Consider the following 907,211-nt stretch of genomic DNA (forward strand, 5'->3'; position numbering starts at 1 on the left):
TTTCCGTTTACGTTGATTACGGCGCCACCATATGGACAAAGTCTGTAACGTTATGCCTGAGGGAAGACTACGTTTCTCATGAGGACAAGCGCATTTTTGAGGTCACGATTTTCTAATTGACTTCCGTCTTTGTAACAAATGCGTAAAAGGGGGAAGTGACGTATGCCATAAAGTAAATTTGTAGGTTTTTTTGTGTGGCAGTGGTTGAAAAGTTCCTTTGTGCTACTTTAATCAAATGAAGCACCAAAATTGTCCATAACTTATAAATAGAAATTGTTCCAACATTGCATAAACGACACACAAACCGTTGAACTGTACACGTTTATGCAACATAAGGAGAAAAAAAAATCAATGTTCTTTCAAGCCAGATTGCAGCTTGTCTTCCACGAGGCCTCCTGGTCGTTACAACGTCAGCAGACGTGTTGCTGAGACAGCTCCGCCATTGTTTCCACCGTACACAATGAAATTCTATTTTGGATTTTTACTCGGTGCAGTAATTATCTGCATTGTTGCTTGAGAATAAAGAAAATAAAGTGCATGAATATGTGCCGGTCAATTGGATTCTGTCACTTGTAGCGGAATCGGCTACGCGAGCGAGCGCCTTGCCAGCTCGTAATAACCGTGGCGTTTGCGTGGAACAATTTGCCCTCTAAAACAGCTCATCAACACAAGAGAGTCTGTCACCGCGGGGACGGCCTGACAAGTCGTGCGCATCTGTCTGTTATTAGCATGTCTCTGGCGACAAGCTCAATTATCTGACACTGCCCGTAATTTCCATTTCCTTTTTCTGGCACAATGTAAACTTTTCCTCTCCTTGGTTTTCAAAAGGCGCTCGTTTGGGATGCTGGTATAAGAAGAAACGTGTGGGAGGAGGAAGCGGGAAACATCTGCATGTCAGGGGGAGGGGCTGCGATGAGGCCTTGACGCTTGCGCTCGGATGAGTCCGTCAAGAGGAAGAACGTGGCAGAAAGACTTCTCAATCCGATAACGAGTGCTGCGATAATTGTTTTAAGGGTTAAATTGCCATTCTGGTGTCTTCATGTTGCAGCTATTGACAAAAAGGTGGTTGAAAACCAGCAACATGCACAAGGAGCAGGATTACCTAAAATAATCATTTTTGGTGAGGGTGTACGGAAGCATATTGCATTCACTTGAAAAAAAAAAAAATCCTGTTTTTCTGACTAATTGTTGGGGGAAGCTTTGTTTTTTTTTGAGTATTTTTTTTTTAATTTTCTGAATATTTTTTTTCTGTTTTACTGAGTATTTTTTTCTGTTTAAAAAATATTTTTCTCTCTTTTTCTGAATTTTTTTTCTCTCCTGTTTTTCTGACGAATGTTTTCCCTGTTTTATTAACTAAAATCTTTTTCGTTTTTTTTCTGAATATTTTTTTCTATTTTTCTGAATACCTTACACTAAAACATTAATAATACTGTGTTGTGTTCCTAATTACGGTACATGCCTTACCTTAACTGAGCCAAAAGGTACGTTGGGGGTATGCGGGAAAGTGTCCGCTTCCGCTGTTAGCGAGTCTGCAATAACTCACTTGGAGTTCAGAAGTAAAAAAAAAAAATATATATATATATATATATTTATTTATTTTTTTCTTTCAGAAATACCAAACAAAACGGAAGCACCAGGTTTATTTTTCGTAATAACCCCCCCCCCCCCCAGTTTTTTTTTTAAATAGCTCAAGTCAAATTTTGACCAAAAGAAAAATAAATAAATAAATAAAACCAGCTACATCCTTAGTTAAACACGTGATTCAATTCTACCCCTGAAATGAAATTATTAATACATATACAGTAATCAGTATTTGGTTCCGTTTGTCATGTTTTCTGGAAAAACGGGAAAAAAATGACTAAGACTATTACTTTAGGAAGGTGACAATATTGGTTCATGAAACATGAAAAGCTGAAGTGATAAAGCCACAGATTTGTTTACATTTTTTTGTTGTACTATGATGTCGTAGTGAGTGTAGTGTTTAAATAAGACAAAAAATTAATTAAAGTGATTATGAATTTATGGTTAATTTTCTTTTGGTTTTACTGTAAGCCTAACCAATAAGACCAAAACAGTTATTTATAAGCAGTTTTGTACTATTTTTTTTAATAGAGATGAATTTATTGCTTGTGCTTAGAAAAAATACACCTTAAAGAAGCAATCACATTAAATCACAATTGCGTTATAAAAAATTATGGTTTAGACAAAAAATTCAAAAAAAAAAATTTTTGTTAATTTTTTTTTTTTTTTTAAAAAGGAGAGCAATGATGATGTCAAATCGAATGAACAAGCTCTCCTTAAAAAAAAATAAATAAAAAAATCACAATTGCAATGTTGAGGAAGAAAAAATCACAAATAGATTATTTTTCAAATCTCATCCCACTTCCTTCACTCGCAAGAAATAAACAACTACAATTCATTGCCATATAGATTATACCCCAAATAATCCACAGATTAGAGTTGTGACTGACTGCAGACACACCACAAGAAGTGAAAACATTCACCGGCATTGAGTGAGTGTGAGCGTCTGTCTTGCCTTGCTTATGGGGCCAACGTTAGAGGAAAGCGGTAATGATGACAGCTCTAACTCAGTACAGGTGCAATAAAGCATGGCAGCCTGTTCAATTGCCCGGAACCCATTACCGCTCCCCCGAGAGCAACCTTGTAATGCGCGAGGTACCTTCTGTAGAGCACTGACCTATTGTCAACACAGAATTCGCTCCCATTTTTACATGAAGACGCGTTGCAAAGGTTCATTCTGCTTGGTGAGATTTCCTTTCTGAGCGGGATGAAAGTGGATCGATGTGCGCGGACAACAACGCGGCTGGTTGCTCCTGGCATTTGATACTTTCTTTCTACACAAATGTTATTGTGTTCCGACGATAAAAAAAAAGAAGAAAAAAAAAGGGCGGGAACTGTAACATCCTCTGTGTGCAGTTTCTCGTTTATGAACGTCAGTAGTATCATTATCGGGTGATCTGGCATCGTAGTGGTTTTGAACATCCCTAGCATATGATCATTACAGCATTGTGAAGATTAATACGGTATAAGGATTTTGTTTGGAAATGTTATTTTCAAGAATCTATTTCATAGAAAATATGAGTAAATTTTTTTTTGCATGTAGATTTAATTTAACTGTCTTTCCCTAGCAGCAAGGATTAACTCATTCGAAACCAAAAACATATAAATACGTTTTTTAATACTTTGACCTTCATTCCCAAAAACGTATTTATACGTTTTTTCCCATGTTAGAGCATACAGAAGGCTTTGATGCAGATTTTGACCTGAAGAGGTCGCTTAAAGAAATGGTAGTTATTACAAAAACGACCAGCAGGTGGCAGCAGCGTATAAGCAATCAACCAGGGCCATGTTGCAATAAGCTCTTTTTGTCATTGTTATCAACAGGTTTGTGAATAATGATGAAACTTAGCTATATTCTAATGCCCAACTGCTACAAAACAGAAACAGATACAAATATACTTTTTTTGCCCTCTAATCTTTCTTTTGGTAGGTTCCGTGTTTTTCTAGCAATAGAACACAATATTCTGTGGGCCTTGCAAAATCAGTCAAAATCCGGGAGCAAAGGGGGTTGCTTCAGTGAAAATGGCGGCAAGTGAATGAGTTAAATAGGTGCTTCCTGCTCCATAGCGCCCTCTACAGTTGCAATTTTCTCTAAACTAAAAACAGTGGCAAAAAAAAAAAAAAAGTCATTGGGTTGACCTTGCGTGCTGTCGGCATCTCCGTTCCCGCGTCATCTTGGCGAAAGCCACTGTTTGACGACCGTCTGCCGGATGCGTTCCATCTGACGACGGCATAAATGGGACCAAAATTGAGCTCACCTTCAAGGCGGACTCGAGTCCCCTTGAAGGCTGAAAAGCCTGGGATGAGCCCAGCGCCGGCAGTCCTTGTTTTGCTCCCTGAGACGTGTGTAATCAGAGCCAAAGTCCAGCACAGATTACAGTCTTCAATCAGTCAGGGAGGAAAATGATATGTACATTATTGTCTCTGCGGCACATCAGCGCCACTGTCATCCTGCGTGCATATTACCTGTGTCAAAACTGCCACCGAGCCGTCACACGCCGGTGTGAATTCTTTGCCGGCTGGCGGGGGGGGGGGGGACTCCGCCGTGACCTCGGAGGATGTTGTTGACACCGTTTAATGTACATTTCCAGACACCAAAACGTCTCCTGTCATATCGGAAATTGTCTTCCAATAGGCTGAATAACACAAAACGGGCCGCTCTTGTCACACAAAGACAACAGCGAGAGCGCAACTGCTCGGTTCTGAATTGAGGGAGTTGAAGCGCGGCTGTCGGGTTTGACCTTGAGGTTGAGCAATGAAGGAGAGTTATTCTGCGTCGCCAAGGAAAACCGCACGGCATCATCTGATGCAATTGTCTCGTCAGTAAAAATAGACAGACACAATGGACATCATCATGCGGGATATTGTTGTCGATTCAATTTTCACAGCTGGATGCGGCTAACAGTAAATGCAAAACAGCGGGGCAGAAATTCCGCAATGAAGATTGATCCGATTTGAATTTCATCCCTGAAAAAGGGAGTCCGCGTCGTAATCCCCCGTCTGCAACGAGTGCTTAATTTGAAGCTGAATGGCACCTCGCCGCCTAACAGGATGATGCAAAATGATGTGTAACCACAGCAATTCAAACATGCGTGCATGCAGTGGAAATACACGAAAAATGTCATCTGCAAGCATGCTGGATATCAAGTTTGCATAAAATTCGCTCCTTGTCCCACACCAGGTATCACCTTGAGAAATCCAGACCCGAACGCACGGTCACATCACAAGCGCTTTTTTCCGGTGCTACAATTGTGTTTGTCTCCTTTGGACCCGTCGGTGCTCGGGGGGGAGGTCAGCAAATTGCCTGTGAGATTTAAAAAAAAAAAAAGCGAGAAAGGTGCTGACCTGGCGCTAAATTGTCCACATTGAGTAGACGGAGAATATCAGGTTATTGAGTTGATCCATGCTGGGTTTCCTCGCCGGGGGAAAATGATCAGTGCTATTGTCTGCCTCGTGCAGTTGATCAAGGGCAAGAGTGCCACGAGAATGCGGCGCCAAAAAAGGACACCCTTCAATCCTGCTGATAAAAAAAAAAAACTATTAAACTAAATGTTATGCTTTGGCGCATACATTCAGTCTACATGCAAAGATTCTGTATTTACACACAAAACCGATGCAGTACATGACCGCAGCTGTGCGACACCAACGATCCATTGCGCTGTACTTGTTCCTTGAGAAAGGAAAATAATAGTCATTTGGCAAAATTGCAGGCCTATCTTGCCACGAAAAAACCGGACCCAAATGGAGACCTTCATCGCTCGAGTGTTTTGTATATGAGGGATCGTAGAACGAAATATGTCATTTGTGCCAACGGTGCACACAGGCAAGGTTATACAGCGTAATGCTGAATTCTATATTGTTGGAATTGTCATTGCGTGAAGTGCAAGAAAAAAAAGCTTTCCTTTAATTTTTCATGATTAATGTGTCGGAAAAGTGAAAAAAAAATATGTCTTGCAAATTTGAAGCACTACAGAGAATTTGGCAAAACAACCCTGCCAAATTTAAACATTATAAAATATATATAAATATATATATATATATATATATATATATAAAATAAATAAATAAAATAATAATATAAATAAAATAAATAATAATAACAAAAAACTATAAATTTAAGTGTATTAAATACCACTACGAGAACCTGAAAATGAATGTTATGTACGTTATCTGGCACCTTTTTGTCCTTATGAATTGTGGGCCATGTCAAATGTTATTTTTTAGTATGTACCGCAGGCCGCTAAAAAACAATAGGCCGGCCACAAATGGCCCCCGGGCCGTATTTTGGACACCTGGCTTAAAACCTTCCACCATGTCATCACAGGACTTTTCATGCCGCTAGGCTTCAAATAGCTCCCAAGCTAACATGTTTTCGCCCAGCAATAACAACAGAGCAACTCGTAAGTTTTCTGCCTTCGCACATTTTCAGCAATTATCTTCAAATACGGACATTTGAAATCACTTTGAGGGGTCTTTAAGGAAAAAAAACAAAGCAGTGTTTACGTACCGTGTCAATAGTAGCTTTTCAGTGTGAAGTGGTCTCAAGTTCTTCAACCCAATTATGGCCGCAAGAAGGTCTTCTCAGTCCATTTGTCATTGGCTTGCTGGCACTGAAACGAGAGCATTCCAAAAAAAAAAAAAAAAAAAAAAAGAAGTCATGCAGCATACAAATGATGTCAAGCAGTTCTCCATCCCTGGCAAACCTAATACAAAGACGAATAATACTAGAAGTAATAATAATTGATCAAAGGAGCTCACATGTCAAATGTGTATCCAGTTCAAGTGGATAAGTCCCGATGTTTCGCGCAGATTGTCCCGGAGGTGTGCGCATTGTGGATTTCATTCCTTCAGGGGAGCAAAGAGTATTACAGTATTCAGATTACAGAGCAAGGGAAATTAATTGGACTAATTAACATACAAGTAAATGATGATACCGTTAACACATTTCATTAACTCAAACTGTCATTCTATGTTCTTGCTGCACTTGGTATTGCATTACAATGACTTGGATTCATTAAATTATGCAAATGAATGGTGGTGGTGGTGGTGGTGGTGGTGGGGGGGGTCTCTTTAACAGGCAACACCATTTGACTTGCTTTTTATTTTCTGACACAAAAAAAAAAGCATACTGATTTACCCCATAAAGCTTTTCATCGACTATTTTAATTATGTTCATACACATTAAAATCTAGAGGCCATTCATACATTTTTAAATCTCTTGTGCTCCTTTTAGTAGACAATATTTAAAAGAAATAAATAGCAATAAGGTCTAACTGCTTTATTAGGCAGATGCAAAATGTGCAAAATGTGTTCTCTTTGTTGAACCTGAATAAAAATGAATGAAAGTCCAAATACAGCTCTTTTGTCAGCAGAGTTTACGTGTTTTGAATTGCGGAGGTAACCGACGCAGGAACAGGGAGGCCCTGCAAATCTTGACTCAAAAACGGTTCAACACAGGTTCCAAGCTCCTTTTTTTTTATATTTTTTTATTTTGTAGCCTAAGAAACAAATACGTGTGCCTACTTCATGATCCCTGCTAAATGGAAAATCTCGCCAAAGCTGGCTTTATTTTGTCTTTCCAGAGATATAAGCATTTTACCCCCTTCTAAAAAAAATACATATTTTTTAGATTTTGGTTGTCACTATTTTACATGACATGAATATGCATAACAATGAAATTGAACTGTGTATATGCAAGCAAATGACGAGGCGATTCTTAAGTTTTGATTTTCAGTCACGTCTCTCTGAAGGAAACCATAACGTGATCGGCAGTGACGTTTTGTTTTGCGTCTACTGCCAGCAATCATAAACAAGACTCATCAAAGTCTGCCTTGACAAAGAAAATTATGCTCACTTCTGATTTGCCATTGTTTATTATTATGGCTTACAACTGCACCCTACTGACAAGTATTACCTTAGCTCAGTTGGACACAGTGCAGTTCTACACTAGCCACGCCCCCCAATAATAAGCACAACATAAATTAAATGAATAAACACAACTTACCTGACATTTCAAACAGTGACGATGGAGCAATCCACAGGTGTACTTCGCACTCACTTACTCAAGCCTGCAGGTTGTTCAAAGTCATGAGACTTTCTCAGACAGCTTATGCTTCTTATGTTTTCGACTGAGATCTCACCTCCTCCGCCAACTAATGTCACATGGGGAAAGGTCAACGGGTCAACCAGGACTCAGCGTTGCTCCCTTGGCTGTAGTGACATCTGCTGGACCACACAGTGGGAGAAGAGGCTGGGGAGTTGAGAATGAAAAAGCTCAGCAACAATGGGAAGTGCAGTGCAAGGAAACTTTTAAAATGGCGTCAAATTTGGACTCACACAAAAATATACATGGAAATTCAAGTGTAACAGAAATGTTTATAATGACATTATACAGTTTTTTTTTTTTTTACAGTTCTAAACAAGTGAAAACTGTCATTCTTAGTACACAAGGAACTGTGGGTCAGTTGAAGAGGACAATGTATATATGTATTTATATATATATATAAATTTTGCTTATTTTTTCAGATGTTGGGGCCAGAAATAACATAACATGAGAATGCAAGACATTTCTTATAAAAAAAAATCTATACAAATAGAGATTTGCCGACATGGATACAGACGATGATTCATTGTAAGGACAGTGATCAAAATCCAAAGTACCACCTTCAAAATAACATTTTCACTTAAATTGGACTGATTGTGAATTGCACATTTGAAATGATTTGGTAAAAGAAACCAGGGTCATTACCAAATAGAAAAAAAGAAAAGAAACAAAAAACTAATTATTCATCAGGAGCAGTCACAATAACGGTGCCGTCGTTCTTCTGAGTTTTTGGTCCGCCTGAAAAGATTTCCCCCCCAAAATGAGACATTATAGGGGATATTTTCTCCACTTGTGTCATGCAAATAAAACTCACCCTGAGTTTTTAGGCAAATTTGGCAACCATCACCAAAAATGGCTTGGGGGGGAAAAAATCCTCCATAATCTTTACAAAAACACATTTACTCACAATTCAGCCTTTTAAAACAGTTGCCTTTAGTTGTAAACGGGATATTATGTCAACAACATAAATATCTGTCCAAAAATATCGAATGACATGTTGGTCCTTTTGAAGTGAAATGAATAAAAACTGTTGATTTGATTCCACCCAAAAATTGCAGTGAGAATTGCTAAACTGGAAGCACTGTGGGAAAGCGCATCTTCGAGAAAACACGAAAAAACAAAAAGCAAAACATAAATACATTTGCGTCAAAGACAGTAATTACTTGGAGATGAAGCTTAGTCTTGACTTAAAGAAAAAGGAACGAGGACATAAGGTGAAGGTAAGAAAAGGTGGAAAAGCATTATTAAAGTTGATTGAGGACACTGTATACCTACAACTAGACAATATTGTACAAAATAAGGCATTTCCTTGTGTAATTACTGCAATGTTTTCTATTCTTACCTCCACTTCATAGCAGAGCGAACAAGAATGGTAAAATATATATATATATAATCACTTTATTTTTCTTTTCTTCAAAGCTGGAATAAAAATGCAGGTAGGAGGAGTATACGAGAATGCGGTCACGTGAGTTTGTGAGCGCCGCGTCCATCACTCGATGACTTGGCTGGCCGCTAAGGTGGTGACGAGCTGCAGGGGGATCTCGGCGTTGGCCAGGATGTCCTGGGCGTTGTTGGAGCCCTGCTGGATGTTGGTGAGGATGAGGGTGGTCCCGCCCGGCGAGGTGATGAGGCTGTCCGAGGACCCCGCGGATTCCACCGAGGTCACCATGGCGCTGCCAGAGTTCACGCTTTTTTTGTTCTGGTGGGTTTTGATGTGCTTGGCCAGGTGGTCGCTCCTCATGAAGCGCTTGGAACATTCGGGGCACACAAACTTCTTCTCGCCTGCGAAACAAACAAGGTTATTTTTAGTTAACGGAAACTTGACAAAATAAAAATTCAAAAAAACATTTTCGTCAACAAAATTAAATAAAAACTAAAATGCTTTTTAACAAACAAAAACTAACTGAAACTATATTTTACATTTGCAAAATTTAATACATGAGCCTTTGGGGTTGATTTTAAGTCAATTTATTTATTAGTTATTACTAACTGGAATAAGGAGGTTTGAAAGTGTGTCACACAGAAGCGACGTCATCGAGCAGCAGCCAATAGAAAAGCACCTTCAGATGATGTCGTTCCTAGGCAACAATTTTGCGTTTTCTTTTGGCTCCGATGGCTCAGCTCGCCCGCTTTTTCATTTCAGTCAGCCAAAATGCACCGCTAGGTAAGAAATGCGTGACTTTTTTCATTTTACCATGGTGTTTATTAAATGTTGCACACAAGTAATACACGTTTTTTTTTTAAACGAAAGCTAAAATCAAACGAAAACAAAACTAAGATCAAAACTAGCAGAAATGCCCTGACAACTAATTAAAATGTAACTACATTTAAAAAATTCAATATCAAAACGAAATTAAAAAAATAACTGAAAATGTAAATCCCAAAACTATATCAACCCCGAAAACAACAGATGTTGAAGTTTCACACAGTGGCGATTAAAAAGGTCGAAACATCACTGTTTGAATTAATTATTTGTTTCCACTATACACAAAAACCCCGCAATTAGAATATTTTTCACAATCATCAGAATTAACCACTCACATTTAAATCTTAAGTAAATGGGAATCAGCACACAGGGTGTGACCAATTGAAGTTCCTGATTAACCCCAGATACATTTCAGTTCTAGTAGGCTTTTCCTAACCCACCACTTATTATATATATATATATATAAATGTCATTTTAGCAGGCCAAATGTAGACTTAACATCCACTGCATTTACAGAATAGATGATTAATGACTCCAATAGTTTAAATAAGTGCTAACTGGGCTTGCAGCAGTGTAATGAAATGCTTCTGTATGGCGTGTCATGCTCACTAATATTACAGAGTCTTAAGTGTGTGTGTGTCTAGCAACAATACCGATTTAAAAACATCTCTAGCGGGGCCGTTACAATTTCCTGTTCATATTCAATCAACTGTAGCGTGAGTTTTGTGTTCCGCGCTCAAGAGACAAGGACCATTGTGAACGGGTAAACCATCTCACACTAGAACCTCACACTTTCGCTTTCCAAATCCATTCATGTATTTTCTTTAGCACTTGTCCTCGGGGCACAAATAGACAAACAACCACTCACTCGCACATTTCACAATTTAGAGCCTTCAGTTAACCTAACATGCATGCTTTTCAATGTGGAAGGAAGATGGAAGTGCCCAGCGAAAATGCACGCAATCACGGGAAGATGATGCAAATTGCATACAGGGAGGCCGACCATTGATGCTGAGATTTGGAGAAACATTTCACAATACTAATACAGAAACACTGACAGTTGTGGTACAAATTGAGACAACAAGTTAGTGGAAAAATTCCATCCCACAAATGAAACCATTACAGTGATTTAGCGTGGGCACCTGTGTGTGTTCTCCTATGTCTCTGCAGCTCGTCGCTGCGCGTGAACCTCTTCCCGCAGTACATCCAGGTGCATACGAACGGTCGCTCCCCGGAATGCCACCGCAGGTGCGCTCGCAGGTGCGACGTCTTGCCGTACACTTTGCCGCAGCCTGTTATGTGGCAGATGTGCACCTTCTTCTTCCCCACGCCGGATCCCCTGAGGAACACGCGCCGGCACAACGAGCATCCCGGAAGGTTTATTTACAAAACAGCCGTACGGTTTTGTGGAAGTGAAGTGCATCCCGCTAAGAGAACTCACCTCCCCCCAGACTCTTTACAGTTGGGGCAAGTGCACGCCACTCGACGTAGCCTCTTGCCTCCCAGGCCTATATAATTATCATCCTCCACCAGCCTGACCTGAAGGTGGGACAGATCGCTGGTGTTTAGGGTAGAATCAGAGCTTAGCTGCCACTCTGCCGAGTCCGGCTCCTCCTTTATCCGGATGTCTGTAGAGTGCAGAAAAGACACAGTTTGATGTGTGATATGGCTGTATCATATATGAAGGTAACATTTATGAGATCATCGAAATATAATTTTTTTTTAACTTCAAAAGTAAGTTAAATATACTCCTCCCAAGAAACATTTGAGAATAGTTTGCAAATGAAGAAATAAACAAAGAAGCTCCCAGTATGATGCAGCATACAGTGCAAAATACATGCACAATAATCACTGTCGGACAAAATCATTTTAAGTCCAAATATGGTAAATTGATACTAATTGTCAGTCCCCACATTGTCTGTTATTTTACAAAATTAACCAATCTAAAGAGTAGAAAATAATTTGAGAACCAATCAGAACTATTGTATAAGTCGCTGCATTGTGTCACCTCAAGTTTGAAAGTGTATACATTTATAGACAAAAACAAGTGAAAATAGTTAGATTAGAGTTCCTACAGCTTAAGGCAAGTTGAATTCACAATGTTTTAATTCCATTTGAGATCAAATTTGAGAACGTGTTTGGCATGAGTGCAACTTTGATGGGCACGGCTGGCGACGTGTCCAGAACTTTCTAATCAACGAACTGAACATTCAAGTTAAAATGATCTCCACAAAGGCAGACTTAAATTAGCATTAGCGATTGTTTGACTCGTATTGTATGCAGTAAACACGGTACCTCGAGGCATGTCTGCATTTCCTTCCTGTTGTGCCACTGAGTTGACTGTCACGGTTTGCAGGGTGGGGATCTGCCCGGTGTTGACGCCGACTGGACTGGAACCCAGTGAGAGGGTCTGAACTGGAGCCAGAGTAATCTGCTGAGGGACAGTGGTGGGAATCTGAAGGTTTTGCAGGTTCTGGACACCTTGCACCTGGAAGGTCTGCCACTGCAACTGGCCTGACGGGGTCACCGTCTGGGCTTGGATGATGAACGTCCCGGGGTTGATCAGCTGAAGGTTTTGCATACCCTGTCCGCCCGTAGCCACCGATTGCACCACCTGCCCGTTGGTGGTCTGCAGTGGCACTTGCTGCAGCTGGACGATGGGTTGAGCTGATGTCGCCTGGATGTCCGACTCTTGAGTCTGTTGGATGAAGCCCTGCTGGAGGCCAGTGCTGGAGTCGGACTGCTGCGTAGCCACGGACGACAACGAGGCGTCTTGGGTCAGGAGTCTGGCGTCACTGGTGGGATTGTGTAGCTGGGAGGAAGACGTCGGCACAAAAAGCTCAGCATTGGCGTCGTTTACTGGTAGTGTTTGTGAGAGGTCGTCGTCCGTCTTCTCCTGACTCTCGGAGCCACTCCCCAGTTGATTTGCCATGATGAGCTGGCCATCGGCGGTCACGCCCGTCGCTATAGTCTGGGCTCCGGATAAGCCTAGCGCGTCCAAGTCTATGCTGTTAATGGGAACAAAAGTGATGTTCCCCGGCAAACCCACAGGCACATTAGTAACAACCTGACCCTGGTTGTTGAATGCGGAGCTGCCAATAGAAATCCCCTGGATCTGCTGGATATTCCCAGTCTGTGATATGAGGCTCTGGTTGTTCGTAAGGATGCTGGCAGCGGACGTCACACACAGACCCTGACTAGCATCAGGCAAGATCTGAATCTGTCCCGACGCGTCCTGACTCAGAGTTGCTCCTTCCATGCCGGTGGCGGCGAAGCTCAGCTGTCCGTCTGCAGTCTGAATCTGAGGAATTACTTGGTACTGAATGTTAGGCACTGAATTGGCAGAGGCAGTGTCGCTTCCTGACGACACAAAAATCGGCTGACTCTGCAAACTGTGGAGAGGAAGAACGTACTGTCCATTTGACGTTAATATTCCTTGGCCTTGGATCTGTATCATCCCGTGGTCATCCTTTGCAGCCGTGCTGGGGGCTAACACCTCCCATTTATCGGACACTGTAAGATGTGCAGATGTCTGATCTGTAGCCTAAGAGAGAAAATGGTGGCTATTACACACATGCAAATCCATGCCAAAATATCACAGGAACCTTAAGGATTTGTGCCTCGCAGGCGATGCAAGATTTTTCAAACAAGCAAATGATTGTCTTGGGTGAGGAGGCCTTTCAACCAGTCGTTCTTGGTTGTTTTGTGTGCAACCTCCTTTCTTTAAATGTATGATTGGTAAAGGCAGGGATGTGATTTGACCAAAGTGAAATTATCTGAAAATTTAGCCAGGGGTCTGGGGGCCGCCGGCCCCCCGGAGCTCATGGGTTTTCCGTGTTTTTAAGTACTTTCAATGCACTCACATGACAAAGAAATAGACAAAACAACAGCATAAATTTTCAATGTATATTAAACTATCCCATATAAAATGGCAGTTTTAGTCAACTCAAAATCAGTCACATTCAAAAACATTGGACTGCCTTACACAATGAACTACAAAAAAAAAACAAAAACAAAAAAAAACGGAGATTTTAAATTTTTATTTTTGGAGATAAAAAAAGCGGAATTCCGCGAATTAGCGGAAAAATCACATCCCTGTAAAGGGTTCATCCAGGTACGTTCCCTTTAAGTTTGGGTGAAATACAAACACAACACTTGAACTAAAATGTCACATGCAGGGGTCAAAAATCTTAATGCTAAAACCATGATTTGTCCAGAGGCGGCAAATTTAATCGGGAAACAGGGTAATACTTTCAGAGTCTATCTGTCAAATTTAAGCAAGGTCAGATTAAATGTGTCATAATCATGTAGATTGTAGAATCATAGATCCTGTTTACTATGCTCCGAGGGAACGTTCAAGACTGGATGAATCATGTCTTCATGATTCTGATAAAAAAATTATCAGTCTGGTAAGTCCTTCAAATGTGGTAGATAGATGAATAAGTTATCACATGACGCTACGTGGTTATCAACACCCGTGGCTGTCATGAAGTCAAGACGGTCAACTTGGTAGGGTACAGTGCCGCATTAATGGCAAGGTGTGTTGCCCACTTCAACATAAATGCCTGGGTATCAAACGTGAGTATGGTCAGAAGCAGTAGTAGCAGTATAAATTGGGAATAATGCACTGCATTATTTGATAAGAAAAACAAAAAAGACGGAACTAAACTTCTCATGTGTGACAGTTACACATTCCATTCCTACTAACACGGAAGTAAAAACTCTCTGACATCCGTTCAACATGTCCATCTGTACCTCTGCAGGATTTTAGAAAAATTAAAACATCCTTTAAAAACATGCCTGATACTCTATATAGTTGAGAAAATACATTTCCCTGGGCATTAGTTAATCCACCACCGGTAAATTCTTAGATTAGGAAAATTCCTAAAAAAGAAAAGTATCTTGATGGGAATTTGCGATGATGGACCCAGAATGTGGGCAGGGTTTGCCGTTGGGCCAAGTTGAGCAACCGTTATCTGACCATCTCAGCAGCAAGCACGCCTATCGAGAGGACTTATTTTCTGACAGTAATAAATCTATTTAGGTGACATCAGCCAAGTCTTTACCAAGCAGTCAATGCTCTGTGCTGTAATGTGCACATTCGGCGTAAATTTGGTTGAGTTGTACATTGTTGATAAATATCAATTACTGCAACTCTTCCCCTCCATGAATAACAATAAACATTAGCCAGCGTTGACTTAAAAAAATGGAAGTCATATGATGTAATCACTACATCGCACGGACAAAAGCAGGCCAACTGCAGCTGTCAATCATGGTTTTGGCAAAATGCAACAGATGCTACCCTGCCATAAGAAATGGACGCGAGGCCAGTGACAGGCAGCCTTCCACTGCAGGACCTCTCAGACAGTTACAATGAAGTTGAGGCCAATGTTTACCTATCTTAAAAGTGTACTGAAAATTCCCCAAATTAGAAGGTGAAAGGATTTAAAGAGCTACATCACTTTTTACAATATAACTAGATCTAGGAATAGCTAATCTCATCTGAAAGTCAAAATAGTGTTTTTAACTTCGTACATGGCAATTGAGTATTGTATGGCAAAAAAAAAAAAAATCTTGTCTACAAATCTATATCGTCCTGTGGTTTTCCTCAGAAGAAGGAAGGCGGCAGTCGTCGCCGAAACTAGTCAAGATAAAGCACAACTTTTTTTTGGGTCTTGAAAAAGAAAAAACACAAGACGATGAGTATTGTAGGTATGTGCATATCCACCGCTGAATGGCTCCAAAAAGTGGTCACTCAACAAGCCACATTCATGATCATACATTTTAAAAGACGTCGGAATGTCCATTAATCTGGTGCCTGTGGTGGAGAACTGCCTTATGATGGAGGACGCATGAACTGAAGCTTCTGATTCTAACAGCTCTACCAAAGGTGACCACTTACCACACCAGCGGCGGCACCTCTGTCCACCTCTGATGCCGGTGAGCCAACCTTAGTGCAGGTGCTTGCAAGCAGGTCGAGGGACGACGACTCAATGTCCTACCCACAATGTGCAAAGTTTAAGGGGGAGAAATTGAGTGGCCATTAGTGTAGGCCAAGTTGACAACAGTGACGCGTTGCACAAGTGTATTTTTTTGGTAGCTGGGAAATGAAATGCTTCTGTTGAGCCCCTCAGACACCATTCACGTAATGTTTACATCTGGTGGAGCTTTTCAGGCGGTCTCTGTCCAGAGCAGAGAATGAAGGCGGGATTTTTGCACCGCCCAAGAGGAAGCGTTGTCTGAGGGATTCAAAACCCCTCCAACTTTACAACCGAGATCAGCTTGCTACACGCATGTAGAGCATACAAAAAAACCCGCAAGGACATCTCACCTGATTGTCTTCATGTTGCAAAAAGTTGCTCTGGCTGCTGTTTGCGTCCAAAGCAGCCATTTCGTCCGCTTTCAGTGGCTGTTCTGGCGCTGTGAAGGACAACATACTAGTTCGAATACAGCAAAACGGAGCTAAACAAAGCTCGTTCCTCAAACGAAGGGCGTAGCGATTTATAACATTCAGCTTGCATTCGTTTAAAAAAATAGTTCAAATGGTGCGGTGGGGAGCAGCGTATGTCTAAAACGTGTTAACCCATTAGCTACAAGCACAGCGTTAGCGGCTAACTTAGTCGCTGATTAGCCGTATCCAAGCTAGCTTGCTAGCCAGCTAATTTAGCCCGTGGATGCTTGTTAGCATTACGTGGGTGAGGAATAGGATGAAAAATTACATACCAGTCATGGCGTGACTTGCCGTTTAACGGAGAGTTCTGACAGCTACAACCAACCCGACATGACCGAGTTAGTATTGACGGCAAACGCGTAGAAAAAAAGTGATAACTGTCAAGATTTGTTTCTATTTTGATTGACTGGCGGTAAGCAACACAAAGGGTGGGGCCTGCACTGTTGACTGGAGCGTTGGCGTCATACACAGGAAGTTCCGCCTATCTTTCTGCATACTGTATTTGATTGGTTGACACGTTGAAGCATCGTATTCTGATTTGCTAGTGGTCATGTCAATCATTTTGGAGATTATTTTCCTGTTTTGCATTTTGCCACTTTTACAGTACGATTATGAGTGTTCATATATGCCTGAAAGAAGAAACGAGATTCAGAGTGTATATTTATATTCAAACCCACGGAAATTAATTCAGAAAAGGAACATCTAATGCTTGTCCACTGTTCTAAATTACCAGAAGTGTTGAGAAACGAACACATAACAATCACATGCCAACACAAATACGTACTGCATTGTTTTTAAAACTTTATTGAGCAAAGGTAAATATTTTACAATACAGAAAAAATCTCATTGCACACAACCAAGCTAAAATGACACAAAAAAAATGGATTTGCGCGGTCTGTTGATATAACGTCATCCATCTAGTGGAAGACCATTTATTTGTTCTGCTTGTCACGATATGTCACCAGCATAGAGAGTTGAATAAGAAACAATCGACTGAAAATGGATCATTTTCTGCAGCGCACCTGTTGATCTCACACTGGTTGGGATTGGGAATCATGGCTGTAAAGCAGCGGTTACGACTGTTTGCTCTAAAAATAGCTCACCTGATGGAACATTGTGATTTCCTAGGACTTTTGACATCTAAGCCTTTCTGTTTGACAGTAACCCCCCCCCCCCCCCCACAGTGTGGGTAAAGGATAAACATGCAGCTATAACAGCATTTATGCAATAATTGTGACCATTTTCTAGTATATGACATTTACCATTTAAATGCAGGATGCATGTGCAGACAAACAGCCATGAAAAGATGAACTTGATGTGGAATGAGTTCCACCCTCATAGCACTTGTGCACATATCATTGTGAGAATCCATCGGAATGAGCGCGTGCATGTTATTGTGCCTGCCTGCGATGCTATCAGGACCCCACTTCCGAGTTTTTTTTTCTTTTTTTTTTTTTGTGTGTGGTGTGTCAGTTCCTCCGAGTGCACTGCCGCAGTGAGGCTATTTCTTTCAACCTTCAATTCAAACTTGGCCCATTACAGCCAGCGTACAAAAGCACTTTCTGTGCACTCAGGAGCTCACAGCAGTGAATGGTGGATATTTCCAATCACTTCTCTGTCAATCCAAGTGTCAGGTAAACACAGACCATTGGCAACAGCTTTAGAAGAAAAAAAAAAACCCTTCCAGCTAGATGTGTCTGACTCCAGGAGACTTTGGAAAGGTATAAACAATTTGCAAGTACTTCAAAGTTAAAGAGAGCAGTCCGGTTTCCTAAAAGCTGCCCGAATGCAAAATCATGGTGCCAAACATTAGACTGACACATTTCGCTTTTCACTTAAAAAAAAAAAAAAAAAATTTTAATTGAAGACAGTGCCTGAGCTCACAGTGTTTCACATCAACATATTAACAATTGCTGTCACCATAGCCAGTCACAGGTTGTGAGTGAGCCCACAGAGAGAAAGTGTCCTGCTGGAGGCACCATGAGGGACACTGTAAATGGAACTTGAGCCAGACAGATGAAATTGGTGCAGCGTGGAGACATGTGGATGGAATATCCAATGAGTGAGAAAAACCAATGTGAACATACAGTCCCTGAAAAGGAAACAAGTTTTTGGACCAAAGATTAAAAAAAAAAAAAAAAAAAAAAAACACACAAGAGCATACAATAATGATCAACAGTGATATTGCATGTAGAATTAACACAGGCAGATGTGTGTCAAATACAATATTTGTATATTCTGAAAAACCGTGCACTTACATACACATGCAAGGGCAACGTGGGCTTTTATATTTGCACTATTTGACAACTCTTCCTGTTTTTCATGTATAATGCTATATTTTTATTTGATTAAAAAAAAAAAATAATGCGCTTGCTTCAAAATTGATGTATTACTAATCTTAGAGACCTTTAAAGTATTTTTGATGTCAGGTAAGCACCCTGCAATTGTAATCCTGGTCTGAATTAACCGAGTATTTTCTTAAATTTCTTCACGTGTTTTTTTTTTAAATAATATCTGATCAAATGGAAAGGCTCAGCATTTCATTTTAGTTAAAAATCAGGGATGCGCGACTACTTATCGGGCCGATACCTTGAAATAAGGCCGGGTATTGTGAAAGAGGCTGATACCAGTATCAGCCATCCTCAGCCAACAATATTCAACTGACGCCCGTTTCTTATCTAGTTCTACAAAATGTTCAAATGTTTGTTAGAGAACAATGGCAATAATAACAGCGTGGTAATGTAAAAAAAAAAAGTACATAACTATTGAATTTCACAAACATTAATATTCATTTGTTATAACGGCTCTTTGTTTAAAGATCTATGGTGTGTTATTTACCAAAGCACTCTGTGGTGGTTTCACCCCCCCCCCTCCCCCCTTTTATGTGTGTTTTAAAAGGGAGCGTTCCACTTTGTGGTCTTTTTGGTTTGATGGCACTGCGGTTTGTCGGGCCAGAGTGGCACCGCTTGATTGATGGTTGCTGACAGTTGATATCTACTGAGGGAGAACTTGTCACAGTTGTGCTTTTATGTTGTATAACTCTTTGCGCCCCTTAAGGCAGCATGTATATTCAGTGTTTTTTTTATGTTAACAATACCGTTATGTTGATACTCTGGAACTCTGGTTTCTTTGAATTATTCAGACCTAATGAAAATGGGGTCAAACTATTGTCTCATAACTTTATTAAGTTTCACTATTGTAAAAATCTATTTAAAAAACTTGATGATGATTATTATTAATATGCTTATTATAGTATTACTCCACCATTAACTCATTCACTCCCATTGACGGCTAAAGATGTCATAAATTCATTTGAACTTTATTAGTTAATTAGTTTAACAATTTTTCCACTTTTGTTAACAAGAGTATGAAAACCTAGAAAAAAAAATATTGTACATTTAGAACAGATTCAGAATTAGTGATTAATCATGAGTTAACTATTGAAGTCATGCGATTAATTACAATAATTAAAAAAAAAAATCGCCTGTCGCCCCTAATTTTTAATTAAAAAATAGATAGATAATAGAAATAGTTAAACATTTTTGGGGACGTTTATAGGCGTCAATGGCAGTGAATGAGTTAATTTTGATTCCAGAGTTGCGCAGAGTTCGTGCCCTTGTAATATATTTCAGTTTATGTAAACATTTGGAGTGTGAACAATTTCAGAGGTGTTCAAACTTAAGCCGTCTTCCATGACTTCCCGCAATGAAATATAGCCACTGTACAAATGTATTATTTTTGGCTGCTTGCTTCAAATTTAAAACATAAACTATATCTGAATGTCAAAACATTTGCAGAGGATGTTCATCCCGAGTAAGACATTAGTTTAGGTCTTAACATCTGCATCATCATACTAAATACCATCATTATGCCTCCTGAAAGAATTATGTGATCTTATGAATAACAAAACAAACCACATATGAACAACTTGCACATCCTTCAGACAACAACGCATGAATTCGATTCTATGTGGTCGATGCCATCATCAATCATCATCATCAGTTCTGTCTCAAGTCGCCATTGTGGTCTCTGGGGGGGGGGTTTGCATGGTTTCAATCAGGAAGGAGTCATGTAAAAACAACACGTTGATGTATGGAACCCAGCGTATGTTATTGGCGACAGTTTTCCTACGAGGACTTCCTGCATGAAATGCTGGAAAGAACAACGCGAGCGGCTAAATCTGCCAAACAAAGCAACCTATATTTTCGCACTGATCTCAAACCTCGATGACTATAATCCTGCTTATTTCCATGACAAACACAATGCTTGGTAGTGCTCAAAGATGCACTGCAACATCCAATACAGCCTCGCCTGAAATCTGGATATACAAAGCTATTTCTGAAAAATTACCATTTTATTCAATATTTTTTCCTGCCATCAAAAGGGCATTTTGTTCTCCACAGCTTTAATGGTTACAAGAGATTCGGCAAAGCGCTGCTGATCTAGTGCTCTTTGTGCGGACTCCCACCGAGAATGCAATCTTACTTTGGCTGCGGCCGTCCGATTCCATCAACATAAACGCTTCACAAACACTTACACACAAAGTATTGGGGAGGGAAAAAAATATGACTTCCAACACAAATCATTTTCTACTTGTACTTCAAGCTAGTCTGAATATTTTATATGGAATACCGGTAATATAAAATATAGAATTATTACACAGGATATTACTGTGCATTTGACAAGCTTTTTTCCCCCCCGGAATGTACATTTATTCAGTATTTAATTTTTTGTATCTGAACAGCAAATGTACTTTTAACACGTACGGCTGAACTTAAGTAGGCCTATGAATAATACACAATTGAAATTCCATACATGAACTGCTGTCTAAAAGCATTAGAACATCATTCGATTTGTTGTGGTCATGGAAAATGTATTCTCAGTCTCTTAATTAGAGTTCAATTAGAAAAGTCATGAAAACATACACTGTAAGAAAAAAAAAGTACAATAGGGGTCCATTTTTGTTCTCCGAGGTACAATTTTTGGTGATGTTTTTGTTCACATTTAAGGGTACGCACAAGTGCTAGGGTTACGTAAATGCCTTTTTGGAAGAGGCCACTGCTGTACAGAATGCAGTTTAAACTAAAAAAAAACAATAGTAGTAGTAATCTAAACCAGGGATGGGCACTTTTCCATCATTCTTCAGTACCCATGATGCATTGCAGCATGCAATACTGACCTTTTTCTCTCATAAGGTTGTTAAAAGGATACTTGACACATTTAGCCATTTTCAGCAGCAAAAAGTTAATATTTTGTCCAGAATGAATTTGGTAACATAATTATTTTTCATGTACAATACCTTAAAAAAAAAAAATCCACTTACTGTCGACTGAAGATGACATAACCTGTGCTGAGGAAGGAAGTAGGTAACGACCAATCGTGGCTCAGATTGCTGACCAAACCCAGAAAACAGGTGAGCCATGATTGGTCGTTACCTACTTCCTTCCTCAGCACAGGTGACGTCATCTTCAATCGACAGCAAGTGGAAAATGGCTCAATGAGTCAAGTACCCCTTTAACCGTTATTGCTTAGTATGTTTATGTTACTCCTGGTTTGTTGTAACTGTCACGTTAAATTTGAGTCGCAAATGATTTAACACGAAACGGTGACTGTAACTTTTGTACGAAACCAATGACATCGTGGTTCGTTCAATTGAAACTTCTTTTCTCCACGTTAAAGAGTCTCAATTAACGTGTTCTCTTTTAATGGAGATGAACATGTGGAAATGCTTCTAAGTGATGTCTGCCATCTAGTGGTGAGGAGTTTTATTACAATTTAAAACAAATGTTTGTTTTTTTTACCCTATAACAAAACAATGGTATAAATTGAAGGGATTTCAAACGTGTACCCTATTTAATAAGTTTCAGTTTGAGAACTGAGTGAATCTTGACAACTATAGATTTTTTTTTTAAAGCAGAAATTTTTTGTGTCTGCTATTATTTCTCAGGTGAGGTGATAACGATGCCATTTTTTCCCCCCATCAGGAGCACTCTTACTGTAATTCATCAATCATAGCTGAGTGAATAAACAGCAAATCCCGAAAGGTCACCTCCATCACTTTCCGACTGACAGTTTCAAATGACCACTTTCTTGGCCGGAACACACCGCATCCTGGTTGCCCCCCCCTCCCCTCCCCCACACTTACCCAAAACCAGCATCCCTTAACAAATTTAATTACAATAGTCCCCTCTGTGCTGCAGTCAGTGTCAGCTGTGTCTTTTTAATTCTCTAATCAGTGGTGGGCAGAGGCGCTATCACCGCGGCCATGCCGCTTCCCGCTCGATACAGACATCCCAAAACACACACAGGTTGGTTTTGTCAAATGTTTTATTGAGTGTAGACATCTGGCCTACTGTAAAACATGCATTATCTGCGCGAGTGGGGAGAGGAGCAGGTGGCATTGTCCCCACTGTCAGCTGTGACAGCGCTAGCAGCCGTGATGGAGATTAATGAAGTATCTGGAGAGTAATATGCTCCTTACAATTTGGAGTAGGGGGCTGATCCTGATCTTAAATAGCAAAGCTGTCAGAGTTTAGTGAACCCGCGCCTTGGCACGGAGACGGATTTGATCCTACAAGGATGCGGAGCAGAAAGCGAGTGCGGCGGCGATTGTCGGACCTGCGCTTGTCACGTTCCCGCCAACTGTTTGACTCACTTTTTTTTTCTTGGCAAACTGAATTTGCAGAGATGACGTCTCCATCTTCAACAGTTGTCTGTAAGATGACAAAAAGCAATTTGAATTTGTACATTGTACAATTGAAAAAAAAACAACTGATATGTACAGCTATTCATTAATCGTCACATTAAATAGTCCCATTGTAGCAATAATTGAAAGTAATAGTGCAAGACTAGCTTCTGCTCTCTTTTATTTCCACTAATAACTCTGTCACTTTTTATGTCTTTCTCTCGAGTCTCCTCAGATGCGCGCACACACACACACACACGTCCCTCCATGTTTTGTTGGAGGGGCGCCTAAATTCCCCACTGAGAGAATAATCCTCTCGTTTGCTCATTCAACTCTCGTGTTCACAAGCACAAAATGTTAATAAGCCTTTGATTGCAGCGCCATCAAACTTCTGAAGGAACCGGAACAAGTTCTAACATTTCTTTTTGTGTACAGTAAGTATTTGTTCCCCTTCCCGGCAAACTCAAAATAATTGACTTGAAGTGCTAATATGGACAGGTTTATGCATTCGGCTCCTGAGCAGCGTGCAATTAATTAGAAGAATCAATGTCCCTTTAAAGGCTCAGGGGACCATTTAATCCAAGCTCAATACCACCAGAAACACTGGTTGGAGAGGGGAGACGGGGAGAGAAGAAGAAGAAAAAAAAAAAAATCAATGGCTATTTGTGATTCCTGAGTATGTATTAAAGCAGACACGTCTAACTGGTTCATTTGCACTTGAAAGCAGCCATCTGGAGCAGCAAGCTTGGCTTAAGCAGATATGATTACTAATAATGTGATACCCCCGTACACTGGCCCCATTCAGGCAGGCCTATTCCCACAACTGGCATTAAATAGCCCTTAATGCCACAGTAAGAAATGTTCTTATGAGGCCCGGAGAGAGGGATGAGTGAGAGCACGCCGTGAGGACCCGACACTCAGATCGCCACCTTGGACGACAATAGTGGAACGCCCCCCCCCCCCGGGACAGACACGTTTCACTCTTTGTTTGCGGCTTACGAAGGGTGTGGACAATAAACTGCGGCTGCATTAAATATCAAATCGTTTTTTTCTTTTAAATCTGGAATGAAAAGGAGATTTAAATCATTTCATGGTATTTCCTCCTGTGTGTCGGCATAATTAAATTAGCTCTATGTAAGAGACGCATAAGGATTTATTTTGTTGTTGCTTGCGATTCACTTGCACCAGGATAAAAATGTGTTAAAGGTTGAATGTTAGGATTGATTGATTTCTTGACTTTTGGATTCAAGTTTGTGAAAACGCATTTAAAATGACAAAACACACAATTTTACAACTTATCCAAATTATTCACAGAACATACATTACTCAATATATGATGAAGAAAATGGGACTCTCAGACTCCGACATTCGTCTCCAATGTTTACAAAACACTACAGACACTTATGTTCATGCTTTATGGTTATGTACTCCGGTTATGTATTTCTGGACTAAAGTCTGAGAAAAACTCTCCGCTATTTTGGACTGTAGGATACCTTTATCTCCAAACTTGTATTTGCTAGGTGACCTAACAACAACTGACTTACCACGTAAACAATTTCAATCTACACTTGTAGCCCTTACTATCGCAAAAAAAACCCAATTCTTGTTAACTGGAAAAATAAACAAACTCTGAATATCGACCAATGGTCTAACCTACTCATAAATCACATTTTAATGGAAAAAATATCTGCCTCAAATAAAAACCAAATATCAAAATTTATAGAAACATGGTCTACGTATATAGAATTTTTTAACCTAATTCTGGTTACTTAATACTGTCTGTTAGCGAGAGCCACTATATCGTGATAACTTACATTGATGTTTCTGCATTTGGCAATTTATTATTATATTATATTATATTATTAGTATGGGATTTTTTTTAATGGGCTTTAGGTGAACTGATGAATACACACACGCACGCACGCACACACACACACACGCACATACAAAAAAAAAATATATATATATATATATATATATATGTGTGTATATATATTTAAAAAAATTAAAAAAAAATGAAATAAAATAAAAAAGAAAAATTTAAAAAGGAGAGCAATGATGATGTCAAATCGAATGAACAATACTGAGCTCTCCTTAAAAAAAATAAAAATAAAAATGATTGATTGATTTCTGGCCCAAAAAAAAAAAAAAGGGAATTTAGTTTGAAATGCCCCATTTCTAGTTAAAATGGTAGAAGTTAAGAGCGCTCCCAAATTGAAAGAGTTCGCATTAAAGCACTTCATGGGCCTCGATCAGGGGTCGCCATTGTTTTTGCAAGTGAAAGATACTTCTTGGGTACTGATTAATGCAAAGCACTACAACTTCTTTGGTAATAACACATTTGATCAAATTAACTTTTTGTTTAAATTTTCACATGATCACCGCAAAGTCCTGTTACGGGTGAGCTATTTTTAGAACAGACTCACAGGCTATTCATGTGCTCCTTGGATCCGAGATGGTTTTCGTGACAGATACAGACAGGCCTAATCCCTAATACTGTATATTTTATTATATATGTATACATACAGTACAGGCCAAAAGTTTGGACACACATTCTCATCCAATGCATTTTCTTTATTGTTATTACTATTTACATTGTAGATTCTCACAGAAGGCACCAAAACTATGAACACATGGAAGTATGTACTTAAAAAAAGAAGACGTTTTTATGCCTTCAGTGAAAATTACAACGTAAATAGTAATGAGAAAAAAACAATTGACACATTAAATGACAATCATTTTTCATTTTATATTATTATTAAACTGAACCATCAATAATAATTAATAATAGGTTCGCAAAAAAAAAAAATCACTTCAATAAACTCCCCAAAAATACCATTTTAAAAAATACAACGGCCTCCCGAACTCTAGACGTGCAACTAAGTCACATTATTTGCTACTTATCCGTGAAACGGCGCTTATTTGTGGAATTTCACACCTGATTTAACGTGCCGCTTTCCATCACTGTCGCATTACCGCCGCTGTGACTTTGGGATCTGCAGCCAAACGGCACGACGTTGTAGATCTGACAAAAAAAGCCCGTCAGCCGGCGAAGGCGCATATAGTGATAAAGATATGCACAGCTGGAGCACGATGGCGGTGTTTAGAGTCAGGAGCGCTCAGCTTGACAGGAGCCGCGCTGTAGTGCGCGCACTAATTTCTTCCCCCGAGTAAAGGTGAAGAGCGGTTTGCAGTCGCCGCCTGTCAGCTCGACTGATCACACGAGACTTCCCCTCATCTGTGGCTGCTCACCTTGACAGCGCTCTCGCTGCCTTCCTCTTTAAAATCCTGGAATTTCATTACTTCCGCCGTAATGAAGGCGTTCTCCGAGTTGGTGTGGATCTTTTCCCCGCGGCCTTGTGGAGCCTTAGTTCCTTTCTGTCAGGGAGCAAAGAAGGGAAAAGGACAAAACGTATTGTTTTAGGGAAGATGGATTACAGCGTGTGAACAAGATAGTGTTTGATGAGGTGATAGTGTTGAGTTTGTTTTTCAGGCCTCCGGTCCTGATTCCTGGATTCTCCTCGGCGGCTGCGCATTGCCAGGCCAGCGTGGACGCAGATAAGAAGTCCGCCTTGCTATCAGCCTTGCTATTGATTTCTGCCCCAGTAATCTTGTCTCGTCGCGGCTCTGTGCTTGACTCTCTGGTCACGAGGGCAAGAAGAGTCAGCGTTGCAATGAGAGGCCTGGAGGCCTCGATAGTGTTTGGTAATTCACATCAAATTCAATAACATCTCACTGTAAGCAGACGGTATTAAGTTCTAGAATGTCTCAAGTAGAGCACAAATGCAGCTTTGTACTTTTTACATTTACTGAGCATGACAATTGGTAGTTTCAGTGCCAGTTTTGCTTTGAGGGTGGAGAGTGGGAAAGTTCTTCACCCGCATCAGTTGATGGCATGGAACTTGTGGCAAAATGGACACCACATGCCACATGTGGTTGTCAAAACCATGGAATAAACAAAGGCTATGATAATATTGTAAAGGCTAAATATAATATAGTAAGCCCCCTTGCATTGCGGGTTCCAGGTTCACGGTCCCGCCATTTTGTATATATATATATATATATATATATTTTTTTTTTCTGTTCAGTTAATTTCTTTGGTCTAACGCTTGTTTATCGGGTGTAATTCTACTGTCAAACACAAGATGGCAGCACACTTATTTTGAACCAGTGTACATTAGAAAGAAGTACGAAAAAAAGAAAGTATTTCAGAATAGCCTAGTATACTATTTGTTGAAAATGATTGAATACCATGGCATCTGCTGCAATCCTGCTTTTTAAGCTTAAAGAAATCAACGGCTGTAGGTTAATTTTAGCTCTTTTACTGCCAAACGTTATCCAAAAAACAACCCCTACAGTGCCAGCCGATTTTGAGCATTTTCACACATCTTTCAAGGCAAATAATATTGTGTGCTATGACTACATAAACATGGTGGATATCATACGAAAGATTGAATTCCATTCTTTCTACCTCATTCTGTTCTTTAGTAATCACCATTTAAAAATAGGCAATTTGAATGAAATCAAGCGAAAATGGGAAAAAATAAGGAAAAAAACAAGCTTTTTGTGAAAAGACACATTTTCTGCACAACAGTGACTTTGACACTAATATTTTTTTGTTCAGTGACGCTCTGTGAATTAAATTTAATGTGACAAAGGCTTTGATCATTCAAGTCATCCTTGAAAACGTTCTATTTGCCATGATTTCATGTATTTGATACCCGGGAGCCCATTGAAAAGAGATACAATACCATTTGCTGGCCATAGTTAGCAGGTGTTTTGGGATTTTTCCAGCCCATTCACAAAGCAGCGCTGCACAAGACATTGCACTGTCCATTGAGAAAAAAATACGTAGTTGACGTCAATTGACGTTATTGGCTGTATACAGTGGCTGTGTTCTTAACGTCAATTGACGTTTTTGGCGGTAAAAGAGTTAAAATGAACATCTTTGGCCTTGATTATTGACATATATTGTCACATGGCGTTTGATAGTTTGGAAAACACAGAACTTCTTTACTGTAAACAGAGAGGGATCAGTCCAATATTTTTGTGTTACCCATTGCTCTCGCTCTCTCAAAGTACATTTTGTGTGTTTGAAGGTACTTGTATTATTTTCAAAGTGTGGTTACAGATTTTTTTTTTTTAAATGCTGTAGATACAAAAAAAAAAAAACATCTAAAGAGAGTATTAAAAGGTATTTCTAAGTTACTGGAACTGGTGATGGGAAAATACCAATACCAGGTATCAGGCCGATATTTCAATGTATCGAGTATTAGTGAAGGATACCGATACCAGTCACAAAATCAGACCTAGAGTAAGTCTTTTTTTCCATTGATACATTGATGTAAAATTGTGCTCATCAGAAAGACAGAAATGTCTTTGTTTAGAATTATTTGTCATTGTTTGTGTTATTTGAAATTTTATATATCATAAGTACTACTGGTATCGGTAGCTGTGAGTACTCACAAGTGAATACTCCCATAGTGGCAAAAAAAAAAAAAAATCAGACAACTCTAGCCGGAACATAACCCAATGGAGGCGGGGATTACTGTATAAGGAAAAACAATTAAAATGTCCCTCCATGAATTAATTTTCTATAGTGCGCTCATATGTCAAGGCACCACTGTAAATGAATTCATGGCATTTTAGTATATTTTTCATTTTTCTAAAAACAGATCCATACTTTGTTTTTAGTTTTCTGTGTTGAGTATTTGTAAGAAATCCAGCGTTAAAATCAGCAAGAGTGAGAACTTCAAAGCAATAATTCACATATAAAAACACCACTGCTAGTTTTTTTTTTAAATTGTTTGCGCCCGAGTCCTCTTTAAGACCTCACGGATGACTGATGTTCAATTTATATGCATGGAAATCAAGCTGGCCGGCGATGACAAACGAGCCAAACAAGTGACGTGGCTGCCGTGTATCAGTGGGACTCGTCAAGCCCTCCTGCTCTCCCGCGTGTGTTTTTGCGTCTGTGCTCAGGAACTGTTGAACGCTTTTAATTAAGCATCTAATCAGGCTGGGGTCAACATATTTCATGCCACAAGAATGATGCGTATTTAATGGCGCTAATACATTACCATCTCTTTGCAATCTCCTTGACGGAGTGCTTGTGAGCTTAACTACTATTAATCAGCATCAAGGTTTGTCTATGTGGAGGGAAATTGATTAAGCAGGTTTTTTTTTTTTTATATAGTACATTACAAGAGATGCACATTGTCCTCGTTAACAGCAATGCTGATAGATAATGGTCACCTCCAGCCTGCCTAATAAAGCATGTTAAAGGACTTGGGAACATAATGTTACTGAGTGTAGTTTTTACAGTGCAAGATGTATTGGCTTAATATTGCTACTCACTGATGCCTACCTGACTAAATTCCCCAAGAAGCGATTTTGGCTGGTGGTAATCTGTTATGTCGGCAACAACAACCTTTGAAGTGTTTCATGGCTTCTTTTTTTTTTTTTAAGACTAAATAACGGTGTCATCAGTCATGCTGTGGGAAGAGCTAACATGCTGATGTGATCGCAGAGAAATGCAAGGTGTCTTGTGTAAAAATGAGCTCACGTTTGCCTTTGGCCCCAGCACAGTCTGAGGAATAGTAGACAAACTTGTGTGGAATCTTGTCTTAACATCTGCACCAACACAGGAAAAAATTGTGGTCAATTTTTTTTTTTTTGCTTTGCTTTGTGTTGAAAGCCAGAAAAGACAATCAAATTAAATGAGAATAAATTGTCGCCGATGCACTTCCAGACATTTAGTGAACAGGACAAACAGTCAAACACTCCAATGCAAAATGAAATCACTCTCAAGGAGCATGGAGTAGACTCTAACATTGAACTAATGGCATGGTAAACTTCTAACACAAGCTAGAGTCAGAAATTTAACAACGATATTCGTTATGGAAAGCGTGTTAAAAAAACGTTTTTGTTGGGGTTTTTTTTTTTTGGGGGGGGGGGGGGGGGGTAAATTATTGAAATGAAAGTACATGATTTTTTGGGGTGAAAAAAATTAAGTGTTGGACATGTGATGGACAAGTTGCTATGACGATTATGTTTTTCTCTTTACCATTAAAATGGTTTTGAAGCTGTCACGTTAAGGCAGCCCTTCCCAAATAGAGCAGCAGGGCCGCGATGCAACTTTTTCTTTTGCCATACTAGAACACATTGTAATTGCACTTCCACTACAGTAGGTGGCGGTGGAGCTCTCATTGTCAGAGTGAGGGCATGGAGTAATTTTAATAAAGCAAAAATATTTTTCCTCTTCTGTAAAATAAATTATGAAGTTATCAAATTAATTATAGGCAGAATATTAACTTCTAACTGCTGAAAATGCTAAATGAGTCAATGTATCTTAAAGCTGATTTTTTTTTCTGTATTAGTAGAAGATAATGAATAAACATTTAAAAATATTTTTATAATTAAAAAACGTTTTCTTCCACTTGCATTTTAAAAGCACCGAAATGCATTGTTAATTTTTTAAAGCCCCAAATCAACATCTGTATTGATGCGAGCGCTGTGATCCCATAACACAAAGCTCTCAGCTGGCCGGGCTGTGTACACTGAGACACAGAGGGAGGAGGATCCCCCGGCCAGGCCCCCAAACAGAGGAATGAAAAGCGACATCAATTTTGGCACAGACATCCTCCGTCACACAGATTAGGCAGGCACAATGCGCGGGCTCCTTATCTCCAGCGGCAGGAGGAGGGCAGGCAGATCTGCGCGGGATGGAAACATTCTCATGGACGTAATGGGCAAAATCAATTGTTGCCCTCCTCAATCAATGTGGCCCCCACTTTCACTGTTCAGCAGCTCACCAGTAATTGAAGTTATCCTGGGCCTGTAATGACCGCCTAAAGCACAACCATGACAAAGTTGAGAGTGTGTGATATCAGTGGGGCTGCCAGCAGGGTGGAACGTGCTGCATTGGTTTGTGCGCTCCCTTACAATCTGTTCTGGGGTGGGGGTGGGGTGTGCGGAGGAAAGGGGGGGCACTTACGCATACAGTCCATGCACGGACCTCATCGGGTCCAGCAGTGAAGAAGTACTCGTGGTGCAGGGCGGCGAAGCCTGCCTTGATGATCTTGCCCACGGTTCTGGAGGAGACACACTTTAGTCACAATCAGCTGTTTGCGTATTCTTTATAGCCTCTGATGGCAACACACTGCGGCGGCAAGGCCCCATTCATTCTCATATGAACCCATTAAAGGAATATGATGGGTCACTTTGTTTCACATAAGACATTCAACTCTCCAGTGGTTTCTTTGATTAATTAGCAGCTTGTAGACTCATTTAGCGTTTTTAAGAATTCAAGCCCATGCCTCGTTCCATGCCGAGTTGAAAAAAAAAAAAAAGACTCTGCTGTCATAATTTTTCTCTCTATAGAGGTTTTCACACAAGAACAATAAACCGAAAATGCCCAAGTTATAATTATACCTACAGATGACAGATGACAGTTAAAAACTTAATTTAGAGGAAAACCCTTTGACTGAGTTGTTCAGTAAGAAGAGGGATCCTTTGCTTTATAATGGTAATTACGCTGCCATTTATTATTCTATCAGCACATGCAATTAAAGGAGTGCATGGAGGACGCAGTTAGTAAAATGTGCTGACACGGAATACTAATGAACCTCTTCTCTTGTGCGCCTCCTCTTGACTCGTCTCGCTCTTCAGGCCGCAGCAGAAAGGGATGACCAACACTCCCGGGTTGTGAACGTACACCCACTCCTTATTTTTCACCACTCTGGTAAAAAAAAAAAAAAACACAGAAAGAAGCAGTTAGACGCCATAATTAGCCTGAGTTTGTTATTGGCCTGATCAGATTTTTTTGCAATTATTATTTTGTTATGTATCTGCCAATACTAAGTTTCGATCTGTTACCTCAACGAAGAAAAAAAAGAGCACATCCAGTCATAATTCTCTCTTTTTTATTTTTTTTATTCAAATAAGTTAGCCAACATGATACATTTTTATATGGCTGTGTCAGCAGTGGTTCAAATCAAGTAAACAGCTAAATTATTATGTTTCGATCTGTTACCTCAACGAAGAAAAAAAAGAGCACATCCAGTCATAATTCTCTCTCTCTTTTTTATTTTTTTTATTCAAATAAGTTAGCCAACATGATACCTTTTTATATGGCTGTGTCAGCAGTGGTTCAAATCAAGTAAACAGCTAAATTATTTTAGCCCTGACTCAAGAAATTAAAAAAATATATATATTTTTTTTTAAATCAGAACTTTTTCAGCCAATGCCAATCATCTGAAAATCCCGAGATAGGCCCCAATTTCCGATCACGTGATTGGATTGGGACAACTCTAGCTGTGAGCATATTTATGAGAGTAACAGCTAGAGACTGCAGCTTGACTTCCTCTCAAACTAAAACAGTGCAATGAAATAATGAACATGCGATGTTTGCAGTGACAGATGTAGAACCTCAATAAGATTAAGAAAGTTAATAAGAAAGCTGATCTAGTAAATTATTTATCAAAAGAGCGCATGTGTAAATGAAACAGGTTCTTACACAAACATGTTTTCATTACACTCCTATTATCAATATACTGTATATATATAAAAATATACATAAATATATACCATATATATTTAGACATTAGTGTCATAATAGGCATATGATGGAGAAATACGTAAGTCACACAAAATAACATTCTGCCTGCCCATACCGACTGAACAGCATTCACTGTTTCATGTAGAAAAAAAAATATATCAACATTTAATGAGTAAAACTCATCAAACTGATTAATCTGTTACCCCTACATAAAATGAATAGAGATTCCATGTTGTGCATTTAAAACAACAACACAACTTAACCTTAGAAGTGTCTGCTATCTTAATGCTAACAAACAATTGTTACATGGTGAGTTTGACCTATTTTAAGGAACAACACTGAAGAAAAGACACTTTGTGCCAAAGTAATGTTCAGGATACAGTTTGGAAGGCAGTGACTATTGTCTCCTCAAGTAAACAACACACAGCCATTGATGTCTTAAGTGAAAATGTCCAAACGCAGATTAGCGCCTGATTAGCCATTTTCTCTTCCCAGTGTCATGTGACTTGTTATTAAAGGCTCAAATGTGAATGGGGAGCAGGTGTGTTAAATTTGATGTTATCGCTCTTACATACTTAGGCCCCTTCCAGACGGAAGCAAAGCTGGCTTCGTTCCTCAAACAAATCTCATACACACCAGAAGCATTTCAAGACTTGCGTGTGTCCAAAAGAAGACGCTGAGGACGTTTAACGGATGTAATGCATATGCTAAATCTGGAATGGCGCTGTAGCGCAGCCACAGGGAGTTAATGAAAAGCGTAGAAGAAGAATCATCGAAGACGAACACTTTATTGCAATCTACAGAACACACATGGCTTTGCATGTATCAAAACAACATGAAAAAGACGAACACAGGAGAAGTGACAATGGCGGGTGATTCAAGTACAACACCACTTGTTGAACGTGGGAATAAAGAAGCAAAATATTTTGCTGCAAAAGCATAAGCAAGCTAAGGAGGCTGCGCAAAAACGACTACGGCACGGCTATCTGCCATTGTTGTTGACAGACTGACGGTTCGAGCGCAGTCACGCAAGAATTGCCGCATACGTCATCAATCTACGACATTGGGTCACCATCGAGCTGCGGCCATTACGTCATCGCTGGAGGAGTATCCTGCATATGGTGTCCAGACGGACGCGTACGTCGCGACGTTTTGAAATCTTTCCACTCTGGAGCCCGGTTTCAAAAGTGATCAGTTTCAAGCTTCGAAACCGCGCCATTGTGTGGAAAAAACATTGAAACTGGCTTTTGTGTGGACGGGGCCTAAAACTGGTCACTGCATGGTCCAATTCGGACATTTTCACTAAGGGTTTACTCACTTTTGTTACCAGTTGTTTAGACATACACAAGCTCTACCCTGACAACTTAACTTTGACACATTTTCCTCCTCATTTGTTGCATTTGGTATCTGTTCAGCATGCTTTCTTAACAAGTTTGCCCCAAAGTGTCCCATTGGTGCTCCATTCTACTGCGTTAAGGCCACGTCAGCATATGGCTCCCCTCGAGATCATCTGCATTGTCCCTGCACTCATTCCCATCCATTCATTCGTCACCTGTCCTAAACACCTTTGTGCTTCCCTTCTTTGTCTTTTAATGCGGCGGTACACCTGACATAGCGCGGCAAAGATGGCGTTAATGGTAATTCTAAGTCGGAACAATATAAGGGTAAGGGGGGGTTTAGGGCAATTATGAGATTAGCCCTACTGCACTGGAGGGCGAGATTGGACGGGTCTGAAAGAATAGCAGCTCACAAATCCATTTTCACACGGCAGCCTGACACAAGTCTGAGGCAGGATTGATTGGAAAAGTGTCCCCGTCATTATGTGTAATCCGAGTTTCCTGTTTAAAGAGCCGAAGAATCAAAGACAGGGTCGGAGAACGAGCACCTCGATGGGGCACGACCAGTCCAATAACAGTGTGACGGCGGCCCCAACAACGATTAGCCATCTAAATTACATGACAGGAGAAGTTTGCTTTGACGTGAAGCTTTTCCAAACATGCTGAGAGCGTGAATGGAAATTTGATGTGCCACACAAGGCGGACATCCTCTTTTTGTTTACATGCAGAGTTGATGTTAGACCGCTATTCAGGTGCCACCAATGCCTCGCTATTAAATGCGGGTAAAAAATAAAACGGAAGACGACCCCTGGGCCAAGAAGGTAGAAAATCCAATCGGAAATAATAGCAGATGCAGTTTGTCGCTTTTTGGCTGGCACGTGATTTGCATTCTTCAGGTACGCCGTTCGCTACGGGCAGCTTGAATAATGATTCACAAATCACTCTCTCCACACTAGTCAAGGGCTGTGATCCTTTGAATAGACCATTGTAGCCGAAACTGTAATTGGTGAAGACCTGACAGAGCCGAGCCAAGTTAGCCATGTAACGAAGGGGCTCTTGGTAGCGGGGCTGAGGGACCATTTTAATAATGTGAAGCCCAGACGGATAACGTGAGCCGCAAATGAGCGCAGGGGTTCTTCTGGGTCCTTGCACTGAGTGACACAGGAGCAGACAAACACCTTGCAGGAACATGAAACACCCCCTTCCCTCAAGTGCGCAGACCAAGCACTGTCAATTAGACGCCGCCATGCTCCGTCAACACCGCTCCCAAAACTGCTTCTGTCGACTCCGCTGACGTCGGACTCACGCCACTCGGCCATTTGTATTGATGTCCTTTCCAATTATTTGTGTGGCTATACCTGTGGAGTGCATAAATTGGGGATGTGCTTATGTAAAACATGCATTTCTTTTGCTGTAATTGCTTGATTCGTGGGACAAATGATAGTGAAGTCGACCAATAGGGTATGTCTACAAAAAAAAAGTACTTTGACACAGTATTTTTTGAACCTCTAGCCATGTGGTCCAACTGGCTTTCTTTATTTAACATTCTTTTAGCTGTGTTAATTAATGTACTGAAACTTCTAAAGAGTTTTGAGTTTTGCCTGACTGTGCACTTTCCAAATTCAGCTCTTTAAATATATCAATAATAACGATGTTCAATACCACTATTCTTCAAATCAACACCAGTAAAATACTCAATTCTTGAATGGTCACCGATACTAATAACAAATACCGATACCACTGGTACTTTTGATACATAAAATTTCACAAAAAACAATGACATAGCATTTTCCTTAAAACTGTATGAAAATAATGGCAATTTTCTTTTATTCTAATTTAAGTTGCTACCTTGCAATAAGGCCATCTCTAATAATATACTATTAACATCAAAAAGTACATTTTGGCTTAATTGTGGACTATTTTTTTTTAATTAATTAAAACCATGAAAACTACATTTTTAAACTCCTTGTTAATTCACACAATTTGTGTTTCATTCTAGTCTCAACAATTAGGAATTTTAATACTTTTTGCTTTCTACAGATTACATCTTTTATTAGTTTTGGACAATTTTGACAAATGTTTTTTGTTTCCAACAGACATTAACTGCACTCCAATGCGACAAAAAAGTAACAATTTAGATTTTTAAGAAGTGGAGATACCATCTTTGGACAATGAAAAAGAAATATATTTCAGAAGTGGAAGTGCCTCTGCTGACTGTAAAAATACTGCGATGTATTTATTATTATTTTTAAAGCAGGCATAGTCCTGAAGAATGTATAAAAATAAAAATAAATTAGGTTAGGCAATTTTTGCAAACAAAATGCAACTTCAAGGCTTAAAAAGTAAAAAATAAATCCATATTTGACTAATGACAAAAACTGATATTAGCAGTTAACGATGCAGAAATGGCCATGACCCAGCTGAAACAAGGCCTGAACGTTAAGAGATATTTATTATTAAACAATGTATTTATGGTTTGAAGCAGTTTCTAGTATTTTGGCCACATGAGAGGAAAACATGAGAAACACTTCTCAGGATGACACATTGAAAACACTGCAAACCACAACCGCCATTAAAAATAAAAAAAGCTCATTGTTTTTATTCCACAAGTATTGGGCATGGTTTTCTTTGTGAAGGCCCAATTCTTGATGGAGCCAAATTTGTGTTTTATTTCAACTAAAATATTCTACACAGGTGTTGACTTGAGAAAAAAAAAAAAGATGTGTGTATGCGTGTGCGTGAAATCTTGTCAGTCCTGTCATTATATCTCAGTATTGAGTATCATCTCTGGGTTAATAGAAGGATTCAGCACTTTCTGGCCTTGCTATCCCCCCTCTGAACAAATGAAGCCTGAAATTTTTATTCTTTTTATAATGGAATTCCAATGGCCTTTGCCGCAAATCAAGTGGAAATTCTTGCATATCAAGTGGGAAAAAATTAAATGTTAACCACGTTTTAATGTGATTAAGGGTGACAGGGACATTATTTCTGCTAATCATTCACCAGCATGTGAGCTCAAACAATGCTTGGCTGACACAAGCTGTTTGTGCTCCTTCCAACAAAAAGTTTCCTTCATTTTTAAATGCCGTACAAATTCCGATCAGTACATGTGCATTTAATACATGCTATGATATGAAAGCAGCACATTGAAAATTGCTATCATAGAACTTTAAAATCACATCAAATTGGGAAATGACAATAAAAAAAATAAATGTCGCACACAGACTGGATGTGAATAGAAATGTCCCACAGGGAGACACCCCCCCCCCCCCCCCCAGGGTTGGGCTATTTGTCATGAACCCGGAGGGGGTCGCATAATTCCCGTGTTTCCACATGCCTCGGGCTTCCCCGTGGCTTTGTCAAAGCTTTGATCTGCTTAAATGGTTCGGGAGGAGAAAACAATAGGAGGTTCTAGAATACATGGGCAGCTAGCTGAGACAATGACCCAGGCCTGCCTGGTGAGATGCTCGTACGGGCTGGCTTTTAAGAGAGGCGCTTTTGCGACTAAAGAGAGTAAGGTTGATGTAAGTTTTCATGACATGCATCCACTGTAGGGTGTAAAAATGTACGTGCCGGTCTTTCAACTCTACTGGACTACACAAAGAAAGGCCCGGCACCTGAGCCTAAAACCTGCTTTAAACGATGTTTGCAGGCCGAGCATCTTTACAGGGGTAGAATGTTGCCTCAAAAAGCAATGCCCCCCCCTCCATTTCCTCCTTGCTTTCAATGCTAAGGGAGACCAAAAGAAGAGGTGTGAGCTTTTCAGGCCAGGAAGTCACGGAGGAAGGGGGCCCTGTTGGAAGCGTTTCATCCTCCCAGTGGTGAGCTCCTGAGCGACGAGCGTGCAGACACCCGGCGCTCCCTGCGGCCAAGACTTGATGGGAATGCATCATCCGCCGGTTTCTCCTAAGGAGATCTTACACGCTCAGGCACATTAAGCGCCAATATCGTCAAGCGCTTTCTGCCTACAAAGCAATGGAGGAAACACATCTCAATGCATTCACAATGGGAGCAGCTTTAATTAAGAGTGTCATCTCACATCACACAAAAAAAGAAAACACGAGTGTGGGCTAGGAAACAAGATTCTTTTTTCTTGAAAAAAATTCTTAGATCTTTGACTTTATCCAAAGTCATGACAATTTTTTTGTCACTTTTAATATTTGTAAAAAATGCAGTCTGAGACAAGGGCGTACAGTAAATTCCAATTCATTGCAGGCTCCAAGTCTGCGGTCCCACTATTGCTTTAACTCTCATGTAGATTGGCTGCACTGTAATTCCCCGTTCGACCACTAGATGGCGACACATTTTAATTTGAGATTGTGTAGATAAGAAAGAAGAAGAAAGAAATCTTAAAGTACTGTATTTCAGCCACAATGGACTGCCAAAGCCGCTTACTCGCCGTTGGGAGAAGTTAAGCCACTGGTGGCCATCTTACGTTGCCATTCACTAAGGCGGCCTAAATTGAATACATTGATTTCTCTGTGGCGTTTTCATTTTCTGCCTTTATGGTGAAAATTCCACCGTGTATGTATATAGTTGTACCAATAAGTCTGGTTGACGCACTTCATATACATTTCATTGCTAAGATAGATACTTAATTTTCTGTTCTAAGGCTTCAGGTGCTACACAAAGCTTTGTCTGCATCATCAACACTCAAGTCAAAGTAAAGCCCATCAAGAAGAAAAATTGCTGTGAAATTTAAATCTAACCTCTGTGAGTCACAATTCACAATATTGAGATCAAATACTCTGAATGGTCAATGCAATCAATGAAGTTTGCTCTTTGCAAGGCTCTCATGACTCCATACAGGGACGCTAGCGTAAAACATGCACTGATAAAAGAGGTTGTCAGTATAAGTGGCAACGCAAGATGGCTGCCCTCTGGCTTCAGCTGCGAGAGTCCTATTGACAGTCCATTCATATACAAGTCCATGATTTCAACACAGCCTAGTTTTTGTTGAAAATTATCCAACATCAACAGGCTCAGAGGCCTTCTGTAAATTTTCTTTGCTTACTTCAACTTCTTCCCATGTTCCAAAAAAATGCACATTAGGCCCACTACACACTGAGCAACGTAGTTACATGCAACTGAAGTGGCCCATGACAAATAAAAGAAAATACAGATGGCAACTGTATCTACCGATGAGCTGCAACGAAAAAATAGCGACCCCAAATTGGGTTTTGAAGCTCCACATACAAATATACGGTACAGTGTTATTTTATTACGGAACCACAAAAACATGGCAGGATTGTCAAAGAAGAAGCAGATTGCATACACGGTGTAGGCTCCTTCATAAAGCTCTTGTGGGAGCTGGTTAAAAAAATTAAAATGACTCTGAAATTCAAACTGCATCCCAGAGGACTGTTGTACCTCACCCAAAATCCTTCTTCTTATCCATGCTGTCATTCACAGCAGTCGCCTGGGCGAGAGAAAATAAAGGACCTGGGGTAGAGCGGGGGGAGTCGTCAGCATGTGACAATTGTGACAAGAGCAGGCAAAGTGTGTAGCGCCGAGGACCACCACACAGATTTCTCCATCTCGTCTTTTTTTCCCCCCACTCCCAAGATGACAGCTTAATGTCTACCACATGCAATATTTATTCCCATCGTGTGTCAGACTGTCTAGCTGTCCCAGGGAGTACAAAGGATGCCACTTATTAGAATAAAAGCTGAGGGAAAGTAATCAAGGACATACGTAACACATCAGCCAATCATGCTCTTTCGAGCATTAAAAAAAAAAAAAAAAAAATGTGGCTCCCTCCGTTCACAACAGCAAAACAATATTCCTGATAATGAGCGCTGAGGATCGTCATGTGGCAACTCTAAATTTATTTCTCAGGCGTTACGTGTGTTCACAAAGGCAAAAGGAATACAGTTACCCCACGTTTATCACAAGGAATATGCTCTGGACGCAATAGGTACAAATCAGTGACATACACAGACCTTATTAAAAAAACAAAAACACTTTTGCTTCTGATTTTACCCATCACACAAACTTTAACCTCGTTTAAATATTAAACCATATTTTTTAAAAGCATTTCTTGGTGCCTGTTGTTACACTATCGCTCCCACAGTTCTCCAAAGAGGCAAAGCGTTTTGTGACTCCCACATGAGAATAACTGTAAAACTGAAACAAACAGATAACCAACCAAACCATATCATTTTGACTAATAAAAGTCCACTAGCTTAAATGCTTACGTATAATGTGAAACACCATAGACGAGCTAACATAAACTAGCCTACAGGTTGATGTTATAGTTAAGGATGTTCGATACCACTTTTTGTTCTCAACTCTTGACTAATCACAGATAGCGATACAAAGTATTCAATTCCACTAGTACTTTTGATAAATAGAATTTTCAGGGGAATAAAAACGACATCATATATCCCACTATAGAATTTTGCCTTAAAACTGTATTATTTAATAGCAATTTACTAGTCCTCTAATTTAGTTGCTGATTGTAAAACAGCCACAATAGTATCGGCCGCTGTCGTGAGTACCAAAACTTTTTGATATAAGGCTTTATATCGCCCCAATGCTACACGCCCATCCCTACTTATTGTGATAATAAACAGTTTTTTAAAAAAAACACACACATTTTTATTCAGACACAAATTTATGCAGCCAGCATTTCTTATGCTAACATGTAACAAACTTCTCCTGCAATGCAAACTGCTGGACACTCCGAGTCCGATTTAGGCCTCATAAAGCAGCGAGACGTGCCCACTTTTAGTGGAGAGCAAACAGACTCCATCACAGGAAAAAACTGTTAGTCTGCCATCTCATTATAGCCGCAGAGCTGGCACCAAGTCTTGACCAGCACAAACACCAAAAAGAGACAACATGAGACAACTGGGTCAAAACTGTGTCCTTTCATTAGCGGGAACGAGGGACAGCCAACAAGTGGCCCGACTGGACTGCGAGGACTTTATGATAGCCATCTGTTTCTGTTTTGGCACATAGACTCTTGTGTTGTTATTGGAACAACTTGCTGAAGGGATCCATTAAGGCTGACTCAGGCCTGTAGCGTGTACATCTTAGCTTGGGAAAGTGTACAAAAGAGTGTCCATGACATGTACTGCATCCCAGATGGTCATATAACAGTAGGTACAATATAGTTAGTAAGGAAACAAATGTCAGAATTTCAACACAATGTTTATACAGCATAAATTGGGGGACTTTCACTTATGTAGTTGTATTATTTTTTTCATCATGCCATCATTCATTGATCCTTAAGTAATAGCTAAAGAAAGAAGAAACCTAGGTAATATCTTGAATCGCATATAAGTACCTTAAAGCATCTATCCCGTATGGAGATAACACGAGCTGACATGTGGCACGTCCTGCTAGGCTGGGGGCTCCTCCTTCACTTTAATTGTCAAAGCTCCTCCTACAGGCCAAATGGAGTACATGCGCTTTACATACTGTTCATTTTCCATTCACACAAATTACATTCGAACCTCGAATATCCTTATTATAATTGTCTATGTCAAATTATAAACAGTAGACCAAAGGTGAAATTTGACAATAAACATGAAGAGTCTGCAAAAAAAAAAGAAATTCCCTTTGTGCATTTTGGGTCATGTACACTGTTGCTTTGTCTTAATAACTGACTACTTGGTTATTGTGTTACTTGTATAATCTTAACTCTGCTCGCATGTGAATTTCTACACTCTGGAAGGAATAAAGAGCCATTAAATGTGGATAACAGAGTTTTCTCAGATGTGTTTACACATTTGGTTTTACCAGTGGCCACAAGGATGTTGTGTTCATTGTGTAAACCACTGTGATCTTGTGGTCCATTTACTCCCATTTGCACTCTTTTGTCTTGCTGCTTTCGATTGTACGTACTTTATGCACACACCAACAAAATACTTTTACAATGGGGTCGTATTTCTTTTTTTTTCTATCAAAATATAAAATTAGCCTTCAGAAGAGGGATGGTTGGCTGAACTTGAGACACAAAATACTGTTCATGTAAAGTGAATACATTTACTGAACATACTCTATTAAGATACACAAAAAATCTGCCAATTACAATGACAATACTGTTTTGACTACCGATTGCAGAGGTACCATTTAAAAATGCCATTATTACTGAGGTTGTCTAGTTAAGTGACTTCTCAACCAGAGAAGATTGAAGACCAATTCATCTCCAAGATGATAAGTAAATATAGTCAGTCATTTATTTCATAAGCCTGAAATGGTATGTGTGCATTACAACTTGTTAATTTGGGGAGGAAAAAACTTGTGGCACAGCCTTGTGGCAACGCAAGTGTCTCATTAAATCTCAGATGGCTGATTTAATAAAAAAAATCAAAATAAAGAGTCAAACGGCTATATAGGGTCTTGTATTATTGTTCCGTTTCTGATATATAAAGTTTTAGGTTTAAAGGGGAATTATTTAAAGGAGCTGTTTTTTTTGTAGTAAATGTTGCACTTGTGGTAAGGGTTACATATATATATATATATACACACACGTTTTTGTTTAAATTGATATTACCTGCTTATAATCAAGGCATCACTGTTTATTTTCATGTTTTATTTGAATTAAAAAGAAGACAATGCCTGAGAATATTTACATCAAAAAGACAAAATAAAACGACTTTCATTTAATAGTTGTGTTATGTTCTATTTTAGGAGATTTAAAGGTGCATTGTGCCATTTAAAAAGGTAACGTTAAAGCTTTTTCTACATCATGCATGCTCCACCAATGCCCAGATGAGTACGACGAGCCCTGACTGTTTTACTCTGACTGCACCGATCAGCTTTTATATTCCCTTTATAGTAGAGTGTGCGGACCCAGCAGGGGCGGCGTTTTTCTTGCCTCATTTGAAGTCATGTCTTTGTTTGTGAACTGTGGCTGTCGCTTTAAGACCATGCTCGCTTTAAGATCGTACTCGCACACGCACCATGAACGAGCCTGACACAGATGCTGAAGTGGGCCAGAGGTGGCAGTCGCGAGTAAAAAAGTGACAAACTGCACAAAGATCCTTTAACATGTATAAGTGGGGGTACTCATGATATGGCAAAAAAAGGTTTGGGGGTAGTTGAGACAAAATAGGTTGGGAACCACAGGCCTAATTTGTGTCGCAGAACTGAACTGCAACATACTGAGAAGTACTTCATAAGTGTATTTTCGCTATTGTCAAGTGGCTTAAGTGTCACCACAGTCTGTAGTTCTAAACAAATGAGTGCAAATGTGTGCAGTCACCATAATAAACACTGTTAAATGAATACCTCTCTGAGTTGTCAATCAAAGCACTACATCAGTGTTACCTTTAACAAGGCTGCCTTTTTTGACGAATTGCATCTTACTATACAGCGCAGGTGTATCTAACCCTGAGTCTTTATTGCCAGCCGAGGTCCTTTGGGTAGTTTGTTATTCGAAACCACGATGGGAGCAGATGGAGGCGAACAACAAAACAACTGTGATGAAGGGTAACATGATGAAAGTAGCCAACACAACACATAAGGAAGCCATTAATGTTCATCAACATGTTTTATGTGCAATGATAGGACTTCGTAGTAAGTCAATAAAGGCAGATTGGAGGCCATGGGAGGACATACAGTACACAAACATATATCCAAGCCCCCCCTTATTTACACTGTACCCTGCAGGAGAAGAAAGACTGCCGACACATTTACAGACAGGTCAGGCTCTCAGGATTTGTTAAAAGGTCAACTTGTCTACTTACAAGGCGGCAATTTACTTTAATGCACATGGTTTGAACGAAGAAGGGGCCGGGGGGATTACAAGAAGTATGACTGAAATACTGTATCATGACATCTTTCTCCTCTGTCCTTTTTTTGCCACCACAAAATATGACGAAATACGAAGATATAGGATAGTATCAAAAAAAATACATTCATGTTCATGTTTCTCGCCATATTCACAGAATTTTAAGCAATTGTTTTTTTTCGTTTGTTTTGTACAGGAAATCTGAGCACTGAGCTCTACTGGAGGAGCAAAAAGAAGAGGCAGAGAAGGTCCCCAACATTTTCTAACAGAGCAACGTCAACATGTCTGTTAGTATTGCTGTTTGCTCCTTTTGTACTGCATGTGTTTTATAAGAGATTGACCACATCTACCTTTAGCGCCACACCAGAAAAATGTACCGGGTTTTGAAACTCCACATACAATATGCTACCAGGGTTCACCAATTTTGGTCCATGAGGTCCGGAGTCCTGCAGGTTTTAGATGTTTCTGCCTACCAACATACCTGATATTAAAGATCAGGATCGTTATCAGGCATGCTGATGAGCTGATTATATGAATCAGGTGTGCTAGTGGGCAGAAACATCTAAAACCTGCAAGACTCCGGACCTCGAGGACTGGAATTGGTGAACCCTGTGCTATACTGTATAATTTTTTTGTTGGACCACAAAAACATGATGACACAAAGAGAGGAAAAGGGTGACAATATGGGACAGAGTGGTAGATATTTTGAGAGGCTGTTGGCAATAATCTATCACCAGCGATGCTAATTTCTATTAGCCCATCTATTAGCGTTAAGCTATCAGGCTTCCATTACACCAAACTTACACGGCTTGACTGAACAATGTGGTTGTATAAATCCACAACGTTTAATTGTTTCACAATAAACTGGGAGTCACAAATAAACAAGCTAGCACATTTTGCTTTTTTTTTTTAGAACTCTAGAAGTGATAGAGTGAGAATAAGTGCTCAGGTATTCTTTAAAAAGTGAAATTGTGTTTTAATAAATGTAGGAGGGGTAAAACAAAAAAATCTTACTGAATCACATATTCAACATCACAACCAGCGATCAACGGGGGCTTCACTGTGCTGATAAAGACGTCGACGTCTTGTAAAATAAACAATACCTTAAGTGATGAGTGAAAACATGCCAACGCCGGCAAGGCTGAAACAACCACATCATCACCGACACTTTAATGAGCCTCTCTCCCAAACAAACGCTACTATAGGAAATGTCTGTCGACAAACGAGAAGAAAGCCTCTCGATAGACTCTTGTAGATGCCATTCCGTATCACGCAATGCCTCTCAGTCATAAACACATGACAAATGCTGCCTTAATCATTTTTTACGAGCAGGGATGTGCAGGGGCAGCGCAGGGCCGGAGGGGAGAGGGGGGTCGGCGAGCAGCGGGCGGGCCCCTGTTGCACAGAGGAGAGGGCTGTGCGCTAAAGTCTCCTCTGGAACATCACTGGGCCAGCGCGCCTTTGATCTCCGCACCGCAATTACGCCTGCACCCAAATGAGCATGGAGTCGCCTCGGAGACAGACTTCAAACATGCACATGGATGCGTTCTCATACACATGCGCCGTATAGGATTGGAGCCATGTGCCCCTCTCTACGCTAAATGATGTACTGTCTCCAGCAGAGAACCTGGGGATGAAAGCCGGCCTTGCTCCTCGTCTGATCCTTCCATTAATGATGCTTTTCTAAAGCTAATACTGCGCATTCTTCTCTAAACAAGGGCAACATGCTATGTGGCTTCTGAACTCCAAGCAGGATGATCTTGTTTGAAAATGGGCCATTTTTTGGAGCTTCTGGAGCTCTTATCTCTGATGTGTGTGAACTGAGGAGAAATAGCCATTTAAAAAAAAATAGATAGATTTGGACATGGGCAAATGCACTTGGCCAAACAGCACTTAGATAACACAAAATAGCTGTAGGGAGCTGCAAGCATTTTGGAATTGGATGGTTGAAGGTTTGAACCCCAACCTTGATGAAAGGGACACTGTAAGTCTGATGTTCATAAATAACCAAACACTGACATTGCCAATCAAAAATATTGCCTGGTTGTTCAAAAGTGCCAAGCTGCAGATTATGATGCTCAACAAGCTAGAAGAAGCCAACCCCCCCAAAAAATATTATTTACAATATGTGCCTTCGTAATTATGATTAATATTATGTTTGTGGAATATGAATTAAGCAGCAAAACCCACCACGTTATCAATCTCAGGGGCAGTCATTTGCTCAGGGCTCAGAATACGACCAATCACAGCTCGCCTGTTTTCTGAGGCTGTGCCATGATTGGTTGTTACTTGAGCAATTGTGACGTCATCTTCAGTCGACAGCAAGTGGCAAAATGGTCGCCTGCCTGAGTTGGATAAAAACAGGTGGATTTTGCTGCTTAATTCATATTCTCCAAACGTAATATTCATCAGAATGCTGTAATTAGACTAGTGAAGTTGGATAGAGCATATTATTGTAAAGAATTTTTTGGGGGGTTGTCTTCCCCTTTAACAGCTAAAGCTTTAACATTTTTCAAGGAATCCGCTGATTGAGCCTTTGTTGATTCTACGGCTGCAACTAACTAGTTATTTTAATCATTGATTAATCCACTTATTTTGTCAATGAATCTATAAATTCACCCAAAAATAAATTTTCACCCCTTTATCGCAAAACAGAACATTATTTAAATCTTACAGTGCAATATATATATATATATATATATATATATATATATATAGATTGATTAAATGAATGAATTAAAACACCTTGAAATTCAAACATTTCCTGAAAAAGTGCATTGAATAAAATCGGTGAAAATGTCCTGAATGACAGTCGTTAGCGCCACACCTAAAATTGGCTTATTTGCCTCATTCTGTGAATCTCTTTTTTCCTTTCAAACATTACAGCTGAGATTGCAATTTGTCTAGCTGTTTGCTTTGAATAGTCCGTAACCATATCATCATCTCAACTGCGCTTAAGGGGAGAAGAAGGGAGAGAAAGAAAAAAGAAAAAAAATCACACACGGAAGCTTGGCGACAGGCAAATGGCAGTCTGGCGTCTCGGCTGCAGACCGGCTGCCATTAGGGCTGAGACCAAGCGTTTATTGTACAATTAGGGCCAGCCAGATCTACCTGTAATCATCTCCATACAGGTGTGAGCTCCTCTCTGGACAAGGGAAGTGACTCATCACTTGTCAAACATCAACACTTTGATGTCAACATTGTTCATCGTGGCGCCCTGGAGACCCTGCAGCAGTATACTGTTTGCCTGTTTAAAACGCTCTGATTTATTGCATCTCTCACAGTTAGGGGAAGAAAAAAGAAAAGAAAACATACACAGACACGCACGCACACAAAACTCTTCCGACTCAGGCTAGCTATCGCGCAGGCGGTGGGTGAATCATTTGATTTATGACTTCTGTACCTCCTCCATCTGTCTGACAGTCACACAGGATTTCGTGTCAGGAACATTTTAACAATCACAGGTGAATGAGTGTCCATGTTGTGATACAAGGAACTGACAATGATATTGGAAAAGTGAATTTTTCGTTTTGTATTGGTGTGGTAAAGGTACAATTACAGTGCAACTTCACCAGTCCAAGCATTTATGGTGCCCTAAGCAATATATGATTTGGGGCCCTTGATGACCATTGCTTGACTACTTTACTGATACTGTACAAGTGATGAACTTAAAATGTCATTGAAAATAAAGTTTAAACTGCGCAGGCTTCAACTTTTATGGGGGGGAAAAAACAAAAACTTAACACAGGATGTGAAACTCCCTGCAAAATAAAAAATAAAATTGTCCTGTCACTCAAATAGGTTCATGTGGCTAGCATATGTCCACAATATGGTTGTGGCTTGGATACAGTACAGCACATCCCACAGTGTCACCCTAGACTGGCAGCGAGGTCATCCAGTAAGTCACCAACTCACTTGGTTTTGTGTCATGTGTGGGTCCACATAACAGAGACATTTTAGGGAACGTTAACCATTAATTAAACATTTTCAAGATCGTTTTGGTCAAATTACAATTCACAAACTGTGTAACCTCAGAAGCGTTTGGATTCCACTGCCGCAGAAGAATCAAAGCTAATTTAGCATTAGCCAAGTAAAGTGCTCAGGGATTTGGCTTTAAAATAAATAAATAAAGGGAATATATGGGCAGTACGATATACAATTTGTTAATCAATATTTAAGTGGACCATTTGAAAAATAAAACGTTGCTTTTATTCATCCTATTTGGACAAAGTATTTGTCATCTGTGGGGATTTCCGGGCTACTAGTGCCACTTGTAAAGCATGCCATTAATGCTAGAATTGTGAGAAACATGTGGCAACATGTGGCAACAAAGCCAAATATGTGCAGTGAAACCATCTTCAATATAACCGTCCCGAGAAGAGTTCCCCCCCCCTTGTGATTTACTGAGCATCAGCAGATGGTATTAATGACTTTTTGCTTTGAACATACTTATATTTGCTGTTTTGATATTTAGGGCCTTCACTCTCTTTGATATTGTATGGAATTGAGAAAATGTTGTTGGAAAATGGGGACCATATGCTCGATGAAGTGCTTAATGAAGTTTTGCGGGCTGTTTAGGGTTTGCAGGGCAGGATGTTGTGTTCGGGCAGACTAAGTGACACTGTCAGACTCGGTACATCGGCACACACTCATCCAGGTGCCTACAAACTGATATGTTGCAGTGTGTTTGCATGCACTGTATAAAGTCTGTTCATGATACTGACCAAAGGGGAAAACTGTACTGACAGGGTGAAGGAGAGTGTTTCAGTAGTGGTAAAAAAATAAAATAATAATAATTTTAAAAAAATCAGTAGACAAAATGTCTCTGGAATGTGAACGAGAGTTTCAGTTAGGTGTATGTGAGCGTTTCAGTAGTGTGTATGACAGCATTTTAGTAATGTATGTGGCATTCAACGCTTCACAGTAGTCAATGCATGAGTGAGTACGGTATGTGAGGATTTCAGTAATGTGAATAAACATATCATATCATATCATATATCAATAGCTAGTGTGAGAACATTTCAGTATACTGTAAGAGCGTTTCAGTTATGTGTGTGAGAAAGTTTCAGCAGTGTGTGTTGGAGAATTTCGGTTGTGTGTGTGAGCAAAAAAATTCTGTTGTGTGTGAGAACATTTCAGTAGTGTGTATGATAGTTTTTACTAGTGTGGGAGAATATTTCAGTAGTGTGTGACATGAACGTCTACAAGAGTGTTTCAGTGGTGTGTATGACAATAATTTAGTATTATTGTGAGAGCACTTCAGTAGCTAACATAAAAGTGATTCTGTAAAGTGTGAGAGCATTGCATTATTGGTGTGAGTGAGTTAAAAAAGTCAGTAAAGTGTGTGAGCGTTTCAGTAGTTCACATGAGAGCACTTCATTAGTGTGTGAGAATATTTCAATATTTAGTGAGAGCGTTTCAGTTGTGTATGAGAAAGTCTCAGAAGTGTGTGTCAGAGATTTGCAGTTGTGTGTGCGTGCATGTGTGTGCACGCGTGAGAAAAAACATGTAATGTGTGAGAGCATTTCAGTTGTGTGTGACATTTGGGGAATGTGAACAAGAGCATTTCAGTGGAGCAATTTCGTAGTGAGTGTGAGAGCATTTCAGAATTCAATATGAAAGTGAATCTATAAAGTATGAGAGCATTGCTTTAGTGTGAGACTGAGTGATCAAAAATGTCAGTAATGAGTGTGTGGGTTTTTCTGTAGTGAACATGAGAGCATTGGATTAGTGTGTGAGAACATTTCAATAGTTAGTGCGAGCGTTTCAGTTGTATATGTGAGAAAGTTGCAGCAGTGTGTGTCAGAGAATTTTTGTTGCATGTGTGAGCAAATACAAACTGCAGCGTGTGAGAGCATTTCAGCAGTGTGTATGAAAGTGTGTCTGTAGTGTGTGATAATATTTAGTAGTAAGTGTTAGAGAGCGTTTCCGCATTTAATTAGTGTGTGACAACATATCAATAGTCAGTTACAAAAGTCAGTTACATTCAAATGAATGGAAGTGAGCCCCGCCTTTTTATATAAATCCCCCAAAAATTGTCTTTACACTCTTTCTGTCTTCCTTGACTGACAGCCTCCCAAACTAGGACAATTGAATCAAGACTTACAGGAATGACATCATCCATGCTTACACAACATGGCAGCAGCGACACGTTTGAGGAAATGTCACTTTTATGATCAAGAAGAAAGTGATCAATGCGTCATAAAAGTTCAGTAAAAGCAATAAAAAAAGAATAGGACGAGTGAAGAGACGCTACTTCAATTATGGTTGTATGTCATGTTTATATGTCTTATGACTGCAGAGATGAAACCGGATCGCTGCCTCCAGCTCATCCGCTTCACATTTGTTCGGAGCTTGGGTGGCGTGCGACTGGCAGAATGATAGCAACATGTGTCATTGCGCTTCCATGAAATTATGTCATTTTTGTCTTGTGCCGACTTGTCCAAGGACGGGAATGGCAAGTCTGAAGGCCACGAACGACTAAAAATCGTACCTCCAACGTGAATGCTGTCAAGTCTCAACTATCAGATAACTGACGTAGTTTGCAAACTCTTTGAAAAGTAACCTTTTATTGGTCCTCATAAGCAAAACAAAACAAAAAACATACATTCATTTGTGACTTTCAATTTGTATCACACTTTAAAAATAATGCAAACTATCATTTTTTATTTTATTTTGCTGTTCATGGGTATGTATAGATTTGAGTAAAATGAACATTTTTGTTTTATTTCATGAACTAATGACGACACAACTCCTCTCTGGGATTCTTATGCTGCATTCGGGGAAGGTGGGAAGTCGGACTATTCCGACTTCATACCAGGAAGTATGCACGGGAACGCCCCTTTGAACTCGGAAACCCGGGGAAAAAAGTACCCCGTCTTCACCGAGTTGTTTAAGTCTGACGTCACTCAACAATGACAAACCCCGTAGAGACAATGACTGTGAAAGGCAAAATACAATTTTGAAACATACTTATCTATTAATTTATGAGTTACAGTAATTTAGTTATTCAAGAAAAGTAGCTTTACCCAACGCGATTTTGAATCAGCCATCTTTGTTGTTTACAATTTCCTTGACCACTTTGAGGTCAGAACTGGGAGAATCCAAGTGGGAGATGTCAAGACTTCCCACCTTCCTCGAATGCAGCATTAGAACGGCAATAATGTAATATGAGTCACAGAGGATAAATAATATTTTCCTGTGAGCATTATTTCATCTAATTACATGTGTTGGTTCACTGCTCATGTTCAAATAAAATACTTGCTCAACACTTCAATCTATGAAAAGAAAGAAATGCCTAAGGTGGGCTGTAAAAAAAAAAAAAAAAAAAAAAGAGTAAAAAAGCCAATTTAAGACAACGCTTTTTATTAGATTTGCACATAAGATAAGAAAACAGCAAATTAGCAGTTGGATTTGAATCTGACATGAAATGCGCTCAGACGTGTTTCCTGTCATCCATTGCTGGAGTTTTGCACATTAGGTCCTGTTTGGGGTTAAAAGAAAAGCGTGTGAGCGAGAAGCCATTAAAGGAGATGAAAAAGAACATAAACCCAGCAGGCCGTGTGCTAATTGTTTCCCCAACGCGAGGCATCCTCATGCCAAACAATGACCGATGACTGCGTTCACATTGAAGCAGGAATGGCGAGTCTTTGACGTGCACCAGACCTCCTTCCCTTCTTGAAATCATGACAAATTCCCACTGGGGTGACTCACACTATAGTCGCAGTTTTGAACATTCATATTTTGACGGGATTGTTTAAGCAAAAGAAACGAGGGTGGGGGTGTTACGGAAATTCGAAAGTTGCTTCGTATTCCAGTAGTAGAATGTGAGAGCGTTTCAGTAGTGTGTATTGTCATAGTAGTGTGAGAGTATTTTAGTAGTGTGTGAGAGCATTCATGTAGTGCATGACAAAAAATATCTGCAGTTGAGTTGAGTGGATTAGATCAGACAGACAGACAGACAGATAGATAGATAGACTGACGGACAGAGATAAGTGAGAGAGGTACAGTGTTATGTGAGTTTCAGTAGTGCGTATCATTTTAGTAGTGAGAGTGTTTTAGTAGTGTGTGAGAGCATTCATGTAGTGCATGACAAAAAATATCTGCAGTTGAGTTGAGTGGATTAGATCAGATCATAGTGTGTGAGCATTCATGTTGTGCAGAAGAAGAAAAATCTGCAGTGTCAGTAGTGTCTAGGAGGAGCGAAAGAGAGCGAGAGATTAGTGGTAAAGTTTCAGTAGTGTGTGAGACCATTCAGCAGTTCCTGAGAGGGTGTTGTGACATTAAAAATTAAAAACTAAAAACATTTTAGTCATGATTCTTGGTAGTGTCGTGGGAGAGTGGTTTGTGTGAGTATGACAGGTTTTCAATGGTGTATGCCCGCAAGAAAAAAAAAATCTGAAGAGTGTTTCAGTAGTGTGTTTGGGCAATTTAGTAGTGCTTGTGAGCAAAAAATAAATAAAAAATGTCAAGAATTTTGAGTTTCAGTTTTAAATGTGTGAGAGCACTTCAGTAGTATGTGTGGATGACAAGGAATTCTGTATTCTCCGTGTGTTTCAGTTGTGAATGTGAGACCATTTCAGTAATACCTGTGTGAGTGTGAGCGTTTCAATAGCGTGTGAGAGCCATTTGGTCATGTGCAAAACGAAGCATCAAATGTCATTGAAGTGGTCGTCAGTTTGCCCTCTGGTGGACAAAACAGCAACGACTTTCATTATATAATAAAATAAAAAAATATCATGCGCTGTATCCCCTTGGTCTGGATTGGACGCCATGACGGGCTGGTTCCGGCACGCGGGCCGTGTGTTTGATAGCCTGTATGGCGAATACATGAGAGCAGAGTCAAGACGGGTTCTTGACAGGAAGAGGGTGGAGACTGGGAGGGCTCCAGATAGAAAAGTTGTAATAAAGAAACGGAGCCTATTATTGTTGATTTATCGCCGCAGAAATTAGCGTTCTCGTTGTTCCTATCAACTTGACCTGCCTCTTCATATGAAAACTCCCCCACCCCCTGAAACACTCCCCTTGCCTCCCTTTCCCTCCCAGTACCCTTAGCGCACTTCACAATCACACTGGCTTTTGAAAGAAGTGATGGGGGGGGGCGAAAAAACCTTGCCAGAGCCTCAATTACACAATGGCAGCAAAAAGCTCCACACGCTGACCCCCAGCCAGCTGCATTCACTCTGGCCGCATCTCTCTCCGCAGGAATTCTAAAGACCTTTTAGTCAGGCAGCCAGAGTGCAGCCAGCGGGAGAGGCGCACGGGAAGAGGTGCGCGCACACACTCCGCCCGTCCGCCCGTCCGGCCGGCCCAAGTCTTCACAGAAAGATTAATCATGTGTGAAATGGAAACAGCAAACGGCGACTGACACGGCCTGAACTCGCTCCAGGTTTCCCTCATCAGCGTGCGGCTGCCGCGCGGCGCTCCCCTAACAGGCAGGTGTTAATAAAAGACATGCGGGTCCGCGGGGGTCAAACGCAAATGGCCGCCACCGCCGAGCGCCGCCGGTGGGCTGCCTTCCCATTATTGTTGTTTGTGAGACCATTTATATGGACAAAAGCGCTGGAAAATTGTTCCTGCAAACATCGCTGCAGCATTGTTAGCAAATTGTGATAACAATGGAGAAATATAGCACAGTTGGTTATGATTTTCTTTTTGTATTTTTATTGTTATTATTATTATTATTAGCAGTGACTCAAGATCTCAACACAGCATTTTAGCAGAATGAAGCACTTAAAATATACTGACAAGCACTGCAAATGTATAGACAGTATACATAGTCAATAATAGTACTGTATATAAATTCATGCACATACACACATATTGTATATTTATATAGTAGGAGTGTCAAAATTATTGCGTTAATTTTGAGTTAATTTAAAGTTCGTTAAAGACGTCAAAATTTAGCAGTAATAAATTAAATGCATATATTTGTGGAGACTGTGTTCAAGTTGTATTTTACAATTTTAAATGTGCAGAAATTACTTCATGTTAAAGATTTGATAGCTCTTCATATGAAAAGAAAAATTACAAATGCAATTATGCCAACTAGTGGCAGAAAAATGACCAACACAAATCAATATCACACTTTCTATAATACAGGACATCTTTTTAACTTTAACTTAATTTTATGGATTACTATGAAATTACTGTATCAATGACTAAAAGATGCAGCCAACATTTTTTTCCACTTTTATGTTAATGTTATGTTAAGAGTATGAAAAATATATATTTTATTGTACATTTAGAACAGATATAAAAATTGTGATTTATTTCGAGTTAATTATTGAAGTCAGGCGATTAATTACGATTAAAAAATGTAATCGCCCGACACCCCTAGTATATACACACATATGTATTTTAGAGGTGTGGAACGATTAATCAACAACTAATCAATCTCTAAATATTTTGATAATCGTTTGTTTCGAGACCTTGCCAAATCCTCGGAAATTTGGCCTGTTAACTGGAAATATTTTACGATTTCTGGAGTCAATCAATAAAAGCAGACTATGTTCAATCAAAATAAAACATCACAGATGGAAATAAAAATTATAGAGATAATCGGCAGATTCAATTTGTCTGTCAATTTGAAAAAAATTGAAAAAAAAAAAGGAATGGATTTTTTTCCGAATAATCAATTAATTGACCAAATAATGAGATTAATTGATTAATTAAATCCCATACCTACACACACATATATGCACATTACGGTAAATGGTACTTGATTTCTGGTTCTGGATTATTATTATTTTTACTTAGAACTTGAATTACTTTAACTCAAATGTAGGCAAAACTATAAGAAGCTTCTTCTTTGTCATAGTACGTTTCAAGATAAGGCATCAAAATGCATTTAATGGCGACATAAACATGCAAATACGCGACTGGCGGCAGCTGAGCGAGGCCCACACAGCCGGCCGGGGAGACAATCACGGCGCGTCCCTCCCGTCTTAAAAGCCTGGCACAGCCTTTGATAGGCGCCATTCTTCCTTGCCATCTAAAGAGGTCTTCCATAGATTTGACTTGCCTCGCGCAACCTTTGACGAGTAATGTAGATCATTTTTATTCATTGCCAAAAATTGTCAGCAATTATGCGCGCAAAGCGGCCACCTGCCTTGGCTGAATGGCTGCTGTTAGTGGGGCTGCATGGCTGGCGGGGAGGCGCGGCGAGGAGGGAGGGAGGGAGGGGCAGCCGTGGTGGGGGTGGGCCGTGCAGCAGGTGAAATGGCCCCTCTCGTTAGTGTAATGAGTGGTCCGAGCCTCGGAGTGGCGGGGGCACGTCGCTCCGAGTGAAATGCCACATCCCCCTCCTTAAGTGCATCATGGGACATTTACAGTCAAATCGCAGCTCAAGTTGTCCGTTCAGACTTAATCATCTTAACAACGTGGCCGCATTTTCACACATCTTTATTCGGCCTTGCACCTTTTATCCCGTTCTTTTAAATTTTGGCATGGCAGCCGGCATGGTTAGTGCTGGCGTGGCTGCTTTGGAGTGCCTCGTTGTCACAGCGTGGAAAAACTTTGCGACATCCCGGTACGAGTATATATTTGCTCTAACATGTAGTTAGGTGCCAAAATTACTCGATTAATCGACAACTAATCGATTATCAAATTAACTGACAACTATTTTAATAAACGAGTAATCGTTCAGAGCCATCGTTTAATTTAGCCATTTCAGACTCTCAACAGTAATTATTCTCGGATTTAGCAGCAATTTGGGAAAAAAATATTTTTGTAACGCACTTTAATGCAAAATGAAATTCTATACAATTATTCGATTGAATAATCAACAGCATAATTGTGTTATTTCTGAAAGCCCGAGAATGAATAGACATGATAAAGATTCTAGATGAATTAGCATCCATTTCCCAGTGGTGTTTGATTGAATAGGGCGGGGTTTCAGCACATTCAATGGACACGCTACAACTAATCACCAGTCCCCAAAAATCACATTCATCATTGCCAAATTGTGTTATAGTGACTCCTTTGCACATTGCATGTAAAATAAAGCATGAACAACTATTTCCATTTTGAATGCCTCTCGACAGACTTTAAGGTTCTTGTGCGTTCTCACCAATTTTGGTGTGCTGTAGACAGACGCATCACCTGCTGTCTTTGATTAAGCGGCTGCATGTTGACTGATGTGAGTATTACTTTAGATGAAAAAGAGCTGGTGTGGAAACACTTTCATTAGGCCACAGCGCTGACCCCGGGTCGGCCACTGAATAAGTAACTCTCTATTAATGATTTCTGCAGCGGCACACTCCTGACCCCTGATCGCTTTCAATCTCAGAAAGGGATAAAATGGCGAGGGGGGGAGAGGGAGGGAGGCCTATTGCGTGGAGGGGATTAAGAAAAACACACTTCTTGGTTTGCCATGTGTGTGGGAGGGTGATTATTTGTGGTGCGCTGCTGTGAGGGAGGGAGGGGGGTGGGGGGTGCAAAAGATCCCGCTGAGACGGACTCACGTATTCTGGTTTGAGTTTCTTCTCTAATGGCCATCTTCTCCAGATCACGTCCTCGTCCTTCAGCCTCAGCTCCTCGCGAATGATCTTCATGTCCCTCACGGGGTCCGCGCTTTCCTCAACATAGATGACATCCTCATCGTCGAATGCACCTGCAGCGCAAGGACAAACAACAGCGCATCAGTATCGATTTTTTTTTTCTCTTCCTTCCCGCTAACAGCAGGAGGGAGTCAGATCGGTAAAAATGGAATCAATGAGTCTTGTCCTTCTCCAACAAAAATGTTTCAAATTATGACGGTTCATAAACAAAACAATAAAAAAAAAAAATAGATGGCATAAATTCCAAACAGCACGCCACTAGAGTGGTTAGCATTTCAGCCTCGCAATTCAGAGGTTTGGGGTTTGAATCTTGCCGTCCTGGTGTTGATTTTTGCAGACATTCCAAAAACTTTCATGTTAGGTTCAGTGAATACTTGCTAGAGCTAGTTGAGCTCATCTGCTGAGTCATTATAACTTTAGGCTAACGTTTTTGCTAGCTAGCAACAATGTAGCTTTTAATCAAAAAAGCACCCGTTTTTGTGGTATACTGAAGATATTTGGGTTTCAAAACTAAAGATGAAAAGTTCAGGATTCCGGCTTTTATGTCACGGTATTTACCTCTAGACAAAGATGTGTTAAACAACTCAGGACTTGTGAGCAAGGCCAGAACTGTGAGGCAGATGTGCTAACCGCTAGCTTGCCATGCTGCATTTTTCTCTACATTCTTATAAATCAATCATCAACAACCATGTCATAAAAGGTACCACCATCTCATTCAACAAGGAAGCCAGGTGAAAGGCTCAACGAAGCGTGCCTGGTATGCTCAGCGTGTGCTCGGTGGCGTCGGTTAAAGCTCCATAAAAAAAATGGTGTTGACAGACAGGTGAGGTCCCAACGGCAAGCTACGTCACCTCTATGATTGGCTCATTAAAAATCTGTCACACCGTAAGTGAACATGCCGGAACCTTGATGCACGCTCGGAGTATTGATGACTCACAGGTGTGTCACAAACAATGCCGTCAAAGACTGAAACGAGTATAATGCGTCATTACAAACAACAACTTGTTATAGTAGTGTCGTGCAAGCTCACTTTATGATTTGGTTACTTCCTGAATAGTGACTTTTGTACAGTGATGTAACCAGTGGTGGAAATTAAGAAAATATGTCCCTGTAAAGAGAAATATGTTGAAACAAACATCCCTGTCAAATCCTATTGATTAATTGCCATTCATAGATAAAATGAGGCTTGAAAATTGTGAATCATCAAACTGTTGTTTCCGCTCTTGCTTAACACGGGTAAACCACACCGCACTCGATTGTCAATCAATTACGTCTGCTACGACCTGAACAATGGTGCTACTAGATCTTTTTATAGCTAGTTCAAAAAACATGTTTGAACCACAAAAATACATTTGCCCCGGAATATATCCGGTTACTGTCATTAGCTAGTTTAGTATTTTTCGTTAGTTAGCTCAAATGAGCAAAAATACAGGGACAGCTTGTCCTGTAACGTTTTGTTACCCCCATAGCAGCACATTATAAGCAGTGAAATATTTTTTACTTTTGTCTTTAGTTTTGGGTGACTGTCCAATTTTTGAGCCTTGGGTCCTGCATCGTGATGAATTTCACATTGTCTTGTCCTGATATTACGCAGGTCCTGTCCCAGCGTCTCTTTCTTTTTTTTGTCATGTGTATGTCAATCACAAAGATGTCATAGCGATTCATACGATAAACCCATTACCTAATTTGCTCCCATCCATCCATCCATTTTCTTGGCCGCTTTTCCTCACAAGGGTCGCGGGGGTTGCTGGAGCCTATCCCAGCTGGCTTCGGGCAGTAGGCGGGGTACACCCTTAACTGGTCGCCAGCCAATCGCAGGGCACACAGAGACGAACAACCAACACTCACAATCACACCTAGGGACAATTTGGAATGTTCAATTAACCGTAAAAATACGGTCTAGTCTAAATATTACCATGCTCCCAAAGACGTACAAATATGTTCTTTTTTAAAAAAGAAAAATATTACCATTCTCCCAAAGACGCATTTATACATTTTTGTAATGTTTTTTTTTTTAAATGCTAAAGCATATAGAAGGCTTTGATGCAGTCTCTGAACTGAAGAAAATGCTTGAAAAAAATGGTAGTTATTACAAAGACGGCTAGCAGATGGCAGCAGAGTATAAGAGCTCAACCAGGGCCATGTTACAACAAGCTCTTTCTTTAATGATGAAACTTAGCTATATTCTAATGCTAATTGATGCAAAACAGAAACAGATAGAAATATACTTTTTTTTCCTGACGAAAGAGAAGACTATCTTTCTTTTGTTAGATTCCATGTTTTTATAGTAAATAGAACAGAATATTGTGTGGGCCTTGCAAAATCAGTCACACTCCAGTAAAACAGCCGGGAGTAAAGGGGGTTGCTTCAGTGAAAATGGCTGGGAGTGAATGAGTTAAAAAGGAATGATTTAACTGTTAAATTATTTCCTATTTACTGCCAAATTTACGTCATCCTGCCATTGATGAAGTTTGACTGAATGTATTTATTATTTATTTTTGAAGATCTGGTCACCCTACTGTAGCTACATTTTGGAGTCTGTACTTTTTTACATAAAGACTACCAGTCTTTTATTCTCCACCTATCTGTACTTCTCTGTACAGACTATGAATACTTTGCCACCTCTGCGTAATTATTAATAGTTAGCCACAAGCATGTTAGCATGCCAACAAGAGCAATTAGCATCACCACTGGCTAAAAGGGAGTTCTTGCACGTCACAGTTGGAAAAAAAAAAAAAAAACTTCCCTCGAATGCACGCGAGCTTGTTCTTCTGCTCGATTCATTTTCTTTCTTGCGCTTCTAAACCAGTGTCACTGAGTCACGAATGATTTCATACTCGGCCTGTCAACAGGAGCTGTGGACTTGCGCACAAGCTGTCATCCTGTGCTGTCCCTCGTGCTGAAATGAATTTACTCAATTACTTTGTCTAATCAGCCTGTTTTGGTTCGTCTCCTCTTGCAGAGGTACTCTACAGTATAAACAGTTCACTTAGGCTCCACAGAAAGGGGCTAATCAGCGGAATTATTGTTTTGCTGCTCCAATTTACCAGCTCCCTGTTTAGCAGTGATTGCAATGAAAATTTGCCATTGTGTTTGTATGAACTTAGGAAATATACTGCAATGTAATCACTCTGTTTGCTGCATGAATATACATAAATGAGCAGCAATCCCAATGTACAGTTCGGAAATCCTGCCGTGCAAATTCTTCCTAGCAATTTTTGCACATCAGGTTTCAACAGTGTTTGAATGAGCAATAAATCTTTCATGATTGATTTCAATCAATGTAAAAATGTGGCTAATCTACAATGTGATGTTATCTTACATCTGTGACATGGAAAGCAGATAATTCAATAATAGGAACGGCTTCAGACGTGCATGAGCAGCTGATCGCTCACTATTTAGTCTTCAACTGACATTCGCCTTTGGCCACCACATATTCCACCGTAATTCCCTTCAATTAAGTCTGCCTAATTAAACATTCACGTCAACTTTACAGCCGCCCAATTCGCGGCTGAGAGCTGGGGAACAAATGCATGAGAAGAAAGAGGAGAAAATGAGAAAGTCTGAGGGGGCACTTGTTACAATTAGTCCTCGACTCTTGTGAGGCTGCCACCATGCATACGAGACCACAAAAAAATAAAAGACCAGCTTCAGGGGGTGTCACAATCTAACCAACTTATTTTTAATGTTGTACAGTGTTCCCTCATCGATTAATTTCCACGAAGTTCATGAGGCAACACTTAAGGCCAAATGTTTCCAGGTAGAACGACTGATTGGAGGGAGTGACTTTGGATGGCCTGATTAGGGGCCTGACAAAAGCCTCCAATTTTGGGATTTACAGCGGCACTCCAAACTGGGGGTGCCCGCCAAGAACTACAGCATAATGTGACTCTTAGTCTTAAATGGTTTTAGGAAAGACCTGCCCCGCCAGTTTTGGGGTTTTTCAGTAAACGTCAGCCTCCTCCCCCAAAGAGAAGCTTTAGCTATCATCACTTTTGAATGGCGTAGACAGACAAGACTGCAATCTGTGTCAAAGTCAAAGATCAATACTGATACTGATTGAGCGAGCGCCCTGTGATGTCGCTACCTGGGAGGATACGTGGTCAACATAATTCCGTTAAATTACAGTATTCATTCGCCTGCAACTTCCTGCGCGTGTTTTTACATGCAAGGCGGCTAAGAGCATGTCTGAAGAACTTGCATTCCTCTCGCTGCCTTTAAAAAATGTTCACGCAAAGTCAGTGCCGCAATTCTGCTGGCATTCAGAGCAGTAAAAGCCATTTTATGGGCGCGTTGAGGGGGAAGCACATGATGGGTGTCTTACCGGTATTGAGATATGTTTTTATAGGATTCATTAAAGTCACAGCTATATGATGACATCTTCTGAAGTCTTTCCTTTGCGTACTGACATAGCAATTACCATCAATACATTGGCAACTTAAAGGCAGCTTTACAAAATGATGTGTTCAAAGCACTCTGATCCAATCTTTAAGGTAAAAAAAAAAAAATTGATTCACAAATAGTTAAAATTTTGTCTCATAAGCATTAAAGGAAATGTATGCGATCATTTAGCCTTCAAATAATATAACTTGAATGTGCATGTTTACTAGCCATGGTAAACCTTGGACACCAGAACACCTCAAAGTTCACCTATATTTTTCTTTTTCGTGTTTTCGCCTAGTATTGGGCAGGGAGAGAATTTGTAAATTTTTTGTCTAATATATTCATTATATATTTTTATCCAATATTTTTGCCTCATATTTTTGTATTTTATGCATTTTTTGTCTAATAGTTATAATTTTCCCAAGAATTCGTTTTTAGAATGTTGACTATTTTTCGAATATTTTTGGGTGATATTTTGAGTTTGTTTTGCTATGTTATGCATATGTTGCCGATCTTTCTGTATTTGTGTACTTTTTTGTATAATGTGTTTTGGCATAATTTTGTGCAATATTTTGCCTACTTTTTGGGGAACAATATGAGTGTATTTTTTTTAACAAATATTTTTGACAATTTTTGTTTGTATTTGTTGTCTAATATTTTAATTTTCTTCCCCTTAAGAATTTGCCATGATCATATTTTTCCTAGTATTATTTTTCCAATATTTGTCCTCGTATTTTAAATTCTGTTTTTTTTTTTGGGGGGGGGGATTTGAAGTTGTTGTTTTTACCTGTTTGTGTATGTTACTAAGATTTTGCCTATACTTTTTAGAACATTTGTATGTTTTTATGAATAATCATCATGATAATAAATACATAGCTTCCTTTTCTTATTGTACTCCAAGAAAATGAGAAAAACTCTTCAGAAAAATAATGGTAATGTGTAGCAAAGTCGAATGATGTGGAGAAGATCAGGTTGATGGTGACCCCAAAAAATACCCGAACCAAATCGATTCAACCTCTCATCGTTAGCTTGACCATTGACATTCCATTTGTTTTGCTAAAGCGGAGAGCACGAGAGTGCCTGGACTGGGAGCAAGCTTCGCATGCACACAAGTGTTGTCCCGCATCAGCGAACAAACCTTTTCAGGTCCTTCACTGCCATAGTGCCGCTGATTGCACACCCACCAGCAATTTCCTAACCAACCGCCACCTGAACAATGATGTGTTCGCCTTTCAGACCCTCCGGCCTTTCAAAGCAAAATCATTTCACAGTTTGGAACGAGATCTCCATAGCAACTCCTTTTTGAGAGGTTTAGAATCACCATCCAATAATTCTATGATCATCGGGCCTTGCCATTCCCAGTGGTTCTTTTCACAGTGGACAGGAGTGGAGGGCGGGGGGGCCACAAGGAAGGGGGGGGGGGGGGGCTGAGTAGGAGGAGGAAGCAGGAAGAGTCGCTAGTCTATTTCAGGCAATTCATCTTGCGGGGCCCATTAAAATTCAAAATATGGCGACCTTCAATCACCGAAGATTTTATTTGGAGCCGTGGCGATCTCCACTCAAGATGGGAAGGCATTTTGCTCTAATCATCCGCCACGAGTGGAAGCTGACAAAAACTCTTCATTCTCGCTCGAGCAAAACGCTCATTTAAATGCTGTGACAGCACCTCAAACACAAAAGCGCACAAGAGGAGGATGATCCCGCCGCCGCTAAATGATCCGCACACATATTTGCCAATATTGCTTAAAACAACGACTAATATGAACTAAAAACAAAGCGTGCACGCCAAAGGGGAACAGATTATAAAGCAAACAAAGGATTGAAAAAATAAAGCATGTTTGCCTTTAGTGATGAGTGGGTTAGAGTTGGAACACCCATGTAACGTGAAAACTATTTTAAAAAAAGAGGAGGGGACGTTTTTTAGAGCGTGCAGTAGTGAAATGTATGAGGCAGTTCCTCTCCTCTCGAGCTGTCTAACAAAAACGGAGTGTCTTCACTCCTTTTTGTGTAGTGTTTAATAAATGACTAACAGGTAAACCTGACAATGGCGAACAGATATAAGGAATTCAGCAACGTCCTTGTGATTCGCACGTTATGTGTCCCGCTTCTGAAATTGAATGCTGTAGCATCACCTCCACTTTGTTAAAATGTTAATTTTCCCATCAGTAATAGAAATGACACCAAATTAAGTTGAAAATATTTTGCGCCCTTCCACAACACTCCGGCGCAACTATAAATAGTGTCGTTTTAAAAATTGCTCTAAGTACACGTCTGCAGAGGAGCTAATACTCCTTGAACACTCTTTAACAATGAGAGCGCCACTGCCACCTACTGTAGTGGATGTGCAATTACACTTTGTCTCATTTGTCCAACACTATAGACGTCAAAGATCCTTTTTAATTTGGCTGTCAGTGAATGAGTCGTTCTAGTACTTTAAAAAAATATATGTTCGCCCCTGAGGAGGGCATGGACCCGATTAAGAATTTGTCACGCGTCAGGGACAAACGAGTACGTTTTGGTGTACGTCGCCATTGACGAATAGGTTTCAGCGCATTTTTCAGATGTTACTTGCTGTGCAAAGTTTGCAAACCTGAGTCTTCAATAAACTGAAAATGAATTTTTGGGGGAATGTGGGAAGAACTTCTGGAAGATATTCTTCAATTTTGTGTTCTTCGCTTCTTAACAGCCTTTGCTGAGGGCGCTTCAAAAGTCAAAGATAAAGCAAAGTTGTCTTGTGAAGTTGTGACATACGCAGAGATGTTGGTGAGATCCGAAGTTTTGAGCAACTTTCTAGACGCCTATATTTTCACCGAAGCATGGACACACCCACAGACACGCCACACAAATATCTCGGTGATAACTATGAGCACTATGAATGCTTGTGGTTACGGAAACTATGTGAGCAAGTGAAACCTCAGGTATAATTCCTGGAGAGATGCCATTTCTGCCGTCAGTTACAGAAAACTCTTGGCAGAGGATTGCAACCAACCTGCACAGTGGATCAAGTAGATGTTTATAGAATTCTATGGAAAGTTAAAGAAAACAGACTGGATTGTGTCCTTACAGATTTATCAATCTCATAGCGGACAAAAAGGATTCAAACTCAAGCAAACTGTTCCCTTTATTATACTGTATTGACTATTATTGAACTCAATGTCCCAGTGCGAGAAAAGCCTGCACCAGAAATAGATTGGTACCAGTAAGTCAGGTGTCTGGAATGAGGTTTAAATGCCCCAAGGCCTCACAATGCGTGACACAAAACCGCAGATTAGTCTTGAAAAACCAATTGCTCTATTGTCAAGGTGACGCTCCGTGTTAGCATTCAGACGACTAAATTGATGGAAAACAAACAAGTGGGAATATGGCCAGTTGAGCTGGCAGTGCCGCCACTGTTGGGAACACAAGAGTAGATGAGGTAGAACATGTGGGCCTTGTTTAAGGCATCGCTGATTTCGCAGCGGTCCAGTCAGCGCCGAGGCATTAGCAAGGACATTCGAAAACGCTTAAAATAAGAGTAATAATGCTCAGTGCCACTTAACGTCAGAAGAGTGCAATCAATCATCACCCAAATTTGTGTGCACGTCTGCACTTTTTGCCCACTTTATCCCGTGAAAAAAATATTACAACGATCGAAGAGGAAATCGAACCGTGACACGAACCGGGCCATGAATTTTGGGCAGCGTTGCACTTACACCACATTCCAAAATATTTTAACGTGCGACAATCTGCGTTCTGGTGCTTTCCAAAGCTTCTTGATGGGGTTGCGGTCATGGCTGTTAAGTTCTCACTCACAAAAACATTCTCCGCATGGTGCACTGTGGAACAGAAATGGGCCTTTCTCGCACTTTATTAACTGATTTAAACTTTGTTTTTTATTTCCTTAAGTGAATGCAGGTTAGGATAAAAGTCTTAAAAGGCACACATTAAAGATTTTAGTATAATTAAAAAAGTATTTTCCAAAATGAAGACAATGTTGATAAAATGAGCAGCTTAGTTACTTACTCGGAGCACAAACGCAGGTTTGGTCTATTAAATTTAAAAGACTGCAGAACAATTGCCAGCTCATTCTCACATGGAAAACAGCTATGTGGATGGATAAACGCCAGCTCCCTAAAAAATATTAGCATGTAAGTGACCATCACATCACTCACCCATAGTGGTCAAATACTGCATGCCATATAATCAGTACATGGCTGGTTACACAGAGACACTGTTCCCATTCGCCTCCTTTATTGCAGCACAGCTAAAGACATCACTTGTGAGTCAATGAGACCGTCATTACCAGAAAGGATGATTCAAAATATGAATTGGAATCTTCTTTCAGGGGATGGGAGAATACCCATACGTAGGCCATTTTAACTCTTTGACTGCCAGACGTTTTCAGAAAAGGGATGCCGTGGGTGCCAGCCGATTTAAGCATTTTTGACTGATCTTTCAAGGTCCACAGAAAATTGTGTTTGGACTATGGAAACACACATACTACCAAATGAAAGATTGGACTTTCATCTTTCATCAGAAAAAAAAGTTTGTTTCTACCTTATTCCGTTTTTCAGTAATCAACAATAGAAAATGGTTAGTTTCACCTCTGTTTTGAAAAAAAAACGTCTTTTAACGTCTTTGGCACTCCTCCATAGGATTTTACTAAACGTTATTTAACGTTTTTGGCAGTCAAAGAGTTAAGGTATCGGTACTCGTGGAGTCAAAAATCAGTCAGACTGAGTTCGACACGTCGGAGGATCATCATCTGCGTCGGAAAGAAAGCTCTAAGTTTATTGTAATGGTGTTTTTATTAATCTAAATTTTATATATTGAGAAATACTAAAGGTATCGGTGAGTACTGGAGTGAATGCTCATATTGGTATCGGTCTGAAAAAAGTGGTACTGAACATTCCTTGTGAAAAATACAGAAAGTGATTGAGCAACAAATTCCCCGTAGTGCGGTAATACTGATAGACAACAAATGTGCAAAAGATGCGTAGTGACAGCCTAACAATTATGAACAGAGTAATAATCCAATAAACGTCCAATCAAAGGGAGGAGCAATCAATGATTTACAGTAAATAGTGTCAAACCAGTCAGCCGCAAAGCTACCGCTGGCATGATCAGCATTAGCAACATGGAACGGCATTGTGTAACCTGGAGAAATATTTATCCATCCGTTTTCTATGCCGCTTATGTTCATATGGGTCGCGGCTGATCTGCAGCCAATCCCAGCTGACTTTGAGAGGCAGGGTACGAATGGTCGCCAACAATCAACAAAATGCCAAAGTATGTTGCCAGTTATGTTCCAGAACGCAGGGGTGTGTCAGCACTGCAGTGGTGTTCCATTCACTCCTCGGATCATTACCATAACCGACCAGTTGGAGTGAAACATTCCATTCGGCAAGTTGTCACGAGAGTTTAGTATCAATTTAAAAAGAAAGATCAGCATTGTTTCAAGTCACATATGTTGATGCGATGATTGAATAGTTTTAAAGTAGGTGGGGTTAGGTGATAGGGGGTTAAGGTTAGGAAATTATTTTAGTATAACGACTTTATCAATACGTTCAAACAATGTTAAACGAGAGTCGAAAGGCCTGTGACGGCGTGGAAAAACAAGGTCAACGACCTTTGTATGAGTCAACTCTTCAACACAAAGTGAATCCTAGTTGATCCTTCTCATTTCTGTTGAAAGCATTTAAGCCACTCCCACTGGTTTTAATAGCTTTTTCATGCCATTGACATAAAAAGCATTTATGCGGGCGTGTGAACGCTTGGTGTGTGCACGTTAATATTTTAGGGGAAGTCAACACAAAACTTTTCTTTACAATATGTTCTATGATGCCTGGCTAGTCTTCGCACAGTATTACACTCGTTTTCATCCATCTGAGGGGGCGGCCATTTTGTCACTTTCTGTCAACTGAAAATAGTTGGGATTTCCATCCACCCATTTTAGTCGAATGTTCAATAAATGCGAAAATAAAACTGAATGGAAACGCTACAAATCCCAAAAAGGGCCCAAAATTCACAAAAAAAAAAAGAAAAAGTTTTTACGCTTAGAGGGGGTGGATTTTGAAGCATATCAAAAAGAGGAAAATGCGAATTTTGGCTATGGAAACAGGTTTTGCGAATAACCGCTGGCAAGACCGGATACACGTCGCACGTTTTGACCAGATATTACATCACATGTACGCTTGTAGTCACAAAGCAATGTCGGATGATTAAGTAAGGTATGTTTTAGGGGGACGACAAAACAGAAATCGTTTTGGAATTAATTAAAGAAGCGAATATTAATGCTATTTTAGGTGGGAAACAGCAAAGAAACGCACGGCGCAGTCGCTTCCTGGTCTTCTTCTTTTAAATTACTGGTGGATCACATCTTTATGGTGTATACTGCCACCTACAGCAGCGGGGTCTCCTCTCAATATTCAAAAAAGAAGAACAGATGGAAACGGACATAAGTCGCATGTCCGTTTGGCGCATTTTCAGTAAATTTGCTTAAAAATTTCGACACAATCGGATGAAATCACAGCTCAGGTAATGATCAATCGTGGCTCAGCTTGCAAACGTCATGTGACCAAAGTCAGAATTGAGCCATGATTGGTCCTTACGTGAGCCCTGAGCAACCGTGACGTCATTTTTAGTCGACAACAAGAGGCAAAAGGGCCGCCCTGACATGGATAAAAACTGGTGGATTTGGCTGCTTAATTCATATTTCACAAAGCCGTATAATTGTAAAGAACATTTTTGCGTTGACTTCCCTTTTAAAGCAGGGGTGACAGATTCATTAAGTTCCCTCCTCAACTACGACCCAGCTGAGCGCTCATGAGAATTATTGCTGTAATATTCTCGCTGCTAAGTTGAACCACAATTTCTTGGTTAGATTTAAAATGTGAGCGTGTGTGGCCTTGGCAGAGGAACATAATCCTATAATGAACCTCCTCAGTTAAAAATGTTTTTGAAAGAACACTAAAAACAAAACATGGCAGCAAAAGCAGCACTTCTCTCATCCAAAAGGTCTCTTGATAACTTTTAAATCTTCCAAAAGCACACATGAATGTTGATGGTGCGTATACAATGCGAGATCAAACAAGCATGCGATGCTAGCATAATTCAAACCATGCCACATAGCTCCTGAAACTTAACACAGGCAAGAAACCTCTGTACTTCTGTCACTCGCTTTGAGCCAGCTTTTTCATAGGAAATGTGAGCTTTGCTGCCACTTAATGAATTGTGACTTTAACGTTGATCTCTGCACCTAACACAAATTGTGCATAACTGAGGCATGTGCTTTGAAAAGGCTGCAAGTGTTTGAGCTGTGTCACAATGTTCGCCATGCGCTGTTATACCGTGTGGAGTCGCTCACAAGGAATGTGGCAAAGTGTCACGTGGAAGATGCCGTCGCGGGCGTTGGGGACTGGAAGGCATTTCCCAGACTCGGCCAGCGTGAGCACCTTTTAGCAGACCTGCAATGTCAACATTGAGAATGTTTTATTTTGCTATGGTTTAACCACCTTGTACTAGGAGTGTCAAACTTGTTTTTGTAACACTAAATACTTAGCTCTCCAAGTACCACTATCACAACCAAATAGAATAGTAAGCCCATGTTCCCATCAAAAACAAGACAGAGGTTTTATTCCTATATATTCAATATCATTGTAAGCCTTTGTAACATTATGCACGCTGGGTTTAAACATGGGGAAATGAAAAAAACTGTACTTGAATAATGTTGTAAAGGTCTTGTTAGTCGAGAAGCTAGCCAAACAGCTAAACATTCATAAACAAACTCCATAGACTCCAGCTGTGCGGTGAACTTGACTATTTATAATGTGAAACTGAAAGAATGAATTATCATACAGACACCAACAAAATTAGCGTATGCTAACAGTAAGCTATCGCGATTAGCATTAGTAATTAGCCTTTTAGTCAACAAAACATCATCTACAATTCGGCTCACATTGCATGTTAATCATTACACGCAGTTGTCTTAGAAATGACTTACAGGTGATGCTTGAACAGGAAAGAACCACAAGAAAATGTTAGAGCAGAGATGTCGGCTAATTTTCAAGAGATTGCTACACTTCCGGTATCCGATTTCTTCTTCTACTAGTATTTTTACACATGCGCAAATACATCGACCACTAGGCGGTGCACCAACACAGTTGACAATCTCAAAGCTGTGAATGAACATAATCTGCGTGATCTGCATTACTGGATTGTTTTGAGCACGTTTCCTTTAGTTTCATAGTGTTCTTGTTTTGCTCTGTCTCTTGTTCATATTGTCTACTTGTTCGGTTTTTGTGTAGTGCGGAGCAGACGTAATAACCACTTGGCCAATTTACATCCCTGAACAACGTAATGACCGCCAATTCAAATGGATCAAATATTATTTTTTGACGGATAATAATGTAGGTTTGAATGACGCCTATCCATTTTATTGTGAACAGTGAGATTCAAGGTCACGTTCTAAAATACATGCATATCACAACATGAGTATGTACAGCCCTGCTGGAGGACCCTCCATAAATGGGATTGACTAACAGCTCAAATATTTCCTTTCTTAAAGTACAAAAAAAGTGACTTGAATGGAGCGCCAATCATGCATCATAGACAAAGAGCAGCAGTTTGATCTTTAGCGAGAGCAAAACGACCGTGAGCGTATATGTCAAAAGCGAACGGTGAGACATCCTACCTGGCTGGTTTGTGGAACTGACAGAGGGAATCATATAGCGCTGGTCCAGAATTGGCACTCTGCTTCCATGTGGGTCAATGGTGCAGAAGGGGAAATTTTCAACAGCAGCCTGACTCTTTGTCAGCACGCTGAAAAAAGCTTGACGTCCTGAAAACGTAAACAGTGGTGAAAGGGGGCTGTTGGGCTGACAGTAAAATCCACCCAGAAATACGACTGCCTGTGCAAGTTGATGAATAGTGTAAAAAGAGTCCATAATAGAATTAATGTAACAAATCCAGCATGTTATAATGACACGGCAAGACACAGTAAGAAACTTGAGCGTCCTTCCCAATCTACAGACAATAACAACTGTCCTTATTTTATAATGCCACCTTATTAACTGGAATCCAGGACAATCCCTTCACTCAGTGCTCTTCACAGTCTAATGACAGTTTACCAAGTCCTATAAAGGTGAAATTGCTCAAGATTGCTAAAGTGCACGTGGTCCCTCTTAAGATGAAGCAAGATTGCCGTTTGTCTTGGGTCACCTTGGAACGAGGAAAACAAGGAACAATCCACATCAACACAACAAGCACCATCGGGTGCACAAGTGGACGTTGGAATATAGAGTAAGTGTTTTACTTTCGCCGGTAAACCTTCAAGGGGATTTTGTAGAGGAATTTTCAAACAGTGAGTAAAACATTTACTGTAGCTAATGCTGTAGCTATCGAATATTTTTAGATTATTCTACTGATTATCCTGTCGATTAATATTCAGGTGGAAACTGATGACTTTTGTTGGTGAGTGATGTGGGTGTCGGCTAATGAGAGTGAAGAGTTGGTTACTGTTAGTTGAGGTTAACGGCTAGCTGTTAACTAGCTTTAGCGTTAGCCAGTCTGCCAGTCTCCTCACTTATCACACAGCTGCACAACTAGAACATCATCAACATAAACAATCTTCCATTTACCACATTGGGAAGGTCCACACGTCCCGTTTGGACTTTTAGCCACATCTTCTCCGTTCCCCTGTGGAGACATTGTCATCATGAGCCACTCATATAAATTTTTATTTTCTGCTGTTTTCTGATATCAAATACCTTCTTTGGAGCCATTTCTCACAAATTTAACAGTTACTCTATTGTTTACTGTATAACGGGTTTTTTTTTTTGTAACTGGGCTATACTTTTTTTGTTGTTTACACTATGCCAAAATATTAGGTACACTGCACCATGTTACGTAATCCAAATCGTAATCCACCATTACAAACAGAATAATGTGAACTTTTGATTGACACTGTCTGAGATGACTCAATATTGTGGCTCATGTGGAGAAGTGTATCTAATATTTTTCCTCTCTTTTTTTTTTGCTAAATAAGGTCAGCAAAACATTCTAAACAGCTCCCATTTAGATCCAGTACGTCTGCAAACCATAATAAAAACAAAAGTGTTATCTTTGAATATTGTGGCAGGTTCACAAATATTTCATGTTACGTATGCCACTTTTGTTGAATTTCCACACATGCGCATTCTTGTTGCAACCATAGCAGAGCAGACATTAATGCTAAGATTTGATTTAATTATTCTAAAAGTAAAAGTCATCTTGACAAATTGCTCATATAATTGCGGCAATAATTTCCTTCAAATGTAACCACCACATATACTGCACGTCACATTTGCCCTGTTTGTTCGAGTTCAGTGTCCTCACGTCAACTTGCCCTCTGCAGAGAGACAAATTAAACCGCACAGGAACACAATGGCACATTAAAAAAAAAAACTAAAAAAAATGGCCAATAATCCTGCAGCATGTCGCAGAAAGTGAGGCAGTTATAATGCGGATGTGAATGAGGCAAGTGCAGGCTCCAGGGGGAGGTCGCTTTTTTTGAGGGGGTGAAGGCACGCACCCCCACTTTTAGACTCACCACAATGGACGCCAAGCGTTTCGTTCGCCCGAATAAATCATGCCTTTGTTTAAGGTACATTGATCATTCTAATGGCGTGTAATGGGCTCCTAATTGGCACGCGGCAGTGCTCGCAAATGGACGTCCAACAGAAACACAACCTCAGGGGCCCCTTTTGTCCTGAAATAAATTTATTTTATTTTATTTATATATTTTACATTTACAAAATGAATTAATAAACTTAATACATTTGAAAAAATGTACGTCTTTGTTTTGTTGTTGTTGTTATTGTATTTATTTTTTTTTAAAAAAAAGGCCCTTGAGGGATTCATATTTAGACAAGCGGGCTCAATATTTGTTAAACGTGTTAAAATATGTTCAATAGAATTAGAAAAAAATGCACTGCCCTGTTTTAAATATTAGGAAACTATGTTAACGAAATTCTTCATCTTAAAAATTTGACAATTAATAACGTTAGCAGCATTTTTTTGAAGTGGCATTGCCGTGATTGCAAACATTTTTCCAGCAAAATGCTTTTTTTTTTTAAGTCGTGCATTGTAGGTGTGCATTTTTTTTTGTAGGATTGTTTGAACAATCATGTTTTGTTGACTGATACCATTCATGCTTTATGAGGCTCGTTTTAAATACTGCTGCGTATGCTTCGTTTGGGCTTTCTTTGTAAAATTGCTTCAGCATTTAACAAATTGGAGGGGATTTACACATATAACAATATTACCGTAATAATTTTTTATTTATGAAGCATCCTATTATTTAATGTAATTATGTCTGTCCTTGGCGTCACGTGAATGTTCTTTTTTTAATGCACGTGTCAGACATGAACATTTCTTAGCACGTGTCAGTGTAAGCGCGCACGAAAGCATGAAGATGTTATGCAGCAAGTTCGGCTGTCAGTAAATCAATCATCATCGCCACTCGTCACCTATTTGGATATTTTCACTCACAATTTAACTTTGTTTGCAGTCTTCGCATGGTTTTCCCTTTCTCTGTGCTTGTTTATGGTCAAATGATTCACACGTTAAAATAAAATCCCAGCTGTGATTTAATGTGATGAAGTCATCTGCTGTCAACATTTCCCTGATGCATGTGACGTAACGCTTAACAGATTATTTTTTTTAATGAATGAAAAATGCTTACCTTTTGAATGAGTCACCACAAACGAATCAAACAAGACGTTGGAATTCATAAAAATAAAAGGAGGGCATTTAAAAAACGCCAAATCCGGTGTGCTACAGTATTCTGTGAGCCTGAGCCGAGGATGAGAAGCAACTGGCTTGTGGGCGTGGCAGGCGACGTCTCAACGCGCGCTCACTTCTCCGATTGGCCGACGGCTTCCGCGTTCCCAGAAGTCGCTTCCCGATTGGCTGCGTGCGCTCGGCGAGCCGCACTTCAAAACAAGACGCTCGCTGCAACTAAAAAGTAGTGCCGGCAGACTGGAGCCAGAACAGAACCCGTGTTGAGCCGAGCCACAACACGGAGGCTCTGGATCACTCCGGTTCCGAGCAGGTTCGACATCGGCGCCCATTTTGCCACCTCCGGCACACATCTTGGATATGGCTACCTCTATCCTTGGGGTGAGTTGTTTTCAAAGTGAGGCAACTTTTGCGAGTCCAACTTAAAAGAAGCAATCTGACCAGTAGGAAAAGTGAATGTTATGCTACACGTCCACGCGGGGTGTGTAAGTGGAACTTTGTTGTTTTTCCCCAGGAAGAGCCTCGTTTTGGAACGACACCTTTAGCGATGCTGGCAGCGACCTGCAACAAAATCGGAAACACGAGCCCCCTCACCACTTTGCCCGACTCCAGCGCCTTCTCCAAGGGTGGATTTCATCCGTGGAAGAGATCCACGTCGAGCTGCAACTTGGGCTCGGCCCTGCCCGGCTTCGCGGTGGCGACCAGCCGCGCCCCGACGGGACTAACGCCGACGAGCGGCGCCGGCAGCAGCGCTTTCTGCCTGGCCTCCACCTCGCCCACGTCGGCCGCCTTCTCCAGCGACTACGGCGGCTTGTTCTCCAACGGCGGCGGCGTGTCGAGCCAGGAGTCCGGCCAGTCGGCCTTCATCTCCAAGGTGCACACGTCCGCGGAGAGCCTGTACCCGCGTGTGGGCATGGCGCACCCGTACGAGTCGTGGTACAAGTCCGGCTTCCACTCCACCATCTCCGGCGAGGTGGCCAACGGCGCGTCGTCCTGGTGGGACGTCCACACCAACCCGGGTTCGTGGCTCGACGTCCAGAACCCCGCGGGCCCCCTCCAGGGCACCCTGCACTCGGGAACCCCGCAGGCCATCCACTCGCAGCTGAGCGGCTACAACGCGGATTTCTCGTCTCTCACGCACTCGGCCTTCAGCTCGACGGGGATCAGCCCCAGCGCGTCGCACCTGCTGACCACCGGCCAGCACCTGTTGGCCCAGGACGGCTTCAAAACGGTGCTGCCCGCCTACACGGACACCTCCGCGGCGGCTAACGCCATGATCGCCGGGGGCGGCTCGGGCTCCTCGCGCTCGTCGCGGAGGTACTCCGGGCGGGCCACGTGCGACTGCCCGAACTGCCAGGAGGCCGAGCGGCTCGGACCGGCCGGGGCCAGCCTCCGGCGGAAGGGACTGCACAGCTGCCACATCCCGGGCTGCGGCAAGGTGTACGGCAAGACGTCGCACCTCAAGGCGCACCTGCGCTGGCACACGGGCGAGAGGCCGTTCGTGTGCAACTGGCTCTTCTGCGGCAAGCGCTTCACGCGCTCCGACGAGCTGCAGAGACACCTTCGGACCCACACCGGCGAGAAGCGCTTCGCCTGCCCGGTGTGCAACAAGCGCTTCATGCGCAGCGACCACCTGAGCAAGCACATCAAGACGCACACGGCCGGGGGCGGGGGCAAGAAGGGGAGCGACAGCGACACCGACACCAGCAACCTGGAGACCCCCAGGTCCGAGTCCCCGGACCTTATTTTGGAAGGGGTCAACCCTAGGATCACGGTTAAGGACCAGTCCCCCCACCACGAGCCCTGATGGGGATCAAAATGACCCACACGGGTCTTATTTTAATTTAATAAGGGAATATTTCAAAACAAAAATAAGATCTCACCTCCAGACGCTTCAACAGTATTTAATTGTGAGGAGAAACCTGTTGAACTCGGGACAATGTGAGTTGCATCTTGTATATGACTAACGACCACGTGTTCATTCCCATGTTCTTATTGTTCTTCTTAATTCGTGTTGCTTCTATCCTGAACGTCAGGGAGTTTACTTTTCGATGCACTTTGTGGATATTCTATGTACGTGCACAGCTTTCCTCAAACATTACGTTTTATTTTACTTTTTTTTTTTTTGTTGCTCCAAAAAAATCTATATATAAATGTTTACCTGTATAAATTCACACGTATAAGACTTTGATTTTAAAAGTCATTAAAACACATTGAAAAGGCGTCTTCTGTGTGATGGAACATTTTACATTGCTGGATTTATTTATTTAGGCCTATTGTCAAAATAAAAAGAAGAAGAAGAATATTTTCCCTTGTTTAATGTGGCGTAAAAAGGGCATTTCATGGGCAAATGCTGTTAATTATGACTTGGAACACACCATAGCTCCATCTGTCTTGTATTTGATATTAGGGATTCGTCCTTTATCACAAATGTAATTAATCCCCCGAAAAATATATTTTGGGTTTGATGACAAAAGTCTTTGAATGAAATTGTCCGAAAGTAAACATTTATTTTTAGACAATTTGAAAAAGGTTGAGGAGCCCCCCCCCCCCCCCCCACACCCCCAAGGGGCAAGAATGCAAATGTTGAATTTAAAAATGCTTCTTTGTGGGCTCGCTCAAATGTTAAATTGAAAAGGTTCAAGGACGCTTTCCTGACTTCTTTGTGTTTGGGCAGCACAGCGTCCAAAGCCTTTCAAAAGAGTCCGGGTCCGAATCTCATCCACACTCCTCTTTTCGGCAATGAAAAGCAATGTGTCTATTTTCTCAAATAAAAATCTGTGGTCAAATAAAAAGAGAAAATCCGATCTGAAAAAAATATTTGGAGCCAGGTCAAATATAAACAAACTAATTGGAATCACTATTTTAAAGATGTGCACAATTTTCGTCATATGCATCTCAACTGCTGGCGTCAATTAAATTGGACGTCAAACTTGCAAAACACTTTTACCACCTCTGCCCTGGTTCAAATGCAAGCAAAAAAAATAAACACCGCATTTTGATTGACTTCAAATGCATCAATTTAAAAGGTTATGAGACGGCCTTGCGCTGCAGGTGTTTCTTCTCTCGCGGTTTATGTTTTTCAAGTCTGGGGCAAAAATCACATTAAAAAATTAAGACAAGTCTGGGGCAAAAATCACATTAAAAAATTAAGACAATCAACGAAAAACAGGCTGCAATAAATTCAAGAGAGCAAATTCGAACATGAATTATTTAACTATTGCACTCGAGGAACGCCATTCACAGGGAATACAATCACCCAAAAAATAAAACTATCTTTTGTTGGACTTCTTTTATTACAGTTCTCAAACACCGACTATACATATAATGGATTATTGTTTAACAGGTTACAAAAAAAAAAAAAAAAGACCATACAAATTGTCTACAATATTGTGTGTGAATCCATTCAATTGTTCACCATGCAAAAGTGATATTATGTCCACTGCCTCCCTCTACTGGTGGAGAAGAGAACTGCATGCCTCTTCAGCCCTTTGAAGAAAGTGATCTTGTGAAGGCGTCAAGGCGCCCTCAGTGTTTACGACTGCTTCTGTCGCGACTTCTGCTTCTGTCTCTGCTTCTCCTCGTTTCACCCGCCGCACTTTCCTTCCTCTTCCTCTCAGCGTCTCCTCTGTGACGGCGCTCTCTGGCCCTCTCGCCGCTGCCGCTGCGCTCTCGTTTTCGTTCTCCACCTCCCTCCGGCGTCTCCTTTTTCTTCTTCCTCTCATCCTGCGGGCTCCTTCCTCTCCGCGTCTGTGTTTGTCGACGTTCGCCGGCGCGCGGGCTCGCCGAAGCCTTTCGGCGGCTCTGATCTGGCCTCTCGGGGCTGCGCTCGCGGCAGGACGTCGTCGTCTTCTTCTTCTTGCTCTTCTTGTGGCTCTTGAAGTCGCCGTCGGAGTCGCCGGAGCTGCCGGACGAGTCGTCGCTGCTGCTTGAGCTGTCGCTGCTCTCTTGCTTTTTCTTGTGCTTCCTTTTGCTCTTTTTCTTCTCTTTTTTGCTCTTCTTTTTCTTGGAGTTTTGCTTCTCCAGACGGTCGAGTTTCCTGTGGATGGGTCACACGTTTTGAAGTGGCAACACAACCGCGAAAATGGGGGCTCGCTTCACGTTCTGGGCCGGAAATTGAGGTTTTGATTGAGGCGGCGGGAAAGGCATTTATTTAATTAACAGGTTTTTAATTGCGGTTGCAGTTTGCCGTAGTGAAGAACTGCACCGCATCAGAGTAATCAAATTTGGGATCTGGCAATGCTTTATAAATCAATCTTTAATTATATGCATACATGACTCTCGTTAAAAACGTTTAGAGAAAAAAAAAAGATCCATATATATTGCATAAATTACATTTTTACCTGAGGAGTTTCTGCTTCTGCTTAGTTGTTAAAGATTTCAAAAATTCCACTTCTGGATCTTCTTCTTGGTCACTTCCAACATATTCCTTTCAAAAAAAAAAAAAGAGAAATTGGGTTCATTCACTATTGATCAAACACACGTGGAAAAAAAATGAACAGAGCACCACAAAACGTCAATACAGGATATCTTATTTTGCACTTTATAGCAATTTCATGAAATTGTGGACTACACTTATTTGGCACACCATATAAATAAATATATGCACAGTATGTATAAAAATAAAGTCTACCAGCCAACAGAAATGAAGCTGTTAATTTCCCACATTGCAGCCTTTGCGATTTGAAAATGACATTTTGCTATATTGCAATGTCAAATTGAAATCAATGAATTGTTCAGCCCTCATATATATTTGAACTAAAACTAACATATTTGTTTTATTCTAAAAACTCCTGAGAACATAAACGTGATTCTCAAACGTTACGTTCGCACTGCACGGTATGATGAAATTTCGATGTTTAGTTTAACTATAGTAGTTGTTCACATTTCAAAAACAAATGTGATTTTTTTTTTATATCAGGAATTGTAATGTTCACAAAAACATGAAAAACCTGATACATGATGTCACATTGGGCCCCAAAAAATTATGAACATAGCCAAATTGGGGCATTAGTATGGAGGAGTGGTCCGTGGGCTCCCTCTAGTGGCATGTGAGAGAATCACTTAATTAAATGGTAAATATAAATAAAATGTATAATATGCATACAGCCTGATTAACTTTTTTTAATCCAGTAAAAGTTCCCTTTTCAAGTACAATGCATTTTTTGTATTTAAAATATGTAGAGTGCAATAATTCACATTTAATCTTCAAAAACAAACATTTAAATACAATTATTTCAGTTCTATGTGCAATACATTTGAATGAAATCCTTCAAGGACAGATTTTTCTTTTCCTATATTTAAGCACAATGTTAACGCACAAACTATAGCTAATGTTTAAGTTTCCTACAAGAATAAATAATTCTAATTAAATAATAAATATAAATAAAATAATAATAATAAATAAATAAACTTATTTTGAGGTTTGAGCATTATTTGCAGGAAATTAAATATGAAAAAAAAAAAATCAAAACATAGTTTTTTGTCTCTCTGAACTCTAGCCTACTCTCCCAGTTAGTCCTGAATCATACAATTGTAAAAGATTACTAACTAACGTTAGACTGCCCTCTTTCAAGGGTGTAATAAGCAAATGTGTCCTCATATAATATCTGTGTGCGTGTGAGAAAATGAGCACGTGGAGACAATTACCTGCATCGTATCACAAACGGTAGCGCTGCGATCAAGGACACATTTCTTGAGGGCAAAGCCGCTGTTCCGCATCTCGGCCATTAGCTCCGAGGGGTGCATGGAGGGACCTGTTAGCGCAAATCACAGCGCCATTGATGGCGGAGTCTCGCCCGCCGCCGGGGGAGTTTCGGGGGCGGCTTTGTTAACGGGACCTCACATCAAATCAAGTCACTCCACTTCCGGCTGAGCAAATCACACAATATCAGGCGCGGGGAAAGCAGCGCTTGGGAGGAATCACAATACACAATAATTCATTTTTTCCCCCTTCGTCTTCTTCCGCGGGATGACGGCAATTTGAGTGCCGCAAAATCGAGCCTTGACCGGATTCTCCCGGGGTGAAACGTTATTACTCGCTGATTGCACAACTAGTAATCTGCTCAAGGCGGAAAACGTGACAGCTTTCTCTTCTGAATCCTTTTGTGTTTGACCTCAGCTCCACTCACCGACTACAAATATAATTTTGCGTCTGACACTATTATTCTCCAATGTGAAGAAAATTACAGCAGAAGAAATAAAATACATAAAATATATTTTCTAAGATAATATATATAAATATATATAAAATAATAATAATTGAATAAAAAAAGACATAAAATACATACAACAAATATAATATAAACAAATTAAATAAAATTATGTATCACAAGCAATACAACACCCAATCTAAAAATAAAAATGTGTTTATAATTGTGGTGGGAATTTGCAGTTGTGTACATACTTTGCGTAGTGTTCCTAATATTTTGGACTTCTTGTTGTTATATTAAAATATTATAAACAGCACTTTCTAAATTGGAAAAAAAAAGTATTTTGATTTACATTACAAAAGTATACAGTGGTTGCACGCATTAATATCATGTTTCATAATTGAGCCTTTTATATCGCCGGTCCCGCAATTTGTAAGGATCTCAAACTAAACATTAGGAAATAATTGTGCTTTATGAAAACTCATTAAAAAAACAAAACATTTTTATTCTTTGACTTTTGACTCAGCATGTTTTTTTTTATGTCATTAAGTTATTGTTTAAAAATTGTTTTTCTTATTGTATGACAATTTTTTACTCCATGTTCAACACTTTGTATGCAGCAATGGTTGTCTTAACGTGCTCTATAAATAAAGTTCAGTTGTAAAAAGCCTAAACAGCCGCACCTGTATCATCACAGAATATCATTATTTCTACATGCCTTGCAACAATCAAACGCAATGTGTCTAACGAGTGTGATCCAAGTGTACCTGCTGCCTCCTCTGAAGCCACAGAGCTGGCGTTGATGCCTGACAGTCCAAAAAGAGGACATTCTCTGTCCGTGTTCACGTGGCCCCACTTGTGGCATTTGATGCAGCGCACATTGCGCACCTTTCAAAGTGATGGGAAAAAATTCATGTAAGCCTTCAATCCAATTGACTTCCAAAACACAATTTAAAACTCATTCACTGCCATTGACGGCTAGAGACGTCAAAAATTCATTTGAACTATTTCTATTAGTTTAACATTTTTTCCCCACTTTTCTTAACAAGAGTATGAAAACCTAGAAAAAAAATTGTACATTTAGAACAGATATAAAATTTGTGATTAATCGTGAGTTAACTATTGAAGTAATGCAATTAATTAAAAATTTAAAAAAAAATCATCGCCTGATGCGATTTAAAAAAAGAAAAAAATGATTATTAAAAATTAGGGGCGTCAGGAGATTAAATTTTTTTTTTATCCTAATTGAATCGCATGACTTCACTAGTTAACTCACAATTATTCACAAATTGTATAAGTTCTAAATGTACACTAAAAAAATTCTAGGTTTTCATACTCTTGTTAACTAAAGTGGAAAAAAACTAATAGAAATGTTCAAATACATTTTTGACGTCTATAGCCGTCAATGGCACTGAATGAGTTAAGTAACTCTACAACTTGAGACCGTGTCACACAACTCAATGTCCTCTTCTTGTTCACGTTTCTTCAATGCCGATTGAAATCGTCAATATTGTTCAATAGAATATGAACATCAAATTTAACAAACATTTGTTGGTAAGCAAGCAAAATACAACAAATCACCTGAATTCCAAAAGGCTGATCCCTGATGTTCATGTCATCTTTAGCATATCTGCAAAAAATAATTAAAATTCTCGTTAAATAACACTTTGAGAGTATCGTGCAATATGTCCAAAAAAATAAAAGAAAAGAAAAGAAAAGAAAGAAAGAAAAAGCTACTTTTCTCTGGGGGCTCCCTTCTGCCATTCAAATTTGTACTCATCGTCTCCCTCCTTAAAGAACAAAAAGGGATACAAATGAGTGATATAGGCATGTAAAAAGTAAATAAAATAATTTTAAGCAAGGCCATGAAGAGACAGTAAAGGTCCATGAGTTTTACCTCTGCCTTCTCCTCTGCAGCAGGCACAGGAATCATGGGACAGAGAAAAACAAATATTAGGACTGAAAATACATTTACCACAAAAAAAATAAAAATAAATCTGTTTGTTTTTGCACCCATTTTAAGACCTGAACTAATAGATGTAACACTAATTACATGTCCACAAAAGGCCTATTTCTGTCAAATATTATTAACAAATCTGTCTGACACCGTGTTAGCAAACATTTCTCTTTTGTCAAAATAATCCATCCACTTCACACGTGTAGCATAAAACAAAACTGCAAAATTTGGAGTGGCATTTTACGTGGTCAGTGTAAGGCACACCTGTGCAATTTGAAACGACACACCTGTGAGGTGGGTGGAAGACAGATTTCTGAACAATCTTTGAGTTTAGCTCGTTAAAATGTGAGTAGGAAAAAAATGTAGTGTTTGTATTTTTGTTCAGTATACAAACGGAATTGAAAGATTTGGTCTGGAGAGATTACTTACCTTTCGATGCTCCCGGTGGAGCCTCGTACATGAAATTGAGGCCATTTTTAACACGATCATCACCCATCAACACCCTAAAGGTGAGAAAATCAAAATGATTGCACAAACAGTCACCAGATAGTTATTTTTAAATTGAACATTCAAACCGTGGTCATGTTTATAAGGGCAGTGATCCCAAAATTAGCATTTAAGATCTCAGTGTGCAACTTTCTCTAGTTCCTGCAAGCTTTATGTTCAACTAAACAAGCCCAGATGCCACACTGAGTACTAATAAGTACATTTGTGAGGACATCGTACCATTGATTGTATTATGGGTTACCTGTTGTTGTAGGTGTCCTGCTCCTTCAGATAAGCCTGCATCAGGTCTTCCTGCTTTCTCTTGTCGAAAGTTAGTTTCTGCTCTGCTATCCATACCTGCACAAGTAAAATGAGGATCACACTTTAGAGCTTTCCTTAAAAATGTATGAGACATTGCAAGAGAGTATGTCAACAAACTGCAAGTCAACCCAGGCGAAGGAAGCTATGTTTATAGCAAACCGAACGATTTACCATAAATCTTCATTTCGAAACGGTAACTTTTGCTTACCTTTTTGATATTAGACTTCGACGCAGGGTGAAAATCCTTTTTACACATAAAGTTAGCAAAAGACTTCCCCATGGCTGATAATCAAAAAACGTCCGAGTGTTACAACGAAATTTCAGCTAACGCTTGTTAGCTTCGCTCTATCAGGAAGTAAAATAAACTGAAGCGGAAGTCGTTGATGCGTTCAATGCTTGTCGGAGAAAATATAGATTTGGCTCAGTATATTTATTAGGGTGCAGTTTTTACTTTTTTATTTTTATTTGAACATTTGACGTGTCATCGAAAAGCCCACATTATGTGTGTGTTGTGACGTAGGTGATGCAACGCGTTTATTCTTTGGCGAGAAAAAAGTGCGACAACATTATGCACGTTTCTGATCTAAACCGACATTTGTTAGCACTGAAATAGGATGGCAAATATTTAGTGGCATAAACCTACATTGTATTTACGCCTTGTTAGGCGCCCCTTGATGTACTAAATAAAGCCCAAATATTATTATTACTACTAATGTAGTTTACTGAAAAATCCGAGGAACATGGAACGCACCACTATATCAAACTACAAAAACTGTCGTAAATCTCAGAACTAACCAACAAAGCAGTATCGTCAAATTACTGTCGTAAACAACTGAGCCGCAGAGCCATAGATAGATTAGAGAAAGTAAACACTTGACAGACTTTAGTCGATATTGTGTTCGACAGTTAACAGCGGTATTGTTATTGTATGGCGTCTTATTTGCTTTTCCTTTGCTCTTAAACGATGACTTGCGTTTTCTTATGCAATGTTGTTAAGTCATATGTGACGTCCTATCACAATCAATTGAATTTTGACAGCTTGTGATCCATCCAGCTTGATTCAGAATGTATCCATGTTCATGTGACACGTTTGTGGCTCTGCCCACCTCCACCAATGGACACCACATCATTTTTGGAAAGAATGCAGACAGGCCTTGCGATGAAGTCCAGGAAGTGCTTTATTTCCCTGCCACAGACTATGAGCAGGGGGCAAAGGTCGAGGTGGGTGCACTTGCTACAGCCTCAGTATTAATTCCTACTTTGTGACAACATTATTTTTCCTGTGTCATTTTTTCCTGGCGAACAGTGTACTTACATCGCGATAGAGCAAGTTGCCCACACATATGCAATCATTTTGAGCAGACCGGCATGGCTGTGGGGTGCAGAAATGGGTGCAAATGAGCACCAAGTTTGTATTGGGAATGAGGCTGTGTGGGGAAGAGAGAGTACTGATGGTGAGGAGGCTCTTCTTGGCATGGATCTCGTCAGGTAATACTAGTATTCATTATGGATCATTATCATGCCAGAAAGAAAAACAAAACACTTGTTTTCCAGGCTTGCACTTGAGAGGGCCGACACAGCTGAGAAAGCTGTGCATGTCATAGCCGAGCTTCTGGAGAAATATGGCCAAGGAGGAGCTTGCTTAGAAGAACAATGTGACTTCACTTACCACAACAGCTTCCTGATCTCGGACCGGAAGGAGGCCTGGGTGATGGAGACCTCAGGGAAGTACTGGGCTGCAGAGAGAGTGGAAGGTAATGGGAAACGACTTCAGACCAAGGAAGTCTATTGGAAAAAAATGGGAGATGCAAGCTAATAAGAACTTACATGCAGGGAGACAGTTCGAATAAAACCTGGTTAGTGGCCGATTTAGAATTTTTTTTTTTAAACAAAGTATATATATATATATATATATATATATATATATATAAAGCTTTTGTAGAAGATCAAGTGTATTTTCATCAATGAGCCAGTCTGTTATACTTTTTGTCCACTAGAGGGTGCTTCTAGCTAAGAAAAACAACAACCTCAAGAGTAGCGCCTGCTCATCTCTGATTTTTTTTTTCCTTCAAATTTTGATTATGTTCCTCTTTAGGTGGACATCGCAACATCTCAAACGAGTACAGCATCACAACCAAGATTGACAGAGAACATCCCGACCTGCGCAAATATGCACAAAGTAAAGGCTGGTGGGACGGAAAGGCTCCATTCAACTTTGCCGCCGTCTACTCCTACATGAACACGGCCAGAATTGAAGCATCCGGGAGTCGATACTGTGAAGGGAAGAAGCTGCTGCGGAAGAGCAATGGTTAGTTCATGTACAGCATTCTTGGTTCATGAAACTTTTGAGTTGTAATTATTATGAATCTATTAAAGGGCACATCACCGCTCAGACGATGATGGACATCCTGAGGGACAAAGACAGCGGCATCAATATGGAGGGCATGTTTATGACAACAGGCAGTATGGTGTCAGTGGTACCTGTGGATCCAGCTCTACCAGGGGTTCACTATTTCACTGCGACTCCGGACCCGGAAAGGTAAAGCGTCCATTTTATTGTTCTCATTAGGGTGAGCCCAGTTGAGTTTAGCATACTTTTGAACTGAATTCTGAAGAGTAAGGAGGCGATATTTGATTAGAATAGAAACAAAGTACAGACCACAAGAGATGGTCTAACTTCCTCTTTCATACAACAGGTCAATATTCAAACCTTTCGTCTTTGTGGAAAACATGAGAGTAGAGCTAAAGGAGACCACTTCTCCCAGTTACGGCCCACATGACCCGGTAAAGAAAAAGCCTCGCTTCCAGAGCAAGCCTGACAGAAAGCACAGCTTGTTCGCCAAACACGAGGTGGTGGCCGCCGTCATCGATGCATACAAGGTGAAGCAAATCCATGTGAAGTCACGTCGTCGGTATGTGGAATACTTTACCGATGCTGTTTATTCTCTGTAGGAGCGAGGAGAGCGGATGACGCGTAGAATGAGGACGTTAGAAAGTCAGAGAATGAAACAGATGGAGGAGATTCTTTATCGCGGCATCGAGCAGCCTGATACTTTGCTGGATCTGTTCTCCGACGCTGTGAGGGACGAGATGGAGCTGTACAGCAAAGGCTATGAAGTCCAGTAATCCATCATTCAGGACATCAACTATCACATGAAATGCACGCGTGTTGAATGATTTACTTTACACACAAACAGTAGGACATAACATCTGCTGATTTATTCTAAATAGTCCATAAAAGAGCAGCATTGTACAAAATGCGTCATAAGTGCGTAACAAGTGAACATTTCAACACTAAACAACACTTATCTTGCAATTGTATTTCACCTGAGCAAAAATAAAGTTAATAAGTGTTCATTCTCATGTTATCATGAGTAATAAATAGGCTTTAATGGTTCTTGCCCTTTTTAAATAAACGTCCAAACATATTTATGTCAATATTCACTATGGCAACAGAATCTGTGTACGATGCCACACACACACAAGACAAACACTCAGAAAAACAAAATAACGTCTTCCCTTCCTTGGCAGTGAGGTAAACAGAAAAATAACCTCACTTCTTTGTGCAAATTAACTCACATACTGGCACCAAACATAATCAAGCAAAAAAACAAAAACAACCCTTTTTGGTTTCTGTATTGAGTAAACTTGGCCCCTCCTACCGCCAAAAAGCCGTGAATAACTCAAGCAGTTTCATGCATTATATAAAGCGGACACATGCCAAGCAGCCATCTCCCTACAGTGCTGAAGTTAAAGTGCGTGTCGCGTGACGGCTCAGGTCACAAAAGAGTAAAAAATAGGAGCGTCTTGGAAGGCGCATTCCTGCTCGATGTGCTGAAGAACGCCGCCCTGCAGCAAGCACGTGCCGTAGAGGACGGCCGCACGTTGATCCGGAGCCAAGCTCACCTGCTGGAGCCACTCCACAAGTTCACAGCCCAGGAAACAGTCCGCCTTTGTCCGCATCCCACACCTGAAAAATCACAGGACAAACTTAATTTAAAACTAAGTTTTCCTCCCAAAAGTTGAACGATATTGAAGTCTTATTTCCATCACGCAGGATGGTTTGATTCAGTTTGGAGCAGTGCACAGTTTTTATAAGAGGTATTTAAAAAAAAAAAAAAAAAGAAAAGAAAAGAAAGAAAATTGGAATGTCAGTAAAATATTTACTAGTGGTGCCCAGAGTTCAAAGCAAACATGGTGAAGCAGCATTTAGCTGTGATGCTTCACGCAAATGAAATACTTATGAAATCATCTCTTTTACTTAACTTTTTTTTTTGCAAACGCTTTTAAATGTACTTTTAATGATGCTAAATAAATAATTTCCTCACCTTCTCTCCCTGACAATGTCATGAAAACATTGGTCTTTATGGTGCGTGATGAAGTCAGCGCAGGTCTTCCTGATCTCCTCGGTCACGTTACTTTGTGGTTGCTCTTCCTGCCTTTTTCCATTCCACAGTCTGTGCAACCTAATCCACATGGACAAAAAAAACATATTAACACATGGCCATCTTTATTCAATATAGTGTATTCAAATTTGGGTATTATAATTCATTATTTTAGCATTCAAACTAATGAATTTTTTTTTTTTTTTAGCTCTCTAATTTAAAACGTTATAGTTATAAAAAAAAAAAGAAAAAAAAAAGATAACAACGTTATAGTTCTTACACCGAGTACTGTTTGTTTCTCACCTCTTCCAGACCGGCAGTAAAATTGAATGTTTGTCCAGGCCAAACAGAGCAAAGGAGAGAAAGCCCTGCAATCACATCAATGTCATGTACCATGTGACGTAGTGTAATCTCAGTCTGATTAGAACACCAACCTGCCCGTAGTTGGCCACAGCACAAAAGAACTGCAGCTCCACGTAAAGTCTGCCCGGGTCTTGGTACAAGAGCAACCACACGCAGCTGGATAAGTTCTATCACAAGGGAAGGGTACTTGTAGAAAACAAACTGTTTTCAGTGATATAAAATACAATTGAAGGTTTGACGCACTGCCTATGATAATGCAATCACTACTTGTGAGAACATCAAGTAAGAGTCGGTGATGTTTTTTATTTATTCATTTTTTTGCTCACAGCTAGCGCGCCGACAGCCAGAAGCAAACACAGGAGCACATGACGGGCCACTTGTCTATCTTCATCCTGATGATGCTCTTCAACTCGGAACACAAGGCAAACGGTTGAGTCGTTGCTATTCTCACTTTGACCTGAGGGGGGCAGAATAAAGATTTGGGGATTAACGTTCCTCCTCCTGTGCAGCGAATTATTCAACTTCCCATTAAGCACAGAAACTGTATAAATACCTGCGAGCGCGTTTGCCGTGTGGTTCATATTGGTGCTTATGATCATGTCAGGCATGGGCTGGGGTGGTGCACAGTCGCACATGAGGCACACTGATAACGAGAAGGTAAGTGACAGCAATTCATTATCAGTAAACTAGTGAGGAGTATTCTAGTAGAGAAGACAGGGTGCCATGAGATAAGACTTAAATTTGCCAATTGTGAGGAAAAAAAGCTCTCCATAATACTGTATGAAAACAGAGTAATGAAATTAGAGCTGCAACTAATGATTATTTCTGTCAATATTTTCGATTCATCAGATAATTTTTTTTTTAAAAAATTCCATCCCTTATCAACAATGCACAAACATAAATTAATTATAAATCAGTTACAGTTAGGAAATAGAGGAAGCACATACAAAGAAAAAAGATCAGGACTAAAAATGCTTCCCTGCGGAACACCATATTGGTTATTGCTGCACTTCTTATTTAATTTTAATTTTATCTCTTTCTATTCTGTTGTTTTTTTCTTTACTGCAAACTGCAGCTGGACGGAATCCAGGAAAAAGTTCCCCACGGGGAAAATAAAAGTATATCGTATCGTATCGTATATTCAATATAAAATGTTTGTGACACATAGTTACCCAAACTGACACAAAAAAAAAAGTTCATTTTGACGCCATAGCCTCATTTCACTGTTCTGCTGCAGACATTGTGACATTAAAAGACACAAAAATCATCAGAAACCGGAACATTGGTTACATAAATTTCAATACTAGGTCGAAAGCGTTTCCATAGATATGGGTGAGTTCATGTTGAACAAAACCTAAATAGGCTAAGGTGTCTAGAAATTCAAAGTTAAAATCACCAAGCAAAGTAATTCCATCATAGTTGGTAGGAATGACTGAAATTAAGTCAAATTTTTTAAATAAAAAAAGCATCACTGTATCTCCTACTGCATACAAATATAAACATGTGCAAGTTCTACACGATTAAATAACAGTACCTGTGTTGGGATCTGCTGAATGGGCTTCTGGTACAAACAAAGAGTGGTTATCTTGTTCATTTTCAGTCACAAGGTCTTCCACGGACGCATTTCCCTCTTGAATTGGGTCTTTTTGGGCCCAACTTCCTCTGCTGAGAAGCACCAGGGAACCCCCTGATAGTAGAACACTGAGACTCAGCACAAACGTGCTGCAGATGATCTGTCAAAGCAAGCGCGTGTAAGAAAAGAAACAAAACACAAAAACATTTTTGTTTTGTTTTTTTAACCCACCTGCGTTTTACTGTAAAAGAGCGACGGGTCTGTTGTGTCAGGCAGTTTTTCCCCACGGATCAGCAACACAGCAGTTATGAATGCAGGGAACCTGTTCAGAATGAAAAACATGCACGTTCACAGTGTTTTTGACCACACAAATGAGAGCAGCTCATAATGGATGACTCACCCCCAGCCCGCAATAATAAACATGCCAGACGAAACCTTCAGATGGTCAAACCTTCTCAGAAGCACAAGAGAAAGTGCAATGAAGCCTAAGATAAGAAATATAAAGAGCATTAGCATGTATTTATGATGTCATTGTCATGTGCATTTACAACATACCTGGCCAAACGTAAGTGCAGTAGAGTGAGGTACACAGTAGCGTAAAAGACAAAATCTGGCCAATAAAGTTATCTCCCTTCACCACAAATTTCCACAGGATCATTCCCAAGCAAGTGAGGAACTAAAACAACAAATAATGCCAGTTAATGATCGTTACCCTAGTGGGCAAACTTCCAGGAATGATTCGAACCTTGAACTGTTTTTGCACAAGCGTTGCTCACCTGTGCCAGGAATAGGTTGCTTGTGAACATGTGAGGCAGCCTCTTGAACTTCTTACTAAAAAAGATGACTGCCATTGTCCACAGCTGTCAGGGAAATACAAATATCTTTAAAAAGTGAAGTGAGTTTAGCCTAAAGTAAAACCTCTTTGAACAACCATTGTTGCGCAACGCAAATGAACCCGCAACCTTGCCATGCCCAGACGCCTACTTATCAAGTTCCTCAGAACTGGGCTAAAAGTAACAAATGAGGAAATGAGCCTTTTAGTCTGTAAAAAATCTGCCTCCTAAAACATTATGCAAATGACTCGCTTTTATAGTTTCATCCCACCTAAACATGTCAGACATGTCCCCACATGGCCACATCAGAAACTGTGTAACATCAAGTGCAAATCTGGGGAAAGTTGTGAAAATGGAATTCTGCTGACATCGTGGTGTCTTGTTGCGACTCACCAGTGCCACTAAACAGACAATGCTTATATCAAAGCTGACATCTTGCAAGGTGCTCATCAGAAGCCGAGGATCCATCCGGCGGAGGGTAAGCAGCCAGGCGGAGGTAAACATGATTGGGGCCGAGAGCAAAGTGCTGATCACCATTCCGGGAATAACCTGACAGGAAGGAACATGTGATTAGTCATGACAACAAAAAACAGCCAAACATAATAAACCTGACAAGTTGGAAGAGGAAATTATCTTTTACACCATTATTCAACCTGGTATCGCATTGCTAGTGTTGAAATGGGCTCCCAGCAACTCTGTCAAGGAAGACTTTTGACATGGTTTTAATTTTGAAGTCATCACTTCCTGACAAAGAAAATAATATCATTATGGAATCTATTTAAAATTGATTATCCTATTGATTAACACCCCCCCCCCCACACACACACACACGATTCCCATTACCGCGCTAGATTAGCATTAGCGATATTTAGTTTTGTTATACATTATTAACATTTTTAATACTTTATTTCATATATTAACCATTGTTATACATTATTAACATTTTAATTCTTTATATTAACCATGTTGAAATGTTTTATAGATGTGAAGTAGGTAAAGTAGTTTTGAACTCAGTATAATTTGACCTTAAGGTGGGACACATTGTTTGGTCTAGAAGTTCCTTCTCTGTGCGAAAACACATTTCTGTTAGTGAGAGAGCGCACACTCATATAACTGTTACATTAGGAGCTGTTGAGTTCAACTTGTTTGTGAGATTTTGTTATGGGAGAAAGTACTGAGAAGTGCCTTGAAAGTATATTTTGACTAGAGACGAATACAGCTGTATCTGTGTGCTGAGAATTCTGTTTTTCAACCTGTATTTTTCCATTATATAACACATTTACTTATTCATGAGGGGCGGTGTTGGAGACACTGTTCTTGCGATTTGATTATAATAAAGTGTGGGTTCGTCGAAAGAGGAGTGGCATTATTGATCTGAAACTGTTGGAGTTTGATTCAATGATGTAACGGAGATCTCCGGAATAAATCATCCTGCGCAGGAACTCTGTTCATTTCTTATCCCATAATTTGATTTATTGGACACGCAAAAGTATGGATTTTTAATATACCTTCTTCAGTTTACACACACGCACATAATTATATCTAGATTACACATGCAATAGTGTCTTAAAAGTCAAGGGTATTAGCTTGTGCTAAACGGTTAGCAATCGCGATTAGCATTAGCGCGCTAGCGATTACCACTTAAACAAACACTAACTACCATTTAGCTCACACAATACATCGTTTTATCTACATTACACATGTAATAGTGTCTTAAAGGTCACTTGCAGACGATGCTTCAACATTATTCCACGAGTAAACAAGTGTAGAGCTAGCTGTTAGCTACATAACATTAGGTCAATAACTTCCTGTTCCTGGCTTCTTCTGGACATGTTTAGTGGACGACTGCCCTCTACTGGTTAAATTATAAACACCTAAAACCGAGTGACAAGTTACATTTTTGGAATAATAATTATAGCCTACGTGGTTTTTAGGACATACAAAACTTTCCTTTCTCTGCTTAATGTCATGTATTGTCTTTAATAAGAACCCACCAAGTACTAAGTCAGAGATTTTTTTTAAGCAGCCAAACATCCGCCATTTGGCCACTAGGCACAGCGTGAGTGCGTCTGCATAAAAAGTCTGTATAAAACATGGACGGCCTATCTGACTTCTTTTTCCCTTCAGCTACATTCATGGCCTTAATCTAAAGCTAAATTAATCACTTCATGCATGTTTTTGTACTTTTTTAAATTATCAGGGGTACCTCACAGGGCTCTGTTCATCACGCATCATCAGCTCTTGTAACAAGACTCACCACTTCCAGCTGTGCGTTGTAATATGCAGCATAGATAGCCACGCTAGGCGCCGTGGGGAATACTCCATAAAGGAAGGCATAGTTGGAGAGGCTCGAGTGGTTCGAAGGGCTGGGGTTGTCAAGAAGATCCACCATGTCTTTACAAATCAGCGGCATCAGCAACCTGAAGAATGCATGAGTGCGCCATAAATGAGGTCAGATGTGTGGTCAGAAAAACGTCTGACTCATTAGTACAAAAATACACCCTCATCATCTCATTGTCTACTTACAATTTGGCAGTCAAGAGTAATACCAGCGTGACAACAGTGGACCTGGTTAATTTTTTCAGCTGCCCGTCCATGGACAGGCCCAAGTAGAACAAAGCCGCTCCCCCGAAGGAGTCGGCCAAACCATCCACAAAGTCCTCCATGAAGGAAGGGATCTTCTGGCGCAGGAGGAAATGGGCCACGATGCCAATGACGACCATGAAAACAATCGGGTTCCGGAGGACGTGGAGCACCACTTGTGCCACGATCACGAGTTTGCCCCGCTGGTGCTCTCTCTGATCCTTCCATTTTTGGACCTCACAAAAGGCAAAGCCAATGGGATTGAGCAGCATTAGTGACACGGGTGCCACCAAGTAGATGTACTGGACGTATTCTGGGTATGTGCTCTCGTATAGAGCTTTGACTGTGGACGCACATGGAGTCAAATATTAGAACTTGAAATGTGTTTTGTTTTCAAATCACTCTGTATGGTGGAATACTTCTAAAACAAAAAGACAGCTGCAGTCCTAGCAGGAGAACACCGCTGTACTCAAAAGCATCATACATACCAATTGGATAACCCAGAGCGAAGTCGTTGCTTTGGGTGGCAAATATCGAGTAGAGCCCGGCTTTGCTGTAGCGACTCTCGGGACTGGAAACAACCAGCGTCAGGACACAAACGATGGCAAACACAGATGCTTTGGCTATGAGGACGCTCCAGATGAAGGGCCAGATGACGTCCCCAAAGTCCAGCAGAACCATGTTCTTAAAGAGGAGTGCGGGCAGAGCAAACTTGGATACAAAACTGCCTAAACCTTTGGCCTGGTTGGATGTGATGATGCGGGCCTTGCCGGCTATGTAGCCACACAGGATGATGCCGAAGCACTTTAACAGAGCCGGCACGAGCTTGTTGATGGATATTGTGGTTGATGGAGCGGAGGGATCCATTGGGTCTCCATCCCCATGTGGAAAGATGTTGGCAGCGGTGGGGCTGAGCGCCATAATGCTGATGTTATTTCCCCACCAATGTCAGCAGTCACGTATGGGTTCAGGTCGTATTGACGTCATGACTGTCAGATAACACATGGAGAACACAAGACATGTAAGATTAAAGAAACATTACTCAAGAACCCCAACAAAAATCACTCCAGGGGGAATATTTAATTGGAGCTCTAAGCTCCCCAAAAAAACAACATGGCATTTAATTTATATTACAAATATTATATTGGTTAAGCAAAATAAATGTATTTTAAAACTCATCACAAAATATGTCCTGTAAACTCTTTAATCTTAAAATTTAAGGGATGTGAACGTTTTTTTGTTGTGTTAACATTTTGGAGGCGTCCTGACAAAACTCAGGACCTTTTTTTTTTTTTACTGCCACAAAGCAGTTTTGGTAAATAGAAACATCTTGAGTTCTGACCCCTGTCATCCATCCATCCATCCATTTTCTTGACCGCTTTTCCTCACAAGGGTCGCGGGGGTGCTGGAGCCTATCCCAGCTGGCTTCGGGCAGTAGGCGGGGTACACCCTGAACTGGTTGCCAGCCAATCACAGGGCACACAGAGACAAACAACCATACTCACAATCACACCTATGGACAATTTGGAGTGTTCGATTAACCTGCCATGCATGTCTTTGGAATGTGGGAGGAAACCGGAGTACCCGGTGAAAACCCACGCAAGCACGGGGAGAACATGCAAACTCCACCCAGGAAGGCCGAAGCCCGGACTGACCCCTGTCATTTTAATTTTAATTAATATGTTATTCTTTTTTTCCTTCAAATATGTTAAATTTTACTATGAAAATAAGAACAGATGTGTCAAGTTGGAGTTAATTATTTTTTTACTTCAATTTAACCAACTCTTGAAAAATTTTTTTACCCATAAATATAATTTGCAGGTAGGTAGGATCTAACATTTGATGTTACTTATCTCACCATTATTTATTTCATCATATCTAGTCAGCTAATCTTTATTTAATATTTTTTTAAATGAATTAATCTTGTCTTAATACTTTATTATATCTTCTCTGTTAAAGATCCTGTATGTCGTATTATTTGACATAGCATGTAAATTGTTCAATTCAATTCAAAAATTGTATTTCTTTTTTTTTTTTTAAAGAAAGAAAGAAATGAAATTGGACAGAAATAAGTAAAACTTGTGTGTTTGAAAAAAATAAAGAAGAGGCTTTTATCTTGGCTGTGGTGCAACCGCGTGCAAAGGTAACCAGATGATTGATAACCTTAAGCAACACCCAAAACAACCAGTGTATATGGAATTATGTGCCACGGAAATATATATTTGCAGCAAATAATGTACCTCCTTGGCTTTAGTCAACTATTTTTGCCAGCAACGTGCAGTGACAAGAAGGACAAGTTTGGCGGTGCGCCGTTTTTTTCCTCTCGTGCAAAACCTGTGCCTTGGTTCAATAATATTAGGAAACACGTCCAAACAATTAGTCACGCTGTTTCAAAAAGGTCAGCAGTGAAAAATGAAACTCACCGTTGCTCTCATGTGTCAGTCAAAGTCCCGGTGGGAGTAACCATGTTTGTTAGCTCGTTAGCTAACGTTTGCTCGAGAAACAAGCGACACAGTTAATCGTCAACAAAACGCCAAATCACGATAAACGCCCAGCGGTCTCGACACTGCTTGCTCAACGACGCAAACGAGAGAAGATTTGTGGACAGAAGCTTTCTTGCTTGACTTTCATCCCTGTTGACTTTCGTAATACGAGAGACGCCGCTATAGAATCGACCAATCACAAGCAAAGGAGGAAGGAAGAGGCGGGGCTTAGCTTGGCCATCCATTAGCAGCGGAAAGTGAACAGTCGGCCACAAGTTACAACATTTTATGTACACTTTAAGTTACACACTCCGATAAAAGCCACGAAAGTATTATGTGTATTTGAAGGCATATTTGGCAAATGTTGCTGATCTGACACACACACAAAACACGTTAGTCATGTAATATTGTTGCATTAATTAAATTAAATAATTACTTAAAAAATATTATATTCACTTTATGGGGTAGATGCCACCGACTTCCGGGTTTCACACATCGGCGTCGTTATGAATATTGAGAGTTATGTTCATTGTAGTTGTAGTTTACAAGAGCACAGCAATTTCTCATTATCATTTGTCATTGTGCAGGTAATATAAAATATCTCATGGTATATATTTCATATGCAGCTACTTAATAAAACTGAACGTATTGTGTGTTGTTGTTTTGTAGATCATTTTTATGTAGAAAATTTGGTAAAATGAAGTAAAATTTTCTATAAGGTTTCATTTGCCTATTCATGGTTCTCGCTAACCATAATTCACAATAAGATGGCATTTGGAACACCTGCATTACTCATAATATCCAAAGCATACATAAAACATGCAGAAATAGAACGTCCTCATAAGATTTATTGTAATATGTTAACTTGTATTACATCACATCAGTTGCATAAAAGCACCAAAAACTACTCTATCGTGATATACAATTTTCCACAATGATAATGTAAAACATAAATACAGCAAACGGAGGAACACAAACAACATGTGAAGAATCGTTTCATATTGAGCAACAATGAGGCTTTTGGCTTCAGCAGTCATTCTCAAAAATCTGGTACGAGGTCTCCCTCTAGCGGTATATGGGGGGGTAAATCACTGCTTATATACACTTTAGTTGTTCAGTAGCCTGGAAATCCAGACTCACTCGCATTTCTGAGGCGCGACAAACCTGAGCTAACAGACGGTGGACTGAACCAATGAGCGAAGAGCGGACGTGACGTCAGAAAAGCGACTCGTTGAAGTCTTTTATTTATTTTTGTTTTTGCGGAGACGGAGTAAAACACAAACATGGTTACTAGCTAAGAGAGACAGTAGTGAATGACGTCGTTGTTGAAGGTCGTTGTTGAAGGTCGTTGTTGCGGGAAAAACATAACTGAAAAGTGACGTTGCTCACGAAGACGACGTCACGCAAATAGACGAATTTGAACGGGCCGTCCTGTTTTCCGACGGAGCCGAATCGCTGTTTATGGCCGCCTGTCCAGAACCCACTCTCTTTTTTTTAAGAAAGTGGGTGTGGCTTCCCAGGCTAGTTGTTCAGTACTCTATTAATTTTTAAACATAACAAATTTGCATTTAATCTTTAAAAACTTGTTTTTAAACACTTAATTTAATTTACACTTTTTTTAATTTACTTTGGCTTAAACATACTTTATTGTAATATATCATCTGTTTCATTTTTGATTAAACCTTACTTTACTGTATCTTAATGTTGGTCCTGATTGTCGTAGCACCGATCTAGAGCATGCTGAGCTCAATGAGACGTCCGGCAAACACTCCCAACGTGCCGATGAGACACACAGCCATGAAGACGCACAGCAGGATATGATCCAACACCATGGCCACAAACTTCCACTCCTCAGCAGCCTGGACAAAGTCAACAATGGGACACTTGTCTCACACACAATAAAATGATGCTACTAAAACAACCGTTGGCATTACATTGTTGGATTCTTCGTCGGATTTCATCGTCTCGGCGATGTACTTCACTCCTTCGATGGCGCTGCGGACGTCAGGGTTTTTGGTTATGGGTGACTGGTAGGGCACAGCTGAGGCCTGGTTGCCGGAGATGTCTGAGATGTCAAAGTCGCCCCCGTAGATGTTCTTCACCGGCTTTTCCTTTCCGGGACGCTTCATCGTTGAGAAGAACATGATGTTCGGGATGGTTTCGATGAAAAGCTGCTCCCCCAATGAAAATAGAATCATCATCATCTTCATCATCAACAAATATTCAACAATTACTTTACTAACCAAATTGTTAGCATCAGTACACGATCGCGTATAACATACGGTATTAATTACAGAGGTGGCAATTCCAAGTCCAAAAAGTAGAAACCCTGCCACAGTTTGGCTTTAGCCCCAGGTGCTAGCTAGCTAGCTTCCCAAGTGCTTGTTTACCTGCTAAGGAGCTAGCTAGCTAGCACCTGGGGCTAAAGCCAAACTGTGGCAGGGTTTTTACTTTCTGGACCTGGATTTGCCATTTCTGATTAATTATTATTTTACTCTATGGTAAATCCATATTCCACTAGATGGCAGTATAGCAAAAGGATAGACGTTATCCCCTGTACAAATTTGCACATTCATACAGTAGCTAGAAATACTAAAAGTAATCTCTGGTCATCCGCTGACCTTTCGAACCCATTCGGGCATGGTGTGCGTGCTCGGGGAGCGGTGGTGAGTGTTGATGACGATGACGGTGATGATGATGGAGGCGATGACGAAGACCATGGTGAAGAGCATGTACTTCCCAATTAGCGGCACCGCGCTGGAGGTGGACGGGATCAGCTCCACGATGACCAGCAGGAAGACGGTCAAGGAGAGCAGGACGGAGATGCTCAGGGTCATCTTCTCACCTGGATGACACCATTTTAAATTGAGCAAGCTAAAAAAAAAATGTGGCTAATGCTCATATCAAGAAATCACATTTATTACTGGTAAATCACAAAGCTTGCCACTTCCCATGGTTTGGCAGTTATGACAGAGTGTATTTTGGCAGCAGCTACGTTCGAACCAGGGCTCAAGTGATGTATTATACATGAAAGCGAAGGCTTGCTTTCAGACATGACACACAGAGGGACGCTGGGTAATGAGGCAGATGTACACAGTGGGAGCAGGGCCAGATGTGCACAGCAGCAAAGCTGTTTGAGTAGTAGTCGGCGAGACCTCAGGCTGGCACTTGCAAAAGTCAGGACGCTGATTTTGCCAACAAGGCATCAAATGATATCATGGAAATGTTGCACATATTGTAATTACTTTTTATTCAAGTCTTGTGGTCGGATATCAGGGCTGAACAGTGTAGTTTGATTTTTGATTTATAGCTGGTAGAATTTTGTTTAGTTGCTTGCAGTCAAAGTTTTAAGCAAGTTAGCAACTCTAACTGAAGTAGATAAATAATTTGTCATTCATATTAATTCATGGTTTATTCACCTTTATTTTAGCATAAAGCTAACCTATAAGACAAAACAATTTATGTATACTAATTATGGTATCGTTTATTGTAATGTAATTTAATTTATTGTTTGTGTTAGAAAAATACAATATAATAAAGAGACATACATTTTCAAATCTACAGAAAACAAACCAGCAATAGTTTCTATTCCTTGATTAATTGGTAATTTGACATCTCAAATTATGGGTGTTCTCTTGTATAACTGAACTGGAAAATAAGCTTTAGTTTTATTCACAAATCACCATTTGTCCTATCCACAGATTTTTTTTGGGTGGGGGGGATGGAATCCGCTATTATTCGATAAAAAAAACCTTTCCAATTTGCTATTTTTGTGCGCTTTCTGAAACACCCTAAAATGCCACAGGATGGCGCCACAGTCCAGTTTAATACAATTGTGGTGTTAAAGCGCCAACTTGTGGCATATTAAGGACAAGGAACTATGTTGAAGTGGGGGGAAGAGCTTCTCTTCCACACGCCAAAGCATGGTCGTCTGATGTAAAAGTAGTGCTTTGGCTTCACCTTGTGGTTTCTTTAGATATTTATAAATGTATTTGTTGGTTTTCACTATTTCATAGTGGGTAGATAGCTAGGATTGTATCCCTATTTAAAATAGTAAAATCAAACGATTGCTACCTATGACTTCATATTTTGTCCCTGATATATGGAACATGTTGTTTCATTTTGACACAATGTAATTATTAATAAAAGCATGTAGGACGCGAAGCGGCTTACCAGAGTCTGTCGGCAGATAGAAGACAAGCCCGGTCAGGAAAGAGAAGAGCATGCATGGGATGATGACGTTGACAATGAAGTAAAGCGGCAGCCGCAGCATGAGGAAGTGGTAGGTGATGTCCAGGTAGGGGGTGTCCGGACAGCAGGCGTAGTACACCCAGTGTTTCCAGCTGCGGAAGTCTTTCATCACCCACTCGCCACTCTCCATGAAGTTACTCAAGTCCGGGCGATCGCTATCCTGGAGAGACAAAGCAGCAGATGCAAGATTTGTATACAGCAAAAGTTCAGAGATATTTTTAAACATAAAAAAAAAAAACTGTTTTACTTTGATACAAATCTAGCCCTACACCTAGAAATGGACACACAAAGAAAACACCGAAGAGAGTATACTAGAATATTATAAATTGGAATATCAGCCAACAAACCTTTAAACATTTTGAAAGGCACACAAATAATTACTATTAATGGATTCTTTTAACACTTTTTTTAAGGTAGCTGTTGACATCTAATGTGTTCTTGCATCAAATTATCTCATTAATAGCTCAGGAGAATTAAATTACATAAGACCAAGGTGATTATTGATAACAGAGAAGTTAACATGTTTTAAAAGGTGTGTTTTAATATGATTAATTAATAAAGTGACCTCCTAGCTTTGCCTTAGGAAAGCTAACAAATGCTAATAAACAATCCAAAACGTCATATAGCCTACAGGCTACCATCATTGTTGTTGTAATTTTTTAACACAAGCGTTCATATTAATATCACTGCAGATAATTTTCAACGTTTGTCTTAAATTAAAGTTAACAAAGGCAAATAAACAATTAAAAACGTCATACATGGGTTAACGACTAGCAACAGTGTTGCAATTATTAAAAAAACAAACAACAAAAACATGCAAACAAATGCTAATACTCTAGTCAATTCTAAACATCATATACGGGCTAAGAACTAGCGTCAGAGTTGGAATAAAAAAAACTGTTAAAGAAAAACCATTCAATTTGAAAAGAAGGCGTTTATATTAATATTACTGCAGAGAGTTGTGACGTCCGTCTGTCTCTATGCAGATTAGCATGGATGTATTATACTGCCCCCAGGTGGCCATGGTGTGCACATCAGAAGCAGAGGCAAACATTGAATTCATTACATTCTGTCAAATTATGTATGCAAAGTGTGTAATTATTATTATGTATGTAATTATTGTATGCCGTTTAATTTTTTTTTTAAATTACTTATAATATAACAGCGATATTTTTCTTATCAAAATATACATTATTGGCTGGAACAGATTATGGCATTTGACTTGCTGTGGTGACCCCAGACAGGGAAAGCTGCTTTATCTTCTCGTAGAAAATGTTGGTAATAAAATATCTATTATTTTTAACCATACTATACCGATCATCTGAATGGGTAGTTTTTACCCCTTGTTGAATCAATGTACTGGGTCTGGATATAAATAACCCAGCATTGGCTTGGTCCCTTTTCAGGCCTAGTGCTGGGTTAGCTATTTCACCCAATTTGGGTTTCATTTAAGCCAGCAGTTATAAGTGCAGTGGAAACAAAATTTTGAATTTGTGACATTACAGGATTGACGACGACCAAGTTCCCGTCATAGGTCCAAGTGCCCAGTTTCATGCTGCAATTCTGCAGGTCGAAGGGGAAGTGCAGCACAATGATCTCGCAGTAGCTCTTGAAGATGGCAGGAGGGTTCCACGTGATCATTCCCGTGTGCTCCAGCAGCACTTTGGTCTCATGCACAATGGCAAAGTCACCATCGGCGCTGCGGGCACAACAAAAAAACCACGGCCAGCGTCAACATCATTATTTGAATGATAACACGAGGCGACACGAGGACGAGCCCGGGCTCCGCTCGTCGTCGCTTTGGCAGCCCAGCAGGTTGTCGGGGGGGGGGAGGGGGAGAAAAGCAATGCTACGTGTCAGACGTAGCATATGGAGTATGTGCATGTGTGTGCGAACCATCTCCGACACTATATTTAGCCAGATGAAACCTTACCCGAGCTTCCACAAGCGTATTGGAAAGAGCGCAAACGCGACTGACAGGTGTTTCGCTTGTTTTCCGGAGATCACTCAGCTCACGGTATAGATCACATGAACAGAATCAAAGGCATGACATACTTGTTGTAGAGCACCAGATCGGGCCGCCAAATGTCAGTGGAGGGGATTCTGATCTTTCTGATGCCACCGTAATCCTCTGGGTTCCACTGCAAGTTGACATCTTTCCATTGCTGGAAGAGAAAAGCAGGCAATGCAAAGTTGAGCAAGCACATACGGATCCACTGCTGATTGTTAGCATGTCTATGACGTTTTGCATTGTATGTTAGCATTAAGCTAGTGGGGGGGGTGTTGCTTTGTTGTTTTTAAATTTAATTAATACCTGTTTTGTGTTTAGTTTGATAGGAAACTTCAACTGAGAATGACATTTAACAGCTTGAATCCTTATTTTGATTAATTGTTCACTACTTGCCAAACTGCTGCTATGGTGGGTTGAATTGAGTTCATTAAGGGTGTGCCAAAAAATCGATTCTCATAAGAATCGCGATTCTCATTTAGTAAGATTCAGAATAGATTTTAAATGTCCCAAATTCGATTTTATTTAAATTATTTTATACTGTCTTGCCTTTGTCTGTGTGTGCCTTTATTTGGAGCGCTGTTCATGTTGTACCCGGTTTGGCCATTGAGGGGCAGTGTGGTTCCACAGTCACATTAGAGAGTAGAAGGAAAAAGTCACGATCAAGTTATTCCAATAAAAGTTTTTTTTTTCTCAGCGTGGAAGCGTTCTTTTGAGTGATAAAATGCCGCGAGTAGCGCGCTAATTAGCATTAGCGAGTCAGACTGGAGTAGAATAACAATACACGTACAATTCCAATTCCATGCACATCTATAGATTGAAGCAAAATCATTGTCAATCAAATCATTTCGAATCAAAAATCGCTCACAATCGAAAATCGATTCTGAATCGAATCGCAGACCCAAAAATCTAAATTGAATCGAATCGTGATAGTTCATACATCGCTCAAATCTTAAGTTTGTAGGTAAAAGTTAAACATTTTAGCAATGAATCATGACTACAAATACCTCTTGACATTTAATCATTGTGTGATTTAAAAAAAATGTTCCTCCATTTTAATGGTGCATATTATTAGCATGACTGTCTCACAAACTCGATTACAACACAAAAGGTAGTTTGTTGCTATATGTAGGCTACTATTTCATATTTTCTCATTTAAAACAATGTTGCCTCTTTAAAAAAAAAATCTGATTTTATGCCCCCTTTGATTAACACTCATTTTCAGTTTACCGTGTCTTACCTAGATCATTTATTTAAAAAAGAAGAAAGAAATGAAGTTCTCAAACCTGTTTGAGTCGCACATTGCTGCTGACAATCTGGTTGACTTCATCCTGTGGATACAATGAATATATTCAGACAGCTGATAAAAATCGAAGCAGACTATTTTTTTTGGGGGGGGGGTCCTGAAATCTTACAACGCTGATAAGCTGGATGAGCTGCAGGCCCACGGTGACGACCACAGGGTCCTTGAAGTGGCTGACGGGCCGGACCACCTTGTTGTAACCAGTGAAGAGGGTTTTGACAAGGCTGCTTTCATCATCGGAAGCCCAGGTGGCAGCTCCGGAAGAAAAAAGAAAGCACACGGGACGCTCTCATGGGCTTGTTTACGAAGGGATTACCAGCAGTCGTATTTAACAGCATGATGACTCTTGTTTGGGGGTTGCTTGTAATTGTGTTGGAAAGAGATTATGTTCCCTTATGAATGTGACAGAAATAGATGTGACAAGTGTCAGACTGACGCTTAGTAGCCTACTACGTGTGTGTAGCCTTTGTATGCGCCGTGTGTTGAAGTGCACTTAATGGTGATAATGTTATAAAGCACATTTTCCTTAGGAATGAATTTGAGCTGCATGTGGAATGCTAAAATGCTAATGTTGAACTGCTAGCTAAGGTTTTCTGGTATTTCAAAACAAAAAGTAACAAAAAAATGTTTCCCAAAAACGTTGTTTGGGTTTTATAGGATAGGCTTACACTACAATAAAGTCAATTTAACCATGAATTAAAAAAAAAAAAAACAGCTTATCTACTTCAATTTGAGTTGTTAACTTAATTACACGTTGACAATGCAGTCTCTTAGCATTAGCTATGACAACTTCACAAAATTCTTACACACAAACATTAGCTGAAAAGCTAGCTAAACTTTGCTTATATTAGAAACACAATTTCAATAAAGAAAGGATTTCTAGGTTAGGTTCAATTTGAGTTGTTAACTTAATTACACTTTGACAATGCAGTCTTTTAGCATTAGCTATGACAACTTCACAAAATTCTTACACACAAACATTAGCTGAAAAGCTAGCTAAACTTTGCTTATATTAGAAACACAATTTCAATAAAGAAAGGATTTCTAGGTTAGGTTCAATTTGAGTTGTTAACTTAATTACACTTTGACAATGCAGTCTTTTAGCATTAGCTATGACAACTTCACAAAATTCTTACAAACAAACATTAGCTGAAAAGCTAGCTAAACTTTGTTTATATTAGAAACACAATTTCAATAAAGAAAGGATTTCTAGGTTAGGCTTAATTTGAGTTGCTAACTTCCAATTTGTCTTTCGGCGTTAGCTATGACAACTTCACAAAATTCTTCCAAACAAGAGTGGCACGAACATAAGGCAGTAGACCTAAATCATTTTGACTTTAGCTTTTCATGCTTCATAAAACAATGATATGTAAACATGTGAACTACAATTAAAATTAAAAATCACACATAAAAATTGCAGCCTTTGCAGTTTAAAATTTTAATTCATTACATTGTGATGTCGATGTAAATTATATTAACTGTTCAACCCTAATAATGGATATTCATTCCCCTCCACAGCAATGTCACAATATTTCTATTTCTCAGTTCACCTTGATGGCAAGGTCATTTTGCAAAGACATATTTGAATGGTTGGATGCTTCAATTGGAAAAAACTATTATGAAACGTCGGGACCGAGACGTGCTGACAGATGGGGAAAAAGATGGAAAAGCCAAATGAGGAAGAGTGCACGTGCCCTTGTCACTCAAATAGCAACATCGCTCACTAGTTTTGATTTGGCTCAGGTTGCAGTCTCCTTGGCAGCCTCTTGAATATGTATTAATAACGCGATTTTTTATTTATTTATGAAAAGCTAAAAACAACAGCAAAAGATGCAATCGATTCAGTTTTTCAGTTCTTACCTGTCAGGATGGTTAGGTGAAAAATGAGCGCTAGCACACTCATTGTTGTCAATCAGTCCGCTCATCCAAAAGTCCTCTCCAACTTCAGCACGTTGCCTCTTGATCGCTAGAGAATTGCGAAGGTTCGACCCTGCCTAAAACATTCTTTCACACGTGCGAAAGACACGGAGCACATGCGGCGCCTTCAGCGAGCTCGATCTTGCCAGCGGCCGTGTTGTTATTGTCCCACAGCTGATGGCTGAGTGAATGGCCGACATGCAACTGCTTGTTACATGAGAGGGACGCATTCTGTGTCGCGCCTCACGAGATCAACATGCCACAGTAATCCATCACTAAAAACCCACCGCAGCGAACTTGACGACCAGTGCACAACTTCTAGGAGACGCGATAAATAACCACAGTCAAGGTAACACACACAAAAAAAAAATACGTTGTACTGCGGTAATTTTTTTTACTTGAGATTGTAATTTATCAATGGCGGGCCGTGCACCACCTCTTCTTACCACTAACATGTCACAATTACGATCAATATGTACACAAAAAGTTCAATATAACAGCTCACAGCTGCGCCACGAATGTAATATGGAGCAGTTCAAAATCAGTATTTATATAATATTATGAAAATAATATGTATAATGTAAATAAGATGTTTAACTACAAGCACCTCCCAGAGAGTTGTGAGGATAAATGCTAGCTGTCTAGCTAACTGGCTAGCTAGCTGCCTGGCTGTTTAGATTGTTTGGTTTGGTGTAATATTTTCTCCGAAATCATAAATGGACATTTCTTTTGATATTGATTTTATTTTCATTCTTATTTTGCTCGTTAGCTATCGTTTAGCTAGCTGCCTTGCTGTTTAGCTAGCCGTCTGGCTGTTTAGCATTTAGCAAGCTGTCTAGCTAGATTTGGGTTTGGTATACTGCATACAGAAGTCATAAATGTGCATTTCTTGTAGGATATTAACAACTGTTTTAATTATTTTGAAATATAAAACAAACAACTTTTATATATCCCCCCACCCCATTTTCTCTTGTTGGAGCCACGGTCTCCTGCGCTTGCTCGCCACCTTGGCGCCCCCGTGACGGGTCAGTCAACTCAATATCCTCGCACCGGCCGTGTGTTCAATCAACTGCTCGCTCAACCACAGGCCTCATTCATCTCACTTAGGGCCAAATCACCATTTTGGCAACGTTTGAATTAAGAGAGATTTGCCTCAACCCTCCCCCGCTCTCTCCAAATTTACACCATCATTTCGGAGTCTTTGCGACACTGACAAGTGGGCATTGAATGTGCGCACTTGTTTAGTAAACATGATTTTACAACCCATTTGCTTCTTCGCCTTTAGTATAAAGTACCCATATATTTTTATTTTCTAACCTTCAAATTCCAGTTTGTTTGCAATTTTTTATATATTCTCAGTACACTATTTTGTGTTACAAAAGCCTGCTAGCTTAATGATAGCACTCAATGCAAAGCATTGCACGAAACTAGCGCCACTGCAGCAAAAATTTGAAACAACTTATAATAAAGATAAGGAATAGCAACACATGTATACAGCACATACAACAATATAGTACACACAGGCATATATTCTTTATCCTCTGTAAGAAAGGACTAACATTATTGCATCCTCTTCTTTGCGTGTCATCACCAGTTACATGTTGTATTAAAAAAAATGACATGTAGTATCTTTGTATGTATATTATAGGAGCCCCTGGTGGCCAATGCGCGCACAGCAGATAAAATCAAAGCACCCCGGATTTTAATGTTTCAAGTGGCCATGATAGAAAAGCAGCTTCAAACACAACTTTGTCTAAAAAAAGACAAAGAAAAAAGGAAGCACATTTTACTTAACCCGAAATAAACATTTTTCTGCTTAAACATTTGTGATGAGTCATTGAATTTGAATAAAAATAACATGTAATGTCTGAAGAGGACAACAACTAAACGTGCTCGCCTCAATGAGCAATAAAAATAGGATGTGAATACGTTATCTAAACTAAAGCAACGTGCAGCCATAGAAACAGAATAAACCGCATTTGTAAATCTATTCAGCATGGCCAACAAAGGTCACTTATCTCATGGATCACAGCTCTTGAAATGAACTCTCATTCATTACAACGGGGCCCATCTAGCGTAGACAAAGCAGCGGCCAACCGCAAACTTATCACAGCATCTGACCCGGTGATGAGGAGCTTGATGGCGGCGCGTCGATGACGCTATGATAAATTTGGGGGATGCTAAACGCTTGGATGGAAATCCAATTTTTACGCTGCACAATCAGCAGGAGACAAGTGAGGGTTTTGGGCTCACATTAACCCGAGGTGACGCCGGGGCCCGACAGTCGACTGATTGGATGTCAAGCGCTGATTGCGTCTTGGTTGCTTTGTGGGATGGAACAAAAAAAACAAAACACAGGAGAAGCGACAGACATGAAGGCAGGACAGAAAAATGATTTCATGAGAAAATCAGTGCGTAACCATATATATATATATATATATATTAGGGGTGTGCCAAAAAATTGATTCTCATAAGAATCGCGATTCTCATTTAGTACGATACAGAATCAATTTTAAATGTCCCAAAATCTATTTTATTTAAATGATTTTATACTGTCTTCCCTTTGTTTGTGTGTGCCTTTATTGGGAGTGCTGTTTATGTTGTACCTGATTTGGCCACTCAGGGGCAGTGTGGTTCCACGCGGTCTGATACACTGTTAAGTTGTAGCCACATGAGAGAGTAAAAGGAAAAAGTCACGATCGAGTTATTCCAAAATTTTTTTATTTTTTTTTGTAGCGTGGAGCCGTTCTTTTGAGTGATAAAAGTGCCGCGAATAGAGCACTAATTAGCATTAGCGAGTCAGACTGGAGTAGATCATTACGATTCCTTGAACATCTATAAATTGAAGCAAAAATCATTGTCAATCAAATCATTTTTAATCAAAAATCGTTCTTAATCGAAAAGCGATTCTGAATCGAATCGTGAGACATTCAAAAGAATCCCACCCCTAATAATAATAATAATAATAAAACTGTGTACATCTGCCTGCGTGCGATGAATGATGTTGACTGGCTGGTTTGAGTTTTCACACTGAATTACTGTGAGTGATGGAGGAGTTTAGGCACAGTCACATGGTGAGACGCTTTTAGGGACAACCTGTCATTGCCATTAATTATGCATAACTAAGGACAAACAGCGCCTTTCCCAAGGTTACCCTGCAGCCAGCTGCAACACACATTAACCGCATATAAGACATTATTGAGTTAATTTGTGTTCTCAAAGCTAGTTTCAGTGAAAGTGCAATCAGTTTTGTATGAGAAATTGATGACATGATATATATAACCAAAGAGCAGCAATAAATGCTTTATCATTGTGCAATGAAGAGCATTGAACTACCAGCAGGTCATGCGCAACTAATGCCATCTAGGGGTGAATGGTGATATAACAACTTAAAGCTAACATATAGCAAAAAAAAAAAAAAATCTCAGTTTTTTATTTGACTTCTTTGAAAACAATTTTTGCCTGCTTCGTTCCACATTGAATAGTTTAAATCAAGCGAATTCACTCCACTCACAAATGCATGTTTTATCAGTTTAATAAATCAAACTGATCATGCACAGGTTGTGTACAAATGAAGACCGTACAAAATTAATTCACCAACAATGCTGTTAACAGTACAACAAAAAGTCAGGCAAAAGCACCAGTGTGTACACATTGACAGGAAAAGTCTGAAAGGCTCGTTCAACAAACAGGTCATAAAAAAATAAGACATTGTAAAAAGTACCTCCAAAATCCACCCCCCCCCCCCCCCGAAAAATCAGTAGCTTATTTTTAGTTGAATCAACAATGTTGACAACGTGGACTAAATCTATCACAGCACAGACAAAAAAAAAAAACGAAAAAAAATCACAATCTTTCCACATGCTGAGATACAACTACAAAGCACTGATGCATGCTGGTATGTCAGCTTCCCGCATAAATTCCCCCGACAGAAATGGGGAGGCATAGAGTACAGAGTGGAAGGTTCACCATCTATACCTCGTGCATACAAGGGACGTTTCAAAAAAATGAATCAATTCATTCAAATCTCCGATTTTTTATTATTTTTTTTTGTCTTCTGGCTTGAGGGCTCGCTTGCAACACTCGGTCAGAAGAGGACGTCGACGTTTTTAATGAGCACCTCCACCACCTGCCTCTGGTAACGGATGTCATTGAGGGCGGTCATGGCGTCAAGATCCGGGGTGCGCATTAGGGTGGGCCCGAAAACAATGGCCAGGTTCTCGGCGTTCATTAGGTTGCATTTCTCGTTTTGGGTCACCCTGAAACATCAAAGTTGCAAGTTTTACGAGCTTCTTTAACCTCGCTGGACATTCACAAATAAGTATTTTTACACACATCAGCAAAAAAAAAAAAAAAAAAAAGAGTAAAAAATCTGGTAGATATATAAAAGTCATTTAAATAAATTGTGGGCCACGTTTGAATTTTTTATTTTATTTTAAATATGGACAATTCATATTTTTCCAATCTACTACATACTTACATTGTATGTTAGAGCAGTATCAGACCCATGTCTGCCATCTAGTGGTGAATGGTGACATTACAACCTAAACCTACATTTGCGGTTCGGCACCCACAGATTCACATATTCTCAGATTAGTTTTAATTTTTTACTGTTCTTATCATAAAAAAAAGAGAGATTAAAAAAAATTATAAATATTTATCTAATTTTTTTTGTTCAAAATCCCCCCTAGCACCTTTTTTCGTTGAAAATATATATTGAGTATTCATCAGTGTTTTGTGAAGCATTTTTTTGTTTTGTAAAATAAATGAATAAATAAATATTGAAAAAAAATTTTTTTCTTCACTTAACCACCCCCCCCCTCCCTAAAACTTTATTTATTTATTTAAATTAATCAAGCGGCCACTCAGTGTGCTGCCCTGTTCAAGGGCAAGACTGATAAGGATTTTTTATTGTATTTTTTATAGCCGATTCAAATGTTTGGCAGAATAAAATTTTGATAAGCAATTGATTGATTGACTAATCTAAAAAAATATATATATATATATATATATATATATATATATATATATATATATATATATATATAATGACTTAAGTGACTTTGTTTGGGGTCCCTTAAAACCTACAATAAAATATATGATTTACAGTCAGAACATTTCACTGTTTTACAATACTTTACTTTTTTTAGTATTTGTTTATCTTTAAAAAATAAGAAAAATTGGCCAATTTTTTGTGCCATTTTGTTTTTTTTTGGGGGGGGGGGGTAATGTACTTTTCTTTATTTTATGAGTAAAAAAACAACAACAAAAAGGCTAATATCAGCCTTTTCCTTTCTCTGCCAGCGACATATAGTGACAGGCAGAAGTATTAAAAAATCAATATGAGCCATAATTGTATTTAGGTTTTGCTTTTATTGCTCACCTTTTTAAGTGCGCCATGAGATACTTAAGAGTTTCGTTGTGGGACGAGGGCAGCAGCGCCAGCGCCTCCCGGAAAGCTTCCAGCTTCTTGTCCGGGTCGGTGAGCTCTGACGGATGAACGACATAATGCTTAAAGTGGACGCAAATCAATGAAGCTCTTTCCTGCCGGCCGATGAAAGCCATTAGCCTCCCAAAATGCGCATTACAGTAAACACGGCTGTCAAATATCGACTGGATTTATTTCTGCGAGTATGAAACGTGGCGAGACTCACTTGCGGCCTGGATGAACCTGGGGTAGGCGTCGTACGAGATGACGGGGACGGGCAAATCCCGCAGGTAGAGCTTGAGAGCGCCGGTGATGATGTTGATGTCTTCGTAGGCTTTCACCGAGATGTCCGTCTTCTCGCCAGCTGTGGGGATGACGATGCGTGATGGGACAGCGGGCGGATGGAACGAGGAAAAGCGGGGAAATGAGAAGCGCTTTTTCACGTGGATGGTTGAATAACGCGGCATTCTCAACAGGGCGATGGCGTGGTGGCGAGGGTCTGCTGAGGTTTGACGGCAACTCTCGGGCCGTGGCCTACTTGTGCCGGCAGGCTGAACATCACAGCGCTGTGAGCTGGAATGACACTCCGTCACGGGTGAGCTCACGCATGCCGAGCCGGGGAGAGTCCGCTGCTCCAGTTAAAATTCACGCCGCACACATCTGATTTTGAAAATTCTTTTTTTTTTTTTTCCTCACGTGGCTTGTACACCTTAAGCATGTTTTTAATTCGACTTGTTGCCGGCAAAGCTAACACATGACGTTTAGTGTATATAACACAGCATTACTTTTTAAATGTGATATTTATAAACCTTACTTGAGTGCTTCTCAGTTATATTTTTTGTCATGCCCCCTGGAAGAAGAAAATATTTCACACCCCACAACAATAAATAGTCTAATTTGTCTATAAAAACCTCAGCAGATAAGCCAATACTTCTTTTGTGCTCAAATACAATGAGAGCGCCACTGCCACCTACAGTAGCGGATGTACAATTACACTTTATTCTAATACATGTTCTCTGCGGTCGTACGCACATTCCTGGCATTGCACCGCTTTTCCTCAAATGATTTTTTTCACAAGGGCGGACCCCCCCCCCCCCCTTGTGAAAAAAATCGTTGATTGGTTGTAATGTCATAATTTGATGTCATCGATCAAATCCGTGAAATAAAACTGGATTTTCTGTGCTGCTGTTGTTCATAATTCCTAATCCAATTATTTTCTAATATTTATAAATATGTTTTTCCAATGTTTTGAATCTTTATCAGCATTTATGGGATAATTTGTAGGGTTTATTATTATTATAATTAGTTATTTTTTTCCCAATGCAATTCAATGGGCGTCTCTGCAAGTCTCATTGTTAAGCAAAAAAATAATATTATTAATCATTCCAAATGAAATCTAAAATAATATTATATCACATGCATAATATGGATCAGTGTATTAATTTTCTAGTCTATAAAATATCATGAATTATAAAACTATTTAAATGAGCAATAATAAGTGTATTTTGTAGCTTCTCTCCCTTCCTGGGCTTCGTGTCAACAGCGCATGTGAGGGACGCTCGGCTGTCACTCCCAGAAGGCCTTTAATCCTTTCAAACGCGTCACTTTCTAATTAATCTCACGTGAAGGTCATCGTCGTTTTGAGGACGTGCATCCATGAAAAGTCAATCGGTCTCGTCGGTGTGAGTAGCCGAAAAAAAAAAAAAAAAGGCAAGCTAACCTTTGTCGAACGCCGTCTTGACCTCTTCCACCGAGTCGCTGAATCCGGATATTCTGTAGAGACCTTCCGACGTCAGTCCTGAAGGACAAAAAAAGACGGTTGAGAAAAATTTGATCCTGCCTTTTGGTTGTCTGCGAAACCCAATGAAAGACCCTCACCTCTCGACTCGATCTCTCGTATGCACATGTCGACCACCATGGGTCTCGCCGTGTTGTGAGCGCTCACCAAAGTGGTGAGGTCGCAGCTGTACACTTTCCGGATGTGCCTCAGACTGGGCTTGCAGTTGTCGGGAACCAGAAGCGAGCACTGCTTGTGGACGTTCACGCCGCAGTCTACAACAGAGAACGCGGGGACGAGAGGGTTTGAGAAGCGCTACGGGGCTCATTTACTCCTCCGCATTGTCCCTTTGTCCGGCCAAATAATAGATCTTGTTGATGGATTCTTACAGTTCATCAACCTAATTGAGCTTTTGTATTGATTCAAATTCCAGCGTGAAGTAATCGCCGGCTTTATTGTGTTTAGGGCGGCATAAAAAAACAACAACAAAGGGCTTAGTCTTCTCAATCAATGTGTGCAACCCGGAATGTCATGAAGCCCCTCCCCCCTGTCATGCACTTCCCTGCAATCATTACACTAAACAGCCTGGAGTTAGTGTACCTCGATGGCTGTATTGGATCGCTCGCTTCAAACAAGCAAACATGGTGCATCAGCATTCAGCTGTTATGCTGCAGAACTGACGTTAGCCCCAAAGTGTTAAAAGATTCCCCCCCCCTTATGATTAAGGTCTTTTAGAGCATTTGTATGATCATTTTTTGTTCTTTTAGTCAATTTATTTTTATTTCTCTGCTTTATTCTGTTTTTACAATTCCTTATTCTTTTGCTTTTAAATGAATGTTGTTTTGTAACTACTAACTCTACAAGTAGAGCAGGGGTGCTCAAGTTTGGTCCTCGAGAGCCCCTATCCAGCCTGTTTTCTATGTTTCTCTCCACTAACACACCTGATTCAAGATCAGCATTGTTCTCAGGCTTCTACAAAGCTTGCTGATTAGCTGATCATTAGATTCAGCTGTGCTGCGGGAGGGGAAACATGGAAAACAGGCTGGATAGGGGCTCTCGAGGACCGAACTTGAGCACCCCTGAAGTAGAGTATTCACAGCAGAGGGCATACGTGCTTATATACATTTCAGCATCATAATGGGTATCATCGAGGGCAAAGCTGTTTCCGGGCAAGGTCCACTTTGCTGGGTGAACGAGGGACCAGTGGAGAACAGGCAACGTGAGAAACGACACGCCTGTCTTCGTAACAGACGCACGCAGCGAATTATAGGAGCGTTAAAAAGGACGAGAAGCGGAGGCGGGCTCCCACTGTTGAGTTCAATTTTTTTTTTTTTCAAATCCGGGCTCACGCAGCAACAATGGCAGCGGAAGCAGCAATTCAGCCGCTGCAGGCTACACAAGACCTACTTTTGCAGACTAAAATGGAGCAGCTCCTCCAGCTCTTAGATCTTTTGACTCCTCTAATTTCAAAGAGGTTTTCATCTGCGTGCATTAAAAAAAAAAAAAAAAAAAAAAACATTCCACCCACTGCTAAAATGTCTCTTTTTCCTTCCTCCAGTCTGCACCTTAGAGCTTCTCCGTGCACAACCTGGAGACATTATTTAGATGAAGCGGGTCTCAAGAGAAAAGGATGCAGCGTTTATATGCATTGGAGCTGAAATGTAATTACCTTAAGAGATGATTCTCTTAAGGGTATCTGACAGGCAGTATAATAGAGGAGGCATGTGTCCATGTGTGCACATTGAAGGCCCGCGAGGGTCCCAGGTGGGGTGAGGGAGGGTGTGGAGGAGGTCCGAGGAAGACCATCAGACATGGGGATGAAATTTTACTACACTGTCAGCAGTTTGGGGCTGGTTGCTATGGCGAAGAAGCTGCAGGCTGCGTCTGCTTAGTGGTGACTTCTTCCACCAACTGACGTGCACTTGTTTTGGTGCTTGTGAGGTTTGATAAATAATTCATATTTAATAAAAATTAAAGGATGAGGCCGTGCCGGCGAGCTGATTGGCGGAAGCGGCCGCGTTAGAATTTGTGTGGAAACGGAGACGCTTTCCCTCGCTCTGAGCTCGGCAGCTCATTAAAGAGACATGCCAGCTTTGTTTTTCCTTCACGGGCATGATGAGATGAGGCTGGGGGGTTTCTCGGAGGGTGGGCGGGTGATGGTGTGGTGGGGGGGGGGGGGGGGGTGATGAGCAAATGTGGCACAACAAGCACCAAAGCAAAGGCTGGCTCCCTGGAGCTTGGCCAAAACAGTTGAGCTCATACAAAAGGGGGAAAAAGGGGGCGGCGGAGCACGTTTTTTTTTTTTGGTATGCAAATCTGAGCGCCATGAGAGACTTTGCTGTCCTAGATTCTGGCGCTGGTGCTGGTGCTGGTGCTGGAGAGTGAAGGAATGGCAGCAGCAGTCGAGACTCTCCAAAGCCAGACTGCAAACATGCGCGTCTTTAATTTGCTTGCTGTCAACTTTCAAAATGGACGCATTAACAATTAACGATCCCGCCGACACCGAGTGTACGTGTGACACATTTTGTTTCATCAATAAAAGATCAAAGAGGCATCGAGAAGAACGTGAATTTTAACAGCTAGAACTAAACAGAAGCAGCATCGGGAGATTACAAAGTGGCAACGGAACTTTTTTTCCACTTGAAAAAAATAGATGATGAATTTTGATTGAATTTGTGAGCATGAAATAGAAACAATCGAACACGCACACATCTAGGCTAAAAAAACAAAACAAGTGGATCAAAAATAACCCAATTTGGATCAAAAAGGGACCGACCGATCTGCTACTTGGGTCAATTTGCCCTGACTTTCTTTTTTCTTACTTAAAAAAAATAAAATAAAATTATATACAAAATTATATTTCCCCCCTTCAATTTTTCGATTGGGTCGAAATGACTTAATGATCTAAATTGGGTTATTTTTGACTCAACTACTTCTAGAGTGTAAAAACAGTTGATTGGGCCAAGTTGACCCAAAAAGTGGATTTGTTTATTTTTTTATCCAAATTGGGTTATTCTGACTCTAGACTGTTTTTAGACTGCAAAAACGGCGGATTATTGACTTAATTTTGACCCAAATGTTTTTACACTCTTCAAAGTAAAAAATAACCCAATAGCTGTTAAAGTTGTTAAAATTCACGTCCTTTTCGATGTCTCGTCTCATGTTTTATTGATGAAGTATAAAGTGTGTCACACATACATTTGGTGTCAGCAGGCGCTTTGGCATTAATTAAGACTAAAGTGAGTTAAAAATAGCCCAAGTTGGGTCAAAAAGGGACTAACCCGCTACTTGGGTCAATTTGACCCAGCTTTCTGGGTTGTTCTATACAAATTGACTCAATTGATTGGGGTTGGGTCAAAATGACCCAAATATTGGTTTGATCAAATTTTTGATTGATCCAATTTTTGATTTAAATTAATTTTGACTCAACTGTTTTTAGAATGTAAAAAGAATGAGTTATAGGGTTATTTTTGATTCAACTGTTTTTTAGAGTGTAAAATCAGTTAAAACAAAAACAACCCAATTTGAGTCAAAATATGGACCGACCTGCTATTTGGGTTAATTTGTCCCAACTTTCTTTGTTGTTTTATATAAAATTAATTTTTTTGGGGGGGTTTTGGAGTGGGCCAAACTGACCCAAATAGTGGATTGGTTTTTGACCCGAATTGGGTTATTATTATTATTATTTTTTACTCCAACTGCTTTTAGATTGTAAAAACAGTGGGTTATTTGTGACAAAACAGTTTTTAGAGTGTAAAAACAGTTGGGTCAAAAATTAAACATTTATGGATACCAATGGGACCAACCACAACCTGGGTCAATTTGACCCAATTCCTTGGTTTGAGTTTTGTGCAAAAAATAAAATAAAAACCCATAAAAAAATACAATAAAATAAATGTTGGGTTATTTTAGAGTGCATATTAGGTTATTAAATAGCTCCACTAAAATCATTGGTATATTCAACTATATCAACAAAAAAGAGGAAAGTAAAAGTTTGTTTTTCCTTTTCAAAGACAGCCCCCCATGTTTTCAAATGAACTGAAATGCTCGCAAGCAATTGATGTTACATCATAGTAACGAAGCCCTCATCCCACTCCATATTATACAACCCCCTAATCCAATGTTTTCACTGTTGGGATTGTAGATTAAAAGGGAAATAATCCAGCTCCAGATGTACTAAAAACCAAGTAACCCATATACAGAAATGCTCACTTTGTAATCAGTGAAGAGGCACGCGAGCAATTGGAAACGGTACCTGCACACTTGACCCCCTGAGCCATCAGCCCCCACATGAAGCTGGCGCAGTGATTGCACCAGTGAGGCCCACGGAAGGTGTGCACCTGCAAGAGATTACAATATAAAGACTTTGGTTTGGTTTTCATTCTCTTGTCTTGGTCAGAAGTACTTATTTGTTTTTGTTATGATCTGCAATTGTCAGTTCTATTGCTTCCCCTGTGAGGAACGGAGGATCCATTTTGAAGACCCGCCCAAGTTACCAAATATGATTCTTTGCCCAATACATACAACTACGAAAGAGGTTCAAACAGAAGCTTGTGGTGATGGCAGTAATGAGTGTCAAGTCTTTTGCCATGGTAGCACAGTAGGGTGGTGGTGGGCGGGGGGTGGGGGGGGGGGATGACACTACCCTAACGTGAAGGAAAATTTGCTATGGAAACAGGCAACTCCACCAGGTAGCAACAGCTAGCCAATCAGGAAGGCCCCCCGGGAGCCAGAAGCGGCAGTTTGAGGCTTCGTGTTAACAGACAGTCGCTTCGGCACGCAAATGAACAACTAGGATAAGTCGTCATAGTCGTGTCAACAACAGCCTCGACTTTGAAAATGCATAGACCTGCCTGAAGCTGGCATTGGAAAAACACATTTATGTGGCTCCCTCTGGCTTTTAGATGCGGTGCTTTTCCTGGTAATGGCCTTTTAAATACAGGAACTACGCTCATTACATTAAAAAGGAACATTTAGTAATAGATGGGAACAAAGGCGGCGGGCAAAAAGGGCGGCAGCAGTTCAAAGGCTTCCTGGTAACGTTTCGCTTCCTGCTCTCATTTCCAAGCATGAGCAAAACAGAACCGCAGCGCACACTCCGGCGCAGTTTTCCCGACTCCATCGGCCTAATCTCTCCATCTGGCACTCAAATTAACAGCACGCGGATTTTCTTTACATGGGACAGTTGTTTTTAATAACCACCACCCACCCCCCCACCCCCGCCCATCCTATTTTGAAGCGTGAGAAGCTGCCCTTTGGCCACACGTGATGAATGTTTTGAAAGGTGAACGCCACATTCCCTTCTCACCTTGAAGTTGTGGACTTTCTCCGTTACGGCCACCCGCTCGGTTTCCTTCAACGAGGCTCTCCGGACCAGAGAGGTGAGCTGCGAGTAGGCGAAGATTTTCAGCGGCTGCCAGAAGGTGGCGGTGGGTTTCTCGGGCCCCATCCTCATCCCCAGAGCGGCTGCCAAAATCTCCTCCTGATTGTCCTCCCGTTTGGCCTTTTGGACCACCGACTTGTCCTCCTTGTGAGCCTCATAGGGCTCTTTGGACGGCATCCTCGGCTCAAGTGAAGAGACGGCCCCGAGGTCCGAACATGAAGAACGCAAGTCGTTGCCAAACAATATCAAGATGAAAAAGACTTCAGCCAATCCAAACGAGAAGAGTCCTGGTAGAGCAGTCACAGAAAAAGGACTTGGATCACACAAAGGTTTTCCGACCAAAACCGCCTCAGCTTCTCATGTGGCTCCCTCGGAACGTATGCAGATGAGATGTGCGGCGGCGTTAATCCTCTCCTCGCTGCGCTGAGCTGATATTCTCCCTGCAAGCGAGGCAGCGCACTGTTTGGATGCTGTCAGGGCAGGCAGAGCGAGGGGGAGGAGCACGGGGGCGGATCCTGTAGTAGTCACGGCTGATTAAATGGATCCCACCAGCCAATGGCGGCGCGCATTCATCGGCCGGGGTGGCTGCCCCCCACCGCCCCCCCCCACGCGAGCTATCGCCGTCAGATAAGCGAGCGGGGAAGCTGGACTGGTAATGAGCAGTGAATGAGTCACGCATCGGCACTGAGTGTGCCACAGCAGTGGGGCCGTTGAGGGGAGAATTGATTTTGGAAATTGCCTTGTCACAACAACAGCTAATGAATGGACCTGAAATTGTGAAAAAAGTGTCAAATACAGTTTGACCACAAAAGAAGAATGTAGACAGTGCAGTGAAAGTAAAATGCAGTTTCTAAATGATGATTTTATTTATTATGGTTAATATTAAGCGCTGCATTTATTTTAGGACTGGCAAAATTAAAGCGTTGGAGATTAACTCATTCACTGCCATTGACGGCTATAGACGTCAAAAATTCATTTGACCTGTTTCTATTAGTTTAATTTTTTTTCCCACTTTTGCTAACAAGAGTATGAAAACCTAGTTTTTTTTATTGTACATTTAGAACAGATCGCCTGACACCCCTAATTTTTAATAATCTTTTGTCTTTTTTTTTAGCGCGTCAGGCGATTACATTTTTTAATCGTAATTAATTGCATGACTTCAATAGTTAACTCACGATTAATCACACATTTTATATCTGTTCTAAATGTACAATAATTGTATCTAGGTTTTCATACTCTTGTTAGCAAAATGTTAAACTAACTGAAATAGTTCAAATGAATTTTTGACGTCTATAGCCGTCAATGGCAGTGAATGAGTGAAAAAAAAACACCTCAGTTTTCTTTACTTCCTGTTACAGCCTATATAACCTGCAGCCAAAATGAGCAACTGGGGAAAAACACGGACTATAAGTAATTTATTTTCAGTTTTACTTTCTTGACACTTGTTGGAGAAATCTCAAGTAATTTGCACCCTTTTCACAGCCCCCCAAAATTAGCATATTAGACTAATATGCTGCAGTTGTACATCTTTGGCGTTATCATCTCAGAGCAACATACCCGGGCCAAGTTCCCTCCACAGGGCCTCGCAAATCAAATCCTTCTTGTGGTCACAACTAAACCTGGAAGCGAAAAAGAATGGCCCGTAAAGCTGAGTCCATTTTGATCGTTTTGCTCAACCCTTGAGGAATTTTATTCAAGGATCAAACAAAGCTATTGAAACAGTCTTTGATTCTAAATATACCTTTCTATTTCATCATTTTACATCAATTACATTTCCGTTACAAGCTTAATAAAATAATAATAAAAAAAAGAGTAGTTTAAAAATGTGATTAATCGCGATTAATTGATAGGTTAAAAACAAATAATTGCTTGTATCTCAATTGAACTTGTACATAGAGTGTGATATTGCATTCTTTTGCACGAATGGATAAATGTCTATCCTCCATCTTCCTAGAAGAGCAGAAGCTAGACTACCTTTTTGTCTGTATTCATATTTTATAGGTGTAATGGCAATTTTTAACAAGAATTGTGTTCATACACTACACTGTATATAGGACAAGCATACATAAATGATGATCTTACTTCAAAATCTGATAGCACTACACCGTTTTCTGTTAAAAAATGTATACCCGACATGTTGTGCTCTGCTCGGACATGATGCGATTTGTTACCTCTACTGTTTTGCAGTCCAAATGTTTTCTCCAGCTTTATTGTTCAATACCAACACAACATTGCAAATGAAAATGAGGTATCAAATATAGCATCACCATAGCAATATGGGGGAACGGATTTGCAGCCTCCTGCTGAAATTCACACTCCCAAGTCAAATTGTGAGTACGCCCCGGTGTCACGGAGTCCATTTCAGACAGTGAAGGTGTAATATTCACACTTAACTCATTCACTGCCATTGACGGCTATAGACGTCAAAAATTCATTTGACCTGTTTCTATTAGTTTAATTTTTTTTCCCACTTTCGTTAACAAGAGTATGAAAACCTAGATTTTTTTATTGTACATTTTAGAACAGATCGCCTGACGCCCCTAATTTTTTAATAATCTTTTGTCTTTTTTTTTTTGTTTAAATTTCGTCAGGCGATTACATTTTTTAATTGTAATTAATTGCATGACTTCAATAGTAACTCCCGATTAATAACACATTTTATATCTGTTCTAAATGTACAATAATTCTATCTAGGTTTTCATACTCTTGTTAGCAAAAGTGGAAAAAATGTTTAACTAACTGACTTAGTTTAACATTTTTTTGCCACTTATATTAACAAGAGTATGAAAACCTACTTTTTTTTTTTGAAATACAGATATAAAATGTGTGTTGAATTAAAAATTTTAATCGCCCGACGCAACTTAACTCTTTGACTGCCAAAAACGTTAAATAACGTTTAGTAAAATCCTATGGAGGAGTGCCAAAGACGTTAAAAGACGTTTTTTTTTCAAAACAGAGGTGAAACTAACCATTTTCTACTGTTGATTAGTGAAAAACGGAATAAGGTAGAAACAGTATGTGTGTTTCCATAGTCCAAACATATAATTTTCTGTGGAACCTTGAAAGATCAGTCAAAAATGCTTAAATCGGCTGGCACCCACGGCATCCCTTTTCTGAAAACATCTGGCAGTCAAAGAGTTAAAGATTATGAAAAATTTGGGGCGTCGCATGACTTCACTAGTTAACTCACAATTAATCACACATTTTATATCTGTTCTAAATGTACAATAACAAAATATAGGTTTTCATACTCTTGTTAACAAAAGTAGAAAAAATGTTAAACTAATAGAAAAAGTTCAAATTAATTTTTGACGTCTATAGCCGTCAATGGCAGCGAATGAGTTAAACATTTACTAGAGCGCGACGGAGAACGCTATTGCGCCACCTCCCTTTGCAGGAGTTCATTCTTTCTTGTCAAGGTGTGTAGAAAGGTATGAAAAAAATCAGAGAGGAGCTTTGAAGAGAAGCGTACTTTTGTAGAGTGACATCCCAACATGTGGCGTCTAACAGTAGCTGAATCCTAACATGAAAAGAAGCCGAAACGTAGCGGGCCTCCTCGCTCAGTTGGATATTTGAGCTCCAAATGGATAAAAGACAGCAAAAGCTTTTGTATGCGCCACTTCATCCTCTCAAGTCCACTTTCGAGGGCTTTCCGAGTGCGATTGTGTTGCCTGCTGTTAAGTGCAGAAGGCGTGTCCCACTCCCACTCCCAGGATGTGGTTCACTTTGAAGGCAGCTCTAATTGGCGCTGATTGATTTACTTGCCTCTCATAATTGGCTAGAAATGAGACTCGGGGGGGAATGTATGATGGACTGTATCTTTCACATCGCTAAAATGCCCGTCCATATCCAGCCGTGCGGCAATCCTTTACAGTACCCCCCAAATCCGCCATCGTGAGGGTTTAAGCCGATTTAAGCATTTTTGACTGATCTTTCAAGGTCCACAGAAAATTATGTGTTTGGACTATGGAAACACACATACTACCAAATGAAAGATTGGACTCTCATCTTTCATCAGAATTTTTTTTTTGATTCTACCTTATTCCGTTTTTCAGTAATCAACAATAGAAAATGGTTAGTTTCACCTCTGTTTTGAAAAAAACGTCTTTTAACGTCTTTGGCACTCCTCCATAGGATTTTACTAAACGTTATTTAACGTTTTTGGCAGTCAAAGAGTTAAATACAATTTTACAATTATACAAACACAATTTAATGCATTTATTGAGAGAGCGCAAGAGTAATGGATAATAAAAATGATTGTATAAATATTAAACACTGTAACCGTGTATCGATCCTTCTGTGTGAACCTACAGCCGTCGCTTTCTGTAGGCGTAAAAAGCAGGATTACTGCAGACGGCATTCAATCGTCAATGCGCCAAAATCAGCATTTCCTGTGTAATTCTTATTCTGTAAAATGTATACAATCTCAAACTAAAAAAGTGTGCAGACATCTAGTGGTAGAAAGTGGCATTGCACCCAATTTTTCCAGAGATTTAGACAAAAATACAGTTATTAACAGTACCAAAAAAAGAAAAGAAAAAAAAAAGGCAAGATAGCAGGACTGCAAAATTAGAACCCGCAACTGTACTAGAATGAAAATTAATAATACAATTTATAGCAACATGAGCAACAAAACAAATCCCTCATGTTGACCGCCAAAATAATTATAATATGGAAAATAAGGTCCAAAACACACTAAGCAAACACGCCAGACTTAAAATGTTACAGTGAAATCTCTGAGGTCAAATTATTTCCAACAATGGAAATGGAAAATTTGCGCATGTGAGGCTATTTACAAATCTTGCTAGCAGTTCTAATACCGAAACCCTACCCTATAAAGTATAAATTAAAAGGTGAAGAACATCCTTGCCACAAGCATAACGCTATTAATACAAATAAAACACTCGGACCTCGATAACAACTGACACTAATGTCCTATGACTTTGAGTGCGAGTTTGCTTACATCACTTTAGCTGTCTATTAATTTCACAAGGCTTTGAAAAATCCACAAAAAGACAAACAAAAAACCCACAAATAGCAAATTCACCCTGTGATGCTTTGCTGAAGGAACACATCACGCTCCGAAACTATTTTTTCAATCTCATGACTGATGCCACTTTGATGTTAAAACTTCCCCCCACTCTGCTTTTGTTTCTCTCGTTCGTCCCTGACGTGAAGCCATTGCGCATTTAGCCGTATGATACATTTTTTTTCCCCTGCTGTGTATAAAAGTTGTTACATAAGGAAACCCTCTAATGCAGCGCTGAACCGACGCTGACCCGTTAAAAGGGCAGTCGCACTTTTTTTTTTTTTCCTCCTCTGATGTGACTTTGACATGCGGCCGTCATACAGATAATCAAGTTCTTCGTTATTTACAGCTGTTAAAAATCCTAATCTGGAAAATCCCACCTCGCAGATATAAATAAATGTACTTTTTTAGTGATGCTAAACTGACCTCATCCTGGAGCAGATCTGCAGGGATCATCACAACGTTACGCAACGTTTTTTTTATGTAAGCACAAAACACGAGTGAGTGAGAGATGGCTCGCTGCGATAAAAGCTCGGCAACTTCAAAGCAACTTCTAACAAGATGATTCCAATAGAAAGTTCACCCCCAAAAAATTATAAAAAAAAATTTAAAAAATAAATAAAATAGAGCAATGATGATGACATGTCAAATCGGTAAAATTACCGAATGAACAATACTGAGCTCTCCAGAATGAAAAAAGAAAAAAAAAAGTTCAAATCCCACATCATTCATCATTTATCATGTGGAAGAGCAGGATGTAAATCCCAGACGGAGAAGCTACTTAATGAGACTCGGACAGACCACATCGGCTGTGGCGCATTTTTTTTTCTTCTTCTTTTTTTTTTTTTTTTTGCTGCGCTTGCAAAAAAAAGCTGCAACAAATTAAACTCAATTTCACCAGGAAAGATAAATTACCAGCGTGCGTCTGGAACAGCCTGCGCCGTGACATTGATGTATGGTGCCTCTGCTATCATGATTTGCTATTCATAAGCAAGGTCAGAACGCGCTAAGACACACGCGCAGGTGAGTGAAATATTGGCTGTTGATCGAACCGCGAGCCGCGGTTTAACTGCGGATTATTTCAAATACGATGACACAAAAGCTATTATCTGAACAAACATGCTGCGGCGGTTGAATTAGTGCCCGGTGTTTGTTTAAGGAAGATGGCAAGCGCGGATCGGAGGCTATAGGATGTATGAAAACTAATTATATAAATGGTGCTGTCATACAATTGATAAATTGATGGTTCGTCCTGTGGTCCACTTCACTCTTTAAATTAATTCATTTTCTTCACAAATTCAACAAAGCCCACTATTACCATTCCAAACGGTCTAGTCCAGTTCTGCTCACAGATATCGACTTGGGAATCACCCAGGAAAAAATATAAAAAATATATAAAATAATATAATATATTTGAAAAAATAAAAATAATAATAATAAAATAAAATAAAAAGAATATATATATATATATATATATATATATATATATATATATATATATATATATATTAGGCTGGCGAATGATAATTAAATTGCTTTATCTCCGTGCGACTGCACAAAGAGCCGTTTCCGCCGGTGTGAGTCCGAACAAAAGCAGTCAGACGGTGACGAATGGCTCTTTGTGCGTTGGCTATTTTGGCAACAGGTGAGCGAGGATCGCAATCGCAATTTCATTTCGGCATTGCCTGAATCATTTAATCGAGTGTTTGATTGAATGTAAGATTTCGCGAAGTAAGTCATTTAAACGTCTTTCAAAGGAGGTCGCTCCCGTCCCACAAGAAATTTTGGTCGTACAACTCTTAGCTGTTTTTGTCTTCTTCTATAGGGGTTAGAATTTGAATAATTAAAATTAAATAATCAAAACAGATTTAAAATAATAAAAAAACATTTTTTTTCCCTCCATCATGTTATTGTTCTCGACAAAGTTCTTTAAATTGAAGACCAATGAAACCCTTTTCAAAGCGACAAATTTACCATTCAAAGCTAAATTTGGAACACATTCTTTCCTACGACAAAAAAATCTTCAAAGACTTCATCAAGCATTAAAATCTCCTAAAATGGAACTTGAAAATCAGATGCCCAACACATGATAGTGGCAGCAAGTCATCTATTTTTTCCCCCATTATTACATCATTGGACACGCAAACATTCACTATCGCAACAATTTAGATGGCTGATTGAAATCAATTATTCTGCCGTCTTATGACACGGTTTATTGAATCAACTCGGAAAGAAAACGAGCGAGCCTTCTGAAGCACCCTTCGAACTGATAACAAATGAAGACTAAATTTTTAACGCGTGAAACTGCCAATGTGGAGTAAACCGTTTTGACCGAGCTATGTTGTCTGAACATACTGCAAAGCGGTGTGAAGGTATTGCTAAATTAGTTCGAACGTCTCTAATAAGGTCGTCCCAACATACTGAAGTGCCATTCAAATGTATTGATGAAGTCTTTTGAACGTCTCAATAAAGCTGTTCGAATGCCTTCATAGAATGTTTTTGATAAAGTCGTCCGAAAGTTCATAAAGTCAGACTGACAAAGTTATTCCAACGTACTGAAAAGTTGTTTGAACGTATTCATAAAGTTGTTCAAACGTCTTGATAAAGTCGCTCGAACGCGTTGGTAAAATGGTTGGAAAGCATGGACAAAGTCGTTCGAATGTTTTGACAAAGTCGTTTGAACGTCTTGGTAAAACCGTTCGAAGGTTTTGATCATGTCGGTCTAACGTATTGGTAAAACGTAGGCTAAATTTTAAAAATGTTACAAAAAGTTTGTTTTTAGAATTTAGCCTCATATGTTCAAATGACTTGATCAATACATTCAGACGACTTTGGAATACATTGAAACGACTTTAGGCTACGTGCAAACGACGCAGCCCAGTCAAAACTGTTTACTCCACATTGGCATTCCCACGCTTCCGTAGAACTGCTCTTGTTATTAACCGTATGAAATCAATTACTCACTGTCCTTTATTGTCTCAATGGTCATTGGGCAGAGCTTTCTTGAACGAATCTAGAAATCTACAAAAAATGCGCAGCGCTCATAAAAGGCAGCATCGTTCGATTGATAGCAAAACGTCAGCACTAGCATGTTCTATTTTGGATTCGTTAGCTTACTTAGAGAGATAGGGTGAAAAAGCCTTGAATTTTGGACAGAAAAGTCATGTGACTGTATGAGAAACATGAGGTTGAGTGATCCATATTGCGTGTTAGCTGTCCATAAAAGTGCAGTGAGCCAGCTGGTCGCGGCACATTTGGCAGCTGAGCTCCATTTTGCGATCTGTAATCTGCTCACTGTCTGACTTGGCTGCAAAGGACGCAAACCTGTGGAGCGCTGATTGTATTGTCCTCAAATGTTTGACTAGCTGCAGAGAAGACAACATCTGCTTTGAGTTCCGGGTTCTCGCGAGCATGTTTTGGAGCTTTTGGAATTCTTTTATACGCTGCTGGTTGTCTTATTAGATTTCTTCGAAAATATTTTTTTTTAAATTTAAAAATTTAAAAATTTTAAAATTTAATTTTTTTTAAATTTTTTAATTTTATAAATTAAAATAAATAAATAAAATAAAATAAAAAAATTAAAAAAATAAAAAATTTAAAAATTTAAAAATTTAAAAATTTAAAAATTTAAAAATTTAAAAATTTAAAAATTTAAAAAAAAAATTATTTTAAATTTTAAATTTATTTTTTCTGGAGAGCTCAGTATTGTTCATTCGGTAATTTTATCAATTTGACATGTCATCATCATTGCTCGAAAATCCATTTGAAATGGGCTGGCAGTGAATGAGCTAACCGACATTTCAGAGGTGAAGTCAAGGACAAAATGGCGTCACCAGAAGGTTGTTCTTGGAGGAATTAACGCCCGAGGTCATGTTTGGCTTTCAATGTCGTCTTTACATCTTCATTTCTGGAGTATGTAACTGTCCTGAGAGTCACAAACGCATCGCAGATGGCTAATCCATGAAGAAACTATCAGCACGAATAGTTTCCGGTGCTTTGACTATTCTATCATCCAGTGCCGTATTTGTTAACATCCAACCTATGACTGAACCTTTTGTCATCCGCCCGTTGCCTCGTTTCCAAGCGCTGAGGTTGAACTCTCGTGCCATCCGCTGTCCCGCTACGATCCAACCTCATTTTTTTTTCAGCTCCCTTCATTGTGTGACTTCCTCGCAGTCACACAATCGCAAGAGAATCCTTTGTCAGGGAAAATCCAACATGGCCCGAGCGCGCTCAATTGTGCCACTTTATTCCCGAGCATGACGTCGCGCTACGTAATGTCCGCCGCAAAGACAAGCTTTGCTTTATTGTCGAAGCGAGGCTTTGCTCGCCTCGGGCTCATTGTCCACTTTAACGCGCTTGTACTTCCTCTAATGGTTTGCCTGAAACAAATATACAACTCAAACTTATAATGGTCTGTTATCTAACATCCCCGGATAAAAATGGGAGCTATCTGGCAGATCGGACAGTTTCTGCCACCTTTAACAAAGAAGCGCAAAAAATGGTGGCTGCGTGGCATCATTCAACTCGCAAAGAGAAGATTATTTGCTGTGGGACCGAATGGAGTGGCTCGAGAGTGCACAATAAACAAGAAACAGGCAGCATCTGTCAGGGCAGGTTTATGACTAGCTTTAAATGAATATAGATAAAGTCTCCCTAATCCCATAATATTGCTTTCTTGTCCGGGGAATGCTGGAGTTGCCATCTTAACATGTGACCCACTACAGGAAGCTAATAAGATTTTTGTTTTCAGAGACAAGTAATAAAAAAGGGGAACAGACCACCAAATGTCAGCACAGATCAATACTTATCTACCAACAACTTCCAGAGAACCGACCAAAGACGGCAATCCAAAGTGTAGGATCTTTCTAACGGCAAATTCATTTCCAGAAAGTCAAAACTGAGTTTAGCTTTAGCCACAGGTACTTCTCAACCAGCAGCTAAACAAACTCATTTGCATCAGTGGCTAGTTAGTTGCCAATTCGTTATCATTACTAGGCCAAAAACAAAACAACGCAGTTAGCTAGCTAACTAGCTAGCTAGCTAGCTATGTGTACACCCCAAAAATACATCTCCCCAACAGTTTAGTAGCCTATTGTTATTTAAATTCCCAAGCTACAAAACGATACTGTTAGCTTGCGAGCTAGCTGTTACCTCGCGTCTCCTGTTGTGGCGCGGAAAGCCCCGTGATGACACGGTGCGATACAGGCCAGCCAGCGGAGGCTTTACTGATATATGTTGTTTTTATTTTTCACGTGTAGCCATTTGAACTACCCCTGCGTCCTTACAAAATTTAAAATTCATCAGCTGCCATGATGCGTTTTCTGTTCTTTCTCTTACATACTGTTTTAGATTAGCCGTCAAGCTAGGCGGGTTAAGCCTAATAGTTAGCGCATAGCGGTGGTCTGCAGTTTACAATGTGCTCTTGTATTAGCATGTTTAGCATCTTAAAGATTTACAATCACATCAAGGAAGTACAAGTTCACAGATTTATTTTTTTTTTTTTAAATGTAATCTTCAGGTATTCTGTTGAGCATCTTCACCAAATTCAACTTGTGATATCCTGTTACTGATACCGACTTGTTTATGTTATTTTCGGCTTCAGTGAACTATCTCATCCTTACTTTCTGCCGTGTGCCGGTGCAAGGAGTCCTTACGGCGGAATCATGACTATAAACAGCTCAAAGACACGCTTGAGCAGCCCCCGGATGGCCGCGCCGTTGCCGATAAAGGCGACGGCTAATAGAAGATCCACTCAACAAAGTAACTGCTATTCTTGTTCTGATCTGCCACCAGAACACAGCGGCAACGTGCTATACCTTCTCTACATTACACAGCAGAACCAAATAATTTTTTATGTATATGTGAGGTTTGTGAAACCGATCAAGACATTGATGCTGCATGGGAAGGAAGGAAATCTCCATGAAATGACATTATGTAAATGATCAAATCCCTCGAATGTAAATCTGATACCCAAGGCTGAAAAATGATTAAAAAACAATTATCGAAAGGCACCGACTGCTCAATGTAATTATTGTATGTTAATCAAAAATACTTTTTCTTATTCACTGTGGCGGGGATTTTTTGTTCCTGTTTTCTTCTTTTGCTGTTTTTTATACAGCAATGTTAAAAGACAGTCAGACAAGATCCAACGCCACTTTCAAGTCAAACATTCACGTGCCGTTAGTTGCAACATGGCTGTCAAATCCAAAAGGTAAGCAGAGCTGCATTGAGTCTTTCTTTGCCTTTCTCTGTTTTCCGACTTGGTGGTGATCTTAAGAAGCAACAAGTATTTTGGGTTCCATTTTTGACATTCACGGCCCTAAACAGCCGGCGTTATTGACAAAGCAAACACGGGGTGCCCGTCACGTTACGCGCGCTCTCCCCTCTTTGCAGCGTCTTTTCCAGGTTTATCACCATCTGGTGAACAAGTGGAGAGAGTCGACTCTCTGTGCTCTTGTCACCAGTCACAGATTTTATGGGCCCGGCTAGCGTAGCGCCACCTCTTAAAAGCGGTAACCTGGCATCCCACCCCCCCGACCCCTCCCCCCCCCCCCCGACTGTTTTGTCTCTGGGTCAACCTCATAATCGACGTCCCTCAGTCGCTTCACTGGGACATTTTATAGGAAAATCCCAGTTTAGCGGGGAGTGTAATCCCGTTAAATTAACTGGGCTTGCATGAGGAAACGAGCACGGGGCCGTGCTGGCGCTCAAGCTGACTGAACTAATTGCGGCAAACTGTGTGGATCCTCCAACATGTTGTTAAACACCAACATGAACATTTATTTGAACCCAGTCAGCTGATTTATGGTGAGTATAGTCCGGTGAAGGGTGTCGGACATGGAAATGAAACCGGCAATTTATTTGGTGAGTGTATGCGCTTACTGGCCACAACATTAGGGATACCGGCACAATTCAAAAACCACTTGTGCCGCTCGACAAATTTGAGTACCATGGAAAATGTATTTCAGTAACAGTGTTGGGAATATTACTTTATAAAGTAATTAGTTATAGTTACTTATAACTTGCTCAAAAAAGTAACTGAGTTAGTAATTGAATTACTTCATAATATAAATAACTCATTACCAGGCAGAGTAACTATTTTTTATTTCATTATTATTTTTTTTGACTATTTTACCTATTTTTAAAAAATATTATTATTATTATTATTATTTCTATCATAATATTTTTGTTTTTTTATACAAGGAATCCAAATTAAGACCAGGCTATAAAAGGTGTTTTTAGTCATTTTTGTGACTATTTATGTCACACAAATGTCTCACCCCATAATGACAGATATTATATATGTTCTACCACTGCCAATTACTACAGCAATCAGAATAATAATAATAAAAAAATAAAAATACTGGATAAGGTGATTTGTGGCACATATGTCACCTAGTATATGTAATTTGTGGGTAGTCCTTGCACAGACGGTTAAGAGAAATACAATTGTTGGCGGTATTTATTACACTACTAGACGTGTGTTTCACGAGTGTGTCGCTATAACTTATATTTTCATTCGAGCTGCCATCGTGCTTGTGGAGTTTGCAAGCCCCGCAATTGTTCTTGGTGAAACAGAATTGTCAACAAATCGCCCCTCTTTATAAAAAAAATATTTTCTACATCAAAAGTACTAGTGGTGTCGGTACTTGGTATCGGTATTGTGGCTACTCAGGAGTTGAGTACTCGTAATGGTATCGGTCTAAAAAAAGTGGTATTGAACATCCCGGATATATATATATTTTTAAAGAGCATTCTGAAAAATATTTGCATTTAATTAACATACCTACAATATTTGAGTTTCACTTTTAGAATTGAACTACTGAAATAAACTGTACCCCGCCTACTGCCCGAAGCCAGCTGGGATAGGCTCCAGCACCCCCGCGACCCTTGTGAGGAAAAGCGGCCAAGAAAATGGATGGATGGATGGATGGAAATAAACTGTTTTAAAATGTAAAAAAAAAATCGTACCTTCAACGACATGACACAAATCAGCTTTGCTTGAAACTGTCAGACGTCTTCAATTAACAATACAACAATGTTGCTAAACACAAACTACATCAACAACCATAAACATTTCAAGATGTGACAAATTGCTACCACCGAAGCCTGCCGAGGTAATAGAAGTCCAAACAAGCACGCGCAAAACTCAAAAAGCAGCTGCCTGAAAATGCTTTATGTGCGAACGTCACAGTTACGAGGACGAGTGGCTCAATAAAAGCCAGCCTGCGATATGATGAACGGCGTAATGAAGGAGCTAATGAGGGAGATCAAGATGGCCGCGGAGCCAATCAATCAACACAACTGTGCTTACAAGATACTGACGCAATCAATGGTCAATGCACGGGAGTGGGGGGGTAAGGGGGGGGAGGTGTGCCCACGTTTGACATTGTAATGCGGTCAATGTCAGTGAGCGCGCAGGGAATGTTTTACAACTTCTGAAAGAGCGTCGTAACGTTTTATATGCGGAATATGAAACCCGAGGAAGAAGCTGCAGGATGAAAGGAGTTTTAATTAAAATGCTTAATAGGAATATGGTCATCATTGCAAGTCGTAACTCAAGGGACAAAACCAGCCCGGGGTTCCTCGCGGCTCTTGTTTAACAATACGGTACTGTGAGCGAACGTGTCAAAAGTTTAGTGTGGCGTTCTCAATGAACCTACTTTTTTTGGGGGATTTGCATGGGAAGAACATTCAAATTCGGTCCCGAGGCAAACTGTGGGCTCTAGTGGTCCAAACTCACACAGGATATGTAGGCTAAGAATGGATACATGCACAGTATTGTCAAGCGTGGGGCGAAATTGCATTGCAGGAAGACAATGTGCAGACGCAGCACTAGCGCGACTAGACCAGACCAGCCTGGCATGAATACTAATGCGAGCCGCTAATGGAGGAGACCTCCTGGAGCCTCTTTGAAAGGCCAAAGCTCAGGGGAGGGATTGGCGGAGTGGAGCGCGTGCGTGTGCCCGCCGGGGCTGTGCCTCTCCAAAGAAGTACCCCCATGTCTGGGGTGGCACATGGGCTTGCAAAATTTGGTGAATTTTCAAGAAAAACAACAACAAAAAGACATTTACTGGATTATGCTTTAGGAAAACATTGCACCCCTTGACCACCAGGGGGCAGAATATATATACAATTATAGTAACAACACAAAGAAGACGGTCACATCAAGTCATTAAGCCGCAATAATTATAACCATTTTTTTTTAGAATATACGCCTGTGAGTACAGTGAAACCTGGATTTAACAAACCCAGAACTAATAGACTTTTGTGCATCAATGTGGCGGCCATGTTGGCTGGGGCAACTTTCCCATCAAAAGCAATTAATAGAGATATGTGGTAGTCATGTTAGCAGGTGTGCAACTGTCCTATCAAAGGTAATACAGTTGTACTGTATTCTGCATTTATATCAGGGTTGGGTTTTAAAAAAAAATCGAATAATCGATATCGAATCGATTTTCCTTTTCAATTCATAAAACCATGGATCGATTATTTTAATATCTGTTTTTTCCCATAAATTCATAAGAATATAGAATTTAACGCCTTGAAAAAACAAATCTTACTGTTTTCTTGAAATGTACTGTTCACATAAATTTTAATAACAATATTTGCTTATATTTGTGAAAGAACTGATTTATTGCACTTTAGCTCTTTGACTGCCAAAAACGTTAAATAACGTTTAGTAAAATCCTATGGGGGAGTGCCAAAGACGTTAAAAGACGTTTGTTTCAAAACAGAGGTGAAACTAACCATTTTCTATTGTTGATTACTGAAAAACGGAATAAGGTAGAAACAAACTTTTTTTTTCTGATGAAAGATGAGAGTCCAATCTTTCATTTGGTAGTATGTGTGTTTCCATAGTCCAAACACATAATTTTCTGTGGACCTTGAAAGATCAGTCAAAATGCTTAAATCGGCTGGCACCCACGGCATCCCTTTTCTGAAAACGTCTGGCAGTCAAAGAGTTAAGATCATTCAGAATAATTTTAATTTATATTTACAATTAATTAATTAGAGTTCTAAAATTATTTTTTATCTCATCCTTGCTGAAGTGATTATAACACGTTAATTTCATGAATAAACTAAATCATTTTCATCAACCAGTTATTGCCTCCACAAAGTTTAATTTGGAATTTAATGTTTCTGGAGTTTTTATCATGTCCTTGAAATTTAAGAAGAATTGGTGTTCCATAATTAATTAATCAATATTGGATTGATCTGAAGTAAATGGAATCGAAATTAACTCTCGTGAATCAAAATCGAATCGATTGAGGTAATTAGAATCGATACCCAGTCCTAATTTTTAAGACAACAAAAAGTACAAAATAAGAATTTTGTACTGCATTGCGTGTTTATAGGTCACAAAAAAAAAAGGTATGTTGATGTAACGGACAACCCTAGTCCCAAATAGAGCATAAAAAAAGTTGAACGTAGAAAGCCAGGCTCTCCTAGTAATATGTTTTTTATCATCTCTCATCTGTGCTTCACGATTGAATAAATGAACGGGGCACATAATGTGTGAACGAAATCTTCTCTTGCGCGACATTTGCATCACAATAGCGGCCATCTTGAGTGGCTTGCTGCAGGCAGCTTGTTCCTGTTTGGTTTGGGACACAAGCAGCGTATTTACATAATCTGAATTAAATGTAAATCAAGCTGTTTCATCTCCGTCTCCCCGGATTTGAGGGGTTAAAGCGCGTTCTTGAAAAAAAAAAAAAAAAAAATGGCACTCGGCAGCTCTTCATTGTTAGCCCGCGGCATCTTTTATTCAGCAGCTTGTGCGTTTTTTTAAAATTTACCCCTGATGCCCCCCCTGAAGTAAAACAACCGGGGTGTCGCTGCGTTTGTATTTATGACACATTTGCCTGTCAATGAGGCCGTTTGGCCTTAATCCTCGCTTAATTAAAAGTGCTGCTCCACACGGGCACACCGCTAAGGGTCAAACACTTGCCACGTTATGGAATCAATCTGCCTGTCAGTTCATCATCTGGTCATTTTTATGTACAAATGAAGCTCTTTATCATGAATAGAAAGTGCGTAGATGATGTCAACAACTTGTCTGCCAATTTAACACTATGTTATGTTACAGCCTCGTTCCAAAATTGAAGACATTTTTTTTTCTGTTGAAAATATGATGATATATATAAAAATAAAGAAATTGTCCTCAAGTCACACTGTGATGCTTTGTATTCATCGTCCCCTTGTAGACGCATGTTGCAGCACAGTGGCAGCGTTTGCTCGTGGCTTTGTGTATATATATATATATATATATATATATATAAAGCCCCCGGCACCCAAAGCAAACATGTTATTTGCGAATGCCTTGACCTACATAATAATGTTAACAACTCTCCCTTGTGTGATCAGCAGCTAATCAAGCATGGCCTACTTATGCACTGTCAAAGAACTGTCTTGTTGCTAGGCAGAATTCGGTCAAATGAGTAAATGAATAACCCAATTTTGCTGTGTTGAAGAACCGTACTCAAAACATACTGAGAGATGTTAAAATAGACAGAGTATTTTATTTAAAGTATATTTGGGGGGAGCAGGGGGACTTATTAAGTGCATGTCATTCAACAGCACTGAAGTTCCCACTCAGTGTATTTACATTTAATTGCACTCAAGCTATTTGTGTTGTTAAAGGTCATCGGCAGCTATTTAAAAAACGTTCAATCCACAGCCCCCATCATTCCAACCATGTTGCCAGGAACATTAAGACTTAAGTCATACCACTCCCATATGTTTGAATGCAGCGCCACCTGTTGGAAATTTGGAGCTAGTGCACCCCACCCTCTCCCACAAATACTACTGTAACATACAACCACATTGCAGCAGCTCAATTAATAACAACTTTTTTTTTCTGTTAATGATCTGTTGGGAATGTCACAAATGCAATCACTTTAAAAGAAAAAAAGAGAAAAAAAGACAATATACTTGTATTTCAACATATCCAAGTATTATCGAAAATGTATTTTTTCAGCAATTAATTTTTTTTTAAATAGTGCATATTACCAAGTCACAATGAAAATATTTTTTAATATAAAATTTTGATATAAATGTACCTTCTATAAAGTACTTTCCGGTGTAGTTAATGAAAATATACACAATAAACAAATCACATCTTAAAAAAATATTTATATATATATATATATAAACTATATTAATAAAATATTTTCTATGATATTCTGATTTTTTAAGACTCACTTCTATGTCAAAAACATGAAACAAAAACCTGCAAGAATGTTTAGCTTTTGTTAAATATTGCCCCAAAGAATGACACCAATTTTGAAAGGCAAATGAGAGTCCAAGGAGGAGTATAGTACTAGCAAGGTGACCCTTGACCTTACCTGGCTCTCGTATTTATATAAAATACATTTCCTTCATCATTTTTGGGGGGGTTTCTTACCCATCATGGCAAATGTTTAAATGATCGACTTTATGGTACCACTTGGTGGCAGTATACACCGCAAGAAAATATTTCATGACTTGAAAGTACCTTAGACATTTAAAACGAACTTGTGGTGTTTGGGGGGGAAAATACAAAGTAGCGTTATTGTTATAACAGTTCATATCTAGCGATGATCCAAAGAATTAATAATAAAAACAGCAGTTATATTACTATTGATGAACAATTAATAAGCATCGGGGACAATGCAAAGCGCTATTAAAAGTTTTATTACAACAAGTTATCAATTGTAATTTCATAGAGAACGTTCACAAGTCACAAGTACACATTGAACACACGATCACACCCTGGTTTAGCAGATCAACAATGCTTGTAGTTTATCTGACTCAAACATTGAATTCTCGCAGAGAATCATTATGTCATGCAGAGAGCACAAAACGTACAAATAAATAAATAAATAAATAAATAAAATAATCATCTTGGATGACTACACAGTAGTAAGCCCGTAGAGAAATAATAACGGTGGGACTTATTTTATTTCTGCTTATCTTATTAAAAATTCCTAAAAGCAATTTTAACTGTTCAAAACAGCTCAGCTATAGAAGAACTATGATGTACAACGCCTAAAATATGCAAATGTAGGCTATCAGTGATGTTGTCCACATGACTTCATTAAAAAGGAAGAGCAACATGTCACGTATGCCGCATGAAGCTATTTACACTCGTTGCGAGATCAAAAGCAAGCCCAAAGTGCATGTCAGCTAACCATTTCTACTAAAACATAAATGGCGTTGAACGTCGTTCAACGAACGAGGAGGCCATCACCATGACAACGCAGGCCTACAATCACAGAGAGCAATCAAACTACAGGCGGAATGTTGTTTCGAAACAGGCGTCGTCCGTTCATTTGAGGCGACGCGTGAACATTCAAACGGCACAAAGCGACTACAGCGGATCCCGCCAGCACAGAATTCAAAAGTAGTCCAATGGGAACATCGGATTCGACCATTTACAATTGTGTGTGTGACCGAAGCTGCCACTGCTTGAAAAAAAAAAATGTAAACCTGTTGTTTCTCTAAATGTGCAAAATACAGAAAGCAAATAATCATCATCATCAAAACAAAAAAAAAAATTCTATAAAATAAATATAATAAATAAATGTGCCAACACGCTTTGGTATTCAATCAAATTGATTGACATTGGACTACGTTTTCTATTCCGTTTTCCACGTTACTCAACAAAATGGTGGAACTTTATATCATTGCATTGCCACGGAGGCGGGACTTCCGACTTCCGGGTTTCACACATCAGCGCGGAAGTCCGTGGCATCCATCTGCAAACGGGCCCACCGAGCAGAGAATAATGCTGCCTTCATGTATTATCGAAATTATGGTAAATACCACGTCAAGTAGAAAATTGCACGTGAACGCCCCCTCATGTCGTATTTTCTACTGGACAACTGGGAATTTATTTTTGATACCCGAGTTGAGAGAACTATTCAAGTTCCAACATGGCGGACGCCAAAGGATTTGTGAATGGCAAGAAATATGAACACTTATAAGGGCGTTAACGTCCCCTAGCACAGCAGGTTGTTTTAGAATCTACACAATTACGTAGCATACACAATTTTGCTACAACAACAAAATCACATGAACAGAACTCGGTCGTAATTAGGAGTTTCCGAGTGGTAAGGTCCATCTTTCCCATAGCACATGAAGGCAGGGTAATTCTCTAATATTTGTTGCATTTATTTAGCCATTTCTTCCCTTAAAATTGGGTAATGGTATATGTTTATTTTGTACTTGTATATCTCATTAAATACTTATTTAGTTATATTACTTGTGTAACTAAACATTATATAACAAATTAGTCAAATAAACACTTCTTCAAAGGTACAATTGATTCATATTGAATTAAATAAATGACAAATGTAATTAAAGAAAAAATAAAGCAATTAATTTAAAAATAATAATTAACTAGTACAATATTTTATAATAATAACAATATTACATCAATATTTATCTCCCAGGGAGAACTCATGCCATCATGTGGCATCGATAGTCAATTATAAAACCGTTTAGTGGCCATCAGAATGCACAGAATTGGCCTGCACAAAAATGAATCAATGTTTATGCCCATCCCTCATCCTGCCATGAAATGTTAAAACGACGAACCCTCATTAAGTCCTAACAGCATTACAATACATCTAAAATGCCAGTTCCTTTTGTCTCCAGACAATGGTCCAAAATGAAGCAGGAGGACAATCCCTTTCCTGTGTTTTTGTGAGGCATTGGATGGGGATGATCAGCTCCCTGAAGGCAGACACTGGGTGGCGCCGCTCAGTGGCTGGTTGTCGTCTGTGCTCTGGTTGGACGTGGCGGGCGCCGCCGAGGAGGAGGAGGAGGAGGACGAGCTGACCCCGTTGGAGGTGCTGACGGAGCTGTGCTGGATGGCCTCGCTCTGAGGGCTGCCGGGGACCGACATTTCCTCGCAGCTCTCGTCTTTGTCGCCGACTGCAGTGAGGAGGACAAACGTCTTGGAGGAGCTGCGGAAAGCGCGGATCGGAACGTGCGGATTGCCTGCGACTCGTGCTAAAGCCTTTCCGTTAATCCCAATCACGCCGCGTCTCTGCAGCCCTCCCTTAAATTAATGCGTCCAATGTCAATTTAAATGTACATCATGAGGGTGCCCGCTAACCCCACAACTCCCCACCGCCATCCCATTTGTTTTTGGTTACCTTGCCAACGACTGCAGCGACAGATGATTACAGCACCTGATTTTAATGATGCTCACGCTAGAGAGTAAGCAAGACTTGGAGTCAAAATGCCACCAGCTGTTAGGCACTTGACTTGAATTAATTGGATCCTGATGGGGAGGAGGGAGAGCGAAGGCTCTGCTCTCCATTTTGTGCTGAAATTAAGCGGGCTTCACACATACCCGTTTTTTTTTTTAAAGACCCCATACGTGAGGAAAAACATGACCATGTGTGTTTAATGCTCTTAAGAGTGTGTGGTGCACTGGAGTGGATTAACAGCACACCACACATCACTTTTGATGTTGTAGTACCAAGACTGACCTGTGGGAGTGACATTGGGCATCCAAACGGCTGGAAAGCACAAAGAAGAAAAAAGTAGCAGCAGTTGTAGTAGTAGTAGTAGTAGAAAAAAATGGAAAATCGTCACTGCCCTGTGAAAAACACTTATATTCCTATTATTATTATTATTATTTTTGCTAACATTTTCGGGATGTCTGCATTCAGTTTTATCCCATAAATTCGAAAATGTGAAAAATGACAAAAATGGACATAGTGTTTTTTACAGGACAGCGACGAAATGCTAGTCTGACACTCTATTTATTATTATTCTCTTTTCTTAAATTGCTTACAAATTTACAAATATCTGTAATATGTGTTATATGCTCAATAAAGCAATCAATCACATAGTAAATCAGACTAACTGATTATTAGGCATTACTCTCAAAATTGCCCAAAGTTTTATATTCTGTTGTTGTTGTTTTTTTTTAATACTATTATATATTTTATAATTTCACATGGATCTGTCATGGCCATGTGATTTTTTTCTTTTTTCTTTGTGACTTCCCGGTCATATACCTTGGTAGGCTGCTGGCTTTACACAAGCATGCAACACAACCACAGTTGCTTCTCTATTTGCGTCCGGCAACAGCACAAACTGGGATTTGCAATTAAAAATATTCAAAATGTTTAACATTTGTTATTGCAGGGCTGAACATTTCCAACTCCTACAGGATAATCGCCTAGGGTAATCTTTTAGACTAGAGAAATCCCAACATCAGGCCCTGTGCTTACTTTGATCACACAGGAGGCTAAATGCAGAATATTTGTATCCCTCTTCATGGAAGCTAATGTTGCTCATGAAATATAGCAGCTCGCTTTTGAATCTTGAGAGCATGCGGATTGCAAATCAAGGTGCAAAAGTCCTGACTTTGACCCACTCATTTAGCGGTTTCATCATCTCCAGGCCTCAGCCTCTCAATATGTCCCATTTGACCCAAGTTCAGGAGAGCATAATCGGCTAAAAAAAAAAAACGTGTGATGTCACAGCTCTCAAATTAAGCGTCTACCTGCTCTCTGTCAATGCTTTGCAGCGAGCAGATGGCCGTCTTGAGTAATTTTTTCCCACTTGCCAAAACTATGCCTCGGAAGCACCGTGAAGGAGGAGGCATGTTCGGGTCTTGTGGGTAAAGACTGAGGCGGCCATGGATCAGCCAGAATAAAATGATGGACTTCAGTGAATCAGTCATGCCAGCATCTGACTGGACTCCAACTGAGTTTGAAGAGCTAGCCGGTTACCTTCGCTATGCTCGAGAATGAAAAGTGATTGGGCCTCACCTAATAAGAGTTTTTATGAACACATGCATCGACTCTCACTCTTCTCAACTCTTTTTATAACTCGGAATTCAGGTTATAAAGAAATTATATTCATATTGCTAATTAAACAATCAAAATAAGTCACATAAATCTATTCACTCATACACGAAGCAGTATTGGGGGGGACGGAACATCTTAATAAAGTTGTAATTTTAGAAATCATTATGTTTTATCTCTATCTCACAACTTTGATTTCTTCAAACATTTTTCTTTCTCGAATTACAACTATCGTTTAATAATTTATGATCTCAATTTTAGTTGTGTCATTTTAGGATATGAGGCACCAATTTTTGTTCATAGCAATAAACGCCTAAAAAGATTAGAAATTTGGAACTATACGAGTTGGATTTGTTCGGTTTGAGTGTCTGCAATTACTGGTTTATCCAGCACGTTACGAACTTACAAAAACAGAACATTAACTGCCTCTAAAGGTGCAAGAGGCGTGTCTGTGAGTTGTCAATCTTCAATCAGTCTGATTAAAAAAAATAAAAAAATAAAAATCCCCCCTTGATATGATTCTTAAATTCACGTGACATGTAATGGAGCCTCTACTAGCTGACAAATGGGAATACAAACAAAGCCACAGAATCCTCAAAAAGAAGAATGGCTTTTGTCTTAAATTGTACAAAATTCTGATCAGTGTGTTTGAGACAAATGTTTCTATGGAAAAAAATCTGAGTTTGGCTGACTAAATATTTATTTAGGTGTCATATAAGAAGCTTATAGTTACCATCTGTAGTCCCTTAGATGGATTCTATGACTGTAGCAAGGATTTGTCTCAAAGTACACACCTGTCTATTAGTATGTCAACTTTTGCCAAGTTTAGAGAAAATAGCGGGGGTGCACGCATGTATCAATATCTGCTCCTGTTGCCGGTTGCGGTTGGACGGCGCTCATTTTCGCCGAGTTGGCGGCGAGAGGCCCCGGAACTAAGAATAATAGCGCATTACTCACTGTGATAGCCGGACTTCTTCTGCATGGCCGTCACGGGACAATCTTTATGAGCCAGGAGGAGCTGCTTCAGCTGAGCCACTTCGCTTCTCAGCAGGGTGACTTCACTCTTATTCGGGAGACAGGAGACACGCGGCAGCGCTGTTAAATGGTGTCGGTGTTTGGACACTGATATAATATGCTCATGTCAAGATATGGGGGGGGGGGGGGGGGTACAGTACAGAGGTACTTTCACATATGAGTGGCCCATCTTAGATGAGTTTTTCAAGTTAAGAGCAATTGCTTGGTTGATTTTTTTTTAGAAAAAGATCAGGATAGTTATCAGACATGCTGATGAGCTGATTATATGAATCAGGTGTGCTAGTGGGCGGACACATCTAAAACCTGCAGGACTCCAGACCTCGAGGACCCTGCTATCCCCCCCCCCCCCCAAAAAAAAAGCTGATGATTAAACCCGCAAGTCAAGGTATTACCAATGTAATTCCATAATAATAATAATAATAATTTATTTATAACTTACATCAATTATTATTATTATTATATATTTATTTATAATTTAATTTAAAAAATAAAAATAAAATTACCCCCCACAAAGATGATTTGAGATACAAGTGATTTGGTCACAGAACGGATTAAACACACAAGTCAAGGTACTACCCAATGTAATTCCATTATTGCTAATGTTTTTTTTTTATGATATCGCAAGCAAATCTCCACACACTTGACACTTTAATCTGTTAAGTGTACAACAAGCTCATTTTAATAACCCAAGTCTACAATTTCTAGGTCCGAAGCACTTTTTCCACCAGTGCAGTAGAACCTGGTTTGTGTACTAAAAGGTGAGCTCTGTAATTGTTGGCGCAACTTCGTAGATGCATCCGAGATTTCCATTCGTGCGTCGTTAGAGCTCCCAGCGGAGCCGAGGATTTCTGCATGTCGTAAAAAAAAAAAAGAAAAAAAAAAGAGAGAGCCACACACATTAGGCTGAAGGTGACTTTTAACTGGATTTAGAGCAACTGGGGCGCGTGCAACAACCGGAGGCAGATTTAAGCTCCTTCTTTTCCCCTTTAAGAGGCGGCAAGTGGCTCAATCTATTAGTTTAAAAGGCACCGATGTATTTGATTCCATCTGCTTAACTAAGCTGGGGTTGGCTGGATCAAAGTATTGAAAGACCAATTTAAACACAGCTGGGGGGACCACGCGTACAGTATTGCATTTGCACTGCTTTTCTGGCCTAATTAATAGTATACGCCGGTCTCAACATTAGTTTCTTGAACAAAGCAATGAGATGCAACCCAAAGACTGCTACTGAAAGTATTATTTCAACAATGTGTACTGTTAACTATTGTTGGAATTTGGAACATCAGTCTTTAGTGAGCATCACTCTTTTTTTTTTATAAAAGTAGGATTAAAGATGCCATTAAATTGTGAAGTTGCATATAATTAACTCATTTGCTCCCAAACACGTATTAATATGTTCTATTTTAAATATTTTAAATGTCCCAAAGACGTATTTATAAGTTTTTTTAAATGAGTTTTTAAATGCTAGAGCATACACAAGGCTTTGATGCAGCCATGCAGAGAACAATTGAAGAAATGGTAGTTATTACAAAAACGGCAGCAGAGCAAAAGAGATCAACTAGGGCCATGTTGAAAAAAAGCTCATTTACCCACAGTTCTAAACAGATTTGTGATTAATGAAGAAACTTAGCTATATTCTAATGATAATTGCTGCAAAACAGAAACAGATAGAAACATACTTTTCTCCCCCCCCCTGAGACTCTAATTTTTCTTTTGGTAGGTTCCATGTTTTTATAGCAATAGAACAGAATATTTTGTGGGCCTTGCAAAATCAGTCAAAACAGCCGGGAGTGAAGGAGGTTGCTTCAGTGAAAATGGCTGGGAGTAAATGAGTTAACGATCCATTTAAGGGGGGGGCACTGTTTGTCACATGACAGTGTCACAGTGACAAATGTTCACAGTTGTTGTTTATAATGAGGGTTTTATTCTAGTCTAGTCTCATTTTAGGCTGGTGAAAAATGTGTTGTAACTTTAGTCCGTGTCAAGCAACTCCAAAAAGTTTTCCAACTATAAATGAAACGAGATAGAAGGCGACAATGTTAAGACTGGACTAGTATTAGAAGCATGCTCCTGTTTGGTTACTTACAGAAGGAAAAGAGGTCTTAAACAAGAACTATTATTAGCCTATACTTAAATGCAACACTGCACAGAGACTAAAACTGCACCTTAACTTGCTTTGGACTCCAAAAGCGTTTGGCCAAATGGCTTTTGCACGATGCAGGGAGTCCTGAGAGCCGCCGGGTCTGACACCTCGTTAAAAAAGCCAGTTAAGAATAATTGTGTCTCATTAGAGACAGTTTTGCTGATCAGCTGGGCTGTGTCTATATCGAAGTGCGCTGCTGATTATTGTCTTTGTGCAAAATGTTCTTTTGTTCTCTTTCCATGCGTCATTTCCTTTTTTGTACTGGGGGGGGGCAACTCAAGTCACGCATCTTAAACATGCCTGCGCTTAACGTCTTTATTTCAAATCTCATCTCCTCCGTTGACTTGCTTTTAACCTGAATATCAACGACCTCAACCTTCTTGATGTCCTTTCCCCTCTTCTAGCGTCTATAAAAAAAAAAAAATGGCGCGACATAAACACCACATCTTATTTAATTGTCTGGAACACGCCCCTGACTCAAACATATCAACAGAGACGATACATGAACTGCTTCGAACTTGTCAGCATTGCATTCTTAATTGCTTGCAGCGAAACGAAGGTTCAAACAAGACACCCTTCCCTCTGAGAGTTTCGAGGCCATTCGCTAAACTGCCGAGACAGAAGCGACGACACGCTTGTGTGCGGCTGACATCTGGAGGAAACATCTTTATTGACAGCAACGTTATCGATGTAAAGGCCCCGCGCATACGCGCGCCGCTGCTGTCACGCGGCGTCTCTTATTATGGGCTTTAATGACTTCATCACGACAGAAGGGAGAATCTGCCATGTTGACAGTAGAGTGCACACGCGCGATTGTCAGTGGCGGCGTACCTGAAGTTGTCCGTTTACTGAGTTGAGGTCGTCGGCCTTCCTCTCCAAGGATTGCACCCACACTTTCCGCTTCTGTCTGCAGCGCGTGGCTGCGGCCCTGTTACGCTCCAGGAACTTGCGCCGCTTCTCATCCGGGTCGTCACTCGTGGCTCTGCGCCGCCGACCCCCTGTGCTTGGGGGGTTTGGCGCAGGGGGCACTGGAGAAGCCTGCAACAAATTCATAACAATTGTGGAGGAAAAGTAAGAGTGAGATCAAAATGCCGAATATCATCATCGGCCTTTTTACGAATCTGATGGCCGATAAAGGTAGAAATTTAGGGTTTGCATCAAAATTTGTATGATGTTCACAGACCGTTTTGACCTGTCACACAGACATTTCGGACATAATCAGACCATTTTTTTCTGTGAAGATCTTTTAAAGCCTTTTACAAACCCTGACGAAAACCCCAAATTAGCTACATTTGCACGCATTTGTTGCTCAGTGAGACATAGAGAACTTTTCGTTTATGTATTTATTTAAATTTCCCACTGAATAAAAAAAAAATGATGCTTACACTGGGAACTCCCAACACTTTTTTATTTATTTTTGTATTAAATAAATAATGTTGAAATTTGGGGAAACTATTTACAGAAGAAGAAAAACTTTAGGGAATTATTTACTTGCTTACTTTTTGTTATAATTTCTAAACAAAGCTGTCAATTCTTCACCTTTTTTTTTTAATTTTAGTAAAAAACAAAATTACGCTAATATTTTCTCTTTTACTGCAGATGAATATCGGCTTGAAATATCGGTTATTGACTACTACTTATCTGTATCGGCCTTGAAAAAAAATCGGTCTGTCACTACTTACGGGTGTCTCTGTGGTGGAGGTAGCCGGCTGCTGAAGAGAATGTGCGGAGGATTCTTCACTGGCGAGTGTCAGGTTAGAGGGCAGACCAAGAGATGTCGATGTGGACGGAGTAGGGGTGGGGATGGGGATGGGGGCTGGAGACGCAGGAGCAGCAGTGTGCGTTATGGCGCTGCTCTGGACTTCAATGCCGTCACCGTTGGTTAGTGGTGGAAGCTGCTGGCTTAGTGGGCCCTTTGGTTTCTGAAAAGGAAGTAAACAAGTCATTTACGAGATTTTGAAGCTTGTGTTTAAAAAGTTTAAAGTGGACCCTTTGGAAGGTGCATAAAGGCACAAAAGCCATAACCTGAACCCGATAAAACATCTTTGGGATGGACTAGAATGAAGGGAATACAATAATAATAAAATCACACAACGCACCATCATTAGGAACCACTGATTTAAGATCATCAACTTGATCTAGAACAGTAACAATTAAAGTGATCATTTTTCCACATGTACTAATGTTACTGCACACAACTCTGCGTAGAAACAAGTCGGCGTAACGGTAACAAGCCAGAGCAAAGAATCCATAAAAGACAGAGAATGTCCAAAGTTTGGAATAATTTCACACTTGCAAGGTACAAAACAAAAAGGTACAAATAATAACAAATAGCATCATTGTTAATAAGTCACTCAACATGCAGACAACGCTACACCCATCCCTGACACCCATGTCACTCACCAGGCTGGTGCCCCGCCTTTTAAAGCTATACACATGCAAAGTCACAGATACGATAGCAGAACCTGAGGATGGTGACCACAAATTGAAAATAATAACCCCAGCACTTCAAATGCATAATATTGCGCTTAATAATTTAAAATAAATGTTCATCCAATTTCTTGATTGGTATTACACTCAATTATATATATAAAAAAAAAAAACAATTTGATGAATGCATCCCTAGCTTGATCCCTTCTTAAACTGACCTTCTGACGCTCGCTAAGGGTAGAATACAATCATCAGCACAAGCGCACAATTCCTAGCAACGATAACTCAACACGCCAGCGCCCACCAGCAACGGGCATCAAGCAGCAGCCAACAAGGTGAAAGAGAATGAGCCCTTCGAAACACTAACAAAGTGAGAGGCAATACATTTACATGAGAAAACAGAGGAGCGCATTATTCTAACAAGTACCTTTGCCAGCCCAATCTATCTAGCAAATGAGTTTATGGCGTAATACCCTTCCAGAAGCTCTTCTGGCAGAAACAAGATATTATTCTCTTGGAATGGCCCCGAGAAAGAGGGGGGAGCCAGTCAGATTCATATTTCATCTCTGCCATGGAAAGCTCATCAGTGTAATAACCCTCCCTCTCATGGGTGTTATTCAACCATCTGCTACTATATTACTTATCTTTATTTTGCAACTAATTAACAGTATAATCTTCTAAATTCAGCAAGTTAATTATCATTATTGTGGTCTTTGCAGCATCATCAGTCCTTGTAAAAGCGCCGTCGCTGCGCCCCCCACCCAAACTCCCGCCCGCCCCCTCCCTCAGGTTGAGCAGGGGTCTGTTTCCTTGACGTGGGCTCATTAGGTGTTTGCTGATGAGCTGAGTGCAGTGGGAGGTACCAGGAGAGAGAGAGAGGGGGGGGGGGATACAGGTCAGGTAGGATTCTGCTGAACAAAAAGGTTCCATGCAGGGTGAGGCCGACTTAATGCGTCTCGCTGAGCATGTGCCAGGATGCCCCCCAGCTGGCTTATGCTAGTAGTTGCCCCCCCCCCCCCCCCCCCGCGCCGCCGCCCTTATCCTGGTATGCCATCTCCGTGTTTGTCATCTCCACATCCTGTGATTTGGAACAACACCCCCCTTTCGCCATGCTCCTCCCAGTCAGGATCAATCTCTCCGTTGGCAACAAAAACGCCTCCTGTCCACAGTTTATCTGTTAATTTCGAGCGGTGTCGCATGCTGAGATCGCTTACGGGTCTCGTGATACGTGCTTTATCACATTGCCGCGCATCTCGCTCACAACACGTTATGTAGATTTCTTCCAATTCTTTCAAATGTTGGGTAAAAATACTGAAAGACATTTGTATTATTTGTTTATATTTGAGATTACTGTTATTTATATTGTCATTTATTGACCAGTATCTTGACAGTAAAACAGGATTTCCAATCTTATTTAAAAGCCTTAAAATGCAAACAGGATATTACAGTATTTTACATTTATTTTTATTTAACCACGTAAAATGTTTAAAAACTAATTCTCATTTACAAACATGACCTGGACTAAACTCAGTTGAGCTAAAAAAAAAAAATCAGATCTGGCCAAACTAAAAGTGAAATGTATTAGTTGAGTCTTCTATTGGGAAATTACATTGGATTTTTTTCTTCTTCCACTTAACAGTTTTTTTTTTTTTTTTTTTTCCTAATTCAAGAAATGCTATTTTCCCACATTTCAAGAAGACCCTGGTAACTGTTCAAGTTCCTTGCACGTTCATCTACCATTTTGTACTTTTAGGACATTTGAGTATGGAAGTATTGAGAAAGTACACAAATAATTTTGGACATTGAACTGATCCCCGCAAAAAAACAAAAATAGCAATTATTTGAATAAATATATCTTAACAAAATGCCTTATAGTCCTCGTGACAATTTCCCATTTCCAAAATTCGAAATTTGGTCAGCTTATGAACAGTGTGGGTACATTCACGCTTCTTAGTAAAAAAAAATAGACAGCAAAAGTAAGATTTTTTTTTTTTATCATTTGTGTAGCTTGTCAACATGTAAAATCCTCAAACATCATTGATAACATTACTACTTTATAAAGGTAATGAGATACCTTAATCTCACTTAGCTGGTACTGCTATGTATGGAATGTTATATTCAAGTACTATAAATATTTGATGTACAAAAATAACGATGATAAATACCAGATTTGCCTCTGACTGGGCGGGCTGCGCTTGTGGCGAGGGGGGTCCGGGGATGCCGGGGACGTTAGGCACTACGGTGACAGGTCTGACAAGCTGACAGCAGACACACAGAGAAGAGACACACCAGCACAGAATTAGTCTTCCCCAGTTGAAGGCGGACTCCTGCTCCCCCCACAACACACACACACACACACAAGGCAGAGTTCCCTCATATCTCAGCCTCATTATGTCGGATAGCCAGTTATTTTGTGGAGGCGGCGCCACATGGAGATGCTGTGTATGTGTGCGCTCGCTAATGAACCTCTGCCTGGCTGTGCGAGAGCATATGGGCAGGGAAGCTGAAGAGGCGATGAGAGAGCCAAGTTGGAGGTCCACGAGCAGGACTCCTCTCAGAGATGCTGATGAGATGTTGCTAGGTCGGAGGTAGAGCTTAACGTTAAAAAAAAAAAAAAAATCGAATTGCGATTTTTTTTCTTTCCTTAAAACTGCTATTTAATATGCAGTTATTTTTTTCAAGTCCTCTTCTAATGTATTTTTTTTAAACAAAAACAACAATTAGTTATTATCCATAATTTCAGTGATGTCTTTCTTCAACTCAACATTCAATTAATTTCAAACTGGTGTAATATACGAGTAAATCGAGCTTGCTCACAGAACAAACTAAAATTCATAAGTCAAGACAACATTTTATTTTATCTCTATCTTGTCGCGCACGATTCATAACCCTAGCACGAGCCGCACTTCTAATGGGATTGCAAAACACATTAGTGCTAATCCAAAACGCTCTGCCAGAAATCAAGAACGTTGATTTGACTTGAACAAGGACAAATGACAAATTGTGCTGGTCGGGTTCCTGTTGTGCTTCAGCCAATTCCCGCGTATTCGTCACGGCCATACAAAGTCCATTACTTTCCTCGCTCGCTCTCCCCAGATCCAAATTGACTGCCAAATCTGCGGTGCCAATGTCGTAAACAGTCCCCGCTGTCCAAGAGAACGGGAGACGAGCAAGGACAAAATGTGGCATTAATCAATCACTAAGTGTTGTCTGAGCATCACTTGAGGAGCGCTTGGCAAGCGGAATCGAAATGTGACCCTCGTCTCCCTCACTGACCAATCACAATTAAGAAGTAAGTTGAATGTTTTTGCAAGCATGTCGGGAGGTGGGAGTATTTTGTCACCGTTAGCTAGCTATGCAAATTCACAGTTAAATTTTTACTGGGATTGGCATAAATTAACTGTATCCATAAAGTTAAGTCAGGTAGTCACTTTATCTTTACAACCAAGTAATTCAGGCCCAACTCCGTTTAATTTAAAGTAGCACAAATGAGCATTTGGTTTTCGTTGATTATGGCGCCCCCTTTGGACAAAAGCTGTATTGTTTGATGTGTGATCATTTCCAGTCGTTGATTATGGCGCCCCCTTTGGACAAAAGCTGTATTGTTTGATGTGTGATCATTTCCAGTTGTTTTTTTTTTTTGCAACACTAGAGTCAGTACTTGGGAAATCTGAGCAGCACAGCACTCACTGGGATTGTGGGAATATGTACACTGGAACTGGTAATGGCCGCTGGAATGGCGACTGGCATGGTCTGGCCATTCGGCAGCTGTAAGAGCACGGGGAAGGTGCCAGACACTGGCCTGCAGCAGGAAACAAAAGACATCATGGTTAGGTAAAAGAGAGAGAGAAAAAAAATGTGACATTGATGGCAAGATAAAAACATTGTCACATTCAAGCAACAACTGATGAGAATGAAGAAACACCCATCAAGCTCAAGCAATGTGGCTTTGTGTTTTGCTGTGAAATCAAATGACAACAATGTTGATTCTGGTAAGCAAGTCAAATTTCACCTTTTCATTGCTATCTGACAAACAAATCACATGGACACGCAGCATAGATTTCCACTACATTAACTATATACAACCTGCATTTGAAGATTACTTAACACAAATATAACCACTTTCTTTACACGGTTGTTTAAAAATGAAATCATTGACAGCACACACTGAGAATTGGAATTTTTCATTCCGAAAAAAACAAACAACTACTACAGCCAAAATGAAGATTCTGCAAACTGCACTTTAAAATTAAAGACAGAACAAGCACATGCCCCACTAAGACAAAATTGCACCAAAAATAAAAAAAAGAAATCAAATCAAATGAAATGAAGATTTGAAGAAATGTTGTTCTTTCTCAAAACGGACATTCTGAGTTACTTACACTATCGGCCTACTAGTGGACGGGACTTGGGTAATAACAGAGCTAGATGTTGGCGAGTGGAGCGCTTGCTGTATAACAACATTAGCCTCTGAGGTTGCTAGGAGTACATTGGGAACTTGGAGGGATGCAGGATGGACTATAGTGGATGTTGGCAGTGAGGCTGGCTGCAAACATAAGTCCTGGAAACATCACACAACATCTCATCTGCATCAACAGCAGAAAATGTGTCTTTTGGGCTCATTTTTACAAGGAAAGAGATGAAGAAAAGAGAAGATATGATTAGTTTTTCTGAAAATTCTACTAAGAACAATTTCCTATTGATATCAGAAAAAAAAAGTTGAACATGATCTTTAATCAACCTCAAGTAGTGATGACGATACAGTGGAAGCTCCAAAGTTGAACACCATTCTGTGACATTTCACGGCCTTAAAATAAAACCCCTGACCGCCTCCCCCCCGTCCCCAAAATCTGATTTCCAATTTTAACTCTTTGACTGCCAAAAACGTTAAATAACGTTTAGTAAAATCCTATGGAGGAGTGCCAAAGACGTTAAAAGACGTTTGTTTCAAAACGGGGGTGAAAATAACCATTTTCTATTGTTGATTACTCAAAAACGGAATAAGGTAGAAACAAACTTTTTTTTCCGATGAAAGATGAGAGTCCAATCTTTCATTTGGTAGTATGTGTGTTTCCATAGTCCAAACACATAATTTTCTGTGGACCTTGAAAGATCAGTCAAAAGATCAGTCAAAATGCTTAAATCGGCTGGCACCAACGGCATCCCTTTTCTGAAAACGTCTGGCAGTCAAAGAGTTAATAATTTTTTTCTCCTAATGACATTATTAAGCTAAAATGGCTCTTTTAAACACAACAACCCTTCACACATTGGCATAAATCATTTTAAATGTTCTACAATTTAACATCAATAAACATAAAAAGGATATATTTCAACTAATATTTCAGAATTCCACACAAGTATAAAAGTAAATGAACCACTGTATAATAAAACATGTAAGTGCTCAATCCTTTGAAATGAGTCCCGAGAGAGAAGTAATGAAGACGGAACAGCAAAGTGTTTGCAAACTGATATTGTCACCGAGTAGCGTTTTATAGATGTTGTTAGAATTAACAAAATGTTCTCAATAGGCAGCTCAGGTGCGTTTCCGCCACAAAAAAAAAGTTCTGTATCACATAATAAATTGATATATTTCACATTTTATCATACTAAAGTATATGGATTGGTAATGCATTTAGCTGTTTATGTTTCAAAGTCTTACTGTTGTCTGTGCCGGTTTTTAAAGTGAACTTCAACTGGGAATGACAAACAGCTTGAAGCAAGCACGCTTGGCCTCTTATTTGGAGAACTATGCAGGTCCGAGGGACAACAGACACTGGGGAACACTTTTAAAAGAGTGTTTTAATACATTTGTGTGTTTTGATAGTTTAATAGTAAAACTATACCCCCGAAAATGTATATGGTCTCTTTATAAAGCTGATTTTCACTTTTTTTGGATGTTAGGTTCATTGACTAAATTATCCACAAGTGCGAATGACTGAATGGTTGTTAATATGTGCCTTGGAATTGGCTGGAACACACACACACAAAAAAAAATAATTCTTAGGCACAAAGCTAGCATTAGCTGCAGTTTGCAGTGGTGCGCAAAAGCGTCGTATCAAACGCACGGCAACGAAATATCAAACGAAAGCTGCTTGACTCAATATGACGCAGTGCAATTCTACACTAATGCAATCGACAACCACCATAATGAAAATATTTGGAGCAATAAACATTTGTTACGTTTGTCTTTGGACGTTCCACTGCAGCCTAATGAATGATTATATGAATATTAGTAGGAGTGGATTTAGATCAGAAACACATTTACCCTGTGAATTGCATTTGCAAAAAAAACAAAAGCAGTGTTTTACCTTGTCGTCGTTGGTCGTAGATTCCGGGTGAGGCAGAGGGCTGCCTCTGTGGACCTCCAGGGCGGCGGGTTCTTCGGTTTTGTTGCGTATGACAGGGGTGGCGAGCGGTGACAAATCCAGTGGTAACTACAAAAAAAAAAAAAAAGTCATGTAAATTGGCTTGTTAGAAAAGAAAGACAGTGACAGAAACCCCAAATGAGCTACTGGGTTAACAACCTTTTTAATGTCATCTTCAGCCCCTTTTTTGAAGTCGTGATCGAAAGGGCTTGTGAGTTCATTAAAGAGTCCCACCTCCTCGCAGTTCTTCAAAAAGCGTGTAGGTGTGGGTGTTTGGTCTGCAATGGAAGCAACGGTTTAAGAACACACACTGGGAACGCAAGCACATTTCTTCACTTTGTTAGGATTTACCAGCAATAATGACACTGTCGGTCCTGGCGGGACCAAATTTGAGGGTCATCTCATGTTTGTGCTTGTGGACAGCCAAGTGGTCTTCATTTGTGAATCTCTTGGGAGGACAAACAAGACAAGGACAACGGCATGAGGATACGATAACACTTTAGATGAGTAAAAAAAATAGACAAATATGTTTTATTACTTTAATTTAGTCTGTTTGAATCATGGAAGGGATTCGCATAAGCAATATTTGTGCAAATGAACTTTTCATATGTTGTGTTTGAAGAGAGATTTTTGTATGTGATATTTATTACAATGAAAACTCCTTTATCACAGGATATATAGGTGAAAATTAGTGCTTTTTTCTTTAGCATTTTGTGACACTTCCAAATCTTGACCAAGGTGAGTTAAGAAAAGACAGAAGAGTAAATGGATGCATGGGAGTAATAAACATTGTTAAATACACCTGACAGTGTAAATAAAAAATGAGCATTATCTTTGTCACAGTATTTAACAAAGAAACATAAGTCCAAATAAAAGCAGGCGTTACCTGTCCACAGCCAGGAGCAGTGCATTGAAAAGGTTTATCATCACTCATATTAAGGGTGTCCTGTTATGTCAGCCTGAAAAGAAGGGGAAATAAGTGGTTTAAATGGTTACGTTGTGGGTTTATCAACGCGACTAAATATTTTATGTGTCGCTAGAATTTAAATTGTAATAGACAAAGGCAAAGGACGACAGAGCTGTCAAAACGAGCAAAGATGTGGACAAAGCAAGTCAAAGATGGGCGTTTACTAGTTGTTGACACTCATCACACCTCCACATCCTCAGTCTTACGGACTGCCACCTCTCGCTTCCGTCTACGTTTTAAACATAAACACTCAAATAGTAATTGTACGAAAACGGCACGAACACGGCATCATATAACGACGTAGATTGAGCGAGCATCATTTCCAGTAGCTTCCATGAAATAGCCTTAGCCTTGCGTGAAAATACTACCGTCGCCATATTTAAATATCGTTTTAACAAAAGGGGGTTATTGAAATGTCAATAAAAACAACATTTACGTTAGCCAATAGCTAAGGCATAACGTCATACACGATAGCGGTGTAAACATTCCTCCGTAGATGTAGACACTACTCACCACTTTCAACCAGCCACTACCCTTGCTTTTTCCAAAATCCCACGTCTGGATCCAAGTATCGCGAGAGGTGTTAGCACACTTCCGCATTCGTCACAAAATGACATCATGCCAATCCAGGCCACACCGCTCGAAACTTTTTTTTTTGTAATACTGTGATTTTATAGTATACATACTACCATTGCTATATTTAAAAACAAAAGAAAATAACGTGGTTAACAGTTCAGCTCTAGGTTTCATAGTCAACACACACTTGTTTCCCTGTGTGGCAGTAACCTACAATTTCTAGTTTTGTACATTTCACTGAGAGCTTTATTTTATTCACATCTCCCTACAAGTCTTTATGAACACTTAAAAGTAAATTTCCTGGCCTTGCCTAGCACTTAATCAGTTCTCAACTTCTCAGTAACTTTCATATTTCAACTGCATAAGCAGAACGGTTACCAAAGGTACTCCAAGGTGGTTAAAGAGTGTCAATTAGGTTTTTGGTTTTAAACATCTGGTAATGTTTATGGAGGAGTACGTTTGTATATCCTTTGTGAAGTCCATAATAACTGAAATACAACTAATGTACTGCCCTTTAAATTCAAGTGAAACATTATATTCTGAGGTCATTTTAAATGTTCTAATTTATTTAATGCCATTTACAAAAGCCACTCACCTGCTGCCCAAAAGCAGAATTCTTAAACTTGCAACTCAACCAAAGACTTATGGAGGTGGCCCTAAAAAAAGCTTCCATTAAATCTCTCAGAAAGCAAGGCAAGTCTTTGGCAGCTAATCGCATAATAGATGACATTCAGAAAAGCCGCTTTTTGTTGTTTCCAAACTATCCCAAACATTACATTAATAGCCAAATACATGTATTTTAATCGTGTAATTTCTTACATTTGTACAATACATGCTTTCGCTCATTTTGACAGTGCCTGAACCACTAGAAAATGTACATTTCCTTGACACCAACACGGAACAAATTTAGGAAGCCACAAAGTGTAGTCACATCTGTAATGAAAGTTGGACAGCAGAGTTTTACATAGCAAACAGGATCAGGAAAGCAACCATCAAACAGAACAGTCCCATGGCTTCAGACAGGGCAAATCCCAGGATGGCATAGGAGAACAGCTGCTGCTTCAGGGATGGGTTCCTGCAAAAGGAGAAAAAAAACATTCAGGGATCTACAATACACAAAATGATCCACTCAATTACACTGAATACAGCATTGATCCATAAAACACATGCAAATAACTGACGCTCACCTAGCATAGCCAATAATCAGACTGCCAAACACGGTCCCAATTCCAGCACCGGATCCGGCTACACCGACTGTGGCGGCTCCGGCGCCGATAAACTTGGCTGCGGTGTCGATGTCCCGGCTCACCGCGCTTGTCTGGAAGGCCCTCAGTGCTACCTGAGTGAGGGGGCTCTGTGGCATCACAGCAACAGTGGTCTGGAATGAAAATGGCTCCAAAAAATTAGTGCGAGTGCTTCCCCAAACAGTGTGGCGCGAGAGTTATTCAGGAAATTCTCCAATTGAATCGAAATTCATGGTTGTGAATTCACACAGTCAATATATTTTTTTTTAACATATCCCGCATATTCACCCTTTCCGTGCTCAAGCCAACTTCATGTCTAGTAAAACGGGGCTTTGGTGGCAATTTGTGGCATTTTAGTGCCAAGGAACTATGTTGAAGCAAGGGGAGGAGCTTCTTTTTGTCAGGTCATGGCCTTGTCTATTTCAATAGGTACTTTATCACCATCTTGTGGCATCTAGAGACAAGTACATTTTTCCGGTCACATTGGATATACTCAGTAAAAAAAACAATGTCCTTTTGACATTTTTCTACTATAAAATGCGCATTGACTCAAAAAAGTCACAAAACGCAGCTTGCTACATGTGAAGTAGTGACAGGCAGGGATTAAGTCAATGGCCAAAATGTTTATAACGTTCATATTTGGGCAAAAAAAAAATAAAAAATCATCTTGTTTACAAATCTATATTGTCATGTGTTTTTTCTTTTTAAGACAAGAAAAAGGTTGTGCTTTACTAGTCAAGGTAAAGCAGCACCTTTTTTGTCTTAAAAAATAAAAACCACAAGACGATAAATCACATTTTGACAAAAAAAAAAAAAGTTTTTGCCTTAAACATCTCATCTTGCTGGCCATCTCTGCTAAAATCGGCTACATGCTTAGTTTAACAGATCATTCAATTATACCTGTAAAATTAAAGGCTTAATAAACATAGTATAATCAGTATATGGTTCAGTTTTCCTTTTCTGAAAAATTACTTAGGCTATAATTTTAGAAAGGTGACAACGTGCAACATTTACTACAGGTATCTTCAGTCAAAGCTACTGTAGGCTCAAAAAATGACTTGGTTGAGTTCTCGCTCTTTGTATATTAAAAAGCGGCTGAAATTGCAGCAGGTATGGTTTTATCTTGCTCAAGAGCCACTAGTACAAATACATTCTTACCTCTGTGACCTCAGGCCTGGACAGCACAGAGGCAGACAAGGGTCTATAAAGAGCCCGGGACCCAGCACGGACCTGCAACAGCACAGTACACAAAGCCATATATTTACTCCATTGGTATATCAACAGATACGCAAAAGATGAAGAACAATCACTCAGAATGATAATCAACACAGCATAATCACTCTGTATGACCAGCAACATTGCACAATTCTCAACAGTGGCAAACCTGTAGCAAGTGACGTCAATTCTGTATAACTTTCCTATGAGGAAAAGCTAACAGTAATCACTGATTTAACTTAACATCAACAATCTTCATTAAAGTGAGCTTGAACAAGCATAAAATGTTGTTTTCTAGCAGCTTTAAGCTCTATGGTAGCGTAGGCTAAATGACCTTAGCTAGTAGCTCTCATTGTTCATGATAGCTACAGGCTAGGATAAAAAGCTAATTGTAGTTTGTGATGAAAGTGAAATTGCTTTGTTGAAAAATAAACACTGTATGGAATGATTGTATGAAAACGACCGTCAAAGTCCGTGTTAGCATTAGCCACATAGCAAAGCTGCAGATACCCTTGCCATTCAAGCTGCTGTCAAGTTCATTCATAGGCCCACCGCGGTTTGACGGTGATAGTCAAGGCGTAGGGCTTCATTTGACATCGTTAAAATGCACAGACGGCGTTAAACTCACCAGAGCCGGCGTGGAAACGAATTTTGCACAGGCGTACATTTTCTACTTCAGGTAGTTTTTAACCGGTTCGGTCAAGTCTGGTTGAAGCCCGGGTCTCTCTGAGGAGGGAAGAGCGGACAGGACTAAGGTCAAACGGGTGTTAAAATGCTCCACAGAGAAAATGAAGTAATTCGTATGTACATCGATATCTATTCTCCAGCCTATCGCACTTTGCATGCATCGACTCTACGTTTGACAAGAGGATGAGGAGGGATATCGGATATGTTTCTCACACGGACATCCATTACACACTTACCGACTGCAGAGGACGAACCACAGTGGCCGAATGCGCATGCGTAGCGGGATATAAGCAGAGACCCGGATGATGACAGAGGAAGGTCATTTCAATACAACTTTATTTACACGAACAAATCGCAAAGTTATTCATCTAACAAACTTCAGCTTTTTTTTTTTTTTAAATTTATCGTAATATATGAATGTAATCAATAAAAATAAATATGTATACATTTAAGAATAATATATTTTTATTTATAAAAAGTATAATATATTTGAGGAATACAAACGATGACTGTAACAAATAGTTTTAATGAGAAGAAGGTCAGTTTATGATTTTTTGGGCGGTTCAATTTTGCTTTGGCTGAACCTGACCATTTTGTACAAATTCAAGGAATGTGTTCTTAAAAATACTTTTAATACTAAGGTTATAAACAAAAAAAAAGATTAAATGCTAAGAAAATAATAAATACATTAGCACAAAAAGTGAGTCCTTGCAATATAAAGCCTTCAGAACATTTATGAATGAAAAATAAATGTGGGTTACAACATCATACAGTACATGTCTTTTCCTGTACCTTTATATTTGTGTACTGGTTAGTAAGGACAGTGCAGTTGAGCTCAAAATATTAGACCCTGTTTAACTTTATTTTTCTCTCTTCAAAAAAAAAAAGCATCTTGTCCTAGTGTACCACCATCATCACCTGTTGTGACGTCAATTTAGCGCGCAAAAACTTAATACAATGATGTCACTGATTTGTTCTTGAATATCTATTTTAACAGAAAGCACACAAAAAAATACAGTATTTTTGTACCCATTCCTATGTACACTAAAACATCCTGAAAGCATGTCCTGCAAAAAATAAGGTAATTCTAGCAAATGCCCAGTAGAGGCCGCAATAGAGTCTAATTAAGGCTGCCTTTTAATGTTGGACAAAAGCCATCAACAGAAAACATTGCTTCAGGATATACAAAAACAGACATATATGAGCCTCATCATACACAAATCAACAATCATCTCAAATAAATTCCAATATCTTAATGAAAATGAAAAATAGATACCTAGATAAATAACTTTATACATCCACAAGGGACATTCACTGTTCTCTTCACAATGTCCACATAAATACATAAAAGCACACACTATTACTGATAAGAATAAAAATAAAAAAAAAAGAAGAAAATTAAATGCAATAAAAAATATTCATTTCCCTCACAGGATTACTAAAGTACTGTATCTATCAATCTAGCTCTCATTCAGTCTCGTTTTAAAAGTGTGCTGCTAATTTTCCATGCCTGTGATTAAAGTCTCCATGTAGGGCAGCGCCACTCAGAGGCAGCCGCTCCTTACAGGTCAAAGCTAACCATATGATAAAACATGAACTTTACAATGAATTAATTGCAGGCCGGCGCATATCAAAGCGGCCGTTAACTACGCCGGGTCAATGTCACACTGTCTAATTAACCGGGCCCTGGCTGTGTGGTCCTACACGGCTGTGGAAGGAAGGTGGGAGAGAGGCGGCCATCTCACGCGCACCCCCCACCCTTTCAACACCTTCCACTTCCTCCCATTCAGAAGCGAGCACGCACCCGCTGTCTGACTTCTTGCATAGAACACTCGGAGACATTCCATTTGCATGCCCGCCCCATCAAGCTGGATGCACTCAGACTGGTAATAAAAGGCATTGACCCCCTTAACCTTTATGAATTACAATTTGTGCCTGCAGCGCGTCCTGTCAAGAGGCCTCAAAAAAGCAGGCACCTCGCTCGGGCGGGGCGCGCGCGTGTTGTTTTGCAGTTGTTAAGGAGAGGGGGAAAAGGTTTTTACAGCTCCTCGTCGGGGCTCCTGACAAGCGGGGAGGCGGCGGCCTGACAGCGGGAGCGGCGTCGGGGAGGGACTGCTCCTCGCTGATGGCTCAATGCTAATCTCCATTCCTGGATGCTGCATGGAAATACATACACGGGGCTCTTTTCTTTTGTGTATCACTTGCCTGTAAGGCTACACTTGATCTGTGTTCCGCCTCACCTCTCTGTCTCACATACCAAAGCAGCTTTTTACTTTCCAAGAGTTCAAAGCAGGTAAGACTGTGATGAAAGCATATGGCTGCCTTTTACACGGCAGCTTGTCTGCGCGATAGCAAATAGCAAGCTACATCTGTTTTAAATATCCAAAAGAAATGTAAAAATGAAACACGACTTGAAAGACTCACACATGTTCCTCAATGACGTTTTGCTACAATGATGCACCACATGATGGCTGTTTTTGCCAAGAGTTCTATTACTGTGGGTTCTGTTCATCCAGTAAACCCTCTGATTAAGTGGGACTGGGATTTGGGTGTGAAAGGTTTTGTTTTTTTAAATGATTTTTGCTGTTGCTTAAGTGTTGAAAGTTTTATGAATATAGCAATGATCACCTTATCCGCACCTTATCCCAGACCTTCAAACCGCACAGGAATTAACTCATTCACTCCCAGCCATTTTCACTGAAGCAACCCCCTTTGCTTCCGGCTGTTTTACTGGATTTTGACTGATTTTGCAAGGCCCAGAGAATATTGTGTTCTATTGCTATAAAAACATGGAATCTACCAAAAGAAACATTATGTTTCTGTTTTGCTGCAATTAGCATTAGAAGATAGCTAAGTTTCTTCATTTTTTCACAAATCTGTTTAGAACTGTGGGTAAATTAGCTTGTTTTCAACATGGCCCTAGTTGATCTCTTTTGCCGTTTTTGTAATAACTATTATTTCTTCAAACGTTCTCTGCAGTTGAGAGGCTGCATCAAAGCCTTCTGTATGCTCTAGCATAAAAAATAAAATTAAAAAAATCATAAAAACTTATAAATACGTCTTTGGGACACTTAAAATATTAAAAATAGAATGTTGTGTTCTATTGCAATAAAAACATGGTACCTACCAAAAGAAAGATTAAAGTCTGTTCTTTCATTAGGAAAAAAAGTACATTTCTATCGGCTTCCGTTTTGCAGCAATTAGCCTTAGAATATAGCTAAGTTTCATCATTATTCACAAATCTATTTTAAACACTAGTGAAAAGAGCTTTTTTACAACATGGCCCTGGTTAACCTCATACTCTGCTGCCACCTTCTGGCCATTTTTTGTAATAACTACCATTGCTTTAAGCGACCTTTTCAGGTCAGAGGCTGCATCAAAGACTTCTGTATGCTCTAGCATAAAAAACAACATAAAAAACGAATAAATACGTTTTTGGGACCATGGCAATATTTAAAATAGAACCCAGGGTCAACAGATACGACGAAAACAGCGGAGGCCCCCGGAACCGAACCCTGCGGAACACCATGCGTTCCGTTATACATGTCAACTCCTATTGCACATTTTCGTCTGACCACTTTTTTTGGGTTAGTACGAAGGGACTGCAATAATAACGAAATGGCACGACGTACCATCACAGGTCGACAACTGAGCACCGCACAGGCCAAGCAATGTAGCGTGATCACCTGCAGCCAATGTATCAGTCCAGAAAAAAAAACCCACTCATTTGCATGTATTTAAATAAGTGCTAGTATGAATTTATGGATGGATTACTTGCAATCAAATGATGTTTCTTTACACGGCGGCGACTTTTAACACCTTTCAGCTCCGCCTCCCTGCCTCTGTTCAACATCAGGAAATGCAGACATGCAGCGACTGTGTGAACACAAGCGTGGCTGACAGGGGGCAGCTGTGCGATGATTGGTTTACGGAGCGGCGCTTTCTCCGGTGTCTTCAAGGTCACCGGGATTTACAATCAAACGCCTTATGACACTTCAGTAAAAAGCTGATGACGGAATAAGAAAACAACACGGGCCCTTCAGAGGAATCTTCTTGACCTCGTAGCGTGCGCCATTACCGGGATGTACTGTTGCCTGTTTTTACGGCGTACCGAGAGAAGATATACACGCCCCGTTTTAGCACACAGAAGGCTGTTAAGGCGACATATGGGGAATGTATTTGATTGACGTATATATGACGTGCTCTGGATGGTAGATTAGGAGAATGCTGTGCTTCATTCTCTAGTCAAAATGCATTTCGAAAAGAGCAATTAAATATTAAGACCATTGTGCAATACTGGCGTGCTGCCCCCTATTGAAATATTATTGCCATTGTTGATGGTGATTTACTGTATTCAGCGTGACACATAGACACTGTGCATGTCTCTTATCGCCATTTTGATTTTGATGAGGTCCATCTTTATAACAGTCCAAGCAATTCAAGGAGCTTGAAAAATGATGTGATTTAAAACTAGGGCTGAATGATTTTGAAAAATAATGTCATTGTGTTTTAACATATACATAATGTATGCATAAAAGAAAAAACAAAATAAATCATACTGACCGACGGAAATGAAGCCCATTTTTACCCCAAACTGCAGCCTTTGCTAATTGAAAATTGCATTCTACTACTTTCCGATGTCGATTTGAATTTGATGAACTCATTCACTGCCATTGACGGTTACAGACGTCAAATATTCATTTAAACCATTTCTATTAGTTTAACATTTTTTTTCCACTTTTGTCAACACGTATTGTACATTTAGAACAGATATAAAAATTTGTAATTAATCGTGAGTTAACTCGTGAAGTCATGCAATTAATTACGATAAAAAAATGGAATCGCCCGACGCTCCTAATTTTTAATAATCTTTTATTTTTTGAAAAAAGATTATTTAAAAAAAGAAAAGAAAAGATTATTAAAAATTAGGGCGTCAGGCGATTCAATTTTTTAACTGTAATTAATCACATGACTTCAATAGTTAACTTATGATTAATCACAATTTTTATGTCTGGTCTAAATGTACAATATTTTTTCTAATTTTTAATAATCTTTTCTTTTTTGAAAAAAAGATTATTTAGAAAAAAGAAAGAAAAGATTATTAAAAATTAGGGTGTCAGGCGATTACATTTTTTAACTGTAATTAATCACATGACTTCAATAGTTAACTTATGGTTTATCACAATTTTTATATCTGGTCTAAATGTACAATATTTTTGCAAATTTTTAATAATCTTTTCTTTTTTGAAAAAAAGATTATTTAAAAAAAAAGAAAGAAAAGAAAAGATTATTAAAAATTAGGGTGTCAGGCGATTACATTTTTTAACTGTAATTAATCACATGACTTCAATAGTTAACTTATGGTTTATCACAATTTTTATATCTGGTCTAAATGTACAATATTTTTTCAAATTTTTAATAATCTTTTCTTTTTTGAAAAAAAGATTTTAAAAAAAGAAAGAAAAGTAAAGACTATTAAAAATTAGGGCGTCAGGCGATTAAATTTTTTAACTGTAATTAATCACATGACTTCAATAGTTAACTTATGATTAATCACAATTTTTATATCTGGTCTAAATGTACAATATTTTTTCTAGTTTTTAATAATCTTTTTTTTTGAAAAAAAGATTATTTTAAAAAAAAGAAAGAAAAGAAAAGATTATTAAAAATTAGGGCGTCAGGCGATTCCATTTTTTAACTGTAATTAATCACATGACTTCAATAGTTAACTTATGATTTATCACAATTTTTATATCTGGTCTAAATGTACAATATTCTTTCTAATTTTTAATAATCTTTTCTTTTTTGAAAAAAAGATTATTTAAAAAAAAAGAAAGAAAAGAAAAGATTATTAAAAATTAGGTCATCAGGCAATTATTTTTTTTATTGTAATTAATCACATGACTTCAATAGTTAACTCATGAATAATCACACATTTTATATCTGTTCTAAATTTTTCTAGTTTTTCATACTGTTGTTAACAAAGTGGAAAAAATGTTACACTAATAGAAATAGTTCAAATGAATTTTTGACGTCAATAGCCGTCAATGGCAGTGAACGAGTTAATTGTTCAGCCCCAATATTAACACAAGCTGTGTTTCAAAACAAATGACCTTTTTTCAATCTCTTATATCGGCAGTGTTTACCTTGAGATGTTTACCGCAAAGGTCTCTGGAGCACATCGTACAGATTTGGGGAATATGAGGCCGTCCCAACCATTCTTGGTGGGAGAGCCCCTTCCTGCTTTTAATGGCCTGACCTCCATCCCAGTTCAGAGAGCTCATAAAGGTCGTCTGGTGGAGGTCCTGGAGCTGCACAATGTCACTCGCAGACGCCCGACTCGGCAAGATCTGGAATGCTCAATTAGTTGCTTTTATAGGCCCCATTAATATACATTAGCTCTCTTTCCAATGGCGGTCACAGAGGAAAGGCTTGCTGCTGGCGACTTATCGGCCAGGCAGCACTTAAACTCTTTTTGGCTCTCGTAAAAAATACTCTTTAAATACTCTTTAAAAGCACTTTAGTCATTCTTTTTCTAAATGTTTTATTACCATATTTAAAATAATAATACGGCACACATTTTATACCATTATATTTATGTACAAACAGAAATCATGTAATGTATTTTTAATTAGAAAAATACCACACTGTTAAAAGGTGTGCATCTCTCCAATAAAAGACGATTTCGATATGTATCTCGATAAATGGGGTGCGATACGATTCAAGGGCGGTTCATTTTAACGTGGAAAGATGCGATTTGGTGAGATTTCGATACAATTTGTTATTGTTGGGAGAGCCTCGTATTCCATATAGATATATATTAGGGGTGTGCGTCTCTCCCAATAAAAGACGATTCGATATGTATTTCGATAAATGGCGTGTGATACGATTCAAGGACGGTTCAAGTGGAACGATTTGATTCGGTTTAATTGGAGCATTTATATATATATATATATATATATATATATATATATATATATATATATATATATATATATATATATATATTAGGGGTGTGCATCTCTCCAATAAAAGACGATTAGGTACGTTTCTCGATGTATTTTAATGTGTAATGGATTCGATCCACACACATCTAAATCAAAACTGCTGCTCCGATTCAAACCGGTTGTGATTACACCTAAACACAATGTGGTCCTGTGCTTTATAAAACATACTTTAATCATTTAAGTATTTAAACCATTTTAGCCATATTTTTTGTTGTTGCTTCAATTCAACGACATTCTATTGCGAGAGCCTGCCACAAACTGTTCTTTGCAGAGGATAAAGAACATACACCTGTGATTATTGTACACAAGTGCTATATCAACATTTCTAAAAACGTACAGCATGCTAAATACAGCTTTAGCGAATATCTGACGAGAGTCAAAAAATATTAGGAGCTGCCTGCAGTACTGTTGTCCACCACTGCAAACTACAACCACAATAATAAAGTAATAGCCTCAATCAAAGCTGAGTATTCTCCTACTGCTGCAACACGACAACAGAAGCCCACACACAATCTGGTACCGCTCCTCCCGCACAATAAAGTGATCTGGCACCCGAGCCAGCCGAATCCATCATGGCACTTTATTATCCTGTCACCGGTGTGCTTCCTGCAAGTGTGTTTACCCCGTCCATGGCCCGAACCCGGCGTTGGCTGTTCAGTGTACATTAAGACGGACATAATTGAGATTGTGGGCGTCCCAAAGTGCAGGGCTCAACCTGTTGTCGTTAATCCGTCATATTGCGGCGAGCGGTCGGTCCACCTTGAAGGCGCGGACGGCGCTTTGTTGTTCAAGGCGGAGGGTCGCACCTTTTTGAAGTTTATTGCTTTGCCACCAACGGGGAAGCCAAAGAAAATGCCATCAATCACCCCAGCCCCCCCCCCCCCCCTTCCCGATTTCAATTCTTCTGCTGTGCTTCTAATCCGTGTTAGGTGCTTTATGATGGTGAGTGATTCTCTTGCATAACTCATCGCCTCGTTGCCGGTGCGAAGGATCGGAGGCTATCACGGGAAAATAAGTCGCGCGAGCATCGGTTCTTCATTCGTCTTTGTAATAAGCTAAATTATGCAAGCAATCAATGTGGAATAATTGCTAACGGCAACAGCGTCACATTCCTTTTGCAAATGAGTTTACCTTCCTCACCTTACAGAAAATTACATCTCTTGGAAAAGAAGTTAGAAAATAACCCGATTGTAAATGAAAGCTTGGATTCTGTTGGAAAGCATATTTCATGGAATCACAACTCGTTAGAAATAATAGCTCATTCCTGCCTGGGTCGGCCTGCTATTAATTACCTGGTAAATGAGACCTGTCCGTTTCTCAAAGTGGTTGCGAGGTTTCGCCAAAGAAAAGCAAGTAGCGATCAAAGTCCATTTCTGTCATCATAATTCTAATTGTCAGCATCACCTTTTTCCCGAGATTAGAATGCCGGGTTTTTATTAAGTGGCTCAATTTGCCGCCGTTTCGCATTCCCCTCGTATTATGACAGTGTCATTCATGCGTGCTTGTGAATCCTCCTGTGCGACGTGATTTATTCAACATGGAAGCAGGAGGAGGCTGCCATGAAATTGCATTTAATTGATGGCTATAGAAAGCATCTAAAAGGTAATCTGGTGTCTTTACACCCAACAAATAGCAGCAATAACCACAGTTGGCTTTTTTTTCCTTTCTTTTTTTATCTCATCATGCCAACCTTTTAGCTACCCGTGATTTCATTCACATTGCGAAAAACGAGGATGTAAGGACCTGGCTCTGTCTTCACAATCGGGTTTCTTTTATAGCACGCTGTTATATCAGCCCGGAGACTCATAAGTTATGAAATGTCAGGATCCTATGCATTCTAATTGAGTGTGGAACAGTTAATGGCTGTGGAAATTCAGCCGCTTGACGTCTTATTCCCCCGCGTGCTGTTACACAGCCTGGCCCATGAGCCTCAATTAAATGACAAAATGGGCCCATTCTTGAAAATAACAATAAAAACAGCAGCATGTACGCCGATAATTCCGGGTCTCGCCTTGAGTCAACAATGGCCGCAACCTGCACAATGGTAAAAAAAAAAAAAAAGAGGCTAAAAACAGAGATGGCGTGGATGTAAGTAGGGGTGGGAATCTTTGAATGTCTCACGATTCGATTCCGATTTTTGGGTCTGATTCTGAATCGATTGAGAACGATTTTTGACAATGATTTTTGCTTCAATCTATAGATGTTCAAGGAATTGTAATGATCTACTCCAGTCGGACTCGCTAATGCTAATTAGCGCGCTACTCGCGGCACCTTTATCACTCAAAAGAACGGCTCCACGCTGCAAACAAACAACTTTTATTGGAATAACTTGATCGTGACTTTTTCCTTCTACTCTCTAATGTGACTACAACTTAACAGTGTATTTAGACTGCGTGGGAACCACACTGCCCCTAAGTGGCCAAATCGGGTACAACATGAACAGCACTCCAAATAAAGGCACACACAGACAAAGGCAAGGCAGTATAAAATAATTTAAATAAAATCGATTTTGGGACATTTCAAATCGATTCTGGATCGATTGGCTGGAGAGAAGAAAAAAAAAATTCTCTCCAGCGAATCATGTAGCGTGACGTCATCTGTAGGCGACCCCGAAACGATCTGGCAGCCCGATCCCATCTGGTACCGACACACGGACCTGAGGAATGAGCTCACTTAGCGCTAGCTAGGACAAGGCTAGCACAACATGACGGGGAGGAGAAAAGAAAACTACTTCAAGATGTTTACTGCCACTCTCAGTTCAAGTTTACAAACAAACTAAACATAAAACGGAAAATTACTTGGGGTGTACAGTATTTAAAACAACCACATAGCTTTGCCATGGGAAAGTCCAATTAGCTTAACGCTAAAGATGCTAAGCGCCATAGACAAGCTAAGCATCAGTGTTTTGGTCTTTTTGGGGGGTGGGGTGGGGGTGTGTAACAGACGGATGTCAATTTCATCCATTTCAATGTGGAACTAAGTGTTCCAAGTTACAAGCGTGATCACGGAATGAATTAAACTCGTAACACAGGGCACCACCGCGTCCTCAAAGTGTGACACACATACAAGCGCACGTAGCACACAACGTGCCCACAGGACACACTGTTTTTCTTCCCTCAGATTGAAACCTACTTTTTCCTGCCAAACTAGAACATGTCCCTAAATAATAAACACGTGTCACCCGCCATCTTACCGCGTACTTTTGTCTAAACTTTTAAAAACCTGGAATCAATAAATACACATTAAACTGCATCAACTATATTAAAATTCTTTTTCCCCACAAACCCTTGCTTATTATTTTTTACAACTCTTTGACTTGACCCCCTTTTACTACATCACTGATGGCGTGCAAAAAACAAAAAAAACAAAAAAACAACTAAATTGCTTTTCAATACCTCAATTTATAGCACACCGTAAATGGAATTCAAAGTACAATGCAGTTGGAAATGAACATTGACAAAGCTTTTGGCTCCGGCGTCATTCCGGTGGCCAGAAGAAGAAAAAGAGAATATTCATTTTACGGTTGGCTCACAATCCCATTAAAAGGCAGAAGCTACATTTCCACGCATGCAGTATAAATGTAATATACAAGAGCGGGAAGGAGACAGATGGCGGCGTGAAAAGCTCTCGCGCCGGCGACTCTTGTGAAGTACGCGGCCAATGAAGGAGCCCGGCAAAACACCAGCCGGGTCCAGATTAGCTCTATTAATACGAGTTCATGTGCGAGCATCATGTGCACGTCCACGCGCGCTCCAAGTTCACGTCTGATTGTGCCGCTTTCGTCGTTTGCAAGGAATTACCATCCTATTTATTTATCCCGGCTTTTCTGTCACTCACAGCGATAATCAGTAGAACTGATTCAAATTCGGAGAAAATGAAGGATGCTTTCCTTCCCAATTTTCAATTTGGAAGTGGCAACTATGGCCATGATGAATGTCTGAATAGTCCATCTTCTTCCTCTCATTTCTGCTAACCTTTCCTGACAGCTTCGATATTGCCTACCTGGTCATTTGCCCGGCAATAATTGGCATTGTGAGATTTCGCCCCCCCCCCACCCGCTTTTTTTTAACAAGGATTCTTAACACCCTCTGTAGGTGAAAAAATGCAATTACAAACACAAGTGGCCTAGCGTGACTGGTCATCAGCAGCTGCCGCCGCCGTACCCGGGTCCAAACTGGCTCCGTTAATGAAAAACCAAAACCACGCACATATAGATTCAGCCAACATTTGCCGCAACTAAAACTTTAATTAAAATATATGAAGCCGTTTTATTGATTAACAGCGTTGGTGATTAAACGGAACGTCTGATACTTTTTTTTTTGGTGGGGGGGGGGTTCTCTCTCAGAGATCATTTATTGTCGCGCGGGCGCGTTTATTGATAAGCGCTTCGGATGAATACAGATGCGGCTCTCACTGATGGAGTGATCATATTGTGCCAAACATCGGGCCGAAGCGGGAACAGCTGCCGCGGCTCTTTTTTGCGCTCGGGAGCCCGCGTTTCGCCAACGCCATGTAAAGCTGCGAGCGACATCACGGCGGCGCCTGAACATCCATATGAATTTTATGACACATTACCAAAGCTCCCTCATCTCTGTCCGGCACTAAAACCTTAATCATTGGGCTAATTGCAAAGGCTATATTCTCCCTCTTTAGCTCTCCGTCCTTGGGTGATTACTTTTTGTGTTCGATAGCAGGCTTATCCTTTAATTAAAAGGATTATTAACCTTTAAAACAAAACCACGTGAGAGTGCTACATGTGATGAAGGTACTGTATTTCCCTTTCCAAAAAAAAAAAAAAAAAAAAGATACGATCCATATTTTAACCCTAGAAAAGAGACTCGGCTGGTCAGATGGCTTAAGAGCTGTTGTACTATATGTTCGCATATTCCCAAAAGAACACTCGAAAATACAATTTCCTTGTGTATGGCTATGAAGCAATGCTGTTGGCAAGCTCAAATGCCAAGCAAAGGATAGGACAGACTGCCACAAAATACGAATGGAAAATAAGAATGGTGGTCACAGTAGTCGTAGTGGTATTAGGTAGTTGCAGTATTTCGCTGCCGTCGGGCCAGAACCTCGGACCAAAACTTTTGTTTGTTCAACCATTAACTCATCCACTGCCATTGATGGCAAAAATAAATAAATAAATTGTTTAATATTTTTTCCACTTTTGTTAATAAAAGTATGAAAAACTACAAAAAAAAGATATTGTACATTCACAACAGATATAAAATTTGTGATTAATCGTGAGTTAACTAGTGAAGTTATGCGATTAATTACGAAAAACAATTAATCGCCTGACGCCCCTAATTTTTTTTTTATAATCTTTTCTTCTTCTTTTTTAATTTTAATTATTATAATTTTTTAATAATCTTTTTTTTTTTAAAGACAATTTTTTAAAATGAAAATTAGGGGCTTAAGGTGATTAAATTTTTTTTATCATAATTAATCGCATGACTAGTTAACTCATGATTAATTACAAATTTGATTCTAAATGTAAAATACTTTTTTCCCCCTAGGTTTTCATACTCTTGTTAACAAAAGTGGGAAAAATGTTAAACTAATAGAAATAGTTTAAATGAATTTTTGACGTCTATAGCCGTCGATGGCAGTGAATGAGTGAAAGTCAACCTTAAACATTTCTTGACATTAATATGTTATATGTGACCTTACTCGTCTAAACATCACATTCTGATTAGTATTACATTTGTGGAATAAGAGTTATGAAGCAAAATCCAGCCATTTTTATCCATCTCAGGGTGCGGCCATTTTGCCACTTGCTGTCGACTGACGATGACATCAATGTTGCTCAGGGCTCAGGCAACGACCAATCACAGCTCACCAACCAGCTCGCAAGTGGCAAAATGGCCGCCCCTGATATGGATAAAAACAGCTGGATTTTGCTGCTTAACTCATATTGCGCTAACACAATATTAACCAGGATACCGTATTTAGACCAGTGGGGCTGCAAAGAACATATTATTGTCCAAAAAAATTGGAGGGTTGACTTCTCCTTTTAACATTGTATGATCAAAGAGAGCAAGCCATTTTTTAATACTTTACATAGGTCAATAATACGTAAAAATGACACCCACTCGTGTGGACGGACTCAAAGTAAAGATTTTTTTTTTTTAAATATTAAAGTTGACTGCATCAATGTCTTCATCAAAATCAAACAAAAGGAGTGCCTAAAATCATTTTTTATTTAGATCATCAGATCCAGATCAATGTCATCCGTATCTTGTTGTAATTAAAGTCAACAGAATGCTGACTCATGACACTCAGCATAATAACAATCACTAAGCTCTGGCCAGCAAAGAGACAAGCAAGCACAAGGTGAATCGGCCAAAGTATCAATGATACACAAACTAATTAGAATACTGACAATGAAACATTTGCCATGACTTGCCTTCAAGGATTTTCACCTTCAGCTAAGGTGAGTTCAGAGGTCAAAGTCAAGCTAAGTGGGCACGTGCTAGAAAATCACTGGCAATCTGGGACTAATAACAATGAGTTTGTGGGATTGAGGAGAAAGATGTACAATGCATGAACACTTGATTTAGTTTTTCAGTTCATAAATCTTATTTAGGCTATAAGAGTCACAGCAATGAAGCATTTTGCTCAACAAGACTGATACTTGTGTAAAAAAAAAAAAAAAAAAAAAAAAAAAAGACCTCAAGTACTCATGTAAAAAAAACAAGTGTAATTAATTGCAAACAAAAATGTATGAATTTCTGACAATATATTGCAAACAATTTTCCCACAAAATAGTTTTACATTCTGCCCGTATGGAGAATAAACTCACATTACATTTCACTTGCTGTTTACCAGCTAGCGTTAGCTCAACTTTTATGCTAGCAAAAGCTGTTCCCATAACTTTGCCAACGTTGTGAACTATATTAACTCATTCAGTTTTTTTCCACTTTTGCTAGAGTATGAAAATCTAGATTTTTTTTTTAATTAATCGTTAGTTAACTAGTGAAGTCATGTGATTAATTACAATTAAAAATTTTAATCGCCTGACGCCCCTAATTAAAAAAAAATATATTATTAAAAATAAGGGGCACACATTTTATATCTGTTATAAATGAACAATACATTTTTTTCTAGGTTTTCATAAAAAATTAAGTGAATTGGAAAAAAATGTTAAACTAATAGAAATAGTTAACATGAATTTTTTTACGTCTATAGTCGTCACTGGCAGCGAATGAGTGAGTTAATAGCTAAATTCAATAATGAAAACAGAATAAAGCATCTTATTTTGCGTTCTCAAAGCACAGATACTTGGAAAATTTACTGAAGTACGGTAACCCAACATTCGTACTTAGTTTACTTCCCACTGCTAGCGTTTTGTGCCACCAACATAAACCGTGCGTGCTGCTGAGCGGAGTCATGAGCTGTTTGCCCATTCCTACGCCACACGCCGCAAGTGTTCATTTGAATGTCCTAATTAGTTAATTAGTTGGTGGTTAAGGATGATATGAGCATCTCATCAATCTCTCGATCTCTAAAAATAAACACACTGGGATGGCGGTGGCGAGTCATTAGAATACTGATGAGTGCGGGAAGAAGAGGCCTGCGAGCGACACTCCGCATTTCCGCACAGCAGCCGGCTTGTAAAAAAAAAAAAAAAAAAAGCGTCACGGCTGCGAGTTGTACGGATGACAGACCAAACATGGCGTGACGGGTTTACAGACAGGGCTGCAATTAATGTTTTTTTTTTTCCCCCTCTACACATAAACCTCACAATAAACAGGTATTCACTGTAAATACAATTAGAGCCTTAAAGCTGAGTACAAAACAAAGAGAAGCCAAGCCCTTTTTTCTTTTCACAATTTCTGACTTGGATATCGTGTAGACTTTTCGCAATTACCTCCTCGGGCAATGTCGCAGCAGTGGAACAGAAGACTACATGAAGAAAAAGAGCAGAAGAGAGAAAAGGGAGAACTAACTGGTTAAAAATAGTTAGCGTACGGCAGGCATTTGATTGAGCTCGCTGGGCTCCAAAAATCCCCTCTAATTATTCAACAGGATCCCCGTGTCATTGTACCCTATATGCGTTCCGTTGCGTGGAAGGAAGTGCAAGTGACTTCAACTAATATACATAATTCTGCTACTTAATTGGCACGGATCGGGGAGAGAAGTGGGCTAAGGAATCTCCTCAGAGACTAATGGGGGCACATATCATTGGCTCCATCAGAACAGCAGTCCCATAGGTGAAAGAAGTCAGCAAATATTTCACGAGATGTTCTATCAAAGTGCCTCACCTCTGGACTCCTGCGCACGCACGATCATGTAAAAAAAAAAAAAAAAAGTACAGCAAAGACTGCTGCCGCCAGGTATGGTATATTTATAGCAGGTGGAGCCGTGACTGATGGTAATTTTGTGGAAATTATGCGGGTGCACTGTTGCTGTCATAACAGTATGTTAGGCTTAATCAGGAAGGTTAACTAAACTAGTCATTTAAGTTATAAGTGGGCCACCGGTGTACATACGTGCTCACAGTCCGGCATTCGCTCTACACTTGTTTTCCCAAGGACTTGGAGCCACATTTAATCCCGTGTTGATTAACCCTGGAGAACCCACGGGGTCAAATTTGGCCCCTATAAATTCTGCTACCCAAATAACAAAGACCTCTTTTTATTTTTATTTTTTACAAATTTAACTTCAAAAGTCCAGAGTGCCACTTCTGACCCCTGCATGGGGCCATCTAGTGGATGAATATTGCACTTACATGAGCCAGAGTGGTGGTGACAAGATGGCTAAAATGCTACAAATAAAACAAAAAAATTATATTGTTCAATGTAGCTGTGTATGTGATTGATTATTTTAAATTCTAAATTCTAAATAGTTTACTGACAGTTTTTGTTATTCTGATTTTTCAAAATTATACCCCTAAATCCCAAAGGGTCAAATTTCGCCCTAATCCTAAATTAGGGAATAAATTGAAAAAAAAAAAACATTGAAAAAACATATATTTTGGTGTTCAGTGAACTTATAGCAGTCATTTAATGTAGAATTCATAATTTTCCAAAGAAGAAAAGCGTTCTTGGGTTCTCCAGGGTTAAAAGAAGTGGGAGAGATGTGGTTTAGGGCAAAAAAAATTAAACAGAAGCTCATAGCTTCTGCATGCTATAGCCTACATATTGTCACTGCTATGTGAAAAACACTTTTTTTATTTTTACGTTTTTGGTATATCTGCATTCAGCTTCATCCCCAAAACGTAAAAAAAAATGGACATAAGTGTTTTTCACATAGCATCTTAGTCGGGCATACTACAGTGTTTACATGATAGCAACCACTATGATACACAGAGGTTATCAACACGCATCTCATCTTGTGACAATTCCTTTCGACAAATCACCTTTGACCTTCCAAACATGAATGTGGACTACCACAAATATTTAAATAATGGCTCGCTTCCTCTTTTTTTAATTCAGTGCGGTTGGCTGGAAGCAAAACTTTTCAAATTGCTACACTGAAGAGCAAAACCATGGCACGTTAAAAGGCGCAACACTCTATCATCAAAACAAATTGTAGCCACTAAACTGGGGAAAGGCAGGGAATCGCACCAGCAACCTGGTGCTTGCTGGCAATTTTTTCAGTTACTGTTTCCAGAAAAAAGTACAGATTAGTACACTTGTAAATCCTGACCAGGCTAAATAATCTAATTTTGAAGGGAAAAAAAAGTAATAATAAAATTCACATGTTCAAGTAGGCTTTTCCCAACATTTTTTTGCTTTTCTAGCTAAAGCTAAACAAACATGGACAGAACATGCAAACTCCACACAGAACCCCTTGACTGTGGGCCACCGACCGGGCAGTGGAAATTGTTAGGGATGTAACGATATCTAAACATCACGATATGAACCTTACGATATAATTATCACGATATTGTGGGGAAGTTAGCGATATAAAAAAATGAGCTCATAAAAGCAATCCATATAAACAATCTACAATCTCTAGTAACACTTAATATTGAGACACTTACTTGCTAATTCACGCACACATTGAGTTCCTCCGCTTCATCTGACGATGAGCGCGGATTTTAAACATAGAAGGGCTGAAACATGCCTTATGAAAATTAAACTGCACTAAAAAAAACTAGCCGCCAGAGGGTGCTGGAGCTGCACAAATGGAAATGACGACGGGATGACGACGATATTGTGGCACTTTTAATATCGCGGTATCACGATATTGCCGTTATCGTTACAATGTGTTAATTTATAGTCCTGTATCCAGTGGAAACGGTAATAAGATACAAGGTATGTAAAAAAAAAAAAAAAAACTAAAGACATTATTTCAAATACAAGTTTTCGCCTTCGTAGTAACTTCAAGCACTTCTGGAAGGATTCTTTTAGGATACTATGTAGCTTTATTGTGGCGGCCATTTTGATGTCATCCATGTCGTCATAATGCGTCTCCTTGATGACATAATTGTGAAAGAGAAAAAAAATCAGATGGAGCCGGTTTGGCGAAATTCGCCTTCACGAAAAGTACGAACGGGTGAAGTTGGCGAGCCGAGTTCAGCTGCAACAACGGCTTCCACCATCTTACCGGTTTCGGCAGGCCCGCAGAGACGGATCATGAGCACAATATTGACTTTGAATTACAGCAATAGCTGGCGCTCATGCTGTCTCAGGACCATGCAGCGGATCAAACGCAAAGATCAGGCCAGGATTAGGAGAAAGCCACTGACGAGCAGCGAGCCGCCTCTCGGCTGCGCCGCGCCGCCCAAATCTCACGCTTAAGCCTTCCCCCCCCCCGCCTCGACACGTGTAACACAGATCCCTTACACTTGTCTAATTTAGATTTCAAAGACAAAATTGATCACAACCGCAAAGATCCAAGGATGAGGTCAAAGGCGGCGGATCGCCTGCGTCGACTTTTGTCAGGCTGGATCTATTGTGAGGGAAACGTTTCCTCCCTGAAGGTGAGGAATGTTACGTTTGCTCACAGGATGCAGCCATGTCCGTGCGACTCTGGCTTTTATTTTCCTTTTCCTGGCAGTTAAACACAAATAACAGCACGCATGATGCGCCGGGAGCCGACGCCACCTCTCAGGGAGGGACACGGGATACGACTGGAACGATGGGGCCTCGACTTCGGATCTGCATGTGCTCCGTCCTCTCACCATCATTAGATGTAATTGGGACTCAAGGCGAGGCATGTTCTTCTTTCCTCTGTGGAATGAAGCTGCTATTCCTGGTAGGACGGCCTACATGACATGGCCTACTATTACACACACACACACGTGAGCTCAACATATATGTGGAATCAAGTTAAAATCACAGTCCTGTGCCAGATAGACTATTACCATGTCAAAATAGCCTTTTTAGCCAACCCAAGTGCTGCTGAGTGTAGAATTCACAGTGGTGTGTTATAAGGTTACAAAAAAAGTATTTTTCCCTGTACTGTATTTTCCCTCATTGACAGAAAAAGACAAACGTGTCAAAAACAAAGTTGGTACTAAACAAGTAGTAAAACAAAAAAATTGCCATTTTTGACCCCTAAATATTGTGATTGCGATGTGATCATTTTTTTTATCTTTTTTTTTTTTTCATTCACTCCCAGCCAGTTTCACTGAAGCAACCCCCTTCGCTCACGGCTGTTTTACTTGATTTTGACCGATTTAGCGAGGTCCACAGAATATTGCGTTCTATTGCTATAAAAACATGGAACCTACCAAAAGAAAGATTAAAATCTCTTATTTTATCAGGGAAAAAGTATATTTGTATCCGTTTCCGTTTTGCAGCAATACGCATTAGATTATAGCTAACTTCAACACCACAAACCTGTTTAAAACACTGAGGAAAAGAGCTTGCTGCAACATGACCCTGGCTGATCTCTTATACTCTGCTGCCACCTGTTGGCCGTTTTTTGTAATAACCACCATTGCTTTAAGACAGAGGTCCCCAACCCTGGTCCTCAGGGACCGGTATCCAGCCTGTTTTCCATGCCTCCCACAGCCAACACAGGTGATTCATATCATCAGCTAACCAGCAATCTCTGGAGAAGGCTGATAACGATCTCCACCTGTGTTGGCTGTGGGAGGCATGGAAAACAGGCTGGATACCGGTCCCTGAGGACCAGGTGTTGGGGACCTCTGCTTTAAGCGACCTCTTCATGTCAGAAGCTGTATCAAATCCTTCTGTATGCTCAAGCATAAGTAAAAACATAAAAAATGTATAAATACGTTTTTGGGAGTGCAAGACTTTTGGGGTTTGAATGAGTTAACAAACACATGGAATGAATTCATCTGTATTATAAGGACCGGATATCGGTGTCGGGCTGATACCTGACCTATTTCAAAGTATCGATACTTGTGACAGTAGCCAATATTCACTTGTGACCGTTTTATGATCAGGAAACTAAGAAATTAGAAGAATAGAAAATTGCCATTAATTTAGAGCGATCTTACTAAAAAAATGCTATATTGGGATATATCTGTCTATTTTTTGGGGGGAAATGTCAGTATTGGTGATTACTAAAGAGTTGAGTTGAGTGGTGTCGCACATCCTTAACTCTTTGACTGCCAGACGTTTTCAGAAAAGGGATGCCGTGGGTGCCAGCCGATTTAAGCATTTTTGACTGATCTTTCAAGGTCCACAGAAAATTATGTGTTTGGACTATGGAAACACACATACTACCAAATGAAAGATTGGACTCTCATCTTTCATCAGAAAAAAAAAGTTTGTTTCTACCTTATTCCGTTTTTGAGTAATCAACAATGGAAAATGGTTAGTTCCACCTCTGTTTTGAAAAAAAAAAAAAAACGTCTTTTAACGTCTTTGGCACTCCTCCATAGGATTTTACTAAACGTTATTGGCAGTCAAAGAGCTATATATCCCCCCCCCCAAAAAAAACAGATTTATTATACATGTTTTGTTCTTATAGGTTAAGCTTAGAAGGGGAAAAAAAGCTACTACATTGAAATGCAGCAGTTTCACTCGTCTTTTGTTTCGTGACCTCCGCCTGTGTACCTTTTCCCCACCTTGGTATGAAAGCCCTCACGCCATCTTTAGCATTTAGAATTAATTGCACAGTTATCCTCAAATTAATTCCTAACTGTTTTACAACACACAGAGAGAAAAGGGCAAGCCAATTATTATTCTGTTTTCACCTTACAGAGGGGGATATTATGCAAATCATCCTCACTACATGTGAGGGAAAAGGGGATTTATTTTGCTCAGCAGATGTTGCCAAGACAGTCGTGCGTTTGGTGGGAGGAGAACGGTGGAGGTTGGTAGTAGGGGTGGGGGTCGGGGAGATGCTGTGAAGAACCCCTCACTCAACCTGGCCTCCTACGGCCTCCTTATCCGGGCAATCATTTCAAACAAACAGCTGATTATTTCCAAATTGCACTTCATTTTTTCTGCATTGGTACATTGAGATACAAGACATGTTCATAAATAAAAACACTTGTATCTTAAAACATGTTTTCCCATTGAAATGAATGGAAACGCCGTTAATCCGTTCCAATCTGCCATTCAAAAAATATACAGTACATTTTTGTGTTTTAAGAATTAAACATTTCTTGCATCATGGTTTAATGCTGCAATCCAATTAATTGTGCTGCTTCTTCTCTGGAGTGCCTGTGTTGGCCACAAGGAGGCAATATAATACAATAACTTTCATATTATGATATTAAAATTGCCACGTCATTGTTGGCGTCATGTTCCGATGTGAAAAGCAGCACATCTAAGAAATTAAAATGACAAAAAAAATGACAAAAATGACTTTTCTCCACACCACTGTGAACTTTTGAGCCAATAGGAAAACACGCTGCACGCTGGTGGCAAAGTAATTCAAGATGGCGGACAGTGGCAAACCTTCTGGCATGGACATAGCAGAAAACGCCAAGGTTGAGATATCGTATTATGATTTTTTTTTTTTTTGTATAATATCGCTAACCTTCCCACAATATCGTAACGTTGGTCTTCTACTACTATTTCTATTTCTGTTCGTGACTGCAAGTGTTGTGATAGTCATTTTTCATCTACAATAAAGAATACATGGCAGTGATTATTGTTATATTATCTGTAAGTTTGAAATATTGGTTGTTTCTAAAACTGTGACTACCGATGGCTAGCATGTCATTGGTGTTTTGCATCGTTTGTTAGCATCAAGCTAAACGGACTAACCAAAGGCAGAACTACTTACTGTATGTGGTTGTTTTTACCAAGAAAAGTAATTCTCTTAATGTTCAGTTTGATGAAACTGCTGCTTTTTGTGACGCAAGTTGACTGGTTCAGTGTCACCATAAAGTGCGCTTATCCTAAATGTAAAGCAAAAAAAATTAATTACCGATCGATGCCTCATATCTCGGTAATGTCGTGGCACCACTGTGACACTGCTTTTTTTTTTTTTTTTTTTTACACTCTGGACAACGAAGGTTAAAAGGAATGTTTGAAGCGCAGTCTGGAAGTATTTTACAACTTCTGCTTACGAGCTGGAGGTGTTTCATGATGGAAGACAAAGTCCCTTGGCTACGCAGACCTACAAAATATTTTATTTGCTACTTTCCCAGGGAAAGAAAATACATATTAGGGGCCAAGCAGCCCTCCTGTTAGCCAGCCCTCAAGACGTGCCTGACGGCATGCTAACATCCGCTAAGACAAGAGGGCTGAGTGCACTTGTGATTGATCTGAGACCTCGAGACCTGCGGAAGAAAAAGAAAAAAAAAAAAAAAACCCGCAACCTCCATCGCATAGTTTCTGACTTAGCGGTAAACAGCTTTGTTTGCAACCAGCCCATCTCCTTCCAAACAAAAGCGCTAATGAGCTGTAATGATGAGTTAAGGTCAAAGCACTTATCATCTTTACAAATCAGTAGAAGATGCGCTGGTGGAAATAAGCTCCCATGAGTATCCATCACGGGCTCAAAAAACTCAACGCGGTGGCGCGGCTCCAGGTGCTCCGGCAAATTGGGCTCTCCATGCAGAATGGATCAAACGGCGGCTCAATATTCATTAATCTCCGCTCCGACTGTGATCGGCTTGCCGCGTGGGCCGTGAGGGTAATTGTGTACTTCATTGTGTGCGTGTTTGGACCCGACTTAATCATGATGTCAGGCTGTTAATAAAAGGTTATTAAAGGAACAAAGATCCAGGTTTTACATATGTTAGGCAAGGGGAGGTGTCGCGAGCCGCCGTCTCCGAGGTAAACACGGGGCCCTCGATGACAAACGACGCCCGCGCTGAGATCAGATAGTTAACAAGAGATCCCCTTATTAACCGGGTCCGCCGAGATAATTGGCACTTGAGCCTCACGTTTTGAATCCGGCTTGAGCGGTGTCATTTATCAACAGCTCGAGCACGCTGTCAGGGCTCCGTAATAAGCCTCCGTAACTGATGAATCAAGATTAAGCAAATAGATGGAGAGTGAGGGAGGAGGAGGAGGAGGAGAGGGGCGCTGGCAACATTGCCTTGGAGGTGGGGGGGGGGGGGGGGCATGGCTTGGTATTCATAACATTAAAGCGGTGTTATTTCTTACCGGGACGAATGAAATGCAGCACTCAAAGCTGCGGTTGTAAAACAGCTTCGGGTCGACAGCGTTGTGATGAAGAGTCTGGTGGTTCAATTGCTGCACTTTGCTCTCATCTGCATATGAGGGCTCAAGCTGTTCAGTTTTGGAGATGGCCGATTCGGCATTTGTTGGCTTGCGCGAACGTTTTTGACACGCTTCGTTTATATGATGTGATGATTTGCATTCATAGGTTGATTACTGTAAAATCCTGGTAATAACACTTTTTTTTTTTGTCCTCATATTATCATATTATATAGGAGGCTTAATAAGAAATGAAAATACCTAGGGGATGTAAAAAAAAAAAAAAAAACTGATTTATAGCACATTCTACATAGCACAATGCAACTCAATATGCTTCAGGTAACAGTTAAAAGCAGTTACAGTTAAAGAGTTTTAAAAAATATTTTGAACGACATTACTCATAGGTATGGAAAAAATGCATAGTTTAAACATGCATTACAAATGTATGTTTTGAATGTCAATTTTGATTTTTAATTATTTATTACACAGAAGTATAAAGAAAAAAACTGCTTTTTAAAAGTGATTTATGTTTTTTTGGGGGTTGGGGGGGCATTTACAAGATTTGACGGTATTTTAAGAATTACATTCCTTTGATGAATGAGTCTTTAAACTAGACGATTATTCAGGAAATAAACTATCTTATCCATTATCTTATCAAGACGAGAGATGCATTTTTTTTTCTAGAAAGGTGGAATTAACAGTCATGTATGGTGGGGTTGTAGGGGGGGGGGGGTACAATTGCGGACAACTCAAGCAGTAGATGATGATGATTATGGCTTGATGGCTTGATGAATTCAATGTGGAATCAATTGAGACCCAAAAGGACTGATGTGGTGTACTTTTTACATGCTCAGTGGGTCGGGGGGGTAGTTTTCAATATTTGTGCTTTTGTAAAAAAAAAAATAAAAATAATGATAATAATAATAATTCCCAATTTTTTTCTTTCTTCAAGAGTTACAATAAAATAAAATACAGGAAAACTACCCGAGATTTTTTCACCCTCTGCAACTTTACTCAAGGCGAGAATGGCCTTTTACTGGATTTTGCAAGGTCCACAGAATATTCTGTTGTATTGCTATAAAAACATGGAGCCTACCAAAAGAAATATTAAGAGTCTGTTCTTTCATTAGGAAAAAAAAGTACATTTCTATCCGTTTCCGTTTTGCAGCAATTAGCATTAGAATATAGCTAAGTTTCATCATTAATCACAAATCTGTTTAAAACAGTGGGGGAAAAGAGCTTTTTGCAACATGGCCCTGGTTGATCTCTTATACTCTGCTGCCACCTACTGGCCGTTTTTGTAATAACTACCATTGCTTCAAGCATTCTTTTCACTTTCGTTAGCCCATCCATGGTGTTTCACATTACACGTTAGCATTAAGATAGCGGACTTTCATTAGACCAGATTATAGTGAACATTTTGGTGTGTAAAAATGCATCGTTCAATTCTGTTTTTAATGAGGCATTCTTACGGTTTTAGTGACAAACAGCTTGAAGCAAGGATGCTTGAGCTTTTATTTTTGGGAACTGTGTAAGCAGGAGAGTGAGGACAGGTTCTAAGGACAACTTTTAAAAATGTGTTTTAATGCATGTGGGAGGGGTCACATTATTATTATTTTTTTCTAAACATGGTCACTTTCAACCCTGAATTTTAATCTATTGTCGATGGATCTTGCATACTCCCGTCTCAATAAACGAGGGTTGACTCTATTCCACGGAGGAAACACAGAAAGCTGAAAAATAGTCTCTATAATGACGTCATTAGATATCCCATAAAAAAACATAAAATAGCAATATTGTCTCAAATTCCACAATTAAATAGGAATTACGTAAACAAAAGTTATTACATACTTTTCCACACAACATAAGAGTCAAAGGATATTAAAGTGCTTTTATAAACGTGCGTGTCCAGCCGTTTCCCCTCTACCTCGCTGCTAGTGATAATTACAGATGATGGGCCGGTGATCAGCTGCAGGTATGGGAGCCACCTCAGGCCTCGCCCAGCCTTGCACCTGCAGCACCCCCCCCCCTACTCTGTCAGCCCGCTTTGGCAGCGGCTCCTCTCCCTAAGTCTCCAGCTGTCCAGTGGGGTGCGCCAAGTCACAGCAGGAGTGCCCCCGTCTCACCATCCACAGCCCATCTTTCCCTACCAATGTGTGCGCGCGTGTGTGTGTGAGTTGGGTCGGTGGGGGTTGTCTGTAGTTGCATTACTCACAAGCAGACGGAGCACGTTGCCAGCGCCCAGCATGTCCGCACACACGCCCCTGCCCTGCCAGTTAGACCTCACGGCTGGAGGAGATGATGGAGAGAATCTGGCATCCTTGAAGAGGAGGAGGAGGAGGAAGGAAGGGTGGGGGGATCCAGAGGAATCTGCAAAACAAGATCCTGAAGTTTACAGGCGTCCTACAGGCCGAAATTTGGTAAGCTCATCCTTGTTGTTTTTATTAAGGGTAAAAAATAAATAAAAAGTGGAAACAGTCTCTCTTTATGTCTATAATTATAGAAACTAATCCAATGCTATATAAACCATAACAAATTTGGACAAAAAACTAAACAGCCTGTATTCTCATCTATTAGCGAAATATTGCACATGAAATGAAAATTAGCAGAGCATCATTTCGAAACGGCTAAGAAACAATAGGAAGAGCAGTCAGATAATGACAAGCATTTGGCCAAATCATCCAACCAGGGCTCGTTAAGCAGCAGCCGGCAGTACCGCCGTCTGCCCACAGGGGGCTCTAGTGTACCACAGATTTTTTTGCCACCGAGTCTGGCGGTTGCTGCTCTACGGAGTGAGGCACTGGTCGTGTTAAAGGGAGACCTTTTGAACTGCACTGCTGTGCCATTGATACGCACATTAAGCAGGCTTATACGCAAATCACAACATAAGCATGCTGTAGGAAAGCACGTGAAATGCAAAACAGGGTGAAAGTAGTTCAAACGGATGCGAAACATAGACAAGGTATGATGTAGGACTGAACTGAAAAAGAAACTCAATGGCACTGTTACATATAGAGTACGCCCGCCGCCCTACTACATAGTGAATTCCCATTTTATGGTGGGGGGGATAGGTTGCAAATCCACCCACAATAGGTGAAAATCTGTGCTAAAGAAACCACATGAAGATTTTTTTTGTATATAGTCTTTTACCTCCTACATGCTGTAAAGTATTAAAACACACTTAATCTAATTAAAAGACACTTTTAAAAGTATTCCGGAGCACCCACAGTGTTTGCTTCAAGCTGTTTGTTTCCCCCTCCCAATCATTGTTTACTGCAAAAACTGATACTTCACACTAAGGAGAATTAAATACTGTACATTTAAACACCAAAATGTTCAACCAAACCTAATCATTTTGTCTAATGAAAGTCTGCTAGCTTAATGCTAACATAGTTACCAGTCGCTAAATATATATAAAATATATAAAACATATAAACTTTCAAAAAACTGCGATGCTAACACAGATGGACACTCAAGGGAAAAATGAATTTCCTCCTCTTCTTGTTCTTAGTAACGCTGCATCTCTTCCAGTGGCGCACAGCGCCACCTGGCATGTTGTGGCATAAAGTAGTACTACAGTGACGTCCCACCCCATTTGAAAATTCAGATTTGCTTCTACAGTTTATTTCATTCTGTGACTTGTTTGTAGAGTAAATCAAAACATTCAAATTTCAAATAATATTTCCCAATTGAAATGAATGGAAATGCCATTTATTCGTTCTAGTCCTCCCAAAAAAATGCTATACATTTATAGCAACAACATAGTTGAATAGAAAGTAAAAAAACAGTTTATGCATAATTATTTGAAACATTCACACTCTATCTGTGGCTCAAACGTGTTCTCACTACCATAACATCGATGCTAATTTTGTTAGCTTGTCTATGGGGTTTTGCACTGTTACCATTAAGCGTGCAGGCTTTGGTAAATTCAACTGGGAATATCAAAAAAACAGCATGAATCAAGCACTTGGCCTCTTTTTTGAAGAATTGCTCACTGTCTGCTGCTTGACGTCAAGTTTGTCCACAACTCAAGACAAAAAAATAAATAAGCTGAGCTTAGCTAGTATCGCAAACAATTCATAAGTGAGGTCTCACAAGTTGAGGTACCACTCACTGTATACTTTAAGTCACCATAAACATGATCGCTTAAAAGCGGACAGTTCACGCTTACACACCTTTATCAGTTTTATTTTTTTCTGACTCTGCTGGTGTGTGTGCGTGAAATTCCAAGGTGGTGAACAGTACTTGATGAGCTAGCTCTGGAGACCTCTGAATTTTAATGATGTTGGAGATGATATTGTGTGTCCTTCAGCTTGTTATACTGACACAAGCGCTCCATAAATCATCATACCTAGCTATCGTAAAATCAATAGCAAAGTGCTACCTCAGCGCTAAGCCGTAATAAGTTTTTCAGCCATCTAACGGCTTCAACTTTGCTGGAACGCCGCTCGACCTATATGTTAAGATCACAGCACGCTTAATTTGTTTTGTAATAAGAGACTTTCTAATCCTTAATGAACCTCCTATTAGGGTGGCTTTTGTTGCCATGTCAGTGATCAGTTGGCGGAACAGCCGCTGCAATTATGTTTGAATCTTTGTCCAGGAGCAAAAAAGGAAAGCTTGAACAAAGCGTCAATAAATGTTAATCCAGTCAGGGGTCGTCTGTGCCTTTGAACAGGACTCATAGTGGGTTTTTTGTTTCTTCTCCCCCACCCACCAACCCACATGCACTTGTTTCATCCTTTCCATCCCTTAAGGATCGTGCTGGTGATCCCGACAGCAGACTTCCCCTCGTTAACAAGAGCCCAGGTGTTAAGTAATATTGTCCACATCAAACACATCAGTACAGGGCTTTGTGTAAAATCATCAGCCGAGGTAGCTCTTTAGGAAAATATATAGAAATCTTCATGGTGAAATTTTATTGAAAGGACCCCCGCATACGTCACTTTAAATGTGATTTCACAAAAAAAAAAATGCTAGTCATGACAAGTGTGAAGTACTTACGTGACCATATTTTTGTTGTTAAAGCAAATTCTATAGTGGCCGTATTTGCACATAATAAGCAAAACATTTGTAAACTTTAATTAGCACTGTTATAGGTTTCTTTTTAATGATGTAGTTACTACATTTTAATGTCATTAATCTGTCTTGCACATAAAGCACAGCGTTTGTGTATCACTAATATAATAGCATTTTTGTTTGTTTGATTTTATTTTAGGCCTGTATTTGATTTAACAATTGATTTCCATAATTGCTATAAATCTTTCTAACCAAACCAAACAATAGGCAAAAGGTCTTCATCCATTTGTAATCTTTCTTCATCTGTTTTTTATTTGATCAAACTATTTCCTAGTACATGGCCTATGAATCTGGAGACTAAAATGATCCATTGATGCAAATGGTTGAAAATGAATTCCTGCATCTGCAGCCTTATCCAGAGCCTCCCCCCCCAAATTGGTTGCCTTCTCCTTCGTCCAAGCATCATCGCTCCGCAAAGTTTGTTTCAAATGGTTCTGTATTAGAGCTGTCAAAATGTATCGATTAATCGGCACGGTTATCAAATTAATCAACTACTATTTTAATCGTCCAGTAATCGTTTGGAGCCATTTTTCTTCATTTAAAATTGTTCAAATCCTCTGATTTCATCATATCAACAGTAACTGATTTCGGTAGTCCTTCATGAAAGGAGACTGATTTTCTTCTGTGTTTAATCAAAATAAAACATTTGCAAACATTTTTTTTTTTTTTATCAATATACGAATACAAAGTACAAAATAACCACCAATCACTGGTTAATAAACAGTAATCAGGGGAAAATGCTTTGTAATAAACTTTAATGCAAAATCAAAATGAATCAGATTAGTCGATTAATCGATTGAATTATTGATACCTTAATTGATTCTAAAAATATTTAATTGTGACAGCACTATGGGCTCTATGCACTGCTCGACTACTTCCTGAATTTAATACCACTCCTTTGTTTCCTGTATTTCACGTGTGGACAAATTGATTAATCCAGGTGTGTCTGGCCATTGTCGTCGTGGTTACTGAGGTCAGGCACACCTGAATTAATCAGCTTGTCCACTCAGGAAAGACAGGAAATAAAGGAGTGCTATTGAGTCCAGGAAGTAGTGGATTTGTGCAAAGAGCCCATTCTGTATTGTATTATATTTTTATTTTACATAATCGTGCGAAGTGAATTTCTCCAACATCGGAACGTTTTAACTTTTAAACGACATGTCAAGAGTTGTTGTCAATTTTGTTCACAGTTCGTATTTTTTTGCTAAAAAGCATCCCCGTTATGCTGTACTGAAAGACCAAAGAAGATACAAATAGAACAAAACTTTAAATGACAAGCCCCATGTTCCACTTTTTTTTTAAAGAATGATAGCTATAACTGGGGCAGCAATTCTGAAACGCACAACATATGTAAAAGCCTTTGCACAAGAGAGAAGCCACTGCCACAATTTCTGAAGCGTAAACACCTTATGAAAGTCAAATGGATGGTGTGGCATAATCTGACACGGAGATTCGCCGCTTCAAAAACATCCCTAACAAACCCACCGTGCCACACAACAGAGACGACGATAGTTACATGATTTTTTTCTTCATTCTTTTTTTAAGTGATCGAGCTATCAAGCGCTCACAAGTCAGCAAATGAAAGAAACGGAATATTTGTTTTTGACGAGTATCTCAAAAGACTTATGAGCGAAACTGAATTTTATGAACGACCTTCAGTGTTACACGGCAGAGGTCAGACGCTGGCATTTTAGCTTTCAAAGCACTGGAGCGTCACCGTCAGATGTAACTTTTTTTTTTTGGGGGGGGGGGGGGGGACACCCACATCGTACTGATGTCGGCTGTGATTTACATGCATGAAGAGGTGGTGACCAATTGTCGGAGGTCGTGCTGGCTGACCCGGAAACATCTGTGTTTAGGCTCTGTGGTTTATTACACACAGAGGACCAGACTGACGGTATAATTCTGGAGCAGATTCAGTATGGACAAGTCGTGTTGCTATTATCTAATATCTAGCGCAGCGGTTGTCAAACTTTTTACACCAATATCATCTAAAAATATATTGTTAGCTTTCCAAGTTCCACATGACCAATACTATACTGCAGTACTGGCCTAACTGTTTATCATAAAGGTTAATTTTTCATACCTGAAAAGTAGATTTATTCGTATTGTTAGCAACTGTAACATTATGCATAGTTTTAACATTAAGACTGTGCTCAAATAGAAGATAAAGTTTAAAAAAAAAACACTGAAATAAATTAATCAAAACTGATGCCATGTAAAAAGTAGAATACAAAATAAATATGTGAAAACAAACTTTTCTAAATAATTAAATGAATTGCACTTAAAAGTTGAAACCACTGAGCTGTACTGTACACTTAACAAATGTACTGTACTGAATAAAAAAAAAAAGATGTAGATGCTGTAACATTACAGTATAGTTTAATTCAGTAATTCCTTTGATTACCACTAGAGGGAGCCTGACACAATTTGAGAATTACTGAATTGTCATACATTTATGTGTAGTTCTTGGGAAAAATATTTGTAAGTAGATGTATTTCATTTCTTAATTTTAACTGTGCATTTTTTTTGTTGAATTTTTGAGTTTGATATAAATAATTGTATTGAATTGAATAACAATGGACCCCCGCATACACGCTGTTCCGCACTCGTAAATTTGCAAATTGCGGATTTTTTGTTTTTGTCCCCCACATTTTTTCCATGGGAAATGCATATTGAATTGTTATTAGCATATTTTTTTGAATGATTTTTTGTGGGTTAATTTTTTTCACCAATACATTTCAATTCTATGCAGGCTTGATTTCTTATTCATTATTATTATTTTCCATGTACTAATCAGGGAAACATCTATGAAGTAAGTGCTTATTTTTTTTAGGCATTCCCAACCCTAATTGCTTTGCATTTTAAAAGTAGACTTTACACGATCAGGATTTTTGGGGCTTTCACTATCCCGATCACAAAATGGAGCAATATGTCATTGTCAATCGTGTGCTTGATTGGATCGGCGGAATAAAACATTATGGCTGGTCACAAAATTAACAAAATATGCAAACTATCGTCCGAACTGATCAGATCAGATTAGTGTAAAGTCTAATAAAAACAACCACAAAAAAATAAGGACATTTTGTTCCGCGTGTTGTTTATGTTGGTGTTCAGCAAAACAGGAACTAGACAAGTAGCGATAAATCCTAAACCCCGGGATGATGCATGTGTTTTGGTCCAGTTTACATTTTGCAGCATCAAGAGCGTGCGCCTGCCCTCCCTGCTGATGGAACCAGTCATGAACCTATAAAAAGATGTTGACATGGTGACTTTGCAGAGAAGTGCGTGTTTGAATACAAGTGTAAAAGTTGAGCTGCTATCTGGCGTGCCTGTCACAGGCCTCCCATGTGGCTCTGATCGGGCTGTTAGGGACTGAAGGGGCCAAACGGGCAGCGAGCGGGGGAGGGTGGGACGACGCGCGCGCGCGGGACTGACCAGAGCTGGAAAACGTCAGTAGTTGCGAGGGGGGGGGGGGGGGGTTGGCGTGACCTGCCACCTCTGACAGAGATCTGAAAAGCGCGATCTGACCCACAGCCTGAGCAGTCGTCCCTCACTGTCACCATCACGCTGTCTACGTCGTATATACGGAGGACCAAAATTGCCAAAATAAAAAATAAAATAAATGACTAAATAAATAAGTGAATAAAAACGGATATAAAAAACGAATTCAAAAATTACTTTTTTCGCTGCCATCAATGGCTACAGACGTCAAATATTCATTTTAACTATTTTTATTAGTTTAACATTTTTTTCCCATTTTTGTTAACCAGCGTATGAAAACCTAGAAAAAAATTATTGTACATTTAAAACAGATAGAAAATTTGCGATTAATTGTAAGTTAACTAGTGAAGTCATGCGATTAATTATGATTAAAAAATGTAATCGCCTGACGCCCCTAATTTTTTACAATCTTTTCTTTTTTTAAAAAAAGAAAGAAGAAAAAGATTTTTTAAAAATGTTTATAAAAATCATTAAAATTACTTTTAAAAAGCCAGAAGAAAAGATTGTTAAAAATTAGGGGCGTCAGGCGATTAAATTTTTTCGAAATTAATCGCATGACTTCACTAGTTAACTCACAATTAATCACAAATTTTATATCTGTTCTAAATGTAAAATAATTTTTCCCCCTAGGTTTTCATACTCTTGTTAACAAAAGTGGGAAAAATGTTAAACTAATATAAATAGTTAATATGAATTTTTGACGTCTATAGCCGTCGATGGCAGTGAATGAGTTAAAGTGAAAGTCAACCTTAAACATTTCTTGACATTAAGAATAATTTAATAATTTTTTTCTAGGTTTTCATACGCTGGTTAACAAAAATGGGAAAAAAATGTCAAACTAATAGAAATAGTTCAAATTATTTTTTGACGTCTATAGCCGTCAATGGCAGTGAATGAGTTAAATATTATAATGGCAGTTTTGGTCCTCCATAGTGTACTTTGTCGACCTATTTTGGTTTAGAGAAAGGCCTACCTTAAACCAATGTCAGCATCGCAAACACCAATTAAACAAGTGTGGCAGCTTTCATACGGCACAGATGCAGTTTTTCACAATTGTATGATCTGCCAAAAAGTCCAGTCTCGCCCTTTGTTGAGCATCTAGAAACACAGCTAATAAAGGTCTCTTTATGATGAGGCTTCTGCACACAAAGCCACACACAGGGAGGGGAAAAAAATAAAAAAAAAACTTAAGAAGAAAGATCTATCAAGAGGTGGGAATTACATTGGCCTGTGCTGGGGTGGGAAAAATGAAGCAGGCATTTCTGAGCTGGCTGGCAACATAACCTTCAGAAACATCCTATTTTTCATTAGAGTTGTGTCAGACAGCTACGCCTTTAATAACATTCATCCCCGCACCAAGGAGAGGATAACTCAAGCTTTAGGCACATAATGAATGGGAGAAAAAGCCCCGGCACTGCACTGCTGCACACCGAGCGGAGGCTTCGTGGCACGCCATCCTCTCGCATTAACACCATGCAAATGAAGAATCAAGACGCATTCCTAATGCGGACGGACCTGTTAATTACGGCCATTAGAAGACTAACAAGCCACCGTGCTCATGATCTCTGCATTTGAACATCATCTCTGGTGATAAAAAAAAATATGTCACAGCCCCTCCCCAATCCCTGTATGGAGATTGCAAATTGGCAAATATGCTGACAGTGTGAAAAAAAAAAAAAAAAAAGGATGATTCTGCTGACTCTGAGGGGCGGGGCCAATGATGGATGCATTCTTGACACAGTCTTGGTGTTTGAGACTTAAGAAATAATGAGTATCAATGTCCCAGGCATGCAGGATGAAAGAGCACTATGTGTTTAATTAAGGGAAGCAGAAGCAGGAGCTGCTCTCAGACAGTGACCCGACATGATCAGGTTCTTATTGCTGTCATTTTTTTGGGCTGGGCTGAAATATGGACGATAAGGTTGGGGCAGTGCTTTGATAAGAAACAACATCACGTCATAGCAAGCCAGCCCTGAGACTGAATGCACCGTTAATGTACTCAAGAGAAGTTCTTGTGCATGATGACATAGAATATTTTAAAAGGGTTTTTAAATAAAATGGAATAAAATGAGTTGCCCAACGACGCAATTTTCAGCTAATAGGTATTGAGTGCAACGTTTCCCCCAGTGTTTTATAAGCCTGGTGGCCCGTTAGGCTTTTCTTATCCCACTGCCAGGCTCAGCGTTCAGAATTGAATAATTTGAAAGCAATTTATTTTTAAGATAATGTCAATTCAGTTTGAAACGATAATGACACGTCCACGTCAAAATTGAGCAGTAATCAATTTGATAATAATGCATATATTTGTGGAAACTGGGGTCAAGTTGAATTTTACCATTTTAAAAATGTGCAGAATTTCGCAAGTTACTTCACGTTAAAGATTTGATTTCTTAATATGAAAAGAAAAATGCACTGAGGTGTCACCATCATCTTACAAATATAATTATGCCATCTAGTGGCAGAAAAATGACCAAAACACAAATCAATATCACGCTAGTTTTTTTTTTTTTTTTTTACAGTACATCTTTTTAATTTTAACGCAATTTAATGAATTATTATGACATTACTGTATCATTGACTAAAAGATACAGGCGTATTTCTATTAGTTTACCATTTTTTCCTCTTTTATGTTAACAAGAGTATGAAAAAAAATTTGGGGGTAAATTTTATCGTACATTTAGAACAGATTTGCCAATTAACTATTGAAGTCATGCGATTAATTACGATTAAAAATTGTAATCGCCCGACACCCCTAGTTTAAACCAGTGATTCTAAAAATGCGGCATAAGTACTGCTACTTGTGGAACATGAGCTCCCTCTAGTGGTATACAAATAAAATTCAACACTTAAAATTTGTGTTTATTTAAAATTCAACACTTAAAATTTGTGTTTCCTCGCTACTTCGCAGTTCGGTTACTACGGATTCACTTTATCATGGATTTTCATTTGCAACAGTAACAATTTGTAACATTTATAACAAGATAGTCGTTCCGGTGACTTTAAAAGTGAACGAGAAGCTTATCAGTTCGTATCTAAACCTAACTATAGCGTGCCTTGAAGTGGCTTTAAATGTGTCATTATAACAAGTGGGCAATTATTGTTTCCAGAATCCGTTTTGAGTATTTTGTACAAATGCTCTCCAGACGTTCACACCCTCCTAAAAGCTTACACTTCAGAGAGAAAACAAACATACACCCAATTATATCTGTGATGCATCAAATCCCTGGTGGGGCTTTGAATTCAGACCCCCCAAAAAAACAAACAAAAAAAACTGGTTAATACTTCATTCCTGTTCTTTTTTTTCTTAGTGTCCTTCAAAATATGACATTCTTAAGCACAAATCAAAGGCTCCATGTGACTCATGTTAACACTGCATAGAAGGATAGTAAAGCAGCTGCTGGGAATAACGAGGGACGGCGGGGATGTGACACGGACAGGCTGAAATGGATAATTAGGACAGGACATTTCTGCGAGGGCCGATGGCACTCCACATGTGTTAGCAATAGGATCATTAAGTTCTTCAATCAAATCTACTTTTGTGCAGGCACTTGCTCATCCTATTCATCCTTTACATTACATTTGATTTTTATTGCAACTTTATTTAACACAAGGTACAGCCTGAGAATAAGTAAAGCTTAGTCAGAAAGGTATTATTTAATTATGTTGAGCATTCTTATATTTTAATCATCTTCTGGATTTTGTTATGCAAGCCAGTACTTGGGAACGTTGTTGAATTTAGAGTTTAGGTTTATGACGGTGCAATTATAATACTACATTGTTACTGCGGTTAGCATTGACAATGATAGCAAAACACAAAGAAATATTCAAGCGTAAAAAAGGTTAACATAGCAGGAAAAAAATTACTTAAAATAATCGATTTACAAACACTTGGGAAGAAAATGCAAAATTAATCAAAAATTAATCCTATTAACTCATTCACTGCCATTGACGGCTATAGACGTCAAAAAATTCATTTTAGCTATTTTTATTAGTTTTTTTCCCACTTTTGTTAACACGAGCATTAAAACCTAGAAATGTTTTATTGTACATTTAGAACAAATATAAAATGTGTGATTCATTGTGAGTTAACTAGTGAAGTCATGCGATTAATTGTGATTACAAATTTTAATCCCCTGACGCCCCAAATCTGTAATAATGTTTTCTTTTTCTTTTTAATTCATTCATTGCCGTTGATGGCTATAAACGTCCAAAAATTCATTTAAACTATTTCTATTAGTTTAACATTTTTTCCACTTTTGTTGACATGAGTATGAAAACCTAGAATTTTTTTATTGTACATTTAGAGGAGATTAGTTACAATTAAACATTTTAATCGCCTGTCACCCCTAATTTTTTAATAATCTTCTTTTTTTTTTTTTTTTTTTAAAAATTTATGGCAGTGAATGAATTAAGCAGCGTTCCAATTTTGACCTGCTGAGGAAGTACTCCACTCCATAGGTGTCCAATAGAGGCGTGTCAAAGTCGTGTCGTTGGCCTTTGAGGACGCGGCTCACATTAAGGAGCGTTTCACACAGTTTTAGTCCGCTGAATAATGAGCTGCGTTTGAGGGAGATATCACTCCATGTTGCTCTATTATGATTAGATTTCTCCTTGACAATATGAAAAGATCAAATCAATATCTACTGAGATTTTAATGATCCGCGATCCATCCGGTGTGCCCCTCCCCTGGTGCAACTAAAAGAGCATGATCTGACACCAGCAAGCACCGCAACGCGAGGCCTTTTTCAGCTAGTCTATTGAAATACAAAACCGCTTCAAATGGCGAGCTCTCCAGCTAAATATTTTTGGATTTTTTTTTTCCCTCCTAAATGTTACTGGTTGCTGGATCTGTTGTGTTGGACTGTAAAGCAATTGAATTAGGAGTCATTAGTCCTCTTGAGTGATTACCCGTGGCCTATCGATAGCTAGGAAGGACACACTAATTAAAGGGCATTTAGATGCTTCTCTGCGAAGAGTAAAGTGGAGAAATGGCGCATTTAAAGCGCAGTTTGTAGGGAAAATATCCTTGCACAGCAAATGACCGACATAACGTGTTCACTTTGCTCTCTGCAAATTCCCTTTATAGACGCGTATATGGGAATGGACCCCGGAGGAATACTAAAATGCGTTCTCACGAGAAGCGCCAAGCTGCTAGCAGTTTGCTGAAAATTCAGGTAAATAAACCTGTTAAAATGGAAAGGCCATTATTTGAATCATTAATTGATGGTGTATGTATAAACGAGTCAGTGTCATTTAACTTGCTATCATGAGGAAATTTCCATAACCATTCTTAAGATTGCTGTTTTTTTTTTGAACGCAGTAACATAAAATATCAAACATTTAATTCTCTTTATCAATAACATGTTTACAGAAATATGAACGCATTTTGGAAATACCGATGACATCCTTCAAAAGTCAGAAATGTTCTATTTCTATGTGCGTTCACCACTAATACTGCTTCTCCACAGAAGAGCTGCACCCCAGCACTCAAAGTGTGCTTTGTGTTAACATGGAGGAGGAAAATATTGATTTAAGAATGATAAGACGAAGCTCCAGTCCCAGGGCAGAGCCGCCGTGATTAAATCTGTTGCACCAATGTTAAGATCTACAGTATTTCTCAGCAAGGAAAGAAGCCCTCTGTAAGTATGGCAACATATATTTATTATTATTATTATTATAAGCCTGACAGTGTTTGAAATGAATGCAAGCGATGTGTTTTGTAAATATCTCTAACATACCTTCAAAAGATGGCGACAAGTTGATTAATGAGAAAAGGTTTTGAATTGTTACAAATTGATGTTTTTAATTTGTAGAAATCAACTTTATGCCATGACTATACATTTGTCTATAAAATTATTGTAAGTACTGTATACTCTGACAATGCAGAGCCGTGTATAAAAGGAGTTTGGCCAACTCTGTTTCAGCAGGGTAACAAGATGGCGTCCATTTGTCAGGTGATCAACAGTGGACCAATCACAACGTGACTGCTGGTCACATGACATATAGACACCATCTTGTTACCCTGCTGAAACAGAGTTGGCCAGACTCTCTCTATATGCCCCCTAATGGAGTGGATGCGCAATTACACCTTTTTTTTTTTTTTTAAACGTAATTTTGTTTTAATTAATCAGCTATCGGAATTTTATTCTGTCAAAGTCTTTTAAGCATTCACTATGACTATGCAAACACATCTGTGGCTTTATCACGTCAGCATTTCATGTTTCATGAAATAGTGATGTGGAAATGTGGGCTGCACTTATAGGCACTGTACTTACACTGACGCTAAAATAAAGTGTAACAACCGACTGAATTAAAGCTGTATTTTGTTTTTGTTTAGACTGCAGCCTTTTCCATTCAGTACTTCCTGGAAGGAAAAAAATGTTGATTGGTCAATTAGTAATTCGATTGTACAAGCAAACAATTTTTTTTGCTATAAAATGTTTCAGAATTGGAAAAAGAAAATGCATTATGAAGCATTCATGAACGTCAACTCTCCGATGCATGAGAAAGCACTATAGTGACAGACATGAAAAAGCCGTTTTGACAGAATGGCAGAAAAACACTATTCTGGTATATTGCTCTGAGCCTCCCCACCACGCTGTTTCCTCCCCCCCCACATACCACAGTAAAGTGCTTGTCCTTCGACATAAATGCCATGTTACCGACATAAAAACCTGCTGGGATCATAACAGACTTATGCCTTTAACATGCCAATAAGTCAGTCTAAGAAAATAGGAAGACGTCGTCACATCTCGATTCCGAGGACGTTTTAGTCAAAAGCTCATTTGTCGCCAGACATTAAATTCCAGATGATCCAAAATTGCGCATGCCCACCGCATTGCTCAATTTGAGCTCGGCGGCCAAAACAACAGTGAGAAATGTCCCCTTGGTGTGACTTTTATTCCTCACCTCATTCCCAATGTCATTCATTTGCCACTGAAGGTAACAAGGCTTTTCCACTCGCTGCTCTGTAACGGCAGACCTTTAATAGCCATTTCCCGGTGTGGCGAGGGGAGACAAGCGGGGACCGTGTTTATTTGTGCGTCTGCACATGCCTCTCCGGCGATTCTCTCTGCTCCACTCACCCTGGCTGCTGGCTGCAGGAGTGATTCATGGGCCTGACAGATGCCGGGTGCAGCTGGATCTGTCCTTGATCATCCCAAAAGCCTGGACAGCACTGTCATTCACCATTGCCCAAATTATCTCTGTATTGACTGCAGAACCCTCTGTGACAGCACCGTAATGGCTAATTACCCAGGATGCTTTGGGTACTTTTAAACCCCAGAGTGTTCTCTTGCTGCCTTGGCCATAAGGCTTTTGCTGCTCGCTTTCTCTACTCGCACCTGAGTACCACGCTTTAAGGGTCTCGCGGCGCTAGACACATCATTCCTTGTGCAGACATTTTGGTAATAATTACAAAATAATTTAAGAGTTCTCATTTGCTGCGTAGTTGTGGATCTTGAGCAGATTGGGTTACTTTGACCCAAGGTTGGGTTCATTCACATTGGGTTGAAGATTGGATTTTGGGCGGGACGAAGAGCTGAAGATGGCCGCCATTTTTTTTTATTGTATCCTGAAGTAGCCATTTTCAGCAATAAAAAGTTAATATTTTGTAGAGAATAAATTTGATAACTTCCTTATTTTCCATATCCAACTAAGACCTTTAAAAACAAATTTGGCCACTTTCGGTCTACTGACAAATGACATCACTTGTACTCAGAGCTCAAGTAATGACTAAACACGGCTCAGCTGTTTTCTGGGTTGGGTCATGTGACGTTAGCAAACTGAACCGTGATTGGTTGTTACCTTTTTTCTGTGCACACGTGATGTCATCGGCAAAATGTGTCTTTAAAGGTATTAATTGGACATGAATAATAATTAAGTTAGCAAATTAATTATAAATAAAATATGATCTTATTGCTGAAAATGGCTAAATTAATCAAATATCCCATTAAGAGCGACTTTTGAAAATGTTTGCGATAAAACCAGCACTATTTTTAACTGTAGCTATACTCATACCCGTAATCTGGTAACCCATTTCTTGATAGCTGTAGCCCAACGTGGCCACCTGGAGGCGGTATAAGATACATAGGAATATATTGTTCATTGTGAGTCTTAACGCCTCCTAGTTCATCAGTACGGCACTAATATTAGCCATTCTTTGCAGAAGATAAAGAATTTATGACTGACTGAATGTATGGCCAGTTCAACTGGTGTGCTAAACTGCTGCTTTTTGTGAAGTGAGTTTATTTGAGTTCAGTTCACAAAGTTTTGCTCACAAGTTAAAGAAAAAATAAATAAAAATCGTCCAACAGCGGCTTATATCTCAAAAAAGTTGTAAAATGCACTATGGACACATCTCTGTCCTAATATCCTACTAGTTCTAGCAAAAAAAAAATATATATATATATATATATTTATATATATATAAAAAAAAAAAATATATATATATATATATGCAACAAATTGACATGTAAAAAAAACAACATTATTGCCAGAACTAATATTAAAAACGACTCCATTTCCAAGATGTGGTCAATTATGAGATGCCTTTAGGAGCGGTGTCAAAGAGAGGTGAAAGGATATGAGAGCCAAGACAGAGAGGAGCAAGGAGAAGGTGTAAGGAATAGAGGGTACAAAATCCCATCCTGACCGTTAGAGAAGATGATGAGCTCCCTTGAGAACGAACAGAGAAAGCGAGAGAAAGGCAGAAGCATTTCCTCACAAAGACTCCAGTAATTTGCCTCATCCTGTCTACGCACGCCGCATGGAAGCCACTCCATCCTTAATTACCAGGCTAACAAACACATCCCCTACCCTGCTCTTTCGGTCTCGGGTCTGACTTCCCTCGCAGCCAATGCAGCTGCCGCCAGGGCTTCCCGCGCTTCTCCTCCCCATCAATGTCGGCGGGGGGAAATGGATGGCCTCTACCGCCGTCTGCAGACAGTGGAACGATGGACACCAAATAAAGTGATAAAAGCCCAGAGAATGGCCCTGCCTCGGTTAACGGCTCTCATCTTGATGGACAGGGGCGCTTTAATGACACGGAGGCCTCACCTGACAGCCACATACACTAGAGACTGGCCCCCTACCACCGATGGGGCAGCTAATGATGCTATTACTGCGGAAATCTGCTGATTAGTCCTTCCAATTGCAACACACCTTCAATGAGAAATTGTACTATACAGGGTAGAAATAATAACAAATATATTAAAGTGGGATTTAACCCCCCCCCCCCCGCCAAAAAAATAAAAAATAAAAATAAAATAAAATGAAATCTTGACAATAATATTGTCGATGTAGCCCCACTACAGCAGTCTAAATGCGGCATTTTGGTTAATATTGCATTAAGATGCAAAATCCTGCAGCTTTTATCAATATCAGAAGGCGGCCATTTTGCCACTTGCTGTCGAGTAAAAATGACATCACAGTTGCTCAGGTCTCAGGTAACAACCAATCACAGCTCAGCTTCAGAAAACAGGTGAGCTGTGATTGGTCGTTGTCTGAGCAAGTGGCAAAATGGCCGCCCCCCCCCCTGAAATGGCTGGATTTTGCTGCGTAACTCATATAATATTAATATATATTAATCAGAATGTCATGTTTAAACTGGTGAGGTCACATATAACATATTATAGTCAAGAAATGTTTAAGGTTGACGTCCCTTTTAAGTATTAGAGCTGAACTATTAATCAAATTGAAATCGATATGGTTTTATTTATCATTTATGGCATTTATGATTAAAATTTGAAGATACACACAAGCATATATTCTTTATTATCATCTACAAAAAAAGACTAATATTGCATAATCTTACTGAGTAGAAAAAGTACAATATTATAAAACACTATTTTTACTTAGTGGGGAGACTGGAACCGATTAATGACTTTTCCATTCATTTCACAGGGGAAAGATTATTTGAGATACAAGCGGTGTCAGTCACATAACAAATCAAATCAAATCAATTACAATTTCAATTATTACACTGCACAAAACTGGCATAATCGTAAACAAACATAAAACATTATTAATACTAATTTTGAGTTGTTTAAATGTATATATTCGCACTTTTTTTTTTTTTTAGTAACTAATTTAACTCTTTGACTGCCAGACGTTTTCAGAAAAGGGATGCCGTGGGTGCCAGCCGATTTTAAGCATTTTGACTGATCTTTCAAGGTCCATAGAAAATTATGTGTTTGGACTATGGAAACACACATACTACCACAAAAAGATTGGACTCTCATCTTTCATCAGAAAAAAAAAAGCTTGTTTCTACCTTATTCCGTTTTTCAGTAATCCACAATAGAAAATGGTTAGTTTCACCTCTGTTTTGAAACAAACGTCTTTTAACGTCTTTGGCACTCCTCCATAGGATTTTACGAAACGTTATTTAACGTTTTTGGCAGTCAAAGAGCTAATAAATCTCGTTTGGTCCAAAAGAAACTTGCATAAATAGAGTGTTTCAAATAAATTGATTTGTCTAAATATTTTTTTTTGTTAAAACATTTTCTTGTTTTGCACCCAAAAACAAATGATCGTCCTAATCGTGATTTCAATTATTACCAAAATAGTAGCAGCCCTATCTCAAGGCACCGCTGTTTGTGCATTTGTGTGGAGTGACTCTGAAAACATACATGGCGAGACATTACGAAGCGTATGGCGAGTAACGATGTTTCTGTCAGCAGGCGAGCCGAGTGAAGGGGCCACGGCCTTTTCGTCTGGCCGTCGTCTGTCATGCCCAAGATGGCGCCGTATCTGTGTGGCCTTTATTTGCATACGCGAGCAATATGACGCCACCAAATCCAAACAATAGAGGAGAACCGGGAGTGAGGCTACAGTTATTTCCAACATGCTAGCTCAGAGGGGCTGCATTAGAGCAGCGTTTGTGTGGCTTTTTTACTCCAAGCAGGCAGTGGGAGGGCCGGATATTCCCCGGGGTGAAGGGGTTATAGGGGTGTGTGTGTATGTGTTAGCAGTCACCTGCTGCTAAATCCTATTAGCAAGGCCTGGGGGTTAAACCAACCATCACCATTAAAGGCCTGTCAAGGGAAAGGCTGCAAATAATAGCGCTGATTGCTACAACTCACAAATAATAAGGTGCTTTGATAGAGGATAATCAATTAGTTCAAATAAGAACCTTGACGTTGTGAGGGGGTGGCTGACAAAAGCTTAGAAAAGAACATGAATAGGAGGGTGTTAAATCCACTTCATAGGGAACATCGCCAAAAATGTGTTTAGGGAATGTAATAGAGGTCAATTAATACAGTAGTATATTATAAACAACTGCTATTGAAACATAAATGTGGCTATTGTGACAGTCACAGAAATAAGCATTGCTATTTTGTTATGTAGCGTAGCATATGAATATTCTTAAATATTGTTGATATATTGACAATGAAATAGAGAAGAGGTGGGAGGAACCAATCAAATTCAATTATTCCTACTCTTTTTGGAATTTATTTTTCGTCTTTAACGACTGATTCTTTTGTTTTCCAAGTATTTACACTCTTTGCTGTTGTTGTATGATAATTTAGAATTTAACATAATGACAGAAACTGATTTTAAACGAGAAACTTTTGTTGCCATGAGCTATGTCTGAAATTGTAGGGGTTAGGATTTGATTTTTTTTGGGGGGGGGGGGTCACATCTTGCTATCCCTTTTGAACATAATTCATATTGAGGTCATTGTTTTGTTGTTTCTTTTAATCACTACAGAATTCAAAGGTCATTTCTTTTAATTTTTTTTTTTAAATCAACATGTTCAATAAACTTACTACAGCTGTTTATTTTTTTTAAATTTTCATACATGTTCAAAATAAACGTGAAAAAAAATCTATATTTTAGGGATACAAAGTTAAGGAAACATTTTGAATTAACATGAATAGCAATTTGTTGTTGTTGTTTTTTGCTAAAAATCTTGTCTTTGCACTGTACGTTCTATTAGTAATTTTAGTAAGCTAATTATAATTTCTTTACTTTGCTTTTAAATGTCCTAAACTATTTTGTTTGTAAATGCTTTTAAATGTTGTATAGTTTAATTATGTTAAGCACAATGAGTTACCTCTCTGAAATGCACTATACAAATAAAGATGCCCGTAAATGCGAGACTATAAGAAGTTATTGCAAACAAAATCCATCATTTTCTCGGAGAAAAAAATAAAAATAAATAAAAAACATCCATTCATTTTGCTTTTTTTTTCTCCGTTCTTCATCAGAAATATTTTTGCACTAATGGGTGGAAGTTAGGTATTTTTAAATACGTATCTTTTTAAACTTTTTTCTTTAACTTTCTTGTGTCATTTCCTGCTAAAAGAAAAACAATCACCAAAAGAAAAATAAATAAATAAATAAATAAAAAATAAACTAAATAAATAAGTCTGCCTATTTTTTCCTCTTTTTCTGGTGCTTCCCCCTCTCAGTGTGAAGTGCAGCAGTTCGCAAAGCATGTACATGCTGTTAATGGTGGATTAGCCTGCGGGCCTAAACATTTCCATATGCTTCCCAAAGCCGGCACAACGATGTGAGAACAATTTGGCGACGCAAGTGTTAAATGAGATGAGAAGTGACAGTTTACATCTCCAGCCACAATTAACACATTGATGGTGTTTTTCGCCGGCCCCCTCGCAGTGATAATGCCTGTTGTCAAATCTGTTTAGCGCGCCAAATCTCCTGGAGCCTTCAACTAGGCACCAAGCTTTTGACAGATTGAAGGTTCAGAGATAGGCTATCATGGCAGATGGAAGCTGGCATCGATGTTCAGCTCTCGCCAATCGCAGGGGACCTGCCCCCCTTATTCTGCGGGGCGCAGCTCCGCAACCTCCCCCCCCCCCCTGATGGGAGCAGGGGATGGCATTGTTAAGCAGTGCATCTGTGAGACTCACTCTCCTCTGATGGAAGCATAAGGCAAAGAGCTCTCAAGCAAAAGACGGCCACTGCTGTAAGCACATTTCAGATATGATGGGAGGCCAGCACAGGGGAATAGAAGAGGAGAGGAAAAGTTTCAAACATTCTGAAAAGCCCGAGAAGACCCAGGAGAGGAACGAGACAGCCTCAGATATTCACGGGTGGCATCGATACATTTTATCAGCAGCTGAATGCTAATAAATACAGCCGCAGCACTGTGGGGTAGTTGCTTAACTGATCAATATTTGGTGACAATGTTCTCTTCGCCAGCAGCATCTCACCTGTTCACGCCGATACGGAGAGATATAATCGATTTAAAACTCATATGAAAAGATAATTAGCCCCCAAAATAGGGTCGAATGATTCATTGAATTTAAATCGACATCGCAATGTAGTAGAATGCAATGAAAAAAATATGTCTTTATTTGTATAGCGTCTAGGTAAGTACAGTCCACATATTTACTTTTGTTCAAACCGATACCAGTACAAGTACTCAACTCTTGAGTAGTCACTTATACCGATACCAAGTACAACCAGTACTTTTGATACATAAAATTTCCCCCTGAATAACAATGAAAGACATTATCGCAATATAGCATTTTTCCTTAAAATTGCATGAAATTAATGACAAATTTATCTTCTTCTTCTAATTTCTCATTTCTATAGTTCTTGATCATAAAACAGCCACAAGAGGGCAGCCCATGCTGGTATCGGCCGCCGTTACGAGTATCGATACCATGAAATAAGGCCTGGTATCGGCCCAATGCCAATACATGGTATGAGTACTCACCCACCCCTAATATCAATGTGCTTCATATATTTACAAAACAACATTTAAAGACAAATACAACATTTGAATAATTTCAATAATATATATTATGTTATTATAATAATTAAATAAAAATTTATTTTAAATAAAATAATTTAAGACGTTTAAAAATCAAAAGATTTTAAGGCATTTAAAAGCAAACTATAGAATAAAAAAGTAGTTCAAGATGCCAAAAAAAAGGTACAAGAACATGATTTTGAAAATAGCTTACTCCATTACAGCTAAATGCTGATGCACCATATTTCCTTTGAACTCTGTGCTCAATTAATTGACCCACGTTTGCTAACCTCAGATCCCTACCCAACATTTCTTTCTATTCAGGACCCAAGCCATTCAGTGAATTACAGACCAAAAGACTACAAGTCAAGGTTAAGTTTAGTAAGTTAACAACTCGTAAGTGGAACGGATAAACTGTCATTCATATTAATTTATGGTTCATTTGTCTTTATATTAGCATTAGCCTAACCTATAAGGCCAAAACATTTATCTTTAATTTATTGCTTTTAAACGAATACGCAGGAAGAAGAACTTGAAATACTGAGAGAGAGAGAGAGAGAGAGAGAGAGAGAGAGAAAGAGAGAGAGAGAGAAAATCACAATTACTTTTCAAAATTGTTCAGCCCTACCTCATAAAACCATCTGAAATGGTGGCAGAGAAAAACCTCATTAAAACACAGCTTGTTCTCATCAGACAGCTTAAAATGATTTGGGGGAATTATTCGAGAGCGAGAGAGAGAAAAAAATACACGAGACCCGTCTAAAACAGAGGAGAGAACGCGATAATTGCGTGCCATGCACTGATGATATCACGAGCGTTAATGATCGCTATAATGACAGTTCACACCGCACAGCTGATTTACAACACGCCTACTGCGAGCAACCACAGCGAGAAACCTGGCAGCAAACAAACCCAAGTGAGAACAGGAAGTCAAAAAGCTTCAACTGAACTTGTTTTTAAATACTTTCGTCCACCCCCAAAAAAAGACACCAACATTGAGATGCAGCATTGTTGGTTTACTTGCAGACGAGCCCGTTGTTGTTTGCTCTCTCCCTCCCTGTTTAGGCGAACACATTGTTGATTCAGACCCATCATGTTGAGGTTTGAGGTCACCCTGTCTCAGGCTTGGCTAGTTAGCAGCAGCCCACCTGATGGCCCAGAGGAAATCACAGCAGCCGCACTCACAGGAGAGGGCCTGACAGCCAGGCCCTGTACCAGAGAGAGGGGTCCAGTCAGGGGGGTGGAAAGTGGAGGGTCAGCATGGGGGGGAGGAGGAGGAGGTAAGGGGAGGGAGGAGTGCAGGGGGTGGTGTGGTGGGGTTAATGTCTAAAGAGGACATCGGGGATGTTTGCGGTGAGTTGTGTTATTGTCAAAGCTGTGTTAAGTGAAAGTGAGGCTTAATGAACAAAGTCAAAAAGTGAGTGATGATAACTTGACTAAAGTTCACCAATCTGTTCAATCGACAAACTGTCCCGGTCATAACATCATATGCATTTTGTAATTAAATTTCTAATGATGCAAAAATAAGTTCATTGTAGCAGGAAAACTTTCATAACAAGGTACACAGCATCAAGGATCTAAAGCAATACTTGTGTCAAAGATCAAGTACTTCAAGTAATTCATTGGCCGATTACAGGTTTGATGTTTTACCGTGGGTTTAGAAAGTCAAGGTTTACAGCTGCATTTCTAATATGATTGGCTGCTTGCAAAGTTCAGTAAACGAATACTGATGCATTTTGCTCTGATGAATGTCCTAAAAAGAAAAAAAGAACGAAAGACAAAAAAAAAAAAAAAATGTACATGTTAGCCCCAAGGACAACATGAGTAGCCCATGGGTGTGTTCTAAAAATAGCTTAACAGCGATGGGACACTGAAGAAGAATGTTGAAATATATTTATTTATTTATATATTGAAAACGTAACATGGTACATATTTCTTCCTTACCAAATATTCAAAAATAAAATAAAATAGATTGTATTAAATTGTGTGTACCAGACTGTGGCACAAAAAAAAGCTTGGGAAATGTTTCTCTAATCAGCTTTGGCTTTAAAGGATCTTTGTGCAGTTTGTCACTTTTTCACCCGTGACTGCCACCTCATATTTGGCATATTTGGTAGTGACATCACACATATTGGCAACGTATTTGAACCCAGCATAACAGCTAAAAGCTGCTTCACCATGTTTGCTTTGAAAATTTGGTTCTACAGACTAGTAGCAGAATTTAATAATTGATTCTACATCTAATTTAATTTAATTACATTTAATCTAATCTAATTTAATTTTATCTAATCTAAGCAGGCACTCAGCAGCAGTTTACAGCTACAACAGTATCATGATAACAATTAGCATAAATGATGGTACATGTCCCTTACTAGTAAACAGATCTTTTGACTTTTGATAGGTCTCTTTTGAGTGGCCGGTCCACTTTCCGCAACACTTCACAGCAGCTTCTTCTCAAGCCGAAGCAAAAACTGCAGTGCGGAAATGAAGAGGGGCATCAGCGCAAGTTATCCTGGGGCACTGATGCTACTCTCGCACAGAAAAGCTCGCCTGGAAAGCGGTGTGATGAACAGCAGACGTTTCCAGTTCACAAGTCTCCCAGTCTCTCTTGAGAGTCTGTTTCATCCCTATTATAGCCAATAATAGCCCATTGTAGTCAAATGCTCTTCCTCTTCACCGTGACTGAATGAGGACACATTACTTACCGAGACGAGACAATGCTAATACGCCACTGCAGAAAAGTGCTGACAGGAAGAGGGCAAAAATCATAGGTTTTTGCCTCCTGGAGGACGTGACGCTTGCCTGTATTTATAGTTACAGTGAATAACGTCACGCACTTTGCCAACACAACACTTTCTCATTTCACTTTCTGCAATAAGTGCGTATTGATACTGATGCTTTCTCTGTCAAAATGCAGGCAGCGTACTTAAGTATGAAATGAGATCACATTATTTGTGACGTTGAATGTTTTCAATGATACACATGAAAAAAGCTGGCTTGTTTTGATAACCTGGCTAGCTGGGGATTTTGAGCAGAGTGGGTTGAAATCTGTATTTGGGCAGGCTGAAGAGCTGAAGCTGGTCGCCATTTTGGAAAGTCAATTCATATTTTACTTATATTTAATTTTTATTCGTATTTGACCCAACTTTCTGGGTTGTTTTGTACAAAACAATATTTTGTATTAAAAAGAAAACCAAAAAAACTTGGGTTGTTTTGAAACATATTTAAATAGCAAGTAGCAGATTGGTCAAATTTTTGACCAATATTGAGTTATTTTTTTACCCAGCAGTTTTGAGGGTGTTTTATTCATATTAAAAAAAAAAATGAACCACAGAAACCATCAACTAGTAACACATTTTGTGGTAGCTTTAATTCATCATGCTAGGTAGTTTTTACCTCTTGCTGGATTAAAATCTTGACCCGACTGTTATGGAAAATTATTATTTAGCACATATTAAAATAACATGTTTATAGTTTATTGTGGATATTTGCATTTTTAACAATGAGCCTTTGAACTCATGTACAAGAAGACAAATCCACAACCCAATGCGCTGGGTATAATTATATATTTATTTATTTTTTAACGACATTGGTCCATCTCGAGTTGTCCCAACCAGATCATAAGATCGCAAATCTGAGCCGATCACGTGATTTTTCATCTGATCGTACCGGCTGAAATTTCTTAATTTCTCAAGTCAAGAATCAAATATTTTCATTATTTTTTACTTGATTTAAACTCCTGCTGACCAGCAGCCATATAAAAAGTTATCATGTTGAATACATTTTTTTTTTCAAGATAAGACAATTTGGATGTGCTCTTTTTTTCTTCATAATAAATTGCTAAGATATCAGATCGAGACTCAGTATCGGCAGATCCTTAAAAAAAAAATGACTACAAAAGACATCTCTTGGGGCGACCCTTTCTGGCTAATTTACCCAATTTGGGTTACTTTTAACCCAGCAGTTTTAAGAGTGTAATTATCGTAACTGATTATTACAAGATGAGCAAGTAAGAATGTGTAAAAGTGGCTAATCATATGTAAATGAGGCCTTTAATACGCATTTATCTTCTTAACGAGTACTCTTCTTGAGGCAATTCAAAAGGACAATAATCCGAAAATGTGCATCGAGTAAGAAAAAAACAACCGGGCTTCCATGTTGCCTTTAAACACGGATGCTTTAAAGCTCCATTTTGTGCTCATGTGCGAAGGCATCCCGAGACAAATGCCTTACAACAAAGTCATACACCATTAATGCAGTCAGTGTTCCTGCAGCCTCAGAATCCTATTATCTAAGATGGTTCAGCCTCATTAGCTCCTCTATGCATATTAATAAATGGGAGTGTATCACTAGACCCCATTTAAGAGCGAAACACGCTCAAAGTACTCGCTGCGTGGACGTTATAGGACATAACTCACTCTGCAAATTGCTATCATCGGGCTGCTGGCAGAAGCCTGCTGTTTTCTTTACCCAAAAGCCCCCTGGTTCCCTCGCAGACTTTCATTAACCTGCACTCCATTCAGACACCATTATGGCTCTAATTATGGCACATGCTCTTGTGAGGAAATGCGCAGCTTCCCAAAGACTTTTATGTCCAGCTGTCCTGTCGCCAAGTCCAGGGTCACCCGCATTGCTGAACAAGTTCCAGATAAAAGGAGATGCGCTAATCTCCCAAGCATTGAAGCTGGCTTTGGAGACTTATGCGGGCGTATTAATCATGGTAACAACTGCGTTGGGATGTAAGACCTTAAGTTTGTTGGCGCAAGAGTTGAAAGGAGAGCAAATTAAACACTTCTCATCGACCTCCTCAGCTGTGTCCAGGTTGCATCAGTATCAAAGAAGAAGAAAAAATGCTTTGTACTCAAGGCTGTTACTCCAACCGAAAGAAAGTCCATTTTAGTCTGCTGGTTCTTTTGTGAAACTTCAAAAAAATACAATCATGGCTGATGATGTTGAGAAACTGCTATTGTTTGGGAATAAATAATTTCTAGTGCTGTCTAGTGGTAATTAATCGCAATAAATTTCATAATTAATTGTGATTATTACCTTGATTTAATCGCATGTTTCTACTATTTACTTGGGTGAATGATTGGAATTGACATAAAAACATTTGCTGTTAGATGCCAAAGACAGCTGGGATTGGCTCCAGCATGGCCGTGACCCTCGTGAGGATAAGATCATGGATGAATGATCCGTCTAAGACATACTACTAATCTGCTATTTGATTTTTGGGTTTGCAAAGTGTGCAAATTATTTTATATTTCTCTTCAAGCATCTAGCAAGTAAAACTAAGTAAAACTACCCAGAGTCCGTGTTTATCCAGTATTTATTCCTGCCAGTGACTCATTCTGATTTTCAGTCCTGACAACTTGAACATATTTTTGTCAGAATTGCTCATTTAAATACATTTTATCTTCATTTCATTACAGACATTGTTTATTTATGGAGAGCAAATGTACTCTTATTTTAATCTTACCTATACAAATTAATTGAAAGGTAATTAACTCGTTTGCTCCCAAAAACATATAAATATGTTCTATTTTTAATATTACCAGTGTCCCAAAGACGTATTTATACGTTTTTACGGCGTAAACAATGGTAGTTATTACAAAAACGTCCAGCAGGTGTCAGCAGAGTATACGAGATCAACCAGGGCCATGTTGCAACAAGCTGTTTTCCGCACGGTTTTAAACAGATTTGTGAATAATGATGAAACTTAGCTATATTGTAATGCTAATTGCTGCAAAACAGAAAAAGATACAAATATACCCTTTTTCCTGATGAAATAAGAGACTCTAATATTCCTTTTAGCAGGTTTCATGTTTTTATAGCAATAGAACAGAATATTCTGTGGACCTTGCAAAATCAGTCAAAATCCAGTAAAACAGCCGGGAGCGAAGAGGCTTGCTTCAGTGAGAATGGCTGGGAGTGAATGAGTTCATCCTTTCCAGCTCCACCCAAAATGAAAATGAACAAAACACTTTACAAACTTGGAAATCGGGTCATTCAAGACACCACTGCATATTCATTCTAGTTTTCAAGAATGCAGCAAAAGTAATGAGATTGTGATTGACACCCCAAACTCACTTTATCGGCCCATACACCAATGAAGACCTTAGCTTGGGAATCAAATCAAAACTCTGTCCAGTGTCTCATTATCCATCAAACTATCTTCTGTGCTTCCTCCGGTTGATATAAGAGAATGAAAGTACAGGAACGATGTGGAAAAATTCCACCTTGAGGGAGAGTGAAATGGTTCCCTTAGCATTGCTCACTCGTAGCTGATAGCCAAGGTAAGAACATCGTTTGGCAGGTGCTGTGTGCTGTCAGAGCCAGAGATGAGTTCTGCCGCAGTATAACATCTCACCAAATCCTCCAGACTTGTCAGTTAGCAGCCTGACAGGAAAAAGGTGGACACCTACTAAGCTCTCTGAGAATGAACAAATACTTGCGGAAAGTTTTTGCTTTTCGTATAAAGTTTGCAAAGAGATCCGGATGAGGGGACCATAATATAATATTTTCTATGCCATGTTTAGAAAAAAAAAGTGGCCTTAATCAGCAGTCAAAACTGATGATTAATGGCTCAGGGCAAGCAGCTTAGCCACTAAAGAGGTAGACAGGTCAACACTGGAATTTTAAACAGAATTAGGAACGATACATCATTATAATCAGATGGGATGGAAATTTAAAGAGTAACAAACTATATTTTTTAGGAATCATGATTGGTGAATATCTTCATATCAAAATGATATAAAAGGTAAAAAAAGAGAAAGCCATAATAGTATATAAAGTACAATTTAGGCAAAAACATTTACAGTAACAATGTAAAAAATATTTGTATAATTATACAATGATATAATGTAATATAAAATGTATATACAATGTATTCATTCTACAGAAAAAAGATTGGAAAATCATTAACAGTTGCCAAATAGAGATCACTCAAAGCCATTATTTATCAAATAAAAATAAAGGTATTGAAATTCCATTATTTAGTTGATTTTACAATATTACAATATATAACGCGAATAAAATTATCTTACTAATCAATATTTTTTTGAAGTTATCAAAAAACGTGAAAGCAACAATAGTTTGAAAATAAAGTTGACACACTGAGCAACACGCATTCCAATAAAACTAAATCCTATCTAAATAATTCGACTTCAATTATAAGAGCCATAAAAATGAGCCACAGTGAGATAAATAAATAACTTGACTGTCCTCCCTGGAATTGTGCTGATGCGGAGGCCTGCCTAGGCATTATAAAGCTAATTAGCAGAAGATTACTATGCAGTGTGCAAGGCTGTGGTCCAGAAAGACATCATTAGGTCTTCTGATGGGGATATGCCTTCAGCACATTGATTCTTTTTTTTTCTTTCTTTTTTTTTACTCCAAGAACAATGCAAGACTTTATAATTGGACTTGCAGGTCACTTGTGACCTCACTACTGTTGTAGGTGTGGCGGGCAATTTCATCCTAACCAAAGACAATAACCAAAAAAAAATAACAAACAAAGACAACAATGCATTCCTGCTGAGCTCACAGAATGAAGTCTCAAATAACTACAGATCTTTAAACACTCACCGTGGCTCAATTAATGAACCCGTTGCACGGCTTTTGCTCCGCCTACATGCAAATGAATTTCCCAATCTTCTCTGCGGTTGAATAAACAAATGTCCCCAGTCACTATTTCATAAAATATGGCAGTTATTTTGAATACATGAAAAAAAAAAAATCTTTTTGAAACAATTTCTGTGTTATTCACGGGATTTTACAGTAGATTAAAAACTAGATACTGTGATTTGAAAATAATTACATAATTTATTTTTTTTACCAAAAATGGTTTTAATCCTACAATCCACTACTAGCTTCACAACTACAGCCCCAAAGGGCTCTTGCTGAAGGTATTTTCAACTCGGGCTTCAATTGTTTTTACACACAGATAAAAGGTGCAACTTTAAATAGATCTTGGGTTGCAAAATTTTTCAATCAAGGCAACTTATCAGAATCTCCCTGCGACCACAATTCTTCAGAAGAGGCAATGACCAGAAGATTTGGTTATCAAAACAGATGATGAAATCCCAAATCTGGATCAGTTTGATCTTGATTAAAAAAATTTAAAATACTGGGACTTGAGTCAAACATCATTGGTTTTAGCCCGGTATGTATTTTCTGGAAATTAAAGCATCTATCTCTGTGGTCTACAAACTACGGGCCGGGGGCCATTTGCAATACATATTTTGGCGTCCCGTGGCTTACATTAAAAATATTTTTTTACATGGCAACAATGCCATTTTAAAAAAAAATAGGGCGGATTCAATTTTTCTAGCTATGCAAAGACACACAAATTTACAGCTAAAATAGTAACTGAATTTCTGTTTGTAACACTGTGGAGATCAAGATCATTCAATTTCACAAACAAAAATTGTTTCATCCACTTGCTGCTTAGTGTCAAGGTCGGAATTGTGAAAACATCACATTAATGGTTCTTTGAGATAACCTACATTACACTGATGCCTAGTGCACGGAACGCTCAAGTTTACAATTGTGGCTCGTACGCTCAACTATATATATTTTTTTAATAGTGACAGCCTCTATCTGTCCTAATTATATTTTGTTCGCCCGGCCTCGCTTGCCTTGTGTTTGCTAACATTCCATTCCTCCATGTGCTTTCAAAAGAGAGCTTGTTTAATCAACTTTGCTGCAGCCTGCCTATCTGGATTCATCAGTCCTGTCTCCCGAACATCGTGCTTTCTGGCGGGGCGTCTGCGGGAACGGCGCTACAGCCCCATTTGAGGTATGATAATCAGCTGATTAGCCGGCGAGGTCCTTTTCCCAGAGGCTCCTTTGTGTGCAAAATCCTCGCACTCAATTGACATGTGGACATCATCAAGCTGATGAAATGCAATTGTAATGAACAAGTGAGGCAGAGCATCTGCAGTGGGACTCGCCGCGAAAAAGGACCCTTCCCTCCTGACATGCTAATGTTGAAAGCTGCACTCTGCCTGCGCTCCCCATGGGTCTTTCATGGAAATGTGAAAAGATGCATATTCAAACTTGAGCCTTCTGAGGGAGCTGCAAGCTGCATGTACGGTAAAGAGATGGAAAGGGAAGGGTGGGGGTGGGGGGGTACTGTGAGGACTTGGCCAAATGCTAATTCTGAGACAGATTATATTGCATCACGCACCGTAATGATCTGACAGTTCATTTGTGAGGAGGGTTCAGGATCTGAGGTTTAATGCTTGGGTGGACGCAGGTGCTGAGCCCGAGCTGTCAGAGAGAGGCAGAGGGCTGCTGTCAAATTATCCCAGTTAAAAAGGCGGAGGCGCCCGCAAATATGAAAGACATTTAAGAAATTAATGCATTCGTATTCAACACCTATTTGCAACAGCGTTTCATTAAAAGGCGCGCTAGTCATCTGAAAACTGACATCTGACCTTTCACATTTCTCCAAGGCGCTCGGGAAGATTCTGATTGCATACATGCAAAAAGTCAAAGAGAAGGTAATTGTGATAACTAGCAATAATTCAACAAACTGACATTTTAGCACCAACATTTACTTCTCTTATGGCATCACAGGCCAGAATGAACTCAAATTCCATTTTATGAAGAACAGAATAGGGAAAAAAAAAAAAGGTCACATCGGTCCTCACTCACGTGTAGAAATCTGCTTACTCCATTTTTTTCTCACTACCTCGTGTATGTTAGTGAATTCAAATTGGCCCTTGCAACTTTCCATTTTTTCTATAAGCAGCCCTCAATCCAAAAAGTTTGGACACCTATGTGGTGTGATCATTTTACTGTTTTCCCGGTGTTCAATAAACTGCTGAAAAGTGCATCGGCTCTCCTTTCCCACGTGCAAGGTCATTACGGTAAGTAAGTAAACTGTAAAAACAATTTGGGGGAGAAAAAAAAATACAACACTCACATATAACAGTTGGTGAGGTCAAATCCGCCGTTCACATTCTTCTACAGGGATATATGTAGGTCATCACACCTATGGCTTACAACTGAGCTGCATTTTGATGACAAGACCTCTGTGCTCGGACCTCAGAGACAGGGCAAACGGGCAGTCGACGCGACTTTACGAGCCTTTTGTGTCAGGAGCTTATACACACCTCAACAAAATCCCTAACCCGGCGTATGCGCGACTAGACCCAAGGCTCTGAGGTGGGCTCCCTCTCCCCAGGTGTTCGAACTGCCACGCATGTCTTTAGAGTATAGAGTGCCGAGGGCCCGCCCATGACTACGCCTGGAGCTGGGGGTCAAACATGGAGGCACGTTGGACCAGCTGTCGCTTTGCCGTTCGGCCCGAGGAGTGAGCCAGGCCTGTTTGAACGGGCCAGATGCGCATACTTAGTCATTCCTAATAGCTCCCTGCACTACTTACAGGAGGTGCCAATATCTGACCTGAGTGCTTTGGCACAATCTTGCAAAGATGATTGCCGCAATGTCAGCGGAAATGTCGTTTATGGGGAAACCTCAGAGGTTGAACGCAGTCGTGGATACTAGTTGACTTCTAGTTTGTTTAGATTTGACTAAATTAAGGTTTTTCAGAGAAATTGGAAATTGCATTCATTTGTTGCAGGGTCAAACTGTTACTATCACAGAGAGCTTATAAATTATAAGTTCAATTTCAACAACGTTAAAGAGGAAGTCAACCTTAAACATTTCTTGACAATAATATGTTATATGTGACCTCACTAGTCTAAACATGACATCCTGATTAACTCATGCACTCCCAGCCATTTTCACTGAAGCAACCCCCTTCGCTCCCAGCTGTTTTACTGGATTTTGACTGATTTTGCAAGGTCCACAGAATATTCTGTTCTATTGCTATAAAAACATGGAACCTGCTAAAAGGAATATTAGGAATATTTTCTTTCATCAGCAAAAGGGTATTTTTGTATCTGTTTCTGTTTTGCAGCAATTAGCATTAGAATATAGCTAAGTTTCAGTATTATTCACAAACCAGTTGAAAACACTGGGAAAAAGAGCTTGTTGCAACATGGCCCTGGCTGAGCTCTTATATTCTGCTGCCACCTGCTGGCAGTTTTTTGTAACTACCATTGCTTTAAGCAACCTCTTCATTTCAGAAGATGTATCAAAACTATGTTTATAAGTATGCTCTAGCATAAAATAAAATAAACATAAAAATGTATAAATACGGATTGTAGAACAAAGTATTAAAAACATATTTATACGTTTTTGGGTTTGAATTAGTTAATTTTACATTTGTGGAATATGAGTTATGCAGCGAAATCCAGCCGTTTTTATCCATCTCATGGGGACGGCCATTTTACCACTTGCTGTCGACTGAAGATTGCAGTTGCTCAGGCAACAAACCAATCACCGCTCACCTGTTTTCTGAAGCTAAGCTGTTATTGGTTGTTACCTGAGACCTGAGCAACTGTGATGTCATTTTCACTCGACAGCAAGTGGCAAAATGGCCGCCAACTGATATTGATAAATACTGCTGGATTTTGCTGCTTAAACTCATAATCCGCTAACCTAATATCAACCGAAACATCGTATTTAGACTAGTGGGGCTGCATAGAACATATTATTGTCAAGAATTCTTTAGGGGATTGACTTTCCCTTTAAGTGCTTTAGCTAAAAAAAATTGGGTCAAATCCAAATGTGTGCGAATTCTTTGACCTGAGAGGTTCCACCATAATTCCAATTTGGATAGCGAGTGCCTTTCAATCCGTTTGGCATCAAGGCTTTCCATTAATATAGCAAGGCTAGCAAGCATGCTCACATGTATGCACACAGATCACAGGCTTCCAACGAGTAACGCTTTTAAAGCGGTACTCCATCTTGTGTCTAACTGCGGCAAAAAAAAGCTTGAAAGCAGCAGCGAGATTTCATTTGGCTAAACTGACTGAAAGCACACAGGGAGCAAAGCTTACGAGAGAGATTTCAACACTGTGTCTGATGCCTCCCCCTTTTCCTCTTGATAATAGAACAAAACTTTGTTGTCTCTTCCAATTACACATGTCAAAACGCTTATTTTAAGGGTTGTGATCTTTTTTTTCCCCATTTAATCTGCCAAGATAAAAGGTCTAAGCTTCATTAGCATGTGTTTTCTCCCCTCGACTCAAGATTCCCTGCAAGCATCCAGCTCAGCCTTACAGCCTATTACCCACTCCTGGGGCCATTAAGGTCTAACATTAATGATGTGTAATTAGCATATGATGACAAATAATAACAATGCACTTCCACTCAATGTAATGGGGGACGGATAATAACACGGTGTCCCACTGTTTCCAGCCTACATAAAGCTGACGATATCTATGTTTTATTGCCTGCCCTGTTGTTCAAAGGTATAATAGAGTGCAGCGCTGGATGTGTGCATAAATTATTCAAATTAATTTGTTTATCAAGAAATTTCATCGCTACAATACATCAATGCGTCAAAGTGCTTAATGTGCACAAAGTGTAGTTTAATTATATTCAAGGGCAGCAGATATCTTAATATATCGTATGTGTATTCTACTCACATGCATTTGAGTTAGTCTATTCCAAAAACACTGCGGGAATCTTTTGGGCGGTTTAGATGATTCAGGCTTCATTTTTTTAGGCTGGAGGTTTAAAAGCCCAATTCTGGCTATATTTGATTTTTGGGATTGTCTATGTAATTGTGCATTTCAACTCATAATATCCAACATGGCGTCTAAAATGCAACTAGGCTTGACACGATCAGGGTTTTTTTTTTTTTGGGCTGATTACAGATCAGCAATTGACAAGTTTTAAAAAAATAAATAAAGAAAAGATAACCAATCACCGATTTGATCAGAAGATGGGAGCAATATAAAAATTTTATAAAACGTTTATATTCACTCTACAGTCGACCATTTGCTGTGGAATAGGGATTGGCCCAGCCCACGAATAGCAAAAACACACATATAATTGACGGCAATAAAAATGAATGGGGGACAAAAATTCAAATAACACTGATAAACATTAAATATAACATGCAATGTCTTATTTCGCGGAGTCGATCAATGACATCATTAATCGATTGGGCAAATAAAGACATTACAGCCGATCACTGATTTTTGCATAGAATGCAAAATATCGTCCAATCCTGATCCGGCCCATCAGATCTGTGTAAAGTCTAAATGCAATACACAACTGCACAAGTATCAGCATCAGATAGTGACACACTGAAACAAGCAATGATAAAAATATTAAATAATACAAAGCGTTTAAATTAGGTTAAAAGGAGAGTTTGCAGTGTTAAAACTGTTAGCAATATTTCAATGTATCCTTTACTTATCTGTCCAAAGCAATGCCTCTAACAAGCACATCCAGCTTCAACAAATTAGCAACAACACTAAGCTAGCATGCTAATGCTAATTTCCGGCTCCTACATTGGCAGCATGACTTATTTGTAATGGAATGTTACTATAACAATATGGGCTCTATTTTCATTAACAGCATGAATCTAAAAACTTTTTCACTAAAAACGGATTATAACTATATTGGTAATTTCGTAATGCGACTGGTGGATCTGGCAGTAAGCAGAGTGCGCCACTGTGGGAGTGTTTACAGACAACAATCAAAGCGACTCCTGTCTTTCCCTTTAAATGTGGCACTCACAGTCATAAGAAGACAATGTGTATTGTACAGCGATTTGTGTGGGAGTTAAGATTGTCCTTTTTCTTTTTTTTTAGAGTGGGTTATGTTGTTATGTTGTGATGTGTTAATGTGGTTGCTAATATCAGCCGTTAAAATCCGTCGGCTGTTTAATCAGTTGCAGAGGCGGCAAATCCAAGTTCAGAGAGTAAAACCCATGCCACAGTTTGGCTTTAGCCCCAGGTGCTAGCTAGCTAGCTCCCATGGTGCTCGTTTACCTGCTAGGGAGCTAGCTAGCACGGGGGGCTAAAGCCAAACTGCGGCAGGGTTTATACTTTCTGGACCTGGATTTGCCACCTCTGATCAGTTGTGTCCGAGTGTACACTTTACATTTATTTGTTTAGTATCCAGCCAACATGGAGTCTCTAGTATTGTTAGTTCGTTTTAGCTCTATCCCCCCCAAAAAAATAAAAAATAAATAAATGTATCGAGCCATCGATGCCAAGCCCTAGTTTAGTTTGTTAGTTTGGTTACCTCCTGCAAAGAGGCGTGCGGGGCATCTGGGAATTCAACTAATCAAAAAAAGCTGAAAAGTAAAAATTGGACTGATATTGACCTGCACGAGAGGGAGGTGCAGTTGAAAGGAACAAATGTGAGATGTGTTTTTGTTTCAGGTGAATGAATAGTGACGCAAACAAAGAAAAAACAGCTGGGAAACCATTACCAAGATCACAAGTATTTGTGTATGGATCAAATATCTCAGAAACTATTACAGCAGTGCAAAAGTCAGAAGTGCAAATAGAAAACCATAAATTTACCACGTTTGAAATTCAATTTTTCTCTGGATGCACGCACGCACATTCTCCATTTTTTTTTTTCAACAAGCAAAGCAACACTACTTGAAGCCCTGTTTACAGCAGCCCGATCCCAAATTGACTTGCTAATGTTCACTTTTATTCTGTTGCCACGGGTTACCATGTCGCATGATTTGACACCCGGCTACAGACGCTGCTGATTAGTAGCATCCAGTTCTGTCCATCTCTGTGCATCACTGAACCATCTGGTCATTTATTCACTAATAAGCCCCTAATGGCCCAAATATTCAGGGGCCTGTCATTGTGACATGGCAGAAAATGCCTACATCTTTCAACTCGCCTTGACATGTTGCTTGTTTCACATCAAAAGTCGTCATTTACAGCAGGGAAACTCTGAGGGGTAAAAACTTGACCTAATCTCCAGTGTTAACATTGCGTCAAGGAGCTTTGTTATGTGCGAGACTGACGGCGAGGATGTTAATGCATTCATCCTTCAAGATCTTCTTTTCAGCCACGGGGCAGAAAGTGGGATGAGGGCTGTCAATAGCAATTTGATTATGCGCGCATTGATTCAAAAGGGAGCGATTATGCACGGCGCCGCCGACTGCGCGCAACACGCGTCTCGCCGTGCTGCGATGTGTGTTCGCGCCTGTCATTTGTCGCCAAAACATTGACTTTTCGCCAGAAATGTTTCTAGATGAACAAAGCCAGCTGAGATGGTAATTGCTGACACGCGACTGTAAATGTAACCTTTCCCAGGGACACTGATGGCAACCAATTAACTATCCATTGAGTACAAAAAAATCGGCAATTATCTGTCTCATTATGGCTTTGCTGGCCTGCATGCGCAAAGTGCAGAGAGCAAGGAGGACAAGCTGTATCAGCCAGATCCCACTGATTTTTCCTCCTCATGTTAAATTACACTCATTGGCTACAACATCAGGTACACTGGCACAATATAATGAGATCAAATATGAGATGTTGTGTAATGTTTAAAAAAAAACTGCATTTACATTGTTTGACTCTCAGGGAAGTGTTCATTCAGCGATATGTTTATTGTTGTGGGTGTTGTTTACAATGCTGTTAAATAAGAATTATATTCCTACAGGGCGGAATTTTCCATTTTTGAATTGTGATTTATCGAAATGGAGTGCACTACTTGGCCAGCAGAGGCGCTGTTGACTAAATCTCAAGAACAACATGACGTCAGCTAGGGCCTACCTTTAACGCAGACCTCCACCATGGCACATTTCAGGCCACTTTATTCTGGACATGGAAAATAAGAGTTAAAAACATTCTGAGGGATAATCTATGCATTGCAAACCTTCACATTGAACAGAAAGCCAATATGGCGAGTATCTATGCGTTACTTCAAATGTGCTTACATTCGCTGGAGTGACCATCGCTAGGCTGTGTTCATGTTGATGTGCTCATAGTTACCACACATAGCAAAATAAAAAATAAAAAATAAAGGTAGGCTACTTGAATTCATTTTATGCGTTATATACATTATATTTATTGTGTAAAGACTTATTTTGGTTGTACTTTCCTTCTGCTATTTTTCAATTAGGGCTGCAAATAATTATTTCAGTCCTCGATTCAGCTGTCATTATTTTTTCACGTTCACATTTTCATCCTTTATTCTAAACATTATTTCAAATCAACGATGCGCAAACAAATGAATCATGATTTATTTACGGGCTTGGTCTTTAATGTGAGCAGAAGAGGCAAAACTTTTAAGTAGAAGAAATTGTCTTATTTTGTTCCAAAACAAAGATAATTAGTCCGCTTTTATATTTACTGTTGAGGAACTGAGATTCCGAGCATTTGGACAATTCTAAATTAAAAACAGATATCTCAACGATTCATCATTATCAAAAATAATTATTGATCAATTAATTTTCTCAAGTATGAATTAATTAACTATTATTAATTAAAAATAAATAACAATTACAAAAAGAACAGAGATCTTCCTTTCAGTTGTAATAAAAATGTACAATTGTGTTTTTTAAAAAAAGCGTCATTTTTTAAAATTACATTTGATTGTCTAATGAAGCGTCTGCTGACTATATTTCCATTTTTACATTTATACACACATTGCAGCCCAAGAAAATACATGAATCATGCATTGCCAATGACCTTTGATGTTATGTGTGATGCGTCCGCATGTGCTGGTAACAAATAAAGACCTTAATACAAGTGCTGTCTAAATCCAAATCTCGTAGCTGGCTCATTCTAAATCATGGGAGTGAATGAGCTTTGTGTTGACCGGCCCGCCGCAGAGGCTCTCTGTCAACTTAACTAGCAGCCCAGGATGGCGTGAATGTATACTTAACTCCCTGTCACTTAAGCAAGGCATGCACCCTGAGTCTCCATCAAGACGAGCTAAGTAAGATGGAAGACGAGCAAGCTTTGGCCGGAGAGGAGACGGGAAATGTCACCCTTGGTGAGCCCGCCCGGGACCCAAATGTCTCTGACTGGTTTAAATGTTGGGGATCCAGGAAGGGAGTGTGGCTTTCACACAGATGGTATTTTTTTATTGTACATGTTTTGTAAAATAAAACTGCAGGCAGAGAAATGAAAATCATCTATTGTACGTAAATCTGTGGAAAAATAGAGTTGAAACCCAAGAAAGGGACAAAAGCGAATATAACACAGAGCGCAGTTTTGGGTCCACTTTTTAGCTCTTCTAATTAGCCTACGTAGCCAGACACGAGCAGTCGAGCCTGTCCGATGCCAAGGCTGCTGTGCGGGTGAATTTATGTAAACTTGTTTCATTATATAGGCTGCTAAGAGCATCATTAAGGTTTGTTTAAATCCTGAAAGTCTTTCCAAGCAAAACCAGCATAAAGCACAGCCAGCTCGTCTCATTTGCTCCTTGTGTTGGATGTGTACTCTAATGAACGGCTTACAACAATGCGACCTGCCAGTGCAAATAATTAACCCCAAATGAAACCAATTACATGCTTTCCTGCCAAAAACAACCGTAGGCAGCCTTGTCCTGATAAAGAAACTGCAGTAAGTGGAGGATCCCGGGCAATTCCGTTGGCAACAAATGGACACTGAGGAGCCTCTTTATGCTCCGAGTGATATCTAAGGAGGACAAAGATAAACAACAATTATTCGGCGCTCCCTGTCAGCGCGCCGTGCCTCGGGTCAGTCCATCACTGTGTGCTGCTCGCTGGCGTTGGAATATGAAGTGCGGCCGTTTATGGCTTTTGACTGGCAGTTGGAACCGAGAGGCTGTGTGTTGTGAGCTGCCTGTGAATGCAGTTGAGAGAAGCGGGGAGTCGGAGGGGGGCGGGTTATCCAGACATAAACCTCTGCTGTCAGCATGGGCAATCATGGCACTTCATTGTCCAGCAGCATCATTACAATATGGTTATCATCTGAGCTTGAGTCTGACACCTTCGCCAGGACCTCTCCAATCACCCCCATAGTTGGCTTCAATACCAGGCAGTCAGGGCAAATCTGGGCTTTGTGCTTGTCTGCCTTAATAGAATGGATGTCACTTCTGCCTGTGGAATGTGCCCGGTCTTCAGCTGTCAGTCAGAGGCACGGGTGTCAGGCCGGAGCGTGGCTGGAGCCGTCTGGATTAGAGGGTAGTTACCATAGCTGTCAGATTACTGACAGCCTGACGCCCCCTCTCCCAACTTCCTCTTATTGTTTCTTTGTTTCTCTCAAACATCCTCCAGATGGGAGAATTACCAGAGAGAGAGAGAGAGAGGGAGCGATGGAAGGAGTGCGGGAGGTGGGAGAAGCCGGGGGGGTGCGTTTTAAAAGTTTGATGTCACGTTAGCTTTGCGATGAAGGAAAAGAAGAAGCTTCCCATTGTGAGGGAAGAACGGGAAGATGAGAGAAAGAACATTACACCTATTCCCACCTCTCCTTGTTATCTTCGGTATTCGTGTCAAGATAGGTGATTGTGTTGGTCATTAGTGTTCCTGTCCCCAACAGGCTGTCTTAGTTAGTACCTGCGTGGACGGCTTCGTCTTCATTGAATATTCACCTTTACGGCTGCACCTGTCTCATTCATCTGGAGAAATGTTGGGAGATGTTCCGTAAATTCCCTTTCTTTTTAAGACAAATGAATTGGCTTAATGCGGAGATGTAGACAGGCATGATAAAAAATCAGTTAGATCTTATAACCTATTATGAAGAATGGAATCAGCCGTGGATATCTGGAGGTATTTAATGATTGAGGAAGCTGAGGGAACGCTACGGGTCAGCACCCGTCTTTGCATTTCTCCCGTTCCTCTCATTTCGGTGACCATGTATGGGGCGGCACTGTCATTCTGCGCTTCCTAAATGAGCACCAGACCATCAGCGAGCTCTCGCATTAGAGGGACAGATGAACACGGGTGTGAGAGGTGACGCGCCGTGTTTTCACAGCTTCTCAAAATGACGAGATAAAATTGCTTGGAGATATGATTAAAAATCTTAACTGGATGGCTACTTGTGTGCGGCTCAACACACTTTTCTATTATATATCTAACGTAGGGCCTATTTTTTTCCAGTGTTGCAATTATGAATCTTTATAAATGCGCATCTCTGGTCAAAACACAAGGTAACAATGTAATCAATTTCCCTACAAGAGTGCACTACATCATACTGAGAGGTGTGTAAATATTTGGATTACTGTATTAGCCCGTATGAGCGCAGGTGCAATTAACTCTTTGACTGCCAAAAACGTTAAATAACGTTTAGTAAAATCCTATGGAGGAGTGCCAAAGATGTTAAAAGACGTTTTTTTTCAAAACAGAGGTGAAACTAACCATTTTCTATTGTTGATTACTGAAAAACGGAATAAGGTAGAAACAAACTTTTTTTTCTGATGAAAGATGAGAGTCCAATCTTTCATTTGGTAGTATGTGTGTTTCCATAGTCCAAACACATAATTTTCTGTGGACCTTGAAAGATCAGTCAAAAATGCTTAAATCGGCTGGCACCCACGGCATCCCTTTTCTGAAAACGTCTGGCAGTCAAAGAGTTAAGGGAGTTCTACACCACTGCAAATAATGCAACATTGGGTTGTCATCTCATAAATAAATGGCACTTTCTCAAGAGTAATGATAAAAATGCAAGGTAGAACTTTGGCGTTTCTTTAACACTTTTGTTAAAGAAACGTGCTAAATAGATGAATGAACTCTATATCTCGATGCTTAAATCTTAGATCTCCGCATGCCACGTGGCTGTAAAACCGTTCTGAAGAATGTAGTTGCGCATGTAAACGGAAGATCGGAATAGATCACGTCACATGTAAATAAACAGGTGACCAGTACGGAAGAGGATTAGGGCCAGTGAAGAGAGAAAAAAAAAAAGGGGGTTGGCAGGATTCTTACTTTATTCTCAGAAGTCTTTAAAGTGAGAATTCTGGTGTGATGACTGGTGTGTTAACCTCAGGGAACTATTTATTTAAATTTTCAATTAACTTTATTAAGAGATAATGGAGAAATGTATTAACTGTAAAAAAAAAAAACATAGGGAGAAATGGTCTAGTTTAGTTGTTTACGTTTTCATTTAACTTTTTAAGATGTACTGTCAGTACTGATGACCTTGGGAGCTTCTTGAACTTTTTGTTAGACATCTTTGCTTTAAAAGTCTATTGCCTAAGATTAATATTTTGCAAATCTGAAAAGTTGTTCAATAAACATGCTTCTCGACATTTCAACAAGGTTAAAAGTTTTTTTTGGGGGGGGGGTGGAATTTCACTGAAAATTAATATCGGCTCTAAATATTAGGTACCGGCCTCCGTGTCTGCTAATATTTGGTATCTACCTGGAAAAAAAGCATAACAGTCTATCTCTAATTGGTATTGGCTCCATTTAGTGAAAATATAGTACAGCATTATTATCCAAAATTGTAAAATCATCGTAAAGTCCACTTAGGAAGTAACCAACAAATCTACATTATGTTGCAGGAAATCCAATTAAAACAGTGTCTGTACCATGGCGGCATCTGTACTATTAGGTCTTCTTCGGCCTTCTAAGGACTAGAGGCTAACGTTTCATGAATATCCTTCAGCTGATGATAAATACACGAGGGTTGAACTTCAGAGAAATGAGGTGTTATGTTTGTAAAATATGGAAAGACACCTATTCGCCGTTTAACTGTACCAAAGAAAGAACTGAAGGCCGATTACAATTTGCCCTGACCTCCAATCTCCTCTAACAAGCCCGGCTACTAAAAATCAGCGGCACCGTCATGTTCGGGTAAAGATAATGAGAGCGTCTGCCTGAGGTGTGAGTGGATGCTAAACAATTATAGTTAGTTACAGGAGCACAGGTTAATATTCTCTCATGTACCTCTTCTCAGCCATTTCCCTTTTGTCCGACATCAATCTCGGAAGTTATGAGACCCGTCCGCAATGATAAGCAGCAACTCAGGCGTGCTCCGTGTCAAGGCTCCCGCATTATGGCTCCCTTCAAGCCTATGTTTTGCATAGCCTAAAGCATCTATTAAAATCCCCTTGTAAAATTCATAAAACAAAAAATGTAGCGGGTCAGGTCTAGAGGGAGCTAAAGTAAGCTGCTTATTAGCAAGGAGTCGAAAACACAGATCCAATTACAGATCCTGAACAAGGAGCACTAAGAATCAGCATTGGGGAATAAGTATTTCCTTCTTTTCTCTCCCCTTCAATTGGCCAAGGTGCAGAGGAGAGAATGGGAGGTATCAGAGAGCAGGATCCTGGAATGGTAATTACAGAGCGAGTGTTTAGTGCATGAAGCCAGAGTTGGAGCCATTCAAGTACAAACTCATGTAAATCTTCACTTTGCCTGGTATAGTAAATTGGTCGGGTTTAAGAGGAATCCCAGTAGGAGAGGGGCTCTGCCGAGAGGAGCCATGAGCTCCAGAGATATGTTAAGGAATCTCTGTCTGGAATCTAAAGGTCTACAAATTAGGCCTGATATTAGCCTTTTTTTTCTTTTACAGAGCCAGCAGAATGTGAATGAAACTGAATAAATAACTATAAGGCGGCTTTCTGCCCTTGCTTCTTATAAGATGACATTAATCCTTTCATGTGCAATGACAGCTTACAAGGTTTGACCCGATCCCCAGACAACCATATAAAAGCAGAAGATTTCTCAAGATCCGCTCCGTTCTTTTAATGAAAAGACTTCAAAAAGGTCTCTTTAATATCGCCCGTAAATGACACCACTTAACAATCTGATCAAATCGATAGTTAGTATTGGGCAACTGAAATCAATTTGTTCCCAATTGGAGCAGGTCCCTTGTCTGTGACAAACAAAGAGCACTCTTACGTTCTTTTTATCCTGGCTAGTGAAGGGTGAAGTGCCTCTCGAGCGTACAATGGTGGGAGCGTTTGAGCCCTTTGAAAGAAAAAGATCAAACGCGCGAGTCCTGCCGCCACCGCCGGGTTTAAGCTGTAACCGACACTCCACATCTGGGATGGCGCATAGTGGTGGGTGGCGAGCTGACTGATTGCCAGGAGTGTACTGTCAGCATCACTCTCTCTACCCGGGACCACGATGGGGGGGGGGGGGACAGCGTTAAGGCAATCTATGCGGGCCCCCTCGCACCGATACCATGGTCTCGACGGAAAACCGGTGCCAAGTCTCTCTCGTAATGACCTCAGTGGCTAATGGCTTACACTAATACTGAGACAGGGTAATTCATTTGCACAAATGGATAATCCATCATATTTTTTCCAGACAATAAATTGTGCACTGAGTTAAATGGATGCCGCGTTGTTTCCAATACACGGTTTGAGTCAACGGCATTGCGGTGTAATTTCTGTAAGTGATATTTAACAAGGACAAGGTATTTCTTGCATTAATTACTGTATTTGAGCTTTGGAAGCTTATTGGGGGAGTAAAAGCAAATAATTGTGGTATGTACATAAATAAATTAATATTCAATGTGAAATCCGTCTGTTCATCTTCTACACACAGAAAAGTCCGAGCGGAGTCAAAACTACACAAACCCAATCCTCAACACTTATTTTCTTGGACGCTAAAGAACGGAGAGCTGAGTCGACTTGGTCTATTATGAAAATTAGCCACATAATTATTCAATCGGTTAAAACACATCAGTACATTACGGTTAAGTCAACAATAACACTCCAATTTTACAAGAAGAAAAAAAGAACACAGACAATCGAGATGCTTTTTATCTTTGTTATTGATTTGCAGTATCCTTCCCTCTCTCGATCCCTCCTACACATTTCATTGTTGTTACATCTTAAGCAGTTAATTTATTTTCACAATGTAGGACACCTATAGTAAGAATCATTGCCATTACCTATGCAGTGGTGCCTTCGTTTAATTTGTTTCTGGACCACGCTCTATTCCAGACACCAACAAAATCTTAACTAAATGCTTTACAATATCATAGAGTAAAGATAAATTTAAAAAAATTTTTTTTAGCGTAATCGCATGAGTTCAATAGTTATCTCACGATTAATCACAAATTTTATGTCTGTTCTAAATGTACAATAAAATATTTTTTTCTAAATTTCATACTCTTAACATAAAAGTGGAAAAAAAATTAACTGATAGATATATGGCTGCATTTTTAGTCATTGATACAGTAATTTCATAATAAATCATAAAATGTATTTAAAATTAAAAAGTGCAATGTACTGTAAAAAACGAGTGTGATATTGATTTGTGCTGAGGTCATTTTTCTGCCACTAAATGGCATAATTGCATTTGTAAGACGTTGGTGACAGCGCAGTGCATTTTTCTTTTCATATTAAGAGCTATCTAATCTTGAAGTGATGAATTTATGAAATTCTGCACACTTTTAAAATTGTAAAATACAACTTGCCCTCAGTCCCACAAATATTCAGCATTATTATTAAATGTATTGCTGCAAAATTTTGATGTGGACATGTCTGCTGCGTTGCGACTGGAACTCCCCCAGTACGGGCTTTCCAAGTAAGGGGCGGTCCTTAATCGCACGTTTAAAAAAAAAATCTGTGAACTTTAAATTAACTCAAAATGAATGCACTAAATGTGACACCCTTGGTAATAATATAATCAAACAGAATGTAAATAATTAAAACATTTGTGGAACATGATTAAGAAAATGTGCAGCTCACTGATGCTATTAGTTACCCTGTCAATGGCAGTTTGCATTGTGTGTTAGCATTAAGCTAGGGGACCTTCCTAAGTAAGTAAGTAAATAATTCTCTCTATGTAAGAGTGAGTGGCAATAAACAGTTTGAAGCAAGCATCGGCGTCTTTAAAAAAAAATGTTGCTCCCACCATCTCATGCTCTCATCTTAAATTTTTGCTTGTAAGTCAAAGCAAAATATCCATTGAGTTACTGTATAGTTTAACGAGGGTGAGAGTTTGTGTCATGAATCCATTATTTGTATTGGCATCAAAATATAAACAAATTGGACGACAAACAGAATCCTGGAATGGCTTGTGGCCAGCCTTGGCGCTTCCCTGGTAGTTTGAATATGTGGAGGATGTAAAATACTGTTACATGGTAGAAAACATAAGAGGACAAGAAAACATAATTTTCATGGGTTAGTGGCTATAAAGGGACACTTGTGGTTTCTGTCCTGGCTTGTGGCCTATGCTATGTGTAAGCCCTTTTTTTTTAACGCTCCCTCTTTATCTGCATGAGCATTTATTTTCATATACTTTTGTAAAATGACACCCAAAGGGGGGCCCCACACGTGTTATGTCACACGGGGCTAAAATAAGCCAAAGGTCTTCGGACTCTTGCATAAATCTTAACACACTTGTAAGAGTTGAAAGACACTGCGGTACAATTACCAGTCAGTGGTGCACCGCTGACATTATCAGGAGAGAACCTACATTACAAAGGTTTCTCCGCTTGAAACAGCCTGTCCCTGTCACGGCCCCTTATTTCCCCCTTCTTTCCAATCAAATCCCGCTTCTACCAATGGAGTGATCCAAACAAGACGTGTATTTGTGCATTCTTCGCCGCCCACAACAGCATCTGCAAGCCGCTTTATGCAGATTAATTGGAAGTCTTTGTGCCGCCATTTCAGTTGAGTGCAGTTTGACTAACATCTTAACCTACTTAGTGCAATTAGTGCTTCATTAGAGGGGCTAACTAACTATTGCTTCTCTCCATAATGATGTGCAAGAGTGTAGACATAAAAGTACATAATCAATGGTTTCCAATTACTCCATGAGTGCAACCACTATTTCAAATAAACTGGATAATAATATAATAATATAGAGCCATTACAGCGTCCAAGGTAGCAGAACCATTTAATTGCAGTGCAGTTCTTCTCAGCTCCGAGATTTTTTCACACTAATGAAGTGTCATACAAAGAGGCTGTATTGATTTTTTTTCACCACACAGCCTCCACCACAAATATGTAATTATCCTTTTTATATCTGGCAGGGGATTAAAGTAATCTATAGCATCTAGCCTTTGCGCCTTCCTGACAGTGCGGAGCTTTTACCCTTTTCAAAAAAATATGCAGCTTCTGATGAATGAACTTTCAACAAAACACTGCTCTGTTCTTTATTGTTTTGTGTAAAAACCTGCATTCTGAAGACATCATGCTGCATGTACAGCTGCCCGAGCCTTCAGTACACAATCATGGCATTTCAAGCCCTGTCATCCTGTTAGCGCTGAACCGTCAGCTCGCTCGAGCACCGCACACACTCCAAGGCTGGACAATCAAACAAATAACACACGCGATTTCTTTGCCGAGCTCAATAGACTTCATCACAGCTGGTTAATAAGGTTAATTTAATCCAATAACGCGGCCATGAAAATCGCTACTTCCTCCTGAGCGCCGCAACAAAAGCGCCCCGCTGTTCCCTGTCAAACATCCTCGGGCTTCACATAATAACAAGGCAGTCCATTTAAACTTGAAGCCGGCTACGCCTCTCATCTCTCACTCGCTTGCCCTCCCTCTCTTGTCTCTGCCTGCCTCGCCGTCTCCAGACCTGAGATGGACGAGCAACCTTAAGACTACCCCACGCTGGGCTGCCCTTCACGATAATAAAAAGCCATTACCTTGACCACTGACACAAGGCCAAGTGTGAGGGTCAGAGTGATATTTATTGATGAAACTCTGAGCTTCCAATCTGCTGCACTCAGTGCGCATCATACAGCTGTCAGCACAGACAGGGATCAGGCAGCATGATGGCCCTCGACATGGCCCATCTATAATTTATGAACTACACAGAAAACAACCAGGAGACAACAGAGAAGCCCTGGCTGCCCAGGGATTACCCCGCAGCCCGGCTAAAGAGATCTGAGCGAGGAGCATCCGAGGGCCACTGCGGGCCGCGGTGAGATGGGGCGGGCAGGTAAGCACGGTGGCAGGCGTTCCATATTCACAAGGGTCTCGCTGGGATCCGTCTCTCTGGAGGACACTGGTGTGAATAATATAATAGACAGTGTTTACAGGAGGGATGTAAAGCGAGTGCGCTGGTGCATCACACAGCCCAGCGCACTTCAGCTGAGCCCAGTAAATGAGCAAACAGAGGGAGCAGGGCCAGCAGAAGTTGCACACTTATTTCACCCCCAAAAATGTTGGCGAAGGTTTGACAATTTTTTGGGTAGGATTTGCTTTTTCGTAACTGTCTGTTATTTGACAGGATTAACCAAAAACTACTTATTGTAAAATCTTGCAAAAAAAAAAACATTAAAAACAAAGATCCCAAATTAAGCGGGGCGTAATAAGAAACAATTTTTTTTCACATTGTTCAGACGTTCACCAATACCTAGAGCAATACCTAACGGTAATAAAAAAATAAAAAATAGAATAACTGATTTATAGCACATTTCATGCACAACACTCAATATGCTTCTTATACTGTACTGTAATTAACAGCACAGCATATAAAAGCTATTGCAGAGTTAAAGAGATTTAAAAGCAAAGTAAAAAAAAAAAAAAAAAAGCATATTATTATTATTATTTTTATTTTTTTAAACCTACAGTGCAAAAAACATGATTTCAATTTTTTTTTTTGAAAGACCTTTTAATCATAGGTATGAGAAAAGAGCATAGTTGTTAACCTGGATTTAAAAGCCTTTACTTTATTGCTATTTTTTTTAAAATCTTTATTCATTCATATTCCTCACTGATAAATAAAAGATACCAGCAAATCAAGGGACTGTATTGTACAAAAGGTGATTTTGGGTGGATTATACACCGATGTGTGTTATTCAGAGTATTTTATGGAAATATCTTTCAACAGTAATACGATTTAATTTGTAAATTTTTTTGATAAAATTGTGAAACTACATTTTTCAGCATAATAATGCATAAATCAAATGACAAAATGAATGTGTACATAGAAGGTGGTCAACTATGAAGGTGCACAATTTGATGATGAAAATTAGCATTGGCAGTTTTTAACAGTATTTAACAGAAGGTTAGTTTGAGTGAAAAGCGAAAACCAAGACACAAGACTTTTTTTTATGAAGAAAATAAACTTGTATATTTGGAATAAGGAGTAACATGAAAGTTTTAAAAAATGTAAATACATAACATTTCTAAAATATTAAATTTCATGGTAAAGTCAAAATTTTATAAATGCTATTTTTCCAGTGTTCAAAAGTGTGTTAGTAAATCATCTCAATTGTAACTTCTTAAATATGCACTCAAATTAATGTGCAATTAATACTTTCAAAATGTATTTTACAGTTAACTTTATTGTGCATTCATTTTATTTCCTTGGGAACCAAATGGCATTGATTCAGTGGAACGACCTAAATATACTTTCTGGGACAAAAAAAAAAATCTGTGTTTTTGATTCACATTAAGGCCTATTGGGTTACTGCACCTGTATTTGGTGGTACTTGGAGATCGAAGCATTTTGTGAGGTGGTGCTAGGTGTAAAAAGTTTAACAATCACTTCTATAGCTCACTCATTATTTGAGTCAAGAGAGGTTGACTGGACACTCGCGCGCATTAGCATGCATCAACCATCACATTTCTGTCGGACATTACATCCATCCATCAATACAAAACATTTGTTTCCAGTTCAACTTTAATAACTTCTCTAAAAAAAAGGAAGAAAAAAAAAAAAGAACGGTTTCCAGTGGTTTGACTTTGCATTGTTATGTGTTTTGTCTTTTTATTCTGAACCCCACTTGACAGTTGCTTGTGGAAACCTTTAATTGCAAATTCACCTCTGGTCCATTTTTTAACACAGGGGTATTCTGTCTCCATTCTTGAATTCCCACTCAGATCAAATGCAATCCTTCATCAGCCAATTTCCCTGACACTTTATTTTTACCCACCGAATTCATCTTTACACGCTGCAGGCAGACACACATTGTTCCTGATCAATAAATAACCATATAATTGAATACTGCTGCATCCCAAATGAAGCCCTCATTTACCAAGCTTCAGTAAACAGGCTCCATTCTTCGCCTATCTAACGCTGACATTTCAGAATTCAAACACATTCAGGGCAGTCGGTGCACTGCGCCTCTGTAGCCCACTTAGGCTCTCGTTTCAATATGGAACCATACTGCCACCCGATAAATTATTCTGGGCATCTCTAAAGTCATCACACATTTATTTTGATCTCGCATCATCATTCAAAGCGCGGCGCACGATGCATTTTCTCAAAATGCATGGTAATTCTTTGGTGCAGAGCAAAGTTAGGATTCATTTATACTGGAGTGACAGCATAATGCAGAGACGTCAAAATCCATTTAACTGTTCAATGTCTTGGGATTTAGTTTTAGATCCAATTGAGATTTAACTGATGGTGAAAAATATACAGTCAGGTGTGTTTACCTCACCTTTAAGGAATGTGTTATGGTTCCAATTAATCTGTTATTCCTGTCACTAAAGGCGTTGTTTATGTCAAAACTGTCACGGCGCTCTGGGCACTGTTTTCCCGAGAATGGCATTTAATTTCGCGGCGTACTTTCATAACTGTAGTCATTTAAAATGGTTGCGTTTTATTTAGAAACACTTAAGACAAATATGCGCCAAATGTCTGTCTGTTGCCTTGACCGCAGACCGAGCTAAGCGATCATCCACACTTTGAAAGACATTCAATTATATTATGTGTTCCTCTGGAGAGGTGTGCGCAGAAAAAAGAAGATGCAGCCTGAGTGGATGCGAAATTGCATTACTGTGGACATAATGCTATCATTTAGCATGGTTAGCTTTGTAAATGTATTCCAATGTAAAACAGTAGCGGCCTTATTGGTACTGTTGTGTTTTAGTGGCGTGATGCCCAATAGATACACTTAGTCAATCAACTCTCATCCAAATGTTACATAAGGATAAGGCATGTTTGCTCTATATTCAAGTGATTTAAAATGACACATTATCGGACAGTACCACCATGCGCATTAACTGTTTGCGCCACATTACCGTGGTTTATATGTAGGCAAACCCAAAGTGAGGCTCGCTGCTCACAGTCGGAAGGGCAGGCAGGGGATTTTTTTTTTTTCTTTTTCTTGTACAATGATTTTTTTTTTTTTTTTGGTGTGTGCAGTTATGGTCCATCATTATTAAACGTCTCTCGCTGGATGGGAGAAGCGCTTTATCAAAAACAGCCATTCATCAGGCGCCGAGCAAGACAGCTCACATCTGACCTCTGCGGCAATAATGCCGCATCAAGTAGGCCAACTACCTAGTTTAGTGGCAGAGCAGGGAGCAGGGGCCGGCTCCAAGATTAAGTGTGCTGTTTCAGGTTTTCATTCCCAGGGGCTCCGCTGGCTGATGTTGTATTGATTGCAAAAGTTTACCAGTAAGTATCACAAACAACAATAGCCAGGTCAACGATCGGTGATGCCTGAACCACTATTCCCCCCGGTGAGGGTGGGGGGTGTGGGGGCTACATGTTCAGGGCTAAAGCGCCGCCATCATCATAGCTGTGTGTATGGTGCACAGAGGGCTCTCGTGAGCCGGGGGTAGAGAAGTGCGCTACTGACATTTAGGAAAAGCGATATGTCAGTGTGAAATGAGCGGGCGTGAGATAATTACAAGCCTTTGCATTATAAAAGGCTGCATCGACAACCTGTCCGCAGAGCTGGATACTCCTTCATGTGCTACTCTCATCACATTTAATGGTTTGCTAATTCTTTCAACATAAAAGCCTTCGGTTTCACCAAGCAATCGAGCAAATCTACATGTGCCGCAAAGGAAAAACTGCAACCCTGCATCGGCTTTAGAGGCCCAACATATACTCAACAAAAATTTTAATGCAACACTTTTGTTTTTGCCGCCATTTTTATGAGATCTAAAACTTCTTCCACATACACAATATCACCATTTCTCTTAAATATTGTTCACAAAACAAGTCTAAATCTGTGATAGTGAGCACTTCTCCTTTGCCGAGATAACCCATCCCACATCAAGATGTTGATTGGACACGATGATTAGTGCACAGGTGTGCCTTAAACTGCCCACAATAAAAGGCCACGCTGAAAGGTGCAGTTTTGTTTTATTGGGGTCAGTACTGACAAAAACACGTGTTGCGTTTCTATTTTTGTTAAGTAATACAATGCACAGCAGTGTATCACTTTATATTAAACCATGGTGCGATTATCAAGGAAGCAGTAGATAGCTACAAAGAAGCAGAAACGGCCGAGAATACGGAGAACACAACTACTCACTTTGCTGCCTACCCATGTATGAATATGAAATTATAAATACAGTTGACTATCATTGTTTGTTAGCAGCCTGTTATAACAACATTTTAAAAATGCCGTTGTGGGTGTGGACACGGTGACAGTCCTTTACATCACAGAAGAAGAAACTGATTTGCTCGTGTCCCATAGCAGGTCGAGGATCACAAAGTATGTTTATAAGGATATGAACTGCGAGGAGTTACAAACGCAAGGATCTTCATCCCGACAAGAAACTAGCCGACATCCCCTCGGCGAGGATTGCATCTCGGAGGTGATATGGAAAGGGTGCTGGTGCAGTAAAGAAAGTAAAGCAACGAGAGAGAGAGGACTAAATGGGACAGGAGATTTGGGATTCCTTCTGTATGTGTTACTTTCCAGCTGACAAACTAACGGCTGTTAAAAAATTACAGTTGTTTGTTTACATTCAAACTTCGGCTTGTAGCCAACACGAGTGACGTCATGTGCAGTGTTACGACAATTATGATTACAATTTCAGCATAACGGTGCCATCGCTTTATTCACTGCTGCAGTATTTGTTAAAGTGCTCTACAAATAAAGTTGGGTTAAGTTGAGTGTTTATCTTTTCCTGTTGTGAAAACCCTTGTGCGATGGTGCAACGCCATTCAGTTAGTCTGCGACAGAGGTGGCAAATTTAGGTTCAGAAAGTAAATAAAAACCCTTCCGCAGTTTGGCTTTAGACCCAGGTGCTAAGCTAGGGAGCTAGCTAGCTAGGGAGCTAGCTAGCTAGCTCCCATGGTGCTTGTTTACCTTCTATGAGCCAGCCAGCTAGCTAGCTAGCTAGCATCAGGGGCTAAAGCCAAACTGTGGCAAGATTTTTACTTTCTGGACCTGGATTTGCCACCTCTGTGCGATGATAGGCCACTCATGAAAACTAATGGCAGAAGCCCACACACAAAGCAACATGTTTCCATTCAAGATCACAAACAGAACTGAGTATTTTCAAGGGGCCACAACACCACCGCCTGTATACATACATGAAAGGTCTGAGTGGAACATGATTCACCCTGAGGCCACCTGCGGCAAGCTGAATGATGGCGCATCCTTGGCCCCGCACGGAGGACAGCACACAACCCTCCATCACAGTGCTACCGGACCATTACCCGGGGCTGGCAACAGCTAACTGCGCCAAAACCCGCCTCCTCCGCTACCCCTGAAGCTAATCATGTGATTTGATGCAATGACAAGAGTAATGACACAGATTGGTGGTGTGTTCGACTTCTCCCTGCTGGAGGCGGTAAACACGGGAGACCGCGAGGCCCAGAGATCCAACATTAGCAAAGAGGTTAAGGTGGATACCCAAGTAGTCTCACAAGTGAAATCAGGATGAATGGTACTGCCGAGGGGTTCTTTTATGTCCTTGAGTAACTATATCTCACTTAATGAGGGACATTAGCCGCCATAAAACTACTCAGAAGTACAAGCCGTTAATTAATGCATCCGCATTACCACCGACTGAGAAAAACTGAGTTGTTGGACCCATTGGACCAAATATTAAAGGTGCAATCTGTGAGCCTATAATATTCTATGTCTACCAACAGCATACCGTGCTACTAAAATTCCTAAGACGGTATGGTCAACTTTGAACCTTAGTGTCATTGCTGAATAAAAGACACTATTTCTTCAGGGTGGTGCTAAAACACAGTGTTGCTACTAAACTACTGCAGGCTATTACTTAATTAGAGCTGCAGCAATCTAATATTTTGTTATTCACATACAGATCCTACTGAAAATTATATCACATATTCAAGTAAAAATTCAAAAATGCCTGGTTAAAGAACAGTTCTGAATAAAAAAGAAAAAACACATTCAGTTAATAACGAATGACGAGTTTTCATTTTTAGATCATCAACATTTTTTACTTAAATTTAAACAGCAGCTGTATTTTCTCTGGGAAAAGGTGAGTGAGTAGACAAAGTGATGTGAGAACCAGAGTAGCGATTTTGCCAGCTAAAACCGCACATTTGAGTAAGCCTGTTTTTTTTTGTTTTTTTTAACAAATTAATCAATACAAACTGCAGCTGTGGCAGGCTTCCAGCAAAAGTGTGCAGTAGTTTTCATCTGTTAAACTACCTTTCAAAAGTAGTCTGCCAGCTCTTGCCAGCCTATATGGGGCACTAGCTTAGCGACTAGCTGCTAGCCACAAGACCCCGGCATCAATCTCCGTATGTCACTGTCGGTGTGATTAAAGCTTTTTTTGGCATCCTTAATTAGCTATTGAATATGATTTTCAGGATGATGTGTTGATATTGCTGGCAACACTTTGTGACGGCAACATAAACTGGCCCCCAACCACAGCCGCAAAGACAAGTCAAGACAGCCACCACGCGTTGTCGGGAACAACGTCAAAATATAACCGTACCAAGGCATTCACGTTCATATATTATTTGGTGAGCTAAGTTTTCTTTTGAATTTGGCCTTTTCATCGCGTATTATTGCTATGGATAGCATGAATAAGTGCTACTGCAGCTAGCTTGACTGTCTTTTCCGTTGGTAAACACTCACATACGTTTGGTTAATTCAACTGAATAAGGTTAATTGAAGACTCTGAATTGTCCATAGTTGTGAGTGCGAGTGTGGCTGGTATGTTTACATGATGGTTGAATGCATGGATAGCAAATGGATGGGTGGATTGATATTCAAACACCAAAAGATAATTTCCAACATCCATCCATATATTTTTTTCTAACAAAAGTCCGCTAGCTTAATGCTAACATACAGTGCGAAACGCCATAGACAGGCATACAAATTTAGCATAGCTGTTTCTCTCACCACAAACCATCAGCAAGAAATACAAACATGAGTATATTCTCTCTGTTCTGTGGGAACGAAGACTCTTACTGGCGCTTACAATAGTTGGGGGCCTTCTTTGCCCTTCTTCTTCTCCCTCCTAATTACACTGCATCTACATCCAGTAGAACTGTGTTGCCCGCACAACGTGGTTCTACTCTGAAGGTGAACAACTGAAAATTTGGACTTGCTTGTACAACATAGTTTAAAAACCCATTTAAAAAAAGTTTGCTAACAAATATTCACGTAGTTATTGTGATGACATAATTCATACTTCACATATGGATGGCAGTAGATGCAACTAAACTACTAGTGGGTGATGGATGGCCTTTGATAGCGAGTAAGAGGTAAATAAAATAATAGCCAACTAAATATTATTATCCTTATTTTCTGGGAAAAAAATTATTTTGAGATCTCACCGCCACTGGAATGCCTCACACTAACCAGCCGTTAAGAGTGCCGTTATCTGGACTATAATCCTGGCTGTAATGTGTCCTCGTTAGCAAAGCACTGCTGGCCCACACCAGTCGCAACACCAGGAAGGCCTTAGGCACCATTGGAATTAATTACAGACAAAAGCGATGGTGTTTGCAATTGTCATGCCACATTTATCACCAGCCACTTAAAGTGCCTCATCTGAACTGATGCACACTCGCTGAATTGCCCCAGGGCATCTTATTCTTCCTCCTCCAAGGGTGGTGTGGAGACTTGGGAATGTGTGTGTGTGTGTGCGTACAGAGGGGTCTACATCTGCTGGGGGCCTGGCCAAATCCTGGGCTGGAGGCGGTGTGTGCTAACAATGCCCCCAGCAAATACAGAGCGGTGAAGTCTATGACAAATGCTAACACCCGTCTCCACCCCCCTCGTTCTCAACTCGGTTAGCGAGGTCTCCGGGGAGAAGCGGAAAGCCGATCTTGACAACTTTAATTCTGCCATTTTTGTGATGATAATCCCTGATATGTTCGGATGTAGTGTCAATGGTTATTTGCCTCACACCGAAGTACAGCTAGATCTACATATGCTACATAGCTACATATGCTAGATCAATGACAAAATCTTACTTAAATTTGTCAATATACCTTTGGGGGGGGCACAAGATGGAGAGCGCTACTAATAATTACAAATCGGAGACTTTACACAGGTCTGATCAGATGGATTATATCGGCAGCTGTTTAGTATTTTATACAAAATCGGTGTTGTCCAATATTTTTTATGTCATTTTGTTTAATTTTTTTCGCCCTATTTCCCATGTATTGAATGTTAATCAGCATTTTTGGGAGAATATTTAGTGTTTGCTTGTTATTATTGTTTCCCAATGCATGGTGAGTTAACTTCATCTTTTTTTTTTGTTTCCAAAATCTTTGTTGTGTAAAGCCAAATACAAACAAATAAAATGGCGGTATTTAATTATTTTTCTTAAGTATTAATTAAAATATTTTTTGACAAATTTCTCAGTGGACAATAACTGGATCACAATGATCAAAATGTAGATTTATGATTATTTTTTATTCAATTTTTTTTATTAATAATAATAATAATATAATGTTTTTATTATGTTTATTTTATTCTATTTGTTTAGTTATAAATCATCATTTATCATAAATGTGAAGTTTTTTTACTACATTTTACGTAAAAGAGAGTTTTGAGGAAATTTTACCAGTATATTATTATTATTATAAATAAAAATTTAAAAAGCTAATCAAGGCCTGAGGAACAAACCCACATCCTTCAGATTGGGAGACAGCCACTCTACCGCCTGAGCCATGCCATTGCTCCTTATACCTCTAAAATTCCAATTTTTGGTCTCATTGTGGACACACCGTTAATGCAGTATAGCGGCTAATAGCAAGAGTGGCATGACTCAGGTGGTAGAGTGGCTGTTTCCCAAGCTGAAGGTCATGAGTTTGTTCCTCAACGCTTGAGTAACTTCTTTTTTTTTTTTATAAACTGTTAAAATTTACTCAAAACTCTCGTTATAAAATTTACTTCGAATTTTTTTGTGAAAAGACTTTCAAGAAAAAATTACTGCTTTTTTATTTTTATTTTTTTTACAGTGTACAAAAGCCTCACAGAAAAGGTGACATACATTCAGACGCGTTCTTTTTAATCCAGCCATTCATCCAGGTGTTGATTTCCAAGAGTGTCCCACGTGTGCACTTCAGCATAAGCCACTATTATCTTTCTGCTTGTGTAGCTAGAAACCAAATAGCTTAGCTCAATAATAATGCAAGAGGGCAGCTCGATGGCAGCCCGGTGGCACAACAGAATAATAGCGCCAGAGGACTCCTGTCTCTCTTAAACAAATTTGCAGGTGCTTCGCTTCAACTTACAGTTCATATGCAGCAACAACCTTGTATCCACAAGTGCATAATGTCTCATCAGCACTGATCGGTTATCAATTAAAGCAAAAGCATCTCATTATATTAATGAATGGCTTCAGCTTATAATAGCCCCGTCTTATTGATGTCTGAACACGGTAAGCAAAAAAACCCTTACGCAGCACCGGCAGCTGAGAGAGAGAGAGAGCGAGAGCAGCTTTGCAGAGGGGAAGAAAACTAAACAGGCAAAGGGAAGCTGAAGGACACACCAGGCTACTCTCAGAGGGACTGCATTCATTCCAGCAATTGTCATGCAAGCCTTGTTGTAAGTAATAATGTGGCCTTTAATGACGGAATGATGGACCTGCCAAACACTGCTTCTGCTTTCTGCTGGCTGCATGTCCCCGCCGCCCGCTTCTCACGTACCCATCTGGGACAAATTAGCATATCCTCATCAATTCACAGGCCGCTTTAACATAATCCATATTTGTTGGATAAATTCTGCGGCAAGCCTCCCCCGTGCAGCGGTCATATGACACGATGACACACTTCAAGAGCCTGACTCGCATAAAGCATGCTTGGGCAGCTGAGCAATTCATAAATGTAAAATAGTGAGGCATAGCGCCCCCCCCCCCCCCCTCCTCGTACCTGAAGGGACAAATCCCTTTTGGCCAGACATCTCCACACTGTTACCTGGCTATTCCTCCACAACAGCACTTTGCTTTTTAGTCTTAGCGTTTGGGAAAAAGGAGAAAAAAACACAAAAAGGAGCCCAGTCTGCTGTCATAGCTGGCAGTGTAGAATAGTGGTGGAGAATACATTGAGGTGCTGGGGCACGTCCAAGTATGGATGCTTCACTTATCAGAAAAGAATGCCATATTTTGATATGTATTTGTTTATTTTTGATAAGTTTAGTCAAACTAGTCTTTGGCATTAGTGTTAGGTTAGGTATCAATAATATCTAATGCTGTTTATTTGTGTCAATATTTTCAATAGCTTACATCGCCGCTTCCAATTCAAAATTGCTTGTTTAAATGGCGAGCAGTAAATAGAGCAAGAGCCTGGCCTAATGAGACGCTCCTCAAGAGCTGCACAATCTTTATTTAAATTAGCTTTCCCCAGGACAAATATCTTGACATTTATTTGTCCGGTCATGTGTCTAAAACAGTTTATGATGGAATAAACCAAAACTTTAATCAATCAGTGAATCCAATGAGGCCAAAGCAAATATTAATCCTTGTTAAACATTTTATTGATAGAGTAGTTTTAAGTCTTGTGTGTCCTTATAGATCCCTCACCCGCTGAAAGCCTTTGTCTGTCATGAACCATCATCACAAACACCTTCTGAGATATAATCTCGGAGAATTTTTCAAGCCCTCCTGTCAAAGAGAAAGTAAAGCTCTCGGGATCATGACACGCAGCAGTCACACAGCTCTGGGCCTGATGCTTCTCAAGAGCTGCGCTGTCTGGCGGCCAACGGGGCCAGAGGCTGAATTCTACGAGACGCGGTAAAATACAAATCCGAGGATACATTGCAGGAATTCATCAGGGCGCAATGACTGGGGGAGTGTCTGTTATGTTGATCCAAAATCTGGTATCTTACATGATTTGTTACCAAAAAAAAAAAAAGTCAAAGCAGCAAAAGAGATGAAATGACGCGATGACGGTGAGCTAGGAGGAATATCCTTTATTTTTCTTCTTTTGGGGGGGCTCAGTATTGTTCATTTGGTAATTTTACCGATTCGCCTTTTTTTTTTCTTTTTTTTGTTTGTGCGTAAGTATGTGCATGTGTGGGTTTGTGTGTGCATGTGTGCGTGCGTGTGAGTGTGTACTCATTAATTCACCTAAAACCTATTAAAAATCCCGTACCGTTCACCTAAACCGAATACTTCAGAATCCAGCTACAGTCGTGAGGTTGTCAGGAGACCCGAGGAAGGATCAAAGAAAAGAAAGGAAAGTGAAATCCAGCACCGACCAGACATCAACTCAGCCAGGAGGAATATCCTAAGACTGGAATCATTTCACACTTAAAAAAGGATCATCACACCAGAACTAACTATTGCATCAACTCAAGGTACCGATGGTAACTAATTTAATAGCCTACCGCCGTTTGTTAGAATGTATTGTAATGCCCTCAAAAGTAGTCACTTGTGCACTTTTAATGGCTTTATTGAGCAAATAGAAACAAAATAAACACATTCATAAATAAATTTGTATGTCTACAACTACTGTAACATCCAGTCACTCAACACACAGACTGGCTAACGGTTAGCCACTTAGCAGCCTGCTAATAATCTGAGCTCACAACAGCCAACTCTACACACTAAAACAATGACAGTCAACGAAATGTATCGGATGGCCCAATTATTAACATTTTTTTTGAATAATTCTATACTGCTTTCGCACAGCATTTACGCACATAATCATCACATTATTAAACCTAACCAAAAGTAAGTATGACCATCTACAGACTGCAACACCGGTTCTTTTAATTTAGGTTAAACGAATTAGAGAAAAACACTTTGATATACAATATAGTAGATGTAACACCAGAAGATAGTTTTTTTGTTTCTTAGTGCTAAAAAAATCAACAACCTCAACATTAGTATTTCTTAATACATAAATAGCTACTATGATAAAAGAAAAAAATGTTTGTACAGGGTCAGAAGAATAATCAGTTAGTATAAAAAAAAATATGCTTGACTTCTTAGTGTAATTTGTTCTATGACCAAAGTCAATTTAGTTATATCAAATTAATATTCAGGAACATGGCAGATTAGTCTGCATGTGAGCGTATGGACGTGTGATGTGCTTTTTTGTTTGTTTTTAGCCGCTTGCTAATGTCCACATGTTGTTTTTGAGTGTTTGACTGTAATTTTATATATATATATATATATACTGTATATATATATATATATATATATATATATATATATATATATATATATATATATATATATATATATATATATATATATATATATACAGTATAATATATATATATATATATATATATATATATATATATATATATTTCATTTTATGAGGTTTCTGAAGCTCGCTTATATTGGCTGCAAATTCTGGCTCACAACACAGAACAAAAACATGTTTTAAAAATTGTTTAAAATCGACCAAGCGTCAGCTCTCGATTTGAAAAACTAAAACAAAAAAAAGTTTTTCAGTTCACTATAGCATGTCGGCAACGATTTTGGACTGTCACATGGCAGATATTTCTGTAAATTTTTTTCTTTCTTTTTTTTTTTTTTTTTTACAATTTTCTAGGAAGTCCTCACAAGGTTGCATGTCATCATCTTATTTCAACTGCATCAACTACAGCCAAGCAGCAGGTTCACATGAAGCTCAGCACGGACTCCAACATGGAACACGTGTCCGCCTACACCATGAGGGGTGGAGTAATGACTCCCGAACATCCCGATGATGGAGGGGCAGGTGTCACGCAAACACAGCGGATGTAACAGGACGTTAAGCTGTGCGCTAAAACCTCACAAAGGGCCATAAAGCTCTGCTTGATTGCCCAAGCAAAATCAATATGACGTTACTGTGTCAATCTATCTATATTTGGGCAAATGTTTGTCTTCAGCTCTCATTTAAGGAAGAATTAAATCAGCGAGCCTTTCAAGTAAAAAAAAAAAAAAAAACGTGTTTTGGGAGCAAGCCCTCGTAAACACAAAGCCCTCATGTGACTGGGAGCGGCCTCAAATGGGCAGACAGCAGAGGGACTTAACAAAGCTAATTAGAAGAGGCTGACATGTTCAAGTGAGCTGCTGCTCGCCAGTCAGCTCTATCACATATGTTTCCTTTGTGGCGGCTGAAGTGGCTCCTTTGTTTGTGAATTGATAGCGTTTCGCTCCGCCATCCCTTTGGGTAAGAGGCACTGACCTGCGGAGGCCCCGACAGTGAGAGGAGGCTCTCCGTGCCTCCCCAATGCCAGCTGCTCCAGCTGTCCCGCTCCACTCCCAAACCCTGCCAGAGCCACGGACGGGCGGCAAGATGGGCAACACCTGTAAAAAGAGTGAAGACCGCTCGGAGCAGCCTGCCCACCTGCTACCGAGCTCTCTGGGCCCTGCAGCTTAAACGCTCATTTTGTGCCTCTCAGCACGGGACTTATTGATATAAATAGCTGTGCACAAAGTGCACACTCTGTTTTCTCTTGGTCTGATGCAGAAGGTGTGTGTGTGCGTGTGTGTGTGTGTGTGTATGTGTGTGATTATACTCTATGGAGGCCTCTTTCAGGTGGGGATGAAATATGAGGAGTTTGGACACTGGTTAAATGTCAATCTCTGCTAGACTTACTGAAAATGATTATTGTACATTTCACACAGATTGAAACGGACAACAGCACTCCCGCCTCGGTCTTAAACAAGGATTCGATATCTAATATGTAGCCACAATATGCTGTGTATTAAGCATTACAGATGCTACAATAGATTTAATGATGACCTTACCATTTGTCTTGATTTAGCATGTCCTTCCTCTTGCGCTGAAGGGAAGGTTGTCCTTGAATAAGATCTCCAATAGTACCTATAAAAAAAAAAGGTAAGGAATACAAAGAGAAAGGAATGTATGCTAATTGCGGTTTGACAAATAACACTTCACTCAGATGAATTATTTGTGTTTACCCGAGATAAACACCAAAGTGGCACATTTAAGCATTAAATAGCTCTATGAGGCCAGAAAGAAAGTTTTGGAAAATAAAGTCTATCTCTTTCATTCACCTCGGCCTGCTTGGCAACAGATTAATTGTCACCCATTAAGATGACAAGACAATTTGTGGTGTAGCTGAGTGTAAATAAATACGCTGAGGAGGAGATAATACATCAGGCTGCTGACCGGGCTTTTCCATTACAGCAGCACATTTGTTTCCATACACGCTGCAAGCGACTGGGCGAATGGCGCCTTTCCTTCATGGGGTGCAAGCGTAACTATCTTGAGGAAAATAAGGACTCCGTGACATTAACTTTCATTACAAAAGTCATCTCGCCTGCCAGACGAAAAGCGCTGGGCTCATTTTGCAGGGGAAGACGTAATACAGAACCCTACGCAGGTAACAATTGTCTTGTCTCCATTATGGTGCGATAAAACTACAGCAATAATAAGAGCCTCACGATTCCAGACACTAGCACAGTAAAACTCGAGCCTACATTGATTTTCAAGCAAAACAGAACCATTAAAAATATAATATAGAATGAGTTTTATATGCAACTTTAGATTTAGTAGACCATTGATCCTCAAAGTGTGGTTTGTGTACTTGGGCCCGACTGATATGAATTTTATTAAGCCAATGCCGATACTTGGCAGAAAATACTGATTGCAGATTAATGCCACAATTTAAAAACAATATATAATGCATTTTTTCCCCAATGCATTTCAATGGGTGTGAATTATACACAGATTTTAACTATTTCCTCACGATTAGTGGTTATCAACCATAAATAAATTGTTTTAAAAAAAAACTTTCCTTTTAGGTCTCCAGGTTTTTCCAAGTGAAACGGGTTCTCTTGTATATAATTTACCATTCAAGGATGGCACATAACTGTAGAACAAGAAACCAAGAATGAGTCTTTTTTTGGAGAATGTTTTTGTAAAAAAAAAAAAAAAAAAAAAAGCTGGGATTTTATTTTATTTTTTGACCGATGTTATTTAGGTAAATTTTTTGTTCAACTTACATTTGTAAGACATTTAATTTAATCATTATTTAAGTAATTTTTTTCCTATATTATAGTGCAGTATTACATTTCAAACTGTACAGTGGTGTCAGTGAACTCAACTCAGCTCGTTTGAGAAAAAGCAGCAGTTTGGCACATATTGAACAATTCTTCAAAAAAGAGGCTTAAATCTGTTATTATCATTATTCAAATTTACTGTCAAACTAAACTTCATTAAGGATAAATATACTTTATGTATTTAAAACAAGCATAGTTTTGCTTAGGAAACTCAATTAAGTTTAATGCTAACAACAACAGCATCAATGTGAAAACAATTTTAGCAACATATACAGTATTGTATTTAAACACAAAAAGTGGAACAACAAATGTAGACATATAGTGTAACAATACTCACAGGCTTATGTTCTTTATCCTCTGTGAAGAACTGCTAATATGACTGCAGCTTACTGATGAGTGTCTGTCTCCATGTTTGTATCCACGTATGTCTGTATTATACTGCCCCCAGGTGGCCAAGGTGAACACAACACAAGGAGCAGCACAATGTCCATTGAACTGAAGCAAAAAATGCACACACAAAATTATTTTTAATTCTTTACACCCTATTTAATTATGTATAATGGCACAGTGGCTTAAAATATTATTAAGTCGACTTTTTTTTAGGAATAAAACATATTTTGATGAAAATTTGGGCCTAATATGCTACTATATTACATTGTTGGTTATTATGGTGGAACTTGGAGAACCAGGCATTTTTTTCTAAGAGGTCATTGGTCTAAAAAGTTTTGAGAACCACAGCACTGAATGATTTCCAGGAGGTGATGAAGGGAAGAAAGGAAAGTACACCCAGTGTGGCTGCATTGATTGTGCCGTAATTGATCTGATGGGTCCTTGTGATAATTGACAATTATCCCTGATTACCAGACAGGGGCTTAAAATCCGTTCAAGAAAATGACCAACATTACGGGATGTTGTACAACGGCTGAACAAAGATAAATCAATACACCTCAGAAAGAGCAGGAGACAAGACAAACACTGAACCACATGGTGCTCTGCCAATAAAGGGCACAGTTCATAGTAAACATAATACAACACACAACAAGGGGCTGTAATGAGCACGGTAATCATTTAAGATTAGAACACAAGCTAATGGAGTTAGTTGTAAATGGAAGGATGTTTTGACGCGGGGGGCATTTATCCGCTGCAAAAGTGCCACGTCTGCATGAGCGCGTTAGTGTGTCCCCGTGTGTCTATATTTCTCCATTACTACGCGTGTGACCCCGGCTGATTGCTCCTCTTGATTCCAGCAGACAGATGCAACTCATTGCGGCTTAATAAATATACGGGCCCTGGGGATCGCAGCTAAACAGTTCTATTAAGTTGGAAAACATGTCCACCAATATAAAAGCAGCCTGACCCCCGAGAAAGGTCAACTGTGACACGCATGTTTACCCCGGGAAAACAAAAGCGGGGCTGGAAGGTCTTGTTTTGTCGGATGTCTTCATACGTGAGAGAGTGGGCGGGTGGCAAATTGTTCGTTTTCAGCAAATGTGTCCTTGAAACCACAAGATAGATTTATAGAGAGGTAGGAAGGAAGCGAGACGGATAGATAGATGGATAAAGCCGCTAATCTGCCTCTACAATGTTTAATAAGCACATCAAAACATTGACGCGGAGAAATTTCCATGCTTGGTGAGCATATTAGTGAGTCACAGCATTAAATAGCATTGATGAACTGTTTGCTTATGCTGTAATAATTAACTTACATTACATTACTTTGTGTGATTACTTTCTTAATTGGCTGAATTATGCATCAATTTAATATCTAATAAGCAGTCTCAGACATTAGACAGTGTTCAGACACAAATTGCATGTAGTTTCCGAGCTTTAATTAAACACTCCAGAATAAATGAAACGATGTGGGATGGATGTCTCGCAGTGATTTCCTGGGTGCTTAAATATGCTATTTATTATGAAGGCGTATAAAAATTCACTTTCTCCTCAGGAAAGCAAACCACAAGATGCCAATTATGGCATGCAAGTTGCTTTGCCGGGGCTTTTTTTCCCAGAATGGGGACTAATAAATTTGCTGCGTGGGACTCGTTATTTTATAATACAAATACATTACTATGCCATTTTTCAAGTTTCAAATTTTGTGTGCAGAGCAAAACAAGGCCCCTAAAGATTTGTTTAATCACATAGCACAGTGTGATTTTTTTTTTTTTTTTTGTTATTGCGTTGAGGAATGAGTGAGCTGGCACAATAAGTGAGGATTCTTTGCGGGTATTCAAATTACTCAATTAAACGCAGCGATTAAATATGGCCAACTTGTGGAAGTGCTGAAAGAGAGACCTTGTCATGAATATCAAATTTAGAGGTGATGTGCACGAGTGCATCGCGCACGCTCTCATTTTTAACCACATATTTTTATATTTTTGCTAGGGGTGCTTATACTATACTATACTATACTGTCCTCCCTAAGTATGTGGTGTTCAAATAAAGACTACACATCATATATTGGCCCACGTTCACATTCATCTTAAAAACGTCTGTCAGCTTAAAGATGTATTCAAGGATCATTTTTGAAAAGTAGAAGCCAAACGTCCATTTGTCACTTTTTTTGAAAATGTGCATGCGGAAGACCATCCTACCAGCTCTCCTGTTCGTCTGGAGGAAATGCCTACCCAAATGTTGGGAACAAGCGACCTCATCTTCATCATCATCTTCATCAGTCTCTGCAGCCGGCCTTACTTATAGATGAATGTTCTCAGCGGCTACAGGCTAAAAAAAAAAAACACTCGAAATGCGCATGCGCAGCTAGGAAGGAGCACGCACGACGTCGTTATGGCGGATTGATGATCTACCCGGAAGATGCAGCGACAAAAGATCCTTAAATACACCTTTAAAAGGTAACACAAAATAGAATTGATATCACAGTACAGTATAACCCTTTCAGCGACACATACATAAAGATGATATCTATGACAAAACGATATTTGGCTGCATGTAAAGTAGAGATAGACTGCTGTCTTTTTTCAGGGCCGATACCAATTATTTGTCAAAGAGGCAGATAACTGATATTTGGAGCCAATATTTATTTCAGGGATGTGATTTGACCAAAGTGAAATTATCTGAAAACTTAGCCGGGGGTCTGGGGGACGCTGGCACCCAGCTAGGTCCAGGGCAGTGCCCTGGTGGGGGGGCAAGGGGGGAGCTCATGGGTTTTCCGTGTTTTTAAGTACTTTCAATGCACTCACATGACAAAGAAATAGACAAAACAACAGCATAAATTTTCAATGTATATTGAACTATCCCATATAAAATGGCAGTTTTAGTCAACTCAAAATCAGTCACATTCAAAAACATTGGACTGCCTTTGCTTTTAAAAACTATCACTGAGAATATCATCATATCTAACTAATGTGATTACTAAGTTAACACATAAATAATGTTGAAGAGTTCAAATTTCATGAACAAATAATTGTATCATGACCAAATGAAAAGTAACTCATATTAGAGCATACCACAAATGTCTTTGTTATAGCAGAAGATGCTATCTGTCGGAGTCATGTGCATACACAATGAACTACTAAAAAAAAAAAAAAAAAAAAAAAAAAAAAATCAGAATTTTTTTTTTTTGGGGGGGGGGGAGATAAAAAAAAAAGCGGAATTCCGCGAATTAGCGGAAAAATCACATCCCTGTTATTTTCAGTAAAAGGGAAAAAAAATATCGGCATCAAAATTTTAAATAAAAACTCCAACTAATAACATTTATTATTGATGAAATAAATGGATGGATGGAAATGTCTTTAAGCATATGTTTACTGAACAACTTTTCAGATATGCAAAATGTTATGAATTTTTTTAAATTATTATCTTAGACAATACACATCTTTGTTTTAAAATTCTAATAAAAAAGCAGGTCTTAAGTAAATAAAGGGAGTCCTCAAGTTACGTTTCCTAGCTTGTACAGTAATTTTTTTTTAAACATCTTTGCACGGAAAATGTCAGAACCAATATTTCGTGTTTCATTCATTGCTGACGGACGGCAAAGTGGAGCTAATGGAAACCGAAACACGGAAATGTGACGCGCGTAATGGGAGCGCCGACTTGCTCAATGGACGCCCGTTGCTGGAGATAACAACAACACAACTTTAAATAACTTTAAAATGATTTGATTACGGTGGGAAATGATGAAATAATGAAAAACAAGGTGCCATGACCGAGGCACGGGTAAAGTCGAAACGACGTAACTCGACGGCTCCCTGTACCTCCTTCTTGCTTTATACAGTAAATAAAGTTTTCCAAAATGTCAAAAAAAACAGAAATGTAACATTTTTACTTAATGTTGGTTTTAATTTCAAACAAAAGCTGCCGATGCAAATATTCATCAAAATGATGAATATCGGCGCCGATAACCGGCCTCGGTCTATTGTATGCATAAACAAAGGTCCTTTCTTCTACTACGTTGAGGAAAGGATTTGTGCGTGAAGCAATTGCTATTATTCTTCCAGGCTTGGCTAAATAGATTTTTACAGAGAAAAATTGTGTAAAAACGCCACTGAGTGGACCTATTTTTTCCACCACTTTTTAAAAATGACACGTCACAAGCATATTAAAACAAGTAATATCAAAAAGACGCAGGTTATTCAGTGAATAATGAGACTTAAATAGATAACCAGTTATTGACATTATCAGTGCATGTGACTAAAAAAAAGGTAAATACCATATTAATTGTTAAAAAATGATGTTGAATTTAAATGAGGGTGTTTGGAACATGGTTTCGCAGATAAACAGAATGTAAATCCAGCAGGTGAGTGGTGTTGGATCGTTAGCCTGCTTAAGAAATCATCTCCAAGGTTGGACAGAAAACGACGGCAGCACGCGAATGCTTCACAGACCTCATGATAGTTTCCGTCTGTCACTTACATTTTAGTCTTTTACGTCTGACTAGACGCGTCATGTCAGCAACCTATTGGAACGAACACCCCCCCCCCCCCCCCCCCGCTGCGTTCTCGTATTGCCTTTGGCATGTGGTTTGGTAAACCATTAATTCTTTGCTTCGCTACCTTTAGGTGAAGCTTGCCCTCCCATCAGTGAGACTCAAAGAGAGATCAGCTCACCTACCTGATATTATACATGCCCATGTACTTCCCGAGGAGCTTCATAGCGCAGTCAATTCTGCATCTCATTTGACTAACTGCAATAAAAACAAGCACTTGAGGATTTAAAAATCAACGGAATAATTGCATGATGAATATTTGAAATATTTTCTTGTTACCTTGAAGTATTCGACATCTGTCAGCATTAGTTAACGCGGCTCACTAAATAATGTTATGGCCTTTCAGGACTAATCAATGGACGAAACGCTGAGAGCAAAGCCAGAAGGCGCCTCTCGTGAGTTTTCGTAACATACAAATTCATTTTACAACAGTTAGTCTCAAAGCGGGAAGATGGCCATTTATCATAGCGCAAGCCATGAATCAAGTCACACCGTAAGAATCGAACATTGATTCACCTTATTCCCTTGTTTTTCTATCTGAGCCGCATAATGATCATTAAACTGACCGCAGCATGTCCAAAAAATGGATTTGTAATACACTGTGCTCAGCTTGAAAGAACGGTATCCCGACACAGATGTGGCTTTAACAAAAACAACATTCATTTTAGTGCAGGGGTCTGCAGCTTACGGCTGTCTGTGCGTCTCTAAAAAAAAATTGAAGTATATATTTTTTTTTACATAGATTTTTTTGGGGACAAAATATTCTTCAAATAAATGAATGATTTAGCTAAAAATAATAATAATTAAATACTCCATAAATGTCAGAGTCCAAATGTTTTAATTGTCAGAAAAAGAGAGAAGAAAAATGGATGAAAAGATTGTTTTAATTATCTAAAAATGTTTTAAAAGTGATCAGAAAATGTATAAAAAGGAAAAGGACTAACAGAAATGTACCATAAAATGTCCATAAAATTGCCAAATATGTCAGAGAATCTAAAAAAAAAAAAAAGGCAGCAAAGAAGGTGTTCAAATAGTAACTATGAAATGAAAAAATCCCGAAAATTACCATTAAATGTACAAAAAAATTGCCACAAAAAAATGTCTGAAAATTTATTTAAAAGGCAGGAAAGAAAATGTTGAAAAAGTAACCATAAAATTTCCCAAAACAAAAGAAATCTTGAAAATGATCATAAAATGTCCGCAAAATTGTAACAACAACAAAAAGTCAGAAACTTTATCTAAGAAAAGGCAGGAAAGAAAATAACCGTAACCATAAAATGTCCAAAAACAAAAAGAAAAAAATCCCGAAAATTGCCATAAAAACGTCCACAAAAGAACAAAAAAATTCAGAAAAGTGCAAAAAAAGGTAGAAAAATGTAAAATATATATATTTATTTATGTATTCATTTATTTTTAAAGGAAGAAGACAGCAGAACATTACCACAATATAACCATAAAATTGCCAAAAATGTCAGAAATTTGACAGAATGGCAATTAACTCCAATTAACTCTTGGGCCCTCAGTACATCAGACCAACACTAACACTCTGTTTTGTTTATCACAATGTTCAACTGTTTGCAGCTCCAGACAGATTTTAAAAAAAAATTTTATTGGGCCTAAAATGGCTCTTTTGACAGTAAAGGCTGCTGACCCCTGATTTAGTGTACGTTAGTACCACGGAAAAGCGAGAAAGGACTCAGGAGCTCTTGGCGCCAGTCCATCTCGATGCCATGTGCACGTGATCCTAGCCTAGATGAGCATGCTTTAATGGGACTGCTTAGCCCTATCATGACCCAATGAGTGCCGGCTGTGGAGTGGACGTGCTCGGTGTATGTGTTCCCAGCAGGGAGACCGTGTCTTATGAAGGTCACAACTGCAGCAGTCGGGGCTCTCTAAGTGAACTCTGGAGAGGATAACAAGCCACATCCAACACTCGCTTCTTTGTGCTACCGCCGCCGCCGCCGCCGCCACCGACCCGCCTAACAGGACAAGCTCAAACACAGAATCCTGAAACACACGTTCCTCATAAAAAAAAATACAAATACGCTGCTCCACTTCCAATTACAAGGGAGGGTCAACGTCATCAGTATGCATTCAAATTGTGAAACGTGCTATTTTGAAAGGCAATTCTGAGCGTCGAGCAAAATGGGAAATTAGCCACAATGGAATTTCAGTCCAAACAGAGTGTGTGACAGCATTGCCCAGTGTTATGGTCGCCTAATGGACAATGTAGCATTAATTCAGCTTCAGATGAACAGGCAGGGCAGCCGAATCACAAATGAGGAGGGGGCCCAAGGTGTATGAATTATGCATATTACATTACCATAACCCTACTATACACTGTGCAGCTAAACAATGCCGTATAAATTGGACTTCGACTGAGATATTGAACAATTTTCTACATGGGTCTTGCCTACCTTGGTAGTGAAATTGTATTTCGCTTCCCCAGCAGCGGCTGAGCCCATATGAGATTTGTATGTCCGGCTGTAACGCTATGTAAACAAGTCAGCGATAATTGAAAAGAAAGTCTCTTGACTGCTTTCCTTTAGACCTATCATTCAAATAGATGGGAATTTGCTTAAATGGAAGGCGAGGAATTACTTTTTCTATTGATTTTCCTTCAAACATTAAAGGCGCATAAATGAAATGGAGCAATTTACTTTGTCGGCCGGTGAAATTGTGCTCAAGCAAAACATGTCAGAAACTATTATATGCAATCATGCTGCTCTTATTCATCCTGAGGAAATCCGAAATTTCACTGGTGACATAAAATGCAGTTTGTATTGTGCCAGTGACACAGTCGCAAGGACAAAAACTGACAAACAAATTTCAAATAAAGTTTATACCAAAACCTAGGGCTGTGCAATTAATCGAAATTCTATTCCAATTCCAATTATTAAACTCCACAATTACAAAATCTGCATAATTGTAAAAAAAAAAAAAAGATTATTAATACAATTTTTTGTGTTGTTTAAATTGATACATTTGCAACTTTTTTTTTAAATAATTTATTTAATACATTTTGTTCCATCCAAAAGGAATTTGAATAATAATAGTGTTTCAAAGAATTGTATTTGTCTTAATATTTTTATTTGTTTTTTCCGCACTAAAAAATCATCTAACTGCACAGTGCACAAGTTGCACTCCAAGTTTTTGCCAACATAAATAAATATATGTTATTATAAATATATTATTATTATAAATTCTGTTTGGTCCAAAAGGAACTTACTTACTTAATTATAGTGTTTCTATTTATTTTTAATTGGTCTTAATATTTTTAAATGCTTAAACATTTTCTTGGTTTGTACCAAAAAATAATCATTTGAATAAACGGGATTTCAATTATCGCCAAAATAATTGTGATTATTTTTTCCCCATAATCGAGCAGCCCTAAGGAATACTCTTTTTCTTTTAAACAAAGTTATTAACATTTTGCTTTTCTGCATCCACAAGTACTTTGGAAGAGCGAGAACATTTCTTTGACACCATTTAAAAGGAAATACAGCCCTCTAAAATAAGACCATAAAACAATTCCTTTTGTTTTTCCCTGGCAATAATTTAGTGCTGAGAGTGCATCTCTTATTTGTAGATGATGTCTGTAGCTTGGCTTGCGTTGGGCCCACACTCGCGGCTCGCTTTGTAAAAACAGTACGTGGCATCGCTAACTGCCTCTGTTGGAGCCTTGTAATCATTACCTGGCATCCTTATTGCCTCTGTGGCTTTTAAAGCCCTTGTTTCACTCCCAGAAAACAGCAGATCTTTTATTAAAACTTTAGGAGAGCGTCACCCAGCCCTTCCTCCCCAGCACAGGGGGGTGGAGGAGGAGGAGTGGGACAAATTAGTGTTGACAGTAGACACTTAAAGCAGGAAAATCACAGGCCCGCTGGGAGGCGGGAGCCACATGGGGCTCGGCGCTTGTGTAAAGAACACTCCAGATTTCACTTGAGATGCAGTCACCTTTTAACAGAGCGGGGGGAATGTCAAAAGACCCTCTTGAATGAGCCAATAAAGCCACTAAAAGGGGAGGATTAACCAGCTGATATCAAGGACAGCGGTTTGTTTGGGGAAGCGGACGCCCCTTTTCTGCTGCAGCACACTGGGCGGAACATTTGCTTTTCTAAGCACGCCGCTACCCGGCCAAAATTGTATTGACGTCTTCATTCCTATTGTGGTCGCGGCAGTGTTATCCAAATGCTGCTCATGTTAACATGTAACCGACGGGATGAATTGCTTTTGTCCTGACCTTAGCTTGACGTAACAGGAGCCCCCCTTTGGCCTCCTTTGTATAGTCGTGTATGCTATCATTGCCTTTATGGCCCATTCATCAGAAAGCGCCGCTGGTACAAGTGAAGCCACACAATATGAAACACTTAATTACAAAGACATCAGGGGTTTTCAATCTCCTCTTAATTTCCCAGCAGCTGTGATGAAAAAGCCTTTATCCAATTAATGTGTCAAAACACGACCCAACAATGTCACGGCCTCCTCGCAACCTCTTAAACAGCAGATAAAAGGCAAGGCTTAAACAGTGTCGATGTATTTGCGATACAAGGACGCCACTGCATTTCCAGCCGCGCGCCTCAGCAAGGCAGTTTTGTGGTTTTTGTGTACAGTACTTAGTTTGGCAATATTGTTACTAAAAAAATCAAGTTTCCCTCATTTGCTAATGAATAAACGTTTTATATTGAACTCATACTCCCTGTGTGTTTTTTCTTTTCCTTCCTTGGGGTGTAGAAAAGATTGTTAAAATTGAGGGAAAATGCTTGGGAATACTTTTGTTCATACACACAATGCAGTAAATAAATAATCAAAATCGATATTGACACTATCTTGTCATCTTTCTTTTTTTTTTAACTCACTGATCTGCGAACAATGATCGGACCCAGAAATTCTGATATAGTCAGTTAAGTGCAGCATTACTCATAATAAAGTTGTCTTTACGTATTTATCAATTTTTTTTATTTTGAAAATTTGCAAAACAACATGCTATGGCCTATTCTAAAGGCAGACAACAAAGAAAAAAGCACTTCATCTGCCCTTGTGTAGGAAATACTGTATTTTAAATACTAGGTAGTTCTTCTTTTTTTTTTGTCTTTCCTGAAATATATATATATATATATATATATATATATATATATATATATATATATATATATATATATATATATATATTATATAAATAAATATATAAATATATATATATAAATATATATATATATATAAATATATATATATATAAATATATATATATATATAAATATATAAATATGTATATATATAAATATATATATATATATATATATATATATATATATAAATATATAAATATGTATATATATAAATATATATATATATATATATATATATATATAAATATGTATATATATATATATATATATATATATATATATATATATATATATATATATATATATATATATATATATATATAAATATATATATATATATATATATATATATATATATATATATAAAACAGAATTTTGTTCTGTCTTTTAGCCTTTTCCACCTCGGATATAAATTCCATCTCTTAACATCTTTTCACATCAATGACAATATGCCGTGTTAATTTAAAAAAAACAAGCACAAAGCATCAACTGTATCATTCAAGTCATTTGGCAAAGTCTACTGTTGATACAGTTGATAAAAATGCTAAAAGAAGTGATTAGCCTCAACGCGATGTGCTAATTAGTAATTTACCTGTTTTATATTCCTGCAGCTTGTCAGCATTGAGGGTTCTTGGATTATTTGTAGACATTAAACCTACTCAGTCGGTGTCTACATATACGTTTTGTTGTCATTTAATTTGACATGTTCATCTCGATTTAAATTGGAGTGACATTACGTTATCTTGTGAGTCAAAGACAATAGTTGAAACAATGCTATAAGTTTTTCTTTTGTAATGTAATTCATCACCTTGCCGAGGTGCCCCATTGGATCTACCATATTATTTGGTCCTAATGCATTCTCAATGTGTCCTAGTGTAGTTACAAGGCATTCAAGGTGAAACTTTGCTCCCTCAAATCGCTTACACTTGAGATTTATTTAGCGCTGTCACGACACCAGCTACTAAGAATTGTTAGTTTATCAGCAACGGGTGTCACTTGACGTCCGACGGCGCTTTCCACGTTAAGTTATCGTATCTTCAAGACAGCAGCAGGTAGTTTTGCCGGTGTTTTATTTTGTAGTCTGATATAGCGCTGCTCAGTTACGACAACGCTAAACCCCTGGTGATAAATCAAACAAGCAGCGGCTGCCTCTGATAACTCAATAAGCACCTGGACTCCTCCTAACATGTCACACCTGCACTTCTCCGTAGAGCGTCTTCCTTCTCGGGTTTCGCTTGGGGGGGCTTGATACACCTGCCTGGTGGATTTCAGAAGCCTAGCAGCTGGGAGAGTAGCATCATGCATGCTTAATTAGGATGAACAGGAACTATTATGCATGGGAAGGAAGTGCTAGTGTTGAATGCAGAGTATTTAATTGTTTTGTTTTTTTAAACGTGTGTTTGCGTAGCTCTTGTACATAAAAGGTGTTTTAATATGTAAAGGGTATTTAGCAGGTTATTGTTAAAATAACAGGTAAACAAGACACTTAGCTATTTTTGCATTACACTTTCTTCATACTGCAGTGTATCATCAACTTGATTTAATGAGCATATTTAACAAGAGGTTGGTGAGAGAGAGGACACATTTTTGGTCAATATTGTACACTTTCTATCCAATCGATGGCATATATTCCTATGAGCCACTGTCAAGTGTTTTAGTTTAAAAAATAATCATATACTGATTCTAAAAACCCAAAGGCATTTATTAAATGATAGAAAGAAAACGACTACCAATAGCTCAAAGTCAGCATATTTTCAAAGCGGTTTATTTCCAGCTTTTTCTTAACAGATCATTTCAGGGCAGGTTGTTTAAATCGATACTATAGTGCTTTTGCGACTCTTCACCACTGTAGTGGTTGGATAATTGAAAAAAAGGCAGCTAATAAAGTCCAAAGTTGCAAATACCATTTTACAAAATAAACAGCAGATTTCCATGAAACTTTGCGAATGGGTGACAAACAATAATCCATTAAAGAGGAAGTCAACCCCCAAAAAATATTTGACAATAATATGCTCTTTGCAACCTCACTGGTATAAATACAGTATTCTGGTTAATATTGCGCTAGAGGAATATAAGTTAAGCAGCAAAATCCAGTCGTCAGAAGGCGGCCATTTTGCAACTTGCTGTCGAGTAAAAATTACATCACAGTAGTGAGTCAGGTAACAACCAATCAAGCTCAGCTTCAAAAAACAGGTGAGCTGTAATAGGTCGTAGCCAAAGCCCTGAGCAACTGTGATATCATCTCCAGCTGACAGCAAGTGGCAAAATGGCCGCCCCGAGATGGATAAAAACGGCTGGATTTTGCTGCATAACTCATGTTCCACAAATGTAATATTAATCAAAATATCATGTTTAGACTAGCGCGGTCGCATATAACATATTATTGTCAAGAAATGTTTAAGTTTGATTTCCCCTTTAAATTCTGGTCTTGATCCAAACGTGGTTATGTCATTGAGTCATTCTTTATCAAACTGAAAGTAGCCTGCTTGCTAACACATTGTCCCAACAGACAAAATGACCCAATTGTGACTTAATCCAAAAATGGTCCTGTAATCTTACATCATGCTCCATATACGAGAAATGATCATTTGTGACAATTTGATATTGCGCCAGGAGTTAACTGATTGTTAGGAGGACAATGTATTTGTGGAGGCCTTCAAAATAAAGTCCTTTCAATGAAGGCCACCTTTATTGCTTCATTTTTGTCAAACCAGAGAGTGATTGCTCGCCCAAATGTGGTCGCCTGGTCGGACAACACAAACCACAAATACACTCCTCGCTTTTGTTAACAGTTCAACCTTGGTGAAGGAACGCACGCTTTACATCCAATTCGGAGTCGAGGTCTTAACATTGCCACGGAGGCTCGAAACCCCATAACGGTGTAAGAAAGTAAGAAGCGGGCATGATCACTCAGGAGTGTCCTTCTATAATTATGGTATTCATGAAAAGATGAAATTGAGTGCTGACTAAATCTGTAGCTCCGGGCAAAATCAACAGCTTCTGACCCCTGACTATCTGGAGGATACAGCGAACATAGCAAAACTTTGTTGCTTCTTTTTCTCTTTTTTTTTTTTTTTTACCCCACCAGTCTGAGGACTGAGGGAATGAAGTGCATCGATTGCTTGTGATTATTAACTAGACTGAGATAAGCCCTCTCCTTATTATGCAGATTACTGAGGCTCCCCGCTCCAGCATGTTGTACAGATGCACGGGAGCAGATGCTCTTACAGATGGTGGGTACACGGATCTATCATTATGCCTCCATTGTCTCCACTTCAATTGTTTGAGGGACAACAGAACTGCATCAAAGAGGAATCCGACTGCAATGAATTAAGAAAGGGAAAGACAAACAAATCAGGCAAATTTATACACCGGAGGCCCCCGAATGGAAAAGGAGCGTGAAGCCGAAAGCCACTTCATACATACGAGCATGGTTCGGCCCAGTCATGTATACTGCACCCAAATCTGTTGGATGCAGCACTGTGCACCAGACATATGTTGCTTTTTCATTACCACTGCAAATTAATTCAGTAGAACCATATTAATTCGAATGTGCGAGCTTCTTAAAAGGTGCATAGTGAAATGAACAATGTTTTCATTTTCATTTTATAATGTGTCTCTTTTTCACCTCAAAAGAAGTTTAGACTTTCCATCAAGATGGCACGCAAAATGGCAATGCTTTAAAATATGTGAGTTTGCTGACAGGGTGGACATTTTTGGCAACCATTGTCAAAATCAAGTGAATAGGACTCGGATTTGGGTATAAAAAAAAATTTGATCGGGGCATCCCTATTTTTGGCCATCGATAATTCGGTTTGCATGCTAACAACGTAATGTTCAAGAAATATATTTAACATTTTTAAAGGATTTTTATTTCAATTGATGTTTATGAGTTGACATGTTGAGCGTGACAACATCCAACTATTGTACATTCATAAAAAAATATATATTTATTACAATAACAAAGCGTAAATATTTATTCAGCAAATATCCACATAATTAATGACACTGAAACATCAGTTAGTTCGTTTTTTTTTGTTTTTTTTTAAGGGACAGTTACCTAATAATGACAGAATAGACAGTAATTACGGAGCCACATGCAAAATGTTCAATATGACAAAGAAAATAGAATACCAAAATGACAAGAAAAACCATGTAAAAGAAATTATTTTGTATCATTTAACCACTTATTAAACACACTGAAATGTGTGCAAATGTTTAGACACTAATCGTAAAACCCGAGTGTTGCATAATTCTGCTACATTTTCATGCTGACCGAGTGATATTGACGACACCAATGTCACTTTTTTTTTTTTTTTTTATGATTTTGACTCTCTAACCTCCACTTCGTACTAGCACTAACTGATGATGTGACAAAATGTACTGAACATTGTATGCAGATCTACAGTATATTATTGCTGTCCTATGAAAGCAATTTACTCTCAAAATACTTTTTTTTTTTTCATTGAAAAGAACTGAAATTAAATTTTAAGTTACTGCTAATTATTTTCACTTATCAGTGATCATATCAGAAAAACATTTGTGAGAGTAGAAATTTGCCATAATGAGACACATTTGGATTTACTTAAAAATTATTGCATAAAAAAAATATATATATTTCTATTATTATAAATATGGCATAAGCCAAAACCCTAAATGGCTTGTTGGCAAATGTATTCTGTTTTTTTTTTGTTTTTTTGTGGAAAAACAATGCTCCAGAGAGTTTCACGAGACCTTTGTTTTTGGAGTAGACGTTTATCCGTGAGTGCCAAGTTTTTGTACAATTTCTTAACAAATCTCTGGACAACCACAGTGAATAAAACGCATGCAGCTCGTGACAATCTTGCCCTTAAGGGTAACCCTCTTCTGCCCATCTGAGTTGCTTTCACTTATGCGATCAGGACACGAGTAGTTCCTCTGATCAAACATGACGTTACACTCCAGAGAATTACACGCTTACATTACAAAAAAAGAGAAGGTCACGCGCAGACTTGTAAATCACGATGAACCGTTTCAGACTCGCTGCGAGAGCTTCCATGACTTAAAAAGTGAACAATGCGCAAGCCTTGTTGGACAAGATAAGAAGCTCAAGAGGCAATATCTCTACAAAATAATAAATCATTTTTTGTATGCGGTGGTTTTTACTTTTCACGTCCCGAGCCTCTCAATCCTAATTTAAAACACATGCATAATGCAATTATAATATCCAGCATTGCCTCTCCTTAAAACAGGCTTGCATTAAATGCTAAATGTACGGTATGTAGGATTTATGTCCACAAGACAAAGGGGTTTTATTTGTTTCCAGGCAGGACGAACAATCAGTAACGCCGGGTCGCTTGGCTTTGGCTGCATTTATTTAGTCTGAAGTCAAACATTGATTACAAAAGAAGTCAACTCCCTTAGCAGCGAGATGCCGGCGCGTCCGAACAATAAATATTTTTTCTTGCTGTATTGAAATCAAAAAATTCTATTCCGCGGTCATGTGTCATGGGTGGATACATTGAGCTCTTGTCAAAGCACAAAGCTCCCCTTGGAAGTCCACATTGGCCTGTCTGTTGTTAGGGCATGCGGGTCCACATGGGGCCGCGTTTGATTGGAAAGCCCAAAGGGAGGCGTTCCACCAGTCACAAGGGCATTGTTAGTGCCTGCAAAATGGCCAGAGAAGAATGACTGATTATGCAACCACAGCCAGGGTTACTAATAGGAATTCTATTTGAATTTCTAACATAACAGATGTTTGCTGGGCACCTCGACGGAGCGCGCATACACAGTTATGTTAATTCGCCAGTGTTTCCCCTCAAGTTAGCTCGCAGTCATTAGAGCACACAACTAGCTGGGATCCCTCTGTCAAACTAATAATTGGCCATTATTGATATTAATTAACATTTTTGCTCTCTATGTCCTTTTTGACCCACTATCTGTTAGTAAATCCGGTTACTGAGGCCTATTAGGGCAATAAAAACCACAGGACGCTGTGGTAGTGGCAAGCCATTTATCAGAAAGAGAACATAAAGCCAATTAGGAAAGGGTGCAGACAGTTGTCTTCATTCTGCACTGACTACTTCTTGATCTCCATTATAAATTGCTAATAGGACAGATACCGGTTTGCAAGGGAGGACGAGTAAAGGGTTGTTACAATTGCTCACTCCCCCCGCCATGACAGGCCAAAGAGACCGGTAATAGTATCCCTTGTTTGATGAGGCTAAACCATCATCTGCTGCTGTTTTTTTCCCCTTTTGGTCTTTTGTGTTCAGGAGGATCTCGGCGCGTAAAGTCTCAAAGATCATGCAATTGGCGAAAATGACCAAAATCGATGCCTCAGAAATGGCAAGATTTACGGTTGTATTAAAGTCGCAGATCAAAAATAACGTTAGGCCAAGCCCCCTCGTTCCCTATCTTTAAAACTCGTCTTAGCATCGGACTCAGTATTGCTAATAAAACTGTGGCTAAAAAGTTAAGCGTGAAGACACTCTGTCGCGTCGGTAAATGTGCGGTTCGTGACTGTTCAATATCGTCATCTTCCGTCGCATTTTTCAGTGTGCGGGGGGGCTTTTAAGTGGATTTGCATTTAAAGCAGCAAATCTCCACTTAGTCCCAAATTACTGTCCAGCATTACAGAGTATCTCAGTACCATTGCAACAATGAATGAGGAGTTGAGCGCCAATAGTTAATGAAGACACATCATATCTAGAGAAATGAGCACGATGAACAAGTTAGAATTTCAGGCCATTGAAGCAAATGAGCCAAAATGGATTCAATGAATGGCTATAGGAAGTTGAGCTACATCCTCACAGATCCCCTCACTATGGCACAACTCTCCCATAAGGACAAACGCGATAGAAAATAGATTCAAACAATCTGAAAGTGGTTTTAGTTACTGGTTGGCACTACCCACTAGTTAGCTAACAAATCGCTACGTAAACGATATTTGTGGCGTGGGATAGAGACCAAGTGTCAATCATTTGCAGATTTTTGCAAATAATCCCTGCCCCCAGAAGGGTTTGCAAGATTCCACAAAATGGTCGCATGTATCTATAATATGTACACAACTTTGAACCCGTGTAAACCCCATAAACGACTGTATTGAGTAAATTCACCACAAACCACCTTCACATGAGACTTATGAACAGTATTAGCTAGCATACTTGCCTGAATAAAACTTGAGCATAAACGGATGTGACATCACAAATGGGTAAACAAATATGGAAACTAGCACTTTACACAAATGGCATGTCATTACACTTACCTTTTGACCTTTATATATAATAATGAATTATGAAATATCGACGGCCAAGTACACTGCACAAGCCATAAGTAGCTGCATAAGGAGGGAAACGTGCTTTTAGTTAGTTAGTCAAAGACTAGCAACAAAATTTGAATATCTCAAACAGGCCACAAAACACAATTACTTACACCTAATGAGAACACAAAGGATCCAGCAAAAGCCACTAAAGTAATACTTTAATTTGGCCAGAGCATAAAAACAGCAAATAGCCTAGATTTTTAGCGAATAATAGAGTATATATAGGTTCCGAAGAAAATTCCACTAGTATGCAAATTCACAAATGATGAACTGTAAAAATACAATGTTCACTGAACTAACTGTTATACACTTTAATGCTTTTATTTATTTATTTTTTTTTAAAGAGCGTTTGATAGTAAGTTTTGCTGGTTAAACTAATTTCTATTAGGGGATGTGCCAAAAAAATTGATTCTCATAAGAATCGCGATTCTCATTTAGTAGGATTCAGAATCGATTGTCCCAAAATCGATTTTATTAAAATTATTTTTATACTGTCTTCCCTTTGTTTATGTGTGCCTTTATTGGGAGCGCTGCTCATGTTCTACCCGATTTGGCCACTTAAGGGCAGTGTGGTTCCACGCGATCTGATACACTGTTAAGTTGTAACCACATCAGAGAGTAGAAGGAAAAAGTCACGATCAAGTTATTCCAATAAAAGTTTTTTTTTTTTTTTTTGCAGCGTGGAGTCGTTCTTTTGAGTGATAAAAGTGCGGCGAGAAGCGCGCTAATTAGCATTAGCGAGTCAGACTGGAGTAGATTATGATTCCTTCAACATCTATAAATTGAAGCAAAAATCATTGTCAATCAAATCATTTTGAATCAAAAATGATTCTTAATCAAAAATCGATTCTAAATCGAATCTCGCACCCCAAAAATCGGAATTGAATCGAATCGTGAGACATTCAAAGATTCCCACCCCTAATTTCTATGCTTCTTCATTCAGGGCATTAAATCAGTCAGTGGGTAAATTACAGTATTTTACATGTGAATAGCTGATGAGAAAATAAAAATTGGTGATAGTTATAATCTGGAACTAATTAACCCAACATTATTTCTCATGAGAATAATGACTCACAACCGTGGTCAACCACCTTACAGCAACGGACTATATTCGACCTTTAAGGTTCTACTGCGTTTCCAGCGTAATGCAGGTCAATTGCATCGATTGTCTTAAAACAACGCAATTTCAGCAAGCCGCTCAAATGTTGGTGGTTCATCTTCTAAAAGTAATAGCTGCTGCTCTCGTTGCTATTATGATGCAATGAGCATCGGAAACCCTGAACAGCGCAGCTTTATGGGCTCAGATCAAGAAATCCTAATAGGTGTATATTGACTGGTTTATTTTCCACAAAACTCCAAGGGGACTGGTGCTTGCTGGAAAATATATCAAAGAGGCTATCAACAACACACGGATCTTGGGTGTAAAATCAATAGTGAGCCATAGATGGCTTGAGTTTTCAACACCTCTCTCGTCATTTAAAAAAAAAAAAAAAAAAAGGACTATTATAGGCGCTATGATGCCTATGAGAGACCCGTGAGACTGTTGTACGATTTTGTGCTCTTAATTCATACTAACTTAATGGGAGTTGACATTGGTGAATACGCAGTAGGCTTTCAGCTTCATAACAGGTTATGTGTTGTTTGTAGTTTTGTGGAACAAAAGAGTGGGAGGACAAATAAAGAGTCATGACTTGAAGCCGGTTGCCAAATGTAACCTCAGCAAATTACAACTTTGGTTAGTGCTCCCTAAATCCAGATGCTCCCGCGATGGAGCGGGTTTATGGCGAGGAGGTATAGCAGCAGTCCCGTAAATGAGCAACTACTTAACAGCCTAGATTCAAGTGTAAAGGCTTTTCCCCAGTGAATTGCACCAAGAACCTAATTACCACTTTCAGCATCAATCATGAGCATTATTTATTCAGTGAAATGAATTTCTAATTAATAACTGATGAGCATTATGGCCTTGAAGACTGTAAAGCAATTAATTATGGTTGGCAACGGGGAATATTCCAGTAAAGAACTATCTGGCGCACGGTTGCAGTACCAACAGGCTAATAATGTCCGCAAAGATAAGGCTTTAGACTCTTTCTGTACCTTTACTGAGATAATTACTCTCATGAATGCTGTCTCTGGGATGTCATAATGTTGGCAACATTTTGTATTAGTTTCCTAAATGTCATGTTTGAGGTTTCCGTACTGCCACCCTCGTTTTTCACTGATGTGTCGGCTCTCGATTTTTGACTTTGCAGACTGCAGGAGTGCCCAGAGAGCAGTTATGGCCTAAATATAGCTATAAATCCTCGATACTATACACCCGGTTGGACTTTTGTGTGACGAGCATCACGCGTTAAAACATCAAGGACACTAGCAAGATTGCCATTTGTATGGTTTCTGAAGAAATTTCTCCTTGCAATCTTAAAAAGTGCACTGAGTAAATTGTCTGCTACATGCCCATCATAAAGCTAAACATTTATGATCATATTTTCATCATTCAATTAATATGTAAGGTATGAATCTATGGCCAGGATGTACAGAGAGATGCATGAAAAATAAAACTGCAGATAGCTTCAAGATTTAAAAAGAAATAACACATAATCTAACCAGAGCCTAATTATGCACAACAAAACAATAACACGACATATTAAAACACAAATCTGGCCCGAGTGAAGGGTCCTCTCACACCAGCCATTAATTATTGAGAAAAGTGTATTATTAAATAAACTAAGTACTCTGTGAACTTAGCATCTAGTGATACATTGCTAGCATACACCTGTGCTCTACTTACGTGGCCTGTCGTCCCCCAAAAGTGGTCCCCCATAATTCCTTAAATGACAAAAGTTCGACGTAAGCTGATGAACTTCTAACTACCTTAAAGAGGAAGACAAACGTCGTTGTTGTTGTGTCGTCCCCTTGTGTTCCTTTCAGGTCGTGTCATCATGCTAACGAAAGCAAACAAACATTAGCTGCGCACCCCCCCCCCCCCCCCGCTTTTTTTTTTTGTGTTTTTTTTTAATTAATAACACGGGAGAACTAAATTTAAGAGAGAGAGAGGAACGATGGTGATCTACTAAATAAATGTCACTTATTTAACCATTATTCATTAATAGATTCTTTATTTGTTGATTTATTTGTATTATTTAATGCATTTTATAGATTTAATTATTATTATTATTATTATTTATATTATTATTATTATTAATCCATGCTAGAGCTTGCAAAAATTTTGTATTGATCAATGTATTTCTATCATTTCGTTGTATCTGTCACAGCTGTCATGTATGTGATATATTCATATTCAGACATATGTACTGTATTGGGAATTGTTTAAATAAAGTTTTTAAAGGAACGTTAGCTGCTAGCTGCTAGCTGCTAACATTTTGTTTGAAGAACAGTAAACTTTTTAGAATTCTGTGGCTATTTTAAATCTATTCAAGGTCTCACAAATGAGTTTGTATTTATTAGTGTATTTTTCTATCCTTTTACATTACTGTATCTGTTTCCGTGTTCATGTATTTGATATTTTCTGATATATCAATGAAAATTATTTAAGCAGTTTTAAGAAGTTTTGTCGCGCTTAGCATGCTTAAAAGTAAAAGCATATTTACTTTGAAAAAGTGACCTTTGGGTAAGAGTAAATGTAATGATACTCTAACGTGAAAGGCCACAACATTAAGTACTCTAACACACTACCAATCCTATTTAAGAATTGGTTTATATTAAATAATTCTTTCACAAAGAGATTGCTAAAAATATATATATATATAATTTAAAAAAAAACATTCAATTTAATGTGTTGGATTATAATTATTACTGTTTTAGTTGTTGATGTAAAAATGATCATTCTAAATATGCAGTGAAAATATTTGTATTGTTTTTCTTAATACATAATTAATAGCATCAGTTAGCCCGTTTCTTGCAATAGTGACTCTACCATGTCTCATCAAATAACTGCATTTTATCTTCTTTTTTTTTTAAAGTGCTTGGACAAGCTTGGTTGAGTGGAATTTAATACAGGAAGAAAGAAGTCCTCCAAAGTCAGCAGGTGAGCTTAATATGCATTATTTCTCTCTTTTTGATGCTGGCATCTCACCACCAAAGCATACCGTGTGTCATCATTCAGCAAAGATGTGGCCCATCCTATCAGCGTCCTTGTGTGCACATCTCCAACGTTATCCATACACACACGCGCGCACACACACACACACACACACACACACACACACACACACACACACACACACTGAAAGCTCTCATCTCTCCATGTGCTAAAGTGTTGTGATTGATTTGTGTTGCAGGCCCCCCCTCTCTTTTCCCTCCCTTTTCCATTTAAGTGAAATAATGTATGGAAGCAATCTGCCAAGAGACATTTTGGAAAATCTATTTGAAATCATTTCAGCTGAAGCCCGGGCACTTTGTCTTCTTATGGCGAGAGGAGCAAAGTATAATTGTCTGCAGTCTAGTAAAAACACAGTATAACTGCCATCACACTTGACTGAGCTTATGGCCCGCTCGTCCCATGGCCTCTAGAAGATAGAGCAGTTAATGTTGCCTTTTATTTTAGAGGATATGTCACTTGTATGCCAGATTTATACCATGATACAGCAATTTTGTCCAAACAGATGGATAATGGTGTCACCGGCGGGGGGAAAAGACAGTATATATATATATATATATATATATATATATATATATATATATATATATATATATATAAATAAATAAATTATTATTATTATTATTATATATAAACATATATATATATATATATTTATATATATATATATATATATATATATATATATATATATATATATATATATATATATATAAAAATATATATATATATATATATATATATGTTTATATATATATATATATATATATATATATATATATATATATATATATATATACAGAGAGAGAGAGTTTAGGACATCTTGTCTAGAGATAAGGGACTGTTTGGAGCCGCTCCGCCTCCGCTTTTCTCTCTTTATCTCTCTAATCTTGCCTGTATTAGATTTGATCATTTTTGTTTGAGGGAGCAAAATGCGCTTGTAATGGCTTCCTAATAGCAAATGCCGGTGATACAAATCCGGGGGAGGCTGTTGTGCAGCGCTTCCATGAGCACCGCTGATTTATCGAGGTCTTTATGACAGAAAGGAAAATGATGTGCTGCAGGTATAAATCAGGTGAGGAGTAGGAAATTGAACTTAGATATCATCTTGTCAGATGCTTAATGCTCTTCCTCCTGTCACATTCGATAGGACCAATTTGGAGAATCCTGCCGAGGTAAAAAGAAGACAATTAACAATGACAGAGTGGTAATAGATGGAGCCATAAAATGAACCTGCTGCCTACAGGATGTTTTGTATGATTTCCACATGAGCTACTTATGCAGCACCGGCTCACCTCTCCTCTTCCTTATCCTGCTTGTGTTTCTCTAACCCGTCATAGGAACATGGAACCATAATGGGTAACTTCAACTTCAGTTGAGATGGCCGCCACCTGCCTGACTATGATGTGATTTCTCCCAAGTGAATCAAGGAGACAGGTAAGATAATAATGACAAAAATTAAGTCAAATGACAGAAACATAGTTGACTTAGTAGCCACCAAGACTCGAAACAAGTGGTTTTGGTTTTGCGAGACAAAAAAAATGCATTTTGTGCTTCATCAAAACGCATCGAATAGCAAAAACGGAGAATCCACCACTGAGACGGTCCCCAAAAACTTTACTGATCTGGATGCACGCACATCGTAGTCGGAGGCAAGTTTGATGCTACTACCAGCTAGCTAGCAATGAGCTTCGGCTGGCTACTTAGTGTGGCTAAAATTGTGGAGTCACTCCTAAGTCAGTAACAATCGCCTCCGTGGCGAATCAGATCACACTTCTGACAGTTATCATTCTCATGAAGAGGTTAGGGTTAGGGTTTAAAAAAAAAAAAATCATTCTCATGAAGACATGACATGGAAAGTTGGAGTAGCCGTGCTAATTGCTAAACTAATCGAAGATTGAGAGGTGGAAATTGGAAATTCAGTGTTTATTCATTTTTAAAACCCACTATTAATTTCAACAATATGCAAAAAAATATGTTTTATCACATCAACGTACATTTAAAAAAAATATATATATATATATATATATATAAAATTGTAGATCTAATAATCTCTAATTATTTAGAATTCATACTGTGCCTTACAGTAGGATGACTGTTGTATGTTTTGCCGCCATCTTTCTGCTATGGATACCTAAAGGAGGAAAACTTCACTAACGTAATAATTGGTGGCAGGCTTGCAAAGTGTGGCCTCTCAGAGGCAACGTAGAGCATGTGCTTCAAAATGCGCTAAATTGTACACACTGTCCCTTTAAAAGTGAATAACGCCAAATGGGCCCTTGCATCCTTCTATTTTTCGGAGGGAAATTTTTGGACAACCCTTTTTGTAAAACGAAATGAATCCCAAAACAACGCCACGTTCGAAAGTCTGTAAAATGCAAACATGCTTGAACAGATGATTTCACGCTGCAATGCAGCGGGATTAGTTTGTAATACAAGAGCATCCTCACAGTTCAGTACATAATGACAATGCAGTGACATATTGTTTACGGTAATAATTGTCAAACAGAGACGTCATCGCTCTTTCGCCGTTATGACCTCGAGATAGGGTAGACGATGACAATGCTCTCTGATCCCTGAATGTCATTCTGCTATATAAACAGTGTTTTATCACGCATTTGTCATTTGACAGATCAAATGTTTACCCCCCCCCCCCGCCCCACCCCCACCAAATCCAATCTGCATAAAGAGCATTTAAATGGCTTGACTTTCTGGAGCTAATTTGTCGGAAGAGGCTGATGACCTTTTTTGCGCCGAGCTTTTTGTCAAGAGCGAGAGAGTGCGAGTCAGCACAATAATGGGCCCGGCTGCTCGGAACCATCACCCCCTTCAGTGCTCATCAAGGCCAGCTTTGGTGTACTCTAATGCGATTTTAATGCCGCTCTCAAGGAGATGCTGCTCTTATTACGGTGTAATGATGCTGTTGTCGAGAGCCCGTCGTTACGTGTAATCTCGCAAGCATGTTAACGGCCTCTGTGACGCTCATCTCGGCATTTAGCACACCGCCTCCATCATGACTTTTGTTGTTTGCTACTTAATGATTGGAAGAATCAAGGCAAATCTTTAAAAGCCTCCTTTGCCTGATATGGTCTTTTTTCGTATTCAGTACAGTAGATAGAGCATAACGATAAAGGTCTCTGTTGAGATGAGGGGGGAATTTTTGAAGTGCTCTCACTCGGGGGCAGCAAATGGAAAAGTGACAGGCCTGGCGCACTTGTCTATTTTACTTATTCGGGGCCTCTGTTTCATATTCCGCTTCGCACGGCGGGCTTATTTTCCTCCGGGGGTTCACGAGGGCGCGCTCTTTCATTTCTTCAGAAAATTGTTTCGCAGGATTTCAATCTTTGGCCGCAAGATATGACAGAACACAATATCAAGAACGCTTATGTTTCTTATCTGCCATTTTTTCTGGGTATAAATAAAAGATCAGTATAAATTTGAGTCAAGTGGCCTCCAATGCGTGCGTGAGAGATGGGAGTGAAATAGAACTGTGAACCTTGGGACAGCTCCACTGTGCCTTTTCATTGCTTGTACAAAATTACCTCGGCATTGGGGCTTTGTATTTCATCAGTCATTTGTTTCAAGTGAGAAACTGTTCGTGCTGTATGACAGAAACCCTGATTTAAAAAAGTTGCAAGTGAAGGTTTTTCTATTATCTTCCATTATTTGCAGATTCTTTCAACAAGTCGATGTCTAAAGTCCTCATGCCGACAGCATTATGACCATCTAAGATCTGTATCAAATATTCTGCCTTTACACAGATTCAGATTCGGCATACATGGTACCATGAGATACAAGTTTAATTTGTTCCTTGGCCATGCTCAAAACAGTGGGGCAAAAAATATTTGGCCAGTTTCCCATAGACTTCCTATTGGATTTTGGCCAAATACTTTTTTACCCCACTGTAAATCAAAGCACTTATATCTAAAATCATCCTTCCCCATTTAAATGAATGGAAATGCCATTAATCCGTTCAGAAAAAAATTGCAATTGCTTTTTAATGGGGAAAGATTCTTCCCGCACATATTGCCCATGCCAGAAACTGCGACTGAATGCAATTAAGGACAGGAATATAATAAATAAAATAACATATTTTGATATGGTCAGATAATACTCATTTTAAATAGTATTTTAACAGATGGGAAAATGCCCGTACATTTACATGAGAAGAAGGTAAGCTCTGAAATTTTGGAATTATTCACAATTGGAATTTGAGGTGTGTGGTCTTGTTTAGCAACGTCAGTCAACCAATTGGAATGAACATTATTAGATTTTTGTAATTTTTTTTTTTTGCAGCTCTTATTTGAAAATCATCTTTTGACAAAAAACAACAACACTGAGCCCGAAACAATTTATAATTTCATCACTGTCACAAAGCACTAAAGATGACACACATGCACATGTGCGGCCCGTGTTAGGCAAAACGAACTCCCAGCGGTGCGAAAAACATCCAAACATTGTCCTATTGATGCCCCCCCCGTTCGACTCTTGTCAGAGGTCAGCCCCAAACAGCATGCGGTGGAATCAGGCGTTACTGTGGATGTCACATTGATGCATTACAAGGCCCCGGAGGTCACGTCTCTGTAAACATACATTATCAAAACCCATAGAAGATGCAACGCGTTGACCTCCCCCGTAGTTTACAGTGCATGTTGAGGGGAAGCGGGTCAGGCGGTGGCGGCGGTGCAACTTTGTAGCTTGCAATGACTTTCTGCTTGCAAATGAAGAGGGTCAAGCAATCAAGACTGGTCGGGCTCCGTGTCAACCCCATTATGTTACGCTGTCTGAAATGATCAATGAGCGAAAATAAAATGATCACAAGGTAAAATTGGCCAGCTAATGAAAATGGACTGTTTAAACATTGGCGGTGAGGAGCCGAAACAGGGCAGCGATTTGTAAAGCCTGACACACATACGGAATACGCAAGAGTTGATGTAATCACGGCTATTTATATGCTCTACCTTTTTCGATTCCCCATTTAATGCTTTTTTTTAGAACATGGAGTCAATTACCGTCTCGCTAGCGAGTAGCGTCACTCACACTGTGGCTGTTCGGAATGATTCATCAACAAACTGGTGGACTTTCCACAATGAATAATAACAAATGAATTATATGAAAAGTGTTTTAAGAAACAAAGCACTGCATTTCCATACTGTGATGAGATGCTCTACAAGTGATGTGTGTCGCAATATTCAGAATTATTTTCAAGAAAAATTTTCATACATATTCTCAAAACTTTATTTTAATATTATTTACACTTAGACACATTCACGGCAAACACATTCATTCACTTGAGTGAATACAGTTAAAGGGATTGTCAAAATGTAAATAGGCTGCATCAAAAATGCTCAAGAGGAAGCCATTTAAAATGTATAAGGCACATCCAGCAGGTGCACGGTACCAACGTGACTCTCCCTTCCCCGTTTGTAGAAATAAATACATATTGCAAGTGTTTTCTATTGTATGTACCGTCACATGTAAACATGTTGCATGCACCACTTTGCTACATAGTACCCTCAAGTCAACAATTGGTTAAGGCAGCAGTAAATGGACCTTATAAATAAAAACGTGTTTCATTAACAGTTTCCTATTAAGACATGAAGTCAACTACAGATGTAAACAAGTACAATGCAGCTTTGACCAAACTCGAGAGTATCAGACAGGGCTCTGTTTTTACCAAAGCAGGTTGGTGAGGAGCTTCTTACCTACCCCGCATTCTCGTGCCAAACAATTCATCACTACTATAAAAATGCTTGCCAAAGCAAAGGGCTGAGTACACTGAAAAGCACAGTACGACATGGTGGTTACTTGCGCTGCTCCAAAAGTACGGCCAATCTCATTTCATTAAAGTTCCAGATGATGTGAAATGTGCTTGCTTTACTCCACCTCCATGGCAGACAAATCTTGCTCGCCGTCAGATTTCTCAGAGGGCTCGTCTTGTGACTCGGGAGTGCTTTGGTGGTCAGGCTCAGGACTGGACCCTGGGGGAGTTGGTGGGGTTGCATGTTGCGTGTCCTCTAGTAGCAAAACATTAGGGTGCACGGGGGGGGGGGGAATTTATGTTTTAATATTTATACAGATCTATTGTATGAATTTTTCAGCACATCTATAACTTAGATTTTGGCTAGTTATTTTTGTTAGATTTGTTTGGCTTAATGGACTTGTTCTCCCACACCACAACTCTTCAGCTGTCGTGTTGATTAAGGCCATACAAAAACAACAAAAAAAAGAAACTTAAAAAAAAAAAACTATTGAATCTGATTAATCGATTCTAAAAAATATTCGACTAACTACATTGTGATGTCAATTTGAATTCGATTAATTGTTCAGCCCAACCAAACACTTTGGTCTACGTATTCTATATGTATTCTGTCCTCACCTTTAACAGGTGGTGGGGAGTCTCGGTCGGCGCTGGCCGATGATGAGGGTGCCTCAGAAGCCATCTTGAGCTCACCGGTGACCTCGGGGAGTCTGGGTGCTTGAGGTCTAGTCTTTCTGGCAGGGTTGAGGAAATAACAATATGCGCATCGGAAGGCTGAAACACAAATAAAACCAACGCGTGAATGTCATCTCACAACAAACAGACATACATGAATATGAGCCAATTTAGTTTTTTTTTTTTTTTGTTTTTTTTTTTAAAGGCCTGAGATGCATAAACACACAAGATTGATGCGCAGCATTCGTTTGCATATTCAATCTTGGTGTGAATTTGCTCACAGGGGTCGGCGGTGGTGGAGGCGTTTAAAAGCCACATGATATACTGTGCTGCCAAAATGCTAGAGGGCAAATGGAGGCGCAGCGTTTGAGGGAGACTGACGAAGAGCTGAGTGCTTCTCCAAGTCTTACCGACGTATTCAAATTCTTCTTTTAACGCCATGCCATTGTGGGACATACACTGCTGGCATATGAGAGCAAATCTGAGGGAGAGATGGAAAAAAAAAAAAAAAAAACTGTGAATGGCATGGCATATACATTAATCACTTGCTACTAGGAACATGATGCATTAACATCCATTTGTAAAGAGCAAACAACCATGAGGCAAAATTACACTACTCCACAGAATGCATGTGTCCCAACTGTTAAACGTTTACTTTTTGCACAACTTGCTCTTCTTTAAGAATGGAATGATTCATTTCCTCCTTTTAGAACTTCTCTCATCATGCTCGTCACATTTTAATATCATGGGATCATAATCTAACAACTGATCAACAGTCATTTGCCAAAGAGGTTGGGCTGGTCTTAGAATATCATAGTGTGAAGAGAGACACAGAAAGCTATAAAAGCAGACATCCTTGGAAATATAAAAAATAAAAAATACAAATAACTAGCGTGAATTTTACTGTATTTGAACAGTTGCAAATGTGCAGTTAAAAGTTTGGAGATAGTCAAATGATGTTTACCTTTTGTGAGCGGTGTATATAAAACATACTGCAGCAGAAAATCGGAAAATTCTCATTAAAAAAAAAAAAAATAGTAAGAAAAAAGTTACAATCTTCTGATAGTAGCTTCAAGCCAGATAAAGCATGGTTAGCAAACATAAGGCCCGTGGCCAGGAACTGGCCCACCAGGGGGTCCAATCTGGCCCGTGAGGACAAAACGCAAATTGCAGTTTTCACTAAAATTAACTGTTATTGCTAATTTTGTCCACTGGAGGGCAGGATTCGATGCAAAAATGTTGCGCTCATTTTTGTTGAGAAATTTTACATTACTTTGCAATAAGATGATAATAAATGGGAATAGTTTCAGAATGTACTTGTAGTTATGTGCACCAAAAAGAGGCAATAGTTTTAGCCCTTATTTATAGATTAACATACAGACATACTGGCCCTCTTGGGATCAAATTTGGGTGAAAGTAGCCCCTGAATTCAAATGAGTTTGACACCGCTGAGAAAAAAAACACTGCGTTGCTAAGCTCAAAACCTTGGATTTGTTTTTGTTCAAACTGCATGTAAATAAATGGCCTCCCTGATTAGATTTCCACTGAAGGAATTTGTTGGAATATAAGATTGACAACATGGACGTGCAGGTCATAAATTAGCTGGAACTGTGTGTTAGGTTAGTTGGAGAGGTTAGCTAGTTTTAGAATATACGGGTAGTGATTTTTTTTTTTTTTTTTTTTTTTTTAAATCACAACAATTTTACAATTTACACAAATAAAATAAATAAAAACGAATCAGCCACCTGGGAAAGGCTTACCTATTTATGTGGCTAGAAAGAGTGTCCAGTATATTATATTATGTTTATGGTATTTACCTGTTTTGCGGGCCATCTCCAACAAGGTACTCGATAACTCTGTCCATAGTCCCCCTGTTCCTCGGAAGTACTGGTCTGGCCAGGGGCGGGCCTGGGGGGTGCATCCCTTTCCAAACAAAACATTTATGCTGTTGTGAATATCAAACATCATGAGCAGGCCACTTAGGAAACAATAAGAAACTGAGCTACATTTAAAAAATAATAATAATAATAATCCTTGCCATTAATGACTCTTATCTCACTTGCAAAGCACGTCCAGATCCCCCGCGGTGTCGGAGAGTAGTAATTAATATAATCTAACATCAAGAGCAATCATAGGAAGATGACTGGTCATTTCAGTGAGACTTGGCACCGTCTCAGTACCCTGCTGGTTATTAATTCGTCGACATATGGAAACTCTGCGGCGACTCTGTGTATCAAATTGCTTTTCACTTTCAATTTTCTGCAGGAGCAGGTGATATCAAGTCGTGTAAACCATTTGTGAGGTGCTGCCAATGCCAAAGGCAATTTTGCCAAGAAGACATTTACTGAGATTCCACCGCCATTGCCCAGAGAACAAACGGCGCTCCGGCTAATTAATCATAGTTAATGTAATCCTGCTTCGTGCATTGCTCACAGTTGGCATTCCACATGGCAATTACGGCTCGCGGCTTCCTCTAGGAGCACATTTCCTTTACTGTTTGCACCCATTTGCTTCTTCTATTGAGTGTTCATAGTCCAGAAATAATTTATATTGAATAGTTTAGTGCCTCTATATGGATACACAGATGTCTCCCACACAGGACAACTGTTCTATGGAAAGTTTTTCTATTTAATCTTTAAAAGAGCCAGCACTTTCTACACACTTAAACACTTTTTTTTTAAATCTCAATTCATGCTCTTGTGTGAGAAAGCATTAACTCTTTGACTGCCAAAAACGTTAAATAACGTTTAGTAAAATCCTATGGAGGAGTGCCAAAGACGTTAAAAGACGTTTGTTTCAAAACAGAGGTGAAACTAACCATTTTCTATTGTGGATTACTGAAAAACGGAATAAGGTAGAAAGAAACTTTTTTTTTCTGATGAAAGATGAGAGTCCAATCTTTTTTTGGTAGTATGTGTGTTTCCATAGTCCAAACACATAATTTTCTATGGCCCTTGAAAGATCAGTCAAAATGCTTCAAATCGGCTGGCACCCACGGCATCCCTTTTCTGAAAACGTCTGGCAGTCAAAGAGTTAACCTTTCAGTAAATAATTTTAAAGTGGAAGTCAACCCCCCCCCCCCCCCCCCCAATTTTTTGGGGGACAACAATATGTTCTATGTAGCCCCACTGGTCTAAATGTAGTGGAACCTCAGAGTTAGAACGTCTCAGAACTCGTACAATTCGGACTTCAAGGACTACAACATGCCCAATGTAAAATACACAAACTCAGCATTAACATAGCATTTATCATTATCATCCACTGATGCCATCACACCACAACAGGTAAGGTATTTTTCATTGTTTAAATACTGTACAGGGTGTAAATGTAAAAAACAAATAGAAATTAAAATAGGAATTTTCTGTTTTTGGAACGGATTAATTGCATTTACATTATTTCCTATGGGAAAAAATGTTTTGGAGGTTGAACAAATTCGGACAAACTCCGAGGTACCACTGTAAAGTATTCTGGTTAATATTTTTGCGTTAGTGGAATATGAGTTAAGCACCAAAATCCAACCGTTTTTATCCATCTCAGAAGGCGGCCATTTTGCCACTTGCTGTCGACTGAAGATGACATCGATGTTGCTCAGGGCTCAGGTAACAACCAATCACAGCTCAGCTTCAGAAAACAGGTGATCCGTGATTGGTCGTGACAGCAAGTGGCAAAATGGCCACCCAGAGATGGATAAAAATGGTTGGATTTTGCTTCATAACTCTTATTCTGCAAATGTAATACTAATATATTAATATTAATAATTTGTGTAATATGTTTTGACTAGTGAGGTCACAAATAACATAGTATTGTAAATAAATGTTTACGGTTGACTTCCACTGACGTCTTTAAGTAACTAATACAGTTTCATCTACTTTGTACATTGTTTGGATTAACGAAACCATACTGTAGAGAGCCTGAGCAACTGGGGAGAGAGAACCAAGAAGAGTAAATCACGCCTTAATCGGCCACATTATGATGTGGTCCCCCTGTGTGCAAGTAACTCACCAAATCCTGGAGCAGGTGTTCCAGGGGTCACAGGCTTCCTCATCAAGCTCTCCTGAGCAGCCACAGCCGACAGGCCCCTCTCTGGGGGTCCTCCCGGAGCGGAGTGGGAAGCTCGTCCGGGGTAGGTGGGCCCGCCGGAGAGAGGAGGGCGGCCCACTACGTCACTCGCATGATTCGCCGCCGCCACTGGGGTTTTCGGGATGACATTGCGCTGGCGAAGCTCTAACGAAAAGGAGAAGCTCCAGGTGAGGTGTGGTAAAATTGGAAAGTACAGCACGGAGAAGTGAGCTGGACTACCTTGGCCTGGTTTTGGCGTCACCTGGGGTCCGAGTGGAGTTGATTCAAGTTCCTTTGTAACAGATTAAAGAAAAAAATGTTAGCAGGGCGCACTTTCTACTTTCCTAAAAACAAAAATATTGCTCACCATTCCCCGCTTGGAATCAGGATCAAATCTTTCCAGAATCATTTTTGCATTTTTATATGTCTCTGTTTCCATAACTTCTTCAAGCTGTAATGAGAGTTGCATAGTGAAAAATACTGTGTACCAATGTAATGATCTTCTAATATCTAATTATTTAGCTGTAGTAAACTACACCTACCGTGACATTAGAAGTGACAGAAAGTACATATCTTAATTTACAGTAAATAGCAAACATTTCTACATGTTTACATGTAATATGAAGAATAATTACATTCACTACTTCGATAATGGAGATGGTGAAAATCCATCAGCCCTAATTATTGAAAGTTATTAGACCCGACAGAGGATGACAAGTCATTTCTCAGATTTATTTCGTTGCGGCGCTACATGCTATTAATTAATGTGACATTAGCGGAGTAGTTTACTGGGTTAAGTCTTCACACCCATCCGATGCCATCTGCACAGAACCTTGATTAACAAATACAAAGTACTGATAGGATCGATAAGAGAAATAATGATGGGTTCCGACATGCAAAGTTGTTCACGTCATTCAAGAGCACTGAATTTTAAAACTTCATGTATTTGACAAGGCAAAAAGAACATTTTGCTGATTGTATAAATATGTTTGCAGTACTTCCACCACCTTTGTTTTTTATTTTAAGAAAGTTAGCACAATAATCAACCATGTACAATTTATAACTTACAATTTTCTTCTTGTCTACTTTAAGAGTCTCCAGCTTTTCATCTAAAAAAAAAAAGGGGGGGGGGGCATCAATGTCAGTCAAATTTCAATTAATATTGCATTTATCTATCAATGAAAGTCTCATACTATTCTTTTCAGTTCTTCGTGAAAATATTACTATCAGGAGTTTTCGAAGCAACCACACTCTAAAAAGAGAAAGAACGAATAGGAATGTGTTAATTGGTTAGGTCATGGAGATGCCTCATGTAGAACTTACTGTACTTACAATAAAGGAAATATGACAAAGGGTAGAGCGAGAATAAAGCGCCCCATGAGCCGTTCTGGCAGGTACCAGCAATACACCACTGCGCAGGTGATCAGGTAGAGAAGAACCGAGTACAAAAGTAGTCGGCCCACCCAAATCTTCAGCTGCCTTTGATATTTTTCACCATGTTCCTCATAAAGCTGAATGTCCTGAAAGAATACAATGCTGACAATAAATCAAAATTCACAGCAAGAGTTCTTTCATGACAGCGTGAATATTGTTTACCAAGGTGGAATTCTCATTTATCTTTATTTAGTGAACGGCAGAAATGAACGCGTCAATCGCATTAGTTTCACTGCCAAAGCCAAGCTAGCTTTTTGACATTGTGTTATTAGATAACTACTGGAGCCACTGCAGTCTTTTATAGACGTGCGCAGTATTGCTTGGTACACCTCTTCAAAGTATTGGTTACCCAATCCACAAATAGCTAATGAGGTCAATGTGGCCCACTCTCCACTCTAACATGCGCGTCTGCCACTCCACAACCAGTGCATTCCATCCTCACAATCCGGTGTAGTAACAGGATGACGTTGTGTAACAATGGACAAAAAAAACAAAAACTAAATAATCTTTAGCAGTAGGAGATGGGATGTTTTTTCTAAGGGGCTGTTTTGCTGCTACTTGACCTGAGCAGTGTCAAGTGCTCCAAGGAGAGCGGGCTGAAAATAGCCTGCAAGCTTAACTGTAGTGGCGCACTAAAGCCCTGCCAGGCCTCAAATGAGGAAGTGTTTTAGGTACACAAGGATTCACTTTGACTACGTCTATTACAAATTTGAGCTTTGTTTTGACAACACCTTAAGCTTTGCAATTGTCATGAAAACTGTCACACCTGATGGACTGCCTCATCGTGCATGGGTCCCACAGAGCCAATTAGACAATACACTAAATCTTAAAGTATTTTATCTATCAGCGTGTAGAAAATAAATAATGCAGACCATACAATTAAGAAGCAAAGCGTTCCTTTTTTAAGCATACCTTATCAATTCCCTCTAAAATCTCCACAGTGGAAGGTTTGGCCTGCAAGAAAGAAGGAAAAAAAAAAGAATAAACAGCGAGTAACATTAAACTTCCTGTTGCTACATGTGATTTACACATGCCTGTGTCAAAGCCAGAAAACTACCCTTGCACACTCATTAAAGTCATTTGAGAGCTTATATAAGTTTTAATTTGTTCAGTGCTATAATAGTGCAATGTATGCATCACAGGATGGCATGTTTCTAATATCTGGCCTAACTCATGTAACTACAGAATGAACTTTTATTTTTTTGTTAGGTCAAGTTGAGCTTTACTGCTTTTGCAAAAGCACAACTGTTGCTACTGCGCAGGTGCATCAAATGGTGTGACCAGTGACTGTATGTATATGTATAACTTAAAACAATCCGTTTAAAATACACACCCTCCACCGAGAGATGACAGCCCCCATAGCGGTGAAAGGAGATTGTAGCCTCCTCGTCAATGTTTTCACTTGACGTCTTCCACCTGTAGACAAAAAGCGTCAATGTTTTTCACTCAAGTTGTCAAACCGCAAGATATGGGTACACTTAAGGCAAGCCTGTCACTCCAACTGACTAGTTTCTAACTTCTTGACGCCTGTAAAATAGTCTAGTGCTATAGATACACCGTGTATTAGCGGAAAAAAAAGTACAGGGACTTTTAAACTTTTCAACGAGAGCCACCGGCTAGCCGATTGCTAGCTACGACACGACTAGCATAGCTTAGAAGTGGACACCGTGAGGCGTTTTGCTTCATTTAGACACGACATAAACTCACAATGTTACTACCATGGTTGTAAACCGCAAATGAGGCGTCAGCAATTCTTTAAAATAACTTTCATCCACTTTTTTCAACAAGTGTTAGCCGTACGAGCTAACTTTGGCTAGCAAGCGAGCCAACGCTAACATAACGTGTTGCATTCACGTTACGCCTTGAAAACTATTTAACCGGACGCATTGGAATGGAAGTTGAATATGTAGCGGCCAGATTGAGTAATAATGATACATACCTTGGGTGGATCCGACTGGTTTGAACTGCCTGCGGCTTGTACTTGTCTGCTGCTCTCCTGGTTTAGATGGTGTCAAAGCTGAGGGGGCGTGTCCCATTGCGACACCCAAGAAGAACATGGCCATGGCGATTATTTCAAAGTCACGAGCCAGCGAGGTCTTCTTTGATGGACTAAACGCAAGCACTGACTTAATACAGTCTCATTTGTATTCCATGAACTTGAGTTACTTTATTCCAAACAGTCTAATCTCTTCATTTTGTAGCATTTCTCTTGGTTGTTACTTGTTACATACATATGGATGTTGGATTTTTATTTTTTTGTCCACTTTGGTTTCTTTGTGAGTTGCCATGTCAATGTAATCCGTCAAGGACCTTCAGAATCAGCTGTGCTGGCCGATATAAATTAAAATGTATTAGCAAAGGGATTGTTTCTTTAACCAAGCCAATTTCAAATACGTCTTTAATGAGGCCAGAGCAAAACTGTAGAAAACAAGAAGTCTTTGGATTCTCATTTTTGCTTAGGAACATTCCTTTCCTATCTGAGCGAGATTACCCAGAAGTAATTGGAGGGAACGGTCGTTAAAATTGTAAAAATGTTTATGAAAGCTGCCTTGATACAACCTTTAGACTCTTATGGCTATGACAAAGGTTAGCCCTGGCCAACTCAATTTTATTTCAGCATTTTTCCGTCCTCTGATTGGCTGGTCAGAGCAAGCCAAGTTTACCGGTACCTGTCAAAACACATCTGCAGTGATCTGTTCTGCACACTTTAATACATTTCGAAATCTGCATCAAGATTTTTTTTATTGGATTGTTTTATATGTATGGCCTATATGTTTACATTAATATGTAAATTATTATATTGGGCCCGATTATTACTATAGGCACAGCACTTAAATTCAACTTTAAAAAATATATATTTTTAACAAATTCCATGCAATAGTTTAGTTTGTGCAAAGTAGTGTGTGACACTGTGATAAATACGGTGTTTGAAGTCTCGATTATTCTTTATTTGAGTGTGCCATGTATTTGATCTGTCAGTGTGCATTGAGAATATACCACATCTGTTACATGTGATGAGACACTCCGTAACTTTTTTTTTTCCCCAAAGAAGATGTTGTGGTAGTGCCACAAGAAATTGCCTGCTCGAAGAAGTTTTTGCAAATCCCCAAGCATACACCTACATAATATATATAAAGAAAAAAAATCCTGTAAACCTAAAGCAGAGACCTCATTTTAGGAATATTAATTTGTTGCACCTCCATTACCATATGCAGAGCAAAGAACCTCTGGAAGAATTAATCGTTAACCTAATAAAAGCAATTTCCAAAGATAATTGAGAACACGTTTCAATACATATGCATGGGGGGAAAAAAATCCTGTATACAACACGCTCGCAGCCTCCAGTAATTGATTGAGGGGATGACCCGTTATATTAAATGTTATTTAAGAACCATCAAAACGCAGAAAATTGCAATTTGCCCAGCTTGTATCAGAATTAAAAGCCCATTCATCATGATTATGACTTGATAAGCTAATTTAACCATTTCGCTCTGTCTTAATGAGCTATAGTTGAATTAATGCCATGTAATATATGAAGGTAACGTTTGAACAGAGGCAATGATTTGAGACAAACAGAGCAGAAACTACTTTGGGAGCGTAATGGCGGCATAAATCTCATTAAGCTCTCGTCTTCCTAAAACGTTTGGGGAACATTTTAAAGCATTAAATGGGATCTTATAGGTGTTGGAAGCTACCTGATGGTCTGAGGCTCAGTGTAACAGCTGCGGTGTGAGATGCAAATGCTCCAAATGGGAGAAAAATACGATAGGCTTTCATTGGCTTTGGCTGTAATAAGAAGAAACAATACAACAAAATCGGTCCTCATTCACTATCTGTATTTATTAACTCATTTGTTTTTAAGTCCCATTTACACCATTTTGAAAGAATAATCCAAACCAATGTATGTTTTCTTAACAGCAAAAGACCTGCTTATTGCCTTTTGTGCAACTTTCACACTTACTGACTTTATGGTCTGTCTTCGATAGTCTTGTGTCCTTCACGGGAGAATAGGACATTTTACCTTGCTGGATAAAACCAGTCGGAGGAAGCTTAAAATTTACAAGGAAGTGGATCTACTAATACAGGTACAAACAATTCTGCACTTTCATTTTTTTTGCAGGTTAAAATACCTGCTGAATCTTAAGACAAAATAGAGTGAATAAAAATACTACCTCCTGACGATTGCTATTCCTTAGCCCGTCTTTGATGTTTTGCATTTTGTGTTAGCATTAAGCTTATGGCTTAAGTTAATAGTTTTGTAAACTTCAATTGAGGCGGCATTAAACAGCTTGAAGTCTCTTTTTTGATAATTGACGACTATCTGCCAAACTGTTGCTTGTTTTGAAATGGTTTTAGCTGAATCTATTGCCACTGTTTATTTAGCATTCTTATATAAATAATTTTGCTCACAAGTCAAGGCAAAAAAAAAAAAGTCAGACGAACCACAGCTCATATCTTGAAATATTTATAATAGGTTATTATAGTTAACAGAAACTAACCAAATAATTACAACTAAAAATGAAAAAAAAATTGTTAATGTAATGAGACAAAAATGACAATTATTTGAAAGAAAGAAAGACATGATCTGAAGCGGCACTGCCCGTTCTGCCTTTAATACAGCTGCTCCACTTTGTGGCTGGACTTCCACAGGTGTAAAATGTTTTGGTGATCCGGGTCATGGCACCAGTTGAAAAAGTTCTGGTAAACTTCTACTGGTCCTTATATCTTTAACGCTCGCAATATTATACTAACAATAACTACTGGAAGACTATGTTCACGGTTGAACTATTTAAAGGATGCCAGAAAGATCGACACATGGCCGTGGAGCCCTTTTCTGACAGATGCGGAAGAAGGTCTAATCTGTCCAATTACTGTCTTGATCACCCCCGCACTATAGTCCATGTGACAATGAATGACCCGATGGTTTTAACTGGCTTCAAGATATGTGTGCAAGGATGCAGAATGGATGACCTTGCTCAAGTTACCTATGGACTTAGCAGGACTAACAGATGTCAACTTCCATTCCGGGAAAAAGGAACAAAAAACATATTTGTGAGTTCAGCCACAATAACAGCGAGCTGCCACTTGCTCATGTACTGTAATAGCTTCTGCTCGCCACCGTTTTTGGTTCCACCTTCAACGCGTTTTGGCCTTGCGTGCTCCCTGTAGTTTACCCTCCGCTCCATACACCCCCCCAACCCCCCTTTTTCTCTTTTTTGTCCTCCCGCAGCAGCTGTCACCCCGCATTACTCGCAGTCAGCTAAATGAAACATTATTCTAAACATATGCATCGTAATCAGTCCGGTCACACTTACAAGAACACGCGTTAATAAGGCAATCAATCACAGTGGAACAAGCGAGTTGTGCAGTAACAGCTCATAAACAGTGTGTAATGAAGAATTGGAGGTGAGCGTGACACGGCGCTGATCAGATAATCAATGTCAAAGACACGATGAATGTCAGTAAACGCACTTTTCATGCGCTTTCTATAAAACCCTTCAATTTACAACAAGCCGTTCAATTACCCTGCAAATACAGGCAATTAAGTGGCGCTCTGATTGGACAGTAGGGGCCGCGTCATCGATCCTTGCGTTTCTATCTCGGCTGCGGTGTGGACATTTAATTTGTTTTTTCTATTAGCGCCCAAATAAAGCAGAATATAGCAGAATATTAAACAAGCCAGAGATTTATCCCCGTGTCAAAAAAACATTCAGTGAAGGTGACAGGCACTCGACGACAACGACTCTTCTCGCTGGATGCAAAACTAATGGCGTTATTGTGGCCAGCGTTGCCCCCCACCCGCCTATACCCCCCACCCCCCAATTTTCCTTTCACGCCCACCATCTATCTCAATACGAGGCTTGCTTTTAAAGCGCCAGGAAACACGGCGATACATCACGCCCATGTTCGCGGCCCCCTAATCCCGCTTCTTTAATGGGCACGTTCAAAAAAGCAACTTATCTTCAAGTCCCCGGGGGCCATTCTGGCGCACGTGGCGCGTATATTTGAACCCAGCGCAATTAACGACAGGATCAGCCAGTATCATTTAGAGGTAATGTACAAATAATGGTAAATGATAGGGCTGGAGTGACCCTTCATCGAAGGAACCCCCCCGCCCCCCGTCCCAACATTTGCATGCATTTTTAATTAACAGCGCGATGGAACTGTGTCGCCATGCAAACAAATCGAGAGTAAATAAAAAAGATGGAATGTGTGAAGATTTTCTATTTATTTTTTTCCCCCCCAAGAACAAACACGATCAATAAATAACAAGATTTACATTTCATATTGCACATTTCCCCCCAAAGTTAAAATATTTAAATCCATCGATATTTTAAATACAGCGATAGTTATAGAGACCATAGAAGGTCAAAAGGTCAATATTATTTTCATTCATGTCAGTGCTCGTTTAAAAAAAAAAAAAATCCTTGAGTGGACAGGAAAAAAAAAAATCTGCAGATTTTAGGGGGCGATTGGTGCGGTTGGCTCATCATATCCAGTTTTCAACAACAACATTCAGAAAGTCACACAAAATTAAACAAACAAAAACGACATCCACATTTATGAAGCATTTCCCCCCCCCACCCCCAATAAAATAGTTCACAATTTACAATTCACATGTTGTAAAATTAACATATCGATGATGTCCCATATAGGAACGAATAAAATAGCACAGCAGACAATTTTGTCAGAATGTGTCTTTATATGTGATCTGAGGATTTCTCGGCCTCGACTATCAGTTGTTTTTATCGAGATAGCCAAAAAATAAAAAAAAAATAAAAATCGTGGGCTTCCTCTTCGTTGTATTTTTGGCCATGATATTTGCAAGCCTTCACCAGTGACTCATTAAGCATATATACAGACTTTCCTTTGTCTTCGCCTTGCCTCTTTTGTATGTCTAATGACTTCCCTGCGCGGGTTGTTAGGACTTGACAGCGGGTCTCAAAACGAGCAAGTTGCCTCGCAGCCGCCCATTCAAAGGCAGCTTCATCTCGGGTGCATGATTGGCAATTTTTGTCATCATGCTCGCATTATTAAGAGAGGAATTGACAAGGAAGAGGCGATGCAAAATGATGCGCGCCTGCAGGCTGATTAGGGGGGGGGGGGGGGTCCCCGCAGAGCAGAGGTGCTGCTGCAAACATGCTGCAGGCTGCCAAACTGCTCCGGTGCTGGCTTTTGTGCATGGCGAGAAAGAATGGGCTGCAGAAGCAGGCAACAAGCGCTGCATGTGGTTTAAAAAAATAATAATAATTGAACGGGAGCGAGTAACGGTTTTTGACAGTTGAGGAAATGCTGAATTATATTAAAGAAGAGCAAAACAGAAATTCGTCAGCGATTATTAGGCTCCAATTGGTGAGATGAAAAATTGAAATTGGCGACAATGATTGAATCTTAGAAATAAAAAAGGTCAACAATGATGATTTTTTTTGTGTGTGTTGCTTTAAAACCCGTGAGCAGTATTTTATTTTGAAATGGCTTGGTCAGAACCAACAAAAAGCCAAAAAATGGTCACAATAACGCCTTGGGGTTAACCCTAAATATATTTAATTTACAACTAAAGTTGACCTTAAGATGTGCTGGTAATTCACAGTTGGTACCATTTAAAGAATTATAGAAAAAAGGATGACAAAAAAATGATTGTGGCTTAAAGACACAATTTGCATGTTTTTTTTAAGCATTTTAATTTATAATATATTGGCCTTAAAATGCAAGGTGTCTTACAGTTGGTGACATTTTGAGAATTATTTTCAGACAAAAGAATGTCAACAGTGATAATAGCTTAAATACAATTGTGTCTTCTTCTTTTTTTTATCTGAAAAGGTACAAAACTGGACCTTACATTTTGGTGGGTATATATAATCAAATTTTACAAATTGGCAGGTTGAGGCTTAAAGATTGAATTTGTTTTTGTGCTTTTTTGTCGTTTAACATTTAAAACACCTCTCTATTATGCAAAGTGACAAGATTTTGATAATTGCAGGGACGTAAATAAATAAATCAAAAAAAATAATAATTATTGAGACTTAATAACAGTAAAATAAAACATTGTGTAGTGACTCTCACAACTGTTGACATTTTGTCACCTGCAAAAAAATAAATAAAAATAAAAAAGCACAGAAGGTCAACAATGGCTGAAACAATCTGATTTTTTAAGGTTTAACTAAAAAAATATGATATATATTTGTTGACCGAATTATTGAGATACAGACACAATCAGTGTGTGTGTATGTTAGTGTGTGCGTGTTCGTGGGAGGGAGAGAGAGAAGGGAGAGAGAGAAAGAGGGAAGGGAGAGAGGGAAAGGAGAGAGGGAGAGAGAGAGAGAATGTGTGTGTGTGTTTTTTTAGGTTTGAACCTAGTTTCTTTAAATGGTAGTTGGCTGCTATTGGTTCAACAGAAAGTGCCTTTTAACGACTTGCAGCTTCAATCAATCACTTTCAAAACGATGAAATGATTTATTTATTTTTAAAAAGAGCCTGCATTTTGTTTATGTGGAGAAGAAAGCTGGCAAAAAAATGCAAAAGTCATCATCACTGTCCATCTGTGTGAGGGTTAATTTTAAAATATCGGATATTTTGACAATTGTTCAGAATATGTGTTTTTTTTTTAAGGTTTGCATATTAAAATGAATGGTAATTGACATTGGTCATTAGATAAATGCTTTTTAACGACTTCCGGGATAAATCTATAAGATGCCTATTGGAGTGTGTTTTTGTTTGTTTTTTTAAAGAATTGTTGAGATGCTCTATTTATATATTAACAGTGTGACATGCTGTGTTTTTTGCTTCAAATGTTAAAATTATAGGCCTACAACATGGCACTTCATTTGCCTTTGCATGATGGAGAGGTTTTGGAAATGTGTATTTTACAAAAGTGACTACTGGAATTGGCTGACATTTGTCTTTTAGTGTTTTAACGAGCTCCACTTTCAATAAATAGCTTCAAATAAACATTTTTTAAATAACAAAAACAAATAAATTATTATTCTTTTTAAAAAGGGGAGCGAAAAAATGCGCACAATTGCCGGCTGTTTGTTTACAGTTATCTGTTGAGTGTCGCCTCCTCTCGTTGGTCCGGCGAGGGCACGGAGGTCTTGCTCAGCACAGCCGCGGAGTAGGGCAAAAATCCACTTTCGGACCTCTGTCCCGAGGCCGTGCAGGTGAAGTCGGCGCCGGCGGCCCTGGCGCCCAGCGCGCCGGCCGCCTGGCTGCTGTGGCAGCTGAGACACGAGCAGGGCGCGCCGGCCGTCGGAGCGCCGACCGCGGCCGCCGCAGCCGCCGCAGCCGCAGCAGCGGACGCCGCCGCGGAGCTGTTGAGCCCCGCCGGCGACTGGTATAGTCCCGGGTGGCGGAAGCTGCACAGGAGCTCCGGCCGGGAGTAGGGGTGAGAGAGGGCGCGGAAGGTGTCGAGAGGTCGGATGGAGGTGGCGAAGGGCGAGGAGGCGGCGCTCGAGGCGGCTGCGGCGGCCGCGGCCGCCGTCACGCCGACGTGCGGGTAGTAGTGCAGGGGCATGTGGGAGTGGAACGGGTACGGGAGGCTCCCCGTGGCCGCCGCGTGGGTCATCATGTAGGTGTAGAAGCTGGGGTCCGCCGGGTGGGGCCACGACATGGCCAAGCGCTGACGCTTGTCCTTCATGCGCCTGTTTTGGAACCACACCTGCGAACAAGGAACATCAAATTAGGTAATTAACTTGTCGTTTTTTTTTTTTTTTAAATAAAACTTATTCAAGTAAAATCATAGCTACATTATTCGTTGACAAAAATTTTTTTTTAATATGATTTGACTGTTTTTGCAAAAAAAAAAATAATAATAAAGAAATAACACACTTACAACCAAAACATTGTGGGTTTTTTTAAATTCGTGATGAATTGATTGTATGCAGAAATCCTGCAAAATATTTTAAAAAACAACAACAATTCGCCTATACCAGGAACCGCACGTGCAAGTAGAACCAACCAAAACATTTACCTTTCATTTTATTTTTACATTCCTAATGAAATTACTATTTATGAGGGGGATATCACAGGTACACAAAAAATATTTCTTTTTTTACTTTATATTTAAATTCATGATGAATTGACTCGTCGTGAAAAAACTGCAACCTTAAGGTAGAAGCAAAATTATTATTATTATTTTTACTATTTGTGAAATCATCTACAATTTACTATATGCACTAATACTCAAAATGGAAGAACAGAATAAGTCAGAATGGAGTTATTTAAGGATTTAAGAACATGCACAAAAATTCGTTAAATAAAGGACAAATTAATGTAAGAACATACTAATTGCAGCAATTTCTGCTCCACGTGATTTTCTTTTACCTTGATGGTAGTTTCAGGCAGATTGAGGGCAGCGGCCAGTTCGCATCTCCTCGGCCTGGAGACGTAATTTTCCCGGTAAAACTCTTTCTCCAGCCGGCCAATTTGCTCCCTGGTGAAGGCTGTGCGGTACCTCCTCACTTGATCGGCGTTGGAGTTGTTGTTGGACAAGCCCGTGGAGTTTCCGTTCATACCGGACAGGGAACTCGAACTTGTGTTGGACGAGCCAGAATCTGAATAACCTGGAAATATATATATTTCACATTAAAAAAAAAATTACATTGTTGATTTGGATTTTCGCAATAAGGCTGCACAATATCTAAAAAATATATATATTTTTCCATTAGATCATTAAAATGTCATCTTTAGGTGCACATTAATTCGCAATATTGATATCGAAATATTCAATATCGCATACCGCAAGTTTCCCCCCAAAATAATAATAATACCTTTGTTGTTCTCCTTGTGCTGACTTGGTGAGCGATGCGTGGGGCAGCCCACTTCCACGTCACTGTTGATGTCCGATTCCTGGGACACTTCGGAGTAAATGCTCATTTTCTTACGGCTCTCCGACGACGAAATGTCCGCCGGAGGGCTGTGCTCGCTGCCCTGGTGTGACCCGAAGAGGCTGTCGATCTCGAACTTGCCTTTACTCGGCATGTCGGCGAGGCTCCCGTGCAGGGAAGCGGACGTTATTCTCGGGCTGAGGCGACCCCCGTGCTGGGAGTTCTCCAGGGCCTCCAGCACGGAATTGCCGGCCGAATCCGCGAGCCTCTTGGCGGCCACCGGACTGTGCAGCCCTCTCTCCATCAGTATCATCTCCTTTCTTATCCTCTCCATCATCAAGGCGTGCGGGGATGAAGGGGAGGAGGAGGAGGAGGAGGAGGAGGAGGAAGAGGAGGAAGAAGAAAAGTGGTCCTGCTTGGGGCTGGATGCGGGAGCTGAATCCGCATGCAAGTGTCTCTGCGATGTCTCTAAAGCTTTTTATAAGCAACACGCAATAAATGGAAGAAATGGAGGAGAGCGCGCTCAAAATGTGCCTGGCATCCTCCCCTGCACGCCGGCAATATGTCATTCATCCAAAATGGGGAGGGGAAAAAAAAAAAAGCTCTCTGCTGGCTGACGCGGCTCCAATGATCATTTATTGTAACAGGTTTATAAGCAAATAAATAGACGAGGGCTGTCAGTTGATGATGGAGGCGGCCTTCGGTCAGACGAATAATATCCAAGAGGAGAGCAGGAGAGGAGTGAGTGAGGAGCGAGGAGCTCTTTGGTTTTTTGGCCTCCCGGCAGGCTCACATTGACAGTCTGATTAATAAAATGAGCGCTGCAACATTTCCCTCTTCATTTAGGAATATTATTATGCTTTGATTCTCTATTGTTTCCCTCCCCTCGCAGCTCGGTCGGCCCTCCCCTCCTCTTGCGAGCCTTTATTGCCCCCCACCCCCCCCCCCCCCCCGTCCTCTTAGTTTATTTAGCTTCATTTTGGGGCCGTGCCAGATTTTGCAGCTGAATTTCAATGCTAATTTCGTTTCTGTTCGCTGTTTTCCCCTTTCTTTCTTTTTTCTTCTTTTTTTTGAAGTTCTTATGTCGACAACGTGAGGTGGTTATTGCACATTTTTACAAAAAAAAAAATGCAAAAATATTCCAATCCTCAATGCACTTTACATCTTTAGATAAATTGTTATTAAATATTTAAAATGTCCCTATATTATCCTGCGTTCGCATTTCCCATTGCCTTATAAGAGAGTATCAAATGCATGCATTCTAACTGCCTTGTAAAGAACTCTTGTTTCTCCGAAAGACTGTAAAGGCATCATTACAGGATCCCGTCCGCGTCCTCTGGCGCCCCCTGCAGGTTACTACACACCTTGCAGGCATTTGATATTAGTATATAATTGAGGGCCCTGGCATAAGAGCTTAATTTTTCCGCGGAAGTCAAAATATTCTATAATCATCTTTCCATATTGAAATGAATGGAAATGCCATGGTTCGTTCCAGCCACCCAAAAAAAACTAAAACAAAAAAAAACAAAGTTGTAATGTGTTGTTCAATAAGAACAGTAGCACTCTGTAGTAATTTACTTATTGAAACATTGAATAATAACATCATTATTTTTTGTGTCATATTTTCATCCTTTAAATCAGAAATGGGCTTCTTAAACATCGAAGAGGTCAACTGTTTTTCATCCGCACTTTCCAACCAGATTTATGACAAAATGCCATTTTGAAGGACAAAATATGTGCAAATGTCTTTTATTGAACAAATGTGCAGAAGATTATCTTGATATATTTTAATGCTCAAATGCATATTGACTCTTCAATTGCAATGGCTTTGAAGAGAATAAAAAAAGTCCCCCCCATATGCAAATAGTTCTCTTCCATTCAAATTCCCATTCAAAAATGAAATAAAACTGCTGAACAGTATTCCAGTAACCGTACACATTTTTAACATGATTAATCATTGACTGTTACTATGTTTTTGGAGGGCAAAAATTTAGTAAGTGTTTATGCACGTCAAACGAACTGTCAACGGTTCAAGTGAGAAAACAAAACTGTTGCACTGAAAAAAACTCAGAAATTCTAAGTACATTTCACAAGGAATTTAACTAAAATGTCTGATGTGAACAAACTTTACCAGCTTTTTATCCCCATTTTTTTCAGTTTGTTTGCATACTTTTGAAATGAGTATTTTATGACTGATAGATTTGCGTTTAAATTCGGCAAATTCATAATTTGCTATTTATTTTAACTGAGACACTTTAAAAAAAATGTATTATTTTTTTTCCACCAGGATCCACGCTCCCATCTTGGGTCTTGGGGTTGGGGGTGCTTAGTAAGCAATGTCTGCCATCTAGTGGTGTTAACTGTTGCTATAACCAAGCACATCTGAGATAAACTGATACAAAGTGGAAAAGTGTGCTGTGGTCCGATGAGTCCACCATCTGGATCGTTATCAGTGCTAAATTCAGTTCAGTTCTTCCACCGTCTATGGATGCAATGGCTTGTCACTGGAGTGACAACATGAAAACAACAAGTATATTATTTTACTTGCTTGAGAACGTACAATATTAATGAAATTACATTTGTGTACAGTATATTTTACCATATGCATATTCGACTGTATATGTTTTTTTTTTTATATAGGTATGAAGAATAGAAAAATCGTTATTAATTTCATGCGATTTTCAGGACAAATGCTAGATTGGGATTTATAGGTCTTCCTTTAAAATGATCTTTCATTGTTTTTTGGGAAAATTTTATATAGCGAAAGTGGTATCGGTACTTGGTATTGGTATTGCTGACTGTGTAATATTTGAATTCCAAAACAGTTTCATGGTCCCAAATGCTGCTGGTGCCTTCCTAATTCCTGCCTAGATTTGAACCATCAACCTCAGAACTGTGAGGCAGACCTTCAAACTAATAGTCCACCGTGCAACACTTAATTATGTTTCAATGTAAATTAATTGCCTGCAAAAAAAACGTCACCATTATTCCATTGTGCATTTATATTGACTGCAGCGAGCAGAAGCGGCAGGCCAAGCAAACGAGAACATCTATGGACTCATCCCCATCTAGCGGCCATCACAAGAACTGCAAGCTCTCATAGTTTCATCATCCTCACTCACGTGGCCCTTGTTGGAATGTGGAGCAACTTAATCTGGTGTCTGCAATTCACATTGCCAAATGTTTTCACTTAAGACTTTCAGATGATTCAGTGTCATTTAAGTACTAAAAAACTGTGGTAGCCTATTGAATTGACATTTAAAAAGTTTTATTTCGTTTTTTACTTTTAATATTGTACTTAACAAGTACAATTCAAAGTGTGTACTTAAATTATTATTATTTTTTTATTACTTTTACTTAAGTAAGATTTTTACCAGTCTGAACAGCATGCGTAAGGCTGGCTATCCAGCTGAGGGAGGGGGGGGGGGGGGTTGTGTGGTTATCCATTGGATTCCAAGCCCATCTGAGATGAACTGACACAAAGTGGAAAGTGTGCTATGGTCTGACAAGCCACATTCCACATTCTTTTTGGAAATTATGGGTGCGTGTCCTTCGAGCCAAATATGGAAAAAAAACATCCCGATTGTAAGTTGCGCAAAGTTCAAAAGCTATGCAGGCATCTGTGATGGTAGGAGCTTGTGTTGCTGTGATGAAAAACAATTCTAAAATCACACTTAGTACGTTTTGTATTTTTAAGCCACCGAGGTGACGTTTTTAATATTACACTACGGTATTTATTACTGCTTTCTGCCAACCTGGCATGTGTTCCCGTTTGCTTGCGTTAGCTCGCCATCTAGCGTACATTTGTTGCAATTACAGCCACAATCCATATAACGTTCAACGAAGCAGCGTGGCTTCAACAAATGGTCCCAAACTACAATTAATAATCCCAAATTGAACACTGTTCTGATAGATAGATAGATAGATAGATAGATAGATAGATAGATAGATAGATAGATAGATAGATAGATAGATAGATAGATAGATAGATAGATAGATAGATAGATAGATAGATAGATAGATAGATAGATAGATAGATAGATAGATGTCACTATACGTCATAGCCATTATTCAACTTTCTTCTGGATCGATTATTAAAAGTGTGAATTAGTAGCACCGTTTATGGAATAGAGTACAGGGGATACTAAAGTGTTATTAATATGCACAGTACGTGTACTGTGCGGAATACAAATGAATGGCGGCGAGAGAATTGCCGGCTGCCTGTTGGTTGTTAATAAAGTGCTGACAGGTCAGTTTTTGGAGCCAGTTAGTGATTGTGTTAGCTGGAACACAAGGAAGTCTTCTTCTTCTTCGTTCTTTCCGTGCAGTTGCACAATACGTATAGTATCTATGCACTACTGCATTTCCTCGTCTCATATACATAAACTCTTGATACGCAACAGTGCAAAGGGAGCATGCGCAACAAAAACAAAACAAAAAACGGATGAACTGCTTTATGATAGCGTGCTGCTTTAAAAAAAAAAATTCTACAAAATGTATAAAATCTATTCATTTTAAAACTGTATTTTTCCCATCCGTTTTACTTCAATTTATCTGAATCCCTGATTTAAAAAAAAAAAAAACTAAAACTTCCTGTACTTGTTACTGCATATGCACGCATTAATTGGTCATACACCCTAAAACAAAATTACCGAGTTTTTAATTGGGTCACTTTGACCCAACTTTCTGGGTTGTTTTGTACTATAAGCTACCCATTTTTTTCTACAAAGAAACACGAAAAATTGAGTTGTCTTAAACACACCAAATACCCACATAAAAAAAAAACTTAAACTCACCAAAAACGAAAAAAAAAACAACAACAATGCATTTTTTTTTCGATTTCAAACCAAAATTGAGTTATTTTTGACCCAGCAGTTACAAGAGTGTATACATTCGATATAAGACACTGTCATAAGGTGTTGTGTTGTACTTCGAGATTTGATAGAAAAATGCTGTAAAAATGTGTTTCGTTTTTGGCGACGCATACGGGTACGACTTAGCACACGTTATTTAGCTTATAGTGGTTCAACCAAATGCCAACCAAATGGTTCAAGCATTAATCCTGATAAAGGCCTATAATGAACTCAGTGCTATATGGAACTTTTATAAGAACGATTAAAGAAAGAACACCAGTGGCGTTGAATTGTGCAATACAGAACCAATTTTCTTTATTTTCTCCCCCCCTATAGGCTACCTAGCTAACTGTGCTTTTTTTTTTTTTAAACAATTAATGAATTTTTTCGACCCGAAAAAATGGAAATAAAATAAATTACATTTTGATTTGTTTCTACTGTTTCTTTAACCGCATTTCTTATTAAGCGGAGCAGGCGGGGGGAAAAAAAGCAAATATTGCGCAATTGTATTTACTACTAGGTGCTTGTAAATATTATTTTAGGAAATGCATCTCAAAATTGCTACAATTAATCTCAGCCCTTCCTTCTGCAACAAAATAAATAAATATGCCCCATCAAATCATTAGCTTATAGCGTAATTGGCTAAATCATTTTTGACTGTCACAATATTATGCTCAGTAAAAAAAAAAAAAGCTTGCTTTTTTTTAAATACACAGTAGGTCAAGCATTGTTTGTTGAATTTGTTGCGGGTTCGGAAAACTTTAAAACAACAACCATGGCTAACGATATGTGAACGTTACTCTTCCGTTTACTGATTTCTGAGCTAATAAAGAGTGACAATGACGGGGAAAATAAACGTGTACGTATTTCAACATTTGCCTTTATAGCCTGTAACCAGCGTGAATCGCACCCTTTTTACCCTTGTAAGGCTAACCCTTTAAAAAAAAAAAAGTCTCAACTTGGCTTTTTATAAACCTTTGAAGCCCCCCCTCAACACACACACACACAAGTCTGTAAAAAGTCTCTGTAAACCCTTAAAAAGCAATCCTATTAAAACCTTACAACAAAACTTACTTTTGATGAAATTCATGTTTTTGTTACATCTTCAACCCTAGTATGAAATTTGAACTTATCGTGCCGAACAGGACATTTGAATTGAAAAGTCTCCCACTTTTTTTTTTTTGTTGTGTGCGTGTGTGTGTGTGTGTGTTCGTGCGTGTGTGTGTGTTGCAGACAGTCGTGCAGAGCAGCAGAGAACTTGAACGAGAGAAGCAGCATGCATGCAGCACAGGCAGCAAGTTTATTACCAAGGACAATAGTGCAGGGGAGAGTTTTCTTGGCAGGAAGCGACATTGCAAGTGAAGCTCCTCACACAAAGAGCCGTAAAACAACACAACATAACACTTCTTCACGCATTTTAAAGAACTCACGTTGATCAAAAAGGAACGTTTCTAGATTTCAAATCGTTTTCTGTGCGTTAGAACGGAAATGGTGAGAAAAGTGTGAAATACTCGATTAAAGTCCAAATAAATTCTAAAATTATTTTTATTTTGCGTTCCTCTTTTGTTAAAAAAAAAATGCAATTTTATTTTCAGGAAAAGTCGTTTTTCGTGTAAAGGTTGAGCCTGAGACGTTCCTTGATTCGCATTAAAAGGAAAACAACGCCTGCATCTGTTTTTCTTATTAACCTCTTTTTTTTTCCTCGTTTCTTGGCCCTAAAGACTTTTATTGCTTCAAGCAGGATGTTGAATGAAAAACGTTTTGCATACGTGCAATATATATATATATATATATTTTTTTTATTGAATGAACGAATTACGAATGAAAAATTGTGTTTTGTGTGTGTTTTATTCCCACCCCTCGTGTCGTGACCGTGGACGCAACATTTTATTTTTGGTTTCTTGCTGATTTGAAGACATGGGCGTGAAAATTACGCTCATTTTCTCCACTGAATTCGTTCCAGTGGCCAATAAACAACCAAGACCAGTGAGTCCGAATTTAATAAAAGCAGCAAATTGTGCGTTCCTCGGTTACTGTTGCAACACAACAACATTTTTTTATTTTCTAAATGATTCGTTCTTCATGGTCGTGCGTCATGATGGTTAACCTAAAAGCTGCGTGACAAACTCAAAGCCGGAAGCGTATTGCTGCAAAATAACTTCATTGTTGGCGACCCTCAAATAAAAACACGATATAAATTCTCAATAAAGGTTGTCCTAAGATGACACAAATATATATTTTTTAAACTAGGTAGACACTAGGATTAATAATAATAATAATAATAATAAGCATTCCTGGAAGTTCTGTAACGTTCCAATTGCTCTGGCGTTGGGTTGAAGCATTTTACGGTCTTACTTTCTGTTTTCCAAGATGTAAGTAGTGGACAAAATATGTACATATTAGTCTTTAATGCGGCTTTTGTATTTGGAAAAAAAGCAGTGTAGGCCTGTATGTGGTTTTAGGTGGCTGAAATGTAAATGACCTTGAATAATGAACGTGGTGTTATTTCCCTTTAGTTCCTTTAGCTTTAACATAGCAAGTTATAGTTTGCTTTTAACAGAGAGGTTGACGCGTGGTTTTATGGGGAAAAAAATGTATGGTGAGTTTGGAGTTATTTTTAACATTATTGAAGGCTAAAAAAAAAAATACTTTTAACTTGAAGTAGTACTTAAATCAATATACATACATATAGGCTGGGCTTCACGTATACGTATAGCCTACATGAATCAATTTTCCAAACCGCTTATTCTCACTATAATTTTCCATAAAACCTCACGTGAAGCACTTAGCGAATTTTCTTTGAGGTATTTCGGCCTACTTAAACTTCCAAAGTTCAAGTTAAAAAGACGAAATACTATTTTGTATGTTTTTTATTTATTTATTTTATTTTATAGCCTCCGATCATGTTAAAAAAAGAAGCTCGCAACTATAGTAACAAAGTGTTTCATACGTTTGGAATTATTTTTTAACATTATTTTGGGGTGTAGGATTATAGTATATCGCCTACTACAAAAAAAAACTACAAAAATGACAGCTATTTCCTTTAAAGTTTGAAAATAGAAGTACCTATAACGTTAGTATTCATACATTTTATATATCTTCACATTCGCGGTTTTAAAGGGAAAAAATGTGCAATAAAGCCATATAGTTGAACAAAAAAAGCAATCAAGTCGTATCCAAATCAAACAAATCCTGCTTAACCCCTGGGCGTTATTTTATTTTGAAATGGCTTGGTCAGAACCAACAAAAAGCCAAAAAATGGTCAAATAACGTTTAGGGGTTAAATACGAAATATGGTGACGTAAAATCGAGGTGCGAATTGTGTTTTGCCCGTATTAGCATCATTTTTTCGAGTATTATATATTGCAAGTCCTCGTGCATGTGCACCCCTCCCCAAAGTAAAAGCTCTTGCTCCTGTCACGGGAGCTTTACGGTTCTTTTATGTCCATAAATCAGACGAAAGGTGAAAATGGATGAAATCACACACACACACGCGCGCGCACACGCGCGCACACACACTCACAGAGCATGGCGGACTCATCTGTCTCGCTCTATTTGGAGCTCGCTTAGGGTGGGGCCGCCGTGCGCACTTTGCATATCACGTGAGCGCCCGTTGACAAATCACCAATTAGCTAGCCGTTAGTCTTGAGAAGTTGCTAGGGCGCTTCGGGAGCAGCGTGCGCGCGGCCAGCTCCATGGCAATGTGCGAACGGAACCCTCTGAGCCCGCCACCGGGCTACGTCGGACCTCTGCTCAATTTGGCCCCGACCCCCGAGACGCTCTACTTGTCCAACTTGCGAGCGGGCGCCAACGGCGGCGCGCACCACATGCCCCCGCTGCACCACCACCACCACCATCACCACCACCTCCCTTACAACAGGAGAGCGGAGCTGTGCACGCTCCCGTGGTCAAGTGCGTGCGCGTCCGGGCCGCCCGCGCAGAGCCGCGCCTTCGGAACGTACTGCCCGACGTTTCGCCCCAACTTGACCGCGCCCGGAACCAACAGCGCCGCCGCCGCCAACAATAACAACCACGGCGAACCGGGCAAGTCCCCCTTGCAGGACGAGTCGCGATGCCCGCCCGGCGCAGAGCACAAGACGGGGTCACCTCACGAGGTTTACGCCGACGAGCTGCGGGGATACTTGGACGGCCACGGTTCGGCTGCGGGGCACCTGGAGCAGGAGTGCGCGCGGCGGCTGCATGTAAACAACAAGCAGCAAGACCCAGCTCGGCCTCCGTCCGCTCTCACGTGTTTTGCTGAAGGTCAAGTAGCCCTTTTTTTTTTATTGTTAAAGAAACTATATGCAACTCGGTTGGAAATATCCTGTAATTATGTCGAGTTACAACTTTTTATGAGCGGTTTCCTCTCTGTCGACTATCGACGACTGTTTTGCTGAAAGAAATGTTGTGGGCCATGCAGTCATTCTCCGCAGGATCATTTTCAAGATCAAATTCAATCACTTTTCAGGCACTTTCAAGGTCATGGACACACATATATATATAACATAAATACATGATTGTCTCCTTTGTTTCTGCATACACAGCTCTAAGAAATTGCGCAATGTCAATAAGGTTGAAAAAAAATTGTCAAATTAAATAAGTGGAGTAATTATTTCCAACCGATTTAATTCAATTTATTTTATTTTAAGAAATATATACATAGGCCTACACGTTTTAGCTCATTTTACTCACTCATACTGTCTCTAAATTCTGTCATAAACTGGAAAGTAAAGTAAAGAATAGAAGTCCAACCTTGCATGTCTTTTTCATTACATAGATAGATAGAGAGATAAACAGTCCTTAATACTTGATAATAAAACATTTTATGCATGTAGCATATAAATAACATAAATCGTATAGTTTAGTTACTCAAACATAACTAGAAAAAAAAAATCTGAATTGTGCCAACAAATAACATGGAAATTATTTTCTTTAATATTTTAAGGTCTTTTTAGTCATCCATGTGCCACTGCACACTTAACTCCAATACTTTTAGCTAAACTATGCTAAATTAGAACAGACGTCACCATGTCAGTAAACAGACACCACATAGACTACCATATATACAATTTCTTAAATTCAGATTTTTTTGGAATACTTTCCCCCCAAAATTGCTTCTGAAAACATTTTCTTCAGTATATCATATTTTTTTTATAACTGCTATAATAGAATAAAAGTAGAATAGCAAAAGTTCCCATGTGTTGTCATTGCCATCCATACAACATAAATCCAAATCTGTATCAAGTTAAGTACTGTATGCTGTACACAAACATAAAATCATATTTATACAAACATTGCATTCAGTATAGTTCCAATGAATGGCATTTAATTACTATGTATTAAAATTATTTTTTTTGTGTAAAATATTAGCTCATTTCAACCATCCATGTCTATTTCCCTCTCAACTGTGTTATTGTAATTGTTATTGCTTTACGAAGACGTCACCGTGTTATGTTATCATATTTTAGCTCAAATTTTAGCACTCATGTGTCACTAGCAATAAGATTTGCATAGTTAGCTTTCATGCTACGTTAGCATTATCGTCTGCGACTACGGTGTTAACTGTGCGTGTGCGTGCGCGCGCAGGTGGCCCGTGGTGCTCGTCCCAGCAGGCGAGGAGCCGAAAGAAGAGGAAGCCTTACTCGAAGCCTCAGCTGGCCGAGCTGGAGGGCGAGTTCATGCTCAACGAATTCATCAACAGGCAGAAGCGCAAGGAGCTTTCTGACAGGCTGGAGCTGAGCGACCAGCAGGTGAAAATTTGGTTCCAGAACCGCAGGATGAAAAAGAAGAGACTCATGATGCGGGAGCAAGTCTTTGCTCCTTACTGATGGAATTAAAAAAAAAAAAAAAAGGAAAGAAAAAGGGAGAAGGAGCTGCTGTCTCGTGGACCACCACGGCTGTGCCACGTCACGTCACGTCAAGGCGACCGTCCTGGCAGGCGTGGGCTTTTATTTATAAACGTGTGTGAAATGCTTCCAATCCCCGTCACGGCAGACATTTCACACTTCGCGGTGGACGCTTTGGAGGCGGCCCAAACTCCACACTGACTATTTAAACTATGTTGTGCGCCCCCCCCCCCCCCCTCTTTCTGTCTTGTGTGTGGAGAAGCTCAAGTTCACGTTTACGCCCATTCGATTATTACATATTATTACACATATGCATGCTTGTTTACTATTTGATTTGATACATTGTGTTGTAAATGTATATTTTTCTCCCTCAAACACGCTTTGCGGATGTGACCAATTCTGATGGTCACTGCTTAAATGTGAATTATTTTGAAGTCTGAAGAACACATACCGTTAGCTACTCGAGTCATTTTTGAACATTTTCAGAAAACAAGGAAAACAACAACAACAAATTAAACAAAGAAGCAGAGTTCAGTTCCGTAATGACTTTAGAATATACATGGTTATTAAGAAAAAATGTTTTTTTTAGCAAGCTCGTACGTCATTGCTTTAGCAATATCGCTATAGTAACTTAATAGCATAGCCACTCACGTCATTTTTGAACGTTTTCAGAAAACAAGAAAAACAACAATAAATTAAACAAAGAAGCAGAGTTCAGTTCCTTAATGACTTTAGAATCTACATGGTTATTAAGAAAAAATGTTAGTTTTTTTTAGCAAGCACGTCATTGCTTTAGCAATATCGCTATAGTAGCTTAATAGCATAGCCGCTCACGTCATTTTTGAACGTTTTCAGAAAACAAGAAAAACAACAACAAATTAAACAAAGAAGCAGAGTTCAGTTCCTTAATGACTTTAGATTCTACATAGTTATTACGAAAAAACATTTTTTTTTTTTTTTTAGCAAGCACATCATTGCTTTAGCAATATCGCTATAGCTTAATACCATAGCCGCTCACGTCATTTTTTAACGTTTTCAGAAAACAAGAAAAACAATAACAAATTAAACAAAGAAGCAGAGTTCAGTTCCTTAATGACTTTAGAATCTACATGGTTATTAAGAAAAAATGTTAGATTTTTTTAGCAAGCACGTCATTGCTTTAGCAATATCGCTATAGTTTAATAGCATAGCGGCTAACGTCATGATTGAACGTTTTCAGAAAAAGACAAAAAAATAATAATTTTCAGCAAGCACACAGTTTTTTTTTATTGTGACACAAAGTTAAAAAATACTGTCAATTATGTAATCAAGTCTGTCATAAAAAACAAAAATAAAAACCCAACGAGCTAGCTGAATTTCCCTCCACCCCCGTTTTCCAAAAACATTCTATTTGGGCAAATGAGCAAACATTTAGTTAAAAATGAGTTTGGCAATTACATCAACAACAACAAAAATTACTTGCTAAAGCTTCTTCCCGTTTTCTGAAAATATTCAAATATGACTCGGGCTACTGTGCTATTAAGCTAATGATATTGTGGTAGCTATAGTTAAAGATGACGTATACAGGAAATTGTACTATTATGCTGATGATAAAGAGTTGGTCGCATTTTTAAGTGTGCATAATCAGTGATTTCTGACGGAAATGCATTCTTAGTACTTGTCCATGACATTTGTAGAATTAAAGTTGAATATTATATTTATGCAATACCAATTTTTAAGAAATGACTCATTTTTTTTGGCCAACCTGTTCACATAAGTGTTAAGATGATACGTGTTTAACAAATTGCAAATTGTATGGAGCAGGATGACGTCATGTTGTTTATAATAAATAATAGTAGCCATCAAGTTTTCACATTTGAGTGTCTTTAAATGTGTTTGGTCATTTGTTTTTTCCCTTCTTTCCTTCTTACTGGGGATAGGAAAATGAAAAGGCAGCGTGTTGTAAGTGTTACTAAACTATTTCTTTTACACAACCCTTACACTAAAACCTTGAGCAACTCGTGTCACTTTCAAGAAAAAAAAAAGGCTGCAAAATGAGAGCTTTTGTTGTGCTGTTGACACCCCCCCCCCCCAAACACACACGATCTAGTTGCAGCTGCACTGTTGCAAAGTCATTTGAAGGTGACTGCAGCTGCATTTAAATGAGTTTTATTTTTAAATGGAGCACTCACAAAATGCTCCACACAGTGCAAAAAAATATAAAACACATAAGCACACACATGACAAATCAACACAATCAATATTTTAAAAAAAACAAAAAAAAAACGAAGCAGACCTAGGTTTTTTTTAAAAAAAAAAAAATTTAAATGTACGTTGTATGTTTCACTGAATCTGATATGGAGCCCCAAATATAACATGAACAATCCTAATTTGTGGACACGAATTAGGGTTTATTTCCTTATCAAAATACAACTTCTCATTGCTTTATAGTTGATGTTGCAAATTGAACAGTTCCATTGGTCTCTTTAAAATTCAATAGCAGCATAATTGCATCCTCAAACAACAATTCAGTGTAGCTATAGAAACTCTCTTGAACATGCTCCTAAAAAAAAAAAAAAAAGTATTATGTCGTCTTCTCTGCAGTGTTGCTCTCGGGATGCTAAATAAGACCTTAGAGCAGGCTTTTTTTTTTTTTTTTTACTTTTTACTGCTGCGGCAAAGGTTCGCTTCCTCTGTGCGACGTTTCCGCCCCCCATTTTGTGACTTTATTGCTTTATTGCGGCAAAACGCGGCCAGACAGCGTCATTTAGCTCAGGACACTAAAGACAGTGGGGGTGCCAAAACAAAGTTAAGGTCAAGTTAGTGGACTGTGCATTGCCGCTTCCCACGCATTCGGATTTTTCTCTTGTCCTTACGTTCGGATTTATTTATTTATTTATTGTAAATGGTAACGGACTTCTTTTTATTTATTTATTTATTGATTTATCTATTTATTCATTTATTTGGGGGTGGGGTCAAATTGACAACGTTGTGGTGAAAAAAATTAAGATAATGATCATTTGTGAAGCACATCTTTGCTGTGGTTATTTTTGGACAATGCATCCTCTTTTTATTGTTCGTGCAAACCAGACACATAAATAATTGACTTATTTTCGTCACACTATGACTGACAACTATTGATCCATCGTGAAGATAGTGTTCAGGATGTATTTTTTTCTGACAGGGCTATTTCATAAATTGTTTCTTAAAAATATCCATGGCTGAAGTAGCTTTTTCAGAAACACTGCAGCATACACTATATATTCCTTACAACTTCATTGGCGAGTTTTATTACAAATAACAAATAACTAAAATTAGGAGTCGACAAATAAAGCAGATAATGACTAAACACAGTTAGCAGTAAATAAAATAAAATAAAAATAACACTGTTGGAAACAATTACTGGATTATAGACTGAGTTTATTTTAGACATTGTTTTACTAGAAAGCAATTTAGGATAAATAGGATAGTGTGAACACACACACACGAATATATGTAACACGCGCGCACACTCACACACGCGCGCGCTTTAAAAAAAAATCTCCTCCATTTCTAACAAAAACACGTGAACACGACACATTAAATTTTAGCGCAAATAGTGACAAGAGAATAGCAACAAAAAAAATCATCAAGGTATTAAATACTTCTAAATGGTGGAAATCTATTAAAAACGCACGTCTCTAAAAACAAGGCTTTTTTCCCCCCCATAAAAACTCTTTTAGTATTTGGATTATAGTTACTTTTACAGAACATTTCCAATATTGACAGGTTATCTTCTCTATTTGCCCATCAAACTGCTGGGAGCCAATCATATAAGGGGCTAAAATAAATAATTCTAATTGAATAAAAATATAACATTTACCGGCAGCTATTCTACTGCTCTATCCGGATTGAGATTTTTTTTCAAACTGTAATTTAACGCACTTAAAATTGCATCATGTATTTAATTAGGTGTAGGCCTGTGTGTGTGTGTGTGCGTGTGTGCGTGTGTGTGTGTGTGCAGTCGTCACACACAGTGCGGTGGCGCATTGAAGGGCAGAGCTGATGTCCCCTCAATAACAATAAAAGCCTTCAGACACAAGACTTCAACACAGATACTACTGCTCCCTATTTTATTATTATTATTATTATTATTATACATTCAAAATTAATTATTTCACCCCCTTTTACAATGCAATGCTGTGCAAAAATGATGCTCGCCTTGGCACACTCTCATTTTTACCTTCAATGTAATATGGTAATAGTCGCCATGGAAGCACGTGATAATACTGGCAAATGCAACCAAACTGTAGTAGACGTGTATATTTATTGCTCCTTTTATTTATTCACTTACTCATTTCTTGACATGGATACTGCAGAGAGTTGTGTGTGTGTGTGTGTGCGGCGTGTCACGGTTGAAATCAACCGATGCATTTATTTTAGCGTATAAAGACCAAAACATTTATGTACAATAAATCAGATGGTCATTTTAACACAGATTCATTTATTGTTTGTGTTGATTTAAAAAACACACGAGGACCTTGATAAAAAAAGCATTGCAAATTGACACGGATTTGTAATCATAACACTTTTTTTTTTTTTTTTTTACTCCAGCATATAAACTAAATGCGAATCTTCCACTGAGATTCGTACCTGAGCCTCTCCACTATCTCCATCCTTATTTGAACAATCATCAAGCGCCCTAATTGCATTTTAAGTGCATTTTCCTCTAGTTAATTTCTTGTATGATTGCTTATCTCCTCACTCCTGAGGGGCGGGAATGGCAAGTGGGAAGTGTGTGGGGGTGGGGGTGGGAGGGGGGGCAGTGCGTGTTGTATTTATGCAAGCGTCTGTTTTATTGCGCCGGGGACAATAAAGAATGTCGAATTAGAAGCCATCATGCGTTTGTTTAACTGCGCCAAGCATCATCTCGCGTCGGCGCAATGAGGCTTCAAGTGCATATAATCACATGTGCGTCTTTTGTGCTGCGCGCTCGTCTAACATGCACGTGCATGTGGCCTTGGCGTTTTTTCCTACGCCCTTCATTAATAAGGCTGGAGGTCAACGTCAATGCTGGTGGTGGTGGTGGTGGGGGTGGTGGTGGTGGGGGGGGGGGTTATGGGGGAGGATTGCGGCGGCGGACGGAGGCGACGCGATCAACTTGTTGTCAATGAGTGAGATTGAATGGAAAAATATCCTACTTTCTCTTCTTCTCCTTCTTTCTTGTTCATGATGATGGCGCAAGAGAGGAGTTCCCCCCCCCAGCATCCAGGGAGCCAATGGAGGCTCTCACACGGCCTCACATGAGTTTCTCCGGACGTCGTTTTTTTTTTTTTTTTTTTTTTTAATGACCGATATTGATGTATGGTAATTTCTTGGCCGAGGGATCACATGACACAATTACCTCAAGAATCGATCAAGATGTATAGCGAGCCCGCTGGCGGCTCTTTACGCGCGAGCCAGACGGGCCAAGTTTAACGGCGCCGGAGCCCGGCAGCAGAACCGCCCGAGAAGAAGAAGAAGAAGAAGCCGCCGCCTCCTCCTCCTCCTCCTCCTGCCGCCGCAGACATGACGGACTACGACGAACGAGCGTCCAACATGTATCTGCCGAGCTGCACTTACTACGTCTCCACGCCCGATTTCACGTCCGTCTCCCCCTTTTTGCCGCAAAGCGCCTCGTGCCAGGTGAATTTCCCCTACTCGGCCAACATCGGACAACCTGTGCGCGAGGTCTCCTTCAGGGATTACGGACTGGAGCACCCCAGCAAATGGCACTACCGGGGCAACTACGCGTCCTACTACTCCTCGGAGGAGATCATGCACCGGGATTTGATCCAATCGTCCTTCAAGAGCGAACCCCTGTACGGAGCCGGAGCCGGCGGCGGCCCCCACGCGGGCGCCGGCTCGCCCTGCAACCTCTTCCCCGGCGCGGGACGCAACGGGGTCCTGCCGCAGGGCTTCGACCAGTTCTTCGACGGCTCCAACCCGGAGAAGAGCGTCCCCGAACCACAACCGCCGCCGCCGAGGCACAAAAGCGGCGAGGACGGAACCGGGGACTCCAAAGCGGACGCGGCAGCCAGCGTGGACGAAGACTCGTCGTCCAACTGTGGCGACAAGAGCAGCCAGCAGAGTGGGTTGTATAGTCCCCCTTTATTAGGAGGAGAGTCCAGCGTGGACAATGGCGTGTCCTTCGCCGTGGCCGCGCTCGAGCTCGTGTGCGGCTTTATAAGCATGCAAAAGCGTTTTATATCCCAATAAGACGTTCTTTACGGCTGTAAAGGTATTTACAATGGGAAACTGTTAAAGCATACGCGCACGCTTGCCCTGCTGTACTCCAGTGGCAAGTATGCTGTACTTGTAATTACACATTGTAGCTTTATTTACATCTTTCGGCATGATTTCGGCATAGCAACAGTATCCTTAAAAGGGTATTTTTGCCCTCATAATTTTGTATTCATTATTCTGATTACAATCAACACAAGAGGAAATATTTTGTGTTGCACTATAAATGTGTCCAAAAGTAAATAATGTTTTGGAAGCGCAAACAATGCTGTGTAAATGTCACTCAAAAGGACATTTACATTAAAAGCGCGGTAAATAAATAATTTCATTATTGAGAGGGAAATGAATAGCTTGAAGAGAAAAAAAAAAGGTTTAAAAGGGACCAACAACATTTACATCAATTGTGCTCATTAAAGACATTTAAAAAACATTTTATTTCTCAAATACAACTTTATTTTATTGTATTTTACGATTGTGCCTTTGTAAAAAAAAATCCCCATTCTATAATAAACTAAACATGTTTTTCTTTTGACTACTAAACTTTTCGCGTCATTTCCTGTGGCGATCGAGCGAGATGGCAACATAAGGAGAAAAGCCAAATTTTAGTAACCCGTTCGCTCATATTAAGTGCACGTCCGCAAACAAGAATCGCCATATGCGTTTAACATGGCACAAGTAAGTGCATTGTAGTTGAATTTGAAGAGATAAACTCATTACTGGGATGGGGGGTGGAGTATAGTTTTATTAAGACATGCTCATGCTGCGCATGCTTGCAAACATGCGTCACGTGCATCAAAAATAAAGACTTTTTTTATCTTATAACTTTATTTAAATGTTATGTCTACAAAAATGCCGAGCGGGTTTAAAACTATGCTAAACATGTTTTTTTTATTTTTTATTTAAAGGTTCACCTTTTGGCTTATTTGTGTAGACAGGTGACAAAGAGTGGATTTTCAATATTCAAAATGTGAAGTGCAAAAAGGCGTGTTTTTCGTGGAATGTCCAGTACGATAAAAACGATATCGTGACCGTTAAGTATCACTGAAAACAGCGTCACGTGGCTATAGGCACAAAAATAAATAGATTATTGATAACCGACTGGTTGGAGAGGATAATCATATTGTTGAGATAGGGAACCAATGGGAAGCAGTCTCTCTAATTGCCTCTGGCGGCGGCTGTGCTTCGCTGCAAAAATAGAAGAAAAAAAAAATAAAAATCTTTGGAGAAGGAAAACTGAGAGCTTTAAGTGCATATTGATTGGTGAGTGCGTGTTTTTGTGCAAAACACGTCACGTGCGGAAAATAGGGCGCATAGCGGAAAAAAAAAATTCAGCCATGTTTGATGCGACAAGGAAAGTTAAATACAAAATTAATAAATTACTGGGCAATCTTTGTCGATCACAAAAAACATCTCTAAGCTTTAGGTGCGTAAATTAAATAAATAAATAAATAAAATCAAGAAGCGTCTTCCACTTTCCAAACTAACTTCCCCATCTTGTCGTTTGCGTCCAGCCTCGTCCAGCAAGTCCCGGAAGAAAAGATGCCCTTACACCAAGTACCAGATCCGAGAACTTGAACGAGAGTTCTTCTTCAACGTGTACATCAACAAGGAGAAACGCCTGCAGCTCTCCAGGATGCTCAACTTGTCCGACCGCCAGGTCAAGATCTGGTTCCAGAACAGACGCATGAAGGAGAAGAAGCTCAACCGCGACCGTCTACAATACTTCACTGGCAATCCCCTCTTCTGATACACACAATACAAACAATATGCATACACTAATATAACTACATATGTATATGTATATTAGTGTATATGTACACTATATATATATATATATATTAGTGTAGCCTATATATACACATGCCAAAGACTGCTTCCCTCTGCATATGTCAGCCGCCATGTATTCGAAACGGCAGTGTGACGTCACGTGTCTACTCACATTTATTTATTAAGTTCTCCACACCTGATGAACAAACTATTTTAGCCGACATTATTTATTGGTGTGTATGTGCATTGAAAGGATGCATGTCATGTGGTGTCAACGTGTCAAGCAAAAATGTAAGACTAAATAACAAGCAGCTGACAGGAAAAGTTTTTTTTTTTGGGGGAGAAATGTGTCTCCTCACGCCTTTAATTCCTCTACTTTCACACAATGGATTGTTTACTAAACCTTGAACCGTCTAGACACAATCATAAAAGCAGCTGTAAACAGCTAAATAAGGGGCTATTGGACATTGGACCCCCCCGCCCCCCTTTCACCCTTCTTCTCCCCATGCAGACCTTCTTTTCCTGCCTCAAAGTACAGTTGCAAATGTCCAAGGAGCTGGAGACATCTTCTTTTATTATTATTATTATTTTTGTTGTTTTTTTACTTATGTTGGACATTCAACGTGGATGTGGATTTGAGTTTTCTCAATGGACGTGAGTGTGACTGCCTCATTCAGATGTATTGATGCATTTTTAATTCGAATCGACATCCGTGTCCACGATCTCGAGGGTGGCGTGGGGGGGGGGGGGGGGGGGCATGGGTAGGGTTGGTATTAAATAAGAAGTTTGACGAAGCGTTTAATTGCGTCGCCATCAAAACCCAGCAGTGAAATGACATTAGTGACTGTGTACGTCGTTTCCGAAAACGCCCACAAGAGGGCAGCGTTGTAGTTTTGGAGAATGAGGTGAAGCGTTCAAAAGTAACAAACCCGCTTAATGATTTCAACATATGTTGGCCTTGGGGTTTATTTTCAGATCTGTACCGCGTATCTGTGAATATATGTATAAATAGAATTATAGTTTTATTTAATTTTCACTTATTCACGTTTTCCTTTGAACATCAGTGTACAGGGTTATTGTACAGGGACTAGCTTAAATAATACGTCACAACAACACGCAGAGAAGTCATTCGTAGTGTAATAATTATTCTAAATGTACGTACAATCTTTTGTGTTTTACTTGAACGCACAAATGTTCCTGATGCTGGGATTTAAAGAGGATTCCTTGATAACGATCCTCTCATTTAACGATGCAAAAAGGTAACATACACACTAAATGCTAAACTGTCGTCTTCCATCCCAAGTGTATTTTGCTTTAAAACATATTTAAAATGTGTGCAATTATACTCTCGCGTATTTTTTTGTCGTTGGGACATCTTGTGTACATAACGCGTGTGTGTGCGCGCGCGCGTGTGTGTGTGTAAGGTGACGCATGTAAAAATGAATTTAAAATTATACATTAGCCTACATTTCGCGTCATCGACGAAAAAGGTCTAAATAATAGATTTCAATGTTCAGAATGTGCAGAATTAAAGAGCTAAAATTATTATTATTATTATTATTATTATTTAGTTCATGTTGTTCAGAGCAGAGCAAAAAAAAAAATTATCTACTTTTAAAATGTAAAGATATTGGCAGGGACAACATTTAATTCGGTTGCATAAAATGTTTTTCCTTGACAACTTCAAATAAGCATTTTTTTTTCTTGTCCTGGAATTTGTTGTTGTTGGTTTTTTTTTGCCCCTTTTTTTTATTTTACAAAGTCACCACATGTGCAGACAAAAACAATTCCTGGAATAAAATAAACTCCATTGTACCAAATGGACAAGCAATTAACGTGACTTTTCTTTCTGTCATTTGCCCCATCAAGACAAAATCTTCCATTTTAAATTTATTAATTTAATGCCGGATTGGTAACATAGATAACACTGTTACATTTAAATTTAATTAAACCCACGTGGTTGACCACAAAACATGATGTAAACATTATTTGTGTGTGTGTGTGTGTGTGTGTGTGTTGACTATGGAGTTGTTGTTTTTTTAAGAAACTGAAGACTAAAATTTTCAAATCAGATATTGTGTATTGTAATACAGATTAATTGCTTGTGGTTGTTAAACAATACTGTCAAAAAAAGTTGGGTGAAATCAACATTTCATGGCAACAAACGTCGCCCAAAAATGTAAGTGTGCAATTATTCAACGAGACGGATTGAATTCAACACAATATTACCGATGTGAAAATTGTCTTTGTCGCATTTCAGATGAGAGTTTGCAGAAATGTTGTCCTTTGTAACCCCCCCCCCCCCCAACTTCAACATAGAAGTAAAAAAAACAATACAAAAGCATGTTTGGAGTCAAACAACTTGCTTGCTTATTTGTTGCCATAAATGTCAAAAATGTATATATTTTTTCGCTATTTTAGTTATTTCATGCTTTTTTTGTTTGGATTATTTTCTATTATCTACAAATTGCAAGTAGCTTGTTTGATTATTTTTCTAAATCGTTTAACCCAAATAGAGAATCTTCCGCTATTATTTGTACGTGCGTATGACTTTTTTTTTTTTTTTTTGCTCTTTGTTTTTTCCCTTTTTTTTTTCTCGTAACACCACAACATGCAATCTCCGTTGCTGGGCCCCAACCGCAACCCCCCACTCGTCACCACCCCCAACAGTGTTTCCTATGAACCAATTTCAAGTGCTGGTTCTAGGTGTCGCTGCAGACTGCGCCTTCGGGGCTTGTTGGCTGCAGTGCGTGTCAAGGCCACTTTCAAAGCTCATTGGTGGGCTCGTCATGTGGTCGGCGCGCACGCGGACTCAGCGCGCGGATATGTCAGCTTCCAGACGACTGCCAAAATGTCCTTCCCCACCAACTCGGCTGCGGCAAACCCCTTCCTAATGGACGCCTTCGCGTACGCGCCGCCCGCGTCTGACTACGCGATGCAAACGTGTGGACTGGTGCCATCTTTGGCCAAAAGAGGGGAACTCGGCCACCACGGCGCGGCCGCGAGCGTCCCCTCGTACTTCGCCCACCAGTGGGGCGAACCGGGCCGGGCGTGCAGACTCGCAGAGTCGCCCGTCAGTCCCAACTGTACGTACGCACAGAGCATCAAGGAGGAGGGCACGTGCTGCATGTTCACCGATAAACGATTGCGAACCGCCAGCCAGCAGGCGGACGGACACCTCCACGCGTATTCGCCCCTCGCGGCCGAACCGAACCGAGCCGACGCACCCGAGGTTCCAGTTCCGGGTTATTTCCGACTCAGCCAAACGTACGCCAGCGGGAGGCAACACTACCGTCAGCAGCCCAGCCCGACGTTGATGCAGCTGGACCGGTTCGGCCCGCAACCGCAGCCCGTCACAAAAGACGCCCCGCCGCGCAGCCCCGTGGCCGCGGGGAGCCCGGCCGAGCGCGGCACGTCCAGCGTGGAGGAGGAAGAAGAAGAAGCACAAGAAGAGGAAGATGAGGAGGAGGAGGAGAAGAAGACACAGTCCAGTCCCGAGCTGCCGGTGCCGCGGGATGGCAAAGGTGGGTTTGGCCTCCAGCGTCGTAAAAGCGAGAATAAAAAACACACAAACAAGCCTCCGCAGTCGTAATGTTTAATGAGAGGCTTTGGCGCGCGCGCGTTCTCATTACGCGTGCGCGCGGACGTCATACTTTGCAGTCATTTTACACCGACGATTGAACTTTTTATTTGCTAAATGTTAAACTTTTCTTCAAAACTAAAGAAAAAAAAAACATTGGGTCCGCACTTTTGTAAGCGAACATTAAATTTAACTGCTTTAGTTTGAACAACGAAGATGTCAGTTTTGTCGACATAAACACATTTTTTAAATCATAAAATGTATGTGGCTATATGTACAGTGTGAGATGAGAATTATTACCCCCTAAGGAACTATTCATCTTTTCCTTGAAAAGCGGCCAAATGTTTGCAACATTCACAAACAACAACGTTTGACGTCGTGCTGAAATCTTTGCAAACGCGCCAAAGTTATGGTGACGTCACTGGAGAAAATAAGAGTTGCATTTGATTTCATAAAGGGTGCTATGATTTGAATCGTAACAACTAGCATTTTTTCCAAAGTTTGGAAATAAATAAATAAAGCCGAAAAACACATTTAATTCCTTTTAGCTTTTCCTTACATTATTTGAAATTATATCAGAAGGGATATTTGACTGTGTGGATTATCATTAGACCCTCAAAGCAAATGGTTTTTTTTTTGTTGTTTTTTTGTTTTACACCGTTCACACTTGACTTTTACTGCTGTTTAGCCTTGGAAAGGGCGCAGCAACCCCCAAACTATAGCCCCAATTAGTTGAGATTGTAACTTGTAATGTTAACACCCTCCAAAGTACAACTTTTCCACCCTTGACGCTTGGCTTGTACCACTTGTTGACTTAAAATATACTAATAATCCCTAAATTATTTTATTTTAATAACTTGCTCAGTATTAACGGTATTAGCCAGCTATGTTTATTCATATTTTTTTTTACTTGGACATTGCTCATTTTTTTTGCCTTAGAAAAGTCATCAAATACTGCTTTTTTTTGAAACAGTTTAGATCATGACTTGCAGTGTAGCTTCAAAGGAACAAAACTTTTTTTTTTTTTTTACCCATAAAACTCCACTTTTACCAATTTATGACATTGAATCACAAAACTAGGCTATACTTTCTTTTTTTTTTTACCATTCGTTTAAATTTCTTTCAATGAACTGGAATAAAATGAAATTGGAATCATTGAAGTTTTTGAAAATGTAAAAAAAAAAAAAAGAAGAAAAATGACTACTATTACCAAACTACTCCTATTTTTAGTTGACATTTTAATTTGCAATGGCTCAGTACCCTTTAAGGTTATAACTTTTTTTCATCCATAAACTTTGACCACATTTTGGTCTGGGAAAAAATGCAAATAATCCAGCAAAAAAAGTCTTTTTTTTTTTTTTTTAGCATTTGTTTGGAATACTTGTAACGGCTTGGCACTCTCAAATGTTGAACTGTTTTTGGTTTTGTATTCCTTATAAGTGCTACAGAAAATGTTTTAGATGAGTTTAATTTTCACAACTTTTTGGCCTTGGCGTTTCAAACAATAGTTTACATTGTAACTTGAACTCATAAGTACTAGACTTTATTATTATTTTTAAACCCCTCAACATGTGATTTTGACCGCTTTTTGCCCTTGTTAGAAGATGTGGCCCAGTTTTAAGCACAGAAATGGACTTGTTTACTGTACATCTAATTTTGTAAGAGTATGTTCAGTGAGGGTATATTTAGAAGTGCATTGCTTGCCCCTGTGGCCTGTATAGCCTCAAAGGTATTGACTTTTATACTTTGGGAAATTTATATATATACTCAAATTGGGCTATTTTTGACCCATTTATTTTATATATATATATGGCATTAGGTGTGGCAGAAAAAAGAAATCACAAAAAAATTCAAATCCAATCAACAGACAACACATTTTCTGCTACGATGTAATTTGTCTTTAGTCTACTTTCACACTTTCCCTGCCTTTGTTCGAGGAATTTGTTGTTCTTCTTGGCTAGGAAGTGTCAGATGCTCAGGGTAACTCTTGCACTGAAGGAAGCTAATGTTTGACATACTAAATTGTTTGTGACAAAAGGTCCTGCAACATTTCCGACACGTCGTGTACACCCTTAAAACTAAAATTGGTCAAAAAATGGACTAACCCACTACTTGGGTGTTTTTTATATATATAAATTATATAAAATAATAATTTGGGTGTTTTATATATATAAAAAAAAAATTGGGGCAAAAAACAAAAGAAGAAAAAAAAGGGTTGTTTGGTACAAACCAAGCCAGATAAATGGGTCTGTCAAATGTTTTGACCAAAATTGGGTTATTTTTGACCCAGCAGATTGGGTTGAAGGCTGGATTTGGTTGGGATGAAGATCTAATGCTGGTTGCCATTTTGTACAGTTGCGTACACTCTAAAAACAGTTGGGTCAAAAGTAATCATGGATAAAAAACGGACCGACCCACTTTGTGGGTCAATTTAACCCAACTTTCTGGGTTGTTTTTATTTTTTTGTTTTACACCAAAAGACCAATTTCTTGACTCAAAAATGAGTCAAATAGACCCAAGTAGAGGATTGGTAAATTTTTGCCCCATATTGGGTTATTTTTTACCCAACTGTTAGTTGAAGTATTTTTTTTTTTTATATATTAAGGGTTTTTATGTAACAACTGTGCCAATCGTGAGTAAACAGGGAAAAGTTGAAAAAGTTGCTAATAAAATTTGTATTATTTTTAATCACAGCTATACTGATCACCTTGTAACCCATTTCTTAGTAGCTTGAACTTATCAGTTTTTATTCCTTGTTGGATCAAAACCTTGACCTAACTTGATGGGTCAAATCCTCAACCCAATGCACTACACTGCTGGGTCAAAAATAGCCCAATTTGAGTTATATAAGAAAAAAAACTGAAAAAAAAAACCCCGGATTGACCCGCTACTTCTTTCTGAGTTGTTTTGTACAAAACCCAACTAGTGGGCCAGTCCAATTTTGACCTCAAATTGGTTGTCTTTTGATCCTTTTGTAGGCCTAAACAACTAAGCATTTCTTGGATGGGTTAGTTAATCCACCCAATTTCTGTTCCTTTTAACCCAACAGTTTTAAGAGTGCATACTCGGGTATGTGTGACATCATGCCTAAATCCCACCATGTTGCTGTTTTCCCATGCAGAGCACAAGCCCAACCCCCAAAGCGTCAGCTGGTTGACGGCCAAGAGCGGCCGCAAGAAGCGCTGCCCCTACACCAAGCACCAGACCTTGGAGCTGGAGAAGGAGTTCCTGTTCAACATGTATCTGAGCCGAGAGCGCCGCCTGGAGATCAGCAGGGGCGTCAACCTGAGCGACAGACAGGTCAAGATCTGGTTCCAGAACCGCAGGATGAAGCTCAAGAAGATGAACCGGGAAAGTCGAGTGCGGGAACTGAACTGCAATCTCGCGTTCTCCTGAACTATCATGTGGATTCCCTGTAGTAGTATTGCTGAATAATGTTAGCATTATACAGTTGCCTTGAGATACGAGACGCGATGCATGAACTCAAATCGTCTTTTCCTATTGAAATAAATGGAAATGTCACTAATCTGTTCCAGGCACCCTAAAACACATTTTTTGTTTGTGTTTGTTTTTTATAAGGGAAAATAACATTCATTCAAAAAATACTTGGGTCTAAAAAAGAACGATTGGTCAAAAAATGGACCGGCCCCCTCCTTGGGTTAATATGACTCGAACTTTCTAATGTTGTAATGTCTAACGTTCTTTTTCATGAAACAACACAAAAAGTTGGTTATTTTGTATTGAACGAACAAAAAAAAAAGAGGGTGTTTTGTTAAATAAAATAAACAAAAATTGTTTCATATGCAAAACAACACAGAAAGTTGGGTGAAATAATTTTTTGATTTTGTTTTGGGTTATTTTTGACTGAAATATCCATTGCCTAAAGCGTTGTAAAATCGTGACTATTGATGCTAACTGTTATATTAGCATTAAGCTATAAGGCAACATTGTTTGTTTGTTTGTTTGTTTTAAATACAGAATATGTCATTCTCTTAGTTTGATGTTTAGTTTGACACTAGACGACAACTGGGTTGGGCAAAAAAAAATAGTTTTTGATGAAATGCTCACTATTTGTCAAACTGCTGCTTATTCTGGACTGAGCTGAGCTCACTGCCACAGCGCTTGTATTTGAAATGTGTGCTCTCAAGTCAAGGCAAAAAATAAAAACAAAAACCTCTTAAGTTGGGTCACTCGTATCTCAAGGCACCATGACTGTATTATCTTTTCTACATTTCTTGGTGTTATTGAATTATTGGACACTCAACGGTCACTTTATTAGGCACACTCACACAAATCTAATGCAGTTTCATGAGATTGAAAACAAAAATACCACACAAAATGGATGCGCACATTAATGACATACTTCGGGACCAACTAAGATTGTATAATTCTGGTTGGGAAGCACTAATTTAATGTCATCCGAATACAAGCTGCATCAATAATATCGACACTCCGCCGGTCTTAATGAAAAAATCTGATTAATAGGCTACCGTTATTATTGAAGTGGTGTCCACTTACGCTGCATCTTGAGTTGTTTATAATATTTTGCCTCTCTCAGCTAAATAAGGTCATGAAAATAAACCAAACAGGATGTTGCAATGAAGCTGTGTCCAATAACTACATGAAACCAACTTTATATATTCTGATTGTATAAAGTGGCCATTGTGATGTAGATTTCCTCAGAAATGAGCCCAAGTTCTGTTTTAGTTGTCGTGTACTTGTTGGTTTTGGTGTATTGTGTTTGCGTGTGAAGCATTAGCTCACCACAAATGTGTTCCCAGTGGCCTGTGAATGGGCTCAAAAACAAAAAGTTCACGCGTGCTTATGTGTTGCATGTGTGTGGCATGTACAGTCTCTTGCAATAAAATGGTCAACAGTGCTTGCTTATATAGTCTCTTTTCTATGAATAAAAAGGGTTGCTTTGGGCTTCACGTTCAGTTGACGTCAAAGAAACTCAAATGACTTTTTTATTTTACTGCTCACAACACAAAATTGGAAATTAGAAAGAATATTGTTATTTTTCTAGAATGACACAAGAATTGATCTTGAAATTCAGTTCAGTCAACAAAAAGTCCAAAGTGTATTTTTTTGCACTTATAATAGTTCCAAAACAAAAATCAATGCTACATAGGCTACATTGCAGCAATGTGCTTCCTTGTATAGTCACACCCACACGCCATAAAACATTTATTGATTCAAATAAATATAGGCTATATATTAAGCCGGTAGCGCCATTATTATTACTCTCTTTCCAATGAATATTTCACTTCGCTTTATTTCATCTCGGTGTCAAATTAACAAAAATGAAAATAAATTTCCAGGTCGACTAGAAAGAATGGCGTCTGTTATTATTTTTTTTTTTTTTTTTTTTTTTACAACGTGTTATTACATCTATTTTACGAGGATTCTCTAAGTCTATAAAGCTTTTTTACTGAGTGCATGAGTAACGGAACGCGCGTGCACGCGCGCGCGCCCCTCCCTGCCCGTGTGTCGCACTTAACTAATTGTTGACCCAACATAGAATCTTGTTTATTTTCCCGATTCAATTCACAGAGGGGGAGAAAAAAAAATCAAATAACGAAAAGCAAAGTTGGTGCAGAAGGGTAGGCTTGATTTACTGGCAATATTGGTAAATATGATCACGTGATCCGTGTAACCAATCCGTGCAGACGCAGGCCAGCAAAAATACTATGATTGTTCATAGAGGGGAGCTTCCCCTAACAGTGCGAGTCGTTTTATTTTCAGTGCGAGCATCAAAAGAAAAAAATGTCTTCCAGCGGCGGCCTCGCCGGCTGCTACGCGGACGCGGTTCTGGGTCCCGACGCGGAGGACGTATACGCTTCCCGCTTCATGCAGCCGATGGCCCCCACCAGGCCGCCAGGCGCCGGCGAGCACCACGCCGACTTCTCCTCTTGCAACTTCGCCGCCAAATCCGCCGCCGTCTTCCCCCCATCTTGGCCGCCGGTTCACCCGCAGGGGCTCTACCACCACCACCCTTACCAATCGGACCCTCGATGCGTCGCGGCTCGACCCTGGATGGACCCGGTTCCCGACCTGGTCCCCCGCTTCGCCGGATTCCCCCCCGGCCGACGCGCGCCGTGCGCCCCGAAGCTGGAGCTTTCCCCGCCGAAGATCCGCGACGCCAAACCGGGCCAGGAGCCTCGGAGTCGCGCTTTTGTCGAGGACCTCGCCGAGGGTCCGGAAAGGGCGCAGAGTGGGAGTGAGCTTTCCAGCCACAGCGAGCCCAAAGAGGAGAAACAAGTTGACCCAAGTAAGTATAAGCGCATGCATGCAAATAGCCCCCCAGTGCTGATTTATAACTGTGTGAGCTGCCTGCGTAAAACGGGATGTTTTACTGACCCATAAAAGTGTCCTAGAGCCCACTACTACACCGCGGCCCAGTACGGACAGAACCCGCCCTGTTTTTTTTGAGTTATTACACAGGATTCTGCCTTTTTTTTTTTGCGCGCGCATGCGGGGGTCAATCACAACATTCCCTAAATAGATAATCGTAAGGAAACATCTGGAGGATTCTCAATAGTATCCAAAAACAATATTTTTTGAGGGGGTTCTTAATTTCTGTGGTGTTGTGCGTGCAGGCAACCCGGCAGCGAACTGGATCCACGCGCGCTCCAGCAGGAAGAAACGCTGCCCTTACACCAAATATCAGACTCTGGAACTGGAGAAGGAGTTTCTGTACAACATGTACCTGAGCCGGGACCGGCGCTACGAGGTGGCCCGCATCCTCAGCCTGAGCGAGAGGCAAGTCAAGATCTGGTTCCAGAACCGCAGGATGAAAATGAAGAAGATGAACCGGGAGAGAGGCGGGAAGGAGCTGCTATAGGATTGCATTCAGGACCAGTTTGGATTTTTTTTTAAAATTTTTTTTTAAAGCACTATTTCTATTATTATTTTATTTCGAAGCACCCTGAGACACTGTGGATCAGTGAAGCCATCGTTTTTCTCACTCTCATTTTTTTGCAACTGGATTTAGTGATGACAAAAGGGACGTGATGTGCGTGTGTGCGTGTGTTTGTACGTTGTTTTTAGTTGTATATAAAGATTTTCCCACTATCAATTTTGTCTGATCTTTTTGTTGGAATATATATATTTATTTTAAGGTAGGCAGCGTGTATTGGACATGCAAAAAAAAAAAAAAAGTGTGTGTGTGTATGTGTGTGTTTTTAGATATAGTATATATTTTTCTGACTAATACATCTGACATTATATATATATAATGTCAGAAAAAAAAATATAATGTCAGAAAAAAAAAAAATAATGTCAGGGGAAAAAAAAAAATAATATATATATATATATATATATATATATATATATATATATATATATATAGAGAGAGAGATTTAATATTAATGTCACTTGTGCTGCAAACGAGTCAGATTAAAAGGAATATTCTAATGTAATCCCCCAAAAACTTTAATTGGAGACTTTTTTTAGTGGGCGTGTTTATGATCGGGCGATATCATTGTGGGCTTAATAATGACTTTAGAGCAGGAAGAATAAAGCCATAGAGATGGCTAGACGTCTGGCCTAAATGAGTTTATTGGCCCTGGTAGTCAGTAATTACACCGAGTCCCTTTGAAAGCTCCTTTTCCCTCTCCGGACCCTTCTCGTCTTTGTGCGTGTGTTGCTGACAATCAAAATGTGGACACAGGGGTGTCTGGCCGATGGATTGTTGCACAGGAAATCACCCCCACATCTTAATGGTCACGTTAATTCATCAACTCTGCACCCACTGATGGGAAACTAAAACTTTTTTTTTTTTTTTTTTGCCTTGTGCCGGATGTTGAATGAAGACAAAAAAATATTATTTTTATTTTTTATATTTGGGGTCGGGGTCACATTTGTGCTTAATGTAGTTTACACTAATCACCACGAAGCAGTTTTCGAAAGAGTCGCCATGTGGCGCTAGAGGGAGCTGTGGCGCTTTTGTTATCAACCAAACACAATGGCAACATATGGAGCATATATCAATAATGTTAATCGTAATATTATGTTATTTCAGTTATACATTTTCAAAACTGGAGTAAAAAGAAGAAGAAAAAAGAAGGTAGTGATTACAAGTAAAATGTGAAAAACATGCAAATAAAGAATCTAATAATAGTACATTAAAATACAATAAAATAAAAGGTATTTTGCAAAAAGGTGTATAGAAAATAGAAAATGTATGAAAGGATATGGAATCTTGTATAAATCTGAACTCGATACTTGAGTAAAAGTACAAATAACTCATGTGGAATATTACTAAGGTAAATGTAAAAACAATAATAATATAATAATATAAATATAAAATGTGATACTTGAGTTAAAATACAGGTGTTTTAAAAGCAAATATAATTTTAATTGAAGTTAATTAAACCCACCATGTAGAAAAATTTCAACTAAGGGGTATCTGGATTTGATACGTGAGAAAAAGTACAATAGTATTTCCTCGCAGAAAAAAAACGTTGGTAAAAGTTAAAGTTACCATTGAGTAAAAATCTTAAAACAGTCATTATTAGTTAAAAATGTACAAGCACCTGAACATAAAATAACTGGTAGTTTATTACTATTATTAAATCTTACTGACGTTTGTGCAGCTTATACTTACAAAGTTTTTTTTTTTTTATATATATAAATGTGCACGAAAAGCAAAAGTATTTTAAAAACTGAGTTGCTGGTTAAAGTGTGTTTTTTTTTTTTTTTGATTTTGATTTAATTGTTTGCTTCAGTGGCCTAGTTTTTGATTGTGCTGGCTTCTACTGCAGGTCTCGAACCGGACAGAAAGAAAGAAAGAACGAAAGAGGCATGTGTGACCATATAAAGACTTTCTGATTGCTTGCCTCCTATACCGTAATACCGGTATCACGATCACTGACTCGGTAAGCCTATTTTTTCTTTTATTTAGCACTGCAGATGTTCATTGCACAAATGCATGCAAGCATAAAAAAACAGCTGCATTTAATATATATGTGTGTGTGTGCGCGCGCGTGCGTGCTGAGGTCAACAGTCGTTTAGTCATAAAAGTGAGGACTGCCACGAGGATAAATGTTACAGGAAACATAAACTAATGGAATAGCATAAAGCTAATGAATGCTCATGTTATATTAAGGCTAAAGGAGAGATTAGTCGCCTTAATTACAATCAACTGGATCAATCACAAAGATGCATTCTTGCACTTTTCTTATAGCTTCCGCACCACTTTCGAGTTGTGCAAAATTACAAAATTGAAAATGTATAGCTCATCATCAATGCGATATTATGCTATATGATGACCAGAAGAGCCCTGGACCCGTGATAGCATTTGACGCAGTCAGCCATGCAACACTAAAAACAAAATAAAGCCCCAGAGGAACTGTTCAAAAAAGCACTACAACGTTATACCCACAAAAGCTCAAAATATGTAACAATAAATTGGATCCTATTTTTTTCTATCTTTATGATGGCCCTTGGAAGACTACAAATCAAGAAAAATATTCCCCACACTCAAATCATCACCCCCGCCCCCTCCAAAAAAATCCCTTAATAATTAATAATAAACACTTTGTGTTTATATTTGGCAAATACAAGCCTAATAATAATATGCGAGATTAAAAATGGTAACTATTACCTCATGTGCTTTTATTATTACTGTCATATATATTAGCTCGCTTAAAGTCTGTGTAAAATCTACACCAGAACGACTAATATGACGTTTAATTGGCGCGCCTGCGTGTGACGTCACACGTCAGCGCCTTTCATGTTTACAAAACAGGCGGACGCGCCAATCTTGCAATTGTTTCACTTCAATTTTTTGTTAAAACGTCAAATGCGTTTAAATAAGTGACACAGGGATAGCAAACACATTCAAAAGAAACAATTTCTATTTTGTCAACAGGAGCTTATTTACTAGCGCTTTTTCTTAAAACTGTCACGAGCTAATATTATTTGTTGACTCCTGGCATGGGTTTGATTTTGATATTAAGCCAAGCTGAATTGATTGAAGCTGGTTATAAAGCATCAATTAAGTTCAAATAGGACAATAAAAAGTACAGACTTTTTAAAAAGGGCTGTACTTTGAAATGTGATATTACAAATAAAGATGGTAAATACATGCCCCTTCAATACAAGGCCGTCGAACCATGTGATTTCTATTAGCCAATCAGCGCCTAAATCAATGTAATACTGAAGACGAATATAGGCCTATAAAAATTATAAACACTTTGAACAATTATGAAACGATAGGCTATACGTCATGTAATGTACTGTTCATTTATTTAACATTTTAAGGAGTGGGCTATAAGCTTAGCAAATATAGGCTATTAAAAAAAGAGAGGAGAAAAACTATAACACAGTAGTGAAAAGATAACCAAGTGAGACTATAAATTAAATGCAACTCGGCAGCCCACGTCTTTATTTTGCTTGTAAATAATCTTCTATTCCATCATCTCACCACCAGCATGTCTTACTTTTACCACACAATACACACACACACGCGCGCGCGCACGCAAGTTAGCCTATAATAGCATCACGAGTAAAACCAAACAAAAAATGAACAAGAGTCCAGCAGTGGCCTCGATTGAACATTTGCGGATTATCTGGATGACAAATAAATAAATAAATAAATATTGTGACAGTGGTTAAACCTGAGGCTAATGGATTACTGTAGGCCAATTTTTCTAGTATTTTAATCATTCTCATCGGCGTCTATCCAGTTATTGTTTTCGATCTGGTTTGAAATGGGGAAAAAACAGACACACGCGCACACACACACACACGCACACGTAACAGGCCCGCAGTGCGAATAAAAAGAGCAGCAGACAACAGAATCTCATATAAACATTTTTAAAAATATTTTACTATCATCTGTTTGGGATGAGGCTATATTCTCTGTTATAAAGCAAAAGGCGAAGGAAATATTTGAGGTCTTTCGCATTGGTGCGCAAATCATTCGTGTCATTCATAAAATAGGAGACACATTTGTTTATTTTTATTTTTTTGTAATGGGCCAACGGACCTTTAAAACGTTTAGAATGGACCAAGGCTACTCTGTCTCTTCAAGCAATTCTTGTTTAACCTCAAAATGCACGTCTTAAAATAATTTCTCGTGGTACGTCGTTTTGTAGTTTAGCATTTTGTCGTTTTCGCAGCTAGCAGAAGGCAACAAAAAAAAAAGGGAGCTTGCCGGGGCCCCTCGCCTTTATGCGCCAAAAAAATAGGAAGAGTTACTGCAGTGCAAATTCCTCTTTTTGTGAGAGGACAATTTACAACTTGACGCTCGACGCCTTTATGAGATTCTATGGCCTGTCATTGGACGCCACTGGTCATGTGTGCGAGGCAGCAAACGTCTTCATGGCTCTTTTGCTCATTTCCCATGCAGGCAGGCAGGCCGAACCCCCCCACCACCACCACCAACGCTTCACCCCGCCTCCCTCCCATCCCAGGTCCCCCCTCCTCCCTCCATCACCTCATTCTGCGTCTATTTGCTCTCCAAAGCGATATCGGTGGGTTCTTTCTGTCAAAATTGCCAGTCGTCTGCTCGCTTCATCGAAGTCAACTTCAGTCCAACGGCAACGAGGCGACGTCGACGATTAAACATGGATTATCCGACATCCATTTGTAAGTTTTTATGTACGTGTGTCTGTCTGAATGGGAAATCTGACAGCTTCCTGTTGCATGTAGTCATGCCAAGCAGAGTTTGGACGAACTGTCAAACGAGCTAATGATAATAATCACATTTTTTTTTTTTTGGGTGTATAATGAGAAAATGTTTTATTTTTGTGAAAGGAAGAAAAAAAAGTGCGTTTGATTGTGCAATACATTGTCTGCGTTTTGCAATCGATTGCTTCTGTCTGAGAGGTGCAAGTGCAAATGATTAGAAATGTTATGGAATTATTTTTTATACGTGTGTAGACTGTAAAAACGTGACAAAACGGGCCACTTTTGCGAACACGTTCTTGCCAATAATGCCCAACTGATATTAAAATCTTCCAAATAGCTTCGTATAATGCAAGTCTTTCCTTGGGGATGTTTTCTTCGCCGCTTTTCAGCTGCTGGAGATGGGCGCCGAGTGAACAAAGACAGTATTTCAGTGTGGCCTGACAGGCAGCTGCGAAAGTATTTACAGCCTGACTGCAATGCGGCAAAATGGAGGCTGCATGCTCAGCACAGACACAAGCAGCAGCAGAGTAGCCTGCAAACGCACATCGTTAGCATTTTTGCTTTGAGATTTGTTTTATTCAGTTCATATGTTATTTAAAAAAAAAAGGACTTTCAAACATCCTTACAGATTGCAATCTGCTCATATCAAATGCGGAAATTTGGATTTCGTTTGCCTGTCACATAATATTTGCAGTGTATTATTTTTTGATGTTATCTAAATCACACACCCATTAAGTTTAATGTTCAATTACACACATTTTGCCCACAAAGGCCTGTAAAGGCTTCAGTTCCGTCATGCACTGCAACAAATATACAACTCAAGTCAGCATCTGAAGCAGAGGCAAAGAAACATGTATTGTGAAATTTAACGAAATTAAATCCAAGTGAATGTAAATTTCGAACAGGTGCCTGCTTTAATATGCTTCTCGCATCACGACGGTGCACAAACATTTGGATGTTGGGAGGGAGAGAGTTGAAAAAGGGGGTGCAATACACCAGTATCCAGCAGGAGGCGGTGTTGCCCAACAGTCAGCCTCTGGTTGCCAATGGAGCTGAGCTCTGATTGGCTGGGAAGCACTGTCACATGACTATTTCTGCTTGTCCTTCTTAAAGGCGGTTTGGGGCCAGTTATTGACGTTTGTATACATGAATTCCTCTTTAAAACTGCTTATTAGTTTGAGATTTATTTAATCAATCATGTTGTGGTTGTACTGAAAGATGATATTTATGTTAAGTGAGGAGCAGAATACACACAACAGCTCCTGACATCATCATCATCCTCATGACCTTTCTCACATTGGAGGAAGATTGGTTGCATGCTGGAATTACGTCACTGTTTTGAGACAGCACTCACATAACTTAATTTAGTGAGTTCTAACCACGGTGCGAGAGACCATCAGATGTGCTGATCCACTTTCACTTGATTGAAAATGATTATAGCGTGACAAAAACAAGCTCCATGGTTTCATCAATCTATGCCAGCGACGTATAGTGACAGTCAGAACAGTTACATGTTCTTCCACTAGATGGCAGGGGATGCAATGAACGTGTTTCCACTTGTTACCATGCATGTGTTCAATTAAACAGGCCCGGATTTCAAACTAAATACTTTTGTGATTACATTGAAACAAGATCATTACTTGAGTGTGAAGTTGATTTGGATTACTAACAACCACCACCACCACTACTAATTGTTTTTTCTGCTACCACAACTACTTCTTAAACTATTACTCCTCCTATACTACGATTACTACTGCTAATGCTATACAACTACTACTAGCACTGCTTCTACTTCTAATACTGCTATTACCCCTCCTACTACTAGTATTACTATTACACTTCCTACCACTAGTACTGCTACTACTACTACAATTACGAATGCCCCTCCCATTACTATAGTACATCTACTACAATACAGTACTACTATGACTACTTGAATACTACTTCTACTAATAATATCATTCCTACTACTTGTACTGCCACTACAGTACTACAAATACTACTATTACCCCAATGACTACTAATAATAGAATTGATAATTGTTACACTGGCAGCTGCTACAACTACTACTAGACCAACAACAACAACAACAATAATAATAATAATAATAGGACATTATTACTATTATTTTTTAGCTGTGCTTAAAGAAATATCAATTAGCCTATTTGTATTCTATTACCACTCATCATCATCGTTACTAAATAAAAATATACGCTATTATTATTATTATTATAGTAAAATAAAAAAAATACGTTAAAAACTGAATATCCAACAAAATACAATAATTTAATTAAGAAATAGTAAAATAAAAAAAGTTTTTTTTTTATATATATTTTATTTTAAATTATATATTTTTAAATATATACCTTGATGCATATTTGAATCCTAATATTACGGACAGTAAAAATAATAATTATATTTTAAGCAATAGTAAATGTTTTTTTTTTTTTTTACCATTTTAAAAGTAACTTCTCCGGGTTCTTTAAGAAAAATGTCCATTTCTGTGCACACGTGTTCCCAGTGTCATGACAATTGTGACCTTCCTTCCTTTCTTTCTTTTTTTCCCTCCGTCCTTCCTTCCTCCTTCCTTCCTTCCTCACACGCATGCTCTGCAGCCATTCCTCATGAGGAAGTGCAACTTTGGCGGGTTATTTATGGGCCCGCGCGCTCTGGTGAGTGGCTGCGAGGAAACACGTGACGCCATTAAAGTTTGCTTTATGGCCGGTGGCTTGACAAGACAAAATATAATTCGCATTGTGTATTGGCGAGCGGCTCCAGATGGGCCGGAGAGGAGCGCGCGACGCCGGACGGCCGCGGAGCTCGACAAAAACGCCGCCGTTGGTGCCGGTGGTGTGTATAACGCGTGCGTGTGTGTGTTGCCGGCAGTGCGGTAAGACGGCGTTTTATCATTTGCTGCATGGGCGTATGATGTCACGCGCGCACCTAACGCTGTTTCCTGCGTGGAAAATGGGGGGCAGCTGTGGTGGGGGAGATATGGGGGGGGGTGGCGAGATCACGTTCTACATGACTTTCTTATGCTGCTTTTTTTGTGTGTGATTCAAATGTGATTTTAAATTCAACGCGTGGCTTTAAAAATACTGAAGCGTCTCTAGTGACCACTTAAATTGCGTTCCATCTTTGTTTACCGGCTTATCTTCAGTACATTGATGTACTGCTGCGTGAATGGTCTATTTTTCTAACAAGAATTGCCAATTATTATATAAAAATAAATACAATTAAAAAAAAAAGTGTCACGTGCGGCCTAAACCTCAAAGGGCCTGATGCATTTTTCAGTAGCATCAGTTCGACCAAAATAACTGCCGGAAATGACATCGAACAACTAAAACTTTGACTTATAGTTCAAACGACTTAATGTGGCACCACAATTCTGCTTTCCAATGCAGAAATCCCTGCTGAGTACGAAGAGGCCAAGACACTTTTTTTTTTTTTTTCCTTTCTGAGCGTTTGTTTGAAAAACGCTGACTGTATGATTCTTTTGTGCTGCATTTCGGCTTTGACCCGTCTCAAGTGCTGGCGGGCCCGGGCAAGGTGAAAGACAGGTCAGCCTGTCTCACGGACACACGTGTGCAATATTGCATCTTCTATGTTTATACTTCAACGAATTTGCAACGAATTTTGCCTTTGAAGTTAAAATGCTCTGTATAAAATGTCATCCTGTTCATACTAGTTTCAATTTGTCTTTTTTTTAATTTATTTTTTAGCAGCAATATTATTTTGTCAACATGTCCTACAGGGAATGACAGTTTATATTTTTGTGGATAAATTGAAACATCAGCTGGTCTTTTTTCGTCTTTAAATTAAAGTCACGACTTGCAATCTTATTCTCTTACATGCTCAGTTCAAACTGATATTTTGAGCAACATGACAAGAAAATCGAAGAAAAATGATCAAGGCTGTTTGATATGCACAATAATTAATCAGTAAGAGTGAAAGCTTGGCTGCAGAGCTGTGTAAGTAGCTGCCACTGAGTTTATAGTTAATGGCTAAAAAGAGAATTGGTCAACTTGTGCCCCCTTTGAGCTGTCAGAGGGCCTGAAAAATATATATTTTTTTGGGGTGGGGGTATAACTCTGAGCTGTGGAAATTTAGCTGGAAAATAACGGTGATTTTGAGGTTCTTCATAGCATCATTGGTGTTCCGCAGGGCTCATTTCTAGTTCCAAGGTGATTGTGGTATATCATTTTTTAGATACAATATTGCAAAATAGAACGATTGGTTAATAGTTGCTTCTAAACATCTAGAGTCATGATGATGAGGATTATTATTATTTTTTTTCATTATTTTTATTTTTTTTTTTAATGATGAAATTGGATTAAGACTGAAGGATTTCGGGCACCAAGCATGTGGAGGATCTCTGCACACACAAAAACCCCATGAAAGGTAACTTAAATTAGCTCAAGAAAATTAACTCTAATGCTAACTTTGAAGTTGAATGCATAGGTGGACTGATTTTTGCATTACAGATTAAATTTATCTACCAAATGGAAGATTCCTGCATAGAATCAAAACTGAACTTTGAAAAAGTGAGCAAACTTTTGCAATATTAATACAAAATGGGTGCAACTTTAGTTTTAGAAAATAATCTTAATTGCAGGGAGAACAGAGCAAGCTTCCTTATTTAATTTTTTTTTATTTTTTAATTTGACAGACCTAATTGAGTGGAATGCCAAGAAGAAGCCAGAATAACTGGGTCATTATCAACAGGCAAAATGGCGGAAATTGCAGGAAAACACACACACGGGAAGGAAGTATTTTGTGTGTGTGTGTGTGTGTGTGGGGGGGGGGGGGGTGCACGAATTTTCTCTTGTACACTCCACTTTTGATTGAGTTCATTTTGCTGATCTGAGGAAGGCCTCATGCCGTCGTCTATATATACCCTGTAGAACCGAATTTGTGTGATGCAAACCCAGTCACAGATTCGATTCTAGGGGAGTATATGGTCGATGAAAAGACTTCGATGTATTGACTTCCTCGTTGACGCCTTAACCTCTCTCATCTCGCACTTCGGTTTTGGATTGGATTGGATTCATGCTTGCTGCATGAACTCAACATCTCAACTTTGATCGAAGTTCAAGCGGTTAAACTTTGTTTTAAGTTTGGATTTTGTGATAGGCAATATGGCTGATTTGCATTTCATAACAAAGAATTGAACCCCTAACTTTAAAAAAAATATATAAAACTCAGCAAATTGTTTTGGAGCATTTCTGCCATAAATGTCAATAAATGATATTTACATGTTACCCCAACTTCAATTTAGTCCAAATTACACAAATTGTTGTTTTTTTGACAGTGATCATCGCACGGCCCCTCCCTCTCTTGTTTAATGAATGATTCCCAGAGGCTGACAATTGTTTGCGAGATGAAGGGATGAGATTGGTGTAACTTTTGGATGACCCCCCCCACACCCCTCCTTGACAAAGACAGTCGCCATCAATTGTCCTCACTCAGGGGGCTTCTTCTTTGTCGCTTTTCAACACAAGAGCTTGGTGGTTGGTGGTTGGTGGATGCCTTACTACTTTTTTTTTTTTGTTGTTGTATGTCTTCTTTTTTTTCGAAGTATAAAGTGGTTTTGTTCTCTCCCGGGTGGACTTCCAGACGTGCACGCAAGCAGATGTTTGAAGGTTTATTTTTCCTCCAGGAGTCTAATTAGGGGCATATTTGGAGAGGATGAAATTGCTCTTATGCTTTGTATGTTTACCCGTGCAAGCAGCTGCGTCACCTCCATTGGCCCGCGCAGTCACATGATCCGCTAACTTTATTCAGTTGACACCAAAGTAGGAGGGCTTTATGGAGGGAGGAAAAAAGACAACTGGAGAAAAATTAGTATTTTCTACCTTCACAAATTAATGGCCATGAGTTCGTTTATGGTCAACTCCAAGTATGTGGATCCTAAATTTCCTCCCTGCGAGGAATATTCGCAGAATAACTACATACCTGAGCAGGGTTCGGACTACTTCAACCCCTCGCAGGACGCTGACTTTCAGCACCCGGCCAGCTACCCACGCGCAAACTACACGGAGCAAGCGTTCGGCTGCAACGCAGTGCAGGAGTCCCCGCTCCAGCCGCGGGGTCACGTCCAAGACAGAATCCAAACGGAGCAAACGGAACCGGGCGAGACGGAACGCGTGGCTGGAGCCAGGATGTGTGGACAGCAGAACGCCAAGGGTCCGAACGGGGTCCAAGCGAAGCAGCCCGCGGTAGTTTACCCCTGGATGAAGAAAGTGCACGTCACCACGGGTGAGCTCGACTTGCTACTTCGGGAATCATGCGGTGTGATGTTTATGGGAGCGTTTGAAAGGCCTTGCCAATTACACGAGTCGTAAATTTGATAGCTGGGGGTGTGTGGGGGGGGGGGAAGCAGGCCGCGAAACAGGAGAACCTAAAAAGCTCCATTGCCTTTTTTTTGTGTGCGTAAAAAAAAAATGACCCCACTTTTCCCATTTCTTAAATAATAATCATTTGCAATTCCTTGCAGTGAATCCGGATTACACCGGTTCCGAGCCCAAACGCTCGAGGACGGCTTACACGCGCCAGCAAGTTCTGGAGCTGGAGAAGGAGTTCCACTTTAACCGCTACCTGACCAGAAGGCGCCGAATCGAGATCGCGCACACGCTTTGTCTGTCCGAGAGGCAGATTAAAATTTGGTTCCAGAATCGCAGGATGAAGTGGAAGAAGGACCACAAACTGCCCAACACCAAAGGCAGGTCGGTGCCGACCCCCAGCCACCTGCAAAGCCTCCACAAGGACAACCACGCTGACATTACGTCCTTATAAAACAACAATTTCACCTGCATGGACCGAAAGCCGTTTTTTTTCTTCACTTTTTTTTTTTTTTATTTAACGACAAAAATCAGTGTTGACCTGAGCCTGAGACGTGCAAAAAAACAACAACAAAGAAATCAATCAATCAGTGTTTTGCCTACCGGAGAGGTTCGACACACTTCCTGCTAAGAGGCGCCACAAATCCAAGCAAATTGTTATTTATTTTTTTGGGTGGGGGGGGGGGGGGGGGGTTCTTTGGATTTAAGATGTCGTCTCTCGTGGATTCACGCTGGCTTTAGGGGCTTTATTTAGCAGGCCATTCGTTCAGATTACACACATACAAAAAAAACCCGCACAATTTACTTGAAGAAAATCATCCATTTTCAATTTATATATTTCGCTCTTCTTCGTTGCTTGTTTGTTTTAACTTATTTTGTACAAAACACGTTTTTTTTTTTCCATTGCCTCCCAAACATTCCATGTATTGAATAGCCATTTGAATATTTTTTTTTGCTCTCTTCCATGTGAATTCCTTCCCCCAAAAAAATATTCATGCATGGCATCGAGTTGATTTGAAATATGGCGGATATTTAGGAGAATGTTGAATTTTATTTATTTGTTTAAAAAGGTGTACATTTACGATGAAATGAATGCTATCTTTTCTGTAATCTTTTACAAATTACACATTCGTGCATGGCTTTACGTCAAGATTCGTCTTAGTTTATTGTGAGAATGTTTTTACACAAAAAGGGTGGTGGGGGGGGGGGGGGGTTCATGTCAGGTAAAAAAAAGAAAGAAAAGAAAGCAAGAAAGAAAAAAGACGGATTTTTTCTCCCTTTTTTTTCTCTTCCTTTTTGGGGTTTTGTTTTTAAAGCCGTCATTGTGTGAAGACAAGAGAAGGCCCAGAAGCTGCCCAAGCTCGTGGAGGTTTTGCCGGGGAGGTATTTGAGGCGAAGGTCGGTGGCAGGTTCATCCAGGGGACACGCTCAAGCCGCGAGGGATGACCCCCGACACCCCCTGACCCGGCCGGACGAGCTGCATTTTCTCCCTTTTCGCCCTCACAAACAACTCCGTCAAGCATTTGGAAGCAAGTCGGTGCCTGATTTCTACAACGGAGTTCTTTCTATGTCCCTCCGCCAAAAAAGGCGCAGTATGATATTCCGATTGGCGTCCTTGTCAATACGCAATGTCTTTTATTGGTCTTATTTTTGTACATGCTTTCTACCTTGTATTTGTGCATCGGGATGTGAGAAGTATATTGGAAACAAATAAAGATTTTTACTGATTATGCATTTAAGTGATGGCAGAGGGAGTGTCTGATTTCAGTCGAGCAATTTAATCATTCAATTGAAGTATTTGTTTAAAAAAAATATGTGTCAGTGTTACTTGTGTTACTTAAAAAAACAAAAACAATATTTACCACGTAGTTTTTCTTATTTTTGTTTTATTTTGGCGCCTGAGGTGCTTTTGGAAAACATAGCACAAATGTGCGCCGTTTGGTTGCTCTCATTTCACGCATTTGCACGTAACGTGGACGAAAATGCATCGAATTGAACACAAATCCATTATGAATTGCTTATTTGGAGAATTTAGTAGGCTACAACCAGTTTCTGCAAAGAGAAATTTGACACAATATGGACTAATTTTCTCTCTTATAATCGAAGTCCTAACTTATTGTCATTTAAACCGAATTTCTCTTCTGTCCGTTTTTTGCTTGATTCCAAAATACAAACGCAGTCTTGTAAAGCATAGTGAGCACAAAATAATAATAATAATAATAATAATCTGAAAATGCTTTTTAAGTAAATCTGACTGGTTTGAGGGGAGAGAAATTTGCTTTCAGCTAAATTGAACCGGAAACCGCCATTTTCAATTAAATGTAGCCTATGAAAAAAAAAATTTAAAAAAAACTTAAGATGAACGAGAGTCATTTTTTTCAATGTAGGCCTATAGTATATATAGTATTTATTTATTTTTATTTATTTTTTTTTACATTTTTTTCCATGTACAATAGAGGCTACATAATGCCACATTCTTAAAAGTGCTGCAAGAAGAACACAATTTTGGTTAAAAAAAAAAAATGGACTGATCCACTTCTTAGGTGTCAATTTGACCTAACTTTTGTACATTTTTATGTACAAAACAATTCCAAAAATCGGGTTCTTTTGATACAAAAAGTGTGGCCAATTTGACCCAAATCGGTCATTTATTTATTTATTTATTTAATATACAACATTTGGTTACTTTTGACTCAAAGTTTTAAGGGTGCAGGTTAAATAAAAAAATATATAAAAAAATAAAAATACTAAAATGCCAATTCCCATCATCATAGGCGATTTTGTGTACACGTTGAATGTTTTTTTTTTTTTAATGATGACGTCATAAAATACGTTTAATTTCACGAGTGATGTGATTATTCGCTGTTCAGTGAAAAACATCCTGAACATGATTTCAAGTGGCGCCAATAACGAAAGACCTCACACCTTGTTGCAGCTCATATCAATATCACACAAAAGGCCTCGAACAAGACATGTGGATAACACCCCCCCCCCCACACACACACACACACACACGTCCACTCTCCATACTCCAAATCAAATCAAAGTGATGTCCTTGAACGCATCACACCGTCCACGATGGATGCAGGATAGATGCAAGGCGGCCCCCTACCCCCCCCCCCCCCCCCCCCCCACATTAGTATTCGCATATGATTGTATGGGAAAAGTATGTGATTGGACTACACATGTCGGGGTGAGCATCGGCGCTGACCTACATGTGCGAGCACCAATAAATGGCAGCCATAGGCAACGTGTGCCACTTGCAATGACAGCCGCATGCGCCGCCGCCGCCGCCGCTTCTCCCCATCCAGCCATATTTGACTCTCCTCTCTTTCCCTCCGCCTTCCTTCTTGACAACAACAGCGCTTCGTCTGTTTTTTAGTGGGGGGACATTCGCAGGAAAATCCACGCCGCGACAGCATCTCGCTGCAAGCTTGCTTACCCCCCCAGCCACCCTCCCACCCCCTTCCTTGTGTCAGATCACGTGACCGCTGCGATAATTAATGCAGCTCCCAGGCGCCCCCCTCGAAGCTCGGCGTCGTCATTAATCGCGAGGACTCTATCTAGACTTGAAAAACTGAAAAGATCTTCCTAAGGAAAAAGGGGGGCGAGGGGGGGGGGGCAATAATAGCTTCTAAGCAGCACAGCAGCGTCCGGAGCGACACATCCGAACCGATGGATGCTCGGGTAGGTCCGATTATTTTCCTGCATCTTGCGCGGGGGGATTATTTTGGATTTGTGGATGTGTATGCATGGCAAAAAAAATATTTCGTGTCAACGTGTAGAAAGAGTTTGACACTTGTGCATGGTGGTAAATCATTCCCAGTGATTCCTGAAAGGGTGTGAGGGTGGCAGAAAGGGGAGGAGGGAGTGGGGGGGCGAAAACTGTAAATCTTTCACTTTTATGACCCTGTGAACATATGCTGAATATTTTTCTTCACAGCAAGCACAAATGCTTTCCCATTGGCTGTGTTATGACAACAAGGTTACCTTTTCGAAATATGTGGCAAAAAATGTGAAATTCGAACCGTGCAAGATTTTTTTTTTGAATGGACTAAATATGACCGCATCTTTTTTTTTTTTTTGAGGTGGAGGAAGAACAAATCACGTGGACAAATATGCTCGCATCTCGCAGGGCACTGCCTTTATTTGTCATCATAAAGCTCCCCCCTCCTCCCCAAACCAAATATTCTACTGTTTAGCTCCCAAATCTACAACGGGGCCTTACACTTGAATTCCTGCTATTTCATTTGCTGATTGATTGCCAGCGAGTTTTTTTTTTTCCCCCTTTCCTTCTCTCCTCTCCTTGCTGTGCAGAAATAAGGATAACCCAATGTTGGCTTTTTATTGGTAGCTGAGTCCTCGCTGCACTCTTTCGGGAATACTGTCTTCACCGCTGTATGGAAATGTCTGCAAAAGAGCAAGATCAGGTTTAGGACAGCATTGTGTGCACACAAAAGGCGAGCTGAAGGATTTATTCGACCGCTTCGATCGTTTTCTTTTTTTTTTTTTTTTAACTGTAAATGATGAATTGACGCGCAAGGTAAGCAACTGCATGGCGCAAAGCAACCTTTAAGCAGGTTAATTTGATGCAAGCGTGATTTATTCCAAGCGGAGGCGGAGGAAGCCTCGTTAAATCCAACGCGGATGCAAGTGGATGCAGACCCTCAAAAAAGGAAGCTTCTTCATTTTTACAAAAAGGGGGAGAAAAAAAAAAAGCCAAATATGATGGAGACGGAAGCCGGTGCACTTTTCGGCTCATTTCCACGAGAGCCAGCCAGGGAAAAGTAGAAGGCACTTTTCTTCTTTTTGACTCCCGGATCGTAAATCACATTAATTTGTTGTCTTATCGTCACAATGGCGTTCGGCGTGATTTATGTGGTTTGAGCTGCGCGGCTTTGTTTAAAAAAAAAAAAAAAAAAAAAAGAAGAAAGAACCTCAAGGCTTGTGTTGAGATTCGCGGACAAAGGAAATGCGTTTATTTTCTACACTGTTTTCATTTTTTTTAAGCCTTTAATTTAAAAAGTCCTATTACAGTTTAATTCTTCTTATTTTCACATTGACGAATAAACAAAAACACGTTTTTTTTTTTTTAAATCACAATTCAGCTTTTTTTATGGCTTTTTAAATTAAAAGCGAATATTCGATTTTACCGTTACTAATTTCTATTTTTACCTTAACACTCGCTACTAATTTCAATTTTTTTTTTCCTGACGCCTCCCTACAAATAATTCTCGACTCCATCTTGGAGATAATAATCGCCTACATGGAGTCGGGCCTATTGTGTTGAGCAAACTTACCGTAGCAGCGCGTAGGCGAGGAACACTGCGCCTTGAATAGGCGAGCATGTCTGCTACTATAGTCGCCCAGTGGGCCGAAGCACTCGAGCGACCATACATCGACCCGCTTGGACAAATAATCCCACACCCGAGCCCTGTTTTCGGCATCACGTCGGAATTTCTGGACGCCGGCGATGTGCGCGTGTGAAGCAACATTGGGCGTTTGGGGGGGACATTTCGGGTTCTACTTAAAGCTTTCAAAAACGGCTCCTCGTTGTTCATTAAACGTCCACTTAAAAAGCTGCGTGACCCAAGAGGTCACAAAAAACAGCTTATGGCTGCTAAATATCTTCTTTGTGTTTAAAAGTGCACATGCGGGACTTTTTTTTTTTTTTTTCGAGGCTTGAAGCCATCACGTGACACGTTGGATTTATTAAGGGGGGATTTTTATTATTATTATTATTATTGCGCACATGTGTTTTTTTTAAATGAAACAATAAGCAGTGATAAATGCATTTGTGTTTTGCAGGTGGAGCTGGGAACGGTGATGAATTTTTAACAGACGTCACACACATTTACGCAGATTTTGGTGAGTAACACACACACACACACACACACACACACACAGCAAACAAACAAAGCCTTTTGTTGTTGTTTTTCCCTAACATAAAGTGAACCTTCAATGACCTAAACAGACACGAGGTATGGAAATGTCATTATTCACCTCCAAAACAAACCAAATACGATAATAATAATAATAATAAAAAATCACAAATGTAAAAATCCAACGATTCATTTCCGAGTAGTGCAATTTTTTGCTCAAATTCTCTCGATGGCGAGCAGGGTTCGCTTTATAAGAGCAGCTCGGCACCATATGAAATTCTTTCGCTTGCCTTCCACCTACGCGTGGTTGTTTTGCACTTGTAGTGTCGTGTGTGAGTGTGTGTGTGTGTGTGTGTGTGTGTGTGTGTACGACGCGCACATTTGCGCCCATAAATTTTGCCGCGGCGGTCCACAGTGACAGGTGCAATTGTTATGCAGCACGACGAGCACTACCACCAACATACACTATAAAGACTGCTTTGGATATTTACGATGTGACTTTAGGACGCCGATTACGACCTGGTCAGAAAAACGCAGCTTAATTATTTTCAATATTTGGACATTATAGTGTAGTTAATTAAATTGAATTGAATTTGTGTGTAAGAAAGAAAGGGACGTCAGTCAGTACAATGAATAAATAAATAAATAAATAAATAAATAAACAAACAAAATATATTATTGCCTCCTCTAAAAACAGTGGCCCGGTTAAAACCAAACCAAAATGGGCAAAAAAAAAAAAAGTATTGATACACTATTTAGGTCAATTTGACCATCCTAAAAATGTAATCGAATCATACGAAATAAACCGCCAAAAAGGGTCAAATTAACCCATTTTTGTACAAATAAAAAACAAAAGAAACAAATTTGGGTTAGATTGACCCAAGTAGTGGATTGGTCCAGTTTTGACCCGAATTGGGGTATTTGTGACCCTTTTTTTTTTTTTTAAGAGTGTCTTCTGAGTATGTAATAATTGGATTATTTGTTGCAAAATATGAGAAATAATATTTCACACTGCTGCAAATTCCAATCTAAAAACGAAATAACCGCGTCTGCACTCCGTCAACTGTTCTCTATTGAATTGTATTCGATTATGCAAGGTGTGACAAATGATCATACAAAATTGTGCCAGCCACGCCCACACAAAACGACACATAACTCCCCCCCCCCCCTCCTCACACACGCGTACACATTTCATTTATTGATATTAACAGTATTTTGGTCACCATGTGATCGGTTCTCATCTTGAACAATGCACGACGGCGCTTTGTTCAGTTTGTGATGAGTGAAAAGGCCATTGTGTGTTGCTGTGTCAAATGCTGATTCAGCTTCACACCAAAGCCCCACAGAGAGCCCTTTTGAGCCCAAGTTAAACTTTAACTGTTTTGTGTGCCCCCCCCCCCCCCCCAACAAAAAAAAAATGGACCTAACATGGCGCTGCAATGTGCACCACGAGTATTTTTGTTTTAATTTGAAAATACTGTATGTCGCTTCATATTTCTAGGTGACAGACTGGAGCCAAAGTGGGGGAGGCCAATCACGTGACAATTTGATGCCATTGGAGACACGCTCCCTGCTTGATTGTGTTTGAGTCATCCAACAAAAATGCAGAAAGCAACCTACTACGACAACTCTGGACTCTTCGGGGGCTACACGTACCCCAAGGCTGACTCGTACAACTACGCTCACCAGTCCTACCCCGCGGCCAACATCGACGCGGACTACCAGGGCTCCGTGTGCCCCATCCAGACCTCCGCCGTCAGGCCGCTGAGCCTGAAAGAGGCCGACTTAAATGGCGACTGCATGCGGCAAAGCAGCAGCAGCCAAAGTAACAATAACACGAATAGCAACAACAGTAGCAGCAGCAGCAGCAGCCAAGCGCCGAGCGTCGAGCAACAGCAGCAGGCCGGAGGAGCCCCGCTGCCACCCTCGCCCGGATCCACCGGCCCCGCGGCCCAGAAAAAGAAGCCGCCGCCGGGGAGCAGCAACGCGTCACCCGCCCTGACCAAGCAGATCTTCCCCTGGATGAAGGAGAGCCGGCAGAACGCCAAGGCGAAGACGAATAGCAACTGCCCCGCTACAGGTATGATGGATTGATGGAGCATGCGGTGCCAAACTCAAGGCCCGGGGGCTGGAGAAGTTCTGCTGCATCTTTTAAGTGGCCCTCAAAGAAAATCGTGTCACATTTATGTTTTTTTTTTGTTAAAAAAAATACTCATATTTCAATCACATGGAGATGCTTAAAACATTTTTTATGACCATTTTTTTTTTAAATGAACAATAGCTGATGTATTTTCCTTCGTTTGTGATTTTTCAATTCATCACACACACAAAAAAAAAAAGGTTCTAAATAGCATCCAAATTTGGTTCTTTAGCTTGTATACGCTTAGTTTCTATATACCATTAATAAAACTCCTGGAGCAAAAATAAAATAAAATAAAATAAAATTGGACCTAGTTCTTGGGCAAATTTGACCCAACTCTTGGTTGTTGGGGTGGGCTTGTACACACACTCAACACAAAATAAATAAATAAATAAATAAATAAAAAAGTTGAGTCAAATTGATCTTAGTGGATCGTTCCAATTATTATTTTTTAAAACTAATATTGGTAAATTTTTGACCCAGCAGTTTTATAACCATTGTCCATTGTGGAATAACACCAAATGGCAATTACAGTGATTTTAAACGGCATCATATTAAATTATATAAATCCGACAAATTCAGGGATATATGTAGGCTATACATATATATTAGGGCTGCACCAAACTATTGAAGTCATCAATTAATATTTCGATAGTTTTTGATGAATCAATACATTAATAGAATACCAGTAAGAACCAAGTGGTGCTATAGAGTACCTGTAGCGCAACGTTGAACCTCTAAAATATCTCAATTTTCATAAGAGTGGAAATGCAAGAACACGATGACGTCATTAGGCTATATGGTTTTACAATCAGCCCTCTGGCACAAACAGTATAACTCCAAAATGACATCCATGTTTTTTTTGTTTTGTTTCGTTTTTCTCGCAGGCGAGGTGAGCGACGAAAAGAGCCCGACCGGACCCGCATCCAAGCGGGTCCGAACCGCGTACACCAGCGCGCAGCTGGTGGAACTGGAAAAGGAGTTCCACTTCAACCGCTACCTCTGCCGCCCACGCAGAGTGGAGATGGCCAACCTGCTGAACCTGACCGAGCGCCAGATCAAGATCTGGTTCCAGAACAGGAGGATGAAGTACAAGAAGGACCAAAAGTCCAAAGGGATCGCGCACTCCCCCCTGGGGCACTCCCCAGACAGAAGCCCGCCGCTCAGCGGGGCCAATCACATGGGCTACTCGGGCCAGCTGGGCAACTCGCTGGCCTACGACGCGCCCTCGCCTCCGCCCTTCGCCAAGCCCCAGCAGAACATGTACGGCCTGGCCGCCTACACGGCCCCGCTGGGCGGCTGCATGCCCCAGCAGAAGCGCTACCAGAACGCCGAGTACGAGCACCACGCCATGCAGAGCGGCGGCGCCACCTTCGCCGGCGCCAACCTGCAGGGCAGCCCCGTGTACGTGGGCGGGAACTTTGTGGATTCCATGCCGGCGTCGGGGCCCGTGTTCAACCTGGGCCACCTTCCCCACCCGTCGTCCACCAGCGTGGACTACAGCTGCGCCGCCCAGATCCCGGGGAACCACCACCACGGACCCTGTGACCCCCACCCCACCTACACGGACCTCACCTCGCACCAAGCCACTCAGGGAAGGATTCAGGAAGCGCCCAAACTCACGCACTTGTAATAGAAGTGTGGATCAGTGTGAGTGTGTGTGTGTGCCAATATTACGTCGCGCTCTTTTTATTACCTCACTATTAATAACTCCGAGAGAGTCACCATCACAGTATTGATATGACTATTATTGTGTATTTTTTGAACACTTGGGGATGTCTGAGACTTCTTGTTTTTTCCTCCCCTTTTCTAAATATATAAATATATCAAGTGCAATGCGCATTTTGGACTCAATATTTGACTTGAAGTAAAAAGCTTGTAGATGATGAACGTAGAAACTCATCAGTAGTGAGAAGGACTTTTAGTCCCGTTTTTGTCTTTTTTTTTTTTTTGGTCAGGATCTCATCCTTCATCATCGTATTTATTTATTCTCATGATTATTGAATAATCGTTTCTATTTATTATTTAATGATTGCACATTATTTATCGTTTGTAAGCCAGTATTTATATGTGTGTGTTGTTTTTTTTGTAAGATTGGACAGATCAGTGCACTTGATGGCAAAACAGGGTTGTTGAAAAAAAAAAAAATCTAATTGTATATCGGGAACAAATGGGGCATTTTATAGTGTATAAGCACCACTATGTGTCCATGGTTAATCTTGTGTGGAACCTTAAGCAAATCGTAGACTATCCAAGTATCAAATATTGTACACACCAGCATGTCATTTTGGTTTTTCTACTCATTGTCTCCCGTCGTTACTCATCAAATTCCCACACCCCGATGATATTGAAATGTTCTATTTTATTGTGTTGGACATTTTGTAAATAAAGTGCTTAAACTTGACTGTTTTGTTTCCACGAGACAGCGCGTGTTTTCATTATGAATATCAATGTCCATTGCCTTGTTTAGCTTTGCTGGCTTACCGGGAGGCCAATTGAGCGCCACTGGACTTTGCAAACAAGGAGAAGCGGATCGATACATTAGACAGGAGCAAATCCAACGTAAAGTGCATTTCAGCGAAATATAAAAGACCCCGGAGATTATTGGCGTTTTATTATTTTTTACGACACCGAGCGTCTGATTATTACTAAAAAGAAAATGAGCTCTATCCTGATCGATCGGTGGATTTTAAAACATGCCCGATGTATCGACGAGCAAGAAAAGGGAAAGTGCATGCGTGTGCGTGTTTTAATGTGTATGCACGCGTGCACGCGGGAGAGAGAGAGAGAGAGAGAGAGAGAGAGAGAGAAAGAGAGAGCGAGCGCGCATGCAGTTCATTCTTTATTGCTCCTGGAGAGCCATTTCAAAGCTCATTAATCAAAAACTCGTCGCTTTCAGACTCCTCGCTGATTCCTCCTCCTCGCCAACAAAGCATCTGCATTCCAAATCCAAGGAACACACTTCAAACCGAGCGGGCTAATCTTGAATGGGGGGGAGGCCATAAACACGCTGCGTGCACGTTGTCCGCTCAAATGCTGCACCGAATTCATTTACAAATCTGTCCCCCCCCCCCCAAGACGCAACATTTGGCCACCGAAGGCAAAACTAGAGTCAATCTTGTGAAATGATTTAACAAGATATCGTGGAATCCATCAGTAAATCAGAATGCAATTTTCTAATCTAAATTTTCATATTTATGTTGCACAATTTAGACTTTTTCATAGTGAACAGTTAAAAAACTGCAAATCAAAATGTTTAGTACATATTTTAAATTGATAAACTGTCTTTCATATTAATTCATGATTTATTTGCCTTCATTTTTGCATAAGCCCTATAGCTATAAAACCAAAACATTTATATTTATATATATATCATTGCATATAGATGAAGAGGACCTTTAAAAATAATCACATATTAAATCACAATTGCAATTCGATGGGGGGGGGGGGGGGGAACATCACCATGGTCATTATTATTATTATTATTATTATCATCATCAAAATCGTACAGCCCAACCATTAGTGGAACCTTGGATCTACTCATATGTGCACCTCTGCTTTGTGCATATAGGTCAGCAAACAACAACAACAACAACAACAATTTGTTAGCATGAAGCTAAATCGACACTGTTGATTTCTATACATATAGCCTACATTTGCTAAGTTAAACTGGACGATTTTATATAAGTAAAATGTTTAAAATTAACCATTTAATATTAATCTATTTTGTGGAAAGGGAAGAGCAGCCCTCGCGCTCATGCTGTGACCCTGATTGGAGCTCCGGTCGCGCATGCGCAGTGGCTGGACGCCGACAAGGGGTCTTCAGTGCTGTGCCGGCGTCTACACGTCCACGAGCACCCACTACTAATGTTTGTGTTGCTCTTCCACGGACTCCGACGACGTCAAGGTGAAATTAAAAGCGACAAAGATGCCATTTGAAAGCGACAGGAGCTCTCAGTTGGTCCGCACGAAGATCTCGCGATACTTCCGGCTGCATCAATCTCCATCCCTTGAGGAGGAATGTTGTGTTTCTGTCGCTGAGTGGAATATGGATACGCCGTTGGAGCAGTAAACAATCAGATTTTTTTTTTTTTTAATCCTTAATTAATCTTTTTAGCCAGTCTTTACTTTCATTTTGCTGGAAACAACGGGAGTCCTGCGGGTGCGTGGATCTAGAACTAATTTAAGACTGAAAATGCAACACGCGGAAGGATATTTCCCGTCTCGCACTAATCAACAAAAACGAGATTGTTCGGTTTAAAGTGAAGTCCTCTGGAGGCATTTTTCTGCTGCGCACGAGATTTTCAAGATGGAAGATAAAGGGAGATGAACAAAATGCTCTTGTTTACTTGAAAATTGTTCATTTTCGTTGAGACATTACACCTCTACTTTTAAAAAATGACTTAAATCATGCTTGATATGGATAAACGGACCACAGTTGATTAATGTATTACTGAAGAGAAAAGGCTTGTCTTATTTACAATAAAAAGACTTGATATACTGTACTTGTGATTTTACTCGAGGACTAAAATGTGATATTATAGTACTTAGTTGTCTCTAAATACACCGATGTGATATTTTGATTTGAAAAGCACATGATGCTGTCAGACTAGGAAAAAAGGCATACAATAAAAAGAAAACAAGCTTTGTCAGTTCAATATTCTGTCTTGTGATAACAATAAAACATGTCATAAAACAAAAACTACTCTACTGGTTTAATAGCTCCCACGTGGGTAATACAGTATATGCAGGTTTAGAAAGACAAATAGGGTTGTAAGTAATGTATACATTGGTATTGTATTCCTCCAATAAAAAAACACTTAACAAAAACAGCTAAGTATGTGTTACTGTCATTTACAACATTCTGCTCATAAATATGTTGGCTTTTATTTCAGAAACTGTCACAATGAGAGATGTATGTCTTAAAAAGGTTGCTTTTGGGAACACCATGTGAGAAAGAACTACTGAGATCTTTATTTTGCAAAGGTGAAAATTGTCCTGATTAGAAATCCAAACATTGATACAGGAAAAAAACATTTAAAAAATGCACAAATAAATGACTTTCAAACATTTCAGTGAACTATTTTGAAAGATTTCTAAAAAAAAAAAAAAAAAAAAAAAAGAGATGATTAGATGGTTTTCCACAAAAAATGGAACTTGGTACGAAAATAAATAAATCACCCCTTAAAATAAATAAATAATCAAGATTACTATTGCATTTGCGGAATACAAATTAAGCAGGAAATTCCACCTGTTTTTAGCCATCTTTGGGGGCGGCCATTTTGCCCTGCACTGCTACTTGCTGTCAATGGAAAATGGCATCACAGTTCCAAATGGATCAGTTCATGAGTGACCAATCAAGTGATGTTGCTGAGTCCCGTAGGCACTGTGATGTCATTTTTAGTTGACAGCAAGTGGCAAAATGGCCGCCTCCTGAGATGGATGAAAACAGGAGGATTTTGCTGCTCAACTCATATTCCATAAATTCAATATTAATCACAGGTGGCAATGGCATCATCCAAAAGCATGGCGGACCTACATGGTGGCCAGGGGTGGCCATGCCCCCCCCCCCGCCCCCCCAAGCACAACTTACAAGCCCTTGATAGTCTGCCACAATTCAGTCATTCAAATGAACTCCATATTTAAACAGCAAATTTATAGTTGATTTGAATGCATTTTAAAAACTTTTTAAAAATGTTTTGGTCTTTGTGCATTTCAGATCTGATTTGAATCGAACGGTCCATTAATCAACTATGCAAAATGGTGTCGGCCGTCGATAACAATTGCTCACTCTGATTGGCTGTTAGCTAGCAAATGGAAATCAGTGCATGAGATAGAAGTCGGCGGCAAATAAATTGGCATTAGCTTGGACAGGGGTGTATAACCTATGGCCCGTGGGCCAGAACTGGCCCATCAGGTTGTCCAATCTGTGTTTTTTTTTTTTTTTTTTTGGTAAAATTAACTGTTACTTGCTAGTTTTGTCTATTAGGAGGCCGCACAGGTGACCACTTAAATGACATTCTGAAATTTTTGGACTCATTTTCAAATAATTATATTTTGGTAATACTTTTAGAATGTACTTGTAATTATTACATCATACTGGTCCGGCCCATTTTACCGCCTCACCCAAAAAAATTCTGGCTACACCCTTGTCCAAAAATTCAAAATCAAAACAAAACAACAATTGCGAGGATGACCCTTTTGTAGATGCGTTAAAGTAACCTCTTTTCAAACCTTGAAGATGAAAAGCTAACACACAGGACGCGCCCATTCACAAGACGCTTAAACCGTGAGCGGCTCAAGGAGAGTAACTAGCTGAGAAACCCGAAGTGAAATCCGCAAACCTGAAGTGTGGGGATTTACGGCAGCTCTTACGTGCGGCTGATAGATATAATTGTAAGTGAAATAAATGACTCGCTCCCGTGGCTATGATTTAGGACCGGGACGCTCCTCTCCTCCTCCCTGGTGAGAGATAACTCCATGATGGGAGGAAACCTGAGGTAAGCCACGCGTTAGCCACGCCTGCCCTGCAAAAGCCCCGCTAGACGCCACGGCTGAGGATTCCACTCTTTTGGTGATGCACACACAGATTTGCTTCCGTATGAAATTATGAGTGAATAAATTGCATCTTCATTTATCTTTGGGAAAAACCCCTCCTGTGCTCACTGCGATACTCGGCTCTCGGCGCTTTCCATAATGACATTAGTCTTCTGCTACACAGCAAAATTGATTGCCCGGGAAAATGAACTTGGCTTTGCTATAAATTACACCTATGGATCATAAGAAATGTGTTATTTTGTTTAAAATAGTACCTAATATAATTAGAGCTCTAATTCATGGCGAGCTACAAGTGTGCCTATTACAGTAACAGGCTTTGGAATTTAATCTGTCTTCTGGATAAAGAATGATCCCGGGCCGTTTTCATTTGTAATCCCAGACACATTATTTCAATAAAGTAGCCTGCAACTTTATGATACGAGGATGATTGCTGAGCGAATAACCATTTTCTTACGTTTCAATCAAAAAGTTGAACATTTTTTTTGATGGAAACTTCAGGATCAACACTGGATCTGGCTTTATGGCAGATAAAGAAGGGAAAAGACTAACATGAGGGATGAAGCAATAGATATTCTAGAAAAATATAGAAAATTTCAACTTGATTGCTCCCGTACAATCAGAATGACATCAAAATTCAGATCAGCAAATATGCAAAAATCAGTGATTAATTAAATTAGAGTATGAAAACCTAGAATTTTTTTGATTGTGCATTTAGAACAGATATAAAATGTGTGATTAATCGTGAGTTAACTATTGAAGTCATGCGATTAATAACGATTGAAATTTGAATTGCCTGACGGCCCAAACTTTTAATATATATATATTTTTTTAAATCGCATTCACTCTCATTAACAAAATTTAATTTGAACAATTTCTATTAGTTTAACATTTTTTCCACTTTTATTATTATTACTATTTTTAAGAGTATGAAAACTTAGGAAAAAAATATTGTACATTTAGAACAGACATAAAATTTGTGATTAATCGTGAGTTAACTAGTGAAGTTACGCGATTAATTACGATTAAAAAAAATTAATCGCCTGTTGCCCCTAATTGAATATAATTTAAAATATTTTTTAATTGCATTCACTCTCATTAACTGCTATAAACGTCAACATTTTATTTGAACAATTTCTATTAGGTTAAATTTTATAGTATGAAAACCTAGGAAAAAAATATTGTACATTTAGAACAGACATAAAATTTGTGATTAATCGTGAGTTAACTAGTGAAGTTACGCGATTAATTACAATTAAAAAAATAAATAATCACCTGTTGCCCCTAATTTTTTATAATCTTTTCTTTAAAAAAAAATTAATCATTCACTGCCATTGACGGCTATAAACGTCAAAAATGAATTGACTATTTCTATTAGTTTAACATCCCCCCCATGTTGTTAACAAGAGTATGAAAACCTAGAATTGTTTTTATTGTAAATTTAGAATAGATATAAATTTGTGATTAATCATGAGTTAACTCGTGAAGTCATGCGATTAATTACGATTAAAATTTTAATCGCCTGTCGCCCCTAATTTTTAATAATCTTTTTTTTTTCAAATGAATTTATGGCAGTGAATGAGTTATTGTGATGCAAACAACCACCTTTTGAATAAAATGCGACACTTTTTTTACCATCTGTATTTTTCCTCCACTAAACTTTTGCCTTTACGGTGTAAAGCGAGAGCACAGCAGCAGCTTGCAGGGTTAAGTAATTCTGCACCACTGAGGAAGACATTTGATTTCATTTGTCGAGTGTCGTGCAGCGGGCGGAGGTGAGTCCACCTTTGGCTGCGGGAGGAGTGAAGCGCCGCACATATCTAGTGTTTGGAGACACAAAATTGACAATGCATTCATCTTTGAATAATGTAAATGCCCCGAGAATATGGTGGCGGCGGTCCGAGAGCGTCCGCCGAGGGCGCGTGGCTGTCAGGCGCCGTAGCCGCTGCGGCCCACGCCGCCGCAGCATAATGTGGACTCCGGCTCCCCTGGAGCATCGGGGGCTGCCTCGGGCCCCGCATTCCTACCGCGGCAGGCTGCACTCGCTCTCCACTTCATTTACTTTCTGCGAGGAGAGGGTGTCATTGCGGGAAAGGCTGCCAAGTGGGGATCTTATCCACTCGCTCGCTTTGAAAATGGGGCCATTTAAAGTGCAATTTCGACTAGATACGTGGAGGGGCAGCATAACAGGAGAACAAAAACAAGAATGCTAAAACTTGTATTTGGCTATAAGGATGGCCAAGTATCGATAGCAGGTATCGTATCGTGTTGATATCGAGGTATACTCGTGATGGCAGCCAATATTCAGATCAAGAAATAGAAATGAGAAGAATGGTGTGCATCAGTTTTTGACGCATGTCGGCCACCATTTTCTTATCAAACACGTTCAAAACACTTTAACTTACAACAACACAATTTTTAAAATCACAAACAAATATTAACACAAAAAAACTCCCAAAACATAACTACACCCATAATATACAAAATTCGAGAATGTATTTCTTTTCCAACCCAGTAATTGTAACCCAATGTGGTAGATCAAGCTCAAGCCCAACAGCTTATACCAAGGGTGTCAAACATATGGGATGCGGGCCAGAACTGGCCCATCAAGTGGTCAAATCTGGCCCGTTAGGTCCACACAAACTGCATTTTTTAAATAAAAAAATAACTATTGTTGCTGGTTTTGGCCCTCCAAAGGAGTTTCATTTCACTCTGTATTAAGATAATAAATGGGATTTTTTTTCAGAAAATACTTGGGATTATTTGGAAAAAAAAACAACCTGTCATTTGTAATAGTTTATTATTATGCCACAGACATACTGGTCCGGCCCACTCGGATCAAATTTGGTAAAAAAAATTGGCCCCTGAATTAAAATGAGTTTGACACCCCTGGCCTATACCAATAGTTGGATAATGAATGCATTTCTTACCCAATAAATGGTTCAATAATTAAATCTAATTTCAATCAAATGTCAGGTAAAACTCACCTTAACGCTGACCAAGGGTGTCAAACATATGGCATGCGGGCCAGAACTGGCCCATCAAGTGGTCAAATCTGGCCCGTGAGGTCCACACAAACTGCAGTTTTTTTAAACAAAAAATTAACTATTATTGCTGGTTTTGTCCTTTTTTTTTCCTTTTAAATGCACCCCCCCCCAAGGAACCCTGTATTAAGATAATAAATGGGATTTTTTTTCAGAAAATATTTAGGATTATTTGGAAATAAAACAACCTGTCATTATTTATAGTTTATATATGGTCCGGCCCACTTGGATCAAATTTGGTAAAAAAATTAACCCCTGAATTAAAAAGAGTTTGACACCCCTGGCCTATACCAATAGTTGGATAATGAATGCATTTCTTACCCAATAAATGGTTCAATAATTAAATCTAATTTCAATCAAATGTCAGGTAAAACTCACCTTAACGCTGACCCAGTAGTGTAACCCAACAGTTGAATTACAAAATTGACCCAACAGTTTTGAAGTTATACATATGGGAACTACTGTACATATTGTAGCATTTGCGTGTCTTTAAGAGGCGGGGCCTGGCGGGTTGGTGCGTGACGTCGTCAGCGGGTCTGCGTGTGGGTGTGCTCAGCAACTAAAACGGCAAGTGTGGCTCTAAATAAATGAAGAAATAAATAAATGGATCTCCTTAAATAGCAGCATAGCGGGCAACACTATGCATTTGCTCATCTCAGTTGATGGATGTGTAAGACGCTACAAATGGACATGTGGTACCATTTATATTCTGGGATGGACTGTTGCGATCATTCGCCGTAGTCAAACTGCAAAAAAATGAAAATACATCCGCCAAACTACATCATTAGCTGCATCGGCACGGCAGCTGAATGAAGCTTTGGCATAATCTTGCTTGCTAGGTTGTCTGCAGTAATCAATACAGAACCTGACATTACAAATGACAATACACCGAATCTAAATTTCAGTGTGTGAAAAGTAATAATAATAAACACAATAAGTACATCATTTCCATGTATTTATTGAACGCGGTGAGTTATTGCAGCGCCTAGAGACGCAAAGATGTATGTTTTTAAAATGGATGCTTCCTGGCAGGCTGACGGTGCTGCTCAGTGAAGCAAAGTGCTAGTAAATTATTTGTCTTCTGCAGTTCTGCCCTAATTCCTCTGGGAAGCACTGCGATTGTGTTTGCCAAAGAGAATAATGATAAATGGGCTAACAATCAAACTTGAACATTTTTGGTATGCACTCAAGCCACCAGGCGCAATCTGAATACATTTTTGGTCCCCTGAAAGAACTGCACCGGTTGTTATCCTTACAATCCTCATGGGTCATTTACACATTTTTATGAAAAAAAAAAAATACTGAAAACTGTGTCACTTTGGCCCTTTCTCTAGATGAACGTTTTATAGCTTTAGCAAAAATGTACATTTATTAAATAGAGAAGTTGCATGACTGACAGTTTTGTAGTCTAATGTGACGAATGTCGAGCCAAAGTTGATTGTTGATAACGTCAATGATATTTTTTCAGTATAGTACAACACTTTTGGTCTCTTATGGTAGAGCAGGGGTCTGCAACCTGCAGCTCTGGAGCCAAATGTGGCTTTTTAAGTCACTCTCCTGTGGCTCCCCCCCAAAAAATGGAAATTAATATTTTTGTTTACATTTATTTTTATTTATTTTTTTATAAAAAATGTTCAAAAATTGACTTTAAAATATCCCAAAACAAAAGAGTAAATCCCCCAAATTACCAGAAAATGTCCACAACATTGCCCAAAAAATTAGAGCAAAAATCCTCAGAAAAAAAAAGTCAAAAAATAGCCACAAAATGTCCTCAAAGGAAGAAGATTTTTTCTACATATATATTACTGCTCAGATAAAATATTTAAAAATATTCAAAAATTGGCCATCAAATGTTCACAAACCACAGAAGACATCCCAAAAATCACCAAAAAATGTCCACAAAATTGCCCCAAAACAAAATTGATAACAAAAAAAACAGAAAAAAATGGAAGAAGAGAGGCAGAAAATGACCATAAATTGCAAAAAAAAAAAAGAAAAAAAAAAGAAAAGAAAACGGCAGAAATTGGTCTAAAAATTCTAAATATGCATAAAAAATTACAAAAAACATTTCTGTTGTGCAGCTCTTAGGCCTTTAGTACATTAGACTAACACTAACACACAGTTTCCTTCATCACAATCTTCAGACGATTTGCAGCTCCACACACATTTTTCCTTATTTATTTGGCTCTTTTAACAGCAAAGGTTGCTGACCCCTGCAGTAAAGGTCAACGCTGTCGGGCATATTGTGGCTCAACATGGTATATTCAATGAGCAAAGCTATGCAAGAGATTGACAACCACGTTGGCTTTAATAAATCTGTTATGTGAGTTTGACTTTTCAAGTCTTATATTCTAATACATAAATGTACAATCATCCTTTTCCCGACTGCCGCTGGCTCGTCCACAAGCACTCGTCCCCATCTGGTCCCTCTCGAGAGCGTGACACAATGCATTTCTCTGGCCAAATCTTCTCTTTGCTCGGAGCAGAGGTTTTCCTCTGCCATATTTAAAGGTTACGGGCGGAGTAAATGCCACCGCCGTTTGCTCACAGTTAATCAGGTCTGGTTTTGCAGATAAAGCAGAGGCAAAAACTTTGGTGTAATGCTCCAAACGCGCCGTCGTAGCTTCCAGGCATTTTGTTGCGGCGGCTGCATTTCCGCAGGATGCGAGGTAAAGAGCGCGGCTGTCAGCGGGGTGTGATTTGTGGCACGGCCGCCCTCGCCAACTGTGAGGCACCGAGGTGTGACCGCGGAGGTGGCGAACACCTCCAGCTGCCTCGGGGCCAGCCAGTCAATTATACAATACTATGCGCATGCCGAGCGATGACGTGCGCTCAGTAGAGCAAGGGCAAAGAGGGAATGCATTTCTGAGCGCTTTGTAGCCACAGCGGCTCGTTCATTACAGTCATTTTGTCCTCATACTATTGTGTCTGGCAAAATTAGTTAGCATCAGTGCTAATGCACTCGCACAGCTGGCAGATTATCTAAACCACCCAAACAATAACACCAGGAAGTGGCAGTTTAATCCTGGATAAAATATTTAAACAATATTTAAAAAGGAAGAAGATTTTTTTCTACATATATATTATTGCTTAGATAAAATATTTAAAAATATTCAAAAATTGGCCATAAAATGTTCATAAACCACAGAAGAAAAAAAAATCACCAGAAAATGTCCACGAAATTGCCCCAAAACAACATTGATAGCAAAAAAAAACAACAGAAAAAAATGTTTTTTTAAGTAAGAAAATATCAGTTTTGTCATTGTAAATGTTAGGGCTAAAACCCAGAAGAGTTGTAACTTACAGCTAGCTACTCGGAAAATGTGAGTTAAGCGACAACATATTCGACATTAAACAACTACTGGCTTAAAGAAACTGTTCAAAAAAACAAACAAACAAACAAACAAAAAAAAAATTATTATTTTTTTAATTTATTTGTTTTTTTTTAAAAAAAAAGGAGAGCAATGATGATGTCAAATCGAATGAACAATACTGAGCTCTCCTGAGAAAAAAAAAACAAAACAAAACAAAAAAAAAAAAACTGTTCAGAATAAAAGAAGTCAACCTCAAACCAGCTATATTTCGGTCACTTGAGGATCTCAACTGTTTATGAGGACCATGTGTGGAAATCTCCAAGAGGGTCCTTGTTCAAAGCAAGCCGCCACTCCTTTGTGAAACACGTTATCGTGTGCATGCAGATGTGCTTTTTGTTAGAGCCTTGCACCTCATCCATTACCCCGGGCCTGCCAGCGAGATAGCGCAGAATGAATCTATTCAAAAAGGACCATGACAGAGCAGGCCGCTCATCTGAACTTTCCATGAACTAGGCTCAGCAGCGGGATCCATGCATCACACACAAAAAAAAAAAAAGAAGAAGTAATTTCTTGTTGCTGCTCTGGCCCGCGTTCCATATAGATCGCTACTATCAACATGGTCTGGCATCCCCATGTATCAATCTGTCATTGTGATATTTGCTTTGAGCACTGACGATCCTTCCTGTGAGAAGCGGGAACTGGCGAGTTTGTGATCATCTTATCTCGCTGAATCAATGTGTCACTGTGTGGCCTGTGCTCAGTTATAAGTTATACATATAGACTCACGCGCCAAATAAATTGCATTTAAAACACCTCAGTACACCTAATGCACAGTTTAAATACATTATTCGTCAAAGTTACAGTATGTAAATCATAACTTTGCACTTTTGTTTTTGTGGTAAGGTAAGATTTCTAGCTAGCTAGCCATATAGCTAGATAGACAGCCAGCCAGATAGCTAGCTAGCTAGATAGATAGACAGCCAGCCAGATAGCTAGCTAGTGAAAGAGGAATAAAATTATTTGTCCTCTTTGCGTGTTCCAAAACTTGAAGACAGATTTAATGTAAGAAAAAACACCTTTGCAAAAATGATTTTAATCTATCAGAGATCTCTGGACATCGTAACAGACTCCAATTCATCACTTAACAGGTGGAATTCAGAGCGCCGAATGTGCCTCTTCCGCGTGTAAAATGGCTTCTTATAGTTAAAACCGACCGCCTCTCTTTCATTTGTAGACAAAACATACTCTCTGGGTACTTTTCCATGAGCGATGGCGAAAACAGAGTCAGGGGTGCGTGTTCGAAACAGATTGTGTTCTCAAGGACCAAATGTGTTTTCCCACAGAGAAGGAACTTCTAGACCAAATAATATGTCCCAGCTTAAGGTCAAATTATACTGAGTTCAACACTACTTGCTTTACACGTCTATAAAACCTTTCAACATGGTTAATATAAAGAATTAAGATGTTAATAATGTATAACAATGGTTAATATATGAAAATAAAGAATTGAAATGTTAATAATATCTAACACTAGATAGATAGATAGATAGATAGATAGATAGATAGATAGATAGACAGCCAGATAGCTAGCAAGCCAGCCAGCCAGATAGCTAGCAAGCCAGCCAGCCAAATAGCTACCCAGTTAGCCAGCCAGCCAGCCAAATAGCTACCCAGTTAGCCAGCCAGCCAGCCAGATAGCTAGCCAGTTAGCTAGCAAGCCAGCCAGCTAGCAAGCCAGCCAGCTATAGATAGATAGATACTGTAGATAGATAGATAGATAGATAGATAGATTCGTAATAAATAAGACACATAAGTCTTATATAGCCATACAAATACCAATCCATTCTGTTTACTACAGATGTCATGTAGCTTTTCTCAAACAATATGATGACACGTGCGATTAAATGACAAAATGCATTTATGGGTCAGCTGGTCCTGTTCAGATGACCTACACATGAACTGCGCATAAAACATAAGGAAAAGGGGGAAAAAAAGAAAAGGGGATTCTGAGGAAAGCAACGCTGACAATGCATGACAACCTCCGTTACTGCATGTGCGCCAGGCTACAACTGCGACTAAAGCAACACCACATCAAACGGGTTCTTCACTCATGAACACAACAAACATCTATTTGTTTACTCGGATGACAAAGGCTGCATTCAAGACAATTTTGGTGAAACGCTACAAAAGCCTGTTGAAGCTACAAATACAGATGTTACCAAAGTGAGATCCACGTCTTGGCAGGGCTTAAAATGATCAGCATTACAAGTGTGGCCAACACGGATCAAAGTGTGCATTTGGTAATGAAAGTAGTCCGCTATGAACACCGCCATATTCAAACCAGCACTCAAAACACTCCATACAAACATTTCAAAAAAGCAGTCACGGTTTTCTAGTAACTTTTCAACAATCTCAACGAAAAGCATGATAAAACTTAAATAAACACATTTTCCAACAACCAACCAGCAAACAAACAAACAAAAATGAGCAAACTCACCAAAGAAGACACTTTTATGGCGGGAGAGGAGATAGAAGTCCGAGGACACGTGTCTTGACCAAGGCCCAGAAGGTAAAATCCATACAACAACAACAACAACAAAAAAAAAAAAATATATATATATATATATATATATAAAAAAGAAGTCCAGAAAAGGTTGTTAAGAACACTCACATAATGCAAACAAAGTCACAGTACTGTATTCGAAAAAGGAAGCTGGCAGGTGATTTCGGCTTCCTTTACTTCCGGTTCACAGGTGTGACGTCATTGGTTGACCAATCAGAGCTCTGTGAGGTCAAAAGGTCATAGAGGCAGCTTGTGCGTGCAGCTTTTAAAGTTATTTAAATGACACATTCCGGACCTTGGCCCACGCAAGTGAGCGTTTCTCTTTGGATTTTGACAGACGTCTGAAATGTGTCTTCACGGGTGAGTTTGCTCTGTTTGTTGACTTGTTGTTTGGGGAAAAATGGCTGATTAAGCTCGTTATTGACGGACCATGTGTTAATATTGTAATAGTTAAAAAAATATATATATATTGTAATTGTGAAAGGTTCGGTATTTGAGTCGGAAATACAGTAACCCCCACCCACCCCCTGTTTATCATGAGGATGTTTCAGATCCAACTGCAGTACGGGAAAATCCAAAATATCAACAATAGATAATATACATAATAAAAAACACCCACATGCAACATTTTAATTTTATAGAACACACTTAAACTTATGAAAACACACATTTTAAACACATTGTGTTTCAACAAACACGCACACAAAAACGCATGCAAGCTCAAAATGTATAGAAAATACTACACTGAATATATTGTGCCTTTAAGAGGCGGGCCCTGGTGGCGTGGCATGTAACGTCAGTGAGTCTGTGTGTGAGTGTCTGGGCGTGAGCTGTGGCTGACAGCAGCGAATATCTTCACGTTTGACTGCCGTCCCCGTGTTCAAGCAGCAAAAAAAAGTGCATCGGCGACTCTGGCTCTCCTTTCCCACATGGGAGGGCATTACAGGAAATTTACTGTATTAAAAAAAAAAAAAAAGATGTGAGCGATATAGCAGGACAAACAATGAATTTTTCTTGCTTTGCTCCTGGCTAAACAGTATTGTTTGGAGTGGATTTAATTTTGGTTATTGCTGCCCAGGTCAAGACAGCCACTGTGTCTTTCTCTGCAAGACACATTTAAGAGGATCCGAGATGGCAAGGAAATATGATCACATAACGTAGAACTTTCTTCTTCTTGCTAGTTTTAAGACACCAGAGGGTCAACTTGTGCGCGCAGCTGAAGGGCAGAGATTTGCTGCAAGGAGTTGACATGATGAATTGGAAGGTGCTGTCGGTGGCGGTGTCCTTTTGAAGTGCATCACTTGTGTCCGAGTGCTTTGTTATGCACAATAGCCGCAGGCACAATCCCGATTCCTTCGTTTCATTTAGTCCCGGGGAAAAAAGGAGTGGAATGTTGAAACGCGGCTGTCCAGAAGCTCTACATGTTTTGAAAGCACGCATGCGTTCCCGTTTCTCTTTAATTTAGAGCACAGGAGGGGGGGGGGGGATTATAATTAATCTGTTAATGACAGTCGGGGCTGTCATAAGCTCGGGGAGTGTATAATAAATTGCCGTAATAAAAATTAAGATTGCATGCATCATTGAGGCCTTCGGAGGGTTTGTTTAATGTAGTTGGGAGAGAAAAAAAATGGTCGCAGCCGACGTGACGTCCAGCGCTTCGGCAGGAGAATGCTAATTTCTGAATGACACTTAACCTGCTGCAGCTCAAACACAGCTGAGGGAGGTTCAGGGGGGGTAACCTAATGAGTTTTTCAGCATCCCATTTTGAAACTCACTCAACTGGATGGACTGCTTTTGTAGCCGGAAGGTAAAAACGATAATAAGAAATAAAACTTAGCTTGTGGGATATTACTTGGGTCTTTAAAATAATCCAACCTGTTCACAGTATTTTCCATGAATTGGACTGGAGCTATTTTGCATCACACTGACATCATACTCACGTAAGAGCTGTTTTTAAAATCGTGCTCATTTTATGTACAATTCTACGAAAGCGTATTGCATTCACCTGAAAAAAAAAAAAAAGTCCTGTTTTTCTGACAAATTTTTTGGGGGGAGTGTTGTTTTTTTGAATATTTTTTTCCCCTGTTTTTAAAAAATTCCTCAGTTTTTCTGAATAATTTTTTTTCTGTTTTTTAAAATATTTTTTTTCCTCTGTTTTTCTGAATATTTTTTTTTCATTTTTTTAAAATATTTTTTTCCCTCTTTTTCTGAATATTTTTTTTATGTTTTTTTAAATATTTTTTTTCCCTCTGTTTTTTTAAATATTTTTTTTCCCTCTGTTTTTTTAAATATTTTTTCCCTCTGTTTTTCATAATAATTTTTTTCCTTGTTTTTTTAAATAATTTTTTTACAAATTTTTCCCCCGTTTTTCTGAATATTTTTTTCTCCTGTTTTTCTGAATATTTTTTTTTCCAATTTTTTTTTCAGTAAAACTGAAAAAAATATTCTGAAAAACAGAAAGAAAAAAATTACTCAAAAAAACAAAGCAACCCAAAAAAATTAGTCAGAAAAACAAGAAAAAAAATACTCAAAAAAACAAAGCAACCCAAAAAAATTAGTCAGAAAAACAAGAAAGAAAAAAAATTACTCAAAAAAACAAAGCAACCCAAAAAAATTAGTCAGAAAACAGGAGGTTTTTTCCCCCCCTCCCAAGTGAATGCAATACGCTTCCGTACAATTCAGAGCCATACTTAACATATTTTTATATATTTTTTTAAGACCGATCTTGAGACCAGATTTTGAAGGTCTTGGTCTGGGCTCAATTCCCAAAAGTCCTGTACCAGTTTTGGACTGGCTGGACTTGGGATTTTGAAGATTCTGTGGTTTTCAACTCACTAAAATGGCGTCGAACTTTAGCCGGCATCTGGAAGGAAAACATAATCACAGCTAAGCTAACATCAGGGCTGGACTGGCCATCTGCCAAACGGGGCAGATGCCCGGTGGGCCGGCTTCTTTTGGGGGCGATGCAGTGCTTTTTAATGATTATTTTCTCATTTTGCCCCAAGAGACTGGCCCAGAATTTAGAGGGACCGGTCCATTAATTAATTTTGAATATAGATAGCAAAATGAAACATCATTAATAAACATCAGTGGCAGAACTACATCTTAGTCAGGCTGGGCCGACGTGCCTAAGTCAAAATGCAAGGGCCGATTTTTTTTTTTGTATTCGTCCAGCCCTGGCTAACGTGAACTGTGAGTAACATCAACAAATGAATCTTACTTCCTAACTTATTGTCTTTATTGAACAGACGCAAATTGTAGGGTGTATCTTATGCTGAATCAGCTAAATTGAAAATTTTTTCAATCCCAAAAAATTTTTTTCAGTCAAAACTAGAACTCTACAGCTAACCAGGGCTGGGAATCTTTGACTGTCTGACGATTCGATTCCGATTTGATCCATGATCCACTCCAGTCTGACTCGCTAATGCTAATCAGCGCGCTACTCGCGGCACTTTTATCACTCAAAAGAACGGCTATCCATACAAAGCGCTTTAGGAATATATACAGCTAAACATGTTAACATGTTAACTTGCTTGTCCAACGCTGCAAAAAACAACAACTTTTATTGGAATAACTTGATCGTGACTTTTTCCTTCTGCTCTAATGTGGCTACAACTTAACAGCGTAACAGAGCACACACTGCCTCAAGTGGCCAAATCGTGTACAACATGAACAGCGCTCCCAATAAAGGCACACACAAACAAGGGCAAGACAGTATAAAATCGATTTTGGGACATTTAAAATCGATTCTGAGTCGTACTAAATGAGAATCGCGATTCTTATGAGTATCCATTTTTTGGCGCACCCCTACAGCTAACCCTTCACAATATTCTCTTGGAAAACCAGAATATTTATATTGCATCTCACTGGACAAAGCCCGCATACCTAATCTCGTGTCTGTCAAGTGTACATACTTTAACTCTGACCGACGTTCTGAGAAATAATCGAGGGGTCAAAGGCAGCATTGTTCGCTTGTTCTTCTTCCTCTTAACTGAAACATGAAAGCTGCTACGTGGTAAAGGTCTGAAGGGGGGGCATGGCGTCATGTCACTCGCCGAGCACTTCCTCTTCTTTGATGGGAAATAATGCTTCCACTGTGGTAGACTGGGCCTTCCTGGTGGAACAAAAGTCTTGTGGAACTATGTAAAGCCATATGAGCATTCGGTTGGGTGATTCATTAATTTAATTATTATTTATTTAATTTATTTATTAAATACAATTAAATAAAAAATAAAAAAATAAAAAATATATAAAAAAAAAAAAATAAAAAAAGATAATAATAAAAAAAAAAAAAAAATAAATAAAAAATAAATAAATAAAAATAAAAACAATAAAATAAAAATAAAAACAATAAAAATAAAAATAAAAATAAAAATAAAAATAAAAATAAAAATAAAAATAAAAATAAAAATAAAAATAAAAATAAAAATAAAAATAAAAATAAAAATAAAAATAATAAATAAATCCCCCCCAATTAAGGAGGAACTTCATAGCCTGCTAGCAATAGCGCTCTAACCTCAAGTGTAACATCACAGAGTTTTCAACTTTTCAGTATAGTAATCATAGCATAATGTTTATTAAAATTAGGTATGGGTAACTGGAAATTCTAAATGCAGGATTCTGTTCACATTCTCTTTTTGTATGTAAACAGCATCTTTATGTGTGCTATGTTCAGTGACGGTTTTGTTGTTGCATATTAAAAGCACGAAAGGAATTTTAAATTGTTTTAAAAATGTTTTGGGGAAAATGGACCACTTTCGCCAAGTTCTGATGTAGTCATGTGCCAAGATTACATTCTGGCGGTATGATAACCGCAAGAAAAAAATATCACGGTATTATGGTCTTAAAATTCCAGCTCTAAAATGACTTCTTCTAATAAAAGCAGCATTTTTTTCTATTTTGTTTTTAACAAAAAATCTAGAATATTCAGTACAGAATAAATGTTAACGCTCTTTTTCCGTTTTAGTTCTTAGTAAGTTACAGTGTCCCATCTCTGGTCTGCTATTTTTAGAACAGACCCGTGGGCTACTCATGTTGTCCTTGGGGTCAACTAGTACCTGCTGGCACTTTATTTATTTATTTTTTAAACAATAATGCACATTAAAGGATCTTTAGTTTGACACGCTCTAAAAACTATGGGTCAAAAATGGACCCATCCTCTACTTGGGTCGATTTGACCCAACTTTGAGTCAAGAAATTGGTCTTTCAGTGTAAAACAACTCTTTACTTGGGTCAACAAATTGGGTCATTTTATATAAACAACAGAAAGTTGGTTAAAAATGCCCCATAAAGCGGATTGGTCCATTTCTGACCCAGTAGTTTTTAGAGTGCACTTTTTTTTTACTCACGACTGCCACCTCTGGCCCAAAGCGTAACCGCAACATATGTGCCAGGCTCATTCATGGTGCGCGTGCGAGAACGTGCACGATCTTAAAGCGACAGCCACATTTGACAAAGGAAGACACGACTTGTCAAATGAGGTAAGAAAAACTCCGCCCACAGCGTGAGGGTCCGCACCTTTAAACAACACAGGTTGAAATGAAATGAAAACACTGCGTCGCCTCTGCTGGCCCTCGCAGGAACTTCATATTTGCTGATGTTGTTTGGAGTTGAGCCTGAAGGCAGGCTGCTAAATCGCACTTGTATCCTGACACCAGTTGACACAAAATAGTTGGCCGGGGTCACCCTACAAAAACATCTCTCTCTCTCTCTCTCTCTCTGGGTGAACAATGGCCGAGAGACAGACAGATATTTTGTTGACAGACATCCCACAGCGCTCTAAATGAGTCCAAGCTCAGCCAGGAAGATTTAGTCGTGAACTTTCAAGTGACAACATCCTTCCTGTCCCGCTGTTCAACTTGGTACGAATCTCTTCGTGTCAGACGGATTGCACTTAGAAATAAATCAAGAACACGCTTTGAACGAGGATTTGTTTTGAATTACACTCAACGTTTGGCTAACGTAAAAAAAAAAAAAAAAGATAAAATATGCGTATGGAAAACTACAGTGATCTTCTTTGCGTCTTCTATTGTGAATCGTCCAGCAATGAGAGACAGCAACGGGCCTCTTGATATTTCAAATGAAGTGAAACCTAATACGAATGTTGGACGTCCATCTTGGCAGTGATTAATGGGGGCGGGAAAACAAGGTGTCAGTGTTACTTACAGGTCAACCGCTTTTGTGTGATGGCCCAACAATGCTTTTCTACTTCTTCGCAATGTAAAACGGTGACAAGCTACAGTATCATAATTTTTTTGTAAAAAGTGCATATATATATATATATATATATAAAGTGCATATATATATATATATATATATATATATATATATATATATATATATATATATATATATATATATATATAACAAAGTTTGCAATTCTCCTATCCACTCCGACTGATATTCTCTAAGATCCGAGCCGCCGTTCTGTGTTTTATTTAATTTAAAGTTGTAAAAAATGTATTGATTAATCGACATGTAATTGATTATCAAATTAATTGACAACTATTTTTATAATCGAAATTTAAAATTGTCGATCTGGTTTCAGCATCTCAACAGTAATTAATCACTGTAGTCTTTCACGGAAGAAGACTGATTATCTTCTGTGTTCAATCAAAATAAGACGTAAGCAGTGACCGAACCGATAACATAATCAGTTTTGAAAAGGTTGACGAATACCTCAACCCCCCCACCCCCCTTTTTTTTTTTTCCAAATCACTATATGAATAAGAAATATGAAATAAACAACGGTCACTGGTTAATAAATAGCAATCAGGGGAAAAATGCTTTTATAAAACACTTAAATTGCAAAATGTATCAGATTATTCGATTAATCGACTGAACAATCGATTCTAAAAATAATTGATAGTAACAGCAATAATTTATTAATTTTTTTGCAAAAATTCAAGATATGAGTGCGATATGGTTGCAGTGAATTAATCTCAACAACAAACAACAGTTTGCCTCATAGTTGCCAATTTCCACTACTAAGTTAATGTCAAAGTAAACATAAAGAGAATTATTTTAATCAACTTTATCTAAAATAGCTTTGCTTTAGCGAAATCCATTTAGCTCAGCGCTAGCAAACAATGGAAAACGCCATAGATGTAGCCCATCTTTGAGAAACTGATATTTGAACTCAACGTAGCAACACAGTCAGATGACATAACAACAGTCACAGGCATATATTCTTAATCCTCTGCGTAAAACAACTCTTATTGCAGCTTGTCGGTTGAAACTTTTGTGTTTCTACGTCCATAAGTCTGATGCATAGAAAGTGATGACAACACCACTGTAGTCATAATAACAATTGCGCTGTGGGTTGGAGTTCAGTCGAGAAAGTTTCCACAAAAGACACATGAGCCAAATGAGCAATGCACATTCTACAGCTTTTTGCACCGCCCCAATGGACCGTTCCCTTTTTCATACATTTCGGGGAAAATATAATCATTCTTTTTAATTACTGCTCCTAGGCACTCTATTAAAATCGTAATCCACCTCATCCACCTCGATTGATCTGTTCACAGTGGGTGGCTGTGGCGAAACGCACTGTATAATATTCGCGCCGCTCCGCCCCGCTTGTGCTGCGTGTCACAAGGCATCTCGCGGCGAATCCCTCAGCCACCTTCGGAGCGCAGCCTGTGGAACTGATGAGGTGAAGAGCATCGCTCTTGCAGCTCCGCGCTAGTAATCACGGGACTGAAGAAACACATACATCATCTGCGGCGCGGGTCGGGCTGGCACGGCGAGAGAAAAGGGGCCTTCGCGTCACGTAAGATGTCGGACAAATGACGGCCACGCGCGTGTTTTGTCTCCTCGGCGACGGCCGTGCGTCTTTTCGTGGAGGAGGGGGGTTAAGAGAGAGAGGGGGAAAAAAAGCTGAGCCTGGCACTTCTCCCCCTCCCCCCCCCCCAGCCCACTCGCTCTTCTTCTCTCCATCCATCCGTCTTATTGTTGCACATCCCTGGCTTCGCCCTCCTTCTCCCCTGCAGGAGCTTCGATATTGGCAACACGGTTAGCGCCCCTCCGCGGAAATAACAGTGGAAAAGATGACATAAATTATTTGCCAATTGTTTGACACATGCAGGGCATTGTCCTTGCTAGCATCATCAACACTCTGTCACCTGAAGCTACGAGCGCTGCCACTGTAGCTTTGTGGCTTGATGTTGAGCTTACACACTAAAAAAGCAATAAATACGGGCTGGGCTGGCACCTCCACCAGAACATCTTGACGGATACATTTAAAGGTTTAATTGCCTCAACAATACGTATCTTGTACACAATCGCACCTGTGTTTATAGATTTTTAATACATCAGAAAGCATGAGAAATAATAGGTAAGCAAATGAGCTGTTTAAAATTAATCGATTAATCGGCAAGTAATCGATTATCAAATTAATCTACAACTATTTTAATAATCAAGTAATCGGTTGGTGCCATTAAACTTTTTTTTTTAAATGGTCCAAATATTCTGGTTTCAGCATACCAACAAAAAATGTTCACTGATTTCTGTAGTCCTTCATGAAATAATCTATGTTTAATCAAAACATCATAACATCAACCCCCCCCCCCTTTTTTTTAAATTACTATACGAATATGAAGTACAAAATAAACATCAATCACTGGTTAATAAACAGTAGGCCTATAATCAGGAAAAAATGCTTTTGTAATACACTTTATTGCAAAATTAAAATGAATCAGATTGGTCGATTAATCGACTGAATAATCGATTGATTCTAAAAATATTCGATAGTGACAGCACTAAAGTCAATACTTTCAAGTGCACTTTGGTTTGGTGAAAATAAATGGAATTTCGCAGCATATTTTGAATTTTTTGCCAAATTAAAATAGGCAATGTTTGAATGTCATTATATTTCTTATCTTGTAATGTATTAAAAAAAAATCTAAATAAAATCTGCTTTTTTTTCCCCCTTCTTTTTGTGTGTGCTGTTTTTAGTGTTTTGATTTTAAGAGGCTCTGCCTCTCCTGCCTACCCTGACCGCATATCCCTCGGGGGAGAACCCGCCACCTCCCTCAAAACGGCCCAAAATAATATTTAAAATTATTAGGGAACATTTGATTTTTTTTTTTGGACTGTATTGGATACAAAACCTCACATTAATAACAATGGCAGCACATAATGTCCCTGAAGTGACAGAGATTGTGTTTGCTGTAATGCTTTATTTTGTCATTGATTGATTGGCAAATTATGACATCACTACCAAATTGATTTAGCAAGAAATGCAAAAATCTCTGCCAATCAGACCCATCTTATCAACTCTGTGTGAAGTCTACTGAATCTATTGAGTCTATTGAATTCTATTGAATTCCATTACTTAGATTACTTCTTATTTCAGAATTCTTTGTCATTTTTTTGTTGGGCCGCTAGAACGGATTAATGACATTTCTATTCATTTCAATGAAGAAATGTGTTTTGAGTTACGACTGTGGTCAAAGAATGAATTAAACTCGGTCGTCAAGGCACCGCTGTATTATCTCTCTTAATATCAGAAAACATCTAACTAAAGCTGTCACACTTTGTCTACTTTTGTCAAGTAAAGAGCACAGCACAAGTTGAAAACATCAACTTCTTCTTTTTTTTATTTCCCCAGGTGACTAAATTATAGCCTGCACTCAGTGCTGGTCTACTCAGAGGGTTTGCCCTGCACGTGAGTTAGTAAGAGAGACGGAAGGGGAAAAAAAAAACAATGTTAGCTAAGCTTATGACTATTTGGCTTATTTCTCGAAGCGCTTCAAACCAATTTTTAGCCTCCTCGTTTGTTGTCCGTTATTAAAATTGCGGCCGCTGATGCGTTGCAGCTCATATGTTGCCGTCTTTAGGAAACAAAATGATCTGACACGTAGCACGCAGAGTACAATTATAGTGCATGGATATGAGACGTAGTGCTGGATCAATACTTGATTCGGTTGGATGAAGAACGATGCGCAGGCCGAGGAAGGAAGAAAATACAGCAACGGGGGGAAAAAAAAAAAAAAAAAAAAAGCACTCATGAAAGCTGTTCATTATCAGTGGGGGAGGTGTTTTGTCTCCGTGTAATGAGGTGTTGTCGTGCTGGGGTACAGTGTCGAGCAAGCAGAGGCGGCCCTATGCAGCCTGTACCATTCCATAATGTCCTTGCCCTTGATCACTTCCCCGCTGCCTTCAATTGCACTGAAACGCATTATGAATTAATCACCTCGCCTGGCAATTTGCATAAAACGCACACGCGGTGCGCAGCACACGCTCACCAGATTCACCTCTGCCTGGAAATGTTTGAGGAGAAGCTGCATTAAAAAGGCACAAGGAGAGGAAGCGGATTTGGGATATTTGCGATATGTGTTTCATCGCACGGCATCTTTTCATTGGGTAAATCTCTCACCAAGAGGCTTGTCGTATTTGGATGTTCGATACCACTTTTCTTGAGACCGATACCGATACGATACTTAAATCTTCAGTACTCACCGATACCATTAGTATTTATGATACATCAACCCCCCCCCAATAAATGACAGATAATAAAAAAAAAGACCTCTACTTCTCTATCCCAACTACAGCAAAATTTCCTTAAAATTAACCCCTAGGCGTTATTGTGACCATTTTTTGTCTTTTTGTTGGTTCTGACCAAGCCATTTTAAAATAAAATACTGCCCACGGGTTTTAAATGCAATTAACCCCTGGGCGTTATTTTATTTTGAAATGGCATTCACATTTTAATGGAAAAAATATCTGCCTCAAATAAAAACCAAATATCAAAATATAGAATTTTTTAACCAAATTCTGGTTACTTAATTCTGTCTGTTAGCGAGAGCCACTACATCGTGATAACTTACATTGATGTTTCTGCATTTGGCAATTTATTATTATATTATATTATTAGTATGGGATTTTTTTTTTAATGGGCTTTAGGTGAACTGATGAATACACACACGCTCGCACGCACGCACGCACACACACACGCACATACACATACTCACCCACATACAAAAAAAAAGTATATATATATATGTATATATATATATATATATATATATATATATATATATATATATATATATATATATATATATATATATATATATATATATATATATATATATGTATATATATATATGTATATATGTGTGTATATATATATATATATGTATATATATTAAAAATATTTTAAAAAAAAATTACATTTTTTTTGTTGATTTTATTTTATTTTTTTAAAAAGGAGAGCAATGATGATGTCAAATCGAATGAACAATACTGAGCTCTCCTTAGGAAAAAAAAAAATGGCTTGGTCGGAACCAAAAAATGGTCAAATAACACCCAGGGGTTAATGACAATAATATTTTTTTCAATTTACTCATTAAAAGTCATTTTGCATAGAGCACACAATAAAGTGAATTAAAAAAAAAAAAGATAAATAAGATGGGGAAAAAAAAGGCCCAATCAAAATATGTGGTTGTACAACTTCTTTTTTAGGAATACATTGAAGTGCAAAGAAATCAAATAATTTAGTCATATCTATCATGTTAAGAATCACTCAAGATGTTTAGTGTGTGATGTTTAATTATATCTTGTTTTGAAATCCATGGTTTTAATTTGGAAGGCTGCTCTGTATTTTCGTTTCCTGTTTCACGTTCATTACCAATATATTGTAGTATGTATAAGAGCTATAATAAGCATCTGAGGGGCCGTAAACGGCACCGTTCTATTTTTAGCACCACAGCTCGACAACGTTAACAAGCAATTAAGGGCACTGCAAACGTAAACGAGGCAATTAAACACCCAAAGTTACGTGACCTGCACACCTGAGCTGCCGGAAGTAATGAAATTAACAAGTGTTACCTCATAAGGAGACACACAGGAAACGAACAAGACGGAACAAAACTTTTGTTCCTGACTGCAAAATGGCCACAAAAGCGGGAGCCGATACGAGTATCGATATCCGTTTCGAGTATTGATACCTTGAAATGTGGCCTGGTATCCGCCCGATACCAATACCTGGTATCGGTACTCGCTCATCCCTCATATTTAGCTTCATATATGCTCAGGGAATTTTTGTAGCTGCAGGAGTTGAAGGTTGATTACGGAGTTTTATATTTAGACAAATGACAACTTTGACAGAAAGACAATTCATCTGATTTGGTGTAATTTCCCTTGAAATTGGCAAAGAAGCAAACAAAAAGAAGAAAAACATAAATCATCGAATTATGTTGTCAGAGAAACATCTGATGTTTCAACGACTACACACATTTATTTACCTGTGGGAAGTAATTTTTTTATTTACAATTTCGGGGGATTTTTTTTTTTAAATTGTGCATTGAACGAATGAACTTTTTGGCCATAAATAAATAAAAATGTTTGGAATTACAACATCAGAAATATATTTGGGGTAAAACTCTACCCCCATTTAAAGCAATTTGTAGCTATGTAGCAATTTGCCCAAAAATATAATAATTAAATTTTTTTTAATAAATAATAAAAAAAATAATAGCCTTTTTGTTTGACCATTTATGACTCTAACATCTTTTAATGAGCAAAGAACACCTTAGCTGTTTACAATGGGTTGCAAACGACTGGCCAATAGTTGTCGGACTGGTTTCGGGTTTGAATTTCCCGTGATTCGAAATGAAATTTTCTGCATTAGGCAGCTTTAACATGATTTTGAATGTGATTGGTGAATTTTGAACATAACCGCAACACAGTAATAAGAAGGTGTGCATACTTGTGCAACCACATTATCTCAGTTGTTTGTTTTTACTTGCCCGAGTGAAATGATCAATGGGGTTGTACAGGTTATAGGTCACATTAACTCATTTGCTCCCAAAAACGTATAAAAACGTTTTATTTTAGTAGATATTGCCATGGTCCCCAAAACATATTTATACGTTTTTTAATTTTTTCTATGCTAGAGCATACAGAAGGCTTTGGTGCAGCCTCTGACCCGAAGAGGTTCCTTAAAACAATGGTAATTGTTACAAAAAAAAATGGCCAGCATGTAGCAGCAGAGTATGATCAAGAGATCAACCAGGACCATGTAGCAAAAAAGCTCTTTTGCTCAGTGTTTTAAACAGATTTGTGAATAATGATTAAACTTAGCTCTGTTCTAATGCTAAGACTCTAATCTTTCTTTTTTGGTAGGTTCTATGTTTTTATTACAATAGAACACAATATTCTGTGGGCCTTGCAAAATCAGTCAAAATCCAGTAAAAGGCGCCGGATGGGGTTCGGGGGTTGATTCTGTGAAAATGCCTGCGAGTCAATGAGTTTATTTGTGAATTTAACGAACGATTTACCTTGGTCTTATCACAAAAACTTTTTTTTTTTAACAAGGGTGTGTAGACTTTTTATATCCACCGTATACCCACAAATATAGGAACACAGCAGTGGGTAAAGCGCCACAATGCAACAGTTATATTAAGAAATTGTGCCTCTTGAGAATGAAAATTTTGATGGATATCGGCATCAACCTTTTCAAAAAAATGCGACGGGGTTATTTTTGGCTCTGGTAGGGATCGTTATTATTATTTTTAAATTTCATTGCTCAGTGCTCCTGTTTTGCTTATATACCAAAATAAACATCTTGAATATTGAATACGACATCCCAAAGTTATTTGCTATGTTGAAAAAAAAGTGTTACAACAAAGCGTCACACTGATTTAGCAACGTGACCGGCATCATTCTGGCAAAGCTTCCAATTTGGTTTGGCACTGAGCGGACCGCATTAACAACACGACTGCAGTTCTTCTCCCACTGCTTTTCCTAAATGCCTCCGTTTGCATTTGTCACATTGCAATGCATCACTTGGAGGGGGGGGTGGGGGGTTGGGGGGGGGGGGGGGGGGGGCAAACCCTCCAAGAGTTGAATGGCAGCCAGTCGGCACGCGACCAGCGGTACAGTATTTAAACACGTGCCGACACCCGAGGGGGCGGAGACGTAGCACCTGACCCCCCCCCACCACCACCACCACCCTCGGAAAAGATACCCTCACAAGCAAGGGAGAGGGGAAATTGTTTAATGAAGATGGATCACAGTGATGGCTTTACATTTCATTTCTTAACAGCGGGCATACGGCTTTATTACAGCCAGTCTCACCTTTGTCCTCCCACACGAGCCGCTCAGGAGGCTCCACTGCACTCACTTTACGCAGCTTTTTGTGATTTTTTCCATGTGTGTGCACGTTTTGGATGTAAAAAAAAAAAAAAAAAAAAAAAAAAAAAAAATCTGCCCACATTGTAGAACTGGCTTTGCCGGATGGTCTTCAGGGAAATGTTGACAATTTAGCCGAGTTCCATCTGGCCACATTCTGCCTGCCGTATATGGCTGCTGCTGCTGCTGCAAGGTCTCCAGTGAAGCCGTGTCCTCTATCGCGAGTGAATGTCAAAAGCCCTTCGCCATTCGTGCACATTGGCTTCCCTGCAGGCCGCACCTGGAAGGGACTCAACCTCTCTCTCCTCTTCCATGCGCTGAAAGCAAAATAAGATTCCCGTAACGAAGCAGTTTGTGACGTGTGTCGGCTGCCATCTTGTTGCTCCCATGACGTTAGCTTCTTCGTTAGCATTTTAATGACTAAGAGATGGAATGTATCAAACGTTCGTCAGAGTATTGTCGTATGCGCTGTTTGTATCTGTCGCTGCTCCGTGTGTGCTAAGCTAGCAGTTATTCAAACGTTGATGCTAATTTACATTAGCCCGTCTTTTGGTTTTCATATTTTATGTTGGCATTAAAGGAGTACTTGACCCATTTAGCCATTTTCAGCAGTCAGAAGATGATATTTTGTCTATAATTAACGTCCGTCCGTCCGTCCGTCTTCTTCCGCTTATCCGGGGTCGGGTCGCGGGGGCAGCAGCTTTAGCAGGGAAGCCCAGACTTCCCTCTCCCCAGCCACTTCAGCCAGCTCATCCGACGGGACCCCAAGGCGTTCCCAGGACAGCCGAGAGACATAGTCTCTCTATAATTAACGTGATAAGGTCATTATTATTTTGAATGCATAATTAACTCATTCACTGCCATTGACGCCTATAAATGTCAAAAATTCATTTGAACTATTTCTATTAGTTTAACTTCCCCCCCCACACTTTTGTTAACAAGAGTATGAAAACCTAGACATTTTTTTGATCCTCCTTAAAAAATTAAAAAAAAAAAAAAGATTGTTAAAAATCATCGGCGTCAGGCGATTCAAATTTTTAATTGTAATTAATCACATGACTTCAATAGTTAACTCACGATTAATCACACATTTTATATCTGTTTTAAATGTTCATACTCTTGTTAACAAAAGTGGAAAAACATGTTAAACTAATAGAAATGAATTTTTGACGTCTATAGCCGTCAATGGCAGTGAATGAGTTAAAGTGGACGTCAACCTTAATGTTCCATGTTGTTTTTTAATTGTGTTTACAGAGCACGAGGAAGGCAAAACTATCAAAAGATGTCTTTTGTGATGGATTTTCACCTCTAATGGGTGTTCACTATAATCAGTTGTGCTGAACACTGTCAAGACGCTATTTATATAGCAATATGCTAATACAGTATAGGCGTAGTTTGTAGTGATGTCGAATTCCCGAGGGGTGTTTGCAACCGTAATCATATGATGCAATGCATTTCAGACTTGACAGATGAACCCAGTGAATTGTCCAATGAATGTACAGTGAGCTCATTCAAAGCCGCAAAGGAACTCTCATGGCAACACACAGGAATGTTGCATCGGTCGCCCAAGCTAACCTTACCCCTCCAGTAACGCACGCTGACAGCTCGTGTTCAAAAAATGAACAGGATGAGACAAAAAGAGCTCTGTTATGTCTCGCCGATCTTCATAATCGCCGTGACGGACATATTTTTTCACAGGTTCCATTTGTTTTCACTACATTCGCATCTGATAAGCTCAAGTGGGTCTCAAGCCATTTTCGATTCAGACTGCCGGTGAAGTTACCTGTGAGCGGCACATTTGCCCCATTTGCACGTCTGAACCTTAGACCAGAGGTCAGGGGTTCAAATGGACAATGACAGGCCCTCCGGCAGCGAATCTGAACCCTCCTCACCTAAGACCAGGGCACTAAAGAGCAACCCAGGGTCACCCTGAAACTGATTAGCATGCAAGCCATATTCATGTTTATTTGATTTTTAATTTTTAATTGATTTTTAATCATTTATGCAACATTAAACAATCCGAAGGACTGATCCCTTGATTGATTTATTGTCATTGCATAAATGTACAAAAAAAAAAAAATGAAAGGCTCAAGGTGAAGATGGTGCAGATAGCAATTAATAGAACAAAAGCGAAACACAATTAGCGATTCAATTTAGTGGCGCAAAGGATTCATTTGAATGCATCATTTCAAGACGTATGCAGATGAGCGCTCGAGGTGCGTTAGCGCCGCGTAGCCGCTGAACGTAAAATGAAAGATAATGAAAGTTGGAGTCATCATATAGCTCTCAACTTGTTCTGGCCATGAACTGGGAGGAGTCGGTGGGCATTTGTCTGCTATAACACAGATTTATGAGTCTTACAGTGCACAGCTCGCTAGTCCTAATTAGCTAGTTAGCATAAAATGGGATTTGTATCATCACATTGGTGAGCGTAGCCCGGAATGCTCGCCTCCCTTAACCTTATACATTTATGAATTTCCATATCATCAGGGGCACAGAATACTTAGAGGAATAATTAATGCGGGACTAAATTGAGTTTGAAAAGCTGGCGGTTTAGCCCGTCATTGGTTCACTGTCAGCCGTTTGCAGCGGCTGAGGGATGGCGAGGGTCAGCGTGGAACGTCTGTTGCATGAGCGGCGCTGCTTTACGACTTCCATTTGCCCGAGCGCCGCCTGGCCGCTCGCTTCTCCCTAATGACGCCTCCCTAACGCTGCGCGGACCAGCAGAGGAACGCGATATAAGTAGAGATAGGGGAGGCAATCGGGTCCAAATTAACACGACATAATTGATCATATTTCAGTGAGTCGCTTCATATGATGTTCAAGTGCTTTATTCGTGAATAATTAATGCATGGGGTGCTGATAGACCAAATTTGAAAAACGGCAAAATCAGTGCAAACATTAAAATAATCAAAACGTCACCATTTTTTTGCATTTAAAATGTTTTTGTTTTTTTTACTTGTTTTATGTATGACGTGTAATTACTTAGTGAATGATGTCAGGATTTGGAAATTTGGGAGTCAAGTTAGCGGGTTAGTCTTGGTGTGGTGAGCGTCTTTCGTTTTGTGTGGCTCGCCTTGCCCACATGTGATGGCCTGACAAAACCAATTATTCATATGCTTCGTTATAAGGGCTGGGTTAAAAAAAAATTAAGAATTGATATCTAATCGATTTTCCTTTTCGAGCCTGATATTGATTCATAAAATCATGAATCAATTATTGTAATATCACTTTTTCCCATAAATTTATTTAAAAAAAAAAAAAATCTTTTTTGGTATCTTACTGTTTTCCAATGAGACATTGTGCTGGCGATGAGGAAGTGAAGCTCCATCTTTGTTGCCAAATGTAATCTAAATAAAGTTGTTATTATCACAGCAATCTTGTGATAATGACAACTTTATCGACACTGTGTCGTAAACAGGGTTATTATAGTTGTGGAATTTTCATTTTAGTTAGTTTTTATTTCGTTTTGAGTTGTGTTTTTTTATTCAGTTAGTTTAAATTAGTTTTCAGGGTGTTTCTGTTAGTTTTTATTAGTTTAGTTATTTAAAAAATGCTTGGTTTTAGTTTCGTTTTAGTTAGTTTCAGTATTATTTTTCAGTTTAAAAAAAAATGTGTATTACTTGTGCGCAATATTTAATAAACACCGTGGTAAAATAAAAAAAAGTAAATAATTTCTTACCGAGCGTTGCATTTTGGCTGAGTTAAACGAACGAACAGGCGAGAAGTCAAGCACGCAAAATTGTCGCCGAGGTAGCGACGTCATCTGAAGATGCTTTTCTATTGGCTGCTGCCAGATGACGTCACTTCTCTTCAAACATCCTTTTTCCGGTTAAACAAATATACTTCAAATCATGCCCAAAGACTCATGCATTAAATTAATTAATTAATTAAAAAGAAGGAGATTTTCGCTACAATTATAGTTAGCTTTAGTTAGTATTGTAAACATAAAATGTAGCTTCAGTTAGTTTTCTTTTCTTTTTTAAAAAAAAAAGTATTTTCGTTTTTATTTCATTTTGTTTTAGTTTTTTCATTAGTTTCCATTAACTAAAATAACCTTAGTCATAACCCTTTACTGTTTACATAGTACAGAATATAACAGAGTACTAAGATACAAGCATGTGGAAATATTTGACCAAGAATGAAGTCAATTCTCAAAAGTACTAGTAATAGTAATAGTGAACCACCAACGAGCCATTTCTATACAATATCATCTCTTGACTGGCATCGTAAAGGCAACTTATGACTTTATGACTTTGACAGGAACTTTTTTCCACATATTGGAATGTTCCACAAAACTCCCTCATTTGACCGTGATTCTAATGAGAAACATGACCTTTGTCTGTGAAGGCGGCCCACATGTATCCCGTATGTTTCCCCAATTCCCGCCCAGTCTCCCTCATTTGTGTCCTCCAACATTTTTCATGTCGTCTGCCCTTTTTTCAGACCTTCAGTGCATGTTTTTGCAATGGTATGCTGTTTTTTTTTGTAGGTGCACCACAGGGAGGAGAACGGGTTAACGGACGTCCACGCGCGGATGAAACCGAACAAGTCATTAGAGCCGAGCCCACGTTGTCGCGGCGCTATAGGCTGTGGTCGGTGTTGTGCTTCGGAAGTCAAATAATTGCAGGAAGCGAAGGGCCGTGGCTAAATCGCGCCAGTCTGGGACGAGAGGGCAGCAGACAGAAGCCGGACTATTCAGGCCGGGGGATGCCTCTAAGTGCACTTCCCGTGCCGCGCCCCCCGTCGGTCCAGCTGGCCGCTTATATCAAAGATGCTCTGTTTATGTTTTGTAATCAATTGATATTGCGCATGATGGATGAGCTGTTGCGAGAGCTGCCCTCTCTATTGGAGCCGAGTCAGAGGTGGCCCAATGTAATGGATAGCTTGTCTGCTCCAAAACTAAATGTGCAACTATCCAGCAACATGAAATATAAAGCCGGCGGATGGTGTTGTTAGCCGGCGATGTCACGACGGCGAGCAAGAGTATGATGAGTGGTGCGACGTGGTCTCCTCTTCAATTCAACATACTCTCACGAGGGGATATTTTTCATTTCGCGTCTTGGCGAGTGTCTGAGTGGGGCCGCTACAGATGTTAGATTTAGATGTGAAGGGAGGCGTAAATCCATTTGAGAAGACTGTAGTTATTCTCCCGCAGGTTATAAATGCAGACACTATCAAGGCCGCATGCTACTGAAATCTTGTATTCAGTTCATTATTAGGCGATGGCTTGCTTTTTATTGGACTTGCTTGTACTTCTGCAGTCAGATAGTGTGGAAAATAGAAGACGGATAGGTTGCCTAGATTAGATAAAGATGTGTGCGTGCGTGCGCGTGTGCATCTTCCCAGTGCTGGGATGGCCGTCGTCTGAACGTGCACTTTCATCCTGGTGCTTTTTCTTGCCTCCGGCGATGGGAGTGGATGACCTTTTACTGTCAGCTCCCAACATGACAAATTACAGAGGCTGGATGACCGTGTTTTTTAGGAATGCAAGAGTTCACTGCCTGGTCAGGCCACTGGCAGGGCACGGGACCCCGACACCGGAGGCGAATCGATTAATTTATCAAAAAAAGCCGCATAAAGTGGAGATTTAAAATCTACACACCCTTTTTTTGCTTTTTACTAAGTTAAATCATTAAAAATATATATATTATTCATGTGAGTGATAATCTGTACCACTTAATTGAAAAAAAAAAAATTTTTTTCAAGTGGGCCGAACACACCTTTAAAGGGGAAGTCAACCCCCCAAATTAATTATTGACGATAATATGCTCTATGCAGCCCCACAAGTCTAAATATTGTATTTTGGTTAAGATTGCATTAGTGGAATATGAGTTAAGAAGAAAAATCCAGCAGTTTATTTAATCAATATCAGAAGGCGGCCATTTTGCCACTTGCTGTCGAGTGTAAATGACAACACAGTTGCTTAGGTCAAAGGTAACAACCAATCACAGCTCAGCTTTAGAAAACAGGTGAGCTGTGATTGGTCGTTGCCTGAGCCCTGCGTAACTCTGGCAAAATGGATATTAATCAGAATGTCATGTTTAGACTAGTGAGGTAACATATACAGTAATATATTATTGTCAAGAAATATTTGAGGTTGACTTCCCCTTTAAACCTTGGTCGCATTGGACCATAAAAATATGCCCCACATATATATGTGAAATGTCTTACGGTCTGCTGAAATCAAGGTTGGACTATTCGGCTATAAATCCGGAAAAAAAAGAATCATCAAAAAAACAAAATATTTATAGTGAAGCATGGTTGTGGTCCCGATCACATTTTATTTTTGCACCCGACTCTGAGTCCAAGTCTTTTTTTTGAGTATTTGCCAACACTGAGTCCCGATACAATACCTCTGCAATGCAATGGAATGAAGAAGAAAAAGTAGACCACATCCAGACCAAAAAAAAAAACCATCAGGAAAAGGGCAAAAGATTTGTCTTGGTCTACTTTATATCACAAAAACCTGTCATTTGAATAGGGGTGTGTAGACTTTTTCTATAGACTGTACAGGGAGTCCTCGAGCTAGGTTGCACGCGACCTACGTCGTTTCGACTTTACGGCGCCCGTGCCTCGTTCGTAGTTGAATTACGTCCGCTCTGCCGTCCGTCAGCAATGAATAAACTTCACTTTCCTTTCTTTTCTTTGGTCCTTCCTCGGGTCTCCTGACGGCCTCACGACTCTGGCTGGAAGTGTTCGGTTTAGGTGAACGGTATGGGATTTTTTAATAGGTTTTAAGTGAACTAATGAATACACGCACACACACACACGCACGCACGCACGCACGCACGCACGCACGCACGCACGCACACACGCACATACACATTAACACCCACATAAAAAATTTAAAAATTTAAAAATTTAAAAATTTAAAAATTTAAAAATTTAAAAATTTAAAAATTTAAAAATTTAAAAATTTTAAAATTTTAAAGTTTAAAAATTTAAAAATTTAAAAATTTAAAAATTTAAAAATTTAAAAATTTAAAAAATTAAAAAATTTAAAAATTAAAAATTTAAAAATTTAAAAATAAAAAAATAAAAAAATAAAAAATATATATATTAAAAAAATTTTTTAAAAAAAGAGAGCAATGATGATGACAAATCGGTAAAAGTACCAAATGAACAATACTGAGCTCTCCAGGAAAAAAAAAAGTAATGAATAAATATTGGTTCCGGCCTCTTCCAGGTTTTAGCAAATATTTTTTTAAAAATACTTTACAAAGTATAAATATCGACTTTAACGGGGAAATCCGACTTAAGTCAAAATTCGGGTTATATTGCCAGCGTAGGAACGGAGGTCCAAGGTCCAAGATCAGGGTCAGCCTTCATGTGTTTGATAAAAAAAAAAATGCAGTGCAATCATTCCTTCTCTAATGCTCATGAGATAGTTTCCCTGCTTTCTTGTTGTCTTTTTGTGTGTTGCATGAACCATCTCGGCTGCCCCCGCGCCATGTCAATGCCCTCCTTAATTAGAGATCAGCTGGGCCAAATGCAGCCAACGCATTGCTTTCTGACCTCACGGGCCCGATGCGCGCCATCCGCTCGGCCCTCTTGCATCCGCATCAGTCAGGCCTGTCAGTTTGCACGAGTGGCCGGTGAGTAATCATTGTGCTGATTATACGCCTTCCAGAGGCCTTGTTGCATAAGTTGCACACTTGAGAACGCTTACCTCGTTTCAGCCGCACTGACAACCCATAGATTTGCTTCTCGTCCCTCATGTCAGGGAGCGCACCCATGTGCAAATCATTACATATTTACTTGCAGGGCTCATTCTCACAAATAGCTTCATTTCATATTCTTAATTTTCTCAATGACAGAATTGTATTATGCAAATGCTTATTCTAATGGATTTAGTCCCACGCAGCAAATATTACCGGCGTAGTTATCCCATCCCGCCGTGTAGCCAACAGTTAGCGAGGTGGGGAAATTAAATGGAGAATCGCCCGTCGTCTTGTCCACTTTTATAGAGCGGGGCGTTCGGCATAGTGAGAAAAATGATGATTTCATCCCAGGGGTGGGTTCGCAACACTCGTAAACAGCTGTCCGTGTGCGCGGGAACTCATGTAGCCGACAGTATTAGTCTGTCTTCAGCACACTAATTCTATGACAATCAATTATACTCAGTACAATAAGTGTCTGCTGTGCCAGGCCGCACATTTTAATTGGCCATATCCTTCATCATAAGCTGCTTTGGAAGAAGAAGAAAAAATGCAGCCAAAGGTAGTGCATTTATACATTGTGAAACAGCAGTAACACTGATGTGCAGAGGAGGTCGGAATATAAACACTCATCGGCTTTCTGGAACAGAAAAAAAACCCCAAATGCTTTCAGCTGGGAAATGCTCTCATGCAGTTCTGTAGCTACAACATTGGATTCATGGCCGCTCCTCCGTAAAAATAAACAGTCAGTAAAATATCAGGCTCAGGCTCCCTTGACGGCACTTTAACATCATTACGCTTTCAACAGGCTTCCAATGAAAATGAATATATCGTTAGCCTAATAGCAAAGTACGTGCTTATGAATGGAGAAGATTTTATTGGTTACGATGTAATTATTGTTCTGGTTTTATGTCATGTTTGTTAGTGTGGGCTCTCGGGAATGGAAATTCCAGCCTTATGTTTCTTTTACACATATTCTGGATTGGCAATAAAACCATAACATACCATATACGTATCAAAGTCCTAAGTCTTTTGGGGGGGTTTGTATATTCTTGATATAATAGTTTCATTATTTCATATTAGCATCTTTTTACTATATTATTAAGCCTTAAGGTACTTCTGTGTACTAGTTAGCCACTCTCTTCTGCATTTTATCAAAAGGAGTGCGCTAATAATTCTGACAGCTAAGGGATACAAAGAAATGATCCTTTGGCCTGCAAGTTTACTTTCTACTAAGCCTAAAAATAAACTGTTGCAACCCTACTCGTTTTTTTCCCCCGTTAGCATCAGATCACTTTCTGTGAGGTTAATCCATTTGACCTTTGCTGTGACTACAGTATTTAACCTGGTGTGTATACAAGGGTTTTAAGGGGATTACAGAGGTCCTTAATAGGGGGATTAGCCAAATCCTAGTATTCTTTGTCCAAAATTGTATGGCACTAAAGAATTGGATGACCCACCGTGGCTGTGGCTAAAATGAATGGGGCAGCTGACTTTTGAATCCATGCAACTTGATTAGATTGGCATGGTAGCTTTACAGTATGGTGCGTGTGTGTGTGTTTGTGCTGTGAATGATGTCACATGTGTAAAATCTGAAAACGTTCCCCTCTCCTCGTTATTTTCCCCAAGTTGAAACTTGCTGTTTAACATCAGCAATTACAAGCTGCTGACAGCAGGTTTACATGAATGTGTGTTGCTGTGTACTGAAGGTAGCAGTGATGCCAGACTCCCCCTACAGGCTGTTACTGGTATGTCAAATACAATTTAATTGGCAAATAAATTCACATTTACAGTTTTATAAATTGATTATATTTAGTTTTATGTAATTAACGGATAACAACATAACCACCAAATTCCAAATACAAAAATTGCCCTTTTTTTTAAATAAACAAAATAAATAATGGTCAAAATAAAACAACAACAAAACAATTTTCCAGTTTTTTTTTTTTTTAATCTTCTAATTTTCTCCAGAGCTGTATGCATTTACTTGGGATTCTTTTTACCAAGAAAATGCTTTGTAGTTGAAAGTCCTTCTTATGCCATATTCTCCACATAGCCTGTGATAATTACCGTTCAGATATGCAGACATCACAACATGTTCTTGTATTGAAGGGGAAAAACAATTATGTGGATACACAAGATGCAGAACTTCAACAATTTCAAGCATATTTTATTTGTGATGCATATCATTAAAATAGTTGAAAACATATTTACCCATCTTTCTTTCTTTCCCAGCTACTTGGGAATTTATGGGGAAATGCTATGCTAATTTGTGCCACACCGGCTGTGAGCTGTGGCTAGTTAGCTAGCGGGGCTAACACAGTACAAAGCCTCTCCTTAGTTACTAATCCTCGGCTCCATGGTGGCAAATAAGATTTGACAAGTATTATCCCTAAAAAGGAGGATGAGGAGTAGCTAATCATGTTCACACAGAGCAAGAAAATAGGCGAAGATGGAAATGCCATGCTAACTGCTAAGCTAACGTGAAATGTAGCATACAACAAACAACAGAATAGGTGGTGGTTTATACTTTTAACAGAAGTCGGGCTGGAACCGTGTCACAGTGGAGCGTAAACTATCAAAATGATGTGAATATTTACTATTTTAAATATTTGTATAATCAGAAATGTTATTTGCATTCGTTTGCATTATTTTACACTCTAAAGTGCTACGTTTTAAATGACATATCTTTATTTTCATTGTTGTTTTTTAAAGTTTTTTTTTTGTGCCACAAATGGGTCAATTTGTTTGCGAGTCAGCGTTGCGGGTTTGTCAAGTGATATTCATGGCATTTGGTGAGTGAGGCTGAGCAGGAACGAGAGAAGGCCAGCAGTGCTAATGGCTATAAAGATAAGTGCAAGAATGTGACGCCCTAGAAAGCCACAGGCTGTGGAGGGAAGCAGGAGTGCAGCATTTGGACTCCTCCCTCGCCGTGCAGGAGGTGGGGGCTGAGGAGAAACACACTACTCGGATTTATCATTTATTGCACTGTAAATCATCGCCTTTAAATCCTGCTTGCGACATTACATAAACAAAGTTGACCTATAATTCCACAAAGCTGTTAGAAACCATTTCATCACGTTCTGTTATACTAATGCCTGCTGTTTGAATGGGCATTTGCAGCTACATCAATGCGATGGCTTACTTTTTTGGTGCCTCTCTCTCTCTCTCTCTCTCTCTCTCTCTCTCTTTCTATTATTAAACTGCATTTCTCAATCCACAGGATCTCTCAAAGGAAGTTGGGGCAGGGCCCTGGTACTGTGCTGGTGGCACCAACTGGGAATTCCAGTATTGCTCATATGTGCTCTCCCACTCCTGCTTTGACGTAAATATTTGCATGATATCATAAGTATAACATCACCACGGCCCTTTATAAGCACAGGAAGACATACAGTGGCTAAATTGAGAATAATGGACCACTCCTGGCCAGAGTGCAGCTACAGTTACACAGACATGGGATCATTCTGTCATCGCGCTGTTAAACGAAATGTCATCGTGGCTCTTAGATTGTCATTTTTAGCTGCTCTGTCACGAGCCCGCGAAGAAAAAAGAAATCTCCACCGACTGATTATTCTCGATGCCTGGCGGCGGTTGCCACGTACGTCAACCTTCGCAAGAAGTGTGCTTTGTATGCTCACGTGAGGAAGAGAATCTGTTATTTTGGGTGTATGATGTGTCTGCGAGCTGCAGTTCATTACGCTGTTGTCCGTCATCACCTACTGTAGTGAGAGGAAGCCCCTCTTTCGGGCCGGTCGGTGGGCATGCAAGCATTTCCTTCATTAAAAAAAAAACACCCCTTGTGACATTATTGCTTGTGGAGCAAGTTGTGGCTTTACACAAATCAAGTCTGCCAAGATACATTTTTCGGAGAAAAAAGTACTTTGTATTTATATTTGGGACACCAGGCTTTCCTTAACTACACCGTAAATTCTGTAGAGCAAATTTGACTCTATTTAGAGTGGGACCAAATAGACTCATTTTTAGAGTAGGCTAAGATTTACACTCGAAAGAGAGTTAAATGAAGAATTGAAAAAAATAAAAATAAAATAAAAGTCACTCAATGGTTGAGGAACAAACTCACAACCTTCAGCTTGGGAGACTGCCACACTACCACCTAAGCTATGCCCCTCCTACTGTTTGATCATCTCCAAGAGACAAAAAAACGATGTCTTTGTTCTCGGAATTAGAAAGTTTCCAGCTGACACGAGCGATATACTAACACAAAGCAGGAGCTGCGTGGCTCACGGAGTAGATCGGCTGTCTCCCAAGCTGAAGGTTGTGAGTTTGTTCCGCAACCCTTGAGTGACTTTTATATTATCGTTATTATTATTATTTTTCCAATTCTTTATTTTACTCTCTTCCAAGTGTAAATATTACTCTAAAACTGAGTCTATTTGGTTCCACTCTAAATATAGTCAAATTTACTCTACAGAATTTACTGTGCAGGTAAGGAAACAGAACATATTATCATTTACAATGTCAACTGCAGAGAGAATAAAATCAGGCTAAAATAAAATTACAAATTAACAATTAAAATGAATTATGAAACATACACAAAACATAAAATAATACATTACATACATTAAGTTTTATTTTCAGTATGTACTATATAAATTAATTTTATTTGTAAATATGACCTTTTTTGAAACTTTTACTTAAAATTACTAAATTTTATTAAATTACAACAAACTTCAGTTTTTAAGTTAAGTATAATGTATTTCAATTTAATCCAAAATTATTAATACAAATTACTCATAAAAGCCTACAAAGTTACACAAACTTCAAAAAGTTAAGTTGTAGTTTTTATAAAACTTTGAGTATTGCGTACTTAATCTACTTGATTATTTTGAATGTTTGTGTTTACAGTGTGATATATGATTTGGGCATGTCATTTGTTGTCCTCGGCTAGGAAGCGTCAGATGCTCAGTGTGTTGCGGGTCCAGGCACATACTCATGCCAGCACCGGGTAATGGTCCGGTAGCACCGTGATGGAGGGTTGTGTGTTGTCCTGCCACAACGCTTGCCTCTTATCACGCACTGAACAACGCAAACGTGTTGCTTGGTCTTCTGGTCCACATTGAATGGGAAATTAGCAGTTTGTGTTCGAAATATATTTTTGTGACCATCTTTTCCGTCACCAGGCTTCTTCTCTGCGATATTAAGATTGAGATTATTTGCGCGCGTTCATGCTGCGACTCAGTGGAGAATGATCACTGTCATCCCGAAACAATGGCGATGATTTATGAAATGTGACGAGGCTGAGACGTTCAGCATTATTGATTGGTATTGTTAGCAGCCTTAAAAGAGCCATATGTCTTCATCTACTGTAATGGCGTACGTGCTACAAATAAGTTTACCACACTGTGTGAGCTCGAGACCCAAAGCGAACATTTTAGTGTTCTGATGCACACCACATGGTTTGCTTTATTACATCTCGTGCCATTATGGGGAGATTCTTGCATGAATTAGCAAAATAAATGAATATAAAGCTCAGACTTGACAAGCACATCAATAAAAACCTATTAGGCAGGTGTGCACTTGTTTTACTGTTTATAATATCATAATACACTTTTATAGCGCCGCTTAGTGAGAGAAACAAAGTGTGTGGTTTTGAGCCACATGCATCTTAGTCAAGCATCATTCCTCTTGGAGATGTGTTTATGAAAATGATCTAGTCTCTATTTGTTTTGGGCTGTCAGCGGCAGGAGGGTGTTGCGTCAACATCCTCTCAAGGTTAGCGCCGCGTCGTAGATGAATGGCTGCTTGAGAGCGCTCTCGTGTGTCAACGTTTTTGCCCGTTCGTGACAGCTCCGAGGCAGTCGGCCACTTAATACCGCGCACGCCCGCCCGCCACCGACTGTCCCCAAAAGCGCGGGTCAAAAGTTCAGCCGCTTCCTCCAGGGTCTCATCACATTCTCACCACAGCTTGATTTTCAAAGCTTTGCAGAAAGACGGCGCCTGTCAGGAGAGATACCACAGGAAAGAAAAAAAAAAAAGGTATATGATGGAACGCAAGTTGAAAACCAGCAGTTCTGTCACCGACGTCGCCTCTTGGCTCTCGGCGCAATCCAACTCCGATTAAAAAAAAAAAAGTTGCATTGTGGTCCAGCTGGAGGGCGAACGGATCGTTGTGGATGCTAATGAAGCTAAAGCGCTATTAGATTGCGAGGTGAGAGGAGCCTGATTGATGGTAAAATAATCGCAGCTGTGTTTTAACCACAGAGTTCGCCAGCATGAAAAAGTGGATCAAAAAGTCTTGCTCCTTATTAGTTTCCAATATGACTTGTGATGTGGAAGGATTGTTTCCCATTGTGGCTGTGAGCGGTTACTTGGCATGCAGTATGAAAAGGATACATTAAAAAAATGTGCAGGTCAAGCAGGAGCCCCTTTGTATGTTTCCTCATATTTCCCGTATACCGTCAATAATCACGACGTCCAATCACCTGGGAGACTTCATCATATTTGTGGACTTCAAGATAAATATCCACTTTCATGCATCTGTCAGGGGAGCCAAATCAGTCAAATAAAATGTGAGAGGTGAACTGATCATCATAGACTTTATAGGAAGATTGAATGACTTTGAAAAAGAATGCATTTGAATTTGAATTTATTTGGATGTCGATGATATTTCTTAACCGTGGGCATGTGAAGCCCTTTGAGACTATTGTGTGATTAAGGGCTACATAAATAAACTAGAATTGACCTTTGACATGGATGGTACAACTTTTGAACCTGTGTCTATCAAACCTGGGCCATATGTATCTCATGAAGTATCTCATTCGTGTGTACGGCTTTGATACGTAGAATCAAAAGGGCCAAAAAGCCAAAACAGTGAATATTAGTTTTTCTTCTTCAACGCGCTTCCAAAACAATTCCCTCTCTTGCTCAAAGTGTATAATCCTACTGGTCATTTGTTAGCTGCTGCATCTCCCACGTGGAGGCGAGGCCGCTGGCGGAGCGTCGGGGAGCACAGGAGGTGAAAGCTTATAGTAGCGTATCAGAGCCGGGGGATTTGCGCTCATTTATCTCCATTTCACCGCACACGATGTCTAGTAATAAATGCTCAAGTGAAAATGGTGTTTATCACTGGAATGACAACATCTCCCAGATGCTGCGGGAGAAATCTAGAAAATAGATAAGGCATTATACTCTGCGGAGAATCCAATTAGGGGAGCCTTACATCATGATAATCAAGCAGAGGTGGACTGGTTCATTTATGCTGCTGGATAACAGCGCAGAGGGAGGTCTGGTCGGGTTACTTGCAGTTGGACCTGCTGCATACATCAGCAGCCATCTACTGTGCTGTGGGGAGCTTTACCCCCTAGTGGTTCAGGGGAGGACTACAACAAATACAATTTGTGTGATTATAGTGGGAAAAATATAAACAGTAAAAGTTTATGCCTCAGCTGTAATTTATCATTGTAAGTGTTAAGAGACCAAAACACAACTTATTTTATTTATCATATATATTTTTTAATTCATCGGCTGATTATTTGGATATCGAAATTTCGTTTTGCCAAACCTGACTCGGCATCAACCCCCCCCCCCCCCCCCAAAAAAAAAAAAATCCATATGAGGCCCTATTACAGATGTACAGTGGAGAAGGGCAGCCATTATGGTCGCTTGTGTTGTTGCATTGCGGTGACGCGGGAACACCCCTGGGCCTGCCTTCTCTGCTGAGCTGCTTTCCTGCTGCTCAGCATTTCCCGGGGCCTCTAGGGGGGGGGGCACAGAAGACAAGCTGTGTGAAGTATAAAGTCATACACATCCATTTGGAATTTGCCTTTATAGCCACAGCGTTTCTCATTAAAAGGTAGAGAAACCTGCTTGATGTTTTCCCTGATGTTGATCCCGTCAGTTCCCTCACCTTCAAAGCTGGCGAATGCGCAGCAGGTGCACATGTGGCCGCAAGGGCAAAATGGACATTTTTTGCACTCAGCAAAGCTCTCTGCTGACATCACATCTTCACAACACCCTCGAAAGGGCGAGCTATGTTTAGGGTACGCTTTAACATCAACATAAGCGCGAAGAGTACAGATGAAGCATATGATACTTGCCATTTCAATGAACAACGTGAAAACAAATGGCGAAATATCAGAAGTGTTGTTAATATCTTATATTGGAGACTACTGTACAGCATATTAGAAATGAGGAAACGGTAATGCTGTGTGAATATCAGTTTTCGCATTACACAATCTAATGACATTGAATATCCGGGACAGCGATAATAATGCTCAGAAAGGAAATGTTTTTCCAATGTGTTTGTAATTGCGAAGAACAACTCGCACATCTTTGCTGGCTTGGCCCATAAGCCCCGCAAATAGTGGGAAAAAAATGAGCTATGGTATCATATGAGCATCAAGCATTCTCATCTGTGTAGTACTGCATTGTTTGTGACGAGCATGCATTCTGACCTTCCACCTCTTAAGCACTCTCGTAACCCCAACAGAAAGTTCACTGGAGGGTCAGAGAGTCCCTGTGCCTGCTCAGACACAGTGTTGATGGAAGCCCCCCCAATCTGTAGGACTGACACACTAAAAACAAGCATAAAACAAGCACAACAACGCTATCATGTGAGCATGTGGATGGAAGAAAATCATTTCTAGCAGCTTTGTATCTGCATCTCAAGAGTTTTCAGCATTAACCGTTGTCAATACATAAGAAAATAATGCATGGATGATCTAATTTAGATTGAGCATACTTTCATGGAATACAGCGATGAAATATTTTTCTTAGTAATAGTAACAAAAGTCGTAAAGTGGTGCAACATTGAAATAAATGGAAATATTGTACCTCAAACAACTTACAGTAACAACACAATTAATAAATACAATGTACAGACTGAAACAGTTGCAATGCGTTATGATTTCATGCATTATTTGAATGGGCTCTGTGTTTCGAGTGGGCGTGCTTTGGTTGCCAAGGAGCGGTAGAATACACAAAGACAGATGATGAAAAACAGAAGAAGACTGTTGCAACTAAGCTATTTTTTGCAGATGGTCGTGAGTATTGTCTGTCTACCATTTGTGTTCAAATAGAAGCTTTTTTAAAGGTTTATAACTACCACAATATTGATGCTAGTTTTGTTAGCCTGTCTTCCCATTTATGTTAGCATCAGACTTCCGTAAGGCAAGTTGTGCGGTCTTGATAATAGACAATTTGTTATTCTTTGTTTCATGTTGTTTAAAAGTAAACTTCAACTTGGAGTGACAATAAATACTTGACTTTTTTTTTTTAAATACTTCTTTGCAATCTGCCAAATTGCTGGTTGTTGTAAAGCTTAATGCTAGTTAGTTAACCGCTAGCGAGGGTGACCAGATGTCTTGTTTTAAACGGGACGGTCTGAAAATGGAACCTTGTGTCCTGAGTCCCGGAGGATTCCACCCTTTTGTTGTTATTGTTGTTTATTTTTTTAATGAGTAGATGGAACGGACTTCCGACCAGCAAGTCAATTGTTTGGGCCGTGTGCATATCCAGTCACACAGTTGTCATAGCGATTCATATGACAAACCAATTAAAAAGCAATTTTACTGTTACATTCCTTCCTATTTACTTTCACTAGAACTGCTTCCTGCTTTCTGCTTCCGTGTCTAAGAATCATGGGAAATGTAGTCCTACTAGCCTAATGCTGCAGTCAATAGCTACCAGGACAGTGGTGAGTGCATTGATTGTTTAGCGCTGTTGAACTGTCAACCAAGATAGCATTTAGCATTAGCTAAACTAATAACACAACAACACCTGATTGACTAGCAATTAAATTTGTTATAAGTAGTTCTAATTTTTTTTAGATTTGATTTTCTGTGAAATTGTACTGTCTCAATTTTTACCCTACTTCTACCATTAACATTTTCAACTTATTTCCAATTGCTTCACGTTCAAAATATATCTCAATTTTAAAAATCTAGCTGCGCTTACATTCATTCACTGACAGTTTTATGCAGTTTAGGATACTCTGCAGCTTCAGGCAGCGCTGCTAGCAATGAGGTTTACATTCTTCACATGAGGGGTCACATGCTGCTTACAAGGCAGAACATCCGGCATGTCCTCTTTACATGCAAAGCTGGAACATGGCCATCTTTTTTTGAATGAATACTGAAAAGATCACCGTTTCACCGTGTGGATTATTTTTATGCTAAAGAGACCGCATTGACTCGACTGCGATTGTTTTTGTTTAGAGATCAGATTAGTCCCGGTGTCATTTTACGGCGGAGATGATAATAATGGCCGCCGGTGCTGAGATGCGTGTTGACACCATTACTCATGTGTTCTGCCACGCGCATCAATCTTCACATGCTGTACAGGCGCTCCTGAGGTGAATGAATTTTTCACTTTGGGGTTCAGAGCGAGGTCACGCAGACACGTGCGCGAGGGGAGCGCAGCAGGTAAAAACGCGGGACATGCGCCACTCGTTTTTCTCTCTTTTCAATCTTTCCTTCTTTTTTTTCCCACACTTCTTGCTTTGCTTAATCTCCTCGCTTATCAGACGGGTGTGTTTTCGTGACAACGATGTATGATTCTGGCAAGTTGCAGATGTTTGATGTGTGGTGCCATGCCAATAAGGAACTTTTATGCAACAGTGCTCATAATTGCGTGAATCTTTCATCGCAACACATTTTCAGATGAGAGAGTAGTTCTATTTAACATGCTGTAACCCTGAGGCATTAATATCTTGCTTTATCCTGCCAGTGTCGCAGGATAATCCAATCAGGCTTCTGCTTAGCAGTGGCGCTCTCGCAGTTGTAATTGATACAAAGATGAAAATTGCGGGTGGTGGTATGCATGGTGAGCAGTGGGCAAAGGCGATAGGGTGGACATAACGTTTTTTAAAGCCGAAGCAGCCGCGTTGTCAGCTACCTGCTATTTACTTCCCCTCATTACTGTTCCATGGCTGGCGCTGGTGGGAGTGTCAACATCATTAACACCACTGTCATTAGTACAAGTTGGTCCAGGGGAGAAAAATGAAGAGTTTTTCAGCGCCAACCTCTCGACTGTAGCAACCATTGCCCCGTAAACACCTTTCCGTTTGGCTTGATGGCCAATTTGTTGACATGGAAATAAAATGCAGAAGCTCAGGATTAAGTGCCGTTTACACAAGAGAGATAAGTATAGTGTTTTGGGGAGGAAATCATACAAAAAAAAAATTGTGAACTGGATTGTTTTTCAGCATTGTGAATGCACATTACAATAGTAGCAATACTCTAAGATTTTTTGACAATAATATGTTATATGTGACATCACTAGTCTAAACGTGATATTGTGAATGATATTACATTTGTGGAATATGAGTTATGAAGCAAAATCCAGTCGTTTTTATCCATCTCAGGGGGCCATTTTGCCACTTGCAGTCAACTGAAGATGACATCATAGTTGCTCAGGGTTCAGGCAACGACCACTCACAGCTCACCTGTCTTCTGAAGCTGCGCTGTGATAGGTTGTTACCTTTGACCTGAGCAGCTGTGATGTCATTTTGACTCACCAAGTGGCAAAATGGCCGCCCCTGAGATGGATAAAAATGGCAGGATTTTGCTGCTTAACTCATATTCCACTAACGCAATATTAACCAGAATGCCATATTTAGACTAGTGGGGCTGCATAGAACATATTATTGTCCCCCCAAAAATTGGGGTGGTTGACTTCCCCTTTAAGAACAAAAACAATTTCAGCATAAGAAATGTCCATTACAATGGTAACAATACACTAAGATTCAGTTGTGAAAAATTCCCAGAGGATAAAGAATATATGCTTCTGAATATTGTATGGATGTGTTGCATGTATTCAAATGTAGGGTTTTTAATATATATAGAAACATAAATGCAATTTTTGTTAGCTCATGTACAACATTTAGCATTTTCTGTTAGCATGTAGCTACACACTCTCTTAAGATGACGTTAATGTGCTTTGGTTAGATACACAATTGTCTTTGTTTCATGATTAAATTTAAAGTCAACTTCATCTGAGAGTGGTATTAAGCACTTGGACAATTTTTTTGAAGAATTGTTCACTACGTTCGCAACTCAAGACAGAAAAAAGGGCCTCGCGAGTCCAGGTTGCTCTTAAGACAAGGTGCCACTGATTTTCTTAGCTTGTTAAACTTTATCTCTGGAAACTTTATTCCTAAAGTTATGACTTTTTAACCAGACAAAATATGTCTTGTGAAGATTAGATATTTTTGGGGGGCAAATTTTTCAACTTTAGGACTTTTTTTTTTTTTCAAAAAAAATCAGCAGCATTTTGTTTACTAAGGCATTTAGGATGTTTAATTTACTTAGCAAATAATAGAAAAAGTATTTGTCTAAGGCCGCTTTTCCAATGTTGCATTTGGTTGAGACGTGTCACCTATAGCGAGGTTTAAACAAACAAGCCTCCTCACACCTTGTCATTTGTCTGACTTGGCTGGATGTTATTGAAGCCAACTTCAAGGCCTCTGCAGCAGCTGCAATCACTTATGTCAGTCGGCCTCAGTTCTCAGACCCTCCGTGCCCTCGGCCGGCATCCCATCAGCCTCGGGAGGAGGCGGGGGTCACAGCTCCTCACACTCCGTTTCAACCCTCCACGCTGGCTGCGATGCCTCGCTGAAACCCGCTCAACCTCGGCGGAGGTGACCGGCGAACGGCACAAGAGCGCCGGCAGTGTAGAATACGCGGGACCTCTTTTCGCCAAGTAATTCCAAGTGGATCCGTTTTCTTTGTTTCCACTCGTGGAGCTCAAGTTCATAGTGAGCTGGGCTTTGGGAAGCGCTGTGCTGCCCGATGGCAGGCCGGCATCCCTGTGTGGCTCCTCTGATTTACGGCGCATCATTAAGTCTGTGCATTCCTTCTCCCAGTTGGCCCAGGTGGTGGTGGGACCCACAGGAGCACGGCAGAGCCAAGAGAAGCAGCTTTGCCAGCTATTATATATTATATTTCATTTGCGAGCCTAACTATCCGGTTGTCAATCAATTTATAATTATGAAAGCAGAGTGATTTGACATAACTGCGATGTAAAAGTCTTAAGCGGAAAACACTTAGAGTATGATGTGTGTAATTTGTCCCTGGTGTGAAACATTCATTTTATGATTCATATTAACAGTGGTGGAAAGTAGTAAAGTACAAATACCTGCTTACTGTACCGGTAGATTTTTCAGCTTTCTGTATTTGACTTGAATATTTATTTTTGATGACTTTTACTTCCTACATTTTAAAACGGATAGCTGTACTTTCTACTTTCTACTCTTTTCTTTGACAAAATCCGTTTGCTTTACACAACGTAAAAAAAAAGAAAAGTTTGAGTGATTGAGAGGAACAACAGTGGTGTAGAGAAACATGAACGAGGGTGCACAACAGATTAGGATAGTCAAGATATTGCCCATATATGGTCATATTTAAGAAAACTAAATGAGGTAATGTCGACTAGAAGACTGATTAGTGTCAAATGCATTCTGTGTGTTTTTTTTTGGACAATTTAAAAAGTTTCTAATCTAAAAGACACAATATATATATATATTTGTTTTATTTTGCCACTAGCTAATTTCGGTTAGCAAAGCCAAGGGAACATTATTTTGAGAGCAAAAACAAGTTAAGCTAATGCTAGCTAGCTATAGCTAGCTCCTAAAGAACAACATGTGACATAAAAATGATTTTGATTATGTTTAATTGATAAATTGACTATTTTGTAGTGAGAGCGTTTTTTTTTTTCAATTGTGGCAAGGTATCAAACTGGGTATTGCATATAATTGTCATTAAAAATATAGACCCACATTCACTTTTGTTCTTCAGAACATTTCAGTTTATGCATTTTTTCCTTTCAACTTTCATTAAAGCAAATTAGTTAAGTCAATTCTAATTTTACAGCCTTTTTTTTTACACAAGTATTTGTATTTCTACTCAAGTACAGAGTGTGAATACTTTTGCCACCTCTTCATATTAATGTGTTGGAAGTATCTATCGACAGCCTTGTGACTGAGGTCATCTGCCATGCCTCAGTCCCAATGTGAGTCATGTGAGATTTTTGGAGCTGCTTTGCCCTCTAGTGGCAAGGCAACACACTGGAGTCCAACAGACCACCATCAGCGCACCCCCCCCCCCATACCCACCCCACCATTACTCCTCCTCCAACACTCCAGCCCAGCAGACAGCAATATGCCTACACTTTGAAAATATAAAATAATCTTTACATTTATTCCAGAGTGACTGTAAACAAAACGAGTTGTCTTTGAATTCCTCATTTTCCAAGATGACTTCAATATTTACAAGGCTGCAAAAAAAAATAAATAAATAAATAAAAAAATTAAATCCTGGCACGCCTTGCTGCTTTACGATGAGTGACACTTTGTGGTTGGTGTTGACAAAAGAGGCCGCCCACAGCAAGTGAGTGCTCATCTTGATTTATCGCTTTTATCTTTCATCATATTTACACGAACTTGAACATGCACGGTACATGAAGAATTAAAGACTGCGGGCTGTACAGTATCAACAGCCCCATTTTGCTGGTGAAATATCTTCTGTTGGGCTTGTATGACGTTTATATTACATATTTCTCTTTTCCTGCTCTTTCCATTATGAGTCTTCAGTAGAAGAGAAGGTTGGAGCAGCTCTTGGCCGCAGCACAGTGTTGTGATGAGGTACTTCCTGTGTGTCTGTGTGTGAGTAAGTCTAATTGTTGTTGGTGTTGCTGAGAAGCTCCTCTGACAGAGCTAACGTGAGACTTGAGTACGAGGGCCATTTGCTCGCGTTTGACCACAGATGTCTTGACCCGGTCAACTGGACGGGTCCCATTTTTGACTTCTGGCTTATCTCTGCCGCACAGCGTTGGTCAGTTCACACCCAGTCGCTTGAGCAGCAGGCACATTTGCATATAGAGTCACCCGGTATATTTCGCCCCAGACTGCAGCGCGTGGTCAGTTGCCAGTTGCACAACTCGCCAATATTATACACCAATAAAATACATAAATCAGGGTCGCTATTGCAACAGCATGAGACATTGCAACTTTCATGTTGAGGATTTAATAATGCAGCAGTGCATTTTTAAGTAGGTCTATTTACATACATATATATCCAACAGTAATACTTAATTACTGGTTACATTGAGCGTGACTTGAACACCACCAACTAAACGCTATTTAAATGGCATGACATAAAAATTCATCTCACATTTTGACCACATAAACAAATAAATTGCATTTTGAATAATTCATCATGCAACAATATGTTTGAACCCTTATGTACAATACTTGTAATACATTTTGATTGTGATGAAATGCAAGGCCGTTTTCTTTGGTTTGTTTTTTGAAAAAACGGACTAAACTTAATTTATGATCATGCTTAACTTTCCATGCATGAGTAAAGCCTAAAACAATTATTTACTTTATGCCATAATGGGCCCCATTATAATGATGAAGCCAGGCCACCAGAAAGTGTGTGACCAACTCATATAACTCCCGGAGAAAACAGCACACGTACGCACACACGCACCCCAGATGATTCCTGCTTGCTGACACAGTAAAGCAACAGCCGTCACCCAAAATAAATGTTCCGGCCAATAGGAAAGCAATATTGCAATGCATCATTTTAAGTGAGTGGACCTCTGTGCCACAACGCATGTCTCTTAACCTTTCCTTGATTTGTCTTGCTGTATTAGCTCTCTGCAACAGCAGTACTTAAAGTTCAGCCTGCCTTTATATCAGCGGCTATCCGTGGATTTTATCCCGGACCTTCAGTGGAGAACAATGTGACTCAGTCTACTTCCTAATTCCGTCAACATCACATCGTAATAATGAAACTTCAATTTTGGACTATGCAAAAACGCAACGGCACACAACTGTGTCACATCATCTTTTGCGGTTTTATTTTAATATAGTGTACACTATAGTATGTTAACATGTGCGGGTCACTGGTTCTAAAAGGTTTTTGCTCAGAGCAGCCAATCAGAGGATGCAAAATTGTTAGTTTGAGGAAAAAAATGAATGCCCATAAAAGCATACTTGAATGAGTTTGGAGCGAAAAAAAGAATGAATGATCGCAACTTTCAATACGAGCTTTCAGCGCACCAACATCAGATGGTTCATGTCAGCGGAAAGCTGATAAGACAGGGTCATCTCGGGGTGAAGGGGTCAGTAAGCTCCTCTAAATACCTGAAGCTAAGGTCAGCATTAATGTCTTCTGAAAGCCCAAAAACGTTCATCATACACTTCAAAAACAAAAAGTTAAACATATGACTTATTGGTGGGGCGGTGACCTCAAAAGTATGACTTTTGTACGCTTGATAACAGACCTGACTTGTGGTCTTGTGTTTTGTCCAAATCGCTACATTTGTGTAGTGTGAGCTACTAGCAGAATGCTAAGCGCTAAGCTAACGTGATCCTGCGGCTAGATAGCATTCGTGGCTAAATGCAATTTAACTCTGATGTTATCTACATTAAATTTACTTCACCTTCAGTACACCAAACTGTCCAAAATGGCGGCCTGCTTCAGCTCTTCAGACCGCCCAAAATTAAAAAATAATAAACCAACCTTTGGTAAAAGTAATCCAATGTGCTCAATATCCACAGCTACTCAGCAAGTGGCATAAAAAAAAAAAACGCAGCATTTTTAATGTGTCGAGTGCTGAGTTTTAATTTTTAATTTTTAACTTTGTACAATAAATCTTCTCCATATGTTTTCCAAGGGACAATCAAAACATACCGTTACCATGAAGGGACTTAATTTATGTTGTGATAATAATTTTAGGTCACATCGTCCAGCCCTCGTTCGGAGTTTGGCCTCAGAACAAAGTAAATTGTAAGTCAAGGTACCACTGTGTTTGTTTTTTATTTGTATCAATCAATAATCAAGAAAAACATCTTAGCCGCTCCCCAGTCGTCGTACACAACACCCGAACACTTATTTATTTTGATTGGATTGTCGCCACAAGAAGGAAGTTGTAAACTAGACAGACTCCCTGCGCAGGAAGTATCCCATCATTGTCACCTTAAGGTTCTCATTGCAGCTTTTACAACCATGATACTTGTTTTATACTTACAGGCCGTTAAACAACACGATCGTTTACGATTACACAAACTGATCACAGTGCCGAGAAAAGTCGAATTGCTTCGGATTGGCAAGTTTAATTTTTAGGACTCGTTTATGTTGTGTTTATTCCCCCTCTCATGCCCCGGACACTTTGCTAAGTCCAACCCTTCATTAAGCCTTATTACACCCACCACTCACTCAACATCTGGCTTGGGGCTCACAGAATGCCTCATTTGCCCTGTTTTTTATTGCAGCCATATAGTTGGAGCTGTAAATGCCGATGTGCATGTGTATTGTTGTCTGGTGCGGGGACCACGCGCAGGCATGCTAATGTTCATGCTAGTGTCTTCTAGGATTTAGCGACTTGTGTATCTTGTTACCACCAGATAGGACGTAATATGGTTCTGTGTGAGTTGCATAAAACTGAAAAAAAAAAAAAAAAAAGTGGGAACGGAACACAAAAATGGGAACGGAGCACATGTCAGTGTTCCGTTCCCATTTTTGTACATGGGAACACATCACTCACCTACTTTGAAAAAATTGACTGCGCATGACAGTACCATTTATTATTATTATTATTATTATTATTATTAACTACATATAATTCATGCCATTTCTCTTGATGGCACTGGTTCCAGTATGTGTATTTGGATGTTGGATTTTTTATTATTATTATTTTTTTGTCCAATCAGATTTTAGCCTAAATGTGTTGCCTTGTTAATCAAATCTGCCCTCGGTCTTCAGAACCAACAGTGCTGGCCTGTGTAACTTAAGACTGTCTTAGCTCTCCAACCAAACAGATTTCAGTTTCATCCTCCGCCATTTGTCGATGATGTCATCGTTTTCCCGCCGTCCAAGTGTTTGGTCAGAGCAAATCTTCTTACAACCAACCTCGACTAGCAAAATAGTGATGATCTATGTGGTTATATTGTGGTTCTGTATAGTGTTGGTGGTTTCCTTAATGACATGGTAGATGATGTCAAGAGGTCAATTAAGTCAGGTATGTCCACATTAAAGCCTCAGGTTCCAAATTCCACTGAGATTAAGATATAATCCAGTATGATTTTTCTTGGTAATTTTATTTTTAGATCGTTCAGCCTTGGTGGAAGTCTGCACTCTACTGATTACATACTTGTTGAAGTGGAATGACAGTCCCCAGTGACTGTATTGCGTGTGGGGTGCGAGCGGGCTGTTCAGTTCAGTCCCTGGCCTGTGATTGGGTGAAGGTCAGGTGACGAAGTAGCGTGCAGAGGGGGAGACTGGCAGCTCTATAACTCCTTCAGACAGCTTTGTCATCTGTGCCAATGACCCACCAGGGATCCGGCCCTAATATCAAGCCCAATGCTGACGGATGACCTCGACTCCAGCTGTTAAGACGCTGTCACGGACACACGCACCTCCCCGGCCTGTCTGCCAAGTGTGTGCATGGCCGATTGTGTGATTGTGAGTGTGTCGTGTTGCATGACGGGATGTTGATCAACCTTCATCCTACAGGTGAAGGAAGCTGCACCCTCTCAAAGGGCTGCAATTCCATTTTGCATAATGATGGAAAAAGTACTCACATTCTGTTCTTAAGTACAACTTGTGTAAAAAATAAATAAATAAAAAAAAACGATGAGTGAAGTAGAAGCACTGTTTCAAGTTAAGTAAAGGGAGGGGGGAGGGGGGGGGGGGGGTAAAAGTACCAACTGAAATGTAGACACTCTAGGACATCCATCTATTGTGTCAAAAATAACCTAAAATAGGACTGACAACTTTTTGGGGTCAAAAATAACCCAAAAAATGGACCGACTTTTGGGGGTTATCTTGGGTCAAGAACAGCCCAATATTTCAGGTTTTGTACAAAACAACCCAATATTTTGGGGTTTGTATTTTGGGTTATTCTTTTGACCCAACTTTTGGGGTTAAATATATAACCTAACCCCCAAAAAATGTCTGTCACTTTTTGACCAATACTAGGTTATTTTTGACCCAACAGTTTTTGGAATGTAATTACTCCTTGACATGATGCGATTTGTTAGTGTTTCAATGACATTTTCGATTGTTTGTTAGCATTAAGCTAAACAGACCAAAAAGACCATGTGGTTGTTTTAAATACACAACACAAACACACATTTGTCTTAGCACTCGCTATGTCAAAAATAACCAAATTTTGTAAATGAAAAAAAAAAAGAAAGACGAAATGGGACAACTAACTACTTGGGTTTGACCCAACTTTACAACACCCCCAAAAAATCTGATGTTTAGATACAAAATAACCCATAGTTGGGTCAAATTGTTTTACACACACAACACAAACACACATTTTTCTTTACACTCAAAAAAATAATCTAATGTTGGCAACAACAAAACAAAAAAAGGCTGACCCGCTACTTGGGTTTGACCCAACCTTACAACCCAAAACATTGGGTTGTTTTGATACAAAATTACCCATAATTGTCAGTCACTTTTTTTTTTTTAACCTTTGTTTTAAGACTGTAGGTGAGGCCCTTTTATTATATATATTTTTTACCATATATATATTTTGGGGATCCAGCTGTTTTAAGGCTGTAGATGAGGTCCATTCCTACAAGCTAAAATAAGAATTGTCAAAGTATACCTGATGTTGTGGACCATTGCGTGCATTTAATTGTCCACGTGGCTCAAGCACACCTCCCAGCAAAAGGACGTGAGGTGTGAAACACCCCTGGTGAGATTAATTCCGATTTCATGTGCTATACCCACCCTGCCGCCGCTCTCGTATTGTTTCATTGTTCTGCCTGGCTTCTTTCAACACGCGCGGTTCATAGCGGCCCAAGTGTACACTACACTACAGTACATGGCAGGAAGGAAGAGGGGCTTGGCGGTGGGGGGTTGGGAGCAGGATCCCAAACCATAAAACCTGGCAGCCGCCCCGCTGTATTGTTCACGCCACCATTCCCGCCCAGGTCTCAGTGTTCTCTCTCCCCGTGCTCGGTGTATCCTGTCCTTTCAGGGGCTGTAAATGTTGTTGCTGTTGTTGTTGTTGTTTGTCAGACACACATGATTGCAGTCCAAGCTAGCTCATTTGTCTTTGTTCCGTCCACTGCTGGTGGACTGGTGGCAGGAAGGTGGCTGAACCAAAAGGAGAAATAAATGAATGATGGGGTTGTAGAGGTTGAATGCAGCATGCCTTTCACTATTGGAGCAATAAAATAAATACATAAACGCAAATGAAGCCTCTCATTGGACTTTTAACACATTGAAGTGCCTCCCTAGAGCACCACCATGTGGCTGCATGTTTGGAAGCAAGAAGTGCTTCAGAGACAGGGTAACACTTATGGATCACATGTTTCAAATGAGTATTGACTCATAGAAAAGCTTGATTAATATTTTTTTTAAAGATATAATTTGGTTTTATAGGTGATTACCCTGGCGTCTTTCAGTCACTATCCAGTGTTGCCATTTGGTTTCATTTCACAAAAACCTCACTGACGCAGTACGTCAATGTTGTTGAGTCAGCGCCCTCTGCTGGCAGGGTACAGAGAAGGCGGGTTAAATTATGAGCTATGTTAATATGCTCAATGAAAACTGAACCCTGCTTTACTGCTTCACGGACAATGACACAGATAATGAAAAATTATCAATTATTCAAAGATATGAAGGGTTGGATGGTTGTAGTCATTTTAAACATTACTTTAATATCTTATTCTACATAGTTGTTTTTTTCTTGGCATAATTTCCCATACATTTTCATTTCTATTTCCTGTGGTGACTAGACCTCTTGTGCAGTTAATACGTTGTCTTGTCTTCTCCCTCCTGGGTCCAGCAGAACAGTAAAGATAGCCCAGAAAACATGCTCTCTCAATCCTGGCTGTAAATAGCAGCTGCACACTTGGGAGAACTTTTTTTCCTTGTTAACTTTGTGTTAAATGTAACCTTTTTTTTTTTTAGGTCAGAAAACCTGTCATGCCGTAATCGTGTTGATGATAAATTAACAGTTTGCCTCAGGAATGAGCTGCATTTACTGTCATTTTGAAAGTTTGGGAAATTGTGATGGTAAATCATGGATTCATTCCAGTCTCACATATGAGACTTTTTTTTCTTAAAATAATATCAAACCATTAAGTATCTCTCTATAGCATCTATCGCTAATGTAAATAACATGATATCATTGCTCTTGTTCTGGGCCTATATAGGTCAATCTTTGGGCCGTATTCTAGGAGCTCCTGTCAACGATGGGCCCAAATAGTCCGATTCCTTTCCTGGCTGTCTCTAAGTTGGCCGCGGCGCCACTCAAAGTCATGCGGGTCACACGCTTCCCTCCGCAGTCGCTCGCCAGCAGCCTTCCAACTGAAAAATAGACCGGAGGGCTACATGAAGCAAGATAGCTTGACACCGCCATTTGTTCGGCTCAGGTGAACTCAGGCAGACAGCAACAGGGCCACAAGCAACACTAGACACTCATTCTTCAAAGCGCGCTCAATACAGATACACTCAACTATCTGTACTGTACTGCAGACAAGGAGACACTTTCTCTTAGCGGGAGAAAGCAGGTTGTAGGCAGAGATGCTCACATTAATCAGGAATCAGATACTGGATGTCACCACAGGAGCGTTTAATTCACTGCAGTGTAGACTTCCAGAGTTGATCTTACAAATAAATATAAGTCATGCAGAAGCTAGTTTTGTCATTTCAACCCAAATTGAGAATTGCTATCCTGGAACTTAACATTTTGTACTTGTATTGCCTCTCATATGTGATGGTTTACCTAATCAAATGTTTAGTACATGTAGGTGCCCTCGTCCACATGAAGCAGAATTAAAGCACAAATTAATGTGCCAAGAAACAGATTCAAGTTTTCAAGAAAGTTTATGTATTCACTGCAATAGAGTGACGTGGTTTAAATATTCATTATGTGCAAATCGCCAGAGGCAAGAATGAGTTATGCCTTAACTGGTATGCTGATTGTCTCAAGGTCTCATACCGCTGCATGCCCGTATAAAAACAAAACCGCTCTGCGTCGCGTGCGGTGAATTTGAATGTGATCCATCGCTGGTGCCTGCAGGAAATGAAATGTCCTTTAGTTAACGGCACAAATTACAGGTGGCCCACGGTGAGAAGACCTTTGCGACAAATAGATTTAGAGCGGAAATGATTCTCACTTGAATTGCTGCTGTTGAATTGTACCTACGGAGATGAAACGAGCGAGGATATTTGGAGACAGTGTCTGGATCCAGCTGTGATGAAGCAGATGTTAAGGTGGCAATGAATGTGCCAGTTATCATCATTAGATGAGATTAAACTACATTACCGGAAAATTCGGTCTCTTGAGTGCAGCTGTGAAAGAATCGTACCCTACTGAATTAAAAAAAATAAAAAATAAACTAAGAAATTTGGTTTACATTTGGTAGTTGACCATTCTGGTGTACACGCCTTAGCCTGACGGTGGCAGTATTGTGACACAGGTAGAGTTGTTTAACATGCCAAGAAGAAGTCGATGGTTGTTAACTAAACTAAAGCTAATGCTAGCTATCTTCACAAGTTCTAATTGTTACCACATAGCAGAGAGAATACTGTATAAATGTGAGTATTGTTTGGATGTTCTATTTATATGATTACTTTGATGTTTATGTTCAAGTAACAGTTATTTGATGGTTTAAAATGGCTGCAGTAGTGATACTTATTTCCTTTAGCTAGCTAGCTAGCTAGCTGACTTATGTTTGTACACCAAAACTTTGCATTTCATTGATCATTTTGGAACTGTTACCTATGTGTCGAAATGAATGCTAAACGTTCACAGAGGGCAGAATGATGTTATATTTTGTTTTTGTAGAGTGTTGATGGTTTCTCAGCTTATATGTTACTGTGATTTGTCGGCTAGCAAATTTGTGATATTAGAAGAATATGAGGTCACAAAGTGCTTTCAACTTGTGGTGAGGATTCATTTGAGATTTTCAGCTGCTATTTGAGGTGTCAACACTGAAATGCTGCACAATGTGGTCATACAGCAGCACTTTAATTCTTTAAGCCGCACACACGTTGTGATCATATTAGCTCTGAGATAAATCCGTCAGTTCCAAGCAGGCAAATGTGAGCAAACCGGGCTTCGCCGCCAATTTAGGCTTTCTCTCCAGCGGGCGACCTAAGCCTGGTGAGTGATGAAGTGTTGGACTTCAGTAATGAGACTGTTTACAGGGCGTGCTTGTTTCACATGAATCAAGCCCAGTGTGTGGTTAGATAAATACCTGCTCGGCCCTGCGTGCGCCAAGCCAGTCAAAGCTCGTCCCCTCCATGCAGGAAATGGCGGCCAAATTCCTGTGGAATGAATGAAGAGGAAACCTGCGAGTGGCAGGCCAGCCACAAGCGCCCTCTCTGGAAGTCGAGCGGTGGAAAAGCCGTGGCCCTTCCCCTGGCGAGGACCCCGGGCCGGGGCCCGCTAGGTGAGACTGATGGAATAATAATACACATCCTGAGTGTTCTTTTCATTAGCAGCATGGCTTCGTGTTTTTCATCATGCGGCTGAGAGAAATGGAGAGACCCTTATTTCTGAGCTGGACAAATTACCTTTTCCCCTGTGGGAGATGCAGCAGCATTCAATATTGCCGTGTGTGTGTGTGTATTTGTGTCAGGGTGATGTAGCTAGAGGTTGTGGCTGGTTACTGAGATTTCCTGTGGAAACGATAATTATCTACAACACGCACCAGTACTGATAACAAACTACAGAAAACATCATTCGAAATAAAACGACAGGATTAATTTCTCCTTCCAGAAGATTTAGACGTGTTGCGTAAGGTTGATAAATAAATTAGCTAAACGGGAATCTAGACATGTCATCCTTTTACTTCTGAGGCTTGGTTAAAAACGGGAAAAAATGAGTTTAGTTGTTTCCTATTACTTATCAGCTTGCGAATATCACATGACCAAACTCAGAAAACAGGTGAGGCGTGATTGGCTGTAACAACTGTGATGTCAGTTTCAGTCGACAACACGGGGCAAAATGGCCGCCCCCTGAGATGGATTTTGCTGCTTAATTCATATTCCACAAACACAATATTAATCAGTATGTCGTTTTTAGATTTGTGAGAGCGCATATAACATATTATTGTAAATATTATTTTTGTGTTGACTTCCCTTTTATAAAACTCTAGAACAGCGTATTTCTGTTTCCGTTATTTCCAAGGGAGCATTTGTTTCAAAATCCAAATTTGACCAGTGTCACGGAAAATATTTTAACTCATTTGCTCCCAAAAACGTATAAATACGTTCTATTTTAAATATATACAATGCTCCCAAAGATGTATTTATACGTTTTTATGTTTGTTTTTTTATGCTAGAGCATACTAAAGGCATTGATGCAGCCTCTGAACTGAAGAGAATGCTTGAAGCTATGATACTTGTTACAACAATGGCCAGCAGGTGGCAGCAGAGTATAAGAGAACAACCAGGGCAATGTTGCAAAAAGCTCTTTCCCCCACCGTTTTAAACAAATTTGTGAATAATGATGAAACTTATCTATATTCTAATGCTAAATGCAAAATGGAAACAGATAGAAATATACTTTTTTTTCCTAATGAAAGAAGAGACTCTAATCTTTCTTTTGGTAGGGTCTGTGTTTTTATAGCAATTGAACACAATGTTCTGTGGGCTTTGCAAAATCAGTCAAAATCGAGTAAAACAGCCGGGAGCGAAGGGGGTTTCTTCAGGGAAAATGGCTGGGAGTAAATGAATTAAGTTCCGCTGTACTCTTTATCCAAATGACTTGAGCACTTATGCTAGCTGGGCTAGTCTTCTTTTTAATTGTATCGGTCCATAATGGACTATCCTGCATTTGTACCTTTTTCACAATTTCTATTAGTTCTTTCCTGGATTTCCTTGTGAACAAAGATGCCCTCAAATAACACTTTGTTGTGTCAGGTTAAGCTTCGAAATTGAAAACAACAACCTCCATTGATAACGTGTGAAAATGCCAGGCAGTTTGACCCGAAGTTAAGGACACATTATCGGTGATTCATACCAAGCCAAGTGTTCCCTCCATTAACTCCACAACGCAGCTCATATCCTAGCTGACCTATTTTCCCAATTACCTCCGCCGTTACTCACAACTTCCTGTCCACGCCGTCACTCAAGATCCGATCTCAAAGGAACTCTTCCGAAGGCCACATTGGCACACATCTTTTTGCATCCTTATTACCTGGCCCCACAGTCAAAGAGTTACTGCGCCTTTCAAATGTAAGCACCGGGAGCGATAAATCTCTTGTGCTAATGCAGACGCTTCAGAGTTTCTGATTGTAAATAAAGTCATGGTAGACGTGGGGTATTTACTGCGTAGGGAGAGCCTTGAGCAAAGGGCTGCCCTTCTGCTAAAAACATATGGGTGTGTGGGTTTGCAGCCAATCGGGATGCACTTTGAAAATATCGCTACCTGTGATTTTTATGGTATAGAAGTATATATGCGCCATCTGACTTTGTACTTGAATGTACAGTGGTACTTTTGAGTTTTTCCAGTTGTGAACCAGTCACCAATTTTTCTGCTTTGTGTTGCGAAAATTAAGTCTGCTAGCTTAATGCTAACACATAATGGAAAGGTCATAGACTAAAAAAGCTAGCTTTATTTTCAAAGCAGTTGTTTACCTTTAAATAACACATTTTAACACATGATAAATACACAGATACAGATAGAACTTATAACAATTAGTGCTAGCTAACTACCCTTCAAGTGTCAGTGTCACATGACCAATGAAGTGTCACTTGATTGGCTGAATGTTGGCTGAATATAGGTATTACTTTGCTCATAATGATGTTGACGTCTTATAGTATCTGAGTTTGAATTTGAATTTTGACATGGATTAAAAAAAATAATAATAATTTGCATGTTGAATTGTTTGCGCATAGTTTTTTGGGGGAGATGCTGAATTTTTACATATTTGAATGGCTTTTTAAAATTCAAAGTTTTTCAGATTCAGATAACTTTATCTTCACACTTTATTAATTAATAAATAATAATAATTACAATTATTATAATTAATAACAGTTTTATTTTGATGCAAAAAAAAGTTATAGGAACTAAAAATTCAGACTCATATGGCACAGTATTTGAAGAAATTGTGACTTCAGACCACATGACACACATTCATTCCATCCATCCCCATTGCCTCAACGTTCCCGATGTGTTCATATTTCAGCAATAAAAAATCTCCTTAGGCAATAGTTGTCAAATAGCAAAGAGGACCGTTTATTCTGGGTCAATATAGCTTTTCCTTCCTCCTCATCATCATCTGAGCGTCATCTGTCTCCGCGCCCTAACGCCACTGACACATTAACGGCCTCTGATAATACATCCATCCTGTCACAAGCAGCTGATAATCAAGTTGTTACCACGGCAGCCATCGACATTTGCGCTTAATCAATGTTCCATCTTCTGCCACCAGAGACGTTGCTACGTTCTTTTGTGTGACCAGAGCTTATGTAATGTGTATTGTACAGTATATACCTTACAAAGACATTTCATAATATACTATGGATCACTGCTATTTAGGCGAATCACACAACCGATTTGAACTGATTTAATATAGCCTATCATCGCTAATTAGAACGTATTGTAATGCAACCGCAAGTGGTCAAAAATAGACACAGCCACCAGTGCATTTTTAATCACTTTATTGAACAAACAGGAAGTAAACAAGAATGTGATCAGGGCATTTATTCACAAGCTGCTGATGGCCACAACCTAGCCAACTCTACAGTTTCATTTGCTGGCGCCCACGTCACTCACCAGACCAGACCATGGATACTTGTGTGAAAAATCCAAATTTAATCGATGCAATTTTTCAAGTCAAAATATCTGTTGCTTGGCAGTGTTTCGATTATTTTGGCCCAGAGTGGAAATCACCTTCACGCAGACCATCAAGTGCCGGTCGGATCGGAATGGACCACACACAGGTATCATGGAACACATTCCAGATGGCTGGCCAACGATGCAAACTCCCTTCCCGGTCGGTAAACGTGGCAGACGGCTTCAGCCTACGGCATCTCGCGTCATCTGCTGCGGACGTCTAATCCTAAAAAGTGCGCTTTGCTTCCGTAGGTGATGTTAATGAAGTGCCCTAACACACGTTATCTGCATGGTCGGCATGAAGGAAAGTATCCCAACGGGTATAGTACAGATGGAGCTATTAAAGGCGAGCCACAGCATTCCTGTGCCAAACATATTGGAAAATGAGGAACAACAATGGATCCTATTTAGAATATATAGCTAAAGTTGACAGAAAAATAGCCACGAGAGATGAAGGATATTTTCTATAACAATAGCCCGAGAGTCTCTATTGTGAATATTTATTCAGGTTTGTTTAGCATGTTACAGACTCCATATTAAAACGACACCCAAAAATACCTTCTCGACATTGCATCATCACACATTTAAACTCGCTTCTTTCTCCACAGCAGTTGACATAAACTTCCAGTCTGCATTATTTCTATTTGACACCATTTGGTCCTTTAATAGGAAGCTCCGCTAGCGGGAGGGGGTTCTATTTTTTCTGGCATATTCTATCTCTCATCACGGGGTCTTTTTCCTTGCAGTGCTCAGAAAGTGTCAGGAGACAAGGTTGATGATGATAGGTTAAAAGTAATGCAGAAATGACATTCTGGCTACTTGGTTTTATTATGTTTGTGCTGATTACCGTCACATGGAAGCATCTTCTCTGCATGAGACGTGTAGTTAAAAACAGGTATGGCAAGTAGGCTACCCGGTAATCTTTAATTTGCTTCTCAAATGTATGATTTCACTTTTTGCCCATTTGCACGAGGTTTAGGACTTGATGCCATAAGAACACAGACTGGCCGTATCGTTCCATTACACCAATTAAAAAAAGACCTGGTGTGCGAAAACTGAGTAACCTGTGCAGCCTCACTCTGCTTTTCTTAAGTGTGGACAATGAATAGTCAACAGTTTTGCTACCCCAAAAAAAAAAATGCAGTTAAACAGGTAAACATATTTTGTAGTTGCCTACTTGATGAAAGTCCACTCGAAATTTAATCGATTATGTGACGCAATCATCAGTGATGATCAGTGTCACAAATTCTAAGAAATTCAAAAGTTCCAGTGATCTCTAGATGACGTGCTATGAACATATTACTCATCAAGTTGTTTTCAAGTTCTTGTCGTCTCTGCTTAATCTGCCGTAGTCTAGTCTTCTTTAACTACGATGACTTGCATCAGCGGGTTATGCAAATGATAATGAGCATAGAGCGTTTTCTGTATGTGTGTGTGTGTGTTTTTTTGTAAAGATGCTGACAGAGCGGCAAAGATCTCAAAGTTTGAAAACACTACTCAGAGCGGATATACAATGTGAGCTGGAGTGAAGATATAGATCACAGTTTGACAAATGATTATGATGATTCTGATGTTTCTCACAGACATTTCCACGTTTTCATTTCCTGGTAAATTGTCTGCGCTTACCCCCTCCCCGCCTCCTTTCTTCGCTTTGTGGTTTTATTAAAGCTAACATTTGTCAGCGGAAAGATTGTTGATATGCAAAGTGCGTGCGTGCACACGCCCCTCTCACGCGTTACTAAAACTGGCTGTTTGAGAAATGACATATGAGAATTGCCCTGCTTTGACACAACAGATAAGACACATGAGTAATGTGCAGAAGATTTTAGAGTTATTACTCTTTATTACATTTATATATCTGTTATTTGTGCCTAGTATTTTAGGGCTTATGTCACCAAAGAGAAAGTGTTGCACTTTGGGGTGTTTCAAAGATGTATGGAAGCAATTCCCAATAATTGAGGATGAAAAATTTCATTACAAAGTCAAAATTAAGAAAATACATTTTCGATGGTAGCTCAGTAGCCTAATGGTTTGTACATCTATCTCAGAGTAATCCGGAATGTTTTGATTGATATTGAAATCAAGATTCCTAAACACAATTATCCCTTGATTTAGAAATAGTATTTATTCAGCTACCGAAAATCAACTTTAAAACCTGAAAGGACAACTAGAAAATAAATTAGTACCAATTAAAATAATATATTAAAATACTTCAGATTTTCCCTCATTTTAAAAACTAAACTTAATGAAACACTCTTTTTAAAGTATTCTTTAGCACCTGTTCTCACAAGCCCACTGTCAAAAAATGAGACTAAATAAAAGGCAAACCATAGTTTTTTCTAGTTGTTTATTTGTCTCTCCCAGTTTAAGGTTTCTGCAAAGCTGACAAACCAAACGAGATCATTAAATATTGCATAATTAAACACTAAAATGTTCAACCAAACGATCTAAATTTATCCAACCAAAGTCTGCTACCTTAATGCTAACATTATGAAAATAAGGGCTAATGGAGATTAGCATAGCTGTTACGGTAATTATAAACAACTGCTACTTTAACACACACGGAGCAGCAACACATAAACGCAGAGCTTACAAAAATATTCACAGGCATATGTTCATTCTGCTCAATGGGAACGACTATTAATGGATATGAGTCTTTCTTTTGCTTCTTAATTATGTGTTGAATCCCTTCCAATAGATCAGTACTCCCCAGCATGTTGTGGGACAGCGTGGTACTACATTGAAGGCAAGTGGTTCCTAAATTTCAACATGCCTGTAGACTGTGAAAACTCATTAAACATTTTTTTTTTAAGACAATCGCTTAATAATCTATTCTATGCTATAGCGGCATTAGCAGGGGTGCTAACGATGAATCATGGCATCGCTATCTATCTATCTATCTATTTTATCCAATCTAATCTATCTGCTAGCCAGCTAGCCAGCTAGCCAGCCAGCTAGCTAGCTAAATTACTGGTTGTCATGTGAATTGGACTGAGGGACAGATTGTGTAGCAGTGTTTATCTATTCCAAGTTTGATTTTTTATTTTATTTTATGCCCAAGTATGTCCCTTAAAGAATGAGTTATTAAAAAAAAAAAAGCAAATTCATTCTACTGAATGTAATTTCAGTTCCTGAGATAGAGCGAGAGGATCATGCTGCGTGAGGAAATTGTCCCACTAAGTGACTCTTCCCCCTCACATTGCTGAGCAGCATCTCGCCATACAAATGGCAGCGCAGCCTATTTGTCAGGAGGCGCACATGGCTCTCTACGTCGAGTCGCCGCGGAGCCAGCAAAGGCTGCTGTTACCACTCAGAGTGGTGTTGAGCTTGTCACCTCGGGCTCTCCCTGCTTTCCACTGCACCGCCGTTCTGGAGACTGGCTGCTTCCATTACAAAAATCATTAGAGGAATTACGCAGGCCCTTGCTATAGATTTCTGTGTGATGATTGCCCTTGGATTTAGTTCACTTCGTACGGCAATGTGTACGGCTTGAATAAAATGCCACCTGCATAATACACAGTGGGATCTGTTCAATTACACCAGATTGTGCAATTGTATCCAAATTTGGGGGGAAATTACCTTTAAAGTCACAAAATACAACAGTTCAACATGCACACAAACTTAATTCAGTAAGTTCACATGGAGTTTACTTTTTTTGTGGCATTGATCTATTCCAAAACAGGAGCAGCTTCAACATACGGTGTATGGAGAAGAATACAAATGTGTCTCAAATTCAATCAATTCGACATTTACACATTTCGCATTAAACAAAAAAAAAATTATGAACAATGGCTCATATCTTGAAAAACTTGTAAGTCAGGTCACTTATATCTCAAGGTGTTACTGTATTACATAAGAAGCAATCAAAATGTTTTTAAGTATTAAAATTATGCAGGAATTGGTCTTGTGAAAAGTATTTTCCCATTAATGAATCTGTATAACAGATGAGTTTCACTTTTTGAATTGAGCTACTATCAAAATACACTTTTTAACGATATTCTAATTTATTGAGATACACATGGTATGTAAATAAGTAGAATCCAGTTCAAAACCGTTTGCACTACTATACACATTCTCTTGGTACCAGTATTTATTTCAAGATTTACATACACGAACTTGCATACTTGTATGGCATGTAAAATAGTAGTTGACAAATTCATCCTCACTTAGAGTTAAGACTTAAGTAACTAACTCAAGATTTAACTTAAGACACTTAAATTAGAACTGCTATGTTTTCTTTTAACAGTTTTTAAATAATTTTACAGTCATTGTCTACGCAGGTTTTATGATAACAACAAATTTCTTATTAGTATTCACATTATTCCCGATGGGAAAAAATAGTTTGACAAACCGGAAAGAAATTGTAAACCAGCGAGTTTCAAGAGTAAAGTACAAAAAGTGCCACCTTGACAAGAGTCGCCTTTTTTTATGGAGAAAAACCACACCCTTTTTTCTCCCTGCATCGTGATTGGTCGGATCAAACGTGTCACCATCCAGTACCATATCAGCTCCTACACATTATTTGAGATTATGAATGTCTGCAGTACCGCCTATGAAGGTACTTTACAAGGCTGCCTCCTATCATGACAATATTCCCTTTTATTCAGCTATTATGAAAATAACCCGATTGCCCATTAGAACCTGGGCAGCTGCCTCTGGGACTATTTTCTGCATATTGATGCTCTTCACTGAGCTTGAGAAAATTGCTTTTGTTTTCATGGGGATCTTTAGGATTTGTATTTTTTTTTATGGTTGAATATGTTAAAAAAAAAAAATGAAGCAATGCACTGGTAGTGTTTTGGATGGCATCTTTCAGTGGAAACTCTTGACATCAAGAAACACAAACATACACTGTTGTTTCTCTGCTTCTGTCATCTGGTAATAATCAAACAATCATTCCAGATCTGTGTGTATTTGCAGCAAAGCCCTCCCCCCACTCACCTCTGCACAATCATTTTTCATGCTTACGTTGTCATGACCTGCTGGAGTGTGTATTCGGGGGATGTTTCTGATGCGCTGTCCCGAGCCGCAGAATAATGTAAGAGCACTGGTGTGTTTCCTCGGCGGCCGGGGGGAGCGGATTGCCATAAAATATTAATGACTCGGAAGCCCGGCCACATGACAAGATGAATGTAATTGGCCCTCGCGGCTCTATCTGCGCATGTTAATGAGATGGGATGGTATTTAAATCAGCGGCGCCCCGGACGCGAAAGCCACAAACAAAGACACGGGCAGAGAGCAGGGAGGCAGCGCACATATGAAAATATCATTTTAAAACTCTGCATTATTTATGCCTTTTGATTGAATGTATTTATTTGTGGAGAGAGAACAGAGGTTAAGGTGAGCGCCTGTATGGAATGCAATTATTCGATACCCTTGTACGCTCTGAGGCCAATTCAGCGCACTAGTAGAACCACTGTCTTACTAGTAATGTTTTTTTTTCTCCCCATACTACTATATGATGTTGCACACTAGTTGGACAACTATGTGTTACTAGTGTAATCTACTAGCGCTAGATATTAATGGCTAATACATGTCAACTGGTGCACAATTTTGTCTCACTAGTAAGATGTAGTTGTGCTACTACAGCAGTACGCCAAAGTTGTACGACTAGCGAGAACACAGTGCGCTAAAGGTTCAACAATTAATGAAATTAATCAAATACGTGTTTTTGAGAAATTGTTTCAACTTCAAATTGTCAAAATATTTTTCGATTCCTCTAATCATTTCGAAATTCGCCAGCATCTGCGTCAACAGTTTTGGGATATTTATTTATTTCTTTTTCCTGGATATTTATTTATTTAAATTTTCTTTTGTGGCATACTACGGACCAAACCAGTAACTGAACCATCAGCAATTTATGTTTTTACATTTTCTGCACTGTCAATTTGAAACCCTAGAGTGTACTAGTACATGGACCATAACATGAATATCCTGGATATCCACTAGTAGCAGTTGTAGTAATACTGAGGCCAAAGACCTATACAGACGCTCCCCACCTTACGAACGAGTTACGTTCCGGACGATCGTTCGTAAGGTGAATTTGTTCGTAAGTTGCTTCAGTGCTATATTTTGTATTATAATTTATGTTTAAAGCCTATATAAGTATATTGAAGGTTTATATAAGTATGTTTAAGGCTTGTACAAGTAACCTGCATTGGTTTGTACTGAAAAAAAATTTATAAAATGGAGAGAATACGTACAGTACTGTACTGTACTACGTATGTTAGAGAGCGAGAGCGAGACACACACACACACACAGTATGTACATGTACGTAATAAGATAAATAAAATGAAGTTTAACTTACTTTTGGAAGATGTCCTCGATGCTTAAGGAGATGATGGAGGAGGAGGAAGAGGAGGATTTTAATATCATGAGAGATTCTTCGTCGTCGCTGGAATCGGCTTCAAAAGTTATTTCCTGCTTCATGGGGACCGGCGTTTTCTTCCTCCTCCTCCTCGCCACGTTGCTCAGCCTCCAATGAGCTCTCACAGCGCCAATCGTCGGTATTACGCGCAATACAAAATCTAACTTACAGCATTTCTTTCCGAACATTTTTCGACATACTGTACGCGCAGAAATGTTCGTATGTACCGTTGTTCGTAACTCGAATGTTCGTAAGTAGGGGAGCGTCTGTACTAGTGCATGCTTAAGATAGCCATGAATGATATCCCAAAAATATTACTACGGAAAGCAGTTTTGATAGATATCCAGTTTAAGGTCTATATATTTACTAGTACTCTCCATGTTCTCACTAGTAAGACAATTCAGCGCGCTAGTAGAATGACTGTTTTACCAATAACGTTTTTTCCCCCATATGTACCTGACACTACTGTACAACATTATGCACACTAGTAGAACAGCTTTGTCAATGATGGCACTAGTAGTACATGATAATAGTGAGGCAAATTATTACTACAGACGTATCTTGACACCTGTTATTTCAAAACAGCAAAAATCAATCTCAGTGAATGAAAGCCAGCGTGTCTTCAGCAGAAACCTGCTGTAATTGAGTGTGAGTAAAGGCTCTCCGATTCTGGGAATGAATAAGGTGGGGGGGAAAAAGTCAGCAGATGGGAAACGGTGTCACTTTACTTTCGTTATTTGGACAACTTTTATCTTCCATGCGAGAGCACTGTGGTCATCCTCACTAGCACCTCGTAAAAGACCCGAGCAGTCATGTGACACTGGCGGGACTTGAGGTGTGATGCATTCAAGCTCTGGTGTCTCGGACAAAAATCCTGGAACACTGTGTGTGTGTGTGTTTTTTTTTGTTTTTTTTGTTTTAAATCTGTGTGTGCGCGTTTGTGTGTGTTCTCATGCAGACCCCGGCGGCCCGTGGAGGGGGGAGGTGGCAGCAGGAGGACAGATGGTCTCCCTCATGGTGGCTGAAATAAAAGAGGGAATTAGACGACTCCAAGGTGTACACTCTGACGGCAATTACGGCAAATAGATTGGAAGTGGACCTCCAGGCACCCGGGGAGGCGGCTCCTGGGGGGAAGAGCTCCACCTCACTGCATCTGGTTTGTGCGCCACCACAATAAGAGCAGCTTCAGAATCAGAATCATCTTTATTGGCTACACAAGGAATTAGCCTGGGGGGTGGGGGGGGGGGGGGGGACAAGAAAAGCCTGGTGGGCCACCGGGCTAATAAAACGCTGGGTGAAAGCCTGGTAATGTATTGGCATGTGGGAAGAAGCTATGGGAATTTTCTATAGCAAATTTCTAATAATCCATACACAAAATACAGTAACATACACTTATTGTGTAAATTATGGCTGTGGCAAATATTATTTCAATCACAACATACAATTGATAGGTCTACACACCCTGTTCAATAGGTGATGAGGATTTAAAAAAATATTTCAAGAGAGGAAATAAGAGTGAACAACTGAGATAATGTGGTTGCATAAGTGTGCACACCCTCTTATAACCGTGGCTGTGTATAGAATTTACCAGTCAGATTCAAGCTAATGTTAAAGAATTCCGCACACGCCTGCCACCATTTTAAATGCCTCTGACTAACCCGAAATGAATTTCAGATGTTCTAGTAGGCTTTTCTTGACATTTTCTTTCTTTCTAGGAGAGGCATGTGGAACTTGGAACTGTTTACTGTGCCCTCCGCCTTGTCTAAAGCCTCTGTTCCAGCTGAAGAGGAGCGGCCCTGACGCATGTAGATGACACCATCATGCTTCACTGGAGGTATGGAGTTGGTTTGTGTTTATGGCAAACTACCTTTTGAAATTTTGGCCAAAAAGTTCAACCTTGGTCTCATCAGACCGTGACATGTTTTCCCCACATATGTTTGGGAGAAAATATGAACTCAAGTTAGAACTTTATGGCCATAATTAAGAAAAGGTTTGTTTTGGAATAGGTTAAAAAAATTTTAGATCGCAATCACCCAGCGTTTGAACAGGGGTGTGTAGACTTTTTATGTCCACAGTAGATCTTGAGCACCCACTAAAATTGTTTTTTGTTTCTCCCCCACTTGTCCCTACCTCTTGATGAACAACTTAAACATGCTTCTAATAGTAGTAATTATGCGCTAAACTTCTCTCATCATACATCCAATCTAAACCGTTTAGCCTTTGAGAAAGAAGGGGGGAAAAGTGAGCTACATGACTCAGCAGAAATTACATCATGCTAATTGCTTTGGTCATGGCGAAACCTAATGTACAGTAAATCCCCTCTTCTAGTTTTCTTATTTCTTCAGTGTTTTCAGTTGTAAATGAGTATGTCAGTCAAACTAAAGCAACTTTTATCAACAAAAGACGCTATCATTTTCTTTTTTTGTCCTTGTTTTGATTTTATAGCAACTACAACATTAGCATCAACACATTTATGTTTGAGGTGAACTAATCCAATTGAACGTTTTAATGCGTGTAGAAATGTTTTTATATGTTTTTCTATATCGAAGAAGTTCACACCCGCAATGAATGGGACCTCACTAAATAATATTTCCAGACCCGTTTTTTTTTCTTTTTGAGTAGTTGGGTGACAGATTTGCAAACAAACAATTTCAGACATCCCTGCAAGCTGTTTTGGTTTAGTTATTCAGCCGCCTGCAGGAGTTTGAAAGCAGTCAATTATTTTTGTCTTGCCCGCTTCCGCCTATTGATTTTCTAACGATTTCCCTTGCCGCTCCAAGTTAGGATATGCACCGATTGAATTAAATAAACCACCACGATCAATAGAAAATATGTAACACATCCGCAGTTTGCTTTAATCGCCTGTGGAACTCTGTAGCGTGGAGAATTCCGTGTAAGTGCAAATACAAACAAGTGGAAACACACTTTTTATAGATCGCCTACAAGTATTTGGAATAAGACAGAATTCAGTGTTATTTTCCGAAGCCATGCAGAACAGTAGGGAACAGAAGAAGCCATTAATCCGAGCCCCGTGGCTGAATGAAAGCAAAGACATTAGAGAATAAGTGTCTCACCCAAAAACCTTGTGTTCCCATCAATGCATAAATGATAAAGATGCGTAATGAAAAAAAAAAAAAAGGCTCCTTGCCAAAGGCTGTAAAAATAACATTTGGGTTGAGAAAAACCTTACGTGATCCATTAACCCTCTCCCAAAAAAAAACAAAAAACGCTTGTAACGTTAATTCCCGTCCTGCCACATGTCCTGAAATACCCACAAGACAAGAGTGGTAAAAAAAAATAAACTTTTGTGAGTTACCCTAACTCTTTATGCTTCCATTTGCGCAAATTATCTAAAAGCTAAAAATTTAAGAGTGCAGTTTTATTTTTTATTAAAATTAACAACTGATCCTCAGACTAACAAATTGCATCCTATTGTCACAAACACATTTGACTGTGTTCTTTGTTTATTGTGACGCTGGCCTAAACTGTATATTATTGCATCTCGTACTCTCACGAGGATTTACACCGAATGTTTTCTGGCTACAAAATGAGAAATACGTTTGTACTGTGTCCAATGTAAATAAGACCAACTTTTGGCCCGTGAGTTATGGCCTGCGGAACCCGCTCTGCAACCTTGTTGCATAAATTCATGAACACTAAATCACTGGCTTCTGAAAAACTAAAACAAAAAGACAAAACAATTCACAAAGACTAATTAGGCACTGCATATACTGTACATGTGTGAATAACGTATGTTAGATATGTAAAATAGTTAATGCACCTTTGCACCCCCCCCCAACCCCCACTTTAAATTATAATACAGGGAACAATAGGACCATATTTGTGTACAGCAAATATATTGAGAAAAATAAAAGGTTATGAAGGGGATAATATTTGGATTTCTATGCAAATATGTTCAACAGGTATTGTGCATTGTACTTCTACAAGCAAATGGAACCCATTCCGTTCCAAAGCTAATATATGTCCATAATATAGCAATTGTTTTGTATATTACTTTCCTAAAAACACAAGCAGAAAAATGTTTGATTTGATTTCTATCATTTTGTTAAATTGGACTGGCAGAAAATGAACACATCTGACCTTCTGTGTGCAAGCCTCTGTTTGTGTTGGCGTAGAAAACGTTGCGGCTTGGAGAAAAGTCTCCTGATTTGGACTCGCAAGTCATAAATCACATGCATCATATTTCTCCACATAATTGTTCAACCTGACCTGTGGGTAAAAGAACAAAGTTGTATTCTAATTCTACATCTGTATTTATTATGTGGGGATTGCAATGCTCTATTTTGCTGATTAAATCCCAAATTAAAGTTTAGACAAAGACTAAGCAGCTAACAGCAACAATATTACACTTCAGCTTGATGTGATAATCTAATGTGCTTCAATGATGACTGATAGACTCAGTCCAATATTCTTCATCCATTCAACACAGGGCAATCATTTATGCACATTTTTCTCTCTTTAACCTTTTTGGTCTCTGGGCCTGGAACAGAAAAGTGACTACTGAACGTGACTATTTCTGGTGAGGGAAGCACAGCCCAATAAAATACGATCTCACACAATGATTAATCTAACAACTCAATGACAGTGAACAATGTATTTGCATTCAAGCAAAGTGAACATCGCAGCAATTAAGTCTCAACGATCGTCCATTGTTGTCATGCAAACTGTAATCGCAAAACATTTAGCCCAACGCGAAAAAGCACCTTATCGGATGTTTGAAGTCTTTAAAGAACTATTTAATATCCTCCATGAATGGTTTTAATAGAGTGAGCCATATTTCAGGTGGCCTGCGTCTCAGATTGTATCGCTGCTCAACATTTGTCACCTGTCAAATTATTTTCCCCCTCGCGTGTCGTGTTCATTTGTCAAAAGAACCTCGCACAAACTCGCCTGCTGCTTCACATCCTACTAAATCTGATTTTAGGAGAGGGAGGAGGGACTTTTTATTTTTATTTGGATGTCATCTTAATGATGATGCTGTAATAACAAAACTACAGATCTCTATAAATGGCATTTATCTGAATAATAATGACTACACTGTAAAGTGAAAATGAGTCAATGTTTTGGCAGTGTGGTGTGCATGCATTCAATATTAGCCACCAGATATAAATAAATATTGCTGTAATCCAGCCCCCCCCCACACCCCCAATTTTTTTTTACAAGTTCACAATGCAATTTGTGTCAAAATTGAAACGTGTAATCGATAGAATGGTTGAAATATATCTCTTAAAAGGAGGAGTAACTGCTAGCTAGATTTGAATGTAGCCTCACTACGCTAGCATTAGCACTGTAAAACCCCAACCACAGCCTAAATTGGTAGCATGAATTCATAATGGAGTGTTACCATAATACCAGGTGTCAGTTTGAATTTGAATTTTTTGTTATGTGCAATCAATTAAAAATCTAAAAGACGTGATAAAACATACCTGTAATGCAAACATGTTGCTTGGGAACCAGATAGGGATGATTTTAGCTTGTTTTAAACAAATCATTTAACAAATGTAGTACTGTTTTTGTTTGTTTGTTTGTTTTTTAAATAGGACTGTGCAGAAATTCAGGAATATGGAAAATGATCCAAACATTTTAATGATGGAATAGTTTGAATCAGTCAAGAAATGTAAAAGAGGACGATAAATATGTAAAACATTCCTTAATTTGGGAATTTTATTGTGGAAATTTGGGAATGTGATAGCTAGTTTCCAAGATGTCCTGAATAAGTCGAACAGTTTGAAGTTAGATAGTTTCAATTGGTATGAAAATTTTCAATTTTGATAATGTTTCTATTGATTTTTATTGGCAGTTATTATAATGGAAATGTGGAACTGCGGGAATTTCAAATCCACTTGAGAAGTTGTCAAGTCGACAAACAAGGGATGAAAAGTTTTATTTACAACATTAGGGTTGTGATGCATCTAACTTTAGAAAAAGTATTATGCACTGCATTTATTACACGTTTTATACTAGAATATTTTTGTTGTGTTTTTACCACACAATACTTACCATGATGTTTTTTTTTAAATCTTGCAGACAAAAAATACAAATAATAATAATAATAATTGTAAGACTAATAAAAACTAAACTAAAATGAACCATTAAAAACACAACTAGAAAAATTCCCGCTCTCTGAAAACTAATTAAAATGTACGATTAACAAAAAACAAACAAAAAAAATCTCAAAGCAAAATAAAAACAAAAATGACAATTCCAAACTGTGAGATAGGTAAACAACCCGGATTGCAAATTCCAAAGCCAGCATTTTGCCATTCCCAGTGGTTAACACCAAGTTTTTTAAACACCAAAATATTTCCACAGTGCCCAATCAACTACTTCATCGTATTCTTCCAGCTACTTAAAGGCACGTGTGAATTACGGCCGAGTATGCTATACGCATTTATTCTTCCCTCCTGACAGTTTTATGGAAGTCATTATCCGCTTTGTGGCTATGGCTGTGAATGGAGAACCTGTAGGGGGTTTTATGCGTAGCCAGTAGCTCCTCCATTCACCGCATTTAATATCCTCACACGCTCATGCACACACGCAAAAATGCAGGTTAGCATTTGAGGAGGTGATGGTGGTGCTGCTGCTAGCGTATGTGGGGGGGGTCCAGGGTATCCAAGCGGTTAGCTGTGCTGACACGCACAGCGCCGGTGGATGCGAGGGAGTTTTATTTAGCTCAGGTGCAAAGGCTCATTATGGCGGCGTTAATGAGCAGCAGATGTAGCTGAGTGCGGCGGCGGGGGGGGCGTCGAGGGGGGGGGGAGGTGTGGCCTGTCCGTGGCGAGCCTACACGGGGGTCCTGTCCAGGGATTCCCAAATCCCCCTCCTAACTGCAAGCATTCGTTTGTTACTATCGACTCAGCAGCGGCTATTAGCCAGCGCCGAAATCTGCCGACTGTTGTGATTTAGCGAGCATCTCCCAACCTTGGGCGATGGGCACAGCCTCTACTGGGATAGTCGTGGGCTCAGCAAGGATTTAGACCCGCTTTAAACTCGTTGAATGAGCATCTTTAATTGGACTATAAGATGGCAATCTGCATGCTTATAATTGGCTACAAATTGTATAAGAAACAACAATAGATAAATCAACAGTAAATTGTCTTTAAAATGTAATTAGGAGCCTTTTTTGTAGAAATAAAAACATCCAGGCCCGTTTTAAAAACAAAAATCATTGGGCCGAGTCCTGATGTGTTACGGTCTGTCTCGGGATCCTAATCAGGACAACAAGCACTATAGCGGGGGTCATCAATGCATGTATGTTGTAAAAAATAGATTGCCAGTAACGGGCCATTGAGATTTCCTAGGAATGTCGCAGAAGTAATTATTTGAAAATGTAAAAACTCACATAAAAAAAGATGTATAGAAAGCTAGTTTTTGGATTTTCAAGATGATGCAGATTTGTGTGTACATTTTCAACTGAGTTACACAGGTCATTTTATGTTTTGTTTTTTTTATGTTAATGTTAGTACGTCTGCTTCACACTTTGATCTTGGCTCTGACTTTCCTGTATATAGTTTGCATGTTCTCTCTCAATACACGATGGAAAGTACAAAACATATTTTCCAAACGCACTTAATCAAATAAAGTGAGATGTGCAAAAAATAATAATAAAAGCAACCACACTTTGCAAAATTAAAAACACTCCAAATTTAGCTGTCCTGACCTCGACAACAACATTCAGGATGTTTTTTTTTTTTTTTAGCCTTAAGCTTTCCAGGATGAATCTTTAATCAGAAAGCAGTGCGGCTTGAGTAACAGCTCTCCATGTGGGCTAGAATCACCAGTCAAAACTCCACTGGGAGATTCTCGTCCTCCCCGGGACAACAATACTGACAGCCAAGCCTACAGCTGGCCGGCCCTTTTTTTATGTTTTTATGGTCTTGGCCTTCCCCTTGCTCGTGAGGCAAATGTTGGCCATCAAACAAAACAATTTATGACCCAGTCTAAATTTGACCTTGGTCCTCCTTAACTGCCATTGTCCCCCTCCCCGAGAAAATGCAGGAAAGCCTAAGACGTTGTGATGAATGTGGCTGAAGAGAAGTGACGTCTGCTCTTGTCGTTGGCTTGCCCATGCAACACGACGGCGACCCGGAGGAGCACACACAGCTTGTTATTTACTGCCCGGCATTCTCCTCCTTCAACATCCACTTTGGATGTTCTTCTCTTGACACACTCGCTCGTTTATAGCAGCACAAAATCGCAGGGTACACCCCACATTCATAATTCTCTTACTGTAGCTTCCTCGCAATGGTTTGGTCTTAACCACGATCACAACAGCATTTGTGCCTACACTGGAAGGCTCCAAAACAATCTAGCTTGGCAAAACCTGAAATTGATAAAAGAAATACAGTAAAAAAAAAGAAGAAAAAAAGAGCAAGCTATAATAGCAGAGTCAAACTATTGCACCTGCATATTGGTTTGCTCTTTCACTGAATATGTGAGTCCAGTAGAACCCCCATGTATTCACGATTCGACACCCGCAGGTTCGCCTATTCGTCCTTTTCCCCTCCCAATTAAAAAAATATATATATATATTTTGGTGGAAACCGCTTATTAGCGCTTTATCTTTTTTTCATGAATATTTTGAGTTAACAAAAAAAAAACTGAACCTAACCCTTGATTCATAAATATTACTAAATAGTTTTCAGTATTTTGTATCCGTGGTGACTGCTCAAGTGTTGCGTTCTCGTAGCTACTGGGTAAATAGTCTGGAAAAAAAAAATTCATCTGGAAAAGTTTGCATCATTGATTTAAAAAAAATTACAATGTTTTATAAATAAATAAATTATTAGTAATTTAACATTCATTAATTTAATATTAGACTAAAAATTAAACCACATTAAATGGAATAAAAATACATAAGTACATTTTTTATTTTATTTATTAGTACCGTAAATTTGTAAAAATTTAACTTTGTTTTAGTACCCCTAAATACCAGAACTTCAAACAACTTTTTACAGTGTTCAAACTGCGCGAAAGAGGCAATAAAAAAAAAAGGTTAAAAAAAAATAGAAATGTGCAGAAAATTGGCCAACCGCGCATTTATTCTTTACAATGTGACTTTTTAAAATAATAATAAAAAAAAAAAAAATCATTCATAGGTTTTTTATTAAAACTTGAATTGAAATAAATCAGAAAAGAGTTATTTTGGACTAATCTGTGTCCTTAGTTAAAGTTCATGTTTGCAACGTCACTTCTATGTTGTACTATGTTGGTTTTTAGCCACACACTGATTAAAATGTTAAGTATAACATAGGGTTGGGGCTGGGATGAATTAATTGCATTTTACATTCATTTCAATGGGACACATTACCTCGGCTGACCGTAGTGATCATAACACATCTGTCACGGATTTCATCCAACTTTAGGTGTACTTGTGTGAAGTGACTGTTGACTGCCTGTTTAGTGATGGAGAAGCGTCGTGGACGATCCACATCGGCTCGCGCCTTTCGTATTCCTCTCACGCTTCCCAGCGAGACGAGGGCTTCAGTAATGTGTATCCTTTAGTGAGAGAACCCCATGGAGATGCATTAAAGAGATAAATTGGTATCATCCCCAATGTGACAGACTCCTCATCTGTCTCTGCTCTCCTCCATTGATCACAATTTATTTTATTTGTGTTGTTTCATTATTAGGCGGAAGACAAGCATTGCATTAATAAAGCCCTGATTATAAAGTTAAACAGATATGGTTACGCAGGAAGTGCGCGAGGCTCCAGCGTGCCTGCTCTTGTATCTTCTTACTCGCTGGAAATCGCCGACAAGTGCCACTGATCGGTCACTGTCCATCTAATTCACTTCGTAACGATTAACAGCCTCTCCTGAACTGCACACTCTTCTTTACATAAACATCTCAAATGTTTTCTCAAAATCTGTTTGACAAAATTCTGAGATGACCTCTTTCAGGATCTGTCTTTTTGAGCAATGGCCCAAATTATTATTATTGTTTGTTTTGTCTTTTATGTGGCCCTCAACTGCATCGTAAGCATGATGCTAACGTAACAGACACCAGGTGTGCTGCTCATTACGACACATGGAGAACGTTTCCCTCCATATTTTAGACACTCTAACATAACTCAATTTGACAACGCATCAGCCAATAATCCCTTCATGTTCCACAAATAACAGCAAAACACAGATAAAGTAATAAATTCACGTTAGCACAACAAAGCTAACTTTAGCCTGACGTTAGCTAGCAGCCCAGGACTTACTATGAAAATGTTGAGTATAATTCTATGAATGAAGAGGACTTGTTGTTACTTGGCTTTGAATGAAACATGGTGAGCATGAATTTGAACATCTGACGACCTACACATTAAATTTTTTTGTCTTAGCTAGCATACTTCTCATCATGTTTTAGCCGTCAACGTACCACGTTTAGCTTATCACCGTTAGGCTGTCATATGATAAAAAGAGGGCTTCGCTAGATCTTTCCTTGATGAAAACAAGGAGACAGCAAAAAAAAAAAAAAATACCAGTTAAGAATTCACTTCAAATTACTATTTAATAATAAATAAATAAATACATTAAAAAGTGTCATGCTTATTTTAATGGCTTAAATAAAGAGAACCCCCCCCCTCGTAGTTATATGATTCAGTTTTTATTTTGGTTGTCTTGGAGTGTTTTTTATTTATTTCTAAATCAATGGTGCAAAATTTTAAATTCAGGATGTTCTTAGCCTTAATTTTAGTTATTTTTAACTTTTCTATTTTGATTCATTTAGGTGTACCGGTAATTAGTTTTTGGAGCAGGTTTGTTAGTTTTCAATTTTTTCAGTTTTAACCTTCTTTCTTCTGTACAACCGCTTTAATTATACGTTTATAAACATAAAATGCAGTTTCGGTTAGTATCGGTTTTGGAAAGCACTCATTTTAAATTTAATTTCATTCATGAAAACACTTCAAGTGCACATCAAGTGTTTATTTATCGTCCCCTCCTGAGTGGCTTAAAAGTCAATCGAAGTCATTTATGGCGAATCGCGGACTTTATGATGTGTGAAACAATTCTAACATGCCCAGTGAGGATGTTGGGCGTGACTGCGTGTGTGGCAATCACCCGCACGTCATGCGCAAGACAGGCTCCTATTAAGCTTGTTTTTTACTTTGGCACCTGGAGGTGTTGCACACTGGTTCTTTATCCCTGAGCACGGCGGTATGCGTACGTGGGTTCACTGCAATTAAGATTGCGCCTTCATCTTCTCCCGCTGCACAATTAGTGCTCTGCTGCTGTTTGCTGTAATTGCTCTTTCTGCGGGGATTGGTGCGAAGCCAATGATTGGGATGGCGAGGGGTTTATCTCCTTTCCTTTACTCTGCCCCCTTAAAAAAATCATTTGTAAACTCCCCGGTGTAATTACAGACTGCCATGATTAATTGTCTATTGAAATTAGCACGGATCCCGGTTTCATTTTCACTGCAACAAATATTAATTAATGTTAACGCTCCCCTTCCCTGGACCCCCCCCCCCTTTTTTTTTGAATATTCATTCTAGCCTTGAGCAATAGGCGTCAAGCCAGTAAACCAGGAGAGATTGACACTCGCTTATCACAAAGTATCTGGATCTAAATGATGTGTTTAAGGCCATAAATAATATTTGCAAGAGAATGACAGGTAAAGAAAGCCAAGCATAGGATTTAAATGATGTCTCATCTGTTAGTCACAAGCTGTCGGACTCAGGATTATACAAAGCAGCGGCTCAGCTTTTGTTGGCTTGACAAGAGGCAAGAGTAGTCACATTTAATTCACTTTGTATTTATTTAATCTGTTCCGTGCGGAAAATGACAACTTGAATAAGTGCCATGTAATCATATTCAGCATATTGTCATACTGTAATGCAAAGGACGCAATGTCACCTTGAATAAAGTATGCATACCAGGAATACATTTGGGTAATAATATGGAAATGTACACTTTGTGGTCTTGAATTAGAATATCGCCATATTCTGTCACAGGGGTCACCAACCTTTTTCAAACTAAGAGATACTTCTTGGCTACTGATTAGTGTCCACTACCACTTTGATACACACTAATAAATGTTTCTATGAGACAACTTATAGTAGTCATTCTACACAGAGGATAAAGAATATTTGACTGTGAGTTCAGTCAGCCCTGCATAGTGACCGAGCCATAGTGCAAATAGCCAAACTCTGTGTATGAGTTACGTTCTAGAAATATTTCTAGAAAATTGCGAACCCCCCCAAAAATATTTAAAAAAGATAAACATTCATCGGAAAATTGATCGAAAATCCTCTCACAAAAAATAACAAAATAAAAAATGTTGAAAAAAAAAGGGGGGGAAATCGCAGGTGCCAATATGACATATGCAGTTCTCTGCAATGCAATTTAGCTTTAGCATTAAGCTAATGGACTGAAAGGCAAAGCGATTGTACAAAGGAAGCCGGTCGACCTTCATTCTGCCTTCCTCGATCCGTGATCAGATAAAGGGATCACACCTGGCACATCAAACGAATGCCTTCACCTCTCAGCATCTGTGGACGGCCGCTGAATAAAATCGCAGCGGCCGTGAAATAAGTGTGACATAACTTGATCCACGCGGTGATGGCGCACGGCACCGCTTGCACCCGGCAATACATCAGTGCCAGGAAACGCCGGACGCGGAGACGCTCTGATTGAATCAGGGGCCATGGCGGCTCAGGGGAGAGTTCATCTATAGCCAAGCGCTTGGCTCTTTCTTTCCCTCCGTCTGAATCCGTCTTAACAATGTTTAAGGACTTTCAGGTCATTCAGTCAACGTCTGCCTGACTGAAGACACAAAAGAAAAAGACACACAGATGCACCTTTGTTGATATTGCTTACTTCTTAAAGGAGCGTAGAGCTGCCACTAACAATTATTTTGAGAATCGATTAATCGGTTGATTATTCTGTCGATTAATCGGGTTAAAAAGAAAGGTTTAATTTTCATTCAGACGTTTGGAAAAAGGACATTTCAAATTGATAGTGCAGGAAATGCACATAAATTCATCAATAATTCAATTATCGGTTACATCTCTATGTCAGAAAATAGGCCCCAAAAAAATTGAAAATGTTTTATTTTGATTGAACTCAAAGATAATTAGACTGCTTTGGACGACCACAGAAGCCAGAAAATACGTTTTTAATACTTTGTCCTTCACTCCCAAAAACATATTTATACGTTTTTTGTTTTTTTGGGGGTTTTTTTTGTTTCTTGCAAGAGCATACAGAAGCCTTTGATGCAATTTCTGACATGAAGACGTGGCTTAAAGCAATGGTAGTTATTATAAAAAACGGCCAGCAGGTGGCAGCAGAGTATAAGAGATCAGCCAGGGCCATGTTGCTACACGCTCTTTTTGACAGTGTTTTTGGAAGGAATGTGAATATCGATTAAACTTATGTAATGTAACCATCCGCTGTCAGCTAAAGGATCATCTGCGGTCAAAATGAATAGTATGATTGATCTGTGATCATTTTTTGTGATGAATTAATTAGTTAATGCTTTAAACTTTGACAGCACTAATTAAAATCTAACAAGACAGGTTTACTTTCACAAATACAAAATGTTATTCTCGTACAAATACAACTTTTTTCTTTGACCCACAATGAGTCGCACTGCTCTCAGGTAAACTGCGTTGCCATGGTTACCTCCTCCTGCCTACCCCGTGAGGTCAGCAGCTGAGGTGAGCCCTTTTTTTCCTTTCACTTTGAAGCTCTGCCTGTAAAATCGTCTCAGCCTACTGTGCAAATACTCAATTACGTTTGCTTAAAGAAAAAGATTTGCCGCAACGACCCGCGCCCAACTTGTGTGACATCGCCGTTGCCCAGGCGACGTCGGCTGATTGCACATGCTGGAATTAGGTATTGATCAGAGGAGGGGCCCCGGCGCCGGCGAAGGGACTGGAAGCGGTCCGCCGGTAGGATTTACAGAGCCGAGGGGTGGGAGGGGGTTCTGAACGACCTGCGCGCTTTGCCCCTGCTCAGAGAGCTGAAAGGCCCTCAGGAACCAATTTACACAGCGCTACTGTGCAATATCTGCTGCAGTCAATAATGGAAATCTGATGGCCCCTGTGCCATCAATGTGACCGCTCCTCTGCCTCTCGTTAGAGCACCTTGAAAGTTCTAGGGCAATCCTTACACGCCATGGATTTCCAATGCGGCAGGCATATTTTGACTTTGCTATTCTCTGTGTAATTACGCCTCTAAATAAGGTTGCTGCCTTCTTTCGGTCGCTCCTCGCCCAATCGTTTACTGCTATTTATTTTTCACCAGTCACAGTTAGGAAGTGGAATTTCTCAGCTTTTCCAATCAAAAACTCTTAGCCAATGATTTTGGACCACCTTGTACAGTGCAATATTTTGCTGAATTCACCAACACTGTTTTAGGGTTTGGCTGTTATCCCACTAACCAAATTGGGGTGAGCCTAGCCAAACTAAGCTTGTTGGAAAATGTATCTTCAGTAAAGATAATTACAGCTACCTTATGAGACAAGCTGCTATTTAAAGCAACACTAAGGAACTTTCAGTTTACGTTGATTACGGCGGTAACATAATGCCTGAAGGAAGACCATGTTTCTCATGAGGACAAGCGCATTGCGTCATTTTTTAGCTCACGACATTCAAAATGACTTCCAATTTTGTAATGAATGGGAAAGGGGGAAGTGATGTATGACATAAAGCAGTCAACGCATTTGTAGTTTTTTGTGTGTGACAGTGTTCCTACCATCCTCCTCAAAATTGTTTAGTGCCAGTACAAATTATACAGACCCCTTCAGGCCATAGCAAAGGTACCATTCAACTAGTTTTAAGTCGATGTTTCATCAGAAGAGTTATGAAAATATTTTATTAAGGTTGAAAAGTTCCTTAGTGTTACTTTAAAGTTGTGAAGGGATGGTATTGATTTATTTGTTGAAGTGGATGAGGCATGGAGTCGATTGGAGCGGAGGTCACTGTTTGAGAAAATGGACTATTCTAAATCCCCTTGTAAAATGAAATAGATCTCATGCTGGGATGTGGTTATTGACTTAAGTCCCCAGTAGAGCTGTCAAAAATAATTGATTAATCGACAATTGATTATCCAATTAATTGACAACTCTTTTAATAATTAAGTAATCGTTTGGAGTCCCCAAAAAAATTTACATAATTTTTTTAAAAATTTTTACATAAAATTGTCCAAATTCAGCATCTCAACAGTATTTATTTAATGAAAGAAGACTGATTTTCTTCTGCGTTTGATCAAAATAACTGGTAACATAATTTTCAAAAATGGTTGGTATAACATCAATCCCCATTTTTTTCACTATACTACACACATTCACTATACGAATGTGAAATACGAAATAAACAACAATTACTTGCTAATAAACAGTAATCAGGGGGGGAAATGCTTTAGTAATAAAATTTAATGCAAAATAAAAATGTATCCGATTAATCGATTGAATAATCAATAGAATAATCGATTCCCAAAAAGTTTGATAGTGACATCACTCGTCTCCAGCTTTAGGACTTGCTTGGCAAAAAAAAGGTATGAAAGACTCAAATTGACTTTGACTTAATATTCATGACTTGACTTGACTTGACTTAGACTTGCATGTAAAGTTAAATAAAAATTGTACCTAAATTAATGTTTGAAAACAAACAATTCTTAAAGATTAAATGCAAATGAATGAACTTCAAAGTTAAGTACAACGGAATTGTACTTTACATACAGTACTATACTGGAAAAACAACGTTTAAGTCACTGCAACATTATGCACAATTGAACATTTAATTCAGCAATTCTTACATGCACCACCAGAGGCAGCATTCCGCTTGTGGCACTCGTACTACTTTCAGCACCACTGCTGTAGACAATATGGAGGTCGGCTTGGTTCGGGCTTTTCGTTGTACACTACCATTGCTATAACACAGAGATATATTAGATTTAGTCTATATGAAGTGGAAAAATTGAGAATAAAATAAAAAATAAGCACTATTCAGGCTCACATTTGGAGCTGTCCACAGTTTGCTGGTGAGATGAGTGATGAACAAAAAAGTCTTGCCCAATTCATGACTAATTTATTTATTGCTTAAGAGACGCGTCTCAAAACATTTCGCCTCGCCAGACAAATCATCCCGACGGCCAATGAAGCACTCCCTCTCTTGGCAGTGCTTTGCAGCGCAGCCCCCAATGAGTAGCAACACATCCTGACATCTGAGGACATTTAAGCGTCACTGTAGCCAGATTTCCTCCATTTTCATGTGGCCATGGAGGTGCCTCCTCTACATTACACAGACCCGAGGGATGTAGAGTACTCCACTTTTCTCATTATTGGCTGTTGTTATGGAATAACGTTAGCTAAAATGTGCTACATACATACAGTATTAAAGGAAGGCCTCAGAGGCAATAAAGGTTCTTTAATAGAATCCAGCTATCAACAGGAGTCAAATTCCAAGACTTTGATGTCATGGAAAAGTCTGCTTGTCTGGATCCCCCCCCCCCCCCCAATGTTCTTTAGGAGAATATGAAAAGAGGATTGAAGGCGATGTCAAGCTGATGTCATCACGCCTACATATTGCTTGCTACCAGCTGCAGAGTTATGAGTCATCATCTGTAATGCGTTTGAGCTTCAACCTTTGATTAGATCATTTCGGCTTAAAAAAAAAGCACCACTGGATTGTGAAGGGTGGAGCAGCAGCAGCGGCGGCAGCGAGCAAGCATGTGACGCATCCACGGGCGGTCGGGGTTGGGCGCTGATGCTAATTGTAAATAACATGACATGGCACGGCCTTGAAATTAAAACTCATATTTTTTTCCGCCTCATAAAATCCAGTATATATATATATATATATATATATATATATATATATATATATATATATATATATATGTGTGTGTGTGACTTCGATAGTTAACTCATGATTAATTGCAAATTGTATGTCTGTTCTAAATGTAAAATATATTTTTCTAAATTTTCATACTCTTAACATAAAAGTGGAAAAAATGTAAACTAATAAGCTGCATCATACTGTAATTTCATAATAATTCATAAAATTGAGTTAAAATGAAAAAGATGTACTGTACTGAGTGTGATATTGATTTGCGTTGAGGTCATATTTCTGCCACTAGATGGCATAATTGCATTTGTAAGACGGTGACAACTCAGTGCATTTTATATCTGTTCTGAATTTAAAATAAAATATATCTTTCTAAATTCTCATACTCAACTTAAAAGTGGAAAAATAGTTCAACTAATTGGCTGCATCTTATAGTCATTGATACTGTAATTTCATAATTCATCAAATTTTGTTAAAATTAAAAAGATGTAGTGTACTGTGAGAAAACGAGTGTGATATTGATTTGCGTTGAGGTCATTATTCTGCCACTAGATGGCATAATTGCATTTGTAAGACGTTGGTGACAACTCAGTGCATTTTTCTTTTCATATTAAGAGCTATCTAATCTTTAACTTTAAGTAAATTCTGCATATTTTTAAAATTGTAAAATACAACTTTACCCCACTCTCCACAAATATATGCATTATTATTAAATGTATTACTGCTCAATTTTGAGGTGGACGTGCCTGCTGTGTTGCAACTGGAATTCCCAAAGTAAGAGGCGGTCATTAATTGTGCATTAAAAAAAAATTTGCGCCGTCAAAGGAACTTTAAAAAAATAACAAAAAATATATTATATATATAATTTCAAAACATTTGTAGTATGTGTATAGTATATAATATATATATAATGAATATTTTTCCTTTCATAGTAGCATTACAAGACGGTAGATCTCCCACGCTGCTCATCAATTTTCCATTTTACATGTTTATAGTATGAAGCGCAATCAGATTGTCAAACGGCATCGCGGAAATTTACGCTCTCATCAAAAAGTGTGAAAACAAGCTGCTGTCGAACTCTGCGCGTACATCATTCTACAAACACATTGATGTTCTATATGGCTATTAAAGTGCTCACTATAAATATAACTACTTCCAACAAATCCCAATCAAGCTCATATATATCATAAAACAATACTTTTGCTGCTATAAACCTGACAGCATGCGTGAAAGATGAAATGCGCTGATTAGGGTCCATCCCTATGTGTGCCATTCAGCATCTAATCATAGCTTTGAACCGTCTACAATGAAAACCCGCCCGCGTCTGTGTGAGCGTGATTGCGTGTCTGCATCCCGCCCGTGAGGGTATCCATTAATTTTCTTCACTTTTTCACCCCCTTTCGAGTCTGATTACACGGTGGCTGGCCCTGCGAGTTTAATGTGTTGTACATCTTTTTGCTCTCATTCCCGCAGTGAGCTCAATGTCATCTCTTTGTTGTCTCCAAATGCAATCAATGAAGGTCCTGCCGGCCCATCCACTCAAAGTCGGCGGCAACCTATCGAGGGGCCACGCCGAGCTCTTCTGTCAAATCTCGCAATCGAGCCCATATTTCTTCGCCTTCGTGTTGTGCTCGTCTTGACTCGGGTTTGTGGATGCCCGCGCACCTAATATACAAAAGATCTATTGAAATATACATGAGGCCCGGCGATGGCGGCCACTAAAAATACACTCAAATAGGGAATACATTGACAGCTCTGTTATTGAGCTCTCCTTGAGCTGGCGCTGTCACAGTAGCCGTCGCTCCGGAGACTCATGTATTATCAAACGCGCGCGACCCGGCGGTGTCTCGCACACGCTGCCCTCGCACTCCGTTCCTCCGTTTTTCACAGAAAGGCTCCAAAGTCTGTTTACTTACTCACTTTGCAGCACAAAAATGGACATTTAGAATCAATCAAAGTCATTTATGGATTCAAACATTATTACACATGAAAGTGAAATCTTCAAAAGACCGCTATCATATTAAGTAGTGAAGAAAACAGACAAAATGAGTTCAGTGGAAGTGGAACCCAGATTTAAAGGAGCTCCTTCCATTAGAATCAATTGTCCGTTACAATCAAGTACTTTTTTCTAGCCTAAAATGTCCAGTGCGAGGTAAACAAAAATATTGTAAATGAATATGTTTTAAAAGCTTGAAACAGTTTGAAAAGTTTTTAAATTTATCCAAACGCATACCTTGTTGGTGCTTGGGGGAAGCGTGCATCTGGTTGTGTTCATACGCTAGGATGTTAGCGCTTCCCTTTTTTTTTTTTTTTACCTCTGTTACGATTGGATGCCATAGATAGCCTAAGAAATTAATTTAAAAAAAAAACATTTTAAAAAACAACTGTCCTGTACCAAAATGGTCATGAGACTTGTACCCCACTCACTCCAGGAAAAACAACAGCCATAGATATAAATAAGTTGATACAACATGCTACCTATGGTGGATGCTAAGCTAACATCTTTGCGCCATTGCATTTGACGGAACTCTCTAACACTAATACGGCTACCATCTCTATCCATACATTGTTACATCATTTATAACGTCGTTAACCATCAATACTAGAGAAACAAAACAGATCAACCTAGCTGCTAACATTAGCAACATGCTAATGTTAATACTTCTCTCATCAGTTTTAACATACAGACTCTGTTTGAATTCACTCACGTTTCCAAACAATTTTCCAAATGGAAATAATGAAAACACTATACAGTATGTTAGCTACCAATATGCATTAGCCTTTTAATTTGAAATAACTCTTAAAGATTAAATCTAACTCTCTTATTCCATCCACACTATTGTCCGGTCCACAAAAGTGTGATTTAAAACCACAGGGAGAAATTTGTCGCCGTCAGTAGCAACCTCACCTTTTGTAATTGGGCAGATTTTGGAAAGGTGCTGTGGAATACACCCCTACAACTTTAATAAGTTGCAGAGTCCAGGGTTCCAGGTTTTTGTTCCCAAGGTGCTGGTTGGAGTTAGCCAAGATTTATCACTTAAACATTGTAGAGCACTCGTGCTAAAGCAGACAAATGTCTTCCTGCTCTGCGATGCCTTCCACAGCCGTCAGAATCAGGGCAACAACTCCACCTTTAATAGTTATCTATGGAGTCTCTCGCATGCAATGAACACCCACATTTATTTCGCGGCTTTCTCCCAATGAGGCAAAGTGGATCAATTAGTGCAGACTACAAGTTCAGCATCTTTACACATAGTATCAATTGTTAAGTTAAGAAACAGCAGGTCCCCAGATTATCTCACTTGTGTACCTCCCATCCCTCCTTTCCAGAGCCGGCCCCATTACAAATGATCCTCTGATACGCGCAACCTTGGCGCACACCCTCTCACTAATGGCCCGCGGATTGATTTTTAATTAGCAACACTTTTGGACCGTCGCCAGCTCAAATGGACTTTTATGAAAAACAAATCCGTTTTGGGTTTTTAAAAGACACGGAATATAACAAATGTGGATCATAACGCTCCCGGCGATTTCTTCTTGAAAGTTTTTTGCACCGAGAGCTCCTCTGTGGACGTGCAGCCGCCGACTTGAAAAGTGGGTCGGGTCAGATCTTCTGAAAATTGGAGGCCAATGAAACGTCAGTTTGCATTACACCAACTGCCCAGATGAGAGTAACACTCACCCGTGCCCGGATTTCATGTGGCGCGAGTTCATTGTACCCAAAGTGTGCCCAACTTTGTTCAACTGGGTCACGAGTGACTGGTGGAGGGACAGCAAACTTTTTAAAGCAGAGGGGAACTCACGGGACACTTTATTAGGTACAGCGACAATGGATAGATGGATGTTTATTATTGGAGTTGACAGTGTAAACACATTCTAATTTGCTCATGTATGTGCTGGTTACTGCGACACTGTTAAAAAATCGTTCCGCAGGGTCTCTAAATTCAAAATTGGAAATCCGATATGTAAAAAAATGCTTTTAAAATGTCTCAACTCTCCAGGGTCAAAGTGTGAATATCAACAAACCTTTTTGAACTATTTATGTAACCCACTTGCAATATGTGAAAATCTGCAAAGAAAAAAAAAATATATAAAATTGAGTTTCACCCCTCCCACACACTTAAACTTAATACACACTTGATAAAAGCATTCTTTAGCGCCTGTTCTCCAAATAAGGTAAAGCATGCATGCTTCAAGTTGTTTTTTTACTCCCAGCTGACACATACTGTAACTAACAAGACAAAAAGTAAATCAAGTCAAAATGCAATGCAAAACGTACTAGCATAATGCTAACTAGAATTAATTACGATTGAAATTTTCAATCGTAATTAATCGCATGACTTCACTAGTTGACTCAAGATTAATCACAAATTTTATATCTGTTCTAAATGTACAATAAAGAAAATCTACGTTTTCATAGTCTTTTTACCAAAACTGGAAAAAAAAATCTTAAACTAATAGAAATAGCTCAAATGAATTTTTGACGTCCATAGCCGTCAATGGCAGTCAATGAGTTCATCTTTTGTACCTTTTCCAAAGGCTGCTCAGCTCTCACTCACAAAAACATGACCTAACAATCCACTCAACAGTAATTTATTGGTGCGATCCATCATTATCATCTTTTATTATGGCCAACGCTGGAGATATAATTCACAAATAGGCTGGCAGCGTGGAGATGACAATGAGGGAGAGGGATGTCCTTTAGCTGCGTCCTCTGCCTGCCGCCTTCGCCGGAGTCTCTGCGGTGGAAGAATGTTAAAAAAAGGGGGCAAACCTTGGAATGGGCTGGGAGCTGGGGAGCAAGGGGCCTGCCCCGATGGCCCCGGTGCATTGTGGGCCGGCAGAACTCCCAATAGGACACCTAAAGAGCGAGCGAGAGAGCAAGAGAGAGAGAGAGGCATGTCACATGACCACCTTTGTATTCAGCGCCTATAAGTCACCGTCTATGCATGGGGATTGATCCCACGCCGGACACTCCCCGCAGTTTGATCCCGCAGATTAATGCAACAGGGATTCCCGGTGCAGGCCTTTGTCTCTCCACGCCCCCCAAATTTGTATCCGAGCAAAGGTTGAGTCCCACGTTTATTTGGGTAATGAATTGCTGTAATTAATGCACCTATTGATTCCCCCTCAAAGGCCAGGCCGATTTCTAATTTAAAGGGAGTGGGAGTGTTAGTGAGAGGGGAAGGAGAGCCCGGTATAGGCAAAACAATTGCACTAGCGGAATGAGAGTGTAATTGTTCAATGAATCACATTTGAATACATTCAATTAAATCTTTCAGGTGGAGGGTGTGCGCGGTGTTATTTCACCGCGCTGCATGTTGTAATAAAAATGTAAATCCTTGGAGGACATCCGAGAGGCGATGAGGGCGTCGCATCTCTGAGCTCGGGTGTCACGCTAATAACCACAATGCAATTTCCTCCCACAAACAGGCGAGAACGCATTAGCATATAATCCGCCGGAATTATGACCATACTAATCTCCATCACGTCGACCTCTCGGAGGAGTTCGGCATCCTTGCTTTGATACAAAAAACAACAACAAATCTGTTAGTTTTAGCCAGGATTGTGTCTGCGTATGATAAATGTGGGCTGTGCAACTCTTGTCTTTAAATGCTCCATACGTCCTTCGTGTGTGGCCTGTGTAAACACCTGGTCACACCTGACCACAGAACAATGAACAAAACAAGCGCGCCATCTATTATTCCTCGTTGGCTTTCACCTCAAGAATGCCCCCCTTGTGAGTAATTACGACAAAACGGGCCTTTGACCTTTGCTGTATTTTGAAGTTGGGGGGGAAACATGGGTTTTAACTCTAATGTCGTCAATAAATGCAAATTGATCACATGTGTAATTACGGCTAAATATAGGGCTGCTAGTTTGGTTAGCATTAAAATGAGGGAACACAATATCAGTTTCAAAATCAGGACAAATACGGTGAACCGTACAACTGTCTTTTTTTTAGAAGTACAGTGGAACTTTAATAAAATTTTAATAAAATTCTTCAAAATTCACTAGAGAGAAATTGATCCACTCGCCCTTCTGAAGTAGCAATTTAAGTTGATTAGTTCCTGAATTGGCCACAGTGCTAGTAAGCGACGGCTAAAACACATGTAAGTATGGCAGCCATGTTGCCAATGGCGTTCTTTCCCTTGAAAGTATTAGAAAGGTTGGACATTAGCTTAGCGTTGCAGTTAGCATGCAGCTCAAAGGAGCGCGTCACATCTAAATGTTCCAATTTAAAAACCGGGGCACTGTAATTTCACTGAAAATCAAATATAGCCTACGATAAATTCGCAACAGGAACTATTTATAACAAATGTAATCACTTGTCAATCTGGTAACCACAGGTTGTGTTATTTATTTAGCTAATGCTACATTCTATCTTGGTTGATGCTACATTGCACACACACAAGTCAATGCCGCCAGAAATGCTCATGTTCCGTCTGACTACATTTCCCATGATTCTTAGATACGGAAGCAGGAAATATGTCGCATTCGAGGAAGGTGGGAAATTGGATTTATCCCGTTTGCATTGTCCCAGTTCTGACCTCAAAGCATTTGAGGCAAACGTAAACAAACAGCAAAGATGGCTGATTCCAATAAATTGTTTGTTGTTCTGGTTAATGCTGGTTGCGTTATGTCAAACTATTTCAATTAACTACATTAAAGTCACAATACATAAATATGAATAAATATCTGTTTAAAATCTTGTAAATTACGATTTGCCTTTCACAGTCTTTTTTTTCCCCCCGACTTCGCAACTCGGATGTACAAGTTCAAATGTGTGTTCCTGTGCTCACATCCTGGTATGAGGTTGGAAAACTCTGACGTCCCACTTTCACTGAATGCAGCAACGGTTCTAGTTCCAGTATGACACAAATATGAATGTGAAATTAAATTGGAAGAATTTAACAGTTAAATCCCTTTCAAACGGGACGTCTGGTCACCCTAACCAATCAGTCAGTTAAATCGAGGTTCCCCTGTATAGGTAATTAAATAAATATATGGTGACAACTTGACGGATATTAAAAATTAAAAAAAAGAAATCTAAGCTTTGTTTCTTCTTTCAACTGCTCAAATGTGAATGAACAAAAAAAATCACAGGTAAAAGCAAGGAACGATTACCTTTGGTCTGTCATAGACAGTCGTACGGTTTGTAAGAGGTTAGCTAATAAAGCGTTATGACATGGAGATGATTACCTAAGAAAACATAACGTTTGTACAATCAGTCAAAGTGCAGAAATCAGATAAGATGAAATCAATCATTGCTAGCTAGGTGTAACTCTGTAACAGAGCTGCTTACACATCTCATCAATAACTGAGCGGCACTCCAGTCTATTGCCGCTCGCTTTTTCTTTTCTTTTTTTACCGTTCTAAGAACAATTATGATGGCTAAAGATTTATTATTATTATCATGGCCCAGACATTGTAAGAAAGTGCAAACTAGGCGCAAGACTAATTAAGCAGCCCAAATAGCAATGACGCCATGCATGCCCCGACTGCCAGAGCCAAGTAAGCGCTTGAAAAATGGCTCCTCCGCAATTCAATTAATCAGTTGTATTTTGCTTAATTTTGTTTGACGTTGGCGGAGGAAAATGTCCTCTGGGAGTGTGTGTCCTTTGACCGTTAATTCTTTCATCGGTAAGAGCCATGATTGAAACAATCAGTGCGTGTGTGTGCTCATTGATTGCAGTTTTTACCCCTTTTTACTTGGTGGATACGTGCATCACGAATCTGCCTTTCATCTGTCTATGTATGGCAGTTTTTTTTTTTTTTAAAGACAGCTATTGAGTATACATTGTGATTGCAAAGCCCACACAGCCACCAATGCAACCAAATTAACCTTTCGGTCCCCGTAAACGTGACCACCGTGGCATTGTTCAGCACCGAGATGTTGATCTCTGCTGCGGTGATGAATGAACAATAGCGCAGTAATTACCAAACACTTTGGACACGCTGGCGACATTTTTCAGCTTTGCCACACGGCTTTTTGTTTGCGTCGCTGGCTTTCACCTGGAATCCGGAGGCTCCTTGCTCTTCCTTAACTTTGTTTTCTCTGACACAGATTAGATCTGCCACCCCATTACAGATTCATTTTCCTAATTTTTCATGTCTGTGCTGTGCCCCATCTGCACAGGGCTGATAATTGTGGGGACCAGCCCTGGTGATTAACATCAGCAGAATTAATTACGCCCGCCATTAAGGCTCCAGGTTGCACACAATGATCAAGAGAAATTAACTTTCTCCCAGCCTCCTAAATCATCTCACCTTCAAGTGGAGTGATGGCAAAGAGACAGGACGGGAGTTGCGGACCCCGCTTCTTTAACCAAAACATGAAGTGACCACGCCGCACCCCGACGGCACCACTCGCGGCTGATGGCTATCAATTACGCTGCCGTATGTGGTGGGATGACTGAGAGGTGTCCAGGGTCTAGTGACTAATGGACTTGGGCTGAAGCCACCCTGCAGCAGGGAGACGACTGTTTTTCTAGCCAGGGAGCACCAGCCAGATGCTAGGGGGGGGGGGGGGGGGGGTGGCTTCGCTTCACCTGCCTGAAACACACACACACATTCTTGCGCATCACAGTTGACTGAGCAGACTGTCGCCGAGTATTCATTTGACTGTATTCAGACAGATGAGCCAGAATCTGAAGAGCAAAAACACCACAAACTTTGGTTTTAAGATGCAGTTTCCATTTGTCCAACTGTCTTTGGACTTAAATCCCGCTACATCATGAAAAACTGCAGTTCATAGCGACTGTTTTGTTTGACTGGTTTTGTCAAGAGGCTTAGTGACTGTAATGCCCTCGCGTGTGGGAAAGGAGAGCCACAATACTGTTTTCAGGCATTTATTAAACAAAATAAGAGCAGTATGATATGGAGGACCAAAAAATGCCAAAATAAAAATGTTGTTGGAGCTCTCCATGCAAGCCGGCGAGACTTCTTAGTTCGCTGACCTGCTCACTCTACCATCTAAAGGCAGTCCAACTCAAGACGCTTAGGACCGCCCCCTCATTTGAATAACATTTTATGATGTATTTCATGCTGACAGCATCTGCAGCATGAAATAAGTAAATATGAGAGTAAAGCCTTTATTGGTTGATATTTAAATATTTCTCTATATTTATTTCCACATTTAGTTTTATATTTATTTATATTTTTTGAGTCAAATTTTTTTGTTTTTAGTATTTATTTTTACTTGTATTTATTTATGTATGTATGTTTAGTTTTCTTGTTTTTATTTCCATTTATATTTATTTTTTGTATTTAATTTTTGAATGATATTTTTATAGTCGTTTTTATTTTCACTTTTATCTATTTATTTCGTTTTTATTTTTGCCATTTTCGGTCCTTCATAATATAACACAGTGTTTTTCAAAGTGTGGTACTTGGGCTTCCTCTAGGGTGCCAAAGAACTATTGAATTTAGTTGTATTTCACTTTTCCTTTCAATTTGCATTTGCATTTGATCTTTAAATGTTAAATGGAGTGCAATGTTTTATTTTATCATTTAAAACATATACTGCATTAAACGTCAAACTAATAATTTTAGTTTTTTTGTTTACAGTATAGAATGTTTTTTATATAAATAAAATAAAATCTTATATTATTAATTAGAATAACCATAAATTTAGTTGACCAGATGTATTGTAACAAAATTAATCCCTTTTCAGAATGTAGCATTGTTGCTGTTCAAAAGGTGAACGTGGCTAATGCTAATGGAGCAACATGCCGCCGAGACAGCAAGAGCAGACATAATGTCAGGAGGAGATAAGCAAATTGCATTTGCATCATATTGACTCGTCAAGGTTAAGTAGTGTGTTCAGTAGTGTGCAAAGGAGGAAGGAGGCCAAAGCACTCCATCCTTCTCATTGGTCCGTTTCGTGATTTGAGAAGCATGCACGCGAGGAAAGACAAGAGAGGTGTCTTTTTGCTTTGTAGTTTGCAAAAGAAAGAAAAAAAACAGATCGTTTTGGCAGGCAGGCGAACATGCGGGGTCAGACAGGAGACGCCTGTTTGCGTGGGGAGGTTTTGGCTCTCTGCTCTCGTTTAGACTGATTTGATTAAGCTCTGCAGGATCTAATTAAGCTGAGACCCAAAACCTCTTTGGAGTTTCACCAGCCATATTGTGGATGTCAGCCTGTGAAAAATGGTCCTGAGCGATCAGCCTGGTGTACTGCACTGTATGTGTACTTTTTATGTACTGTATCAGGAGGCCCACAAGATGACTCTTTTTCTTTCGTTTGAATACAAATGTTGTATTTATTGATTGATTTGCAAAATATTGTTCAGTAGAGTGCTTAACAAATATATGACAGTAACAAGCAATGGAAGGTTTGTGCCACACGGTACGTTAAAAATAACAGCAATAGTAATTGACCATTTTTCTGTAAGATGTTTTTAACCCGTGGGCAGTATTTTATTTTAAAATGGCTTGGTCAGAACCAACAAAAAGCCAAAAAATGGTCACAATAACGCCTAGGGGTTGTTGAAATGTCATTGTGATTGAAAACATTCATTCTAAAATTTGGTTTCACAACAAAAGGAAATAAGTAAAGCCCATGACTGTTTCTTAATTAAGATGTGAAATTTTAGTTACCCAGCAAAAAAAAAAGTAAAATAATAATGTCTTTAGAGGTTTCATGTCGTGCAAAAATACCCACTAAAATGGAAAGAATCCACATTAAAGCTGAATGATCCATTCTCGTTTTTATAACAGATGGTCTAATAATTTTTTTAAGTACTGTATATTCATATCTCCATGAGACACAGATAAGAGTGCCCCCGTTTAACCTTCCAACTGGCCTCTATTGTGCCTCACGAATTCTGGCCCAATAACGTTGCTGGGAAATGATGTGAAATGACAAAAATAAATCATAGCAGCAATTGTGTTGTATAATGAATCACATGTGATGTTAGCTGTTTGGGATATTCATTGCATAACTGTGGGGAGTTAAGACTGTCGTATTCCTTCTTTGTAGCTGAAGTGTTAAGTGCCATTTTCCCATTTAAACCCCCCTCTATGGCAATGGATGGAATGCGTACGGGGTAGCCGGCAAATACGACTGCAAAATAAAGGGACAGAATGGGAACATATTTCTCATGTGACCTAACCCAAAAAAAAAAAAAAAAAGTTGTATCCCATGGTGATTGTCACATGGCTTCCCCTTTCCGCTTCTAGTCCCATGCTTGAATGCCTTGCGAAATCCCCAGGACATCGTGCAGTCTGCATGTTTTCTGTTCCTCATCAGCTCGTTTCATCACTGATGATTTTAGAAGGTTAAAAGCCCAGTCAGCAATTACAAGAAAGAAAAACAACCTCATCCCACAGCATTCACAAAGACAGTTGTTCTCAGTGTTTACAAGCGTTTTCACACCACAGCGTTCGTGTATAACAATTTTACACACCCCGACAGGCCACTGAACACGCATATTAAAGCATAATAAAGTGCATAATGAATACAACTCTTCATAACGCAGAATGAGTGGGACCCTTGGGTTTTGTTTCCATGTGGCAACGGAGTTTTGAAGGCATCACACCTCTTTGGATACCATACTGTAATGATGCGTTGTTTTTGTTTTGACTTATGACTGCCAAGTTATGAGCCATCCCTTGGTCAATTTTTGCCGGGTTGGGCAAGGTGAGCCATAATCACCAATGCACTTTCCATCTTTTATTTAACAGGACATTAGCCAGGTTTACTTGGAGCTACTCTGCGATGAGGGAACTTGTTTTGAAACTATTTGTAACATGTTTTTATCTAGCTGTTGTATTTATTTATTGGTGCCCCAGTTGGAAAACTGTAAAACAGAATACACAACACAAGGAATTACACATGTTTTATATTTAAATTCGAGAAGTAGTTTGTTTTAGGTTGATCCCCAGCTAAATGCTAGCACTCATTGGAAAACACTATTGACTGGCTAGGAAAAAAATTCGCATTTAGGCATCACGGGATTTACCTTCATATAACAAAAGTTCACACACAAATGCTGTAGGAACACATCAAGATAATATATATACTAATGGGCATATATTCTTTCTAATCTGTGAAAAATGAGCTATATTTATAAAATTGCTCATGTATCTCTTAGCGTGCACCACACTGCCCCTAAGAGGACAAAACACACATCAATCATTTTTACATTTGCTTTTTATTTTTTTTTATTTTTAAAATATAGTTACTTGCTACGGATGTATTTTATGGTTGTACTTTTAAGTTATATTTAAAGTTGAATTTTGGTAGTTGAATAAATGCAAAATTTTTAAATTAGTGAATAACCGTGTTTATTTGACGGCGTATTAGGGCCATGTATATATATATATACAGGGATGTGATTTTTCCGCTAATTCGCGGAATTCCGCTTTTTTTATCTCCCCCCCAAAAAAAAAAAAATCTGATTTTTTTTTTTTTTTTTTTTTTGTAGTTCATTGTGTATGCACATGACTCCGACAGATAACATCTTCTGCTATAACAAAGACATTTGTGGTATGCTCTAATATGAGTTACTTTTCATTTGGTCATGATACAATTATTTGTTCATGAAATTTGAACTCTTCAACATTATTTATGTGTTAACTTAGTAATCACATTAGTTAGATATGATGATATTCTCAGTGATAGTTTTTAAAAGCAAAGACAGTCCAATGTTTTTGAATGTGACTGATTTTGAGTTGACTAAAACTGCCATTTTATATGGGATAGTTCAATATACATTGAAAATTTATGCTTGTTGTTTTGTCTATTTCTTTGTCATGTGAGTGCATTGAAAGTACTTAAAAACACGGAAAACCCATGAGCTCCGGGGGGCTTTGCCCCCCTTTTCCCCCCCACCACCACCCTGGACCTAGCTGGGTGCCAGCGGCCCCCAGACCCCCGGCTAAATTTTCAGATAATTTCACGTTGGTCAAATCACATCCCTGTATATATATATACAGTATATTAGAGGGTGGGTAATATTCAGAGAAAAAAACTTTGCCACTTTGTAAAGTCGCAAATTTACACTACGTGTATTTCTCATAGGTTTCATGAGATTTTTTTCTTCTCGCAAATCTGCCACTTTATAAACTTGCAAATAAAGTGGCAAATTTGAGAGTTCATTTCTCAGAATATTAGCCCCCCCTCTAAATTTTTTTTTATTTTTTATGCGGCCCTAATACGGCGCCGTATGTTGACTAATCACGTTTGTTTTTCGCAAAAATCACACAGTCGTAAAATCACAGCATTTCTTGACGTTAATTTAGACATGTGTTTCTGCATCCACCCCAGGAACCTTGTAATGGTCCGAGTGAGACAGTCCAGAGAGTGTCATGGGGTGACATTTACTGCCCTTTCTGTGGGGAAACAGGTAAGCAGAGCACGGCATCTACAAAGTAGTCCCCTTTGACACCAGCACTCTACAAATCAAGGCTGAGAGGACAGGCCAGGAAAAAAAGCAAGAAGGGGCAGTGACACAAAGGTGCTTTACACTTTTAGCCCGAGACATCTGGAATATGTCTTTTTTTTTTTCCACATTACAAAGTCAGATCATCGCATGCCACCTTTAAAGTCAATACGTTTGCGCTCCACTTTCTACCAGGGTTGCCTTCCGCATCGCAGTGGGAGGTATCGGCCTCTATCGAAATTAGCCGCCCTTGTTTCACTTATTAGGTAATGCTTCCTGTATTCGAGTGATAGCAGGCAGATTTACAGCTGTGTGCAACCATCGGGCTTCGCTCATTAAATAGAGGATGCCATCACTCCACGCCACCGCCGCATGCTACATGTCACGCGTATCCTCTACCGCCCACCCTCTCAAATCCACAACATCCTTTAAATCTGTCATTGCCACCCCAAACAGGGGGGGGTTCCGCGTTCAAGCAGTGCTCGCACCCGCGTTCATGCATGCGGTGGGCACATATGGAGGGTGACGCACAGGTGTGTGAGCGGAACATTACGCACACAAGCATCACTAGCCGCTCATTGTGTGAGTTTGGACGGATGTGGGGGCCCGTCCACATGGCGAGAGGTGCAGGCGTGACACTCATTACAGAACCAAGCCAGTACACGGGCCTGATAAGCAGAACAGGACAAGATAAGGAAGGCACGTTGCATGGCTGCAACAAAAGTTCATTCAGATATTGAGATGCTTCTAGCAGATGAAAGTGCACCCAGCACATAAGTTAAAAAGTGTGGAACAAATTTAAATTTGTCTCAGAGTTTTGAGCATTAAGCTCAGCAGCTCATTTGACACTATATTGAGTTTTATCATTTAATATTCATCGTGCATGTTTTATCAAATATACATTTATTCTGAATGCATGTCATGTTATTTACATGAACTGCGCATACAGCGAAACACAATTTACAGTATACTCGAAAATTAACGGCAAATAAATTGATAGTAATAATATTTCTACTACAGTCGCTGTGTGAAAAGCCCATTGAGATTTTGTCGGGTTCCACTTGTAAAATGACCCCTGCCGGCACTGGCTATTATACAACATTAGTCACTGACTCAGGGGACCATGCACACTCGACACACACTTCTTCTTTAACTGAACTCATTCAAAATAATACGGATGTAGCAATAAGATCTGTATTACATACAAATAAAGGAGGTCAAAACATTAGAAGCAGCTGTCAGTTTGATGCAATCCCGTTTTACTTTACTGTAAACAACAACCACAATAATAAACATGGTTTCAAATGAACATTGTTATCTTTATGAAGAGGATGCTCCTCATAAAGTGGATGTTCGATTATTTTTGTCCAATCAGACGTCAGCCTCTTCCTGTTGCCATGTCAATCTAATCTGCCCATAGACCTCAGATTCTGCAGTGCTGGTCAATGTAATTTAAACTACACTAGCAATGGATCTGTTTTCTTTAACCAATCAGATTTCAAATTATTCCTCGCAAGGCTGGAATGGCGGCTCTTGATGACATCATTTTTCTATCCTGTGATTGGTTGGTCAGAGGTCGGTCTTTGTCATTGTGACATGAAAGCAGTGGATTAAAGAGATACTTGACTCATTGAGCTATTTTCAGCAGTAAAAAAAATATTTTATATTTTCACGTACAATTATTATACTTAAAGACCAATTTTGCCACTTGCTGTTGACTGAAAATGACATCACCTGTGCTGAGGAAGTAGGTAACAACCAATCATGGCTCACCTGTTTTCTGGGTTTGGTCATCAAACTGAGCCATGATTGGTCGTCACCTACTTCCTCAGCTCAGGTGATGTCATCTTCAGTCGACAGCAAGTGACAAAATTAGTTTTTAAATATATTAATTGAACATGAAAAATAATGAAGTTATCAAATTAATTCTGGACAAAATATTAACTTTTTACTGCTGAAAATGGCTCAAAGAGTCAAGTATCCCTTTAAGGCATGGCAAGGCAACTTTATTTATACAGCACATTTCATACAAATGACTCAACGTACTCCACACAACCAAAAGAACATTTAAAATCATTCGCAAACAAAACCGTTAAATGCATTCAAAAGCAAAGAAGCAAAAAGTAGCTTGCCAAACTTACTATGGCAACATTTAACAAACGAAATAATCAAAGACAAAGCAAAGAAATACAAAGTAGCTTTCTAACGTTACGAAAAGAACATATTGTGAAATTGATCAATTTAAAATGCTTTAAAATATCGTAATCATGGGTTTAAAGGGAAAACACATTGCAGCATAACATCTAAAGGCTGCTTCACCGTGTTTGCTTGAATTTCTGCGCTCTACTAATTGACCCGAGTCTACAGATCTCAGAGCCTGGCTGGGTTTACATTCGATTAGCATTTCATTATTGCATTCAGAAGCTAAATCAAGTCTGCAAGAATTTTGACTGCTGTTCCGTCCTCCGTACATCAGCAGCATGATCATCACGCCGGATAGGAAAGATGAATGTGTGTTATTGTTTTCAGGATGACAGTGTGCTTCAATCAGGTCCTCTCTGCTCTAATCCCAAGTAGCTCTTTTAAGTGCTGAGTCAGTTGGTGCCTTTTCGATCCATCACGCCGGCTTTGTAGTGGGCAGGTGTATTCCCAGACCCCCCCTCCCCCCCAGAGACGAATGAAACACCTGCCCAGCGCCGCTCGGAACTTCATCATCCCGCCGTCCCTTTGTCTCATTCGGCCGGGGATCTCAACGTCGGGGCGGCGGGAAAACTGTGAAAGCAGCACTTTTGTGCTCATTTGTTGTCTGTACACAAAAATTAGTGGCAGGATGAGATCCCCTTGCTCCACCTCCGTCTCCCACATCTGTCCTACTCCCCCTTTTTTTTCTCACCCAGGAGGGAGGGGCATGACGCTCACAACAGCCTTGGAGGTGCACGCATGACAATAGGCGGCATTCGCACTGGGAGAGACGTGACGGCGGATACGACAGGAAATACTTCCGTCACGTCTTCCTTTTTTTTTTTGCAAACACACTGAGGTAATGCTGTCATTGGCCGGGTTTGCTTTTGTTTTTTTGAACGTACACTTTTGTTTAAAATTTGGCTTTGGACATAGTCTGCCATGTCATTTTCACATAATTGGGCTCATAAGCAAAATTTTTAAAAAAAGAAATACACTAATAAGATTTTTTAAACCGTATTTTCTTTTATGTTTAAAATCCATTTTAACTATTTCTATTAGTTTAACTTTTTTCCCCCCACTTTTGTTAACAAGAGTATGAAAACCTAGATTTTTTTGGATTGTACATTTAGAACAGATTTTGAAATGCCTGACGCCCCTAATTTTTAATAATCTTTTCTTTTCTTAACTCTTTGACTGCCAGACGTTTTCAGAAAAGGGATGCCGTGGGTGCCAACCGATTTAAGCATTTTTGACTGATCTTTCAAGGTCCACAGAAAATTATGTGTTTGGACTATGGAAACACACATACTACCAAATGAAAGATGACTCTCATCTTTCATCAGAAAAAAAAAAGTTGTTTCTATCTTATTCCGTTTTTCAGTAATCAACAATAGAAAATGGTTAGTTTCACCTCTGTTTTGAAAAAAACGTATTTTAACGTCTTTGGCACTCCATAGGATTTTACTAAACGTTATTTAACGTTTTTGGCAGTCAAAGAGTTAATAAAGGACTACAGAAATCAGTCACAGTTGATATGCTGAAATCAGAGGATTTGGATAGTTTTAAATTAAAAAAAAATGTCTCCAAAAGATTACTTGATTATTATATATATAAAGATTATAAAAAAATTAGGGGTGTCAATCGATTAAAACGATTTCACTAGTTAACTCACAATTAATCGCAAATGTTATATCTGTTCTAAATGTATAGTAAAAAAAAAAATTCTAGGGTTTCATACTCTTGTTAAAAGTGGAAAAAAAATGTTAAACTAATAGAAATAGTTCAAATGAATTTTTGACGTCTATAGCCGTCAATGGCAGTGAATGACTTCATAGAAGCATTTCACTTTTCATGTGCCAGTTTCATGTGTGACAAGGCAGGCTAGTTGTGTGACGGTCACATGACTGACTGATGTCCACTGACAACGTACCGGTTATTATCGCTGAACGTGTGAGAGCGGCGAGTTTCCACATTTGTTTTCCTCCAGGCAGTCAATTAGCGGCCCTGTGTCGGAGCTGTAAATAAAGGTTTTTATTACCGCACACTATCTGCGCCTCATCAATAGGCTGATGCATTGGACTGCTTCCAAGCACCTTCTCTCGTTTTACACTTAAACAAAGCAAGACAGGCGAGGTCATTGGCTGGATTAAGTTTATAATTCACAACCAAAGATCACATCACAAATACAGCGAATTCCTTCACCGCATGGGAATCGAATTGACAAAACAGGCCATTTTGTCTATCCGCATGAGAAATAGATGCATTCCTGACCTCTGGCTCATTCAAAAGAGATTTGTCCAGCCTTGCCTGACAGTGTCAATATGCTATGTCAAGCACTCCTTCATGTATCCGCTTTAAAAGAATCAGTCAATATTAACATACAATGTAGGTGCATCAATGTATGTGGATTTATGAGTGATAATACGAGAATACTGGAGTCTCTTAGGGGAAGCTACAAAACAAATGACTAGTCCAAGTGAAGAGATTCAATCACCATCTATCCAGAAAGAAGTTATATAAATCATAAATATGTTGCGAAATGTGTTGTTGAAATGGCACGAGCAATGTTTCACCCCCCCCCCCCCCACACACACACACACCGCTGCCCCTCCACCACCACCCCCAAGGGTGAAAAATGACATTTAATAGCAATGAAAAGGCAATTTTGTGGAAAATCAATTAAAAACCGGACATGGCAAGTGCACATATTGAACATCCGTTTGGAAATGTTGAAATTTTGATCAATCATATTTCCAACATGAAGCTAGTGAAAACTCGCATGTCAAGTACATTTCAAATTACGTCCATTCTTTTTGGAACACTAAATATGAGGACAAACGTAGACATTGAATACACAGGAGATGTCGTTAGTGTGTGGATAATCTGAATATCTCCAATTTAAATGAAATATTTTGCTGTCTATGCTATGTTTGTGTCTGCACACACGTGCAAGGGTTTTAACAAACAATGCTAAGGTTGTGCTAGGTGAACACCTGAGGCATCTCATTTATTTTATGCATCCTCTGTTGAATGCAAATATGCACATATCAGTTTCACAGAAGCAAAAAAAAACACGCAAGGCTACACCAATCTCCTGTAAATTGAATGCTGATTCTATTTATATTTTCTGTGATTTATACCCAGTTTCCTCCATGCGAGTGAACAGGAAACAGATGCAAGGAATTGTTCTTTCCCTGAATTCCTCGGGGAGCGATTGTAGTCAACACCGATGTGTGAGACCGGCTTTGTACTTGCATGTGAAAAGGTGTAGACAGTATCTAAATGGACTGCTTGGTTTCCCTCTCTTCTGGATGTCCATTTCCTCACAGTTTCCATGTGCGTATGTCCGTCTGGCCAAAACACAGCTTATCTACTGCAGGTTCTCTCCCTGATGTGCATGTGGAGCCAAGTCTGTGCCTCATCAGGACAAGGTCAACAACATACAGTAGAATACAATAACAATATCAACAGAAATTAATAGATCTTTTAATGAAAATTGCTATTCAAGAACTGCTTTCTCATTAGAAGAAAGTGTTCCCTATCATGGCACGATGATGGGAAGAAACAAATATGATGAAATTTTGAGATGACTACCAGACATGTCATCACAGGGGGAAAGTAACCATTTTTTGTCTGGCAACAGTGTCTAGCATCTGCATGCTGTGCTGAGAGACGACACAGCTTTGCCTTTTCATGGACCATGCTGCCATCTAGTGGAGTGTAACGAAAACACTGTTGGTGTTTTTTAGGTTGAAATCCACCACATTTTTTACGTGCGTGTTTGTTTCAGTTCGTTTCACGTATGAGTATACTGTAGATATATAGATAGATATAAAAATAGATAGATAGATATTATTACAATTTGTATTGAAATTATTGCTTTTGGGTGTAGTTTCGATGACACTTTGCATAATTGCTGTCTAGCATTGCAGTGGAAGGGAAGCAGTTGACAAAATACCACTACAGCGCATGTTAAATCAGTGATTCGCAATGTGTTATGGTACGCGGGCTCCCTCTGGTGGTCTGTGAAATGATGACTGCCCTAAATGCAGTTCAGTTGCTTCTATCTTTTATTTTTAAATTTCGGCACAGTACTTTTTTATATAACTCATGTGCAATACATATTAATTGGAATTGAATCATTAAGTACAGTTTCTTCCCAGTGTATTGCATTTCAGAGCCTATCAGCATTTGAGATGGCTTCCATTTTCAATCTTGAGTTTACTTTCTCACACACTTTTTGACACACACGCACGCTATTTTTTTTTTATCTTCATTTAAATAAAAAAACTTTGTGTGAGAGAGTTTTGTGTGTATGTGTGTGATGGAGAGCGTTTGCTGCTGAGTGTGAAAGATTTTTTTTTGTGTGAGTCGATGTGTGACAAGTTTTAGTGAGTGTGAGATTTCTTAGAGAGAGCACGAGAGAGCACTTGGGTGCGTGTGAGTTTTTTTTTTTCTTTGCCCCTGAGAGGGTGTTTGTGTGTGTGAAAGTTTGGTTCTAGTGATTGAGATTTGTGGTGTTTTTGAAAGAAGAATTTTCGTGTGTGACAGTGTGTGAGAGTGTTTGTGACGTGTGACAATTTATTGTGTGTGTGTGTGTGCGCGCGTGTGTGTGTGTGTTTATGTGACTGTAAGAGGGTTTTTTGTTGAGCATGAGAGGAAAGGTATTTTGGGCTGATAGAGTGCCTCGTAGTTTTTATCTAATTGCATGTGACCCAAGAGTAGTAGGCTTACTTGCATCATGTCAACTCTTACACACACACACACACACTTGTCTGAAGATTTAGCGTCCATGTTATTTTTGCTGACGTGTCACTCTATAGCCCCTGCTTACTCTCAGATATACAGCTCGCCATAATTTGCAGGTGTAAAATGGCCATAAAGCAATGTGAATTATTTAACACAGCTTTTAAGTGCAGCATTTTAGTCCACACAAGGATGCCATTGCCTCCGCCTGCATGTGATTCAATGGATTGCCTTATTACACAAAGCTTTATAAGCAAGAATGGATTGTTCAGACCTTTTAATGATAGCCATGAAATATTCATTTGTGTTCAGTTTTTTTTTTTTTTTACTACTTATTTTAAGCTAATGAATTGTTCAATACCATTAGATCTTGGACTAATGTTGCTGTGATGAATAGTTGTAAAATGACACACAACAGAACAGGCGCCTTGGTATAAATATCTCGTTTTAAGAAGGCCGCATCTTTCAAACGGTGCGGCACAAAATTACAAATGGCTTTCTATTCAGACATTATTCATTCATCAGGCTCACTGCACTCCGCGCTGATGATCGGAAGCTTAGAAGTTCTATTGTTGGTGTGGAAAAACGAACATACCTGCCCTGTTAGTTTATGATAGCTACAGACTAACACTAATACATCAGGTTTATTTATATGGTATGACACAAACACTAAAGCAAGTGCATCCATCAAACGCACATTGGGTTTGGGTGTACTGTACTGAAATGCTTGGCAAGAAAACAAAATCCAACAATTAGCTGCGGTGAGGATAGCGAAGATGTATTTATGTGGCACTTTTTTCCCCCCACAGATAATGGTCACAAATGGCTTGACAGCTGTAAGTAACAAGTGCAAAAACAACAATGTGTATACCTGACAGTAAGATTAGAGACTTGTGATAGGAGGGCCATGTTAAGTTATATGCGATCAATATGTCAACAACACAAAACCAAAGTAAGTCATTCAATTTAAGAATAATGAGCAGTGGCGTGAGCAAGCTCTGATCTCAATTATCATTAGACGTTACGTTATTGACGTGTCTTTTTAAAGTTATGTGAAATCGTGTTAAGTAGTTGAGGAGAATCATTAACCTGCGGTCACAACAATATTAAGCCTCATAACAAGCTGAAATAAATAAATGAGTTTGCAAAAGTTCTATTTTCCACAAGGGCTTAAGACTTCTTTATTTTGTCTTGATCACTCCAAAGTTGAATCAACAATCATTTCCGCAGAATAGACTAAATAAAATGAATCCATCATTATTCCCATAGTCCAGTTAAAACTTACAAGGTGATGATTTGCCACTTTTCTCCCCACTATCTTTTATCTCCTATAGCTACAGTATAACTGCTGTAACGGAGACGGGTCAAAACAAAAGGCATGTCTGCATTTGGACCGATTATAAATACTTAGCGTTAACAGTGTCAGAACAGCATTAGCCTTTTTTATTGGGGTTGTATTTTCCTCACCGAGGACAATAAAGTTAATGACAAGTATTGTCTGAGCCATAAAGCAGTCATATATTCGGACGTGCTGGTTAGGCTCAAGCGGGCTTCGTAGCATCTGGCTAATAGATCATACACGTCCAGTCGTGCTTATCAGAATATCTAGGAAGCCAATACTGTCATGTTTACCCCATTACAAATAGCAGCATTAAAAATATATATTTATTGCACCAAATCATCACATTGCATCGTTTTCTTAGTTTTACCATAAAAGAAGCAGGAGACATGGACAAAAATCTCTTTGCAGCACGTTTTTCTTTCCATGATTTTTATTTATTTATTTGTTTGTTTGTTTGTTTTTAATACTGTATATTTAATGGTAAAATGACTTTGTGGAGATTGTGGGTTTGAATCCAGGCTAAAGCCTTCCTCCCAGATTCCAAAAACGTGCATGTTAGAGTGTGGGAGGAAAGATTAAGGCAATAAGGATGTATTACAGGAAGAGAGATATAGAAGGACAGCGGGAAGAAGAAAAATCTACGGCGAGAGGATTCAAGGGGAAAAAAACAGGATGGTATGACAGGAAGGCAGGAAGTAAGGATACAAATATGCCTTAAAGGGAAGATGTAACAAGGATGAAGGGAGGACAGGAGGAAAGTATGAAATTAATTGGGAATGAAGAAACAAGGAAGGAATGATGAAAGAAGGAATTTAAGGAAGGGTCACCACCATCTTAAGGACTTCCCACAAGTCCAATAAACCTTCACAAGGACTTCAAACCCTACTTTGATATGAAGGATTAACACGGCCAAGAATAAATAAATAAATAGTGGAAATAAAAACGCTTATAAAAATATATAATTCAAAAATTAATCCTAACCCTGATTTGAAATCTTAACTAAATCTCTGAACCCTGACTAGAACCACATTTTGAATCCCCACTTCAAATTTACGAGAGTAAACTGCCTCATAAATGTAATAAATTTAAAAAATTTAAGTATATACCTAATCTTGGCCCATTGAGTGCACATTAAAAAATATATATCTGGCAAGTCTCCCCCCGACCTCCCCAGGCATGCGGTATCTCTTCAACCACTAGATGGCACACGATATTTGATACAGTACAATATTTCCTTTTGTTGTCTGCGAAGCAAACATGAAACGCACCATTACAAAAACCTTTGGCTTTAAAACGAAGCTATTATTGAATTTAATATTATTGTAATCACACCAGTCGTACTGTTCTCGGTTTCGTGTCGAATAAGGAACCGTCTAGAACGCTCAAATGACGCAAGCGGGTAGACGTTGTCACGTGACAGGCTCTGTCTCGACTAAAGGGACGTCAAAATGGAGGTTGGGATTCTATGCTTCTTTTTTTTTACCCTTTCCCCTAATTATTCATATGGTTGCATGTTGAGGTGATTGCGTCATCATAGCGCTTTTACGCGATGACCGATCTTTCATCTTTCCTCTTTGGTGCTCGCGTTATCAAAGCTCGCCGTGTGGTTTTGAATTAGCATGTGAGCTAGCGGTAGCACATAGACAGCAAGTCGCTGTCAGGGCTCCACAATTTTAGAAATTCAACGTTTTAAACTTGCATCGGTTGAGACGGTAGCTCGAAGATAGATTGGTTGAATTGATAATTTGATGCGTGAAGGGTTTGCTGAAGTCAGGTCGTGTGCAAGCGCGTTTTAAAAGCGACAGGCCTCGTTATAATATATGCTCCGTAATATCAGTGCATTGTAGTAAACATGGCGTGTCGAAAGTAGGTACTCGTATATACTTCTAAAATTTAACTTTTTTTTTTGTGAAGGTACTGCGAATAACTGCAAATTATTTTGAATCAAGAACAAAGTCAGTGATTCATATAGCAGAAAAGTATTTGGAAGCAAAGTCAGGAAGGAAGGATGCAAATTATAAAAGGGAAAGGAAGGACAGAAGAAAAGAGCAGGTCTCAGGTGGAAGGAAGGGAGGTAAGGAAGGCAGAAAAGCAGGTTAAAGTGCAGGAAGAAAGGATGTATGCATGAATTCAAAGCAGGTCTGAAGGAAAGGGAGGAAGGTAGGTTTCAGCAAAGGAAAGATTGAAATATGAATGCGAGAATTAAAATATGAATGCGAGAATATAAAGGAAAACTCTGAAGGAAGGAAGGAAGGTCAACAGGAAATGGTGGCCAGAAAAAAGTAAATGATTTTTAATTAAACATCATTTAATTCATTCTATACAGTAATCCCCCACTATATCCTGTTTTGCAATTCACGGTTTGCTGTATTGCAGTTCTGTTTTTTTTTTAAACAAATTTATGAGTTTTTTCCCCCCCTCCTTAATTGAATTGTGTGTGCTTCATGTTGTGAACTCTGAGCTATTTGTGTAGAAAGTGTTTTTCATTGCCACCATACTTGTGTTACGTGTGCAGGACCACGACTGTAAAGAACCAGAGCAGCTCAGGAAGCTCTTTATTGGTGGCCTGAGCTTCGAAACCACAGAGGACAGTTTACGGGCCCATTTTGAGCAATGGGGAACACTGACAGACAGTGTGGTATGTTTGTAAATTTTGCCATGTGGAACTTAATTACCGTTATAAAGGCAAAAAATAGTTATTTTTTTTAATGAATTTCTACTGACAATTAGTCATTGTATTTTATGACACATGGTTTTGTTCCATCAGGTTATGAAAGATCCCGGCAGCAAGCGGTCAAGAGGCTTTGGTTTCGTGACCTACTCCTCCATGCTGGAGGTCGACGACGCCATGAAAGCAAGACCTCATAAAGTGGACGGCCGAGTTGTTGAGCCCAAGAGGGCCGTGTCCAGAGAGGTATGGCAGGCGCACACGTGACACGTGTGTAGTCGTAGCATGCCGTGATTGTGCACATCCCTTTTGCTTCAGGACTCGAATAAACCGGGCGCTCATCTGACGGTGAAGAAGATTTTTGTGGGTGGTATCAAGGAGGACACGGAAGAATACCACATCCGAGATTATTTCAAGAAATACGGCAAGATTGACTCCATCGAGATCATGGAGGAACGCTCCACGGGCAAGAAAAGAGGCTTCTGCTTCGTCACCTTTGATGATCACGACACTGTCGACAAAATTGTCGGTATGTGATTATTTGCTAGCCGTCAGACATTTTAACTCTTTGACTGCCAGACGTTTTCAGAAAAGGGATGCCATGAGTGCCAGCCGATTTAAGCATTTTTGACTGATCTTTCAAGGTCCACAGAATATTATGTGTTTGGACTATGGAAACACACATATTACCAAATGAAAGATTGGACTCTCATCTTTCATCAGAAAAAAAAGTTTGTTTCTACCTTATTCCGTTTTTCAGTAATCAACAATAAAAAATGGTTAATTTCACCTCTGTTTTGAAAAAACGTATTTTAACGTCTTTGGCAGTCCTCCATAGGATTTTACTAAACGTTATTTAACGTTTTTGGCAGTCAAAGAGTTAAAGAATGTTGTCAAAGTGCCGAGTGTGTCAATCCTTCCATTTTGCCCTGAAGCTCAGAAATACCACACCATAAACGCCCACAACTGTGAAGTCAGGAAAGCGCTCTCAAAGCAAGAAATGAACGTGATGTCCAATAACAGGGGTAAGCATGCATTTGATTCCACGAGATAATGTAATTCCGAGTTACATATACTGTTTGCTGACTTGAATTTGACCGTCGTCTCCACTTCAGGAAGGAGTGGCGGCGGTAACTTCATGGGCAGAAGTAGTTATGGAGGTGGGGGCAACTATGGTAGAGGTGCGTAGTCTTTGTAGGACACATGTATGTAATTTTATTATATTGACACTCATGGAAATGCATAATGAATTTTTTATTTTTTTTTCCCTGCATAATGAATTTAATGGAATCAAATTTCTTGTCGTGAGCACAGAGCAACGAAATTTACTTAATTCTTACAACCTGTCCAAGAGGCATTAAAAACAATGACCAGCAGAGGGAGACAGAACGAGAAGCCTGACGGGTCGCCATAAGGCGTCCCGAATTTCCTTTTTGATTAAACAGAGAAACCTAAGGAATTGGAGGGGGGTAAAGGCCCAAACGGGGCACAGTATGGGTTTCGAGAGGAAAAGACAACTCAGAAAAACAGCCGCATGAAAGAAGACACAACAAAGTACAACTTGAGTATTTGCACATGTGGAACGCATTAATGTTCGTTCACAGTGTAATTTAAGCACAATCGGTTGATGAATACAATGTTTACGCCACTTTTTGTGAATCGTGAAAATCCACATGTAATTGACACGCCCTAAAAAGCGGTTTGTAATTGCCTATAGATGCCACAAGATGGTGTCAAAGCGCTAATTTTGTGTATTTGAAGCTCCAACTCAATTCAACACCTTGGCATTCATTTGACACCACACTACTTTTTTTTTTGGCTTTAGTCTGAATACAAAGCGAATGTGTCATTGTGTCTTGGATAAAAATGCACCCTTTTGTTTCCCCAGATAGCTACAGTGGCGGACGAGGTGGTTATGATGATTTTGATGGTGAGTAGTCGTTTCATATGAGGTTCTTGGTCTGAACAGACATTAACTATCCTGTTGTGTTTGTCACTTCTTTTTTTCTTCTTCTTTTTTTAAGGTCCTGGTGGTAATTATGGTGGCGGAGGAGGAGGTTATGGAGGACGAGGGAACTACGGAGGGGGAGGCTATGGTAATCAGGGTGGTGGATTTGGTGGCGGCTGTGATGGAGGTTACCGAGGTAACGGTGGAGGTAAAGTTTTTCTTTATCTGCAAAAAGACCTCAGACAGTGGAACCTCTTAATGTCGTCTTTTAACTCTTTGACTGCCAAAAATGTTAAATAACGTTTAGTAAAATCCTATGGAGTGCCAAAGACGTTTGTTTCAAAACAGAGGTGAAACTAACCATATTCTATTGTTGATTACTCAAAAACGGAATAAGGTAGAAACAAACTTTTTTTTTCTGATGAAAGATGAGAGTCCAATCTTTCATTTGGTAGTATGTGTGTTCCCATAGTCCAAACACATAATTTTCTGTGGACCTTGAAAGATCATTCAAAATACTTAAATCGGCTGGCACCCACGGCATCCCTTTTTTGAAAACGTCTGGCAGTCAGAGTTAAAAAAAATAATAATTTAACACTAACTATTTGACCACCAATCAATTGGCAGCTAGTAGGAGGAGCTAACAGCATTCTACATTTGCATTCATTACCGCTTCTTGTCAAGCATTGCAAAGAGACGGGAGTCAAATACACGACTGAAGACAAAAATAGCAACGGCGCTAAATAGCAATTAGCGACAGACAGGGGTTCCACTGTAGCTGTTTGAGAGAGAAAAGGCGACGTTAGCGTCAACGAAATTAAACTCAGTGTTTATTGTCAGGCTACGGCGGTGGTGGAAATTACAACGATTGCGGTAACTATGGCGGTCATCAGTCCAACTACGGTCCCATGAAGGGAAACAATTTTGGCGGCAGAAACTCTGGCGGACCATACGGAGGTGAGTCATCCTCCCCGGGTAAAACTTCAGTGAGTAATCCGAATTTATATTCTCGTATTTCATTCTCAGGTGGCTACGGCTCCGGTGGCGGAGGAGGAGGAGGAGGCAGTGGCGGCTACGGCTCGCGGCGCTTTTAAACATTGCATTGGTAAGTTTGGATTGGCTTTCACGTGGACACTTTGTAGCAAGAGTACAGAGTGAGCCCATGCAAGTGCAGAATAACTGTTTGTTCTATCCTGTATCCATTCAACAGGCTTCAGTTCTTAAGGAATTGTCAGGAAAGCTGCAGGTTACTTTGAGGCATTAGAGGAGCACACGAGTCAGACTGTTTATGGAAGAAGGACTGTACATTCAAATCAAGACACATCACATAACATACCTTACGATAGATGTTTTGCCTGCAAAGTCACTGTTCCGCTCTGTGCGTTTCAAGTTTGGGTGTTGTGACGGCGGTTGGGAGATTTTTCTTTTTATAACCTAAAGCCCGTTGTTTATATCTTTTTATTTTTCATTTTTTACATGGCCTAGATTAACCTGGTTATTGTCCTTTTACCATAGTTCATTAGATGAGTTTTGATTATTGTATGTGATCACACAAAAGTGTCTGGATTAGATTTCAGGGAAATCCAGTTTGTGCAAAGCCCGAATAAAAACAAAAAAAATGGTGTAGTTCAAGTGATGTGAGATTGTGTTGCCTGCCTGATGTACGCAATTACGGTCGAGGTGACGAGGGGGTTAGCCCTCCATAGTAGTCATTAGAGGAGCCCCGAGTGCCTGCAGCATCGCTAGTGCGGAGGATTTGCAGATGGCGGTCAGACAGCACAGCACGTCTTCAGCCAGCGCCAGCCAGCACAGTGGACCAGTCAGCATTGTGAGAGAGAGAGAGGGGAGGACGAGCACAACGCCGGCACGGAGGAGGCTTGCAGAGTCAAGGCTAGCTAAACCTTCCCAAAGCCAGCTAGCGAATGGACATGTGGGGGGTGTGGGGGGAGTTTTCCTGTTAAGTCAGTTTACCCACTAAATATAATAGATGTCAGACTTGAGAAGGGAGTGAGTATTTCACAAGAGCTGATTTGAACAAGAGCGAGCAGGTAAGAGTAACCACTTTGCTTGATTTGCAGATGTGGAAAGAGGCGGGAAATCTGTAGAGACGAGGTAACATGGAAAGGTCTGGATGGGTAAGATTTTTTTTTTTTTTTCAAAATGGATGCTCTTGTTTTTTTTTTTGTGTTTTTTTTACCAAGGTAAATACTGACATGTCTAATATTGTTCCACTGTGACCTTCATGAATTGTCTGCACTATCACCAGTATTTGCCATAATAACGGCAAAATGAAAAAAAAAAGGGCTACCCAAGCATTTAAAAAATAATACATTTTATGGCTGCAATTGCAATATGGTGTGACCATTGCGTTTTTTTTGCTCACAGTTAGCGTAGTCAGAATCCCGACCCATGCCTGCACACAAAAGACAAGCAGAACTTTGTCACATTTTATTTCACATTTTGAACATGACTAGCTAGCATAGTAACTTAGCTTCATAGCAAGAAGCTGTGGTTGTAGGGTGAGGTAGTTTTTGGAAAGGCGAAGTTTCCAAGAAACTTCCAAGTGACACACAAGCAGTCATTTTATAGCACCGCCAAATTCAGCCTTGTCTGCCTAGGGTATAATTTAATACACAATGCAGATCAGGCTTGAGGTAATTGACAGGGCCCAGCGTTGATGTATCAAAACTTGCTTCAGTTAGCTGCTGGGCCTTGCTTTATTATTTATTTATTTTTTAACTCATTCACTGCCATTGACGGCTATAGACGTCAAAAATTCATTTGAACTATTTCTATTAGTTTAACATTTATTTCCACTTTTGTTAACAAGAGTATGATCTCCTAAAAAAAAAAAATTGTACATTTAGAACAGATATAAAATGTGTGATTAATCGTGAGTTAAATATTGAAGTCATGCGATTAATTACAATGAAATTTTTGATCACCTGACACGACTTAAAAATTGGGGGCGTCGGGCGATTAAAATTTTCATCGTAATTAATCGCATGGCTTCACTTGTTAACTCACAATTAATCACAAATTGTATATCTGTTCTAAATGTACAATAAAAAATACTCTTAACGAAAAGCAGAAAAAAAAATAAAACTAATAGAAATAGTTCAAATATATAGCCGTCAATGGCAGTGAATGAGTTAATATATGATTAGCTCTTTAAAATAATGTAGTCCATTGACAGTGTGAATGCTGTATAAAATGTTCTAGTGTGAAAAGGTACATGATAGATGAGACAAAAGAGGGTGTGTCGCTAGTAACATTCAATGCGCTTTATATGTATATGACTTGGGCTGAAATAAATACATTTTTCATGGATTACGTGTTTCTATTTGTTTGTTTTGTTAAATTGAGATTTACACAAAAGTAAATTTGTGACACGTTTTTTTTTTTACCCGTCACTTTCATTCGTCTCACACACAAACATGTGGGCTTGGCGGTTCAAAGTAGCGTTTGTGTGTGAAAGTGCATTGCAGGCAAATAGCGCTTGCCTGTTGAGAATGCAGCCCGGTCAGATCATTGTAAAAGTGTCATGCATTAACAATTGTGCCCTTTGTTGTGCAACACAAATGCAACGGGTGCGATTAAACGACGCAAGACCTTTCGTATTAAAAGATTTCGGTTACTGTACAAACAGTGCTGTAAATCAAGGGGGGGCTGATTGGGAAATTGGTTAATATCCGATAAACATTTGTGGTATCTACCAAGAAGTACCCTAAACGTGGTGAGTTATATAATGGCGGCTCAGAGTTTATATCCATCTGGCATCAATCTGGTTCAGGCTGTGATGCAACTTTACAATGCTCTGCTTTCATAAAAAAAAAAAAAAAAAAGAGGCTGTGTAGCTTTAGGATAGTTTATTGAAAAGCATAAGAACCTGCGCAGCAAATCAAATGTTATAATAGTTAAAAATCTTTCATTTAGTTTAGCATACAGAAACAATATTTATACAGTATGAATATTTACACGTACAAGTAACAGTTGTAATATCAGATGTCATCTATTTACAAATAATCTCATAGAGTATGAAGAAAAAGTACAAAAGCGATAAAATATCAAAATATTTCAACATCCAAGAATAAGAACCAAAAACTATACAATAGTTCTGCGGGAGCTACTGATGCTTAAAGCTTGAAAGTCGTTGCATAGTGCGACTTGACGACACGACCGCAGTACCTTACGAGAAAAGACCAGCGGCGCTTTTAGCTCTTGATCAAAGTCTTTTTAGTGCGAGGAACGAGGAAGACGCTGCCTTCGGTCGACTGCTGCAGCGAGAAGTCGGCCGGGGAGATGGCGTTGCCGTCCTCGTCCCGCAGCATGCTGAACACCTCCAGGTAGAGGCTGTTCAACTTCCTCTTCATCTCTCTCAGGCTGCTGGCGTTGCGAGACTTCTCGCTCTGCTGACGTTCTTTCTCCTCCCTCAGCGAGTCCAGGTCGTTCTCCAGCCCCGCGATGTTCTCCATTTTGCGCTTGCGGCAATTCTGGGCCGCCACCTTGTTCTTGCCGCGGCGGCGGATGTCCCGGATGAGGACCATCTGGGCCTCGTTGAGCTGGTTCTTGGAGATGAGCTCGTTGTAGTCGTCCACGGGCAGGTTGATGATCATTTCGATGCTGAAGGGGATCTTGAGGGCTTTGGCCCTCTGCTCGTCTCTGGAGAGACGCAAATCCGACCTTCTTTTGCGTTTGTCTTTGGTGAAAGGCGAGGCGCGGTGGCCGTTGTCCTCGGCCGCATCCGTCGTTTCTTGTTCGATCTCATCACACTGGGTTTGACGCTGGCCTGCTAACGTGGACAGAGGAAACGCTTGCTGGACGCCATCGGGTTGAAAGTTTAACGAGAACATCTCGGAGTAGTCGGAGTTGGCGCTGCCGGGGTTCTGGTCCATCTCCTCCATGTCGGAATCGCTGCCGTCAAAACCCTCGTCCCCGTACATCGATTTTCCAGGCGAGCAAGCATGAGGGCTTGAGGAAAGTCCAGAGTCTAAATCGGGCACTTCGGCAGACACGCTGTGTCGGCCCCGCTCAAATGTGTCGCCGGGTGAGAGGCTGTACAAGTTTTGGACATCGGACAAGATGTTACGTTCGCTTCCCTCGAGATCCTGTTGACTGCTGCTCTCCTCCAACATCGTCTCAGGGTAAAACGTGTTGCAAAAGCTATTAAGGTTGAAATGAGTGTTTAACTGGGGAACTTCTGGCTTGATTTGGTTCTCGTGTGCTGGGCTCACGTTGGGAACTGAGCCTTCGAATGTATTCATAAAACCTGTCGGACACATATTTAAATTGTCTTTCTCTTGGACTGGACTGGACATTGAGTAAAAGGAGTAGTTTGGATCCTGTGCTTCGGTGCTGTTTGGAAGAGGATAGGCCGCCGTCTCCAATGTGTCGTCCAATTGCTGGCTCAGACACTGCAAAAAAAAAAAAGCAACTCAATTGGCGATGTTTTTGCTGTAGAATCGTTGACAATCTTGACCCTGAAAGGCCACCATACTGATATGTAGTGTGAGTAAGCTAGCTTCAATTTCAATTATAAGTAGTCAATAATTAACGTTTTTAATTTTCAAGGGGGGCTTCAGTTGAGTGGATATGATTTTTAAAGTTTAATAATTAATCACAGTTTATTTCCAAAAGTATAGTAGAACTTACGTGCGAGATTGTCTGGCCATCAAAAAATATTATAGTTTTTTTTTTTTTTTTTTTAAGACATTCAAGTAGACAGCTACATTCATCATTTGTCAGTATAACAGTGTTTTGTTTATAATTTTTTTCGGGGTCTCGTGGGCCAAAAAGAGAGAGAGAATAAAAATAAGTGGTCCTGATATGGACCCCTGTGTGACCCCTATGTTTAATCATTCCATTTAATAATGTCTGATATTTGACCTATACATACTGTTTGTTCCATTACAGCTTGAGTGAATGGAATATTTTTGGCCGACATTCTAAAACTTTGCTATTATTATTCAACTTGCGTCATCTCTGCATAAACTGTGGCACGCCCGCAACTAATTGAATAATTAAAAACAACTTGGCTCAGCAGAGTGAAAGTCTACAGAGGAAAATATTTACAAAACAATGCTAACTTATTAATTACAAGTACAGGTAGAACTCAATTTCTATTGGGTGACACTGTTTTACAACAGCAAATTTGTTTGTACACTCTCACATGCCCCCAATGTAAAACTCTTAGCTCATTTGCATAATGGCTAGCTACCCCTTCCTTACTATGCTAGCAAGGTGGATCCAGCATTATCACCAAGACGCAGCAGGGGAGGGACACGTCAAGATCCTGTCAGTACAAGCGACTGCTATGAAACCCGAGCCTCGCCCATGACCTCGAGCTGTTACGAACAAGCTCCCAAAAAGAAAAGATTAAAAATTGCCACACTGATACTGTTTCCCTGCCAGCGTCCAAAAGCTTGCCAAAAAAAAGTTGAGTAACTCAACCGGCGCTACGTAAGCATTCATACGTTTGGCTTGTACCCAAGAGCGACTGGTTAATTGGCGCAGCTGGTACCTGCAGCTCTGGAAGCGACAGCAGCTCCATCCAGGCTTGCTCGATATCCAGAGGCATCTTCTGCGGCTGTGATGCCGTCAGGGGGTCCGGCGAAAGCGGAAGCGGGGCCAAAGATGGCTGCTCGGGGGACATCATGGCAACGCTGCTGCTGCGGCTGCTGGCTACAGAGGCGGAACCCGAGTCCAGGCAAACGGACGCATCCTGGGAGGTAAACCACTCGGTTATGAACGTTCAACAAAGGCTACAGTGTTAAGAGTTTTAGTTGGGAGTTTCTTACCTGGTTTTCTTCAAGGGGGAACGTCTCTGCGATGAGCTGCAAGCATTCGTCAAACGACAACTGCTCGGCACGCTGCTGCGAGAAGCTGACATCCTGCAAGTAGAGGTCGATGGACGTGCTATTATGTACTAGCTAGCAGGTACAAACATTTGAGAAGGTGCCTAGTAGATTGAGTTTTTCTTCAGTATTGTTATTGCCTTACACGCCCCACCATCGGAAACTGTATAATTATTTTGGTATTTTTTGGGCCTCTGTTGGTAAACAAATTGTTACGCGTAAACTTCCTCATTAACTCATTCACTGCCATTGACAGCTATAGACGTCCCAAAACTATTTGAACTATTTCTATTAGTTTAATTTTTTTTTTCTCTTTTGTTAATACAAGTATGAAAACCTAGGGAACAAAATTATTATACACTTAGATTATTCATGGGTTAACTAGTGAAGTCATGCAATTAATTACAATTAAAAGATTTAATTGCCTGACGCCCCTAATTTTTAATAATCTTTTCTTTCTTTTTTTTATTATTATTTTTTTAATTGTCATGATTAATTACAAATTTTATATCTGTTCAAAATGTACAATAAAAAATGTTTCTAGGTTTTTATATTCTTGCGAACAAAAGTGGGAAAATTTTTAAACTAACAAAAATAGTTCAAATGAATTTTTGACGTCTATAGCCGTCAATGGCAGTGAATGAGTTAATATTCAGATGTAAAAAGATGATCATTTCAATAGGGAAAATGGTTGATAAAATTATAAGCCAAAGTGACCACAAAAGTCTGTACATTGAAAGACAAACAAAACTACAGGGCCACCTTTGCCTAGCGAGTGACGCACGACGGTAGCCTAGCAACCACGAGCGTTCACGTGCGGGTACCTGCGTAGCCTCCAGGGGCGTGGCGGCCGACTGCAGCGGGGCGCTGGGCAGCGGACGCGGCACGTACTCGCCCGTCTCCTCGTCCAGCTGCAGCTGCGCCAGCAGAGCCTTCTCCTGCTCGCGGAGGAGGTGCAGCCGCTTCTCCTCCGCCTGCTCCTGCTGCCTCTGCAGCTCGTGCTCCTTCTGACGGTGACTGTAGTCGAAGACCTCGCGCCGGGCCCCCAGATCGATGTCCTGTCTCCACAGAATGTCGATCAGGTCCGTGTCCTGGGAAGAAAAGACGCCGCCGGCGTGTTAGGATTGGACGGTCGCAGAAGGAGGACGAATGAAGCTAGGCTGGGGTTGGACGTGGCTGCACCTGCCACACCCTGTGCCTCGCTGTACCTTGGCTGACAACAACGCCGCCATTAACGGCACCGGATGAATAATGGATGAACTTCTTTCTTTTCGCCAGTTGACACCACATACACTAAAAGTCCTCACTTGGTACTCCCCATTTTGTAAAGGTGGGAATTGGTCACGAGTTAACGTTTACAGTAAAAACTAGGACCTGACTGATTAATTGGATGTTTTGTTTTGTTTTAATCATCAAAAACTTCCCCCGACCCCAGATTTTGCCTATTTTTTTCCACATTAACATATGACAAAATAAGACAAATATAATAGCATTCAAACAGTTTGTAAAAATCAGCCAAGTAAGCGTTAAGGGACCAAAAAAGTTATTATATTTGTTACATATGTATTAAATTACTCTAAATCATTATCGGTATTTTATTCTGCCAATTATCGGCCTAAAAAAATTAACCCCACATTCGTCCATACCATATATTCCTGTAGGGCTGCGCAAATAATCGATTTCCTGTGTGTGCTTTTGTAAAACTAAACACACACAAACAAATTACACTCCCTGTATATTTAAATACTAAATAAACCAGCTCAGCGGCCCAGTGGTACAGTGTCTTCCCTGAGACTGGGAGGTCGTGAGTTCAATTCCCGGCTGGGTCATACCAAAGACTATAAAAATGGGACCCATTGCCGCTCTGCTTGACACTCAGCATTAAGGGTTGGAATTGGGGGGTTAGATCACCATATGATTCCCGAGTGCGGCTGCTGCTGCTCACCGCTCCCTCAGGGGATGGGTCAAATGCGGAGAACGAATTTCGCCCCACTTAGGTGGGTGTGACAATCAGTGGATCTTATCTTATCTTAAATACAAAACATACTTCAATTTTTTTTGAAACATTGCTAGTGCTAATGCTAGCAGTGAATGGGAAATCTGATTGACATGCTAACAGAATATTAGCATTGAGTTCCGGGACTGATATTCCCTCTAATAAGGAATATATACACACAAATGTTGTAGTATTACCTAAAGACAGCTAATATAACAATAGTAACAGGTGTGTATTCTTACAAATAAGTGAATTTGCAACTTTCTTCTACTCTTTTGTTTTCAAAAGGAACATGTGACAATCACCGTCTGAGCAGAAATGAAACTGATTGCAACACAAACTGTCCTGTCCTGAGAATTGTCATATGAGCCTGAATGTAAAAAAAAAAAAAGCTAAGTTTTTGTTTTTTGAAATTTCATTTAGCATTTCTTGGAACAATTAAGTGTTCCGCTGTAATTAGAAAGTCACTTGTCTATAAATGTCTGCTTCTGTTAAGAAATATAGCATATGGTTTTATTATTACTGAATGCAAGCATTTGTAATTCATCTTTACTCAATGATAGCGTACATAAACTGCAAAATTAGTATTTTACCCATGTTGAATGTTTAAGCTGCTGGATAGCACTAAAAGCTCAACTGGAGTTGCCTTTTAAAACATGGACATACTAAAATAAACCCCACTGCTCCCTTCTTGAGTTAATAACCAGAACTTATTTACAGAAGGAAACCATTTCACAAGCGCCCAGAATGTTTCATCAACCCAACATGCATGGAAGTGTTTAAAGCATGTGACTTGTATATAGTTCACAAGCAGACATAATTCATATTGCTTTCATGCATTGCTCTCAAGGAAGGGGCCCAAAGCTAAGCCAGAGTATGTATAAGATCATGATTCATTTCAGTGGGCCACTCGTTGCTGCTGTATTGCATCAGAGGATTTGACGTTCACACGGGCCCCCAACGGGAGAGCTGGCCAGACATCCCCATTTTAAGGAAGAAGCTCAAAATGTCGGTGTGGGATGTCGAAACACAATTTCTGTATTCCAGACACTCTGCCTGCCTGCCATTACCTTATCACAAATCATATTAACGACTTTAAACTACGGCTTACCGTCACCAGACCTTCACTGGCCCCAGAACAAGGAAACCAGTCCAATAAATTAAGGACGCATTTCCCTGTCCTGGCTGCCAAACAATGAGCACTTGTGTACAACACGCTCAACTGCATGCCATCCTTTTAGACAACCACTATGCTGTTGATAATGTTTTAAACCATTACAGACACACCATGAGAACAAGTCACACATGGGACTGTCAAAAGTGGGTGAGAGTTGAGAGTGCGCATGTGTGTGTTGTTCATTGAACTCCTCTTGAAAAAACAAGAAGGGGGCGCTTTCCTTTTATCATATATCAGTCAGCCGACATGCCCCCTTGACCACTCATGATGGAACACACATGTTCCAAAACAGCACTGAGTGGCCCCACAGTTCCTCATTGCTTTTGGAAGACCACCATTACCTATTCACAATGATGATACCTTACCTGTACATACATACATACAATATTACTCTGGCTGTTTCAAAGAAGACAGTATTACTTGGTGTACTCACCTTACGACGCAGTTCTGTTCCTACGACGCTACCTAAGTCACTCGTGTACGTAACTCGAACTTTATAAGGCGTATTCATATGCTGCCGCGTAAAGGAATTCTTTGTAGATCGTTCGTAACCCAGAAATGTATGTTGTCGTAAATCTATTACCCCCTTATTTTCTACACTGACACAGAAAGGGTCGTGTACCTAATGCTATGGCCACTGAATGTCAAGTCCATTTGGGCATGTTCGAACATGTTAGGCACAAGCGAAATCCACCGTCTTATTTATACGAACGTGTCCTGGAATTATCCAGAACGTTGGGGGTTTCCTTCCGGGCCTTATGACACCATCTTCAACGCTGTGTATTATTATTATTAATACTATTATTCATATTAAGTATAGTTTATAAAAATAAAAGAAGCAGCGCAATAAGATGAGTTAGGGCTGGTTGTAACTGGTTCCCCTTCTCCACCGTATCAGATCTTAGGTGATCACATGCTCTTGAGAGGAATATTGAGGAAAACAACACGCTGCATTTCTACTTAGGCTATGTCAACTCGTTGCGACCAAGCCACACATGTCATTTTAAACACAAAAACAATTGAATGCCAATGAGTTTAAGAAAAGACGTCACAACTTAATGACATGCAGAATTAGCGAAGGGCAAGCGTACGTTCCTCTTAAACTGGAAAATCGTGTCGTATTAAGATACTCGGTTGTCATATTAGCAAGGCGGAAATATTTTTAAAAAGACATTGCAGCTCGGCTGTCGTACACACGTCGTCTTATTTACCTGTTGTCCGGAATGCATCACCTCCATTTCCATCATCATGTACGCGTCGTGCCCTCTGCGTTAAAATACGACTTAACGCAGCACCCCCAAAATATTTAAAAAAAAAAATTGTATATATACTTTCCTCGGTCCCCCGGTTCAAAAAACAGGCCAGGAGATAGTCCGTCTGTGTGTCTGAATAGTGGAGAAAATATTGCTTCCTCTTATCCAACCAACATCACGGGAACGTGTGACCCTGCCCACCGAGCTGCTGCTTCCCGGTTGTCACCCGCCCCCCTTCGCCCCTCCTCGCCGGTCCACGAGGCGTGAGGAGCGGCATGAGCTCGCTCCTTTAACTCGCTGTGTGCTGGATCATACTTGTTCACACACTCGTCTGGGGGAATGCGAGTTTTCACACGTTATGACGTTTATTATAAATAATTTGACGTGTAGTTATAATAATAACAGTTGTGGATATTAAATAAATACAGTGTTGAGTTTAGTACGTCACAGGTTTGTTGGTTGTTTCAGAGCGCCCCTTGCTGGTCGATGACGCTGGTGGTGGTAGGGTGGCACCCTGAGCTCTCCAGCCTTTTCCAAACCCCACAAAATACTTCTTTTTTTTAGGTTTAATTTGTATATTGATGGTCACTGTCTTATCATATAATACCCTACTCACAAAAAAATAGTTTGTGTTTTTGGATGAATTTCCAGGATGAACCTAAACTGCACTAGCACATTTGCAGGTGAAAAATTTGACCTCTGAACCTTTGAATGCACATGTACACATGCACATGCAACTGTTCAGTGTTTCCGTACTGTTTGCGCAACTCGCTGGTCTCTAACAAAGAGCTGAATGGCAAAATTAACTAGCTGTTTGAGCCCTGAGTAACCAGTTAATGTTCCTGTCCAGTCACAAGTGTTGTGTAAACAAAGAGTTAATTAGTCAAATTAGTCCTCCAAATTACTCCTTAAAGGGGAAATCAAGTTTTTTTTTTTCAAATCTTCACAATAATATGTTCTATGCACTGCACAGTATTCTGATTTATATTGTGTTTGTGTAATATGAATTGAGCAGAAAAATCCACCTGCTTTTATCCATCTCAGGGGGCGGCCATTTTACCTTGTAGCCTATGCTGGTGACATCACTGCTTATAAAGGGCTCAGCTTGCAAATGTCACATGACCAAACTCAGAATACACTTGAGGGCTGTTACTTGTTATTATTACAGCTACTCAAGTACTGAGTAACATCAAATGGACAAAAACATAGAAATGTGCTATTTGAGATATTTCTTAGCTAAAACAAATAAAACCTTCATAAAACAACAAATAATTATATAAAATGTAGCCACAAGAAGTTGTACTCTTTAACTTTCTTTGTTTACACTCGTGAAGAAGTGCAATAGGCTTACCAGGCAACCTGTTGTTTGCTTTGTTATTTCTGCCATGCTTTGCGTAAATTATTCAATTTGAAAACTTTGGTTTTTCTGTGTGGGGCCGCAGAAACCACGGCGTGTGCTGTCAGGTGACTGCCTGGCTCGGCTTACTTGGTCAAACGTTGCTAGTGGTTACATCGGATTGGTAAAACAGTGTCACGTGACGGGGTTTAGTCTCTGAGGAACCAAAACAAATAGATTGAGCAGGCAATAATAGATAGCTAAAAATAAAAGTAGCAAGTGGAATATAGCTCAACGTAACAGAGTAAAAGTGCTGTTTCTTGACAAAAATAAGTGTGGCATTCATACTGGATTTCTCTGACAAATACAATATTTTAATAAAAAAAAATTAACTGAGTAAATATACCATGTAAACACAACAGCTCCACAAATAAAGTTAATGCACTGCAGAGAAGAGTGTTAACAAACTTGTCAAATTTGAATAAGTTAAAAAATAAAAAGGTAGGCTAAATAAAATAAGGCTTCAATATTGTGAAAATGCAAGCACTTCTCTCAGTTTTCAGACACTTTACACACCTCTATTATGCTTGAGCTTTTACGATATATTCGCATTGGCTGGATCCCGCCGAGTAGTCTCGGAGCGTCTCCACGTACGCCACAACGAGACGTGTTAGCCATCAGCTAGCTTTTGGGCTAACGAGCTTGAGGACGCCGCAGACTGGCAGCGGATTCATACCAACATTTCAATACCTTATTACGTACTACGTAACACTTGGGAATTTAAATAACAACACTGAGCTTTTCTGTAAATTGTGGCATCCAGGCAAAATGCATTTATCGGTGTGTGGGCATAGCTAGCAAGCTAATTGCATGCTAGAGTGCATAGTAGAAATTGGCCAAGTCATTGTTTACAACTAAGCAATGCGCAATTCACTCATGCGAACAAAAGTGCTTAGTATGCTAGAGTGCGTACTCAAATGAATAGAAAATTAGGAAAACTGAAATAATTGGTGAAACACATGGCTCTATCGCTAGCAATTATTGCTAGGTGAGCATCCGAGTCCAGCTCTAAAGAACCTGACCCCTACCGACTCTCCCACTGTGACTCCATTCCAGCATGTCCTTTATTCCATTCCCTCCTACTCCTGCTTTCTTCATTTCCTCCACCATGCTCCTTCTCTCCAGGACGCATAAAACATACAGTAAATAAAATGTAAGGCGTGATTGAAATGTAAATTGACACAGACGTTATGCTAGTTAGTTCAACACGACCGTTGACGGCGTTAGCATAAAGTAAACAAGTGCAGTGTTTGCTAGCATTCTCAACCACTCTCCAGTCTTTCCTCAATGTGGACTCTGAAATTTAAAAAAAAAATTCTATAGTACAATATCTACAAGTCTGTCTTTGCAATATTCAGTTTACATTTTTTTGGAGGGGGGAGGGGGTATATTTAGGGTAGTAGTCAGCACTGTAAACTAGCGGTTAGCTTGTTTGCCTCACAGTTCTGAGGTTCAGGATTCAAATCTGTGTTCTGGCATTCTTGTATGAGTTTGGATGTTCCCCCCTGTGCCTTTTTGTTTCTATTTAACTCACACTGACTTTTGTTTTTCATTTGAGATGTATGAGTTATAGGCCACAGAAAGAGAAAATTATTGTAAAATATTTTCTGGGTTTCACTTGTTTTATATCACAAAAAAATGATGACATTTGTACAGGGGTGTGTAGACTTTATATTCACTGTATTGAATCTTATAATTAGATTGTGCAAATGATCATGCTGTTCTGAGTTCTATATGAAAGGTTGAAGAACTATGGTAGAGTATCATTAAGCAGCTTCATTATTATTATTTGTATTATTATTATTATTATTATCCACAGAATAAGATGAACTTAAAAAGTACTGACTCTGTCACCTCTGTGCAAAGAAACCCACAGTAAAGTGCAGTCCACTGGCGTGCAATGACACACACACTCACACACAGGAAAAAAAAAGGAAAAAAAGCGTCTTTCTCTTTTTTTCACCCCCCCAGCCCTCCATGCTCTCCTGTGAAGCGCGCTCATGTGCACGCGTTCACGTTTGGCAGCTCCACGTCGACATTCTTCCAGCTGCATTGAGTCAACTGCACGCAGCACTCACTCGCGGCCAGGCAAAAGAAAAGGTAAAACGACGGCGACCGAAGCAGCAGCAGCAGCAGCCAGCTCACCACTTGAATCGCTTTTGCACGTCAGCACATCAAGTGCAGCGAAGAAAAGAGTGGCTTTGCATCGCTCTCTCGAGGTGGCCCTGCAACGTCCTCACTTCGCTGCTTTTCGTTGCATTTTTAGAAGCAGACTGTTCGGCTCCTGCAGCTGACCGCTTATGTCTACCTACCATGCAGGTACTGTATGGCTCCCGCTATGACTATTTACTAACCCACTTGACGTATATTCTTCCTTTTTTTCTCGTGTGCAGGATGGAAAGGTCACGTTATGTATTTTCTCATTTCTCATGCAAACAAAAAAAGTTGTCAAGGCTCTTAAAGTAGCAAGTGTTCCTAAATTGCTGTTAGATAATGGTCAACAGAAGCTTTGCTGACCTTGTGCACTTTTTTATTATTATTATTATTATTTTTATACTGTCAACAAGTTGACTTTGTGAAATCAGCCTTGCCAAGGCCTGTTGAATCCTCAAGGCTCAACAGGTAGAAGCTACAAGTGGATCAACTCTGTAAAAGAGGCATTATTGTCCTGTTTATATCCAACAGTTATCTCTAAATGGCCACAATTGCACAAATCCTTTTAAAACTACTGCACATGTGCAAAAGACTTCCATTTGGCCTACAGTACCTGCCTGGTGTTAAGACTTGTAGCCACCCAGTAGGCCCATTCCATATGGAGCATTCACACCTCGGCCACACATGGGTAAAAAAAAAAAGAAAGACATTTTATGTATGCATTGATGTTCAAAGTGTGCTAAAGTACAACAAATGTATGGTGGTTCTTGTGATTTGCTGCAGGTCAAGGGAGTTCCATGTCACTCTGCTGGATGAAGACAAACTTATGAGGTGGCACTGTGGCTTTCCAAATAAAGTTCTGTGATACACTCAGACTCTCACTGCTCGCAGTCAGTGCATTACAGAACTTTGTTTTGGAAGTTAAATCATACGAGATACGGGAAATAAGTCCTCAAGCATCTGAATATTTGCTGCACTTTTGCTGTTTTTCTCTGAAATAAAATTCCTCTGCATGTTCAATCTTTTTGTCCATTTCATTTAAAATTTAAACAGGATTGAATTAGAATCCTACATTTCAGTACGACTGTGATCCGTATGTGTTAAATCATTACTTAATGCGGTGGATGGTACCGTATGGAAACAGTAGTCATGCTGGTCTGGTGACTCAGTGGAGGTGAAGTAGAAAAGTCAACAGTGAACTCGTGTTGGTTCAGGTTAATTTGAGGTTTACTAACCAAGCCACCAGTGCATCAAACAAGTCAATGAGGAAAGAACCGAGTTCACAGTGTAATTGACACCGTTTTTGTAGATGGTGTTGAGCACTTTAAAATTGCATGTATGACCAGTTAGCCATTTTAATACATATTGAAATCTAATCAAAACAGACAAACGGATAGACTGATTTTTTTCTCTCCAAATAACCTTTCTCAGCCAAGTAAAACAGGTCTTAAATTCAATTACCAACATTTATGTGGCTAAGGTTTGGACAGAATATATATAGTCTTATCATCTGTCAACAAGTGATAATGAAGAAGAGAATATTTTGTCTTAGTTCATTTACTGTAGTGTCATTCCAGTCATTGCATAGAATTCAGCATATGTCTCGCAAAGCATCCTGGGAAACATAACGATGGCTTCAGGTCCTCATCCTCAGTGTGGTAAACGTTACAACTATGTGTGAAACCATCGGTTTAAAGATTAGCCGGAAATAAATAAATGATTAAATAAATTCAAATTAAAAAAGGGGCTGACATGGTTTGAAAAGACCAGTGTCGGTTAATTTATCACTAACCATGCACACAGTACAATATGTTCACATTCCGAGGATTATCCTCTCTGATACTTGTTATTCAATAAAACAGACCGCATTCTCAAACGCGATTAACCAATAAACAGTAAATGATGAATGATTATAAGCGAAAATGTCGTGTGCAAAACACGTTTTCCATAAGGTCAAATGCCAGGGCGTTGCTTTTTCCCCAGATTCACGTGAACGCCACACACTTTCCTCCTCAGCCGTATGACAGTTCCGCTCCCTCTCGTCACAAACACGGAAGCAGCATGGCGTCCGACAGTGGCAGCGGCTCCGACAGCCAACGAGTCGCTCAGCAGAGGTTGAGGATAATTGCAGGGCATTTGCGAGCACCGATGGATAGCGGTTCCGCCATTGTAGCCGCGGAGTGCAAAGCCCAGGGGAGCGAGGCGGATGCCGCCCGGCAGGAGAAGACGACGATGCCGAGGAGGAGGTACAAGGCTGTGATGGAGCGGGGGTTGAGGAGGGTCCACACGTCCCCTGTAGCTTCAGCTATGTAACTAACTAGCACCATAAAAGTCGAAAAGAGAGAGTGGCGGTGACCTTAGCTGTGATTTATTTACCTTTCAGACGAGGACAAATTCCTTAGTGAGGACGCGGAAAAACGGTTTTGGTTAGAATGCTTGTTAGCACTGGTTTGAATACCTGGTGAGTGCGACTTCATGAAATACATCGATTGTCTTCATTTCATTCATCCGGAGACTATAAAGTTAGTTTTATTGTACTCTGTGGTTTTCTGTTATTTGAGGATAATGAGTAATTGACAACGAACAATGGATGAAATATTTTGCGGAGCGTCTTGTGTCGAACGTTCGCCAAATCGAGCACGACTTTTTTAGTTTGCGTTTTTATACAGCATACGCAGTTTACGACAACAGACTATTAGTACGTTGCTGTCTCTTTGTTTTCTTAATACTCCACTTTATCGCGGGATTTGCTTCACAACCGAGAGACGAGTCAGTGAATCCAACTTGGGATTCTTTGGTTGACTTGATTGGCTAAGAGTCATGGTGGTCTGACTTTCACCCTATTGGCAGCAGAGTTGCGTTCATGAAACCTCGGGCATGTTGAGCTGTCATCTGACGTCCAATCGGATTCAACAGCTGCAGTTGAGTGTAAGAATTTGGCCGCGTCTAACTGTACAATCTTCTGGTCAGTGACACATTGTAGCAATACTGCAAACGCAACAAATTATGATTTTTTTATTTTTTATTTTTAGATATTTTTAGGTTTTGCCTACATGATACCAATTTCAATAATGCTCTTAATATTCTGCAGGATTCTACTTTCACAGTGGCCACGAGCGTCTACATGACTATCGGGCCTGTACAGATTTCGTAAATAAATCAAATCAAATAAACACGTTTTGCTTTTTCAATATTTAATGTTCAATATTTTGAGTTTTATAGACTTAAATTGATAAATCATCATTAATCCTTTTACCACTTTGTTCACATTTTATTGTACATCGGGTTAACTCCTTCCATGAGCAATGGCTTGAACAAGATATATGTTTTATAATATGCATATTATGCATTTCTGGTTTGGCAAGTTTTTTCCTTTTCCCTATTATGTAGGTATATTTATGTTATTATTGCATTCTAATGTGTCAGTGGTGTCAGAGGAAAATAATGCAAACATGCTGGTTAAGCCGTCTCGTTCAATGAAAGATAAACAGAAGAAACCTGGCTAAGCTACACATATCCTATGCTTTCATTTTTAAATTGAATTCATTTATTTATTTTTTCAGATGACATCACATTCTAAGAAGGAAGCTATGCATTATTACATTTGCATCACCAACTAAATTGGTGGTCGTAAGGTCATTGAACTCAGGTTGCGTTTGTTTGAGAAATTCCATTCAGGCTTTGAGCAGTTAGCACAGTCGATTTGGGGTCAGTATCTGTTAAGTGTGTTTCCAAAGATTTTTCAAGTCTGCAAAGTGTCATTTTTCTAGAATAGTAATTTCTAATTCAGTAATTTTTTAAATATCTTTATTTTTCTGGATGAGCAGCTTGAAAAAAAAAAAATCGCATATTAGCAGTATGGGAGGCTGGATGAACAATTACTTATTTGCATAAGACAGAACAGAAGCACACATTTTGCTAAAAACTTTGTATAGTGCCTTTTTTAAGACGTACAGTAGAAACGCAGTTGCGTTAAATCAGTCTGTAGGTGTGCGGTCATGTCCAATCTTTTGAAATAAAAGCATAGAAAAGCCTTTTTTAAAAAAAAAAAAAAAAAAAAAAAAGCAAAACACCTTATACAAGGCCTCAACATATTGCTACTGCAGATAATAGTACAACACTTAAGGAGTATTTTTCCCAAATATGTTTGCGTAATTCCCAAGCGTACAACCTCAGGACCTTAAAAGCTGTCGAGTATATTCTGAGCATGTCCATGAATGTCTCCAGAGAATATAATAGGTGTGGCTGTCTTACTTTTCCGACTATTAGCTTTCCCGACGATAAAAAGGCCCACCTTGAATGGGATGGAAAGTTTTGAATGGCTGAATAAAATCAGAGTGCATTGACGTCAGCCTTTTGTGGCTATCAGATATTTGTGGTGTCTTGTTGCTTTAAAAGACACCCCCCTGAACTATTTAGGATGTTGTAACATCTTGTGATTAACCATTAACCATCAATCACGTCATATATTTTTTTTCTAGGCAGGAGATCATGAAATGGAACGGTTGGGGCTACAGCGATTCAAAGTTTCAATTCAATAAGAAAAACCAAGCAGAATTCACTGGCAAAAGGTACAGTAAGTGTATAGTATCACACGGCTTTTGTACCTGTTCAACGATCCCTCCTAAGGCCAAATGACACGTTATCTTAACCACTCACGTGACCATCTTGTGTAAGGATTCTCATGTTCTCATGTAACTGTAATTTTGGGGCGTGTTGCATCAATCATTTCATCAGCAACTCGCCCCCCACCCTGCCAGCGTACACTCACTCTACTGACACCACACTGCTGCCATCTAGTGGCTGTTGTGTAGAAGTGCTTGTATAAGTGACGGTCTTTCCTCAGCCATAGTTAACAGGAGATTTGTTCAAATTCAAAAGAAAGCATCTGTTTAGTACTTTAAAAATGTAACAGTGCCTTACAATGATATGAAGTTACTTTTTAGAAATAACATTTCCTCATTTTTGATGAACACTTGGGCCTCATATATGCTGCTCATTTGTCATTAATGTAGCACTTGATGAGTCACTTTTATTTTGGGGTGGTCATTTGCATAAAAAGTAAAAAGAGTATAAACTAGTGGATTAAGATAGGAGGTTGCCTTGCTTTCATAGTAAGACAAACATGCACCACAATTGTTGTACATTTGAATATGAATGTGAGATAAAATTGCCCTTGCTGATAATGTTTTATTTTGACTACATTAGGGTGTCCCCCAAAAACATTTTCATTTGAAAGGTTAATATAACATGTCCTATGCAGACACAATTTTGGTAGAAAACTGTTTATCAAAATTGCAACGCCTTATTGAAATGCACATATATATATATATATATATATATACAATTCAATTCCACCTAAATTTTAGCTGTAAAAGAACGAGAATGGTATCTATAATATTAGGATATATAAATATTTTTATATATTTTTTTGTAGCACTCTATTTTGCGTATGACGTAAGACTTTTTGGAGTCGCCCCTAAAAAAAAAAAGTGACCGTTGAGTGCAGGAAGAACATGAGTGACACGCATGAGAAGATGAAAGCTATTTAGGAAGTTAATCGAACGAAACATGATGTTGCTTAACTTCTTTTGTGTAAGTTGTCAGTAAAAAAGAACAAAAAATGTGTCGTCCTTTTTTTTTCTTTTTTCTGGAGAGCTCAGTATTGTTCATTCGGTAATTTTACCGATTTGACATGTCATCATCATTGCTCTCTTTTTTTTCTTTTTTTTTTGCATGAGAAGATGAAAGCTATTTAGGGAGTTAATAGAACGAAACATGATGTTGCTTAACTTCTTTTGTGTAAGTTGTCAGTAAAATATAACAAAAAATGTGTCCTCCTGATCTCCATCTAGATATAGATTAAGTGGTATGATCATCCCTGGCCTGAAAGACTGGTTTGAAAGCACATTTGGAGCCAGTCTACATCACAAAACTCTGGCAACAGTGAGTTCTTCTCTATTCATGATTGTTCTGTCCGCCGTAACTGCAGCCAAGTAAATGACAATGTTTTGTTTTGTCCCAGCCCCTCCTGAACAGCAACGCCGTACAAGCTCCCACTCTTAACACGCCCTTTGTGGACGATTTGAAATCCTCTGGTATTCCCTTCTCTCACGATGCGGAGGACCGCGTCTTTCGCAGCCACGGTAACGCTCACTGGGGAGATAGCTCGGCTCTCCTCTGTTTCAGTTTTGCATGTGCGCTTTAAGTTGCTCATTTCCCTGATGTCTTTGACAGGGCACTGCTTACATGAGATTTTTGCCATACGAGAAGGGAGATTTGGTCGCCTTCCGGATGTGGTGGTGTGGCCTAGTGAGTTTCTAAGTTTTTGTTATGGTGCTGCCACCATTCATTCATTCATTCATTCATTCATTCATGTCATCTTTTTTGAGTCACGGATATTAATATTAGGGGTGGGAATCTTTGAATGTCTCATGATTCGATTCAGAACGATTTTTGCTTCAAAATGATTTTTGCTTCAATTTCTAGATGTTCGAGGAATCGTAATGATCTACTCCAGTCTCACTCGCTAATGCTAATTGGTGCTCTAGCCGCGGCAGTTTTATCACTCAAAAGAACGGCTCCACGCTGCAAAAAAAAGAAACAACTTTTATTGGAATAACTTGATCGTGACTTTTTCCTTCTACTCTCTAATGTGGCTACAACTTAACAGTGTATCAGACCGCGTGGAACCACACTGCCCCTAAGTGGACAAATCGGGTACAACATGAAGAGCGCTCCCAATAAAGGCACACACAAACAAAGGGAAGGCAGTATAAAATAATTTAAATAAAATCGATTTTGGGACATTTAAAATCGATTCTGAATCGTACTAATAGAGAATCGTGATTCTTATGAGAATCAATTTTTTTTGGGCACACCCCTAATTAATATGTATGATTGCAGGCTTTATGAGAAGTGTCCGATGGAGGCTGGTTGGCATCCACTTTTGGCTCGCATTGATGATTCTGACTCTCGATATCTGTTATCATGGCTGTCGCTATTCTATCACGCCCAAGCATCAAAGAATAGTTGTAATAATACAAAAATTGCAAGTAATAATAATATTTCACATTTAAGGACAAATTAGAGTCGTCAGTTAACCTAACATTACATTCTTTCTTTTTTTCTCAATTGCTGTATATTTATTGTCTAGAAGTATTGTTCATACAAATATTTACCATTATTGCGACTTTACTACCACGTTAGCGTCGCTTTGTGATAGACTATGACGGATTCCGGGGTTACGTGGCGGCTGTCGGAACGAAACTCTGGGGAGATCTGCAATGCAAATGCAGTATAGTAAAGTTATAGTATAGTAAATGCTACCAGTCATATCTATAAAACACACCGGAGGCTTTCATTCAGCCAAATTAGCTCTCTAAAAGATTGGAGACCCCTGCTGTACTTTTTTAGCAGCCCTGAGGGCATGGAAAATATATCAAGCAGAGTTTTATTTAGATTTTAATGATGAGAAAGTGTTTTTTGCGAAGATATTTGGTTAAAGTTGTAAAAAGAAAAAAATCGAATACAAATGTCATCACTTATAATAGACACATGATGTTTTAATTGTCTGTCATGTCTTGAGTTATAACGTAATCTAATGCTGAATGGATCTTTGGCAGCCATTTAAATCTGCAAAGCATGATCCTGTCTTAACATGTTTGCAATTTGCATGTTTCATATTTTCATCATTTTCAAATTGGCTTATGCTTAATTCTGTTTTATTTTCTATACAATAATGTACATTTAATTTAACATAGCAGTCATTAATCGCATAGCTTATTGTTTTCTCATTTTGAGCAATTATTTAGTTGTGACTTTGCCTCCAAGCCAATCTGTTTGTTTTGAGTCAGCTTCATTTTGTGAAAATGTTGATTTTAAAAAAGCAGCCGCGTGTCTTGTGTTTGTCAGTCAGCAGCCTGTAGCAGGATGCAGGCATTCCTCGCTGCTGCCAAAAACACTTTAGCCACGCTTAAGTGCATCCTCCTCCCCGCTAACTGTGACCTGATGCGGGCTCTGTTATTGGCTGCAACACATTTGTATTGATTCGGATCACCTCACCACAAAGAGCACCACTTCATGCCGCCGCACTCCACCTGGGAAAAGCCTCTGGCAAATGAACACACACCCTGTTTTCCTGCCCTTTCCTTCTCTAATGGCCCTGCCAATATAAACACACAATTTATCACCTCTGTCATATCTCATTTATTTTAGAATGTGCTCTGAAACTTAATTTATGTTTGCAATAGAGGGAGGTTAAATGGTTGTATATATCTTATCGGGATGACCTCAATTTTGAAGTCTTGTGTCTTTGCAGACTGCCACAATGATGTCGTCAAACTTGTGGAACTGGCGTGCAAACACGACGTGTGTTTAATACCTTACGGAGGTGAGTTTTCAAAGCACTAGTCAGACTATGGAGCAGATAGCAACAGTATTGTCTTTTGCTTTCTACAATTAGGGGAGGGGGGAATGCTTATTTTTAAAGATATGGATTCATGAAGCTTTACTATAGTTTAAAGATGTGTTTTTAACATTTGATTGTTCCAGACAGTCAATTTCCGTGCTTTTGCCGTATGTCCCGCATACAGGAGGCACAAGCGTCTCCAACGGTCTCGAGTGTCCCGCAGATGAAGCTCGCTGTATTGTCTCTCTGGACACCTCTCAGATGGTATGTACTGTAAACGGCCCTTGCAATAAGGAAGTCCTTCAAAACAGACATCAATATTGACACCGAGTCAACCTTGGTACACTTCAACATTATTTCATTTCCTTTTCCTCTCTGGGAGCGTGTGAAATAAAATACTTTTATTTTTTACTGCATGTTTTTATTGAAGTTGAATTTATAAGTGATAGCTAAGTCAGAATTTAATTTGCGACTGCAATTCACTCATTCACTGCCATTGACGGCTATAGACGTCAAAAATTCATTTGAACTATTTCTATGAGTTAAGCATTTTTTTTCACTTTTGTTAACAAGAGTATAAAAACCTAGAATTATTATTTTTTGCACATTTAGAACAGATATACAATTTGTAATTAATCGTGAGTTAACTAGTGAAGCCATGCAATTAATTACGATTAAAAAAATTTAATCACCTGACACCCCTAATTTTTAATAATCTTTTCTTTTTTTTAATTAAAAATAAATAAATAAATTAAAAATAAATAAATAAAGTAATTGCAATTATAATAATAATGAATCTTTTCTTTTAAAAATATGTATATTATAAATTGGAAAAAAATAATAACAATTATTTTATTTATTTATTTTTTATTTAAAAATAGAAAATATTAAAAAATTAGGGGTGTCGGGTGATTACATTTTTTAATCGGAATTAATTGCATGGCTTTTAGTTAACTCACGATTAATTACAAATTTTATATCTGTTCTAAATGTACAAAAAACAATAATTCTAGGTTTTCATACTCTTGCCATCAATGGCAGTGAATGAGTTAAAGTGACTAAAATTTGTTTGTTTTCCTGATACTTGAAAAATATAGAATGTCTTGTTTACTTTTTTCCCCCTCCAGGTTTGAAATAAATTAAGTACATTAAAAAAAAAAAACAATTAATGTCCACTCACCATACGTTTTCCTTTAAGCAACAAAGCCATTCAAATAACCGTAATAAAACAGCTGCATTCCATAAATCCAATTACATATTAGTAACATAACACCAATATAACATTTTGCAGCATCCATTCATCTTAATGTAAATCCAGCTCTCTCACATGAACACGATAACGTTTCATTTTTACAACAGAATATAAACCAACAAATATCCAGTACAGTGTTGTCCTTTGAACTATGTGAAAACGATAAATATGCCGCTCTCCCACCGGCTTTTTGTTGCCGAGGTCAGAGGTCGGAGGTGATGTGGCTCCGGTGTGCGAAAGAAGCAGCAAAGGAGGAACATAAACTTTATTACCTCTGCAGTGTAATTGATGGCGCGGGGGGTGGGCGCGGTGACCCCCTGCAGGTAGGCCTGAGCCCAGTGCTTAGAGGCCCAAATAAGAAGCAGATATTTGAAATTAGATATTAAATTGAGTTTAACCTCAGGGAGCTGAATGTTGTGGCCTCGCTGCGCACATTTAGCTCACGCACACACGTTATTATTAACAGCTTGACTAAAAAAAGACCTGTTTCCCCCCACCCACCCCCCCCCCCTCCCATACAGAACCGCATTCTCTGGATCGATGAGAACAATTTAACTGCACACTTGGAAGCCGGCATCATTGGTCAGGATTTGGAGCGGCAGGTGAGGACAGCAATGTCTTGGCTTGGATCTACTGCAGACGCTTCTGCATTTAGACTGGACCACTTTGACAGAGTACTGAAAAAAAAAAAAAAGAGGCTCAAAGTCATGACTTGAATCACATTTCGTTTCGAGGCCCTCTTGTGGAGGTTGTTGGGTATTTACTAAAATTCCTCATCCCCCACACAGCAGTGACACGTAAGCACATGTTGTGACAGGCCAAGGAACCACACTTGTTTCCTTACACCGTAGTCAAAATGGATGCCACATGCAGTGCCTCACTATAAGGGAGTAGAGCCATGTGATTTGTCTTGTAAAATCAGTGATGGGTGATAATGAAGAAAAACATACTGTTTTATAACATGAAAAAGTGAAAATAAATTAAGGGGTGTCAAAATTAGTGCATTCATTTCGTGTTAATTTAAAGTTTCTTTAACACCACTAATTAAAAAAATAATTCACTCAATTTTAAAAATGTGCAGAATTTCACAAGTTCTTCTTGTTAAAGATTAGATAGCGCTTCATTTGAAAAAAAAAAAATGTTACTGTCTTACAAATGCAATTATGCCATCTAGTGGCAGAAAAATGACCCAACACAAATCACACAAATTTTTTACACTACATCTTTTTAATTTTAATGAAATGTTATGAATTATTATGAAATTACTTTATCAATCACTAAAAGATGCAGCCATATTTCCAATAGTTATATTTTTTTCCCCACTTTTATGTTGACAAGAATATGAAAAAATATTGTATATTTTATTGTACATTTAGAACAAATATAAAATGTGTGATTAATCGTGAGTTAACTATTGAAGTCATGTGATTAATTACGATTAAAAAATAATAATAATCGACTGACACCCCTAAAATAAATCCAAACAAAGCTTTAAATTGGCACATGATTTGACTTTTAACAGCTTCCTTTTGTTTGCGCCAGCTTAACAAGACCGGCTACTGCACAGGCCATGAGCCGGACTCCATGGAGTTCAGCTCAGTGGGGGGCTGGGTAGCAACCAGAGCGTCAGGCATGAAGAAGAACATCTACGGCAACATCGAGGACCTGGTACGTGCTCATCTGTTCATAGGAAGCAAACGATTTACAAAACGTTTTCACTCACGCCCCCCTGAAGTGGACCGACCACAGCATGAGTGGTCCCACATGGCTTGCAGCAATGGTTCTAATTTGTAAACCCGAAAGAGGAAACCATATTTCTTTCTAAATACAGCTTGTTTTTGCTTCCCCTGGTGGGGGGGGAGTAGGTTGTCCACATTAAGATGGTGACGCCACGTGGGGTGATTGAAAAGAGCTGTCAGGGTCCCCGCATGTCTACAGGACCGGACGTTCACCATTTCATCATGGGATCTGAAGGTCTGCTACGTTTACAGCTGTTTCTAGTCCTATCTGAATGAAAAGTAGCAACATGAGGTCTATTATCATGCTTACTCATTTACTCTGCAGTGCCCCGTCCTTGACCGGTCTTGTCCCTGAGTGAGCTTGTTGATTGCGGTACAACTATTTACAGTATACTAGCCGCACCTGATATGCAAACCGACATTGACGATGTTGCCTTGTACAAAAACCCTGCTCTGCCACTTAAGTCAAATCATTACAATAATATAAATAATAAACTTTAATTACATTCATATACTGTAGTATTCCACTGCTGTATTGCGTTTTTTTTTTTAAGTTATTTTTTTTTCTTTTAATGGGGATCCCTGAATTAATTTGGGGCTATGAATTGTGAAAATCCTAGAATTTACACCTTCCATTAATAAGTTTATAATTTCCTACCGATGTCACAATGTAAATCCAGCGTGGCTAACTGCACTCTCCACGTGATAGAATTGACATAAAACACGTTTTTTTTTTTTTTTTTTTTTTTTTTGCCTTTTGGTTTGCAGCAGGTCAATAAATTCGTTTTAAATTCAGAAATCCAAAACACTGTCGTTTACATACAAGTTAAAAAGACAACATTGATGATATAATGTATGCAGTGCTATGGTCCAGATACGGTCCAAATAGCTTTTCTGCTCGTCCATGTTGCCCGACCTCTGGTCCCAAACAAAGCTCCTCAACTCACTTCAACATGTCATCAAGATGCCACAAGATGGCAGCAAAGCAATACTTGAAAGTCAATGACCTGGCGAGTTTTTATGATAGGGTCGAAACAAAATCTGTGAATATGCAAATGCCGAACTGCAAATATGTGAGCCACAGCCGCCGATACACTTTCCAGCCATTTATTGAATGTCGGGAGAACAGTAAATCACTTAAAAACAACAAGTGAACCAGTAAAAATCATTTAAGATGCAGCACACAAGCACCTCCTATCAGTCTCTCCCCTGCTTCCTATTAGAAGCCATAGAAGGAGGAGCCTGCGGGTCTTGAGTAAATTAGCTACACGCTTGCCACTGGGGAGCAGCTTGTGTCTTGTATTGTCACATTTGAGACTTCATTAAAAGCCATAACAGGCTGAGTATGCTCATCTAATAAGTGTGTGTGTGTGTGCTCGTCAAGACGCTGTCCGTAGTCATGCAGAGCACCTTATTAACCGCTGAGCCCGTTGCATGTGATCAGATAGTCAATGGGATTTTTATACATGCCCTTTTGTTAAGAAAGCAGAAATTTTACAGAACAAGTCCATAACCAGAAAAAAAATCCATCATTAAAAATAAGACTCCAAAAGCAGATCTAACAAAGAAACCTTTCTTTGAAGACAGAACCAGACGCCCTGTGATGTTTTTTTTTGTTTGTTTGAGGACAGTAAGCTCCTTTGACTGCAACTGAGCAAGCGCCTGCAACAGTTGCCACTAGCAACTGAACATTTGTCCAAAATAACTGCTCGTGGCAGAAAACACGCTCGGAGAATTTTGGCTTGAGCTTGATTTATTTGCAAGTGTTATAATCTTTCCAATATGAGTATGCTAAATAAAAATTTAGAACTTCTTTCAATGTCTAAAACAATTTTCAGGCTGTAAAAGTGCTTGTTAGTCTTCCTTTAAAACAAATCTGACGTTGTGGTTGCTTATGTTTAGGGCACTGAGATAAAAAAAAAATAAAAATAAAATAAAAAGAATCCTTCCAACAAATATCTGTTTGGGAAACTATTATAACCCCCGCGTCCACGTTTTCAAGCGCGCACAGTGGCTTCTTCTCTAATGAAGAGTTTTTTGGGGTCATAAGGTGTGGGGTCAGAGGTTTAGCCGTATCTGTATATGAGCTGCGGCTCTGCGCTTGCCTGCCTTTGAGAGAGTCTTGCTTTATTTCCTCATGCTCCTCGCTGATAAATCTTTATTGACCCCCACTCCCTGCCCCGGTAGAAAACCAGATCCCTTCGGTGAAATGTGAGACAAAGGTCACCACAAGGACCCCCAGGACATTTACCAGAACCCTTTAAAAAAAAACAAAAAAAAAAAAAAACAAGGAGGCCTAAGTTCATATAAATGACTGGCCCTAACTGACTTGTTTTTTTGTGCCTTCATATTTATAATCGGTGTGATTTTCCCACAGGAACCTTGGGTGTGGTCACTGAGGTGACGATGAAGATTCGACCCATGCCAGAGTATCAGAAATACGGCTCGGTGGTGTTCCCCAACTTTGAGAAGGGTGTCGCTTGTCTTCGAGAAGTTGCCAAACAGGTAACGCTACACTTTTCTTTTTTAACTAAACAAAGAAAAAACATGACAAAAAAGTCATATAATTAAACTCAGAAGTCGTAATTTTACACCCAAGCTGACAGTTGAGGATCTTGTCAAGTAGTCACAAACAATAAATATTTAATATATTGTCACAGCAGCACCATTAGTATGATGACTTTGTGTTTATGCTAAATCTTTGTATCTGTTTCTAAAAAAAATACATGTATTTAAATAGCCCATTTTGATTCAAATGTTTTTAAGTGTTCAACAGTCAGCAAAACTACTAGCCATAGACTATAAATATGAGTATTTTATTTTTTATTTTTTAAATAATTTTCAACAGTTTTGTAATCTGTTCGCAGAGAATGTTTCTTGTCTGATTTTAAAGTTTTGTGTTGATCTACCAATGATTTTACAGACTTATCCAACAAAAACCCAATATTTATTATTCTTTATTTTTACTTTGTATCATTTCTCATTAAATTAAAGTGAATTTATATTGATTTAAATTTATTTCATCATTCTTTTTTTTTTCTCTTATTTTAGAGGTGTGCTCCTGCATCTATTCGTCTAATGGATAATGAGCAATTTAAATTTGGTAAGTTTTATTGGGCCCTTTTTTTGGGGGGGATCTGCAAATCACTTTCACTTCACAATCACTTCCTGGTTTTGAACATTCCTTTGGAAACAAAAAATTCAATCTGTGATTTGAAACCGCAACCTAATCTTCTTTTATCTTAGTCCAGCAATGAACGGCACTAGTTGTATTTTCATTTCACCTGAAGATAAGCTGCAACGAGATGAAAAATGGCCCCTGGCTTAAGTGAAGTCGTCATTCCATTGAAGTTTTATGATGCTTAAGGTCTGGCCAATGCATCTGGCATCACCAGAGATCTAAGTAAAACTCCCCCAGCCTCCAGGGATCTCATTATCTCGCCGAGATTTCCGCTTTTCACCAAGTAGGCACTTCTGAGTATTAAGCAAGCTAGATGAAGCAACCAGGTTTCCCCCACTAATAACTAAAACTCCATGATACCTTCTTCGGGCTTATTAGTGGCTTCTTTCACACTTTTAATCATGTTGAGTACGACCAAGTGATGCCTTCTCGGATTGAGACTACACGTGCAATTTAGTCGTGCCTGTCTACGCATTCGAGATGAAAAATGAGATTGTTGTCAAGATCACTGCGCTTTTACATGCGGAAGGGAGGAGCGAAGAACAAAGGGTGGCGGGTATTAAGAGTAAAATCATACACAGCGAGAGGGTGTGACGCGTCTCGTGGATGTTGAGCTATTAATTAAACAGTGTGAGGGTGCTGACAGAGGTAAAGACACATAGTCAAACCTCATAGTGGACAAAATTAGGCCACTAAGTGATGAAGAGACTGAAGCATGCGCGGGGAGAAATAAATGAAGTGTTAAGTCTCGGCGACATCACGCGTGACTTGATTGATAGCCGTTCCGTTGGCCCCGGGCCCTCATTTTGCTTGTCCGCGGGCACTTTTTGTGTGTCTGATCAGGAATAAATCAAAAAACGTGTGCGTGAGGAAGACTGATATCGCCGCGTCAACTCTGCTTCCCTTCAGAAGCTTGTGATTTATAGTCACTGTCACCAGCCGCCACCGGCCCGTTGTAAAGTTATTCAAATGTCGCCGTTTATTTTCCCTCCTCTTTTGTTTGAGAGCCCAAATAACTCTTGACCGGCGCGCTCTCGCTGATTCCCGGAAGGTGCGAGCGTAAGACGATGACTAATGTTTGAAACTAAATCCACGTCTTCGTGGCTGACCTTTTAACTGGTGTGTCTGTCCACAGGTCACGCCCTCAAGCCTCAAGTGTCGTCACTTTTCACCTCCTTTCTGGACGGCCTGAAGAAACTGTACATCACCAAGGTAAAGCTTGGAGCACAAGCGGTCCGTGTCGGAGCCGCTCTACAAGTGTTTCTCGTGAAAATTGAACCTCGGCCTCTTAAATTCTCAGTTCAAAGGCTTCGACCAGAACCGCCTGTGCGTGGCCACCCTGCTGTTCGAGGGGGACCGAGAGAAGGTCCTGCAGCACGAGAAGCAAGTTTATGACATTGCTGCAAAGTTTGGGTCAGTACTTTCCTCCTTCTCTGTATCACATTGAAGGAGTATTAAGGCACACACTGTTCTCCAAATAAGAGGTCAAGTGTACTTAACTAATATTTGACACCTGAAAAAAACAGCTGTTGGTCTCCGACTGTTTCATGTGGAATTTTTAACATTTTTTTTTACAAAACTAAAAATCCTCACTTCATCTGTAACAAAATTTCTCAGAATTATTTCAATATCTTATTCTTGCGCTATTACTACTTTTTTTTTCTTCAACGCGTGACATTTGTCATCCAATTTTTTTCAGTTTGTCTCTATTACTCCTTCATACGTCACAACAATGGCACGTAAACATCTCAGATCGTGCAAACCCCCTCAAAAGAAATCACTCGCCTCGCTTAACTTCACCAGCCTTAAGTAGAAGTAACGGTGAAAAGGACGCTTTGGGCTTGGTGTTGCGCTCAGTTGTTTGTCTTAGTTTGCAGTGATGGATCACCTGTGGATGTCCTCCTGCCAGGCCTGCCTTTGTGGGAGCTGATCAATGAGGTCTTCTGGGGGGAAATCAGTTTCACATCAGGCTCGCTGGGATGCTCCACAGATGATTTAGGCCAATTTGAAACATTCAGTTACAGTTATGGCGCCTCATAGTGCAGATTGGAAAGGTTCGGGCTTGCTTTTCACTCAATAGTCCACTCCCCAGAGTGAAATTATTAAAATGTATGTTTGTATACTCACTGGCCACAATATTAATGTCACCTCCGCAAAGGCTATCCAAAACAAATAAATACTCACTTGTAATTTACAGTATGAGATTCATTTCGCAGTTGTACCTAGATTTGTTTGTATTATGATAATGTTCTTGTTATCACTCGATGATCCAAAGTCATTTGAAAATCATTTGAGGTGGCTTTATTGTTGAAACCTGTTTTCTTTTTTTCTTGAACAACTAATGTAGTATATGGACTACTATTCAAAATTAATTAACAACCATTACAGATTCAATGTATTTGTAAGGCCAATTTCTCAACACAACAGCTATTACAAATAGCCAGTATTTATTGGAAATATATACATACACTATGCAAATTAATGTTTTGTAAAATAAGCATTAGGGCTGTTACTATATCAAATCTTTTTTGAATTGAGAAAATTAGCCTATGGTAAACTGTTAGCAATCATGATTAGCATTAGGTCAACCATTTTAGGTCAACAAACACTAACCACCTTTGAGTTCACACATACATTACATCAACAGAGTTGAATTGAATGGATATAACTACTAATTATTTATTACCTTCTGTGCATTAGCATTCTTAAACACCAGCACAATTAGCCTATGCTAAACGGTTAGCAATCGCGATTAGCATTAGCGCGTTAGCATTGTGATTTAAACACTAACCACCATTTAGTTCACCCATACATAAAACTACTAATTATTACCTTATGTGCATGAGCATTATCAAACACCAACAAAATACTAAAACTATAAAAATACTAAAATACTACTAAATAATAATACATTTAAAAGGACTTTGTTGACTCTGTTTCATGAAGTAGGTGCCACAATACTTTGTATTGATTGTTCGTGATGATTAGATTGTTATTGGCCGAGCTGCAGGAGTGACCTTTTGATAAGCAGCAATTGCACCATAAGAAAGTTGGCAGGTGCACCGAGCATCTTCAGCTTTATTGCATTATTTCCAGTAAAAGACGATCAAGTGCCAGTGATGGATAAGTACAGCTCCGTGAGGGATATTTTCCTCTGGTGTCGGGAAACAGCACGAATCGATATAGCGATTTTCTAATGAGCTTGGCCTGATTAGTTTGGGTGCTAGATGAAGATTTGATTACACACCGCAGGTGATGGATGTGCGGCTGACCTGCGGCGACGCGCACAGCGCGGCCCCATTGATCTGCGCATTGTTGGATTGACAGGCTCGCGCGCAGCTGCTGTGAGAGCGGCTCACAAAGAAGACACTGTTGAATATTAACCCTGTTATCTTTTTTCCAGAGGCCTGGCAGCCGGAGAGGACAATGGGCAGAGGGGCTACATGTTGACCTTTGTCATCGCTTACCTCCGGGTGGGTGACCGCTCTGGCTTTTTTTCTTTTTCTTTTCTTAAACGCAGGCTGAGCTGATGGGCAGCTGGGCAGGACCTCTGACAGAATACAAGGAGCCTGCAAAATGTGACCTCCAGGCCCTTGATTTGATGTGGTCATACTTATTGTGTGTTGATTTTGAATATTCCTTTCTTTTCTTTTCAAACCAATTCCCATATAGCATTTGAAGACTAAGCCACTATTGGATTCCATTCTATTAGACCTTCAAAGAAAGAGAAGTAGAAAGGGGGGAAAGAGAAAAAAGTGGGGAAACGAAAGTGAAAGAGTAGATGGATGGCTGACGATAGATTGATGAGTAGATACTCAACTCTCTTTATGCTTCACAATTGCAATTAGGACAACAACAAAACAGATCTACATGAATATTTAATGTGATCTTCCTTTGCTCTGTCCCCAACCTGCTACACATTTTAATGAAATGAGAGTTTAGTTGAAGCATAACCTTACATGTATAATGTTGATGTTCTTTTCTGGACAGGACTTTGGGATGGACTATTATGTCATTGGCGAGTCCTTTGAGACCTCCGTACCCTGGGACAGGTAAAAACAGAATTGTGGTGAATTTTTGCACCAGGCTTGCGACTTTTAAGTATTAGCCACAACCACTTGGCTTAAAACACTAGGCGTCCTCCTCCACTGTTTTTATTTTATTTTATTTTTTTATGCTGTAGCAAAGTCATAGTTAGAGTAAATATTTATAGGAAAAACAGCAAACAAGTTGATGGAGTGGCATTTGGAACCCGAAAAGTTGGCGTAAACTGAGGACCACCTGTACACAATGGAGGCTCTAACGTTGACCAATAATAATTCTGAGTTGTTCAGATTGCAAAATACAGTGTTCCCACAATTATCTCTTTGACTGCCAAAAACGTTAAATAACGTTTAGTAAAATCCTATGGGGGAGTGCCAAAGACGTTAAAAGACGTTTGTTTCAAAACTGAGGTGAAACTAACCATTTTCTATTGTTGATTACTGAAAAACGGAATAAGGTAGAAACAAACTTTTTTTTCTGATGAAAGATGAGAGTCCAATCTTTCATTTGGTAGTATGTGTGTTTCCATAGTCCAAGCACAACATTTTCTGTGGACCTTGAAAGATCAGTCAAAATGCTTAATTCGGCTGGCACTGGGGACAACCCGTTTTTGAAAACGTCTGGCAGTCAAAGAGTTATCAGATTTTTTTCCTTTTTTTCCCAGCTTGCCCTCCATTATTATAAATTATATTTATATTTATAATTTAATTATATTATAAAAAAGTGATCTTGTGGAATCTTGGTGCCAACGAACTATGTTGAAGTGAGTTGAGGAGTTTCATTCATAAGAAAGTTGTGATTTGCTATCGTTTTGTGGCATCTCTATGTAATAACTTGCGGATTTGTTTACTGTAACTATAGGAAATTATAAATATAATATTTTCCTGGGTGGAGCTGTTGTCATCGTAAACACTTATTACCTCTACTAGTACCGGGAATTATAATAAGTAAAATGTTAACATTTTTAACTGTCACACGGAGGGAGAGCATGTGGCCGAGGCGAGCGCAGACGCTCGGCTCATTAGACATCCTCCTCGCCGTCCTCCACACGGCTGCACGTGCTGGCGGCCATTTCCGCACTAGTGGGAACCTCTGTCGCCGTTGTCTCCATGTTCAAGTCCACTTCCTCCTACCCCTTTTTGTAAAATATTTTGTGGCCAAAATGTAGCCTTTATTCATTCTATGCCACATTAAAAGTGAACAAACTCATATTTTTCTTCACTTGCAGGGTTTTGGACATCTGCCGGAATGTCAAAGCTCGCATCGTAGGAGAGTGTAAAGACAAAGGAGTCCAGTTTCCGCCATTCTCCACATGCAGGTAACAGTTGCCATGTGATTGTGATGGATTGTCTCACAATAGTTTGCGACTGAGAGTAACAGTGAGGTTGTTTTTGGGCAGGCGCTAATGACTCAAAACATCAGTGACAGTTTTGCAAGCGATGTATTGTTACTTTTGAAATTAAAGCTAAAGATTCTTCTGTGGATTTAAATTTGCTGTCTGCTTAACTAGCACCTTAAACGAGAAGAGCACTATAAATACAGTTAGTTTTTAAAGTGCATAATGCATAGTGGTGCTCTAATCATGTCTGTGACATGTTTTGTCCAAATACCGTAAGGATCAATTATTGGACATTTTACACAATGTAAAAAAAACAAGCTTTTTTCTGTAGGGAGAATCTAGTGACGAGTTTGGCTTTTGTTACCATGGCGACCTGAGGCTTGAGCCTTGGGATTTTAGTTCTGGGGATAGTTGCGTAGGTAAGGTGGCAGAAAAAAAAATCACTTAAAAGGGGCTCTGGATCTTCACCCAACCTAGCTGATCATATCATGACCAATGAGTGAAATTCTCACAGACATTTTCAAAAATGGGTACATTTAATACATACAAAAAAAAATCTTCAATAAACCTCCGTCATTGCTATGGCAACCCGAAATCCCTCTACATTAGCCCCGACATGGACCAGGCTGGACCCTTTTTAGTGTCCCGTTAGCGCTAGCAGGTTTAACACTACACTGACAACTCTGATAGACAGACGGCGAGCCGGCTGAAGAGAGCCAGGCGGCTGCTCTATGCTGGTGGACAGATTAGGCCTCAGCCTGATTATGCCACAGCTATTCATTTCCCGGCCACGCTCTGTCACATGATTGATTTGTCCATTTAACCTCTGAAGCAGCCAGCGTGCCAGGTGATGGGCCATGTCAAATGAACAAGGGCTCGGCCCTCGGCCCCTCGGCGGGGAGCGAGGCCACAAGAGGGGGACTCATTTTTACGAACAAGTTAAGAGACTTTTTATTTAGAAGCTCGCACATAAATAATCTTGTGTTTGGCTTATTGAGATATTGCTCAGTAGATTGATGTAAAATTTTAAATTGACCTATTAGTGTTTGTCGATTTTTTTGTTTGTTTTGTTAGTGGATGACAATTAAAAGGGACGTTTTTTGTCATTTTTGTTGATAATAACAAATGTTTACATTCTCATCTTTTGCTTTCCAGGGTGACTCAAACATATGACGCCGGCGCCTGTGTCTACTTTTACTTTGCCTTCAACTACAGGGGCCTCTCGGATCCGGTGCACGTGTATGAACAAGTGGAGGTGCCTTATCCAATTCGCCTTATGCACGAATTTTCTCCCAGATTGCGGATGAATGACTAAAGTGTGATATTTTATTTCTCGTCAGCACGCTGCCAGAGAGGAGATCCTTGCCAACGGGGGCAGTTTATCGCATCACCACGGAGGTAGGACAAGCGCACGTGAATTATTATTTGCAACGCATGTCGTAACTGGAGCATTTATATACAGGCACACACACAAGGCTCAACATTGCGTCTAGTAAAGTACAATATATTTGCATGTCATCTATAAGACATGTTTGTTATTAAACTTTTAAGTACATTTTTATTTTATTAAGTGTAGTTTTTCTTTTAATGGGCAGATAGTAAGTGTTTTAAAATAAGCAAAAATATGATTTTTTTTGCTCTCCCTGCCTTTTTCATTTCTTTTTTTTTTTTTAAACAAATGAATACATACAGTAACAAGGCAAAGATGATGACATTCAAATTGGCCGGTCATTATTTTAAAAATTATTATTTTTTTTTTTTTTTACTTCCCCCTCCTCTAATACATTAACACATTACAGTATAAAACAAAGTTAATTACATTTTTTAAATCACAATTCAATGTAAGACAAAGATACTGGCATTCAAACATGCCCCCCTTCCAAACAAAATTCTCGAATTTTCTCTCTATTTTTAAATTAAACAAATACTAACGGACAAAGTATTGTAAAACAGTCAATTGAAAAAATATTTACATACGGCAGAATCCGTAAATAAGTGTGACTCATTGTACTGTGGTTGCCAGATTAGCTAATGATTAACCTAGCTTCTTCTATTTCTTCTTCTACTACTGCTCTTTGTTGTATTTTGCATCAGTGTGAATGCCTTGTGGCAGCATACTGCCCCTCACAGGCCAGTCTTGGTACTGTGACCAATGTGGTTTGTCACAAGTACCATTTTTACCTTTTATTGGTGAAATTGTTCGCATTTCGTCTTGGCCTCCTTCATGGGTCCAAACTGCATCCCGAGCTATTTGTTCGTCTCGCTCGCGACGAAATGTAACGTGAGCAGGCGAGGGCGGCCAAGCGACTCCACTGGCCACATCAGGTCTCCGCCAAACGCCCGCCTTATCTATATTGCCATCCGCCTGGCTGTTTTCATACATCACTTCAGGCTATTCATCACACCTGTCAAAAACAGTATGCAGTGAATCAGCCGCGATATTAAATTGCAATTTCTCCCCAAAGGCGGCGACGGCTGCAAAATTAAAAGATTGCTAATAAAAAGGAGGTGGCGGGGGCCGGCGTGAATGATGCCGCTAGTGTTGCCGCTTGAATGCTGACCTCCAAACGGTGGCCGGGGCCACCCCCAGTAGACCGGGGAGGTGACGGCGAGGGGGGAGGTATCGATGCGGCTCCTGTGTACGAGGCCCACTCTGTAATTGTGATTAATAACAGCGGGGCTCGCTATCTGGCCGCAGACACACCAGTTTGTCTGGCTACAATCAGCCGCTGACAAATGGAGCCACTTGCGCTGGCTTTTGTGTATCAAAGCAAACAGATGTAGTCAAGGATGGCCAGGTTGGAGGGCACAGCGAGAAATACACTTTTTATAAAAAAAAGAAAAGAAAAAAAAAGTATGTCGAGCCATTCACCACTGTCTCCGCAGGACTCGACACAATGCTAACATGCGCTAGTTAAGTGGCTTTACCCGAAGGAGTCAAGAGCCTTTTTCACAAGGGGATCTGGCAAAACTGCCACAACTGAACCGGAACAAAAGATTGGTCTTTTCTGCAGTGGCGACTTGATCACACATAAACAGCATCTCAAATTCTGAATGTTAGTTCAGGTAGTATTTTATTTGTACAGTTATACCTTTTATTTATAAGTGCCCGATCTGGCATTTTGTTGTCAAAGACAGATCATTCATAGTGTTGTAGTACATACATACATTTTAATGAAGATTTTTTTTTAAGTGCAGCTTTTTCTATTAATGGGCCGATAGTAGGTCTTTTAAAATAAGCAGAAATAGAAATATTCCTTTTTTTTCCTCCCCGCCCTTTTCATTTGTATTTTTTAGCATATTAACCCATAACAACATACGGCAAATATGATGACATTCAAACATTCCTTAAAAAAGAAAAGAAAGGCCAGTCATTATTTTTAATTAATAAAAAAAAAAAAACTTTTTTTTTGCTCTCCCCCACCCCCCCCTAATACATTAAGACATCACTGTATAAAACAAAAAATAATGACATTCAAACCCCCCACCTCCAACAAAAGTAGGCCGTATTTATTTATTTTCGCCTTTTCTTTTTTTTTTCTTCTGAGAGCTCAGTAATTATTCATTCGGCAGTCTTCCCGAGTCAACATGTCATCATCACTCTCTTTTTTCATTTTTTATATATTTTTTAAAGACATTAACACACAATGCCATAAGACAACATTCACCCCCCCCCCCCAATTGTCTTATTTTTTTTAAACCACATTACAATGTAAGACAAACATATGACATTCCAACTAAATAGATAAATAAAACTTTTTTTCTCTCTGTTGTAAAGTTAAACAAATACTAAAGGACAAAGTATTTGAAAACAGTCAATTGATCTGCCTGTAATTCGTATCTTTATTGTTGTATGCATTAAGGGACCAAAAAATAAGTTATTTCGTTAGTTATATATAAATTTAGTTTTAAAGTTAATTTAGTTCAGTTATAAAGTTACTAATTGGCTGACTAGTGGATTATCGGAATTTTGTTCTGTCAAATATCAGAATCAGCACTGGCCTAAAAAAAAAAAAGTTAAAACTGTAATGTTACAGTGGTTTAAAATAATAAATGATGTACTTTTTAGGAATAAAAGCGCTGCCTCGCTTTGATTAACACTAGAACTTAAGTTGATACTTAACAAAATGGATGGATGAAAACAGTGTTCAAGAGTGTTTTTTGCAACGTCCGAATTGTGAGGCAGATGCGTTCACCATTTAGGAAAGTGGTGTCAAACATATGGCCCGCGGGCCGGATGAGGCCCGCAATGGTGTTTAATCCGGCCCGCGAGGCGATTTTGAAAAGTAAAAAAAAAAAAAAAGTAATGTCGGACCGATTAATCAGCCGGCCTCAATCAAAACATAAATTTGTAATTTCACAAGCAGTCCTCAGGTGAGCAATGCAACTTGTACACGGAATCATCCTGGATGTCATTATTCTCCACACAACCTAAAGTTACGATTTGTTTAAAAAAAAAAATAATTAAAAAATCATAGACCTACACAAACATGTTAAATTCAGTAACTGGTAGCACAAATTCATATGACAAGGATTAATGTCCTTATAACTTTATTAACTGCGCCACACAATGCATTCTGGGAACAATATATATGCAAAGCAGGTAGATTTAACACGTCCAGAACTCATACAGGCAAAGTGTTGCCGCGTACCATTTGCATTTGTGTTCTTATTATTTATTTATTTATTTATTTGGGGGGGGGGGGGGGGGGGTTACAATACGATTACAGTTGAGCTCCATAATTTAAGGCTGACCCACAAATAGTGAAAATCTGCGTATAATTGATGGCAATTGTTTTTAAGTTACATACCATTATTTTACCGATCGGGCCCACTCGGTAATATATTTTCCTCCATGTGGCCTCTGACCTAATATGATTTTGACACCCCTGATTTAGTCCATCGAGCAATACCAAAAAACAAAAAAAGAACTGGTGCTAATTTTGCTTGGTGTAAAAGTGGTGTGTCATCCCTGTGATTGACAGGCGATCAATCCAGGGTGCACCCCCCGCCTCTTGCTCTAAACTCACGTGGGCTGGTCTCCAGACCCCCGTGACCCCGAACAGGGAGAATCCTGATAGAAAATGGATGGCTGCTTGGAAAAGCACCGCTTCAAGTGGGTCACCGGTGCAGCAGCGGCGTGGAGCCTCTGAGCATCCATCACCTGCGCACCGCTCCATCTATCAATACTTGTGGGGATGGGGGGGGGGGGGGCGACGTACACTCCCTCGACCTCCATTTTTCGGCGAGGAGCCCTCCGTCCTCACCTTCACCGCCGTGCAGATGGAGACGATTCAGTCGAGCTCTACGTGGCGGCAGAGGGCAGGCGCGCCTCTCGCTGGCGTCGGCGGCGTGGCCGCCCGCCAGAGATTGATGGCGACGGCGAGCGAGAGAGAGCGAGCGCGACAAGATAGATGTGTAAATTATCACGCTGATGGAGGCAATGATGCAGTCCCGCCACCTTCTGTTTTCTCTCCTTCCCAGGAGGAGGCATGGAGGTGGAACCGGAGGGAGGGAGGTGGGGGGGGGGGGGGGACTCTTGGAGAGCACCATTTTTTTTTTTGTAGTTATGGGGCAGCAGCTGATTGGTCCCTGTGTCACCATCTGGAGGTGCATGTGCTATCAGAGCCCCCCCCCCAGTGACCCCCCTTGTCTGCCCTCTTGTGTCAGGAGGCCCTCACAGCCCGATTCCCATCTGGGTTCCTTGGCTGGACTGTAATAACAAATATGTCAGGGCTCGTCTTATGTACATGGGGTGGGGGTGCGGGTGCGGGTGCGGGTGCGGGTGGGGGTGGGGTCTAATCTCCTGTGATTACTCTGCTGCTTTCAAGTATTTACACAGTAAGGAGCACCTGTTCTCAGGCTGATCCTTTCCCAAACGACCAACAAAAGGTTCAAATTAAAAAATAAATGATATGCTGAGATACGGAAGGGGGGGGGGGGGGGGGCTTAACAAAAAGAAGGGAAAAAATGAATCTAATCTTCAGTGTGAATAAAACTCTCATATGACAGAAAATAATTGAGATACTACATATCAGCTCTATAAAGACTTTGAAATGCTGTTACGCCCACAAGGAAGAATAAAATATTTCATGTTCCTCAACTCTCCACTGTAACTATAAATTGTAACATTTTTATGATTTTTTTTATATAAAATTAGTATAAATTTGTCTCACAAGTGGATAACGTTATATCCTTAATAACGTGAAAGAAAGCAAAATAGAAATCTGCCAAATAACTTTCACATTGTTTATACGCCCTACGCACACTCTGACAGTGAGAGCGCCACTGCCGCCTACTGTAGTGGATGTGCAATTACACTTTATTCTTGTATGACAAAAAAAAAAAAAAACAGTCCTGTATTAAATTGGAATTGGGTAAGTTAAAAAAACAAAGTTGGGGAAAAAGACAAAAGTAGAGAAGTAAAGAAAAAAAAGATGAAGTTTAAATAAATTTTTAAAAAACAAATTTGTCTCACATGTGGATAACGTTATATCCTTAATAACTTGAAAGAAAGCAAAATAGAAATCTGCCAAATAACTTTCACATTGTTTGTACACCCTACGCACACTCTGACAGTGAGCGCCACTGCCGCCTACTGTAGTGGATGTGCAATTACACTTTATTCTTGTATGACAAAAAAAAAAAAACAGTCCTGTATTAAATTGGAATTGGGTAAGTTAAAAAAAAAAAAAAAGTAGAGAAGTAAAGAAAAAAAAAGATGAAGTTTAAAATTTTTAAAAAAAAAACAAATAACCGTGTAAAGTTTGTTTTCAAATAGACACTCAAGCAAATAAAATGACAAAGTGTTTTTACATCAAAACACATCATGAATAAAAGTGCATTTGAAAAAGTTGCAGATTCATTATCAAGTTTTCAAGTCAAAATGTCAAAAGTGTATGCGAGATAGCAAGAACTTAAAAACTGCACAAGATCCTTGCGTGCATCTTCAGGGGTGGGAGGGGAGGGAGGGGGGCTCAATGTGCACACCCTCCATTTTGGGTCCAAGCCGAGCAAGAGTAAACCTGACTGGACGGACGGATGGATGGAAAGAACGAGTGAGTGAAGGTTGGATGACGTTTGTGAGCTGCAGGATGTCATCTGGCGGCGGGAGAGGAGCGAGCGAGTGAGGGTGGCCGGGTGGAGCCCCCGCCCCCGCCCCCCAGCCCCTCCTCTTCCTCCTATGGGAACACACACACACACACACACACACACTTGTGTCCTAATGAGTTTGATAGTCTGCTGAGCTCTATAAATCACGCCATGCAAAACATTTCTCCTGGCTGAATAAAAGCATTTATCACCCTCTGTTTATTCACTCACTCTCACAAGATTGATTGGCTCACAGCAGCCTGCCGAGCAATCAGCCGTGCCCATACACCCCCCTCCCCCATTTCCTTGCCCCCCCCCCTCATTCTAAACATCACCCTCCCCCCCTTTTCACTCTTCTTCATCCTCATGCAGCCATTCATTTCAATTCTGTCTCCACAATGGGAAAACTTTGGAAGAGTTTTTTTTTTTTTGGGTGTGTGGACCATATCGACCTGTCTGTCACCAATTTTCATGGCACATGAATGCCCACACAAGTGGGAAAGGAGAGCCACAGTCATATCTAATTTTTCGTTTTTCTAAAAACGAAATTAATAAACTGTATATATAAAAAAAAATAATAATAATTAACCCCCAAAAATTCTTAGAAAACCCCCAATAAGCAATCAAAACACATTTTCCAAACTTGGAGAGAAAAATAAACATATATATATATATATATATATATATATATATATATATATATATATATATATATATATGAAAAAAACTAACACTAAAACTAAGAAAAATTAAACTGCAATGAAGCATTAAAAAAATGCTCTAAAAACGAATTGAAAAAAAAAAAAGTTTAAAAAAATTAAAATATAAAGACACTATAATGAAAACTGCTAAACAAATCTAGTCCTGACTTCTTTCTTTTTTTATGCAAACATCATCAGCACGCATTCATCTGTGTCGTGTTTGTATGTCCACAGTTGGCAAAGTTCGCAAAGAGTGGATGAGGGAGAGCATCTCCAGCGTGGGCCTGGGCATGCTGCAGTCGGTCAAGGACTACGTGGACCCCGCCAACGTCTTCGGAAACAGGAACCTCCTCTAGCCCCGCCCACTCAGACACGCGCGCGCGCACCGTTCACGCGGCCCCTCCAAAAAAATCATGCAAAGAGATTCTCGAATGTGAAAGGGACTCTCGTTGTTCTTCTTCGTCCTTCATGTGGTGCCATCATGTGTGTCCGCTCATCAAATGAGCCATAACAGGCAGTGACGCACGTCTCGGATACGACACATCAAGTCTGCTCGCTCCAACTCACTTCTGGGGAAAGTCAGTTGAGCATTTAGTCCATATCCTTGATAGACAGTGTGCTAGTACGCTCTTCGTTCTCACCAGTAACACAATTCAACTTGTTTTCCGCTACTAGTGCCACATTTGGCCTACTAGTACACCATTTTCTGACGTTGGAATGTAGTTGAGATACTTCATATCGAAGTCCATGTACTTTGTCATCACTAGTATGACAATTCAACGCACTAGTATAATGATGAGGGTGCACTAGTAGCTTTTCCACTACCAGTGCCACTTTTAGCCAACTAGTACAACCTCAAGATGTATATCCTACGAATCCATCTTAATTCATTCACTGCCATTGACAGCTAGAGACGTCAAAAATTCATTTGAATTATTTCTATTAGTTAAATTTTTTTTTTCCCACTTTTGTTAACAAGAGTATGAAAAACCTAGAATTTTTTGTTTTATTAGAACAGATATAACATTTGTGATTAATCGTGAGTTAACTAGTGAAGACATGCGATTAATTATGATAAAAAAAAATTAATCACCTGATGCCCCTAATTTTTTGGGTATATTTTCTTTAAAAAAAAAGAAGATTATGAAAAATAAAAAAATATATATATTAAAATGAATTTTTTATTTTTTTTTAGAAAACATTAAAGACTAGGGGCGTCAGGCGATTCAATTTTTTAATCATAATTAATCAAAACAAATTTTATATCTGTTCTAAATCTAGAATTTTTTTTTTCTAGGTTTTCATACTCTTGTTAACAAAAGTGTGTGGGGGGGGGGAAATAAACTAATAGAAATAGTTCAAATGATTTTTTTACGCCTATAGCCGTCAATGGCAATGAATGAGTTAAGGTTCGTGTACTAGCGTGCACTGGGCAAATGACTAGTGCATACTAGTATAATGGCCGACTCACAAGTAACGTTTTTCGTTTGTGTTACTAGTGAGGCAAAACTGCACTAGTTGACATTATGCATTATTAAAGCCACTAGTGAGGCATTCGATTGTTTTTGTTTTTTTTCTCTGTCTGAGTTATATGCCACTAGTAGCACAGTTATCAACTGGTGCACAGTTTTGACTCACTAGTAATGTAAACTTAGTGAAGACTAACTTACTAGTACACAGAGAACTTGAGGTGTATATGGACCAAATGTTTGTGGGGGGGGGGGGGCGTTCTAGTGGCTTTCCGTTGACGTGCTCATCTTGTTTGTACGTTACTGAAGCTCTTGTGCCTTTTGGAAAGCTTTTGTCTGCCTCTCACTCCAAATAATGTACTTGTATCCTTCCTGTTGATCTATTACCGAAGTCCTTCCCTTTGTGAAGCAACAATGACTGTGTGAAAATGTCGCACTGATGACCTGTTGCCATAAATGTGTATTTTTGTGTGTGTTTTTCAACTTTTCACAATTATGGATTACTTTGTGTTTTTGTACTCCCAAAATGTTTTACTGACTAACAAGTTTTTTTTTTTTAATTCTAAACTCATTTCCTGCCAGTACAGTCAAAATGGATCTTTGACGTCTATAGCCGTCAATGGCAGCCAATGCGTCAATAACGCTGACATGTTTGGCTCACCAAAGACTCCAAACTAGTTTTGAATCCAACCAATTTTTCCGTAGTTTGTAAGAGTTTCCAGTGAATTGCTTTGTGTTTCTTCAAATCGACAGTGACGATTTGTACTTTTTTGGAAGCAGCTTTAAAAAAACATTTTCTGATCGAAATGTTTGCCAAATCATTAGCTACGCATCCAATTCAAGGGGTGTCTCTTTTACAACGATAATGCTCATTAACATATTTGCGCATCCCGAGTTGGTGTATTTCACCGGAAAAATTGCGATTAAACTGCTAGCGCCATAATATTCTGTAAATCCTGTCACTATTATTATATTTGGATGTGTTTCAAGTGTGCAAGTGTACCTAATGTTGTGTCCAGTGGGTGGAAAGTTGACTATGAACATGACTGTCCTGACTGATGACTTTTTGTGTGTGCGTGTAATTTCCCTAGCAAATTGGATTGATTTCAAAACTGCTGCTTAACATGACCTCAATTAAATGTTTTTTTTTTCTGTTTTGTTCGCAAATGTGTGCTTTTGAATATTATATGGACTCCCTTTTTGCTATTCTGATAATACAATAACATTCAGTGTGTTTTGTCACCGCCCTTTGTGCAATAAATTCAACTAAAACAGCCATCCAGAGGATTTGTATTTATTACAAATTATATATATTTTGTATTTGGGAATTATTATGAATAGGGTTCACAGTGGAAGCCTGACAGCAGGCTATGCTGAGGGTGATCCAACCTCTTCCTGACAGGTTTTTCTTCCCTGCACAGCACATCGTCATTTGGGAATAATTTTCCGCCCACGCAGCCGCCCACACGCTGCCTACTGACGTCACAGCCAGCCGCAGCCATCAACAGCAGCAACGCGCAACCTTGGGCTCGTCACATGTCAGGTGCGCCTACTGCTGCTTTTAAGCCCCGTCGCTCCCACTTGATGCTTTTGTATGAATGTATGGAGCGTCCGTTTACATTTTTTGATGTCTTTTTGTGCGTGTGTGCTTTTCATTCATTACCACATTTCATTGAGACTTTTAGGGTGCAGGTACACTTTTGACCACAAGAGGGCAGCACGTCGCTGAGAAGCTGCTCGGAGTCTCACATCAACGAAGACAAATCCAGAAATAGCAGCATCATGTTTATTCAAAGTTGAGTAAAGAAAGTCAGAAACATTGCACATCAGCGTCATCATGCCCGGGCATTTTCTTTCATTTAACTAAGTCCAAAAAAACACAAAGAGAAGAAACACGTTACGTCCAAAAAGACAGGTTTACGGCAGGGAGACTGATAGAAAAATAGAACGCACAACTCATGCAGTACAATAGAAGACATGCATTTGTGTGGAAATCCGAGGTATTCGTTAAGTCTCCCGCGGTTGCTACATCCTCAGAGTTGTCTTTGAATGCAACACACAAGTCATTCAAGACATGCAACTTAAATGTTGTTCAATGAAAAACAGATTAGGAACCATGCCTGGCAATGTGCACAAGGTCACGTTTATAAAATGACAACAAAGTACAACACAATTCATAAGGCAAAAAAAAAAAAAGAGAAAAAAAAGTAAACTACTACTAAAGAGTAAATATTTGCTTGTGACCTTATGGGCACTTGAGTACTACTACTAAAGGTGAGTCAGTCCATACAGTCAGAGTCATCCGTGGACGTGAAGTGAGGAGGAAAAAAGGCCAAATGTCTGAGAAATAAATTCAACTTTAAGAATCATTCCGCGAGATTAAATGGCTTACTTGAGCAGGAATACATAGCAACTTCATCAAGGCACATTGTGTGTCTGTGTGAATATTTCCATAAGTTTATGGGGGAAGATTGGGTCTAGACTTTACAGTTAGGTCCAGAAGTATTTGGACAGTTTTTTTCACCCAAAGATTTTGCCTTTATACACCATCATCATAAATCATAAATGTCATGATTAATTGACAAGATCATTTAGTCTTTGTCGATATGAAACATTCTAGTGTGATACAACCAGTGCTCAATAGAGGACGCTAGTGCGCCGCCCCACTACTGGCGGCAGGTCACCACGTCTAGGACTAAAAAATTAAATACAAATATTAACTAAGTGGAAATGTTTCCAAATATATGTACACGTATTTTAAATGAATCGGATGAATGGCATATGTACATTTAAAGGTATACTTGACTCATTTAGCCAGTTTCAGCAGTAAGAGGTGACGTCACAAGTCAAAATGGCGGTCTCAACTCCGCTCATTGAAACGCATTGGACTTTGGATCGTTGTCATTGGATTTGTGATGATTAGTTTGATTTCAAAATGTGATGGTTTTCATGCTAGTCACAGGCTAACCTGCATGTTTGGAATTGTCAATAATTGTCAATAATTAATGTAATAACGTCCTGATTTTTAATGTACAATTAATACCTTTAAAAAACACATTTTTCCACCTGCTGTCGGCTGAAGATGACATCACGGGTGATTGGGACACGGGTGTGCCGTGATTGGTCGTTACCTGTTTCCTGAGCACCTGTGATGTTATTTTTTAAACACAAACACAAATTAAACACAAAATATTTATTTTACTGCTGAAAATGGCTAAAGGAGTCAAGCATCCCTTTTAAACAATTTGGGTCAAAGTTTGGTTTCATCACTGGATTACATTTTTAAACCATTTGCAGGGTAAGACCAGCCCCGCCCACAACATAAAAAAAAAATGCTCTGACTTCATAACCCAACTGTTGGTATAAGCTGTTGAGCTTTACCACTATTGGGTTGGAATAGAACTGCTATCTAGGATTCACAATTTTTGTTTTTGGCACTGCCAATTACTACTTTCCTATTGATTTGCCGCCATTTCGCAGTATTTTAAGGTGTTACAAGTGTTGCATGCTATATATGGTTGTTTATGGAAAATAGACTTGTGGTGGTTAATGGCAAAATTATTTATAAAAAAGAAAAAAATACATCACAGGTGCCATTTCCAGTGTGGATGTAAAAGGAAGCCATGCATTTTTCATGGGGAATCTTTCAAACAAGGCACAGGAGGGGAAAGAAGTCGAGCAAGCACGGCCGCTCCGGCGACGCTTCGCCGTCCTACGGCCACACCAAAATCCAAAGTTCTGTGACAGCACTTGAACGCAACACGCTCCTCGGGAGCCTACGTATGTACACATTTACAAAAAAAACATCCGTCACAAAGGCGCCACTTCTCCGATATCCGCGCCGCGCCATGTTGCGCAACGGCCACACGACAGAAATCAGCCACGCTGACGCCGTTCATCTGCGGCCACCCTGACAACCTTCACAAACCTCCGAGAGCTTTTCCGCTCTTCTCAGAGGAGCAAAAAGGTCCGAGGACCCTCGCATTCCCTGCACAAGTCGCAGGCTATAAGAAGAAGTGAGACGTCAAATTAAAGTCTTGCTAACCCAGCGATGTCGAGGCCGCGCGGTCGGCGCTCCCGCTGCAGCCCGTCTTGGGCGCCGTGCAGCCGACGGGCTCCGAGGGGCTCGCCGGGGCGGAGACGCTGTGCTCGTGTTGTCGCTTGTTGTTAAGCTCCTCCCATTTGGACCTGTTGGCTTGGATCATGTCCAGCATGGGCTTGAGTTTTGGATTTAACTTGACTAGAGTCTAAAGAGAGAAGAGAAAAGTAGGACAACAACCAAACAAAAACTCACAAAACCAACTCTCCCTGTCCTTTCTCTGTCGTTTGAGGCAGCTGAGCCCCCTACTCCAGGTTGCCATAGAAACAGCATAGTATTGAACTGCGCCAACTTCTTCCTAGACATTCATCACACTCATAATGTACATGCACAGTCTACAGCTTCTCCTCGTTAGGATTGTGGGTAAAAGGAGTTTTTTTTTTTGTCCAATCAGATTTCAGCATCTGTCCATGTCGCTCTAATCTGCACAGGGTCTTCAGAATCAGGAGTGTTGGTTGATGTCATTTAAACTGGAGTATATTAGCAGTGGGACTGATTTCAAATCTGCTGAGCTCAATAAGGAAGAAAAAAAATCCCGTCCTCTGATTGGTTGATCAGAGAAAAAAGCTGTTCCAGCCAGTTTCAACGACCAAAAATGGTCTATAACAGTCATTTCATAATCAGAATCTCTGGTGAATTTGATACATTAGACAAAAATGTTTTTGTCATTTTTGTTGCTACTTTACTGATGACTTGATTTAAAGTAATTAAGTTAGATTACAAGTTACTTTAGTAGTCACTGGGCCTTTCAGCAAATGACGACAAGCGCACTTAACAAAAAAATGACAACTGTCAAAACTTTATTGAAATTGCATTTTTAACAGCAATTATTAAGGATAAAGTTTTAATTAAAAAAAATATAATACTTTTTTACCGAACATTCAGTAAATGTCTACTTGTTTTTATTAGTTTAAATTTTTTTTTAAAATCCTTTCTGGACTTAACATAAATTCATAAAGGCAGTCAAATGATTGAGGATAAAGTTTTAATTAAAAATGAAAGACATTCTCACTGAACATCCTGTAATTTTCAACTTGTTTATTTTTGTTAGTTTTCTTCTTTCTTTTTTTTTACAGCCTTTTTTGACTTCACATAAATTCATAAAAGGCAGTCAAATGTTAACACAGTAGTTAATGGTAGAACTTAACATGTATAATGTAACTCCAAACATTCAGGGACCTCTGACTCCGACATTAATTAATCAGAGCTCTGCTTCACACAACCTATTTGGACTTTATAAGCTTGAAGGTAGCGTGCTGAGACGACACATTTTTAAAATTAACTCATTAACTGCCATTGACGGCTATAGACGTCAAAAATTCATTTGAACTATTGCTATTAGTTTAGCTTTTTTTCCCACTTTTGTTAACAAGAGTATGAAAACCTAGGGGAAAAAATTACATTTAGAACAGATATAAGATTTATGATTAATCGTGAGTTAACTATTGAAGTCATGCGATTAATTACAATTAAAAAAAACTATATTGTCTGACGCCCCTAATTTTTTAATAATTTTTCTTTTTTTAATTAGAAGCATCAGGTGATTAAAAAATTTTTTTAAATTGTAATTAATCACATGACTTCACTAGTTAACTCAAGAGTAAACACACATTTTTGCATCTGTTCTAAACGTACAAAAAAAATGTTCTAGGTTTTCATACTCTTGTTAACAAAAGTGGGAAAAAAATCGAAACTAATAGAAATAGTTCAAATGAATGTTTGACGTCTATAGCCGTCAATGGCAGTGAATGAGTTAAATTTGATGGGGTTTTTTTTGTTTGTTTTTTTAGCTCGATAACACTTTGTCAACAGTACCTTAATATTTTAGCTGACACAAAGTCAACAAAGGAACTCTTTTTAAATCTTGAAAATGTGGGATTTTAATCATTGTTTCCTTTTTTTCCCACTTCTATGTTTATCCACGTTTATTTATGATGTGCCTGTTGGTTAGTAAAATGCTGTGTTTTAACTCCTTATTTTTTTTTTCCCCAAATGAGCTTTGTTGCGTGCGCTATTCATTTAAAGGCCCCGGTTCCCAAACACACACGATTCTCCCTCGTTCATACCCACCATGGAGTGTTTGTGTCACTATTCCTCATAGGAAGTGTGAGAGAGAAGAGCAGGACGGTTACATAAAGGGCGGATTAATATTCCATGGAGCATCAAGACAGCACCATGAGAACGAGATATACAAGATGGAAGAAAAGAGACCTTGCGACCACTGCCTCCCCGCCGCCTCACATTTGCCTCTGTTCTCCCCCCCACCCCCCGACCCGAGTCTAATTGGCGTGATAGTGAGCTCCATATCTGCATCCCCCGCGCAGGTAACGCTACTGCACGTCTACTTTTTGATGCTTTGAACACAACGCGCTGGATTGTGCGCCCTAATTGAGAATATGGGACGACGGGCATGATTGGTGTTGTCCAGCCGTGATGTCTTGGCGCGCGCCTCGTCTTGCCTCACTCTCGCTTTCGCCCTCGGTCGCCCACGCAGCGGGAGGGGGGGGCGGCCGCCTGGCTCATTGACGTCATTGGCTAACGCGCATTTTCTCACAGGCCGCTCAAAGAGACGGCAGCCCCCACTCGCAACGGTACAGTACAGAACAGTAAATGACAGGAACAATGATATGGAAAGACGCATGAGCGTGAATTCAATGTGCTAGTACGTTCCTAGCTCTCATTAGTAGGACGACTTCAGCCGGCAAGTATCGTGCTCCAATGGCGCCGTTTGAAGATTTATACGATATCCTCGATATCTGGTTTGTGGACCATGTTACTAGTACGGTCTTTGTTCTCACTAGTAAGACAATCCAGCACACAAGTTGAACATCGTTTAATTTATTCACTGCCATATATTCATCAAAAAAAGATGATAAAAAATTAGGAGCGAGAGGCGATTTTTTATTTTTTTAATTGTAATTAATCACATGACTTCACTAGTTAACTCGCGATTAATCACAAATGTTATATCTGTTCTAAATAAACAATACAAAAAAAATCTAGGTTTTCATACTGTTGTAAACAAAAGTGGATTTTTTTTTTTAAACTAATAGAAATAGTTCAAATGAATTTTTGACGTTTATAGCCGTCAACGGCAGTGAATGAATAAAAAAAAGAGAAGAAAATATAAAAAATTTGGGGCGTCAGGCGATTAAAGATTTAATTGTAATTAATCGCATGACTTCATTAGTTAACTCGCGATTAATCACAAATGTTATATCTGTTCTAAATAAACAATACAAAAAAATCTAGGTTTTCATACTCTTGTAAACAAACGTGGAAAACAATGTTAAATACAAATAGTTCAAATGAATTTTTGATGTTTATAGCCGTCAATGGCAGTGAATGAGTTAAAACCTTTGTTTCTGCCTTTTTTGCTATCATTTTTCCGACATCTTTGGCAGTTTTGTGGACATTTTATGGTAATATTTGAGATTTCTTCTTTTCTTTTTGGACATTTTCTTTTAAAACTTTTTGAAGATTTTCTTTTTGCCTTTTTTTTTTAATTATTTATTTTTAATTATTATTATTATTATTAATTTTTTTTTTTTTACTTTTTGGGACACTCCAAAGACATTTTATGGTCATTTTCTGCCTTCTTTTGTTTCTGGACATTTTATGGTTACTTTTTGAACATTTTCGTTTTGCCTTTTTTCAATTTTTATTTTTATTTTTTTTAAATTTAATTGTTTACTCTTGTGGCAACTCCAAAGACATTTTATGGTCATTTTCGGCCTTCTTTTGTTATTGAACATTTTCTTTTCTGCTTTTTTATGTTTTTGTTTTTTTAAATACATTCCCTGACTTTTTTGTGGCAATTTTGTGTACATTAAATGGTAATTTTCTGCTTTTCCTTTCCCCTTTTGGATATTTTATGGTCACTTTTTTTTAGACATTTTTTATTTATTTTTTAAACTTTCCCAACTACATTTGGACTCTCACATTTTTTGAATATTCAATTGTTCATTTAAAAAAATCTAAATCATTCATTCATTTTAAACAATATTTTATCTAAATTCCTACATTTTTAACCAAATATGTAAACAATAATTTATCTAAATATAATAATTATACTAATGTCTACTATTTATTTATGTATTAATTTTTTATATTTTTTTAGAGATCCACAGGAAGCGACAGAAGAGACATATGTGGCTCCAGAGCCGCAGGTTGCAGACCCCCAGACTGTCCTAAACAGATGCTATGCTAATTCCCCCCCACCACCCCGTGACATGTAATTGTTCCCTGTGTGTAAGGGTCCAGTCATAATTTGCCATTCCTCCAATTGCTACGAGAAGATTACCTCATAAAGCGGCGCACAAATTCCATCAATCCACTCCAATTGAAGACCTGGCAGCTCGTCTTTTCTGTTTCGGTCAAAGATGGCCTGAAACACAAAACAGAGGAGTGAGTCGATTAGTTCCAGTACCGCCGCGTGGACTAAAAAGCGACGGTCCATGTTGCTTTACGGCAACAAATCATTTCTCATTTTCTCTCCCACCTCTTCCTTCTGCAGCGTTTTAATAAGAGGCTTCACAGCGGCTGCGCTTCAGAGATAGCTGCAGAAGTGAATATTTTATTTCCATCACCCACGCATTCAACTGTACAAGTTTACCATAAAGAGCTCGGCAGGGGGTGGCGCCGTATTAAAGCGCAGGCAATATGGCCGGGCTTGATTAGTCATTGTGCTTAATTGCACATGCATGACAAGCTGCTGTTGGAAGTGGAACGTCGAAACCGCTTGAAACAAAAGTGAGCACACCCCAAAGGGAAAATGCCATGCAAAAAATTTGGGGGAGACTATTTATGTAAAATATTGAGTGGTGTAGTAACTTTTTGTGAGATATTGCATCACGGAGATGTTCTTATCCACTCACCGAAGGCGTGAGCTTCAACTCGGATCGCTCCCTGTCGCCCTGCTCGAAGAACTCGCTGGTCACTAACTCCGCCACCTGGAGCAAGGATACAATGATGGATAGAAACACATTCTGACCCACGGATCAAACAGGCGAGCCTGAATTGCTCACCTTGCGGGATATTTCCCAAGGTTTGGTGACGGCGCCGAGATCACACGCCGTCATCATCATGGATCTCAGAGAAAAAAGGACGGTATGTGTTATTATTATTATTATTAGACTTTTTTTTTTCTTTTCATGCAATTTCACCTGCACATGTCTCTGTGGGCCTTCACGTTCCAGTTATACTCCCCTTTGTTCACCAGTTCAAAGAAAGTGCTTCTGTTCCTGAAGTGGGGAGAAGTTGCAGGTGTAATACACACAAGATACACCAGGGGGCGTTGTCAACCAAACTAAGTCAGGACAGGTTGAAAACTCGGTCAGCGGAATAGAAGGAATGGTCTCTCCTCTACAACCACCAGTTTTATTATTTAAAATCTGTTGATGTGGAAACATACTCAAAGTAAAGAGTGAGATCGGTGGCCAGAATTGACTGCTTGAGCAGCTGCATGAGGATGCTGTACTCGCTGGACGAGAGGTTGGAGAAGATGTTGTGACCCTGGGAAGGCACAGACGCAATTTATAAATCATACACGAGAAAAGAAATATATATATATATATATGTTTGTTTTTTTATATACAGTTAAGCTGGCAGATAGAAACCTGAGCCTTTGAAATAGCCACACTGTTCATTTATATGCTAATAAGACAGCTCTGGTTCAACAACATTATCAAGAGAAACCATTAGGATATTCAAAGAAAACATTCGTCAGCGTTGTCGTGATAATGAAGGCGACCGACTATAAGCTTCTGCTGCTCCCTCAAAACATCTTTAATTACAACTTCACAAAAAAAGCAAGTCACTTGCTAAAGTGTCTCTCTCTCAGCCAATTAGCGTTAAATCTATCACTCGGGTAATTGCTTTGATTTAAGGGCAGCTTGAGCTATTTGTTTACTCGCTTCACATGTTATTACAGAAGCCACATGTTTGCCTTCAGGCTCAAAGGACATGAAATCCTTTCATATTTGTAAATAAGTAGGCTGGAAAAATAAACGACAGATGCAACCATATACTTTGCTTGGGCATTTCAATGCTGCTTGCTCATCACGATGATCATTATTATTATTATCATTGCTTATTTGGTTACATTATGTTAAACATTACACTTCATCTTACAGAATTGTGCCATGTTTAGGCCACATGAAGTGTGAATGGAACAAAATATGGAGTTGGTTGCACCTGGTTTTGGAATATGGCCACCATTGGCCACCACGTAGCTCCGCCCCTTTGAATCTAAAAAACTGTGTTGGGACAACAGGGGAGGCTAAATTTGCACTGCCCCGATCAAACAAACCTAGTGCAGCCAAGAAAAGGATGTTTTAAGAGAGGGTTAAAAAAACAAAACACACACACCAGTAAATACACTTGTATGCAGCATTGTGCAATCATCGACTTGAGAAGATCCGGAGCGCTGCATTGCACCACATTCAAAACAACAACAAAGAAACAGAGGGACATTTCACCTCGCTTTGCAGGATCATGACAGCGTGGTTGAAGTGGTGGTGCTCAAGAGTAGCCGAGGTCCCGTAAAGCAGAGCGAGAGCCGAGCCTGTCCTGGCACATACGCGCGCACACACACACAATAAAATATCATCAAATCCCAACATTACTTTTGCAGTGTCTAAAATGGCGGCAAAACTATAACAAATGCAAGAAGTTGAAAAATTAAGTAAAGTAGTAACAGAGGACAAGTCATTAGGTTTCAGTCTGCCGACAGCAGGGGTCAGCAACCGTTCCTGTCAAACGAGCCATTTTAGGCCAGAACAAAATAACCAAAAATCGATCTGGAGCCGTCAAACATTTGAAAATTGTGATGAACGAAACAGTGCGTTAGTGTTAGTATAAAGCCCAAGAGCAAATTAGAGATGAAAATGTGCAGCATCCATTTTTATTCTACCTGTTGTCATATCTTAATTTTTATTTAATTTTCAAAACATTTTTGGCAATTTTGTGGACATTTAATGGTCATTTTTCAGGATTTCTCCTTTTGTTTTTGGACATTTATAGTTACTTTTTTAATATTTTCTTTTCTGTCTTTTTTTTTAATATTAAACTCTACTGACATTTTTGTTGTTATTTTGTGTACATTTTATGGTAATTTTCAGAATTTCTTCTTATGTTTTTGGACATTTATAGTTACTTTTTTAATATTTTCTTTTCTGTCTTTTTTTAATTTATTTTTTTTAAGAACTTTTCTGACATTTTTGTTGTTGATGCTATTTTGTGTGCATTTGATAGTAATTTTCAGAATTTCTTCTTATGTTTTTGGACATTTTATAGTTACTTTTTGAATGATTCTTTCGGCTTTTTTAAAATTCAATTCTCTGACATTTTTGCCAATTTTGTGGACATTTAATGGTAATTTTTAACATTTATAGTTACTTTTTAAATATTTTCTTTTCTGTCTTATTTATTTATTTATTTTTAACTTTTCTGACCTTTTTGTTGTTGCTATTTTGTGTTCATTTTATGGTCATTTTTCAGAATTTCTTCTTATGTTTTTGGGCATTTTATAGTCTTTTTTTTTTTAATTCAATTCTCTGACATTTTTGGCAAATTCATAGACATTTCATGGTCATTTACTGCTTTTTTACTTCTTTTTTGGACATTTTATGGTTACTATTTAAAATTTTTTAGGTAATTTTAAAACTTTTTCATCTCTTTTTCTGGCAACTTACAAATTCGGACTCTGACATTTTCTGAATATTTAATTACGGATTCATAAAAAAAATCATTAATTCATATCAATAACATTTTATTTAAAAAAATTAATTGAATATTTACATTTTTTTTGGGAGCTCCACAGGGAGCCACAGGGCAGGGACTAAAGAGCCCCATGTGGCTCCAGAGCCACAGGTTGCAGACCCCTGGTCTACACTCACAATATAGAAACCTAAAGCAATTTAGCACATATGTCACCTGCTCATTGAAATGTCCTCGACACTTACGTAAGACTTACACAACTTGCCACTTGACTCTTTTTTGCTGATCTGCTGACTGCCGCAGGTGGCGAAACACTCGAAACTGCGCGTAGGAGGATGCGCGTTCATCACAGCAAGTCTGAAAGACACTTACTTTGCCTGGAAGGCGTTGTTGGTGCCCCGGTGATCCAAGTCGTGACACACGCAACCCACGATGAGCGCTAAGATCTCCACTTCTGTCAGAGTCTCCTGGAAGCCGGCCGTCTGATTGGATGAGGCGAAAACAAACCCAAACAAGCACACTCAGCGATTCTTACGCTCGTATTTGTGCGAGCTGTGAGAAGGACATTGAGTAGGAAAACCAACTAAAAAATGGATCATTGGAACACCGTGGTAAAGACCCAATAGCGATTCTTATTGCAAGACAGATTTAGAAGCTGTCATTTTCAAGTTAAATCAGCACTTTTTGTTGCTCATTGAAATTTTTTAATTAAATGAACTACACTTTTTGTGCTCGTTGCACACCTTTCATACTAGCCAGATTTAATTAGTACAATTAATGGGTAATTAAAAGTGGAAGGTCAAAGGAATACAAGAAAAAAATGAAAGAACGTTAACTCATTCACTGCCATTGACGTCAAAAATTCATTTGAACTATTTCTATTAGTTTAACATTTTTTCCACTTTTGTTAACAAGAGTATGAAAACCTAGATTTTTTATTATTGTACATTTAGAACAGATATAAAATGTATGATTAATCGTGAGTTAATTATTGAAGTCATGCGATTTATTACAATTAATGTTTTGATTCTCCTGACGCGATTAAAGAAAAGATAAGATTATTAAAAATTAGGAGCGTCAGGGGATTAAATTGTTTTAATCATAATGAATTGAATTCATTGAACTTCATATTCATGCTATTAACTCATTCACTGTTTCTATTAATTTTCCACTTTTTCCACTTTTGTTAATAAGAGTATGAAAACCTAAAAAAATATGTTTTTTTGTACATTTAGAACAGATAAAAAAATTGTGATTAATTGTGAGTTAATTATTGAAATCATGTGATTAATTACAATTGAAATTTTTAATCGCCTGACGCCCCTAATTTTTAATGATCTTTTCTTTTTTAAATCGCGTCAGGCGATTAAAATTGTCAATTGTAATTAATCGCATGACTTCACGAGTTAACTCACGATTAATCACAAATTTTATATCTGTTCTAAATGTACAATAAAAACATTCTAGGTTTTCATACTATTATTAACAAAAATGGAAAAAAATGTTAAACCACTAGAAATAGTTAAAATGAATATTTGACGTCTATAACCGTCAATGGCAGTGAATGGGTTAACTATAGATAGAAAAAGTAGGTAGCAGGAAGATCACTGAGGTTCGTTCATAGACTGCATCTACCAATATCCATAAAGATGTCCAACTGCAACATTCAAAAATACAAATACAAAAAAAAACTACTGTGAAATTACACAAATTTGAATGTTAAATACACATATTTTACTCTGCTACATTATAAATTCCAGTATATATAAAATATTCATGGCCTATTACTATTCATGTCTCAATTCACAAGCAGAGCTCCGATGTTGATCAATAATAAACTAATTACATTTTTCTTCTATCAACGCCCAACATCAGCAGGTTTCCATTTACTCACTTGTTCCCAGGAGAATTTTGTACAAAATGTCAATGACTGTAATTATTGGAAAATTAAACCTTTAAAAAATAATAATAATAATAATCAATACATGTTATGAAAACATGATGTCCATACCCGATTTGCTTTGAAATTATACTGTACACAATATCGTCATCTCAATGCAACTTTTCTAGCATATGAGCTAAAAATAGAATAATGTAAAAAAAATACTGTCCTCGTGCGCGTTCCCATTTGTTCCTATTCCAACAATTTAGCGGTTATGCTCGATTTAACTTTAAATGACGAGCGTCTTCTCCTTACCGTGAGCATGGCAAACATGCACTGGCACACATTGAAGGCGTGTCTCCAGTTGTGGTACAGAACCATCCGGTAGTTTTTCCTCACAGTCAGCAGCCACCGGCACAATGTCTGGAGGGAGGTACGAAGCGCGGCGGGTTCGGGGTGGGGGGGGGATCACAGAACATTGCAGGGGAAGATAAGTGAGGATTTGGGTAGTGGTGCGCCCCGCATTTACCTGGGCCTTTAACGGGGGCTTACCTGACTTAATCCACCTCTTAAGACCACCACTATGAGGTCATGCTTATAGAAGAGATCGGTACCATAAAAAAGCTGTCAAAATTAGAACTCTGGTGATTAATTTGAATTCTTTAGAGCATTAAAAAAAATATCTCAGTTTTATTTACTTCCTGTTATGGCCTGTAACCAAACGTAGCCAGTGGCGCGAAGATGGACAAATACAGACTTTAGAAAGTTTTACTTTCCGTTTTACTTACTAGACGTTATGAGAGAATCCTATGAGAAAAAAAGATGGCCATTTTGATCGTAACAGCTTTATTAAACTTATTATATTTAACAGAAGTATTCTATTCAAAGATCAAAGAAAGCGTTGATTCTACTTTCTATTTGATGATTTTACATTCATTCCAAGATTTTACTCAGATAAGTGTCAATAAGTTACAAGAAAAAACTAGAAGCAGAAGTAGACAAATGTGATCAATTGCGATTAATCGTGATTAATTAGTTTTATAAAATGTAATCGCTTGACAGCACTAATATTTACGTTTAACTCATTCACTGCCATTGACGGCTATAGACGTCAAAAATTCATTTGAACTATTTCTATCAGTTTAAAAAAAAATCTCACTTTTGTTAACAAGAGTATGAAAACCTAGATTTTTTTTATTGTACTATTAGAACAGATATAAAATGTGTCATTAATCGTGAGTTAACTATTGCGAAACACATCTTTGGCAGTTATTAAACAGCATTATTTATTCAATTTATTTATTAATTTATTAAAAATTGTAATCGCCTGACGCGACTTAAAGATTATTAAAAATTCGGGTCGTCAGGCGCAATTTTTTTTTTATTGTAATTAATCGCATGACTTCACTAGTTAACTCACAATTAATCACAAATTTTATATTTGTTCTAAATGTACAATAAAAAAAAAATAATTCATACTCTTGCTAACAAAAGTAGAACAAATTTTAAACTAATAGAAATAGTTCAAATTATTTTTTGACGTCTATAGCCGTCAATGGCAGTGAATGAGTTAAAAATACTAACAAAATAACGCTGTTTAATAACTGCCACGGATGTGTTTCGCTAGTTGAACTTGGCTCGCTCTGACCGACCAGTCGGGGAACAAAAAATGGTTCAGTGGGCCAGCTGACAAATTTGAAATCTGCTTGGTTAAAGAAACGCTCCCGTTGCTAATAAAGTTTACAGTACGTTAGATCAAGGAGAAATACTGATGAATGGATTTGACATGGCAGAACACAGAGGCTAAAATCTAATTGGACAAATAAATGAATAAATAAATAAAAATCCAACATCAAACTGGAAGCAGTGCAGCCAAGAGGAACATTATGAACTGAACAAAATAGACTGCTGGGACTAAATTAAAACAATTTCATATTATGTATGTTTTCAATGTAGGTCAGTGCTTCGAATATTGTTGAGTCCAGCAGAAAAGGCCTCGCTGTCCCATCGTCATGAAAAGTGTTGAAGACGATTACGTGCGTCCTCACCTCATAGTCAATCTTAAACTTGGGAACCATTCCCAGCTCCATGAACATCCTCAGCGCGGCCGTTATCATGGCGTCAACGTCCAGGGAGAAATCGTCAAACGAGAGCTTGTCAATTCCCAGCTCGCACACCAGGGGGATGTTGCCGGCCTGCGGCGTGGAAGAGGCACGGAGGAAATGAGTTTAGGAGACTGCCGAGGTCACAGGATGCGTTGAGGGCTCACATTAATGAGGGAGCCCTAAAACCAGATTGCGTTGTTTACAGCTGATTACATGCAAAATGCGACATCATTAGTCAAGCATTTCACATAAACGATCACAGTTAAGCATATTCATAGTGAAGTGTGGTCTAATAAGAGCTTCCTTAGCTCTGCTCACTATTTACAGTCATTTACAGCAATTCTGCTTAACCAGCACATCATTTTAGTAAATCAAAGTTGTCCTGCACACATTTATCATGGTTGGAGTGCATATATGTGTGCGTATCCCCTTCATCCCCCACCCCCGATGTTTGGCACTAAGGTGTATCTTGACCTCTCTCTTAATTTGCAGCTTCAGGTTTTTGCAAATGTCAGCCAGGTTTATTTACTGACGCCACTGGCTCTCGCAGATAAGCGTGCTCAATAAAGATCCATAAGTAGAGCAGTTATGAAAGAAGGGGGGGGGGGGGGGCTTGCGGTGGAGGCTGCGGCTGGGGGTGGGGGTGATGATGCACATTGCTGAAGAGATCACACAGGCGCACGAGGGGGGTATACTTATTTATTTTAAGATCGGTTGCTATTTTGCTGTAATAGTCACATGGGAAAATCTTTCACTTGGAAGTACGGGAAAATAGGTCATTTATATTTCAGAAATGTCAAACCAATTAAAAATGTATTTTCAGTTTTATGAAGAATAAATATAACAATTGGCAACGGACTGTTATTACCCGTTTTAAATATTACAACTAGTTTATTGTCATTGTAGAAATCTGTGTTATATATGTACTGTACATAGTCTGTGTGCTAATACAGGAAGTGATAAGGAAGTCAATAAATCCTTCTCTCGTCTATGTAATTAATGAGAGATTAGCATCTAATGAGAAATAATAATAAAAAATCATTGCATTGTCATTTAAAGAGTTGTTAAGTTGACATACGTAAACAACAAATAGGCATCAGAAAAATCTTAGCTTTAAGCAGCTATCAGATTGGCATTCAATTGAAGGGTAGTGTTGACATACGCTGTCTAAATTTAGAGTACAGTGTTGCTGTGAGAAATGAGTGATCCTACTTATGAGTTTTTCCAGATGCAAGTCATCGTTCGGATGATTTTGCTTTAACTTGAGTCGCGCACACATCAGAAGGAACTGCAATTATTGAATTATGATGCAATTTTTTTTATCGTAATTAACTCATTCACTGCCATTGACGGCTATTGACGTCAACAATTCATTTGAACTATTTCTATTAGTTTAACATTTTTTTCCACTTTTGTTAAGAGTATGAAAACATAGATTTTTTTTATTGTATTAGAACAGATATAAAATTTGTGATCGTGAGTTAACTAGTAAAGTCATGCGATTAATTACGATAAAATATATATATTTTTTTTTTTTAAAGAAAAGATTATATAAAAATTAGGGGCATCAGGTGATCAAAATTTGTAATCGTAATTAATCGCATGACTTCAATAGTTAACTCACAATTAATCACAAATTTTATATCTCTTCTAAATGTACAAAAAATAATAATTTCTAAGTTTTCATACTCGTGTTAACAAAAATGGAAAAATAATAGAAATAGTTCAAATGAATTTTTGACGTCTATAGCTGTCAATGGCAGTGAATGAGTTAATCAAGTTATTTTGATATATTTTTTTAATAAAATACAATATTATAGACTGCGATTGGCTGGCAACCAGTTCAGGGTGTACCCCGCCTACTGCCCGAAGCCAGCTGGGATGGGCTCCAGCACCCCCGCGAACCTTGTCACGAAAATAGTTGGATGAATATTAAAGATATTGTCTTTTTAAAAAACTGTTTTTTTTGTTGTCATTTTTTTTTTAATCAATGGCATTTCCATGGGGAAAGATGATTTTAGATGTTTTTTTTTGAGTCACAAGTGTGGACATGGAATTAATTAAAAAAAAACGAATTTCAAGAGGTATCACTGTGTTGTTTTTTTTACTTTGTGTCTGCGTGTGCTGAGTTTTTGTTTTTTATCCAATGTTAAGTTTAATTAATTAATTCGCTGTTTGAAAAGTAATAGCAACACCAAAAAAGAAATACATGTAAAGATCTTTTACTTTTGCAATGAGTCCATATACCGGTAACTATTTGTGTCTGCCAGTAGGCTGATGCAAAAATGAACATTTCTTTACCAAAAGAGTAAGAAAATGAATATAAACTAGGCCATAAAAATACCTGCCAAATGCGCACCAAATATTTCCCAAACTGGATAAAGAATGATGCCTGTTTTAAGGATCATGTAAACTATAATGAGGGCAAAAAAAAATCTCATATTGCACAATGCTCAGGAGAGTCTAATGAGTTCTCGTATGCGGCACTGCCATCTTGCTGAAAAAATTTAATGGGCTTCCCATTGGCCTACACGCACTGCCTCCACCAAGGTTCACGGTCCCGGTGTCTTTTTCATCATCTGACTGAGCAGCAGACAAACACACCGAAACATGCAGGTGAAGATAAATACAGCATGCAAAAACATGCACCTCTACTCGGGTCCTTTATCTTCAGTGTACCTTTGTAGGAAAATGTAAAAATGCCACCTCACCTTAGCTTTTTATTTTTATATATTTTTTTAAATTTTAGGTTGATGGCCAAACGATTGTAATCGGTTTGTTACTGCAATGATCTTGCAGAGGATGTCGTAAACCACATTTACCTTGAATTTGTCAACTTCAGTCTTGGAGCAAGTTGCGTGGTAAGAGAGTACCTGAAAAATAATGACACCGGTGACACAAAATGCTATTTTTCCAATTCATTAAAGTATGTATTGAGCGGCTGAGGGAGAGGGTACGAATAACTTTAAATAAAGTATGGAGGTCGCATTCTTACATCCAGAGCCACGGATTGCTTGGCCCACGACTTCTTCACCTGGTCGTACATGATGGTGTTGTTGATGCCCAGGCCACAAAAGATCACAAAAGCCTAATAGGGGGAAGAAAAAAAAAAGCACAAAATATCAAAACAATGCCCATTAGCGACTATATAAAATGAGATTAACGCGGGTTTGCGCGTTACCTCAAAGAGACGCTGGTCTGCGTCATCAAACGGTTTCCCGTCGAGGCGGTTCAACACTTGAGCAACACCTGTTGGAACAAGCCCGAGGAGAACTCAATTCGTTATTACTGGGGATGATACTGAAAATGATGAAAAGGTCAAATAAATTCAAGAAACCGTCACAGCATATTTTTCCTGCAAAAACTCTTCTTGCGTAAGCATCTGTTGTGAATTTGTTTACTGCAAGATGACGCGGCGGTCGACGGGACAAGTGCAAAATGAATATTCAATTAATAGTGTCAACAATAAACACAGTGGGACAGAAGGCTTTGGAGTATCCGACTGACTTGTCTCGGTGTCTAATTAAAGTCGAAAACACGCTGGTCATGAATATTCCATTGATATATATTGTTATGGTGTCTGAGAACGAAGGCTAACGAGTAATTACACGCATGACAGGATAACGTGTCAGTCAAACATGTCAAAGCTATGATTTCATTGAAGTGCATAGCAAGACAGGTACAAGAGGATCTTCTTTCCTTCTTTCCTTATCTACCTCCCTCCCTCCTTCCTTCCTTCCTTCCTTCCTTCCTTCCTCCCTTCCTCCCTCCCTACATCCCTCCCTCCCTCCTTCCTTCCTTCCTTCCTTCCCTCCCTCAACCCCTTAATCCCTTCCTCAATCTCTCCCTTCTTTCTTCTTTCCTTCCTTCCTCAATCCCTCCCTCCCTTCCTCAATCTCTCCCTTCTTTCTTTCTTTCTTTCTTCCTTCCTTTTTTCCCTCCCTTCCTCAATCTCTCCCTTGTTCCTTCTTTCCTTCCTTCCTTTCTACCTTCCTTCCTTCCTTCCTTCCTCAATCTCTCCTTTCTTTCTTCTTTCCTATTTTCCCTTCCTTCCTCAATCTCTCCCTTCTTCCTTCTTTCCTTCCTTCCTTTCTACCTTCCTTCCTCAATCCCTCCCTCCCTTCCTCAATCTCTCCCTTCTTTCTTTCTTTCTTCCTTCCTTTTTTCCCTCCCTTCCTCAATCTCTCCCTTGTTCCTTCTTTCCTTCCTTCCTTTCTACCTTCCTTCCTTCCTCAATCTCTCCTTTCTTTCTTCTTTCCTTTTTTCCCTCCCTTCCTCAATCTCTCCCTTCTTCCTTCTTTCCTTTTTTCCCTCCCTTCCTCAATCTCTCCCTTCTTCCTTCTTTCCTTCCTTCCTTTCTACCTTCCTTCCTCAATCTCTCGTTTCTTTCTTCTTTCCTTTTTTCCCCTCCCTTCCTCAATCTCTCCCTTCTTCCTTCTTTCCTTCCTTCCTTTCTACCTTCCTTTCTTCCTTCCTTCCTCAATCCCTCCCTTCTTTCTTTCTTCCTTCCTTACTGTTTGTTCACTTGTTTTCCACATTTACATATATAAAAAAAAATCATCCCTGTCTGCTGCATTTGAGGAATGTGGGAAGTCTGATTTTTCCGACTTCAAACCAGGAACTGTGTACGGGAACGGGAACTTGAACTCGGAAATCCCACTTACGAAGTCGGGAAAAAAGGTACCCCGACTTCACCGACCAACTTCGTTGTTCAGACCAAACACATACCATGAATGGTAAAACACAGTTTACTTGAGTATAAAACTAAAGAGCTTTCTTCATTCATAAATATTCGACATAACTTCACAAAAACAACACGTAACACAACGTACATGACAGTATGCCGCTATCTCCCTGTATGAAATTATATAGTGAACTACTGGACTTATTAAATTAGATAAATACATAAATGAAGCAAAATTGTGCGATGGCAAGTTTGGTTAAAATGTGTTTATCACTATCCGCCATTTTGGTTGTTTACTTTCGCCTCGAACGCGTTCAGGTCGGAACTAGGAAAAACCAACTGAGAAAAATCCGACTTCCGACTTTCCTTGAATAATACTGAGCATGTTTCTCAATCAATTCAACTCAGTTCAAAACCTTCATTTAATTCTCAAGATATGATTGAGGCAAGCCCCCGTTTTCAAAGATGAGGAAAGGAAGACAGAAGCAAAACAACAACAGAGAAGCATAACAACACACAGCTTGACATTAAAAAAAGCAAGCATAATCAAATGATCATTTGGTATAGGGCACGGTTTTCATTTTGAAGTGAGCATTTATCAGCCACTGTACAACTGACAAATGAGGCAAGCAATTTGCAAGCACCGCTGTAAGCAGTTATGGGTGCTTTATTGATTCAATTCAAGGGGACTGTCGGAGCTTGGCTCGGGTGGGAAGGGGGAGGCTATGCGCTCTACGGAGTGCCATTTGAGTTAAAGGGGGCGAGAAGCCCGAGTGTGCCATTTTTATTTTTATGCACTTACGCGTTATGACAGTGGACTGCAGTTGGGGTTTTGCCATGAACCTTCTGTTCACACTAACTCAGACAGAAGAGCAATTTGCACGCTGACCTCAGAAAACATTCGGCACAGCTTCAAGCGATAATATGTCGTGTGGTTTCAGCTGTAAATAAAAGCTTCAAAATCATGATGCACTGGCTCAGAATAAGGAGAAAAGTGTCCTTGGATTACCAATTTTTGTGGACGCCTTTCATGTTTCACGTGCACTAATAATTACGGAAGTGTACTGCATTCACTTAAAAAAATAACTCCTGTTTTACTGACCAATTTTTGGGGGAGCTTTTTTTTGTGTAATTTTTGAAAATTCTCTTTTAAGGAATATTTGTTTCCTGTTTTACAGCATATTTTTTTCTGTCATAAAAAAAAATCTGAAAAACGGGGGGAAATTATTAAGACAAACAGGAGGAAAATGTAATTGGAAAAACAAGGCAAAAAATATTCAGAAAAACAGGGGGGGGGGGATTATAAAAAAACAACAAAAGAAAAGAATAATTCAGAAAAACTTAGCAACAGCCTCTCTTTTTCGCAGTATTTTTATTTATTTATTTAATTTACATCTTACCTACCTACTTGTTGCAGACTTGCTAATGGCGGACACTTTCCCTCATGCAATACGCATCCGCTGAAGCTGTTACTAATCGATTGACATGTTTTGTATACTTACCTTAACTGAACCAGTAAGTGATATAGTTGAAGGTACGCTGCAGGTATGCAGGAAAGTCCGCCATTTGAGAGTATTTTTTTTCTGTTTTTATAAAATATTTTTTTCCGCCTGTTTTTCTGAATATCTCATTTTTCTGTTTTTCTGAATATTTTAAGCCCGTTTTTCGGATTTTTTTTTAGGACAGACTTTTTTTCTCTCCATAAAACAGAAAAAAAATATTCAGATAAACAGAACATTTAAAAAAAAAATACCCCCAAAAACAAAGCTCCTCCCAAAAATTTGTCAGAAACACAGGAGGTTTTCTTTTTTCAAGTTTATGCAATACATGTCTAGAAATAATCATAATAATAATAAAAAAAATAATAGTAATAATAATTTAAAATATTCCCATTTCCAAGCCTGTAAGTTAAATACAGTATTTGTATTCATATTTGTTTGGACATAAGTAGATGTGAAGTCAGTGGTAAATTAAGCAGCTTTATTTTTAAACATACAATAATTCAAAGCTTTTAAGAACTTATTGACAACCGTTTTTTTCCCATCACAGTTCCAGAGGAAGTAGTCTATTGTTGTTCTAATTACAGCAGAATTTATCGGGATTTCATTGTGAATGAGCTGAAGGTAACCTTGAGAGACGACACAAGAACATTCATCTGTGAATCAAAAGTATCCTTGACTTGAGAATTTCATCTTCCGCTGATTTGTTTGTATAATGCTTTTTCACTTCAGGTCCTCAGGTGCCACCCACACACGGCACCTTTTTTTTTTTTTCATTTGCTCATTTTGTTCTTTTTTTCTCTGCTTCCTGTCCCTGACAAATACATTAACACCTACGCAAAAGAAACGTTAAGCACACAAAGACACACGCGTCTAAACTAGCCATTTGCAAATCTACTGATCTGTTTTGACTCAATGAAAAATAATGACTTCCTGTGCGGGATTTCAGACACAGTATATCTCAAAGGTTGCTGTCATTGCACCTCACAGAGGTATTAAGCACAGACACCAGAGAGAGGATCAATGATTTATCGCAGTGTCAGTGTGTGGCGGCCCTGGGGCTGATTCACAAACACAAAGCACACAATGAGGAAACACCACCAAAAGTATAGGCTGGATCTAATCACAGAAATGCAGCCTACAATGTAGCCCCTGTCACTGTCATTTGTTAACATGCAACAACAACAACAACACCAGAGGAAATAGTCCATTCAAACTAATTATGGGGACCAATTATGACCACAAATGTTATACATATTTACTTATAATACTTCCAACATCTTGTATAAAGTCTCCCAAAATAGTATTGACACCCCCAATTTTTTTTTATTGAACTTCATATTCATGCTTTTAACTCATTCACTGCCATTGACGGCTATAGACGTCAAAAATTAATTTGAACTATTTCTATGAATTTGACACTTTTTCCACTTTTGTTAATAAGAGTATGAAAACCTAAAAAAAAAACGTTTTTTTTGTACATTTAGAACACATTAAAAAAAAACTGATTAATTGTGAGTTAATTATTGAAGTCATGCGATTAATTACAATTGAAAATTTTAATCGCCTGACGCCCCTAATTTTTAATGATCTTTTCTTTTTTAAATCGCGTCAGGCGATTAAAATTGTCAATTGTAATTAATCGCATGACTTCACTAGTTAACTCACGATTAATCACACATTTTATATCTGTTCTAAATGTACAATAAATAAAAAAATCTAGGTTTTCACACTCTTGTTAACAAAAGTGGAAAAAAAATGTTAAACTAATAGAAATAGTTCAAATTAATTTTTGACGTCTATAGCCGTCAATGGCAGTGAATGAGTTAAGGATATATTATGCTATTAGAAATCACTCAAGCTAAAAACACATTTTATTTGTTGACTTACCAATGATTTGGTGATCACTGTTCCATATAGGAACACAAAGCACAGAGCGAATATGGAAGTCCGAGAACTGGTCCGCCTAGAAAAATAATGGCAAATATATTATTAATTTATTTATTTATGTATACAAATTATTGAAGTGTTTAAAATGACTTGCAGAGTCACTCAGTAAAATGTCGGAAACGGTCGATTGCTTTGTGGTTACCTCAGCATCAAAGCGAGGATCCTGGTAGGCGTCGCTGATGTTGACAGGAAGTCCCGTGGACGCGACCAGCTCGGCGATGCTGTTGTTGATCAGCCAGTCGGAGTAAGAAGACTTTTCCATACTGTCCTTGAAACTAGCGACAGAACATGAATAACAGGAGACGAAGTGATTAAGCCGCCGCCTATAAAACATCTGCCTCGTTTTCTGTCAAAGAAAGAATAATCAGTGTTGACAATTCTCACAGCCGTTCAGAAAATGGATGAATGGCTTTCAGTGTGGTTGTACGCCCCTGCAATAAACATAGAAAATTAAATTAAATCAATCCCTAAGTGACAGTGTCTCATCAAAATGCCGAATATTGACAGCTCCATTATTGGATCTCATTTGCAAGGTGTGCCTAATATAGTGGGCGGCGTACAACGTGTTCATCAAAATGTTCTAAACAATAATTCAATCTTTCCACACCCGGCCATGCCTGGCGGTGGTGAGAATTCTCAAAATCAAATTAAAGACAGCTCCCACAGTCAGCCTGTTATTCAGTACTTCCACCGCCAACGAGTCCCGCTACATTTGATTTCTTTATTTTGATGATTTAGTCCTTGATGAAAAGCTTTACAGAATCAGATGCAAAATATGGAGAAATACGACAGAGTGAAAAGGTTACCCGAATGAAAAGAGAGGAAATGAAAAGCAAAACTCGATTTTTTTTTCTTTTTCTTATTTGGACAGATTTAATGGAAAAGGTCTTTCTGCTTGAATGGCCGACACCAGCAAAGTCAAAACATCATACGTACCTTGTTTCAGCATCAGCACTGCACTTAGGTGACAATAATTCAAAGGACTTTGTGAACTTCACCACCTGAAACATTCAAAAGGCCAAATCCCTGCATTTCAGTACACAAAATGTTACTGTAATTTAAAAAAATAAAAAATAAACAGTACCGGTGACTCAATGTCCTCCAGCAACTGAACAGAACAGCGCTCGCACTTTAACAACGTCTGAGCGCGATGCATGATCTTCCGGACAATTTTCTCCAGATCGGTCTGTTCTTCAAACAGGTCGTTGACGACCTCAAGGAGTGCCTGAATATCGGAAGCAAACAAAGACACGACTGACAAAGACTTTTGCTAAATAAGACGCTTTTGTCCCGTTCTGCTCTTACACTTTCAAATCATTCTTATTCTTGAAGCTACGAAACATCAGAACAATGCAACATGATTAGCCTCCCCAGTCAAAGCATATTAAGTCATTGATGTATGGCAGGGCCAATCCAATCTAATACCGAGCACATAAAACCATTTCTCTCCCACAGAACCGTGTTCTCATAATGTTCTCTCCACAGCGGATCAACGAGTGGCATGAATAAGTGCTTCTCATAATGTTCCCTCCAACCAAGTCCTCATCTAGAATCAGGCCCGTCTCTATGCAGGTGATCGGCGAGCATCAAAGGGGGTGGGGGGTGTCTGGGGGGAATGTCATGAGATACTTACCCGACTCCTGTCGTATTCCTTCCTCGAGGCGGCAAAGAGTTGGGCATTGCAGATTGCAATGCCACAAAAGGGCAGGTACATCTGCAGAACCTGCGCACATAAAAATAAAATTGTCTTATCATCCATCAGTAGCAGCAGCAGCAAAAAGCTCACGTTCAGTGCCTGATGGCACCAAATTACTAGTAATCACCTGATCTCCAAACATCTGTTTTGGAAGCTTTCTAGCATTATCCAGCAACAATGAGAGCTGCAAACTGCACTCAAGAGTACACTTTCCTCATTGAAGTCGACTCTGACCACTTCGGCCTATTTATGCTCGTTTCCTGTAGCTTCTGACACCCCATCCTCCTCAATCGGTATAACCTCTCAATGGCTACCGCCCCGTTTTCCGCAAACCAAGGTGTGCCGTAAGGCTCAATGCTTGTCCTTCGATCGTTTTAGAACACCTGCAAAATCCTTTCTTTTCTTTGATCCTTCCTCAGGTCTCCTGGCAACCTCACGACTCTAGCTGGATTCTGAAGTATTCGGTTTAGGTGAACGGTATGGGATTTTTAATAGGTTTTAGGTGAACTAATGAGTACACACTCACATGCACGCACACATGCACACACGCAAAATTTAAATTTAATGTTTGTGGATTTTTTATCATCTCCTTGATATTAAGAAGAATTGATGTTCCATAATTATTCAATATCGGATTGAATTGAAGTGAATAAAATCGAAATCGGGAAAAAAATCGAAATCGAATCTAAATGAAATCCTGTGAATTGAAATTGAATTGATCTGGGAAATTAGAATTGATACAGAGCCCTACTGCAAACTACAAATGCAATAAAAACGTGTTTTTTTTAAATTAATACCGCACTGGCATGGTCAATCAAAAGGATCCATTACATTTTTAGCTGTTCACAAAACACACATTTTTTATGCTTATGGCTTTTATTTTCTTCCAAAATGATGTTGGCCAACTTACCCACTAGGTAGAGCATCTGCACTTTAATTGTGTTTTAACCCGCTTATGTATTGGAATACATTTCTCACATCATTTTTATTCTAGAAAAATATTTTTATTCTAGAAAAATGTCCCCGTTTTAATCAGTAAAAAAAAAAAAAAAAAAAAAAAAAAAAGCTTTTCGTGATAATCGCGACTTGCAGGATTCATCAATTCAACTGACATTTTACCATTTGACTGAACAGTCAAATGACTGACTTACTGCGCCTTGGGCTGATACAATAAACACACTCATATATTCTATACATTAATAATGTAATCAAACAACATTTCCTACTTCCTGCCCTGCTTGATTCATAACGCACGTCAATATGCAAGCACACGCTCGACTTTTAACAACACGGCACATAGGTTGAAATCAACACGCTGTAAAACGATCACGTGTCTGCCCCCGTAACATAAAATCAATGAAATTTAGGTAGAGGACCTCCTTACTAGCGGCCTCCTCTTTTGTTATCAATGTTTAGCGTGCAGCGTAAACAACAGAATGGCTACAACAAAAGCACTCATATTTACCAGCCTTTAGTCCAACCTGAAGGTGAGGAAGGCGCAACAATACATGAATGGCAAGTTACTGGGCTGCAGCTGCTGATATGGCTACCCCCCCCCCCCCTTCCGGGATGGCACAATGTATCAATTACTCATCAGGCCACAAATGAAGATGTGCAAAGCAGTGCCGTATTGAACGCTGTCTTGTTTGTGTAAATACGCTTCATTGGAGCAATGGTTGCCAAATTGATTTGGGGACCTCCGTAAGTGGAAATGGACATGCAGGAAATACAGATGACATTTTTTAGAGGTTATTGCGATGGGGAAGTCAACCTTAAACATTTCTCGATAATAATGTGTGATCTCACAAAAATGACATGCTGATTAATATTACATTTATGGAATATGAGTTATGCAGCAAAATCGAGTTGTTTTTATCCATCTCAGGGGGCGGCCATTTTGCCACTTTGCAGTCAACTGAAGATGACGTCACAGTTGCTCAGGGCTCAGGCAACGACCAATCACAGCTCACCAGTTTTCTGAAGCTGAGCTGTGATTGGTTGTTACCTGAGATGAGACCTGAGCAACTGTGGTGTCCACCTTTTGATTTGGATAAAAACTTCTGGATTTTGCTGCTTAACTCATATTCCACTAACACAATATTAACAACAACAAAAACGTGTTATTGTCTAGAAATGTTTTGGGGGGGGTTGACATCCCCTTTCAAATTTGTTGGCGGGCAGGAAATAATAAATACATCACATCATTTGGTACATTTTCACGTGATAAAACATACACAATAGATTTTAAGTCTTGATTGAGGCTTTATTCATTTAACAATGTTTGTAAATGGGGTTGTTTGGTTACCTTATTAAGCATACAGGAGCAAAATATAGTATTAGAAGCAACTCTGTGTGATACACTACATTGCTGTACACCAATAAAAACTTCAACCACAACAATAAACATATTGTTAATTGTTAAAATTGTGTCAATAAAAATACAGTGCAAGCATTTATTATATCTATTGTACTGGCTCCACTTTATATAACCTTAATGTTGGGACCTGCTTGTTTACAATAATAATAATTTTAAAAAAGTGTGCATTCTTCATTGTAATTAACTCATTCACTGCCAAAAAATTTAAAAAAAAAAAGAAAAAGAAAAAGAAGAAAAGATTAAAAATTCGGGGCGTCTGGCGATTAAAGTTTTTAATCGTAATTAATCGCATGACTTCACTAGTTAACTTGCGATTAATCACAAATTTCATATCTGTTCTAAATGTATAATAAAAAATTCTAGGTTTTCATACTCTTGTTAACAAAAGTGAAAAAAAATAATTTAACCAATAGAAATAGTTAAAATGAATTTTTGACGTTTATAGCCGTCAACGGCAGTGAATGAGTTAATATATTAAAGGCCACAACAAGTCTAACAATTATTTCAAATTCAAAGTCAGCTGAAAAAGGCTTCAAGTCACCTCACCTGCGACCCTGACTGTATAAAATGGATGGCTGGATCCATTTTCGCTGACCATGTGATCTATTCCAATTACAACCGGTATTGATATTGCTTTTGTTATGTGCGTTTGACTGAAGCTATGTCTTGTAATATGAACACTATTGAGTAGATGTTGTTACTAATTAAATTACTCCGTAACAGTATTTTGCCGTTAGTAGTTTTTTACACAGTGGAGCACCTTGCTCACTTTTTTGCTTTTCAACAGCCCAAATGATGCTGAGCAATATGCTTATTCTGTCTTCTGGAATTCTCTAATAATGATCTTCCGGAAAGGCAGCAGTCATCAGGCCCGAGCGGAGAGAGATTCATTAGCGAGGAGGACTTTGGGGATCTTGCCTATGGATCTGTCTGCGCTACAAAAGCAGGCAAACGCAAGAAAAGCATGGCTTGTGCTAATTACGTTCTGTCGGGCAGGCCATTACACAAGGTTGCATTACAAACAGAGCTTTTTTTGCCTAGAGACACGCGGACTGACCAGGAGTAAAAGAGTGGTTTCATATCAAAGGCCGGCTCGGTGGTCTGCGGCTGCCGTTTGGTACGAGGCGTGCTGTGAGAAATGACATGATTTCTCCGCACTTAACCCTGGAGAACCCAAGAACCCTTTTCTTCTTTGGAAAATTATCAATTATACATTAAATGACTGCTATAAATTCACTGAACACCAAAATATATGTTTTTTCAATTTTAACCCTTTATTCCCTAATTTAGGATTAGGGCGAAATTTGACCCTTTTAGGATTTAGGGGTATCATTTCGAAAAATCTGAATAACAAAAACTGTCAGTAAACTATTTAGAATTTAAGAAAATAATCAATCAAATACACAGCTACATTGAACAATATCATTTTTTGGTTTTATTTGTTGCATTTTAGCCATCTTGTCACCACCATTCTGGCTCATGTAAGTGCAATATTCATCCACTAGATGGCCCCATGCGGGGGTCAGAAGTGGCACTCTGGACTTTTGAAGTTAAATTTGTAAAAAAAAAAAGGTCTTTGTTATTTGAGTAGCAGAATTTATAGGGGCCAAATTTGACCCCGTGGGTTCTCCGGGGTTAATTGATGAAAGCAAACCGGCAGGTCATTTTTGACTGAGAATCGCACACGTGGGAAGGTGATCCATTTTCACGGTTGTACCGCAAACACACTTCGAGAGCATGAACATTGACATTCAGGACGAAGATACGACCTTTCCTTCAAAAGCATTGATGGTTGACTTGTGTTGATTATTAGCAACATTTTGTGCCGAGCCAAGCGAGAGGACTGCAGTACAGCGCAGTTATTGACTTTGAGATAATGCGACATTATCAAAAGGCGGCACGGAGCGAAGAAGAAGAACTGCTTCTTCTGTTCTTCTCGCAATACAAATAGTGCAGTCGTGGCTTTATTGAGCCTCGTTCTCCCTTCTCGTCTTAAAATAATCTACTTGATGGCGAACTGATGCGGTTTCAAGAGCAGCCACTCCACTTGGTCTGCACTGCTGTTAGTGACAGACGACTTTTAAGGCACGATTGGTCGCTGGTTCTTAAACGCGTCTGCATGGCTGACTTTCTTGCCGGATGATTTCAAAATGAAAAAAGTTGCATCTTACATATCAAAGTGAATATGCGAGATAGCAAGTGACACAATGAAAGTAAGATTATGTACACAAGACAACAACTCGAATGCTTTATAAAAGATAATGCAATTATACATAGACAGAGTCGTTATTAAAGCTCCCCAAAGGCCTTCCATGCTGCAGAGGATCATCACGACACAATTAAAGCAGCGTGGGATTAAAGACAACCGGCGCATGTTTTGATAGCGTATAAGGTTTCACCGTGCAAACAAATGTTTAATGAAGACAATCCAAATATTTGTAATGACATCTGATATTGCTGCTATTGTCTAATACTTTGCAGAGTGGAATGCAATTTCTTATTACTGAGATCCGCAGCAGTGCTGCACAATAGCAATTTAAAGAGTTGTGCGTAAACGTTAGCATTAGAATGCATTACTAATTCATCTATCGCTAGCATTAGCGTGTTGTGAATGCAATGGTAAAGCCACTTAAAGCGTATAGCAATGGCAGGATTTGACCCATATTGGTAACATTTGTTTTTGCTAGACGAGACTCTCATGCAAATTTGATGCTTTTTGTTGTTTTTTTTAAAAAGAGGAAACAATGCAGCATAGCGAGTATGATTTTACTATGCCAATTTTTAGGGAGTCAGCAGAGGCAAGAAATTGACATACAAACATATGAGGTGGGCAAGAAAATACATCCAAATGATCATTTCAACCTGTTCCTGTGTCTCTTAGCTCCATCCTATTTTTTATTTATTTTTTTCTCCGGAGAGCTCAGTATTGTTCATTCGGTAATTTTACTGATTTGACATGTCATCATCATTGCTCTCTTTTTTTTCTTTTTTTTTTGTATGTGGGTGAGAATGTGTATGTGCGTGAGTGTGTGTGTATTCATTAGTTCACCTAAAACCTATTAAAAAAATCCCATACCGTTGAACGGCTCCATCCTATTTTTGTTGTTAGTAATATATAATTGGAACCGAAATTGGAACATCATACTATGTTTTTTCTCGTGTAGCACAAGTGGTGGTAAAATGAAACCCAGTCGACATTGTAATTCATATCAACAAGCAATAAAGCCACTCTGTTCCATTCTCACCCTGTTTTCCTCATCACACTTGCACAGTTTTTCACCAGGAAAGTGCCCGAGAGGCAGCCATTAAGCATCGTAGATGATAACACCAAACTGAAGCTGAACACTGAGCGCGCAGGCAAAGTAAAAAACAAAATCCACAGAGACGCCAACCGAGGGACATTTGCTGCAACTTTTGGCAGGAAATGTTGAACACACTGAGACACTTAGCATCAGAGCAAAGATTCAACATGTCTGATAAGTGGCTGTATGAATAATTGAAATAATATAGAGTATGTTAAAACGCATGGGGTCCAAAGCAGGAATATAAAACGTAGCCTGCAGTTCATCAGATAAGATGGATAGAAGTTGTGCGTCATAATTGGTGAAAAAAAGACAACATGCGATGGAAAGTATCCCCGGGAACGGAGATTATGGAGCACTTAATAGCATTTGGTAACTTAAAGTCTACCAATGTTGACGTAAGAATATATCAAATGAACTTATTCACTCGCAGCCATTTTCACGGAAGTAACCCCCTTCGCTCCCGGCTGTTTTAATGGATTTTGACTGATTTTGCAAGGCCCACAGACTATTGTGTTCTATTGCTTTTTTTTTTTTCCTGGAGAGCTCAGTATTGTTCATTCGGTAATTTTACCGATTTGGCATGTCATCATCATTGCTCTCTTGCTCTCTTTTTTTAATTTATTTTTCATTGTGTTCTATTGCTATGAAAACATGGAACCTATCAAAGAAAGATTAGAGTTTCTTCTTTCATCAGGAAAAAAAAAAAGTATATTTCTATCTGTTTCCATTTTGCAGCAATTAGCATTAGAAGTTGGCTAAGTTTCATCATTATGCACAAATCTGTTTAAAACACTGGGGAAAAGAGCTTTTTTGCAATATGGCCTTGGTTGATCTCGTATACTCTGCTGCCATCTGCTGGCCGTTTTTGTAATAACTACCATTGCTTTAAGCGTCCTCTTCAGGTCAAAACTGCATCAAAGCCTTCTGTATGCTCTAGCACAGAGGTGGTCAGCGAGGGCCGGAGTCCTGCAGCTTTTGCATGTTGCCCTTCTCCAACACAGCTGATATATGATCAGCTCATCAGCAACCTCTGCACCAGGCTGATAACGATCCTGTTGATTGGAATCAGCTTGTGTTGGAAGAGAGAAACCTCCAAAACCTGCAGGACTCCGGCCCTCGGGGACCGAGATTGCACACTTCTGCCCTAGCATAAAAATAAATAAATACGTTTTTGGGACCGTGGCTATATTTAAAGTAGAATGTTTTTTTACGTTTTAGGAACCATATGAATTAATGATGGTTAACTGATCATTTTCGAGTGATTTCGAGTAAAGTTATCACTTTAAGATTTCCATCCTAGAACATAACAATACTAAATTGAGAACAAATGAGAAAGTATGCAATGATGCCATTTTCCATAAACGCCTTTAATAAGGCGCCAAAAAAAAAGAAAAGACAAAAGGAAAATTTGACATCATTAAACAAATAAAACTGAATAACTACAGCCTGCGTATCTCAATTGTACTGTGAATGGGATTCTTCCCGTATAAGCTTACACAAGAGTCTTTCAAAGGAAGAACCAATTAGAGCGTTTGATTGCCTTGCAAGTGAAAAAAAAGAGATTCCTTTCTGCACCTGTAACACGACCTACAATATTAGCAGAAGCCAGTATGAAAAAATCATTTCATAGCAGCATGGCTCTGTTCATGTATCAACAACACCAGAATCCTGCCAGAGACGCGGAATATTTAAATTTGCCACACATGAATCATGACGCTTGTGAACATCGCATCTCGCTCATGCAATCGTTTTTTTTTTTTTAAATCTTTTTTAAAAGGATGGACAAATCCAGCCTGCCGAAAACATTTTTTAATGAGGCTCCACAGCAGTTTTTCAGTCAACTTCCCACACGGACACCCGCTATTGGGATAGAAGGCGATCTCCAAGTGCCCATTTCACAGCCGTAATCTGCGATTGTCCTGACCGACTCTACATCATCTTTCAGTTCCTAATGAACTTACTTTGCGTGCTTCGAACTCCATCAAATCAGTTTATGCTTCCGCCATCTCAAGGACTGTGTGTCTCTCTTGCGACGATTTTAAAGGGAATGAGAGGAGACATTTCCATATTTCCACCGGCTGCAAATCAAGTCAGCTGTGTTCACCCCATAACGGCGCAAATTACCCTTTTTTTAACTGCACCAAGTCACGTGGGTATGCGAAAAATACCAACACTTGGCGTACAGCCGACCCATTCACACAGTTAGATCGTGAATTGCGCTGCTCATGAAACGTTATGTGAGATGTTCAAAATGCACGCTCGGTGAGCGCGACGATTTTTTTGGGGGAACGATTGACAGCACTGAGCACAGTCCGATTGCCTCGACTAAAGCTATTTGAGTGCAATTTTTCTTGTGGGGGGAAAAAAAAATGGAGCTGGGGCCTGAACGGATTAATTTCATTTCCACACATTTCAATGGAGAGTGATGATTTGAGATATGAGTGTTTTGAGATACAAGCACTGCCACGGAACAAATGAAACTCGTATTTCATGGCAACAATGTGCTGCTAAATTAAATCTTAAATCACATGGAGTATTCAAATTTACCAAAATAGATTTTTTAATTTTATTTAGACACAAAAACTCATCATCTCAACCTTCTACTCGTGTAGCGAACAAACGTAAAACCTGTTTTGACTACTGCCAGGCATGATAATCGGCTACGAGGCGAGAGCATATGAAAATCAAACAAAGAGAAATAAACTCAGAATATTGACATGGTCCGCAAATGTCAACGTGACAACGGCGGCACACGCTCGCCACCATAATGAAGAGATTACCTTTTCATCATCTTCGGTGAAGATTTCCACACTTGAGGTCTTGTTGATGGCCTGAGCTACTCCGATGATCTCTCCGTCGCTGTTGCGGATGGGCATGCACAAGAGCGACTTGGTCTTGTACCCCGTCAGCTTGTCAATTTCATCGCTGAACCGACGATCCTGCGCGCCCCGCAGACAAGGACGGTACATGATTAGCACAAACAGACCGGAGCTTTTTGTCACAGTTAAATGGCATTTTAGAATTCTGCTTCCCTGCGGGACGCCAAATTGGGAAGAAATTGAGTATCCACAAATTCTTTATATTTAAAGGACTTATCTCTCGTGTTCTGTCAGTTTTATTGTCATCATTCCTTTATTATAAATGCTAATGCCTCCTTTAATCAATTACTGTGATTAGCTTCCTTTTTTAATTAATTAGCTGTGTTTTTGGATTATTCCTAAACAGTTGGCTGTGTGCTGCCATGTGCATTTGTGTGTTTTTAAATCATTTTGTTGTACTTTCAACTGCACAACAAATATCCTCTTAAGAGACAATAAAGCGCTGAAGTGTACAAAACTGGATTTAATCTGTTTATATTTCGGGGGGGGCATGCCTTTAAATGTGCCAGGGTTTTGTGATGTACTGTTGTTTGGCATCGTTTACACATTTCATATGAAAGATCTGACTGAAGTCTAATCGGTGTATTTTTAGTGGTGGAGGAAAAAAGGAAGACAAAAACAATGGAGTGGGATCACTGTGCCCATTATTGTGGATTAGACTGTATCACATTCCGTTCATTTTAGAGATGCAGTATGTAATACGGTGGATATAAAAAGTCTACACACCCCTGTTCGAATGGCAGGTTTTCATGATATAAAAAAAATGAGACCAAGATTAATAATTTATTCACGAGAAGAATTAAACTCATAAATCAAGGTGCCACTGTATTTGCAGTCAAATAATTTTCTAACCACTCCTGGTTGGGAATCGCTGACCTGGCGTGATGTAAATCAGTGATTGTGATTTCCCTTAATTTGCTTGATTTATTCACTACAGGTGTTTAATCATCCATTCCAGGTACGTATAGTGACAGGCAGAACAATTTGAATGTTGTTCCACTAGATGGCAGACGGACCTACCCACTTTTTGTGTCATTTTAGCCTTGAGGCTTTTTCCAAAAGCAAATTACAGTAGGCCTATGTGCCTTGGATAAATAAGTGTTGGGAAACACAAGAGTTTGTTACATTGCAAGAGGTGGCGTTGTGTTAATATATGGCATGTAAGTTAGGCAAACCAAAAAGGTGATACAAAACATGTCTAATTGCAAAATATTAAGGTGATCGTTCTGATATTTTCAGAGGGTGAAATGGGCATAAGTAAGGATGTCCACATAACATTTGGTGATGCTTGATGGCAGTTTTCTGACATTAAGCAACATTAAATTGCATTTTGCTCACTTAAGTGTTTTAGACTGTTTCACAAATTCATGGTTGTTAAGGGCTGGACTGGCCAATCTGGCTTACAGGGCAGATGTCCGGTGGGCCGGCCTCTTTTGGGGCCGATGCGGTGCTTGTTAACTCATTCACTGCCATTGACGGCTATAGACGTCAAAAATTCATTTGATCTATTTCTATTAGTTAAACATTTTTTCCCCACTTTTGTTAACAAGAGTATAAAAACCTAGAATTTTTTTTATTGTTGTTAATAATTTTTTTTATTGTACATTTGGAACAGATATAAAGTTTGTGATTAATCGTGAGTTAACTAGTGAAGTCATGCAATTAATTACGATTAAAAAAAATTATCACCTGACGCCTGTAATTTTTAATACTATTTTTTGTTATCGCGTCAGTCGGGTAACATTTTTTATTGTAATTGATCACAAGACTTCAATAGTTAACTCACGATTAATCACAAATTTTATATCTGTTTAAAATGTACAATGAAAAAAATCTAGTTTTTCATACTCTGGTTAACAAAATTCGGAACAAATTTAAATTACTAGAAATAGTTTAAATGAATTTTTGACGTCTATAGCCGTCAATGGCAGTGAATGAGTTAATTACTGTCAGTGTCACAACTACATGTTAGGCAAGAGTCGGTCGGGTTGGCCAGCGTGACTAAATCCAAATGCCAGGGTAGATTTTTTTTTTTTTGTGCCAGTCCAGCCCTAGTCGAAGGAGATTGAAGGCAGTGATCATCATCATCATCATCATCATCATCATCATCATCATCATCATCATCTTTAGGGGTCACCTGGTAGGCGTCCGGAATATTGACCGTCTCCCCATGCTCAGCCACGTATCCGATGATCCCTTTGCCCCACGGCACCTGCACGTCCGAGTTCATGGACGGCAGCACGGCGGTGCCCGCGTGCACGTCGAAGAACTTGGACACGAGAGTCTTCTTGTTCCCGGTGCCCTCCACCAAGAACAGCGAGCACCGGTCCGCGTCCACCAGGATGCACACGAACACCAGGATCTTATAGCTGAGGCTGGTCAGGTCCAAGTCGTTGGAGATGTCTTTGACGAGTTCCAGGAAGAACTCCCTTTCGTTGTTCTCCTTCAGGTAATATTTGAAATCCACGGCCGTGGACGGGTACTGCGGGATGTTCACTCTGGACTCGAGCAGCGCGCTCAGGATGTGCGCGGTGGTCGGGGGCAGCGAGCTCGCCTTCCTCAGCAGGGCTCTCCTGCGCATGCTGCTCAGTGGCTCCTGGGCCCGCGAGTTGACTTGCTCGTCGTAGGTTCGGTTGACGTTGACGGCTTTGGAGCGGGCGAAAGTTTTGCGCAGCTCTTTCTGCGAGGCTCTCCGCTGCAAGCCGTCGCATTTGCTCGCCCAGCTGACGTCCCGCAGCGCGGCGCCCTTCTCGTCCCTGGGCTCGGCCGGGGTGGCGGCCGCCGGGCTCAACTTGGCCGCCCGGTGGTTCTTGAGCCACTTCTCGACCATGCCATGAGTGCCCTTTCGGTTCAGGTAGTCCTCGAATAACTCGGGGTGCGAGTCCAGGAAAGTTTCCACGTCAGAGAAACACACCATTTTGGCCACTGCCATGCCTGGTCTCCGGATGTTCCTCGGCGAACCAAAGCCACCAAGTCGCACGGAGAAAGATCATCTATGAGGCTGGGCTGAAGGTCCAGGTTAGAAAATCCTCGGGAATTCCACAGATGCGTCGGGTTGGAAACACCCCGTGCGCCAACATCTCATCTCCAGCTTCCACTCAGAGGATGCATCTTCTTTTAAAAGCATCTAAGCTCCTCCAAGTTCATTCTTGCTGCTCACTGAAGGAAGGGATGCCCGTGCCGATGAAACAAGCGGTGGTGGGGAAACATCAGAGAGATCCCTCCACAAGCGAGCATCAGTGCGATGTGTGTGTTGTTGTAAATGACGGTGTTGCCTGTGGTTGGCTCTGCCCGCTGACGTGGGCTTCGTCATGGAGCTGAGCTTCGTTGCAAGCTCCTGCAGGCTCGCTCCAGCATCTCAAGCCCGTGGACATGTCAACTGCTCGCTATCGTCCCAGAAACGCTCCAAAAAGCCTGCAAAGTATAAAAACACGTACTTAGCACAGACAATTATTTATTTATTAAGACTATTAAAAATTCATTTAATTCAGGAAAAGAGCATTGCCATGACGATGACTGCAATTATAATCCAACCATTATGTAGGAAAATGTATCTAAACATACGTGCCTCATCATAAGTGTTAGTTATGCAAAGGTATGTATTTCGTAAGTGGAAGAATGCTGGATTCTTGACATTGTGTAGTTGCGTTGTTGGACACTAGGGAGCGCTATTACACACCAAGTGCCATCTATTATTTAAAAGTCTAACATGCAATGAATGGTTCTTCAACTTTTCACACCAAGTAAGTGCCTGCTAAAAAAGTACCACCATCATGACCAACATTGACGTTGTAGGCCCATGTGTTCATTAAAAACGAGGGAAATATTTATTCTCAATTATGTAAACCGCTGTAAGATAATGCACAATTTCAGCATAAGAGAAAATTGTTACCTTTACGTCCAATGGAGGAGGTCACATTAATGAAAATCAAATCATAAAAATGTACAGAAATAGGCCTTTTACACTCTTTGTACACTCAGTGGGTGAAAAGTGATGCAGATGTCCTGGCATGACATTCACAATGTAAGATCTTGGATAGTATTTTATTCAATGTAACAGAGTAAAAACAGTGTAAACAAGTAATGTAACGTTCAAAACTAGGATAGTCAATTGAGAACAGGTTTATGAACTACAAAATAAATCTAGAATAAACATATCACAATCAGCAGCTTCTACATATAATGTGGATACAGTATGGTTTCATAAGTTATACCAGTATTTATAAAAAGGAATCTGTTAAAATCAGGAATGAGGTGGATTATACAGTATCAAAAACAGAGAAACCGCTGTGAAAAAACTGTCCATTGTTAAGATGAAAATGGCAATTCATCATGATTGTTGGTAATGTTCTTTACGAAGTTGCAGATTTAAGATATTCTATAATGTCGGCACGCTCATTCTTCTTCTTTATGCCAGCAAAGATCATCTTTGTTCCAGGAATGTACTTTTTGGGGTTCTCCAAATAGACGTACAGGGTGTCCTCACCCCAGATAATGCCTGGAAGTAAAAAAACAAACAAAAACATATATATATCTCTATCTCTATCAAAAATCTTTAAAAATGGTCAACAACACTGTAATCAGAAATAAACAGTTACCTTTGCTTTTGTTGGCATCTGTATAGCTGTAACCTTCTGCTTGGCCTGTTTTACGACCAAACAGACCCCACAGGTTTGGGCCGACCTTGTGCTTTCCCCCATTCTCCACTGTGTGACATTGGGCACACTTCTGAACAAAGGACTTCTTTCCTTTAATGATGTCTCCAGGCATTTTGTCTGTGGATATAACACACACATACGGATCATTTACAAGCCATTTCTTTCTATTACAACACAAATTATGTGTACACAAAAATTAAGTGGTTTCCTATGGTGCACTACTGGACACAACCAGCAGGAGGAGCTCGTTTACAAGTTATGTAATTTCCTGGCGCCGCGGTTACAAAAGCTCCTTTTCAACATTACTCTTTGAAAGCAGCTAAAGCCCACATTAGTTTTACAGTCTAATAAAGGATAGGTTAAAATATACCCGAGAAAGAAAACACACACGCATGTTTACGGTGATAAACCCGAGTAGTTGTAACTTAATTTAGCTAAGAGTCTTAATAGTGTTATGAAGTCAAGTGAGGGTAAAACGAGAAGCCACTCATGTTAGCTGTAAAATAATAACCAGCAAACAAGTACTGCCATGCTCCTAAAGATAATAAAATCAAGATCGACCCCGGCAAGCAGTAACCCACGTTGTCTCTACAGAGAAAGCGGCCGTGTGGTTGATTAAGAAAAAGTTACTGTTCGTACTATTAACATTTTTTTTTTAAATGTAGAATTGCGATATCCAACTCTTACCTTTAAACGATTCTACGGCAACCAACTGTACAACTATTAGTCGTCAGGTTTCACCTCTTCAATGAGCCGCCGGTGACTAACACACACGTGCCTCCTCCCTGGTAAAAAATTACGCCAATGGACGCGTCACCAGTCAGCTGACCAACTACGTCACATGTATTACACCATCTGTTACCAAACGGGGTTTCAATTTGTTAAATAAAGGAATTTAAAAAAAAAAAGTTACTAAAACGGGTTTGTGTTGTTATGGTTTTCTGATTGTTTCAATAAAAGTTCAATCCCCCAAAAATAAATGTTACTAAACGAGGCAAGCAAACTCATCCACAACTGTTCTACTGTTGAAGTTTAAACAGCAACAACAAAAACAAGATGAATGACATTCTCATCACTTTAATAATGTCTGTCTGTCTGTTGTTTAGTTAGTGTAGTGTTTTTCATACAGTCGCTGACATTGGTGCAGCAAATGCCCAGTTCATTGAGTCGGAGCACCAAATCATCAATGAACCTCCGATGAAGAACCTCCGTTAAAATTCCCACATTTCAGTTGGTAGTCATTTGAACTAATCTGTGCTTGAGCATGATTCAGTTACTGTAATAGCAAATCAATCGGGTTCAATCTTGGTGAGTGCTTGAGGGAAATCTGTTATAAAACCTGGGATGAGTTCACGGCTTGAAGCCTCCCAAGAACTCTGCAACATGGACATGTTTGACAGGGACTGATTTTTTATAGTGAAGCCTTATCATATCGTAAATCATATTGACATGATAGCCTAACATTCTACTGTAGGTGCCTGGATACTAATGGGCACTAAAATTTAACAACTCAGTTATTCAAGGTCACTTGGCGCATTTACCCATTATATGGATTGAAACTGATTGGCCTTGTGCTTTTTCTCTTCTTTGACATTCAATACGCGTGCAGCGTATGTCTCGGACTTGTTCTGATGCCTCACATCAACATAACGTTGGTATTGTTAGTTCTGTGGCCACTGTTCTCTGCTTTTATAGTATCTATGCACCACTACGACTCAAAGCATGCACAAAATAAACTCAGACTTTGACAGACAAATTTTGTCCCGTAAAATACAATTCCACATTATTTGGGCTTACAGTTTGCCAGGTCACTTGTGATGTTACTTAACCCGCTATGATGGCTCAGTTTTCCATCATCAATGCTAATTTTATGAATTTTAATCAACTAAAAATGTCTTCTTACTCTGACATACTTGGTACTTGTGATTTAAATTAACATGTGGAGTGTTTGTTCAATCATTCTTGATTCTTTAATTATTTTTCTCTATAAATGGCACCCATTATAAAATGATGTAGGCTACAACACCATTATTTTTGCCTTATTTGCGGCAGTTGACAACATTCAAATTACTGTATATTACTTTACAGTAAGGATGTTTTCACATTATTTTATGTTGGAAATTTCCATTTAATATTCATTGTAGTATTTGAATTATGATTTATGTAACGCTGAGATTTATCTATTGTCTCGCAGTGAGCGGAATTACTTTACTAATTAACATCATTATTATATGTTGTCTGTTTCTGTGTTTAACAACCTTCGAAAAGGCAAAGATTAAGAAAACAAATGGGAGCTTGAAACTCAGATTGGGCTAACTAATTAACTAACTTTGCAGTTTGCATTAAGACACTGGCCAAAACTTTCTTAATATTTGTCACCGGATAATGGATTACCAACCAAATGATCTTTGAAATTTTACTCACATACAGTAATTGGTACGAGAACCACCACACTCGAGGTTTCTGAACGTAGAAAGAGGATCTTTTTTTTTCTTTCTTTCACATAAACTTGCTAGTTAGCGCACCAGATTAACATAGGGGTTCTTGAAAGTGCCTGCTTCAAAAATATAACAACCTTATTCATTCATTTTGGTAAATTGCACCTAAACGTACGTATAAGTTTAAGGTCATTAACATTGCCTGCTTAAAAAGATGGTTTCGGACTTTTTTTTTTAAGATAGTTAGCGTCCTGACTACGCTACATTTTGTGTGCGGATCTTTTTCTTTTCTTTTTTTCCACATAAGCTTGCTAGTTAGCGCAATAGTTTATCATAGGGGTTCTTGAAAGTGCCTGCTTCAAATATAACGACCTTATTCATTCATTTTTGGTAAATTGTACCTATACGTACGTATACGTTTAAGGTCATTGACATTGCCTGCTTAAAAATATGGTTTCAGACTTTTTTTTAAAGATAGTTAGCATCCCGACTACGCTACATTTTGTGTGTGCATCTTTTTCTTTTCTTTTTTTCCACATAAGCTTGCTAGTTAGCGCAATAATTTAACATAGGGGTTCTTGAAAGTGCCTGCTTCAAATATAACGACCTTATTCATTCATTTTTGGTAAATTGTACCTATACGTACGTATACGTTTAAGGTCATTGACATTGCCAGCTTAAAAAGATGGTTTTGGATTTTTTTAAGATAGTTAGCGTCCTGACTACGCTACATTTTGTGTGTAGATCTTTTTCATTTCTTTTTTTCACATAAGCTTGCTAGTTAGCGCAATAGTTTATCATAGGGGTTATTGAAAGTGCCTGCTTCAAATATAATGACCTTATTCATTCATTTTTGGTAAATTGTACCTATACGTATGTATACGTTTAAGGTCATTGACATTGCCTGCTTAAAAAGATGGTTTCGGACTTTTTTTTAAAGATAGTTAGCATCCTGACTACGCTACATTTTGTGTGTGGATCTTTTTCTTTTCTTTTTTTCACATAAGCTTGCTAGTTAGCGCAATAGTTTATCATAGGGGTTCTTGAAAGTGCCTGCTTCAAATATAACGACCTTATTCATTCATTTTTGGTAAATTGTACCTATACTTATGTATACGTTTAAGGTCATTGACATTGCCTGCTTAAAAAGATGGTTTCGGATTTTTTTAAGATAGTTAGCGTCCTGACTACGCTACATTTTGTGTGTGTGTGTGTTTACTACTACACGGTTTGTAGCTACAATATGAGTTCTATTTTGAGTCTTTACGACGCCATAACCATAACCACCCATGTTTTGAACCAGCAGGTGCCCACCACTCGATCCATTCCGTTGCTTTGTTCCCACCCAAAGCCGATCCTGCTGCAGGGAGGAGCTAGCAGAGTGCGGCTGAGCCGAGCGGAGCCGAGCATCACAACTCGCATACGAGGAAACGGGCAAACACAGCACTTTTTTTTTTTCGACTTCCCTCTGTCTTCTGGCCTACGTACCAAACATGTCTGCTACGAGAAATTGACCTACTGGGAGGTGGACTTTCGTTAAAACGGCTCATCTTGGAGAAGTCCATCGTCGCTTACCAGGCAGGGGGGAGAGCAGCTCGATTGTTTCCTGCGCCAAGAACTGTAAAGACGTGGTCATTACACCACCGCATCTGTGGTAAGGCAATAAGCTGTTCTCTCTCCGTCAGCACGACCACTTTAGCACTGTAACTGATACAGTGCAAGAAAATGCTGTGATTTGAAGTGTGCTGCGTTTGTGTCCATCCTCCCAACCGCCGGCGAGACTCGAGCATCCTTTTGTACAGTATTTAGCATCCGGAGTGAATCACTTGAGGACCAGCCAGACATGACCACCACCTAGCTGACTTTGCTAGCATCTGCAAAGTGTGTCGTAAATTTAATGGCTTTGCTTACACTGCTCACTTGCTGGTTCACATATTTGCTTTTCGTGGGCCCCTTAAAATAGGGATGCCATTGAGGCGCAATTAAGCCTCCAGACAGACATCAATGATGTAACCTACTCTTTAGTTTAAAAAAAAAAATCAAAACTAAACAGCAGGTCTAAACCATCTTTGCGTGTATGATTTTTTGGAAGTTTTATCCACAAAGCACAATCTGTATTCTTAACATTCCATCCATGTTGGGGAGGTTGGCGGCTTGCCCATAGAGAAAGTTATCCAACTTCTGTCACTTTATGGAATTGCTCCACATTATCTGCCAGTTTTTGCTGGCCAAGGTCGACCAGTGACTTTGCAGTTGTTTAAAATGGCATCAAATCACATGATTTAATGAGAAGCAGTGATAATTGGAAACTATTTGGGAGTTGTTGTTTTTTCTCGCAGCACGCTCTCTTGTGACCAAATGCAGTTTAAGTTCTTTGGCCTATCAAGTTGAAAATGTCTTTATCTCTTCTCATGCATATTATTTCCCCTTGTTGGCTGAAAATGATAGAATGGAGAAATTCCCATTTATTTGCATATTCATAACAGAATCACATCCTTGTTTTCTCAAAAAGTGCCCTTAATGAGTCCTATTCCACATATGCTGTTGATCTATCTATGAAAAAAAATAACCTGACTGTTTTTAGAACAGTACTATGACTCATCGGTAATGTGTTTTTTATCTTTTGCCTCAGCTTGTCAATTCACTGCCTAAAAGACGTGATGTGGCGTCGTCATACATTTCTTCCATTGTGTTAGAGACTAAGCTTCTTATTCACAATCTATTTTCCAGTAAGACAAGTTGCCAAAAAGCATTGCAGAGTAAAAGAGCTCTACCTAGATGATGTAATGAATGCAGCCCAGGATAAACTGGCTCTGTCCAGTTACTGTTGTTAGGAAAAAGATGAGCCTCTCTTGAACGTGACGTGACTCCCCCTCTCTGCCTCCTGATGTCGCGTGACGCCCACTGGCTGGCTACTCTGGTGATCCATGTGCATCATTTGCCACTAAAGTTGTGAATTCAGTCCTCGTAGACGAAGTCTATTTTTGTGTTGGTCCACTTGAACAATGTAACAGGGAAGGGAGATTGCCACGGGTGGGTTTTTGGAGAGTGCTTGTCTTTACAGTGATATTGTGGATGTGTTTCAGTGTGGTGGCAATATAATCAGAAAGACAAAAAAATCGATTCTCATTTAGTACGATTCAGAATCGATTTTAAATGTCCCAAAAATCGATTTTATTCAAATTATTTTATACTGTCGTCCCTTTGTTTGTGTATGCCTTTATTGGGAGCGCTGTTCATGTTGTACCCAATTTGGCCACTTAGGGGCAGTGTGGTTCCACGCGGTCGGATGCACTGTTAAATTGTAGCCACATTAGAGAGTAGAAGGAAAAAGTCACGATCAAGTTATTCCAATAAAAGTTTTTTTTTTTTTTTTGCAGCGTGGAGACGTTCTTTTGAGTGATAAAAGTGCCGCGAATAGCGCACTAGTTAGCATTAGTGAGTCAGACTGGAGTAGATCATTACAATTCTTTGAACATCTATAAATTGAAGCAAAAATGATTGTCAATCAAATCATTTTGAAGCAAAAATCGTTCTTAATTGAAAATCGTTTCTGAATTGAATCACACACCCAAAAATCGTAATCGAATCGTGAGACATTCAAAGATTACCACCCCTAATTTCAACCCTGTTAAACTTGGTTGTGTCCAACTTCCTTGTGTTTCATGCTGTTTCTGAGCCTTAAGTGTCACAAGTTTGGGTTGAATCTTGTGTGACGCCGCCCTTATCAGAATAGATGATGCTGCTCGCACTATCCGGATTCTGTGATACTCCCCTGAGGGAGAATTTTGACTTTTCAACAGCCACCACAAAGGTCATAGCATATTTTCCAGCAGAAGACCCGCAGGGATTTATCTTGTTCAAAGATTATTCAGGAGAGCAGATTGTCGTTAGTCTGCTGACTGAACCCTGCTGCTGTTTTCCGCCCTAATGAATGCAATTGAGAAAATTTGGAATACTTGTTAATGGATAAATAATAGTAATGCATCGGATTTATATAGCACTTTTCTAGACACTCAAAGATGCTTTACAATGGAATGGAAACATTATTCATGCACACAGTGGTGGCGGTAAACTACTTAAGTAGCCACAGCTGCCCTGAGGCAGGCTGACGGAAGCGTGGCTGCCAGTGTGCGCCTACGGACCCTCCGACCACCACCAAACATTCGCATCTTCCATGCACCAGTGTGAGTAGCACTGGAGGCAATATGTGTGAAGTGCCTTGCCCAAGGACACAACGACACATGGGGGACCTTCTGGTTACTCAACGACCGTCTCTACACCCTGAGCCACGGCCGCCACGATAGCCCGATAACAAATCCTGCGGTTCACTGCCATTTTGCATTCAAGGGGAAGTCGAGTCAAAAATATTTCTTTACAATTTGTTCTATATGGCCCCATAAATCACAACATGGTATTGTGATTAAAAAACAAAAACAACCAAACTAAAAACAGACAAGACTGCAAAAATGCTGCTTATTAAAGTTGTAGAGCTTAAAACCACCCTGCGGCCGTGCCATCGTAGTCAAGCGGCGACAGTCACAAAAGCGCTGACATTCTCCGCTCTCTTTCGCAACAATCACGGCGTGAAGGTGCAAAACCACAAGTGCACTCCCCTCCAGCGAATGACACAGCCAAAAACAGTCCACGGGTCCACACGATGCTCACCAAACAACAAATAAGTGTGGAAAAGCACAAACCAAAGAGAAAACTGTTCCTCAAAATTACAAAATATAATATATTTTTTTTTTAAATGGCCTTTTATGTAATGTCACCAATAGACAAGCTGGTCAAAAATACAGAATTGGATTATTTCTCAACATGTTTCCAGTGCCCTTTGGTTTCATACGAGAACCCCTTCTCAGATGAGCTGACAAATTTCAGATAAACATATAAATCAACCAATAAGTTGATACAGGCAAAAATTCAGACGGGTTCTCCAAGTCGATGCATCAAATTACTGTGATGTTTCAAATGTCATGAGATGCCCTGAGAACTCCACGTAAATAGCGCAAATAGAACGTTAGTGTTGAAAGTGCTCTTGAGTAAACTCCATGTTGCTATTTTTAGAGTAACTATTTTGTGACATCCATGTTTTTCTAGTCTCCATGTTTCACTTCTATATAACCCTGTCAGTCACACAAGGCATTTCAGTCACGTGGTACCTCAGTCTAAACACTAGGGGGCACTATGTAAAACACAGATATGAGACGAAACAGAAATAAGAGGCGAGGAAGAGATTGGCAGATGTGAACTAGCCAGAATATGGTTGCCATATTACCACTGCGTGTTAACAAAATGAAGAAGAAAAAAAATGAGCCGAGTAAAAACAAAAAACAAAACTGCTCAACAAGCCTCGTCTCGGCATCCCTACATAATAGCCATTACATTTCTGTAATCTATTGTTAGCATGCTACACTTGCTAGCTTAAAAGGTTTCATTTTGTTTCTCTCTTCTTCTGATTGAAGTTAGTAATTAAAAATCCCCAAATGTTTGGTAGAATGTGCAATACCCACTGTGTTGAACAAGCACAAGCTTTTCTTGCTTATGTCAACATTTCATGGACGGCTAACTGAAAAAAAAAACAGTCAAGGGGAAATAAGGCTGTGGGTGTTGGCACATTTCCAACCTACGTGACACATTTCCCCTTTACATCATGCACAGGCTCAAATGTTAATAATAAATGTCTCCATAAAAAAAAAAAATAATAATAAATGTGTTATTGTTGCACTCGTTAATTCCCGAGCTGAACTAAATGTTAGGGATGTTGATGGTGCCTATTGATGAGTTCAATTTTAAAGAACTAATATAATACTCGTATGTGATGTACATGGCTCATTTGAACAGACAAGTGATTTCTGAAATGAAACATTAGGAGTTATCTAAATTTGGTAGTTGACCCCTTTGTGCAATACTAATAGTGTGAAAGTGATTCAACCAAGTGTAGCATGTTGCTCTTATACTTTCTATACTGTTGACTGTCCTAATGTCAGTTAAGGCATCTCTTAGCCTTGTGATGTTTTGAAATGTGATTGTAGATGATGAGCTAAGTATTGCTTACTGTAATTATAAATTCCTGGTCACCTGTGCTTAGATACTGTTGTGGCTGCATCTGCGTGGTGACGTTCACTTTGTCCCTGTGCTCACAGAGAGCCATAATCACGGTGACTGGATTTAGAAGATTAAGCTCATGACTAATCAAGTCCTGAGCCCAGAGTCCCTCACATGGCAACTATCTTCATACGGAACGGCTCGGCTGCCCGGCCAAAGAGGACTCCATCATACGGCCCCGAAAACGTCTTATGAACTGAAACATTACCAAAAAAACGTCTTCACTTCAATTCAAATCCAAATCGACAAACTACAAGCTTTCCCCGGCAAAGCAAAATCCCCTTTTTGTCTTAACGCACCTGCCCAGACTTCCTTTCTACGTCTTCATATGACCCTGGAAGGATTCTCCCGGCATCCGCAGCTCGGTTTGTCACAATCATCTTAACTCATTCACTGCCATTGACGGCTATAGACGTCAAAAATTAATTTGAACTATTTCTATTAGTTTCACATTTTTTCCACTTTAGTTAACAAGAGTATAAAAACCTAGATTTTTTTTTAATTGTACATTTAGAACAGATATAAAATTTGTGATTAATCGTGAGTTAACTATTGAAGTCATGCGATTAATTACAATTTAAAATAATAAATCGCCTGATGCCCCTAATTTAAAAAAAGAAAGAAGAAAAGATTATTGAAAATTAGGGGCCTCTGGCAATATATATTTTTAATTGTAATTAATCTGTTCTAAATGTACAATAAAAAAATCAAGGTTTTCATACTCTTGTTAACAAAAGTGGAAAAAAATGTGAAACTAATAGAAATAGTTAAAATAAATTTTTGACGTCTATAGCCGTCAATGGCAGTGAATGAGTTAAAAATACTGACAAAATAATGCTGTTTAATAACTGCCACAAATGTTTCGCAATAGTTAACTCACGATTAATGACACATTTTATATCTGTTCTAATAGTACAATTTTAAAAAAATCGAGATTTTCATACTCTTGTTAACAAAAGTAGAAAAAATGTGAAACTAATAGAAATAGTTCAAATGAATTTTTAACGTCTATAGCTGTCAATGGCCGCGAATGAGTTAATGTCGTTTGCGTCTTCAAAACGGGTCCCGTGATGATCCCCTGTCCGTTTGCAGTGCGGTTTCCCAAATTACGAACAAAACCGTTCAAACTCTCAGGTCATCAAAAGTTAACCAGTCTATTTAACCTGCTAAACCTCTCGCTTCTGCTTATTACGCGGTTCTATTAAATAGGCTTAGCACCGCACACCGCTATGCGGCAAGATTTAGAACGCTATCTTATCTTGCCCTAGCTGAGATCTTAGTTGGCTTAAGATGGAGACGAGAGAGTGACAACGTTAAAGGACTTGAATAATACATGATCGTGCGTGAGTGTAGTTGCATAGTTGAATGCGTAATGCTGAGGTGTGCAGAGCTGCTCAGTGGACTGGAGTTTCCCCGGAAGCTCCACAGACATCACAGCGTTAAAAACACTTCCAGAAAAAGAAAGAAAAAAAACCACCGGGTGTTTGGATACGGTACTTATTTGTTTCTTACCATACAGTGGGGCTTTGATAGCTTGTTTTCAGCAAATGACATACATTTCAATTTCCTAAAGCTCTATGGGATTAGATTGCATTACTCTGATTTTATCCAACTCTACAATCCAAATCCCCCCCAAATGGTTTTTACACTCATTCATTTTACACTCACAAAAGGGCGAATCCCATTGAAGTGACTTCAAGCAGGCACGCCTAATCATCTTTTCGCAGTTAAGTAGCAACTGGGAAATCTTAATCTACCGGGTACATACACTTCACGATTCAATTTGATGACCGATTATCGAAGCATCACAAATCAATGCTGATCATTTTTTTTTACAGTGCGACTACTTACTTATTATATTTCCACGATTAAAATCAATTACAGATAAATGTACTTCCATTATGTTGATTAAAAACGGACACGCTAATAACCAATGTTTTCACATCAAATCCACCTAAAAAAAAAAATCAGCATAACAGAGTTTGTAATGAATCTAATTCAAGATGGCGATTTGTATTCGGCTCAATGGCAGTCTTATCACGTAGGTCAATTCATAAACCACTCTCATTAATACCAAAGTGATTACACAATTGCTTTTGTGGCGGTCACCTTCCTCCGAGCTCAGCTAGATAGACCAAAATCAAGATAAATGGCGTTTATTTAATTTATCCCACCCAACTGTAACAGTAACCGAATAAATGTTTACATCCACCAACTACAAAACGGACAATAAAACACTAAATGAAACCCAGATGATCTCTAGTTCTGATTTGTCCTTTTTTTTTTAATCCGTCTTTATACAAATACAGATTTGGAATAGTGATCTGATTAACCAGGAGATTGACACCAATTGATCATCTGATTGTGTCTGTGGTGGTCAGAGACTAGCGATGCGTCTCAAGATAATCTTTGACTTTTTTTTTCTGAAAAAAAAAAAAGATAATCTTTGATTTTATGCCAAGCACATTAGCCGGAGAAAATCCATCAATCCGTTTGCTCTTAATAGCGATGAGGCGGTTCCGCAAAAAAAATTGGGGCGTCAGGATTTGGATGCGGGTACTTGCGCTAGGCCATTTATGTTTCCATCCATCCATCAATCCATATAAACATTAAATAGAGACAAGCACAGTTAACAGGAAAAAGTATTAAACTGATTTCTACCAAAAGTGGTAGCCAGATGGCACATGATACACAAATTGAGTCATTATGACATCAATGGAAGAAAATAGTCTACTAACTAACAAACAAATGGACAATATTGACCAGAGTGATCTAAAAAAAAAAAATGGCACCAGTGACGAAAACAATTGGGTATTTTTTTTTTTTACAGGACACTAATAGTACGAACTTCCTGACTCTTGTCTTTCAGATGGCGACCAATCAACAAGTCACCAGCTAATCTGCAAAGCCGACCACTGCCTTCTACGATGTCCCAACACTCGCAGCGAGGCGCCCACGGCCGCGCCATGAGCTCCGAGGAGAGGAGCTCCGTGATGGTCAACAAGACCTCCGCCACGCCGGTGCACAAGAGCGCGTCGTCCTCTTCCTCGTCCCAGCGCGACAGCCGGCAGGTACGGTACCGCTAAAACATCAACAAGCTTGCAGAGTTACAGAGGCAGTGAGCACCAAAAATAATGTTCGCTATCGAAGGCAAGTTTCTCGAAAAACAGAATCTGGACTGGCACCGGGAGAGATTGGTGACGTAGAACTGCGTAGCTGTGGAAATTCACTCCGTGGCTTCTAATGACATCGCCAAGATGGAGTGTTAGATTGGGTCTCTTAATGGTTAGACTTGAGCTAGTCCTGGCTTGGACCCTTCCTACCTGTCGACACTGGCGCACTTTTCTGGTTGAAACCAGTTAAGACCATCATTTTCACATGGGCTAGGCTAGGCTAAGCTAGATAAAGATAAAAGACCCGGTGAAAGTTCCCCTCAGAACTTCACAAGAGCATATAAATTAAACAATAAAGGACCTAAGATTGAACCTTGAGGCACACCACAGTACTTCATAGATTTTCAAGGAGCATGTATCTAAACTTAAAATCGATGTCCATAACTCCATTTGCCACTGCAGAAATAAGAACGAAAGCGGAAGCTATGACATCACCACTTTCCCATCGGCACTAGGTTCTGAATATTTTATGAAGGACCGGCGCAGGCTCGGCGCTCTTGCGGTCATGTGGCACACCGTGGCATTCCGCGTAGGAGCTTGTGTTCTCGTCTGAGTGCTCTAAGGGGGGAAAGGGAGTCGGCTTGATGGGAGTCACTCGACTTTTTTCGTTTTCAATTCCATGACGAGTTACTACTTTCTTTTGTGCCGATTTGACATGCACAGAGGCTGCATTGTATTCCCTAAAGGACACTGAAACGGTTGCTCTCGTGCACGGACAATTTCAACAAAAGAACGCGTGTTGCGCGCCGTTCGTTTAACAGGATGTTTTGGCTCGACGTGTGCATGAGAAACTCATCAGAAGTGGGACGTTGCCCTGATATTTATAGCGCTCACTCGGCCTAGCATGTCCAGAAGGAGCGCTTGTCCTTGCTCAGTGGGCGTCGCCGTAATAGTTTGGTTCATAGCGGGCGTAAAAATTGGGTACAATGCTCTTTTGCAAATTGTGAATGAAAAGACTGATTTGTCCCAATGTTGGAAGTTCCTGCATTTTGTTCCTCTCTTGTTCCTCCACTTGTGATCAAGTGAAAGAAAGGGGGAGGGGACCAATCTATTTACACACTCTCTCTTGCTCCTTCAGGTTTAAATTATTCTGCAGTAAACGCGAGCAGGGTGCAGGAAATCAAATTGGCGTCATACATTTACGCGGCGAGGGTCAACGAACAGGAGAGCTCCGGCGCGAACAGTAAAGCAAAGAAGGAAGCGACTTCCTTGCCTGATTTGGAAGCAGTCTAAACCTGCATTGTAGACCTCTTTAGTATGCCCACTCATGCATCCATCGCATGACCTTTAACCCTGGAGAACCCAAGAACCCTTTTCTTCTTTGGAAAATTATGAATTATACATTAAATGACTGCTATAAGTTCACTCAACACCAAGATACTGTATATGTTTTTTCAATTTTAACCCTTGTTTTTTGAACTATCTCAGAGTTGCTAATTTATCAAAATATATATATATATAAAACATACTCCTAGGCATTCTGCAACATGATATGAAATAGATTAACAAAAAAAAAACAATTTTACCATCTGATGGTTTGCTTAGAAGATGGTTTTGTTTGGATTGATTTCTAGCTCAACAAAACAGCATGTTGCCAGCCATCTTGTCACCACCACTCTGGCTCATGTAAGTGCAATATCCATCCACTAGATGGCCCCATGCAGGGGTCAGAAGTGGCACTCTGGACTTTTGAAGTTAGATTTGTAAAAAAAATATATATATATATATATAAATAAAAAAGGGCTTTGTTATTTGAGTAGCAGAATTTATAGGGGCCAAATTTGACCCCGTGGGTCCTCCAGGGTTTTAATCATCCCACCCACGTCTGTGGGGGGGGGGGGGGGGGGGCTTTCCTGGAGGGGTCACGTTGGACTTCCAACCAGCTATCACCTTTTGGGCAGAAAAATTCGACGACTTCCGTCACAAAAGATACATTTCAAAAGAAGAAGAGATTAAAAAAAAAGTTGTGGTAAGACCACTCATGACTACTTCACCTTGAATCTTTTTTTTGCTAATTAAGTTGTTCCCCAATAGCTCAAGGCCACTGACAGGAGGGCGTTCACATGAGACGCGCGACCTCATGACTAAACTGATTTGATCAGATGGTCTTTTGATTAATAAACAAGCTGTAGTCAAGCAGGCGTCCTCAGATAGACACGCTGAAGGTTACATCCAGAAAATAGTCACAGTCATATTCAACAGGCACATTTTCGAAAAACCTTTGTTGGTTTTCCGGATCACGATGACCTTGTCTCTGGCCAGTGGGGTCATGGGGTCATACCTGTCCCTGCCTGACCTTACGCATTGTCTTTGCTCTAGAGACGTGGCTTGGATTTACAGACCCACTAAAGTCGAGAAGAGCATAGTCAGGAGGAAACTAATGGAGGGGGGAGGGGTGGGAGCTACAAACATTACGCAAGAGAGACGAATGAAGGGTTTCCTCCATCAGACCGCGGGCTTGAGTGTCATCCTGTTTTGTCTAACATGTATATCTCTCTCGTCTGGTCTCCTTGCGGAGGAATGAGCAGATCCGCTCTGACACCGCATCGTTTTTGTCGTACTTCAGGAGGCGGACAGCTGGGAAATCATCGAGGGGCTGAAAATCGGTCAGAGCAACGTCCAGAGGCCAGATAAGCACGAAGGGTTTATGCTGAAGAAGCGGAAATGGCCCCTAAAAGGCTGGCACAAGGTGCGCCCCGCCCCCCATTGGCAGATTTTTTGTTTCAAGCCGCTAGCTGGTAAAAAAAAAGTCCGCCGTTGGAATAATTGCTGCTTCACAGAGGTTGCTCTTCACTACCTATTCAGCTGTTAGTTTATTTTTATACAAGGCCAAATAAGTCCCTAGACATCACACCAGCACACATTGCACCATTTTGAAAGCAACACATTTAAATTGAAGCGAGCTACAAACACAGGATTTCTCACTAGGGAGCTACAGTTGTTTTTTTATGAACTAACACAGGGTTGTTGTTTTCCTCCGCAGCGATTTTTTGTTTTGGACAACGGTATCCTGAAGTACTCCAAGTCCCCCATTGATGTAAGTAACCCTGACTCAAGTCAGTTAGACCCAGGGGTTTAAAATGTTAAAAAAATAAAATAAAATCCAAATATACATTTATAAATAAACCATTTTTAACAAGTGTCACCATGAAATACTACTAATTTGTAGTTCTTTAACTTTGAATTGGGTCAGTTTGACACCGGCTATATGGATGTTCCAAAAAGCACCCTGATAATGAATTATAGCGCATGATGATGAACCATTTTGTCTGTTGATGAAATATTGCAAAAACTACTAACTTGTAGTTTTTAAACTTTAAAATGGGTCAATTAGACCCTGGCTATTTTCCGTGTTCCTAAAGCATTCACGTCGATGTAAGTAACCACTTTGATTGAAAATATGTCAAAATGAACAATTTTAATTGTTGAGAAGTATCATAGTAAAAAAATCTATTTATTTGTATATTTAACTGATGAGATGTTTCATACTAATAATTATACTTTTTCACTCTTAAAATGGGTCAAATTTATCAACAAAAATTCACCCTGAATGCGTAATATTCTAAAACAACCCAATAAACTATTTTGTTTTTTATAGCTTATTAGAAAACTATTTTCGTTGCACATAAATAAAATTGCACAATTCCTTAGTCTGTTGATGTGAAGTCTCATAGCAAAAACAAAACAAAACTTTGTTGTAAGGGTGTGAATTGCCTAGTACCCGGCCATTCGTTTCGTATCACGATTCATAGGTCACAATTCGATTCCGATTAATCCCGATGCAAATCTATGAATTGATTATTGCGATTTTTTTTTTTTTAACTCAAATTTAGAAAATACAAATCAGTAAACTTGTACAAACAGTTTGCAGTCTGAAATAAAATATTAAGGCTTAATGTTCCATTAATATAACATTCTTCCATGCTTAATGTGTGAATCCTAACCCTAAGTAAGATGCTTTGTTGGATGTTCCCATAAAAAAAATATTTTTAAAAATAGATTCGGCCGCATACGAATCGATTCCAGAATTGTGCGTTGTAATATCGCGATATATTGCCGGATCGATTTTTTTCTAACACCCCTACTTTGTTGGGTTAATTTTACCCGGTATATGCAAATTGTTTTGAAAGCTGTGAGATGAGAGTGAAAAACTCACATGTTCTTTAACTTGAAAGTGAATCATTTTGACACACAACATAACAGGAGGGTTAAAAAAAATGGACTCCTGTAGCTCAAAAACTCAACGTGATAAGAGAAAAGCTGAGATCGGTTTTGGTTTCTAAAACATCTGTCAGACCCAACTCAATACAAATTGTGCTGCCCAATAATAAAGGAATAAAGTAAGGCACAAAATGAACTTGTTAACCTTAATCAACGTGTGTCTCAGATCCAGAAAGGCAAACTGCACGGCAGCATCGACGTTGGCCTCTCTGTGATGTCCATCAAAAAGAAGGCTCGTCGTATTGACCTGGACACGGAGGAGCACATCTATCACCTCAAGGTAACGCCAACATTCAATATCGTCATCTCGTACCCGTCGAGCAGATGACCAAGATCAGATGAACGTTCCTTTCACTCCTTAGGTCAAATCCCAAGACATCTTTGACGCCTGGGTGTGCAAGCTGCGACATCACCGCCTTTACCGGCAGAACGAGATCGTCCGATCTCCGCGGGACGCCACCATGCGGATGTTCCCGTCGTCGGCGGTCGCAGAGTCCCCGCAAGCTGCCTCGAGTGTCGGACATGACGGCAAGGTACATCACTTGTGACGCAAACTCTAGGCAGAAAGTTCAAAGGTCATTGTGGTCTCTGCACAGTGATCAGTTCATTGACGGCTATAGACGTCAAAAATTCATTCAAACTATTTCTATTAGTTTCAATTTTTTGTTCCACTTTTGTTAACAAGAGTACGAAAACCTTGAAAAAAAACGATTGTACATTTAGAACAAATATAAAATTTGTGATTAATCGTGAGTTAACTATAGAAGTCATGCGATTAATTACGATTAAAAAAAATAATCGTCTGACCCCCCTAATTTTTTATTTTTTAATAATATTTTCTTTTTCTTTTTTAAATTGGGGGCGTCAGGCGATTTTTTTTTTTTTAAATTGTTATTAACTCTTTGACTGCCAAAAAACGTTAAATAACGTTTAGTAAAATCCTACGGAGGACTGCCAAAGACGTTAAAAGACGTTCAATATGTTTTTTTTTTTTGGGGGGGGGGTGGAGGAAAGCCTTGGCCTGCTGTGCTGAAAGTATCAAGCAGATCTAGTTAGTATAATGACTATTTTTGGGCACTAGATGGCAGCGATGAATCTCTTTGGACAAGATTGGGTAGGCGTCAGTAGAAGACGTGAGGCGGAGCTAGAGTGTTGAGGGGAGAATGGCTGAGGAAGCGAAAATGGCGACCGGTTGCAAGCAGCTCACGCTTGAGCATTTTTTTCAAAGACGAAAAGCATCGTCTATAGCCGTCAATGGCAGTGAATGAGTTAAAAATGGACGGCGGGCCACCAATGGCCCCCGGGCCATAGCTTGGAGACCACTGGTCTAAAAGCATTACATCCCATAATTGGAATCAAACAAAAGCGCAAGAACTCCATGACTTCCTGCTGTCTTCCATCATGACATATTTGCCATCCCTTCAAACATTGCTCAATTAGTCTGCAAGCTAAATTATTTTAAATTGTTTTTCTTCCAGTTGCACCTCATTTCAAAACTAAACAATTACTAATGGAATAGGATGTTTTTTTTGGTTTTGTTCTGTCTGACCCTTTGTGGTTCTGTATTTGTGAAGCGTTATTTGCTTAAAAAAAAACTCCACCTTTGGCACCATTTTAGGGCTTGGGAGCCATTTTGAAGTTAGAGGACGAGCTTCGTTAAGTCCGAGAAATGTTACTTTCTATTTTTGGGTTATTTTTTTTTATATTTCTATTTATAATCTCTTCCAAGCACACAAAAGCCAGCGCGTTGCCATGGCAAACGCCGGCCCCCACCAACAGCAGCTTGCCCGTCTCCTACAGCAACGGTCAGAGCAAGGTGGCGGCCTGGCTGCGGGAATCCGAGGAGATGGACAAATGCGCGGAAGGTGCGTTCCGGCTGGAACCATCTTCGTAATGTGCGTCCAGCATCTTTCAATAATAAAATCGTTTCAGATCTCGCACGATGCCAGTCCAACCTGACTGAGCTGAGCGGCCTCTTGCAGAGTCTGGAGATTCTACAAAGGACTCAGTCGGCGCCCAACTTTGCGGATATGCAGGTTGGACAAACACAAACCATAACTGTTTTTACCTGACAAACAACATGAAATATGCATTGAGGAGCTAAGAAACCTCTTCGGGTGATTCAGGATTCAATCATGCTTTTTCCACACCATCAACTGCTTAGCGCCGCTCATCGCATTTTGTTTGCGACTCATTTGTTGGAATGTGGTCTGATTTCTAACTTCACAACAGTTCATTTTTATGTCGACTAACCGCCCTAATCGCATACTGTGATCCGCATTTGCCACATAGAACGCTTGTGTAGAATTGTCAAAGAAAGAAAAGCGCATGAACAGAAGATGGAGGACAAAAAGTGTCGGCAAAGATGCTAAATTCCAGCTTCAGGTACCTTTTTTTTTTTTTTTTGCTTATTTTTGCTCTTATTTTGAAAAAGAAAAAAAACTTTGCTTTCATGCACTTTATCCACACACTGAATTCCTCTCATAATATGTATTAGGCTCCACGGTTGATTAACCCCCGGGCATCATCTCTCTTTAGGTCCCGCTGTCGTCCAGCATGTCGCCCGTCCGCCTCCACTCATCCAACCCGAACCTTTGCGCCGAGATGGGAGACTTTCAAGCTCCCGCCTCCCGGCTGACGGACAGCGTCGAGTGCACGAGTGACTACATTAAGCTGCAGGAGGAATTCTGCACCCTTGCCCAAAAAGGTAAGCAACAATTTTTTTTTTTTTAATTAAAATAATAATAATAAAATAAATTACCGAATGAACAATACTGAGCTCTCCAGAAAAAAAAAAGGTAAGCATACAAACAAGAATGACTGAAAAGAGTGAACACGGTTCAAGGTTTATGATTTTAAATGATTTTTGTCACGATGTGGATGAAGCCTACTTAAATTAAGTCTGATCAAAATAAGTTTATACAGAATAAAAATGGCGTGGTCAAAGCTCAAGGTAATGAATGCCTGGGCCAAACTCATCCATCTTAGAATAGAATCATCTTAGAGTAGGTTATACACGGTCACCTTGGCAACGAGGATAAAAGATTATGTTGTGCATTTGCTGAGGTTCTAACAGTATGACTGAGTCAATATCGCTATAAATAGCCTCATTTAGTCATCGTTAAAATGGAGCAGAATCATGAAAAGCTTAGGTCATATTTTAAATGGCCAAACATTTGCAAGTATACCAGCACAATGAGAAGTCTACTCAAATGTGTTTTCTTCCTTTCACTCACTCATGTCACGCACACACTCTACTAACTAGTGTGGGCAATTAATTAGGGGTGTACCCAAAAAAATCAATTCTCATTTAGTACGATTTGGGATCAATTTTAAATGCCCCAAAATTGATTTGATTTAAATTATTTTATACTGTCTTGCCTTTGTCTGTATGTGCCTTCATTTGAAGCGCTGTTTATGTTGTACCTGGTTTGGCCACTGAGGGGCAGTGTGGTTCCATGCGGTCTAATACACTGTTAAGTTGTAGCCACAGAGAGTAGAAGGAAAAAGTCACAATCAAGTTATTCCAATAAATAAATTAGGGGCGTCAGGCGATTACAATTTTTAATCGGAGTTAATCGCATGACTTTACTAGTTAACTCACGATTAATCACAGATTTGATATCTGTTCTAATACAATTTTAAAAAATCTAGGTTTTTATACTAAAATGTGTGATTAATCTTGAGTTAACCAGTGAAGTCATGTGATTAATTACAATTTTTTTAAAAATAATCGCCTGATGCCCCCAATTTAAAAAAGAAAATATTATTTAAAAATTAGTGGCGTCAGACGATTGCATTTTTTAATCGTAATTAATCGCATGACTTCAATAGTTAACTCACGATTAATCTTTTATATCTGTTCCAAATGTACAATCATTTTTTTGTACCCTTGTTAACAAAAGTGGAAAAAAATGTAAAACTAATAGAAATAGTTCAAATGAATTTTTGACGTCTATAGCCGTCAATGGCAGTGAATGATAAACAGTGCACCGTCAGTTTGTAAACAAAACATAAACTAAAAATGTCCAACCTGTCAGCAAGTTCATATATTTTGCAGTTAAATGATAAAAAAAAAAAAAAGTGAGAAAGCACGACCTACATACAACATGAAGCTCAACCGAGCGTCCCAATCAAATACATCAAATTTGACCTTATTTACCACAAAAAAAAATATATTTGCACACGTCTCATATGCGCAGGTGGCTTAAAGAGCATGTGTGTGAAAATGAGGCATGTCACATGTGTGATGCCGTGCAGCTGCGAGTTGACTGCCAGCACTAGCTCGGAGGCATCGCTACATTATATAACGTGGTCATCCCCCCTCGCCGCCATCCCTCCCGCACGCTCACAAGACAATTTTACATCCCGTCGCATCCGTGTGCTACTAAAACGTCTCCGAGATTTGCCTTTTGAAATTCTGGGCCAAACATTTTCAAACATTACATTAGCCCTCACTCTCACTCTCTTATGTAATATGTTTTAAGATTGCATTTACGCACCGAAACCCGAGCAGCTGACGCAAAAATAAATAAATAAATAAATCATGCTGCATGAATGATGATTGTCATTTTTTTTGGCCGTCATTCTGTCTGTGCGCAGTCCACACGCTGCTCAAGTCGGCCTTCAACACAGTAGCCATAGAGAAAGAAAAGATCAAGCAGATTCTGTCCGACCAGGACCAGTGCGACCAATCATCCCAGATCAACTCCCTCAGGAAGTCCCTGTCACAGGTAACGAGCCCGTCCTCCGCCCGACCCTTCTGTCAGATACTTCTGCTGGCTATTATGCCACCGGTTACCAAGAAATCAGCGGGAAAAAAGTGCTGACTAGATCAAAACGACAACTATACCGACTCTACAATTTTCCTGAAATGTTGTACAATATTCCAGAAAGTCACCGCACTCCAATCATCTTATCTTCAAATAATTGATGAGGAAAAGAAATGTGCCGTGGACTTCATTAACGCTGTCTTTTCTGCCCCAGTGACTTTTTACTGTAATTGGACTGCTCCCTCGTTCACTTGCTTCTGCTCTCTTCATAGTTAAAAAGCTCGTGTGACGACGTTGTGTAGAAAATTGATAGTCTGCCGTCTCTATGTAGTAAAACTTTGTTGGAGTTGAGATGTTTCTGGGGTTGGTGAAAGATTCTGGTTGGTAACCCGGTGGGTAGTAGGTGATGTCTTTCTTTTCTTTGATCCTTCCTCGGGTCTCCTGACAATCTCACGACTCCAGCTGCATTCTCAAGTATTCGGTTTAGGTGAACGGTATGGGATTTTTTTTTATAGGTTTTAGGGGAATTCATGAGTATACACACACATCCAAAAAGAAAGAAAAAGAGAAAGAAAAAAAGAGAGAGAGCAATGATGATGTCGTGTCGAATCGGTAAGATTGCAGAATGAACAATACTGAGCTTTCTCTAGAAAAAAAAACTATATGGTAAAACTTCAATGGTCATAAATCAACATGGTTCTCTGTTTGCATTTGAAGCTGTGAAATGTTTGCCGTCACACTTTGGCAGCTCAACAGAAATTGGCAGGCTAAGGCTGATTTGTAACAATAACATACGCCGGCGAATCAAACGGTAATTACTGTAATGTAATTTACTTTTGATTGGGCCTCCTAGGTTTTATGCACCGCTGGTACTGATGTAGTAACTGTCGTGCTCGTAAATTAGCAGAACCTGGCAGAATTGGTCAGATTTGTACCATTCTCCAAAGAAAACATAAGGACGCTGTTTTGTGGCAATGGCCAGAGGATGAATGGCGTTTTTTTGCGACTCAACTGTGCAGCCCCAAGTGTCTACTTATTGTGGTTTTCTTTCATTTTTCATGAACAATCTTCAAGGCAGTTGAAACGGAAATCTAAGAACCAATCATTTTCCACTTCTTGTATCCTTTTCCAAAAACGTTCCTTTCTCACAGGTCCTTTGGTGGCTCTTTAGATTTTTGCCATGGCTTAGTATCCATCTATCTTGTAACAACAATAACTTTCCCGCATTGTCAGCCATTATTATAATAAAATAAAAAGGCCAATATTTCACTAAGTACTAGGAGTGTGCCCAAAAAATCGATTATCATAAGAATCGCGATTCTCATTTAATACGATTCAGATTCGATTTAATTTAAATTATTTTATACTTTCGTGCCTTTGTCTGTGTGTGCCTTTATTGGGAGCGCTGTTCATGTTGTACCCGATTTGGCCACTTAGGGGCAGTGTGGTTCCACACGGTCTAATACACTGTTAAGTTGTAGCCACATTAGAGAGTAGAAGGAAAAAGTCACGATCAAGTTTTTCCAATAAATAAATTAGGGGCGTCAGGCGATTACAATTTTTAATCGTAGTTAATCGCATGACTTTCCTAGTTAACTCACGATTAATCACAGATTTGATATCTGATCTAATACAATAAAAAAAAACTATGTTTTTATACTCTTGTTAACAAAAGTGTGGGGGGGAATGTTAAACTAATAGAAATAGTTCAAATGAATTTTTGACGTCTATAGCCGTCAATGGCAGTGAATGATAAACAGTGCACCCTCAGTTTGTAAACAAAACAAACATAAGCTAAAAATGTTCACCCTGTCAGCAAGTTCATATAAGTTGTAGTCACATTAGAGAGTAGAAGGAAAAAGTCACGATCAAATTATTCCAATAAAAAAAAAAATAATAATAATTCAGCGTGGAGCCGAGTGATAAAAGTGCCGCGAGTAGCGCGCTAATTAGCATTAGCGAGTCAGACTGGAGTAGATCATTACAATTTCTTGCACATCTATAGATTGAAGCAAAAATCATTGTCAATCAAATCATTTGGAATCAAAAATCGTTCTTAATCGAAAATCGATTCTGACTCGAATCGCAGACCCAAAAATCGGAACAGAATCGTGAGACAATCAAAGATTCTCACCCCTGGTATGTACACCTCTAAGCACAACTGTATGCCAATAACAATGATATTTTTCCCGTTTTGGTCCTTTCTTTTTTGCCCAAGGCCGTGTCCCAAAACGCAGAACTCCGAACCCGACTGAGCCGCATCCACTCAGAGTCCGTCCTGTCAGAGCAAGTCGTCAGCGTGAATATCATTTCCACCCCCGACGAGGTAGGCGACCGTGTTCATTATGGCACACGACAGTGCTAATTTAAAGCCACCCCATATTGATAAAACAACAGGACTGCCCGGTGGTCGCGTTATCGCTTTCCCGCCTTATTGATCGATGGCCTTACAGATTGATGGTTTCTTCAGTAGCGGCTCAGTTCCGTTTGAAGGGATCGTTATTCAACGCGGACGCTGACGTAAATGTTATGAGAGAATGACTAATTAGAAAATAAATGGAAGCTCGCCAAAAAACAACAACTCCAATGTCACGCGCTTGTCATACGTGTCTAATTAACGCAGGTCGTGGAGCAGATGGGGATCCCGCTGACTCAGCAGGCCTCTAACGAGAGCCGACTCTCCATGTCGGAGTCCGTCTCCGAGTTCTTCGACGCCCAGGAAGTGCTGCTGTCGGCCAGCTCGTCGGAGAACGAGGTAATTTGGAGGAGCGTCATGTCGGCCCTGGGTTCGTTAGCAATTGATGAGAGCGGCCTGCGAGGTTAAAAGAGCCCATTTAGTGGAAACTTGGAAGGGCTCTTGCTAATTGGGGCAGATTCCTCGTACCTCGTTTAGCTTCCATTTGGGCTTTTATTTGGTTATATTTCATTCGAACAAAGCTTGAAAGCCGGCTAACTCGCCGTAGCCGCCGAGGGGGGCCATTAAAGAGAGTTGCTCTCCAGGCGAGCATTGAGCCATGTGAAGAATCGCTCCCGGGGGGGACGTTTGTCAAACCGTGGCATGAAGACAGACCCAAAGCATCCGGAGACCGCCACACGGGCCGATACAGATGCGCTGGCGTGAAAAACGTGCTGCGGTGTCTCTCCGTGTGGGAGCTGCTAGTGCGGGGGGGGGGGAACTGCAGCAAGTGCAGCCGAACCTGCCTACAGTTTGAGTCTGACTATTCGAACCCTCCCCCTCCCCCCGTACCTGTTCTCCTAACAGGGCTCAGACGATGAGTCATACGTCAGTGACGTGAGCGATAACATCTCCGAGGACAACGCCAGCGTGACCGATAACGTCTCCAGACAAAGTAGGTCCGAATCATTCTGAACCGTCGCTAGCTTCCATGAAGCGTTTTGCCAGTTTTGTGTCAGAAATAGAATGCAAATGGCGCATTTATCATTGTGGTTGAAGCCACTGACTTGACTAGGCTGCTCCATGCCAAGATCTTTTCTCAGGCTTTATGAGCCGCCTGTGTGGGGAGGGATGGGATCTCCCTCCTCCCCCCCCCCCACACCTCTTTAGATATACAGTCTCCCACCAAAGGGAACTCCTCAGTTGGTGTCATCTAGGAAACAAAATCTAGCTTTGATTTCAAGGTCAAGTAGAGAGAGGTAGGCTTGAAAGTAAACGGGACAACACTCGGCATGCTGATGAGCGAGACAAGCCAAACATCTGCAGTACAACAAAACGGAAATCTTGAGATGATGTGAGATTTTGACACTCACAGGTGTCATTTAAGTTCAATTATCATTCACTGCCATTAACGGCTATAGACGTCAAAAATTCATTTGAACTATTTCTATTAGTTGAACATTTTCCCCCACTTTTGTTAACAAGAGTATTTGTGATTAATTGTGAGTTAACTAGCGAAGGCATGCAATTAATTACGATTAAAAATGGTAATCGCCTGACGCTCCTAATTTTTAACTCTTTGACTGCCAAAAATGTTAAATAACGTTTAGTAAAATCCTATGGAGGAGTGCCAAAGACGTTAAAAGACGTTTGTTTCAAAACAGAGGTGAAACTAACCATTTTCTATTGTTGATTACTCAAAAAACGGAATAAGGTAGAAACAAACTTTTTTTCTGATGAAAGATGAGAGTCCAATCTTTCATTTGGTAGTATGCGTGTTTCCATAGTCCAAACACATAATTTTCTGTGGACCTTGAAAGATCAGTCAAAAGATCAGTCAAAATGCTTAAATCGGCTGGCACCCACGGCATCCCTTTTCTGAAAACGTCTGGCAGTCAAAGAGTTAATAATCTTTTATTTAAAAAAAAAAAAAAAAAAAGATTATAAAAAATTTGAAAAAGATAATTACAATTATTTATTTATTTATAATAAATTTTTAAAAAAGATTATTAAAAATTAGGGGTGTCAGGTGATTACATTTTTTCTCTTGTAATTAATCGCATGATTTTACTAGTTAATTCACGATTAATCACAAATTTTATAACAGTTCTCAAAAAATTTAAAAGATTATTAAAAATTAGGGGTGTCAGGTGATTACATTTTTTCTCTCGTAATTAATCGCATGATTTTACTAGTTAACTCACGATTAATCACAAATTTTATATCTGTTCTAAATGTACAAAAAAAATATTTCTAGGTTTTCATACTCTTGTTAACATAAGTGGAAAAAATATTAAACTAATAGAAATAGTTAAAATGAATTTTTGACGTCTATAGCCGTCAATGGCAGTGAATGAGTTAAAAAGTGTTCTTTAAACACAAGAAAAGACTTTCCAGAAGGCCAATGGGTCTTTGCACAAATCCACGACTTCCTGAACTCAATAGCACTCCTTAATTTCCTGTCTCATGAGTGGACAAGCTGATTAATTCAGGTGTGCCTGACCTCAGTAACCACGACGACAATGGCGAGAAGCTCTAACCATAATATACCGAGATTCACTTCTGCATCTGAACAAACGATTTTACATGTTAACTCATTAACTGCCATAAATTCATAATTTTTTTTTTTTTTAAAAAGATTATTAAAAATTAGGGCCGGCAGATGATTAACATTTTTAATTGTAATTAATCGCATGATTTCATTAGTTAACTCACGATTAATTACAAATTTGATATCTGTTCTAAATGTACAAATAAAAAAATCTAGGTTTTCATACTCTTGTTAACAAAAAGTGGGGAAAAAAATGTTAAACTAATAGAAATAGTTTAAATGAATTTATGACGTCTATAGCCGTCAATGGCAGTGAATGAGTTAAATGTAAATGCAATCTGGATCAGATTGGTTTCTGATGCCGCATACTCAGAGATAGACCATTAGTAGTCAAAGGGGCCGATAACCGATATTTGAAGCCGATATTCATTTTCATTAAAAGGGAAAAATTTGGAAAAATACAAATTCCAACTCCTTTGTTGAAATGTCTTATATGTGTATAAAAAAATTTTTTTTGTTTGTTTTCAAATTATTCTTCACAACAGACATCTGTGTTTTAAAATTCCAATCTTAGATCATCCTAGCCAGTAAGTACCACATTAAAAATTTTTTTTTAAAAAAACTTACGGAATGTTTTCTCTTCTCAGTGGCCAACGGAGACTTTGCCGGCTGTGCCTTCCGTAACGGGCGGCGCATCTGCCTGCCGGCGCGCAGTCCCGACACCGGCAACATCAACCTGTGGAACATCTTGCGAAACAACATCGGCAAGGACCTGTCCAAAGTGTCCATGCCGGTGGAGCTCAACGAGCCTCTCAACACGCTGCAGCGCATGTGCGAAGAGCTGGAGTACAGCGAGCTGCTGGACAAGGCCGCCGAGACCGAGGATCCCTTCGAACGCATGGTAGACCGCTCTAAATAACACCGGGAAAGTGTTCGCTTTAGGTGAACGGTATGGGATTTTTTAAGAGGTTTTAGGTGAACTAATGAATACACACTCACAGGCACGCACATGCACATACACATTATCACCCAAATGCAAAAAAAAAAGGGGGGGAGCGCAATGATGATGTCATGTCAAATCGGTAAAATTACCGAATAAACAATACTGAGCTCTCCAGAAGGAAAAAAAAATAAAAAATAATTTAAAAAATAACACCGGAAAAAAACATTCCTTAAGTATCATTATAAAGACACACTTTCAAATTTACTAGTGAAAAAAGGTTGACTTTATTATAAGGCCATATCTCATCATATACCCTTAATAACCACCACCCACATCCAGAGCCGGGTTTGAACCCATGGGTGGACGGTGCGAGCCGCTGTACCACTGTTGCCCCCTGCCAGGCGACAGGGTGCTCCTATGCTTCATATCTTATTTATTTATTTACTTTTTTTTTTCTTCTTCTTCTTCTGGAGAGCTCAGTATTGTTCATTCGGTAATTTTACCGATTTGACATGTCATCATCATTGCTCTCTCTTATTTTTATTTTTTTTTGCTTCATATCTTATTTATAAAGAATGTCGGTCCCTTCAGGTTGATGTTAACGGCGGTGTTGTTTTTGAACTTGCGGCAGGTTTTGGTCGCCGCCTTCGCCGTCTCGGGCTACTCGTCCACGTACTACCGAGCGGGAAGCAAGCCATTCAACCCGCTCCTCGGCGAGACGTACGAATGTATAAGAGAAGACAAGGGATTCTGTTTTTTCTCAGAACAGGTACAGTCGCGCTCAAGCGAAGTTTATTGTAACATTACAAACAGCGGCCCGATTCATGAACGGTTGTTGGGCCAATTTTTGGCTTTGACATGCGTGCAAAAAATCTTAATACAAATATTAAAGCCCAGTAGCATAATGCTCGCACGTAATGGAAAATACCATAGACAAGCTAACAAAATAGCATGTACGTGATAACGTTGCAATGCTTAATGCAACAGCTATTTAAAGACAAACGGTGAGACACCACAACTTATATTACTGCAGATTACTGATTCACTAACAGCAGCTGTGAAACTCTGTTTAGTGACGGCATGATTATTATACTGCCCCCTTGTGGCCAGGTCGCACACAACAGAAGGAGCCACGATGAATGAATTGATGCTCACACAAGCTTTTAAGTTTTTTACAGTCAATCAATATTTTTTTTTATAAAGTATAATATTACAAAAAAATATATTTTTAGGCTGGAAAGGCTTAATGACATTTCCGAGGAGAGGAGAGATGCTAAAAATTGACATCAGGTGACATACTTAAAATAGAATGTGAAATATGAATATTCAGTCTTAGGCAAGTGACAAACCAGATTTATTATAATTCCAATAACATCAAATAGATCGATTTCGCAAAGCTTCATCAATATGCAAACCACCTGTGATATGGTATACCATCATTTTTTTTGGTGCCTGTTTCTCTATAAGACAACAAATGAGTCTGTAATTACATTATTCACTCCAGGTGAGCCACCATCCTCCCATCTCTGCCTGCCACTGCGAGTCCAAGAACTTCACCTTCTGGCAAGGTAAGCCGCACCTCTTGATTGGCGGGGGGTTCTGGATGGATGCAATAATGGAAGTAAAGTGGCTCTAGATAATAGTTGTTGTTGTCGTTAGTAGTTTTGCCATTTTTCTTCCCACAGATGTGAGATGGAAAAACAAATTCTGGGGGAAATCAATGGAGATTTTGCCAGTCGGGACCGTGAGTCTCATGATTCCCAGGTAACCTCCAGAACGACATTCTCACTATTTTGAGAATGAAATTGCACTTGTAAACGGACACCAAAATCGCATGTGGGTCGTTGGGCGGTTTTGAATTCAAATCGTAGCAACTTCAGACACTGCAAATATCGAATGCACTGTTGTGGAAGTAATAAAACCCTCGTGGCGCGACTATTTTTACCTCTGAAGATAATTAATGCATGAAACAAAATGAAAATGTGGAGCTATTGAACTAAATACACAACTTGATCAAACGCCTTCCATTTCCGTGTGTTCTCGCCGCACCAAACAGGACACACACGTGACTTAACCGCAGCTATGAAAAACGTTGTTTGTTGTTGACGTGTTCCCCGCGTGTGTTCAGGTTTGCCGATCACTACGAATGGAACAAAGTCACCACGTGCGTCCACAACATCCTCAGCGGCCGGCGGTGGATCGAGCACTACGGCGAGATCACCATCCGGAACACAAAAAGCAGCGCCTGCCTCTGCAAACTCACCTTCATCAAGGTCACCGGAGGTTGGATTGCGGCTGGGACGCGCGTGGACTGCATGTGGTGATCGTGGACCGCTTCTTCTTTTAGGGGAACTACTGGAGTTCTAACGTGAACGAGATCCAAGGATTTGTGATGGACCAAGAAGGGAAAGTGATCCACAGGCTTTTTGGAAAATGGCACGAGGGGCTTTATTGTGGCGTCCCACCTTCTGCCAAATGCATCTGGAGGCCAGGTAGGCGGCTGGATCGTCACTTCAAGATGTCGACAACGGGGATACAGAAAACCCACCGCTCATGTTTTGTGCTCGTTAAAACGTTATGGAAGAAAAACGGAAGTTTCCGACGCTGTGAAAGTACCCCGAATGCACCGTTTTGTTTGCGTAGCATTAGGAACTAGCTAGTGTTTAGCGTATGTTATTCTGCTGTCCCTAAGCGTCCTTTAAGCTGTTTAATGACACCTCAGTTGGAGTTAACTAAAACTAAACACAAATACAAGACATGCTTCGTTTTTAATGACACCTCAGTTGGAGTTAACTGTAAAACTAAACACACGAATACAAGACATGCTTCGTTTTTAAAACGTCGCTAGCCTAGCGCTAATGCTAAAAGCGAAGGGAGGATCCCATTCAAATGCTAACCGGAAAGTTAGCATCGACTTCAGGAGTGTTTTTCCTTCAAATAACGAGTATTCACACACAAATGCTGTGGGAATACATACCCACAGGTAAGATAACACTACACAAAGGCACAAATTCTTCCAAATATGTTAAAAAACAAGTTATTTTAATAGAAATCAATCGCAACTTTCTTCTGTGCGCACTCTAAGTGTGTACAACATGGATGCACGGCACCACACTGCCCCCAAGAGGCCAAATTGCACGGGGACAGTCAGTATTTGTTCTTACAGTTTTTTTCAGTTGCTATTATTTTAATTTATTCTATTTTTATTTTACTTTCTTATTGTTTTATTTTGTCATTGTCCTTTTAAGTTATATTTAATGTTGACATTTCAAGGATTCTGACTTTCTTTTCTCAAAATTCAAGGATTTTTCGGCCTAAAAAATGCATATCAGTCGGAATAAAAGTACTACTTTGGTGCCATTTTTGTTGGCATAAACAATTTTTTTGCCACCATCTTGTCTATAAGCAAGTACCGTACAACTTCGTGGCAGGGCTCCGTTCTAGTCCCACTGTCCATCTGATGTTGATCTTTTTTCCTGGCTAGGCTCCATGCCCACAGACTACGAACTATACTACGGCTTCACCAGGTTTGCCACTGAACTCAACGAGCTTTGTCCCGAGCTGAAAGACGTCCTGCCGCGAACGGACGCACGCTTCAGACCCGATCAAAGGTTACACGACCGCCGACAAACACCAAATTCCACATAGCTGATTGCAACTTTAGCAAACGTGCACTACTCTGCCTCACACCAGGCACCTAGAAGAGGGAAACTTGGAGCTGGCCGCCTCCGAGAAGCAGCGAATCGAAGACCTGCAGAGGACCAGGAGGAAGTGGAATGAAGAAAATGATGTCAGGCAGGAGCCCTGCTTCTTCAAGTAAGACAATAACTAGCGGGAGACTTTTTCAGGGTATCTTACGAAACCTCGCCTGGTCATTCTCATTCATCGTGACGTTTGAAAAATATCGGCATCGGCCTTTTTACGAATCTGAAAGCCGATAAAGGTGGTATCTCACTTAGCAGTGAATACTTGCAAACCTATCAAATGTAGGGTTTTCATGAGGATTTTGTAGATGTTCACAATTTTTACTTGTTGCAAAGAATTTTCAAACATATTCACTGTCTGCAAAGATCTTTTGAAACCTTTTACAAACCCTGACGAAAACCCCAAATTAGCTACATTCGCATGCATTTGTCGCTCAGTGAGATACGGGGTACTTTTCATTTATGGATTTATATAATTTTTCACTGTATAAAAATTATGATGACACTGGAAACTCTCTACACTTTTTTATTTTTCTTAAATTATGTTGACATTTTGGAAAATTTTATTTACAGTAGAAAACTTTAGGGAACTATTTACTTACTTAGTTTTTAATTTAACTTAACACATGCTGATGACCCGGGAAGCTCCATGCAATTTTTGTTATAATTTTTAAACAAAGCTGTCAATTATTTATGTTTAAAAGTAAACAATTTTTTTAAACATATATTTTGTACTTTTACTGCAAATTAATATTGACTTGAAATATCGGTCTCCTTGACTACTAATAATCAGTATCAGTATCGGTCTATCACTACTGCATACTGCTCTCGAATCCACTTCCTTGTCCTTCACGCATATTCTTTGCTCGAATTTCCCGGTACTCAACTGCGGTCTTTTTGTTGCAGGAAAACGGTTGACGCCAATCACAGGGAACGATGGGTCTCCAACAACTTGTACTGGGAGTTGCGCAAAAACCCCGGCTTCATCAACATGGAACCCACAGTGAGCTTGTGGTAGCACACGGACGGCCCCTCGCACCGCCCTTCGCATTCAGCGTCCGACTGCACACTCGAGATGTGAGAAGAAACACTCAAACACGAACTTGGACGTGAGCCAGCCCTGCCCGGGGGTTCTGCGGCGCGCCCCCCCCATTGGAGGAAACCTCTGGAGGAGGGTCACCTTCATTGTGCTTGCGAAGGTACAAGCTATTCTAACGACTCCCGAGTCGGGCCTTAAACGCGGACGCCCCATACTTAGCTACGACCACATGCATGCTTACGAGTGCTTTCACTGGCATCCGGCCATATTTAATACATCGTTAATGTTGTAGAAAAATAAGATATTTTTCTAAAATATCTGGGCAGATTTGATTTATTTTGGCCTTTTCATACGGTTTGTGATGGGGAACAAGTCGTCAAAGCACGCAGCTGAGCGCACACATGCCATAACAGATAATTGGTCAACAGTTCAATGTCTCGTTATTTCCAGCTTGTAGCCACACGCACACGCACACTCTCTGCCCTGCTGTGTCATTTTAAGCATCTGCATGGAAGCCGCTCCGTCCATATATAGTAATAAGCTTACTTTACTATATTGCAGGGAGACCCTCTAAAACCAGGGGTGGGCAAATTGTGGCCTGCTGAGCATTTAAGCATTATGAAGACTCCTATGGTGTTAGCTGCAGTTTACTTTTTCTTTTCTTTTTTAAGTAAAAATGTTTTAAGTTTGGTTAATTTATTGACAGATTAGAGATATTAATTTAGCATTTTTTTTCAAACTCAGTTAACTAAAATGTATTCAGTCTTTTTTTTTTAGACATTGAATAATTGATTAATTTATTGATTGTAGATAATATTGCCATTATTTTCCGCAAAAAATAATTAAAATATATTGTCATTTTTATTTTTTTAAATTATTATTGGTGATTGATGATTGCCATTTTCATCCTGTAAAACCAAATGCATTTAGTCATTTTAAATATGTTTTTAGTCACTAAATAAGTGGGTAATTGTAAATATTTGATTGTATTGAATAGTTGGTTAGATTATAACTTAATTACTTATAAATAATACTGTTGGGAAATGAGGATGAAATATTTTATTACTAAAATAAAATACTTTACATACATTTTAATGATCTGGCCCATCTGTCCATTTTAAAAAAACAAGTTTGGCCCTTGAAAACCAGTTAACCCTCTCCCAATTCTGGATTTATTTATTTATTTTTTAATGTTGAAAAATGTGCCCACCCCTGTTTTAAACCCAAACTGAAGCGGGACCGTCCATGGAGCTAAGCCGAACACCAAAACGGTATACAAGTTTTTCTAACGGAAAAACACAAGCGGCTTCATTTATTTGACCTTAGCCCCAAATTCTTTTTTTTTTGTATGACTAACCACTTCTCAACACACTTACAAACATACTGAAACATACAGTTTGCTGAAAGGGGCTCTGGATCACAATCGAATTCATTCATTAAAACAAAACACTTTAAAAAGGTCAATACGTGTACAGTACATCATGTTCAGGCAGCTACTTAGTCAACTCTGAGACAGCAGCGCCATCTGCTGTTCATTCAAGGAAAATACCGCTCATCAACTTTCATTTCCAAGCTGAATACTAAAACGGATACAGCTACAACTGCTCTATTATTGGACATTTTTTTAAAACACTATTGCTGACAGATAAAACGACACTTTTGCTTATCATATCTCCTCACAACTAGTATTCAGTTTCACTTGCCGTGCCTTACCGCATTTAAGAATGACACACACTGCTGGTAATAAGTTCCACCATTCACACCCATTTGCACCTGCTGTGATTATAAAGCCAAAGGACAATCTGTGTCCTTGCCAAACATGTCTGACAGTAGATTTGCAAACACACGCGCTGTAAACAAAAGTTCTTCGCTATGCTACCATTACAACATGCCACCTGAAGTAACTGTAAATACAGCACATCTGGACACCTGGAAACGGGTCCATCCATTTATCCATTCTCTGTAGCGTTCGTCCTTTTTCGGGTCACGGGTCAGCTTGGAGCCTATCCCGGCTAACTTTGGCAACAAATGGCAAGGAGAAAAAAAAAATGCTTATTCATACTAAAACAAAAGTGAGTGTTGACTCCCTGCGGGGGTGTGCGCGGAAGATACAACGGACGGACGCTCCTACAAAAAAAAATAAAAGAGAAAAACAGCCCCCCCATCTATTCTTCCACCTGCATGTGTAGCCTGCCAATGATTGTTGCAGATGCCTTACAGAAAGGTTCTGTTGTCGTCGTGGGTCGGACCGCGTCCGCTCGGTTTCCTGATGGTACCTTCTTGAAAAAGTGCAATTGAAACTAAAGTACATATCTTTCCATTCAACACTGTACGCTGCTGCTACATCGTGCTTGGACTAATAAAACCGGATCTTCAGTGTGTGGTTTATTCACCCAATTGGATCTCTTTGTGTAAACGTGTTGAAAACATAACAAAAACAATCTCATATTGTTGACTTGAGGAAAAGTGCTTGTTTTGAGTAAGTTTTATTTTCTGACTTGATACACATGGTTGCAAGTGGATATGGGTACGCGTTGAGTATTGATTTTGTAAAGTTCAACATACACAAGTTATCGAAACGTATTTCAATCTTTGACAATTGCAGTGGAACCTTGATTTAAACACACATTTTTGAGTTGTACCCGTGTTACATATCACAGATGCACAGTACAGACTAGAGTAGGCTAACGTGCCAATATTGGCAGGGGTGAACTTTCCCATCAAAGGCAATGTATAGATATATACGTGGCAGCCATGTTGGTAGGGGTAAGCTAACTGTTAGCTTAGCATCGCCGTTGACATGGAGCTCAAAAGGAGTGTCATTTCATATTTGAGTCATATGTGTACGCGTCTCTCCAACATACTAAATTATGTTATGCAATCCAGGGCGTTACACTAACTTTTTTTGCACTCATTTTTTTCAGTTTTCTAACGCCAGAGACTTGTGCCGTATAATAAATACAATGACAAACTAATTAACTGATTAACTTTCTTAGCGTCTTTAATTGGTAAATAAATATAATTTCGAGGCGGCGTTGTGGACGAGTCAAGCTGGCCGCCTTCCACCCGTTGTGTGGGTCAATTTCAAAATACAAGTAACAAGGCAATTGCTTTGACGTCAATGTCTTACTTGGAAGGCTTTTATTTTGAAGGGCAGCGCGTTCCGTGGCGCTTGATGCATACGGATCACTTCAAATATGAGCCGCGTTGCACCACTCATTTAAAACATGTACTCGCGACGAGCGTCTGGATTAATTATTTACCAGCACAGGCTGCAGTTATGGGCGAGAAAAAAAAACACCAGCAAGGTACATTTGGATACACTTTCAAAACTATTTCAAGATTTCCTATTTATTTACAATAATTTTGTACTGCATTGTAAGTTTTTGGGCCATGATAAAAGGTACTTTAATTTACACCACCCAAACTCCTAGTCCAATAAATCTAGGTTCCACTGAATTCATTTAGTTTGTTTTCGGCCACAAATGCGTACATAAAATAAATTCAAACAGATAATGTCCATCCACAGTTGTTTTCCGTTTGTCTATGTTCAAATGTACCTTCCAGTGCAGTTTGTGGGTTTTACTTGGTGGCGGCCATGATCTTGATGTACTGGAGGGCGCTGTGCGCGGCGGCGTTGTGCGCGTTGCCGCGGGAGATGCCCGTGCCGTGGCACACGGTGACGGGGGAGGTGGACAGCTCCACCAGGCACTGATACTGCCCGTTAGCCGTCAACTCGTCTGCAAAGCACAGCCACAGGTCCTCAGAACAGGCGGCGCGGTTGCCATGGAAACTAGCAGGTTTGTACCTTTCGCGTTTCTACTTCAGTGAAATGATTTCAAATGGTGAAAAAAAAAATCATATGCAAAACATGTCGGTTGTATGGGAAGGCTTTATCATACCGATGTCCAAATAGGCGACGTCAAAGCTTTGCTCCTTGGACAGCTCGGCCATCAGCTGAATGTAGTCCGTGTTGGGGATGCTCAGCGGGTTCCTCCTCAGGAAGGAGATCTTCTCAGCCGACGAGTTCTTGAGATTCTCGAATTGCACCCTGTGTTTAGGCGTCTGTGAGACAGTCAAGGGGAAAATAATAAAAAAAACTCATGAGTAGCCACATTTGGCGTTAAGTTAGGCATGTGACGTGACGCACCCATGTGATTTCAGTGGAGCCTGACAGACTCTGAAGCTTGGCCACCATCTTCTCGGCAGCGGCCTTCTTTGCCGCTTTTTTGGAACTTGCGGAAGCTGCTCGATCAAAAGACGAGCAATGATGAACTACGATGAAGACGTGCGGTCACCTGGCATGATTTCACTTTAATCGACGCGCTCCTACCCGTTTCTGACAGGGACTCCATCGTGCAGGTGACGGTGAATTCTCGCCTGTGTGGCGGGCCGGTCTCCATCAGCATCGTGTACTCGGGAAGGCGCCAGCCTCTCTGCAAGGACAGCTCCTACCGGGAAAGAAACATTGGAGGGAAAGTCAGCTTAGCTTGATGCTAACAAACAATACAACACCAGTCATGTGCTAACAGTTAGCACCAATAGTTCCCGCTGCTATTTTGAAACTTTATGAAGACACCTGTGCTTTGAAAGAGTGAAGTGAAGATAAAGAACAGAGTAAGTTACCTGCAGTGTGCCCACTGAGTTGGGGTGGCTGTTTGATTCTGCCGCGACACCGTTACTCTCGGACTTCACGGGGAAGCTCCTGCAGGAAGGACATCAACGTGAACACCTTTGTGACTCGCCGCTATACTTTTACTATTTGACAGGCACCCACTTTTTTATCTTATCATTTTCAAATAGTTCTAGACTACAAATCGAGTTTCAAAGTATAATAAATCAGTACTCACACTGCAGCAGTGTCCACCTGCAAGATGCGTAGCGCATCCTCAGCAGCGACGTGCTTCGCTGCCTTTTTACTGGGACCTTCACCTGGAAGACACAACACAAAATGACATCACTGTCAAATATAAAGGGTGCGTTTTAAATAAACTACGCACACACAAATGGCTACCTTTGCAGCAGACATCTCCGATGGTCACGCTGAATAGGAAGCTCGGCTGGTGGGTCTCGCCTTCAGCTTTCTCCAGCACGTAGGCGGGGATTTTGCCGTGTTTGGCGCCGTACTCATGCAGCATCTGGATTGGGGTCTTGCCGGCGGCGTTGGCCCTTGGGACTGCATCTTTACTTAGGCTGTGTGAGGTCACACAGAAGAGATGAAATGTCATCACTGGCACCTGGGATTTTAATTTCCTTATGCCGCCTTTTGTTGGTTAATACTTTTTAAATGGGAACATTGAATCCAAATGTTATTTTGATGGTAACGTTCCACTTCCATGTTCAATTCACATTTTAACGGTCTTCTCGTAATGTAATGTGAAGGCATTATTTGATTACTTTATTAAGTGTAATCTTTTGCGTGTTCAAATAAATCAGAATTGAGATCTCATGAAGAAGTTTTCTTTGCAAGGATTTATTAAGAGCTCTTAAGACACAGGAAAAAAGCTTAAATTCGAAAAGTCATATTAAGCTCCCAGTGTGTAGAATATGGAAACACCCAGTCGCTTTATACTAGTACAAAAGATTCTCTCCGCCTCTTAAATTTGACAAAGAGTTAGTGTTTTTAATAAGCAGGCACAAGATACTGATATGATCATCTCAGCTCCCCACCAGCTTCGGAGAAATGATGTAGACAGGCTTTGACCTTGGACCTTCAGTTTTTACGACCAAATGACTAATGACATGAGACCTTGACAACTTTTAAAACATACACATTCTTATCTCAAGAGCTGGCAGGGAGTGAGAAGTTTAAATGTATTTCACAAAATCATTATCACAGTGTTATTCATTTAACTACACATAGTTATATCACATCTATATACCTATAAGTAAATTCAAAAACAGTAAAAATATAAATTGAGAATGTTAAATGTCAACAAATGCATAAGCCAAATTTGAGCTATCACATCTACAAATTACTCTTAATTAATTTTTTTGATGCTAATATCCCACTGTAATGCTAATTAAAGCTCTTTTGTCATCGCAATAGAGGTCCTTCGTTTACGACACATCCCATTTTGTACGTAAATCAGCACGTGACGCTACATTGTTAACAGTGTAACAAACACTACTATTAAAATTGTAATTACAATATTTATACAGTAACCACTTATAGGCCATAAATGTAAAACAATGGAATTTGGGGGCTGCGTGTGTTAGTACGTCATCGTGGAACGCGAGCGTTCGTAAACCCAAAATGCCGTCGTAATGTGAAGAGACCCTCATATCTGATGACTCTTCCGATTCTCAAGCTATGTCAGCCATTTTAGCTTTCACTTTAGCCAACCAGCGGCCCATTTGGTTGATAACAACTTTTCACGATATTGCTACAACATGACATACAACAAGTAACCCTGAAGATATTCGTTAAATGGCCCTTAAGAACTTGGTAAGAACGTTACCGGTAAAAATAAAATAAAAAAATCATCATTTGACGTAAAATTTTCCCCATATCATCAACAACGTCGTGTCTCAACATATCAATATATTGACAATATAAATTTGTATCGTGTGTGTGTTGGGGGGACGATACGAACCTCGAGTCACTGGACGTGATGGCAGCCTGGTATATTTCCTGCGACATGCTTGCGCTTTTGTCGTCTTAACTTATTAGTTGAATATTTGGTGAATAACAATCAATATCTATTAACACATAGCTGGACATGTAAAAAGATTAATTAAATTAAAAAGAAACCCGGAATCGGGATGTTAAAAAGCCTTCATTGTTTTGCACTGGCTGATAGCCGCTGCAATGTGGTAACAACATCCGGGTTAGTGGGGCCAAGGTACGTGACGTCACTGTGGGTATATCGCGATGCAAATGGTTAGCGCCCCCTGTTGGTTGGTTAAGTAAGTAGTGAACGGCATTTACGTACTCAAATACTTTTGGTGAAAGTACTACAAGTACTGATTAATATTCACGCGTACGTAAAAAATAAAAGTACACACTGAAACGTAATCAAGTAGAAAAATAGTTTTGATAACTTGATTAAAAAGCACTGCACACAAAATACAGTCGTTTGCCTTGTTTATTAACTTCCATTGTTTCATACACGAAATATACATAAAAAGGCAAAGTACATATTGTATTAGCAAGGTCTTTTTCATGCAGAATGCACCTTTTTCCTACTTTTGCTTCTATGTACTTATTTTGTAGTATTAACAGTATTTTTTCTTTGTATGCTTATATATATTTATTTTATTTTGTTTTGTCTTGTCTTTACTGCATGACTTGATTTGTATTCCATGCACAGCTCTAGTATGCATCGATGGTTGTTTTAAAGTGCTTTGTAAATAAAGCTGAAGCCTCATAGTATCATGTTCAACTGTTAAACCTGTATTTTTGTGTGTGCATTTTTTTTTTAATCTTAAATTCTGTATTGCAGACTGACGTGCCTTTTCTCAGAAACAAACAAAAGGTATTTCTTTAATGTTATTTACTGTACTTTTGGTTTAATAGAAACTTTATGTATAACGGACAAGTGGTATATGTTATTTTTTATCAACCATCCCTGAAATTTGATAGTGGCTTTTTACTATAAAACCTTTAATGATAGTATTTAGGTAATTGTTGTAAAAAAATGTAAACAGCACTGATTTACAGAATTAAAATGTCCCTCAAATGAAGGTTGGTCAACGAAGTTTAGGAGGAGACTCTTTAGGAACGGGAAAGACAACGTTCTTCCTGAGACAGGAGTCATATCGAGGCATCTGCTTGGAGCCCCACCAGCCGCCCATCTGACTCACATCGCCGTTCACTTTGGTCAGGATATCCACCACGTGACAATTCCTTGATTCCAAAACAAATGCATAATTTAGATGATGAATTTATGAATGGCTACCAACAACCGTTTTTCAGAGTGCATCTTTAACGGCATAGTCAAAGTGGCTTTTGCTACACATTATACATCGAAAGGTGCATCTCATTAAGAACATATAGTGCGGTGAGTGTAAAAAGCATTGTTTTCATGGCCTCACATACCTGGGTACCATTTTGATCAGGTTTTGGCACAAAGATTGAATAAACCTAGCGCCATGCGTCGGGTTTCTGTAAGAAACGTACGATGGGATGGACGACACAGCCAGAAGAAAGTCTGCGTCACACGGGATGGATATTTTCACACCTGCAGCTTCGTCTGTATGGCTGTCAGTCACCAAGAAAACGGGCTTTTGTCTTTCAGAGCCCTGGCATGCCTGGATGAAAAACAATTTGGGTTTCCCCACTAAAGAGTTGCACCCCTGGCCGTTAAACGGTTTCATGAGCTCCGTGATTTTGACGGTGCGGCCGTCTACGCCGCACACGCAATCCTCTTTCCCGTGGCTGAGCACGCAGCACACCAGGCAGTCCATCTGACTGTGGTCGTTGCTGCTGAGCTCTTGTATTAATGAGAGGATCTGTTTCCTGTTGCAGTCCTGACGGATTCGAACCTCGAAGCCGAGCCATTCAAACACCTTTTCCAGACAATCTGAAGACACAGAGCCAGCAATAAGATTTCCGACAAAAAAAATATTTAGTGCAGACATATTTTTAAATCCAGAACTATTACATATGTGCCATTGTTCAGCCAATGAAATTGTCCGTTTAATATCAGCAGGTCCCCAACAAATGAGAACTCGTGAATTACGAAACAGAACAGAAAAAGTATTTCAAGACATTAAACGGTGCTTAGGCATCCTACCTGCATCAACCATGGTCCCGCACCGTTGTTCAAGGGACGGTTCCTCGAAGTGAAAGTTGTTAACTATTAGGCAGATTCCACGCTTTTCTGAATTCATGGTGTAGATTTCCCCAACCTACAGAGAGACAAAATGAAATGATGATGTGACAACATTTATGCTTTGTGCATGACCACACACTTCGCCACTTGTGTTTGTTGACGATTCTGTGGCAAAATAGGCTTGCTCAGGAGCTCTTGTCACTGTGGGGAAGATTAGAAGATGGACGCTGCATAAGATTAAATTATTTTTTTTTTAATACAGTGGAACCACCAAATCCTGCCTCTAAAGAAGGGTTGTAAGAATTGCAAAAACAATCTACAGTAATACCATTTTTTTTTTCTCCTCAATATTGCGATTGCTTACTTCTTTTTTTTCTGGCCAAGCGGAATGCGGCTTTGACGGTCGCCGAGGCAAAAACTCGGACATGGGAGGAGTTCGGTGAGGCCATGGAAAACGACTTCCGGACGGCTTCGAGGAAATTCTGGTCCACCATCCGGCGTCTCAGGAGAGGAAAGCAGTGCACCGTTAACACTGTGTATAGTGGAGACGGGGTGCTGTTGACCTCGACTCGGGACGTCGTGAACCGGTGGGGAGAGTACTTCGAAGACCTCCTCAATTCCACCAACACGCCTTCCTTTGAGGAAGCAGGGTCTGGGGACTCGGGGGTGGGCTCCCCTATCTCTGGGGTCGAAGTCGCCGAGGTGGTTGGAAAGCTTCTCGGTGGCAGGGCCTCGGGGGTGGATGAGATCCGCCCGGAGTTCCTAAAGGCTCTGGATGTTGTGGGGCTGTGGTGGTTGACACGTCTCTGCAGCATCGCGTGGACATCGGGGACGGTGCCTCTGGATTGGCAGACCGGGGTGGTGGTTCCCCTTTTTAAGAAGGGGGACCGGAGGGTGTGTTCCAACTTTAGAGGGATCACACTCCTCAGCCTCCCAGGTAAGGTCTATTCAGGGGTGCTGGAGAGGAGGGTCCGTCGGGAGGTCGAATCTCGGATCCAGGAGGAGCAGTGTGGTTTTCGTCCCGGCCGTGGAACAGTGGACCAGCTCTACACCCTCAGCAGGGTCCTCGAGGGTGCGTGGGAATTCGCCCAACCAGTCCACATGTGCTTTGTGGACTTGGAGAAGGCGTTTGACCGTGTACCTCGGGGAGTTCTGTGGGGGGTGCTTCGGGAGTATGGGTTACCGAGCCCCCTGATACTGGCTATTCGGTCCCTGTACGACCGATGTCAGAGTCTGGTCCGCATTGCCGGCAGTAAGTCGAATTTGTTTCCGGTGAGGGTTGGACTCCGCCAAGGTTGCCCTTTGTCACCGATTCTGTTCATAACTTTTATGGACAGAATTTCTAGGCGTAGCCGAGGCGTTGAGGGGGTCCGGTTTGGTGGCCTCAGCATTGCATCTCTGCTTTTTGCAGATGATGTGGTGCTGTTGGCTTCTTCAAGCCGTGACCTCCAGCTCTCGCTGGAGCGGTTCGCAGCCGAGTGTGAAGCGGTTGGGATGAGGATCAGCACCTCCAAATCCGAGACCATGGTCCTCAGTCGGAAAAGGGTGGAGTGCCCTCTCCGGGTCGGGGAGGAGGTCCTGCCCCAAGTGGAGGAGTTCAAGTATCTTGGGGTCTTGTTCACGAGTGAGGGTAGGTTAGAGCGGGAGATCGACAGGCGGATCGGTGCAGCGTCTGCAGTGATGCGGACGCTGTATCGGTCCGTTGTGGTGAAGAAGGAGCTGAGCCGAAAGGCAAGGCTCTCGATTTACCGGTCGATCTACGTTCCTGCCCTCACCTATGGTCACGAGCTGTGGGTCGTGACCGAAAGAACAAGATCCCGGATACAAGCGGCCGAAATGAGTTTCCTCCGCAGGGTAGCCGGGCTCTCCCTTAGAGATAGGGTGAGAAGCTCGGTCATCCGAGAGGGACTCAGCGTCGAGTCGCTGCTCCTCCACGTTGAGAGGAAGCAGTTGAGGTGGCTCGGGCATCTGGTTCGGATGCCTCCTGGACGCCTCCCTGGGGAGGTGTTCCGGGCATGTCCTACCGGCAGGAGGCCCCGGGGACGACCCAGGACACGCTGGAGAGACTATGTCTCTCGGCTGTCCTGGGAACGCCTTGGGGTCCCGTCGGATGAGCTGGCTGAAGTGGCTGGGGAGAGGCTTGAAATGTATTAATTAATAAGAGGGGAAGTCAACCCCCCCAAAACTTTTTTGGGGGAAAAATATGTTCTATGCAGCCCCACTAGTCTGTCAATATTGCGTTAAGCAGCAAAATCCAGCAGTTTTTATCAATAACAGAAGGCGGCCATTTTGCCACTTGCTGTCGACTAAAGATGACATCACATTTTCTCACGGCTCATGCAACGACCAATCGCAGCTCACCTGTTTTCTTAAGCTGTCATCTTCAGTCGACAGCAAGTGGTAAAATGGCCGCCCCCCCAGAGATGGTTAAAAACGGCTGGATTTTGCTTCATAACTTATATTTTAAAAATGTAATGTCACGTTTAGACTAGTGAGGTCACATATATTGTCAAGAAATGTTTAAGGTTGACTTAAATTACCTGACAGCTCACTCGAGCAAGGATTCTGAGGCTCGGAGAACGTGTTGACCTGCTCAAAAATATTTGTGTCATTCCAGCAAGCGCAAAATAACAAAGATGATTGATCAATTTAAAACTCAAAATATTGAATATAAAAATAATTTTAAAAGTCAAGTTTAGGTCTCTAAGGCCATTTTTTTCTCCCTCAAAGCGTCTTAGGTCTACACAGTATCCGAACAAACGTTAGGAATTAACTTTAATTAACGACTACTAACCTGTTTTGACATGACTTCAATCTCAGCAGCTCAGACACAACACTTTCGTCGTCCAGATAATGGAAAATAACTGCATGGGAAGAATTTATATGTTCTTCGGAATGAATGGCGCCTCCCTCCTCTAGGCACCGCCCACAGGAAAAAATAAGGAAGTACAGTAGCCTACTTACGTTTGTGTCATGTTTTGGTTCTGTCATGTTTTGGTTTTGGTTCTGTCATGTTCAGTTTCTGCTTTCCTTGTGTGTTTTCCTTGTCTTGTTGATTGTGACCCTGCCCTTCCTTGTGTTGTCCAATCAGTGCCCTCAGCCACTTGTGTCTGGTCCAGGTGTGTCTTGTTGCGTCATTAGTGTTAGTGTATTTAGTCTGCTGTCTCTCCTCTGTCTGTGTTGGTGCATTGTGGTATGTATGTTTGTCCTCATGTCATGCTGCCTGTTTTCTGTTCCCGCCCAAGTTCTAGTTCTAGTTCTAGTTCTAGTTCTAGTTCTAGTTCTAGTTCTAGTTCTAGTTCTAGTTCTAGTTCTAGTTCTAGTTCTAGTTCTAGTTCAAGTTCATGTTCATGTTTTGTTGCTGTCTGTTTTTTGTTCCCTCTTTTGTTCAAGTTCATGCATTGTTTTATGTTTTTGAACTTTGGAAACCTTTTTGTTAATAGAAATTAAATCCCTTTTTTTGGACTACACCCCTGCCTCCTTGCTCTGCCTTCCCGCATCTGGGTCCTAAAGCCCCCCGTTTTGACAGTTTGTTTGTAGCTATGTGGGTCATTTCAGAATTGATGTACTGTACTTTTTTTTTTTTCGACCACACCTGCACGCACTTTCGCGAAATTACAAAAAAATGACAAAACATGCACTTGTGTACATTTTATTTTTTATTTTTTCCCTTCTTTTCAAGGAGAGCTCAGTATTGTTGTTTAAATGTACAAACTGTAACGATCTTGTAATTGTTCAAATAGTTTGTTTTATTCGATAGCAATAAATACTAAGTTCTGCTCTGATGTGTCTTTCAGCAGAAACAGGATCTAGCTCATTGCTATTTGTCAAGTGTCGAGCCAAAGTAAAGGCAGTAAATGAGCAATCCAGTAGTGTCATTAAACTTTATTAGAGTGCGTTTCAAGTCGGTTTACTCTTCGTGGTTTTGATATGACCTTTGCTGACCCGGAAGCTAAGCCACAACCTCCAGTTTGCTCCTGAGCTGTCGAACTCGAACGACCCTGAAGACGCACACACAGAAATACAAAAAAAACGCACACTGGTTACGAAATGGAAAGTGTGGCACAAACAGCATGACTATGAGTCAGTATGTGTTAGCTGCTTTGTGTTGGTCAATTAGAAAAAAGAAAGAAAAAAAAGTGATTGCAAGGTAGTACATTGTGAAAAGTTCAGTTATGAATGCTTTAAAGCAATGTCGTTTTAGTCATTCAATTAAAAATAATAATCATTTAGTCAGTTTAGCTTGAACGGACACAAAAAGTGTCAAAACACTAATAATAATTCAAATAACGATTTGAGTATTTCATTATATTTCCCAACATATTCTTTTAGCAGTTTTGCATCTTTCTGAAGTAACTTGGAGCATAACCTGCAGCATTGTACCATCTTGGATAGACCTGATATTTTTGTTAATATCTCTTAATACATGTCCAACCCAGTCAACAACTAGAGTACTTTTAAATGTGTACAATATTGTAATCTGTGTGTAAATTGTATATTTTGACTATAAATTACGTACACACAAGATCATATATATATAGTGCATTTGTAGGCCATATTTGCTGTGTGTAGTTATTTTTTTCCCCTGGAAATGACGCAATTGGCTGAAGACAATAAGCTGTTGTGTTATAGGAGATATTAACATAAATTGTAACTATTAATGTTTAATAATAATTATTCTGTCAGAGAGGTAATCATTCAACAATTTAACATTGTGGTTCAAGTTTAATTCAAACAGACATAATTAAGTTAAAATAGCAACATGCCAAAGACACTGAGTATTAACTTTGTAAATTATATAGCTTTAAAGAGGGGCAGCACGGTGGCTGACTGGTTAGTACGTCCGCCTCCCAGTGCTGAGGACGTGAGATCGAGTCCGGGCTTCGGCCTTCGTGGGTGGAATTTGCATATTCTCCCCGTGCTTGCGTGGGTTTTCACCGGTTACTCCGGTTTCCTTCCACATTCCAAAAACATGCACGGCAGGTTAATTGAACACTCCAAATTGTCCCTAGGTGTGATTGTGAGTGTTGTTGTTTGTCTCTGTGTGCCCTGGCTGGCAACCAGTTCAGGGTGTACCCAGCCTACTGCCCGAAGCCAGCTGGGATAGGCTCCAGCAACCCCCGCGACCCTTGTGAGGACAAGTGGCCAAGAAAATGGATGGATAGGTTTAAAGATGGACTACAAACGTTGCACAAAACAATGTGTTTTTATGGTTTAATTTAAAAATATATATATCTATAACGATTGTACCATATTATTATTATTATTATTATGCTATTTGCTGTGTGTAGTTATTTTTTCCCCCCTGGAAATGACACAATTGGCTAAAGACAGTAAGCTGTTGTGTTATAGGAGATATTAACATAAATTGTAACTATTAATGTTTAATAATAATTATTCTGTCAGAGAGGTAATCATTCAACAATTTAACATTGTGGTTCAAGTGTAATTCAAACAGACATAATTAAGTTAATATAGCAACATGCTAAAGACACTGAGTATTAACTTTGTAAATGATATAGGTTCAAAGATGGACTACAAACGTTGCACAAAACAATGTGTTTTTATTGTTTAATTTAAAAAAAAATCTATAGTAAAATGACGTGAGGATTTTTGTTTGTTAAAAATATTACTAACGATTGTACCATATTATTATTATTATTATTATGCTATTCTGTGTCGCCTACTCACTGTCCGTGGTGAGGGAGTGCACGCTGGTGACGTGTCTTCGTCCGAGGCCGTGGCTCCTGGACAGGACGCAGTCCAGGTAGATTTCCCAAAAGACCCGAGCCAGGTCCCAGAAGAGGGCCGTGTGCTTGCCGTTGTCCGACGCCCGCAGCACCTCCATCAGGTCCCAGAAGCCGGCTACCGTGTCGGCCACCCTGGGCGAGCGCATCTCCAGGAGCCGAGCGGACGCCGAGTCCCAACACTGCGGGTTGGCGCGGGGCACCGTCAGGGGGTCCACCAGCCGCGGGTCCACCTGACCGTGCAGGGGCAACGCGCACACGCAGCTCAGCACCAACATTGTGGCTGCCGGCTTGTTCAGTGCCAGCGGGGCCATCTGCGGGGGGCCATTGAGCACCGCAAGGCACCATTTGGCCTTTTTAGAGCATAATAGCAGCAAATAGACTCGAACGCAAATCGACCACTTACCATGAAAAGTGTGAAGTGTTGATGGAGAATCTGTTTAGTCCTTAATGACGTCACAGCTTTCCTTAAGCACTACCACTCAACTTGCTTGTTACCTGCATGGGGCTCAATCGAATTAAATTGAAGGGAGCAACTATGTACAGTAGTCATAAATGATGGATGCAGAAGAGTACTAAGGAAGAAAAGGAAGGACTAAACTCTCTCTTGAATCACTTCGGGGGGGCTGCAACGAAAGCTCACATAGTCAACAAGTGTGAGGGGGGGGGGGGGACACAAGACATGCATAATTACATTTATTTAACAAGTCTGTAACAATAATCACAGTCTACAACTCTAGAAAAATTGAGCAGACTATCTTCTGTAAAAAAAAAAAAAAACGCTTTTAATGACAATATTTGTATAGAATTTGAGACTATGTTGTCAGTTTTCTTTTCATTCAATGACATCTAATGACAACCAATACAAATATAACGTTGATTTATTTATTTTATTTTTTTCTTAATTCACAACTACAAACTGCAACCACAAAATTAAGTAACTTGCTAAATTATTACCTCTCAGACTACAAAATTTAAAATTAAATATGCATTTATTTGAGTATCGGTCTAAATATCATATTATGGCCACTCAGCTATATAAACACAAGCTCAAAATTATTCAGATAAAATTTCGAGTTAATGTGTATTTTAATTTGTTGAATTAACATACGTTCTTCAAATGATATTTTCGCATTTTGACAAAAGTTCCATATCCAAAATGATTCATAACCTTTTTTTCAGCAGGCTTATTACAATGTAATAATATAAATACTGAAAATTACTGAAGAAAAAGATAATTTCACATGACACATTCTACTCACTGTATTGTCGTTGTACAGTACTATGCCGACAAACACATCAAAATAAAATCATACTGTACTGCAAACAGAATAATGAGCATTGTTGTTAAATTATTATCTTTCTGACAGTGATGATATTACTAAATAATACTAATTCATTAGTCAAAATGGTCATTTTTAAATAGTAAAATATGACATTTTTGTACAGAAATTATTGTTTTGGTATTCTAGCTCCCCTAAACTGACTCATTGATTTAAAATTAGCCTGCTAATTAAGAATCCTGTAATCACATTTGAATTCTTTTCGGATTAAATAAGTATTTAAATGAGAGTTTTATGACGACAGCATGTGTAGCTCTTTACATCGGCCAAATAGAAGGGTTGAGTCAAGATTAAAAGTGGAGACGATGCTGCACAAGTTCCATTTCCGTGCTTTTACTGAAATGTCAGGCGCATGCGTGACGTCAGACCTTATTATCTTCACAGCGAGAGGCCGACTTTAAATGTTCCTGCTGGGAGTCGTACACAGTCATTCATCATTGTGATCACACTTCAAAAAGAAAAAAAAAAGACAATATCGCTCCAAAGTATTCAGTTGAAAAACAAAATGTACAAGTAAATGTGCACTTAGAACAAACTGTCATCGTCATCCAGAAAAGCCCTACCTGATTGGTTGAAAACAGCAAGAGGGTAAAAAAGTTTTTTTTTATTTTTTTTTTTAAATATATACACGTACAAATAAATATAGAAAGTAGTAAATACATTCTAAAACCACAGAGCAGAGAATAATTATATGACTGTGAGTATTATTCTGTGGTCTGTTTCTACGTATTGCTGTTCTATATTGTCAAGAAGGGGGAAGCTTGGGGACCCAAATGCGGGAAGACGAGGCGAGGAGGCAGAGGTTCACTCGAAAAAGAATTTAATTTCTATGACAAAAAGATTTTCAAAGTACAAAACAAAACATAAAACAAAACATGAACCAAAACGTGAACCAAAACATGGGAGGGAAAAACTAGGCAAAAACAAACCGCATGACATGGGGACAAGACGATGCAAAAACGGGCAGCATGACGTGGAGAAAAACATACAATGAATCCACACAGACAGAGCGAAGACAGCAGACTAAATACACCAACACTAATGACGCAACAAGACACACCTGGGCAAGACACAAGTGGCTGAGGGCACTGATTGGATGGCACGAGGAAGGGCAGGATCACAATTAACAAGACCAGGAAGACACACAAGGAAAACAGAAACTAAACATGACATAACAGAAACTAAACATGACATATATGAGTTAAAGAAGCAGTTACTTGAAGGTTTATAATTACTGAAACACGCACTAATTTCCATCAACCCATCTATGGCGTTTTTCATTATATGTTAGCATTAAGCTAGTGGATGTTGGCTAAGGTAGCAGCAGAATGGACACCAATCACAGTGCTAAATGCTAATGTTTTAACGCATAAGTCAAAAGATTTTTTTTAAACGGTTTTATATGCCTTTACAAGTCTAAACACGGTATTCTATGTGTTTAAGAAGCAGTTACTTGAAGGTTTATAATGACTGAAACACGCACTAATTTCCATCAACCCTTCTAAGCGTTTTGCATTATATGTTAGCATTAAGATAGTGGATGTTGGCTAAGGTAGCAGCAGAATGGACACCAATCACAGTGCTAAATGCTAATGTTTTAACGCATAAGTCAAAAGATTTTTTTTAAACGGTTTTATATGCCTTTACAAGTCAAATCACGGTATTCTATGTGTTTAAGAAGCAGTTACTTGAAGGTTTATAATGACTGAAACACGCACTAATTTCCATCAACCCATCTATGGCGTTTTTCATTATATGTTAGCATTAAGCTAGTGGATTTTGGCTAAGGTAGCAGCAGAATGGACACCAATCACAGTGCTAATGTTTTAAAGCACAAGTCAAAAGTTTTCTTTTCTGCCTGTGCTAATCTAAACACGGTATTCGGATTAATACTGCATTTGAGGAATAATAATTAAGAAGACTAATCCAACCAGTTTAAGCCATGCATGTACGCTAACATTTATGTAGCAACGCCCCCTACTGTCGATTGAAAATTATGAATATGAAGTTCAATGAAGGATCTCAACTTTTTTGGGGGGCGAAGAGGGTCACTCTTAAAATGTTGTTATTGACCCATTTGTGTTTGTAATAACCTGACGGGAAACCAAAATATTTGATCCATTTTTGATGACTTTGTTCACGCATACTAATCTAAGGAACGTGTTGGAGAAAAAGACAAAAAAAGAAGAAGAGTTAAAAGGAGTCAGTATTTTATTGACCAGTCCAAGTGTACATGATGCAGTGAGATAAGAGAGGACAGTGGATGAGCAGACGAGAGACATGGAGTCAACACACCCACCACCATCTGGAGAGGACAAGAAGAAGAACCCTGCACGAGGCCTCGGTATGTACAGGCACCATTGAGTGTGAATGTGATTAAAAACATTAGATGGGACACACACACAAACATACATACAGAAGTGCTCTCATTTGCTTATTATTCATCATCGTAAATATGAATCAGCTCTTTTCGTTGTTGCTCCTCTTTGAAGCAAAATGAAACAAGATGAGCGAGCGGCCGAATCGAGAACTAGATGATTATCAGCGGAAGGTTTTTCAAATTCCACCTCTGTCCCCATTTGTGCAATATCTCTCTTTTGCATAGTAAATAAAAGTTAAATGTTTCCTTGTTGACATGCACCTTATGTTTTTCTAGCATATTTTTCTTACAGACCCTGGGGGACTCCCATATAGAATTATTATAAGCCCACTATACAGTAGTGATTGCATGCAGCGTTTCCTGTAGACTGGATTCCTACTATGAGAGTAAAAGGCGAAGCCGGATGTCGTAGGTGTGTGGATGGGTGAGCCCTGGCTGGACACGACAGAGGGCAAAGTGCTCCGTGTGCAACATCCATATGTTCATGGTGATTGCTTCTTTGGCTTTTTCTTCAACGTCAATACTGCGAGCGGACCGCGTGTCGCACTCCATCTCTGACATGCTTCTCTCGGGCGCCACACGGCGAGGCTCCGGAGGTTACATTTTTTCAGCCCAAAATCGTCATTATTAGTGTTTCAATAGCCTGCTATAAAACATGCTAATGTAAAAAAGAAAGAAAGAAGAAAAAGTTATTGGAAAATCATTTCAATATAACGGAATATTAGGACCGTGTATGTAAAGATATATATTTTTTCAGAGGTGGGGAAATATTCTGAGAAAAAAAACTTGCAATTTGCGACTTTATTAAGTGGCAAATTTCCGAGAAAAAAACTTGCGACTTTATAGTGGCAAATTTAAGACTTTATAAAGTGGCAAATTTGCGACTTCACAAAGTGGCGAATTTGCGAGAAAAAAACTTGCAATTTGCGAGAAAAAAAAACGTACAAATTTGCGAGAAAAAAACGTGCAAATATGCAACTTTATAGTGGCAAATTTGCCACTTTACAAAAGTGGCAAATTTCCGAGAAAAAAACTTGCGACTTTATAGTGGCAAATTTAAGACTTTATAACGTGGCAAATTTGCGTCTTCACAAAGTGGCGAATTTGCGAGAAAAAAACTTGCAATTTGCGAAAAAAAAAACGTACAAATTTGCGAGAAAAAAACGTGCAAATATGCAACTTTATAGTGGCAAATTTGCCACTTTACAAAAGTGGCAAATTTGCGAGAAAAAAACTTGCGACTTTATAGTGGCAAATTTAAGACTTTATAAAGTGGCAAATTTAAGACTTCACAAAGTGGCGAATTTGCGAGAAAAAAACTCGCAATTTTGCGACTATAGTGACAAATTTGAGACTTTATAAAGTGGAAAATTTACAACTTTATAAAGTCTTATATTTGCAAGTTTTTTTTTACACGTAGCGTAGGATTCGTCGGTGGTTACTGTTTATAAAATAAAAAGGCAGGATAAAGACAGATTTATTTTTAATTTAAACTTTACTCGTCATACACGGCAGCTAGAACGGCAACACTTCCTGATCCCCTATCAGCTGACTAACACTAACCAATCAGAAGCTAGCATACTTTAGGTAAATGCAAGAGAATGACGGCGAGCAGCAGATTCAACACATCAACTTAGCTACGTGTACAAAAAAAAAAATGTCCGAATGTGTAAATAATAATTCTGGAAACATAAATGAACAAGTAAATAAACATTTTAACAAATTAACTTAAATGCTTAAGCCTCAGAGTGTGCCTGTGGACCTTCGCACATCTGCCCCTTTATAAACTCGCAAATTTGCTAGTTTTTTTCTCAGATATTACCGCCCCTAAAAAAAATTTTTTTTTATACGTGACCCTAATACGCCGTCATATTTCAAAGCTAAAATGCTAAGATTATGTACAGTTTTTGACACCATTCACTGGCCTGCGTCTCACATGCAGCCCGCTGTCAATCATGTGGTCATAGTTGGAATGACGCTATTTCCTCCTCCCCTCCCCCGTGTTGCTTTCCCGTCTCTTTGGAAGGATGTGTTTTTTTTTTTGCTGAATATTCACAGCTTAACGTAGCCATGCAGAGCCCGTGTTGAGGTGCTCTTCATGCCGGAGGGCCAGCAAGCAGCGCTGGACGTGAGGAGAAAGGTGCCAGGTGTGAGAGCACCTGTGCACTGGCACTGAAAACGAAGGGCGGTAGACGACGAGCTCTGTCATTCTACAGATCAGGCTTGCGTGTGATGAGTGGTGTGAAAAAGGCTAAAAGGTCGCGCGCGTCTACTGTCACTACGATGGAATTTGTTAAAATGTCCACTATATCTGTTTTTTTTTTAAATATATATATAATTATTATTCAAGTAAATCTAATGCCAAAGGTCAACAGCAATAAGTGCAGTCCAGCTGTCAGGTTGCCAACTAAGGAAGCCTTGGAGGAGTCCGTCTGTGTTTGGCGTCCGCCCTTCAGCGTTAAATGGCTGTGGCGTTGGGGTCGTACCGCCGTTTCTTCACATTTCTTGCAAGGAGACAAGAAACACCTGTTAGCAACTTCACATCTGGGACGCGACCGGTGCAACATGGACGTGCAGCCTCATTCTTTTGTCTTGGTCATCGACTATTAGTGGACAAAGGAACTATAAGGTGTGTCAGAAAAGTTCCAGGACTGGTGTCAAAAAAGAAATACGATTTCTTCAGGCAGGAACTGTCAGATGCTCATGGCATTTTGAGAGGGCATGTTGTCATGGTATCGCATCCACAAGTTTTCCGGCCCAACTCTAAAGGATCTTTTTGTACACATTCTGCTTGTAGTTTGGGTTTGAAATTTATCTTTTATGACGCTAATGCTGGAACATTTCTGACATACCTCGTATGTTGAAGTGAGGGGAGGAGCTTAAGACTGTTTATAGCGCTGTCCAATAGAAAAGCAGTGCTTGCATGCCACCATCTTGGCAATAAACCCAAAACAAAACTTCTTTGTGCTTGTTTCTGATCAACAATATTTGTGGATCAATGTGACTCGTTCTTTGTTTAATTAACAATAATAAAACTTGCATATTTTAATTTTTTTTTTTTTTTAAAGAAAAGAGAATAAATAATAAACAACAACTTTGTGCTTGTTTTTGACCAACAATTTTCATGGATCAATGTGACCCATTCTTTGTTTAACTCTTTTACTGCCAAAGACGTTAAATGACGTTCTGCAAAAACCTACGGAGGAGCGCCAAAGACGTTAATCAACATAAAATAATAAAAAGTGTAAACTTTTATTTTTTTTTAACATAAAAGAAAAAATAAGCCTAAAGAGAGAAGAAAAATTTCTTTAAAAAAAATATATGTATAAAATATATATAAATATATATATATAAAAAAGGATTCAAATAAGGCAATCAAAGCTTTATCTCAATCTCTAAATATAGTTTAAACATGAAAAATACAATATAAGTACTATTTTTTCTTACTTATTTTTAAATGAAGAATTAAGGCCAGAATAAGACGTTTTATCCCAATTTTAATTTTACATTTTTAAACCCATTTAAAAAATCAAATCAAATCAAATCAAAAAAATTGTTGTGCTTGTTTCTTACCAACAATGCTCATGGATCAGTGTGACCCGCTCTATATTTAATCAATGTGTAATAAAATAATAAAACTTGCATATATATATATATATATATATATATATATATATATATATTTTTTTTTTTAAGAGAAAAGAAAGCCTAGAGAAGAACATTTTAAATCTAAATTGATGAAAAAACTAAATTTAGATTTTCCAAGTGGTCAATTTGACTTCGGTCCTTGTCCATTGTGAAGCACTTTTTTTTTTCTTCTATTAGACAAGGCTATGGCCTTACTAAATGAAGCTCTTGACTTCAATGCAGTGAAGAACGGAGGATAGGTTCCTGAAAAAGATCAGCGAACTTGAGGTGTTTACCGCAGAGGACTAAAATCAAATAAAAAAATGAAAACCGAAATCAGGTAAAAGGCTGCTCCATGTTGACCAGTGCAGCTCGACTGCAACGAGGCCCACAGAGGCGTTGACTTCCACAAACCCTTTCAGTCGCATTACATCATGCTAAACACATGCTTCACATTTGACAAATTGTTGCCTCAGTTGAGTCGCTTAAACTTTGAAGCGAACTAAATAATCTACAGAGTGGCGAGAGACATCAACAACAACAACGGCGGCGGCGGCGGCGGCGGCGGCGGCAGGGGTGTCGGCAACTAGCACAACAATGGCACAACAACAAATAGGACAACAGGAGTGATGCGCAACCTCCCCGTACTGTGGCTTGTTGTGGGGCTCCTAGCACTCATCGTGTCATGCACCTGATCCAATAGAAGGCCCGTTACGGCCCAACTACCGCATGCAGTGCAATGCGCCGTGTGTGTATACCGGTTCTGTCAAGCAGGCAGCAATGGCGGCCGGTGAAAAGGGAAAGGGGGGAGACGCGAAAGGGGGGGGGAGCATGTCTTCTTTAAAATGAAAGCGTCACCCTCGGATAGTGAAAGTTTGACGTTTTGCTTCTGCCTTCCCGACCTTTTCCGAACCCGAGTGAACATGCACACACGTCCGCCAAGAATGTGATGTGTACACTATGTGTTTGTACTGTCAGGATGAAGCTACAAATGATTACGGAAAGGGACCGTACAAGCCCCTAAAGGTGGGGCAAGATATCAATATTGCGCTATTGATCATGATTCTCTGCTGGCATCAACACAATAAGAAACACTGACCTACATTTACAACCTATATTTGCAAATTGTATTAGTTTATTCCCAACAGTGTGTTCTCTTTAATTATAGAATTTCTCTTGTCTGCACTTTTTTCCAGTACATGTGGATGTTTATTGTCTTTTGTTTATTTATTTATTTTGGGGGGAATATTTACCTCTGCTCTTTTCTTTAATTTACATGATCCATTCATATATTTATTGCATTAATTTAGCAGTTTTCCCCCTAAAATTGGTCAATAAAAATGTATTTATTGATTTTTTAAAATTGTTTTCTAAATTATTTTTGTATCCATTTATCTAATTACATATTTTTATTCATAATTAAATAATGCATCGTTTTTCCCAAAATATTAAAGAAAAATATTTGTTAAAAAAACTATTTTGCATAAAAAAATACTTAAACGATTAATTTCATTTCTGAATATTATAAAACAGAAGATATTAGGAATATAAATTAAATAAATATAATTCTACATATACACATGCATATATACACATATGATAATATGTAATAAATAAAACAATATGTAAAATTAATTCTAAAACCTGCCTCAAAACAGATTTTTATTCTTTGGATTTGGAGAGAGACTCTCACCTTATTTAAGTGACTTACTTTATTTATTGATTTTTTTTTTTAACTTTGTAATTGTTTTGTGTTTTAATCTTATACTCAATTTGTGTTTATGTACTGCACTTTCTGTAACCTGCGGTTGTTCTTAAAGTGGTCTAATAAGTTTAATAATTAAAATGCACAGAAAAATGTATTACTTCATGGTAAAAATATAGTATTTTACATAATATAATAATAGATTTTATTTGTAACACACTTTACATTAATCAAATAAATCTCAAAGTGCATAGCACAGGCAATAATAAAAGCACACAGTAAAAAACAAAGAAAAAAAACAGTCAATAAAAACCAGAATAAAAAGTCAAGACTAAAATCAAAACTCAAAATAGAAATTAATCAGGGAAAGCTTTTTTTTTTTTTAAAGGAAGGTTTTGAGTCCTTTTTTTTTTTTTTAAAGCTTCCACCGTCTGTGGAAATAAATCTCAAAGTGCATAGCACAGGAAATAATAAAAGCACACAGTAAAAAAAAACAAAGAAAAAAAACAGTCAAGAAAAACCAGAATAAAAAGTCAAGACTAAAATCAAAACTCAAAATAGAAATTAATCAGGGAAAGCTTTTTTTTTTTTTAAAGGAAGGTTTTGAGTCCTTTTTTTTTTTTAAAGCTTCCACCGTCTGTGGAGCTCTGAGGTGATACATATTTATGTAACTTTTTGTTTTGTTGCCATAATGTATATTAGATACCTGTCCCGTACCCATTTGTCTGTTTAAAAATCAGATATGACCATTGAGCACAAAAGCCCAAGAGAAACACACTGAATGACTATTCTCAATTTCATCTTAAAATAACTACAAATACACCCCTGAAGCCTCTTAACTGTCATCTTAGCATGCACATCAAGCACCGAGCTCGGCCCGATCTACCCAACCAGTTTGAGGTTCTGCTACAGATCCGCAGACCGGCGCCGGCGTGCGGAGCTCGCCCGTCCTCGAACGTCCTCGATGCGCTCTCGTCACACGCGTAAAATGAACCTCCGCTTTCCCGGCAAAGTGTGCTCGGCGTCATACGTAGTCGGCGTGCATATTCTGCAGCAGGAGCTCAAACCCTGGCGTCTAAAAGCAGCGGGGGATGCTGGAGGTCGAGCAGGAGAGGCATGCGGGCGTGTTTGCTTACTTAAAACCCCATCCAGTCCCCCCCAGCACTATGGCAGCCACAAGGATGGCTCCGGCGATGGAGCCTATTATTAGATTGGTGGCACTAGGACCTGCAAAGGGTTATGGGGTGGGGGGGGGGGGGGGGGGGGGGGAAACACATGAGTTTCTATGCTGGCTCGCTGTAGCAATAACATGTAACTACACACGATTTCACATGATTACAACGTCTCGCATGCTCTCCAGCCCCATTCTAGTGTTTACATGGTGTGATCATCAGTGGCCTGCTGGGGAAAGTTGAGCACCCATCAAATGTTTGACTAAACAGATTGATGGGTGGTGTCTCTTTGTGTGGCCTGCAATATGCAGAGAATGCTTTTCGGGGGGGGGGTCAACACACATGAAGGTCAGGTCACTAAGTGGACACTTCTTCTGCTTGTGTCCCGTCTAAATGCCCCCCCACATGCCCCAGAAAGGAGAGGATCACAGGAGCAACCACATGACGACTAAGAAGAAGAGAAAGAAGAGGAGGCAGGTGACGAAGAGGGCTTGTAATGGGGAACACCAGGAAGCGGCAAGGAGGGGAGGGAGAAAGAGGGGAGTCGGGGGATGGGGGCGGGGTCCATCAATCAATCACACGACACTGAAAACAACCAATCATAAGACATGATCATATGGTTCATCACCAACACACAAGAAGACACAAAGCCACCGGGACGCACACACGGGCTCAGGCCGGCTCGCAAAAACCGCCCGCACACTGAGGCACCACTATGAGAGGAAGAGCTGTGAAAGGGTTAAAAATGCTTACTCTATTCCCCACCCTGTGCCTCCAAAAATCACCCCCAGGGCCAGAATGGTCCCTGCTACTGCCCCTATCAGCCTGTTAGTGGCCACGCTCACTGTGTGGAGGGAAAAGGAGCATGGTTACCACCCTGGCAAAAAGACAAACAGCAGGCCTCTGTGCTTCAAGAGTCCTGGATCAAGCCATACCCGCCAGCCCACAACCCTTAAAAATGCTGCGTCCAGGTCCTCTTCGGCAACGTATCGAGTGGATCAATCCAATTCTAACAGTTGCTGTTTAACACGTAACACGAAGACAGATCTATTAAACTTACACCTCTTGAAAAAGTACTTAGTTCTAATGATGAGAAAATGAAGCGCCATGAAGCACTTGCAATATTTCTTCACTCCTCCAGATGGTGCTCTTGTCTTGAAGATAAAGGCTAGTGTACTGTAATGGAAATTGATAACGTTTCCACTGCATCTTTAAACCCAGATTGCCATCTAGAGGAGTCAAAAAATATCACAAGTGCTTCATGAAGCTTCATTGGTCCATCACTACTTAGTTCCACCATTATGACTAACATTAAAATACGCTAGCATAGTAGGCCTAATAACAAACATTGCGGGTTTTGAGAACTCAAGCAAGATATTTATTTTTTATTTTTTTGGAAATGATATTTAAAATTACCATTTGCACTAACTCATTCACTGCCATTGACGGCATCAACAAGAGTATGAAAACCTAGAATTTTTTTATTGTTCATTTAGAACAGATATAACGTTTCTGATTAATCGTGAGTTAACTAGTGAAGTCATGCGATTAATTACGATTAAAAACTTTAATCGCCTGATGCCCCGAATTTTTAATAATCTTTTTTTTTTTTTTTTAATGGATTTATGGCAGTGAATGACTGGGCTTGCATAAAGGGATATAAAAAAAAAAAGAAAAAAGCCGTACTTAAATAATTCAATTAAAATGTATTACGCGTACAAGTTAAAAATACAAAAAATTTAATTAATAGTTCTTCTATAAACAGAAAGTCCCAATGTATTAAACTTAACAGCTTAATACAACTGTACTGTACTCAGGCAGAGGTTCTTTCATGTACCACTAGAGGGAACCCACGTACCACACTGCGAATCACGGTCTTAAGCAATGACCTAGTAACACGGCAGAAAAAACGGAGAATAATATGCAATGCAAATAAACTGGCATGTTTTGTAAGAAAGAAGGGAAAACTGACCCTTGGGCCCTTGAGTTGGAGTAGTTTCAGGGATTTTAGGAGGGTCAGGCATACTACAGTCTGTCCCCGCCCACGTGGTGTCACAGGTGCATGTGGCTTCATTGTTGCACACCTGTACGCAGCATACAAAAGTCACTGACACAAAATGGAAAATGTCACTTTTATTACTATACCTAGCACCGGGTATGACATTATGTTTCCTAGTAGTTTGTCATTCACAGCATTGTGTTTATTTTTTGAGTGGTTTCAAACCGGGACTCACCCCGTGGGCGGAGCACACTTGTCCATTAGGTCCAGTTGGGCAGGTGCTAATGTTGAGTGACTGGATGGACAGACACTTATGGTCAAGGCACATCATTGACGGCCCACAGGGACTCCCGTCATCCACGTAGCCTAAATCGGTCTCGTCGTCCAAAAGAACGTGTCCACCACTGCAAAGAAAGGACGGTGGGCAGTGTTGTAGAACTGTCATTTTATAGACTCCTTCTGACCGGAAACAACAAGTTCACCTGCAGTCTATCAGCCTGCCTTGATGGTTAAAAGAGGTGGGGGAGATATCTCCTTTCATTGTTCCAATGCGGGGGTTGCGGCCGATGTTGCTGCACAAGAGATAACCGCAGAAGACATCGCTGTGGAAGTAGAGAGAGGATTTTTATTAATATTCATTTTCCCTAACAATTAAATTACCATGATAACTACTGTTTCATTTGAATGTGGTTATTAATACTCGTCACTCACGACACACTGTTAAAATGTTAGCTTAAAAAACAACTCGCAGTATTGCTAGCGATCATCAATTTATTGCTATCTATCTATCTATCTATCTATCTATCTATCTATCTATCTATCTATCTATCTATCTATCTATCTATCTATCTATCTATCTAGCTCGCTAGCTAGCTAGTTATCAAGCTATCTATAGTATCTAGCTAGTGATAGCTAGCTCGATAGATAGATAGCTTGATAGCTCTAGCTAGCTATCTATCTAGTTATCACGCTATCTACCGTATTTCGCTAGCGATAACTAGCTAGATAATTAGCTAGCTAGCAATAAAATGATGAACATAAGCATAGCAAAATAATAATAATAATTAAATAAATTAAAAAATAAATTAAATAAATTAAAAAATACATTATTTTGAATTTATATAGTGCTTATTTGGACAACCTAAGACGCTTTACACAGCAGAGAACAGCAATGATAACAGCGCGACAATAAAAATAAAGCAGCTTTATTGTACATTAACATTTTGAATAGGAATTAAACACATTAAAATAATGAAATATGTTTATTAATGTTGTGAATTAATACCATTTGACTGTGTCACAATTAAATATTCTTGGTAAATGGTAAATTATCTTTCTATCTTTGTTAACCTTGTAAAATGTGATTGTGTACCCACATAGTTTGGTGAAGTGTCTAACCAGAAATAGCTACATAATTGTTTTGTTTTTTTCAAGAGTAAAAAAAACCACAAACTCTGTGAAGAGGTCAGCAGGAAAAACTGTCACAGAATCTCTGATCATTCCAAAGTTGCAGCTGAACGCTGTCAAATAAATCCCAGTTGAATAAAAGTTCAATAAGTGCTGACATGCTACAGCTCAACAAAGAAGTAACAATTTCACCACTGCTTCCGACTGAAAACTCCTAACTTGCAGGAATTTCAGAGGCTTTGGAAGTTGCTTTTTCCGTCGGAAGCTATAGAGATGCAAATTTAAAGTCGCAATATGTGGAAAAGGAGCTTTCCCTCTTGGTACTCACTGTTTGCTGCACTGGATCCATTTGTCGCCGTCCCTCCCACAGTTGCCCTTGTCAGTGCCCTCGGTGTTTAACTTCTCGTAGCAGAACTTTTCGGAGCCTCCGGCCTCTGATGAGAAAACAGCCAGAGTAGGAGGAGCTGCGTGAACTGTACTGAAGCTGAACTTCCCATCAGTGAAGTCTATTCATCTTACTTGGCCCCCAGATGTATCTGCACTGGCTCTCTCTGGTCTTACACTCGCCACTGTAGCATCGTCCCTTCAGATGGCAAAGTGATAAAGACACCCGTGCATGGTGCCAGTGTATCTTATTCTGCTATTGAAATCTCTATTCTCATGCCTACCTGGTTCACCTGGCAGAGGTATCCATCTTGTTTATGAAGGTTGGGGGGGCACTGTGAACACAAAAAACACACATTTATATACTACAACTAACCAAAAACAAAACAAAGGCAACTAAAAATTTGCATTAATATATCAATGCAAAATCCCAGAGTGATTTTTTGAGCTGGAATGCCACAAAATGTTAAGAATTAAGGGCTACAACATGCATTAACAAATCACAGGATACCAATTAAAAAAATCTTGTCATTAATTTATGTAACATTAACTTTAGTTTTTTTCTTAATTAAAATGTATTTACTTTATATAATTAATTTCGCTTTATTTATTTAATTGCAAAAATCTGTTAATTATGAATAGATTAATAATGAATACGACAGTTTAAAAAATATGATTAAGCAATTTCAGTATTTTTTATTTTCAGTATTCAGTCAACTAAATTGGTGGCTTGAGGTGTGAGTTTAATTTGTTCTGTGACCACACATCTCAAATCATGTTTCCCCATTGAAATGAATAAAATTGCAATCAATCTGTTCCAGCTGCCCTAAAAATAAATAAATAAATACGTAAATATAATAAGTATTATTAATTTATATAAATAATAAATTAAAAAGCATTGCAATAAATTTTTTACAAAATATGCAGAAATTTTTACCTTATGTTGTAATTCCTTAAAAAGTGTACACTAATGGCATAATAAAATAGACTTAAATATAATTCAACTGTCACAATGGCCATTGTGCTGCTGCCTGCCTTAGCCACTTTTTTTTAAACACATCAGTTATGAATCGCCATCTGTCCATTTTAAACACCAAATTTGACAGACAAGTTTGCCCCCTCAAGTGCTATCGCGGCTCTGAACAGCACGGGGATGACATCACACCATTACCACTGTACTTCATCAACTTCACTGTGCCCCTCCCCCTCAAGCCTCTCCATAACCTTACGCCGTAATTGCACGTCATCACATAGAAAAAGGCAGCGTATGCACGAGCTGTTAACTCCCCTTCCATTACAACATAGTCCATTAATCACCAGGTCAATGAGGTGACATTGCCGAGCGCGTTTAGCGGCGAAAGGTAGTAAAGTGCGATATAATCATAAAGGCCATTTATCAGAGGAATATGATTGGATGCTACCATGCCGTGACATCATTACCCCATCACTGCTTTTCAATGTTCTAAAGCAGCAGCGTGCCAACTACTGGTGTGATTTCGTATCAGGCCAAATGGGGAGACTGAACAAAAAAAATCTGAGGAGTGCTATTCAACAACACCTGTCCAGAGTCCCCAGAGCAGGTTTCCGAGATATCGCAGTCATTCACAGCGTAGCGGCAACTGTAACCTCGTGGGAAGAACTGGCGAGAAAACAAGCGAAAAAAGCACGTGAATGAACATTTCTCAAGTGCCGCCTAATATGCTTATTTTCCTCATTTAAATACTGTGCATTCAGTCAAGCTGTTACCAGGCACGTGGTATTGCAGCAGGGGCCGTCGCTGCAGTGCGCCCCGTTGGCCAGCGAACACTTTTTGCAGCATCCCTTGTAGCACTCCTGAATATAGAAACGGAGCTGCAGCTCTCTGAACACACACGTGGACTGCAAACACATGTGACATCCTGAGGGAGAAAAAAAAAACAAAAAAAAACTCACAGCTCTGGCGCCGCAGTCGCACTCCTCTCCCACTTCCACAAATCCATTCCCGCACTCGGTGGCCTCGAACAACTGCCAAAATACATCAAGTGGGTATGAAAGGTTCTGTAAGAGTGATTTGGATGCGTTCACAGCGATGCGGCGTGGCGAGCATCAAACCTTTGTGGGCCTGTTAAACAGACACGAGCCTCCGCCTTTCAAGAGGAAGTCCTTGTAGTCCGAGATGCTGCATTTGGAGAATTTACGTGGGTGTTGGACACTGTGGAGTGGAGAAAGAGAGAAAACATCTGTCAAGTACATCTGGAAGAAGTGAGCAAAGACCCTGGAAACATTTCTCTTGAGTGTGTAAACATTGCCGAGACAATCGATGCAGACGAAGCTGAATCACGCTAGTGCAGGGGTCGCCAACATGATGCCAATGACAGGCAGCGAGTAGCTTATCAGTCATGGGACATTGTGATTTTCTAGGAATGTTTAACCCTGGAGAACCCAAGAACCCTTTTCTTCTTTGGAAAATTATGAATTATACATTAAATGACTGCTATAAGTTCACTGAACACCAAAATATATGTTTTTTTCAATTTTAACCCTTTTTTTAAACTAGCTCAGAGTTGCTAATTTATCAAAATATATATAAAAAACATACTCCTAGGCATCCTGCAACATGATATGAAATAGATTAACAAAAAAACACAATTTTACCATCTGATGGTTTGCTGAGAAGATGGTTTTGTTTGATTGATTTCCAGCTCAACAAAACCGCATGTTGCCAGCCATCTTGTCACCACCACTCTGGCTCATGTAAGTGCAATATTCATCCACTAGTTGGCCCCATGCAGGGGTCAGAAGTGGCACTCTGGACTTTTGAAGTTAAATTTGTAAAAAAATAAAAAGGTCTTTGTTACACTTCAGTTCACTGAACACCAAAATATGTTTTTTTCAATTTTAACCCTTTTTTTTTAACTAGCTCAGAGTTGCTAATTTATCAAAATATATATAAAAAAACATACTCCTAGGCATCCTGCAACATGATATGAAATAGATTAACAAAAAAACACAATTTTACCATCTGATGGTTTGCTGGGAAGATGGTTTTGTTTGGATTGATTTCCAGCTCAATAAAATTGGCATGTTGCCAGCCATCTTGTCACCACCACTCTGGGTCATGTAAGTGCAATATTCATCCACTAGATGGCCCCATGCAGGGGTCAGAAGTGGCACTCTGGACTTTTGAAGTTAAATTTGTAAAAAAATAAAAAGGTCTTTGTTATTTGAGTAGCAGAATTTATAGGGGCCAAATTTGACCCCGTGGGTTCTCCAGGGTTAAGTGACCTTTGGGCACTGTAAACACTTGCAGAGATTTATAGAAATAAACTGCCGCATACTGATATTGATCCGTTTCCTATCTTATTACATTTCTGAGAATGATTTGACAAATTTGAGAATATAATATAAAAAAAAAAAACAAGAAGTGTAAGTATGGAAATAAGGTTTCAAAGAGCTGGAATATAATGTACCATGCAAAGTTTAGCAGAGGAATTTTGCAAATATTATTTTTTGTGTCACTAGTGATGTTAATTCACATAAAGAATCAGACATTCCCAATGTCCCTCGGACCATTTCCAGCTTCCTGCCACTTTACAACCCGATATGACGCATCCAAGAGAGAATTAATGCTGGACATTACCCGGTGTCCTCCATTATGCAGCCAGTCCACGAGTCAGTGCAACCGCATTCCTCTGCAAATCAGACATGACAGGAAAGGGCACAGAAACAGTCATGACATTTCAGGACTTTCTATTTTTACCTTTTTTTAAATACAGTTCCTGTAGCAAAATTACAATTATTAGTCTGTAACATTTATAAAAGACAAAAGCAACAATGGCAGTAACTGGTCAAATGATTTAGTTTATTAATGAAAGTAACACACGTAATCACTTAAGTGTTGCACAAATATTGATATCAACAATGAGATGAAAATATTTTTATAATCCAATTCAATAAATTTAAATACAAATGGAAAAAGAGCAATGAGTCAGGTCTTTCATAAATGTAAGAAAATATTTTTGAATTCAGGTGAACTGTAAATTTCAAGAAAACAGTAAAATACAAAAGAAAATCTATTTAATTAAGAATTTATGGGAAAAAGATATATAAAAAAAATCAATTCATGGTTTTATGATTTGAGATCAATTATTAGATTTTTTATTTTTTTTAACCCAGTCCTACTCATTACATCCTGCAGAAATCTGAAATGAATGAAACCCAATACAAAAGCTGCTCCAAGAAAGAGCTAACTAATCAGGTATTAGATCACTTTAGGTGGTGCAAGTGTGCCTAACGTTATGGCCAGTAATTTCATAATTTGGGAAAACCATGAATCAACAGATCGTATTTGATTTGTGCACTATTTTCGAGCTAGCGGTAGCGTAGGCCAGCAGCTCGTTTTACGTCTCGCATCCAATGCAATTTACAGGCACTCTGGCCGTCATATATTCAACCCTGTACTTGATGATGACTTTTATGGTATGGAGAAGTTCAAGCCTTGTGAAAGTGAGCAGGTCACACGGAAGCAAACAAAAATGTGCCTGGCACGTGGATTAGCTTTATTTACGGAGCTTTTAACCCTGGAGAACCCAAGAACCCTTTTCTTCTTTGGAAAATTATGAATTATATATTAAATGACTGCTATAAAGTTCACTGAACACCAAAATATATGTTTTTTCAATTGTAACCCTTGTTTTTTGAACAAGCTCAGAGTTGCTAATTTATCAAAATATATATATAAAACATACTCCTAGGCATTTTGCAACATGATATGAAATGGATTAACAAAAAAAAAAACAATTTTACCATCTGATGGTTTGCTGAGAAGATGTTTTTGTTTGGATTGATTTCCAGCTCAACAAAACCGCATGTTGCCCGCCATCTTGTCACCACCACTCTGGCTCATGTAAGTGCAATATTCATCCACTAGATGGCCCTATGCAGGGGTCAGAAGTGGAACTCTGGACTTTTGAAGTTAAATTTGTTAAAAAAAAAAAAAAAGGTCTTTGTTATTTGAGTAGCAGAATTTATAGGGGCCAAATTTGACCTCGTGGGTTCTCCAGGGTTTTAATATATCTACTGAGTAAATTCAAGTCGTAATCCTTAAAATGGCTTTTCAACAACGATGACAGCTCCAGATTACATCTTTACTGAAAATGTATCTTAAAACCTCAACCCTCTGTTTGCTAATGTCACCAGGGGTTGGCAATATTTTGCAAAAAAAAATCAAATCAAATGTATACTTCTCTTGGATGCGGGGTCCCACTGTATGGCCAGATTCTGAGCCAGGCTCTGGGATAACGAGCCGGCCATGGACCAGGTGCTGCCGTACTGTGAGAGCAACAGAAGGTCGGTTTCCACCTTACTGACCGCGATCCGCGTGGCGGAGGACATTTGTGCGCAAATCTGACCTCATTGACGCCAACCCCCCGGCTGACAGAACACATGCCTCCGAAGTAGGCTGCGCTGCTTCTGCGGTAGTGAAAGGTCACATTTCTGTAAGATAAAAAATGAAGAAGTCAGGGGGGGGGGGTGGCACCACATGAGCGTCAAAGGGGTGGTTTCCGGAAACGTACGAGAAGAGGTGCACGGCGTCTGCATGGTGCTTGATGCTCTGCTGGCGGTATTTGGAAAAATCCCGCAGCATTTCCAGCGGCCTCACGCTGACCGGAATCTGATCTTTGTCTGTCCAGATCTCCAAAGCAACCAGCACCACCCGCGTTCGCAGCTGCTCTTTGAAGACCTGCAAGGGGGGATGGAGTAGCACAAGCGCAGGTCAGTGTACCTTTGCTTATCACAAAATGGCAGCCGAGCCGCGCTTCCAGTTCAAGCAGACACATGTAGCTCATGTCAGGCTTATAGGGATGAGTATTGAACGAAAAATTAAATAAACACTTGTACGGTCTTTATGCATATGAATTCATAGTCATCCATTTTATAGCTGTAGAGGAAAAAAAAATCCGCTCAATAATAAATGCCTGGAATGTGCAGGAGCAAGCGATTGCTTCTTGAAGTAGTTCACAATTTAAACCAAGAGGTGGCAGTGACTACATCTTTAACAAGCTGGGAGTGTCAACTGCAAACGAAAGGAAATGATTTCATAAAAAAGCTGCATTTATGAGTTATGACAGAAAAAGTTAGTATTCATTTGCCGTTTCCACTGAGTGCGTCATTATCAGCTTTTCCACTTAAAGGAAGTGGAAAACAGGTAACAGAATATCGGATTCACACCACTCCGCTTTTTTTGCTAGCTACCCTTCTGTTGGGGTATCTAGCACACTGATGTGGTAAGTTAAAGAACGGTGCGAGAAACAGTCTTGGAATAACACATAAGGTGCTTTTTCTCAAAATTGACTCGTCGTATTGATTTAAACAAGTAATTTCCAACTACTGTGCAATGGCACATACTGCAAGTATGATGTGGTGTTTCCCATCATTTATTGGGCCAAGGCACTCGTTTTACTTTATGAGAAAAATCTCACAGTTAATCACCAAACAAAAATGCTAAAAAGTATTACTGTTAAAATAATTATGATCTTGTCTCAATTGATTCACAAATGTACTTATTCGTTAATGAATCTGGGCCTGTTTAACTGAAAACAAAAATATTGTGTTGTATGAATATCATCAGGTGGATACACAAGTTTATTGTACCTTTGTTTTGACTGTTACTATTTGTTACTGGCATAGATAGACGAACAAAGATATATTTTCGGAGAAATTAAGTGAAACTGAAACCAACTACTGTAGAAATAATGTATCTTTGTTTATCTATGTCAGCGACGTATAGTGTCAGGCAAAAGCCAAGGTAGCATTTATCTGTGTGTCCACCTGCTGAGTAACAGCTTTGTTGAGGACCAGATTTCCCATTGAGCAAAACAAAAAAAGTGAGTTAACTGACACAACTTATTTTTTTCATACATATGCTTTTTGTGACATTTTTGGTGTGTTTTTTTTCTAATGGTGAAATATGTGCCCTGGCTCAATGAAGGCTGGGAAACACTGATTCAGCCACATGGCAACAAGAAACTACAGAACTGTTAACAGTCAACCCCACCAAAAAAATCTTGACAATAATTTGTTCTAAGCAGCCCCACTAGTCGAAATACAGTATCCTGGTTAATATTGTGTTAGTTGAATATGAGTTAAGCGGCAAAATCCAGCAGTTTTTTTTATCAATATCAGAAGGCGGCCATTTTGCCATTTGCCGTGGCGTGAAAATGACATCACAGTTGCTCAGGTCTCACGTAACCAATCACAGCTGAGCGTCAGAAAACAGGTGAGCCCTGAGCAACAGTGATGTCATTTTAAGTCGACAGTAACTGGCAAAATGGCCGCCCCCTGAGATGGATAAAAACGACTGTATTTTGCTGCATAACTCACAATCCACAGATTTAATATTAATCAGAATGTCATGATTAGACTAGCGAGGTCACATATAACATATTATTGTCAAGAAACGTTTACGGTTGTTTCTTTGATGTGATAAGTGGCCTTGAAACCACATGGCGGGAAAGGAAAACAACATCAGACCGCCCAACCACTGCTTGTTATCGTTTTAAATGTGAATCACACTAATGGCAGAGATGTGGGGGGAAAAGCTCACTAAGCCAATAGTGCCACCTTAGTGTGACTGAGTGAGTCAGTCTGGACCTCGAATGTTTGTCCAACTGACTGAGCAACAAACACAGCCACTCAAAAACAACTCCAGTCAAAGGGAAGGTCTTACTCACAGCGTCCACAAGATTCACCACAGACTTGGCAAAATTCCTGGTGTGCTGCTTGGTTTTGTGTCGTTTGTACTGCAGAAGAGGAACAAGATGTACCGGCGTGTTTCGGTATGTTATGAATAAACACCTGATACCTCGATAATACGATATCTATAAAAGTACATGTACTAACCATACTGTAGTCACTGACAATCATGATCTCCAAGTATTTCATCTCCTCAAATACAGATATCTGCAACATAAACGGAACACATCATCGGTAGTATCGAAGTAAACTGCTTATGCGATACGCTTTGGAGTCCAGGTAAAAAAAAAACGATGCAAGTGCTTGACTTCATTATATAACAATTTACGGGCGGGTGAAGGCAAGTTTGCGGTGTTTCTTTCAGAGAGATGAGATCAGACACTCACGGCTCGCTTTTTCCGGCGCATCAGCCAGGACAAGTCATCCAGCTCCGAGAAGAGCCTCTCCTCCTCCTCCGCTACGAGTGTAAACAATACACAAAAGTTTGCATCAACACTCATCATCGGCACAGCTGGCCGCAACATTCGATAAAGGTATATTACTCTTTTAACTGTGCCTGTTTTTGTATTACAGTTTGGACATTAGAAGTTTCCTCTTGGCCCACCAGTTGCCATAGATGTATGTATGGCATACTGTAGCAGTACAATAGAGAAGACATGCGTGACAGAATGGGGTGGAGGCCCTTTAAGAAAGGATGTTTTGGAGGATTAGGTTTGACAGCGTTGTAAATCTTTACCCGGTTGCTGTGACTCATTTTTCCACTGAAACGAGGCGATTCTTCGGAGCTGGTGAGGCCTTCCAGCTATGTCCTGAGGGGTGAGAGGACAATCAGCTGTTAAAGGTTTAAAACCCTGGAGAACCCACGGGGTCAAATTTGGCCCCTATAAATTCTGCTACTCAAATAACAAAGACCTTTTTTTTTTTTTTTACAAATTTAACTTCAAAAGTCCAGAGTGCCACTTCTGACCCCTGCATGGGGCCATCTAGTGGATGAATATTGCACTTACATGAGCCAGAGTGGTGGTGACAAGATGGCTTAAATGCAACAAATAAAACAAAAAATATATATTGTTCAATGTAGCTGTGTATTTGATTGATTATTTTCTTAAATTCTAAATAGTTTACTGACAGTTTTTGTTATTCTGATTTTTTGAAATGATACCCCTAAATCCCAAAGGGTCAAATTTCGCCCTAATCCTAAATGAGGGAATAAAGAGTTAAAATTGAAAAAAAAAAACATATATTTTGGGTTTCAGTGAATTTATAGCAGTCATTTAATGTATAATTCATAATTTTCCAAAGAAGAAAAGGGTTCTTGGGTTCTCCAGGGTTAAACAGCCACTGGGAGGAAGGTCCAGAGGTGTTTAGCGAGGAAACCCTTCACGATGGGGTTCGAGTCGGTTTCAGGGGCTCGGCGGAGGTCGAGGACTCAAACGCTTGGCCATTCATTGGCTCCAGGTGATCACGCTACGTTGTTTGGACTATCTGTGCTGCGTGAAATTTAGTGTGCTCAGTAGTCGACTCGTGGCTAATGTGACGGTACGTCGTGTGATTTCTTTATTATTGTAATCCCTTCATGCTAACTATGTTGGGGGGGAAAGAAAGTGGTCAGATGAATATGCGCGATATTTATTCACACGTATGTCTTAAAAGAATTCAATTATAATAAGTAATCAGGGGCCAGGTCGCCGTCTTTTTATCCTTCCTGCTTCCTCTCTTTTATCACAGGAAGTCGGGGCTCGGTTCAGGGAGATGGCCTTACCTTCCGTTCCTCAACCTCAACATTCCACTCTTTTCTTTTCCACACTCAAATTATATTCATCCCAAAGATGTCATGTTTGTTATCAAGTGACGACAAAGAGAGGGGAGGCCGCTGACCCTGGGCCAGGAAACTGTCAAACCTGTTTACGATCGGCCTGAAAGGTATTGTACCGCTGACATCAGACTAACAATTTACTGGTTATGCCCTAACCACTCAAAGGTAAGTTAAAGCAAATGAGATATTAGAGTGGTATTGATCTGATTTAACGCCTGACAAGACATATTTTCACATGATGAAATTATAAAGTCAAACTTGATTGTGATTGCAAACTATAAAGCATAATGTAGAGGCAGTGTTGTGAATAAAAGGCCTTAGGGTACCACTCGCTCTGTTGTTTAATTACCTTTTTTTCACAGCATTCATTCTGACATAGTCAAAGAGTAAACAGCAGGAAGGATTTAATTTAACAGGATTATGCGCAAAATATATAACTGATTTTCACAGAGGCATGGGTCACGGAAGAACACATTTAAATGTTGTGGGGATTAAGATAAAGGTGCAGATACAGTCATAACAGCAATGCCCGATTCTTTATCATCCTCCAGTAACCAGGAAGTAAACACAAGAGTGATCCCACGACCACTTTCTTGAAAATTGTGATGTCACACAAAAGTCATTTTTTTTTTTAATTTCAGGTATAATTTGGGCAGACATGAGGTCAAACAGTATTTGACAGATTAGGCATTGTAGATTTTTAATCATATAATTTCGTTGATCATGGATTGCCAAGTAATATTGATAAATATTTCTGTCCCTAAATCTGCAGTTCGGCACAGGTTTGAGAAGCTTTATGACTGTCATTACGTTTTTTATGGCAAGTTTCTCATAACAAAGGCTTCAAGTGGAAATTTAGGGATGCTCAACATCTCTAAACAGCCCTTCTGATAGACTTTCCATGGCTTTGCGCAAACGCCTGCTCTAGGAGTTTGGTGTTTTCGTCAGTGGTGGTAGAAGAAGGTATTTTACTGGATGGTAGATCCTGCTTTGAGAAACTTCCCGTGGATAGCATAAATTGTGCTACACGAAGCATTGTGACGGCCAAAAAGCAAAGCAAAAGTGGCGCTGAACTACAGTCGGGGGACAAAAAAAATTCTTGCCCGGCAGCAATTTTGCAACACTGCTCTAATGACATTTGGCAATCAGTGCTTACAAAAGCGACAAAGCCTACGTTGTCGAATGCTAACGTCCTCGCGTCTGTCTGAATGATAATTGAAACAAAAATGGGGAAAAAAAGGAAGTGGATAGTGACTTTTGGGACACCCTGTACTTTGGCCTTGGTTGAGGTCTCTGCTTTACTGTGTCACATTCTAGCACATCATCACTGCAGTAATAATAATAATAATAATAATATGAGATGCATACTTAGCCAAAAACTTACAAACGAATGAGTCTGTTGTAGCGGCTCAATTAGATACACGTAGGCTCCGTCGTCAAACATCCCGCTGAAAATGGAGAGAGGCGGCTCGATAACTGAGTCAATATTAGAAAAGGAGCTGGAGATATGTGCGTATGAGTCCCTAGATGTTGCGCAACGAGCACACAAATTCTGTTCACTTACTGCAGCCCGTTGCAGGTAGATAAGGCCGCGCGGGAGCCGCGGTTGCCTCTCAGCTGCCCGTGGTAGTAACAATGCTCGCCGCCCTGAGGGAGAAACGACACAGCGCTAATGCAGCATCACGGCAGATGGAGTTCAGCGCTAAAGCAATGCAGCCTTTGCATTTAATACCTGGACTTTCAGTGGGGATTTATTTAGGATGGAGCAGTATGGACACTTTTTGAAGTGTTCAATTTAACTCTTTCATTTTTGCTGATCTGAAAAATGCCAGCTGGCCTGGGCCAGAGTTTGAAATCGGATTTGTTGAAAAACAGTCCTATTGCCAATGTAGTTTTTTTTTTTTTTTTTTTCCCAGGAGAGCTCAGTATTGTTCATTTGATTTGACATCATCATTGCTCTCCTTTTTTAAAAAAATAAATAATTTAAAAAAATAATAATAATAATTTTTTTTAAAAAAATAAATAATTTTTTTTAAAAAAAGGGGTTTTTTTCTTTCTCTTTTTTTTTTATATATATACATATATATACACATACACACACATATATATATATATATATATATACATATATATATATTTTTTGTATGTGGGTGAGCATGTGCATGTGCGTGCGTGCGCGTGCGTGTGTGTATTCATCAGTTCACCTAAAGCCCATTAAAAAAAAATCCCATACTAATAATATAATATAATAATAAATTGCCAAATGCAGAAACATCAATGTAAGTTATCACGATGTAGTGGCTCTCGCTAACAGACAGATAATGTAGTTTTAAGTTATATTAGCCTGCACTACTGATTCGGAAGGCCCTTGGGCAGATTCGATTTAGATCTGATTGGACAAAAATAAATAAATCTAACAACCGCATACACGTGCTGGAAGCAACGCAGCCAAGAGAAACTCTAAGAATAGACTTCTGAGAATCAGTTAGAATAATTTCATGGGTCAAATCCTGAAATTAGGCGGCACGGTGGCTGACTGGTTAGCACGTTCGGCTCCCAGTGCAGAGGACGTGAGATCGAGTCCAGGCTTCGGCCTTCCTGGGCGGAGTTTGCATGTGCTTGCGTGGGTTTTATCCGGGTACTCCGGTTTCCTCCCACATTCCAAAGACATGCATGGTCAGGTTAATTGAACACTCCAAATTGTCCATAGGTGTGATTGTGAGTGTGGTTGTTCGTCTCTGTGTGCCCTGCGATTGGCTGGCAACCAGTTCAGGGTGTACCCCCCGCCTACTGCCTGAAGCCAGCTGGGATAGGTTCCAGCAACCCCCGTGACCCTTGTGAGGAAAAGCGGTTAAGAAAATGGATGGATGGATGGATGGAAATCCTGAAATTAGGTTGTAAATGTCGACCAATGCCGTCACACTACGTGCAGCACAGCATACATGTGTGGTTTAGTTAATTTTCCTTGTCTGTTTTTTTTCTTTGAAATCCCACCAGTTGGAAGCTTCTGAGGATGTAACAGCTTGTCTGGCAGATGCTGATGTATGGTGCGGCCCCCTCTGCTGTTAATAGGGATCGTGAATACATTGCAAAGTAGGTCTCGGTGCTATCTGTGACTCAGCTGTCAAAGACACGGGGCGAGCAAAGGACTCTCTCTCTTTCCCTCCTTCTCTCGCTTTCCTCCTCTCTCGCTCCGTCCATCTCACACTGCACTGACACTGCAGAGTGCTTTCCCTCCCTGGTCACGTGAGCAGAGCTCCAGCAGGAGGCTGCATGGGGGGGGGCGGGGGATGCGGGGTGGGGGTTGCGAAAGCCTGCTGATTCAGCTACAGTACACCCGGGCTCATGCAGCCTGAATCAGCAGCCGCAAACGGACTCCTTATTCTACAACCTGATTCACTTCCTCACTAATGTATACAGGGGGGGTGGATGCACCGACTGGCCACAACATTAGGAACACTTGCACGTGCTAATAAAGATTCAATGTAAGAGCTCAAAATACAGACAGTACTATTCGGCTTTGAAGGAGACAACAATAACAAAAATGTTAAAGGTACAGTTTATTCGTAACTTGTGTTCTTTGCGGTTAACCCAACCCTAGTTTGCAGTGGTGCAAAGCGCACCGCATCATGCGTAGATGTGTTGCGAATATTTTTTACTTGCATGCAAGGAGTATAAACATCATTATGATGCAGTGCAAGCTAGCACCACGATAACAAACATGTTGTTAAAGTAATACCCCTCTCGGGTCAGCTAAAACTGAGCATGATTATCTTCGTAAAGACAAAATATTGAATTGGATCTAATTAGTTAGCCCTTACTGGTGTGCCGCCCACAATGTGGAACAAACTGGCCTCAAATGTTTTTTTAAAACCCACACCCACTTTTTTATTGGCATTCCCCAACCATGCATAAAGAGTTGCAATTTTCGTGTGTTTCTTCATTTCTTAGTATGGTATTTAAAGTTGTATTATTTATTTTCTATTACATTTTGATTTGATCTTCTGTTGATGATATTGTTTTTAATATCCTACGTGTTTTGAAAGAATTGCAAAATGCTTCGGTCAATAAATATGGATTGAACTGATTATTGGAAGTGGTGATAACACGCTAATCTGCAACCATTCATCCTACCCAACACATCTAATCAACCATTTATCCAACAATTCAATCAGCCGGGCCAACATGTAGGCAGGAAAGTAGTCAAATATTTCACATTACCTTTGACAGGACAGGTTTATACCCCTCGTAATGGATCTCAACATAATCTGAAGACAGCAGATCACTGGGAAGACAAAAGATGGGCTTCAGTTAGGTGGTTGATGGTTAGCAGTATTCTTCTTTTTTTTTTATCGTGATACAGTGAGCATCAAATTACAACAGCAATAAATAATTATATTGTTAGATGAAGGCAGCGATTTAATTTGTTCTGTGACAAAGCTTGTATTTGAATTTTAAATACATCAAATACATGTCCCCCTTTGAAATGACTTGAAATGCCAAAACATCATTTTTGATAGCGAAAAAAAGCACTGTATTGCAAAATATTAATATAAAAAATAGAATAAGAAGACAAGACAATGTAAAGAAATAAAATGGCGTTAGGTGTGGCCTGGTAATCGACATCAAGATGAATCACATTCTCATACACTTAATTAAGTGTCCTTTGAGTGAAGCTAATGAAGTGATCTATTCGAACCAAATTACCCCGAATATCCAAAGTAAGCATTTAAAACTAAAATTACCAATACGTTTTTAAAGGGGAAGTAAACCTGAAACATTTCTTGGCAATAATTTGTTGTGTGTGACCTCACTCGTCTAAACATCACATTCCGAATAATATTACATTTGTGCAATATGAGTTAAGCAGCAAAATCCAGCCGTGTTTATCCATCTCAGGGGGGGGCGGCCATTTTGCCACTCGCTGTCAACTGAAGATGACATCAATGCTCAGGGCTCAGGCAACAACTAATCACAACTCACCTGTTTTCTGAATCTGAGCTGTGATTGATTGTTACCTGAGACCTGAGCAACTGTGATGTCATTTTCACGCGACAGCAAATGGCAAAATGGCCGCCTTCTGATATTGATAAAAACTGCTCGATTTTGCTGCTTAACTCTTATCCACTAACAACAATATTAACCAGAATACTGTATTTTGACTAAAGGAGCTGCATAGAACATATTATTGTCAAGATTATTTTTGTTGTTGTGGTTGGGTTGACTTCTCCTTTAACATGAAATCACTCTGGTGGTGTCTGGTCGGTGCTGGATTTCACATTCCTTTCTTTTCTTTAGTCCTTCCTCGGGTCTCCTGACGGCCTCACGACTCTGGCTGGAAGTGTTCGGTTTAGGTGAACGGTATGGGATTTTTTTTAATAGGTTTTAGGTGAACTAATGAACACACACTCACACGCACGCACATACAAAATAAAATTAATAATTAAAAAAAAAAAAGAGAGCAATGATGATGACATGTCAAATCGGTAAAATTACCGAATGAACAATACTGAGCTCTCCAGGAAAGAAAAAAAGACAAAAAAAAAAAAATGAAATCACTATAAAGGGTTCAGTGAATGCGAGTTTGAATGGTCATCTGCCTGAATAAGTGTCCTGAGATTGAGTGGAGACCAGTCCACACCCAATAATAAAAAATGGATCATAGGTGAGAATACCAAATTGCTCAACATAGCCACAAACTTAAATTGAAGGCTACATAGTAACATTGTGGATGACTGTGGGGTGTCATCTTCACCCTGAAGCCTGAACAAAAAGTAAAATCAGCATCCATTAAATTCACATACATTCAATCTGTGTGCTGACTTCCAAAAGAGTGCAATTTCTGCAACAAAGGTGTTTTTTTTTTTTTGTTCCCCTCCCCTGGGTCGCCTCACAAATGAAAAAAAAAACCATCCGCTTCTCCCAGGAAAGGTGGCGGCGTTGCGGAACAAACGGATTACCTGGCATATTTTGTCCTGTGACACACTACCGGCGGCGTGACATTTGTGAGCGATGCTCAGCAAGGAAGCGCACGATTACGAGAGGACGCTCAAGGCGTGAGAGGCGACTCCTAAGTGAGGTGCTATTTTTAGCGTGACACACAAGGCATGGAGCGGAGAGTGGGCCATGCCAAGGAGTACAGTAAATGGCGTGCGTGTGCGTGAATTGGCGGGCGCCGCTGGAGCGCTGGCGGAGACCAGCCGCCGGAATGTGAGCATCTTGAAGTGTGCGTTTGTTGAACTGAGGAGTGTCTGTGGATGTCTTGAGGCGTGCAAGGGGGAGCGCCACAATGCAGCAGCAAGCGAAAACGCCGCAGGAAATCTGCAGAAGAAGCTCGGACAACTGCGCAAGCTCTTTCGCCACTGATAATCATATCCCCAATACATGGAAATAATCCGATTTTAAATGAGATGAATGGAGGTGCCTCGTAGTTAGTCAGAACATTGTGTTCCATTCTTCCGCATACACTATGCATGACACTCGCAACATTATGTACACCAGCATAATGTTATGAAAATGCTTTATCAATATTCTGTTTTTATAAAGTGGTTGAATACATTAAGAGAAGCTCCCAATGTGTCGTAATAAAATTGACTTTTTTTTTTTTTTTATATTACAGATGATATGTACAAAACAAATAAATAAATCAGGGGTGTCAAAATTGTCACTCGTTTTTTAACGCACGATTAAGGACCGCCCCTTACTTGGAAACTCTACTGGGGGAATTCCAGTTGCAACACAGCAGACACATGCGCGTCAAAATTTAGCCGTTATAAATGTAATAATAATGCATATATTTGTGGAGTCTGGGCTCACGATGTATTTTACAATTTCACAAATGTGCAGAATTTCACAAGTTACTTCATGTTAAAGATTAGATAGCTCTTAATATGAAAAGGAAAATGCACTGAGCTGTCACCAACGTGCTACAAATGCAATTATGCCATCTAGTGGTAGAAAAATGACCTCAACACAAATTAATATCACACTCATTTTTTACAGTACAGTACATATTTTTAATTTTAACAAAATTTTATGAATTATTATGAAAATACTGTATCAATGACTAAAAGATGCGGCCATATTTCTATTAGTTTAACTTTTTTCCCACTTTTATGTTAACAAGAGTATGATTTTTTTTAAAATAAAATTTGTGATTAATCGCGAGTTAACTATTGAAGTCATGTGATTAATTACAATTAAAAAACGTAATCAGCTGACACCCCTAAAATAAATACGGGGCTGCAATATGAGCCATAATTTGAACACAGAACCTCAACTGTGAGGCAGATGTGAACACCACGAAACCACCGACCGCCAACAGTGCTGCCAGATGCAATATGACATACAGTAAATCCAAGAAAGTACCAAGTATTATGAAGTACTTTAAATCTAACCATAGAATAAAAGAGTAATTCGGGCAAATATAAATAAAATAGCAATGTCTAAGCAAGTTCAAGATTAAGATTAGCTGAGTTTGCGTGCTGGCCTAGGTATAAATCCGAATAATATATTAAAAATATTTGTAAAAATTTAAATACTAAAATTAAAATATAAATAAAAATTGGTGTGGCTAGTGATGTAGACTAGGGGTTGAATGACTAAACATTTTTTTGTGGTTGGGTATAATGTGACGATAGTTGAGTTGAAGACAATTAATTACCGATGACATCATTGATATCTTTTTAGCGCAGCGGTTTCATGTAAAGGCATAAGGCTCTCTTATTTGGTGTTCCTATTTCACATGTGCCTTTATTGTAGGCTATTTGAGGCCAGATTTGTAAGAGGTCTCATTTAACACAACACGCTTGTAGCATCCACACAACCGCATGGTATACTGACGTTGGGTTCTGTAAAGCAGCTTAAGTGTTGCAATGTTGGTGTGTGTTGTATCTTAGCTACAACTTCCGTGATGAATAAAGATCTGGTTAGCACACGGTTGTCTGTACATTCTCAAGACAATGTGTTCGCGAAGACGGAGATTTACTTGCACCACTTCTTCACCGACAGTCCTGAGAAACCGCTGGTATGAATCTTTTAAGACTAACAGCAATTGGAACAGTCATAGTTAGCGAGGTTAGCATCTATGCTCTTCCACAACAAGCTTATTTATGAATAATGAGTTACAGTGGTTGTACAACTTTGAATGTCATTACACGAGACGCCGGTACATCTTTACCCCGATTGTGAGTAGAAAAGCAGCGTAAACTTTCTTCATGTCTCACGAACCAGGAAGTAGACTGCTAACAGTGTAGCATTGCTAGATGTGTATTGACAAATCCAAAATGACGTCACAAGTCAAAAAGGCGGTCTTATTCTGCATTTGAAGGTGGATTTATCCCATTCGGAGTGTGTTTAAGGCAAATGTAAACAATAAAGATGGCTGATTACGATAAATTGTTTGTTGTTTTGGTTAACACAGTCATTCCAGATCACGTTGTGTCACATAAACATACGTCTTGTATTTACATTAGTGCTGTCAAAGTTAAAGCGTTAACTGATTAATTAACCACAAAAAATGATCGCATTAATCATGAATTAACGCAGATTAAATTAATTTTGACCATAGATGATCCTTTAGAGTGACAGCGGATGGCTACGTTTAAGGTAGCACAGGTTGTGTTTTAGCAAAAGACATAATTACGTGCATTAAAGTAAAGCATTTAATAAATGTTTGCGTGTCACATTTAGAATATTTGTTCATGTCAAAAACATTTAGGTCATTTTTTTTTCATTTTAAATTATGTAAGTAATTAACTGATTAGAAAAAGAGGAGGATGAGTGGATCAAAATTTTTTTTGAAGACGTCCTCATACCATTAAATTTCAAAAGAATTAACACGTAACCGGTGCTCTTCAAATTTGGCGGGAGAAAAATGGTGATTAAAAAAAGCCTTTTTTTACTAACCGATTAATCGTGATTAATCACAATTCTAAGATGTGGTCTGATTAAAATTTTTTTAATCATTTCACAGCTCTAATTTACATTTGCCTCAAATGCGTTGAGGGCGGAACTGACACAATCCGAGTGGAATAAATCCGATTTCCCACTTTCCCCAAATGCATCATTTTTTTCCCTCGGTGAAGCGATGCTCTGCGCTCATTGAAAAGGTCAAAATGCAATCATTGTCATATTATGTAATTATTTGGAGGCCAGTGAAATGCCTTCAGTTGCCACTCCCAGGTGAATTGAGAGATAAAGTGGCAGTCATTAGCACATTGCAGATCTGCCTGTATTGTGTATAGAGCAGGACTGTCGCAGCTACAACACCAAGCACAATTCAAACTCCTCTTTCTCTCATGCGCACACACACACACAAAAAAAAAAACGCTGAAGTTAGCATCTCAAAGCTAACCTACACGCAGACAGCACGGAGATGAAGGTCACGCTGTACTTTCACTGTCCGAATGTACAAGACGGATGTTGCCTGGCAATTCCTCAAGATAGCTGATGTCACACTTCTTAGAGGACAACCCGTCACCTATAATGTCAGATGGTGACATAATGGAGATTGGAGAACAATCGTTTTTAAAAATGTGAATTCAGACACTGCATCCCAAAATTGATTCTCCTGCAAAACGCTTGTGTGCTTTTCTGAGAGCCCTCCTTAGCAGTCTCCCTGTTGTCAACAACAATGCAACATTTCTGCAATCTCTCCATTATTGGCACAGCTGCGGAAAAGCACACCTCTCGCCTGCCTCGCGGGATGACAATTATTCGCCGGTGTTAAAATAAACCACCGCTTCCTCCGTGATTCGGAAAGGGTTACAAATCAAACCGCCGCCGTAGCGTGTGCCAGCCTTGATATCTGACACCACTCAGCCATGAAGTCAGTATGAAATTACCACATTTGATGACAGAACCCCAGCTTTAAATCACATTAGGAGCCAAGGGATTCAATTAGCATTTCAAAATCCTTTCGTACACATACACATTAAGCTCTCACATATGTAGACCGGCTACTCAGTGAAGGAACTAAATCAATATCATTGAGTGTCCGGAGCCTGGTGTCTCCAAACCGGGACAGCGATCCGCAGAACGTCTGTCTCCATGCTCATTTTCAATCATGCCAATTAAAACCTCATTAAAGACTTGATCTTTGCAAAATAGCATTACGTGAGACTTTGCCTTTGTCTGTAGCCTGCCAACTGTAAAAAAAAAAAAAATCAAATCAAAAAGAATATTCTACAGTTTGTCGGGTAGAAAATCATTCATCACCTTTGACAAATGCTGTTCCAATCATCGAAATAAATGTTTTACTGCCTGGCATTCTAATTGTTTGTACTGCTGCGAAGGATTTCTTTATTATGCTAAAACAACTAAGCCAGTTTTCACAAATAAAGCGGAGGGGTGGGGCACTGTTTAATTTTTGAGGAGGTTTGCACTCCACGGAGATCCATTTTGTTGAAATATCCTTCAGGAAAAAAAAGAAAAGAAAAAAAAAATCCTTCATCAAAAAGCTAGCAATGCATTCTTAACGTCGGCTCAACTGCAGTATAACGAGTAGCTTAGATATTTCGCCACAGCGTGGACAGAATTACAGTACGACAGCGGCGCAGCTACTAACCAGCCGACCTCAGGAGCTGATGCTGTTATGGGAGACGCGCTCACACGAGGGCAAACCACAGTCTGAAAATTTGTTATGACTAACAACCACAATGGCGGGGATTTAGTTATGCTTTTACTGGCATTGAGGTATTTGTTTGTCTGTGTGTCAGCAGGGATGTGCAAACATGGCTTGGGAGCAAAATGTTGTGTGGTATGAATCCAGACTAATGTTTTATAGTGTTGGTTTAAAAAAATAAAATCATACTAGAGAAGAGGACTTACTTGTTCAAGGTTAGATCCAGAACAAATCGGGTGCCGAAAGCTTCGAGTTGGAAGCTGACCTGAGCGAGATGGATGGCCTGTCGGGGAAGAAAAATGAAGTCATTTCTAAACATCATTCTGAAAAGTTGCAGGAGTTCGAACCATCATCTCGGTTCAAACAGCATCAAAGCATTAAGCCAAGTCACAAGACTCCAAAATGGCCACCGAACACCAATAAACACTAAAAGAAAAGGACTGCCGTGTACCCTAATCGAGTACCGAATAATATTGGAGTTTTTCCAATGCATTGGGTTCAACTGCTAACGTTAGCCACCGATTGGCTATCTGATTTTCTTGCATGTCATCATCATTTTATGATAAGTGTAAATGTTAATGCAAATGATGTTAATGTATATGTGTAAAATATATGCAAAGTGACGCAATCTTTATTACGCCCTCATCATTTGTCGTTAAAGTTAAAATACCATTTGAATAGTGTTTTAGTGTTAAAACACATTCATATTCAGTGGGTGACTTATATTACACACTTTTATGACCAAGACTGCCAAAATGTTTCAAAACATTGCCTTTCCCATTAATAAATGTTTAATGGTATGCTCGACCGGCAGGTTTGACAGTACATGACTGTAATTTTTCTGTAAAGTACTTGTAAAGTGAAAATAAATGTCATGTAAATATGACACACCACGGAGAACATTGCTGTTAACAACAATGTCAGATTAAGATGATTAAAAAACAGAATTATCAAGTACTAAAAATAAGACTTCAAAAAAGCCAATGTTTTCGCTCTCAAACCCTGCGGCTGTGTCAGATGATTGCGTGAAACCACGCCCCGCGGAAAAACTGATGCTACTTCATCTAGAAAATTTCTTATGCCCGCACATCCATACATGTTTGAGTCACACAAAAAATGCTTAAGTCTGCGGTCGTGAAATATATCCCAGCGGGTCGTCGCAGGGGCTTTCCATGCCGTGACGAGTAGCACTAGCCAAAAGCTAGTTCGCAAGCTAACAGCTTCTGAGGCTCACAACAGCTAGCTAGCTAGCTAACTGTAATGGGCCTAGTAATACCGAAGAAACTAGCAATTGTGACGGATAACTTTAAATAATGTGAACAAAAGTGCTCAAGTTCATAATAGTTATTGGTCATAAGAACTGAACTGGTTTAAAAATGCTATTTTGTGACAATTTTGTATTGTGTAGATGTCGGCCTTTTTACATGTTTTCAGCGAATTAAAATTTCAAACATGTTTTTAAAAACAAATCTCTGAATTCATTTTAGAGGGTCGAAGAAATTGACAATAAAACTCTTGAGTTTCAGACTTCGAAACTGTTTTTTCAATCAGTTTATTCTGCATTGGACTCCGAAATTCGAGGTCCAATACAGAATAAAAGTTGTAGATACTTAAGAGGGGATAAATTCTCATTTATTGGTCTCTCACTCACACAAAAAAACAAATAATTGACCCAATGGCTTGATATCCAAAATCAAACCAATTTTGTATGCAGCTTTGAAAAGGTACTTGTGGACACGGTGCAATCTTATCGGCATACATTTTACGCAGTGTAGAGGACTACAGTCTCATTTTTGACCATGAAGAAAGCTGTAGATAAGATCGCTATCCAGTCCCCACTGGACAACGCAAACAGATGTGGCCAACAAATGACAGATGGTGGTTCTGCTTGGGTGCAGCTTTTTTTTTCAGCACCACACAGCATGACTTTCGGCTGCTATTTATGTGCTCGGGAAAACAGGATTGCAAGCTTGTGCGATGGGCCGATAAGCAGCACGTGGTGAGGTGATCTGCTGATGGCGACAAAATATAATCCGACACGGCTCTGCATTCGCCTACCTGACCCTCTGTGGCTTGGCTCCTGGCCCGAGTGTCCAGGTCCTTGTAGGCACTCTCAGAGTCCTCGTTTAGGTAGTAGATGAGGCGGGACGGGTAGGCGATCACCTGCTCGGCTGCATGGCGGGCCGTGTTTCCCGAAACGGGTGCTGCAGTCGCCTGTTGCTTCACCGGCACTGCGTCCCTCTCAACCTTGTCCTCTGCACTGTGAGAAGCTGCGAGAGAATCGTACATACACACACACACACACACACACCGACACACCTGAGCCAGCTGTCAACCTCAAAGGGGTCATAGTGTCATTGCAACACTTTTTCGTTCCAGCCAAAATTCAGGTGAGATGACTTTTACAGCAAATGATCATTTATTTGACTTTGGATGTTGGCTTTATTTCCAAAAAGTGCCCAATCACCTATTCAGCCTCAAAGACACAGTCAGCATCATGCAGCAGGATCAGAACCCCTCCTTAATATGTGTGTATATATTTTTAATTCAAATGCGGTAGCGGTTTAGCGCAGAGAACAACGCTGGCATGTTTTATTCTGCCCTACACCGTCCAGCACGTTTATTAAAGTCGCAGCACATAGACACAACGTCCCTTCTTATTTAGCAAAGAGCCGCTAAAATACTGATAGAAACGAGATGCAATTGCTTCTACGAAAAGCAAATAAAAAAATACAGCGCTACGTACCGGATGACGCTGGTGATGCGTGAAGCCAAAGCGTGAGGATGCTGACGAGCAAAGTGTCCAGAAATATCAAACGCATGATTCATATTTGATGACTGAAATATCTCGATATCAACACAACAAGGTAGCGTGGCGCTTGCAGCCCATCGTGGCAGGCAGGGAGGTGCCGATGATCAGACTGATGGGGAGGAGGATGAGAGGGGGCGCTTTCTTCATAGGTCCGGGAGGCACTGGACTGCTGCGGCTGCAGATGATGGGGATGATGATGATGATGGTGGGAGGAAGAAGAGGAGGAGGAGGAGGAGGAGGAGCGCAGGGAAGGCGGCGGCCGTGCAGCTACTGGAAGTTCATCGGCAGACTCCACCTCGATGTGCACGAACAAGTCCTGCAGGGGCACACATATGAAGACAACCCGGAGACAGGAAGTGGTTGCACAGGATGATTCAATGAAGGACGAGTGGGTGATCTGGAAATAAAAGAGAGAGCTACTGTCTCCCCTAGATGGAATTGGGATGTCAGAATGGCAACACGAGAATTTTTTTTAAACAAAATTAGCAATCCCCATATACCGTAGAGTAGTTGTTTAATTTGACTATATTTTCTTATTGAAATGCTATTAATCCCATTGCAGCCCCCTTCCCCCCTCAAAAAAACCCCCACAACCATCTGGTAAGAAAAAGAGCACTGTACAAACAAAACGAACAAACAATAAACATATAAACTGTTTTTATCAAGTGTTATTGTTAATTACTGCACATATTGCAGTTTTTAAGGGGCGTGGCCTAGTGAGCAACACAAGGAGTTCAGTTGGATTGGCCAGTTACGGTCAGTGTGAGCGTCTGGGTGTGAGTTGCGGCCTACAGCAGATTTTTGCATGATTTATTATTTAGTGTTTGTTTGATTGTCCTGTACAATAAATGATTGGAGAGTACATCTGCGACCGTTGCACTCCTTGCCCACATGCGAGTGCGTGCATTTACAGTGACTCGAGCTGCAGCGTGTCAGATTTTGGCCCACAACAGAAAGCCCAATTCCAATTTTGTTGGACTGTTACAGCAAAATGAGAGAAAAGCAATGGCATGACAACAGGGTGAGCAACCTCAAGTGTGTGACTCTTTTGTTGTTGTTGCTGAGTCATAACTTCCTCATAGTCCAATAAAAACATTACCGATGCTAATTTATGTATACACATTTTGCACAATAAATAACAACTTTTTTATTACATATGAAATTAATGGTGGAAATAAATGAAAAGTACAGTGCATGCTGCTGGATCCGATGAGGCCCGTCGCCCTGCCTGTCACAAGGGCACGTAGAGACAAACAAACCATTCACACTCACATTTCGCACCTATGAACAATTTTCAATTCATCTAATAAGTATAATTCTGGAATGCGGGAGGTAAAGACAAGAGTACCTGGAGGAAACCCACCCAAAGACAGAGAGAACAATGCAAACCACACAGGAAGGCCGCAGCCGAGATTCAAATCCAGACCTCTAGAACCGAGGCAGCCGTGCTAACCGTTAGACAAACATGCTGCCCCTAGTAAAAAAAAAAAAAAAAACACCAAGATATTAAAAAAGTATCATAGCATAATAGCAATGCAAACGTTGACTTGATGCAACGCCCCCTAGCGTCAGTTGCACATATAACAACAGAGTTTAATTTGACATTTGGCTGCATTTATTTATTTACACTGCAGATGAGAGCGAACTACTTGCCTAGCATGCTTCCATGTAAAGTATACACATTCGACTTCGGCCTTCAAAAGTTGTAGCATAATTTCCCTCACACATTCTAAAAGTAGCTAAATGTATTGCTCATAAGGGTAAAATAAACCGTTGAAGCTGAAAGAGTTAAAATCCCCTCATTTAAACCTTCACATCAGAAAAGCAAATATTGTATTTTTCAGCGGACTCATTTCTGTTGACATACATTATTCAGCTGTATGAGTATGCAGCCAAACATATGGCATTTTATTTGAAAGGCTGCCAAGAAACTCAAGGTACTAAATCAAAGAAAACCAGAAGATGAAGAAGGACCGTGCACACTTGGCGCGCACCTAACATTTTGGAGTGCCATTAAAAACCGTGCAACATTCAATTCCTCTGTGTTTATTGAGAGAGGGTCGCGACTGTGAGAAGCGGCCAAAGCGCCAATGAATGAACACATTCTTGTCCGCGCGGGCGACCAATAACAACTTTGCTGCCCTCGGTGGTGCGTGCGTGCGTGCGTGCGTGTGACGCGTCACACGGCCGGGGCGCGCCCACTCCACACATCTCCGCGCAAAAAAGGAAACCTCCGACAAAGTTTAGTTTGGATGGACTCGCGGAAAGAGTGCACACGGCCGTCTGGAGGGGGGGAGCGAGGTTCTGTAAAGTGGAATCGACTTTTTGCTCTTTGGATGTTAATAACAAAATACAAAAAAAAAATCGTCAGTCAGTGCAGCTTCTGTGCTCGGTAAGATCTTTTCCAAATACTTTAAATATCAAGAGTGATGTATTTCCGTCAGTATGCTGTGTCTTTTATGAATGCTACGCAACCTTATGTTTTAACTGAGAATTTCATGTAATGCGGGAATGAGTCATTTAAATGCACACTGTACTGAAATGCTGTCAAATAGTTCACTTTCCATTAGTTTTGAATTAATGACACAATCCTTTAACTATACTTTCCCAAATGCTAATGCTCTTTCATTGTTTATCAATCATATTTAAAAGCCACTTATATTAGCCTGATTCTCTGCTTGATTTACTTTTAATAACAGAAAAAAAACTGTCTCGACCATAAAATAAAGATGTTTCAGCCTACATGTAGTGCTAAACAAAGCAATTTCTATACTGTATGTCCTTTGTCCTCTCAAGTGTCAGTTCAGTAATCTTGATTTTGAAACATTTCTACATCTAAGTATATTTCCCACATGCAAATGCCCAAGTATATTCTTCATAAAAGAAGAAATGGGTCGAATTCTGTCCCTCAAGTTTCAAATATACACAATGTAGTATTTGAGCTCCAAGGTAACTTCATACTTTTTTCCAAGTCTGAAAAGCTAGCGTAGCGGTATGTATCCAAGTCAGGCACAAAGGCATGAGTTTCGGGTGTGTTACTACACTGACAAGCCATTAAACTTCAAAAGAGGTCACACTCATTTGTAAACAAAAAAAAATGCATCTTATAAGTTGAGGTGAATTTGGACAATTTAAACACACTGTATAAAACTTGAGACCTTGATAGTGCTACAAATGTTCAGACGAGCAAAGTTGAACTTATCACCCTAAAAGCTGTTTACTGATGACTGCAGTGGAAAAGTAACTTCCACAACTATTATTGTCTGCCCTTCCACACACACAAAAAAATAAGTTCCTTAACTGTGCAAGAGGAGAATGATTCACCCTCTTGCGGTTCCTCCTGCCTCTTTCTGTCAACCATGTCACTTGCCACAATGTTGACCCAAATGGATGTTCACATTATGTTCCAGGCTTATCCTGGACACACCCTGCACTCGCTTGAACACAGGAACTGAATGAGGGGTTTCTGTGATCCCTGGATTATTTTGGAGAGCAGCCGGTTGTGAGGCTAGAACTCAACAGGTAGGTTCATCGCAACTATGGATGATTCTTGGCATCATTTTAAAGGAGAAGTCAACCCCCCCCCCAAAATTCTTAACAATAATATGTTCAATGCAGCCCCGCGAGCCTAAATACAGTATTTTGGTTAATATTGTGCTAGCAAAATAAGCATTACGCAGCAAAATCCAGCAGCTTTTATCAATATCATAAGGCGGCCGTTTTGCCACTTGCTATCGAGAGAAAATGACATCACAGTTGCTCAGGTCAGGTAACAACCAATCACAGCTCAGCTTCAGAAAACAGGTGAGCTGTGATTGGTCGTTGCCTGAGCAACTGTGATGTCATCTTCAGGGGACAGCAAGTGGCAAAATGGCCGCGTTATAAAATGTAATTATGAAAGTTGTAAAAACTAATTATTGTTTAATGCGTTGTTGGAATCTGATTAATAAATTATTTTCATTTTGTTATATAGTCAAATCTATTTCACGCTGATGTAAATTTTAGGAAGATACCATGTCTAGTAAACTGTGATGTCATCTTCAGGGGACAGCAAGTGGCAAAATGGCCGCGTTATAAAATGTAATTATGAAAGTTGTAAAAACTAATTATTGTTTAATGCGTTGTTGGAATCTGATTAATAAATTATTTTCATTTTGTTATATAGTCAAATCTATTTCACACTGATGTAAATTTTAGGAAGATACCATGTCTAGTAAACTGTGATGTCATCTTCAGGGGACAGCAAGTGGCAAAATGGCCGCGTTATAAAATGTAATTACGAAAGTTGTAAAAACTAATTATTGTTTAATGCGTTGTTGGAATTTGATTAATAAATTATTTTCATTTTGCTATATAGTCAAATCTATTTCACACTGATGTAAATTTTGGGAAGATACCATGTCTAGTAAACTGTGATGTCATCTTCAGGGGACAGCAAGTGGCAAAATGGCCGCGTTATAAAATGTAATTATTATAATTATAATAATTAATAATTGTAATAATTATTCTCCAGAATTTTTTTTTGAAAAAAATAAAATATAATTATGAAAGTTGTAAAAACAAATAATTGTTTAATGTGTTGTTGGAATTTGATTAATAAATTATTTTCATTTTGTTATATAGTCAAATCTATTTCACACTGATGTAAATTTTGGGAAGATACCATGTCTAGTAAACTGTGATGTCATCTTCAGGGGACAGCAAGTAGCAAAATGGCCGCGTTATAAAATGTAATTATTATAATTATAATAATTAATAATTATAATAATTATTCTCCAGAAAAAAAATTGAAAAAAATAAAAAAATAAAATATAATTATGAAAGTTATAAAAACAAATAATTGTTTAATGTGTTGTTGGAATTTGATTAATAAATTATTTTCATTTTGTTATATAGTCAAATCTATTTCATACTGATGTCAATTTTGGGAAGATACCATGTCTAGTAAACTGTGATGTCATCTTCAGGCGACAGCAAGTGGCAAAATGGCCGCCCCTTGAGATGGATAAAAACGGCAGGATTTTGCTTCTTAAGTCATGTTCCACAAATGCAATATTAATCAGAATGTCATGTTGAGACTAGTGAGGCCTCATACAACATATTATCGTAAAGAAATGTTTAAGGTTGACTTCCCCAAAAGGATGGATGTGACCATCATATTTTCTTATAGGCAATCTCAATGGACGACTCCGGAGAGGACTATGGAAACTACAGCTATTACGAGTACCTGGAATACGGCGACATGGAAGAATTGAAAGTCGACCACAGACAGAAAGAAGCAATGCACATCATCTCGGTCGTCATCTACATCATTTCCTTTGTCCTCGGCCTCATTGGGAACGGAACCGTCATTTGGGTGACAGGATGCAAGAGCAAAAGGACCGTCAACAGCGTCTGGCTGCTCAATCTGGCCTTGGCCGATTTTGTCTTCGTGCTCTTCCTCCCCTTCTACATTGACTACATCCTGCGCGACTTTCACTGGGATTTTGGCGTCGCCATGTGTAAGATCAATTCCTTTGTGTGCGTCATGAACATGTACGCGAGCGTCCTGTTCCTCACGGTGCTCAGCGTGGACAGATACGTCTCGCTGGTCCATCACGACTGGTCTCGGAGGTTCCGAACGGTCCCCAGGGCCTTCTTCACCAGCGCCTGCGTGTGGCTCACGGCCGGCGTCATGAGCTGCCCGGCGCTCATCTTTCGGGACACGGTGCGCTTACACGACAAAGTGGTGTGCTTCAACAACTTCCACGCACAGGATGGAGCGTCAGCAGCTGCCAGACACATTCTGGTGGTCTCCATCCGTACCACGGTGGGCTTCCTCTTGCCGTTCTCTGCTATGTGTGTGACCGGAATCCTTCTGACGGTGAAGGTGAATCGATCCCAGGGCGCCGTTCGCATGTCTGGCTTCACCAAAACGGTCTCCGCCATGATCCTGGCATTCTTCATATGTTGGGTCCCTTTCCACATCTTTAGCCTGATGGAGCTGTCCATACATTCCTCGCTGCATCTACATAACGTGCTGAAAATGGGATTTCCGCTGGCCACCAGTTTAGGCTTTTTCCACAGCTGCATTAACCCGGTGCTCTATGTGCTTCTGGGTAAAAAAGTTCGCAACATCCTGAAGCGCGCGTGCTTGGACATCACTAAAAGCTCGCTAAGAGAACTCAGCCAATCCGTGTCGGCCACTGAGATGGAATCTTTGCCAGGAGTCCCTCACGTCCAGGACAGTGCACCGGAGGATCCTGTGGCCTCATCAACTCTGTAATCTTTATGCGCAGATGCAGAGTGGATGTGAAAAGTCTACACACCCCATTTCAAATGCCAGGTTTTTGTGATATATATATAAAAATAAAAAAAATGAGAGTAACATAAATCACCCCCCCAAAAAATCTATCTTTTATGTGAACTATAAACTGTACAAAATTAAAAAATCCTTTTTGGGATGTGTTTAGAATTAGCCAATCACAGACAAACTCATGTTAAATGGCAGTCAGCACACCCATGCAACTATTTAAAGTGCCTCTGATTAAGCCAAATTAAAGGGGAAGTCAAACCAAATATTTTTTTTGTCAATAATTTGTTCTATGCATATTTCTCAAATATGGTATTGTGGATCATTTTGCGTTCGTGGAATATGAGTTAAGCAGCAAAATCCAGCCGTTTTTATCCCTTTCAGGGGGCGGACATTTTGCCACTTGAAGATAACATCAATGTTGCTCAGGTCTCAGGTAACAACCAATCACAGCGCAGCTTCAGAAAACAGGTGAGCTCTGATTGGTTGTTGCCTGAGCCCTAAGCAACATTGACGTCTCCTTCAGTCGACAGCAAGTGGCAAAATGGCCGCCCCCTGAGATGGATAAAAACGGCTGGATTTTGCTTCATAACTCATATTCCAAAAATGTAATATTAATCAGAATGTCATGTTTAGACTAGTATATAACATATTATTTTCAAGAAATGTTTAAGGTTGACTTCCGCTTTAAATTTCAGATGTTCCAGTTTTTTTTTATTTTTACTTTCTGTCAGAAAGCAGGTTTTGTGCTAACACTGACTGGCATTCGGAAATGTTTATAATTCCCTCGAGTTCCAGTCAGAAAAGAACAAAGGCCCCAGAATGTGCACGCTTGTGCAACCATATTAGTTCATTTGTTCATTTTTACTTCCTCTCTCAAAAAGTAAAACAAAAATGAATTAAAAAAAAAATGTGTTGTATAGGTGATGTGTCACATTAATGGTGGGAAAAGTTTTGAAATGATTTATCTTGGTCTCGTTTGACTATATCACAAAAAAACTAACATTTGAACAGGGGTGTGGAGACTTTTCATATCCACTGTATGTCTTCAACCAACAATTACATTAAATGGAAATAAAAGTTCATAGACTAAAATACTCTGTATAAGTTACAAAAAAAGTTTTAATTTTATTAAAGTCCAAATTCAAATGAGTGATTGCTGATTTCATTGTTTGACAAACTAATAGTGAAGTCAAAGTTGATTTAAAAAAAAAAAAGTGTACTAAATACAGTACACTTGTAATAAATATTACGACTTTATTCTAGTAAAATTACAACATTAATCTTGTAAGACTTTATTGTTGTAGTATTGTTGTGTTTTCTTCTCATTGTGGCCCCAACATTGGCCCCACCACTTTACAATAACTTTACTACATTATTTAATTGAATCTGTCTTAATACATGTTTTGACAAAACAAACGTACAGTATTGCAAATTTCTCTTCTCAACTGTGACGATCTGCATTTACACGAACTGGAAGATGTTACAACCAAATGTAGAGCAACCCGAGCATAACTTTCATGAAGCTTTTGTGAATTTTACAGATGACGAAAAACGATGCTAAGGGATTTTTTCATTTTGTTTGAGATTTCACATAAAAGTAGTAGAACACATGTATGAATGTATATTTGCTGCTAGAGTAGAATTTATTTGTGGAAATGTTACACATATATTCCATTTAATATATTACAAATAAATAGCCCCTTAATAAATGTACTCTACTGTACTTTTGTTTGAATTTTTTTATTTTTTTTATTTTTTTACTTTGTTTGTCCAGCAGTGTCTGGGTTATGTCATTCAAGCTTTGAACCCTTGTGTACAAAATGACATGTACTTCTCCAGGACTGCTATTTAGACAAGTATGACTTTGGTCCAGATGTGCATTTTGTTTTGTTTTTCTTTCCCTACAGGCTATGGTGCCTTCAAATGCAGTCATTTCCTGTTTTTTTTTTCTCCCGACCATTGCTGACCTGATATACAATGAAATGTCGAGACAAGATCCAGTCACTGGAATAATGTTTGATAATTATGATTTTTTTTTTTTAAATCATTCTTCTGTTCACTTTTTTTTTACATTAAAAACATAATAATTTACTGTACTTTTCTACAAGAAAAAATATTGAATTAATGGAGTATTAACTTGCCAAGCAGATCAAAACTAACTTCAGAATGTTAAACATTCACACTAAAAATCGACTTTTTCAAGAATTCCAAAAATGGAGAAATTGCACCACATTTTAGTTCAGTCTCTGCTATTCAGCATTCTCTCTTCAGAACATAATGAATCCATCTTACAATGGCATCAATTCCTTATAATATTCACCATGTAACAATCGGGTAAAAACACAATAGTATTTATGCCGACTTAATAAAAAATAATTAATTACCATTTCATTTAAATTGAGTATGCGCTATTTACAGGACAACAAATGAAACATTCCAACCTCTGAGCACTATTAGTTGAGAAGTCACAAAAGTGCATTATCTGTTAGTAAGCAGTCTAAACTAAAATGAGGGAATACAATAAATATCAATATCTTGCATGTACGGTACTGTATTTGAGGGCGATCGAACCCGGTGACAACGTTGAATTAATTTAGCATCTGGTCTGCGATGAGTAATATTGATGTCAATCAGATAGTCAAATGTTAAAATAATCAAAATGTAACACAGCCGCCTGTAGTGAATCCTGCCAGTTTGTTTTTTATTTTTTTATTTTTTTAAATCAAAGGCGGCTCGACTGCAGCAAACAATAGTAACAGTATGTCACTTCATAAACTCACTAATTGAGTTTGTTAGCCACAACGCACGTCTTTGTCTTCCCCCGAGTGACCCATTTTGTGTGCGGTGTGCGAGATGGGGAATATTATGAAGCCCTTGTCACTTTTTTTTTCACGAAGGGACTGCACACTTGCCAGCCACCTCGGTTGGTGCCATGTAACTTGTAATGAACACCATTGGCTTCCAAAAACACAAACAGGATAGATTATCACAATGATTTTTTTTGTTTTCAAATGTCTAAATTGGGCTATGTGTCAAGTAAGAAATAACCGTGACCGGAGCTTGTTTTTGTTTTTACAGCATTGTTTGTGAGATTACAGGACCCGGTGGAAGATGTTCATGTCGGCATTGTCTGGGAATGTTAATGATATACCTAATGCCCAATTGTGAGCCGTATGCGTTCACTGCCCGGAATTGGGGGACCAGTTTTCTGGTTCTTTTTTTTTTCTTTTTCTGGAGAGCTCAGTATTGTTCATTCGGTAATTTTACCGATTTGACATGTCATCATCATGGGCCCCCTTTTTTTTTTTTTATAATTATTTTTTTTAATATATATATATATATATATATATATATATATATATATATTTTTTTTTTTTTTGTTTGTGAGTGAGTATGTGTATGTGCGTGCGTGCGTGTGAGTGTATATTCATTAGTTCACCTAAAACCTATTAAAAAATACCTAAACCGAACACTTCCAGCCAGAGTCGTGAGGCCGTCAGGAGACCCGAGGAAGGACCAAAGAAAAGAAAGGAAAGTGAAATCCAGTTTTCTGTTTCCAATGCAGTCTTGATTTATCTGCTTCGGTCAGTGGGTTTCTACTCACGTTTCTACATTTTCTCTCCAGGAAGAGTGACTCCGCTGATTGTCCGAAATGCTACAAGAAGTAACACTTGTAAGGCGATGATGTGTATCTTTCAGCAGCTAAAAGGAGATATCAATAAGGAGTGGATATCAGACAAAGCCAGGATTTCTTTTAAGTCCCTTAGTGTTGCATATTATGATTAAATGAATACAAACTCGTACTTACTGTACTTTGGTCCTAGCCGGTGTGTCTCTGATAGCCTGAAGCAACAAAGGCTTACCCGGCCGTTTGTGAAAAATGAGTCCGGGCAGTTGGTAGCTACAACCTGGGGAAGATGTGCTGACTCCAGTTGCTGGCGCAGTATGCAATTAATCGTGAAACAGCAGGTGATCATTTTTGCCGAGCGTGTCCTAAATTGCGTCGGTTTTACACTTGCAAGGAATTGAAGGTCACCGAGTTGCTGTGCTGAGGGTAAGGCAAACCAAATGAAGAAGACTGATTCAAAGCATGCTTGAAGAGAACTTACCCTGAACCTTTCCTTTTAAGATCTTATCTGCATTCTGACGGTATTCTTCACTCACGGTTTGATGGTATTGAAGAAGCTGACTTCTGTGGATCAGAAAAAACACACAAACGTGTGTATATATATATATATATATATATATACACTGTATATATATATTAGGGGTGTGAATTGCCTAGTACCTGGCGATTCGATTCGTATCACGATTCATAGGTCACGATTCGATTCGGTGCCGATTAATCCTGATGCGAATCTATAAATTGATTATTGCAAAAAAATTTGTGCTCAAATTTAGAAAATACTAATCAGTAAACTTGTACATGTACACTGTAAGATTTGTATGAAAATGTATATATTTATCAGAAAAATTCAGACTTATAACTGAGCCACTGCATTTAACAAATAAAATAAATAAAAATAAAATATTAAGGCTTAATGTTCCATTAATACAACATTCTTCCATGCTTAATGTGTGAATCCTAACCCTAAGTAAGACGTTTTGTTATATATTGGCATACAAAATTGATGTTTAAAAATCGATTCGGCCGCATATCGAATCGATTTGAGATTTGCGCGCTGTAATATCGCGATATATTGCCGAATCGATTTTTTCTAAAACCCCTAATATATATATATATATATATATATATATATATATATATATATATATATATATATGAACTGGAAAAACAAAACTGGATGCAAGTGGGCCTTGTTATAAAGGAAGTGGACCAAAGCTCACCTCCAACCAGCTTGGTGGTGAATCAGCAGAAGTCCTGAAAGAGATTTCATCAAAAAGGCCCCATGTGACATTTTTGAGAAGCTTTCGTGAATGTTATCAACAGCTGGTAGGCATCAGCCATAGGATTGTGTGTTTTTTTTATCTTCTCTTGCAGGTGAAGGCAAGCTCCCTGTCGTGTTTGCTAGCATTAGCGGTCTGCATTAAAGGAAGCTGTGATATCATACTTCCCAGAGCGACATATACTGTGAAATGTAACACCTACGTGACCACACGGGGTTGTGTGCAGCAAACCAGGGTGACTTAGAAGATTGTGAGAGTCGTAGCTGAAGTGAATTATTACTCCAGATGATTGTTTTGTTAAAAGTAAAATGGGATATTCTGTCACTTAAGATCACTGTAGCAAGTCCGGTCAATGACAGCCTCGATGAAATGATTTTGGCAAATCTGGTGCGATATGATGACTTTGACGACGCCAGCTGCTTTAGGAAGGCTAATGAGCTGTCCAAGGTCAGCTGTTGTCAACCTTCAAGCGTTAATAATGAAGGAAGCGCTGTCAAAGCTCTATTATATGATTATATAATCAAGTTTGCCGGTCAAGGCTTTGCTCAGTGAACCCTTTTGTCCCGCCACAACTCAGGCTGGAAGTCTTCTTCCTGGTAGGCAGACTGGTAAAATCTCAGCTCAAGGATGTGCCGAGTGTGTTCACCTAATGCAAATTTGAAATCTGATTTCATTCATTACCCACAGATCCCAAAGAAGAGCCTCTGAGATGATGGACGGGTGTGTGAACGCCACCAAGGAGGAAAGTCTGCCATCTGCTGAACTCATGCGCATCTGAACAGAGGAAGAAATGATACACACAATAAACACTGACATGCCACAACATTTTGACCACTTGCACCATTCAAACATTCTAACCTTGTAAGAAAAATGAAAAAAAGGAAAAAAAAAGGGGTCAATTTTGATTTTTTTTTTTTAAGTAGAATTTAAGCTTAATTCTCATTTAATGTTTTACTTTTCTTTTTTTCCCAGGTTTAAGGAAATATAGTCACAAAACACTAGCTATCATTTCGTTCTTCTGTGCAACTAAAATATAGGTGAAATTTGTGAACGCATTCTCAAATTTAATTAAAAGTTTAATGAAAGTTGTAAAAAAAAATGATTGTCTAATGTGTTGTTGGGATTTGATTAATAAATGATCTTACATTTTTTTCCAACATGAATCCTATTTCATGTTGTTTTACTCGGATATATTCCATAATGGTGCCATTTTTTTTGGGTGATACAATGTCTAGAAAACATAACAGGTGGTGGTCATCTTTAAAAATTGCAACTTTTGTGACATTTAAAAAAAAAGCCCCACATACCAGTAAACTGCGTGTAACTATAAATCACACTTGCTTTGGTGTACATTTGATAATGACGTTATCAGAATAATCATTTAGTAGAGACAAACCAGCAGGCGCAATGACATTGAGAAGATGATAGACCGCCGATAAATGGCTGGGGTCCAATCAAAGGTGAAAACAAATACAGGCTACATTTTTAAATCATATTATTTCCCCCCATTTTAATTATTATATTTTTCTACATACTGTAACATTTACACCATATGTATATGTGTTAAATGAATTTTCATTAGTGAGCCTAGTGAATTACTGCATAAACTCATTTAAGTAATACATGTTGAAAGTGTCTTTGTGTGATGCTGTGTTGCAATGGATGGAGCAGGAGTTTGTGTTTTGGTACCTGACACGTGGTCCATCATCAGTGAACAGCGGGTGAGAGTGTGGCAGTGCAGCAGGGCACATTACAGACACTCACACCGAGATGATATAGCCGCGTCTACGTGGATTTGTCATTCAAAACAGCCCCGCTCGGACCTCTCGCCACATATGTGCACTAAATGCAGAACATGGCAACGACACTGTCACACTTTTTGTTGCACTTCGACACTGTGGGCGCTCTTAACAAAGTTGAATTTCCAATATGGTTGGAGAGGTTGTTGTTGTCGAGCGGGTTGTTGTCATGTCCCCGCAGTGCCTGTAGTGGTGCTGTGAGGGAGTCTGCTGTGGATCTGACAAAATCCTTAGCAGCCTACCTACTGCTTAAAATTTGGATCGAGCGTTTATTTTACATGCATCCGAAAGTCAAGTCGCGCCGAGCTCGATGAAGATCACTATTGTTAATCTATCTCGGGACAACGATGCACGAATAGCCTAGCGGATCGTATTAGACATTTCGGCCGTCTATCTGGAGCGAATACCGTACAACGGCCCGTACCAATTCAAGGTAAGCGAGACCTCGACCTCGATTTACGGCTACACCGCTTGGCGCAGCCATGAGCTGGGGAGGCGACTACCACTCGACGCCGGCGCCTGTCCAGGCTAACAGGCCACTTTTTCTTGTGTATTGCTCCCTATATTTGAGCATCAATTTATTCAGTTCAAACGCTGAGCAGTATTCATATATTATTTTTTTCTTAAAGTTGCTTTGCATCTAATTACGTAACGCTATCAACCACTTTATTTATTTTTTTTTTTTACCGGAGGCCCCCCGATGACAGGCCTTAGCTTCGCGTGAAGCCCTTTTGTTTGAACGTGTCGGTGGGTAATGTGTTTAAATATTAGGACATAAAATGTTATAATTTAAATGTTTATTGTGTGTATATTAATCCCTGTTTAGTTTCCAAATAATAAATAGAGACCCGTCGCGTTTCGCCATTTGAGAGGTTTCCGTTTCCTGGTTAGCTACCGCCTACTTGTTCGTGTTTTTAGCTTCCTTAGCTAACAAGCTAACGAATATTTTTGAATTTTCGTAGAAGCCAAGAGGTAAAAAGCAACAACAATAATAATAATCAGGGACCAAAATGGGTAATATGTTTGTGAATAAAGACATAGGTAGTATTCACGTGTAGTTTCGTACACTATTGATTCAATGCAAGTTTTGAAACTGCTCATCGGACTACATGCTAACATGGTCAAGCTAGCTCCGTCCGACCGACCGTTTCGGTTAGTTATCGTTTGGAACCAACCAACACGCCCTTATTAGTTTTCGTCAGAGCTGTTTGGTATTCGTTTAACGATATCCTGATTTGCATTACCGTTATTTAAAACTCTCACTCAAAGTGTGTGCTATGTGCACGCTTCGGGTGTCGGAGGCACACTGACGCCCGTAATACCAGCTACAACCCCTTAAAGTCAATGATAGGTGCTTGTAAGGTAGTTGGTTTGCGCTTATGTTAAGTTACCTGTACCTTAGTGTTTAAACTAACCGTCGAATAACATCTCTTTAACTGTTTGTATGCGGTGTGTTTGCGTGGGTCCATTCACGCGAATGTTGACGGACTTAGTTCATGTGACTCTTGTTTTTTTTTTAAACAATAACTCAAGTGTCATGTGCACGCGGAGGCAGGGAAGCTTATAAATTGATTAGGCTTTGTAGGATTGTTTCTTAAAAGTATTTCTCCAGTTATATTCTTATACAAGCATGTGCAAACTAAATAATAACGTTTGAGCATTTATTTGATATCTTTGATCCAGCTCAATGTCCATGTAGTGGTTCACGCTCAGGCTGTAAAACCTCTTTACAGTTGACTGAAAGAACAAGCAATTGTCTTAGATTTGAACATATGCAAATGGTTACATGCACATTTCAAAGTGTTAATGATGTCATTCTTGCTTTTCTGTCCCGACTTGATCCTATCAGCTGATGTTGTCAAGGACAAGAGTCACGTGATGTATGAAGGCAAACACATACATTTCTCAGAGGTGGACAATAAGCCGTTGTGCTCGTACAGCCCGAAGCTCTGCAAGCAACGCAGACTCAATGGCTACGCTTTCTGCATACGGCACGTTCTGGAAGACAAGACCGCCCCCTTCAAGCAGTGCGAATATGTGGCCAAGTATAACAGCCAGCGGTGTACCAACCCCATCCCGAAGTCAGAAGATCGCAGGTGTGTAAACTGCAGTGTTCTAAACTTACACTGTAGATCATGTGTGTACTTAAAGGAATCGTAACTGCTGTTCCAGGTATTGCAACAGCCACCTGCAGGTCCTTGGCTTCATCCCGAAGAAGGAACGCAAGAAGAAACACGATGCTCTGGAGGAAATGCGTTCGCGGGCTCACCTGGAGTCCGTGGCCCTCAACATAACGGTGCCGCCTTTACCTTTAGCTTCCAACGGTCTAAACGAACTTCTGCCATCGCCGCCGTGTACGCGCCTGCTAGCCCTTCCCGACGGGGAACTCGTGGATCCGTTTACCTTCTACGAGGACGATACGGACGGGGAGGAGATGGGCCCTCCTCGGAAAAGCAACGCCATCAAGAAGAAATTGCAGAGTCGGCTGGTGCTGAATCAGAAAATCTGCCAGGACGCGGACCGTTTCCAGACATCTTCTGAGCACTTTAACCCCTCGCCCGTTCCCCGCGTCCACCCCTCGTCGCCGCTCGCCACGCAATCCCCGCGGCAGCAGTCAGGTCTTCTCCAGACGCCCTCTCAGCAGGGTCTATTATGCAATCCAGCACCGCCTCAGACGGTCAACTTCTTGCCTTCTGGGATGCCCGTTAATGCATCAGCCAATCCCGCGCAGCCGCCAGGCCCGTCGCTCGGCAGGAAAGCGCCTTTGGCTTCCAATCACGTGGTGGTCATGCGACCCGCGTCCTACTCGCCGTCGGCCCGCTGCCTGTCCAGGTTGCAGCATCTGGTGCAGCTGTGTACCAAGAGACACAGAGAATACGGAGAACTCTTTCCTCATTTAGGTGCTTCACTTTGATTTCTTTAGCAGCATATTTCAAGATTTCGGTGAGGTGAAGACGGGCTTTTTCTTGCAGGACTGGACTGGTCGGAGGACAGCGCTGATAATGACGACGATGATGAAGAAGTCGAGGCAGAGAGATTCGTACCTGGCTTGGGCACTTGGAGGCCACAGAACGGGTTTGTTACCAAACATCAACACTCAGCACACAAATCCAACAAACTCCTCCTTTCACCGATCGTCTGGTTTTGAAACAGGTTGGAGGACGACACGGGCTCCTCGCGGAGGACGCGACTGCTCAGGCTTTGCTCGTACCTGCAGCAGAAGTACAAGCACATGTGCAGGCAGGAGAGGGCCAGCATCCGCCAGAAGAGGTACCGCTACGCCTTCCGGAAAGCTTTGGTGCACGCCGCCAGCAAGAACCCAGACTGCGCCGGGCAGCTCATCCGGGAGCTGCGCGGTTCCTCTCAAAGCCCCTCAAGGTAATCTTAAAAAATATATATATACTTTTAAAGCATTCTTTTTCAACCAATTAAAGCGATTTCTGCGTGCTTAGCGCTGGATCAGAACATCACCACGGCGGGGCACCCGTCAGACCGCAGAACACAGACGCGGGGACGTGTACAGTCCACACGAAAGGCCAGGCCTGCAACAACAGAGCGCTGCCCTTCACCAAACACTGTTTTCAGCGTATCCTTTGAACAACTGGTAACGGGTGTCAAAAGAGGTAGAGACCGTCAATCATGTTTAAGGATTTTGCCGTTTTAAGTCGTGTTGATGGGCTGAACGATTTTGAAAACTAATCACTTTTTTGCAATTTTCCCCCCCTCAATATTGCGGTTATGATTTAATATGAGATTATTTTAATATTATTAGTAATGAGACCGATATGTTTTTTTCAAGGCAGATATCGATTATTAGTAGTTAAGCAGTACTGATAAAAGATATTTCAAGCCGATATTCATTTGCAGTAAAAGAGAAAATATTAACGTAATTTTTTTAATTATTTTTTTAAACAAAGCTATCAATTCTTTACAACAAAAATTGCAGGGAGCTTCCAGAGTCATCAGCATGTGTCTTTAAGCTAAATTAAAAACTAAGCAAGTAAAAGTTTTCTACTGTAAATTTAAGTTTTCCAAAATTTCAACACCATTTCCTAATTTATTTTTTTATTTTTAGAAATAAATAAATAAAAAGTGTAATGAGTTCCCAGTCTCAGCATATTTTTTTTTTTGCTATAAAGTGGAAATTTAAATAAATCCATAAATTAAAGTTCACTATAACTCACTGAGCGACAAATGCATGCCAATGGAGTTCATTTGGGCTTTTCGTCAGGGTTCGTAAAAGGTTTCAAAAGATCTTCGCAGACAGTGAAAAATTGTCTGAGCATGTTCGAAGAGCATGTTCGAAATGTCTTTGCGACAAGTAAGAACTGTCTGTGAATATCTTACAGATCCTGACAAAAACCCAAAATTCGCTACGTTCGCAAGCATTCACCGCTCGGTGAGCTTTATTGGCCTTCGGATTCGTAAAAAGGCCGATGCCAATATTTTTCAAAATGTTAAATATCACTATTTTATCCCTATTTATTAATATGAAATTATTTTTGTCATTATTTTTCTTTGTTTTTACTCTTCCCAGATTTGTATATTATTTTTAACAAACACAAACAATACATTTATATATATATATATATATATATATATATATATATATATATATATATATATATATATATATATATATACACACACATTTGATACACATCTGGATACATGGGGTGAGATAAAATTCAAGGACGAAGTAGAATGATTCAATTACATGCACTTACATCATCTTAATCAAAACCCAATTTCCGACTCCAATTGGTTTTCATTTCACTTCTATTTGCTTCCACATCTGTTTGTTTGTACCCACTTTTTCGAACCTTTAGTAAATCAAGCCCAGATTTAGTTTTACCCTCAGGTCAAGAATGCAGTTTTCATCCACTTCAGCTGCACTTCGCATGCTGAGATATTCTCACCGCAAGCTCTCCATCCGGGCCTTCTTTTTCGTCCTTAATTGTTCTGTGCAGACATTCTGTTGAATCGCTCCCAGCAGCTGTTTGCAAGCTGCACAGCCAAGTTTGCAGATGGTCAGCAGTGCTCCATCCCCGTGTTCGATATCACGCATCAGACGCCACTCTGTGAAGAGCATGCCAAAAAGATGGTGCGTTCCACGTTGAACTGCGTGTGGTTAAGAATCGTAATCACCGTTCCCTGCCCCGTTCTACACAGGATAACTTCCTACGCGGGGACTGCAATCGGCGAGTGCAACACCATCACCACCACCACCAGCAGCACCAGCACCAGCGTAAGCCGCGCAAAAAGACCAAACCACCGGCACTCACCAAAAAACACAAGAAGAAGAGGCGAGTGCCGCGGCGGCCTCAGAAACCCATTCCTCCCGCGTTGCCTCAGGGGTACCTGGGAATGCCGGCCATGAGTCTCGCTCTGTCCTCCCAGGCCAGCATCAGGTCTGCGTGAACCCACAACACTACACTATGCGTTCGCGCAGGTTTGTAACATTGTCCTCCTTTTTGGCAGGAGCCCCTCAACTCCAGAACTGAGTACGGACGAACTTCCTGATGACATCACCAATGAAATGGAAGACATTCCCAACGACCTCGAGCTGAACCAGGAGGATTTTTCGGATGTTTTGCCGAGACTACCTGACGATCTTCAGGACTTCGACTTGTTTGAAGGTGCACATTTAGACATGATATTTGAAACCATTTTCAAGCGTGAGAGTGATTAGAAGGTGATTACTGCTTTCAAATTGACCAAACGAAAACTCATTCCTAACTTGTTGTAGTACCAAGACTGGCCTGTGAGAGGCAGCATGTTGCCAGAGGGCATCCAAACCACAAAATGGAGAGAAGAAAAATGTGTAGTGCTGTACAGTACATAGATATAAACACTAGATGACTCGCCCGCGCTGTGAGCCAATGGGAAGAAGCGTAACCACAGGGCGGCCATCTTGGGACAGAGCTACTCGATCATTCATACCCTTAGAGTCAATGGAGAATGGACTTTAATATAAGTAGATTGCTCAAAAACTCCCACTTGGCTTATGTTGTGACGTTTACATTGCTGAAGCCGCCGCCAATCCAGATTTCACAGTTCTAAATGGGAGGCAACTATGTCGGAATGCTGACGTTTGCTTTTGCGCGCAGGCAAGAACGGGGAGTTGTTGCCCACCACGGAAGAGGCCGAGGAGTTGGTGCGCGCCCTGCAGCAGGCCATGGGGTCCTACCCGGACTCCCTGGTGTGCCTGACCTCCATAGGAGACCTCGCCCCGTCAGAAGGAGTGGACCACCGAGCCATGACCGTCTTTCCCGGCGCGGTCCAGCCGGGGGGGGGCATGGCGGACATCCTCCACAGCCGCCTCCCGACGGACAACTTTCCTAGCCTGGAGCTGGAGGACAACATACTGCAGTCCACCGCCGGCCACTTCGCCCCCTCGCCGCCATCTCAGCCCACCGACCTACCCCAAACGTCGGGCGCCGCCGCCTCGGTAGCCCCCGCAAGCGGCTCGCTGCTCACTCAGGCCCCCGATCGGACGTTCGCCCGCACGCGCCCCCCTCAAATCCTGGCCAAGTCGGACGTGCCGGCGACGTCGTCTCCCCAAGGCGGCCGCTACGGCAGCGAGCACGTGGCGTCCCCGTACAGCGACCAAATCCCCTCGCCCCACGCCAGCCCCTTCCAAACAGACGCCCCCCTCCTGCTGGAACCCCCGCGCTCCTCGTGGAACAATCTCCCCCTCCCCCTGGCCGACCCGGTGCAGTTCGGCAATCTCATGGCGTCGGAAAGTCATCTCATATCCACGTCGCTGTCCACCCCGCCGGCCGGCAGCCACTCTGTCAACTCGGTGACGCTGCAGCCTCTGGCCGCGCTCTCGGCCCTGCCTCCCAGCGGCCTGACGGGCTTGACCGCGCCCCCGGCGCCGCCCTCCTCGTCCCCGCACGACCCCCTGATCTCCCTGCAGCCCAAGCAGCAGCTCCCGCAGTTCAGCGCGGCCTTCGGCCACCAGTTGGCCTCGCACAGCGGCATCCCCAACGACCTGCAGCCCAGCCACAGCTCCACGGCGCCACCTGCAGGCTTCTCCATCGTTAGTGCCACCACTGCAAGTGCCAACAGCGCCTCCACCCCTTTCACGCAGAGTAACTGAGCGCAGGCGGCGATGGAGAGCCATCTGAGCGTTTCTATGTTATCGTTCATATCTAGCTTGAGGTCCATGTTGGATATCGAAATCACTTTGAAAGTCTAGTAGTGCTTCACTAGTAGTGCACGGATGTCGACTAGTGCACATTTTTGCCTGTAGTTGTCCTACTAGTGAAGCCAAAGAGGATACTTGTACACGGACCTTAAGCTGGATTTCCAGGATATGGAACAAATATTTATTTTTTTGCAACGCCAATGAGTCTCATCAAAGACAGTAGTACCTTGACTTGCGGGCAAGTGCCATGTCAACTAGTGCACAGTTTTGCCTCACTAGTGACATGTCGTCCAACTAGCGAGAACAAAGATCTTACTGGTTAGTGGTCCTTAAAATGGAAAAAATATCTATTAAATGCTCAAATGGCTTTAAGGCTAGCCCTTGAGGTCATTATACTAGTACGCCCTTTGTCGAATAAGATTCGATGCACTAGTTGAACAACTCTGTCTTGCTAGTAACGTGGAAAACGGATTTAACATAATAAAAGGATAAATGCTCCAATGGTTTTTCCTTGAAGCCGTTTGAGCATTTATTACTTGACGTCCATCTTGGCTCAGTCTAGTTGGGCAAAACTGGCACTAGTAGTGGTAACACAGTTCTAGTTAGTGCACTAGTTGCTTCATTTGTGCGCTGATAATGGAATTCAATATCAAGTCAATTGAGTTACAAACTCGTAAGTCAAGGCAGCATCGTATGTAGGATTCGGTCAGCTTGTTTGATGCCTTGAGATTTTGTCAGATGGCGTTTAGTCGCAGATGGTGACTAGTAGACAGACGACACGATATTCTGTCACGGCGCGCACAATTGATTACGGAATCCCCAAAGTTTTCCCCTTTTCATTCCTGAACAACTCTCCCGCCTTTCGCTCAGATGGCTTTCGCATCCGTTTCATTTCCCACCTGTTTCATACACTGCTCGTTTAAAAAAAAAAGAAAAAAAGAAGAAAAAAAAGCGCTCCTGACTTATATAGACAACGGTCACCCCAAATACTTTTAAAGCTGTTTTTATATCGTGTGTATGCTGTACATGTGCTCATTTACGCCGATTTTTCTCGTCTCAATCTCTGACCTCACTGTTGGTTGTGCGACCCGCTTCACAAAAGGTTACTAAAGCAATAAACACATTGACGTCAACGTTGCATCGCACTGCAGGATGATAGTCGAGTGGTTCCATGTAGCGTCGCCTGGTGAGTCCAGCGTGATGATGATGATGATGATGATGATGATGATGGCGGTTATTTTCCAGGGACTCCATTGTCCACTTCACAAGGTGCTCCTGTTGCGGACTTTTTGGTCTCATTCGACTTTCAGGGGTGTCCAGACTACAGCCCGAGGGCCATTTCTGGCCAGACCTATTTTTTATAGCAGTTCATGACGTACACTAAAAATAACATTTGTTATTATTAATACTGTATTAGGTGTGAATGTGAGCGAGATTGGCACATTTCTCTTCAGAACTTCAGTGGAATAAAGATTTTTTTTTTTTGTTTGGGCACCCCTGCGCTACACGTATATTTTGTTAAAACTTCTCATTTGTCTTCTTTGTCACCAGGTAGGTGTAGCACGAGGCTATCGCTTGTTCTACATTTAAATCATTCACTGCCATTGACGGCGATAGACGTCAAAAATTCATTTGAACTATTTCTGTTAGTTTAACCTTTTTTCCCACTTTTGTTAAGAGTATGAAAACCTAGAATTTTTTTATTGTACATTTAGAACAGATATCGAATTTATGATTAATGGTGAGTTAACTAGTGAAGTAATGCGATCAATTATGATTAAAAAATGTAATTGCCTGACACCCCAATTTTTTTTTTATTACTTTTAAAAAGAAAGAAGAAAAGATTATTAAGAATTAGGAGCATCAGGTGATTACATTTTTTCATAATCAATCGCATGACTTCATTAGTAAACTCACAAATAATCACAAATTTTATATCTGTTCTAAATGTACAATAATTTTTTTCTAAGTTTTCATACTCTTGTCAACAAAAGTGGAAACAATTTTTAAACTAACGGAAATAGACGTCTATGGCCGTCAATGGCAGGGAATGAGTTAAGATTGCTCTGTCTGGTTTTTTTTTAGCTTTTAGATGAATAATCTGGATTTTAAATGAAAGAGAACGACAGCAGGGCAACTTCTGGCCTTGGATGCACATATGAGGCATTGTGTATAGCGTAACGGGCTCTATCCTGGGGTTTGTCGGTGAATTATTGAGTAGCAAACAGGCAGAAATAATCATTTGCGATGTGTAGAGTAGAACAAGTTCTCAAGTGTTTCAAATGGTAATCAAACGGGTTGTAAAGCTCTCTGGGCCGTTGGATGGATCGGTGTCTGTTTGCTGTGTATGTTGTCATGTTAAGTCGTCGGAAGAATATTTTTATTTTAAATAGCTATCAGAACCCTGGGAGAGATTGCTTATGTTAAGTGCGTATGAAAAGGTATCAAAACAGGAATATATTCATCTACCGTTAATTTAGTAGACGGACGTTGTAGTTCAAGATGGATTTGCACAGAAGTGAAAGGATTTAAGCCTGCCGTGTTTGTCACTGCATGTCTGTTCTGACGTGTTATTTTATGTTACTCCCGCGTTTTTGCTTGCTACTCTTAACCCCCAACCCCCCCACCGCCAGTTTCCAGCTGTGAGAAGGCCCAGTTCCCCCTCCTTAATTTCCAAAGAGAACACACATCGTTGTAGCCACACCACAGACGCCTGCAGTGTTATTACATATAAGTGGAAAAAAAAATATCTTATCTCTAGCTACGGTCCCCTCCAAAAGTATAAGAACAGCAAGGCTATTTCTTTTTGTTTTTATTGTGAAGAACCAAATGTCTTCAGTATGCAATAAAAAACAAAGGCATTGACCTCGCCCTTCCAATACTTTTGGAGGGGGCTGCATATATTATATTTGGATTGTTTCTTTGCCAGCAAAACAAGGAAATACTGCTCCACATTTAGCATGAGTAGTCGCTGCGTCCTAACCTCCCCCCCCCCCCCCACCACCACCACCTTTCCTGACTTGATGTAGAACAAATTGAACAGGGCTCGTAGGCACATGTAACTGCTTGTATTGAGAGATGGCTGACAAATTCCATATTCATTGAATGTACTGTTTTATGGTTTTGAAAGCTTAGGACGAGCTCAAATCTAGTCACCTTTTGTTATCGGTCCTTGTTTAATTGTCTAAGGTATTTTTTGTATACAAAAAGGTTTACATTTTTATGTCTATTTTTCTTGTGTACAAGTTATGTAATATGTGTACAAACACTGTATGTAATATCTGTATATAGTGTGACAAATTTGATCTTTTGTTTTTGGATGTATAAATAAATCTTGCTGTGAGGTATTTGCTGACACAAAGAAGTGTGGAATTTTTTGAATTATTTATTTTTTGGACTATTTAATTTACAGCATTTTAGGTGGTTCGCTAACACAAATTATGAGTCTACTTGAATTGCAAAATGAGATATTGTAATTTTTTTTTTTACAAAAATTGCACAATTTAGACTAATCTTTTATTGTGTGTCTAAAGTAAACCGGTGCAATTATCATGTCTAAACGGCCTCTTTATGGCTATACTGCGTCTGTGAGGTGGATGAATGATCTCGGCAAAGGAGAAGTGCTCACTGACGCCGACGTAGGCAAATTTGTGAACAATATTGGTGACAAATGAGCCATAAAAAATATATATATATATAAGTAAAACATTTGAGGTAAACCTGTGAGCCTAAACTATGCTTTGCATTTATAGTTTTGGTCCGTTCCCTTGACTTGTGATTTCAAAACTCAACCATTGATTTGTACTGTATGTGTATTATGAGGCGATTATACATTTCTATATGGTTTTAGTCAATGGCCCTCTGAGGGAAACCAAACCATAAATACAAGATGGCCTAAGACAACAACAAAAAATGCGCTGGTTGATTTAACCTGCTGATATTCTTTCAAAATAAAACGATTTCCCGTATTTTTTATTTTATACATTGCAAGTATAATTTTATAATGATCCAAACACCCTTCGCAAAATATATAAAGTATATATATATATATTTTTTTAATTGCTGATTTTTTTGTCTCTATAATGTAAAGTTGAATACTAAAGAACAAAGTAATGTAAAACAAAACCATTGAACAGTGATGAAAGCAAAATCCCAACCCGAAATCACGTTAAATGTCATTTTCAATGAATGACAAAAAATGCTCAAGATGTGTGCTAGATTTTCTTTTATTTCTGTCATAATCATTTGACAACGTCCAATAAACCCAACAGCACTGTCTCGAATGAACAAACATGTCTATTGGCGTCGTCACATATAATGTACATTTTGCTTTCCAGTGTTTACCGATTCTTTAGGACACGTCACCAGACTTCTCTAGCGCTATTAAATAATACTGCTCCTCTGGGTTATAAAAATAGTTTGAAAGAATAATATACTGTAGTTGTGCTAAGACATTAATAATCCTGGCCGTCACACCGTGCTTTATTGCCATAACACACGAAATGGGAAGCGAAATGACAAGAACGGGCGTGTAAGCGCGACAGAACATTTGTAGCCTCGTTAAGTACCACATTTTAGCAACCAAATAAAAATCAGACAAAGTGCAACACGAAGAAAAAAAATACACATGAAAATGAGCCTATTTTTGAGCAAAAGGTGCAAATTATAATTGAATTTGTTGAAATGAGTTCTCACATGGCACATTCCACTGTGGAGCAGGAACAGAAACGTGAATGGTGGCGTGTTTGGACCACTGCACACACCAGCCGGTCAACTTTAAATATTTGATTTTAAGGACTTACTTGTTCATTAATACTGCGACAAAAATAATAATAATCCTATTTTAGACAGAGCATCCAGCAAAGCATCATCAACGGGGATTTCCATTTGTGCATTTGAACGTTTTTCTTTTTCCAAACCTTCCCCTCGCGTCAGGACGATTCAAGTCAAGCCAGCAATCAACACCGACGGCCGTCGCGCTTGTCGTGTGCTAAAACGAACACGTGAAGCGGGTCGACCGTCGGGCGTCATACTGCTGCACTGTCACACGTACTCAAACCACCGCGAGCTTGTGACTCGCTAACCCACGAGGGTCCAAACTTCGGAAACAAAAACTCATAACACGGTAAAACCATTCAAGCAATGATAAACTATTTTTTGCCACGTCACCGTTTTCTGTGACATTCTAAATCATATTAAATATTCAAATGAGTTAATGTGCGTGTAGGTAATGAATTAAATCGCAAAATTCACCTGTTTGAGTCATCTCGGGGTGCGGCCATTTTGTCGCTTGCTTCCGATTGCAGTTGACATCGCAGGTGCTCAAGATGCAATTAACCACCAATCACAGCTCAGCTCCAGAAAATAGGCGAGCTGTGATTGGTCGTTACTCGAGCCCTGAGTAACTGACAGCAAGATGGATAGATAACAAATAAACAAACAAAAACAAAAAGATGGATATTTAACTCATATTCCACAAACGCAAGATTAGTCTGAGGACCATTTTTATATTAGTGGGGCTGCATAGACATGTTATTTTAAGGAAAATGTTTGGGTTGACCTTACCAGGTTATTAATATTCAGTGCCAGTCATGTTCAGACTCATTTTCTACACCTAATACTTGAATTTTAATAATTTGTTTTAATGCAAAAATAATTACCTGGGACTGAATAACTGGACTCTCAAAACATATCTGGCACTGAATGAGTTAATAGTTGGACGATGGGTTGCAATTTGCCCCTGGGTGGTTGTTGTTTTTTTTGGACCCCCGTAGTGCTAACTTCTCATTTACTGTACATGTGACGTCATCTCAAGTCACTGCAAACCCTCATATGTTTTCCACTATCCCACATACACTGCACATCTGCTACTTCCTGTGTGTTTTGCACCGATAGCAAAAAATGTGAAAAGGCATTTCTTTAAACTACGCGCGTGCAATCAGAGGACGACGGTGTGATGATTCACAATGTCAAATAATCCGAGTCAAAAAGGCAGGAAAACAACTTGAAGAGATGGAGTGTATAAAAGAATGCTAACGGACGCTTCCTATATGGAATCCAGACGTTTCCAAACACAATCCTCCTGTTCAAGTCAGCCCATCATGCACAGGCATTCCAAATCCAAGTGCACATTTTTCATCCAGTCTAAGGCATCTTTTTCAGCTCAGCACCAAGATGACTAATTTGGTTACGCCCATTAACTTGCCTTCCTCAAATAAAAGGTGCATCTCAATAGATTTGAATATGGTAGGAACATTGAAGTCACTGAAATGAAATGCACCTGAATTATCACAAAGTGTACATGAACTAATGAGCAAAACACACAGGACAGCACAGTACACCAAAACCCCAAAAGCCCTTCAGCAAAAAAAAATAAAAAATTACAGCATTTTAACATCCTGACCCGCGCAACATTTTTGGAAAGTCAGCTGAGTAGGAATGATCCAGAAAGGATTTCTCGTCTAACCTGGTGTGAAATGATCGACGCTGAATGATCAGAAGGCAATCTCACGTACGGCCCTTCTACTCTCAAAATATTTACCTCACAAGCAATATTATCTACAGTCTGCATTTTGGCCATTTGTACAACCACCTTATTATTATTATTATTATTATTATTTTGTTCTCGTATCTGTAGAAATGTGCTTATTTACAAGTTTGTACAACCATCCTGTAGAGCTCATTTGACCTCCCAGAGGACCTTAAAAGCAGGATACCTGAGTTTTCAAAAGAACGCTTCACACACACGCACGCACACACATACACACACACACGCACGCACGCACGCACACACACACACACACACACACACACACACACACACACACACACACACACACCTCCAGAAGTGAGAGCTCAAGAGAGGCGGATGGCTTAAGTCCATTCTGCCGTGACGGGGCCCTCTAGTGGTGTGCGTGTGTTACTGGGAGGCTTAATGAGTGATGGGGAGCAAATCCTACGCAGACTCGCAGCGTCCACAACAAAAGGTGCTCAATTGTGATTTTTCTCAGTGAGTGGCAGCCGTTGGAGGCACCGAAAACCTGACGTGGAGGACAAAACAGAAGACATTTAGCGACGTGTTTTCGCGGTGGATCTGGTAGCACCTTGCATGGTTTGTGAATGCGAGCCTTTTTTTTTTATCTTTTCTTTTTTTTTTTTTTTGCGCTTTGAGCAGCATGCGAGTCGGTTACCTCTGAAGTCTCTGCAGTAGTTCGGCCACCAGCGAGTCACACACGCCCGGGTGCATGTCTTCGGCCACTAAAATGGCCTCCTGCAGCGCCTCGGCAGCCTCCGGCTTGCCGTTGCTGGTCTCCCCTTTGGCTTTCAACTGCAGTCACGGCAGCGTATTAGTTCAGCGCGTTGCTGTATCGCAAATGGATCAGTTGAGATTTGTTGTTAATTACCTCAGAAAACAACGGAGAGAAGATGGATGATAAGCTCTGTGACAAAGGCCTCTTTGGACTTTCCGGCTCCTGTAAAGTCTAAACATTTTTCCTATCGTTAGAAATTAGGGATAGGCCGATTAGCAGCATTTTGACGAATATCGGCCATTTTAAAGAAGCATACAACCGATAATAGATTAATTTTAAAAAGTGTTCGGGGAAAAAACAAGCTTCAGGTAACTCATTGTTTACATTTTCAGAGATGCTGCTGACCCTTCGGTTTTTGTTTGAAATTAAAACTAAGATAAGTACAACTGTAATACTTTAAAAAAATAATTTTAGAAAACAATAGGGAGCTATTTACTTAAGTTTTTATTTAACTTTTGAAGATATGCCACTGCTCCTGGGAGATCACTGAACTTTTTAGATTTCTAAAAGTTGCTCAATAAACATATGCTTAAAAATTCAAGAGCTGGAGTTTGTATTTTTTCAAATTTTGATGCCAATATTTTTCCCTTTTAGTGAAAATGAATATCGGTCGGTTATAGGCGTCCTTGACTACTACTACAGTAATTTCTGGACTATAAGCCGCTACTTTTTTCACTTGCATTCGACCTTGCGGCTGATACAAAGGTGCGGCTTATCCATCAGATCACAATGGGCCGCATTATAAAGATAGCGCAAGAGCGTCAGGCAAAGCAAAACAAACCAAGTGAATGAGAGCGAGACAATTTGCTCTCTTATTGTGGATAAGAAAGTAGCGGGAACCCGGTGCGGTAACATTAAAACACCTGCGGCTTAAAGTCGGGTGCGGCTTATATGTGTAACAAACTGGTGTATTCCCCAAATTTAGCTAGTGCGGCTTATAGTCAGGTGCACCTTTTAGTCCAGAAATTACTGTAATCAGTATTGGCATCGGCCTTAAAAAAAAAAAAACATCAGTCTATCTCTATTAGAAATTTCATGTGAAGTTGGAGACGTCCCATTAAATTTTACTTGAAACTTTCTCAAAATCCTCCCCCCTTTTGCAACTCTTTCTCTTACCGGTTTAATCTCCAACTCGGCAGGCGGCACGGCCCCGTTCTGCACCTTCTTCAGGTCCTTCTCCCTGATGGTGTTGAAGATCCAGTCGTCATTGGCGGCGGCGTCTCCTCCGGACGCTTGTCCTTGCGTCTCCCTGCAACGACATGGCCGGTCCATCAGTTTGGCCCTGGAACCTCGTTTGACGACGACGCCGGTGCACAACGTACTCGTCGGACTCCTCGGAGCTGGACTCGTCTCGCGACTGTTCTGATTTCCATCTCTTGTACCTGTCGATCAACTCTGTCAGATAGGACGTCTTTTTGGCGTGCCGTACGATCAGTTTGTGCTTCAGCAGCTCTTTGGCGGTCGGCCTCTAGGAAAATGTTCAACGCAGGCAAACGGAATATTACGAGACTCAAATGTGCTGGCGGACAGGAACAGGAACGCCTGTCAACTTACAAAGCTCGGCTCTTTATTCAAACAGGCTTCCACAAATTCCTTAAGTGGTTTACTGTAGTTTCCTTCCAGCGTGGGCGGATTGTTCTTTGGGATGAGGAACAAGACCTTCATGGGATGGAGCTCCGAGTGGGGCGGCTCTCCTTTAGCCAGCTCGATTGCCGTTATTCCCAGCGACCAGATGTCTGCCTGCACAGCGACAATAAGGAAAACCAGGCGCGTTAAAAGGATGAGGTATTGACAGGAAACGAGATTGGCTGAAACCGTACGGGTTTATTTGAGGACGCCGTGTGACGCACTGTCTGAGATGACAAAAGGACGTTGACTCAGACGGCATTCCAAAAATAGGACCAAGTAATTATTCAATTTTTGCTTCTATTTAAATCACGACCACAATTTTTTTGTTGCGGTTTTCATTCATGCTAACGGGCTACATACGGTTTCTTTCAAGATGACAAAAATCAATTCAATCAGCCACCACATTTGTGTGGAGGACTAAAAGTGACAAAATGAAATGAATAAATGTCCCGGTAAATAATTAATCATCCATCCATCCACTTTCTGGACTGCTTCCCCTCAATTATCATTAATTAATAATACGGCGGATCAAACACTTGCAGTGCATTTATAATGGTGGTCAATTATACTCGGATTTCCACTACTCGTGGACCACACTGTCCAGCGGCACCTTGACTTGTGAGTTCAATTTGTTCCGTGACCAAGGTCATACCTCAACTCAATATTACTCATTGAAACCCATTTCAGCGCCACACAAATAATTATCACTTTTATTTTTGTTTTTAAATTCATACAGAAAAATTGCACTAAGTGTCGGGCGGGACAAGACAGCCATATTGTTGTGCCTTTGAGGGGCGTGGCTTGAGAGTCTTCATGTAAACGTCAGGCCATAGTCCAACTACTTGTGAATTATTAGTTGTATGTGTGTAACGAATGTTAGTCAAAACTTCACTCCCGGGAATCCTCAAAAGATTATTTGAATGATATGTTTTTTTAAAATAACAAAAATAAAATATAAAAATACATTATCCAAATCCCTGAAAACTCCAAATGTAATTTTCTTTATTCCTCCGCCCATTGGTCACTATCGCATTGTTTTTGATGGAAAGCAAGCAGACGTAACAACTCTGACCTTTGAATCGTATGCCGCCTGTTTTATGACTTCAGGCGCCATCCAGAAAGGCGTCCCAACAAACGTGTTCCGTTTTATCTGCGTGTCCGTCAGTTGGCCCGCCACGCCAAAGTCCGCCAGCTTGACGTCACCTTGTTCCGACAGCAGCACATTGGCAGCTGAAAATGTCAGATAATGAGATGATACTTCCTTTGGTACAAAAACTGCAATTATTATACTTTATTCAAGGAAAATCAGTCTTTTCACTAATGATGCTCAACGTTTAACTCAGAGTTAGCCCAGGCACATTTTAGCATTAGCATCGGTGCTAATGTGCGTGTCGAGAGTTATGTGCATGTTTATCACGCGATGTGATATTATAACACTCCCTTCTGTTAATGTTTGGCACATTCTCGTTGACCTTTTGACCATGTCTGAGTTTTAACAAAAGCATGTTGACTGCTGTCCCATTTGTATCCCACAACACACGAAGTAAGTGTTTCTCTCTCTCACCTTTGATATCTCTGTGAATTTTCTTTTCAGAGTGCAGATACTCGAGCCCCTTTAGGATTTCTCTCAAAATGGTGGCAATCTGCGTCTCATCGAGGGGGCCCGGTTCCAACTGCAAAACGCATCCGTCATTCGTTTGTGAGACTCAGCCTCTATTGACATTCACATTTGAAAAACAAAAAAGGAGCTGAAATGATGGATTCTGTCACCTTACCGAATCAAGGGCAGACCCTCCGCCAAGATATTCCATAATAATCCATAATTTTGTTCCCTGAAAAATAAAGAAGCATGCTCAGTGTTGGCAAAAGGAACACTGTGGGGGTGGGGGAATCAACTATGTTCATTTCGAACAGGGTCAGCATGACATGACTCCCCATCTTTGCTGCCCGCAAAAAAAGTTTTCTTTTTTTTTTTTTTGCATACAAGTAACATTCATTGTTTCTCTAAACCGCTTATCCTGAGGAAATTTACAGACACATATTTTAAGATTCCACCAATAGGAGTTACGCAATCATCATCATCTTTTATGAGGGGTGTGTATAAAGGTTTAAGGGCAGTGTATGTGTTGTTTCGTTTTCATTACTGGCCATGCACAATAACCCCCGCCCCGAGGAAGAGCAGGGCAAAGGCTCTACAATGACACAGCAGAACTTATCTTAAATTATCAACTGGCAGCACATAGAGTACGTCATTTATAGAGGACAACTTGACTTCTAACAAATTCGGATCTTGTATTCTGACAGAGGATTTTTACATTCAATAGCTGTAAGTGCACTATGACACCAATCAATCAACCAACATCAGACAAGACAAACCCCTCCTTTTCTCCTGAAGATCTCTCCAGCTACAATATTTTCCGACACTAGCCTAGCGCATCCCTAAACACAACAAAAACATCCCTACTTACGCTGCACACTCCAAAAAAGCCAAAAATCTGCCCTTCAGCCAGAGGAATAATTGACTTAATGGACTGGCATTACTCTCCGTGCTCCCCTTAAGTATCACACGAAATGCTATTAGAGGCACTGTAAGCATAATCGCACAATGTGAGAATGTAGCATAACAAGAACAAATATTTACTACTCACAACTGACCCTTTGTAGTCGGCGCAACTATGAGAGGTGACCAAAATACCAAAGATTTTTCTCTCCTTGGATTGCAATGTAATGCTAACCTCTACATTTGCACAAATAATAATAATAAAAGTTTTCAATTTGATTTGACAACCTCGTTCTTTTTTACCTACGGACGTACGCATACCCCGAGCGCTTGAATTACTGACGGACGTGCCCGCTAAACCACATCGACCGCAATATTTATGAGACGTTACGAGGGGCACGGCGTGCTCCAGGTTCGATACAGGATGTTCCCCGCTTGAGCTCACCTTGAGATAGGATCCAAAGTACTTGGTGATAAAAGGACTGTCGCACTGGCTGAGAACGGTGATTTCCTGCTGGATGTCCTCGATCTCGTCCTCCGCTTCTTCCAGGTCGATTATTTTAATGGCCACCACCTTCTGAGTGCGATTGTCGATGCCTTTGAACACCTCGCCGAAGGAGCCTTTGCCGATCTTCTCCTGCTTGGTGAAAAGCTCCTCTGGGTCGGCTTTGAGGTTCTGAGGGACGGGGGAACGGCACGTGTGAGAACGTGACATCATATTCAAACGATTGCGTGAAAAACTATTCCTTCACCTCAGCATATTATAGACCGATGATTAAGCTTCCGTGGTAGCTTAATGCATTTCAAAATTGGTGTAACACAAACATAATTTGGACAGTCAGTGTATGGGAACTATTGACCCAACTAAATGGCTTATTTCCCCGTAGAGCGGCAGAGTGGGATTAGTGGTCCTGAAGTGCGACGCTCCCATTTCCTTTCATATGGTACTCAACAAACACTGGTGTTGAACATGTCCAATGCTCAACCTAGCAGGTAACCCAGCCCTGACGGTAATGCGCTAGCGCACAAAAGCTAATTCCTCATGGGCGTCCATCCCGAGAGGACAGTTTCCTGGAAAAGCGCTAATGCATGCTAGGGAACGCCGTGCATCTGAGTTGTAGCTCTCGTAAAAAGTGCAATTAGGGTTGGGGTGGAGGCTACTTAATTTGATAGCAATGGGACTTTACAACAAAGAGATTGGTCGGCGCGGGATAATGCGCCGCAGCAAGAACACAAGCAAAAACTATCCAAACATTTTGGTGCGCTCGGTCATCCAGGTGAAAACAATGTTGAGCTCGCCCTCCGCTAAAAACAACAAGTGCGCTGTGAGAGCCGACTGCGCGCGATGGGAATGTACTCACCATAGTCGCCGTCAGCACGTTTACGGCCACTGGCTAAAGCTTTGTTCGATGTTCTCCCGCGTGCACCGCAAACACACCACGCTGTGTCATCCAAAGGCCACACCCTCACCACTAACTGCCAGCAGTTCCCCACATTATGATCCCACTTTAACAGGACCTGTGGCTGCGGGTCGCATTTCCCAAAACTCCTCGTGAGATCTTTCCGTTCCATTTCTACCACCTCTTTTACATGTTTGTGTGTATGGTTGCATCGTGTACCGGCACTTAAAAAAAAAAGAAAAAAAGTATTGGGATGCTTTACCAGCAAAAACAAAGTGCCTATGAAAGACTCACACTTAGACTCAGAATATTTTTTTTACTTTAGCTAGCTAACTTTTAGCAGCTGCGAGGATCACTATTTTTATTTTTGTTAAACAGCATAACGGCTGCCAATTTTTCATTTTATTTTTAACAATCAAGAATATAAATTTGTCTTTTTTTATTAGGGGTCAACTACGATGTCCATAAATTTGAGGAAAGTGGATAGATACACTTTTTTTAAATTAAGAATGATGAAAACCATATTACATGGAGACAAGCCACTTTGCACTTAAAATGTTGTCTGGCAAAATCAGAGTTAACAGATTTGGTTCCACCTGTAGATTGATTCTCAGAATATTCAGATGATGGCAGTCGTCAAAGGTGGAATCAAGCCAAGTGGACTCATTTGTTGAATTTCCTTTTTCTTCTTATTTTCTGAAATGCAGTAATTATTTTTGCCTCTCTTTCTAGCGTGAAAGGCTATTTTACCGTGATTACAGTAGGATGACCGTGAATAGGATATTTTTAGCGCGATGTGTAAACTGTCGTGTAACAGTTCAACTGGCTTCCAGATTAAGGGGCTCCTATTCCAGATATGGCAGTTAGGGCAATTTCAGTCCCAGTAACTTTCTATAAACACATGAAACAAAAATGGCTCGTTTACAACTCTTGATTGGCTGCAAGAAATTGTTAACATAAAATCTACGAAGAGGTATTTGAACCCGCCACCTAGCAACTTCGAGGCGAGCGCTCTACCCACTACGCATTACAAGGCAAGTGGGGAATATGTACATTATAGTTCTCGCACGATTCACGGCAAAATAACGCTAGGTGGCGAGTTGCCCGTCACGGCAAAATAACCAACGCGTTTGTTGAATTTGTTTCGTTTTTTCTTGTTTTCAGAAACTGCTCAAATATGACTTGATAACTACTGTTTATAGAGTATTGCTATTAGACATAGCAGTTCTGATGAAATGACATGACATCTTTGGGTTCCGTTAGTTTTAAGCCTTAAGAAAAAACTTGGTGTGTACAGCTGTAAGATAAAATCTGCATATAGTTGCAGGTTAGTAGTGACACTTGAGAGGAAACGCACAAGAAGTGTAAATTCACTAAAATAATGTTTTAGGGTTCGGTGTCTGGAGTTTACCTGAATCCCCGGAAGCCCACTTTGTATCGGGGAGTGAGCCATGGCGTCAGGTCAGCTAAGTAGACGGCTTTCCCACCTCGGCTTACACCTTTCCTCTTCGGCGATGAGGTCGCTTTATCGACCCCTGTTTCAGGCGACGCGGTCCGCAGTGCAGTGAGGGCGAGGCCGGTCACGGTGTCGGAAGTAAAAGTTGTTTGGTTTACAAGCTAGAGCTTGACTTGTGTCGCCTTGTACTTCGAACCGTGTCCCCCTTGCCTTCCGCAGTTAGCTAACGCTCGCGACGCTAAGCTACTTCAACTGCTAGTTGGCAAACAGTTCCACTTTGCTTTATATTCGCTCTTAGAAGTCCTGCGCGAGCTGTCGAAATATGTGCGAAATCATCCCGTTGTCAAAGCAGTGTTCCGACCCCAAAAATATTCCCAAATTTTCCCCAAACATGCACTGTTATGTAGTTGTATCGTTTTGTTGCTCTCAACACTTTTCTAGCTCACACGGCGCCATCTTTGTTAATATTTTTCATTTTGTGGGCACAGCCAATCGGAGCGAAGAACAGTGCGGTGTGCTTATGACGTCATCACTAGAGCAGGAGCGTCACAGAAGAACACAGAATCGTGAAAAAAGTTCATTTTAGTGGCATTTTTGGACAACCTTGTTTTGAGAATTTAGCATTGGTAGTGTATGTGCGGTCTTTGGCTTTACTAGGAATAACAATTCAGCGCACTAATAGAACAACCGTCTTCCGTGCAGTGGTCGGAAGTAACGAATAAATAAAACATTAAAACAAAATACCTCGTTACAGTAGAATTTTCAGGTGTCTGTGGTTTACCTGAGGTATTTTCCCCCCTGAAATTTTTACTTTTACTACCTACATTTTAAAACACTTAGATTTAGTGTCACAATTCTATGGAAGCCCAATTCCACCAGTAAAAAATAAATATATATTTTTTAAATTGCCAAACGATAAAGGACTTGCTACGCATACAGCAACAGTCCACAATTTGAATCAAGTTATAGCTAACTGAACATTAAGTGTTGTATGCTGTTTACGGGCCTAAACACTAACAGAAGCAATGTCCGTTATTTACACCTGAAATTGTGGAACCTCCAAACAACAAATGTAAAGTGAATTAATTTTTTTACAAGGCTCAAAACTGTTGGCATCATAAAATCTTTATTTAAACAGTGGCAAATGACAATGTTTTAAGTAACTCTTAACTGTAACTGTAATTGTATTGCTCATATTGGACTGGGTGGTGACACGCTTTCCTTCATGGCAGTAAATTGTACGTCCTATTTGGTGGTTAATGTTTATAATCCCACTTTTCCCTTTTCACCATCAATGGTAGAAGGAAAAGCAAAACACTTGTTTTAAGATGCTAATAGGAACTTTGCTGAGATGAGATTTGACATGATTTGTTGGATGGAGGCTTAAAGAAACAAAATAACTAGACACTCCCTTTGCTCATTAGCAATCAGTCAATATTCCCCAAAATGATTTATTATTTTACAAAATTAAGGCATACTTTAAAAGTCATGTGCTGGATACATTGCAAGAAGGCACACCTGTCTAGTGAGCTGCGTGCCGCAATGTTGTGTAAATGAAGTAAACATTCACAGGCGCACGCACGCACACGCCCGAAGCATTTAGCAACATAGCCTCAACACTTCTTTTTTTTTCTTTCACATTTGAGTTTGTTTGTTTCCATCTTTCTCATCATCGCTCGCATCAGAGTCCCTCATGAAGTCCATCTTCTGTTTGAGGCCTCTGTCGTCATCCGCGTTCTTTTTAAATTTGGCCTCAATTTCCGCAGGATCCATGTAGGTGTAGAAGTGCGCCATGATGGAGAAGATGAAACACACGGCGATCAGCAGCGAGGCGAAGAGGACGTACTCTGCCCACTTGAAAACAAAGAGGAATCGATGTGTCGTCATCTCACCACATGGTGCACAAATGCAGCTTTTGGGTGTGACATTTTATTTGCTTATTTAATTATTTTTACCTGTTTGGGAATCTTGGCAAGCTCGGCCACGATCAAAACGATGAAGTTGCCGATGGCGACGGTAAACAACCAGCCCGCTTGCAGCACTGCTTTCATGTTACTTGGCGCCTTGGATAAAAAAAAAAAAAAGTTCTACATAAATACATGATAAAGAATGAAGGTAATAGCTGAAAAGGTGCAAAGACTTAAGAGCTATGTTGTACAGTACAATCTTTGCGCACTTTCTGCCCTAAGATGCCACAAGATGGCGCCAATTCCTTGGTAATAGAAAAGTAGTGCTTTGGCACCATCTTGTTAGTATCAAGGAACTATGTTGAAGAGAGAGGAGGAGCTCTATTAGAAAAGCCTTCAAATAGAAAAGTAGTGCTTTGGTGCCCTTTTTTTAGGGGGGGGGGGGGGGCAATTACAGGCAGATTTTTGCTGTTCATGGCAGGGGTCAGTTACTGCACAATATTGATGAGACATGAATACAAAGTACAATAGAGTGCGCGTTTACCTGCGAGTACGAGAAGGCCAAGCCTGTGACAGAAAACATGACTTCGCCAGCTGTGATGAAGAAGTACTGCGGGATCTGGAGGGCCATGTGAACAGAGTTGGGCTTGATGTCTTCCACCGCACTAATAGACTCGTGACACTAAATAGAGACATTCAAATATGAAACACTGAAAATGAACTTGAGCACATTTTCCCCAGGACGCGCGCAGCAAACTCACGGAAGGTCCGAACATGAACGTGCCGTGGATGAGGAAAGTGTACGAACTTCCGAATCCAAACTCCCTGCTGTATTCGCATGACTCCGAACCGCTCCTTATGGTGAACGTGGTGCTGATCGTTGCAAAAATCATGTTAGCTGCATTATTATTACTGTTGTAATTGATCATTGCCGGCAAGTTGTGCTGTACTTACATTCCATTTTTAATCTTGGAATAGTTTGAATATAATTCCGGCTCAAGCAAAGTGGCGTCTGCTCCAGCAATGGACACATTCACTGCTGTTAACATTCCGTTTATAAATCTGAAATAAATGTTGTGAATACATGAATGATCAAACAATTGGTACATATTCATTGGAATAATATGAACTATTGACAAATATCCACCCATCTTCTATAACACATCCTAAATACCATTTTAACTCATTCACTGCCATTGACGGCTATAGACGTGAAAAAAAATCATTTTTACTATATCTATTAGTTTAACATTTTTCCCACTTTTTTTAACAAGAGTATGAAAACCTAGAATTTTTTTATATTGTATTAGAACAGATATAAAATGTGTGATTAATTGTGAGTTAAGTCATGCGATTAATTACGATAAAAATGGTAATCGCCTGACGCACCTAACTTTTAATAATCTTTTATTTCAAAAAAGAAATAAAATAAGATTACTAAAAAAAAAATTTTTTTTTAAGAAAAGATCAAAAATTAGCAGTGTCAGGTGATTAAAATTTTTAATCGTAATTAACCGCATGACTTTACTAGTTAACTCATGATTAATTATTATTATTTTATATCTGTTCTATATGTACAAAAAAAATAACTCTAGGTTTTTACTCTTGTTAAAAAAAGTGGAAAAAACGTTAAACTAATAGAAATAGTTAAAAGTCAATGGCAGTGAATGAGGTTTTTTTTTTTTTAAATTTTGGGGTAGGCCTATATGGATATTATTCCAAATCTGGTGTAAGCACAGCTAAGCCATATATGCCATCTAGTGGTAAATGTTGACATTACAAGTATTTATTTCAAAAAAGAAAAAAATAAGATTACTAAATTTTTTTTTTTTGGGAGAAAAGATTATTAAAAATTAGGAGTGTCAGGTGATTAAATTTTTTAATCGTAATTAATCACATGACTTTACTAGTTAACTCACGATTAATCACAAATTGTATATCTGTTCTATATGTACAAAAAAAAAAGTTCTAGGTTTTCATACTCTTGTTAGAAAAAAGTGGAAAAAAACATTAAACTGATAGAAATAGTTAAAATGTCAATGGCAGTGAATGAGTTATTATTTTTTTTTAATTTTGGGGTAGGCCTATATGGATATTATTCCAAATCTGGTGTAAGCACAGCTAAGCCATATCTGCCATCTAGTGGTGAATGTTGACATTACAAGTATGTATAGCACTATAGAAAATAGATGGAAGATCACTTACCTGATTTCATTATTTCCTTGCTGCGGCTTGGCTTTCAGATCTTCAGTCTGAGAGAAGGACACAGTGAACGTTCATTGTCTCCACCGCACAAGTGTCGGGATTTATTTGAATTGTATCCAAACTCACCAGCAGCCACTCATGCGAGACGTTCGAAGGAAGCAGAAGCGTCTGTCGCTCTCCCTTGGTTAATAAGAGCGTTCTTGTCACTCCTACGGGGCTCTCTACGGACACACTGATTTCTTCCTCTCCGAATGTCAAGTACTCCTTACTGGCCTACCGTGCGCATGAAAATATAACAATAAGAATATTAAAGAACGATGCAAGCAGGGATGAATGGGGCTCTGTCTCTGAAGTACAATTATCTACCTGCTGCCATTCATAAAAAAAGAATAATAGCTTTGTGTAAAACTAACATGTTTTTGAGTCCTGGAATGTGCTCAAAATGGCGGCTCAAATTCAAGATGGCTGACTTACTGTTCAATTCAAATTCAAAAAGCATGTCCTTGGAACTTGCTTGCAACCCATTTGTCAGAATCACAATTAACAAAGTGATTCCTAATAAAGAGGGGTGTATTGCGTCATGGTTTTAAAGAGATAACGGCATACCTGATTGGGAGGCAGTTCCAGCTGCACGTTGTCGTGCAGTTTGACTGTGAGTGGCTGCGCCCCCATGTTTAATAATTTCATCTGGCTCTGTGATGCCGATGGGAATGTGGGCAGTGTTTTCTGCAACAAAAGTACAAAGTAGAGGTCATTTTACTGGTTGCGCTACTTTCGCAACACATTTTTTCTGAGGATCAAAACGTGAGTAGTGTCTCATTGAAATACAAAACGACGTCAGCACTAGGGGTGGGAATCTTTGAATGTCTCACGATTCGATTCCGATTTTTGGGTGTGCGATTCGATTCAGAATCGATTTTTGATTAAGAATGATTTGATTGACAATGATTTTTGCTTCAATTTATCAATTTTCAAGGAATCGTAATCTACTCCAGTCTGACTCGCTAATGCTAACTAGTGCGCTACTCGCGGCACTTTTATCACTCAAAAGAACGGCTCCACGCTGCAAAAACTTTTATTGGAACAACTTGATCGTGACTTTTTCCTTCTACTCTCTAATGTGGCTACAACTTAACAGTGTATCAAACGGCGTGGAACCACACTGCCCCTAAGTGGCCAAATCGGGTACAACGTGAACAGCGCTCCCACTAAAGGCATACACAAACAAAAGGAAGACAATATAAAATAATTTCAATTAAATTAAAATTTAAAACCGATTCTGAATCGTACTAAATGAGAATCGCGATTCTTATGAGAATCGATTTTTTGGGCACACCCCTAGTCAGCACGCAATAATTCATCACCCACTTACGTCAATTTCAACTTGAACCAGAGCAGCGCAGACGAAAGCCAACGCTGCCAGAAACATCCCCACGGTCATTCTTTTTAGAGGCCTAATGAAACAAATACCATTACGACAACTCAAGTTTATTGCTTATATCAACAATAAATACTTTTTTACATGAATATTTCACAAAATATATGCACTGTTATTTGATATTCTTATAAAAACGTATTTGTAAAGGCCACTAAGTCAGGCCAAGGACAACATATTAATAATATATACATTTCAGGACGAAGCTAAAATGAATTACAACCTTGACAGCCTTTTCTAAACCTATGAATGTCTAATTGTTTAATTTTCCAGCACTTTTTACACAATTTGCTGTTCTGTAACCAGGAAGACCTCCGCAAACCTTCTGCCACCCTCTAGTGTTACTTACGTGAAGTTCAGGCCACATTTTTTGATAAGAGGGTAGATAACGCTGTCCATGAGGGGCACCAGGGTCAAAATCAGCACCGGGTTGACAGTCTTTCAAAATGACACAGTGAGAGTGAGGCCAGTGCAACACACACACATCGATTCATTCACTGCCATTGACGGCTTTAGACGTCAAAAATTATTTTTAACTATTTCTATTAGTTTAACATTTTTTTCCACTTTTGTTAACAAGAGTATGAAAACCTAGAAAAAAAGTTTTTATTGTACATTTAGAACAGATATAAAATGTGTGATTAATCATGAGTTACCTATTGAAGTCATGTGATTAATTACAATTTAAAAATTCCATAGCCTGACGACCTAATTTTTAATAATCTTTTCTTTTCTTTTTTTAAATAATCTTTTTTCAAAAAAGAGAAGATTATTAAAAATTAGAAAAAATATTGTACATTTAGACCAGATATAAAAATTGTGATTAATCATAAGTTAACTATTGTCGACCTAATTTTTAATAATCTTTTTTTTTTTAAATAATCTTTTTTCAAAAATTAAAAAAATATTAAAAATTAGGGCGTCAGGCGATTCCATTTTTTAATTGTAATTAATCGCATGACTTCAAAAGTTAACTTGTGATTAATCACAAATTTTATATCGGGTCTAAATGTACAATATTTTTCCCCCCTAGGTTTTCATACTCTTGTTAACAAAAGTGGGAAAAAATGTTAAACTAATAGAAATAGTTCAAATGAATTTTTGACATCTATAGCCGTCAATGGCAGTAAATGAGTTAAACATGTCTTAGACTTAAGCTTACCTGCATTTGATCAGGCTGGATGACGAGAGATCCCTGCAGACACACACAGCTTAATAGTGCGCTCACATATTGCCTCAGTATTTAAAACTGTTCTTAACTTACAAAGTGTCCATCCATGGTTGTGGCCTGCAAAGTCCACCTGGAACCCTGAAAGACAAGAGAAGTGTTTGGAAGGCCACACCCCATTGGATGAAATAGCGAAAGATGTGAAGTACTTTGAAATACCTTCTGGTCAAACAGAGTCCAAAACATTGGAAGTGGAATGTACAGGAAGAGAACCTTCAGCACCATTTTGATTTGGGCGATGAGCAGTTTCTACAAGGCAGGACGTAAGAATCGCAGACTCAAATCAATCACTGCTGCTAAGAATTTTTTTTAATTTTTTTTAATTTTTTTTAAATAAGCACTTCGTTATGACAATGCTGATAAGGTGAATTGAAGCCAAACTTACATCATACTTCTCCTCCGCCCAGTCCATCCAGTGCTGCCTCTTGGGGAATCTGCTGCTTCTGTGCCTGTAGCGATTTCGAATGGCAAACTGAGAGTGAATAAAACAAAACGAAAATTGTCATGATGGCAGGGACAACTTGAAGAAGAACAACAAAACAGATGCAGATGGATGAAAACAAACAAACAGACTTACACCGATGCATTTGGAAACATCCATCATAATGTTTCCTTCGGGCTCTGCTTTGTAGTACATGCCACTGCCGGCGATGAACACCACTGCGTTTGGGACGGCACAAATTATTATCAGTTTATCGTCATGTCTGTATGTCTATATATACATTAGGGGTGTGCAGCTTTCCAATAAAATACTGTTTTGATACGTATTGATTCAGACGTTTCATTTTAAAGTGAGGGTTTGATGCAATGCCAGTACTGTAAAGTTTAAGATTATATAGAGATTATATAGTACATACCAAGTGCGACCATCATGAGCGCAGCAGGGACTCCAAAAGCAAGGGGATAGCAGCTCTGCTTGGTGTGGATGCCGCATTCTTGAGCTGCCACGAACACACGCAAACAAATATGAACATCTCATCATGGGCAATATTCAGTTTTCATTTGGATTCTTTTATATTAAGAGTGTTTTTCATGAGTGTGTTAGCATAGCGTTAGCATTTACCACTTCAAAATGTTATATTATCCTGAGTGTTTTTTTATAGCTGTGTTAGCGTAACATTAACATTTTCAACCTCAAAATGTTAGCAAATTGGCCTCCAAGTGTTTTCAATGACTGTGTTAGCATAGCGTTAGCATTTGCAACCTAAGAATGTTAGCATATTGGCCTCCAAGTGTTTTTCATGAATGTGTTAGCATAGCGTTAGCATTTGCAACCTAAGAATGTTAGCATATTGGCCTCCAAGTGTTTTTCATGAATGTGTTAGCATAGCGTTAGCATTTACCACCTCAAAATGTTATATTAGCCTAAGTGTTTTTCATGGCTGTGTTAGCGTAACAGTAGCATTTTCAACCTCAAAATGTTAACGGAATTGGCCTCAAAGTGTTTTCAATGACTGTGATAGCATAGCGTTAGCATTTTCAACCTCAAAATGTTAGCATATTGGCTTCCAAGTGTTTTTCATGACTGTGTTAGCATAGCGTTAGCATTTACCACCACAAAAAGTTATATTAGCCTAAGTGTTTTTCATGGCTGTGTTAGCGTAACAGTAGCATTCTCAACCTCAAAATCTTATCATATTGGCCTCCCAAGTGTTTTTCATGACTTTGTTAGCACAGCATTAGCATTTCCGACCTCAAATTGTTATCATATTGACCTCCCAAGTGTTTTTCATGACTTTGTTAGCATAGCGTTAGCCTTTTCACCCTCAAAATGCTAGCATATTGGCCTACAAGTGTTTTTCATACGTAATTACTCTAATGATGACTGTGTTAGCATAACGTTAGCATTTCCAACCTCAAAATGTTATGATATTGCATCTTTGTGGTCAACTTTCTCTTACCTCTCAGGATGGGAGTGATAATGGTTGACAGGAGGCTGCCTCCATTGATGCACAAGTAAAACACAGAGAAAAACGTACTTCTCTGCTTTTCCTGCACATAGCAATGGGATAGTGTTAAAAACGTATGGTATTCAGTTTTTAGGACGGGATACCACTATAATATCACGTTAGCATTAGCATTTATGCTAATGTTACAATTTGTAGTTGTATACAGTACAGTACTTGTACAACAAACAAACAAACAAACTTTAAAAATGTATTTAACATCTAATTACATTAAACACATAATGCTAATACTCAAACAGGTTTTGTTTATCAGGTTGACACATTAGTCAAATAAGCACTAAAAACTACAATAAAAGCACTTGAATTTCCAACATGCTAACCACGTGAAGTGGGATTTTCTTCAATGCAAATTATAATATAGACTTAATTAAGACACTTCAGGTGTTATTGTCTCGCATTACCCCAACATAGGGCTAGCTTGTTAAAGAAACAAGTGGAGGAATCCTACTAATTACGACTACATTCAGCTATCTTTTTTTTTTTTTTTTTTTTGCTTGTTACTCACCTGGTGGTCACTAAACTGGTCCCCACCAAAGGCAGCCACGCAAGGTTTGATGCCCCCAGTTCCCAGAGCAATAAGGAAGAGGCCCACCATTGACATTATGCTGGATGTCAACAAAAGCACTGTTAAAATCAGGCCATCATCACCTTCCACATTTCGGATTTAAAATCATTGGACAGAAACCCACACGTGAAAGGTCATGTCGTCGGGCGTCCCGTCCCTGTCGGTGTCGGTGATGTCGTGGATTGCGCTGACAGCCATGGCCACCTGACCCAGTGCGTAGACGATGGACAGGTAGATGATGGTTCTGGGGCAGGGAGGTACAAACACAATTATGTACAAATATATACTGTAAATGTGTCATTTCTCAGGACCAATACGTTAAAAAAAAGTTATGATAAAAATGAAAAAAGCTATAACTATATATAACGAAAGAAATGTCCATTATTTATGAATGCTCTTCTTGCATTAAAATTAATATTTAGTGACGCAGCCAAAGCTGTATTTTGGCAACATGGTCGTTTTCATTTTCACCACGTTTTTTTCGTGTTTTTTTTTTTTAAAGTAACATTTGCTCCAATATTGATAAATCAGCTAAAAATCCGATTTTTCCATTGGTTCCTTGGATAAAGCCTTTAATGGTGCACTGTACAAATAATAATTAAAACAAACAAACAAAATAATCGTTTCCAAACTAACCTGCCTTTCTTTTAATGCACATTTCAAAAATTTAAAATAAAGTAAATATTGGCAATTTAAATATATGTATATATATTTTGTGGTTGTCATGGAAAGCAATTTATGTAAAATCTATAGGTGCAACCAAACAAGAATAACAATTATTATTATTTTATTTATTTATTATTATTATTAATTTTAATTAAACAGTTCGATTCAAAAAGTAAAACTCACATTATACAGATTCCTTATACATAATATCTCAAGTTTAATTAAATACCTAATTTCTACATAAAAATCTGATTTTTTTTTAAGTATGTTTCTAATTTCTTAGCAAATTTGAGGTTATTGTTAGCTTTGATCTATGCTCATCAATATAAGAAATAAAACCACTAAATATTCCACTTTGCGTGTTGTGAATATATATAATAAATATAATTCAATTACATGATTTTTCAAAATATTGAGATAAAGTTGTATATTTACTTTCAAATTAAAATATATTAAAAAAAAATTTTTTATAGTTTGCAAAAATTAATATTTTTTTCATACTCAACCACTGTATGTCAAGACTTAAAAGACGTGACATGTAAGTCAACAGAGCCCGCGGCAGCCACTCACTTAAATTTCCCCAGCCAGGAGTCGGCCACGATGGCGCCCAGAATAGGGGTGAGGTAGCACAGGGCGACAAAAGTGTGGTAGATAGATGTGGCCATGTCATCGTCCCATTGTAGGAAGTACCTAAAGTACAGCACCAGGACGGCTGTGGACAAGCAGGCAAAGTCAACAATAATTTCATCAATTTCCCCAAATGTTTAATCAATCGTGGATGTGCGGCTCATGTGTTTGGTCACATGCGCAATCAATCTATTCTCACCTCGCATGCCATAGTAGGAGAACCTCTCACAGAACTCGTTCACCACAATGAAAAATATGCTGAGCGGGTAGCCACATACTGTTATGTCCTGCGAAAATGCAGAAGGAACAATCACATGCATCTTAACCATCGAGCCCTGTTCTGTCTCCTTTCAGGTTAATTTTTTTGTGTGTGGCTTCTTTCACTGCACAAACCCTTAAACTAACATCAGTTCTGGTCATTAGGATTATCTACTCGTGTTTACCTCCTAACCCTTCAAACTCCAGTTTGTTTGCACAACATGAAGACTGACAAGACAAGACAAGCTCTGCCTCTGCCTTTTTATTTATTTTTTGATGAGTCAAACTGAAAACTCATCTGATGCGAGAAACTAAAGTGTTGCTAAACTGGGGTGAAAGCAAAAGTGTGATAACAGGATCTTCATGATCAGCCTTTAGTCTTTGCTGCAGATTATTGAATGTGAATTAACCTTTAACCCTGCTTTCTACACCTACAGAAATCTTTTTCCATGATGATGTATATATGTTGTGAGATGATAAATCAAGCACAAAAAAAGCATCCTCCTGTTTACTCAGACACGTCAGGATTAAAATGAAAAATATATTTAGTTTTTAAAAAACTTCAAAAGCATAGCCATATTTCTGATCCATAAACCTTAAAGATTTAGCAAAGAGACAGATGTCCTTCTTCCAATGAGCCATATTAGAATTCGTTTAAAAAGAAAAACGTGGGTTACTTTCTTATATTACTATTTTTTTGTGCTTACAACATTCCGTACAACGGTATATAGTATCGCGAGATTTGACGTCTCTGTGCGTGGTTCAAAATGGCTGAATGAAGAAGCAGCGTAACGTCGGTCACCCGGGATAAACAAGGACGTTTAAAGTAACTATCCTTCTTACCCATGGATTTTACATTTGACAAGCTGTGAGCATGGATAAAAAAAATAATCTTTATGATCTTTCTCAGGTATATCAATCATGGCTACCAGCGCCCAGGCTTCTAAAGTGTGTTCGTTGTACAAGAGGATTCTCGTCCTGCATCGTTTTCTGCCGATCCATTTGAGAGCCCTCGGCGACAGCTACGTGAAAGACGAGTTCAGAAGACACAAAAACGCTTCGCCGGAAGAAGTGACAAGCTTCATGAGTGAATGGGAGAACTACAAGGACACTATGCAGTCGCAGGTTCTGAAATCAGTAAGGGACAAAAACGGCTCTCTGAAATTCGGCATCAACATGCCTGAGGAGAAACTGAAAGACTTCCAAGATGATCAGATAGGACAACTGTACGAGCTCCTGCTTGAATCCACCAAACCTAATAATCAGTTTAATATTCAGGAGGACAACAAATGAAGCAGCAAGCCCTGAATTTGAGTCCGTTCTGGTCATGTTATGATTATTGCCTTTCACAAAAATTATATCGTTCTAAAAATAAGTAGCCATGGCACAACCCTTTTCCTAATGTATTTGTTCTGCATCTCTGAAAATGAATGGTGCTTTGAGCCTTATCTCCTGACTTTGCTACCTCACTTCTGACTTGACTCATCTTTTGTTGTGCCTTCTATTAAATGATTAACGACCAATGGGGCTCAGGTGTAGAGCCGTTTCTTCCGTGTACAGCTTTATTATTACAACATATGAAATGGCAAATAGAGCCAACATAGAAGGTGGCAGTGTAGCCCAAAAAATATTCTCTATGGAAATTAGCTATGTAAATAAACGTTAATTTGACAACTGAACAAAGCTAAATTTAACAGGAGAATAATGACCACATTTGCAATTATAAAATTAATTTCTTTATATTTACTTACACTAATAGCGCTAGTGCAGTGCAAAATTTTACAACTGTGGGAAAAAAAAAAAATCAAGTTAATTTTTTAAAAAGTAGTGTTTCTTTTTGTGTTAATTCGACTGAAGTAGCTTTTTAAATATCTTGGGAATTTTATCTTAACTTGGCTTGTTACATTTTTAGTGGCCTCAGTGCGGTGAATATCAATTTAAACAATACTTCACTCCAATTTTTCATCATGTATCAACATGGTGTAATAAATGCTTTACCTTCCCTTTCCTCTTCCCCTTTTCTGGATCCTTGAAATCTGTGCCTAAAACATGTACACATTCAGTCAGACTTATGGGTGATATCGAATAACAATGAATTACAACCAACCTTACCTGCCATGTCAACAAATTGTTTCCAATTGGGAGACCATTCACTCTCGAGTTACCACGATGTTTCCTAGTCGTTGATAATGCTTACTAGACATTCGCACATCCTCCCATCCTGCTGACTTGTTGCTTTTATGGTGGGCGGGATCACGATATAATATAACAGATACAGAGTCCCTGACGCCTCCATAAAACCGTTCCTAACAAAACAACTTGAGCCAACCGGAAAGAAAACACAAGTTGCAGAGAAATTAGTGTATTTTATTTAAAGGAAAGCGGCTTACAGCAGAACTGTGATTTGTTAAATACAAATAAAAATAAAAAAAACCCTCACTGCTACCCAAATATAAAAGACAATTTAAATTGGATGAACACTAAAATGGTAAAAGCTTCAAATGAACCCTTTTGTAGGCGCAGTGTCAGGTTCCACCCCCTCCTCGCTTTGGCATGAAGGTGAAAAACATCTGTACAGTGTATAAGCTCCACACAGTAAAATCCTTTGCAAATATTGCACACGCTCCTTTTTTCTTTTCATATATACACACAAACAAACAACTCCGTCTACCCATCTTTTTTCTTTCTTTTTTGATGCAATGGCTTTAAATAGTCGAAAACCTTCCCAAGCCAGTGAGGCAATTTGATATTGGCTAACATACAGGAGGCTAAAATTGTAGAAATATAACATCATGTACATGTATGCTGCTCACGTATACGTCAATAAAGTAAATTATAAAAGTGTACTGTACATAAAAACACAACGTGATTTATCAAAATGAGGGCATGCATATGAAGCATCCAGGAACAGAAATGACCTCACGAACCGCTCAAGAATCACAGGAAGTGAGCGGCGACCACTGTTCAGTTTGCTCCTGCGGGAGGTCCCCGGTGTCACGCCTGACTGCTTTCCGTCTCTTCATACCACAGAAGAAGAGCTGGGGACGCCCTGGATGGTGGCTCCCGTTGGCGTGCCACTGATGGCGTTGAAGATGTGAAGCGAGTCGGGAAGAGCGCTTTTGATGCCGTCGTACACCGTGTTGATCTGGAAGGCAAAGTCAAAAGCGCAACTCAGATCACTTAAATCAACTCTCCCCAATGAAATCTATTCCAGCATAGAATACGCTCGTACTGCTTCACCAAGGTGACTTAACACATACCTGATTCATTTTTATTGAGTTAAGGCAGGGGTCTCAAACTCAGTTTGTGTCGGGGCCACTGGAGATAGATGCTCAAAGATTAAATTAAAAATAGAGTTCAAGTATTTTATTTTTTTTTAACTCATTCACTACCATTGACGGCTATAGACGTCAAAAATTCATTTGAACTATTTCTATTAGTTTAACATTTTTTCCCCCCACTTTTGTTAACAAGAGTATGAAAACCTAGGAAAAAAATTATTGTACATTTAGACCAGATATAAAATTTGTGATTAATCAAGAGTTAACTATTGAAGTCACGCGATTAGTTACAATAAAAAATTGGAATCGCCTGACGACCTAATTTTTAATCATCTTTTCTTTTCTTTTTAAATAATATTTTTTTCAAAAAGAAAAAAAATCTTTTTCAAAAAAAGAAAAGATTATTAAAAATTAGGGCGTCGGGCGATTGTAATTAATCGCATGACTTCAATAGTTAACTCGTGATTAATAATTTTTTTTTTATATCTGGTCTAAATGTACAATATTTTTTTCCCTAGGTTTTCACACTCTTGTTAAAAAAAGTGGAAAAAAAATGTTAAACTAATAGAAATAATTCAAATGAATTTTTGACGTCTATAGCCGTCAATGGCAGTGAATGTACAACTATTTCAACTTCTCAATCTTTTGTAATAGTTCATTTCATGAGCACCGCATATTTCTCTGTGCACACTTTGGGGTACCCCCTGTGCTCGACAAAAAAAAATAAAAATAAAATAAAAATCCAGCTTCTGATTTTCTTGAAATTGTCTGTTCTCGTTGCCAATCTTTTCTTCACGGCAAGTTTTGAAAAAGACTGGGACTCCACTCGCTGTCACTTTAGAATTACGTTTCGCGAAAGCTGTCATGAGGCTGAGCTGTAATATTTTTTTTCAAAAAGAAAAAAAATCTTTTTCAAAAAAAGAAAAGATTATTAAAAATTAGGGCGTCAGGCGATTGTAATTAATCGCATGACTTCAATAGTCAACTCGTGATTATTATTATTATTTTTATATCTGGTCTAAATGTACAATATTTTTTTCCCTAGGTTTTCATACTCTTGTTAAAAAAAGTGAAAAAAATGTTAAACTAATAGAAATAGTTCAAATGAATTTTTGACGTCTATAGCCGTCAATGGCAGTGAATGTACAACTATTTCAACTTCTCAATCTTTTGTAATAGTTCATTTCATGAGCACCGCATATTTCTCTGTGCACGCTTTGGGGTACCCTCTGTGCTCGACAAAAAAAAAAAAAAAAAATCCAGCTTCTGATTTTCTTGAAATTGTCTGTTCTCGTTGCCAATCTTTTCTTCACGGCAAGTTTTGAAAAAGCCTGGGACTCCACTCGCTGTCACTTTAGAATTACGTTTCGCGAAAGCTGTCATGAGGCTGAGCTGTAATATTTTTTTTCAAAAAGAAAAAAAAATCTTTTTCAAAAAAAGAAAAAAATATTAAAAATTAGGGCATCAGGCGATTGTAATTAATCGCATGACTTCAATAGTTAACTCGTGATTAATATTTTTTTTTTATATCTGGTCTAAATGTACAATATTTTTTTCCCTAGGTTTTCATACTCTTGTTAAAAAAAGTGAAAAAAAATGTTAAACTAATAGAAATAGTTCAAATAAATTTTTGACGTCTATAGCCGTCAATGGCAGTGAATGTACAACTATTTCAACTTCTCAATCTTTTGTAATAGTTCATTTCATGAGCACCGCATATTTCTCTGTGCACGCTTTGAACAAACAACAACAAAAAAAATCCAGCTTCTGATTTTCTTGAAATTGTCTGTTCTCGTTGCCAATCTTTTCTTCACGGCAAGTTTTGAAAAAGCCTGGGACTCCACTCACTTTAGAATTACGTTTCGTGAAAGCTGTCATGAGGCTGAGCTGTGGTAGCCCATAAGTGATGAAAAACAACAACAACACACGTACGCACAAAATCGCAAGGGCGATGACATGGCAAAAAAAAAACAAACGTTGACACATGTGCACAATGGCTTTTCCAACACACTGTAACATTGCGACATTTCCTTTAGGGGGAAAATTGTTCCGAGGTTCTACTGTATATGGACACATGAATGCTCAACAATCCGCACATCTAACAAGACGATATCGACGTACTTCATACTGTATAAACACACCGATGAAAAGTATGTACAGACACATAGCAATGTATCAGAAAGAGGCATGCGAGTATGTATTCACACTCAATAAAAAGTGCTATTGATCAAGCCAGTTGTCACATTCATAAAAAAAAGAAGGTGGGCGGGGCATGTGAGAGGATAACCGAGTTCATTTATTGCAGCCATCCATGTGAAGATAAGCGTGTATGTGAAGAGAGAACTTTGCTATCAAGGCTAAGAGAATGAGCCGTGTTATGATCAGTAAACCCAATTGAGAAGAATTTCTAATTTATAACCAAAATCCACATACAGTAATTGGAATGTAAAGCTGCTTAGGTGAACGTAAGAGCACTCATCTGGCTTGACCAATCAACAACAACATTTAAGATGATCATTACCATCCGATCTGCTCATGTCAGCACCAAAAAAAACAAACAAAAAAAAAAACAGAAAGTTGTGTTATCAACATGCATGTCATGTTACATTCCGTCTTATTTTGTTAACAAAAACTGCCACTCACCTGCTCGCGCATGATGATGGAAAGCTCTCTGGCCAGGTCTCTGTAACTGGCCTTCATCTCGTCGTGATACTCCTGCTGGTCCTCCTTAATGAGCCGCTCGTTGATCCCCAAGCCGTGGCCGCACGCTTCGACGAAATGCCTGCGTGCCGCGGCGACAGCGTCGGGGATGCGTTAAAGGAGCGTGACCGAGACTAAAGGTTAACATCTGTCGGGAGGAATCTCACCTGAAGATCTCTTTCAGCTGTTTGACCTTGTTATCCGGATACTTCTTGGCACCGGCGTCGTCCAGAAATGCGCGAGCGTACGCCAGCGGTCCGGCATTCATCTGCACAGAAATGAGACGTATAATGTGATAAAGGTGACTTTGATTTTGGTTGTGTGACCTGTGACCCTGAGGATGAAGCGCTAGAGAAAACGCATGGATGGATATTTTAAAAATGGAACTATATTGAAAAAAATAATAAAAATCATCCCATGTTGAGAGTATTGTTATAAATAAACATTACTTCGGATATAATTTTAAATCCAATGCATTTTAGGGCGGGAAGTACTTTACAAATTTAGGGGAAAAAAACAAACCTATTAATCCTAATTCGGTATACAGTCAAGTCTATGCGAATTAGCATTTATGTTTTCAGATTTTTAGGTTATCGCTTCAAAAAAATAATAAAAAAGGGCCAAACCTCTAAACACAAGAAAATGTCAATATATTCTGTGGTCCATCTATTGTGGATTTTCACCCATCACAGGTGAGTCTGGTTTACCCTGAGGATGAAGCGCTAGAGAAAACGCATGGATGGATATTTTCAAAATGGAACTATATTGAAAAAAAAAAAAAAATCATCCCATGTTGAGAGTATTGTTATAAATAAACATTACTTCGGAAATAATTTTAAATCCAATGCATCTTAGGGCGGGAAGTACTTTACAAATTTAGGGGAAAAAAACAAACCTATTAATCCTAATTCGGTATACAGTCAAGTCTATGCGAATTAGCATTTATGTTTTCAGATTTTTCGGTTATCGCTTCAAAAAAATAATAAAAATGGGCCAAACCTCTAAACACAAAAAAATGTCAATATATTCTGTGGTCCATCTATTGTGGATTTTCACCCATCACAGGTGAGTCTGGTTTACCGGTGATAGACGGGGCACTAGTTTTACTACCGGTCTTATAAAAAAAAAAAGAAAAAAAAAAGAATGGCTTAGGACACAGTTTCTAACTCATTTTTGTCGCAGACCACATCGTAGTTAGTTAGTTACATTTCCCCTTGGAGGGCCATTATAACTGTTGAACTATTTTTCAATTTATGTGAAAAATTGGATTGGAATTTGTTTCTGGGCCACACAAAATGATACGGCGGGCCCAGATCTGGCCCCCGGGCCTTGAGTTTGACACCTGTGGCTTAGGTCCAGAATACATTCAAGAAACTCTATATATACACACAGTATACAAATTCAGAGGTTTGCAGACTCAGGTCAATTAGTAGAGCCCAGAGTTCAAAACAAACATGGTGAAGCAGCATTTAGCTGTTATGCTGCATGCAAATGGGATAAGCTGCCAACAGAAGTAAAGTCAGCCGTGAGTGTAAAAAGTTTGATTGCTTTACTAACTGTTTTGTTTACAAAAAAAAAAATATTTAAAATGATACGAAGCACCTTGCGTATGAAACAAATGCTGACAAATGTTTAAGCCTTGGCGGAGGTTTTTGGTGTCCTGACCTGGACGCTGACGCTTCCCTGCAGTTCGAGCTGCAGTCGAATCATGTCCACCTCGTTGGAGGAGCACAGCTGATTGATATCGGACACCTTCTTGTTCATCTCGTCGATGGCCACCTCGATGGGGCTGAGGTCATTGTGTTGCTGGTACATGACGGCGATACGTTTCTTCACGTAGGGGAAGCGGTGTGTTGCTGTGGGGAAGGAGGAGGGGGCGGGGGAGGCAGAACGTGAGAGGTGTCGGATGACGTGTCTGCCCAACAGAGACTGACAGCAAAGATAAGAATCTGAAGAACTTTTGGATTTGTTGTGCCATAAAGAAATAAAAAAGTGTGATTGCGCCTTACGGCAAGTCCTTGAGGAAACAAGCTGACACGTTCGGGATCTAATCTCGATCTTTCACGCATGTGTGAACGACATGTGACAACTGCTTATTGTAGTCGAGAAAGCTAACAGAAGCGTACCATAAATTACAAAAAAAAAAAAAAAAAACAGGATGTCGAGAGGTTCATGGGGGGCTCGGTTGTTACGTACTGGTTAGAATAGTTCTGCGTTTGCACTGCTCCTCCACACCGCCTTGCTTTTTGCCCGACACGGTGAACGGCATCTCAAACACAAAGCGACGAATGTTGTGGCTTTTTTCAAAATCCGTCTTCCGGTCCGCCAGTTCCTTGTCCTCCAAGTCGGGCGTCACGTGCGTCACTTGTATGTATGCATATTTAGAATCCAGGTCTTTGGGGTTGATCTGTAGAAGACAACATTTTTCACTGTTGAGTCTTATGCTAGTTATAAATTTAATTATGACTTATAATGTCCATCATGACTGGATGGCAAAAAAAAAACACACAGGCTGTTAACTCTTTGACTGCCAAAAACGTTAAATAACGTTTAGTAAAATCCTATGGAGGAGTGCCAAAGATGTTAAAAGACGTTTGTTTCAAAACAGAGGTGAAACTAACCATTTTCTATTGTTGATTACTGAAAAACGGAATAAGGTAGAAACAAACTTTTTTTTCTGATGAAAGATGAGAGTCCAATCTTTCATTTGGTAGTATGTGTGTTTCCATAGTCCAAACACATACTTTTCTGTGGACCTTGAAAGATCAGTCAAAATGCTTAAATCGGCTGGCACCCACGGCATCCCTTTTCTGAAAACGTCTGGCAGTCAAAGAGTTAAAAACAAGGAAATACCTTTCCAGAGTCTTGAATAATCTTCACATTCTCTTGGCCAAACTTGTCCGAGTACAACTTGAGCAGCCTCTGAGATATCTCGGACAACGGTGTGAATTTGGGTTCTTTGTAGATATATTCCTTCCCGTCTTCATCCTCAAAGAAGCCCTAAGAAGATACATAACACACGGTTGAGGTAGATACACACATATGAATGAAACATACAAAAAAACTAAAAAATCTATCAACCCACTCAAATGAGCTGCCACCAAGATTATTTTAGTTAAAACTAACGAAAAATCTAAAACTAAAATTAAAAAAACACGTTCGTTAACGAAATGAAATAAAAACGAAAATGCTTTAAAAAAAAAAAAAAAACTAATTGAAACTACATTTTATGTTTACAAAACTAACTATAATTATAACAAAAATGTCCTTTGTTTTAGTCTTTAACCGCAATAAGGACATTTGAAAGTGTGTCACACAAAAGTGACATCATCTAGCAGCAGCCAATAGAAAAGCACCTTCAGATGACGTTGCTCCCATGGTGTTTTTTAACCCTGGACAACCCACGGGGTCAAATTAGGCCCCTATAAATTCTGCTACTCAAATAACAAAGACCATTTTTTTTTTTTACAAATTTAACTTCAAAAGTCCTCAGTGCCACTTCTGACCCCTGCATGGGGCCATCTAGTGGATGAATATTGCCCTTACATGAGTTGTGGTGACAAGATGGCTGGCAACATGCTGTTTTGTTGAGCTGGAAATCAATCCAAACAAAACCATCTTCTCAGCAAACCATCAGATGGTAAAATTGTGTTTTTTTTTTTTGTTAATCTATTTCATATCATGTTACAGAATGCCTAGGAGTATGTTATATATATATATATATATATATATTTTGATAAATTAGCAACTCTGAGCTAGTTAAAAAAAAGCGTTAAAATTGAAAAAACATGTATTTTGGTGTTCAGTGAATTTATAGCAGTCATTTAATGTATAATTCATCATTTTCCAAAGAAGAAAGGGGTTCTTGGGTTCTCCAGGGTTAAATATTGCGCACAAGTAATACAAATTTATAAAAAAAACAAATACGGAAACTAACTAAAACTAAGCATTTATGAAATAACTAAAACTGAAACAGAACCACCTTAAAGACTAATTAAAACAAACTCAATTTAAAAACCAAAACTCAAAACGAAAAATTAAAAACTAACTAAAATGAAAAATTCCAAAACTATAATAACCCTGTCTGCCACTAATGTCGTAGCTAGTGAGCGTGTGCTGGATTGACAGCAAGGCTGCAGTCCTACAATGTTGACTATCACACTCATTTGCCTCTGAATCAGTAAACTGGTAATGCTATAAGCAGTGCGGAGAGGAAAAAGTCAAAGTATCATTTTATACTGTGCCAGTGACAGATGGAAATAAACACACCCAGAAACTATTCATTTATATCACAAATGATGATATGAAATGCATGTAGAAGGTGCCGTGCAACAAATGCAGAAGCTGTAATGAAGATCAGAACAGTCGACTGAGGCAGGAATCGGTTCGATAAAAGCGCAAATGGAGAATAGCACCTGCACCACCACACAGCTCGGAGAAGCTAGCAAGGTGCGCAAAACTTACCGCTGCCTTAAAAGAGGGCAAAAAAACAGAAAATGGTGTTAGAATACATTAAGTAATAACTACCAATACATTAGGTCACATAGGAACATTCAACTTCAAACTGGAAATCTCCAAAAAAAGAAAATCAAGACAACAAGATGTGTGAAACATTTCCAGAATTAAAGTCACCTGGCCAAAGAAGGCGACTCTGAAGTAGGTGCCTAGTAGCCTCTTGCCCGTGTGCATCACCTCCGTGACTTTACTGTACGCTCGATGCAACGTGTCGTAGAGGTGGGCCAGTTTCTGCGCAGACGATCAGAAACGTTACGGAAACAAATTGATTGAGCCGCCATCTTGTAAGGCTGCGTACCTCAAAGTCCCTCCGCTTCTCATAAATGGGGATGATCAACTTGTAGATGTTCGAGATGAGCTCATAGCGCTCGGCTTTCCACAGGCCGTCGGCGCACTCCTCTAAAAGCTCCATAAGGACATCCTGATAGAAATATTCGGCTTCAATATGACTTACTGGATGAAAAAGGTAAGAAAAAACGGTCGGAATCAAAACCGACTTCATTGAAGTGGACGTCCTGCATGCCGACATCCTCCATCATGGCCGCCTCTTCGTCAACGTTTGGTGTGATGACTTCGAACGCCGAGCATCCTTGTTTGAACATGCCTGCGGAAAAATACGAGACGTTCGTATCAGTGGAAGCCGCTAAAAAGCTGGGGTCGGCAACCTTTCCTGTCAAAAGAGCCATTTTAGACTAAATAAATAACTAAAAATATGTCTGGAGCCGCAAAACATTTGAAGATTGTCAAGTCATTTTTGATAAGTATTATATAATTAAATTAATTAACTAATTAAATAATACATATATATATATATATATATATATATATAATTAAATTAATTAACTAATTAAATAATAATTGTGTATATATATATATATATACACACACACACACACACACTATAATTAAAGTAATAATTCATTAAATTAATACATTATTAGGATTATTAATTAAAGTATACATAATTAGTGGTAGTCTTAAGTACTGAGTGCACAAGAGTTAATTAGACCTGCACCAGAACAGACTTTTGCCTTTCTGTAAAATTTCCGACATTTATGGCAATTTTGTGGAAATGTTTTAATTAAGTCCTCTTCCTTTTTGGAAATTGTTCACTTTTCACTTTTGGACATTTTTAGGTAATTTTGAAAACTTTTAACCACCTTTTATTATTCATAAAAAAAAAAAATCTTAATCATTTATTCATTAAATTAATATTTTATCTAAAAAAATAAAATCAAAATAATAAGTAATCAAATATTTATTTCTACTAATTGTTTTAGAGAGCCACAGGAAAGGGACTAATGAGCCACATTAGGCTCCAGGGCCGCATGTTGCAGACCCGAGCTAAAGTGTGACAGGCAAGCTTCAGGCGAGTACCTTTTCTTCGCAGGTATTCTGCCACCAGCGCTGCCACATGAACGTAGCACATGGCCGCCTGGAAGAAACGACCCCCACAAAAAAGGTCACATCACAAAACAGAACTGTGAAGCAGATGTACTATTCTAATAAAAAAAAATATATATATATTTTTTTGTTTCACAGACCTCAGACAAATCTCCATTCTTGACATGGATTCGAGCCATGCTGTCCAACCAGGTTTTCCTGAGCTCCGGTGTACTTGTGTAAGACTTGGCCAGACTGTACTGGAGGTCTACGAGCATTTCAGGGTCTCTCTCGTGCTCCTTCATCTGAGCGGTCGCCATCAACACCGTTCGGATCCGCTTGGTCAGGTCCTTCACGTCAGACGGGAAAGCCGTGTTCTGTTGAGGGAGATTTATTAATTTTTTTAATTATAGCTACATTATTACCCAATGACCAGAGTATAACTAAACAATGGCGACCTTGATTGTTTTGTCACTGTTGGCACAATTGTTGATTATGGACAAAGACTGCTGGAAGCGAGTACTTCCAATTCCAATGACGTCAGCTATCAACTGACTTACAGCAATCACCACCTAACAAAAGAAAATGAAAGCCAAGTTAAGTGTTATTTTTTGTTGTAAAAATGCCATATTCTCAGAGGATCCCCACCTGCAAGTGCGTCCTGACAAAAGACCTGCGCCCCGTGTAATCAAAGTTGCTCTTCATGAGAAAGTAGAGCAGGTGGGCGGCATCGCTGCGAATGCAGCTCAGTTTGGAGTTACAACACTTCAAGATCTCGTAGCAGAACGCGGCGCACATGTCGGCGCGGCCTTCGAAAAATGTGCTCGGAAACTGAAAAAGACAGAAAAATCGGCGTGAGTTGCATTGACAGGCTTAGGATACGACAATAAAAAATCCTCATCTCCACCTTGTAGATGAACGTCCGCAGTGAGGTGAAGACCTGTTTGAGGGCAGTTTCCGACTGATTGATTTGCAGAAAGCAGAGGTGGACTTCGAATACTTTCTTCATCAATGGGCTGTGACCGTGGTCGGCGCACAGTTGGGTCTAGAATTAAGAGTGAAGAGAGATGATTTGAAAGTAACATAACGGGCTAATGAAGAAATATGTCGTCATCCGTTTTTGACCTTGAACCCCATAATGAAGATGCTGAGGGTGTCGAGGACGGTGAGGCACACTTCAGTGGCGATGTTGGCCTCCAGCAGGGAGTGATTCAACGCATCCGCGTCCGTGTGACTGTAAGCTAAAGAAGAGCAGACGGCTGTAGGATGTTCACATTTCATCCCATATTCAATGTAGCAGTAATTGAAGAGGATCAAAAAAAGGTCAAATAAAGCTGCCATAAAATGATACGTTCCCCTGTGAATGTCGCTTCATTTTTTTTTTGGGCAGTAAATTAGCAACTGAAGAATGCTGTCGAAATTACAGCATTAAGTCTGGAGATTCATTTAAATTCTTTAAAGAGTTAAAAACGGGACAATGTATAAACAGGTACTATTGATAGTTTTAGCAAAATTAAAATGTACTCACACTAATAAAGCACTTACTTTAATATCTGTTACAAGCTTTGAGGAAATAGTAGTAGAAAAATGTTAAAAAAATAAAAAAAAATAAAAAAAGTTATATCGCTGGGCAGCACTAAAAACGTTTTGGGGCTGATGCTAATACCAGTTGCAAAAAAAAAAAAAAAAAAAAAAGGACGAGACCTAATATAATATAATATAATATAATTGATATACACCGAGACAGCTCATTAACTAATTAACAAAGATGCAATTTATATGACATTAAAATGCATTAATACGCTCTCATGAATAAAACTAGAATGTTCTCCTATGTTTGCCTAACGCACGCACAAGTGTGCAAAACAGGATCTCTGGATAGCAAAAGAGTTAGTTAAAACATGTGCTACAATCGGCCTAATTAATCGGTCGCGCTCGACAGAAGGTAGTGAATGTTTGGGAACTGCCTGCCATCTTGATACGTTCTTACCATGCTCTACAGATATTCCAAGAATACTTGAAATCTTTTTTACACTGAAAGCACAAAGAAACTTTAGTAAGAGACTTGTCACAAAGCTTTAAAGGCAAAAAAAAATAAATAAATAAATAAATAAAGCAAATTTTCTTCCTAAATGGCAGACTGGGTTTTGAATTAGATGATGACGAAGACGATGGTGATGATGAAGGAAGCGCGAGAAGGCAGGGCTTTTTTTTTTTTATTTCTGGTTTTAAGACGCACGTCGACTAGTAGGGTAATGGGCACACTTACTGTGGTTAAAAGTGTATGAGTTATCCAGGCTGCTGAGCTGCTGTAAGCGGGCATGCATCATTCCCGCCCTATTACGGGACACAGGCAGAGTCTGAGACTTCCGCTCATGCGCTACGTGTCCTGCCCCGTCCTGGTTCCTGATGAGGAAACAGGACAGCGATCGATGAGTCGACCGGACTCCACAGAGGACCAGAGTTAGCAGTGAGCAGGTTAGGATGACTTTTGAAAAGCACTCGCAGGTCAGTAGAGCATATGGAATTCATGATATCCCTAAAAAAAAATAAATAATAATAATAAAAAAATATATATATAATAATAATAAAAAAAAAAAATTGGCTGAAGTTAATGGATGTTTATACTGGATTTGATGGCCCTTACTTTATGCTGGAAGAGAAAATGACCTTGCATAAAGTTAAGCATACAATTTGTTCAAAACGTATTCGGACAAAATTCAATGTGAACTCAGCCCAATTCCTCATTCAGACTTGCATCTCAATATTTTTTTTTAGCGCTCGTTGTACATTCTGCTAGAGAAAAAAATGTGTCATATTCATGGTGATATATACATAGAAAGTTGTGAGAACAAGTGTAGCACAGCCCTGTTGTAGCAGTTAATTTGTGACATCATGCAATAGCTACACATTTCATCAAGTGGTACCAAATTGCCATGCATGTCATCATATCATCACAGCACTGCAACATCACCAAAAAAAAAAAAAAAATTTAAAAAAAAGCGTGAAGGAGTCATGCACTAGTCTATTTTCCACACAGACGGCTTACCCAAGCAGGAGAGGGCAGGAGCCAGGTTTTAATTCATTCACAGTGTTAAACTTGCCAGCATTAATGTGAGTAGAGAGATAGAGAGCAAACGGGGTCACGAGGCCGCTAAGTGGTTTGGGTCCATTTCCAGTTAAGACATTGAGCATACATTCATTGTTAGTTCATAATATTTACATCCGCTGTCTACACCAGGAGACCCAAAATGAACTACAGCACAACACATCTTTCATATGACGAGCGGAAATGGAGAACTTGGGAGTTAAAAAAATTTCCACGCATTTCCACTCATCCGTACAATACAGTGTAGTGTATTTCCACACCAATGCAAATTCTGGTCATAACCAATAAAAATGATCAATAATCAGTGGATAATTTCTCTTAGGTTAAGCAAATTAAAACCGAATCCAAATCCAATTTAAATTTGAATAATAATAATGCTGACTAAATCAGCCAATAGCAAGGCAGGAAAACAGACCTGTTGATGGATTTAATCCACTAGTAATGCTTTGAGCGTCAACAAATGTGTGAAATTAACAAAAAAACATCTCAAATATATTTTTGCACCATAACCTAAACAACATTACCTTGCGATGTACCGCTTTCCCATGTATCTGAATTGATGGAGACACACTCTAATGAGGGGGGGGGAAATTTTTTAAAATCAGTCCATGAAAATAAACCAAACATGAAGGTCAAAATGAGGATGTTGAGACGTCTTACTCGACAAGCGTGAAGAAGTCCATCAGCTCAGCAGATGTAGCTTTGGTCCAGTATGTGAACAAAGCGTCTGCAGGGCAAAAGTAGCTACATTCAGTTAGCTCGATTTAGTCCAACACAGAGGTGGGCAATCTCGGGGGGGCGAAAACAATGAAGTCATGATCTTACCCTCAGACATGCTTTTGAGCACATGTAGGAAGCACATGAGGAAGCTTTTGATCTCTGCCTGCTCGAGTTTATCGCATCGGAGCAGGCTGCCCAGCGATGAGGCGTGCTGGCTCTGTGACGCACAAATCATCCCAACACCACGTAGATAGTTGATGATTTTAGGAAAAGTTTCACAAAAGGTTTAGATTAAATCTGTACATAAAAAAAAAAAATCTTTGCGCATGCAGTGAGCAGCTTGCAAATCATTCATTCCCGATTTGTAGTGACATCATTGGTGCATGAAATGTACCTTGTCTAAAGAGTTGCCTTTCTCCATGTTCCTCTCCAGCAGACTGTTGCCAGAGTCGGTGCTGATGAGGGATCCCCGCGAGCCTGCGTGGCGCACCGAGTTAACGTTGGGCGTAGAGGATGTGTGAGGGGAGGCTAGAAGAAAGAGGACAGTAGGAATTGTTATTGTTAGATTATTTGTATTTTAGTGAAAAGAACTATTCATTTGCCAGTTTTACTCCCATCATCAATTCTTCACTCACCAGTGCCAGAGATGGCTCCAAAAACATCTTTGTGCAAGCTGGTGTCCAAAAAAGTACTGGATCTTGGTGGTGTCATCAAAGCATTGGTGAGGAGGGAATCTTCTCTTCCATTCTGATAGAAACAAGATGATTTTTTTTTATATTTTTTGACCAGAACAAACAGCAGAATCAGCTTACAAGCCAAATACCCTCACAGAAATCTTATTAGAGCTGAATCAAAAATGTTGTTTCTCAAAGATGGTGGATGTTCAATTTTGCAGTTTTGTAGTGGTGTGGAACTGCACTGAATAATACAAAGAGGCGTCGCTATTTTTTTCCTGCTGTCTTGTCACTAAAAAGGTGACCAAGGTGCATTCAAGGTGTCCCCATTTGACCACACACATCTTAACCAGATGTTATAACAAAAGGGCAGTGTAAGATTTGATGCAAGTGCTACTAAGCCATGCCTGCCATCTAGTGGTGAATGGTGACATTACAAATAAAAAAAAAAAATATATATTTTTTTGTAAACCTCCAAAATTCTTCTAAAGCGCGGATAGTTTTCCAATAGAACTCCCCCCCGGGGGGGGGGGGGGGTAACTTTTGGAGGAAGAAAATGTTAATTGAAAAAATGTCCCCTCCAAAAATCTGTCTTAAAAGCGAAACCGATTACTGTATATTTCTCAATGTGCTGTCAAACTCACCGGTAGTTTGACGCAGATAATTAAAGTGTTAATTGAAGACTAAAATAGCCATAGATATGAATGTGAGTATGAATGGCTACTTGCCTATTTGTGCCCTGTGATTAATTAATCAATTAATTCAGTGGCAGCCATTTTCAGACTCTGTTTTACCTGAACACTTGGAAAAAATATATATATTTTTATTTTTTTTATTTTTTTTAGGAGAACTCAGTATTGTTCATTCGATTTGACATCATCATTGCTCTTCTTTTTTTAATTTTTTATTTAAAAAATAAATAAAAATAAAATATATATATATATATATATATACATTTTTTTATTTTAAAAAATATATATTTCATGTAAATATAAATAACTACAGTACCTGGGACTGAATGCATGGACTCTAAAAAAAAAAAACTAATACGTCTTTGGCATTGACTAAGTTAATTGCACCCTAAAAGTGGTATTAAAGATTTTATTTTTAAGGATTTCATAAACAAGTATAGGTCAAAGATTTGCGTAATGGTTTTGTTGCAAATTGCATGCAAGTCCAAAAGACGCCACTGGGTGTCACCCTTACACTATTGCAGTGGTTGACAGAGAAGGGGATCACTTCTTTCACATTCAGCCTGTTGACATTCTCTTGCAGCAAACCAAACAGAGGCAAGTAGAGGGTCGCCAACCTCGCCTGCTGACTCTGGCAAACACATGAATCACTCAGCGGCAGTCTCCAACAACAATCAGACAGACGCAGAGGTGAATCACTGAACAAGCCCTAAGGAAACACGGCGCCGCTTACTTTTGAGGTGTAGCGGTCATCGAACGTGTGCTTTATCATCAAGTTCTTCAGCACTTGAATGGCGATTTGGCGAATTTCCCTGAACTCCTGCAGGGCTGCGTTGACCTCCCGGAGAAGCAGCCCAACCAGGAAGTGGTTCTTGCAAAAGTCATCCGTCAGCGAGTAATCCAGTTGGAGGTCTGAGGGGAGGAAGCGCAGGCAGAGGATATTAGGGCACAGGAAACAACACCAACCAATCAGTGGAAATGGAATATTTCTAATCTCATTTGAATCTGACACAATTAAATCAGAAACAAACACTTAAAAGTGTGGGATGTATAAAGCCTGCAACCACAAAATGAAAACTTATATAAACATATGGAAACCTGTCGAAGCATTTATTCGCCATCCATACGCTTTCGCTCTGCGCACTAGAACCCGTGACACACTATCAAAATGACCGTCTTAGTAATGTTTTTTTCATGAGTAGTGCCACATTTGGCCAACTAGTGACACAGCTAGGCCCAACTAATAGACATGTAGAAACTTGTGTAGCCAAAAAACACATTTACCATAATAGACAATCACTCAAAATTAAGCATAGCAAATTTTTAGTTTGTATGAGATTTCTATTGTGAAAGCTAATAGAATTTTATAGTCACAGTAATTGTAAATAAAAAAAACGTCGAGATTAATGTCATGAAAATTCCTGGTGTGAGAGTGAGATGCTGTTTTTGATCAATAGTGGTAATTGAGGACAAACAGATTTGTGATTAAGATAGAACGAGCATCTGTTCATAGCAATGACAATAATTAAAATTTCATTTGCAATTAAGTTAACATTTCAACTATTGTTTGATTGTCTAGGATTGGTGACGAGCCAAATTATATCTCATTGTATATATACAGTATATATATATAATTTTTTTTCACAGTGTCTTGCTTCATTTCTCTACTTTCAATAACATTAGTAGATTGGATTTCAACTTTCAAAGGGATTTCGCTACATTCCGGGCTCAAGTCAGAATGATCTGATTTAAGTGTCCTGGCATGCAAGCAGCAAACCTTTCACCTACCTACTGGAGTATCGTATGACTCCACTGTATCTTAAAGAGATTATAAAGATACATGACAAAAGAAATAAGAACAAACAGGAAGGCGAAGTCAGAAAATGCCACAACAAAGAAAAAAAAATATTAATTTGGCTTCACACAGGAAATTCATAAAGTCCAGTTTCAACGTTGATCGTAACTCACTCACCTTGAAATCTCAGTATCCTCCCTTTTCCGAAAGGCATGGGCAGGTTTAAAGGAACATAGTGCTCGTGGTTGCACACGACACGTAGGAAATCAAACTTGAACTCAAACAGCGTCTGCGTTGGAATCAGAACATGTACAGGAAGTGAACTCTCAATCTTAATTGTAATCTGTTCACATTAATGAATAATAATAAAACTGCGTACCTTTGGATCTCCAGGCATAAAGCAGTTGATGTAGTTGTTGATTTGTTTAAACACGAAACCTCTGTCCATCAGGTTGAAACAGCGCTGCAGTGAGTCATTTTGTCAGTATTTACAAATGAAATGTAAACATTTGGGGAGAAAAAAAATTGGTATGCACTGACGAGCACACCTTGATGAAGACGGCCAGGCTGTGGTTGGCGTTCCTGGCTGCATCTAGATTGTCTTTGTATTTCTGAGTAATGTGAGGCATCATCATGTTGACCACAGTCTCCACCGTGTGATGGAAGGATGCTGAGAATCTCTGATTCCGAGACAGCTGATGAGCACAACCAGAATGTCGGCGAGTGAGACAAAATGAAGACTCCGGTTTTTTAAAAACAGAAATGTGAAATGTGTGGTTACATTTCTTACTTTTCAGTTGACAACAAGGGGTCTGAATACTTCTGCCTATATAGCTTACTTAAGTGTATGGAATTTGACAAATATCCGTGATCAGGCTTCTCTCTCCCGAAATGGGGAAATATTGTTGTAAAAAAGCAGGCTCACAGTGGACCAACTGATTATTGCCAGTGGAAAACAAACTCACGGATGTGGTTGCTTTATGGGGTATGAACAAATGCAGCAAATTAAACAGCGCACCGAGTAAGTGTTGTAAAGGCTTGTTGTTACTTTGACTCCGCAAGACTTGACATGTCGCTAAGCTATGAGCCAAGAAGATGAGCTGTCGTGAAGCAGACATAGATCTCTGAGTCAGAGTGGGTAAACTTACCTTCATTTTACAGCTCTCGACCAAATACTGAGCCATGGACTTGACTAAGGCTTCAAAGAAATACCAGGAGTACTGCAGAGAAGAGAAATAAGTAAGATGGACATATAATAATAGACTGCGCAGTCACACAAATCTCTTTTTAAAAAGCAACCAATATATCACCTTGAGCAGCTTGTTACATGTGAGGAAGTCGGTGGAAGGCTTTAGGATGGCGGTCATGGCTTTGGCCAGCTCTTCGTGCACGGTTCGGGCGGCGGACACTGTGTATGGCTCAGTCTTGAAAACAAACTGGGAAAACACAAACAGTGATAATGAAGAGGATGCCTCCAGAGGGAACTCCTGATGAGATGTGATAATATAGGATGGCTGGATGGATAGACAAATAACTAGATAAAGACAGGTAGCTGGCCGGCTACCTAGCTAGCTAACTATAGCAATAGCTATCTAGCTGAATAGCTAGCTAGCTAACTAGAGAGTGAAGAGGCTCTTCTGCCCAGATTTAGTCATAACTGTTTTAATTTATTTATTTCCTCAGTAGAACTTTTATCTGCGGATGTGTCTTTGTGAGTGATGTCGCAATTTCTGCCAAGTGTCTGTAATCAATCGATGTGTTTAAAATCTTATCGTCATGACTGGGATCTCATGACCGGGATCGCATCAATTTCCACAACAATGTAATCAATGATGTGTTTAAAGTCTTATCTCATGTCCGGTGAACTCCACAGGTGGGCTGTTTGGAACCGCCCTTCAAGATAGTATAAAAAGGTTGTAGTAATAATAATAAGTGTCTGTAATCGAGACACTTGCGAGAGGACCGCAGCCATTTGTCTGTAAACTTGCTTGTGTCCGGAATATTCTGTAAAAGAAATCCTTCGAAGGACCTGTTTCACTGATCTCCAGTCTGTATTCAGAAAATCAACATTCTCTCTACCCGAAAAACAACGAACACGCGGAAGACAAAGATGGTCTTCTAACAAGAGCTACAGCAGCTAGCTAGCTAGCTAGCATAAGACAGAAATAAATAAATAAATAAAGAAACGTAAGTAGCAAGTAGTATTTTTTTTTTTTAACCTTCACATATGACCTCAGGTAGTGCTCCAATCCCTCCTCATGACACTGGGCTACAATGTGGATCATGACTCTACAAGGCCAACAAGAAAAAGGAGTGAGGGTTTGACTTGAAGTTGTACTTTCCGTGCATGAGGTGTAAAGCCGAAGACACTTGCCTGGTGACATTGACGGCCACGTCTTCTTGGCTGGCACTGGTCAGCACCCTGAACAGCTGATTCAGGATGGTGGGCAAGAACTTGATCATCACGTGACTCTCCATGGCGTGCAGGCTCTGATGGAACAGTAGCAAAGAGGTGTATGTTTGAGAAGGATAATTACAGCAGCTATCCGTCCATTATCTATGCTGTTGATCCTCGTCAGGGGGGGGGACGGTGTGGCGCTGGCTAGCAATTTAGGGTGTCAGCTCAGTCAACTGGTATGTTTGTCTTTTCTCTGCAATGTGAGCACGCGTCAAGTGACCACCATTTTATTAACATGCAGTGGCGGAGCAGTTAAGTGATATGTGCAAAGTGGCCACAATATTAGGTACACTTAAAACATTTATTAAGTACTAATGTCCCACAACATTTTGTCTTCTAAAGTTAAAAATGTTTTTTTGTTTTTTTACCATAATAGATGTGAATGTGAGTGTTAACATTTGTCTTGATGTGCCCTTAGATGTCATGAATCATCACGAGTCAAGTGTGTTTTGTCTGTGGTTGTGTGATTGCAAGATGACACAAAGGGGGAAATATGTCATTTAAAATCCCAGGCATGACATCATCAAGTTGAGTAAATTGAGAGCCTGCATATACAGGTAGTGCCTGGGCACGTGATTAGAACATTTAAACAATGACAAATTGACAACATCAACATATTGTGAAATTTTCAAACACTTTTTTTCCCCATATGTATACTAACTTTGAGGTATTTGACCAGTTCACCTCCTGGTGCCTGGGGTGATGATGCGGTGCTCTGACAGTGATGAAAAAAATTGTGCAAATGTTGATCCTGAAACACAAGGATAGTTTGTTAAGTCACAAGTGTGTTGAAATCAGTATTCAATTCAGTCACATTAGTTTAAAGTAGGTAGAACACTAACCTGAGTGTAAATGGTGGACACAAGGTGAGTTGACACTTTAAATAAAGGCTTTCCTCCATCCACCCATTTGACTTCGGGACCTGAATGCTAAAAGTGAAAAAAATAAATAATAATTAACAACCATCTCATCAACATTAAATGACTTGACCCCTGAGCAATTACCTTGCAGACACAATCCTGGCAGCTGAGATATCCAGCGGGCAGGTTGGCCGCCACGGGGATGTGACACTCGTTCATGACCACGCGGCCGTCTTTCAGCAGAGGAACCCAGGCGTAACCCACTGAGAAAGGATGTGGAATGTAAAGAATGTAGCAATTTTGCTGGGAATTTTTTTTGAAGAGGCGAAGATATTACGGGATTTGGCTACCTTGCGTCTCAACCTGCTCTCTCTTTTTCGTGCTGGCCTTGCTGTTGCTCTCACAGCTGACATGGTAGAGAGTGAAGAGCAGATGATGTTTCTCATGAAGCTGGGTTGGAAGTTCAATCTTGAACTGGAAGATAGAAGAAAGCGCACATAAATATTTTGGCACGGGTTGGATTTATATACCATATCGATGTGCTAATGACCTCATCGTAGAACTCTGGGTTCTGCTGGTGATGCAATACTGCGGCAAAGGCATTTTTACGAAACAGGGGTCCTCCAGGCCGCCCGTAGATGCACTGTGGAATGATTGTAAATGTCTGAGTAAAGCTTGTGCGGTGTGGGATTGTCCATTGAGAATAAATCAGGATACATTTACCTTCAGTGGCAAAGCATCTTCATCATCCGAGTCCATGAACTCAATGCAGACAGCCAAGTTTCTAGCCTTTGGTCAGATACGAGTCACAAGATTAAAAATGTTGGCGTTCAAGGTGGGGTCAAATCTATTTTGTACTCTTGAGATACCTTTGCAAAAGACTTTTGGCCGTCGTACTTTAAAAATTTGGGGTAGACGTAGAGGTGATTGTTGTAGATGGTGAAAGGTTGGGAACATTTCGCTATGTATGGCACAAACTCCTCCACCTCAAAGAAAACGGGACTCTTTTCGCTCACATCAAACTGCTTTACAGGAATGTAGGATGAGGTAACGCAATCTGCAGAAAGCAAAGCACATAAACAGTCAGTCGGTAGGTAACATGAGCCGCAACTGAAGTGACATTTGAGCGCTTACTGGTCAAGTCGGGGGCAACGTTGTCGATGGTAACGTCGAGGTTTCCGAGGATTACAGGCAGCTTGGCCATCTTCTCCGGCCTGAAATGGAACAAAGTTATACATCTGCGAATGGTTGAGCGGCGTGAACGCACATTTTATTTTTGACGTCAACTGAAATCCTTCCAACAGATGTTGAAAATTACAGTACAACTGTTAAAATAATAGACTAATACGAACTTTCTGAAGTCAGCCAGCAATTTGAGCATGTCGTCATTGGACAGCTTGTTGTTGTCCTGTCTGTACAAAGGTGAGAAGCGAGCACTTTTGTCAAGGGTCCCGGAAGCATCTTTGAACAACGGCCTGCAAAAAAGACAATTTCAATGATGGCCAATCCCAGTTATGTATGTTGGATACAATTACAGACGCTCCTCTACTTACGAACATTCGAGTTACGAAGAACGGTACATACGAACATTTCTGCGCGTACAGTATGTCGAAAAATGTTCGGAAAGAAATGCTGTAAGTTAGATTTTGTATTGCGCGTAGTGCTTCTTTCCGCCGCTAATACCGACGCTTGGCGCTGTGAGAGCTCATTGGAGGCTCAGCAACGTGTCGAGGAGGAGGAGGAAGAAGAAACGCCGGTCCCCATGAAGCAGGAAATAACTTTTGAAGCCGATTCCAGCGACGACGAAGAATCTCTCATGATATAAAATCCTCCTCTTCCTCCTCCTCCATCATCTCCTTAAGCATCGAGTACATCTTCCAAAAGTAAGTTAAACTTCATTTTATTTATCTTATTACGTACATGTACATACTGTGTGTGTCTCTCGCTCTCTCTCTCTAACATACGTAAAATGGGCATCCATTTTATTAAAGTTTTTTTTCAGTACAAACCAATGCAGGTTACTTGTACAAGCCTTAAACATACTTATATAAACCTTCAATATACTTATATAGGCTTTAAACATAAATTATAATACAAAATATAGCACTGAAGCAACTTACGAACAAATTCACCTTACGAACGATCGTCCGGAACGTAACTCGTTCGTAAGGTGGGGAGCGTCTGCGCTATTATTTTTTAATACATTGAGCGAGTCTAATAATATTTGGAAAATGCAGGAGAATGTGTAACTGTAATGAATAACGGTACATTATCCATGATTGTGTGTTGAGAAAAAGGATGTACGTACCTGGCCGACCAGGCAAAAGGCATCCTGTACTGGCCTAAGCGGTTACATGCCAGCTTGGCATTTTTCAGGACTTTCTGAGCCACCTGGGGAGTGGACCAGAACACGGAAATTGTAAAATATATTCTGCATGCACATGTCAACACTCAATGTAAGGTTTATGAAACAGCTCCAATACAAAACATTGATAATAATTTTGAAAAAAATTGGTGATTGATGTTTATTTGTTTCTTTATGACAAATGCTGCAATGAATTTGTAAAGCGGCTACAGCAACTAAATCATATGTAAATACTAGGTGTGTCAGGCGATTATTTTTTTTAACCATAAACTCCTGATTGATCACAAATTTTATATCTCTTCTAAAAGTACAATATATTTTTTCCTAAGTTTTCATATTCTGAAAAAATGTTAAACTAATAGAAATATGGCTGCATCTTTTAGTCATTGATACAGTAATGTCATAAAAAAAATCATAAAATTGAGTTAAAATTAAAAACATGTACTGTACTGTAAAAAAAATGTGATATTGATTTGTGTTGAGGTCATTTTTTCTTCCACTAGATGGCATAATTGTATTTGTAAGATGTTGGTGACAGCTTGGTGCATTTTTCTTTTCATATTAAAAGCTATCTAATCTTTATCATGAAGTATCTTGTGAAATTTTGCACATTTTTAAAATTGTAAAATATAACTTGACCGCAGCAGTCTACACACATATATGCATTATTATTAAATTTATTACTGCAAAATTTTAACGTGGACGTGCCTGCTGCGTTGCGAGTGGAATTTCCCCAGTACAGGCTTTCCAAATAAGGGACGGTCAATAATGGTGCATTAAAAAAAATAGTGGCGTTAAAAGAACTTTAAATTCACTCAAAATTAACGCACTAATTTTGACACCCCAACGTACAGCTAAGTTCAAGGCTGTTCAACACTTTAACTGGATATGTACGCATAATATGGACAAATTTCATGCTTTATACCTTGGTTGAGTCAGAACTCTTCATGTAAGGCTCGGCACAGTGATTGATTCCTCCCTGCAGCACCTTCTCAATGCGAGCCACCAGGAAGATATCAGGGTGGGGACACGTTACAGACAACACGCCCTGCCAGGACAAATGAGTTAAAATTTGTCAACTTGAGTAACAATAAAAGGTGTTTACAGACTCTTTTTTTTTTACCTGCCGCGGATACCGCATGACAGTTTCTGGCACTCCGTGGACCAATCGTGGCCCTTCAGGGATGATGTCCCCGCCCCCATTCATATACTGAGTCTCACAATTGGGCATCATGCCTCGGACAGAAGGGTGGTTGAGGTCCACGTGGAAGTCAGATGAAATCTTCCTTCCATTTTGAATGTCGAACAGTGACAGGGTCACGTAGAATGGCTCCACCTGAAGATCGAGTAAAAATATAGCTGTAAATTTGTGATGCGTTGAGTTGAGCTCTTGAAGGGCGGAAGAAGACGATCTAAATCGGTAGGGCAAAGACTGTCGTCTGGTTGCTATGTCAATAGTCCTACGTATTTAGTCATGCAGATAATTATATTTCTGGGACTTATTATGGTCTACTGCAAACGGGGAACTCACGTTTGTTGTCGGTCCCTCCTCGTTCTCAGCCACACAGCTTTGCAGATTAAATGAGAGGTCATTGCAGTTAATGAGCATGCGCTTGCCAAACTTCTCTTCAAACTGCTTCACATCTGGTTCTATTCCTGAGAAATCCAATTTCTAAAGACAGTAGAACAGAAGAAGCCCGATGTATTGTAACACTGCACTTTACTGTACTGATGCGGGAGTACTTGGGCATAATTACTTGTGTGTCGGGGTCAAGGGTGAACAGCTTCAATCTCATCTCATTCCTCATCCTTGACTCGATGTCTCTTGCAGTCTGAGGGGGGAAAAAAAAAAGATTGATTTAAAAGGACAAAGTGTCTGCATTTCTAGACAACAGGCACACCCCTCACTGCAGAGATTTGCAGTCAGGTGGTTTAATCATTAGGAATTTTTTTTGGGCCACATCTGGAAATTGGGTTGTACAGTTTCAGGTGGCGCAGACGATTATAGTGCAGCAAAAATCTTAATTGTAAAAAGCTGTTTTACAGCTGACCTCCCACAAAATAGCATTCTAAATTTAAAACTATTCTCAGCACGAATTACTTAATTATTACAATTGAGCGTTTTTCTGTGGTGAGGTGCTTGAGAAACGTACCTGAAAACTGTCCATACTGCCAGAAGAACTGTCTGACTTTCCAAGGTCATCATCTAGGGAAAAACAATCCAAGAAAACAGTGAATGACAAATTTGTGGAAGATATTTTGGCCCACTTTCCTAGAACTTTCCTTTAAAAAAAAAAAAAAAAAAAAGTTTACACATGTGTTAAGAAAACAGTGACATCAAAAGATATAGAGTAGTTAAAAAGCTTTGAATGTATGAAAATAAATCTTTGGAACAGCTGTTAAATTATGAGTAATAATTTTGTACGGTCTACAACTGAAAATAGGCTCCAGTTTTGTGTAAAATCTGGTAGTAGACATAAAAAAAAAATTACACACCAAGCTAACAAGAATTCTATTTTTATAGGACATAAACAGCAGGAGGAGGAAAATAAAAGGACAACTATAAACATGACGAGCGTAAGCACCGTCATGGCTGTCTCCATTCCTCTTGTCTTGCATGGCGATCTCAAAGCTGCTGTGCAAGATCTTGTTGAGCGTGTTGATCCAATCCTCCATCTCGGCTTCGCTGTCTGCAGCCAACAGGTAGGTGCTCTTATCCTGCATCTTCAGCTCAAAAGCAAACCTCCGGACCTTATTATTCTGCAGCACGGCGTGAGATTTGACAAAATCATGAGTTTATGTCAGAAAGGCCTGATATCAGTGCAAAAAAGTCACAGCAATGATGGAAATAAATAAATAATTAATAGCACCTTTTCCAAACAGATTTAGCTAATTTCATAATGTAATATTGGATATCCAGATGTGACCGTGGCCTTTATACATCATATGTTGTTATTGCCAACTCCCCCGAAAACATTTGATTCCAATAGATCATGACCTTATCAAACAGCATCTTGCTTCACTTTATTGCTAACGTCATCACTACTGCCAAGCAACAAAAATCAACAGAAACAGTAATTGTTTTTAAATCAAACGCGATTCTGAACTTGAGCTCGTCGACCGAGTCCGCACGAAGCATCTATAGCATGTGAGTCACTTTTTTGGAAAGAAGAGCCACCCAGATGTAAGCTGTCAGAAATCACAAGGGCAGGGCGGTTTAAGAATAGAGGAGTTTTTCCATCTCGGGGTAACACTGGGAGAGCGACGTCACTGTCTCCGCAGGGATTCGGAATCAATTAAAACTGCTGACTAGACGGCATTCTGTCAACCAACACGACGTCAAATAGAGACAAATACAAGTAATTGTTATCAGACTTCAGTGGCTTGTCGTTGTTTTGGACACCGATGCAGTGTTTCTAACATGTTATGATAACATTGGGGCGGCGATAGCAGAGGGGAAGGTAGTTGGATATTATCTGCAGGCTTGCTGAATAAACACAGGGAGGAGTGTTTAGTGGAGGAATAAAAGCGGGGCCTTTATAAACGGACTTAATGATCTGCTACAGCAGGTAGAAGGCTGTGACTCCGCTTCCCGGCGTGATTAGAACTCTAAACAGTTCTTTCAGTTGTTGATGTGGTTTAATTAACCCTGGAGAACCCAAGAACCCTTTTCTTGTTTGGAAAATTATTAATTATACATTAAATGACTGCTATAAGTTCACTGAACACCAAAATACATGTTTTTTCAATTTTAACCCTTGTTTTTTGAACTAGCTCAGAGTTGCTAATTTAGCAAAAGATATATATAAAACATACTCCTAGGCATTCTGCAACATGATATGAAATAGATTAACAAAAAAAACACAATTTTACCATCTGATGGTTTGCTGAGAAGATGGTTTTGTTTGGATTGATTTCCAGCTCAACAAAACAGCATGTTGCCAGCCATCTTGTCACCACCACTCATGTAAGTGCAATATTCATCCACTAGATGGCCCCATGCAGGGGTCAGAAGTGGCACTCTGGACTTTTGAAGTTAAATTTGTAAAAAAAAAAAAAAGGTCTTTGTTTTTTGAGTAGCAGAATTTATAGGGGCCAAATTTGACCCCGTGGGTTCTACAGGGATTTATTAACTCTTTGACTGCCAGACGTTTTCAGAAAAGGGATGCCGTGGGTGCCAGCCGATTTAAGCATTTTGACTGATCTTTCAAGGTCCACAGAAAATTATGTGTTTGGACTATGGAAACACACATACTACCAAATGAAAGATTGGACTCTCATCTTTCATCAGAAAAAAAAGTTTGTTTCTACCTTATTCCGTTTTTCAGTAATCAACAATAGAAAATGGTTAGTTTCACCTCTGTTTTGAAACAAACGTCTTTTAACATCTTTGGCACTCCTCCATAGGATTTTACTAAACGTTATTTAACGTTTTTGGCAGTCAAAGAGTTAATATAATTATGCATATCGGTGTATTGGCATCTTAAAGCACAAGAGCAGCTTGAGCCTAAGCATGAGGTCACTCTAAATGCCATTGTGGCTACATAGTTAAACACGTGCAGGTTCATGCTCAGAACGGTAATTGTTGACGGTAGGTCATACTTATCAATGTTACTGAAGCAGTGTAGGAAGCACTACAGGGGAAATAAACATGCTAGCTAGAAACATGGGGCTGTGAGGTCAAAGGCCATTGATATCCGACCTGAGCGAGGGCCTGCCTCATATGCTTTGATTGGTGCATATGAGGTCTCAAGTTGTTCTACACAATAAGGACCCACCCAAGCATGCCTTTAGGGGCCTTGCTGAGTGCAGTCGGGAATAGCATATCAATAGAATGGTGGAAATAGGTGTTGGTAAATCAAATAATTAAGAGAGGCGTAGCACAAACACGGATGAAGTCATTAGCGTGCAGCGGCAGCACGTCAGTGTTTGCGCAATTGAACTTTGGCCTGTTTATTTTTGAGTTATTTCCTGCAAACTGGAGGATACAGTAGTGACAATCATTTACTTCTGGAAAATTGTGCTTGAATACTCAGTGGGGTACTGCTCATATCCTGCGCTGCCTCGGTTCAAGGTCGATGTGATTTGAGTGTAACAATGCTTACCTGAACAACGCCCATACAGGAATCCAAGAAAATGGTCCCTTTGGGCTCTTTGGAGATCTTCTCGTCTTTGTAGAAGTTTAAATTGTAAGAGCCGTCTCCCAATTGCGTCAGATGGAAATATCTCCTCTTGAATGACTAACGTGATAAGAACAGACACTCGTATTTAGCTGCGAGACTGCAACCGTGTTCGGTGTTATTTAAACAGTCTGCACATTAGCTATAAAATCGGCCTCACAGTCATAAAACAATAAATATGCCTCTGAGACCTGGTCAGTGTGTCAATATTGTGTAACACTACTTGACTGCACGTATAGAAAAGCATTTTGGCACCGATCGCCTTTGAAAACATTACAAGTATATCTTTCTTACCCTCATGGTAACACTGATGGCGCTGTTCATGTTGCCTTTATAGAGCCAACCATGTTTGGTGATCCCATCCTTTTGAGATCCAAGTGAGGCCGTATCCTGGAAATAATGTTCGATATTATTAACAATTAAATTCTTTATTTTTCATATATTAACCATTGTTATACATTATTAACATTTTAATTCTTTATATTAACCATGTCGAAATGTTTTGTAGATGTGAGGTAGTGTTGAGCTCGGTGTGATTTGGCCTTGACCTAAGCTGGTAAATTGTTTGGTCTAAAAAAATTCCTTCTCAGCGTTCTGTGCGAAAACACATTTAGTCCTTGAGAACAGAATCTGCTTCGAACAAGCACCCCTGACTCTCTGTTTGTGAGATGTTGTTCACGGAAAAGTACCCAGAGAGTATGTTTTGTCTACAAATGAAAGAGAGACGGTCTGTTTAACTATAAGAAGCCATTTTATACGCGGAAGAGACACATTCGGCGCTCTGAATTCCACCTGTTAAGTGATGAATTGGAGTCTGTTAAGATGTCCAGAGATCTATGTTAGATTAAATCATTTTTGCAAAGGTGTTTTTTCTTACATTAAATCTGTCTTGATATTTTTGGAACACGCAAAGAGGACAAATAAATTTATTCCTCTTCAATAACCAACACTTAGATCCAGTTTTGTGTAAAATCTGAACCCTGCCAGTTTCCTATGCGCATTGACAGAACCCTTCTTTATTCAAAATAAAATATGATTTTTTGGGTTTACTGGTTAACCAAATGAACAGTAGTCTTTTCAGTTAATAAACCCTTTTAACATTCTCTGTGAGAAAGACTGGAAGGTACAGTAGAGTCAGGATCACCTGCTTGTGTTTCTACAGAGTCCAAACAAACGGGCTTACAGGCAAAATAATGAAGGATAAACAATAGTATAGTATGAGAATATTATCTCACGGGTGCTTAGAAACCCGGCTGCCAAAGAACTGCCTCAGTGCGCAGAAACCCTGTGATCTCTGGCTTTGAGACAGCACAGAGTCCAGTGCGGCGTGGGTTCGACTCTGTCCAAATAAGCAGGCAGGAGAACATTAAACAAACTCTGCGTGTAAGCCCAAATAAACAGTGAGATCTTTAATCGTGATGCATCTCATCTCAGGTTATTTGCACATTTCAGAGGTGGGGCAGTAAGAATCTATGACCTTTGCTAGGAGGCATTCCAAACGTGACATCAGTGATGAGGAGCTTACAGTAAACTAACGGGGGATGGAATGAGGTGGGGGAGGACAATCTCCATGGTGAGTCCTGTTTTAGATCATCCTTGCATGAATATTCGCTTCAGTGACTTTAGAAGTGAGAAACTCCTCACTTGCAGGTACTTCAAAGCTTGGACGAACTTTCAAGATGTTGCGTTCTGGTCCAGCATCACCTCCTCTTTCTTTTTTCCTATTTTCCACAGGCTCACGGAGCAAAAAAAAAAAAAAAAAAAAAAGGATTTTAAGTGCTGCCATGATATTTCGAATGGTCCTAATGGAGAAATCCGCAAACCATCTGGAAGAGTTCACGGTCTGATTGTCCTCGTCAGTGTCTAGACAACACCCGAGAGGCAAACAAATCAGTTGGTTCATTTCCTCTGACCTGAATTAGCTCCTCAAAACGACATATCAACAGAAAAGAAAGGTGGTCGATTTTTTGGGGTAAGATTTCCACCCGTTCATTTTCTGCAGTGGTACCTCATTAAGGTCACGAATGAGCTGAAGCCTTTCCCAGCTGACTTTGGGAGACTTTGCAATTCACACTTTGATTTCATACATGAACAATATTTAGAGTCTGTAGAAAACCCGCACAAGGACAGGGAGAACATTCAAACTCCACACAGGAATACAGGAAAAGAGATTTGAACCCAGAACCTTCTAACTGTGAGGCAGACTCGCTAACCACACCACATGGTCACATTTAAAGAAAGAGGGAAAGAAAGGTAGGAATAAATAAAGAAAAAAAGAAAGTCAATGAAAACATTGGGACAGTGGGACTGTTAGATATTATTAACATTTTAATTCTTTATTTCATATATTAACCATTGTTATACATTATTAACCATGTTAAAATGTTTTATAGATGTGAAGTAGTGTTGAACTCAGTATAATTTGACCTTAAACTGGGACATATTATTTGGTCTAGAAGTTCCTTCTCTGTGGGAAAACACATTTGGTCCTTGAGAACAGAATCTGCTTCGAACACACACCCCTGACTCTGTTTGCGCCATCGCTCACGGAAAAAGTACCCAGAGAGTATGTTTTGTCTACAAATGAAAGAGAGGCGGTCTGTTTAACTATAAGAAGCCATTTTCCACGCGGAAGACACACATTTGGGACTCTGAAATTCCACCTGTTACGTGATGTTTGGAGTCTGTCACGATGTCCAGAGATCTCTGTTTTATTAAATCATTTTTGCAAAGGTGTTTTTTCTTACATTAAATCTGTCTTCAAATTTTTGGAACACGCAAAGAGGACAAATAAATTTATTCCTCTTCAGGACCCTGAGTAGAAATGCAATGAACGAATACATTAACTTTTTACCATAAACATCGGAACATTTTACAAGTGCAAAATGCTCGTTTCTCCACTTTAAATGTCCAGCACAGTTAAAGAAATGACAAACTCACCTCATCTTTGTCAACGTCCTCATCCACTTCAAAGACATGGACCGCCAGTTTTTCAGGCCTGGAAACTTTGCTGTAAATTGCGAGAATAATGTATTGTTATAATACACACACACACACACACACACACACACACACCAAGACGACTTTTAACAAAACAAACTGAGGTGAAATTCCGACCAATGCAACTAAAATGTGATTATGATTTTAAATTGGTTGTAGAGGCCATTTGTTGTTTTATGGGGTGAGCTAATGACTCCCTAAATGCTTTGGATGCTCTGCAGCTGCCTAAAAGCAGTCATAAGTAAGCAGGCCACTCTGGTAAATGCATTTTTCCAGCTAAGACTACTCATGGAAACATGCCAGGGTGTATTCTGCCCACTGGAGTTAAGAAAAAAAAAAAAAAGTACCACAGAGTATTATTTGATGGGGATTTAATGTGGAGTCTTTAACAGGCGACTCACGTCACGGCGCATTGTTTTAACATCCCGACTGTCTGCGCAGCGTCAAAGTGTTTGGCAACAGCGAACATGTGAAGGTCATCAACATTCAATGAAAATGAATGCAAAAGTGATATTCTTAAGGGAAGAGGCAGGGCAAGGCATGCTGATGACACAATATCCCGACAATGAGGGTGGTTTCCATTCAGTCAAACTATCTAGAGTCTCGTTAAAAAGGAACCCGTCTTGCTGAAGGGAAATGGGAATTATTTTATGTGGGGTAACAATTGCGCAATTGCAACATTGTGGGGGGAAAACAAACAGCTTGTGCAGGTAAATAGTGTCTTACTAAATTCGATTTTTATTATATAAAGCAGTTGTTCTCGCAGAACTTTAAGACTGTTGTCTTCACCACTTTGCTGTCATCAATGAAGCATGGCGGGGGGTTTGTCAGGACTTACTTTGGAAGCTGGCGGAAATCTCCAGAATAAGCTTCATACTTGTAGTTGACAACATGCCAGTCGGTCTTGTAGGTCTTAATGCACTGAGAGGACATAGTGAAAGCTGATTATCAACCACTAATAATACAGTATAACATGTTTGAACCACACAGCGTGCATACTGTAATTATACGTTAGAATAAAAGAGTTCAGGAAACTGCAAGCAAAAGTTGAATGAATGATCACTTAAATGCAGTCTAATTAAAAAAAAAAAAAGTATTAAAAAATGAAAAAAAGGCTGATAGCGTTTTTCAAAATTCCTGTCAGTGACAGTGTAAAGTAAAGTCAATGTAAAATGACCAGAAATGAATGCTACATTACGCTAAAAGACACAATGTAGGAATCAGGAAAAATAATGAGTGTTCTCTTTGTTTCCAATCCACCTCGGTGTGACATCCCCCAGCATAAGCCGAGAGAGGGAGTGCTTTTCTCCCTTTCTTGGAAAAAGGCATCTGTTCACGGACAAAGTCATAGATAGGAGCGGCTCACTGATGTTTATTCAACAGATATTTTACAATATCAGATGAAGTGCAACTTAATCTAGGGAGCAGTCGGAAACAGAAACAGGCTTGCGCTGATCTGATCTTAACAGCAGTCCTGACCGTGTCAAACAACACCTGACTGGGAGATTTTGTGTCTTTGAGGCATTACCCAAGGCTCCATTAACAGTGACCATTGACCTGGAAGCTTAGTTGATAGTACCTAATAGTTTTTGGAGCGGTGTGGTGAACTCTCAGTAAATTTGCTTCAGGAATTTATTTAGCTTTCTGAAAGTAACAGGGTGAGGAATTGGTAGCCAAACACAAATTAATTCATACTGTAACGTTTTGTAAGAACGCTACCAGCAAATGTTGACTGGGCGGTCACCCTTTTATTTCTCTTAAAACAACGCCGCTGTTGGCCGCAGCCGACGCCGGAAAACAGGGTACAACAACTGACGAGGCTAGCAGAAAAACAAACAAACAAACCAACAGTCAGACACAAGAGTGCCAAACAGGAATGTCAACCCCAGAACACACACACAACACTTTACATGGCATTAAGGGGTAAAATGTAAAAAAATAAAATAATCTTTTGCGCTTTGCGGACTGTTTTTAATGTAACTAAAAGGTAGATTATTTATTATTATTATTTGTTACATTATAATGTATATTGATGACAGACCCTTTGAATGTCTTCTTGTGGCAGAATTTGTGCTGCCAGCCAATTCACCGCACATTGCGCTAGCTAATGTGTTATGAATTAATTGGAGTATTATGTAAAAAATAAAAAAATAAAAAAATCAGGTCAGGTAATCTAACCCCAGCTAACAGTTACTGAAACACAAAATACTTCAGGCTAAACAACAAAACACATTTTAAAGCCTTGAACTTAGCGTAGCAATAGCATTATGTTCCTTAGCATACATCTGTTAGCATGCTGCCTGTAAGCTTCATTTGTTAATAAAGAAGGGGGGGGGGGGTATTATGTAAAAAATAAAAAATAAAAAATCAGGTCAGTTAATCTAACCCCAGCTAACAGTTACTGAAACACAAAATACTTCAGGCTAAACAACAAAACACATTTTAAAGCCTTGAACTTAGCGTAGCAATAGCATTATGTTCCTTAGCATACATCTGTTAGCATGCTGCCTGTAAGCTTCATTTGTTAATAAAGAAGGGGAGGGGGGGGGCATCTGTTAGCATGCTAGCGATCTCTAAGGTTTTTCAAAAACAAGTTACTTTAATGGCAAGTTTTTAATTAGTGAAATGATTGAGTTGCTCCTGAATTTAAAACTGTAGCAAAAAATCTTTAGCCACATGCTTTTGACGCAAGTGGTGAACTCTTATCCCACCAAATTGGTAAAATGTTCTCTATTTATTTACTATTTCAGCCAATTAAGAGGGACATTATCAAGACTCTGGCAGAACTCCAAAACAGCAACAGTCAGAAGTAGCAGACATTTGATAAACGTCTGGGTATCCATATCCCGTTATCATTTGGTGTACACAGAAAAAAGAACAAAAGATCCAACATAAATCGCTTGGTTAGCAACGTAACGATTTGTAATGAGCGCAGTCATTCATGCAGAAGGCGACACGGTCCGACAGCTGCTATATTTCACGTGAAATATACAGTCTTCCTGATGTGGCGACATGCATTACGGCTAATTCAAGTTACAAATTAGGTAATGACTCACATTACTGTCACTCTTTGGCAAGTGATTACATTTCAAGACTGCATTCCAGCCTTGTGGAACAGCTTTTCCATGTATCTGTTTTATTGCCCAGTTCTACAATTAGTCGGGCCTTATTAGTTTCATTAGCCGTACAGTGCTGGAGATTTGACATTTTACTGTCTGAACTGTACTCACGGTGGTTGTTTCACATTACAACCATGACTTGTATTATATTAAAAGGGTAAATAAAACCACATGCATACACGTACCTCTTGGACAAAGAGACTCTGAGCCTCCCTCTCTGCATTGTCAGGCACTGTGGGGTAGAGACTCCTGCCTTGTCGTCTCAAAGTCGAAATCTGCCACATAGAGACGGAGAATTGGTCAAGAAAGAAATGTTAAGTCTTAATGCCGCCAGACTGTGATGTAGGAGATCAACGTACGGTAATAAAAGTGTCATGAAATGAAGAGGCCAGTTTGACCAAATGTAGACTCCCTAAATGTGTTTCTCCATATTTCAGCACACACCCTGAATCTGGCCGCATGCCTCCGTTGTACAGATGGACGCCGAGTAATCAGCATCTCAGCACCTTTAATGCCTCCTTAAAGCCATTTCGCTCACGGCTAACAAGCTCACTGCACTCTGGCCAAAAATGCATTTCCATCATCCAACAATTATTGTATTTTGTATGCGGACAGAAAATCCCTCATTTCCATTGATCTGTTCAACATGAACAGAACTAGCCCAAGGACATTATAAAATACAGTATGCGACATATGGTTAGACCAACAGATAAGGAGGCAGCGCTGCGATAACTCATTCACTGCCATTGACGGCTATAGACGTCAAAAAAATCATTTGAACTATTTCTATTAGTTTAACATTTTTTCTACTTTTGTTAACAAGAGTATGAAAACCTATATTTTTTAATTGTACATTTAGAACAGATATAAAATTTGTGATTAATTGTGAGTTATCTAGTGAAGTCATGCCATTAATTACGATTAAAAATTTGAATCGCCCGATGCCCCGAAATGTTCAAACTCTTGTTAACAAAAGTGGAAAAAAATGTTAAACTAATAGAAGTAGTTCAAATGATTTTTGACGTCTATAGCCGTCAATGGCAGTGAATGAGTTATCGCAGCGCTGCCTTCTTATCTGTTGGTCCAACCATATGTCACATACTGTATTTTAAAATGTCCTCGGGCTGGTTCTGTTTTATGCGAGTGTATTTTCAGATTCTAGCAATGATTATTTTCCCCGGGTCTTTACGAGAGAACTAATTCTGTACACAAGTCTTTAAATCACTGTAAAACTAACTAAGTGATTCAACCACACTAAATCCCTGTGATCATGGGGGAAATATAAATACGAGCTTTAAGTGAGAGAAGTTAATCTGGGAGCAAGTCGAGCGTTGTTCTGCTTTTTATGCAAGTGGACTGTTTTTCTGTGTCAGTGCCGGATTCAGACATGCCAGTCACAGTGCGTTGATATTTTCTTACCAGAAAGTAATACTCTACCAATATCTACTTCACACTCTGTCATTCTATGACAAAACAAACACATTTGACTTACAGCAGGCCACAAATGATAATCGTCAATGTATCTTCCATAACCCCAAGGCAAAAATGTTTTGAAACAATGTAAACAAACACCACAATGTGCTTGGACGTGTGAACCTGGAGTCGTCCTTTCCGATGTACGAGCCAGATTTCCTGCAGGGGAGATGCTAATCTGTACAATCTATGTTCCGTTAATTAACTCTTTGACTGCCAGACGTTTTCAGAAAAGGGATGCCGTGGGTGCCAGCCGATTTAAGCATTTTTGACTGATCTTTCAAGGTCCACAGAAAATTATGTGTTTGGACTATGGAAACACACATACTACCAAATGAAAGATTGTACTCTCATCTTTCATCAGAAGAAAAAGTTTGTTTCTACCTTATTCCGTTTTTCAGTAATCAACAATAGAAAATGGTTAGTTTCACCTCTGTTTTGAAAAAAACGTCTTTTAACGTCTTTGGCACTCCTCCATAGGATTTTACTAAACGTTATTTAACGTTTTTGGCAGTCAAAGAGTTAAAAAAACACAGAATTGAAAAAATAATAATAATAATCAGGAAATGGGTATAAAGTAGCACTTCATTAGGCTAGAGAATCACAACACTGTTCTGTGTGTAATTTGTCAGATGTTTCTTTAGAGTAGAGTGGAAGTAGATCTTAAGGCTCTGGCATTGATATTCCTTTATTAATTATGCTGTTTTCAAGTTAGATCAGATACATTAACCATTCTTGGCATTCATTTGGACCAACATTTTAGAATGCCGTCTGCAACTAGTGATGGACAAATGAAGCTTCGTGACGCACTTGTGATATTTTTTTGACTCCTCTAGATGGCAATCTCGGTTGGAAATGTTATCAATTTCCATTACACTAGCCTTCATCTTTAAGACAAGAGCACCATCTGGAGGAGTGAAAAAGTATTGCAAGTGCTTCACGGAGCTTCATTTTCTCATCATTATCAGCAACAACTGCTTCATTTTCCTCACAAACAAGTTTGAGTCGATGAAACGGTCGAAATTAATTACCGGTAAGCATTATGTTGTGTTTTTATTGAACAATAACTACTCAAAACTTTATCAATATTTAGAACACATTTTTACTTTAGGAACCCCAGGAAATCTTGGGGTCCCAGACAATTACCCGTGTTTGCCTAATTTTAACATTTTTGTACAATAAAGTATTGTCTGCCTTACCTCACACTTTTTTTTATTTGCAGTTTTATAGTATCAAGAAAACTAAATATGTAACACATATTTTAAATACAGTAGCCTGGTTATAGAAAATGACAGTGCATGTTTAAGTGTCTGTAAAGACAGGAAGACGGCCAGAAGCAGCAGAACTAAATAACAAAAATTGAAATGGACTTTCAACAAACATTTTTTTCTTACTCTTCATGATGCAAGTGAGGCTCTGCCACATCTGCCTCCCTTAACCGCACATCCCTGGTCGGGATGGGCTTTAATGTTTTGACAGTAACTAAGCCTGCCTGCGAGGCAAAAATATTCTCAAAATAACGTTTATATCCTCAAGATGTCACGGGCCGTTACGTGCCTTACATACCTATTGTTGTGAATTTTCATACATTTCCTAATAAATACCATGCACCCTTCATCAGATGCTTTGAGGTCTGCACTTTAAGCCGCGTTAAGGGCCTCAAAAAGCTTTCGCATTAGCGAAAGTCTCACGAGTCAGGGGAGGGTAGAGAAAAAGGTAGTAACGCCCGAATGACGCTTTTTGTTTTGATAACCATAAAACCCGATACTGCTGAATTCTGATGAATCGACTTGAACATATTTCAAACGGAATAAAGGAAAAGGTTGATAATCTTGGACAAATACCTTCAGACTCATCCAGAGAGTAGGGAGAAACCCCAGCGCCAAAGTGCGCTATGCCAACAACTTTGGAAATACAAAACAGATGGCGAGAGTGTAAACATTGTCTCAGAGACGAACAGCACCAACATTTTGACTTTTGATGTGCCAGAGGGGATAAAATAGGGGAGATATCTGATAGACATTATATTAAAGAGGAATAGACAAACAATGGACTTTATATAATAATAACTCACTGACAGAGGAGCTCTTTCTGATGGTTTTGGCTTTCACTTTATACCACAAACCGGCACTTTTTTTTTTTTTTTTTTTTTTTAAACCAAACTGCGTTGAGGTGTGAATACCTACACTGCATGCTGAAAGATTTCCAAAACTTCACTTTAAGAGCAGTGTACAGAGGAAGGAGCAGATGTCATGTTCAATCACTGGGCTGCTCGTGTTTCCTCCCCCCCCCTAAAAGTCAGAATCACCTGTCAGACCCTGACAATGTACCACTTGTGTGGAGTGTACGGTCCCCTTCACAGCAGGCTAGAACACGATACATGAAAAGATAAAGTCAAGGCTGCGCTCCTGTCACTGGGAATCGAGCTGACAGGCCTGTGGAAACAGAAAAAGTGCCTGCAACAATCACGTCAATTTTAAGTGTCCTTGTGCCTTGAGGTTCGAGTGACCAGACTTACGTGATTTTCAAGATATGAGCTGTGGTTGGGCTGATTTTTTTATTTAGTTCCACCTCTAGTTTAATGCCAATTAACGAGTTAAGAATGACAGTTTATATATTTAATTAAAACAACCACATAACTTTGCATGTACTGTAAGTCCGCTAGCCTAATGCTAACATTATAGGAAACACAATAGTTAGGCTAACAAGCAGTTTATTTGTTGATGTGTTATGTGAATTTTGAACACTAAATGAATAACAAAAGTCATAAGCGTGTATTCTTCATCTTCCATGTTCACATATAAAAATGGCTAATAATACTGCAATTTTTTTTTTTTTACAGAGTCAACTACAGTAGTTCTGCATGACCAAGTTGTGCAGACTAGATCATAATGAATAGGGATGGGTGGCAATTACCGATACCAGGTGTCAGCCACCCTCTCATGTTATGATAAGAAAAGAAAATAGCCGTTCATTTCCTGCAATTTTAAGGAAACATGCTGTCTTGTAAAAAAAATTGGTATTTTTTTTACATTCATCTGCAATTTATATATTTTTATTTCTATATGAATAAATCATGCATAAACTGTTTAATGCTTTACATTCTTCTTTACACTTTTTGCAAAGCAATTGAAGCAAAAATTAATCAAAGTGGAGAATACCAGTGACGGCACAGCGTTACTTTGGAAACAAGAGGAGGCCGCAATATAAACAAGAATGCTACATTTAATTGGATTATTATTATTTTTTTTTTTTTTTAGGAGTTAGTGTAGTGTGCTGATTCCTAAACAATACACCAAGACCAAACTGCCATTCTTTAAAAGGTCAGCTGACTCCCAAAGCAGAACCTGTGGAATTAAGCCAGCCTCCCTTTTGGAACACATTGTGATTAAACTGACAAATGTGTTTGCGCCCTCAGTCTTTAATCAACTGTAGTATTTAAAAAAAAAAAAAAAAAAAGGTAAAAAAAGTCATGGTCAGTGAGAAAAAGATGTCCTTCTCTTACAGTGGACATCTGTGAAAACATTCATTTTTTTCATTTAAGCATTTGATAAGCTTTGGCGAGGTCATACAGTCTTTGTGGGCCATTGGTACGCTCAAAAAGTCTAATTTCCTGAGGTAAAAGCACGGAACCGGGTTTCCATTAAATGTTCCCGCCTCCGAAGCGACGTCCTGCTCAATGTGGCTGCAGATAACGCTCGCTCTGTCGCAACACGCGGGACCAGAATGAGCCAATTAAACTGATGACCCGTGACCTCCCTCTTGCTACAGCATGGAAGGATGTAAACAAAGGAAAAGCCGCTTGCGGGTGACTCCACTCTGTCCTCACAACATTGGGCCCAGAGGAAAGAACTGCACAAGCCAAACAAATATAAAGAAAACACGCGAGCTGCGGAAATAACAGAGGGATACTTAGAACTCACATATATTCAATTTTAGGCCTCGCGTGATTACGACACCCTGAAGCATATTCATCATTGGCGTTTTTACATCTAAAAGCCCGCTTTTACTCAGTAAAGCCGAAGTGCCACTACCATAGATAAATACACAGTCCTAACTTCACTTGACCTCGTTACTTCCTACCAATGCCAATCAACCTTCCTTAGCTGGAACTTTTCTCGTAAAAAAAAGTGACATGCGTGTAAAGTGTGCATGGCAGATGTGGAACTCACCTCAAAGTCCTCCATGGGGAACTGCAGCATGTCCCGGAGGACATCGCTGAGGATCTGGGTCTTCCTCTGCACCAGAACATTCTCATAGTCCAGCGGCTCGATCACCTTAGGCTTCACCTGGAGGATAAAGACAAATCACACTTTGAAATACAGGCGCGACAATTAATTTGGAACTAATCTATCGTCAAACTATTCTTGATAATTGGTTAATCATTGAGAGATCTCACTTTCACTCTATTTTAAGGATAACTGCATTTTCTGCATTCTCAATTTAAAATCATTAACATTTTTGGTATTTTAAAGAACAGTTTAACCCTGGAGAACCCAAGAACCCTTTTCTTCTTTGGAAAATTATGAATTATACATTAAATGACTGCTATAAGTTCACTGAACACCAAAATATGTTTTTTCAATTTTAACCCTTTTTTTTTTAACTAGCTCAGAGTTGCTAATTTATCAAAAAACATATATAAAACATACTCCTAGGCATTCTGCAACATGATATGAAATAGATTAACAAAAAAAAACACAATTTTACCATCTGATGGTTTGCTGAGAAGATGGTTTTGTTTGGATTGATTTCCAGCGCAACAAGACAGGATGTTGCCAGCCATTCTTTATCACCACCACTCTGGCTCATGTAAGTGCAATATTCATCCACTAGATGGCCCCATGCAGGGGTCAGAAGTGGCACTCTGGACTTTTGAAGTTAAATTTGTAAAAAAAAAGTAAAAAAAAAAGGTCTTTGTTATTTGAGTAGCAGAATTTATAGGGGCCAAATTTGACCCCGTGGGTTCTCCAGGGTTAAAATCCAACTCATTGATTAATCAAATTAAAAACCTACACATTAATCAATTATTAAAATATATGCAGCCCTACATATGAACCAAACATTTCATTTTCCTTTGAACTTACTGAGAAAATTTGAGCACGTCGCTAAACACTACATGATCGAGCGTAGGAACAAAGAACGACGCATCAATGAGGAACACAGCGATTATTATTAGTCCCACTGCTTTTTCTTGAAAGACACACCCTACATGCTAAAGAAGGGTCACAAAATTATTTCAAGAGGAGAATGATGTGAGAGAAAGATGTGAATAATGCGGCGTGGCCTTTGTGGTCGCCACATCTCAAGCCTGCTGAAATGAAACCCTGATGGGATAAATGTTTTCACATCCCCGTCATAAAAACGCCCAATTAGAAAATATGTCTTTGCAGAATCGATGTCCGCTTTGCAACATCTCACTTGGACATTGCTGCCAAAAATCTGTACATGCAATTAGAGTAAATACGAGGAAATAGTCTTTTAGCAAGAGGCACAGTTTTTTTTTTTTTTATAAATACTGGACAGTGTGAGATAATTGGCCAGCCAGTAAATCACAACAGGCAAAAAGTACACTTGGAACTGATTACTAGTCATCTGATGAGTGTGAACGGGGCAATTTGTAGGAATCGATGCATTCCAGCGGATCAAGGACGTTTTTATTACCCGCCCCCCAGCGTACCTGATGATTTAGTAAAAGTCGATTTTAGACCAGCTCGGAGCAGGTCAAAGTTGCGGCACAGATGTTAACTCATTCACTGCCATTGACGGTTATACTTTGACGTCAAATATTCATTTGAACTATTTCTATTAGTTTAAATTGTTTTTCACTTTTGTTAACAAGAGTATAAAAACCTAGATTTTTTAATTGTACATTTAGAAAATATATAAAATTTGCGATCAATTGTGAGTTAACTCGTCATGCAATTGATTACGATTAAAAATTTCAATCGCCTCGCGCTCCTAATTTTTAAATAATCTTTTCTTCTTTTTTTTTTTAAATCACGTCAGGCGATTACATTTTTTTTATTGAAATTAATCGCATGACTTCAATAGTTAACTCACGATTAATCTTAAATTTTATATCTGTTCGAAATGTAGAATCATTTTTTTCTAGGTTTTCCTACTTTTGTTAACAAAAGTGGAAAAAAAATAAACTAATAGAAATAGTTCAAATTCATTTTTGACGTCAATAGCTGTCAATGGCAGTGAATGAGTTAAAATGCGATTTTGGTGAATTTGATCAAGGCACAGGCAGATATTGCCCACTTGGTTTTCCCACAATGCTTTGTCGATGGCCCAACAACCCAACACCATGCAAACAAATGCTCACAATAACAGTCGGTGGGGCTTTGAAATATTTGACAATGAACTTGAAAGGCTGACCATCATATGTGCCATGAGGTAAAAAAAACAAAACAGAACTGACATCACAGGATCCACTGAGTCTGTGTAGTCTCCCAACCACTGGACCAATTAAGTTTGACTTTTGAGCCAAATAAAAATACTTTACGAGCCCCAGTAATAGAATAAACTTGAGTTCAACTTTTTCCTCTGTTGCTAACGCAGCACTGGAAGCATGTGGTTCTGATGCCTAGAATGACACAGATGACACCTGCTTTGAACCTCAATCACTGTGGCTAATCTCCATAACACATTGTAGTACACATCATTTAAAAAAAGAGCCACCATATTAAAACGCCTTACCACCACCTGTGGCACTGAGTCCGCCTCAGCCTCCGCTGCAGCCGAGCTCTTATACTGCTGGGGACTCTCAATGACGAGCTCCTTCTTTGGAGCTTTACCCGCCCTTCCTTGCATTGTCAACAGCTGCGCTAAGATATTTCCAAGTAAGATCCCTTAAAGAAGTGGTTAGCCAGCATATCCAACAGGGGAGAATCCTTGCACTGGGGAGAAAAAAAAATCAACAAAACTTTTGGAGGTTTCTCTCTCTCTGTCTCTCTCACTCAGAGTTGAGTTGAGCTCACACCCTCCTTTTTCTGAGACTGATCAGTCTGAGAGTGCTGGGCTCGCACCCAGCCTGAGGAGATGGCCCCTCCTACACTCGGCCGTGCCGTTCAACACCCCCCCACACACGGACACGCTCATACACAATCGCTATCTGACCCGCTGATATCCACCTGCACGGCAACACGGGAGGGCTGACAAAGCAAAAAGAAATGCATTCCTAACGCAAGGCCTTTGATGGGACAGCTGAACTAAGAAGAGCTGCGAGATACCGAGATGACATCAGGCTGTCATGTTTGTGTAGCATTACTGTACTGAATGACAGCGCCCGAGAGTGAGTCAGATCCCGTGATTGAGCCGTGATGTTGCACAAGCACGGCAGATAAGATACAGATCATTAGATTGCGGCGGCTCAAGCAAAACTCGGCCCCGAAAGATTACGACCAAGAGTAGCAGGGGGAAGTACAGCAAAACAAGTCAAACAATTGGGAATGTGAAGACCAGTACAACTCATGCATACCATCACGTACCTCACTTGTCCTCAGTTTAGCTAGCATCAACGGATTAACAAACAGGGTAGATGGCAAGGCACATTGACAAACAACCATTAGCTTACGGTACATTCACACATTAAAGTCTCCCACAAAGCGAATGATGTGGCCTAAGTTGGACCACGGTGGGAAAATTACAGTTGTCAACTTTTGGCATCTACTGGTGTGCTGAAACAAACAAACAAAAAAATGCTGCAAAGAAGAATTTGATGATCACAGTATTTTTAGAGGGAAGCTCATGGATTGGATCGGATGGCCTTTCATCAATTCATCGACAACTAAGCGATAATCAAATTCCTCTATTGTTGTTTTGATAATCGAATTGATAATGTTGAGATTTTGTGCGATTAAAAATGGTCAAAATCCTCGAAATTTCAGCCTCTCAGCAGTAAACATTCTCAGATTTCTGTAGTCTATTATGAAAGAAGACTATTATTATATCTCACCAGTGAGTGGCTGCAAAAACCAGTGGCTGACTAATAAACACTAGTTGCCAAGCCCTGTACAATGCATGCCAATTTGGTCGGTTTTTGGCCAAGTTGCTAGCGTGTATGTGCAGCTAGCCTTAGTTTTTAAATAACCTGAGAAGCATGATTTGTGGAATGTGGGAGGAAGTCAGAGGACCCCGGGAGAAAAGCAACTAAAGTACAGTGAGAACATGCACACTTTACATAGGAAGGACAGAGCTGAGATTTGATCCAAGAACCTCGGAAGTGTGAGTCAGACGTGCTAACCACTAGGCCACCCAGGAAAAGAACATAAGACGACAATAAAAAAAAAAGTCACCACAAAGCTAAATCATGTAGGATGCACTCAATCACTTGTTTTACGATATTTTAACTGTGCTCCAGAAAAAAAAAAAAAAAAAAAAACCTGTGCTTTACTTCCTTTTTTTACACTGCGATTCGTGACAACGAAGAAATGTTCAGAATTGATCCTCTCCAAATCTCTTTACTGCGCACAGTTTCACACGGGAATAAATGTTTCTTGTTTCCATTATTTCCTTTGGGAAAGCATTGTTTTCAATCTCCAAGCTTAATTTAAAAAAAAAAAAAAAAAAGGTTTCAGACACAAACAAGATGTTTTTCTGTGGCTCCCGTCTCACTACTTGTTGATACAACTGCCCGAGGGCCATCCAATAGGACAACACCACCTTGGAATGGGGCTGATCATTGCAGGCGGAGGATGTTATCTTTTCAAGCTGGTGTCAGTTTGAAGTGAGGCGTGAGACTAGGTCAGCTCTCCCAACAGCTGCTCCCCCTTCTACTGTCTCCTACAGGCCTCCCACAGTGGCCAAACGGTCCAATTGAATGTTTTTACATCTATGTATTTAGCAATGGCGGATATTGGGGAAGCAATTTTTCTGGGGTGTGGAGTAATTTGATGGCAAGATGTCTGTGGCATCTCAAGACAGGTGAAAGTAAGTATCTGAAGTATGTCTGTAAATTGTTGAAATAGTCGACCACCTTTTTGTGTTATGCCACCAGGCTAAATACACCAGAAACTATGGCGGGAATGGCCACCGGTCCTGATTGTCATCAGCATTCTTTGGTCTATGCAGGAAGTAGGCGTGTGAAAAAAATGTGTTGAGGCTCAACATTAGATTGTCGGGCGTGGCATGCAGTGGAGCCCGTTGCAATCAGTATCACACAAAAAAATAAATAAGTGGACATCTTTTAATTTTTCAAATCTAATCAAGGTTTTAGATGGCAATTACCTGGACAGAAGGTCTTGAAAATTAATCTTTTTTTATGCCTTCAGAGGGAATTTGAGAAGATAATTTTGTCACCCCAGGGAATGTCACACAACTGGTCAACAGAAACGTTTATGGTATTGCATCATTCACAACAATGATCTATCTTATGAGGTAAAATGGAAAATATTTTCCTTCTGTTTCTATTACTTCCGTACCCCATTTTAGCAGCCCCCCCCCCCCCCCCCCCTTATTGGGATTCAATTAATTGTGCCCTCTGCTGGTTGCTGCCAGCGGTTGAAATCCATCATGACCACATCTAAAGACAACACAACTTAACTGCATTGATGCAAGACGTTATAATTATAAAAGTACACTTGGCAAACAAAGACTTATGCAAGGGATGACCACATTGCTGGCAAAAAAATCCTCATGATTTGTAAGCAGCTGATGACTCAAACTCTCACTAGATTTAAAAGGCCCACAACAAGACCCACTTGAAAGCAGAAACAATGCGGTTAAACAAATCACGCTGTTTTATATCCACTTCTGGCTGCACACCACACTGCGTTTTTCGTTTGTAACTGGGCTGCAACAGATGTTGACATTGTGTGATACAAAACATCCTTCTCGGCCTCTCCCCACACACGTGTAAGCAAAAGAGAATTGAATCAACTGCCTGGAAACACCGATTTAAGAGGCTAATTTTAGCCCCAACAAGATAATGCCCCCATGTGTCATATAGTCAGTTCACGGAGAGTCCCCGAGGCACGAGGGAGTCACAACTGTACCAGAAGGCTCCGTCTGCCCTCGTTTTAACTGTCTGTCTGGTGAACTCCTCAACTGCCAGGCAGCAGTGAAATAAGTAGGATTGTGCATATAGTTCATACATCGGTTTTTGTCACTGGCCCATACTTTCATTTGTCAATGGCAAAAACCTGTGATCCTTGGCGCATTATGAATCAATATAGAGTTCTCATAATATGGACCAATATTAGATTCTGATGGTATAAGCAAAAATATTGCTATATCATTGCAGCTGTAAAATATTTTGGTAAACAGCATTTTTCTTCAGGTTTAATTTTTTTCTTCTTTTTGTCCACCCATCCATCCATCTTCTTAGTGTTCCATCACTGGTGAGCTATTTTTTTTAGAACACACCCGTAGGCTGCTCATGTTGTCCTTGGGGCTAACGAGCACTCGCTGGTGCCATTTTCACCCCCAATACACATTAATTAACAGAGTAAAGACGCATCCATGTTTGCACAGTGTGTCTTTCGGCCTTGCTACTTCCTCCTCCTGCGTGCGTAACTGCTTGCCCTTTGCCTCTGCTCGCCAAGGAATAATAAAAATAAAAAAAAAACAGTTTAGTTTATTGCCTTTTAAGAGGCAGCTCGTTTACTCAAATCTGCAAGTAGCCAAACATATTAGCTCTTTGACTGCCAAAAACGTTAAATAACATTTAGTAAAATCCTAGGGAGGAGTGCCAAAGACGTTAAAAGACGTTTGTTTCAAAACAGAGGTGAAATTAACCATTTTCTATTGTTGATTACTGAAAAACGGAATAAGGTAGAAACAAACTTTTTTTTTGATGAAAGATGAGAGTCCAATCTTTCATTTGGTAGTATGTGTGTTTCCATAGTCCAAACACATAATTTTCTGTGGACCTTGAAAGATCAGTCAAAATGCTTAAATCGGCTGGCACCCACGGCATCCCTTTTTTGAAAACGTCTGGCAGTCAAAGAGTTAGACCCCCCCACACCCCCCCCAAAAAAAAATACTCATTACCAGCTATTTTATTAGCAATCATTGAAATGTTGACTTTTTACAACCTCTGTCAACCGACAATAGTTATAACATTCCTGTAATCTATCTATTGTCACACTGTGACGTGACCATAAAAAAAAATAAAATGAAACAACAGATAAAAGAATGGCTAATATGTAATCTCTGACAGATATTACCTATGGTACATCTAGGAAGTAGTACCGGTCAGCCTTTACAGGACCGTATTTGTGTTTCACATTTACGTAACAAAGACTTGATAGGATCTCGGTGTGAGCCGTAGCAATAAAAGGGTGTAACCTGGAATGTAACAAAAAACACAGCCCACTCTTTACTTCCTCTTAGCAACCAAAGACCACCACCCACGAGCCCCCAGAGAGTTCTGAAACGGTAATTAATCAAAAACTGCCATGTAAAAACTGTTAATTAATTGCGATGCTCTTAAGTAGTTGGATGAGAGTCCTTGTCTACGTTGAAAGGGTCTGGATTTGTTTTCAAATATATGCACTGAGTATCAACCTTTCAATAGACTGTATAAGAAGCACCGACAGTAAAATCGATATAGAGCAAAGCTTCAATACAACTTCTTGCTTAATGATCACTGCAGAGACGCATTTGAATTGCCCTCCAATACAATCTGGGAGGAAATCCAAATGCCTAGATGTCTTTGTCAGAAAAGCGGGAGTACCGGAGATAATGGTCCGGCTTTCAGCAATTAGGCTAAAATGTCTCAAAAGATGAAGGCAATCATCCGGATAAGAAGCCTGTAGCCGATGATGTTTTGCTGTAGATTCACAAATCGCGATATGAGCGAGATGTAGAGGTGAACTTGAAGGCGATATGTGATGATAAAGTGAAACTGTGACAAACTTGTCTGGATTCTCCTTGGAAATTCCATAATACTTAAAGAAGGCACACTTAAAAAAAAACAAAAAAACTTCCTGTGTGTTTTTATGTGTGTAGCATAGCATAGCATAGCATAGCATAGCATAGCATAGCATAGCATAGCATTACTTATTACTACTTATTACTTACTACTTATTGCTGCACTTCTTATTTATTTAATTTTAATTTTATCTCTTTCTATTCTGTTGTTTTCTCTTTACTGTAAACTGCAGCTGGACGGAGTCCAGGAAAAAGTTCCCCAAGTGGAAAATAAAAGTATATCGTATCGTATCGTATCGTATCGTATCGTATTACTGCGACATGCTTTCATCAAAACATACCAAGGATGTAAATAAATAAAAATTCTTGTCTTCTTCTTCTCATGCAAATGAGCAACTTTCTACGCCGCCCAAATATACTTGCTCAGTATGGGGCCAGTTATTTCACACTTGATGGGTGGGCAGGGACTCCAAAGACACAATTGTTGGTATACAAGCAATTGAAAAGTCAGTTTCCCATAACATGTTCCCTTTATGACCTTTTGACATTTACACACAGCCACATTAATTATGTCAATGCCCTTTAAATAAAGTCACATTACTGGCAATAACGCAGTATATTGTTGGTGCACATTACAGCAATATAAACATATACATATGACTATAAAAATGGATACAACTCTATTAAATGGAATCTAACAAGCAGCTAATTTATAGTTGATGACATGCAGACCCGGTTTGGTATTTCTTCAGCTCCCCCACACAAGGGAACATCTCATTAGTTGTGGTTCATTGGAAGCAAAAGTTTCATGGGGTATGTGGGAATCACTACTCCCAAGTCACGGGATGAAAGACACCTTTATCTTAAACCAGACTGGCGTTCCACACAACCTTTCTTTTGCAAAAACATTCCTCCGATAAAACTAGCAGATACTTCAACACGTCACTGCTGTTGGTCGTTCAAACACAGGATGGAAGTTGTGGCTTTGTGAAAGCAAAGAATGAAAGTACATAAACAATAGCAGGCTGAGGAATGAACTATGTTATTTAAGTCGGTAGCAGTTGTTGAAAGATCACTGCTTGTATTGAAGTATGCGCGATCTACTTAGGGCTGCAACGCTAATCCAATAGCTTCAATAATTCGATTACAAAAAAAAAATGTCGAAGCAAAATCCCTGCCTCGAAGCTGCACAGTGATTATTATATCCATAAGGACCAATGTTAGTGCAGACTAGGGCTGCAACTAACGATTATTTGTTAATTAATCTGTCAAATACTTGATTCATTGCTGATTCCCTTTGTTCAAAAACAAAACATTTCAGGAAAAAAAAAGCTTCACAAAATAGGCAAAAATGTTGCTTGTTTTTTTTCTAAAGTAAAAGCAGATGTTTGCAAATGTTTTTATTTTGATTCAACACAAAGCTAATGAGTCGGCACGGAGGACGACTGAAATCTGACAATATTTACTGTCGAGAAACTGAAATGCCAGATTGAAGCTTCAAAAGTTTTCAAAAAATTTTAATCAACTGTGAAAAGCTATGCACACTCAACATTCGACGCCTGAAAGCAGTTATGGGGATATTTTTTGGCCAGCTAATGCCTCGATCTGGTGCCGACAACCCGAGGCTACGGCTGACGCCGTCCTAGCAACGGGAATATTTGTCCGGCTAACGCCATGCTAGCAACAAACAAAAGGGAGTTTTCTAACTTTGGACGCTGGACTTGAATGACGAACTAGCTTAGCGCTAGCTAGGATGAGCCTAATGAAAAACACACATTTTTTGTTCTGCCGTTGTAAAATAAGTTAGTTTAAACTAAAATGATTAACCTTAGTTTACTGTCCTTCACTGACACACACGTCACTCACCAGGCCACACCGCACCTTTTAAAACCATAGACACTCAAAGTCACAAATATTATGCATCTCATATGCATGGTATTAAGCACAAACATATTTTCAATTTCATCGATAAAACAATTTCTAGAATACTCCATACTAAATATATCCTACAGCTGCAGCGCTAACACCTCCTTTTTACACCACCACAATAATGACCCGCTGCAATTAGAGGGAATTAAAAGGGCATACACAACAGTTTAGATCATCTCATAATCTGGCCTAATGGATTGCCAAGGTGCGAAAGGTATTGAAGGCTGCGGCAACTGGAGAGTGTGACACAATGGCAAATAATGTGATGAGGAAAGCACATCAGTCCACGCTCACATTAAACTATCGATTTGCAAGACTGCCGACTGCTGACGGGGGGATTAATTAAACCCCATCTACATGATAAGACCCTTCCCGAGCCCAGGGGAGGCGACAGTGCCCTTGACCTAATTCCCTGCTCTCAGCCAGGGCCACTGTCACTTGGATTTCTGCTGATGAGCCATCACGGGAAAAGGAGATGCGTACTGTACACACTCTCACACATACACACACACAAACACTCTCACACAACAACAACCAGAAGGGCAAAACAAGCTGGTACGGAGTAGCAGTAGCCCGGTTAAGCCTGTCGCTTGTCAGAAGAAGAATGGCGATTGATTTCCGGCAGACAAGAGAGACCTCTGTGCCACAACGCCTGCCGGCCCCTCCTCATCCTCGTCGCCATGCCAGCCCGCTGAGGCTTTAACCCGTGTAGTGCTTAGCGGAAGGCAAGATCCAGCACTGCGACTGCCCTACATTTTATACACTCATATTATCACAGTCTTGTTGCTGAATCGGCTGTATTTCGCCAACTCTAAATGAATAATAAATGGCTCTTCGCAATTAATTACCGTACTGCCCTAATTTGTAGTTTTGTCTGAAAGAGAGGGTCTATCCACAATTTTTTTTTTTTGTTTTGGTCCTGATGCCCAACTACTGTAATTGAAGATATGATCCAAGCAAAGAAGCATAGGCACACCTCCCTGCAACATTATGACATATAAAAGAATGAACATGCCTTTTAATCTCAAATAAATGTAGCTTCTAAATTTGACACACCACAGAGAGGATTGTTGTCCACAATCCTGCCAAATTTGAATGATTAAAAAATAATAATAAATCACCAATCGCCATAAAATGAGGCTTCAAAATCATGAGAACTGGATGTATGCTACATTGCCTATGGGGCTTTTCCATGCCGTGACAATGGGGCGTTCTAAAGAAACTACACCAAAGTGACAGTTCAAAATAATATTTTTTTTTACCCGCTTCTCTAATGAATACACACTCACACGCACATACACATAAAAAAAAAAGAAAAAGAAAAAAAGAGAGAGAGCAATGATGATGACATGTCAAATCGGTAAAATTACCGAATTAACAATACTGAGCTCTCCAGGAAAAAAAAAAAAAAAAAAAAAAAACTATACATGCACACACTCACAGATGACAACGAGGCGCTCTTTTTGTATAGGGGAGGAGGGGCGATTACTGCTGGATGGCCAAAGTGTGCCAATTTAGCCATGGCCACAAAATACATACATTGTTGTATTGCAGTGTTGAATTGCACCACAACATCTTCCCTCAGTGAGTCGAAATATTAGAAACATAGTAGGACACGGTGCAATTCTACACCACACACTGCAAAGTACTACCACAACAATAAGACATTAAATATGCATTTAAACCCTCTTTCACGGGGTCAATCCCAACACAGCATTATTATCTACTTAAAGGCACAAAATAAACAAGCACAAACTCTCCAAATAACTGGTTTCATTCAAATGCAATGCAACTGGCAAAAAAAACAATCAAAATACTATGAATGAAGTTGTTTTACACACAAATAACAATAAAGCTAAAAATCACCAACAAATTAAAATCGGTCCTACCTTTCAGCGCCAAATATATGTACTCTTGTGGAGAGACACACACATACACACCTTCAGCACTCTCGGTGTGGGAAAGATACGAGACTCCCTCCGACTCAGCGCTCGCTCAACCTCAGATGGCCCGATTGGGTCAGCGGCTACTTTACAGATGTAGCCGCTACAGTTCCTCTCCAAGACAGTTCGCAGCCCGTCAAAGACCACCGCGCTGGTGGTGCACCCCATCACCGTCGGGTCCAAACCGGCATCAGTCAGGAGAGCCTGCGAGTGACCCAGTTTTGGCTCCTTTGCCCTCTTCCTCCCTGGTCCATGATCTCACCCCACAATCCAAAGCTTCTGACCCAGGGAGGGAGCGCCGGCGCTCGGGCGCAAAGAGCCAGAGTGGCGAGCCGGAAGAGCAGGATGGCTGGAGAATTAATACACACACACACACACAGAGGAGAGGAGAGGAGAGGAGAGCCCGGTTGTGTTTGTTAGCAGCTCCACTCTGTGCAGGCTGGAATAAGCCAGTCAGCAGGCGAGATGCAGCGAGCGAGTGAGCGAGGGAGGAAGAGCACAGGACGAGGGGATGGGAGGGATGAGAGATACTGGGCGAGCTCTGCAGCAGCCTCAGTGCTGACCTTACAGTCCACATGCAGAATTGTTGGTTTGTCACTCAAGTCTTGCTTGTTCACTACAGTCCAGAGTCTTTTAGACTATTTTCTAAAAGGACAATTCCTTGGGATGCACTTGTATCATGCGTTTTTAATTAAGTATTTGAATTTAGGGCTAAATGAGTTTTGAAAAAGAATTGCTATTTTCTCCCCTTAATATCGCAATTGCGATTTAATATGCTATTATTTACTTTCCTCTCCAAATTCAGTTCAATTTTAAATCACATTAAACCAATAATACAAACAAATCACTAATCCAGACACTATATAAATAAATAAATACAATCTACATATAAAGCCTCTTCTTTGCAGCCACATGAATGAGTAAGAAATAAATGGGTTACAGTAAATGCGACCTTATATCCAGAGGGAGGGTTTGCTCCCGTGAACAGGCAAACAGCAATATGGCTGAATGCTTTTCTAGTTCAGATGCGCTGCCAACACCAACAGGGTGACTCTTATCAAAGTGATGCTAAATACATCAGTCAGTTGCTTTAGAAAGTGGGAGTATAGCACAGCCCTATAGAAACCCCCCCCCCCCCCATCGGATACGAACATGAAATAACCTCAGCATCAATCTGTTGTCCAAACAGTCAAATGGGAGGATTTAAAGACATCAGGCAGATATCAGCTGCTGCTTGATCTCAAGTTGGACGGGCTGCCAAGACTGCAGATATATATCAGAAGCAGAACAACCAACATTTGAGCATTCGGAATGCCGGATAACAATTCATCTGCAAGTGCAGGCTTTGATCAAAATGTTTGAGGAATAAGAGTGCGAGAACTAAATTTGCTGTAAAAAAAAAAAAAAAGGGAAATCTGGAAAAGTATCTCAACAATTTGTTTTTCCTGCGGGCTATTGTTTAATAGGCAAGTCAACCCAAAAATAATCTTTACAAAATGTTCAGTGCACCTTCACTAGTCTAAACACGGCATTCTGATTAATAATGTCTTTGTGGAATATGAATTGAGCAGCAAAATCCACCCATTTTTATCCATCTTAGGGGCGGCCATTTTGCCACTTTCTGTCGACTAAAAAGGTCATCATAGTTGCTCAGGGCTCAGGCAACAACCAATCACGGCGCATCTATTTGCTGAGTTTGGTCATGTGACTTTCACAAGCTGAGCCATGCCATGATTGGTCGTTATCTGAGCTAACTGTGATAGCAAGTGGCAAAATGGCCGCCCCCCTGAGATGGATTAAAAATGGGTGGATTTTGCTGCTTAATTCATATTCCACAAATGCAATATCAAATAAAATGCTATGTTCAGACTAAAGAGGGGTGCGTAGAAGGCATTATTGTAAATACATTTTGGGGGGGTTGATTAACTCTTTGACTGCCAAAAACGTTAAATAACGTTTAGTAAAATCCTATGGAGGAGTGCCAAAGACGTTAAAAGACGTTTGTTTCAAAACAGAGGTGAAACTAACCATTTTCTATTGTTGATTACTGAAAAACGGAATAAGGTAGAAACAAACTTTTGTTTCTGATGAAAGATGAGGGTCCAATCTTTCATTTGGTAGTATGTGTGTTTCCATAGTCCAAACACAACATTTTCTGTGGACCTTGAAAGATCAGTCAAAATGCTTAAATCAGGTGGCACTGGCGACAACCCGTTTCTGAAAACGTCTGGCAGTGAAAGAGTTAATACATTGCATATACATTGGCAAAAAATATTTCAAATACAAAAAAAAAAAAAAAATCAAGAATTCAGACAAATATTTTTTTCTTTGTAAGAAATTTTAAATCTGGTTGACAAATTCCCTCCATTTCACCTATGAGTACAACAAATTGCAGCCCAATCTGATGTTAAAAAGGATTATCCATGCTCAATTTCAGCTGTATTTACCTGACAGTATGATTGCTCAGTGAACCAGGATCAGATGGGATTTGATGAAATTTATGTTAAACCCATAACAATTTATTGAGAATATATGGATTCTCATCAACAATTGGGGAAAAAAAAACATCTTTGGAAGAAAACCAAAACCAAAATCAAAGTGGCCTTATCAAAACAAAGCCCACACTGAGAAAAAAAGAGCAAGGAAAGAGGGCATCTTAGTTTATTTATCCTCATCCCTCCCCATCCTGCTGCAGCAATACACAGAAGCGAAAGGGATTTCTCAGTTATTAAAACTGTCACGGCAGCGCGCAGCATACCCACCAATTATAACTCCTGAGGCGTGCAGTTTTAACTGTGCTTATCATTAAAGTCACACAATGAGCACCGCACACTCACAGAACAATACACCCCCCCCCCCCCAAATGTGCTTTTGCTATTGCTCCTCAAAAGAATTGAACACAATCGCAGGTCAGTATGTGGAGTAGGCGATTCCTTCCTTCCCATCAGTGCTACACTACGAATGCTCTCGCATGCCTTCCTGCATGCAGCTGCTGTGTTAATATTTCAGTAGCCTGGCACACTGAACTACATTTGACTGTACAATCAAGCGAGCCACAGGGCAAAGCCGGTGAACCTCCACACGAGCCGATTCAAGAAAGAAAACGAGAGGCTCTCCAGTAGAGTAGAAGGAGACCGATTATGTTTTACTGAGTGCTAAGAAATGTAGCCGTACGCGTCTCACTTCCTCTAAATTTATTCCTAACCTGCAGCAGTCACTTGCACGTTGCTGCACAACAATTATAATCAATACAAGAGCAACACATTGATGAACCGCCTTATACCTCTTAACCCTCTTTCTTGCCCCCCCGTTCTATCAATAAAGGTTTTCAAGCAATCGTTTTATCACAGTGTTTTAATGCTGCTGTTTGAACGTTTATAATCACCGGAAAATCGATGCTAATTTCGATGAGCTCATCTCTGGCGTTTCACATTTCATGTTAGCATAAAGCTAGCTGACGTTTGTTAAACGAAATTCCGCTTTAATTGAACTTTTAGTATTTATTTATGTTTCTTAAATTTATTTTTATTTTTTTGGGAGAGCTCAGTATTGTTCATTCGGTAATTTTACCGATTTGACATGTCATCATCATTGCTCTCTTTTTTATTCATTTATTTAATTTTATTTTTTATTTATTTATTTTATTTTGTATGTGGGTGAGTATGTGTATGTGCGTGCGTGTGAGTGTGTGTGTATTCATGAGTTCACCTTAAACCTATTAAAAAAATCCCATACCGTTCACCTAAACCGAACACATCCAGCCAGAGTCGTGAGGTCGTCAGGAGACCCGAGGAAGGACCAAAGAAAACTTTTAGTATTTAAATAAACAATGTTTATTATTCGCTTTTGTTGAATTTTTTTGTTGAATTCATATTCAGAATAGGAAGACTTCATTCAGCCTCGACACAGCAATATTGTCCCTTATGAAGGTTAGAGCAATGTGTTTTGCTGTACAAAAAAGGTTTGGCATATCTGCTACGCTATTACAAATCAGTGACTATTTAAACGGATGACTCATTGCTGTGAGCAGACATGGCTTGAAGTGTCACAGGTGGTGATCACGCATTTTCTGCCTTGAGGATACAGATTCCTTCGGTACAAGAAAGGGCATGCCACAAAAGACACAATAGCAAACTAACAGGACTGCTACTGATGGCATTGTATTGTATTTCCAACACTTGAGGAAAAATTCCCCTGTCATGACTGGATTTTCGCACTTATTTGAACATGCTGGAAAGTTGTCCAATTATAATATTTTTTGTTTTCTTTTTTAACTGCTTTTTTGGAGCCGTCAGATGAAAATTCTAATTGCCTCAAATTATTTGCATCTCAAATCATCATTCGCCATTGAAATGCCATCATTTCTATTCTATCCCAGCTATCCCAAAATTAACAAAAAATGTCTGCCATGTGTTTTACAAAAAAAAAGAAAGTTTGTCATTATGTGTTAGCATTAAGCTAGCAGACTTTTTGGCAAAGTTACAAAATGTATTTCTTCTATGTTTAGTGTAGTAAACTTCAACTTGGAATAGCTATGAACAGACTTTTTGAAGAATTGCTCAGTATCTGCCCAACTACTGCTTGTAGTTACGTTAGTTGAACCGACTGGATTTTCGCACTTATTTGACCATGCTGGAAAGTTGTCCAATTATAATATTTTTTGTTTTGTTTTTTTAACTGCTTTTTTGAAAATTCTAATTGCCTCAAATTATTTGCAACTCAAATCATCATTCGCCATTGAAATGACATCATTTCTATTCTATCCCAGCTCTCCCAAAATTAACAAAAATGTCTGCCATGTGTTTTACAAAAAAAAAAGAAAGTTTGTCATTATGTGTTAGCATTAAGCTAGCAGACTTTTTGGCAAAGTTACAAAATGTATTTCTTCTATGTTTAGTGTAGTAAACTTCAACTTGGAATAGCTATGAACAGACTTTTTGAAGAATTGCTCAGTATCTGCCCAACTACTGCTTGTAGTTACGTTAGTAGAATCGAGTACACTGCCACCATATTGCTCTCGTTTCTCCAATTTTGCTCGCAATCCAAAGCAAACAAATCGACTGAACGATGGGCTCGTATCTGGAAAAACTCGGATCTCAAGGCACCGCTGTACTCTATGCTGTGGAGAAGACGTGAAGTCAATCAATGTTGCCTGTTTTGTTCTGGAGGGAGTCATTTCTGAAACAGTATCCCCTAGTGATGATGAATTAATCCGGTCGCAGAGGGGAGTGCTGAGTCACTGCCGCGTGTGCCCTTTCCCTTCACAATCCACAGCCGCGGCTATGTATGCGGCACACTAATAAAGCACTGCTTTGACCTCCACAGCAGGACTATGTCTATGACTACTAAACCTTGCCCTAAAAATCTTGATACTTTTTTTTTTTTTGGAGAAAAAAATAATAATCTTAATACTTGATTGGGCACAGTGTTGTTCTGTCTTGACTGTGGATGTTTGGATGTAAATATCCTCTGTCGGATGTGGAAGCCGTCACAGTCCGCACGCTGTCGCTCTGCTTAAATCTGCAACAGCTGCAGAGGAGATAAGAGCAGCGGTGGCAAAGATTACTGCTACAATGACAGCATGGCTGTGGACTGTAGGTTGGAAGTGACACGCCCTCGTATCACACGACCATCTGTGCTACCTCACCGCACATAAACATTACATTACATGACGTCCCATGTGACCATAAACCTGCTTTCATGACTGAATGTTCAAGCCTGTAGTAGTGCTTTGTGATGTAATTAAGAGGTGATTGATGTATCTGTTGACTATGTGGAGTTTGAGAAATATTTTTTTTACTAACAGCACAGCAAAAGGTTTTGTTTTGAAGCATTGTCGGCTGAACTGATCTCACTATTTGTGCTTTTCTTTTTTTTCTTTTTCTTTTTTTTTTTACTAAGGAGAGCTCAGTATTGTTCATTCGATTTGACATCATCATTGCTCTCCTTTTTAAAATAAAAAAATAAAAATAAAAATAAATAAATAAATAAATAAAATATATATATATATATTTTTAAAAATATATATATATATATATATATTTTTTAAATATATATACATATATATATATATATATATATACACATATATATACTTTTTTTTGTATGTGGGTGAGTATGTGTATGTGCGTGTGTGCGTGCGAGCGTGTGTGTATTCATCAGTTCACCTAAAGCCCATTAAAAAAAAAAATCCCACACTAATAATATAATATAATAATAAATTGCCAAATGCAGAAACATCAATGTAAGTTATCACGATGTAGTGGCTCTCGCTAACAGACAGAATTTTGTGCTATTTGTGCTTTTCTAAATGCTCAACGCTATTTCTGTCCTTTGGGGCCTCCTCCTGTTTGGTCTCTCCAGGACAAAGGGCAAGGAAGTTCTCGGAGAAGACATGTACATTTGTTGACATCTCCAACAGAATTCTCACCGCCAACAACAATGCCACAGACAAGCTCCTCCTGGAAGGAGAACCTGCTGGTTCCTTAAAACCAGAAATGCAATTACGTGCTGTGCCCCGGAAGGTAGGCAGGTGGTGTCAATCAACTTCTGCATAAACCATGGCGCCATCTAGCACAAGCGTCTTGACCTTCACCACTATTGGGAGAGACTCCATCACTCCCACACCCTGAACTCGGCATTCAGAATGGCTAGAGGCATTTCCTCTCCTACGGGGATATCGCGAGTATCAACTTGCTCTTTGGCTGCTGAATACAATACTTGTGACCTCTTGAGCATGTACATAACATTATGTAATAAAGACAATTTTAAGTCTTATTGTCACACAATATGATTACATAAAATAAGTAAATCGCTGAAGATGTGCAGGATGCAACAACACATTGATTCTGGTTGCTTTGACATGTCATGTCACATGTCATTGCCATGCGCTCCTGTTGACTCAGCGGTGCAAAGTATCACGGTCTATGGAGCTCACAATGCGGTGTTCGTTTTTTTTCACAAAGATGTTGAAAAATATTTGCTTGTTTGATTGATTTGGGAGTGATAAGCGCCGCAATGGCCAAAACATTCCTAATTAAAACTAAACTGCACTAATTAACTAACCACCAGAGGGTGCTAGAACTACACAAATGGGATACAACCTCGCCTTTTAAACTGACGTGCTGCTTTTAATATTGTGACATGACGACGATATTGTGGCAAATTTTATTTCGCAATACAGACGCTCCCCAACTTACGAACGAGTTACGTTCCGAGCGATCGTTCGTAAGGTGAATTTGTTCGTAAGTTGCTTCAGTGCTATATTTTGTATTATAATTTATGTTTAAAGCCACTTTCGTTTCAAATGAAATGGCTTGCACCTTCTTTGCACTACCACTCTCACTAGAAGCCTTTCGCTTTTCACCAACCATATTGAATAATGGATGCACGAGATATTTAATGATAAAAATTAGAGGAAGAGGAAGAGGAAGGTGGATGCTGGGTGAGCTCTCACAGCGCCAAGCGTCGGTATTAGCGGCGGAAAGAAGCACTACACTCGGAAAAAGGCGCGCAATACAAAATCTAACTTACAGCATCTCTTTCCGGACATTTTCCGACACACGCGCAGACATGTTCGTATGTACCGTTGTTCGTAACTCGAATGTTCGTAAGTAGGGGAGCGTCTGTATCGCCATAATTGCTACACAACAAGAAGCAGTTCGACATAGAAATTGCGAAGTGTTAGCTTACTGGCCTGCTATAACCTGCAAACAGCGCTACTTTCAACGTGTTGGCAGCAACAGCTGGGTGGAGACAAATTATAACATCACAGACAACACCTGTGGAAATAATGGGGTCATCTTGAATATCGTCTTTTCGCTCCAAGGCGTGAACACTCCAACAAAGACACTAGAGACCCCATGTGTGGTTTAGAGAGGCCAACCTCAAGAGGAGTTGGCGTGTCTTCTGAGGAGTGGCTGCAGCTGCCTGCGTTTCCATGTCCAGGATTTTGCTATGGGACTCTGCGGGGATGAAGTGTGTCTGAGTCCACACACAATCTGGTGGACATCACTGGTACATGCATCACCGCAATACAGATAAAGGCAAGCAGCTCCCAGACACGACCATAGCAGTACCGCAAAAAAGGAAAGCGGCTGTTTCCTGCTGATGAGTGTGTGTAAACAAAGTTAAAACAAAGCCGATTTTCCACTATTTGGAAACTCCTTAATGGAGAGTTTGCGGATATAATGTCATCAAATGATTATTGATGATACACTCCTCTTGGCCATCATTGGCTGAATGTGATCACGCTACTTTGCTTGGCCTATCTGTGCTGCAGGGAATTTGTTGCGCTCAGTAGTTGACGAGCAAAAAAAAAAGAGAAAGTGATCGGATGAATATGTGCAATATGAATAAGCGGTTAAGTAAATGGATCGGATGTATAACGAAACATGTGGTGTTCCACAGGGATCCATTCTGGGGCCTCAGCTGTTTTCATTGTATCTGTTCTTCTTTGGTTCCATCTTAAGAAAACAGTGGTGGTTTTAAAGTGCTCTATAAATATAGAGTTGAGTGACGGGAGTGTCAGTCTCTTAACTGCATGATTCGCAATTCCAAATTAAGATCGGATCCAGATTCAATAAATAAGAATAATCTCACTGTTCAAAAATAAATCATATTTTATTTTTCAATTAAAAAAAAAAGGTTTGGTTCGGTGAATGCGCATAGGAATATTCATTGTTATCAATTAACAGTTCGGGCACGGACAGGTTAGTGTTAAAAAAATAATGCAAAAATACATGGGAAGAGGACCTTGAAAAAAATTGCATATTAAACGACAATCGCAATAAATTTAGTCGATTTGTGCCTCCGAAGCGTGAAGCAGATGCCGTGACTGTTCATCCACCGAGCTGACCTTGTCAAATAACAATTTCTAGTTTGGATGACTAAACATTCATAAAAAGTCTGCTGCACTCAAGTTTGGTTTGAGGCACCTCAGTCGAGTTGCGCGTGTGTGTGGGTGGGCTGCATAGTCCAGGAATTTCAAAAAGTTACATGCCTCACATTTTAGAACCCCAAAATAGTTGACATGAAACAGGAGAGCATCATAAATGATTGTGAAGTAATAAGAATGTCAGGTTATTGTGTCCAGCAGTTATTGTGTATAAGTGGCCAGCATCCTCTTCCTTTAACTTGGTATTTTGGGATGGTTTATTTATCCCAAGTCACCAAACAGAGGGGCACTACTTCCGCTGCTTCAGGGTGGAGCCGCCAGGCTAAGAATAAACTCGACACAATGGACCCATATAGTGACAAGTTGGCCACAAGAAACTAATCAAGCAGAGCCGCCAGCAGAGGTGGTCCGACACAGTGCCAAGGCCCCCGAGGTCCTGCGGTCACCCTCTTATCCGTGCCAGCTGAGTTTTGGGATCGACGGACCCAACACAGAGTAATCTCACACTAACATACTTCCTTACACTTGCTAGCAACGTAACACTAAACTGCTTCAAAAGAGGTACAATTTCAAACAGCATAAAAAAAAAATAAAAAAAATACTTGCATGTGGTCAACTGTGAATGATGAAAATAAAAAGAATGTGGAGGGGCTTTACAAGCGGGTGGGAAAGCTGCTTCTCGCACCTCAGTGATGGAATGTTTTACTGCCACCTACAGGTTAATATTGAAACATGTTGGCATTTTTTTACTCTATGCAGCTTTCTCTTATCAGACGTCGTCAGATTGCATAATTGTATCCAATGTTGTGTATAACCATGTATTGTCCTCCACGCAATCTACTGAACCAGTGTCAATGAAATTAAACAGGAAGTAAAGAAAGCAACACGATCCTTCAAACGCTATAAAAGATAATGACAATAGTGACTAAAATGGTCCTTGTAGTTTACTCAAGCATGCGGACAAAAATACATACAGAGCCATAGGCTTGCGGCGGTGGCTATGAATAGGCAGATTTTAGAGCGCACCCGTCATCAAGGTCCAGCTTTGAAATGAAGTGCGGAAGCTGAGATGTGAGGCAAGTTCACACTGGCCTGACACAAGGTCTTCTGAGGGGTGAAAATGACAAACATGTGCTAAATCACAACTCGACCTACGTCTGTCATGTTCTTAACTTACATACAGAGTGTCGACACAAACCTGTGTACGCATTACTACCTCTATCGACGCAAATTCAACACCTGATCTTTTATGATGATGAGTTTTTCATACATATTTTCTTGACTTGAGCATCCAGTCAGTATGATCATTAGCGCAACAAACTGGAAGCTGTTTTTTACGGTGTGTTCCAGACTCGGTGTCACTGGGATGATGAGGGGGGTTGTTGTTTGGGAAACTTTAGGGATTAGCTAATCTGGGCTCTTTGTAATCAGTGGAAATCCTCTTGAGCCCGCAACAGCGAGCGCCGCTGACAATCAGGGGAAATAGAGGATGCGGGGAGGGTACGAGGGCACGTCCGCACACCTGCATACTGGATAGTTGGCAGTAGATTGTGCTGCGCTACTGCACCGCTTAACTCCTCGGGGTGTCACAAACAGCTGTGAAGGCGGCAGCGTCGGATAAATGTTATTAAGTGAATCAGTTCATCACTGTACTCTCAGTTCATATAAATCAATTACAATGCAAAAATAACTTTTAAATAAAGTTTTGAGGGCATTAATAAAAACTGTTCTGAATTAGGTCTTATACTGTAATTGCGATGGTGCATTGGTGTATTAATTGATTAAATAAAATCACTAAATATTTGAAAACGGAAATGAAAAAGTAGAGAAGGCATTTAGTGGAAAAACAAACAAAAAAAAACAGCCAGACTCCATTTTTGTCCAGTTAGGTGTCATGCCACAAATTGACTCAGTTATAAGAATAGCTTGACTCAGATGATCATTACCGAGCTGTATATTTTGTCTCTGGTACTGCTCGTGTCCTGTCCACATCATGCACGCAATTTATGAGCATAGCCTCGTCGCTAATGCGTCACGCATACACATACAGCATCGCCAGCAATTTGCTGCTGATCCGGCCTCAGCTGTTGGCTTGTTGTGAGCTTGCGTCGCGGATCACGCTAATTTCCCGGTGAGCAATATGGCTGTTATGGCAACTAAGATGGATTTGACATTTTTGTAGGTCTCAAGTGACCTTGAGTGGAAATAATGCCTTTTTCAGCATCAGTGATTCGGAATAACATCAACCAAACACGGATAGTCACACGGGACCTTGACAGAATTTTTATTTATTTTCACCACAACCTGGTAAAAAAAATAAAAAGATATTTGTAATTTTTTTTTTAAACGTTCCCTAACTTTTTAAGGGAAATAAAACAAAACAAAAAACACTAGCAATATTCATGTAAAGGAAAGCCAGATTCAACCTGGTAAAAAAAAACAAGAAGATATTTGTAATTTTTTTCAAACGTTCCCTAACTTTTTAAGGGAAATAAAACAAAACAAAAAACACTGGCGATATTCATGTAAAGGAAAGCCAGATTCAACCTGGTAAAAAAAAACAAGAAGATATTTGTAATTTTTTTTAAACGTTCCCTAACTTTTTAAGGGAAATAAAACAAAACAAAAAACACTAGCAATATTCATGTAAAGGAAAGCCAGATTCAACCTGGTAAAAAAAATAGGAAGATAGTTGTAATTTTTTTTTTAAACGTTCCCTAACTTTTTAAGGAAAATAAAACAAAACAAAAAACACTAGCAATATTCATGTAAAGGAAAGCCAGATTCGAATGTAATAGCTCATGATCCAAAGCATACCACATCATGGGCCAGACGATCACATGTGATATGGCATCTTGTATAACTTTGTATCTGAATGGGCTCACTGATGTTTACTGATAATGTGACTCAAATGTTGAATTTGTAACACAAAAAGCGACCTTGTGTAAAGTGCCCTCAAGTGACGCCAAGGATACGGAAAAGTCGTGCAAAATGGTGAAGAACAAAGATACACATTTATGTTCCACACAAAGCACGGGAGTCTATTTTAAGGCCCACTTCAACACTTTACACGTGATCAAAGGTAACAGCCTGCAGGATCACTTTGTCCACTTGACATCACCAACAACTGTGATCAAGAGGAGGCACGCGGCTTGCTCTGCATAAACAACATCCATCCTAGCGCAGCACACTCTGATCCTGCCTCCTTAAAATGAATCCCTAATAAACAAACCAGAAGCAAACATAAGCAAACCCTCGAATGTGTCAACATTACTGTGATGTTTCAAACGGCGTCTCGCTCTAAAAACTCAAGACTTAAATCAAGCAAATGGGCAGTGCGGGCATGCACTTTAGCAATCAATAGTTTTTTTCATGAACGCATTTGTTATTGGGGATTTTAGAGACGTGTGAAATGCTCATTCCATGTTTTTTTAGGATATGCCGCAATGATGGCGGACACTTGCCAAACAGCTACAGGAAGGATTCTTCCGGTACCCTCCGCAACTCCGTCGTAGTGTTGATTTTAAAAACTAAACAAAAAATAATTTCGTAAACACACATTTTTCACCGGACTAAAACTAGACTAGACTAGAACCCTCATTAATAAACAATAAATGGGACGAAATCAGTATGCATTTTCGTCGACTAATGAAGACAAAAATGTACTTCAATTAAAAAAAACTGGACTATAATCTATGGACATTTTAGTTTATGAACAAAAACGAGACAAAAATATGATTTTGTAACAATTTGTTTCTGCTAATCTGTCACTGTGACACTGGCATGTGACACACAGGTGGATTCACGGTGAAAGGTTAAAAAAAAAAAAAGTGAATTATAGTTATAACGTAACATAAATCCAATGGCTATAACGTTAATATAATATATATAATATAATAATGTTAATCCGACCGCTAACTAAGGCTGGCTAATTTACTAGCTCATAGCATGGAGCCATAGTAGCCACCTGTTGATAAACTGTATTTGTGTGTGAAGTTGTTTTTCATCAAAAAGATGAGAGAAACTTTGATGTGAAATAGTTTTAGATCCAAAATATTCAACATAATCTGCTTACAAAAAAAATACAGGTGTTAAATGACTGTCCTGAATAAAACTAGACTAAAAATGTTGACCGTTTTGGTTGACTAAAATTAGACGAATAAAGTTATGTGTTCTTGGACTAAAAGAGCAAAATGCTAAAATGGACTAAATAAAAACATGATGAGGTTGACTAACTATGAAAAAACTAACAAGCGTGATTGAAACTGGACTAAAACTGAGACTAAATTTAAAAACGGCGAATACAATTGGCACTACTCCATCGTAAAGGCCATCTTACGCAAATGTGGAACTGACAATGTGGATAAAACTGTTTTGACTGGACTAGATCATTCCAATTTACTGCAGTCGTTTGAATGTATTGGTAAAATCAAAAATGTATGCCAGATGCTAAAAACATAGCATTTCCCCCCATAACGCCAAACGTTTTCAACATTTAGCCTACGCTTTTACCGATTCCTTCGAAGACATTCGAACAACTTTGTCAAAACTATTTACTCCTCATTGGCAGTTCCACGCTTTGTGACACCACTCCTGGTACTTTCCCGACACTCTTTATTTTATCACGTTATCCCCGTTTGTGCCACGTGTCTGCGCAAGACAGCAAGGTAACAGTTATAGGAGGAGAATAAACTGTCCACCCTGTCCTGTCCTTCCCTCACCAACCACAGTGTCAGATGAAAGAATGCAAACTATGCATCTGCCTGGTGAGAAGTCATTAGAGACCAAACCCCTCTGGCAGGTCACATCACTGCTCAGTGCACAAACCAAAAGCACCAGCACAGGGTGGTTTGCGGGGATTATCTTTCATTAAACGAACAGCATGCATGGTGGGAAAAAGAAATATCAAAAGGGGAACAGCATCTAACTGGTGAGTTTACTTGCGTTTACCCACCACGTGCTAGGGATCCTTTTAGTGAATTGAATTAAGCGCACAAGAGACTCCTAAACAATCATTCATGGGAAATCCCTGATGAGTGATAACAAGTTAACTTTTGCTTTCATCTTTCAGCAGCCTGACAAGCCAGGCACTGACGGGAAAGTTTTGTAGTTTCCCTGGCGATTCATAGAACACATTTAAACTTTCAACAGTTCTTTCCACAGTCTGGAGTGTTAACATAAGCACTTCTTACAAGGCTCGGCAAACTTCTGCAACAGCGGCTGGTGCTATTTATCTAGTTAGAGAGTGAAGGGTCAGTCACCGTAGGGGGCCACAGGAGGACATGCATTCAAAGCAGATTACCAACTGAGAATGGCTTGTTCGCCTAATACTACACGCACGGAGCCATCCGGAATCACGGTGAATGACCAAACAAGCGAAAAGTCAGCAAGTTAGTATATAATAATATATACATATAAAATATATAATATATAATATAAAATATATATATATATATATATAATATCTCTTTGACTGCCAAAAACGTTAAATAACGTTTAGTAAAATCCTATGGAGGAGTGCCAAAGACGTTAAAAGACGTTTTTTTTCAAAACAGGTGAAACTAACCATTTTCTATTGTTGATTACTGAAAAACGGAATAAGGTAGAAACAAACTTTTTTTTCTGATGGAAGATGAGAGTCCAATCTTTTTTTGGCAGTATGTGCATTTCCATAGTCCAAACACATAATTTTCTATGGACCTTGAAAGATCAGTCAAAATGCTTAAAATCGGCTGGCACCCACGGCATCCCTTTTCTGAAAACGTCTGGCAGTCAAAGAGATATATAAGATAAATAATGTATAATGTAAATAAAAAAAATAAAAAATATAATATATTAAATAATAGTATGGCATGAACAATTGTATCATCGTTAACAACAATGCAAATCTTACTGCTTCACATTTGAAGACCGTATCCCAGCAAAATGAGCAAATCCACCTGCATGAGTTCCTTGCACAACGCAACCCCTCCAGTGACGCACGCATTCCTAGAAAAACGTCAAGTCCTGCAACAACACGCTTGACAAACAAGGTGAACGTTTGCTTTTCTTGAGGATGGTACGATCTAAAAGTTGGCAGTAAGATACTTTTCTTTTTTGCATTGTAGAGAAATGGTGATGTGTTAGCTAGGAGAAAATACTGACAAGGGTAAATGTGTTGGCATATCGCCTCCCCTCTAATCTGCTCCATCATGGTAGCAGGCGTTTTTTTTGCCACAATTACACACTGTCTGCGAGCTAAAGCGGAGGTTAGACGAGAGAATTTACGTTTTATGGACAATTCAAGTGGGCTGGGAGGGTAAATGCACCTCTCTGGAAGAAAAGAAAACACACATTGACTTAAAAAGGAAATGTGGTAGCCATTAGTCTCCAGTCAGTGTGGTTGAGCTGCACAGGCTTCTCTCTACATATTACGGGCCTTCTCAGGGTTTTAATCCAATGAGATTAATCTCCAGTAGAGTGTGCGAGTGAAGCCCAACAATTTAGCCAGGCTGAGTTGGAGCAGTTTCACCCCTCAGATAACAGGCTGGCCCCTGAAAACACAAATGAATTAGTGATGTATGGCAGAGCTGCATCCACAGTCCACACATGTTTTCGTATAATTCACTTCTTGGCTAGTTACAGGCCAATAGAATTCTCTTATTGAGTATATATGTACAATGTGTGTTCTAGGTTCAAAAGGGCACCGTTTATTTGATTCTTTGAAGTAGCTTGAGGCTAAAAAAAATATATATACCATGAAAGCTTTATTGGGTTTAAAAGGCTGCTGCGGGAGAGGATAAATAGCAACCTGACATGTAAGTTCTTTGAACAGTGATCTTTGACGAACAAGGTTACAATAAAGAAGGAATGTTTACATTATGCACTTAAGTTTGAACAACTTGCTAAAATTAGCATGCCAGACCATTAATGACAATGCTAACAATATGTTGCGTTTACATGACTTAAAGGCAAAGTCAACCATGAACATTTCTTGGCAATAATATGTTACTAGTCTAAACATGACATCCTGATTAATATTGCATTAGTGGAATATGAGTTATGCAGCAAAATCCAGATGTTTTTATCCATCTCAGGGGCGGCCATTTTGCCACTTGCTGTCGACATCGCAGGACTCAGGCAACAACCAATCACAGCTCACCTGTTCTCTGAAGCTGAGCTGTGATTGGTTGTTACCTGAGACCTGAGCAACTGTGATGTCATTTTCACTCAGCAGCAAGTGGCAAAATGGCCGCCTTCTGATATTGATAAAAACGGCTGGATTTTGCTGCTTAACTCATATTCCACTAGCGCAATATTAACCCAAATATTATTATTATTGTCAAGAGATTTTGAGGGAGATGACTGTAAAACCCAAAGTATTGAAGCTTAGAATGTCATTTTTGGGACAATTTTTTTTTTCTTCACGGCAAAATTATGAACACAAAACAGCTAGCTATGTGTGTACGATGCAGTAAACTCCAAATGCTTGATCACAGATCTTGCCAAATGCAACCGCTCACACGGCATTAAGTCCAAAACATTTCAAAGACCCACAATAGCGCCAGCTTGTCACTAAAGTCCTTTATAGTTGCTTTTAAGTATGTGCCCTATTGATCCGAAACAGCAAAATTAATGGGAAGTGGAATGGCAGCAGCCTTAATAGGGTTAGTGCTGATGATAATGTGCAGCAATCCAAGCTCTGTATCAAGGTGTTCAATATGGCTCCACAGTGTAACAGGAATAAAAGAAGTTACATATTTATCGAATGGTCTACGGCTGTTGTCGCTTCTTCACAAGGAAAGAACCTCGAACCTGCTACAACTGCTGCCCTTGTCTAAAGATAAGTAAGCATTTGACTTACAAATCTTAAGCAATTACTGCAGGACATGCCCCACTTCATGAAGCCTACCAAGGGACGCCAAAGTCTTTCATATGAACAACCACCCTGTGGCTCTGCCCTTCCGCTCATTTTCAATTGCACGGACGAGAACGCGTTAAAACTAAACAAAACTGCTAGCGCCGCAGAGAGTGCATTCCATCCACCACCAAAACAAACCACCTCCCAGTATTGCGTCTGCACTAAGAAAAGAAGCACCGTCATCATCGCCTGCAGAAGCAGAACGTTTACAGATGGTACATTTTGGATTATGCAATTGTATATCCTCAGAAGGGATCCAGACAGGTGCAGTGCACTGCCAGGAAAACACCCAATGGCCTATTATGGTAACTCTTTGCTCCAAAACAGAACAGCTCTATCAGACCAGATCACCAGTCCAGCCGAAATAAACCTAGAGGAAACCTGCACTATCTAGTACCACTGCTTTCCCACCACAACATGGAACACAGAAAGTCACGGGCACTTCCTGCGGAGACAGGACAGGAAAAATATAGGATCACCATGGCGATGGAACTGTGATGTTAATCCACAGTTTTCCACCATGTTAACTGTGTAATCCAAATCTAAACTAGACAATTATGTAACTGACAAGCATGACGTTAGTCCATTGACCTCAGCCAGTGTGCAGGCGCAAAAAAAAAAAAAAAAATCTATTTTCCAGATGACACACTACACAGAAACAACTACAATGGTGCCTTGAGATACAAGTTTGATTCATAACTCAAAATATTTGTACCTCAAATGATCTTTTCCCATTGAGATGAAAGGAAAAGCCATTAATCCGTTCCAGCACCCCCCCCCCCCGATTTTTTTTGTGTTGTGTTTAACAAGAAAAAAACAACACTGTATGATGTACTTTTTTTTAACACAAATAATCAGATAATTTATTAGAATGTAAAGATTTAAACAGTTGCATCCAATTTATTGCGCTGCCTTCTGGTGTGCCCACTTAGGCCACTGGGAGGCAGTATAACCTTGTACAAACGTACAGTCATGGAGATGCAAACGAAAAAGAAATCACTGACTCAGTAAGATGCTGTGATGTTACGGCCTTTTCGCACTGCACTTAGCAGAAGCTCTGCTGACAGACCCATTCGTTGCGTATGTGCAACAAGAGCATGTCTATGTGATTGGAGATGTGCATTTGGGAGGGTTAAATCACTTTTTTGAAGAACTGGATTCTTGTTTCGAAGCCACAAAAAAAAAAAAAAACTGAAAAGAAAAAAAAACTGAAAAGAAAAAAAAACTGAAAAGAAAAAAAAACTTCTCAAGTGCGGGATTTCTCATTTCTCCATGTGGCAAATGTGGTTTACATTATAATGACAACTGGCAATAACCATAGAAAAACCCAATCATTTTTATAGTGTATTTGAAGAGCATGTGTTATATTTGTCACTTTCCTGGAAGCCACAAGTCATACATCATTACTGAGTTATTCTGCCATTGGCCTGTAAACACTCGGCTTGTTAATTTGGAAAGGTTTGGACTAGATACAGTCGTGATTGCTATTGCAGCGTGTAACAGCTGAAAAGTGAAAAGGCTGCCCTTGGTTTTTCTCAAGTGACGTCACATCAGGAACGTATAGTTATTCACTTTGACTGAAAGGTATGAAAATGACATTCAGCATCATGGTACCAGGTCGCTACAAATCGAGCGTAGAGCGACTACTAATGTGCATCGGTTACGCGAGCAGCCTCATGTATTATTGACCTGTGCAGGGAACTCATACTCACATCGCTGCCCCCATGGGTTTATTCCTACAGAGTGCTATTTAGTAGCTTTGCACCTTTTTAGTCAGCAAAACGCAGAGAACTGGCCATATAGGACAGGTAGAGAGGGAATAATAATGCTATGGGGGGCGTGGCCTAACAACACTGACAATGTTGTAATTTTCAGACATGCTCGGTCTTGCAACGTACGGAACATGTTCGGTCAAGAATGGAAGACAACAACATTTATACACACTCAAAACTTCATTAGGTGCACAGGCGTGATTATTAGAAATAATTATGTTTGCCATTACAACATTTGTAGCAAATGGCACGCATCCAGTGCAGGGAAGGCTCATCTTGTGAGCATAGCACCACAAGTTGGGAGGTGGACTATTGATGGCAATTGCATAACTCTCTCCCAGCTGTTCAATAAACCGCATGTACACTCACTTAAAATGTCCAACTGTAATCGATCAGTTTTATTCCCATCATTAAGGGCACAAATCACCGGGGAATGTGACCCTCGGTGTATGATGTACACTAATGTGCCCCGTGTTGGCTCATTACGGGACACGGGTATGTTGCCAAAATAAAAGCAGTAATGAAAGTAAAATTGTGGCAATTTATAAGAAGCCAAAGTCCTTCAGGCTCCGCCGTTCCGCACACAGTCCCTCTATTGGTGTGGCATTTACATGTTTCACGGAGGAATTAATAAGGAGCTGTGCGGACAGCGGTCATGTGTGAGCCTCGCATTCTTGTCCCACTGCGAAAGGCCGGCAAACACAGCCATACATTCACTTGTGCATATTTCTCCGCATATGTTTATCAACAATGGAGCAGCTGGATCACTGCTGATAGCGACACAATGAAAGCAAATTGATTTCACAACTTTAGCTCTCCCTTTACTGATTCAGTTAGCTGAATTAGCTTAGCTAAACAGGAAGTCAACCCCCCAAAAATGTCTTAACAATAATATGTTCTACGCAGCCCCACTAGTCTAAATACGGTATTCTGGTTAATATTACGTGAGTTAAGAAACAAAAACTAGCAGTTTCTATCAATATCAGAAGGCGGCCATTTTGCCACTTGCTTTCGAGTGAAAATGACATCATCAATCACAGCTCAGCTTCAGACAACAGGTGAGCTGTGATTGGTCGTTGCCTGAGCCCTGAGCAACTGTGATGTCACCTTCAGTCGACAGAGAGTGGCAAAATGGCCGCCCCATGTGATGGATAAAAACGGCTGGGTTTTGATGTATAAATCATATTCCACAAAATGTAATATTAACAGAATGGCTTGTTTAGACTAGTGAGGTTACATACAACACATTATTGTCAATAAATGTTTACTAAACACTTTTAAGTGTTCACTACAACTACATCACAAAATTCTGCCTAACAAGTGTGGCATAAACATAAGTCAGTAAATCATAATTTAGAAAACACAAAGAATTATTTTTTAGCCTTTGCAAAGTTAATTTAAATGTGATTAATTGTTCAGCCCTACAGTGCACCACAGTGACATATGAATAAATAATGTCAAGGTGGTGTGGTTGGACGTCTGGGATATTGACTTAGGCAAGATGGTGTCCGTTTCAGTTACCTAGCAACTTCTTCCAGGAGCACCGGCGCACCGAACACGCTCGGAAACAACAAAAGGGTCGAGTCCTTTTTCCCCCTCCTGGAAAAGTGATACTACAGGCTTTAACGGCGGGTTACTCGTCCCACAGACGATCGATTGTAACTGTAAATTTGTTCGAACGCATTAGCAAAGTTATGAATGTATTGATAAAATCAAATGCCAAAAACATTTTTCACAATGCCAAAAAATGCTATGTTTTAACTTTGGCATTTACCAAAAGCCATGTTTTTAGCATTTGCCCTACATTTTATTTTACCAATATGTTCGAACGACTTCACCAAGAAGTTCCAACAACTTTGCACTACGTTCAAACAACTTAACCAATACATTAGAAATACTTTACAGTACATTCCAACAACTTTATCAACATTTTCAAACAACTTAGCAGCACATTTGGAAGGACAAAGCCCAGTCAAAACTGTTTACCACATTGCCAGTTCCGTGCTTCCTTAATATTAGGTCAATCATATTATATTTTATTCGTAAATCTGATATTATGTGCAAATAAATTATACTAGGAGTCAATTTGTGTACAATATACACTAAAATAGTCCACAGGGAGGAATGACAAGAGTTTGTACCAAACTTTAGGGACCACAATTTAAGTTTAAACCGACTCATTTGAAGACATTAAGTCTCCTTACAAGCCATTGTAAAAGGCCTTATTGTATTTCAATTCATTCATAACCTCAATATCACAACAAACCCTCATTCATACACATCAATGTATTCTCTCACCCACTCCACAAATCTAAGCAGCTGATTTGAGGTCAATCGCGTGCACTGCACATTCATTCATTCTTTGCTCCGAGACATCTTTCAAAGACACATGACGACCACAGGAAATGAAGATGGGCGTAAAGGAAGGAAGGTGGAGGAAGTTGAGGTGTTTGCTTACCACCAGCACGGACGTCCTGACCACCTCCGAGACACTTTGCCGGAGCTCGGCTGCGGTTCCCGGCTTCCCCAATCCCCGCGTAAACTTCCTGGTCTCCGGCTGAACGAAAGTGGACATTTCTGGACTTTACCTCCACCCAAAAAAAAAGTTTTAAATCCTCAAATGACACCGAGGCAAGTGTGGCGGGATTTAACCGGCTGCTAATCCGCCTCTGCCATCCCCTTCAACGGGCACCACGAGTTCCGAACTGTATCATGTTGTGACGCAAACGCGGTCGACTCAATAGTAGAGCGAGCAGCAATCTGATTGGATGTCATTGTCAGTAAGAACTTGCGGCAATGATTTCTTGAGCTATACTGACACCTACAGGACACGGTTGTAAGCACATAGAGTAGCTGACTTTCCACTCTGACCAAGATGAAAAGTCTTGAATATATATATATATTTTTTAAACGCTTTCATTTTCAAAAAGCTCTCCCCTGCTGAGTCTGGTCCTTTTGCATTTCATGTTTTAACACAGAACCGCCACAAACCTAACTTCCAGTAATTTAAAAATAAAAATAAAGAGCTGATGTCTGGAGGTAGGAGACCATCTGGTTAAATGAGAAGCAGAGACAAAATGGAATTTAAGGTTTCTATTTTTTTTTCTCAACAGTGTATTTAAAGCTTTGTTACATAGCTTCGTCATCCTGCTATGGTTGTGAACATAAAAATGAAAGTAAAACAGACATACAGTATATTCAACAAGAAAATGTAACAATTGTCTTAAAATGGCACTAGCACTGACAGCTGCTTCTTTGGCTCATTATTAAGCAAGCTTTAGTTTGTCATTTTTTTTGAAATTACAACAAAACCATTTACAGTGTAAATCAATACATTTTTATTAAGAAACAAACTAGGCCAGGTGCACAGCATTGAGTTTTAAAGGGTGGCCTGTTTTACACTTTCTTGAATTTTATGGCGTACCGCAAAAGGTAACATTCTTCAGAAGTTTAAAAACAAACAAACAAAAAAAAGCATTAGAAAGTCATGGAGTGTGACAAAAGTTTGGCACCACAAGTGAAATTTCCTGCAACGTGAATGACAAAAAAAAAAAAAAAAGGCCATCGTAGAGAGTATACAGACATCTTTAAACTGTAAAAACAAATTGGAGGGGGGAATCACAATGAGGAATAGAAAGTGGATGTGATTATTACAAAACAGTATAAAATGACATCCTGTAAAAAGGTTTCAGAGTTGAGCAGTAAAAATGCCAGAAGAAGAAATGCAGTCTCTGATTGCAGTCGAAACCAGCGGACGTGCCACCATTAGAACAGTAAAAAAGCACCAGCATGTGCACGACGGGCACATGGACGGATATTCCACGAGTGTGAAGACCGAAACGCAGTCCGACTCAGTGAGCGTGAGGCTCCTTGTTGTTCTGCACCCGAGCTCGACTGGAGGGGGCTGTCGCACTGCGGATCACCTCCATCCACCTGAGGCCAAACAAAACAAACCCCCGCGTCAGCTATTCGATGCATACGTGGGTCAATATCCAATTTCATAGCTCACCTTTCAAAGGTGTATTCGCTCTCCGACCGGAAGTAGTAGACGTGGGACTTGAAATGGAGTTTAAAGACGTAGTCCTTGTGGATGTTCTCCGACTCGGACGGGATGGTGACAGAGTAACCCAGAAGGGGAAGGCTGGCCAGCGGATAATCATCCTGAAATTTGCATTTCAAGTAAGACAATTTTCCTCATTAACCATTCATTTCAAATATATTGCTCTGAAAGTTTATGTACTGTTTAAATGTAGGTGACATTTTTTGCCCTGCACTTAAAAATAAATAAATAACATTTCTTGAACAAAAAGTAGTTTTCAGGATGCTAACTGGAACTACAAGAAGCCAACCCTAAATAATAATTTTATTTTTTTTTTTGGTCTCTCCGGAGTGGAGAACAGGTAACAAATCCTCCATCCTTATCAGGAAAAACTGGATTTACCTTTTTGGTTAAAGCCTTTAACAATTAAGTGGAGAGGTTTTGAAAATTACCAACAAGTTCAACTGCTTATTCTTGTATTCCCACTTGGTTGCTAACGTCTACTCCAAAACTCTGTTGGGAAATGTTTTAGATCATGCTTAAGAGAGGTCATCGTCACCTGGTGGGACTTGTAGAAAAACAGGCTGAAGTTGGTGAAGACCACCCACAGCTTCTGCCAGCCATTGCTGTTCTTGAACTTCCGCAGTAGGTTTCCCGAGAGCTGGTTCTAAGAAAACAGCCAATGTGAAATATGAATATGAAAATCTGCTCTAATTTCTATATTCTACCGTTTACTTTTTGGAGTCAATTACTTGACATAATTAAACTTTGGACTAACTAAAAACATATAGCAGCAGTTTCATTGGACTTAATCTTTGACGTTAAATGTATGTGTATGAATCTCCCTTCTACTAAACGACTGCTGTAGATCGAATAGCATGTTTCAACTTAACGGCCACTTCATTAGGTACACCTGCACAAGCCAAATACCGTTCAATAAAAGTGCATTAGGTTATGCAGGTGTGCCTAATATTATGCCCAATGAGGCCTGTGCTGTCTTGCCTGGCTCTTTTACCTCTAGACTCCTGCAGGCTTCACTAAAGGAGAGGCTCTGTACTCGGTACCAGCAGATAACACACAGAGGCACCGGTCCCTGGCCACTGCGCGGCCCCACCTTATTCTCACTGACTGGACTAGGGCCCTCTAGTGTGGGGGAGGGGGAGCGCACAGACGCATTGGGGAGAGAAAGGAAGAGAAACGACAGACAGGGAGGGGAGGGAGGACAGAAACACAAGAGACTGAGTAGGTGAAGCTTAGGCATGCGGGGGGTGCAAGGGCCGGCGACATCCAGGCAAGGCTGCGAAGAGGACGTTGGTTACGGGGGGGTCACGGAGGACAAGCTCCTGCCACTCTCAAAACAGGAGTCAGCTTAGTGACTTTCTGTCTGTTTATAGAGCACCAGAGTTTGCAAGTGAGGCTAGAGGGAAAAAAAGGGAAATTAAGGAAAGCCACATTTTGTGAACATAGACGGGGGATTTCACGCAGCGCAGAGAACACCATCCTCACAATTTCCCGGAGGCCTGTCGACAATTGTTGGATAAAGATATAAGATAAGGAGTTATTCAAGGGAACTTTTTGTGTTTAAAACTGGGTGGGTAAAGTATGGTCTGCTTCCATCTTTTAATCCAGCCCATCAAACATTTGCATTATCGAAAGTCCTAGAATATTCATTGTATGAATTAAGCTGTTTTCAACCCTGAAACTGGTTTATTAACTCATTCACTGCCATTGACGCCTATAAACGTAAAAAAAAAATCATTTGAATTGTTTCAAGAGTATGAAAACCTAGAGAAAAAAAACAAAACATTTAGAACAGATATACAATTTGTGATTAATCGTGAGTTAACTAGTGAAGTCATGCGATTAATTACAAATAAAATTTTTAATCGACTGAAGAGATGATTATTAAAAATTAGGGGCGTCAGGCGATTACATTTTATTATCGGAATTAATCGCATGACTTTAATAGTTAACTCACGATTAATCACAAATTGTATATACAGCTATACAATTTGTGATTAATCGTGAGTTAACTAGTGAAGTCATGCGATTAATTACAAGTAAAAATTTTAATCGACTGAAGAGATGATTATTAAAAATTAGAGGCGTCAGGCGATTACATTTAATTATCGGAATTAATCGCATGACTTTAATAGTTAACTCACAATTAATCACAAATTTCATATCTGTTCTAAATGTACAATAAAACATTTTTTTTTTGACGTTTATAACCGCCAATGGCAGTGAATGAGTTCAAATGTATTGTTTTGAATAAATTTCTCATTAATTATAAAAGCACATTATAATTATTCAACACATTTAAATGTATTTTATTAATTTGGTATTTATTTATAATGTATTTCTTGTGTGGCACCCCCTGTAAAATTGCATCTCAAGGGTCTTAGCCAATGTAAAAAAAAAAACTAAAACATTTTCAACAATTGGGAGTTAAATTAACTATAGATAAAATTAGGAAAGAGAGTGACATTTTACTTACCGTATTTAAGTTTTAGTTTTTTATTCTCCATTTTAAAAAACAAATGAAGCCCTTAATCAAAAATAGTTTGCCCACCACTAATTCAAACTAATTAGTGTTTAGGGCAGTGTGTCCCAAGACTTTTGTCCACACAATGTGCAATGTATGTATTAAATAAAAAAAATAAAATAAAAAAATAAAATAAAAACTTTATTCACTCAGTCACACAAAATGTGTAACTAATTGTTTTCCTTTTATTATTATTATTATTATTATTATGATTAGATTTAGAAGTTGAAATAGTTGTACATTCACTGCCATTGACGGCTATAAACGTCAAAAATTAATTTGAACTATTTCTATTCGTTTAACCTTTTTTTTCCCACTTTTGTTAACAAGAGTATGAAAACCAAAAATTTTTTTTTTTTTAGAACATTTAGAACAGGCCCGCCGCGTCATTTTATGTGGCCCTCCAAAGCAAATCACGTTGGTCTACTTCATCTTTCTATCTTAAAATCTGTACTCAAAGTGCAAATTGAGACACTGAGAACTAGAGTAGGCTACGGCACTTTGGACATTTTTAAGCTAAATGCAGAATTGAATCTAAATTAAATAATTAATCAATTAGTATTTAAATCAAGGTTTATTTCAAATGCTGAAAAACATTAACATTATACAGACTGACTGTTGTGTGTGTGTGAGGAAGATGTTCCCACTGGACAATTCCCTGCGTGAAATCGCAGATATCAAACACAATAGAAACATAGACAGGTAAGCGAGAGAGGTGGCGGGTGGGGGGGGGGGGTTGTTAACTCGGAGCTCGACGTTTATCCGGTACCTCCATAGCTATGCTAAAATCCACCATGGCCACGCTGGTGTTCCTGTGCCAGCACACGTGCGCCATGGTGTTACCGCGGTGAGGGGCGGCGGCCCTCTCCGGGGAGGCGCGCGACGTCGCGGTGTCGTCTTCGGACTCCAACTCCGATGAGAACTCCTCGGGGCACTCTGGGAAAGTCATGGGGATGTTACTGCGAGACATTTGAGCGTCACGAGGGGACGATTTGGAAAGAGAAGGAAGCTGGAATAGATCATTTGTGGTTATTGACAAATGACTCATTGATTTTCTTCTTCGTGGTCATCATGTGATTGTAAGAAGGCTTAAAGCTGTCACAATGATTGGAAATATTGACACAAACTCATTGCTGAGAAACATATTGTTTTACTACAGAGTTATGTACAGACGCATGGTTGGTTTCAGGTAAGCATCTTTCTTTTCTTTGCATTTTTACCTTTTTAAAGGGAAAGTCACCCCCCCCCCCCCAATTTTTTTCTTAACAATTACATGTTCTATGCAGCCCTACTAGTCTAAATATGGTATGATTAGCATTGTGTTAGGGGAATACGAGTTAGGTAGCAAAATCCAGCAGTTTTTAATCAATATCAGAAGGCGGCCATTTTGCCACTTGCTTCGACTGAAGATGACATCACAGTTGCTCAGGGCTCAAGCAACGGCAAATCACAGCTCACCAGTTTGCTGAAGCTAAGCTGTGATTGGTTACCTGAGCAAATGTGACGTCATCTTCAGTCGACAGCAAGTCGCAAAATGGCCGCCCCCTCTGAGATGGATTAAAACGGCTGGAATTTGCTTCATAACTCATATCCCACAAGTGAAATATTAATCAGGATGTCATGTTTAGACTAGTGAGGTCACATCTAACATATTATTGTCAGGAAATGTTTAAGATCAACCTCCTTTAATGCTAACGGTGTGTGTTCACTTACTGCTGTCAGTCAGCGTGCAGCTCATCAGGTCAGACGAAGGCCCGTTGTTGTTTTTCGCCATTTCGACTGCCATCTCGATGTCCTCCATCCACTTCTCCATCTCGGACAAAGAACTGAAGGAAGGAACGCAAAAAAAAAAAAATAATTAAAGTATGAATAACAGCAATGGGGGAATGTTTACGTGCTGCCAGGGGGACGTTCTCCACTTCTGATCTCACCTGGCTGCTACCACGACAGACTGCCGCTGGCTGACCAAAGTGAAGGCGTGAGGAACACCCCACTCATCTTCACTCTCTCTGATCTGGAAGGAGACGCAGACATCAGAGCCAGGGTGGCGGCAAGTAGGGCAGCGAGCACCAAAAACAGACGAGAAAAGGAGAGATTGCGCGAGGGAGGATTAAACATGATGTGTTTTATCCTCAAAGCACGAGTGTGTTTGTTTTCAACGTGTATTTTTTGTTTTTCGCTATTGTGGTGATTGATGGCAGACCGCTGATGATCCACTTCGGATCCGATTAGGAGGGACTCACTGTCATGCCATGGAGCGGCAGCTGTCCGTGAACTTTGAACTGATTGGTTGTCGTCATCCCTCGACTGCTGTACAATATGACGTCGTTGAACTATGAGCGCAGAAATGGGAGAAAATGTGAACAATGAAGCGAATTTCAAAACGTGTTCATCAATAAAATGTTCAAAATGATCATTAAGATTTACACACGTGTAGTAGAATACATATGGTCTTACTGTAAATTAAGGGCGCCCTTTGGTTTGTATATAAAGTTTCTTTAAACTTCTATTATTGTGGCTGTCAAGATCTGCTAAATAGTGAGCCTGTGTGTTCTCCTACTTTTTTTTCTCTCACTGGTTTGGCCACAAGTATTAATCATTTTCAAAATCAGCATAAGGTTCTTATTTAACAGCTACATTTGACAATAGCTCATGAATTGGTCTTTCTTAACTTTCAAAGAATCTGGCAAATAGTGAGCTCACGCTTCATATCCAAATGCTTGTTTGGCATTTGAATATATTTAAAGGGACAGTGTGTATTATTTAGCACCATCTAGTGCAGGAATGTGATTTGACCAAAGTGAAATTATCTTAAAATTTAGCCGGGGGTCTGGGGGCCGCTGGCACCCAGCTAGGTCCAGGGTCCGTGTTTTTAAGTACTTTCAATGCACTCACATGACAAAGAAATAGACAAAACAACAGCATACATTTTCAATGTATATTGAACTATCCCATATAAAATGGCAGTTTTAGTCAACTCAAAATCAGTCACATTCAAAAACATTGGACTGCCTTTGCTTTTAAAAACTATCACTGAGAATATCATCATATCTAACTAATGTGATTACTAAGTTAACACATAAATAATGTTGAAGAGTTCAAATTTCATGAACAAATAATTGTATCATGACCAAATGAAAAGTAACTCATATTAGAGCATACCACAAATGTCTTTGTTATAGCAGAAGATGTTATCTGTCGGAGTCATGTGCATACACAATGAACTACTACTAAAAAAAAAAAAATCGGATTTTTTTGGGGGGGGGGGGGGAGGATAAAAAAAAGCGGAATTCCGCGAATTAACGGAAAAATCACATCCCTGTCTAGTGGTAGAAAAAAAAATGGTAGAATTTTGGTGGTAGCCTTGCAAAGTGTGGTCTCTAAAGCACCGTAGTGCGCCTGCTTCAAAATCACTGCATTCTATTAGTTCACCACGAGATGGCACTAAATAATACACACTATCCCTTTAATGATGTCATTTTATTTTATTTTTAATATATCTATTAGGACACTCTTATTCTAAAATCCAAAATAGTAACTTCCATATGTAGTGTATCTAAGAACACTTTTTCAAACCTTGAAAAAACATTTAAGATTTTAAAGCACTTGTGGGAACATTGAACTATTGTAGCGTTCCAAATTGTATTTATTTTTTTTTTTTTTACAAAAACAACAACAAACACACCAAATGAAAACTGATCCAAAAAGGTGAGGTGTTACCAAGAAAAACATTCGTTGCTGTAGGCCTTTTCCAGACAGCTTGCTAAGGCAGCCAAACCTGATGAACTCCTAAGAAAAAACAAAAAAGCAACAATGTTAATCAAAACGGAAAAAAAATAAATAAATAAAATGGATTACTAGATGAATTCAGCCTTACCCGCCCAGGAACAACAAGATTGTCCACGCCAGTCAGATCCTTCTTCAGCTCCAACAGCTTCTGGAAGTTCTCCATTTTCACGAGGCTGCCCTGGAGCTGCTCCACCACTTGAGACACATCTGCCAGAGCAGCTGCACACCAACCAGGGCGAGCGACAGTCATTCAAACGGATATTTTAACATGACTAACATATACAAACATACAAAAAGAAACACATCTATACTTTTATCTCTAGAGTGGAGCATCCAGTAGTTAACTGTCTTTGAGTTTGAATAAAAACGCAAACAAATCACTAAATTTAGGCCCCAAATAACTCAGACACGTTTAAATAATTTAAAGCAAGTAAGGTCTTGGATCTATTGGCTAAAGTTGTTAATAGTCCAAACTAAAAACGTAAACAATACTAAAGTGATATATAAAATAAAGTCAATCATTCTGTTTAAATAGAATAAATTGCCAAAGGACGCTGGTAATGTTGCCAATATTGAACTACAAACTGTGCATATTTTTCATAGTTTATTTTTGTTATTATATACAGATGATCTTGTGTTTCGGCCAAAGCCCTGTCTAATATAAAAGTATTGCTTTGGCGCCATCTTCTGGCCGCTCTGTGTCAAAGAACTGCCTTTGAAGGAATAGGGTTAATTTATAGCACCTTAACAGTGTTCCTACTGCCATCAACATTACATTCTGTATAACTGTCAAATAGTTGTTTACAAAGTAAAAATAATAATAAAAAAAAAAAATCCCATTGAATTGAACAAACCTGTCTTGCCTGTATTGCAAGTCCAAACTTGTACGAAGCATTTTACCTCTGCAGTCCCTGAAGTCCACATGTGTCGCCGGGTAATGTTTGCACAGACGCTCCAGGATGTGCTTGTAGTGCACGAGGCGATGCAGAGGACGCAGGATGAAGACGTTGAGGGGCACGTAGCACACCTTCTGCAGCTCAAATTCCCGGCAGAGGCCTTCGAACCTGCGGGACGCCCTGCACGCCTTCTCCAGCTCCGTCAGGATGTCGCTCTGTTTATGCAGGTTGGCCGTCAGCGGCTGTGGATGGAGTTGCGTGTTAATGAGGCGGTAGTCGTCCGCATGGAGATGACACCGTTGTATTAATCGAACCTTTAAGCCTTGTAAATTTTTCAGCATGACATCTCCAATGCGCTGGTAGTCTCCTTTAATGTGAGCATTGGAACGCCCTTCCCTGGAAGAGATAAACATCATTTTGAATTAGTCAATGACAGCATTCCTTCAAAATCCTTCGAGGGTAAATGAACAAAAAGTCAAGCGCTGGATGATGATTGGCCACAAGGTGTCGCCTTTGAGCACAAGATTTAAGACAGTGTACATAAATCACTGTATTTTAAGTCCTATTTAACATTGTCAGTACCAGATTAGTATTGTTTTCCATAACTTAATATTTATTGCTTTTCTGACTTAAATAATATTTTATTTTGATTGTTTTTTGTTTGTTTTTTTTTTGGGGGGGGGGGGGATGAAATTCTGGGTTAGAAGGTATTTAGTAACTTCAGTCAACAGGTTACTTTGTGTATGCACACACGCACGCACATACAAAAAAATAAATAAAATAAAAAATAAAATAAAAAATAAAAAAAAGAAGAAAAAAAAGAGAACAATGATGATGACATGTCAAATGGGTAAAATTACCGAATGAACAATACTGAGCTCTCCAGAAAAAAAAAAAAAAAGTTGCTTTGTGTATGCTTTGTGTTACTTTGTACGTGTGACACATCCTGTCAGCAGATTAACTTAAAATGTCAATCGGAGTTTGCAAGGTAAAAAATAATAAGCCAATGTGAGATTAAAAAAATAACTAAATAACTGCCATTCTGACATCTTAACACATGGCCGTGAGTCAGTATCATGTGTTTTAGGGGAAAGCACAACATCATTAAAAGAGCTCAGACAGCCGAAACCCGACTGCGAGGAAATGTCTGCCTTATGCAGCATGACTGTTTCCATGGAGATAGCAGCTCCTGCTGTCATGAAGGCAACAATCTTAACGAAAAGCGAAAACATTGTTGCATGTGTTTTTTTTTTTGTTGTTTTTTTTTTTCATGTCAGGGTGTGTGAGTCTCACCACAAAGCCAGCCTTTGCTCCACCTCCCTGAGAAAACCCGTGTGAAACTTGTGCAGCGGCTCAAGCGTGGAGAAAACGGCCTTCTTGAGGGAGTCCGGAGTGTCCTCATCCTGTCCTACGGCATCCTGGAAAGACTGAAAAGACCCCGACAAAAAGAAGAAAATTAAACTGCCAATCTTTTCTACTGTCGGTTCAAAATGTCAGAATTCAGAAAAGGAAAACGAAAGGAGCAAGTGTAAGATGTTCAGTGGCATACCAATTAATCCTAAATTATGAATACCCCGGTCAAATTTTCAATTGAAGTGAATAATTATTTGTTCAACATGTACCTTCCGGCTGGAAATTCAAGTGGCAAGACTGAAAGATGACGTGTTAGAGATATTAATAAAAAAAATATTGCCCAGTGTCATACGGAAAATGATTCACATCCTCAAGTTTGAGGAAGCGCAAACTGATCATTTATGAAGCCTAATCTAGAACATTCTAATCAATTATACATTTAGAACATTGCACATGTTCGTACTGAGAAACAGCATGAATAATTCTGGATTTTCTTTTCGGAAATATGCAGTTAAAAATTCAGTTCAACATTTGATTATATGTCTTTTCATTGTATGATCTTAAAATTAATAACTATAAGCACAGTGGGACGAGTTAGTGTCTGCTTCACAGTTCTGAATGTTAGGTTTAGTGAAGACGCTTGTTTATATTAATTCATTCACTGCCATTGACGGCTAAAAATGTCCAAAATTCATTTGAACTATTTCTATTAGTTTAACATTTTTTTCCCCACTTTTGTTAACAAGAGTATGAAAACCTAGATTTTTTTTTTGTACATTTAGAACAGATATAAAATTTGTTATTAATCGCGAGTTAACTAGTGAAGTCACGCGATAAATTCCAATTTTAAAAATGTAATCGCCTGACGAGATGATTATAAAAAATTAGGGGTGTCAGGCGATAACATTTTTTAATCGTAATTAATCGCATGACTTCAATAGTTAACTCACAATTAATCACAAATTTCATATCTGTTCTAAATGTACAATATTTTTTTTTATAGGTTTTCATACTCTTGTTAACAAAAGTAGAAAAAGATGTTAAACTAAATAGTTGAAATGATTTTTTTGACGTTTATAACCGTGAATGGCAGTGAATGAGTTAAGGGTGTACCCCGCCAATCAGCTAAAGCGAACTGGGATTGGCAGTCGCTATAGAAAATAAATAGATGGATATTAATCATTTTGAGTTGACTGTAAATTGATTCTGTGTTCTAGCTTGTGGCAAGTCCTTTAACGTCTATACAAATCATTAAAATAAATAATCAATAACTCATTCTTAAAACATGTCATTTAGTTGGACAAGAGCTCATGCAGCAGAGTGTAATTCAAATTTCCTTTTGGGGGATTATAATCAGTTTAATAAATTTAAGAGAAGAGCTTTATTTAAAACCGGGAAAAAGGACTCAAGTCTTTTTTTTTTGGGGGGGGGGGGGCACCAGCAGTTCAGATGACTTCACCAGCTACGTACGACTGGAGGGATTTAGAGAGATGGAGCGCATGGCTGAAAAAAGATGGGACACAAGCCAACCCAAATATTTATGAGATAGGAGAGACTTTTGCTGAAGATAGCTAGGTGATAAAAGCGTCAAGGAAGAGAGAAGTATACACGTTGAAACCCACTTTGAAATATACACGGGACACAACATTAGGAACACCTGCACCAAACGAAGAGGTTTTTCCAGTATTTGTAATGTAATTAAGTCTTAATATTACAGACTGTTACGCTTTTATAAATATATAAATATATTTTATAAAAACACAACAGTCATGATATAATTTTACAGAATATAAAGAAATTAATTAAAACCATTTTTTGCTCCAATTCATCCAAAAACGGATGTCTGTATCATATGTCTCATATCATATCAAACTCAGCTCCTCAAGTAAAGCTTTTTTCCAAAGCTTGTTAGTTTTGTTGTATTATCTAAGTGTTTGTTTTCAAATATTTCTTACTTAAGGTTATAACACCGCAACACCCAATGCTATATGATCGCATGTCTATGGTGTTAGCGTTAGGCTAACTGACTTTATGTGTTATTTTAAACGCATAACACGTAATCCGATCTTTATAAACTTTGATGGGGAGTGGCCTCTTTTTTTGAATTGTTCACTATCTACCAAACTACTGCTTAGTGTGAAGTGAGTTGAGTTTACTGCTCTTGTACGTCACATTTTTGCTCACAAGTCAAAGGGAAAAAAAAAGGGACGACGCCTCGTACCTTGAGAAACCCACAAGTCGGGTCACGTATATCTCAAAGTGTCTGCATCTGTACTTTGAGTCCTCACTTCGCCGAAATAAATAAATATATATATTTTTTGCATTAGACGCATGATTGACTGCAAACTAAAGCAACAATAATAAATCACAAGTAACTTTTAATCCAGCATTTGTATTGGATGTCCTTAGATGCCCTGCAGTCGCACCTCCATTTCTAACCATTGTGAGCACTTCTACTGAATTTCCTGAGAGTTCCGACTAAATCAATGTTTTTCATGCTTCAACTGATGTGTGAAATCTACATAAAGTCAAAGATAGGCAAGCGGGGCTTGCGCAAATCTCTTTAAATAACAGTGACGCATCAGTGGCCTTGAGCGAGTTAGATTACTTCCGAGTGTGCGGTGTGGAGAATGGCTACAAAAATGTAATCTTTCAAAAATCTGCCCGTGTCACCGCCTGCCTCAATGTCCTGGCGGCTTCTCTGCAATAGAGCAGCTTAACCCGGTTAATCGATGCGTTCTCCCCCAGAGGACAGCGAGGGGAGAAAACAAACAGTAAAGCGACACGTCGGGCAGCGGCGCCCCGGGATCGTCTTACCACGGTCACCACCTCCAGGTCTTTGACGTACGTTCTCTCTGTGGTCAGCAGCTCCTTGGCGATGAAGTAGGCCCTGTCTGTGGGGAACCTCTGCCAAGGAGTCAGAGGTAAAAGGATGGTTAGCGAAGAACAAGTGAACTATTTTAGTATTTTATAGTCCTAGAAATGCATAGTTGTAGACAATGTATCATGCTACACAAGACATTCTGCAATTTTAATGTAGGAGTAATCCAGAGACAATTGAATTCAACATTTTTGTTCTGTATAACAATTAGTCAATCTTTTACTTTGTTAGCCGCCACTCGAGTGAAGGGCAAAAAAAAAAAATAGAGCAATTAAGGTTCTATATGCCCTCGCATGTGGGCAAGGAGAGCCACAGATGCACTTTTAGCAGTTATTTATATTTATATTTATATAATATATATATATATAATATATATATATATATATATATATATATATATATATTTATTTATTTATATAAACTCCAGCTAGGTTTATTGCCACTCTTTAGGCCACGCCCTCTTATGGCATGCATTCGGCTTACTACTACTACTGTACATAGTTACACTAATTACACTTTCTATATTAGATTTATATAATTTATTGTGTGTGACTTTACACCATCTGGTCGGCTGGATCGGACGACATTTGGCATTTCATGCAAAATTGTGATTGGCTGTAATGCAGAGGTGGGCAAAAAAAGCCTAATGTGAACTATCAAAAATAAAATAATTGAAAAATGGAAGAAAAAAAAATCTTCTCATTTAAGAGGAAAGCATCTTTAAATAAACTTAAATTTTAAATATTTCTAAAATTTTAAGTTTCCAGGAAGAAAAATTCCAGAAATTAGGGTTGGGCAAGTACCAGAGAACTAGAATCCTAAAAAAATAGAAATTTACCATTAATTTCATGCAATTTTAAGGAAAATGCTTTTATACCAGATTAACTCATTCACTGCCATTGACGGCTATAGATGTCAAAAATTCATTTTAACTATTTATTAATTTCACATTTTTTCCCCACTTTTGTTAACAGTATGAGTATGAAAAACTAGGAAAAAAAATTTGTTGTACATTTAGAACATATATAAAATTTGTGATTAATCGTGAGTTAACTAGTGAAGTCATGTCATTAATTACAATTAAAAAATTAATCGCCTGATGCCCCTAATAAATAAAATAAGAAAAGATTATTCAAAATTAGGGGTGTCAGATAATTCATTTTTTTAATTGTAATTAATCGCATGACTTCAATAGTTAACTCATTTTTATGACATTTTATGTCTGTTCTAAATGTACAATAAAAAAATCTAGGTTTTCATACTCTTGTTAGCAAAAGTGGGGGAAAAAATGAAATCGTGAAACTAATAGAAATAGTTCAAATGAATTTTCGACGTCTATAGCCGTCAATGGCAGTGAATGAGTTATCGCAGCGCTGCCTCCTTATCTGTTGGTCTAACCATATGTCGCATACTGTAGTAATTATCAATCTGGCATGTGCAGTCTTAACAATTTTTTGGGGGACTTTCAAGCACAAACCTTCCGGCGCACCTCGTCTTCATCATCCGTACGAATACTACAGGCATCGTTGAGGAGTGGGCTGGTGAGAGGCGAAGGCTGCCGGACGTCGGGACTGTGACTGCCCACCTCCAGGGCGCTCTGGCCGTTAAGCAGACCGTGTGAGTGGCCGGAAGACAGGTACGGACTGTTTGTCAGCGCTCCTATTAACGAGAGAGAAAATTGTGAAAACTCAGCAATGGAAAGACGGCGCCTAAAGGATTTGTTGTGGCTGTCTTGTGTTCACTCGCTTAATTAAATTGTATGAGCTGTAACCCAATATGGCTCATCGAAAAAGAGCAAGTGACAGTTATTGACGGAATCTATTTGAGGGAGCTTGGGAGTTTCCCCGGCTAAAAAGATAGCTGAGGCATCTGTCTTCTAGAAGTCTAACCTCAGCAGTGACTCACTCTGTAGTCCAGACAGCATCGGCAGGCTGTGCAACAAAAACATACTGCGGGAAGACTACACTCATGGGACACAACATTAGGTACGCCTGCACAAGCTAATGTATTAAAAATTGTGCACGACTATAATAATATAGAATTTCTAAACAATGTCATTTAAAATGATCATTTCTATCGTTTAAAATGCAGCATTTTGATACATTTCCTGTACTGGATCAGAACATCACAACAGCGAGCACAAAGACGAACATTGATTGGAGGTTTACTGTAAACACAGCGGTGGGAAAAAGTGGAAACCACAAACCAAAGATTATAGCAACTGAGTGTTACAGACGGCTTACAACACAACAGGGGAGATGAAAGGAGACGTTTTAACGCAAAAAGACAATTAGCGATCTGACTTCATAAAAGCCAATTTTATTGACTTTCTTATGAACATGCGAGATTCATGCAAAAGACCAGCAGCACATAAACACAACAGTGAAAGTTGGGGAGGGAGTGCAGGAAAATAAAGGAGTGCAATAATGAAACATTTTGAACAACTTACAAACTCATTCACATTAACAAAATGTGTTAAAAATGACCAGATGTTCAAAATATAGTACACAAAAGAGAGCAGCGAAGCAAGTCCTCACAAGCGGCAAACCGCTCAAATCCTCTCCCGGTTACAGCTTGAGTGTGGAAAAAAAAAAGAAGAAGATACACAACAGTTTCATGCAAACAGACAATGCATAGAAAGGTGAAAGAAAAAAAAAGGAAAAGAAAAGGAAACAGGTGACATAACACAAAGTCAACATGCAGACAGGAGCGTCCTTGAAGCAGAAAGATACAAAAGATGGAAACAAAGTGCATCGTGTACAACGGAGCTACTTAGTGTACACCTTGAGATGTTTTGGTGAATACGCTATATTCAAGTGCAAACAGTGAGGGGAAGTTTAAACTACTACTTCAGTCAGATCAGGCCACCATTGGTATCTCATCAATACAGTATACACGTGAAGTATATAATTAAGTACATTTGCTCACTCTAATGAGATCCCAAACAAGAGCTGACCACAAAAATGATTGTCGCCATTTATGTATCTTTCTTTGTAAATACATAGAATGTTAGTGGAATAGTGTCCGCTAACTTAATGAAGCTCTTTAAATTGCAGGGCGTATAAAAAAAAAAAAAAAAAAAAAGGGCCCAACTTTCATCTTGTGCCTCGTCAGACCACGATTGCCTCGTCAGACCACGATTAAACATCAACATGTAAGAAAGCATACGATATGTTTTTTAGATTGCACACATAAACAATCAACATATTTGCTCCAAAGAAGGGGCAAAACTGGGACACCAATCACCGCTACTGTCTGTTTTCTTCATTAACAAAGTAAATCATTGTGATATTAACGGTCTTGCAAGGTTTTAATTAACATTGCACAGTCTACCATCCCAACACAAAAATCACATTACACAGTTAGTGCCTAATGAGCACAAGGCTCACTTTAAAGATAGCCAAAAATACTGTATATCATTTTAGGGGTTTTCCTCCCGTATTTAAAGTCATAAGGCATATAGATAAGAGTTTGTGCCAAAAGTCTCTGGTGTACTCAATCACGCTAAATGTGAACATGGCACTTTTGATTTTCTATGACCATATTAAAAAAGCATCTCTTATATACTATGGAGGACCAAAAATGCCACACACACAAAAAAAACCTTAACTCTTTGACTGCCAGACGTTTTCAGAAAAGGGATGCCGTGGGTGCCAGCCGATTTAATTATTTTGACTGATCTTTCAAGGTCCACAGAATATTATGTGTTTGGACTATGGAAACACACATACTACCAAATGAAAGATTGGACTCTCATCTTTCATCAGAAAAAAAAGTTTGTTTCTACCTTATTCCGTTTTTCAGTAATCAATAATAGAAAATGGTTAGTTTCACCTCTGTTTTGAAACAAACGTCTTAACGTCTTTGGCACTCCTCCATCGGATTTTACTAAACGTTATTTAACGTTTTTGGCAGTCAAAGAGTTAATAAATAAAAGTACAAATAAAAACGCAAATAAAGTATAATTCAGTGATTAAATTTAAAAATATATATAAATGGAAATAAAAACAATAAACAACAAATAAAAGTAAAGTACAAATAAATACAAAAATAAAAACAAGATTAAAAAAACAAAAATAAACATAAAAATAATGTGGAAATAAATATAAAAATAAATATATATATATATTAGAATGAATAAATCAATAAAATAAAATCAATAAATAAAAATGCTCTGCTCTCATATTTATTTATATCATGCTGCAGACGATATCATGAAATGCATCATGAAATGTTATTAGAATGAGGGGGCGGTCCATTTTATAATTATATTTCTTATATCCGATTTTATTTAGACTTTTATTTATTTATTTTGACAATTTTGGTCCTCCATAATATACAGGCTGGGAAAGGGAAATATAAAAACAGTGGAACTGACAAAGACAAAAAAAAAAACCTCCAGGAGGTCGAAACTAACAGCAAGGTAAGAGAATTCTGTCTTTACTGAAAAAAAAACCTTCAGACCTTAAAAAAAGGGGGGGAAAAAAAGACGAACGCCATACCTCTACTCTTCTTTTAGACTAGCCTTTGATTATCTGAAAGCTATCGTCATCACTGAAAGTGTGGCATGTGTCATCATCCGCCTCCTCATCCAGCTGGAGGCTACCAAAGGAAAACTTGTTTCTCGGCATGGGCGAAGTGGCCTCAGCCAGATCCCCAGACACAATCTGTCTGTTGCCGCCCCCCCTGTTGACCTCCACCTCAGACTCACTGGACTCCGAAGCGCTCGTGTTACAGCCTTCACTCATCTGAACTGCCCCGACATCATGTGCGACCCCAGCCTGGCGTTTACGCCCTGGACCGGCCTTCGTTCTGCCGGGGGGTGAGAGGCCGTTGGCCAGCATGCGGCGCTCAAGAGCAGCCATTCGCTCAGCGTGACAGAGGACAGGTTGCGATTCTCGCCCGGGTGAGGAAGTGGGCGGATTTGGGTCGGCATGAGGGCGGTGTTTGGTTTTGTGGTGCTTCCGAGAGCGATGAGAGCGGCTTGGGGGGGCTTCGGTGCTTGCGTAGCCATTTTGCTCAGCGTGACTAAGGGATCCAGATGGACAGAAGGTGCCCATAACAGGACTGGTGTTGACAACTGGTGGACCGGTGAAATGATGGAGCATGACCGGGCTATTGATGTGTTTATCTCTACTGTGTGGCCTATGCATGGCGGGAACGTCCATCTCAGGAATCATAACTTGTGACACTTTAGAAGAGCGAGAATGCTCCCTGTACTGCATACTACCCCGAAACTGGTCCTGTTGGACATGCACAGGCCCATTTATGCCTCTCGAGTCGGACCCCTGCTGAAACGCAACCTGCCCCCGATAGCTCGGAATCCATACTGTGCCCCTGCCTACATTATAGTCCCTATCTTTCTCAGAGCAGGTAGAAAAGCAGCCGCCTTCAGCAGCCCGAGAAGTTGAACCTGTTGCCAGTTGTTCTAGGTGAGCCGGTCGATTGGAGCCTCTCGTCTCGTCATTCCTGGACGGCGGTCTGTCCTCCTGGCCGCTATTCTGATGAGCCGGGCTCTCCGGAGCTTCGGGTGTTTCTTGTGAACTCACCAGGGCCGACTCCTTCCAGTGGTGCTGCGAAGGAGCGTCAACTTGGTCCCCGAGAGCAGCACTCTGGAGTGGAGAGTTAGTTCAATTATTGATGGTAAAAGCTTGAACAGTGGACCCACTACATCTGGTCCATAAAATCATTCGCACCCTTACAAATTATTAAGAGATTATTTTATATATATTTTTACAGTATAACAGAAAATCTGAATTTAGAATAAGTAACTGTAGTTACTATGGAGGACCAAAACGGCCAAAATAAAAATAAAAATAAAATTGGATATAAAAATGTAATTCAAAAATTAAATACAAAAAAAATATATAAATGGAAATAAAAACAACAAAAAAACAATTAAATAAATAAATAATAATAATAATCTCTACACCCTGAGCCACAATTGCCACGTTTTTGAATATGTTTGTATTTTTTGTTACTTTTATTTATTCATGCCTTGACTGCATTTTCTGTTGTTTTTATATGCATTTATATACATTTTTTTAAAATTTATTTTGAATTACATTTTTATTTATTTATTTATTATTTTGGCAGTTTGGGTCCTCCATACATATGTGCAATAAAGTTTTGTTATTCATTGTTCCCATAGAGTAGAGAGAATACTTATTATTATTATAAGTTTGTAATTCAACATTAAGATAATTTCTATTAGCCTCTCTATGGTGTTTTGCATTATTTGTTAGCATCAAGCTAGCAGACGTTAGATGAAATCATGTAGTTTGGGGTTTACATCAACAATGCTTTGCCTATTAACTGTTACACGATTGTCTCCCAATTCTTGACATTGAGAGAGAGAGACTATAGGATAGGTTTTAAGAAGTGTGTGAATAAATTCAAGTATTTTAATAGGTTGAAATGAGTTTAAAACAAAAAAGGATGGGTAAAACTCACTTCTTTTGGCACATTTTGGTAACGTGGAGAAGGCAAAGGCGACAGGCGGCTGTTGTGCTGGACTCGACTGTGTTTCCTAGCAGACAGGATATCGAAGTTCAATGTTAGAGCAAAAGCAAACGCTCGCGCCCGGATCAAGCACGTCAAACACTTCTCACCTTTCAAACGGGAGCTTTTTAAACTCGGACTCTCTCACAAAGTCAATCACCTGCTTCTGCGTGCGGCCGCTGCGGAGACAAGCATGAGGCACTGAGCGAGGCCATTGCGAGGCGGGTAGAATTTACTGCCTTGACGCCATTTCGAGAGAAGAAGAAGAGCAGCCCGGTAATGTGAGCTATTTGTTACCTGAATCTGAAAGAGGAGCCTCGTGTGAACAGCATTGGTTTGGGCTTGGGTTTGGGTTCCTCAAAGAGCCGGAAGAAGGCGTGGTATTCCACACAGATCTTCCAGAAGACTTTACAACAATCTCTGCTGGCCATCAGAAACTCCAGAGTGTCTTGATATGAACTCTGGAGAACACACACACCAAACACTTTGCAAAATGTGGTCTTTAAACAATTTTCTTTCAACGCACAAACTTACATTCCCATCAGCCCTGAGCTTGATGAGAAAACGTTTCCTCTTGAAGCTCAATTTCCGTACTTTCGACCAGTTGAAAGAGTTTATCTTTGTGTGTCCCTACGGAGATAAATAAAAATCAAGTGAGCACAGGATTTGAAACGCCTCCGAATCTAGTCCGGCTCACCTGAAAGACCAAGACGCCCGTGTGTGCCACGGCAAGGCTTAAACGAGAGCCCTCGCGGTCTTTGGCCGGGTGAAGACGAATACCGTACATCTCCAGGCGGCGTGCCACTTCGAGCAACTGGAAGTCGGATTCGGCCGGTGTCTGACTTCTAACAAAACAAAAATCGCGTACAATTCATTCTGGCATTTTTTTTTGAACATTTTTTTAGGGAATCTGGGAAGATTATATAATCACTTTTCAAACAATTTAGCCTATAAATTTTGTTGTATGCTGTTTGTATCACTGTGTGTTAAATTAGCAAAAAAAAAAAAAAAATATATATATATATATATATAAAAAGGAGAGCAATGATGATGACATGTCAAATCGGTAAAATTACCGAATGAACAATACTGAGCTCTCCAGAAAAAATAAATAAATAAATTAGCAGTTGTTTAAGAGACAATTATCCCAACATCAATGCTATTTTCTGTTAGCATGTTGATAGCATTTTTACATGTAAGCATTAAAGTAGCAGACGAAAAATGACAATTTGGTTTACCATTTTGGTAGTCGAATAGACAATGTTGTATATTTTGTTTTATGTCAATTTTACAGTGAAGTTCAACTGAAAGTGACAAACATCTTGAAGCAAGCACGCTTTTCCGCTTATGTGTGTGCAGAACATGCATTTTTAATAGACTTCTTTAAAATCTTTAAAGTCAGTGGGAAGGGTTAAAATAAATACAACAAAAAAAAAGGTATGCATTGCAGATTCTCACCTCTCTTGGTTGGGTCTGGAACACATCCTTAAACGGTGGTTCACTATAATGCTAATATTTAGCTGACATATTGAACATGTAGAAAATGTTTTGGCAGCTCCACTAGACTTTATCCCAAAGGTACGTCGATTAATCTCTCGGTTGTTGCCATCTACAATTTCCTACTTTACTAGTCAACTATTGGCTCTCATGTTAGTGTCATGATGTTATACTGCTATTGTGTGAAGTATTTGTAAATAATGTCAGACCAATTAATTCAATTTCAGCATGTCCATTTATCACTACTAAGTACAATAGTCTGAAGGCGTGCAGATCAACTGTGTTTATGTACAATTTTGCGAAAAGTTGTCGAGAAAGGAATAAGCAATTTTTCTGAACTCTTATCAGCAAAGAAGCGTTCTTTCAGCATGCATTCCGTGATTAATGAACGGCTTATCTTCCCGTAGCACCACCGCTACGAGAACCGCGGCTTTAGTTATCAACTAGGAAGGCCTCCGGGGGGGGGGGGGGGGGGGGACGCAAGCGAGAGAAAGGAGTACATTAAAAAGGAGCTCCTTTTGAAGACCAGCAATTCACCTGCAGTGAGGCCATTAGTTTTGGACTTGAATTTAAACCCACTGAAAAAAAGGACCCTTGACTTCACAGACCAATCCAGAAAAGACCCTAAAAATGTGTAGCGTTCCTAACAACTGCTGTGAGTTATTTGGTGCGTGAACATAGACCAAATCCAAATCCAGGTGCGATCGATAGATATAAAATGCCTCACTAAAACTATAGAGAACATACAGTATCACCACATTTTTAAATAAAAAAAGAAATCTCGCTAGTATGTTGAAACTTGTAAATGTATCCGCGTTTAGACAGTGACCTTAAAAAGGCAAAAAGGGACAGCACAATACTTACATATTCATCGAGTGGAACTCCATAATCTTGTCAATCAAGGGCATTTGATCCGGGATATACTTATTATTAAGGAGGTGTGACCGGCACTGGCTCTCCTCAAAGTCGCCGATCTCAGCTGAAAAGTAAGAAATAACAAGCATAAGTGGGAAAAGCAGTGGAAGCAATGAAAAATATGCTGCAGCCCATAAATGTCATGTTTTCGAGAAAGCAACATGAACAGGATGCCACTCAGACGTTCTTCAGATTAGAGATCATAAGAGGCTGATATCCGCATTAAAATGGAAATAAGCTTATTGTGAGAAAATCATTTTCTTGAGTCAGAAAGCCGTGTCGACTCATGGAACCCTTCGGCACTCACACTGCATAATGTGGGAGACCATCAACGCAGCGCTGGTGTCATTGCATGTCAGACGGCCGCTGGAAAGATCCTGTTTGATCTGGAGGGCAAAAAGATACCTGGAAAAGAACATAGATAGTTCCGTTTTTGGACTGTTTTCAGGTGACATTTGCATCAGACAGCATGCAACGTCGAACAAAAACATTTATTGACGCAAGTTGGCTTCCAATTGCTTGAAGATTTTGAGACAGTATTGCACTGCTGCTTTCCTATGCCCTGTCTATGACCATTTTTACATTTTTCCACAAAAAAAAAAAAAGTCCAAACATAAGTAAATCTTTCAGAAATCTTTCAGACATTTGGTGTGTCCCAAAAAAAAAAAATATTGATAGAACTACTTGCAGGGTATTCAACGTTGAAGGTTCCTCTTTACATACAGCTCTCTCTCAATTCTTTAAATAGGCATATTTCAAAGGAGAGCCAATTTAATGAGGCGGCGATAATATTAATAATGTGGAAAGAAACCCACCGAGTCAGCTCCTCCAGCAGCTGGGCATGGTCTGGAGGAAAATATTTCACAGCAAACCTCAACGTTGTGTGCTTCGGTCCTGTTAGGAACATATGAGGTATCAAAATAGAAATTGCCAGAACCTTGTCAGATTTGCACCTTAATGAAAACCTCCATGTTGGAACACGAAAAAAAAGAAAAAAAGAAATACTAACGTTTCAGCTGCTTGATAATAGGCTTGATAGGATCCAACCAAACCTACGGAGAAGATAACATCACCATGTAATTGGTCTTGTAGAGAGCGAATTCCCGGCTTGATAAGACGTTCCAATTATCCAGTTCACTTTATTTGTCCTTCTCGCTCACCGTCATCTTTTGATGGCTCTGAAACTCCAGGCCGAAGTAATCGCCCTCGATGAGATTCATGTGGGTGCACACCAGGTCGAATAGCACCTTGCCGGAAGCTTTGACCTGTGGACAGAGCAGAAAAAAAAACACATTATGGACAATGGCATGTTGATATTTTAGACTGCTATTTAAATAACCATTGTTGTTTTGTTGGTAACAATTGCACGGTAGCATTCACAGAAGCTACTTTTTGCTAGGGACTAAATTTAACAATTAAATATGTACCTGCTATATCCTAAGCTCACTTTAACTGTACTGGGGAATTGTGCGGAGGGTATGGATTATTTAAACCACGCAAATGTGAACATAAATTGTAAATCGTCCTGGTCCATGCAATAACAAATCCATGCTATTTATCAACAACAGCTAACACTAGCTAGCAACATGTTCTTGGCTGTGCCGGTTATTTTCTCAACAAAACCTAAATACTGTAGTCTATTTAAATATATTAATTTTAAATATATATATATAGGTCTTAAAGAGAGTATTAAAAATAACCCTGCTGTCATTGAACTTCTTTTTAGGAGACTGTATCAATTGGTAGTTTAGCTACCTTTGCCATTTTGTAGTAGCTTAGCTAGCTACAATTCTCTGGTGAGTTGCCTTCAAGTCAGGTTTATTTATATAGTAGCCCTGAATCACAAAAGAGTCTGAAAGGGCTTCACAAGCCCACAATTTACAAAAAATCAACAACATCCTTCCGTGTAGTTAAGCCAAATTTATAGCATGATACCTTATCTTGTATCTCAGCCAACTTGATGTTCCAAGTTGATGTTCCAACACTGTTACTAGACTTTTAAGTGCCCCGCTGTAAACCCACAATACAAAAGGAACACCCAGAAACAAAAGGAGAATTCCACTTTGGGGACAAGTCAAACCCCTGGAGGTTAATGACACCAAGCAGCGAACAAGTCCAAACTCCTCCATAACTCCACCCCATTCACAAAAGCGCCACTACAAAGACACCTTCCCTGCCTATTGCTAAACAAGTGACCTGCAGTTTTATTACAAAACTTTCTGCGTGGTTGTTTCCATTGTGATGACGCTCAAACAAAGCAAATATGGACGGTAACACTTCTATGGCAGTGAGGTCAACGCACCTCTTGGGGGACATTTTGGATTGCCGTACACTGGCTGCTAACTCGTGACCGGTTTGCACAAGCACAGAATGAGTGAAGATCCAGCACCCCCCCACCCCCAGCACCCCCCCCCCCCGACTCGGCTAATGATCTACTTTTGTGTGAGGGAATGCTTCCAGGAAGCATAGTCTCCTCTAATTTTACACCTTAAGACAGACAGTTGCTAAAAAAAGCAAATCCCTTCTAACGGCTCAACGAAGTCTGATGTCTCGAGGGGATTTTTGCTCTGTTCATTTTAATGCCTCATCAATTAAAACATGAGCTCAATCAGCTTAGTGTAAAAAAGCTACACTTCCACACCCAAATCTGTAATCTTCCCCTAACAAGCCTCTCCATACCCTGCCAATAACACGGTGTACAAACATTGGGGTGGGGGGGGGGGCTCATGCTGCATGGGAAACTGATGATTGTGTGGAATTGATTGCGGATTAATCATGTCTTGAAGAAACAGACAAAATGGAAGCGCACTACTTGGCTGCATGGACTTTGTTGAGTCATTCTCAACTAGTTTGTGACCTGAAGAACAAGACGTACATCATGCGGAGTTCCAAAGAATTGTGAAACATTAATCTGCTAAATTTGAAACTGGCATATAAAAAACGTTCAAAGTCTTTCCTTCTGCTTTTTTCATTTGATACAAACCATTTGCTTTTACAGAGAACCACCATCTACGTATACAGGGTTCACTATTTACAACTCCACCCATTGTTCCCCCCCGTCGGAAAATGGATGGATGGATTGGAACTTATCCTCGTAAATGTGCTCTTTCTCCCCAAGAAGTCGAAGGATGGCGCCAACGGCCTCAATAAATAGGAAAGCAATGAATGGCGTCAAGGACGTAATGTTGAAGTGAAAGTTACAGAAAGTCTTTGCTGCTTTTTTTTTTTTTTAATCAAAATCACATCATATGCAAATCATTTTAAAGGCTGACGTTGGAAGAAGAGTTTCAAATGACAGTGGGATCATAGTTTGGGGTATATTTACAGTCAATACTATTAATACAGGCAATTTGAATTTTGGGGGTTGTCAATTAATCACATATTTTTGGGCAATTTGTGGCAAGGCTTAGCGCAGATTAACAATACGGGTGTTCACTCGCTACTTTGCGGTTTCGGGGATTTACATTTGGGACCATATGTGATATTTCTAACTCAATTTCTGGTCAAGGTAAGCTATTTTAAGATTACAAATAAAAACATGAACGTAGTAGTTAAGCCGACATTTCGTCATCAACGTTATCATGCGCTGCCGGGGTGCGGCATCCGCTCCACTTTGTCAGCAATTCTGAACAGCGACAGGCTCGCCCTAATGTTGCCCTACTATCGCTCTCCGCAGCCAAGGGCGACAACCAGCTGCTACCATATGATGATAAGAACTGGACGAGTATAGCCTAAACAGTCTCCCGGCAGAAATCTGTTGTGCTTCCAGACAGACCGCTGCGAGCAAAGTGTTTAGAAACCCCCCGAAGAAATAATTATATGTCTGAGCAAAAGGCTTGGGAATGCGCAACGCAATGACTTTGAACGCTGTGACTCGCAGATGTCAAAGAAGCGGTGGGCAAGTGGGCTAACATGTGCATGAATCACTGGGCCAGCCACCTGCCATCACTCACTGTCAGGATGCCAGTGGGTGTCTGGAAGTCTTAGTGCTTGCAGGTGCGCCACACACTGGCACCTGTCAGCACTTGTAGGCGGATTCATCATCAACCAACCGGGCTTGTTTGACACGGTCTGTGGTAGAAATCAATTTCGGTGACTAATTGTCAGCAAGGCCTTCTCTGACAGCTTAAATGTTATCATAAGCACTATATATACACAATAGGGGTGTGCCCCAAAAAAATCGATTCTCAATTAGTACGATTCAGAATCTATTTTAAATGTCCCAAAAATCGATTTCATTTAAAGTATTTTATACTGTCTTGCCTTTGTCTGTGTGTGCCTTTATTTGGAGCGCTGTTCATGTTGTACACGGTTTGGCCACTGAGGGGCAGTGTTAATACACTGTTAAGTTGTAGCCACATTAGAGAGTAGAAGGAAAAAGTCACGGTCAAGTTATTCCGATAAAAGTTTTTTTTTTTCTTTCAGCGTGGCGCCAGTCATTTAAGCGATAAAAGTGCCGCAAGTAGCGCGCTAATTAGCATTAGCGAGTCGGACTGGAGTAGATCATTACAATTCCTAAATCTATAGATTGAAGCAAAAATCTTTTTAATAAAAAAATCGTTCTTAATCGAAAATAGATTCTGAATCGAATCGCACACCCAAAAATCTGAACCGAATCGAATCGTGAGACATTCAAAGATTCCCACCCCTAGTATACAATCTAAATTGGTTCCATGGAATTATTTTAATCTATACTCTTCAACCCGTCGAACTTTTAGTCAGGGTATTTTCATTTTATGCTCATGCACATTTTTAAAAAAAACATTTGGCCATCAAGTTTGAATGAACTAAAAAAGCCAGACCATCGAAAGGGTGTGAAAACAGCAGCCCTCTGCTCTATGTGCGTCGTCATTGGTGTTCCACTTTTCATTTTGAACAACTTAAATTTCAATATCGGGACACAAAAGAACAAGAGGCGAAAACAATCAAATTTGAACGGTGCTTTTGTCAGACTGAAGCACTCTCATATCCTGCCTTGTAAATCTGCTGTCACCAGAAAATAAAGCAGCATCTGAGCCGGGATGCGTGAGGCTGCGGGCCGATTAGATTTGGGGGGCTGATTAAATGCAGCTGTTGCACTTGGGAGACACAGTGCAACCACTCCACACTGCAGCATTCGACATAGTCGGAGTGCTGCTTGGAAAAGTGCTTGACTCAGTGTGTGATGGTGGGCATGCTCGCACCAACACAGCATTCAGTCTCACGTTGGTAGTGGTATTGGCATAATACACTATTAACTCATTCACTGCCATTGACGGCTATAGACGTCAAAAATTCATTTGAACTATTTCTATTAGTTTAACTTTAAGTTTAACTAAGTGCTACTAACACAGAATCAATTTACAGTCAACTCAAAATTATTAATATCCATCTATTTATTTTCTATAGCGACTGCCAATCCCAGTTCACTTTAGCTGATTGGCGGGGTACACTCTTAACTTTACACAATTAACGGTTATAAACGTCAAAAAATCATTTAAACTATTTATATTAGTTTAGCATCTTTTTTCTACTTTTGTTAACAAGAGTATGAAAACCTAGAAGAAAATTATTGTACATTTAGAACAGAGATAAAAGTTGTGATTAATCTTGAGTTAACTCCTGAAGTCATGCGATTATTTACAATTACAAATTGTAATCGCCTGACGCCCCTAATTTTTTTATAATTTATTTGCCTGATGCCCCTATTTTTTAATACTCTTTTCTTTAAAAAATAAAATAAAATAAAATATTATTTTTAAAAAATGTCTAGGTTTTCATAATCTTGTTAACAAAAGTGAGAAAAAAGTTAAACTAATAGAAATAGTTCAAATGAATTGTTGACGTTTATAGCCGTCAATGGCAGTGAATGAGTTAATAAGTTTTGTATTTATCGTCATTTTTTTCCACAAATATTTTGTTTGCTCTCTAATGTAAAGTAATTCAAATAACTGCGTGTTATGGTATGCCTTGCCAAGATTGCAGGTCCATTCACTCTTTGCACGAGCTTGGGAGGAATCTCTAAGATTTGATTTTCATGCAAGACAAGCCCCTCCACAGTTTGCTATTGTTGTTCATGAAGGGCTGAATGCTGAGTTCCCCACAAGGTTTATCATGGGTCGTCATGGTCTGTACAGCCAGGAGACACCTTGTGACTTGTTCTTTGGGTTTCAAAGTCTACTCTTCCAAGTGAAAGAATTTGGAACAACTTGAAGGGCGAATATTACAAGCTCCATCCCACAATGAACTAAGTTGATGTGATTCCTGTGTGACTTGAGAAGTTGGTATCGAATTCTGGTGCTCTGCTTATAGCTATTTGTTATAAAAATCCATACATTAACTCTTTGACTGCCAAAAACGTTAAATAACGTTTAGTAAAATCCTATGGAGGAGTGCCAAAGACGTTAAAATACGTTTTTTTTTAAACAGAGGTGAAACTAACCATTTTCTATTGTTGATTACTGAAAAACGGAATAAGGTAGAAACAAACTTTTTTTTCTGATGAAAGATGAGAGTCCAATCTTTCATTTGGTAGTATGTATGTTTCCATAGTCCAAACACATAATTTTCTGTGGACCTTGAAAGATCAGTCAAAAATGCTTAAATCGGCTGGCACCCACGGCATCCCTTTTCTGAAAACGTCTGGCAGTCAAAGAGCTAACAAACAAAAAAGTAAAAACTGTGGCGTGTGTGGGCTGGGGTGGGGGTTTGTATCACAGTAAATAAATTATTCACAAGTATAGCTTGGCAGAAAGTGAACAATTATTTTAAAAAGGAGGTATGAAGCTGTTTAATGCCAAACTTAAAATAAAACAAAAAATAATTTTCAACCACATGCCTTTGCTTTTCAACAGTTAGTTTAACTTGATGCCAACAAACAATGCCAACGCCACAGATGGCTAACTAATAGCATTGATGCTGCAGTGTCATACCCCTTAAAGCAACCGATACTTTATATTTAAATGTAAACATTTGAGCAATGCATAGAAACATGATACATACTACTGTACTGAGTCAGATGTGAAACTCTTTGTTTGTTTGTTTTACATTGCAGCAAGTGGTTTAATTACCGACTTCGTCATAATATCATTACTATGTTTAAGGCTCTTTGTTTTTCTTGATTAAAAAACATTACAAAATAAAAAATTCCATTGGGTTTTTCTGGAAGACTAAAACGAATTAATGTTATTTCAGTTCATTTTAATTGGGATAGACGATTTGAGATACAAATAAAAAAAATTTTTTTTATTAATTTCTAAGGGGTGTCAATTATACACTGATTTTCACTATTGGTGGGCTGAGCCCGGTCCCAATACCGGGACCCACTGAACTGTACATAAGACGCCCAAAGTTAGTCTCCGCATCCTTATTTGGCGACGGGTGAGGAGAGCACGTAAGGACTGTCAGGGCTCATTAGGTTTTGACATAAGGCTGCTCTTTCTGTTTACATGTGTATAACCACTTGAAATCATGCTCGCACCACTACACTGACCTCCGCATGACCCCTCCCCCCCCCCCCCCTTCCCTTGTTGACAGAGGATGTCTAAACAAAGATGACAGCAACGTCTGCGCACACACAACACGTCCATTTGGGCTTACAATGCAGGGGCGAACAACAAGCAAAATAACTCACCCAAACACCCCCCCCCCCCCCCCCACACCTCTACTAAGCTCCTAGCAAATATCAACCATGAAAGGTCAGGTATATCATACTGTATTTCCTGCTGCTTTTCCCCTTCAGGAGATCTTGGCATGGTCCAGTTCACCCGAGATGTGCCAGCCTTGGCAGGGCTTTACCCACAGCACCCCCCAATACTCCAATGGGGTGGAGTAAACACGCTGCCAATGCCTGTAGGCTTCAGGGGGAACAAAGAGAAGCTTGTCACAGGGCACTAGAAGAGTAAATGATGGCATTCAAGCCAGCTGCTTAACCATCGTCGGACAGAGTATTGGCTGGGATTTAAAAAAAAAAAAAGACTTAAAATGTGGTTTCCAAGCATTGGGTGGCCTTTCTGGCTTGGTTCTGACTGAAGGAATAACGGCGCGTCCGTCACACAGTGGGAGGCTTAAGCCTGTGAGGTGCATCCTAAGAGGCTGAAGGTCAAGGATGACAGTGATTTAAAGACGGGGATGTGCATCGGCGAGGAGTAAAAAATGTTGCCAAGAACACCGATTGCCACAAACGGATACGATTGAACTTTTACAGTATAAATGAACCATAGTTTCGTTGAGAGGAACCAGTTGAGGTGGCTCGGGCATCTGATTCGGATGCCTCCTGGACGCCTCCCTGGGGAGGTGTTCCGGGCATGTCCTGCCGGCGGGAGGCCCCGGGGACGACCCAGGACACGCTGGAGAGACTACGTCTCTCGGCTGGCCTGGGAACGCCTTGGGGTCCCGTCGGAGGAGCTGGGTGAAGTGGCTGGGGAGAGGGAAGTCTGGGCTTCCCTGCTGAAGCTGCAGCCCCCGCGACCGGATAAGCGGAATTGAAAACGGAACGGAACGGAAAATGAACCGTAGTGTTTGCATTCTCAGGGTTGGACTCAGATTACAGAAGTGCTTCCAGTAGCAGGAAGATTCATTCCCACACTGTAGTAGCGCTTTTATAGAAAACATGTGTGAATACTATACTAACTTCCTGACCCCATTTCCCATGGGTTCAGCGGTAGCCCGGTGTTTTACCGTTTCATATAAAAAGAATCTCTGCACAGTGGTGTCCTGGCATCTACTGTAAGAATGGATGGGCAGGGCTAGGTATACTCGCACGGTAAGGGAGGAGTAGGACAGAGAGGTCAGAGCTCATTGAGATTCAGGTCATGCTCAGCCGAGGTTCCCGGGGGTGCTCGACTACAAGCTGCAAGCTGACAGGCGGGGAACGGAGGGTGCAAACCTGCTGATAATCACGCGCTCTCTCTCTCCCGGCACGTATGGATGCCCGGTCACATATGTTTGCGGTGTGTGTGCTCTCGAAATCGACAGCTTTACAGCACTTATCCTAATGGGAAAGCAAAACTGGGCCAATGGGAGAGCATCCAAATGAGTACATTGCTTGGGAAACCCTCTAACAGGAAAAAATATGGAAGAAATAGCCGGCGACTGGCTTTGCCACAGCTGTCAAGAATCATCCCGTCACGGGAGTGCTGCCTTAAGGTCCCGAGAGGACAGCCGTGAAAATAAAGTCCCGGGGATTCAATAGGGGGGCTTTTTGCCACCATCCTCAACGACCACCACCAGCTTCCTGAGATCCTTAACCCTGGAGAACCCAAGAACCCTTTTCTTCTTTGGAAAATTATGAATTATACATTAAATGGCTGCTATAAGTTCACTGAACACCAAAATATATGTTTTTTCAATTTATTTAGGATGAGGGCGAAATTTGACCCTTTGGGATTTAGGGGTATCATTTGGAAAAATCTGAATAACCAAAACTGTCAGTAAACTATTTAGAATTTAAGAAAATAATCAATCAAATACACAGCTACATTGAACAATATTATTTTTTTTGTTTTATTTGTTGCATTTTAGCCATCTTGTCACCACCACTCTGGCTCATGTAAGTGCAATACTCATCCACTAGATGGCCCCATGCAGGGGTCAGAAGTGGCACTCTGGACTTTTGAAGTTAAATTTGTAAAAAAAAAAAAAAAAAAAAAAAAGAGGTCTTTGTTATTTGAGTAGCAGAATTTATAGGGGCCAAATTTGACCCCGTGGGTTCTCCAGGGTTAAACTGCTACAAACGTATTGATTTTGCTTGAAGAAGAATAATCAAGTGAGCATTCTGTAGTATCCGTTAAGGTTAAATAATAGTCGAGAGCTTTGTGCGGGGACCTCCCGCTGTTGGCTAAAGCGTCATAGATCAGGGCGATCTAACAGTTGTGGGTGTGCATATTTACTGACTGACTGGCTGCTCAAGCAGAAAGGAAAGGGAGGCTCTTTGGTATGTGCACCCCCCCCCCCCAAAAAAAAAAAGAGTTGTGCACTGATGTGAGAAGCCACTAAAATGTTTTCATGGCGGAGGTTAACTGTGCCTAACTCATTAGAGTAAGCATGAGGGGCAGAAGGAGGTTTTAAGGCGGCGGGAATGACCAAAACGATTGGCCTCTCCCTCTTTCATCTGCCTGAATCCTTGTTCAGAATGCAGCAAATTCTGGACACCCTGCTGCTCGGTCACCGCAGCAAACCCCATCCCTGCGAAGGGGATTAACATCACTCACAGGGTGGATGCTTCACTTCGCATTTAGGAACAGTAAATAAAGAAAGAAATGTGTTAAACGTACGTGTGGCCATTCGCAGAGTTTGCCCAATTTCGAAGATCAAGACCGCACGGACAAATTCCGAGCAAATGTGACAGTACTACAAAAGGGATGTGAATATTTTAAACTGTTGGGGTAAAAGCAATTCAAATTGCGTAAAGTAGCTAACAGAGTGCTAAGTCAATAAGGGACCAAGCCCATACTTATTTATACCCATTGCATTGGGTTGACAATTTGACCGACCCCAGCACGTTGAGTCAAGATTTCGGGGTTAAAAACTACCTATACTGATGAGTAAACGCAGCAGAAGAAGTACTAGAAGAAGAAGTAGTAGAAGAAGAAGAAACTCCCGCCGCAGCAAGTCACTCGCATTTTAAATGGGCCCCAATCCTTGCATTCAAAAACAGCTGTTGCCCCCTGAGCCATTTAGGAACGTTACATTCAATTTACTACAATTTCGGTACACAACAAAACCCGTCCAAAATGGCGGCCAGCTTCAGCCCGTCCACCAAAACACAATCTTCAACCCGATCTGCTGAGTCGCCCTTGGGTAAAAGTAACCCAATCCGCTCAAATAAATGAATCGATTAATTGATCGTTAATTTCCCTCATTGTAAATCAAGGCAATGCATTTAAACGCCCAATTTAAATGGCTTCATTAAACCTTCTTTGATTAAAAACTCCTTTCTAGAAATAAAAGCGATTTGATGAGAACCGCGTCTGAAGCTGAAGTTCGGAATACAGATGAAAAATTGAAGTGTAGGAATAATGGCAATCGGCGGGCTCATCGTGAGATTAATTGAGTGGAAAGGAGCGAAAAGCTCCTCAAGGTCAGGACAAGGAGGTGTGATGGAAGTTTGAACCACAGCCACACACACAACAAGTTTCCTCCCTCAAAAACCTGCCTGACCTTCAAAAACTAAAGCAATATTTTGAGACCAATTAAAAAAAAAAAAAACTGGCTAGCCTCGTCAGAGCCCTGCCTGCTACTGAACGAATAAAAGTCTGCTTCAGAATCATATTCTCTGTTGCGGCTTGCCCCGCTGCATGTTCCCGCTTTTAACCTTAATCTCCACCCGTAATAAATAATGACAGCGGCACATGCTGCTCTCCAGGAGAGGCCAATCAATCGAGCTCCTGGAAGATTAGCCTTAAACGACTTAGCCTCGCAGAGTGGCAAATCCAGAGGCTCTCTGGCTTGTGATGCACTCTCAGTTACTGTAACGTTGCGGAGTGCTCGCGAGTTGACACATTGAACTGCAACACAAATGCGTCCCACAGTAGGGTCAAAAAGGGGGAGCAGAATATGTAGCTTCTTCCAACATAATTAGATAGCTTTCACGTTTGACATGGCAAAAAAACGACAATGCAAACTGAAGTTGAGATCCAGGTTTGGTAGAACTTGGATTAACTCTCACTCGGAGGCCAAACATCAATAGGATCCTATGCAACATTTTAATCTGTTTAGGATGAGCCTTTTTTTAGTTTATCATCAAGAGGCGGATTTCGCCAACACAAATGTGTTGTCCCTTTTTTTGTCTTTTTCTTTTTTTTTGTTCTAAGAAAAAAAATAATAATAATGTTTTGTCCCACTACTACACAGGTCCTGTCCCAGCGTCCCATTTTTTTTTTGCTGTTTGTATGTCAATCACACAGTTATCATAGCGACTCATACGGTGAACCAATTAAAAGGGAATTTAACTGTTAAATATTTACTTTCACATTCACATTCTCATCTGCATGTAATCGCTAGCAAGCATGTTTTCATCATACCGAAACTTGAAGCACACGTCGTGCTTCAATGCCTAAGAATCATGGGAAATGTAGTCCTACTAGACTTATAGCTGCCTTGACCAAGCAAAAAAAGGCTGCAAAATGGTGAGTGTATTAACTTTTTTAGCGCTGTTGAACAAGATATCGTTTAGCATTAGCTAAAGTAATAGCAAGTCATTCCTATAATTCACATTGACAATTTCCAAAATGGAATCGTTCCTAAACTTCTTGATGGGAATTCACTTTCCATAAATTTGAGGGAGAACATGAAAACTCAGAAAGGCCAGAAAGAGAGATTTGATGGCACGCTAACTAATACGCCACATTGCTATCCAAAGCCAAGTAAATATATTGCGATCTTAGTTGCGCTTACATTGCTCAAAAACCGCTAATGAATTGCCAAAGTAATCAAAAATCTTAAGATGAAACGATGAGCAGCCTTATGGCAGCCTGGTTGCCTGGCAACAGTGTTGGCTAGGTGTAGATAGGGAATAAAATGTGGTGAGCACATGTGTGAAGCGGTTATCATCTGTAAATCATAAACTTTTGGACAATTGGTTTTGCTACATCTCCTGGGTGAAAACAGACATTATGAAAGTAACAATTTGGGATATTTTTTTCTGATATTTTCACTACTGACGCAAAGAGCACTTGTTGGTAAAAGACTGTGCTGAGAGAATAAGGCTCATTTTCCACAGAAGTGGCGGACATTGCAAATGTAAGGCAGGCAGCTGTTGCTGCAATGTCGGAAGGCTGCCACTTCCTGGAAGGTTTTAGGTCCTGGTGATGACAACATTTTTCCAGTGGAACAGCAAGACCCCACTGTAACCATAGCAACATTGAAAGAATTGTAGCTCCCAATAAATTTGAACTCATTTGGCGCAACAGGAAATGTGCTTAACTCTACCTCATATTCTAAAATGCCTCTGTTGTATCCTTTCCTGGGCATTGGGTGCAATTTGTATCCCTGCGTGACATAATGATGCAATTACTGTGACCACATGCATGGATTTTGGAGGATAAAGTACAAAGGATGCTAAGACCACATCCTATTTTGAGTATTCTCCGGCACATCCAAAATCACTGGCTGAGAGGTTAAGCCGACTAGCTGGGCTGTGATAGCGCTGCAAGCACGCACAGCGGGGCGCGCTTGGACGCACGCTTGGCCACTCTGAGGTTTAGGCTTACTCTCAGGAAGAAGCAATCCTTCTGACTAATTCAACAACATATCAACAATAGATGAAGCAGGGCTACGAGTGACACTGCTTGTAAGAGCTTTGGAGAAGTGCAACGTGAGGTTTTTCGCTTTGGACGCAAATAGATTTTAGTCTCGTGAAGCTTGGATCGCTTTTAAACCAGGTCTCCTTGGTAACGCAACAGTATGCAGCATGGTTGGCCTGTGGTGGTTGATTGTTATTTTACAGTGGACCAATATTGAAAAAGAAAATTCCGTTTGATCCAATTATTTGTGAAAAACGTATATTAATGTTTATCAGCATTTTATGGAAAAAAAAAATGGCCGTAAATTATACACGATTATTGCTATTCATGGGCCGATCCGGTCCCTATACCGTATTGTACTGAACAAATTTATACACAGGATCATCAAAACTCAAGGTAGCTAACATCACAATTTTCTTCCTGGGGCACTCAATTGTGCCTTAACTCATTCACTGCCATTGACGGCTATAGACGTCAAAAATTCATTTGGACTATTTCTATTAGAGTGCGAGTATGAAAACCTAGATTTTGTTGTTGTGGTAAATTTAGAACAGATTAATCGTTAGTTAACTAGTGAAGTCATGTGATTCATTACAATTAAAAATTGTAATCGCCTGACGGGCCTGAAAAAAAAAATACAAAAATAAAAATAAGGGTAATTTAATCTTAACAGGGATGTGATTTGACCAAAGTGAAATTATCTGAAAATTTAGCCGGGGGTCTGGGGGCCGCTGGCACCCAGCTAGGTCCAGAGCTCATGGGTTTTCCGTGTTTTTAAGTACTTTCAATGCACTCACATGACAAAGAAATAGACAAAACAACAGCATAAAGTTTCAATGTATATTGAACTATCCCATATAAAATGGCAGTTTTAGTCAACTCAAAATCAGTCACATTCAAAAACATTGGACTGCCTTTGCTTTTAAAAACTATCACTGAGAATATCATCATATCTAACTAATGTGATTACTAAGTTAACACATAAATAATGTTGAAGAGTTCAAATTTCATGAACAAATAATTGTATCATGACCAAATGAAAAGTAACTCATATTAGAGCATACCACGAATGTCTTTGTTATAGCAGAAGATGTTATCTGTCGGAGTCATGTGCATAGACAATGAACTACTATATTAAAAAAAATAAATAAATAAAAAAAAAAAAAATCGGGATTTTTTTTTGGGGGGGGAGTTAAAAAAAAGCGGAATTCCGCGAATTAGCGGAAAAATCACATCCCTGTCTTAATTAATCGCATGATAATTTTATATCTGTTGTAAATGTACAGTAAAAAAAATTCTAGGTTTTCATAAAAAATTTAATGAAATGAAAAAAAAAAAAGAATATGAATTTTTGACGTCTATAGTCGTCAATGGCAGTGAATGAGTTAATATACCAAAGATACAATCAATCAAATCCATACATTCAACCAATTAACCGATTACTATGCCCGTCTCCGGTAGAAATGCATTTTAAAGTTGCATTTATCGACATTGTACTAGAGTGGACTGCTTCAAGGGGAAATGTAATACAGTGTAAAAGTATGTTCTTAAATAACCACTGACCATCGTTATCGTTCCCCACGGAGCCATGCAGGTGCACTGAGCATCCGTAACGGTCAAAACAGTCTTGTAAATAATTCATAGCTAGCTCTGACTTGTATTAGCCACACCTGCACGAGATCCAATAAAAGGGATGAGACAAAGATTTGGCCATTTTGCCTTCGCAAATACAATAATGGTCAGAATTGATTAAGGCTAATGTGTTTTAATATTTTACTAGAAATAATTATGTACAGCAGTTTTTCATGACAATGGATGGTGCACAAGTGGACTTCCTCTGTTTAGTACGTTAACAACCGTAATTGAAGTCGATCTCAGTCTTTCATATTAATGTTTTTTTTTTTGCATAAACAAATTAATTTTTTATTTAATTTTTTTTAATACAGATTAATCTATTGTGAGAGCGTGTTAAAAATACATGGGAAGAAAAATAATCACATTATTAGAAAAATAAATATCACATTCAGATTACATTTCTAAATTGTTTAGCCCTTATTTCACCCGTACACAAATTCTCCAGAAAGTTTCCAACTTGTATGCAAAAACACCAAAAACATAAAAACAACAACGTGCTCTTCTTAATTGCAGGCGCATGGTTCGCACTTATGTTGTTGTCATTTGATTGTGGTTTCACTAATCAAATGCATGTGACATACTGTTACAAGCGTCTGCATTTGCGGCCGCACTCCGTTTGCAGTAATGTCAGCAAATTTTTAGTTTGGATTTTTAATCGAAATGACTACTAAAATGTATCATAGAAATACAAATCTGCACTCAAGCGTTGAATGGTGAGCAGCGGCGTGCAAATTATAACCGGCACCTCGACTGCTCTTAGAGTGACAGACACGACACTCCCCTCGGACAAATCCACTAAAATCTATTAAGGATCATTGCCTGGATGCCCCCCATTGACCGCGCTTTGATTCTTTTTGAGTTGGACTTCCTCATTTTAGCATTCAACAGTTGGATGAGGGCAGCTTAAAGAATGCCAAAGAGGTTTGATTGACAAAAAAAAAAAAAGTGGAGTGGAGAGAACCTGAGCTTAGCTGCACTCTTGCTGCAGGACAGAAGAATCCACTATCCTCTGAGGTGCACTACACAACCGTTCACACAACTGCAGCTTTTTATTTTATTTTATTTTTTACTTGTCACACTCAAGAAAAACAATCGCTATTGTGTGCGTGCGGCTTTTCCTCGCCTCAGAATATTCTTCATCCACCTTCCCAGTCACATGTAGCCTTCATTTTCCCGAGAGAGCCCCAGATTCAATTACAGAGAAGCCCATGGCAGGACTCAGGTGTCCAGGTAAAGAAATGAAAGAATTTCTGATACATGTCAATAAATACATTTGGGGATCACCGCTGACTGACAGCATTTCCGTTTTGATCACGGCTTAAAGAAACAATGTGTCATGTAATGAAAATTACAGCTTGAGTGGATGGTGCGCTTGTAATAAGTGCCAGGATCAAGTTTTTCACTTTGCTTTGCCGCACGCTAAAATGACCCCCATTAGGTGTTGAAAATACTATAATATAATACAATATATATATATATATATATATATATAATACTAATAGTAGTGCCCTGACTGAAGAGTTTAATTTGTTAGCTTGTAAGTCAATTTACTTGGTGGCATAAGCTAGCATGTCATTTAAATTGTGGCTTACAATACAAACCAAAAAAATAACTAAATGACAGCTTGTTACTTGGTAAACTTGTAAGTTGGGGCACTGTTAAATCAAGGTAACACTGAACTTAACTTGTCCTTGCTAGCGCTCGGACTCGGACACTAAATCGTAATTTGCTCTTCCAAATTGACTCCAACAGCACTTACTGTACATAGCACCTTATCTACACCATGTCCGACGTGGTTTACAAAGCCTCACATTCAATTATTTAAAAACACATCAAGTGAATCGGAGAGTATTGGCGCATTGAGGCAGCTGCTTCAACCTACAGAATCGTTTTTTAACTCTTTTCAGCGTAAAATGGCTTACTTTGACCACCTCGCCCTATCCTGGCCAACGGTAGAACCCAGGGTGGGTTTTTGCACATTTTTAATCAAGTCAATCCATTACAGTATTTTTGTTTTGTAATAGTGTCATTTTAGCTACCGCTAAGCTAGCAGGAGAGTTCATCACACAACAAAATGGCAAACTCCCTTCGTTTGTTGCCCTGCCGTGAGAATCCAAGAGCAAAGTAACGACAAAGGCGTTGAAAGACTGTCGAGATGGCCTTTATTGACTGACTTCTTCATAGTTTAGTTTAATGCTCATTAGCTGGCTAAATAGTTGTTTTGTACTAGTGCACTAGCGTCATATTAGCTACCGCTAAGCTAGCAGGACCAAGAGCAAAGTAACGACAAAGGCGTTGAAAGACTGTCGAGATGGCCTTTATTGACTGACTTCTTCATAGTTTAGTTAAATGCTCATTAGCTGGCTAAATAGTTGTTTTGTACTAGAGTACTAGCATCATATTAGCTACCGCTAAGCTAGCAGGACCAAGAGCAAAGTAACGACAAACGCGTTGAAAGACTGTCGAGATGGCCTTTATTGACTGACTTCTTCATAGTTTAGCTTAATGCTCATTAGCTGGCTAAATAGTTGTTTTGTACTAGTGCACTAGCATCATATTAGCTACCGCTAAGCTAGCAGGACCAAGAGCAAAGTAACGACAAACACGTCGAAAGACTGTCGAGATGGCCTTTATTGACTGACTTTCTTCATAGTTTAGTTAAATGCTCATTAGCTGGCTAAATAGTTGTTTTGTACTAGTGTACTAGCGTCATATTAGCTACCGCTAAGCTAGCAGGACCAAGAGCAAAGTAACGACAAACGCGTTGAAAGACTGTCGAGATGGCCTTTATTGACTGACTTCTTCATAGTTTAGTTAAATGCTCATTAGCTGGCTAAATAGTTGTTTTGTACTAGTGTACTAGCGTCATAGTAGCTACCGCTAAGCTAGCAGGACCAAGAGCAAAGTAACGACAAACGCGTTGAAAGACTGTCGAGATGGCCTTTATTGACTGACTTCTTCGTAGTTTAGTTTAATGCTCATTTGCTGGCTAAATAGTTGTTTTGTACTAGAGTACTAGCATCATATTAGCTACCGCTAAGCTAGCAGGACCAAGAGCAAAGTAACGACAAACGCATTGAAAGACTGCCGAGATGGCCTTTATTGACTGACTTCTTCATAGTTTAGTTAAATGCTCATTAGCTGGCTAAATAGTTGTTTTGTACTAGTGTACTAGCGTCATATTAGCTACCGCTAAGCTAGCAGGACCAAGAGCAAAGTAACAACAAACGCGTTGAAAGACTGTCGAGATGGCCTTTATTGACTGACTTCTTCATAGTTTACCTTAATGCTCATTAGCTGGCTAAATAGTTGTTTTGTACTAGAGTACTAGCATCATATTAGCTACCGCTAAGCTAGCAGGACCAAGAGCAAAGTAACAACAAACGCGTTGAAAGACTGTCGAGATGGCCTTTATTGACTGACTTCTTCATAGTTTAGTTAAATCCTCATTAGCTGGCTAAATAGTTGTTTTGTACTAGTGTACTAGCCTCATATTAGCTACCGCTAAGCTAGCAGGACCAAGAGCAAAGTAGCGACAAAGGTGTTGAAAGACTGTCGAGGTGGCCTTTATTGACTGACTTCTTCATAGTTTAGTTTAATGCTCATTAGCTGGCTAAATAGTTGTTTTGTACTAGTGCACTAGCGTCATATTAGCTACCGCTAAGCTAGGAGGACCAAGAGCAAAGTAACGACAAACGCGTTGAAAGACTGTCGAGATGGCCTTTATTGACTGACTTCTTCATAGTTTAGCTTAATGCTCATTAGCTGGCTAAATAGTTGTTTTGTACTAGTGCACTAGCGTCATATTAGCTACCGCTAAGCTAGCAGGACCAAGAGCAAAGTAACGACAAACGCGTTGAAAGACTGTCGAGATGGCCTTTATTGACTGACTTCTTCATAGTTTAGCTTAATGCTCATTAGCTGGCTAAATAGTTGTTTTGTACTAGTGCACTAGCATCATATTAGCTACCGCTAAGCTAGCAGGACCAAGAGCAAAGTAACGACAAACGCGTTGAAAGACTGTCGAGATGGCCTTTATTGACTGACTTCTTCATAGTTTAGTTAAATGCTCATTAGCTGGCTAAATAGTTGTTTTGTACTAGTGTACTAGCGTCATATTAGCTACCGCTAAGCTAGGAGGACCAAGAGCAAAGTAACGACAAACGCGTTGAAAGACTGTCGAGATGGCCTTTATTGACTGACTTCTTCATAGTTTAGTTAAATGCTCATTAGCTGGCTAAATAGTTGTTTTGTACTAGTGTACTAGCGTCATATTAGCTACCGCTAAGCTAGCAGGACCAAGAGCAAACTCCCTTCGTTTGTTGCCCTGCCGTGACAAACCAAGAGCAAAGTAACGACAATAGTTTAGTTAAAACACTCATTAGCTGGCTAAATATGGCTAAAACAAGCAGTAAATGTAATGCGTGTCTAAGAAGTAATAACATTTCCAGGAGAAAAGGACAAAAACGGTGCAGTCAGTGCTCCCAGGTACAACAGTCACTACAAGATATTGCACTGTTCAGTTCAGACGTGTTAATTATCCACCTGAATCTCAATGAGAAATTCATAATTTATTAAAGGGGGTCGTGGCGCGGCTCACACCCAATCCCAGAAGGCTTTTACCCTTTATATGAGATCAGGACAAGATCACAGGCAACTGGGGCCGGGAGGAGTCAGCCACACCCGCTAAATACGACCCTGCTGCTACCGAGTCTAATGGCAGACCGTTCCGCAGTTGAGGAGCTTAATGAACGGATCAGAGAGATTCCTCAAAGGGGAAGAAGGTTCAATGGAATAATGCATGAACGGCTTGGAAAATGTCATGGCATCCACTTTTGGTGCATCTGTCACAATGGGGGGTTGCTTGGTAAACATGAGCCCGTAGAGTCAACTGGATCATAAGGATGTTCCGCAAAAGGTACATCCATGCATGGTTACCATAGGAACAACATGAGAGATTTATAATACTCGGCAGGCCGCCCCCAAAGCGTGCACAGTATACAAAAGAAACGCGCTATAGAAATGTTTCATTAGTGCCTGGGTGCTCTTTAAATACTCTGCTTTAAAGGCCAATAATGGAGGTTTTTCACACCCCTTTACACAGTGTTGCAAACACATTTTGGATGGTTTTAAAGCATATTGCTGGTAATATTTGTTGACTAGTTCAATTTTTGTGATGCTCCTTATCAAACTAAAACAAACCTGCATATATGAAAACAGCTTGGTATGAATGTGATTGCGCTCTTAATGAATACTTTAATAGTCAGTAAGACAGCAATTTGTTTCTATATCAGGTGATGCATTTGTGTGTTCATTAAATGAGCTACAATTTTTTTTATTAAAATCATGCATCATGATTAATCTCCCACACCTTCCATATAATAACAATTGCTCCCAACATTCCAGCATCTTAGTATTCTCATCAGCCATCAGCCACCACTCTATGTCCACACTCGCTCATCTTCGGTGGCTCCTGCCCTCTGCAACGGAATTACATTGCCAGGATACGAGGGAGGGTGAGATAAGCCCGCTCCCCCCCGAGTGCAGAATGTCAATTTCCAGCTATGAGAAAAAGGCAAGCATGACTTTATAGATCATGTGAGTAAAGTATTTTTCCATACTTTTACAGTTGTGTTAACGTTTAAAAAAAATCTAATTTGTGAGGTACATTTTTAAGGTGACTTTTTGTTGAGCTTTGGCTATAGTATATATTTAGAATCAAGTATTCGAGTAACTGGATACAAATAGATTTTATATCAAACAACAATACAAAATATGCATATGATGTGCAAGTATTACTTCTGCCCACACCATTCTTACATTCTATACATTGTAACAACCATGACTTCGAAAGCAAGTAGCGAATGCACGGTGAGTGATATGGGTGTCAGCAAATGCCAGTGTAGAGTTGTGAACTCATGTTGTTGTTTTTTATGCTAAAGCATACAGAAGGCTTTGATGCAGCCTCTGAACTGCACAGAACGGTTGAAGCTATGGTAATTATTATAAAAACGGCCAGCGGGTGCCAGCAGAGTATAAGAGATCAACCAGGGTTATGTTGCAAACAAGCTGATTTACCCACAATTCTAAACAGATTTGTGAATAATGAAACTTAGCTATATTCTAATGCTAATCGCTGTAGAATGGAAACATAGAAATATACTTTCTTTTTCTGATGAAAGAAGAGACTCTAATCTTTCTTTCGGTAGGTTTTTATAGCAATAGAACACAATATTCTATGGGCCTTGCAAAATCAGTCAAAATCCAGTAAAACAGCCAGGAGCGAAGGGGATTGCTTCAGTGAAAATGGCTGGGAGTGAATGAGTTTTGAATCTCACATTCAGTTAATATATACTTTTAATAATAAGAGTCTATTTTGATTATTTCTAAACTTTGGAATTGGAAGTGGCCAGTCACCTAGTGAAAGACTGTAAATGGAACTTTGGACTATGGAACCTGGAATCCATTTCCTGAAGCACAATATGGATATAACTCATTCAGTGCCAGCTATTTTTTAGACCCTCCTTTACCCTACCACTTCAAAAAATTTATACACAGTATATATAAATAAGTAACAAATAGTTTGAAGAATTTTCCTAGTCATGAGCATTACATTTTCGTGGTGGTCCTTATTTCCTAGGATGAAACATGGATCATGACAGAACGGCCTCAACTCTCATACAAAAGCCATCATCTATAAACAGCTGCCATTGTGACACATTATACAGTACAAGGTGGAGATTGAGGAGAATATGATAGCACTTCAGTTGCACGTTCCAGGGGACATACGTAGACACGGCCATGACAGCTGACAGCGGCGCCTTCAATAAAAGTGAAACCGGAGAGAGGAGTCCTGTTATGGAATCTGTTATCCTTAATTGTTGTGTGGCCGGGTATCCCCATGCTAGCACACGAGGCTCTGCGTGGAACACCCCATCACCCCAAGGCACATCCCTCAGCCCCCCACCCACCACAACCGCTTGCATATCAGTGGAAGACTCTCTCCACTGACGCTCCTCACCCACCTCTGTCGTCGCCATGGCAACCGACACACAGGCCGCCTGATTCCGTGTAACCTTTCAAAGATTCCACTTGCATTTAATTGTGATATACTGTATGCTCACAGAGGGACTCTAAAGCCATTCGCGGAATGTTACTGGCTGTGTTTCTAAAAAAAACAAAAAAAAAACAAGACAACTTAAAAGCAGCGAGAAGCTCTCCTGCTGGGAAAAGAACAGGAGCAAGAAACATCTATTTTAAGACTCCCCAAAGTGTGAATAAATAAAAAAATATATCTAGTGAATAAATGGATGTGGAAACGATACCAGGGAAGTGGCAATTCCCAGCATTATTGCCGTATCAAGATTCTCTTGATGTCTCCCTGGTGGGGCTGCAATCATTTTGTTGGTTGACATGGGGGGGGGGTATAATAAAAAGAGGCCATTTATCGGTAGACTTGCACCGTTCCTTCATTTGCATTCCTCATTAAAGACAAGCCCCACTCGGCTGGTTGGGGAAGTTTATCACCATCTCCTTAGATTTAAACCAGCCTTGTAGTTTCATTCATCACTGCAGTCTGACTCAATCAACCTGAAACCAACCATCTGCATTGAGGTACTGAAAAAAATACCATTAACAGTGGATGAGTCATATTAGAGAATTGAGAGGAAACGCTAATGGGTTTTGAAAACTCTAACATGGTACAAAAGGGAGTTGGGTTAATGGCTGCTTCCCATTGCTCCTCAAAAACGGCACCGGCCAATCAAATTCTCTTACACCCAAAGAAAAACATCTTCCCCCCCCCCCCCCCCAAATCATGTCCACTGTGACTAAATCACTGTGCCACTTCTACGCCTTGAGCAATGTAAGCGAGGAGAAGCAGACTGCAACCCCGCCATGGCGACCAGGTTTAAAAGGATTTAGCGCGCCGCTCCATGACAAGAAAAAGAAACAGTCACCCCCACCCCCAAATCTGAGCTCAGCCGTTTCTCCAAGTCAACATGTCATACTTAAAAATACACCGCCTGAAACATGAGCTACTGAGAACCTTTTGGTAGTCAGAAATAATAAAGCAGCATGTATGAGGGAGTATGAAGTTCCAAAATTGAAAACTATATATATATATATATACTGAATAACTACATTTATTGTCCTGATAGGGTCACGAGTGCGCACACACGCACATACAAAAAAATAAAGAAATAAAATAAATAAAAAATAAAAATAAAAGAGCAATGATGATGACATGTCAAATCAGTAAAATTACCGAATGAACAATACTGAGCTCTCCATAAAAAAAAAAAAGAAACCTAGCCTAGCTAACAAATACAGGGTACATATACTTATATTTCATGTATTGTAGTCAAATGACAAGTAATTTAAAGTCTTCAATGAACCTAACATAGATGGATTTAGCAGGTGACAGGGAAAAAAAAAAAAAAGGTGCATGAACCACCCTCGGTGCCTTAATAAGAATGGGCCGTGAGCTAATGCCACTGACATGCTAACAGTTAGCATTGATAGTAACGGCTTCCGTTGTTTTATAACACGGTGAAGCAACAAATGTGGGCAGATGTTATATCAATACTCACAAATTCAGATATTCCAAATCCTGTATGAAAAATTACAGCATTTTACCAAGTCTTTTTTCTGCTATTTACTGCCTCCTGGTGGCCAAAGCGGACACACCAGAAGGAGCAGCACAATGACTAGGACGACAACATTAAATGACGCAAAAATGGTGGCTTGATTCTTTTACATTCGACTTAATCTATTTATTTACTTCAATGGCTAAAGACGATTTGAGACACGAGTGTGGGCACGGGAACGAATCAATGTCCTATCACAACTCTCAACGCACCACTGTTTTGCTTTGCCAAGAAACTAAGTGAAGAGGGCTTCATTTAATCAGGCCGTAGCCTCATCTTATAGAGCAAATTGCTTTGCCACAACTTTTGTGGCAGTTACAGGAAATTGAAGACCTTTTTGGGGCGTAGCATCAATTTTCAGTATGGGTTCACTATATCGGACTTGCTGGGCTCTGCTCCGCAGTTGGCAGCAGCCAAAGAATGCACACACTTAGCTCAGCGAGTCAAGGGACGAGCATACTGAGGAGCGAGTTGAAAGAAGCCCTTCATGATGTAGTGAGGTTCTCATCGCTATTCAACTGGTAACAAGGCGCACGGCAACTGCGCTAATTGGGTACCATCCCAGTGAATGGGTGACGGTATGGTGGCTTGATAAGCACTCCTGTGATTCCTACTGAAATCCATATTGAGCCCTTTCTTTATAGTCCTCTGCTGGCCTGGGTGGTCTCTGCTCAGTTCCATGCAGTCAGCGTGAAGTGCAGATCTTCCATGACAGGTGACAGAATACGCTGACAGATGCTTATTCGTTTATTCTATGCTACTTAATCGGAGTCAAGGAAGGGGGCTGGAACCTATCCCTTATTGACCGGTGAAAGTCCGACTACATCTTGAACCGGACGCCAGTCAAGCGTGATTGTGAATGAGTATGGGGATTTAATCCCATCTGATATGACAATCCTTACAATCACAATGCTAAACTCTATTCTTAATCGGAGTCAAGAGGTTGGGGAAAAAAACACACACACACACACACACACAAAGGCTCGGACTTGGACCAAAATCCGCATTCGCTATTCATATTGGCATCGGCCACCGAATGACCTAATTAACTTGAACGAGTTACGTACTCAATGTACATATGCCAAAATACAATCCGCCAAATGAAAAATCCAGTTCTGTCAAAAAGTAAATGGAATAAACTGATGTATCTGATTCCGTACCGTATCATATGTCAAAAACGTATTGGCGATAACACACACCACCACAATGACGCAACATATCAACACACAGAAAGGTTTAGCTTAGCTTACTTTTAAGATCCAAGATCTCATGCCGTTTTTTTTTCTCTTTGGTCTTATTTTAAATCCATCTGCTAGCCTCATCCTAGCTACCGCTAAAGGTATTTTGTTTGTTAGGTCTGGCGCCTACGTTTGAAAACTCCCTTTCATTTTTTGTGGTCCCATTTTAAATCCATCAACTAGCCTCATCCTAGCTAGCGCTAAGCTACGTAGTTTGTTTCTTAGGGAGTTTTCAAACGTGGACACCAGATCTTTCGTTTGTTGCTAGCACGCAGTTAGCCGGCCAAATATTTTTGTTGCTAGGACGGAGTTAGCCGGCCAAATATTTCCATAACTACTTTTGGGCATTCGCACAAATATAGCACATACGTAGCTTTCACCCATGTACGACGACAATGGGCTATGTTAGATATACAGTGACTTGAATTGGAAAATTCCGATTCGGCATTCGTTTTCAACAGCCATTTCGCTACTCATTTTGACCCATCACCGATTGGTGCAAAGCCATGTATTGTGCCACCCCCCGTAGGGCACCACAATCTTCAGGTTTGTATCTCAAGCCTCTATAGACAGATTAGAGTATTATAGCCTATAATGATGGATTATCCTCTAATAACATCAACAGAATAAAAACAAAGACAGCCAGAGCTGCTGTTTCAAATGTTCAATGACAAGGTGGTGAGATTATCAACATCCCCCCCCCCCCGCAAAGCACCTGCCATGTACGCAGCCCAATGTCAACGTATGGCGGATTCCAGGCTAACCAATTACTGTTGCTTTCAGTAGTAATTGCGGAGACAAAAGTGACACATTAAGACTTGTGATGGCACAAAATCAATTCTCACAGTACATGGAAATGCCAATAGATGAAGGGTTACTTTACACACCAAACGCAGGCTCTAATGCGCAAAGCAAAGGTCAAGCACACGTCTCATTATGGTTAAATAAGAAGTAGAGGAGCAGAACATTATTTTACAGATACTATAGAGAATTATGATTTTCAAGTTTCTTCTTCTTCTTTTCTGGAGAGCTCAGTATTGTTCATTTGGTAATTTTACCGATTTGACATGTCATCATCAGTGCTCTCTTTTATTTTTATTTTTTTAAATTATTTATTATTTTAGAGCAATGATGATTTTCAAGTTTCTAATAGCTGCTGCATGTGTTACTGATGATGATGATGACTCCCCCCAACATTTTCCCAAGAAATGTGGCCTAAAAGCATTTCAGCATCCCATCCCCCATTTGATCACATTGGGCACAGGCAACTTTGAAAAACGCCTTGAGCAAACACTGATGAGTCTGAGCGGTTTGGTTTGAAGTCTGTACAAGTAAAAATAGTCCATTTGCATTTGAGCAAATGACTTTTGAAGAACAAACAAGTATTGCAATCAGTAGAGGGGCAGGTTATGATGAAATTTTACACCTTCATCATCCAGTCCTGATTTGGCTCATCTACTCCACACTGTTATTCATGTCTGTGTGGCCAAACGTCATTACCATCTACATACGTGTTCCCAGTTAGCCGGCTAAGTAGGCCACAGTATGGTATGTGACCCCCCCAACATGACGGAATGGCCCCTTTTGTCTCTCAACCATCTGATACCCTGCCCACTCAGCTGGAAACCTGCCTCTTTGAACTGCTTGGGGAAAAAAAAAACAAAAAAAACCTGCAGACTTTTGGTATCATTTACGGCCAAAGAGGTTTAGACCTCACCCACATACAAAAAAAAAAGAAAAAAAAAAGAGAGCAATGATGATGACATGTCAAATCGGTAAAATTACCAAATGAACAATACTGAGCTCTCCCGAAAAAAAAAAAAAAAAAAAAAAGGAGGTTTAGACCTTATACCTCCGGTCACTCAGACTATAAATTCATGTGCGCAGGCCTGGCACCGCTCAGTTACTCGATTAAAAAATGCCATTAATAATTAACAAAGTATGTTGTCGAGCAGCGCTTTTTAAAGTCTGAGGCGTGCGTCTCCTGGGGGGCCGCCGGAGGCCCGGCAGCTCGAGAACAATGAGGAAAAAAAAAAGGATATTTAAACCTTACTGAGGTGTCTTCAGCTATGGTGAAAAAAAAAAAGGACACAGAGTTTTTTGGGTGAGATGAAAACTACTCTGTCCTAGAAGAAAAAGAGGGAAAAAAATCTGCGAGGGTCAGCAGGTAATCACAGTAAAGTTACGTGTTTGTCTTTGGTGTGAAGACGCCTCCAGGCAAAACAAGATTGGGCCGAATGAATTTTTTAGGACATAATGCGAGCTAAATTGACTGAATAAAGGTTTCCATTTGCTTCCGCAGCTCTGCGACAAAAGATTTATTCAGGTCAACAGCAAAAGACAACATAACGCAACAATGCTGGACCGGAATTTAAATTGTACAACGTTTGGGGAATAAAAATACTGTACTGGCTGATGCACAATTTGATCAGGGCTATTTTTTAGCCGTAAGTGGCTTATTTCCATTTCAAGCCATTCATTATGTAAAACATTTTACACATCACCATCCTTTAATTAATAACCCTACTATGGCTCTCCTGTGTGATATTTTGCAGTAATGAGGAGAATAACAAGATGTCCTCAATTTCCATGTCAAACTTGTGCTAGTTTAAACTTCTAAACTTTTCTTCTCTGTCTCTGCCAACTAAAGGTACACTCTAAAACCAGTTACGTCAAAAATAACCCAATTACGGATCAAAAATGGACCGATTCACTTTATGGGTCAATTTGATTTCATACAAAATGACCCCATTTTTTGACCCATGTAAATGATCTGGCCAATATTTATGAGTTGTTTTACGCTGACAGACCTATTTCTTGAGTCAAAGTTGGGTCAATTCGACCCAAGTAGAGGATCGGTCCATTTTTGACCCAGTGTTGGGTTATTTTTTACCCAACTGCTTTAAGAGTGTACACATGATCAGGGATGCACGGATGGTCCAATTTATTTTTTTTGGGTCTTCATTGGGTGTTGGTTGGCATATTCTTGGTGCGTAACACTTCTAGTAATGTAGCCTGTCACTATTGAATATTCTTAGAAACGATAAATCAATTGATTAATCGACTAATCTGATTCATTTAAATTTTGCATTAAAGTGTATTACAAAAGCATTTTTTCCAGTGACTGGTATTTATTTCGTATTCGTATTATAATTAAAAAAAAAAAGGGGGGGGTGATGTTGCATTATGTTACTGGTTCCGTCATTTTCCCCCAAAGTAAAGTAATTTTAAATGTTTTAAGAGTCCCAAAGACATATTTATACGCTTTTTATGTTTTTTTTTTATGCTAGAGCGTACATAAGGCTTTGATGCAGCATCTCAACTGCAAAGAACGGTTGAAGAAATATGGTAGTTATTACACAAACGGCCTGCAGGTGGCAGCAGAGCAAAAGAGACCAACCAGGGCCATGTTGAAAAAAAAATTCTAAATAGATTTGTGAATAATAATGAAACCTCGCTATATTCTAATGCCAATTGCTGCAAAATGGAAACCGATAGAAATATACTTTTTTTTTTTTCCTGATGAAAGAAGAGACTCTAATCTTTCTTTTGGTAGGCTCCATGTTTCACATACGTCGCAAAATAGTCAATCAGCATCCTCATTTAAAAGATTGTGCTTCAGCTTGCATCGCTCACACTGTAGAAGCATCAACTTTCCGCAAACCCTCTCCTTTTATGCTTACTTATGCAACTGTCAATCCATAGCTAATCAACATCAACATGAACAACATGATTTTCCACAAGAGTGCGTTGGCAAATCCTCACCCTGCATGCCAAGTAGATGGGGCACTTGAATATGTAGGAGGTAGTCAGCAGAAGCCGTTTGAGACAATTTAATGGATGAACCATGACATGTGCACAGTAATAAGATCCCTCCAGTTTCATTAATAAATTAAAAACATTAACATCATGCAGTTGCCATGCCAACCATTTACCAGACTCTTCAGACCAATAAAAACAGGAAATGTTTTGGAAACTCACCGAGACATCAAAGAGCTCCTCTGTGTCATCCAACATATGGACCCTGACGGTGACATGCCTTCCGGCGGGCATGGCCGGGGGTTTGTGCGCCGGGTCTAGCGTACTGATGCCAAGAGTCTCCGGGGCCCCGAGACGGTGCCCTGCTCTCGACGTCACGGGCTCCGGGTCGGGATCTGCCATGTCGCCCTGCGCTGCTCACTGCCCACCCTGCACAGACGTCACCAACGGCATCAGGGCTGACGTAGGTATGCAATGATCCACGGAACCCCGCCCCTCGGTTCACATTAACGCAGTAATGAGAAAAGCTGGATTCACACTGACTGCTAATGGTCGCCTTTGGGACGAGTGATTAGCGGAAAGAAATGTTAGGCATGTTCCTGATTTCAAGGCACAAACCAGACTGTGGTAATTTGATTTGACATTGAAATTACGAGGCTGCAGTGCCAACATCTGAGAGTCGTTAAAAGCAATATTGATTTGGGAGGCTTGACATAAAAAGATACAGAAATATAGTTGGTGTCGAGGGTATTGCAGTAAATGCTAGTAAATCGGAAAGGCACACATTCCCGTGAGTATCTTTAGATTTTATATCAAAATCAAACATAAAGCAAGCGGAGTCTGCTCTTGTCTCCTTTAAACAGTTTAGTTGAGGACAATCCCCCATTAGGTTTTTTTAAAGGGGAAGTCAACCTTAAACATTTCTTGACAATATGTCATATGTGACCTCACTAGTTTAAACATGACATTTTGATTAGTATTACATTTGTGCAATATGAATTATAAGGCAAATTCCAGCCGTTTTTTAATTTTTCTCTGGGGGCGGCCATTTTGCCACTTGCTGTCAACTGAAGATGACGTCACAGTTGGTGGCTGGGGCCACTGATCTGTATATATTAATGGATAGCCGACAGGCCAAGACTTTTGAAGCCGCGAGGCCGCCATATTACTCCTCCTAAAAAACTTTTCTCGGCATACGATCCTATACACTTACAGCATCGAAATTGGAGAACATTTGAGACAGTACTTAGTAGCATGATTTATTATGTTTTAAATTTGGTAAACATAAACAAGAGGAAACGTGTATATTTTTTTTATTAAAGAATTCAACAAAGGATGCCTCTGCCAAATCTAATATTAGGGTCTAAGGAAATGAAAGAAAAAGGGGGTGTTTCTGCTCGCGAGATTGGAGGAGTAAGATGGCCGCCCTGTGGCTTCAACGGCTTGTACGGGCGTGTATGGGCTATTGGCTATCCAGTAATAAATTCAGATTAGTGGCCGGGGCTCACCTTTTTTCTGAAGCTCAGCTGTGATTGGTTGTTACCTGAGACCTGAGCAACTGTGATGTCATTTTCACGCGACAGCAAGTGGCAAAATGGCCGCCTTCTGCTACTGATAAAAACTGCTGGATTTTGCTGCTTAACTTATATTCCGCTGACACAATATTAACCAGAATACCGTATTTAGACTAGTGGGGCTGCATAGAACATATTATTGGTAAGATTTTCTGGGGGAGGGTTGACTTCCACGTCACAACGCCCACAAACCCCCTCATCCCAGGAGCCACGCTGCCATGCTCGATTCTCTCCTGAGTTCCACATTCCATCCGGCTGATGTCATCCTGAGAACTTCGCCGGCTAGTGCATCCGGGTTCTGCACCCACGAGCGTGGGCAGACGCTCAACTGCCGCTGCCAAACATTTAGTGGATAATGCAATTCAGCTGAGTGCATCACATGCACCATTTATTTAGTTTTCTATATTACTGTACCTTTCATCACACTATTTCACACACCCACATGTACACTACTTTCACACATGACACACATCATACCTGTCGTTATTCAACGTTTCCATCTTTTCAGTGGTAATAAATCATTTGGGTTATTTTGCAAAGCAGACTCCTCCCGTTCATTTGTCATGGCCATTGAGCCAGGTTATGACAAAATGATGCCTTGTCCAGGATCTTTGTTCCTGATTTTGTTGCGCAAGTGAGTAAATTGCCACGTGTGAAGTTATGATTACTTGCAAACACTTGGATAATTTGCTCATTACAATTTGGCTTATGACAACATGATCCAAAATGTAACTGCGAATGCTGAACCGCAAGTATGCTAATTTGGAGATTTATCCTCAACTAAAAAAAACTCTTGAATGTAGGATTCTGTGCACTCTTGAAACAGATTCATCACATCATCAATCACACCACTTATCCTGTCCAGGTCAACTCAGCTAACTTTGGGCAAGACGTTAGCTAGTTAGCTAGTTAACCAGTGCAGTGTGCATAATAAACAACCATTTGCTACCTAGCCATATAAAGGTTGCGGCTAGCGCTGATCCCAGCTGACATTGGACATTATAAAATGGAATAGAATTACTCTACTGGCAATTTGCGGTAAATGTCTACTGCTGCTCATGTTATTCGTGACCTTTTAAACCATACACACTTTCAATGCAAACAAACATTTCAGATCAACACTGGCGAAAAGGAGTGCTGAGGAAGTGACAAACACGCTCACACCCTCCCATGCCACTAAATGAATCACCTGGTCATGAGTCAAGGCCAATGACTTCCTCTGAATAGGTCACTATATGCAGAGACCTGAACAGTTTGTCATTGTACACCGAGCACCTTGTTGCCTGGTGTCATAAAGCAAAGTGGCCCTGTATGAAAAAAAAAGCCAGAGCCCGTGGAAATGTTTTGCACAGAAAATGACCCTGTCTTTGAACATGCTAGCTTGAAATTCCCCACTAATGTGTAACATGGAGCTGTTAAAAAAAGAAAAGAAAAAGCAACTGGCTTATAGACGCTCCTGGCCTGGAACAGTGGTTCTTCTGTGTGATGGGGGCAACACACAAGGGCTCCTCAGTGAGGGTCAACACCGCACAGCTGGAATGCTTTAGTGACAGCTGGATGGCCACAGGCCCTTCTGCACCCAAACAGCCAGCTGTGCCAAAGCTGGAACCACAGCAGCATCCTTCACTCACACCGGGGTGTGGTTGGAGCGTGACAAATTCCCACTGGGATTTTTTTTTTTTTGCCAATTGGAAATCTATCATCGTAGAGAGCGGCCAAGCAACACCAGCAAAATGTCTATACAGTCAACCGAGGACGCAATTTAAAGCCTCTGCAGGGATTCAGTGGGATTGAATGAAGGAATCCACTGGTCCGGTTTTGTAATGTAGGTTAATGGGGCAGACTGGTGCAAAGCGCAGCATGTTTGCATACATCATGTGCGACGTGAACGACACGCACCTGGTCAGACAGTGTAAACTAGATTACGGGTAAACGTGCATTTCCGTGCATGTTACAACGTTAAAAAAAAAAAAGCGACACGGCCGCAGCCTTCTGCGCAAATACACCAAAAATGCATTAATGCCCTGCAAAAAGCAATGGTTCGTTTATATAGTGAAGGTTTCCCTCAAGTGTCTTCCACGAAAGCCACAGGATGACGGAACAACCACGTAAGACTTAACCCTAATCCCCTCAAACAAGTTGGATCACTTCCTTCAAGAGCACACGGGACTTGGCGAGCTCGAAATCTTACCCGTTTTTCCCCTTGGAAATGCGTCTTTTATTAATTCCACACCTTTGGATCCCCCAGCTGAGTGGTTTACATGGACGTCCGGCGGCGGGCCAAAGGAACACGGTCACGCGGTCCAGGTGACTGTTTAGGTGCTGCTCGGACCGGAGAAGAGACTTTTTGCGGTCGCCATGGCGGACGGCAGAGTGAGTGAGTGAGTGAGCGAGCGAGCCGGTGGTTGCAGACGAGATTACAGCCAGCCGAGCCGTTGATTCACTCAGGCTGGTTTCGGTGCAAAGGAAGGCGGCGCAGCCGGGACGAAGAAACACACTGGTGGAGCTACACCCCCATCTAGAGGCCAACGTGGGAACATCACTTTAGAAACAGTTTTTGTGATACTAACACGAATAATTTGGGGACGTATAATTTTTGTCCAGGACATTTTTGTTAAGCTGCCTAACACTTATTTTCGTGATAATTGTGACGTTTTCTTTCACTTTTTTAGGGGGTATCAACAGTTTTGTGTCTACATTCCTTGTCAAGGCCCAGTGAACTGATGAGATTCCAATAACATCCAGCATCATCAGTAGTTCGGACATTTCCGCAGATGTCATGGAATCAACGAAGGACATCATGTTATAGGAAAAACTAAAAAAAAAAAAAACGTTGGCGGGGACAGTATGGCTCTAGAAAAAAAATCATTTAATTTCAGTTTAACTGTTTTGAAATCCAAATAATCAATATAATCTGTTTATTTGATATATGACATATTTACCATATTCACCACTTTTTAATGAAATCTAACATAAATATGAATAATGGAGATCCCCCCTCCCCCCCACACACACTATTAGTAACATAACTGATGTTCTTGTGGATCCCAATCTACAGAGTAGATTCCAGCTCATTTTTTAAAATCCAATGTGCCTTAGTGAGGTTCATGAATACAACAGATTCTGTTAACCTTCTTGGTGTGTAAAATGAAAACATGATATAATAAATTTTGAAACAGTCTTAAATTGTCATAAAGTACAGAGCATCTGCAGTTCACTGGAGTTGTAAGTCAAGGCTGGTGCAGTTTGCGTCCCGACCAGAGCATCCTGTCCTCGGATCTTCATGTTGACAAACTTGATCTTCCAGCTGTTGTTCTCCAGCGGCGAGCGAATGAGTCCAAATATTTGATCGAATACGCCGAGGCAAGTCATGTCTCTGTGGATGGTCCCGGCAACGGCCACCAGAACCAGGCCGTGGGGGGAGGACAAAACTTTGAGACCATGCGGCTCCAAGTTAGGGCTGAAATGGAGATGCTCCTCCTTGGTCAAGGCTAGGAGACGACAGCTGACCAGTTCGGCACCCAGGAACTCCTCTAATTGATCACTTCCAGCTCTGAGGAAGACAAATACAACTTTATAATACAGCGCTAATTCTGGAGTCCAAGCCTTGGCCACCAGATGTACTACATGTAGATTTGATGATAAAACAAAGCTAGTCTTTTTTTTTTTGTAGCGAGACAATGAAAATATGTTTACCTGAATGTGTTGCTAACATTTGTGTTTGAATACAATTTGTTTAAAGGTTTATAACTACTGATATTGATGTCAATTTAATTAGCATGTCTATAGCGTTTGTTATTGCGCGTTAGCATTAAGCTACCATGCAATATTTTTGTCTGTTTAATAAACAGACGTTAAGCCTCTTTTTGGTTGCCCACTATCTGCTGCTTGTTGTGAAGTTAGTGTCTAGCGCTTGTGCATCTAATTTTTGCCCACAACTCAAGAAAAAAAAGAAAGAAGAAAAGAATAAAGAAAGAATTCATCTGAGCCACAGCTAGTGTATAAACAATCTCAGTGTATGGCCAGTAAGAGTATGCCAGTCTTTGATACCTGGCAACAAGGCGGAGTTTCACATCTGGCCAGAAGTGCTGCGGTCCCCAGTCTTGAGCTTGCTGCCCGAGTGACGTGTTTTGACTGTTCAACAGCTGGAAGAACCAACTACAGAACTGCTGTCCCAGCATTAAAATGTCACAACCAATGTCAGCCTTCACGTCCGCTATCTCCATGGCTGTGTTTGGCACTAGTCTCTGTTTGATAACATCTGTTGCTCCCGGTTCTTCAACCACCACCTTAACAGAATCACAATGAAGTAAATGTACAGCAAACAACTGTTAATGCCTCCCAACATGCAAATAAATTTTAAAAAATACTTAATAAACACACTGTGAACATATTTGAACATACAAACATCACATTATTATGTGTGCATATATTGTAAGTGTCTGGGCATGAACTGTGACAAAAGTATGCCACAGAAATGCATAAGATGTACTGTAGTATATCAAGATACAGAAAGCTACACACGTGCTTGTAGGGGGGCATCCAAATATGTCAATATGTTCCTTGACCTACCTCCGCACTTGACCAGAGCTCCAGCGTCCTCTTCACCAACTGGTGTTTTTCACTACTGGGGGGCATCACAACCCCCTCTTTGGCCAGGTACTTGAATATGATGTCTCGATGAACCTTCTTCCTTTTCAGAAGCTCCTCTGCATTTTTAGTGAAGGAGAGGATTGTCTCTTTGGCCTCTTTATTCATAAATAAATAAATAAACAAATAAAAAATTAAATAACAGAAGACGTGATTGGATGTTGACATTGTGCTACACTGAAATGTGACAAGCTAACTAAACAACTGACGTGCTAACTATCACAGAGAAGACATTTACCTGTAACATCCTCCACGACAATCAGCTTATTGGTAACAGTGTCACTCAGTGAAAGTAAGTCCACTTCCGACATCAAATTCAATATTTTCAAACACCCAGAGCGCTCTGGTCCTGACAGAAGCGACATTTTATTTGCCACAAAGTAAGCTGGCACTAGCAGCCTTGCCGCTACACACAGGCGAGTCCGACTCCAAACATATCCGGGCAAGACAAGAAGAGAAACTACAGTTCTGAGTTATGTTTATATTTAGAAAATCGTTTTTATTAACACAATATGATGTCAAGGATGAAGAGAGTAATGTTTCTACAAAATCTACCAAATTGGGAAGCCTGAGATCGATCGCTACAATGTTTTTTTTAATTTTTTATTTTTTTTTTACCACTGAAGATCTTGGCAGGAAACGCCCAGCTGAAGAAGATTGGCTGCCGCACCCCCCACTGCAAAATGTTCAGTTGCTGCACCCACCAACTTCATTAAAAAAAAAAAAATGTACAAATGTGATAAATATTTGGAATGTTCATCTTTTTTTTCTTCTTTTTTAATTTTTTTATTTTAAATGTGCGTAGGCCATTTAGTGCGTGTCCTGGCTGGATGCGGCAGCCAATCATATTGCTACTTCGAAGTGGAATTCCGTGGAATTCAGAATATCAGAGTACTCTTGGACACGAAATAAAATAAATAAATAAATTATCAGTTACACTTAGTAGTATGAGGGTACTTATATTTCCAGGTGCTCTTGAACGCATTATTAAGATGAGCAAGCTAGCCACAGTAGAGCGATCGAGTAGTATTACGGTGTGTTAGATTTCCAGGTGCTCTTGAACGCATCATTAAGATGAGTAAGCTAGCCACAGTAGCTCGATCGCAGTTGTGCGTGTCGACTAATGTGCGTGTTGACTAATGTGCGTGTTGAGCAGTACTAACATATTCGTTAACCTTAAAAAATTCACTCATGTCTATGAATTTACTCACCCGGACCATTTCAATCAACGGTGTTATTTAACAATTTATTGCACGAGCCACCGGAAAATTTGAACACGATTTACAGGTAATGTAATTTGAAGGTATGTGACGTGTACAAACATGTAACAGATTAATTACAGCTGCGAGTGTAGCGTATTTACACTGAAATAATTGCGGATTTGTGTGTCTTCAGTTGTATTAATTACTATTCATGATAGTCTTACACCTAAACACTTAGTTTTGTGTGTGTAAAAGAATTTGGACCCTGGACTTTGTACCTGATTGCTTTTAATTTTGCCCTGTTGTTGACATTTAACAGAGGGTGTGGAGAGAAATCGCTGCTTTTGTTTGTTTGTGTACACCCAAACATAAACATTAACCTAATAGAATAATTGTCTAAGTCAATTTCAATTTACTGTAGCTTAATATCAGTTCAAATAGAAATACATATGTGCTTGCTTAAAATTGTATTCTTTCTTAATTGTCTGTATACATTCTCAGCGACTTTTCTTTCTTTCTTGTTTTAAAAAAAATTCAAAAATTTGGTAAAACAAGTATGCTGTTATGTTGAGGATACGGAGTGCAGTCTAGCACAATATTTGATTTGACCAATGTTTACAGACAGTTTGTGAACGTCTCCACCTCTCTGATAAAGTGTTAGCTAACTTCACTGAGAGTCCGAATGATCTAAATGCATGTTATTCTTCAAAATAAGAAGAAACTATAAATCCGGCGAGATGTGACAAACAAATCTTCAGTTAATTTAGATAAGTCACATTATCTCGTTAAAATAGAGAAAAAGATTACCAATTGAAGAGCTTTTCAAGGCCGCACTCGTTTTTAAATGAACAAAAAGCCAAACATAGCATTATTGACTTTTTGCTGATTGACTTACATGTAGTGTGAAATAAACCTCCAAAGGGGGTTTACATGAAAACCTGATGAACAGGAAATGCTTACACTGTAAACATTCTCAATTACTTTTCATGTGTAAACAGAACTATATTTGAAAAGGAAAACAACACTATTCAACATATACTGTATGGGACATTTGTACCGTATGTTAGCACCTGCTTGGGGACATTTATTTCACAAATAATAAAATGTATTGCTCATTTTTACTTAGCAGACAGTCCTATGTCATAGTAAGTGCATTCAACAAACTGAACTATAAATGGTTCCAGTTGTGGGGTGTTTCCTAAATTGTCATTAATCTATGTAGAAGGAAAAAAAAGAACATTAAAATATATATGTTCTATGTTGTTGTAGATGGAGGCGTTTAAAAACAGTGACAAGGGACGGGTGACCATCTACTCCATCAAAGGCTGCCCACACTGCCTGCAGGCTAAGGCCTTTCTGGCCCCCTTGGGAGTTCCAATTTGCGACGTTGATCTCAGTGAGCATCCGGAGCTACAGGAGCCGGTGAAGAAGCTGACAGGACGGGTCACAGTCCCTCAAATATTCTTTAACAGCCAATATATTGGGGGCAAAGAAAAACTGCAAAAATTGGTGAGGAAATACACTTTGACTTGTAAACTTGGCAGGGTGGAGCTATTGATCCGTGTCCTGTTTGAAGCCTCCAGAGGAGCTTCAAAAGTTGGTGAAGATGGTCAAGGAGGAACCTATTACAGCCGACGCTCCACCACTACCAGAGTTGAAAGAATCGCAGGCTGCTGCTGTGGACGCTGACCATGAGAAAAAACGTAAGGAGCACAAGTAACTCAATTGTTATGTCAAAATATGGAAAATGAAGCATCATGAAGCCTTATGAAGCATTTGCAGTATTTTATTTTTTTTTTTTTACACCTCTAGATGGTGCTGTTGGTTTAATGGAAATGGATTTAATTTCCACTACAAAAACTGCATTTTGCCCATCACTATCCCTGACAGGAAGAGAATATTACTGTTAAAACTGTCTTTCTGTGGTACTGTCTGCTATACACAGTGTTTTGTTTACAGAGTTGCTATTGCACAATCACATTTGTTAGAAGTAGTTAGGAAACTATGGCTGGTACATGCAACGTTTGGTCTTTCGACATCAAGTGTGTAACGGTGTGCTCATCCATCTCCTGTAAACTAAAGTTTCAAGCAAGACGTGTGCTCCACTTTAATACGTTGTACAGCGGACCCTGCTATTCACTCGGGCAGGGTTTCTCAAATGCTGGTACGTGAAGGCACTTCATGGGGTATTTTTAAATAAATCTAAAAAGTATAGCATCTATACAAAAACCCTTTAAAAATAACTATTCAATTATGTAAATATTTCAGAAAAATGTAAGTTCTTAAATTGAGCGTTGTGTATTCAGTGAGTCTCCCCAAAACAAAATGGTCGTATGCCACCTAGCATTACCTGTCAATCATTTCAAAACTTCATTTTGAATTGAGTTGGCGATTTCTTGTTGATAACAAATATTTAATCTAATCTATATATTTTTTTATTTCCAAATAGTTCAAGAAAGACCATCAAGGGTTAGGATTAGCTGATAAAAAAACATTAAGAGTAAAAATTGCGCAGTGGGAGTGCCACAAGGCACTATTCTTGGGCCTTTACTTTTTAGTTTATATATTAATGACCTCCCCTCAGTGTGTTATTATGTATGCCTTAAATATACGTAGCTACAGCGACCAGGTTCTCATTGAAAAATTGCATGTTGTTTATGGTCCAGTTAAAAAAAATAATTCAGTACAGGCTAGTACTGTATATGTGGCGCCTCCAAATATTTTTTTCCTGTTAAGAACACTAGGGGGTGTCATTCGTCAGGTCAGTCATTGCTCAGCGTGTGAGGTGCAGCATATAAATGTGAGAGATGACCTCAGCATGGGCATGTAAAAGTCTCTATTGTTGTATTCCTTAGCAGAATTTGAGTGTGAGAAAGACGACTTGGCTGACCTGGTTGCGGGATTTAAAGATGCCAACGTGATTGGCATTCAGAGAAAGGGGCTGATTTTGTACAAGAAGAGCTTCTCAAAGGACCAACTGGTTGCCTGGCTCAGCAACGACAAGGGCATGGGTAAGAAAAGTTCCAGAGCAGCAGTTTTTTAAAAAATTCCAAATTTTTTTTACATGAAACACCAATCTCAAGATCATTTCTACAAAGGCGTAAAGTGAGGTCACGTCCAGCCTTGACTGTGGTCATGTCTGTGCTAGACAAGGTTCAGGCCCAGAGTGTTGGCCAGGAATTGTTGCAGAAGAAGTACATGGTCTTTGCCCGAAGCCACGGGGAGTCGGATGGCAGATTTGGAGCGGCCGACGGGGACGTGCTGTTCAGGTTGCTGGAGGACGACCCGCATTCGGCCCTCAACGCGGGACAGACGGCGTCCTGCAGTCCCTTGCAGGGTACGTCGGGACGGGACTCGCCGTGGCCTTGTCTCCTCGGGGACTTTTTACGTCCAAGCTGACTGTCCTTCCAACTTTTTCAACTTCTACCTTGTCACTGCTGCTTGCTGGTCCGTAAAGGTCCTTTGGGTTGGCTTTTCCAATTGGTTTTGGTGGTAAAAACTAGGTTTGATCGAGACTGTATGGACAAAAGTCTTGAGACACAATGGTCATCACTCTTTGTCAGTCTGTCATTTTGCGTGATTCCAACATTGTGGAAAGAGTTTCGGGAAAGCTCTTTTCTGTTCCAGTGTATTTCTACTTGACTTTTTTCTCCTTATAAACTACAGGTGAAACTCAATAAATTTGAATATTATTGAAAAACTTAGTTTATTTTAGTATTAATTTTGATGACTATAGAGCGCAGACAAAATTTCCCAAATCTCAAGAAATTGGAATTTTAATATCAAGAAACAAAAAATTATTGTTTTACTTATTCACTGCCAATCTGGTAAAAATTGATCTTTTGACGTCTATAGCCGCCAATGGCAGTGAATGTGTGAGTTTTTTTTTTTTTTAATTGTTCAGGATTTTTTTTTCTTTCTCTCTATTTTTTCTGGGAGGGGGGGGGGGTGGTATTCAACATTATGGGGTAGACACTACACACTCGCACCCGTCGACGGGAACACGCAACCGAGGGTCACAAATGCGAAAGTGCAAGAACTGGGACGCGGCCCAAACAGGAACATGGAAACAAAGCTGATGTGTCAAAACCAGGAAGTCGGACTTTCCGCCTCCTCCATGTCATAGATTAATATTGATTAATTCATGTGAAAAAAATGTCTCTTATCAACTATTCCAAAGCTGTTGATTAAAAAAATTTGCATATTTGTTATTGAAGCCTATTTTTAACCACCAAACTCTGCTTTGGTTTTGTTTTGGCTTTGCTTTGGCTTTATATGCTGTCTTTTTAAAGTCCTCTGAGTGTAGTTGTACTACTTTCCTTTTGCATTTCCTCTTTTGCTCATTTGTCACGTGCAGTTATTAAATTAACGTCAATGTTGGCCATTCGTCCATTTTCTTCCGCTTATCTTGGAAAAGGTGCTATTGACTTTGAGTGAAAAATCGGCTGGTCCGCAGTCCATCGAAGGGAATTATTTATCATGTCTTATAAATGAATGTTGTTGTTTTTTTCTGTCCCTCTCTTAGCGGCTGAACTCTCCTTGCTTTTGCGTGAAATGATTCTCAAGTTGTTCTCGGAGCATCTCTCAGCTGATGGCAAGGTGACAACTTTTCACGCTAATATTTCCACCTTTCTCGCATAATGAATGTCACAGCCTCATCTGTTTTCATGGTTCGGTCACGTGACTTTCACAATGCGAGCGCGAAGGCACTTTGACGCCAATTTCAGTTGACGGCAGGGGGCGGCGCTACATTTGATTGCAAAACACATTTTGATGTGACTTTCCCCTACAATTCAATCCCATCTGGATTGTTTGATTTTTAAATCCGCCATTTTAAATCTCCCTCAGTCCGTGGACTACAAAGGCATGTCGGCAGACCCGGTTTTTCAGCGCTACTCTGAACTGGCCATTCAGCTGCAGAGGGTCCAGCTCCTCTCGCTCTCCCGGGAGGAGACGCTGGCCTTTTTCATCAACATCTACAACGCCTTGGTCATCCACGGTTACCTCCGCATGGGGGCCCCCTCCAACATATGGCAAAGATACAGAGTAGAACCCGAACCGTCTTAACCGCCTCGTCGTTGGCTGGAATCCTCCTGGTCACTGCAACCTTTTGTATCTTTCTTCACTTTTGTAGTTCTTCAACTATGTCAGCTACCTTATTGGAGGAGAAGTCTTCACCTTACAGGATATTGAGAACGGCGTGCTGAGAGGGAACAGGAAAGGCGTGGCGCAGCTTCGAAGACCCTTCTCCAAGACGGACCCCAGACTACAAGTAGGCAAATGCAAATGATGGAATATTTTATTTATTTATGGCTTGATTTTCACTTCCGGTTATGTCCTCCAGGTGGCGCTCAAAAATGTTGAACCGCTCATTCACTTTGCCTTGAACTGCGGTGCAAAAGGCTGCCCTCCCATCAAGACGTACACACCACAGGTATGTTTCCTGTTCTCTTAAACTCAACCACTTCAAGTAACAACTCAAATAGAGAGTCAAACTAAACTCCACGCTGTGTGTGATTTAGTTTGTAGCTAAACGTACTTAATCCCGGCAGGACATTGACAACCAGCTACGCACGGCGGCCGAGGCCTTCTTGGAGGATGACGACGCTTGTGTGGTGGATACGGGGAAAAAAGAAGTCCGACTCAGTCAGATTTTCAAATGGTACAAGGCTGACTTTGGAGATACTGATGAAAAGGTAGTTAGCTGCACACAATATCTAGTCAGTCAAGTTATTATTTTTTTGAAACATTAAATAATGGCAGTACCTTTTGCAAATTTGGATTCTAGCGTGTTATTTCGCCTGTTCTGTCTCACATGAAGGTGGTTTTGTTTTGTTAAATAATTTAACTGCTAAATCCAGATGTTTGTGTAACATGGTTTTGTTTTTGTTAAATATTTTAACTGCTAAGTACAGCTGTTAATATAACGTCTTTTTTGTTGAATAATTTAACTGCTAAATACAGCCGTTTATGTAACATGGTTTTGTTTTTGTTAAATATTTTAACTGCTAAGTACAGCTGTTAATATAACGTCTTTTTTGTTGAATAATTTAACTGCTAAATACAGCCGTTTATGTAACATGGTTTTGTTTTTGTTAAATATTTTAACTGCTAAGTACAGCTGTTAAAATAACGTCTTTTTTGTTGACTAATTTAACTGCTAAATACAGCCGTTTATGTAACATGGTTTTGTTTTTGTTAAATATTTTAACTGCTAAGTACAGCTGTTAAAATAACGTCTTTTTTGTTGACTAATTTAACTGCTAAATACAGCCGTTTATGTAACATGGTTTTGTTTTTGTTAAATAATTTAACTGCTAAATACAGCTGGATATATAACATGGTTTTGTTTTTGTTAAATATTTTAACTGCTAAGTACAGCTGTTAATATAACGTCTTTTTTGTTGAATAATTTAACTGCTAAATACAGCCGTTTATGTAACATGGTTTCGTTTTTGTTAAATAATTTAACTGCTAAATACAGCTGGATATATAACATGGTTTTGTTTTTGTTAAACAATTTAACTGCTAAATCTAGATGTTTGTGTAATCTGGTTTTGTTTTGTCAAATATTGTAGCTGCTAAATTCAGCTGTTTATGCAACATGTTTTTGTTCAATTTAACTGCTAAATCCAGCTGTTTTAACGTGCTTTTTGTTAAATAATTTAACTGCTAAATACAGCTGTTAATATAACATGATTTTGTTTTTGTTAAATAATTTAACTGCTAAATCCAGCTGGTTACGTAACATGTTCTTGTTTTTGTTAAATAATTTAACTGCTAAATCCAAATGTTTGTGTAACATGGTTTTGTTTTTGTTAAATATTTTAACTTTATCCAGCCATTTATGTAACATGGTTTATTTTTGTTAAATAATTGAACTGCTAAATCCAGCTGCTTATGCAACATGCTTTTGTTAAATAATTGAACTGCTAAATCCAGCTGCTTATGCAACATGCTTTTGTTAAATAATTGAACTGCTAAATCCAGATGTTTGTGTAACATGGTTTTGTTTTTGTTAAACATTTTAACTGCTTAATCCAGCTGTTAATATAACATATTTTTTTGTTAAATTTAACTGCTAAATCCAGCTGTTATTGTAACGTGCTTTGTGTTAAAATAATGTAACTGCTAAATCCAGTATTTTATGTAACATGGTTTTGTTAAATTTAACTGCTAAATCCAGCTGTTAATGTAAAATGTTTTTTTTGTTAAATAATGCAACTACTAAATCCAGCTGTCAATGCAAGATAGGTTCCTTACTGTCTACATTACTACATGTATGGTTTTAATGCCTTTGCTGCCATCTTGTGGCAGCTATTGGAAATTACAAATCCCCTTACCTCCCACCAGTGATTTTCACAATGTATGCCTCAGTAGTTAGCTGAGGCTTCAAGCTGAGTTGTTAATGCTCCTCTTGTCTTTCTCCCAGCTGCTGAAGTGGGTGCTGAAGCACATGAGCGACTCCCCCAAGAAGATCAGCTTGAAGGGAGTGATTTCTGCCGGAAAACCCAAAATCAGCTACCTTCCGTACGACTGGAGCTCCAACAGCAGCCACTGAAAACAGGCCGACGTCCTCTCTGCATCTTTTATATTTTAACGATGGGCTTCCCTACCCTCCTCTCCCGTTTATGCAAAACCTTATTAATTTGTTCGAGGGAACCGTTTGCACTTTACCGTCTAATTGTACTGCTCTTTTTCAGGTGTTACGCAACACACTGCTGTGCTGCAATATAATTCAGTGAACTTGCACATCAAGTCTTTTAAATCCTGACATCATCTGCATGATATGAAGAATCATTTCAATGCAATATGAGAAACTCAGGAGTCTTGTGTAACTTATGAATCTATGTAATCAAGCAGGCTCATATTCATGATGTCATAACTCCCAAATGCGTTTTAGTGGCAAATTAGGTGTGGTTTTAACTTAAAGGTGAACTCAAGGTCGAATTTATAACGTTTGAAAAAAAAAAAAAGGTGGTGCTCTTTTGTAGGATTGAGTCTCAGACGATGACAGAGAAGCACAGACATAAAAAAATGGCATTAATATATTTCTGAGTTTTCCAATATCTGGTAGCACCTTTTTCATTGTGTGAGCCATGTCTGTTGTGTTTTAAATTCTCATTTATAAAGTTACATTTGTTTCCCTTGTGCCCACCATATACATTTTTTTTTTTTTTTGCTTCATGGTCATAAATCTCATCTTTTGCATTTTACAATTTCAAACCGCACCAAAGCAATAGTAAAAGCAGCATGTTAAATCTTAAGCGCATGTAGCAATTGATGCTAGCCTGAAATCCTTGAATGCGCTCTTTGTTACTAGCCTTTCTTGGCCTGTACATGAGTTAGTTGGAGTCATTCTTACGTTTCTTCCATCAAGGCAGGGTCACATGATGTTCAGCCACTTCTCCTGCTTAGAAATGTTTACTCCTCTACTTAAAAGTGATTGATATGCAATCAATGGACTTGTAGGAGACGGGGCAGTTTTGTATTTGTATTGAACAACCCTGCACATTTTCTACTTGTCTGCTACGAGGGCGAGATGCAAAAAAAAAAGTTTGAATACATTTTTCTGAAACTATGAAAGCAATATGTTTATGAATGAAATATGCAATGCTTAAATAAAACAAATATACTGAATCAGTGCATTTTTTTTTCCTATTTGTTTAACGTTTTTTAGACAGTTTATGTAACAAAAATAGTTTGGCGTTATACCATACCAATTTTTTTTTTTTTTTTTTTTTTTACATTTGTACACATAAATAACCAAGTCTCATACATTAAAAAAAAAACATCAAAGATGTTGAAGATTTGTATACAACTTAAGGGACCCATTGCATCTCATGCGCTACTACTTAAAGAGTTTGTCAGATTTCAACAATTTCATGTATTTTGGCAATTGCTTGAGTAAAAAGCTCATAAACTTAATCACTATGCGGAAGATCTTTAAAATAAATACACATTTCATAAATCAGATATTCAGATATTCATGGCCAGCGAGCTTTTTGATTGGCCGTCTCAGCTCGAGCGTGACACATTTGGAAGACCATCAAAGAAAAATGAGTACAGATTAGTTTGTCTTTCATTCAATTTTTTTTTATAAATTAGACTGACTTTTAAAGACTAGCTTTTCTGATGACAAACACGCTTCTTGATCCACATAATATATATGGTTGGTAATTGTCGAAAGAAAGTTTTTTAAAAGTGTATATTACACTCGAGTTGCAGTCCCTCTCATATCCTAAACAAAGTAAAAAGAAAACTTACATATTTTTGGTCAAAGCAGCACATTTCGATAAGGCTTGTTAACTCTCGTCATCCGAGTCAAAGCCGAATAGAGCCGAGCAGGTGTCGAGAGTTTTGTGTTTCTGGAGTTCTTGAATGCTGCCGAAGGACGAGAGGCACTTCTCGCACCGGTGCCGCACCTTCTCGTCGCGGTTACCCCTGCCGAAGCGCGTGTCGCTCTTCACGGAGAAATTCATGTGGGTGTAAACACTGCAGGTTTGACTTAGCGTCTGCGTGCGCGCTTCCTCGTCCCTCCTCTTGCGCATGGACAGCTGCGACTCGTCCATGTACGTGCAAGGCGGCAGCCGCGTGAACGGCGTTTTGAAAAAAGGCGCGTAATCTTGAGGGTTGAAGCTTTTGTGCTGCGCGATGACCGGCTCCTCCAACTTGTTGTCCACGTTCTCCGCCGTGGTGCTGTCTTTCTCCATCTCCTTGACGTTCAAGGGGTCCGGGAGGGGCTTCCCGCAGGTAAACCTGAATTTCCTTTTGTGTTTTTTAGGCTTGCTTTCCCCTTTCGAGCCGAGGCTTTGTTTGGCCTCCTCGAACCCGTTGACAGGCTTTTGGATGAGCTCGGCGCAAGCCGCTTCGCTATCCGGCGCGTCGGCCTCGGCGACCTTCCCCGGAGTGGATTTCGCCACTTCCAATCGCTCCCGTTTGGCTTTGTTGCTCTGCGACCACATCTCCTCGATCTTCACCCTCTGCTTCCACGGGGCTTCGATGCTAAGCCTCTGCTGCCGGCTGAGGTCCAGCTCGTCCCGCTGGGGCGGCGGCACGTAGTGGCGCCACTCGTGGTCGAACAGGCTGATGATGTTGGAGAAGCGCTTGTCGCAGTTGGCGAAGGCGCAAACGGGGCTGAAGGGGTTGTGCGCGCTCATGTGCCTTTTGAGTTCCTGCGCGGTTAAGAAGCGCTGGTCGCACTGCGCGTGGAAGCAGAAGTGCGGCAGGGTCGGGTCGTGGCGCCGCAAGTGCTCCTTGTAATACTGGACAAACTGGAGGTTGCTGGTGGGGAAGGGAAGAAACAAGAAGATTAACAAGTGGGGGCGGAATCCACTGAAACGTTTAATGGCATGTAAGGGCCATGCTTATTTTAGAGGTGAAAAAAAAAAAATCACAAAGATTTCATTGCAAAGTGGCAAAATTTGCGAGACAAAAATTAGACAAAATTACGAGAAATAAACTTGCAGATTTGCGAGAAAAACAAACTTGCTATAGTCTGGAAATAACGTAAAAATTGGCTAGTGGCTAATGGATCCATCTTTATAAAACTGAAAAGGCAGGACGGAGACGGATGTCTAAACTTTACTCGTTACAACACGGCAAGCTACGGCCACAGCACTTCCTGACCCTCTATCAGCTGACTAACACTAACCAATCAGAAGCTAGCAGCAGGGATGTGATTTGACCAAAGTGAAATTATCAGAAAATTTAGCCGGGGGTCTGGGGGCCGCTGGCACCCAGCTAGGTCCAGGGCAGTGCCCTGGTGGGGGGACAACGGAGCTCATGCGTTTTCCGTGTTTTTAAGTACTTTCAATGCACTCACATGACAAAGAAATAGACAAAACAACAGCATAAATTTTCAATGTATATTGAACTATCCCATATAAAATGGCAGTTTTAGTCAACTCAAAATCAGTCACATTCAAAAACATTGGACTGCCTTTGCTTTTAAAAACTATCACTAAGAATATCATCATATCTAACTAATGTGATTACTAAGTTAACACATAAATAATGTTGAAGAGTTCAAATTTCATGAACAAATAATTGTATCATGACCAAATGAAAAGTAACTCATATTAGAGCATACCACAAATGTCTTTGTTATAGCAGAAGATGTTATCTGTCGGAGTCATGTGCATACACAATGAACTACTAAAAAAAAAAAAAAAAAAAAAAAAAAAAAAAAAATCGGATTTTTTTTGGGGGGGGGGGTGGAATAAAAAAAAGCGTAATTCCGCGAATTAGCGGAAAAATCACATCCCTGGCTAGCAGCCTTTAGGTAAATGCAAGTGAATGACTGAGAACTTTAGAAATGTAGCAAATTGTACCCAATGCTTCAAAGTGCGAATGCTTAATGTGATATGGTGAATCTCTGCTTAAGCAATTACCATCTCCTTATCTGAAAACCAGACCGAAAAGTATTGGCACAAACATCCGAGTACGCTGTGCGTATTCCTTGCAAGTTTCAGATTTTTTGAAGTTTATTTCTCGTAAATTTGTGAGTTTTTTTTCCCTCTGAATATTACCCCGCCCCCTCTAAAAAATTTATATATTAGGGGTGTGCCAAAAAAATACACTCTCAGAAGAATCGCGATTCAGAATCGATTTTAATTGTCCCAAAATCGATTTTATTTAAATGATTTTATACTGTCTTGCCCCTGTTTGTGTGTGGTTTAATTGGGAGCGCTGTTAATGTTGTACACGATTTGGCCACTTAGGGGCAGTGTGGTTACACGCATTTTAATACACTTAAGTTGTAGCCACGTTATAGAGTAGAAGGAAAAGTCAGGAACAAGTTATTTCAATAAAAGTTGCTTTTTGCAGCGTGGGAAGAGCATATGCCCGGTGAGTAATGTTAAGATGCTTTTCTGTATACATTTTTCTATGAATAGCCGTTCTTTTGAGTGATAAAAGTGCCGCATGCAAAGTAGGGCCCTAATTAGCATTAGCGAGTCAGACTGGAGTAGATCGCGACCATTCTTTGCACATCTATAAATTGAAGCAGAAATCATTGCCAATCAAATCATTTTGAACCAAAAATCATTCTGAATCGAATCGCAGACCCAAAAAATCTCAATCGAATGGCGAGACAGTCAAATATTCCCACCCCTAATATTTATCCGTGGCCCTAATACGCCGCCATAGAAACGCATGCCATTAAAATCAGGATGAAAAAAATGGGGAGTCTACCCACCTCGGCCACCAGGAGGCAGTGTAATACAGACAAACGAAGAAGAGAACGTCTTGTCTTTGTCTGTGACTCAATAAGCGTCAATGCTTGTGAATATTGAATTAAGCCAGATAGTTGTTAAGTTTGGTGGCAGTTTTAAATACACAACCTGCAATTCCTTTTTGTTCAACAGTAAACATAAACTGGGGAAGGCATTAAACAGCTTGAAACCTCTCATTTTTGAAAAATCGTTAACTATTGTGAAGTGAGTCAAGTCGACCATACGTTGCTCGTATCTCGGGTTTGCGATCACAAGTCAAAGCAAATTTGGCCAAATGTCAGCTCGCATCTCAACAAACTTGTAAGCCAGTGGTTGAAACTTTCTTTCGAGTTGACTTTATAAGATCATAAAATGTTGACCAGGCAGAAACCTCCAAAGTCCGGATGAGATTCTTACCGGCCGCAGAAGGTGCATTTGTGATTGGCCCAGATGAAAGTCTTTTCCAGGACCTCGTCTTCGCCGAGGTGGCATCTGACGGCGTGCTTGGTCAAGTTGTTGCCGTGTTTGAGGAAGACGCGGTCGCAGGTGGGGGACGGGCACAGCACAAACTTGCCGATGGCGTGGTATCCGTTTCCTCCCGCTTCGTCCTCCTTCGTGGCCGCCGCCGCCGCCGCAGCTTTGATGATGACCAGGTTGTCTTGAATGACCACCTGCTCGTCCTCAAAGTCCAACAGCGCCGTGGCGGGGTCTTTGTTCTTGGACTGGGCCAGCATTTTCCTGATGGCGATGCGGACGTTTCGGATGATTCGGTCTTCCCGGCTGAGGCTGGAAATTTTGACTTTGCCCGCTTTGCGAGGTTCCTCGCTCGGTGTCTGTTTTTCGACGGGCGCCTCGGGTTGATTACTCTTCGTCCCGTTTGTGGTTTTGGCTGCCTCGCCGTCCGAGTCTTCTTTACTGTTCTTGCACATTTCTTCTATGTGTTCCCAAATGTGCTTTTTGCCCACAACGAAGTGTTGGAAGCATTTGCCGCAGATGATGCACCTGTTGTGCCTCTTGAAGTGGGCAATGGAATGCCGCAACACATTCAAGCCTTTATAGTTTTTCTTACAGGTCTTGCAGTAGAAAGTCACGTGACCGTATTTTTGTGCTCGTTCAAGCTTTTCCCTCCACGTCAGCTCCACTTTCGCCTAAAAAAACAAAAGACAGAGAAAATTACATTTAAAAAGGTCACGCAGTAATCGACTCAACTTCATGTTATAGTCGATTAAAAATAATCTTGACTTTCTTAGTCGTTCAATCCGTGATGTGTTATTATTATTATTATTATTATTATTGGCGGTTCTGTTCAGAGATGCCTTAACATCCTTGTTGTGGACTGCTTCTCTTCCTCCTCTTTCAAACTATGTCTTCTCTGTCCAGACTATGTATTCAGCCTGTGTATCCCATATGAAGCCATTTGTGCTTTTTGGAATGGAAGCTTTATTTGATTTTTTATTTTGATGTACAGTAGACAGTCAGCATTTTTATATTAAGTAATTTATAAAGTTACAGTTAAAAGGAGTGTAAAACATTGCATCATAGATTTGTGTTGGTTATTTTTTTTTTCTGCCACTAAATGGCATTAGTGTTTCATGTTGGATGCTGGTGACAGGAACAGTAAATTGTTCTTTTCAAATTCAGAGCAATTGGAATTTGGAACAAGAACCAGGCCATTTTGTTCATTGTAAATTACAACTAGTCACCAGTCCCTACAAATAAATATGTTGTAATCACATTTATGATTGCTCAATTGTGTTACAGTGATTCTTTGGCACAACATTGTATGTAAAATAAAGCATGAACAACAATTGTCTTTAACTCATTCACTGCCATTGACAGCTATAGACGTCAAAAATTCATTATAACGATTTCTATTAGTATAACATTTTTTTTCCCATTTTTGTTAACAAGAGTATGAAAACCTAGATTTTTTTTGTGCATTCATAACAGATATAACATTTGTGATTAATCGTGAGTTAACTATTGAAGTCATGCGATTAATTACAATCACAAATTTTAATCGCCTGATGCCCCTAATTTTTTATAATCTTTTCTAAAAACAAATCTATATTTTTTAAATTTATATATTTTTTTATTTTTTTAAATCTTTTTTTAAAATCGTAATTAATCGCATGACTTTACTAGTTAACTCACGATTAATCACAAATTTTATAACTGTTCTAATACAATAAAAAAAAAAAATCTAGGTTTTCATAAAAAAATTTAACTAGGAGAAATTGTTCAAAATTTAAAAAAAATTATGTCTATAGCCGTCAATGGCAGTGAATGAGTTTTTTTTTTTTTAAATGTCTCTCTTAATGCCATTTAAGGCCTTAATTTGAGCAAAAACCATTTAATGACTTTCAATGTTTTTGTTTTTTTGACACGCAGAAACCCTGTCCAAGAATATTTTTTTGCAAAATTTGGATACAAGCAAACATTGGGATGGTAATAGCAAATATACGAACCTTTCTGTTTGATTTTTCAGATTCCTCAATGATGGGTGGCCCTTCCGCTGTGTCATTATCTTGTGTGGAGGATTTTTCAGGGTTCTCTGTGCCGCTGTTTGCAGACTTTAAATGGTAATTGTGCATGAGTTCTATTGCAGAGCTCAATAATTCTTGGAGTGGCCCGTCAAGCTCGGCTTCGGCTTCGGCTTCGACAGCTGCGCTGACAATCTGAGGAGCAGCAGGAGCAGCGCAAATAGGGGTCGCTTCCTCTTGGCTTTGATCACACTCGGTGCGTCTGTCCTTTCCGTCCCCGGGTTGTGTCTTCATCTGCGCACTCTCAGGTTGTGGCATTTGCCGCTCAGTGCCTTCCTTATCAGATTTCTCTCCCAGACCCGATTCATCTTTAGGGAGGGATATTTCATTATCAGGGTAGGAGACTTCCCATCTGTGCGCGGGCTTCCTGCCCCGCTTTTTCCCTTTCAATATGACCACCTTCTCTTGGACAGTCTGTGGCGCGTCCGGCCTGGGAAGACCTTGCAGCCATCCCTTCTTCTTGCCTTTCCTTTTCAAAATTTGACTTTTCACACATCGGGACAAATACTCTCTCTTTCGATTGAGCGGGAGCTTGACAGAAGTGCAATTCTCTCTCTTGGTGTGATTGCGTCGTAGTGAATATACGGTCTTGTAACCCAAAGAGCTTGGTTTGAGATCGTACATGTATTCTGGATCGTCACCTTGGTTGATGTCCTCATCTGGCAAAAGTTTGCTTTTCAGTCTACGGCCCCATCTTCTCTTCTTGACAGGTGCATTACTTGACAAGCTTACCGCGTGGCTATCAGAAGCGCGCTTCAGTAGAGCGGGCTTGATCTCGGATTCAGTCCCAGTGCACTTATTGAGATTGGCTTCTTCAGGATAAGAATTATTTACACAAATACTTGTTAGCTCCTCATTACAGCATTCCTCCGCCTCTTCTTCTTGACTCATTTCATTGATAAGAGCATCCTTTGTTACTTTGTCGTCTATCAACTCCAAGCAGTGGTTCCTGAGGGCCAGGAGGCTCCAGAACTCTGGGTCAAAAGACAGACGTTCCTTCAGCATCTGAAATATGAGATGCAACATATTTGTTATTTTTTTTTAGAGGCTAATTTATTCAAAAGCTTTGGGAGGGAAGAAATTTGGTGAATTTTTTTTTTGCAACACCCTTGAAGGGAAAATAACCATGATTTGATATGTCCTCATGTAACCTCTTATATAAGGATATGTTGTTGTCCTGAACTGTTGTACGAGTCCAGGTGCCCAACAATCTGGGCACAAGGGCGGAATCAACCTGGGAACTCTTGCCTTATTTATACTATAGTCCTCCCTGCTTCGCAAACATGTTTTCAAGGGTGCCTGGGAGAGGGCTTGGCCAGCCCAGTTTCTCACGCTCCAAACTTTTTGTTGACGAATAAAAGACGGAGCGGCACACGGTCCGGGCAGAGTCAGCTGTGGAATGCGTACGATTGCCCAGCCGTTTTGCAGCTCGTTCTACCCGGACCGTCGGCTCTCCGGTCTAGAGTCAAGGTAAGCGCTGATGATCATATTATGCTGCTTAGCGTTGAAGTGTGTTGATTGCTGTTTGCGGGGAATAAAAGGCACCATTATTCTAGCAAAGTGAGGTATGTTTATTGCTGTTTGCGGGGAATAAAAGGTACAATTATTCTAGCACAGTACAGGTGTTGATTGCTGTTTGCGGGGAATAAAAGGTACAATTATTCTAACACAGTACAGGTGTTGATTGCTGTTTGTGGGGAATAAAAGGCACAATTATTCTAGCACAGTATATCAGTCTCTGTGTATTCATTGTTACCGCCGATCATTCACGATCCTGCATAAAAATATAAAGGTGAAGTAGTGTTTTCCACAAAACAACCCTTTATTAATTCCTTATTTCTCCTCACCTGCATAATTTTGAAGCGGACATTGGTTGGGACGAGGCTGTTGTGAGGATGTGACTCCTGGTCGGGATGCTTGTAAAGCAGACGCACGGTTCGATAAGCTTCTAGGCTTCGCTCCAGGCAGAAGACCAGCAGGGCGCACGCTCGACAGATCTCCAGGTCTCCGGGGAGGAGGAAGGCGATGGTCTTGCACGCCAGGCACTGAGCCACGTCGTCCGCTTGCACGTTACACAGCTGTAAGGCTCGGGTGCAAAGCTCCATGCAGGCTTGCACTCCGGCACTGCCCAGCTGTCACAACAAAGCCAAGAAGATACGTTGTGTGTTCAAGACTTAAATGCACATCATTTTTAAATTTTATTGTTATGATGTAAAATGAAAGAATGGCCAAAAATGACGCTTGGATTGGCCACTGTCCCATAAAAAGATGATCTGAGTCACACCTCTGTGGTGATTAGTTTGATAAAGGGAAAGATGGCGCGGACGTTCGTTGCAGAGGAAGCCAGCCGCGTGCACTCAGTCAGGAAGTCCTGTTTTGACGGGTGGGCTCGAAGATGCAACCGGCTCCAGATGAACACCAGGTCCCTGGCAAAAAAAAAAAAAACAGTGGAGGAACAGGTTGGTTGATTAGGACTGTTATTGTTGTTTTTAAGACATCATTTGAATCATCTCGAAACCCAGGCACGTGTTCTTCCCATTGTTTTATGATGACAGCCCAGTACAAAAGGGAACAGTCGGTTGACTTTGACAACCATTTGTCCCAGCTGTTTACATCACCTGCATCCTAAAAAAAATGGCTAATGAGTATCAGTTTCTTAGTGTTTGCCAACAAAGCGACCACAAAGTAGATGTTTTCTTTCACTGGCTGCCGACAGAGGCTTATTTCATTTAGCAATAACTATAAAGCAACAGCAGGAATGTGGTCTGTCAGCATTTCCCATCAGGGTGCACACATTTAATGAACTAATTAAGTGAGGAAGACAGACAGATTACAGGTAAAGAAAAAGCCTGCAGTGACCTTCCCTCTTTTCACTTTCCCGTGTGCAACTTATTGATTAACATTCTTACATGACTGAGAGCCTTGCCTATGTCACTTGTTTAAAACTAACTAATGACTCATTAGACTGTTATGTATGTTTGTATTTGGTGGGATAATTCCTGTTTAATTAAATAAGAGGATCGCCGTCAGACAAGATTATCTTCGTATTATAAGAAAAAAACGATGATAGTCAGACTAAGCAGAAGGGTAAAACAAACACTATTGGCATTTTTGTTGATATAAAGTATAGTGAAAAACACAAGCTTATAGTTGCTGGCATCCACCTGAGAAGAGGCAGTCAGAGGTAAGAAACTATGACCCCAAATAATCTTCTTACCATATGTAGTACATATTTCCATTGTGTAGCTGCTGGGTAAGGAACACTTTGCAAAGTGACAAAAGGAGCTCGTCTTTTTCAACTCGCTCAGTGTTACAGATGATCTCCACCGCATCACGGCCATCAAGCTCCGCCATCTAAAGAGGAAGAGGTACAGTTAGTTTAACCTCGTCGTGCTAACGAATCGCCAAGCTTCCCCAATATTTGAATTTATATTGTAACTGTAGTGAAATACAATTATGCCTCATTTCGTTGAGCATCTTTTTATGTGGCGTTTAAGTTTTTACTACATGAACTATGTAATAACAACAACGTGGCACGCAAAACCTGTACTCGGTACCTGCTTGTGAAGGTGTTCATGCAGCGAGGCCTTGTAGAGACAGGTTAAGTACGCCTGATGCAGGAACAAATGTTTTTCAGGCTTGTGGTTCTCCAGGCAGACTCTAGCCAAGGCCATTGCTTCCTGTATTCTCTCACATGCTTGAAGATAGCGAATCCGCAGCTCCAAGAAAACCGGCAGCTCTGAGCTTAGGTAATCGTGAACTGTGCAAGGCAGACAAACGGTAACTTATATACGACTGCTTTTAACAATAGATGCTTTTTGATATTTGGCAACAAAATATAGACAAATTGTACCCTCTTTGGGAGGCAAATCTGCCTCCTTCAGGATTGCTTGCAACACCTGGTTCTCCCATGGACCACCAGCTTTTATGATCAGCTTTGCATGCTGAAAATAGACATTCCTGTACCTTAATAGCTCAGCGTGACATGCCTACAAAGACAAAAATTTGTAATGATGAACACATTATTCAACTATGTAATATAACGGGTAGCTACAAAAGAGTAGAAGCAAAGTTTGTCACCAGAAAAGAGTCCAGGATGTCTTTTAAAGGTTTTTCCTCAAATTCCTCTTTGCTGAAAAACAGTAGAAGCTCAAAGATACTCCTGGAAGACAAGACATTTCCATTAGACAAGGTCAGGCCTTGATCCCTAAGCGGGGCTTCACTATAAGAGATCACTCACAGGGCCAGGCGGCTGAGAATATTGTGTACGTGTTGACAGTCATCGGGGAATTTGGCAGTGGCTTTAGTGAAACCGCACAGCGCTGTCCGCAGCACTTTCAGTTGAGGCAGTGGAACCTGCCATTGGCCGGTGTATGCTTCAACCAACTGCACAATGGGAACATGACAAGATCCACAAACATTAATAAGACAATTATTTCAAGACACCAGTATGAGAGATTGTCACATTATAAGTAACAAAAATGTGGTCAAATGTTATCCTGTATTGCAAGCTCAGATCTATCTATGATAGGTACACATAGTGACAGTCAGAACAATTAAATGTTTTTCCAATAGATGATAGAAAGTACAATTAATCTATATATTTTATTGCCAATCATACAAGCTTAGTGTTCTAGGCCCAGATTTCACAATGAGCAAATCAATCTGTGTGCAAATGGATACGATCATTATTATTTCAGTATATGTTGTATACTTTTTGTGACATTGCAGTTAGGCGGTATGCTATGAGATTTCTCTAATGGAAAATGTTGTGTCTTCTTGGCTCAGAAGATGGTGAATACCAATCTACAGTGTCCATTTAGCTGTCAAGTCATTTTTCTCCACATGCATGCATAGGTCTGAATACGAAGCTTTTTTGATCAACCGAGTTCAATATCTTAACCAGATTGGTATAGGCGAATAAATAGGGCTTTATACAATAACAATGCAATCACAGAAAAAAACTGTTACATGCTCTCTACAAGGTAGCGATGAATCCCTGACGTTAGTTGGCCACTCGTTAGCATAGAGCTATCATTGTAAACAATCACCCATTAAACCGGAATAAAACGTTGCTTTTTCGGGAGTAACTTCACCGGACGTTGACCTTAAATGTGTGTTTAATTATTTTCTCGGTTTCATTTCTAATGCCCACATGACTGACAGATTTAGCACACAATAGCATCAATTGTTGCTAACCAGAATGCTAACGCCAGGTAGCAACGCTAGTAGTGTTTGACCAGAGTCAACACACCAATACGCGAAGAATACCAAACGTAAATAGTTCCTACGTACCTCACAAAACCCAGAACAGTAGTCTTTGCTTTTAAGGGCGGACACATCGCTGCAATATTGACTGCACAACGATTCTAGAGCTAATTCTAGACCGTCAGTTTCTATATCACTTTCGCCGTCCGCCATACTGTCTAGCGCATCCGGCGCATAGTCCAAGTTGCCAGATTAGGGACAATACATCCCCCAATCAGCAAACTATACAACATGGCATCCCTACAATTAAGACGTGTCGTGGCTAACAAATGCGTCTTTGACACCAACCACTTAAAAATAATAATACTTAAATTTTGAAAAAACTATAGCAACTGTAAGGGCTGTGCAATTATTACACTAAGCAATTATAAAATTGGCATAATGGTAAATGAAAATAAAAGATTATTAAAAGTTATTTTGAATTGTTTAAATGTATATATTTGCACTTTTCTTTTCTTTTTTAAACTAACTAATTTAATAACAATCTTGTTTGGTCCAAAAGAAGCTTGCATAATTATAAAGTTTCAACGAAATTTGTCTTAGTATTTTTTTACGTTTAAACATTGTCTTGTTTTGTGGCAAAACAAAACAAAACAAAACAAATGATCGTCTTAATCGTAATTTCAATTATTACCAATTTAATCGTGATTAATATTTTTTTCATAATCGAGCAGCCCCAGCAACTGTATGATGTGCTTTTATAAATAACACACACAAAAAAAGAAGTCGCAGTTCAATTCAATGACAGACGCTCTTGTAGCAAAGTTTGGCGTGGATTGTTGCTAGGCAGAATTAGTGGAATACAAAATCAACATATGTCAATTACTACTCTGGGCACGCACTTGCAGCATTTCCGCCAGATGTCATGCTAACTTCCGGTTGACACACGGATAATCGGTCATGTTTGAAAGGTAAAAACTTTTGATGCTATTTCAAACTCAAAAAAGTACTAAAGCGGACATATTAAACATATCAACGGCTTCTAATTTTGTGTTAAAAAAAAAGAAAAGAAGTAAGATATCCCATGCGGTCGTCTATATTAAGTATTGAGAGTCTGCATTTACCGAAAATTCTATGTACCTATGCTTGCCATTTTGCACATAATCTATTTTGAATGAGTTAGTGGAAAATTAAAATAACCAGAAACCAGGACGATGGAAAGTCACTAGACAAGAAGGCTTTTACTCACAACATGGGGAAAACTGTTCCACAGGTAATGTGTATTTATGTCACTTTTTATGTTGCCCATTGTAAACTTTATGTAGGGAAAGGAACATGACTAAAAACAGAGATATATTTATCCAGAAGCATTCAATTGTTGTTCTGTAATAAATATTAACTACATCAAAATAAAAAATAGACTACCATTTCTGATAATCTAAGTACGTAGTACAGTATTCATAAAGTAAGAGTAGAAACGCAAATTGCACTGCAGTATTTCATTCAGCCACAAGGGTGAGGACCAATCTCACAAATGGGCTCTACAGGCTCACACTTTAATAAGAGCCAGTAAAAAAGCTGGATAGTATCTCATTAGATGTAGACCTTATTTGTTTTTATTTTTATTTTATTTACTGTGACAGGACTTTACTCTCCATTGTCATGAGAGATGTTACTGGTTATGTACAATCACATTTTGGTTGTGTTTTTTAATTTACATTGAACTGGCAGCATATTAGAAAGAGTGTGTATAGACCAAAACCTCAATCAAACAAAATCTTAAAATAAAAATACATATATAATAATATAAAAAAAATCTTGCTATGTGCAGCACGGTGGGCCTCAGGGTGAGCACACTTACATTAACCACAAAATCTCAGACTCAGGGGTCCAATCTGAGCTCCGACCTTCCAACGTGGAGTTTGCTCTTCCCCTTCGTACTTGTGTGAGGTTTCTCTGGGTACTTCATCGTCCTCCCATATCACCAAAACCTGCAAGCTATGTTCACTGAAGACTCTCAATTGTGCATAGGCCTATTGAATGTGTGAATAGTTGTTTGTCTAAAAGTGCCCTGTGATTGACTGACCTTGCTTTTTCTTTAAAGTCAGGTAGAATAGGCTGATAGTCAAAACTAGGCAGTAAATGTGAAGGCATATTAATGAAGTGCCCAGTTGCAGTTCTGTAAAAAGAAAAGCTTTACTTAGATGTATTGAAAACATTTAACATTCTCCTTGAACTAAATCAGAGAATAACTCAAACCTTTTCGACTTCATTCAGGTAGACTACTTAAATGCTATACGTAATAATCAAATCTGTTTTCAGAAACCAGGAAGCAAACCAGCATACAAACATTAATCTGAGACATTTTTATTGGTGATTGATGAGAAGGTAGCATACAACAAATTAACTTTACACAACGACTGACCACTCATAAAGATAGTATATGAGATACCTTGTTTTTGCCTATATGGCCTCTCGCATACACCCTCACACTTGACTCATCTCCAATCCTTCCATCAGCGTATTATCTGCCCTGTTGGAGGCAGTAAAGGAATAGTAGTTCTATTCCAAGTACTTGAGTGGGCGTAATGAGGATTTCTCCACCAGTGATTTTCACATTTATTAATTAAGTTAACGCTGGATAAGTGGTGGGAGTGATCTGGGACCTAAGTAAGGGTGCTAAATGGTTCAAATGTAATAAATAAATAAATGGAAAAAATATACATAAATATTCCCAGGACTATGAGAGAAACATATAGTACAGTTGTGCAAAAATAATCCAAAACATTGTAAATTGTGACGCAAGCACATGTTTTTTTTTTGGGCCCCCCACGTGCAGTTTATTTTCTATGTATGCAAAAATAATATAAATATCCACTCTCATGTCATCTTTATACAATACATAGACTTTTCCAATTCATCAAAAATGACAATTTTCCCTTTTTCTGTAACTAATCAATGCTGTATTCATTAATATGAACACCGTCAACTCTTTATTTAAATTTTATTTTCATTTTATTTTTTTTTACATGTTCTGTGTTTCAGCCAGCAGCTTGGGCAAGAAAGAAGGTAAACCATTAAATGGAAGAGACAGCTATTTCAAGACCTTTAAGATGGATCGCCAGTGCTCAAAATGTTGGCATGGAAAAGGTCAGCTATGGCCTTTTTTCTAAGAAAAAAAAGAAAAACGCATGTCAATGTCCTACTTATTCCAATTAACACCAATGAGAGACTATTCTATTTATAACAGGGAATGGGTACTGGATACTTATTTGACGCAAATCTCTTTTTGATGCTTTGAGGCTGCTAAAGTGCCCCCGTGGAGTGTGGCTGAAAATGAGAGTCACTCATTTTCCACTTCATCTCCCTCTTGGGTAAGTCAAATTTTCAGCCTTTCCCTCAACTCCACTCACTCATTTGTACCACTCTGGTTACAAGTTATAGTGCATTAGCCATCAGAGGTAACTACTGCACCGAACCAGTCTCTGGAACGCCTTTTTGAAGTCCTCGTTAAAGATAGTATAGATGAGGGGGTTGATGAGTGAGTTGATGTATCCCAGCCACGTCAGAAAGTCAGCCATCTCCATTGACGTGCTGCAAGAGCTGCATGTGTTGACGATCACCTCCTTGACAAAAAAGGGCAACCAGCAGATGACAAACGCTCCGATGATCAAACCCAGCGTGGAAGCGGCCTTGCGTTCCCGCGAGCCCGAGATGCGTGGTCCTTGGGAGAGCTGGCTCCTCCGTGACTCGCTGCGTGAGTCATGCCGACGGGCCTTGCAGTGGAACTTTTTGACCGAAATACGCATCCGTTCGCGAGGCGCCTCCTCCGTGGAGGGGTCGGAGAACGACTTATCTTGCGGGCTGACGGGGTCCGGACTCCGAGGCCCCCCGTCTCCGACGTCTCCGGCGGGGTAGGTGGAAGGGATCATGCTCCCGTTGGTCATGCACGAGTGACGGCTCGCCCTGCTGGCCTCCCGACGCATGTAAAGGGTCTGAGCAGCCCGGTAGATTTTAAAGTAGAGGATGAGGATGAGCAAAAGGGGGATGTAAAACGCCCCGAGGGTGGAGTACAGGGTGAAGGCGATGTGGTGGTGGAGGATGATGCACTGGTCTTCCTGATCTGCATCCCCTGTGTAGTACCGCCACAAGAGAGGAGGAAGCGAGATAAGGATGGACAAGAGCCACACGACGGCCACCATGGCTCCCGCCCGGGCCCCCGTGCGTTTTCGCGAGTACTCCACGGCATCTGTGATGGCCCTGTAGCGGTCAATGGCGATGGCGGCCAGGTGGAGGATGGAGCACGTGCAGCACGTGATGTCCACACTCAGCCAGATGGTGCACACCACTTTACCCATGAGCCAACTCTCTTTCTGAATGTATATGATGCTAAAGGGCATGACCAGCACGGCCACCAGCAGGTCGGTCACCGCCAGCGAGCAGATGAGGTAGTTGGCAGGGTGATGCAACTTGCGGGTGACGGCGATGGCCGTGATCACCAAGCAGTTGAGGAACGTGGTCACGATGGCCAGCACGGAGAGGGTCACTGAAAGGACGATCTTCCTGGGGGGAAGTCTGGTGGTCTCCAGTGCATCATAATCACCGCTGCTAGTAGCATACGCCCCTTCAGTGCAGTTGGGAAAATCCATTCTGAAAGCAGAATTAAGAAGGAATTTGTCATGCCTATTTAGGTGTGACTTTTTGCCATTTTGTTACACTCTAATGTGTAAGTAACTTTGTGTGAATAAAAACTGAATACTGCCCTTGTAAAATCCTTTCCCCCGCCCCCTCAGTTTTATATATAATTGTATTTTGTTAGCTGTTGTGAGAAAACATGTAATGATTTTGACTTGTGGTGCTCACAGAATGCCAAAGGGACGATGCATTTTGGGGGCACTGACTACTTGTATGACATAGAATTTTTTATTTTGACACATAGATGAGCTGTTTTGGGAGCGATATGAGCTTTTTGGCAAAATAACTAAGTGAATGCAGATGAGCCAAAGCAATTGAGAAGGATTTTTGCAGTTGTGACTGTACCGACTCTTTGTTTGGGAAAGGAACTTGGAGTGAAGCAGTTTTGGGATAGATATGTGCTTTTGCTAATGAACTGATTTGTTCTGCACAAATCTAAGTCTGTTTGGCCAAATGAGCTTGCAGTTTTGAAAAAGTCATCTCAGTTTCAAGAAATGTGCCAAATCTATGGAGACAAACTGTAACTCATCTGCAAAAGTGTACTTCCATATTTTCAAAGCTAATTGAGAAGCACTATGCTAACGCTAAATTTGAGCATGGTTCTCTTTAGTCTTATCGTGTTGCAGATGAGCTAGAGCTATCTGATTTCTGAAAACGTTTCATAGCGTCCCATAAAAGTTGAAAAAGATGTGTGTTTTTTATGCATAACATCTATTTAAGAAGTGTAAGTTTAACAGGGTCAAGATCTGAAATGCCTCATGGCAGCGGTTTGAGATGTGTTATTCAAACTCAAAACTATACACTGCTACCTGTCAAGTGTCTACCGCGTGGCCCGCAGTGATTTTTAGACAGCAGTAGACGTCCTGCACTGATCTGTCCTCCACAAGAGCTCTGCCATTATATCGCCTCTGTCGCTCATCAGCACCTGCAGACAGCAGAGAGAAAGATAGTAAGAAAGTGGATGATGTAAAAAAAAAAAAAACGGACATTTGCAAGAAGTTGCTTGTGAATTTTTGCTATTCCCGCCCGTTTTTTTCTTTTCCTGCATGATTCATCCCCATCGCACAAAGCAAAGTCCATAAAGCCACGCTTAGTTGCTGTTTGCTGTGCAAGCACTTCCGACCCAACCCATCAAACACTTTTGGTATCACCCAGAACAGAAAATGGTCAGCCAAATTGCCTCGTATGATTAAAAATGTATATTTCGTAATGCTCAATCGAGACCTGTAGTTTGCAGCTTTACGCTTGTTAATTCCCCAATAATTAGACTTTGGATCCAAATCCTCAGGTATGAGTGTCATTGCTGCGCTCCCTCACGCTGGGCAGAACTCATCCTGAAGACATGAGTGGGAACTGTTGCTATAGAAACACGAGAAGTAGATAGACCTACAGTACTTTTAATGCGATAGAAGCAGAGAGGCAGCCAAACTCTTCGCCGAGACCATTTGATTCCCTTCTGCTAGATGCGGGGCTAGACCGGGCCGGGGGAGCGAGGGGTGCGAGTCATTAGGACGAACCTCTGATAGTGCCTCTTGATAAATAAATAAATAAATATGTAAATAAATAAATATGTACATACATGAATAACCGGGATGTTTAAATGTTTGTGCCCCATTTAAAATGTAAGATAAAACCAGTCATCGCCATTGTGGAATATAATTTTTTTTTCCCTAAAAACAAACAAACTTAAAAAAAAAAAAAATACTGTTTTCGGATGGATGGATGGATAGATAGATAGATAGATAGATAGATAGATAGATAGATAGATAGATAGATAGATAGATAATGCCCACTGAATGAAATGTCATTCCATTTTCCATAGTTCATACTTCAGTGCATATTCACTTTGGTGAAGTTTAAGCAAAAAACAAACAAACACATTTGCAGGGAAAATTCCGCCACAGTTGAATATGCTTCATTGACTGTGAAATTATTTTTATTTTTTTTACTAAATGGTTTTACAGCTTTCTTGGAATGAATTGCTTCTCTGATGTGAAAAAAAAAATGGCAGTTTGTTTCGTGGTCTTTAGAAGATATATTTTGTTTTTCCACCCACTGGATGAGGCTATTAGAGCTCGCCATATGCATTAGTGTAGATTGCTTTTGTGCAGGATGACGTAAGGTGCAGTTGGAAATGCTTGTGCCCTAATACCTATATAATTATACTGACTATTATCCAGCGCTTTGACTGAATGCAAGTACAGTGTCAGCATGTTGCTGAAGAAATCATCTGCTTGTGTCATCAAATGTTCTAAACTGCAGGCATTTTGTTCAAGGACATCTGAAGATAAGCCGTACGAGGCCAGTGTAGATTTGATTTTTCCTTTATGGGGAGGAGAAAAAAAAGGCTTGTGCAAAAATCCCAAGAATGGGCAAAAACAAGTTCATTTACTGACTGCGGTGATGGAGGAAGTATTCCGGTCATGTACGAATGTGTATTGCCATTCTAACATGGGCACATTTTAAGATTTGATTAGTTGAATAGAGGTATCATTTAGATGAAAATGATATGAGAAAGTGTTTAAAGTATATGTTTTGCTATTTAAAAAAAATACGATTTTACTGTAGTCCCCAAGATCCTGTAGATGGAATTTTTTTCAATATGTCAGTAGTATGGATATTATATTTTTTCTGACTGATACCAACTGAGTACTGATATTACTCGTACTTTTGATGCATCAAATTTCTGTTAACACCCTTACAGGTAACTGTGAACAAAAATCGTTTGTTTCTGGCACATGCTTATTCGCCATTGTCAAACCGCCACAAAGCTCCAACTACTAAAAAGGAGGACTTGATTTCATAATTTTTTTTGCCTTTTAGTATTGGTGGCTATTAGCAAACTTCATAAGAACTTGATACATTGAAATAAGTCTGGTATCAGCAAAAACACTGATACCTGTACTATCCCTACTGGAAATGAGGGATATTCTTCTTCTTCTAATCTTCTAATAATTCTGACGTAACACAATTTCAGACAGTCTTTTGCTCCTTTTTTTGTGTGTCAATTTTCATCCAGAAGATACCCAAATTATTATAGTAGCTACTAGCTAGCATGATGAGATTTCCTTCATGAAATACAGGAGCAAATTAAGTTCTGAATTCCTGTTTCAAAGTAAGGGTTGACGTATAGTTGAGTTAACCTAAATTAACTAAATGAGCCATCAACAGTGCTCACTGTGAAGAGTAGCTCCGGGCTGAAATGCGGTAAAGCATAGCTTCTTCTAAAATACAATGTGTTTTGTTCAAATACCAAGGAAGCTGAAAAGCAAAAAAAACAACAACTGCGAAGTGTTTGACTATTCAATTCATCCAACCACAACTGCAGCCTCACAACAACCCCCCCCCCCCAAAAAAAATATCGAAACTACTGTACCACAAAATCAACAAAAGCCCCAAGGTTGTAAAATAATCAAAAGGGAGGGTCAACTCTGTGACATTTAATCTCTTTCTCACTGTCCTCTTAAGAGCGGCGGCGAAACCGCAACGAAATCGGCACATGCAGGTTTAAGCGAGCGTCTGCTTGTGAAGAAGGAGAACTGTGCCGTGACTGACATTTATTTGCATCTCCAGACAGCTGCAAATAAATAACGCCCGGACGATAAAAGGGCACAGAAACACTCCTTTGGCTTTGTCTGCTCTATCTGTTTAGTATTGAAGCGAGGGTACACTGAGAAAGGCACCTTGTTGCGTGACGGAATAAAATGAAAGCCTTTTTTTTTTTCCTACTTCCATAAGAGCCCAATTTATCACGCGGATGCAAACGAGACTAGTATAAAAAATTTAATGTAATTCATAAATGCTAAGTAAGTATTGCAATGTCCTTTCCAACACTCCAGCCAGATTTTGCATTATGCCGGTGAATGGATGAACAATGCTGAGCGTTATCTTCCGCCAATCAAAAAATAATGGAATCATTCACCAAGTTGTTGTTGAGATGGGAAATAAAGTACTCCCAAGGCTACCAAAGCGAAACGGCTCTAAGACAAGCATGTGACGATTCAAAGTACAAATTAAAAGTGGTTCTTCTCGCAAGTTATTCATGTAAAACCGTGAGCACATTCTCGTGCGTAGGATTTCTTTTCTCGTGACAAATGCATATGCCTCAGCATGCCGTGATTGCGTTCTTGTTTGCATCGCCGCGAGGGGCTTTGTGCATGTGAATGTAACTCAAACAGGTGCATTGATGCTCTCATGACTTTGAACATAATGACGTGATTAACTCGACGTGCGGTTTCCAACATCGCATGCAAATGTGGCAAAAGTTGGAGACGGAACTCAACCATTCTTTTGTGACCATCTGTGCTAATGCGTGACATTAGAAGGAGTCCAAATCTCCAGGAAAAAGAAAAAAAAAAGAAAAAAAGAATGAGTCCAAATCTATTGTCTTTGCGTATTGCTAACTGCTTTACTACATTAACTCATTCACTGCCATTGACGGCTATAGACGTCAAAAATTTATTTGAACTATTTCTATGAATTTAACATTTTTTCCCCCCCACTTTTGCTAACAAAAGTATGAAAACCTAGAATTTTTTTATTGTACATTCAGAACAGTTATAATATTAATCAATAGTTAACTAGTGAAGTCATGTGATTAATTACAATCAAAATTTTTAATCGCCTGACGCCCCGGTGGTCCCAGGCATTGACTTTACTTTGCATGGCCCCTCATGTAAGCGAGAGTGAATCTATTTACAAGCTTCGTACTGCAATTGTGTATTTGCCATAGTGCATTTGTTTATCCTTTCTCTTATGTAATCATTGTTAAGTGCGTGAATGAATATTTTAAGCCTCATTTAAATGTGTTAAACTTGTCAATGTATGCAAATCACAGATGGCCATATGGGAACCTGAACTCTCCCATACACATTCTTTGACAGTGGGAGCGTTTTCGAGTCCACTGGTTATTAATAATTCATAGCTTCATGACTATGCAATGAGAAGATGATTACGTTTTTTGTTTTAGAGCTTTGAGCTTTGTTTACCATCAGCAAACATAATTTTAGACAAATCTTTGAAGCATGTCTCTAACTTTTCAAATCGGGCATTAACTCTCATCGAGGTAAGTAAAAATTGCTTGGATTCAAGGCAAAAGTGAGGAAAAATTGATTTTTTCTTCCAGCACCTGAGAAACGTTTACTTTTAAGCCTCTATGGTAATTACAAATCATCAATGGGAATGTGGAAAATAGATTGCATAAATTAACTACTAACACGTCTTTGAGACATTCATCCTTCCATTTTCTAGGGCACTTGTCCTCATTAGGTCGCAGGTGAGATGAAGTCTATCCCAGCTGACTTTAGGCAAGAGGCAGGGTACACCCTGGACTGGTTGTCTGTCAGGCAAAGACGCATTCACAATCACGTTCGCACCGAGGGACAATTTAGAGTCTTCCAATGAACCTAAAACGCATGGACAGAATATTGGATTTATTTAAAATAAAAAAAAAAAAAATGCTTACTGGTAGTTTTTTTCCCTAAATGTATTTTAGTGGGTGTCAATTATATGCAGATTTTTGCTATTTGCCCCCCAAAAAATATCACGGTACAGCTCAGTTTTAAGTTGTAATATCACCATTCACCACTAGATGGGAGACATGGCCTAGTTGCACTTGCACTGCGTCTTATACTATACTACAATGTGAGCAAGCCTAGTATTTATTTTTGCAGATTTGGAATGACATGCAAGAAAAACAAACTACCTCAATAATATGAACATTTCATGTGAGTTGATTATTGTGCACATTATGAGTTCTCAGCAGTTTTGTACTGTCCTCGTTAAATGTTAATTTTGATGCAAGAGCCCTTTGCGCTGAAAAATAAAAATCACAGTATGCGGTTATTTTGTTGTTTGCTTCAAACCCTTTGTTGTTTACTAGCGGATCTTTTATGTATTGAGAAATGTGTTTTGAAAAATTAACTTTATTAAGAGGACGTAGTTAGCACATATGCACTTATTTTGTCCATATATTTAATTAAATATTTTGTCACATGGTAAGGAAGTGTGTGGTCCTGTGCGGCCCCCTATTAGTGTTGATGAAAAATTGTGGCCCCTCCATCATTTAAGTTGCCCATCCCTGGCATAGTGAAGCAAATTCAAATCCCGATTTTTTTTGGGAGGGAAGGAGCCCATTACGACCAGATGTTGCACATCCCAGGAAGTATGAAGCGAGAAAGTGTCACAATAACAGAAATAACAAAGTCACTTTTGCTTCCACAGTGCATCAGATTTGTACAGAGCCTTGTGAATGTTTTTGGACTGAAATCAATTTGCAGTAATAAGATTGTCACTTGCAGCTGAGCAGCAGAAGCAATCTTTTGGGCTCGCGATGCAAGACACGGGAACCTTTCAATACGTGTGGCACAAATACCGCCAGTATTGTATATAATACAATAGTGATGTGCAGTGTCTAACAAATGAGTCAAATGGTAATTAACACGGGGAGACCACCCAGCGTTATGAAGTGCTTTAATATGGACTCCGATGAGCCCTTGACATTTGACCTTTTTGAAATGAGGCCATTGAAATTAAATGCAACTTTTTGTAGGCAAAATTGAGCCTTCTTTAAGGAGTCCAAAAATAAGTGAGCCCAACATTTACTAAGGCATTTTTTTTTCTGTTCATGAATACAAAAAGTAACTATAATTTGATCCAGATATAATAATGTGCTTGGATAATAATAAAAAAAAAAAAAAATCTAAAAATTAATTGGGACAGCAATAATGAAATATTTTAGTATTAAAGACATTTTAGTGGAACAATGGTTACATTGTTATTTTTGACTCTGGCATAAACCTTATAATTTAATTTTAATTTTAATTTTATATAATTTTTATTTAATTTTATAATTAGGTAGTTGACTATTACTTTTGATAATAATTGTATATAATATATCTTATGGAGGGGGAGAAAATCAGATTCAGCTTTTTTTTTTTTAACGTCCACACTTAATACGATCCACCTTTTTAAATCCACTACACTAAGCCTGTAAACAAGTTTCTTGCTCAACTCAGTTCATTCCTCAGGAGGCTTTTCACCAGCTTATTCCTAACATTTGCATGATGCAGATGCAGATAGTGAGCTCTGATGGTGACAAAGCGTACACGTGTGTGTGTGCGTGAGAGCTAGTGGGGTAGAAAGAGTGACAACAAGGTGCATGTGAGCGTTGTTCTGCCTCCTCGTGGTAATGGGGACGCTAATCGCCCTCGTGTGAAATGTAGATGAGTGAACGTGTCACCGCAAATTGGGTGCATTCATTATTAATGCGTTTGCTCGTAGACATTTTCCCCTTTTGAGCACCAACTGGAACTATTATTGTTTATGGTATGCTACGTTTGCATTAGCTGTAATGCAGAAAAAGTTGCCTAGAAACGTCTAGTATAGAACACATTTAATTACCAAACACACTACAACTACAATTATTAGCCCCATAAAACTCAAGTGTGAATCATGCTTAGCTCCCGTCTCGCCTCATTTGACGGATATCCACTCGGGTAACCTAATGAGGTGCAGAGTGTACGTAAACTACACAAAGGCAATGAGGCAAATGATTTTAAGTGGCATGTTGTAAATATAAAGAAGAATACAGCTCATCTACAGGCCTGTTCAGCTGCAACTAGTGAAATTGTAATGCGATTGATTGCTTGGCCAATCAGGGTGTTCCGCTTAATGACAGTCTTGGCAACAATTAATTACGTTTTGTAATTCCAACTCCAGAGTAGAGCTGCACTGACAGATTACAGTTATTGACCTGCTAGCCTGTCTAATGGAAGTTTGTATTTTTATTTCTCCAGGCTACTACACAAAACAAATTATAAGGCTCCACTCTTTAGAGTTTAGTAATGCAATAACTTTTTTATTTTTGTATACTTTGGTGGTAATTTTTCACTGTACACTAGAGTTGTATATATATTTTGTTTTTTTTGTTTTTGTGGTGCATAAAAAAAGAAAGAAAGAAAAGCATGGCCAGAGGTAAATATTGAATTAATTTATGTCGACACTGCTGCTGCCCGATGTTTCCTTTCTTTACCAGCATGTAGAACAGTTATTTATGTGATTTTTTTTGGGGGAGAGTCTTCCTATCACTGATGGTCAGTCACTGGTTCACTCGTCTGACTTCCTTACTTCAGGGATGTGATTTTTCCGCTAATTCGCGGAATTCCGCTTTTTTTATCCCCCCCCCCAAAAAAAAAAAAATTTTATTTATTTTATTTCATTATTTTTTTTTTTAAGTAGTTCATTGTGTATGCACATGACTCCGACAGATAACATCTTCTGCTATAACAAAGACATTTGTGGTATGCTCTAATATGAGTTACTTTTCATTTGGTCATGATACAATTATTTGTTCATGAAATTTGAACTCTTCAACATTATTTATGTGTTAACTTAGTAATCACATTAGTTAGATATGATGATATTCTCAGTGATAGTTTTTAAAAGCAAAGGCAGTCCAATGTTTTTGAATGTGACTGATTTTGAGTTGACTAAAACTGCCATTTTATATGGGATAGTTCAATATACATTGAAAATTTATGCTGTTGTTTTGTCTATTTCTTTGTCATGTGAGTGCATTGAAAGTACTTAAAAACACGGAAAACCCATGAGCTCCGGGGGGCTACACCCCCCTTGTCCCCCCACCAGGGCACTGCCCTGGACCTAGCTGGGTGCCAGCGGCCCCCAGACCCCCGGCTAAATTTTCAGATAATTTCACTTTGGTCAAATCACATCCCTGTTACTTGGCAGCGTGGGTTCAGTTTACACTGTGAATGTGAGTGTGAGTGGTTGCCTGTCTCTATAAGAGCCCTGTGATTGACTGGCAACCAGTCTCGGATGTAGTCTGCCTCCAGCGACCCTGAACAGGATAAGAGGTGTAGAAAATGGATGGATAGATGCATGTTTTTGCAATGTGGCAGGAACTCTGAGTACTCGGGAGAACATGCAAACTCCACACAGAATAGCCTATCAAATATGATTGAAAGGCGGCTGGACCCAAGGACAGGGAAGCAGACCAAAAAATGTACATAAAGAAACAGTATAGTAGATAAAGAAAAGTCCAACAAAAACCAAAATTCTAAAACATTGGTGAACATTAAGAGTTGATATGATGATGATGATTCAGGGGTCTAATGGCTTGCTTGTTTGTCAGTCAAGTGGTCCTTGATTTCACACTCCTGAAGCGCTTCCCCGAGGGAAGCAGTGTGAAGATGGTGTGACGTGGGTGTGTATTGTCAAGAGCAAAACACACACGTCAGCCACTTGTGGTCATTGCACCCGATTTCATCCACCTCTTAATATCACCACTATTATGTTATAAACCATCAATATTAAATAAATTAAAAAATTAAAAAAAACACAATATAGTAGTGCACAACTGTGCAGCGTTCATCATCCGCAGCAGTCAAAAAAAAAATCAATGTTTATCTAATAACATAAAACATGAAATACATCACAATCACCAGAGATGCAAAGGTTTTGCTATATAACGCGTTTTGCTCTGACAAACCAACCAAAGGATGAAAAAATGCTAATGTTCTTGTGGCCCAGCTAGCTGGCCCTGTGAGTGTGAATTTGACGTGATTGGTTGAAGAAAACAGTCCCATTGCTAACAGAGTTTAATTTAATCGACCAGCATTACAGATTCTGACTGCTCCAGGCAGCATGAAGAGGCTGAAATTTGATTGGACAAGAACCAGTGCAGCAGAGAAAAAGGCTACGAAAGAAAGATAATAAACAGTTTGGAATAACTGAATACAATTTAATGGGGGAAAAAAAATAGGACAATTTAGGTTGTAAATGTAGATTGGTGCTACTGAAAGTCCATAATAAGCAATGGTAATAATAGTGCAGTTTAAGTTACAATATGTCTACATTGTGCCGGTAAGTCCAAAAAACATCCTTTACAAAAAAGCAAAACATTGTTAAAGTCATGCCTCACAAATGTGTTTTCTGTACTGATCGTTAAAGTAATGATTTGAAAGCCCCCGACTAGCCATTCTCTGGGGGTTTTTTTCTTCCTTTTTTGTTTTATTGAAGGTCGCAGCTGATCGAACTCCTCAACAAGAATGCAAATACAGCACTTATGTTTTTACACCAATTTTCCGTTAACCACGAAACTAAAGATTTCCTGCACAGCCCTTGCCACAATAAAAGAACACTGTAAAAATGGGAATTTTATCTTTGAGAAACATCTTTTTTAGACACTTATTGAAAGCTTCACAGTGGGTGTATTTAAGAAAAGACATGTACTCTGTCGGAATCTGGTAAGCCTGCGATTTGCTTCACACAGTGCGGCCTTTCCTTTGTATGATGAAGTTCTTCATTGTGGTCTATTTATTATTGATCCACTTTTCTTCAGTAGTGATGCCAAATTTTTGGACACTGCTGTATATTCAAGCACTAAACTGTAACGAATCACGACTAATTATCTTCAACCGAATCACATTCAAAATAATTGCAGTACAACATCATAACACTTTCTTACGTAACAGTAATGATCGACCACAAATTATGAATTATTTATTTAATCATTTTCGCAACTGCGTCCATATATAGTGCAAACCGTGAAATATGAATAAATCACCAGCCACTTTGGCGGTCTATGTGATTCTCATTCGGTAATTTGGTAGCAAGCAAACTGTTGTTTCGCTCAACCAATGATGTATTGTAGCATTTAAACGCTATAGCTAGCCAGCTAGCTAGCTACCTGTGACTCAAGAAGTACTCGTATTCGCGTGCGACATTTTCATCTACGTCTCTAATAGGGCCATCTTGCCTTTCACATATTTATCAGAAAACAAACACCAAATCATAAAAGTTTTTTTTTTTAATGCTCCACAGGCTAGTAGCTAGCTAGTCTGCACTCCAACATGCCCATCAAGCACTCCACTGAAAAAAAATGACCAACAAGTGGTTATTTTTCACCTTCAGGCTGCTTTGTCGAAAGGAGATGGAATGCATTGATTAGGCTAGATTTTTTCATTTCCGACATAAGAAATTGAAAATGACCTTTCCTGTTCATTTTTTTGTTTGTTGGCACCCATCTGCTGAAGCTGATAAAAATCATTTGGTGTAGCCCACACACTGGTGTTAGATAACCACTGACCGTCGATCTAGGCCGAGTTAATGGGTTAAAACAACCTCGGTGGTGGAGTGATATGTAAAGTCTGAGAACTGTTATATAACAAATAAATCAATCAAATTCTGTACTGTTGTATAATTGCTAATTCAACATACGTTCACACTTGACCTATAGTTTGTCTTGGATTTTCTACAAACACTATTTCAACTTTAAGGTGCTAGATTCAACCAACAGTCAGACTCCAGTGGAATTTTCTGCAGTTCCTAAGTCCATTGCACTCTCACCTCCAACCTCTCTACATTTGGGACTCGACAACTGCTCGTTTTAGATTTTTTTGGGGTGAACTGTTCTTCAATGAACATGTATTTCATCACTAGGAATACGTGCCAAACCCACCCACAATACAGTATGAGCAAATCAGTGGAAACAAATCTTGGCATTCAACAAATGACCGCAAAGAGCATCAGCAACTGTGGCTCTCCTTTCCCACATGCGAGGGCATTACAGTGAAAACCCATAAAAACAATCACTTTAAAAAACGGGATATAGCGAGGGTACAAATGATGAACCGCGATTTAGCGGGGTAACACTCTCTTGCAAGGTCATTTAAGCAAATTACAAGCACTCAAATGAAGATTTTACCCTTTCAAAGCCGTGATTTTAATCAAGTTTCAGAGACTGTATTGCTAAATAATGATAATGAAACATCAGAGTAAGGGACAAATTGTCTAACTAAATTAAAACGAAAAAGAAAAAAAAGAGTACTTCATAGAACTCACACAATGTGTTTTCTAAATGAAAAGCATCACATTAGTTGTAAAACGGCCTATTAAAATTTGGAAGGCCCTTTTTCCTAATAAGCTCAGATGTGGAAAGTGTTCATCGCACAAACTAATGGCTTGTGTTCCAAGCACACAAAACACTTCAGAGAATGTCATTTTTCAACATGGACAACTTAACTCAGTGTCAAATTTGAAGACCTGGATGAATTCAGGGAAATTACTTTTCTTTTTTTCTCTCTTTTTTGTCACTAGCTTTTTAAATGTTGAGAAAAAGAAACAGCATGTCTGACTTAATATTGACGAGGAGGAGGAGGAAAGTCACGCAAACTTGATGCTGCTTTCCAAATAGCTCCGGGATTGTTTGGGATGTAGTGGTACATTTGTGGCTGTGTTTGACAAAATTTTGTGACCTCTAACTTGCTCTACTCTGCGATCTGACGCAAAAGACTGGTTTGTGGCTCCCGGGAAAAGACTATGCCCACATGCTTGGACACAAGCTAAGAAAAGAACATTGATTTTGAATGGGAAATCGTTGTGTGGTGAATGACTTCTAAGCCATCACCATCATAGTCAACATAGAGAGATTTTATAAGTACCATGCGATTTCAGACATTCATACTCAGTAGCTGTGTGGGTTACACATGTTAAACAACATTAAAGGTGTTATCATATGCTTACAGCAGGTAGAAAGCACACAAATAACATCTCCCCTTCCGGTCCCCTTTGTTTAGCTCACAACCAGCTTTGCCTAAACAGAGCCTGCCCATTGCAGATAATGCAATATACTGAAAACAATCCAAACACATGAAAGTCAGCGGCAGGTTGGGGGCTTTTTCTTTACACGGCAAATTAATTTATGTATACAGTATTAATTATTTGTTCATCTACTGTTTTCTGTTTAATGGAGATTTGGAGGTCTTTTAAAATCAAGTTCAATTCGATTTTTGATTATGTAGTGGACTGGGGAACCTTCCAAATCATAAACAATCAGATTCATAGCACAGGTAATTTTTCAGTTATGTTTGTTTTTGAAGGTTTAAGTGACATTTTAACATTAACAACTGTCTTACAACTATAAACAGAAGTTAATGACTTCACTACTATACAGTATGTAAACAAAGGAAAAAATATTTAAATTAAAATTAACTTTATTTGAAAACCATCTTGTTATGCTCAGGGGGGGGGGGGGCAACTAAATTAAAATTAATCAATAAGACCAAAGATGTAAAAAATTATCTGCCATCCAATACTCAATGTCTAAAATAAAGTTAAAAAGGACATCAAGTGATCCTGGATCATCAGGAGAAATGTAGACCTGAGTATCATCAGGATAACTATGAAAACTAATTCTGTCTCCTGATTACGTTGCCTAATGGCAGCATGTACAAATTAAAAAGTGATGGATCTAAAATTGAACCCTGGGGAACACCATCTGTTTAACAAAGATTTGTGTTGTACGGTGTCAAATGCTGCACTTAGATCCAGCAAGACGAGGACCGAGAGCAGGCACTTTGTATTAGAACTTGAGATTCAATTTAACTTTCATGAAAATTTTGTGTTATTGTTATCTTCGTTATCTCACTGGACGGCTTCTCAATATTCCGTCCAACTATTTTCCACACACACACTGTGAGTGCTGTTGAACCGCTGGCCGGGACTGCATTTTAAGGTGCCAACCATAATTAGTTGGGGTTCTGCATCTTGCTCAAGGACACCTCCACTTCATCTCTGAGAAATATGCCACTGATTTATGCAGCGTTGCATCAAGGAGGAACAAAAAAATCTCTATTTCCTGATTCTCTTGCCTAAGTACAAAGAATAGAATTAGAAAAAGCATGTATTTTCTTTCTTAAAGGTAGGAAGAGCTGGTTAGTGGTTCTGAGTATTAAGTCCAGCAGAAATAAACGTGTATTCCTCATACTTGGGTCCCTTGCCACTGCTAGTAAACGTAATCAAAAATTGTAATTTTGTCAAGTTCCCATCATTCATCATGAGAATAACACACTATTTACCCACCATAGTCTTTTAATCACTTGTTGAAGCTGGCGAGCTGAAACCTTTTTAAAAAAAAAAAAAAAAAGCAGTTCCTTCCTTGCGCCAAGGCCTTTTGAACAGTTTGTGATGTTTGTCTGGGATTATGTAAAAGTTTCTGAATGCATTTGCGCTGAAACTGGTTGAAGGGCACAAAATGTAAGCACACAGTGAAGAGCTCGTCAGAATTTTTCTTACAATTTCAGATAAAGCTATCCATTCATTTTCTGGTGCTTATCCTGTTGAAGGTCACGGTAAGATGATTTGTGGCAAAATACAGACTGCATCCAGGAATGGGTCAACTACAGGATTATTATGGAATTTTCTCCACAAAGGCCATCTCTGGATGGATTTTCACTGCAGGTCTGACCTGATGCTTTTACTATAGTTTAGATTTGCCACAGGTGTTTTTTGTGTAGCTGTGCATATGTACTGTATTGGTGATGTCCATACAGTATATAGTTACACTAACACATAAATACATGTCACAAATGAATGGACTGCATCAAATTTGTGAAAAAACAAATCTTAAGAGTCCTTTCAGAAATCAGAATAATAATTATTATTTTTTTTAACTATTGGCTACTTCACAACAAGCACTAGTTTGGCAATGGCAATTCTTCAAAATGAGATCCCTAACTGTTTAGCTAATTATAAACTCTCCCACCTGATATTTACTGTCAATCTAAACAGAAAATAACTACACATTCTGTAATAACTTAGTCTCTTTCTGTATGTTGAAAGTCTGCTAGCTTAATGCTAACACCCAATGCAAACGCCGTTCAAAAACAAACAAAACACCAGTAGCAACATTGATGTCATGTTATAAAGCTTTAAGCAACAGATATTTGGACATAAATGTAGCAACACAACGACTCAAATTAATGATAGACCCGGTCAATATTTACGATTGAAAATCACTATGGAATGTGTGGGAATCATAGAGTTCGGCACTTATGTGAAATGAAAGCATAGCCAGGTAGCAGATGTCCTAAAACTTGCGCTATTGCTGGACATAAATAGAGCATCTAGCCGTGTTGAGTGTTTATACAACATGACGCCATTTGCCACAATAAAATGACAATTAGCAGACAAGCTAACAGTTAGCCTAGCTTCTTCTTGCCATGTCCCTCTTGTTTTTCCAGTCCATGGATTATTGTCATTGGCTAGCTTCACCTGACTTAACACGGCCTGCATGAAATAAGATTTGTGATTGGCTGGTCTTAGCATTATTCAAAGACAAGTGTAAAAATGTGTTGTACGTGACGTTTTGAGCAGGAAAAACCTGTATTGTTGATTTAGCGATATCAGTACCCTGAATGTTCATTTCTAAATATAGCTAATGTAATGATAACACACTGCGCACGAATACACTTCAAACCTCTTTTGCGGCATACTAAGATCAATTAAAATCAAAATGATTTAAAAAAAAAAAAAAAAACTTAACATTAAGAGATGCATGTCTCAATTTGGGAGCGCAACGGCCCCTTTGCCCACCTATGGACCCATGGTCTATTGATGATGAATCCACATAACTACAGAAACATTTCACATAATTTACATTTACATCCTTATTTACGTTCACACCGCAAGCGAAACAGCAGGTGGTCTCCCGGTGGGGAGATTCGATATTCCCTTCAAACATTAGCAATGAGAGAAACAGTAATTTCTTGTACATTCTTGGTATGCATTGTCTGCTCACAGCAATAATTATGCTGAAACCCACCAGTTTGCTTTTGTAAACTATGCAGACCGGTTTCATCATGGTGCTCAACAGTCACTCTCAAACATGTTAAGCCTTATGTAAAAGCTGGCCATCTGTTGTCTCTTAGCATAGCGCACCCCAGAACTAGCTGCTTACAGTCTTACTATTTGGCCCCCTCGTGCTGTGTCGCAGGTTTAGTCCACAACACTGTACACGAAGGACGATCATGATAATGCCTTCCAATTATCCACACATCACTGAGGAAGCCCGTCGGCTTCTTTGGATTCACAAACAGGCAGGAAGTACACATGTAGGACTGAACGTCCTTTGAAAGTGCATTATTTGACAGTGAATGAGGCCAACTGCGGTTTTGCTTAACAAGTCAGCAGTCTATCAATTAAAAGTTTAAAGGATGAGGTGATGCATGCTGCGAGTAGTTAAGTCACTGCACACAAACACACAAATACTGTGTAAATTTTTACGGCCTGCTTCTACAAGCCACCTACACAAAGTTAACAGCTTTGAAAGTAGCTACAGTGAGTCGTTAAGGTCACTGAAAATCCTCATGTGATGAGTAATGGACAAGTGTTGTACAGCGAAATGCATTTTTCAAACACTTCTCCACGTTTGAGTCAAAGCTCAGGTGCTAAAATCAGGTACGTGCATATAGAAAAGTGCCTGTTTATTATTCAGTGTTAAAATTGTTTGGACTATTTGGAGTAGCTTCCGGGGGCCTCTGACAGATGCAAGGTCAATGAGGATGCTAACAATGCAAGCTCCATAAAATAAGGCTTTTGATTGCATATTGATCTGAAGCGCCTATCAAACAAGAAAAGAGCTAGGACACGTAACGTAAGCTTGGCTCTCTCTCAGGCCCAAAATCAATGAACCCGTAAAAGTTTGACTGGGCGTATGTACAAAAAGTGTACGCATCTTTCCAGGAGTTATTATGGCCGCTTGACAACAGAAGTTGGCTACAAGAACTGGTTACTAATTAGAACCTGTTCCCTCACTGCAATACTCCACTATACACACAGTGCATTGGGTTGCACTCCCACACACAGTATGTCAGTAAGCACTTTACGGTTACACTTGTCTGCCGTGGTGTGCAACTCGGAGAATGATCGCATCACTTGGTAGGACTCGCAACACCTCTAATAGGACTTTTACAGCTTCAGTTCCAAGTGATGTACTCTGATTGATGTGTCAGGATCTCCCAGTCTTAGCTGACACTAGCATTTTCAGCGTCTCAAAGCTATGTAGAAAACCCATAAAGTTAGTATGAATGTGCTTCTCCTGGTGGGGAATTAACTTCTTCACTGTTTTTTTTTAAAATGTAAAAAAATTGTCTGCTTATAGTATGTGGTGAAATCAATAGCATAACAGTATACGCTCGCTGACAATCACAACTGTACTCCCCTTAACCAGATAGTTGATGTAGTACCAACAGTAACCTGTTAGAGGCAGCATGGAGCCAAAGGTCAAGAATAGTCAAGAAAATACAAAGAAGAAAAAGTAGTAGTAAAAGAGCTTCATCTCACTTCTATTAGCAAACATGAGCTATGAATTTTTGGAGTTTTTTCTGCAACACAACCAGATTCCAATACTGGCCAGGACTGAGCAAAAAAAGGAGCAGGCTTGGAGAATACGGATTAGCTTGGGTTATCTGGTGAGTGTATTGCTTGTTTACGGTTGTTGAATTGTCAACCAAGATAGCATTTAGCAGCCAAAGTATCAAAACCAACGTGTTCTGTCTGAAGCTAGCATTATATGGCTATTGCTCCGTTTTTTGCCTCACAATCACAAAATCATTGGCTTGACAGAAATCACCACACACAAGTATTTGCGATCGAAAAATTTATATTTAACAGGTTTAAGATTGAACTTTTCCGACTTTGATTGCAAGAGAAGAAATATGCTCAAAATGAGCCTGATTGTCCGATGTGTTAGACAAAGCAAAGAGAGAATGAAGTGAAGACACCACAGAATTTCAACATGATGGCTTTTAATCTGCACTCTAAGGGGTGCATTGAGCTGCGAGGCGCTGCCTTATACTCAAGTGTTCATTGTTAAACTGTAATTTAAGCAGATCTTGAATCTGCTACCGCAGACGGTCTTAAATTTAATTAAACCAAACCGGCCATACGTGGCTCCCCTGACTCCTCCAATCACTGTCACTCCTTCACAACAAAGTGGCATCACATGACAGCTTGTCTTTATCAGAATCGAGTAAGATGTTATAAACGCACGTATAAAAAAAATAATTATCTTGCATCTTCTTGGCAAAACAGCATTTTTTTTCACTTTTTTTTTTTTTGGAGAGCGCTCAGTATTGTTCATTCGGTAATTTTACCGATTCGACATGTCATCATCATTGCTTCTTTTTATTTTTTTTTATTTTGTATGTGCATGTGTGTGAGCGTGTACTCATTAGTTCACCTAAAACCTATTAAAAATCCCATACCGTTCACCTCACCCGAATACTTCAGAATCCAGCTAGAGTCGTGAGGTTGTCAGGAGACCCGAGGAAGGATCAAAGAAAAGAAAGGAAAGTGAAATCCAGCACCGACCAGACATTACCTACTACCCACCGGGTTACCAACCAGAGTCTTTCACCAACCCCAGAAACATCAAAATTCCAACAAATTAGGGAGACCTCAAGAGACCAAAGGAGAGACTGAAGAAGGAAGGATAGATGAAGCAGAGTGAGATCCACAGACATCAGCTTCCACCGATTCAACGACCAGAGCAAGAAGCAGATTGTGTTTGAATTTCAATAGATGCTGGTGTGGTGGATCTGGCATGCATGAAAACCTCCACCAAAGAGGGGAGCCGTCGACCCCCCGGCCAGGACCGAGCAAGCACAACCCCCCCAGGGCAAAACAGCATTTTGACAGTGGCATGATTTGGAATTTGGAGCATTGCGTTCCTATTACATTGCAACACGAGCAGTCCTGTTGAGATGTATATGAAATTTTCGATATAGATTTGTTGCGTCTATAACTCTTCTGTGTTGCGCTCGTGATATTTTGCTGAAAGCTTTTGTGACTGCAAAGCTGTCACCTTTATAGCTACTGCACCTGCTAATATTGTTTTATACACTTGTTTAAATATCAGTTTAAAAAGATCTTTTAAGATCCGTGCTGTGTTTGTGTTGGTAAATAAAGTCCGTTATTGAGTTCACATTCGTTTGGGGAGTTGATCGTAAACGGCCCAAAAGTCTTCTAGAAAATGGACACTAATGTTGTCTCTTGATAGCACCTTGACGTTAACAGTCGTCTTTTAGTACGTGGACTCTAATGAACCCCGAAGGGAAATTAGCTGCTTGCCAGAACACAAGGAACAAGAACAAGAACAAGAAAATAATATAAACATAAATAAAAGATGAAGCAAAATTGCTGTCTCTTAGCAGAGAAGGTTAAGTAGTGAGTACAAGGTTTGAGGCATTGTGTGCTTAACTGACAAAGTACTTCGAAGTGGATATATATTGGCACCTGAAAAAGAAAATTCTTAGAATTGATTTACTTGCAGATATAAATGAGTGTCAGTATAGTTTCTACCTGGAAGAGCACACTTGGAAGGATGAGTCAAAACATAAAGCGACGACTCCGGAAAAGACAGATTGACATTTTTGGTACTAAATCAAGAGTCACTGATGATGGAGTGTTTGGCTCGCCTGGCTTCCTTTCAGGCAGCTTGGATCCAGTTCCCACTCAGCGACGGTGTTAATATGAGTGTGAATGCTTGTCTGTCTCTTTATGTTCACTGTGATTGACTGGCAAACAGTCCAGACATGCCTCAAAGACAGCTGGGATAGGTTCCAGCTCAATGTGACCCTAATAAGTACAAGTGGTATACAAAATGGATGGATGGATGGATGGTACTAAATCAGACTAATTACTGCCGTTGTCGGTACCAGATGTGATCGATCTGCAACATTGTCTCGGGTCCTTCTGATGATGTCACATTTTGGCACCTCCAATTGAACATATCTATTTGTCTGTTCACCTCAATTAGTTGTGTCCAAATAAAATACAGAGTTATATTAAATGTATATTTAAATGTTTTCTGATTGAAAGTGAGTTTGTACTGAGGGTCGCTTCCACTTATGGCTCGACATTTTCTGTCCACTGCAAGATTTAATGTACACTGAAATACTTCATAAAAACATGTCAATTCCCACTTTGATCCTGCGACCTCGGAAGTCACCGAAGGAACCCCGACACAATCTTTCAGGCCAATCACATTTGGTACTATCAAAGTCTTTGTCTTATACTGCTGGGAAAAAAAGTAATTTTATACATTAACCCTGGAGAACTCACGGGGTCAAATTTGGCCCCTATAAATTCTGCTACTCAAATAACAAAGACCTTTTTTTTTTTTTACAAATTTAACTTCAAAAGTCCAGAGTGCCACTTCTGACCCCTGCATGGGGCCATCTAGTGGAGGAATATTGCAAGATGGCAAAAATGCAACTAATAAAACAAAAAAATTATATTGTTCAATGTAGCTGTGTATTTGATTGATTATTTTCTTAAATTCTAAATTCAGTTTTTGTTATTCAGTTTTTTCGAAATGATACCCCTAAATCCCAAAGGGTCAAATTTCACCCTAATCCTAAATTAGGGAATAAATTGAAAAAAACATTGCAAAAACATATATTTTGGTGTTCGGTGAACTTATAGCAGTCATTTAATGTATAATTCATAATTTTCCAAAGAAGAAAAGGGTTCTTGGGTTCTCCAGGGTTAAACAGCTGCTATTCGCGAGTGATAGCGCCTCCTCAAAAGATGCTATAGATGCCACAAGATGGTACCAAAGGACTAAACTTGTCTCAATGAAGATCCTCAACTTACTTCAACATAGTTTCTCGGCACAGTTAATACTGGTATCGCTTTGGTCTGAGCACAAAAACGGCAAACGGCGTATACATATAATAGTCGTTGTTAGGTGATTTCCAGAAACGTTATAAATAACAACAATGCTATTAGGCCAACCATATATCATTTTTATGCATCCATTTTCTCTCGCGAACCAAACTCGGCAAAATATATATGGCGGGTTACTCCATGCTTGCCGACCCAAGTGCGTACATTACAGTATGACTGTCACTCTCAAGTCACTCAACTTTTGATTCCTGATTGCCATCATCACATTATCCAGAGGAGGAATCCTGCGTAGATAAACTGCAACACCCACTCTCACCTCACGTTAACCCCCTGCAGCCCTTCTTCTCATAATAGCCCACTCACCAATCTCCAGTCAGTCATCACATTGCGGAATGGAGCTCTCGAACTGGACATACGAGCTGCTTCACTGATGGACATCTCAGGCACGCATGCAACCACCACAGCTTTTATCATTAACCAGCATTAACAAAGCATCTCCTTTTTCTTTCTTTTTTTGCGCTGTTATGGGTGGGCTGCTTTGGAAAACATGTGGGCGAAAGTGACAATCGTGCTTCATCATCAGTGGGAAAATTACTTTTCTTTATGTAATCCAAACCGACTTCAGGCTGCAACGGCACTCGTTGTAACACATTGGGAAAGACGGCACACACAGAGGAAATAAATAATTTTACACAGTCATGTGCCTTGGAGGGACAGAACTGCATGCATGGAAACACTTGTGTGTCGCTCTTATTAATATGCAAATTACATTGTTCATTACAATAACTGCTCTGTCAATTAAGAAAATAGCATGTTTGAACCACAGCAAATATTGAAATAATCAAAGTACTTCCAAATTATCCTTGGCGGATTACTAAATGACAAGTGTGCCTTTGCTGCGTGAAACACTTATAGTGAGTTAGAAAAAAAAAAGAAAGAAAAGAAAAACTTACCCAGCTTCAAGCAGGCATCAAGGGAGGTGGGGGGGGGATTATTGCATTCCTTGAATGTGAATGTTGTCCATTCACCTCACAGCATCTTCCACGCCGACACCCATCCACTGTGGCGACCGAGGGGCTGGCGGACGCGCCCACGTGAGCGCGCGTCCTGGCCGCGCTGAGACGCGTGGCCGTGCACGGAGGAGGAGGAGGAGGAGGAGGAGGTGCGAAGAAGAAGATTGGTGCCTATCAGCCCTCCAGTCGGCCGCGCTAATAAGGAGATAAGCGTTTCCGTGGCAGCTCGGTATGCATTTCTAAATTGAATAAGTGACTCTTTAGCAATGATTAAGAAAAAAAAAGTTGTGCAGTGGTGCTTCCCTGTGACCTCAAAACGGGCTGGAAATAATATGCGCGACATCATGTTAGATTAAATAGAGGTCACGCAGCAGTGCCTCAAAACGTTTGTATCTCAAATCATCTCATCCATTGAAATGAATGGCAATGAGTTCTGAAGTGTTCGGTTTAGGTGAACGGTATGGGATTTTTTTAATAGGTTTTAGGTGAACTAATGAATACACACTCACACGCACGCACATTCTCACCCACATACAATTTTTCTATTTTTTTATTTTTAACTCTTTCACTGCCACTGACGTTTAAAGACGTCAAGTAAAAACCTACGGAGGGCTGCCAATGACGTCAAAAGACGTCATCCAATTTTTTTATTTTTATTTTTTTTTTAAATGGGTGGGGGGAAGCCTTCCGCATCTGTGGTGAAAGTTTCAATTAGGTCTGTTGTGCCTAAGGACTATTTTTGGCCCCTAGAGGGCAGCGATGACTGTCTTTTGACAAGATCGGGTGGGCGTCAGTAGAGGCGGAGCTAGAGCGTCGAGCAGGAGATCAGAATGGAAAACAAAGGAAAAATGGCGACCGGTTGCGAGGAGCTCATGCCCGAGCCGTTTTTTTCAAAGACCAAAACCATCGACCAACGCTAAAAGAGCACATTGATGACAACGGTGATCAACGGTGATGACTCCGTGGATGGAAAGCATTGACGCGGCAGTAGGAGACGTGGGGGGGGAGCTAGATGGCTGAGGAGGAAGTGGTGCCCGTTTGCAAAGCAGCTTTACACTTACAAGACGAAAGGCATCGACCAACGCTCAAAGAGCACATTGATGACGACGATGATCATCATCGATGGTGATGATGGTGAATCCGAGCTTGACGGCGAAATTGGAACTGCTGACGCGGCGGCTATGACGGCGTCATAAACGCGCAGCACAACCGAGCACGCACAGGCGGACGTTCGATCGGACGACGGAGAGTGCCCCGAGTCCAATGCATATTCATCGGAGGAGTGTGTACAGTCTGCTACTTGCTATTTGTTCCCCGGAAAAAAAGGCGGTCAAGAAAGTGTAACATTTGCACGCGAAACGGACAAAGAGAAAGTAAACTGTTGTGCGAGTCCAGCGGCGTCTCCTTGCACGCAGGAGAGCGTTACAAAAAGAAAAACTGTATTTGAAACATCCACATAATTGTAAGTAGTACCACAGTTGCACACATTTGTAAATAGTTTGCGAAATTGTTTTGTCAAATTGTTACACTGTTGAATGGAAATAAACGTATTTTGCAATCAAAAAACACTTTTTCATTGTTGGTGAAAGCGTTTTACAGAAGTAAAGCACTATTTAGGTGTTTGTGGCATCATTCATGGACAAAAAGAAGTGTACAATTCACTAGAGTGCATGAAATAACATCGTTTCACAAAAAGCTCTTTTTCTCCGTTTTTTGTTTCAAAACAGAGAATTTCGGTGAAACTAACCATTTTCTATTGTTGATTACTGAAGAACGGAATAAGGTAGAAACAAACTTTTTTTTTTCTGATGAAAGATGAGAGTCCAATCTTTCATTAGTAGTATGTGTGTTTCCATAGTCCAAACACAACATTTTCTGTGGACCTTGAAAGATCAGTCAAAATACTTAAATCGGCTGGCACTGGCGACAACCCGTTTCTGAAAAAGAGCAATGATGATGACATGTCAAATCGGTAAAATTACTGAATGAACAATACTGAGCTCTACAGAAAGGGAAAAAAAAGAAATTAATGGCAATGACCCCAAAAAACAAAGGATGTTCCGCATCTGCTAGATTGCCCTTGGTTTTGAGTTTTCACACCTTTCCCAATGACCCAGAACTACATGTTAAGTTGACGCTCCCAGAGACAATTTCCCCATCACAACTAATTCAGGGGTTTGTAGCTGTCATTTCAAAAGCTCTGCCCTAATCCAACCTCAAACTCCAGCTGGCCGCATGCTTTTGAGGAAGGGAGCCGTGCCAGTGCTTTTTCAGTGGATCAACTTCACTGTTCCAGTGATTACCCCAGCTGACGGGGCGAGAGGTGGCATGCATCCTGGACTGCATGCCCATTGCCAACCAATCAAAGGCCTCTGATTATAAACATATGTTTTAGACAAGCTAGTCAATGTTTTATATACTAGCCATCTTGACTCAATACTGTCTGATTTTTATTATTTTTTTCAAAACTACTGTGACATCTCATCGGTTTGGTCACTTCAGTCAGGCGAGTTTCTGAAACCCCTGAAAATAGCGTCCATTAAGTCAATTCTAAAAAAGAGAAATTCCATCAACATTAGACTCATCTCGAACCTCTCCATCTTAGAAAGTAGTTTTTCATTAACCAACTTATTTAACTTAAATGGACTCTTAACAAATCAAATCAGGTTTCGGACTTTATCAGCTCTTATCAAAGTGTAAAATTATAGGTTGAACACCGATTTGGTAAAAATGCATGTCAGTTCTCGACTTATTGGATCTGAGTTGGGTCAAAAACTGGTTAGGACTCAATGGAAAAGTCCTTAAATGGTTCAGGTAATACATGGAGGAAAGTTGTTATTTTGTGACCATTGGAAGTTTTGAGTCTGATTGAATCACTATGATTTAAGGGGTCCCTCAAGGATCAATTCTTGAACTCCGTTTGTTCAGCGAGTACTGTATATTCTACCCTTGGGTCCAAATTTCCTTCAATTACACCAAAACAAAACTGATTAGTTTTGGCAACAAAGAAAAAGTGATTGCTTTTAGTAAACACCTACAGTTACCGTCTTTAAAAACTAAAATGCCAAGTCTGAACCTTGGTTGTGCTGATAGTAGACCTGATTAGGATAGATTTTCATACTCTCCTCCCCCTTTTCCTGCTAAGAAAATAGCTTGTTTTCCTCCTTTGATCATGTTTGAAGAACAAAGCAAAAGTTATTTATCTGGGCAGAGTGATGGATTATTACCTCCCCGGTTATTGCCTAATTCTCCCATGGTTTATATTCGTTTTGAATCACTTGCGCTACGTTGTAGAACACAAGCTTGAAGTATGGTGGCCCTAAAGGGTAAAAAGGTGAAATGGGGGAGCGCTAAAAGAGTCTACTGGTTTGAGAAAAAGTTTGCCCCAGGTGCTGGCAACCCACACTATCCCACCAACTCTTACTACTTTGAACGAGAGCCGTCTTCTTTCACTTTACTACCTATGTATATTCTTTCTTATACGGACATATTCTTCTTCTTAATAACTTATCTTATCTGCAGCCCAAAAGTAAAAAACAAACAAAAGAAACACTCAGTTAATGAGGAGTAGAGTTCTGGCTGTCCTAATGCACAAGCACCAGGATTACTAAAGAAAGGCAAAACTAAACCATTGATGCATATAACTTCTTCTCCACTCGATGATAGTTGCTTAGCACCGTTCAATGCAAATTAACACCACCTGCAGGACTGGAGTGGATCTTTATTGCTTTCTCTCACGTCAACTTTTATTAACTGCTTTTTTCCTCTTCCATGCATTATTACTAGAGGGGAGGACAAAACAACTCTGCCATCATTGTTTGGCCTTGAGTTGGTTCAGTAAGTCTTCCTTTTCAAAAAATTAAATAAAAGAGACAATTTCTCTTGTTTCTTTGAAACTTGGTGTTCTGTGAAGGAAAGTGAGTCTGTCGTGGCTTATGTAAGAAAACAAAATTTTGGTTATCATAAAAGACCCAATCTACAAATGTGTGTGTTGACAAATGTTGAAATGATGGTCTTCTGAACAAGAAATTCTTTGAGAAAATTTTCAAAAATGGATCATGGAAAATGGATAGATAACAAATGTTGCATGTTAAAATGTACATTTCAAACTGGCCACATTCACACTTTCATACAGGGAGAATTTAAAATCTCCGTAGATTAAAATTGTGTTTATGAAACAGTTGGAGAAAAACAAAGACTGAGCCAGATTACATAATGGTTGCTATAATATTATATTGAATGCATCCTAATTAGGACGTGGGAAACAGTGATTTAAAAAAAAAAAACAGTTGGCTCAATATCTTAAATTGGAGGTGTTGTGATACATTTCCCATCAATCTTTTAGCTCGGCTCACTGTGAGGGAGACACAGAGCGACCATCTGGATACACTGAAATATTCCCTGTGGGTTTGTGCTTTTTTCTTTCTTCTTTTCCAACTCTGCAACATAGTCGAGATTTTTATAGCTACAGTATATCCAAACAGGTCATCGTTATTGGCAGTGCGTTTGTGGCGCAATTCTCAATAGCGTGTATACAGAGACTCATTGAAGTGAAACTAAACAGGGCAGCTTGTGTCAAGCATGCTGTGTAATAAATATAGAAACCAGATCTATTAATAGAGACTAAAGAAAGAACATGGGTTACTAAAACAGGAATAACAATTTATTTTGGGGATAAGTAGAGGCTTGCTTCCATTCTGTTTGCTTTAGTGTCAATTCAAATATGTTGTCAACTTTCAAAAATATTTACTGTATTGTATGTTTTACTGCTTTCATTAACTTCCAACAGATGTGGCAAAAATACTCATTACCTTGTACTTAAATAGAAGTACAGATACTCAACTACCGCCCAAAAACTAAAACAAGTCAATGTTATTGCGCAACTCCTTTACTTAAGTAAAAGTAGACATGTACTAAAGTTCTAAAAATGTACCTAAAAATGTACTTATGTTACCGTGTAAAAATTAATATTTATTCTTGATTATATCCAGTACTTTTCCAAAAAGTTAGGTACCAATACCTGAAAAATCTGCAATAGATGGCACAGCCGAGCGGTTTTCCAAAGGGGGCACCTACAGAGGACTTAATAATAATAATGATAAAAAGTATTCATTTAAACCAGCTTTTCTCACTTCAGTTATATTAAATGTTACAATATGAATTCCCACTCTGGGGCAAGTCAACCCCAGAAAGATTTAAAGCTATCCTCTTATTCACATTTTTCCCCTATTCAGTCTTTAGGTTGAACTTTCTCCAAATGTTCTTTTTGTCTACTTCTTTTTCGCTAGGGCTCATTTCCATATGGGCAGATGCCCTTTCTGACTCCAACACTCCCAATTTAGCCAGGCATGGGACTAGCACTGACTTGGGTTGCCTTGCCTTCCCCAGAGGCTATGTTAAAAACATGAGCGGTACGGATGGGTGGACGGACTGACAGATGGATGGACAGATAGATGATGGATTTATATAAAATAGTTATGACGGGTGTTTTGGATTGGGCCTTGGCGTCATTGTGTTGTTATGGTCTTGCGTTTGTCACTCTTATATTGTCTAGTCACTCTTATTTTGCCGCTGCAGCGCAGTTGCTATGTCCCTTATGATGTGAAGTTGTCAGTTGATATACAGTTGCTATGCAGTTACTATGTTCCTTGTGATGAGATTGTCAGTTGTTATAAAGTTGCTATGGTCCTGTAATAGTCACTCTTATTTTCTTGAATTACTCTTATTTTGCAGTTGCTGTACAGTTGCTTTGTCCCTTATGATGATGTTGTCAGTTATTATGCAGCCACTATGGGCCTTTAATAGTCACTCTTGTTTTGTCTAGTCACTCTTATTTTGCCGCTGCAGCGCAGTTGCTAGGTCCCTTATGATGTGAAGTTGTCAGTTGATATACAGTTGCTATGCAGTTACTATGTTCCTTGTGATGAGATTGTCAGTTGTTATAAAGTTGCTATGGTCCTGTAATAGTCACTCTTATTTTCTTGAATTACACTTATTTTGCAGTTGCTGTACAGTTGCTTTGTGCCTTATGATGATGTTGTCAGTTATTATGCAGCCGCTATGGGCCTTTAATAGTCACTCTTGTTTTGTCTAGTCACTCTTATTTTGCCACTGCAGCGCAGTTGCTAGGTCCCTTATGATGTGAAGTTGTCAGTTGATATACAGTTGCTATGCAGTTACTATGTTCCTTGTGATGAGATTGTCAGTTGTTATAAAGTTGCTATGGTCCTGTAATAGTCACTCTTATTTTCTTGAATTACTCTTATTTTGCATTTGCTGTACAGTTGCTTTGTCCCTTATGATGATGTTGTCAGTTATTATGCAGCCACTATGGGCCTTTAATAGTCACTCTTGTTTTGTCTAGTCACTCTTATTTTGCCGCTGCAGCGCAGTTGCTAGGTCCCTTATGATGTGAAGTTGTCAGTTGATATACAGTTGCTATGCAGTTACTATGTTCCTTGTGATGAGATTGTCAGTTGTGTCAGTTGTTATAAAGTTGCTGTGGTCCTGTAATAGTCACTCTTATTTTCTTGAATTACACTTATTTTGCAGTTGCTGTACAGTTGCTTTGTCCCTTATGATGATGTTGTCAGTTATTATGCAGCCGCTATGGGCCTTTAATAGTCACTCTTGTTTTGTCTAGTCACTCTTATTTTGCTGCTGCAGCGCAGTTGCTAGGTCCCTTATGATGTGAAGTGCTCAGTTGATATACAGTTGCTATTCAGTTACTATGTTCCCTGTGATGAGGTTGTCATAAAGTTGCTATGGTCCTGTAATAGTCACTCTTATTTTCTTGAATGACTCTTATTTTGCAATTGCTGTGCAGATGCTTATGTTGATGAATTTGTCAGTTGTTATCCAGTTGCCAGGCTTTTCATTAACCGCCATTTTTCTCCCTAATTCCCAATAAAGAAAAACCTCAGGATTTGCTAAAGACATCAATTGTACCAAAATCAATAATGTTGGGTAAATACTACAGGGGATTTGTTGGTCTGATCCTTATGGATTGATGTTCATTTTGTTCAGTATGTCCTGTCAATTATGTACTGTTTGTTCACACACACACACACACAAAAAACTAAGCTCTTTAAATTAAATGTCTGACAGCTGGGCCTCTCAACAATAGTCAGATCATTCCACAGATGCTAAGATGATTTCAGCAATGCTGTTGGACTTGGGAATGGTCCGAGGATCCTGAGTTGTGCGTGGCACCATGGAAACAGAAGGGTATGACAACCAGCCAGTGAATTTTAATATCATTTCAATTGTTTTGTGCATCTTGTGTGCTTTAGCCCATTAAAAATGACACATTTCAGATCAGACAGAAACGTGAATTGGGATTCAATTAACCATTTGTAGATCCACAAACGTTTCTGTTTGAATTCTGACTGATTAGGGCTGCTTGACAGCAAATTCCCAGCGTGCCGTTTGTTGGCAACCTGCCTGTCTCCGAGCAGGGCAGCAAGCTGCTGTTTACCTTCGTTTAGTAGGTTGCTCCGTAAATATGCCCAACAGGCTGTAAATATATGGAAAAATCATCAGGTAATATTTCTCAACACAGCGTTCCAAAAATAAGACTTTTGTTTACTTATTATCGCCACTATGATTCCTCAACGGGAAATTCAATGTGCTCTCTGCTCTATATTTTTTTTGCATAGCACACAGAGAATCAGACCACACACGTGCAGGCATGAAGAAGAGTGATTGGGCAAGCAACCAGGCGCTACCACAGGAAATAAAGCAGCCTTTGAACAATACAATCAAAAGATCTACGGGAGTTTTGCTCTCCCCTAAGATGTAAGGCTTTCTTATACTGTCAAAGTGTATTTTCTTACCGAGTACGTTAGGTTTGTTCATGCATTTCATACGTGATCAATTATATTCAATGTAAGGTTGTATGGAGAGCATCATATTAATAGATTGAGAGTAGAGATTACAAACCGTGGGTGCAAATTGATAAATTGGGGGTACAGATGAATAAATTAAAGTTGCAGATTACTATATTGAGGGAACATATTCCTGTATTGAGGGAACGTATTACTAAATTGTGGGAGCAGATTAATAAATTGAAGATAGCGATTACAAACCAAGGATACAGATTGATAGATTGAGGTTACATATTACTAAAATGAGGGCGCAGATTAAAAAAGTGAGGGTAGAGATTACAAACCAAGGGTACACATTAATAAATTGAGAGTACAGATGTCTAAATTGGGGAATCAGATTACTGGACAAAAATAACAGATTACTAAATTGAGAGTATAGATTTGTAAATTAAGTGTACAGATTACAAAATTGATAACAGAAAATTTATATTATTTCTCTCATACCTTGGCACATGTTTTTGTTATTTAAAAAACAAATAATGGGAGGGGGGTTAGTGGATTTTCCATTCATTTGAATGGTGAAAGATAACTTGGCACCACTACACTTTAATTTGGCAAAATGTAATCAAAGTCCCAAATCCCATCTGTGGAAGATGTAGAGGCTGGGGAGTGGCTCTGCGTAATGTTATGCTGAGAGTTGACATCTCTTTCATTAATCAAGCTTTGTACTGAAAGTGCCGGATGCAAAGTCTGAGTTGACTGGATGCATGGAGTATAAGAAGAAGAAAAAAAAATCTTGTCTTAAAAAAAAAGTTGTTATGACACCCCTGCAGAGATGCCAGCCTCTAAAGTGTCACAACAAAGCTGTGGTGATGGCGATGACGTAACCTGCTCTATTGCCAGCGAGCGTGCGCTTGGTTCAAATGTGATCAAATGATGTGTCATATGTCATTGAGTGAATGAATCTCTTGAGCACAGAATCGTTAATTGTGTTCCCAAGACGTTCCTCGGTGCATCAAAGACGTAACGGTACAAACCAGCACCGATTTTGTGGATGAAGAATGTTCTAGTTTAAATGAACTGTAAAAAAAAAACAAAAAACAAAGCACTCATTTCACCTCCTACACAACGACCGATCAGGACCAACACAAATCCTTCGAACCAAATGTTCCGTCTATGGCGTGGGAACGGTAGCGCAAGGTAGACAGCGATGTGAAGAAATGCAGCTTGTGTAACAAATAAAATCTGCATCAGTGATTAGTCATTTATGACAGACAGATGGATGCTGCCACATATTTAATGTCATTGTGATGTCATTTTAGGTCAATCATTTCATAAAAACGGGTGCGCTTCTGTCTGCTGGCATTTTTATATCCTTACTGACATTCAGATACTTGCAGTTTAAAATTTCACAGTTGGACTACCGCAGTGATTCCCCACAAGGATGCCATGAGAGAGCATCATGTGTGGCACAGGAAAATATCAAATTTCATTTTGTTCATATTATTTTTATTTATTTTTTACAAATATGTGTATTCAATTTCACAGGCCCAAATTTCACACCGAGTAAGTAAATTGAAACGAGATCACTAGTATTTCAGTGTTTATACTTTTCATTGCATCGGTGATGTGCAGTGAGATTTTGAAAAAATAAATAAATAAATAGGACGCCATTGACTGAGCAACTGGTTGATTTGACTAAGCTTGTTACAGCCAACTTCAACCAGTAATATGTTTTATATTCCGCATCTCTGCTGAGTAAGATGTATTTTATTCATATTTGTTCTACTTCAGTCATGTTTTTAGATACATATTGATTCTGAACGGCTCCAGATGATGCGTGTAGCACAGCGTGCTGTTATATTGCATATATTGCATTTTGGATAGTATTGATGCCTCCCTGGCCGCAATATAGTGTTGAAGTGGATTAAGTCAAGTAAGTCCTTTACATTCAATGTTAAACCGGAAGGAGCGTTCTAGGTGAAATTAGGAACCTGTTGGAATGATAGATTCTTACCATTTGCGTGTTCATGCCGTTAATTATTAAAACATACAATGAAATCAGTGAATTCAGGCATTTTCTTTACATTTATTCACAAAATCGTGGACAGGAGAAATAGCAGCCACCCGCGCCATCTTGTCTCTCTCACTGTGAAGTTTCCACGCTCCGCCTGTGGGTAATATTCTCTTTGTCCCCCAACGTGACCTCCCAGAGTCACATGACTACGCCCGCATTTGTCACAATGATATGTCAATACAGTTGGCCAACCATGCTCCTCCCATCTGTCCTGTAGGAGAATCAACACCCTTTAAACATTTGAATTGTCACACAAAACTATACTGAGTAAATCAAAGAAATTTTGTTCAAATCTAAATAGTTATAACTAAATCAAAACAGTTACTGTATAATTAAATTGAAACAGAATATTTCCTTCAAACCTTAAAGTAAAGTTAGCAAGGATGGAAATAGACAGGATTTCAAGAGTAGTGCTGATTTTTTTTGGGGGAATGACCACATGTGTTGATTTGTTATAGGGTATGTGGGATTAAATTATTTTTGGAAGAGGAAGTTCATATTTCATACAGTTTAGGAGGATAGAAGGCGGTAGCGGTATGCCAGCCTGATCATCGACTGATGAATTGCCCTTCAACTGCACCTGCCTACTACTGCACATTTTCACTTCCTTCATATACTGTATGTTAAATGCATAGTTCTAATTACCCCTTTGGGGTTAATGAAAAATCTTAAATGTAATCGTGACATGCATTAGCTGATTAAGCTATGGCGCTTTCTGGCGCCGTTTCAACTTTCATACAAGGTGTGCATGTATTTGTGGGGCCTGCGAGATGCATGAGCTGGCTCTCGGTCGTGGAACGAAATACTGTAGTTGAAAGCTTTTTGAAACTATAAATTGCGCAAAACTTACAACAAATCGTAAAATGTATGAAATGATTAATTTCTCTGGCTTTGAAATGATTCCTGAATGTCTGAAAGTAGGAACAACTTTAACAACTGTCAAGGGTCAATAAAAAGTCAATAGTGACCTTGAAAACCACACTCAAGGTAAGATGGTCTTCATATCTCAGATCACTAGTCAGAAGTCCATATAGGCTTTTTTTTCCCCCCTTCAGGATATTGCTTCAATGTTTTCTTTCTGCTACATTCATTGTTGCATGCGCAGCCTTGTGCACCTCAGGGTGTTTTTGAAGCTGCTTTGTCATTTCTGAAATACACTAACAGACTTTCTCAAACTTTGTGTAGGGAGTTTTTATTTGGTTTCAGATGGTCAGAGTTTGATGCTCGAAGCTAATTTATTGATTGGCAAGCAGGCTAACGCTTTCTTGGCAGATGGATTTGTGACTTTTTAGTTGTATTCTTTGACATTTGTAAATGTACAGAATGTTAATTAAGCACATTGTTTATTTAAGGTTGAACTAAGTAAGCTTAAAGACCAAATGTGAAGTAAGGTTGGCCAACCATGTTTTTGAGTAATATTAATGGCTGAAACCATTTTAAGCATATTCTAGTTATTTTTTTAACGCAACCCTCGCAGGTTCTTGGTTTGACCCATAGCAACGCATATATACATACTGTACATGGTCTAACATATAACATGCAAACCTCCTCCTCTTCTTCCAACTCTTCAAAGACTTGGATCTACTCATTTTAAGATTGACATATTGCTTTCTGAATCCATTTTTGACTGACTTTGTATTCTTTCCGTCTTGAGCTCTGCCATTGTTGTCCCCGGTGTGACGTATCACTTCCGGATTTGTCGGTCGCCGGGCTCAAACTTCGGAAAAAATATTATTTTGTCAAATATACAAACTATATATATAAAAAAAAAAAATCACGCTTTATTTTTTGGACAATGTTGAATTACTTCACTTATGACTCTTTTTGGCATTTTATGAAATTACCTCACATTTGGTCTTTATAAGGCTATAACCCTCATTGTTCTCAGGTTCTGGGTTCAAATTTTCCAGGTATTACTCCAGCTTCCTCACATTCTGAAAATATACGTTAGCTACAATGAAGACAAAATCATCCGTGTCTCGTGTGAGCTTGGACACTTGTTTTTCTTTATGTGCTCTGCAGTTGGCTGCGGACCAGTTCAAAGTGAACCTTTTGCCCAAAGTCAGTTGGCTCCAGCTCACCCGTGACCCAAATGAGTGCAAGCACTATAAAAAAAGTTGATGGATGGAGTCTTTGCCAGCATCAGCCAGCTTTATCATCTTGGAGGCTTGAGCTTGGTCCCAGACTGTGACGTTATTGTATGCGAGTGCCACTGGTCGTAGAATCTCATCTCCACATCTCTGCATTGAGAATGCCTCGTTTTTCAAGCACCTGATTGTCAGCACCTGGAGGTAACCGGAAGCTCAAAACAATGAAACACACTAGAAACATTGGAATAAATCGCAAAGAAGACATGCACCACAGTCATCTGTTTTGCGGAACCATTCCGTAAAAGTACCTCCCTACGAGTTCTTAAGTGCAGCGCATGTGTTATAGGGAAGATGACCTAAAGATCTGGCGTACATAACATTGACTTTCCAAAAGACAAAACTATCGTAACTTCTGTCATCCATCTCAGTAGGCTGATTTTAATGTCTCACAACGCACGTAAAAAGTATAAAAAGCTATTTCGCCTCCAGACATCAACACAGACTAACTTGCAGTTTCCGTCAGCAGTTCTCAGTTAAATTGACCACCATGGGAAAATGAATTAAGAACATTTTGTTTACAGCCTCTATTACCATCGAAAACCTTTTTTTTTCAAGGATGTAAACAACCTCTTGCGCAGAGAGAGACTCTGAATAGTTTTCCTGCAAAAAAAAAAAGTGGAATCCTGAAGATTGCATTTGTCACGTTTTCCATGTGGAATGTGTAGCCATCGGCAAATTGTGATCACATGTTATGGTCCATTTGGTTAATTACGTCGGCCCTACCAAGAGAAAAAAAAAACATCTGGGTTGCCCATAAATTGAAGTGCCGTAAACCAAGCTTCAGTATATTTTCTATGACAGGTGCCCTCTTGTAAACAAGACAGGAACAGAAGAGGAAGTCGGGGCTGTGTGTGTCCTTGTAAGAAAACGAGGCTGTCATTAGAAGAAGCTTGTGGCGGATGAATGAGTCAAATATGGAAAACGGCAAATTAATCAACAGACTACATGTCTCAGATAGTGTCTCTGATTTGGATGATGGTGATAACGATGCGGGGAGTAACCTAGTATGTATGTGCTTTTTTTTTCCATGGTTGAATTGCATGAAAACTATCAATTGAATGACACGACCTTGGTTTGAAAAAAAAAAGTCTAGAATCGGTTTGTGCTCTTTCTATTCAACGCCCGTTGACCTAAGTGACGATTATCTGTAAAAGACCGTGAGTTGTCTAGCGCTAACCATTGTGCCATTATAGTTGATAATGAGCCATGAGACTAATTATACGCTGACTACTTATGAAAAGAGCGGCAGCTGGGAATGACACAAGAGTAGGGAAGAAGCTAACTGGATGACACAGATGAGGCAGTTGGAAGACAATCGGGTGCACACAAACACAAGATAAGCATTGACCCAAACCTATCCAGCTTGGAAATATGGCCTTAAAATGTAACCATTCTACCTGGAATATACTGTGGAAAACCTGTTAGAGAACGAGCAACCCATTGGAAGATAGAGTAGATTGTTTTGGTTATACGCCAAGACCTTGTGATGTGATGCACTGGGCTAGTGCATTTCTTCATTCTGAGGATTATCTCTGCTTCAGTTCCTTCCTGCAAGAGTCTCACAGCAGAAACAGACCTGTGATCTTTTCCGCTCTTAATACAAGCAGAGAAAAAGTAGCAAATGCAAAGCAATTACCACAAAGCTATATGACTCCAAACTTTACTCGCACACCAGGATAATCCTACTATATGTGAGGATGCTGCTTATGGATTTCAGTTCTGCATTTCCACACAATTGTACCCATAAACTGGTTAGAAACCTGGGTATCATGAGGGACTTCCTCAGCAACAGACTCCAGAATATCAGGATGTAAACAACACCTCTTCCACTCACTCTAAACACGGGGACACCTCAGGGATGCATCTTCGGTACTCTCGCTTTGTTCATTATTTTTTACGACACACCATTGTCGGACTGATCAACCTACAGACATGAGGTCCAGTGTCCCAGGACCTAAATACAGCCAATATGAAGATTATTGTGGACTGAGTACACCACCCTCCATATCGATGGAGAAGTGTTAAACTCAGAGTTCACATCTTGGCAACCCTCTTTACCTGCAAGAGCATGTTGAAAACCATATTGATTTAGAATGACATTAGAGTAGGGTAGATGAGAACAAAAGGTCTTTTCACGGCATTCTATGACTATCAGGAAATGTCTAAAAACTAAACAATGAAATATGTCATATTTTCCATAATGTTGCAAACATAAAGCATAACAAACAAAATATTAAGCCAATCAATTTGCAACCGATGGAACGTGTCGACATTTTCATTCAGTAACTTTACTGTCAAGGCACTTCCATTATGTCATTGCAGAGACCTTAGAGTTGTCAGCGCATTACCTCCCGGATGCTTTAGGTTTTTCAAATCAACTCACTGCCTGGCCTTGTGTTCATTCTCCCATGTGCATCTCATCAATTTATCACCCTTGTCCGTCCTAATCCTTTTCTTTGCTCTGCCAATCAACGCCCTGCTATTCTTCGTGTTACTCCACTTGTATCACATTACTTTATCAGTCCTGTCTGGCCTGTTTTCTTTAATACACTGCCTGCCCTTGTACTTTCAAAACAATACCATCAACAACTAACCAGTCTTTCTTGGCTGTTCGCTTCGTTTTCACAGTTAATTGATTACCGACCATTTCTCATGTCCTTCTACCGTGTGTTTGTTGCATTAGCTTATCAGTTCCGCCTGCCCTTAGGTTCTCCCATCAAATCCTCAGTTTTGCAATCAACTGCAGAAAGTTTTTTCCACTGGTTTCACTTTAGCTTCAGTCTTACCGACCTACCCCTAGGTTCTCCTTACTTTTTTGGGGGGGTGAAAAATGTTGAATTGTGGGAAAACACTGAACGTTAAGAACGAGAAAAGTAATAGCCCGCGAAGTGTGAATCTTTGGAAAATGTTGAAGTTGGAATGGTTTGATTTGTATGAGAATTGTAGAAGTAGTTGAAGGACAAACAACGGCTGAATAAAAAAATATAATCATACAATAATCAAACTCTTCACTCTTGGATGTACCATTGCCTTTGTTTCCTAAAGTGTGGTCAACAAAAAGCAATTTATCTTGAGTTTAACGTGTGTGTGTGCCTGCGTGCGCGTGCATGTGTACTCCAGTTGACCAACAAACACGCTTCTATTTTACGTCACAATCACAGAGTCCATGGCTCAGTCAAACTTGGTGTTGACCATATACATATATATTGGTGGTTGTAAAAGTTGAACAGATAACAGAGGGTAAAATCACTCTTACCATCCGTCACACCAAAAGATAATCTCTCAAGATAGTCTTTTAAAACGATATCGCACTGAGGGGTGAACTACTGAATGCCCGCTCCTATCAGGGTTCATCAGGGTTCGTTCAAGTTTACAAATGTTCGCGAGCTAACATTTAGCTAACATTTAGCGAACGTTTGCGAACTTGAACAAACCCTGACATGAAATCAACATTCCCAAGCGTTGTTTAGAGATATCCGGCAAACCATCCTTTACTGACTTAGGTTGGAAAATAACAAGATATTCAGATTTGGCCCAATTGTAGAGAGACAGAGACGTTGTTTTGCACCCACGTGGGCCGGGCTTTTGCTGACTTGAGGGAAACTCTTCAAATTAGGCCCCCTTTAGTTAATCTACTAACTATAACGGCATATTAGGGTCAGGGTAGTGAGAAAGAAAAAAAAAACAAACAAGACAAGACGAAGTTTAAAGACGAGATTTGAAGTCATCATTGCGATGAAAATTGATGAAAGAATCGTGAAATAGAACGTCTGTTGCAGCATTAAAGTCAACCGGTCACGTTGAGCTCGGTTGTGACCCTGACGTGTCCGTTAAATCTCAACATGCAGACTCTAAATCTCATCATAACGACTTCAGTTCTCATCATGACAACTTTTAAATCTCGCCTTTTCTTGGATTTTTATCCCGCTGGGTGACCCTAATACACCGTCGCACCTATAGGTATATCCATCTATATCCTCCTACCCGTATTCCATTAGTCCTGCCTGCACTCTTTTCTTTGTGACACATAGCCTCCTTTTATGTTCTACCGTGTCAAAAGTTTGTTCCTTTTTTTTTTGTGCCTCAGCCAATGGACTCTCCAGCAATCCTCGTCGCATTTCAGGCCCCGACTCGCCCTTTTGTTTCCCCATAGTTCTTAAGTGGAAGTTAGTTCTGTTGTAATTCATTTCCATTGTTCCTGTCTTTCTTGAACCAACTTTTATTTCTTTCTGCCAACCTCGGAGGAATTCAAGTTCCCTTTGTTTATCCTCCTGTACTCATTAAAAAAAAAAAAAAAAAAAAGGAGTTATTCAGTTCCTGCCTGCAAGTTGCTTTTTTTCTGTTTGTAGGTTTATCCGCCTCCAGCCATATAAACAACTCTACTAAAAATTACTTTGGCTAAAACATACACACAAGCATGAAATACAAAACACCAAATAAAGAAGCTCTATAGCTCTTGTCAGAACCACCATTCTGTAAACATACTTTGTCATAAAGCTAGCACCCACCTCATTATAAATTAATTTATAATTATATATTATAAAACTGACTGGGCTACTCAGTGCCTCATGCGAGGATATTAAATGTTAGTGATAATAAGAACACATACTTTCTCCATTAAAATGAATAGGAATGTTTCCAACATGTTTTAATTACAAAAATAACACTTTACAGTATTACACTTTTTTTTTTTTTTTAATGTACAGCGATAACTTAATTAAACTGAATTTAAAGAATGAAATCGTTTATGCATCATATTGTCATTCTTCCATGCCTATTGATTTTGCTTCTTTTTGTGCGTGCATTGGCCACCAGGGGGCAGTATAATGCACACATTCAAAATATCTAAAGATGAGTTTCACAACTAAGTGACCCAACTTAACTGTGGTGATATTTGTTGTTTTTTTCGTTTAGTTTTTTGTTTGTCCTTTGCTTAAAGAGTTATAACTGCCGCAACATTGATGCTCGTTTCATCTCCAAAACATATCATTCGGACTACTCGTGAATTAGTTATGTGAATTAAACGGTTTACGCTAATCGGCACATGGCGTATTTTTTTGCTCATCAATTTAAAGAAATGTTGCCCGATATGGGGGCCTGTTATGTGTGAAAAAGGTTCACGGGTTAATCATATTGTGTTTGGATTTTGCTCCACAGCCAGATGGACTCAAGCAGATGGTAGAAGCTTTCAATGGATGTTGGAATGATGCAGCGTGGCACAGCAGAAGGACGTATGCTGCCGTATCCGAATCGAGTCGCTCCTTGTGGAGCAATGACGGTAGGTTGGGTGGAGGGTGGGGGGTCTATGGGGTGCTGTGTTCTCTGTCCATGCTGCTGGAACATGCCCTCAAACATTGTTTTTTTGGCTAGAGGCAAAAAGACAGGTTTTTATAAATTTACATTTACCCCCCAACATAACGTTGAATTTATTAAAGTGAATATACGGAAATGAAGAGCATTGCCCTGTAGAATCGTCGCTGTAGAAGGAAATTAAATCTATCAAGTGGCATAACTTGTTCAAGTGGACGGCACTCCCAGCATCTAATTAGGAAACGCCAAAGTGGAGCCCACTAATTGAGGAAATGTAAGCTCATAATTACATTTCAAACATATCGTTGCTTTTACTGTAAATAATGATAATAAAAATGCAGCTTACAAGGTCTTCTGACTATCTTGGCAGCTGAGTCATAAACATGTTATTGTTTACGATCACTTGGAAACATATAACCGTGTATAACCTTGGGTAATGGGCCATATGCCGCCAAAGTCTAAAGGCAAATAAATACATTATTATCTGATTACTTGTTGCAGCCTTTTCAGGTAAATTTATATTTCATTGGTTTCATAAATACCAATTACCCCACCAGAATATATATGATTAATGTACTAGTATATTGCATACCGTAATAGGAAGGTTGTTGTTGTCGCACGGATATTATAATTAAAGTACTTTGCTAAAGTATATTTTTAATATGTAATGGTCCGATGACTTTTACTTTTAATCCCTACATTTGACAACAGATGCCAATCTTGTCACTTTATAAAAATAGTCTTTTTTTTTTCACCTGTCGTGTATTCCATTTTATACAGATTGAAAATATGAACCGGTTTAAACCGAAAACTAGTATGACGAGAAGTCCTGTTTCCCATTTTTGAGCCTTAGGTCCCTCTACCTGGTGGATTTCGCCAACCCCAATGTTTTGTCCCGATATTAATGAAGGTCCCGTCTCGCCATCCCGTTTTTTTTTTTTTGGGCCATGTGTATGTTAATCCCACAGTTGTCATAGCGATTCATATGTTAAAAAGATTCATACTGTTCAGCTTTCAATTGCTGCCAAGACCGAGCAAAAAAAAGTTGGATAATGGTGAGTGCATTGTTTTGTTTATAGCTGTTGAACTGTCAACCAAGTTAGCATTTAGCATTAGCTTTTTTTCCCACCTAAAAGAAATTCAAGTAGTCCAATGTAGCTGCTGCCTCAACGTCTGTGAGATCGTCTCCAGCCAATCAAGTCCCTGCCACTCCTCAACTTCTCCAAACTCTATCTCTTTAATTGATCTGTCCTAACAGCTCTGTTGCCTTTTCTTCCCATCCAATCAGCTTCTTTGCCAGTCAGTGTGTTCCTCCACCTGGATCGCATTAGCTTATCAGCCCCTATCTGTCTCTTCCTTTGCTTTTCTCAGCCAATAAAATAGCGCGACTTCTCCTGTTCTGCCGCTCATATTAGCGCATCAGTCCTGTCTGTCTTATTGTAGTGCCGCTTAATTTCCCTAGTTGTAAAGTGCTTGTGTGTTTTGTTTATCTTGACTCAGGTGTATGACAGCAGTCCCTCACAAAGAGAGCGTAATAATAATTCATCTTCATATCCGTCCGTCTTCTCCGCAAGTGTGAAAGTCTCACAACGGCAGGCAAACGACACCTTAAAACTGCTTAAAGGATGTTTGTGAGAAGTGTTGCTTGGAATGACAACTTGTATTTAATTTCCGCTCCTTGCTGATTCATTTTCGCTGTTTCAAAACAACACCTTAAGTACAACAGCAGCTGGACATTTGCATACTTGGTGGATGCTACACCGTGTGGCAAATACAATGAATTTACTAATCTGACTTATCTCGGCACAGCAACGTCTTCCTTTGCGTTGTTCGACAAACACCTTGAAAACGGAAACATTACCACCTTGTGACAATTGACATGCAGTGAGAAGGTGGCGAAGCTGGATGAAAATGCCACATTTTGACGAGACTGTCATGTAGAGTGAGGATACAGTGGCGAGCGCATATGCAGACATGCCCAACGGGGACATCATCAAAACAGCCTCTAGAAGTTCTCCACCTTCATACATAATGTATACTTCACGGCGACATCTTAATCTTTCCGAGACAGTTTTGTAACTCCCGCGCACACACACACACGCGCGGGAGCCTCTAAAGTTGAATGTTCCTGAAATCGAAAGAAGAAATAATCATTAATAAATTGAAATGCTAAACATAATGACATAATATTGTATTTACCTTCAATATTAAACAAATGAGAATTAATTTAAAGAACGACCTATATACCTCAATAGCATTTTTCCTTAAAATGGACATTTTCTATCTTTTTTTTTCATTTGTTCATAAAATACACATTTTGTATAGAACACACAATAAAATTAATTTAAATCAATTTAAATTAATTTAAATTAATTTTGCAAAATAATATTTTTTTAAAAAATAATTTAATAATTTAATAATTTAATAATTTAATAATTTAATAATTTAATAATTTAATAATTTAATAATTTAATAATTTGTGTAGTGGTCAGAATAAGTCCCAATCAAAATATGTGGTTATACAACATCGTACAACCCGATATTGGTATCGGCTGCAGTTGCTAGTACCCGATACCTTGAAATAAGGCCGGTATCAGCCGGATACCGATATATGGCATCGGTACTCGCCCGCGCCTTTTCAAAATAATAGTAAAAGTTGAAGAACAGATGCACTATGTAGAAAAGTCAGCTTTGTTGAGTCTTATGTGAATAGACTCCGCTTTCGTGGGCGAGCACACATTTTACACATTTCTTTTTACTCTTATGTGTCAGTTAAAAATACTGCAAAGTGGAATGCATAATGCTAGTTGACTTGCATATAAAACATTGTTTTGTTTCGTGTACTGTTGTTCAGGTGGAGGGTGCAATTACATTGTTGAAATTAGCTACAATGTCTAGTACGTAGTTGCGGTAAGTGGACAACATTTCTTCAATCAAAGTCAAGGTAGTGTTATGCTACTTTCTGCTTGGAGTTGTGATTGGTTCACAATAAATGATAGAATTTATTCAAAAATTCTGATCATGTATGTGACTTGAACTTTGCGACAAACTTTCTGATCTTAAAAGCAATTCAGGCCGGAAGAATGAATCACATTTTCTGTTTTTAATCAGAAAGGGAATGATGCCCCGCAGCCTTGTATATCTGTATTGAAAACGCATAATGAATACAGGAAGTTTGACACAGAATGAAAAAAATATTTTCAAATCTGGTTTTGAAGTGAAAATGCTGAAAGTGTATTTTTAAAGAATGAAACCTTAAAAAAAAAAAAAACATTTGCGGCCACTTTTAGAGCAAATGAGCGATTCTTCTTGTAGACTTTCCTAAATACAACTCAAGAAGGTTTTGCCAATAATACTGTATGTGACTAATATGATTGTGATATGTCCAAAATGATAATGAAATGTGTCACACCTCAACATTCACATTGGAGGTTAGCTGAGGTGACCGTTGAAAACTTCTGGCGTTCTTTTTTTTTTTTTTTTTTGCACTTTGAGTCCACCTCATCAAGGCAAATTAGCCTCATTTCGAGTCCTTCGCTCTGATATGCGAAGTCTATTCCATCCTTTTACTTTGATGTGACTATTTCATCTCTCATCTTTAACGCAACCGAAAAGCGACTCAAATACACGGAAAAACTTCTCGTTTCATCAGTCGAAGCGCATTCATATTTATGATTCTTTTCTTCATATGTTATGTCACGTTAATCGTGTCTGTTCCTCGGGAGCTGACTCACTCTTCCTTTCACACGTTTATACCCACAGAGCATGTGGGTGCTCATCAGTGTACTACTGCTATCCTCTTTTCATTGAATCTGCCCTTGTGGTGCCTTCAAAGATGGTCTTGGACTTTGATAACGCACAAGTCAATTGGCCCCACTAACTGCATCTACATTATACAAGCGCATTATAAAAATAAAAAAAAAACAGCAATTCCGAGATACAAAAAAACAGCGATGCATTCAACCGTCTTTTTATCAGCACAAAGAAAACAACCTAATTAAATATTCAAGACTTCAATCTCATCATTGTCTTTAGATTCCAAGTAAATAGTTCCCTGCTTTTGTGTCCTGAAGCACTTGTTGTCGCTATGTGTTGTCCTGGATATTGTCTTGAGACAAATGTTCCTCTGCTTTTCTGTCCTAGAGCAACTTTCTGCAAAGTCTCAGAAAAAGCGAATTTCTCCCTCGGACCGCACCTAGACCAGTCCTATGTGACATGAGGGATTTAGTAATGAGGTTTGGCCACATTTTGCCACAAGATGGCTTCGATGATACCTTCTGCATGTCAGGATCTCAGTATTGACAATGCAGTTGTTAGAAATGTAATAATTTCAAAACATGGTATTTCAAACGTCGATGGATTTTGAAGACAAATAGGAGCGTAAAATTCCCATTAAATGACTGGGAATATTTAAAAAAAAAAAATACTCACGATACAAACAAATGCAATAAACTGGAATCAGTGACTACGTTTACATGCAGTCAATAACCCTTTCAAAATAAAAAAATAAAATAAAAATAATAATAAAAAACCCGAACATACCCTTATTTGCGTTTTTAAAATCCGGATAAAACCTCAGTTAGCCCTTTTCCAAATTGAATACTTGGTAGTATTAATGAGCATCGGGATACCTTCATTGAACAGAACATTTGTTCGTGTTCTGCGCATGTTCTATCCGTAAGGAATCTTGGCCTTTATGCTGCATTCGAGGATATATCCGAGTTGGTTTTTCCCAGTTCCGACCTGAAAGCGTTCGAGGCGAAAGTAAACAACCAAAATGGGCGGATAGTGATAAATTGTTTTATATTTTGGTCCTCAAAACTCATTTTGACCTCCAGCAAACTTGCCTTCTCGCCATTTTGCTTCATTTATTGCTTTTATCTTATTTCATAAGCATTCCATACAGTTGGCACGTACGTTGTGTTACGTGGAGTTATGTCGAATATTTATGAATTAAGAAAGCTATCTAGTGTTATACTCGAGTAAATTGTGTTTTATCATTCACGGTCTGTGTTTCCAAAGGGGTCGCCATTGTAGAGGGACGTCACATTTCCGTGTTCAACGGTGCGTTCCCGTACACACTTCCTGGTTTGAACTCGGAAAAAGTCCCGACTTCTGACCATCCTCGAATGCAGCATTAGAGTGCCTGTTTGTGCGGCGGCCATCTTACGTTGCCAACTGCTAAGCCAGATTTCTCTGCGGCCTTTCGACATTATAAAAACCGACTTCTTTATTAGGATCTTTTATTAACTGTAGAAAGTTAAAAGCAAAAACGACATCTATTTGTGTAATGATGTCTGTGTGTTGCGGTTTTGATCGGGATGTAACCGGGTCGTCCCGAATGTTTCAGAAACCGTCATTTTGACTTTAACCCGAATATTGACTGCATGTAAACATAGTCCGTTAACAAGTTCATGCAGCCGTTTTTGCCCAATATTTCGAACCAAGAAGCCATCGGAAACAACGCCCGGGAGGAAGTAATAATCATTCTTATCATCTCTGCAGCTGGCTTGCTAGGAAAACATTATACTCCAATCTCGCCATTGTCTGACGGCAGCAACAGAGGATATGCAAATGAGAGTCTGACTTGGGCTGCATGGAAAGCACAGCCTAAGTCAGAGCAGAGAGCAGGATGTGTGTGAATGCACAATTATGGCCCGCAGCACACTGGGACTTTGTCGCAGTAAAGATGACAACCGACTTGTCTCACTTGCCACCGACGATTAACGGCATATCTGCTGGCAGCATTTCAACACTCGCATCTTGCGAAACTGAAAAGAACTCATGAGTATAGCCTGTTATGACATTTGTTCTCTCCGTTTTAAATTTGGGGGAAAGCGTCATTCTATTTTGGCTCAAATGGAATTGCTCTGGTGGGATTGAGCTGTTTTCACTTTCATTTTGCCACACACGTCCATGCAAGGATGGCTAAAGTTGGCAAAAAAAAAAAAATTTAGTTTTTTACCTGGAAGAGACAATAAAGCGAACTATCTCACTAGTTGCTAAATGTTCAAAGACGAGTGGGCAGAGGTATCAAACTCTTTTAGTATGTGGACCACTAAAGTAAAACGTGTGTCCACTTCATGTTTCTGTTTCGAAGAACTCGAGTGGGCTAACATCGCCGTTCGCGACATAGCCTATACATGTGTGTATGTATACATTAGGGGTGTTAGGCTCACGATTAATCTCAAATTTTATATCTGTTGTAAATGTGCAATGAAATTTACAATATAGAATTTTCATACTCTTATCATAAAAGTGGAAAAAATGTTAAACTGATAGAAATATGGCTGCATCTTTTAGTCATTGATACAGTAATTTCATAATAATTCATAAAATTTAGTTAAAATTAAAAAGATGTACTATACTGTAAAAAAAAAACAGATGTGATATTGATTTGTGTTGAGGTCATTTTTCTGCCACTAGACGGCATAACTGCATTTGTAAGATGTTGACAGCTCAGTGCATTTTTCTTTTTATATTAAGAGCTATTCATCTTTAACATGAAATAACTTTTCTGCACATTTTTAAAATGGTAAAATACAACCTGACCCCAGTCCCCACAAATCTCTCTCTCTCTCTCTCTCTCTCTCTCTCTCTATATATATATATATATATATATATATATATATATATATATTTATATATATATATATATATATATATATATATATATATATATATATCAGGGATGTGATTTTTCTGCTAATTCGCGGAATTCCGCTTTTTTTTATCTCCCCCCCCCAAAAAAAAAAATTCCGATTTTTTTTATTTTTTATTTTTTTTTTAGTAGTTCATTGTGTATGCACATGACTCCGACAGATAACATCTTCTGCTATAACAAAGACATTTGTGGTATGCTCTAATATGAGTTACTTTTCATTTGGTCATGATACAATTATTTGTTCATATGTTCATTTGTTAGATATGATGATATTCTCAGTGATAGTTTTTAAAAGCAAAGGCAGTCCAATGTTTTTGAATGTGACTGATTTTGAGTTGACTAAAACTGCCATTTTATATGGGATAGTTCAATATACATTGAAAATTTATGCTGTTGTTTTGTCTATTTCTTTGTCATGAGAGTGCATTGAAAGTACTTAAAAACACGGAAAACCCATGAGTCCCCCCACCAGGGCACTGCCCTGGACCTAGCTGGGTGCCAGCGGCCCCCAGACCCCCGGCTAAATTTTCAGATAATTTCACTTTGGTCAAATCACATCCCTATATATATATATATATATATATATATATTTATATTTATATATATATATATATATATTTATATTTATATATATATATATATATATATATATATATATATTTATATTTATATATATATATATTTATATATATATTTATATATATATATATATTTATATATATATATATATTTTTTATATATAAATATATATATAAAAATATATTTTTTTTTATATATAAAACCTCTGCCTAGGTCTAATTCGCAAAAACATTCTAATGTCCGTCATGGCGGTGGTGCTTCTAGAGTTATTAGTTTTTAGGTGGTGAGAACCACTCCTTTAATCATTTGGTTCCAATTTCTCTCGAGCAATGTAATGACTATGTGGAGCACTCTGAACGCAACCATTTATCATATGTAAAGTGCCTTGAAATCGCGGTCAAACGGCAATTAAAGTTGCTGTAACATAATTGCATACTCTAATTACTATTATCTCACAAGTAAGAGCATGAATATTAATCACAGCAAGCTGTACATTCGGCCCTACCAATTAAGTCGCCGACCACGATAAGGAAAACGTCTTTTTACACTCAGTAAACCACATCGGCACATTCGTTTGTAGTGGTGTCTGTGGCCAAGTCCATTTCTCAGTAACTAACGCTCACCCCCGAGAGAAATATCGGACTCCTTAGCTGCTAAATGCACCACAGTATTCTGTAATTATGTCATTGTGCCATTTGGTGCTGGCATCAAAGCAGCGAGAGAAGACTGAGGGCCGCTGAATCCCTTACAAAAAAAAAAAAAAGAAGAAGAAGAGTTTTCAATTATTTACTTAATTCTGAAAAGTAGAGCAGATCAAACAATGTTGTCAACCACGTCGGACACCAAAGAATGAATTGCTATGTATCGTGCAGGGTAGGTAAGCCCAATTTAGTTGAACCTTATTTGACACATCATCTTTATAGGATTTCATTTCGAGTGCAATTACAAGCCTACTGCAAGCTGTACATTCAAAGCCATCCAACATGCATTGAATCTTTTTTTTTTTTCACTTCGGCATGTCACGCCCCTCCAACATTTTTGTGTTTTTGTCAGTGCTTGTCAATTACAATCTTCTGCTAACTATATTGTCTCTCTGTAATCGACTGTACGCGGAGAGATAATTGCACAGTAGTAACAGCAATCAGTCTGCCGCTGCTGAATAGGCATGAACAAACACCCAGATGAGGTCAAAGAACTCAGCGGTAGATTATGGCTCATCTTGGCCTGTGTTTCACCCCTCATTTTGGCGCAGACTCGTTTTCCCTCAGCGCGTGTTGCTCTGTAGCCTCCTGGTGGTTGTTGGCTTTATTTACCGAAAGAGCGTCTTGTGAAATGTTTGAAATTAGGACACTAAACCACAGTTGTCCAAAAGGTTTCCTCCGATGGCGGAATGCAGGAAAAAAAAAATCAATGGTTGCACAGAAAAGGACATTTTTCACACTTAAACCAATCCAATTATATTCCCATTAGGGTATATATTACCTCAGTGATAAACAATTTTTATATTTTTCCTCTATTGGCCAGTCCCTAGGTGGGTATGTTATGTCTATTATTGGCCAATCTAAAGTGTTGAACGTGGTTTGCTCTTTTTGACGATGCAATGTTAATGGCCCAACAACCAAACTTTTTTTTTGTTTTTTTTTGAAGATACTGCCAGTGAAATAGCTATTTTGGAAAACAGCTATGTCTCTGCTTTCTGTCAAAGACTCTGTAAAGACAATTTGTTTTTACATACATTATACAATACGTGTTTGACGATAATAGATAAAAACGTCCTTTTGCTTACTTGCTTAGTCGTTAATACTTGGGCCTTTTATCACTCCGGCGTTCTGTTAGCTAGAATGCTAAAAAAGCATCTCCCATGAATGCCTCAATTTACAGAATAGCTCGACGTTTTTAAATTCCCAAAATTACTTTGCGTTAATCAAGCTACCATAATATGTTGACAGGGAGTCGCAATTAATCGCAAATTAATTTTACATTATATCTGTTTTAATGCAATAAAATATTGATTTCAGGTTTTTCCATATTCTTGTTAAATAACATAAAGTGGACAGATTTATATACAGTCATTTTATAGTAAGTAATTCATTAGGTTACGTGAAGTTAGAGTTAAAAGGAGTATGAAACTCATAGATTTATCTTGAGGTAAAAAAAAATTGCCACTTGGTGATATTAGTGTTTCATGTTGGAAGTTGGTGACAGGAACATTACATTAAAAAAAAATTTTTTTACAATTTTTTATTCAAATTCAGAAGAGAAGCCGTAGTTTGGACACAAGTAGACCATTCTTGAAAATAATCAATATGATTTGTCGCTTCCAAAAATTAATTAAAAATTAAGAATACTGTAGTAGCTTTACATCCCATTCGTTAATCACAGTCTTGGAAGAAAAAAAAAATCAAGCAAGCTGCATGTGTGTGTGTTTTTTTTGGGGGGAGACAGTAACTAAGCAGAGTGTGCAAATAAATACGCTTCACATCAGCGTCGCCCGCAGGGCACAGCGTCTTGTTTGGAGTACGGAAGGATAGGTGCAAACTCATAAAGCTCGTATACTTATGGGGCACATAAGTAAACTGGCCGGCCTTTGTGCCTGTTGCCTAGTTACCGCCTACACAATGTTCCCTGAGTTTTATTTTGTATTCTTCTACAGCCGTGCTGAGAGGGGTTGAATCATCCTTACTGCAAACTTGCACGTGTCGATTATGTCATTTGGGCTTGACGTCGTCGCTATTAGTTCACATAGAATGGGATGCAAAAATGTACAAGAAAAATAAAGACATTAGGGACATATGGAAGGCATAGTGCTCATTTTCATTGGATGTGATAGCTACTTTCATTGTCTGCATTTAAAATACATTTCAAGGCACTTTGTTTTCTTCATTAAATTTTCACCAATGTTGACGTGTCTTAGTTGTCCCTGTCTACTCCATTTTTTTTTTTTTTTGCTGCTTTCATATATTTGAACAGCCTCCTTTTGATTAAATTTTGATTCCGCATCTATTTGCTATTCATAAGATGTGTCCTTCACAACTCAAACAGAACAAGAAAAGTATACTGAAATATTTTTCCACTAATATTTCCTTTGAAGAATAGATGTGCTTTATTGTTCCCGCAAACGTTGTCAATCTTGGGAGATGTCAACATGTTTTGAAAGTTGGCTATACAGCACATCGGGTGACCATGAAGGAACGCTACAGTGTAAATACACAAGAATATTCTAAAGAGCGCTATTATACAGTAGAATTGATGGTTATGAGCAACAGAGGGCTGCTTCTGAAGTCATGATGGATGCAGTAATAGCAGTTATTATTTCCCACGTGCTTATTTGAAGACATGACGTGGCAAATGTTTGTAATATGCTGGGATGATGGAATCTTAAGCGTAAAAGAAATAAAGCTATAAAGCAGCCTCATCTCCATTTACTTTCATACAAAGCTATTATATAGAGTTAAGACCGGTGAAGGTCGGTTAACATTGAATATTTTATATAATACTTATTGCAATAATTTATGCATTAATAATTTACTAAGTGGCAAGCGCCTACTTTCCATTCGCCATCTAAAAATGCATAATTGTACATTATTTCAATGTATTGCATGGGCATTCTCCACTTAACTCATTCACTGCCATTGACGGCTATAGACGTCAAAAATTCATTAGGACTATTTTTATTAGTTTAACATTTTTTCCCACTTTTGTTAACAAGAGTTTGAAAACCTAGAATTTTTCTATTGTATTAAAACAGATTTGAAAACAGAAAATTTGTGATTAATCGTGAGTTAACTAGTGAAGTAATGCGATTAATTACGATAAAAAAGTGTAATCGCCTGACGGCCCTAATTTTTAATAATCTTTTCTTAATTTTTTTTTAAAAAAGTTTATTAATTTAATTTTTAAAAAGTTTATTAATTTAATTTTTTTTTAAAGAAAAGTTTAATAAAAATTAGGGGCATCAGGCGATTCAAATTTGTAATCGTAATTAATTGCATGACATCACTAGTTAACTCACGATTAATCACAAATTTTACATCTGTTCTAAATGTACAAAAAAAATCTAGGTTTTCATACTCTTGTTAACAAAAATTAAAAAAAAATGTTAAACGGAAATAGTTCAAATGAATTTTTGACGGCTATAGCCGTCAACGGCAGCGAATGAGTTAACTATGAACATTCCTTCTTCGATAATCTAATGAATGTTAAATAAATAATCTAAGCCTACCATACGGCCCCCGTTGGAGGACGTCACGTTTGATAACACCAACGCAACAGCACCGTGTGATTACTCCACTGGCCAACCGTGCTGTGGCTGGCGGCGCCATGTTTTTGACACCATCCACGGCCTTTCCCACCTGGGTGTGAAGGCCTCCACAAAGCTGGTGGTTTGTCTGGTTGGCTCCCAGAAGAGACATGACGTGGGCTGGCTCCGGCATGGCACGCCTGCGCGCCAGGGTTCAATGCCATACCAGAGCCCTCGTTGGCACCATTCTGAGGCGTTTTGACCTCCCTCTTTTGATTTAATTTATTTCCTCACCATGGTGGACAAGACCACCAGGTGGCCAGCAGTTGCTTCACAAACCAAATATGACATGGAGTCGAAATTAAATGCTGTCTTGTTACTATAGAAATGAGTGACATAATGTGTCGATCACAGATGGTATTTTCAATGCATCTGCTCACTATCTGACAGTCATTTAATAATGAGGCCTGACATAATGCTCTCCTGATTAGCCGACATGAGTCACTTCATATGACACATTGATGGAGCTGGCCACTTCTCAAATCATTATTGGATGCATACGCTTCAAGCTGATCCGCTCATGAATTGGTGACATCTGTAATGCAATTAGGGTACGCACATTTAGGAAACGGAGATCTTTTGCTCTTTGTTTGGGGAAAGGCATAACTTGAAAGAAGCAATGAGTATTAGCTAAAGCTCGCAAACTAATTTTTCATCACATAAAAGAAAAAAAAAGATAACATTTCGGATTATGACATTCCTTTACAAATCCCCCCAAAGTCAGTTGGGTTGGGTTCTAGCTAATGTACAGCATCTGTAGCTAATGCTAATTTCCAATGCTCATCCCTTGAAGGCTTTTAGTTAAACACAGAAAAAAAAACTGCATTTAAAACATAAGAATGTTCTATGCGGCACCACTAGACTAAACACAGTATTCTGATTAATATTGTATTTGTGGAATATGAATTAAGCAGCAAAATCCACCCATTTTTATCCATATCTGGGGGCAGCCATTTTGTCACTTGCTGTCACCTGAAAATGACATCACAGTTAACGACCAATCACCTATTCTCTGAGTTTGGTCATGTGACATTTGTAAGCTCAGGTAACAGACACAGTCCTGTTATCTAAATTATTTTTATTTTTGTTTTAAATAGGCCTACCATTGACAAATCACTTTAGTGTGCTTAGTGTCACTATTGGCTATTGCCACAAATATTTAATGAAAATGCTAATGCTATGCTAAAATCTCACTCCTGTTACTTTCAGTCCTGTTAATTAAGTGAGGAGTTTCCGTACAATAAATGATGGGCCAATACAAACTATACACTAAATTTTGTTTAAAAAAAAATCAATAAATAGATGAATAAATAAATACATTTAAATTAATTGATTATCAAATCAAAATTGAAATTATTTTAGTTGTAAATAATTATTAATTATCCAAATATATATGATATAATCGATTATTAATGAATTTAAATAAATAATATAATAATACATTTATTTATTAATTATATTACATTAAAATTAAAACAATTTAAAAGTAAAATAAAATTTGAGTAGCATATGACCAGATTGGAGTTGAAAAACTGATTGACCTCATCATCTCCCATCACCATTTGTTTGATATACAATTTGCAGATAAGGCCATTAAAAAGCAGATATTGATGCTTGACAACAACCTGCAGGGGTCCTTAACACATCACGGAGATCTGTAAATAAACGTCTTGTGACCGACAAATATTCACCGCTGACATTTAAGCATTGAAGCGAGATCACAATCTGCCGGCGCTGAAGAAGAGCAGCGTTTTGCGAGCTGCTCCTGTTTCCTCGAACGGAACGGTTAACCTTTGCCTTTCCATTTAGGTTTGTTGAATATGTTGATGAAATTAGCCTTTGTATGATGTGTTTATACTGCGGCCGGTGAGTCAACCGTAGCTTGGAGCAGATGGTTGTCGGCGTGTGCGCAAGGTACGCTTGATATTCATCAGGTGATTTGACCTCCGCCGTCATGTGCCCCGCTCCCGGGTCACCCTCGCATAATGAATAGAAATGCCAAAACAAGACAAAAAGCCCTTTGCCGATACTCCCACTTTTGCTCGGTTGTGCGAGATCTCGTTGGTGGAAAGCGGGCCAGTTGAGATTCTCTCTCGTTAAGGTTTGGCTCAAATTGTATCATGTATGCTAATTGCGTTGAATAATTTGGATTGCATTGGATTTGGGTGAATGCATGTGGAATGTGTTAGATATTATAACATTTTTAATACTTCATTTTATTTTATTAACCGTTATTAACATTCCAATTCTTTATATTAACCTTGTCGAAATGTTTTGTGTCCTTAGTAGAGCAGAAGGTGTTGATCTCGGTATAATTTGACCTTAAGCTGGGACATACTATTTAGTCTAAAAAAGTTCCTTCTCAGCGTTTTGTGCGAAAACACATTTAGCCCTTGAACTAGAATTTGTCTTAAAAACACCCAACTGACCTTGTTTACGCCATCTGCTCATGGAAAAGTACTCAGAGATATGTTTTGTCTACAAATAAAAGAGAGGAGGTCCTAAAATTATAAAAGCGCGCACGCACACACACACGCACACACAAAGCGTCCACCTGGTACACTGTACTCGTATGTATGGATGTGATACCTGTGAGAATGGGTCACCTGGCTGCGTTCCCACAACATTAGTGGCCTACGAGTGCGCATGTGCTAGCGTTAGCACTAGCGTTAGCACTAGCGTTTTTGCTAGTCTGTCATAGGGGAGTTTTACAAGAGCATACATTCATTTGGGGTACTTGAAACAGTGTATTTATATTTGCTTTTCACATTTGCGTGTGTGTTTGCGTGTCCGAATGGGAGTGTCGGGGGTGCTTGGGGAAGCTAGGCCAGGTGCTTTAAAGAAGACTCATGATCTCTTCACTAATTAAGTTTACGCCGTGGGTGTGTGTATGTGTGTGTGCGCGACAGAAAGAGAGAAGCAAATTTCAGAGCTGTTGAGGCTTCTTTAGAAATACACAAATTAAACTGAATTTCCCTGTGATCATTGTCGAGTTGTGATTACGCACTTTTGCAAATAGTGGCCTCCTTCATAATTTGTTCCGTATCTCGATTAGTCGCACGGTGCATTGTAAACAAATAAAACACCCCCCCCCCCCCCACGTGAAGCCTCTTTGTTGCCCTCAAGAGAAAAATATGAAACAGCAGGACAATATGTGGTTTTAATTACCTTCTACTATACCGTAGATGCCATTCCAAGCGGAACAGTTCAGTTCAGTATACACAAATGGCTTTAAATATGCTCTCTATCATATCGGCTTGTAATTAGTTTAATCTGTGACACCACATGGATAAAGACGATACCTGTGAGAAGGTGTCCCCCTGCTCTGTTCCCACTGCAGATTGGATTAGTGGCCTGCTGAGCATTTGTGTGCGTGTGTGTGTGTGTGTGTTTCTGGAGACATACTGTATTGTGTATGCTGTGCGACTACAGGTTGTACAGTACATTGCTTTGACCCGCAGTGAACTCAATTCAACTCACTTTACTATAAGCATCAGTTTGGGAGATAGTGAGCAATTCTTCGAAACAGTGGTTTAACATGCCACACTGTTATTCCACCCCACCGCCCCCAATGGTTTATTCTGCCCTCGCTACATCGCCACTATGGCTAGACATAGATAGATAACTCCTTCAATTATAATACCTGTTGATATTTTTTGCACTTTTATTCATCATAGAGATGGCTCAAAGAAGTGTAAAACTATAACAACAAACCTATAAGAACAGTTTCCATGCTACAACAAAAATGCTGTGCCCCACTTGTCTGCTATACGGTGAACAGTATGGCTATGCTAGCGATGCTAATGTTCGCGAAACATCTATTTCGATAATTTAACGTCTCTAATCTCAAATGTATTAGCTCGCATGCTAATATTCGTGAGCTAACACATGAGTATGAGTAAATATATATATATTTCTTCTATTTCAATAATTTAACACCTCTAAATGACCAGAAGAGCTATCAGTTAGCCTAGCATCTTTTACATGTTCTTCTCTTACTAATCATTGTTCTTTTTTTTCTGGAGAGCTCAGTATTGTTCATTCGGTAATTTTACCGATTTGACATGTCATCATCATTGCTCTCTCCTTTTATTATTATTATTATTATTATTTTTTGTATGTGGGTGAGTATGTGCATGTGCGTGCGAGTGACTGTGTATTCATTAGTTCACCTAAAACCTATTTAAAAATCCCATACCGTTCACCTAAACCGAACACTTCCAGCCAGAGTCGTGAGGCCGTCAGGAGACCCGAGGAAGGACCAAAGAAAAATCATTGTTCTTGATAGGTTTTGTCTACCCGCTTTGGACCTTAAGCACATCACCACCATCTACATCAATGCACGTTCCTCACTTGGATTTTTTTATTTTTTTTTACCATTCCTTTTCATTTACAGCGGATTGATTGCGTTGGCGACCGAACGGATTGATTTTCATCAGACTTTTCAGAACGATAACAGGAGTTACAAACAGTGACATATTTCGAAGTGGCAGAGCGCATCCAAAACTCCGGTCTGTGTGAGTTGCAGGGCCACAGACCGAGCTCCTGTAATCGTGAGTTGTGAGTGAAAACGTGCACGGGCTGCCAATCGGGAGCCAGCGATGCTCAAAGCTGATACTCGATGGTGCACTTCAGAAAGCAGAATTTGAAGACGCTGTTTGTGGAAATGAGAACTACAATGTGGCCACTATTAATCTGTATTCAAATTATGATGGCATATAAATTGTCTGCCGCAAGCAATTACACACTGGCTTGGTCCAATTTTCAATGCTCCTAAAATGTGTCCTTGAGCAACTGTCTGCCTTACTTTTAGATGTTTATACTTCATATCAGGGGTGTCCAATTTTTTTCTTCCAAGCACCACACACAGAAAAAATAAGCAATTATATATATATATATATAATTTATTATTTTATTAGATGCAAAAAAGTCAAGGATTTTTGCATATAATAAATAGCACTACAATCACATTTCAACAATTGGAACCCGTGGATTATATAGTATAGTCTGGCAACCACATTTTTAGGCTGACTTAAATTTCAACGGAAGTCTTCAAGTCCAATCACAGCTTAAAGGATAAAAGTATGAAATCGTGATTTTTGTGTTCCTTCAGCCTGACAGTAACCAAATGTGCAAGCATGCCCATATTGTGGAAATAAGTTACAGCAGGAGTCTGCATCTGCCATCCACACTCGTGTTTTTCCAATTCTGAGGAACGCCTCCCCCCCAGAGATTGTCAAAAGGATGCACAGCGGTTTGAAAAAAAATTTTTTTTCAAACTTGCTAGGTTGACTTTCACCAATGTTAAAAGGCAGTGAGAATGAACAATTCAGTTGTGAACAGAATACGCCGGAAAATAGTCAAGTTTGTTAACAAGAGGTGATGCTGAAATCATTTTCATATGATAATGAGGCTCAGCAGTTATTTTGGTGTCAAACACTTCTTGCTGTTGCTGTTAGAATAAAAATAATTTTATTAGGTTGTTTTTTAATTGAAAATTTAAATGCGAATGTAGAAAAAAAAAATATATATTTTTTAAGTATATCTTTTAATCAGAGTAGAGTTCTGTTCCACTACAAACGTTTGAAACATGTTTAAAATTAAAAAAAAAAAATGTAAATGTATACTGAATAAATGCTTGTCTGTTTAATGCAGCAACTTATATACAATACGGTATATATAGAGCGCAGCGCAAAAGTACGAGGCGTCTCAGTGTACAAAAATAATCCTTGGTTCAGCAGCCAGAAGGGCGATCTTTGACTGGAGTGGGTGCAGTTGGCGGAATTGAAAGAAGACTGGGATGTATTTCAAGTATCCCTCTTCGCATCACACCATCAATTTCTGTCTCTCTGTGCAATTATGGCAAGCGATGACCGAAAGTAACTGTAGTTAAAAGGAGATGCGGCGTACGTATGAAGGACACATGATGTGTTTTCCTTGCATGGAAGAGAGCCGGTTTTACGGTAGGTCCTTGTTGGTGCGACATCAACTAATGTTAATAATACAGTAAAAAACGATACATGCAGGTTTTACTCAACTATTTGAACTATTTCTTTGCACCAAAAGATCCACATTCGCTATTCAGATTGACGTTAGCCACCGAATGACCAAATCAACTTGAGTTACTTGACTTACTTTTGCCACAAAAAAAAAAAAAAAAAATCTAATTTGATCAAAATAGTAAAAAAAAAGTGCACTTATACTTTAGAGTGCTTTATGATAAAGCCATTTTCGCTTATCTCATTTAAATGTATCGGAATGTAGCCTACACCGGCGCGTCAACACACAAAAATGCTGACCTTTAACTTTAAGAACAAATTATGATTTTTCTCTTTAGTCCTGTATTAAATCCATCTACGTTACTGCTAGGCTTATCCTAGCTAGCGCTAAGCTAGTTGGTCTCTCAGGTGTAGCATCCAAGTTTACGAACTCCCTTTCGTTTTGATGCTAGCTAATGAAGAGGAATAAAATTATTTGTCCTCTTTGCGTGTTCCAAAATTTGAAGACAGATTTAATGTAAGAAAAAACACCTTTGCAAAAATGATTTAATAAAAAAAAAAAAACAGAGATCTCTGGACATCGTGACAGACTCCAAACATCACATAACAGGTGGAATTTCAGAGTGCCGAATGTGTCTCTTCCGCGTGTAAAATGGCTTCTTATAGTTAAACAGACCGCCTCTCTTTCATTTGTAGACAAAACATACTCTCTTGGTACTTTTCCGTGAGCGATGGCGCAAACAGAGTCAGGGTCAGGTGTGTATGTGTTCGAGACAGATTCTGTTCCCAAGGACCAAATGTGTGTTTTCGCACAGAACACTGAGAAGGAATTTTTTAGACCAAACAATATGTTCCAGCTTAAGGTCAAATTATACTGAGTTCAACACTACCTCACATCTACAAAACATTTCGACATTGTTAATATAAAGAATTAAAATGTTAATAATGTATAACAATGGTTAATATATGAAATAAAGAATTTAAATGTTAATAATATCTAACACTAACAGCGAGGCGTTAGCTGGCCAAATATTCCCACCACTACTTTCAAGCATCTACTTGAATGAACCGTGTACGTAGATTTCGCACATGTACGTACATCACACCTACGTAGCTAATTTCCCCGCCCATTCTCGCAGAACCCTAATATACATATATTTATATATTTTCACATATACATAAATTCAAGCACATTTCAAGCCACGTAGTTGTCTCAGCTCACAGAGAAGCATTCCAAACGCCAAAATTAGCACATCGTGCTCGAGCAAGTCGAATCACGCCCGCCACCCACGAGCTATTTTTCACCTGCTGCCCACCTCCATCAACAATAGTGAAGCAGAGCCCAGGATAAACACAAACACAGACGCAACAGAGAGCACATGGCCGACCGTGCTCCTCAGCTTAACCTTTGTCCTCGGTGATGAGTCCCGCTGTTTTAGCCCGAGCACTTTACATTCAGCGCAAGATGGACACCATACGGAGACAATGGCAACTTTCTCTTCCGCTCACTCTGAGATAATTGGCTCGCTTGGGATAAGCCTGGCCCGCCAACAAGTGGAGATTGCCGCACAATGAATGCCAGTTAGTTTTCTATCCGACCTGCTGTGATGTCATGCAAATGGAGGCAACAAGTAAGCCCCCGGAGATGCAGACTGTTGCACTTCTTGCAAACCCTACAGCTGCTCTGAACCAGCTGCAGGACCGCACCGCAGCGAATCACTCGCTAGCCTGCAATTAAGTTGAATACATTATTTTATTAGCATAAAAACAGAGTCCTGTTGTTTCTGTTGTGTGTGCGTGTGTATATATATATATATTAAGGGTGTGCCAAAAAGATTCTCATTTAGCACGATTCGAAATCGATTTTAAATGTCCCAAAATCGATTTGATTTATTTGACTTTACTTACTTTATGCTGTCTCGCCTTTGCTTGGAGCGCTGTTCATGTTGTACCCGGTTTGGCCACTGAGGGGCAGTGTGGTTCCACGCGGTCTAATACACTGTTAAGTTGTAGCCACATTAGAGAGTAGAAGGAAAAAGTCACGATCAAGTTATTCCAATAAAAGTTTGTTATGTGTTTTTTTCAGCGTGGAGCCGTTCTTTTGAGTGATAAGTGCCGTGAGTAGCGCGCTAATTAGCATTAGCGAGTCAGACAGGAGTAGATCATTACGATTCCTTGGACATCTATACATTGAAGGAAAAATCATTGTCAATGAAATCATTTTGAATAAAAAAATCTTTCTTAATCGAAAATCGATTCTGAATCAAATCGTGAGACATTCAAAGATTCCCACCCCTAATATATATATATATATATATATATATATATATATATATATATATTAGGATATTAGACAAAAAGAGAAGTTATTTTCCTGGCCTTCCAAGAGGTCATTATTTTTCAAACCACCCATGACATGTATGCAAAAATTTCTCCTCTTTGGACAGCAAAACCAAGCGACCTATTTTTATTAAATGAACCAAAACCTTAGTCGAAACGTCGCGGTTCTACAGTTACGCCAGCGCCGCGCCGACAAAGTGACAAGAGGAACAAAAAGCAGTGCTTCGAGTGCGGCAGGCTTCACACTCCATTTCAGCCGTGAGTTTTAAATGGCTGCGTTTTCCCAGACTGGAGACCTTCCGCGGAGTGATGCGCTGCTCTGCAGCTGGAGGCAGATCCCAAGGTCGCGGCCCTGAGGGAATGTGCGTTATCAGTGATTCACTTTTCCTCTGTTGCTGCAGCTAATTAAGCTCTACAGGGATAATGGCCTCCTTGCTGCCGAGAAGAGGTGCTTTAACAAGGATTTTAATGCAATGCAGCATGTGTGGTCGCACCTCTTTCTTTTTATCTCAACGTCCCTCGACGCTAATAAAACATGTTGGCAGATAGCATGATGTCTGACCATTTTAGCCGGATTTTTTTTTATTTTTTATAACACTGGGCTTTGGGAACTATCAAAAGAACACAGAGCGAGCGAGATTGATAGGTGGTCGATCAGAGATAGGTGATAGCACACTAAACAACTATTAAATAAAATGCATTAGCACTGTGAGGCTTGGATTGTTAATGCAACAGGAGAAATGTCCATTTCTAGTGCATTAAAGAAGGTCAGTCAGGGTCGCCACGGCGATGGAGGAGGCACATTTTACTTATTGCAAGCCAGTGTACCATTATGAGGGGGAAATCTTTTAAAAGGCTTTTAGCAGTCAATGCTATCAATAACTCAAATAATTTATATTTACAAAATCGATTCTGGGAGGAAGGTGACCTTCTGTATTCCACAGGAAATAATGCAGATGTAATATATACTCCAGCCGAATACAATTATTTGTAATGTGTTTTTAATATGAAAAATAGCACTCAATAATGTTGTACTTTATAAAAAAATTACGCCCTAAATTTTTAATAATCTTTTATTTATTTTTTTATTTTTATAAAGAAAGAAAAGATTATTAAAAATTAATTTAAAAGAAAAAAAGAAAAGATTATTAAAAATTAGGGGCGTCAGGCGATTAAATTTTTTAATCATAATTAATCGCATGACTTCACTAGTTAACTCTTGATTAATCACAAATTTTATATCTGTTCTAAATGTACAATAAAAAAAATTCTAATTCAAATTTCATACTTGTGTTAACAAAAGTGGGAAAAAATGTTAAACTAATAGAAATAGTTCAAATTAATTTTTGACGTCTATAGCCGTCAATGGCAGTGAATGAGTTGATATGATGCTCATTAGCTGGCTAAACATTCCAAAACATACAAACATTTCCGGGCCTCGCTGTGATGTTTGTTAGCATTAAGCTAAATTGACTGTCGTGAGTTGAAAAGAATACCTTGCAGCTTCTTTTTTTTGAAGAATTGTTCATCTGTCGACTTAACTGTCATGTTACAAGTGTAGAATGTTGTAAAGCAAAACAAATCAAAAACGTTTACTCTGATAACAAGTGACGACGCACGCGGGCGAAGTCACCCGCAACTCTACGGTGACGACAAGCAGCATAAAAATGAATGGAAAGATAGACGTCTCATACTGTGTCCACTTTCAGTTTTGTTTTCCCGAATCAATATTTGCCGTGTACGTAATCATTTCCTCAATTCCCTCTTTGGCTTTCTCTAAATCATCACTATGTCGAATGTCGCCTCAGCGGGGACCCCATAATGCGGCGCTCCATTCTCATCTCGGCTCTCGCAAAGAAGTTGGTGTCATGAGGTCGCACCCGCCCTGCTCGATGTCCTGTTCGCTTGCGTGTTGTGTGTCGAGAGGACCTTGTCGGGAGAATATATCACGCTGAGAAAACAGCAGCGGTAGAATTCCAAACAGGCACCAAGTGGCAGCGTTTTTCTATCTCGCCCGCTGTCAAAACATCAGACACTTGTCGGGGGGCAGGGAAGGGGGGGGGGCAAACACCAGGGAGGCATTCTGCTTGGTTTGGAAGGAAGATGAAGAGCTCAAGTTGTGACATCATCAACTGAGCGGATCGAGTACAGACAATGGAAAGGAAAAAAAAAAAAAATATATATATATATATTTTTTTAATAGGTTTTAGGTGAACTAATGAATGCACGCACATACACATATTCACCCACATACAAAAAATAAAAATAAAAAATATATATATAGAAAAAAAAAGGAGAGCAATGATGATGACATGTCAAATCGGTAAAATTACCGAATGATCAATACTGAGCTCTCCAGAAAAAAAAAAAAAGGAAAGGAAAATTATTATTATTTATTTATTATTTTTATTATTATATTTTATATATTAAAATATATACAAATATTATTATTATTATTATCACTTTTGCACCTTTTTTTTTGTTGGGACACATATGAGCACACACACATTCAAACAAATCAAGCATTTGTTATTTTGGAACGCGCACTGTTCTTACGGCATGACAGCCGAACCCCCTTTAATCACGCGGCACCGGGGAGGGGGCGAGGGTCGAGCGAGATCGTGTTTCTCTGCCACTCTGTACCTTAATCCTGGATTTGGAGACTGGATAACACAAAGGCCGGTACGGAAAAACACAATAACAGCGCTGGCGTGGGATTGGTAGCTTCTGGTGGATGTGAAAAAGATGGGGGGCCTCCTGGGGTGGAGTGAGGAGTCGCCGCAGGTCCTGGGTGGGGAGAGGGTTTGTGTGTGTGGGGGGGGGGGTATAAATATCTGCAGGAGGATGCAAAGTCTCCAGGGGGGTGACAGATGCTCACTTACCTGTTGATAGGGTTGAGGAAAGGGAGTTGGGCCAGAAGTATTATGCAAAACTCAAATTGAGGAAATATTAAAAAGTGGAGGGTGAAAAAAGGGCAAAAACATGCCTCATATCAAGTGCAGACAATGAAACATTAGCAAAGGAGGGAAAGGGATGATGACTTGAGAAGGGCAAGTTAAGATCGCAGATAAAGTGGATCACAACCGACGACGTGAAGAGGCCAAATGGCGTCACAGGCTTTCGCCGGTGACTCTTTCTCGCCTCTGGCAGGAGATTCTCCTCTGCCAATTTTCATGCACCACAGCTCTGTCGGGGACTGCCTGCCAAGCACCTCCCACGGCCACAGCATGGTCTCTGCAGGTAAGTGGGCCGAGCGCTGGATTATTAAAGTCACCTTTTAGCCACTATTTGCTTTTTTTTTTGGGGGGGGGGGGGACATAACCACCGTGGAAGATAAAACTCTTCTCACTCATGCAGTATGATAACACATATTTTGTGACTGGGTAGGATTACTTGAATGCTTTAAATATAGTATTTAGTATTCACAATTGAACCCGACATTTTATATATATATATATATATATATATATAAATATATAATCTGTAATTTAGGATCTACATCTATCATAGAACGCTTTGCACCACATAATATTTTCAACTTAAATCAAAGTGATGAGGCTAACAATTAGCCACCTAAACAAAACAAGCTAGCTAACCACACATGTAAATTTCTAATGAGAATATTCATTTGTTGTAGAAAAATTTTTTTTTTCAAATCATACCACATGATGTCAAAATATAACCACTCCAGAAAAAAAAAAAATATATATATACGTATATATATAAAACCACTACATACCACTATATATGTTGGTTGTTATATGTATGTGTTTATCTTGCATTGGTTATACATTGACCTTAAAAGTAGTAAATAAAATAAATCTTCGTCTAATGACTGTCACAATATAAATAAATATTTTATTTTTATTTTATTTTATGTATATAAATATAAACAGCCTTTTCACTGTATTAAAATACATGTAATTTAATTTCAACAGCGGGTTTTTTAGTAAGCATATTTGAGTAGTTTGAAAACTGCTATACTACAAATAAAATATTTTACAGGACTAAAACCTTTGACTTGTTTTTGAGGACTTTTGCCTATTATGCTACTGCAATAATATTAATAAAGTGATTTTTTAGAAGTTACATGGAGTAAAAGTTTATGATAAATGAATAATGAAAAGCGCTAGCAAGAAATAAAAACGCTATCTTGCACTAAATGTGTGTTTTTTTTCTTTAGTGTCATCCGGGCTGTCCCTGGGTCAGCCATCTAAGCGTTCCCAAATGCAGCTATCCGCAACCTCTTTGGGAAACCCGCTCAGCAACGGCCCCCCCAGCCTCCATTACCCGGTCACCCCGTGTCATTACAGCAACCAGCAAGCCACCTATGGCATCATGGCAGGTAGGTTGGCATGATGCTCACTTATCGATCAAAATTGAGGTTTGAGTGTGGACAGTTTGGTAAAAATAAGTGTTTTTTTGTAATGTGCTGTATATTTGGGTTGAGTGTGACGTGTTTCTGCCATTGACAGTAAAAAAAACGTTGCTGGAGAAGCCCCATTATCTTGAACAGCTCACGCAAGAATGACTCAGCGTTGTGACATTTCTGACTAAATGTGACATACTTCTGCAGGCACACAAAAAAGATTTTTTAGACAGGAAAGATACTGTAAGGTTATTGTTCTTTTAAAAACGTCCACATCTCCCTTCAAAAGTTTGTATTTTCATCTATAAAACAATATTGTCCTATTAATGAAAATTCCAATCTACTTAAAAAATACTGATCAGCATATATATAGAATATAATGCAATGCACATTGAGAAAAAAACCCTCTTTGGTTAATTAAGGGACCGTAATTGCAGAATTAGTATTAAAAAAATATTTAATAATAATAATAATACTAAAATAATAATAATGAATAAACCAACAGCAATATTAAATAATCGCACGCACATACAAAAAAAAAAGAAAAAGAGAAGAAAAAAAAAGAGAGAGCAATGATGATGACATGTCGAATCGTTAAGATTACCGAATGAACAATACTGAGTTCTGTCTAACAACAATAAAAAAAAAACAATATTAAATAATCAAAATAAAATATTTATTTATAATAATAATAATAATAATAAATATATATATGTATATATATATATAAAATCTCGCGACCCTTGTGAGGACGAGCGGTTAAAATGGATGGATGGATATATAAATATAATTATTATAATTATTATTTTTATTTTTTTAAGTAAACAAAGAGGGGGAAAAAAGTCTCAATTTTCTCCAGAATATTCTCAAGAAGGGAATAATGCAATCGAAAGAGGCGAAAGAGAGAACAAAGAAAGTCAGTAGGAGCTGCTGCAAGTGATTCCAAAACTTGTCTAGTAGATGAAATCAATACTCAAATTTTCATAGATGATCTCCCTCACCATTCCGTAAACTTCCAATCTCTGCTCTGACCTTCCCGTGTGACGTTTGTATGTCACGTTTGTACTCTTGTTTTGACTCCAGCTTGTGTGGATGGACCTTACAGTGTCACGCTAACAATAACACAATTTCATCTCTTGCCTCTGTGTCCTTTCCGACAGCTCAGGAAATGCTCTCGGCAAGTATTTCTCAGACGTGCATCCTGCAAACATGTGGCGTCCCCCCGCCGAACATGGTGAGCGCTGCAAACCCGCTGCAAGGTAATCGCACAGTTCCATCGGTTTATCTCGAACCGGAAGCATCAGTGTAGTTGTTTGTTTTGATCGATATCAATGGGAGGAACTTCCCAGGGTGGGGATTTTTGTCTGATTTTATCATTTACAACTTCAGCTCTTTCAATTTGTCAACAATAAATGGTGCGATTAAATTGTACCTTTTGGCCAATTTATTTATTTTTTTTATTCCTTGTTAAAATCATACAATTTGAGTAAAATGAATGTCATTCTTGACTTGATTTTTCCAGCAGATTAGATTAAAAACTTCCGTGGCAAAATGGCTGCCCCCTGAGATAAATAAAAACGGCTGGATTTTGGATTTTTTCGAACCCGTAGCCTTTACATATAGTATAAAATTGGCCGTGAACAAACTACAATATTGCTAAAATCCAACAAGACCTCAGGGTAAAATTTTTACATCAATTTCAGAGCGTTTGAGATTTTAAGACAGACCATGGAGCAGAGTTTTTTTATGCGCCATAAACAAACTGAACAGTGTGTTATTGAATTGTTCCCCGGTGCAAAAGCAGCATACGCTATTTTTAAAAGTTTAACCACAACCAACAAAACCTTTTCCGTGCCAGAGATCCAAACACCAACATTGTGCATTTGGAGTGATTGTCTTTATACTGTTGCCAAACGCTGTGTTATTTCCAGTTCCTTTCCTGCAGACTGCTGTAGGTGTTGATGGCTACTGTGAGTCAGCCCTGCACAATCTGCACTCACCTAAGCGTTAAAAAAAAAATAAATAATAATAATAATAATAAAGCTCAAAAGAAAACCATGAAATGTGGCATAAAAAGATTAAACAGATGCTCAATACTTTAGCAATATTACAAATGATTTACTTGGAAGCAATTCAGTTCTACACCCCAATATGAAACATTATTAACTCATTCACTGCCATTGACGGCAATAGACGTCAAAAATTCATTTGAACTCTTTCTAGTAGTTTAAAAATGTTTTTCCCACTTTTGTTAACAAGAGTATGAAAACCTAGGAAAAAAAATATTGGACATTTATTTAGAACAGCTATAAAATGTGTGATTAATCGTGAGTTAACGATTGAAGTCATGCGATTATTTACAAATAAAAATTTTCATCGCCTGACGCCCCTGATTTTTAACTCTTTGACTGCCAGACATTTTCAGAAAAGGGATGCCGTGAGTGCCAGCCGATTTAAGCATTTTGACTGATCTTTCAAGGTCCACAGAAAATTATGTGTTTGGACTATGGAAACACAAATACTATCAAATGAAAGATTGGACTCTCATCTTCCATCAGAAAAAAAAAGTTTGTTTCTACCTTATTCCGTTTTTCAGTAATCAACAATAGAAAATGGTTAGTTTCACCTCTGTTTGGAAACAAACGTCTTATAACGTCTTTGGCACTCCTCCATAGGATTTTACTAAACGTTATTTAACATTTTTGGCAGTCAAAGAGTTAATAATCTTTTCTTAAAAAAAAAAAAGATTATTAAAAACAAAATGTGTAGGTTTTCATACTCTTGTTAACAAAAGTGGGAAAAAAATATGTTCAACTAATAGAAATAGTTGAATTTTTGACATCTATTGCCGTCAATGGCAGTTAATGAGTTAAATTAGAGTAAACATTGTTTAATTTCTAATCCAGCGCTCATTTTGGATCTGATCTAATTGAGCGTCAGCTACTGAAATAAATATTCAGAGAAGGTAAAGAAAGAGAAGAAATAAATGTTTTATTGAAAGACAATTTCAGTCATGTGGAGCGGATGGAATACGACCTGAAGCTGGAGGTCAAGTACAATTAACCTTTGCCATAGAGGTAATAACATTAATTATTTTAACAAGACGGGGCCGGACGGTAAATATTATCTGGAAAGCTCAAATGAAAATGAGGGCAAAGTGACCCTATGAATTGTTATGCACTGTATCAAAGTCCTGCACAGAAATATGACATCATCAAGATCAAATATCCTCCAAACAGGGAACATGAGGCCAACAAATTATCTCTACTGTTTTGTTTTTTTTTTGGTGATTTTATTCCCACTACATTAACAACAATAACGTGATGAATGGTAGCAAATCGAAGGACTGAGGAGCAGATATTGGAAAGAAGCACGAGGTCAAAAACGCATTAAGTGGATTCAAGTTCATGTAGTAAATTGACTCAGAAGAGTCGAACAAATTAAAGTTGAACCCGGTGGTCAAAAAACATCATCACACAAAGTGAGGCGTAAAAGGATTACTTATTGTTGCGACCTTCAAGAAGCAAGGTGTTCAAACATCAACACATTTTATCATCATTTTCCTTGCTTATATCATTTAGACCATTAGCCTCAAACTGAAGTGCAGTAAATTCGGCAAATGGTAAACAACAACAATCACGATGCCACTTAGAGTAGCAGTTCATGTTAGCCTCCGAAACCTGACTTTTTTTTTTTTAGTTTTCTCCTCCAGCTAGTAACACTAAGCTCACTCTACTTTTCTCACGAATGCCAAGCTTCAAGAGGAGAAGGGCTTTGTCTCTTCTGGGAGTTGATGGAAACAAGAGCAAAGTTGATCCGCGTCTTACACTAAGTACATTCAATTTAGAGAGTCTGTGCACACTTAGAATGTTGAATATTTTATGGCTAATGGAACAAAATATTTTGTTAATATCACCATAGATTGATTCTCAAATAGTACCTTTTAGCCATACAAGAATAAAGTGTAATTGCATATCCATTACAGTAGGTGGCAGTGCCGTACTCTTCTTTTTTTTTTTTTGTCACAGACTTAAAAACAATGTTAACTTTTGTTTGTAAGGTTAGCTATATTTCGTTTTTCATTTTCTTTCATGTTAATAAGGATACCATGTTATGCAGAGGTGTACTTACAACAATCTTATCGACAAATATTTTATATATTTAGTCACTGTGGAGAGTTGGGGGCGGGGCGCAAAAGGTTTTCTTCTTCTTGGCAGAAAAGAAGCACTGCTAAAGTTAGCTAGCTACCTAGCTAACCAGGTAGCGGATGGATGGATGGATGGATGGATGGATGGATGGATGGATGGATGGATAGATAGATAGATAGATAGATAGATAGATAGATAGATAGATAGATAGATAGATAGATAGATAGATAGATAGATAGATAGATAGATAGACAGACAGACAGACAGACAGACAGACAGACAGACAGACAGACAGACAGACAGAGACCTTTTTGATATCTTTGGTTCATTTTGAGCTCTAAAAATCAGCGTTGAAAGATCAAACATAAAAACAGCAAATCTTATCGACAAATATTTTATATATTTAGTCACTGTGGAGAGTTGGGGGCGGGGCGCAAAAGGTTTTCTTCTTCTTGGCAGAAAAGAAGCACTGCTAAAGTTAGCTAGCTACCTAGCTAACCAGGTAGCGGATGGATGGATGGATGGATGGATGGATGGATGGATGGATGGATGGATGGATGGATGGATGGATGGATAGATAGATAGATAGATAGATAGATAGATAGATAGATAGATAGATAGATAGATAGATAGATAGATAGATAGATAGATAGATAGATAGATAGATAGATAGATAGATAGATAGACAGACAGACAGAGACCTTTTTGATATCTTTGGTTCATTTTGAGCTCTAAAAATCAGCATTGAAAGATCAAACATAAAAACAGCAAATCTTATCGACAAATATTTTATATATTTAGTCACTGTGGAGAGTTGGGGGCGGGGCGCAAAAGGTTTTCTTCTTCTTGGCAGAAAAGAAGCACTGCTAAAGTTAGCTAGCTACCTAGCTAACCAGGTAGCGGATGGATGGATGGATAGATAGATAGATAGATAGATAGATAGATAGATAGATAGATAGATAGATAGATAGATAGACAGACAGACAGACAGACAGACAGAGAGAGACCTTTTTGATATCTTTGGTTCATTTTGAGCTCTAAAAATCTGCGTTGAAAGATCAAACATAAAAACAGCAAATGCGAAAGCGTCTGGTGCTGCAATCAAGGCAAAAAAAAAATAAAATGCGAACGAGGGCAGTGGCATGATCAAAAGAGCCCAAATTCACTTTCTTCACTGTAATAACCTTATGTCTCGTAATGCTTCGGCCCTCCGCATTTGGGATGCAAAGTGAAGGGGAGGAAAAGGGATAAAATGAAAAAAAGGGCATATTGAGAACACACTGATGATTTTATTTCAGGGCTCAGAGACTTCAGTGCAGTCGTAGTAGTGAGAAATAAAGACAAAAAAGGAACTTCAAACTATTTTTTTTTTCAACTTGCTACACGGAGGGAGAAGACTGTGTGGAGTGAGATGAAAAATTCCAGCTGCCAAGTGTGAAATCATTGACATAGAACATTCCGTTTGTTTTACAATATACAAAGCAAAAAAAAGGTGTGTGCAATGAAGAACTGATATGCTCAATATTATTTCAATTTTTTTTAATACGTTTTGAAATGTTAAATGTAGCCCAATTATTTTATTTAAGTCTAGTATCAACATGATATTCTAATTAATATTACATTGCCCCCAGTTCACTTTCATCACAGCTCGTCAACCTTGTAACTCTTAACAGTGGCGCAGTGTTGCCCCCACTAGCCCCGAGTCAAAATTTCGACGGGAAAAAAAAATGTCACAAAATGTCACGTCACAAAGTAACAATTTGCCCATGCATACAAACGCTGCGTGTCGAGCAGTGACCTCTTGCAATATTTCGTCATTCTGTCCAAGTATGATGCACACAGCGGGAGATGGAGGAAATGTTGGACATGACTTAAAAAATATTACCGACCGGTCAGTATGAACCAGATGTCTTCCTGGAGGCTGTCAAATGGACAATATGCCGTCACTGATGCAATATTGATCAAACGCCGCGGTTGCCGGGTAATATTGATTACCTTTGAAAAGGTGTCGGTGCTGTCATCTTCAACTCTTGACTATGGAACAGGCAAAAATGATCAAAAGTTGAACAGCATGTTGGAAATGGAAAGCCATTTGAGCGTGTACAGTCCCTCGCAAAAGTATTGGAACAGCAAGTTCGATGCCTTTTTGTTGTTGTTGTATACCCAAGTTGGTGTTTCATGTCAAAAGATGAATATGAGACAAAAAGTTCAGAATTCCGGCTTTTATTTCATGGTATTTACATCTACACTAGATGTGTTAAACAACGACAGAAATGTATCACATTTCTGCACACCAGTAGGACAACATTGTTATGATTGTGTTTTGGATCGGGTCATTGATTTAAAGGATGTACTATGCTTATGCAGTTATTATGTCCCATATGATGCAAATTGTCTCTGCTATGTGAAAAACATTTATGTCCATTTTTTTCATTTAAATTATTTTTTTTGGGGGGGGGGGGGTGAATGCAGACACCCCCAAAAAACTACAAATAAATTCATTAATCAATTAATTTAAAAAAAAGTGTTTTTCACATAGCAGCGGCAATATGTAGGGTGTCATTGTGTTACGGATGCAATATGCTTATACAGTTACTTAGTATTTTATGATATTATGCATACACAGGTCAAGGGGTCATTGTGGTACAAATATGTTAAGCTTATATGGTTACTATGTCATTTATGATGAGTTATTATTATTATTATGCAGGTCAGGGGTCATTATGTTATGAATGCATTATGCTTATAAAGTTACTCTGTCTTTTGTGATGTGTTATTATGCATATACAGGACTTGGCAACTGGGTCATAGATGACTGCATTTTTTGGTTGGGTCATGGGGTCGTTGTGTTTTGATGTTGGTGTATTATGCCTATGCCGTTATTATGCTTATGCATGTCAGGGGGGCATTGTGTTATGGACGTATTGTGTTTATGCAGTTATTATGGTATGCAGGTCAGGGGGGTCATTGTGTTATGGATGTATTGCGTTTATGCGGTTACTATGTCACTGACAGTGATATGTCGTGATGGTGATTATGTTTATGCAGTTATTATGTTATGTATGTTGGGGTCGGTGTGTTATGGATGTGTTGTGCTTATACAGTTACTATGTCACTTACAGATATATGGCGCGCTGATGGTGGTGATGATGTTTTGGCCATATCAGTCACCCTTTGTTTACCGATGGTTTATGCAGTTACTATGTCCATTATGATGATTGGGTGCTCAGTTACTATGCAGTTGCTAATTGCCTATATTAGTGTTTCCAGTCACTCTTATTTCACCCTACAGGCCTTTCTTCTTTCATATGGAATTGTGCATTGCCCTAGAGTTACTGAATGACACTATGTCAAATTTTCGGTGCCACTAGCAGCAAGTTAAGACAACTAAAACAACTGTCTTGTGAGTGCAGCCTGACTAACACAAGAGGCCAGCATTGCATCATCTCGGACTAAATCCCTGAACATCATTCATTCATTCCGTTCACCCTTCGGATAAAGGCCAAGTTGCATCATACGTCTTGCTTTGTCTTTCTCTTCTGTCCCTCTGTCCAGGTTCACTGACACCGTGCTTGTACAAGTTTCCAGATCCCGGCCTAAGCGGCAGCTCTTGCGCATTGGGTCACGGTTTTCCCTCGCTGTCCTCGGCCCTCCTGCTAACTGACGAGGCCCCCGGGGGCCCCACTGTGGGCGAGATGAAAGTTAGCATCCAGAAGAAGAGCATCCGGGAGCTGGAGGACACCCCCGCTATGGACTCCCCACAGATACAAGAGCTGGAGATGTTTGCCAATGACTTTAAGATAAGGAGGATCAAACTTGGTGAGGATTGTGATGGGATTTCTTTGCAAATTGATTTATGTTGAAAATAACTGATATTTCAACACCGTAAATACAAATGTAATTCCTTACTTGCAAACTTCTGACTTCAAACATTTGACATTTTCTGCAATCAACCCATTTTTCTACCTCCGCTCCACTAGGCTACACTCAGACCAACGTGGGCGAGGCCCTCGCCGCCGTGCACGGTTCAGAGTTCAGCCAGACCACCATCTGCCGCTTTGAGAATTTGCAGCTGAGCTTCAAGAACGCCTGCAAGTTGAAGGCTATACTGGCCAAGTGGTTGGACGAGGCCGAGCTAGCTCGAGGTGAGCCCCAATCCCGATTCCTATCACCGTTTGTTCTTTAATTCGTCTTCCTGTCTCATCACCCTTCAGCTCTGAACAACGATAAAATTGGAATAAATGAGCGAAAGAGGAAAAGGAGGACAACCATCAGGTAAAATGACTTTAAAAAAATGTTTCAATATGACTTCTGACTGCAGCTTTTAAAGTTCTTTATTCTCTACTTGATCCTCAATGCAGCCTGGGCGCTAAGGAGGCTCTTGAGCACAGCTTTGTGGAAAAAAGTAAGCCATCTTCCCAGGAAATAGCCAGGATAGCAAAAGGCCTCCACTTGGAGAAGGAGGTGGTCCGAGTGTGGTTCTGTAACAGGCGCCAGAGGGAGAAACGGGTCAAAACAAGCCTCAGCTCCTGCTTGGCCAAATTGAGTACAAACTGCATAGGCCAGATGAGTAAAACACATCGGCTGATATAAATCATCGATGAATTCATCTTTTTTTTTTTTTCTACAGTCAGTGCGTCCTGTTTGTAATCCAGCAAAATGAATGGGTTTTTTTTCCTACTAAAAAAAAAAAGAGTTGGTGGGTCAACAGAAAAGGCAAAAAACATGGCTTTGTAGCACTTTTCTTTGTTAAGCTGACAGCTAAGTTAAAGTTTGTACGTGTGCATTTGTCATTCATTTTATAAGCTGTTTTTATGTTTGTGAGTAGAGATGCAGTTCTATTTCGTCCCTCCCGACCGCCAGGTGGCGGTGCTGAAACAACACGGAATTCCGTGCGTCCGTGCTGTTTCAGCACTGCCACCTGGCGGTCGGGAGGAACGAAATCGAATCGTAGTTACATTCGTAACTGTCGTTTTTATTTCACTTGTAATGAATGATGTGTATTTGGACTACATACAATATCCAAACTTTGGCAACGAATTATTTATACAGGTGTAATATATACTATGCTAAATTATGTTTTAAATTATAGTTTGAAAAACATTCTTAATATATTTTTAGTTGTTGTAATGTGTTAATTCCACAAGTGCCTGTACCGCAAACGTGTCGCTGGCATTTTCTCATGAGTTGATAGTGAAAAAAATATAGCTTGGGCGTCATACTGGTGAAAACATAAATTGCAATTCGTACAGCCAGAAAACATTCAGATGCAAAACTGCCAGTAATTCATCTTCAGCTGCTGTAAACTCTCACATTTGTCAGCAGGTTTTGATGGTGCATTGCAGCGGTCTCTAAAATGAAGTTTCATAACCCTAATATTGCTGCCTTTCCTTCCCATTTCTACATTCCCAAGTAATCTAATAAACATACAACAGAAAAACGACTCCTATATGATCTTTTTTTCGTATGTGCACATATAATGATGTTTTTTAGGGAAAATATAACATAAGCTTTAAAGATGATTAATTATCAACCCTTCTTATTTCAACAAATATCAATGAAGGCCATTTTTAATGTAAAAGCAGTCACGTTGAATCCAGCTATGGGACAACTACGCCATCTGCTGTTATAAAGTTGTCACTGCACGAGAAACGTACCACTGAATTGATATTGTAACTTACTCTAACTTGATTACAGTCGTACTGTTAGCTTTTTGTTATGAATGCAGATGTGTATAGAGTTTATACAGAATAAACCGGTTGTCACACCACAGAACTGACCAGTTCCTGCAGTTTAGTTTAGACATCACACAAAAGATTACGTTTTTGTAGTTAACATTTCATTTGTAAAAGAAAACATTTTCCACCAGTATCATATTTTGTTTAACTTGTTACTGCTGAAATGGTGGGAATTTGTGGTGTTAAAAATAAATACCTTCAAAACTTTTTTTTGTGCAAGTTTACATATTACTAAACCCATTTTTTTTTTCTAATAGTTACCATCCTGTGAAAATATTTATGTCCATTTTTTTTATTATACATTTTTGGGATGAAACTGAATGCAGACGTCCCAAAATGTAATAAGTAAAAAATAAAAATGGACGTAAGTGTTTTTCACAGTACAGCTATCTTAACCATCCTTTAAAAATGAAATACGCACACCATCAAAAAGTTGTACCAGAAGAAATTTTATTACTTATAAAATCCCATTTACACAGTCCAGTAATTAAGGAAACAAGTGCACATACACACAAAATAAAACAGAACTTCCCAAGCAACCAAATTGTCAATGAATCTTCTCAAAAAATGTTTACAGATGTATAATTGGATGATTAAACTAGTTTATTATGCACGTGTGACACATGCAAAAACGTCCAAAGATAGAAGACGAAGGGTGCCCGAGTCACTCGCTCGCCCACGCATCACAGTGACAATCTCTTTGCAGTGTTTGTGTGCGTCTTTGACAAGATGCAAACTAATAATAATATTAATAAAAAAAACATCCATAACTGCACAGCAGCTGAAAGAGAAGAGGGGCCGGCAGGACAGGCGCCATCCTGCAATCACTGAAGAACTGGCGTCGTTTATACAGTAAGACAAAGACCATCCAAGAAAGCCCATGAAACGCTGGCGAGTAACAGCAAGTCAGCAGGCGTAACAAAAATCGGCACGCGTTTGAATCTCCAATTAATTTCACGCGATGCTGAGGTTTGTGCATTTTACTCTCCCAAAAAGGAATCAAACCAGTCGGAAACCAAAAAAAGAACGTATGTGAGGAGCGAAGGTAGAAGATGATTTGCATATGCACTCCAGCCCTTCTAAGAGAACGAGCTGCAGCGTAAACAGGAGCGCCGGCGGCTGTTTTAAGAGTCGAAGGGCGGATCGTCCGTCCGCCTCGCTAATGTCATCATAAATATTTGAGCAGAACTCGGGCAATCGACATGACAGCATGTCTTTGGCCTTGAGTGTGTGCGTATGTGTGCGCGTAACCATTGAACCTGTGACAGTCAGTATGTCAGTCGCCATATGAGAGAAAAAGTGCATCCGAAGACGTTAATCCACACCGAGGGCGCGGAGCTGTCTCTCGATCTCATCGTCAGACATGGTGGCATTTTTGGACGTGGCGGCGGCGGCGGCGCCGGGGACGGTCTTCCCTGCGGTTGGAGCTCGGACCATCTGTGCGCACACAAGACAGAAAACATGAAAACTGTTGCCCGGCGGGTATAATGCACAACAACATCCAGATCATGATTTCTTATCTAACCGCCCATTTGAAGATTGATGTTTCTGCTTTACAGCTGTGGCTCCTGCTTATTGAACTATAATGGTGAGGGAGCTGCAGTAACTTACACGAGCCCCCAGGGGGAGCTCCATGCATGGCAGATGGGTGGGCTGACACGCTCAAAGCTCACTTGATACTTGCATGCATTAATCTGAGAGTTGCACAATTCTGGGAATTTAAAAAAAAAAATGGAATCTGTGAAAGTAAACCTAAATCAACCCGGTATTAAGTTTAAAATCGGAAGCTTTCATAAATTCCCCATTTTAACTTCCCGTGGGAATTTACTAGGGGGGAAAACAAACAAACAAAGAAGCTCTTTTATTTTGGACCTTCTTACCTTTCCTGAGATCTCGATACCAATTTCATCCAGAACTTGGTTGACAATGTCCTCAGATTCTTCTTCATCTCCAGATTCCCCCAAGAAGTCATCCAAGGTATCGTTGACTAAAACCAGAAGGGGGTGGCATCAACTTTACATAGCACATTTTCTTATTTTTTTCTTTATTTTTTTTGCTGATAGCGGGCAGCTTACTCATTTCCTCCGTCATGCCCATCTTCATGTTTTCCTTCTGGAACTCCTGCATGTTTTTCATCGTCTTCTGAGGATCCATCTGTTTGTTGATTGCATGCATCGTCTGCAGATGTGATTGGGAACAGAGTTTAAGTTGTGACGTTCACAATGAAAAGATTACGAAAAGTAACAGGACGCCGGCAGCGCAGACGAGCCGACTTGAATCCTGCTAGAAGACTACAAAAATGGCTGCGGTGATTGTCATTTAAATAAAAATGTCAATATATCAACATTACACACAACACGTGAAACATCAGGGTGGGGGGAAACTGGATGGTCTACTTTCATCTAATAATAATCCTCTCGTGTGTTGTCACATAAAAAAAAAAAATGCTAGTAAATAGTGACTGACTTCACTTGATCTGATGCAGACACTCAACAATTTCATTTAGGAACGCGTGATTACGCCTCATTAATTCAGGGCTTAATTATAGCTGACCTGTGTGTTTACAGAGGTTTGCCCCCCCCCCCTCCTTTTTTTCACACTTCATTAGCAAAGCCGAGATTCCGCTTCACACGGGGACAGAATTCACACTCGTACATTAATTACACGCACAAATATGGACGCCGACACTGAAACTAGTTCACGAGCTACGCTGACTTTGACGCACCTAACTTTTTCTTTCTTTCAACTTTTCATCATTATGGGGATAAAAAGGCCTTTTGATTGACAGTACGAGAGCTTTCTTCTGTTCAAAGACGAAAGTGCGAATTGGAAGGTTCAACAACGTTATTCTCAACACATTCAACCTGATAAAAATCAAACTTACATAAAGTTTACAGTGATGTCAAACTGCATTAGACAGTGATATAGTGATGTGTAATACGTGTTTTAAAATAACTCAAATGAAAAGTAGTGCCTTGCTAAATAAAGTATTAGCTAATGTTTGCTGCCCAATATTGTTTCATTAACGGACCATTACAGAGCAGGTGCGTTGATTCTGAGACCAGATTACACACAAGTGGACTCTATTGATCTATTTATCAGTCATTTAGGTCAACACGGTGTTTGTTCAAAAATCATCAAACTGTTGGGAGTCAGTTGGCTGCACTGAGAGAAAAGGGGGGTGAATAATTTGGCATGCCCTACTTTTCAGTCAAATATGAATTTCGTTCCATTTCACGACTGTGTCCCACTTGGTGATGATTATTCACACACAAAAAAAAAATAATAATAATAAAAATATTTCTGATATTGTGGCAATTGGTCAAAAAGTTGAATGAGGGAAGACACTGTAAAATGCTGTGTCTCTGGTTGTGAAATATTTAACGGACGTGTTCAACTACCATTTACTGAGCCACATTGTGCTTAATGCACAACAAATGCTTAAAATAAATCAATCAATCAAACGGGCTCCCGTGTCTTCATTTTGTGTTTTTGTAAAACACGGCTTAACTAAAAGTTACAAATTAAATAACACTAAAATACGTCAAAGGAATTGTCTGTATTCAGAGTGGTACCACATCAATTACCCTTTGAGCCAGGAAGAACCCCGATATTCAACTACCTCCTCCACAAAAGTACTTACCTCGTTCACTGCCATTGACGGCTATAAACGTCAAAAATTCTTTTGGACTATTTTTATTAGTCTAACTTTTTTTTCCACTTTTGTTAACAAGAGTATGAAAACCTAGAATTTTTTTTTTTTTAGAACAGATATTAAATTTGTGATTAATCGTAACTAGTGAAGTCATGCGATTAATTACAATTAAAAAATGTAATCGCCTCTTGCCCCTCATTTTTAATCATCTTGTTTTTTTTTTTAATGAATTCATGGCAGTGAATGAGTTCAGAACTGAGCTGTCACGTGACGGCCGATACCTTTGATGTGGACGACATGGCCCCGGCCATCTTCATTTGCGAGTTCATGAGCTTGGTCTGAGTGTTCATGGAAGTGACTTTGGAGCTGACGGCGTACGTGCGGTTCTTCTGCTTCTTCAGCTGGACCAACTGCTTGGCGAGTATCTTGCACGCCTCCCGGTTGCCGCTCTTGGCCATTTTCTTGATCTCGGCTTCCTGGAAGAGGAGAATCAACGTTACGGGACACTTTTCTGGAGAATTCACGCCGAGAATGTTGGAATTTCGAGTCCGAGCGATCGATCCAATAACTACCCTGAAGTCTTTTACATGAAATTGATAAACCAACAAACAGACCCACACAAAGCTCCCGAGAGAATCACTGCGTGTACAAATATAGACATTAGAACCACAGCCAATATGGTTGAGGCCACCATCAGTGGCACGCAAATGCACGCTTTTAAGCTTTGGTAAACATCAGAATATATTCTTACGCCCGCAGGCGTCATGGTTGTGGGACGCGACACTTCCCAAGAGACACTAGTGAAGCTCCAGGTTGTAGGAAGCTAGCAAGGCCTCGGAGCGAGCCTTGTTTATTCCATCTTTATCGGAAATAATTAATTATTCACGGCTGAATCGAGGCTCGCATACACACCAGGGTATGTGATTGCGATAGTGTCAAACCCGCTGAGTGAACCTACAATGAGGAAATACGACACAATTTGGAGTGAGGGGTATTATTACAATGTCTCAAACAAATACAGTCGTGGTGGGAAGAAAATGACACAACCGTGCCTGAAGTGGAAATGTGAAATGATGTTTATCCAACAATTCCCGGGGAAAGAAAAAAAAAATTTCCTTGTTACTGCATTTTTTTGCAGTCAATTTGATTCATCGATTATTAACTCATTCACTCCCAGCCATTTTCACTGAAGCAATCCCTTTCGCTCCCGGCTGTTTTGCTGGGTTTTGACTGATTTTGCAAGGTCCACAGAATATTGTGTTCTATTGCTATAAAAACGTGGAGCCTACCAAAAGAAAGATTAGATTCTCTTCTTTCATCAGAAAAAAAAGGATGTTTGTATCGGTTTCCGTTTTGCAGCAATTAAGATTAGAAAAGTTTCATCATTATTCACAAATCTGTTTAAAACACTGGTGAAAAGAGCTTTTTTGCAACATGGCCCTGGTTGATCTCTTATACTCTGCTGCCACCTGCTGGACGTTTTTTTTTTGTAATAACTACCATTGCTTTAAGCGTCCTCTTTAGATGGTGAAGTCTGGATTTTCTAAACTATAAATCATCAAAATTATTTTTGTTTTCCACAATATTCTGCTCCTGTATATAGAAAACAAAACAAAAAAAAAGTTAGTCATGTATTTCCATTCTGGGGGAAAACTGGTTTTGCAATTAGTGCATTTTTTTTTCCTTTGCTGTAAAAAGTGCAAGAGTGTGCAAGTACTCAGGGCTAAACTGCAAATCTAGGTCATTTCCACCTCTTAGCGCTACGTTTCTTCTATTCGGAACATGCAAGCGAGGTTCAAAAACTCGACTAATTAGCGCAAATGTGAAATTAAAACCTTGTCCCCCCCGGGGAGGTAATTATGTCCTGGATGATATTTACTTAATACAATAGAGGCGAGAGGACACGTCTTGTTTCTTTCATTTGGCGGCAAGAGGAAACGTTTGTGTGCTTTGTGTGTATGCGGACACCAGAGAAAGAGGAACGCTTGCGTGTTTTTGCCTGCAGCAAAGCCACCGTAGCAGATCCATCATGTCTATTAATTGAGAGCCATTAGTCCGACAGACGTAATCTCCCGCCGTAGTAGCATTGGTTTGTCCCTGTATGTCTACAAAGCGAGGAGGTCACGGTCGGATTTGATGCAATATGTAGAAATATATGCAAAATGGATCTCCCGTTTTTTGTACATGTTGTGGTCTCACCAACTGCCTCTCTTGTTTCTCCAGCGCCGTTCTGTCTCGAGTGATCTGCCTCTGGGTGCCGCGTAACTCCCTCGACTGCTCCTTTATGATGTCTGAGGAAAGACAGAAGAAGAAGAAGAAAATTACAATCAGAAATGCACGGTTATTGACGACCGCAACTTAACCAACTAAAGAGCTTCTAAATTCACTCGTTTGTTTTCTACATGGCGTATCTGTATTTTAATACAGCAGTGTGGGTGAACACAGAAGATGAATAACAAGTATGGACTCAATTCTCAGATATTCTTGTAGGCAGTGACTGCCATTTCAAACGGCTCATAACTCCCTCCGCCTTATTTGAGGCCGTTTGTGTAATAACTACCATTTCTTCAACCGTTCTTTCCAGTTGAGAGGCTGCATCAAAGCCTTCTATATGCTCTAGCATAAAAAAAAAAACAAAAAAAACATAAAAACGTATAAATACGTCTTTGGGACACAAACATATTTATATGTTTTGGGGAGCAAGTGAGTTAAAAGCAGCGCATCTGTTAAAAAAAAGGTGAGGATGTATTCCATGTGTGCAGTTCTAGCACCCTCTGGTGGTTAGTTTATTAGTGCACTTTAATTTTAACAAGGCATGTTTTTGGCTACTGTGGCGGTTATCATTCTCATAAATCATACCAGCAGATATTTTTCAACATCTCTATCAAAAAAAACATTACTTTTCACTCGCTTTAGCTAAACACAGCATTGTGAACTATATTTGTTTCCGTTGAGCTTTCTTGGTAATTTGTCTTCTTCTTTTTTTAAAGTTATTACTTTTTTTTTTTTATATCACCAACCGTCCCACAATATTGTGCTAATAATTATCCTATCGTGAGGTTCATACCATGATATTTATGCCATTGCTATTTTGAGCTAAAGAAACATACCTTTTAGGATTATGACAAAAGCCTTCCAAGCTTTGGTTCCATCGAACTATAAGACATTTTCCCACGTGTTTTTGAGAAATTTTATTATGGTTCATAAGTTTGAATGTGACTGGTCAATTCCAAACACAGCTATATTCCAGTTATGAAATAACCACTTCATTTCAGTTACTTTCGCAAAGATTGTTTCCCCCCCCAATTGAATTCTCCAGGTTATAGGTGAAAAGCGTGAAAAAAAAAGTTTTCAAATCATTTATCTTGGTCTCATTATTTATATATGACAAAAATCGAGCATTTGTACAAGGGTGTGTAGACTTTTTAAATCCACTGCATGTCATCAACAAGCTCTGTCTATCCATCCATCCATTAAATCCATCCATAATCGGTCAATACTAACAACCTAAAATAAGGCAACCATGTTTTAAGCGGCTCGTGTGTCTAGGCAGCACATTCCCAAACACAGCAGCGCTGCACAGACAGCTAGCAACGCTACTGAGTCAGCTTTCTACCTCCCACACGATCTCTAAGTGGCATCATGTGAGATAATACATGACCATCAATCAACGCAAATCTTGTGTGGGCAGAATAGCCAATGGTGTGAATCTAACACACACTTACAACCTCTGTAAAAAAAAAAAAAAAAAAAGTAAATAAAGTTTAGACCTGATTTTGAGAATAAATGACTTTTCTATTTATTCCTTTAAAAGTGAAAAAAATAATAAAAATTTAATACAATACAAATAAAAGCCCCAAAAAATACAATTAAGTTATATTTTAATATACATCTATTTTCTACACTTGTTGAAAAAAAATGACAATAGGTTCTTGTTATTCTCTCTTTAATCCTTAAGTCATTGTGGGGGGGAAAAAAGAGAAAAGATCAAAATATTTGAGACTCCAATGAGTTCCAAAGTCATCATATACAACAAAATCAAAATACAGAATAAGTCCTAGCAATTGTAACCAAGTGTACAGTCCAATTGCCTCATCAAAGAAAGTTGGGGCACTTCGGAAGGGGAGGGAGATTTCCAGAAGCGAAAAAAAAAAAAAATGGTTCCATGGAGCAAGAAAGTTCCCATGAACTCGTTGGATCCACGTCACGTCGTGTTGGACCACTTGCGAGAGCGAAACGATAACACGTACTACGTGACGCGGCAACGGCGTCTTCAAGGGGGAGGGATATCGCCCTACAAATACAACTGATCAACCCCCCCAACCCCCATTTTCCAATCACCTAATAACCAAAAAAAAACATTTTCCAAGCTAAAATTGATGCGACGACGAGACAAGAGAAAGTAAGGACATTTGGTCAATTTTGCCCAAGAGGAAGCTCGGAAGATCTGATATCGGCTTGGTAACGCCGAGGTGACGGTAAGAACCAAATGTGGACCATCGGTACGAGTGACACTAAGATGACAATGTTGGGAGGAGAAGGTAGGTCCTGGAAAAAAACTTGAATTAACATGTACTTATTTTATGTATGTGTTTAATGTGTTTTAAATTATTTTACATTCCATTTGTTCTGAAATCCACCTCCTATATAATCACAATTAACCATGGATTGAATTATTAATTCGGTTTGATGAGGGCTGGCTTTTAACCTTGTCATGCTTGATTATCAGCCTGAGGAAAATACTTTGGAGATTGAGAGACCACTCAGAATTTTGACAACCTTATATATGGTCAACCAAATTATTTGATTTTCACCAATGTAGCACTTACAGAGACTAAAATTAACATGTAAGGATAGATAGATAGATAGATAGATAGATAGATAGATAGATAGATAGATAGATAGATAGATAGATAGATAGATAGATATTTATGTAAATCAACCGCTGCTCTATTTAAAAATGAAAACTAGTATCGTGAGTCTTTCGGTTTATCCATCATTTATGTTCAAAACTACAACATTTTGACATATTTTAAGTGTTTAATCACACCCTACCCGCAATTAAGTAAAAAATCGTAGCCATTTTTGCTGTATTATCTTTAAAACGTCAATCTAATGGAAACTCTTAATACAATGTGTCCAGTGACTCACGGAACATCTAAAACAAGTCAAACGGGTTCAAGTGGCAGGCGAACTTCGAGTTATGGACGCAACACTGATACCGTCTCCAGTTGAAAACACAACTTAGCTTAGCTCGTCAACACGAAACAAACTTACCGTCGACAGTCTTCTTCTTGAAAAGGGAAGCCATCATTTTGTTTTGATTGGACTCTTTTATAAAACGTGGAGGTTATAGATACACGGTAAATCAAGTCCCGGCGTAAGTAAGCGCCGTGTTTGGTTGAAGCGAGCCGCCGGTAGGTTATTTTAACAGCGTCGGCGTCTTCCTGGTTGACTTTCTGTTGTCGGGTAGTTCCTCCCTCAGCTGACTGGCTCGACCGCTCTGTGTGACGTCATGAACTCGCTCCCTATGCTGCATTCACGTGTACTCGTGAAACATGACAAATAGGCTAATAATGGCACGACGAATTGATTAAAAAATAGACGAGGAACTGGTTGTTTCCCCACAAACCAACACATCGTCTAATTTTGAGAACATGTACAGCGCAATAGCTGCAGAAGAGCGATATCGTTAGATTTAAGTCTGCGTAAAAGTTGAAAATTTTTGTTTTATCCTCACTTCGATTAGGTCATGAAGGCAGCACAAAATTCCCTCGCTATAACACGGCTCACCAATTTTTAAAATCTTATTTTTTTTAAATATATAAAGGTTTTAACATTCAGAGTGTTGAGACTAGAAAGAAATTTGAGAAAACGTCTGGGAAAAAAAAGGGTAGAAAGTGTTTTAGGTTTTTACAGCCTAAAACGTGTGTAAAATAAAGATGACTACTTGAGGATTTTACCTATTGCAGGCATTTTTGGAAATGTAACACAAATGATTAAAATGAACAAAAGGTATTGACTAAGATGACAGCATATGCTTTATAACTCTATATGTATATATTTTCTGTATATTTTAAAACAATGATACAATTGACTAAACAATGTTTCACAAATTAATGAGATCAAAAACGGCAAATCTGGCTTTACAAAGATAATAATGCTCAGTTTTGATTGGCAATGTGAGAAATATAATTGACCAATCACTGTGTTAGTACAGTTGTTGTACGTGTTGATGCTTCACTTTATTTGTACATCGTACCATCGGACACTCTGTGCTGTATGAAAGAGAGCAAAATCTAATTACAAATTAATACAACATCAATTCTAAGATCAGGATAAAATGGAGTGAAGCACACGACTGTCTTTTTACACAAAGGAATTGCCTCATTCCGCTTGCCAAGGGAGCTAATCTAAGAGTCAAGACTTTATCTCTGGCCTGAATATTGTTTTTAATATTCAGGGCTTAATTTTCGGCATTTTGTGTCCTTGAAGTTCTTTTCATGGTCTCAAAGAAAACCTTTTTTTTTTCTCTCTCTCTCTCTCTCTGTCTCTGGCCCAATGAGATCTTTGATTTGACATGAAGGGGAATGGAGATGCCCTAAGTGTAAAAGCCCTCTTGTGTTGCTTAAAAAAACAACTAAATATTAGAAAAAATAAATTATAGGATGTACAATAACATTCCATTGTGTTTAATTGGCTCTTACCTTTATCAGTAACTTTTTTTTTCTTTACTTCCTTTAGGAATGATGAAGCATGAGTCAAGACAAGTGGAACTGGTTGTAAGAAAACAACAATACAGTTTCTGCCACTGAACTTGAAACGGCGACGAAAACAACAATAACAAACAAAACCAAAAAAAAATGCTTTACAACCCCTCATAGTATCATAGCACGTTCTCTCAATTTCCTGCTATAACTCATCATCCCAAGGGACGATTCTTCCCTCCTCCTCTGTTGTGTATTCATATTGTCTTATTTCATATTGATGCTGAGGGCAACTTTATGTGGCGAGGTGGGACTCATGAACCATATCCAACTCAATTTAGTGCATGCGTGTGCTGGCGTCGGAGTGGCGGGTGGTAGAAATTCTGGGAGATGCCCAGTTATGGCTGGAGGAGAGGAGAGGAGGAGAGAGGGGTGACTTTGTGAAGGAGGAGGAGGAGGAAGGGGGGGGGGGGGGATGGGTAGCCCACAGCTCTTCTATTTCCGAGGAGATGTGTGCGGCGGCGTGTCGTCCTGAGGCGTTGTACTTGTTAAGGTTATTAGAGAAGATGTTTGCCACTAATCACTGGAGGACTACGGGGACCCTCCCCACTAAATGGGCTCATCATCATCGGGACTCAGTAGTGATAAATCTTGGCCCCAAGCATTTAAGGCTCCTTCAGGTATACAAACCTTGCATTTTTTTTTTTGCAACGGGGTTCGTGAAAATGAGCTCAGTGTGTACTTAAATTTAAAATTTAAATGACCAAATTTTACAAAATAATATAACAATGTTCAACCATCTTTATTTTTATTATTTTTTTTATAATTTCACCAATGGCAAAGAGGTCATGATAACTGCAACATAAGAAAGCATCTTGCTGCTTAATACTTTATGAGTAAATACAATTACTGTACTGTTATCGAATTTGAATTATGTAAACAAATTGAATTTACCCAGCACATACTAATGGAGCACAGAGAAAGTACCTGGTAGGATAATGGCTGATGGCATGAAATGCAATGCAGGTATTAACTCATTCACTGCCATTGACGGCTATAGATCTCAAAAATTCATCTGAACTATTTCAATTAGTGTAAAAAAAATTCCACTTTTGTTAACAAGCGTATGAAAACCTGAAAAAAATGTATTGTACATTTAGAACAGATATAAAGTTTGTGATTAATCTTGAGTTAACTAGTGAAGTCATGTGATTAATTACAATTAAAAATTGTAATCGCCTGACGTGATTAAAAAAAAAAAAGATGACTAAAAATTAGGGGTGTCAGTCGATGAATTTTTTTTATCGTAATTAATCGCATAGATTCACTAGTTAACTCACGATTAATCACAAATTTTATATCTGTTCTAAATGTACAATAAAATTCTAGGCTTTCATACTCTTGTTAACAAAAGTGGGGGAAAAATTGTTAAACTAATAGAAATAGTTAAAAAGATTTTTTTTTACGTCTATAGCCGTCAATGGCAGTGAATGAGTTAAGGAAAAATGTTATATTGTAATAAATGACTTTCTTTCAAATTATCCACCATTGATTTTTGGGGTACATTTTCTGGTATCGATACTTGGTATCGGTGTTAACTACTTAAGATTTGAGAAAACAAGTGGCATCGTACATCCCTTGTAAGAATGAAATGCAATGAGTAATTTGTTTTGAAATCAGATCACCTTGAATGTCAAACAGCATTGCAGAACAAACCTGTTTGGAGTTTACGTTCTATTTTAATGTCCTTGAAAATGAAAATTGGTCACCATCAAGCTCTGTGAAGATGAAAGAAGTGCTTTCACAGAAAAACAGAGAGGCAGTTTTATCTGTTTTATTATCTTTTATCGGCGAAATACATTCATTCCCAATTTGCCTCCATTAACTCTTATCAGGCATCACTTTCTTCCTCCACTTCTCCTCCTATGTCGAACATTTAGCCCGGGGCAATATGTAATGTTAAAAAGCACCCACACACGCATAGTGGAGAGACTTTCATGTGTGAAATGAGAACTCTGAACAATCCACGGGAGTCGCAGCCATAAAGCGCGCCGAGCTATTCAGCTTGAAGGTATTATTGAACAAATCGCTGGAATCCCCTCACTTGATGTCTGTGAAGTTGCTGTAGGCTGATAACGACTGTGTTTTCCCCTCCTCGGTACAGATAAACCCACTCATGGACAACCAATGATGAGAGCGATGGATGCTGCTTTGTGGAACTGAAACTAAGGAGACAGAGAGAGAGAGAAAAATAAGAAATTCTTTGTTGTGGTTTGACGTTGTTTTTCTCGTTGCTATACTTTTTTACAGAACAACAATGGAAAAGACAGGGGGGGGGTTGTTGTTATGGATTGAGCTGACTGTGTAAAAGGTTATTGTCCGCCCCACTATATATAAAGTTTTATGAATTGTGTAATCTCGCACCCCCAAAAAAATATTTACAATGATGTGTTCTATTACCATTATAGTCTAAACACAGCACTCTGATTAATATTGCGTTCGTAGGTTATGAGTTACGCAGCAAAATCCACCCGTTTTTAGCCATCTCAGGGGGCGGCCATTTTCCCACTTGCTGTCGATTGAAAATTACACAAGCAAGCAGGTGCTCCGTGATTGGTAGTTACCTGAGGCCTTTGTCACTATGAAGTCATCTTTAGTTAACAACAAGTGGCAAAATGGCCGCCCCCTGAGATGGATAAAAAATGGCGGATTTTGCTGCATAATTCATATTTCACAAACAGAATATTAATTAGAATACAGTGTTTGGACTAGTGGGACTGCATAAAATATATTATTGTAAAGAAAATGTTGGGGTTGAGTCTTTATTTAAAAGTAATATAACAGTGATGCTTTGCTAGTTTTTCTCCTTAACTCATTCACTGTCATTGACGGCTACATACGTCAAAAATTCATTTGAACCATTTCTATTAGTTTAACGTTTATTTCCACTTGTGCTAACAAAAGTATGAAACCCTAGAATTTTTTTATTGTACATTCAGAACAGATATAAAATTTGTGATTAATCGTTAATTAACTAGTGAAGCCATGCGATTAATTACAATTAATATTTTTTATCGCCTGACGCCCCTAACTTAATTTTTTAAAATTAAAAATAAGGGACGTCAGACGATTACAATTTGTAATCGTAATTAATCGCATGACTTCAACAGTTGACTCACGATTAATCACAAACTTTATATCTGTTATAAATGTTCAACACAATTTTTTTTCTAGGTTTTCATAAAAAAATGAAATCAAATGTAAAAAAACCTTTTAATCGCCTGACGCCCCTAATTTTTAATAATCTTTTTTTTAACTGCATCAGGCGATTAATTTTTTTTAATTGTAATTAATCGCATGACTTCACTAGTTAACTCATGATTAATCACAAATTTTATATCTATTCTAAATGTACAATATTTTTTTTCTAGGTTTTCATACTCTTTTTAACAAAAAAGTGGGAAAAATGTTAAACTAATAGAAATAGTTCACATGAATTTTTTGCGTCTATAGTCGTCAATGGCAGTGAATGAGTTCATTTAACAATATGTTAATTACATTGTCTGTAATTTGCAATGATGTGCACCGAGAGCTGTTTCTACTACGTTGCTAAATAAAGTAACAACCTAATACAACCAATAATGACCAAATCAACAAACACAATGAAACAACAATGACTTGTTCTATATTACAGGTGTACCTAATGTTATGACCAGTGAGCGTATTTGTCTCCTCACAAAACATTCCTTTTATTTCCAAGTTGTCATGTACAGTACGGTCTCCTGAGCCTCAGGATTTATATCTACAGCATCTGGCATAAATCCCAAATGATAATAAGACATTGTACTGTAACCCGCCATGTAACAAGCCTGAAATATGTCCGTATGCAAACGCAGAGCGATATGCGGCTGTGATGGGAATCTTGGGATTTTGAAAAGCAATGCTGCTGTCTGATGGATGGATTCAGCAATGGTACTCAAATAGAGATAGATAGAACCAGATAGAAATCTAATAAATGTTGAGGGGGGTTAGAATGGAACGTCACATAAAACGGAAGGACTAATTGAAGAACACGGGGGTGCTGGTTGAAAAAAAAGAGCCGCAACTTAGGCTGCAACTCGGGGGCTCAGGACATCTGGAAGCCAGCAGGCGGCCGAGAGGAGTGATGCAGAAATTAGAAGGCGGTGAAGGCAACAGGGAGGAGGGCAAGGATGCGGCAATAAATCGACTGAGTGACTCCACTCATGTCGACCCGTGGGACGACACCGCTACAAAACAGCATCAGGGAATTGTGGGTAATAAGAGATTACACCCCCCCCCCCCTCCCTCTGTAGTGCTTGCTCATCATCACTCGCTTTCCCAACCCCCGCCTCCCAAACTCAAGCCAAGAAATATTGAGCACGTGCAGGTGCACTCGGGCCACACATCTCGTCGACACGCTGATGGTTCTGCCAGTGAGGTCACGCCGCCAAGTGTGCTGCTGGCGCCAATTTTGGATGTGCAAGCGCCAATGATGTTGACTTTTATCCACAGGTCCATTTTTGCCCAAGGAGGCCAATCTAGACCCGACATGCATGAAACCGTCTCTCCTTAAGGCTATAAGCTCGTGCAGCCGTCTTCATCCAGAAGCGAGACTGTGACCACAAGATGGAGGCTGGTGGTCCCAGCAGGGGTCCGACTCAGACACACCATCAGCATAAGGGAATTAAAGTCATTATGACTGGAAGGGCAACGGAGGACAAGTTATTCACTCTGTAAATGAAGGTGAAGGTTTAGAAAGTATTTTGAGGATGTTAATGCATGAAGTGGTAGTTGACATTAGTCAAACACAACATTTGGATCTTATATAGTATTTAAATAGTGGAGGTGGCCTTATTATCATAATGAGTGAATACATTTATGATTAGTCAAATTATGTTTACGTTGCCTATTTGACTTCCACTAAAAAGTTGGCTTTGTTTTGATTAGATTTTAGTTTTGTTTCATCTTTTGTCATGTTTTCTTTTGGTCCGTTTTTTACGTTTTCTTTTCCACTTGTTCTCATAAGTCTTTTTCCTTTTGTCTATCAACCAGATCACTTGTGTCTTGTTGAGGTTTGCCTCGCCTCATCAGTTTGTTTGGATTTAGTTCCCTGGTTTATTTCAACCTTAATTTTGTTTTTGTTTTTTTTACTTTGTATTTAGTATATTTATAATTCCACGCGCCTTGTTCGTTTTTTACAAATAAATACCTTTTTTTTAAAAAAATATATATATTCAGTATATTTATAATTCCACGTGCCTTGTTAGTTTTTTTTTACAAATAAATACCTTTTTTTTTTTAATATATATATATTCAGTATATTTATAATTCCACGTGCCTTGTTAGTTTTTTTACAAATAAATACCTCTTTTTTTAAAAATATATATATATTCAGTATATTTATAATTCCACGTGCCTTGTTCGTTTTTTACAAATAAATACCTTTTTAAAAAATATATATATTCAGTATATTTATAATTCCACGTGCCTTGTTCGTTTTTTACAAATAAATACTTTATATATATATATATATATATATATATATTCATGCGTCTCTGTATTTGTGTCCCCGTTTTGTCTCCACATCATAAAACTTTGACTGTAAGCAGAAAATGTACATGCAAATAACAAAATATGAGAGCTTAGTGACAGGGCGGACATTTTTGGCAACATTTAATGAAGTGGACCTTCGCTTGGCAAAAATGATTCCGTTAGCAAACCGGCTGTGTACTGCTTAGCAGTTATATTTCAAATGTCTGACAGGTTTTGTGACAGATGGTGCGATGTTTCACTTGACACATGACAGAGTGGACATGTTAAGATTGACTTCCAACAACACACATAATATGATGGAAATCATAAAAATCAAAGAGTAAATATTCATTCTGTAATAATCCAAGTTTTTAGCCTTCATTGAAGAAAGACAAAGTGCTTGTGGTAATATCACCTACAATACCTAAAAGGGACAGTTAGCCCATAATGACAGGGTGGACACATGCAAAAATGTGATTACGATCAAAATGAATTGTTTTATCAAATAACTTGCTGCAAGAAAAAAAAAAGTGATTTAGTATCATGTAACCATTTATTAATTATACTGTAATTAGTGGTTTGTATTATGCCGCAGAAATCCAATGTGGGGAGTACAACATGAAGGAAACACATGAACCTTGTATTGGTATTTGTGTAAATGTTTGGCCATTTCCAGTAAGACCTCAGACCGAAAGCAATTTTAATTGCTATTGTGTCTTTAATACAATATTTTTATTCAAATTAGCGAAGCAGATAACATCCCACTGCATTTATGAATGTTCAGTATATTATTTCTCAATTAGTTCAGGGTAAACATGATGATGTATATTCAAATCCCATTTTACTTTTCTTTTTGGTTAATTTGTTTTTACCTCCGCAGGAGTGAGTTTTGTGTGCAGTAAATTGGATGGAAAGGGACTTTTATGCTTCAATTTTATGCATATCCAGCACACAAACAGAAACATTTTCTACAAATGTGTCTATATTTTGTTTTTCGATGTGCTGCTGAATTTGAGATTAAATACTTCATGCATGTCAAAGTAGCATTTAACCCTCCAACATGGAGCCATATCTGTCATTGGATGGATTCCCCTCTGTCAAAATGACCTCGCATTTGAGTCTTCATCATCTCATTAACTTTTAGCCAGCAGCCAGGGTGGCTTCATTATCTTCACACATGCAGAATGAGTGGCAAAAAGCAGGAGGATGGACTAAGTAATTATGTGCTTTTCAAGTAAGGTCATGTTGAGACTCTTGAGGGGATAGCCAATATCCTCTGGTCACTTTGTGAAGAGACGTACTGTTAAATGCATACGTACAAGAGAAGCCCTTTCGTTATCTTTGCAATCAAACCTCTCATTACAATTCAGGAGATTTCTATTAATGACGAAAACAATTAAAAGTGAATGTTCAAGGCTGAGATAATGAAAATAGGGATTAAAAAAAAAGACCTTGGATTATTTATTTATTTATTTTCCCTTGCAACTCAATTTCCATTAACGTCCAAATGAGTCTATGTTTCTCATTAACTGGTAACACGCTGCAAATAAGCCTAATGTGTTATTTGTTGCCCCACACTGATTTCGACACGAATACTCAAGTTGTTGCAAATTAGACACAAATGGTGGTGTTTATCCTGTTAGTACGGCTTGCAGAATTGTAATGAGGGGATCACACGGAATTAAAAAAAAATCCTCTGACATTACATCAAACCGTGCACTTGAAAATACAATAGATGTTGTCTTTGTGCGTATCTGTTGCCATACAAGCAAATAAATAGCACATACTTTGTATTATGATTCTGCATCATTTAAACTGGCCAAAGTTAAATTACAAACACATTTCCTCCCATGGACAATGTTTTTGGAATGTAGGAGAAAACACAAAAACACCTCATCAAAGATTCAAACCCAGAACCCCTTTGACTGTGAGGCAAACTTGCTAACCACTAGTCCACCTGTCTACCATACCATTAGCTTCATTCGTCTGTCTGAATTTGCACCAAAGATTTTATGGATTCATTCATGCTTATTCTGTTTCTACTTTGATCCAAATCTATGTAACGGCATGCTTTAATATTCTAATTAGGGGTGTGACAAAAAAGTATTTAAGACGGTTAGGCAGGTGTGCGTTTCCGTTGATTCTCCCCAGGGAAAGAATGATAGCGATTATATCTGAATCTTCCTGATGCTGCATTCTGCTTAATGTGACTTTTCATAAACAACAGTCAGCATCATCTCACACCTGCTCCATCAGGACTGCATGATAGTTTTTTTTTTAATTAAACATCTTAATTAACCACACTAGCTTTTTGTTTTCTTTTTTTGAATCTAAACTTTCCAGTTTCTTTTTAGCGGCTCATATGTGAAATCATTGCTTCAAGGACATCTACAGACTCAAAAACATCATCACAACAGAACGTGCCTCTGAAATGTGTTTCGCTCCTAAAATGTCGTTAGATCTAAAGCACTGGAGGTTCTTCCTCTATTCCTTTAGGGCTTATAGGATTGGAAAAGCAAACAATTCCAAAACTTCACAGTAATTTCTGTCCCTTTCCATCTCTTCCCCCAGCCCCCCCCCCCCTTTAAAACATCCTCGAATAATCATCACTGTGCCTCATTAAGGCGCAGAGGAGCGGAGGCATGAGCTGCTCCAGATGTTTGGTGGAAGCCCCCCAAGGTCTGGTGTCTGACACGAGGAATTCATGTGTATATCTGCTGTAATGTACACTCTCAAGTGTGCAAAGATGTGTGTGCGATGATATATACAAGTGTGTGTCCCCAAAGGCACTTTGAGTGCTCTACTGCCCCACTTCCGCACCAAGGAAAAGTAGAGCGCAAGCCTGCAGTTTGTCCGTGGGAACACTAGGTGGCGATAAGGATTAATATTGCTGATCTGTTGTAGGCCTAACTTTAAAAAAAAAAAATATGAAAGCAAACTATTACTAGTTTTTAAAGTAAAATACATACTGCAGCTTGGTATTGATTCAAATATCTTTATGTGTAGGAATACTCAGCAGCAATAAATGTAGCCTTTACAATTGTCTTGAATTGATGGCCTATTTCTGCGACGTCTAATAAGAACAGGAGACGACGGCTGAATAATTTGCACTCCCAACGTGAGATCAAAGTGAAAGAAAGATGGCTGAAAGTGATGGAAGCGTTAACCATTTGTCTGTGGCTCCCTCAGGTCTCATCAGTCCAGGCAACTCGAATATTAAACTCGACAACGACAGCAAGCTGGGCTGATCCAGGGAGTAATAATAAATCAACCTGTTGTCTTATTTATGTCTGTGCAATGATGAATAGTAAACAGGAGGCTGGTTAAATAGTATTTGTGCGCGTATGTGCGTGCATGTGTAAGTGCGTGTGTGACGCTACTTTCACTCTAAGGTTTATGATCAGAGGTTTTATTGTGCGGTTATTGTTTATATGTTTACTGTCCGACCACATTGACCCAAGCATACAGTTGATATAAAAAGTCCGCAGTCGTATAAAAAATGAGACTCATTTCAAAACTCATTTGTTAACTCAATTGTGCAAAAGTGCGCACACCCTCTTTATAAATATAATTTGACTGTGTTCAAAATTAACTAACTCAAACTCATGTTAAATGGGAGTCAGCACGATTTAAAAAAGCTCTGATTAACACCAGCTAAACTTCAGGTGTTCTTGTAGGCTTTCTCTGACAAGTTTTTTTTTTTTTGCTTTTTTTGCAGGTGCCTGAAGGTTTTGTGTTTACGCCGATAGCTATTACTAACTGTTCATAATTCCTTCCACCTAGTGTATTCTTTTGGCCGATGAGCAGTGGTGTGTTGATGCCAATTTTTGGAATTATGGCCAAAAAAGTCCAACCTTGGTTTCAGTGGAACATAACAAAATATGTCAGCCACATGTGGGAAATGTGTTTGAAAAGGGACGGGTGTGTAGACTTTTATATGTTTTTATATAGTGTGTATGTATACAAAAAGATCACATTGGCTTTGTTCTTTGAAAGCCTTACAAAGAAATAATCAAACATCATATAATCTACTATAACTGTATATTTTCTTCTGAAACATGTCACTGCATTTGTATCAACATCCTTGAATGTAATCCAATTTAATTAAAAAAGCCAAGCTAACATGTAGCTTAGGCTACATCTTAAAACAAAACAAAACACTGTGACCTCCAAGAATATTTATTGTTGTAATACTTTTGCATGTTGTAGTTTATACACTTTTTTTTTCATATAATGTTTGAAAATATTTCCCAATCTTTTGTCACTGGTTGCCTTGTTTTTTCCCCCCTCTATTGTTTTTCTATTGTGCATTTAACTGCTTGTTTTTGGAGTCTAATGTTGCGTTCAAAGGCTTATGTAGCAAACAATGGCAGTGGCCGTCTTCCAGCCGCTTAGGATATTAGTGTTAGTTAGCTTTTTCTTACATAGATTTGAAACAATTGACAAAAGATCTCATGTATAGTGATTGAACTCCTAGGCCCCTCCCACAAATCCAAATACAGTAACAAATCTCCCTGACCTGCCATCAACACTTTCTCCACAAGATGCCCTCATACTCTTTCTTCTGTCTCTGCAAACACATAAAGCCAGACCACACACCGCCTTACTTTACTTTTCCAGAATCTGTGGAATCATCAGAATGACAAGCAGCACCAGCGCAGCCACAAAAACAAACCATTTAAATTCGCTTGTCTCCAAATCGTTTCTGTCAATTCACTGCCGTATTAAGTTTCATGCGAGGAGCTAAAATATTAGAA

At 39.4% G+C, this 907,211-nt stretch overlaps 42 protein-coding genes and 3 long non-coding RNA genes across 89 annotated transcripts in view; 18 read left to right on the plus strand and 27 right to left on the minus strand.

Moving 5' to 3' along the window:
- Positions 1-7,797, minus strand: part of LOC144060778 (uncharacterized) — a 35,234-nt gene extending 27,437 nt beyond the window's left edge. The window contains exons 1-3 of the long non-coding RNA XR_013296009.1: positions 7,586-7,797; positions 6,340-6,426; positions 6,089-6,191 (exon numbers count right to left, since the gene is read on the minus strand). This is a non-coding gene — a long non-coding RNA (uncharacterized LOC144060778). The remainder of the gene's footprint in view (positions 1-6,088; positions 6,192-6,339; positions 6,427-7,585) is intronic.
- Positions 7,798-7,936: 139 nt separating this feature from the next.
- sp3a (sp3a transcription factor) lies at positions 7,937-16,785 on the minus strand. Of its 2 annotated transcripts, XM_077580795.1 has the most exons (7): positions 16,614-16,785; positions 16,222-16,310; positions 15,793-15,888; positions 12,186-13,434; positions 11,332-11,518; positions 11,033-11,229; positions 7,937-9,466 (listed from the first exon to the last, which is right to left on the minus strand). In XM_077580795.1, the coding sequence occupies exons 1-7, from the start codon at positions 16,618-16,620 to the stop codon at positions 9,174-9,176; spliced, it is 2,118 nt and encodes a 705-aa protein (XP_077436921.1). In that variant the 5' UTR covers positions 16,621-16,785; the 3' UTR covers positions 7,937-9,173. The 2 variants fall into 2 exon arrangements, with proteins under 2 accessions (XP_077436921.1, XP_077436922.1); XM_077580796.1 differs by lacking the exon at positions 15,793-15,888.
- A 5,865-nt stretch (positions 16,786-22,650) lies between these two features.
- On the minus strand, positions 22,651-68,684 carry LOC144060919 (uncharacterized). 8 transcript variants are annotated; one of them, XM_077580862.1, is made up of 10 exons: positions 68,589-68,684; positions 67,936-68,052; positions 56,129-56,277; positions 41,214-41,312; positions 31,654-31,766; positions 31,023-31,119; positions 26,522-26,667; positions 26,279-26,404; positions 25,965-26,051; positions 22,651-23,054 (listed from the first exon to the last, which is right to left on the minus strand). In XM_077580862.1, the coding sequence occupies exons 6-10, from the start codon at positions 31,033-31,035 to the stop codon at positions 22,851-22,853; spliced, it is 576 nt and encodes a 191-aa protein (XP_077436988.1). In that variant the 5' UTR covers positions 31,036-31,119; positions 31,654-31,766; positions 41,214-41,312; positions 56,129-56,277; positions 67,936-68,052; positions 68,589-68,684; the 3' UTR covers positions 22,651-22,850. The 8 variants fall into 8 exon arrangements, 6 of the variants coding, with proteins under 6 accessions (XP_077436988.1, XP_077436989.1, XP_077436987.1 ...); XM_077580863.1 differs by lacking the exon at positions 41,214-41,312 and having other exon boundaries at positions 67,953-68,052; XM_077580861.1 differs by lacking the exon at positions 41,214-41,312.
- Positions 68,685-72,598: 3,914 nt separating this feature from the next.
- sp9 (sp9 transcription factor) lies at positions 72,599-74,587 on the plus strand. Its single transcript, XM_077580210.1, has 2 exons — positions 72,599-72,745; positions 72,879-74,587. Exons 1-2 carry the CDS (start codon positions 72,725-72,727, stop codon positions 74,169-74,171), a joined length of 1,314 nt encoding a protein of 437 aa, XP_077436336.1. The 5' UTR covers positions 72,599-72,724; the 3' UTR covers positions 74,172-74,587.
- Positions 74,588-75,641: 1,054 nt separating this feature from the next.
- On the minus strand, positions 75,642-81,666 carry cirsr (corepressor of RBPJ and splicing regulator). The gene is made up of 10 exons (XM_077579668.1): positions 81,489-81,666; positions 81,222-81,316; positions 80,903-80,976; positions 80,414-80,427; positions 80,254-80,306; positions 80,098-80,146; positions 79,284-79,404; positions 78,014-78,120; positions 76,708-76,793; positions 75,642-76,403 (listed from the first exon to the last, which is right to left on the minus strand). Exons 1-10 carry the CDS (start codon positions 81,558-81,560, stop codon positions 75,893-75,895), a joined length of 1,182 nt encoding a protein of 393 aa, XP_077435794.1. The 5' UTR covers positions 81,561-81,666; the 3' UTR covers positions 75,642-75,892.
- scrn3 (secernin 3) lies at positions 80,790-84,645 on the plus strand. Of its 2 annotated transcripts, XM_077579667.1 has the most exons (8): positions 80,790-80,982; positions 82,319-82,501; positions 82,587-82,768; positions 82,835-83,034; positions 83,376-83,588; positions 83,657-83,819; positions 83,977-84,160; positions 84,233-84,645. In XM_077579667.1, the coding sequence occupies exons 2-8, from the start codon at positions 82,346-82,348 to the stop codon at positions 84,404-84,406; spliced, it is 1,272 nt and encodes a 423-aa protein (XP_077435793.1). In that variant the 5' UTR covers positions 80,790-80,982; positions 82,319-82,345; the 3' UTR covers positions 84,407-84,645. The 2 variants fall into 2 exon arrangements, with proteins under 2 accessions (XP_077435793.1, XP_077435792.1); XM_077579666.1 differs by lacking the exon at positions 80,790-80,982 and having other exon boundaries at positions 82,073-82,501.
- Positions 84,477-93,688, minus strand: gpr155a (G protein-coupled receptor 155a). 4 transcript variants are annotated; one of them, XM_077579664.1, is made up of 17 exons: positions 93,441-93,688; positions 93,258-93,351; positions 91,506-92,006; positions 90,961-91,360; positions 90,692-90,854; positions 88,828-88,983; positions 88,378-88,461; positions 88,157-88,277; positions 88,002-88,086; positions 87,833-87,923; positions 87,563-87,761; positions 86,582-86,671; positions 86,355-86,485; positions 86,100-86,195; positions 85,969-86,033; positions 85,609-85,746; positions 84,477-85,250 (listed from the first exon to the last, which is right to left on the minus strand). In XM_077579664.1, exons 3-17 carry the CDS (start codon positions 91,936-91,938, stop codon positions 85,055-85,057), a joined length of 2,448 nt encoding a protein of 815 aa, XP_077435790.1. In that variant the 5' UTR covers positions 91,939-92,006; positions 93,258-93,351; positions 93,441-93,688; the 3' UTR covers positions 84,477-85,054. The 4 variants fall into 4 exon arrangements, 3 of the variants coding, with proteins under 3 accessions (XP_077435790.1, XP_077435789.1, XP_077435788.1); XM_077579663.1 differs by having other exon boundaries at positions 93,258-93,357; XM_077579662.1 differs by lacking the exon at positions 93,258-93,351.
- Positions 93,689-94,330: 642 nt separating this feature from the next.
- LOC144059987 (acetylcholine receptor subunit alpha) lies at positions 94,331-103,287 on the minus strand. Its single transcript, XM_077579029.1, has 9 exons — positions 102,923-103,287; positions 101,175-101,317; positions 101,046-101,090; positions 99,807-99,916; positions 99,255-99,450; positions 97,674-97,911; positions 96,122-96,345; positions 95,435-95,671; positions 94,331-95,359 (listed from the first exon to the last, which is right to left on the minus strand). Exons 1-9 carry the CDS (start codon positions 102,963-102,965, stop codon positions 95,231-95,233), a joined length of 1,365 nt encoding a protein of 454 aa, XP_077435155.1. The 5' UTR covers positions 102,966-103,287; the 3' UTR covers positions 94,331-95,230.
- A 3,211-nt stretch (positions 103,288-106,498) lies between these two features.
- chn1 (chimerin 1) lies at positions 106,499-115,975 on the minus strand. Its single transcript, XM_077579030.1, has 7 exons — positions 115,493-115,975; positions 114,440-114,524; positions 110,286-110,459; positions 110,128-110,205; positions 108,634-108,771; positions 108,363-108,468; positions 106,499-107,238 (listed from the first exon to the last, which is right to left on the minus strand). The coding sequence occupies exons 1-7, from the start codon at positions 115,742-115,744 to the stop codon at positions 107,067-107,069; spliced, it is 1,005 nt and encodes a 334-aa protein (XP_077435156.1). The 5' UTR covers positions 115,745-115,975; the 3' UTR covers positions 106,499-107,066.
- Positions 115,971-150,919, minus strand: atf2 (activating transcription factor 2). 6 transcript variants are annotated; one of them, XM_077579027.1, is made up of 13 exons: positions 150,864-150,919; positions 150,270-150,342; positions 149,735-149,831; positions 149,543-149,661; positions 149,327-149,452; positions 147,401-147,579; positions 146,709-146,820; positions 145,184-145,276; positions 142,271-142,510; positions 141,420-141,626; positions 138,368-138,473; positions 136,082-136,111; positions 133,254-135,518 (listed from the first exon to the last, which is right to left on the minus strand). In XM_077579027.1, exons 2-13 carry the CDS (start codon positions 150,315-150,317, stop codon positions 135,310-135,312), a joined length of 1,566 nt encoding a protein of 521 aa, XP_077435153.1. In that variant the 5' UTR covers positions 150,318-150,342; positions 150,864-150,919; the 3' UTR covers positions 133,254-135,309. The 6 variants fall into 6 exon arrangements, with proteins under 6 accessions (XP_077435149.1, XP_077435151.1, XP_077435152.1 ...); XM_077579023.1 differs by lacking the exons at positions 133,254-135,518; positions 136,082-136,111 and adding an exon at positions 115,971-116,335; XM_077579025.1 differs by lacking the exons at positions 133,254-135,518; positions 136,082-136,111; positions 150,864-150,919 and adding exons at positions 115,971-116,335; positions 150,787-150,835.
- A 784-nt stretch (positions 150,920-151,703) lies between these two features.
- On the minus strand, positions 151,704-186,330 carry atp5mc3a (ATP synthase membrane subunit c locus 3a). Of its 3 annotated transcripts, XM_077579031.1 has the most exons (6): positions 186,184-186,330; positions 178,843-178,997; positions 154,014-154,111; positions 153,329-153,400; positions 152,114-152,304; positions 151,704-152,001 (listed from the first exon to the last, which is right to left on the minus strand). In XM_077579031.1, exons 3-6 carry the CDS (start codon positions 154,050-154,052, stop codon positions 151,887-151,889), a joined length of 417 nt encoding a protein of 138 aa, XP_077435157.1. In that variant the 5' UTR covers positions 154,053-154,111; positions 178,843-178,997; positions 186,184-186,330; the 3' UTR covers positions 151,704-151,886. The 3 variants fall into 3 exon arrangements, with proteins under 3 accessions (XP_077435157.1, XP_077435158.1, XP_077435159.1); XM_077579032.1 differs by lacking the exons at positions 178,843-178,997; positions 186,184-186,330 and adding an exon at positions 154,309-154,371; XM_077579033.1 differs by lacking the exons at positions 178,843-178,997; positions 186,184-186,330 and adding an exon at positions 154,194-154,218.
- A 53,176-nt stretch (positions 186,331-239,506) lies between these two features.
- On the minus strand, positions 239,507-260,103 carry LOC144059991 (uncharacterized). The gene is made up of 3 exons (XR_013295818.1): positions 260,015-260,103; positions 240,110-240,267; positions 239,507-239,582 (listed from the first exon to the last, which is right to left on the minus strand). It is a non-coding gene; the product is annotated as an uncharacterized LOC144059991 (long non-coding RNA).
- A 6,381-nt stretch (positions 260,104-266,484) lies between these two features.
- On the minus strand, positions 266,485-275,249 carry lnpa (limb and neural patterns a). Of its 2 annotated transcripts, none has more exons than XM_077580780.1 (13): positions 275,129-275,249; positions 274,523-274,605; positions 274,102-274,143; positions 273,088-273,275; positions 272,949-273,007; positions 272,824-272,864; positions 272,123-272,206; positions 271,996-272,047; positions 271,699-271,920; positions 269,514-269,619; positions 268,107-268,177; positions 267,640-267,795; positions 266,485-267,277 (listed from the first exon to the last, which is right to left on the minus strand). In XM_077580780.1, exons 1-13 carry the CDS (start codon positions 275,244-275,246, stop codon positions 267,138-267,140), a joined length of 1,362 nt encoding a protein of 453 aa, XP_077436906.1. In that variant the 5' UTR covers positions 275,247-275,249; the 3' UTR covers positions 266,485-267,137. The 2 variants fall into 2 exon arrangements, with proteins under 2 accessions (XP_077436906.1, XP_077436907.1); XM_077580781.1 differs by lacking the exon at positions 275,129-275,249 and adding an exon at positions 274,897-275,083.
- Positions 275,250-281,570: 6,321 nt separating this feature from the next.
- evx2 (even-skipped homeobox 2) lies at positions 281,571-284,349 on the minus strand. Its single transcript, XM_077580393.1, has 3 exons — positions 283,956-284,349; positions 283,510-283,748; positions 281,571-282,844 (listed from the first exon to the last, which is right to left on the minus strand). The coding sequence occupies exons 1-3, from the start codon at positions 284,347-284,349 to the stop codon at positions 282,230-282,232; spliced, it is 1,248 nt and encodes a 415-aa protein (XP_077436519.1). The 3' UTR covers positions 281,571-282,229.
- Positions 284,350-292,531: 8,182 nt separating this feature from the next.
- Positions 292,532-294,693, plus strand: hoxd12a (homeobox D12a). Its single transcript, XM_077580509.1, has 2 exons — positions 292,532-293,128; positions 294,452-294,693. The coding sequence occupies exons 1-2, from the start codon at positions 292,561-292,563 to the stop codon at positions 294,691-294,693; spliced, it is 810 nt and encodes a 269-aa protein (XP_077436635.1). The 5' UTR covers positions 292,532-292,560.
- A 5,336-nt stretch (positions 294,694-300,029) lies between these two features.
- On the plus strand, positions 300,030-302,698 carry hoxd11a (homeobox D11a). Its single transcript, XM_077580385.1, has 3 exons — positions 300,030-300,199; positions 300,237-300,799; positions 302,463-302,698. The coding sequence occupies exons 2-3, from the start codon at positions 300,238-300,240 to the stop codon at positions 302,696-302,698; spliced, it is 798 nt and encodes a 265-aa protein (XP_077436511.1). The 5' UTR covers positions 300,030-300,199; position 300,237.
- A 2,871-nt stretch (positions 302,699-305,569) lies between these two features.
- hoxd10a (homeobox D10a) lies at positions 305,570-309,694 on the plus strand. The gene is made up of 2 exons (XM_077580370.1): positions 305,570-306,242; positions 309,420-309,694. Exons 1-2 carry the CDS (start codon positions 305,570-305,572, stop codon positions 309,692-309,694), a joined length of 948 nt encoding a protein of 315 aa, XP_077436496.1.
- A 2,370-nt stretch (positions 309,695-312,064) lies between these two features.
- On the plus strand, positions 312,065-313,287 carry hoxd9a (homeobox D9a). Its single transcript, XM_077580406.1, has 2 exons — positions 312,065-312,569; positions 312,898-313,287. Exons 1-2 carry the CDS (start codon positions 312,065-312,067, stop codon positions 313,140-313,142), a joined length of 750 nt encoding a protein of 249 aa, XP_077436532.1. The 3' UTR covers positions 313,143-313,287.
- A 9,627-nt stretch (positions 313,288-322,914) lies between these two features.
- hoxd4a (homeobox D4a) lies at positions 322,915-325,452 on the plus strand. Its single transcript, XM_077580645.1, has 2 exons — positions 322,915-324,193; positions 324,432-325,452. Exons 1-2 carry the CDS (start codon positions 323,803-323,805, stop codon positions 324,728-324,730), a joined length of 690 nt encoding a protein of 229 aa, XP_077436771.1. The 5' UTR covers positions 322,915-323,802; the 3' UTR covers positions 324,731-325,452.
- A 3,036-nt stretch (positions 325,453-328,488) lies between these two features.
- Positions 328,489-334,056, plus strand: hoxd3a (homeobox D3a). The gene is made up of 3 exons (XM_077580644.1): positions 328,489-330,144; positions 331,660-332,238; positions 333,186-334,056. The coding sequence occupies exons 2-3, from the start codon at positions 331,761-331,763 to the stop codon at positions 333,929-333,931; spliced, it is 1,224 nt and encodes a 407-aa protein (XP_077436770.1). The 5' UTR covers positions 328,489-330,144; positions 331,660-331,760; the 3' UTR covers positions 333,932-334,056.
- Positions 334,057-348,060: 14,004 nt separating this feature from the next.
- On the plus strand, positions 348,061-433,269 carry LOC144060061 (uncharacterized). The gene is made up of 6 exons (XM_077579199.1): positions 348,061-348,134; positions 369,387-369,508; positions 392,815-392,957; positions 403,676-403,873; positions 404,433-404,551; positions 432,792-433,269. Exons 2-4 carry the CDS (start codon positions 369,441-369,443, stop codon positions 403,801-403,803), a joined length of 339 nt encoding a protein of 112 aa, XP_077435325.1. The 5' UTR covers positions 348,061-348,134; positions 369,387-369,440; the 3' UTR covers positions 403,804-403,873; positions 404,433-404,551; positions 432,792-433,269.
- Positions 433,270-442,441: 9,172 nt separating this feature from the next.
- hnrnpa3 (heterogeneous nuclear ribonucleoprotein A3) lies at positions 442,442-447,426 on the plus strand. 4 transcript variants are annotated; one of them, XM_077579195.1, is made up of 11 exons: positions 442,442-442,632; positions 443,694-443,816; positions 443,946-444,092; positions 444,165-444,375; positions 444,782-444,871; positions 444,962-445,027; positions 445,735-445,776; positions 445,871-446,002; positions 446,635-446,751; positions 446,821-446,899; positions 447,005-447,426. In XM_077579195.1, the coding sequence occupies exons 1-10, from the start codon at positions 442,627-442,629 to the stop codon at positions 446,886-446,888; spliced, it is 1,002 nt and encodes a 333-aa protein (XP_077435321.1). In that variant the 5' UTR covers positions 442,442-442,626; the 3' UTR covers positions 446,889-446,899; positions 447,005-447,426. The 4 variants fall into 4 exon arrangements, with proteins under 4 accessions (XP_077435321.1, XP_077435320.1, XP_077435322.1 ...); XM_077579194.1 differs by lacking the exon at positions 442,442-442,632 and adding an exon at positions 442,659-443,252; XM_077579196.1 differs by lacking the exon at positions 442,442-442,632 and adding an exon at positions 442,662-443,460.
- Positions 447,427-449,648: 2,222 nt separating this feature from the next.
- nfe2l2a (nfe2 like bZIP transcription factor 2a) lies at positions 449,649-457,273 on the minus strand. The gene is made up of 5 exons (XM_077579193.1): positions 457,033-457,273; positions 453,473-453,739; positions 452,592-452,684; positions 452,315-452,515; positions 449,649-451,208 (listed from the first exon to the last, which is right to left on the minus strand). Exons 1-5 carry the CDS (start codon positions 457,069-457,071, stop codon positions 450,009-450,011), a joined length of 1,800 nt encoding a protein of 599 aa, XP_077435319.1. The 5' UTR covers positions 457,072-457,273; the 3' UTR covers positions 449,649-450,008.
- A 5,352-nt stretch (positions 457,274-462,625) lies between these two features.
- Positions 462,626-491,129, plus strand: agps (alkylglycerone phosphate synthase). Its single transcript, XM_077580589.1, has 20 exons — positions 462,626-462,870; positions 465,106-465,195; positions 466,480-466,570; positions 466,650-466,770; positions 466,862-466,936; positions 468,945-469,016; positions 469,219-469,298; positions 470,808-470,888; positions 471,829-471,954; positions 472,152-472,260; positions 474,403-474,530; positions 475,077-475,128; positions 476,342-476,418; positions 476,507-476,619; positions 478,610-478,679; positions 479,197-479,258; positions 480,479-480,568; positions 481,745-481,844; positions 481,930-481,987; positions 488,617-491,129. The coding sequence occupies exons 1-20, from the start codon at positions 462,686-462,688 to the stop codon at positions 488,736-488,738; spliced, it is 1,902 nt and encodes a 633-aa protein (XP_077436715.1). The 5' UTR covers positions 462,626-462,685; the 3' UTR covers positions 488,739-491,129.
- Positions 491,130-491,623: 494 nt separating this feature from the next.
- Positions 491,624-527,411, minus strand: pde11a (phosphodiesterase 11a). The gene is made up of 20 exons (XM_077580205.1): positions 526,184-527,411; positions 523,948-524,106; positions 515,423-515,512; positions 514,874-515,014; positions 514,726-514,790; positions 513,932-514,064; positions 513,730-513,805; positions 508,838-508,905; positions 508,652-508,744; positions 508,479-508,529; positions 505,600-505,746; positions 503,867-503,974; positions 502,042-502,151; positions 500,430-500,520; positions 499,364-499,464; positions 499,116-499,193; positions 498,978-499,041; positions 498,828-498,902; positions 498,254-498,337; positions 491,624-494,098 (listed from the first exon to the last, which is right to left on the minus strand). Exons 1-20 carry the CDS (start codon positions 526,976-526,978, stop codon positions 493,892-493,894), a joined length of 2,736 nt encoding a protein of 911 aa, XP_077436331.1. The 5' UTR covers positions 526,979-527,411; the 3' UTR covers positions 491,624-493,891.
- Positions 498,146-502,396, plus strand: LOC144060543 (uncharacterized). The gene is made up of 2 exons (XR_013295940.1): positions 498,146-499,059; positions 501,973-502,396. It is a non-coding gene; the product is annotated as an uncharacterized LOC144060543 (long non-coding RNA).
- Positions 527,412-528,071: 660 nt separating the features above from the next.
- LOC144060542 (cytochrome c-like) lies at positions 528,072-529,539 on the minus strand. The gene is made up of 3 exons (XM_077580206.1): positions 529,392-529,539; positions 528,645-528,821; positions 528,072-528,544 (listed from the first exon to the last, which is right to left on the minus strand). Exons 2-3 carry the CDS (start codon positions 528,814-528,816, stop codon positions 528,399-528,401), a joined length of 318 nt encoding a protein of 105 aa, XP_077436332.1. The 5' UTR covers positions 528,817-528,821; positions 529,392-529,539; the 3' UTR covers positions 528,072-528,398.
- Positions 529,540-532,504: 2,965 nt separating this feature from the next.
- On the plus strand, positions 532,505-560,368 carry osbpl6 (oxysterol binding protein-like 6). Of its 2 annotated transcripts, XM_077579440.1 has the most exons (23): positions 532,505-532,796; positions 540,123-540,324; positions 542,993-543,115; positions 543,410-543,463; positions 544,814-544,927; positions 545,010-545,180; positions 546,377-546,512; positions 546,580-546,683; positions 546,940-547,032; positions 547,186-547,354; positions 549,250-549,380; positions 551,638-551,745; positions 552,043-552,174; positions 552,682-552,769; positions 555,013-555,266; positions 555,940-556,077; positions 556,813-556,876; positions 556,994-557,072; positions 557,437-557,581; positions 557,656-557,800; positions 558,793-558,919; positions 559,002-559,124; positions 559,919-560,368. In XM_077579440.1, exons 2-23 carry the CDS (start codon positions 540,181-540,183, stop codon positions 560,028-560,030), a joined length of 2,754 nt encoding a protein of 917 aa, XP_077435566.1. In that variant the 5' UTR covers positions 532,505-532,796; positions 540,123-540,180; the 3' UTR covers positions 560,031-560,368. The 2 variants fall into 2 exon arrangements, with proteins under 2 accessions (XP_077435566.1, XP_077435567.1); XM_077579441.1 differs by lacking the exon at positions 546,940-547,032.
- A 2,131-nt stretch (positions 560,369-562,499) lies between these two features.
- On the minus strand, positions 562,500-566,898 carry prkra (protein kinase, interferon-inducible double stranded RNA dependent activator). Its single transcript, XM_077579448.1, has 8 exons — positions 566,648-566,898; positions 565,066-565,244; positions 564,902-564,983; positions 564,678-564,756; positions 564,385-564,502; positions 564,202-564,296; positions 563,954-564,116; positions 562,500-563,791 (listed from the first exon to the last, which is right to left on the minus strand). Exons 1-8 carry the CDS (start codon positions 566,692-566,694, stop codon positions 563,634-563,636), a joined length of 921 nt encoding a protein of 306 aa, XP_077435574.1. The 5' UTR covers positions 566,695-566,898; the 3' UTR covers positions 562,500-563,633.
- Positions 566,899-567,125: 227 nt separating this feature from the next.
- Positions 567,126-572,068, minus strand: casp10 (caspase 10, apoptosis-related cysteine peptidase). 6 transcript variants are annotated; one of them, XM_077579443.1, is made up of 7 exons: positions 571,793-572,054; positions 571,623-571,692; positions 571,369-571,417; positions 569,193-570,967; positions 568,790-568,904; positions 568,093-568,576; positions 567,126-567,900 (listed from the first exon to the last, which is right to left on the minus strand). In XM_077579443.1, exons 4-7 carry the CDS (start codon positions 569,253-569,255, stop codon positions 567,744-567,746), a joined length of 819 nt encoding a protein of 272 aa, XP_077435569.1. In that variant the 5' UTR covers positions 569,256-570,967; positions 571,369-571,417; positions 571,623-571,692; positions 571,793-572,054; the 3' UTR covers positions 567,126-567,743. The 6 variants fall into 6 exon arrangements, with proteins under 6 accessions (XP_077435569.1, XP_077435573.1, XP_077435568.1 ...); XM_077579447.1 differs by lacking the exon at positions 569,193-570,967 and having other exon boundaries at positions 571,793-571,952; XM_077579446.1 differs by lacking the exon at positions 569,193-570,967 and having other exon boundaries at positions 567,754-567,900; positions 568,093-568,158; positions 568,235-568,576; positions 571,623-572,068.
- A 499-nt stretch (positions 572,069-572,567) lies between these two features.
- Positions 572,568-575,342, minus strand: LOC144060933 (protein FAM237A-like). 2 transcript variants are annotated; one of them, XM_077580895.1, is made up of 3 exons: positions 574,982-575,342; positions 574,520-574,889; positions 572,568-572,829 (listed from the first exon to the last, which is right to left on the minus strand). In XM_077580895.1, the coding sequence occupies exons 1-3, from the start codon at positions 574,982-574,984 to the stop codon at positions 572,729-572,731; spliced, it is 474 nt and encodes a 157-aa protein (XP_077437021.1). In that variant the 5' UTR covers positions 574,985-575,342; the 3' UTR covers positions 572,568-572,728. The 2 variants fall into 2 exon arrangements, with proteins under 2 accessions (XP_077437021.1, XP_077437022.1); XM_077580896.1 differs by having other exon boundaries at positions 574,520-575,342.
- Positions 575,343-578,111: 2,769 nt separating this feature from the next.
- Positions 578,112-621,964, minus strand: adam23b (ADAM metallopeptidase domain 23b). 3 transcript variants are annotated; one of them, XM_077581001.1, is made up of 28 exons: positions 621,682-621,964; positions 621,478-621,575; positions 611,513-611,894; positions 610,825-611,036; positions 608,973-609,049; positions 602,364-602,427; positions 599,707-599,789; positions 599,527-599,590; positions 597,063-597,135; positions 596,713-596,783; positions 596,474-596,533; positions 596,305-596,373; positions 594,148-594,314; positions 593,983-594,067; positions 593,815-593,902; positions 592,212-592,263; positions 590,684-590,783; positions 590,525-590,596; positions 590,339-590,425; positions 590,151-590,231; positions 588,877-588,927; positions 588,728-588,791; positions 588,537-588,642; positions 587,284-587,403; positions 587,037-587,205; positions 586,775-586,886; positions 585,556-585,646; positions 578,112-580,802 (listed from the first exon to the last, which is right to left on the minus strand). In XM_077581001.1, exons 3-28 carry the CDS (start codon positions 611,586-611,588, stop codon positions 580,757-580,759), a joined length of 2,340 nt encoding a protein of 779 aa, XP_077437127.1. In that variant the 5' UTR covers positions 611,589-611,894; positions 621,478-621,575; positions 621,682-621,964; the 3' UTR covers positions 578,112-580,756. The 3 variants fall into 3 exon arrangements, with proteins under 3 accessions (XP_077437127.1, XP_077437128.1, XP_077437126.1); XM_077581002.1 differs by lacking the exon at positions 585,556-585,646 and having other exon boundaries at positions 621,682-621,957; XM_077581000.1 differs by lacking the exons at positions 585,556-585,646; positions 621,478-621,575; positions 621,682-621,964 and adding an exon at positions 584,767-584,857 and having other exon boundaries at positions 611,513-612,113.
- cmklr2 (chemerin chemokine-like receptor 2) lies at positions 613,800-619,596 on the plus strand. Its single transcript, XM_077581003.1, has 3 exons — positions 613,800-613,970; positions 614,989-615,100; positions 616,749-619,596. The coding sequence occupies exon 3, from the start codon at positions 616,758-616,760 to the stop codon at positions 617,841-617,843; it is 1,086 nt and encodes a 361-aa protein (XP_077437129.1). The 5' UTR covers positions 613,800-613,970; positions 614,989-615,100; positions 616,749-616,757; the 3' UTR covers positions 617,844-619,596.
- A 2,716-nt stretch (positions 621,965-624,680) lies between the features above and the next one.
- On the plus strand, positions 624,681-635,080 carry ino80da (INO80 complex subunit Da). The gene is made up of 10 exons (XM_077580999.1): positions 624,681-625,013; positions 626,430-626,676; positions 626,753-627,480; positions 627,553-627,655; positions 627,734-627,958; positions 628,033-628,166; positions 629,551-629,684; positions 629,753-629,991; positions 630,062-630,219; positions 630,691-635,080. Exons 2-10 carry the CDS (start codon positions 626,459-626,461, stop codon positions 631,683-631,685), a joined length of 2,934 nt encoding a protein of 977 aa, XP_077437125.1. The 5' UTR covers positions 624,681-625,013; positions 626,430-626,458; the 3' UTR covers positions 631,686-635,080.
- An 861-nt stretch (positions 635,081-635,941) lies between these two features.
- On the minus strand, positions 635,942-646,481 carry stk24a (serine/threonine kinase 24a (STE20 homolog, yeast)). Its single transcript, XM_077580351.1, has 11 exons — positions 645,984-646,481; positions 643,618-643,848; positions 642,448-642,504; positions 642,237-642,345; positions 641,745-641,902; positions 640,598-640,783; positions 640,366-640,511; positions 640,160-640,292; positions 639,137-639,214; positions 638,924-639,060; positions 635,942-638,773 (listed from the first exon to the last, which is right to left on the minus strand). Exons 1-11 carry the CDS (start codon positions 646,023-646,025, stop codon positions 638,740-638,742), a joined length of 1,311 nt encoding a protein of 436 aa, XP_077436477.1. The 5' UTR covers positions 646,026-646,481; the 3' UTR covers positions 635,942-638,739.
- A 978-nt stretch (positions 646,482-647,459) lies between these two features.
- On the minus strand, positions 647,460-659,152 carry slc15a1a (solute carrier family 15 member 1a). The gene is made up of 23 exons (XM_077580350.1): positions 658,999-659,152; positions 658,885-658,928; positions 656,828-656,915; positions 656,572-656,713; positions 655,460-655,579; positions 655,276-655,375; positions 654,705-654,795; positions 653,661-653,744; positions 653,381-653,463; positions 653,189-653,275; positions 652,963-653,052; positions 652,840-652,884; positions 652,738-652,770; positions 651,925-652,013; positions 651,513-651,594; positions 650,747-650,866; positions 650,267-650,413; positions 650,141-650,187; positions 648,890-648,997; positions 648,697-648,808; positions 648,480-648,617; positions 647,984-648,091; positions 647,460-647,882 (listed from the first exon to the last, which is right to left on the minus strand). Exons 1-23 carry the CDS (start codon positions 659,003-659,005, stop codon positions 647,664-647,666), a joined length of 2,184 nt encoding a protein of 727 aa, XP_077436476.1. The 5' UTR covers positions 659,006-659,152; the 3' UTR covers positions 647,460-647,663.
- sdhaf3 (succinate dehydrogenase complex assembly factor 3) lies at positions 657,622-658,409 on the plus strand. The gene is made up of 2 exons (XM_077580352.1): positions 657,622-657,712; positions 657,797-658,409. Exon 2 carries the CDS (start codon positions 657,808-657,810, stop codon positions 658,177-658,179), a length of 372 nt encoding a protein of 123 aa, XP_077436478.1. The 5' UTR covers positions 657,622-657,712; positions 657,797-657,807; the 3' UTR covers positions 658,180-658,409.
- An 80-nt stretch (positions 659,153-659,232) lies between the features above and the next one.
- On the minus strand, positions 659,233-731,247 carry LOC144060630 (dedicator of cytokinesis protein 9). 5 transcript variants are annotated; one of them, XM_077580348.1, is made up of 53 exons: positions 730,989-731,247; positions 698,383-698,499; positions 692,923-693,012; positions 690,457-690,539; positions 689,559-689,628; positions 686,913-687,008; positions 686,544-686,678; positions 684,024-684,198; positions 683,592-683,644; positions 683,196-683,270; positions 682,970-683,110; positions 682,562-682,774; positions 682,364-682,486; positions 681,382-681,464; positions 680,426-680,548; positions 680,208-680,287; positions 679,943-680,130; positions 679,797-679,862; positions 679,624-679,716; positions 679,424-679,547; positions 679,218-679,336; positions 679,056-679,142; positions 678,875-678,964; positions 678,130-678,245; positions 677,975-678,044; positions 677,066-677,191; positions 676,904-676,975; positions 676,304-676,450; positions 676,135-676,218; positions 675,933-676,044; positions 674,694-674,872; positions 674,475-674,591; positions 673,230-673,341; positions 672,989-673,122; positions 672,700-672,811; positions 672,535-672,601; positions 672,399-672,446; positions 671,035-671,102; positions 669,891-670,006; positions 669,673-669,810; positions 669,414-669,596; positions 669,224-669,337; positions 668,927-669,142; positions 668,760-668,817; positions 667,880-667,986; positions 667,681-667,803; positions 667,500-667,613; positions 665,721-665,867; positions 665,064-665,274; positions 664,533-664,723; positions 663,035-663,135; positions 662,811-662,949; positions 659,233-660,031 (listed from the first exon to the last, which is right to left on the minus strand). In XM_077580348.1, the coding sequence occupies exons 1-53, from the start codon at positions 731,103-731,105 to the stop codon at positions 659,906-659,908; spliced, it is 6,189 nt and encodes a 2,062-aa protein (XP_077436474.1). In that variant the 5' UTR covers positions 731,106-731,247; the 3' UTR covers positions 659,233-659,905. The 5 variants fall into 5 exon arrangements, with proteins under 5 accessions (XP_077436474.1, XP_077436472.1, XP_077436470.1 ...); XM_077580346.1 differs by having other exon boundaries at positions 671,035-671,171; XM_077580344.1 differs by lacking the exon at positions 730,989-731,247 and adding an exon at positions 709,960-710,399 and having other exon boundaries at positions 671,035-671,171.
- Positions 731,248-731,608: 361 nt separating this feature from the next.
- Positions 731,609-785,488, minus strand: LOC144060264 (FERM, ARHGEF and pleckstrin domain-containing protein 1-like). 3 transcript variants are annotated; one of them, XM_077579623.1, is made up of 27 exons: positions 785,215-785,488; positions 781,672-781,878; positions 754,107-754,211; positions 753,956-753,998; positions 753,762-753,840; positions 753,254-753,351; positions 752,896-753,010; positions 751,232-751,379; positions 751,069-751,164; positions 750,832-750,995; positions 750,645-750,713; positions 750,487-750,562; positions 749,447-749,645; positions 745,523-745,692; positions 743,970-744,059; positions 741,093-741,226; positions 740,114-740,195; positions 739,804-740,041; positions 738,992-739,122; positions 738,835-738,903; positions 737,358-737,447; positions 737,046-737,128; positions 736,828-736,940; positions 735,884-736,050; positions 733,129-733,236; positions 732,540-732,691; positions 731,609-732,463 (listed from the first exon to the last, which is right to left on the minus strand). In XM_077579623.1, the coding sequence occupies exons 2-27, from the start codon at positions 781,849-781,851 to the stop codon at positions 732,382-732,384; spliced, it is 3,081 nt and encodes a 1,026-aa protein (XP_077435749.1). In that variant the 5' UTR covers positions 781,852-781,878; positions 785,215-785,488; the 3' UTR covers positions 731,609-732,381. The 3 variants fall into 3 exon arrangements, with proteins under 3 accessions (XP_077435749.1, XP_077435750.1, XP_077435748.1); XM_077579624.1 differs by lacking the exon at positions 735,884-736,050 and adding an exon at positions 733,585-733,712 and having other exon boundaries at positions 745,511-745,692; XM_077579622.1 differs by having other exon boundaries at positions 745,511-745,692; positions 785,215-785,487.
- Positions 785,489-785,949: 461 nt separating this feature from the next.
- Positions 785,950-788,220, minus strand: c11h3orf38 (chromosome 11 C3orf38 homolog). The gene is made up of 4 exons (XM_077579625.1): positions 787,912-788,220; positions 787,596-787,771; positions 787,074-787,312; positions 785,950-786,576 (listed from the first exon to the last, which is right to left on the minus strand). The coding sequence occupies exons 1-4, from the start codon at positions 788,036-788,038 to the stop codon at positions 786,213-786,215; spliced, it is 906 nt and encodes a 301-aa protein (XP_077435751.1). The 5' UTR covers positions 788,039-788,220; the 3' UTR covers positions 785,950-786,212.
- Positions 788,221-788,726: 506 nt separating this feature from the next.
- LOC144060013 (uncharacterized) lies at positions 788,727-797,515 on the plus strand. 2 transcript variants are annotated; one of them, XM_077579094.1, is made up of 11 exons: positions 788,727-788,960; positions 790,145-790,384; positions 790,452-790,578; positions 791,731-791,886; positions 792,024-792,212; positions 793,401-793,474; positions 793,724-793,921; positions 794,010-794,147; positions 794,220-794,309; positions 794,428-794,571; positions 796,308-797,515. In XM_077579094.1, the coding sequence occupies exons 2-11, from the start codon at positions 790,145-790,147 to the stop codon at positions 796,434-796,436; spliced, it is 1,485 nt and encodes a 494-aa protein (XP_077435220.1). In that variant the 5' UTR covers positions 788,727-788,960; the 3' UTR covers positions 796,437-797,515. The 2 variants fall into 2 exon arrangements, with proteins under 2 accessions (XP_077435220.1, XP_077435221.1); XM_077579095.1 differs by having other exon boundaries at positions 791,734-791,886.
- A 430-nt stretch (positions 797,516-797,945) lies between these two features.
- Positions 797,946-809,093, minus strand: znf654 (zinc finger protein 654). Its single transcript, XM_077579093.1, has 11 exons — positions 808,929-809,093; positions 807,874-808,019; positions 807,714-807,795; positions 807,487-807,622; positions 807,191-807,393; positions 806,851-806,987; positions 805,918-806,059; positions 805,481-805,765; positions 803,559-804,638; positions 801,508-802,238; positions 797,946-799,159 (listed from the first exon to the last, which is right to left on the minus strand). The coding sequence occupies exons 1-11, from the start codon at positions 809,052-809,054 to the stop codon at positions 798,181-798,183; spliced, it is 4,047 nt and encodes a 1,348-aa protein (XP_077435219.1). The 5' UTR covers positions 809,055-809,093; the 3' UTR covers positions 797,946-798,180.
- A 663-nt stretch (positions 809,094-809,756) lies between these two features.
- pou1f1 (POU class 1 homeobox 1) lies at positions 809,757-886,315 on the plus strand. 5 transcript variants are annotated; one of them, XM_077579096.1, is made up of 10 exons: positions 809,757-809,812; positions 811,887-811,991; positions 812,144-812,215; positions 852,250-852,370; positions 876,468-876,629; positions 877,814-877,912; positions 884,357-884,620; positions 884,782-884,946; positions 885,016-885,076; positions 885,163-886,315. In XM_077579096.1, exons 2-10 carry the CDS (start codon positions 811,923-811,925, stop codon positions 885,392-885,394), a joined length of 1,245 nt encoding a protein of 414 aa, XP_077435222.1. In that variant the 5' UTR covers positions 809,757-809,812; positions 811,887-811,922; the 3' UTR covers positions 885,395-886,315. The 5 variants fall into 5 exon arrangements, with proteins under 5 accessions (XP_077435222.1, XP_077435226.1, XP_077435223.1 ...); XM_077579100.1 differs by having other exon boundaries at positions 812,092-812,215; positions 885,163-886,260; XM_077579097.1 differs by lacking the exon at positions 809,757-809,812 and adding an exon at positions 809,834-810,114.
- htr1fa (5-hydroxytryptamine (serotonin) receptor 1Fa) lies at positions 811,222-835,137 on the minus strand. 2 transcript variants are annotated; one of them, XM_077579101.1, is made up of 3 exons: positions 834,980-835,137; positions 814,346-814,461; positions 811,222-813,491 (listed from the first exon to the last, which is right to left on the minus strand). In XM_077579101.1, exon 3 carries the CDS (start codon positions 813,488-813,490, stop codon positions 812,297-812,299), a length of 1,194 nt encoding a protein of 397 aa, XP_077435227.1. In that variant the 5' UTR covers position 813,491; positions 814,346-814,461; positions 834,980-835,137; the 3' UTR covers positions 811,222-812,296. The 2 variants fall into 2 exon arrangements, with proteins under 2 accessions (XP_077435227.1, XP_077435228.1); XM_077579102.1 differs by lacking the exon at positions 834,980-835,137 and adding an exon at positions 834,390-834,491.
- Positions 886,316-886,972: 657 nt separating the features above from the next.
- On the minus strand, positions 886,973-895,685 carry chmp2ba (charged multivesicular body protein 2Ba). The gene is made up of 6 exons (XM_077580767.1): positions 895,472-895,685; positions 892,394-892,485; positions 890,476-890,670; positions 888,615-888,717; positions 888,420-888,526; positions 886,973-887,976 (listed from the first exon to the last, which is right to left on the minus strand). The coding sequence occupies exons 1-6, from the start codon at positions 895,506-895,508 to the stop codon at positions 887,854-887,856; spliced, it is 657 nt and encodes a 218-aa protein (XP_077436893.1). The 5' UTR covers positions 895,509-895,685; the 3' UTR covers positions 886,973-887,853.
- Between the last annotated feature and the right edge of the window lie 11,526 nt (positions 895,686-907,211).

Source organism: Vanacampus margaritifer, chromosome 11, assembly GCF_051991255.1.
Source record: "Vanacampus margaritifer isolate UIUO_Vmar chromosome 11, RoL_Vmar_1.0, whole genome shotgun sequence".
Lineage (NCBI taxonomy): Eukaryota > Metazoa > Chordata > Actinopteri > Syngnathiformes > Syngnathidae > Vanacampus > Vanacampus margaritifer.

Excerpts from the sequence above, each read along its gene's own strand:
- slc15a1a (XM_077580350.1), bottom strand. Across the intron at positions 648,809-648,889 it reads TCCAAGATTAAAAATGGAAT|CACCACGTTCACCATAAGGA; the intron begins GTAAGTACAGCA and ends TGCAACGATCAG. Across the intron at positions 648,618-648,696 it reads CGTTCATGTTCGGACCTTCC|TGTCACGAGTCTATTAGTGC; the intron begins GTGAGTTTGCTG and ends GTCTCTATTTAG.
- LOC144060542 (XM_077580206.1), bottom strand. The coding sequence starts at position 528,816 with ATGCCTGGAGACATCATTAAAGGAAAGAAGTCCTTTGTTCAGAAGTGT. Across the intron at positions 528,545-528,644 it reads AGATGCCAACAAAAGCAAAG|GCATTATCTGGGGTGAGGAC; the intron begins GTAACTGTTTAT and ends TTTTACTTCCAG.
- hoxd12a (XM_077580509.1), top strand. The coding sequence starts at position 292,561 with ATGGCAATGTGCGAACGGAACCCTCTGAGCCCGCCACCGGGCTACGTC. Across the intron at positions 293,129-294,451 it reads TCTCACGTGTTTTGCTGAAG|GTGGCCCGTGGTGCTCGTCC; the intron begins GTCAAGTAGCCC and ends GTGCGCGCGCAG.
- hoxd9a (XM_077580406.1), top strand. The coding sequence starts at position 312,065 with ATGTCTTCCAGCGGCGGCCTCGCCGGCTGCTACGCGGACGCGGTTCTG. Across the intron at positions 312,570-312,897 it reads GGAGAAACAAGTTGACCCAA|GCAACCCGGCAGCGAACTGG; the intron begins GTAAGTATAAGC and ends TTGTGCGTGCAG.
- hoxd11a (XM_077580385.1), top strand. The coding sequence starts at position 300,238 with ATGACGGACTACGACGAACGAGCGTCCAACATGTATCTGCCGAGCTGC. Across the intron at positions 300,800-302,462 it reads CGACAAGAGCAGCCAGCAGA|CCTCGTCCAGCAAGTCCCGG; the intron begins GTGGGTTGTATA and ends GTTTGCGTCCAG.
- sp9 (XM_077580210.1), top strand. The coding sequence starts at position 72,725 with ATGGCTACCTCTATCCTTGGG. Across the intron at positions 72,746-72,878 it reads TGGCTACCTCTATCCTTGGG|GAAGAGCCTCGTTTTGGAAC; the intron begins GTGAGTTGTTTT and ends GTTTTTCCCCAG.
- sp3a (XM_077580795.1), bottom strand. Across the intron at positions 11,230-11,331 it reads TGTAAAGAGTCTGGGGGGAG|GGGATCCGGCGTGGGGAAGA; the intron begins GTGAGTTCTCTT and ends CGTGTTCCTCAG. Across the intron at positions 9,467-11,032 it reads ACATAGGAGAACACACACAG|GCGAGAAGAAGTTTGTGTGC; the intron begins GTGCCCACGCTA and ends TTTGTTTCGCAG.
- LOC144060933 (XM_077580895.1), bottom strand. Across the intron at positions 572,830-574,519 it reads GCACTCCCTCACCACGGACA|GGTCGTTCGAGTTCGACAGC; the intron begins GTGAGTAGGCGA and ends GTGCGTCTTCAG.
- LOC144060013 (XM_077579094.1), top strand. The coding sequence starts at position 790,145 with ATGGAGGCGTTTAAAAACAGTGACAAGGGACGGGTGACCATCTACTCC. Across the intron at positions 790,579-791,730 it reads CGCTGACCATGAGAAAAAAC|CAGAATTTGAGTGTGAGAAA; the intron begins GTAAGGAGCACA and ends TGTATTCCTTAG. Across the intron at positions 794,310-794,427 it reads TCAAGACGTACACACCACAG|GACATTGACAACCAGCTACG; the intron begins GTATGTTTCCTG and ends TAATCCCGGCAG.
- LOC144060919 (XM_077580863.1), bottom strand. Across the intron at positions 26,405-26,521 it reads TCCAGGAATCAGGACCGGAG|AAAGGAACTAAGGCTCCACA; the intron begins GCCTGAAAAACA and ends GCTCCCTGACAG. Across the intron at positions 26,052-26,278 it reads GCAGCGAGAGCGCTGTCAAG|ATCTACAACGTCGTGCCGTT; the intron begins GTGAGCAGCCAC and ends TTTTTTTGTCAG.
- evx2 (XM_077580393.1), bottom strand. The coding sequence starts at position 284,349 with ATGATGGAGAGGATAAGAAAGGAGATGATACTGATGGAGAGAGGGCTG. Across the intron at positions 283,749-283,955 it reads GCACAAGGAGAACAACAAAG|GTTATTCAGATTCTGGCTCG; the intron begins GTATTATTATTA and ends ATATATTTCCAG. Across the intron at positions 282,845-283,509 it reads TGCCTGAAACTACCATCAAG|GTGTGGTTCCAAAACAGGCG; the intron begins GTAAAAGAAAAT and ends CCTTGTTCGCAG.
- htr1fa (XM_077579101.1), bottom strand. The coding sequence starts at position 813,490 with ATGGATTTTCCCAACTGCACTGAAGGGGCGTATGCTACTAGCAGCGGT.
- LOC144060264 (XM_077579622.1), bottom strand. The coding sequence starts at position 781,851 with ATGGCAGATCCCGACCCGGAGCCCGTGACGTCGAGAGCAGGGCACCGT. Across the intron at positions 753,999-754,106 it reads AGAGCCATCAAAAGATGACG|GTTTGGTTGGATCCTATCAA; the intron begins GTGAGCGAGAAG and ends TCTTCTCCGTAG. Across the intron at positions 737,448-738,834 it reads AGCAACGAATGTTTTTCTTG|TTCAACGACGTCATATTGTA; the intron begins GTAACACCTCAC and ends CTGCGCTCATAG.
- adam23b (XM_077581001.1), bottom strand. The coding sequence starts at position 611,588 with ATGCGTTTGATATTTCTGGACACTTTGCTCGTCAGCATCCTCACGCTT. Across the intron at positions 599,591-599,706 it reads TCTACCTGCAACGGGCTGCA|CGGGATGTTTGACGACGGAG; the intron begins GTAAGTGAACAG and ends CTCCATTTTCAG. Across the intron at positions 588,928-590,150 it reads GCTCTGGGGACTCTGGACAG|TGCCCCCCCAACCTTCATAA; the intron begins GTGTTGTTGAAT and ends TTGTGTTCACAG.
- hoxd3a (XM_077580644.1), top strand. The coding sequence starts at position 331,761 with ATGCAGAAAGCAACCTACTACGACAACTCTGGACTCTTCGGGGGCTAC. Across the intron at positions 332,239-333,185 it reads TAGCAACTGCCCCGCTACAG|GCGAGGTGAGCGACGAAAAG; the intron begins GTATGATGGATT and ends TTTTTCTCGCAG.
- atp5mc3a (XM_077579031.1), bottom strand. The coding sequence starts at position 154,052 with ATGTACGCCTGTGCAAAATTCGTTTCCACGCCGGCTCTG. Across the intron at positions 153,401-154,013 it reads TCGTTTCCACGCCGGCTCTG|GTCCGTGCTGGGTCCCGGGC; the intron begins GTGAGTTTAACG and ends GTGCTGTTGCAG. Across the intron at positions 152,002-152,113 it reads CTGATTATTGGCTATGCTAG|GAACCCATCCCTGAAGCAGC; the intron begins GTGAGCGTCAGT and ends CTCCTTTTGCAG.
- hoxd10a (XM_077580370.1), top strand. The coding sequence starts at position 305,570 with ATGTCCTTCCCCACCAACTCGGCTGCGGCAAACCCCTTCCTAATGGAC. Across the intron at positions 306,243-309,419 it reads GGTGCCGCGGGATGGCAAAG|AGCACAAGCCCAACCCCCAA; the intron begins GTGGGTTTGGCC and ends TTTCCCATGCAG.
- gpr155a (XM_077579662.1), bottom strand. The coding sequence starts at position 91,938 with ATGGCGCTCAGCCCCACCGCTGCCAACATCTTTCCACATGGGGATGGA. Across the intron at positions 88,462-88,827 it reads TTGTCTGTTTAGTGGCACTG|CTGTGGACAATGGCAGTCAT; the intron begins GTGAGTCGCAAC and ends TTTCCCTGACAG. Across the intron at positions 87,924-88,001 it reads TTTATTATTGCGGGCTGGGG|GTTCCCTGCATTCATAACTG; the intron begins GTGAGTCATCCA and ends CATTCTGAACAG.
- LOC144060630 (XM_077580344.1), bottom strand. The coding sequence starts at position 710,130 with ATGGGGTGCACCACCAGCGCGGTGGTCTTTGACGGGCTGCGAACTGTC. Across the intron at positions 679,548-679,623 it reads ACCCAGAGTTCTACGATGAG|TTCAAGATTGAACTTCCAAC; the intron begins GTCATTAGCACA and ends TCTATCTTCCAG. Across the intron at positions 667,614-667,680 it reads AGAAGCGGAGGGACTTTGAG|AAACTGGCCCACCTCTACGA; the intron begins GTACGCAGCCTT and ends TCGTCTGCGCAG.
- LOC144059987 (XM_077579029.1), bottom strand. The coding sequence starts at position 102,965 with ATGAGTGTGCTAGCGCTCATTTTTCACCTAACCATCCTGACAG. Across the intron at positions 101,318-102,922 it reads TCACCTAACCATCCTGACAG|CTGCCACCTGGGCTTCCGAT; the intron begins GTAAGAACTGAA and ends TTTCTTCCGGAG. Across the intron at positions 95,672-96,121 it reads TGCCCGAATGGGTTCGAAAG|CTTTTCATCGAAACCATCCC; the intron begins GTCAGCGGATGA and ends TTGGGGGAGCAG.
- stk24a (XM_077580351.1), bottom strand. The coding sequence starts at position 646,025 with ATGGCTCACTCCCCGATACAAAGTGGGCTTCCGGGGATTCAG. Across the intron at positions 643,849-645,983 it reads GTGGGCTTCCGGGGATTCAG|AACCTCAAAGCCGACCCAGA; the intron begins GTAAACTCCAGA and ends CCCGTCCCTCAG. Across the intron at positions 638,774-638,923 it reads CTACTGCAGAGACTTCAGAG|GTTTTCGGTGCCTCCAACGG; the intron begins GTAACCGACTCG and ends CCTCCACGTCAG.
- chn1 (XM_077579030.1), bottom strand. The coding sequence starts at position 115,744 with ATGCCGTCCAAAGAGCCCTATGAGGCTCACAAGGAGGACAAGTCGGTG. Across the intron at positions 114,525-115,492 it reads AGAAAGTCCACAACTTCAAG|GTGCACACCTTCCGTGGGCC; the intron begins GTGAGAAGGGAA and ends AATCTCTTGCAG. Across the intron at positions 110,460-114,439 it reads TCAGGGGGTCAAGTGTGCAG|ACTGCGGCGTGAACGTCCAC; the intron begins GTACCGTTTCCA and ends TCTCTGTTGTAG.
- osbpl6 (XM_077579440.1), top strand. The coding sequence starts at position 540,181 with ATGTCCCAACACTCGCAGCGAGGCGCCCACGGCCGCGCCATGAGCTCC. Across the intron at positions 546,684-546,939 it reads CCAACTTTGCGGATATGCAG|AACGCTTGTGTAGAATTGTC; the intron begins GTTGGACAAACA and ends TTTGCCACATAG. Across the intron at positions 551,746-552,042 it reads TCATTTCCACCCCCGACGAG|GTCGTGGAGCAGATGGGGAT; the intron begins GTAGGCGACCGT and ends TAATTAACGCAG.
- cmklr2 (XM_077581003.1), top strand. The coding sequence starts at position 616,758 with ATGGACGACTCCGGAGAGGACTATGGAAACTACAGCTATTACGAGTAC.
- pou1f1 (XM_077579096.1), top strand. The coding sequence starts at position 811,923 with ATGGAAGAGACAGCTATTTCAAGACCTTTAAGATGGATCGCCAGTGCT. Across the intron at positions 812,216-852,249 it reads CCACTTCATCTCCCTCTTGG|CCAGATGGACTCAAGCAGAT; the intron begins GTAAGTCAAATT and ends TTTGCTCCACAG. Across the intron at positions 884,621-884,781 it reads GATAAGGAGGATCAAACTTG|GCTACACTCAGACCAACGTG; the intron begins GTGAGGATTGTG and ends CCGCTCCACTAG.
- LOC144060061 (XM_077579199.1), top strand. The coding sequence starts at position 369,441 with ATGCGCGCCATCCGCTCGGCCCTCTTGCATCCGCATCAGTCAGGCCTG. Across the intron at positions 369,509-392,814 it reads TCAGTTTGCACGAGTGGCCG|GAAATGGCGGCCAAATTCCT; the intron begins GTGAGTAATCAT and ends CCCTCCATGCAG. Across the intron at positions 392,958-403,675 it reads CCCGGGCCGGGGCCCGCTAG|ACCCCGGCGGCCCGTGGAGG; the intron begins GTGAGACTGATG and ends GTTCTCATGCAG.
- prkra (XM_077579448.1), bottom strand. The coding sequence starts at position 566,694 with ATGTCGCAGGAAATATACCAGGCTGCCATCACGTCCAGTGACTCGAG. Across the intron at positions 564,984-565,065 it reads CGGAGATGTCTGCTGCAAAG|GTGAAGGTCCCAGTAAAAAG; the intron begins GTAGCCATTTGT and ends TGTGTCTTCCAG. Across the intron at positions 564,297-564,384 it reads GGAGTCCCTGTCAGAAACGG|CTTCCGCAAGTTCCAAAAAA; the intron begins GTAGGAGCGCGT and ends TTGATCGAGCAG.
- ino80da (XM_077580999.1), top strand. The coding sequence starts at position 626,459 with ATGTATGAAGGCAAACACATACATTTCTCAGAGGTGGACAATAAGCCG. Across the intron at positions 629,685-629,752 it reads AAGAGCATGCCAAAAAGATG|GATAACTTCCTACGCGGGGA; the intron begins GTGCGTTCCACG and ends CGTTCTACACAG. Across the intron at positions 629,992-630,061 it reads TCCTCCCAGGCCAGCATCAG|GAGCCCCTCAACTCCAGAAC; the intron begins GTCTGCGTGAAC and ends CCTTTTTGGCAG.
- chmp2ba (XM_077580767.1), bottom strand. The coding sequence starts at position 895,508 with ATGATGGCTTCCCTTTTCAAGAAGAAGACTGTCGACG. Across the intron at positions 892,486-895,471 it reads CAAGAAGAAGACTGTCGACG|ACATCATAAAGGAGCAGTCG; the intron begins GTAAGTTTGTTT and ends GTCTTTCCTCAG. Across the intron at positions 887,977-888,419 it reads GTATCGAGATCTCAGGAAAG|ATGGTCCGAGCTCCAACCGC; the intron begins GTAAGAAGGTCC and ends GTGTGCGCACAG.
- sdhaf3 (XM_077580352.1), top strand. The coding sequence starts at position 657,808 with ATGGCTACCAGCGCCCAGGCTTCTAAAGTGTGTTCGTTGTACAAGAGG.
- agps (XM_077580589.1), top strand. The coding sequence starts at position 462,686 with ATGGCGTCCGACAGTGGCAGCGGCTCCGACAGCCAACGAGTCGCTCAG. Across the intron at positions 469,299-470,807 it reads CTCTGGACACCTCTCAGATG|AACCGCATTCTCTGGATCGA; the intron begins GTATGTACTGTA and ends CCTCCCATACAG. Across the intron at positions 472,261-474,402 it reads TTTCATCATGGGATCTGAAG|GAACCTTGGGTGTGGTCACT; the intron begins GTCTGCTACGTT and ends ATTTTCCCACAG.
- atf2 (XM_077579023.1), bottom strand. The coding sequence starts at position 150,317 with ATGAGTGATGATAAACCTTTTCAATGCACTGCTCCTGGCTGTGGACAG. Across the intron at positions 145,277-146,708 it reads TACATATTCCCACAATCCCA|CTTGTCAGACCTGTCACCGT; the intron begins GTGAGTGCTGTG and ends GTCTGCTGTCAG. Across the intron at positions 142,511-145,183 it reads CCCAGTCAGAGGCAAATCTG|AAACCAAAGGGCCCACTAAG; the intron begins GTATTTATCATC and ends CTTCCTTTTCAG.
- hoxd4a (XM_077580645.1), top strand. The coding sequence starts at position 323,803 with ATGGCCATGAGTTCGTTTATGGTCAACTCCAAGTATGTGGATCCTAAA. Across the intron at positions 324,194-324,431 it reads GAAAGTGCACGTCACCACGG|TGAATCCGGATTACACCGGT; the intron begins GTGAGCTCGACT and ends AATTCCTTGCAG.
- znf654 (XM_077579093.1), bottom strand. The coding sequence starts at position 809,054 with ATGGCGGACGGCGAAAGTGATATAGAAACTGACGGTCTAGAATTAGCT. Across the intron at positions 806,060-806,850 it reads GGAAATATGTACTACATATG|GGACCTGGTGTTCATCTGGA; the intron begins GTAAGAAGATTA and ends TTTTTTTGCCAG. Across the intron at positions 804,639-805,480 it reads TCCGCTTCAAAATTATGCAG|ATGCTGAAGGAACGTCTGTC; the intron begins GTGAGGAGAAAT and ends CTCATATTTCAG.
- nfe2l2a (XM_077579193.1), bottom strand. The coding sequence starts at position 457,071 with ATGATGATGGAAATGGAGGTGATGCATTCCGGACAACAG. Across the intron at positions 452,685-453,472 it reads CGCCCCTGGAGGCTACGCAG|GATGTCAGCTTCTCGCAGCA; the intron begins GTACCCGCACGT and ends CTCTACTTGCAG. Across the intron at positions 452,516-452,591 it reads TCCCCCTTGAAGAAAACCAG|GATGCGTCCGTTTGCCTGGA; the intron begins GTAAGAAACTCC and ends TTTACCTCCCAG.
- scrn3 (XM_077579667.1), top strand. The coding sequence starts at position 82,346 with ATGTATCCATGTTCATGTGACACGTTTGTGGCTCTGCCCACCTCCACC. Across the intron at positions 83,035-83,375 it reads GGCTGCAGAGAGAGTGGAAG|GTGGACATCGCAACATCTCA; the intron begins GTAATGGGAAAC and ends GTTCCTCTTTAG. Across the intron at positions 84,161-84,232 it reads CCGTCATCGATGCATACAAG|GAGCGAGGAGAGCGGATGAC; the intron begins GTGAAGCAAATC and ends TATTCTCTGTAG.
- lnpa (XM_077580780.1), bottom strand. The coding sequence starts at position 275,246 with ATGTTCTTCTTGGGTGTCGCAATGGGACACGCCCCCTCAGCTTTGACA. Across the intron at positions 273,008-273,087 it reads TTTGTCATATTTCCTTTATT|AGTGTGGTTGCTTCGAAAAC; the intron begins GTAAGTACAGTA and ends TTCTCTTTTTAG. Across the intron at positions 267,796-268,106 it reads AGAAGAATTTGAATACGTCG|CCTTCCGATGCGCATATTGT; the intron begins GTAAGACTTGGA and ends TTTGTGTTTCAG.
- pde11a (XM_077580205.1), bottom strand. The coding sequence starts at position 526,978 with ATGGCAGTGGCCAAAATGGTGTGTTTCTCTGACGTGGAAACTTTCCTG. Across the intron at positions 508,906-513,729 it reads CAGTGATCACCAAATCATTG|GTGTTGCTCAAGTGTTGAAC; the intron begins GTAAGTCAACAA and ends TTGTTCCAACAG. Across the intron at positions 499,042-499,115 it reads GCCCACAGAGACATGTGCAG|ATCCATGATGATGACGGCGT; the intron begins GTGAAATTGCAT and ends TTTTTCTCTGAG.
- c11h3orf38 (XM_077579625.1), bottom strand. The coding sequence starts at position 788,038 with ATGTCGCTTCTGTCAGGACCAGAGCGCTCTGGGTGTTTGAAAATATTG. Across the intron at positions 787,772-787,911 it reads TGTCGTGGAGGATGTTACAG|AGGCCAAAGAGACAATCCTC; the intron begins GTAAATGTCTTC and ends TTATGAATAAAG. Across the intron at positions 787,313-787,595 it reads AGCTCTGGTCAAGTGCGGAG|GTGGTGGTTGAAGAACCGGG; the intron begins GTAGGTCAAGGA and ends GATTCTGTTAAG.
- hnrnpa3 (XM_077579194.1), top strand. The coding sequence starts at position 443,187 with ATGCAAATTATAAAAGGGAAAGGAAGGACAGAAGAAAAGAGCAGGTCT. Across the intron at positions 444,376-444,781 it reads CACTGTCGACAAAATTGTCG|CTCAGAAATACCACACCATA; the intron begins GTATGTGATTAT and ends TTTGCCCTGAAG. Across the intron at positions 445,777-445,870 it reads TGGTTATGATGATTTTGATG|GTCCTGGTGGTAATTATGGT; the intron begins GTGAGTAGTCGT and ends TCTTTTTTTAAG.
- casp10 (XM_077579442.1), bottom strand. The coding sequence starts at position 571,819 with ATGACAGAACCAAAACATGACACAAACGTAAGTAGGCTACTGTACTTC. Across the intron at positions 568,577-568,789 it reads CGGGACCATGGTTGATGCAG|ATTGTCTGGAAAAGGTGTTT; the intron begins GTAGGATGCCTA and ends CTGTGTCTTCAG. Across the intron at positions 567,901-568,092 it reads CTGATCAAAATGGTACCCAG|GAATTGTCACGTGGTGGATA; the intron begins GTATGTGAGGCC and ends TTTGGAATCAAG.
- cirsr (XM_077579668.1), bottom strand. The coding sequence starts at position 81,560 with ATGGGGAAGTCTTTTGCTAACTTTATGTGTAAAAAGGATTTTCACCCT. Across the intron at positions 80,147-80,253 it reads AAGGGAGCCCCCAGAGAAAA|ATATGCTAAAGATGACATGA; the intron begins GTAGCTTTTTCT and ends TATTTTTTGCAG. Across the intron at positions 76,794-78,013 it reads CCGTTTGTGATACGATGCAG|GAATATGTTGGAAGTGACCA; the intron begins GTAATTGTCTCC and ends TTTTTTTGAAAG.